The sequence below is a fragment of the Apus apus genome, chromosome 13 (genome assembly GCF_020740795.1).
Source record: "Apus apus isolate bApuApu2 chromosome 13, bApuApu2.pri.cur, whole genome shotgun sequence".
Classification (NCBI taxonomy): Eukaryota; Metazoa; Chordata; class Aves; order Apodiformes; family Apodidae; genus Apus; species Apus apus.
The window spans coordinates 14,742,963-15,587,547 of NC_067294.1; the positions used below are offsets into that span (position 1 = coordinate 14,742,963).

The 844,585-nt window shown below is 38.3% G+C and overlaps 6 protein-coding genes across 11 annotated transcripts; 3 read left to right on the forward strand and 3 right to left on the reverse strand.

The window, feature by feature from the left end:
- Positions 1-232: 232 nt before the first annotated feature.
- On the reverse strand, positions 233-481,739 carry SLIT3 (slit guidance ligand 3). Of its 3 annotated transcripts, XM_051631304.1 has the most exons (37): positions 481,699-481,739; positions 481,124-481,376; positions 459,335-459,406; positions 456,442-456,513; positions 434,075-434,146; positions 237,986-238,057; positions 213,824-213,895; positions 192,120-192,191; positions 186,863-187,026; positions 173,267-173,408; positions 158,110-158,181; positions 152,488-152,559; positions 143,688-143,759; positions 132,580-132,723; positions 129,841-130,004; positions 117,429-117,579; positions 116,094-116,168; positions 109,673-109,816; positions 107,203-107,346; positions 101,640-101,803; positions 99,421-99,553; positions 90,556-90,624; positions 89,274-89,345; positions 89,019-89,090; positions 82,578-82,649; positions 78,037-78,200; positions 73,184-73,308; positions 58,245-58,342; positions 51,720-51,859; positions 39,627-39,720; positions 34,274-34,411; positions 26,801-27,041; positions 24,519-24,649; positions 9,362-9,516; positions 6,624-6,909; positions 4,677-4,885; positions 233-3,602 (listed from the first exon to the last, which is right to left on the reverse strand). In XM_051631304.1, the coding sequence occupies exons 2-37, from the start codon at positions 481,306-481,308 to the stop codon at positions 3,364-3,366; spliced, it is 4,563 nt and encodes a 1,520-aa protein (XP_051487264.1). In that variant the 5' UTR covers positions 481,309-481,376; positions 481,699-481,739; the 3' UTR covers positions 233-3,363. The 3 variants fall into 3 exon arrangements, with proteins under 3 accessions (XP_051487264.1, XP_051487263.1, XP_051487265.1); XM_051631303.1 differs by lacking the exon at positions 481,699-481,739 and having other exon boundaries at positions 481,124-481,559; XM_051631305.1 differs by lacking the exons at positions 213,824-213,895; positions 237,986-238,057; positions 434,075-434,146; ... (2 more) ...; positions 481,124-481,376; positions 481,699-481,739 and adding an exon at positions 204,433-204,583.
- A 52,332-nt stretch (positions 481,740-534,071) lies between these two features.
- Positions 534,072-551,327, forward strand: SPDL1 (spindle apparatus coiled-coil protein 1). 3 transcript variants are annotated; one of them, XM_051631447.1, is made up of 13 exons: positions 534,072-534,101; positions 535,990-536,037; positions 537,630-537,805; positions 539,609-539,785; positions 540,081-540,275; positions 540,573-540,722; positions 541,370-541,468; positions 542,316-542,426; positions 544,142-544,282; positions 545,670-545,776; positions 546,035-546,222; positions 547,089-547,434; positions 550,664-551,327. In XM_051631447.1, the coding sequence occupies exons 3-13, from the start codon at positions 537,647-537,649 to the stop codon at positions 550,812-550,814; spliced, it is 1,824 nt and encodes a 607-aa protein (XP_051487407.1). In that variant the 5' UTR covers positions 534,072-534,101; positions 535,990-536,037; positions 537,630-537,646; the 3' UTR covers positions 550,815-551,327. The 3 variants fall into 3 exon arrangements, with proteins under 3 accessions (XP_051487407.1, XP_051487408.1, XP_051487406.1); XM_051631448.1 differs by lacking the exon at positions 542,316-542,426; XM_051631446.1 differs by lacking the exon at positions 550,664-551,327 and having other exon boundaries at positions 547,089-547,642.
- Positions 551,328-555,155: 3,828 nt separating this feature from the next.
- On the forward strand, positions 555,156-703,340 carry DOCK2 (dedicator of cytokinesis 2). The gene is made up of 52 exons (XM_051631280.1): positions 555,156-555,205; positions 562,974-563,057; positions 565,802-565,842; positions 566,337-566,392; positions 566,547-566,643; positions 568,184-568,332; positions 570,341-570,476; positions 572,665-572,819; positions 573,469-573,550; positions 574,033-574,168; positions 574,731-574,806; positions 576,070-576,146; positions 576,479-576,604; positions 577,456-577,580; positions 580,374-580,472; positions 581,488-581,560; positions 581,638-581,741; positions 583,577-583,760; positions 583,854-583,951; positions 585,221-585,310; positions 585,566-585,666; positions 588,417-588,551; positions 591,263-591,371; positions 594,942-595,012; positions 595,626-595,732; positions 606,278-606,426; positions 610,978-611,073; positions 649,854-649,952; positions 651,646-651,740; positions 664,368-664,446; positions 670,100-670,200; positions 670,302-670,360; positions 672,147-672,295; positions 674,971-675,056; positions 679,071-679,227; positions 679,585-679,625; positions 681,076-681,166; positions 682,261-682,380; positions 684,169-684,258; positions 684,751-684,855; positions 685,705-685,846; positions 687,476-687,557; positions 688,353-688,437; positions 689,935-690,021; positions 690,351-690,527; positions 691,738-691,821; positions 693,078-693,215; positions 695,313-695,440; positions 697,206-697,386; positions 698,869-698,989; positions 699,959-700,101; positions 701,428-703,340. Exons 1-52 carry the CDS (start codon positions 555,163-555,165, stop codon positions 701,500-701,502), a joined length of 5,514 nt encoding a protein of 1,837 aa, XP_051487240.1. The 5' UTR covers positions 555,156-555,162; the 3' UTR covers positions 701,503-703,340.
- Positions 613,550-624,980, reverse strand: INSYN2B (inhibitory synaptic factor family member 2B). The gene is made up of 3 exons (XM_051631279.1): positions 623,183-624,980; positions 620,342-620,416; positions 613,550-618,145 (listed from the first exon to the last, which is right to left on the reverse strand). The coding sequence occupies exons 1-3, from the start codon at positions 624,556-624,558 to the stop codon at positions 617,959-617,961; spliced, it is 1,638 nt and encodes a 545-aa protein (XP_051487239.1). The 5' UTR covers positions 624,559-624,980; the 3' UTR covers positions 613,550-617,958.
- Positions 703,341-713,300: 9,960 nt separating the features above from the next.
- Positions 713,301-715,444, forward strand: FOXI1 (forkhead box I1). 2 transcript variants are annotated; one of them, XM_051631269.1, is made up of 2 exons: positions 713,301-713,884; positions 715,165-715,444. In XM_051631269.1, the coding sequence occupies exons 1-2, from the start codon at positions 713,301-713,303 to the stop codon at positions 715,442-715,444; spliced, it is 864 nt and encodes a 287-aa protein (XP_051487229.1). The 2 variants fall into 2 exon arrangements, with proteins under 2 accessions (XP_051487229.1, XP_051487228.1); XM_051631268.1 differs by having other exon boundaries at positions 713,301-713,874; positions 714,888-715,444.
- A 78,103-nt stretch (positions 715,445-793,547) lies between these two features.
- Positions 793,548-820,309, reverse strand: LCP2 (lymphocyte cytosolic protein 2). Its single transcript, XM_051631110.1, has 21 exons — positions 820,020-820,309; positions 816,478-816,540; positions 815,064-815,110; positions 810,182-810,247; positions 809,248-809,279; positions 808,379-808,413; positions 806,908-807,106; positions 806,080-806,180; positions 804,758-804,827; positions 804,468-804,551; positions 803,662-803,687; positions 803,555-803,574; positions 803,344-803,448; positions 802,431-802,461; positions 801,809-801,821; positions 800,650-800,770; positions 798,546-798,595; positions 797,612-797,715; positions 796,639-796,716; positions 795,432-795,587; positions 793,548-794,699 (listed from the first exon to the last, which is right to left on the reverse strand). Exons 1-21 carry the CDS (start codon positions 820,095-820,097, stop codon positions 794,577-794,579), a joined length of 1,602 nt encoding a protein of 533 aa, XP_051487070.1. The 5' UTR covers positions 820,098-820,309; the 3' UTR covers positions 793,548-794,576.
- Between the last annotated feature and the right edge of the window lie 24,276 nt (positions 820,310-844,585).

Here is an 844,585-nt window from a genome sequence, read left to right on the forward strand (position 1 = left end):
ATGTGGCTGAATTCATCTGTGCATCTAAGACTCCTAAAATATTAGGTTGGGGTTCCATAAAAATATGGATGCTGGTCACAGTACATGTAACTACAGCCACTCTCTGGCTAGATTTATTCAAGAGGAACCTCTGTAGTTCTCTCATCACTTTCCCTGAGCCACCCCATGTAGTCCAAAAGGTCAGACTCAACACCTCAAACACACATAGAAATAAGCCTCATCACAAGGTATGTTACAATCTTCCATAACCCAACAATTTATTTAAACTTGCATCACAATGAGAATCTATTAATAAAATACATCAGTTCACACCAGTCTGCATTGCCATTTTTTAAGGGTAAGCATCTTTCTTCACTTTATATTAAAACTTTATAGAGGTAAAAACTACTGCATCGTACCCGCGGTTCTTGAAATCTGTTGTAACATGAGGCAGGTTACAGAGGAACTTTCAGAGCTAATTACACTTTAGTTAACCTCACATTTTTGGCACATCTGAATGCTTTTTATTTTCTTCTTAACATAAAACAATTCTACAGCAAGTCAGAGAATCACTGACATAAAGCATCACTATCCAATGGCAAGTGCTGCCTAAAAGCATATAAAAATTGCATTATTTGGTTACAACAGATATTTTTAATTCTTTATCCCAATGCTTAAAACTGAAGTGCCATGACAGAAAAGGGCCAGGAACAGAGCCAGCCTTGCTGAGTTGTTGCTGGTCACTTTGCTGCATGGCCTCACTTAAATAAATCCCAGAGTGGTGTTGGTGGCTCTTGCCTGGCCAGTCAAGGCCATGCTCTGTCAGCAGCTGCAGGCCATGAGTCACTGTCACCTTCTTTCTCACACAGATTGCTGCTCAAGGGACAAAGTGAACACGATTTGGGTGGTGTTCAGGAGGGCCCAGGTTTCTGCAGACCTTGGCAGTTCAGTGGCTACAAATGGTGCAGCAGAGGAGGGCTGGTGAAGGGCTTCTAAGCCACTGCTCGGCCTGGCTTTCCCCTGCTTGGCATCATAGCACCTGCTTCTTCAGAGAGCAGTGTGTTTTAAGCAGGAACAAACATCAATGGCAGTGGTGTGCCAGGCACACATTGACACAAGTGTCTGCAGTTACTTGCATGAATTTTTAAAGCCTGTAGCTTGTGGGTTTGGGTGATTTCTGTTGTACACCACATACTCCAGCTGCTATGAGCTTCTGATGTTTTATTAAAAATAAAAAGCAGCCCATAGTACTTGCAACCATTATTGGTTTTCCCTGGCTCTTGAGCTGTACTGTTTCATTCAGAGTTTGGCACATTAAGTAGTGATTGTTTCATGTTTCACTGATTGCAGGCTCCACATACTGATATTTATGTTGTGAGACGGCTCTTATACTGGTTATGTCCCTTCTCTTCAAGTTGCTCTGGTAGTAACAAAGAAATATGAACAACCTGCTGCAGTTAAGGAGAGATTGATTTAGCAGAAGGAAGCAAAGCATGTTAGAGCATGATAGATGGTCACTTTTCTTTAGAGGGAAATAAACATTTATCTTTGTTGCTGCAGGGTTGCATCCTGTGCATCTTTCCAAAGGCCCAGTCAAGCAAAAGCCCCATTTCAACTTTCCTGCTCATCTTTGCTGAAGCCCCTGATCTGAAATACTTGGGTGAGACCAGTGAGTGTTCCCAAAAGCAGCTTATGGCTGCTAGGAATCATCTCTGAATTTACCTCTCTTAGAGAAAGAGAATTGAAGAAAGGATCATAATACTTGCTATATTAGGGAAAAAGAGAAATTACACTGATAATGGAACAGTTGATGGGATGTTTGAAACAGAGTAAGAGAAACTTGAAGGTATCCATGGTATTCTTTGCATGTACTTAGTGACCTTGAAAGCTAGCCCTGCCAAAAACCCTTCAAAAATGAAACTGACTCCCAGAGTCCATTTTTGCCTCACATTCACAGTGAGAAGTTATCCCTGCATTGACTTCTATTTCCTATTCAGCATTTGCTCCAAACACAGCTGAAGCTGACAGGAGTCCTTTGGGAGGCACGAGTGCAGGACACGCAGCGGTGCAGAGGGAAGGGCTTTGGCTGGATTGATCCTTCTGCCCCAAGTGCCAGAGCAGGATGGGATGGAGCTGTGACATCTCCCTTGTGCAGAGAAGAGAGGGCTGCTGAGGTGGGCAGATGTTGGCCGAACACCTTCACATGGGTATAGTGCAACTTTTGCTTCTTTAAAAAGCTGTGGAAAAATAGCCAACTGCTCTGTGCCAGAGTGTGGATGAACAGGCAGCTACAGCCCAGCTCACACCCTGGGCTCAAGGGACAGCAGGATTAAAAGCCATTCCATTGCAGGTACACTCTGACCCTGGCAAGATTTTCCTGCTCTTTAAAACCTCTGCAAGTTAAAGTGTCAAGGTGTGACAAAATATGTAGCAGTGCATTCCTTATATTTCATATACAAAAAAAGGCTCAAGGCTGGGAGCAAGAAGGCACAAACTTGGGAAATAACATAGCTGAGGAATTTACACAAAAGTACTATGTCATTTATTAGGCATTACTTAGCACTTATTTCACTTTTTCCCCCCAAATTTCCCAAAGCAACATATATTTCCCCACTTCCTTTCCCTTCGTCCCCTTCTTTTGGATAAAGCTGCCTGTGCTCTATAGATACAGTTGCTGAAGAATATACTGTGAACACAGATAAATACAATATACACAGAAAAAAAAAAAAAAAAAGCATCCTAGTATTACAATGGTCAACTAACGTTGTTAGCCTCAAGCTGCAGCAGTGCCTACGTGCTATAGGGAACCAGTTCAGGAGCAGCAAGCGGAGCCATGGCACAGGAGCAGGCTGGTGTGGCAGAGCCTGGCAGGGCAGGGACCAAGGGGAGGCCTTCCCAGGGGGCTGGGCAGGTGCTGTAAAGTCTCGGGGGTCTGCTCTGGGAGGAGACCCCCCCCCAGAGCCTCGGAGATGTCTTCAGCACGGATCAGCTCGGTGGCAGGTCCTTGGAACACCTTTGCATTTGTTCGTTGTGCATACGTAGGAAGTCACCCCCTCATTTCTCCTGTTAGGCTATGTTTTCTTTATATATATATATATTTATTATTTTGTTGTTTTTTTAACTTTTAACTTTTGATTTTTTTTTTCTTACAACTGTTAAAAAAGTTTCATGGTAAAAATAACTCACTATATGATACATATACCCAAAGTGGTGCGATACTTTATATAATAAAAGATGAAAATAGTCACTTTCCATAATAAAAATAAGTTCTATTTTTCGTTTATTTTACAATATACTTAATAATTCTTTTCTTCTTCTTCACTCTGAAAGTAAATAGGTCCCGTTTTGATAGCGATTAAAGTGGCAGGAGACTGGAGAATGGCTTTATAAGCATTTCGAGCAGCCGCATTCCACGTGTCTCTCCAGTTCTTCCGTGAAGGTGGAGCCATCCACACACTGGAAGAAGTATTTCCGCCTCTTGCTCCGCAGGGGGACGCAGCACTGCCCGCTGCCGCAGCTCCCGCGGCATTCCAGGCGGGGCACCTTGGAGGCAGTGGCACAGGAGGTGTAGCCCTGCTGCTTGCGGACGACTTCTCGAATGATCTCTCCTTGGCAGAGATTCTCTGGGCAGACAACAGAGATGGAAAGAAGAAAAAAACACAACAACAAAAAAGATGTCACTGTTTTGCTAGCTGTTCCCCAGGCACCAGCAGACAGCCCTGCGGGTGTAATGGTATTCCAGAGAGGTGGCACGAGCAGGACCTTCACTGCTTTCTTCTCTGTACCTGCCATCAAAGCAGAGCTGGTGTTACACAAATGTGTAATATCCGGCTGCAGGCTGGAGCCAAGCCGGCCTGCTGGCTTTGATCAGCTGTTCTGGAAGTGCCTTCATGAATGCTGAGTGCTGAACCCTGCAACACTCCTGCAAAATATGAATTGGTTTTGCTGTGTCTGCTTCTCCAGATCAAAGGTCAGCCTGCTCTACTTGACATTAGCAATCCAGGATACCTGCAGGTGCCTGTGCTGATCTGCAGTCACTCTGCAGCAGCCAGATATATTTTGGTGAGGCTGTACAGGTGTAATTTGGAAAGACTGTGGTTCATTTGCTGGAAAGGCACAACCTAAATAAAAATAATACAAGCCAGCTCTTTCCTTCAGTACAGGAACAAAAAAGGCAGAAGGGATGAAGACAGAACTCACTGAGTGTCAGTGAGCCTTTTCAGGTCAGGGCAGAAGAGCTGGACCCCAGCAAAGTCCAGCATGATCTATGGGATTTCCCAGGAAACTCACCCAGCTGCCTCAGAGGGAGGAAGCTGAGACTATTGCCACTGTAGACAAGCAGTGCCTCCTGCCTCCCAGCTCCAGCTCATGACATCTGCAAAGCCCTGGGTAAGACCTCCTTCCCTCACTGTTTGCTGAGGGTAAACCCCACAACAACATCTTTATCTGACCAGAACCCTGGGAAGAGCAAACCTCGATGATTTATGATCTCTAGAATAAAACCCTTTGTTACAGATGTCACCCTTTCCATCTGCTTGGTGAGCAGCTAGCTAGCTGTGGTGTGGCTCTTTTCTCCTCTGCTCAGAGGCTGACCTAGCTTTATCTTCTACTGTTTACCCCCAAATACAACCCCGTGGAAGAGAGCTACAGCTCCAGGTGCCCGCAGGAAGGCAGCCAGCAGGAGGTGCCGCGCCTACCTCTGTCGCACTGCTCCCCGCTGTAGTTGGGATCGCACTCGCAGGAGGCTTCCCCGTGCTCCGAGACCTTACACTGCCCGTGGTTGCATTTCAAAAGCCTGCAGGGACTTGAGGAATTGTTCTTCTTGTCACAGTATGTGCCTGTGTAGCCCTCCGTGCACTTGCAGGTGTAAGCAACGTTGGCCGCCACGCACTTACCATGCAGACACCTGGAGAAAGAGAAGCATTTAGAGCTGGCCTGTGTCAGACCTGAGAGATCCTTTTCCCAGGGATGTTTGGGTTTGGCATTTCTGCCTTTTTAGTTCCAGGATAGTAATTCAAAAGCAGCAGCTCAGTGTCAAACAGTCTGAAGAAACTGGGTTTTCAGTGAGTGCTGGACAATGTTCAGAGAATACATTTAGAACTTGCAATCCTTAGTGATTTCTTTGAACATGAGGCCCCTCCATGAGCATGGCCCAGTGCTTGGCATCCACCCAAGAGAGCTCACGTGTGCAGCAGCAGCAAGCACAACCAAGTGCCAACAATCAAGCTGCATGCCCAGGCTTCCTTAGCAGAATTGCTCTACAAATAATATCAGGTGATGAAAAACGGTGTGATAAATGAAGGCGCATGTGGAAAAGCTATGCACAGACTTACACTTGGGCAGTTGTAGTTGAAGGGTTCCCTGGCTCACGTGGTTTGCAGTGAGCTTTGGTATTTCTGAGGAATACCACATGGAGGGGGGTTAATGGTTAGCAGGTTCTTTGACACCATTCCCACTTCTGGGATGGGGACAGACTTGGAATGGAATGAGGTCAGGGAAGAATGCAACATTGTCCAGCCAAGGAAAAACTCCTCAGGGCTTATAAACCTTTGCTATACCAGGGCCTACGTGGCATAAACTCATGTCTTTATCTTATTTTTATTTTCTTTCTAGTACTTTAAAATTGCCCCCTACTTATGTTGAACATTTCATTTTTAAACTTGGAACTAAAAGCACAAATAATATCATAGAAATTCCAGGAAACATTTGAGCCTCTGTTTCTTCACTTGGGTCTTCATACCTGTGGTCTGTAAACTGTCAGGTGCTTCTCAACACCTGTCAGGGCTCAGTACTTTGCAGAGTTAGACCAAGAAGCAAGTTTGAAATGGTACCTCTGCCAAGCTGTATTCCTGCCCTTAAGAGAGTGACTATTCACTGTGTCAATTTACTTGTCAAAAAACATGTGCTTGTGAAAAGCCCTTTCCACAGATAGTGCAACCAAAGGAGCTTCTTAAACAAAAGTACTTATATCAGCTTGTGAAACAGCACTAAGCTGTGCAGACTGCAGGTCTGGGCTGTTCCTGTGTGTCCATGCCATAAGTAAGCTACTCATCCAGCATTTCTGATGGAGACATTGCTTATTGAGCCTCTGAGCTGTGACTGCTTTGCACTCCTGCTCCCTTGGCATGCAACTTCATGCTGTCCTTTAAACTTGCACTTTAAAGGGGTGTTTCAGAAGGTCATCTTTACATCAGCTATCTGGGAAATGTAAAACTGTTCACTTTGGAGTGCATAGTGGTCTTCAGGGAGTTAGTCTGAATGCTGGGTCCAATGCCAGTGTGAGCATTTCCCTGAACCCTGCACCTCCTGCTCACAGGGAGCTCTGCTCTGGGTACGTGCAGGCACTCACCACCTCAGAGGTAACCCATGCCCATTAACAGATTTAGACTCACAGCTGAAAGTATGACCTATACTATTAACACCTTGCTCACTCTCCAGGAGGAAGAGCTCATTTGGAGAGTGAGCAACATTAGAACCAGAAGTGGAAATTGAGTTGCCATGGATGCTGGCTCACAACTGTCAATGATTTAATGTGTGAACCCAGCACCTCCGTAAGTAGCCAGATGCAGGTTTACAAGATTAAATGTGAAACACACATTAGCTGTAAAGCCTCCACCCTCCTGTCAGCGTTCATGCAAGCTTACTTGTGGTTAAGACATGGGTCTCCAATCTCCTGGTCACACAGGGGGCCTGTCCAGCCTGGGTGACATTCACAAATCACACTTGTTTTCTCTAGGGACCGGCAAATACCGTGCTTGCAGATGTTACAGGATTTGCAGCCAGGGAGAACTCCCAGTGACTGCTGTGGTAAATCCTTGAAATCCTGCAGCTCGTTGTTGATGCGGACATCATGAATACACCCATGGAAACCACTTGGTGTCTTATCTGCACCCTGGCGCATGGAAGATAATCCAGTAGAGGTCGGGATCCCTTCAGATAAAAACAGAAAGGGAAGGTTTACTCACAGTTACAATGATAGCACATACATTGTAATTGCTAACATTTCTTTTGTCACAGCCCCTTGCAATCTTTAAAGAATTAATTTGCATAGGACCTTTGTGAGGTAGCACAGTCTCATTGTCCTCATTCTGGAAGTGGAAAGAAACAAAAATAAAATCACTTGCCCAAGCTTACATAAGAATTACATGACAAAGAAAACCCCCCACAAACAACAAACAAAAAAGCCCAGGGTTTTTTTTTTTGGTCGATGGCCATGTGTTCTTGTCCTTAGATAATGCTCCTTCTGTCTAGTTTAATAGCAATTATCCTTCTGAAAGGTTTAAGAATGTCTTTACTTGCCAGCAGGTAGCTGCCACTTCTGGGATACAGCAAGGAAGTCTGGCATTACTAGATGACTGTGTTAAGACAGGGAGTGGTAAAAGTGCACCCCATTGAAAGGAGTGCAGGGAGCTCCAGAGGCAGGGCAGTGCTTCAGGAGGCTGAGACAAATCTTTGTGGGAAGATCCTCCATGTTCTTCGAACACTTGGAAGATCTCACCTGCCCAGAGGGCCAGCAGATTCTTTTGGATGTTGTGTTCTGCCCTGCTCCCTGACCTCTAGTTGGGCTGTATGGCTGCATCTGCACAGGCAGGTCCTTCAATTTCCAACCACACAAGGCCTCTGGATTTGTAACCCCACTGTTAAAGATGGTCTTTAAACCAAAACATCATCTTTGTTTAACCCTGCTTTAGGAGGGAAGTTGCTAGACCAGGTGATGTACTTGGAGAAGTGGACAAAATTGTGGGCACATGAAAGCTCAGGTCTGTCTTAAAGCTTAGTGTAGGTTAGAACAATTGCTCTGGGGTAATTTAGTCAATGACTTTCACTCAACAGTCTAAAGTGGAAGGGCAGCTGGCATCCATGGAAATGGATGGAGCATCCATGGAGTGCTACACGCAGAGAGGAGGCACATGCAGAGCAGTGAAGGTTTAGAAAGAAATGAGAAGAATTTTAATGGGCAATAAAAAAAAAAATTGCCACTGAGCCCATGGCTTCTGGTATCCAATAATCCTTCATTTCAGGTCCCAAATTTGTCCTGTGAATGCATTTTTGTAGGTACCTTTTGAGAATTAGTATTGATCCACAATGCTCATCCATTAACACAACTTTTCCACATGATTACCTCCCAAGTTACCTGTGTATAAGTTGCTGTGGGGTTGGTATTTTTTATGCTGTGCTAGAGGGAGAAATCATGATGGCCTCACCAGCAGGTTATTTTTGATGCATAATACTCTTTACTAGCCTGTGACCTTCTTAATAGGAGCCAATTTTGAAAGCTCAGCTCTGTACAAAGCAAGATTAGCCAGTCTTCTGATTGATAAGAGCAATATTCAGAGTTCTTTTAGAAAGGTGTTATTAAAGGGAATTGTTTACAAAAGGCCTGAACAGCAAAAAGTGATGTTGGTAAGAGTTTCTGCTGTTGGCTTCAATGATCTGGTTAAACAAAGCCTGAAGACATTCTGAGTCTTTTATTGTTCTGCTGACTTTTGTATTTAGAATAGGCTGACTAAAAATTCCAGAACCCTGTGTTGCTGAAAGGAGATTTCAACATTCAGTCCAGAATAAAGCTGGGGGCTGCGGGGGGTGGTTCTGGCAAAAACAAATCAATTGGGCAGAACACAGCCTTCATTCTGTCTCTCATATCCAGACACCTAATCAGTGGGATACTCATTATTCTGAGCATCTGTTCCCAACTCCACTTGGCCACTCCTTCCCCCAAAACTCAGTACAGAATGGGAAAAAACTTATTTAATATATTTCTAATATTGAAGCTCTGGGTTCAGTTTCCAATGAGAAAACTATTAGCCAAGAACTTCTTAGCTAGCTTGTGTGTTAATATGGCTTGGAGATTTTAATCTTTCCCCCCCCCCCCCCCCCCCCCCAAAAAAAAAAAAATGTTTAGACCCCTATAACATTTCCAGCAGAAATTCAGCTCATTTATGGTATATTTAAACCTACTGACTATTGATTTGCTTTTTTGCTGTGACTGTCTGTGATATTTCCATTGTATTCTTCAACCACAATATCTTGCTGCCAGCCAGTTCTGAAAGCTTTAGAAATGACAAACTGATGGCTCTTGCCATGGCTGCATGACACAGAAACTGCCTGTGCTGAGGTTAACTTCCCTGGTCTGACCAAGTGAGCTTGTGCTGGCCGTGGGCTGGGGTGCTGGTGTGCTGTGGGGTGCAGAATCACAGAGTTGTGACAGCAGAAAAGCAGTGGTGTGGTTCCCAGACTCTCTGTTCAGGGAAGCAGCCTCTAGCAGATGGGAAACATTTCCCTCTGGTTTTCCCTCCCTGGAAAGTCCTCTCCATAGGATGGAAGATGATTTGCTTCTGAGAAGACTTGTTAAAGTCTCAAAGTCCAGGGCAACTCCCTGTACCTCCAATGTAGAGGGGTGTGTTGAGGCTGGCAGAAGGCTGTTTCTGGAGTTTTCCTAGGCTCTTGGGAGTCCCCTTGTCCACCACCAGGTTCAGAGTTTGATTCAGCATCACGAGTTCCACACTATGAAACTGCCCATCGTTCACTGTTTCCACACTAAAAGAAAAACAGAGAATTAGGAGATGAGGTTAACAACAAACTGCCTCTGTGCCATTCTGTGTCCCATACTACACCTTGCAAGGCTCTGCTCCCACTCCATGCTCCTCTAGGGTCACTGTGTTCTCAACATTTCTTCTAGTGTGAGCACCCAAGATAGAAATTTAAACACTGCAGGTGGCTATGCAGGCAGTACCTACACACACAGAACACTTGAGAGGGTGGCTCATCAGGAGAGCAGCTGCTGCAGCTGCGTTTCCCAGGGCAGAAAAGCAAGGATGTAGCTACATGTTACATTATTGGCTTTGGTGACAAAATTACTTAAAATCGCCGGTTCTGTGCTCTCAGCCATGACTTGTTGCCCCTCAGTCACACTGCTTGATACCCATGTTGCAAGCTGGAGCACTGACATGATTCCTTATTGTGTGGTTAGTCTAAACCCACTTTGCCAGGGGCAGGGAGGGGCTGCAGTCTGGGGCAAGGGACAGCAGGGGCCTCTGAAACCAGCATCTCCTCACAGCAGAAGTGTCTCCTACCTGCATGTGGAGGCATGAGGGCAGGCTGAGCTTCTTAGAACCAGAGAAGGAATTCAGGAGGTTTTGGATTATAAATGACTGAGATACTTTGCTCAATACAATACCTACCTACCTGAACACATGGAAAACTGAAAAATTGCTACTCCTCTTGAAGAAACACTTAGGTGTAGATTGAGGTAGGAATTTGGGGGTGGGAGGGAGGGAGCACAGAGTCATCTGAGCAGGCAACATACTAAAGGCACTGTGTATTATTCATTTCTCAGGCTTTTTTAACACTGATTTTTCAAATGCATGAAGCCTGCAGTGAGTCAGGTAACTCAACAGCTCTTTGCTAGTCTTCACCTTCATTCCCAGTTCAGTCTCCCAGCAACTGAAAGATGCAGTGGTTACAAGTCAATCTGCATCATACTATCATTTTTTATGTTCAGGGCAGCTTCAGCTCTCAAGTTTTTATGCTGCCTGTTAAAATTCTCTAAAAGAATTTGATAGCTTCATGCACTCCTAAAAGGGAGGAGGAGCAAGGGTAGGATTACCTGCTCCTGAGCAAAGAGGGTTTCAAATGAGTCTGGTAGTTACTGAGGTGATGGCAGTTTTCCGTGGCTGTAGATGTAATGAAATGGTACAGCCTCTGTTCCATACACTGCAAACACCAGTGCATCATGACAGCCTAATAGCAGGAGTGGTTACAGCCCAAAGTGGACTGTGGGCTATGGAAACTGCCTACATGCCAGTGTTGCCAACACATCTTCAGTTTGGTCTGCAAGGACCCATTTCCAAACTCCTCCCAGCAGTCTCACTAGCTGGGTGGTGGTTCTGTTACATAAGGATAAGGACAGAAAACACCAACTGTGGGATTTAGCATCTTGAGATACTGCTTAGCTAACAATCTGGATTTGAGATTGCTGCACAAGTGGTAAATACCACATTAACATGTAAAAGCTTAGTTTTAAGGGTGGGTTTTAGCTCATTTGAATGGCCCAGAAGATCAGCATCTTCTCTCAGTAAGTTACAAAGCCAAAGCTCAGATTCCTTCAGGTGTTTGATACAGCTGCAGTGTAGAAGTCTCTGAGCTATTTACCCAGATTCTCTTTTCTGTCAGTGGAGAGGAACCGGCACATTTAAGGAGCGACTCATCTCTGAGGATGAATCACCTTTTAGCAGGGTCCACCTCTCAAGCTAGGTGACCTGCTGCCCATCTTCAGCAACCAGGCCTGCATAGCTAATGTGTGAGGCCACTATAAGCATGGAAACAGGACCTCAACTCCAGAAACATACTACATGACTTGGAAATTACCAGCATTTAATTGTTTCTGGAAGGAGTTCTGTTTTTGTAGTGTTTTACAGTAGACCTGACATAACCAATTATACATGAGCAATGTCAGGCAGAAAGTCAGCACTGTGGGTGTTTCTGAGGATGTGCTTGTTTAAGAAGAGCACACTGCTGTTTCAGAACTGAGCAAATGTGCCTCTACTACCCCACAGGTTTTTGGGATGAATCACGAACACATATGCCTTTAAAAGTTCACATAAGATTACACAGATTATAAGATGACAGCAGTATGTGAGCACTTTTATTGCCTGGCTTTACATAAGTGGGACGTAACTTAGTTCTGCCACAGAACAGCTCCCAGGAAAGCTCTGCTGGCTGAGCTGCTTCTCCTTGACCTGCAGGAAAGTGGCTGGGTTGGGGCTGGATGGCAAGAGTGCCCCACAGAGCAAGGTCTTGAGAACCTGGGGCTGGTGGTACTGTATGAAGTGGTTTTTTTCAGAACAAAATAAAGATGACATTGTATGAAAAAAAAAATCGCGATCTAGTTCATCCTGTACCCAGTCTGGCTCAAAACACAGCTATGTCAGGGCCACGGCAAGGGCAGCGAGTTGTGTGGGCCAGGATAAGGGCTGAGGACTCATGCTGGACTCCTTCCCAAAGGGGATGTGGTGCCTGCATCTCAGAACAGCGAGTCTGTCATCACTGTACCCGAGTCTGCTGTATTGGGGCCCACACCTCTAGCAGCCTACTTTATGGATTGACAACTCAAACGAGCTTGAAAACAGCTGGTCCAAACTTTCTGTTTAGATATTCTTGAATCCTAAGTATCTGCCACATTACAAGAAGCAGCTGTGTTACAGCAACGTGCTGACTGGGTGATCCCTGTGTGCTCCCTGGCATATCTAACTGTGGTGTTGCAGCGGTTGATTCATGTGGGTGAAGTACTCAGGCTCCCAGCTGAAAGGTGCGAGATAAACGGAAATGCCTGTTTGTAATTGCTCCTCTGTGCAGAAGTGCCAGTGAAGGGAAGAAGTGTGGCCAAAACCCACCAGCTCTGACAGCTGAGCACTGAGGGGGTGGGATGGAAGGCTGAACGACAGGGAACCCTTCCCCGGTGGGATCGGTATCTGAAGCGAATGCACAAAACTGCATTGCTGTCTGAAGAAGGCCAAGCTATGACCATTTGTCAGAGGACAACATTATCACGTCTGGCAGGGCTGGCTCTTCCCTGGGCCAGGATTTCATAGGCATGAATCACTGACTCCTCCACAGTGTGTGCTGTTTCCAGATCCTGCCTTGAGTAACGGACAGAAAAAAAAAAGTCTGTGTGTCCTGGCAGTGGAAGCAGCCACCACACATGGGACTCACACCTTTCAGCATACCCAGAGCTGGTATTTTCTCCAGAAAGGAAGTGAGAGGTCCTTGTCTGCAGGTAAAGTGGTTGATATTATTCAATTTCAAGTTCTTCACTGTTTAACTCTGGATTCAAATAATCTTTCCCTGGATTTTGAGAAACAAAGTAATTTACAGCCATCACCCAACACTGCAGTTTTGTGAAGCAGATGAAACCAAAACAGGCAAAGCACTCATTTGCTTTTTAAGAAGATCCAAACACATGACAGAAAAGCTGGATGTGGACAGCCAGGATGGCAGAAAACCCCCAGCCAGAAGACACTTGTGTTAAAGCACTTACTGCTGTTGTTGACAGAAAGACGTTACAATGCCTTTGGATTTCGAGAGAGATGGAGACAACACTGGAGGAGAAACCAGCGGTGAGAGAAATGCTACATGAACTCTCCTCAGAGCCTCTTATGTATCTGGGCCTTTAGGAGACTCAGCAATCGTCTGAGACAGTTGGAGACAGTGGCTTGGCTGGAGATGAAGGGAACAAAGCCACAGTGCATCGCGACGCAGCTCGCAGCACAAACTTGCTGTGCTCGGCTTTTTGTGTGGAGGGGCCTCTTCCTGACCCAGCGCTCTGCGAGGCCTTTTATTAAAACCTTAATGCAGTTCTTATTGGGGATCAGGTGGTTTTACCGAGCTCTTCCTTCTGACACGGCCTGTGCTAAGTAAATAGCTGCCCGGGACCATGGGCTCAGCGTGTTGAACCGGCACTGCCGGCGGGTGCGGGGCTGCGGGGGGATGGTGGGAATATTGTGGGGTGATGTTGGGAATATTGTGGGGTGATGGTGGGAATAGCTGCGGGGTGATGGTGGGAATAGCTGCGGGGGGATGGTGGGAATATTGTGGGGTGATGGTGGGAATAGCTGCGGGGGGATGGCGGGAATATTGCGGGGGGATGTCGGGAACACTGCGGGATCACTGCGGGGTGACGCGGGATCACGGCGGGGTCCCGGGCGCGAGCGCCAGGGGGCGCCAGAGCATCGCGGAGAGCCCGAGTGGGCGCGCGGCCGGGCTCGCGCTTCCCGCCTTTATGCCTCACGAGCCTGGGCTCGCGCCTCCCGCCCGCGCACGGTCACCCCGCGCCTCAGCACCTCAGCCCTCAGCCCGCACCTCAGCCCCTCAGCCTTCACCTCAGCCCGCACCTCAGCCCTCAGCACCTCAACCCGCGCCTCAGCCCCTCAGCCCGCACCTCAGCCCCTCAGCCCGCACCTCAGCCTTCACCTCAGCCCGCACCTCAGCCCCTCAGTCCGCACCTCAGCCCCTCAGCCCGGCCTGGCGCTGCTCACCCACCCACCCAGGCACCGGATCAGGAGAACTGCTCGGAGCTGCTACGGCAGCTTTACTTTGGCTCACCACAAAGAATTTCCTTGCTGAAACAGATTTCGCCCTGTCACACACCTGACAGCTGACTTGACACCACCCAACGCCTTCCCTGCTACGAAGGTTTCCCTGCGGTAGGGTTAAATTAAAATAATGTGTCTGAGCACAGCAAGGGAGAGGGGACAGGAGCTGAAGGAAGAAGCCAGAGGGCTGCTAGATTTGAGCCAACTGCTTTTCTACAGGGCACTAACAAACCAAGTCCCAGATTTTGAGATTTTTCCAAGCTATCAGAGAAGACACTAATGAATTTTTAGCTAATTTCCAACTGCAGTGCTCTGGGCCACCACCATTGGCTAGTCCAGAGTTTACAATACATTTTTGGTTTTGTTGTTTTTTTTTTTTTTAAAAAGGGACAAATTATGTTTGAAGCGTAACCGTTCGAAGCGCAAGCAAGGATTTTCAATAATTTAATAATTAAACTTGCTAAAAAGTAAGCAGCAAAAGGAACCAAAAAGACCAGGTTTATGGAAAACGAAGAGACTCCTCGGGACCCAGGAATTCCTCCCGTGCGGCCGCCAGCAGCCTGCCCGTCTCCTCAGACACTGCACAGGCTGCACTCACAGGCTCTACAGGACCCTCATTTCAGTCTTGTTACAGGCTTGATACTGAGAGACCATTTCAGTTCCCTCCCAAGCGTAATCCCTCCTCATGCCCCCAAAGTGCGTATCTCGGGGGAAAGGAAGCACCGCACAGCCAAACGCTGGGGGTCGGCAGGAGGATTCCTCTGGATCAGTGGGGCAGGGAGCAGATCCCAGCTGGAGCTGGCTGGCCCGGGAGTTCCCTGGTGCTGAGGGGGGGAAGCTGCTGTCCCACCAGTGCCCTGCCTCTGCAAAGGGGTCACACTTGCTGCTCCCCACCCAGCAGGACTCCTCACCTTTCTTCATTACACTCATCTTCTCATAGCGCAGCTGACGTGTCTTGCACCACCCGTTACATTATTTTCATCGAGGTTATCCTAACCTTTCATTGGTGTCCCTGAGGGCTGGCCATGGCACCTGATCCGATCAGCCAAGGAAAAAGAGGAAAATACTGGGCATGTGGGGAGAGCTCAGCTTCCAAAGCTTGTGAGAAGGCCCCCGGGTCTGGCACCTTCTGTTCCCTCTGTGCCGAGGCAGGAAGTGTGGAGCTGCCCTCCCAGGGGAGCCAGGCCAGTGGAGAGGGCTCTATGGAGGAGTCATTACAATTCCATATCAGAGGGAACTGGGCCTCATCTGTCACAGCAGTTCCAGCAAGATGAGCCTGTGGACCTACTGCACAGGGGACTGGACACAAGCCATGGACACAGCCTCTGCCAAGGGCTTAGACTCCAGAACACAAAGAAATGAAGGGAAAGGTATGTGCATTAAACATAATCTCTCAGGGAATATACGAAGGAACTGGTTTCCACTCTAATTTTTTATCTATTTCTCCTCTCTCTCCTATATTTTCTTTCCCCTCTAGTCCAGCCCCAAGCACACACTGATATTATAAACACTTACTCCCCTTGCTTTAAAACCCATGAGACATGTAGAGCTGAGCCACTGTAAATATGCCAGTGAACAGAAATGCACGAAAGGATTACAGTATTCAATTTGAACTTGTAAAATTTGGGCTTTGGGGTTATTTTTTACACTGACATGTAATGTACCTTCAGTGGTAGACAGCAGGGAACAGCAGGGCAGAGAAGTCAAGAACAAAAATAGCTTTAAGTATCACAGCAAACCATGTCACTGAGGAAATGTATAACCATCAATTATGCAAATGAGGACATACATTCATTAGCTGAAGTCTCCAGATTTTCCTGACCTCTGTCTTAATGGGGATGTGCCTTCACTTGAAGTGCAGAACAAAGCAAACACAAGTGACTGGGGAGTGAAGGCCATGGAGAATGCTGAACTTAGATAATCTTTGAAAACATTTGCAGTAGAAGAGAATAACCAGAAATACATGTCCAGGAAGAGCTTATAAGGAGCTCACGGCACATGGGGAGGGCAGGCACCAGAGAGGAGGTACCAAAATCAAGGAACGCAAGGTGAGAGCTGCAGGGAACTGCACTGAGATGTTGGGGATTGGGAGCCGTGAAACTTATACTGTGCGAGACTGACCTCAGGCATCAATGGTGATGGTTTTTCACCTTTCCAAGCTACAGTTACTTCCTGCCCTTAGTTCGTTATAATCAGTCTTTTGCTCAAAATAGATTTAAACTTCTCCATGGCAACAAAGGCAAAATCGTAATTGCAGTAGTGTTTGTGCTGCCGCTACACTAACACATCACTTCAAGCACTATCATCTTCAGAAGCCAAATAAAAACCACATGTTGAGAAAAAAAGATGAAAATGCTAATGAAACACAAGGCTAGAGAAATAAGAGGTGAAAGAAATATATTAAAGCACTCAAGTTCACTTTCAGCTTAAAATATACTCCCTTTTGTCTGTTCAGTCCTGTTTTACATGACTCGGGTGTTAGGTCTCCTAGGCTGAGAGCACCCAACATTAAGATTTCTTTTTTCCTTGATACTTCCATTTTCATATGCTTAGTTTTATACCTTTTCTCCTACTTACAACTCTGTAGACCACCCAAATAAACCATCTTTCTCTTCTTGGTGTTTACAGCCCTTAAACACCAGCAGCTGATTACCGTATCTCCCTTAATGATCGTTTGGCCAGGCTATGCATATCTAATTTCCAGTCATAATTCAATTGCTGCAGTACCCCTGCCAACAGTGAAAGTTATTGTGTTACAGACCTTCTGAGGGAAAAGCAAGGACCTTTTTTATACCTCTGCAACGTGCAGTTAACACAATCCTGACCCCTTTCCCTAGGTTATTCATAAAAGGGTCAGATTCGTGGCGACAGTAAACACTCCTTATTTTCAGGGAGTTCTCACAGTGTCCCACTCTCAGGGTCTTTACTGTAACATGCAGCATAGACAATAACAAACCCAGTAAATGCTGAGTGTAAAAACAATCACTTACAGATTCTGCAATGCTATTCCTTCAATCAGTTATCCTTAAAGAGGTGACACTGCAAACGGTGCAGAGGAAGGCAGGCCCTGGCACAGCAGCAGCAGAGCGGCGGGGCGGTGTGTGTCCAGGTGTGTGGCACAGCCCCTGCCCCCCAGCACTGGGAACAGAGCAGGGTGCTCAGGCTTACAGTTTAGTGCTGTATCAAACCATACAAAACATCTCTGCCATTCAACTGGGTATCAAATCTCAGGCTCTGATGAGAAAATCTGCCAAGTGTCTTCACAGAGCCATGTCACCAGGGGCTATACTTTACAGCACCTATCCCCTTTTCCTCTCTGGAAAAAACAAAGGCATCTACCATTTAGCAGCAGGGACCAGTGCCACTACCGAATATAGTTAAAAGTGCTTCCAATTAGAATGACAGACACAATGATGGGTTTTATCTGAAATTGGAGGCTAAGCCTGAGGAAAAAAAAAAAAAAAAAAAAAAAAAAGTTGTTTCTATTTAAAAACCTGATGAATGGCCAGGAAATGAAATTGTTTCCACCTCATTTGTAGCAATTTACCTACCTCTCCCCCCACAAAAATAAACAAGATCTGTTGCTATTTGACAAACCAGAGTAGCTGGTACCAAACCCACCTTTTCCAGCAGCAGTGGGGCATGGTGGCAAAAGCCGAGCTGTGGGTCACATTTCTATATGGGGAAGAAGCACTGAAAGAATTGTGCACAGAGCCATGTTGCACCTCTGTGATCACCCTCAGTGCCAGCTCTGCATGCACATCTAACAGAGACTGTACCAATTGACTCCAGAGCCTGGTGCTTGGTATGAAGGGGATATAAATCTACCACACATAGTACACATCTAAACTTTGTGTTAGTCATCATGGTTACAAGAAATTTACGGGCAGAAAAAAATTAAACGTCACATTAGCTTGCTACATTTTGTTGTAATGCAAAATCTTCACAATTCAAGACAGGAGCAAGTCATTAGCGCATGGGAAGTTTATAAAGTAATTTTGACTATGATTATGTTTATTCCATCATTGTATATTACAAGAACACTTCAACCTTACTCTGATGTAATCAGTATTAACCAGCTTTGGCAATACTGGCCTAACGGCCTGTGCTATAGCAAGAAAATACCTTCAAAAACACTTTTGCACACTTTTCTCCCAGTTACTCACTGGAAAGAGTTCAGCACAAAAGCATGATTTCAACATGCAGAAGCCAAACTGACTGCTCAGAAGGTGGACTTACATGGGCACTAATTTACAAAGGCTCAGGAATTGCCACGAGCACTGTCACGGTGTCACTGATGCTCTCAAAAGAAATAGTGTGACCATGTTACAGAACGAGCGATGACTAAATCAGGTTATCTGTTGGGGTGGAAGATATAGTTCTTATTTCACAGTTACTTTGGGCTTGGCTGGACAGTTTGAAGGCTTGAACTGAACTGGATAAAACTCAACCCAGCTACTGATTTTGACAGGAAAAAATCTTCATCTATAACATGGGTTTCTGCATTTTCATCAGCCATTTTCTTTTGCTGATAGAACTACATTATTTTTAGTCATAGTCAAATCACTGTAAATAACAACTTTTGGCTTCACCATTCATTTTTATATAAACCCAAGACTACTGTCAACATGAGTACCTGCAAGGCACTGAGCTACTTCTAGAGTTCAGCAAGCTTCCAAAAGCAAACATCTTCCTTCTTGGTGCTATTGAAAATACTTCTGAATGGCCAACACTCTATACTGCAAAAAAACAATGTGTCATAACGGATGGATCTGCTTTCCATCTTTAGGCATAATCCTGTCAAGCGTCCAATACAGTCTAGTTCACAGACTGTAGTGTAAGTTCTCCTGAGCTCAATGGCTAGTGCTGAGGAGGAAGATAAAGCCACGCGTGCCCCTCCCTCAGGCATGGGTGTTAGGGCAAGTCAGCAGCCCCTGCAGGCTGGCAGCACCCAGGTGTGCTGGTGCAGCCCTGCTGCTGCTGGCAGGGGACATCTGCCTGCAGCTTAGACCAGTAGCCCCAGATTTTGGGCCCTGAAGATGGTGACCTGGAAGTCAGAAAATGTAACTTGTATTTTTGTCACTAACACGGGGCAAGTGGCATTAGATGGCCTTTTTCTACCTTCCTGTCCCTGGTACACACACACGCCAATGCCAGCCTGCTTTGTGAAAGGTTTTGCTGCCTTCTGGTAAAACATCTCACTCTGAAACACATGTAAGGTTACAAATGAAGCTCTGGGTCTGCAGCACAGGGTTTCTGGTTACTCAGATATTACACTGAGGGGAATGAGGTAGGCAGAGGCAAGGAGAGAGAGGGGAGATGAGAACCTGTCATTCTTGCAAGAGATACCAAGGAGATTTATAGAGAAAAAAAAAGAATTCAGCTTAGCAAGAATTTGCCTGCTAAGTCCTCAGGCAGCCTAAAGGACAAAACTTTACCCTTCTTAAGCTTCATTTCAGCAGAAGAAAGTTTCTGAATTTCATGAAAGTAAATATTTGATTCTGAACCTAATGATAAAAGTTGACATTTTAAGGTCTTGGCCTTATATTTTCACTGTCCTACTACACAAAAATCCAAGAAAAACTAGGGAAATGCAATATTTGTAGTTTGATGAGAACTAACATACTTGGGGTTTTTTATCCCATTCAAATACACCAGAGTCCTTTATAACGGCAAAAAAATTATTATTCTTTGCCTGGGCTCTTGCAAGATGTATAAGTACATTCAAATTTCATAACTTTTACTGTGCAGTTCAGAGATTAATACCAGTTTCTTTCATTATATTCGATGCAAAGTCCCTAAGGAGTACCTGAAAAAACAAGAGTGTGTGATGGAGATAATAAAATTAATTTCAAATATACAGAATTGTCAAGAGCTTAGTGATGTCTCATAGAAATCTCTGAAAAACAATCACTTTAGAGACCATCCAGAAGTATCAAACAGGAATCCCACGAGGGACAGGCACAGCACAAGCTGCAGACTATGAAGGTATTAGAAAGGAAAGGACCAGTCATGCAGTGAGCTCTGCAAAGAGACTTTTGGTGAAAACTGGGTTTGACAAGCTCTAATAATGATCCTAAGAATAATTCCTCTCTACAAAGGCAGTGAATTAGTGGTGAAGCCTGCTAGGCTTTTTTTTACAGATAAGCAATTGCAGCTACAGAGAGGTAATTACACAAAAATCCCATCTCATATTTTTTGGAAGATGTGAAAATTCTTCCGTCACCAAAGCAACTGTTCAACCTCAGTACCAGAAGCACGGATAAGTCTATGAAATCTAAGTAGAGGACGAAAATCCTTGAGTACTTCCAAGTTCACTTCTTTGGAGCAGCATGGCCAGGAACCTGTTGTTGGATGATGAGAGCCGGTGGTTGCACGGGCTGCTCCCAGGCTCCAGCCACCACAGGCAGAGGCTGAGTGGTGTGGAGCAACACAGGGAGTTTGTAAATAAATCTGGGATAAGAGCCTCGTCCTGCTCCACAGCCTGGAGGGAGAAGGAATCTCACCTTCCAGAGACTCACAACACATTTCTGAAACACTTTTTCTATTTTCAGTGTATTTCTGTACTTTCTGTGCACAGACAGCCAGATTTCATTTTTCATCCCTCAGTCATCTCACATAAGGCAGATCCAGTAAGAATTTAAGCTCCCTTATTTCAGGCCATTTGCTTTAACCACAGGAAGATCCATCTCTGTTCTGTAAGAATTAGCCAGACCATGAGAACTGCATGATACAATCTATAAGAAATATTTGCAATTATGTAACATTTTGGAAAAAACATTATGCAAGAATACTTCTAAAAGGAATTGTAATGTAATTTGAGTGAGAGCTCTGCAGAAAGACAAATACAATTAAATATTGTATTTTCCTAACTGCCTCCTTTCTCACTGCTATCAGGAAGCCTGCAGGAAAACGTGATTTTATAACAATGGTGTCTGCATCTTGCTCTATACCAGATATGACAGTCTGTATGCAACACAGCAATCTGGGAACTCTGGAGGAAATCACATCAATAGTTTGTGTCAAATTTCTATTTTAAATTTCTATTAGGAAAGATTAATTTAGCATCCAAATCAATAGGAGTGTGTAGTAGCATAAAGCCTATCAGAAAAAAATTGAAAGTATGGAAAAGATGTAGGGAAAAAGACTGAAAATAGGAAGCTCTCCCTATAGAATGCAGTTAAAGAGATCCCAGTGTCAATGGCTTAATGCTGAAACTACAGAATTACATTATCTTTGCTAATTCAAGCTTTCAACCATTGAAGCATGGTGGTAAATAAAAGCAGCACATTCCTCATCAGTTGGTGTCTTTAAATTAAGGTGAGGTAGCTGTGTAAGAGTTGCTTTGTATTAAGAACTCACTGCTGGCTCAGTACTAAGCACTGTCATGACATGGAAGAGCCACTCTCACCAGTGCAAAAACCAGGAGGTCAGTAAAGCACTCAGAAACAGACTTGTGTTCTCACTTATGCTTCCTCAGAATAATTAAATAGAATAAAAGAAACAACAAACAGGAATCCTACTTGAAAAATGGATCTTCTGTATGATGTTTACTATGAAATCCAGGAAACTATTATTCTGCAGCTTAAAAGTGAGGAGTTCCAGTAACAGACCAGTCAGCTTTTCTTTTAAAAAGGCAAGTTCAATCATTGCATATTCATGCCTTAATTGTATTTCTTTCTAACTTGATGATAAATGACAACAGATTTTAGGTAGTCTTTTCCACTGGACATTTGCTGACCTTTTTCTGACTACAGGAAAACTCCAGTGCCACAACATTGTAATGAAAACATGTAAAGCAAATCTGAATGTTAATTTCGGGCTTTTGCAGATTAACTTTGTTCTGCAGTTTTTCTGAACCCTGCTCAAAGGAGCAACTAAGGTGTAGAAACAGGTCCACTCCAACAGCCATAGACAACCTGCCTTACAGGCACAAACCCTGGCTGTATGCTAAGGGGCTGGGGAAGTATTGCAAGGCAACACATTTTGTACTTCATCCTCCCAGAATCCTTCTGCTGAACACTACTGAAAACCACCACCAAAGATGCCTTACTCAGTGCTGACTTCCTGTCTGACAACAGGTTTTATCTTATCCCTACAGGATATTACATGTATTAGCCAAGTATTTTGATAATTTTAATGTTCTTAAGTACTATTAATAAACCTTATCATGGAGATTCTGATGAAGAATTACAGATAACATGGCTTGCCAATGCCTTCCCACATCCCATCATGGGAGCACCTGAAATAGCCAGCAAAACATCTCAGTTACAACACAGGACGGGGTCATTTACAGATTTCCTGCAGCTGTAGCTGGCACAGTTCCCACCAAGCAGTATTTTAAGGCCTCCTCCACTTTTGGCAGATTTTTCTGAGGAAAAACAAGAGCCAATACACTGCTCATCTCTTCCAAGGAGTGGACCCTTCGGAGGACAGCAGTGCCTGATATTGCCTGTGAAAATTAACCTTATAGTGTTTCAGTAGAGCTTCTCAAAGGCAAATAGTCCACTTCTGCTAAAATTGAGATTTAAATGAGGCATCTAAACAAGGCAGCAAGTAGCAGGCAATGGAGAAACCAAATGCTTTTACCAAGGGTGAGGCTAGGGTCTGAATGTTTCAGGTTCTCCTAGTAATCTTTTTTAAAAAAAAAAAAAATGAAAAATTGTAGAAGTTGAGGAAGAGTTCCAAACTTCTTAAAGTTTAGGTAAAATGCATCACACTGAACCAGCTATTCATTTAATCAAAATGCAAGTTAGGAGACAATATAATTAAAAGTACAGATAAACTCATGGGAGCCAGTACCAGGTATAAAAATACTCATTTCCCTGGAGAGAGCCTCTAAATCACCCAGAGGTATTACCAACAAAACTTAGAAATTATGGCCAGTGGCTGAATAATGGAAGTGATTGACCACTGTCCAAGCTACTAAAGGAAATGCAGGATTTTCCATTGTTTGGTGTTTCCCTGTCAAAACTCAGTGCCAAGCTGGAGACCATGTGTTAGCCAGAGCTTAGACCTTTGCTAAAAGTCAAACAAGATATATAGGGAGGTCAAACTAGTTCCACTCATGCCTTCTACCCTTAAGGAGAGAGGCGGGTTTCCTCTCCATTCCCCAGCCCTTAAGGAAAACAAGTATTTTAATCTATTTAGAGGCCCTTTTGGACATTCTTTAGCTACAGTTTTTCTCAATCAACCTCATCTTTTCCCATCAAGCTCCATGCTAATCCCATTTTGCTCCACTCCTTAAACTAATAAAAGATTAGAGTGACATTTCAGAAAGGGCATTGTATTAAGCAGCTTCTTTCCCATCTCAACTGATCACACAGTACAAAATGTAGCAAACAGGCCATTAATCTTATGGTAATGAGGTGTCAGTCTGAATGGAGACCTCCTCCTTGATCAATATGAAGGGCGCAGGAATAATGAGGACATTGCTGCTCACCACTTCCAGAAGCTTAGCCAGGTCCCTAAACTGTTGTAGTGGTTGCAACAGCTCTTGTCACTGCACCGCTCAGCCCTTGACAACAGAGAGCAAGCATCCACACCCATCATCACCCCCTGTGTTGCCCACACATCATGAGCTTTTCCCTGTGTTCTAATTAGTAGCCTAAAACTGTTAAACAACCTCAGCTTTGCACTGATTTGAAATCAATTAAGATTAGCAGCCACACACAGGGAAATTTTTCACATCTATCCAGCTGGTGAAAACTACTTGTTTCATTCCTACAGAGGACAAGTGATTGCTCTTCCTAGTGGCACCCCTGCACTAGCATTATCCAATTTGCTTTCATACAGGGAAAATTTTCTCATTTTCCTAAACAAATCACCATTCTCCTTAAAGCTCTGCACAGCTACCATGCTCCTGTGGAAGCATGGAAGACTCATGTTTCAAGTTTTACCAAGTGCTGAGAAAACTGTCAAAAAAAATGTACAAGCAACACTCTGACTAGTGGTATCTGATGACATCCTTTCACTTGTGCCAACAGGATGCTCTTCCTTAAAGAATGAGGTGGGCTGGGAAATCCAGCTCTTCTGCATCCACAATGCCATGAAACCACACCAAACCCAAAAGGGCTCCATGTGGTCACAACTGTATGTTTACACAGAACAAACTGGAGCAACAGGGCTTAAAAGTAATCCAAAGAGAGTTAACCTGGGGAGAGGGCTGCTAGGGGAGCAGTAGAAGACATGAGCAGCATATCTCACATCAGCACAACATATTTCTGCAGTCACAGTAGGACAAGGTATCACTGGTATTGCCAATAAATGCCTATTTTTTACCATGAAACCTCTAGCTAAGTCTGTTCTGATTTTCTTATTTAACAACACACACAAAAGAGATACAGTGAAGTAAAGAAAAGGTTCTTCTCCCATTTGCATTTCTTAGAAAATTCCTACCTCTCTATCTTTTTTGGAAATCAGCTGTCTTGGTGAAGCTTAGCTGTTTACCTGTATACTGTGGTAGGTGGAGAGTTCAGCGTGTCGTAGATGAGCCTCACGTGTCCTTGGTACAACTCCAGAGCCAAAGGATCGTTGTCTCCTTTGTATAATAAGATGCCATTGTCCTTGTCTGTTGCTACCTGTGAAACATTAATAAACAGGCAAAGTTGTTTCAGAATGATTAAAAAATAATTAAACCTGTATTAAAAATAATACCAACATAATATCTGCAATTAAAATATTATTTAATAAATCATATATATGAGCATCAACAAGAGCAAGGGCCACGAGGCACAAAAAGGTCTTGGGGACATGGAGTGGGCTCATACACAATCAGGTCAGCCTCCCACTAAGGGATGGCTCCTTTGTTTCAGGTGAGAACCAGTTTTCAGGAGGTAAAAGCTGCAATTTATTTGATCCCTGTCAATAGACTGTTGCTGTATTTTTGGTGACACATGAATTTATTTCTCAGCTACTACCCTAGCTTGAAGTGGAGGTTTAGAAAATCAACTCTGGCAGTAGCAGGAGTGTGTCACAATAACAAGCAAACAAATTTCAGCAGGTGCCGATCTGTTCACAGACTTTCTATGATCACAAAGAAGGAAAAAAGGATCTATTCTCACATTTAGCATAAGCATGAATTCTTCACTCAATCCAAGTTATTAGCAAGTTATGCTGGTTTCAGATGGGACATTTAGAGGGCCAGGAAGAATAGAGTAGCCCTTGTCCCTCTTGCTTTGATGTACATCAAGGAAAAAAAATATCTTGTTCACTGAATCAAAAAACAAGGACTCCACTTCCCCAGTCTCCAGCTCTCAAATATCCCTAAAGGACAAAAGAAGGGGAAGAAAAAAAAAAAAAAAAAGGATGGAATTTTGGATACAACCTGCCTGACATTTTCACAGTGCATATTTATTGAGATTTCTTGCTTAGTAATCAATTCAATAGTGATTAATTACTGGATGCAAGAATAATATTCAGCCTGGGAAACAAGAAATGAGAATATGATCTTCATGTGCTTTCTGTAATAATCCCTTTTATTCTTCAAGCTATGGCTAATGTAACTTGTTTTGTACACTTGAAAAGGCAATGTCCAGATTTTCAGCTTTAAAGTTGACCTACAGTATTTGGAACCTTTGGGAGCCATATTTTAGAATCTCTTGTGATAGTAAGCAAAGGGAGATTTTTAAGAAAAACCGGAGTTTCAAACATATATGAAGAAAGAAAAGGTAAATTTTCAAGAACAGATCAATACTAATTACAGATTTCTTTCATTAAAACAAACTTTGCAGGAACTATCTTTTAAAAATCTTTTTTTACTGTGGAAATTTAGTTCTCTTTCCCATGTCTTGACATTGGTATATTAATTACAACCAAACTCCAAGAAGCAAACCCTCACTCCTCTGGCACAACTTGAGGCCATTTCCTCTTGTTCTATCACTTGTTACTTGGGACACCAACTCCCACCTTGCTACAACCAAATTGTTTGAAATGTTATACTTCATTTTCAGGGTGAATCTAGCACAGAAACAGCCCAGATTGACAATCAGTGGCTTAAGGACGAGACGTATTATGTCAAGTATGTGCTCCACACACCTCTTCATTAGAAAACATATAAAGCTAGAAGTTATTTCCTCATTTACTTTGGGACACTAAGTGGAACAAAAATAATAATTAAAAAATCTGTTAGGTCAGTTTAATGTGAATACAAATAATACAAATAATCTTAATAATAATTTGACCCACAACCACAAAGATTACAGTAGTGGCATGGCACCTTGGATAGCTATTTCCCATTGCCTTCTGAACCTTAGACCTTAAACCAACTTTAGGTGTAACTACAGGACTGTAAAAAAATTCTATGCCTATTATCTACTGAATGTGCACAGTAAAAGGGTAAGCAAAATACTGTCCGGAAAGGCCAGATGGGCTTTAGAGCTGCCTCTTTTAAAAAGTGTTTTAATATTAAGCCTTAATTTCTACAAGATTAATTACTACACTGTGAATCAGTGAGAAGACAGGGAGGTTTCCTGAATAATTTCTAGTCATGTGACCAGTGTCAGAATAAGAGAGTGGCAAGACTCTGGAGGCAGGATTTGTGTCCACAAAGGGACAGTGGTGCCTTAGTTGCTCCTTAACTTTCCAGTAATTTTAGAGCAGACAGCTGCTAACTTTGTCGGCATCTTGGCCAGTAGACCCTGTTCCTTCAGAATGAGTATATATATGTTCACGTATATGTAATGTTGCATAGAAGAGCACTGGGCTGGCAACTGATATTGTGTGTGACATACCTGGAGGGAGATGTTTGCCTGAGGGCGAATTTTGGCTGATGGCAGCTCCACATAGGAATCCTTCCCAACAAAGTTGACTGTGATGAGCTTCTCACACTTCTGCCCAGCAAAGCCAGCGAGGCAGCGGCAGACGGGCTCCTGGTGCGCCACGATGCACTGGGCCCCGTTCTGGCACTCGTAGTTATCACATGGGCTTGTCTGGAGCAGAACCATCGGTGGAGGAGTTTCACAGAAAAGTCCACTGTAGAAGGCAAAGGAAAGAAAAAGTGGCCTCAATTATCACCAGTTTTTTAAGGATGGATCTGGAGAACAGGTGTTACGAGGAGAGGGAGCTGGGGCTGTTCAGCCTGGAGAGGAGAAGGCTGAGGGGAGACCTCATTGCTTTCTACAACTACCTGAACTTTGTAGAACTTTGTGAGAACTTTGTAGAGTAGGGCTGATGGTTGGACTTGGTGATCTCATGGGTCTTTTCCAACTGAGGTGGGTGTTGGCCTCTTCTCTCTAGTGACTAGTGATAGGAGAAGAGGGAATGGGGTCAAGTCGCTCCAGGAGAGGTTCAGATTGGGTGTTAGGAAAAATTTCTTCACTGAAAGAGTGGTGAGGCACTGAAACAGGGAAGTGGTGGGGACACATCCCTGAAGGTGTTCAAAAAACAGGTAGATATGGTGCTTAGGGCGATGGCTTAGTGGCCACAAGGGTGTAGGGCTGATGGTTGGACTTGATGATCTTAATGAATCAGGAATTCTGTGGTACATTTTCAGGTGCTCACATTACACTGCTGTGGTACGGTGACTCTGAGACTTGTGTATCATGAGCCTGTGTGTGAGAGCTACATAGCACAGAGCTGTACAGAAATTCCCATGCTGGGTCTGAAGGAGCCAGTTCAAATACTGAAAGCAATTTGTACTGCACTTTGCACTGGTACAGCAGTCTGTCTAAAATAACTTCCATCCCAGACTGCTGTGCAGAGGTTCCCAGGAAAAACTGGGAGCTGTTTAAGCTTAAACCTGAGATTTCCTGATCTTAGGCTTTGTGACTTGAGTCCACCTCTGCTGTTTTAAGTGGTAAGCAAGGGGGAAAACCCTCTATTTGTAGTGTTTTTTACAGACTCTTCACTTGCTTTACTGTATATCAGAGAGTGTATCATCAACAGATGGGCAACTGCTAAAAGGTCTCAGAGCAATGCACGATACCACATGATCTGCTGGGCAGCTTCCCTGAATCGGGTGTTGCTAACATCAGGATCATCAGCTTTATTTTAGCTGGGTTTGTGGTTAGCAATGTCACGGATCAGCGAAATGCAAAGGAAACTCTCCCAGAGTCAGAGGTAGCTGAAAACCAAGTACCAGATCTGAGTAACTGTGACCTCAAATACAATTCAGATTTGTAGGAAAGTGCTGTGATTCAATCTTAAATATATGAGAAGCTGAGCAAAACCCACATGTAGGAACCTCTGAGGCTTGGGCCACATCTCCCAGGAGCAGCAATGGCTCAGTCCCAGGCTGCCCTCCTAGATTCAGCACGGCTGCGTGCTTCACAGGTTCCCTCTGGAATGACTCAGCTACACTGAAATATCAACACCAGCACAGAAGGAGCAGGGGAAAGGGAGAAAGTGCAAACAGCTGCCACCGTCTTTCATAGTTATGTGTCAGACTAAACTGCAAAAGGTAAATGAAAAATCTCTGCCCAGTACACCCACTGGGGCTGTACAATCAGCTGGTGCTGCAAAGGGACTGGGCCAGGCTTTGTGGCTGGCTGCACATGGTATGCCCTCCACTTACCCCTTACATTTCTCATTACAACCACTGTCCAAACCCAACAAATCCTTTTTGCGCTGATGAGAAAAACTGAAACTCTTTGTGTTAGGTTCTGTGGCTGCTCGAAAATGCGTAGACAGTAGAATGATGTAAAATGGGTAGCTGGTGAGTGGGGAGCGTGTGTGAGGCTGTGCTGCGGGGAGCGTCCTGAGGAGCGGCCGGGGCTGTGGGCTCAGGCTGCTGCACCATCTCCATTACACAGCCTTTGTCAGCACGAGGGCAGAGGGCTTCCCAGGAGAGGACTGTGGCAGACCCATTCATGCAGTGAATAACCATCAGCCTACTCCTGGAACAATGAAATCCCACTTTTCCCACTAAGAATTTCCTGCCATTCGGGGAGCACTTTGTGAAATAATAGCACTTTTATAAAAACAAAGCAAAAAAAAAAAAAAAAAAAAAGCCAAACTCCTCACTCCTCTCCAGTAAAGAAGGTGAGCCTTGGAAGCTTGGTGGATTTCTAGGCAACCTTTCTGGATACAATTAGAACAGAAAACCAAGCCATTACCCTACAGTAAATAGTACTGGTACAAGACGTGCAAGAACAGCAAATAAAACAGGCACAACATGCTCAAGACCAATCTTGCTTAGCCACAGAGACCGGAGCCTGCTGCCTCTGTACCAGAAAGAAATTGAGATGGCTGTTTTGCTTTTTACATTTTCTTATGTGAAATTTTGCACTGAGAACCATGGCTCTATCTTTAGCATTGTGTGGAATGAGAGCCCAACCCTCTCCCTGCATCTGTTCTCCAAAATACACCACTCTGCTGTACTGTCTCTGGGAAGCATCAAAGAGAGGGAAATACACAACAAAATAAGGATGGGCTAAACCTGGAACTGCATCACTGGAGTCGCTCTGCTTTTCTATCCTGTCTCAGAGAGGAGACACAGGGTTTTACACTACTACTTTTTACAAAAGGTGAACTTGAAGAGTGCCATGAAAGATGCAAACAATTGGAATTTGCCCCTGGAAGAAAGTCAGAAAAGCTCTCCTTTCCCCACAGCCTCTATACAGCATGGGACACCCTAACCAGCCTCTGAACTTTGCCCAAGTCTGTATGTTGGACTCATACATGGTGACGTGGATATGGCAACCAAAAATCTGTTCTACAGGAATAAGTACAAGGAGGATGAAAATCACTGCTGCAGATTTCCAAGGCCCCAAGCACAGTGCTGCTCTGGCTCCTCACAGTTGCCTCATGCACACACCCTGCAGGGACTGGTCTGCTGTCACTTGGGGCTGGCTGTGCTAGTGTACACCAACACACAGATGTTTCCTTCTCAGCCAGAACCACCTCTTGGTACTTTTCAGGATAAATAGCATTTCAACATTGCATTGCTCTAAACTTCTCTTATTCACCACAAGGTTAGAGTGACGTTTCCCAGTCAGCCTCCCCATGCCCATCCCATTGGTGCCCCACTTCTTGAGGGGGCAGGGAGCTCTGGTTAGCAGCGATGCCTTATCTCCCCTCCCTGCCTAGGGCACTCTTGGTGCTGTAAGTGGGGCACAGTCATAGGCAGCTAATAACCATCAGCAAAAGGTTCAGGGTGGGGGAGCACACCTTCCCCACCAGCCAGGTGGTAAAAACCGTCTCCCAGAAGAGCATAATCTTGCACAGGGACAAGCCAATCTATTAATCTAAACAAAACGTATCTCAAAAGTGTAATCTGGCAGGCAAGACTGCTGGCAATCAATAAACCCCATTTACTTTGCTCCAAGAAGGATTTGGAGGAGACGTACAGGGTCAGCACCATGGCAGTTGAAATGGGAGCACGGCAGTACAGTGTGGGGGAATAACTGCATAGGGGAAATGGTTGCCTTTGCTCAATTTGATAAGTTTCTTAAAGTAAATTTGTTCTTGGGAACATTTCTTTGTGAACAGACTAAGAGTCTTGCCCTTCCTGAGCAAGACTCTACTGCAGCTTCTTGGCAGAGCCCTGCAGGTCACCCAGTTCCAGAGGGTGGCCACAGCACCTTGGGGGGCATAGCACCACTCACCAAGAGATGGTTTGGATTCCCCTTTCCAAGAAAACAAGGGAATCTTAAAAACCAGCAACAACCTCATGGGAAAATAGATACACAGAAAGCAATTCTTGCCAATTTAAGTTAGTTACTGTAGTAGCCCAGCATTCACAGCCAGCCAGAGCTGATGAGCTGAGGACACATGAGTGCCACATCCTCACTGCCAGCCAGGCACGGAAGTGGACTGTCTGGTTGGAGCACTTTCCTGTTCAAAGCCTGGTTTCACTTAGTGTGAATGCAGGACTTTATGGCTGGCTGACAAAGACATCAGGAGAGCCAGCAACAGGATCAAACTAGGGTTGACCCCACAAATGGCTGTCACCCCTGGCCTGATGTCAGGTGTAATTTGTTTTCCAGAGGTGACTAGCAGAAAGGAGCATTGCTAACCCAGCCCATTAGCTTTGTTCTAGCTAATGACAATCATCTTGTTTTGTCTGTGAGCAACAACTAGAAAGCAGAAGGAAAGGCAGTGTATGTAATTCTAATTTCATGGAAGTTAAAAATAATAATAATAAAAAATCCATGTGACTCACAACAGCATCCACTAACAAAAAGCAAATGTTGCAAGAAGCCAGCTTGTCTGTGCCTGGTGCTGCTCTGAAAGATTCTCTGTGCTCCCAGCGTGGCTTCTGCACAACCCTTCCTTCCTGTGAAACCCCACCAGTGGGTGGCTTTAGAAATGCAGCTATCCTACTACTGTCACTACAAGTTAAATTAGCAACAATATCTGTCAAGGCCTTTTTATTTTAGAATATTTTTGAAAAAATATTTTTAGAAATAAGTAATACTATTTATTTCCCCAGCAGTGGAATGTGGAGCACAGCCTTACTTGCATAGCTTGGCCAAGTCCATTCTGCCTGGTACAATCTCCTTCATTTAAATAATCACTGCTGAGTTTCTTGCAGCACACTATCTCAGCAGGCAGTCCTGAGGCATCTACACAATGGAGGAACAGTGCTTTGCATCAAGCTCAGCAGCCTTCGTATGTGCTTTGCCACTACAGCAACATTTATCAGGACGCCACCACTGTGAGGATGATTGCTAGAGGGAACATTTGATAAGTCAGGTTCCATCCAATGGGGGTCACAAATTCTCAAAAGTGCTTTTAGCTGTAGGGGGCAAATGAATGTTATTTTGGTAAGAAAACACTGAAAACTTTTTAGGAAGGAAGTGTATTATGTAATTGCAAAAAGTTGCTGAGTGGTAAGGAAAGGTGCTGCGTGGAGCACAGCTACACATGAGCAGTGACTAGGAAATGCCAAGACAGGAGCACAGGTGTGTGCAGGTTGGCATGATTGCTGTCTGGGGCTGCCATCATAGGTGTGCCATGGTACAGATGAGGCACTACATCCCAAAGAACTGCCAGAGTGCCATTTGTTCAATGTATGAGGATGTAAGTTTTAGCATCCTCATACACGTGTGACTCAGGTGCCTTTGATGTACAGCATGGTGACAACCTTAACATTGATACAGGTTTGTTACAACAGCTCCAGATAACTGGGAGGTCACTGCACACTCACTGCTGGGAAATGATTCTTGATACTTGGCCAAAAAACCTTTATTAATCATCATCTCAGGGCTCCTAGTCACCTTTGTCAGACCACCCTTTTCATCAACACTTGCATTCTTCCAATACTTGCAAAGTCATCTCCTTGCTGCACAGTGCAGCGCCTGAGGCATGCTCCCTCAACACTTCAGTCTGTAACCCTGAACATCAGAAAGCTGAACTCTGTCAATCACCAACTTTGTAGTTGCAATCTTAATAGGGAGAAAAAATATCAAAAAATATCAAAAAATACCCCCTTCACAGCAGCAGGCCTTTAAATAACAAAAGGCTGGAGTCATGGAGAGAATAATGAACAGATAATATTTTATTCCTGAAATCAAACAAAATCAGGGCCTGTTCTGCATGGAGAACACAAGGGGCTTCAGCTTGCTCTCTGCCTTGGCAGAGGGAGCCTGTTAGTGCCCACTGGGATGTTTTTCTCCTAAAAGGCACTTGCTCTCTTGCATCTTGCACAGGAAATTATTTAGGGAGGTGGCATGGACTAGTGCAAAAGAAACCAACCAACCAACCAACCAACACAACATGCAGGAGACCTCAAATTAATCTTGGTTCTGCTGTTGACAGGCAGCAGGTTTGCTGTGCTCACCCAAGTCTCCTTTGGGCTAAGCTATTAGTAGAGTTTTGGATCTTTGTGTAGAAAGATGTTGCTTCTTCTTGGAGGACTTCTAGTGGAATTAAACTTCCCCATTTGAGAGAGGAAGCAGGGTGAGATGTTTCAGGTTCTGCTCTTGAAGTCCATGGTGTGACATCAGCCAACCTGGGGAACTGCCCAAATTGCCAGTAGAGCTGGTTGGTACACAGGAAGGAACCCAGACCAGTGTCCCACCTACCACTGCTGCTTCACTCAACTGAGTCACAACTCCAAATATCTCTGCCAAACACTGCTCTGCCTCCTGTCAGAAAAACCTCACATTCGTCACTGCCTAGTACTGACATTCCTGAAAAATGAGGGGACCAACAGCAAAAGTCTCCCAGTCAGTACCATCTCGTGACAGGCTTGAGTCACCCTTGACTCCAGGTATGGTTTTGCAATCCCATTTCTCAGCTCTAACAGATATCATTGGGCTTCCTCTGTGGAACAACCACTTGCTATCCTTGCCAATTTGCAAGATCCATGAGAACATCAAAGGGATTGAAGCAGAGAATGAAACATGGAGAAAAGGGTATGAATTGGAAATTCAGAGGATATCTGATATCCTGTAAATAACAAGTCTGATTCTGTGAAACCACGGGCTGACATCATGTTATATATCAATGCCTATTCAGGAAAGCCTGTCTGCTTTGTAATAAAAATGTGTGTTGAGAGGGAAAAACCCCTCAAACCTGCAAGGATGAAAGAAAGAAGAATGAGATAACCATTGCAGATACAAAGCAGAGAAAATGATATATAAGTGTTCATGCAATTTCTGCTTTGACTGATCTTTTCAGGTACTCCTTCTTTGTCTCATGTGTGTATTTTAAACACAGAAAAGGTTTAGCTGGAAGGAAGCCAGTATCCAGCCCCAGGCAATGATTAGTGAATCCATTTGGAGCAGCATACTTATCTTTGACAGACAGTGAGATTTCCAGGAGTCAGATATATTGGCAGCTGTCAGAATCAGAGACTGGAAATGTACTGCCCAAATCATATTGAGCCCATCTACCAAGAGGCACAGAGACACTGGCATGAAATCTTCAAACTTGTGTTTTCTTGCATCCAGGTGTGAGGGTTCATATATGCAATTTTATTATCCTTTGCTCATTCTGGCATACACAGAGTTTATTTCCATATCATTTATGTAAGGGCATTTCCTAGCATTTTACCAGGCAGGGCTGGTGCAGGCAGGCAAACTTAGCACAAGGCAAACTGCTGTTTTCAAAACAAAAATTGCCAATTCCCTGCACTCAGTTAACTCATGAAGACCCACTTCAGCCACAACGTTTGAAGCACAGAGTGTAGGATCATGTCGGATTGACAGTTTGATACTGTATTTAGAGGCTGATTAGCTCTGAGGACAAAGGCAATTAAAGAAAGGTGCTCCAACACTGAGTACAGAAGACAGCCTGGAGAGGAGCTGACTCTCACATACCTGAAGCCCTGAGGACAGACGCAGGTGTAGCCATTGACTGCATCGACGCAGGCAGCTCCATGGCGACATTTATGGCCCACACAGTCATCATCATCTGTTTCACAGTGTTTTCCACTGTAACCCGGTAAGCACTCACATCTGAAACACAAGGAGATTGCTGTTAATAGCTTGTTTCAACATTCCCAACAATAGCACACACAGGCAGCTGAGCACCAATCTGATTTGAGATGGAAAGGTGTTAGCAATTATTCCTGGAAGCATCAAGCACAATTCCTGCCATCAGAAGTGCTCAAGTCCCTGCTGTCTGTCTGCAGCTGAGCTTCTGCAATCTGCTTAACTTCAAGCCAAGTAAAGCAATACCAAACTGCTGCTTTTCCTCAGCCAAGTTGGTGGAGAAGGGTGATCAGACAGTGGCCTCTCCATTATGCTAAAGATGACAACATATTCCCTAACCTTACAGACTCAGAGGGCAATATTCTGGAAGTGCAGTTGCTCTGATGTCTCAGACTATGTCATTGCCAACATCTGCACCTAGTGTCTGAAGTTGGCTTTGGGCAACTACCCAGAGTACAGAAAGGTTCCACCTTCCAAATGGAAGCAATCTGCAAGCAACATATACAAATCAGCAAATTTAAAGAAAAAGTCCATCAGTTTTGAGACCACCACCTGTTTGCTATTAATTTGTAAAGCATAACAAACTTTGCTGCAATGACAGCAGTTGCCTTGGAAGCCTGTCCTTCCCTGTGGTGACACTCAGGAGAAGCATGTACCTGCTGCTATGAGGTAACACCATTCATAGGAGCAACACAACCAGGTGCCCCCAACCCTGGAGATGATGGCATTTTATTTTTTACAATTGTCAAGTTTGTGGTACACAGGCTGCATCAGCATTTCTATTATAAGCCCTGTAGAAGTTTATAACCTGACAATAGAAAATGCATCCCAAAGTCTCTGACTTGGAACAGATCTTTTGGGACTGCTGAACAGCCTCTTTTTGTATCTATAGTGTAGACAATGTTTAGTCATGAACACGGTTTAGTCCATAAAACACGTTTTACTCCTCCCAGCTGGATGTTACTGCACATCTGGAAAACAAAAGGCGATCACTTAAACCAAAACAAGGGAAAAGCCACAGTTAACTTCAGCAATAAAAAAGAGGTCTGTGCTCTTGCTGGAGCCCCTTGTCTGGACACACTGTGCTTGCCACCAAGAGGTGGAAGAGGAGAGACAGCACAAAGTAAGGGAGGCAGCATTAGGTGAGAAACCACTGCTCCACCTATTCTGCTGGCCTCCTCCTCCCTGCCAGCAGCCTGGTGGGGTAAGTTCAGGAGGAGGTTCCTTGTGGAAAACCTCTTCAGAGGAACTGGACACATGGTAGCTGATGAAGAAAGACACTTCCACTTTCCAGGCAGCAGTCATTGTGCTGAATCTGGTTTCAAGGGACAGTGCATTTTAGCTTCTGACCTCTCGCCAGCTCATCAGTGCAAAGCAGGAAGTTGGAGGAAACTTGCCAGGGTGCAATGGTGCATCCTGTGTTTGCTGGTGACCAGTGAATGGCTGCCACAGCACCAGAACTTCAGCAGCCATCTAGCTGAAGCACTGAGAAGAACGTGACCTGCAGTCTCCATTTCAAAACATGGCTTTTGACTGGCTAAAAAGGAGGAAATAGGGCAAAACCAATTAACCCCCAGGCTGTAGGATGGATAACATTATGTAGGTGCTCAAACTTTCCTTTACCATCCTCCCTAGAGGAGTGGCCTCCATCATGACCCTGTGCAGCCACAGGATGGTTGACGTTTGAGCTCTGCATGTCTGAATTGCTTTTTTACACCTTGGTGGCTCAGGGAATACTTTGCTTAACATAACCGAGATGACAAAACAGAGCAAAAAACCAAAAACTGTTCCTTCCCCAAACCTTAAGAAGTGAGCAGCATTTATTTGGCAACACATTAGTCACACCTGCAAGAAAATATTGTCAATCAAAATACTTCGTGGGGGGAATTGGCAGCAATTAATCCTGTTGCTTTTTATTGATCCCTGCAGTCCTAATATAAAGTGATGTAATAATGAACGATGTGCAGTTCCTTATTCAGGGCTGCTATGCATCAATTTTATGATGTGTATTGGCTATCTCAGTAATGACAGAACCACCACTTTTCTCTTCAGGGCTGCATTAAATCAGCATTTTAAGCTGTCAGGTAATAATTCCAAGCTTTAGAATAATAAAGTATATTTATACCATGCTCCAACATCAATACAGTGAATGGAAAAACACGCTCCTTTCCTGAAGTTATTTTTTAGAAGTAATTTAATTGTGTTAAATGTTTTATTTTTATTTTGTTTTCTGGCATACAGAAACCTAGTCTTCTTTTCTAGTAACAGCACAATAAAGATATGGAGGCTGGAAGTGAGGAAAACCACCTGCAATTTAACTTAGAAAGCAGAGTGCTCTGTGCCGCCAAGCACACACTGAAATAGTCCAGGTTGCTTCCAAGCTTGGCTTTACCTTTAGAAACATGGAATTCCTTTTGGGTCAGTCATCTCTGAGCTCTTAGTGTCTCACATCTGGGTTGAAGCTACCAAAAAATGCATGCCTGCAATGCAGCAAGTGAGAAACTCGGCCACACCCAAGCCTCACCCAGCCTCCTCCTTGAAACCCAAGGTCTCCCCCACCAGGGAACAATGGCACATAAGCTCCATCCCTATCCCACATGGTGCCAGCAAGAGACTGAGTATCAGAAAAAGTATGACAAATAAAGGAGGAAGTAAAGAAACTTTTATGTTCAGGTCCTGGTAAAGAGTAATTTAGGTGATTAGATCAGTTATCTCATTTCCCAGTGATCATCTGACACCAGCACAGTTGAAATCCTGCTTCCTGCTACAGCCTCGTAGTGATGGCAACATTCCCAGTATCAGAGTGAGTCTTAAAACATGTCTAGTGGTATTTAAAATGCTGGCCCGTCTGAGGGGATTTGCATCTGCATGCACTCAATGTCTATTGTATTAAAGCTGTGAATCATGGCTTCTATTGCACGGCCAGAATGGAATTTCCCTCCCAATATCAGTAAATAACTTGGCTTCCTTTTTTTTTTTTTCTTTTTTTTTTTTCCTATCTTTCCCATCTTTTCCTCCCTCTGCAGAGTTGCAGACTGATTAGAGCTGAAGGTAGGACAGGCAGACTGACTCGTGTCCTTGCTGCTATGATATCATTCAGTGGTGTGCCCTACTCACATGCCCAGGGCACAAACCTGACAGGTGGAAGGTCAGCTCAGGAACAAGCCTGAATCCTGCCATCAATATTCCCTGCCTCTGTGAGGAGAGCAAAGGGCTAGTGCCTGACTTGTTCTGCTTGTGGCATTATACTGCACCTTTATGTGCTAAATGTGTGGCACATCACAGGTCAGGGGCTCAAACTGCTTAAGGGATCTGCAACAGCCCAGGACTGGAAATTTTTATTTTCAATGAGGAGACAGCAGGAACCACACTTCACTGCAAAAGCTGCTGAGGGTTCTCAGCCCATTTCTGAATGCTTTGGTGCAACTGAAGTGTCAAAGAAAAAGCAATACTTGGACAAATCTACATTTAAGCCTGGGCAGGTCCTTCACCTCTCACCTTTTGCCTGCTAGGAAGCAAAATGGGACTGAAGAAGTAAAGGAATTCTTTATTTTTGTGTAGCATTCTATGAATAGTGAGAAGAATAACACAACAAACAGTAGTAGAAAATAATTACAAGTAGTTATTTATGCTCCTCTTGAGGGTTGATGGCCCCACTGTGAAGAACACTTTTCAAGCAAACAAGCAAGAAAAAGTGTCTTATTTACTCAAATTATTTTGTGTTGCAAATAAGAAAATACTTCCAGCAAGGGTAAAACCATTCAGGATCACAGATGTCTTCATCCCTTCATACATCTAGTAACAGTAGGTAATTTGAGTTACAAGCCTTTGCCTCATAACATGATGTAGCTACTGGATTAGCTGAATGATGGATTAACTAGGAATGAAAGCTGGAAAGAACATCAGGGACTACTTATGTACCAGTACACACCTCCTTATCCAGTCCCTGTGCATCGTTTCAGGAACTGTCCTAATAATTTAATGGCTTCATTTTTTTGCAAGAGTTGGAAACTTTCTGTCTGGAGGTTTTTTACCCCAAAGAAAGGCTTGAGTGGTACAGACTGTCTAGCACAAATTCAGCTGTCCTCGAGATAGCCAGCTTCTCTAAAATTTTGGTTCACTTTCTTCTAACTGTCCTGAAATGTTCTGTGTATTAGTTTACACTATTCTGACATGCTGGTTGCTTCAAAGGACACAATCTGACCTTAACTGCAGGTTATTAGGAAGCCCAAAGTGTGCTACCATCTCTCCCCTGTGACTTGCTGGGTGTGCTGTGTGAAGGTGTCCTTCACCAGCCCCCAGCTCTCCCTCCCAGAAGGGAACTGGGGAGTCCCTAGAATTGCATTATGGCTGTGAAAACAGTCTTAGTGGAAAGTGCAGAACGCATTTCACAGCTGCACAGAACTCTCTTGAATTTGTTCTCCTTTCTTACTTTTTTGATTCAAAGGTATTTCCTTGACTTGCTTTCCATAGACCTTGACTTTTTAATTGATTGTTTCTATTTGCTAAACTGCTCTGAAATTCCCTCTTCAGACAAGTGGTGAATGTCACTATGTGTCTCTCAGAACACTCCAAACCTCCAGATGTTTTCCTGCCAGATGAAGTGTGAGGCTTCCCTTTGCCCCTCTGAAACAGCCAGTGCCATTCCCAGTTGGCAAATGCAAACACAGGAGTATTTACAAAGTCTACCATGAGCCGAGCAGGGCTCCTGTCTGTAGGCACTGAGGGAAGGCAGCTCCCGAGTGGGAGCCGTTGTGTTCACTGGCTTCCTGCTGCTGAGGTGAGGGATGTGGGGAGGGGAGCCCCACTGTTCCAAGGGTGGCCTTTGCCAGAGACTGCCACCCATCCTGGAAGACAACAGCTTAAATGGAATACAACAGAAAGCTCCTGACCTGGATGCCCTAAGTAACACATAAGGAAACTATCCTTAGTTTCTGATGCAGGATAAGATTCTTTGCAATAACTGCTCTAGAGATACTTCTTTTGCCGTGTTCTATTCCAGAATAATTTCTCTGCTCTGGGGGTACATCCATTTTCTTGAAGTAAAGCACAGAAAGCTAGAAAAGTATGTATGGTTGCATTAAAATTAAAATGTGATATGGTCTCAAGTGTATATAGTCTTGCACTATTTGCATTCATTTGGATGGTTTTTACCCCGAACTCACTGCCAGGGCAACCCTAGCCAAGCCAATGAATGGATCTACCCAGTGTGTGGAGACCAACATACACTCGTGCTTACCTGGTTCCTTTGTCAAGGGGAAGACATTTGGACTCATGTTGACACGGATTTAGCTCAGGAACACAGTGGTTAATCACCTCATCACACAGTTCACCTGAGACAAAAGAAAAAGCAATAAAGCTGTATCACAACTTGGACAATCCTGAAGCAGCTTTACTGTGATGTTCAGGAATGGCCAGTCTTCCTAAATGGAGACAGCTCTGTCGTTCAGCTGGAAGTGACCATATTGCTTGTGAGTGCACGTGAGACTCCATTAAATTGGGCTTCTCTGACCTACAGTGACTGGGCTATTTCTATCACATGAATTTGAAAGGTTGGTATAAAAAGTACTGACATACGAACTCCACTTGGAGACAGACTAAGGATCAAATGGGCAGTTCCTGACCCAGAACCTCTTATATCAAAGCAAGAAAGTGACACAAAAGTGAAGTTACTCATTAGACCGTAACATTTTCACACGGAAACATATTTTTGTTGTAGTTAAAACTCTGCCAAAGAAGGTGATTGGACATAATTCTGGAAAAGAACAACAACCCACAAACCCTCCCCCCAAAACCTCTGTGACTTTCAATAATAGGAACCAGCTTTAGGACTGCATGCAATTATAAAACATTCACTATTTATAAGAAAAGTACTAGCTCTATTGTGCTCACAGGAGATGATGTCTTTTCAGAAAAAATATCATCATATGTAAGCTCAGCTCAGCTGTTTCTAGGTATGGTGTATTACATGCCATGCACCTCCCTGGATTTGGATAAATTTTAATAATTAATAGTCCTAGAATGTTCAAAACCAGATAGTTTATTTAAATACCACCCTTCTCTGAGTCCTAAATTATTAGGTTACACTTCAGTAACCCAGGATTTGAGATGCAGCCAAAGACCACAGAAACCTTTGCCTTCCCAAGAAACCAACAGAAACCTACCCCACACTTCCCAAAGCATTGAAGGGAAAGCAAAGGTCAGGTGCTCTCAACACTGAAACTCCCAAAAGCTACAGTCCCAAAGTCCCCTCTGCAGCCATATCAGAAGGCCACATCTGCAGAGTTTCAAGGTTGTGGATATTTTGTGTGCCCATACACAATACATACCATCACATGAGCAACAAGCCATGTGGACAGTGTGGAAAAAAGGATAATGTGGGAGGCACTGGTGGGCTGGCTATGTATATTCATGAATCTGCTGCTCCACCTGCCTTGGGAGAAACTCCATTTTCAAAAATCCTTACACTTCTGACTCTAGTGGACACAGAGGAACAACTGAGAACATGAGCTGAGCAAAGATCACCATTCAGATGGAAACTGCAAATCAGATCTGTCTGTCTTTTATTAGTCTTGTAATCTGGCAGGGGTGACTGAGAGCACAATTTTAAGGATGACTCTGATGGTAACAGGTGTGGTTTAAGTTGTTAACACCCCCAGCTCACCCTTTCAGATTTTTTCTCCCACATCTCCAGCCTCTCTACGGTACAAGCTACGTAGCTCTTTATTTGACTCTTCATATTAGAATGGAAGTATAATGCACATTGGCAAAAATTACTCCATTGTTGTTTGTTTCAAGCATGGAACATTTAATGTATCTGCTTTTGAGAGCTGTAAAGCGTAAGTGAGAAAGTGGAGCAAGAATACAAGCCCTGGAGGCATGACAGAGGGTACTACCAACATACACCCTGTGCTCATGTGCCATACATACCCTTTTAGTGGGCTGGGTTTGGCAATACCAGAGAAGTCCAGCATGGCAACCTGCAGTGGACAGTTTATTGTTCATAGGATCAGTTCATAAGACAACCAATTCTATCTGGAGCCAAGGAATCCCAGGAAGCCGCCACTATTAAATGCTACCAAGTCCCTTTACAGCCCTGGAAAAATCTTGGACAAATGTAATGAATATATCCAGCTGAGGAAGGAGGACACACCAATGAAATTGAATGCTGCAAATCCATGAGAACCAGAGAAACAGATCACTCACTGGAACTGAGGTTTGCCATTGTAGTTTGTTACTCCTCAAAAGCAACTAGAGACGTTCAAGACTTACAAATATGAACACAATGGTCACTGGGCACAGCTGTTGACTCATTTTTGAGGTGGCAGAACTGGAGGTAGGTCTGCTTACTAAGCAATGCCCAAATCCACAGCCCACCAACCCTTGACCTCTGGGCAGACATGAACACCAGCAGGTCAGAACTTGCTCCTATGTCTGGACAACTGTTTGTTGCCTTGGTATTCCCCATGTCCCTTGTGTCCTATGAATCTTATATGAAAATAAACATAAAAAACCCACAACTGGCTGCTCACATTAAAAGAACTCAGTGATCTAAAGCTGGAAATATTTCTGGAAGACTATTTAATCATTTAATAGCTGAACACAATGTGGATAGATGCTTTCAACTATCCTTTCACTAAAAATGGTCAATACATGCTTTTGAAGTTTCTTTTTGTTTGTTTTGAAGAAAAGGAAACAGGCTTTAAAATAACATGAACATTTTCACAAACCCTCAGAGGAAATAATGATTCTTCTTAAAGTATTCTTCTCAAAAGTCTTGACAAGTGCTTAGCGATCCAGTAAAAATCTCCCCAAATGTCAAATATTATGACTCACTGTGTCGTTCTGAAGGCACCACTATCAAAATGTAGGAGAATTCTAGGCTAGGTACCAAACATAGCATCCAAAAACCGTATCATTTTTCATGCAAAACTTGGAACGCTTCAGGATCCTTCCTGTTATTTTTCCCATCTATCACTCATTAGGGAGCTCACTTGGGAATGCCTTGCAACAAGAGCAGCCTCATCTCAAGAAGAAAATTATTCTTGATACATTATTTCAGGCTCCACCAGTGTTAACTAGATGTTGCAGAAAACATGCCAGAGAAATAAAGCACTTTCTGAAAAGCAAAACCCAAGGCATCAGCTACACAAAGACTTTCTCATGCTTTACTCACTCAGAAAATATCTGAGCCAAAAAATTTGCCCTCAGACCTGAGAGTGAAAAATTTAACGTCAGTATCAGAGGAAAAATCTGATCCTCTTTCTTTTTGGAGTGACACAGGGCTGCTTCTCTGTGCAGCAATTAAAGGTCTAGTCCAAATTTCTCATTGGATAGCTATGTGAACTTAAAACCAAACTGGACGTTAATCTTAGGCCAACTTTGAGCAGCAGTGATTCTCTTTGCGGAAGATATTTGATCATGTGAAAACTACAGAAAACTTCAGTGCAATGCTTTCCCTAAGGTAGAAGACAATCCAGCCTCCCCGTGTTCTTCTCTCCTAAGTGTTCTCAAATCAGAGCTCCAATTTGGGCACACAAGGGTTTCTGAAGTGGTTATATTAAAGGTAGACTTATATTTCTTTAATAAACATTCCTAAACCCAAAAATGATTTTTGCTTCATCACAGCACTCTTGATCTCTTTCATCAAAGCAGAAGAGAACAGATCAACATGGACTGCACTCCAATGAAGAGCAGGTTAAGACTATGCCAGGTTTACAAGAGGAAAACCACCATGTCATCAGATTTTTCTTGTCATAGAAGCCAGAGATATTAGGTCAATAATGGTCTCTGGGCTGTAGACTGAGGTGTAAGAGTAGGGTACCTTCAGCAAGATAGGCACATCCTCAGCTCTGCGTGCACTTCTTAAGGCTGGTGGTAGTGTGCTGGTAATTCATGCTTGTTTAGGAGAAGGAAGCATTAGACAGATGAAGGAAGCAGTCTGATCTGCCACAAAAAATGTAACTTTCAGATTAGAACCAAGTTGTAATGGCAGGTGGAACAGTAACAGGTGGATCTCCCATTGCTGCTCATGCAAAATCCCAAAACAATAGAAAAGGTATTCTGCCCCTGTGAAACTACTTCCCTTGTCCCCTTCACCAGCATTGCTCATTGCTTTAAAAAAACAAACACAGCAACACTTTTTTTTTTTTTTTTTTTTTTTGTATCATGCAACATTTTCCTGGTCTTATTTTTTCAGCAAAATAATCATTTTCATGGGCCTTCCCACATTAACTTTTCACAGGACTCACTACTTACGAATAGCTGCCAAGAAACAGGCTTTTCTGTATCCTTCCACACATCTCAGAACGAAGCCAAAACAACAATAGAGCAGTAAAGATGACTTTTACAGACAGTTTAATAATCATCCTTTTTTTTTTCCGTTCCGTGCTGTCATGAGAGCTATTTATTTCATGCCACATTAGACTTTTAAAACCAGAATCCAAGTTATACTATTTCTCCTTAATCAGTAAGAGAGAGATTGGATGCAGTAATAGTATTTTACTTATTTATCTGTAAGTAAAACTGCAGTGCTGGAAAGACAATCTAGACCACCCATTTGCAACCAATGAGACTGATGAATTTTCATCTGTTTCATAGGCTGGTTGGGTGATACTTTCTTCTCTCATTCAGAGTACTCATGAAATAACTGATAAAGCAACATAGAAAATATTCACATCCTTAATGTGAGCGAAGCATTTCTAGGGCCTGGAAGACTAAAAGCAAAAATGGTGTAAAGAATTTCACAATATTACTTGAGAAAAGGAAAGTGCTTACAGTGAAGAAAAGATTAAGAATGCCTGGCCTTTATCCACAGGGAAAACTTTTACAGGCTGCACAGGGAGGGGATATATATTTGAGTGGTTAAATAGTATGTTGCAATTTTCTGAACTTTGCCAGGTAAATCAGAATGGAACTCTTCTCTTTACTGCTAGTAAAAAAATAATGTAATGTTTTTCTCATAAGAGATTACTCATTTTATATCTAATAACTTGTCTCAAATGAAATGTTTTTTGAATTTTTTCCCCCCTTTCTCTTTGAAGTTATTAATAAGAACTCTGTCAGTGGGAAATTTCAGGAGAATACTGAAAATAGTTGGGTGGAACAGACATAGGATGTTCCTCCAAGAAAATAATTTAGTTAGGAATGTTGTTGATATTTGATGAAAAAGATTGGAGACTCATCTTAGAAAATAAAAAAAAAACCAACAACTTCTGACTTCTATACTGTTTCAACTTGCAATGAAGAAAAGAGAAACTCTGTGAAAATCCTTCATTAGCAAATGCACTTGGCTGCCATGTTAGATACCAAAACATGAAAGAAATGACCTGGAATGCACTGTAGCAGAATTCTCTTTCTGTATCATTAATGAAGTTTGCTCTTGCTTGACAAACATTGCCCACAATACTTAGTAGGGAAAAAACTAAAATTTACTTTATGCTTTTTGTTGTGTGTTAATGCTTTAAGGACTCATAAATTAGGTTTCATATATCGGGCTTTGGCCTGTTAAGTGGGAACCTGAAGTTAGACTCTACATTGAGATTCCCAAAGTGGCTTGTTCTTCAGAATTAAGGAGCAATTATCTCTCACCTTGTGGTTAAGCAAAGAGATAACTGATTAAACAACAAGATATGGGTAGAGGAATAACGATGCTTTCGCTGTTTATGAATCTTGAAGAAGGAATATGTTCCAGTTCTATGCACTGACAAAGTACCAAAAAATCATACTCGACATCACAAATGCCACAACAGCACATAACTAAACCAGACAATTTCCTGTGCTCTTATAAGGTGGCAACCTGCATATAGCATTAGCCCTCAGAACCACTGTGTCTGGAATAGGTCCTAATTTTTCTGGACCCCCTACATATTTTAAGCTGTATTACTTCATATGGATGTTTTCCAGTTATGTGATTTGTCTGGAATCTATTAGGGATCAGTTTGGTTATTCACAAACTAGTGCCTCCAGTCACATCCGGGATGCCACACATTTTCTGAGCCATCCCTTCAGGGTGGGCAGATGGGACACTGCACACACTGTAGACTCACATCTATCTGAATGGTGGGATGGGGAATGGGCGTTCTTGTCCATTCCTAATGCTTTGTCTCTGCCACTCCTTTCTCCTCCTATTGTTTCCCTACTCCAGCATGGGCTCCCTCCCATGGGATACAGTCCTTTATTAACTTCTCTAGCATGGGTCCTTCCCACAGGCTGCAGATTCTTCAAAAACTGCTCCAGCATGAGTCTTTTGCATAGGATACAGTTCTTCAGGAACAGACTGGAGGGACACAGCTCCTGCCAGAAAATCTGCTCACATGGGCTTATCCCCATGGGCTGCAACTCCTGCCAGAAGCCTGCTCCTTGTGTGGGATCTCCATGGGCTTCAGGTTATTTCAGGGTATATCCACCTGCTCCAGCACAGGGTCCTTCAGAGGCTGCAGTGTGGATATCTGCTTTTCTGAAGTGGTCCTTCACGGGCAGCAGGGGGACAACCTGCTTCACTGTGTTCTTCTCCATGGGCTGCAGGGTGGTGCTGGAGTGCTGAACACACTGACTGTCCATAGGTGGGCTCAGCTCCTCCCAGCTTTATTAACTGTGCAGCATGCACCTCTTGCCTGCAAGCAAGTACATAATGGACTTGTGCTTCACTTCTAAGCCTTGGAGATGTGTCTTTGCAGATTGGGGTTAATGAATCATGACTCCTCTTTGCAGATGATATTCATTCCACCCACCCTTTAAGACAGTAGTAGCTGAGATTATATTTTCTTGGAGACATACTGTGGTTCTGATGAACAAAGATTAATTATCCAGTATATCTGGTTCTCCAGACATGACACATTGCATTTTACAAATAGGAACCTGACCAGAAGAAATCCTGGAGCTGAGAGCTCCAACATGATAGGACTAAAGACAGGCTGCAGCACTGCTGGTTCCTGTGCTATTTCCTTCTTCAGTCCCAGTACAATGAGATAAGAAAGTCCAATCTGATAGCAATGACATGTGGTTCTGTCTGAATAAAACAGTGCTTGTGGGCTCAGGCTCTTGAACAAAGATAAAAACTTGCAACTCTTCCAGCACTTCTCATTGATAATTATTCAAGTGGGAAATGTGGGTGCCTCTTTATTTTTTGCACAGAAAGCAAACACACTTCACATGTGCCAAGTAACTAGAACTGAGAAACTTCCATGTAAGGCAGAATGCCTTCAAATAAAGCGAGGAAACTACACCAAACTTTGACCACAATTTTCTCTGTTTGTATCAAGGAAATTATGGGTAAAATTCCAAAGTCTTAAAAGAGGCTGAAAGTTACATACTTGTTGAAGCCTTCAGTGTTTGTTAGGCAGTCCAGTCCACAAGGCTTAACCAGGCTTCCTGAAAACTTCCTGTTCTTATATCAGATATATAGTTACAAATTCTCAAGGGGGAAAAACCAGCCTGTAGGGCAATGATCCACTTCAGGGCAATGATCCACTTCAGTGCCATCCAGCCGTCACTGGTGCCCATTTTGGGATTGCTGCAAATGAGCCTCACAACGCGATGGGAAAGGGGCTGGAGAGCTCCAGCACAGAGTGTCAGCCACAAGTCACCACACAACTTTTTTCCAGAGTTGTTTGGCTTGCTTAGTGGTTGGCTTTGGCCAGCACTACCACAGTCGGATACACTAGAAAAAGGGACCATAATCACTAACAGGGAATAGTGTTCTGTCTAAAAGTAGCATAACTGCAAAACTCTCAGATACCATCTACTGCAGGACACCACAAGGTCCCCTAAGGTAAAATAGATCTTAGGCTTCTCTTCCAAACACATAAACCCAGAAATAGTTTCTAGTTCTTTTTTTTTTTTTTTTTTTTTTTTTTTTTTTTTTTTGGAGAGGCTTTTTTCTTTTTTGGGAGAGACTTTTTTCTGTGAGACAAACTTCTTGCAGCTTTTTCCCAGGGAAAAAAACTATTTTAAAACACTTGCTCTTCCCTCTCCCTGCCATGGGATGCCATGTATTTTAGAAAAGACCTATTTTCAGCAGTAGAAGCCACCAAGTTATTCTTTTAGGTTTTAGAACAAAGAGGTGTTGCTATCTGCTGAGGCTTTTTAGGAACCTCAGCAAAAGTGGAAATCTTTCCTGATTTTTGTGTGCGTTTGTGTAAGTGCTACATATTTCTGCTTCTGGCTACAATAAAAAAGATAGGAGGAAGGAAAAGTCACAGCAAACAAACAAAATAAACAAGCAAGTAAAGAATGAAAACATTCAAAGTACATAGTACATGTTTGGCACAGCTCATTTGGTCCTTTACATATGTTTGGACACCTCTTAAGTGAGAGCACAAAGGACAGTGAGACCGAGGAAAGGATCTTTTTGGAAGCATGAAATTCCATATTTGAAACTAGAACTCTAACAAAACAGAGATGGCTTTCAAGAGCAGTGAATAGAAAAAAGGAGTGGAAGGGAAAAGTGTATTTTGTCCTGCACCTCTAAACCACAAAGCTAGGGAGACAGTGGGAGATATATATTGATAGCTGGAGACAGACCATATCAAAGCCTAAAAGATAAAAACTAGAAAAATACAATAAGGAAAAGAATGGGGGTGAGGGAGCTAATTCATACAGCTTCCTCTTTCAATGTTCCTATACATGTTTCTTTTTGAAGAGCAGGAAAGCCTACAGAGCTGTGAGGAGGAGCTCTAATCCACCAAGGGGTCTGACCAGGTTGCCAGCCAGTCCACAGACTGCTCAAGCTTTAGAGCTGGCTGGGCTTTGGGTACACAACTATCCTGGAGGAAGTCCATGTTTATAATGTATCTTCAGGATAAAACAAAAACCACAAAACAAACAACAACAGCTGGGGAGAGAAAAATAAGACATCGGCTGACAATAAAAGCCACCAGGACTGATACATAGTATGAATATTGGTTTGGTTATGTAAATATATCCAGCAAACATTAAAAATATTGACATGAAGAATGGTGAAGAAACCTGGTGGTGTAGGTAAGGGCTTGAAACTTGTTTCTGGCAATCAGCTACATGCCCACCCTCCCTCTGTCTGTCTTCTTTAACTTATGTTTACCTATTTCATAAAATCCACTTGTATTTCCACATGGTCTAAAAGTTATTAGATGGAAAGGATACAGGAAGGCAGTTCCTGTGTGAGTGTGGGTTGGTTTTCAGTGTGGTTTTTTTTGTTTTTTTTTTTTTAAACAAAAGTGAAATGGGGCTGAAGTGTGGGAAATTCTTTCCCTCAGCAGTCACTTAGCAAATTGGCCATTTCTCATCTACTTTGAGTGGGGGAAAAGACTGTGAAAGAAATAAAGAAAAGAAAAACACTGCAAAAAGTCTCTAATTGAAGAAAGATCTTTGGCCTTCCTTACTTCAACCAATGAAAGTGAAATTTATGGATCATTATTTGAGATATTGTTTCCTAAAAAGGCTGCACTGAGTGAAACTAGGCAGACAGTAGATAAAGCAGGAAAATACTGAGGTATGGAAAAAACCAAGCCCTGGATACTGCAACTCTGTCAATAGGCAGCATTTCCAACACATCCATTTTTAACTTGTGTTTCATTTACAACCATAAGATTTACTATAATGATTTAACCATTAGTCAACTAAATCAAGGGGGATCCTAAGTGTTCCTTACAGAACAACACACATACACACTCTTGAACCTTCTTCCTCCCTGCATCCAGACTATTTTTTGTGTTACAACATACATTTATGTCATGCATGCAGTGTGTAACATCACTGCAGTCTCTACCAGTATGATGCCATCCAAGAGCACATGAGTGATGAGGGACCCAGACTACCTCCTTGGCAGTGCTGCAAGAGCCTGCCTGTTTCTACAGCTGAGAAAAAGAATCTGCAGTAGCTGAGCTGGGTATCTATAACCAACAGCTTGCTCCTTGGGTTCTGAACAACAGAACCAAATACAATATTTGGGCAGAACAAAAGGAGATATTACCTACATTTTCTGTCCTGCTAGACACACAACCTGCCTGTGGATCCCAATGCCTGTGAGGCAGTGACCCACTTCCTCTGAGAAGTTAGCACTCACTGTTATTTGCATATTCAACACAATATTAAAGTAATCTGTACCTTTTTTTTTTTTTTTTTTTTTTTTTTTTTTTTGATACTGCCATAGTAGCTTCAGGTATTGCTTCAGTATAAAAAGATTTACTTAAAGAGAATATATAGAGAGATACCCTGGATGTCACCGGAGACCTCAAACTCCAATTTCTTGTGCTTGCATTCAACTCTTACAAAACCATGGCTCAGATTTGCTTGACTTGTATGTGACCTTTCTTTGGATGATGAGTTCAATCCTTCCTGCCCTGTTATGCTGTTCCCTGCCTTTCTGTTCTGAGAGGGCCAGGTGTACCTCTGAGGGACATTTCAGCCCAGCCAGCTGCGCTGAATTGGGTCCTTCCAGGTGACTCATCAGGTTTGATGAAATATCCCCTCCAAAATTCAAGGTAAAGCAGGTTAAGGCAATTCCTTTATAATAGTTCACTACACTCTTCCTGTTTTTAAGCAGCATGAACTATTGTAACCCTTCAGTTTTCTAATTTAAGCCACGCCTACATTTTTGCAAACTTTTTCACTTATGATTCATATTTTCCAGAAGTATTTCCTGCTCATCTTAAAAAAAATAATTCTGTTTCAACTGTAGGCAAAGCTATTGCCTGCCCTGTGATAGCAAGTGCTGATCATGTGGTAGACACAAAACTGTGTGTCCCCTACACCGCAGGACTGGGGTCTAGTAACTGACAAATTCCTACTAATAGGCATCAGCACAGACAATGTTCAGGTTAAAAAAAAAAAAAAAAAAGAGAAGCTGGAAGTTGATTAAAAATATTTCAAAACTGATTCTAAAGTATCATGTGAGTTCTCTGGCCCTTCTCCAGACTGCCATTTGAGAAGAAATCCCAGTCTAGTTATTTCTTACCTTGTCTGGAAAAAAAAAAAAAATAATCTGCAACATGCCTGTGAAGAGGAAAGCACATTTGCATATATACTGGATTCAGTTCCTTACTGGATATGTCTTTTCTTGGCTGGGAAAACAGATTTCCTCTTGTAAATGTAAAGACTCTGCCTCCTAGTATAGTTTTGTTGGGAACCTCTCAAGAATAGCTCACATAAATAGTGCACAAGTAAGCACAATGGGCTCAACATCCTATAAGCAAAACTCCTTACTCTGCTAAGCTGAAGTTTTTGAGTTTTTGGCAGAAAGATCATTTTAGGCCTCCAATAAATGTATATTCAAGTCGTAAGGCTTTTCTCAGCTAAAGATTTACATGGGCCTCCTCTGTATCAGCCACAAATATATTTTAAGAGTTTGGAAATTCTAGAAGCTTTCCTCCTGCCTTACTCAGCCACTCAAGCTTGATCCTCATTAAATCCCCTGACATGTAATATATTCCAGTTACAAGATGCCCTTCATTACTTCTCCATGCTTAGAAGGTAATAAACCCATTTCAAAGGATGGAAGTAGGAACTATTGCAGGTGTTTCCTTACGGCTCCATGCTGAGCCAGGAAGGTCCTGCTAACACCATTTGAATGAGTCAATGGTGTGTGTGCTCCAGTAATGACTTGTGAAAAAGCATTTTTAGATTCCAGTTAGGAGGGTTTCTGCATTTGCAGAAGGTTTAGGAAGAAATTTACCTGAAATGCAGGATGGATGCTGGAGATCCTTATTCTATTTCTAACTCAGTTACCAACCTCTGTCACCATGGACTTAGCAGGTGACTGCAGGTCTGCTGAGCTGGGCTGGCTGCCACCAGTACCCCCTGAACACTACAACTGAGCCTACAGCTTCTGACAGCCTTTGCTTCTCCACTTGTGAAATGCAGATAATGAATTGAAACAGCACATTATCAGCCTCCTGTTATTTCATAATTGCTGACCTCTGAGATCTCAGGTGAAAGCTATGCCCCAAAACCTGTTTTCTTACCACAATTTAAACAGGAACTATTTTTATTTTCCAAGAGTCAAAATAGATGTATATGAGACTCAACTCAGTACTAGGAATATTTCTGAAATACATTTAGAGAATGTGCATGCAGAAGTACAAATTTCTCTGACACTTTAGTATTTTTTAGTGTATTTTTCAACGAACCATCAGAACTTTGGCTTAGAAAAGGGGACATGTTTGTGAACACTTGTACTGCAATATTGGTAGAACTAACACCTTTACAGCAAGATATCCAGGTTGCTTTAAAATGGGTCTAGATCTTTAGCATATTATACATTAATGGATAAAGGACATGTGCTTTCGGATGCTTCCCTTCAGGGATTGAAGGGGCTCCTCATGGATCCCTCTTCTTCTTTGGTTGTGACTCTTACCTGTATAATTAGGAGGGCAGAGGCAGACATAGTTGTTGATGCCATCCACACATGTAGAGTTATTCTCGCAGTCATTATCTTCGCAGTCATCTGGGTTTATTTCACACCTCTCCCCTTCATACCCAAGGACACAGGAACAGCTTTGGAGAAAGAAAAAAATTAATAAAAGCTAGTATGGATCTGAAGGGAAGGTATAAAACTGAAATTAAAACATAGAAAAGTGAGTTGGGGGAGCCCAATTCACTGCTGCTGTGAAGTGCAGAGCACTTTAACCCTGTGTGTTTGGTGAAGGATTCAGCCTGATGGTTCATGAGGTCATGTAATTATTTACAACAGACACAAAAGCATCAGCAGGAGTCAGCTTCTGTTACACTTCCCTTGCTTTCTTTGTTGATAATCCTAGCCCTGAATTGAAGTAAGCAACTCTGGGGCAGGAGAGAGAACACTTATCACTTATCAAATTATTGGCTTCTCTATTAATCATTTTGTGAGTGTGTAGATACTTGCCTGCTGAGCACTGCACAATGTCTCACTGCAGAAGAGCTGATGGTGTCTAGGTAGTTCAATTAAAACACAAACAATGGCAGTGCTAGGAATGGTTCTGTAAGGATGTGGACACTATTGAATGACAATTGCACTAAATATTTTATCTCACAAGACAGTGATGTATGTTCCCTAAAGTGAGTGGAAGGAACTAAGTGGCTGAAGAATGACTTTAACTTTTTTTCAATCTCCATTTCCTCTCTAGATCTAGAAGTTATGGTTGCTAAGAGAACTTTTATTTTCTAAACTAGCTGTAAGTGATGAAGAGGTGGAGGTCAGTTTCCTAAAAGAGAGTCTAAAAACATGTGTTAAGTGCTCCAGTCATTTCAGTGCCTTCTAAGAAGCCAGTCATGGTATTTGAAGTGTCAATATTGCTGTTGACTAGTTACAGGGAAGGGTTGCTTCAAGTCCCAGTCCAAATTACACATTCACTCAGCTGTTCCTCTCCTTCCCCATGCAATTTCTGGTGGCAGAAAAGGAACCAAACAAATTTAAAGCACTACTGATTGATGAGGATGAAAACCAGAAAGCACCAGAGCAGTCACACTAATTGCCTTCCGCTGCTTTCTGAAACCAGAATTTCCAATGCAGGGATTGCAGTAGGGTGTTTTTTTCTTTTTTTTTTCCAGTTCAGATGAACAAAGTGGACATGGGGTGATTATCCTGCTTTATGTAGGTGTCATGGGGTTGAGGTGGGGAGTGCCTCAGAGAAACAGGAGATCTTCAGAATATGTGGAGAAAACTGCAGCACTTTTGGGCTGGTTGCTCTCAGCATGACATTTGCTCCTCTTCCTCCTGTGTGCCACAGTGGGGACTCCCAAGGGAGGGATGGCACAGAGCTCTGCATCCACCTTCAGTAGGTCCCAGGTTGGACCCTGAGGACAAGGTTAGATTCTTCATGAAATGGGCAATCTCAGAAACTAAAGAAATAACAAAGAGGAAGGTAAAAGGGTAGGGAATGTGTCTTGAGGCACCACAACTGTAAGATCTTCTAGATGGGTACAGAGCAGAGATCTAGGTCACAGTCATCTTCATTAAGTTCCCCCAGGACCATTCACAGGTCATGGGAGATGGAAAACCTTCACCATGAATAACCAAAACCAAACTGCTCAAATAAATCCAATTTAGGACACAATAAATCAATAAGAAAGATTTTCTTTTCCTGTCTCAAGCTCATTATTGCTAATAAAATATGTCCTCTTGCTGACCCTGCAATGATCCAGAGGATCACAGGAGGCAGATAAGAGGGAAGATTTGGCACACCATCTTTTGTGGCAATGCAAGTGTCAGGGAGGGGGTTAAAGACATCTAATTAAATACAGTGGCACATTCATCATCTCTCCCTTTTCAATTACAAAACCCCATTTTCAGGGGTTTAAAACTCAGCCATAAAAATATGCTCCAGGCTGCAACTTGGCATCCAAGGTCTCAGTTTGGGAGCACAACTTTTTCTCTCCATTTAAAGAAAAGCAACAAGAGTAGCTTTGTGCTGGTTATTTTTATGTGAATATAACACCATTTTCCTTCCACAAAAGGATTGAGACAGCTCGCAATTAAAAATGACATTATTAAATGCTATCATAGTAATGGTTCGACTCAGTAGAGTTACCATGAGTAACAATACATATGGGATTGTTAACATACAATTGCTCAGTATTAGGACACATTCCACACTGGGGGAAATGTCAGCATAATTGATGACAGTTGGCTACTGGTCCCTGTGTATCCTAGCGAGTCTTTACAGTATTGCTTACGTATGATTCTTTATTTTGAGTTGCATTCAAATGCACTGAACACGAGGACTGAAATGAAAAGATAAAACATACAATTTGGGACCCCGATTGAAGTGTATGTTGAAAGAGCTGCAGTTTGGGACTGTTTGTATGTATTTTCCCAGAAAAAAAGCTTATAAGCAAAATGAAGTCTGCGGAGTGACTGGAAGGTCATCAAACTTGGGTTCCAGCTGACCGAGGGAGAAAATTAATTCCAGAGACAATGATGAAAACTTGGTACTGACTAAATAGTGAAGCAGTGTGAGACAGCATTTCATTGGGACCTCAGAAACAATGGGGTCACGCAAGAAAGCTATTTTCTAAGATGCTGTGATCATGGTAAAGGTCCATCTTCCCTGTTCCTCCAGTGTAGGGATTTTCTGCTAGCGTTGTGTTTTTCTAGAAATGAAGAACTAAATAAAACCTCATTTTTCTCATGAAGGTGCAAGGGAACAAAGAACTTAGTGACAATATTTGGGGGGTAAACTTTTGGAGCTTCAGCATACTGACAGTTTGTGAGTTTACTATGTTCAAAATTCAATATTTTTTTTTTCCATAAACTCTAATGAAATGCTTTAGCGTCTGTTTATTAAAATAGGCATACATACAGTGTATCATGTTTCAAAAAATCAACTTTTAAACAGAGATAGTAAATTCTTTCAGGAATATTACAGTTTCTTGGTTAAGCAGCTTTTTACATCTACATCCCAATAGAGTAGCCTGTAAGTCTGGACATGCAATGTTTTTGCTTTAAGTAGGCAGAATTAACACTAGGGACTTAATCAGTTCCAGGATTTGACATTTATGAGGGAACTTAGAGTTTGTGGAAAATGCTAAAGAAAAAGCTTTGGAAAATGGAGGTGGTTTTATATGTGGAAAAGTTAAATAATCCAGAGACTTTGTTTCCCAACACCGTATGTTATCAATGATCAGCTGGTTCCCTGTGGCTAACTGAGCTGGCGGCTCTACCTTCTTTGTCAAAGTCACAACTACAGGCATGCTAAATGACCAGGACAGGTCTGATTGTGCATCTTTTTGTAGCAGTCTCAAGAAACACCTTATTTTGGCAACCTTTTGCCAAAGACAATGTAGATTAGATTAGATTAACGTGATCAACTCAAAGGGAGGAAGAACTTCATGTTCTAATGCCCTGAGCCCTTCTTTAACACAGAAGTTGTCCTTACCTGAGAAAAAGAGTGTGAAAATGACCCAGAATTGAAAAAGTGCAAGAATAAAAGAGGTCAAGTAGGACAGAAGAACTACAGCTGAACCTTTACCCTTCAGCTGCCCCACCAGGACCTGCTATTACAACAAATCTGAGTCCCAGTCCCCCCTGCTGCTGTGAGCCCTGGTGGGTACAAGGCACAGTGGGTATGTCAGGCTGGAATGTCAGTCCTAACTATGGATTTCCTGTCTTTGCCTGGGGAACATCACCCCTGTAGTATTATTTAAAAAGTAATTTTCTTGTCTAAGGCTACAGAAACTTGAGAGTTAAACTGCTTGGCATTTCATAGGGAGAGAGCTTTGGCTTAAGTTTCCTTTTTACAAGAGTAAAGATTTGACAAGTTTGGCAGCAGAGCCTGTGTATGAATATATTTCCCTAGGGAAGAGAATATACAGAAGATATAATTTCTTTTACAGGCCACACAACAGAAAAATCCAAGGAGTCCTCTCATGAATATGATTTTGACATCCACTTCCTCACAGCATATAATCTGAGGCAACGTTTTCCCATCATGATTAACACAATTTATATGCACGTAACTCTGACTGCTGCCATCCATTGGAGGAGTTCTCCCACCAAAAAACCGAAACCCACCAACCAAATTCAATCTCAAAATGTGATTTTATGTTTCCCATCCCTGACTGTTCCATCCCCACACCACATTTCTCCATGACATGCTAAATCTCCACACTCCTCCAGATCAGCTGGGGCTGTGGACTGACTGAATTAAAAACATGGAGAGAAAACAGAGCAATTCAATAGAGCAATAGAACATTCAATTTTATGGAGCAAGATTTTGATGAGATATGGTTTTATGTGCCTTTTATTAGACCAACTGAACCTATATAAATAACTATAAAAGCAGAAACCTTCTCTAAAAAGCCTCAAATGTTAAGCAACAGAACCACCCCTGCAGTTTTATAAAACAGCTCAAAACCAACGTTCATTTGGAACTGAAGCAAAGACTCTGAAATTGTAAAACTCTTAATGAGAAAAATTCAGAAGTAGCTTTCATTTCAGGTCATTCAAAACTTTTTCTTTTCTACCATAGAACAAACCAAAAATGCTAAAGAAAAACCTGATCTAAAATATAAGCTGAAGCCTTTCATCCTAGAATTATGGATATTACAAAATACTTTACTAGCACATTTTAAGTGTCAGCTAGATTTTTGAAAAATGAGTACTGAGTGACAAAAAACAGACATTTTAATACAGTACAATTTTGCTTTGGCACAAGCTGGAAAAAGTTATCTAAACAGTATTACATGAAGGTGACCAGAAAGGAACCTGAAATGAAGACCACCAGATCTTTATTTCTCTCCAGAAGAAACTGAACCTGAACTTTTACTTGTTCCTGGGCCTGCTACAATCTGAATCAAGGAGAGATGTATCAGATCAGAGTAGCGGTTTCACCAAGATCTAGAGGCTCTGTCAAGCAGCATGACCACTTGCATGTGCTGTGATCTGCAGAGCCTCCTCATCCTCTCCCACCACCATGCACCAGCTTCTGACCCTACAGGCTCATCTCTGCCCAGAGGGAGATGTGCTCTTCTGCTCTGCTCAGGGCCTTGTCACAGGTGCTGAGCTCTAAACTGCCCTTCTTGGAGACACGGCCATGTGTTTTATTCCTGGTCTCCTGTGCTGGAGAGCCTCATGCTGTTATTTGTATCAGAGCCTGATGGTGTCCCTTCATCTCCATCAACCTTAACTTTTCCACTGTAACATCATCAGTGTCCTTCCTTGTCCAGCACGTGCTGGATCAGTTTCTGTAGCAGAGGAATTCTTGTGGCTGTGCAGGCATGGAGACAGAGAGAAGCTTTGAGGCGTTTTTTCCATTTTCTGTTTCCCCATTCATCCCTCCCACAAGGCAAAATGGAAGCTCTACTGTGCCTCATTCCCACATGAGGGATTTGGGGAGTCAAAAAGAAGCCATAATGCTTTTCTGGAAACATCAAAGGCATCTTACCATTGGTAGAGGAGCAAGAGAGGGGTGCTAACCCCCCACTGCACCCAAAATCCTATGTACAGAAGAAGACAAAGCAGCAGCCTCAGAGATGTATAAAAGCATTTAGAAGTGACACTTTCACACATGCAGCTGAAAGGACAGCATGGTGTACTTTTGTACATATTTTCAGCATAAATACTGAGGACCAAATCTATGGAAATTTCAGCAAGTCTTCTTTCTAATGACAACTAGTGGCCAAAGCCTCAACCTTGTATTTTCTTAGCTGTAAAGCAGTGCCTGTAGCAGCACAAATCTCCCAGTTACCTCATAAAAATTTCTGAGCTTCTCTTGGATTATTCCCACTTATTCTACATCTTTCTCATATGGGAAAACTGAAATTCCTGATGTCCAGCTGTAATGGTTTTTCTCTTGCAGGCACAATGCTCCAGATGTAGCAATCTCTCAATGTTTTTTAATTGTTTCTTTAAAGTCTCTTTGTCTACAAGATTCTTCAGTATAAAAACATTTTTCATCTGGTTGTCAAGCAACACATACTTACTTTACAAATACAAAAAGGGGTATATGTGGGTTGGAAATGCCCTGAGGAAAAATATCATACAGATAATGCAGGTCAGAGAGACTGCTCCAAATCATGGAATGGTGAAGGTTGGAAGGGACCTTAAAGATCACCAGGTACCAACCTCCCTGCTATGAGCAGGGACCTCCCACTAGACCAGGCTGCACAAGCCTCATCCAATGTGGCCTTGAACACCACCAGGGAGGCATTCACAGCCTCCCTGAGCAACCTTACTGCCCTCATGGTGAAAATATTCCTATAGCTCTCCATTATGAGAAAATAAGGAGGCCTGTTTCAGAAGAAAAAAAACATCAGACCACTGGAACCAGATTAATTATTTTGTGTGGCAAATAGAAGTGCCACATACAGCAGCTTTTATAAAGTAGCCATTGTAGTTCATTAATGTGAAGTAGAAACACATTTAATTTTATAATTTCATCTTAAATGAACTTTGCTTTACTACCTGAATCCATCTTTGTTTGCCTCGGTGAGGTGGCAGGTCCCTCCATTCTGACATGGGTTTTGGATGCAAGAATTAATGGGCACGCTGCAGTCTCGACCCTATTTGGGAAAATTCAAAAGAAGCACAGTTAGTCAGACTAATGTCACCTGAATCAATGACTCTTGCTCCCTCCCTCACCCCACATGTGGCACCATCTACAGCAGATCTGTGGTCTTCAGACCCATCACATCAACTAATGTTCTTTACTGATGGTCAGATGCATACATCACTTCAGTGAGAATGTGGGCAGGGCAAGTGTTTTTACCAATGGGACTGGTGCCTGTCTTGGTATCCTTTCAGTTTCAAGATTTTAGTTGACTCTTTCGTCTGGCTGTTTAAAAGAAACAGCTGGTTTCATAGTTACTCTAACACACTTTAATCTGTAATGCTAGCTACAACAAAAAGAATTAACCATGACCAAAGGCAAGCAGAAGGCACCTTGCAGTCAGCACTGGGCCACATGGGGCCAGTGCTACTTCAGCCTTGCTGCCTGAGTGCTCAGGCACACACAGTCACAGCTCACCCTTCTCATTGCCCCGTGATGTCAAAACCTACAGGGGAACATTCATTTTTATCATGGGAGCTATTTGAACTTCTGCACAGAACACACTGAATCCTGTTTGAGATGTCATCATTGAACCACTTCCCCTTTAAAAGATTGCCCTAAAATATACATCAGTTCCAACTGAACTTCAGCAGCTTGAACAACCTCCACTGTTGCCAACTGACTTTTATTGGCTCTTCAAGACAGCGACATATTTATCTGATCATTCTATTCTGCTGATTAGAACACGCTATTTGCAAAATTGGTAAATGCATCAGGGAGTTTGGTCTTTCTTTTCAGTTACTCACACAGTAGGATGGAATAGACACCTGAAAGCCTCAAAACTCAAGGGATCTGTGCAATCACAAGAAGCTGAAGTGATCCCTTTACTCTTCCTACCAGAGATCCCTGTCACAGTGGCTCTCTGCCAGCTCATCTACTGGAAAGCTAATAAATGACTGCAAACAAGATGAGAAAAATGTCTCAGAGATAAATTAATTCAGTGAGGGTTCCTAGTTTTTTGTTGTTTTTGTTTGTTTGTTTTTCCTTTGTTTAAAACCATTATTTACTTTGTACTTCAAGAAAAAAACAATGTTGTATCTATTTGTAAGTTTCTAAACAAAGAGGGCAGATGCAGACCATGATCTTGGTTCATAATAGCTCTAACTTTTGTGTATTAGTATTGGACATTTCCCTCCTGCCAACTTTCCTTGCTGACAACACTCATCAGAAGTGATTCCTTTCTCCACTGAATTTGAAACAGCTTCCAGTCCTTTCCAGACCTTACATACCTGGTGTGATGTAATGGAGTGGGGGACACTCCGATAGCTCCTACAGTCTCATTTTATATGATGGCTGTGCTGTCAAAATGAAGCATCTTAATGCTGCAACCATAGATCAAACATGCGAGCATCAGCTGTTGTTTTTCCACCTAGCTTTGCCACTGGGCTGTTCTCACTTAGGATGCAATATTACATTAGAGTTAAGAATGGACTTTGAGAAGCCCAACACTATACTTGGCTGATAGCTGACAATTATTTGCTTGCCTCGGGATGAATTCAGCAGGGTAAGAAAAGGCATAGAAAAATGCTACCAAAATGAACAGGGAGATGGATTTTAGAAGAAGATGCTATAAAGACTAGGACTTTTTAGTCTGGAGAAGAGGAAATTGATGGGATTGAGGTGATTGAGGTTCACAAAATCATGGAGGTGATGAATACAGAATTTGTCCCACACTAAATCCCTCAGCAGTAGAGGGACACTTAGCGATGTTAGAGGATGAGTTTAATACAGATAAAAGAAAATACTTCTTCCAAAGTATGAGCTTCAGGGATGTTTTTGCCACAGGAGGTTGTCAAATCAGATAGTATAAAAGCCAGTAGACTAATTAATGTACCACAGATCCAAATCAGATACGAAGAGTAATAGTTAGACATCAACATTCCTAGTTGGATGATGGTGGGCACTGGGAAAACTGGAGAGGAGTGGTGGCCAGGTTTGTGTAGTGTCCACAAACAGGAAAGATTTGCTGCTGCTCCCATGAGAGACAGAATGCTGCAGTAAATGCCCTATGGCCCCATTATGGCATTTCTGATGGCAAAGTTGTCTGAAATTCTCATTTGGCTCTCAACAAGGAAAAAATTCCCTACCCTTTTTTTTTTTTTTTTTCTCAAAAGAACCCAGCTGCTCCCTGAGCCAAGACTAAGTGATTTTATCACTCCAAGAGAACATATTTATCAGGAAAACTGCACCGAGCTGGATTTGATCAGTTTGTCTATGGCTGTAGATCTGTTTGGGAAACTTCTTGAGCAAAGAACAATGAGGCTGTTCACATCTTTTAACCCTTGTTCATAATTTCTCACCTCTCTTTAACATCCTACACTGATCAGAAGTTCATGCTCAGCTTGACTGGTATGCTCTCTTCCATCAAAGTGTCCAGCCTAGAGGTGACAGGCCAGCAGGACAAGTGCTGGTTCTGTGGCAGCTCAAGCTCCATTTTTGGTTCAAGTACTGCATAAATAATCATAGCAATTTGTCTCAGGAGTGTTTATCTTGACATTGGTGCAGCTTCAATCAAACCTAGCCAAGGCATTTTATAAATGTGAATTTTTCTACAGAGTTTATTTGATCTGACTGTCCACTCTGGTGCTAGGCTCTCCCATTCACATGTCACACATTTCAGTCCTCCAAATACTACTGAAATCTTCAGTGTTTTGTCAGGTAGGACATCCTGCTATCATTCTGTGACAAGAACTGAGACCCATGGTAATTATACTTTGATCCAACACCACAGAGGAGCTTTGTTACAGGAACAGGAGACAAAGCTGTATTCCTTGAGGCTCTGTCCCCAACACTCTCTCAGAAAGAAAAGAAGCAGTTTTGCATTTTAAAATTTGTGCAAATACAAGAAAATGGGGACATACTTTGCCTTGGTTGAATCACAAGTGAAACATTTCCAGAGAACAACAGAAAGACCTGGCCAGCCCCCTGCCTCTCTGTGAGTTTATTGCCCCAACACAGCAGTACAGGCCACATGCAAAGACCTCACCCAAGACCTGGCAGACAGGGTTTCTGCTTTACCCATCCTACATTTGCCAAACAGCCTGTCCTTCGCCATGTGAAATCCTGAGCCCCCAGATGTCTCAGGGAAGACTTGAGAAAGAGCTGAGGGAAGCTCATGCAGGGTTTATTTTGGCACCATGCAGTCTGCAGCCCTTGAGGGATGCGAGCCATGCAGCATTAGCACTGATCCACTGCCACCCTTCTGCAACACTGCCCGGGTTTTGTCCATCTGTGCTGGGAATCCTGTGCATTTATCACGTTATCCTAGTGAAGCTGGATGATGCCATTTTTTATATTTCTAAGATCACAAATATTTCCCTGTCTCCCTGAAGACGTGACTATTTTATAGATACTTCATGAAGATCATTTACTTCTGTTTCATGTGAACTCTTCATCCCCCTATCACCAAAATATTAAATGCTTTGCAGCAAAGCAGAAACCAGTGTCTGCTTTTTCAAAGCTTTTTGTCATAGTTGAGCACCACATAAGACAGTCCCATCACTTCTACTCTAATTAGTCAGATTATTTTGAATGTTGTCATAAAAATTTAATAAAGATAAATGTTAAAATGAGAGCAAAGTCTTTTCTGTCTCTCTCATTGGTACATGAAATTTCTCATGATTTAGACTCAGCTCATTTCTGTACCGAACATGGCTGAATGATTGGCTTCTTGGGCCTCAGGCACCATGGAAACTGATTAGGACATGCTGCTGAATCAGACTTAATTACAACACTGAGTTGCTATGTGACTTTTTGGAAAATTAGAGTCTCTCTGACTCAGTTTACTCATTGTAACAAATAGGCAAACAACACTTAATCCTTCTCTGAGGATTATCTTCTCCAAGTTGAGTTGACTTTCTCAATAGCACACTGAGAGCCCACCAAACAAATACAGTTTCTCTAACACAGAAGACTCTGAAAAACAAAGAATTCTGAAAGAAGAGAAGCTGCAAAAAATACTGGCACTAATAAATCTACAGCAAAGCAAGGCCATTTTATTTCTGTGTAAGACTGTCATTACCCAGAGGAACCTAAAGACATTCTAGAAACATCTTTCAAATGAATAATGCAATTCTCTAGTCTCAATCTACAGTAAGACTCTTCTTACTGGAAAAATGGAATTGCTGTCAAGCATTACTAAGATTAATTTATCTGTGAGTTGGGAAAAAACCTCTTTGAATTACATTCCCTGGAAATAACTATTGTTACAAAGGAGAATATTGTATATTTTCTTCAAGACTAAAGAGCTTTTTAATGAAGTCTGAATCAGAAAAAGAGGCACAGACTTTGTTTCAAGGACAGGCAAGAAGATATGACTGTCTCGGCAATTCACAGAAAGAGCATGAAGGTCCCTTTGTGTGCAATATTTTATTTCTAGAGCCTTTTTAAGCTGCAATGAATTTCTGTCCAGTCTGATAGAAAAGCAGCAGATCCAAAACAATTCTGTATAATTTCTCTCATCTTCTGTAGGAGAGGAAAGGATTAGGTGTTGAAACATAAAATTTCTGCAACTAATCAGATGACATATATATTCAGAGTCCAGCTGCCTTTTTAAATCTGAAGGACCTCAGCTGGTCCAGATTCTATCTGGGCTGCTCCAGCTCCATCTTTCAGGGAAACTATCCACCATACTTAGAAAGTGTCAGTTCTTCATTTCCTACTCAACAGTAATTAACTGTACTGGGCATTAGTGTGCATACAAGCTGTTCCTCAGTGCTGCTGTGCCAAAGTGTAGCCTTTACAAGTACCCAATGCCAGAAAACATTACCTCATGATTACCCTAACACACAAGAATAAGTAGCAAAAACTAGTAAGGGCCTCAGCAGGAAGGAAAAGGGATAATATGATACAAAAGCTCTCATTTGCTTTGATCCTGTTTCAACCATTGCAATGACTTATTTTTTTTAATGGATTTTCACAAATTAGTATTGTCTGTGGAGACTGAAAGCTTCATGCAAGGTCTCATGGCAGAGATTTGACCTCTGTCCATTTTAATGTGACCCATGACCTGTTCCTAGCAGCAGCGTGCAGCCTGCCATGGGAACAAGGTAGAAACCTGCTGGTGTGTAAAACTGTCACTACTGACTGCAGTAGAAACACGATCCAGCCAGTGAGGAAGATATCTGCAGACAGGCAGAAGTCTAACCCACTTCAATGGTTTGTGAATAGGGAGATCTCCTTCCAGCTATTACAACCTGGTTCAATGACTACAATGCTTTAAAGCATGCTGGAAAAATGAGCTATGCAAAAGAAATACCACAGTTTATTCAAGTTGTTAACAATATACAGTGTGTTCCTACTACTTTTTATTTAGATGGTATGTGTAGAGAACAGATGGTAACGTTCATGACTTTAGTAAAAATACTAGATGAAGATAAATACAGCTGATAGACACTTTAAACTAAGAACTAGTGAAATTTCATTAACAACTTAATTATCAAATGCTACATAGGGCTAAAGCTAAAGAAAATAAGAATGAGGTATTCAGCAGTTGCCCGGTAATAAATACTTTTAGCAGCCATAAATACAAAGGAGAAACAAGAATTTGCCTTCATTGCAAAGAAAAAAGGAAAAGTTTTATGTGTAAAGCAAATCTTAAAACCAATTATGAAAGCTGGCATCTCATCTGGTGCCAACTGCAACATGAAGGGCTTGATGGAAACCTCAGCAATCACTGCAAACAGCTACCCAGCTTTGTGAAGGGAATACTTAGCTCTCAACTAATTAGAGGTGTTGCAAACTGAGTGAAGGACAAAACTAATTTTAAATTATAAAACTAATTTAAATTATTTTGTAGGAAGGGCTAAAAAATTCAGCACTGGGAATTACTCTACTGTTATTTTACCCATTTGAAACTTATTTCCTAATTGATTGCACTGATATTCAGATATATGTAGACAGCTTACACATTGATATCTAGATCAAGTCTGAAGTTCTTCAGCAGGCCCATGTGATACTGTTTCCTTGTTTATGGTCTTAGTGGCCATGGACATAATGGCTAAGCCTTAGTCTGGAAAAGATGTAGATGATGATCTTTGGCAAGGTCAAACAACTACAAGAGCTGGCAGGGTGTGTGTCAGACCCATCTGCTTAGGCATATATACAAATTATTTGGCAAGGCATGGATAATACTGCAGTAATTTTGGATCAGAGTGCTTTTAGATTGCCAGGTGGAAGTTGAAAGATTTTGATCATCTGTTGTTCACAAAAATGCTGTGACTCCTTTTGAATGCAGACCTTGCTGCAGACATTCACTCCTTGGATACTTCTAGGTTAGGGTACTCACTATGGTGATGAATTAACTATTTCTCTTCAGTCACCTGTCTCATCTGTCTCATAAATATGTACGGTCTCAGGACTGCTGCTTCCAAACCAATTCATTTAACGTGAAAAAGTAATTAATTTCATCCATTTCTAGGTTTGATAAGAGTTTTAAAATAAATTTGAATTTATCCAGATTCTTTTTTTAGTTCAGTATTGTAATTATACACCTCTACTTACACTGACACAACAATAAAACAAGTTCCTGCTGCTCACAAGCATGATGAGAAACACGACTTGCACAGAAGCTGGATTATGAAAAAAAGGTACATTGATATTGTTTTTGTTGTTACCCTGTTCTCCACCATTTGGCTGATTTAACTCTCTGAAAACTTTCTCATTGTTAGTGTCTGAGGTAAAAATACAGATAACAGTTATTTATACCCCCCCATCTCCAGCAATGTATAGTTATCTTCTATGCCAGTCTAGCTTCATCTGGCACCTGATTAAACCATAATTGGGCATGACAGCAGCACTTCTTAGTGACTTCCTTGTCCGTGTTAATAAATCACAATTGTCAATTTATAGCAAATTAGGAGAACTCTGCTCTCTTAAGCCTCATTTTATTTAAATCAGAAAGATTTATGATCCTCCAGGGTATAATACACCTTCCATTACTTCTGTAGCTAGTAATCAAGAATATGTCTGTCAAAGTCAAAGTGCAAGGATTCATCATATTCTTTTTTTAAAAACTCTGTTTATTCTTCTAGGAGTATGAAACTTAATTCTCAGTGGACAACTGAGGTTTATTTTGCAATTATATTCATTACGAGATAAATCCTGATTGTCCTTCTAAATGTCTCTTTACAGAAGTGCTTTGGGTTTCAACGGTCTTTTGGGCTTTTAATCAATGACAAAAGATATGTCACTAATCTGTCACAGAGTCAGTTCACACAGCACATCTCTGAACTGAGTCCAGAGGTGCCAAACTGGATGGGGCAGGTGCTCTAGAGCTTCCAAGGTTACTCCATCAACTGGCTGATGCTGATTACTGTGGGAAGGTCTTGGGAGATGTAGAAGAAAATTAGAGACACTGAAAATAGTTGATTTTGCCCATGGTTGCTTCTGTACATAAAATCCAACCCAAAATATTTGATGTAGAAAGGATCCCGAATATTTTATATACAGTCTCTTATTCAACTAGTATTCATGAATGAGAACAATGTTTTCAGTACCTTCAAAACACTTATTTTAAAGTGCATGTTCCAGTGACAAAACTTTCCCTCTGAGGCTATCAAAAGCCAGTGCCTCTTTTTCAGTGTGAATACTGTAGAGACAGTTAGAGACTGGACATTTGTATAGAAAACACAATTCCTATTAATGAGAAAATGAAATTGTTGTATTTTAAACTTATTGCTTGAGGCAAATATTATGCCTACGACTTAAGCTATTGAACACAGCCTGCATGACAGAGGAGGGACACATTACATCCAGGAACCCAGTGAAACCTAACAGGAGGCAGGGTTTGTGTGATTAAAAAAACCTCTCCAAAGAACTCACTAGATTTCTGAAATAAATAGAGCTACAGGCACTGGAAGAGCCACAGCCCATTTGAAGAAGCTTTTGCTGGTGTAGCCCTGTCTGTTAAGGATGCAGACTTTTGGTTTGGAATGCTTCTGTACTTGTAAGAGGTCTCACACTGAAATACAAGTTATATCAGCAGAAATGCCAGAATAATCTCCAGCAATCTTTTCAGGCAGAAACCAAGACTGTATTCTGATAGTGGGTTGAACTGCAACAGGTGATCCAGGCAGGCAGCCTTGCTTTCCGAATCAAACATGCCAATGAATTTTTCAGACTACTAAAGAACTCAAACATGCCCACTGTGACAATGAGCAAGAGCCCATTTATTTCAGAGGCATTCAGCAGTGCAGGGAGGGGACCCCAGGGGGCAGGTGTCTGCCCTGCACCAGGGGCCTGACATTGTCAGGAAGAGAATGCAGAGAGCTTGGGTGCAACTTCTCCTGCAGCATTTGGGCACTTACCCCCCTACACAGCAATCTACTATTGCTCAAGCTAGTCTGGCAGCACATAATTTCTATTAACAGGAGAGAGTTTACTCTTACATGATAAAGAAAGCTTTCTCTTCAGCTTAGCTTGCTTACAGGAACTTCACCAATTCCATCAACCCCAAAGGAAAGGGGAAAATAAGGCAATTAACCTCCTAGGACAATCTCTGTTCATGTTCTTGAACAACAAAAGAAACCCAAAAGCCACCTCATCAAGTACAGTCAATGCCAAGAAAGCCTCAAGGATAACAGATGACAGACAATCACAAGAAAATCTAACAATAAGGATTTTCAGCTGTGACCAACTACTTCAACTGATTCAATTATGCAGAAATGGTGGTATGTAGAAAATTAAGAGCTGGTTATACAGAACTTGATTAAGCAGAGTTATAGCAACCAGCAATCACCTGAAAGGCAGACAAACCACAGAGGAAGAAAAATTACTATTTAGTGAAATAGAACCAGGCAAACACAAGAACAAAAGCCAGAAATTCAGACTAAATGCCAATAAAAACTTCTCCTTTACCCTAGGAAAAGAAAGATTTGAAGCAGAGTCTTTTAAGGCATTTAGAACTGGAGCAGAAAAACAGTAGTAAAACCAAAGCAAGGGCCAGGGGGGAGTGATCCACACTGGCAAAAGAGTGAACACAAGGGTGCCCACCTGTGGGACTGGTTTGCTGTGCACCTTAAATGCTCATCTGCTTCTGATGCAGCACTGAACAAACACAGCAAATGCCTGAAGCTGCTCAACATCTGCTTTCTTGTTGGCCTAACAAAAATGGAAATACTTCCTCAGAGTTGGCTTTATTGTTAAAAGCCCTCATTAGGACATGCCACAATACATTACTGTGTTTTTTACAGGGCTGTGGTGGGTGTATGCGTGCCTCACGACCTCCAGCCAGCAACTGTGGTGGTAATTCCTCCTTAAGCCTTTCATTTTTATGCTCTTCTAGATGTAAATCTCTACTTTCTTTAGACCCACTATAACAGAAAAGGCAAAAAGAAAGAAACACAAGTCTGAGTGATGCGTGGCAAGTTTTAGGGAATAAGCACACACAGAAAAACATTGTGATTTCTGCAGGTTTATTTTCTACCCTAGGAGCATAATATGAAATTGTAACCACCTACTGCTGACTCTGGTGTTTGCCCTAAAAATCCATACATAAATATAGGTCTACTCATTTTACATGGTCACCCTTTAATTCTCATCCCTAAAGTCTTCTGCTTTATTTTATTAAGAGTGGAAAATGCTTCCTCAACATTCATTAGTATTTTAAGTATGGTTAAAACAAGCAAACAAAAATTAAACACCCCAGGTCACATTAACACACGCTCCAGGAGAATTTATTAGAATCAAAGTTCAAGGCCGAATCACCTCACACAAAGAGTATTTTGGTGCACTGATTTCTTCATATGAAAACTTGGCAATGAGCTTACATTCCTCTGCCTGTCCCCCTGACACTGGGAGAGGAAAGAGGCCAAGGTAGAGTAACATATGAAGGCAGGAACATTTGCTCTCCTGGCTCACGTGGATTGAGGGCAGGCTGGTTTAGAAGTTCCTTCCAATTTCTCCTCCTTTGGCAATTCCAACTCAGGGATTTATTTGTGTACTGAATGATGTATATGGGGACTTAATATGCATATGTTAATAGATCCAAAGAAACAAAGCATGGAGATACATTTCCAAACAGCATTAGCCTACAAACTAGGCACAGACTCTCACACAGCTGGCATGCATCAGCACCAAACTCTGCACTGGGTTACAATCCTACAACCCCACCCAATCAGCATAACTGAGGCACTGGCCCATTGGAATAAACTTGCACTGTCTCTGCCTTGAGCTGTAAGAGCTGGCCAGAATATCTGTACATGAGCAAACACTACCATACCCATGTTTTAAGGTCAGTTCTGTGCTTAATATTCCTCAAACACCCATTTTCTAGCACTCTTGACAGATTCTTCATGTCAGGCTGCAGAAGAACATCTACACAGCAAAGAGCAAACAGCAAACTCCAGGTGCCCCTGCCCCAAGACAGTGCAAAGACCTGAGCCCCCTTCATGAGAGATGAGACAGTCAGTGCAGCAGGGAGCTTGTGCTAATGGCACAGGGTCTGTACTGACATACCCTGCTTTTTAGCCCTGTGCTGAGCAGTCACAGCTTCTGCTCAGCCACATCTATCCACTCAAGTAGTACATTAGTTATATCCATGTACAACATGAGACAGAAACAAATCCTGCATATCCCACAGACACTCTGCCCTGAGATTCTCAATTTTTAACCCTGCTTCCAGGGATGAGATCCTGGCACAGGGGGCAGGGAGGAGAAAGAGCCAAAATCCTAGCAGAACTTTGGAGCCAGCTTCCTCACTAAGTATCATTCTGGCTTCACTATAATGCCTCCCACCACAAGAGCCTGGCTGCAAAGAATACTGGCTCTCCAAAGCCCATGAGCTTTACCCAGGATTTTTCCAATTGTATCTGTCATTCTGCATGACTGGTGAAGTTGCTTGAACCCTCAAGATACTGCAGTGCTGCTGGAAAAGTCAGGACAGTGGCTGAACTCAACAGGAAGGTGAACAGATTTGGATAAAATATACAAAGCAACTCCACTACAAACATGCATCAGCATCTGTGGCTTGAAGTGTGGGAGATGTGCTACACTGATTTCACCTATCTTCATTTTCCATGTCAGACTGCTTTTGGTAACAGCAGAACCCAGAACTGACAAACGTCCTGCATCCCAACAACTCAGGTTCCCATTTATCTGGGCAATTAAGAGTCTGTGGCAGTGCTTGGCAGGTATTGCATTTTATATTCCAGCCTGGCAATACTCTTTCAGATAAAACACAGATGTATTTTAAACTCTCTTTCCCCAGTTCTGCAAATAACTCTATTTGGAAGAAAGAAAATCATTCTCCTTAATTGTTTGTTACCTCAGTTTTAAGGATAAAAAAGTATGAAAGACATAAAAAACAGCAAAAAAAAACCCCAAAAGGGCATTTTCAGAGTACAGCAATGGCAAGACACGCTGAGTGTGTTTCACTCACCTTAGTTTTTACTACAATCATTCAATGAATGGTAGAAATCCTTTCTCAATGGTTTGTTGGTTGCAAGTTTGATTATTGTCTTGAATTCTACACTCATAGACTCAATCCTACAGAATCAATGGGGACACATGAAAGCCCCACACTCTGCAGGACACTGAAGCAGCACGGTGCTGTTCCCTGTGTCCCAGCCACCAGCTGCACTCACACACCTGCACTGCAGGTGTCCAGCAGCATTTACTGCAGCAGAAAGCTTCGTTTCTCTACTTGCATTCACACTTCACTTTCTAAACCACACATACGATTCAAATAATCTTTCAAACAATGCTACGGAGAAGAGAAGAAAAAAAGCTGGATAATTACACCTATGTCTGTGTTTAATATGAAAACACAAGTTTAATCACATTAAGAGACATTTCCTGCCAGCACTGGTGGCACCCTGGAGCGCAAGCCTGTGCAGCCTGGCAGCTGCCATAGGTGGCACTCACACACCATCTCCACTGGCTCTGGGGCTTTGTCTCCAGTGAACCATCAGAAAAGCACTGTTACAGCCATGGCTTATCTACAGCAAACACATTCATCACCCATTTTAAAGAAAGGGCAGCAGCAAAGGCAGCCATCAGCACACAGCCTTCCCCTTTCCCAAGTGAGCAATCTGTATTTCTGTCCTCATCAAACACAACTGCTTGGCCCACTGCTCTCTCAGCTCAGGTGGGCCACGAGTTACCTCACTTTTAAGTTTACTCAAGCCCATTATTGGCAGCACTACACGTTTCTAAAAGCCCCATAAGGTATACATTCAATAGCAAAAACATTGTTGTGATCATGAAAAATAAGAGATTGAGTCATCATCAACGTGAGAGTGAAAAATAAGACTATAGGTTTTTGCAACTATGGTTAACTGGTAGGAAGTTCCTGATTCCATCAGGCAGCAGTTTGGCAACTGGTAACTTAGGTGGCATTCTGCTAGTTAACCTACTGTTTTCTGAAGGCTGGCATGAGGATAGGAACCCCAAAAAGTGGTCTCTAACTGTCTGTCCCTATCCAGGGAACATGATAAAGCTGTCAGCTCATGTGAATGAAGAAAAAAGGGTGGGTTTTCCACTTCATTGATGCACTCTTCCACACAGAAATTTTTTCAAAATCTACATCAAACAAGAAAAAACAAATGCTGAGAGGGCAGATTTAGGGCAATTTATCAAGGTCTAGGAAATAACTTCCAGATGGATAGAGCTGTTTGGTGTTGGCTGGTGAGAAGGAAGCAAGGTATTGTTATTGAATTAGCATGAATCTCTCGTGGAGAACTGTGTGGTAGATAGAGTGCTCCTTTCATATGGTTTGCATTTGGACCTGTCATATTTCATTTTTATTCAAAAACCTGTGGTAAAAACACACAGTTCTTTTTGCTTATTAAATTTCCACCAATTCTCCCTGCACTGTGATCCAGTCAGTATTTTTAAACTCTGCACTAAGTGCCAGGCCTGGCCCTTCTTGGATGACAGCTTGGTGCTTACCAGCTCACAAGTGGTTTTATCTTTTGCCTTCACACACTGAGTGTTACCTGGCAAAGTGTGTGAGAGGGGAGAAAAACTGGATGCTCCATGAGATATTTCAACTGAGTCACTTGAAGAGTTTATCAAAGCTTTCGAAGTAAAATGATTATGCTTGTTAATAAATCCTTCCTTTGTAAACATGTCTTCTTGCATTATAAATGCATCTACATTAGTGCATTTGCTAGTACAGAAATACTGAAAAACAAAACAAACCTATGGGCAATATATATATGAGTGTATATATATATACTCATAACCAATAAATTTCTACTTTGAATAACCTGAATATCTGTCCCACAATACTTGCCCTACAGAGTAAGAGATACACAAAAAATCATATATTTTCCAGCTAGTTTTGAAAGCATTTAGTTTTCAAGTTCTCCTAACAATCACCTAGTCCCATTCTAAGAATTCAACCCAGTTTACATTAAACACCACATTAAAATGACCATTCTTCTGTTAACCTGAGGAGATAAACAGCCACAATCTCCCTCACTGCAGAGATAAATGTGTTCTTCTTAAGGTCCTAGAAAAGCTGCCCATTTAAATGCCAATGGGTAGAAGGTTTTTTAATGCAAGGAAATTTTCAATGACTTTTTCAATTACTTAGGAGAATTGTTGCTATTCTTGAGTACTATGTGTGGGGCACTGAGGTGAAACAGAAGCAATGAGCTCTACGTCTTCAATTTTCCAACATTTCAGGGATCTTCCACAATTACTCTGTGTTACCATTTGGGATATAACAGAGAAGGGAAACGGTGATAGAAGCAACTAGTTCCTAAATCCTACCACGAATGCAAGAAGTGGATGCTTGAGCTTACTTCCCACACATATGTCTGGTTTTGCCTTTCTTCTTTTTTTCCTCCTTAGTTATGATTACTCTTTGTTTCATGAGCAACTGCTTCAAGTGACCAAGACTCTGTTAGAAGCATCAATGAGGCAAATAAAATCACAGTCTGCAGGATGCAACCTACTTCTTTGGCCATAACATCCAATTCTCCCCAGGCTGTGAAGAGATCATATGCCTCATTTATACTTAATCCTTCAGCTACTGACTACTGAGCTAGGCATCCAGTTATATCAACTCTGAAACAAAGTCCTGGTAGCCTTAAGCTATCACGCTGCAGCACTAAGAATGTGAGTTACATGTCACTCCTGAACAAACTGCATTACTCAATGACAAGACTGTCTAATTTTCAAATGTGTTCTCAAGAAGCTGGCACTGCATGTTCACAGTGCTTGGCATCAACCAGACTGCAGGTTTGCAGATCACTCTGTGAACACTAGAGCTCAGAAGTCAGAGACAGCTGAGCTAGTGGTTGTGTCTGATCAGTTAACCATCTTTCTGCTAACCAGTCTGTGTAACATAGATGTAAACTAAAATGTATCAACGTTCTGCTAATGTGGACTAAACCAGCTCTTAATTCTCATCTGAAATGCCTCCTCTTTGGCCTGGCAGCCTATGAAATACTTAACTTTTTGCTGGCAAAAGAAAAGAAATTAAAAGGAAGAAAAAATCAACTTTCCATTTCACGTGGATTTCTGCATTGCAAAATCAGAGAATGCCCCAGGCTGGAAGATCTGGAGATCATCTACTTCAACTACCCTGCTCAAAGCTGGGTCAACAAGAGCAGGTTTCCCAGGGTGGTCTGTATAGTCACAGCAGAGGGAGAAAGAAATGCCTTTCTTGTCACACAGGAGAAAATTTGTAGCGGGGGGCAGCTGAAAGCTCACACACAGTCTGCTTAAGTAAGGGAACTTTTGAGCTCAGTCACCTGCAAAATTGACCTCTCATGGTACAACAATTAAGAACACAGAAGGGATGTGGAACACTGTTGTTTTGCATGTAGTTCATTTGTAGACATACCTTGAAGCCAAAAGGGCAAGTGCATTGATAAAACTCCATCGGATCATTGCTGCACGTCCCATTGTTCTTGCAGGGATTGGAGAGGCAGGGGTTGCACTTGGACACAACAGTGATATCCACCGGCTCTGGAAAGGCAAAGCACAGTGTATTGGCAGAGGGCTGAGGTACTAGAGTGAGACTTCCCCTGTTCACACACATTTTCCTAATGCAGCTTTCACCCCGTGCTGGCACAAACGCACAAGCCGTGAGTGCAACTTGACACAACAGCCTGGGATTCCCAGGGAGCAGAGTCTGAAGTACTTAAATCAAGTGCTAGGCAAGTCTCAATGATGCATGTGTTCTCCTGGACATGCAAACAACAGCTCTGAAAAAACACGTTGGGAATTTCCAGAAAGTGGGCTTTATACATATGTGGTTGTCAGCAGTTTTTCCTTCCTCAGTGCTGGAAATTCTGCAATAGTAACCCCTAGGGAACTGTAACATGGCAGTTCTGTGGCTGGTAACAAGGATGAAACTGCAGATGCAACAGCAGAAATAAATAAAAAAAAAAAAAAAAGAAAGATTAGTTAGAGGCTTACGGGAATATTTCTGTGCAGAGTGTTCTACCATCCTTAATTTTAACAGAGTTAAAAACTTATTTTCTTCCTGTTCTGCCCAGAAGAATGATTATCAACATTCAGCTGCCTTGGCAAATTGCAACAGAAACAAATATGCAAAGATGTAAATGTATGCAGGAAAATACACATGGCCATATTTAAACCAGTAAACCACATTTTTTTAACATGACTCTTCTAGAGAAGTAGTGATGGTTGTGAGTGAGCAGGTAGAGAAGCACAAAGCAAAACAATAGTAACTATATTTAGGGTACCAAGTCAATCAGTGTTTTATTGTCGAGATTTTACAGAAAGCTAATTTAGACAGTTATATTTACATTTAAAGAAATGGTGATTTTTAAATGGCTACATTTCAAATATCAATGAATTAACAGCTTTTATATGTACAAATTAAAATCTAATACTTTTAAAGGGCTCAAATTATATCAGGCAGTAAAGACCCTAAAATAATTGTATTTCATTTTTTAAGGAAATACATTTTAAAATAACATAAAATTGGTGCTGTGTTAATCAGGAGTGGGCACTGACCTTCTGTTATTGCATGATAAATGATAAGAAGGAGAAAATTGTGATACATCCTGGAAGTGAAGAGAAGAAGCTTATACTTGACACTAGAGAGGAAGTGGAGCTCTAGAAAGGTACCAAAACTAGGGATGAAAAGTTCCCTTCCAATCAGGGATTTGTTTTGTACCATTCTGTATGAGATATAAACCTTCTTTATTAACTTTGAACACCTGCACAGCACCAACAGGGGGTAAGAACATAACAGAAATGGGTACTAAGGAGCTGCATTTGGAAAGCACCTGCAATGTAAAGGCTACATCCTAGACTGATGGTGGTGTCACCAGGGCCACTGACTGCAGAGAGCAACATGCAGTAATGAGGAAAAAATACACAAGAAGCAACAAATCAAAACATGAAAGAAAAGACTCCTGCCATCCTTTTCTATCATTGCATTTATTTCTAACCAAGTGTCATATGTTTTTGACTTGGAATTAGGACAGCAAAAGGAAATAACATCTGAATTTCAGGCATTGATGGGGTGGGACCTTACATATCTGAGCTACTTTTTGTCTTGAAGGTAGAATATATGAATAATATAGGAAGGTAGCTCCTTGGAGAGCTCAAGAAACAGCCAGCAGTGCTGCTCTTCTAGATTTAGAGGTCACTAAGCCAGAATTTGCTCTATTATTTATTTATTTCATACTACACACAAGTACATTTTCCATTTATTCCTATGACATAGATCAAAGCTAATCAATGTAGGAGCTAATAAGAACAGTGCTAGTTCCTGGCAGTTAAGTAGTTCATTAGTTTGCTCTTGTGGATTTGATTTATAAATCCATACAGCAAAATGCCCTCAGCCTAGCACATTCCTTTTCCCTACTGCATAACTAGGAGGGCAATTTAATAAAAAGCAGAGCTGAGTTTGCATGACTTGCACATTACACACTTTCCTTTTCTTGGCTGTGCTAAGACACAACCTTCTGCTCAGTCGCAGGCTAAAACCATAATTTTAACAAGAAGTTAAACTCTAACTATTTGTAAAAGTAATTGGAGGTCACAGAGGACATCTATGCACTACCTTTCTACAAGCATCTCCAGGTACCAAGTTCAGCATGGGCTGACTTCTGCAGCAATGACTCGGGCTCCCAGGGGGACGGGGCTCAGTCCACCCTGGGCTCCGTGCACGAGTGAGGACTGAGCCTGCACAGGCAGAGGGACAGACACCTCCTTGGACACTGTGTCACACCACAGGCAGTCTTGTTCTGCTGACAGGCAGATGTCAGCTTCAGCTCAGTGACCAGAGGGCAATGCAGCTGTAGGACTACTGGAGGCTGCACCAAAACCTGACACAAGCCATTCACATCCCTCCAGCCTGAGGGTAAACCGGGACATGACATTGGAACAAATCCTGGTGCTTTCCCAAAAAGGAGCATCGCTGATGTCCAGACAAAGGAGCACAGGGCACGGGATCTTCAACATGCACAGGGTATATGGGTTCAGTTAGAAAACCAAGCATTGTTTTTCAAAAGACATGTATTGTGATGAGAAAAGGGGAATTATGCCAGGGCCTGGGGCTTCTTCGAGTATAGCACCACTTGTCCAGGCTGTCAACAGCTTCTGCTTGTCCAAACACCACCTCTGAATCAACACTTTTTCTCCTTTTCTATTCAGAAAAAGCAAGCCATGGAGACAGTTGGGGTACTAGAAAGCCCACCAGCTTTCTAGTGGACCAAACTAATATTCACACTAAAAACATACAGCTGTTTTAATAGTCTGGATCACAGGTTTACTGATCTCTTGCCTAAAAGCTGCTTAGTTTTGAGAGAAATTGAGCATAACTTGATTTATCAGTTTCAGAATGAAGAAGTCATCTAACTTTTCTTTCTGGATTAATTTTCATTAATAAGTAAACACAATAATTTCCTTTGCTTCACTTTTTGTGAACAAGTAGATTATTTGATATTTTTAGTATTTAGGGTATGTTTGTACTTCACTTTTAAGAGACTACAATAAAGTCTGTAGTTCTGATAATTAAAGAGTTTTGATAGTTTTGAGACTGACATTTCAAAGTAATTAAATTATAAGGTTACACTTATTAAATATTGAAAGGACATAAAATTCAGCTCAGGCTTGAGAACCTGTGCTCTAAACTCACTTCCACACCATCATTTGTTTGTTCAGCAGTTTAATCCCGGCCTCTATAAAATCATGCTGCCAGGCAGTGCTGTAAATGTGCCTGGCACTCTGAGAGACATAAACCCCAGTTTTATGCCCTCATTTCCATTTCTAAGAAAGGCTACTGAGCCAATCTTTTCCACTAGAAATATAACTCCATCTTCTCATATGTGCTGGTAACCTAAGCAGACCTCCAGAACTTTTTTTACATTAAGAACATACATAGAAACATAGAATCATAGAACTACTCAGGTTGGAAAAGCTCCTTGGGATCACCAAGTCCAACCATCATCCCTATGAACAAAGTTCTCCCCTAAACCATCTCCACCAACACCACATCCAAACGACCCTTAAACATATCCAGGGATGGTGACTCCACCACCTCTCTGGGCAGCCTGTTCCAGTGTCTAACCACTCTTTCTGTGAATTTTTTTTTTCCTAATGTCTAGTCTAAACCTGCCCTGGTGCAGCTTGAAGCCATTCCCTCTAGTTCTGTCACTAATTACCTGTGAGAAGAAACCAGCACCAGCCTCTCTACAATGACCTTTCAGGTGGTTGTAGAGACTGATGAGGTCTCCCCTCAGCCCCCTCTTTCTCAAACTAAACATTCCCAGCTCCTTCAAGCTCCGTCTTCATAAGATTGATTCTCTAGGCCCTTCACCAGCTTTGTTGCCCTCCTCTGTCCTCGCTCCAGCACCTCGATCTCTCTCTTGAGTTGAGGTGCCCAAAACTGGACACAATACTCCAGGTGTGGACAATCACCTCTCTACTTCTGCTGGTCACATTATTTCTAATACAAGCCAGGATGCCATTGGCTTTCTTGGCCACCTGGGCACACTGCTGGCTCATATTCAATTAGACAATACAGGTAGATCCTAAGCTACATGCAGGAATAAGCTACTTTATTCCACAAAAAATTGTGCTCCTCACCCTTTATCTGACCGCTCTCTAACGCAGCATGTTGCACCCATGGAGTAACCCTAATTGTTAATGGCTGCACCTCAGCTCTCCCCAGAAGGAATGTATTCAGACACAAAACACCTTCCAGAATGTACAGTTTCTGAGACAGAGCTGATGAGGACAGTTTGCATATCTTCAAATGAAAATGGAGTTTTGGCAAATATATGCTTTCCAGAAGAATTCTCAGTTTCTCAGTTTCCAAATAAGTGTCCATCATAACTGGAGTGCTCTATAATTTTAAAATAACCCAAATTTTATCCAAGTTTTCTGGGGTAGCTAGAAGGCCAATACCAACTTATTTGCTTGAATAAGTTCAAACAACATCCTACATGCTAAATTGCCATTAAATCATCTGATGTGAGCCACAGGAACACTGCCTCCTCTGAGGTTTGCTGCTTTTCCTTCCCGTGGTGCAGTTACTTCCACTCTGCGGAAGAACACTTGGAAGTGCAACCTGAACGGAACGTGAGGGTTCGGAAAATGAAAGCCAAACCCTGCTCCCCCCAAAAACTCACTTTAAAACCAGTTTCCAGCAGTATTAAAAATACAGCACTGCGTATGAGGAAAAACAAGAGGGCAGAGCAGAGAGCCTCCTACCTTTGCACTGGAAGTGGTGAGTGGGTGTTGTGAGCAGCAGCCTGTCCAGCATGGCGTCAGGCCCGCCGCAGCGCGCTATCCCAGGCTCTTTGTAGCCTGCCTTCACCCACTCAGAAAGCCAGCGGAGGTTGCAGTCACAGTGCAAAGGGTTGGTACCTAGAGCCCTAGGGGTGTAAAACAATTAACAGCAGTTATTTTGGCTCGCAAACATAGATAACATCCCTCAGCCCACTTAGGCATGTTTTCTCCTATGTTTTTACAGGAATGCTTTCCTTCAAAATGTGGGCGAGATCTTCTGAACATTCAGGAAGACTTTGAGATCTATCTCTTCTGGTATTCCCACTCTTTTCCTTTCTTCTCACCATTAGTTAGGAAGGTTACATAAATACCTAACAGCAAATCACTTTTTCAAACAATAAATCAGTTTTCAAACAGCTGTGCTTGATCTATGTGTCCAGACATTCTGCTTTCATCAAATTTATCACACTGGTTTCTTTTATTTAGGTCTTCGGGCTCATGAGCATATTGTAACCACTAATTTTGTAATTCAGTTTGTATCTGAGGACTCATGTTAATGTCTTCTCACTCTATGAAACATATTCCTGTTTTCAAAACTGCAACTTGGTGTCTGCTAAGTTTGTTTATGGCTCTGAAAACACATTTGCTGGTTAACCTATCACTTGGGTTAGGTCATACGGTTAAATTAGATGCATTCACACAATGTAATCATAATTCACTGAACTTTTTCTTTATTCATGGAGATCTATCCAAAAGAAAACAAACCTCTTCACCTTAAAGCTAGGTACTGCCTTGACTCATTTGTACTGTTTTGTTTTTTTTTTCCTTAAAGAAACTGTCTTTCCAGGCAATCAGTCAATTACAAGCAAAGCCCAGACTACAGAAAAGTCAGTTTAAAAACAATTAATTTTTGAAAGTGTGAGGAAACACATGTTGGACATCTGAATTTATTTTCCTGCCAGTAAATGTAAGGCTTTAGCTGTAAAACACCTGGATTGTCATGGGAAGAAAATTAACTAAATAAAGACTATCAGAGGGAAGAGATAGTAAAGAAACCAGTAAGTCGCACAGTGTTTTAGACTTCACTATTTCTGCATATGTTTTAAACAATTTTTAAGGTGGTATTTTAAACTCAAGCTTCTTTCAAATAAAAACATATCAGACAGGATATTAAGATAGAAACCTTAGTGAATTTGTTGATACATTTCTATTGGAGTGACTAATGAACCCGCTGTGCCCTAGACAGATTCATAATGAAGGTTCATAGGTTCAAACCCTGTCTAGGGCTCATTCATCAAAATTAAATGTATACCGCAGCCCAGTATTAAAAAATATCCACCCACTCCTTCTGTAAATCCATTGCTTATAGTGGAAAAAAACCTACTGGGTTGACTTTTTGACCCTGTGACTGTGATCAACTGGCTCACTTGTCCAAAGTCAAACAAAATGCAGCAGTGAAACTTGGACTGAGAAAGTAACTTTAGTGTTGAGCAACTGTCATACATAAAATGGGAGTGGGAGGACAGGGGAAAGCTGGTTACTGTGTTAGTTAGTCTTTACAAACTACATTAGAAATAGAGCTGCTCTACAGACACTAGAAATGATTACCAATAACACTGTTGTACAACTGCAGAAATCATCACATGGATCTTTCTGTTCTTTGGTTTGTGTTTTTTTTAGGGGATTTTTCCTTCATTTCTAGGAACTATAGTGAAGTCTTGTATTTTCATTCATGAATTCTAACATACTCTCTCCATTTCTTTGCCCATCAGAGCAAAACATTTCCAAAAGGTAAAAATATCTTGTGCTGTAATGAAAAGCCACCAGCACAATTTTCAAAATGCTGTGCAGATATTTCCATTCAGGCAATTTTTTTTTTTTTTTTTTTTTTTTGAGGTAACTTAGATTAAAGTCAGTTAAAGTAACTCTAGCCATGATAATGTAGAGAAACAGAGGTGGGGACTGCTGATTTTTATATAATTACCTCTATAACTAACATGAATCTGTGTAAAGACGAGACGGTTTAACAAGATTAGAAATCTGAGCTGTTCATTCAGAAGATGTCTGTCAGAAACACCTCTCAACACAGCACCCAGGATCAAGGGTTTCTTTGTCAAGCCCCTGGAGGGATCAGTTTATGCATGGGCAGTATTTGGGAAACTGCATCAACCACAGAGTTGTGTGTAGCAATGAGTGGTGAGGGCAGCAAATGCAGGAACTGACCTACCTAAGAAGGTCTCAGCTCTACCCCAACAAATTGTGGATCCTTTCTAGGCATTAATATATCTGATCCTTCAGAAGTGCTGTAACATTTTTATCATCACCTGGGGCTAAAAAAGTTAGTAGAGTTATGGCTTAAAAAGCCAATTAGAAGATTCAAGTAAATAAAGTAATAAATAGTAAACAAAAGCAGTGTGTTTATACCACATGCAATCCTTCCTATGCCTTTAGTGAGGCATATCAGCTACATAGTTATAATAATTCCTTTACAATCATTGATTTTTGCAATGTAAAGGAAATCTGGTGAATGTTTTCTTCTGGTTTTAAACACCTATGGAAAAAATGATTGAAGTATCCAGATCTCAGTTTCGTTCTTCCAGTTACAGACCAATTTAAAGCTATTACACAAGACTCTGATTCCAATCAATAGTCTTGTCTATGCTTCACAAATGTTTCTTTGCAAACCTGAAGGTTACTTTGATACCTTTCCTCTTCACCCCCCGCATTCTACTGATGCTGATCATCCCGCTCAGCACCTGGGTAGTCAGCTCTCCCCTGCCATAATCCCTATCCTGCTTAGCTGGACAGCTTGAAATTTAACATAAAATTTTATTCTCCCATGCATTATGAGTTTGATCAGTGGCAACCCCTTGTATAATTTTCAAAATTATTCCAAGCACATGCTTTCTCCTTGAACATGTAGGTATCAGGAAAAGCTCAAAATGAATTTATTTTCAATGCTGTATGACCTTGAATAAGCACAGCTTTTTCTGACATGTGAAGAGCAAAAACATTGTGGTTGCTAAAAGTTGCAGAATCCTCTTTAAGAAGCTGGAGAGCACAACTGGACTGTAAAATTCAATTGTTCATCCATGCAAATTACACCCCAGACAGGTCTTATTTATTTTATGGATCCTATTTATTACTGTTCATTTGAGCTCTGTGTATTTTACATTTCTGGCAGCACATATATCTAAACAGATAGACTGCAGTGATTGCCCTGGGCCAAAGGGGGCTTTATCACTTTCAAAGGTGAACAGTTTACCCAGGAAAATTGTATCTGCACTTCATTTAAACTAAACTCTAAGGAAAACCCAAACAAATGGGACATGATATGTTTATCTCTTAAGTTCTAAAAATATCCTCAGAAGCCAAATTCCCAGTATGGATGGTATCACTGTGTTTCCAAAAGGAGGTACAGGGCTCCAGCTCAGTTGGACTTTAATTCCAAAACAATGCACAAGATGACCCAACTGTACTGAGAACATGACGAAGAAATAAATTTTGTGCAAAACAAGTATTTTCTCTGACTTAGATACCAAGGCGTAAGCTTGAAACAGAATGTTGTTTCTCATCTGAAGCTGAAATTGCCTGTTTCTCCCATTATTTCTCTCCCTACCAATCTGAAATATCTTTATTTTTCATTGTCCAGAGGGAAACTAACACAGAAATAAATAATAAAATTCTGTATCAACTTGTGAAACTTTACAAGATGACCCAGACACACACAACCCCCTGGTTACTTGAGGACAGTAATTAAGAAATTTGCCACACAAAGTTACTTTTCCTTTACATCTATTCTCTAGTAATGTCAAGTATCACACATTATCTCAGTGAAAAAACATCTTCTGTTCACTCTTTTGGCACATCACACTTCCAGTTCATTTTGTAACAAATGTAGCTGCTTGTCTGTACAGATCTTGCATCAACTGACTCGCCTTTAAAAATATCCTGAATCTCCACCAATACCATAGTAATATCCTGAAATATCTGAAACATCTAATAATTTTTGCAAATTATGGAATGAAGTATTAATGCTGTGAAATGACCAAATTCTTTATGATTAAATAGATATGTCTGAAGTAGCGATTCGTTAACAAGTTCATATAGTGACAACATTTCAGCATGTATAACATATGATACTTATTAAGCAAAGAATTCACATTTGCTCAATATTTGCTCTTTGTGGGAGGTTTCCTGCCTCACTCTCAGACCATAACACACTCTGCATTTCATATAGACAATGTTGAAAGAAAGTCTTAAACACCAAGTGCACAGAAGAGGAAACTGTCACATTTGCTCATTTGGTTTTCCTTAGGAAAATATTTTGGTAACTAATAACAACAGGTTCTAGTATTTTTTTATTTGCTTTGAACAGATCCACTATGAATATCCAAAGCAGAATATGGAAAGTGAGCAGGAAAGCAAGAAAAGCCAGACAATCTTAAATTTGTAATAATATGTACTGTTTCATAAATTTGAAACCATTAATCAAAGAGATGAACTCAGACAGAAGTACTTACAGATGGGAGAGGGATACCAGGTCATTGAAAGAACCTTCAGGAACGCTGGAAATATCATTTCCATGGAGTGTCCTAGAAGAGGGGAGAACCAGGAAGGTATCAAACCACAGCATTGTATCTGCTCCCCACAAGTAAAGGAACTGGTGCTTAAGAAGGATATTTAATTTTGTTTCCTTGAGAGTTTCTATGAGCTTCATAACTCATGATATTCTGTATTTTATTACTTCTACTTCTAGATGTAGACATTTATAATAATGAAACAATTGGAAATGTTGATGACTAATGTTTTAAATTATAAAAGTGACAAACTATCTATGCTATTAAAAGTGTATTGATGACAAGCAGACCTTCACATACAGACCTATATTCTTTTACAGAATTCTGTTAGTGAGAAACACAGAAAAAACAGGGAAAATAGGAACTGTGAAAGTTAAATTAAATATTGACTTTAGAGAAATCCTAGGAGAGAACAAGGGTCCATGAGGGCAAACCTTGCTGCACTTTCACATTCTAGTTTACCTATTCTTACAGTAGGAAATGCATCTTTGTTTTTAAAATCTGTTTGACATACACATTGTTGTTTTAGAGCATTATTCACCCTGCAGAAACAAACACTTTTCTAGCAGGGTTTTCAGGATCCTGATGTAACATTTCTCCACTGTTTCCAGGACAATTTAAGCAGCCACTTTATCTTTTTTCTAAGAAATATGTTTTTATGTGTGTTACATGGGCAGGCATAAACGAAAAGATATTTTTTGCAGCTTGTAGATCACAATACTTGTGTTCAAAGTGGCAGACAAAACAATGATAATCTTTGATTATTTGTGGTTTTCTTTGCAACTACAGCTGAAGACCCTGCTAAAAAGTAAGGCACCACCACTAGAGGTTGGGCCAGACAAATAGAGAGGAAGAGCGCAACACCAAGGCCACCATCAGGCAGGAAAACATGCAGCAAGAAATGAGTGTGCAGGAGGGCACAGGGAGCTTGGCGGCACAAGTGCATAAAAACTGTCCAGAAAATGCACCAGAGAAGATACATGAACATTACATTACAAACAAATAAACCCAGCTATTCAGCAGCTGCATCTTCTGCCTCACTAGATAATTATCTGGCCAAAAAAAAAAAAAAAAGAAAAAAATAGCAGAGAGGAAAATATTTTTAGTTTAGTCTAACTTTTCTAGTTTGTATGTCACTTATTAGTAATTTACTAATTCACATATTAACAAAGAACTCATAAGGAGCCAACAGGAGTGGATTCTGCTGGATCTCACTAGCCACTTAAACAAAAATTGGTAGAGAACTTGCAAAGGAAAAGGACACCAGTATTTTAAAATCATACTTTCTTCTGCATGTCTCCCCTGAGCTGGTTCAGTGATAGAAAACTGCTGTATCCTTTATGTCCTCTTTCCCAGGTCCAGCAATTACTGTCAGAGCTCCAGATATGGCAGAGGGGGGTGGAAAGCAGAAACTCTCTGAGTGTCACCTTTGTAGCAGCTCTTTCACTTGAGTCCTTTATTTTCTAATTTAGTTGGTGATTTGTGGAACACAGCAATTACAACTTACTTTTGACTTCTGTGACTGTTCAGATTTTGCAATATACCTAGTGAGGCCCACGGAAATACACAATAGCTCCAGACAAAAATAAAAGCATCTCTTTTTGCCTCCTTTCTTTTCTAACACCACTATGAGCTTCACTGGGTTCTGTTTGATGGCTTATAGCTCTTAGGAATTCTGCCTTTATGCCTTGCCTTATCTCAGCACCCTCAGAGTGAGGAAAGCCAAACTTGGCAAGGGAAGATACACCTCGTCCTGTCTCCCATGAGGCTGGGCCCTACCATGGGCCATGAACCATGTGAGCAGAAGCAACATCACCCTGAGCACGTTCCTCAGCTGCTCGCTGCAGCTGCATTTTCTATCTCATTCAACTGCAAAGTTTTTCTACAGAGCACAAAACCACAGAAACTACAGCAGAGTTATCCTGCTGGCATCTCTCTCTGGTTCTTGATGCTAGTATACCAAGAACTTCCCCTTCCAACATCCTGATTCTGAAATTTTGCTGTAAGCATACCTACGTTTTGGCTATTAATACTTGGCATATATAAGGATGGATGTCCAGGCAATTAATCCAAACAGGAAGGATATGAGCTCCCACACAGTAACTCCACATAAAGAACACTCACCAATTTTAAACTGAATCATCAACTAACTTTAACATACTCACAGCTACTAAATAAGGAGTCTTTTTGTTGGTATGAGGATGCAATATCAGGCCTGGTCAAAAACTTATCATGAAATTTTTCCCTCCTTCAATGAAGTGAGGACATTGAAATAGCCAGCCTCTCCTAATGAGCTTATATTCTGATCTTGGAAGCTATTTAAGATGTGTAAGATGATTCCCTCTGAATGGGCAGAACTTATATTTATGTCATATCATTTGTATTTATTCTGTGAAAGGGTGCATTATCTTCCTTAAATACCTTGGAAACTTCTTCCAAGGGAAACTGACAAAGCTGTTTATCTGTAAGAAGGTAAAACCATAAAAAATATAAAACCTCATGGGATGAATGGCTTGACTACATATCTCAAACACTGAAGTATGTTTCATGGATGCAAATGTCTGCATTTTAATAAATGGAGATGGCTTAGTAGCCAGGAGAGTGTAGGGTTGATGGTTGAACCTGATCATCTTGAAGGTCTTTTCCAACCTTAATTATTCTATGGAAAAAATCATGTCAGCAACACCATCACCCATGCAGCTAAAATAAAATGATAAATGCAACATACTGTAAAACCCACAATAATAAATTGTGACAAGAGAATTCAACAGTGCAATAACATCTTTTTCCTCTTGAATCCACAAAAGCAGCACATTTTTATACCAAAAATCCTTATCAGCAGATGTTAAAAAAAATAATCTTAAATATTTTGACAGTTAAAACACACACACTGATGTCTGTGCTCTCCTTCAAAAGCACAACTTCTAGGTATCCTCTTGTCTAAACATTAGTAAACAGCAGGGGTATGAATTTAATGTGAGGTGGGCCTCCTCAGAGCACAGAGTAATCAAACACTTGAATTCTTGAAATAAAAACTTCCTTTTACTTGTAATCTCACTAACTTATTATTTTGCCTTTAGGTAAGGAAATGAACTAAACATATCTGTTTGGGTTGGGTTTTTTTTGTTATTTTTTGTTGGATTTTTTGGGGGGCTTTTTTGTTGCTGTTTTTTTTTTTTGGGGGGGTTGTTTTGTTTTTCCTTTTACTAACTGCTCCCCAGTCACCGCTGAAAGCTCTGAACTGAGATACTGGATCAGTAGGAGTGGTCATTCTGCCACACAGGAAAAAAAGGGAAAGAAAGAAAAAGAAACAAAGCCAAATAATATTTTGGCTTGGTCAAATCAGTGCAGCATTTAACAATGGAAACTGCAAAAATTGGTGCCAAGGTTGTGCCTGAAGAGTATTAGTGGTAGCTTTATCATCACACATATTATTATGAATGTGATGTATGTGTGAGCTATGAACTGAGGTAAATATCCATCAGTTTTTAGTAAAACTAGAATATCTCATGAGTAGAATATTTTGTAGCTTTTTTTTTTTTCATAAATATAACATCGACAATTTTTAGTGATCTGAGAAAGCATTTTTACTTCTGGACTCAATAAAAATAATCTTCAAAATAGTCCATTCAGGTCTACTGGAGAGTTCCAATATTTATAATTACCTTGTCTCAATCTCAGCTTTTAAAATCTGTTTTCATTTAGCTTCTAAAAAGACTAGCTTTGGGCAAAAAAGGACAAAACAAAAATAAAAAAAACAAACCCACAATTTTTCACTGCAATAGCTTTGGTGCAAAAAGCTGCTGATATCAACTGTTGCTTATTAAACAAATTCTTAAGACTCTATGTTGAAATAGCTCCCCAGTACACACACTTTGGCTGCCATTATGGATAAGCCATGTGAAGACTAAAGATTAAAGCCCTGATTGTGTAAACACTGCTCTATATTCAGGCTTAAACATAAACATGTTGACTCTGCAGTTTTTTTGACTGAACTTGTGCTGAAAAGTGTATGTGAGAGAGGATAGAACCAGATACTGTCAAAGATCAGCTTCATCACACACCTATGATCGTTGTGATTTCCAAATATATATTTACTTTATTTACTTACTATAGAGAGGCAAAAAGGAAAAAAAAAACCCAAAACATATGGAATTTTTGGAAGACACAGAAGCCTTTATGAAAAGGGTATGTCACCTTCAAAGGCACACACAACCAAAGGTATTGAGATCTCTATATTCTTTTCATTAAAAAAAAGAAGTGGAAATTGTTTTGCTGATGTTTCCTCTTTTAAATTCCCCTAAGAATATAGATAATAAATAACTGACAATAACAGATTGCACACTGTCACTCAGAAGCCATTTTCACTCTGGAGAATTGATTTTTAATAACAACATAGATGACATGTGGCAAAAGTTGTAGCTGATACCAGAGTTTTGTGGGCCATAATAAATCAAATCAATCTGGAGGCTTCCAAATACATGAAGCAGAGGCAGAGATTCCCATTTAGGCTTCATTTCACTCGTGCTGCTTTTTGCAAGACTGGGAGGGCTTATCCTTTGAAGGAGAAAGATATTTTTTCAGTCTGACTAGTAACATTTGATTAGTAACATTCTTAAAAAGCCAAAAGATAACAGTTGTTATTAAAATATTGCCCTTTATTTCGGTCCATATGTGGCCTGCAAGAACAGAAAAGACAAATGGTAGCTATTGGAAAGAGTGAGACAGGGTATATCTACACTGTAATTCAGGGAAGAGAGTCCCAAACTAGATTTAATCAATCTAGCTTGCCTATCAGAAGCAGCCCAGAAGACAGCTCCATATGGAATAATTTATTTGGCTATGAAACAGAATATATTCATCTGTGGCTGAATTTCAGGACTCCTGTAAAAGCTCAAATGTGACCATCCTAGTGCACTAAAAATCCAAGTCCCCAGCCAAGCTCAAAACAACAAATCCAAATCACGTATCTTCCTTGTTTTTAATAATGAAAACTAGGAATGTAAAGCTGTCTTGCAAATTAGAAGGTTGGAACCTAGAGCCCTATTCTACCCCTCAAACCACAGTGGAAGAGCCTGGCCAGCCAGCAATGCCTGATTGCTACCACAGCTGCAGCACTGCCCGTGTCCACACCTTCGTTCCACACTCAGGGAGTCTGTGCACAGTGACCGCTGCTCTTTAAACTCCCAGAAACCTCTGCATGTGAATGACATTTAACATTTTAAAAAACTGAAAATGCTAATATGAAGTTTCAAAGTACTCAGGACATTCTCTGCTCTGACCTTTTGGTGTTTAAAGCTCTTTCTCCCTCAGCACACTGAATAACCTCATCACAGATTAGCTGTTTAATTTACTTGTGTTAGTTCAACCTGTGTTGCTGGGCTGTGGGGAGGAAGGTGACTTCTCCACCTTTTCTCAACATGCATTCATGTCTCCATGTAGAAAACTGAGCAAACCCACCTCAGGGTTTGTTTTGGACGGGGCAGGTGAGGAGTGACAGTACATCTGAGACAGGAGCAGGAGTCAGTCCAGCAGCTGCCCAGGAAAAGCTGGGGGGAGCCTGCTTCCTGCAGGAACAGGCCCACAGCCCACGCTCAGAGGTGATACAACGAAGATGACTTTCAGAGGATGTGGGAGTGAATTGTTCAATCAAGAAAGCTGCTGGAAGCAGCTAAACTGGAAAGAAAGAGTGCAGAAAACATTCTCCAAAGAAAGAAACCACATGTGGACATCTCTGAATGTGCCACAAGTCGACATGAGGTGAAATTTTATTCACGACTTAGAGACATTTGAGACAGGCATCTCAGCATTACAGGCACCCAGCCACTGGCTTGGCTTACTCATTGGTTTACTGGGGGGACTTCTAACTTACTTCTTTTGAGATTACACTCTTTCATGTAAAAACTTGCCTGCAGAAGTCTAAATTAATAGAAAATATTATAAAACTGCATGAATTTTCAGTAAAGACACCCTTGCTGAAGCATCCAATGGAAATTTACACTCTAAAATAAGATCAAGTTTTTCCAGACAAAGATAGAAGTCTTTTCCTTTGGGGCACCCAAACTTTCTTCAAGTAGAAGAGACAAAAAGACTCTAGTCAGCCTCTTGGAGGCCTGTTTTCATGATAGTTCTTGTCCCTGAACTACCAGAGGAAAGTCATTCACCCTGCAAATATGTAATTGCTTCTTTTCAAAGTTTAGCATTCACCTGCTCTAGTCATTATCGGACATATTGCACCTAAGTACAAGTACATTGAAGCTAATTGTCTGAAAATATTTATGACTGCTGGATCAAGTGGAAGCCATCTGCTCATTAAAAGCCTCCCTGTCATCAACAGCATTTTAATAAGTTGCAGCTCAGCTGCACTGAAGAAGTGGTACTTACAGCACTCGAAGAGACCTGAGCCCGTTGAAGGCGTGGACAGGAATGCACCGAAGTCTGTTGTAACTCAGGATGCTGGGAGAAGGAGACAACAATTAAAACACTGTCTTTTATTTGATTATGTAACTTCTAGTTCAACCACCAAAAAAAAACAAAAACAAAACAAAAAAAACCCCCATATACTTAAGTAACAAGTTTGATGTTAATTGTTCAACACCTAAGATGGTGTCTAAAAAGCAATTAAAATGGTCTACTCACAGTGTTGATAACTGAGTCATGTTGCTGAAGGTGTAATTGGCCAATACACTTATGCTGTTGTTGCTCAAATCACTGCAGAAATACACAGAGAGAAAATATACTTTTTAGGTATTAATCAAGAAATAAGTATTTTTGAAAGATTACATATCCTCACAGCAAGAATCCTGAAGCAGTTGAAAAGCCACACATTATCAATTGATATCGTATTTTCTAACCAGCTTTGAACAAGCCATAAAAGCAATACATATCAATTTCCACTAAAAAGCTTCAGATTCAAAAATATTAAGGCATATTTCCAGCATATTACATTACAAAAAATCAATACAAGCAAACTTTTTGAAGGATAAATTAATAGATGAAACAAGTGTGAGTGAATATTTACTGTACCAACTTGCTTTGTAATTTAGTAGAGGCATTTCCATATGCTCTTCACACTGACAGCTACTAGAACAAAATTTAAACAAAAGTCTTTGAGGCTAAACAGCACATTTTGTTTTGTTGTTGCTCTCCCTTGAAAAATAAAACCAGAGATGTTTCCAAATAAAACAGTTTCGCAGAATCACAGAATGCCAAGTTGGAAGGGACCTCAAGGATCATCTGGTCCAACCTTTCTAGGTACTACTATAGTTGACACAACATGGCTCAGCATCCTGTCAAACAGAGGATTCCAGTTTTCCCTCCATGTTGTTCTTGTCTGAGGTTGTTCTGCCCATTTGACTTCAGTGTGTACAGCTAATCCAAACAGAATTTGAAAATTTCTGACAAATAGTTTAGCCAAGAAATTTCACTCCTCTGTATTTCAGGGAGCAATTTCCTGAAAAAAGTCTAATTTTATCTCTATCTGTATGACTGTTCCTAGCAGAAACAGGTATGCAAATTTCATTGCCTTAGCATTATAAATACTGCCTCACCTAGAACAAATTAATCTGTCTCCTCTGCTAATGATCTTTACAGCTTTGCACAGGTAAATCTGCCAAGTGCAACTGTAGCAGCCTGCAGGAGAACTCACTGCTCTCACAGAGGTTGGAAGCTCCTGCAGAGAAAGGTCTCTGGTGCTCTCTGTCACCTCAGTCTTTCCCCACTCTGTATCCATACTTATTGGCAGCAGTGGCCACTGGGAAGTTCTTTGCAAATTCAAATTATGGAAGGTTTTTGGGCTTTGTGGGTTTTTTTCCACCACAAAATACTTTTTTTTCTTTTTTTTCTTTTTTTTTCCCCCACCTACAACACAGTGCAGAAAGAGTCATGAAATTGTCTTGACATTGAAACACATATTTCTTACATCAATGTCAGATGTCTGAAGGTGGAGAGCCCCTTTGGCACAGCAGTCAGATGGTTTCCTTCCAGGTATCTAAAGAAAAAAAAGACAGATTTGGTAATTACACAAACATATTAACAAGAACTCCTGTCACTCAATCTGCACCATGAATGAGGAAGATATAAAGTCAGTCACTAGGGAAAACATCTTTGATTCATTGCTTTGAAACTGTAACAGATTCTCCTTTGTAACTGAATTCTCTGACATGCAAAGCATGATGGCAGCTTATTGAGCTTTTATTATCATTATCATTATTATTTTAGTTTTTTACTTGGAAATGAATAAAGGATCTGCAGCAAACAGACATGATAATTTGGTTCTTCTACAACAGCAACAGAAGAATGGGAGAAAAACTGAAGACCAAAAACCAAGTTCTCTTTGAATACAGGCTCCTCCTACTCACACTAAGTGTATTTAATAAAATATCTTGTGTTCTCAGGGTGGAAGTTGCTTGAGACATCACTGGACGTGTCTCCATTCAGACACATACACAGCAGGGCTAAAGCCTTTTAGGACATTCCTATGTCCTCATTTTCCTGGCATATAGTGCCTGTATTTTGCAGTTTTTCTCCACTGAAGAAACGTGAACATTCAGTAACCAAGGGAAAAACTCTAAAAAAATTATAATACTTTCAAAAACCTTGCCCAGAAGAAAGCATGTGTATTCAAGACTCCACACCTGACCTCTGGTAGCAGTGGGATGTGGGGCTTTGACTATTTAGTACAACATAATAGAGACAGAGCTGGAGTTCTTTGCCTTAACCCTGGCTTTTGGGTGAAACTGCATCCCTGGAAGATACCAAAGGAAAAAGGCTCCAATGTAAATTGATCACTGAGGTGCCACAATGCTCCAGCCATCAGCCAGATGCCATTTCTCCCTGGGAAACAAAAAAACTGTGTAGCAGCAAGGCATTTCTCCCTCCACAGGTTAGGATAAAAGATGAAATGATATTTCTCTTCCTTACAAACACTTTATGGGATTCTTCCTAAAGTAGACATACCCTTCCTGGGGTACATTTTGGAAGATAATCAAGGGTAGCCAGGAAATGCAGCCCACAGACACCACAACAGTTTATGTGCTGCCTCTACTGCTGAAAATATATTCTGATAATCATGTTAAGAATTTTTATCCCACACAAACAATTTCCTTTTCTTTGGCAGCAAACCTCCTTATTCTGCATTTACTATAGCAAACAACAATAATAATTTATTACTGTGCTATATGTTCCCTCTTCACATTAACTGTACAACACAGAGATATTTGTGTAAACTAAATCCAAGAAAATTTTCCCACAAACTGTATTTTTACATCATTTAAAAATAAAATCTACAAACACTAACAGAATTTCTTACATAATACGTTTTATAACTGTCACATATTTTCCCCCCACCCCTTCTATTTCAGCATAATGCCCTCTCACCATTTTCTGCTGCTTCAGCTCTCTTTTCAACTAAACTACTCCAGCCTCATGGTTATCTATTCTGCCTGTGCACAGGATCCCATCAAGGCAGAGTAACCTTAGAGCACATGGTGGAGCTGACCTAACTCCTGCTAGGATTAGGCTGGACAAGCAGGACAACTGCCTTTTGAGTTCTTAACCAAAAGCAAAATCTTTCCTTAATAAAAATGTCCAATTGAACAAATCTCTCCCTTCCCAAAGATCAGAAGCATTGTGTGACAGTGTTGCAGGGTGAACAGTTGGCCCTTGCAAAGTTGTGACAGCTGCTCTGTTGAGGCAGATTATCACAAAGCAGAGTATAGGTTAGTTCTGCCACATTTACACCTCCCATGGATATTCATATTCAGCAAGTGTAAAGTTACTTGCTTCATTTTGACTAAATTTGTTATACCTTATTTTGAAAATGCAGTCCCTTAGTGAATTCACACCATAAATTGTGATGTAGAAGATCCTCAGAACTCAACCCCATATGTTACTGTTCAAGCAGGGCAAATCATGTCTGATTCCCCAAGTCATGGTCTGCTATGGAAGCTGTGAGCTGCTGGGAGTCTGTGCCTTCTCCTTCATCCCAGACAGCAGCAAATCTTATACCTATGATGCATGAGGGTAGGTTAAGGCTCCAGTCCTTATTTAAAATGTAAAATCCTAAGGATTTCCAAATGAAACCAAAAGCAGGTAATGTATTATATATTTGGAAGCTAGATATGATTTTCCGTTAGGAAAGGAGACTCAGCTCTTGCAATGTGTTGAAATCCTCAGAAGTATACTTTCAGGATATTCTCTTGTTGATCCCAATATGCAACAGCCTGCAATCTGAACAAACTGACGATGGGTAGCCAAGGTTTTTCCCCACCTGTTTTGCTTTCTGGTGCAATCAAAAGTTGAGGGTGCTCATTTTAATCCAGTGCTTTCTTATTCAGACTAACATAGACATGCAGACCCTTGGAGTTAAACTTGTACAGAAGATTTGCTTTGAATGGCTTTGGATTTGTACTGCGAGCAATTTGATGATTATATACATGTACTAGCAGAAAGCTGCAGTACTTACACCAGAGGTATAATTTCTGAACAAACACAGTTTTTGACTGAAAAATCACTGATAATATACTTCTCATGCTTGCACAAGAACAATTGACCACTGTTAAGCCTTTCACTGCACTATACGTAGAATGGCAGCATTTTCTAAGCAAAAGGCATTCAACTTGAAAGCACATTTAAGTGCAGTGAATTTGAAATAACCAGAGCTTTTAAGACATAAGAATATGCCCAGAATCAGAAGGATCTGAGACACAACATTTGAGGAAACCAGCTGCTGCAGGAGAGCTGTTGCCCACCCTGGGAGCACAGGGAGGAGATGCAGGAGCAGCTCTGCACCTTACTGGGCTGAAGATCATGTATGGGGGCTGCAAGAGAGCTGGAAGCTGGGCATAATTAATAACAGATTACTGCTGAGGGTGAAGGAACAGATCCCAGTTTCAAAACTCTGAGTATTTATGTATATGTATATATAAATAAAAAAAACACAGATGAAGGTACAGCCCCGCTGCCCAAACAAAACAGAACAAGCCATAACAGAATGATGTGGAGGAAAGATTTTATTTCTAATTCTTTTCGATCCTTAGCCAAAGGAAGATGATGTACATGGTATCTGGAATGCAAAGAAATGCTGGCATGGATGAAAAAATATATGTCTAATTTTAATGCTCAGAGTCAAGTTATTAATATGCAGTTAGAGTCCAGAGGGAGTGTCAGCTGCCTTAATAGAGACACACTGACTAGTATTCAAACCAACCCCATTTCCTTTTTAAACTCTCTATACTCTGTATTTTAAATATCAAATTGGAAATTCCTTTTTACCCCATGGCTGCTACTTGTAGTTTTGAAGTCTCCATAATGACGTGTAACCAAGAAGCAAACACCAGAGCCAAAATCGAAGAAAAAAAACAACAAAACCATGTGTTCATGTTTTCATCAAATGCCACCAACTACCTACCAGGAAAGGCTTCTTCTAAAACAGGACTGAGTGCTGGAGACAGGGAACTGCTTGGCCAGGATGGCTGGCACTGCTGGGCACAGCCATGCCTTGCTCTGTGCCTGCCCCAACCACGCTGGCTCTTAGAGCCCAGTGCCTGGAGCAGCCCCAGGGCTCATCCAGCACCTTCCACACACACTAACTTCATATATAAAAAATTTAAATCTATGCATAAAAGATGACAGCTGTTCTTTTTCCAACTTGTCTATTTTTATAATGAAACCACTTGGATTGGAGGTGATATAGCCAGCACAAAGTGCCAAAGCATCATGTAACGATTTGAAGCACTTGGAACCCTTTTTGTACTGAAATGTCTATTCTGCCATAAAGTCAAGCTCATAGCAGCAATCTGTGCTAAGAGAAGAAACTAGGGAGAGAAACCAATTCTCAGGCAGTAACTGAAAAGGCACAATGCCTTTCCTTTCATTTCTTTAAATATTTCATATAGAATGTTATGGTACAAAATATTATACTTGACAATGTTATGTAGCTCTAAAATGAATTTATAGTCTAAACCTTATAATGCAGGTACGCAATATCCTAAGATTTTGAGACAAGTTTCTGGGTTTTGCTGCATTTTTATGTCCACAACCTACAGGTTTTACACAGAAAAGTGGCTGTGCTTGAGACAAAAGTGAAGGCTCTGAAGTTAAACTTGCCTTTAGTCTCTGTTAATGCTAAAGCCACCTTTCCAGTGTGTACTTAAACTTCAGTCACTGAACACATCATTTGATAGAATTGATGCTATTTATTTTTTCTAAACTATCAGATTTTAAATGCAGATTTAAGTCATCTATTTCAGCTGTAACTACAATAACCTTCTACAGAACTATGCATTCTCTCAATGGGAGAATTTTCCTCTGCAGTGAATTAAGCTGTAAAACGTTTTATGACACAGAACCATGTAAGCCTAAGCTTTGATCTCAATTGTTTCTCTCCTTCATTATCAAAGGAAAATTCCCTGAATTCTGTGCTGAGGGTCAGTGTATAAAACAGTGCAGATTGCCAGACAAGCAAAAGCATTTGCATTCTCAAGCAGATGATTTTCATCAGATACCTCACTTCAGAGTTATCCCTTTGATCACCAGCAATACAGTGAAAAATGGCACTAAATTGTTACAATATTTTACACTTACCATAACAAACTGCTTAGAGCATATTTATTGCAACAGTCTGCATGGCCCAGGTACGAGCCCCTGTTTTCAGTCAAAGTCTAGAGAAATCATAAGTGTTTCAGGAGGAGGAAAGGAGGGTTGAGATTGGTTGCAAATACCTCCAAGTAGCTGTGGCAGTAAATGTATGGGAAGCAATTGTCAAAATAATCTTGGCAGCTGGAGATTCAACTGAATAAAGGTACCATACGAAGGCTGAGGCAGCAACAGGCAGCAGACTGGAGGTGGGGAATAAAGAGCTGAAAGGGAGTTCAGTGGGATCCCTCTGCTAGGAACAGGTCAGCCACTTGTGAAAACTGTTGTGCCAAGCACTGGCTGAGCTTGCAGGTTAAAAGAACCTAACACGCAGAACAAAAACTCAAATGGGAGAGAGGTGGTTTGTCAGGAAAGAGAAATGGCAAAAGTCATGCAAACCTTAATATGTATTAATATAAAAGGAAAGAAAAATAATCATTAACAATGATGCATGCAGGTTTTCCTAACAATCCTGTTGGTGCTGTCATATAGCTTGCTCAGTGTCATGACAACTTCTGGAGTCTAGAGACGACATGATTAGTATATATTTATTCGAAAATACACCATAGTCATTATGTTACAGTTTATGCACACACTGACCACATAATTGCTTCCAATGTTTTTCCCCAGTGCAAAATATTACTTGCTGTAGGTCCATAAAAGCAGCTGGATGCTGTCAGATGAGACTTTAGTACAAATAGAATATATTTTTGGGAAAAAAAAAAAAAAAAGAAGAAAAAAACCTAGCTGACACATTGAGCTAATATGTAAAAGGAAAAAGAACATGGGAAACTTAGTTCAAGTAGATTTGGGAAAAAAATAGAGAAGAAAAGGAAAGCTTTAAACACTAAGAATCAACAAGGCTAAGTTCCAGACTAGCTATTTGCATTAACATTTTACTTCTGAACATCTGGGCTAGAAAACAGAATATAGTAAAAAAGCCTAAGGCTTCTCTTCAGAATAAGCAAACAGTAGGAAAAAATGTAGACAGTACGTAAACATACAACAAAGGAATTTGCAAGAAACAACAGAGTATTTCCCTATTCCCAAGAAACTGAGAGAAGGCTTGCCCATGATGATGGAGTTTTGTTAAGGAATAGCCAGGAAACAGAAATTTCTTGCATCACCATCCCTCTAAAAAGCCAAGAGACTTAGTGATCTTTTCAACTCTCTTCTAGATGGAAGCCTTCCCTGCCAAGGTAATCCCTCCTCCCAAGGGTGGTACAAACCAAAGACAGGGATGCCTCCTGTCATTCCAAGCTCTAAATATAAAGGAGATAATGGTTTTCACATGTTTTGTCTATATACACATCCAAAACAGAAACTCAGGAAGAAAGCTGGAAGGACTGAGCCTATGTCTCCAGTCCACCATGTAATAAAACATTGCTGGTGATCTTTTCTGCTGAGAGAAACTTGACCCAGCAAAGGTAACATATTCCCTATGTGCCTGTGCAAGAGGTATGTTCATTTTGCACACTGCTATTTAATACCTGCTACAATGAAATAATTCCTGTTTTAAGACTATTTTAAGACCTCTAAAAGGATTTAAAGGAACTTCTGAGGCTATATGCAGCCGTAACAGACTGATTTATCTAGATATATGGCAGTTCCTTCTCTTAAACCACGTTGTATAAAAAAATACTGCAGTTTAATAAAAAGCACTGCAGCTAACGTGCCTTGTAAATGAACATATCCATAATGGAAGTTTATAAATGTCAGACTGGTGCGTTCATAAAAATTCCACTAAAATGCTCTCCTGCATCCTATCCTGTCCAGGCCTCCTGCAGGGGGCTGTGGGCTATCAGGACAAGGGGCTCTTTACACCCTTGTCCTCTCCAGTGTCCTTAGTGACCCTGGCTGAGTGCCTGGGGGGAGCACGGGGACCCCAGCACACTGCCCAGAGGTCTGTGACATGAGAGCCTGGGAGGGGAGAGAGGCAGCACAGGTTGTGGCAACGTGGGGAAGGGTTTTCAATCTATCTGAGCACCTGTGAGCAGGGGGAAGCCATGGGACATACTGTGTTGTTTCTTCAAGTCTTGCAAAAACTGGGATCTCTCCTGCAGCAAGTAATTTATGTGCTCTCTGGCTTCCAGTGCTAAACAGGTATTCACTGCTGCTACAAAAACAAACCAGCTTAGAAGATACTTCAGCCTTAGGAAGTTCAAGGGATCTAGGACTGCCCTTGGGAAATGGGGATATTTTGGTGTGAGGAGTGTCAGTAGATTGAACTAGACAAAACTCTGCCACCCAGTACCCAGAAAGCTATGGGGTTTTCCCTGCCAAGTTTTAGCTGCCCTCAAGATAAGGCAAGAGGTGGGGTTCCACAGGAGCTGCTGTTTGACACAGCAGCAAAGACAATTCTCAAACACAGAACAATAACAATAGTTAAATTTACACTAGCCACTTGAGACCTAGATCGTATAGTCCCTTCTAGATTATGGGCAATACCTTTCTTTCAATCTGGAAGAAGGAAGGCAAGTGAGACTGATTATTTATTTACTTCATTCTCATCACAACTTCCACAAACAAAGGGAATTTTTACCTTCAGTACCTGCAACTCATCTACAAATTGGGAGCTCAGTTTAATGTTGCTTGAGGGGAGAGCGAGATCAGGATTGAATTTAGAGACAGCTGGGACAGATTCAAGGTTATATTTGCAGAACATGAAATATTCAGAGCCAGTCAGTCCATGGCTGTGCTCTGCCGACACATTTCTGGATTGAAGGCACAAAATCAAACTAGCGGCTGGCAAAGCCAAGAGGCTTCTACTGAAGAAGGCAGTCATGTAAATACCTGTGAACTTAAACTGCTCAGTTCCAGGTTATTGCTTCATTTGCCAAGAAATTGCTTAAGCAATATAGCAGTTTTTGAGAATGTGACATTAATTTCACTCTTTTTGTGAAAGCTATGTCGTCGGGGTATCAGATAGTATCAGTAAAACTCAATATGCAAAATTTAAACATAAAAATTCCTCGGTGACAGTAGAAATCAAAGTGACATCTGTGATATCTTATTGTTGGCAAGTCATTGAAACTTGCACAAGAACAGAGCAGAAATCACCTTGCAGACTTTTTATCACTGAGGGCAATATATAATGAAATACAGGCCAGAACTTGGCTTTTAGTTCAAACCACTATTAACCATAGCCTGGTTAAGTGTTCCAAGGATGTATTAATTAATGCAAAATTTCCCAGTTAATTTGAGTTACCACATACACTTTCAGTACACTCAGCAAGAAAGTCTTGTGTTTGACTACAACACTGGTAAGAACAGTGCAAACCCCCTTCTCCCAGGGTGAAGGAAGTAAAAAGATGTGTATCTTACTCATCAGCTGCCTTGCTACTAAATAGCAAATATAATATTAAATACTAAAGAAGAGCACAATCAGATTTTAATTCATTACAAAAATCACTGAATGTACCAACCAACTCAACCTATTAATTTCACATAGAAACATTGATGAGATTGTACAAGTTTCAGTGACAACTCACCTGGGATAGATTTGAATAAGGACCTAAAGGGGAAAATCTCAGTATTTCTATTGCCAAGTGTTTAAGCCAAGCAGTTCTACCAGTGTATTTTCTTTCTATGGGAAGAACCAAAATCCAGTACAAAGTCATAGCAAGGGGCAGATGAAAAGACAACTAGAAAGATGGTTCTCAACTAGGATGAATTTATTTTACAATTTAGTCTCATTGTCTGTTATTTTAGCCATTTCATGAGGATTGGTGAAAATAATTCATTGTTTGTTTCCACCAATGGCTTTTTTTTTTTTCCTTTAATCTCCTGAGAGGACAATTATCTCACAGCTGTGAAAGTGAGGAACATATTTTCATCATCCTTTCATGCCTGTTGTGAGGTTAGGCTTCTCAGAAGCACTGCAGGATTATTTGATCCTAATATATGCATTTGTTCCCGACACACAGAATTAATGGGTACAAGGATAGATAAATTCTGTTCCCATTACAGAGCAATGTATATGGTCAAGGGACAAGTAAGTACAAAAATAACAGTAAAAACATATGTAGGCACCAAAGCACCAAACAACAGTCACTGAAGTCAAAGGCAAAATGCCCAAGGACCTACACAGTCTCACTGTGATCTAATTTAATTAACTTCTCAGAAAGGAGCTATGTAAAAGGTAACTTACAGCTCAGTCACATCCTTGGGAATTCCTTTGGGCAGTATCCTCAGCCCTTTGTTGCTGCAACGTACCACTGAGTCTACACAGGTGCACTGGGAAGGGCAAGGAGGGGAAAGCAAACAGCTGCTTTCATCGTTACCTGCAGAGGGAGAGAAATGGAGCACCAGGAAGTCAGCTCTGCAGCTTCAAGTCATGCACTTGGAAGGTAACTGCTTTCAAGGACGAAGGAAGGACATCCCTCAATCCATGGGGAACCCTCACAATATTTTAAAGCAGGTCCAGTGTTTTGGGTCAGCTTGCCTTTGTAGAGGTTCTTTAGGCAACAAAAAAAAGTTCAAAAACTGAACAGCAGTATTTGAAAATAAGTATTTTTTTTCTAAGGAGTACCTAATCTCTGTAATTTTGCAAATTACAGTAAAATAATTTATGTGAATCCCAAATTCTCCTCCCACCCCCAATTTACTAGCTCAAATGGACAACCTTGAAACAGGTTATATTCACCAACTACTCTGCTTTAGGAAGATATTTTTTTATTTATAACAGCTTTTAGATATTAATTTTTTACTTTTTAAAGTCTGCCTAGCACTTCAACGATCATCTGAATTGCAAAACCTCATTGTTTTTGAGGAGGATAACCAGGCAAGCAACAAAGTGAGCAGCAAAATTCCAACTGCTGGCCATCCATCTGTGCACACATAAAAGTATCTGCTTTCTCCAAAAATGGTTTCAAAGGTCCATAAACAGGAGATTAAGTCTTGCAACTGAAGAACAACAGGGTTTCTGCAGAAGTAACTGACTCTGTGAAGTTCAGAATATTTAAAGCAAGGATTTTCCCCACAAGCAACAGGCTCTGCAGAGCAGAAGCTAAGTGCATGCTACAGCATCGCCATGTATGTGAAAGGAAAGAGGTAGTGGCAGATGCTCTAGAGGACAGTGAGGGAATGACACAAGTGTCTGTGGGCTGAGCAGCATGGAGACACAGAGCTGCAACACCAGAGCACCCAGCTGCCAGTACTGCCACCTTTCTTCTTTTAAACTGATGCAAGGGATAATTGAGACAGATCTGTTTCTTTCTCCTCTCTGCTGGATGTGCCCATGAGCACTGAGATTACAGAATGAGACTGAAAGTCCTGACAGAAGACAACAAAATTACCCATAAATGTATGGGTAGGGAACCACTTGTATTCAGAGGGGTGGAGAAGCATGACCAGTCTACAGAAGAACAGGGAAGACTTTTTTATTTTTATTTTTCTCCCCAGTTGAGCTTAATGAGTTTAATGACTGGCAACAAAATTCAAAGTCATTCATAAACCTCCAGAAAGAGCATGTTTCTTCAGCATATTCGATTTTCCTGTGTTTTATACCCTGACACCCTCTACCTTCCAGTCTCCACTTCTGTCTGAGTGACTGTCTGACAGGGACAGTTCCCAGGTGTGGAATGTCATTTTGTGGAGCACCAACTTATTTATTTTTTCTCCCAAACTCAAAGCAAATTATTCTTTAATGATTAAACTTGGGTCCCTTGTGATCTGAGCCCAACCACCTGGGCCTGTTGCCAGATTGTTTGACTAGGACAGGAATGAATTTCTACTCTAAGTAGGAAACTTCCATCACTGTTATGGTCTCTGTAGAGGTATGACTAACTGCAGTCACTGCCTGAAAGTCAAGTTAGCAGGGCACTCACCAGTCAGTTTTTCTCCTTACTATTTTCCCTAAAATCTGCTTGATCAGAAGACAAAGAACAGAGAATGAAAGAAATGTCAATATACATAGTTTTTTAAAACCTGTATGGACTTGGCAAAGCATTAAGCACCACTGAGTAATTTCAAATAATATCTATGTTTTTTTCACCTTTTATTGGTGAAATTGAACACTATCAAAAACTAAAAGACTTTCCAAGCAAACACCATTCCCACCGACTTCAGTGTTGACTAAGTGTGTGAATACAGAAATGGGAGGAAGGACCAGAATTATAGTAAGATTATGCAAAGCAGAACATTTTTCTATCATAAATTCATCCTTACATTTAGGTGCAGATAGTAGAAATTCAGAAACAGAAGATCAAGAATAAAAATAAACTCTTGATGGAGGACAATGATCTAGATGGTTGTCTTTTTCATCACTGAACTGAAATGTTTACCATGCAGTAGTGCTTGATATGAAAGGAGGTCCTCACAAAAGTGCCAACATTACCATAAATGCCCAAACAAATTGGATTTTCTTACCATCACAGGTGAAGTCCTGGACATCTACATCTTGGATTGGAATATCCTTTAAGAAAAATGGTTTCAAGCAGCGTGGATTTCCACTGACAATTCTCTTCTTCCTCAACCATTTTCCCAGCCAGGCCAAATGGCAGTTGCAATTAAAGGAGTTAGCCAGCAAATTACTGAAACAGAACAAGACATAATTGCATCAAACACGAACATACAGAAGTACTGAAATAACTACAGAAAGATGATGGGTTCCAAGTCCAAGCTCTTTCCTGCCATCTGTTTCTGTGAGAACCTCCTCTGTTCTACAGATGAGGGAAGTTCCATGCAGGCTTAATACTAGGACTAGGGTTGCAATTAAAATATATGTATACACACATATATATGTTTAGAAACCAAAGTACTTACTGCTGCAACTAAATTTAGACACACACACACATCACTACCAGGGCTGTATTTACAGTGGATTTCAACCCAAGCTACAGCTCACACCCAGGTCTAAACTCACCTCATGCACTGATCTTCAAGGTTGTTACTTGATGTAATGCCATAGGAGAGCTTAGCACTGCTAGCCCTTACCACAGACTTACAGGTCCCAGCCCCTCTGGGTACAGCCAGGCTGGCTCAGCACACTGTTCCTTGCCCCACTTGCCTGGGTTGGAGCCCATCCAAACCAGTGCCAGGTGGGAGCCACAGGAACCTGCATTTGAGTTCCCTGCATACACGTCTGTTAAGCAGTACTGTCAGCTTGAGCCACTTGCTAGGAAGCTTTCTAAGGTCAGTATACCTGTCTCGAAAATCACCTGCTCTGCTGCCTTGTGAAATCTGTGAGGTCTGCATCAAATCTTGCTGCAGCTCCCAAAATACTGTTCAGTCACAGATGCAGCCTGGCTGTGGCATTGTGGTGTGCAGTACTCCAAGCAACCATGACAACATCTCTCCATGAGAGGGATGGATTCTTAACATAGCTTGGGTTAGCAGGGTTTTAAAAAGGAAAGCCCTGGCCAGTCTGTTGTCAAGCCATGAAAACACAGATATATAACAATTTATCAGTGGAGTGCCTGTAACAGAGAAAGTCACTGTAGAAGAGATACCATTAATTCCTATTTCTTAATTGGTTGTGATCCTTTGAAAGAAAGGAGTGTAAGGTAAGAGTCATTTTAAGCAACTCTCTTTCCAAGCTAACAATAATTAGTGCTGAGACTCTTGGAAAACACTTTTTACTGGGGTCCTGTACTGAAATGCCTATTCATACTTTGTGTAAGCTTTTTTATGACTGAACTTCAGGTGAAGGAAAGAGGCTGATACCCTTGGTAAAAGAAAGAAGGCTGGACCACCTTATGTACAAAGACAGGGAGTATCAATAGCCTCAATCTAAAGCTGCTTCATTGAAGAAAAATGAGTTGTCAGAGCCCCATGTACGGAAAATGAAGTGTCTAAATGAATGTTGATGGAGTTCTCACATCACATGTGCATACGCCTGAGAGTCATGATTTTGGTAGAACAGAAAAAAGATTACAATGAAATTTCTGGAAAGCAGAGCATATCTTAAAGACAAAAAAAATTAAGGCCCTAAAGGTACAGATAATGTGAATGCAGATGTGGTAGCTGAAGACCTTTTAAGTCTTCACTTGCAACATTTAAAAACCTAAACATGTAGTCAAAATCACATTATGTTTTCAGCCAAGCAATTCCTTCAGAAAACAATCATGCTACAGACAAAAACATATGGCACAGTTGAGGTGTGGCAGCAAGAAAACAAACTCAAACCAATTCTTAAATTACATAGGTTCTAGGCCAACATCCCAAACCCACAATATGATTTACAGCTGCTCTCTGTTGTAAAAAAGCATATTTCAGTCACTGCACTAGCCTGGTGCTCTGGGTGTGTAATTGCAAGTGGATCTAGCATGGACATTGTGTAGAGGGAGAACTGAGGAGAAGAAAAACCTCAGCATAATGCTCAATAATAAAATACTCAATAACAAAAATAATCAGTTTATGCTGATTAGGATGCAAAGGTAAGGCCAACTTGCTGTATAAAGGTGAGAAAATGAACAGGTTACACAGGAGCTTTTTGACAGAATGCACAGAAAAGCACTGAAAGCATTACTCTAATTCAGTTACGTTCCTTCTGAATAGTTTTCCATTTTTTTAACCCATAATGGGACCACATGCAGGTTGCTTGTATATTTTCCATGCTGACATGCTTTGGCATGAACACAGTGTTTAAAGCAAGTATTTAAACCTCCAATGCTAAGTGAGCCAACGTTTCAAAGCATTTGTTCCACTGAGGGAAGAGAGCGAGACCACATTCACAGAACAACTTCTGTGACACAAATCCTTAGAATGAAATAATCCCCAACTGGAAACCAACAGCAGGTGTATATAATCAGGTTTCTGGCAAACCTGCAGCTCTGAATGTAAAGAACATTTTGCACATCTAGAAAGGATCTTACTGGGACATATCAAAAACTTCCAGAAAAATTCCAAGGCTTAATCTACAAAATATTCCCATCAAAATAGTAATTATCCTTTTCTACAGAGGAGAGGTTGCTTTGACTTAACATGTTACTGCTCACTAGCTGAGCAGTAGTAACTATCCACAAATCCTCATTTTCTTCTTAGCAAACACAGGTAAACATATGACTTAAAATGTATTAAATCCTCAGATTAGAATTTGGATCATACTTTTCTTGGGAACTAAGAAATAATTTGTTACCTGTAAGGTTAACAAATAGTGAAACAAATCTATTACACTGAAATTCAAATAACTCTAGGCAAAAAAGGACAAATTTATCTTGTCACACATTACCCATGTCCTCCTGTCACTTTAGAAACACCTAAATTTTGTCCTTTGTCCAATGACAGAGCAGTGACTTTTTGCTGGAATGTAGCAGGAAGTTCATACATGTCCCTACATGCCTACTCTTCCCATGGCAAGACTGTGAGGCAACTTTTGGAAAGAAAGAAAGATCAAGGCTCACTATAAAGTATCTCGTAGGACTAGAGATTCTCTTCCTTCATTTGAAAAGCAGCTGAAAGTCTGAAAAGACATATTATTTGCAAAAGCTTTGTTTTGGAATCTGGCTATTCAAGTGGAGTTCTCAAATCACAAACAGTAATGTTGGGCAGCCACATTTTTAATAAAAAAAATCATAATTTAGTAATCAGAGTTCCTACACCTAAGACAGTGATTTAATCACTCAAACAGAAAAAAAGCAATCAAGCTTTTAGCAAAGATGTTGCACTAACATTAATCTCTGAAGTGTTTACTTAAGGACATAAACATATTTTTTAAATCAAGGGGGAACAGAAATCTTGAGGGATTAAATATGCATATCCTACTAAAAGCATCCCTTAAAAATTGCAAAGAAGCCATAGAATATTAACTATTTAAATGTATTCTAGTGACCTGCTAGAAAAAACATGCTGAAATGCACCTGGATATTATTGAAATCAGGTTGAAATTATGTCCTGGAACTCAGGTTTATAGTAGAATAGTTGCATGTCATTCTGATGAACCACTTATCATTCTGGCATTAGCTCCATGCAGCTGTTATGATACTAACTAATGAAAAAACAGTTCTGTTTGCAAATATGCCTGCTTGACTGTGTAAGGACTGAAAGACACAACTGAACTCTCTGTACACAAAGTGCAAACACACTTCAAATTAGGATGCTACAGTACCTCATTTGACTAGTAGTGAATTAAAAAACTGATATGTTTTAACCAATCACTTACAAATAGATATACCTCCTCCATTGAAAACCATTGGTCTGGGCATTATTTTCAGAGCTGTCAGCATTTTGATAATATCAGTAAGGCTGATTCACAAGGAGTAATAACAAAATGAGCCATATTTTTAGTGCTGTAAATATGCCGACATAAAAATGGAAATGTTAAACTTTGTATTAATTTCTGGCTCACAGTAACAGACGCAAAAATAAGTCATTACAATACCTGATTAACTCACAAAGTGTGGGTTGAACAGGAAAAGCAGTCATACTATCTGTCTTCAGTAGTGTTGTCATCTAATATATCCACCTACAATGGAGTGCTGGTAGGAGATGTACACATCTGAATTTTGCATTTATATGTGAAATATAACTATGATCTTAAACCAACGCCTAAAGAAGTCAAAAGTGCACTTTTTCCTCTCTGTGGATCAAGCACAGAATGAAAAGGTGTAAAGAATATACTATTTCATTAAGACATAGCTAGGAACCTGCCATGATCAACACGATTATAATTCAGTGCCAAAGCAATGCATTCTAATTAGCAGCAGCTTTAATCGCTGTTGCTAGAAATTTTAATAATATTTATTCAGAGCTGAAAACAGAATAAAATGGGCTGTCTTCTAACAAAACATGATGAAAACGTCTATGCAAACAAGGCAGGGACTTTATAGACTGATTTAGAGTCACAGCTGTTACAAGATCCACGGAAGGAAGCACAGGGACAGCTGAGAGAAGCAGGCAGGTATTGCTTGCAGTGAGAACAAGCTTTCAGCAAGTACCACTTGCTTTGACCAGGGACTTGAAAAGTCAATAAAAATAATCTGGTTGTGTTTCTCTCTTTGTCCATCAATGTCAAGGAGGCTTTTGGGACTACAGAAAGTAAATGGAAAAAAACCTCTGGGCTCTTTATGCTGCATGGAGCTAATGCCAAAATGATAACTGATTTGCTGGTGAAAAGTTCTAAGAACAAAATGAAAGTGTGAGCAAAAAAACAGCTGAGATTCAACATTTCTTTTTTCTCCCAAACATGATGGAGAATATTTTCAGAACCTGAAATGCAATAGCATCAATAGTTTATTTTGACTGGACAATTAGGATGTATTTTCAGGTCAGTGTGAGGGGAATTCAGCAGGCAGCTTCCATTAACAGCAACACCAGGGTCTCCACTCACAGTTGGAAAGAAAGAGCAGACTTTCTTTCCATATTTATCAGTCTGTACTTTATTAAAATGGACATGCTACAAAAAGCATGCAAACATATTTAAGAAGCAAGGGAAATAATTTAAAGGGGGTTGAGAAAAACAAGAATATTATCAGAAAAGCTTAGGTTGGGATTTTCAAATTCACATTCAGTAGTCCTTTTGGCTCTTCTGTCAGTACAAGCATTGTCTAGTATCTTCTGATAGATAACTAATATAAATGCAATCCAAGAAAGCTGCTCTTAAAATGTTAGACCGCACTGAAACTTAAGCAGTTTCAGGGAGCTGAAGTGTATGATAAGCTTTACACTTCTGAATCTGCAGAGACTGTATTACATTAACTTCTGCTGTGCACTGTACTGAGCTATGACATGGCAAAACAGACAGTCACCCTCTCTGAGACTGGCAGACTCCAAGTTTATTCAGCCACTCCAGCTGAAGCAATGCAAATGTTTTTCTAAATCACACCTTGAATCCCTCAAACCTGTGACTTCAGAAGGATGGGTTTTTCTTTCCCTAAATGAGGTTTTCTATCTATGAAGAATAAGTAGTTTGATTTTAAAGCTCAATGTTGTCATCCTGAAAGCATGGAAAAACAGCATCATGACAGGTTCATACTATAAAAAGATAACTTACATTGTAGACAAAGAGACCAACGTGCTGAAGGCTCCAGGGGTGATAGTGCTGATGTGATTGTCATACAGAGACAGAAGCCTCACTGAGCTCAGTCCAGCAAAGGTGTCATTGTTTATACAGCTGATAGAGTTGCTCCTCAGCATCCTGCAAGGATTAAAACAGGGCATTAGGAACTACTGGAAAATGGTATAATATCCGAATAGGTGGTCCCTTATCTAAGGGCATCACGAGATGCTTTGGCAAGCACTCTACTGTATTTTATTGATTGCTGAAGTACAACACAGCTATGGGAGGGATAGATTCATGCAAACTTCATCTCATGAATTTAAAATGCTTTAAAAAGAGCTCCACATCTACAGTAGTATGCAATTAAAATTATGACTAGTGGAAAATTTGAAATGAAACCTGAAGTTTTAACTTAGTAAATTCAGAGAGTAAGTGAAGATTTATTTCAGAGAAGGACTGCCAAAAATGTGTGACAATAACAACACTAACTGCATGACTCCTACCATGGATGTTTTTTGTAATCCACACTGCAAAAGTATGGCTGGAAACAGTATCCTCAGCAGAAATCAAGGAATAGCTTAGGAAAGATTTCCAGACGTAACACAAGCTCCAAAATGTCATTTTAATCATTAATTGACATGACAGCAGTAACCATAATATAACGTGGTCTTTGCTCAGTGCCTGTACCAGACGAACCTGTGCTGTGTTTTAGAAGATAAATCTCTCTGGGTTGTTATGGTAACAATGAACTCAATGATAAAGCCCAATTAATCTGAAAGACTGTAGTATCTTGTTTCACTCCATAGCAAAAAAAGGCTCATGTGTACTTGTTGCAGTGCATGCCAATCAACATCTGGGGCTATAACCATCAGTCCACAGTTGTGATATTCCTACTCAGGTGAAAAATTATTCAGTAGTTAAAGGATACTACCAAAAATCCACAAAACATTTGCAGCTCATGCTGCTTTTCCAGTGAATTGGTCCTCTAAATTGAGGAGGGTTAATTCCTCAGTGTCAAATTCATGCAGTGAATAATGAAAATTCAGACTCGCTTAGAAGTCTGGGTTTAAATCTCAAATTGGTATCTGCCAGTTGGGTGTTCAGATATTCCAGCAAAAGATAACTGAAAAACACTAGAGAAAGCTTAGCTACAGCTGGGAAGAAATTAACAGTGTACACAAAACCACTCAGTGTTTAAGACCTGAACATTATATTGCTTCTGCATTGCTGTTCTCTACACACAGTTACCATCACAGGCACTATGGTCTCAATAGTTTTGATCTTGCAACTGGGGTGCAGCTGTGTCAGAAAGAGTCATGGGACACAGAGACACCTTACTTGTGGGGTACTAAGCTGCCTGAAAACTGGGTCAAAACCACAAGCTCTAAAATGAATAGGGTAGTAAGAGAAGTAAGGCTCTTAGTGGCTTATCAGCAGGAGGAAATATTTTCTCAATTCCTCAAAAACCAGGCAGAAGCACTGCAAGATGGGATGACTGTATTTGGATGTCAATATAACTTGCACAGGCAATCTATTCCATTTCAGGTAAGATATAGTCTTTTAAAAACTGGACCATGATCCTGTTCAATGTGGTCTCTTTGTGAAAGATCACAATTTTGATGGTCAAGGAAAGTAAATTAATGGATACAAATATATGTCCTTCAAGCCCAAACCTTTGGTTTTGTATCATGGTTCACCATGCGCTGTGTGCCCTTCCTGAAGGAAAACCTATACTTACAGACTCTCATATCATGCTGTGTATCTTTAGACTGCTTTATCAGCTAGGGGGAAACATAGGTCAGGTCAGCAGGAGAGCTTGAATGTTAAGCATCTTTTTATTAAAAAATGCTGAATTTTGTTTAGGAGCACTGCCACAGGCTGCTTTACAGTATAAGAATTAATTTAGTATCTATGGACAGTGTTTTCAAATCCCTTAGTAAAGTGCATACATTAAATTAAAGACCAGATGCCTATAACCACAGAAAAGAAAATGTTAAAGCAACAGCAAAAGAAAAGTTCCATATTTGCCATTACAAGTCAAAGTCCCTGAAGCAAAACTTTGATTTCTTTTTACACTTGAGTAAGGAATGAAGTTATTGTGCTATGATACTTTACAACAAAAGAAGCATTTCCTGCTAATTAATAAATTGCAGATTTTAAATTGCATTTTGATTCTAGGAGTCTGTTTGCTGGCAGCATCCACCTAGTCAAGTGCTTGCTTTCTACTGCAGGGAAGATGATGCAAAAGAGGTTTTCACATCAGATCATACATATTGTCTGACATGAGTCTTTGCTGCCACCAGAAGCCTAGACCCCAGCTGTGTCTCAGGATGGTGGATGAAGTGGATTAGGCACCCCCTTAGAGCTTGTTGTCTTGTAACAAATATTTTAGCAGGGATTGCTGAACTTGAGCAGTTCCACTCAGCTTACAGAGGAACAGAGAAAGACAGGTCTTTGCACTTACAATGTTTTTAGCCCTGTCAGGCCTCTGAACATTCGTCCATGCACTGATTCCAGTTGATTCTCTGTCAGAATCAGTTCCTGCACTCCTGAAGCTCCATCAAATGTGCCTTCTCGGATCTCCTTGATCTTATTGTTGCTTAGATTTCTGGAAGGATACAACCAATCTCAGTAAGGATATTATTAGTGTGTTACTTCAAACATACATCATCACACTGGACGGACAAAGACAGAAAGAATATATGCCTTTTAGTGGTTATCTAGAGAGGCATTCATTCATCATGGAGAGGATACAGAAGTTCAGTAGCATAGTTACTGTACTTACAACTAGCTCCCCCCTTCACTCACCAAAACCACAAAACACTTGAACACTGCCACCCAAAAGGAAATGAGTATCACTTAATTCTGAATTCACAGATACTGCAATATGCAGCATTATTTTCTAAATATTTACTCTGCCTATATGGTCTCGAGATGTTTGCTTATAGATCAACATAGGAAAATTTCAATCTATAAAGTCAGATGAAGTTCTGATTAAATCCAAAATTAATCTTTTGAATATTTCATCTTTTTGAAAAAAAAACCAACAGTGACTAGAAAACTTCTGAATGCTAAAATGCTATCAGAGGTGCATAAAAATAAATGGCATTTAATTATTTAAAACATTCCAAGAAAGGCCATAAAAAACTTGGGCCTCAGTCCTCGAAGCATCTTCTATGATGCCCTGTATAGATTATTATGAATAATCCTGTTTGTTTACATTTATGACAGGAAACACTATTCTTCATTTTACTGCCTATAACAAAAAAAGAGAAAGTTAAAAGACATGCTCTTGCTCCCAAGAAGATGCCAAATTCCAACACTATTACTCATCCTGAATAGCACATTATTCCAGAAATGATCTCAGTACACATGCAGCATAAGTAATAGTTTCAAAATCCAATTCCAGGTGATATAAAACAAATGACAAGGTATCAGATTAACACCTGGGCTACCCTGCTCAGAAGAACAGGCAGTCTTATTGGGATGAAAGTTGACAGAAGACATCGCAACAGGACAGCTTGGCCTCAAACAGAAATAGTGTGGGTCTTGCTCTTTGCAGAAGTCATCACTTAATAAAAAAAAAGTTAAGCCTTGGAGATATGTTTCATGAGGGAAACTTGAGTATGCTGGTTTATGTCTGCTGAACAACTGTCAGACAGTGGGCCCTACAGCATGTGGCCCATCACCTCTTGCACATTCTGTGATCAGAAAGAATAGGAGTATGCCAGCAATCAGCCAAAAATAACATAAAAACATACAGAAATACTTACATGCAGATTTTGCTTTCCAGAAGTTTAGTACTTCGTGCTAACACTCACATGAAGAGTTTATGTTCAGTGTCAAAGCAAGTCAAAGAAGGGTATTCTGACATATGCATTTAATTTTGGGGCTCAGCTATTTCTCTAGTGGAGATGTTTACAGGTCAGCATCTCTTTTGAATGCTGGCATACATAATTGCTGCCAATGATCCTTTTCCTGGTAAAGATCATGTGCATGATGCACAAAAATAAATGGATAAATGAATGTTTGTAGTGGGAAGGGGAGGTGAATTACTATTATATATGTCTTTAACTTGCAATTCCCAGATTGCAGAATGACCTGTACTTGAAGTTACAAAGTTTTATTAGTTAGTTTTTTACCATCTAAAAGATAATTAGTCACATATATTTTAAAATGGGTGAAATTTTAATAGATTATTAGATACTCCAGGGAAAAACAAGCAAACATTGGACAGAAAGGCTGGCCATAATTAGCAAAGGAATTGGCACCTTTATACAATCCAAACCCTCTCAATTTTAATTGCTGCCAAAGAACTCCTGTAGATAGGGAACTTCATTTGAGTTAATAATGCCTGATCACTTCAACAACAAAAATGATCCAGAAATACAGTAACAGCTTCAGAAGAAGGTGATTATATATGCCTTTCCCATGCAAAAGATTTGCAAATCCAGGACTAAATGCCGTGGTGAAATCGAAGTCACTAGGCAGAGAAAAGACAAGCTTTACAAAAATAAATAGGTAAAAGTGACACTGTCCTGCAATTCCCTTTGGAGTACTGCCAAAGCAGATGTTCTGCTAACCTGGATTTCTTGATTCGTCCTCATGAATTAAAGCTTGTCATAGCAGAACACAACAACAACAAAAAAGGTAGATGACAGCATTTACTCACTTGGAAAAAAAAAAAAAGTAATCTCCTTAAAATCTGACCTACTAGAATAATAAACATGAGAAATTACACACTTTTCAGTATAGAGTTACCAGCAGAAATCATCAGCTACAAACCCTGACAAATGAAAGCAGTGAAACTTTTGCCTGCTCTGCAACTCAGAGAGCTCTGCTCCGTCCTTCCCAGCACTAAATGAATCTTTCCTATATGATCACAGCACTTGACAATCAAAAAAAATACTTCTAATAGACTTCACAGCAAAATTCTATTACAGAAAAGCCCCAACCTCTTGCAGTGCTAAGCTTCTGTAAGGAATTATTCTTACAATACTGCAAGACAGTGGAAAAATGAGTCGTGAGTATTTCCCAAGATCCATATGCCCTCTGGCAGGACCCAAAGGGGAACCTGTAGTTAACCTGGTCACTCAGGGTTATTGTTCCCATAAGGACTCCCTGATTTACCCCTGTGATAAGGTTTAATGTTATATCCAGACTTTTATTTTGGCCAAGAGGTCAAAAGAAATTTTCAGAAAGTCTGGGTTTATTTTATGTGGGGCTGTGAATAGGAAATGAGGAGATCTAAGCGACTATCAAAGTGACATTGTTCACACAGCTCACTTTTCAGCTAGATTTTATTTACTTTATGGCTAAAGTTTATAACAATATTATTTCTGTTGATCTTACAACCAAGACAGAACAAGCTGGATTCTATTCAGACTTCCTGGAATCATTAATCCTGCCATACCTGCTGGGTCAATGTTAATATTCCAGCATGGTATTCATCGCTGCCTGACGGACACACCTTCCCCCATGATCAACCACCAGAGCAGAGCCCAACTGCACAGGCTCTGCTTGGTTTCACCTTGAACCTTGTGCTTTTATCACACAAACAGCCTGTTCTGAGGGGGGATTTCCTAGAATATTTCTGTCGGTTGGTGACACATTTGGAATTCTTAATATACGTTGGGAGAAAAAACCCAATGCTGTTGCATTCTGGAGGAAAGATGTCTGCTAAGAAGGTTTTAGAGCTTTTAACAGTACTCTGGCTGGCTTTTATAGAGTGAACTGTTCTCAGAAGCAGGATGGCACTGGAAGTCTTAAATATTCCAGACAGACAGTGAAGTACAGCCTGTGACATTACCACTTTCATTCAGCAGAGTGATGGCCTCACTGGAAACAAAAGGAGGCACACGATGAGCCCAGTTGCCAAGTACCACAATGATCCCTGCAATATCATTTTCAGAAAACAAAGTCTGTTTCTTTATAACAAGTGACAGATGACTGCAACCTCCATTGCCATGGCAAAATTTATGCTTTGGGGAAAGAACAGCAGGTAACAGCTGTTTCCAAGGACACAAACTACTTTTACCTCCCCAAGAAACCTGAGATTCTGTTCTTTAGACTGACTTCTAGTCTGCAGACTTTGTCATTATTCAATTTTATTTTGCATGTAAAATGTGCTAAATCCTGGGCTCACACTCCATACAATTCAATGTAGGAGAAATATTTGCAGACAAATTAAGCCTCCAGAGGCAATTAAATACTAGAGGTGGGGGTGGCAGTACCAGCCATTGCCAAGACAGCCTGACACCTCCTATCCTAAGATTGAATTTTATGTTCACTTCATAACTTCAGCAAGATTTCACAGAATGAATTGTCAGATATCCCTTTCAGGTTTTCAGGTAAATATCTCTTATTGTTCTTGTTCTCCAAGACAAGAGGTCAGTCCCCTTTCCCCCCAGCAGTGCATGAAGTCCAGTCGTTCACCTGTTCATTTGGAATGAGAGCTCATTACCCTTTTTCTCTCTGCAGAAACAACTGCTGGGACCACAGTGGGAATGGCCAGTCTCCCTGAATTCCTGTAGGCACTCTTAAAGGAGGGTTTTTTGCAAATTTCCTTGACACAGATCTGTCACTAGTCTTAAACTAAAGTGAAGGACAATCAGAGGTCAATCATTCAAATGCCCATTCAGATATACAGATACCAGATATTCAGAGTAATTTTCAAAGAAAAAGAACTACAGAGATTAAAGAAAAAAGCAAAAAGGTGCTTTAGGCCCACTGTAAAGCTCTGAACTCTTCCCTTCAGCCTAGGAAGCAACGCAATTTCCAGACAGGTTTCTCTACCTGCTGCTTCCTTTAACCCTTGAACACACAGGGAATAGAATGAGACAGTCAATATCACTAATCTAATAACAGCAAAAATTCTTGTCTCATGCAGGCACTGAAAAATGGGTAGTTGATTAATACTCTTCCTCCTACATTTAGTAGCAGCAGTAAGACTTAATGCCAGAGCACATGCATCACATTCCTGCCACATGCATGGAACTGCTGCATCAGGTCCCTTAGCAGCTGCAGTCCCATCCACTGGTGTTTACCTCCATTTCCCCTCTTTCATGATGGAAATAAGCTATTGATTAGCAGAAGGACAATTAGCAAAGGCTCTGGAGCCCCCAACACAAGAAGGATGTGGATCTGTTGGAGGGAGTCCAGAGGAGGGCAACAGAAATGATCAGAGGGCTGGAGCAGCTCTGTTATGAGGAGAGGCTGAGGGAGTTGGGGTTGTTCAGCATGAAGAAGAGGAGACTCCAGGGAGACTTTATAGCAACCTTCCAATACCTGAAAGGGGCCTACAGGAAAGCTGGGGAAGAGCTGTTCACTTGGGCATGTAATGATAGGACAAGGGATGATGGTTTTAAGCTAGAAAAGCGTAGGTTTAGGTTGGACATTAGGAAAAAAGTTCTTTAATATAAGGGTGGTGGGCCACTGGAACAGTGTTTTTTGTTTTTCCTGATAATTCCTTTCCTTCACAAAATGGAACTAAGAGAATTAGAAAAAAGAAGTCTAACCTGGCATTTTAATGAAGAAGCTGCTGAGTAAGTTTACAACAGAAATCCTGTTCTACTTATATGAAAAAAACACCCTTTTCAGAAAGGTATTTTTGTTTCACAGGAAACAAACTCTTATAAAAACCTCTCATAACTATTTCATGCTGCATTTGTGCATAACAATACAGCCCTGTTGGGGCATGCCTACTACCTGCGTGACTGATGGGAACAGCAATGACAGCACCATAACTTGTTGGCAGTAAGTTTTAAATAAAAGAAATTAATCCAACTATCACAGCTTTCCAGATTTCAAAACATAACCCCTGAAGGCTTGATGAGGAGTTTCCTATTTGTGTATACTTTTATATTCTGTGCAGTTTTCATTCCCATTTACTCCCTACGTACATCGTCAACAGAGCACTTCAACAATGTCGACAGCTTCCCCCCAGTGCACTGTAATGACAACTTATGGATCTTTCATAAAATACAAGGCTAATGTATATGATTAATTCCCCAAGTCTGGTGGCCTGTACTTGCACAAATACAACCCCCACCCCAAACCTGCAGTGCTGCATCTGAAACTCTTGCAGAAATAGTACTGACATAAGAATCCAGCTAGAGATCTTACACGGCTTCAAATGGCTAGGAAGCTCCGGATGGCAGAAACCAAGCAAAATGAATGCAGAACAGAAAGCCCAGCTGGTTGGTTTCTCTAAACTACCTTCACTCTAGCAATAAAACCTTACTACACGTCAACAGTTAAATAAGACATTAGCAATGGGCACACAGGTTTAAAACTTTAAATAACTTCAGAAAGACCCATTTAAAAACCTCTCAGGAGGTTATCTAACATATGACCTTCTTTCCAAGATACAGCTCTTATTGAGTATATACATTGTACTCACACTGTTAACAGAATTATACAGATATATTTGAATGACTGACCTCTAAATCAGCTAATTGATTCTCCTCTCTAAAATAATAATGATATCTTGTAATATTATTTCCTTTAACTTTGATTTGAAACAATCACACTAGTTAGAGCCACACAACACATTCAAAATACAAAATCAAAAGGCCAAACATTATAGCCATCTCTAACAATAAGTATACCTCTGAATAAATTCTGGGACAGAATTCCCTTCTGTCCACATGAGTCAAAGACTTTACAAAATACAGCCTAAGGAATACTGAAATGTCAGCCTAGGGATCTTAATCTGTCTCTCTGGTTTCACTGGGTCTGTCCATCTAACAGGCAACTCTTTCAGTTTCCTTAAAGTCATTAAAAAAGCAGTTTCTGCTACTGCAGTACTAAACTATAAAAATAATCATTCATTCCTTATAATCCAAGACAGCATGTATTCTAACAAGCACGGAACTCAAACTTACATTTTTCTGAGGTTGGGCAATTTCTTGAAGAGTCCAATAGCTTCCAAAACAGAAATATCATTGTCATTCAAACGCCTGATAGGAGCAAACAAAGAGACATTTAATACTTCACAGATGTCTGTAGATATATCTCTGTGACATCAAGGACTGCCACACAGAGAACTATGACCTTTGTCAAGCAAGACACTACATGCTATCTCTCTCAAGACTCCTAGAGTTTAGCTTTGAAGAAAAGGGAACATAGAAGACTACAGTAAAAGCTTAGGATGCTTTAAGAATGTAATGCTAAAGGACATTGTCAGAATGCCTTCTTCTTCCAGTGCAGGGGATAAGGGATTATTATTAACCTTCACCTTTTAAAACCCTGTTTGTGTGACTAAAGCTCCCTTACCCTCCTGCTACAGGGGATATGCAACTGGAGATGTGGTCCTTTCCCATCACATTCTACTGGTTTCCAATATTAAAGCAAAGGACACTGTCTTGGCAGTGGGACACAAAATTCCTTCTCTGATTACATATAGCTCCATTTTTCTATGTAGAGACTTGGCTGGGATTTTGGATGCCTGGCTCTCATGTTTTTTCTATCTTAACTTCAGAGAAAGAATTTTTATGCGTGTTTAAATAGAATAATATCTTAGGTAAAATAAATAGAATGCTAACACAAAAAGAAAATTGTGTTTGAAGCAGCTACTAATACAACAAAAGAAATAGATTCTTAAGTTACTCAGTAATAAACATATTTTTGCACACTCTCTTTAGCAGTATATGATGTCTATAATTCCTCAAGAACCTTGAAAAGCACATATATTTTTTAAAATCACTTAGAGATTAACAATACATTAGTTGGTTGGACTTGATGATCTTCAAGGTCCCTTCTAACCAAGATGATTCTATGATTCTATTATTTAGTGAGAGCCATTCACACCCAGGTAGCAGGTACTTCTGAGATGGCATGAGTTCCTGATCACAGATTTAATTCAAAATAGCGAATCCATTCCTTAAATAAAAATAACCAGGTGAGAAGACAAAGAACTCAAAGGTAGAATGGAAAGGAATAATTCAGCTTGGGCAACCCAACAGGTGAACACTTCAAGCAGACACACACAGGCAGCTGATGCCCCAGGCCATGGCTCCTTTTTCATCCCTACAGCTGGCATGAATGCTAAGGAAATACAAGTGTAGTGGTGCTCCTTTGAAATAAAATTAACTTCCCCTTTTTCACACAGGGATTAAAGCAGAAGGTGCCTTGAATTGGTCTGAGTCCCTTTTACAGCCTTTAAAAACTAGGAATGCCAACATGCCCAGCTGAGCACATTGTGGAGAGCCAGCACTTACAGATCAGTGGTATATTCAGGAAGGTGACTGGGTAAGCGTGTGAGTTTCTGGTTAGTGCAGTCTACAATTGTTCCCTCGCAGCGGCACTTCTCAGGACAGACAAGGTCCATGAAACACTTCCCGGTGAATTTACTTCTGTAATCCTCTGACCCTGCAATAAAAGGAAAATGTACTCCAGCAAACAGCTCATGATACCTGCAGCAACCAGAGATTTTATGGAATCTGCTCTCAACACTGCCTCTTGTCAGCTCCCAGCTCCTTCACAGAATTTTAATATTTTCCAAAGATTTTTATGCAGCAAATTTTCAAATTACTCCCAAGACTCACCTCTGTTTTTTCACTCTTCTATTGATAGATTCATTCCTTGAGTAACAAGCCTACCTGTTAAGGTATTAAGGCATTTTTTTGAAGCATGTCTAATCAGCTGTTGGAGTCTGCTTTAAAGGAGCTCCAGCAAAGTAGCTTTTTCCCATTTGTAACTTAGTCCAGAAACAAGCAAACAGGTTTTCACAACAGCAGGAACTATCTTGATGCATTCAAATGACAATGGATTTTTAAAGATAGTGTTAAAAAGTCCAAAATTTTCAGATCTCAGTTATTAGACTTATATTTGAGAGCAAACTTTTTTGAGAACACCTTATCAATTTTCCAACAATCAGGTATCTTTATTAACTACGTTAAACAAACAGCAGGGGAAAGTAATAGCAGTTTAAATAATTTTCATTTTAATTAAGGAACGGGTAGACCATACTTAGTGAGAAGCAATCCCTAATGTACCATTATAACATGATTGCCAGACCTCTCTGACTAGGTTTTTGACCCATTCTAATGAAATGTTTTTCCAATTACACTCAGTGAACTAATCTGTCCTTTTCAGGTTTAGTTTTTCTCTTTTAATAACAGCAGGTTAGAAACTTGATCTCTGTGCTTCAAGAAACCAGGAGTATTAATAAATGTGTATGTAAGCAAAGTGTTGCCAAGACCCCACCATGCAAAACCTGCCCACTCACTTCATATTTCATAATGGAAGCACCAGAATTGTCTCAGGAACTCTGTGTAATGCCCAGCAACCATAACTGCCAGGCTTTCTCTGGAATGACTTGAGCAAGTTCAACCTGAAAACTTCAACAAAGACTTAGACCTGAGCTGAAATGTGTTGTTAGAGACTTGATGACATTCATCACCTGCTTCCCCTCTCCTGATACCAATGCTCATTTTATGACTGCATACTATTTTCAGTAAGAAAAAAAAAGTAATCTAAACCCCCTATTATTTTAATATATGTTACACATTACCTCCACGGGGTGCTGCAGGGAAAACAAGTGATTTTACAGGCAATCCAACATTTTGATTCCACAGAAACAGTATGGTTTAGTTTTGTAATTACAAACTAGACTGTAAGAAACATCACACACAGCTTTGGACATTACCACTTCTTGGGTGCTAAATACTTTGCAGGTTATCCTGCTTATGGTAAATTCTACATCTAAAGTGAGACTTGGCTACTGTTTTTTAACTGGACAGCACAGCACTTAAAATATTATGACTGCTTGGCATTTTAAAGCGTTGTAAAAATACACTCTAAGCCTTTCCCCACAACATCATCATTTAAATTCTTATCCTTTCAAAAATACTCATCTGATTTCCAGGCCTAAAAACCTCCGGCTGCGTAATCAGGCTAAGATGTTAAGTGATGAGCATATGATGGCTTGATGACAAGAACATACAGCTATTCTTTCTTAAGTCTGAGACAGTACATTTCGTTGCTTACGATCCCTTGGAAATAATGCCAGAGATGAACAGTGATCAGAAGCAGAGTTTATTAAAACTACTACAATTACAGTACACCTTGGAAAACCTACCAACATTTTTCAGTGATCAAAAAGTGTCTTGGAAATCCCCACATTAACCCATGAAGAAGCGCTTCTAATTTCCATTGTAAAAGCTTTCTTTGAAAGAATAGTCATGGAAGTCATGAAGTTACAAAGGGTAAAAATGTATTAAGTATAATTTTTAGTCTACTGATGGATACAAGATTCATCTTCTTATGGGAAAGAAAAAAAAAAAGGAGGATGAGAAAGTAAATGGAATGCTTTATGAAGGAGAAAAAGGGGGATATGTAACAGTAAAGGGTAAAAATAATTTTTTTTTGTTTTCTCTCAAGCTTTCTAGCAAAGTAAGTAAAGGATATTAACCCTATTTTGACTTAGCAGTCTCACTATGTCAATGGCACACAGCTCTCCACCCTGCATCACCTATAGAAAGTTCATCTTGCCTGAGCATTAGTCCGCTGCCTCCACACTTGCAAGAGGGGAAAGCCCTCTCAGCTCAGCAGGAGAGGAAGGGAGCAAACATCACCTTTTGTACTTTACTTTCTCTCTGCATTCTACTTTTTTTTTTTTTTCCACCTCTCAACTAGTTTAAATAAGGGTTACTCAGGTAAACACTGAGTTGAAAGGGATCAATAGCATGTACATGCTCAGCAAGTACTCAGTCATCCATTAGACTGTGAGACACCAGGAATCACCTGTCAAAGACTAGATAAAATTTACTATTTGACCTGAGCCTTGAGATCATTTGGACAGGTGGCTGCTCTATTAAGATATTCCCATCTGGGGTACTAATGTGAAATCCAGCCATCTGCCTGCAGAACTATTGAAGTGTGTGTATCTATTTCTACACACAGGGCTTTACCAGTGTACCATGGCAGGGCTCTGAGTGAACATGACAGGATTCAGAAGGTACAAATAACCATCACATGCTTGTAGAACTTCTTGCACACCATAAAATCACCTGTGGAAAGCCCTGGAAAAGAGATGCAGGACAGGTACAGAAGAAACACTTGGCTTCATTTACTACTCTGGACCAGTCATTTGGTCATTTTAATATACCTGAAAGCATGAGTGCACTGTACCTCAAGTAGAAGGACTCGCTGGACAGCTCCAATAGAGGGATGCAACTTACATTATTTATAAGGTAAGATGACAAAAATGATTTTTCATCTCTGTAGGTATGGCTTGAATCACCCTTGGGTCATATTAATCAACAGGATGCCTAACTTCTTCATTCTATGAGCAATTAAACAGATTAATTACTTAGAAACGGTTATTCTGCATGCAAGCCCTCTGGAAACTCTGTTGCAAACATCACTAGGGCTCCCACCTGCAGTGCCCAGGAGTCTGGTTAAGCAACATTTCACCTTTTTCATTTTTTTCCTGTGAGAAAAGGGGAATCTCTCACCTTTTGATGCTTCTGAAAACAGCAGAAGTATCCCAGCATGCCATGCGGCAGGGAGTATGCAGCCTTCCATGGTGCTTGACAGAACCATGTTCAATTTGTATTGTTCTACCACATGGTTAGATCAAGCACAAAGGAAAACCCCATGAACAGCCAGAGTCAGAGTTAGGCAGCGCCAAAGAGAGAAGAGCGTTGAGAGGAAGCAGCATGGAGAAGCACAAGCTGAAGGTTCACGGAGAGCTGCTCTCCACTCCACCCATGCAAAAAGGTGCTGGATACAAGAGGTCATCCTTTATGCTACAACTGCAGGAACACCCTGTAGCACAATTGGGTTAGTGTACAAGAACAGAGCCCAGGTGAATTCAGAGACAGAACTAATGTGATAGAAAACACTACCAAAGCCCTGCAAACAGCTCCTTCCAGGACGGATGTGCAGCTTCCACCACATATTGAATGGCCAGTCTACACTGTTCTTCATTAGCTACTTACTCTCTCCTGGTGTCTGCTTTCAGTATAAATGCCATTTAGGTTTGCTCCATTTATTTAGATGCAATCTTAGAAATACCACAGCTCGTGTTAATAAAAGTATATTCTGAACTGATGGCCAAGCTGTGGCATTAAATGCTCCCCAAGCTCCCTTTCAGCCTGGTTTCAGCTCCCAGTGGCCTTTCCTGCTGGTGACACTTACACTGACAGTCTGTAATTACCACTGCTTCTCTCTTTTTATTTTTTTAATTATTTATCTATTCCCCACACACACCCCTCCCCCCCCCCCCTGCACTTCACAGCAAGGCAGTACACACAGGATACTACAGCCACATTAGAGCAAACAGGAGTACTTTGTTACTCTGTTTCTTGGCACCATATTTGTTAGGTGTTTGTAAGTAATTTGGTAACAGAAAAAATCTCGCTAACATCCTGGGTTATTTCAAACAGCTTTACATCTTGTAACTAATTCCTGCAATTTTGACATATTAAGTAGGGCATTCAGTTCTAGCTTGACTGCTCATTCTGACATAAAACTCCCATTGACTTTGATGTCTTGCAGAGCAATGCCAGTGGAGAATGCTTCTGAAAGCCTCATCTCAAATGTTCTTGCAGGTTTCGTGAGCAAGAGAGGAAGTGGCTGTCCTCTGCAACTGCTCAGGACACTTCGCTGGACTTCAGTGAAGGTCAGTGCTTGTGCTTTTAAAAAACATATAATTTTCCTTAGTAAGGGGTTTGCATTGCCCAAAGAACAAAGTCAGCATCAAGCATATTATTCCTTATCTCCATGCAGAACACTGTGGGTACTTGAACTGAGATGACACATAACACAGCCAGGGGCTCTGCTTCACCATTTTGCTACGAACCAACAATATTATGCAGAAAATCAACACACAATTACTTGGAAACACCAGAAAATAAGTACAGTGTTTACTTAGACACCTCATAATGTGTGCTTGTGTACAGCAAGGAAAGTAAGACAATTTGATTTACTGTCTATCTTTACAATCTAAGAAAGAAACTAAAGCAGCTTTTTAGGAGAACTTAACACAATAAACCTTCAATCCTCACAAGCTGCCAAACTAGCCAGGGTCCTGACTGATACAAAAATTAGATTAACTGTCTTTTGTGACTCACATGATAGGGCACAAAGAGGCATTAGTTTTCTTCCATGATTCATTCAGAGTAGGCACAACACTGGAATCCACACCTCATTTATTTAGAATTTATACCTGTTATAGCATTCCTGCCAATACTTTTGTACAGCTCTAGCAAAGAAAGATACAGAGTTCCATATCCTTATTCCTGCATGGGGAACACTGGCTCTTAAAAAAAATTCATCCACAGTACTCTGTTAAGCAGCTAGAAGCAACAGTTTCAAAGGCTTTTATATTATCTATTGTTTTCCACTATTAAGTGGAATATCTGTAATACACTCAGTAATTCAGCGTCAATGAACTCTTTCAGTCCTACTGGAAACAAATGCAGTCAGAGCCCTGTAAATGTCTTCCTGAGAAACCCCTAGAGAATATTTTGAACAAGTCTCTGTTCCTCTGCTGCACTAATTAAACATCACTTACAATAACTGCCTAAGCTAATAATCAACTACAATGAACAAGAGGTACCAGCACACAAAGAAAAGCCTGCCAAACCCCTAATTTATGTCCCCAGAATACATAAGAGGCAAAATACTCCACAGGCACATTCTGGCCTTTCTGCTTTTCCAGACTATTGCAAAAAGTGTGCAGGAACATAGACTCCTACTTTTTATTTTATTTTTAATTTTTTTTTCCACAAAAAATGTTGAAAAATATCTCAAGATATTTGCCAGTGATTGTGAAATCCCCCACCCTTTAGCTATACTCTACATCCAAGCAGCATCATATGGGTTGCTCTTTGTGTTAATTCACCCCTAGTAATCTGAGATCTGTTTATTTGTCAGCACTGAAACCTCAGATTGCAAAGAATACGTATACAGGACCTTATTTTTCACTGTTCCATCTAGCTATAATACCTCACTCAGGAGACTGCTGCAGTCTCAGAAGTCAGATGAAATTTTACTGTCTGATAGCTCAAACCTTCTTGCACTGGTTTTAGTTGTCTAGCTCTATTCATGCCCATGCCTTTCCAATTATTTTCTTTGTGCTATTCAAGTGACAACTATAGACACAAAGAAGTGCTAACCTTACATCTCTGATAATTGTTGTTCTGTTTAATTTCAACACACATAATACAACGTGAGAGAAGAGAACAAATTTTGTCCCACCTTAGTTTTTGAGGTATCTGAGTTACAAGGGTAATCACTCAGCTTTCTGCCACTGCTAATGAAGACACCTCCAGAGGACAACTCAGACCTCAACTGGGGGAATCTCTATTGCTCTGTACTCTGCCTACATGGGAAATCTAGGACAAACATGTTATTCGGATGCCTAAGTGATACAGATGCATCTATGACTCAACATTCAATCTCCTTCTTTTCATTGCCTCTTCACTATAATTGCAAATTAGGATGGTGGCTGGTAACACAGCAGTTCAGGTATTTAGCTCACTTGAAGACCACTTGTAGTTAAAAATAAAATGAGACACAACCTTAAAATAAACTTTTTTAACTGGGACATGCCAACATACTTTCTTACTGAGAACTATCCTCTCTGCCAAGCCAACTTACCTGCTCTGTGTTAAGCTTATGCTTCCTTAAATAAAAAGGTTTCCATTTTGCCTACTTTCCCCCTACTGCAGTGCAGGAAACCTTCACCATAATGTTCATCATCAGCTAGTGAAGGATTAGAGTAACTGACACAAATATTAACATAAAAATCTGAATTGCTATCAAAGATTTACAGAAAAGGGAGGGCTATCATCAATATACACTACAAATTACTTTTTCAACAGGAACATTTCTACAGTACAAGGGAATTTAGCTCCATTACTATCAGTCATAGCAGTCATGTTGTCTTCACTACTGACTTCAACTTCAGAAAAATTTAATGCAAACCAAAGCTCAAATGTTTAGTTACAGTGTGTGGTGAAGACTTCAGGTTCATAATTGAATTCAGACTAGGATTTAATCTGCAGGTTAAACAACCTTCCATTCAGACAGATTTATCTTTATGCACAACAAACTTGTATCTTCGGTTTCATTATATTCAGGGAGTTTCTGAAGGTTTTTTTTTACTCAGTCTTTGTGTCTTTCAGGGGAAAAAAGAAAAAGAACATACAGCATTTATCTGAACAAAACCAAAACACATGAAAAAAACCCCACAGACGAAGTCTGAATGCAGATAATTTTCCTGTTGTCCAGATCACAGACAATGTTTCATATTCCTTTCCCTCACCTCTACTTGAGCAAAAACTCTCATGAGTGAAAGTGCTGGAGCTTGGCCTCAGGCAGGATTTCCCACCAACATGACCACACTTAGAGCTGGACTGCCAGTCCCCACCAGTGTCACCATCAGCATGGGCAAAGCTACAAGCTGTCAGGGCTTGGTGCCTGCTCAGGCAGGAGCTGCTGGAGACCAGCATGCTAAGGGCAGGTAGAGTCATGAATCCCTGAGCACATGTCACTGCAGCACTGTCAAAAAGCAAAGAAGAGCAGGTGGATATCAGTGCTTTGCATCAAACAGAAAATGCTAAGGGCAGGAATATGAATAAACAGTCTGGTAAATGACTGTTTGCTCACTAAAAATGGAAGAAATTTGCAAAGTTATCATCATAGTGATTGGCAAATTATGGAAACAAATGGAAGTTTCAACCAGATAAATTACATAAACTCTGGATTAAATTCACTTGCTTTTCATGACTTTTAAACACTGGCTGAGGAGTAACAGTACATTGCACCTTTCCTTTTCAGAGCTCAAGGAGCTTAAATAGTGTTTACATGGCATTAAGAGCAGAGAAGGGGATAACCTAGTGAGACCAAAGGACAGGAAAGGACTGAACTGCTGTAGGGACCACACAAAACGCCGTGACGTGCAGCCTCTGTTCTCCTGACCAGGAACCCTTCGTCCTTTGCAATCCTTTGTTTCTAAGGCTGAAACAATGTAGGGGAGAGAGAAGGAAAGTTCAGGTGATCACAAGTAGTAGGAACTCTGTTCCAAATTAGACAGGTGAACATGTATGAAGACAAAGGCTGGAAAATACTCATAAAGAATTAGAAGGAAAACTGCAATTAGGAAGGAGAGGGTTTATCAAATGCCTTTGAAAATTATGAGTGAACAAACAGCACCTACATAACTATCTAATATCAGGGGATATCATAAGAGATATGAAACCAGCCCTAAACATGAAAGCTTTGGATCCATATGAACCACCCAGGCTGACTTTGACTTGAGCTGGGTTAACAAGAGACAGTGTCCAAAAAGGAGAGAATTGTGCTGGCAGATGGTTCATTGTCCTCCTCCTGTTACTCCCTGTGCTTTTGATTTGTACTGCAGTATCTGAAACTGAAGCAACTAATTACAGTCAGTTGCCTCAATACAAGAGGAAGCAGGAAGAGTGGTTTACTTCATAGCATTTCAAGTAATAACCTTATTTCTAAGACTCTTATTTCTAAGAATTAGAAGACAAAAATCTTTCATGGTATGATGCTCATAGAGAGACATACACCTTGATCATTATCAGAAAAGGTTTGTGTAGGTAGGGCAGGTGGCACTTTCATTGCTTTTGAAATAATAGAGTTTACCGAAAAACACAAACTTATCACCAGGAAAAAAGATACACAACTGAATACAAGGGCATCTCTCTGCAAAAGCTATTTCACACACAGTGTCACACAGCAATCAAGGATCCTGCCAGCTCTTGAAGTGACAATAAGCTACCACAGAGACAACACAATCTGCTCGCAGATTAATTTCCCGTCCTCCTAGAGCCCAATGCTGCTTTAGAAAACAAAACTGCTGTGTAGTGAACTTAAACAGTACTGGGCAGAAGATTTTTGTTGTGTTTTCCCCCCCACCCCCCTCTATTCTGACTAAGAATGGGAGCCTCCAGTGACAAAGGCTGGCAAGTACCACTGGATCCTTTGGTGGTCATAGTGGGCAGATGCAGCCAAGAGGAAAATGATCACCAGGATTTTATTGTTGCCACTGAAAATGACAGCATTTCTCTTTTCTAAACAGAAGTGAGAGAGAATTAATTGCAGCCTATTTCCTTCATTTTCTCTTTCAAGAAAAACCTTCCTTAGTCTCCCATGCTATAACTGGGGAGAGAGCTCATCACCGGGGAGGTTTATTGTTTTTTAGGTGCATCACATTAAAGGGATGGCAGAAAAACATGGGAAATAGTACCTATTGTAATCTGAGGCTTCAACATATTGGTTAGTACATTCAACAGCTTTGCCTGTCTCACAGCCCCAGGCAAAAACATGCTCCTTTCCCTGCTGTTCCTTCATTTCATGCTGTAATGCTTCCAATTCTCCTTTTAAAAAGAATTATGTACATTATTTACCTGTTGCACAGAAACCCCTTCATATGGCCTCATAATCTTTGCAGATGTTGCTCCATCATTACCAGTGAAAGCTTGAGTAATTTAGTTCAGGGAGGAAATAGCATCTGGGAAAAGTGCCTTGATGATGAATTTAAAAAAGACGACAAGTCCTTCTTGCTAAATACTATCTAAAAGCATGGTGGGGAGCTAGAATAAAAACTGAAGGAAACAACATGCAGAATTAATTTTTCTAGATTTTTAAATTTAATTTTACTTTTACTGTGCTGGGAAGTTTTGTCCTCATAGTTTCATTTAATGAATCAAATACAGTTCTGTTTAGCCCATCTGTATCTCTGAGTGGGTCCTCTTGATGTTACCATCTTGATGTTCCACTACCATTTCAAACTGATGGCACTTCAAACATCTCAGCTTTTCTTTCCCATTCCTGCTAACTTCTCCTCTTTCCCATTCTTGCACAAAAACTGCTTTTGTTGCTGAACAATCACATTTTTTCTCATGCCAGGTCCTTCCTAACAATCTGCTTTGTGATACTTCGTAGAATTCAAATGAATGTGAAAAAACCAAGCTGCTTCAGGACTACCTCAGTATTTTATGACTTCAGAACTGGTCCTTTCCCTGATGTAAAAAAATTAAGGTCACCTAAGTTTAACTGCTCATGGGTGTGACCCTGATACTGGCTGAGTGTCTCTGCTCCTGCAGAGCCCACACCTTCTGTGCATCCTGGTCATTTCTCAAAGGTAAAACATCAAGTTTCTACCTTAAGCATTCCCCCATACTAATTGATTTTTTCCCAAAAGCCCCCATCTTTCTAACTACGGACATGTACTAGGTGTATTAAACAAGCTACATGAACATATCATCATCCTGAAACAAGAACTGTTTGAGTATAGAGATGAACATTTACAAAAGGACTTAAAATTAAAAAAAAAAAAAATCATTAACTGAGCAAAAGATGCAAAAACTAGACAGGAAGAATCCCACAGCCAGCAAGGACATTGACAAGTTACTAAGCATTGCCATCCCAGCAGGATTGTGAAAGCTCATCCCTGGATAATGCAAAGCACTAGTCAATAATTGTCTGACTTTGAATGAGGAAGATTCATACCTCATGGACTTTTCTGTACAGAGACGTGCTGGGTTAAAGCCTGGGATATTCCTCAAAACAAAAACATGGAAAATTCCTGCTAAATGCCAAGTCTGAGGCAGCCATGATTCAAAAGGACAGCTTGAGCAGAATAGGTGCCAAGGATGTCTGTTCTCTGGAGTGACTTACAAACTAAAATTCTTCTAAACCAATAGATGCTTCCCCTGTCTCATGTGAGGAGACAAGGAGGCGGCTTCACTGTATCTCCTCGCCATCTGGAAACTCTCCAGGCAAGGATACCTTCTCTATTGAGCTTTTGAATAGAATTAGTTTTCATCCAGCTGAAATCTTTGTTCTGAAGCTGTACAATCCCTGCTCTCCTCCTTCCTAAGTCAGGTTTATGCTTCTTCCATGTGGTTTTGATATACTGATAGAACTGGAGACCAAGGAAAAAACAGCTCAATGCCTCAAGGAATGGACCCCCAAGATAAGAACCCCCACAAAATATTATTCTCAACGTCACCAGGTACTGTGTTCTGCTTTGCTGCTCTTCTGAGCTACGACCTTTCATAAATGATATCAGATGGTGTTTGCCTTACCCAATAGCCTGCTCCATTGTTCAGGACAGGCATGCACATACATAATATTAATTTCTCTAGACTATTAATAAAAGCAGAATAAAATAACAATAGCAAATTGGGTACAGATTTATCCTGCTCTGTTTCTGCAGTCTACTTTCCTTTCTAAATTACATTTATGCATTTTCATTTCCAGTTTCTTTAAATATGAATATTACTGACTAATTATCTTGTTACTATGATGGACACAATCCAAAAACCTAGATAGAAATATGTAATTATTTCAGTTCTGGTTATAAATTTTGTGGCTGAAGCCACAAATGCTTGAAGACTTTAACAAGCATGGCCAAGAAAACCTGACTGAAACTGAAGCTATCTTTATTTTCTCTTCCCCACGAAGTGAAGGTTTAGCTCAGCACGTTGCTTGCAGGGACACACACAGCACAACGGCTTGTTTCGGGCTGCGGTCATTCAGCTTCATGCTGCATCCTCATCTAGAGTCATTAATCTTTTACCATGAGGAACACAATCATAGTTGTTTTGTTGTTTTGCTTTGTTGTTTCTTTTTCAGAGGAAAAAGACAAAATTTTTATAGAGAATATGGAAGATACTTCATCAGTAAGAATCAGTTTTCTTCTTAGTGCACATTAATAGATTTGCTCACTGAAACCTGCTTGTCTTTACAGTACACAAAAATGCAGTAATCTAAAATACTGATAACCAACAGAAAAAAACACATGAACAAGCAGTCTGCTTAGTGGTGCTGTGTAAGGAAATAAATGTCCTTTTACCAAGAACTGGACCATAAATCAATAATGGATAAGCTTGAGAAGATGGTGTTGATGTTACTTTGGAGATTATTTTCAGGTGGAATTATTTTTCCATCTACTTTACAGCACAAAATCCTTGTCTAAATTATGATGCAAGTTTTGATTCAAAACTTACTAAAATAAAAATTAAAAAATCTTACTAAATTTGATGGCAGTTTTACTTGAATTAGTGCATGTTACTTGTAGATATAAAAAAAATAATCTATGAAATTATGTGAACTGATGCCATCCCCTCACCTCCAGCTTCCCTCACATCCTAGGTCAGAAATTCTCATTGCCTATTGCATAAAAATCTCACTCATACTTGATCTCAGCTTCCATTAAGGTAAAGAAGAGTTCTGTCTGAATGCAAAAGATGATCCATCCAACTTCCGTGCTTTCAAAATATGACATTTGCCACATGGATCCATATACATCTTAATTCTTTTCCTTAGACAATTTACAACCTTTAATTCTTTAAAATTAAATGTCACAAACTTTTCTCTTTTTTCTTTTCTTTGTTCTTAAGAAACACACAGAAGACAGCTATAGATTGCTCCCCCTTCCCCTTTTCTTTTTCCCCCCTTTTTATTTTTTAATCCATAAGGTAATTTGCTTTCTGGAGAACTAACTGAATTTTCCAAATCGAATTTGAAAAGATGCTCCATAATATCCATTATAGCAAACACTGTCCTGCAGATTTGATTAGTAGGCTCTCTGGACCTGCTTATTTCTGAATTGAAAGTGCAGTCCAGCCTGGATAAATGAATTACCTGAGCAGCGGAACTTCTTGCTCTTGATCTGGCTGATCCGCTTGTTGGCAAGGCGACGCGGGTTGCTGCACCGAGCGCCGCTGGTTTCTATCGGATTATCCTGCAGGTAATCAGCCAGCCACTTCAAATGGCAGTCGCACACAAATGGATTCTGAGCTAAATGTCTGCAAGAAGGATGGGATGTTTAATCAGAAGTGACCTGTGACACTGTGCTCCATCACTGTTTTTCACAAACGCAAACCTGAAGAGTAGAGTAATTGAATGAGCTTCCAAAAACCCAGGCCTGGCGGAAACCACACGGAGCTGCACATGAATGGGAGAATTCTGGAGCTATCACATTTCGTAGCTCATTAAGCCTGCTGCAAGTCCTTTCACAGAGGAAATAAAAATTAAGATAGCAAAATCTGCTTTAAGGGACACAGACTTCCTGTCTACAAAGTGCAATGTTTGATATGCTGCCTTTTGAGAGAAATCCATCTTTTTAGATGAAACCGACCTGAAGATAATTTTGTATCCTGGTTTAAAACAAATTTTATTGGCAAGCTCCACCTCTGAGGGATCAAAATGTGAATTAGTAAAGTGCCTTGGATCTGTGGGCAGAGCCAGGAGTGATCTAGAGGTCTTTTCTCAAGAGTGAAATGGGTATCTGCCTATACTTATCATGTGTAATAGTATTCATCTCATTTATTTTTTTTTTTGTCTCGGACCAGAAATTTTTACTTTTGAGGCTGAACTGTTTTGCATGGTAGAACTTGACTCTATTCTTCACCAAAATTTGCACAACATGTTTCCCACACAACTGAAACTTAGAGCATTGATTTAAACTGGATATTTAGATTTTGTTAATAGAAATCTGCTGGAGTATCTTAGAGAGAAACAGCATTTCCCTGCTGCTGTTATGAATCATTCTGCTTGACAAAGATGAGCACTGTATCAGGAGAGTTTCTTATGTCTTTATCAGAGTCTGATTCTGATCTCAGCTAAGTTAATTTGCACCAGTCCCTCTACCTTTTAAGGGAGCAGGACATGGCTCTCCAATAACTGCAAAAGCAGTTGAAGACAGATGTTTGAATTTGATTTGGACAGAGGTGTAACGCTATAGCCTCAGAAGGACTCTGTGCTGTTACTGTTGGTGTGTTTTTAGCACCTGTTTGAAGTTAGAAACAGTAACTTCATGGAATAAATATAAAATAAAACAGGGCAAGGTCTGTCAAGGAGTGGCAAGTGCCTGAAGAAACTAAAGATTACTGTGGTGGTAGGGCCTTTCCTGGAGTGAAAGGTCCAAAGAACAGCCAAGCATATAAAGACAGGAGATGGGACTGGTTTTGTAGCTCTAGGAAAAAAAAAGGCAGAAAATGGCAATCACTTGGAGTACTAAAAATGAGAGAATGCATCAAAACTTTCAATGAAAAAATGTCTTGGTGTGAAGCAACAAGGCCATTTTAGTAACCAAGAGTACCAATAAAACCCCACAGAAAGAAACTTTTATACCTAAATGGTGTTGTCTGTTGTTTAACTTGACAAATCTTACTTATCTCTGTAAATGAACCTTCTCTGTCATTTACATATATAACTGCACAAATATGTTGCAGCATAAGAAAGCACTGTAGAGGCAAGAGGGCAGGACTGAGGGAGGTTGTACATAATTCTTTTAACGACTTAATCATTTGCAGCAACACATACTGGCCAGATACCTACTGGAAATTAAGGTTGGGCTTGTGGCTGCTTGAGGAGGGAGCAGGTAGTTTGCTGCTAGAATTCACCCCTATTGCTTCATTTTTATATTAATTAAAACTAATTTTGCCAATGCATGTCCAGCTTTAAAATATATATATGCATTTGTGTGTATATACATCTGTACTATAGCGTGTGTGTGTGTATATATATATATATATAATGTGCATACGTATTCCAGTATGTATTTATGTACAGACACATAAATATTTTAATACTGGAAATACAAACACATTCTACATAAACAGAGTCTTAGATCAATATATGACCACACAGAGAAATATGAACACAAATACACAATATTGGATGAGGGGGTTCTTCCTTGTTTTTCATGTATGTGGGGCTGCCAACTCCAGTTCTGAAGGAGTCCCGTTTACCTTGCTATCTTATTATTCACAGCTTCAGGATTTAATCTTCTTCTGTAAAATATTAAGTCTTTTCTATACTTTTGCTTCCAGTTTTTCTTCTGATCCCTCTTCTAGCAATGCCTCCAATTCAAAGACTCTCAGAAAATGTTTAGAGGGTTTTCATAATGGATCAATTAGTACAACATATCATTTCCAGTAAGTGAATGTCAGCTGAAATGGTTTCAGAAGTCACTATCTGTACAGGAGGACTCAGACCCAGTAAGGAAAGATGCCAACTCACTAGCTCATTAAAAATGGTTAGACAACGTTTTTAACTGAGTCTGCTGTATATATAGTGTACAGAGTCAAATTTACATATTATATTTCAAACAGTATGAATTAATTACTCTGGGGGCTTAATACACTTGGGAAATTCATGTCACTATGGGCAGGCTATATTGATAGCTGGCTGTGCTGAATTAATACAACACTTATTTTTCTTACTCCTTTTCTGTCAGAAGAGGAGGGGCTAGTACCTTGGGGTATATTCCAGATTGTCTTAATGCCAGATGCAAAGCTTTTGCAAAGACAGGCAACATCTTTGGGGGAAAAAGAGAGAGCTAGAGAGCTGTCATTTACAATATGCCTGCATACTCACAGAGTCTGTATCGATCGGAGAGGTGCAAAAAGCCCCTTGCTGATGGTCTGCAGTTTGTTGTCATAAAGAGATAGCAGTTTGAGATTATGCAGACCTTGGAACGTGTTTACCCTCAGGCAGTTGATCTTATTGGCATTGAGAAGCCTGAAAATAGAGGAAAGGTTTATAATTCATTAATCTTGTAATAATCAAATAAAGATAGACTGAACTTTGGGGTTAAATCTTTAAAAAATATAAATATATATATAGTCAAAAAGCCAACCCACATATAAAGTCTTCATTTGCCTGCTACATTAAAAAGATGAAAAAACCAGTCAGCATCAGTATTCTCATAGCTGGGGAATATACAAACACATGACAGTGCTATCTAACTTGAAATACTTCATGTTTTGGTGTGGGGTTTTCTTTATGCCCAGTTCCCCTGCCCAGTTTATTCAAAATTTTACACAAATATTAAAAATCTTCATCTTAATATACATAGAAATGGCAAATACTCCCTGCCTTGGAATTCCATGCACACACACATGTGCAAAGTCCACAATGAGAAGAATAGGGTTGTTTTGTTTTGTTTTTAGTTTTCTCTACCAGCAGCTGTCTTAAGTCTGACTGAAATCACGGAAGTTTGACATCTTTTGATAAGCAGTGCAGAGCTAATTTGATCATGGAAAGAATTAAAATGTGATTCTCCTCAGAGACAAAAAGAGAAAAGTGTAGGGTCTGGACTCAGACATCCTGAAAGACAAGCTCACTTCCTAATTAAGGCCAGTCAAGCAGTGGAACAGGTTGCTCATAAGAGTTGTGCAAAGAGTTGCTGAAAGTTTTCAAGATGATCCCAAATAAAGCCATGAGCAACCTGCTCTGACCTAAGAAGGTGGGTCTGCTTTGATCAAGGGTTCTCCAGTCTCAAATGTTAGTGACCACCTGAGGTTGCTTCCCATCTCCATTGTCCTACAGTTCTGTTCTTACAAAAGCCAAAATCCTCATGTTTTTACTACTATCAGCCTGAAAAAAATGGTACATTGCAAGCAGTATGTGCAGCTAACTTGGTTCTCTTGGTCACAAAATTCTTGCTAGTTTGTCAATGAAATTGGAAGGCTTAATATTGCAATACTGAGGCTCCCTGTGTGCCACACATACTAAATTAGAAGAGAAACATCATTTTAGGTAAAAAAGAAAATATATCCTCCATTCCTCAGAAAGCAAATATGTGATCTTAAACACACCTCTAACAGCACAGGGAGCTTCCATTTCTATCAAACATATACCACTATAGGCAACACAGAAACCTGTCAAGGAAGAAATGTGTGCTTGCTTTTTTGTGACATGATGCTTTTTCTTTTTTGCTCCAAAAAAATAATTTCAGAAGGTGCTTCCTTTGCATTGCACCCTGCCTTGGCATTGCTGAAACCTTTGGAACATTGTACACTCATGACAGCCCTGTGCTTCCCCCATCATTTTGGCAGAGCCTCATTACTGCAGTAAACGGCTACAGTAATTGTGATACATAAAAGGACACATACTTGAGTAGAGTCCTTTTCTCAAGGAGAACAGGAATACAGGTCTTTGGAATGAGAGGGTGTCAGAGCTGCACTTACCTTTCTGGACAACAGAAAAGTCAATACCAATTTACCTGAAGTTTCTTCTTTATATGTCATAGAAAAAGAAGTTTGACACCAGGTAAGAGAAAGTCCCATAGAAGGCAATGATGGATAAATGAGGTTACATTTTTCTATGAACTAATTGCTGAACTAATTTTATGAAATTATAAGCAACACTCCTATGACCTCTGTGTATTTCTGTGACTGATAATTATGCGACACCTAATCCAGAGTCCTCTTGACTCCATGAGAAGTAACAGGGTAATTTTCATATTAGGTTACAGGAACAGTTACTCCCATGCCATCAATGTCATCCCTTACTACCTGCTTCTTAAAGCTGTTTGTAGGTCCCAGCCAAAGCATCTTCATTCTCTCTTGGTTCTGCATTATGCTTTTATCTTTCAAGGTTGTATGTTATCTTTTCCATACAGAACAGGTTAAAAAATCACTAGAAGGCAGAATCACTTAATTGTTTTAAACAATATCCTGATGTACACCTAGGCATTACCTTTGGTTTCTACCCTGTGTCCTTGTGATTCCACCTAATAATCCAAATTCATGGAATTTGGATTAATTCTCTCAGTAGTTTCAACAAACCATGAATAAACCAAATGCTGGAAACTGGAAGTCACAATATGACAAGATTTTTGGCATGAATTTTTAATGACTAGATTCATAGGGATACAATCTGTGACATTTCTTTAAAAGCCAAGTATCAAAATGAGAGAAACTGATCCTATATACAGCTACTAATACAGGGGCACGTTCTCTCCTTTTAAGCATCAGCGAAAGTAATTTGGAAGAGGAAAGTGTTTGTGCAGACTGTTTAGAAGTGGGAATTCAAGTACTACACAGCTTTTCTGAGGAGGCAACAGCTATTCTGTGTCATCTACACAATATATTGGCAGTACCTAAATCTAAAGAGCACTGATTGTGCTCAACAGAAATACAGATGTGGCTGTGCTCGGTGGGTCATGAGACAGATTAACGTCCTATTTCTGATAAAAATCAGTGAGAAAAGAACGGGTCGGGGGGGTGAGTGAAAAACTGTGAGAGAGCAGAATAAGTAACCCTGATATTTTTTTTCCTCATAGTTACTGTGAATTAGACAATGCCTTTTGGCTAGGAGAATTAAAGTTTATATTCCTTTCAAAACTCAGTTATTTTAAAATATCCCCTTTATGAATACTCCGCTTTATAAATGCCAGTTCTTTGCTTAATCTTTCTTCAATGTCACAGTCATTCTAGTGGCATCTAATTATTAACTAGGTATTCAAGGCTGGCCTAACATTGTGTTAAAAATGGTTAAATAGATTTTTTTTTTTTAAACAAACACAAAAGCAGATGAGAAAAACATATTCTAGGAAGCAGAAACACTGATCTTCCTTAAACACTGAACCACGCTGTAAAACATACTAAGGGTTCCTCTTCATTGGACTCACACCAAGAGAGGGACAATATTAAAAGCTGAGTCTTATTTAACAAGAATTACATGGTATTTATTTTGCATCGATTTATGGTGAAAGTAAATTCCACTAATTTCCCTATTTTATTGTCAGTTTGATTGGATGAGATTTACACACGGCCCCCAGACATGGTGCAGCATTCAAAAGGAGGTTACAAATTCAAGCAGAAATAAAACCGCCTGGTAGCCAGAGGGATGATGGATTATTAACTGAAGTCTCCGTTAAAAACATGAAGAAATCTCTGGTAAGCCTAGGACCACCACAGAATACAGGAGAATGGCTAAAGACCTTGTGGTTTGCTCACCGTTGAAAGCATTTCCTGAAGGGGTGAATTTGTCCATACACGTTGAAATAATAACGTGTTTCAGCTAAGGCCTTTGAGCAAATGTGTACTGAGTTGGCACTGGAATTGTATCAGATGCTCATAAGCACCATCTGCATAATTAAGATGGTCCCATAATTGAATTATATGCCCAAGCACAGTTTCAAGTGATTAACATTTAAATAACACTTTGAACTCCAAACCCAAACGACTGAAAAAAATTGTTTTTCAAGAGTAAATGGATGTTTATAAGGCTTTTACCCTTAGCAGTGATTGTATTTTCACCTTAGCAAAGTCAAATGATCAAACTATCAGCAAAATAACTACATAACTCGGAGAACGAAACAGCAGCCCAGCAACCTTCACACACGCTGGAGGCTGCAAGTTGATTTCTTTTGCCACAGGATGGACCAGAAATCATCTCCTACAGACGTCAACAAGTCAAAAGGAAAGTGTCAGGGAGAAAAGCTGCACAGAGCCACTGGAAAACTTCTTTTTTCACTAGCTTTGTGTTTTGACAGCAATGACAAAATGATGTGAATGAAAATGTTCGGCATTCCATGAACTGGCTGGCACATCCCACATGCCAGACTCCACTGGGAAAAATGAGAACTCACCAGAAGAACACAGATGTAAAATGCATAGGAGACTTGTAAGGAAGAGGAGAACTGAAGTTATTTGCATGGGTTACTAAAGAACACAAATTGAGTACACATGACTTCTATAGAATATCAATAGTCAAAGGCTTCACCTACATTTAAAGGCACTACAGAGCAGCAAAGGAAGGACTCTTGGCAGAAAACATTCCATAGGAAATACAATGCCTGTCACAAAAAGTAAAACAACTTTTTGACATGGTATTTTGTTGTTTTGGGGTGTTTTTTTTTCTCCAGCATTTTCTCTTGAAATATATAGGGAATAAAGTGTCATCTTTGATTCAACACAACTATTGATGGGAGAACAGTCAAAGTGCCAATATGAAAGTATCTAGTCAGGTGCTCTGCCCTCCTAGCAGTCAATGACCAGCAATAACTAATGACAGAATTGTGTGTGCCCCTACCTGCTTATTGACAAAATAATTATATTAGGTTCCAGGAACATTTTAAAATGGCCTGTAGTGTAGGAGAGCAATTTGACTGCCTCTCACTGTGTCAAGATACTTAGACATCTACTAAAATTTACATTTTCTAATGTGATGACTGACCACTGAAGAGTCTGTCAGTGCTTCAATTGATAATAACTAGTGTGAAATCATCATCATGCTTACTTGAAGCAGCTTCAAGTGTTTCTCCATGTTCAGGAAACTGGATGATGGTGATGACAAATTTATTCAACATAAATTACAATGGAAAAATCACAAGCTCCTAATGAGTCAAGAAGGAAGCAGAAAGCACAGTCTCACAGTCCTGTTTGGGAGAGATTTTAACAGCCTCCTTTTATTCCTGAACCAAAAGACTGTGACTGCAATTGAACACTTTCCATAAAACAATCCTGAGGCACTTGTGTTACTACCTGGAAAATTATAAGCACGTGTTGTCGTAGTATCTGGACTTCCATTATTCCGAATTCAATATTGTCTGATTTACGTCTGCAGATAAGGTTATAGCTGATTTTAGACACCCCCGTGATAATTCAGATGCACAGCAAAACAAACACGTTCTCAATTTCCTGCACTATTGGGAGTTAGTCTCTTGTGTAGTAATAACTGGGAGGGTTCCTGTCAGGTGAGTGCAGCTTGGAGCACTGGCGTCAGAAGCGCTAATGAATTACACACTGACGTATGAACTAGCAGTTGTTTTGGGAAGCTGCATGCAAACAGGCTACAGAAGTGACACAGAAAGGGCAGATGCTGTTGCAGTCTTTCATTAGTGCTTGACTGTAATTGTATTTCTGTGTCTGGCAGATGCTGCTCCCTCACTTGAACAGCAGTTATTGAGTTTAGCAATATTACCACAATAGCAGTCTAAATGCAGAAATCTGAAGGAAAAAAGCTTGAGGCAAACAGCTTGAAAACAATTCTAAAGCTATTAAACAGATCTGTGCAGACAGTATTCTGTCCTAGACTAGAAGGACAAGGGTTGCACAGTATCTGCTGTAGCCAGAAATATTTGGAGTAATCAACAGAAAAGTTCATGTCATTTTGCTAAGAAAGCAGAATCACCAAACCCAGAAATGACACAGGTTGCAAAGGACCTCCAGAGCTCATCTGCTCTGAATCCCACTCAAAGCATGACCAATTGATAGATATTTAACACAGAAATTTGCTTTATCTGAGAAATAATTATTTCATCAGATCCCAGGATATTCAGAATGGCAGGAAGCTTGAGAGGTCCCTTGTCCTGTTAGACTACCCAAAGCAGGGTCATCTAGAAGGTCAGACCAGGTTGCTGAGAGTTTTATTAAGTCTGGCCTTTGAAATCTTCAAGGATGGAGAACGCACAACTTCTCTAGGCAGACTGCTCCACTGCTTGACTTATCCTAGTGAAATTGCTGCCCCTTACATCTAGTCAGAAGGTCTCTTTTTTAAGATGCCTGTTCTCTCTCCTCAATGAGAAAAATGAAGAACTCTAAGGAACAAGAAGATTATATACATCACTTTAAGTTCTTAAGATTGCTATGTGGAGGAGGAGAAACTATTGTGCTTTAAAGCATTTGGAAATGGAAAACTGTAATTTCTGGCATTTATATACTGTTTGCATCACTGTTTAATGATACTTATGTATATAATAAGGTAATGTATCCAATACAAAATATTGGAATTTATGTACATTCTTTAGAATAATTGTATATTTTAAAAAAAAATATTTTGTAGGGTTTTATGCTTCACTGGATTTTCTTTGAGCTTCTAACATGCTCCAAAAGGGTACAATAAATCATAGAATCATTTAGGTTGGAAAAGACCTTTAAGAATATTTGGTAGATCCTATTTTTAACTCGTAAGTACTGGGATTCAATTTACAATTATGAATCAACACAAGAACTTCAAACTTAGCAGATTTCCCATGGAGATATTTTTCCAAGTAACCTCATCAGGAGAACTATGAGAGTACCAAGTATCTCACTACTCATCCAAGGAGAAATAGCATAAAAAGCAGGTTAAAAAGGAGAATCACTCAAAGCAAAATCTGACTGGTTGAATTTCTAGAAGACTGATAATAGCAGTTTCTGAAAGTACATACACAAATTGTCACTTCATACAAATCTATTTTTAATAAATATCAGTTGAAGTTGTATATATTAGATCTAGTTCCAATTTTAACCCAGTTTACATTATTGGATCTGGAAGTCTAATTTTTCACCACTTCTGCAGTTACTTTTTCTGCCAATATGTCTATGTTGGGTTTCCCTTAGTGACCAGAGGTTAGTAGAAGGAGGAGAAGGCTTTTGGCTTTGTTTTATGAGAAAGGAATACAACAAACCTCTGGTTTCAATATCTATGTACCCCAGGAGTATATCTACTTTCAGCAACAGCAAAATGGAGTCCACTACAGGGATTCTTTCTTGCCCAGCAAGCCATGGGGATCTCAATCATAGGATTTAGGATCAAGATGCTTGAGCACTTGTATGATTAGTAGCTATGCGAAGTAAATTTCCTCAATGAAAAGGGTTTACTGAAAACTGATAATATGCCAGACATCTGAAAAATGAGATTTCATCTCCCTATATTACTTTGCTCTATGATGTCTTTAAACAGTAGAGATTTTATGATACTGTGTTATTCCAGGAAACAGAGCACTGTGAAGCACACAGTCTATAACTGTAATAAAAAGGCTCCTAGAATGTTTGTTTTAGTATGGTTGCAGAAAGGCGTTTTATTCAGGTATGAAAAACCCAGGTTAACAAACTTGGTGCCCACTATCCACAGCTCACTGGCTTGAGCCACTTGACTCACTGTTTCACTGTGCTCACTGACTCTCATGTTGCTCATGTGGGAGCAAGTGGAGCAACCCTCAGGTTTATCTGTCATAGGGCTGCTGAGAAAAAAGATCTGCACAGTGTTCTGCCCTGTCCCCTTTGCAGTGACTGGTAGACAGCTTGGAAAATTCAAGGGCACCTGGAAGAGCTTGTCCACATTCTAGAAAAACTGAAAGACAGGTGAGAAGGACATTTAAATATATTCCAGTTTTGAGACAGACCAAGGTTAGTTTAGGGCCTCCTGGATAGGAATTCAAAGGGCCACAGCTAGTGGGTGTTCAAAACTTCCACCTTAAAACTGAAATCCTTCCCAGTTTTTTGATATTCAAATACAAGTTACACAAGCAATGATAATTAATCAAACCCTTTTCCATAGCATGGATTGATTGTTACCCCAATGAAATTAAAGTTCCAGTGTACTTGAAACAAACAAAAATAATTCAGAATCCAGTTATCCCTTTCTGGAAAACAGTATAAGTCTCTCAAATCCAAATTGACCTAAAATCCCCAGAAGACACTTGATCCAGCCTGCTGAAGAGTGTATGAGGATAGGACATAGTATGTACAATAACTTTCTAGCATCCTCTTTCCTGGAAACTTCAACAGGATAAGAAAAAATTATGTAGTCCAAGAAAAGCTTCTGCTCCACTGAACAACATTTAGTTGGACTTTGTACAATAATGTTTGCTGCTCTGTTGGTTACAATTGCATATTTAAGGAATAATAAGTTTTGTGAAATCAGGAATTTAACAGAAATCTGATTGTGATTTTCATATGGGGAATATTAACTACTTAAGACAGCAGATTATAATGAAGATTTCAGAAACAACACTTTTAATTAAACCAATGGAGTTTAAATAAAACACAAAAAAACCACACACAACAACAAAAAACTATCTAACCATGCCTAGTTATTTTCTTGCCAAATATAATATTGGCTTACTTACCTCAGTCTTACATGACAGAAATACAGAATGCTAATGCCAGCCAGGTGGTCTCAAATTTGTTCTGGATTCTCCATTTCCCACACACCAAAGTCAAACAGGGCAGTTTAAGAGGCTGTCATGCCCAAGCCAGGCATTACTTTACCCAGCTATGGTGTTTCTGACAGCAGTGGTACTGGCTGCAGGTGTAAGGCACTGACACCAAACAATTCTGCCAGAATAAAAGTGGAGTATTGTGGACCTATATTGTGGTAGTATATTTAAACAGAAGGATAATGGCATTTCTGAGAAAGCCTGATGAGTCTTACCCAAACCGGTAAATAACAATATTGCCTGCTTTGCAACTTCACAGTTATAGTTTGTTTTTTTTTTTTTTTTTTTTCTTCTAAATACCATCTCAACAATTTTAGACTCAGCCCACAGTGACTTCCAGTTTCTGACTGTGTACTGCTTTATCATAAAGGCAGTATATTTTAAAAAATGCTCCAGCTGAACCCTAGGAAATTATCTTGGCTACCAGGATACCTTAATGAGAGCGTTCTTATCAGTGTGGCTCCAGACTAATAAGAAGAAATCCAATCTAGAGCCCACTGAACACTAAATTAGATCTAATCATAGGGCACTCTTCCAACTGTTCAACAGCAGGTTTAAAACCAACAAATGTAATTTATTTTTTTTTTTTTAATCCATTAAAAATACTACAAGCAGTCCCATAATAGCTAATTCAAGGCCATGGTCAGAAAAGTGTGCAGACATTTGTTTGCATTTAAAGCATGACCATTTAATACTCTCCTTGCCAGGAGCTACTTTATATTCAAACACTTTCGAGAAGACCCTGAAAGGCTCTAGAGCCACAATACTCTGAGAATCCCATAACAGGGCAATCTATATACATCTCAGCTTGAGAATGTTTAAACAGTTGAAGTACAACACCTTTTAATGGTTCTCTGGCATATAGGTCTTGCCCCCTTAACAAAGAAGCATCACTTGAACTAATTCAGACAGGAAAATGACTGCATCTGGGCTTAAATATGTAAGTTATTGAAAGCGTGCACTACTTGCACACAAGGACTACAGTATAAAGTTCTTCTTAATGCTTTATGCAAAAGTTCTAGACCCACATTTTTAAAGGGCACGGAACCATGTGTTCAGTGATTTTTATTTTATTTTTTTTTTCTGCTTGGAAAGATCCTATTTGTAAAGAGTCCTGGGATAGATGTAGCAATTCTTTATCACTTCAGACTTGTAACCATAAAATATTCGGCAGGGGTTGTGGGGATGTGAGTATGATAAAGCTCAGACTTTTCAAAGATAGTTTCTTTCTCAGACGTCAAAGTAACAAGTGAAGTTTTAGTTTTCCTTTTGCCTGCAGTGCCTTCTTTGTGGCAAACACAACCTGTGTCTGAGCATGGCTAACACGCCAGTTACAGTAACTTAGAGTCCCAACCCCTGAGCACTTTCTGCTCGTTGTTCTCACACATGGCAAACTAACTCCCCTCCACATACAATCTTCTCTTCCTGCACAGCCTGGCCATCAAGACACTGAGGTATTAACCAACTTGTGAGATATGGACAAGAGAGAGGAAAGGAGCTGCTGGAAAAGGTATGTGCAAAGGGTGAAGACAAAACAATTGGCTGTGTGCAGGAGGAGATGAACAGCTTCCACTGTCACAGCTCAAGGATTATTATAACCAAATCGTATGTGCTCTTGCTTGTCCTTCTCTAAAATAAAGTGGGCCATGTTTGCAATTAAGATCTAATGGGCTACACATCTGAATAGTACTTCTCATAACATACAGAGCAATTTCCACTATTACATATATTAGTTCTTTGATTTTGGTTAGGGGTTTCTCCTCTAAATCCATGCTTATTTTATACAGTACATTGGCACACCAAAGTCTGCAATCATAGAGTGACACATTCAACGATAATCACAAACTTTTGAATATTCATATATAGTTATATCAAGACAGTCAGAAATACCTTAAAAACATGTATGAAAGCTGCTTTTACTGCTATATTTCATACAATATATTGTTTGGGGGTGAACAGTTGCATGTGATATAAACCAGAATGGATTAATTTACCATAAATCGCCTTCACCTTCTGGGTGCATCATCTATGATGGTAAATCAAACATTTGCAATACATATTAAACTCCACTGACTTGCTGAAATAGTCAATTTTTTATTTCTCTTTGAAGTAGTTACTGGTTCCCAGTGTGATTACGGAGACAACAGTGAGTGAAATTTCCAGTTTCATCTTTGGCTTAGAAATTTTTTTATGCTGTATTAATAAAGACAGAAGACTGTATAATATATATCTTACCCTGAACGTGACTGTGTGTTAAATGGCATAAAATACTCAAATACACAATATATTCTGCAAAAACTTCTCGTGCAACTAAGCCACATTTGGCATAATAAGGAAAGGGAACTGAGCATGGTAATATTTTTCATGTGGCCATTTTGCTTGCATGTGCAGGTACTTGCAATAGAGTAGCCCTCAAGGCTCTAGATATTCAACCACAAATGCTAATTGTATTAAAACAATCAGATGGCATCCCCACTTGCACATCAGCTGGTGACCAAATTTTTTTCTTGTACTTCACCAAGTCTCTCATTTTCTACCCACACTTAAATCCTGTGTCTATCACCCATCTTACACAGTGCCATAAAAATGTTGGCACCTTCCTTTTTTTTTTCCCCCCAGCTTCTGCCTCCCTCTCTTGCCTGATGTAGAAACAACAGAGTAGCACGTCCCAGTGAGTATTCAGAGGTTAAGGTGTTTAAATTAATGCCAGAAGCTGAAAAACAGTAAAACAAGCTCGTCTGTAAAATAAAGAGGAAGGGATCATACTCACAGCAGCTGCAGAGACACAAGATCATCAAAAAGGCCCTGGGGGATCTCTGTGATCTTGTTTCCATAGAGCACTCTGAAAGATACAGGAAGACAAAATAAATCTTAAGAAACAGACCAGTTTAGTGTCCTCCCACATCTCTGCATTATCATCTTCATTGATCTTGCGCATCATGCCCAGGATCCGTGGGCATTTCATTTAACTACTGATCTCATTTTCTTCTCAGAGAGCACATGGTATTGAATGAGTCGTTATGATTCAGGCTTTCTCTGGTGTTGGAAAGCATTTTTAATGTAGAAACTGGACATCATCCAAAACCTCTATCTGAAATATCTTTTATTTTTTGTGGGATATTTTTCTGTCCTTTTTAGAAATATTTTAATCATTGAAGGGCACACTGTCTGATGCAAAAACCTAAAACTCTGCTCAGTGATACTGAATTTAAAAGCCAGGGAGCACAAGCTGCTTGTTGATAAAATTTCATAAAAATGAGTCTTTTAAGATACAATAATTGGCATGAAATGTGACACAAGCATCATTGGATAAAATAGTTTGGCTTCACCAGCCGCTGTTACGATTTCAGTGAGCTATCAGAAAGAAATTTAGCCTGAACTGCAAATAGTCATACATTTCAGAAACTCAATTTAGATATAGTTCAGTTACAAAAATCAGCAAAGATTTAATAACACAAATGAGAGTCACTGCATGTAATTGTTCAACCATAAATATATATGACCTGATGTGGAACAATATGCTAGCAATGAATCAAACAGCCATGTGAGGCTGGGATGCTGGCTGAACTCCTGACTTACCCTGTCTTTCAACATGTAAAATATCAGGGTGAGTTAAACATATTGAAGAAACCAACACTTAGCATGACTGACCATTTACAATAGCCTCTAGCCTTCCCAGAGTATTGCCACTTCAGTTTACTCTTCATCAGTCTCTGGAAGTATATCAGCTCTCTGGGAGAGTTCCCAGATCAGCTCATTTTTAAGCCTAAATAAAATAAGACCCCTTAGATATGAAAATAAAACCCTGAAACTTCATTTTTCATTGCTTTTGTAGTTTAGAAGGCAGTTTACTTCTACTGAAGAAACTAAGGATCACCTAGCATTATATTTTCTCTAAACAAATGTAACATAATTTCTGTTGTGGAGTCAGGAGGTTGGCTTTTAACCTGGTGTTACAGGTAGTGTTTGTGTGATTAATGAATGCCTGTATCACTGAATTTTTCTAATTGTTCTAATTTCAGTCAGAGAAGACAAAAAATTTTCTACTTCTACAAAATGTCATGAAATGCATGTAGTTTTTATGTTCTACCTAAAACTAGACAAAAATGATGGCTGAACTTTGAAAAATCTAGGTAGTACATTTAGATAGCAATTTCAAAATATGAGATAACACTCAAGTCACTGGAATTGCACTGGGCTCTAAAACAACATCCAAATCACTGACTCTCTTCTTTCTGAACAGAGTAAGTGATGTGAGCACCAGTACCAGGAAGCAAAAGCAAAACCTCTGCAAATAAAGTATTTGAAAAGGTTAAAATATTAAATTAATGCCCCCAGAATCCAGAATATTTCCATTTCAGTTTCCACTCTTTCTGCACAACATTTTTCCAGCAAGTGCATCATTTGTATGCAAAGTTCAGATGATAAGCTCTGTAAAGTTAGATTAACATCTTCCTTGGCTTGGTGAAGTGGCAGGATCATCAATGCTGATCAGTAATTCACAACAGCATATAAGAAAGAGTTCAGAAGCTAATCTTTACAAAATGGCCATGGAAGCAAGTTTTTAAAAATTCCTACTTCCGACTAAGGGAGTCTGTGTTCTGGCTGTAGAGATAAAAACACTTTTGGTAAGTAAAAACTTAGAGAAACACATCTAGTGCAGCTATTAGTTATGGTACTACTAAATGCAAGTATCAAAATAAGACTCTTATTAAAGTCATTTTTCATTTACTTTTAAGAGTCAGAAGGTCATAGTGCAGTATTCCACTGAATTTGAAACCTTGGATGTGTTTATACATCCTCTTCATTATTTTGAGCAATATAAAACTAATTAAAATTGCTTATAAGATAAAACAAAGCTTCAATTTTTAGAACCCATGAAAAGAAAATAAGCATTCTCAAACCTAATTGGGCTTATGTGCATGTGGGACATTAACATTCAAACAAATTTACAGCTAAACAAAAGTCAGTATGAGAGCTCAGGCACTTGTCTCTAATTCATATTCATGTTCAGCACTACACAGAGCCAAATCAGCTAATGCCATTGTCTGCCTGCCATGCCAGAGCTAAAGCCAAACCACCCTACAGAAAGAAGCAAAGAGGAGAGGAGACACATAAGGCATTGCATCTAATTTCTGGAGTTCCTTATTCCATTTACTTTAATAGAAAGCACAGAAACTATTGCTTTACTCAAAATTCTCATTTTTTCTGTTTTAAGACAGGAAAGCATACTCATAAAAACAAATACTGGTATGACTACACGAATATTGGTTAGGTTCTTGATCCAAGATGCTTTTGTTTGGAACGCACCAGCTGCTGCACTCCTAATAGTCCTATGAATGAGTTAGCCTGCAGAAAAGACTGGCCAGGTTTGGTACCACCTCATTATCGCAGTCACCTTCTTCTGTGTCCTGTCATTCTGCCCATCCCACTGGCACGCACTGCAATGCTTCCACAACAGCAGCAAAAAATAAGTACAGAAGGACATATAACAGGAATCTCAGTCCATTCAAGAATTTAATTTAAATCTACTTTTATCGGGAGAGAAAAATTTTAGGAGATTTGTCTATGGCATTACAAACTCTATAAATGTATGTTCAGTTGCATCCCTCACATATGTTGCAGGACATGCAGGTGCCCTGGCTACTGTGCAAGCCTGGCACAGGAACACAAGCCTCCTTCTATCTGCCAGCACCTGTAATTTTAGACTCAAAATATTTTTTATTAAAGATACACTAAAAAAAAGTTAATGTGTAGTAAAAATAAAATCAGCCTAGTAATTGCTGTCAATAAATGGCAAATCGGTGAATCAGAACAATATTTATTAAAACACACACAAAATACTATAATTTTTATTTTGTGCTCTAGATTGTTCATTTGCTTATCAGCTGTGCTAGGAGTCAAAGTTAGCCACATGTCCTGACAAACGTAATTTACTGTCAGGTGGAGAAGATGTTACCCTAAATGTGATGACATTCTGGGAGAAGGAGAAAAGTGAGCTATAGTTTAATACTGTATTCACAATGCTAATCTTCACAGAAGTAAGTAGAGACTAGGCTAAAACTGCTTGAGATATCAATAGGTATCCTCTTTCTTCCTGTTCCTTTCTTTCTCTTCTCACCACACATGGGAGTCTCTTTTACAAAGATGGAAGCCAGTCTGAATGAAGAAACACTCATAAAGATGAGCACACACATCAGACTTGCCAGTGGATGATGTGTATTCTTGTCTCTTCTCTAGGCATGTGTATTGTATACCAGAATGCCCAGGATGAAGAACCATTCACTGTATTTTTAACTCAAGCATTTCCTCAGTTTCTTTGCAGGTGGGTTTCTACCATCAGTGAGTGGCTGTGAGGGCACAGGTGCCACTGAGCCATCCCAGGGCTGTCTTCCTGGTGGCATCCAGAACCATCAGCTCTCCAGTTCACAGCTACATGCTTTCTGCATGGCCACAAACTCCAAGCGGCAGAGCTCCAAAAGTACCTGTCAGATTGGCTCACAACTCAGTACTGTTTTCAGGCTGTCATCAACCTTCCAAAATATGGGAAGGACGAGGCACATAAAGCACCAATCCCTGGCTGCACTGCAAGCATTGGAGGAGATCCCAGGAAGAATCACCCTATTCAGCTGGAGAGTAATTATGGATCTACAATAAGAAATTATACAAATACATAGAAGTCCTAATGAGGTGGTGTGCTTCTTCAGCCCAATCCTGGCTGAATAATTCAATTTCCCCTCCCCCCCAAATGTATCTATTCCAAGATACAAATATTAAATTTTCAGTTAAACAACTAATTGCTCCTACTAAACTTCCAGTTTTGCAGATTAATCCAACTGATGTTCTACATGGTTAAAAGTAAAGATTAAACAGTGAAAATAGCCACTGCATAGATTAATCTAAAAGCTTAGAATCACATCCAAAATATTGAGATTTTTTTTCCCTAGAAGGTGACACAGACCTTTTTGGGGTTATGAAATCCTAGTACAGAATCTTACTCTATACCATATGGTTTCCAGCTAAGTGTTCCTTTATTTTGGCTTGGCTGAAAAATTCTTACTGAAGTGTCAAATTTTGACTTTATGCAATGCCTTTTCAGTCCTAAGAATGCCTTTAACTTTCTTTCAGACTGTGAAATTGTGAAAATAATTCTTGCTAGGAAGAATTGTATTTCCCAAGCTACATAAATGGCACAGGCTCAATAAGAATTCAAGTATTCAAAAGAGGAGGAATTGATAGGGGTAAACCCAGCAATAAATTTATAATATCTTAAAGAAACTTAGACATGTAATTTTTTTCCCCTTTACTATTTCATATTTCTTCAGACCATGTTAGGCTAAATAAATCACAGTGAAACCATCCAAAGCAATTTGTTACCTTAAAATAAGTTTGGCAGTTATTGCAACAGACAGTGTTTTATTGCAGATTTCAAATCACCATGAATGACACCACATACATCATCACCCAGGAGATGATGGTCTAAATGGGACTGCTATGTCAAAATCTAAGCTATCTTTTGTCTTTGTGCCCAGGCTGATCTAAGCTTTTAAATTGTTCACTAGCTTAATTCAGTATATGAACAAAAGCAAAGGAATTCTCCCTCTGCAGTGGTCTAAAGTTTATTCATTCAGCTTAACACACCAAAAGCTTAGACTATTTTGTCATATCTCATAAAACGTCCCCAAAGGAGTCTGGATATGCCCTTCCAAATGTGCACTTGTGAGAAGCATACTGACCTGAAGAATAACATTTACCTTTGATAGTAGTAACAATAGCCAAATGCTGATAAAATCCTCTCACTGATACTGGACACATTTTGAGTTAAGTGAAAAATCAATTTAGTTCCAAAAGTGCATGCAGCCATCTTGAAACATGAACTAACTTAGCCCCCATGTTCTGCACTGAGTTATTACCCACTCCAACTCCAGTAAAGTGCAATTCTAAGTATGTAACATAAATACAATATAGTATAAAGAGAGCATTTCTCACACTTTTGCTTAAAACTAAGGTAACACATTCTTTCACAATCAACCAATTTTGCCACACTTCTCCATGCATGGGTAGCATTTGCTCTCATGTTTGTATGGAAAAAAAGTATTGGATGACAAGACTAATCTCTCCAAGACAAAAGCCATGGATTCAGTACCACAGCTCACTCACATCTGTGCTAATCACTGTTTTTTTTAAAATTTAAATAATTGTAATTATTTTTTCTCATCTTGGATATTTCATATGGTCCCACATACTGCATTCCTTCCAACCCAAACCATTCCATGATTCTATGAAGTATTTATAACAAAAGCAGAGATTCCTTGTTCCACACAATCATTGTATGAATAGGAAACAGAATCCCACTGAAAAATAACCTCTTTCTTTTTTTTTTTTCTTTTTTTTTTTTTTTTTCTGTGTGTTTGTAATGGAGAAGTCTTGATTCCTTACAACAACAAGCTTGCCTTTCTTTTGCTAAATGCAGGGAAAACCTAAGGCAGGAATGGCTTATTTAAAGTGTTAAGATTTTGTGACCTATTTGAGTCCCGCAGGTAGATTTTGTTAGAGAAAATGTATAGATGTAAAAGAAAAACTGATGACCTCCTAGCATATGGATCACTTAGCACTTTTAAAAGACTTAAGTCTGTTACATTTTAGTGGAAACTGCTTCTGTAAAGAACATTCCTACATTTTAAAAACCTTTCTTCCATCTCTACATAGGTGCAATAGGCAGGGTTCTCTGATAAACAGTTGTGCCTGAAAAACTAACCTAAGCTAACTTCAGAAGAAATCAGAGAAGCAACCCACTGTATATAGGTCTCCATTAGCCAGCTAGACTAACAATGTTGGCTGTCTTCCAGATAAGCACTTTCACTCTCCTGGACCCACAGGGAGCCCTGCAATTGCATGTAATCAGGGAGTAAAGGGAGGAGCAGAAAATGGGAATAAAGCAGAGGTGAAAAAAAGCAAGGCAGTACAGAGATACTTAATTTTTAATGCAAAACAAAGTTGCTTACTTTCATTTGTGCATTAATATTTTCCCCTCCTTTATTCTTGTTTTAACTCAACTAACTGAAAGGTCCAGCTGCTCTGTGCACAGATTAAACCTCAGTGGTGTCTCATTAAAATGTATGCCACCAATCACATTTGACTTACATATGAGAAATAACAGTCCCTCTCAGCTGAGCTGAAGCATTGCATGCAGAGCAGTGCTCCTTCAGGGCATGCAGCTAACTGAAATTATCAGGGCCCCAGGCACCAAAAAACCTGAGCCACTTAAAAGAGAAAACACTAGTAAGCAAACTGTCTTACTTCATTTCTGCCTCCTCATTCCCTCCCCTTTGGCAGCTTCCCTGGGAGAGCTGGCACTTCAAAAGAGTCATCCTCTCTTGCACTCAGTTGTCTTTCTGCAGTTCACAGAACTGGATTGGTGGCTATAGCAGATGAAAGAAGATCCTCTACTTCTCAGAAGTAGAAACATGGGGAAGGTTTCTTCAGAAAAACCCAGATTCTGCAGAACAGCAGATAATCTTACTCCACAAAGGTATCAGGGGCTCAGAAACTGAAAATCTACAGAAGCGAAAAGCAGGGAAGAACCTTCCAAAGGTCTGAATGACAGGTCATGAAGGATCAGGGAACCAACTCTTGCCTATCAGCTACAGGGAAAACATTTGCAAGACCGACCTGCAATAAAACCTTTCCAAAGAAAGTGAAAACAATGGCAAGCACAACAGACGACTGAACCTGGGGGAGGAGGCTGACAATTTCAAGGCCAAAATTGGTACTGTCCTAGAAACTAGTCTGCCAAAGAGAAGACAGACTGTGTGCTACAACAGCTTTGTATGGCTGAGGTAGAAGGACACTGAGGGAGAGACATACACTGAACAAAGGAAAGACTGCTCAGAGGCAGTTGACTTATTCTAGCCCTTTCTGTGTTGGGTCTAATGTCCCTGCCCTCTCTCTTCCCTTTGTAACCTCCCAGCATTAACTTAAGCACCATTTTACCCACTTAGATATAAACATATTTAAACATAAATTACTTACAGTATCATTTTGGATGACTAGGCAGAGAATATACAGCCATTTCACTTATTGCTGTGTGCAAGTCAAACCACCATAAATTCCCACCCAGCTTACATTCTCATTTCCACCCTGATGTGTTCTGTCCCACTCCCAAGGCCACCTGGGGTAATCCAAATTAGCTATAGCTAAAGCTGAATACCTTCTGAGTTGGGAAGTCAACGCCAGAAGAAATCTCTTGCCTGTCCTGCTTGTTTCTAGCCAGAAGGTTTGCCTAGACCAGAGAGCTGTAGCATGGCAGCATCAACAGCAGCTGATGCAGTGTAGTACTGAACACTGCATTGTTCAGTAAAGCTCATTCTCTCACTGAAACATTTCCAGACGGCATTGAGGGATTTGACCATTTCCACAGCATGTTGGATAACACTGCTCTAACTATTCAACAAATGTTAGCAACACTTAATGTACATTTCTGGCATTCTCCCAGCTGGATTCAGGGCACAAAAAAAGGCCCATCCTTCTGCATGCTGTCTCAGAAATTTACTGCAACATATAAGCTTAGTACTGAATAGCCTTCTAATGTTAGCATAGTCAACCAGTTATATAGGTTGTTAGAATTATCCATTATTCAGAGAATAAGATATGGCAGCTTTTAGAAATAAAGTACATGTTTAAAAAGCAAACTGCTATATAAATATTAATAAGATAAATGCTTTAAAATTGTCTTTAAAATTAACCCAGGTAAATATCATTCCAGTTGAGCTTATCCTCTTCTCTCAGTCTGGAGCTCATTCTGATACTCTATTCTAGATCATTTTCCCTATGCAGCTTTTGACCTTGTATTGCTCCCTTTAACCATTAAAAGCTCCACTGTTTTAACAGTGCTGTGGGTAGCTAGGTTGAAATACAGCTGCATTTAAATCTAAATTGCTGCTAAAACAGTTTCTGTGTTCTATAAAGAGAAACAAATTATTGTCAAGAGATCCTACCTTCCTTTTATCTTCCGTGTGAAGTAATCTTTTATTCCCCTTCCAGTTTAATAAAGTAGTAATTACAGAAAAGAAACATAAACATTTTCTTAAGAGCTCAGGTCCTTCCCTAACGAGCATGGAAAAAACCCAAAACACTCACAAGGGAGTGCAATCTCAGTTCTTTAATACAGATAAAAAATTAAGTATGTAAGTATTTTCCCTCACTTCTCCCTGATTACCACCATCAGTGTCTGAGCTATGATGAGGTTTCTGTGTGCTGGGATGAGTTGGGGGGCATGGACTAGCCTGCAGGTGCACATGTACAGTAAATCAACTAATGCACTGTCTCTGAACTGAATCAGTCAGTAACCTCGGGAGTGTTTATTTATAAAAGAACTTACCAGAGATGTGTAAACAGTTCCTTCTTCCAAACTTTGTGACAAAATTTTCATTTACAGAAGTTTAGATGCTTCATGCAAGCTGACAATTTCACACAGAAACATAAGTTCTCCCAGACAGCACAGTATCATTTTTATTTTTCTTACATGCAAGCTCTCCCCAAACGCCCATTCGGTTCTATTTTCTACTTACAATGAAATGAGAGATTTCAAGCCTTTGAATGCATCAGGTGCAATGTCAGATATTTGATTCTTGCTGATGTCTCTGAAAAGAGAAGGGAATATTTAAAAAAAGAATTTGTAAACAGGAATTTGATGAAAATATTTTTGCTGAAGTTATTGGAAGAATATACTTGATACAAAAACAGATCTAAAAGATCATACTACCTCAGAGAAATGATCAACTGTGTGAAGACACAGATAGGCAGATTCCAGAACTGATCAGAAAACATCAGTCTGTTGAGACCGTAGCCTCAATAAATCAGCAGCTCCCCTGTTAATAAGTTCTTTCATTTTACGGACACTGAAACCAACTATTATGAAGAACAACAGTGAGGTAACCCACTGAATAATAACCCTTGATAAAACCATCTTAAGAACTACTAATAACAGAGATCACATTGCGACTCTGCAGGGTGACCCTCAAGCATTAGGAGCAGCCTGTGAAAAGGCATAGAGATTGTCTAAATGTTTAAATGCAGACAGGGAAGCCTAACTTCACAACAGTATAGAAGATCACATTTTTATTATAAGTGAAAAGATAGATAAGGTGAGGAGAGGTTCCAAGGCAGCTGGAAAGCACTGGCAGATGTGTGTTAAGGAAGATGGTGGAATTAGTGGTGTCAGCATGGTGTAGGCACCAGGGGGATGGCTTCTGAGGCTGCAAGGCTGTGTCTAAGAGAAGGAACCTTGTGTTAAATGAGATGTAAAGAGGAACACGCTCATAAATGCCAGTAACAATGTAGTATAGTCAAATGAAATTCCCATCAAAACCCTAGGGAATTCCACTAAGAGTTAGACTCAATTTATGTGAAACAAGATCAGTAATTCTTAGGATGATAAAATTCTTCTCAGGGAAGACTTTCCCCACACCATCTCTCTTTAATACCAATGGGAAAGGGGATTGGAAAGTTTCCCCAGCCCCTGATCCCACAGCAGGCACCAGTGTCACTGAGGAGTTCACCACTGTGGCAGTGATGTTGGCTTTTAATGGCCTAGAGAAAAAAAAAGCATGACCTTTATCTGATGAGGCAGGGGAGAAGAGGGTTGACAGCACTGGTAGGTGTGCCTTGAGTTTTCAGACACTAGGGAAAGCTTTTGAGCATCTGAATGGAAACTGTGGCCCTTTGAAGCCAGCAGCACTATGGAGAACACTGCAGGCCCTGCCAGGGAACCCCAGCAAGATTCCACCACTTCCGCTATGATGTGAGTGGAATACAGTCGTAGCTGTCATTTTCAAGGGAAAGTGTGTTTCTTGTTTGGAAAACGTCTTTAAATTTTAATCATAACCAACCAAGTATACAAAGATAAATACAGACTAGACCACAATTTACTAGACTTGTGACCCAGCCGCTCAGGACCAGGTGCCTTATCATGACTGTCAATGCAATCCAATCTTTCTGTCAGTCAGTCCCACCAGGTGCTTAGCTACAGGCATAGCTTTCAGCCACCTTGTTGCATTCCCTGACAAGTGAGTACCAGCTTGTATCAGATCACTGATAGCTGTAGCTGCAGTAATACAACGTTTTATGTACATCTTAACTGTTAGTTCCACTGGGGCACACGCTAAGGATCCCAGTCAGGCTCTAAATAAACACCACTTGAGCAAGAACTTACAGATCAGAAAGTAACAAAGTTCTATATTCAATACATGTTTTGAACTACAGATTCTGTTGGTTAAAATTTTAATGAAGCCCTCCAACTATTTTTAAATCTAGCCACATATAGTGGGATTTTCTTTGGTTCCTTTATAAGGCTCATGAAACAACTGCTCTGCAATCTACTGCTATTTTGTATTACAAGATTCTGCCTGCAAGGACATCATTCAGTGAAGGTTTCTGGTTCTTCAGCTCAATTCACAGCAGCAAAATTTATGACAGCAGAAGTACAAATATGCATTTATATACAAGTTTTTTTGTGAAAATTGTTTAGACTGCCTGGCAACATTTGCTGCTTTTTCTCTAGTAATTCTTATGTAGGCAGAAGTCTGATGTGACCTTGTGCTATCTATTTATTGAGGAACCCATTATAATGACATTAAATCATGAGTTTGCTGAAAAATGACAAGCATCTGAAAAGGGGCATCTAATTTTTGAAACAAAGCACTATTTTATTGATTTGCTGCATTTCAACATTTTCATCCTTTCTCTCTCCCCATGTCCGGATGTTAATGAGTGCATAAGTAATGGTGCCTGAACGTGCATTAATGGCATGCTGGGTGATGACACTCTCTCTCTTCATGCAGATGCACTACAATCAGCATTAGAAGATAATTAGACACATTATTTCCTTTCTATTAGAGCCCAGGCTTCACTGCTGTTGGATAAGGAAGCTCAATCTCCTTGTGACGTGACTGAGGCAAAGACATTAAACTATGTCCTTGTATTTTTCTTCCCTTCCTTTGGTCTGGTTTGGTAAGATCATTCTACTCTATGCTTGACTTGCATCAAGACCAAGAGATACAGGCATCCTGCCCTGCACAGTTAAGCCAATTGAGATCATGTAAAGCTCATTTTCATAGTTCAGGGTCTCTCTGAATCACACAGGGGAAATGTGGCTCTTTAGCTGGAAGTTTAATAAACTTACCAGCATTCCACCCAGGCAGGAAACAGATTAGGAAATAGTCACCTCATACTAGTCTCCCTGTACCTCAGACAGTATGGGAGACATCTTCTTTCAAAAGATTGTTTAACCCAGCTTGGAGGGTGGTGGTGCTCAGGTACTAGTTAGGGACATAAGTTGTTTTTGACTTTGTACCAGGAGAGTAAGGATGCCCTGTGAGTCACCATTACAACATATGACTGTATGGCTTAAATGTCTTTGCTGTAAAAGGTTTTGAAACAAAACAGATTTATTTTTAGATGCAGCCAAATCCAAAGCTATTAATAGCTTTGGATGAATATTCTCTTTGTTGACTAACATAATTAGAAACAGATTACTGGATTATCTCTAACATGTACAATTGACTGTTCTCATTTGACAAGAGTACTCAGCAAAAAATCCATGTCATATATGGTTTAGTTTTTAAAAGCTGCTTAACAAAAGTAGCAATACCACAGAGCTACTGGGAAGGCTGTGAAATCTCAATGTGTTTTCTGCTAATATGTGGTAACATTAATTTGACACGAAATGCCAGTACAAACATCAGAGCTAGAGAGGTACAACCACATCTTTCAGACTGGCTATGTACTTGGCTCTTAGTCTTGTGCTACCAACTTGTTAGTTAAAAGCTTCACAAAAGCAAATGCAAAATTGGAGGTAATGCCATAAACTTTGGAACTCATAGTCTAGAAGTTACAGAACTTTGCATTAAAAATGGTATGACTGCTTCATGCAATAATGACAACTTCTAATTCTGGAGTTGGAGTGTATCTCCTTCAAACACACCTCAAACCTCTTCTAAATATCTTGAATAATTGAGTGCAGAGGTAAGAACTGTTACATTTGCCCCCAAATCAGGGGAACTATAATCCCTGATTGTATAACTCAACTGCAGGTTTGAATACCTATAGGTGTCAAATCTTCTTTCTGAGATAGACACAGTTAGCTTCCTGTAATTAATTGTGTGAGAAGATGTAGACAATTATTATGAAGTCCAGAACACAAAATATTTCAGCTCCATTGCTAAAAAACAGTAATTAAAATAATAACTTGCACGTCCTGGAAGCTATTGAAGAGACATTCTAAATAGCATACTTCAGCTAGATGCAAATATAACACTTGAATTAATATAGATATATACATCTTCTGCTAGCATCTTGACCTATTAATATCAAGTTCTGCAAAGATCATCTTGGACAACTGGCTCATACCTAAAAATTAATCTCAGTTATCCAATTATTTAAGATAAGGAAATGGCATAATCTTGCAGCTAATACTCAGTAAACAAAATACTGAGTGAGCTGCAAGTGAGCAGCCTATTATCCCTAACCTTCTTGCATATTTATTCACCAGAAGAAGAAAAATGCAATATAATTCACAATACCCAGGTTAGAGCCTCACTGTCCAGCAGGAATGAAACTAACAAGGAGAGAGCTCAATAACCAAATGGCAAAACATCATACTTGTTATGGGTCATCCTGCAGCCTGACTCCCTACCCCAGGTTCTTCCAGAAAAAGCTGCCATGTTAACTAGGCTTTGGTACAGTTCATCTGGCGCAGTAACTTATTATTTAACTACAAGTTCAGACCTTAATGAGTGTGCCAATTATAATCCAGAAAGCTGTGAATACACTTTGGTAATGGAATTCTGCTGTGAAATTCTAAAATTAATCATCTCAGTAAGTGCAGCATTGGATTCAGCAGCGAGTGATGTTAAAGAACACTTTTTTGGTCAACTCCCATAAAACTACAGTTCACCAATTATAAAAAATGAAAGGACAGTAAAACATTGCCAAAATCTAAAATTAGTCATACCTCAGAAAGAACTAAGTAGTGACTTTAATAATGAAGAAGTTACAAGTTAGGTCACTGAAAAGGGATCTGTCATTTTTCACTGAAATTACCATCCTGCTATCTAATACAGTGCTTCTTTAAAAATACATACAGCTATATTGAAAGTGAGATGGAAGAATAGAGACTCTATAAGATTGATGACTTGATCTGTTAAATATTAAGATCCATATTTACAGCTCTTCGGCTCTAGGAACTTGGTAGGTTTGGACTGGCAAACAGTAATTCTACCCTTAAATCCAAAGCACAAGCTCCTTTCAGTTTCCAAAAGCATCAGCTATATGATAATCCCCTATCTTCCATGAAATGAGCTGAGAATTTCTTAATTCCAAACTGTAAGGGCACCTTTTTAGATTCTTAGCACTGAGCTACAAATCCTAAATGACCTCTGGAAGTTACTGGTCTGATGGGACCCATCAACACCCTGGCACTACGGCGAAGCAGGAGTAACTTGTTTTACCATTGCCTGTATCATTGCACTGCTGTCACAACATGTCTCATTTATCATTGAAAAATGAAAAGGAAGACCCACCAGGGGGAATGCCCAGGTTATCTGCATGAGAGCCCTGCTACAAATCAGGATTTTTTTATTTTTTTTTTTTTAAATCCAAAGAGAAAACACAAAAGCTAATAAGAATTGTCTGGGTATCTACTGATGAACAAGAAACAGAGAAAATGAGTTCTAGAAGGTTTCTTTTTATTCTTGTAAAGAGTCAAACCATTTCAGGATCAGAACATTGAATGCACTAAAGAAGATCCTGTCTATTCTGTAAGAACATGAACTCCTGCTATAACTGGGGTCAACTAGATTGAAGCTGTGTAAACAAATACCAGAATGAATGAGAGAAAAAAGAGGAACTTAAAATCCTTTCTGAGGAAGTAGATTTGATGCTTGAGCAGACTAACAACTAATTAGCTCACATCGTTTATAATAGGAAGTGAAATTAAGCATTACAAAGGATTTCATGCACTGTTAGGCATCCTGAACCAAATTCCAATGTTGCTTATACTTTGAAGAGATTATTTGTGCAATCCCTGGTGTTTTCAACACAGAAATTGCCAATATGTTTCTAAAATAAAGATACTGAACTTGAAGGTAGATTTGTGATTGGTCTTGTGTGTTGGTCTTGTTAATAAAACTTACATTCTTTTAAGCTTCTTGTACTGAGTGAAAGCTCCAGGAGGAATGATTTTGATGAGGTTTTGTTCCAAACGTCTGAAAACAAACAAAGTAATATACATGTTAGCTACACAATTACAGGAGAGGAATAACCTTAAACATGAAAGTAAATTTTCATATAAATCTAAAACAATTTAACAGAGATTTTATGCAGAATATTTTTTCTTTTGAAAGCCACTAGAAGGAGAAAATGCTGAGAAAATAACTTAGAAAATAAAATCATCTCACTGACTACACTAAATCTATATAGAAAAAAGTCACAGGTGATAGAAATTGCATCTTTAAAGCTCATGAAATTAATAAAAAACAGTAGTTACATATTCTCTACTACTTAATCGAAGTTAAGGCAGAAAATACAGATGCTTTCCTTGACTAGCTGTTGGAAATAGAACGTAGCTAGCTAAACTAAAAGCTATGCTATGACAGCTTAATAAGCAGATTAATAACACTATCAGAGCAACTCAAGAGCAACAATTTCTGGGAACATGCCAAAGTTCCCTCCTTATATCCACCATTTGCATTAATAATGCTTTTGCAAAACAAGGTGGAATTGATTTCAATATGACTCGAGATTATTAGGGGAATGGGGAGTCTATGTTAAAGCAAAAAAGGACTGTATCTTCCTATTTTAACTTTCAAATACTGCAGGTGTTCTAAAATATGCACTAGACTACATGAATATGTTGTTGTGTTGATGTCTGAGATTTGGTTTGAAAGTATTCTTTATGAATTATCATAAATGCATGTATCACAAGCATAAAATACAAGCAGATTTAAGATACCTTATACAGTACCCAATAATATTGATTTCTCTTCCTTCCCAAAAGTATTTTCAAGTCTTTGTCAGCAAGCTCCCAAATCCCACTCTAATGAAATCTAAATATTAATCTTAATTTAAAAAGTGGACCACCAGAAAACAAATTCAAACAAGCATGGCAGCTAAAATTTTGCAGAGTTGGAACTGAAAACAAAATGTGATTTTACCTAGCTCTTACTTATTATCCAAACATTGTGTATTTTTTTCCAAAACTGTAATAAAAAGAAACAGCTTCAATAGCAAAATTCTGGGGATGGAAATGGTTTAGAATTGAAATACAAAAATATACTGGAATGATGGAATGAATCAGTCTAGTCATTTAGAGTGGCTGCAGCACTGCAGAGGAGAGAAAAAAATTTAAAACCAGGAACGGAGATAAAAGAAGGTGCAGGGAGAAGTAAATCATGGTTTTAAAGGACATGGGAATAATGCAGAGAAAACATGTAAGGCCCACCAGCCCTCTCTTGCACACTGTATTCTCCCATAGATCTGTGCTTTAAATAGACAAAAGAGAAATCCCCTTGAAAATAAGATACTTTTGCCAGCTCCGTTGTACTCTAAGGAGCTATTTAAGTCATGAATATTGTGACACTTGTACAGTCAGCTTGTACAGTCAATGTGCACGCACTCTTTTATTGTTGTAGCAGTCTATTTTAAAGGTTGTGATCAGAGTTAATTCTATTCCTTGTTTTGTGATCTGAATTAGTGTCTGAGATTTCCCTTCCAGTTGGTCTAAATATAACATGCTTCATTTCTGGCAAGCCCACAGTGAAACGCAAATTGCTGTAAGCTTCAGCACGCTACTATTGTTGGGTGTTTGTCACCAGAATTAGCAGTACACATACTCTTCCCATAAAGGCTTGCTGTCAGCTTGCCAGTTTGGTGTTTAACTCCTCTCAAGTGTTTCTATGCAGATACTTCTAGGAACAAGACAGCCAAGCCTGTTCAAGTCCCTTTGCCTCATGGACAAAAAAGGGGGCTTGCACATACTGCACACAAGCCCAGCACAGCAGTGCTTACAGGGAAACTCAAATGGAGTGGTGGGGAGAAATATGGCCCCTTTTTAATAATCACTTAAAATTCCAAGGAAATTTTAGTGACACAGGGGGGGAAATAGACACAGAAAATTTGCCCCAAAGGGCAAAATAAGCCAAAGCTGGAATACCTACAGATCCTGAGTAATAAGAAAAAAACCAAAACTTCTAGAAAATGTGGAGAAAAGGGGGAGAAAAGGGGGAGCTGCTTCAGAGAGCTTTCTTCTGAAGTAGTACTGAATTATTCCACCTTCCAACAAAATTTGCAGCAGATGGCCTGTACAGAAATAGATGGACAAGGCTGCTGTCATCTGCTACTATATTTTCACCTCAGCACCTTACACCTTTGTTATTGTATGAAGCTCTCTGTAAGTGAAGGACTACATAGAACACACTACACTCAGTGCACTGCATTTTGCAGGTGCTACCAGAGAAGCAACAAGCAGGACTGTGCTCTCCTAAGGGTGTGTTTGCAGGTGGATTCTAACCTGGACACAAAATGCAGCTGACCTTGGAGCATTAAATAAAGTGTAGCATTACTAAAATTAATTATTTTTTTAATAAATGCATGTTATAAATTAGCAGGCACGGCAATGCAGTTATACAACTAAAATAGCAGAAAACAAAATATCTGTATTAACACTTATTGCTTTCACCTCACCTGGCCTTACAAATAACATGTGAAGGTCAGTGCAGGATGAAAACTCTCTGGGAAACACTAGGTTTTGCCAGAGGGGGTGTTGGCAATTTCAAGGTGATGAAGGCTTAATTATAAATCTGTGTTATTCATGATATAATGGGAAACTGCTGCTAGAGATACTATTTTTCAAAAAAAGTGGGGAAAAAACAAAAATTCTTACTTAGTGTTGTGATTTCTTTCTGCAAAAAGTGAAAAGCCAACCTACAGTCTGAAGACATATTTTATTTCAGGGAAAATTACCTTGTTTACCTAGAGCATGACTTCTGGAATATGGCATTTTTCATGATCTATCCCAGAATACCGTGAGGTGCTTTCATACACCACAAAAGCACTTGTGCTAGTGCAAAGCAACACTGGTGAATTGATTTTTCACCACAATATACTATAAAATAATTTTGCAACACATTTCAGAACTGTGTACAAGAAAGACAGTCCTAAAAGGGTAAATTTTACTAATTTGAACTACTATCCCCCAAATTTAAGATTTCTTACAACTCAATAAATTTTCCTTGATTTTCCGCAGGTATTTCATAATAAAACCTATTTAAAAGACTCCACAAGTAGAGTTCATGAAACTGATAAAATAAGCTGGCCAAGATCAAACCTCTCAGGGGCTTTTGTTCACCCTTTAGGTTACCCATTTCACTCTGCCATGTCACCTGCTGCCACCTGTATTGCTTAGATAAATTAAAGCGTATCTCCCCCCTTCTGACATACAGCAATGCTCTTTCTGCCTCTCACAGCTTTTTTTTAGGGTCTTTGACAACAACAAATGGCAAGAACGACTTCCTTTCTCTTCTCTTCTCTATTATCAGATTGGAAATTATGAGGGCCCAATGGATTCAGATGCATTTTTCTTGTAATAACATGATGTTAGACAGGATAACTTCCTCCTCCTTCCCACTCTCCTTACATGACTTTGCAGAAAAGAGAGCAAAATGTGAATGCATCAGAGAAAAATAATAAAACAAGCAAGGGGAAACTATGCAGTTAAATACATAAACCAATCCCAGAGTAAATAATAAGCACTCAAATTCCCATGCTAATCCATCTCAAAGTTCACTGAAGTGCAAATCTTTTCATCAGCTCCTCATCGGTGCCTGTACTGCTCACGCTCAGGATGGCAAACACAATGGATACAAAACTCTGCCTAATGCAGCCATCCTAGAGCCAGCTCACATTCTCATTTGTCTTGAAGAGTGATTCCCCCTGCAGAGTGGGGAAGACAGACATATTAATTTGGGCTTTAACTGTCTCTCATTGAGGAAAAGAAAGAATTTGTTACTTGGATCTGCAATGAAGCAGTTTGCGAGCAATTTTCCCATTTCAAACACCTTCCCAGCTGCTAATGTGTAATGTTTTGTCACGCTTACCTACCCATAACACAGACAAATCACTAGCTTGGAGAAAAAGAGAATGAGTGGAGCATCAGTACTGATAATTCTCAGCTGTCAGATGAATAGAGCCTACAAATGAGACAGCCATGCTCTATTAACAGTGCCACCAGCTCTTGCCTGACACATGCCAGAAATGTCCCTCTGCATTGGGCAGTCATGAACTTCCCTGCTGGGAGAGAAAGAGAGTGAACAAGCCAGATTGCTCCCTGGATCACATTGCTCTGCTCCCCGTGCTCTGCTCTTTGGGGCTTGCATCACTCAGGCAGTCAATGACCAAAAGCAATCTCTGAGAGAGGATGCATGAGACCAGATTATTGCAGCAGTGACCTGCAGCACGCTCAGGTCTAGCAGGATGCACACAGTCCGTGTGAAGGTTGTTGGGAAGGGCAAACGCTCACTTTTCTCCTGCCCTATAAGTAGGCATTTGTGGGGAGTTGGTTAAGGACTGTTTGGGGAAAAATAAGTATGTGCATCTCCCTCCAGTAACAAAGCCCAGGGCTGGGAAGAATCATTTCTATCAGGAAGAAGAAACTTCTAGAGCACATAGCAATCAAGAGAGATACTGCTTCTCTTTGCCAAGGGGTGAGAGCACTTGGATTGCAAAAGCTGCTTGGACTGTTAGTTTACATTTATTTCATATTTCAGACTTAATGCCTTATTGTACATTGGACTCTGATAGTCCACAGAGATATTTTCAGTATTTAAGAGGAACAAGTCATACTTCAAATCTGGTCTTCTTTTGACAAACAGGGGCTAGATCTGAACCCTGTCATTGCCACTTTCTTGACTCTTCATTTGAAATGTAACTTTTATTCCTACCATGCATAACAGGTTTGGGTAACTGGACTGAAGTATTTACCCAAAGACAGCCCTGGATAGGAGGTACCTGGATAGGAAGGAAACCTGCCCTGCAGTTACACACTCAGAACCTGTGGCTTATTTCTTCTGCAGTGGAAGATGCAGATGCCACAGTCACAGCCCTTTACAGCACAGCTCTGCAGCACCGCACAGGGCACTTCTCTGATAAGTGCAAGGCAAAAACCTGCTGTTCTGTTGCTTCAGAAGGTGTTTATGAGAGTACATCACCAAGGACATTTTTGTGCCTCTGTCTCTCACCCCTAAGTTCTCTGACAGGTAGAAAACAAAGTGCTTTGGAATGGTAGGACATTCAGCATTTTAAATATCCGTGCTTACTGCTTGTTTTAACAGACAGTTAAAGTTTTCAATCCCTACCTCAGCCAAAGACTCTACCACCCCTATAAAAACCCCAAACACATATAGTTCTCCAAGATTACTATACTGCTGCCTTTAATCACAATCCTTGAATGACTTCCAAATAAAATTAATATGTATTATAAATCCCTCTCATTGGGTCTGCTTTAGGAACTGGAGAGCTGAGAGCCAGTAAACTGTCTGCCTGTATTAATACAAGGTGACAAGTAGAATTTCCCTTCGTATGATGTTTGGTGGTGATTTTCAGGGTCTAGCTGTCAACCTGCTACAGTTTTAAAAAGGTCACCTTAACTATTCACCTATGGGCAGATCTTCAATAGACAAAACACTATTAAGAATGAAGCGACTTTTCAAAATACATCCACCTAGAAAGCTATATAGATAATTCTGCTTACGAAAAGACACCTTTCAGAATGAAACCAGATGTTTTGATATATTCCCTGATACCATGGTGTTAAACTAAAAGTAGCAGTAGTGATACTGGATCTTCTGACTATCACAGTGAATTTATTTTAAGCTGACAACAACTCTGTAGTTGAGCAGTTGGTCAGGTATCTGCCAATAAACACTGAATTTGTAATGGCAGTCACATTATGAATCCACTAGCTCTGCTGTGGTATGTTAATGTTGCATGAAATATTGTACAGACAAACAATAAGAGAGCAGAGAAATCTATAAACTGGTATTTTTTCAAAACAGTTTTTGACATAACACCAATGTCTCTACCACACAAGCAGCCAGAATGCAGCAATATCCTGCCAATCTTCAAGGTTTCTCCATCCACTGCTCTTATACACCACATTCCTGGGAGGAATTTTTGGCACTTCTCATCACATTTTATTGCTGTTTCTCCTGCCAGTCTCATTAATTTATTTTCCTTGCTTCACCACTGGACTGAGGATGCATTCTTGTCCTGAGCTCCTTCTCACTGCGCTGCCACATATGCATGAACTGTTGGTGGGTTGTGCCCAGATGTAGAAGCAGGGACTTCAAGTGAGCTCCCCTCTGAGCCACCATCAATGTGTACATGCAGCGAGGATGTTAGAGGTTAAGCAGAAGCTGTTTTGGGGTAGAATACAAAATAATGTTTCCCCACTCTTAGTCTAGACTAGATAATTTCCCATCTCAGCTGCTTTTATTAGATCACATGGACTTGGTATCAGAGTTCGCAGGAAAAAAAATACCTTTATGCAGACATGTGCCTGTGAAGTCTAAACTTGGGAGGCACAGGGTTTCTGCAGTGCCTACTGGAAAGCAATAGCTGGCCTGTGGCTACATTACATTAATGTAAATGAGTAGGAATAATTTTTAAGAAACCAGACTCAGGTTTGCTTTACTGAGAGTAGGTTTTTGTTCCACTAGGTCACAGAAAGACTAAACCCTTAACAAGTCACATTGCTATTTCATTACTATTTTAGTAGCTCAGTCCTGCCCACCCACTACTGACTTCCAACTACTTGAAGAACCTTTGAGACCAGATCACTTTCCAAATTTTGCAACAATACAAGACTAGCTCAGGCATCTGAGGATCCAAAATTGGTTGTGTTATCTTTGTCAAGTTGTAACACAAAAATATATTTTTAGACTTCATGGAAATGAGAGAGAGGAAAAAAGTAATAATTTAATCTATAACCAAACTTACTGTTAAGAGTTCTGTACATTCTGTAACATCTATTTCTAGTACACATTTACAAATACCCAGAAGAAAAGATATAAGAAAAGAAATAAGTAGGAAAATTAAGTAGCTTTCTGGCAGCTGAAGTTCTGCCACCTGTCATATTTTGTCAACAAAACAGATTCTATCATTTCAATACAAACATTCCTCAAATCCTTTGTTCTGTAAATAATTTTTTTTTTTTTTTTTTTTAGCAAAATAAACAGAAATGTAAGCCAAAAGACAATTAGCATTTCTGAGTTGTAAAATCTGGACACTTTATTTCAAAGTTATGATTTTATACTCCCTATTTTACTTTCTGTGATTCTTTCCACACTTTCATAATCAGCTTTTGTGATGTATTTACTCATTATACATCACAATCCTCTCATTTTGCTTGACAGAACAGGAGCTTTTGAGTGACATTTGTGTTAGCTGAAACAGGCATATGCCTTTTTGTTCACACCATTCATGTTATTAACAAGCCTGAATTTATGTTCCTGCGGGAATGAAGTGATGTCTCCAGAAAAAAAAAAAAAGACCACACACACAAAATACCCTAACCAAAAAACCCAATGACCTAAAACTTTCAAACCTTGCAAGCTTACTAACTTCTACACAGCTTGTCTGAGTACATTTCACCTGCATATAACTTGTTTAGGTTTTTTTGTTTGTTTTTAAGAAACCTCTCAATTGCAAAGAGGAGAGAAGGTAAAAAATGATACAGCCAAAATGAAAATTGTCGTGTGTATCTAGATTCATCAAAACAAAGCCATCTTCTTATGCTTATAGATGACGTTAGTTACACTTAATTTTACAAACAAAAGCAAATATGTAAGAAATAAAGCCCGTCTTGATCTTACACCAGAAACTCCCTCCTATTACTGCTTGTGTCTAAACCTGTGAATGAAACAGAGCTTCCTGCTTTTGTCAATCTATCTCAGCACAGAAAACATCTTGACATTTCTCAGATATTTATGATTTCTCTACTGTCTCTCAATCTAAAATATTTCTTTTATTATTTTTTTATTATTTTTGTGTCATCTTGCCCTTGTATAATTATTTTCTAGATAATTCTGACCTGACAATAAACCCCTCTTTTTTATATTGAATGCGAGGAGTGAATTACCAAGTTTGCCTAGTGAGATCCAGAAAATAGTAGTCAATTTTGACATGTGAAGCTGTCCAGAGCCAATTTACAGCAGTGAATGGAAATCAGGATTCAACTACAGGAGCCAACCTGATTCCTCAGCCAGAGAACTTGCCACCAAAAGCAATTATGGAACGTTTACTACAGTGTTCAAAAATACTGCTCTGGCTTCAGCTACAGGGTTTACTGGAAGCCTGGGAAAGTTATTTTATATTTTTTTTTAGAAGGAAGAACACTGTTAAATGCAGAACTGTCTTTCCTCTGTCCCCAAATTTTATGGTTTCTACTCACTTCTCTTCTTGAAGAAAGAAAAAAACTCCTGCCTTTAAGAAGATGAGAACATAAAAGCCAACTTTTTCTATACACAAAATTGTTAAAGTGCAGTTAATTTGTAACTTATATAAGAAATAATTAATTTTATTGAAACAAATAGAGTTGCCATTTCTCAGTCTTTTTACAATAGGTTTTCTGATTTTATTTTAATCAGTGGAAAATTGATTTTGAATATACAAGTAATTTAAATGTCCAGAAATTTTTTATCTCCTTCCTCAAATCACAATATTTTCATCAAGATTAATGAGTGAAGTCCCAGCTCTCCTATAATACACACTCCTTCTGGTACCGAGGGACTGGGAAGGTTATTTCTTCCCAAGAGTATCATCAAAACAACAAAACCAACAAACTCTCCTTTCTAGAGATCTGCCTGCCATCCAGCAACACTGCTAGCCCAGTGATACTGTCAGGACAAAGTCTCTAGATATTAAATTTGTCAGAAAAGCATTAATTAAAGGTGGAACAAGTGGAACATTACATTTAAATGTAATTCTGTTGCAGAATCATTGGTTCATTTTCATTTTGATAGCACTATGAGAAAACCAACTGTTAAGCACATTAGATTTTCCCTAGTGCTCAAACTCCTGCATTTTTCCTAAAAGCAGAAATTAAGCACCAAAATCAAGCACTACTCTCATACATAAAAAAATACCAGTCAGTGATTCTGCTATCAATAGTGAGAATGATAAACTAAATCAACAAAGAACAAGTGACTCAAAACTGACCTTAAGCCAAACCTAGATGCTGGTAGGACTGCCATCCTGTTCTACTCTCTTACTCTGCTCGAAGTCAGACAGGAAGCTGTGGCTATTATGGGTGCCTGAGCAGCACCCTTCCTTCAGGAAATGTCAGCCTCTTTACTTTGTCTGGTGCAATTACCTCAGCATTTAAACAAAAGGTCCTGGTTTCTAATTTAGATACATCCTATCCAGCATTACTCTTGGTTTATACAATTATATTTCTCTTAACCTCATCAAAGAACATTATAAAGGTTAAATAACATAGATAAAGCAAGCTTAACATGAAAAAGCACAGGTCTGAAATCTACAATCAGTTTCAAGATCTAGGGATATACTTTAGAATCTGGAGCTTGATTTATAAGGCTGCAGATGACTGAGACTTGGCTTTTAAAAGTAATCAGCACAGCATAATGTGTTCAAAGCACAGCTCCTATTGACTTTTGCTGCAGCTGTGAGTCCTCAGCACCTCGGAATATCTCAGATGAGTCAGCCAGGAACCAAGAATTCCATCACTAGTGACCACCCATGAAAAGTCTGTGCAAATCACTTGCTCAGAATCAATTAATAAAACCACTGGCAAGAAGAGATTACAACCCAATTCTCTGAACAGTGTTCATGAGATGATCTTCCCCACAGTCCCCATTTTAGTATCTTCCTGTTTCTTTGACAAATAAATAGATTCTGTATATGCAGGCTCCCTCACTACACAACCCTGATGCATCCCTAGACAACAGGAAACAAATCCAGTCTTTTAATAGCAGCAGGAGATTATGGTGTAATTAAAGTGCTTACCACAACAAACACATACAAAAGCACTGAATGCAGACCGAAGCGACAAACATTAATTTGACATTTTCTATTTATTTTTTTTTAACTTTTCAAGTAAAATATTTAATTTAATGGATTCCAAAAACTAAAGCTGAAATAACTAATTCCATCACAAAGAAACTCATGTAACAAAAGTGTAACCCCCAGACTTCTGCATTGATGTGTAACTGGAACAGCAGCAGTTAAAACAGTGAAACCTTGTGCAGTCTAATACTTAATCGCTGTGTGGCCCCTGGCTCACTACCAGTAATCTCAGGTGTTATCACCAAATACTCCTCCCTTTCTCAGACTTACAGCGCTTTTATCAAACTGTCTTGACTGCCTTTGCTCCCAGTCTTTTTCATAGTATGTTTTGCTGTTTCCTTATTTGACTTCTTTTCTCAAAATTTTCCATACTGGGCCCAGCTAGCCTTTATTCTCTGAACTATCTGTCTCAAACCACAACCCAGCCCTTAGAACTAGCAATTAACCAAGAATTTCTTTTACACAATCTGAAGATCCTTCAGGGAAGCAGTGCCCAGTTGCAGCACTGGTGCCAGTGGCTGCTGCTCTGGCAGCCCAGGAGCCTTCCTACCCCTGGGCACCACACCACGAGCACGTACACTGCAGAGCAGACAGCAGCAGGAGGGCCAGCCTTTGGGGGCTGCCTACTTTCAGTTAGTCAACCTTTTACAAAACATAAAGATAGAAGTAGTAGTTCCTGCACTGTAGTGTTAAGGTGCACAGAATTCTCAGACAGAAGCTGTCTGAGAATGAGTATCCTAAAATATAGCCTGGTTCACAGTGATTAATAAATAAATAAGAAGATTCAGTCTGAGCAGACAAACAGCATAAAAACTCAATTCTAAAGAAGGGATACAGAAAAGTGTAGTGAGGTGAGGAGAAGATTAATAGAGAGTTACTGATCACTCTCCAGTACTGGGAGGTATCAAACGAACCTGGCAGGCAGCATGTTGAAGCAATACTGTTTGAAGCACTACAGACAGGGCTAGCAAGGCCATTAGTCCCAGTGCCCCACATTTGCAAGTGCAGGGAAGCTGTTCTTTCCCTGGCATAAACCCAGACACTAAGGACTGAGAACAGGCAGACAGTGCCAGAGCTCAGATCCATTCAACCCAATGGTCCGAGCCAACAACAGCCCCACGCTGAGTGCAACCCAATTTGTGGAAAGTGTGTTTCTCACAACACCCTTCCAAGCTCCCACGTGCTGCAGGGTTGGGGGTCTCGCAGGCATGGCTGGTAGCTTTGGAGTTAACAGGTCTCTGCTACAACTTGGCTTTCCCGTCCTTATGGGCTGAGCTGCCATGCAGTCTGATAGGCACAGGCTGTGAGGTTGTAATCAGGTCTGATCAGAGAAACAGATTCTTTGGTGACTTTGTCTCCTACCAGTTTGTAGGTCATCCCTCCCTCCCTATATCACTCAAAGGTCGAGTTCATTCTACCTGCACACTACGTTCCCTATTTATCTTGCATGCATTTGCTCTCATCCTTTCTAAATAAATGCAAACTTCTCCTTTTACTGTAGTGGCTGTTCCAATGCAGAGAAATGACTGTACTGTTCATTTACCAGCAAACCATCAAGCCATAATTGTTTTGGTATTTCTTTTTCAGTAAAAGCCTCCAGGTGCTTAATGACTTTCATTTTAATCCAAGTATTCATGCAAAACTTTTCTGTGCTTATTCTCATGAGTTTCTCTGTAGCATACACTGTTGATTTCTCCTCCAAAAAACCAAAAGATAACTACTTTGTAAGCAGAGAATCTTTCATAACATACAACACACAGTCCGTTTTCCTCAGCTTCAATTTCTTGTAACTTATTTTTCCTCAGTCATTTTGGCTGTTGATGTCAGCTCCCCACTGAACAAGAAGATTTATTAAAAAATGAATTGCATTCTGTTCATTCTAGCTACCTATTTCATGAAATTATGAAAAAGCAAGGCTACATTTCTAGCTTTCCTGAATTCCTTTATTTAATAATCAACATTCTTGCAACAAGGGCCTTCAGGATAACGTACCTCAGGGAGAGGTGTAATAGTGTAACACAACAGACTTGGAAGTCACATGTGGCAGTGAACAGCAGCAAGTGAAAATTGGAGATGCTTGTTTTATGTTTCATGACAAGTGAGTTGCCTGTTTTGTGATAGGTTTTTTTTGTTTCAATTAAAACAAATTTAGGTCTGGTTGGCAGCTTTGTCAGAGAAGGTTCTGCCTATTCATGTTAATGAAGAAAGGCAAGAAGGCTGAGTAAAAAAATCTTTAATTAATACCGAAACACAGAGTGAAATGTAGGTCACTCTTACTAACCATGTTGGGAGCACCAGCTGTGTGTTTCTGCAGAACAGTTTGTCAGTCAAGGGTTCTTACCAGATCAAATATTGAGTTATGGGGAAATACAAGAATGAGGAAGCTGCCACTGAAAGCAAGTAATAACCAAGCAAATGAACTTGGAAATGTCCCAAGTGGAACTGAGGAAGGTGCAGCATTTTAATGCTACCATATAAATATTAAGAATGGACTAGTGTCTATAGGGGGAAATGTATTTTAGTAGAATGGGCATTTACAACAGTAGGTAGAAACAGTTGAATAAAAAATACACCATCTCAGGTAAAATCCTCTAGGATTCTGTGTAATATCAACCCAGCTGTGCAGTTTGTCAGTACCCCATATTTCATAGGAAGACTCATTTCTAGTAAGAGTTAGCTCTCTCAAGGAGGATAAGGATCCCAGTATCCCAGGATTAGAGTCCAGAAAGTAGTGTTCAGGCAGTACCACTGCATAGCCACCTTTTATACAGAAGGACTGACTAAATGCCAGCCACAAGGTTTAAATCCAAACCCAACAGCACATCTGTGTGACAGCCAGAGGTGCGGGTTACAGCGTGTACAGAGAATTTACTTGGCCCCCTTGCTATAGCACCACAGCAAAACAGAATTATTCTGCCTTTCATATAAAATCCAAAGATAGTGATTATTCCATGTGAAGCTGGAATGAGACTAGCTTCTTCCATCTTTCCAGAAACATTTTTATATCTGACCACATTCTTTACTCTATCTGAGAATATGCAGTACTTTGCCCTTGGATATAAGATAAATTGCTCTTTTTTGCCAGTACTTTTAAAAATGAAAACACCATTTTACCAGTAGGAAAAACTATATAAGTGATGTCACCCACTAAGACTTATTCTGATAGGACTACTTAGATTTCTTAATATATATATTCCATAAAAATAAAATCATCACAGGATTGATTCCCACAGAAAATGAACAATAAATGTTTTTGTGACAATTACACTCAGGAGTTCTGCAGAACTACTCCCACCTGCAGTGCCTATGAATTACAAAGGGTATGCGCCAGATTAGAGTGGTTTGAGAAGTTTATCTACAGACACAGACTCAAATAAGTAGTGCCTAAAATGCAAGAACTCTGACAGATATGAATAATTAGATGGTGTGCTACAAGCTTTATCTGGTGTTCTATGGGTCTAAGAAGGTTTAGAACCTTCAGGTTATGAAAGTTTCTGAAAATGTTATATGCATCTTGACTTGCTACTTCATTGTCTAGCTTAAAGGCTCTCCAAGACTTCCTCCACTTTCTGCTCTCCTAAGATCTTACAAGTTGCTTTTACTTCAAGTCACAGGTTTGTGGGCTGGAGTAACCAAAATGGAGGTAAGACTTGGACACTCAGACACTCACAACAAAGGTGAACATTTTCACTTGCTTTCTCACACAGAGGTGCACTGCTGTCAGGAGACTGCCACAGCACACCAGGCTCAGTCTTCCTGCAGATGCTGCTCTTTGAGTGACCCTGGCATGGAACCAAAAAGATAATCTGCTAGCAGTTTCAACACTACAAAATAAAATTGTACAATTATCCGAGCCCAATCTTAATTTGTAAGTCTGGACCAATTTCATCTTCTGACACTTATTATTGAACCATTCCAACCACTCCTGAAAATTTGTAATCCAACAGAATTCAAAATGGGACTAAACATTAAATATTCTTAGTATGCCAAACACAGCTTGTATTTTCAGAATCATTCTAGCTGACTTTCATGCACAGAAAAACACGCATTACATGCATATTTTGTGTGCCACAATATACTGGACATGAACACAATAAACACTTCCTGAACTTTGTCAGCAGGTGAGTAAGCAGGTAATAGGCATTGAGAACAGCTTGCATAAGACTTAATATTTCTTATAAACATTTTTCATGCACTAGGTACATTCTCAACAATGTTAAGATGTTGTTTTTTCTTTGCATTTACAGGGCTTTTTAAAAATTTTCATTATTTCTAATATAACTTTTCTGTGGAGATGCACAATCAAGCATAAGCTAACTGTAAACTGTTGTGCTGAGATAGCAATCCAAACAAGTGTGAGGTGATAAAGTGACTCATAAAGTGACTTAGAGGGGTAGTGGGGTAGAGCAGATCACCAGCAAACAAAATAACACATCACCTTCATTGGCTATAACTGTCGCACTCCAGACATATCATAGTGGGCCAGGCTACATGTGAGCAGCTCAGGGCATGCCTTATCCTAGTGAATTTTGCTAGGTAGCAGCACTTCTACTGCAGCAAGAAGCTGAATGAGTCTAGTGGCTACAAAAATATTTGAATCCATACTATGTAGACTATTAAAGGCTGATTGGATATCTCTGTATGACAAGCACCTAATGAAGAAAATAATTGATCTGCATTCCTCATGGACTGATCAAAAGCAACTTATTTCAGGACCACAGTGGTATGAAGTCATGGACACAAAAAGAGCTTGTAACAATTTCATAAAGGTAATAAAGCCAAACAAGACTGTAAAACCAGCATCTGCTTTCACAACATTAAAAAGTCATAAAAAAAGAAGTGTTAAAGAATTGGGAATATAAAAATGTGGCAGACAAGAAATAGAAGGTAAAATGAACAGGGACAATGTGTTCTGATGTCATACTTCACTACAAATGCATCATACCAAGCTAACAAGAAATCCCTCCAGGGATTTCTGTGAGACTGTTTCTTTTTCCTGACTATAGAACTGCAATACTGGGTTTATGAGATGTATACACAATCTGAACATCATATGGCAAGAACTTCACCTTGATTTGGGGTAAGGCAATTTCAACCTGATAACTGCTCACAACAGTTTTCAAAACACATCTATCTTCCACACAGAAGGCTGTGACATAGGCTAAAAAAAGAGAGCCATGGAAAAGAATGGTGCATTACTTTGGCACTTACATTTCCCAGATGTCCTCTGGTAGGTTAGCTGGGATCTCAGTTAAGCCCCTTCCTCGACAATCCACTACATTGTTGCTGCAGGTGCAGGCAGATGGGCAAGCGATGGAACTGGCACTGCATGATGGAGGTTCAGACTGGGGACCTGAGACATGATGAAAACATTAAACCTTAGCTTTCAGAAATGACTGCCTGAGATTTAACAACAAAATACATCAGCCTCTGAGTTTCTCAGATCCTTTTACTATATTAAGTAATAATTTATTTGGATTCAGTGAATATAATGTGCTACAAATCAATTGCAGAGAAAATGTGTAAAAGATTACTGTATTCTTACTCGTACTCAGTCTCCACTCTATCAATCTCTTTCCTTCTTGAACACTTTTTTAGTCCCCTCCATGATCAGCCATATCAATTTATTTAAATATTTAAAAAATAAGCCTTAAGATCTAGCAGTATTTCCAAAAGTTATCTTTGCTTAGAAGTTTCCATTACACAAACAGTCCTTGAATATTTTCACACACTGAAATAGTCATCAACGATGACTTGTGTTTTTGAAATGAGGTAACCTGTTATGACATAAAGACTGGAAATATAAAGCTATTTTTTTTTTCAAGATTAGACAATGCAGTTAATGGAAACACAAAAAGAATTTAGAAAAATGTAAGTTCAAACTTTCAAATCCTTCCTTAATATAGTAATTCCACTGAAAGACAAGAAGGTACTTCCAGAGCAAAGCTCCATCATGAGGGCACTGCTCTATACTCATTCTAATGAATTCATTAGATTCAGGTTTAATTGTAATTAAGTTTTTTGAAATTAACAATTATGTCAGTTTTACTCAAAGAGTTACGATTCTTACATTTAAATTTTGGTATATACATACACTTAAACACAGATAAATTTGTTTTGCTACACTAATTGAGGTTATGAAGATGTAGCAGTTATTGACTTGTTTATGATGAGTCATATTTCCAACACAAGAAACCTCAAGTATCTTTTTGACCAGAGGGCTGATTGTGAAGGTTTGTATTGTCAAGAAGTGACAAAATCATAATACAAACAGGGAAAAAAAAGGGTATTTTTCTAGATTACAGTAGATTATAATCACAAAAATTATTTGGTCTTTTGTTGGAAAAATTAAAACATCATAGTTGTCAAATCACAAAAAAAATTTAATTGTTGGGGTTTGTCTTGTAAAAGATGCATGACTGTTGATGATTGACTTTCATAAATTATAAATGCAGTGACAAAAAGTCCAAAAACATTTGTATCAATCTGCAATCAAATATCATTACAACAATTAAACTTTTATAACAATTATACATTTTCTCTCTTAATTTATGCCTACATACTCTCTGGTTTGGCCCTTAACTATGCACAGCAAAGTCAGCTCATATAGGCTGTTCCTATTTTCAAAGACTTGTAAACAGCAACAAAAAGTCAACATCAGAAAGACATTCAGTGGCACCTCTAAGCATAATTTTGAAAGGCAGATACAGATTGAAAAGATGTCAGCTGAATACTACAGGCTGACTTTACACTTGCAGAGGGAGCCCTCCTGCTCTTCCTCCTGGAAAGCAAAAAACAATTACTGCAAAATCATGCCTTCCATTACAAAAGGTATTGAATTCTGCTGTGAATTAATTTCTCTTTGTCTGAATTTCCCTTATTTTAAGCAAGTGGTAAGCCCCTTTAAATATTATTTTGTAGCCAGAGATGACAGAACTGCTTTATATTAAAGTATACTGTTGAATTTCAGGATAAGATCACCATTTCAACTTTGTATGAAATGTTGCCAAAACAAAGTATTGGGTTTGAATTATTTTTTATTGAGTCATCAACTGACGTTCTGTCAGGACAGCAGGAGAAAAATGTGGGTTTCATAGGACTGTGTTTTAAATACAACTTTTATTGATGCTAATCAGAGCTGTGAGTAAGTGTATTTTGGCAGTCTAGACCTCAGAACTCCAATTCAGGCACCCAGAAATTAGATTTTGGGATGTAATGACCATCTTGAAAAAAATGGATCTCACAGGACATTTGTGGCATGGGTAGGAATCAAATTCCTTCTTTATGAGAGTGGGCAGCTGTTTTTATCATGAGATGATCCTAATGATCCTTTCTCTTTGCTAAAATATCTTGTTTTGTATATAGTTCAGCTTCCAGCTTCTGTGACAGTTGCAGGTAAGGAGCTGACGAGCAAGAAACTTCTATCTCAACACAGAGCTGGTTTCAGTACTTGAGCAACTTCACTCTACAGAATCAACTGGGCAAAAAACTACAGTAAAAAAATAATTCAGTAATGTAATTACAATCTAAATACTAGTGTATATGGCCCAAGGAATCAAATTCATATTTATCAGGCAACCTGAAGTTTGGCTTGTTACAGTTTCAAAATCTTACTAGACATTGTCTTAACATAATCTATACACAGGACCATGTGTGTAACACAGTATTTTAAGTTCTAGATATTTGAATTAAACAAACAAAAAAGTCTTCACTAATTGTACATGTACAACAGGCAGGACAAGCAGCTCCTGGGTCTGTCTTGTGGCTATAGGGATGCAGGGCAGACATAACATCATTGTGAATTAACAGAACTCCTTCAAAATTAATAGAACTGTGCAACATATCACCATCAGCACTGCCAGCTCTGTCTTTCACAGAGTCTAAGCTTTCTGTAAGATTTTAGCTGTGACTACTTCCAAAAGTAGTTTATATTCCCTCAAAATGCACACAGGCCTTCTTTGCATAAGAACAACAGGTTTGTACATACAACCTGAGCACATACGTTTTACATTTTCTCCTTGTCTGCCTACCTTGTGGTGCCGCGGCCATAACAAAACGAAGAGTGAGGGAAGTGCAAACGAGCTATTGTAAGCTTTTAGGTACAGGCAGAAATTACCAAACTGGGAAGAAACACTTCAGAGCAGCCCCAGCTCTCTGGGAGGCGAGAAGAAAGCTGGCAGCAAGGTCAGATCTACCATCACACATCTGATGTGCTTTCTGAAGAGGCTTTGCAGCAAAGGGAAAACGTATTTTGCAGTTACAAGTCTGCAACATATTGCTGTGGGTTAGAGAAGCAGTAATACACTCCCTTTTCATTAGGGCACAAAATCAAAAAACTGACATATTCCCAGTTGGATTCTGTTCCTGATTCTGCTGCATCTAAATCAACAGTAGAAGACTCAGTGGAACTCAGCTCATCACTCCCCATTTTGTGTGACACAGAATTGCAAGGTGCTCCCCACTAAAGGAATGGTTTGAAAGGAGATAGTTATATAAAGCACTCTAAACAGAGAGAGAAGACAGAAACACCAGCCTTACTTGCACAAAAAGCAGGTAGCAGCAGCAATAAGGTGAAAATTAATATCACACTACAGTTGAATATCATGGAACTTTTTGAGCAACTTTTTGAATGGAAAGGCCAAAATGTCAATCAGGCCATCGTTTTTGCTGCCCACTAAGCCCTTTGAATCACCTCCAAACAGAAACCTGATATATAATAGACCAAAGCCAGTAAGAGCCCTTTTATTTATCCTCAATTCAGACCAAAAATTCTATTCAGACATGTGATTTTCCACTACAAACAAGGAACTTTTAGATAAACAGAGTTTTGATTCATGGCTAGTGAGGAAAACAATCAGTTAGATAACCAGTGAGGTGTATGACATCAATATATTTAGGGAAAGCAATACAATATCTTCATTCTTAAAGCAGATGCAACAGAACTGGGATGAAAAAAAAATAACAGCTCACACTGAACGTAAAAGTAAAGAAAGAGGCTGTGTTTGAGCAGATTATTTTCCACGTGTAATGAGAGATCAGTTTTCTAATTTCACTTAAAATAGTATAGAAAAAGGACTATTTATAAATACTTAATCTCTCATTATATCTTGAATTCTCCTTGTTCCCCACAATACCTGGTGTTCCTCCCACCTTTGACTGACATTTTCTGCTTAGAATAAATATACTTTTGGTTCCAGGCTGAATACAGCCTTTTATATTCAGTGAATTTTTTTTCTCCTTCATGAAAAAAGCAGATTTAGACTGTAGATTTCTGAAGTCTTCAATGAAATAAAAAGTTTTTGTGCCTAAATTGCTATCATTATTATAAAATACTTTTATTTATGTTTTCCTTGCAAAGAATAAAATATATTACGCATGCATGCTCAACAGGCATCTAGCACATATTCCATCAGCTCTCACACAGTCAACTGTTAAGGTAAAGTTTTCTGAATAATGCTATAAACAGAACTGCAAATCTGATTTGGATGTAACCGCTTCAACTGAGTGATGATTTATTGTTAGACACATAGCAGGTCTAAAGAATTAAAGCACGAAACAGTTCAAGAGATTTTAATCAGTATAATGTTTGTATAGTTGTGAAGAGCTGGCATGGAAAGGACAGCTCAAGAAAACAAGTCTAAGTAGACTATGGAAATTAAAGTTCTTAAAATTTGGGTATGATTTTCTAAGGTATGCAGAGTATAGACTTACAAATGGATCAAGGCCTGCAAGGCAATACAGCCTCTAAAGAAGGATAGTTGAAATTTAAAAATTAATTTTCCTTTTGCTGCCAATACTTCTTCAAAAGACAAAGGAAATGCAAAAGTATTCCAGGGTTCCTGTTTGCATTCTCTGTAAGTTCACTCAACTCCTTACAGCATGGATGCAACAAAATGGGTGCTGGCCATAGAGAAGCCAGCTGCATTTATGTTATTTCCCTTCTGAAGTTGTTCTTACTATGTGTCATCACTTGCCATTTCAGATTTTTTGTTATGCAGCAGCACTAGTTCACCATGTTAATTACATTCTTCTTTAAGAGATAAAAATCATCAACTCTCTCATGCATTTTGCTATTGAAAAAACAACAGTAACAAAATGTGGAAGCCAGGATAGAATCATGATTAACAAAATTTACTGTGCTTTTTGGGCCTGATGTAATGAATGGCAGCCTCGATGATTAGGGTAGTTAATATCTGGCATGTGATTAGCCTGCACAGCTTAATTGCTACAGTTTCAGACCCGGGGTTAGGGAGATAGAGGAGACAGGGGAGAGCCTTAGGACCCAGCAGTTTACATAGGAAATTAAGTGCTTTTGTCAAATAACCATCTCATTGGTTTCTAGCCTTTTAAGAGTAGCAAATAGACGGATATTACAATTAGAATAGAATCGTTATGGTGTATAAAGGGACATCTTAAATGACACAGGCATTTAAAATACATTTTGCAGTGACTAAATAAACTAAATAATCTCATTTGCACTGGCACCCAATTACAGCACTCTAAGTAGTGTGCTTTATTACCTCCTCACCTATCCAATTATCTTTGCAGCAGCTCTTTTCCACCAGCAAAATATAAGTTATTTGTAAAATATATTAATGGATTTTAATAAAAATCTGACAGGATTTACCACTTAAAAATCTGTGGTGACTTTAAATCATTCTTTTGATGAATAATTTAAATCATTTCACAGCAGACATGAAATTATTGATCAATAAACAAAACAGTACAAGTATCAGGAATCTGTGGATATATTATGACCTTTTATGGTTTAATGAGATAATCCATTGAAATGTCTTACAATGCTGGGATGTCTGAAATCAATTACTACAACAGGAGTGACAGCTTTCACTAGATTCCCAGTAATTCAATCTCAAAAAGATACCTAACAAAGATACATTCATCCCAATATTAAAACACACTTGAGTGTGCACAGTCCTTCAGAGAAACATGGACAAAGCAATCATAACTATCTGCAAAGTTAACACTCCTTATTGATGGCAAATATGCCACTAATGGAGTAAATTCTGTACAAATGTGTTTATTCCACAGGAAAGTGCAGAAAATGGTTTATGCAAATATTTCACTCTATGGTTGTTCAACAGCTTTTGCTGAGCACAGCATTAAGTATTTATGATTAGTGACTTGAGCCCCTGATTGATGCTGTTAATACCATCAAGATCATGGTATGCAAAAAGTTGCTAGTACTGAATATTCATTAATTGCTTCAAGTTCAGTGTTTTGCTGAACATTCCTAAACAGTAGATTTATCTGTTAAAAATTCACAGCACATGAGCACAACTATTCTGTAGGCAAAGCCAACACCAACTGGTTTGCAAACAAATATTGAGGAATGAAAAAGGAAATATCCAATTGCAGTGAAAGGAAGGTCTGGCTTAATGAACAAAGCCTACTTTATTCTACTAAAACCTACTCTGCCTGCTTCATCAGTAAAGTAACATCACTAAAATCAGACCTCACTTCACGTTGTCTTATCCTTAAGCAGTAATATTGCAATGATTTAATCAACAGTAATAGCCCTGAAATAGCATGGAATAGCTTTTAACAAAATGGACAAAAGTATAACAAAGATGCAGGCTCACCTGTAACAACTGAGGTCTAATAGGTAAATCTGGTCTTCTGAAGGATTAATAAACAGAACCTCTGAGACAACTTGAGTCATTGCAAAACTATGACAAAGTTGTTTTTCTCTCAGGAAAATTCATTCTATGTAGGTTTTCTATTGGAGGGACTGAAAAGGTAGAGCTTGAATGTCTCCCTATGCCCTGTGCCCATGCTGAGCCTTTCTTTGAATGTCTTTCTCCAGCCTTGGCAACAAAGGCATTTTCTCCTAAAAGTATCTCTAAGTTGACTTTCTGATTATTGCACTGTAAGGACAGCCATTAGTGTGTATTTGGTTTTCTGGGTTTGTATAATATTTACTCTTCCAAAAAAGGCTAAAAAAATTTAAAAGGCTAGTACAATGTCTTAAAAGAGGTATATCTGCAGATAAAATTACATCTGTGCAGGTTAATCTCATTACAGCCAATTCTGCATTTTGTATCAGCACTCTGGAAGGTGCATATGAAATGACATTTAAAAATAGGTCCAGAAATAACACAGTGAGCTTATAAATATATTCAAGCATAAAAATGATGAGGAAGACAAATTATTTAAGTGAAAGGATATCACATGTACAAGGTTAAATGATAGATAAGGGGCACGATCAATTGTAAGCCTATGAAGGGAGTTTAGTACTGGAATGGCCTTCTAAACAGGTTATCCATTAAAAAACCTGAACTGGGAAGGTGTAGTTTAAGACTATGCTTGGAATCCCTGGGGTTTAATTTGCTGATATTTGAAAAGAAGTTTCAAACATGACTTGATTTTGTTTGCTGCACGTTTGTCTTTGCTTCTGCCCTCCTCTGCACCCGCCGCTCCCATGTCCTGTCACAGCTAACAGGACCTTCCCTGCTCAGAGCAGCAGTTGCTCTCTGCAGGAAGAGGAGGAAGATGGGATTCACTTCAGTCAGAAGCATTACAGATTGACACAGCTATGGGGATGTCAAGCAGAATGCAACATTTCTCCTCAAAATGACAGCCGAGGGGTCCAGCCAGGTCATGAGCTCACCCAGTGGCCAGATGTAGAGTGAGGAAACACTTTTTTCCAGGTGAGTGGGAAATGACTGAAGAGTAAGGCATTGTCCCCTTCCCAGAGCTACCTTGGAATTCCTTGGACCAAATTCTTTGGCCTTTGGGACACGTCAGGAAACACAGGGCACCAGTGACCTTTCTTGCCTTTGTCCTGTGACAGGCCGAGGTTGCTGCCCTTGTTCTTTTGTGAGAGACCTCTGGTACAGCCAAGCTCCTTATGGCATCCGGAATTTACAGAATACAATTGACAGACTTCTGACCTTAACACACTTGCCTGCGATTAGAAGGAATTAATTCAATGGGCCAGGAGATCCTTCCAGTTCTGGCAGGGAGTGTGGGCGAGGCGCTGGCAGGAGAGGCGCGAGCTGCCCCGTGAGCCACCGCCGGCGCCAGCCGCTTCCCGCCGGTTCCCGCAGCTCCACAGCCACAGAGGCCAGTGCTGCTGCCTCTGTGAGAACGTATTTGAGGAAGGGCAAAATGGTGCCAGGCAGTAAGGACTGAGGAAAATAGTGTGCGAAACAGCCTGCCAGCAGCAAAGGCAGAGGGGTAAGGAGGGGGTGGAGGTGCTGGAGCAGATCTTGTTTTCTCCCCACGCTGCTGAGGAGGGGGAGTGAGAGCAGCTGGGTGGGCAGCTGGCCACGGTCCACCCACCACAGTTTTACTGCAACTATATAACATCAGTAAACTTAATTGTCAATAAAACAGAAATTCACTTGAACCTGGCATTGAATATATGCAAGTTTGTCCTTGCCACCCATTCAATTGTGGAATTCTGCAGTCATTTTATAAGCAGCTGTATGTTTTGTTTAATTACTGCTATTAACTGAGTATCCATAAATGTGTTGCCAATCACATACATGTATTGAACCAGAAAAGTCTACGGATTTCATAAAAAGGCTTGGTCACATTCTCAAAGTCAACCCTGTTCCTTTGTATTTAACACCACTGCTCTCCTGTGACCATTAAAACTAGTGGCGATTTGCAGCACTTCTCTGTATGGGATGAACTGCATGGAGGGAAACCACTTTGCTCCCTCAGGAGCAATTGCTGCTGCCCAGAAATAGCAAAGTCTACATCATTAGTAAATAGTCCTCCCCCCTCTTTGGTTTCCAGGGAGCACCAATCTTCCCTGCGGGCAGTACCTCCACATCCCATGTTGAAAGCAGCAGACCTGCTGCTGGTTATGCAGATATACCATTGCACAGTCTTTTAAATAGGAGCAGATGGGGAAACTCCTCTTGCCACACACTTCTCCTTTGGCATCTTCTGAATGTTCTCATTAAGATACTAAGCTTGAGGAGTGCTATTTTATTAGTTACTCATTGTTGGTTTTCTCCTCAACAATATGCTATGAAATTCCTAGGAGAAAAACAGAGCAAGACAATCTACCGGGTTCTGTGGTCTGGGCCACAGAGTAACAGTTATGTTTTAAGACTGTTTGACCTCACTTCAACAAATAAATCTGCTTCCTCATTAGGGCTTCCAGTCTGCATTAAGCAGCAGGAAGCTAACACACTTTCCTCTTCATTATACCTCAGCTGCAGTCTCACCATATGAATCAGAAACTCTAGATCTTCAACTGAGATTCAGAACAACCCACTATTACCTTAAAATCAGTATTGGTTTATTTAAGCAGAAAGCACTAGCTACATGGCTCTGGCAATGATTTCTCTCATGCATCAATTTCAGACTGAATTTTTAGCTTATTTAATCCAAATTATTATTATATTGACTTCTTCAGGTTTTTGCAGGTCCTCTGAATGGGAATTAAGGACCAAAAACCAGGGAAGATGGTTTCTAGTGAAAAAGAGAATTATATGTGGTGATCCTACTTCCTTCTGTACAATCCTTGTTTTGCTATTAAAGAAAACTATCTTAGATAAATACTTAAAAATCACATAATTTTACACTTCAATATTTCTGAATTTTATATTGCAAGACAAATCAGCTCCAAATTAATGTTGGTATTTTAGAACCTGGTGCTTTTTACAAGAGAAAAGCATGAATTCCTTAACTGTTAGAAATATCAATCTCTGGTCTATTCTAAGAAATCTCATCCAAACTTCATACTCCTTTGGAAACACAGTCCACTGTAAAATACCTAAAACTACTGGCTGAAACTATAAAAAATCTGTATCAACCTGCACCTTCAGGGTCAACACCGAGTCCTAACATACCACCTCAGAATCAGCAGCAACAGTACAAGAGAAAAATCAGTTGCCTCCCACCACACTCTGCCTGCTTACCCTCCAGACAGTCTCCTCTGCAAGGCACCAGTTGAGAAATGATGACCCTAGAACTGTTCTGACAGCAGCTACCTGAGGGCAGTGGTGGCTGAAGTATGCTACACATCACAGTACGAAGTACAGTGCTCCCAAAAGTATCTGATCTACTTAGAGATACACAGTTAAGATGCATATTTATTTTCTTGTGTGTATACTTTGTAAAACAGTGTGAAAAAATGGGGCCACTCGGTGGGTCCTGCACAGAGCACTGAAGAGACCAAGGTGCTGCTGATGGTGTAACTTCATGAACTCAGCTGTTTCAGTTTGCAAAGCTTCACAGCCGCAGTAATGCGGGTGAGAAAACACATTATGACTTCACATAACTGATCAACATGTAGATTAATTTCAACTTCAGTAAGTAAAAAGCAGGTAGAACTAAAATCCAAGTGTCATAATTAAACTTATATGAGAGGAAAATGAAATAAAGTTCTCTTAAAGAGGTCAGAGGACAAGGGACAGACAAGTAGAGGGAGTGTGTGTGTTTTAGGGGAAACAGAATTGGAGAAAGAGAAGCTGGTTCCACAGTGAAATTTCATGGGAAAGAAGCTGGATTTGATGCAAGCAAAGACTGAAAGGTTCTAAGAGGTAAGGAGCATAAACCAGCAGCCCCAGATTCTAGCTAAGGGAATATGAAAATAAACAGTTCCCAAGGGTCAGAATGCAGGTAGCATTTCAAGCGATACTAAGTATTTGCTTTAGTGTACTATTCCTTTCATCACAGCAGCAGAGCAGTGAGCTGCAAGGCTATGGGGGATAGAGGAGAGGCACCTCATGCTAGGACTGGGACGCCAACAGGAGCACTCTGGTGCCACACATTTTCTCCTTCTACGACGACTGTCTCAGCAAGCACATCGGTCAGTATGCAACTGTGCAGGAGGAAGTCTGCTTGGAGAATTTTTTGGGAACAGATGGCTTCAAGGCAAAAGCCCAGGCAGGCTGCTCTGTCAGGGGTGGCTCTGAGGGACAGACTCTCCTACAAGGAGGGGACAGCTTGCTGAAGAAGCCAGCTAGAAGGCTCTGGTGTCACCTGGCTGGTGACAGGACTGCCAGCAGTACTGAGAGCTCTGCCCTGATGGTAAGGGGCCATCTAGTCCTAACCCTGCTCAGTTCTGTTGATGACCTTTTCCCTGCCTCCTCAGTAACACAAATCCAATTAGACATATTTGCAAACCTTTCTCCAGACAACTGCTCACTATTTAATCCTACACATTTACCTACAGTTCTGAGCCAAATGCTCATGGGCACAAACAAGTGAAACCTGGAATGTCTTTTCCACTGCTCACAATTTGCCTACAAGTGCTGATTGAATTACCATTTTTATAATTCATGTGCACAAGGTGAACAATATTTTTTAAAGACTGACCCGCAGTTGACACAGATATGTTAGCACATAACTCTGGCTTCCTCAACATTATCTTGAGATACTTTGCACCTAATGCATATCAATATCACTGTACAGGACTGGTAGCATAGTTTCCAGAAGGAATCAAGCAATTTGGGTTCTAATTATGGCACTTTTGTATCCATGTTTCACTTCTTGTTTTCCAACTTATGCTAGTCCTCCCTATGTAGGATACAAAATTTGTTTCCAAAGGAACATTTGTAACAAAATTATTATTAAAACCCCCTATTTGTGTGTAAGGTTCAGAGAATAACCAGAAGTTAGTCTTTCAAGGATGCACTTTCCTCAAATTATTTGATTCTCCTCCTTCTGCTTTGAAGCATGCATCAACACAAGTTTTGAACTGGAATGCTCTTATTAGTCCCATTTTACAGTGGGGGAAAAGCTGCATTTTCTTTCACTGAAATGATATTTCTGCTGCCATAACATGAGCCCTTGGAATGCTGAGCCTAGACTTAGAGCAGTTCTCTCAATTGCGTTTCAGCTCTTCACAACGATGATGCAAAGGCTGCTTCACTGCCAGCTTGAGGCTAGTTACAGTGATTCATATTAGCCTAAATTGTATAAAATTCCTCTGCAGAGGGACAAGTTCAGTTCAATATTCACCTCCTGTCCTAGTTTGACTTCATAATCAAACATGAACAAATTACGCTGTAAAATCAGGAATAAGAACTGTAATAAGCAGCAGGGCAGATTTATACCCTCTTTAAACTAGCTGTCCTGTGGGTTTTTGTCGAACTAGCACATACTAAGCTGAGTTCTCTGCTAAATCCTCCACTAAAACAAGCTTTTTAAATGCACTTCTTTTCCAGTATATTTCATTTCCTAAATGAGGGTTAGGGAATACAGTTGATGGACTGTCTCACTGGAATCTTTTTTTCCTTTAATTTTTATTAATTTCTGCTTTAATAAAAGCAGGCCAATCTTGAGAATTTTCTTCTGTGCTCTTTGTTCAACAGGCTAAAAATCTTTTCTCTTTTGGAAGTCACAGTCTGCAGAGAAAACTCAATTTAGATGAGTTCTGTCCATGTTCTATTTCTCATTCAGCAATTATTATCTCTTCTCAGATTTAGAAAACTCTTTTCCCTTCGCTTCACTGTATCATAAATCCAAATGACTGGACTCATGACCCATCTGAAACTTCATTTCAGAAGAAAAAGATGTGGTGCTTACCTCTTTGGTAAAAACATATTTTGCTAATAGCTTAATTAATTTATCTGTTTCTTTTATCTTGCCACTCCCAGGACTGTTAAATTTCTAAACTTTTCTGTTATCTAAACTTTTGAGGAAATTTATCAGATATTCTGGGCATTCTCCAATCACAACTGTGTAGACGCTGCTCAACACTCCTGATAGTCACATCACAAAAAACAATGGTGCACAACTTAATTTTCCACGTGCCCATAACACTTCCTGCACACCTCCAGGCCTGGGCATTAATTTACCATCCACAATATAATTAAGGAGATCAAACCTTCTTTTCCAAGTAGGACTGTTTCTTCCCTGCTTTGTCACATGTAGATAAAACTACAGAAAAGAAGAATTCCCAAAAACATTTCTAGCGTAAGTATTTGTACTGTATTTCCATAAGTTAACCCATGTACTGAAAGGATAAAGCTTTATGGCACAGGCTGTGAGAGATAAAGAACACAATACCACAAGACTCAAAGTCTCTCAAGATTAGGACACACTTCATAACAAGCTCCCTGTGTTACTTATCCTTTGGCCTGCAAAACTATCTCCATACTTGTGTCTGGTATCTTCCTTTTTTTTTGTTCACAGCATATACACTGCCATGCCTCTCCTCCGCAAGATCTCTTCCTTTCAGCCAAATTCAGAGATCTCTTTCAATTTTTTATTTTTTGTCTCTCTCTTTTTTTCTTTCTTTCTTTTTTCTTCAATTAATAAAATGCATTTCTGTCACAAAGGAGCCAAGTGCCATTCCAGGACTTGAGGAATAGGCCCAACACACGGGCACATGGTTGTGAGTTGGCTGTGTATCATCAGCCTCATTTGTCAGTGCAGAAATTTGTAGAACAGTCCACTGGCTCCTTAAGAACCCTGTTTCAGTCCCTGGGATAAAATCTGCTCCTCCTGTTCTATTGTCCAATCATTTACCAGCAGACTCAGATTAGCATCTTCTATTTCCTTTCTTTCATATTTCAGTCAGCTTTAGAGCTCTTCCCTTGAGAAAGAGCAAATTATCCACACTTAATTGATTTCTAATGTTGATATCATTGGTAATGCTAAAGTAGGAAAAATTGAGAACTGGAATGTTAACTGGAACCCAGTCATTCTTAGAAAATATTAACAATTTGATCTACTTCCATAACAGTCAGCAGTGATAAAATCAAACAGAACTGCCATAGAATGACAGTCAAACACAACAGAATAGCTTTCTATTCACTGTTTTTATGTGACTCACAAAAGCCACCAGCTGATAGAGAAATGAACAACTGACACCATTACCAGAGCAGACAAAGTCCTTCTTCTGAACCTCTGCCACAAGGAAGCCCCTCAGGCCCACGGGTGCCAAGCAGAAGGTGAACTGCCCGATGGTGCGTCTCTGCCGCAGCCAGTCGGACAGCCAGGCCAGGTGGCAGTCGCAGTGCAGGAAGTTGGAGTGAAGCCGCCTACGGAAGACAGAACCAGCCCAAAGTTAGCACCAGTTTTGGAAACAGAAGACACAAAAGACACTACAGTTTAAGAAGGATCACTGCAGGTTATTGGTTACGCCTAAGTCAGGCCTTGACTGTCTATGTTGCCATATAATATACAAATGCCCACGTATAAATTAGTGCTACTATTTGTAATGTCTTGGAAGAATCAAGTCCTGCCTACAGGTAATCATGAGCTGGCCATTCTAGAGAAAAGAACATGCAGAATTTAAGAGTACTCCAAACAATCACTTTGCCTGTGATTTCATATCAGAATATCTGCATGAAGGTGATATCTCTTAGTGAATTCAAAGAATGACTTGTATAAACACAAGGACCAGGCTGTAAAACAGGGTGTTAGGTGATTCTTCCCTCTTCTCTCTTCTTTGTGGGGGCAGAGAGAGAGAGAGAGCCCACACACCAGAGGCTGTTGGTACCTTGTATGTTCCTGGGTTACCTGTACAATTTCATCAATGCTCTTTTTACTGTGCTAATTTAATGCAAGTTTTCAAGTTTCAGACAGAATTTTTCAACTCATTATGAAGAATGGGGCCACAACAAGGTCAGGTCACACAGCAATACTGAGGCCATTCCTTGTAGTGGAAGCTCTAGCCCCACAGCTCCCTTCCCAGCCCACCTGATGCCTGGCATTAGAGATTTGCTAGATTTCCCTCACATTGTAGGGAAAAGTCTGCAAAGTGATGATGTGTTGAGGGAGCAAGTCTGGTCAGTTTAATAGCTACCAAACTTTAGGTCAAAACAAAAGCCCAGGACAGTAATTATTTCATTTGTTGTAATGAGTCATACATTTGCAGTGCTATATCGAAGCTGAAATGATAAACTAGACTGAAAATGCTGTCAGAAATGGTTAGACAAAGCATTATTCACTAAAATTACAGGCATTGTATCTTTAAAAAAAAAGCCTCAGAATTGGTGTGCACAGGACTTAGCCTTGTCCATCCACCAAAGAAATTAACTCTCTATCTGTGAGATCTTCATCCTGCAGAGCAGCAGTGCAGGTCAGCAGTGGCGCCCAGGCTGACAGTCCCCAGATTGGTTTGTCTGGGGTGGGCAGTCACAGTCAAAGAGTGCAAATCTGGAACTGAGAGCTTATCCTGTAGAGATGGAAGATGCTGGTCTCCTGGGAGCACTGCAAAATGTAATTGTTTTAGAAGGATGGCCAGGAGACCTAATTTTTAGGGATTATGAAGGTATTTAATCAACACTGCAGCTGGGTTTCTAGTAAAATTTTTTGTTATTATGAATCATGAATCTGTTGATTGAAAGAACAAACACAATTATGAAGCAAAGACAAAAAAAATCATCTAGACATGCCTCTGTAAGGCTTTGTTCTAAATTAGAGAGTTAGCATTTCATTTAAATCCTCAAAATATTATTTCTCCTCATTACAGCAGTCGCCAACAATGTTCAGAATCATCTTCCTTCAGGAACTGAAGCAGAGCTCATCCCGTGCCACTCCCTGCATGGCCCATACAGATACAGACAGGCAGGAGTAATAAAGCCAGAATTTCACAAAGAGGGGCAACTTTCCAGTTCTGTGACTTAGGGGTTTTTCCTCTCTAAATTTCTATAGCTGGTTTCTGGGTTTTCCCATTTTAGTAGCGTGAACTGTCCCCTCTTTACCAGCTCACCTGCCTCAGCAGAGCCCTACCTTGTTGTTTATTCAAGTTTTTTTTGCACAGATATTCTAAAGTTTGCTTTCTAGAGAAGACCTCTTAGAGAGCAGATCAAGCTTAACAAAGCAGCCTATTAGTATATATTTTTTTTAAATTATATTGATGAATACAGCCAGAAAAAAGACTTTTTACAAGTACTTCAAAAACATAATGTACCACTTCCCTGTGAACATGAAAAGCACTGAAGTGATTTGGCACATTTTCAGTTTACCCTTAAACAAAAAAAATTACAAGAAATTATGCAATTGCCTATCTCAGCAGTCACTCACACATGCAGAGAGAGGACATTTACCATTAGGCAAAAAGCTATGGGGGCCATGCCTTAACATAAATAAAGCTGTTTCAAGCAAAGGAAAGCAGATCAATAAAAACTTATTCCTGTCACTTCCAACCAAGGCTAAAGGATCAATGAAACTTAACAACAGAAAAGACAGTTCAGTAAAAAAGTTAGCACAGAGGATCTGATTTTTAAAAAGAGTTTCTGAAAGTGTTTCAAATCTTATGAGTACTTCTCTCTTTGTTTGCTTTGTTTGGGTTTTTTTTCTCCGAGAGGTCACGTTTGAGTTGAATATGCTCTTTATTTTTCCTTTTCTGTTCTTCTTAAATGAGCAGATTGGTTTGAGATCCATGAAGAAAAAGCTGTTTATCCTCAGAACCATCACAGCAGATGCAGCTACAGCACAAACAGTCCCAAATGTCCTGCTAATGGATCTCACTGGTGTGTAAGAGATACACATAGGGAAAACACCGTCCATACCCCACTGGGCCTAAGCTGAGTGGGAAAAAGGGCTTCTCTCTACTTAAGTGATATTCAGACCAGGGATTCCCTACAAGAGCTTCAGAAAAAAGGCATGTTCAAGTGTGAAGCTATCTGAGAAGGTGTTCAAACTGAAGATCAATTTTTAAGAAAATGGTAGGTTGACCAAATTGCAATGAACATCATTCATGATCCATTTGAACTGAATTTGCATCAACAACCAAGATATTAAACAGTAGATCTTATTCAACCATTACACATTGGGCAGCTTTCTCCTTCCATGCAAATTGTTAATTGCAGTTGTATATTCATGCAGGAGAGACTGTTTATCAAGTGAAATAAAGCTCAGGAAACTAGAGATAGTATAAACATTTCCTCCCAAATATTATCTTTATATAAATATTTCACATAGGTGAACAAAAACTGATCAGTTGTACATGTTCTCAGGTAAATGTTGGTTTTTAGGGTATTACTACACATTTACACAAACCTCAGTTCAACCAAAACAGTATTAGCCTAAATTCAGAACAGAAGGAATTAAAAAAAAAAATTAAAAAATTGAGTAATCTATATGCAAACTTCTTTTATTAATAATGATAATCAACAAAATATTAACTGTGAAAAGTGCTAAGATTACTAGAGAATAGAATTTTTAATAGGAAGGAGCAGCAGAAGAAATTATGAAATGCTATTTCATTGCTGTATTTAACTTATAATTAATTGCTATTTTGATGACTTTTCTTTTGAAACATATATAAGGAAATGTAGAAAACTGAACCATTTTACTTTGTTTCCACCCGTTTATGTAGGATTTTTCAATCCCTATATTGAGATGCTGAGAAGGGTACTGTGTGTTATTTGGCAGTCTTTGGAGACTGAAACATGCCACTTGATATTGATGAAACTACCTTTACAGAACATGAGGTCAAATGAATACAAATGCAAGTTTGCAAAGGTGCCCTTTTAGCCATAGACCTGAAATTAAATTTCCAGCAAATCCTTTTAGAGTGGGTCAGCATTCTATAAAATGTGGCTCTCAGAATTCAATATAAAAGCTTCCCTTTATAAATCCTATTTATGACTTCCTCTCCCTCCCCTTTTTTTTTCTTTTTTCCTTAATTACAGCAGAGGGGGATTAGTCAGTGTAAGTCTCCAGGGAACTATATACAAAGCCATCTCCGAAATTAAACTAAAAGGAAAATGGCAGAAGCCACTGAGCTCTAGTAACAGACAAAAGTGACTAACCTGAAGAAGTCAGGCAAATTTTCTGGACCACTGTGACTGACTGAGAAAAGGCAAAATTTCAGGAACCTTACCCCTACCTTTAGCTTCTGTATCCATTCTCTTCCAGACAAATACCTAATTTCCATTTAATTACTTACATTAAGATCTCTGAATGTCACCATTTAATGAAGGATGTAAATTTAAATTTAAATCAGAGGTTGTCTTACATAAAGTGACGTGAGTTAGAATAATTTTGCTTCAGTTTTGTTAACTTATTTAGTATAATTTTTACACATGCAACTGTAGCATCCTTGAAGCATTTTTTTTTCAGTGCCATAGATAATTTTCAGGCTACCTGCTATTTCCCTTTCTTTGCTCTTAGGACTAAACATGTCTTGGTTGAGTTTGAGATTTCGGAGAAAAAACAGAAAGATTTTGCTTAAACGTGACTTTTTCTGAAGCTGTGTATTCCCTAAAGAAATGTAAAGAAATTATTTAAAGAAAATGGTTTTGGTAGGCTTACGACTAAATTACACAATTGCACACAGTTTAATTTTGGTCTACTAAAGAAAATAATAGCTTGTCCAGTGGAACGGTGCCCAGGTCCCTAGAAAAATTGAGTTGATGGAGGAGAAGCTTTTATTAAAAATGCATCAGTGACATTTTGTTTCAGAAAGTATCTTAAAAAGAAGCTTTATTTCAAGATCTTTTTTAAAAAAATCTTGTTTCAGAAATTAGTATTCTGAATATGAAAAGTAGAAATAGAATTTGAACACAGGATATTAACAAAATTAAATAATTTGATCCAGCTGAGATGCTTTCATAATTTTGACAATGTTCCAGCTTTGAACACATTTTCATGCTACAGATTTTTCCCACAGGAAAAAAAAATCCAGTTTCAGTTCCTGGTAAATTAAAAATCTTGATAAAACTGAATCTTACTTAACCCTGGGAAAATCCAGTGAAGGCAAGGTCAGGGCCCTGAGGCACCAGCTGCCCCCACAACCCTGCCCAGCCCCACCAGCCACCCCCAGGACTCCCCCAGCCCCGGTCCAGCAACACCACAGCAGCCCGGGTCTCCAACCCTGCCCGGCCCACACTGCCTGGCCATGGACCCCACTTGAACTGGTCCCCACCCGTGGGCTGATGGCCTGGCCTTAGCTGTCCCCATCCCCACAGGGGTATCTGGAATTGCCCTCGTGCAGGGGTCCTGGCAGCAAGTGCAGTGAATGTCTGCCTCAAGAGATGGGAAATTGTTCACCTTGGGAAGAGACTGGAATAATCACAGGATGATAAATACCCACTACATCATCATCATCATCATTATTATTATTATTATTATTATTATTATTATTATTATTATTATTAAAATATCTGAAACTGTTACTCACAGAGTCCTGATCTTCGGCATGTGGTTGAAACTGGTGACAGGGATGCGGGTGATGTTGTTATTGTTGAGAGTGCTGTTAGGAGGGGGGAAAAAAAAAAAAGAGAAAAGAGAATAATTGATCAATTATTTACATTTCTTCACCAACACACTGTCTACAGAAACACTGCTAAAACCCCTGATAATAAAGCTGCCAGACTGTGAGCAGTCAGACATGCTGAACAATACCTCAGACCATCACGAAAGACCCTGTCAGAGGAAAGCAACCCACAGCTGCATAAGAACGCATGAAAGTTACTAGTTACCATGTCTGAATACCAAGGGCTACAGAAGATGAGGTTTTATCGGCTGCTAGAACGGATCCAAACTTTTTGGTTAAATTGCCACTTTGCTTGAAAACCTGGTGCAACTTGAGTGAATGAACATCAAACTCACCGACTGCAATATCAAAGCTTTGCCCTTGAAGTGCTCCCTCTCACACCGAAAGGGAGCTGCTGTCTCTTACAGACTTGTTAACACAGCCAGCTTACATGGATAGACAGCTCAAATTGCCCTTTTGAAAACACACAGATGGATTGGTACCCTTCTTTGGTTTCCTTATGAAAAAATATATGGGTAGTGGAACAGACCATAATAAAACATGACGCAACCCTGGCATGTAAGGATTTCTGCTGCTCTGTCAAAGCAGAGCTTGAAGAGAAAACGATCTCAGCTGCTGGTAGGGACCCCCTTAACGCTTTCTATGAAAAATGAACTGACTCGATTGTCATCAGCTGAGTGTGCTGCTCCCATTATGTTGCTCCTAATTATATCAATGACTCTCTAGCAAACTAGAAGCTATAAAGTTTATCAAGATGGCACAGGAAATGGAAAGCATTCCGACAGGGCATAATTGTCATGTTCCAAGATCACCAAATCTGCCAATACAGTAGCTCTGTTTGTCACGACAATTGATGGGGCCAGTGGGGAGTCCATGTCCTGCTTCTGGCTGTAGCTGCATTTGGTGTGTGGTGTCCACAGCACCACGACATAGAGCAACCTCTGCTTCATAGAAGGGGCATGGCATTCCACAGGATCACTGTGGTGCTTTTGTGCATTTGTGTGTGTGTTGAAGAAAATACCTGCTGAAGGAACCTAAAGGCACATTACTCTATTCCCTGAAGTGCTTAGTTGTTCCAATGTTATGTATTTACATAGGACATTTAATCAAAAGCTCTTGAAGAGTTTTACAGAAGTTAAAGACCTCTCTTGGTCATTTGCCAATTTAAAAACTTTTTTACAATTCTGCCTAGAAATCCCTTGGGAAAGCCATTATCTACCACATTAGCAGATTAAAGCTAAATTAGATTATACTCTACTAAGCCTGTTTTTCTGGTATACAGGAAGACACATTGGCACCCTGGCCAAACTGGGGGTTGCAGGGTAACAGAGCTATGTGCAGGCATGCTCAGGAGAGGTGTTTGAGCAGGCTCTGAGGCTGGCAGCAGAGTGCTTGTATTGCTGCTGCACTGCATCCCAGCATGACCACTTTGTTATTAAGAACACAGCTGGTATTTCAGCATAGTGCTGCACCAGATGGATGCACTATTGATCTGGAGCTAGTTTGGGGGCTGACATACCCATGACAGCAAAATTAGAGCAAAAGAGCAAAATTACCCTTCCTTTCCAAACGTGTGAGCAGAGTGAGTTATGTCAGTGAGAGAGAAGTTTTGGAAATCTGGAATCTGCACGTGAAATCTGTTGCCAGAAATGTGTGTCAGTCAAGTCACACACGTTCACACACCAGGCTGTAGGCCTTAGTGCATCATGGCTTATGGTATAATATATAGTATGCATTCCAGATCCTCTGAAAAACTTGATGATGCCAAAGTTTGGACAAGAAACACATGGCTAAGTATTGGGATCTATGGGTATGCAAAATTATGGGTTTATGTGTTCAGTTTCTCAATACATTAAGTCTCAGAGTCTATCACAAGTTTAGTGGATAAGGAGGAGAGGCAAATACTGTCAAGGTCAGAAGTAAACCTGAGAATAAACTTGCAGCTATCAACGATGTCAGTCTGTTGGCTGTGCAGCACACCCTGCATGTACCACTGCCTCACTGTGGTCTCAGCTCTGGAAGTGAACACAGCAAGTGTCAGTGCACAACCTTTGGGCTGAAAGCCTCTGCCTCTGAACTCCAGCTAACATCATGGCAACAGAAATGTCCCCCTGTGGCAGTTTAGATGGTGCAAAGTGGACTTCTCTGTCATAGAATTGCTACTGATTAATTACGTTATTTAGCCAGCATTGCAAACCAGAGTCTTGTGTAGACAGCCAAAGAAAGCATGTACAACATCTTCAGGAAATGAACACCCCCACCTTTAAATATCTATATTTGCTATTTGTATTTTCATACGTATATTGGGAAGTTCAAACGGGACTCACAAATGGAGTTTCTAATTGCACCACCATTTTTTTCTGTAAACATAAAAATATAATTTACCCTCTGCCTCACTTTCCTGTTAAATAAAAATGAGCTATGCACTTGATTGGAAGATTTTAGGTATACCCTGATAAATAAAAGCCACATGAAAAATCAGCTTACAGAAATTAAATCACATAGACAGCTGATGTCTGAATAGGTCACATGTGGGACTAGAGGAGTTAGTAGAAGCCATAAGAATTGAAGGGAGAATTTCTGTTGAATTCCAAAGGACATGGATTGGATTCAGGCAGAACAGGACGTGACAGTGGGCTTCCTTCTACACTAACTGCAGGGAGGGAACGTAACACCATCTCCTGGTGCAATTCTTCATTTGGATGTAGAAAGGTTATAGAATCATAGAATGTTTTGAGTTGGAATGTACCTTAAAAATCATCTAGTTCCAACCCTCCTGCATGGGAGGGACACCTCCCACTAGATCAGGTTGCTCAGGGAACACTTCCAGGGATGGGGCAGCCACAGCTTCCCTGGGCAACCTGTTCCAGTGTCTCACCACCCTCACATTCAAGAATTTCCTCCTAACATCTAACCTAAATCTCCCTTATTCCAGTTTTAATCCATTACCCCTTGTCCCATCACTCCCTGCCCTTGTCAAATATCCCTCCCCAGCTTCCCTGTAGCCCTTTCAGGCACTGGAAGGTGCTCTAAGGTCTCCCTGGAGCCTTCTCCTCTCCAGGCTGAACAGCCCCAACTCTCTCAGCCTGTCCTTCTAGAAGAGATGCACCAGCCCTTGGATCATCTTTGTGGACCTTCTCTAGACTGTCTCCATGAGCTCCATGTCCTTATGCTGGGGGCTCCAGAACTGGATGCAGTATTCCAGGTAGGGTCTCATGAGAGCTGCATAAAGGGGCAGAATCACCTCCCTTGACCTACTGGCTACATTTCTTTGGATGCAGCCCAGGACACAGTTGGCTCTCTGGGCTCCAGCACACACTGCCAGCTCATGTTGAGCTTCTTGTCCACCACCACCCCTAAGTCCTTCTCCTCTGGACTGTCTGATTTGATGATTCAAAAATATTTTTAAATTTCTTAAAATATTTCTGTTTAACAGAAAGAAGAATTATTCCAATCACACGGTATTTTCTACTCACAAAGTACCAAATGAGAGTAGCTCAGGTTTTGCCCCTAATAAGGAAAGGTTTCCCATAATTCATTGACAAATATATCACCCTCCCCCCAAGAATCCTAAGTCAATGCGGAATTAATATACTTCTTAAACACAAATTTCACAGATAACTTTAACAGATAGCTATTGCATAGATGACTTAGTAGCACACTATTTCATTGATATTTAAATGTTAACCATAATGAAGGCAATAAAACATCTATGATAACAGCAATTATTTAAGGACAAAGAAGGCCAAACACTGCAAAGGGCACTAATTTACAGTAATTACAGCCCAGTTGTAGCTGCAAAAATTTAACCCTGCTGCTCTGGTTGTGCAGAGCACACAGCTCCCATGCAGTAAGAACTCTTTGGCTTTTGAATGTGAATGTTTTCAGATACAGGTGTGCCCTGGAAGCATTTTGCAAAGCTTTCTATCATGCACATGAAGCCTTCCCAGCAATGATTTTTGAAAGTATGTGTCCTGGCAGAGGTAAGCACACAATACAGTGGTATTTTTAACACATGAATGGAAAAACAAATTCTGCTCTACTAATTTGCTAGCTGCTTCAAGGCCCCAGTCTCATTTTGATCCAACTAAGATTCAAATCCATTGAAAAAGATATGCAAACATCAGGAAGCTGTGAGAAACAGAAAACTTCCAGAATCTTCTGACTCCTCCAACATCATATAAGGAAAAGTGTATTCTGCTGGGTCCTCCCCAGCCTTATATCTGGCATCTTTTCCAAACCCAATATATCCTTGTCCCTTGTAAAAGCACTGTCCTCTCATTAAGAAGTCCTCTCCCTGTAAATGATTCACATTCCAAATGCTGAATCAGGAAACTGAGGTTATGGACAATATTATTTATACCAGCAAACTTCCCACCTTGGGCCGTGATCCTTGTCAGGTCTTGCAAGCTAAGCAGAAGCAGACTGCAGCAGTCCTAAGGATCCTCCAAGGACTACTTGGAAGGTGCATAACGTGGGATCAGCAGTCTTTGAGGTGGTACATCCTCCACCAGTATGAACTGTCATAGTTCCACTGACTTCAATTTACAACCCCAGAGGAACTGCTCTACTAACTCACTCCTCTGCCAGTTGCCCAAATCAAGTAGAGGCACACATGGAGCTGCTCTCTTCCTCCTGTAGAATAAAGCTGATTTATGGCCCCCACTAATCAGAATTATTTTAAAGGAAAGAATGCTCACTCTGCAATCCTGTCACAATTTGAAAACAATGGCCTATCTCCTTCTTCAAACTTCTTGTGCAAATCCATAAATACATGTGGTTGCACTTCTGTTCTCTTCTGACTTGCTCCAAATGCATGTACAGCACTGTAGTTCTCTAAGAGTTGTGAATTCCAGACTCAATGTAACCACAAGAAAATCATTAATCTCTAGAAATTACAGTCCTGTGTGTGTTTTCTTAAAAAAATTATATTTACATGTTATTCTTTACTCCTTTTTCCACCTTACTGAATAGGAATACATGTGTTATGGACTAGATGAGAGTCAGAAAAAAATTATAGTCCCAGTACTAGAAGAAATCACACAACTTTTATGGAACATACTTTGGGTAAAAAAAGGAAAGGATTTAAATTTTAAACCTTACTAATAATACAAGTATTTAAAAAAAGAAACCTCAGGAACTCTAGGCATCCCTTCATGTTTCTTGGACTAATTCACAGAGCAGAATTCCCAGGCTGTCAGATCAACAGTCAAACACTCTCAATTCTGTAAATTACAGAGTACATAGAGATTTGATTTCTCTTAATTGGAATTCAATTAATGATATAGTAAAGAGCATATAATGAATATCAGAATGCTTGGTGACTTTTTAATCTGAAATAAGAATACTTTCATTACAATATATCTACCTGCTTTGTTCCAGCTATGTTCTAAGCAAGAAGCAAAAGGATTTTCTGGCAATGATGTCAGAAAAAGTTTAACAACATCACAGAATTATCTGAAATATTAACTAACTCATCAATTAGTACTTCAATATGTACCATGAAAAAACAGTAACAATGTTTTCCAGTCACATTTCAAGTAGGAAAATACGTAGGAGGACTGGGTTTTTTGTCAAACACATAACACTGCTTTATGACACTACCACCTATTGCATCCCAGCTTAAAGAGAGTCATGTAGTCAGCTATTTTATCATTGACAAAAGGAAAAAACACTATGCAAATGTCCTTTTTTCTAAGTACAAGACATTTTCATATGTACATAGCTCACTAGTGGTGCATTGGTACCCACAGTGATGCTTCTGGTTTGCAGTCTGACTGGATGAAAATGAAAAGGGAAGGGGATAACAAGTCAAATGCTGAAGACAACCTTTGGCCTTTGATGGCAACAGAGACTGATTTTCTTTCACATGCCATTTCTGATTAGCACAAACAGCTAATCAAATAGAGAACTTATATGGTAGATTAAATATTTGATTAACACTTTAAGGCATTAATGTAATGCCTTAATAAGCATCTACCATAGTTAATAGAGGTCTGCTGCGCTGGCCATTCAGGCTTCCTTTGTGTCACATTTGGCTGATCACTGACTTTGCAGCATTTGCAAATTCTCAGCTACAAAGAAATATTCAGACCCATTTGCTGATAGGTAAATGGAGAAAGAGATCTGAAGAAGCACCAGCTCATTTATTATAGTTCTGAGTTTGAATATCTTTCATGTTTGGGCACTTGATATTCTTTACATAGAATGGTTTGATAGAAGGAGTCCTGCATACAACAGTCCTCATTTTGGCAGCACATACTTCTCTGTGTCTGAGGGCTTGACAACAACATTCATTTCCTTTTCCTGTGTAAAATTCTCTAAATCCACGGTGGAAAGAACAAGGCACTGAGTTACCTCGCTCTGTGACAAACCTGTACTTTGAAAGTGAGGCTTTGAAAGGGAGCAGAAAAGTAGACAAGGCAGGCTGGTGGGAACTGCTGTATCAGACACTGCAGCTCTGGTAGTGCTAACAAGTCTAACATTTCCTTCTGTCTCCTTCAATTACACCAGTGCTTTATCACAGCGTGCTCGTTGGCTATGTATGTAATCCCCGTGTTGTGCGTCCATAACACCATGTAATTGGGCCTAATGCAAGATTATTATCTATGTGCATGCAGTGGATAGCTACAAATGGTGCATCTGCAGGCTGGTAACATTCCCAAGAGTGAATTACTGTCATACTCCCCGATTACTGCTTCTCTCACAACTGCCATGGTTTCCAGACTTCCTATCCCCAGTGCAACTATACATCCAGTAAACGAGACTGGAAAATTTATTAAGACTTAACTGAGGCATCTCTAAGCATAATTAAACCTCTTATGTTAATGGTTTTCTTGATAATGTTATTACTGTTCAGGAGTGGGTGAACTGACACAAAAAAAAACCTCAAGCAGCTCACCCGAAGTTGCCAGTAGAGCTCAGAGGGAACACAACAGTCTGGTGGTGACAGAAAGGGAACTTCGATGAGACACCAAAGCTTAAGGGGAGAGTGGGGTGTTGGTAAATAAAAATATGTGAAGGAATCTTTTCACAGTGCGCACGTGCAAAATCCTCCATTATTTATGCACGTAAAGGAGGATCTGGAGGTCTGTCTAAAATACTAGAAATGAAACATGAGTGAGTGACTGCATTAGCACAAAATTTAACACTAACAGTGACAGAACCTTGGACCTTTTTGTTACCAGATTCATATCACTTACTCTTAAAGCTCTCTCCAACTACATAAAAAGCCATTCATTGCAAAGGGAAAAGAAATTACCTGTTTCTTGTGTTCAGCAATGGTTAAGAAAAGCAGTAACAGATATAAATTTCAGAAAGGAGAATTTTTATTAAATATAGGGGAAATGTTTCTTACAATGAGAAGAAGAAAAATAGAGCTAAGAGGTGCTACAGAGTATGCAGCCATCAGCAGCAGAAGCCTGTAAGAAAAAATTAAAGAAACCCCTGGCAAGAATGGCATGGGACTCTAGGCTGGGACAAGAGATGACAATTTCAGACCCCTTCCAGTCCTCAAATATCACCTTATATAACGAAAAGCAGGGGCATTTTACCGTTTGCAAAACCTGAACCTAAATCTATTTTTAGTACTAAAACCAAGTCTTGCATTTTTTACATTGCTGTAATTAATATTTGTCATTAACTTTGAGAGATTGTAGGGTAAAAGGAGCTATATTTTCCATAGCTATGAAGAGCTATTTATCATACTGGTCAGAAGCAGTTTGCATTAAGTTAAATATTTACTGCTTCTCATGGCCTGTGAGGAAAAAATCAAAATGGTTTTGGCACTCTATCCCTAAACACTGTGCTCAGGCCTCACCTGCCATTTGCAAGGCATCCAAGATGTGCTCATTAGGCAAGGTCCAAAACTCAACTGGATCACTTCAGAGTTTTGGTGAGTCCTGAGTGCCTCTTGTACTCAATCCTTTGATCTCCCCACAGACTGTTTAGGTTAGAGCCCATAGCTACCATGTGGGCATATAATGAAAGCAACTGATGCTGCACTGATTAATCCATTACTCTCAACGGTTAGAAAACATAATGATCTCACAAGGGGCCTTATTCACTGACATACAGCAGCAGAGCTTGGGTCTGACACCTCAAATTAGCAGCAAAAGCAGTAACAGCTGGGTTTTTGTCTCAATATTTGTACCCAACTCTGTACTCTTTTTAATCACAATGTTAGCTCAGGCAAATAATCTTCTAAGTAGTCTCCAGGTGACAGGTAAAATGCACTGAAATAAATAAAAATATCTAGTTGCCAATTTGTGGTTTCTCTTCCAGTATTAGTCTCTTGCCGATGTGTTCGCAAATGTTCTCATTGCAGATACTGGAGAAGCTCTAGAATTGTTAATTTGGAAGCTGACATCAGAAATACAACTAGTCTAAAGGATTCAGAGGAAATAAAATGTTCTTTTTAGAAATGTATGAAAAAATATTAAAAAATAACCCTAGCATGGAGTTATGCAAAAAATTGCCAGCAGTGTTTACTGCTACAATTTCCCGATTCTTCCCATTCTGTGCCTGATTTTAATTTGCATATAGCTGTCAGATTTTAACTATTTAAGCTTATTATAAAGGCCAGATGTTTATGGCAGATTATTTTTTTTTCCCTTGAAGGAGTGAGATTACTTTCAAAAACATCAGGCTTTGGGGAAACTGGGTTATTACAATAACAAATTCTTTGTTTTAAATGCCCGTTTTGTTAACCAGCAAGAACCAGGGCGATCACATTTGCCTATAACACTAACTTTAATGCATATTAACTTAAGTCCTGTAATTGCTGCATTATGTCTCCCTAGAGGCTGGCTGTGCCTCGGCTGGAGTCTCTGGGACTGGCGAGGTCAGGAGCTGAGGCTAAGAACAGAGGAGAGGGAAAGAGAGGAGCTGCAGCTAAAAAAATGGCTGGACAAGCTATCTGGGTAAAGAGATTGGAGCTAGCAATCAGTGCCAATGGGGAAAAGAGAGCAGGAAAAAAAAATTGTATGGGCCTGTGCAAAGATTATATTGTCATATGTACACAAGTGGGAGAAAAGAAAGGATTCTGGTGACTGATGCTCAGACCTTTCTAGTGTTACCTTTAGTCCTGCATTTATGTTGCGTGGGCACACACACATCATTATGCCTGAATTTACTTATTCACACTAACATTCAAATAAATAAAACATGCTAAAACAAGATAAAGCAGAAAACACAATTGACAAGATAGCATAGAATAAAATAAAATAAGATGAGCTAAGCCAAGATAAGGTAAAATAAAATATAATCAAGGTTATACAGAGAATGAGGGCACACAACACATTTAGGTTGTGGATTTTGTTAGATGTTAAGTCACTAATGTCATTCACGTGGTCTTCCATGAAGTGTCTTACCCTTCCTCTTCCCCTTAAGGAAGTCTGCTCTTTCTGTACAAAAAAAGTCATACCTTTTTTCCTCATAAAATCAAATCACCTCTATTAGCTGTACAAAATACATGTACAAGTTGCATTCCACAAGTCTTTCTAATGCCTGTGCCCAGTGAGAGCTGAAATTTCAATCAGCTTTTCAATCTTTTACATGACATTCTAATTCTAGGCAGAAAATACAAATTCAATTCAGCCTGAATGGAAATTTTAATTGTAAAAACATTGATGCAAAGACAAAAGAATGCAGGCTGAAATTTTTCTGCCTCTGTTTCAGTTTTAAATTAAGGGTTCTCCAAAGAGTTATTTTTTTAAACTCAAAAATGGCACAAAACACTGCCTTTACTTTTTTTTAATCAAGAAATTTTTTCATGTCTTTGCCCAAAGGCTTCACATTTTCAATACACTGTATTGGGAATGACTGCTGTGGCTCAAAGCACCAATTACATCCATAATTTTCTGTATTTGGACTCAGGGAAAGAAAAGTATTTCTGCAAACACTGAATAAACATTTTACATCATCAGAGTGGTTTTTATGATTCTCTATGGTACTCTATTTCAAGGGCTGACATTACTGCCTAGAACCACTGGGAACAAGCCCAATTATCATAATACGCAGACCAACGTCCACTGAAGTCAGTGTAAATCCCGTTGCTGATTCAGCAGGGAGTGAATCTAGTCCCTGCAATCCATTTATTTAGGTGCAGATTTTCAAAGGAGGCACAGAAAGAAAAAATATCACTGTAATCAGTTTCAACTCACCTGAATTTTGTTTGGTAGATTAATTTGAAAATCTCTTGTTTCAATTTATTCATATAACTACATAACTAATACAATATTAACTTAATTAAAATGAACTGTTAAATAGATATACTTTTATGTATGTTATACAAAGAACTTTCTTACTGAATGGCTCTTGGTGTTACCCAACAGCATGCATGCCAGGTACTGTGGCTTATGGATTCTGTGCTACTGCAAAAATCAATGGCAGGTGGATTGGGTTCTGGATGCATAAGGAGGTCTGAAAGCCAGAGTGCATTTATAGAAAGGATGAAAAAAATCAAGAAGACAGAGTCAGATCATACAAACCTTAAGTTTGATGCATCAATACTTCAGCAAAATCAGATGTTTTCTCAGGTTCCTGCCTGAACAGTTGTTTCTGTTTAGTCCTTTCTGAAGCTACAGCACTCTTATAAACAATCCAATTCAAACTAACACAGCTCAACACTGTAATTTGAAAGGAGCAAGAAACTTCTGCCATTTTTTCAGGCTGAAGGCATTTAATGATGGAGATTTCCAAGGGAAAAGGTTTCAGCATCCACTCAGCTGAGTGCTGTGGTTTCCTTACAGGACTCCTCCAAAAGAAATTCTAAAGGAACTGATTAAATTTGGATCAGAAAGGAACAGGATCATTCTTCAAAGCCATGTTTTAATTTCTCTCATCTTGAGTACACTGCAGCCTTAATGCTACAACCTTGCAGTATAAGCCTCTATTACGATAGACTTCCCTACCATAATGACCACATCCTTTCCCTGCGTGGTGTAACACACTCAGGAACTGTAAAGCCATTCCAAGTGACAGATAGGAATTAGTTGTCTTTTCAGAGCTAGAGAAACTGATGAAAAATAGACCTCTGCACCTATTATAAGGGGCGATGTGACATTCACTCTACTGGGGTGGTCATTGTGCCAGCCTGTTGCCACTTCCTCAGCTGCCGCAATGCGGCACCGCCTGCGGGACTGCGGCTTCCTGCAATCCCATGCTGGCCACTAGGACCAAGGGAGGGACCAGCTGCAAGCCCAGGAAGGCGGCAGACTGCTGCCTCAGAAGCATCAAGACAACAATGAACAGAAATGGCACTGGCAGCAGTTTAGCCTCAGTGTCTGGTCATCAGTGCCAAAGGTTTTGCACCATTGTGTCTTTTGAGGAGGCAGGAGATCGGCATCCATGGAGAATGGGCTGTTGGAAACCCTGGTTTCCATTTCCCTCCCATGGCAGACATATCAAGTCCTGCAGGCAAAATAATGACCCTTTTTCCTTTTGCTAGAGCAGCCCCCCTGATTTCAGGAGCCCAGTGTCTCAGACACCCCTTGGCTCCCAAGGCTGTTAGCATTCCCACGGGGAGAGTGCAGTGGGAAGAGATTGTCCAGAGCTCTGGCAACATGACAATGGGCATGATGCAGCATGGAACCACAAAGACAACTCTCAACTTTGGTCAGCAAAGGAAGGAAAAGCAGCAAATCTTGTAAATCTTCTAACCTTTACTGCCAAAATTGCCTCACCAAAATGCAAGAGACACAAATCATACCTGTGGAATAATTTTATATTCTAACAGCATGTGATGCCGCTACCTGCAAATCATACATGCTGGAAATTAAGGCTAATATATAATGACATAAATCCACCTGAATGAAATAGGAAATGTGTGACATACACATTCTGTCAATTTAGATTTGCATGGATGAGCAGCTGACGAGGAAAAGTTACATCTATAGAGGAATTAAGTGTTTTGAAAGAACAAAGATAACACGTAGTTCCTAGACAAGGGCAATTACATGTTTCTTGGTGAAGCTGGAAAGGGATCTGCTTTCCATCAGGAATTAAACCTTGAGTTTTTCTTTTAATAATACATTAGACAGTGCTTGTGTGCATCACACAAGAAAAAGGTCAATATGTTTAAAAACACTTATCTTTCCAATTTTTAAATTTCTCCCAAACACCACCTGCCCATGAGAAGCAGCACTACCTGCTACATTCATGCATGCGTTTGCAATACAGCTTAGAAACCATAACAATTTCAATAGTAAATACTCACAGCGTTTCATTTGCCTTCAGTCCACAGAGTGAAAAAGTGGAAAATAAATTACTCAAGGAAAAAAATTCGAAGCACTCATAATCTGTTTAGGAATATTCTACAAGAGCAAGAAGTAGCTAAATAAAAGGAGTCAATTGTTCTCCATACTTGGCTGTTTCTCTGCAATATCTGCATGCATACAAAATAAAACATAACTGCCATTGTGGATGGTCTCTCCTAACTGTTTCAGCCTAAGTATTAGCTGAAGTGCCTCGCCTGATTTCTAACGCCCTAGCCGTGGATGAGAAGACGGGGTGTCTCGCAGAGAAACTGGACCCAACCCTTTTAAGACATCACTGAAATTGCCCAAGGAACCAGTAAGAAGCTCGGGTGCTCGCGGAGTGGGCTCACCCCCTCCCCAGAGCCCGCCCAGCCCGCAACCGCCTTTTGCACCAACGGGGGCTTCTCAGCGGCCTTCAGTCGTCGCAGAGATGCTGCATTGCGGCAATTTATCGATCACAGTGGCCAAGTCCAAGGCTGAAAGCCATGGACAGGATCTGCTTTCTCACCTTCCCTTCTTGCAGAAAAAGTACTTTTGGTAAAAGAAAAAAAATCTAAGGTTCTAATGGCCAGATATGCAAGAACAACCTAAATTACCAATCTCACGAACAAAAACCTTCTTCAGTATATGCTTCTACGTCCCTTCATCACAGCCATCAACTTATCTTCCATTATGTTCATTTTTACCCTCAAATAAATCCCAATCACAGCTACAGTCTGGCACTTGCAAGCCACAGACATCACATGTCACCTAGCAAGGTGATGACAAGAGGGATATCTGCAATTCTTAAAAATTAATGGCACTACTGTTCATAGTTTCCTTCAATGGCTTATTTTGTAGCCATCTCATTTGATGCTCTTTCAACTGACCAAGCTATTTTCTGAGTTATTTCCAAAAAATTCAGCAACAACATGGTATAGCACAACAATGGTTTCTAGATGACCTTCCAGTGTTTTAAAATTTGTTTCTAAGGATCTGCAGATAGTGTAGCCATCCATCCCTCATCCATACCAAAACAATGCATTTGGTAATTCACCCCAAAACAGAAACTTAAGAAATGTAATTCCACTTCAGAAGTATTGAACCTGTTAATGTGAAATTGCTTCATTTCTGATAACTAAATTAACACAGGAATTGTGATTATTTGGCTTCAAATTACTTTAAAATTGTTTCATACTTCCATCTTTAATGCAGGTCTTATATTTTCTTTTTTCTTAAATACAAAACTGGCTACGCCACTCAGAGTCTATTTTACATTAATCATATGCCTTTCTTTTTAAAGTTTAAAAAATTATTTTTCATTATTTAACCATGCAATACATGTTCTTGTCATCGCACATACTCACAGATATACTTACATTATATGCATAACCTTGAGAAGAGCAGAAAAAAAAGACACTATTTAATTTTTAGATCAGAAGAAGCTTCTATCTATGCATTTTTTCAGGTGCAGATGTAATTATGTACTTTGCATAGATAAATATTAATTTTTTATTTCTAGTTTACTATAGATACAATATTATTGTCCCAGCTAAAAACAGTGTATAATGCCAGTAAGTAGAAACTCACAGTACCGCAGTCCCAGCAGCTACAGTTTAAGGTTAAGTATCTGATTGAAGTGGTAGAACAATAATTTGGTCCACAGAGCTCTCATCATAATTTTACTGTGTCTTTGCAGAGAAGCCAGCCTTCTGAGTCCTTTCTCATATAAAGACTGGCTACAGCACAGAGCCTTTGTCTGTGTTGTTCTACCAGCACAGCAGAGGGACAGTCTCTGAAAAAGACAAACCACTTACACCCCTGTAGGTGACAAACAATGCCTTTAATCGCACACAGAAAAAAAAAAAAAAGGGTAGCAATCATGTGTTTTGAAACATTTTTTGAAATAATATTTTTTTGCTGTTGTGGTGATTGACTCCAGAGCAAGCAGGAGCTTCTGCATCCAACACCAGCTCTGAACTCCAAACAGTGTCACAGAAGGGCTGTCCTGGTATCTTTGACATTGATATGGAAACCTGTGTCACCCAGGCATGCAGCCTCCTCCCCCAGCTAAAGAGGCCTTATTAATGCCAGCAGGATTGTGTCCAGTTACCATAGACTTGTCATCCAGCTGACTTGGGGGGAGTCATACAAACAATGAATTGCAAATTACAGCATAAAATGCCTACTCATCTACCTTGAACTTGTTACTTTCCCTCAGATCTCTGTCATAATCTCAACCTTAGCTGCAGGACCACTACGGTCCAGCTCAGCTTTTGGTTAGGGTGTTGAGCTGCACATCTGCATTAACTACAGTTGAATGTCCTCTGGATTAAGGAATTCACATTCATTTGACTTTCAACAGTCAAAATGCTTGTTCTACATCTTTTATATTACTGACAAAGAAACTATATTAGTCAAAGGGGAGGAAGGGCAGGTCACAAGATGAGCAGAGCATGCAAATGAAACAATTAATACCATGGATCAGAAGGTTTGCCAGAAATCCGTGTCTCTGCTGGAGTTTTGACTTTGGAGTCCCTTGGAGCAGCGACTGCAGCACCAATAACGGGCTTGCACTACCCGAGCCATAAACTGGGCTCCTCAAAACACGTATTGGTCAGTGATTCATGAAACAAATAATTCTAACCTGGCACTGCTCTTAATCTTGATAAGTTCTGCAGCCTGCACAGCTCCAGGCTATTCTTAAAGGGAAAAAAACCTCCAACCTAATGGGAGCAGGAAAGGAGAATGAACACAGCATTCAACTGCTACATATGCTCCAGGAGGGGAAAAATCCATTTTTTCTAAAGATGTAATATAATTAGGCAGCTGCACAGAGGATTGATAGAAATGTTCATCAATTTGCTGGGACATGCCTGGAATACTGCAGGATTAGCAAAATCATTGATCAATGAATTTATGCAAATATATTCTTCCCATAAAGTGAGAGAGTTACATTACATCTGTAACAGGCGTCAGTGATTTTCAGAGACCCTCTCTTACCCGCTCTTATTTTATTTCAGCTGGTCTTTGATATAAAGCCTGTCACCCAGGTGCCATCTGGATAGTGTTCCTTTTACTATGCTGTACTTCCAACCTCACATTTTGTAATAAGTTATAGAACAGAGAGTATCTCAGATTTCATTTCCATATCTTCAGCAATGACACGGGATCTCCCACTGACATCTATCAGCAAATAAAACCATTTCTTATCAAGCAACCATGCAGTACCTTTCTAAAAGTTCTCCTGAAAAAGGCATTTCTGTAATTAATCTTATCTCCAACTGATTTATGTACCAGAAACCTTGTAATAACAGCAGCCAGGGTCTTCAGGAACATTTCTACTTCCCTTAAAGACATACAGCGATACAGGAGGCAGGAAGAATGGGGAGATCATAAACTGCAGGACAGTCTAATACATAATGGAGGAAACAAAAATTTAAGCTATAATTGGTCCACTGATACCTCTATACTCTAGGTGCACCATTTCTCATTTGCAAACCCAACTTTTTATCTTCCTCTGGCATAACCTGTGATGCAAGCTCAACATGGAAAACTGGGGATACTCTTGGAAAAGCCAAACTCCCTGTTTTACACCTAACTGGTAGATACTCCAGTTGCTCATATATTGCAAATAGTTACTGAAGTTTTTGTTTTATGACCCATATTATGTACATGTCGACAGGACATGATTTTACAGTCATTTTATTGATTGCTATACATTTTAGCTAACATATACCCTTGGGTAAAAAACAAACCCCAAACCAACCACAAAACCCAATAATTTCAATATTGCTGTACTCAAGTATGAGTAAGAAAGACAGCTATGCACAACATTTTAAATGGAAATATCATTTTCATTCTTGCATTTAGCTGCTTTGGTATCAGTTATAAGAACACAATTTACAGACTTCAAATTTGATCCTGATTGCCTCAACCGATCCTAATTTCCAGCAAAATAGAGGAGGAAATCACATTTGTGTGGCATTTTCAGGCTTTCATTAAGCAATGACATCTCATACATTTAGAAATATGTCATGACTTTCTCTCCCTGACTCTCCATGTTGGCAAAGTAAATAAAAATCTTCTATCTAGTTAAGACATGTCCAGAATAGCACTTTGCAAATAAGTAAAACTGAATTTATAACTGAGTGTTTGGCACACAGAAGACAACCCTAGGAACAATCAAATCCTGGCTGTCGCACAAAATAAATATCCATGTTCAGAAAAGTTCTTAAAAGTTTGCTAGGCCAAAAGGTAGTGTGCATTGTAAGCACATTCACCCACGACATCTCTAGCAGTGACTGCATGAATTACTGATTTTTTTTTTTCATGATACAGAATCCTTTGTAACAGGAATATATTGGAATGAAAAAAGGAAAACAAGGATAACCCTACTGCACATGTAAAATGCTTGCAATGCCTGGATGTGTCAGACAAGGTGCAGAAGCAGGGGGGGATGCAGAGCACAGCTGGTCAGACAGAGCTTGCTCTGTCCCACAGAACACAATGTGGGGTCAAGTCTGAGTTTGAAAGAACCAGCGCACGGCGACTTGGCCTCATTGCTTCTGGGCATTTGTTGTGGAGCAGGAGAGTGAGGCAGAAATGTTTGGAGAGAAAAGCTGGTACAGACAGACACCGATAGATCGATTTAATATCTGAGACTCCTTCTCATTTTAAGAATTCAGGTTGGTGTGTCTCAATTTATGTTTACATTTTACAATCTGAAAAAATAACTTTTTTTTTTTATAAGATCAAATATTTAGGAGCCATTTGGAATTGAAATGACAACTTAAAATTGCTGTGGATCTTTGGGTCACTGTACTTGCATCACCTCAGTATTGCTTGTGAGCGAATTATCTGTATTTTTCATACTAGAGCACCCAAAGTGGAATGCTGGATTCTCACTTGTGTAGTTTATTGCTACAGAGTCGGTGCTCATTCGTTTCCAATGGCAGGTGGAACTCAGGTAAGAGGATTTTCAGGCTAAGAGATATTATATGCAAGAACTACAAAAATTAACACCACTAACAACAAACAGAACCCCAAATCATTCCTTAGTATCTCAACAAGAACTCATTTATCTGCTTTAATAGAATACTACTCACTACAAATAGCTCTTGGAATGATAAAATTTTTGGGGTTTGGTATGTATATATTTTTTAACAGAAAATCAGCAATGAACAAAATGTCATCAAGCTCTAGTCCCAGCACTATAAAGTAGGAGGAAAATCAGCCTTTAGAATAAAAAATAAGGAAAACACTCCACCTAAGTTGCCAACAGTGACTCGTAATTCTTTCTGTCCTGTCTACATGGCACAGCTGCCATGTCACCTGCAGTCTTCAAGGTACCCCAGCAAGGCAAAACAGTAATAAAGAAATTGAAAAGCTTTTTGGTAAATTGTGTATCTTACCGAGATCCTAAAAATACAAGTATTGTTCTGCACTTCCAGTTTAATTACAACAGTATGATCATTCACTCAGTAATATTAGTTTATCCAGTTTGACTGGGCTTGTAAACCACCTTGAAATTAAATCCTTTTATTCACGTATCCTAGGGGACTGAGGGTGAGATCCTGAACTTTATGCCCTATATGCTTCATAATTTTGGACATTTTACAATAAAGCTATGGACTAGTTTCTAATTGAAAAGGATATGAACATCATTCTGCCACACACCAAAAGTAATACTGGACTGATGAATTCTTTGGTGTTTTGTTTGTTTGTTTTGTGAGGGTTTGTTTTTTTAATAATCTTTAAATGTCCTTACAGCTACACTAATACATATTTCTCAGTAACACTGTTATTGCCAGATATTGCCACAGCACAAAACTAAAAGTTAGGCAGAGTGGAAAATTCTCTCCCTCTAAAAATGACACTTCACTTAGTTACAGCTTCACACCAATTCTCTACTTTTCTGTGCACTTCTATTTCAACAGGTCATAAGTCAGTTAACAACTTTTGCCACCCCTTCACAAACACATGCCCCTTTTACATTTTATGGCTGCTTTACTGGTTGCACAGACCTTTCTGTGTCCTGGAATGCAAGATCAAACCCACTGAAACACGCTTAATCTTCTTTCAAAAAAGGGAAAGCAAGTATGTCAACAAGAAAAATCCCCATTTTATCTACAGATTAAAACCAAAACCTTTATGGGAAGCTGTACAGAAAATCCGACCCAAAAATGAAGAAAACCAGCCCCAATGCAGAACTACCAAAAAGGGTGTTTGAGTAGGCATGTCAGTTCTGCATGTAATTTCTCAGACATTATTTTCACCTTGCTGCAGGGGCAAAGACAATCAACAGAAGGCACCAAAGCACTTTTTAAACAACCTTTTTACAGCTTTTTAAACCAAAGCTCAGAGTCACTGGTAGCACTTGGCACCTGCATTATGGTCTACACAGGTCAGACTGTAGGATGAGGGGCACCGTTTGGGATATACAAAACTCAGAAGCTCATAAACCAAACAGTAATCAAAAGTGTATGCTTTGGGAACCTCAGTCAGTGCCTTGGTCTGATCGAAGCTTCTGCTGGAGTTAGCAACTAATTTGCACCATGTCAAGTACTGAAATTAGTTATAAACTTCAGCCTTGTTGTCATTTCTGCCTTTGTACTATTTGTTGCTACAGGAATTAATTTAGAACATAGGAAAAAGAAAATAGAAGAAGTAAATGAAAACAGCTTGTTTAGCAAGCAGGAATAAGCAACATGGACCATGGAGTGCTCCTCATTTTGAAGAATAACTGCACAACTTCCCTCTCTTCGTGCATCTACCAAATCTTCAAGCTCTTTGCACTCATGTTTTTTTGAGAAATTCAAGGTGAACGAAAAGTGTACTGCAGAAACCAAAGTGCTTTTAAAGAAAGTGTGTTTCACTTATTTTTTAAATAATGCTAAGCATTTTGTCTCTGCCTCAAGTTATCTACAGAATGTAGAATTCAGTAGACAGGCCGGTGTGCGGAGAAGATATGCAGAAATGTAAATGTTTGATAATAGAAATGTGACGATTTCTATAAGATGAAGGACAAACATTCTTTCGTGCCCTTACAAATTGTTCAAACAGATAATTAGATTAATTTTTGCCAGAATCAGTAAATATTTTCTACATATTACATTACAGGTTAAAATATATCTGCATATAATGTAGAGTGGCTCGGAGATAATGAACTTTGGTTTAACTTGCTTGCTATCCTTGATAGTTCAAATTGCTTTAACTTTTTAACATTTATGACTTTGAAGATATCATATTCTCTGGGGCATTAAGCAAATTCATTTTGATAGCAAGATGTAAATGCTCAAAGTTTCTTTGAAGAAAAACTTGGAAAAAAATTCAAATTAGTTTGGAAATATAAAACTCACATTTCATGACTGCAAGAAAAATACCTTTAGAAATAGATATCAACCTGTTCTATCATATTTTAGAATTAAGATTGATTTTCCCTGTAGAAGTATGTCTGTGCTGAAAATTAAAAATGCATTGAAGAACTGATTATGATGTATTTATAGATCCTCCTCTTCTCTTACCCACAAGTAACTGGTATAGATTTAACAAACTAAAAGCAGAGAGGTAAATAAATAATTCAGCATCTACTACATCCTAAGGAGAAGGAATGCATTCCCAACAACTTTTTCAGAGCCTGTAGAACTCACTTTATCACAAAAAAGGCTCCACTTTTTGCCCAGCCGATTTGAGTGAAACTTATGGCACAGTCTACTGTCAGTGGAGGACTGAATCACTCTCTGCAGATTTGGAAAAATAAGTTTCTAAAAAAAAAAAATAATCAAGTCAGCTTTGTATTTCATTATTTTTTTTTCTTTTCTTCCTTTCTTTCACCACACAGTAGGCTCTTCAATCTGACAGACAAGCAAAACTTTATAGTGGTAATGCATTACTTTTCCTGAAATGTGCTATTAATATAGAATTCAAACAATACTCTTCATGACATAAGTTCCCAGATAAGAAACTCTGCAGATTCCTACAGTTAGCTGAATATGAGCAACACACTGTCTGATCAGTGCCAATACCCCAGCTTGGGAGAGAAAGGGACCAAAGGTATCTCAGATGACTGTAACAGACAAACCATGCATGGCCACCACTCCCTGGTCCCTCTGAAAGCTGAACTTGCTTCTGCTGAAACTGGCGGCAGAACTCCTTTGAGCATCAGCACAAGGTGAATAGAGCCTTTGGTGAAGAATTCCAAATAGTACCACTTGCATATTCAAAAACATTGTGGTGTGTGGCACAGCACTGTGCGTTAAGCCTGTTGTATTCCCTGTTCTTGGAAGCAAAGGCAATGCCTGGAATGTGCTGAATCTGCAGGTGCCAGGACTGTGTGAAGCAGATGCTTACTTTAACCATCTACCATTTGCTGTTTCATACCGTGTAATTTAAGGGCAAGCTTTTCCATAGTCTGAGCAGGTCTCTTCTGCTATATTTAAGTGTATTCTGCTTCAGTGCTGGACCAGTATTAACTCCAGTTGAGATGAGACTTTTAATTCCCCAACCCCTAGCCCGAAAACTCTGGCGACATCTCAAATTTGGCTTAGGATCGTGTGCTTTCATAAGTATGAACACTTTCCACTTCACTGAATTAACTTTCAGGTAACAGGGAAAGGTTTATATCAGTTCATACAGTCAGTGCCTATGCCAGAAAAAGGTCTCTACATGAACAATAACTATTAGTAATAAGCAAATTATCTGCTCAGTTCTGGGTAATAATGGATTTTACATTATAATGACAGTGCTCTAAATCTAATGCGCTTTGTTAAAGCCAGCTTTCACTATCAAATCCTTTTTTCTTGCTTTGGTCTGTGTTGTAGCTTTAACAGCCGATGTGTAAAGTTAGTGGTACATGCAGAGCACAACGTGGTGTTATTTCAGCCCTCGGAGCAGGATCCTCCCCAAAAGCCAATGACTGCACTGAACAAACCAGCCAAACGCCCGTCTCTCCTCCCTCTTATATACCAAACACCTTTTAAACAGCTTTTTGTCTGGGGCAATTGTCAGAGTCCTCATAATATTGTTCCCCACAAACCTGTTACCCATGCTCGACACACTGCAGCCCTGGCCAGGTTTCTGGCTGCAGAGGAGACATCGGGTGCACTTGGAATACTGCTGAACCCCATCTGTTCCAGGCAGCAGCAGCACGGCAATATCCCTGCTCCTCAGCAGCGGTAGCAGAGAAGTCGTCTATTCTGGTTTAATTAACAGGAACCCCAGCCTGGGGGAAACGTGAGATTTCACTTTGCTACCTACAACATCTGCCTGAAGTGGGAAGGAAGGACATCAAGCCCCCAGAGTCACCCAGCACTGCAGCACAGGGAGAGCCACCCCCCCCCGCCGCCCCAGCACGGCACCAAGTCAACTCACAGGATCTCCAGGTCGCGCAGGGCTCGGAAGGCTCCATCTTCGATGCAGCTGATCTGGTTGTTGTCCAGTTGCCTGCAGAAAGGAAGGGAGAGGATGAAGGCTGGCTGGTACAGGCAGAGCTGCCTCAGAGTGCCAGGTTGGGGGCTTCCCCGTCACCGAGGTGTCCCTCCACCCCCTGGCAGCACAGGGCTGCGCGGCTGCCACGCTGCTCGGCTCTGCTGGCTGCTAGCGCTGCACGCTACCGCACACTGAAGCCTGTCAGGTCTCAGTAAATATTAATTGTGCCTTTTTTTTTTTTTTTTTTTAAAGGCAGAAGGGAGTAATTTCATTACATTAGGGCATCCAATCCATTATGAGCTTTTACCGTCATGTCACTGAAACAATTTCATTAAGCTAAAGGCCTGTAAATCATTGGAGGTCACTGTGCTGCCCTCCGTGACCTCCCACAATGCCTTTTTTCTTTTACTGGAAGTTGGAGTCCTCTGTCCTGACAGTACTAAATCTCCAGGCTTTATCTACCCAAGAGCTGTGAGAGTGCATAGGGAATATACCAATTCCAAATTAGACTCAACTAATCTAATTTTATAGTCTTTTTATTATTCTAAGCACCAAATGTCTGTGGTGGTTCGATGCCTCTCTGCATTGTTACTGGTCCCATCTGGTAGCCCATTCTATTGAAAGATTTCTGACTAAATACAGATTCTGTCTAACTGCATCAGGGAGAGCAATCCAGGGACAGAAAGGATTATACACACGTACACTTCAAGCACTATTTTGCTTCAAAATGTGTAATTTAATATTTGGATGGTGGAGTTCTCTCATTTGTCTCCCTGCATACACACGATTTAAACATATTTTACAATATATGTGGATACAGCAGTACAGCTACATCTGCTTCACTCAGAAAATTAGTTATAAGTTGAAATTTAAAATTAAATTATCACATTTTCTGACATCTGATCCTTTAAATTTTACACTTAGAGAAATAAAATTATGCAACTACCCCTGTGTAGGTACAGTATCTGCATTTCATGAAAAAACAGATGCAGGTTCCCAGCTCTATATTATGCTACCCCTTGCACAGCAATTACTTTAGATTTGGTGAGGCAACGTCTATTTGTCCTGTGTGTGTAAAGTATCACGAATAAAAATACCAAGATTATTGGAGTTTCTGGTTGCTATTACAAAATATTAAGTATATATGGAGAGGTAGGAGTATCTTGTACCTGGGCATATCTTTGTATAGTTTTATCAACTTCTTGTCAATTATTTCCTATATCTAATTTTTAGTAGACATTTGTCCCAACTTTCTTATTATACACACAATAGCACAGACAGAGCACTGCAATATAATTACAGAACAAAAAACCAAACCAAAGCCTCTTTGGGGTAAAGAGCAGAAGGCAACACAAAGGTTTAAATGTAGTAACTGCAAATAATCTTTATGCACCCCTTTAAAGATTGAGTTTGCTCTACTAACACTGAATGTATTCAAAGACTACAGGAAACTTATCCTTTGTATTGTAGTCTAGTCTCAGTGAATATGAAGGTTTTTTTATGATTTAAAGTGTATGAAAACTGTACACACTATAAGGTCTAGTAAAAAGCTTAGCAAGCATAAAGCCCAGATAAGGTTTCCCATAGTTCTCATAACTTTGGAGAACATGCTGAATTTGGCAAACCTGTAGCAATGTCTCCTATGCTGACAGATACCGGGATGTACAACCATCAAAATTGGATTTTTCTGTAGCATAAAAATTCATACAAGGTGTATATATACATATATATATATAATTTATTTGTGTTCCGCTTCTCCCACCACCTAGGAAAGATGCTAAAAAAATCTGTATTTTTGACTGCTGCGGAGGACCAGTGGCTGCTGAGTGGCTTCTTCTGAGATCCTCGTTTAATTCTGTGGGTTGCTAAAGATTTGTTGCTCAGACAGAAAGGGTGGTGCATTCAGGAGCATAAACTTAAATGAGTTAAATATAACGCTAGTTGCATGACTAAATACTTTACACTTCAGTTGGCTTTATTAAGCATGAAGTTGGCACATAGTAGCATGATAAAGAGAAAGCAGGTGCAACTTGAGAATCACCTCTCTTTTCTTCCACAGGAAGTACTATGTATTGCCTGTTTTTATTTGAGTTATATGATAATATTGATTTTTCTGCCAAATACACTAAAATAAGCAAACAAACCCAGTGTGCTGGCCACAAAGCCTTCTGACTAAAGGGTTTAATACGTGGTGTACTGGGTTTTTGTTTTGTTTTGTTGTTGTTTGTTTTTTGTTGTTTGTTTTTTTTTTTTAACGAAACCCACTACTCCTTGATTTCTTTTGAAAAAGTGTAATGACAATCTTAAATCATATTTCTGTATGTCCATTTATGTTAGCAGGACAGTAAGTAAATGGGGAAAGTATCCCTCAGAGAGACACCCTGATTCTATGCACCCCATCATAAACTAAATCTGCACAGTCTCTGGAAAACATCCACACATTTACTGCTTCTTTGTACAGAGCTCACGTATCCTGATATCTATCATGGCAAAACATTCACATCTGTGTTTAAGCATGAGAATTTCTTCCAAAAGGAATAGAACTGTTAGATGTCTTAAAATTATGCATGACTGTTTTTAAGACCCTTCACCTCCCCATTTATTTCTCAATGTGTAAAGATGGAAATTCTATTTCCTGGCATCTGCACAGCACCCTGGTGAGTGGTTAAGCAGAGACTGGAGATTTGAGAGTTTAAAGTCTAAACAATGTCTTCTTTCCAAGACTATGTGTTACTTTAAAGTTTTGAGAAAACTTCAGGTAAAGCCCTACAGAAAGGCAAAGACAGGTGTTCAACACATATTTTTATATGCATGAAGACAAAATAAAAATCCTGTGATGTGGGCCACCAGCCAGATCACATACCCAAACCAGGTAAGCTGAGCATGCAGCTCTTCAATGTGCAGAATAGACACGCCTAACATTTGTTAAGAACATTTTACCTGACTAAAACCAACCATATGCACTTCAGAAAAGCTGCCACATATATTTCTCCTTGAGGAACATGCAACACTGCTCTCATGTCTTCATCCCTCCCTTCTGAACAGAGCACTCACACACACTCGCAGCACTGCTAACATGGAGCATGGCTGCCAGAGACACAGATCAGCTGCTCCAGGCTTACAGGTAAATTTAATACATGGTCTCAGCCAGCAGAAGCATTTATTCTGATTTAAATGCCATCTTTATTTGTCAGTGTTCATACTCTTTCTAGAAGATCTATTTCTCCTCAATATTACAAACAGGATGCTATGCATTGAATAGTGAAATGCAATGTTGAAAAAAAAGGCCAGACAATACAAACTCAGATTTAGGACACAATTTTGAAATGGACAAAGTCACTTTCTATACCTTCATTTACTCCTGCCTTCTGAAGGAATGCAGCACTAAGCTCAGACCTTACTTAAAACTGCCAAGTGATTCAACTGCTTCTGAAGAATATAAAGGATCTAAAGGGACAGTAGAAAAAGGGAGCCTCTATACTTGCTGTGTGAAATAGCCCTAGAACAAACATGGCACATTGTAAGAGCCACAAGCCAAGGCATAGACAAGTAACTCTGCCAAACTTTGAACTTCTGACTTTTTGCTAAGCTAGATAGATAACTAATGTTTATTTGAGTTGAAGTGTTTGGGATAAATGCTGAATCTCTCACCCATTAGACACAAAGCAGTGGACTTGGGCTTGGTGACATTTTCAAAAGGGTTCTTGCTCCAGAGTCAGTGAGCTGAGATCCCAGCCTAGGAAGCCCAACAGCTCATGTGTGATTGAATTACCTACTCTGACCTCACCTAAGAGGCTCCAGAGATCAGAGATCTCCATGACAGGCAATTACCAACCAGATGATACTAACAAATACAAAGCAGTACTAGAACAGAGCAAAACACTCAAGCAAAGGAAGTATTAAAGGGATACATGGGATTTAGAGGAAGTGTGAAACAGAACAATGTTTATAAACAATATAAGAATTTATAAAATTATTTGGAGAAAAAGGGATCTTTCATATGATAGAGCTATAATACTTATTTATTATAATCTGACTCTAACCATGACTCAATAGCCAGTCTTAATTTTTATTAAAAAGCAGGAAAATCTCATGACTAAATTATATGCAACTGATTGATCATTGTCTATCTTTAAAATTGATGTTTGAAAGAAAAAAACCTTGACACAAGTCACCTTTTTATGAAATGAGATATAATGCTGCATTGTAATAAATTATATCACTGAACAGTCTATGGTTTGGCAAAGACATCACTTTAACTGTTTAAAACACAGTTCCCCTGGCAGAATATAACTCTGGCTTATCCATTTAGATTTATACATTATCTAACATGCATGACAGCTAAACTTCAAATGCCATTTGGAAGGAAAAGGATTTTCTAATGTTGATATTCTTTTGGCATTTGAAATAATCCTTTAAATAATGGGCCTTGGAGGTTTTGCTACCAACAACAAAAAGGAATATTTAGTTTTCAAATGCATTAGAAAGACAAAAATCCCCAACAACAAAGCTGATATAATTTTGTCTTGTTACTAGATTTAAGATTTAAAAAAATACCCCAAAACTGTTCTAAAATATGAAAGAATTTGATTCATCCAGGGTGAGATTTTTCAAAACTGAAATATAATCTTTACTAACATTAAAAGTCCATGTTTAAAATTCTATATTTACAGTAGCAGCATTTTTTCTTCATAGTATACCAGTTAACCTGATACCATATATACAAGGGCTTTCAGTAATTTTTCTGCAATTAGCCATGCTCATATTCCTGAAGAAGAGGTTCTTCAAGCATCAACATTTCACAACAATGAACTCTACAATCAGTGCTTTGCAATTTGTTTCAGTGAGGGAGTTTTTTTCCATTTAGAAACATGATCGGGGCCACTGTAGAGCTCAAGTGTTAACCTGGTTTTATAATTATACTGTGATAGTAGTTTAATTACTAGGACTTCTTCCTATATTTTTGCCCAGAATCCAGTTAAATATTTAAATTAAGCCTGTATTAACAAGTACTGTAATAAATACTTCTCAGACTTCTTTGTTTCTCATATTTTAAATGCTATAATAAAAAGAAGTCCTGAAATAGTTGCATATTTAAGAAAGTTCTACTTTTACAGATACAAAATTACTCTTCTATTTTACATGTATCTACTGGTATAGATCCAAGATCAAGCAAGAGCCACTTCCTCATTAATAAAAGACTTGCATAATTAACCCAAAGTATGCACATTAAAGGTATTGTATTACTTAAGTATTTAAAGGAATCTTCAATAACCATTGCACAGGAAGGTAAATTCGCTGTAACGTACCATAGAACTGTTGTTAGAAAAAAATTAATTTCTTTAACTACACCTCCAAAAGAACCTTGGTTTGGAAGTTTGGACAACATTTTTCCCAAACCTTTTCAAATTGCTGGGTCTATGCATCACTTTCCTGTAAAGTGAGCACACTAGTACTGAAGCTCTTCCATAACTTCTAAGAATTAGAGATACACTCTATAACTTTTATTGTCCAGCCTCCAAACCAGTCCTTATTTAACTCTGAGAATATTGACATTTCAAAGGAAAATTACACCCATACATCTATGGGATGTTTCTCACATACCAAAGTATAGCCCTTATCCAGAAATCAAATTGATAAGAAAGCACTATAAACAGCAATATATGGTCATTCCGAGTAATGAGGACTTCAATTAAACTGAAATATATTTTTTTATTGTAATGCCTTTTTCATGTTTAGTTTTTAGTCTTTATCAATGCTTTACTAAAATAATTGTATAAGGGCTTGCTTGTATTAGAAAATGCAAAGAATTGATAAATTCAACTGTAAAATAATTTTCAACATGAGTAAATTGGTGGTGTAAAACACAAATGATAGAGCTGCTGTGATCAAGCTGAAATCTCCCTCTGGGGTTTTCACAAGTGTTCCAAAATTCCTTTTTTATTTGGTGTTTTGTTTTGTTTCCTAAATATGTGGTTTTGTAAAAATCTACAGTTGAAGTGTGTGTAGAGAGGGCTCATCTGCATGAAAAAATTGGGCACAGTCGTATTCTCTGTCTTCAGTTTTCATAATCTATATTGCCACATTGTTAAGTAAGGAGGGGAAGAGCTGCTTATAAATAATTACTCTGCAGATTATTCAAAAACATTAACTATTTCAGTTTTCACATTACATTAACTTACAATTGAAAATGCTGCTATCAAAAAATAGACACCATATTAGCCCAATGAAAAACTTAAGTGGCAAATGAGTAAGTAGACTGCTTCTGCCTCTTCCCACAGGAATAAATACACACAAACCCAAGATTTCCTTTCAATATCAGAGAGGTTAGAAGAATTTTTTTCTTTTTTTAACTCTCTCTGTTTGCTGATGTAACAAATAGTGCATACAAGCACAGAAATGGCTGTCTCCATAGCAATTGGGGCAGGTTTTGCTGTTTCCCTAGTTACTCTTGACTGATAACCATCTGTTGTTCTCCTCTGTCACAGCCTCGAAGGGGAAAAAGGGAAGAAACGAGGAAGGTAAAATTGGTGTTAAGAGAATATGAAAGTTATTTACCATAGTGGTTTTTACACTTTCAGAAGGTTTGCACTTCTTTAAATCTTTGTTTTATTTATTGTTATTTTTAATTGACAAGTATCAAATACCACATGTAAATAAAAGTTTTAATTCCAAAATGTTACTAATCATTCATATTATTAATAGGAAGTTATACTAGGCAATTATAATAGGCACAGAAATAGGAAATCATATAATTAGAGATGTTGCTATGAATCTGTGGAAAATCTTGAAACTAAGGTCTTATACAGAAAAATACGCAGATATTTAATGTAAATAATTAGTAGAAATTTGTAATGCACATAGAGCACAGGGTGAAGGAGGTGCAGAAGGTTAGCACCCAGATGGCTGTGGTGGGGGGAAAAGGATCACTAAGTAACTGCTACTTTCCACTCCTGGCCTGGGATAAGGGCGGGGATTTACCTCTGTTTACAGGTTTGTGGCCATTACTTTCACCAAAGCTTGAGCCTCTTCCTCCTCTTCAGTGGGCCTGTGTGGTGCTCTGGGAAGGCAGAAGGACAGCATGCCCACAGGGACCAGGCTCCCCGTGCCCACAGCCTTGCTGGAGGACTCGCACCACAGGCAGCTCCTGATGGCCCTGCTGCCCCAGGCATGAGTCGAGGTGAGCAGAGCAAGGTCAGTGTTTACATGGGCCTGTGTACTGTCATGGTATTACTTAGATGGAACTAATAACACATAAGTCATGATCATTTTGAAGGAAAAACAAATAAGCCTCCACAGGCTTGCTGTTACAGCAGATCAATGGAGCTGCATGCAGCTGAGGTTTGGGCTTTTTTATTGAAAATCATTCTGTGTGAATGTTCCGTGTGGTAACAAATTCATTACAGAACCAAAACTTAAAGAAAGACACAGAATGCTTCATCACTTAAAATTAAAATTTACATCAGCTGTCATATGTCACAGACAGACAAGGGTTTTTTGGAGCTACCAGTGTTTCTGAAACATGGTTTCAGTATGCCAGGGGACTGCAAGAAACTCTGTAGAGTGATACAACAAGGCTGGGCTGTTGTGCTGCTGGTTTTTTCCCCGGAGTGCAGGCAAGAGGAGGTCTGGATACAAGTGACATCATTGCAACCCTGAGGACAACACCCCAGGGCTGCCCCTGTGCCCAGCTCCTGCCAGCACAGCCCAGGGCTGTGCAGAGCTGACCAGGAGAAGGGGCTACAGACACAGCTGTGCACAGCAGGATGGGGGTGGGAGGAGAGGAAGGTGGTTCTGTGGCAAAAACCCTATTTAATTCTGGTGCTTCCTTGTTTACACATTTTGATTATTAATAATTCACTAAATTCAGTTTGGAGAGGAAACTGAGGCTCTCGTGTCTTTAAGAGGCTCAGACTTTTTCAACAAACATCACAATTACATGACAAGATGAAGGCTGTGGCAGCCAGCAAATGCAGCAGACCTTGGCAGTTAAGTGAAGGTGAATGTGCCCAAAGCCAGGCACCAGAAGCACCTCTTTACACAGTTAGGGAGATGACAGAGCAAAAAGGAATCTTGACATCCGATCTCCAGACATCTGTCCCCTTTGAAATCACATATTACATTAGATTAATTCTATCACCCGCAGTCATACAGTGACTTGATATATGTTTTCTAGGTCTTAAGACAAAAATTAGGAGGAAATGATACCAAAAGAGTAAAAGTGGTGAGTAAACTCAGAGCAGTGTCAAACTTGTTACATAGCTAGTAAAATTGGGCAAAGTAGTAGAGATTCAAGTGTTTTGGTGAGCTTTCTTTTTTAAAATTAGAGAATGAATATTAACACCTAGTGGGTGAATACCCGAACAATTCACATCTTGCACTTTTGCAGTATCTCAGTATAACATGCCAACAAATTTTTCAATCGGATCCTGGATATCACACTGCTTTAAAAAAGAAAAACTTCCAGTTAATGCTAGAGATGGAAGAACAGAATATCTCAGTGCCCCACTTCAGTTTACGGGCTTATTTTCTTAACACAGTTGTATTGGGTTAATCAACAACCAAGATGTGCTAAAATAGTAACTAAACCCCACAGTCACTGAAGGATAATGAATGAACACTATGTATTTCAAGATGCTGCATTAGTTTTACATCACTGTGATACAGGTTTCCAGTGCTGATCGTACTTAGCACAGCCTCCCAAGCTTTTCTACGGGGTTCCAAAGAGCAGGCCATGACATCTTTAATCCAGCTGTGGGCTCTGATTTTGGGATGAATAAGCAGCACTCCAGATGATGAAAGCTGTGGGGTGGGGATGCTTCCAGGATTTTGTTTGGTTTGACCCTTTTTCGCTCATACTGATCTGGTAATAGCAACTCGCCTTTGAGACATGAAATTGAAATTATTCTAGTAATTTCCACTGTAAAATTGTATCAGAGATTTTGGTATTAACACACATATTCCTAAGTGGCAAATTCCCCATGGAATTACTTCTTACGGTTATAGCTCTGATTCTATACTTCATTGCCCCAAATTTGCTTGTTCTCCTGTGTGATTTCAAATAAACCCTTAAACATAACACATACTTTTGGTTTCTGCATTATCCTCTTACACGACCAAAATGTCAAAAGGGTGAGTTCTTGCTGTGCACTTTCATTAATATTTGTACTAAGTTAATGAAGATAGTACTCCGCACGTCTCTGGGCACTCTGTGCTTACGTATTTCTGTAGTTACATAAGTACATTTGCTTACTCATATAAGTGCACATCTAAGTACTAACGAGTAGGCAAATAACACTCCTGTTACTCTGAGAAGACTGGTAAAAGGTTCAAATAAGGACTAAAATCTATCATTTTGTTATTGTTACAGAGTGGGGTATCACTGACAAACACTGTAGAGCATAAATAAGCAACTAGCATTTCCAAATTTCTTCAGCAAAAAAGCAGTGACTCTCTGAGAGTGGCTCCAGGACCAGAGGGTGCTGGGTCACTGCCTGCCAGGAGACTAGCGATGTGAAAGCATCTTTGTCACAGAGATCCCAAAACATTAGGAAATCATTTATATGGGGAAGGGGTTAATCTATAAGCTATAGCAGAATGGAAAACATTCCACTGGAGCCTGCCCTGGGCCATACATTGTACATACTTAGCTTAACTGCTGAACTGTCATCAAATAGCCTTCTCCAAACTCACAACATTTTGTTTCACAGATGTGAGGGTTGTCATGTCCTCTCTGCTATATGGTGAGGTTCTTGAAGAGGGGAATATAATTTCTGTGTGGATTCAGAACCCTGTGCAAGAGTCAGACCAGCCTAAAGGTGCCTTCTCATTATCAGCATTGCCACAGCCCACTCATAGACTTGAAATATTTGTTGGGCAGCTACATGAATTTGAAGATCCATCCATCTTCCTCCAGTAGTTATTCTAGATTCAAGTTAATAATCTCATGACATTTTTAAAAGAAAATGTCACACAAACTACACCTCTGTGACTTGTGTCCTCCTCTGCCATCCACTCCTTTTCCAAGTCTACACCATTTCTGGAAATTTGCAAAACTCACCCATGCTGTCAACAAAACACTGGCACAAAACAAATGAAAGTCCAAAACACTTAACAGGGCACCTACAGAACAAGAAGGGTTAAGAAAGAACAACTAGTTTCAACCAGAAAATAAGAACCTTAAGTCAAAAGGAAACCTAGAACCATGGCAGGAAAGAAAAGCAAATAAAACACCTAACATATTAAATGGGAACCAAAAATAACATTGCTGTTGGTCACATTGGGATCTAGTAACTGCATCAATTTTAAATACTTTGAAAAGTGCTATGGAAATACACAGCAAATTGGATCACAGTTGACAAAGAGTAATTTTGTTTTATTGTTTTCAAGCCAGCCAAATTCATGTCATCTGTGAAATGTTTATCACCCACAGTAAGGACAGCGATCCATCCTGCAGATTTATGTTTACAAGCATTTTGGAACAAATGTTCCTGTTTGAACACCCATATGAACCATAAGCATCCAATATGTTCGGATCACTACAGTCAGTTTTTGTTAGCAGATCTTTAACTTTCTGAACAATATTTTACAAAATCAGTGTGGCACTACTGTGTATCCTGCAAGAACAGGGCACAGAGCTTATGCGGCAAGTCACTGGGGAGTGTTTCTTTCCACCTACAAAAATCATAGGTCTGTTTCTTTTAATTCATAACAGCAAATGGCATTCATCTATTTTTGGCATTTATGTGCCTGTTGCAGTATTTGAGTACCTCATCCTTTAATATCTGTATTCACCCACCCTGCAGATGCACAGCTCTCAGGAGCATAAGGAGGCTTTACAACATTTCAGGAACTGACCGCAGCACTTCCAGTTCCATTAACCCACATAATTTCTAAATTAAAGTGTGCTTCCCTGGCCTCAGGACAGGCAAAGTACCAACCTAAAACATGGAACAGGGAGAGTTTATATCAAAAGTGCTGAACACCACCCACTGCAATAGATAGTGATCATCTTACTATTGTCACAACAATCATTGATAAAGATATAGGTAAACCTTTTATAGTAGCACTGATGTTTGACTGAATTGCAGTACTGGAAAGTAAAAATATCTTAAAAAATGTAAGCTTATATCTTGAGTAGAATTTAAAAGCAGCGTGAAAGGTGCTGAAGTCTTTCAGCTTTCCTTCTGGATCATTATTCGCTTGCAGAGATTAACTGCTGGACAAGGAATAACTTGACCCTGGATCTGAAACTTCAGTTTAGAAATCCCAGGATCAAGGAACAACCATAATCTCCAAGACAACATGCCCTGCAAAAACAGTATGATAGGTCACCCCCAAAGTGCTTTATTCCATCTCACAGGAAACTAGCAAGGTAACTTACAAGTCTTTATCCAAAAAGTATTTATCCATAAATGCAGGACTCCTTCTAATGAAGAGAAATGTGGTAGAATTATTCCATTTCAAACTAGTAAAAACCATAATGACATAACTGCATCCCTAATTAAATAATAAAAATAAATAGATAGAAGATAGCTTATTATTAGAAGTATGGTTAGTATTAATTTTACATCATGTATCTAACAAAACCAGGAAATACTGCAGATGCAGGTTCATACAGAGAATTTCCTAGAAGCTGTTGACTTTGATACCTTTCTCCATAAATTGTCTTTTTTTTTTTTTCCTTTTTAAAAGAAAAGCATTTATTTTTGAAATTAATTACATCAACCTTCAGGTCATCTTAGACTTTGTGATTATTTTTTTAAAATAAACGGTAACATGTGGAAACTGTTCATTTACGTTTGCTTACTAGCCACTGATGATTCTACAAGCCCTACAAAACTGAAGCCATTAACAAAGAATCCTTTAAGTTCAGTTAATCCATTTGAGTTTGAAATTATCTTGCTAGGTGAATTTTTTTCATTATTATTTTTTACTGACATTAGTCCATAAATATATTCATAGCAGAGATAGCTGCTTCCTCTGCCAGGACTGTCATAACAAAAAAGGCAGTCTTGTGCAAGAAACCTTTTAGGATTAGGCAGCAAGTTTGGATCAAAGAAGCATACCAGTTACCTTACCTGACCTCTTAAACAAAATCTCAAGCATCTAATTCATACTGAAATGTGACAACACTTAAATAAAATGGCCAGAGAAAAACCCTTCCCCAAAGCTTTATTTCTTGCACTCAAAGCAACAAATCCTTTCTAAGTAGGTAAAGAAGATACCTGCACAATTTGCTTCACAAGTACATTTCTCCAGTCCTTCTCATTCTCCTGAGAGAGCTGCTTGCCTAACTTTCTGGCAGGAGCTTGCTGCTTATCCCCCTGGCTGAACATTAACCCTTAATTATGCTTTCCAGCTGATCTGCAAGAAGCAAGAGAGCCATATCTTTGAAAAGCAATGTGAGCTCAAAGCAGAGACCTAAAAACCAAACAAAAACCTCACCACCACCAGCAAAACTCCCACCAAAAAGGTTCAGATAACTGAAAGCCCCCTTATGCAATGAATCATTCCAGGCAAACCACTTGACCTCCTTGCATCTGCCTTATAAGACTGGTTTTAAAAGCGGGACCTAATCAATAGCTGATGCTGCATATGACCTGAGCTTAAGCATATAAATTAAATGCAAAATAAAGCAGGTCCAGGGGTGAAACTCACATACCCATATACTGAGAGGTCACAAAAAGTAGAAGGAAGAAGAAAAAATCAATCTAATTTTTAAACCTAATTTTCACATCAGAAAGATCCATTTCCCACCACAAGTCACGACAAACAATTTTTAATGTATATGAAAAAGAATAATGTTTCACTACCCCAAGAAGCAGACTGGATGAGGTGACTTGTATGTTATGCACCTGGAAATGCAGCAAGAACTGCTTACGGGCATCTTGATGTAAACCATTTGCCTTACAAAAACTTGTGCACCATGTCACAATTTTATACAGCCCGTTAGCTTGCCTGTTTAAATGATAAATTAATTAAATTCTGCGTTTTGTTGTTGTCACGGACTGGTGACATTGCTAGAGGGCTGCCAGCAGCCCCTTTTCTCCCCCCACATAAGACTAAATAAGGTCCGTTCTCCACAGTTGTGGTGTTTTTTTAAAAGCATAATTCTGTATTCCAGTATTAACTATCATGACTGCCTTATAAAAAACTTCTGATTGACAGGATATTAAGCTAGAATTATATAGGGGAATTATCTTAATAATTATTGAAAGTCTCATGTTCCTTTAGAAGGACAATTCATAAATCCTCACATTCCCTAGTAAAATGAGAAAGAAAGAATTCTAAGTGTGGGCACAGCACCTTGGACAAGCTGTATGTGCCTATTATCACAATGTTGCTACTACTGTTCAATGATTTGGAAAAATAACTCCAAAAAGAACTTTAAAAACCACAAAAGACTGGATGAGAGGTTACTTCCACATGATGACAGAATTCTCTCATTTGTTTCTTTGACATTTATGGGACTACCAAAGGGTAAACAAAAACAAAATTAGATCCCACAGGCTTTTCCTAGGTAAAAAAAGTGGAGGCAAATTATATTGGGTAGAAGAAATGAGTTGTACAAATGAGACCATCATCTGACAGCACCTTCTGATGCTGCCATCTGACATTCACCCTGTCATCTGGTCTCAAAAAAAAAAAGGTTTTTATTCTTGCCTACCTCAAAGCTATTTTCCTAGAGCCATTCTCAGATTTGCACTATTTATATTCATCTCATAACGTATTTGAGTAGCCAAGGATTTCCTATGTGCTTCACTTAGAGTAATAACCTTATTTTACAGTGAAAGAAAACATCAGAAAGAAAACAATGTTTTAAAATTAAAGAAAAATAAGGATCCTCCACAGGGTTGTCTTAATATCCATGTAGGGTTTATATGATTTGAGCTTCTTTTGAGGAAATTTTCAAATGATACAGCAATTTAGGTGTCTTAAAGGCCTGTATAACATCCTTTGCTGTATAAAGACAGTGAACATATGTTCATATAAAACAAATTTGTTATTAAAAGACTGTAAAATACAATTATACCATTGCAGTTTATTTTTGCTCCAAAACTGTCTTCCTTTCAAGGCATAACAATTTTGGATTGAACCAAGTTGCAGGTGGCTTTGTTTTCCTACAACCATTTTATCTCATGGAGCCACCCAACTGCAAGATAGCAAAGCCACATAACAGCCTGAATTGCTGAATGAGAAACTTAATCATTCCCTTCTGTGCTCTGAACGTGGCAAGAAACTACACAGGCTTTGTCATCATCGTAGCCATTTTAAATGCCTTGTTCTGCTCTCTCAAAGAAAGCTGCAGCTGAGTTGAGGGCTGACAATAGCCAAGCAGCAGCCTTGCTGAGGTGGGGTCAAGAAGGGGGGAAATCTATCTTATTTTGTGGGCAAGGAAGAGGAGTGCAGGGAATTCAGTCCCCCAGTCAATTACAGACATTAGTTTTTTAGCCTTATTCACAGCCTTTGGGAGAAAACAAGAACCCATTTACCTGCTTTGACCGGTGTTTTTATCACTTTTTTTTTTTAGATGACATGAAATTAAAAATAATAAGTGTTATCCAGAAAAAGAAAAGACAAAATGAAAGATCAAAACTTAATCCCAGTGAAACTGTAAAACAACTTGAGACTCCAGAGCCCCTTGGTATCTTCGCCTTGAGAACTCAAAAGCCCACGGACTCTTCAGAAAGGCTTCTGAGCAGCGAGTCGCCATCCCTGCAGATCCCTTCACTGGGGCAAGAGTTCCCTTTTGCACAGAGCAGGTCCTGCCATGGCAAAGCCTGGCACTGCTGTAGAACCAGCAGGCACTGCCTGCCTCCTGCTTTCCTGCCTTCTCTCTAGCTGAAAGATGTGTTGCACTGCCTGAAGAGCCGAGCTGAAAGACTCCGAGAGGGGGAGAGGGGGGAGGAAAAGAGAAAAAAACAGCCACCAAAAACCAGGAAAAAAAGACTACTCAAGCTATGGTTTTAACTTTGTCCAGCTGGAAAGGTCAAGAGGAGAAGCCAAACTTTGTGCTGCTCATGGACAGTATTTACAACCCTCATTTATTCATGGAGTCTGTACTTAAATGATATTGCTGTGCTGTTTTGGCTAGAGACTGCGTACACTGACCCCTCCGTGCCCAGCACAGCACCAGAATAATTCCATACAAAAGGTTTGCATTAAATGTAATGAAGCAAATGACAAAATCAATAAACCTGGAATGGTGTGGCTATCATAAAAATGATGTAAATTCAGAGTTCACAGTGGTTATGAAGCTATTTAGAATTATAATTAAAACCAGTACTATTTTTTTTTTTTTCAGAATAAAAGCTCCTTTTGACAATCACAGATGAATGCTACAGGAAATTTTCAACAAATGTATTCAAAACGAAGACATGGCACAAAGACAGCACAAATTATCCAAAGATAAACTTATAGGCAGAGGTTAGGCTAAAAAAGTACAAAATAAAGAAAATTTTATTTTCATACTTTTTCAAGTGATGTCACATCCCATTTTAATCAAGTTTTATATCAAAAGGACAGTAAGAATACCACATAGCCTGTTCTTAAATCATGGTATTTTCTGGAGTTTGTTTCTGTCAAAGAGACTTTTATAAGACTATGAAAACAGAAAAGGACCAAGTCTGCTATTCATTACTCTCTGTGCAAAGGCAGTGCTGCAGCATGGATGCTGCATCAAAATTTATCTATGCTTTATTAAGATAAAAGAATAATGAGCCCAGAAAGAACTGAGCAGAGCTCTGAAAAATAAGTAAGTAGATAAGTAATCCCTGGAAATATCAATAGTCACCCTGCCTTTTTGCAGCAGATTTCAAACCCCAGATCATGGATTCCATTCAAACTGAGCATGAGATTTTACTTTGCAAGAATTTGTGGCCTTATTTAAAAATGTACACCAATGTCATATTTAGACAAGTGAATTATCTACTTATATGTCTAGATTTCTGACACTGATTTTAAACTATTTTCCACCTAATCAAACAGAAAATTCACACTAAATTTTTTAAGTGGCCATCAAGCCTAGGGTTTTCACACACAAGTACTGAACTATTTTCAGTCTCCTGTACAAACAGTTCCCATTGCTGTTTTCCTGATGGGACACAGCACATCCATGTCACTCTTCAAAACCCCCAATGATGACCAACTTACAGAACTGCATTACTAATGGGTATAGAAGATGCCCTCTTAGGCAGGAGAAGGCAAAAATTTATGCTAAATAAAATGGATAGGGAAGATCAGAACAGAATTTGAAGTAGATGGAAAGGATGACTTGGGCCTATGTGGTACACTCCATCTTTCTTGTCATCAGCATTAGGATTTTACCATAAGAACAAAGAAATGGGCAGCCTTTAAGTGATACTTGAAATAAATTTCCAGAAAAGAAAAAAACAATTGGTATTTATGCTTGTCTTATACCTACAAGTGATGTTTAAAAATCTATGTTTTGCCCAAAAATTGATACTGGAAACAATATACATTGCAGTGGATATACTGAATAAAGAAACTGGGTAAATCAAAGTTATGTATGAACTTATTATGGATGTAGTCAGCTCTGACTGGCATCAGTAAAATGAAACTTTTAAAAATATTAAATGCTACCCAATAAACATCCTCCACTACTAAATAGTGCTGGCTTATGCATTTCTGTTTTATAGGTAGAGTGCACTTAAGAGATGTTTCAGCTTTTATTTATCTGACGTTTCACTGAGGGGAAAGCAACCTTTACAGTGAGGAAATCTATTTCTCAGGAGTGATGGTTCAGCTTTTAATGAGTTGTCGTTGACAGATCCCTTGTGGCTAGTCAAGCCCACAAGTGGGGGCATCCATGAAACAAATACTTCCTGAAATGCAATTGGACAGGAGAACTGAGCACACATCCACTCTACTTAATGCAGATGTTTTCGTTTAAAGTAAAAAGTAAAATGACCAGTGCATTTTCAATCTGTGAAATCAATCTCAAGTAAGGTACAAGTAGTAGTTTAGCACATTCAACAGATTTAAGATAATTTTGTGCGGGTTAGTCCACCTGGTGTTTTATTTATTAGTGAGGGACATGGGAGAGGGGCTTACATAAACAAAAACACGTTTGAAAAATGCAGGTATAGTCTAACCACACTAACAATTATGACATATATTTAAATACTTCATGAAATGGTTCTGGAGTTTTCCAGTATTTATCATGTGTGTTGCAGAATTTGCAGGTTATTAGAGTGCATATGTTTCTGCCATTGCTCCCTAATGCATTTGGGACAATCCCAAACTGTTCAGGAATAAAGCATGGAAGCAGCATTCCCTTTAGCAGCTCTTCTCCAAAAATGCAGGGATATCCTGCAGGTTGGGACCAAATCGATGTGAAGAGTTGACATAACACTACTGCAGAGCATTTGCAGTTATGCACTATCAAGACTAAGCTCAATAGCTAGCAAGATTACTGCTGAACCAGCATCTTTTAGCATCATTGGACAATGCAAAAATCCCATAAAATTTTCTTCCCAAGGTGATTTTGAATAATGGCTGCTCCTTACAATGTTAGAAGAGATATATGCAAGATTTCAGGACTATACTGGCATTGAAAAACACCGTATTTCCTGATGATGATGATAAACTGGTAGAGAGCACAGCCATTCAGAAGGCACAACCTATATGTACCATATCCCAGAAAAATATAGTATTAACTCCTTATTCAAGACACTTTGCTCACCCTCAGCCACCTTGCACAAGGCTCTTCTGCAAGGGAAGGGCTCTAGGGCAGCCGTCCCTACAGACAGGGCAGCACCCTTGTCCCCAGGATGCTGCACTTCACTGCAACACCAGAGGTGTGGCTGGGGTACATGTTGCCCACCCTTCTCACTACAGCACAAATACCAAGAAAAAGAATCATGCCTAATCACAACAGGCAGAGGAGGAACTGTGATTGAAAGGATGCAGTTTCTGAATTAAAGTTGTAACCTCTGTGTTCCTATCAGGTTCACTCTTGGCTATGGCTGCAGCAGCTATGGTATTCCTGATGCAAAATGGACAGTGACCAGTGAGGCACCTTCAGCTGGGGACTGATGAAAGTGCAATTCCTCCCTACTCCTTCCTGCCTGCCAGAAGCCAGGCTGCACAGCATTTGCTTTTTCCTCCAATTTTTACTACAAGATAGACACAAGAAGTTATTTAGAAAGATCAGGGTGAGTAGACTTTAAAGGTTAGTGACTGAGAACTGAATAAACTAGAAGACAGAAGAGCAAAGGGGTAATACATGCCAAACTGTCCTCAGGGAGTATAACCAGCAGCAGTTCCTCCAGCAAAACTGTGACACACAGCCAGTCAGTCCCTGCAAAGGTGGGTCTTGACTCTCAAGAAGCAACAGAATTCTGTGTCACTTGGTGCGTTAGGTTTTGAACGAGGCCAGCTCGTGAAGAGGTAAAGAAGTGAACATTACTGTATCACAAAACGTCCACTGCTAGGACCCAGCCTCTCTGCTTGGTTGGGTTACATACTCACCTTAAATCCATTCTGCATTGTGTAGGGAACGTGCATGTGCATTTCAATCCATCATATATTTAAATGAGATAATTGTGAAATATCTGCTTTTTGCATTTATTAGAAGGGGCAGAACAGATGGCAAAAGCACAGACTAATATATTCATAAAATTAACTTCGGCTGCAGGTGATGTTTCTCCATAGAAGGTGGTAAGTTGGTAACATGTTATTCTAATGTTACAATAATGCAGCATTACAATGGAATGTCTAGGAAAGTAAATGTGATGGCCACTGAGATGTCTCTTGAATTCATTATGGTCACTACCAAAATGAATACCATTTACAGGAGATAGGAAAGAATACACTTGGAATACATTGAGAGCAGTGTGATTTTACAGATGAAGAGAAAAATTATTTACAAATTTTTAATGTTGAAGTAATAGGGTCTTTTCAGCCCCTAAAGAGTGCAAAAAGCTTGTCTCTAATGAGTGTTTTCAAATAGCTGATTGTTTCAATACCTCTGATCTGTTTTGCCAGCTCTGAAGACACTCAAAAATACCAGCTGAGATCAAAGCAACCTGAAATCTCTTCCATAATACAAATTTAGCCTTTAAGTTTTCATGTATTGGTATTTAAAATATACTGTGCCTTTTATGCACATTATCAAATACAGACACATGTTGTTCAGTCTATAGAAAGATACATAAGCAAATACACAAGCCAACATATGATAATCAATTCTCCTCAAGCCCTTTGAATTCTTTTATTTGAGGCCAACCACTGACTTCAGTAGACTTATTCCAGATTTTACACCAAAAGAGTGGAAAACCTGGCTATTTCTCTTTCTCCTTTTGCTTCATTTTACTGCAAACTGCAGCACCGAATGCTGTGCACAAATGTCAAGAAACTAAGGCCAAGAATTTTAGAGGGCTCTGGATTATGGCTGCCCCTGAGAACCCAGACTAAAGAGTTTTCTAGTGCAACATTTCATTAAGATATCCTGTGTATATTTGTACAGCACATAACTCACAATCACTTGCTGGCTGCTAGTGAAATGGCTACACACAAATCAATCATTATTTCCATGGGTTTATTCATTATTTTAATTTGACGGGTATGTTTAATTATTTCTATTCTATGGCTGAATGGCAAATATTACAAATATGCTCGGCAGTGCTGCTTGTGACAGATAAAAAAAGTGACATAGGAGCATTTTTATGTTTTGTGTAGGTTAATGCAAAATACCTCTCAACATAAAGAGCAAGTTCAGCTTTTTCCAAAACCTGAATGTGCAATCTTGGTGTTTAATTTTTGTAAAAGAGACATGGATCGATGCTAATAGTAGATGCATGCAGAAAAAGTAAGAGTATATCTTCCAGGAAAAGCCATTTAACAATAAGAAACTGAAACTAACAGTCACAAAAACCATTTTCAGTACTTGCAGAGCTCTGGTTTTTTACCTTGCAGAGGCAATGTAACCCCTAGGAAAGAAAATGACTACTGACTTAAAGAAGTGGTAACTGTTACATATGTGCTGATATATTTCTGCTTTTCTTTTTTTTTTTTTTAAATAAATCAAAATGCTTAATTTCTTCCTCCAAAGGAACCTTTAGGGATATAAAGAAGGATATTACCCACAATTTCCTAAGTGGCCCCAGGATGCAAGGAAAGCTGCTTGCAAGTCTAGTAATATGAGCTATTATCTTATGTGTGACTGAGGAATATTTAAACAGAAATGCTCTGAGCCTGTTTAGCATGACAGATGAACTTGTTAGCTTATGTTTTTTGAATCCTGGTGCTACAAAAAACTATCTTATAGCCAAATTGGGCAGAGAGAAAAACGCTGAAGCTGAATATGCCCCGAGTTCCACTGAATCAAGAACAAGAAATGGTAGCAACTCCTCAGAAAATGCAGTAACTGGGTAATTTCATGTGGCTCTAGCTCTGTGTAGTGTTCAGACAGGAGGTCTACACCACCAAGCTGGCTCCCCCTCTGCTCTAATCATCCCCGTGCATCCACACTGTATGTACTAATGGTTTCCTTTTAGTGAAGGAGTAGCTTTTCTTTGGGCAGAAAGCTGCAAGGTAGGAATGGCTGACAAAGGGGCAAAGACTCAGCGAAACACACAATCAGAGTTTTGCCATTTTAGTCTCAGACACCACTCTGCCTGATGGTAGGTCTCAGGCTATTGTTTTTCCTTACTGTAATGCCACAAAACAAAGGAATAAACTTGTGTCAAGAGATGACAAAAGGACACAGGGCAGCAACTTGCCAGGAGGAGTAATTATTTGAAATCTGTCCTCTGCATTTCTTGCAGGGTAATGATCCCTGCAACACAAGCAACCCTGATATCATCATGCCTCCAAGAATCACATTCCTACAGTGCTTTGTGATGCCCACACAGCTTGATTGGCTACGTTCAGCTTCACAGTCCTGAAGTGAGCACAGAGGGAGGAAGAGCTGGGAGCATACTACTAACAACTGCAAGCAACACCCTCAAAGAATGGCTGCTGCTGTTACAGGATCTTCATTCGACTCAACTTCTGTGTATTCCTATTCTGGGTATCTGGCTTTCCTCAGAAAGGTGGGCTGGGCAGGCTAATTCAACAGAAACTGCAGGAATACCTCACCAGAGAAACACTCATCTGAATGCCAAGATGTGATACAAGCAGGGTAAACGTGCAGAAATCCAAGAAGTGGCTCTATATACTTTTATGATGGAAGGCCATGGCTGACAGTGATGAGTTAGCCCAAAGCTCAACAAGACCCAAATCCATATTCTTTCATTCTTGAAATAAACGTGCTTACTTGGGGTGTTTCTGCATGAAACATTTCCTGTTCTCTAAGTAATAAGTAACAGAAATTGAATACAGGTGCACACTGCAACCTGGCCCTCTTTTTGTCCTTTCTTGTTCAACTCTTTTAGGACCACTGAGTAGCATTTATTCTACAAAATATTCAAAGTGTCAGTTTATGCAAAATTCTCATCTAAGTTCACTATTGGTAATGGATATTACGTGCTCATGAAACTTTCTAAAAGCTGTATATTTATTTTCTGTATTTTAATTAGAAATAGATTTATTAATTTATTCTTTGTGTGCAGATTCTTCCTTTGATTTTATAGACAAAGAGCAGGAAACACTTCATATAAAAATTCACAACAAATTTCCCCCACTTGGGAGTTTTAAAACCTCATCTTGCCAGCCTCTGCTTTGCTTTTGTCTCATGCAAACATATTGGCCTCCCTGACATTTAAAAGCTCTTCTTTAGCACAGCCCCTCAATGAGCCCATTTTCTTGGGCTCAAGCTGTGCTCAGAGATGACAACAGACAGAAAGCTTCTACCATTTAAAAAGAAAGGTATGGTGAAAAATATCCTGAAACACTGCTTTCCATAACACCTTTTTTTCTCTCCTATAATCTTAACATTTATTTTTTTAAATGACCAAATTCCTATTGGTACCAAGCCAATCTGCTCCAACCAGCCTCTTGGTGCTGCTTACTGCTACAGCTGTGCTGAGAGAGGGCAGTTCTCCCAGGGTTTCCAAATGACACCTACTCTAATTTATATTAAGCCCTTAGGCTGCATATTTCAGAGCCTGTATCCAAAAGGAATTCATGCTCAGGCTTAGTCTATTGCATCAACTTCTCTGCATTGTTTCCTGAGGGAAGCTTTCCAAGCTGCTGTTCAAGACAGCATTAATCTGCAGACTTGCATGTGGTGTAGCACTTGATGTGTCCCTATTATATCTACAAAGTTAGTATTTTTTGCCATGATGTTTGGACACTTTATGTAGAAACTGGAAGAATTTGAGGCCATGTGAAATATCAAGCCATGAAAACAGAGAATGTTCCATGCCAGACTTCCTATATATGAATGCTAAAGATAAACTGGAAAGGTTTGGGGAGTGTGGGAGAATATGTATCTTTATTTCTTATGTCTGAAGGTCTCCAAGATCCTTCAAAAACATGCTGTATAAGGTGGAAGAACTCTGAGATAGTACCAGAAATCTGCAAAGAGATAACCACAGACATGGCCAACCCTGCTGCTATCACATTAGCTCATATGTGTGAGAGTCACCAGGTGATGAGCAGGGCAGGTGCTCACACTGCTGACTGGCACTGGAAGGCAGACTCACTCTCTTCCTCTAGGAGCTTGAACACTCGCCCACGTTGGCATGGTCATTTCTGTGACTCAGAAGGGAGCAACGTGGCTGCCAAATCTAGACTGGGAAAGGGGATTGGCACACTTAAGCTCACTGCTTAAAGCTGTAAGAGCTTGAAATATTAACTTGGTTTAACTTGAATCACACTCTTATTGCTGCAGAAATGCTAATGCATTTCCAGCAGCAAGTTGGCTCAAGATTTTGTCACATTTTTTAAACAACTCATAATCCACTAATATGTGTCTGGAAGTAACAGTCACCTGATCTAACAAACAATCCTAGGTACACAGTTCATCCATTCCTTATTAAGAAAAAACGCATAACAATCTGAGTGAAAAATCTCTTCCTTCTGCTCTTGTTCTAAACAATCACTACTCGTGGTTCATATCAGCAAACCTATTAAATAGACTAGTAAGTTTTTTTGAGATGGAGGTTGGACTAGATGACTTCCAGAGGTGACTGCCAACCAGAATTATTTTATGATTCTGTGATAACATCAGTATTCCTGAAAGACAGAAACAGTGGCTACAGAGAAGCACTTCTGATACCATGTCTTTTAAAGCAAAATAATCCGTACTGCCTAACTTGACAGTCACAGGTTTTTGTTAAAATTTTAGATGCCAACATTTACAGAGCTCCTCTAAGCAGTCCATTCATCTATTCCTTGATATCAGCTCAGGTAAAAGATGAGACCCTGCTTCCTTCTGCACTGAGATTGGGTGCATAAATCAAAGAACACCCATGATTTTTCTGACAACTTGCCAGAGGTGAAATCAATTCTGAATGCGAACTTTGTAATTTAAATGAAGTTAAGACAACTAACAGGGAATTACAGCTGGAAAAGTTAGATTTTCTGAAACAAAACATCATCTATTGTTCCTCTAGATTACACAAGTTTTGTAGTAACTCTACAAGAAAGCCACACGTTTAAAATTCACAGACTTCTTCCCACTATAAACTATATTCAAATGTACTTTCCTGTGTCTCAAAAATGACATTATTTTTTTATTTTTCTGTTATTTCTGCTCAACCACCATGCCTGGCCACCGTGTGCCATACTTTGCCATACTTCCTTTCCACCCGTGATGGGACAGAAAATTTAACCTAACTGAACATTTAAATTTCATCCTAAACTCTACCAGTTCTTTTCCTATACACATCTTGCTTCGAAGCTTGGATTGTGCTTTCACTGGATGTTGCAGGACAATACTAAAAGGAGAGGTAAAGCCTTCAAGTGTACTTTTTATCCTTTTCTCCAAACTTCCCCAGATGTGTTGCACAGTCTGCATGTGGATCAGAGTAGCACGTGAGACCCCTGACAATAACTTGCTGCACACAGCAGGGTCCACAGCTCCCTTTTGTGTTGCACAGAGCTAACCACATGGTACTCAAACAAATTGTGACAGCCAGATGTAACTGAGGGAGACTGTTTTTCACCACAAACGTTAATGAAGTTGTCACTTACAAGTTCTTCACATCAATGATTCCTCGAAAGGCCTTTCTAGGGATTCCTTTTATCTGGTTTTCACTCAGGTCTCTGCATAAAGGAAGAAAAAAAAAATACATTGTATTAAAAAAAGAACAGTTTTCTCACATCTACATGAGATAATGGAATATAAACATTCTTGGAAAAGTAGGTATTTCTGGATTGTTAAACCACACAATGTTTTCAATTTTCTGTATCTCCCCTAGAGGTTTGTGGCATGAGCTGAAATGACTCTCCAATGAAAACCACCAGCATTCACAATACAAATGACAGAACTTGCAAAAAACATCACTCAAATGTGGTCATGAGGCTGGCACAATGCCATGATGTGCTGTCAAGAGTACCTGCAGCCAAATCTCACACACTGAAATAGCAGTCCTGTAGTGTAACTTAATTTTGCTCAACTGTTTACTGACTGCAAAAATACTTGGCTACTCTTGCTCAGGTTACAGTCACTTATTTGACATGAATATTCAGGAAAAATATTAAAGTCATTCTCTTATGAGTTTTGTAAATTTACAGTAAGAAGATCTTGATTTAAAAATCCAAAACACTGCCTTGTGTATCAATGGGAAAGAGAATTTTTGATCTTGGCTAAAAAGAAAAAAACCCAAAAGCGCAAACCAGCAATTCAAAAGGTCTTTCTAGTACTTAGAATATTAAGAAATATTTCAATTTAAATAATTACATTTGCGTTGTGAATACAGGTAGAACATCGAGCAATGAAGGTTACAGTTTTCTTTTACACAACCTGCATTCTGATATTTTTTTCTTTGATGCACTACAAATATTGCCACTGGAATTGTCCAAGTTTGCACTCTGTCAGTGCTAATGGAGGCAGGAAGGAGAACATCATGAGTGGGAGGGAAATGAACACAAAATCAGAAAGCTGGGACGTTTTCAGGCTAAAGAAATGCAGCACTTAAAATGAGGTATTTACTGATGCCCTGTCAACATGGAAAAGAGGGACCAATTTCATTCCAGTTCAGGATACAAAGCTGGGGGAAGGAAAGAAGTGTAGGGAGAGGAAAGGAAGGCAGAAGAGTGGGGAACAAAAATAGGAGAAAGAAGCAAAACAGAGGAAAAAGAAGGCACAGGAATGGGTGGAGAAAAGGACAAAGAAAGCTGATCCCACAGCACAGGATACTACACAGTGCACTGTGTCCCTAAGTTATACAAGCCCAAGACTGCCCCATTTTCGGCAAGAAACCCTGGCTTGCTAATGATTATGCAGACAGAATGGCAATCATCTCTACTCACCACCAAATACATTCTGTAAGTAAATTTTGTGTTGCAGCAAGCTTCCTTACTAGTCTCCACCAAATTGGCTTTATCAAATGAGAGGCCAGAAGTCAGAGCCTGTCACAAAAGCCCACAGTGACATTGTGGGTCAAGCATGTCACACAGGGCTTTCTTCTGCTTTCCATCAGGCAGATAGAAAGAAGAAAAAAGGGGACTATGTCCTTGTCACAAGACTAATTCAATTTATACCAGTCATGCAGTCTACACCAAATTCTCAAAGCGGCCACAATTGTCCATTCAGACTATCACAAACAAAAATGTGCTGCTGGATACAAGTCTCTTTTTCAAGACACATTAAAATTCTTTATGACCTTCACAATTTGTTTAACACTGATCCACACCCTGACCCTTCCTTCACCTCCCCTTTCTTTTGCCAGCAACAAAATATTAGTTCTTTAAAGGCAGACCTTCAACCCAGACAAATGATCAGGCAACCCGAACGGAGAAGAGTAGAAAGTGAAGTGTATTTCAGACCTAGAGAAAGGAAGTCTTATGCTGACAAGTGATTGCATGACAGGGAGTTGCTCTGGTGTGACAGTGAGGCATGGCAGGGCTGCAGCCAATGATAAAAGCAGGACAAAATGGGCTAGGAAGGCAAAGATTAGTAAAATCTGAAAGCAACAGATGTGAAAAACAGAACAAAAGAAGAAGCAGAATTGTGTGATCAAATAAAACCAGTGTAAACCCACCATATCTCAAGCTGCATTTGTTCTGCATGTTACTGTGCATTGTTTCAAATCCGGTTTAAAAATAAATACGGTTTTCAAGTATTTTTTGTCTAATATTATTGCAGTATAAAAGGGTTAATTTATATTTTTACTTTCTGCTTTGTCTTTATCTTCAGTTCTTACTTGCAGCCAGGCAAAAATAGGGTACTGTTGGAAATTCATCCCTTTCTATGACAATAATGTTGCAAATTGTATCAATTTTGTTTTCCATTTAGGCACTCTCCTCTAGCTAACGATACTGCCTTTCTAAATCTCCAGAATCATGGGCTGATTTCATTAATATCTCTAGTGGTCTGAAGACCTGTCAGTCTGCGTGGCACTAGTGACACAGCATGGAAGAAAATTCACAACTGCACGCTTCGTTTTCCATAACTGCTTCTCACAATTATAATCATCCCTTTCTTGAGACGGTTAGGAATGGTGCTCATCTCTGCTGCCTAACAGTGTGACAAACTTTAGTTAAGTAACTTTCACAAGCAAGCAAACACCCACCAGGCTCAGCCTGAAGACTTCACAAAATTTGCTCTGAGGGAGTGGAAGGATGTAACAAGCAAACGGTCTAAATAGTTTATCTAAAAGTTCCAGCTTTTATTCTCTCCTTCTAATAACAGATATAATGGGAAGCTCTCACTGACAGTATGTTAAATAACTCTTAGTTATTGCCAAAAACAAAACCCTAAAAAACAGGCAAGAAAGAATCGTGGTATTCAAGAAAAAAATAAACAACAAATCTGAAGAAAAAATAAATGATGATTACTAAAACATTTAGTATTTCTTAGAGGTTTCACGCCATCTATTTCTGTAATGGAAGATGAATCCAACACCTGGATACATGATGGATCCTAAGGAGGAAATATGAAAAATGCCAGCTTTAGAGAAACATATGCATCCAAAAATCCTCACCCTAATAGACAATATTAGGGAGCTGACCAAAAGTGTTTGACCTAAGGACAAACTAAAATGTTTCAGTAAGTCAGCAGCACCCTCCTCCTTCACAGAGGTTCCTCTGTACAAAAAACAGCAAGCCCAACAACAATGGAAACGTGTTCCTTTGTGTTCTGATAAAACAGGTATATTGAGCTAAATGAATGTTTTTGGATTGTTGTTCCTGCTATTTTGGTAAGTACAGGCAAGATTCATCCAGTTCAACCTTCCATGGCACAGAGGTTCTGCAACCAGCCACTGTTTAAACAAAGTCTAGTGTTTTTGAAAGAGTCCACCTGCCTCCTTCTCAAAGCTGTCCTGTCTGATGGACACATGCTGGAAAGAGCCTCAGCAGCACATGAGAGAGGAACCCACCAAGTTCAAGCACAGCAGGGAACGATACCAGATACATTCAACCAATGACTTCTGCAGCCTTATGTGGTGAACGTCCCCTAAAGGAAAGAGCACTCTTGTTTCAGAGTTGGGCAAAGAGAGCCACAGAGGTTGTAAAGAACTTTGACTTCAAGTTTGCATAGATCAGAGATGCAGCAGCTAACAACACCCAGCAGCTGTGGCTCACATGTTCTGGCAGTGCAGAAGACCACACGTTAGTCTAACCCAGGGTCAAACGAGTTAGTTTAAGTGAATAGATTTTTATTTAGGTTTTATTTTAATTTAACTGAAATTCCTTGGACACAGATTAACTCCTGCAAGTATAAAGTTGTTTTCCTGATCTTCATACATGAATTGCAAGAGCCTTACTGATAAAAGGAATAAAAAGGAAAAAAAAAAACAGTCAAAACTGCTGACTTTTCCTAATTGCCTCTGCAGTTTTTGCCATAATGCTCATTTTAGCTTCCTCCTTTAATGCTGGTTATTGCATCCTAAGTGAAATTTCAACTGTCTAACATAGCAATAAAATACATTAAGACTTTTTTTTTAATTTGCCATTGACAGAATATAAATCAATTTATTGGAACACAGACCCTATGAACATAAATAAAATCAGAGTACTCACTTGAACTTTAGTTCAAAATCAAAAAGACCTACTTAATACAGCTTGCAATTTACAGTGGTACTGAAAATAAGATGTATTATATGAAAATCAAAACTGATAAGCATTATGCTTAGGTCGTCTCTCTTTTGAAAAACAAAATAAAACAAACCCTGAAAAAATCCCTTTGTGCATGTGCCAGTTAATTTCCAAAACTTTTTTGGCATGTAGATTCTAATATTTAAAAAGGCTACTTTTAAACAACGAGCTGCCTGAAAAGCAGCTTAAGTATTTATTGTGGTTGAACACTACTGTCATTATTTCTTCTGCTCAAAAAGCTGAAAGAAAGATCAACATCCAGTGTTACCCCATAAAGAACTAGACTTGCCTTTAATATCTAAAAAGTTCAATGCAAAGACAACAAACCAGTCATGAAGAGCAAATGGTTCCCAGCCAAACACGTATCTTCCCCAGTATGTTATTGTATGCTGATCCCATAATCAAACAGTAAACTCTTAAGTTAAACATTAACACACAGAACCACTGTTCAGCTAAAGTGAAGAGAAAGTCCAGAATAAGTAACCTCATTCCTTCAAGTCCCTTCTAGCCTATCCACAATTCAATTGTTTTCTGGATTAAGAAAGAAGAGCTCACAAACAAGTCCTACATCAGCTGATACAAAACCATAAGACAGCACTGGTTGATTCAACTGTGTATGGCTTGTCAGTGCAAAATAATTGTTTCCCATCCCTTTCTGCTGAAATCATACTGGAAAGCTTACGTTGTTTAGTTTTATGTTGTAAAGCAAACAATGGAAAGGTATGAATGCTGATTTTAAGAAAGGGTACCACCTGCCACCAATGCTAAGTACTAAATACTTTAACTAGCTGCACTCCAGCTACAGAATGTGCAGCTCAGGAAAATGAGAACTAGTTAATCTATGTTGGTAGCTGTCTACATTGTTTTATCAAAAAATATTTATGGGTTAAAAAATGTTTCAGTCTTATGCATTTACAAAAATAAACTAAAAAAAAGTTATTGAGGTTTTATACACTATTGAAGTTTAGTGACTGTTCTTCAACGCAGCATTTCTTTACTAAAAACTAGGCTGAACTACTCTGCCAAAGGTCACATACTTGACCCAACCTGGTCACTGCAATTTGTCTCATTAGAATTAGTTTAATTTATACAGTATGTTACACATAAACTCTATCCTACAATGTTTTACTGATTTAAAGAACATAATTAAGGAGTTAAAGAGTAACAGATGGGAAAAAATTAGTATAATCCAAAGAGAATAGGTATCTCTAAGTAACACTTAATAAAAGATAAGAGAGTCAGAGAAGTGAGGAATGACACAAGTCAGCTTTTTCATAAAGCAAGAGGTGGGGGAAAGAATTTCTACAGACAGTGAAGGGAGAGGGCAAATAGATTAATGCTCATAGAGGGAAAAGTTTGAAAGACAAAATGGGGTAGTGTGCAAGAGATAGAAAGACAAAGGAAATCCATTGGGGAAAAAAGTTTGCTCAACTATAATTGTAACAATTCCAGCACAGAATATTAATATTAATGGTGCATTTTTATTTTAACTAAAGGCTTGACACTCCCAAGCAAGCTTTGTTGTCTCCCAGGTTTCTGTTAGAATCCATAACTCATACCATACATACCACAAACGCTGCCTCTCCTAAAGCATGTGCAAAGGCTGCTGAGCCTTAAAAGTGTGTTAAGGCAAAAGTCTGACCACCATGGTGGAGCTTTGCAAGGAATGGATATGGATAACTTCCATGGTATATGTATCTGGATGTGTAAGTGCCAGTATGCACAAGATCAAGGATGCAGACATTGAAATCAGATCAAAACAGCCTCTGTAAATATATTCAACCACATTTTAAAAAATGTCTTTTTATCAGATTAAGCTGGCCTTTCATTTACAGCAAAGAACAGAAGAAGAATTTTTTCTGCTCTACCAAAATTGTGTGGCAGTTTTTTAATGGTTTAAATTAATATTTAACATTTTAAACAGCCAAATACTATTCATATCTAGAAACTATTGTCCTAGTATTTCTAAAACCATTCAATATTAGAGGCTTTGTCATTCTACAGATGGATTGTTGATGACAATTCTGTTACTTGGAGCCTTGCAAATATGCAAGATAAATTCAACATATTTATCATATTCCAGGTGGGAAAAACATTGACCAAATCAGCTCACTAAAAGAGTAATAAGAACAAGCTGCAGCAAGACTCTGCCATCAGCACCTCTGCACTCAGTGCAATGGCTTTTCCCTTCCTGTATGTTCAGGGTAAAATATAGTATTTACTATAAAGTAGCAGTTACAGCTCTGTGTCTAAAAGGAAAAATGGCTAAGTGCTGTTGCCCATGGGCTACAAGGCAAGAACAATAGCATGGTACAACCTTTACTCTGTAAAAACTTGGCACCACTGCTAATTTTCTAAAAGGAAAAAAAAATCTTCCTGCTACTACTGCAATAAAGGTATAGATGCTGAAAGCATCCGAGTTCTGCAAAACAAGAGCAGGTCCTAAGCTGTTTTGTGCCCTGAACAATGCAAGGTGATGTGTTTGCACTAAATATAATTCAGCTGGCTTTCAGCTCATGCCCTTGAGAAACTCTGTTTTGTTTAAGGGAGAGAATTTAGCTCAAAATTCCAATTAAACCAATCCTCACTGCTTTCACATTGTCATGAACTACTGCACAAGTTCTACTGCTAAGCTTCCAGAAGACAATCATTGGTTTCTTCATTGGTCTGGTTTTAGTGTGAGGTGATAGATGTTAACTCTCTTCTTCTGCACTGCAGTATTTACTCAAAGCTTCGTGTGGTCTAATGACCTGCTTCTGAAGAACAAGATGCTGAACAGAGGCTGAATCAAAAGATTGGGGAAGGGTTTTTGCAAAGCAAACAAGGAGGAAAAAGATCTTAGCAGCACATAATTATTTTAGCATCATCTTCCACCTTCTCCAAGGCCAAATTAAAAACCATCTGTTAATAAAGACCCTTCGAGACAGCCAACCTCCAGAGACTTTGACAGATTCATGACTTCTGTCCTGAACCAACTACTGGGATCACTCAGTAAGTACACGGTCAAGTATTTCTAAATGTTTAAAAGAACAATGGAACCCATTTGTGTATGTTTCATAAGAAGTTTTAAACAAATTCCTAGTCACTCCAAACAAAATCACACGGTTTCTGTGTATTAGACACAGTGCTACAACATTTGGCTGTCAAGGCACCCAACATAAAACCAGAAAAAAAAAAATTCCCAAATATTTCTTCCAAGAAATACTTGTATTAGTATTAGTAAATACTTTTATATAATTTTAGATGAACCATAAAAATAATCTGTGTGTTAATACTCAATTAAAGGCAACATTTGTCTTTATGACTTTTACAATCTTTTTTCCTTCCTCCTGCCATTTCCAAAATGCTGAGCAAATACTGATCAGACAGCATTTAGGAGACTCTTATTTTAAAACCAACCATCTTGAGACAGAGTTTTCATTTTAGAAAGCAGCATCTGCTTTGTTTTTTGGAAAACACACATAAAAATTAAAACTTTCCTCAGTGTCTTTACACTGTCCAGGAGCAGGAGCTGGAAGGTAACTGACAGTGGACTCAGAGCAAACTCTTGAAGAGAAGCCCTCTCTAGAAATACGATAAATCTTCTGGCTAATAAATTACAAAAAAGCTTTTTTATTAGCAGTATTTAACATAGATCTTCAGTGCTTATGGTGACAATGTAATTAACTCTTCCTTTTTATAGAGAAAACAATGAGACACAGTAAGAGACAGTATGTGACTAGAGCAAGGTACTCTATAGCAGAGTACCAGAAGAGACAAAAAACCCTCTTGAAAATAATCTACTTTAGGTATTCCGTTTTATGCAATTTATGCACCAAGTTTTACTGCATGTGGTGAGACTGGCCTGTCTGGCCTGTCAGCAGAGCAACAGCGTGCACAGTTCTGACAAAGTATTTGAGAGATACTTAGAAAAATCTCTTCTGTGGAATTAGCCAGACCTACACGTTTGTAGCTGGGACACTGAAAAAACAAAGGGATCCCAATGGGATTTTCCTATGCAACACCAAATTCTCCCACTGCATTTCTATTACACTGTTCTCCAACCAAGTGAGATTACAACACAGAGGTACCACCATGATTTTGCAGGAACAACATACACCTCCAGCAGGTAGGAACAGAGCACTGATATCAATGGGAAGAAAATAATCTCCCAGTGATTCTCCATGTTTGTAAACATTGCTTGCTGTTAATACAATGTGAAAGCAAAAGCTGCTTATTAATGATAACATCTTCTAAAGGGGACAATGAGGCTCATTTATTTAAATCTTATTAAAAACCAAAAGAAAACAATAAAAAGTTTTATATTGTGGACCTCTTATCTGTTTTATACTGCTGTCTGTTGAGCTGTGTTGTAAAGAAAAGTTATGCATTTGCAAATTCTAAAAATCACTAAGTGATATTACCTTCCACAGAGCAAAAATGAACCCCTGTTTAAGACCTGCCTGATCACTTAGCAAAAAGATATTTGCACTTTAGTGGTTATGTCTTTTTAAAAATATGGTCAGTTTTGATTTTAGGAGATAAATATAAGAAATCATAAAGTCTGAAAAATAAGCTAATAAGTAAGACTGTTGCTAGAAAACTGATCAAGATCTGGAGGAAGACTCACCCTTGAATAATCTTTATTGACCTAACTCTGCCTTTGTTAATGATAAATATTTTTATAATAAATTATTTTCTTACATATTACTGATATATTCAGAAAAATACCTCCCAGATCAATTGTATTCTGGTACACCTAACCATCACTCAGTAGAATGAAAACAATGGTCATAACGGTATTTATTTAATTCAAGCTCTAGTCCTGCAATTTAGCCATGAAAACAGACTATTTTCTTAGGTGTAAATAGCAATACTGTGTGTAAAGATTTAGACTTTTATTTTTTCCAAAGTTCTTCTGAAAGAGGCCAATTATTTCATTTGTTTACACGATCACTGTACGCATTTCTGTGGCTATATAAAAGTCATAAAAATGATACAGAATCCATGGATAGTAAAACCAACTAGTGACATCCCATTTATTCTAGTGAGGCAGCAATGAATTGCAAAATATTTGAATGCACTGCAGTGAGAAAAACAACATTCTGGATATAGCTAAGCCCTGGTTATCAAGAGGCTATTATTCTGTGTTAAAAAGTGTACCAGTGCAAAAGGGGGACACTATTGCTTTAGCTGTAATGAAGTTTTAAAAATAAATTATATTTTTGGACCAATAATATCTATTGCAGTGATATTCAGCAGTCTGTACTACATTAATAGGTGTTGAAGCCCTAGATAAAGGACAAAAGAGTTTTATGCATCCTGTTCCTTCTTTCTTTCACTGTATTTTAGCTTCTATTTTTCTTTCACAACTTACCTTTATATATCTTTCCTTCTGTGAATTGTTTAGTGCCTGAAAGCCTCTGTGAAACACTGTGGGTACCGTTCAGACTGGGTTGTTGCCTTAATTAATTTTTCTAGGTGGATATGACATCTAGATTTATTAGACCAAGATGCAATTCCACAAAGTGGTTGACTCTACTGGGGATATTCATGCAAGATGCGACTCTTTAGGTAATAGGAGCTTCTCCTTTGTACGGTAAACTCATCAACCCACAAAGCTATTCAATTGTTGCAGGGCAGGTCCACCCCCATTGTTACAGCAGAATGATACTTACAAAGCTCATTCTACTACTTTATCCACACATGTAAGAAAAGATTCACTGATGCATAACCAAATAATTTCTTTTTTTCAATGACTATCCAGGTAGGCAAAGCACCTTCAAGCATCCCACTCCATTTAATAGTACCATGCTTTTGAAAAAGTTATCTAAGTAAATGCTAAGTGTGTTAAATACAGAAAATAAAAATAAATATGCTAGTAAAACAAACATGCTAACATAACATAGAGCTAATTCTAAGTCACCTTTCTGCTAAAGTGCACACAAAATTATAAGTTCCTCCAAAAAAATAAGTTAAACTTGTAATCATGTCACTATTTAGTGTTTCATTATTTTGATGCCTTGGTAGATCGCCTACCAAGGAGCTAAAACTTTGTTGAAGACTAAGCCAAAATCAATTAACAGTCTCCCTAAGACTTCGTTGCCACTTTCAAACAAGCCTGGCCTGAATAAGTTACAAGCTGGTTTAATTTTCCCTGATGCCAACCAAACGTTGCACTACCAAAACCTCTATAGCCTACTTTGAAAGCAAGTTCAGCTTTTATCCCCAAACACCAAATACTCATAGGGAGACGTGGGTATGTGTGAATTGCTCCCAGTAACTCTCAAAGATTCTTGTGGCACATTTTCAGCTTTATTCCTGACCAAGACAAGGAAACAAGGTCACTACTTTGATTGATCAGCAAATGCGTTGCTTCAGTGAGCTGCACGAGGACTGATTTGCATAAAGCCACTTCCAAAAATGAACTCGGCTTTCCTCTGACTCACTGTCAAGCATGTTGCTGAATTTCAGATTGACAATGTCAGCTCAGAAAATTAAATTAAATACAAAAAAGCTGGTAGCTGACCAGGGAGAGGAAAAGAAGGCCTCCTGCACAACAGACTCTGGAGGAAAGCAGCAAGAAGTCTACACAAATTGCTGTTTCATTTTTGAAGCACTCTCAAATCAAAGAATATCAGATTTCAGAGTGATCTGATTTCATCACTGCTGGGAAGGATGATGATTTTCTCTAAAGTCCACTACAGCTATGTGAGTCTGCAGAAGAAACTATGCCTGACAGCAACACTTAGCTTTGAATCATCAAAAAGTTAAAGTTTCTTCAATTTATTACATCTCAGTTCAACTACTTTAGCAAGCTGTTGGAAAAACAATTACCTAAGGGGTGTCACGTGTATGTAACACTAAGTACAATATTATTCACATGAAAGTTTGTGATGGTAAGGATGCTTTGCTTTACTCTCAAAATACAGCCTGACACTTAGAAAACTACGTTCAAATACAAAGGGAGAGAGAACTCATATCACCCAGTCAAGGGTGTATTTGCAGTTTTAGATGCTGTACAACATTCAAATTGTTATTAAAAGACAACCCATGCAAGTAATACAGGTGTGTGTGTTCCTGCTCCCTGGCAATGATTTGACCAGGAAATTGGCAGCCAGAATGACTATTCTTTTTAAAAATAAAACCAATGAGCACTACCAAAGTGTGGCGGGGGGAAGGGGGAAAGAAAAAGGAACAACTCAAAAGTAAATGGATTGTCCAAGAACACTGAAACTAAACACAGCCATTTCTAGTAATGAACAAAGAAACATGTTATTTCACAAACTGATCTACATTACACATTCACACACCATTTAAAGACTACGATTTCACCTTAAATCTTGTATTTGATACCGTAAAATTAAAAACCTTTTCATACAACACAAGTGGTTCTATCTTATAAAAAAAACAAATTTAACTTCATTGTAAAACTTGAAGAGTTTACATTCTGATATTATTTATTCCCATAATTATTTCCTGATGTATATACAGAAAACCAACAATCAAGAGGCTGAAACTAAGAATCAGTAAAGAAAATATGCAACCATTTCTACATTGCAGTTCCATACACAAAGGGTTTTGTTTGGTTCCAGAAAGAACTGCACAGTGGAATCTGGTTTTATCCCAGCTCAGATGCAATCACTCGCCCTTTCTTTGAACAGTTAATTTCTGGAAAGACAACTCAAAATACTGGGGAGCTATGTCTAACCCAGAAAGTGGTTTTCTAACTAACCTATCCCACCCTCTTAAATTTATATGATTATGCTATAGATTATATACAACTATAACACATATGGTTCCAATGTTGTTTCTAGCTTGCACTCTTTGTTCAGTCTTTCTAAATCATTGAACACAAGAAAGATATAGAAGGCAAAACAAACACTAAATGGTAGGGTTGGGATGTCTTACCAACACTTTACCAAACACAGTAGTACAGCAGAAGTATAGTTTTACATCCATTAAATATTTACAGTTTTCAAGTGTAACATACATGCTTTGATTAGTAATATTAGACAAGAGCCAAAGTATATTTCTCCACATGTGAAGCACATTTGAAAGTATTAAACAGGCTAAATGTATATGCCTTCTTCAGAAGGTTTTAGATTCATATAAAAAAAACTCCAAGTCTTTTCAGGAAATACTGAAATGCTGATATTGGCTACTGGAAGACAAAATTCAATATAAGGAAAAGGAGACCATTCCTTCAGCTTTTCCACTGTGCCCAGTACTCAGGTCAGAATCACACCTCACAGTGTCTTTTTCCTGTGATAGTCCAGAAATACTCTTATTGATTATACATATACATTGATTATACATATATACATTAATCCACATGCTACCTGCCTGTGTGTTTACATGATTATTTTGTTCAGTTCATACAGCAGACAGCATCTCTCGCCAAGAAGCCATCCAAGAATGGGCTCATTGAAATCCTCCATTCAGACCCTGAGCCATTCCATAATCCTTGTGTGCTCAGCAATAACTGCTGCTCAGACCAGTATATCTGAGGTTTTAAAAATGAGAAGGTCCAAATGAATATGCTCTAATCCCCTCAGTTTCAACTCATGGCCTTCAAACCAACCCTGAGAAGTGCAAGAGAGGAGGAGGAAGGAGCTTAGTGCTGGCCTGGAAAGCGTGGGGTGGGAATGCTCTGCTCTCCACCTTCCAGGAGGGCTTTGGCACACAACTGCTCACCTCTGGGCCAGACCTGACAATTGTTTTGGCAATGCCACAGTGCCCCTGACTAAATTGATGGTAACATATTTACACAGAACAAGTTCTAAAATGACTGAATAATCTCTTCATATTGAATGAATATTTCCTTTTCATTGAACACATCTCCTCTGGTTATCAGTCAGGCATTCTTTTACAGCTGCAGTATTATATACAGAAACATTTTTCACTTTATTGGGTTGAAATGGAGCCTTAACATGAAGTTAAAAAGTAGAATAAAGTGGTATCAGTGCACTGCAATGGTGCTTCCTTCAAAGGCCATCTACATGTTACAGAAACAGCACTGATGTCACAAAGACAGCAGAGTTTGCCTTTTCAGAGCAAATAATGATGTGAATTTGTGACTGAGACTTATGATTACATTTTTAACAGGGTTAGATTTCCATAGGGGTCAGAAGCGACCCCTCATGTAGAAATCTGTCTCCCAGCTCTGCCTGAGAAGGGTTCAGGATGGGCACAGCAGCATGGCTCCTGCCTGCTCCACCACTTGCCTCTGCACCCATGGGGGTAGCTGCAGGTGACGCCACTAGAAAAGGCTGAAGAGCTGTTCTCCTTTTGGCTGAAACACATAATACGGTATGACCAGACACGCTCATGAATGGCCAAGTGATTTTAAAGATAATTTCTAAAATTTATTTAGACTTTTTTCTTCATAAGCAAAACAGGTGGTGTACGACCCTCCACTGTGGCTGACAAACCCTTTGGTGGTAAGTTGTCATGCACGGTCCTTCTCTGGCAAGGCTGGAATGCGAAAATACCAAATGAACTGTGCACAGTCCCTACCCAAAATAAAAGATTTCTGAAGTGTTTGTAGGAATGAAGAAGGTAGTCACAAAAAACCCACACAAACAACAAAACAGATCCAAAGGTTTTGTTTGTTTGTTTTTCTTTAACTCCATAAGCAAATACCACACAAGAAGCTTAGTAGCTTCCTGCACTGGGAGTTTCTGTGCATCTCAGGCTTCCACAAGGCAAGCATCTTTGCTAACATAACATAAAATTTCAGAGCACATAGTTAATGTTCAAATGGCAGAATGTATTGATTCTCTGCCCATCCCCTAGTATCTTAAGTTTACCCAGAAGACTATTTTATTTAATTAACTTGGTGTTTTATTAATATAAATATTCCACTATTGATCATATGAGAAGCTGACGCACGCTTGAGTCAGGCATACATCAGATCCATTTAATGGAGCTCCACTTAGAAGAGTAGTTGGCTCTAAATCAAGGTAAATGGTAGCAAGTGCTCCTTTGGGATGACAGGGCTTAGCTGAATCTATAACATTTTTACGAAGCTAGTTTTTTTAAAAGCAGAAAGCATATGGAAATTAGATATGAAAATGGTCTCTCCTTGCACGTATCAATTAAGCATGTCAATACCTTAATTAAATTGCTCAACTTAATGAGATTTATACCAATGAATATGTTTTATAGTTATAATAGCTTTTTTGGCTACTGTTCAAGATGTCAAATAAATTGTGAAAAGAGGATTAAAAAAGTAGTAATCGACATTCTGAACTGAAGCCAGTATTTTTTTCTCTCATTTTTTCCCTTCATTCATGTGATTTTGGAGAACATATAAATAAAGTAATGAACCCTGTAATAGCTTTGCTTTTAAAAATGTCTTTCTTTTCCAGTTCTAATCCTTCTTATCAAATTCTCTGTCTAAGGAGCACACCATTTGAATTAAGAAGCACTTCAGTATAAATTATTATAGGCCTTTTTTCCCTTTGAGGCTCACTATTATGCTTTTCCTCCAAGGAAAAAGGAAGCAAAACTTTTCTATCCAGACATGCAGTTACTATAAAGACTTCTTTATTAGACTATGTTAATGTAATACCTTGAGGTGCACGGATTTTACACCAGCAATGGGGACCTTCTACTTCAACATGGACTTGCTTCAATATTCTACCCACCATCTCTGGTCACACATAATTTTCCAAAATCTAGACCATATCTAAAAAAAGTTGTGCAGAAGTGTCAGAAAGTATATTGTGGACAAGCAGCTCTTCCAGTCCTTTGATATTTCACAGTGCTCTAACTTGCTAATGCAAGCATCATCAAAATAAACAAACAAAAACCCCTAACCCACTACTATTAAAACATCTCCAAATATATACATATTAGTTGCAAGCTGCTAGCCCAGGTCTCTTTGGCCTCACTAGCTCCCCAGCAAAAGGCATATCTAAATAACATTGATCAGAAACACCTGCTGTATTGGAAATATGAGAATAATGAATCCAAATTTTGTAGCTTGTGAGCTCAGAAGTACAAAAATGTGCAACACAGCCTTAGAAAAAGATAGAACCAAAACAAATGTCTCTTTAAGTATGAACAGTTCTCATCTAGGGGTTCAAGTGCTGGATGCCACGTTTCCTGGCATAATTCCTAGCTCCATTCTAAATATAATTTCACAACCTTTCTCTATACATGTGAAGGAACATGTGTCTTTCTAGGTGAGAAGTACCTAACTCACATGTAAAAATGCATAGGTATTCTCAAGGGAAAAGTGTTACCAAAGTGCCTTCCCTGTAATTACAGGCAGACTTCTCAGCAGGACTGCAGGTGACAAGACCACACAAAGCAACTTTTCCTGTGCCAAAACCAGACTAGAACAAAGTTCTGTTCATGTATGTTTCTGTCATTGCCTAAAAAAAACATCAGAGAGGAGCTTCATATACAAAAAAACTTTAGTAAAATAAGAGCATATTATTCCTTCATCATCTTTTTTTACCTGAAAAATCTACTGAATTTTATTAGAAAAATAATGTCTAAGTGAAACCTTCGCATAATTTAAATTTCAAGTTTCTGTGTATTACACTCCAGCTTGAAGATTTTGCCTGTAAATATTTGAAGAAACTATTAATTTTATGGTCATTCTATGATCTGTACTGGGTGTTGTAAAAAAACTTAAAAAACTATAATTACAAGCCAAGTACAGCTTGACAATGGTCATTCAGAACCAAGAGAATTGCAGCAGTTATGTGGTTTTTCATGTCAATCAACACATTCTGATCAACCTCCCCAGACTCGTCCCACTTCAAAGTTGCCAAGAGTATTTTAAATGACACACTTGGACAGTGAGACACATACATACAAGTGTTCTGACTTAGTTCTTATCGTTATTAAATGTTTCTCTGTAAAGCCAATCTAATTTTTCTCCTTTGTCAAACCATTAAATTGAATTATTTAGCTGAATTCCACAGCAGCATTTTCTCTGACAGTGAAGGATAAACTCCTTGATATATATATCAGCTTGTTAGGTTAAAAACTCCTAAGAATGATGGCTGAGATGTCAGGAGAGAAGATCAGTAATAATTTATATAAGCTTCATCCTACCATTCTCCACTATTTGTACAGATACTCAAGATTTAAACTGATATTCAGTTGGTTAGAACAAGCAGAATTTGTTGTTTTTCAGGCAATGTTTCTCAAATACTGAAGCACCATTCTTTAAATAAAATACAATATAATAAATTATTTTATTACAGTATCCCTGTTTTTCTTCATATAGTAGAACTATAACTGTTTTCTGTTGAAATTGCATTATTCCATGTAGATTTTTCAATTACATTCAAAATATCACAGCTAATAATTTCAGTGTAGCTTCTTATCCTTTTGCTGCAGTAGTTGACAGGTAAGGCTAAAGAAATACCAAAAGCTAATTTCTAGATTTATATCTAATAAATTTCAGGAAAAAATAACCCATGCCAGTTAGCTGATGGCCTAAATAAGATGTTAGAATACAAAAAACTCAAAGCTTTTCCACTCAAATTATCTGCTGCGACCTCTCCCATCAGCAGAGTCTCTTCATTACAGTAAGTGTGAGAGTGAGTCTCAGAGAGCAGTGCCAGGGTTGGTGTTTTACACCCTTGCTCTACTTCCAAGGCAAGTCTGCTTCCTCTGAGAATGAGCAGCAGCTTTGTGATATTCTACTTGCCTAGTTAAATGGAAAATCTGACAGATGAGCAAAGTTTCATTAGATTTGTCAATAGCAGCAGTAATTTCTGTGCTATGCTGCTGCTGGAGGCTTTGGGTTAGGGAAGGAAAAAATAAAAACACCCACATACCACTTGCATTTAATGCAATTCATACTTAAAAGGGAAATAAATTCATTCTTTTCTTTAAGAGCTGACTTTAAGCCCTAATATACTATTTTAAATACTCCTTCCAAAACTCAGATAGTGATAAATGTGTACTTTTCTCAATATTCAAAATCCTTTTTTTCCTTTTGTCTGCACTGATGGCACTAAATTGGTTTGTTATCCCATGGTGCCTTCTTGAGATATCTCCTGTCTTTCATTTATGCTTATGTTTAATTCGCATGGTAATTTGTGAAACTGCAGATACAAGGATAATATTTATAACTTAAATAATAAAAACTATTACATTTTTACTTTTTACTTCATTTTGACATTAGAAGACAGCAGTATCTACATGATTATCAGAACTTATTGAATTTTAAGCTTTCCTAGAGAATGGCAGAACCCAAGAAACAAAGAAACAGAATATAAAGACAAGCTATATGTATCTTCTAAACAAGTTATTTATTTTCCTATTTTTTAATCCAATAACAATAAAAAGTAGCACTAGTTTCAGCTTAGGCAATCCCATGAAGAAAAGCCGAAAGCCCCTTATAATTACTGAAGTGTCCCACATATACAGAATAATGGGGGGCATTTAATTGGTTATCACAGAGTAAATTTAATCGTTCTTCATGGTATTTTCTCTAAGCCAACTATACTATACGCTGTTTTCTTCTTGGAAAAGGATGCACAGAGAGGCACATGTATTCAAAGAAAAGAAAAAAAAACTAATCAAAAGACCTTATGCAGGAACAAACCATGAGTCAGCCTCAAGAGGAAAGTCATATTTAAAGACTATTTAAATGTTTGACTGATTATACCTAATCATTTGAGAGAAAAAATATTTTTCCCTCTGTGCAGATGAGAACTAAGATTTGGGTAGCTGGCTGCAAATCACAGAAGCTACGGAATCAAAGCTGGAATGCCCTAATGAGCAGATTTTCTCATTACTAAAGAAGTTGCTCAGGACTGTTTTTTAATTTAAGTTTTTTTGTAGTAAAAGAGAAGATACAGGGGGGTTTTGATTATTCCAATGGAAAACATGACTACAACATGAAAGTCAGCGACCTAGATTTCCTAATATTTTAGGCCAGTGTCTCAAAGGCAATATTGTCTGCAAAAGGCAAATTGCAGGACACCTGGTTTTGCTGTAACACCAAAATACATTGTTCTTGGTGCAGAATTGTCACATTTTCTGGAGATGTTCTTCCAGCCCTTTGATGGTTTACAATTGCAACTGCAAGCCTTGGCAATATATTAGAAAACATACTAATCCACCTCTATTAAAACATATCCTCAAAAGAAAATGATACTGCATTTGCAAGCTGCCTCCCAAGATCTCACTGGCCTCCCTGGTTTCCCAGTGACCCACTGCTCATGCCACTCAACAACTTTGCTGCAGGAAGCTTGAAATTAAGACCTCAGAAAGAACATTTCAATTTTATACAGAGATAAGGTTAATTTACTTTAAAACCAGGCAATACATTCCAAAATAAATAATTGTTCTTCAAATTAAACTAATTAGTTATTACTTTATGCTTTGCAAGATCAAGAGCCATACTTTACTTAAATGACAACTTACTATTAGAAACATACTTGCCAAGGTAAAAGAATTAGGGAATATGTATCTTGTGAACATATTTATATTTAAAATAATGTTTCTTCAAATCTAAACATGCTATTATATGGAAAAATGCAGTAATGCACAGGTTGTTGGCATATAATGCTCTATTATTCTTTCAATTAACCAGTGTTTTGTAGCCTGAAATAGAAAACACATTACAAATATTGCCTAAAACTAAGAAAGTATTTTAAATGCATGCAAGTAATATTAAATACTCAATTTTAAATCAAATTAGCTAAGATTATATGAACCATGGATGCATACAGTCAGTGTCTATCAGATAAGCTATTGACTGACTGCTTACTAATGCAAAACTGACAGATTACCCAATGGGCTCCACCTTCCTGGTGGGCCTGATCCCAGTTATTATACATCAAAGAGCTCCTCCATTTCTGACACAGGTATAACTCATGCCTACCTGTGTCAAGGTGAAGTTCAAACCATCTTACCATCTTACCATCACAAGAACAGCATAGTGCTTCTAAAACTTTTGTAGCATTTCTTGGTCTCCACTTCAAATGGGAACTTTTAGCATTTAAACCAGTTACAAGTGCAAGCCCAGCACTTCAACAGCGTGCATTTGAGCAGGAGATACCAGGGTAGCTTAAAATTTAACACGTGATTTTTCAACATGCAATAAAGATGTTACAAAATACTAGACAGAAGGGGAAGAAGAGGTCAGCACTTGCACGTCTGCCTCCTCACCCTGCCTTTCACAGTGTTTATAAATCAACTCTGCCTCCCACGCTGGGGTCATAACACCAGAAACCTCCACATGCTCCAGGCTGAGCCTAAAGATGATGTTTCTTAAGGTCCTGAGCTTTATTGTCTTACAAACAGCTCAGGCTTAGGCAGCTTCATCCAGCTGCACACCAACAGTCTGCTTTAAGCAGAAGTACATCACATCACAAAGGCTGTGAAGCATCCAAAAGAAAGAGGAAATTATCCCAGCGTCTCAGGAAAAGATCTTTTTGGTAGTAGCTGCTGGAGAACAGAGAATGGGTAAAGTTTGACACTTGAGTAGCGGCAGCTTTTCTTTTCTCTCTCCCTTTTGCTTTGAAAGGGAAAAAGATGAGTCTGTAGGGGGTTCACAACTGCTTTTTCAGCTTGATATAATGACAGAGGTTGACAAGCCTCATTTCCAAAAGCAAACTTGCTTTTCTCAAGAAAATGAATGATTTTCAGGTGACTTTACATTTAAAAAAATAAGATCTATACAAAATAGCCTTTAAAACCTCCATTCTCTTGCCAACATTGAAATCAGGCTCAATGAAATCTCAGCGGTCATTTTCTATTGTTTCTTATTTGCAACCCATTTTACGGAGAAAACAATGCTCTAGAAAGTGAACACCCATTTTAATGGTTTTAGTTTGCTGACAATGCTGATTGTTTAGCTGAATTTGTTAGGACTATGCATTTACCTAGAATTTTAGGATAAAACAAATTGCTGCTAAAAGTATTGTGTCTAAGTAGATTCTATCCAAGAGAAGGCAGGAGAGAGAAAAAATTAATAAAAGTCACTCCAATATGAAACTTGCAGCTTCCTTTGTTCTTCATAATTTAGGACCAGCTTACAGTCTCATGCTTCAGTTAGGTCCTTATATCCTTTCAGGGAAGATTATACTTCAGTGTTGTCTAGTCAATAGTCTTTGAAGTACATGCAGCTATACATGTAAGCATTTTTAATAAACTGAAATCAAATTAGCAATATATTATGTTCTGGGACATGCTAATTAGAAATATGTCATTATATGAGAAACCAACAGAACAACAAAAATACACACATGTCCTAAATTCATACAAACCCTGCCATATTAATAATTAATTAATGGGAATAGGGATGAAAATAAAGAGAATTAAAAAATCTCTGGTTTAATTCAACTATGATGCCTGATAAGGAATGCAATATTTGATTCACAATGACCACTATCATAGTTTGAATGTCTACAGCCTAGAATAAGCTTATTAATTTTTCTTCTGTGCTTTCATCATTTAAGAGCCAGCCTGATCATTGCCAACATTGTGTTTAAATTAAGACGTTGGTACTTCTCATTATAAGTAACAACATAATGGGGCTAAGGAAGTCCAAGAATGCAGCTAATTTCATCAGCTTATAAATTTCTTTGGACTCTAACTGGCCTTGCACAGAGGAACAATAACAATAACTCAGTCTCTTAGAGATGGCTCTCTTAGTCCCATCACACACACTTGGACAACATCTATGTATTCCTCTCTGTTCATCTTTCTCTGCTTCTACCACTTGTATGCTTCTTTTTTTATATTTGAGTTTTGTCAGGAACACCTTGTGGGATGGATTAGTTCAGCGTGGAAACGACGATCCTTGAATCAACACATTGTTCTTCTTGTACACAAAATGTCACCCAGAGACAGTCTGAAAGTTCTTCATTAACTGCAGTTTAAAACATTTTCATGCAAGGGTTTCTCTAGAAACCTTTTTTGTATTTTACTTCTTGGTAAGATCTCCTTATGACAGGAATCAACTAAACTCCTTATGTGACTTGGCAGAAAGGGTTTGTTCTCTTTTCTGTAGAGAATTAGAAATTTGGGGTTGTTTTACCAATGAAGAGATGGGGAAAAGTGAGAGGAGGGAAGAAGAGAAATGTCAGGAGTGGAACTCCAACACGTTGTAAACTAAAAATAATTCCAGAATAGTTTCATCTTACTGGAACTGCGAATGCAGTGACAGTGCCATGGTACACCCCAGCCCAGCATGGAGCAGGGGATGTGTTCTCATCTGTGTATATGCATCATTTACTGTACTCTGCACAAAGCATCTCTGACTGCCCTTCATTACTGCTAATGGAATCTCAAGGTCAATGACCAGTCATAAATGTTCATTCTAAATAAAATGTATTGAAGACACCCTGCCCAATGTCTTTTACACAGGTTTCTGGTGAGACCAGAAGTGTGAAAAACCCAGTTGACCTTTCAAGATTAACAACATTATCAGCTGCATGGATTTAGATTCTAATCTGTTTCAATTAAGTGTACCCACAGAGATTATGTACTTCCTGTGGGCTAGTCACAGTTTGTGACATGTTTTATCAATATTCATTTTCTCTCCCCCATGTTCACAGTATTTCTCCCATGTGGTGGTCTCCTATCATGCATATGTATTAGGCCTCTGGTGGGAGCCCTGGTATTATTAAAGTGCTGTAACAGTCCTTGGCATTTTGCTATTAAAAAATTAGAACTTTTGTACAGTTAGTTTGTATGTCTCTCCCTTCTCACACAGAACAGCTGTAAGACACTAAGAATAACCCCACAATCCTCATCGGGCAGGATTAATAACACGTTTGAATTAATAGATAAAGAAAAAGACAACAACATGACAGAGAAAGTCAAACACCAAACAACAACAAAAAACCCCACAAACAAACAAAAGATTTCCCCGCCCCCAACTCCTCTGCTCAGAAAGCTTCCACTCTGGGTAGACTTGGAGCATCAACAGTGATACAGCAATGTGTCCTCTGTGCTAAGCAACATGGAAACTCATCCCAAGGTCATAGCAAGCACCAATATTAAAAAATTTTACCCCAAGGTCATTAACTGAAGACAGGATAATGGAGGTCCAGTTCCAGAACACATAGGAACTGGGAGTTAGAGACCCTAGCACATTTGTGTTACTTGACCTTTGATCATACTTAATTACATATAACACCTGCCAATTCTGCATGAACACGTTCTATCCCTTCACAATACATTCAGAAGACTGACGAGTTTGGGTGATACTTAAAATCTCAGCAATTGAATACGAATTTATAATAAGAATTATAATAATTATTTTTCCAGTGTAAGAGAGAAACTTCTTTTGACAGTAGAATGTACTGGATAATGTAAGAATACTGCATTGTAAAATGTTCAGAAAATATTGTTAAAACTTTTCATACATTGGATGGGAACAGGTTAATAAAAGAATACCGAGATATTTTCATTTGGCTAAGTACTTCTTACAGAGCAAGAAATACAGTCATACTGCACATGTACCAGTCTGTTTAGACCATAAGGGTTAATTTTACACGGGTTTGTTCAGCATATTGTCTCAAATGAGCTACACTAGCCAGCTGCCAAGCTGATACAATAAACAGCCACGCCAAATCTAATGTATTAAGAAAAAGAGAACCATGTGAAGACATTTTCACATGAAATCGAGTAATGACAGGAAAAGAAAAATTACAGTATGTTAAAATAATTTTTTAAAAGTCCAACATTCAAGTTGTAGAGAGATGCTACACATGAAAACTGATATATTGCTGCCTTTATAATATCTATGCATTTTACTCTAGGAAGTAAAAAATAATTAAGTAAATAATAATAATAAATAATAATAATTCATTAAGTAAAAAATCATTCATTCATGTAAGCACTGGGACATACATCCTCCGTATGGAGGACTCATTCTTTGTTGAGGGTTCAGAATAAATGACAAGATTAAAATATTATCACACTGTTTCATAGAACAAAATTTTGCATCCAGCTACATTGCCACGTGGTTAATGCTGGCAGCACACAGGCCTACTGATGTTTTCTGAACACAGGCAAGAAATAAGAACCACATCTGAGCTTCTTACAGATGCTAATGCATCTAGTGTTGCTAGCAGGAGCTAAACGCACTGCAAAACAACAGAAGTGTTGTGATGTGCATTATTAACCCAGTGCAAGACAAGCCTCTTCCAAGAAAGTTATTAACAGTTCAGAAAAACTCACTTTTTCAGCTTCCACTACCTGAAATTATTTGCATTTTCAATTCCTTTTTATAGAGATTAGTCAGAAGTGGATAAGCACCTGCAAGAAAGTAGCCAGTGAAATGACTTATACTGTATATATTGCAAGGAACAACATAAAACTTTTCAAGCACTGACTGCAGAGCTGTGCTTCCCTTTACAAGAAGAGAGGTGGCCCTGCTGAATGTTATGCTGGTGTGTTCTGCTAGCTTGGGTTGACCTGATATGGGCTTTTTTGACTCAACAGCACCTGCCAGTATAGCAAAACTAAACGGGACAGACACTTCCACCACAGTGAGCAGTGCTCAGAGTGAAATGCTCAGCAGCAGGGTCAGTGACACCATGAACACTGAAGTTCTGCCTGATTTACGAGATACAGGTAGAATTTAAACTGCCCCCAAATCGCTAAAATCTCGGTATTATGTGCCTTCCACTGTATGTTACAATGTTATTAGACGGTGACAAGATGATTAAAATTCAGCTCAGGATTGGATCAGCTCAGTAACACCAGCTCCCACATCTTCCCTCTCTACTTATATGTGTGAGCATACACAAATAGAATAGCAACTACAAGAATATAGATAGTTATTATATGTATTTCAAATGTTATCACTATAACACAGACCACATTTGACTAATTAGTTACAGAAGCTGTAAAATACACATACAATATCTTCAAAATAAACATGGAACAGCTGCATTTCATGAAGGAGCAACCATTATTTAGAAAAAATAACAGTCCACTACTAACTTTGCAGGTCTAAACCTATAGGTGCTATGAAAGCTCAAATTATTACTATCATGAGCAAATAATTTTAAGTTCCAGAATTATCATACCACATTATTGTAATAAGTTAAAGTAGACATAACTATGTCTATGTAAAATTTAAGCTTTGCTATTCTAGAACCACTGGGTTATTCAGAATTTTGATTCTTGGACCACCACTTTGTAATCGGGTTTCATGCATAAGAGGCATATTATTCTTATTCTTATTATTATTTAGATTTCTTTTGGATTTTGTAATACTAAGCAACTAAAACAATATGGATTGGAAGGATATCTGCAGTTGTAGTGGGAAAAAATTGTTTATCAGTTTGGTTCATGTGCTATACAACTACACCCAAAGCCCGAAAAGCTTTTAAAAAATGTGTATGTATTTTGGAACTTGCAGGCTTCAAAATCAACTGAAGTATATTTGCCAGAATGAAGCTTCCTTTTCACAGAGTGGTTGATCTCCCAGCCTTTGACATTACCAGAAAAACCCAAGGAAGTTAAGAGGTGGTTTCACAGTACTGTAGTTTGAACAATTTCTTCTCTGTATTTAAGTGAACACAAAAATTCTGTCTCATGGAAAATGCATAGCTTGGGTCTCAGCATTAAGCACTTGGTGTCTTTTCCAAGAATTGTTTTAAAAGCTAATGTAAGCTCTGTATGAAGTTTTGCTGTTAAAGATGAGCAAGGAGCAGATGATGTTTAAAGTCAATACAGTAATAAAAGGTTCCTTATATAGTAAGTAGGAAAGTCTCTAATAAATAGAACAAACGGTTCCTGACACAAGTCCATGTAACATACTCTCTCACATATCCCTTTATGCATGCTCTTTCCACCAAAACTCCATTATGCCAATCTACTTAAATATCACCTTGTACTGCGACTACTGCCCTCAGTTCCAGAGAACTCTTATGAACTGTGCATTTTGCTCATCTGCCTCTTTGCTACAAAGGAATAAAAAAGAAATCATTTTTTAAAGGAGATTTGAGAAGTATTAAGGTTTAAGCATGAAGGTCATGAAGGAAAATACGGACACACCTTGTAGACCAAAGATGTGTGAGAAAATACATGAACCTGTTTTGGAAAGTGAAGGGGTAAAGTTCCTAATATAAATGAAACTTCATCTGTAAAAGACTACATAAGTATTAGATAGAAGCTCCATTATACAGAAGTTCACTGAAGCAGAAATGGCTACCTTGCAAAACCCATGATCTTTACCCACTCCAACATCCTTTGCCCTGGTACCCTTTGCTCACAGAGAATGTGAAGAAGCTACTGAATGCAAATGAGATGGATAGAAGGAAATGACCTCAAGTTCAAATCCTATAAAACACCTCTAAAACGTTTTTACAAGCTCTTCTTAGAGATATGTTTAATTAAAGTAAGTGCATGATATATGCCACTGTGCAAAGCTATTCTGATAACCAGAGTAGCTAAGAAATAACGACATAAAAGCTCCCCTTAAGAGAGTTATTTCAGCAAGGCACACAGATTACTGCATCTGCAGCTTGGGGCCAATTTATCATATGCCTACTGATTTTTCCAGTGCTTCAAAAGCACGTTTGAGGAAGAGTTTATGGGAAAGGAAAGAGCTTTTCTCTAATCTCTGCTTTGCTGGGAGACTGAAAAAGGTATTATTCATTATAATATTAATTACATCTTTTTGTTCTAAGGAAAATTTAAGAGAATCAATATTTGAGCCTGCTGGACTTCAGCTGGTGTATGACATGCTTTCAATTAGAAAATGCACATTTCTTCTTTGCTTGTTGTGAGTTTGCCAAGGCAGGTTTGACATGAAAAAGTATTTTCTGAAGAAGATGTCTGCAGAGAGACAGTGTATGCCAGGGCAGATACACCAGTATCTGCTCCTTGTCCAAAAGCTGTGACAAATAGAAAGCACATAGGAAATGAAAGGATCCTCAGCCTCCTTGTGGTGACAGCAAAGTACTTCACTGGCTGGTACCTCAGCCTTTCAAGACACCTTTCTGTAATCTTTTTTACTGAAGGGAAAATGGAAGAAGATGGGTTATATTATCTGTGTAAATCCTTAACTAAATGCTATTTTTGTAGACAGAAAATACACTGAGAACCAAATAATTTTCATCCAAACACTTCAACTTAGAAACATAGTGCTTTGGGATGCTAAGCAAGCTCCCCTCTGGTTGCTAGGATGGAAACAGAGCCACAGTCAATGGAAACCAGCAGACTTTCCTCCAGCAGGGTGTGCAGGCCGTGGGGCTACTCTCTGTCTTCTCTCCCTGCAGTGTATTTTCCAAGTCCTGACTTGGCCTGTCCTTTCCATATTTCGGTGGAGGGTTTATTCTTTTCTGCTCCCTATATGATTTGATTATTCTCATTTCCTCACCTTCAGCATGCCTTCAGGAAATCAGACTGCAAATAACAGTTCCTTCACAAACACTGCAAGAAGGATTGCTTTATGAGGCTGTTATGGATTGCCAACTATTAGGCATAGCTTTCCAAACAGGGATGGCCTCTGACCCTCACAGCCCTGGCCACACAACAACCTTGCAGGGCTGTCACCACCTCCTGGCGGTAACTAATGTGCTGAAGTCACAGCTGGAGTTCACAGGTTTAAGCAGCCTCTGCTCAACATAATGATGTCCCACAGTACGTGTAGTGACATTTTTTAGAGCTATGCCCTTTAATACTATGAAAGATCATTGCAAAAACAGAGGACTGAATAACTCCCACTGAAACACAAGAAATCCAGAGGTACTAATTAACAACGTATACAACACAGCCTGCTGCCAACCTCAGCATTAAGACTCTTTCCTTTGTGGTTTGTCAACATTTCCAACTTGTGTTACGGCAATTCTGACCACCGTAAATTTCCCACAACCACTGCACCTTGTTATGTGACAGGTAAGGAGATGTTCTTCTGCAGAGGTTACTGTCGTGGTAAAGATGACCAGCTACAATCTGAGGCCAGAACACAACTTCAACATATTTTTCTATCTAAAAATAGCTCTGAAGGGTAAAGAAACACGCAGGTGATAAAGGGAACATGAAAATATTACCAAGTGCCTTCACATTCATTACAAAGAGCTGGATATACAATCACAGTCAATCAACTCAGTCACAAGTGAGTTTGGAAGGAACCTCTGCAGATCATCCAGTTTAAACTCCCTTCTCAAAGTTGAGTCAACTAGAACAGATTGCTGTTTCCAAATTGCTAAATTTTATGTATTTCAATTTGTGTCCATTGCACTGGGCACCACTTAGAAGAGCCTAGGTCCCTCATCATTACTTCCTTGCATCAGGTATTTATACACAGTCATAAAATCCCCCTCTGAGCCTTCTGTCCTCCAGGTTGAACAGTCCCAGCTCTCTCAGCACCTCCTCTTAATTCAGATAGTATTTGTGGCCATTTGCTGGACTGTCTCCAGTAAGTCCATGTCTCCCTTGTACAGGGTTACCCAGGAGTGAACCCAGCACTCTAGATGTATCACATCAGTCCTTGCATCACCTGCAACCTTGCCAAGAGTGCACTCTGTCCCACCTCCCAGGTCATTAATGGAGATATTAAACAGTGCTGGATCCAGTAAAAATCCCTGGGTACTGTCACAGGCTGACCACTGCCAGACAAATTTTATATTCCTAGTCACAACCCCTTCAGGGCCTGGCAGTTCAGCCAGCTTTCAAGCACCTCATTGCCCAGTTCTCTAGCCCACATTCTCTGGTTTCTCTGTGAGGATATGGAAGACAATGTTCTGTTACTGTTATGGATGTCACTTGATTTTCTTATGCTAGGATCTTTGAATTTGGGGCAAAGTTTCACAAGCCAAGATAAAACCAAGAGCCAGCCCTCTGGGCCAAAGCTGAACATGATTTAAAAAAAAAAAAAATGGAACCAGAGATTCCAGTTTCTCCCAGCAACTAAGAGCCCAGATATCTTCGCTCTTGTCTAATCCTTCGTGTTTCCTGCATGTATGGGTGCCCAAGAAAGAAACACAGACTCAACGCTGAAAAATTTATCACTCATGTTTTGTCAGTGACTGCTATTCTTTGGGAATCCCCTTCTTTCAAAGTCAGATAAATTTCAGACACAATTTTCCAGTTTGTACAGCCTTCAAAGGTACTAAGTATTCTTAAAGAAACAGAGGCTTCTAATTCAGATTCTCTAATATTACTGGTCTTAAAGCTTGACAAATTATTGATATAAATTGTATTTAATTAGCCCTATTAAAACCTATAGTACAATAACTCTGTTATAAGAAGGAATTCACTATGTTTAACCGTCTTTAGCACTGTTAGGATAGGAGCTCTACTTTTGCAGAGGATTTCCTGGTCTGATACAACAATTTGACTATGTACAGTCCTTGTCTTGCAGGAAGACAAGAATCTGTCCATACTGTCATGTTTCTTATCAGCTCCTTTCTGCTGCAAGGCAAAACACATGTATTGGACAGGATGCAAAGACTACTTCAGCAGAATAAAGTCAGTTTTTAAGGGCCTTCCAAGCTCAATGGTATCTGAGATGGGCCAGGAACACATAGAATAAAATTTTGAACTTGAATGTGCACTGAACAACATGTGCATACATTATTAGAGATTAAGACACAAAGATTTCTCATGAGGAAAGGAATGCTGTCTCTCCCCCATTTTGACAAATGAGGATCATTAGCAGCAAGAAATCAAGAGAACCCCTCTGTTGTTACAATTATTTCCTTGGCTCCCATGGGTATAACAGCTTCACATGGAAGATCTCAAATACAGCAGTCAGCTTCCCATTCCCTGATATCTGAACATAACACTACTTCAAAGATCACCTGTGAGTTTATTTATAACCATTTAATGGCTTTTTAATGTTATTGATGATAATATTTGAATAAAAATGGTGAATAACAAAGTGTGGCTACAAATTCCAGTTGCACACCATCTTTCCTGTCTTTTCCTTTTACATTCACACCCTCCAAGTCTTGCTCTTCAAGAAGATGCAAGCAGTCTTTCAGCCAAAGGAGAAGTAAGATGAAGCTTTACACTCTTCCCATCTGTAGGGCAGCTTGGAAAGCAGGTGACCAGTATCAAACATTCTCTTCTGTTAGAGTGGGTTCAAAACCTGCCTTTCCCCATCAGAGAGCGAGTCATTAACATCAAACTAGTGGCTGTGCTGGGGAGGGCAATCTCTTCTAGCATCCCTCTTGAAGTTATGCCAGAAAGAAAAATAAACTTTCCAGAAAGTAGCATGACTAGAGAACAGCAATTAGAATAATTGACTGGAGGAAGGAAAACCTGGGTTGGCAGTTCTTCCTATAAAGCTATTTATATGCTTTACCCAGTGACACACATGTAAAAGTAAAGCATGAAAGTGATCTCTTGGAGCAGAGAGTAGAAGCATAGCAGAAGTTAAGGCACTGGGTTTAGCCCTCATCTTCCCACACCACTGCAGCAATTTCATACAACTGACTTTCAAGACAAATTGATTCTGATTCATGCCTGTGCAAAGTCAGAGTAAACCACTTAATTATATTAACTGATCTAATATGCAGGGAGCTGCACAAAGAACTTGAGGCTCCAGTTTCCCTTCCCCAGGGACATCCTTCATACATGTACCCAAAGGGACTTTTTACCATAACAACAAACAAGTTCTCCCAAAGATGCACTCCGATGGCCTCAGCAATAACCTCTCTAGAGGTATTAAAATCCTTTAGCATCAATATTCAGGCTTAAAAAGTAAAAAACCCATCAGCTAAATGTATTAAATCATCAGCTGTGTTTCACTGTAGGTGAAGTACAGAGTCCATTCCTTTAAATTAAAACAAAAGACATTTCCTTCCCCTCCTGTTCCTGTTCCTCCTCCCTTTAAAGAGTGGAGTAGGGCATGCTGCTTTTTCCTCAAGAAGCACACCAGATTTCCTGTCTTAAACACACTCTATAATTAACAACCAGCAAATAATGAGTACCCAGGATATATAAGTCTATTAGAGTGCTGGCAGTGCTAAAGACTCATGCTGTTTCACTGTGGGCTCCACTTGAAGAGGTGATTTATGGAGGACATTTTTTCATTAAGTAATAGCAAATGGTTTCCACCCTCACAGTATCCAGCAATCTTCTGGGAACAGAACAGCGATATTGAGTCCTTTTGTGGAGAGGAACATTTCAAGGACTTTGGCTAGAACATAAAATGACAATCATTTACTCAAGGTCAGGAAAAAATGAGGGCAAATACAACCAGAGGTTAAGCATAAGGCTCTTGATTGCATAAAATCTGTCAGTTAGAGAAATAATACAGTTGTTTTCAAAACTACCAAACACTCTAACTATACCCTAGCAGAATAAAAGATGGCTAGATTGTCAGCAGGTGTATCAAATTATCATTACTATCACTGCTTCTTCTACAGTCATTATTACATCTAAACAGCTAAGCTCTCACTTCCCTTAATTACTCTAAATACTTCTACCTTGAGTGAATCATATAGAATGTTCCACTATAAAGCGACAAAGCTTTGAGTACTGCCTGTGTGTCAGCTAATACCACAGTAATACTGGTACCTAATAATTTCAATTACTGACTTCCTTCTCCCCTAGGAGTAACTGTACAAAAGAACAAAGCACGATTATATTGACACTCCTGTGATTACACATCTACTTTCTCTGCAATTCTCCAGTGCTATTTACTACAAGGCTGTGCCTACTAATAGGGATTTCTCCAGTGTATGGACACACAAGAATCAAAATATAATACCTTGCCATTCTAGGCACCTAATTTAAGGCATTCAAATATTGTAATATTATTAATACAAACTATATGGCATTCATAGACATAGTTCTTCACATATGGATACTGATGCTGAATTGTCCATGACATTACACCAAAGCACTGGCACAGGTTAGAAAAATACATTATAGTCTTGGCTCCCAAAGATCCAACACTAATTTTTGCAAATGTTTCCTCCTCATATTAATTAGAAAAATATTGCCTACACTCAAAGATGTCAGTTCAGGAGCCCAAATTAGTATGTAAAACTACTAATGCAACTTAATTTTCTGACTTGTCAAGAACAGATGTTGCTGGGACCTGGTCCCATAAAACAGGAATACCAGGCAAAAAAAATTACCTCCATGTATGAAATTAATTTAATACCCCTTTTGTGGTATAATACAGGATTTTCTTATTAATCAGTACAGTCTTACAATTAAATATGACAACAGGATAGAAACTCTTAAATCCCAATGTAATCCAGGGAGAGAACTGAATTCTGGAAATGTCAAACAGCCACCAAAGCCTATAATACTAATGTACCATGGCAAAGGGGAGAATGAGCACAGTGAGCAGGCAGCACCAACACACAGAAGTACAATTACATGGTTGTTCTTTGACCAAGGACATGCACTTCTGCAGCATCCGCTGGAAACACAGGCAAAAGATACAGATTAATTTACTTCTGAAAGCACTGTAAGTTAGAAAGCACTGTTGGAGTGATCTGTATTATACACGCACAGTTTTCTCTCAACATACATAGCAGTTGGCTATGTGCTTAGTTTTCCATTTAAATTGACTTTGTAATGGCCTGAACACGAGAGGAAAGCAAGTACAGAGCCCAACAATTTGTTCAGTCATCATCACTTTGCTGTACTACTACTCAATTTTTTCCTTCAGTACCTCATATAATGGAGGAGCTTTTGCAAAATCTGCAAAATCTCCAGCTCTACCCTGAAACAAAAGCTGCTTTCTCAGAATTCAAAAGACCAGGAATGCTTAGTTGTAATAAAAGAGGGGCTCTGCTTTTTGAGCTTGGTGAAGAGGGTGAAGCGTTCCATATCTACGCTCACTTTGAGAGATGACAAGGAGTTCCCCAGGGGCTCTCTGAAACATACGGCAGGCAGGGCTCCTCACATGGGGCATGCCAGGAGTTGCCTGGGAGACAGGATAAGTAGGATGAATATGTGCATTTTTAGGATGCTCTGATCCTCTGACCAGTTCTACACACTGAATGTCACCTCCTGCCTTCTGGATATGATAACATAACCCTGGGAGCACAGAGCACTCTGTCTGTCACTGCTGTACCTGGGATTTGCTGTTGAAATCCAACAGGCCCACATCTTACTAAACACTTAGAAGGAGATTATAAATCTTAGATGGCAGAACATGCTTTCCATAATGTATCTGTGAAAACGCTCCCAAACTCTTGAGTGAGAATCTTAATCTGTCTCTCTTAAAAACACAGAAACTGCTCTTTGTGCTCCCTAGCAAAAAAGGACCATACTTCTCATTATCTTCTGTGCATTTTCCCATTTGAAAGGAGCCATATTTTCAAAAATCCAATGGCTTTTTGAATCCTAAAGAAGCCAGAAAATGTGCTAGTTACTATTTTTACTCACAGGAAAGCCCCAGGCTCTCTAACATGACCTACACAACACGTTACAACGTGCCATGTACACGAGTGCCTTCCCATGAGCAGCATCAATGATCAGATAAAATCACACTACAGCAACTTTAACATGAGCATTAACATACACGCACTGTTCACACATAGCGATAATTTTAAGTATAATTTTAAGTATGTCTGTGACTCAAGTGCATAGAAGAAAAAAAGTAGGCTTTGTTTCCACTTATACTGATACATAAACATTTAAGGACTTTTTCTCACTATTCCTCCTGGGACAAAGAAAACTAGAAGTTTGACTGAGATGTGTCTTTTATCGAGTGTTACTTATTATGAAATCACAAGAATATATTGGAATATTCACATAAGATGGAGGGGTCTCTCCAAGCAAAATGACTGCAGGTCATTTCCTAGTGGGGCACCACTTCCCTTGGTAGTAGGAGATGTACATTAAAACTTGCTCAGTCAAAGGCAGGTCTGATGTGCATGTCCCATTCCCTACCATGAGACATTAGCACTCTGGCAACTTGACTTCTGCTTAAAAGGAAGAACTAGTCTGAAAAAAATCTACTAAAATGAAGTCAAATTCCTAAGTAGTTTCAAATGCCTGAATAAAGCAGGTACTAAGAAGGCACTGTGGTGGCATATTGACATTTGTGGAAAGAACTGTGCACAAGACACTGCTGGAGCCAATCCAAGTGAGATGTGTATCACTCATCAGGCATCAGCTCTGTAAGGTGAACACCACTCAGGTTATACAGATGTTTTTTTCATAGACCTGTTGACAGTGTAACATGGCCATGTATAATGATCAACATATTTAACAGAAAATTGAGTTTCATATCAAATTATAAAGTAATAAAATTGTATTATTTAGCAGCTTCATAGGTAACCTGTTCTGCTGCAGAAATATGTAAATTATGTAATCTATTTAGCCTTCATGTATAATGTTTGAATAAAGAGATATGAAAAGACAGAGCACGATACCAAGTGCTAGGAGGAACATAGTAAAGAAAATTGTACATCCTATCAGTGAACCAAGTAGCAACACTGGAATTCGTCATAATTGGTCTCTTTTTATAATTATTCATCTGAGTATTATTGACCTAGGATTAGTATAAGCAAGGAGTTGAGACATGGCATCAAAGGAAATTTGCAGATACAGCACTGACTGTCCTAGCTGACTAATGCAAACACTATGTGTGAGCTACAGAAAATCAAGAAATTGGTCACAGGAATAGACTGAAGATACGAAGCTTTCACCATATCAACACAACTGGCTTACAAAGATCACAAAAAAGGTTTTATTAGTGCAGTGGAAGTAACTTGAGATTCAGCAGGGGCTACAGCACTGAATCACCTGTTCCACACTTCCAGCATGCTTAACTGGAGAGCAAAAATACGTAAGGGCTGTGTCAGACATTTAGGTGGAGGTACAGGCAACGGGTTGGTAATCTGGCAAATACCTGAACTGATCCTGAACAAGAGACAGCAAAATAAGCAGTATTATTAAAAAAAAAGAAAGAAAAAAAATCCTCTGTGGTCTTTGGATTAAAAACTCAAACTGTTACAGTGAGAAAACCAAATCAATATTAATAGTTTGCTTTATCATATTAAAATCCACTGCAACTTGCCCATTTAACTACCAGCGTTCTAATTATTTAACAGAATTGCCTCACCTATTTGACATGCATAACAGCACTGATTTTGTTTCATTTCCTCTTTACTGCTTTTAGGAAGGGATACAAAAAAATTACTTACTGTTTTATATAATCCTCTAAAAAGTGTCTGCAGCTTAAGAACTAAAATCATGGTATTAAATCTATGCTGGAAGGTGGAACATTATTCTCAATATGCACAAAGTTTAAAACTATATTAAATGAAAGCTGTTGGTATAAATATAAACTAATGTCTCAAAGAAGTATGTCTTAGTCTTGATCAAATGTATCTAGTTTCCTTTATTCTTTTATGTAAAATAAAGGTGTGTCTCCTAAAGTAATTAAGTGCTTCTGGAATCTTTCAAAATATGAAGGAAAATCTCGACAAACCAGGTAAGTAGTCTGCAAGTCTATTGATACCTCACAATCAACATACTTCCTCTTCCAAAAATACCCCAGAAGTCCCTCATACAGAAAATTAATGAAATGCCTTAATTCAGCACTTAGCAATAATGGAGAAGTTTTATGAAAATGAAACTGCTGAGATACAAAAAATGAGTAAGTAAAATTCTCTGTAATAAAAAGTACTTGCTTCATTTCTTTGATTTCAGCATTTCAAGTTAAAAAGTCTTTACTCTTCCAAAAAGTTTTGATTTCCTATAAACAGTAGATTGTTAAATTGCCCTTTAGCTTCATTTCCCTATATCACTCTCTTAAATTTCAGTGAAATCTCATTAGAGATGTTTTTTTTACAGCACTACAATACGGTTCAAACATTCAGCCATGCAGCGTATTTAAGAGCAACCATATTAAGCCAGATGATAAAAACACATACATATCCACTAGATTTTATGGCAAATTTGCTTTAAGACCAGCAGCAAACCCAGCAATAGATTGAAACTTAGAACAGTTTCAGAACATGCATTAATGACTCTCCAGAAAATAACCTTCTCCATACAACTGTATGGGCAGCTTGAGAGGGCTCAGACAGTAGGCAGCAGTGAAACAAAAGACAGTGATGCCTGTTCTCAGAAAAGGCATATTCCCTACTTGTTGAAATTCCCTACTCATCCCCACATGTTGAAATTTAGGAAGGAGATGAATGTAGAATTCCTTCATTACCACTAAAAAGAAGAAGGAAAAAAAAAAAAAGACAAAGAAGGATTTCCAGGGCACACAATTATGCTCTGAATTCAGACACAAGTTGAGGAACAAGTTACAGAAAAGTAGATCGTGCTATTAGAATGCAAAATACTCCATCAATTTTTGCTAGGACCCCATGAGGTCAAGTACCACATTAGGTAGGAGGGCCTGTTCCCTAAAGTGTCCCTTCACTGGTGGGAAAAGTCTTTTCAACACATTCACAGCTGGCACAGCACACCAATACCCACAAAATGCTGCCATCCAGCTTGTCCATCTCATAGCTTAAAAATAAACAAATAAATGAAAGGCTAGTTTCTCACAGAGATGAAAATTCCTCATTGAGATGGAAAGTTTACCCCAAAGGAGACAGGAAATTAACTGATGCACAAGAGTTGACATTAAGGATGACCACCTCTTCCTTGAAGAGTCCTGCAGGCCTGGGAAGAGCCAATAAGGCAGAGCAAGTTTCTCTCCAGCCTTAAATCTGTACCCAAGCCCCCCTAACCCAGCAGCAGGGCTGCTGCATTCCCAGTGACTACCCTGTAACACACTCAAGAGATGACAACAGTAAATCACATGGTGCAAAACACCAGAAAGCCAGAAAATTATATGACCTTGGGGTGGAGATGGAAGAGGCCTTTAGCAAACACCTGGACCAGGAGCAAGAGTGACAGTCATCTTGTAGCTGCTTGCTGACAACTGCCTGTTTTTCAAACAAGCACAAAATCATGTGATACTATTAAGGAGCAAAGATCCTGCTCTGAATGTTTTATAATCCACAATCTTCAGACAACCAAATACTGTTATCCAAGACAGCACTTCATGATTTATTTAAGAATAATAAAAACTACTATCTGTTTTTTAGAGGACAGGATTATTAAAAAAAAAAATTAAAAAAAAAATTATCACGTTTTATATTCAGGACACCACAAACAGAATTCAGACTTTCAGCTGGCTGGGTAGGCAGTGAGCTGTGGTGACTCCATTAAATAAAATCCATTAAGTATATCCTCAAACAAAATCACTCCAGGAAACACTGCTCTCCTTCAGTAAGCATAAGGTAATACTTTGTGTTTACATGCAGAAGTGATATTTCCTGTTGGCAAAGATACTACTGTAGAATTTTCCATGATATTTAAAAAAGCTTTTTCAGGGGGTGTGTTTTTTAAAAATGTATTTTCTAAAAGCCAAAGGTGGTATCTGTTCGTATTTAAAATAAAACTAAGCCAAAATAAATGCAGAAATATATGAAGCCTGAAGAGTGGCAGAAACTCATTCTAGTTCAGATTTAATATTTATTTATTTTTGTGATACAGCTAAAATTTCATTCAGCAGGTGATAAGATTCACACTTCAGACCAAGGCGCTCCTTTTAACAGAAGGATAATATTTTACATTTAGCAAAAGATTTAAACAAAATTACTTTCTGTATCAACTACAAAGATTGCCAATAGAGATGTGTTCCTCAATGGTTAAATCCAGTTCTCACAACAAAAGCCCCCTACAAAAAGGCCTATGTATTTATGTGTATTTTTTATTTTGCAGCTAAAAAAGAAACCTGATTATTTACCAACTACAACATTATGTATTTCTGATAACCTGTGATCAAATATCTCTGAACATGATGAAAATCAAGTGATCCCAGTGGAAAGTCTGTATCTTTCTCCCACTCTACTGGATCATTCCAAAGTTTTCATGTACATTTTTAGAATTAAAAAAGAAAAAAAAAAGATCCATTTGCCATGACACTGCAGACCCCGAAACAGTATACTATCTATACACTGAAAAAAAAGTAGCATATAAACAGGTTAAAAAAGGGAAATAAATCTCATTTTCCTCTCATTAGAGTAAAAATGATACAGATACTATTGAAACTTGCTTTTGCAAACTTAAAAGACATCCTTGTTTTTAGGAAATAACAAGCTCTGCACATGGAAGAAATGCAGTGTACAAGTGGGCTTAGACTGTAGTGGAGCTCTATGGATTTGAAAGATACTGAAAGTAACCAGAAGGAAAAGAACTGCTTTGTAACAAAGTCAGAGCAAACAGAGCATTGAATAAAAGTGCAGAAGGACGGACCTGAAAGCTACCGTGTGCCACTGTTTCTTTGCAACAAGATACAAAAGGAGACAGGCTACTTGTAGCATGTAATTCAATGAATATTCATGTATGCTTTAAGAAACAAACCAAGCAAACAAAAAAAACCCCAAACAAACAACAAAACCCCACAACAAAGAAGAGCTCCATAATGACAGATGTGTGTCACTACTTACTAACATAGGAAACTTCTTAATATACAAAAAAGCATTTATATAAGCCTTAAATAATAAGGTATGCACACAGTGCCTGAGGAAAACAGAGCAAATGAACCACATTGCTAGAGAATGCTGCCTAAATCTGATCACTCCCCTAGCTTGGGCAGTGCTGTAAGCACTCTGGTGCTATTCTGGCCTGAAAGTTAAATACCAAGGGAAAAAGTTCACCTACATGAATTTAGTAGTATCAGTCATACTGCAGCTGACATCACCAACACTCAGTCAGGATCATTAGCCTACAGACATCTAATGCAATTTTTAAATTCTTAATATAATTTGTAGGAAGCAAATACAGTCCTTTAACTTGTTTTATGACTATTCAGGATATATTTATGTCAGAAAGACTAGAGTTTAAAGGTGTGAAATCAGAAGATAAAGTATTCCTACAGCAAATCAAATAAGTCCTTGAATTCTGCTTCTGATTTTTAGCAGGAATTGTATTTCAGAGCAAAGTTTACGAGTAATTCTAAATATCATCAAAAAATTAACATCGTATAGGGTTCAGTATAAGCATCCAACCCGGGAGCAAATAAAAATACTGCACAAAATAATTGCGGTAGGTTCATATCCTTACAAAAATATTTGATCATCACATCAATAGTGCTGAAAAGTTGAAGCTAAGAAGAGTGAGCATAAGGATCGGGAAGATCTGGCCTTATTTATAAAGACTTGAATTTTTTATGTTGCCTCGGACAAACAAGGAACCACCTCAGTCCAGATCCTCGCTAATAATGATCACACATCAATCACATATACTGGATGTCACACATTTATGCCACAAATGCAGAGTAACAATTGTCATCATACTTCAAGAAATGCAAAAGTATCAGCAGCTTCTGTAAAAACATAAGTTATAGCAGCAAGACAATAAAGTACATTATTGGTTTCAATTTAAACAGGAAATATTAATTTTTGAGAAAAAAAAGGTTAATTGTAAGGATATAAAATTTGAGGATAGGTGCAAAAGTACCTGGAATTTGAGACCGCCTGAATACCTTTTTTCTTTGATTCACTCTTACAATTACATACGCCTATACTAGCCCTTCTCAATTTCAGTGAAGAAAGAATTGTGCTTCAAGTTTTCCTACCTTAAAATAAAAGACATGCAGAACTGAATTACAAGCCCCTGAAAACAGAGATTTAATAGAACCCTCAAAAGGACCACAGCTGCACTATTGGATACCACCCTAATTAATATTACATAATCCATACAACACATGTGATCAATTTAGAGGTCCCAGGTGGTTCTTAACTGAATGAATGTGATTTGTAAGCTCTGATCTGTCACTTCCACTTAGAGCAGAAGTGTCTACATTTCATATTACAATGTAATGCATGCTGTAAGCCTGTAGCAGAACTCCAATTACTCATATAATGATCAAGTTCCATGGACATAATTAGGAAATGGGGAAGACAGGATCAGTAAAATCACAAGATGATGGAAGAGAAAAGTTAGGTAGAAAGGTTGGGAAAAAGTTACCAAGAGGTCAAGTGTAACCTGCTTGGAAAGTTCTTGGTCATTGGTTGGCACTGAGAGGAGAAATTTGTCGAAATCTGCTTTACTTCAAGGTTACTTTGCATTAAGTGGAAAAATGTAACAGCTTAAGCTGTATTGTAAAGGAACATGAAGTGCTGAATCTGGGAAAACTTCAACAGAAAGCTTTCTGCATGTCTTATTTCCTACACCTCTTCTATTACAGAGGTTAAAAGGTAGCACAGTTTCAGTCCCTCAACAGTTCACCTAGCAAAAAGAAGAAATACGTATAAAGCCCAGTGCTCATTGTCTTTGATCAGAAAATGAATTTGCTTGACTAAAGAATGTCCAAGAGCTGCACTTTTCACAGTAGATTTTATAAATTCCAATATTCGAACTACTGAACTATAGCCCTGTTTAGGAAGACTAAAAGGTTATGCTTGGTTAAGCTTGAAACCTGTCTCCACAGTAGAATGTGGAGAACTGAAATGCAATAGATCTGAGATCTTACTAATAACATAAGCTTTCAATTAAAAAAACAACAAACCAACCAAACAAAACAAACCCAAAAAACCCAACCAAATAACTGCGAACAGAACCAAAAAACCCCAAGAACAAACCAAACCAAAACCAGATACAACAAGAATATCTTTAATTTGGCAATCTTTTTAATTAAACAAAGTGTTGAAGCACTTTTAAAACCTATTTAGAAATTTTGCAAAAAAAAATATTTAAAAATATATGGAATGAAAGAAGATTGGGAAATGTCTAAATTTAACAAAAATGAAAGCTTACCAGCCATTTTTGCTAGTGATTCCAATGCTACCACCAAGAAAATCTCTAAGACAATTACATTTTGTCCCCAGCCAAATGTCACATTCAAGTAATATTGTTTTGAACTAAAGCCAGTTAAAGCACAGGTCTGAGAAGGAAGGAAGGTTGCAGGCTGCCAACCCTGGCTCTGATATGTGAACAAAAATCTCATGAGCAGTTACTAATCTTTTTTTTTTTTTTCTAAAGTATAATGCTTACTTTATAAGATGCTGAAACAATTAACGTACTTTAATATCACTCTGTATTGCCTACAGAATTGTGAATCTTACCCAGAGCTACAATAAATCAGATTAAGCATTTTAGAGTAAATATACATGAAAAAAGATACCATAATTACACTTACTAAATATGGCTCCAGATAATTATTATGCCAGCTTTCATTGGAAAACTAAAAATGAAAGAAGGGAAGAAAATAATTTTAGGAAGGGGAGGGGAAAAGCCAGGGCAGTGACATTAGCCATGTTCCATTATGTCCTTATTTAATTCTGTGGCGAAGATTCCATTGACTTCAATAAGAGTATGATCCGGCAGGAAAGAGACAAGCAGAATTAAATAGTTTCAAAACAATTTTAATACACTGCTTTCCTTTCCCAACTCTGACAAGCTGATTTCAGTGTGTTTTGTTTGTTTTTTAATTGTTGTTGCAGCTTCTGTACTTCAATAGAGAAACTAGTTCTTCAGCAGCCTGTGAAGTGCAGGATTTTGTGTAGAGAAAACACACCAAACACACTCATGGAAGACCATAGTTATCGAAGTAAAAACGTATGTAGTGACAGTGTGGTTAATGGGAGTCAAGTGTAAAACTGGAAATAGAAGTCTGCATAGTCTGGTTAACAACAACCATCACTCAAAGCTTACACCAATTCATATTGGAAAGCAAGAAGAGAGAAACAATTTAAAAAAAAAATGCAAGTGAAAAACTGTGGTGGAAGTATCAGACCTGCTGTGATGTAATGATTACTAAACAGTCAGTATTTTTTAAAACAGATTTTTCAGAGAGAAGGCAGAGCATCGCTCCAACATTCCAGACACAGAAAGATTCAGGATGTTTTGTTACTCAAGAAAATTGACATTAACTATTGTGGCAATGTAGACGGCAACAGCCAGCAACTGTAAAGAGAACCTGGTCAGAGAAAAACACCTCTCTTCCACTACCCTGAATTATTTATTAGAAAAACCCATCTCAAGATTTTCACAACACTGTCACAGGTTTTAATAGCTAATGTTATTCTGTATAATGAGTCACTTCACCACAGCTGTCTCAGGGTGCCACGAGCAGCTGTCCCGACCGCCAGGCCCCTCGCCCCGTCACGCTCAGCTCCACACCACAGCTAATCTTCTTGCAACCAACTTAATCCAGTTGACGGCAAGGAATGGCGAAACGTCAAAGCAATTGGATAACAGCCTCAGATTCTGTAATTATTTCATTAGGGCGGCAGACCCCGCTCAGAGCAGGCGATGCCCAGGAGCTCTGAGGGGCTGCGGCAGCCTTGGCCCTCCCTGCCTGCGCTCCTGAGGGGCGGCCCGCAGAACCACACCGGTGGCCTCACAGAAATTGAAAACGTCTTTAGGGCAAATTTAATTTGCACGACGTTTTTGTTACCTACAAGCCCAACAGCTTACCTTGCCAGCTTTGAGATACCACACGGTATCCCCGTAGGCTTGTCTTTCCCTCACAGTCTCTCGCAGCTCTGGTTCCTCAGCCGCCCTGGAAGCCCCCGGTTCACCTTCCCGCCTTTCCAGTCCTTTGCTCGCAGCTGTGTCCTCTCACCGCAGGGCGGGAGGGGAAGGTGCTGCAGCAGCGCTGGGAGCAGCACCCACTGGGCACCTGAGGGAAGTGTGGTGGTGGCAGGGCCTCCCCAGCGAGGAGCAGCTCGGCACAGGCACCCAGCCTCAGGGAAACAGAGGCTGGGAGAGCGGCTGCAGAGCCTCCGGGCCCTGCGCTGTGCCAGCCGGGCCCTGCTCGGTACTGCCCGGCGGGAAAACGGCCACGGCCTGGGCACAGACACCTGCTGTGGGCTCACCTCAGGCCCAGGTGCTTTCCATCACTCTTTCATCCTCCTACCAGGTGGACAGTGAGAGCGTTTAGGAATAGAAAACAACACTTCTGTTGAGGAGAAGAGTGCTGTTTCAAATCTAGAATAAAAAAGCCTGCAATAGATCCACAGTCATCACCTAATACTGACCAAAATACTTACAGAGTGCCCTCTCAGACCTCTACCTGCCTCCATGCCCCTCGCACAGGCACCCAGAGGTGTCTGTGCCCGCTGAGCAGAGACTGGTCCTCACTCGTGCAGACCAACAGTGACACCTGGGGGAGAGAGTGGTGGGACCAGCAGCGCTGGCTCGGCTCCCTCAGGTACAAGGAGCAGCTCAGCAGATCATCCCCACCTACCCACCCACCACACCTGCCCTTGCCCCCCTGACGAATTCTAACTCCTTTTTCAAAAGTAACGAATGTTGAGTGTTGGCTTCTCACGAGGAGCCAGTTAGGTCAACCAGCACCATTTCACACCCAAAATAAGAAAAGCATGCACAGCTACATTCTTATGATTGATAATGCAACTATTAAACTTTGCTTATTACGTGTGTGAGATTCTTATCCCAAAATCACTTGTATTTCCTTAGAAGGAAGTAAGGATCCATGAGAGGAATTATAGTAGCATTACGAATGCAAATAAGATTTTACAAAGAAAGAATTGGGGTTCTTTAATTTTTTTTATTATTATTTTTTTCATGGGGGGCAGATTTAGAACTCTGTACATTGTGTTAACCACAGAGTAAAAATGCAAAATTAATGGTGCAATCAACAGGGAATAAATGGCCTCCCACATTATCTCCTTCCCTCCTCCCCATATACACCAGCTTCCCATCTCCCACACTTGACTTCTTGACTCTCCTGAACAACCTGCGTCCCTGACCACAGGGTCACTATTTATTTATCCATCCTGTTTTTTCAGGGCTAGGGCAGGAAAGGGTTCATGCCTGCATTGAATTATCCTCCCACTTTTCTCCACTGTGATGGAGGAATTGATGCTGCTGCAGTGGACTTGGAGACAGGAATCTTGGCAGCACCCTCTCTTCAGAGTGCAGCTGTGGCTGGTGCAGGCTGAGCGCCCTGGTGGGGCCACAGCAGCTTCTGTGGCCTCACACACATTAGAAATAAGAAAGTGAATGAGAAGTTCCAGTTAGTCACTGGAATCGCTTCGCTCTGTGGGTGGCCCTAACGATAAGGTCTAATTCTCTCAAAATAAACCGTAGATTTTGAAGACCTATTTCAGCGTTCCAGTGAAATGCAGAGATACCTCTGATAACACATCATCATCTCCAGTGTTTGTCTTGAGTTACTATCAATCTGATCAACAAAAAACACAGCAAATTGCTCAGCAGTGAGTTAATTTCACAACAGCAGTTTCCTTCTCTCTGACTTAATTTGCTGTCCGTAGCTCAAAGCTATATAATTTCAGGGGTTTTGCACAAAGAGTTTATTTTTTTTTTCCTATTTTCAAATTAATACTGAATTGCTCTCAGGAGCCATTATGTTTTTTAACCCAGACTCTTCTGTAGAATATTTTTGTACAAGCATTTGAGGTAACTGACTCACTGCAATCCTCTAACATGCTTTTTCTTCCAACACCTGTTTCCTCTCCCTTGTATGACTATTCTGATATTTCTTCTCTGCAAAAAATACACTATTCTGCAACTTCAGGCCACTGACTCTTTCTAGCCTAACTCATGAGATCAGCACTTCAGGGCAGGTTTATGGTGGTACTCAAGTTGCATTGCACAATATGAGAAGGAATTTGAGCTCAGCATCCCTGCTAGAGCAACACAGCTACCAGACAGAGCTGCAGCTCTTCCTCTTCACAGCCACCTGAGCTGCAGCCCAGGACCAGAGGTGCTTATGGCACACAAAGAGCATGTCATGGCATAGGACTGAATATGAGCAAGAGAACATTGAGGAGGAAGCCACTGAAAATCAGTAGGAAGTACCTGACAGGTTGTGCAGCTTATTGCTCTAGCAGACGCATGCACAAGCCTTTGTTCCTCCCAAAGTTCACTTTCCTGTTTTCAGACTGCCTCTTCTGTGTACTTGAGGTTAGGAATCAGAAAACAACTCAGGTAGTTAAAAAGTTTCCACAACAAAATTGGTGATCTTCTTTTGCATGAAGCAGTAAAAGTCAGGAATCTAAAATCACTAAAAATAAATTGACTGTTTCTGAAGCATGACTCAGAAGTCTGAATCACTAAAAATGTTTCATATAATTAGTGTAGAGGAGATGGAATGGGGAAATGTACTTGAACTATTGCATTGATATACCTATAGAAATCACAAATTTCAGATCTCATTTAATCTTAGGAGAGAGCACATCCCAGAGCATGTGATTACTATAGCAGCAAATCAAACTGTCACAGGCAAAAGCAGCACCTGACATACACACACAGACGAGTAGGCAGACATATCATGCTGAGCTCTACATCTTGTCTTGACAGCAACACTTCTCATGTACTGCAGGGAAGAAATCCTGCTGCAGTCATGCTAACAGTACACAGCCACCTCAGCTCATCCAGCCAAACACAGAGCTGAATCCTTCTGATGGAAACAATCATAACATTTTGCCTGTACATTAGGATATTTCCCAGTTGAATGCAGATAAAGGGAACAGTCAATGAATGAGAACAAAAGAAGATAGGAAGTATTTATGCCATGATAAGGACTGGAAAAATACAAGTGAATGAAACGGTGAAGTTCAGTGGAACATCTGTCAGATAACAATTTTACAAGCTTCCTTACTCAATAAGGAAAGGACTTAAAAACACTGTATAATATTCAGGACTAGAAATTCCAAATATGATTACAATGTATCCACTTTCTGTTAGTTCAGAGCACAGTTTTACAAAACTATTTAATAAAAAGTATTTCCCTTTAATCATGTACACAAGAGCCCATAAAGTAAGAGAAGTGTGGTGCAAATTCGGTGAACCCCTTGAACCATAAAAAGAGGTACTTTTTCACACAGTTACGTGTAAAAATTGCAGCTCTTACAACAGCCAGATGAATTTTTAGTCATTCACACTCTGGGTGAATTAGGACTGCAGTAACTCACTAGGCTGATGTGCTGTAACTAATAGGTAGCTCCAAAAACCTATTGGTCAGGGAACAACTGAAAGTCCTGTAAACTTTAACTCATTAATAATAAACGATCCAGATGCTATTGCATTATTTAAGTTAGGAAGAGTCATGAGATCAATAGGAGACAAAGTCCAATTATCCAATATTGAATGACTGAATTCGCAGCTAGTGAAAACCACAAATTTCTGCAGGCATGGATCACTCCATGCACCAGGGAATGCACCAATTCAGTGGCCTTTTGGAAAATTACTTTTGTAAGGTAGAGCTGCATATATAAAAAAAAATAATAAAAAAAGTAGAGAGACTCCCCATTCTTACAGTTGATAAGATAATAAGGTTTACCCTTTAAAATAGTCACCCTGCTGTCAACAGGTTTTACAGTGTTGTCAGGGCAGAGTACTGCATTTTTTTAATAGTTGTGATTTAAAGTCTTAGCCAGGTAGACCATGGGAGCCACAAAACCCACTGAAGCAAGATTGACTGGAAGCCTTGTGACCTCCTGGGTGACCTGCATCCACTGTACAAGTATTGGTGGACACTGCAAATCAAGACACCGTTGCATGGTAGAGCAGGAGAGACAGCACATGTGTTTGCAGAGTGCACAGAAAGACAGGTCTAGTCTTAAGTCTTAAATTTTCTTTAATTGAATGGGATGAATTTTCAAATGCTTTCAGGCACTTAGAAATGTAATTGGTTGTGAAATAAGCTGAAGAGTTTAAGGGTTCTTTGATATGAATAAAATCATTTATTGTGAAAGATGCTGGCAGCATTTTATTTTATTTTTATACAAAATGTTGGAAATGGCCTCTAACAAATTCTAGTGAAGATGGATTACTATTCTGAAAGGATGAAATGGACAAGGGGAAAAATAAATATAAGTAGAGGCCAGAGCCTGATATAGCTGAGGTTAAAAAGAGAGACCTCATTTTTCTTTCCATCCCAAACATTACAGCTGTAACAGCTTTATTACTGCAGCTATATATATGTTTACATTTTTTGCTGATTGTTGGCATTACAGCCACATCTGGTATCATTTTTCTTAACTTGCCTTATTACCATTTGTAACATGTTTCCCCCCACTCCCTGCGCCTCTCAAGGATCAATCTTGCCTTGCCATTCCACCCTGTCTTGCCCTCCTACCTTCTTCTTTAAGTGTCATACTTTCTAAGACCTTCTTTCAAGAGGTAATAACAACATGAACAAATTTATTTATTTTTTTTCCTCTTTTTTTTTTTTAAATAAGAAAGATTGCAAAAAGACAGGCTGATCTGACAGCTGAGCTGTTTGGCTGTGCTAGCTCCGTTCTTATAACCCCAATTCCAACTCCCACTCTGATCTGCTAGCCAAACAACATATTTAATTATATCATGCTGGTAGTACCAGGCCCAGATAACAGTTTTTGCTGGCAGCATTTTCCTAAACTGACCCAATATCTCAGCTTCCATAGCTTAAAATAAATTTCAGACTGCAGAGTACAAATTTATCACCTGGGAGACACCCCCTCCTTCATTCAGCACTGAGTTATGGGGAAGCTGCTGTCCTCTGAAGCATGTCCACAAAGAAAAACTACAGCTTCTCTTTTTCCTCTTCCCTGTTGTTTCTTCCAAGTAATTAACAATCTGTGACATTTGCACATTTTCAGACTAATTGAGAACACACAAAATACATTTTAATCTTAAATACAGTTTTAAGACCTAAGGGAATCTTCCACTCCTGCTATTAATAAAAAACAAAGTTCTAGATTCTTTTAGGGTTGGAGGAGTCGAATTTGTCATTATAATAGAATATGCTTTTGTTAGTGGCTAAAAAAAGGAATAGTTTAAACTGTCTCAGTTGATAAGAAAATATTTGTTTCACCCTTGCATTTATACAGCAAAATGAAATGGAATCTTATAGATAAAGGAATCATCAGGGACTGAGCATGGGGAATGATCTTATCAAGAAGAAAACTTCTAAATTTGGGAAGTTTTATTGTTTTCCTGTCCTTGTAGGTATCTAACAGATATTTATTCTGCTAAGGGAAAATATTTCTGTTAAAACCACTGTGTAAGAAAAAAAAATCCTACTCATGCTCTCTAGCAAGGCTGAAAAAAAATGGAACATTTTCTTCTGAGATGGTTGCAACACTGTTTAAAGAGAACAGTCACTTTGGTGTGTACTTGCAACTGCTGGAGAAGGTTTGATTTGGTGGCTAATGGATGAAATCATAGCATCAGCACACAAAATCAGTAATCCTGTCACAAAACTAAGTACTTCTATCACAGTGGAAGCTTGGAGTCTTGGTACAGCAGAAGGACCTCAAGGTGGAATAAGTACCAAGCAAAAGGACTCTGTTTCAAAGACCTTCTCATATAAAGATGTGCCCTGTGATGGTAACAGGTACTGTGCCCACAGAGTTTTTATGGACTTGACTTCAATGCCAACCTCCTCCATGAGCTGCCTATTACAAGCAATTTACTGAATGGAAAGTAGGGCCATAAATTAAGAAAAAAAATTAACAACTGAAAGTTTAATAGTTTTGTTAATACATTTTACTTTGGTTTATCAGAGTACTTAAAGGTCAAATATGAATATTTCTAGGGGCACTGAAAAACACAGGCATGGTTCCTTACATAGAGTTGCTAAAAAACAGGTATGTTTGAAGATGTCTTGAAAAGTGAAGAGATGACTACACCTGGAGAAGCCACAGCATCTCCTTGTGTTCACACACAATCAATGCCTGCAATTTGGTTCTTTCCCTTCAAAGTGTGGTAATTCCAGTGCAGAAAAGTACAAACAGAGATCTTTTCAGCACAATTTGTTGACGTCTAATCCCATTCAGAGTGCACTACATTAAGTTTTAACCCTGACACTCTATTTACTCCTGCCACTTAGAGGCACTCATGGTCTTTGAAAAGACCTGTCAGAACAAGAAGGTGTTTTTTTATTTTATTTTGACATGCAGGTTTTAAGGAAAAGCAATTATGAGAAAGACATTGTCTCTGGTGGTATGTCTGGTTTCTAAAGTTGGACACATGCTACCAAGACAGCAGATTTCAAAGAACAACGTTTTTCTTCTTTACATACAACATAATTATACCTCATAACGCTGAGAACTCAGCTCCAAGTATTTTCTTTTCCCTCTACTATTTCTTTTCCCACAACGTATTATGGCTCTCTGCTACCTATGAAGAAACATTCCTTTCGGCACAATATTTGAAAAAGAAAGTGTAAAAAGCATATCGGTCACTTCATTTTCCAACATCCATAGTTTTAAAAAAGGTATGTTTTAAGAAAATGGCAACTGTGTACCTATGAAAGAAGTTTTGCCCTGGAACAGGCTGTTCAGCTTTCCCTTCTGGACCAACAAATATTCGTAGATTCCAGCATCTTCAGCTCCCTCTTTTCCTCCTTGTACCTGCGTACCTCCCACCCTGCAGCATGGACAAGGGTGCAAGCTCTCTTGCACTGCACTGAAGTCACTATGGCTGTGCTCACTTTCAACTGAGGTGTTTCACCAGAAAATTAAACATTATAAGGTTTCCTGTATAGACTTGGGTTTCAAGTATAGTCTGAATGTTTGCAGATAAATATAACATACACATTATATACACACATACGCATGGTACCCTTGCTAAGGTGATTAAGAAAAACCCCAAGCAAGTAGAAACCCTGCACCATCCTATTTAACAGAGCCTCCAAACGTTTCCAGTGCAGAAAAGGTGGTCCTATGTAGAACTAACAAAATATATTAATTTTTATTAATGTTTTTGTTAACTGCCTTTTTATCCAAAATGTATTTTTTCTTTTCTATTTCTATGAGAAGTTTTGTTCACACAACTTAATTTCTCAGAAATAAAAAATAATTTGCAGCTCTTGAAGAAACTAAATGTTTCAAGTTAGGATAAATATATGCATGTAGCTGATGAAGAGGATGTATTCCCACTTCTTCTTTCTCTCCAGTTATGTACCAGTAAATCTAGAGACTGATCAGTTCTCAAGAAAGCAAATAACTATTTTTTTAAATACCACATAAACCCCCCAATACTGGAAACTCATAGGTATACTTTTCCACCTCTATTGATATAGGTGGCTAAGCCAGCCAAGCCACACAGGGAGCTCGGGGTAGTCCAGAAGCTGGAACTGGATGCTAAGGCCAAGATTTGCCAGAAACATGTTCCATTTTTCAGGGTTCAAGTTCATGGTTTCCCTTTGACAGGAGGCAGGTAATACTATTTTTTAAAAAAACGTTACAATAGACTGTGCTTCAGAAGGGCATTGGACTTCATTACCTCCCCAGGTCCCTTCCAGCCTAAAATATTCTAGAGTTGAAATTAAGATTGTTAGACACTTTGTCCTCTTTCTAGCTTTCTAAATTTCAACACAGAGAACTGATGTAAATTTGAACCTAAAATAAACAAGGTTTGATTTTTGTAACAGTTTATGGATAAAGGTAAGACAAGGCTTCTAGACAAAGAAAATATTATTAAACCATTTAGCATAGCCAGGGAAAGAAGATAAGTTGTCTGACCTGAAGAAGGATCTGCATTCTCCAAAGCCTATTGACTTCTTCCAGCTTTACCAGTTAATCTAAAAATAACAAACTTAGGTGTGTCTTAAAAATCTCACATAAGGGATTTATTTCCAAGATCACACCTAAAGAAGCTCAGCTGTACATGACTGTGTTGAGCAGCTCTGGGTCAGTCCGGTCTCAAGCCACCAAAGACCAGATGTCTGAAAGCCACCAGGCCTGGTACTGGGAGTCAGCCCAGACCTGCCTGATTTTACATTCAAATACTGAACACAAGGGGTCTGCTTACTTGGAAACACACACAAAAACAATCTCAGTTTAAATTGACCTGGCTTCATAAGGCCGAAATTGAAAAACAAATCCAGTGAAACTTTTGAAACAGCTGATGAAATAGGAAGACAGGTTTTTTTCTCCCTATTATCCTTCTCCCCCACTTTCCTACAGAACACAGTATATTTAGAAAATTTAGAAAATGCAAGAGAATTGCAGTGAGTATGGAAATCAGTCAAAGAGGAAAAAAAATAAAAAGGAGGAGGGCAGTTAGGACAGTTTTCTCTGTGAGATGTTTAATGTCCCCTGTCTTGGCATCAGTCATCTACGGAGATGGGGGAACTACATCACTAAAGTTGAAATAACTCATTCAACTTGCAACATAAAAATCTGCACAATTCTAACCCCTTCAATTTTTTTCCCTCTGTTGCTTTGCAGTAGATGCACAGTGCAATTTTTTGTTTTACCTTTAACCTTTTAATGAAAATAAAAAATAAGAGTTACCACAAAACTTGTAAAGACACTTTTTGGAAAGTCCAGTTATCATGAAATCTAGCAAGCCATTGTGGCTTAAACTCACTGTGCCAATCCTGTAAAAGGCAACAGGTGTTGTAAATAAAAAAGCTTGGCCTCATTTCCACATTTCTTGTTTTCTGAATTAGTGTCTGAAGCTGGACAGATAAAGGACTGGGACAGCAGACAGTATAACTGGCTAGTGGTCATGACAGCTGCTATCCATATGCTAATAGGAGGAGGACTTTGTTTCTAGCAACTGGGACCAAAAATATGTTTTTCTGTGAGTACCTAAGGATGAACAGGTAAGAATTAGTGGCCTGCTGCATAGGAAGTTTCTTACACTCCCCATGGCAAAAGGAGGTCAAGCTGTTGAGATACCATATACATTTTCATCAGGAGTCCAAAGGTGGTTTTGGTTTGGTTAGGGTTTGTATTTTTTTGCTTGGTTTGTTGTTGGTTTTCTCTGTTTTGTTTGTTTTTTAAAAAAAACTTTCCTATTAGGGATTAAATGTTTTTAATCCCTTATATTTGTGCACCCAAGGGAATATGAATATTGTACTGACACAGTCCTAACCAATCGTGCAATCTAAAGAGCATGCCAAGTCTGGAAGGCATATTGAGCATGTTCCCTGAAGATGATATCGTTAAGGTTGCTACAATGGGAAACACATGGCAGCAATTCCTCACATTCCCTAACCTGTACACATGAAGCTTCATTCAACTCTGATCAGTTCAGTGACAGAAATCAAAAGACATTAGGACCTGAGATTAAGAAAACAGCAAAGTCAGGGTGCCTGAATTTCACACACTGATCCTGCATTGGGATATACATTTTCTCAACCCCCCAGGTGTATTCTCAACTGATAAATAGCATTAGTCTGAAATTCTGAGTTCATTCCCGATGCAAAAATGTAAGGCGTGATCTGGAGTTGTTTATTACCAAGTGTGTCTCAGAAGGGATGACATTAAAGAAAGCTCCTTTCTCCAATATAAACGTCCATATGTTCATTGAAATACTGAAAATCTGGCAAAAGAATTCTATAAAAGCTGAGCTACCAGATGTAAGTGCTATTGTAGCTGCTACGGCTCTGTGGAAGCACTTAATCATGCTGAGAAATGATGCCTCTTCCCTGAGAGCTGAAGTGCTATCTCCTTTGTCTTCCTGTGTGTTGAACACCCTCAGGAGCTATTTATCGTGTCTTCTGCTACTCAGCCTTGCTGCAGTCCGCATGCTTCCACATTCATCTCTGCCAGAGTTCATGGGAATTGTGCTGTCAGAAGGGAGCCGTACTAGATGGAGATAGAGACATATTTGAAATGGCAGAGAATGAATCCCTGACTCCAAACTTTCTATACTGAGGGTCCCTTCCAACCAGGATGTTTCTATATAGATGCGTATGAAATTATGTCTTTGGAAAAGAAGGTTAAAACCATTTTTCAAAAGCTCTATAAAAATAAGCAAACAAAAAAACAACCAAAAACCCCCCAGCCCTCTGCTCTTCCTTGCTACTAAAGAAGACATGAGAAAAAAGTATACATCTTTCCTTGAGGCATTTCAACTCTCCTTGCCCTTTCCTCTCTTTTCCTTCAGTTTTTTCTTCAATGGTTTATACATAGTTTCCCATAAGAAAGAAATTACTGAGACAAATGCTCACCTTCATATATGGGGCAAGGGTAACAAGATGCTTGTTCTCCCCTCTGTGCCCCACTGGTGGATGCTGCAGCTCCAAGTATGTAATCACTATAATTACAGTATTTATCTCGACAAGGAGCTTCCTTAGTGGCAAATCAAAATGGTGTGTAAATAATAAATACTGGAGGCTTCATCTTCTCAAGACATAGTGATTTATGACCTGTTTTCTCACATGCCTTTCACTTTAGAAACACTTGGCATGTGGTTTTACATAACCTGATATTTTTCAAGGACTCTTTTTAACCCTTGGTTTAGTTGGTCATATCTGACAAATAAAACATGCCTCAGGGCTTTCTACTTCGACTAGTCACAGAAAATTTATTACAATATGTAACTCGAGTCATCAAAGACCCTTTAATAGCAAAATAAAAATACCAACTCAGAAGTTTCCTGTTCTTCAGCTCAGCTTTGTAAGATGAAGGTTCTAGGAATTCTATTTTTTCTGATGAGAAAGACTAAGATAATTCTTTAGTTCCTAAATACATAATAAAAATAGTCCACAAAGTTTCTGCTTTTAATGGACAGTTTCACAGAAGAAAAAAAAGGAAGTCCAACTTTTGAAGATTCTTTGGATGCAAACACAAGACCATAGGCATCATTAACTCTGATACACATGAGGCACACATTAGTGCTTCAGCTGTAACAGCAGCTAATGACCCTGGACACTCTTCCTGAACTGACAGATACTGGCTCCTAATGGGCAGAGGCATAAGATCTGCTTGATTTCTCTTTAAAATTTCTTTATGACAGATGGCATAGCCCTGGTTAACCATTAATCAATAAAGCATTCAAGGAGCCTCTTTTTTATATAATAACTATTTATCAAAACTGCCAAGTCACTTTAACCTATTAATGACAGTGCAGAAGTATTCCAGGAAGCTCAGTTCTACCTGCCATGAGTGCTTCCTTTTGTTGCTTAGAGCCAGAGCCCCAAATATCCTAAGACAAGCAAATTTTCTGACTTTATTAATGGTTTGAACTTTTCTAGAGAATAACCAAAAAACCCCCCAAAAAACACCTGAAAAATATTTAAAGCAAAAGTAACTTATCAGGACTGAACGATTTTCCCTTTTCCAGTTGTGATTCTAAAGTCAGGGACACACAGGCTAGACCTGAACATCCAAGCCTGAGTTTGTTCAATAGCAAGACTGCAGTTTGGTCTTGTTAACTGAACAAATCAAAAAGATGTTTACGTTGTGGAATGAAAATGGTTCTTCTACTTCTTCATAAACTCTTCTCACACTCACTAGTCATAAATTGCAAAGTTTACAATAACTAACTGATGCAGTAGACAACACAGTATTTAAGAGACACAAATTACATCTCCAAGATGTTTTGTTCCCACCATTAAATTTTAGGTAAGAAAATGGCATATCAAATGAGGGAATAAATACAAAGCTAAATAAAACCTATATTAGACATTCATTGAATGAAACCTCATGTAATTTCTGAATCTACATTCACCACATGAATGTACAAGATACGATGGCTGACGTGAGCTCTTGTGAAGTCTGTCCTATTCCACATAAAAGTAGTCTTTTAGACACTAGTAGAGATCTATATCAAACACAAACTAGACCAAATGTGTTTCTTCAGGGATCTTGAGGGGATCACTCAATGGAAAGGGCAACTTATTGCCCTAATTAAAAACTATTTAGGCATGGACAAGGCTTCACAATCATGAGCTTCTGATCCATAACTCTAGAGCAACATTGAAGATGAGGATCTAGCAAAGGCTGGTCAAAATACAAACATCCCTCACAGGATGGTGCTGGCAGTTCAGTGTAAGTTGATATATGCCTATGCTTCTACAGAAAAAGAATCAGATGTCACTGTCAATAAACTCAGTGTAAAATGTTACAATCAATTCCAGTTCCAAGATGTGTCTTTCCATAATGCTGGAATACTACAGAATTACACCAATGTTTTATTTCCTTAATGACTTGCCTAGATTACATTTTGGATGCATTTAGCATAAGCAAGTCACGTAATTTGTAGTCAGCACAACAACTCTCTGTGGCAAATTAAAGCACTGTCTCAAGACACATTCACATTATCTATACAGAGCATGTTTGGTGAGAATGCTTGGCTATATAAAAAGCTTTAGTAGGAAAGTATTTCTTTAAGGATTCAATTTATGTGTTTCTAGGAAAGATTACATTTTATATTAAATTCAGTCATTGGAATACTGTAAGTACATTATAGCCTATAGTTTCCATTCTGTAACTCCTAATACTAAATTAATATTTGCTTAGCAAAATGTCTTAAAGGTGTAAGAATTCTGAAGTCTATAGTACAAGCCAGCAGCCTAAAGAAAGAGTAGAACAGCAGTAGTCGGTAAATTACTTAACTAACACAATTTTAATCCCATGTCTAGCCTATTGCTCTCATGACAGTCATCAGTGGATGTAGTATAAGGAAAATAAAATTTCAGTTGTACATGTTGCAACATTAACTTTTAAATTAAGCCAAGGTTTTAAAAGATATTTTTTTTTCTTCTCCTGAAATTTACTGACATATTTAACTGAGACTAGAACTTTTCAAAGCAACACTAATGATTTCTGAAATATAGTTATGCAGCAATATGTCTGTATGCTTCAATTATTGCTACCTGATTTATCAAAATTGCCTAACTACATTATAGAACAATTAACTGAATTTAGGATTGCCATAGTTTAGAAAGATAATTTGCATGGAGTTATGAGACTGAATAAGACAACCAATTATAAACAATACTAACAGAAGATAAGACAAACTCTCTTAAAATGGTTCATTATATTAGTAAGTGAATGATCGTCTGCTGATGTCAAAAAATAAACTGCTGATAGTCAGAACTGTGCTAGGAAAAAAAAAATTGTGAAATGTTTTCAGATCATCTATAAGAAGAGTAAAAAAAACCCAAAACACAGACAAGTTTAAAATGCAATAATAAAACACTACCCCACTCTTGTTGGTGGCTAGACCAAAATATCTAAGATTAAATCAAGCTGATTGAGCTGTAAGTCCGAATAGAACATGTACATACACATTGGTCATATACAGTATAAGGTTAAAAAGATATAGGATAGAGGATGCAAAAGTCCATGTAATCACTGCCTGGCTCTGGTAAAAACGGCCTCAGAATGTGTAAATGAGACCAAAGTACAGCTTTTCTCTTCCTGGAAACACCAACTAGATATTCATGGGATAAGCTTCTGACACCTTCAGAAGAACTTTTTCCTTCAAGAGAGTTAAAAGTAGCTGCATCAGACTAAGGATAGGATTAGAGAGTATCTGTAGGAAAGACTAACCTCAGCTGTCTCAAAGTAACTGAAGAGATAACCATGGACTCACCAGCTGGAAACATTTTGACTTGGATTTTCCAAAGGTGGATGGATAGCAATTCCTTAGCAAACAGTTGCTTTCAAAAATTATAAAGGACTTTGAACAGGTGAAAAAAATGTAGGGCAGAAGCCACAGAAGTAGGGGGGGTATACAGAGTCAGAAGACCTTCTGTGAGCTGAAAAACATGTCTTAGAGTGGCCCACAGCAGGTATGAGAGAGGAGTAAAGGACCAGGGCACACATGCAGCAATCCTTACCCAGCTAACACACATTTGCCAGGAAAAGACAGGCACATACAATAAAGAGTCCATTCAAGACATCAACAATTAAAAGGAATTAGTGAAAACAAAGTAAATTGTTTGGAAAGAATTCAGAAGAGAAAGTTCTCATGAAGACACCTGAACATTCCTTATTCAACTCTTCCTTGCTCTTAATGTGCTCCCTACAATCCCACAAACAAGCAGTGAAAATCAGTATGTGCAAAGCACAGCTAAGATTTGCTTTAAAATAGACTGGAAAAGCTAGTAGCTGGAGTTATTGTTCGTTTTAAGGTGAATTTTGACTTTATTCTCCATATCATCTTCTGTTTACTCAGAAATAACTTAGGTCAGTGAAATAATACCAGCACCAAATGAAAATGGCTGGAACCTTGGCTTGGAACCATCCATGGCAACTGGCAGCTGCCAAAGCCATGCCAGAAAGCTTATAGTTTGCTTGGATAATTAATTCTGTTTACCACTAAGCCAAAATTAATTACCATATATTCATCCAGTGCAAAATATTTTCCTCTCCCTTTTTTTGCTCTGGTACAAATCATACATTTATTTCCAAAGGGATCCAGATGCAAATCTTCAACATTTCTGGAGGCAAAATAAACCCCGACGTTATGTTCTTCTTGGCAAATACAACGTGCAAAAGGTGCCTGGAGATATGCTATACTGATTATGAGATATTATTTTGAGGTTTTATTATCCTTCTAAACAATAAAACAAGAAAAGAAACCAACATAAAAGCAAGCACTTCTGCACCAGACGCAAGAATTTAATGCTATCCATTCCTGACCAGCATTTAGAACATGTGCTTCAAATATGAAACTCTTCTAAGTCTCCCCAGGTGAGCAGTTGATCTTATCTTGAAATTTCTGCTTCTTTTCAAACAGCGTACAGCACAGCCTAGCAGCTGAGTGATCTTGAGAATGATAAAGCTGAAATAAAGGCAGGGATTTTTTTTCTTCAACACCATCTTCCTCAACCAAGCCTTACTTTCAGAAGAAAATGTCCTTGCAGTATCAACTCAGAATCTTAGGAGGGAACTAGAGTATGGAACAGTTTGGAGCTTGCCCTCCCCACCATCCCTTTCAATTTTAAGCAGTATTTCCTATGGCCCTTCTTATAGTTAGCATAAAATCTTCATCTACTTTTAAAATCCCAGAGTTGAAAAATTATTTTCAGTCACATATGGTGAAAAAGGTTTTCAAAGACGTAGTAAAATGGTCAGCTGAAAAGACTGGGGCCAACCTCCTCCTCTTCAATAGGGCTGAATATATTTCTTGCAAATTACTAGTTCTAAATTGGGGTTTTAACATCACTGAAGGAGATTTAAAAAGCTTCCTAAAAAGAAAGTTGCTATATTTGTATATGTTTAAAATCTGAAAAAAAAAAATGTTTAAAATCTCTGAAGGAGATTTCAAGGTGACTTGGTATGACATGCAACTGCATTAAAAAGAGCAGTTCCTGGAAAACTTTTTCAGATGGACAACGTCTTTATTAAAATTCTCTTGCATAAGGTCTACCACGAGAGAAGAAAAGCATCTTTAAAATAAGTTATTTTGGAATCTCAGCTCTTTCCTCTGAAGTGAACGTGATGGAGACAGTTAAATTAAAGTAACATATAAATGAACAAGTAGCAAATCAGTTTTCACTTGTGATAAATAAATCATAAAGATGTTTGTTCTCCTCAGCTGACATCTGTAAAGGCTTAACTGCTAAAAGGAGCGTTTAGCTCACTTTGGAGAAATCTGAAGTATCTTGCTACTAAATTCTGTTTTCCAATTGGTTCTTATTTACAGCAGGGATATTAAATATTTATTATAGCAGAAAGTATTTTCAGTTGTCCTAACTCCACGTCTTTCAGTGAAGTAATAGGATGCTTAGATTTTTACATGACCCTACAAAGTCGTTGCCAAGAACAGACAGACGGGCCTCCACCACTCACCAAGGCCTGTATACAACAAAAACATCTACCTGATTTTCTAACAATTTACTGGTTGACAGCTTGCTAAACGAGGAAGAGCAACACTACAGTAATAAAATCTGGCAGATGCTGTTTCCACTAACTTTCAAATTGCTTAAACCTTTCCAATAAACACATACAGAAACTGCTCTGCTTGTCTGTCGACTTGGAAGTCCAAGCAGTGATGTTCCGGCCTGTCTGTTTACATGGGAGATTTTTACATTGCTCAAATGCACCTGAACCACAAAATGACAAAAAAAACACGTTCAGCAGAACTACTTGTATTTCTACTTAAAAAACATACTGCTTCAAAGCAACACCTGTAGAAAGGTTCTAGAATCTAAATATAAAATATGAACACAGTGCTGACTTACATTTGCCAAATAATCAAGTCTCTTCTATTTGGTTATGAGAAAGGCTCCACCCTCCCATTTATCATCCTGTGCTGACCTTTACCTTGTTCACATGTTTTTTTTCATATTATATTTAGTCATATTAGCATGAAGGGTAAAAATGCTGCTGTTGAAATACATCAAACTTAACCACTAGGGGTCTAGAACACTGATGTTTATTTCTTATGAAATGCAGTGCCCTGTCTATTAGTTTTCAATCTCATAGATGCCATATGACACACAAGCCATGCTCTTCATAATCAATGCCATTTGCACAAGCTTGTTGGCAAAATCTAAAACTTTTGCCTTTAGCAAAGATTTTTTTACTACTCATATGCTTTACCCTTCCAATTGGAATACTGGTAGAATCTTTGCTATTTATTGGAAAGCTGTGAGCAAGAATGGATCCCAAACTGTACACTCAAACTCATAAGCTGTTGATTTAATTTCTTTCTAATGAGTCACTGGAATTCAGTACGGGAGTTATTATATGACTAATCTCATCCCAACTACCTGAAATGGTGGGCACTTCGTGAATAATATTTTTTCAGATCCTAACCAAAATTTTAAAAACCTCCATTTTGAACCATGTCTTTAATGTAACATTAAGGTATTTGCTGGTTTTGAGAGTCCAGATCTGTAAAGATCATAATACTCTAAATGGAGAAAGAGAAGATGCCAGAGTCACTGTACCAAACTTAAGCTGACCAGGGAAGGTGAAATGTCATGGAGGCTCTGCCATTAACTGTGTGTGAAAATCACCGTGTAAATATTTTCTTACCTCATCCATTACTACACATGAGGAAAACAAAACAAATCAAAACAATTAAAGGACAAATGACAGAATTAAAATTATTTTTCTTGTCTTCCTCTTCTTATATTGCTACTCTGAGCACATGCAACACTGCTGCATATCCTTTTCAGGTTATCCCAAATCCTTTCTTCTGGGGAAATGTCAGTCATGGCCCAAAGGTAAATAAGGTTTACAGGTAAGGTAGCTCCTTTGGGCAGGCAGGAAATAGTTTTTATTTTGATCTCTGGTATTTAGAGTTGGTGTGCAGACTACAGCAGAAAATACCTCAACGCTTACCTGAACAAGGAGTTCATTAAAAAGATCTGCAAGACTTCACACTCTATAGCTGCTCCACAAAACTCTTTTGAAGAGCAACATTTAGTACCTGATCTGCTCCATGTGGCTCTACCAATGTTTCATGAGAAACCCTGAAGGATATTGTGGTCCCTCAGTTACTTTAATCATTGTTTAATTTCATTGGGCAAGACTTCAATGGTCTGACTGCTGTAGGTAGGCAAATATTCATTTTTAAACAGCATTTATACAATAGGGGGTGGGAAACATTATGTAGTGGGATCTTAAATCACATACTTCAGTCACTGACTTATTTCTGTTCAAAGGAGTCAGGGAAGAACAAAAAAAATTTAGGATAAATCTAGAAGCTCTACAGATACAGCATTCTGGATAGCTTAACGGCCAGTGGTACACAGTGCAAGATTTTGTAGTCTTCAACTTGCCATAAACCTCCAGTGCCACTGTCACACAAATTAGGAATGCTCTTCTATGCCTGGGCTCAGCCTGCTCTTCCACACCCTAAACATGATATTCAACAAGTCCTGTATCAATCCGTGACACTCAGCTTAAAAATACTTCCCTAAGTGACAGCAGGGAAAGGAGGGAAGCTGACAACATGTACTTCCCACAACTGAACACAGAAGTTATTTAAAAACACCTAGTTTACATGGGGATTTTTAAATTCCTGGGGCTTTAACCTCCTGAAAAAATCTGTTGAGAGGAATAAAGGCAGAGCAGAAGCCAAACTATAGGCAAAGAAGGCTGATCTGGGACAGAAAACAGATTTGCGTATTTACTGTAAGTGACAGCTGGATGAATTACACAAATCATCTGTCTCTCTCCATTTCCTTCTATCCATCATACTGTATTTATTAATCTCTTCTTCTGCCTATCTACAGCTTTAGGAAATACATACAGTACAGCTTAAATTATTAATTTTCAGTTGAGTTCCTTCTAAGACCAGTTTCAGTTCACTGACCTGTGTAACTCATTGATTGTACTAATGCATTTTCTACAACATTATGTATTATTTACTAAGTTTGGTCTCTTAAAACATTTCCATGACAATGTATCAAAATAACACGCGTTTGTCTGGCATATAAAATGCTTTCTTCCTTTTCATATAGTCTTTGGAAAAAGTAAATTAACTATAGATTGCTCTATTCCTGCAGCAGTAGCCTGATTAACTGGTAACACTAATCTTGCTCTCCCTGAATAAACTGCAGATCTCTCAGACACTGTATTCCCTTTGCCACAGGTATGATTAATCAAAGTTTTCTGCTACATTGACATAGACTAGCAAAAAATGTAAAGTCTCTGAGCACAAAAAATGCTCTCAACTTTCACCAATTCCAGAAAGAATGGGAAGAAGCATTTGATGTAAAGATTAAACACAAAGCTTTTCCAGAGCCACAACAAATATAGAAATGCACTGAACCACTGCCAGGAAAAACTGCAAACTCTGTTCTCTCTCACCTAACTCAAATGTCTCGCTCCTCCAGGGAAGGGAATCCCAGACAACTTCATAGTCTATGCTTTTTGCAAAGTAATCACTGAGTCTAATATGTAGAACAGGGACAGATTATAGAAATAAGAACGTCGTTAGTAAAATTATAAAATTCTTGAGAAATGACACAGGGTGATGCACACTGCATCATAAATGCACAGAAGCTAACACAGGAGATACCTGTAGCTTTTTCCTTTTTCATATTAAAAAACCTCTGACATTTTTTCCAACAAAATAGTAATTTATGTCAGTTAAACATATATGCAATATTTAGGGTGAGTAAGAAGGAGGTGAGGACATCTTGCCATACCACAAGAGGGAAGGAAGGATTGTGCCACTGCAGGGCTAAGACCTTTCAAGAAAACCTGTGAGCATTTCTCTAATTAAATACTTGTTTTCCTAATAAACCCATTTGTTTTCAACTGTTTTTTCTGGCTCTCTCAAGATTCAGTGTCAATAAACTGAAATAACATTGCAGTTCTAATGGAAAAGGAAGCCAGAAGTGGGAAGTGGGTGTGATTTCTAGAAACACTTTGTTCATTAATCAGATACCTTTCCTCATGCAGCAACCCAGGCAATGTAAAATTAGTACCACCCTCACTCTCCAAATAATCATCTGTTGTTCATCTGTTCCAACCTTTCTTCATTAAAATAAAGTAGTGATTTTTTCCTTGGTTTTAGAACTTTAAGTCATAACTGAATAATTTTTACTCTGAAGTCACAGAGTGGGAGTGCTGAGCTTCCAGATGCTATGAGTACACAGCTAGGAGTCCCACAGCCTTTGGGAAGAAGATACTGGAGCAGATCACTCCCCTGAAAATTTAACAATATGCAGTACGATGGAAATAATAATCACTTTATGGCCAAAAGCCTTAAAAGAAAACATGTAGAAAGGATTAAAATCATTGTACTTCAGTCTCTGCTGAAAGACCAAAGTCATAACACAATTCTTACAATGCCAACCCGACCTTGTCCTCTCTTCCACACAGGTCAGGAGCTGTGTGGATAGGACATGGTGCCCTCTGCTGATCATTGAGATCTCAGCCTAACAGTAACCACAACTGTGTCATCTCCATTAATCTGTTTTTCTAGTTGCTTAAATCATCCAGGACATGAACTGCTGTTCTAATGGCCCAGATGCTTGCCCCTGCATCACACGGAGCCTTGCGTACCTTGTAGCTTCCATGGTGAGAAAGTGAGAAAGATGGAGCCAGCAGGCAGCAATGGTCCAGCAAGGCCCCAGCAGCCCTCCTCACTTCCAGATGCTGCCGAGCAAAGACAGATTAAAGCAGCCCAGTTCCAACTACTGGGACACAGCAGCCTATTTCTAGAGCAGTGCTGGCCTCCTGCAGCTACTTAGAGAAAGAACAACCCAGACTTGCTGTTATATTGCCACTTCTTCTCTGCCAGCAAAATCCTGGGGCTCCTTCCCTGGTAATGAAGGAGAATGAAGTCTCATTAAAGCACAGCACTGTAGATTACTGAGGAGAATGAAATGTAGGGCTCTCAGCTTTCATCTGCTACTGAAATCTGGACAGACTCATTACTCACAGCTCCTAATGGCACCCAGGGTGAGAATTAAAGATAACAAAATCCAAAAGCCATGAAACAACATATTTCTAAGCTTTTACTCTACAGATAATTCTGCTACCTGACGCTAAACAACCAAACCCACCATATTTGCAGTGTTGAACTGGCAGCTCCATGATCTATAATGACTGGACTCTCATTCTCAAGAACAAATGCTTCGTTCCACTGACACAGGTTACAAAGGTTCCTGTCAGAGCTGGCAACAAATACATTTTCTGATACATTTAATTTCTGTGTGCCTAAACAATCAAACAGCAAAAAAATTACCAATTACATTCCAATAAATAATAGCATTGTTCACTGGTTTTGTTGCATGTTGAAAACATTCAATAAACTGCATTGCATATTAAAAATGCAGTCAATTGTGAATGGCTCAATGGTCATCAACTGGTAGATCTGCTTTCGACTCAGGACAAATAATGGCATTTATAACTTCCTTAGTATTTGTCTTTAGGCATTTTCTAATTTGGATTAACAACTGTTCTCCACAAAAACATTGACAGTAAGAATTTTAGTCTAAGAATACTTGCGTAAAATGAGCAGCTTTCTAAGTCTCAATTTAAGGCTTCTACAACATCTTGGTTGTATTTAAGAAAGGTATTCCTCATGTATCCCGTGTCACATCAGCTGTTTCTTTTTAAAAAAACACCCCGTCATATGCTGCATTGATCATTGGAATAGTTAAAGATAGAATTCCGATATATTGGGGTTTTGCTTAAGTAATGAGAACATTTCACTATGCAAGATATTTGTATAAAAATTTATCTGTATCATAATAAAGATACAGTTTCATTATTAGAAATCTCACTGCAAAAATTTCAGTGTTTACCTACCAACACTGCCTGCAGAAATTGATAGTATGTGGAATTTCACAGGTAATGATTTGGCTTGACATGGCAAGGAAAAAAAAAAAGACATGTTGCTTGCAAATAAATACAAGAGATTCACTTAAAACAATGTGTGTGCAAAATAGGACTCAGATTCATCTGCTATTACTGTAGGTTGTGTCAGTGGAGGAAGCAGCTTTCCTCTGTTGGGTAACGCTAGCACTCTGCCCTTGCCTTGCCCTTTCCAGCCCTCAACTATGATATGCTGCTTATGCCACCAAACAAAGCTCATAATAAATATCTGATTCATTTCTAGCTACAGAAATGGCTTTATCAAACCATAGCAATCCAGCTTCCATCACCAGTTCATCTGGTGTTTTGTCAGCAGGAGGTCAGCTCTTGGCTCCCCAGCAGTGCCAGAAGCTCAGCCCCAGCAGAGCTTTTAGGACATCAACACACCAGGAGGACACAAAGCTCAGGGCAGGTTGGACACATTGGGACTTATCTCAGGAGTTAGTGTCCACAGTCTGCCAATGTTGTACAGCACACATTTGGAGAAAGCTGGGCTCAACATATCACCATTCAAAGTTAATATGATCTTGTCATCACCCAGTTTGTCCAAGAAAGGCTCTGGGATAAACAAAAGGTAAAAGCCTTGGGGGGGATAAACTCAAGACCGTAAAATATTAGCCAGTGTTTTCATAACTTCTCCAGCAACTTTCTAATAGATGGACTGTGACTACAGAAAGCTACACAGAGAAGTCTGAGTAACAGAATTAGACATATTAAAACTATTAAAAACTATTAAAAAAATATAATGCACAGACATTGCATCCTCCAAACTTGCTGCAAATTAGTTCTTTGGTTATAATTTGTTTTTTATATACTTGAAGGTGAACCACAACGGGAACTTTATATCAAGTTTTTCAGCTGCATTATTTCAAGGAAATTTATTGACTCCTCTTAGTTGTGACAGTGTGAAACAAACGCATTTTTTTCCATGTTAAAGAAAATTAAAGCATCTTTGTCATACTAGTAACTCAAACATACAGTTAAAACTGCAATATTTTTCAGAGAGTTCTCACAGAGGGTGTAGATTCCCTATTCACTACATATTTGTCACAGAAATAATCTATTGAAGTAATTAACATCTCCAGTGACTACATTGAGTTACATATTAGTTGTGTTTACTTGTCTTATTTTTTAATTCAAATTTTTTTTGCACCTGGAAAATATTTATTCTGTGCCTGCCTTGCACTGCTGGCCATAGCTTCACCTTTTCCTTCCCTAAGTTATTATTTACACTCTGCACTGTTTCCCACTACTGGTATAAACACAGAATGTTGTTGCAGAAATAAAAAATACAAAAATTAAATCAAGTCCATGCAGAGGTCCCATTAAATATTTGAAAGAAAATTTCACAAAGCTAAACCTGTGAGTGTATTAGCAAAAATATGGTTGGCCTCTCTCTAGTTCCAAAACCTTCAGTTACCTTCTTCCATCCCAGCTCTCAAGAGAGCTCTTCAGTTTGTGATGAGAAGTTCGAGGAAGATAACACAAGCAGTGAAGAGCCTGTTGCACGCAACACTGATTGCTCACAAAACTAATGGTCACCTTTTGAATAAAACCACAAGGCATTTCTTCTACAGTTTAAATAAGAAATCCCACTCTGAATACCCTGTTTTGATTTCAGTCGTGTTGACAGTGCTCGAGATGCTGCAGGCACAGGGGAACTGACACAAAGCAAACCAGCCATACGGATAATGTGGGCTCAGATCATGCCCTGGATGTGACACTGATGAAGCTGAAAGACCCACTAGAGCAGACCAGTTCTCCATAAAACTGATGATTGCCTTTACATTTCAAACTCTGCTGAAGATAGACATTTCTGCAGAAAAGACCACCAATGTATTTTTTATTCCAAGAAAGTGACTATCCAGCAGCTGTCTGTTTAAATGAGGTAATTTCACATGGCATAGAAAAAAAAAAAAATCCCTAATTTTTGAGGCTAAACTACTTTTACATCAGGATCCCTCCACCTTGCCAGAGATTTATGAAAGAGACTCAATGAAAAAACTCCTCATGTCAGGGAGCTTTATCAGGGACAAAACAGGATAAAAGACCAAGGTAATGAGGAGCTCAGGCCATCTAATCTGCAGGTATTATTTTACAGAGTGTGGATCATAACTGGAGACAGAAAAATCCAAGAGGCACTAGTGAAACGAATAACAATCTCTCCCAGACTCTGAGATTTATTTAAAACTCTATAGACATACAGATGAAAATGTTAAAACCTCTTCAGCTGTAACACGCCCAGAATACAACAAACAAACTTTGGAAGGAAATGTTTCTAAAGATATTCAAAATAGTTTACCATTCCAGTACTTGCAGTTTAGCCCATGACCTCTTTAATTCTAGCTGGCCAAAAGGATGATTTATTGATATTTAAACCGCTTCACTAACTTAAAAATTTACAACAGGATAGCCCAAAACTGCATCTTACCGAGAAAATCTTTGCAAAGTGCCATCTCCCATCAGGAAGACATCACTCTGCTTTTACTGCTTCCTCATAAGGAAAAAAAACCATAAAGCATAAACCACTTTGTTCTCCCCTCCTACTGTAGAATCAGTCAAACCTTAATACTAAAATGACACCCTAGCTTATGAAAATACACTGCAAAGTACATTTCCCTTCATAGTATTTGTAGGGTACACTAGGAATACCAAGTCACACGCACTTGTTTCTCTCTCCAAAAACCCTGCTTGCTTCAGTGTGTGACCTAATTAATTACAGAAGACAAAGTAGGGGACTAGAACAAAATCTGCTTGAAGGTTTTGATATTTTAGGCAATTTTCCTCGGCTTCTTTTGCCTTAAAAGAAGAAAAAAGGAAACAAAAGACCTGCTTTTTCTATTAGAAATAGGTTTTGATTTTGTCTGGATAATAAGAATTTATGGTGTTGATGAAAGGTTCTGGAGACAGTCCTGGAAGCTGAAGTCATTTATTTACTCATAGAACAAGGACAAACTATACAAGGACCTGCCCCAGGAGCCCAGTTAAAAGCCCCTTGGACCTGACCTGGAGAGACAACTTGCAGAGGTGACACAGGGCGTCTCATTTCCCATTCCACCTGGGACTTTTTTTTTTCCTTTTTTTTTTTGTCTTTAAGTATGAGAGAGTGTGTGAAAAGTAAGTTTACTATCTAGCAACAGTTCAAAGAATTCTTCAGAAATGTAATTTGAAAGTCTGCCTGCTTGAATGAAGCATCAGACCTCCTTGAGGTCACTGGTGTCTTTAGGTCTTTGTTATTAAGCAAACAGATAAATTTGGAACCTTCAAAAAACAGGGGGGAATAAAACCCACCAGAATATGAATTCACACAGACAGCAAACCCAGAAATAATAGCTACCTTCATGAGAATAGCAGTAACTATTCAGATTTATGGAGTGTGATGAGCTAACATGTATAATGAAACAGACAATTTAATGACTTAGAGTGCTAAAAAGGGGGGAAAAATAAACCCACAGAAGTCACAAGATTGACTTTCAAGATTAATGAGGATAAGCCAAACATTCCAGATGTTCTAATCCAGTGTTCTTGTCTCTACGCTACACAAAATCACCTTTCCCAACGGAAAAAACCCACATTTTTCAACTTGCACTTGGGTTCTCATTATCACTCATGAATAGTCAATTTTCATCTATCTTCTGCTTCTTCCACTTACACAATCAACATGAAGGAGAAAATGTACTTTGTATATAAATCATTTTAATAAAAGTGTCTCTGAAGACAAAATAATATACAGTAGAGGCATGCACAACATGTAATATATCAAGATGAAAAAACCCAGTATTTTTTCCATAATTGCTGTTTAAATTATATGAAAATAGTATAATCAGTTCAAAAACTGCCATTGTCACTGTTTTTCTTCTGCTGTAAAAACAGCAGCATCACAGCTAAGTACATGCTCTATTTACTGGACAAAATTTACCGTTGTAATTACTGGACCTCTTACAGTTAATGGAAAATAAAAGTTATCGGGTTGTGCTCTGAAGAGGAAAGCTGTTCAACAACAAGGGAACAGTAGGATAGAAGAGACATTGGGAAATCTGATGAGCCTATGACTTGCTGTTACTATGGAAATCCATGATTATAACAAAATATTCACATTTTAATCGTGTTCCCTCAAGGACTGACATCCCTAAATTAAGTCTATTTTTAAATCCAAGACTTTTATAATGTACTGGTTCAATATTAACCACAAAAAAGTCACCTAGAAAATTGCAGAAGGGTCATGCCTCTTCATGCATGCCCAATACACAGCACTCGGACTGACCAGCCAGCACCCAGTATAGCACAGTTCCACCTCAGCTATTGCCAACCCATCACTACCTTTGCTGAGCCTCAGGACTCCAGCACAGGATCATGCTGAATTCTAAGCTCCATTTTTTTTCAAAAAGAAAGGACTGTCCTCTGTGGTAATACTAGCAATTCTGACTCTCAGAATAACGTGCTGTATTTGCCCAAGATTTCTAAAACCCCTTTTTGAAAAAGACTGAGTAACATACTGCATAAACCATGCAATCACACTCCCACACCTCAGCATTAGCTACAAAGCAAACAGAAGTGTCCAGAACTTGAACTGAACACAGGATGCAGCAAACTGGGAGATCAAAAAGAAAACAACCATTGTAACACATAACAGTTTCAAGAGGTACCTGCTTAGATTTGAGCTTCTGGGAGGTGTGAAAAGAAGTTCTTAATTACTCTCAATACTACACTTTTATTTTTGACAGAAACCTAAGAACTTGATTGTACGGCTACTTGCAAAGTCTGCATAAGTGTCTCTAATTCAGTCTCTAAAATTCATGGTGACAAATCTAAAATTCATCCCCTGTCATGTTTGGTATTTTCATAATACATTAAAAAATCCCAACCAAACAACAAAAAACCCCAAAGTAAAAACTCTGAAGCTAAAAATAAGTTCTGTGAAAAGGCTTTTTTATAGAAAGAGCATGGCAAACAGGCTTGTGTAGGAAGCAGAATTGGAGAAGAGCTTTGAATATCACAGATACATGTCTGTGGTGAGCAGACACTCCTCAGTTTGCACCGAAGGAGCTAAACTGCTGCTGGAGACATCCTCATGGAGTCACACAGAGTCATAGGCTGGTTTGGGTTGGAAGTGACCTTAAAGATCACCTAGTCCAACCTTCTTGCACGAACAGGGACACCTTCCACTAGGTCAAGTTGCTCAAAACCCCATCCAGCCTGGTCTTGACCACTTCTAGGGATGGGGGCATCCACAACTTCCCTGGGTAACATCCTTTGGACAGAGGTCTTTGCAAGTTGCCCATCCTTAACACAGATCTAATTTCACCCAGACCTTTAAGGAAAGAGCTTGGATATTTTACTTTTATACTTTCTTTCTGATTTTGCAGCCAGAAGGCCAAGCTTGTACTTGGTGATATTTCACTGACTCATCCTTAATCAGACTCTTCACTGACCTCCTTGGGTGTAACAATTTTTCCCAATGATGTTCAGGCCCACAGAGTGATTTATAATCAAAGCAGGTTAGGGGCTCCCCAGGAGTTGAGGAGAGGTTTTTCCAGCCAGTTGCAGAGGACCAAGTGGCTTGGAAAAGTCTACGTGTCAGGTCAGTGGTGCAGCATTCCACAGCAGCTGCAATCACTGCCTCATGAGAAGCAGCAGGTCAGAGGGAGGAGGACAACTCTTGTGATTTCAGAGCTAATTATGCATGTGGTTACCACATTTTGAAACCCCACTCAGCTTCCCACACAGTGATCATTCCCTGCTCCAGAAAGTCACACGCCAGCTTTGGGTCTCCTGCCTCTGTCTACCCCAGTCAGATGGAATCGGGTGACACTGTGGAGCCAAGAATGTGCAAACAGCATTCCTGCCTCTGCTTCTCATCCCTGCCTCTGCTTCTCATCCCTGCATTTCAACTGAGATGCTCGGAGATAAACAACTGTGCTCTGAAACGAGGACTGTAACAAATATTTTGCAAGTGCATTATTGCCTCCAATTAAATAAAAACCCCATTCCATTTTAAAAGCCTTAAAATGCAAAATCCTGAATTGTGTTTTTCAGAAGAGAGAAGCAGTTTAATAAGTTAGCTACCAAATAAGATAAAGAAAGCAGCCTTTATTAAATTATAGCGAAAGAGGCCGGAGATTAAAAGTCCTCTGCCTCTCATCATTAGACTTGAGATGACAGATTCATTCCAGAGCACAGAAGGAAATATATTACTCCAAAACAGGATATGAAGTTCAGTCCCAGTAGATTAGTCTCTGATAAGTAAATTTATTGGCTAATCTTTTAGCTCCCCCCAAAAACTGCTGCCCAAGATCCTCTTCCCTATCAGTTTTAAGTAGTCTTTCCTTCACTCTACAACCCTACCCCAAAGCTCCCCAAAAACATTTCCCTCTCAACTCATCCCTTCTAGGACTTCAAGGGTGCATGAAACTCATGGAAAAACACAAAGTGATGGGAGTAGAAGGGAAAGGACTTTCAACTGCCATCGTCCCACTAATAAAACCATGCTGTGCTCTGAATCGTTAAGCAGAAGAAAAAAGCAGGATAAATGCTTTGCTTGCTTTAAACAACAGCAGAAAACCTGGTGGTGAGTTCTTTTTGAGTGTTTGTGTGTGTGTGCCTAGAAACCAGTTTGTAATTTGGATACAGACATTGAACAAAACCTTCAAAAGAGCCATGTTGGTATGAGAGTACTTTCTGGGAAGAATTAAATGTACTGTGTGAAGCTACAAGGCACATCAAACAAAAAGCAACTCTATCCCTTTTTTGTTTACCAAGGCAGAAGCAATCTTCCATACAATGATACGTTTCTAATACACTGTTTAGTCTAACTTTAGACTCCATGAAATTATTTGCAAGGACAGGGATTCCAAAAAAAATTACAGTAGAAAAAGGCAGCCTTACCCTCTTCCTCCCTTTCCCTCCCATTAATTGCATGAAATTTAATTGTATTATTTAATTGCGTGAGAGACCCACTATGACAAAATCAAGAGGGGAAATATTTCTATCTGTGCTCTAAGATGTTTCTATCACCAGGAACAAATATTTCACAAAGATCACAAGTACAACACACAATATCCTGAGAATCACTGATTGATTCAATGTGTAAGATTGCTTGTGTCTCCTTCCTTTAACAGTAAGTTATAAAAATGCTCCTATCAGGTATTTAACCTCAGCCTTTTGGAAGGTTTTCATGTAGCAGAGCTGTGATGTGTTATCTTGATGCACAGAAAAAAACTGCAAAGAACTTGGTTTCACCAATAGAGTGTGCTCACAGTTTGTTATTATCTTGAGGACAACACCATTTTAAATTTTTTTTTAATCTGGAAATCTCTTGCAAATACTGGGTTCTGTAATAAGCTGTTCAAAGAGCTTTCTCCACTCAAAACAGTTGATTTTCATGCAGCATCTGCCACAGACTGTCATTCTTGGCTACATCTTGCATCACTGATGATACACAGTCCTGAGCTGTGCAACTCTTTCTTTGCAAACCCTCCTCTTTCTTACTTTGGGGTTTTTCTGTTTCTCTTTAGGCTCTGGGTAGAGAAGGCATGGGAATCACAAACAACATATTAGCTGAGTGTTCACATTACCAGTGCTTAACATAACCGTTCCTAGCCATGAAAGTGTCCTTGCTTAGACTATTTCTCCCTCAAATTGAAAAACTACAAGATGGTTACTCCATCAACTTGCACCCTACCATTTCCGTTCACTGTATTTTCACAGTGTACAGCATGTTAATTTCTATTCCTGAAATTTATTTCTAAAACAATAACTTTTGAACAAGTTCAGGTTATTAATATATATATTCAGGGAAATAATTCTTCTCTATTTTCTGGATAGCTTTGGTTTAATCCATAACTTGTTTTAAATGTTTCTATTGATCTTTATGAGATTTAATGTTATCTCAGTAATGGACAGATAAAGTGTTACTCAAAGATTCTATTTCAATGAACTCAACACCACTCTCCAGCAAACACAAGCTCTGTATTCTTTTCATTGAGCTTGAATGAAAGTAAGATACATGGACAGCAAAACCTAGAAGTCTCCAGCCAGAAGCCTGCATAACCCATTATACATATATTCAACTTTCCCTTCCTTGAAAACTCATTCTTCAAATAATTATGCATTTATAAATAACCAAAACTATTTCTTTTTTTTTCCCCCTTTCAACTGCTAGAAACCACACAGCTTCTCTCTGCTTGGTGTATTCAAGCAGCACTTTGAAAACAGGCCTTAAGTCATCTGGTGAAAGAATATATGTGGCTACAAAGTAAACTGATCTACCAGACAGTTGTAAACTACTCCCAGTGCAATATTCAGGAGACACATCTGCACAGAAATATTTACGGGGACACACAAAGTGAGCACGGACTGAGGAAGCACCCACGCTGCTGGGGGATCAGCTGAGGAACTTGGTCAAGGTCCTCTTAGTGCAGTTCTAATTTCCTCTGATAAGCTTTGTGCTCAGAGGAACAAGCCACAGAGGCTCTATCCAATGAATTCAAGGGTATTCTGAGCACTGGCAAACCAGAGCACCTCTACTGTTAACGTAAATAGGATGACATGAATACAAACTAAAGCAAGTGACCCAAATGGGACCTTGGGGGGAAGCGTTCCAAGACACTGTCTGTCCCAACCCAGGCACGTTCAGCAGTACCACACAGCTCTGACAGAAAAAGCTGAAATATTTCTATTTGTCAGTCAGAAGAGGAATAATAAGAATCATCTACAAAATTACATAAAAGCAAAAGACAAAACAGGACGGCAGTCCTAGTGCCTGCCTGAGTGCATCTCCCAGAATCGGGTCCCCTGGATGCATTTCATGGCAGAACGTGTGAAAGAAATCATCACTTCCGTTAAACACAAGCAAATGAAACTAATTTGTCCTTGTATTATAAATATTTGACTCAACCAAACATTTAATGCAGGAACTCTCAGATGACACCGACAGGAGAAAGGAGAACAAATGCTACCACTTCTTCAATCAAAATCCAGATGCATGACATGAAGCAAAACCCCCAGAAACTCAATGACAGTCTGTCCCTAGATCATAGAATCACCCTGGCTGGAAGGGACCTTGAAGATCATCAAGTCCAATCCCTCTACCATAACCTAGATTTTAGACCAGAATGGGACTACTGTGTTCATGAAGCCTGATGTCTTGTGAAACACAGACCAACCTTATCTACTAATAATTTACATGAACTATTAATACTACAGTGTATCTATTCTGAGCCCTTAAAAAGGATATACTTTCTATATTCAACACTAAGTGACCATTCACACACGCAGGATAGTGTACGATCACTGACACTTTTATGCTGTATGAAACTGTACCCTCAAATGAACATTGCACCAGGGTTCAGAGGGGCTTGAAATATTAGCTGCATCTAAACTATGGAAAGCTTTAGCCTCACCAGGTTGAAAGGTCTTGCTCATGGGACTGTCTGCTTTCAAAGGTGATATTGATAGCAGTAGCACGAAGCTATCCTGCAACCTAGCTGCTTGAAACAAAGCCAAAGTTTGATGCCATGTGAACATTACTAAAAGGGTATTATCTGTGGAACTGTTCCTACCACCCAGAGTAAAAACAAACAACAACAACAACAACAACAAAAAGGCCTCCATCAACCTAACCCCCACTCTAATTAAACCTGATTTTTTAATTACTCATTCCACCCTCCTGAGTGGAAATTATATCACACAAGACTTTGCCATCTGCTTTTGGTCTTCACCTATTGTACCAGACTACAACATAGTGAACAACAATACTTTAAAAGTAAGTGCAATTACAGCAGAAGTTTTTTAAATTGACTCATTAACACACGAACGTGGTCAGAATATCACAAATTCAGACATCTCCCCATTTAATCCCACTGGAAATGATGAGTGTACAAACAAGAAATTAATCAGATTTGTAATGCCTGGAGTTATTTATTGTTTCCCTACACTTAAGCACAATCAATCACTGAATTAGATACTTGTTTGAACTTAAAATGACTGATGGGTTCTAAATGAGACATACTGCACTGCCCTGAAAAAAGGATCTTGGTATAAAGTACAAAGCTTGCAGTGCTCTGTGTGAGTGTTCAAACATGCCAGTCCAATGGTGTCATCTCCAGCACCAGTGTTCCTTCCAGTTGTCTGCCTGTACAGTTGATACACTGACTGCATCAGCCAGAACAGATAATCAACATGTATTTGAGTAATTCTGCAAAGAAAACTTCACAAAAGAGACAGAAAACTTCCAGAAAACATGAAACTTCTTTTGGAACTACACTTATAAAAAGTTATAATTCTACTAAGGTTGGATTTAAAAATTTGAATTCTAGTCTCATAATGAAAACAAGACATACTGAGGAGGCAAGACAGAAATCCTTACTGAGAAGGATTGCTTTAGAAATCAATTTTTGAAATAAAATATTAATTAGTCTGGAAAAAATTAAGCCCCAGTGCATCATAAATCCAGATTCACTGGTCAGTGCTCAGTTTCTCTCAGAATGAAAATGTGTCATTTCAGAAGGGTCACAGCAAAATAAGCAGAGAAAAATGTAAGGAAATCTCTTAATACAATAAAAATGGAGTGACTAATGTGGGTGACTCAGTTAATTGGATGACTTTGTACTAAGGGTATTCACAGGCACAGAAATAACACCCAATCACAAGGAATATATGGGAAAATTATTTGGACCAGTAGAAAAAGTTATTGCAGAACAATCTCTGGTTCTTCAGAGTATCTCCTTGTGTGTACTGCAGCAAATAACCATAGAAATAGGGTCTCTGCCTCCTCCCACTCTTCACCCAAGATCTTAGAGTCACAGAATAATTCTGGTCGGAAGGGAAATATGGAAGTTCCTTGTCTACAACAGGGTCAGGTGTGAGGTCAGACCTGGTTTCTCATGGCTTTTTCCAGTCTGGTCCTCAAAACCTCCAAGGACAGAGGCTGCACAGCCTGTATGGGCAGCCTGGGGTGCACGGCTCTAATGTCTTCAAGGAAAACAAGTTTTTCCTTATACCCAGATATCAAGATTCAGGGTGCAGCACACAGAGCAACAAAGCATCCTGAAGATGAGTCTGTTCTTGGGGCAAAATTCAGAAGTTGATTTTACACTCAAGACTTCACTGAACATGACAGCATTTAGGCTATGCTGCTTACAGAAAGTTAGTTATCTGTCTTCTGTGGGTAACTAAAGCTGTTCATGTGAGTCTTTAAGTGTCAGATTTCAGCAGAAGCAATTTGGGATGGAGAACAGTTGGTGCAATAATAAGGGCTGAATTAGCACTAATTTGGGCCTACCTGACTTCATATGGTTTAATAGAGAGTACAAACCCCCCATCTGTTACCTCTGTCCATCCCTAAGCATGTGAATAAGAAATATCCACTGTGCGCCCAAGGGACTCCAATGCCACTAGGAATAGCCAGGTTCCCTCAGGACTATTACATCCTTTTCAGTCACTCAGAAACATAATTCTGTGCTACCACTAAGGAAAAGGAAATTCAGGAGTATACATTTATTTCATATATATATTTGCATATATAAACAAATATTATTAAATATCATTTCAGTTTCTTTTAAAATTCTTCTGGGACACTAAAATATCTGATCCACAAAAGGATTATGAAGTAACTCTTCTTTTCCCCTCAATAGCCACATTAAAAATTGGAAACATTTACCATGTTAGAATAAATAATTAAAATACAACAAGATTCTAAAAAGCCTTGACTTTGCAATCCTCATAACTGCTGCTTTTGTTTGTGTGGATTGCAGAGTAAAATAATGAAATTGTAAGTTATCATGAATTTGGTAACAAATATAATTGCTATTTCCAGAGAAAACTATTAGAGTGGCAAGTTATTTTCTTGTCATACCTGTTCTATATTAAGCAAGAAATAAAATACAATCAATGAAATGATTTTTGCAACAAGGATCTAATTGATTTTTCTGCCTCTCCAGTAATTTACAAATAGTCTTATAGTAATTGTTTGGTTTAACTTGAAAGGTGACACAAATGTTCCTGTTGTGATATTATGTCACATTTTAACCAAAGAAAAGTTATTTAAAGCTAGACACTGTTTTGTAAAAGAAACACAGCTTACAATAGAAAAACTAAAATGCACTAATAATACAACTGGAAACTGGTGCCAAATCATCTATTTTAATTTTGGATGTCACTCTTGCCTCACTAAAATTTAACAGGGCATCCATAGACAGTACAAAACAAGCGGGCAGGCTCAGCACACTTTCAGGATACGCATTTTCTTGCATGTTTCAGGAGATGATTTTCCTTGCTAATGCAGGAATGCATTATGTGAGCCTCCATCTATTTTTTTGCTCATCCAAGAAAAGTAATCTGACTGTACCATCATTCATTCCTTACTGAGACTCTTAGAAGGGAAATTGGGATAGCCTTTCTCTTTACCCAACTCTCTAGGAGACCAAATGCCCACAAAAAGTTAAGAGAACACTGAGGCAGCCAGCTCCTGTGTTCAGTGCTTTCAAACCAGAACTATCCACCCGTCTGCCAGCCCTGCTGCCCTGCTCCGTGGCCCTGCCCAGGGGAGGGCTCTGCTCTGCTGAGGGGAGCACTCAGTCCTTCCCATCACCATTATTTGTCACATTCTGAAGGAGCCGTTTGATGTTTCTAACATACAAATGAGTAATGTTTATGAACAATGGGAATTTCTGGTCAGTGACTGAAGTGCAGATCTTCAGAGAAACTTGTATCACAAACACACGAAGGAATTACCTTTCTTAACTGACCAAAAATTATTAACTGAATTGAACCAACAAAGCATTACTTTTTGGTTTCCACACAGTGTATTGGTGTCTGGTTTCTTTCAATATTTATTTAGTGAGGCTGCTGCCATCACTGAAAGCAAAAAACTCTACACTTGTTGGTTTTACCTCCTTGTTCTAGCACATGGTGGTCCATGACACAATGTAGGCAATATACCATCTGATCAGCAGTGACTACAAACGTTGGAGGGCCCCTGTTAATTAGTACCATTTATCACTTGACAGCTATGGATCCCTGTCTACTGGGGCCTCTCTGGAAGGAGCAAACTTGCTCTTGATAGGTGCCCCGTATTGCATGGAAAACACAGATGGTGTCTTTTCTATCAGGCTCAGAAGCTGGTGATTATTTAGCTCTGCTTATTCTGTAATTCAAACACCAGACTTGCTAACTCACTGTTAAGACCTGAAGAAAACAAATGCAGGTGCTTACACAGTGGCTGTAGCAAGCAAATGCATTCAAAATAATAATTTAAGTAGGTAATTTTGCTCCAAAAATCATTGAAACAGTAGTGAGGCATTTGTGCTCACACATAAGAAGTCAGATGACAGAACAAAGCGTTTGACACTGACCTGTAAATTGCCCAAATAACTGCTCCCAAGTCCAACAGAAAACAATTGGTAATTGCATGAGCAGACCTGCTATCCAAGCTTGGCTTGGCCTTTGAGTTATATCATTTATTATGTCAAGAACATCAACATTCACATTTTTCAACTTTTCAATTGAGCCAATAAAATGAAAGAACATTAAATTTACCAAACAACTAGGGCAATCCCAAGGAAAAATGATGATCCTGAGCCACAGACTAACCTCAGAGATGGCTTTTTGTTTGTTTTCCTTAAATGCATCTAAGATCCCTCTCATGATACCTCACTATAAACAAATATGTTTTCCAATTGCATTATGTTTATAACAGAATCTGACCCCTTGTAGCCTATCATAATTACAGTACTCTATAATAATTACAGAATTACAATAATTGCAGTACTCTATCTTAACTTCTCAAAAGGGTAAGAAAACAGCATCTAAGCATGGACCACAGTTGCAGAAAGCACCTGATATCAAACATGCTCAGCTCTGGTTCCACAAGTTTGTTTTGAAAAGAATGAAAACCCTGGGGTTTTGTGTGCCAGATCTATTCCTTCATGCACACTGGATGGTTGTGCAAACAGCCAAGGCAGCCCAACGTCGAGCAAAATGTTCCACACAGCAATGCCACAGAATCTGAAATCAGTGTCAACATGACTTACATTGCCCATGCAACCAATTTTTTTTATATTCAGAACCACATTTTGCTTTTCCTTAGGAAAAAAAAAAACCATGCAATTTAAAAAATGTATTTCTGAAAAAAAAAAAAACCATTCTGGCAAACCACAGCTTTCATGACTCATTTTTCTTCAAACCAAAGCATTGATGTTACACCTTTTTCAGACAGTGAGACAGATACAAAAATGCAAGAAAATAATAAAAAGTATTTGTGAAAACAGCTCCACTTCTCTTGGGGAAAATAATTTCAAACATCTACCAATCTGCTTACACAAGCAGGAGACTGAAATCTTCAGAGAAAAGTGTTTCATTAGATTATTCCACACATTTTAGATTGTTTTAGAGATTCCTAAATGCAGGAAGGTAAAGAGCTGTCACTGAAGGATCCAACTTTTAGTTGCTTCAGCAGCCTTGTAACTGCTAGTGACTGAGACTAACAGTTCCAAACTGTAAAACAAGCTCTGACAATGAATTTTTCATAGCCAAGCATGCTAAAGCCAGCACTCAGTATAATTTCTATTGAAAACTACATGGATTCTGGTATTAAGTAGTAGGATGTTGGGAAAAAAAAAAGTTTTTTCCAAGGATTTTCAATTTTCAATTGTTTGTTCTATTGGGAAGAAACATTCAGTAAAATTACTGGAACACACAATTTCCTTCCTTTTAGAAAAGATGTCCTAGCAATACAGAGCATTTCTTTACCAAACATGGACTTTTAATCTAAAGTCTTTCCTTTTGTACAGGTGTAACTAACTTGGTTACTGCTGGAAAGTAATCATTGCTGATCCCCTGCAGCACTTGCCAAATGCAATACAGCAAATAGGCACATCAGTAGAGAACAATCAATATAAATTAAGCTTTCCCAATTCTTTCTTGGGACTGTAACACAGGAGGAAAAGAGTATGTTTGGGTTTTGTTTGTTTGTTGTTGTTTTGGTTTTTTTTAAGAAGAAGGAAAATTGCTATAGTTATTGAACAAAAACCTCTTTGCTTACTGAAGTAAATAACTACTCAGTGTACATTTTAGCAAAGTCTAGTTGCATGCTCATCTCATCTGTCTGCTTTGCATTACACAGTTACCATTCTCTTCATTCACCTCAGCACAATGGCCACAGGTAACTCATAATACTTCATCCACAAATATTAGAGATAATACTCAAAAAGCCGCATTGAAATTATTCAACAATTACCACTTGACTCCTCACTGAATGCCTGGCTTAGGGTCTTCATCTCCTCCACCTAATTAATAGCTACATTAGCAAAGTCTAGACACACAGCAGTTGCAGTGCTGAGGAGCTGCCCTACAGCTACAGCTGATAGTACCATGGCACCACAAGTTATCCCATCAAAGATCAACTTACTATATTTATATAGTCTTCCTCTTTCCAAGCCAAAGTTAAATGAAGTTGAAGGCAGCATCTACAAGACGAACCATAGTCAGAGCCTTAAAGGATTAGAAGAAGCCATTGTTTTCATGTCAGATATGTTTTTATAATATAGACTATGCCTATTCTTGTTACTACTTCTACATCATCACACCAGCTTTGCAGCAGTCAGCCGACCCTTTCCCACACCACAGTTTTAAAGGCTCATAAACATTATCTTCATTATATTAAGAGAGATTCAAAAATTGTAAAACAGATGTGAAGTCACTCCTGCCAAAAGCCTACACACAGTGTGATTCAATAGGATGTGGGTGCTGTAATGTACTCAAGACAAGTAATTCTGAAACTCTGAGCTCAACTTGATGAACAATTATTTTTGTCTAGGAAAACAAAAGCTTAAAATAAACTAAGAACTCCCTTCTGCCTGGGATGACGAGTGATCCAATGACCTGACTATGGATGCTCCTCAAAGATTCTTCCATTGACAGCATCTGTGCTAACAAGAGTGATGAAAAAAACACAAATATTTTTTTTCTTCTTAAAGAAGCTGTGTAAGGCAAACAGCATTCATCACCTATCTCCCAGTGAAGAGAAACAACAGAAATTCCATCACTCAATGTGTGTAGCTACAGGTTGGCCAAGTTTTTCCTTCATGTCACTTGTTGGCTCATGGGAGCTTAAATTACTGTCACATACCCACCAGCCATGAGCCCAGCTCCAGCAGCTCAGCTTTTCCCAGCCTGTGTGCTACTCAGATTTCCCCTGCCTCCCTCCCCAGGGTTTGTTGTATGCTCTATCCTTCAGCTCAGCAGCTCCTGGAGCACTCATGGCTTTTTCTCCACACTAGTTGGGGCTAAGTCAACATTTTTCCCACAATGCAGAGTTGATCCATGTGGCATCAGCATTTCTTTTTCCATTTCCTCTTGGCAGCCAGTAACTTTGGTTTTCTGATGTTTTATGTAAAATCTCTGTGTGGTGATATCTGTAGGAGTTTTCCTGCATGTGTCTCTTGGACTTTACCACATTCAGCTGTAGGCAGCGAGTTTAATTTTTGAAACAGCTGCGAACTTTATATAAAACAAATACAATATGTAGTCTCAAGGAACTGCCTTTTCTTAGATAAAGATAAAGCCAATCTTGGTTGTTTGGTTGTTCTTCTATTTTTTTATTTTGTTCTGTTTTCTTATTCCAACACAATCCTGTGCTTCTCTTTAGCAGAAAGAATGGCTTTCAGCAGCTGCTCAGGAAGGGGAAACTATGGCTAATACATTGGGAGGGCTCTAGAGATAGAATTGCCACATCTCTGCTCTGAGGCACCTCACCTACAAGTGCAGTGGTGAGAAGGTGAAGAACCAGCAGTCAGTGAGTGTCACGGTATAGAGTGTCCCACTGAAGAAGCTGTAGCTCAGGAGGACTGTCAAAAGGTTCCCCAGCAAGGCTCCCCAGCTACTGCACCAAGACCCCACACTAGGACAAACTGAAAACATAAAAGTTTATTATAGTCCTGTTTATTTTGGCTACTTAAAGGTATTAAGCTCACAGTTCATGTTTTTAACCACTTAGCTCTCACCCATGTCACATTCCCCAGGTTTCCTCTTACCACTGCAGTCTAGTCTGCAGTTGCATTCAAGCAGTTGTGACCCCAACTAAATGAAAGTAGAGGAAAAGGAACTATTTTGTCATTTCCAGTATTTGTCTAATAGATAACACAGACAGTGTAAACAATGAGGTAGTAAGATGTGAAGTCTTGTAAAGTATTCCATATATTCAGCTCTTAAATACTGCAAATGGCACTGAGCACAAGCAATCAAATCCTGTGTGGTTTGAAAACTAGCTGCAGCCCAGCAGGATTTGACATCTGGACAGATAAAGTGAGGTAGTGAGCAGGAGTAGTTTCCAGGGTGTTTAGGTTGGCAGTGACATGGCAACGTGAGCCTTCCTGTTTGCCAGGAGAGGGCAGACAGCCCCTCAGCTTCCCTCTCTTGAAACCAAAGGACCTGCACAACTACATGGACATCTGAACATAATATGCCAACAGTGAATCAAAATTCACTTATAAGACAAGATTTGCATTTGCAAATAGACATTAACTTGAAAAGGAAATATTGTCTAAAAATACAGTTTAAACAACACACTCTGCACAGTAATATACATGCAATAAACGCATGGAGAGAGACTACGGGAATTATAGCAGGCTGTGGACCAGGCGTGTGTCCTGGTCAGGCATTCCCGACTCTCAGGGCCCCCACAGTTCCTCTAACACCTCACGCATTAGGTTTTGTCAGTGAGGACTTTTACACAAGTTACAATAAAGAGGAAAATGCAAACACAGGTCCAGTATGTTAACTAGGATTAAAGTTAGTTGCTCATGTAGTGCAGACAAAATGTACGCTCACCTTAGCACAACGACTTCAAGGTAGCCAGGCAAATCTTACCCTCCGAAGGGTTGGAAGGCAGGACCTGCTGGGCTTTGGTTTTCACACACTTGTCACAAATAGGACCACATGGACAAACCATACAAGTCTCCTCTTCTGTACACTGAGGCCAACACAGACAGCAGAACTCATGATACCTCTTCAGGCAGCTGGCACTGGAAGGCCACCAACTATCAGTGCTATGTATGACACCAGTGCCCCCTCCTGGAGGCAGCTCATGTCCTCGGGTTTCTATGATCAACCTTCAACTTGTTTTTTTCTTTTAAATTTAGTAAAGATTTGAATTTACCAATCACCAGTATACAAATGGGAAAAAGACTAATATTAAACAATGTAAAAACAATGTCATTGTTTACATGTTATTTATCCAGTATTTTGTGTTTCAGAAACAAAGAGACAGTACTATGAAGTTGTTACAAACTTTCTCCAAAACTAGCTGAAGAAACTGGGCCTTGGACCATTCAGTATAACTCAAACTCTTCAAGTAGAAAACTTCAGTGCATATGAAACCATTAAAGCAGATGGTCTGCTCCATGGAGCACCCTCCAGATATCATGTGACACTAAAAAGCAACTTTCATTTCTTATTTAAAACCAAACTAAACAGCAGTATAAAACCCCAGTATAACAAACTCACTGTGCAAGTAGGGATGTGCCTGGAGCAAAATTTCCTAATTTTCCTGAAAACATGCATTTTGCTCTTTGGACTAGTGCCAGCTGTTGGCTCTGCCCCCTCAGGGCCACGCACTATTCAGCTGAATAACTGTAAGGTTCTCACTTGCAGGCAAATACGAAGGAGTTTAATGAATCACAACATTTTGTTCATATTTTGCTTGGAGAAAGCATTTTCCACATTTTCTCCCTCTTACTGAAGTTCAGAGAAATTCCACCCAAACCCTGTATAACTGCTTTATTGAGACCAAAAGTTCACTGTCAGATCCTAGGGTTTCCCTACCAATGAAAAAGAAAGAGAAAAGGGGGCAGGGAAAATAAATACTTGTATGGAGAGAATTAACTAATGAGCTTGCTGAGGCTTATTATATTCCTCCAGAGACCTATGAAGACACAGGCTGTGAATGGTTTTTGCACATATGCACAATCACAGCTCACATGCTGTGGAATGCTCTTTCAACTATAAAAAAATTCTTTTGAAATTTCTTCTCAGCGATACAAGATTCACTGGAACTCAAATTCCCATTTGCTGTTCAATGTCAGATAAAGAGAACGATATGTGGGAGAAAACAGAAAAGATTTGTGCAATAGAAAATCTGGCTTCAGCTGGCCTGCCAGCACAGCAAATGGCACAGCCCTTACCAATAATTGCTTTTATCATCTCAAAGGTTGGCAAAATGGAAATCACTGCACAGCTCCTCACTGCTGGTGCTTTGATCCCTGTCTTGCTCTTCATTCAAAGAAGTGTAAAGGGCTGGGGGTGAGCTAGCATTGGTCCCCCCAAAGGGCCATTTGAGAGCCAAATGGCCAATGAGGAGAGTATTAGAGCAAGATTAGAACTTGATTGGGAACTGGACTTACAGAAATTACAGAACAATAGAATAATTTCAACAGTAAGAAAGAAGTCCCTTAATTTGCCTCCATGGAGTTAAAAGAAAAGCACAAATTAATTGAAGAGCAATTATGCTACCTCTGCTAAAATGAGATGGTAAGGATGCAGAGATGTGTACAGTTTAATATTTTGATATACCATTCACAAAGAAATTAACTTACTCATTTGAAACTTTTAATTAAAAACTCATCAATGTGGGGTTTTAAACAGTGGAAAGTATCTTGAAGGCACATTCATTTGTAATATAAAATGTCCTTTCATTAATCCCTAATTAAGTATTTCTCCATACTTAAATCAGCTAGACATTCAAATAAGAAAACAAAATTTCCAAATAAATGGTATATGCAGCTAAAGAACAAAAAACAGTGTTTAGTTCTACTTTTCATCTTCCTCTAATACCTTTCCTTCCAAGCGACTGCTCGTGAATGCCCTGATGAATAAATTCACCCTCACATCTTAAAGACATTAAAAGATAAGGAGATATTGTCTACTTAGAAATAGCTCTTCTCTCCAAATTTACTAACATACTTTCAGAAAAAGATGTTAGATTGAAGTAGAAGAAAGGAATATTACAGATGTATGTGAAAAATTTAAAACCAAAGCTCTACATGGCTGGAACCAAAGCTGGTGTTTACACATAATTCATACATTATTCTTTTGAAAAGAACAGTCAGAATAAAGAAGCTAAAAGAGGTAGAGGAGCTTCCAGGAAATTTGGGCTACTAGTATTTTTCCAATATAGCTTTTTTTAAGAAAAGCACAAAAAGGGCAAATTACATTAAGTAGCAAAGACATTAAAGTACCAAACCTTCTTTGACATTTTTCCATCTTGCTTTTACCTCAACAGATCAAACAGCATGAACAAAAGCATGAACAAACAACAAAAAAAAACCATGAGAAAACACGTTATAAAGAAATACATTTAGAGAACAGCTTAGCATATTAGTGGGGTGAAGGAAAATAGTTTCTTCAACAAATGTAATACAAAGAAAATTCACAAGTATAAACCCCACAGTTTCATATAAAATTAATGAGATGTACAAGCATCTTCAGCATGAGTTTCATCTCTCAGCTTCTTTGCTTGCTTGTGTTGAATGTTTTCACCTAACAGAACTTTCATCTTGCATTTGAGATTCATTATATGGATTTTTATGACTCAGCAAAGCAATCTGTGACTGCTGCTCCCTCCCATTCATACCATGAAGACAGACAGACAGGTATACGGACAGGAACCAGCCAGTACTGACCAGGCCACTCCATGGGACTGAAGTGTCTGCCTCTCTGTAAAAGCAGTTCAAAGTACTTATGCTCTATAGGAAAATAGAATTTTAGATTTTGCCCTCTTTTTATGGACAAATTTCAAAATTAAATACAAAGCTGCATTCATCAGTAACTGAAGGTGTAAAATTGTTCTGGTTTTAATTGCAAATTACGTTCTTCAGTTCCTTCATCTCTCCATGGAAGAAAACCTGTGTTCAGATTCTGTGTTTTCTAGTCTGCTCCTCTTGAAGTGTGTCCAACTTCAGAAAGGGTTGCAAACAGCAGAGAAAAATAAGCCATGCAAGTTACCACTCCTGTCTTCTAAGTGAGACAACAAGGAAAAGCAGAAGCAAAGGCAACATATTTCTGTGAGTAACAGAAGACAAACCACCTCTTCTCTTGGCCATGACTGGGTCCCTCCTGCCCAAACATTTTTGGTATGCTAGCAAGCCACCTCAAACTTCTTTTCAGCAGCTGCAGCATTTACAAAGTAGATTCCCTGTTGCTTAAGAAAAATAAGCTCTTGTGGTGGAGACCCCATCCCTGAAGACATTCAAGGTCAGGCTTGATGGGGCTCTGAGCAATCAGGTCTGCTTATTATAGAGGGGTTGGACTAATAACCTTTAGATGTCCCTTCCAACCCAAGCCATTCTATGATTCCATATAGCCCTGACCTTACTGTGGTCAGCTCTGAAGCCCATCTTTCTGCTATCTCCATGTTCTCAGGCTATTTGCTACTGGAGGTGTCAACCCTTTGGGAAGATGATCAGAGTCAACCCCCATCCTCTCACATGAGTGAGGATAGAGCAGTATAACCTTGGGCTCCACAAGAAGCCCTGTTGCCAAAGGGGAATCAAATTCCATACACAGCTTTATGCATATACAATATTTTCACAAATGGGTAGGGGAGACTTGAACTTTATTAAATAACATGCCAAAGAAACAACATCCTATGCAGCACAAACTACTCTGTCCAGCACCCGTGTGTGCCCAGCACAAACAGGAGGTGATGTAAAGCCCCCACATCCAGGGAAATTCTCCTCTTCCTCCATTCATCTCCCTCCTCATCCTCATTTTTCCTGCATGACACTTCTATCAGTTTATTTGTAGATTCCCAATGTGCCTTATTTAGTGGTTCACACCCACAACAGCCAACACATCACCCACAGCTCCCAACACAAGACTCAAAAGGAAGGAGGTTAAACTCCCCTGTGCTCACTGGCACTGCTGTGGGTCCTGTCACAGGCAGCACTGCCTGCCCGTGCAGTGCTGGGTAATGCTGACTGACCAGCAGAGACAGCACTTTCCAAAGCTTGCCACACACAGACATACAACAACAGTAGAAAGAGATTGGGGAAACACAGCAGCAATCACTAACTAGACATGAGTTATCAGATAATTCTGCTATTTCCTGTGTTAAAGAGAATGTCTGGATGTATCCTGCAATTTAGGATTACTTAACATGTACCACCTCTTACTTAAATTTGAATCTTTCAAAAGCTCCTTGAAATGCAACCAGAGGTTGCACCAGAGCTTCAAGTTATACATGTTTTTTTCTGGATTTTTTTTTAAATAGCTGACATTGCCGTGCCAGCAGTATAGCAACAGTGAGCACAGAAATAGAAGCGTGTAAATAGATACAGGGAGAAAGCAGAAACGTTACAAAGGACGAAAACACAACAGTAACGGGAGCCTTTCATTACCTCCATGGAAACTAGATAACGTCATGTCAGGAGACACTGCAAAGCCTGCATCCAAGGATATGATGAGCAGCAGCTTCTCTGAGCAGCTAGGGAGGAAACCCGCAAACAGAAAAGCAACAGCTCACTTAGCCCAGAGCAGCATCTGGTACCTGGGTAAACGTCAGCATCAGAGCGGCTCTGCGGTACTGACCACAGTGTGCCCAAAGTCACCATCCATGCGCCCACCCTAGTGGATTTTTTCTTTAACTTCAAAAGAAGAAACTGCAGGAAAGTGAGAAAAGGCGTGTCCGAAATTCTTGAAAAGGAGTCAAAAGAGGCAGTCAACACACTAAGCCCTTGGAGGCAGCATAGAAACTAAAGACACCGCACTGAAGATTCATAGAAAATATCACCTATCAAAAAGAACTTTAGAAAGACCAAAAGAAAGACAACACGGCTGGAAAATATGGTAAAGACCACCACAAAAAAAAAGAAAACATTTTTCAAACAGCATCAAAAGATTCAAATTACATAAGAAGGATCATGAGCTCCAACAGGTTAAGTGCAAAACCACAATTAGATGGGGTAAAAAGTCCACAAGACCAAGAGTCACAAAAGAACAGAAAGAAGTCCTCAAAACCAGTAATATACTCATTTATCAAAAGTGAGAAGCAAGCCAAAAGGACCATGAGATGATCCAAGCACACATGCAACATTCAGAGATAATGCCAGACCAAAACCAGAAAACATTTTCATTGTATCCACACTCGTCTTGGAGGGAAGTTCTAATTCCAGGACACCTCTGTTTGGGGAATGCCTCAGAAACATCATAAGACTATGGAAGATGTCAGTGAAGTGAACAGCTACATACTGTCAGGAGAGGTTATCTGCCTAAAATTCTAAAGGGCCTCTAGAACTAAACAGTCAAAGCCATGGAAACATCAGCCCAAAGACCTTTTATTAAAAAAGGAAAAAAAGATATTACCAGAATAAATCAAAACGCAAAGACTAAGTCATTGTGGCACTCTTTAAATCCTAGGTGTGCTTTCCACCTGCAATACAACCTTTAGTTCTGTTAAACTCAGTACAGAAAGAGCTGAAAAACCTATTGGTAGAACCAGGAAAGATTCACAGAAGAAACTGCTTCCACATTCAATTGACAAAGTAAACCAGGACTATTTGAGATGGAAAAGAAGCAACTGAGAGGAGTTATGATAGAGGTCTATAAATAGGTGACACAGAACTGATAGGGTACAAACATTCACTGCTTCTTACTCAAGGAACTTGCTGCCATCAAATAAGCCAAAGGCAGCCACAGCAAAAATAGTGGAGGCAGCTCTTCAGACCTGGGGAAGCTGTGACACCTTTTTCTTGAAATATATCTACATGTAAAAGTTAACATCAATTAAAATGAATACTGGTCAAACTCACAGAAGGAAACTGTCATGGAATTGTTATTAACTATAAAGACACCTGCCATCTCCAGGAGCCTGGGATGCAAAAGGGCTGGAGGCTGGCAAGGTATGGCAGGGAATGGAGGCACCATATTCCTGCTTGCCCCTTACCTGCATCTCCAAGCACCTACCATGACCACAGGCACAAACAGTGCTGAGCTTGGCAAACCACTGCTCTGAACTGATATGTGTTTACATAACAGGCATTAATTCTTAAAAGCATCTGAGCCTTGTCTATCTGCTCTGAAACATGTTTTGCACCAGAGGCTCAGTTAGCAAAGTACTAGCAATGACTGCCCTACATTACCTACTCCATCAGAACTGGACAGAACTATCAGTTTGATATTCCTGTGATCCTGTTGCATTATAATAAAGTAATAGCAAAAAGTGTATAGAGAAAGTTAATCTTTATGCCAAGCCAAGTAATCTATAGTTAAACAGATACAACACTCGCTTCCCTCCTTAGTTCTCCCCAAAAGGGGAGAAAAAACCAACCCAATAGGGCTAACCAAGTAACAGGAGGAGACTCAGATAAAAACATGACCCAAAAATCAATTCCTCCTTACTTGGGATTCTAGAGTTACCATGTTGTATCTTCACTGTGACTACAGGCTTAGATACAGTGGTACAAATCTGAGTTCATACAAACTGTACCAACTACATGAAACACCTCTGGACAGCTAAGGTCTTCCAGTAGAAAAGGGGCTTGCATTGGCAATGCCTCTGATGCTCTCAATAGTGTCTTCACACCACATTTAAAGGTGAGTGGGAGGAGGGAGGTCCACTCCAAGTGATGCTAAAAGGACAGGTTCACCAAGTCAGAGGGAAGGGCAGCAATTCACAGAGGAGAATACATCAAATGCAGTGAACAGAAGATGATGACAGGACAGGCAAAGAATGTTGTATGATTTGGTAGCCAAGTACCATTATCTTTTAATTCCATCTGTGTTCCTCAGTTGTGTCTGAAAATATCATTCAGGGAGAACATGAACCACAGGAACAGAGATAAAGTTGAAAGATTTGGAAGCTTCTGGGAAGAAGAAACCAAAAATTATGGTTACACCAGGTTCAGCCAAGTAAAGTAGATTTTAGGTTCAAGTGAAGGAGATTCAGCTTGACTGCACTTCAGATACTTAAAACAAGTGGCACTTCAGATGACAATTAACAGAAAAGTATTTGTTGAACTTAACATTTACTTGGGAAAGAAAAATGTTATCAATTAAAAAATGATTTAAAAGCTCACTCAACACATTTCACCACATCTAAAAAAGAAAAAAACATTTTCTTTTTACACAGTGAACTTGACCTAAGTCAACCTAATCCAGCTGGCTGGATTTTGACTGATAATTTGATTTGAATGACATCTTCCTGTGGGTTTTGTAACCCAGGATTGCCAAATTATTCCACTTCCAAATCAGCACTACTTCAGTTTCACTGCCCAAAAACAATAGAAAAGTGAAATAAGAACACACAAATATTTTCCTACCATGAATGAGTATTGTGAGTTTTGGAAGCATTTCTTGTCCTACATAAATCAACCCGGTGTGTACCCTCTTCCCTGTAACTAGTTTTTCCTCAAGCCATCCATGCCATGGAGTTTACACCATTTCTTTGTAAACATCCTTTCAGCCAGTGAGTCAGGTGCAAATCAAACAGGAACTGATCTGACAAATCACTATTTACAAAATCTTAGCATGGTGAAGCACACAGGAGAATACAGATCTGCCAAATTACCTGGGCCTTGAGGTACCTGAGAACTTGGTGCATCACTCAGTTTTCATTCCTCCTCTCTTCTCTTTTACAATTCCATTTCCTAAATTGTATGAGTTGCATGAAAGAACGGGCCTGAAATATTATCTACCTTTTAGGGAAGGGAGACTGAAAAATGAGAACACATGTATTTTCTACAGAAATTATTGAATAACCAAACCATAATCGAGTATTTTCTATAAATCCTCTTGAAAACATTTCATCATACCATAACAAAGGTGTAACTTTTGTTTCTCTTAGAAAGATATAGGAAATTTTGAGAAAGACCATTTGCTTGATTCACATTCAGTGGTGACTTACACCCCCATTGTGTACACAGTGCACACTCATTTGCACATCAACATATAGTGACTAGACAAAAAAAAGGAAGCAACTGAAAACCTGATTATCTTTTTTCCTAGTCTTGTGTTTTGCTGCTGGGAAAATAGCTTGGTCTGGCTGCAGGCCTGTGAATGCTCTGTCAAATCAAAGGAACAGCAAAGATACTGAAGCTGAGCAGCACCAGAGACTTCTTAAGGCATCTTGCCAGATATAACAAAAGCAAAGAAGTTCAATATTCCAGGAATGAACTAGCATCAAGTTTGCAACCAGTCCATACCCAGTACCTCACTAGTCTCAGACTTAACTAGGATAACATTAATCCATTGTTTTCATGTATGTAAAAAATACATTAATTCCTTTTCCAGTAGGAATACAAACATTGTATACAACTGTAATAGGGATGTAATAGGTTATACAGTCAGTGGTGCAGAAACCTGAACAATAATGCAAGAGCAGCAGGGATCCACCTCTTCCCATATGACCTTTGAGCACTCCAGTTTCAGGAAGTGCCCTAATCATAACCCTCATAATACTGCAGGAGTACGAAAGTGACATTAGAAAGGATGTATACACACTAGCTTTACATTTTGGTCTAAAATATGCTGGAGTATCTACCATAAAAACAGTAACCATCAATTAGATTTACCACAAATGTCAAACATATATTTAAGTCAAACCAAATCCTACCTTAACTGTATAAAAGCTTGGGATCAAACCAGTCCAATTTTCTACAAAACTCAATTCATGAGCCCTGTGATGCTGTCTGAAGGAGGGCTATAAAGCAACATCTACACTTCATAGAAAGTTAAATGAAAGTATAGCAAATTCCTTCAGTCCCAATGTTCAAGTCTCTCTCCACAGTGGGGCTTTAAAAATCCCCATGTTTTCTCTGACAGAACCCATGTGTTTGGGTGCCCTGGGGTTTGCATGGGACAAGGAGGCACGACCATCTCTGCAGAGCAGCAGCTCTCAGTCCAGCACACAAAGCAGTGGTGGAGGTTTGCAACACGCTGGGGTTGTTACGCCCACTTACACACTCATGATCACAAGGCCACGTACTGCCAAATTTTATCTGTGCTTTCGTTATCTGCCAAGTTGTGTTTTCCCTGTGTAAAAGTGAACTGATCTGGCAATGTGTCATTCCAGCAATAGCGTAAAACTATTTTTAAAAAGGCTGACAAAATACATAAGCACTATTATTAAGTTATTTGTGATAAAAGTTGCAAGTCATCAGCATCAGTTGCTCATTTTTCTTCTTTTAGGAAGCATTAGAAGTATTTGGTTTCAATACCATTCCCACTGCAAACCAACTGTTTTCTTTCTCAGTGCCAGATCCAACATTCCTTACAGCCTTTCAGGATTAAGTCACTTGTGCTGCTCTTTATCCCACACAGGAAAAATAAAACCAAAATTAGTACAAGCCAAGCAATCAATATTTTAGATAAAGCATATGAGTGATGCAGAGAGAAAAAAAAGAAATTGAAAATAAATTCCAATAATGCATTAAGATTACATTTTAAAGTTGTGATAACTGCACAGTAACGTTTAGGAAACATTTCTCCTAGATATTTTTCCAATCCCATCCTGTAACTGATGGGAAATTTTGGTTCTAGGAATATCCTTTCCAAAGTCACACAAACTGGGACCTGGCTTTGTGTATTGTTTAACAAATATAACAATAGTCACCTAATATTCAACGTAACTGCAAAAAACAGAATACCTCTCAGAAAAAGTCTTATTATTGATTTTATACCATCTTATTCACCAAATTATTTTTCAACCTTGGCTCATGTAAGCATCCAGCTTTTCACACTTCTTACATCCATTAGATCTTAAAAGCTCCATTTTTTTTTCTTCCAAATTAAAGCTTTATTCATAAATAAAAGTTTAATTCTAGTAACAAGAATTCTATTAAAACTACTTCTGTGAGATTAGAATGAAGATCTCCAAGTGGCTTTTAGCAATAAATATCCTGTTCTACTCTGATGCAGAGTTGTGTCTCAAGCTCACAGAGCTGATATTTGTCACACAGCCGGCACCAGCAGCAGAACGGGCTGGGAGCCATAGGAGATGCTGCCCGAACACTTGTAAGGACCTGGTTGGCTTTTGCTCTGTCTTCCTTCCTTCTATGGCCAGGAATGGAAAGTCACTGTCTTCTGGCTGCATTCCTGGCAAGATAGCAGGGATTATTTCTGAAATCAAGGGCATGGAACTGTGATAACACAGTCACGTCAGCCTTTACTATGGGACTCATCACATGAGGAAGTTTGGCTTCAGTATCACAGATCCATTTGTCTATTTATTACTTGGAAATAATTACAACCTTGCAATTCTAACTATAAGACTATTTCAACTGCACACAAACATATGATGTTAACCATAGGATTCTGTAATTCTAGAGGCTCATTAATGTGATTATCAGAATACAGGCCATGTCTTGCAGCTCAGCATTATGGCTTACCATTAAAAGACTGCAATAAGCATCTACAAAAGAAAGAAAAAAAACCACCTCAGAGCACATCAATTCTGAGGCACCACATACTGCTAATAATACAGATTCAAATATTTCACAAAATGTTTCTCTATTATTATTCTAAAAGACATGCTCCAGAAACAAAACTAAACTACATTCCATACAAATATCATTTGCCAGCTGAAGACCTCAAGAACAGGCTGCACAGGAGATGCTGGGAATGATATGCTGCTGTGGAAACACAACTTGTGTGAGAGCCTGGTGGCAGGAGGAGACCTCTGCTTCAGCTGAGACACAGCAATGAGGGGATCCAGCAACATGTGTTCACAGCCCTGAGAACATGAGCATTAGGTACCTGTTTATCAGCTCAAGTTACTAAACCATTTGGGAGGGCTGACTTCAAAAGGAAGTAATGAACAGGTTCTTGTTTCCTCTCTTATTTGAAGAGAAGAGGCTGCTTGCCTTTCCTCACCACCAGACTGAGTAACCTGCTCAAAAATCAGGAAGAAAAAAGCCTGGGACAGAAGGTGCAAAACCAGCTCAATTCCTGAGCTTTGCCTGCTGTGGGTGAGTGATTACACATTGTCCCTTCAACAGCTGCCTGAACCACGAACACATCACCCAGCTCCACGCAGCACGGGTGGTGTCAGAAAGGTATTGCTCTCACACTGCAAGAAGACAGGCTCAAAATGCTCAGGATGAAATGAAGCATTCTTGTACAGATACAGTTTGATGTAGGTGTCTAGAGAAAGAGAGAAAGCAATGTTTTTTTTCTTCATAAATCACTGAACTTAACTTTTGGAAATTGCCACTGCTTTAACATGGATTACCAGCTCAACAGATTTGTTGCCATATGCTCAGTGAAACACTGATCCCTTTAATATGGTAAAGGCCCTATTGGAAGCAAGAAAGGGAAGAGGAAATGTATTTGTAATTTTTTTTTTTTTTCCTCTCTCTACAGTTATATTGAAACCCTTTGTATTTGTTCATGAAACTGTGGTTTCTGATTTAGCAATGACTGTCTTTTGCTAGGACATCATAGAATCACAGACAATTAGGGGCTGGAAGGGACTAAGTCCTATCACAATAACTCTATTGTCAATCAAATTACCAACTGATCTATAAAAATTCTGTCCATCCAAGTGTGTTTGCATTTGATTACTAAAATGATTAATACTGTATAAAAATCAAGACTGACAGCTTTTATAGGATGGTTCACAACTAACCTACCATCCTCTGTAAGCTTTCAAGCCTCATATAAAAGAAAAAAAGCTCTGCAAAAATGCCTTCTCTAGAAACGTATGAAGAGGCTACCAGAGGTTCACAAATCCCACACTGTTACTCAGGCAGAGACTTGACCATGGGCTACTGCAGTGGCACAATGCTGAAATCTCTCACAGACACCGCTGAAGGCTCTGCCATCACAGGGAGCTATGTAAGATGCAGAAGGTCAAAGCAGGTAGAAAATTATTCAGAAAACATAAAAGACACGACAGACACGGAATGATAGTTAGATACTTAAAAATTACATTTGTATTAGAAAAAGGAGAGCAAACCAGCTGATGAAATCTGCTTGAGGCTTTGCTATAGAAAACTGAACTGTCTCAAAGGGCCTGTGGTAGTTGGCAGAGGGACCTTAGCCAGTCTCTGCCAGTCCATAAGTAATGGAGCTGCTGGCTCTTCTCTGGCAGATCTGAGACTGGGACTGGAAAGCCAGCCATGCTGCTGGACCCAAGTCTGCTCTGCTGCTTGTAAGCCACCAAACACAAAAGCAGTGCCATAAATCACAACCTGCCCATTAACACAAAGGGAATATTCTGGGATTTCAATATTTTAATACTTAAAGAGCAAGGATGTTGCTTGCCATTAATGCCATCCCAGAGATCCCATTCTGAATGCATTTAAGGCAGCAAACACACTCATTTGTAACCACTTTATAGTGCATATCCTCATTTAAGTCTGAAAGGTTAATTTATTTGCCAGAACTTCTGCATAAGAAATCTGAAAATGATCATCTTTTTCCCCCTCACCAGAAATCCTTTGAGAGGACTTCAAAATTATATAAATAAAAAAAATCCAAACAAAACAACATTGCTCACTGAGTAACTACCATTGCCTGTATTTGTTCTATACACGTATCCATTAAAGTATCCAGATTCATTTGGCTGCAGCAACAAAACCTAAGAGGATATTTAGAAAAATATTTCCCAGAAGGTACAGGTTCATATGGCCAAAACAACGGGCTCAGGTCTAAAAATGTAATAAATACAAAACTACGAAAACCAAGACTTTATTCACCATGTTTTTTTCTGTCCATTTCACAAAGGAGAATAAAAATATTTTTCAGATTTAAGTATCAAATGTTGAATCATCCAGAAAATAAACAGCGATCTACAGGATGAATTTATATCTCAAGACAGACATTATAATGATTTGCCATAAAATAAGGACTGTTCCAGGTAAGAATGTCCATGGATTTCTCTTATGATTGCCATTTCCACTCGGTATTTCATTCCCCCAGTTTTCCCCAATCTACTTTTACACACTCAAAAAAGTCTAAATTGATTTTTAATCCAAAAGAGTCTTTATCTTTAAAGTTGGTGTAAGATCAATACAGCTCACCTACTCCCATAAGTGGAAGAAGGGGAAAACAAACATTCACCACTTAGAGAAATAACACTCCTTTAGCATTAAATATTTACTAATGACAGTCTAAGAGGTTTGCAAGCTTCATTGTAGCAGAAGGTATTTTTTATTACTGACTAGACAATGAAATATTTTCATTGCCATATCCAATACTTGCCATTAGATATTTGTGCTGCAATAACAAAGCCCACGGCCTCCACTATTGTTATTTTTGGGGTTTAACAGGTTATATATTTTTTACCTTTGTTTTGCTTACTTTTCTTGTGTGCTTTATTTTCCTTCGTTCTGCTTGTTTGTTTTATTTTGTTTTGTTTCTCTTTGGGGCTTCTGTCTGGTTTGGGTTTACTGTGTCTCCTCATATAATATCAGTCCCAGCCATGTGAGCTGCAGAACTTGCTAAAATTGAGGTGGACAATGTCTATTGCCCACTACTCCTCCTCAGATGCAGTAACTTAGCACATAAGTTGGTCAGGTTGGTCAAGTGCAATTTACTCTTGGAGAATCTGGGGAGCTATTTCCAATCACCTTTTCCATTTTCCCATGCCTAGGAATGCTTAGAGATGACTGCTCTTGCTCTGATCCAGACCTGCGCACACGCTCAATGAGCCTCTTGCCCTGTCCACAGAGGAGCTCCAGACACTGGAGCTCTTCCTTCGCAGGAAGGACAAACTCTCCTCTTCCCCACCTGTCTTTAATGAGAACCCTCTATCCACCCAGCACCAAACATGAGCTACCCTCCTGCTTAATCATTCCAATGGCAATATAGTTCTGCCTCCCCTGGCAGGCTTCATTTTGAAGAAAGCCGTACCAGCCTTACATTCCTCGCAGGCCAAGAGTAACCAAGTTCTTGTCTCTATTTGCTACCTTCTTGCTAACACAAGCCTGCACATATCAACTCAAAATCTGTACATTTATGATTTAGGAAACCTGAGATCTGGGAATGTGACACAAAGCTTAGTGCTCTGCTCATGATCCACTGTGCAAGCTTGGTGAGTGAACCAGAAACGCAAACAAACCTCAAAGCCTTTAGATCCTTAGAATATCTTCATGCCTTGTTGTTTCTGGAAAAAGCACAACTTGTTGGACTCCTGGTTTTGGTTCATCATCTTTTTCTGTACCAGGGACACCCGCTAAGAGACAATAAGCTCATCTGGTTGATGAGCCCCCAGGTTAAAATACTGACACTGATTTATGAAGCAGTAAGCTGTGGAAAGAGGGAGACTGTCCCCTTGCGAATTTTCTCTTAAAACATGGAAAAATATAGTTATAAGGAATATATGTTAGTAGGAAACGGCGATCTGATGGTTCAATTACTGCTTTTACTACAGCATGCTCCCATAGCACATCATCATGTGTTAAAATTTCAGCAAGAGAATCAACATAACGTGAACAGGTTTTATTTATACATTCTAATCATGCAAATACTATCTTGATACAACTGTTTTAGCAATCATGGCAGATATTTGCTGTATGCACACCAGGGGATCACACAGACAAATTTATGATCCTGCTTCCTGAAGAAAGCAAACCCCACCTTTTCTCTCTGCATGAAAATACAGCAATCTGTGTTAAGGCCACGTTGTGTGGCATGTGCAGGAGATGGCTTCTGTAAAAACAAGAGCTTTGTCTCTCATCGCAGCCAGTCGCCCACCTGAGATTAAGGGGAAATGACTCTTGCTCTTAGACATATCCAGTTTTTGGTACTTTAGTTACTGGTCAAAACAAACATGAAAACACAGGAAGGCACAACCTTCTATTTTTAAATGTTCCTTGGAGCTGGTTTGAGCATCAGATGGAACACACTGAGCTCAGTAAGGAAAAAAAGGAAATTATGACTATACTGCTTATGAAACTCAGCTGCTGACCTCATTTATTTGATAAGTAAACGACCACTTTTTTGCACAGTTGAAAATAAATTTCGACACAGCAATGAAATTTTACCTCTGTATTACACAAACATAACCTCCAGCATAGCAGGTATAAAGATCAAGCTAATCTGAAGACAGCAAAGGTGAACAGGTAGCATTAGAATGAGAAAAGTTGTAGCTAGAAGCCAAGGCAGCAACAAGTACCTTTAAAACGAAGAGACATTACTAAAATAATACTCCGGTTTTGATAAGCCAGTTTACAATTTAATTAAAATTTACATCAGTTACGTCAAGAGAAAGGCAGAAGCAGCTGAAAGTTCCTTTCTGGGATTTATTTTTAAACCAAAAGTATCTATAGGATCACTGAACCATGCAGCACCTTTTAATGCAAATTTGCTTCAAAATATTTTATCTCTAGATACTAGAGGTCAGCAGCAGATTAGGACAAAGCTGATCCTTACAGACATTTTTTTCCAGAAGCTTTGCAAGTCTCAGGTAGCCTGGTCTTGTCACTTATGTGTATATGATCCTCAGGTGTGCACGTGCTGTACTGATAGGGCCCATGTCAATATTATTTTATATACACTGCTAAATTGCACAGAGGTATTTTAAAGATAATTCTGTTTAGCAAAAGAACAAAGATACGATCACAAAATGATCTAAATAGATAATTATACACTTCTCAATTGATTCTAAATGTTAAGCATCATAAACTAACAGGTCTTGAAATTTCCAACCACTGAAACAATTTCTTTGACCAGCAGACATTTCAGCTAGTAATTCTGCAGTATCCTAATTTAATGTGTAGCCAAAACGAGTAAGCAACAGAGGAGACTGGAGGCAAGTACCAGTTAATTGCTCATTTAAGAAGAGCAAAATTACCAGAAGCAAAGATCAAAAGCATCTTCAGATGTACAATGGCAGTAGAAACTACCCTAATATAGATCTGTTACATATTCTGATGGGAATTAATGCTTACAAACTGTACATTTTTATTTAGATAGCAAAAATTTATAAAAAGATAGATGTTTCAAGTAGCATAAGGGACTCAAAGACATAAGAATGGATCTCAGGGAAGAGAAATACCATCTCTCAATAATAAATATAAAGAGATTAACCAAGACAGATTCTGAGGAACAATTTGCTACAGGTATAAAATGTATTATTATGTTTCTTCTCATGGATTTCAAAAGAAAAGTGCCATAGAGAATGAAGGGCAAAAAGAGGATGAAGATGCAATAGATATGCCCCTGAGACTTACAACTACAGAAGAAAAGCTAAGTATGAATTATCACAGTAGAGCTCAGTAAACTCCCAGTCTGAAGCTTTTCCTTAAACTGGGTGAGAGTCAGAGGAACTGTCAGAAAGGAAAGAGGCAGAGAGAGAGGCTTTACAACAACCCATGACATTTACAGAATAATCACCTGGAATAGGTGTCATTTAAAGAGCAGTTCTGATACAAAGTGAGAAATATTTTTTGTTTTTCTTGTGCTAGCTCAGGATAAGCTTCACATTTGTCCAGCTGCTTTCAGTTCGTTACAACTAGCATAAAACCTCTAAGTAACAACTTGGAACAAGACTGTCTTCAGCAGTAAACAAGCAGAAGGTGACAAAAGCAAAGATAATACTCAGAAACAGCTTCAAGGGGAAAAGGAGATGGACTCCTAAAACCTTCATGTTAAATTGGGATTAATATGAATCAGGATTAACAGGCTTCTGTATTGATCTAATACAGTACAGACTTGCCAGCATGGCACCTGTTGAGTTCTGTCTTGCCTTAAACTAAAAGAATTATTTGAAGCAGCCAACAAGTATATCATTCAGGGTGACCTTGTTACAGTGTGTTTTAATTTCCAAAAAGCTTTTTGCAAGGTCCTTCAAAGACACTTGCAAAGTCTAAGTAGTCACAGGATAAAAGGAAAGGGTCTCTGTCTGGATTAATAGTATTAAAAAAGCAAAGCACAGAAGATGGGACTAAATGGGCAGTTATCACAATGACGGGGAGCTCGCAGCTTGGCTCCAAAGGCCCTTGTGCTGGTCAATGTATTCATGAAATGGCGTAGATGAGGCAACAACATTTGCAGATGATTCAGAATTTTTCAAAGTTGCAAAAAGACAGTTGCAGAGGGCAGCAGGGAGCCTCCTCATACAAAGTGATGAAGGACAAAGTGGAAGATGCATTTACCAAAGTTGAGAACTGCAATGTAGCTCACTGAAAAACAAGACAGTGCCAAGAAAGTGAATGTTCCCTGGACAAGGGCAGAGACAGCTGTGGACTTCCAGCTAGGAAAAGAGTTCAAGAACAGGTACACTGAAATTGCATGAAAAATTAAACAGAAAACAAGAACAAGTTTTTACCACTTCTAACATGTGGAGAATTAGAGCATGTCAAGTAACATTATCAGGAAATCAAAAAGACGTATTTTTTGATATCGCTTATAGTACCATGGAACCTCTTGCTGGATGAGCTTGTGAAGATTAAATTTAAAAATAATACTTGCTCTCAAAACCAGGAATGCAAATATTTGTGGGGGGGAAAAAGTATACGGATGTTAATTAAAAACCAAACCAAAACAATGAAACTTGCAGCTCCTATTTGTGAGTATGGAATACCCTCAGTACTTGCTTGTGGGTGCCAGCGAAACTTCCAGCAGGGCAAATGTGGTGCTTCCTTGCCCTATGCTCACACACTAAACACAAAGCACTTGGCCCACTGGACCAGAACAATCTCTGGTCTGACCAGTTGGACAATGCTTACAAGTTTTGTTTGCTCAATAAAGCCTTAACCACACAAATCATCCCTGATAGCAATATTTTAACAGAATCAATTCAGCAAAACAAAACAAAGTTCTAATCACTTGCTGATTACTGAATACTTTGACATATAATTGAGGTTAAATCTTCAAAGTCAGCACTTGAAAATTATTTTGTAAGTTTAGGCAAGTGTATTTGAATGCTTTATTCTTTGAAACAGCTATTCTTGCGATGCCCTAACAGTTTTATTAACAAGCTAAAATACATGAAGATTTAACCATCTACTATATTTTCTGCTTATACTTTGTATGTAACACAAAGCAAAGACAAATTTCTTGAAGATTTTTCTCACTTGCAGATCACCTCCACAGTGGGTTTACAAGTAGAGGAAATCCATAGCAGAGGGAACCTCACCTTTGAAAATTTAATTTTCACAATGGGATACATTATCTTGAATACTCTAGAACTGAATAAAATAGAGTTTCAAGGCTGAACTGTGAACCAAAGGAGACTCACTTTCCAGTTGAAGGTTACACAGGACAGATGTTGTTACACCTCAGAAGCGCACATAAATCTCTGGATGGGGGGGAAAATGAGAATAAATTATTGTCCTATCAGTTTTTATTATGGTACCGTTCTGATCTCTTGGATCTGAGATGCAAAGCTATCCATCATCACTGTAGCTTAAAAACTGTAAATTATACACCAAAGCTCCAGCAGCTAAAGATAAAAAGAGAGACAAAGATGATACTCAGATGGCAAAAGACTCACCATACCGCAAGTGAAAAAGATGACAGATCAAATGCATGCAAGGAAGACAGTGGAGAGACTGCTAAGGAAAAAACAGGCTCACCCAGCTCAGTTTGCAGGAAGTGTTTTTAGCATATTAGCAGAGTGCTGCAGACATTCTCATTAAAAAAAAAAAAAAAACCAAAAAAACAAAACAACAAATAAGAATTTAAAGGGCAGAGGTGGAAGAGAAAATATAAAGGGCTTAGTGAGGGTTTATAGGAAAATCAGTCCTTCCCAGTATAAGGGTGGGGGGTTTTAAAACTTCAAAACAGAGGGAGACTAAGTCTTGTATCACAAGCTAAATGGATGATGGATTGCACCCTCAGTTTTGAGGATGAGCCCTGCAGCTGAAGACAAAGGGCTTCTGCATCACACATCCAAGGATTCCACTTTCCTGTCAATGCAAAAAAATTGTCATGTGTGAAGCAGACTTTGAAAATGACCTTTACATCAGAATCCTGGATTAACACCAGAAAGCAAAACTGTCTTCTTCAACCCTAAAAAACTGAATGATGCAATAATAAAGATAGAAATCTCAGTCCAAACCAGCATTTATGTATGTGAACATAAAAAAAACCCCAAACAAAACGAAAACCAGGCTGAATTTAGAATACACATCATCAGGCCTCCGGATATCACAGACACAGCACCCAAGTCTTGTTTGCTCTTTTCTTTTGACTTAGTAACTGAGTCTATAAATCCTGAAAACATACTACTTACAGTGCAGACTCTTGAAAGAAGTAGGTCAGCAGACTCCAAAACAACAATTTAAAAAATATTTTAGATATTTGCCTTTTTAATCTGTACCTGAAGGATATTCTCACATAGAGAATCAAAGCTGCACACAGCTCATTATACCTCCCTACAGCTTGCAAAACTGGAGGATAGAGCTCTCTTTGGTTGCATAATTAAAACTGAAAGATGAACCCTTTCTTTCTGGAGTCTCAACTCTCAGCTCCAATTTCAAACCATTTACCTTGATGTTTATTAAAATCTCAACATGTCCAAAGTATTGAATTACTCAACACTCTGCAGCTGCTTGACCTCTCTCATTTAATCTCCTCCCTAGGTGAATACTCAAATTGAATTAAATGTTTACTAAATACGTGACTCAGGGTGGAAATCTGTGCCAGTTCTGAGCCTTATGCTACAAAGGATGTTGTTGGTGACCAACATATAAAGAATTCAGTTTTCTTTACACCAACAGGCGTTTTTTCTGTAAGACATAGAAACCAATGTGCCAAATTCATAGCAGAATAAGCAGAATGGAAAAACACTTCTAGAAAGCTTAACAGCTTCTCTTAGAACATAGTTAACTATCATATTTGTATGATTTATTATTTTTATTTTATATTAGCACTCTTCAATACAGAAATACCTGTAACTTGAATACCAGACCTTCCACAGAATGCGTCAGCAGCTTTGCTTAGCCTGCTGCTATTAAAATGGCTCAGCCTGGGTCCTAGCATTTCATATGGTTATTCAACCAATTTAGACCTCTGCTATCACTTTTCTTTTAATGTTTAAAATGAAGAAATACCAGCTCTATACCTTGAGAACAATTTCTGCATTCTTCTTGTATTATTTTATGCACATTATCCTTTCTTATTTCTTTACTCTCTACATTATCAATTGAAATACGTTACTCTAATTACATTTTTTTCCTAGACTGGCACTTGTCTCAAGCGCAAAGATTTGCAGTCATCCTACCACATCCTTGCTCATTCCTCAACTGCCATTAAAAAGGAACCAGTAGCTACATCAAAATCAACCCAAAAAAAGCTGATATTAAAGAAGCAGACCAAAATCCCAGACCACACGCATCTACTCCGGCAGGCAGCACCAAGCCACATGCTGCCACGTATTAGGCTCCTTATTCTCTGTCGAGGCCAACAGCTGTTCTCAAACAAAAGCCACGGTACTACCTGATTTTATACCCTCAGACCAAATTCCTCTTCGGTCCTTTAGTTTGTGAGCATTTCATACTCATGAGTGCAAAAGCCAAACTTGCAGTTGTTAGCCAAGCTAACATGCTGAGTTCCTTTCTCCAAATCAAGTTAAAAGTTAGCTATTCCTCATCGATAGCTTTATTTATAACCTTGACTTGAAAGTTATGGCAAAAAAACCCCAGAAAACAGTACAAAATAATAAACCAAACAATAACCCAAACACTAACTAAAACAAGTTCAACTGAAAATGGATCACTGACTTCAGAGAATTCATATAACAGCACCTCCAAACCAAGCATCTACTTGGTTCAGTGTCCCAAAATCCTCTAGCAAAATTTCCAGGGCCAGTCAGAGACCTGCTGAGCTCTTTTGGTGCTCCTGCTGCAGCTCATTTTCTATTAACTGAATTTAAATTAAAACAAAGCAATGCCATTTAGCTGACACTTAACTTTCCAAGGAAATTACATGCCACATGAATTCTGAAATAAGATCAGGAATTTAATAAAATCAAGATAACAAGAAGTCCAGTAAAATGGGGGCAAGAAGAAAAATCTTGGATTATACAGAAATGGAGATACTAAAATGCTTATAATAAAAGAGGTAAAGTAAAAGACATTGACAATTTTAGTAAGCAAAATGGACTTAATTCACAAAATTGGGGACCATTGGAAGCATCTACTGTATCAGAACACCTTTATAATCCAGACTTCAGCTCAATCCTAGCTCTGTTACCAAAACTATCCAAACTGAACAAAAGGATTTCTTCATGTCAAAATGAGAACTAAAAGTGAGAAAGAACATTTTTCTAGCTCTACTATTTGCTGAACTTCCAGTTCTCTCTCTATCAAGCTGTTGGGTGGACAAGCAAACACAGGCATTGAGAAAAATCCAACTTCCTTCCTTAATTTCTTAAACCATGGGCAATCTGGTACAGGGTGCTGCTCTGCAAGCTCCTGCCAGCTCGCTCTGTCCTGGGACCACTCTCAGTGCAGAAACCCTTATCCTTTCTCTCATTCTCCCTAGGTTTGGAAACCAAAATATTTATATCTAAGGCAAAGCTGGTCACAAACTTGAAAGAAGCCGGGACTATCAAATATAAAGTTGAACCAACACACCTGTATTATTTACATTAAAATGTCATTCTTTGAACCACGTTGATAAGTCTTTCAAAATGGTGCAGAAATAACAAAACACACAATTTCAGATGCTTCCATTCAGAAGAAGCAGTAATGTAGTGCACAGGGAATAAACAGATTCACAAACTGAGAGACTAATCCCTGCATATCATACTAACAATTTATCTTTGCAGTCAGCATAACAGCAGCTCTGTGTTTCATATGCTGCAATGGTATTAAAAAGAAAGCAATAAACCATGGAATGAGATTTCAATTTTGTAAAGTGGGCTAATGTAGAGGTCAACAGTTCTCAGCAGCAGTGATGGCCAAAGAGATGCAAACAAGCTTGCTTTCCTCTCAGATTGTATCACAGGACTTCTGCAAAACCAGTTCCCTGTCCACAGCCATGACACAGGAGAGGCCAAGGCTGAGCCCGCCGGCCTCTGCAAAGACGCTGGCAAAGCAATTCCTGGCGTTACTGGGCAGAGACACAGAGCACACCTAAGGACAGACAAGAAATGCAAGGACACAGAAGGGAGGAGACAGACCTGCAATCACACACAGCAACACCAGTACCTGCCCTTCAGCTGTCAGCTCCTCCGAGCGCAGGGACAAAATGCAGCAGCAAGGCAGCAAGAAGCCAGACTAGCAACACCCAGGCTACCACCAAACCTACTCCAGACATTGTTTTACCTGGGCAGAAGAGAGCAAGGCTCACTGAGGTGGAACGAGTCACATCCACCCTATCTCCCCACAGTGACCAAAAGACTGGACAGGAAGTATTTAATCCAATTCCTGGATATATTTCCAAGCAAAACCAGCCAGACTGTAATCTACACTCCACAGCAAAAATAAAGCTACTACCAGGTATGTCTCCTCTCCTGCAGCCATGGCAAATGTAAGCACACCTCTCACACAGCAACATTATCTAAGCCGTCTGCAAAAGACATTAGGTATCAAAGTTAAAATACTTCTACATTTGAAGCAGTGGCTAACTAAGCATATGCCAGGCTATCCCACAATGCTAAAAACAGAGCAACAGACAGGGAAGCTTTAGACTTGCTAAATCCTCTGCTTTTTTCATCATAAATTACACTCCAGGACACAGGCTGTTATAAATTGCCATTACCAACAGTGGTTTTTCAAGCTAAAACTTTTAAATCTAGCAGTGAATAGGTAAGAAGAAATCTCACATACTTAACTAAAGCATTCATTCCAGCTAATCTCCCAAACGGCTTCAGATTTGTAGAAGTCTTCTAGCAGTTTTCTGAAATATGTTGAAGAATAATAAAGCTAAGAATTAAGTGGGAGCCAAAGGAAAACCAAGGAACACAAAGTTTTCTTTTCAAGACAAGGGGCAGGCACAGTAGTGAAAAGCCTGTTGTGAGCTAACAGATAAGCATAATCCAGTTCAGGTCTGCAGCACTAATGCTATCTGAGTTAAGGAGCACTGAAAAGTCCCAGGGTTGCCCAAATGACACTCTTCATTTGTCTAACACAGGAAGACACATCTTCATCAAAAGAGTGTACAAACATTTCACTGCTGGGGACCAGAACACAACCCCAAGGGCCACACCAGGCTCTCGCTGCAAACACATCATCTGTTACTTGTGACTGCACTACATAACACTGTGGGATACATTCCGCAAGCTCAATGAATAGCAGGAAAGCTTTACAAAGAAAACAGAGCTTTTAAGACTTGTGCTACTAGGGATATTTAACAGCACTTCCATCTGGCCTTACTTCACTTTTCATCCAGGCTTCATTTTATCCTAAGAGTGCACGTGTAAGCCTTTCCACCACTTCTCTCTAAAAGCACAGAAAATGTCTAATCCAGTATCAACTGTGGTTTAAATCAGAAGCTGGTGTTATATATGTGTATATATATATATAAAAGCCAGAACTAAAGTTAAAAATCCACGTGGAATTAGGAATTAAAATGAGAGGAATTAATTGTTAAGGGCATGAAGAACAGCCTTGGGAAAAGGCGACAAAAAGCAGACATGACGTGTACCTTGAATCACTCAAATCACTTACTACATGGACATCCTTTCCACTTCTGTTAAACCTATACACTAGCAGCACTCTGGGGACAAAAACCTGCTTTTCATATGTGGTTGGAAAGTACCTGTGGCATAGGAAATACCATTTCTATGTAAAAAACCCATAGAAATAATGTCCACCTAAACAGACTATACACTGGTCTATCTTGGTGAACCAAAAGAACACCTTAACAAACGTCTTTTCCCTTACACTGGCCGTACAAGATGGATCAGAGGGAGACAAACAGAGCAAAGGAAAGTAGAACAAAGTCAAAGATTATAAAAGATAGGTATGAAGAACAATCATATACAAAGTGGTACAAAGATTGCGAAGATCAGAGAGCCACAAAGCCAACAACAAAACTGAACAGAAAGTGGCATGGCACCAAAAGTGTTAGTAATCATGAAATAATTACAAAGTAATTAACAAATTGCCACGAAACTATGACAAGTTATCAATACATGAATCTGTACACTGACTGTAAATAAGATGTTAGAAACTACTGGGTTTTAATTAAATTTATTCTGTAAATTTAAGAAAATACTACTCCAACAAAAATCCCACCTCTGCAAACAGAGCAGTTGGCTGGAATTCTTTAGCACTGTTTAGCACTATAACCATAACAAATTCAATGCCTCCGCCAAACCAAAGCAAAATTACTTGACAGCAAATAGCACTATTTTCAACTTCAGTAAACCAAGGAGGAGTTAAAAATCATATGCCTCAGTGTTAGACCACCCAGTGCTAAACACCACCCTAATTTTGGGAAAAGCTTGTTTAAAATCCCATCAACACTAATACGAAGAAGGTGGCAAACAAGTCCTCAGAAATTCATTTTGATGGCAACAAATCAGGACTGATTTTGGCAGGTTTGTGTCTTGGTGAGGACACTCCAGCAGCCCACAGCTGGCAAGGGCCATGGGGGACGGGGTCAGGTTAACACTCTGCCCACTGCATGAATTGTGCTTCTTTACAAGATTACAACTTTGCTCAAGAACTCTTCAACCGCCCCAGAATAACCTGGCTCTTCCCTAAGAAGTGTAAATCCACCCTGAAACAGGATCTACGAAAGGTCTCTGCTAGGGGATGTATTTTATTTTCCCACACGTATGAACTCCAAAGTTGAACACAGGAGTTTGTTTGGTAGAAGAAGGAGGTCAGAAATGAAGTGCTGGCCCAAGAGGTGTTCAGGTGGACAGGTAATAAACCATGTCCTCCAACATGCCACAGGGCAGCCTTCTGTCCTGCACATTGCCAGCTGCAAGTGTCCTGGGGATCATCCAGGGGACCCCTCTGTGGGTGCTGAGCAGCTGCTGTGGGCTCCTCATGTTGCCAAGGCAACGTGGCAGAGCTGAGGATGCAGCAGGACACACACATGATGCTTTTCATTTCTGTAGCAGCGCTTGAATTTTGAGCCTGTACAGCACAGCAGGAGCTCAGCAATATTTGATACTCACATCTGGACACATCGTTACTTCTATGCCAGATTATAAATTCATTTTCCAATCAACATGGCAGGAGCATGACTACACTTTAGAGTCAAATTCTTGATAGGAAAATGTATATTCCAAACCTCAGTGAAAACAGGGTGGTTAAAATACAACAGCAAAATATTTAGGCTGCTGCGTAAGTTCAAACACATACAGAAGATTAAACAATTCAGAGGCAGTGTTAAATTTCTAGAGGCATATCTAGGTACATCAAAGCTGAACTGCTTGCTATTTACCCATGTCAGTTTCTCTGCTATGTAGTGTTGGCTTCATAATGCCTCTTGAATCTGTTTGCTTTTTAAAAGTTGAAATTAATTAGGATTGATTCATTGAGAGTAGGAAGAGCCTGTGTGCACCCAGATCTGCCTGTCACACACAGCAACCCTCCTGTGAGTCTCACAGGATTTGATGGCTTAAAACTTCAGTTTCAGAAGTCAAGAATTCACATGAAATTGTTGAGAAAGATTCTAGGAGGGGTTGTATTTTACATGAAAAACCTGAAAATTGAACTAAATCGTGAAAAAAAATAAAAGGAAGGAGAAATAAAGGAAAACCATTATTTTCAGTGTTTGACAAGCCAGTTTTGTGTCACTTGAATGAAATAGTAATTTTTCTTTTTAAAAAAGGGTGCTTATACACGAAGTGCTAGGAAATTTTGCAGCTGTTTTTCCTATCTTTCTCCTTGAGATTCAGAATTCAGTTCCCCGCTATGTTTGCCACTAAAGGGCTTTGAAATCCAGCAGCACTTTGATCACAAGCTCTCTCTTCTCCAGGCTTCTGTAAATTGCAGCCCTAGGTGGAGCAAGGGCAGCTGCTGTGCAGCCCTGCAGGGAAGCTGCAATCACCAAGTCCCGGGACTCAGTTTCAGAGTCCTGTGGCTGCTATTGGTCTGAGAGGTGAAAATATTGCAACACAGGGCTAGTCAAGGGAAGACAAAACAAACGTAATGTTAAAAAACCCCAAAACCTAATCAAGGCACAAAGCAAGTATTTAATTTCAAGCGAAACCCAGTGCTAGCCTGGTTACTGGGACACTTTTTTGATAGCCAGCAATCCAGAGGTGGTTTTGTTTGTTTGTTTTCCAAACACACCAAACAGCAATTTTCTTCTAAACATTTGGAGACCCATGTAAACACTGCTTTCCAACACACAGGGTAAGATAACACAGAAACAGTCCCTGCATAACAGGCTACCAATGCAACACTAACAACGTGCTGGAATTGCTACCATAACTATTGTGAACTCCTTGGAAGCTGCTGGGGTACTGAAGAGTCAGGAGACCTGCCTGACCCCTCATCTGGACCTTCCTTGGTTACATGCTTTGTTACACCTACGCTAAGTGACTGTCTCTCACCTCCACCCAGGCTTCCCCACATCCATCACACGACCACCACCATCCCATTGGGCCCAATGGACACTCATTGCTGGCCTGCAAGTACTCAGAGCATAGTGTCATAAATTGTCTAAAATGTCTTGCTAAACTGAACACTTCTGCAAAGTAGGTTCTCATATCCATATTATTTTTTAAAAAAAGTTAAAAAGTAAATATTCAGCATTTGTTTAATGTTAAACAGCTATCCACAAAAGAAGTTTCATTATTATAGGAGAAAACTTAATTAAAGGAATTAAATCCTTAGAAAAGTTAATTATTGGAAATGATTAGAAATTATAAGTGTGTTTTAAAGTCCAAAAGTTGTTGGTTTGTTTTAATGAAAGAGAAACTTTAAAAACTCTAATTTATGACCTTACATGGAACTTCTTAAATGAAAAATAACCCTCTCATAATAAAAAACACTAATGCTGAACAAAATCCATACTTCTAAAATAATGAAAAAAATAATGTTTTTAAAACTAGTGTGGCACAAGCAATGCCCAAGAGCCATTGGCAAGAATGGAGAACAGATTGCAGAAGTTCCCAGCTTCGAGTTGTTGTGTTTGGGGTTTTTGTTCATTTTTAATACCAGTCATTTTAATTCCCATTTATGAATTCAACAGGCAACCATGAAAAAAAAATCCAAACCAACAAAAAAAGCCCTTTGCCAAATGCAAGCAGTTGTTGCTGACTCAAACAGGCCATACTCCAGAGCAAGGGAAGGTCTCACTTCACCATCACCGAGACTTTCCAATACAGAGACCGAGGAGAAGAAATGAAATGCAGACATTTCTTACTATGCATTTAAGTCCTCCCGGTCTTTCCAAGTTAAGTGGAGTTTAATGTTTTCTCTGGACTGCCAAGTAACTCCTGTCAGAAAACCACATGCACTTCGACATAATAAGCGGCCTCCGCTCAAGATATCTGCTCCGAGCAAGAATTACACACCTCACCCACGGGCAGGGTGGTCTGTCACATTAATGCTGAAGTCTTTTTGGCAGGGCAGGGAGCACGGACCAATGCCTGGCGCACAGATAAAAATAAGAAAAAGAATTCTGCAACACTTCCAGCACTTCATAGCCCAAAGCAAAAAAAAACACTACAAAGCCCCTCCCAGAAAAAACCCTCTCGTTTTTTGTATCTGCAAATCCCCACACACCCTGCTAAAATTCTCAGAAATGAAACGTCTTTACTAAGCTAAAGAAACCTGAGAGAATGCTGATCTCAAGCCATGATTTGTAATTGTAAAGAGCATATGTAAAGCTTTTTTAAGAAAAAACACAAACATATATCACAAACTGTTGCACTATTCAATCCTGGCTCCATTATCTCACCCTCGGGGAGCCCCTTCCTCTGGGAAGCAGCCACTTCACTTGGGTTTTTCTTTGTGGTAGCTTGGCTCTGTGGAGCTCCCATGCAGGTGCTGCAAGTCCCTCAGCTGCTCTCCCTGCTGCTCCAGGCCCACACAGCCCTGACAGGTAAAGGCCTCCACAGCCTGGGCCCTCAGCCCGTCAAGGCTCCCTAAGGCCAAGGGGAAACTGTGCTGTCCTGCCTGCACCTCTGCCTTCCTTGTCAATGCTGTGACAGTTAAACACGTTAAAATTAGGCCTTTCTGAACATGTGCTACCCTGCAACATTATCCCATTTCCCTCAAACGAAGGCTCCAAACGAATAATGTATCTTAATTCTATCACACCCTGAGAGGTGGCAGGGACCATGCCTGGGGTATCCCCTGCTTGCTTGAACACCCAGGTGTGAGGATCAGATTCAAATTCACAACTCTATGATTTCCTCTGAAATAAATGGAAACTCGATGCTACTTAACTACTTTTTTTTTTTTGAATAACCAATATTGTTCTTAAAGATAAAATCAACACAAAATCTACTAATCAAAGTGATAATATGATTCAGGATACTAGGGACTAGGATACTACTTGAACCTACAACACGACGCTGCTTCAGAAGAGAAGCTGCTGTTTACAAACTCTCATTAATAAGCTGTGTAATTTGGACTTCAGTTTGTTTCAACACTTATACAGAGGTTTCAACTGAAGTGTGGTTGTTTCTCTGTCTGTATTCCACCACAAAAACCATGAGAACTTACCCAGTTCTCAGCAGCAAATGAACAGCTTCTGCATCAGTCCCCCAGGTGAGTACAAGAGCAAGAGCATGGTTGTAAAGCCATTGTTGGGACATCCTACCAAACACTGCTTCCAGCTCTTGTCACCCCAGTGCTCAGGAAAGGGCAGATCTGGTCCACTAGAGAAAGCTGAGTAACAGTGCATTGCATAAGAGAAAATAAAAAGACTGTGGCTTGGCTGAGTAACTGGGCTTACAGGAATTAGACAACCATTTCACACTCAACACCAAAACAGCTGAGGGTTTGTACTAAAAGATCTGGACGTGTAGCCTAAATTTTGTGGAATGATCAAAGAAAAATAGCAAGGGGAAAGAAAAGGCAAGATTAATTTCAAAGGCCACTGAAGGAGTGAGCATTCCCTAATGCTACTGCTTTGCAAATTGCAGCTGCACAGATCTGCCAAACACTCCTTCCCTATCACCCTGATGTGCCCGACCTCTTGCTATTTTACCTTACTCTGAACGCCCAGATTTCCAGTCTCTTGCCAGGGATTTAGCAGAATGTAATAATCCAAAGCATTATCTGGATGTTGAGAAAAATTCTCCCAGAAACCTAGATCTTTGTACCCTGTTAATGCTTCCAGGCAACCAAATTAGAAACTTTGAGCATCTTCCACTCATTCACATATCCTAACACACAATCAACACTTAGTCCTTGCATTTTTCAGTCAAGAGCATATAAAATTCATGTTGTAATGCATCATTCACAAGTGGTATTGGGAGGAAAGAGAAGCAGGCAATTGCTTTATGGGACTAGGAACTGTCTACACCATTTGGCTAAGAGAGCAAAGCACTCCAGAGAAAGCCTCTGCAGTAAGGCCAGAGAGAATTAGCCAAGGAAGGAGGACTTCAGCCTGATGTGGAATAAAAACTATTTGTTCAGGCAGCAGTCCAACAGCTATACCATTCCATTTCAGCTCATCAGAAATTTCCATATAAAACAAGCCTTTGTTGAAGAAAAGGTAGTGGGTTGAGTTACAAATGTCTTGGTTTAAAACACTGAGTTCAGGATCTGTTTCTGAAGCACAGTCCCACAGATGATGGAAACCTGGTTAGGTGACAGCAGGCCCTGGGGATGCAGCAGCCCAGTGAAAATTATGCCCCCCTGCCTCTACCAGGACCCAGGAGTTCCTGGCTTATCAGGCATTTTAAGACAGTATTTTTTAATAAGTCTGAAACATCACTTGTTAAGCAAATTCTGTAGTACCTAAAGAAAAATGTAAACAACTTTGCACTGTATTCTGTAATTTCTGATCATGCTTACAGATAGCCTGGAGCCAGTCAGGGCTCTCCAGGAGACAATTCTAGCTGACCTCAGCAAAGCCCCAGGCAAGGAGGAGCAAAACTGGAATAGGAACAGGCAAAGAGAGCACTCAGCACCTCTCAACAAGAGGAACACAGAAAATATCAGTCTGAAAATGTGTTTTGAATGTAACAGAAAATAAAGAAACTATAAAGAGTGAGAGATGGTCAATGCAACCACTTGCTGCAGAATTGTGGACTCTGGCTCAAAGTTCAGGAAGAAGAGCTAAATTGGATTCTTTCTGAGAAAATAAATTTAGGCATTTGCACGCAGAACGTTTTTATGGCTGCTAACACACAGGAAACGCATCTGAAGGTACAGACACATGGAAAAACCTGGAGTCACCACTTAAATCACTTGTGTTTATAGACAGTCAAGACTTCTTAATATTGATAACAACAGAAATGTCTATCCCTCACGTGCTACAGCAGGACAAGGCAATCAGAAAGAACAGTTACCTTTTAGTTCTCAGTACTGTTGTTTTGTATCCTGACATGGCAGACAAAGAAAAGTTCTATTTGTCTTTGTTCCTCTCTGTTCCATGGTGAAAAACACAGTTACACTTCTACAAGAAGCACTGGTTGTTCACTGGCACTTTTACAAGTAGTGGAAACACAAGTAACATTTTAATTAAACACATTCTTCTCACAGTTAAGAAATTTAAGCACATTCTACCCTATTTCCCAGAAACTTCCAGAACTTCCTAATTTCCTAAATATCCTCCAAAATTACAGTACTTAACTTTTTTTTTCTTTGCAGCCTTCTGGCCCTTATTGATCAAATAACAAATCTATTTTTTCCATTTTAAAACATGATCCAACACAGTTACTCAATTCTTATTCAAATCCACATTCTCTATGTACATGTAACGAAGACAGCTGTATATCTATCCTTAGTATTATATACACATGTTCTTATACAACTATAATAGGACTGAGAGAAAGGAAATTTTAATCTATACCACACTGTCTCATGGCTCTGCTACATAGTTAGGAACTACAAGCATCTCATGGAAATCACCACAATTTATAAAATCCCAGTGAGCACTGAAATATCCTCAAATGCTCCAAGAAATAAGCAGTCCAAGACAGCACTCCACACACTGCAGCAGAAAAAAAACAACAAAACAATTTCACAGTAAGACTTGCCGTTCAAACACAGTATTTCATATATATATTTCCTACTCATTCTGTTCAAACCACAGTACCATGAAGGAGTCAGAAGGGAAACATAAAAGCTTGCTTATACTTTTATCAGCATTTCTAGCAGGAACACTTCTGTGCCGTGCAAACGTTTTCATCTCTGCAAAGACAGCACTGTTATTCAGTTAGGTTCTTGGATATTCTACATTCACATTTTGACAGGAAGCCTCTGATGTGGACAAAGGCTATTAAAATAAGAAGAGTGATCCAAACCCAACACACAGGTGTCTTTTGCAGCTGCTGTAAATACAGGCACCTTACAGGTGGTTTCTTGTTGATGGTATTTTGGGCATCTCTTCCCAATGCTTCCAGATGCCCCCAAACACTGAGAAACAGTTGAGCTGCTTCTTCCAGTGCTCCTATTAAATCACACTTTTACCACTCTGTTGTGCTGTCCAAAGACTAGCACTAACATTTCCACATTTCCTTTTTCTGGTCTTGTATTTCTGCATGAGAGCTCTATAAAAACACGTGACCACATGAATCTCCTCCATGAAAAGAGGATCCATGTTACAGAATCCCTCCTGTATATTTTTACAAATATTGATGCATTAAAGCAAATAAATTAATTGTATTTACAATGGTATAAATGCAAGTTAGCTTTCTCGAAGCATGCAAACAGAAAGGGATAGATAATTACAGTCTAATCAAAACACATGAATACAGAATAAGAGATTTTGTAGCCCCTTCATTCTCAACATATTTTGCAGCTTCTAATTTTGGAAAAGAAAAAAGATACAACCCTTCTCCTAGTATGAGAATCTTTGTTTTCAAATATGTTCCTCTTTTTTATTCCTCTATGAAAATCTCTTCAGATTGAGTTTCTTTATGTAATATTTCTGAAGATAAAGCAATTAAAAATTTCTGCAATAGAAACACTAATTAAATGATTCTGCAGAGAAAATATTTCTTTACTCTGCATGAAGTTCCTCCAAAAAGGCTAAGAATATTGTGTTCCTGGTTCACCAGAGGAAAAGAAAATGTTCTGAAATCATCTACAATCAGTTATGAGAACAGTTTGCTGAAGCTGCAGTGAAAACAGCAGACATGAAGATTAAATAAATCAGAAGCAAGGAAGCCTCTTTTTAAAAATATGCTTTGTGAAATCACAACAGCTTCTATCCAAATACCAAGCTTGGGACATAAGTAGGAATAAAATAAAGTTGTTCTCTGGCTGTGATGTTGTCGGCTCAGTACTGCTAAGAACCCTCAGTGCTCATTCATGTCACCAGGCATTAACAGTTCTTAAGGCAGGATTAAGTGCTTTTGCTGCTGGCCTCTTTACCATCTAAGCATCAAATGCAGGGTGTTACAGAAGGTATGCTTGGTACACCCTTGACAAATATCCCTTTCAGCTACATGAAGAAACAGGACAGCTCTGATATCCAGCACAATAGTGCTTGGATCTTTGAAAAAAACCAAAACAACCTGATGCAGAAAATGTGGGCTGTGCACTGCTTGTGCCACCCAGTTCTGACAGTTTGGGTCAAAAACAGTAGGTGAAAAATATCCACAACGTAAGGACCAATTGAAGACAATTACTTGGGGAAAAAAAAAAACCTGAAAAAGAATTAGGTGGAGTTTCTTAGCCTAAAATGCAATTGCAGAGCATTTAATTTCTCAAAGAGAAATGTTCCTTATATTGAAATGTTAAACAGGGATTAAAGGCACAATAGGTTATAACTCAATCCACAGTCATATTTGGTTTTGTTGAAGCATCATGGGATACTCTAGTATGAGTGGTTTTTTTCTTAGCTACCTCCTCAAAATCAGGTTCCTTTAATTATACACGTTTGTCATTCAAACTAAATTCACTTTATTACTGTCTTTCTAATGCTACTTGAAGTACAGCTGAACAATACTTTGCAAAAGTGAAAATCACAGCTTTGTTTGCCCAATGGCACTTTCTCACAAAAGATCCAAGGGTGCCAGAGGCCACACATTCAAAGTCCTAATATTAAGATAAGCATCTTAGTCATATGGGTCTTCACATGGCTTGCTTCTCTTGCTTCAGAAGTGAAGTTGTTCCCTAAGCAACATGAAATACAGTGTGAGCCTCCTCTGGAAAAAACTGTGCATCCAAGCAGGATTTAATGCCTGCATTGAGCACATACTGCTCTTCTAGCTGATCCTGACAAAGGGCACTGCAAACCCTTTGTATGCCTCCAGCCCAAGGAAACATCAGCAAACTGAGAAGAAAACAGTTACAGCGTTTTGATGTTACCAGAGAACATAAGAAAACCTCCTGCCAAAGCAACTTTTTTTTTCCCCCTCCTGTTACAATGGTGATGGAGCACGGAAAAGAACAGTTGCACTTCTGCAGGCATCACTGGCTGCTCACAGGCACTTTTACAAGGAGCATCATTGGCTTCCTTAAGCAGCTACGCTCAACTCGGATGCAAAATTGCAACATGTCAACCTCAGCATCTTCCACTCCTGAATGCGACATTTGTGAACAATTTCTGAATTAAATTGCTTCTAAAAGTCAAGGCTCATAGTTACTGCTTCTTTGGTTCAAAAGCCCTGTTAGTGAATTAAAGGCAAAATCAAAAGTACCTTCTGTGACTAACATTTTCTGGTACTTCAGTAATAGTGAGGACTAAAATTGAGCAAAACTCCTGGGATATACTAGTGAAGGGCTGGACCTGTTGGGTAAACTGCTATTTGGAGGCTTCAGAATTAGAGTGCATTCTTTGCAAATGCTTTTCTTTAAAAACGAATCTTAAACCAGACTAACAGTGAAAATGTTCAACAGTAAATTGTTGTCACAGTTGCATCATTTTCTTGATCAGAATTTTTGAATACAATCAGAAGTCAGGTGGTTCTCAAGAGTTACATGACCTTATTATTCCACTCTACAGAGTGAAATATAGATGTCAAGAAGGCCTGGAGCAGTTAATGTGAGTAAAGCCTCAGTAAGGAATCAGAAAACTCATGCATTCCAAAACTGTAAATGAGTGTAGAAAGCAAACAAGAAATAGACAGCAATAGTTCTCTGAAAGTATTTCTATTAGACATAAGTACACAAAAGGAAAGACCAAGGCTCCATCTGCTTCAGTAACAAGTCTCCTCTAGTGGCCAGGAGCACTTGCCTCAGGTATTTCCCTGCAAGTAAAAAAAAATTATGGAACATTCTTGTCACTGTACTAAAGTTTAGATCTAAACTACTATGATAAATAGGCCCTGGCAAGGAGAACAAAACCATCAAGCTACCTTTTAGGAGATAATAAATAGACATAAAAGACCTAGAAATAGTTGAACAGCATATGACCTATTACATCACCTATCAAAGACATACAACTAAATATCCAAAGAGAAAAGGAAGGTCATCTTGAACATATTTCAGGAGTTGAAAACCACAAGCAATCCCTCAGCTGTAAACACAGTCCTAAAACACTGTTCTAAGGACAACATTGAAATAATCTTCAGATTTACTAGCCATGGTTTGTGAAATTTGGAAATTAGAGACAAAGTTGACAGCAAAACAGATTAACACTCAACATTATAAGTAAAATGACCTTATTGTCAGTTGGTTTTCTTTTTTTTTCCAACAGGCTAAAAACTTCAGCAAAAGTGATGCTAGAGAAAAATTATTTGCCCATATGACACATTCTCCAACAACTGTGTTGATGTGAACCAATTGGATGAGTACAGCCAATAGACCTGTGCACCTCCAGCAGTATCAGAACCACAAAAAGAAAGGTCACATACTTTATCATACTAACAGTGTACATTTGTGTCCTGTCACCCTCGCCCCATCCAATTTTATCCTCACTTTGGAACCCAGAATATAAAATGTGAAGGAATCCCTGTCTCAGAACCATATTTTCTCTTCACCTTTAAATTTAGCAAATGCAAGAAACATCTGGGCCTCAAAAAGACCTCAGCACAAACATATCCACACATCACCTGCTTTGAGTTTGCCTGAGGAATGCTCTGAAGGCTGTTTGCACTGGACAACCTTCAGCCAAAGTCTGATGACATGAATACAATATTTTCTGTGACTGAAGTTTAGCTCCCAGAACCTCGGGCTTTCTACTCTCCATTCCAGTGACAGTGAGAGCAGTGGCAGTGTTGGCTGGACAGGTGACTCTTGCAAACAGGGAATGCACTCCAGCCGCTCTTGTGCCAAGGAGCACTGCTGTGACAAATCACTTCTCACTGTGCTTTGCACTCACACTGAATTAAACAGAAATGGAAAGGAAAGAATGCTGAGTGTCAAGAGAGTCTCTGCGTCTTCGCAGAAATCTTCAAACTTGCGTTTTTGTGTATGCAACAGAGTTTCCTAACTAGGCCACTCATATCTGTGTTTTCACACAACTAGCACTAACCAGAAATTATGTAAAGCTCAGCTCTTCTGAATGCATGTAACATCAAAAAATGTGTCAGGTATCTCAACAACAATCTGTTAGGAATAGCAGAATCTATATATAGTTTAATATCTCCTGAGCTCAGATACACATTAGCAGCCTGTTTTAGCTGTAACCACCACAGGATTTATCACACTGTCATCAGAAATTTTGCCCACTCTTTACATATTTGGAATTTTATCTGTTATCTGAGATTATGTTCAGGGAACACTGGATTTTATACACAGTTTACTTGAACAATTAATACAAGCTGGTATAATATTCCTTATTTCAAAGTTCAAAGTCTAAAGAGCCAAACTTCATGCTTTCAGACATGAATACTGACTTGACTTGGACTATTTTCACAGGACATCACTGAATAAATCTTGGAACCGATTTACAGACACATCCCTTCCACACAACTCCTATCAAAAACAAGCAAAACATAAGCCTGGTTTTGACCATACTGTTTATATTAATTCCCAGTTTGCATCACAAAAATAGGTAATCTGTAATCATGGCCTGTCAGCTTGGTTCAACAAAATGAACATTTCTTTTAGTTTGTGTATCCCTCCACCAACTCTGTATATTAGTTTAATAAAACAGTAGTTAATCTAAATAAGAGTGTTAGCCTCCTGTCTCCAAATAATACACCCAAGTTTCAGGAACACTTAATTTTCAAAGCTATATGGGTGATGAATGACACAAATATTTACAACCTTCTAAATAAATTCAGCTGAAAAAAATACTGTGCAACAGAGCTGTTTGATCCTCCTCACATAGTCACAGACTGTTTCTGTAGGTAGACACTTGCTCTCCACACAAAACCTCCTTTCCTTTGACACTGTCATTTCCTCCACACTTTGAGATTACCTCCCAGGGCACTCTTCATCTGTACTCCAGCTGGTGGAGCATCTCCACTGCTCGCTCTCATGTGGAAGAAGTGTCTCATTGATTTATAGAGCTTGCAGGAAGATGTTGCATTAAAAATGTCGGAAGACCCTCCAAAACTTATGATCTCAATGTTATCCTTTATTAAGGAATAAAGGTGAAAAGTGGGTTGTGCCCAGTCTCTTTTACAGAAAAATGCATGAAATGGAAATGAGCTCTTACCTGCTTGTTATGTTTTGATACGTAGTTCATAGTTGAAAGAACTGCTTCTCTGAGCTTTGTAAAACAGTAAAATGTATTTTAAAAGATGAAAACAAAAACCTTGGTTTTTACTATCAGTTACTAACATCCTCTGAAACTGGCACCACAGCCACATTCCCTTGTGCAAAACTCAGAGTAACACAGCAAAGCACCAGAATGCTCAGTTTTTCATGCCAGTATTTACCCCGCCACAGCACAAACAGAACAACTTCTACAGACAACTGGCAGGACTCAGTTCCCCCATGTGCCCATCACAGGGTGGCAATAAGGAGTACTAAAGGCAAGGTGGACCTATTGAATTATTTCAAGAAGCCCAGGAGAAACAAGTCCCAGTTCAAGTTCTCAATCAGAAACTAGCTTATCCTGTCTCTCAGAACTAAAAAAAGCCTTTTGCAGTATCACATGCTGGATTATAAATTGCATTCAAACATGAGTTTTCAAAAGCTTTTTAACCTGTGCTGTTCAAGTAGCCCATACCATAGCCAAGATATCAACCATCTTCCCAGCTGTCTACAATGAGGAAAAAAGGTACCCAAGTGCAAAATGTCTCTGCTATCTCTGTGTGCCAGGAAAACTGAAGTCCATTCTCAAAAATCTCCCAATCATTGGCACATTCTCAACTTTGAACAAATCATTTCCTTCTAGAAGTTGTGCCCCTCACATGTTCTCTCTTATTAGTCTGGCATTCTTGCAATTTCCGGTGTCACAGGACAGGTGACATTGGAAGGGAATCCTGCAGATGTAGTCCAACACCCTGCTCCAGCATGTTGCTTAGGAGTGTGTCCAATCAGATTTGGAATATTTCCAAAGTGATCTCCATCAACTCTCCTGGCTGTCCCTGTGTTCTACCACCCTTGCAGGTAGAAAGGTATTTTTTATTTAAATGGATTTTCTTGTGTTTCAATTAATTTTCATTGTCTCTCATCCTGTCACTGGGAACAACTGAGAAGAGCTTGGCTCTGTCTTCTTCAGTCTCCTTCCTCAGGTATTTTACACACTGATAAGACCCCCTGAGCTTTCTGTGCTCCAGACTGAACAGTCCTATCCTCTCCTTGTGTGTCAGGTGCTCCAGTCTTACTTACTTCAGTAAGTTCATATCTCTCTTGCACAGGGGATCTTGGCACTGGCCACAGCCCTCCAGATGTGTCTCACCACTGCTCAGAAGAAGGCAAGGCTCACCTCCCTCAACCTGCTGGTGATGCTGTACCTAACGTAGCCCAGCATGCAGATAGCTGCCTTTACCACTGCGGCATGTTGGTGGCATATGGTCATCTTGTCCCTCAGGTCCTTTTCTGCAAAGCTGCTCTCCAGGTGGCCAGCCCTCAGCATGTACTAGGTTATTCCTCCCCAAGTGCAGGACGTGGCTGAGCATCATGGACGTGTTGGCCTATTTCTCTAGGCTGGTAAGGTCCCTCTGAACGGTAGCAAAACCATCTGGTGTATCAATCACTCCTCTCAGTTCTGTAAATCAGTTTTCTCCTTCAGAATTTGGAGGCTAAATCAAAGTTGAATGCACAAACTATGGGGACATTCTGCTAAAGGAAAGCAAATCTGTAATTCACAGCTCAACGTTTCCCTTCCACACTACCAGAATGTCTTTCACAGAAATGAAAGATTTCCTTAAGCTTGAATTCACTCATATAAACACTCAACTTAAGTGTAATCACTAGAATAAGATTATGCTGAGAAATTTCCCTTCGGGTCTCGCTTCCATCTGGGATTTTTGTTTTACATTTTCCAGTTGTCTGCAGAAGGAATATCTGTTATAGACACAGAAGAACTACATCTAGCAACACCCAGTTATTCAACTAACAGACTTCTGCCTTGCATGGAAGGAGGATATTTGGAATCTAGACATTTATTTTATTATTGGCAACAGCATATTCTATGCAGAACACAAAGACTATCAGACACATTCCTATTCCCTAATTAAACTCTACTCCTTTATAAACAGGTAATTTAAAAGTTCACCTACTCAATCTTGATTTTCCTTCCCCATTGCTCTTTCTCTGTCACTAGTATCTGTTAAAGCTGTCAAATATTCCCTTTCCTGATGCTTCCTAACTTCACAAACTCCTGCTGTCTCTAATCTCCAACCCTTTCCCTTACATTTGCAGCCGTTCTTTGCTGTACATGTGTAGACCTTACTTTTTAAGCTATAACTTTAGGCATGGATATCTTGCAAAAAAGGTTCCCTTTGCATGTGTCTGCTAAAGGGACTACAATTCAGAAGCTGACAGTTTTCCTCCTTCTACCAGCATGTATGCAAAACTGCAGAACAGCAACATGGCAGCCCGAATCTCACTACGCAGCAGACGATGCCCTATAATAACCCACAGAAAAAATTTCTTATTTTGGCAACCCACATCAGATCACCAAAAATCACAAGTGTTCCCAGCAAGACCGTATAACACGCAGCAGAAGTAAACTGCTGTGCTAGGATGCAGTCAACTTGTCAAAAGTACTATTGCCTACAAAGTTTCTTCTTTTTTTTTTTCCCCTCTTCTTTTTCCAGACTGTCTTGTGGGGCTGCATAAAATCCTTCTGTGAAACTAAATCTAACACTCCTTCCATCCACCCATTAATTAAGGAAAAACAGAAAATGTGGAAAGATTGCATTATGTTAAAGCAGAATGTACCAGTTGTATAAGAGCCTTTGGAGAAGTTCCAACTCTATTGAAACTTCTCTCTTCAGAAGAAGGGGGGAAAAAAAGGGGGTCAGAAAAGGCTTAAATTACCTTTCTGATTATGGAAAGGCTTTACACAACTCACATCACACATTAAAAATCCTCAGAAGCTAAGCAAGGTTTTACAGGAGCCTGAAGCAGTGTGAATTCATGAAAAACGAATTTAATAGTCAAAGCTGGGACTAGGAAGAGCTGTTCTACATAACAAAAAAATTTCAGCTGCATTATTAATATCATTGCTTAAAAGATCAATTTATTTCAAAGGGTTGACTCCCTGCATTAGAAGTTATCAAAGACACATGATCTGAAAAGAGTCTTTATCAAGAATTCCCGTCTGCTGTAACTGCAACTGTATGAACACTGCAATGTCTGGGATCATTTTATGTATTTGTGGGTTTATTTTTATCTAAATGTAGACATAAAATGGCTGCTAAGACTGTTAAAGACAGAAAACAGCAGGATTGAAAATACCAACAAATTACTCGCCTAATTGTAATGTTAATATTTATTTCAACTTTTGCTATAAACAATTAAATTCCATGTACTCCTTAATTTAAGCCAAAAACTGTAACCTGAAGCACACAAAATAAACTCTACATACCCAACAGCTTTAATCAAAACACTCTTCAAGGGTTTCAGAAAGGTTCTAGAAGACTAATAGCAAACACAAAAGCAGGTTTGAAAATGAAAAATCCCTCCTCCCCACACCAGCAACAATTTCTCCCCCAGCTGGAAGGAAGCCTGTGCTACATACGTTACACATTCCACACAGTGCTCGTGGAAGGAGAAGAATAATTAAGGGTTGAAGCTGAATCCTACACCTCTTCTCAGAAGGCATACAGAAAACCAAGGCAGCAGAAGGTGTAAGGGCTTTGCTTCCCAGTATCACAAGTCTTTCCCCCCCCTCACTTTTCATGTTCTGCTGATAACAAGTCAGACTTTAGAAAAAACCACAAAGCCAAATTTAGACAATTATTCCAAGCTGGAAGAAATAAAGGAACCACAAAAGGAAATAATTCCTCTTTTCCCTTGATTAGAACATTATAAGATTAATGTAAACACCTGGCCTATGGATTCCTCTTATATGCAATCTATATGACCAAGAAAGGCAACTTTATTTTACAAGACTATACTGCCTCACAATATCTACCATGTTTTCTGACTCTGTTTAAAAAACATCATCACTCAATGTGATTTATGCCTCTGCAGTTTTCTCCCATCTTTTAAAAACACACCTTGCTACTAAGGCACTTGACAACAGACTGCCCAGCTCCTTTCATATCCCACCATCTGTATTTGCCTCTGCTCAAAAGACATCATTCCAAGGGTCTACTATTTGTGAAATTCTCTGATATTAATCTTTATGATGAGGCTTGGAACCTATAAATAACAGAAAATCCCCCTTGCTGCTTCACTAACTGTGCTAGTACTTCCCAGTAACTATGGGAAACCAGATGAAATCTGAACCCATTCAAAATATAAAAAATACTCTTCCAGTTAGGGAGATTGTGCTTGTAGTATCTAAGTCAGTAAACAAAATGCCATTCCCCACAGTTAGTGTTAGACCATTTATTGTAACTGCTGATGGCAAGCCAAAAAAACAAGTTGAAAAGAAAAACTACCAGCTGCCCGAAATAATAATAATAATAAAAAATAAGTATCTTTCTCCTTCCATTTAGGAAACATTGGCATTTCTGAAACAGAGTAACAAGTGTTTGCCAGAAGTCCTGCTATATAGGTTGATTAGGAGTGAGTAACTATTAAGCAGAAGTTTCCAATACAATCTGCAATAATCTATTATTAAAATAGAACAGGCATATACTCAAAATAGAAACTCTAGTTTGATAAAATTAGGGTTACTAATTTGGAGATGTGTGCACAAATTTAATTACTTTAGTAATTTAATTTCCTAACAACTAGCTACAAGTGGAATGCTAGAAATGCAACAATGACTAGATACTGCTAAATTCTTAAAGAATTTGGTTTTATTTGCAATATAAGCCCTCAAATAAGTATGCAGAGACAAACCTGGAAATGACAAGTGTGTTAATATCTACTAATTTATATAGTAATTTTCTTCTAAGCTTGTACTAAACAATAGCTCCTTCATCAAATATTACCAGCCTGTTTCTTTTGGTTCTCTGGTAGTCACTTTTTGAATTGGAAAACTGCAATAAAGGCTGCCTTTATTTTATCATGTGTTATCACAGTTTGCCAGCCATAATAATTGCAGCCATACTCCAGAAATAACAAGGAAAGGAAAATTAAAGGCTAACTGCCCATCCTTAGTTTGTTACTCCTATGGAATACATTGCTTGGATAAGCTACTACAGCCAGCGTTGCCCCTTCTGTCTTAAAAGCATAAGCTAGAAACAAAAATAAACAGCTGCGCTAGAAAGATTTCCAGTTAAACATACAGAAGGCTCAAATGCTTCAAGACTCACAACCTCACTGCTCAGTGGCTGGAAGCAATGATGCAACCCAAGCACCAGTGGTATTTTCTGCAGGATTGGCTGTGAATATCCAGGTCTTGAGTTCTACATTAAGGAAGAGAAAAGCATTTTGTCTCTCATCACAGCATTTAATTCTCAGATGCTGATGCAACAACCATTCCAGGTTAGGCATAACTCTGCTTTCAAGATGAATGATGTCTTGGTTCAATTTAACTGAAGTTTTCTACAGGGAATAACAACACTTAAAATCTATGCAAGACCACACTTAGGCCAAGTAAACAATTCACTTTGAATTTTATCCAGCTCTTGAAACACATACCCTATTTTCTGCAGCCAGTTTTCAAAATGTATAACAACTTCAACAGAAACTGAGAGACAGGGCAGAGGAACTAGTTAGCAAAACTCAGACTGTGTAATGTGGTCCTCATAACACTTGCACAAATTTTTATTGCATACCTGCTGTACATAATAAGGATGGTCAAGAAGGAAAAACGAGCCAAGTATAATTACTATGCTTGGTGCTGTTGTGGATGTCACGATGAGATGGGAAGACAAAAACACAGCAGTCAGAGCAAACTAAAATGCACAGAAGCACACCTCTGACAACCAGGCTGTTTGTACATTCTACATTTATCACACAGTGCCACTTGGCTCAAGATAGATGAAACTCCTTAACTAAGGTAAAGGAAAAAAAAATGACTGGAGAAAAGCATTTTTGTTGACAGATCATGTCCTACAGTAGTGAGCATCATTCCTACATGAGTACACTAGAGGTCTGCAGTTAGGAAAACAAAGAACATGGATTTGTAGTTTATACAAGGAGCTGAGCTTCCTAAGTGTTTAACTAGGAAATGATTAAAACCCAGCATTTTTTACCTCCAGAGGGGAGTATCAGCCTTATCTGTGGGCTCAGCAGTGGTTTATCTTTATTTGCTGCTTGTCACAAATACAACCTTTCAGTAAGAAAGTGGACCAGTCATGGTAATTTATCCTGAGATAAAGATCTATGAAGCCAGATGGTAGCTCACAGCCAAACAGCTACAAATTGCTAAATTGGCATGGGAAATGAAGATAGTTACTAATTCACTAATATTATTCCAAGTTTCCCCATTCCTCCTCTGTTTTTCTCTTAACTAGGGGTGGCTGTTATGATAATCTAAATATGAGCTGAACATGTCCTGCTGCCAGACATAACTGTTTTGTACTCAGTAGAATATACACTTGTTTCAAGCACAGTCACCAGCTTCAGTGTATGAGCATAAACACTTTGTCCATCTTAAATACTAATGACTTAGGAAAGTCTCTATTTGTGTCCTTGATGTTTCTACTACCCAAAAAAATATTTTCTAAGACGTTCCTGTTTCCCATCCAAAACACAAATATAAAAATTGATGTCCCCATCACTGCCTAAACCTCCCATTGTTTCATTTTGGTTATTACTTAGCTGAAAAATATATTTGCTGAAATTTGACCAAGTCTTCTGACCTCTTTCAGCAGCCAATCATTAAGGTAGAAGGAAAAGGTGGTTTGTTTGACCTTTCAAAAGTGTACCACTTTTATTTGGCCAGGACACCTTTTAAAAGGCTATTTTACTTGCCAAGGCTTAGACTTGTTCCACAGACTGGACATATCTGCCCAGTGTCTGCATTAGTCTCTAACTGCTCAACTGAACAGGACAAGCTCAGAGGAGGAAATGAATTCACAACAGGGGATCCTCTACTTTATTAACTTCACCCTCAGTGGTGGATGTCAGTCATGTTAATTGGAATCAATAACCAGCAGTTAAGGGGGCACAGGGATAATCAAGCAGGGCAGGGCGACAGGCCCATCAGTTCTTAAAATAAGCTGTTAGCAACTTACAGTGGCATGTGACAAACCTTCCCTGCAAAGGAATGCAAAGCATCTCTAAAATTCCAATTTAACACACAACTAATTTGGCAACACTTATCTTACAATCTAGCAATAAAGGAAACAGTCATTACAAATTAAATCAATGTTAAATTAATCAAAGTAATAAAATGAGAAATTAGGCTTCCAGAAAAGCTTATAGGAAATCCACGATCCAACTTTTAAAGAGATTTAAAAAAAAAGCTAAGGTCATTAAACACTACCATAGATAATTTTAATTATGCCCAGCTGCAGTTTTATTGTACACCTTAAGGTTGAAACTCAAAGCAGTTTCAAAAGTGGTAACATATCGTAAGATGAAATTGGAAGAAAATAGCAAATATTTCCTACTCTTTTGATGAGAAATCATTCAGGATGTGCATTAGAATAGTCACATGCTAAGTATCTCCATCCTAAGTATCTCTTTTGCATCCACAGCCTAGCACCATCTCTTCTGCATCCCATTCCTCAACCCAACCCACTATCCTCATGTGGAAGGGCAGGATTTACAATGTCTGATAGTTGGGGCATTGGAACAAAACACACTTCAGTGTTATGCTGTGCAGAAAAAAAAGCCTCTTGGATGAATCCCACCAAAAAATTCCTGCAGAAACATACAGTCCAGCCCTTAGCAGCACTGGTTGCTCTCCTCCAAACACAGCCTGGTACTGGCACATGGATGTGATACACCAGGTGTTGATCTCTGCTGCATAACCTCACATATGAAGTTGAGAAATCTTTTTCAATACCATACTAAGACAAATAATGCACCCATAAGAAAATGTATCTTTGGGGTTTTTTTAGAATAGAAAAATAGCACTGAACTTGAGTTTCACAAGGCAATTTTTTCTTAGCCTTTTAAACACAATACAATACAAAAGGGAGTAAATTAACCTTTGGCCAAAGGCTTTTGTATCTTTCCTCTACTCCTCTAGGGAGTGAAATGAATGCCAGATGTTTTATTGCAATGTCTTCATACTCTGAACTACAGCAAATACCCCCAAGACAGGATCAAGGTATTTTTTTATTACAAAGGCATCAAATCACATTTAACAGATTTATATAAAATCTGTAGCCATCTAAATACTATCATACTTCCAATTAACTTTAACCTAGCCTAACCAATTAAGTGCACAGATTAAGATCACAGATTTTTCCTCCTCAGACCTACACAAAGACTTTGTGAAATCTGGCTAGAACACTTCAAGGTGGGAGGTTTTCTGTTAGCCTCCTCAGTCATTAGAAAGTGTAACAAAAGGAAAGGAAATAAGGGCATCCTAGCCTTTCCTTCAACATCAACTGGTCATCCCCCCATGAAGAAAACGTCTTACAAAGCCCAAAGTTGTCAAGAGCTCTTAGGAGAAGAAAATGCAACAATTTCCCCTTCAAAAACCACACTTCTGCCTTCTGAGCTTCTGCCATCTCCCAGCGCTAAAAATACTGCCCACACCATGGAGCAGTTCCGTCCTGCTGTTGTAGATGCTGTTGTTCCATCCAGCATAAGCTCATTTGGTTTTCAAGGGAAGAAGACATGTTCAATTTGCTAAGGGAGACCAAATGGGTTTTTTCCAAGCCACCAGGCTCAAAGTCATGTACACATTGCAATGAAACCCAGCGTAAATTAATTACAAAGAAAGATTACTAATACCACTCAGCACTTCCAGAAATCCAGCATAATTTCCCAGTTCACTGGGGTCATGCATCCATGTGTCATCTGTTTCTCTATAAATGATGTATCAGAATAACAGCCTTCAGAGACAAGCCCAAAACATGTGAGAGACATTCCAACCAAATACTGGACTATTTAGGGTTCTCAAGGCTTCTCTTAGGAAGTACTCTTTCCTCACTACTTTGTGCAAAGCAGCAGATCTGCTGTTGAGCTTTTTTAAAAAAATAATCAATTAGCTTACTTTTTTTCTGAAAGCGGTTTTATCTTCAGTCAGATCACGAACAGAAAGTGTGGCAGAGCCTGTGCATGCCCAGCACCCATGAGGAGTTGCACTACATCTTCCTCAGAGCAAGGTTCCAAGCCTGTACTACGTGCTGTCTGGCCTGATCTCAAGTTTGGGTGCTCCAGCCAGAAAAACACACTATATGGTCTAGTCCAAGTGTGTACTCTCTCTTGACTTTCAGTTTCTTTGTGTACAAAAACACTAAAATTAATTAACACACCCAACTGAATACATTTTAAAGTTGGTATCTTCAAAATAAATGTTGTCCTTAACATGTGTCTTACAAATAAAGGTCTGTCCACACAACAGTAATATCTGAACGTAAACCAGACATTACAGCACCTTATTTCTTTGGGCATCTAGCTTAATTTTTTTTTCATAATCCCACATCAACTACTTCAACAAGAGACAGAAACATCACTTGCCAAGAGAAGACTCGGACGTCAAACTAAGAGACTTGCCTACACAGGCTATATAATAGCCCTGAATGTACAGGGTACAATATAACAACACTGACTTGATTTCATCACCTCACTGCAGTCTAACTTCCAGCAAACAAAGCAGACAGTTGGACATTTCTCCAGGTTACTGTTAAGTATTGACATAGCTGATATATTTTCCCCTGGTTAGATTAAGTATAAGTGAAGTTGCATTGGTTTCAGCAAATAATCTGCTTTCAGACAAAACGTGTATGGAGTCTCAATACCCACATTATTTATTCTTTGCTTTAAGTTTAATAACTGTTCATAAACTAATAGAAGTGATATGGTAAATTAAACTAGCTGGGTTGATAATGTTAGCACTCCTTTGGGTGAAAAGAAAAAAATATTTATCCTTTCCTTCTGTGCAAAGTTAATTTATTTTCTTGTATTTGCCTAACTAACTTAAAACCTTCAGACATTTCACTGTAATAGGACCACATGCAAAGCACTACCTTGTATCCTACGGCCTTTATTTATCTCAGGCGTAAGCAAAGCATCACAACCAAGGACAGCATGAAAAACCAAGCAGCATGCTCTGTGGGGAGCACATTGATATCCCTACAGCAGATGTAGGATCCTGGCTGCAAATATCACCCTATTTGCTGGTAAGAGAATTAAATGCCTTCACCTGCAAGTATCTGTCAGTCCCTGTGCTGCGCAGTGGCCACACTTAAATTTTGAAGCTGCAGAACTTAAAATTTCCCACTGAACTTCCCCTTACAGTATGATGTCCTGAAGCACAGGCTTCCTGTTCCCAGGAATACTCACACATGCTGGTAACGCTGACCCACACTTGCTCACTTCCAAATCACTGCACACACAAGTCAAGCCAACTTAATGAAAACTCAGAAAGCTGAGAATATCTGCATCTGGGTTAAATCTCCAGAGAACTCTTAGACCCACAGCAAAAGCATCAGGTTAACAAATAAAAGAACCTTTTTCAATTGTTTTACATTAGTAGTTTTAACCATATGAGTAACTAGAAATAGAGAAGAGACCAAGGAATTGGTCTTGACACAGCACAGTAGTACAGATAAGTTGAATGTAATACACTGTCAAATTCAATAGCTTCAGAAATAACAAATTAGAGACTTAATTTGAATTTCAGCTCATTTCTGAATCAATGAACTCTTAAAACAGATCAAGACTAAGGGAACGTTTGGGCATTTTAGTCCTTAACTTGGAATACTTAAACGTATTAATCGATAAAACAAAAAAGAAATAATATTTATATAAGGTAATTTTTTGTATTAGTTTCATACTTAACTAATCAAAAACTATTGCAATTCATAACTAGAAGAGGTGCAAACTCAAGGAATATTTGTCAGCTTACAGAAATTAAGGATTTTTGTTCCACCATCACAAATGGTTTCAGTCAAAACTTGTCTTATTTTGACAGCTTATGCATTTTTACATTAGTTTCATATCTAAACCTTAGAACTATTTCTATAATTCATTTCCATTAGCTGGAAAGGAGTAATACGAACCATTTTATTGTTGCACCAAGTTCAAGTATCAGTGTCTTATACACAAGAAAGATAAGCTAGTCCCAACAAAGTACAGTTTAACTGCATACATCTTGGCATAGGGCTGAGGCTGCCCAGGTCAGCCTTATGGGTCTTGACCACCTGGAGAGATGTGAAGAGACTTGTGGGGTAAACAGTACCATAGCTCCTTCAAACTGGAAGAGTGAGAATTAGCTGTCATTACTGGCTGCAAACATTGACATTACCTTGGGAACTCTTAAATGCCTCTAATTGACGGAGGAAGCCTGTTTCTCCCAAGGCAAGGGGCATTTGCACCCCTGGCCTGTAATTGCATTGATGTTTCATTCCGGAGGAACTGAGCCTGTTACTGACATAAGGAATCACACAAAAGTAGTTAACTGAGGAATTCCTTCTCTCTCTCAAAAAAAAAAAAGAAAAAAAAAGAAAAAAAAGGCTTGAAAGCACCCGATTAGTTGAGCCACGTTTCTTATTAAGTGAATCCGCACAGTATGAGCAGTCACTAATGTGAAGTATGTTAAGCATTTAATTAAAAGTTAGTGAAGCTATTGTAAGTAATTTCACACACACAAAAGGCTGTAAACATGAATAAGGGCAGAGTCTCCTAGCAAGAGCATATCTGAACGTGCTATTTCCTGGAATAACATTCAGGGGCTGGTCCTAGCATCATGTGAGCAAACTGCCAAACATGATTTAGTCAAAGTGTTACTGCTGCTAAACACTCTAACCAGGGGTTCCACATACCAGAAGACTGCTTTTAATTCAAGCTGAACAACTTGAAAAAGCATGTTTCCTTTTCAATCAGTAAGATAAACATAGGATTGAAGTCTAAAGCTGAAAGGAGCAAGAGTCTTCTCTCACTGAAGCAGCTGATGAGAGGGCTTACTAGAGAACTTCGGGGATCTCTCCCCAGTTTATTTCCTCGAGACACAAACCATATTTTTATTGAATGTATGTGGTATCCCATACTTCAATAGTCTCTGAATATTACCCTAATAAAAACAATACAGCTTACCTCGAATATTATTTTTGTAGCTCTTCTGAAATATGAGAAACCAGCTCAAGTAGGAAAAGCTGCAAAGTATCTGGAATTCAAGTGTACACAATATGCATTGGTACAGACCCCAGTGTATCAGCATTACAAAGATCAGATGCCCTAAACTGCTCTTTTTAAAATTACTTTTTTATCTCAACATTAATATATCATTTTAGAAACAAAGTAAAACAATCAACAATGAGCAGTTTGTTTGGTTTTTTTGAAGTAGGATTTCAGGGCTTGTCTGTTGCCTTTTCATTAAAACCCATCCTTTGTTCTTCTTTTTGGGATTATGAAGGTTCTCTCAATTATTTTTGCCTTACCTCATATTAACTGAAGTTAAACAAAACTAGCATTAACTAACAGTCCAGAATACACAAGGCTCAGCCACACCAATGTCAGTCTTCCTATAGCCTCTTCCGTCTTGCCAAGATTACAAATCAAGTTTTACAGAATGACAACTGGCCTAGAAAAGAAAAAAGTCCTACAGAAATGCCCTCAGTCAGACAGGTAATATGTGTTAGTCTTCAGGGAAGGGTAAGGTACCTCTGAAAGTGAAAGTTGAACACATTCCTCAAACAGGGAGTCAAGCAGGAAGAAATTACGAGGAGCAGCACTATTGCACATAAAAGGCTAATTCGGACTGCACTGAGAGCTGGTAGGAGGGGGAGGACTGAAGAAAAGCAGAGGCAGAAGCTGAAACCTATGGAACAGATGAATTCACAAATGACAGACATCATCATTTAGAATTCCAATCCTAAAATTAATTAACAATTCTTAGTAAAGAACAGAAAAAGTGAGAAAATCTGCCTGCACTGTGCAACCGGACTGCAGATGATCACCTCCCTGCACCCTCAAGAACTCCTAGGCTGGCTTCCTTGAGCCCTCAAGACAGGACAGCTGTCCAGCATACCAAAGTGTTCAGTGTGGCTCAAGTAGTCACAGAACTCCTGTATGAACATTATTATTTTATTAGCTATAGCTCAACCACAACATTAATTGTTCATGTCTCTACCTGGCTATTCATGGCAACATGCAACTAAATATTAGATTGTACTCACTGCCTACTTTCATTCTTGGACTCTGCTCCCACCAATTTAGGAATGATGAGCTAGTTAAAAAGCAAGACACAGCAGGCTAGGCAGGACACTAGACAACAATCTGCAACACTTGGAAACTGTAAGACAGGAAAACATCTAAATATGGCAAAAATAGGAGTCATTAAACAGCCCCAAAATCTATGTTACTTTGAGTCAGATTGTGACTCGAAGCATGAAAATTTGACAAATATGGAATACATATCCTCTCCCAAATGACTAACAAATTTGGGCCAGCTAAAGACAAATACCACTCAACATTTGAATTCACACAAGTCCCAAAGAGCTGAACTCTTGAGAGTGACACCTGCTGCAAAGGTGTACACACTGTAAATACACTGTAAAGTAATATTAAACTGCGGGTCTATTAACAGCTTATTGACAAACTAGCTTGTTAACTCCAATTCTTTAAAGCTCTAAAGAACTTACATCAAACTGAAATGTTTAAATCAGTTGTGTTTGTTTTTTTATTTGGTGTAGGGGCAGGTTTTTTATAGCTGTTTTTTTTAACGCTCCTGTAATTTTTATTCAAGTAGCTACTATATTTATTATTATTTAAAAATAAAGCTACTTCTATGCACAACGTATTTGCATAAGAGTGACAAGCACTTCATTATGGAAATATCACCAGTATCAACTGCAAAGATTAAGAGACAATTAAAATTGGAAGGGCTTGGCCTTACTACTACTTGAAGTTCTTTAAACAGTTTCCTTGTTCCTACAAAAGCTTTCCTGGACAAGCAGGGGGTGGAATTTCTTGCACTAATTAAGTACTTTAATATTGATAACTTGAAGATAATTATTACTTTCTGCTCTATTTGATGCCCTATCCTGTTACACACTGCCATGGACTTGTGGTTTAACAGCAAAAGCCACTTAAAGGCAAACTGGATACAGATGGCATGCAAGAACGAGTGAGGGTACTGCAGTTGCATGTGATGTCTTGCACTGTAAATCTGAATCCCTGTCAGTGTTTAAACCTGTGAAATGCAGAGGGAATTTAAATAATGATTCAGTTATGGAAGCAGGTGGTTGTTCAACTCGCTGAATGTTCATCCTGCTGTTAACAGCTTACACATTTCTACTGCAGTACATGAAACAGTAAAGCACTAGAAAGAATATAAGGTGTTAACAACAGCTACAAAATTTTTCTGCAAGGGTACATTTCCTCCATTTCCCATCAACATAAATTCTGACAACAAAAAACAGTATTAATCCATTCATTCATCTTTAGCATCTGCTATTAATTTACGCATTCATAGTAGGCTACATTTCATTATTACATTTTTCTTATTAGCGATTGCATCAATATTCCTGCCCATTTGATAGTGTCAGTTCATTAGTCTCCTGAAGCTGATTAAGTTTGTTCAGACATTTCAAAAGGAGACCACATTCTATGTAAACAGACAACACAGAACATGCTGCTTCAGAGACTTCACAGCACATCTGCATCTCCTTAAGTGGAATCACTTCTTCATTAGCAGCACAGCCTTCAGTTCCCATCTAACAGGCTGAGCTAAATTTAATCCACAAGCAATTCCACCATGCCAGTGGGCACTCAAGTACACTCATGTAACCAAAGACCATTTAACTGGAACCACACAATGCCCATGGCAACCCAATGGTTCTTATTCTGGCACCCAAAATGATTTTTTTCTACCCTTTATTCAAATTATACACTCCATAGAATTTATAAGTACAATCCACTTACGACTTAGAGATGCAAATTCCCCATAGTTATGAAAGTCTTTGGTAATACCAGTTTGCAAGCCTCTCCGGTAATACCTCAAAACACGCAGGTTCATATTTAGTAACACTGTAAACACAGGGGTGTTGCTAATGAATTTTTGTCCAAAATTGAAGTGAGCAAAACTATTCCAAGTAGTGGAGAAAAATCCTGACAGCAACATTCCTTAATAGTGCTCCATTCTTATTGTCCAAAAATGACTCAGACTTCTTTTACAGCCAGAAAACCTTTAGGCAGCAGCGTTGCATGTAGGGGCACACAGACCTGTGCTAACAGATGTTTCATTGACCAAGGACATTTTTAGGCTATCCCTAAATTCTCTGTAGTTGTATGGGTTAGGAAAGAAGCTGAAATAAAAGTTCACTGTGATGTGAGGAACTGACCACCTGATCCCTCTGGAAATCATTTGCAGCAGTTAGATATACTGTCCTTTTTCCCTTGCCAGAGGTTAGAGCCCTGACAGCAAAAATTATTGCAGGAGCACTCCATAATCCCTTCCACTGCACCGACAACTGGGCTTGGTCAAATCTTCTTTATTGGTTGACTTCCCGTTAAAGCACAGTAGGGAACACACAAAAAGTCCTACCCCTGTTGAGCCTGGCATGGAAAACAAATTGCAATGTCTTAATCATGACAGCTAAATTCTGAGGGAGAAAAAACACCAACAAAAGTTTGTGCTCTATCAGAAGAGCAGGAACGACTGTTGGCAAGCAGACCTCATTTTCCTTTCACCACAAGGTTTGCTACCAGTAACCTCTCAGAGGATGCACTGGGGTGTACATTGCATTGCATTCAGGAACATGTAGGCATTACAGAGTATTATACTGTGCTTATTCATTCATCTATTTGCTGGCTGCTTTTCATCTAGAATTTCTTTATATAAAGAGTTTTCACAGATATCTAACTGAAAGTTAAAGTAACTGAATCATTGCAATTGTCAAGCAAACAGCGAGTGTAAGCAGTGAACAATATGCTTCAGTAAACCTTGAAAGTCAGGAAGTACAGGAGGCAGTTTATACCAACAGCTTCTGTAGCTGCACAGAGAGTGAAAGAGCTGACATAAATGTATCACTTTTGTACTTTCAAATAATCTGTTTTGACAGTGTCACAGTAGAACACACACATTAATGTTTTCTCACTTCTATCAGCTTCACTGGGGGAGAACCAGAGTTAATTTCCTACCTAAAGCAAACCACATGCATGTTTTACCACTTCCTGCCTTTTGGAAAAGTCTACCTATGATTCCCAGTTTATGAACCAACTTCACTGCTTCCTCTGGAAGATGACAGGAATCCACTAATGATGTTAATGACTACAAAGTTTCAGAAATTGAGACAATTACCTCTTTCAGTCTCTAAACAGGTAATCAGTTGTGACCAACTTTTCTCAATTTGCTAACAATCAGTAAGTCTTAACCAAACATTTGAAAGCATAAGGAGTTCATTTAAAAGTTTAAGTAGAATCAGTATAAAAATTAAATTACACCTTCTGTTCTTAGCAGGCGACATTCTTTAAGTATTGTAGGTAAAACAGGACTGCAAAGCTCTAAAAGTCAAAAATTTCATGCTAAAATTAGAACAATCTCTTGAAACTGAACTCCAGAAGTATTCTGAGGCACCTTCTTAATTACCATTTATCACCAAAAGGCATGTTCATTCATTTAGTGACTGTCACATATGCCACTAAAGGGCACAGAAAAAAGTCCTATTGGGATTATAGAGTGAGAAAAAACTAAAAACAATGTACAGCGATAAGAAATCATGGTTTAATTTCAATTTGTTCTGTAAAATCAGAAGAGGCGTACAGAGATTGAAATTTAGGACAATAGAGACAATGTTTTAATAAGCTGGTATGGTTTTCTAACAAGTTACAGTGAAAACAAAAACATTAAAACTAAGTACTGCTCTAAAAGTAAACACCACTAATTCAGAAAGTTAAACATTGTTCTGACTTTATATGAAATTATATTTTTTGAAAAAGATGACACTATGTTTCATGTTCATGTGACACTGGGTACAGGAGTTAAGTTTTTTCACAAAACAGATGCATGTTACAACATCAGCCAGAGAAAGATGGATACACTAAAAATGAAAGTTGTGTGTTTGTACTCTGATTGCCATACAAAAACATGTGGCATGTTCTAAAACATGACAAATTTGTGTTTTGAAAATAGTCCTGTATCAACCACAGTGAAAATAAACTGCAGCATAAGTCCCACATGAAGTGCTCAGAAACTTGCCTGCCTTCTCTCTTATGGTGAAAACTCACATGCACACACCACAAACTATTCTGTATCTATTCATTAAGATTTTACTTAAATTAATATGGAAGTTCAAGTTCCAGTTATACCCTTGCTGTTTGTCACACTAACTCCACTTGCAGTGGAACACTTGAATTCCTTTTCCCCCTAGTATTTCTTTACCTATTTACCGGCTTTGTTGGAACATGGTTTTAGGGGAAAACATCCAATAATTCTTTGCTGAAAGTTTCTTGGAAAGAACAAGAGCACCTGAACCACTCATCTCTTACCTGAAATCATCACACTAAAAACTTGAACTTGGGGGAGACTTTGCAGATGATGATAGCAAACAGCATCTTACTCAAAAATACAACACCCTGATGTCTCCTTTTGGTGTTTTAGGAAGAGCTTCTGAACAGAGCAAACCACATAAATCATGCTGGAGAAGGCTGGGTGAGAGGGGTGAAGATCATGATACTCCCACTGGAGCACAGAAACATTCCAGGGTGGTTTGGGGTGACAGCAGGGGCAAGGGGTTGCAGGTGCAGCCTCATTCTAGTGACTCAGGAGACAAGTCACTTTATAAACCTTTGCTCTCAGTCTGTCATCTTTAAAATTTGTACAAAAGCCAAAGTGATTTTCAGTAGTGTTAAGATACAGACTACACCCCATTACAGCAACTGTTATTTCTGCATAAATGGAAAGTGATCCAAAGAGACACTTACAACCTAGAAGAGGTTTGGTTTAGATTTATGAATTTACCTTACACCACTCTGAGACATTATTGCCTTCATATATATAAAGCTGTCCAGGAGCACAAAGTCTCAAAATTGAAGAATGATACAAAAACGTGTTCTATAAATGGATATTTACTATTACAGATTTGATACCAACTCACCCAAATCACAGTTTGCAATTGTTTAGGGGTTTTCCAAGTCAAGCCTTCTGAGATTTCACCATATACTCTCTCTGGAAAGGCTCCCATACCAAAATTATGGAGAATACAAAACTGACTTGAGTCTATTTTAAAACACTGTCACATCTACTATCATCAAGAGCTGCACACTTCAATATGTCAACACGAGCACTCAATATCCACCTAAGAACACTATCTTAAGGCACACCAGGGAAGCTAGAACAGAGAACCTCTGTATTAACCTCAAATAAGCAGCATCAAATTTCCATCCAGCCAGATCTTGAAACTACAAAATCTCACAAGGAAATATTTCTCAGAAAATCTGCAGGGTACACAAGTTTAGTACTAATGATTGAAGAGCCCACATTCAGTTGGCAAGTCTGCAGAGACACAAACACACAAAGACCAGTAACAGACAAGCAGGAAAGGAACAGCTCTTCCACAAGATTACACCTTGTTCCTACTCTCACAACTTACCTATGAAGCATCATCAGTTTCCTCCCCACAAAAACCTTCCATGCAACCTCAAACTTGTCTTTCCCACTGCGTAGGAAAAGAGTTCTTGCTTAGTTACCATGCGTCCTTTACGAACATGATTATCTATTCTTGAACTCTTAGTAACAATCACACCAAGAAAAAAAAAACATCAGCTCCACTTTTGAAATACTGGATTTATCTATGGTCACTTATTTGAAGACAGTCATTTAATCTCTGTCCTGGATTGCCATTCTGTACCACGCTGACTTTGGGAGTCAAAAGACTAATTTAATTCTACCAAGTAGTTTTGCTTCTTGGCTTCCATTCCAGTGAAACTGAAGAGAGCAATTGCTATTGAAGAGTATTATATGCTCATTCAGAAATGGACAAGAACAAATTTCATACATGTTACATTTTTTTCAATGCTGGCACGCTTATCTTCTTTATAGATGACATTATTGATTTTCACTTCTGTTTTATAGAGAGAAAGACATTTAAGTTAGTATAATTTCATTTGTAAAGAGGCTATAAGCAAGACACAAGTGAGATGCATTGCCTGGAAACTGCCAATATGAGAATCAAAAAGTGCTGAAATACCTGAATGCAATTATTTAGCTATGATTGTAATTAGCTTCTTTTAAATCACAGTAATGAGCTAACAGAGTAGTGCTGGTGTAGAGTAAGTCAATGGGAATCCATTACAAAGCTAATTAAAAGACAGTCTTGAAGAGGAGTCATGGATTTTTGCTCCCTATTAGGTCCCAGAAGCTACTGAACTGTGCACTTGGAAAATTTCTGGCAGCACAGCTGGGAAGCACCGCTCCCCTTGTGCCTATAAACCCACAATGATTTTTGCTTTAAGGAAACCTTCTACTTTGACAAGAAACAAGAGAAGTTTTGCTCTATTTTATGTGTGAATAGATTAAGAACAGAAGAGGTGTAATCAAGAGTCTGTAGAGACACTCACTGCACTCAGCTCATCTGCTGAGCACCTATGCTGCATTAGCCATGAAGAGAAATGCCAGAAAACTGGGGAACTTGCAAGTTAGCCAACCCTTCCTGTGGCTCTTCAGCACTGCCCTTCCTCCAGCCCCAGCAGCCCATTCATACCACTTCATCAGCCAGAAGGAAAACTTCAAGAAAGAAAACAATTTAACAACATTGACTTTATTGAAGCCTATAATAAATTATTTTCCTAACAGTTTGTGATTGACCTGACAGATAGAGATTTCTGGAAGAAGCAACAAGGAAAGTAGAAGTAAATACCTGAGCAAAACTGCATTGGTATTTTGAGAAAAAGAAAAAGAAAAAAAGATGCCTAGAAGGAAAACACAGCTCCTAACATCAGTTACAGCAATGAGCAGAATGATGAATGACTCTGGTGTGCTGAAAGGGCAGATGACAAGAGGGTATTGTTCTCACCTGTGGACCTTACTCCACTCATTTTTATGAATCATAGTCCTTTCAGTTCACTTACAAGTCTCAGGTCTTGACTCTCAACACAAGACTAAATTTCTGTTCCCAGCATTCATAGAACTACCGTTGACTGAAGAATTTATTACTCAATTCAGTTGACAGTATGTTGGAAACACAAAGGATTTAGTCTGTCTTTCTGTACATTCCCAATGTCATCTTATTTTAACTCAGGAAATATTCATCATTTTCTAAAATGTTCCCCCTGCTCCTTTAGCTGCAACACAGCCAAGGAGTAAAAGCATAAAACTATGCTACTCACAAAGACACATCCTTACTGCAAGGTTTTATTTAAAGATTTTATTATAACTGTAGACACAGCATGAGAAACTCAGTATACCACCACTAATGCAATTCCATTTCAAGGGACAATAAACATTTTACACATCTTTCTGCACCTATCAAAGCAACAACATCGATGGGTATTTTTTAATGTTTTGCCATTCTATTGCACTTGACAAATAAGCAAATGCCAGAAAACACAACAAACTACAAGTAGGTGTTTAACCAGTCTCAGAGGTTAAAGACAAAGATGAAAGGCTGTAAAGCAGAAGTTTAAGTTCTTCCTTAGTTTCTAATAAAACAAGAATTGAGTATCTAGTGCATCTTTGATGCAACAAAATCATCAGCTTTTTATTTTAAACATTTATGCAGCAGTGTACAGCCAATTCTGTGCTATTCACAGAAGAAAACCCTTGTTTCCAGGTTTTCCCCTGTATTCCAGTAGAAATAAACAAAATAAGTTTTCTGAACCTCAGTACAGTGCACTGAAATAATTCAAGTTGCTTCCTACTTTATATTTTTGACTCACAACTCCTAATACCTCTGTACCATATGTACTTCCTGGTGGAAGCCTGGCATTTCCCATTATAAAAGCCTGCTTCTAGAAGGTTAGAACTTCATTAAACCTAAAAGGAGTTGAGGTTCAAACTCCAGAAATTCAGCTTTAGCAAAACAATTCAATCTGAAACATTTCAGTCTCAGGGCTAACACAATACATGCAAATACAAGGCAGGTGTTCGTGTGCAACTCTAAGGAATTCTTTTGAATTTATTTTTTACTTTTTGAATACAAGATAGAGATCAATCTAAGTCACAAATGACTCATCTGTTCTCTCATCTGGAAACAACACAGTGACTTAATTGAAAGTGTGTGTGGTGGGAGTGGGGTCTTCAACCATTCTACTCGTAGTTTTATGGGTTTTTGCGGAGGATGCAGTTGAAAGACTAAGTTCTCAGTAGTGGCAATCTTAAAATACTTGCACCACCAGCTTTAAAGTAGATTGTCAAAAACTTTTTGCATGTGACTTGAGATACTTAGAGAATTAACTGTACTTTTCAGCAGCCATGCTACTTGATTCCTTTCACAAAAGCTTTTACTTCACTGCTTACAACTCACCTAATACCAATAAATCCTCAGGTAGTTAGCTTAAATACAGCAGGTTTCAATTCACAGACCACTCACACAATATATAGTTGTATAATATAGATTCTCAAGACACAAAAATTAGAAGTATTAGATAACTTTTCTAGATATATATTGCAATAATTTTGTACTTTATACCTTAAAGGTCTTAACATTGCAGAAGGGAGCAATGCTAATGGTCTTACCTCTGACCACATCCCAACAGGGCCAACATTCCTAGAGCAAAGGCATATGAAAGAAAATAATCTTCAGCTAAATGTGCCTGGCAAGAAAAGGAACACATGTGATGATCAAAAGCTTTCCTACAGAAGACTTAGCCACCAGTGATGCTTGTGCTATGGTCATGGTCTAGTTTCCTATCAATCATCCTCTAACTCATGTTTTATTTTCTTGTTAACATAAACCCAAAAACCTGACCTGAGCAGCTGAATTTTTGGGAACACACTGGACCTTAGGGTCCAAATGTCCATAACAAAACCTGACAATCAGAACTCCTCTCTGGATTATTTTTTTTAATACTAATATTCACAAACACTTCTACCTGCCTTAGCTGAAAAACTGATGTACCTTTAATTGGTACCGTGTTAAATATTTGCCCATCACCAAAATAATGCCAATGAAAGGCTTTTTTATGTCAGTTCACCCATTAAATATGTAAGATTTTTATGCTACTACTGATCTCTTAATTCAGCCATTTGAATGGAAGTCAATCAGAATCACTGCTTTGTCTGTTTGACACTTACAGCATCTGGAATAGCTTTAGCAATTGAAAATCAAACCACAGAACAAAACCTATCAGAAAAAAGACCATGCTCAAGATGAATAATCACTTAAACATATTTAAAGGCAAGATCAGGTATCAGATTTTTTCTCAACTGAGATTTATCTCCTTTTTTCTTTCCAGAATACTTTTAACTGCATATAAAACTACTTGGATTCAAATCAGACAGCCTGATAATACCGAGGCAATGACTTTAATTCCTGTTATATAATTAAATTCCAAAAGCTGAAATGGAATTTTATATATATCATTTTTACATTGCCTAGCATTTTTTACCACTCTATGCACCAGAAGGAAATGTGACAGGAAATCACCCACATTTAGCTTCCACTTCCATTCAAAAATTCAGAGGATAGGGAAACTCAAGTTTAATTAGGAACACAATCTTACTACAGGAGAAGTCATGTATCTGAAGTCAAGTTTCTCACGGACAACAAAACCTTCTCTCTTCAAAGTTACTGAGGAAAATAATTGCAAGATGTCCTTCTGCAATTAGAAAACCTCCAAAGACTGCCCAATGAAAAATACATTTTGGAAGTATTAATATCATCTCTGAATTAAAACTTATGTGATCATACATTCATTTAGAACAGCCATCATTCTGGTATCTTCCAGTCTATGTAACGCTCTTAAACACAAAGTTTTTCACATTCTGAACAACCAGAACTTTGACCTGTAAACTGACTTAATGTTTTCAGCCACCTCTACCTGCTACAGTCCCAAGTTAAAACACCACTCAAATTGGCATGTGTTGTAGTCAAATTGCTATCAACAGTAAAGCTGATGAAACTATCAATATGAGCAATCCAAAACAGGCAGGAACTTAGCCATGCATGACTTACTTTTCCTCAAAGTCATTCCAGAGCCTTTAAGCAGTTTCAGAGATTTAATCACTGAAACAACTGAAAGCATTTTTATTTCAGAAGGCTGTTATTTAGAAACAAAAACAAAAAAATCTCTATCAATCTTGTATTCCAAATGAACTGTGTTTTAGAATAGTCTCAAAAGTAATTATAGATGCCTTCCTAGCATAATTTGGAAACACTTCCTTATACTGAACCTCATAAAACTCTTTTCATGTTACTGAACCTGAATAACTGCTGTGTTCTGACACCAGAGTTACAGCTCACTACTAAGCATTTAAGGAACTGAACTGTGGGAACTAAAAAATATTCTGACCTTTGTGTTTTGTTGAGTTGAATAATTACTGCTTTTCTTTGGGACCTATCCGTGTTAAATAGTGTGTCTAAAAAGACAAGGTTTTGGTCTACTTAATCAAGAGCTGAGGAGTTACTTATCTGTAACAGCAATCTTTTCTATTTCCACCAAACATAAACCATGCAGAAAAATCTGCACTATATTACCTCCAACCTGGGATAATGAAGGATCATTTCTTTCACCATTCTCAACCAGTTTCTAACAAGGGGCTATGCCCTTTTCTTCATCTGCTTATGGTGGTTTTGCTAAATAGAAAAGGGAAAAATGGGTCCTCGCCAATAGAAAACATGATCACTTGTGTATTTTGTCTTGGCTGCCATATTCTGGTTTAGCTGGAAGCTTCCAGGGAAAATGCAAAGCCTTCTGTACACAAAGAAAGGCACAGCAAGGAGGCACAAATCTGGAGCACAGCTACAGACTAAAAGGGTCTTGAAAGGACCCTCTAGATCCTTTCTAACTTCCCCATCTAACAGAAAGAGTAAACTGAAAATCTGCTATTAGAGCTAATAAGGAAGAGGAAACACTTCTAAAGAATAAGAACAAATTACTGTTGGAAAGACAGGAATTCTCTGACAGAACTACTGAAGAAGGGGATCTGCTCAGCCAGGAGTAAGTAGTGACAGGAAAAAAATGCCTTGGTCTCAAAGTTAAATGGAGCTCTGGAAATGCAATTCCAGGGCATATTACTGGTTATTTTAGTGAATCTTAGTGTATCCTTCACAACATTTCAGGCTAAACATACAAAACTCCCAAGCAGCTGGCACCACCATTTACAACCAGAGCAGAGGGGCACATAGTAGGTCAGAAACCAGGACCATGATTTCTTCAGTTCTGTAAACTGAAATGCATGTATTCACCTCAGTATTTTGTGCCTTTAATTCTTTCTTGGAAACACCACTGAAGTACAGGATAATTTATCATGTCTATGACAATTACTTGGATGCCTCAATAATGTTTAAAACCCCCTTTTTTTATGCTGAATGCATTCCTCAGTTATCACAAAGGAGCCGTGAATTCATACCAAAGATGACAAATCCGCATTTAGCAGTGAACTTGGATAATATGGCTCTGCTCAGCTTCAGCTGGAGGCTGGTGCTATGGTGAGGTGTGGTGATGTGTGCGCACAGGCAGTTTCATACCACCCTGGCTAGTCTCTTACAGCTCACAACAGTTCTCAGATGTGCATACCAGCACAGGGACTCTTAGCAGGGTTCACAATCCAGGGTCTGGCAAAGCATTGGATTGCCAGAACCGCAGTAGCACAACAGCTCAGTGACCATATGGAGGTGAGCAGGGATACTTGCAGGAGCCTGTACCAGTCTCCCTGCTGGAAAAACACACTCACTTTTACAGGCTGCAAAAGCTCACTATGTATAGGCTGCACATTGTAAATTCTTTTACTGTTATGGAAATTCCTAATGCTGTGTGGCCTTGAGAACTAATATGATCCCCTTTCAAAGGACTTCCTTTGGAGTTTCCAGCTTTGGCTTTTTCCTAGCATCTTTCCCAGCTTTCCTGAGTTCAACTTTGCAGAGTGGCAGGACTCGAGGATGAGGTGGGGTGGCATGAAGGAGGGAGCTCTCCCAGAAAAATGCATTCCATACATTTCACTTGAGTAACAACATTGCAGTTTGTGTTTGTGTTTAATTCCCTTTTGCCTCATTTAAAATATCAATTCTTAGCTATGTTAGTTCCTGCAGAAAACTCACAATGTTTCACTGGCAATTCCCTCAACCCTCAATTCTCATGTGCACCAAAGGGAAAAGCCCTAACTGGCTGGGTTTAGTCACAGCTTTAATGTTTTGTGAATTCCTTCAGCTGTGTAACGCAAACTTAATATTTTATAGTTTGCGAGAGACTTCACAAGTAGTAGAAACCACTGAATGAATTTTATATTTCTTTCTTGTCTCCCACCACTATTTTATTCTTCTTCTCTGTATTAAAAAGATGATCAGTCATTTAAAAGATTGGGTGTTTCACTGTTATCTTCAGACACCCTACTTGTGTACCAGAGGTGATTTGAAAGTAAAGAAACCCAAGTACAGACTAGATACACTAGGTGCACCCTCAGAGGCATCAGTTCTGTGCCTTACAAATCCTGTGCCTCATTTCAAGCTCTTGAACCACCGGTATTTTAAAACCTAAGATGCATTACTAAATCTGAAAGTTTTTATTTACAGTTCTTTTTTTCCTTCTAAGACTTATTCTTATGCCCAAAGCCAGATAGAGTATAGTATGTTAGTTCCTCTGAAGACTTAATAATAGGCTTAATAAAAGTCTTAGATTTTGGATGCCTAATGATTCACCTTTTTATTATATTACACTAACAAGCAGCTGTCTCTGAAAAACGAAAGAATAGTCGAAGGAATCACATACTGACCAAGCAAAAGAAAATCTAGGGAACTGCAAACCTTTATCTGAGTGCCCACTGCCATCTGAATAAAATTGTATTAAAAAGCCTAAAGCAAGTTTAAATGACCAAGACCCCAATTCTCTATTCAATGAGCTTTCTTACTTGGATATTTGAACATTTTAATTTTCAATTTTTTGCTTATTTCTTTTCTACTGGTATTTTCAAATGCCATGGATAATGCCTCTGCAGTATTCCTATTTTGACACACATACTGAAACACAATAAAACTTAAGGATGTGTTTCCTTTTTTAAAGAGAAACACAGTAAATTACTTTTCAGCTGAAAAAATGTTCAGAGGTTAAAAAGCCTTCAGGCACTATGTTGTCACATCTTAGCTTGGAAGGAGGAAAAGAAGAAACAGAACCACTCAGTTGGGCTATGAAATTCTCTCATTCCATCCTAAAAATTAGACAACTATCTCAACAATGCAGTAACAAAATAAGTATTCTCAGTTGACTCAGTTCTTTAGCTGAAACATAGTGAAGGTGCAGTAGGGCAAGCAGGTGTTACTGTCATTATGTTTTGAACACGACGTTTTGCACGGTACCATCTCTAGCCTGTTACCATTGTCACTCTCATCTGCTTGATACTGACCTTCTGCTAGCTTTCAGAGAGACAGCACTAAGGACATCTGCAGCCACACCACCATCCACTTGCTCAGTTTGTGAAATGAAAAAACTCAAGCCCCGTGCTGACTTGCTAATTGCCAGAGGGCAAGGGCAGGCAAAGGTTTTACACTCAAACCGCAAAGAATTTCAGGCCGCCTTCAAACAATAAGGGGTCAGCCAGGTGTTGTCCCATACAAGAAAACAACTTTCTGCTTCTGAACTTTACCTTCTGCTCTCCAGCGTTCCCCAGAGATATTGTTGCTTTTTGATTAATTAAAAAAACCAAGCAAACAAAACACCAGTGGAAGGTAGGAAAGGATAAAAGCCAATAGAGCTGTGCTAAAACAAAGATATTGTTCTTATCTATGTAAAGTAAATGTGAGCAAGGAAACTATAAATTCTTAATTAAAGTTTACTATGTACCCTCAAAATCCTTCACAAAGTCAGCAGGAAGCATGTGTTAATCTATAAAGACATTTATTTCTACAACATATTTCTAAGGGAGGTAAAATTCTTCTGACAGATCTATTTATTATTTGGAGAACAGTTTTCCTGACATTCAAGAATACAAAACTTGGGTATAACCTCAAAGACCACAACAGGAAAAATAAATAAATAAATAGATCTCCATTTGGATCCAAAAATTATTTGTAGTGCATTTGTACTCAGCAGACTGGCTTTCAGTACTGGCAGTTTCTATTATGAGTTACTATAAAGGGAGTGTGTTCGTGTGCACACCAGTATATATAAATGTACACACAGTGTATATTTCAAAGTGTACTTGACTCTGAGTAGAGAATCACTTCTGTGCAATTACTCTGTTAGAATGACAGGATTAGAGAATATTAGAGATAATGGGCTTTGGATGGCAGACTGTCTACTTCTACAGAGATCACGATGTTACCTGACTGTTGACTAACATTTTCATTTATAAAATTTCATTTGTATGATTGAAGTAATCATATTAGTATCAAAGCATAAGACTGCATTCTGATGTCTTTAGTCTGATTTATGTAAGACTGCATTCTGATACCTTGAGTCTGATTTTCTCCCAATTTTGTCTGAAGATAAAATAATGAAAGGGTATGGGTTCTACTATAAATTTAGAGGTGTTAATCCTAATGATGTAACAGACAAATTCAATTTTGTAATTTTTGCTAAAACATAAAACAAAGATGACTGGAAAAAGAAGTATATTATACTGCAGTACAAAACACCTCATTCAGTTAATGAAAAGTGCTTAATGAATTTGACCCTAGTTACAAAAGCATAAAAAAGTGTGTTTGTCTGTTGTATTTGCTCATCACCCAGCAATCAAGGTGCTGCAGGATGCCATGAGGGGGCTTAGTCTAAGTTAACACAGCCGAGGCTCCACATGAAGCTGTGTCTGAAGCAAAGCAACCACCAGGAAATTGTTCTTGTGATCTCCTCTTCAAAGCACCAGCCTCTCAAATCTGTTTATTGGTTCAACGTTTAATTACCCATCTATATGCACTCACTCTGTGCCCAGCAGGGCAGACAGAACACTGTCAAGATTGCACTGCAATATCCCAGGCTGCTGGAGAGCACAAAGCCCATGTGATGGAGCCACTGCCTCCAATGTGACAGGCCCACATTCCCCAGCTATTCCTTGGATATCTGTCAACTCCTCCAACTCAGACACCAGAAGCTCCTCACCTCAAATTGATATGATTGCCATTAAAATTAGAATGCCTACTGATTATGTAACAGCTGTACCAAAGGAAAATAACATTTTAGATATCTATAAATTGACTGTCCTAAGAGTTGTAATAGTAATTGCAGGGTACTTAAACTCCTCTCTCTGTCGCCTGGAACATTTTGCAAAGAAGCAACTCTAGTTTCTTCTATTCCCAACAGTGGAACAAGATCTTCAGTACAGAAATTAGTAAAGTAACAAAGAAGTTTTATGTCAGTAAAAGAAATTATGAGCTTAAAATAGTTGTACTGGACTAACAACTGTCTACATTAATTATGTGATAGACAACAATGCTATAAAGTTTTAGAGGATAAAATATATAAAATTTTAGGGGGAAAAAAACCAAGTTCAGTCCTAAAAGTTTTCACAAAGTTTGTAGGAAGTCATGCAATTCAACTGCATGTTGCAGATGAGAAACATTTTCAAATCTACAAAGAAATTAATCTGAGAAGTAGCAGTGAAAAGATAAATTCACTGAAAACTTTTAGAATATATTTCCTGTAAGAAAATGGATGAGGCTAAAACAAGAAAAAAACCCCTCCAGATTCAAATTCCATAGAATTAGCTCAGAGAAAAGTCATTACTGTATTGATGGAACCACCTCAGACTAATAAGCAATGAAGAGCATGTTCCTTATCAGCTGCTATTTTTAGGATTTCGATAAGTCTGTAGATAATTACCCAGAGCAAAGATAAAGACAACTTAAAACCAAGCCCATATTTACATAGTGATAAACACATTTTCTTGTCAGGATTGACAAAATTATTGCTGTGTGTTTATGAATTCTAAAACTGCATAAGGGATATGAAAGCTGTTGTAGCAGCTTCTCTGCAGAGGTATTTCCCTCTCCTACACTCAGTACCTGGCCTCTGCAAAAGGAAGTAGTGAACTGTGGAATTCAGTTACTGACCCAGGGAATCGTGTTTAGTACTGAATCTCACTATTGACAGTGAAGCAATTGCTATCTAGTCAAAAGAGAAGAAGGAAACAAAATCAATTCATTACTCAGTTCTTAAGGCATTGACACACTGCCTGGTGGAACCAAGTCACATATATTGAGCACTTACGTGCATCACTGTGCACAACACTGATTTTTTTTTTTCAGACCTACTTGTAGTCTAATGCCCAGGTCACCAATTTTGGGAGCTAAGTCAATTCCTTATACAAATATGAAAATCAATATCTTAGGAAAGGCAACTTTCTTGCCAGAAATTCAGTATACTTGCCTACGTATCAAGTGACAGATCTAGAAAGCCTCCTATCCCACCAAATGAGTATCAGTTTTTGGAATGCTTTGTGTGAAGACAGAGAGCTGCATGAATCCTCAAAGTTAGCATCATTTCCCTGAGTTTGCTAATTGAAAGAAATGCAGAAAACAACTGAGACCAATCTAGCTGGACATAGCTGTAACACACCAAAAAATCCTCTGAATAACCAAAAAAGCTTCACCAATACTGACTCCCATTGCAGCAAGTCATCCATAGAAGGACCACAACACAGCACAGATGTAACAGGCAGTCAAGTCACATGCAGTCTCAACTGCATCACGGTGCTTCAAAATAGTGTCACTCATCTATTTAATAAAGACCAAAAAAATCACCACAGGAAAGGAAGTGCAGTTTAAAATGGATGTGCCATTGAAGTTCAGTAGTTCTTGGCTTCCCTCTCCCTCCACACAGATGCTCGAATATGATTGTCATTTACACACACAAAACAGTTTCTGCAGTAGTCTAAAGTAACCTCAAGATTTGACTGAAGCTACTAAGGCTGCTACTACAATGGAGCATTGATGGGTCTGATAACCAGAGATGATAATGAGGTACATAAACTATCATGAACTGACCTGAGGGCATAGCATTTGGGAACCGGAGGTAACAATGCATAGGAAATAAATATGCACCAGACACAGGTAATTGGAAACTGTGCTTTACTACTTGTTCAACTGCACTAATAATGCACAAGGTATAATGAAGCTAGTTAGTACACATTCTTTTGCATTTTAACAAATATGATCTTTGATTAGCCTGCAGAGCTTTCATTAAACAAATACATACAAAAAAATCACAAGCACAATTTTTGTTTCCAGTCTGCAGATGGCATTTCACTAGATTATCAACTACATAAGCCCTTGGGTCCAACAGAACATTTGTGAAAAAATTAAAGCATAGATAGCTCCTTTTTGAATGCAAAGGGAGGAAAGAAAGAATTTCACAAAATTATATCCCAGAAAGGCTGCATTCCTTCCTGAGAGAGCACACCTGGGCCTCTGCTTTGCTGTGCAAGAGAAACTGGGTGTAAAAAAGGTCAAGAGGCAAGCTTGACACACAAACACTGGAGGTAAACCAGAAAGCAATCTGCCACCTCTACGGGGTTGTAGATTTTCTAAATTCATAGCATGCTTTGTCATCAATAAGGCCTGGAATAAAGACCAGATGCCAGAGTGAGTCAGTCCAGATAGCATTCCTTCTTCACACATTTCCAATTTATAAACTAAATGTAGTATCTTTGAAAAAACAACAACAACCTCCAAACAAAACAAAACCAAAGAACCCTGCTACTGCCCAGGAAAAGCAGAAAATTGATTTGAAGTTATTATAAAGTATAACTTAGGATTTCACCTAATCACCATGAATTTACACTTGGCAATTTCTCAATACATTTACATATTTTAAAGCAACACACTATAAAGTTTAACAGCTTTGCAAAACAACTGTCATTTACTGCATGGCTAACTTGGCATTAGTGTTTTGGAAGGAGAGAAATATTTTATAGCATCTCTATTTAATCCAGCAATCAAAAACTTCTGTGGTAGTACTACAACTTAGATTTTACCAACCGGAAACACAATCCTGGAATACTTTCAAGCAGCTAAAGACATTGTGAAATTGCAAAAGGAGTCTGTGTTACAGATTAATTTCTTAAAAGAAAGAAATTTTAAGTAGTAAAAATTCCCTAGAAGAAATCTTCCCCCCTTATTATGGAATAAATGTTGGTGCAACAGGAAAAGTCAGTGTTCTAAAGCTCATGCATGGAAACAACTACCTGCAAAGTATAAACCTACAGCAAATCACCAGCTTTAAAAGAGATTCGGGACTCCACCTCCTACCAATATCTTGCTAGTCTGCTCAAAAAAAACAGTAGACTGGGGTGAGTGGCAGGGTTACTTGGTTTTGTTCCAATATAAAACTACAGGCTCCTGACAGCAGGAAGTTCATAATCCTTCCTCAGGAATTCCACAGAAACCGAAGAGCCTCACAACCCACAGGCACATTCTCTATCTCTTGCATTCCCAGTTCATTACTAAAGAGAACATTGCCAAAGAACTGTTAAGCTTTTTCACTACTATTCCCTGATTTTGTAGCAAATAAATCTTCCTAGAGTCCACAGCTGTGGAAAAAACAAACAAAACAAAAACACCTGAAATACAAAATTTTCATAGGTATGGTTCCTCTCTTGCCTTCTTACCTACCAAAAAATGGAGAGGATGAAGCTGTAAGGCTGAATTTCCTCATGTTCTATTTGTCTTCCCATCCTCCCATATAACAGTATTATTTTTCCTCCTGAAAAAAACCTTGCAGGACACAGGGGAAAAAATAGATATTTTTTTTTTTCCCCTAATTTTATACTGAACTGCATATAGCAGTTTTGAAAATTTAATTTTACCTTTCACTGTACTTGTGTTCAGCAAAGGGCAAATGAAGAGAACATCGAGGAAAAGCAGAAATCAGATGGGAAGAGCAGAGAAATATTCCGTGAAAGAGAAACCAAAACCAACTCCCATTGCTATAAAACAGGACAGATCTCAGAAATTTGTGCTAGCACATGGCTGTAAGAGATGTGATATTCTTAATCATTCCTCTTCTGTTCTTTCAGGGAAAGCTCTCTGGCCTACCATGGGCAGTGTGTCCTTCACAAGATGCTTGGTTTTCTTTTTAGCTAAGTAGAACTAATGCATGTGTCCACATAATGTGTTGCATCATTCCACAAAACACAGACCCTCACAACAAATTGTCCAGTTCTACACCTAAAAAATTTGTCTTCTTTGCTTGCTCTTAGTGTATTAAGTGCAACGTAAGGCTAGAATAAAGCAAATCCTCACTCAACCTACCAGTGGGATGTTTTAAAAGAGAAGAAAAAAACCCACAAACATACATTGTCCTGCTGTTGATAATTCCTTTCATAGAGAACTAGGAATGGAGCTCAGAATCTTGGTTCTGACCTTCAATAAGATGTAGACTAATTCTGTGTATCTTAAAAATCTTGATAAAATCCAAAGCAAATCCTGCAGTCCCTGTCGTTACTACTGTAGCACATTGGAGCCCTGTTATTCATTCAGAAAGAACAGGGTTCCTGCTCATGGAAGTCTCAGGATGAACACTGAGCTGCTGTCACTGTGAGTACAATGCCCTTGATTGCTTACAATTTACCTGTGCAATTGGGAAAACTCCTGATTTTGTTTTTAAAAACATTCCTCACAGACACCTGTGGCAAACTGCTGAAAGACAAATAAAAAATTCAGTCTGATCTGTTTTCTCAATAAAAGGGTGAAGCAAAGGGAAAGTTTTTAAAGACTGGCAGTTTGGATTAGACTTCCCCTTTATTTTGGTAAAGGTCTTTACAGGACAGATTTAAAAGAAAATTCACTGATATAATTTATTTTAGAGGTTTGGCCCTACAACATAAATTCAAAACTTAAGAGCCAAGTAATTGTTGCTTCACTCTAGGATGATCTAGGTTTGAAACTACCTTAAAATTTTTGTTACAAATGAGTAAAGGACTCTAGGAAATTCTATAACTGAATACTCAGCCAAATGATAAATTTCCTTTTAATTATATGTGAGGGGCCAAAAAAAGGAGTACTGAATGCTAGCTGGACAACTTTGGCTCTAAAGTTGGGTGAAGCAAAATAACATACATGGAAAATGAACACATATCCTAGCAATCTGTCAAGAATAATTTAAAGTAAGTTGACAGGCAGTCTGAAGAGAGGCTGCAGGTGAACACAGACTGTCCTTTATTAGCTCCTGGATTGTTGCACACAGACTGGTGGGTAGTTACTAACTCTATTTCTTTGAGATGACAACCAGTAACAGTTGTTTCTAAGGAAAGCTTAAAAAAGAGCAGAACTTCCACCTTATGAGGATCATCCCCTTGGTCCATAACTATTTTAGAATTATAACTTGGGCTCAGCACCTTCAGAATAATAAGCAGCACTGCATTTGAACCTACACCATGTTAAAAGCATTGAAAAATGACCAGTTGGAGATGTTACACAGAACATTTCTGCCTCACTGTTTTGTTGTGTCCCTGAAGCTGATGGCATTGCAGCCTGGATTATATGTATTAAGCTTTCATATCCTGACAGTCTTAACCAAGCTCATTTTTATGCTATGTGTATATCTCTGCTTCAGTCAAGAATTTCTCATTCCTTTCCCAAAATATTCAATAAATACCATCAGCTATACCAAACATTTCTTAATCCAACTAAAATACGTCAAATGAAGTTCACCAGGAAATTATCACAGGTTAATTTATACAGTTTTACATAGAGTGACCATTTTTTCTTTGCTTCATGTTTTGTGATTTGGTAATCCACAGAATTCACAAACATGATAAAACCACAAGAGAAAAACTGTATAGGCACAATAAACTGCTTAAAACTAATACTAGCTAGAAACAACTAGCAATAAAAAGCACACTGTCTCTTCAAAATACTTTCAATATATTAATTACATACTGAGCAATTAGAGAACCTAAAAAATTACTGATGAGCTGTGTAATCATTCACATTCTCACTTCAAAGTATTAATTTTATTTGGTTTTGTAGTTAGAATTTATATTCACAATCCCAAACATACCACTTCACACCTTGTAATGATCCTCTTAAGACCTTTTTTTTTCATTAACATATGGGATCTTCTTTATGCTCTAGAAGTTACTTTAAGCATCACTGCCTTAGATGAAACAGTGGTTGAAGATGACTCCTTTTATTTTGCACTAGTAGCAAGAAAGATGTCAGGAATCTTTCACTGGAAGGTATTTTTCACTTCCTACTCCATACATTTGATTGCTAAGACCACATTTTTGGGAGGAAAACCAAGTTTTACCACATCCGGAGACGCATATGTATCTGATGTTGTTTAGAAGAATATAGCATTCATCTTCTGCCAGAGCCTAAGATCTCATGTGATATTTATGGGAAACGTCAAACTGCATTTAAAAAAAAATGGCTAGAGCATACAGCAAGAGTTTATTCCTCCAAATTATACCCTTGTTATGCCAGAAATAGTCTTCACCTCCTAACTACCCTAGCTTGGACACTGAACACCCAAGGGAACAGCCTATCAATGTTTGCAGCCTTTTTGTATGTGTGGTTTCTGATCACAGAGAGTGTGGTTCCTTGCCTAACCACCTGGAGGGGAGACTGAAAACAAATGAATGTCTCCCAGATGTACAGAGATGCAAAGCTCTGATTAAGCCACTGACATGACAACCGACAACCACTGCTCCTGACACTCTTTAAAAGAGCAATATGAAATTTTACAGCCAAATTGTCCCAATTAAACAGTTAGGGGAACTTCAGCCACCCCAAAATATCAGTGTTAAGTAAGCGGAGAAGTTGTTTCTCCAGATTAGCAGTGTCTTTGTCCTGCCCAAAGCAGCTCTAACAAGTCTGAGTACACATTTAGCAACTCAATTCACTGTCTGTGCAACAGGCAAGATGGTGGAAGAACGAGCTCAGTGGGGAGTGAAGCCTGTAACAGCCCTTCAGGGGTGCATTGCAAATACCCTCATCATTCTTGCAGAGATAATGGTGTCAAATATTGCAAAAGCCATTCATCACAATAATAGTTTTTTCCCTCCCTAAAACCACCTATGTAGTTTATTCTTTCATTTTTGCAACTCGAGTCACTATTCCTACATTTTCTAGAATAATACAACTAACAAGGGCAAAGGGTATGCAGGGAGTAAATAATATCCAACAGGATAGCCAAGGCATCAGTTCAAAAGCTTTCAGGATGTTTTCCAGAATTTACTATAGGAACATCATCTAACAGCACTAAGCTAACTCCTGAACATGGCTCACACTAATGAGAATACCTATTTTTTTTATTATTTTCTCAGTGAAGGGTCCAAGGAACTGGTGAAGTGACCAGAGCATGTAAAGTTATAAACAGAAGGACTATTCATCAATTACAGCTTTATGTTATATAGCACTGAAAAAAAATGTTCTTAGAAGAAGCATCTGTCTCCTTCCTTACAGTAAATAAATTTCATTTACAAAAGCCCAGGTTGCATAACAATTACACAAACTGAAGAATAATTTTATCAATAGCAGAAGCATGAAACACTAAAAGAATCCTCACTTGTAGGAAAACAAGCATGGAGATGCCAATTTTTTTATTATTTTTTTTTCCCCACATACCCTGCACTAACTTGTTTACTGAAGCTGACATGGTATAATCCAGCAAGGCTGCTCTCCAGCAGGATATGTCCTCTCATCTGATCCCACCTGTGCTTTTGAGGTGGCACACTCAGCTTCACACACCTGCCAGCCTATGCTGACCAACACAAGCTCCATTCTTAATGCCTACTATATGGCATTATACATTTTTTAAACACAACTTCTAAAAATAACAAGAGTAATCCACAACTACCCACTGATCCAGTCCACAAGTCATGTGACTAAGCCAGGAGAAGAGAAACTTCCAGTGTCAGAGAAAACAGCAAATGCAGACTAAGCAGGAATGAGTAAAAAAAAAAACCCATAAACTGCAAGAGGCTTTTTCTGAACCCTTTTCCATCCTTCCTGGAGTTGAAGAACCCCTAACTCCTCATTTGAGAGGGGAAAAAAAAAAAACAATTCTTTTAATACATCACAGGTTCTCAAGGTACTACACTTGTAACTACCTTGAGATCTTTCATTGCCTTCAGGCAAAAAATATTTCTATGCAAGTAAAATACAATACCACACTACTTACCCAAGATAAAAGCCATTGTATCTGCTTTGAGGTTTGGGTTGGCTTTTTTATAAACCTTGAGGGGGTGTGCATTTTTTTCTTAATCTAGAGTCCCAAAACCATGTGAAGCACCAACTTCCATGACCTTTACAAGCCTGAATGGCAAGCTGAAGAGGATTCAATGCATTTTGAGCAATTTCTCCATGTCTTAGTAAAGTTGGACTTCTAATGAGTAGATTACTCGGTTTACAAGTTTCAGGCTCTATTAAGTCTTAAGAATTGTTCTTTTTATGACAAACCTGAATTCTTGGAGAACTTAAGTGCCCTACACATATTCCATTGGGGTACGTCTCATACTCAACATCAGTAAGGAAAGATAAAACTCAGAGCATGGAGCTGTTCCACAGCAACTCACTCACTGGATGCAACATCCAATCTTCTCCCAAAGACAAAAATTCTCCAAGCACAGAGCTGAAAGATGAATATGTTCATCCCTGATCTTTTTTTTTAATATGAGAAAATAGGAGAATTATATTCTGAAATTAACTCTTTCCCAGAAAAGTCACTTGAACAGATTTTTACATCATATGCCTGTTTTCTTATGTAGATTGGACATATTCTCATGGAACAACCTAAAAGCCTTATGAAGCAACTCTGCAAGAATGTAGATCAGAATAGCAGTTTATATACAAATATCTTAAGTGGAAAGACACTGTATTTAGAAAGTGAAAAGACAAGAAAATATTTTCTTCAGGGTTCACCCCTGCAGCAGTGCATGTCATAAGTCTTAATTAACATCTGGACACAAATACTAAAATACCACAGAATAAAATGATTTAAATTAAATAGTTGTGAAATAAAAGGAATGTTCACTTTGTAACTTCTTCAGTATTAGACTTATATTCAGCATATACAAAGCCTACATATGCTTTCAAGCATAAAATTAGAGCAGGTATTTGGGTCTCCATCCTACATGCTGCAGAGCTGGACTTGAAGTGACATTTTAATTTTCTTAAAAGTTGGTAACCATGAACTAAAATATGCTTATTTTATAAAAGTTAGTATGCATTAAAGAACACACACAGATGGGTGAAACACACAGACTGGAGCTGGTCTAAGCCATGACACGCTTCAGTGAACCTTCTGCCAAATTCCATTCAACAAGAACACTGCCTGCTTCATTGCTTTGGCAATGACATTGGATAAATATGATTTTGACATACAGGACCAAATTTGACAGCCATTAAATTGCAAAACAAATCAATTAATAGAAATCATACTGGATTAGATTGATCCCAGGACACTTCTACAAACATTTGATTTCAGTTAGTGATACAGTGTACTCAAGTTAGAAACAAGCTTCATACCATTTTCATAAATTTTTTTCTTCTTAAAAACAGATCTGTCTTTTACACATCAAAATTGAAAAGATGTCCGCAACGACTGGGGAATTTTCTGGCACAGGTCTGTCCTGAGAGCTGATTGCTAGAGTTTTCTACTGACTAATTAGTGACATGTCCTATTTTCCTATTGATTTATAGCTTCTGATTAGTCTGGTTGTGGAATGTATTACAAAAGAGCATCACATCTGAAGTTTGTTTTATTTTGGGATAGCCTGTTACTCATTTTCAGATACAGAGATCCTCTTAAATAGAACGTAAAATGAAGGCTGTCATAAGCATCAATTTGTGTACAACTAAGTTCTATTTCATGGTCTGATTACAGAAACGGAGGTCCTACCCCACAATTTTCTCTGCTCAACTCCGGCTGCCTATTTTATGCTCTTTACATAGCTATTATTGTAACCACTGAAATTCAAACAAGACTGTTTTCAGATTCAGGGCAGTATTTTTGGGAGCTTCTTTCCTTCAGACTCAAATCTCTCTCACACAGACAAAACATCTTCCTTCTTTGATAAGTCATCTTTGCAAAATGCAATAGCACAACTTGGCTTGTTTTACTGTCCACTTTTGCAAATAGATTTACTGGAGATTCCCCTTAGAATTTGGTTATTCTCGTTAGATTTTGTTGATCATCATGGCTTCAGATGAACAAGACAAACCTTAGAGAGATTTAAAGCCATGAGAATTTACACAAACATGCCATTAACACAGAAAGCCACAAACATCAGGCGTCAACTAACACTGCTGTTGTGCCAAAGCAGAATAAATTAGTATCTGCAACCAAGTAACTTCTCCCAATATGAATTATAAAACCAAATTAGAAGTGTACTAAACACTAAAATAAAAAAAAAAAGGAAAAAAAAAAGACATCTGACTGTATAATCCTCATGAGGTTTCCAGGCCACAGAATGCAGGATAACAGCATTCCTCCCATACCAACCCCTTGCTCAAAGAAATCAGGCCTGGAATCAGTTTCTGAAACTCATTTAACAGACCTGTTTTTCCCAAAGCTGAGAGAACAGACTAATACTCAAGAAACCTGCACTTGTGAAAAACAATGGATGCTCTTAATCACTCCTCAAAAAAAAATTTAATGTATTCTTATTTTTAAAGTAATTTCTCAGCTTTTGTAGATATTAAAATATTATAATTTCACATGCATAATACTAAAGGCACTTCTTTTCAGAAGTTTCCTGTTGTTAAATGGTTTCTAATGGTTTAGCTGCAAAAGAATAAATGTGCAAATAAAATGTATCTCAAAGTCAGGAATTTCAATTTTGGAATACTACATCTTATGGAAATCCACAAGCAGTGTGTTATTGTCAATTTCAGAGGAAAAGCATGGTTGCTAATCATATTATTCATGGAAAGATAGATTGTAAAAACCTGTAGCAGAAAGAAATTTAACAAGTTACTTAAGTGGCTTAAAATGAAATTGTTTAAATTTAAGTGAAACCTGTAAATTTTGAGATCCTCCAAAATCCCTATAAAACAAAATGAAAAATGCTAGTACATTTAAATGAAAAAAATCTTCAAAAAAGCAACAATTGAAAGCAAACAACACTCCAAATAGCACATAGCTGGTAAAAAAGCTAAAACATGGCCAAGCGGTGATGAAGTGTCCATCAACGCTCCTTTCTGAAGGAAAAAAACACTTTTGTTACAAAGTCCATTTAATGAAGTATTTAATTTTGCCACATCTGACAAAAATAGTCTATCATAATTACTGTCCATCAATCCACAGCAGTCATTTTTAAAACTACTTGTTGCCTGAGCTGAAGTGTTATACATAGGGCTAAATGCTCTCAAAAAAGATTCAAAAGCAGCTCATCATATTGGGGAATGATTGAAAAGTCTGTGTTCATGGCCTGATGCTGTGACTTGGTCATCATTATCATCATCGCTTGTTTCAGCCTTTGCAGCATGGTGTAACACCCTGCACCTGCACCAGCTCAGTCATTTGTGGGACTGTGCTCTCAACTAGACCAAGTGTAGGCTCCATTATTAGTTTATTAAGAGAACAATGAAGTCACTTTCCCATTGCAATTCATCAGGTAATCCTTTCATTATTGCATGGGACGGTAGAGGCTGTGGTCCTATTGTCCAGACCAGCTTTCCTAAGCACCCAGCTCAGGAAAAAAGTCTTTTTTCTTTGATGCACGCAACTAGCTTTCTTGTCCTCAAGCCAACATCTCAAGAAACCCATCTTCAGACACAAGTCAATCAGATACCAAGTAAAACTAGAGGAAATTGGTACTTTTTCTCCTGCTGCTCACTGAATGACTGAAAACCTCAAGGATCTGATCTCTGCACGTCCCTTCTATTGCACATCCGTTTCCCATCTGCACTGTGCACAGCCTGATTCCACCAGGATTTTACACACAAATAAACCAGAGCTGTTTGGAAGGTAGTTTTATATCACCGCATGTAAAACTCCTTGGATGAAAACATTTTACTATGTAACCATGTGAACCACATGTCTACGCACAAGGAAATCTGTCTAAATGTCCTCTCCTTGAAACATAAAAACATTTGCCAGCAGACACCATTTTGGTGCAGAGATTGTGAGGCGAGTTCAAACAAACAAGGGAGAATGATATTCAGCATAAGGTCCTTGCCAGATGACACCTAACATGCAGACCTATGACCATAGATCCAAACCTGGATCCTCTTCAGAGGAAGAAGAAACTTACCTGCCTAAAATGAAAGTTTGTGTTTTGTTTGTTGCTTTTTTTTTTTCCCTAAAGACCCATAAAAAGCCCAAATGAGGAACTGAACATCAGGCTAACTTCCTGGGGTTTATCATAAAATATATTATTCATTATCAAACATGGCTTGTTTTCTGCAAAACAGCATCAGTTTACCTAACATGACAGAAGTATTCACACCTCATTTCACTTAGGTCTCTACACTAATGACAACTTTAACTTAAACAGGACCTAAACTGTCCTCTTCTTGGGGGATTTGCTTTACTAAGAATCTCAGCCACATCTCACCTCACCAGATCCAGTCTGACTCAAGTCAGTGTTCTCACGTCCTCATCACTGGAAACGTCCAAAACAGTGCTTATCACCATAGGGTCTGTGAATACCTTCACTATATCACTAGCAGATCCAAAGAAAGGTGTAATATCTGCAAAAGCAGATGGTGTAATAGGTCTGGCAGGTTGGATAAAAGCCCAGGTTTTCATACCTTAGAATCAATTGAAAGCTTGAGTAAAATGAATCCAGCAGCTTTCTGAATAGCTCCAGATTTGCACTTCAGCATAGTTTTGGCATGAGCAACCTTTATTCACAGTCTGGAGTAGTGCTTAGCAAGATAAATGGAGAAAGCATGTTGCCATGTAAAGAAAGTACAACCAGAATCTAGAATACAATTTGGTGACTGGTGTATAGGACACCAGGGGAGTGGGGGCAAGAGGTAGGGAAAGGGAATTAAGAATATTGCTTCAGAGGATAAAATATTCATCTAAATTTCACAGTTAAATCCATGGCACAGAACATTTAGCAAAGGAATTTTCCTGTAGCATGTTATTTGTCCTCCTACAACCTAAAATGTGGATTTGTATGTTTTCTTCCATCACTTCACACTCAAAAGCCTCAAAGCAGTACACAGAGTAAACAGCCCCCACATGAGAAAATCCTTGTGACCTTAGACGTTGTAATGGACCTTAATGTTCATCACTTGAGATGCAAGCCTGCGACAGGGCTCCTTAGAGTATATCAGTGCACCAAAATATCTAGCAGGAAGAGCCTCTCAAAAGCCTGAAAGAACTTAATACAAAAAGCAGATTTTATTTTATTTTTTATTATTCTCCTTAACATTTGCAGTGGGACTGCTATCTAAAGTTAACTATTTCAACACAAACACCTGGTTTTCAAGAAAAAAATTAAGTTTGATATGTGTTCATATAAACATATTACACCAAAGAGGACTCCTTTATATCACTGATTTCTCCGATCTGATAAATCAGCTAAGGACTCAGTGTTAATTCTGCCATTTGATCAAAAAGAGAAGAATGTACATAACCTTCTTGTACACTAAAAGATTGCTACAGAACTTTATACAGGAACACAAATTTGTTTGTAGCACCCAGGCACAATAATTTAACATATAATAGCCCTATGGGTAAGCACAAGATAAATGTTCAACATAACAATTGGTTGTCAACACTTGCTTGCCTACATTCAAGCAATGAATAAAACCAAATCTCAAATTTAAGAGATCTGGAAGAGAAATTACCTATTTTTCTTTCTCTTGAAAGTTAATTAGATCAAGCTTCTTATTTCTTCTTAGTTTATTAATATGTATTTAGGTTTTTTTAATTATATAATTCCTTCTTAATTATTACAGATTAGTCATAACCAGTGACAGGATAACAGGGAGTGTAGACCACTGCCTTGAGATCCTATGTGTGATGATGTTTTTTTTCCTTAGACCAGAGTCAACTTACTCCCATAAAGAAAGTGGGCATTGTTTCTGAATAATTTTTCCTGTCTACAAAATAACAATTAGATTAGTCTTCATTCTAGCTCCTTCTGCAACTGAAGATATAACTGGTTCAAGGATGATCTAGCAGCACCTTTCCTTCAAGTCCCTAAGACCTTACAAACTGGTGCTGCACTGGTCTCCACCTCTGGCATACAACTTTCATTCCAAGACCTATAAAACATTTAGCTGAAGCTGCTTAGGGTTTAGTTAGGAGGGATCTAGGAGAATTATAACAGCATGACATACATAAATTGAAATAAAGATGGTTAAATAGTACCTCAGGATCTCAGGCACCATAAAACTACAAAGCGTTCAGACACTGAATGGCATCTCTTGGGACATGATAATTATCAGAGAAGATAAGATTTGTTCTGTTATATTTCACATCTCTTAGCATCTTCTGAGCTTTTAAAAGTCAGCCTGAAAAGTGTATTCTCTTCTTTACAAGCTGCTGTCTTCACATAAAGATGTCCTCTGAATCCTGTTCCAATATTTTGATACTGCTGCTTTCAGTTATCAAATACTTCAAATATTTGCAGGCTAAAACCTTGACACTTTTAGTCTAATCTTAACCATCCTAAATCAAAACTATGTTAAGTTTCACTGTTTGTTTCTATAGCTAACATTTTTTTACATGATTTAAACTTTTCTCATTCAATGCAGTATTTTTAAGTTTCTGAAACTTAACAAATATTACAAATGTATAATAGGAAAAAAACACATTTCATTTAATAAACATGCTTTTGGAGCTGGATATTTGAAAGATACAGAATTGAATTAATTAATGGTCTCGCTAATCTAAAGAAAAAGTAGGCGGCTTTTTGAAGTGGTGACAAGAAAAGCAATACAGAGCCCTGACCAACTTGAGATACATTCACATGGAATATGCAATCTCAAACAACAGAAATAAACTTGATTTAGTACACAAAAATTATTCCTTAGCAAAAAAGAGATTACATATTACATTGCACATATCTAAGCTAATAAAAAAAGAAGCAGATACTCAACTCTGACTGGACCTCTTGAACTATAGGTTTTGAAACTCGCATTTCTTTGTGCATCCAAACTTTGTAATGTCTCACCACTTTTAGCTAGGCACCTGTCACCTTTACTGACCAGCTTTTCTCTCTAGACTTCAGTGTTAAGACCTTTGTTCCTTTAATCCCTGCCTCTGTCCTGCTCTAACCTGCCACTCTGAGCATGGCTTGGTATTGATGCCTACTGCTCCATCGTATTATGCACTTGAACACCAAGTCAGACTCTACCACTAAAATAACCAACCTACAGATTTTGGTGTTATACCAACACACAAATGCTTCCTTAAAATCCTTCTGCCAAAAGAAAAACTTCTTTTCCTCTTAGCCAAACAACTATACTTGAGATTTTTAACTACTGTTAGAATGACACTGAGATTTCTATCAACTTGAACGTATCTAAAAAAACTGATTTTAAGGAAGCATCACTGCCAAAGCACTATCTATAATATTTTCAGTAGTTGTATCAAATTCCTTGAGCAACTTGTCACAAACAAACAAATCCCTGCTCTATTTAAAAAAATTAGCTGCTTCTCAAATATTTGAAATCAGACTGACAGAACCTTCTTCCAATATTAACTTCAGAACTGGGATATTCTGTGCAAGGGAACATCCTATGTTAGATTAAGCACAAAACTCCTCCTGCATCAAATATCCATAAGTGCAGCACTCTGCCAAAATGTCATTATCTCCTTTGAGTTACACAGCAGCTTTAAGAAAAAAATTTAGCATCTTTCATTCATTTTGGTAATAATAATTGAAGTTTCTGACATAAGAAGTTTATGATCTCTCCAAATCAAGAATCAAGTTTTATAACTGTGTGGATACTGTCCCATAGAAACAATAAAGTATAACCACCATATCCCTAAAAGAGACAATTCTCAGCTAGTACCTTCTCAAGACAAGGCACTGAATGGTCACATTTTCAATATACTTGTTTCTGTAAGTCCTTCCCACCATATACCAACCTCTTCATCAACTGCAGGAAATAGCTCCAGGCAATGTAATGACTGAACATCCTTGTGTGTTTTGTAAATTGAGCTGAAGAGTTCTAGACATCTAAATTCCCCCTAACCAATCTTTATCAGAAGAAAACCTTCTAGTTGAAGCCAACAAGAAAGAAAAATCTCTTATTAAAAAGGCAGAGCACACAATAGAAAGAGTTCAACACAGATGCTGAATTTTATTACAGTCATAACATACTATCAATTTTCAAATGTTTTAGGTTTGAGGTTTGGTTATTTTTCTAATAAAGTTTCTAAGAGCTATTTCTCTACTAGTCAGTATTTCTCTCATTATTCACCAGTTTCTTTGATTTAAAAGGTAGTCCATACTTGAATGGCCAAACAGCCATACTGAAAGCCACATAGAAGAAAATAACATGAAGACAATATCACTACACTCTTCCTAGCAATATGATTATGAAAAACACTAAACTGCATCTTAAATAAGTTAGTTTATTGCTACAAAAAGGGATGAGTCACCTAATAAACAGTAGTAGTAGAGAACATTTTAAAGGCATGCGGTGAGATACTTGCTGATCCAACTACAGCTACTAAGTTATTGTTACTGTTTACACAGAAAGTCCATTACAAAAGGTGTTCAGTCAGTGCAACGCTCAGGGCAATCAACGTGCTATAGGGCACAAGTAGCTCAAAAGCACACCTGCCTGCAAAACACCACCTACATTTATATTGTTTTTCCTTGGTCTTAACACACTTTATTCCATGGCCTTTCAGCAGCTACAGTAAACAGGAGCTATGAAGTCAGGTTTCATGCCTGCAAACACCTTACTGACTTCATAAATGCATTAACAGCCAAATGTGTACCTTCTCAGATGTTATAATTCCACTTACAATCCAGCTCTTCAGAACCACATATCACCATCTTCATTTCTCCACTTTTACCACAATTTAACAAGGTACACCTACAAAGCTCTGCAGGTGTACCACGCTCCAATCATCAAATCATTCTGCTGGGTACTTCATGGCATTCAAGGTTTCCCTCAGCAAACTGTTTCTCTTGTTACAGCTGCCTTTCTCAGCATGTTCAATATATGTAAGGCAAACACATCCATTCAAACAGCATTGCTGTTTGACATTTCACTCACTCACATGCCAGTACCTCAAGGACCTCTTGATGTTTTTGTGTTGCAAATTTTATGTTGCACAACAAGTTATTGCCAAATGAACTTCAATTCAATCAGCAAAGTACAAAAAGGCTTTATGGTCTTTTACACCTATGTCAAGGCAATGATAAACATGGGAGAGAGCAGCTCAATGAGAAGATCACCAGGAGTCAGGCTGAGGTGTTGTAATCAATGAATGTTACAAATTAAACTCACTGTGCCCATAATTACTTTGCTGTCACTCTACATTTCAGGTTGTTCTCTAACTTGCTAAACCCTAATGACAGACTTCTGACACTAGTGCTTTCCAGGCTTCTTGCTTTTCAGGGTGCAATAGCCCTTCCAAAATGTAAAATATTTTCAATATATACAAAAATAAAAGTCTTGACAAGCACCCCCCATTTTACACACTCCAAAGAGTAGCATTTTAATAAGAATTGGCACAGCCTTTTAGAACTATGCTTGAACAAAGCACTCAGTAACAGATTTTTTTCAGTTGGCAATACAGTATGTTAGATCACAGAAAATTTCACTTTCTTTGAAGTTCACAGATGAAGAGGAAACATTGTTAAACCTACAGCAGCATTTAAAAAAAATTCTGGTGTTTTGCCTCAAAATGACCATATTTCAAATGATTTTGAATAGATAAGCTCATACACCAAAAGCTTTTCTCTGAAACAAAAATACACTTAAGAGAGACTAAACTGCACAGCATTGATCCAAACAGCAGGTACTGTTTCCCCCTCTTTGCAACCAACTTCCAGCACCCACCAGCAGTAGCTATGATGCCTACAGCTCTGCTTGGGGGCAGCATCTTATAACTAATGACTTGTTGATATGTTCACTGACAACCAAAGCTCATGATTCTGTGACAATTTTATTACTTTTACAAATTAACAAGCTGGTTGATCAGATCACCAGCTTAGCCTTCATTCAGGTTTTTCAACCCAGAGAGTACCACACTTTACAACTCTACACAACAATTTCTTCATGTTTAAACTTGTCTTCTGATTATGTGGTTATATTTTAACACAGAAATGTGTTATGTCTTTAAGCTTAGTAACTTGATTACTTTTTTCTATGTGGAGAGACTTGTCAGCTTTAAGAAATACTTGGAGACTTTTAGAAACGGTACCAAGAAATACATGCACTGTTGGAATTGCTCAAAAGTGTCTCTCAGCAGAGTCCCTGGCTGCATCTCACTGCAGCCCCAGGAAAGCTGTGCTCTCTCTTCTCAGGCAGTAAGCCCTAGGAGTAGGTCATGAGCCAGCTCCACACCAGCTTTGAAAGATGCTTGAACACAGCATGAAAGTTTTCTCAGCAGTACCTTCTGTATGAGCCTTAAGAAAAAACCATATTTAATGTTTTGAATGTGCATTTGTGCCCTGGCTGCATTTTAGTGCAGGGATGTCCTGGGGTATTCAGCATTTAACTGCCCCTTGCAGGTGTAAATCTGGCAGACATCCACCATTCACATCTGAAGCCAATGCAAGGGCAAGGTCATACAAGCAGTCCTGGACAGTCTGAGGTTCAGAAGCCAAAAAGACCAAGTTTCAGTCACAGCAATCCATGGCTAGCTGACTGCTCCATTCTACCATACCAGTCCATGTTTCAGATAAAAGGTTGCAACTGATTATTTGCAATTTAATCTAATGCTTCATCTAAATTGTGAAACCTTAAAATACAATTTAGAACAGAAAATATAAATGGTACTCTTTGAGGGGGAAGGGAGTGTTTATGTGCGATTATTTTTAAATATCTGCTTATTGATTCCTGCCCTAATAGCAGCTGGAGAACAGTAGCATTAGTAAAAGAATTGTTACCATGGAGAACATAAAAGGTCAAATCGTACTGTATCAAAAAGTATTCAACTCTATCACTTGAGACTGATACAAACTTCAAAAAATAATGTAAAATCTGGTATCTATGCCAATTGTTTACATTTCTTATCATCTGCAACTTGAAGGCCAGAGCTCAGGTAAAATATGTAAATACATATTTATCACAAATAAGAAGTTGGTGGGAAGATAAAGCAAGTGAATAATAGCTAAAGGAAAGAGTTGCATGTCATGCAGTCATGAGGTGAGGTGTGCACATGGAATTTAATTTCTGTAATTAAATGTCAGGTTACAAAAAGCAAGAATATAATTAGTTCAGCATAATGTAGTGCCATTTAGATGGAACTGGAGCCTTGTGTACTTACCAAACAATTTGTACTAAAACACCACAAGCTGTTCAAACAGATTGACATGTTTAATTCTTTCTTATAAAATACCTTTATTATCAGTTTCTGAGACAGGATATTTATTACGAATACAAGATCTTTCAAAATACTTTGGGAAGGCTGGATCTAGAAAACGCTAGAGCCATTTATCACAAAACAATCAAGATGAGACAGCACTCTGATAATGTGTATCCACCTACTGGGATCATCTAAAGTGAGGTAAAACTACAGGAAAAGAAGGCAAATACAGTTCTGAACTTCATAAGTCAATAATTTAAATTTGGTTACTCAAAACCTTCTGCAAGGAAAATAGTTCTGGATGTTCCTCTATATACAGGTGAAAGTGTAAGCAAAATCGGCTCTTGTGATTTTGCTCCAGATAATCCCCTTCTTGCATTATTAAAACACTCTTTCCTCCAAGCCACTAAAAAAACAAACAAAACACAAAACAACCCCTAACCTTTTTTAACATTTAAGTCCAAAGTATTTGATACCAATACCTGTAATTAATACTTTGTTTTTTTAAGGAAAGACTTTTATAAGCATTCTTATGTTCACAGGAGATGGACTAAGTACCAATGGCCTTGAAATTCATCAATATCTGAAATCCTTACTCAAGAGAAAAACAATTCAAGTCTGCAGGGGTAAGGATTCAGAGAAGAAACAAATCTTATTCCTCATTACAGTCAAATAATCTTGCATTTTTTGCATTTACTGCTAATTCTATTAGGAATTTGAATCATTTGCTGCCTTGTTTTAATCTCATTTAGGAAAAGATTAACCTCTCTTGACTTTTCACCACAAAATCAACTCTTGAGAATTACAACATGAGAAGGGACACATGACAGTGGCACATCCTTAAGGACATGAAAGGACATTTGCCATTACTCTTACATTGCTGGTATCAGATTATAGAAGCTACTTACAGGAGAACATTTCTGTATTTCATGACATTCTAATTAGAAAATATCAAGAGATCAGTCAGGACAGTTACTTTCTGTACAAAACAGAAAGTGTTTTGATTGTAGAACATAATTATTCCTACTCCACAGTCATGGAAGATGCATAAACACACTTGTAGCTGAGTAACTGTGGGAAAACCTGCCTAGAATATTAAAATAATTGAAAATACATCAATAGAAAATGAGTAGTGCTGACAGTGAGCATGACTTAGCTGAATCAAGAAGTGTACTGTACCTGTCCAGAATGATATTCCCAAAAGAGTAATTTGAAATTAGATTTCCTATCCAAATACTTCAGCCCCTTATATATTCAATGTATTTTGTATAACCAACAAATTTTCTTATGCTTCCCACTTCAAGACTGAGTTCATTTTTATTTTTAAATACCTGCATGGGGGAAGGGTGCGAGAGAGTGTTGATAGCTTGAAACTGGCTACACAGCCTTACTAATAAAAGGAAAGGAATTATTCTTGAAATGAAGTTACACTTCATGCAGAGATGTCATAGCCTTGAATTACAGAAAACTCATACCCATTGAAAGGGAGTGTTACAGAGAGCCACCAAGCACAAAAAGTGCAGTGAGATACCACTGGTGACACAGCTTGCTCAGACATTCCACATTAGAGGAAGGAACTGGGAAGCCATACACTGGTACATGTATGGAAGTCAGCTGCCTCCTCACTCGTTTCACCTATAAACCAGTTAGAGTAGCAACACAAGTTACTTCATTGTGACTGTATAATTTGGACAGTAGTAAACACTAGGGCTTTGCAAAAATAATTGTTAAGAAACCTCTTCTTAGAGCTTCACACAGGACTTGCAGGTAGAAGAGATTAAGATATATCCACAGGCTTAAAAGAGACTTTGTGATGACCAGTGAAAAGCACCCAAGCACATACATGAAAAGCAAGGTAACCAGTTGTGTTTTGGACTCTCTCTCTGCCAAATACTTTCTTAAGCTAATATTGATATTTTAACCACAGCTCAAATTCCCTGACTGAAGTAAATATGCCTTTATAATGGATTGCTTTTTCTGGACATTTGCCACTCCAGACATTATCCTTTCGTTAATGACAGAAATGGGACCAGCGCTTGTCAAGAAACCTCTTAAGAACACATTATGTTTTTTTCTTTTTCTGAACATAGAATATGGAACTATACATAGCAAATATTCATTTAAAAAATAAACATTTGAACTTTTTTTAGTACAATTAATTCTCATCTTCAGGTATTTTTAAAGTATTATTCTTACGTGGCCTTGAATTCAGACTTTATTCATCACTGCACAGCTACCAAGAAGCAGACCTTGTTGGACTGTGGTTTGATTTGTCCTGCTGCTGTGAGTGAAATGCATTATACCATTGATTTTATAACCCTGAGTGAAATGACATGTTTCTTACACACTATGAAACTATATTTCAATGCTCTGTAAAGACTATGTGTTCCTATCATATACAGACAGACTCTGGGATTCCTTCTAGCCTCTTACTTCTCACCTTGAGCATTCTTCTTAAAACCCTTCCATAAATCCTGATTAGTCTAACTATAAATATATTAAGTATAATATAAATATCTACTGTGTTTGTGTTTGGTTTTTGATTGGGGGGGTTGCTGGCTTGTTTTGGTTTTTTTTTTTAAATACAGCTCCTTTTCCATTAACAAGAGTATTTCATCTTTACTCAGTGTATGCAAACTCTGATGCCAACACCATCATTTCATCTCCAATAATCCAGACTAAGAAAACATTCAAATACAATCATGGCTCATCTGAGATGACATCCTGACAACGCATCAGCAAAGAAAATAAGAGTTCATGGCTACAAGCAACTCATGGCAATGCCTAGGCAATCAGAACAACTATTAGTAAAGCCTTCAAGGACCATTTTTCTCCAGTAGCTGTTATTACACATTAAAAGGCCTAAAAGGGAATATAAATTTTCCCTTCAGAGAAGAGCACAAAACAATACCTCATTCTCAAAGATCATAAGCAGTCAAAAGTTAAGGAGTCAATTGCTTTTTGTTTAAAGACAATTTGTAATGTCTTGTGTTTCAAATATTCTCTCACTCTTTTTTATTATTAACATTGGTTGACAAGGATATGTCAGAAGCAGTTCCTCTGACAATTTTTACAAATAAGTAGAGTCTTGAAGAGCAGATACTAAGCTCTGGATGGGAGACAAGCTCTCCCAAATGTGCCATGTCTCTGTGATACAGACGGGCAAGACCACTCGTGTTCTTTTTAAAGACTCAATACGCCTGTTTTCCCTTTGGACGGAACCTTTCTATGAGCATATGCAACACGTGGCAAGGAGGCCAAAACTTCATGTACTGGGTAATAAAGTTCAGGAAAGACCAAAGGAGATGTCATAATTGTCAGCAGGTAACTGTCAACAGTATTTGAATAGGTTGGTGAAGTTGGAGGTGCCTAAAACTGGACACAATACTCCACTTCCACTGCATGCAAAAAAATGTCAGTACCCAACCTGGAGTCACAGAAAAGCACCAGCTCTTCTGCACATCCTAACTGCCTAAGCCTTAAGCTGTATTTCTCTACCTTATTACTGAAGGTGATCAGTCTTCACCCTAGAAATCTGAAATATTTAATTGATGACCAATATTTAAGAAAAAAGTTTGTCTACAAAGAGGAACTAGAACTAAGTTCTTAATACACAGAAAACTCTAAATAAAGATTATATAAAGCAAACAAACTGAACTGACTCTGCAAAATCTTTTAGAAGTTCTAAGGAGTAATCTTATTACTGAATTTACTAAATTATATAATAGTTATATTTATAGAAATGAAGACAGGAAGTTAACATCAATATTGGGAAAAATTCAGACATGTAAAACTTAGTTATGTGCTACTCATGACATATATCTGACTGTATAATTCAGATCTGTCGTATATCAGAAAGCTTTTGAAATATTCACAACACCCTAACCAAGCAAATTAAAAAAAAATGCAGACCCAATACATTTAAAGAATACACCCATTGGCTCTTGGTAGCAAATAAAGTTTGATGAAGCAGTTACACACTTTAAATAGTTCTTTGTTCACCCATGATTTATCCCAAGGACAAGGAGACTTTATACATCAATGTTTCAGGTGTCATATAACCCAATAACTAACGAAAATTGAAAACAACCAACTAAAGTGGCTGGTTTTTGCTCGTGTGAGGTTACACAGAAAGGTTCCAATCTTCTTAATGGGACTTGTCTGCAAGGCTAAGTACAGCAGCAGCTAAAACTGTGGTGAAAAACTGATAAACCAAATAAAGCCAACCTGTCAAAAAAAAAAAAAACAAACAAAAAACACCAAAAACCAAAAAGCCACAAAACATACAAACAAAAACCCCAAGCAAACAAAAAAACAAACAACAAAAAAACCACAATCAGGAAATAAGAAAAGCCTGGAGGAACAATCTGCTTATTACAGGAAATTATATAATGGATATTGATGTCCCAAATTCATTGCCAAAACTGTGCTTGCTTATATACCTCCAGATACTGGAAGTTCTGAAGATTCAGAAGAACCCCCAAACCTAAAGCAGTTAAATATCCACACACACGTTTAGAGATCTATTATTAGAAAACAAACAAGAAAAACCCATTTCCCCTTGGTGCAACTGGCTCCATCCTCTCCATGCATTCATTTTAATTGTTGGGGAATTTATAACCTCTTCAAACCTGGAATTCTGTTAACTCTCATCCAGCAGCTATCCCAAATGAGAGCAGCCAGCAGCCATCCCAAATGAGAGCAGCCAGCAGCCAAGTGGTGGCATGGTGCTACTTCTGCTAATTGAGTAACAACTTGGCAACTTTCTCACTAATGTGATATACCTGTGTGTCAAAGGAGCAGCAGGAGCAATCTGCCATGGCAAAAAGATGAGGTTTAACTATTTAAAGGGCAGCACCTCCTGAGCCAAACAGCTCTTGGTTTGTAGAAATTTCCCATACCTAAAGCAACATGCTTGTGTTTAGCTTAACAGGTATTATTTTATAAACTTAATTCAATTATTTTTCCTATTCACCTAATAAATCTTTGAGAAGATTTATGGCATCTGCAGTTTCTGTTCCATATTGTTATTCCTTGTATTTGAAACAGGATTTTTGATGTGTCTATTCTGTAGCTCCTATATTACATATTTCTGACTACAGCTTTACTTGTAGGTTACACAGCTGTCCCATCACAGAAATAAAGCAAGTAGCTGTAGTTACTACCTGTGATTTGGCAGCCAAAAGTAACAAGCTTCACTTCATGTAATCAGACACCCCCATCTCAGCAATTCTGGCAAGACTGAAACACTGTGACAACTTCACAAATGCCAAAGCCCGACCTGGAAACTTCTTTTCCTAGACACAAACACATCCTGTCCTCAGGCAGGTTCTAGAGCATACGAAAACAAACAGCTTGAGCACAACATTTACCTTTCTAGTAAATACCTCTACCCTCTTTATTTGGGAAAGATTTTTTTATGAAGTCCAAAGTGACAGAAGTAGCACCTTTAGTACAGGAAAGGAAGATTCATGGAACTAAGGGCTTTTAAAAATAATCTGGGCAAATTGAAGTTACCCTTTTTCTGTTCTCCATAATCAGCAAAAGTTTGCGCATCTTTACACACAAAATAATTATAACTTAATCTGAAATAATCTGAAAGTAATAATTATCACTGATTTTTTCTAAGTTGCTAAATGAATTGTCCCCATGAGGGAGCTTTTCAATTAGAAATTGTTGCACTGTAAACAAAAATCCAACTTAAAGCTTAGTTCTTAACTAGTCGTACTTCAAGAGATTGAAAAGTACATAAAATATCTATTCTTACAAATTGTCAGTTAATACAGACAAATTCAAGAGCTGGCTTCCTGCCTAAATAAGTATAAAATAGTTGTTTGGGTTATTGGGCTAACTGGGTTTTTTTAAGCCCAGAAGAAAAACATACAGAAGTTTGCAACAGCAAGTATTCAGAATATTTACATTACATGGCTCCATGTCCCTGCTCACCTCTCAGGAATGGTTATTAACATCGTTCTGTGCTTTAACTACCCCTGGATGCCAGTATTTTACACTCATCTCTGCACTTACTTGCTGGCTTTGAACAGCAGTCATTTTTCTACACAACTGTAAGCATTTGTCCAACACTTAATAGGACAAGCTCTTTAGGCCTCCTTGTTCAGCTTGCCGAGGCAGAGGCAAGGTTTCATTGCCCAGAGGCACCTGCACAAGTACTTTGTAACTGTACATAACATGAACAGTTTTAGCTAAATACTTCCCATGGTATTTTCAGTGTGAATACAGTCTGTCAGCTATTTGAAAAGGGCATAACTGCTGTGTGGGTCACATAGAAGTGAGTCACTGATAAACGGCAGAGACAAAATTCATTCTTATCTGTCCCTCTGATACTTATTCAAAGAAGGGAGAAGCTGAGGAACCAGGCTTCGAAGTCTGTCTGCCTTTTTAGGATAAGAAAAAACAAGCAAACAGCTGCACTCTTTTCTATTTAAAGACTGACTGAAGCTTTTGCATCACAAGTTCCCTAATAGCATATAGCCATTCTGAAGTAAAGCTGATGAGCAGTCCTCCTCCTGAAAAGACTAAACACAAGTCAGAGATTAAATCTCTTCTACTTTAAGTTTGTATTTCCTTTTCTATTTCTCTACATAATCTTTTTGCAGCAAACTAGGAGGTTGTTTTGTTTGTGGTGGGGTTTTTTTATATCATACAGTCTGTATTTTAAAATGCAGTGATTACCATTATTCCAGTGGATGAAATCACAACTAAAAAAATAACTTAGAAAAAAAAAATCACACAGAACAAGTAACATTGAATATCGAATTTATTTGATACAGATCTAGATATATTCTGTACAATCCATATAACTGATGCATGACAATAACTTTACACCCAATTATATGAAGTAAAATGGTAAATTCATCTGGCTAGAGATCACTTAAAAATTAACCAGTCAAAATAATGTTACACTCTCCCCAGTTGGGAAGCAACATACTATGGCAACCTCACCTTTGACTTGCCATTTCTGTGGTAGTCAATAGATGCTTTAAGCCAGAGTCCAAACAAAACATTAGAAAAAATAACAAATATTACAACCAAGTCAAAGTTAGGATAAACAACACTTAAAGGAAACAGCAGAGCTAACACTTATACACCCAGCTGAAGGAACAGACATATTTCTTACTTCTGAAAGACTTATAGCTCTCATCTTAACACTAACAACAGGCTCCCTGACAAAACTTGAAATATTTTCCCATTTATATTTGAGAAGATTTATAAAAACAGGTGAGCTCTAAACTGTGAATAATCAATACTCTAACACTACATAAATATTGCTTAATTTTAGTTTACCAGTCTTAAAAAAATATTTTAAATTTCCAAAGCAATGCAGGTTAGTCCTTTAATCAGCCTAGTAAAACAAATTCACATCCCTCTGTTTATGGTTTTGCAAAGATGTGTTTCAAAGCTCTCTTCACAAACAAGATAACATACTTAAGACACCAGAAGTACTTGAAATACATCCAGTCTCCACAGAAAAGTCACTGCCTTGCCCAATACTTGAGTTTTGGTGCCTGAAGGATCACTAATTAATTACTAGAATTCTGACCCTAAATGTTGCAACCACAGACATGAAACAGCTAAGTTGGAAATGCTCCACAGAAGGAGCCCGAAATCATGTGCCTGCAGTCAGCCCTCCAAGCCAAACCTGGGCAAAGAAAGATCTAAGCACAAAATCTACCTCTCTTGTTCAACCTCATTTATCATCCAAACTTCTAACGTCTTTCCAAATATTTTTCTCACACCCGATACACTCAGTTGCTTTACCTCTAATTTTACATCTACTGACAACTATTTTCTTACCTGCTGCAACAGTTTTGCTTCACAAGACTTGCCCAGAGTGGACTGCTGACCAGTGTCACATGGCTCATTGTCATTTCCCAAACACATCAAAAGGGACAAAGAAAACATGAGCTCGGTAAACCCTAATTTCACAGAACATTTACTAAGACATAAGAGATTGACTTACAAGCCTGGCCTTGCTAGAAAGAAGCCAACTAAGAAAAAAGATAGCTCAAGTGACAAGGAATTGAAAAACTGATGCATTGCGTTCAAAGGAAGCCAAAAGATTTCTGAAGCTTGAAATGAGGATGTTGACTCAGCATTTCTCAGAGTAACCACCACAGACTGAGAGCTCTGCACCTTACCTGCCTACAAGAATGTCAGCACTAGCTCAGAGTACAACACCCAGATGAGTCCAAAATACCACAGTCCGCATGGGGCAGGCACAAGCACAGCACTCTTGAACCAGTAAGCAGCTTTAAACTGTAATACTGAATCTGTATAAGTATGAAACTGTGAAATGAATTTCTGGTTTTAAACCAAGCATACTATTTTTTGTTGGTATTAAGCCTATGTTCTGCTGTATTTGTATTGTGTACATTGCTGTTGCAGGAAATGTAAACCTTAAAGATAGATACAACTTTGAACTCCTGCCCAAATGCTTGTGTGAAGAGATTTTCTAAGCATAAAAGAGTTAAGACAAACCAATATAAGAGTTAGCAGCCTACCAATAAAATTAAATGTAGAATTAAGAGAGGCTGTTTTATTTCCCAAAACTTTGTCAAGGATCTTATTAAAAACTTATTTCAAACCTTTCCTACAAAAATCAGGATCACTAATTAAATATTATTATACAGTTATTTGCAAATTTCTGCTCTAGTTACTAATTTTTCTCTTTATCTGAATAAAAGACTAAAACCTTAAGTATGCTTCACCCCTTGCTAGGCCTAGGCTATGCTGTACATCAAAGAAAAGTTCAAATTTACTCCAAGTCTCCTTGGATTGGTACAGTCTGTTTCTCTTCCTGAAGCCCAAGCACCACTTAGAAACTAATCACGTGATTTAAATGCTTTGTTCAATTATGTCTTCTTATGATAAAAGCAGCAGTCTATTCTCCTAATTCAACATTCAGAGTCTCCATTCTCAGGAAATCTTAAATCACCGGAGAGAAAATTCTGCTTAGAATTTCATAGAACAGCTTAGAGCCACCAGAGCACTAAATTCTCCTCCTGATCTTGCCTGTCAGAGTCACCCCCAGAACTTTTATGAACACCTTAGTAAAGCTCCATCTGTTTTGTGGCAAAACAGCAGAACTTCACCAGGAGCACTTTAGCTAAGTAGCCTTTAGGCTGTAATCTTCATGTCTAACAGCTTGCATTTGCTTGGAATAAAGCCACTGCAAACCCACATTACTATCTTGCAGTCCGTGATCACAAAGTGCAGGCAAATGCATGCAGGTACCAAAGCCCCTCTTATCACTGGCTCTCCCCTTTTCTGCTAGCTGTTTGTCAGACACCAGCTCTGACAGGGCAACCTTGGCTACCTTTTTTCAGTGAAATGCAGAAAACAGAGCCAAATAACTGCCTTAAAGAATATGGTGTAAAGAAAGAAACAGCAACAAATCAGACCTGGAAAAATCAAGACAAGGATAGAAAATAAGTATGAAAACAAGTAAACATACAAAGAAAAGGATACGCAGTGCATCCTGTTTACAGAAACAACTCCCTGGTTAACATTTCAACACTTAACATCATCATCGAGGCACTAACCACAAACTCTTCCTCCATGCTTATTCAACAGTCCTGTTCCACCAGTCTCAGAAAGGAAACTGACTTGAGCTGCTCTTCTAAGGGGCCTTCTTCCCATCTTTAGTCATGGTCTCCTGGAGCAGGAATCTCTTTTTGCCAGACAATACTTTTGTGCTGACCAATACTTCCTCAATTCCACACATACAAAACAGTTCTCATGCTTTGCAGCACAATGCTATTGAAAACTTACGACCTATCTCAGGACTGATATGAAAGTCGATCATGGACTGCAATGACAAGTTACACGTTTCCAGAAGTGATTAAAAAAGGTGAGTATTTAGAATTAATATGCCATAAAACAGTGGGGTTCCCATGAGGAGTCTCTGATAGCCATGACAACAAGCCTGCTGAGCAGACGGACTGGGAAGTACTAAATGGTACAACTACAATTACAGCAAAGGAGATGCAGTGAAGGAAGACAGAATTTAAACAGAAGCTGATTATTCTTAGTTTTAAGCAGTACAAGTCATTCCTTCCCATTCTCCCTTTTCAAACTTATCATTAATTTCAATCCACATATTTTCACATCAAGCAGTTTCTCTAGCACACCTCTCCCTCCAGCAGCTGAATCTCATTGCTTTGAAGACACATTAGCCTGGAAATGCAGCCTCCCTGTAAAAAGACAGCCAATAGTAAAAACCAGTAAACTTTGCTATTAGAACAAGATGATCTAATTTCTGACAACATGAGCCACACCTGTCAGGCTTTCAGACAGCTCTCTACAAATAAATTTCTGGAGCATTTGGTTCTCCACTTCCAGTATGTTAATTACCAGAAAACAGACGACACAGATCAGAGTTTTATAACTTAGCTATAGTTTTGACAGGTACATTACCATGTTGATACATTTGCTTTATGATCTGTTTGGTGCTGTGAAACTGTTGGCAAAGACAAGCCTGCTACATACATACTCTCAATCCTCCTTCATCCCTTCAAGGATCCCAAGAACCAAGTCATCTTCAAAACATGCACAAGTACATCACATATGGGGATCTTCAAAGACTGAAGAACTTTATGCTTTCATCTTGTTTTAAGAAAGCAGAAAACTTGGCATTATTAATATATGTTGCCAGGTGGCTCAGTTACCTCACCATCTTTTAAAGGTTGTCCTGCAATACTACATGTTCTTCCCTTGACTTCAACCCAAAAAAGTGGCCAGAAGCACCAATTTATTTTGTCATAGGCTACACTGGAGCACACTCATCAGTGCAGTATAGCACTGCCCCATGCTCCCACTTCAGTATCATGTGGTTGGATGTTCTTGTGGTGACCTCTTAGATCCCTCCATTAAGATGATGTTAGCATTTCTTTGAAATATCTTTTGGATCCTGGATATCACCCTAGGCAAACACAGTCCACAATGGAGCACACTACTGACAAGACAGATCTGCATTTTACACTTATCAGTTCTATTCATCCTTAAAGAACAAGATGTACCCAAAATTCAGTCTCACACCAAACTGGACACTTAAGTTTCACCACAGATGAACAACTTCATTCCACTGCAGCTCCTGGTTATTACTCCTACTTCTGGTTTAGCCACTTCTTAATGAAAAAAATATTTAGGAAATACTTACACAAGTTTGGTCTTTTTAAGCAATGCAAATGCATCATTATCATCACTACAAAGTCTTAAATTGTGTCCTCTACCATAGTGCTTCTTGCTTCATGTAAGTTCCAAAATGATCAGCAAATTGTCTCTCATTCAAAAATGGAACTGTGACAAAATTCTAACCTCCCACAACAGATATGAAGCTCATGGACAACACTCTTTGCTTCTCATTGTTCTGTGTGTAGAAGGGGGGGAAGGACAGCTCCACGTGGGAAAGTGCTCCAAGATCTAGACAACATTTGGCATAGAAGTCTCTAAACCTATGCTCAATGGCAGTATTATTCTTGAAATATCAAACAATAAGTGCTCTGCAATTATTAAAAAAATAGGCTGGGTAGATTAATTCAAGCAGATAAATACAACAAAACAGAATTACTGACATGAATTGTAGTGCCTCACTTTCAGGGTAAGTTCTCTGTAACTTTAACATGAGTAAAGAACATGGAATTACATTTACTGAAAGTTGAAACAAGTAAGAAAATGAAAAATCAGAAAGATCAACTGGAAATATCATTACTATTGTGAGGGAAGAGAGCATGAAATAAATACAATCACACCAGTCATGAGAAATAAATCACAGTACTATGCAAGACCTGATGCAGGGGCTCTTTGGAAACAGTTTGATCAGCATTTCTCCTGGTTGCAGTTCTGGCACAATCAGCCTTCACCGTTTCAACTGCCCTTGCTTGGCTGGCATGCTTGATGTGCCTACATATGTTATCAGGAAATCAGACTGGATATCTAACAGTTAAACTGGAGAGAAGGATAGTTTTTTTCCTCATCCCAGTCAATTCCTCCCTCTGTTAACCACGCAGAGGAGCAGGTTCCACAACCAGCTGTGGGCATCCAGAAGCTCAGTGACCACATCAACTAGGAGACAGTTACCACACAACCCAGCAGGCTGACTGACAGCAAGGGCAGCATAAACGGTCACTGAAATGAAAACTTCAGGTAGGGAAGAGTGCCAGGGAGTTGAGAGCTCTGGCATCCCCTCAGCCCTGCTTTACAGAAGGCACCCACGCACTTCACTGTGTTCCAGGGAAGTCATCCAGAAAGGGCCTAACTCCTTGTACGTGGGTTCCAATGTGAAACACGTGGGACAATCAATCCCATCCACAGCCTGGAGTAATTCAGAAGTCATAGAGAAACAGGGTGAGGGGTAAATTAATGGTTTTGACTGTGGCAAGAACCTGGTGTCAGCCACCACCTGTCTCAAGGACCAGTGGCACAACCTCACTCTACTTACACCTTCATGCAAGAGCTGTTCCAAGACCCACGGCACTGTGGTTTGGGGAGCAACCACAGGAGTGCCAAACAAAATGCCTCTGTTTATTTAACTGAGGTGAATGAATAAAGAGGTTTGACTTGGAAAACTGCACCGTCCCATAACCAGGAAACTTCTACTTGAGTGCACTCACAAATCACATCCACAGCAGGTCTGACCAATATAGCAGGTATTTACAACAGCTTGCCTCACACGAGAAAAATTCAAAGCTCTTCAGTGGACAGAGTAGTTTCAGGTTTTTTACTTTGCTTTTTGCCTACAGTTATAATTAGTGTTCTTGCAGAATATATTTTTGATATTTGTAAAACACAAAAGTATACTTTTGCCTATTCCTTCAATATGCCACATGATTTATTTCAATTGAGAATAAAAAAATCAGTTTAAAGTCATTACAACCATTTAATACATAAACCCCACCCCTGCTGCAAGTAGATGTTATACGACAGTTGTCAGAGCTGATTCATAAGAAAACTATTTTAACCAAAGGGAAAAAACAGTTAAATATCTATTAACTTTTCAGATTTCCTCAGCATCTTTGGTATTTAAATACATTTGTGCCAGCCCCTCTTTGTCCCCATGCATTGCTTAGGATGGACCTGTCAGCAGCATTAAAATGCGGCACACTTCACAACAAAGAAATAATCTGCAGCTTTCTGGTTACATTTGTGCTGGTTTTCTTTTCATTGTTCTTCCCTCCCCCATCTTTTCTTTTAAACGAAGAATGGCAACAATTTGATAGCCCAACAGTGTTTAGCCCTCCTGAACCCTGGCACTGACCCAGAGGATTTGCACTCTACTGCTAATCAGAAGTCTGGCTGTGGCCATTTCCCATGACATAGCTGACATTCTCCAAAACTTGCCCTCTCAACTTCCCTAGCCACACCAGACTGAAACTATTTGCTGTATCCTTCAGCTGTCAATCGCAACACCCATCCACTAGACTCTGCAGCAACAGCACAACCTCCTGCTACAGTGCCAGGGCTCAAAACCTGCCACCCTTCCTCCTGACCCCCAGGCAGAGGTAAAAATTCCCTCAGGGAAGTGACTTCCTCTGCAGACCTGCTTAACCACAGCATTATCACACAGCAGAAAAAAACAGGTGCTCTTATCAGACACACTTGAAAAGAAAACCAAACATTGTCTTTTGAAACTTAAATATAAAAAAATACACTCTGTGCACATACTTGAAATAGTAGTTTCAAAATCTAATTTAATAAACCTACAGCCTCTTTATGTTCAAACAGCCTAGCTCACCTATCCCATCACAAGTTCTCTTTCGTGGAGCACAAAAATGGCTCTGATTTTTATACTTCTGTTTTCATCTGGAACCATGGGAAAGACAGTCTGATTCCCAGTCTGTCCATGTCTTTCAATTATGCCATAAAAGTTGGGCAGTAATAGTAGCTCTGAAGAAAATTACAACAAAAATTAAAGTTGCATAATTTGGTCAATTCAGGTTTCACTGTTTTAAAATCATGGTGTTTAACCAAGAAATTCCATGACTTTCTAAGGCAGGGCACAACTAAACACTTTGTTTCCTGCCTATATAGTTAAAGAGTATTTAAAGAACTTTATAAAATTAAGATTTACAACTGATGAAAAAACATTCTACAAAAGCAGGAACGATCACAATTCTTTTTTTTAAGATTTACTTATTCTTCATCAATTTAAGACCCTTCAAGTAGTGTCTGATTTTTTTCTAATGTTCTCAGAAGCAGCAATTTTTAAACATATGAAAGCTTTCTTACAAAAGTCCCCTGCATCTCAATATTTAGCTATTAATATCCCAATAATATAACAATCCCAAGGCAAATGGTAGCATTATTTTAACAGGTACAGTAGCATGCAAGTTTATAATGTGTTTTGGCTGTTGCATTAGGCAGTTTTTATTAAGCATTACATTTGCTTGAAGAGGTGTGAATCTCCATAATATCATCAGCACAACAAGCAGTATCTGTGACAGAAACAAGAAACTACTCAGGGGCTGAGTAAAATATATGAATATCTGAAACAACCATCAGAACAAGTTGTTGGGCTACCGGAAAAAAATCACCATCTCTTAACACAAGTACTATCTAACAGTAAGCTAATCCACACAAATTTACTCAACCAAAAATGTCATCCAGTTTTTTGCATGCAAGATTTCTGTTGTCCTGAGTTATTCCCCAACACAATTAGGAAAGCGAGGCAGAACAATGCATAGATTTACAGTAGATGGACTCTGCAGACATCTAAATCAAATTCAGTGCAAAGACATGTATGAGCATTTTTCTTACATTGTTTTTGCAGAGCAGTGCAGAAACAGTACTTGTTTTAAGTGTACCTAGTTAAGAAGAGACAGAGGAGCAACTATGAAAAATCTTTATAATGATACCATTTATTGCTATTTTTTTATTTCAGTAGTTAAGTCATGCACGCTTTCACATCAATTTACAGCATGACTTACCATGATGGAGCTGCAGTAATACAGCTAGTGCTATCCTAAAGCAGTAATAATGCAAATTTGCACTACACAAGATCCTCCTAGTCAGAAATCCAGCAAGCCCTTGACCTGGCTCCAACTGGCTGTTATCTAGTTTGAAGACACCAGAACTGCAATACTAGAACAAAACCACTGCCACAAGATCCTCCTGTGTTTACCTCTTCAAGGTTGTCAGACACTGATTCTGGCTACTGTTTTTAGTAGATGGATCACTCTTTTATCCTCTAATATTTTTTACCCCCAGGCACAAGTTAAATAAAATCTACCAGTTCTTTCATATCTACATAAAATCCTGCAAAAAAAAGAGCCCCAATTCCTGTAAGAATTCTCTAAGCCTCTTTTTAATTAAGTGATGATCAACCAAAAATACATTATCCAACCTTATATTTAAATTCTGAGGTACATTATGGGTAATAAAAAGAAAAAAAACATATTGCACCTCAAATGCCATTTCTATATCTTCCCTTATAAGCTATAAATTGTATGATCTTATGAAATATTAAGTGATACTTCAATGTACTGTTTCCAATAAGCATCACAGCTTCATGCATAAAAACTCAGATATATGGAATCATGAAAAGAGTTCCTTGATAAAATAAGGACTCAGAATTATTCACAACCCTTTCAAACTAAGTAAATAAAGAAGAATTCAAGAATTAAACAATTAGAGGTAATTACACTTTCTGGAAATATTTAAGATGAAATTAACACTGGCTAGAGCTTTTGAAATCACCAGCACTCACTGTTTTCAAAAGCTAGTCATTCATATACTGACAAAATGACAACTCATCCAAGATCTAACACAAGTCTGTGATATGGACATCGAAATCTGTGACAGGAAAATAGAAGGAGAAAGCAAAATTTTTGTAACTACAGTAGATCAGTTAAAAACTTTTTAAAAAAATTGCTCTGGGTTTGCTTTTCTTTAAAAAAAACCAAAAACCACCCAAAACTAAACAAGGCAGCTCACATATATGCCCTGAAGAAACACAGTAACAGCTCTCAGCCACCCTGATAATCAACCACTTCTCTTTGTGGGAGGAGAGTTACAGGGCCAGGAGGTGATGCCTAACTTCAGTCTATGAATATGCAAAATGAGGAACCACTAAATAATATTAAAGGCTCTTACTTAACTCACTAACTGACTTTGCCTTTAGTTAAAAAAATTAAGAAATGAGAAAACCAATTCAGATATTTCAGTTTGTCTTCAAAGATGAACCTTCCAAAAATGCACTTAGTCACCTCATTTACATAGCTAACAATTACTTCACATATTACGCATCACTGACATACCAGTCTGAGCAGCATAACTCATTTCTTTGGCTTATTAGGCTCACAACTCTAAACTGCAAAATTAATCTGCATGACAAGAATGTTAGGATTTTGGAACATATTCAATGATTTTGTATACAGTGGTTCCCACTCAAACTCTAAGAATACGCTATTTGGAGAAAACCCCACAACCTCTTCACACACATTTAAGTGAAAGTGTGCAATTCAGTACCTGAATTGAGTAACTAAAGTTGAGCTGTTCTGAAGGCACAACCAAGGAATCCTTCCCTTCAGTACCAGATAAATTGATAATAATGCAAACTGTCATTTTCCTTAGAGCTTTACCACAAGTGTCAAAATATGCACACTGGAAACAATGTGATCCTTCAAAACACGAAGGAATACACTATTTCTCTTAAGTAAGCACACAACAGTTAAAGATTACAGACTCAACAATATTTGTCTCCACAAGGTCATCCCAGCTCTGTCACTTGACTATCTAATTTCAGATATTTTTGGCTCTATATGAATCTGCTAATCTTTTACTTCATTTGCCAATTTCACTTGACACAGGCATGATTCTGCAGTAGCTTAAAATGTGTTTGCAATTCAGCATAACCCAGTGGACATTAAGATAACATCTCCTTTTAAAGACCCTTTTTAAATAGTTGGGATTTTTATGTAATCTAAGTAGACTGCTGACACTATAGTAACATTACTTTTGAGGCTGTTTAGAAATAAATTTGGAAATTCAATCAAGATCATCAGATTTAGATCAGAAAGAGAGAACAATCATATTTCTGTAGTTGCAACCTGAAACTAAGTTAACATCATTTAAATTCAAAAGCTATGTTCTCACATATTGTGAGGTTGAAACCAATTTGCCTTTGTTCCCAGTTTCACCATTAGATACACAAAACCAGCAGAGAACGGAACTGAAAACCTTGGAAGATTCATTAACTTGTGTCCTGAAAAAAACCACAACTGTTCTTTTTTCAATAATGACAACCCAATACTATTTGAAGAAGTGCATTCTCACAACATAGATACAGCCACAAGAACCCAGACTGTGGCCAGGAACTGAAAGGGGCTGGTGGCCAACTTGCAGCTGCCATCTTCATCACCAGACTTGCAAGAGAGGCTACTAATATACAAGGAGTACTTGACCTCCTGGACAAGGCAGGAAAACATGAGTCTTCCAGAAAAAGCTACCTGGAAATATCTGCCCCTATAGGAAGACTAACAAGCCTCCATAGTAAATAAACTCTGAAAAAGCTCTCAGGTATGACAGCTCTGAGGACACAATCTGAGTTGTTTTCACTCCCCCTTCTCGTTTTCTAATACTACTTCCTAGGAGAACCTGGGAAACAGTTGTGTTCATGTGTTAAGTAATCATCCTAACACAGCCTACTGTGCAACTCATTCTGCTTTTACAAGGTGGTTTTCAGCAGAGCGGAACTGGGACACATTCAGGAAAGAGATATAACAAGTAACTTTCTCCCACAAGGCAATGTTATGAGATAAAATGTAAAAACACTGAAGACCAAGGCACATCCTACCTCTGAAAAGGATACCAAAGCCAGCATTATAAGCAGATCTGAACAGCACAATTTAGGGCAGAAGATACCTAAAAATTACTCTTTAGCAGCAGTTCATCAATTCCAGCTCCTGCTGACTGTCAAATTTTGTGGGAGTTGAGAAACCATCTCACACTCCTTCAAGATTCTGATGATGAGCTGAATCTTGCACCTCTTCAGCACAGTATCTTCCAGCAGCCACAAAAATCCTCAGTACTATATTTGATCTTTATTTGGAATAGACAGGAGAAAAAGGAAAAAAACCACAACAAACCAAAAACCCCACATGAAGTATCCCGTCCAAAGTAGATGCCAAACCTTGAACCAGCAGCTAAAAGCTTCTAAAGCTTTACATTAAATACGGTAAATAATATATTGAACAACAGAATATTTCAGGTTTTAAGTGACCTTTGAAGGTCATATGGTTCAACTTGCCATTCAAAGCATGGTCAACTTCAAAGTTCGATGAGGTTAACATGCTCCATTCTTTCTTAAATGACAGCACAAATCCCAGAAAAATCACTTTCCACAGGAAAAAGAAACAAATTAGGTTGACAATGTAATACTAAATGTGAAATCCCTAAAAATTAGGCACATTAGTGGGGAAAAAATACTCTTAAACCCAGTGACTGCTTATTCAAGACAAGCCACTACCTCTATTTCTAGAACTAATCCCCACATCCTGTACAGAATAATTTTTTTCTGTGGAAAGTTACTAAAAAACCCAAATATCTAACAGTTGTATAATTCAAAAAGTGCAGTTTAAAGTTATACGGAAGAACTGGTACTGGCTACTCAACTCAGCAGAAATTTTCAGTGGAGATACCAATTCCTTAAGCATCTCTAGCATTCATTCCTCTAGCATTTGAATATGTACTAGTAATTGAAATAGCTTGGTTTACTATGAAAAGAGTTTTGAACTATTTTATACTTCCAGGTCACCTCACTTAAAGGAGATGTTAGACTGAAAGTCTAAAAAATAGTTTACTTTGGTGTTCTTCCTTCCAAACTGATATTCAAACATTGGTGAGCACACACACACACAAATATACTATAAAAACTATCCAAAATTCTCTCTCATTTTTGGGACAACGGTACAGAGTCATACTAGCCATACTTCCTCACTTTTCCATACATCTTGGTATGCTCCATGTGGCTTAAAGGAAGAGATAAACCCTTTTTTCCCTTTTCATTTAATTATTTTTAAAGGAAGGACTCCATGAAGAGAACTAAGCTAAAAAAACAGACTGGTAAGAAACAAGTGTCAACTTTCAAGATATGTAATTTACACTTCCTGTAAAATTGTGTTTATTTATATACAGAATTGACAAACTAACTACAAAGGTGAAAATAATGCTGGCTCATATTTTTGCAATCAGATATGAGGCCTGTTGTAAGCCACTGCTGTCCACAGGCTAATCTACTGATTGATTCTTTGCTCATTCACTCATTTAAACATAACAGTGATTTACCTCATTAAATAGGAGCTGGAATAAGCTGCAGTTGCAAAATTGTGAGGTGGTCCTCATTTTTAAAAACTAGCAATGCCATTTGGGAAAATGAGTAACATGGAGTGAAGGAAAAGAATTCCCTTCAAGCAAATGAAATACCAGTTTTGAAAATAAAATAGTGACAAACCCGAGGCCAATAAAAAGAAAGATTGTTTTCTCTTGAAGTCCACCACCAAATGGGGCAAGTGGTATGTTGCATTCCCCAGGCTTATGGCAAATTTCTTTCCTGTCATGTCAGGAAAAAGGTATCATTATTGCTACAGTCCCCCTGGAGCCTGTAATTACTGATGTATATACATTACACTATCAAAATACTTGACAAACGTTGCCTGGAAAGCCAAAGCTAAACAGTCTACCTGAGCAACGTCAGTCCAATTCCATTCTCATTATAGGAAGGACTGGTAGAAAAGGAAACACTGTACCACCAACACACACGCATTTCCCAGTCCCATAACTAATAGCAAGGAAAAACTATGGAGTTTCACTGGATGATAATTCCTTTAGGCGAGTCATTGCCTCTTGGGGTAACACTCTTGCTCAGGCACTGATGTGCCACTACATCCTCCCAATAAACTCAGTGAAATAACAGTTAAATTTGCACACTTTATTGCAGCCAATCTTACAGCAATGCAAAGCCTGGGACTGGTCGTCAGCAGTCATGTAAGTTCTTCATAGAGCAGAAGAAATATGAGGCCTCTAGAGTGAAGGAAAGGAAGCTGTTGGAGTGAAGTACCTCCTAGTGACCAACAAGTACCCAGATCAAACACTACCAAGATCAGACACTGGAACAGCTACCACTTGTGGAGAACAAGCTCAAGCACTAACAAAAACTTAGCACAATATGCCATCAAGCTCTGCTCCCAGTAGAGGAATGCAAGGTAGGAGGGTAATCAAGCAATTATTGGGAAAAAGTAGAATAAGATAAGAGTAAAAAGGACTCAAGAATAAATGCAAAAATCCCACTCTAATCCTTCCAAAGATATGCTTACTATGTGCATACAGGAGTTGAAGAAAAATCAGTTTAGAACTTGGAGACTGATAACATTCTAGTGCATGAATGTACTGACTGGCTTATTTTTCAACATTTTTCCTCTCACAGTTCATTCAGCAGAGGCATTGTGTCTTAGATGTAAACATCTCAAAACATTAAATTCCTTTGTGTATCAATAGGAATGAAGTAAATCCATATCAGCTGTTTTCCAAAGGAAATCTTTCATAGATATGTCTCTACTAATGGCCCATCAGGAAGTTCAACAGAGCAAAGCAAAAGACAGGTACTCATTTCCAAATATGCATTTCTTCTCAATAGCATTTTCATTGTAGAAAATATCAAACTTCCAACAGTGGCAATTACTGCATATTTGAATGATCTCACTAAGTTCCAAAGTATTTTATAGGGAAACGCTAAATATTAGCTCACGGACTTCTTGTAACACAAAGCATTATAAGCCTCTTTGTGTATATTACACTGAGTTAAGAAATAAAAGCAGCTGAAAGGCACATCTTGTATGATGACATTCTTCTCTTAATCATAAGATGACAGCAGACAAGTAAGATGACAACAAACTGCCCTTACCAATCTATTCCTCTAGTTCCATAACATCTAATGACTTGCACAAATTGCTTCTTAAATAGTTTCGACTCTTGGTTTTACCACATAGACTGCACTTGGGACAAGAAACTGCATGACTAGATCAAATACCTCCTGCTTCAGCTCCACATTGACCATTTGACAGCCACACATTTGCCTCATGCTACACCCCCGTTGCTCCTTTCAACTCAAGGAGATTTGAATCAATGAAATCCTGGATCATACACAACTGTATTTTCAAAGGTAACTGTAGTGGATTTACAAATAATAGCACTACTCATTTTGGTGACCTTTGAGTGTCTGAAATAGTTTAAGCAGGCATGCCCTATTACCCTGTTAAAAATATTGAAAAGTTCCAGAAAGTCTCACTTAAGCTTCCCATTGTACAGTTTACAGATTTCAAGAACAAAATCAAATGAAAATTAAAACAAGGATATGATTGGTCTTGCATCATTTCACCCACAATAATCTTAACTCACAGGGTGCTCTGAATATGCAACAAATCTCTGCAGGTAAAGCCGAGTCCTGCTGCTGTGAAACAGCAAATGGTAGAGCTAGATGCCAGAAAATGATGTGATGGGAAATGGCCTTTCATTTTTGAAGCTGCTGATCAAAATCAAGACTTAATGCGTAACACTTCTAATTTAATCTTCATTAATGCCTCTAGAACAATGATCATGTCCACTACTACTATTCACTTGCACACCAAATAAATGCACTATTTGTCATATGTTTCCCAAGTATTGGAAAGGACTTCTAGAAGACAAGGAAAGTAAACTAATCTTTAACCTCAGGATGACAGCCTACTACGGAAAGCAATGGAAATATTTATCATATCATTATCATATTTTTCCCGTTATACAGATGCTACAGATGCCTCAGATCATCAGTTCAATCTGTTCCTACATTCAACTTGTATAAGGAAATGGCCTCAAATAGGAAAATAATGCTAAACACTCCTACTCTAATGTTCTGCTCACCAAAAAAAGAAAGTTATATTTATTCTGCTTGTTCTCCTAGTTGCAGTAATGAAAATTTACAAGTGAACTTGCCACTGCTCCCTCTCACCATGGCCGGGACATATTCACTAAACTGAGCATTCAGCAAAGCATTTTTCAACTCCTTGTAATGTACAGCTAATGAGAAAACTACAAAAAATAACACATACAAATTAACCAATTAAAAAGAAGTTTTTAAACAAGAACAGCAATATCCATATAACAATAAATTATGTGCCAGTACACCATGATGTGCTGACATTTGCAGACTAGCTCTAGTAGCAAGGCCAAAAAGCCACATTAGCAAAGCAAATGCAGTAAATCTGACTGAGTAACTTTGAGCACACAAGTCAGACTACCAGGGTTGTTCAGTTCCCAGAAGAGAAATAGCCTACAAAGCAGCAGATCAGAATACCTACAATAATGACATACTTGCAGATATAACCTGGCTATTCTCTGACTGCCTTCTACACGGAGGCTTAACAGCAGCAGGGCACGGCTGCAGCAGCCACAGCCCCTCTGCAGAGGCAACCATGATCCAGCCCAACCACGACCACACACTGGCAGAAAAACCAGAATGCAGCACTGCAGGGAGCTGCAATGCCTTGAATGCTGCTAACAGAAGCAACTGACTCAAGTTCTAAAGACTAATGTAAGAAAACAGTAAGCCAATAATGCCCCCCACAATTATTGTATTTTGAGAACTTGGTAACAGCTTTCAGTCATGCGAGAGCCAGCAGAACAAGTAGCCAAGCCATTGTGTTTTTTGCCCCAGTTTCAACTTGTCACTCTAAACAGAGAAGCTGGAGCCTGTTTAAAACGGGTGCATTTTAGAATTGGCAGAGCCTACATGACCACCCTCAGAAAATACATCTCAGCTAGCTAGATGATGACTAACCCATAGAGTCCCAGTCGAGTTTTCTTTGCTACAACTCACAGAAAGCAGAAAAAAAAGTCTGTGGAAGATCAGAACAGCATAATTTCACTAAACATCTCCAGGATGTTTTCAAATATCCTGGTCATGGAGAAAAGAATTAATTCTGATGGGAATTAATATCTAATTTTGATCAAGTGACTACACTGAATTTTATCAATATTCTCTTTTTGATACTGAGAATAAGAAGAATTTTAAGAAATATCAAACTTTTACAATAGTGCTTTTGATGTAAAGTCCTGGGCAGGACTCTGTCAGCTTACAAGGCTACTTTAGTGTTAGTAAAATAAACTCCACATTTTCCAGTCAAGATAGTGTTGAGCAGACAGTAACAGTATAACAATTTTTAATATGCTATCTCCCAGACTTTTGATTTTAAATTAGAGTATGTTTGAGATTGTTTGAAAAAATCCTACATTCAGGAAAACTGACACCCAGCAACATGGTTAAGGCTACCAAGCAAATCATGGGCTAATTGATCTCTCAAATTGGGAGTCTGCCGATTTATCTGCACATGAACCAAAAAAGCACGTTGCCTTTCTAATAGCATGTGTAAAAATAGTGAACATGAAAGGCAATAGTTATCCTGCTAACAGTGTAACAGCTTATTTCCAAAAAGAAACGTTTAATATGCATGTATGGTATTTCTTCTGGAAATGTATAATCCTTTGCGACAAGTCACTTGAAATATCTTCTTAATATGACAACCTGATCACAGAAGTTGGCAACAGTTGTCTTCTTAGAAGAAAGGCACCACTAAAACCCAGATGTATTTTTCACAAACAGCACCTTTTCTTTTCCACTCATGCCTATTTCTCCCAAGATAGAAAGGAAACATCTGCACAGTATAATTTGAAATAACCAATTTGACACAGGGGGAAAAGTAGCATTGATGAGGGAGCCTTTTGGCTTTTTGACATATTGTCTTCTGCTCTCTCATTAATAAAAAAATTACAATCAATCTTCTGCACTAATTTAGACAGGAAAAAACCTTAAACTCTCCATATGAAACCAGTGTCTGTATTAAAAAACAATTGCTATATATGTTATTTACAACCAGAGCCAAAAAGACATATAATAACTTCAGCTTGATAAATGGTGTATGTGTCATCCAGCTATCTGCAGCACAAGCCTCTGACCTAATGCACATCTTTCTCAAGCCAGAAGTGCACCCTAGAGACCAGCAAACACTTACTGTAATTATTTACTGTCTTCTAAAAAGACCTGCTGTGATCTATACACAGTAAAAGACAATTATTGGATGTGGATAAAACCACAAAAACACACTGTTACAGCCCATGCTATTTTGTCATGGCAACACCATAACTCAAACTCATGTAACAATTGAATTGTCAGGATCCTGCTTTAATGTGAAATGATAATGGAGCCCTAAGTCAGCAATCTGTGAGATCTTTCTTTCTGGAAAAAGAACAAATGGGAAAATAAAGAGGACACTAACAAAATTTATGAACTGGTTGCTTTTCCAAACACAGCTTCTGATGACATTCACTAGATAAAAGACTGAATTTGATCATGGGTCATGATTTGATACTTAGAGCCTTGCTGAAGATTAGGCTGGGAAGGAGGGTTTACAAGTGATGGTTCTAGTAAGACTTTCAGCAGCAAATTCTTGGCACATCTTATACATGTAAAACAACCTTCTAGCTACAATAAACATCTTAGCTATAAATGCACTCAAAGGAAGGAGACACTGGTAAAATCTAATCCACACTACACGTGTCAAATTCAAACCAGGAGACACTGAAAACCCACGCCAACTTCTGACCGCAGGCAGAGTGTGCAACAGAACAAGAGTCTTGCACAGTGAATCCAGAAGTCAAGGACACCTTTCCATTTCTGTTTAACAAGGCCAGCTTCAGAAATAAAGCAGTAAGTAAATAGTTCCAGCTGCACTTACTAGGAACTATCCAATGAAGCTACTTAGAGAAAATCAAATATAAACACTGAACAAACACTGAAATCATTCAGAAGCAGACAAATCTGGAAAAGAGATGGCAAATAGTGATGTGGAAAACAGAATAGTAAGATAAAAAATTAAACAGAATACATGGGGTTTAGTGTGTATTACCTTTGTCATTAAAATTGCTTTCAAGTATGGACATTCTTACATTAATACACATTTCTTATCAGTATCTTCAAAGCATATGACAGAAAATCTTATGTCTAGTTTAATGTGTTTCAAACTAGGCACAGTTTTAATGTGGCTTTTGCATCTTCCTCGAGGAGAAAAAAAAGCAATAAAGCCAGCAAAAATAAATTTGCCTGAAAACTTCAGAAACACTTAGTGCATTGTGTGCAGACACTTTCTATTTTCTAATCTACCTTTAAAAAACTACTAACAATAACAAAGGTCAAATACTTGGTTTTTACAAGTGCTCCTTCAGGTGCACTTATTCAATTGTTTTGCAGAACATGCACACTGTTAGCTGTGCATGTCCCTTCATTGAATCCTAAACTAGAAAACTTAAATAATCTAATACAAGGCATAGCTATTGTTATAAAAAGCAGATGAAATTAATGTTCGTGCTTTAAATAAATTGACAAAATGGGAGGTACATATTTTACTTATTTCAGGAAGAATATAGAGATAAATATGCCCAGATAAAACACACCATAAATTCCATTACAAACAACACTTGATAAGTGCAAGTTAACAAAGTTCCACATATTATTCTCTTTCATCCTTTCAAAAGCAGTAGTTCTGTATGGAGACAGACACCAGATGACTCCTGACAGCCACTAACCTCACAGAACACCATGGAGCAGTGGGGTGAGCACAAGATTCCCTGTACTATTTAGCAGGCAGCTAAGTAACCCCTCTGCCCCTTTTGTCTTATTCCATCTTTGAATTTGGAATTGATATGCTTCTTTTCCAGTTTGCTTCAGGGAAGTATTGCCTAATTGATGTTCGATTAGCACTTTAAAAAACAGAACAATTACCAATGATCACTGATCCTGGAAAACATTGATTTACAATAAAAAAAACACATACATCAGTAAATAGCTATAAAACTTACTAAAACAAATCATGACTGAAGTTGCATGACTGCCACCTAGGAAATGAAGTAACGGCATTCAAGCTTTGCTTCTAATCTATTTACTGCAAAACTTTTTTTTTCGGTCTTAAATCCAGTTTGCTTTCACAAATTATTTTGCATGACATTGTACATGAATGCAACAAAACAGTTTCCTGTTTCTGCCTGAACACAAAGGAACACCTTTTACTGTGAGGGTAACTGAGCACTGGTAAAGGTTGCCTACAGAGGCTGTTGAACTATCATGGGAGAGGTGCAAGTCATCAGGACAGAGTCAGCCTGCTCTAGGTGTCCCTGCTTGAGTAGGGGCTTGAGTCAGACAAGCCTTCCAGAGGTGCCTTCCAACCTCAACTGTTTTGTGATTGTTAGAACTGAATATTGTCCCTTTTTATGACTACTCACAGAATTTGTATTGTATAGTACAAATACTTACCTGCCATTTCCATCCATCAATTACCTCTCAAAATATTCCACTACATGATAAAGCAATCTTGCTAATTCAGTTTTCCTGTCAAACCTCACTGTGCTACAGTTACACCACATTAACAACCCGCATGTTATACAATGGCTATTCTTAATCCTAACAGGCTGTCCCATTTTATTAAAACAAGTAATTTTGTACAATATATTTTTTTCATCTTGCTTCTTTATTTAGTCTCCTTTAGAAATATATATAAATACTATAAAACAGTGGGACACACGTAACTCCAAAGTTTAGACACCTTGAGATGTTAAAGGTTTAATGCATGCACAGCCTTGAACAGGTTTTGTCCCTGAGTTCAGGATTCCCAGGGCTCTGCTTTCACACTACAGTGTTCTGGTTTAATCCAATTTCTAGATTCTGATACTACCCTAAAACGTAAATTACTTAAAGTCTAATGGATACTTCCACTAATCTGATAGTTTTGGTATCAGATTTCAGTATCTTTAAGTTTCCAGAGCCTGGTTTGTTTTGTCAAGTGACAACTAAGTCCATCCATTAAAAGCAGATAGACCCAACAAATGTTCCATGACTGTAAATAGGGTGGAAGCATTAATTCTCACTGCAAGCCCTGAGGTCAGAGCACCTTAAGAGTTGTGGTTGTTTTTTTTTTTTAATACGGACATAAAAACTACCTTGACTTCTTAGCAGCTGACTTTTGGGTTTGGAAGTTCCAAAAATGAAACAAATATGTTCTTACATGTTGGGGTGTTCAGCAAAGGTTGCTGTTTCATTTTTTAAAGGTATTTAAGTATCTCAAGGACCACTGGCATACTTGGTCTTCAGTGAAAAACAGATACACTACAATAATTTGATACACCAGCTGAGCACAGAAAGCAAACTCCTCATTCCAGCATGCACTAAGCTGTGTTTACAAACTTTGCCAATAAATTTCACACGTTGTTTTGGATATTACAAAATAATTATCTCAGGAACAAAACCTGCCTTTATAGCTCTTATGTTACATGTTTTAAATTACTATACTGTCTCTGTGCACTTAAACACTGGTATTAAGAATAATATTACCTTTGTCTTTATGGCTATGTATTAGTAAATAATACCTGAAACTATAAAAAAACTCTTTAGTTTTCATGTCTTGATTTAATAAAAGTACTTCGCCTTGATTCAGTTTCCTCATTGAAAGTGTCTGAAATTTAAATTTTCTATTATTTATCCCAGATAAAATATTTAAGAAAAGCTTTAAAATCCAGGAAATCAAGGCAACACAGCAGTAGCAAACATTTCCACTAGAGAATCCAATCAAGGGTTCATTCACCATCCAACTTAAACCTCTTATCTAAACTAAAGCAAACAAAAATCCACGAGTCTCAAATCCACTCTTTCCAGAAAAAAGGCTCAAAACCCTATGAGAAACTCATTTTTTGTGGGACATTTCACATTCCATCTAACATTTATTCCCTTATATATATATTCCTGCTTCTAATATCAACCAGATGTGACAACAAAGTCTAAGCAGCACTGTAAAAGATGCAAGGATATCCTGTAGTTCAACATTTCAGGAGAGAATTTAAGAAAAAAAAGTGAAGGTACCTGGAACTAAGTGGTTGATTGAGGAAATTGTTCTAGTCTGAGAAGCATACTAAATTAAATTTTATTCAGTTATAGAAAGACTATTTCAGTGAAAATGCACAAGGAAACCATCTCTAGCTTTTCAAGCAGATTATTGACAGGAAAACTTCATGTTCTACATTTACATTTCCAGCAGCCAGACTGAAGAAGCTCTGCTGATACTAAGAAGTTTGTCCCCCTAGCAAACTCACAGGCAGATTTCAACCCAGCTCACAGAACACTGGGAAAAGTCTTACCATCTGTTTTGCAAAATTTAACTATTCCTGAACCATTAACAGGTCTTCTTGAAACCCTCCAGCACATAAAATTCCCGCATGTTTAAGAAGGTCAGTCACTGCATCTCCACCAAATTCTCATAATGTTAGTAAATACGCTCAACTTCCACACTATTATCCAGTTATCAAACTTAATATGTCATATTTATGGTTTCTATTTTTTAAATTATGTGTCTGGACCTTCTTTAACAAAGTTGTAGACTGTTGTGGTTCACTGCATGCCTGCCAAAGACAGCAGCTGTAAGAATCCCTGCAAACACGACTATAAACTGTTTTCAACAAATAAAATCACATTTCACATTTTGGGCATGCTGCATGGCAATATTTAATTCTTAAAATTTTGCATCATCAGAGCTGTAACCAGCTTAATAATTACAATACTCCATATCGGACCTGCTAGTTCATCTGGATTTTAACTAGTCAGAAAGAGTAAAATAACTTAGTAGTTCAGAATCAGAAGTGAAAATATGGGAGCAGAAATAATATACTATGGAAAATTGGAATCATCACTAACTACACTTTATATTCATTTTAATCCACTCTTCAAAAATACCACAGAGCCTATATCACCCATTTATCATGCTCTCTCATCAATTTCTTCTTCACTTCCTTTATTCTCTTTGACCCTGTCTCAGCTCAGCTAACTTCTGGAAAGGCTTGGTGAGAGCAGCTGCAGGAAGGGAGTGCAGCGTCACACCTCTGCAGGGAAGGGTTTTCTGCCTGGAAAGCCAGGCTGAATTGCAGGCAAGCCCTAACAGCAGTGAGAAAAACAGCTCTGAAAGCTACTGGCAATAGTAGCAAGGCAGTAACACACAAAAAAAGAAAGTAACTTAATTGGACAAATATTTATGTTTATTCTCAAGTATAAATAAATATACATGTGTGTGTTTTCAAATTCTAGTAGGTAGTAAATATCTTCTTATCCCATCACTGAAAAAAACATACAAACTGCATTTGGAACTACAACAGTTCACTCAACTAAGATTTGTTTACTAAAATACACACTGTATTAATATAAAACTTATAGCTTCCAAAGAAAAATTAAGTTTCAACTGAGAAAAAATTGCTTAAGTCACCTATCTCAAGCACTATTAAGCAAACAAGACTTGAAATAAATGTCCATGAAGAAAGGCAAATATTTTGCCAGCGTGCATGGGGAGGCATTACAGAACAGAGCATTGATATTGATCATTCTATTTTATGCAATTTTATTTCAATCTTCATATTCTAAAATTTAAACTAATACCCATGGTGTTGAGGACTATTACATACCATGATTACATCATCTGCTGAAAGGGACACTGGTATTGAAAAGCCTCAATAACTTTCACTTGGTGTCTGTGCAAGGTTCCCTAAGGCAGGTGCGCACAAGTTACCAACACACAACTTTCCCTCAAAGCCACCAATTACCAAAAGTTCTTGTCAGCCCAAGAGCCATGTGCACTGCTACCACTAACATGTTCAACCTTTTCCTGTGAAACTGCAGTTCATATTTGTAGATAGATGCAAACTCCATATATATTTCTTTTTTATCTTGAAAGCATAACTTTTTCCCTTAGACAACCAACCTACATGAAGCACCACCTCTATGAAATAAATAGAACTGGCAGCTTCTAGAGAACAGATAATGGTTATCAGCAATTAAGTAATAGCTCACATTTTATACTCAAAAGGAGTTTCCAACTATAGAATTTCAAAAACATGCAAAGAACATGAAAATATAAAATCATATTACTCAGTTCTAATAAATTCATTGAGCAAATATTTTCTATTCCATTCAAAAGTTGCAACAAAGCTTGCAAAAACATGTCTAACAGACTTTTTAAGCAGATCTTTCAGGTTAACAAGACAGCTATAGTTTGTAATTATTTATATTTAGATTACTACTCCCCTCCCCCTTTCTGGAACAATGTCATCCATTTCCTTGCAAAGTTTTTCATGAGCAAGTTCAAGAAGCAGCAAGGCTCAATTATAGAAACTCTCCCAAACTATCAGTATCAGTCACCACACAACACTGTTCAGTTTGTCTGCTTTTAAAACATCAAAAGGTTTATTTAAAAAAAAAAATCACTTTACAGTGATCCTGTAGTAACCTCAGAATTTCACTAGCCAAATCAATCTTTCTAACAACTAGTCTTCCATATATAAAATCCAGCATGAAATCCCCAGCTTCATGATTATAGCACATCTTTCAGAAAGACAGACTGAATAAAGCACTTAACTTTGGCAGGCTTTAAGAGCAATTTGAAACAATTTCTGACTACTCCTTTAAAAAGATGACTCTTCTTGATAGTAACTGTACAGGCACCTGCTCATCTATTTTATATTTGCTTTTTAAAATAAAGATAAAGAAAAAATCATCCAGTCATTGTTCAAACAACACTCTCTCTCCCTACACTAAAACAAAAGGCCATGTTCATGTTAGTCTTCTCTTGCTGTCCAAACAGGTCTTAATGTCACCTAAATATAACAGTTTCTATATTTTAAGGAGATGAAAATAATTTCTCTCTCCATATTCTCACCTTCCTGACAGACAAGGCAGCAGCTATAACTTGGCTGGTCTCTCTCTGGCAATATACCTTGACTTAGATAATTTTTACAACTAAAAAAGCTGCAACAATCTGTATTCTGTCAACCTGCTAATTTTTAAATAAGACTATGAAACCTCTCTTTGTAAACATCTAGACTATTAACTACAGGTTTCTAGAAGTCTACACAGAGTTGAAAAGAATTCACCTTGAATTAATCATGGTGAATAGATGAGGAAAAGAATTTTCTTCCCACTGATATTTATGCTCTACTAAATTATGACTTCCCTCACACAAACAAAACATCGTCTTAAGGATCCTAATTATGAAGCAGTTCTGATATCACAAAAATCAAACCTCTCACTGAAGTTAACACACAAACATTCAAATCTGAAAAACAAGAAATAAAAAAAATCAGATTGTACTTACAATCTAGTCAACTTCTGTGTGTTCTGAAAAAGCAGCTCCGGAAGAACTTGCAATTTATTCTTGTTCAAACGCCTAAACAGTTAGAATAAAAAAAATATTATCTTCCAGGTTAATAAACTTATTCTATTATGTATAAACACATGAAGCTCACACTGTATTTAACCTCATGCTATGTACATGTTAACAAGCCAAGCAAATCAAGCCATCTGTAGACCACCTGCCTACATTCCTAAGGTAGGGAGTCAAGTGACAGTCACCAGAAAGTCTGAATGTTTAGATATGGATGAGCACACAAAAATAATATTTTCATTTTCCTCTGGATGTATTTTCAAGGTTAGGAAGTTTGCACCCTGAGAGGTCAAACATTACAAATTTTCAGTGGCACAAACAACAACTTAAAGTAAAAACAAGGTAACATTAACAAGTCTTCCCTAACTTATTGCGAAACTAAATCAGAAGATCAAATGTGTTAAATTATTTCTTATTATTTTTATGGGCCAACACTGCCCTACCTGTGATGGATATAGGATCAAGTCCTCAGTTGCCCTTCGGAATTGTCCTAAGCATTTTAAGATTTCAACCTGGCATTATGTCAGTATTGATTTTCTTTCAATCATCGTATAAAGTCCACACAAGGATACATTTGAAAACCTAACACTGTGACCTAGCACTAAACATCTCAAATTTGCCTAGAATGATTTAATATTTGTAAAATTATGCTGTTATAAATGAAGTGTCGGTCTTTTTATACCACGGCACTAAGTGGCCCAAATCCATCTATCAAGAGCAATAACTCAATGGTTTTCTTCCTTTGCCTTAACTCCTGTAAGCTTGATTTTCACAATAGCCCACTAACAGAGGTTAGGGCTCCTGCACTGACACGATTCTGGCCTCAAAATACTGTAATGGCACAGTACTTTTGTCACAAGCAGAATTTGCAGCTGGTAAGGAAAGGGCATGTTAGTAACTGGTAAGTAAGCACATATGAGCAAACAACAAACATTTGAAGAGTACAAAGCAACTAAAGTCTTGATCCAAGCTATGGGATGCTCCAAACATGTCTCTCCCTTCTTAAAATTTACTTCAAGTTGGAATTTCTGCCAAAAGTAACTTCATTTGTAATTTGATTCTCAGAGGAAAGGAATAAATCAATAAGGTTTGTTTCTCTTGAACATCATCCACTGCACTTCAGTAACTGCTACTACCATCCTCACATAAGTGTAAGACTAGATCACCTCATATAAAACTAGACACACTTGATGCAAGATACATTCAGCAAGCTTATATTTATGATGTGCCAGAAAGCCACCAACAGCCTAGGAAAAATTCCAAGTATGTTTATTTCTCTTCCTGAGTTTGAAAGAAAGGTTTTTAGTCACAGAATCTTAGGAGTTGGAAGGGACCTCTAGAGATCATCTAGTCCAAATCCCCTGCCAGAGCAGGATCACCTAGAGCATATCACACAGGAACATGTCCAGGCAGGTTTTTGAATGTCTCCAGCAAAAGGACACTCCACAACCTCTCTGGGCAGCCTGTTCCAGTGCTCTGTCACTCTCACAGGAAAAAAGTTTTTCTGATTCTTACTTTCATAAAATTTTCAATACACAAGTATCAATGTACGAGCCCTCTTGACTCTAAGTGCTATAAGAGAAATAAGTGGTTTTAAATTACTTAAAAGAACAAATGTTCTGAATAGTCATTTATATGCACTGTTTCCTCCACTCTGACAGCAAAATGCCAAACACATATGAAATGTAGTGGAATAGTTCCTAACACACCATTTGACAAGAACTTGACTTGATCTTCATCTATAAGCTCTCAGACCAATAAGGGAGCTTCAAGTGCAAAGTGAAGCAAGCACTAGGAATGCCCAGGGCAGGGCAAGCTCTAATGCAGCTACTCTGAAGTGGAACTTCAAAGTACCAGCTGAGCCCAGTTTAAGCAATTCATTGTGCAGCAGCCCCTTCACACACAAAAAAGATGCAGAGTAATATAGAAATTCCCCATACTTACCTAAGCCTGTTATTTATGTCTCACCATCATATTATTGGCTAAATTATAATCATATCAGGTGTTTTATTCTACTCGCAGCAGCATTTCTGATTGTATAAGAAATACCTTGGAAAAGTGAGACTGTATATTATTACAATTAAAAAAAAATGGTCTGTGGAGAGATAAGTAAAATGAGCCAAGCTTCTAAACTTATTTTGTGGACAGAGTTCCTGTAACTACTGTATGTTAACATATATAAGTATTCCCAATTTAAAATTACCAACTAACTACATCATTAAGTAATGGTGTCAGTTTTGGGTACCTGAATACTAGACTGGAATTAAAGAAAATCTCCCTTACATTTTCTCATGAGCAAAATCAGTCAAATTTTTATTATCACACCAAATAATCCTTTACATTGTTCAAACAGTAACCGGGTCTCACAGAAACCAACAAAAAACTTTGATCTGCCATCTCCTCCCACATTAGGAATAAATCCACCATGTAACCAGCACACGTGCACACACAGCACCAGCCACTGCCAACCCAATGTTGAGGTACACCCTGAGGAATCTGGGGCCCAGAGCCAGCTCAGATCAAGCCCAGCTTATTTGACCTGGGACTGCTGAATGAGAATGCAGCTGTTCAGTCTCTGAAGTACTTTGTGCTGGATGTTTTACAGCTAATAAGACCATCAAAGTATTCCGGGAATTCAGAGCACTGGGCAGAACGATGCATAATCATCTAATGCCACAGCACAGATTAGCTCCAGCATTGGATCAGAAACAGCTCTGGATCTGCACAGCATGGAGTACAGACTAATAAAACCTCCTGGACACTGAAGAACTGTGCAAAGAAACTCTCCAGAAGTCATATCAGTCTGGCAATACCTGCATTGAGTCAAAATTATTAAGTTTGATTAGACACATGCTGACTGTACAATCAACAATCTCCATACACTGGAACTCTCTCCATCTTCCAGATGACTAAGCTCTGCTATGCATGGAAAATAAAACTTCACACAATCTGTTTCGTTAGTTTGCTCCTCTGGTCCCTGTAAGAAACCTATAAAAGCTGAGCAACCACCAACCATGCACAATAGTTCTCATCACATAAGGAATGGGCTTCACCTCCAAGGCACCCACGTAGACCAACACACCAGCACATATCCTCTCACTAGGCTGAAATGTATATTCATCTGTTTCTTTTGGGAGACGCTTACAGAGCTGTAAATGGCAAGGCTAAAACCTGCATGCAGGAATTCACCACAGAAGTGAATTATTGTTTCTTCCAAAGTTATTACAAATCAATGGCACACTTAAAAACAAAGATTGCTTAATAAAATGAAAACCTCAGTCTAGGGTATAAGCTTAGAGTTTAATTATGCTTGGATACAATATGATTTCAATTCCCTCATATAAAACCAGGCATAGAAGTGGTTCAACTCTTCTAATCATCTTACACAGGAACACAGTTAAAACTTGAGTTTATGAAGTACTGGGGTATTGCAAGAGCACCTCAATAAAATGTTCAACATTAAATATAATAATGCTCATAACATGTCATATGCATAATATCTCTGCCCACAAAAAGATCATGAATGAGAGCTTTGGGTAATGAAACTTCCTATTTACTAGATGTGCCCTTGAGTTTTTAATCAAAAAAAGAGTACTTCCTTCCTTCAGTGCTGCAGACAGCAAGGCACGTATCTATGTTTAGCCCATACCTGGGGCTAAACTCTAACCTGGTGACCCCTCCCCAGCTGGGAAAGAGAATCAGGAAGAGAAGCCACACAGGTTGAGATATAAACAGACTTAATAAAATAACAGATCTAATACAAATATCAACATGAAGTACAGAAGTTCATACTCAGCCTAGTGGTGGGGAGTTGCAGGGGGAGCAACAGGCTGACAGGGAGGAGCCCCAGGAGCTGGAGCTGCCCCCTCAGCACAGCTCCCCTTTCTCCTGAGCCTGAGGTGAGGGGTGGGACAGCCCTGGGGGCAGCCGGGGCAGCTGCCCTGCCTGGAGCTGCTGCCTGACTGAGGCTGCCAAGGGCCTGCCCTTCTGGCCCAGGAAACCAGGACACCATGTCAGCACTACTTCCTAAGATATACACCTCGTGTTGCATGTTGACTATTATTCTGGATATTAAACACTTTCACGGCACAAAAAAATATGCAATGCTAGGTGACCTTCAAGAAGATCAATAAATAGACCTTTCACATACACTGGTGAGCTGTGCACTGAGACAAAGGTTCACCTGCTGTTGACGGTCTGGTTAAAAGGGCTACTTTCAACAGTACTAAACTACTTAAAAATGGACAGGAAAAAAAGACAGGTAGGATGGAGAGAAAAGCTGCAAAAGACAAATAAGAAAATGAATAAAACCTTTTCAAAAAAATTAAACCAAGAGACAGACTTGCTTATTCTTCCCCAAATGCAGCTGAAGTCTTCTACAGCATTGTCAGGGACTGTACATTGCAGCTGAAGCCACTCAAGATTTTTACAGGTGCTGGGCTGCAAGGTGAACTCAGGCACATAAAGTCAACTGTTTTTAACCCTTTCTCCAATTTCTAACCTCTTAATTCTACATCACCAGAGAGATCTGAATTTGTTATTCAGCTAATATTTAGAGCAGCCAAAGACTATATTAGAAGTACCAATTGGAACCAGAAAGAAGGTCACTTTGTCAGAGGCAGAGACTTATTTGAGGGCCCAAACTGTTCAGCATATCCAGAAGTGACCTAAGAAAAGGTGAAGGTGTAGGGGATGATGCAACTCTCTGATGATATGAAGGCTGATTACAAACTTCAGAAAGAGCTAAGAGCATTTAGTGCCTAAATGGCAGAATTACATACATAATTCCTTGCAGATAAAATTTAACAGATATGCAATGCAACAGATGTTCAAGTCCATGCACACAACAGCAGTCTTCAACCTGAAAATTGCTTCTTAGGAAGCAGACCCAGGAAAACATCAACTCACTGCTCCGTATCAATTCACAAATAAAGTGTTTAAATAATTAGAAGAGTCAAAAATAACAAGTTTATTTATTTGTGTAAATCCACATGTTGAAGCCTGAAAAGTTTTGGAATTTCCACCTCAAAAAGAATCCCATAAGGTTTGAAGAAAGATGGCAAGAGTTATTAAAGAGCTGCTTACATATCGGAACAACTTAGTAAACAGACTCCTTACAAGGAGAAGAGCTGAGGGAAAATGTGCTAAAGGTTTGTGCAATTACGAAGCAAGAGAAGGTTATAAGAAACAGTTGTTCTAATCTTTTGTAATGCAAGAAAAATCTTGGAAGTATCAAATGTCGTTGTTGGTAGCTTCAAAAAACAAATGGAGTTAATTGTCCCACACAACATGCAGTTAAATTGTGTAACAACTGATTGTATATCATTAGTTGCTATTTATGTGGGTTTAGAAGACAAACAAAAAAACATGAAATAATACTTATTGCAAATATCCATTTAATTATTCAAGTGACCTCTGCCACAATATAATGTAAATATTTGCTTTTTCTTCACTTGCTCATGTTCTTGGAAAGCTTCAACTGGGGACATGATACTGGCTTAATCATATTTTGGGTCTGAGTTAGTATGGCCATTATCTTCTGGCTTTTGGTACTTTTTTTTCTGTTCAGCTTCACAGGAAAAAAATTAAACCCAATACCAGAAACTTCATACAAATAACATAGATTCTAAGCCTCCATTTAAAGCACTTCTGCAAAGTCTCTTCAGGTTGTCAAGTTGGCCTGCTGCACAAACTCAATCTGTTTTCAATGTAAGGCTTAAAAAGGCTCTTTGAACACCAAGAAGCAAAGTAGAATTTTCATAACTGAAGTTCCAATCAAGAAATAGGTTTATGTGAACATATTTATGTATCTATGAACATTACTTCCTTCTCATTTTATTTCAGCCAAAGCCCGTGTGTCCCAACTCTCATTCATATCATAGGATACCAGGTTGGAAGGGACACTCAAGGATCTGGTCCAACTTCTACAGGTACAAGTTAGCCCTGAGGTAATTCTGGTTGGACACCAGAGACAAATACTTCACTGTGAGACCAACCAACCACTGGAATTACCTCCCCAGGGAAGTGGTGGGTTCCCCAACCTTTTTAAGATTCAGCTCGACAGAGTGCTGGGTCATCTTGGCTAGACTGTGCTTTTGCCAACTCTGATACCCTCACTGCCTCCAAGCAAGCTCTTTTGCTCCTCCCAGTTACATTGGATGCTAACCTTCTGTTCTCACCTAATATAAACACAGAAGTGCCTATGTTTCACTGCTTCATTGTGCTACAAAAGCTGCAGTTGCTTGCTTTATGTTTCAGGTGGCCTAAAATGCATATTTACAGAACACGTGACATTTAAAAGTCACAAGAAATATACATAAAACTTTGTTCTCCAGTTTGTTATTGTTTTTTTTAGAACAGCCACGTATACCATCAAGCACAGTGTTTCAGCAGAGGACAAACACTCTCTCTCACCTTCCCAAAATATTTTGCTCCTATATAATGAGTGCCAGTTTTTTCCCTTCCTCCCTCAGCCTACTGCCCTTTTGGGGGTTCCTGTGTCCTGAAGGCAAAAGGATAGAGGGAAACAACCTCAGTGTCAATCATGGAATATCAAGAGCCCTTAAAAAAACAATGGAGAAGTTATTAACTGTGAAATTCCTACCTTCCTGGCTCCAACCAGGCTAATAATATTTCTTCCTCTGTCTGAAACTCAGATAGGACAGAAACTTAACTATTAAGATTCCATTGAGTATTAAAAAAACAGAGTAAGAACCAACCCATTTTGCTTAGAAAGAGACAATGTTACCAGCCTAGAGGAAGGTGACATTTATCAGGTCCATCCTATAAAATAAATTCAGGAAAAACCTACACTGAGGTTTTATTTATTTTATTTTGTTTTCTTGACTTCTGGACAATTTCTGGATGAATCAAGAACTCAGTTTGAAATTTTTCAAGTTATTTTCAAGCCAGAGGTCATGTTTTTGAGCAGGAAAAACCTCTTCGGTGCACTAACTTCAGCTACATCCCTCACATTTACACAACTGAAAGGGTCACATCTAGTTTGGGTACTGTTGTCTCATGGAGCACCACTCAGAAAAGCAAACAGGAGCTAAATCTAATTTATATAGAAGGTATGATCAATATAGATGGAAAAAGATGCATGTGGAAACACAACTATAACATAGCAAGAACTCAGCCAGTGAATTCCCAGGTCTTTGCACCCATTCTACCATAGCAGACAATTCGCATTACAGTAAAATTACTATTTTTTTAACTGTCATTTCAGCCACATGTATTAAAGTCTTGCACTTGCTCAACTCGCAACCATTTAAATCTTTTTTTGAAAAAGAATCAAACCCACAATACTTCCTACTGCAAATTATGAAGGAGAATGTAATTTCAATAGTCATGCACCATCGTTGCTCTTGCTTGCAGAGTATCCCTTCCTTCTCCAGGCCTGTACCACCAGTGGAGGTCTTCACAAAGTTGAGAAGAATTTTGGGGTTCAGAAGTTAAGTAAAAGGATGAAATGAGACTTTACATTTCAGAGACCTCAGCAATAATTACACAACTATGTTGGAAAAGTTTTAATGCAATAATCCTCATTTTTTTCAGCTCATGAATCACTATTTTCTGTGCATGAATATAATTTTATAACTTGCAACACACCACAGCTAGATTTAAGGTATTATTTTTGTACTGACTTCTCTCATTGACACACAGGGTGTACAAACACATGATCAGAGTGAGTCTGAAAAAGTAGCAACATTAACAGATCCCAAAGACAACGTATTCGTTATTTTGAGAAACAGCATTTTCAGCTTCATACTTTGTTCTCAGAGCTGCTGAATAATTCTGCTTTAAAAAAGAAGCAAACCAAAGAAACCCCAAGCCCCCTTTCTTGCAAAGTTAGAGTGGGCAGATTCCTGCTAACTACATGAGAAATTTCCTTCATGCTCTCTTCAAAGTCCCCAAGAGGCACTTGCCTCCTTTCCATGCAGTATGCAACCAATGTAAAAGCAATGCAAGCATTAGTAATTCTAACTTGAGAACATGTGCAGTTTTCCAAGGCAATTTTATTTCTTGTTATGCTACTGACTTGGTTTGAAAATTTTTAATACTATAACATCAGTAAAACACACTTCATAGAAACTGCAAATGTTCAAGACATGAGTAAAATCACCAAATTTGGCTCTGGAGGAAAAAAAAGGACCTGGCTTCTGCTAGAAGATTGCACAACACAAAGCTCTTATCCACAGTTCACTTTCCATTTAAAATGTCTTGCAGTGTTGTATCTACTGATACTGTTTTTGTGCATTACTGAACACATTCCACCCAGAAATTTAACTTGATACACAGGCTAAGATATAAACCATCAGTTTTATTATTGTCTCTTTGAACAATTATCTACCTTTAACCCCATGAATCTGTGTGACAGCAGGTGGCCTCCCAGTTCAGTATCTGCTTTTTTAATACTCATTGACACCTTCACTACCAAATCCAAATGCTGCATCTGTCATGAAAGAAGTAGCACTCTTTCCACACAAATTCAACAACTTTCAAGTTTAACATCCATATTCACATTGCTACCTATCACACAACTCATCCTCCAGCAGAAAAGAAAAATTAAAGTGTCTTTTCCTTTTTTTTTTTTTTAAACAGGTAGCTTTAAGAGAGCAGTCCTTGTACTCCAGCCTTTAACACTCAGAAATCATCCAAGTAACTTACAGTTCACTCCTCAATTTGGTAATTTATTTTATTTCACACTCAAGACATCTGGGTCTCATTTTCAACAGTAAACAAGCTAGCTTTTTCTCCTTTGTTATTAAGAGCTCTATGGAATTGTCCTTGGAGAGCAGCCTGAAGGAACGTGATGAAGCTGAAGCAGCTTCTAAGAGTTATGTTAAGGGAGAAGCGGTTGCATCACAAGCTTGGGCGTAACCAAGAAGCAATAAAAATGAATTAATGCATAACAAGAGACTCAGATAGAAAGACAGGAGTTATTGAACTCTAAGGAGTTACTAAAATCTCTCTTTTAAGCAGCAATGACTTGGGAAACAGTAAAGCAGAAGCACAGACAATTTCTTTCAATGGTTTCACCAGAAAATCCTAACATCAAGAAACATGTTGCAGTCATTATTATAACTTCTTCCGTTGCTTTTTTTTACTTTTTCACTTCCTTTTTGAAAAGGAAACCAGTCAAGATACAGCACACATTAAAAAAGTCAACCTTGTCCATTACTTTGTCAGCACCTCTCTGTATTACTACGGTAGGAAATAAAGCCAAACGATGTATAATGGAACTTCAATAAGGTCACTAAGAGGAAGCCCAGTAAAACCATTTTACAGGATTATCCTGTGGAATAAATGAACTTCTTTATTTACATGACATGTTAGTACAGAAGCTTTTCCAAAAGCTGTGAGAGATGCCACACTAAGTCCCTAAGGGACTGTTTTTAAAAGGAAAACTGTTTACAATAGTTACAACATTGAGAACCCTTATTATAAGTGAAGTAGACTGGGTGGTCCTGCTTCACATTTTCAAAGCTGTCAGAAGTAATAACATTTACTCATAACTTTTCATAAACCTAAAAATTATTATCTACCCTCTGTCAGAAGCAGACTACATTTCTTCATACAAACCAGCAGCTTATCAACTGATAGCTCTATAATACTTTTTATTGTAAGAATCCCTGTTCCAGTTGGCTTTTTTTAGGATCTCTTAATATAAAAATATCTGACATTAAGAGAGAGGATAGTATGTAAACTTCATACACAGACATGCTCTGGCTAGGAACAAGCAGGTAATACAAGGAAAAAATTATAAGGAACAGGTTTAAATTTCAACATTTTCCCAAAGCCAATATGAAAAAACAGTAAAGGTCCAACAGCATTCATGGATGCATGCAAGACATGCTTATGAAAGAAATGCCCTACATCTTACAGAAGTAGACAGAAATGTTAGTCCCAACTTAATTGAAGTAGGCACTAGAAAATCTTAAGTATCAGAGAGCATTTATTAATGACAAATTCAAGAGTAAGAAAATTCTAAGTCCAGAAGTAGCAAACAAAACCGCATGGACCATCTATTAAACAGCATATTTATAAAACCAGTTACGTTAATGGAGGATGGTAGTTTATACCTGCTTTTATAAGCCTTTAAAGTACAATAATTTACCTTTTTATAACTCATCCAAATAAAAAAAACTTGATAAAGAAACCCTCAAAGACTTACCCCACAGAAGCTCTATGTTTCTCAGCTTCTGCAATGCTTGTATTGAGCTCTTTTTTCAAATCTAATACCCAGTTAGGAATTCACAAAAAACCTTCTATTTTTAAATCTTTAAAACCCTAATACAGAACACAAAAAATGCAGTTACTTTCTCCTTAGGCCTCCACAGACTACTGGACAATAAGACTTTGTCCACAGAATATAAACAATCTACTGCAGTATGTCTAGGTATCCACTATTTTTAATACTTCATCAGTTTTTGTAAAGGCAGTAAAATAGACACAGGTAAATTATTTTCTTATATCAGAAATTAACCTCCCCAAATCGGGACTGAAATCCCATGAAAAAGCAGAAAGCAAATTTTAGTGTGCACATCTGAGTCACTTTGCTCCTGCTGACAAGTCCTAAAAGTTTATATTAATCAAACTAACCAATTCCAGAAGTCAGAAATAGCTGTGAACAATTAGCAAGAAAACTTCCAAGTAGGACTATTATTGCAATTTTTACCAGAAGCAATACTACACTGTTCCTATTTGATTTGGGTTAATAATTCGATGCCAGCCCAGCTAACCACGCCTCTCCATATATAGTAAAGAATGTTTCTGTGGCACTGTTACTGCTTCCTCCTGGGGCTACATGCCAAGGAGAACTATTAAAGAAGAAAGACTAGCAGAACCATCTCCTGCCTGAAATCAAACTAGATACTGATCAAGGATGCATCCTCCAAAGTCAACAGAATGTATGTAAGCAAATGATTAAGTAGAATGAAGAGCACACTGTACACTTCAATTTGAGAATGAAAAAAGAGCACTTGTAAGTGCTGTATCACAACCTGTGGGAATCTCCTATCATAGCTCATTGAAAAGGACACCTCACTAGGAAGCCACAAGTGGTAACCAGCCATGAAAATCTGTTATTAGAGTAGCTCTTAAGAATTGAATGCACACAATCTCATAGAATCATGGAAGGGACCTTAAAGACCATCTAGTTCCAACCCCCCCCCTGCATGGGCAGGGGCACCTCCCACTAGATCAGGTTGCTCCAAGCCCCATCCAACCTGCCCTTCAACACTTCCAGGGATGAGGCAGTCACAACTTCACTGGATAACCGGTTCCAGTGTCTCACCAACCTCTCACTAAAGAATTTCCTCCTTATGTCTAACCTAAATCTCCCCTCTTCCAGTTTTGATCCATTACTCCGTGTTCTCTCACTACAAGCCCTTGTGAAAAGTCCCTCCTCAGCTTTCCTGTAGCCCCTTCAGGTGCTCGAAGGTGCTAGAAGGTCTCCCTAGAGTCTCCTCCAGGATGAACAGCCCTAAATCTCTCAGCCTGTCTTTGTATGAGAGCTACTTGAGCCCTCAGATTATCTTAATGACCGTTCTCTAGACTTTCTCCAGTTTTCTTCTGAAGCAGACCCACAGTTTCCCTCATCTTCCTCATATTGCTAACATACTGTCATAATTATCTCCGGTCCACTTCCACTTTCCCAGTGTGTTACCAAAAGCAAGGCGGCAGTTTTTCAGACATTCTCCAGTACCTGAGAGTTCCTTTTTACATCTTGTATTCCTAATATACTGCATTATACCTACCCCATGCAAAAACAAAACCTACACAATATCCATAACATCTGCATGAACCCTAGAACCCTCTCTTCCTCTTGTGATCCATAACACCTTGAGTCAAAGGAAAATATCTGGAGAACAGATGAGCTCCAAGCAACTGAGAACATAATACTAACAAAGTTGACTATAAGCTAACACAAATTAGTTTACTCTGGTGTCTATGAAAGGCTGCAGCTTCATATGAGCTCCAGTTCAATGAAACTGAATTGTGCTAGCTGAAAAACAAGAATCTATTGGTCAGATCAATGACAGAAAGACTTAAAGATCTACAAATTCACATACTCTCCAAGAGAACTAAAAGATGTTAAGTACTTGGAATTCATCAATGCTTTCCTCAAGAACAGGATTAAGGGTTGCTGGGCTTGACAACATGAAATTCAGCCAATAACACTTATGGTATTTGTAAGATGGCAAGCAGCATAATCTGTCTAATATGAGGAAGCTCAAAAAAAAACAAACTCTTTTGATAAAATTATTTAAGCTAAAACAAAGTTCACACAAATTATTCCAGACCAGTGATGCAGCAATTCTTACCCAACAGTAACACAGACTTAAGTATTTCCTGCAGATCCTGAAGAAATGACTGTTAAATCCCTAAGTGTTTCGCTTAAGTAAATACTCCCCATAAATCTTCATCAAGTATAAAAAAACCTGCTAAAATCAAACAAACAAGCCACAGAAAAGAATAATGTTTAAAACTTCTACTGATCAGCTATTCCAAGTGAATTATGGTTACATTGTAGCAGAAGTGGCCTTATTCCAGTTACTTTGTAACCATTGCTTTCACAAGCTTAAGAATCCTGTGGTTACAGAACCTCTTGTCTACTTAAATGAGATCCAAATTTGTTTTTCCAGGAGTTCCTATGGGTCAGTGACCTACTACGAAAATGGTTTTGATGAAACCAGGCTCGTTTATTATCTTATTGTTAAAATAAACCTCTTTGTTTTGTACCCTTGGTCAGATGTACTAATGCAAACCAAAACCAATTCAGTGAAGCATACATCCTGCTTGCTTGCTAGCTGCCCTTTGCCTCTCTGCCACTTTTCCTGTGTTTGGATTCCTCCTGTGCAGACCTCTTGACAGAGCTGCTAATGGCTTCCTTCAGAAAAGAAGTGTCTTTTTTTTCAATATTTACAGAAGAAAAGAAAAAGGTTCACTCTAACAAAAAAGTGTGGCTGTCCAGGAAGGGCTGAATTAATATGTAATTATATCATTATATGCTACAGACATAATAAACTATGAAATCTGAGGATATTAGTGCCCTTCAGGAATGCAGTGTACAGCAACACAGTTACCAGGAACTATCATTTTTCCAAGTGTGCATACCCAATTAGAAGATAAAACCACTACACATCTACAAATCTTAACCTCTTCAAAGAAGTACTCAAGTTTTTTCTTACACCTACCTTATTCACTGAGGAGCCCCCAAAAGGTAAGAAAGTAACAACTACCGTATAATTCAAAAATTTATTCCAACAACAGTCCTATAAAACTAAAAAAAGATGTAGTTTATGTTCACTTGCTTTCTGCCATGGGAAATGTTAGCCTTTTTTCTAGTTTATCTCTAGCACAGGCTTAAAGTTCCTGCTAAATAAAGATAGCCCAGTATAAACATTTTTCAGGCTAGGTGTACACTTGTGTTAAGCATCAAGTAGTGCAGGGGACTCTCAAACCATGAGCTGATGAAGGCACACACTTGTCCCTTTTCACTCTGTTCTTTTCCTCTTAGCTCCAGATTATGTGCACAAGATCTGGGTCATGCAAGGTATTTAACAATTGTAGAAGGCAAAGCATGAAATTTCTGTAAGTATCTTTGTGCCACTTATATAAACTATAATTCAAAAAACCTACATTTCTGATGTGCATTGACACACATGATCAAACCTAATGTAAATATATATATGGAACAAATCTTACCCAGATAATCATGGACTTGTTTCCTGAATGTATCTACAACTACTTTTTCAGTCCTGAAACTTCCAGTGCAGTAATCACAGAATAACAGGCTAATAGAAAAGGACAAGGTAATTTTCATCCTTTTCTCAAATGACTAAGAAAAAAATTATTCCCGAGCATACAATGTGTATGAGTAAACACAGCTCATCTGTGTACAAAGACAATTACACATTTCAGATCTTGAAACACTTGACTCATTTAAACAATGAAGTTATATGTTTTAAGAATGAAAAAACCCAACATCGAGATCCAAATTGCAAGTGCCTCCCACTGGAGATAGTATCATGATGAGAATACATTACATGGCTAAGTTTTTCTGGTTTTCAAGCATGCAGTGCCCACAGAATAATGAAATACACTACCAAAAAAGCCTCAAATACCTTTTTTTTCCAAACATGCAGCATCCTGTATTGTACTTGGGACTATAAAGCTTTTCAGAGCTGCAAGAACTTGCATTGGCATCTAAAATGGCCAACTGCTCCTTCTTAGAAAGCTTTAATGGGCCAGGAGCACAGCAACCAACACACCACAGCTGTACTGTGCAGTAACAGTCAACAGCAAGAGATTCTGAAGCAAAGCTAAAACTAAAAGTTGTACTAGATATTAAACCAACAAAATTCAAAATTATTTTAAGGAATTTTGAACTTCAAGAATGTTAAGATGATCTTAAAGGTTTAAATACACTTCATTTGGGGATGCTCATTTATTACTCACACTATATATGAGAGATCTATTATTACTGGACAGTATCATGCTACTATAGCCAAAACAGTTTCCTGAAAACTTAGTATTAATGATAAAGTAGGTTATTCAGTATAAGAACTGGAGATCTGTACAAAATAGCCCATACTGTAGTATTTCCTTCAGCTGTTAACTGTTCTGAGAAGCTTGACTCTATATGGAAATGTATCAATCCGAGATCTAACATTCCTTTCCAATAAGAACTTTTTGGACTAATAGTTGGAAATTCTCCTCCCCCCTAACAATTTTATATTGACTGTATATTTTAATTGTGGGAACAGCAGTGTCCTTAACAAAAAAACACAAAAACAGACAAACAAAAACAAAAAAACACTTTCCTGACTATATCTGGTATGTAATTTAACCAAATTATGGATGTTTCTCTAAATTACTGGCAGTTAAATAGTGTAAGAAAAATAAATTTCAGTGAAATCTAGAGTAGTGTATCCAGTATTGACAGATAAGTATGTGAGCCACATCATGGGAACATTTATTTTGGCTGCTTGAGCCAAGAGCAGCACATAAAACTGAAGCAAAAGCAATATGAAATGAATGAGCTTCCGTCTTTGCTTCCAAGAATTAATAAAGGTGAGCTGTTAGCTTGAGCCAAGACATGACTTGATAAGATACAGCAATTTCATTCCATCCTGATCATTTACTGAGATGTATTACTCACACTCAAGCTGTCAATGTCTATTGTAATTTATTTATTTTTTGTAATTGCAGACACACACATCTATATATCAAGAACTATCATGTTCTTGGCTACTGTTTTTCTCCTGTGTGATTCTAAATGTAAACTGAGGCATGAACTACACAGCTAAGTAATCCATTACCATCATATCACTTTAGTATAACTTGTACTTTGTAACTTCATCTTCTCATTATCCTTTACCTTTCTCATGGAAGCTACTCATTTTTCCTGAGTTTCTGTCAAGTAAGTCTTATAGCAAACATGGATTCATTATTGGTGACTTTGCAGCCCTCCTTTAAAGTCAGATAACCAGCATGAGCTTCTTACTGGTGTGAAAGGCAGCTGGAAGTCCATTAAATAGCCTGGCTCTAGACATGAAAAAGTAGTGGAATTTTCCCAAGTGTCTCAACCTTCTCCTTGAAAAGGACAGCACATCCCCAATATCTAAATGGTATGCAGCTACCTCGGAAGAATAAGCTTTGGGAAAGATTATAACCACCTGGAGTACTGTGTCCAGTTTTGGAGCTCCCAACATAGGAAAAACATGGAGCTGTTGGAGGGGGTCCAGAGGAGGCAGTAAAGATGATCAAAGGGCTGAAGCAGCTTTGCTATGAAGACAGCCTGAGAGGGTTGGAGCTGTACAGCCTGGAGAAGAGAAGACTTCAGAGAAACCTAAGAGCATCTTTCATTATAAGAAGAGGACCTAGAAGAAAGCTGGAGAGGGACTTTTGACAAGGGCATGGAGAGACAGGACAAGGGGGGATGGCTTTAAACTGGAAATGAGAGATTTAGGTTAGATATTAGGAAGATGTTCTTCACTATGAGGGTGGTGAGACACAGATAGGTTGCCCAGGGAAGCTATGAATCTGTTCCATCCCCACAAATTGGACCCAGTCCAGCCAGGTTGGACAGGACTTTGAGAAACCTGGTCTAGAGGAACATATTCCTGATGATGCAATGGGGGGTGGAACTAAATTATCTTTAAGGTCCGTTGCAACCCAAACAGTTCTATGATTTTATGATAAGCAGTTTAGTTTCTTGCAATACAAGAAAAACAAAGCATCCTTTACTGGAACTGACTTCCAGTCCTCCTAGCTCAGTAACTAGTTTCAAACAGGGGCAATATGCAGATGCATAGAGAGACATAAGCATAGGGCAAGTATGTATGATACTCCTCTACCAGCTTTGCTAGTTTTCAACCTTTTTCAGCTAGACATCTCAGCTGGATTAAGATTTTTACATATGTAGTGGCAAACCAACGTAATTCTTGAAGCAGTAAGGATGTACTCACACAAATTCAATTAAATAGCCACTCCAAATAAATTAGTAGTTTTCCTGTGTATTTTTTAGAAGTTGTCTGAAGCCTTGGGCCAAACCCCAAACTGCAAAGTAAAAAGCAACAAAAATCACTCAAGTACTTCTAGGAAGGTTCTGCAGTGCAGCCTGCTCCTGTCTCCATGGCAGTGCCATTGACATCCAGAACAAAAACAACACCCCTTCAGATACTACTCCCCAAATCATGTTAGGTCACCATTTCAAACTTAACACAACATATCCAGTCCTAACTCCTTTGAAAGGCAAAACCAACCTCTTCTTGAAAACACCATGCAGAAGAGACTGCTTTTTCAGATGCTGATTATAGGTTTTTTTCTTTTTTTTTAAACTGGAAAAATTTCTCAGAGGATATGGGACAAATATTATTAAAAATTAACTAACATCAATAGACATTACTTGAACTTGCAGTCATCAGCCAATGTGGCAAGGCACTTCATATTGCTAGCTCACAGGTGCAGGCAGCACAATAACTAAGTACTAGCTTGTTCTTCAAATCAGAACAAGAACACACCTGAATGACTCACAAACTGAGTCGCAGTTTTTCAAACTCCTTGCCAGCTCCCTCAAAGAGTGCCTAACTTTACAATTGGTCTCTATAAAAAAACCGGTTTTCCCCTTTCACAAAAAATGGCATCACTGACAGACTATGAGCTGGGGTTACACAGCACAGCTTCATTTTCCCTGTTGATGGTGGGTAACAGTTCTGCCCAGTATGAAAGATTAACTCCAGTTTTGACATATGCTAGCCCCAATTCCTTAGGAGCTTATAGCGATGCTACCAGCTTTGGTACAAATGCAACAAAATCTGTCCTCATCCAAGCAAAGAGACCCCAGCAGCCCCAGCTTCCCATTCACACCTTCCTTAGAGGGGAAAGGCAAAGTGTAAGGAGGTGCCTGGGGAGCAGAAGACAGACAAAAGGTTATTTCCCACTCCCAAAGCACCACCTGGTCCTGGAGTATGGAGTAGCAAACCTCGTACTAAGTCAACTTAGACATGGTAGTTTGAGAAGGAAGAGGGAAGTAGGCAAGTAATAAAATTGATTAAATATCAGACCACAGTTCTAAATCCATGTTAGTGTGCCTTTTTTCTCCAGCATTTTCAGATAAGTCTTTTGCAATCACTGATCCAACTAGATATGTTAGCCATAATGTCATAGAGAAATAAGGACAAACAGCTTTTTTCTGAAAGGTTGCATTTAAACTGTCTTAGATATTTACAGATCCATGTGGCTTCATATATAAGGGTAGGGTAAGCAGTTCCAATAAAACATCTAAACTGCACACACTGCAAACCTTGTGTAAACACTATAGATTTATCCATGCTGCCAAAGATTTGCAATAAGCTTTTGTTGACAACTGCAAAGAACTGTCCAATGCTTTTATTGCTGTGCCCGTTACTCTGAAGCACTTAGCAATCTTTCCACTCAGCATGTTAATTACGGAAGATGCTTTATGGAACATGATTTATTTAAAGCCTGTTCAATCTCAATTTATGAAATCCAGATTGTGAAGCATCACATAACAACGTATTCTTCTCTGTAGCATCTTTAGTCACTAATAGCAGTTTTATAGTACACATGCCAAATAAGTATAAGCTTAATTAAGCATTTAGGAAGCTGCTTACAAAGAACTCAGCGCACAGTAGCATCTCTACAGTTAAAAGTCAAATAATTTTGACCCCTGCCTTAGCACTCACAAAACGAGAGCCATACATGAATACACTAGAGTTAAAAATCTGGATTCTAGCTTTTTTCTTTTCCTTTTCAAGTTAATTATTTTTCCCAACTCAGAAAAGATTTTATTTGGCCATGCTTGTACATTCCCCTCCCCCTCCTTTAAACAACACAAACACATTTTTAGTGCTTTCAGATGTTGAGATCTTTTATGCTAGCTAAAGACACTAAATTGAGAAGAAAGAACCAGCCATCAGCCTAAGTCCAGTCTTTTGAAGATAATACAGCTACGTGACAATTTCTGGCAGTTGGCTGTGGAAAAGTCAGGATCAGTTGGTGTCTTATATCCTGCCTCATTTTTCACATGAAGCTGTGACATACATCTGGCTCTCAAGAAATTCCAGTTCATCTTTTCGGCCCAACAATATGCCTCTTACTTCTTGATCCTCTCCATATATGAAATTTCATAATTTTATCTTGCAATCATACACTGTGTTAACAGCAAAGCATACATTTCAAATGTTAAAATTAAAAATAATTTTGGGTATGATACACTGTGCAAGCACAGCACTGTGTTTGAATGGACATATGCACCAAATTCAACCCTCAGAAAACAAAACCAAGAAAGAGGATCAAAGCCAGACCTTTCACAGCTAACTATTAAGAAAAAACTGCAGAAGGGAACTAGAAAAAACCCTACCATTGCTGAAACTTTCTGTGCATCAACAGGCATGGGTGTTGTTTTAAAATTGTTACCCTGCTACTGGCAAGAAGGGCAGACCATCAAAATTCACAACTGGCACATCCAAGTTTTAGCAAAGCAGTTGCACAGCTTCTTAAACACTTACTGAACATACATGCGTAGATCTGCCCTGTGAAGTCTACCATCCAACATCAACTAATAGTATTATTTTGGAAAGCAGCACTTCAGAGCCAAAGGAAAGGTGATAGCTAGAGAAGCCTGGGAAAAGCTAACAAGCCTGAGAGCAGACATGCTTAAGTCATTTTAGCACCTCAGACTTAGCAGTCACATTGACATGAAGGCTTGACCAGCCTCACAGGCCCCCCCCCGCAACACTGCATCGCACAGGAGCAGTGCTAGTGTGTCTGAGGGTCAACAACAGTGCAACAGGTAGAAGGTAGGGAGCTGTAAGCACCCATTCTATCTATTTATGGTACCTGATAACTGCTGGACGATTCATGGTCAGCTACTTCACTAGTCATCTTTACAGTTTGGAAGAAACAAAAAAAAAAACAATTTATTGGAATAAAGACACCAGAAACACTTGTGGTTTTCCACTGTGGTGAGTGCCACTAGTCATTCTCAAAAATTCTGAATCTCAGGACTCAGAACTTAGACTAAAACCACCAAATTTTACTACAAGTCAATGGTTCAAATCCCTGTTGATTTGAAAAGCTGAGTAAAAATATGCCCAATTAAGTGCCTTCTGCTCTCCACATAATTTCTCAACTTTGAACTGTTCATCATTCTAATCTACCTTGCATTATGTGCTTCCTTCAACTGATATTACCAGACTATTAAACTAATATGCCATTTTGACAATATCCTGCCCTGTATCAAAATGATGCCTGTACATATTCCATTGGTACTGTAAACAAACAATGTCTCAAAAAGACGAAAAATCTAGAAAAACTCAGAGTAAAATCCAAATTAGAATAAAGATCCATCCCTCATGGTGCTTCTGGCAGCAGTGGCTAACAGCTTTACAGACATTTTATTTTCAATTACTTTGACTGTTTTGCAGGACATTTCAAGCAAAACTCTGCTAGTTTACTCAGTCAAAAATGATGAATTTGCTTCAAAATGCAGCAAAGTGAAAATATATTGACCTAAAATAACATTCATCTAAGGTTACACCTTCTGAATGGGGTTATAATGGGCAGGGGGGCAAACAATGTAGTTCCATTGTGACTTTGACTGGAAGACCCTTACTAGATGCTATATTTTGCCAGGAATAGAAATAACTCCTGTTTTTTCAAGTCTGACCCAATGCAGCTGCTTTGTTTAAAAAGAAGTTAATGATGACTCCAGCATCCACTTCAATAGATCAAAACAGAACATTACTGCAAAAATCGAAGCAATAAGTGATTTTTATTTGTTGTTTGAAAGAAATTAAATGGAAAAATGCCAGGTTTTTTTTAAGTTCAACCATCATACTTTCTTCATTAGCATTTTGCAATGTTTGACAATACTTAATAAAATAGCTTTAATATTACCTAAAATGTTGCAATTTGGCCTTTATAACTCAAGCCAAACTTTCCACAGTTCATTCTCCAAAGCCTACTGACTCATAACAAAAAAATATATCAGATTTATAGTTTTGTCTTAAAAATGATTTAAGCTAAAACACAAAAAAGTTGCAAGTTGCCAGGCCTCCCTTTCATGCTACATTCATTTAGAAAATATTATAATGACAGGCAAGCATAAAAGAGAAGCAGAGATGAAGTATATTATACAGGCCAAGTTAAGAGTTCACACAGGAAAAAAAAGACTTTTAAACAATTGAACAGACACTGTTAAAGGTACCATATTTCCTAACTTCTGGTTTCACGAATTACACCATTTTCATTTGCTAACAGAGCAAACTGTACAGAAAAACAACAAATTATAACACTTTTGTAGCATTTCTGGTTACTCGCAGCTAGCATTCCTCCCAGAATTTTTCAAAGCTCATTTTGTAGTTTAACTAAACCTATCTTTACCTAGAGATTTAAGAAACATTTATACACATTGACATATAGATCTAGGACTGAGGATACTGACTCAAAGATGAGTTACAACGTGGATAAACTGTTTTTTTTACAATGTCAAGTTATGCTTAATTCTGGAAAATATGGTTCTTTATTATTTGTTACTGCCCAAGAAACATGAAATAAATCCACTATGGCAAAACTCTTGTGCTCAAAGTGCTTTCTAAATGAATATAAGTAAAAATGGGTTATAATTGGAATATAAAACTCATCTCCCATGTAGCCATAAATGAAGTTCTGTAGTTTAAGATAAAAATCCTGAATTAAAAGTTCAAAGCACTACTTAAATAACTTAAATGCAAATCTAATCCTGAGATCATATGAAATAGTTTTAAGTCCACCATATGCTCAATACTCCAGACTTTGCTTGAACAATTCCTAGTGGGAACTTAACTCCTGAAAGCTGCTTTAGGAAATATCAATTAGAAAATACCAAGTCTGAAAACAACTGCCTTGCAGATAACTGAGTTAATAATTGAACATATAAAACATTTTACAGACATTCCAAACCAGCATGTGTTTTCATTCTACTCACCTACCTCTAACAAAGAATAATTCTCAGAAGTATTTGAGTATTAGAGATTTTGTTCTGCTGCCACCATAAGCAGACAAAGTTAGCCTGGTTTCAACATCATGCTAATCAGTAGATCCAACTACGAATAGCAATTGGATATGCACTAGTTTTATACTTCTTGATATTTTAATTTATATTCTTGTAGGGCCAGTAGTTTTGTATAAATTGGATTCTAGATTAAGACACCTCTTATAACCACCTTTTTAAAACTAACTTTGCTATCAAAACCAGAAGAAACCTACAGTTTTTCCCCACTGAGTCTTGCAGGATACCCTGAGAACCCACTATCATCAGGGACATTACAGAACTTTAAAAGAAATAAAACTAATGAGAAAATGAAGTCTAAAGGCAGTTTTGGAAATACTGTGGTCCTCAATGGAGGCTCATGCAACTTGTATTAGCATAAATTTATATAAGATCAGAAATACATAAGAACATGATTATACAAAATAACTATAAACAAATATTCCTTCACCTACATATCAATTTTTAGAGTTGGCCAGAAAACATCCTTTTGATAGCATTGTTAAAATTCTGGTGTTACCAACAGATCTATTTTCTTGGGAAGCAATTGTACATCTAATTTCAGGTATTATATATCATGCAATACAAATTCAACTGTGTTTAAGAACATACTTGAATTGAGACATGTACACATCTTTTTCTTCAAGGAACTTAGCTTATAATGAAATATTATGAATTAACATTAAAAGCAAGGTAGAAAACCTGTACATGTTCCATAGACAGAGATACTTACAGCCGTTCAAGTTGTTTTAGATCTTGAAATGCTCCACGTTCTATCACACTAATCTGATTCTCTTCCAAGTGCCTGCAATTCCAGAAGTATCAGTTAATTTTGAGACAGGGTAAAAGAGCTTCCCCACTTCTCTTCACATGTGCAACAAAATTGCTTTTCAGAGAAGTACAAATAACAGTTAAAATGACATATTATTTAAAAACTCTAGACAGAACAGCTTGTTTTCTTGGTCCCTAGCTAGAAACCAATTCAAAAATTGCCTTCTGACTGCCAGATTTAGTAAATGTTTTTGTTCCTAAACTTATAACCATTACCAGTATGCTCAGAAAGGTCTTGGTCTAGAGATTCACTGTTACATTCTTCGTGTATTAACCTGAGTTTATGTAATTAAGATAACTGATTCCTACACAGCCCATAGTAGGAACCCATTCAGTGCCACTGTATTTTTTGGTGCAGCCTTTATGTTCTGCAAAGATTACAGGCTTGTCCAAGAGTAAACCATTGTTAAGTACTCCAAAGAAGACCAAAACCTGTAGAAATATAGCAATGGTAGCTGTGTGTGATCACTCTGTACAGTCCTGCTCCACAGCTGGGTGCAAAAACAAAAGGGAAAAGTCCCAGGTTTCCACTGAGTCTGCCTTTGCTTTTCCTCACCCCCCAAGACCAAGCCAAGGATAAGTTATGAGCAATGGAGATTGACTTCCCTTTGATTTACACTGGGCAGGAAATGACTAATCATTTACACAGCAAAAATGCTCTTTATAGCTGAAGTGGAAGCCAAGGAATAGAGATACCAATAGTCCCACTTAAGCTGACCTTTTTCCTCAGTGCTGCCTTCCAGCACACATCCATTTTCTGCTTCAGCAAGAGCACTCAGATGCACAGACTAAATCTCTAGGCTCTCTGAACATTTTACATGGCTTTAGCTAAAACACAGAAAGGAAGAACCTAACACACAGGAAGACTGGACTCAGCCAAGACTAGGGAAAAAGCACAATTCCCTGTTCTCAACTATCATTTCTCTGCACTCAGTCCTACGAGGATGCTCAGAACTGCAGTTAAGACAGACAGCAAGAGTGTTCCACAGCCAAGACCACATTTAAATATCAAAAAACAGAGCACCCAAATATGTGTACCAGAGAGGCATTTTACTAAAAAGCTGCATGAGGAAAAGGAAGAAAGGTGAAGCAACAAAGGATAAAAGGACAAGGTGCACATGAGAGCATTGCGCACATATCTTGTCAGTTTCAGACCAAAAGCTTTTTTTTCCTGTTGCACTGTTCTACTAGTTTCTGGGTGACTTGTTTGTTCTTCCCATTCTCATGTATGAAAACAGGACTAGACTACCTTTCTAGGAACTCTGGGACAACTTTCAGGTTTCTGTGCTTCCCACCACAACCTCATCACACGAGGAAAAACAAAACAGACAAAAAAAAGGAAAATATAGGGTGTCAGTAATGAAGAACATCCAGAATTAAGAAGAAACCATAAAAGAAAGCAAAGAAAAATAATCTGAAGGATTTCTAGAGAGCAAAACCACACAAAGTAAAAAAAAAGCTGTACAAAGTAAAATAAGAAATGCACAAACCAGATATGACAAGAATACATAGAAGAGGGAAATTCACAGTGAACAAAAAAGGTTATATTAGCAGGCAATGAAATAGCACATCTTGACTTTCAGATGGTCTTCCTCCACTGGAAGACAAAACCAACACAAAAATATGTATGTTTTTAACAGGTGCATTCTGGTTTTATTCCTCATTACATCTGTGACAACCACCACACTACTGGAAGGCTGAACAATGTGTTACATAAACCTGTAATGAACATGGAACAAAAACGCATAAATATGGCAGCTACATGTTTTGCTTATTGTTCATGGCATTCAGGAGAGTGTAGCACCATCAGGCAACATCTGACATTATAAAAACCCAACCAAACCAACTGCTGACATGAATGATAGTCTAGTACTTGTATTTTAATAAACTTTCAAAATGGAACTGGCAGCTGGGATGGGAGCCAAAGAAATCTAAATGAATCCACTGCTAGAGATGAGAGAAATACCACAACACATTTGAGATGTTTTCTTAGTATATAATAACTTTTTCAAAAGTGTTAAAGTAACAGGAGATAATACTTGCCTTTTAATTGGCAGGATTCAATTAACTACATTATCACCAAATAATTAACAGTTCAATAGATGCAGTTTTAAGAACTTATTTTAGAAGACACTAAGGAAAACTTTGACTGCAGAAGGCAATATTAAGTATCACTGAAAGGCATTTTCAGGGGGTGCTGGAGACATTACTTGTGCCTTTCTTAATTTCTGATAGCTGTTTGTTTCAGAAAAAGTCACAATAGTAAAATCAACATGCTTCTGCCAGTGCAGAGTCTATGCCATGATTGTTTTGTTAAAGACAGACAGCACCAACTAAATTTTTGTATTTATCCCTTCATATCAGACTAAAAAAATTCAGATTTCCTGTGTACAACTTACACAGCAATTCTTGGCAAGTTTTGCTTAACCTTCTGCAAAAGTGCTACTAATGGGACTGCACCTTAAAGTGACCAAACTCTGAAAGACCTGTTTGCTAGTGTTTCAGTATAATTGATTTATGCATAAGTGACTATAAAGTGGACCAAAAATTTGACCACAAGATCTATTACAAGCCAGTAAGAAACACAAAAAATTAAATAGCTCTGAAATTATATTCAAACTTTAGCACGGAACTAAAATTGACTGTTTACCATCACAAACTACTCCAGTTGTTTGGTTTAAAAGAATATCAGTAACTGAACAATGTGCAGAAATTACTAGCATTTGATGTCTAGAATTGTGGACATTGCACCCTAAAACAGACTTTTGAAGAAAGAAGTTGTGTGTTGAACTCACAAGACACGGAGATTCTTCAGTCCTGTGAAGTCCGTCTTCGTGATTCTTGTGATATTATTTTTTTCTAGATCACTGCAAGAGGAAGAAGAAAACATTTAGACACCGTAACTGACATCCAAAATTCTATTAGCAGAAAGTATCTTCCTCACTGGAGCATTTATCAGCTGTTCAGATTGTGCAAACTAATGTTTCCATCAAAATTTCTAAAAGCAAGTCATCAATCCTCCTCCTCCTCTGAACATTTTGTTCTCATAAAAGAGACTTCCATTTTAATTTCTGATACTGGTGCTCATATGCTACTGCTTTCTCCCTCCCTCAAAACTACAACCTGTTCATCACACTGACCTGCCTCCCATGTGCTTACCTTTTGCCAAGTCCTAACTTCTGTCTTTAAACTTTCAATTTCCTAACACCTCTGTTATGCACTGACACATTTTCATGGTGTGCTCACATACCAAAGCATTACCCCCTGCACTCAGTTTCAGTCTGTGTTTATTTATGCTCTAGATCCAAAATTAATGAGTAACTGACATTTTTTCCACAACATGGAAAACCTGCTGTAACCAGACCTTGAACTGTCCACTTTTCTGCAGCTTTTCTTAAGAGTGATCACACAAAAAAATGCAGAAAAACATCATGGTCTAAACTCCCATCTTAATAGAATTGACATCAAAATAAAATACTACCTTGAGACAAATTTTATAGAATTCAAAGTTGAGACAACTTAAAGATGAAGAAATTAATGAATTAATTATTCATCCAATACTGATCCTGTATTGAAGAACAGCTCTCCGTACACTTTGGTGCCCTTAGACTGACAATCCTTTGTTTCCCAACATAAACAGTCTTTCTGTCACTTCCTTTCCAAAGAAGACAACAAATACCTGCTGGTGCCATAGGCCCTGTGTTGCTGTCTTCCCTCCTCCAGCCCTCCCTTTGCTGGGCACCCCTGGAGCTCACCAGCTGAGTAAGTCCTGTTGTCTGGGGGTTGGTCTATTGGGTTTTTCTGTCCTGATCATTCCACTTGACTTAGTGCTAACCAGCAGGGACAAGACAAACAGCTAGGATTGCTTTCTGGTCTTCGGCCATGCTTATTTTAACATAATAAGCAACATGCAGCAAATTTACAATTAACAAAAATAGACATACTCTCCATCACATCACCACAAATTTGTTTTGAGTGTTGGCTTCCCAGATCCAAGAAGCCTTTTATTAAAAATAATTTTTCTAATCATAGAGTAATCTTGTTTGAGTCACATTTTATATCTTCCAAAAGCTGGTAAATATCAAAAAAAACAAACCTTCGAGGAAACAGTTACCATGCCAAAAAAGCATTCCATATTTTTCTAGAGAGGAGATTGTAAGCACAACATTGTGACAAGATCTGTTGTCTACTGCCATTGAAAACAATGTAATTATGAAAAAAAAGCAGCCATGAGACCAGACACTTGTTTTCTAAAACACAACATGAGGTTACAAATCCACAACAAGGAGAGACTTTTCCTATACAACTCAGTTTTACTGAAGTTCCTGCAATCATGTACACAGGGATACACCTCTTGAGTTTAGAAGGTTCTATCTCTCTCTCATTTCTAGTAAAACTCAACAATAGAAAACCAAAGTACAGTATTTTTAAGTACCTTTGGCAATCATCTGACACCTGAAAAAACCTTGACCTTGACACAATTTCTGAAAATCAGATGGGTGTTCCTAAGTGCTGTTACAAGTTGATTATTTCTCCAAGTACAAAAAGGAATTCAAGGAAGGGGTGGAAGTCAAAACTTCCAGGAATGCCTTAGTTATCACATTTATATTCTGAAAATTGCTGCACAGACAGCTGCCTAGGGTGGTTTCTAAGTGCCTAGCAAATACTGCAAACAAAATGCCAAGTATTGAGAACAGTTTAATAATTTGTAATCATTCATGTATCATCCTACAGGGGGAAGAAAAAGTGCTCCTGGCTGGCACAATTTCCAGTAATTATCTATCAAATATGCAGTTCCATACAAGCCTTCTGGTATGGCTGCTCCTTCAGCCAGTTTTTTTTCACCTCACATGAGACCCTGTTAGTGGAATAGAACTACCACTAGGAAATAAGTGAGTGTTGAAGCATAAATGATATTTCCTTTAAATCAACATGTTTTTTTTTTCCTGCCAGCATTAAGTTACACTCTTCTAACGCATTAAAAGAAATTGTCATGGTAACAAATTTCATTTCTCTAGTGTGAACCACATTGTCAAATAAAGGCAGTTACATATTTTGAAGTTTGAGCTTATTAAAACATACAGTTTCAATAATCAGAGAAGAAATAGGACTGTTTTCTTAACATATCTAACTTTCCCAAATGCTTCTAGCCATAAAAATAAAGTTCTATCCTAATATGAACATTACCCTCCACTTATAAAGAAGAACTAAGCTCAATACAGCATGAGCCACTTCTTAACTGAGGATGGTGTGGTACTCAGAAGTCTACAATGACAATGATGAAGTTCAGTTCATATTAACAAAAACTCCATCCTTGATGTCTACAAAATTCATGTCAGGGACAAGGTTATCATACCCATCTTATGCTTCAGCAACCTAACTGACCATTGACAACAGGAAGAAAGACCATATGAAGTTTTTTAAAAAACCCAAACCCTACAAATCCGACCAATGATTCTGCACATTGTCCATAATGAGTATTTTTCACTGATTTCTGCCATTAAAAATAGAAGCTTATATAAGCATAGAATGGCTATTTTTTGTTGCATATCTCTTTCAAACATTTGTATCACTCACACGGATTCTAAGGCGTAATCAAGACATCAACAGGTTTGAAGCACTATGAGAGATACACTAGTGTGCAAATTAAGTATTTTATAATACAGACATGTATTGCTGATGGTTATTGAAAAAAATTTAACATAATACTAAAATTCTGAAGTCATAAGATGGTTTAAACACAGATAGAATAAACTTTTAAGAGTTAGTATAGGCATCTTGGCACAGGACACTTAAATAACAGAAAAAAACATTATCCTGTCAGGCAAGTAGTTTCTTTAGCACAGATGGGAACTAAGGATAATGATAAATGGGGGGAGAAGGGGAAATCCCTACACTTCAGCTATATGAACAGACAGCATCCTTGGTTAACCTGTGTCAACTACATTTTAAAAAGGTCCATTAAAGAGAGATCCCACAAAAGAATTACAGAGCACTTTCACTCTATGTGCCTGCCATTTCCTTCCATTTGCCTTTAATCTGTTGATAGAGTTGTGTTTTTCTCCATTAATACCTTGAATCACTGCCTACATTTTTCAAATTTTCCAGCTTAATTTCCTCTTCTGTTCTCAGTTCAGTTCTTCCACCCTGGTGCATCATTAACTACTCACTGGTTTGCCAGGGTGACCTGACTGCAAGAAGCATTGGAAAGAATTAAGTCTGGAGTAAGCAATGCATAAATAAGCTTGTCTGTCACTTGTATTGCATGTCCCATCTACTTTTCATGCCATTCCATCAGAAGTTCTCCCTTGCTTGCACCTCAGAAAAAGTCTACTAAAGCACAGCATGAAGCTGGTCAGAATTCTCCAAGGCAGCCAGCAGTTTGCTAAGGTACACGTAGCAAGCCTTTCTTTATTCTCAGCACTGCTTTGGTCAGGTTGAACATATGTAATTAGAGGTGCATTCCTGTCCTACGAACAGCAATAGCTCCACCACACCACTCCTCTGACCCAGGCAGAGACATCTATGTTCCAAGGCTTACTCGTCATTTGAAGAAAAACAGACTAAAACCTTGATGCAACTATGTAACACTTCCCCCTCCTCTTAACAGTAGGTCTAACACTGCTGCAAAGAAGCCGATTGCCACAGGTTACCCCATTAGTCAATTAAACTTTGTGACTGTGAAGTTACTGAACTAACACAGACATTAGTGGTTTACATCTGGTATTTGTGGGCAACATAATATTTTATGTTTCCTTTATAAAGTTTGGCAGCTGATTATAGGCTTACTAGTGGGTTTCAACTACAAAAAGCTAAAGCTTTACATCTTGGTTAGCTTTCAAACACATCAGCTTTCACAAGAGCCGCGGAAGGAAACAGCTTTGAAAAGGAATCTTCTAGGTCAAATATGAGAAAAATTATACAGTAAAGGACAATTTAGTTTATATTTAACTTCAACAATTACCTCTGGGCAGCTACATTCATTCTAGATAAAGTTCTTTTTGTGTATAATTCCTGCATTTTGCACAGTATGTGGGACTAAGTAGATATTAGATCAGCACACCTATCCCACCTACTACTGTTGGTCAGTTCACATTCAGATAAAATAGTTACATCTATGAACATCCAAGAAAACTCCATTAAGGAATATAGGTCTCTATTGTGTCAGAAGCCAAGTGAAAGTCACCTAATTGGAAACTGAAACTGTCATTGATATCATTTCTGGTAGAGCTTTTGGTAGTAGGTGTCTCCTATAAATGTATTTTTCTTTTTAGCATAAAACATGCTAAGGATAATGCTGCTGTAGTGACAGATTTAAGGAAACAGACAAAGAATTATTTCAGTGGGAATAGAAACATGAATTGGACTAGAATGGTACAAGACATCAGTTCAGATGAACTATCAAACACGTCCTACTATGTTCTAATAACAATTTAATTCAATACATGTTTTTGTACATGTGGCACACTAAGTCACATAACGTACACTACTACAAACAAGGATGTTTAGAGCAACTGGAGCAAAACCTTCACAGCACAAACTCCTCCTAATTGCTTCACTTTTCATTCCTCTCTAAAGAGAACTTTGTGAACTTGAGATAACTTAAATATTTTTTTGTATCTCCAACATTCTCTGGAGCATATAATGATGCAGCTTCAAGTAGCACTCAGAGTGCAAAGATTTCCTGTTATTTCACTTAAATTTCAGTCGGTAATTATTCTTCTTAGCCCCTTAACTCTTCCAATAGTTCCAGAAACAAGTTCAGAAACTGAACAACACCTTACCACAACAACAAATGTTACAACTGCTACAAAAAAGCCAATAACAAAGGCAATCGGGTCCTGAAGTCTTGTAATTACCTTCAAATTAATAATTTAATACTTATGTATAAATTAAAAAACCCTTATACAAAACTTAAATCCTTTTATATATGAGGATGCAAACATTAAAACCAGCACTACCAAATTGTAGCAAGTTCCTTTTACTGGAATGTCCATTTGCTACCTACCTGAAACCCCTATGCATTGTAATCTCCAAGATAATAAAAAAATCTCTGATGTTCAATTACTTCATGACAATCGATGATTTTGCATCTCTGTGACAAGCACAACTGCTAGATAGGTGGCACTTTGGAAAATATTAACCCATTTTTCTTTAACCTAGAAAACACTATATGAAATGAAAATACAAAGATAACACAACCTGCTATCTAAGGAGAAGGGAGTCTAGAGTACCAGTTCCAGCTTCAACTGCTCAGATGTTTGTTATATTCATAAAGAATTCAAAAAGAGCAGTAGAGAAACTGCATACTGTATTTAAGAAAAATTAAGTGCCATGCACTTCAAAAGACAGCTCTTACCCAAGTTACACAGCACTAAGATTCCTTCCTGTCCAACAGCTTCATAACTAGGGTAAGTATGTATTTCTAGTCATGAAATGTCTAACATGGAATTAAGTTTCTGTTCCTGCTAAGTTTTCAAAGAGGCTACCACACAGCAGCTCCAAGCTATGCACATTTGTGTCACATGTGCAGCCAACAATTCAGCATAGAACCCAAAACTCTGAAAAGAATGTAGAATCAAAAGCCATGTTGTCTACAAGAAAGATGCTTTTCTCTTCATCTCCTTTTTTTGTATTTTCCAGCAAGGGATGTCTCACACAGAACAAGAGAATTAATAAAAACCCCTCTAGATCACAAAGAGCTAATCGGGTCAGTATCCAACACACCATCACAGACACATCAAAACAAACCTCAGGTAGGACAATTCATGGAACTTAGAACAGTTCATGAAGAACAGAATATATTTTCCCACAAATTAAGGATAACTTTTGTGACGATATAGCACACATTAAGTTCTATGATAAATTTCTAATACATTCCTAAGTATTTCTTTTCAATGATAAATCAGTTTGGCAATAATATTCAAGATGGAGGAGCTAAAATTCAAGTGACTGCAATTCAATCTGGGTTTCTGAATCTGAAGAGTTACTGATATTTTGCATTAGTCCAATTCCCCTAAATAACTCAAGCAGCACACGTTCCAGGAAAAGGAGGCTTTGATGGTCTTGCCATTACACTTCTAAGAAACTTTGTCCATCTAAAACACCTGCTAGAATGACAGCTGAGTCATGCCTTTAAAATTGTGAAGTTTCATTTGTTCTTCCAACCCCAAGCCCTATGTAAGGCAGCCATGAACACAAGCACAGACCTGAACAGAGGAAACATGCATTTCCACAGGTAAGTTAAGCATTCCCTTGGCTACCTACTGCACTCTAGAAGCTTAAAGCCACAAGGAATACCTGCTTCACTGTTATGGAACCTACCTGCAGGGTTGGAGGCAAAAGGTTGTTCAATAAAGCCCTCCTCTCTGTACTGGTACTTTTGTTCTTAGTTTGGGTATACATTAACAACCATAGCCAACAAATGGACAAAAACCCACTCTCATGTATGAATGTAAACAGAGTTGCTTTGGGCTATCCTTTGCAGTCTTTACACAACCACTATCTCTTTTGGATTTTTAACCATTTTGCAAGGTTTCTGCTATGACTTAATTTGTCTTTAATGAGTATGGACTGCCACTAGCCTCTGAACTTTAAAAGACTGTAACTCCCTACAGAAAGCACTTGGCAAACCTCTTACACTTTCATTCCAAGAACTTTAAAGTTACTATGATAAACTACTCAATTATAACAGTACCCTAAAACCCTCTGGCAGCACAATCTGCATATCTTCAGATTTAACATTTTCCATCTCAACTTTTGCAATGCAGGAAATAAAGTCCTGGGTGTGGATTTTTATTAAATACACAAAATCGACTACTTTCCAAATCATTTGGACAAGTATGAACATCACTTATAAAGAAAAAAAGATTAAAAACTTCAGTGTTATGTTCAGCTGAAATAATTTCATATGTTGAAAAAGATGGCACATTGCACTTCTACATCTGACTTCTGAAGTTATTTTTTCTTCTTAAAACAAAAAGTTGATGACTTCGAAGGAGCATGAGAATGGTTTTTGGCTAAAATTTTTGGTTTGTTTGTTGGCTTGGTGGGGTTTTTTGCTGACTTCATGGAAGACTGGTACTCTTTAAACATTCTACATCATCTAACAGAAGGAAAAAAAATATTAAAAATAAAGTCAAGACCTCCACCTAGGAGAAAATAAGCCCAAGCAACCACCGCAGGTGGTGCACTGGCTGACCAGGGAGTTGTTTTATAGCAATAGGTCTTTGAGACCCATTGGGTCACAAAACACCAGCAGTGTGCCCTTGCAGCAGTGAAGACCACCCTTGACCAGAGTGCATTAGCAAGAATGCAACCAGAAAGGTTTAAGAATTTCCAAGAATTGACAATTTATTGTACTCTGGATTTGCGATAGGTCATCTGCAATACTGGATCCAATTTCGGCCTTTCCAGAAGGAACAGCATTGATAAATGGAATAGAGTGAAGTAAAGGGCTACTGAAACCATCAGAAAGCTCTATTACTTGAAATGTGAAGAGAGGCTGAGACAGCTGCACTTGGTATTCTTAAATAAAAGGTTAATAGATTTTACTACAATCTGTAACTACCTAGGAGCGAGGAGAAAACAGACTCCCCTCTCTGATCTGCACTAAGATCAAGTCCTATGTGGAGAAAGACAATTAGAGAAAAAACAAGCCCAGCCACAACCACCAGTTCTTGAAAGGATTCATAAACTCTGCATAGTTTCAGTAACAAGTACTACTCAGAGTACATTAACATGGAAATATAGGTCTGCAGTAATCTTGATATTGCTTGTTATCTATGTTAAACCAGAACAGCAATACATTTGCAATCCAATGTTTAATAATTGTTGTTGTTATTGGATAGCTTCACATGTATAACAGTGAATAGTTTCAGTCTCCAAAATAATTTAAACAGTAATTAAAAAGCAACACAACAGCTGGAGTGTATGAATTCTGTGCTGCAGTCCATCATGGTTTTGTAACACACCTACACAACAGAGCACTGGAATAAAACAATATTAGATGGTTCCTTCTGGTTACAGAGGGCTTTCAGGTATGACTCAGACTGCTTTCCTTCTGTCTGAACAATGAGAAAACTGAGTTTAAAGGTGAAGTGCCCTAATTTTGTAAGTCAGCTATCCATTCTTAAGCCAAACATAGTAGAGCTTGGTTAATAATTGACATTCAGTGCCCAAATAACCTGGTACCTCTTACAGGCAACACACTGTCTTCCATCCTTATAAAAGGAAAAGAAAATTACTTGATAAACTATAAGTGTTAAAAAACACCAAGAAAAAAAACTATTTGAAACTTATGCAGTGGCTGAAATCTCCATTTAGCAGATTGCTATTGAAAATTATACATGAGACTTGCAAAACGCAGCACAATGGACTGAGTAATTCAAGTACTTGGTTTCTTCCAAGGAAATACACATTTGTCCTAGCTTGCAGGAACTCCTGGCTAATTGTTATAATTTGCAGATTTTATATTTAAAGGAAATGTTACACTGGCACAGCCATGTTCTAACAGTACATTTTACACTGCCGTGCCTTTCACCTTTGTAGTTACTCTTGATGTGCTCCAGATCCCACCAGACACTGTCATCTGTGAAAGACAGAGAGCTTGCAGGAAGTATAAAACAGGTTGAGAGGTTGTTCTGACACGTTAGGTTGGACAAATGCAAAGCTTAAACAACAAGCAGAAAACAGTAATGTTTTTAATAGAGATACAGAAATACACAACCTTGGGAATAACTAACATGGTGGGATGGCTCCTGTAGTTGTATGTTTGGCCATGGTTGAATAAAGGCTGCTATCTGTGTGAAGAACAGTTCCAATGTCTGGAGCTCCTCTATGGACTGAGAAATAGTCCCACTGAGCATACAGGTCTGGATCAGAGAAGAAATGAAGGTCACATGGTAGGAGTTGGTTACCAACCACCAGTACAGATTGGCAAGCATCAGCCTCATTTTGTTCTCTGGAAAAATCACATAAAATACCATTGGAAGCAACTTCTGGGCACAAAGAGGACTGAAAAGACCCAAGAGATTTACCAAAGTTAAATCATGCTTAACCAAACTTACTGCCTTCTCTGCTGAAACATCAGTGGATTAAGGGAGAACTTTCTCACTACATAGGGAATACTGTGACCAGTTTCAGGGCTACTCAGTCCAAGAAAGATGCTAATCAACTTGAGCAAGCCCAGTAAAATGCCACCGAAATTATGAAGGAACTTGACTGTGTAAGATGATTCTGAGGAGGCCTAACTTGTCTAGCCTGGAGACAGGCAGGCTTTGGGGGACTCAAGAGCAGTACTCCAAGACCTACAGACAAGGAGAGGAGGTACTTAGGATATGGACCAAGGCTCTTTACTGAGGTACACAGTGGAAGAGATACAATTATTATACATTTAAATAGAGGAGATTCTAGTTGTTTATAGAGAAACCTCTGTTACCATCAGGATAGTCAAGCTGTGGAACAGGTTGCACAAAAGTGCTGTGGTTTTCAAGACTCAATTGAACAAATCCCTATGTAACCTAATCTGAATTCAATGTTGATCCTGCTTTGAGCAGAAGCTGAACTAAGAAACATCCTGAAGTCCCTTCCAGCTTCAAAGACACTATGATTCTATAGTTTCTACAACAAAAAAGGGAGTAAAATATTTGTTCATTGGTTTGTTTTTTTTGGAGGAAGAGTTGGCAGTAGAAGGCTTTACATGTGAAGCACAAAGAAAACTATATAAATACTTGAAAATGCAGTGGCTGCAGAAGCAGGTTTTAATATGAAGAAATCAGGATGTGCTACTTATAAATAGAAAGAAGTACAGCACTGTATCATATGAACTCAAGTATCATTTTCATTTATATAAAAGCCTAAATCCCCAAGGTTAACAGCTACATATCTGAAAACACGTCTTTCTTATTTCTTCTCAGTTCTTGCTATTTAATCATTCCTACTTAATTCCTATAATTTTATCTCATCTTTCATATCTAACATGCCCCAGCTGGTTGTGCAGACAGTAGGTGGTTACATCAGTCCAGTGTTATTCTAATAAATGCCAAGCAGTTATATAGGTAGAAACCCATGTTAAATATTCTTTAGGTCATATTTTCACTCAATTACCAAATGGACAATCTCATCAGAATGAGTAGCTCTGTGCCTATGCTTCAATTTTTTGTCCCTTTTGGGGACAAAGTTCCCCAAATTAATTGATATTCACCAACTCGAATAAGAACACCTTATAAATCAAAGAGAAACACAACCTCTGATAACAGAACTTCAGAAAAATATTCTAAGAATCATCTTCAGAAAATCTTCTAAGGAACATAAGCATTTTTTAGAGTTAACATTATTAACATTCATAGCAAGTACTTCCCAATATTGTAATAATTTCTCCAGTGTGTTCAATGCTAATTTGATGTTAATTAAGGACTTCTGGAAGATAATGCAATAGAGTGAGAAACAAGGATTAACAAAAATTACTATTTTTATGAGACTGTTTTTTGCCCTGATACTTCTACACACTTTAACCAGTTCTGTTTGTTTTAACTCTATACACAGTCACAACAAGCTCATTTGGGGAAAAAAACACTGCATCCAAACTTCTGCAAAACTCGTATTACATTATTCCACAGGTATAATATCTCATGGTTGCATTTAAGTCTGTATTTCATTTTGCTATGTGATATATGACCAAATATAACCCAGTCAAACTGCTGTTTGTTTAGGTGCTCTTCACTGATACATTTTGATGCTTAAGACTTGAAATACTCACACCTGCTTCTGGCTGCTGTAATTCTTGATGACTTGTGAAAAAGTTCTACCAACAAATTATTTTAGTGAAGCCTGACATGAAAAGCAAGTCTTGATTTCATCTCCTTACTCACTTCCAAACATGCACAGACTAGAAGCTCTTCCCAGGAGATTTTTCCTGGAAAGGCAGAGGTCTTTTTTTCTTGTTCAGGCTTTTTTTTTCCTTCCTTTTTTTCCCTGTTGCTCAGGGCTTTTCTTTTTTTTTAATTTAACAAGGACCCTGTGTCACCAACACTACTCCTTCCAAGAAGTACCGCACCATGTGTACAAGTCTACTGTAGTCACTAAGGAGCAAGAGAAAAGATCTAGGACAGCTTCTCTAAACACGACTTAGCAGACACATTCAGTATTTCGAGTTACTGAAACTAATGATTCTTATAAAACCATTTTACACTAAGCCTAATAAACTACACAAGAACAACCTTGAGAAATAGAATCGTAGAATCATTAAGGTTGGAAAGGACCTTAAAGATCATCAAGCTCCAACCCCCTGCCATGAACAGGGAACCCAACCACTACCTCTTCTGTAAAATGAAGTTAGCACAAACTGGGAAGGATTAATTTTCAACTTGCAAACAACTTCATCAACAATTAACTACAGAACTTCCTAGGCAAAAACTACCAAAAAACCCCAAACAACCAAAACAATAAACAACCTCTCAAAGCAACATAGAACACTTGATTGTTCCATATTTTTGCTGCCTTTTTATATGTTGTCTATTAAAACTTACAATTCCAAAGAATGATCGGGCTGTTTCTTATACTCTCACATTCTTATCTGAGAAACTTACATCCAGATGTGTTTTCATCTCGCTCCGAAGAGCCAGCCTTGGCCTTAGGGCTTCATTTCACAATACCTACTTCCATTTCTGGAAAACAAGTTTCCTTAGCTCAAGAAATTAAATTATTTGTTTCACTACTTTATTCTTGTCTCCAGCTTACTTCCCTACTGCATTTATTTCAGCATTTCAGAAATAGAATTGCTTCCCTGTACTATTTCCTCATAATTAGTTCCCTTTTTTGCTCCTCAGCTATACTCTTAAAACAGCATCTCTAACCAGCTCTACCACTTCAAGAGGATGAGACAGAAGGCTTCTCCTCATCCTTCTACAACTGGGTCTATTCAGAGAAGCTCTTGAACCAGAAGTTCCCACCCCACTAAGTGATGCTGTAACCATTACTTCCCTCACCAAGCAAAGATGTTTCATCCAGGTTTTTCCAAAATCAGCATTTCAAAACAAAATGTACTTAATATAATGCCTCCCAGACGAAACAAAACCATCACATAGATGAAAGATAAATTTGGGGAAAATTCATAAGTTCAGATCCCACTGAAGTCCAAAGCATGCTTTATGACTAACAGGGAGGCATAAGACATTTGAACTGCTTTAAGGATGCGGATTCATCTTGCTAAAATTTCCCACTCGTATTTCAAGACTACAACTGTTTTAATTAAACATCAGTGTCTCCATATCTGTGGGCAACCAGTACACACATATACAGTGGTTAATTTTCATGGGCTTGATATCATGTGACCACATTTATTATATGAGCTTTGTATGCTCTATGTTGTATCCTGAAACAGAGAGAATGTCAAACCTTTGGCAGACAAGGATTCTGGCTTTTTGTTATTTGTTTATTGTAAAGGGAAACAAATATTAAAGTAAAGCTAAGTTACATTCTTTCACAGGGCTCTGGGTAACAATTAATAATTTATTTGGTTGCCCATCTTTAGATTTTTTTGCTCTTTGCCAAGGAAGACGTTGACAAAATTATCAGGAAATGTCTTCCATTTCAGGATGAATTTTTTGAATGTCTAAAGAAAAACTGAAGTGAGGAATTGGAATCTCTTTTACTTTGTAGAAAACAATACAGTAGGACAGTCTGGCTGAACTAAAAGATTTAGTTTTACTATGACATGAGAAAGCACAGAAGGCTCAGAACTACCAGTGGCTTCTGAAACTGCCAAGTTTATTTACTACAGTCCCATAACAACACAGGCCAGTAATGCCTTACAATCTACTAATACATTTATTGTGTACAAGTTGACTAATGTATTCCTTACAACTAGAAAACAGGAAAAAGACCAAGAAATAGCCCCCTAACTATTAGTACGCATAGGAATGCACCTATGCCCCTGCTTTCAGCATATTACTCCCATAATAGTTAAATTATTATCTCTTGAAACATTTCATGAGAACAGTCATTCACTACTCATCCCTATCCCCTCAAGTCAAGCAGTCAACCATGTAAGAAACTAGCTCTCGAAAAGAGTTTGGAGCCAGACATTAAAAACTACATTTTATAGTGCTGTGACTTGGGAGATCAGAACCTCAGAATCACCAGTATTAAATTTATTACTATTTCTGTTATCATGCCTATGAGCATCCTTAAAATAGCTCAAGATTAATTCATGTTAAGGATCACACACAAAAAAAGTCATCCCAAAGGCCTTCCAGCAAAGGCAAGGATGAAGACAAGCAGATGAAACAGTACTGATCAGTAGGCACCATCCTCAACTCTAAAGCAGCTGAATGTGCATATTTTTAACTGATACCATTAATATTACAGTGCATTTAAATTGTTACAAAGCAACCTTTATTCCTTTTAAATGACATTACTTCTTCCCATACAAGAGAACCAAAAAGGAAGAAGATAAAAAAACCCCAGAGACCAAGTTCATCCCTGTCCCACTGCACCTTTTACCAGCATGGTCAAAGGCTGTTAAAATGGGTGACTAATCTCCAAGTCTCTGCAATTTAATTCCTAAAACCAGCATCACTACTAAAAGCATTCCATCTCAAACTGGAACCAGAGGTCCACAGAACAGCCAGAGAGGTATCAACAGTAAGACTCTCCCAGAATTCTCAATGCTGCTTGGACTATAAATACACTTAATAGTTTTTTGAGGGTGCTCATAAGTAACCTGACACTAATTCCAAAAGGTTGATTGTTCACCAAAGTAGGAAGACAGCAATGTTAACCTCTCTGCAAGAAAGAAAGGGCTCTCCTAATGAGTCCATTTGGTATAAGAAGAATAATTTCTGCAACAGTATTACAAGTTTTCAGGAAAGCATAGGTAAGTGAGGTGGTGAGCAACAGAAACCCAGAGACCCTGAAATCAATTTAGAAGTAAATTTCAGATACGTTTTTCAGGTCATTTGATGGAAAGTCAAGAAAATACTAGCTTGAAAACAGTTTTCTTCCTCATTTTAACAGATGTTTACTGAAAAAGTCCCTTCATCAGTGACAGAAAATGAAAGACTAAAGCCAATTAAAGTTATTTCCACCCAGTGGAAAAAATTAAGGTCTCAGAAAAAGAAGCAACTCAGATAGAAAGGTAAAAATTGAATTAAAAGCTCCAGGAATCTATCAATCAGCAGATTTAAAACATACATTGCAGCCATCAAACAGATGGTGTAAAACCGAAATAACAGACAAATTTGTTCTGACAGAGACAACTGACAGACCAGACTCTGTTGGGGTAAAAGAAAAAAGCTGAATACAACTAGCAGAGAAGAATCAGCTCAAAGTCTTTCCTACAGAAGTAGCCCTCAACTTACTTGCAATTTACTCTCAGTACAAGACCACAAACCTGTTCTCTTCATGTAAATGAGCAGGTAAGACACATTTAGTACCATTAGAAAAGCCTACCAGTTGCTTACAAGGCCAAGGGGAAGAACAAGCTCCTGCCACTCCTGTCAGCCTTCAAGATCTTAAAAGATGCATCTGACTGGACAACACTGAAAACAGGTTTGAAAGTAGGCAGAGCATAATGGGTTTCTCCAGAGAAAAAAAAACTTTAAAAACACTCAAAATAGGTTGGGCAATGCTGCAACCAGAACAACAAGAGAACTCAGCCCTTTCTTATCCTGAAAATAACTTGAAAAAAAACCCCAAACCCCAAACTGATAATAGCCTTATACTGGCAAGTAAAACCTGTTCATGAACATAAACAGGATGGGAGTGACAAAAGCAGCCCCAAGACAAAAGTCTATATAATATTATAATAATGCACTTGACTCAACCAGAACAGAAACTCCCTCTCATCCAAGGTGCAGAAAGGAGGTACATTCTACCAGTTTATGTCAAAGACTTTGCAGGAGGATGGGACACAAAGTTTACCTCTATAATGACAGCATTTCCTGAACACCACGGCTCACCTATGCATTTTATAATAGGAATGTACAGACAGACAATCAACCGAAGAAATCTTTGGTGTGCTTCTAGTCATTCTACATGACATGGACTTGCTTTGTCTTGCCTTGAAGAGGACAAAGCACACTGCTCTGTCCTGCAGGAGCAAAAAATTAGCCCCTTTAGAGAGCTGTGGAACTGCAAGATGAAGGATTTGCACTTTGAATGCCTTGAGCTGCCATCATCGAGCCTCTCCAGAAAGGTGGCTTTCCTTAAAACTAAGGATGTGATCTGCTAGCACTGGAGAAATATACTTGCTCACAGTCACACTTGCTCTCCAGCCATAGAAGATCCCCACCTTGAACAAGGTCTCGGTACTGAGCCACATGTCAGTATTCATTCTTTACCTGATCCAGTATCTGTCTGTAGTTGCAGAAAACTAACAGGCAAAAGTAGTAAAAGGTAATGTGTTCCTTAAGAACACTGCACAACCTTATCCTGAGGTTAACACAACTGAGATAATTCAGTAGCTGTAGTGTTACAGACAGTGATGCTTACATCAAGAATGAAGTCCAGCAGCAGACCTGAACTTCATACATCACACCTGAATGCTTCAGGTTGACTTGGAAAGGAAGAACCACCCGTCTAATAACAAATAATTTACTACAGTGTATGAATTACTTGAGGGGAAGGTGACTGACTTCTCAATTAGATAATTCTCTAGTTCACAAATTGAATTATTTTGTTAGCATAAAACACTACTTTTGGGGTCAACTGCAGTCCTCAGCCAAAGATCAGAGAGCTCAATTCAAATCTGGTCTTCGGAAATCTATCTGAACATTACACCACCTTTGGCAAATCTAATAGGTAAAGAACAAAGAACAAAATTACACAGTTGCTCCTGAAACATTTCAGCTCTGAACTTGAAGCAAAACAGTTTTTGTTAATTTCAAGTGTAAGTCAACCAAGTATTAACCACTGCCTTTTATTCTCCATCTTTATTCAGGAATAATTCCATGTTCAAATCAAGGGAAAAGGGATACTATTAGGCCACTACCAGAAAAAAAAAAACTATTAATTATAAGAGATCAGCTTCAGCAACAGACAGCTAATAGAAATGAAGCACTAGGGGCACCACATTAACTATATCAAGAGTTTTAGAAAAATTGTTTCAAGTCACCTAACTCCTGGGAGGGAACACATCCCAATTTAAGTCTTCCGAACACTGTCTCTAGTAAAAAAAGCTAAAATCTCAATATACTATGTCTGAAACTTACTCACTGAATATCCTTTTTACCGCCAAGTTCTTATCCCCCAGCATCCTGTAATACTTCTGCGGGAAAGTTATCTTCTTTCTGCTCTGTGAAATCTGAGGAATTGCTTAGATACTACTGAAATGCAGATGTTAGTGTCCATGCAGGAGATGCTACTTCAACTTTAAACATAACTGGAAATGTTTGAACTAAAAAGAGGTTCAGCAGTGACATTCAAAAGTATTATTAATTCTCACTATGAAGGTGAAATTATTTTATAGCAATCAATTTACAACTTACAGTGTACAAAGTTTTTTATACCAGCTACTGTAAAAATAAAAGTATTAAGATTACTTGTTCTTGGCCTCACAAACCACTTCAGCAGGTAAGCTGGTACACACTTTCCCAAATTCCAGAGAAAAAAAAGCAACAATCTCTATTTTAGGACTTCGTAAAAGACAGCAGCTGTTCTTTAGAGGGGTAACTTTTCTTTCACCAAATTATTTTGTGTGAATCAGTGGTCAGTTGCAAAAGTTAAAATACATTAAAAAATGAATAGTCTCAGAGCAACTTAGCAAAAACTTCTGAACTAAGTAGTCTGGTCCCTTTTATCTCAGAATCTTATCCACATCTGTGAAACAAATACTGACAACATGACAAGTGCCACCATTTGCTTCTGTAGCTTCCAAATCGCAACAGCTAATTTTATCTTCCATGTTACCAGCACTCCATAACAAAGTAACAAATGTAATGGCTCCAAACTCTGACCGTATGCAACTATGTGTCAGTGTCCTGCCCAGCACAAATAATCAGCATCAAGGTAGTAGAAGGTCAAAATTAAACAACTCAAGTTCTCCCAGGATCAGGCCCTCTGAGAGGAAGCTCTTTGAAGCCGAAACTGTGTAGGTCTATATGTGTCTACTGACAACATGACCTAGGAAGGAAAATAAAAAGGCTTCATGCAAGGTTTTGAAGACTATTACTACACAAACAAATGAGTGGCAATCCCTAGCAGGAAGGATTCTAGAAAAACAGAATGTCAAAGTTAGAGTCAGTATAATTACATTTGCATGTGTTTAACATTGCATTCTGCAATAATATGGAAGCATTCAACACGGGAGCTTAGATTTAATTTGAAGACAAAACTGAGGAAGTTGAAAACTTATTACAAACCAGTGCAACTTCAGCAGCTACATGCACCTAGGCCAAAAACACCATAATAATACATTTGTATAACAGAAACCCCAGACCACATGAAAACTCCAGAGTAAGCAGATGACTAAGCTGCTAAATTGCACCTAAATGTGGACACACTCAATTTAGCTTCTCAAAGCACAGAACAGATTAGTCTTGCAAGCTTTATCAATTTGGCAATGTAAAGAATCCTTCTAAGTAAAAGACGAAACAAAACAGTCATTAACACAGGAAAGCTATCAATTAAACAAGATTCTAAGCCACCAAGTATAAATTAATCAGAAACTCAAACATGGCTAGTTATCTGAAGAAACTTGCATATACCTATAATGTGCTGCAAATAGACAGGAAGAGAACTAGACATGAATAAAAGGAAAAGACACAAAGGCTCATGCTTTGTATTAAAACAGAAAGCAGATATTAACCCAGAAGACTTCTGAGCACTTGGTCCCTATCACTTTTTCCTCTCAGAGCTGAAGAATACAGCTGTCAAACACGAGGCTTTGATCTGGTCACTGTTTTTACACATATCAAACTGGACTCCACTATCACCATCATTAACTGCTGTAAAAAGCCACACATAGCATATTTGTACATAGATATAAAACATTTCCACTGAAGAACATGACAGAGAATCATGTCTAAGAACTGAAGCACTGCTAAGCAAACTCTAAGTAAAGGTATTGGATGAAGCAGTCCTAAAGAACTTGTCAGAAAGGTAAACAAGCCATAAGTTAACTAATTATTAGTTTTCTCCACAACACAAAAAGCCTATAAAGTTGTTGGTTTTTTTAATAGGAGGCTAACTTAGCAAGTGTGGAATGGATCAGTAAATACTAACAAGCCACAAGGTCAGCTGACACCATCCTGCTCATGTACAAGGGTGCATCACACCTTGCAATTTGGGGAAAATTCTTCAACCCAATCTTGTGCCTCCCTCCTCCTGTGTGACATCAGGGTTATTTCAAGGGTTCTCTAGAACAAAGCTCAATGGAAGTTACTACCTTGCAAGTGACAAATATTTGCTTCATCATTAATTTTCTTCAGAAAGGTTAATTTCTTAGTGCAGTAGTAAACAACATTCACCTCTTTTTAGCTCTTCACAAAACCTGAGCAAAACCTTTATCTATACCACACAATTAGAAGACTATCATAGAGTGTAATAACAAGGTAAACTAACACAAGACTAATAGTGCTTGCTGTATTTGTAAAGCTACTATTAAACATGAGTCTGAAAAAAAAGTTTGTGGTCACTGATTAATCTGGGGATTCTCCACAAGACAAATCTCACAGGTACTACGCTCTGCAAAAACTACACCTTCAAAGTCTTAAAACAAAAAAGATAAAAGAAAAAATAAATAATGAAGAATCAGTAATCAAAGTTCAGGCGATGCCCCCCTTTTTTGGGTATCAAGATATGACCACTACTTCATTAAATAAAATTCCTCAATATGACAGGGTTTTTTTCTTCCTAAAGAGATTTCCCATTGTTTCCTTAATGTTATATTTCATGTTTCCTTGGCTTTCATGTTAACACAAATTTAAGTAATATTTAACTTGGCTCCACTAGCCCAAATATTCTGTAATATTTGTACAAACGTAAGACTAAAACCTTAATGGCAAAGTATTTGTGCCATTAGATCTCTTATTAAAGCACAGTTTCAAAACTGAACAGGTATATAATTTTTTTAGAAATTTTTAGAATGCAGAAAGACCTTTCCATAGCATACTAGTCTAAGAGTCACTTGGTGTGCAGCCATCAAGAAACTTGTTAAAATTATTTTCCCAACAAATTTATCTGAAGTTAAAAATCTCTTATTTCAAATGTAAGAAATTTGGTTTTATTTACAACCTAAACCAGTTAAAGACTACACATCAACCCAGTGCTGTGTCATAAATAGTTACAAGTTGCCATGAACCTCAGAGAAAAATGAGATGCTCTGATATACCCTGTGGCTGACTGATGTTCCACCTATGAGCAGAATTTAGACTCACAGGAATATAATTATGTCTTTTTCTCTCTACTGTTTACATTTAAAAAATCAACTTCGTGCAATCAGTAGAAAACTAAATTTGGAAGAATTTACACAATTGATATACACTGACAGCACCACTACAAAAACAGTCAAAGGCTCATGGTGGACTAACAGAATAAAAAGCAAGGACAGTATTTAAAAATATGGAATACAGTGTTATTACCCAATCCTCCCTACACTTTTTCCACAAGGTTTCAGCCACTGAATGCTCCAATAACACACTATTTAAAAAAAAAAAAAACAAACACCAAACCAAACATCCAACACAGGTACATTTCCTGTTTATCAGTAATATATCTCTAAGGTTGAATATTCAAACCCAAGACTGTGGAACAGCTATTATTTTTCTTCATGCAGCCATTAATCTAGAATTTTAATCTGTAAATAACACCAAATTTATCAGCACCAAGAGCACAGTGATTACACTCCCATTCTTCATAACACTTAACATACCATGATTAAGAAACTTACTCTTTGGGCTTGGCTTCTTATAGAATGCAAGGGAAGTTAACTTGACTGTTAAATACACTTTTACAAATTAAACCCAAAATTAATTTCCCCTAAAACTTCAGGAATAACAAATAACCATTTAAGTTCTTAGCAGGTAGCCAACTAACTTTCATTTGTGAGTAATTTTAACCTGAAATTTACAAGTGTAATTCTAGCCTTTCACTCTTAAACCATGCAAACACACCTCAACAATGACACATACAAAACATTTGTGTAATCACACACACTTAGTCTGACTGGCTTGGTATACTACTTCAGTAGTGGTTTGTTGTGGGGTTTGTTATTTTGGGGCCGGGGTTTTCTTGTGTCTGACCTGCTAGGTTCCTACCCTGCAATTTTAGAGAACACAGTTTCCAACACAGAAGTTAAGCTTTCTGTAACACTGACATTTGAAAACTATTCAGAAAACTAGGGTTGAAAGGAAGGCTGATAAGGCAAGAAAACACTTAAATGGTAATCTAGTAAGAAATCTGTATCTTGCTATCATTTAAGAGCTCTCAGCACCATGAAAGGCATTTAGAAGCTTTCAACGATGCTATAAAATGTAATACTAGGACAGAACTTAACCTTTAAGAGGACTGTTTTCTTAGTAACCTCATCTGGCTTTCTTCTTGGAGTAAGAATTACTTGAGAGTTTGAGGTTTCCACAGCTCTAAGACCCAGAAGGAAATAAAATAGGAATTCAGGCCATTGAAGCTACAACATTCACTTACAAGTTCAAAAACCTTTTAAGACATCAGCTAATCAACCTAAGGCACAACAAACAGCACTTTCCTGAGGTCAGCTGTGGAGCCCAGTGCAAAACCACACTGAAACTCCATTTAACATTCCATTCTGGACATCTACCTACCTAGCAGTGGGCACTCTAAGCTGTGCCATGTGCTCTGCATTAAAGCAACGTCAGACATGCAGCCCTCTGCACCCAGTGCCAGAACTGTTATCAGAGAACTCAACTTTGCTTTCAGCTTTCTCCTTCGAAACTTAAGAGAGCCAACTAAACTACTCATAGGAGCTTATGTTACAGAGGATTTACTATGAATATACATTCATTATTCGGAGGCTGGAAGCACACTATAATATTACACTGCTATCAAACTCCTAAGTAAATTTAACCACTTTCCCCATAACAGTTTAAGACAAATCAGAGGCTGTTTTAATGTGATTTCCTATCCATTTGAAGCAGTTCATGGCCACAGTAGATTTTTCCATGGTGATGAAGTCACCACACTGAGAAAGTAAGGAGAAACTGCTATGAGCCACCAGGTGAAAACATCTAGGTTTCTAATTGCATATTGAATTGGTGTTTGCATTGACAAAGATTATTGCAGGGAGGACTCCAGGTAAAGCTCTAAACTCCATTACAAGCAGGGCACTGCAAAACCCAGTCAGATGCTAACTGAAACTGATACAAAAAAAAAAACAACAACACCACAAACAAGAAACTCTGAAATGGATTGTGTTTTTTAAAAAGCAAGAACAGCAGCAGAACTGCTGTAACTTCTGAAAAGCTCCTCCCCTTCCCTCCCTAAAACATTAATCCGTGTTTGATTACTGAAGCTGCTGTTAGTATGTACTCTGCACTGATAGGCAGGTGCTGAGAAACTCATTCCAGGTGCTTCTACAAGTACTTCAAGAGCCCTTAACGGTTTTTACTTACAGTCTCTCTGCATTCCTGGGAATATCCCTCGGTACAGTTTTGAGTCCTAGTCCATGACAATCCACATTGGAAGCAATACATGTACATTTATGCGGACATCCTCCAACAGGCATCCAACTTGCGGAGCTCCAAAAGCTCAAGATCATCCCAAGGCACAAAAACGCACTCCTTCCACCAGGCAACATGGTTTCTTGATCACTTCAGTGGGTATAAAAGTGTGCGCAAGCAGCCGGCCCTTAAAGATGAAATGCCTCTAAGAAGAAAGGGAAAAGAAAACAAGAGGCTCTTAGTACAGCCCAAGGGAACCCACCACTGCCATCATCGCCGGAGCACCAGCAAACCTTCAAAGACGCCTGAAAAGGTTATGTTAGGTGGAAGAAGGTGGGGAATTGCCTTTCGGGCTCAGGTTTCTGTTATCTACAAGCAGTACCAGAAGGCAGATAGTTTAACAGAGCTTGAGCCAGACGCGTCCTCAGATGAAAGAGAAACCGGGAGCGGAGGTAAACACACACAAAACATCCATCAGAAACGGCGGCAATCTCCAAAGCAACCTCCTCCGCTCCGCATCGCCCCACCTGGGCCGGGCAGGTAACCCGCGAACGCGATGGCTGGCAAGTCCAAGCGGCCCCGCTGCGAGCTCCTCAGGGGCTGCCTCCCGCCGCTCGGCTCCTGCTGCTGCTGCCACGGGCCCCCAGCCCCGCGCTGGCGGAGCCGGGACCGGGAGGAGGCGAGGGGCGGCGAGGGGGCGGAGGGAGGCGGCGGGGCTCCCGGCCGCTGCTGCGCTCCCGGCCGCTGCTGCGCTGGCCCGCTCTCCATTCACTGTGCATGGCAGCCGGGCGAGCGCCCGCGGCACCCTGCCGCCCCTCCCCCCTCCCAAAATTGCACCCGCGACGCCCATTGGCTGCGGGGGCCCTGACGTCACCCAACTGCTGAACTTTTGGAGAGGAGGGAGGGTGAAAGTTTGGGGGCCGCGCTGGCCCCGCCGGGAGGTGCGGGGTTCGGGGGTCCCCGGCTGCGCCCCAAAGCCTCTGCCTCCCAGGCCAGCAGCCGCGGCGGGGGAACGCGGTTCCCAGTGTCGGGGCGAGCCCCCTTCTCCCGCTTCGGGTTTCGGAAAGGAATGTGCGGGCTGCAGCACGGGAACCACCGCCCGGCGCTCCGCGAACCGGGCTCAGGTTTCCCCTCCGAGGGGAATTCGCCGCCTTTTGTTCCCCCGTTCTTACTCGCCGAGTTCCCTCTGGCGGCGGCAGCCGGACCTTCACCCGCACCGGGCTCCTGCCGCTGCCCGCCCCAGGCCCTGCCCCGCTGCCTGGGGTTGAGCCCCCCCGGAGCAGCTCCCCGCCTCTGCACCTCGCTGCTTGACTTCGAGCTGTAAGACTCAGGGCAAAGCGAACTTCAGCGACATTTTCTGGAAATACCACCAAGCAGACTGCTTTCACCTGGTTTTTCTGCTCTCATCTGCTGTAGGTTTTTCACCTCCAAGTGTACTAAAAAGCACCAAAAAATGCCTTACACACTGAAAATTTGATAGCATTGAGATGGCTTGGAAAACTGAGTCCTGGGAGACACAGGAGGGCATTTTTGTAAAGTAAATCTTGTCCCATACTCAGGAAGATTGTCCCTGGGGTACACCATGCACACAAGGAGTCAACTAATCCAAAATAAAGCTGGTGTAAGCATGACACGAAAACCTGCTTAAAAATACCTAGTTCCTCATTTTGCACACTTATAAATACTTCAAAAGGCACGTTTAAGCATAGCACTCTTAGAAACACAGACAATCTGTTCTTAATCTACATCACAAACATGGGTCCATGACCATGGAGTAAAGGCTCCGTTCCCATGGGACAGTTTTTCACAGCTCAACAAGGATCATGACCGTTATTACCATTAAACCCTCCCAAACCATCAAAAAATGTGACAACACTAAGTTACATCAGTACTCAAGTTTTCAGGTTGTGCTTAAAACACACCCTCAGGTTGTTCTATCAACATAAAGGTCAATATTTTAAGTGATGGGTGTGTAGAGAAAAAAATACACCAAGATGTTCACCATAAGATATGGACATGGCATTCCAGTGTGCACCAGCACTTGTGAAGTACCTGTTCACTTCTGACAACAGTTTCTTCATGTTTTGATTACCGAAATGAATCCTTACCCAAAGCATTCCTGCCCACATCAATCACTGGTTTTGCCCAAACCAGTGAAAAGTCCCCTTTTACAGCCAGAAAAGCAACTACTGTCTACTGCCCTCCCCAACAAGCAAAGACTTGACACTCAGGAGCATGTTCCTGGGAAAATAAAATATCTGAGGAGCACATATCTAAAAAGTAATAAAGTGATTTTCTGGTTTTATGATCATTTACATGAGGTTTATTTTTATATAGAAAACTTTGATCAAGCCTTAAGATTGAACCACTTACATGACTAGACTCAAAGCTCAGTTAGATGGTCCTTATATAGCAGCATCCAACATGAGAAGGCTCAGTGACAAGTGACATGAGGTTTGAAAATGCACAGAGGAACTCAGCTGTCACCCCTTTAAGTGGCTGCTTTATGCTGCTTCAGAAAAGATTAGAGAACAGTCTTCTCCCACCTCTCCCAAATGTACAGAAGCCAAAAGTCTGAGGAAGTGTGCACAATTCTATCTGGATCCCTAAATGAATCTCTCCTTTCCTGGAGCAAGGGGCAGAAAAAGATGACTTTAAACTTCAGCATTAACAGAAGAAGTAAAGGACAAAGCCGCAACCAACCCCTCTGCAGCCTTACAGTACCTGAAGCAACAATGATAACAGCTGAAGCTTGAACCATATCCCTCTACTTTACCCTCTTGAGAGGGCAAAAGCACAGACAGCTCCAGGCATGTCACTGACACTCAGTGCTATCTGTTCGGAGGCAAGCACCCTCCATCAAGTGTTGGTCTACAAGAGATCAGCTCTTGAACAAGGAACAGCTGGTTCAGGCCAGACAAGACAGAACTTACATTGCTTAGGAAAACAAAGTACTCTGAAAGCTCTGAAGTCTCCACACAGACTGAAGGTACATGCATCCTTGGCTCGTTCAAACAGTGAAAATACTATTGTTGGAACCCAAATTCCTTGGCAGCCATTACAAAGAAATATTTTTTTTTCCTATTCTAGATTACTAGCAATCATCTTCCCAGACACAGTGATGGCCATATGGAGACACATACACCCCTCACCTCAGTATAGAAGTACAGGAGCTGTTGGATACAAAGTAAATGATTACAACTAATGCAAAGATCACTGCATGGTGGTATTGATTTTTTTTAATGTTACTAATGCTTAGCTGTGATAAAGTTCAAATTCAATTAAATACTAAAAAAGAGTTCCCTAAAATCCTCTTGAACACTGTCATACATGGCAGTCAGCATATTCCATGCTTCACTGCTCATCCTTCACAGCAAGATTTCCCTGAAAAGGACAAGTGAACCAGATGAAATGGCAGAAAAAATACATGAGCTGAAAAGTCAAGCCTATCCTTGAAATACATTAACTTAAACTAAGAAGCATATTTTCCTACATTCCAGATAAAACAGCTCTTAAAACAAGATGGTCACATTCTCAAGACATGCCACAGTGAAGCAGAGTGTTGACACTGCTGTTTTTCCTTCTCATATCTACTATGGCTTCTGGCTCCTGGCAATTGCTAGAAGCTGGCAAAGGAGTCACTATTCATCTTAGTATGAAGTTGGCACAGGTCAGCACGGCATGTTACACAAAACTGCAAAAAAAGCAGATTATAGAATAATCTGAATGTATAAAGTGTTTCTTACTTGTATTTATATTAATTTAAACAAGTTAGTTTTATGAAGCTATGTAAAGCTGGACAGTTTTTATCCAACCTATTTCCTGAAATATTAGAAACTACCAACATTTCCATATATGTAAAACTCCTTACAAACAAGATTATTATCAAAGGTGTGCTGTGTCTACTCAGCAGGGATTTAAATCTTACCTACTGCTTCTGCAATAAGAAACACAGTTATTTCTCTTAGCAAAGTAGTTTGCTCTATTCAGAGCATCTCTGCATCAATTTGGAAACAATTTAATACATATTTTTATTTAATCTATTTGTTTTTAAGAAAAAAAGTAGGGTTGCTTTTTTCTTAGTACAGAACATTACTAAACAGATGTTCAGGATATATTCACATTCAAGCAGCGCTGTCACCTCAGCAGTTCTGTAACTGCCTTCTCTTTTGAATCTGCCATCAGTATCCTCCCCAATTCCACCACTATCCCTGCTTGCAACAGTACTATTAATACCACTTACAGTCTAGACGAGATCTAAGTTCTGGGAGGAGAGAAAAAGCAGGGTGGACCAAAGCAGAAGATAACAATAGCTCATCAGGAAGAGGTAACTGGAAGGAAATAATTTCTGTAAATTATTTTGGACTTGAAAAACCTTCACAAAATGTGCAAGCACAAGTGTTTCAGAGTTAGTTTCAAGACCCATTACATGGCATGGGGTGCCAAACTCACCATATTTCTTGTCAAGGACTTCCTGGACAGTTATGCATACACACATGCTGTGTAGAAAGTGTGATGAGTCTGAAGAACATGGGACTCACTGCACTTGTGTTGTCCATGTGGTCTGCACATGTGCAGTAAATCTGATGGCTCCCAAATGCTCATACTTTTCGCATGCACAATAGTCAGTTGTCTAAAGGCCTGATGAGAGCTGCAACAGGGTCTGGTCATCTGGCTGAGGTCCCAAAATCTCAAAGTTTATGGGCAAAAAATGAGACCTGTGTAAGAAATCCAAACGTGGTACTCCGGTTCAGGCAACAAAAGACCATCACAGAACCTCGCAGTGCAGGACTACCTGCACAACAGAAGAAAGCCTCAAACATCACCAGCAGTAACTGGAAGGGTGGAGAGGAAATGCAGAATTTTGATCAAAGGAATCAAGCCTTGAATCTTATCATTTAAGTTACAAGGCTCCCTGAACAGCTCCAAGAGGGTCTCTTAAACACATCCATCACATCACTTAAAGCTTTGTCACATGGTCAAGCTGATCTGTGCATTTTCAACATGCTAAGTTCAAACTCCACCTAATTTTAAAGTCACTGATGCAATCATTTGGGAAGCAATGACATATACCAAGTTAAATAAAGCATCTTGGTACATTACCTAAAAAGGACATAAAGCCAACCCTTGAGAACCCTGTCAATGCTAAGGAATTTGAACTTGATTTTTATTAGAAACTAGAAATAGAACATGGATTTAATATGACAGATGTCAATATTGCCACGCTATTTCAGAGCGCATAACCTCCTATAGGCACCTCTTTCTACTCTCCACTACGAGACACCGGCTTCAGCGGCTAGGAGAAGGCTGCAGCCGGCAGCCTCGGGCGGCACCGCCTGCGCTGTGTCGCGATGCCCTCTGGTGGCACCTGCTGAGCTCCCGGCCCTGGCAGGTGTCCTGTGCTATCTCTGCCACCTCGCGAAGTTCCACCGCACGGATCTCATCCGAGGGACTCGCTGCCTATTGCACTAACGTCATTTGAAGACGACAGATACTCCTCTAAATTGAGATTTTTTTAAAAAAGACATATGCAGATGTCGTCAAAGTTACCGTCAAAATAAACAATAGGAAGACAACACCACAGAGAAGAAAAATAGATTCAAATGACGCTGATTCAGACTATGTTTTTCAACCTAATTTCATCTGAGCCATGGGCGGTTTCATGCCACAAGTTTCATATGGATACTTCCTACTCCCGTTTCAAGGAGAAAATTAACTATTTAAATGTTGAATATTGGCTTTTATAAAGATCACAATGTTTATTTTTGTTAACTAAGGAAACAATGCTTTGCTTTCTTTGCAAATCATGTGTTCGGCTGGGCAAAAAACATTACCTGTGCACTTGTTTTTAGGTATTATGTTTATCAAAATAAGCATTAGCTGCTCTTGAAGTAGTCAAATTATAAAGTGAAAACTATCAGTTGTGAGACACTGCTAAAGGCTATTTGGAATGAAAACAGCAGATGGATTATGAAGTCCAGCAACTGAAGCAAGCTTTGCCTTCCCCTCAGAGTGAAAATATCAACAGGAGCATCTGTACATCCTTACTCACAAATCCATTCCCCAGACACACTGAGATGTGGTAATAAGGAAGATTAATCCACGCAAGAAAGCTAATGTCACTGTGTCATTTGGCAAATCACTATTCACCACACAATACCCAAAACCAGCAGTCACTTTGAGCAAAGAACTTAGACAGGATTTCTTTCACTGAGACTGTGGCCTCCATTCCAATACAGCAACGTTACAGAAGATCATCAATGAAGCTTAATAAACCACCTATTTGTTCCCTTGCTTAAATTCAGAGACAGAATTGCAATGGCCCTTGAAATCTAAAATTACTTTATTCTGTGGGTTTAATTCTAAGAACTGATGGTATGAATTTACCTGCTCCTTTACATTAGTTTCTAACTTGCTACTGCTCAGGTAAAGTCAAAGAAGTAGCAGAAAGCTAGCTGACTAACACTGAGAAGGGATTATGCATGTTCACCCTTGCTGAAAAGGTTTTAAACGCATTAACAATTTTTTAATTATAGCATGAGTAAAAAAATAGTTTCACTAAAAGCTTAGTAAATTAAGTCATTTTGTATTAGATTTGTATCATACAACTGAAACAACCTAGAAAGCCTTCCACATTCTATTCCCTCTGCTACTGTGCCATATATTCCATGATCTATGCACTATTAACTATTGAATTAGTTTTGTCTTACACAGTTCATCTCCACATACAACTCTACAGAGTTTTTTGCTTCATAAGCAGGATTTAAGTAAATACTATGGAAAAAATTCAAAACAAAGTCTGTTATATGCTTTGAGGTCAAAAGGTACCTAGTAAATAAGTTTTTTTTTCTTAAATTAATGTCTCTAATCACCATGGCTTGCAAATGGCAGGCAATGTTCAGTATCTTTCATTTTGTTACCAGGGCATATGGGGAAGAAGAACCCATGTACCAGTACAGGCTGGGGGCTGACCTGCTGGAGAGCAGTGTAGGAGAAACGGACCTGGGGGTCCTGGTGGACAGGATGACAACCATGAGCAAGCAATGTGTCCTTGTGGCCAAGAAGGCCAATGGCATCCTGGGGTGTACTAGAAAGGGTATGGTTAGTAGGTGGATAGAGGTTCTCCTCCTCCTCTATTCTGCCTTGGTGAGGCCACATCCGGAACATTGTGTTCAGTTCTGGGCCCCTCAGTCCAAGAAGGACAGGGAACTGCTTGAAAGAGGCCAGGGCAGAGTCACAAAGACGAAGGGAGTGGAACATCTCCCTGATGAGAAAAAGCTGGGGGAGTTGAGTCTCTTTAGCTTGGAGAAGAGGAGACTGAGGGGTGACCTCAATATTTATAAATGTTAAGGATGAGTGTCAGGAGGATGGAGCCAGGCTTTTTTCAGTGATGTCCAATGACAGAACAAGGGGCAATGGGTGCAAACTGGAACATAGGAGGTTGCACATAAACATCAGAAAAAAACTTCTTTACTGTGAGAGTGACAGCACTGGAATAGGCTGCCCAGAGAGGTTGTGGAGTGTCCTTCACTGCAGACATTCATAACTGACCTGGACACATTCCTGTGTGATGTGCTCTAGGTGCTCCTGCTCTGGCAGGGTTCTTGGACCAGATGATCTTGTAAGGTCGCTTCCAACCCCTAAGATTCTGTGATATAGACTGTGAAAAAGTACTGAACTAGTTGGAAAATGTAAGTAATTTAAATACTTCCAGAATATATGAAAAGCAAATGAGGCCACAGCACAGAATGCTTTCAGGCTTGAGTGTGTTACTTCTGATGCAAGGGAAGTTTTGGCAATGTTTATTGAAGAGATTAGAGAGTCTAAATATATAATCCATGTCCTTCACTTTTGTAATCAACAATGAAGCAGTATGTCCTTAGATTTACGTTGGTTTACTTCAGCCAGAGTCTGACATTAAGAAATTTAAGTGATTCTGCATTAGAGGAAACGTAGGCATTATTATTAGCATTAATATTCAAGCCATAATTCATGGCTCTCTATTCCAACTGTAACTACATTAATGTCAACCATTAAGACAGTCTAGAAAAGAAAACTGTTTTCATATACAAAGCATTACCAATTTCTGGTATAAACATGCTTTCTCCCATTGTATTTCAACATGCAGAACACAAACTTGACACTTGTGTAACAGTGCACAGTATTTTCAGTGGTGGAAAATGATAAGATACAGTACAGTTTAGGAGAAAGATTAGCAGATGAATATGCTAAAGATTCATGGTTGATAATACAAATCTACCACACAAAACACCATCTTCTTGGTACAGTTAGAGGCTACTTGCACTTGGATCCAAATCAATAGCTCCTGTTGAATAGCAGTTTTGAATTAAATAGTAAGTCATATCCATTTTCTCACCTCATAAAGGTATTCAAGAAATTAACAGAAAAGATGGCCAGAAAAATTCTTACACAAGCTTTTAGCTCAGCCACTGAAGTGTATTAAACACAAGTTTGCAAAGCAATATGCTTGGAAGTTACTCAGTTTGGAACCCATATGAGAAGGATGGGGCTCTATATACCTGTTATCCTAAATTAGTGCTTTTCACATTGAAAAAATCATTACCTTATGCTGTCCTAGAGAAGAAAAGTTAATCTGAAAGTTTAGGCAAGTTGGCAGAAAATAAAGCATTTAAAGTTATTAAGGACTTCTGTATTTTGATTGGATATTGTTAACACTTGAACAAAGAATGAGCAAGGTTATTGCCACAATGTGAAACATGATCTCAGTTGTGGATGGTTCACATAGCTTAATGTGTCAAAATAGAACTCTTGTTTTGAAGATTAAGTAGCTTCCCAGAATTTTTCCTTCAAAGATGCAGCAAGAGAAGTATAACATCATTTAGCACATACTGGCATAAGAGCTTCACGTCTTCACTTATTCACCGAGTTGTGGTTCCCAACCCCTGACACGGAGAAGTTTTCAGTAACTTAGCACAATGTCAAAATACTTTCAACATAAAGCTGAGGCAGCTAGATCCCATTATGTCAGCAGACTAACAAAAAAAAAAAAATCTTTTGACTGCAGAAAGGAAATATGTAGAGCTTAAAGCAGGAACCAGAAAACCTGGATTTTGTTTGTGTTACTTAGGGGCTCTGACCTTGGCAAGTCAGCCGTCTGGCCTCCATTTACTAGATTCATGAAGATTTATAATGCACACAAGGTTATACAGCAGAATGAGCTTCACAAAGCATGTTTCAAGTATTATTTTCAGTTTAAGTGGAAGTTTACATTAAATATCAAGAACCAGAAGTATTTGTAAATATGCAGTGGTTTTATTAATGCAAACATTTTGTGGTCATTGACATAAGATTTTTTTCCCCTTATGGATATCTTTAATGGATATTGTAATTAAAAGCAAAGTACCAGAACACTTTGAATTTTCCTTGTGTTTACATACTGTGTGTGTATTTATCAGGATGGCTGTAGAGTAATATTTTTCAACTGCACTCTTTAATACCTACTCTGAGCACTGTATAGGAGGGACAAACCAAATACAAAAGATGAAAGAATTTTATGCAAAACTTGTGAAGAAGGAAATATACTATCTGTTCATAAAGCCTGTAGGTTCTTCACTTGTTTGAGCTTCCTAATTGCCCTCTCCCAAAATAAGTAAAAATATTCACTATGAAACTGTAAACATGACAATAAGCTGACACTGGACAGAGAGCAAAAAGAGTATGTCTGATTTTCTAGGTCACATAGGCTGACTTACATACTTTCCTTTAAGCCAGCACTTGGAAAGGAAACTGCAAAACTTAATCATGGCTTATGACAAAGTACTTTGCATTGAAGTTTTCAAGCCTGATCTTCCACACACTATAGAAGATGACTAAACTAATTGGAACAAAAAGTCTTTATCTAATATAGCTACTAATAGGAAAAAACAAAATGCTGTTTATGTAACCACCCCAACAATCACAAAACACCCAAAAGTGTTACCTTGACACTTGTTTACACCTTCAGACACAAAGAATCAACTGCTCAAAATTTTGAAATGTTTAGAGTTAAACATTTTAAAAGCTCAAATGAAAACCTTAAATGTTAATAACTTACCTCTTTCTAAAGAGGATAATTATTTCTAGGTCAAACAGTATTTGCCAATCTTGCAATTGGTTATAATTGCCTTTTCAAGAGCATTCACTTGAAATAGTCTAGAAGCCTTGTTTTTACAATGCAACTCTGACTCCTTCAATCAACATGCAAGCATAGGGAAACAAAAGAATAAAAAAGAAAATACAGCTTCTTGCTTGTGGCAATTCATTTTATCTTGGTACTTGGGGAAAAAAAAAGACCCTCCAGTCAGAAAAGATATAGCACAGACAAAATTGCAAGAAATAATAATTTTTTCCCTGTCCAAAAGAACCAATAATCCAAATCAACCTAATCCACTAAACCAGAAATGTTCCCATTAGTCCCGAAATCCTGCAGCACTGTGAGATGCATACAGGATAGAACCCTTCAAATCATCACACATGATGCTATGATTGAAAAACCTTACAGAGAACTCCAACAGATACTGGGCATCTGTCATGCATCTAGTGGACTTAAATTGAAATACATTTTAATTCATGCACATATGATCTCCTGTACTGTCACTATGCAATAAGTAGTAGATAAATCCTGAAATTAAATCAAAACCATCTATATGTTTATCTTGTGCGGGTAAACCAAGTATTGAATTTTAAGTTCCAATATGATTCTAAATGCTGGATGTCTAGCAAGAGTCTTACTCCTCCGTAATCACTGTCAAGCATAAACAAATATTCACAACTTCACCGATCATTATTTTCATTTGCATTGTTAGTCTGTTTTTTAATTATCCTTCCCTCTTTGATTTATCTCAGCCAGTGGGAATCTTGGTTATACTTGGCAGCATTTATTGCACACATCGCTTATACTATTATCCACAACTGTTGTGTGGATAATACATAACATAGTTCACCACTGATAAACAGCCAAACTAGGATACTAAGCAGCTCCAAGATAGGGGTTGTTTGTGCCATAACAGCTTTGCCTTTATTCTGCACCAGGTGGTGAGTACAAAATACCAGCTGGTCTACTTCTTCTTGATATTTAACTATCTTAAGTAGATTGAGCAGGAAACTAATCAAGGCAAGTGACTAAACAAGCACTAATTGAAGCTTTGAGGGAACTGTAGCAAATTGTCTCTTCATCTGTGTAAAATACCAGAAGTATATGGCCAGAATAAGAAAGCAAATATATTATTTTATTAGATTATAAGACAAACTAAGAAAGTGGACAGTAGTCACTACAGGAATCCTGGATTCATTATCGCTTTTTACCAATTTGAGTTTATAATTAAGATTTATCAATTTTGTTGCAACTGCTTCGTTTTACCAAAAAAAGTGATTTCATGAATTAGGACAGAATTTGCCTTTTGTAAATACACAACCCTGATGGAGTTAAAGCCCAGGCCATACAATGCAGTTTTATCTGGCTAATGTGACATTTCCTGACAAGCTAACTATTAAAGCAGCATTTTTAGAAGCCAAAAGAGCCAGGAGACAGATTTCATCAATTGCCAGACAAAGGCTTTTAAGTTCCAGTTGGAGGTCTGAACTCTTCACTTATCAATCATCACTGCTCAACTAAAAGGCTAACTCTGACTTGTTTTTTTGATGTTATTGACTTTCATTATTAAAACTCAATATTATCTTTACTTACCTTTCTCATGTCACTATCCCAGTTTTCAGCTAATATCAACTCCTAAAGTATGTGCAAAACTAAAACTAATTTCAAAATTATGTTTTAAGCTAGACACATTCAAATTCAAATACAATCTGGTTGCTATTATGGCAATGGCTTTCTCTTATGCTCTTGCTTTTAGGTAAGCAAGCTTAATCTGTTGAGATCACACTTTTCTGCAGGCCTAGCATGCACCATCCACCATTAATACCACACCATTTTTGTCATGTCAGATTTTTACGTCCAAACAACAGGCAACGTGCCTTTTGTAGGTACATGTATTAGCACTCGGGCAAGTTATACAGCAAGGTTTCCCCTCACTGATGTTCTGAGGTGATTGCTATGTTTCCATTCTAAGACACTTCCAGTGATGCTAGTGCATCTCCTCATGCTCACTTATCAAGTACTTGATCAGTCTCCTGTAAGCTAGGTTCCCCAGCACTGTCACTGTTACCTACAGTAGACATTTCTTTAACTTGTACTTGTTTCCCTGTATAACAAATACACATGAGAACCTGGCAAATTTGTTCCTGTACTGAGAACTACTGCTCAAAGTGTACGAAGTACTTTGTGCACAGAAAATAGCTGCAAGATAACCAAGAAATAGAAAGAGATGATAGATAATTGTCAACAGAAGACTTCAAACAGTATTAAGTTACAGAGCAAAACCAGCCAGCCATCATAGAATGGCTTGGGGTGGAAGGACCTTAAAGATTTTATAGTCGGTATGGACTGTTTGTGGCCAGTGCTCACAGTAGCACAAAGTAGTTGATATTATTTTTCTTCACACTAGAAGATAAAAAATATTCAGGAAATCATATAGACTAAAAGCATGTGATAGCTGACCTCTAAAGGCTTATGGAAAGGAGTTAAAAGATACAACAATAGGAACCAATAACCATGCCCCTCCACAGATATTCAGTAATCCATTACAGCTTATCAACAATGCCCACTGAGCTTAAGAAAAGTAACTGTTCAAGCTAAGTCCCTTTCAAATCCTGACACCAACAGCTATTCTTACTGCAACAGAGGTCCCTGTTCCCTTTTCAGTATTTTGATTAGCACAAAATCCAGGAATGAATGCAGCATTTGACATGCTGCCAACAGCACATTTCTCTGCCTACATTTGCCATTTCTTTAGTTTTACTGCCACAAACATTTTAAGACTCAGTTCACTGTACATGACTCTCCATTCTGAATGTAGAAATTAGTTAGGTTAGTTATCTCCCACTAAAGGATAGTAAAATTTTGGTTATGTCACATTAAGCAGCTATTGCTCAGATAGTGTGACTGTGCAGCCAGACACCCATGCACATGCACATTCACATCCGGGCTTTGGAATACTGTCTTTGCAGCTCCTCTACATCTGCACAAATACTAACACAGTTCAGATCCAAAGCACTTAATTTACATGTAATGAATTCAGAATTTTTGAAACTAGAAATTTCTAGAAGTTAGCGGGTACAGCTTCATCTGAAATACACAGGCTATGTTCTTTCCAGATGTAAACAACTCAGTATCTTCCTGTCACAAGCAAAGATTCTGATCTGTGCTACTGTGTGCATTCAATCTACAAAGCTTTAGCCTGCAGTCAGAATAATGTCACAGCTCCACGAGCACAAGCTGTTTGACTGATGTCTCCTTGCCTCATTCCAACTTCTTCCTAAAGATCAACACATGTTGCAGTAACACAGAGCTCTGTTACATAGCTTTACACGCTTTCGTGCTCAGGGGACAGCTAGTATAGAAAAACCCAATGGCTTAGTCTGTAAGTGCTGTTGAACCCAAAACAATCTGTCCTAATCAAAGCTACATATCAATCAAAAGCCTTTTCACTTCTTACCTGGTTACTACACCCATAAGGTTAGAGATGCCTCAAAGCCAAGGAGTCTAATAACATGCCGATGGACAAATTCAACAAGCACTCAGAAGGAGTTTCGCACAACGGTTCACTTTTGCAACGACCATCAAAGAAAAACCTATCATACCAGGAGGCACCTTCAGAATGAAATTATTCTTAAAATTGAATAAATGAAAACCGTTACTGAAATGGTCAGCGTTAGTCCTCAACTCTGGCGCAGGATAAAATTAAATTAATATATTAATAACAGCCACGTCTTCTGTAATAACTCCACCAAAAACCAAATGATGCTAATGACATTATGAAAAAGAACTGTAGTGGCTAAATATTGCCATAAGATAACTGCTTTTGGGGGAAAAAAGTTACAGCAAGATACTTTCTTTAAAAAAACTCAATTCAAAATACATTAGAAACATACTACATGTTTATTATTTGCACATCTTTTAGCCTAGGCTCTGATGTCTTCAGATATATTTACCTATCCTAATTAGAAAACCTTGTCAGAAGACAATCTAGCTATTCAGAAGACCTTTACTTACTAACATGAAAATCTGTAGAATAGGTATTGAAAAATTAATGGTTAAAAAGCACCTCTTCTTGTGATTATTAGTAGCCCATGTATATTCCTGTCAAATTAAGACATGTTTACTTGACTACATTTCAATATGTTACCCTGATACTCAGAATATACGCAATGAGCTCTGGAGACACAGAAATAAGGCTCTCTCCATATGCTACTGGCCTTGCCACCTGGAATTTAACTGAAAGTAGAGACAATATTATTCATGTTGAATTCCAAGGTACACATGAGAAAGCTTAAGGTAGATTAACATGAAATTTCAAAAATTGAATTTATCCACCTGTATTTAATAAGCTATTTATTAATTATTAATACACCTGAAAAACCTATTATAGCACATCACTATGTTCAGTTGCTGTCCCATGATATGCATTGGAACTGGGATTTTAAGGAATATCCTTTAGAGCCTAATTCCAAAATGTAATGCTTAGATATACATCAGAACTGGTTTTCTGCTTACCCTTCAGTAAACTAGAGGGAGAAGGAAAGAAAGATGTTTTAGTCACCCAGCACCGGAGCTGTTTTCCAGTTGCATGTAATGTTTAACCTCAGCTTAGAAACATGTTGGGTTTTACATAGCTTTATAATTCTTACACAACATTGTACGACAAAATTACATTTCTTGGTGACAGAGTCATATGCCATAACTTTTCCTGACCTCCTACTCTATAACCTTGAACATTGTTTATTAAAACCACTTGTCAAGTGCTCCTCCAGAAAAAGCCTGAAAGCGCAGATTCATCAGCGAAGTGACAAGTTTTTCAACAGCTCTTTAAGGTCCCCAGGTTCCAGTCCCTTCGAACTAATTGAGCCCAGTACTGGTTAGTTCAAAGTAATCCAAAATGAGCTTGTTCCAGGATGAATAGTATACAATAACAAAAAACCTCACACATTTTTTTACTATACTAGCTTCATCTGCACAGTTTGTGGATTGGCAACAGCAATGAGACCATTTGGAATTGCATGCAAGGCAAAGCTTCTGCTTGATGTTGGAAGTTTCACTGTTGTTCCAGACCAATGGTGTTAGCAGGATTCCTTCTCAATCACTGAGTTATTGAAATAAACTTAAATTGGACCATGCTTCTTACCCTCCCCCATCTTTACTCACTAAGTATTCAAACTGTGTGATCACAGAAGTCCTTCAGAGAAGCTGTAAATGTTTTTGTAATACTCTCAAGCAATGCCCATGAAGTGCAAGTTGTAGCATCCAAGAGCTGAAGTTGTAGTTACAACACAGTTCATTATTCTACCAGCAGTTACATACTAAACCATGAGGTGCCTTACCACACAGAGCTATCAGTAACATGTAAAATGCCCTGACTGGTACTAAAAAAGGTATTATTTCTACCAGGGGAAAAAAAAATTATATCAAAGTAATTTGGATTTTTTTGTTGGTTTGGTTTATTTTAACTCAGAGTCAAGTTCATTTAATCAAAGAGAACTTTGGAAACTCCTGCAATTCTCCAAGTTATTCTATAGTTTTGACCTCAGTAGTTTACATTATAGTAAAGTTTCTGGATGCCATGTCAACAAAACCCCACAAAACTATGATGAATACTGTGCAAGCAGAAAGAAGGCTTGCAGCTCTGATAAGTCTAGAAGGAGAGGCTGGTTAGTTGAGCAAGTTATAAGCATGTGTACTTTTACAGGAAAACTGTTTTCTCAAAAGATCTCATGGCAACCTGTTACCTTTATAAGAGACAATATTAGTCCTACTAGAGTAACTCCTGGTTTTGACTCTTATAACAAAACTAATAAGCTTCAAAGGAGTCCTGCTTCTCTGCTGTGCTGGTAATCAGGACATTTTCATAATGATTTTGGCCACCATAGCTTGAACTGGATAGTTCACCTTTAAACTCCAGTATTTAGTCAACAGCTGGTCACTAAAATTACTTCTCTCATTCTGCTTTCATGAGCTTCCTGACATTTTTCTATCTGGGTTCAGATATGATTATTTTTTTGAGCGATAAATGAATGTTTGACATAATCAAAATTACTTGTATTCTGATTAGACTTAAATACATACATGAAATCCAAAACAATTGTTACCAACAACCCACAGACATATCAGAAAGACACTACTGGGAAACATGCCAGAAACAGTAGACAGAAAGTATACATTAACAGCATGAATGAGGTACACAGCTGCTATAAAAAGGACAAATTTGTCAGAATATTTTGACTTTCCTTTTGAAGCCAGTTATTAAACCATTAAGGTATCTGTCTTGCCCCCCCCAAAAAAACCAGCTAATTCAAAATCAGTCATCAAGAATCACGTTTAGATATGAAGTGTTTGTATTTTCTTCAATTTTGTTATTAAAAAGACCTAAGGATAGGAAACATCTTATCTTGCATGTTTTAGCCTTAAAATACTTCTGCATTTCACATTAAGTCAAAATAACTATCTGAAACTCTAAGCATCATACACACTTCAGGGGTAATATAGAATTCTCATGTGATAAAAAAACTATGAAAAAAAAATTACAATCCCTCCCTGCCCTGAAAAACATACTCAGTGACCTTATCAAATTTAGGGCCATATTATGACATTTTACGCAAGTAATTTATAGCTTCACTAGTGGAAAAAGATTCTGCGTATGGAATTACATCTACATGAAACTGGAAGTATATCTTTAGGAGTCCATTATATTTAAGGCTCTAACACAGCAAAGTTTCAGCTTAAAACTAAAAAACAGTTGGATTGCTAAATACTGGAAAATGCTTGTAAAGTCAGTGTATTGCAGAACAGGCACGCCTCTTAATAAACTTCCAATGTTTTAAGGTTTAAATAGGCTTTAATTATTAGGGAAAAGAGTTGAGTTTGGAGTTTCAATGTCTAGTAACACCAAAGCAAGTGATGAGTGATAGTTGTCTCCATCAAAAAGTTTTATACAATAGTATAAAAGAAATTATCCTAAAAGCTCGTAGAAAAAAGTGACAAGAGCTATTGCTTCAAGCTTGTGACTAGTCATTTAACTCCTACTACTGTAACATTATAAATTGCTACCTCTTCCCTCTGCAAGTATTTCCTCAAAAGTAATGAATAAATGAAACTCCAGAAATTCTGGGCCTAAAATTCCTTTACTTCTGCACCAGAGATGCTGGAGCTAACAGTGAGGTGATGAACAGGAGGTGGCAGTGGTCTAAACATAAGAGATTATATGTTCAGCATGTTTTTATGTATGTATCTAATTCAGATGCCTGACAACCTGCTTCTTAAGGAAACACCTCTCTTGTGCCTCTGGCAGTTCCTGCTTTATGTCAAGAACTCTCGACTCTCCTCCAGCAGAAACTAAGCTTTCTAACAAAATACGTTCATACAACTACTGTATGCAGAACTAATTGGTGACTGGCACAGTCCCTCTGCAGGTAAATCACCATTCATCAAATGCATCAAACTTTATCTTGCTTTCAGCCTAAGTCTGTGGAGCTGCCTAAGGGACAGACTCTTGTTTCACATCACATCTGACAGATTTGCAGACAGCTTCACCAGCTGATTAGCTTCCCAGAACCATGACTAGCTTTGAGATGGGCGTGAATTAGAAACACAGGCAGTATAGTCACTGAACCTGTATCTTAGTCCAGCATTTCATACCTGTTAACATGACAAGAATCAACCACTGCCTGCCCCTCCCATTTTCTATTACAGTGGAAACAGAACTCTTCTCTAAATTTCCTCAAAAGAACTGCAATAAAACTAAGTTCCCTGTGTCCGCAACAACCATTGTTTGATGATGGGAGCAGCACCAGTTTCACATCCACACATCTGTTGGAGAAACCTGGAGAACCTTCTTTGAAACCTTGGTGAATTGTTAAAAGTCAGGCTAACACATGGGTTGTGCTCATCATTCTTGATCAAGATACTAACTGCATTTGTGTCCTTATCTGCTCTTTGTGACATACCAGCTTCCATTTATGGTGAAGTTTAACTTCCCTCACTTTTGCTGTGGATTAAGACTGCATACAGGGAGTGTGGGGAAACATGAACTGCTTTTAGTTTATTACCAGAAATCAACAGGGAACTTAATAGAAATTCAGAAACTATAGGTGACATGAGGTATTTACAGCCCCTCCAAACACTTTCATTATCCACTTAGAACTAACTGATGAAATAATACACATCTTGTAGCATATGTTTAGCAATAATGAGAAAAACACCCAAACAAACGTGGCATTATCATTAAATAGTTTAGCATCTTTTGCTCTTCTGCTTTGTTTGTGTAAATGGTGAGCTCTCTTTTTAATTGTGGCAGCACTTACGTTTAAATATAACTTGCCAACACACTCCTCCAAAAACAGTATTGCATAAATGTATTCACTTCTATTGTTGCTCTATATCAAAACTATTGAGATACCTTTTCTACAGTACCTCTGTTCTCTTGTGCATTTCATGTTTACAGCTGTTAGTCAAGTCTTCCTCTCTTGTTCATCCTGAAAAGAGCTTGCTTTTGATATACAGTACAACACTAAATGTATTCCTACTGCATGCAGCAGTTTAAGACTTAACAGTCACAAGTTCACCTTAAAATATTCTAATTAAAGAAAGCTGAAAATATTTAATGTTCCTTTCACTTTTATTACCATAGTGCCACTAACTAAACCAATTCCATTAAAATAGAAGCCATTCTTGAGTTATCTTCCATTTTATTGCTCTCTTTTGAGATTAAGGATTTTTATAAATTGATAGAAACAAGTAAAAAAGGATTAACACATTTGGGGATTTTGTTTGGTTGGGTTTTTTTGAAGGTATGCCCAAATTGCTATCTATTTTGGTCTCTGCTCAAGACATTAAAGACTGTATTAAAGTTCTTCTCAGTTGATGTAAACTTATCCATTTTTGGTTGGCCCCATAATCTATTATCTTCTACTCATTACAGGCTCGTAAAATCCTAGGAACTCAGAACTGACAGGATTATGTTCATGTTGACACTTGCAGACTGTTTTAGATAATTAGAATATTGGAGTAGAAAAAGCAACCAGGGTACATCTAAAGCATCACATTTTTTTAAGGTGTTTTGTCCATATAGAATCAATTACAGATAATAGACATGTTGACTAGGTAACCTGTGGTGTCACTATTAGAACTAGACAGTAACACATGGTTGGCAGCAAATGTGTTAAGGGCCAGCCACTGATATATAGTGAGGGCTGATACTATCTCAAACGTAAACCTTAATGGGAACCTAACAAGTGTTATTCTAGACTACATATCTTGATCAACTAATATAAGGAAATGTTAATTGTTTCAACAGGTACCTTAATAGGATCACAATTACAAGCACAATATTCCATTCTGAGAACTTAACTACCAGAAAATTACCTCATCTAAAACCTAAAACAATAACAAAAATGAGTTCTAAAAATAGCAAGTTATCCTGTAAGCAGTTCAATGATTGAGATAAGTAAATAGGTAAACTTGGCTTACACTTGAGGGTGAAAGCTAATCAGCAACCAATAAATTGATTTCTAAGCCCTTCCTGAGGCCTCAGGACATGAACTAATCCAAGCTTAAAATAATTTTTAAAAACTTAATTAACTAATTAGCTTCAAGTAAAGCAAAGTCCATCCTCATCACAAACATCTGTACAAGTCACAGCAAAGCAAGCATGTATGTTTTTTCTAAAACTCTACACATTCTATTAGAGGGAAAATATTAAGGGAGCCACACTGTTAAGCTCAAAACCACATATCTGCTCTATCACGTTAGGGTGACTATTCACTTGTCATGGATTATAGATACATTGCATACTACTGGGGAACATCAACTTCACATCCTTTAGTAAGACTGTGTATAAGACCATCAAAAACTAACTTATAAACTGTAAAATAAATCAACTTTCTTACAATACTATGTCATTCCTAGGGCAAATATTTATAGAGATTAAGAAATCTTATTAATTCAGCCCAGGCATCAGACTGCAAACTGTTATGGCACCAAGTATCCTTGGCAACCTTACCTTGGGTAGTAATTCCTATGGACTCATTTCATAGCTTAACATCAATGTTAACATTTATCAGAGTGCTAATGGTTAACATCCCATGTCTAGTGGAATATATTATTGAAGTGTTATTAAAATTAGTTTTCAGAACATGACATATGAAGCATCCTAACTTATAGCTATTACATTTGTACTACTAGTACCTTCAATTTTTATTTTTTTTCAGAAAGAGTACTGCATAAGGATAGGTTCACTTAAGATTTTTTCATAGATTATGGCACTAAAAGCAATTTGGAATTTAATAATCTAACAGTTTAAACATATGTTTTGTTTGAAGAAACTTCTCCTAAGCTGAACTAATTACTCCAAATTACCCTCTTATCTCAAAGTATAAGAAGAGAAAACTATTTTCTGTAACAACACAGAACAAGGAACATCTTCCATCAACTCCTGTGTGATGGTCTCCAAGTATCTTTAAGGAAGTCCTAGTCATGTTCATTTCAAAAAAGTGTCATCATACCAAACATACCAAAGCAGTAATATGGGCTTCATTACCTTCAGTTCTCAACTAATAAAGAATTAGTCTGCAGTAAAATTAGCTTATCACCAAATTCTACTCCTGTTATAAACCTCTTCCAACAGTCCTGCCCGGGGATGGCTTTTAGTACTAGATAATCATGCAGAAAACAAGAGTGACACTTCATGTTTTTGGTCACTGAAGACTACTGAAAAGAGTGAAGTGTGTGAAAATCTTCATCCTTACTGATTTCAACTCCTCTTCCCCTCAGTTCAATTCTCCATTCTTTAATATGATGAAAATTTCTTAAGAGTTGGACAATAACTGCCATTCTTCCCTGCTCCAGGAAATTCATTTGGGTAACCTCATGGTCACTGTGCTTGACAATTTTACAACATACTGGTTTTATTTTCTAGACGGAGACTTTAAGATGACCTCTGTTGAAAGCAGTAGTGGCCCTCTACAACACATCCTTTGTTTCCCTTCTAAGCCTTGATATTTACAACACCATTATCATGCAGGAAAGCTTGAAGACCCAAATAACCATTAAAACTACTCATTTACAAATCCAGGAACATTCAGAATAAACCTCACAGATAAAGCAGGTAATTGTTTTGTAGGTGAAACAAAAAAATCTCAGTCACAGTCTGTTAAGTGACTTGGTGACAATGCTCTGTTAATACGTACAAAAATAAACCAGCTGCCAGTTTTGCCACTGTTTCTATTCCTACATATTATACAATTATTTCAGGCTGAAAACTACTAAAAACTGAGTAGATCTTTGTAAAACTATCCACAGTTTTTAACAAGAGGGATATTAACTGCAGCACACACAGCTGCTACTAGGATTTGCCCACTAGATGGCCTTATCTAAAAAATAACTGAGCATCAAAGGTGTATAAAGCAGCAGGCAGCACGTACACAACCTAAATTCCTTTTCTCAGTATGCAAGATAATTTGAGTGGTGCAAGGAGAGCGGCAACCCCACCACTGCTCAGGAAAGCAGATGTCTGTTCTTACCAACGCAAGCAGTTGGAAGCCCCAGGAATTAGCAGTTTCATCTGAAGCCTTGAGCAAACCATAATTAGAGTATACGACAAAAAAAGTTTGTTCTCAGCTCTACAAACATCTGAAATGGGGGGCCCTGCTATTTCAGACTTTGGCTGTGTGTTGGTTGTCAGTTCCAATACACCAAGGCCTCAGGAAACTGAGTTGGATTGATGTGTATCCTGATATATCACAATTTCTGATCCCCCAAAGCAAACATTTTGGACTGTTCTTGAACTTCAGGTTATCTCAAAGTAATTTCCTAAACTATCATTCTCTGGAAATATTGTATCTTGAAGAGTAAAGGAAAGAAACTTTAGCCTTGACATCCAGTCAGAGCACTTTTACCTTCCTTTGTAATACTACCAGTGTCCAGATGAGGGTAAGTAACTGTGGGGATTAGGATCAAAGCAGAAAGCCTGCCAGCTTTGCCTACAAATTGTTTAACTTAAATTAGTATAACAGAGTTAATTTTGACTTAGAGTCATTCTTCTGTTTTGCTTAAAAATTCTAGGCTTTTCAGTGTTACCCCCAGAAAATGAAATGAAAGGTTGTCAAAAAATACTCATACAAAAAATAATGTCATTTTATATACATAGACAAAATCTGAGAATTGGGCTGTAAATCAGAAGCAATCCATTCTCCATACGTGTGGAAATGTCAAGATAAAAAACAAGAATCTCAAGTAAAAAACAGCTTTAAAAACCCCTGTAAAATTTTATTTGGGATGCTATTAAAACCCGAGTATTGCAACGTAGCAGAACCGCAGAAAATAACTTGGCCCTCCTTGCAGTGATATGTTGCAGATGCTTTCAACTACAAAAAAAACAGTTGTTCTTCTTTAGTCTTATTATCCAGAAAGGTTTAACTCCACCCTATTCATCCTTGAAATAAAACCCCATGATACCTCTGAAGCTACAAAGAAGCAGCAAACAGTTGATTTTGCTTATTTAATTAGCTTGCCAAGTAAGGCAAGTTAAAGAAGCAAGATTGTAATTTCTTCATTTTCTTCCAGTTCTGCTCAAAGAGCTACAAAATTTGTGGATTTCAGCAGTCAAAAATAACATGGATTTCTTATTATATACTTGATTTAGATTGCTTCAAGCATTTCTTTTTTGTTCTCATGCTAGAAGATGTTTCAAATTTAGATTTAAGCACAGGAAAAAATGGTGAAGTGAAAGTATCTTTGCTGAGCACTTAAATGTGCAAAGACACAGTTCTTCAGTCACTTGTAAGAAACCATAGTACATACAGAAGCCAGTCCCAAGTTCCGTAAATCTGGGTGCTTTGATGTTTCACCAACACCCCCATCTCATCAGTATTTGGGGCAGGTGAGAAATATATCTGGTTAGACCTAACTTGACTGTGCTTCATACACACTAAGAACAACTGAAGAGCAAGTTCAGCTTTTCAGTAACATAATCCAGGTCCCTAGTATTTATTCAGTTCACTGCTAACAGCTATGGATGTTTGTTTTACAATCTGCTCAAGTTAGTTTTTTTGACTCCTACTAGTAAACCTACCTACTTTTCTCATACAGTATTTTTCTTTCTGACATTTTTGTTATTTTATTAACTGCTACTCATGAATGTGGCGGACTGCAAGAAAACAAATAGACACAAAGATGAAGCAGAGCCAAAATTCTGGAACACTGACTAATTTGTTGAAGGTGATGAAGGAAGAGGGGATTGCAAATGACTCTTCTGCAGAGGAGCTTAGCTAGAGCTCAGATCTGGAATCCAGGGATATTGCCCAGAGTCATCAGCAGCAGACTCCTTGGAGGATCAAGCAATCACATATTTCTACTACATGGGAGCTGCTGACACTGTAGTCTTCCTTAGAGTGCACGTGGTGGACAGAGTTCCTAAATACTCCCTGAAAAATTGACAAGTGTGCTTTGAGTTTTGGTCAGTCACTGAAAAAATCAATTTCAGAAAAAATAATTGGATAATATAAAGGGATAATTTGCCCATAGAACATGTTAAAATAATTTTTCTATCCTAATTGCTTGAACTCAGCAGCTGTTGAGATTTGCAGTTTCTCATTCTTTTCAATCTGAAAAGCTAAGCTTAACAGTTCATCAATTGCATTGTTAGCTACAGAAAACTTCCTGTGATAACATCCAATTGAACCTAAAATGCTTTTAGATCAACACCATTTTTCACATAAAGAAAACTTACGTATTTCCTTTAGGCATAAAGATATATATTGCAACAGATAAACAGAAAGTTCCAGTATAAATATGGTATGAAAGCCTAAAAGTACAAGGGACTATACAGATGGTGCCTAAGCTGGGAGGAACATAAACACTCCTCTTCTGTGATGTTCCTGATGATCAAGCTATAAATGACTGTCCTACAGAGAATTTTAACATTTTATTCCCATTATTGTTGTTCGTAGAAACTGAGAGCAAAGCAAGCACTCCACATACCTCGGATAAGTAAGCTGGGGGAGTTAAGGGGACTGCAGGACAATCTTATGTCACAACACACCCTAATTCTAGTTAAATAGGGAGGTATAAGTTTTTCAAGTGATTATATACATTTATAACCACTTTGATTTTTCACATGAAAGAATGTCCTCCTTCCCCAAAAAGACTGACCATGCTCAGAAAATACATTTCTTACAAGGCACTAAATTTCCATTCCACCACTGCAAAAGCTACACACAACCTCTAAAGCCAATGTAACCAAGAAACAAAAAAATCCACTACAATCATTTTATCTATCTGAAAAACCTCAGTTTCTCAGCATAGAAAGTGGTGAACCCTGATAATAACACTGCTAACTAGTTATGAACTATGCCTGACAAACACAGATAGATTTTTTGCCTTACCTTGTAACTCACTGCTTATCACCAGCTCATATTCACAACTGCAGCACTTATTTCAGTTTGACTCATGTTTGGAGCAAAAATGTCTCCAGCAGCACTTGCACAGAGGTACAATAAATTTTAATACATCTAGATAATGGTATATTTAGGGCACAGAAAACAAAAGGATAAAATTTTGCTCAGTCAATATCTAATAGAGCAATTTTAAAACAGGGTCTAAGTCCTAGTTCAGTGTGTATCCAAACAAAACAAATAGTAAAATGATATAGAAGAGCCATTTGTGCTGAAGAGCTTGCTAAAACATGACACTGAAGCCAGTGTCTGTTTCTAATGTTTCTGCAAATGAATTCACATGATCCTTCTGGCAATGTTATTGATTGATCCAGAAAAGAAAGAACATTTCTGGTATCTGAAGAACTAAGGTGGTGACTGTTGTATAACTTGAATAGATTAAGGCCTCATATAAAAAAATCACATGTACTTCTTTAAAATTCCATATTATTTGTGCAGTTGTCTAACTTAGCATTAGGGCTGGCATACCTCCCTACCTTACATGAATAGCTAAAAGAACAAATGGAGCTACAGTATAATTTAAGAGACGTAATATTTTACTTACTGTAGTATGTACAATGTACACCCCCGAACTGCAGAGTAGAAAACAAAGATAGTTTCCTATGTTTCAAGTGCAGTGTGTCTACCTTGTATTTTAGTATTCGTGCAAACTACGGGACAGAAGCGACAGCAAAGAGCATTAGAGTAGATGATACTTTATTACCCCTATGAAGATAAATGGCTTTCACTGCTCCCTTCCCACACACTACATGGCTTTTACCACTTGTCTTCTACAATTACTGCTAAAAGGGTTTCCTCCTAATTTATTTTTTTGGAGGAGGAGGAAAGCAGACTTCCCACGAAGTATATTTTAACACCTTGCATATGCACAGACTTGTCGTGTATTTGATATACTTAAATGCTTAATAGATGTTAAAAAGGTGCAGGTTCAAAAAAATAATCTCATGGTAACATCAGTCAACAGCCAATTATCAGGTAAAAAGAAACTGGAGGAGCCAGTATGATGATTTCAGTCATCCAGCTTCTACCTGTCTGACTTCATCTATCTCAATTTCATTATTCTTGTTACTTATGGAAAGGTTTACAACAAGAGTATTCCAAAGAATGACTATTTTAAATCAACCCATCAAACCCTAAGGTGCAAAGTCTGTACCTTTTTTCCCCATAGCTGATGCTAGCTTCGTAGGTGCAGAAGTATAGTAACACATCAGGAGCTTTCAATACAGCAGCTTTCAAAATAAAAAAGGGAGACATCTATCCAATTTGGTGACTGCAGTAATCTGAACACTTTCTTCCATACTCAAAACCTGCCTCTACCACTACCAATTTCACCAGACACTTAATATTCCAGGGAACAAGTCAGTCAACTCCCAGCATGTTGTAAAGTCAGTTACACAAATATCCATTCAACCACTGCTGGTAATTCTGCCTGGCCAATTGTTAGTAGTTTTTCTGTCAATATCTACTTGGATTGCTGTAAAATCCCCCTTAAAGCTATGAGATATACATGGACTAAAAACCAGAAGCAGATGTTCTAACAGGTGTATTATTTCTCTCTCACTATCAGCACTGATTAGTTCTTTGGACTGTTATTTGGCTAACAGATTCTCATCCTCACTGTAAATGACCACTTTCTTTGAAAGAACAAGCCAACTTGTTTAATCTTGTAATGGAATTGACTAAGCTTACTCCCTGCTCAATTAGAGTCAGTTACAGGAGTGGTAAATCAAATGAATTTATGTTTGCTTTTCATTAGTTTTCAGATATTTGAGTTAATTAAATTACTGATTATCAGAATGAACAAGACTCCTAAGGCTAAGATTGTATGAGTCATATCACTTTTAATCCAATAAGCCAAAACCTGTAGAGCCTACACATTGTTCCAACTAGGAAGATAATGGAGTTTGGCATCTTTGATGCCACCCTTTTCTTGATCCAAAAGTCCAATCTTTGTTTATAGCTTTAAACTACTTCTAGTAAGACCTTGAACCACAAAATTCTATCAGTTTTGGCAGTGAGAAGTGGTGGGAGGCTGGGGATGGAAGGTCACACTGGAAAGCTTTGCTCAAGGTACATTTATAGGTTTGCCCAATCCATCCTTGGGGCCCTTTTCTGCAGCAGTTATTCCTGTTGATCTCACATCTCATCTGTTGATACAATACTTTCCAAAAAGCATGTCTCCCTCCCTCAGATTCCTTGAGGGCTCCACTCTCACAGCTACAGTCTCCTAACTGAGGCATTTGAGTTGGTTTACTTCAGGGAAAGAGGCACACTAACAGCTTTAGGTGCGTAACGAACAAATCTGTATCATGGAGTATCACTTTCCCTGTTTTGCGGAATAAAAACAGCTCCCTTAACAGTTTTCTGGTATACGCACAGGACTCTACATAGGGGACGTTCCCATGGTTATAATTCCTGACATGTTGTACAGACACTATGATAAGCAACACAAGAATTCCACCAATATTTCCCAGGTAAGAGAACACCTAAGCAAGCAGTTGTTTCAAAGAGAAGCAACCCAAGGAGGCATACATCTAAATTAGCCAAACAGCCTGTTTCATTTCTTAAATACATAATTACTCTAGAAGCAACACAGGTCAGAACATCTTAGGCATTCCCCACCAAAGCAAAGTGAGTGGTGGCTTAAATGCTTAGTGACATACATGTAGGACAAAAGGCAAACCTTTTCCGCTCTTGCTCCTCCCTTAGCACTGCTCGCCCCAAGGAATAAGTTGTCAACTCTACCCATTATTTAAACCAATGAGGTGAAGAGATCCCTACTAGAAATCTGCAAATAGTTAGGAACAACTGATCTGCAAGAGAAAAAGGGCCAAGCTCCTATGAATGATGCTCATGGAAGTCACATGCTACTTATCATGACTGCTGGTCTGTTATAGAATATCTCAGGCTAGAAAGGGCCCATAAAAATCATCATATGCAACTCTGCTCCTTGTAGAACTACCTAAAACTAGATTATATGTCTAAGAGCATCATCCAGGTGCTCCTTCAACTCTGACAGACTCTGAGAAAGCTAACATGCAGCAGCCACACTTGGTGAAATGCAGAGTAACTGTCTGAAGCAATAAAGAAATATAAATGGAATCTTTACATAAGGTTTTCCTCTAACTTCAGCAATTAACGCCAGTCATGTTACATCATTAGATGTAACATACATTGCAGGTCTTATAAGGAGAGGCTGAGGGAGCTGGGGCTGCTCAGCCTGGAGAAGGAGGCTGAGGGGAGACCTCATTGCTCTCTCCAACTACCTGAAAGGAGGTTGTACTGAGGTGGGTATTGGCCTCTTCTCCCTAGTGACTAGTGACAGGAGAAGAAGGAATGGGGTCAAGTTGCTCCAGGAGAGGTTCAGATTGGGTGTTAGGAAAAATTTCTTCACTGAAAGAGTGGTGAGGCACTGAAACAGGGAAGTGGTGGGGACACATCCCTGAAGGTGTTAAAAAAAACAGGTAGATATGGTGCTTCAGGAAATGGTTTAGTGGTTAGAAGTTGTAGGGCAGGCACTTGGAGTTGATGATCTTGAAGGTCTTCTCCAACCTTGATTCAATTTGGTGTTAAAAAAATAGGAATTTGGTGTAATATGAAACACACAGTGTACGACTCTGTTCCCCTCTGAACGGAGGACTGTGAAGAAAGAAGCCAAAGATTGAAATACTGAGGACATCCCAGAGCACCGTCACTAATACATGATCAATCCTTCTGACAGTCTAGATTAAGACATAACACACTACTCCATAAAACCACTGCAGCTGCCAAATCATGTCAAAGTGTTACACACACATTACAAAAACCAGTATCATCACAAGCCCTAACTGCTTCATTAAATGCAAAATTAATTTCAATGCTCAAATATCCAAAGTGATTCTTATCTGACACTAGTGTGTTTTCATAGAAAAAAAAAAAGTTTCTTTTCATTTACGTTCATTCTTTATCTGCAGACCAAACTAGTTTCACATTGAAGTTTTAACCCAAACCACAAATGCCAGTAGTTTTCTCCAAGACATCCAAGTCTCAGGTTTTTTAATCCGAGCAGCTCCAGGAAAGCCAGAGATCAAGTAGTCCCAGTCAGAAGGGTAATTTAAAGGATAATTTATTAAATAATACTTGACCAGTTTTCAGTGCAAATCTCTTACTGGAACATAACAATATTTTTCATCTCATCATTAGTTCACTAATAGAATTTTCTTTCTAGTTCTTGAAAGGCAGTTAATCCAATAAACAAACATGTTGATTCAACAGACTACCTTTTAGTTACAGATATAATCCAGATGTCTGTAGTGCTTAAACTACAATAAACTTCTGTGTTTTTTACATTATTTATATTAGTAGTGAATTAGTAAGCACTTCAAGGACTAGAATTGGTATTCAGATTTATTTACAACTCAATTTTCACTAACTAAAAAGCCCTGTTTACAAGGAATCAACATCTGGAAAAGTCAGTGAACAAAAATCAGCTTTTCCATGCTGCTGCACTGCAGACAGCAAAGCACAAAATTTCACTTCTTATATTTGGTTTTCACCTAAGTAGCACAGACTTATTAGGAGTTCATCTGGTCAGCTACCTTGATATTTTGTACTTCATGCATTATAACCCAACATGAATGATGGTAAGAAACATTGTTTTCTGCCATAGCCTCTGCCAGAGCAAAGCTCCATAGTTCTGAAGAGTATTCTCCACATACTTGAAAACTGTGAAGCTTGAAGTAGACAAGTCCATTCAGACTATGGTGCAAGCTGGCTCGCTACAGATTAAGTGATCAGTCCACTGCCAATTTCCTTCTTCAATATTTCTGAAGGCATATTAATTGTTCTGGTAACTGAGAGCCTAATGTGATCTAAGACATCATCTTTTCTGGAAGCTGTTTTTCTTCATTACCAAACACTCCTACTAGATACACAGAAGTCAGTCTTGGAAAGCCATATACCTAACAGGTCACAAAGCTTGATTTGCAAGCACCCTCATGGAACTCAAAATAGCCAGCCAAAACATAGGCCCTCTAAATATTCCACTTAATGGCTTCCTCATGGCTGATCAACAAAAGAATATCATTGCAATGTGAAGAACTCTTGTATTAAGGCTTTTCAAATAAGCAAACCGAGAAGAGAAACAATCACCTCATCACATCAGTTTCACATCTTCTGTTTTATTTTAAATCTTACTAGTGAGGGCTTTCATGTGTCTGGGGAACTTCATGTTTGTTTAAGTTTCCAGCCTTAATGTTTGCTTAATACAAGCTGTTTGTAAACTTAGTGTTGCCATGTCCAATCTCTACTTGTATTTGTTTCTCCAGCATTTTTCCTCCCTCCTGTGTTTATTTCTGCACTGACACATCAAGGGAGGGCCTACTTTTGGCACACACTCATGCAAAAACAAATTGTTTTATGCTCAATTTCCTTTCATCAGAACTTCAACATGTTAACAACTTAGTATATGGCATAAAAGTGTACATCAGGGTTAAAAAAACTGATGAGGGAAAAATGGGACACATGCTGAGGCAGGAAAGATTAGATGAAAACATTTCCCTGAATTAAAGCCCTCTTAGCAATGCAGTTGAAACACTACGCCCTAGGTTTTGTTTTGACCTTAGAGAAGTTTAATCCTTGATTAAATCATGTTTACAAATAATTTGAGATCAATCCTCTTTCTGGAAACAACCAACAAGTTTAAAGTAGAATACTTTCTCTTTTTGGTGTGGGAGGGAGACAGTGCAGGGGCAGATAGTTAAGAAATGAAGTTAGAGTAGAACTAAAGCAATTAGCTATTAACTCTGTCTCAAGTTTGCCTAAGACATGGAAAATACAGCATAAGGCAGTTTAAGTAAACATACTTCAGTATATTAGATAACATTGACCCAAGTCAAAATCCTCCACAGAGCTCAGTTAAATGTGTACATTAACTTCAAAAATTAATTTCCGGATTAGATTTGCAGATGTTAATGGGGATAAAAACCAAAATTATGTTAGCCCTTGACATTAAAAATTGAGATTTAATATAGTATAAAAATCATCTCTTTTGTCTGAGGTAATTGGTATTTGACAAAAACACCTTTGATAAAGAGTAACTGTCAAAAGCATTTTCTTTCACATCCTGATCTGAGACAGTCAGTGTCTCATTTAAAATTCAGTTAATTGTCAACAGTTTCTTTACAGTAAAAATCACTTTATGCTATCTAGATTATTTTGAAAAAAATATTTCCTGAGTAAGCAGTAACAGTGTCAAATACAATAACAGTCATTATGAAAAGAGGGTGGTCACCCACAGTTAACATAGATCCAAACAGGCAAGAACTGCCCTCAAACATACTTGCCTACATGTTTTATTATTCCAAAGGTATTAACTGTGAACTATTAGTCAGTGCCTAACAAGTAGCTATGGACAAGTATAAATTTTGTACGTGACACGTTCCCTTTGCAGTATAAGTAGCTCATACAATACCAACACTTTTTATAACACTGATACCTACCTGACCTTTACTGTCCTTTAAGGACAGGAGATCTTGGAGACAAGTCACAGCACATAATTCACATCATCGCATTAACATTTCATGGTTTTGTACCAAAGACACATAGCATGCCTTTCACTGCCATGCAAGCAAATTTCCCAAATGCAGTAGCCCTGAGAAAGGGGATCAGAGTAGCAAGGAGATGTTGTGAGAGCAAAGCTGACATGTAGGCTGCTAAAACACAGCAGAAAGGTTTGCCTTCCTTTCACTAAGTGAGAAGTTGATAAATAATCATTTACAGATGAGCTACTGGTTACATTTGTAGGCAGATGTGAGCTCCACTTCTCAGCCTCACATTCATATTAGAACTTGTTAGGTAAAACTTGACCACTACTGAAGTTCAAGATTCTTATTACTGAATTTGAATTTTAAAAAATCCAAACTCCAAAACAAACAAGTGCCATGCCAATGAGATCTTGAAAGCAGAGAGACAATGTCAAGAGGAGTCAGTGATACAAGTACCTAATGAATTTCACTGTAGTGAGATTAACTTGTAAGAACAAAAACCATAACAATGACTCCCTACTTCTTCAGAGGCATGTTTGCCTTCATCATTCAAGTGTGTACACAACTATTTGCTTAGATATCACTAAAGGATATTTCTAGTATCCTACCCCCATTCTTCTTTAAAGCTAAACTAGTTACTATGAATTTAAAAAGTTTAACTGAGCACCTATCTATATCCATTACATTTCAGTCCATTAAGTGGTTATTTACAAAGCAGATCTACCTTCAGAAGCTACAGATGAACAACACTAATTTTCTTGACCTGCGACTTTGACTTTCCAGTTTTAGACCAAAATGACTTCGGAATTACATCCAACACCTGTGTGCCAAGATATGAGGAAAGCTCAGGTTATCAAGATGTAAGGCAGGAGGCTATAAGTGCCCCTCTCCATTACCCATGACTGAACTTTCTCCTTTAAAGGAGAAGATGAGCTCCTTATAAGAACGGGATGAAGATGATGCATCAGCATAAGTCTAACAAAATGTCTGGATAAAGTAATTTTGTTTGGGATTATGACCATTTAGAAACACAGCTCAGTTTTAGATCAAAGTAACCCCATTAATTGTAACAGAGCAATTTAGATTTAATCATTTGGCTGATACAGAAGACAGCACAGAGCCACTGCCTCGCCCTGCTTCTCCTCAGTGCTGGCAGTACAGTGCAGACATGCTGTAAGAAGAGTGTAATCCATCTGATATAAGCCAAGTTTTTGTCATGACTCAGTGGCATTTAAGCCACAAAACTCATTTTTATACTTAGATCCAATGCAATGAAAGTTGGCAGAACTAAGAAAAAAGCTTTAGAATATCATAGCTTAGAAACTGACCAATAGAGCTGAAGGAAGGTTCTGTAAAACAAACATTGTTAAGTAGCCAGCCACAAAACTCGGTTTAAATTAAGTCCTTTTTCTTGAGGCAATCATTTTCCTGAGATTGCACATGACCAATAGATCACACGGCTACATTTCATCAACACGTCCATCCCACTTATGTCCTCACACCTATCTTACAGAACAAAGGTCAGAGTAGGGTCTAGTAAAAATTTCCTCAATTGTAAGCCAAAGTTAATCAATTGATAGCTTCTATCCATGTGATGTAGAATTTACACACCTCTTCCTTCTGAAATATTTGCAACCCTCACCCTCAAGTTCAGTTTATTCTGCTTAAAATCCCAGACAAACTCCCATGGCAACAGGTTACCTTGCCTGCAAGACACAGCTAGAGACAACAAAGGAAAAGATGGTGTTAAGCTGAAGAGATTTTCCATGGAAAAATTAAATCAACCAACTTGAGCATTTGCATTCTTTTTCTTGAAAAAGTCATTTTCTCCCCACCACTAGTTCTCTCAGTACAAATAAAATAAGGTTAACTACAGAGGGAATATGACTCATGACAAGCTGCAAGAAATAGAGTACTTCCACAGTGTCATCATATCTTCAAAAGAGAAAAAAGTCCACAAGTTTTGACAGGTATATGTAGTAGCAGAGACCACTAACCTTTTCAAAATTGGTAGGTTAGATACTAGTGGGATTTTAAGTTTAGTGTAGCAATACTAAAAAAACAGATGACAAAAGGTTATAGCTCCTTCATAGGGTTTAGTTGCCAAAGAGCTGCAGATATCTACTGCACAGCCTGCAAGAGAGGAGTTCAAAATAAGAAAACTTAGAGATTCTTATTCTTTTAATTTTGCTGATAAATCTGTCTGAAGTTCTGGCCATGCTAGCAAAACTTTCCAGACTTAATAACATCCATAATGTACAGAATTATTTCCTCGTCTGGTTGCCCATTTGTAGATACTTTCTCCATGCACAGATCCACCCCTGGAACATGCAATACCAAAGAAAAAGCATGCTGTGAACAAACAGGATTAGAAGATGCTGATTTTTGGTTTTTTGTTTGTTTTTTTTTTTTTTTAAGTAATTGCATACTTGTACACACAGCAACTGACACTGTTGTTACACGTGTCCAGTTTGGAATAGAAATTGAAGAACTGATAGTTAATAATTAGTATGGCTCCAGAATAAAGGATGTGTTACACTGTTAATACAATTAATGCTATCCTGCTGTAAAACCTCATCTTTATTCTGATTTTTTCCTCACCCCACTATCTCTAGGGTACCTTTCCAGACTTCATACCACTCTTTACAATCTGTTTTATATCATTGTTGTGTCCATAAGTAGACGAGTAATTTTGCATATAGTCAAGACTTCAGTCTCAGAACACACAACTAGTGCCTACCAACTCTTATGAAAGGATCATTCCACAAACACACAAAGGAAAGTGGCTTTGGACCCCCACTGACACTAAAGAAAACTTGAAGGAAGGAAAATTCAGGAGTTGGCAGACCTAATCACATTTTTGTAAGACCGATAAGATCTTATAAATTCATAAGCCTTGGAACACTTTTGTATTACATATTTGAGACCCCATTCACACTTGCTATGATGAAAGAGTTTGTGAAAGCAAACAAACCAACAGAAAAAAGAAAAACCCACCCAGGCCCCTAGATGATCAAGAGACATCTGCCAGTCAGTGCACTGCAGGCATTGAAAAAAAGATTTTAATCTTGCTTAATTTTGATTAAGCAAGATAAATCTTCAAAAGCCTAAGTATTGCTATCTCTTAAGCCTTGCCTTAAAACACAGTTCAGATACACAAAACCATGTTGCCTCCAGACTGGCTTTCACCTACTACACAAAAATTGTTCCAGTCCCATGGTAGTTGATCATATTTAAAAAGAAATCTATAATTAAGGGTACACACTGAAAAAAAAGTAGAACTCTCCAGAAGTGCTAAACATCTTTCAACAGTCACAGGTGCTCTAGCATTTTCATTTGTGGAACTGAGAAGTAACATTTGTTAAATGTAACAATAGCACAACCTCCGAGTTGTTATTTCACTTCAATGAAAATAGACCAGATGAGAAAATTAACATAAAAGCACAGAAGTGTTATGTGCAGGGATATTCATGGTGCAACACCACAAATTACTTAAGCAGTATGAATGCAATGTAAGGTTTTCTTTAGAGTATAGTTACTTAATCAGTACAACATATAAATATACCAAATATACAAGGATACAAGAGTACTGCTCCCTGGTTTTCTACTCAAATGCCTTCTCCACATTCTCATGTGTTTGTAAATGAGCCAGCTACAGAAACAGCTGACATGAACATTTTTACTCAGTTCAGGATGCGGTAAACTGCTTGATTACACCTTAATTTTGCAATGCCAGCTTTTCAGTGACTTAGCAGCATACTATTGAGTATTGTTTTCAGAACCTGGAAGATGTACTTTTTTGCCAGAGGATAGTATTATGACTTCATTGCTGGAAGAAAAGCTTTCATTGTTTAAGTTACTGGCAGAATTTCATAGAAAAGAACACAGAAGATGAGCTTTCAGCAGAATTTTCCATACAGGCACATCCATATCTTAACCTGTCTTTGTCTGAGAAATCAGTCTATGATTCACCTTTCAGCTCTTGTAGTTCAGGTAGCTCAAGAAAATCTTACCCCATTAAGAACTTGTATAATTAAAAGCTCCTCAGTTAAAAGACTTCAACCCTTTAAGAGCTCTATCAGACCTGAATCAGACCCAGCAAGGGAAACTGGAAATAATATAGTGAACTGTAACTGACAGCTAGTCCTCTTGGTAAAAAAAAAAAAAAAAAAATCAGGCTTCCTGAATCCTTAGAAAAACATGTTTCATGATTCTAGAATGAAGATTCACATGAACTGGTGCATCTACATGGCACAGGAAAAGCTATTCAGACAACATAGGCTAAGGCATCATTGTGCACTATTTGGCTACCCTTTGTAGCCATACTATGGGCAGCCTGGGTAATGATCCTCTGATTTATCTATATTTGCTGTACTCAGAGAAACTAAGCTGGGTCCTGAATCAGCAGACAACACTACAGAAAGCCAAGACAATGGAACAGCTTTGAGAAACTTCATATGAGCTCCATGCCAGCTGCTGTACAGGATCAAAGGCTGTTTTGAACTCTTAAAAGTTACATTTTAAACCAGCAATAAAGAAAATCAGAATTCCAAATATTTATTCTAGTAACAAGTGGATGAGACTAGATAACCACTAGCTAAGATTTGACAGATACCCTGGCAGAACTTTCAGCACCATTTTAACATTGTTCTCCAGTTAACACTACTGCCACAGTAAGATGCTAGCACCAGTTATTTTTTAAAAAACTGTACATACTAAGGGTTTCAGTAGCATAAAGTTATAAGATATTATACCCCTGTTGTGTTTCTACTAATTTTTTTCTACTTCAGTGGCTATTAAGAAAGTAATAGAAATCCCTTATCCAGTGGTAATTAATGTTGCAGATCCAAGCACATCTTTACATCAGGACACAACTGCTTAAGACCTGGAAATTCCAAGAAGTTCCGACTCAGTCACATTATCAGTGATGCTCACAGAAGAGGTTTTAGACTAATCTTCAGTCCTAGTTATTAGCTAGGCATCATGTTAAGCTTTGTTAACATTTTTTAACCCATTAGAGAAATCGGAAGGCTGATTTGCACACTTTGCAGCAAAAACAGCTACTGTGTGTACCAGGAACTTCACTTTTCTCAACTTAATCAGAACATACATCATATGAACATAAATTTATTAAACTGTTCAGTTATGGAACAATTAAGTTTGATGAACTTGCCAGGAAAAAAAGTAAATTCCTTTTGTCAGCATTTCCCTACTCTTCCTTAAAAATACTTGCAACACACTGTCAAAAACAATGCATCAGAACACGAAAAAAAAAATAGGACCTGGAGCCAGGGTCCCCCCCAGGGAATTCAGCAGCAAAAGGAGACAGGGCTGAAGACAAGGCTACAATATATGGCCAGGGCGTCCATGCAGGAGGTAAACAACCTACAGACTAGGGCTGAGGTCCCTCCAGAAAGCAGTGCTGGAGACAGGCACTCCTTTGATCAAGCTTCAACTGGACTTGAAGACTCCAGGGTGAGCTTAGATGAGGGTCTTGGGCACACAACTACATGTGAGTTCCAACTCAGGCTGGTCAGGACCATTAAAATCTGTCGGTGCCCTGAGGGTCCTGACTTTCTTGCTTAGTTCTTGATGAACCAAATTGAACTATTTTCTGAAATACACAGCTTTGGTAAGAGAAACAGGCTGTAGGTTTGCTCATCCACCAGCAACAGTCAAATTTCAAGATGACTACGTGAGATCTAGGACTTGCTAACATTCTAATTATATTATTATTTAAAAAATATTAATCCAACCCAAACTTCAAATGTTGGACAGTTGATGTAAAACACATTGAGTGAACTCATTTCCCTAGTTGCAATTGATGAGTTAATTGTTTGATAAACATCACATCAAAAAGAAAAGCACCAGGGCAAAAACAAACATGAGAAAAAACCCCATCCTTCTCCCTGCATTTGCAATTCTCAGATGTCTTGTACAATAACCTGTGCAGAAAACTGCTTGAGCTCCAGCCCCTCCCTCATGCGTGACCAGCCACAGGTGAATTACCTGTGTGTGAGCTTGCCCTTTGTTCTCTTCTATTCTCATCCTTCCTTCCCACCAGATGTTCATACCCCTCCCTTCTGCCACCCATCCTCTGCATCTACCTAGAAGAGGCTGCCTGTCTCTTCTGTGCTTCAGCCATCAAGTTCTTTTGACAAGTGCTTACCAGCTCCTGAAAGAAAATCTGTGTATATTCTGTATATTTTCAGTTTACTCCTATTGCTGAGAGTGGATTCTTGAGAACTGCAAAAAGCCACTCAGTTGGATGTCACTGTACACCAGCATTGTTGGGAAGAGTGATACAAGCATAACTGGGGTGGCTGTCACAGTTTAATGTCTAGTAGTTCAGTTCAAGCTTTTAAGCAGGCACTTGTTTGCATCACTCAGAAGACACATTAAGCAACTCCTGTATATACAGACAAATTCAACCCAAGTTCATTAATTCCTTTTACTTTGCTTACTTAACCCATTACTTTAGGGAACATTCCAAACCATCAATATCTACTACAGTCTGGATTCAATATAAATACCCACCATTTTGTAGCTTCAAACAGCATCACCTCCAGAGAGCCCACCACATACCTTAAGATGTAAAACCACACGTCTCACCAAGGCATAAAAACCTCATAATAGCCTTCAAACATGATAATTTCTATAAACACATGCTGAAGCAATGACATCACAACTGCAGCCATCCAGAAACTAAATATAAACCTATGCTTCAGAATTGACCAGATGACACCATAAAATTAAGGTAACTCTTAATTCCGAGCAATTACAACTAGATAAATTAATGTTGTATATTTTTTTAAGTCCTACATCTTTAGTATCCAACTCTTAAATCCAGATGCTTTGTTTAGGTTCATTCATGTGGCATTTCATTACTTAACTAGCATAATTCCAAACATTATTTTGTCCCATGTTCTACATTGTTCCTAAACTTCTACTCTAAAATATTCACAATAGCATACATGTTGTATAGATCAGGCTCACCCTGCGCTACTTCTGAAGACAGGATGTATGACAGTTTGAGTAGGTATACCTCCTGCTGCAGGATCTTACTCTAAAAGGCAAAATAGAACCATTACATGACAGCAGTATCTTTCTACAGTAAAAAACAGTGTATAGATGCTGATTAGCATTTAATCACTGTAATTGGAACTCCACAGTTCATGAGCCACAAGAGAGCCACTAAAGGAAAAGCAATAATTATATTTCCTTTAGAGACTATTGCCAGACAGATATTAGGAAGTTGTAGCCAAGCATAAGAGATTATTTATCAGTCAATAGGATAAAGGTCAAGCAGCTTGATATGGTTCTATTAAGGTTGACTTTACTACAACTCTTCCTGTCCAACTTTAACACTGGTCATCTTACTACTTCAGTAAACAGCAATTCCCAATTTTGCCTTTTTTATTGAAAGATAGATCATACATGATGTGAAAAAAAAGATAGTTGATTTGAAGATGCCTTTCCTGTCCATTACAGAAACTTCAAACACAGCAAGAGGTTCTACATGTATCTGATTCATCATCTGATAGTTAATAACCCCCTGTACACATGGTATCCATATGGCAATCAGTACAGGTGGTTGTATTTGAGAAATGGAAGTTTGTGCAGGTATTTGCATTTACTAGCAGTTTTGGTGAGCCATTTGATGAACAAATATATTAAAAATGGTCAAATCTCAAAAATGAAAGGCTTAAATTATTTCCATCTGGGAATAGGTTGGTCAAAAATTTCACCAACTATAGCAGAACTGTCTAAACACTGCATTTGTTTTACAAGATATATTTTTAACTGGCAAAAGGAGCTACCGTAACCTTTTCAGTGTAATAATGATATAATGCTTATGTATCAATGCTGGTAGAGGTAAACAAAATGTATAAATCCTGCTATGGTTTAGACAAGACAGTAACTTGCAAAATGCTGTCCAGAGTCCAGGGTCCCACCCACATACACTATTACCCACTCAGCTAGTCATTTTTACTGATAGAGAACTTGACATTTAGGTTGACAGTTCTAGATTTGGGGAAACCAGAAGGCAAATGACAGCAAGGTAACAGTTTTACTTTGCACTGAAAACTAGTTATAATCCATAGTCTTGAAGAAAGATCTATCAATCAGTGAAATTATCTCATCTACCACTCTTTGACAATAGCTATGAGGCAGATTACTAAAGGCAACATTTCCAGATGAAACAGTCCCCTAATTAGGCATGAAATGTACTTTTTTCTTCCTTTTTCAGAAAAGACTGCTGTGAGGCAAGACAATAGAAATGGCACCATCTGCTAATAATCTAATTAGAAAATTTCAAAGCAACAGCTAAAAATGCTAGCTGTTAGTGATTTATTTTTCTAAACGTATTCTTCAATTACACCACATGGAGGTCCACATGCTTTCTAATTACATTCTGCTTGGAAATTACAACAATTCATGGGATCAAGGAGAAATCACATCATGGGGTAATGCAAAACACAAGATTTCCCAGTTATAATGTTGTCTTCAATTGTGACAGAATACATCTATGTCTTAACAATTTTTTCTCATATTCCCCCATGACATGTGGCAGTCAAACATGTCTCAGACATCACTTTTAGAATATTCTCAGCAATCATCTAGGATGCACTCTCTTCCCACTTGGTTTACAGTCAAAATTACTATCAGATGTGGAAAGACAATGCTAACTTGCCTACTGTGACTAAATGCTCTGAAGTGTTGTATTCAGGAAGCAATTCCTGCTTATCATTCAAGATTATTTGAACAGGGATGGGAACTTGGCTAACATTTCATTGCTTAGGTGGGCCAGGTGTTTATCAATGCCAAGCAGCTCGCTGGTTCTTGGCATCTTCCTGAAGGCAGACAAGCTCAGGATAAAAAAAAAAATATTATTTGGCTATGTCTTCAGAAAAAAATAACAACTTTGAAAACAAATAAGCAAACAGTTTTTTCCTACTTATAAGAGACTTGCTAACAGCCTCACAACTAATATGTGGTTGAAGAACATGCAGAATTTAATGCCTTTGGGTCATCATGTATAGCTTTTCACATCAGTGTCATAACATGCTTGAAGAACCCTGTCAAACTTATGCATGCCCAAACCACCTTGAGGAGGATACAACGAAAAACCCATGTGGACATAAATTTTCAGTTTCTGCCTTTCAGTGAACACACTGTGCTCTATCATTTAAAGAGGACACACAGAGCAAGGACAAGGTCCCATCGTCTCAGCTTGGCACCTCCCACATCATTAACTATTTTAACAACTGATTTTAGGAATACATGTAGTATTTGATAAAATGCAATGTGCTTCTTTGTACTACTGATACATACTAGTACATGAACATAAGCTTCACTTACATCTCAATAAAAGATAAGCCCAGACAATTTTTTCTGCCTGCTTGTTTTCTTACTCATCCAACATTGCAACTCATTAATTCTTGAGTATAAGATACTTGTTCAAATAGAGACTGAAGTTTCTCAAAATCACACTTAGTACAGGAAGAGGCTGAAAAATAAGTTTGTGATTTTTGTTTTAAGGCTTCAGGTTTCATTCCATCATCAGTCAACTACTAACAAGCACAATGCAGTAAGTCAGCACTATCTTTGATTTTTGATTGCCAGCTCCACCCTTAAAAAAATTTACAAATACAGCATACCTTACATAGATTCCAAAAACCCATGTTACACACACCTTTTTAGAAAAAAGTTTAAATTGAAAGTTGTTAGAAAAAGCATCATCACTTCATCCAGAAAACTAAAAATAAAATAAAAACAAGTTTTTCAAGTGAGCACTGGAGCCAATGACTAGCCACACTGAAATGAATTCCTGAAAACACTCACTTAAATGAATGAGTAATCCAAAGTTATCTACAAGCTGCAACTAAGAAGTTCTGAGGGAATTAAAACTAATGACTATGGTAATAAACTAAACCACTCTTAAGAAAGGACACTATGCTTCCATTGTTCCATCCCACATGCAGGTCAGCTTACACTGCAGATGCTGGTAAGCAGGATTCTTCACCCACAGAATTTTGGCAGGACTTCAATATGATGCTACATAAAGAAGTGTGAAATAATTAGATCTGGCTTTCAGTTATACTGGCTCCAAAGGAACATCACATCGAAGCAGAATGTGAAGCACCATCCGGTTTTAATCAAGAAGTTCCTCCAAGCTGTAGAGCTTTTGATCCAAAGGTGATTTTATAGCAAAAAAAGCTCTGTTAAAATAAGTATTTGTCTGGAAAAACTTTAATAGCTACATATTCTCCTGTGGCCAGCATCTGCTGAGCTGTAAATCATATGTCCACCATGACTGCAGTAGGCCCAAATCTTAAATGTTTCCTGTCACATCCCTTTCTCCAGACAAAAGAACAAAATATTAACAAAACTCTCAGCTAATGAGCTTAACATAGTTTCATTAGGCCTTCAGAAGCAGCAGCCTGCAAACTAAACATTTTTCTACAATGTATTAATATCTTATTGCTGACATTACATAGCCATTTGAAAAAACAGCACATAAGCATTTGAAAAAGTATGTACCATGTGCATGCAACAGGCTTGAGTGTTGCTGGGTTTTTCCCTTAAAGTAAAAAAGGTAATAACTTAGCTCTCCTTACTGAGCATTACATTATTTCAGTATTGCCCACTACACAAAAAAACTGTGAACACTACTTTCTGACTTGAACTACTCTGCAAATGTGCCTCAATCTCGATGGTGGGGAGCGCCGCAGAGCGGTGAAACCAGCAGCAACCGTGTGTAAGTAGAAAGGGGGCCGGGGAGAGGGCGAGGGCGGCGGGGCCCGCAGCAGCAGGGAGCCGGTCCCGGGAACCGGGCAGGAGCGGGCGGCGCCGCTGGGGAGCGCCAGAGCCCGGCGGGAGCTGCGCAGGCAAGGCGGTCGTTATAAACCTATCAGCCATAAACAGCTCGGATTCTGTGGCGATCGTGGTTTAACGGGCACTGGCCTAGAAATGAGCTGGCTTGTCAGCTCAACGCATGCACTGACCTGCATTTGACAGCACCAAGGCAGATTCCCCTCCACGTCTCACCACGCAGTACCATCTCAACACATTTCTCTGCTACTGATTAAACTTAATATTTTAATGCTTTGCCTAGATTATTGCCTCTGAAACCTATTGCACTTGGAAAAGCTACACAGAGTGTTACTTAGATTAGGCTTGCCTCGTTTGCTTCCCAATTTCCCTTGTTTTTCATGGCAACTGCACTCCCATTCCCCACTTGAGTAAGCACTACACTGAAATAGGAGGTTGTAGTGAAGTTTTAAGATGAAGACATACCTTTGTGGCACAACACTAACATCACATCTCACATTTGACAGTCATCTCACATTTCTGTTTATAGCACACAGTTCAAAGCAAAGATACCTTTCTGGACAGCTGTATTTCAGATTTGTTCAGCTCATTTGCCAAGAAAATGAAATTGTGTGCTAGTACAATATTTTAATGCAATCTTTATATTCAGTACATGATAAGCAAATGTGATCACATACCACAAAATATTTAATATTCACTTCAAGCTTTGACATAGATTTTCCATGACTGAACTATAAAAGTAGGAAAAAGCACAGCACACACAAAATTGTCTCAACTGGAAGCAAGGAATAATTAAAAATTCGAAACATTTGGAATTTGCATTTCACTTCCCATTGTGAAAGTCATTGTCTGAAAACTCATCACTGCCTGTATCCTTCAGCTACACTAGGATATAAATCCTGGCTTCCATTACAAATACTCAGTTTTAGAGAGCTTGAAAATTAGACATTTAGTTTTCTGTCTTTAGTACTTGCATTCAACCAGCTGCTGTCCTGGCATCTGGACTACACAGAGACTGTTAGTATTAACTGATCCCTAATACTCTGGTACTTGTATACATGCAAACACCATGTAGGTCTCCAGCAAAATTTCAAGAGACAGCTTGAGCATGCACATTGACCTACAATTCCTTTTGAAATTCTAGCTGTCCATTAACCTTTCAGTAGCACAACATATTTGAGGAAAAATATCTAATCGCAAGCTATGAAAAATAATAAGAATTAGGTCAGTCAACACAGGCTTTATACCCAGTGTAAGCACACAATCTCCTGGCTTGGTACTAAAGTTATACCACATCTATACATGCATCCTAGTCATCCAAGTCATATCCCAAATGCCTACAGACTGAAGTACATGCTGATTTCTAATAGCTGTGAAAGCAACAGGTGTCTGTCATATCTAAAAACAGCATAGCAAAATATGAAGGTAATTTAAATACAAACTCTCGTTTGTTCTCCACTGTAAACTAATTGTTAATAAACTGAATGCCTTTCACTGTTAAGTCTGCTATATTAAATAACTTTAGGTCTGCTATATTAAGTATGTTTTAGGTCCCTCTACTCAGCAGTTCAGTCCTCAGGAACTAAAAAACATTTCTAATGAAGCTAAATGTCATCAACTAATAATGGCTACTTTCCACATCATACTCTTAAATCTTGCTTCACTCACCTGTAAATCCAGAAGCAAGAAGCAAAGACAAAGTAGGAGGCAGCTCTAAGAGCTATGCGAGTTCTGTGTTGCAGATTAGTTGCACATAACAGGATAAAAAAAAATCAGGAAACAACAAATTGTCCATCAGCCAAGGTATGTGAGGATCTGAATGACTATACTAAAGGCTGGGATCCTTAGGACTCCTGAGGAAAGACAGGTGCTCAACACATAGATATTTCAAACACCTCACTTGTTTGAAGATGCCAGCCAAAGTGATTAAAACTCATGTGCTCCAATTAATTTTAATTAATATTCTGTTGGAAGAAGTATTAGTTACATAAGCTTTGCCAGTTTTCTGCGTAAAATAATAAGCACATTTGATGATACCCCCCTGAAGGAAAAGTAAGAATAAAGTAACTATCAATACAAAGGTGTATAAGGAGTCAGTGTAAGCACTCTCCAATAAAATAAAACCTGTGGTAAACAACTGACTCATGCTATGAATCTTCCTACTCCTCCCATCAGATTTAAAGCTTGCCTAAAGAAAAGTCTTAATTGAGGCTTGCATTTTCAAGCTGGGAAGCAACTGCCAAAACAGTTTGTGCTAGAAATGTTAAAAAAAATTAAGGTACCTTGTATAAATTATCTAAGAACAGTGAAGCTGTTATACTTGATGTAGGACCTAGAGTATTTTTAAAGAGTTAGGTTGTTATTATTCTAGTTGTTGTATACATTATTTGTGTAACATGACAGGTAGTGAGAATAATATACCCACTACCAACTTTGTGCAAGTTTTACAGTCCAAGTGTATCTGGTTGTGTGGATTTATCCTAAACCTGGCAATTGATTATAATTTCTTTTTACATCTGGCTTTAATTAGTTTTTGTTTTCAGAGTTGGTGCACAGCTTAGAACTGAATGCCACTGAAAGCCAAAGAAACAATGAAGGCTTAACCCCTAAGTGCAGCAGTTGGGAAAAATGCCAAATGAACAAAAAGTCTAGTAGCTCATATTACCCGCCTGTTGCAAATACATCCTTTCTCAATTTACTTTTTGGAAACACCTTTATATGCTGATAAAATGAGATCACTTAGAAGTAACCACTACATTTTGCAAAATAGTAGCTTTTGGGAACAGCCCAGATGCAGATTCTACAATTGAAAACAGTTTCAGTATAACTTTTGACACACAGCTATCTGACTTGAGAGAACAATATTTTAAGGTTGATTAAACCTCTAAAAAAAGTTTAAAGCTTACATTCACAAGAGATGGACACTGAAAACCAGTTTGAGGTCTGTACAAATTAAAGGCCTATTACTTCTTTGATTTTGATAACCCATCTGATAATATGCTGAAGGTAACCACAGCAAATTGAGATATTAGAAATACAAATTCAACTGGTTATATCCAAAAAGATCTTTATTCAAAAAGCACAGAAGAGAAAGTGTCATTCAGAGCCATGTGAAAAGTACTGAAAACTTCAATTAAACTAATTAATGAAGAAATGGTAATGGTTCTACTAATCCACCTTGCCACATTTTGGTAGCAGAGGCACAATGGAGAACAAACACTGTCTTCAACCTGAGGTTCAACATAGGCTGAACTTCACTATATTTTGGGAAAAGTACATCTGCTTCAACGTCCTACAGGTAGTAAATTCTGTAGCAAAACCATGGCATAAGTGATGCTTTCTTCATGATTGCATCTACTTCTATAGCATGTAAACTGTATTAAGACTTCAGGTAGAGTTTCTTTTGTATAACCTAACAAGCTACATCTCTAAAATAATCAACAAAAGCAAACAAGATTTAACTTTATTTCTATCAATGGGCTACATGAAGAAATTAATTGAGAAATTTCCCTTTGAAGTTACTGAAAGCTGAGTAGCACAAAACTCCACAGGCACTACACAGTCTTTTCCCTGTACAACCTTAAACAATATAATAGAATCAAATAAAGTCTAAAAGAAAAGCACAAACCTGTCATAAAACCTACCATTTCCATAGTATCAAACATAAATACCAAAGTCTTAGAAGACAGTACAACAGTACCCAAACATTATAAACACAAACTTCATGTCCAGAAGATATACAAAATTATGCTCATGGTAAAATACTAAGAAGTTTTCAGGAGAGACTGAAACACAGTGGTACTTATCTTCTAATTTTAGATTACTCATATATTAAATGGAGAAAGATAAGGAAACAGGTAAAAGGATTTCAGTGCATAAAACTGCTTGCATTGCTTGCACCCAAGTAGGTTATCTAGGCTAAATTCAACTGAAATAAGAGTTTCTGATTCCCAAACTGATTCCCACTAAATGGCATAATAAGTTTAATGATTGGAAAACTTTGTGCACTGCCCATTTCAGGCCATTCAACAACATACATTGTTTACAGAAAAATATTTGATGTACTATTAAGATACTAACTACAAACACTGAACAGCAAATATGGTTACAGGCCAGCTTCACTGAGGCATTTTGTGACATCCTGCCCTCAAGATTAAGCAGTACAGAATGAATATTTAATGAATAAAAGTAAATTATGTTCAGAATTTCAAATTAAAACTAGACTGTAAGCTGCTGATCTGCCAGTAAAGCTATTAATTAATCTAGTTATCTAGCAAATGAAATTGTAACTAAAAGTGTTGGAATATTTTACCAGGCAAGGCAAGTATCTTAAGAACATATTCAAGTGATTATATCATTTTGTTTTACCCTTCCAAGTTATCCTATTTTACTCACTACAGGCTTCATTTATTTTTTTTTTAGAGGTATATGAAGAAAAAAGCTACACTTTGGAAAGGGGGGGGGAAACAACATACAAGAAGTTCTAGATGGTTTCATTTGGGTTTTTTTTTTTTTAAGTTTCCTTTGTGTTTGGTTGTTTTGTTTTTGTGTGTGTGTGTGTTTGGTTTTTTTGTTGCTTTCTTTCCCCTCCCCCCCCCCCCCCCCAATCTTTTTCAGAATTTCTAGAAAAACATATCTGCTTGCTGGTAAGACATCAACAGACCAAGTAATTTTCAGCCTGCAAATCTCAGAATGAAGTTAGTTGGTTGCTGTGTTTGATTATATGCTTGGAGCTAGTAGGCAAGCAGACAGCTGAGAATAAAATTACTTGGTAAATAAAGCATCCAAAACCCCCTCAAAACCAACAAACTTTCAGTCTGATAATCCTTCATATGAGCAAACAGATAACAGATACTAACTCAGTTACTTCTTAAACATCAGCTTCTGCCTAAATTACACAGTCTGATATCATATTATGAATCTCTGCAGTCCAAACAGAACAACTAAAACCCAAATAGGATCACCTAGTTATTTTACAAATAAGAAACCATCCATAGTTTTACCCAATATACAATTTTGCCTTTTAAGAGGGAAAAAGAAAAACAGGGATTACCATTAAAAGTAACATCACAAGTATTTTCTCTGACAAATTAAAAAAACCAAACAGTTGAAAGTAGTCTTTAAACTGGAAAAACCTAGAATTGAAGCAAAACTAAACAACAAGAGCTCAGTTCATTATTCTTTCCTACTACAATATAGGATAAACATAATCAACTAAGCTTAAAAAAAAGAGAAAGAGCCATCCTTTCCAGTCCTGATCCCAACTAAGTATTCCATAGCTTGAACTTTAAGGGAGTTGTAGCACAATAAACCTCTATCAATGAAAACAGAACTGTTCATATTGTAAACATCCCTATACAAGTTACTATAAGTTAGTTATACAGTTTATACAGCCCATACAGTTTATAACACCAGTTTTACACATAACACAGAATCACACTAACAGCTTAATTAAAACCCTTTAGGAGCAATCTTAAATATTTCATTAAACTATCTTTAAGTAACAGCAGGCCTTAAAAATAAAAAACAGTCTTTCAGCTATCAAACATTTAGGCAATCAAGCACAGCTTTTACAGCTTACCCCATTTCATTTCTCTTTTTGCTTCTGTTCTTTTTCCTTGCCAGAAGTATCAGAACAATAACCCCTAGGTAAACCTTTTTAAAACTGATGAAATATAAGTTACCTATAAACCTAATATAATCATAGCACCCAATATTTTGAAATACTACATAAAAATAGCTCATACAGAAAAAAACCCAAACCCTAACTTAGTACATTGCATGCAAACAAACACTATTCATAGCTACCAGAAAAAAAAACCTAAAGCACTACCTTTGCTACTCCTATTTGCTTGCACAGACACATTAACTATAACAACTCTAGAAAAAATGGAGATCTTTTATAGGAAGCCTGAAATGAGGCTCAGGTGAAAGCTAAATTTGTTTTGGTGGTGAAAAAGCTAATGACCTCCAGCTTGCAAAGCTGATGACCCCCAGCTTGCAGAGCTGAATAAACTTTTTACTGCATTTGTTTAGAAATGCACAGTAACAGCACAAAATTATTGTCTAAATGTAGCTGATGATCTCTATAAATCTGAATTTATCAAAATTAATGGTATTTACTCTGTCCAAAAGTTTAGTAAAAAAAAAAAAGCAGGTGTATAAATTAATTTTAAGCCTACCTAATGAAGCTATATTAGTTAATTAAGTATCAATTTCTATTTAATGTTTAAAAGCTGTTACTTGCTTCTCTTAGTGCTTGTTTTGCCATAGCAGTGAAGGAGGGCTGTCCCGCTTGCAGGGAGCATGCAAGCGATGAAGGGAGATGCCCAGCAGGTGGTGGTGCTGCTCTAGGACAGCTGAAGAGCCAGCCGGGAGGGAAGCTCTGCTGCTCCTCACAGCCCCGGTCACTAGTTGCAAGGAAATCAGAATCCGGTTTGCAACAGCTACGTGGCCAGTGGAACAGAAGGGGTATTAACTGCCTTGGCAGAGGAGGTGTTGGGAAGGATGGTGCTGTATTAGGGAGCTTCTGCTGGTAGTGAGTATATAGGAAGTCTCATAAGTTACCATAATTTTTTTAATTTTTCATAGTTAATGGTTGTACAATTATAGTGTTAATGTTGAAGCTGTATGTATGCTTCTATGCTGGAAAATGTGGGTTTTAAGTGCTCATTTGATGCTGCTATTGTAGTATGCTCCTGCTGAAGAGGAGAGTAGCACTTAAATACTGAATTAATTTTGTATTGGTGCAATAAATTGAATGAAAGCATGTGTTGACTAAATTTGTAATGTGTGGAAAGAAGCAGTGGGGATTCTAAAGTAATGTTAAATTATGGATTTATAATAATGGATATTTAAATTTATATTGAGTGAGAGGTTAAAGGGACTTGGCTAGGTACTGCTTGATGAAGGAAGAGCTAAAGCTAATTTAAGTTATAGGTATGTTCCAGATTCTATTAAAAATTGATTTTTGTAAGCTTGTTATGAGATGATCTCTTAAGCTGCAAGGCATAAATGAACAAACAAAAAAATCAACCCCCTGAAGTTACTATCATAAAGCTTGTATCATTATGTTGTTTTTAGCTAAGTCCTGTAATTGTGTCTTTAACTATGGATATTTGGAAAACTTGTGATATGCATCTGACTTGATCCTATATTAAAAAAAAAGGGAAGGGGGAACAGGAAAAAGAAAAGTATAGTTTACAAATGTTAGTCAAGCCATAATGTCAATTTCTACTATTGCTGAGCTCTGTGTACACTAAAGAATGTATGTTTGAATAACTGAACTCCTTGATTACATAAATTCAGGTAGTAAAAAAAAGATAACTAAATTAAAGTAATGGAAAGTTTTAATAAGGGAGTACCTGAAATTTTGTTTTTGAAAGTGACACTCTTACCCACTAGAGAGGTTTGTCAAGTAATCATGTTAAGTCGGAGTAGGCTAGTTAAGGTTAGATCGGTAAGAGAAATGCAAACCGTATCTTTGTTTAGCTAAGATGACTGAAATAGTGAGATGAAGTGATTTGGATGAGGTCAGCTGCTAATGGTTTAGAGAGGATTAGAAGCAGTATGTTACTGGCTTTCAATCTGTTGCTGTAATTACTGAGCTACTTGAGTTCCTTGCAGAAGAACTTAGGTATTAACATTACTGCTTTTGGAATTAACAGTAATAAATTAAAAGATATAGACCTGTGAATTCAGTTTAATTGGAGATTAAAGTGTCTTATCTCAAAAAAAAAAACCAAAAAAAACAACAGTTTAATGTTTACCAACTGGAAAAAAAAAAAGTGCAAGGTGTCATACCTGTGCTTTCTTGAAGTTGCACTAGGAAATAAAGTGCCTTTAAATTGTGAAAAATTAAGTGTTCTTAAATGATGAAAAGAACAAGAACATGCAAGACAAATAAACCCTATTGCTCCAACAAGCTTTGATGACTCTGAACCCCGGCTCTTTTGTGTCAAAATGACTTGTACATCTAAGTAATCAGTTCTCAATAGGCTCCTATAACTCACTTGCTTTGTGTAGCATTTGGGAGATTAAGCAGTTAGTAAAACATTTGTCAGCTCATATGTTACAATTATCAGGGAAAGATTAAGAGGGCTTCTTCGTGTCCTTTGGTTTTGTGTAGATAAAGGCAAGAAGCCTTCTCTTCGCGGGGTGGGGAGGAAGAAAACCAAAAACCAAAACAACAAAAAAATATAAAACCCAAGACATCTACTTGTTGTAATTATTCTGTTACTAATGTGAATCACTCACCTGCTAGAATAGGTAAGGCAGGGTCAGCAGTGAACAGATTTGGTTAAGTTCAGCAATCTAAAAGGTCAATAAACTAAAGTATACCAACTACAGGCTTAGGGAATATTAATGTTTCAGTAACCACTGGATTTGTAGAATATATATAGGAAAATAGCTGTTATTGAGCTCATAAGCAGGAGGTTAGGTTCTAAGAGCAAGCATACTGGTATAGTGGTAAGTTAGGATCTAACTACAACCAAAGCTAAAAAGAAACGTGAAAAGTGAGTCTTCTCATAGCTAAGTGGGACAAAAGTATGTTTCCATAAAGCAAGATTTACTACAAACAACAGACTTTGTGACCTTGTCATTTCACAGTCTTCTACAGGCTTCCAAATTAAAATCTAGCTTCAGAGCCAAGTACAACACCAGCAAACCTGGTATACAGCCAAACTTTAAATAGTGATATTATGTAACTATTAAGTGTATTGTAACATCTGAGAATAATCTTGTTGCATTCTGACAAGATGGTTACTCTCTTACAAATCTGTATTACAAATAAATGAGCATCAACTGATGCATGTATTCTATATCAGTAACACAGTATCCTTGCTATTACCAATTCAGTAAGGAAAAGGGAACAGTTCTGAAGGAAATGGCATGTGTTAAATAATTAATAGGTTACTTTGTATCTTAGCTCCTAGCGCCGTTTTAAAAGCACAGATGGAATTCTAAACCGAGGAAAAAATGATGGAATTTGCTCAAGTATTTAACATATTAGACATCAGCTGTTGCACATATACTGTGGACCTGAAGGTGGGGGAAGTAGCAGCTACTTTAACTATTCCATTATTTAGTATGCTTTGGTGGATAGCTGATGTGGTGGAGTAATTGTGTTAATATTTAGAATTTATAATGTATTTTGTATTTTTCCAAGACTTACTCAACTAACTCTCACCAGAATGACATGGATTTGTTAATAAAGTCACTGTTATCCTTGTGTTAAAACAAGAGGGTTTAGCTGTGGGTATTCGGAGTTGTTAGTCACAAAGTGAATGCAGGAGAATCAGGATTAGAACAGGATTTTTTTTCCCTGTCTCTCTTTTAATCAACTTGACATTCTCACCTGTCTAAAATGTTCTGTATTTAAATTTTAATCCAATTTGTGTTGGAAAAAGGTAAACTCACACATTTTGGTAGAAGAGTAGTAAAAGTATAATTTTGATAGAAGTATAAGAGGTTTTATTGGCTTCCTCTGTAGAATTTTACACTGTGTGTGCTTATATTCCAAGCCCCTTTTATCTTAAGACATCTATTTCTGTCCCGGTTGCTCCAAATAGGATTGTTGTCCTTCCTTGCATCTATTTACGGCCAATTGCTTGAATGTAAACTTGCATTACTGGAGACATGTCTCTTTAAAGGCAGAATTTGCGTTTGTATGTTTCTATGTAGTGGTTTTTTCTTAGGGATGTCACATTAGACATGAGAATAAACTTTCCATACTCACTGATGGGGTTAGAGAAAGTTCACAACTATAATAAGCTTGCAGAATAGATTAACTTCTTACCTTCTAAGCAGCAGTTTGTTTGTTGTTTGATTTTGTTGTTGTTTTTTTAACTCGGGTTTCCTTTTGGGCAGAGAAAATTTACCAAGGTAACTGTGCTTGGACTCTCAAATAACTGTCAAAACTACATGGTGGAAAGCTCCAGCAGATGAGTTTTGCTCCTTGTGGATACTATTCAGGTCTTCACAGGCTTAGGAAATGTATGAATTCTGGACAATCTAACACAATGAAATCCCTCCCTGGTGCAGGGAGTAAATGTAAGTATAAACTAGGGCAAGATAGGCAGAAAAATAAGAAGCTGGAAGTTTAGTTGACAGCTGTGCTGCAAGGACTGTGACTTGCTGTGTACCTCTTGAAGTTTGGACTGTCAGGGCTACAGAGTCTAAGGCATTTTTTGTTTGAAAAGGTAGTGATGGCATTTCCTCAGGGGCAGGCAGCCCCTCCTGAAGCAGGGGATGTCCTTGATGAGCAAAGTGGGTAGTGGAATCAAACAGGCCCTTTGGATGTTCTGCTACCAAAACCAGAATCGCTCCAGTACAGCACCGTGTGGGAGGAGCAGATTGCCCCTCTAGGTTGCAGGTTTACTCGACAGGTAGCACTTCATACACTTTTTGTCACTTACTCTGTGTGCTTTCTTTGAGCAAGGTGGCTCTGCGGGTGGCTCTGGAGCCAGCGCACGTCCTTTGCGTCTCCAGCCTGCTGTGCCCTGCCTGGGGAACTGGAGCTGAGCTGCTGGCGTGCTGCCCTTCCCTTCCTGCTGGGAAAACGTACCACAGCCTCCATGCCAGCTCCCCTCCACAGCTGCCTGTCGCCTGCTCCCGGAGGTGGGGGCCGCCTGCGCTTCCTGCCCGCAATGCCTCTCTCCGCTGCTCTCAAGCCTCTCTCCGCTGCTCTCAAGCCTTGCCTCTCCCTCTCGAGGCTCTCTCCCCTCCTCTCAAGCCTCTCTTCCCCTCCCCTCAAGCCTGTCTCTCCTCTCAGCCTCTCTCCCCTCTCTCCCCTCAGCCTTCCCTCACGGCCGCCCCGCGCGCCCAGGCGCACGCGCTGCTCCCTCGAGCCGACCGGCGGTTCCGCGCATGCGCGCTCCGTGTACCTGACCCCCCCCCCCCCCCCCGAGGTGGGGGGGGGGGGGCCGGTGTCCGGCGGGTCTCGCGAGACTCGGGGCGGAGCTGGGTTTGAACTGCGGGAGCGGCGGGCGCAGGTAGCGCGGGCCCTTCCCTCCTTCCTTCCCTCCTTCCTTCCCTCCTTCCTTCCCTCCTTCCTTCCCTCCTTCCTTCCCTCCTTCCTTCCCCCCGGCCCTCTCGCTGTCCCTTTGCCTCGTTTGTCGCTTTGCCACCCCCTGGCTTGCAGGGGGTTGCGCTCAGCCGGCGAGGCCGAGGCGCCCGAGGAGGGAGAAGAGGAGCTCCTGCCCCTCGCCCCTCCTGCCGCCGGGACCCTGCGGCCTTCAGGGCCCGCCCCTCGCCCGGTGCCTTCCCGTCCCGTTTCTGGTGGAAAAGGCTGTTTTCTCTCCTCTAGCCGCCGGAGATGCCGCGTCCCAGTGGAGGTGGGGGGCAGTGCTCTCCCTCTCTGCCCGTGCGGGAGGGCCTGCGGGAACCAACCCGCTCCGAGCCCCTGCCCTGTGTTAATGATTTGGCCGGGCTCTTTCCGAGAACCTTTGCTTGCCTTGGTTTGAAGCGGGTCGGGAAGGTTGGTAAGCGGGGAATACCATGGCATGACTGGCCTGAGCCGCGAGAGGGGCGATGGCACTGCCCTGTAGACCCAGTGCGCGCAGAGCCAGCTGCTGGTTTGCTGAGCGCCTTGTAGTGACTGAAAGATCAGGCTGTAGTCTGACTTCTTCCTTTTCTTCGTAACACTTACCCGCTCAGTATCGTGTTTTTTTCTGAAGGTGATTAGCCCTGAAAATTTCAGCTTGAGTGTGCAACTTGGAAGGTGAAGAAGTAGACTTGGAGTAACTCAAGTGCGTTGTCAAGGGAATACCTGGCTTAGTGGAGAGAAACTGTCTTTCTAATGGTGTTAGTGATCAGAAAGCTAGGTTCTCATTAATAGATCAGAGCACTGACAGCTGTTGCTTCTGACCCTGGGGAAAGGGAGTTTAAATAGAACAGTTATAGAGTGGGAGAAGAAAGCTTGTGTGCTGGAAGAGTGTTTTAATCTCCCCTACTATTTTTTTCAAGGTGTAATTAGAAAGTTGAATAATCAACGTCTGGAACCCTCAGAATATATAATTAAAATGTTTGAAGATAATTAGCCAAAAGCAAGTAACTCTTGTAGTTCTGAGTAGAATAAATGGAGTCTAATTTCTACTATTTCACCTCCTGCTTGCTGACCTCACTGTCTATTTAATTTACCTTAAAATAAGGGTAGTTTACTTAACCTCATGTATTGAATATGTTTAATATTGCTGCAAGTTTATTAAATTGCAGGCTATTACTTCACTATTTAACAATACAGATTTATGAACAACCTCCCTGGACTTGTCTGATTAACTTCAACCAAAGCTGATAATGACAAGTTGAAAACTTCTGTGCTCTGAAAGCCATACCTGCTGTTTTCCCTAACAGCTGGCAAGAAACATGTGAATAGGGAAACTGTTTGTCTTCTCCTGCATACTTGAACTATAAAGTTAAAGGAAAGCCTAAAAGCCTAACATCTTCTTTATTATCCAGTAACTATTTTCTTAAGACTTAAAATATATGAAGCTGTAGGAGGACAGCGTGCGAAAGAGATTGAACAAGTAGCAGGGAGCAAGACAAAATTCCCTACTAACCCTTAAAAATTGTGTGTGTGCTGGAAGAAGCTGACCCTGGATATGCAGCCTGTTCACTTGCCCCACAGGCCAATTGCAGAGCATCTATCCCTTGGCACCATTGTCTGATCTGGCTCTTTCTAAACTGAGAGCTGTCTCAGCTGGGATTTGAATAAGATTTGCACTTCTGTGAGGTTTTGGCTTGTGATCTGCATTTTCATGAGACAGCCACAGGCATTAAGCCTCTTCAGAAGAGGACTGCTGTGAAGGACTGTGCTATGATGGCAGCTTATGCTCATCCAGACTGGACAACTCTTGCTTCTTTTTTTTTTTTCTTTTAAAGGTGGCGTACAAGAATAAGGTCAAGAAAGAGTTAAATGGACTTATGAAGGTGAGTTAAGATGGTTACTCAAATTTAAATTAGCAAGCTAAATTGCTGTCTTGCCTCTATGTGGTTGTCTGGTTAGAAAATAAAGCTATTTTTAAACTTCAGTTTATGAAGCGAATAAGAATTAATTGATCCCCTTTACTAATGCCAATGTGTGCCAGGGGTGATTGCCTCTATATGCTTGTATTGCTACATTTTGCTGTAAAACAAAAAATTACCAAATTGTACACAAAGACCCTGTCCTTGTGCTAGTGATAAGATTGTTGATTTTTAGTTATGGGTAGTTTTTAGGTATGCAAAATTCCTGCCTTTCTCTGGCTTATTTCAGCATAAGGGTGCAAAAGTAGTATTTCAAATACTGCTATGGTTAGATGAGAAAAACTGAAGTGTTGGAGCCTGGCTGGATAAAGTGAAAGGCATTATTGCAAGACCAGCATCTTGCTAACATGCAGAAGAATGCATAGGCCAGATAGAAAATGGCAACAACTAAATTTTGTATGAAAAAAGAAAAAACACAGAATAGCTCTTCAATGAAGAATCACTCTAATCTTGAAATTGTATAAAAATTATGCATCCTGGCTTTGAAGAATCAAGTGCAGATTTTTTTTTTTTTTGTATTTGTGTATCATTGTTACTGCATACTTTCTGAGATAACTCCTGCCTTATGTTATCCAGAAGTCTGAGTTGTTTAGCAATTTCTGGTTTACGATTTTTTGCAGTGTGGTGATATTAGAAGATTTGGGTGCACGCAGCGGTGCAAGCTTGTGGTGCTAGTTTGAATTGATTTTATTCCTTTAAATATTTTGGTTTGGATATATTTTTACTGATTTGTTGAAAAATTCACCTTTAATTGTGTCATCCATTGTGATATAAAGATAGAAATAGATGAATTTTCTGAAACATGTGACAGAGAGGTAGTTATTAATAAATAAGTTACCTACAGGAACTTAGGTTTAAACCAGAAAGCAGACATGAAAGGCTCCATTAAGCACTTAAGATAAAAATCCATGTGTTAAAATTCAGTATGTTTTAACAGGGTTTTTATTTTAGACTCTCTTCATTCAACTACCTTCATTGGTTTCTATATCTCACTTAATGTTACTAAGAGTAAACTATCCTGCTAGTAGTTAGCAGAGTAAACTTAATGTTACTAAGAGTAAACTATCCTGCTGCTGTAGGTAGTGTGGCTTTATTGGAAATACCACAGCAAATATTGTCAGCCATGTGCATGGAATGTTTTTTTCAAGGTTATTTCCTAGTCTTCCCTTGCCTATTGGAAGATAACTGTGCAGTAGATTAACTCTGGTTCTAGTGTGCTAGGAGACCAGGCTGGGGACACAGGAGTTGTTCTGCTGCATGCTATTACTTAAGACATAGTTGGAATAACATGTTAACCAAGTTCATGGAGAAATAGCTGTTACTTCACTTTTCACAGGACTGTTTGTTCATGAGCTTTTTTGTGTGTCTTGTGTTAATGCAAAAATAGATCCTTGGATCCTGATTAAGAGAGCGAATCCAGTAAATTCTTTCAGATTAATTACTGTTAATTTACCTCAATGTATTTTTAAAATAACTTTGTGTTTGCCATGTTGAAGTAACAAAAGGAAGAAAAATGGAGACAGAGACCATTTCAAGTCTGAGACACCAACTCAAGGAAGCAGAGAATGAGCGCAGAAAGGCAGCGCAGTACGGGCTGCATTTGTTGGAGTCCCAAAGTGAAGTTCAGAATCAGCTGGATCAAACACGGCGTGAATTGACTGAGAAAACTGAGGTGATGTTCTAAACTGAGTAAAAAATGCAGTGAGGAACTTTGTTTTAACTATAGCTCTTTTCCATTTTAAATGCATTTTCAAGTCTAGATTAAATGCAATAAACCTTCATAGTTTAAGTATTTGTGCAGAGGGCTTTTTATCTCTGCTCTCTACCTTAAATATAAAACATGTACTAAGTGCTAACATTTTTTTCAGAGCGTTTGTTTTGGGCATGTTTAGCAACTCATTCATATTGTGCTCACCCTGCAAGCTTTTTATTACTTAAAGCTGTAAAAAGAATGCTCGGACGAAGACAAAAAGTGATTTGCTCTGTTGTAAAGCTTTCAAATTTTCTAAACACCAAGGGGTTCTAAATTTTTTTGTACATTTCTTTACTGCTTGAACAAGAGTAGTGTGGTGTTGAATCAGAGAGGTCATATTTAGCCAGTGTTCTTAGTAATTGTGCAAGAAAGGTCCAGTCAGGAAAGTATCTTCCACTTTTCATAAACACTGGAGTGTTTCTTTGTTTTTGGTCAGCCCATGCTTCAGATTGAGCATTTCTCTTCACTTACTCTGTTTCTGGCTGTGCATCCATTCCTTCTCTTGTGATAGAGCTAAAATGTTTGTGGTTTTGTTGTAGTTTTTCTTTTGTCTTTTTTTTTTTTATCCAGTGGGAGAGTTCTGGCACCCTGCTATTCTGAATGAACCTTGATAGCTTCTCAAAATAATTTTGTTAGCTGAGTACAGGCGAGGCAGCTGGAAAGCACAAGTGATAAGTAAGGCAGGGCAGGCTCATCCTTTTCTGCAGATAATCTGAGATGGTACCTGCTGTGTTGTGAAGCTGCACCCATAGGCTGTAACCCTGTTTTTAGGCTGGAGCAAAGTTATGAGTTTGGCTTGTGTGAAACAGATTAATTAGGAACTTAAATTCCAAGAGCAGAGGGAAGGAATTGTGTCCTTCACACGGAATTAACAGCATGTGTGGGAACTGTGGTTATTCAACAGGTTCTTTGAAGCTTTTACATCTATTGTCTTTGGAATCTGAGAGCCAGAGCAATTACTGGGAAGATCAGTGTAAGTTGTAACAGGAGGCACAAGAGCCTTTCAGAAAAAATCTGTGTGCTTCTGTACAAGTCTGTGTAGGCAAAGCACTGTAGATTTTTGCTTCTTGGGGCTCTGGTCAGCAGTGCACTCCCAAGCCTTTTCTGCTACCAAGACTCTCCTTTTACTTTTTTTTTTCTTCTCCTTAATTGCTAGCTGAGTGGAAAAGTAAAATGAAAACTGCCTTTAAAATTAGCAAACAAAATCAGGCATAGAGGGAAGATGATTTAAAAGTTATGCTGCTTCAGTCTGGAAGGGCTGATGTGCTTTATTACAAAACAGTTGACAATGTAGGTGTCTTTAACAGACATTGAACCCAGGTGTTCTGCAGTCAGGGAATGGACCCTTGATGGACTAATAGTTTTTAACATAATGGTGTTCCATGGTGGTAAAGGGACTGTGAGCTATCCTTACACACTTGTGGAAAAGATGACCACACCCTTCAAGTTGGGTGCAAAGAAGTATACACTTCCATGAAGAAGAGAGTATTACACTGCTTAATTAAGTCATAACATTTCAGAGGAGTGTGCTTTGTTTTATTTTTGTTGTTTTTTCTTGAAAAAGGGGTATGACAGTTCCCTAATTGGGGCTTCAACAAGGGGTTGAATGAGCTACAGGTTTTAGGAATTTAGTGTCTTGGTTTTGAGTCTGTGTTTAGTAAGTTGTTCCATAAGCATATATTAATATAACAGTTAGATTTAGTAGTATGTTATTTCTTTCAGAAATTTGAACAAGATAAATACTCTCTTCAGAGAGAAATTGAACTTAAGAATCGAATGTTGGAAAGCTTGAGTTTTGAATGTGACTCCCTAAAGCAACAGCAGAACATGCAACTGGATAAACAGAAAGAACAGCTTGCTAGAGTCTATGGACAAGAAATCAGTGACCTTAAAAACAAGGTTTGGTGACTAATATATAGCTAAAATGTTGCTAATGCCTTTTTAAATAATACATTTTTAACTCATAACTGCACAGTTACTACAAATGTAATAGTTTTAATATGTGGGACCTTGGTTGTTTTTTTAACAAACAACTGCATAGTTACATTGTGAATTTCATTACATTTCAAAGCTTATTTTTAAAAGTTTACTCTTAAGTTGCATTTCTAACACATTTTCTGTAATTAGAACAGAGTCAAAATTATTATGCTTTTCAATAATTATAAAATGGTACTACTTGTCAACTGTCTTTAAGCTGGAGAACCTGAAAGCAGAACTAGATGAAACCCGACTCTCAGAGAAACAATTAAGACACAAAGTGGATCATCAGAAGGAAATAATTGCTGCCAAATCAGAAGAGCTGCATATGATGTCTGAACGTGTACATGAGACCATGTCTTCAGAAATGCTCAATCTTCAGATAGAACTCACTGAACTAGAAAGTGTGAAGGTGTGTGTCTAGTCCTTAATTATTAGGAATGCTGGCTAGTTGAAGGTGAAGTTCTGCTATTTTGTGCATTTCACTTTTATGTGCTTTCTGTATGTTGTTGCTGTGTGATTGGCTTGCTAATAAGAAAATATGCACAGGAGAAAAATAACAGCTTTGGTAACTAGACTTTAATACAACCTCTTCAAGTTGATAATTTGTATTAAGTGTAATTGCTACTAAGAAACCTGCTTGGTTCACGGGCCTGTTCTAATTGTTTTATAAACCTTTTTTTCATACTTCTTTTTTTGTTTTGTTCAGGCCAGTGTTGAAGAAAAGCTGAATGAACTGCAGTGCAGTAAAGAACAACTAGAACTCATGAACAGTAACTTGCGTAATCAGCTGGAGCGTATACAGGGGGAAAAGGAAGAGAGGGAAAAAGAAGTTGTTTCTTACTGTAATGCATTAGAGGTATTGTCTTAATTTTATTCAAAATTGGTAGATAAATTCCATGAGTTGTGGTGCTAGCTTTTAAAGTGAAATCAGACATTCTGAGAGAGGAGTTCAGGGAGGGAGAGTAAGCAGAAAGGGGGGGGAGGGGAACAAACCAAAACAACTAGCTAGTCATGTTTGGTATTCCCTGTTGTTAATACTCTCTCCACGGTCCTTTTGTGGAAGGCTGTGTATGGAGATCCTTTGCTTTGCAGTATTCTGCCTCGTAACAGGACCTTCTCACAGGTCACTGATACAATTTTCATTTTTATCTCAAGTTGCTACTGAATGCCTTGGAAATTTTGTACTGGGCCGTAGAGGATTTGTGACTACACAGCACAGCAAGGCCAGTGGTATAAATATCATTAATCCAATTGATAAGCATCCAAGTTTTCCTTTAGACGTTTTAGTTATGCTCATTTTCTGAAGAGCAAGTGTAATACTAAGCCTTTCAGTAAAATTAAATTGATTCTAACCAGAACTGTGTGTACAGTTAAGTACTGCAGTACAAGATAATCTGTGATAAAGGCATAGGAAATGAAAAAGAGGTAACACTATCTGATTACATTAATATATGCAGTACATCAGATGCTTAAATGACTAATATCCTCTTTGCTTTAATCTAGAAAGCTCGTGAGGCTAATCAAGAGCTTCAGGTTCAGCTGGATCATGCAGTGCAGCAATCTTTGGACCCTACAAGTAAAGGCAATTCTCTCTTTGCAGAGGTACAGTTATGCCACAGATACCTGAGAATATATAGAGGAGACACAAATTACTTCATAAGTATGATTTCTTATGTTGCATTGAAAATATTAGAGTATCTGGCCAGTGTGACTCTCTGTTCCTCAAATACCACTTCAGTGTTGAACTGTCAAGGAACTGACATAAGGAAAACAATGTATATGTGTACTCTGAATTAGGGACTTAGTAAATCTAATGGAATAAGTCAGTTACCTGGCTATCACGACAGAAGATGGGACTGAGGGTTCATGAGAGTTCTGTCTGCAGCTCTTAGTTAGCTCCAAGTAGTTTTGTAAACCTTTGTTAATGCAGAAGACAGTATGTGAAATACTACAAGATGCTCTTAAATGGTATCTTTTAAAAACATGCTGGGAATTGCTGGATGTTTGAGCATCTCTGCAAAACTAATTTTTTAGTTGTTTTTTGAATAAGAATTCAAATGCTGTTAAATGCACAGGAATTTTTTTTTCTGACAAAACCCAGGGAACTGATTTAATCCATTCACGTTTTTTTAAACTACCTGTTCTGATGTGAATGGACAAAACTGTTCTACAGCAACACTGAGGCATGTCAAATTAAACTTCATTTTGGTACTGAAGGAACAAAATACAAATCTGTTTCTTTTCACTGACTGGGCTTCAGCTGCTGCAGCACTGTCTGCTCATCTCAGAGGTCATGACAACAGTGCAAGTTTTAAAGTGCTGCATTGGAAAAGCAGTATTTGCAGAACCAACATCGATTCCTAGGTAACACCTCCTTGTAAAACTTGTCATCCAAGTAACAACAACTGCTATAGTTTTCATAGTAATAATTGTTAACAATGTTCTGTAGGTGGAGGACCGTAGGGCAGAAATGGAACGACAACTGATCAGTATGAAAATAAAATATCAGTCACTACAAAAACAGCATGCATTCACTAGAGAACAATTGCAAAGAATGAAGGTATGACCATTACTGTAATACTCCAGAGTTTCCTTGGGGTTTAATAAGGCAGTGCTTTAGTACACAAGCTAGAGGATTTGATTATCTTTAAAATATGATACAGTGGTCTTGGGGGAGGGACATTGTGCTATTTGACTTTCGTGATACATCAGCATTTTCCTATTGCTATTAGTGCTACTACTAGAGCTCCCAGCTCTGGAAGGCACTGTGGTTGCTTATTGTGTCAGTGGTTGTTAAAGGGGTAAAAGTACAACTCCTAACAATTAAACTAGCATTTGGTTTGTCTTGACAAGTGCTTTTTCTTTCTGATTCTTGTACTACATGAATCGTTTACTTGTGTATGTACACAACTGTGGTTGTCAGGAGCAAATGTTAAGAAGAGGGCTGACTTGTTCCCTGTCCTGTGATCACTCTGGTTGCTTTCTTCTTTGACTGCATTTTTCTGGCTTCTCCCTGTCTTGACTGCAAGAAAAAAATCATAACTTTGGTTGTAATTATTTAATTTATACTCCACTTCTGTAGGATGGGGGCCTGTTGGTTGATACTGTTGAGAACTAGTTAGCAGAAGCTGTTTTAAGAAATCAGGGAATGCTGCAAAACTGACAACCATTCTTATGCTGGTCTTCTGACTTGCCAACACAAGAGTGGTTCCTTGTGCATTGATCAAATACTTGATCATGCTCTTTGAGGAGAGTGCTTAAACATGAAGAGCAGTGATAATGAGGAACACTAAAGGATAGTTTTAGTCAGCCAGTGGGGCTTAAAATTTTGCCTCCCTTATGTCCTGTAGAAGCTATGAGGAGGGGATGGTGGACTTTTTACCTCTAGTTTGTGTACAATGTTTTACTTGACAAAGGAGAATCTGAAAGGTAAATGCTCTTCTCTTGCTTTATCTGTTAACTCCTACTCTTAATTTTTCAGTTACTCCTTTCCCTGTGATTTCTCCAAGTGTCCTACAGTGTTATCCATATTGACTAGACTGCTAAAAATGCTACAGTTACCACTAACACCCTTTTAAGTCTTTCCAGTATTGCATTTTGTATTGATTTTCCAGGTGTTTAAAACCACTTAATGTATTAGGGCCCTCATATGATACTATGTTAACAGCATCATTATAATGCGAGGTTTTTCTTTGATAAACTTGTTTTGTAATGACAAAGGGTGTTCCTTGGCTTGAATAGATGTGTTCCACTGAAGGAGTAGAAGCAGCTAATATTCTGAGATTAAATACTATAGAAGGTAAACTTAGTTGTACCTCTATCTCAGAATCAAAACTACAAAAGAAGGGTTTTAAAATTTGCTGGTGAACTAGGATTTTTTTCCCGAGTGAGAAGTTATGAGTAGGATGCATTTTTAGCTCTGATAAACAAGCTGGCTGAAGTTTGTGTCTAGCTGACTTGGTGTGTACAGTTTGAATGTGAAAAGTTGCATATGTCCTTGACAGTATGTTTTTAGGTTCTTTATTCACTACAGAGAAAAAAAAGTGATACTTCAGAGTTACTCTGTCCAGTAAGTTTTCAGCTGTCCTAAAGATTTTTAGTGTCAACCTGTGATGACAATGGTAAATACTAGAACTGAGGCACCTAGTGGGATTCTGTATTTGGGTTTATAATTACAAGGCTTGAATGCTCTGATTGATTGGGGTAAGAGGCTGAGATTTTCAGTCACGTAACCCAGTATTTGTTATAAGGACTTTTTTTTTTCCTTTATTCCAGCTGCAAATGGCTACACTGCTACAGATAAAAGGCTCTCAGGCAGAGTTTGAGCAGCTGGAACGCTTACAGTCCATGTTAGAGCAAAAGAATGGTGAGATAGAAGATCTTCTTATGAAAGTGAGGCAGCTAGAAAAATTTAAGGTAAATGATCTGTAATTGTTTTCCACTCGTCATAATCAGAAGTTAAAACATGAGAATAAGAACTATTTTGTAAACTTTGAAGTCTGTGCTTAGGTCTGAAAAGGGATTCAAAGACTACTCATACCTTTATTTGACCACAGTTCTATTTTACAGCTGGAGAGCAAACTTCAGAAATTTATAGAAGCAAAAAATCCTACACCTTCCAAGGCCCAGTGTGGCAAAACTATCTTTTCTGAGTTCCTGTGTGTAGCACCTTCATATTTTACATAGTTACCTGTTAAGTTTAAATTCAGTTACTTGGTAAGAGTTGACTGAGCTATGACATTAGATTTTTCTTTCTGAAGACATAACCATTTCTGAATTTTACTGTGTGTATTTAGGCTTTATAGTTTGTAGTCTCTCAGCTGTATTGGTTTTCTTGGCTTTTTATTTCCTTGATATGCCTTAACTTTGCAGTTGAAGCATGCTCTTTCCTAGAAAAACAACTGGTTAATCATACTTACCAAGCAATTGCTTTAGTCCTTTTATGCAACTTGATAGTATTTTGTCAATAGTTTGGAAAGAGGGAAACACATGAGAGCACCTGCTGCACTGTTGTAATGATACTGATGTTTGTGTTCATACAGAGAGGAACTGTAGCCTTTCTTACATGTGAATGTGACTTAGCAAGCCTGTGCTTGTTAAGATTACGCTTTCCAGGATAGTGTCCTCTATTCTGCATTTAACCAGATGTGAAGCTAGTGGCATAAAGCAAAGCCTGTCTTAATAAGCAACTGAGACAGCTTGATTGCTTGACTAGTTTTGTCATGTATAAGCTCGATCAATTTTGATTTTTGTCTCTGTACTGTAAGTAGTGTCAGGACATGATATGATTTGATCCAAATAACTGTCAAAAGTAGTTGTAGTCAGTGACTGATGGAAGCCTATGACATCTGTGGGACAGGGTTAAATCTGAGCACTGCTTAGAGAAAGACATGAATCCACCAGAATGTCATGTTACTTATTTTGGCTACTGATGAACATGTCTTAGCTTTGCGGTCCAGCTGTTGAAGCCTAGAAATAAAGGCTGAAACAAGTTCCTTGTGTGTTAACTAAACACCCTGTTTTTTCAAATGAAAATGAAGATAACCAATCTGCAATGCCATGTGGAAACTAGGAGTTGAGAACTTGATATTTTGTTTCTTTGAGTGAATGAGAGAGAACTGTCAGTTTCAGGGCTATTTGACATTTATAACAAATGAGCAAGTGCTCTGAGCAACTGAGCTCTTAAGTTTAAATATCTCTGTGGTGAAGCTTCTGTGCAGGAATGCATGGAAAACTCTCCTGAGGTCTTAGCTCATGTGCTTCTGAAAGGTCACTGTTTGACAAGCTAGTTTTTCTTTGTCAGACTTTATATGAGAATACAGAAGAACCCAAAGCTAGCAGGAGCTCCAAAGAAGAATCTGAAGATGGTTACTATGCAGATTTACTGCAAATGAAACTCGACAAGGCAAAGTAAGTACTTAATGGTCTGAGGCCTAGAAGTTGGCTGTAGACTTACAGCTATGTTATTGTTAGTTTGTATGTAGTCCTCTGTAAGTGCAAGTAGGCTCAATGCCTCTTTAATGTGGAACCATTATTCATTATTGGTTTGAGCACTGTTTTGTTATTTTACTTACTGTTGCAAAAGAGAGCAGCTGAACTACTTGATATTATTGTTATTAACATCAACAACCTAGTTCAAGTGACTGTATAATTTTCATTTTGCCCTAGCAAGGAAAATGAAACCTTGAAAAATGAACTATCCTTGCAGAGGATGAAAGCTCTGTATGAGAGCCAAAGGGTTCTGGAAGTTGAAAGGAAACTCTTCACAAATGAGAGGCATTTGCAAGCTTCTCAGAGTGAGAATATGAACTTGCGGGTTATGCTGGATGAGCTAAAAATGAAATACGAACCTGAAGGTAACTACTACTATTTTCCACGTGGAAAAGATCTGCTCTTTTCAGCCTCCTGAAGTTGAATGACATGAAGCAGGAAGACATTTAGATAGTTCCAGATATAAACTGATTAAATATCTGCTTTATTGATGATAATTTGGTCTAAAGCAGCTGAATTGAAATCGTAAAGCCCTGCCTTGCTTGAGCACATTACTTAATTATGTACACGAATATTAATTTCAAAAGATGGAAGAGTACAAAGTAGTGTTCAGGGACTTTAGAGTATAGCTGGGTAACCATAGTGGAGTAGGTGGGAAAAAATTCTTAGGAGGGGATAAGGAACATTGTAAGAGGTGCAAAGGAAAAACTATTTCAGTAGCTCAAGTTAGTATGGATCAAGTTTTCAAAAGAGGCCCTCCTGAAAAACAGCTGATACCTGGGTATGGGCAGAAGTGGGGAGCTGTAGCCTTTGAAGGAAGATGAATGGGGAACTAGGTAGGTGAATTTGTTCTGGTTTGTCCATTTGTCCAAAGGATTGAATTTTAAAATCTTAGTTGTGGAAGCTTACCTCAGCAGCCTCCTAAATGGGAATAATATAATTGTGCATATCCATGTAGTTTAAAGCATCTCATTAAAAGCTTTGTTAAAAAGGGAGAGTGGGTGAAGAGAAAAATAACTTTTGCAAGCTGACTTATCTTAGGAGGATGCTTACTTGCTGATAAAAGATTATATGCAAGGACCATCATTAAGGATTGTATAAAGTCCATTAAGAATTATACCAAGGTCTTTAATAATGTGAAACGTTCTTTATTGGTTTTATTATTAACATATGGGTGGGCAAGTTAACTCCAGCTGCACTTGTGTACAAAAAGTAAATTCCTTTTTCCTAGAATTACTAAAAGGCACTCAAATTAAAAAGAAGAGGGAGAAGATTCCAGTTGACAGTACTTCTGAATGCTTGGACAGCAAAAATACTTCAGTAAAAGAAGCTGCTCTCTCTCAGTTACCAAGTAAGGAAGAAATAAAGATGACTTCCAAGAACTTGGATCAAAGTGAAGCTTCTCCAAAAAAACACACTCTTGAAGCACCATCATTAAATAGAGCTCTTCAAGCAATGCAAGAAGTAGTTCAACCTGAAAGAGAAAGGAAGAGAGTTACAATTAAAGATGAGACTCATGGTGCCTTTCCTTCATGTAGCCGAAGTGGAAGTAATTCCTTGACTCCAGCTGCCCCCAGGTCAGTGTCAGCTTCTCTCTATGGTCAAGGCAATCAGCACAGACCTGCACCTCTTTTCTTTCGCTGCATGAACTGTGCTATCCACTTCTTTATCTATTTCCTGAGTGTTGCATGCAGTGTCATTCCTCAGCTCCGACTGCCTACGTTGAACCTCTTAAAACCTTTTAGAAAGACTAAAATCATGACTAATGCAAGAGACTCTTGAAACTGTAACAATCCTTGAAATACATTTCTCGTTACTTGAAAATGGTTTGGGGTGCTGGTAGCATGACAGTTCACTCTGTTTGCTCTGACTTGAGAAACAGGACTGTTTTCTGGGTCCCTTCAAAGCTGCCACACAACTGTTTAATGTAAAAGAAGCAAAGGCAATAGGTATAATGCTTCAGTTGCATAAATCATTTCAGCCCTCATCAATTTTCAGATTAAGCTGAAATCCTAAAAGTGATCTAAGTAGTTCTTAACCTGAATTGGATTAACAGAACTTGTCTCATACAAGGCAATAGACAGTTAAGCTATTTGTGTTGTCAGTAAACTCAATTCCATAATCTGAATGTATGGTAACTAAAGACACAACTGCTAAACCAAGATGAAGTTTTCCTTTTGAGAATTTGTTTCTTTTTGATAGATGGTAATTTAGTACAGTAATTAGTTTCATCTTTTTTATATTGGCAAAAGGAATGGTGACTTTTTTCCAGCTGATGCTTTTGACTTTTGTTCATGATTTTAGTTAACATATGTTGGTGTATTTGGAGGTAGAAAAAACAAATCTCTAGGAGAGTCTAAATGTCTTGAGCTTACAACTTCCTAATGTCTGCTAGTAGAAATTGTTTATTGAATCTAGAATGACAGCAGCTTCAAAGACAGGAAGACCTTAATTGGAAATCTGTACAATATATCCATAATTAATGGCATTCAGAAGTAATTGGATTGATGCTTTGATTCAATCAAATATTCGGGCTTGCATTGGATGCAATTAACAGATAAAGTAACCAAACCACACAGTCATCTGAAATAGTCTGAAAAGAACATGGCAGAGATGGCAGTTGAAGTAGCTGTGGCAAAATGTACAGGGAATGTTGCTGAGGAGCATCAGGGAGGTCAGACATGGGTGGTGAAAGTTGAGGGGAGAGACAAATGAGTGATGGTGGTGAGTTTTGCCAGTGTTCTGTACACATCAAGGAACAGCATGTAACCTGGGTGTGAAAAGTTTTTCTTTGTATTTGTTTTGGAAAGAAAGATACAATGTCTGCCAACAGGAAGTTGTTAGAAATGGTTTATGTCAACTGAAGGGTAAACCTACCAGGGAGGGGGGAAGGAGAGGAAACCATTTTATGGGATGGATGTTTGAAAACAGCAGGTAAAAAAAAAAATGGAAGAGGAAGACGAAGTCACAGTTCAGAGGAAAAGTTCTAATCTTGCACTAATCTTGTTGGTTCAAATAAGGAATAAAACATAAATAGGTAGATTCAAAAAATGAAAACCACCAGCACAACAAGAACAAAAGCCACAAAACTCCATATAAGCTTTAGAGTTGTTTTCAATGGTGGCATGAACCTGTAAAAGGCAAATCCAGGCAGAAGGCTCTGTTCACGTTTTTGCTGGTGTTGATGAACTACTAAATTCCCAATTAATGATGATGATAAGATAATGTTGAGTATTTCTTAAACATTGATGTTTTATGAAAGAGGAAGTTAGGATAAAATCTGACTATTGGAGAGACTGAGTTATTAAACATGAGAGGATTCTCTCTACTGTTTTGTGATGGATGTGGCCAAACCCTATGTAGGAATATAGCTAAATGCACAAAAAATATTAGTAACTTGAGCAGGAATGTTGACCTCAAAATAGAGAGTTTGGGGGAGGAAAAAAATAATTGGCATGTACATGGTGGATAATTATCTATGTTTCACCTTGTGTAAAATGTGATGCTCTGGCTGGAAAGGCTCTTGCGGTCATTTGGAGTTGTTCTTGTAACCCAAGTAGTTTTTGTGCAAGAATTACTTGAGCTCTGTCAGTATTAATCCATGAAACATGACCATGGCAAGAGCCACAGTAATTGTGAAAGGATTTCAGACTTGATTTCTAGAACATGGTGTTAGAAAAGTTTTGCCAGCTTAGGAGTTGAAGATGAAGTGGTCGGAAGTGATCTATAATGAGCTTGTATGGGTTTTAAGTTTTGCAGCTGTGATTTTTTGCAAGGTAAAGCTGGGTAACTTTGAACTAACAGCACATGTACATATCTGCAGTAGGTGTGGATATGCTTACAAAAGCTTATAACAAGGAAACATTGGCATACTTTATTAGATTATGGTACTGATTAGGTTATGCTATGTGAGTGTTGGGAGCACAGTAGTTGAGACTAAAGATTTAAATATTGACATGATAATTTTGAGTTCATTGCTATTGTAATTCAGGCAATGCAGGGGTGATAGGTAGCAATGTCTTCTGTCAGGCCAACTGCCCTATGAAAAGATACTTCTGTGCTGAAATGCTTTTCTTCCCTTCTGAAACTGAAATAGCTAGTTCCAGTCCTTGCTGCTCAACTTAGTTTGCATTTGTTTGAAGTTGGTTTAGTTTGATCTGAGGAAGGGCTTGTGTGCCCAAGACTTTATTTGCTCTTTTAAATTATTTAGCTGGATTACAAATGCCAAATTTGCTTCATTTGGACTTCAGTCAAACAGGAACAGCAAGTGCTTATAGCTGTTTGACTCGGCAGGAGATCTGGATAAAGCTTGACCCAAATCCCATCATAGTTTAACAAGTTTGTGGGTTTTTAAGTGCAAGTGTCCCTTTCTGATCCATCCATTTGCCTATGAGAACACTTGACAAATATGACACTGCTCTAAGGGGTGGTCTGTGCTGGCTTGGTCTTAGATGGGATGGGGAACAAATTAAGTTGGAAAAGCTTTGTGGGTTCAGGTAAAGACAGGGATCAATTAGTCATGGGCAAAACTGACATGACTTGAGAAAGATAAATTCATTGCCTGTGAAAACTAGTGTTCAGTTTTGCTGGTTTAGTAACTTGCAAAAAAGGAAGGCCATACTTGAGGTGATGAAATGTGAATAGGACTGATTTAGAAATGCTATTTTGAATTTCATTTTGTACTTAAACATTGCTTGCTCTGTCTTTGCATATCACTGCTCTTGTGTGCCAGTTGGCTTGTTGATATTGCTTGAAAATCTTATTTTAGCCCTGTTTATGTATTTAGAATGGTTGCTTTGCCTATAGGTTAACAGCTGAATCCAGACTTGAAACTACGGAAAAAGAAGATAAGAAAGAAAATAAAATCACAACTGAGAAGAAAACACAAAAGAGAAAGTACACAACATTGTATGTATCTTCTAAGCCAACTTCTGAAACACAATGTGCCCAGCAATAAGGCTTGCTGTTCTGGCAGGAACCTGAACAACTTGGAGTCCTCCTGCAGCAGAAAACACTGAGCAATGCCTAAGTAACACAGAGATGTACAGGTTCCTAACTTACGTACTGTTCTGCCTTGTTTTGAGAGTTGCACTTTTGATAACTTACCAGAGGGTACTCGTTAAGTTTCCTGGCAATGTGACCTGAAGTGTTGCCTTGTCTTGAACCCTGGCTAAGTCTCTAAACAAATGTTAGTTATTTGTTGGAAGGACAGTGTTATTCTTAAAGAGATGTTCTTGCTACAGAAGTTTTATTATAAGACGGGTCACCCCTTAGCAAGACAGACTACACAATGTTGATGCAGAGCAATAAAAATAAAACTTTATTTTGCTTCTTTTCTAAAATGTAGTCTATAATTGTATTTGAGAAAAATATTTATCTAAATCTGTCAGATTTTTTGATTGATAAGTATTTTGAAGAAAGGGTTTTGTTTAAAAAAAACTACCACTCAATAAAAGCTAAGAAAATGTAATGAATATGCTGTGTGTCAGTGCTTTTGGAGACAAATGTTAACTTCATACAGAATAATTCTGAGAACATTTAAGCTAGATCCATAAAAATTTTTTTCAACTTTATCATATGGAAGTTCAAGGTTACTTTGTTTGACTTACTATACTGTGGTTTAAGCTCACTCTAGTGAATGGGTTAGCCACCGTCTTCAGTAAAAGTAGGTAGGGTTAAAGATGCTTTAGACTTCCTTTAAATCCATTATGGAAAAAATACCTTGAGGAAGAATCTTACCACCCAGTGGGTTTTAGATTTGACAGCTTGATCTGCTATATGTTAACTGCCATTGGTGCTTTGGAATCTAAGACTCCTAAGGTTCCTCCTGTCTTTAAACGTGCACCTTCAAGCTTGTGTCAGATAGTGCTAGACAGCACCAAAGATACTACATGAAGAGATTGCTACTTCTTGTATTCTACCTTGCACTGTAGCAGTGATGCTGCTGCCATTTTCCCAGCACTTTTAGATAATGAACATGTACCTTAGAAATGCAGTATCTCCAGTTAAGTCCTCTGCTGTGCACACAGTGGCTGTTGTTGCAGGTTGGGGCAGGCAAAGAGAACCTCTTCCATAAAATTCTGTAGGTAGATTTTGGAGGAGCCTGCTGACTGTGTGTGCCTTTATCCATCTGTTGAATGTAACTGTGTAAGGCAATCGTTTGGAAATGCTTGTTTACAGTTGTGCCACTTTCAGAAGTGATGCTTCAAACTTTGTTAACTGTGGCTGCACACGAGAGCGGCTTTATCTCATCAGTTGCTTATCTCAAGTGTTGATTGACAACACAAGTGACTAAAGATGTGGTCAATCTAAATGAGCAGATGTCACTTTCCGATGCAGGTTGAACTCATTATTGTCCAGTTCTACATAGTTAAATTTAGGCACAGGCTGGTGGCTGTTACTGCTACTGTTGAACAAAACAACCCTAATTCTCATGGAATCTAATTGTGTCAATCTATGAAATCCAAATCCTTTAGTCTCATATTAATGAAGTAGACATAAACTGAGATTTCTTGTTAATATATAAAATATTCCATGAGATTACAGGAAGCTAACATGTAATTATGAAATAGTTCTTACTCAACTTTGCACATGGGAAGATGATGAAATAATTGAAAGATGGAAATAAAAAATTGCAGAAATCATGGTTCGTGCTACCAAATATTAGAACAAATAATATTTATACAAATGGTGCAAGTTTGCTTTGTTTACTGTCATGGTGCACTGACATGCAAATAGCATAAAACAAATAAGGTACATAATTGTTTTAATTAGAGGAAAATCTTCAGTGACTTGACCCTGGATGCATGTAATACACATGGGAGTACTGAACTGTAGGTTGTGTACTAAGGTAACTGAATGTTGAGCTACCTGGCATATGAAATTTCTAAATTTATTTAAATATAAAAATGCTCCAAACAAAACAGATTTCAAAAATGAATAAAACTGCATGTGTTTATCTAGTTAGCCCATAAAACTACTGCTTTACCTGTACTACTGTAGTTTACTTAGAGCAGGTAGTTATTATCAGCTTAGATAATACATGCATGCTTAGAAATACTTTGTAGAATTAGAGCTAGTGGGTGGGGAAAGATGTCTGACATGGAGCTTTTGGTTGTGCTGTAACATACTCAAGGTGTTATCCTTGCAGTGCATGAAAATACTTAGCATATTTGCTTTTTTCCTCCCATTTTGTTGTCTTAGTTGCTTTCTTGCATCTGTGCTCGCAGATCTTGGCTTACATTAGATTTTAGAGCAAGTTAAGTGCAACTGCTGTTTTCTGGTTCAAGGTCTGTATAATAAAAATGAGCATAGCTAAAAACTGATAGTTAGTCAGCATTTTACAAGATTTTGGGGATTGATTGCATTATTAGAGGAAGCAAGAATTCTCTGCCATCTTCCTGTGCCTGCCCCCTACACTTCAAAGGTAAGTTCTACCCAGGAACTCCCTAGGCAGAAAGGTTTTCAGCTTTGGGGGAAGAAAAATTTTCAATTTGCCTCAGACATTGTGCCTGGAAAACAACTTGAGAAGAACATGGGATGGTAATTACACAAACCAACAAATACTTGGTATAAATATCTCCCCGGTAAAGGGTGTAGCTATTGGCCATCTGAATTCTCTAGACCCTTGTTGATGTTTGTCCTCTGTTGTAGGAACATAGGATTTCAGACTTGCTGTATATGCTTTACTGTCTGGATGCAACTTCTTTTTTTTTTTTTTAAAAACTGGAAAAAGATCCTGTTGCTCAGTCCATTTGTTAGAAGTCACAGCCAGGACTTTTTCAGACAAGTCAGGTGAGGAGACTGCCTTGGCTTATTTAGGGGCAAATGGCAGTAGGTGCCAGTGGCTGGTGACTGGCAGAAGCATCATCATGGAAGTACAACAGGAGGAAGTGACAGCAGATGTGTGCAGTGCTGGGGGGCGTGCAGGTGGGAAGCAGCATGGACTTCAGAAGTTCTACAGTCAGTATTTGTGGAGAGGGATGGTAGGAAAGGTGGGATTGAGCTCAGGTGGGAGTGGAGCAGTGTTCAAATAGCAGTGGTTTTTACCTGTCTGGTGCTCTGTGGAGTCAGAGCTCTGAGATGCAAGAGATTCAGGGCATCAGAAATGTGTTGCAAATTGGATCCTAGTTTGGAGGTGATAGTTCTTGGAATAATTTCTTTTCATAATATAGTGATATCAATTTTGATTATTAGATCTACATGATGAAGCACAATTTTAAATGAGTGCTAGAAAGAGAATTTTTCTCAGGACTTTTGAATTATGAGGACAAGCAATATAGAACAAGAAAATAAATGCAAGTCCTGACCACTAGATCAAGCAGCATATAGGAAGGGGTGATGTGCTGCAGCAGGGATTCAGAGGAGTGAGGAAGTTATCACTGGTTGGGAAGTTGTTACTCAAAATATGTAGTAAACTAAAAGATAAATGCTTCAGTCTCCATCTGTTTTTGATAATATCAATTGGATGGCCCATGGAAAAGACACAAGATTCTTAGATGAAGCTGATTGTAGATTGAGATAATCAGAATTTAGCTAATTTGATTAAACAAGATGCGTTTCAATGCTATTGGAGGTGTGGGGCGAATAACTATCTAAATCTTTTTGCTAAGCTAGTATGTAGACGTGGTTGAGAGGAGGGCAAGTCAAGCAAATCTGTGGTAAACTAAGGTGTTTTTTCTACAGAAATAGGTATGAGCCTTCCATGTGCAATGACCAGAGACTAGCAGTTTGTTCTGCTTGTGATTACTGGTTAAAATCAAGGACTGACATGTCATGTGTTAACAAAAAATCTGGACAGATGCAGCAGAGCACTGTTAAACAGTTTAGATAAACAATGATGGCCAAGCTGCAGTGTGACATCCAGAGGAGAGCACTGTCATATGACTGGTGCTGAGCACATCAGGACAGTCAATCCTTCTAGAGCATTTTCTGTTTTGTGTTTTGAAATTAAGTTTTTGGAGTGGTGCAGGAGGGGACTGGCACGGTCTTTCTCCTTTTTGCTTGTTTGTGTTACAGCCAGTAAGCATCAAGCAACAGAAACACCCAGTCTGAGATTCCCCTCCCCCATGACACTAGGGTACAATATTTCGAGTTGAGAAAGAGGAAGGAAGTTCAGAGCCCAGAACAGCAGCAAATCTCGCAGAACCCTCACAGCTCCCCCAGCTTCCCTGCTAGTCCTTGGTGACAGCAGCTGGGAAGCAGATTGTGGGTTCAGTGCCTTTGTTACTGATCTTCCAGTCTGCATCCTATAAACCTTGACTTGCTTGGTGCTGAGCATCCTTCGGAGCACCCCGGATTCATGTATGATGGCGAGATGGCACAAGACCGACAAGAAGAGTGGTGTGGGTACGTAACTTGGTAAACTGCCATTTGAGTGTTGTTGTCTTCACTTCTACTCAGGATGTGACCAGGTATTCTCTCTAGTGTGGTGAGTTAACACTCTCTTCTTTACCATGGGGGCTTAATTGAAGTTATCAACTTTGTACAAAGGTCCTAATATTTCAAACAATAACAAGAAGTACATGAGCGTCAGCTTGGGAGATGTAACCCTGCCACACACCATTCCTCAAATCTTGAACATGCAGTGAAGTGGCTTTTCCCCCCTCTCAGTTTTTTAGAAACAGATAGAATAAACAGTAAGTTGTAAGAGAAGTATCAGCTAGAAATTATGGGGAAAAACATAGGGGAAATGGAATCCTACAGTTGCTTCTGAGACACTGTCACTTCAGGTGAGTGTTACAGGAAAACTTGTACGTGAGTTGATAAGTAATACTTTTTGTAAGAAAACTCATCATCCATCACAGATTTTTTTTTTTAGTATGAATGATGTTAACTTGCACAAAGAACTGAATTGTTCAAAAAATGCCTTAAAAATAGGAAAAAAAGCTGAAGCACTTGGAAGAAATGTCCTGCTGAAGTTAACTGCAGGTTCTCATAAGACAGTTAATCTTGTACTTCTGTTTTACTTTACCTGTTAGTGCCTAGTTAGTTATTTATCTGGAATCCAAAGATTCTTCTGAAAGACATTTTAAGTAAGACTAGCATTTTGTGATCTGCATTAAAACCAAAAAACTCCACCCAACTGGCTTCATGAAATAAAATGAATCATTAAGGAATTAAGAGGAAAAGAATGTCTTCCTGTTCAGCTTCCATGTGCAGCAGTTGGCAGAATTGTGAAATGGAAGCAGCCTGTTCTGGTGGCAGTTTATATTACAAAATAAAGGGTGTAAATATTCTGTTTCAGTTTTACATACAGAAAGAGCTTAATTTTTTCACTTGTTTTTCTGGAAACTATTGATCTGGAAAAATACCACTGGATTTGTTTTTGGTCTCTGTTGCAATGCTTGTCACAGATGTTATCTTGCATATGGGTAAAAGTACTACATGCTAATTAGTTACCCACAGGAATAATAGAAAGTAAACTTCATTTGTAGCAGTTTTTTGTGGGAGCCATTTTTTAGGTCAGGATAAGTTTCATGTAATTACAAAAAAGGTTTAGCTCTTCTTGCACTACAGTTTTTAGCATTATGAGACCAAATACCCTGACTTGATGTTCAGTGTGATAGAGGCTAGTGATGTTTTTTGTACATGCAGCAGACCAGCCTGCTGGGCCTGACCGGTGTCCCCTGAAAAGGCCCTCACTTGTCATCTGTCACTTGTTCAACAGTCAGTCTGCCATGCTTGTTTACAGGGAAAATTTGCCTGATTGTAACTTCATAGCCAATACAAATACAAACGGAGTATACAAAAAGCTAGTGTGATATAGCAGTGTCTGTGGTATTTGCAAGGTACAGCAAACCACCCAAGAGACAAGCTGTTTTCTGAGCTATATCACCTCATATGCTCATGATGATCAGGGGAAGTTTGATTATTTTCACAAAGACTGCAATGCTTTTTGATAGAAAAGTTAACTGCACTAATTTGACTTAAAATACAATATTCAGAATATAGATTTTTGTACAACTACAGTCTGTACTACCTCTGATCTAAGATCATTTCAAAACAATAAGCTTTTATCTGAATCAATCAGAATTTTAGTGCATAAACCAAAAGCAAATAACGGAAAACAATTCCTGGCAGTATATTAATACTGCTAAATTTAAACTGTCATAAAGACAACACAAATTCAGGAGTTTTAAAACTGAGGGCTAGTGTTTTTCATCTGGCAGTGGGCTAGTGCTCCTGTGCTTTAGAGAGTGTCAGCTCTCCCAACCACGGCGCTCATTTTAGAGTGTGTGTGCGCCCTGGAGGGCAGTGTCGGTGCCATCGCTGCTGTGCACGGAGCCTGCTTTCTGACACCTGGCCTGCTGGCAGCAGTTCTGTCCCTCTCACCCATCTCAGTGATAAAACTGTCCTTCCATCTGGTTATTTGGGTTAGCAGCAGAGACTGGAATTCCTGAAAAAGATGTATTAGCATAAGAAGTCTAATTCTTACAACTGCTCATGTGCTGAGGACATTTTGGATTACTGATGTTAGTCACTTCACTCAATGCTCCACAATCATCTTGTGGATGGGGACTCTGGAGATTTGGCAAGTTTCCAGGTACCAACAGTGAGCTGTAAATGATGGACTAGGGATTAGAACTAACTGAAAGACTAACTTGTTTTCGCATAAGCATTTGGGACAGAAGTTACAGTTTTGTGTCAGGAAGAGTGAAGGTGAGGGCAAAACAGAACTTTTTAATTTTTTTAATTTGCACTTTTAAAAAATTTGTTTCCTGCTGTAAAGAGATGAGTTTGAAATTTCCTCAAAAAGTTATCACATTGGTGAAAAAATTAAGAGCTAGTGAAGTATTATGCTGGTGTGCTAAATTCATTAGAATTGTTAGATTTATTCCTGCACCACTGAATCTGAAAATGGGTATTGCTTGATTTGAGTCACAAGGTGCTGGGAGGAAAGGGGACTGGGTGACATCTTGGAACTATAGAAAAGCATATGCTCACCCAGAGTGCAAAGGGCTGTGACTGGCTTGTCCTGTCTTCATCTGCTGAAAAAAACCCAAAATTGTATTTATATCTGTGTGAAATCTGTAGATTGAGCTGTAAAGGAGGTAGAACTTTACTCAGAGGAGACTACTTACTTGAAATGCAGCCCCTGAACCCCACAGAGCTGCTGCTTGGGAAAGAATAGCAGTGTGTGATGTGTATGAGAAAATAATAAAAATGTCTTTATCCACAATCTTTGATGAAAAGGAAAAATAACAGGTAAATATTCTGCTCTTCATAAGGACTTTTGAGAAAAATCACCAAGCTACTGATTTCTATGAAAAGGTAAAGTGTCAGAAACAACATCTTCATAGAATTAGTTGACTATGTTAGATCTTCCTGGTTCTTATCCTGGCTTTACTGTGTTTAAGAAGGAAAGTAGCTCAAATCAGTTAAAGCCTCCATCTGGCCCCAAGGTTCAGCATCTGAAGAAATCTATTGAATTGTTACCTGAGAACAGAAGTTACCCTTTGCTGAGAAGGATTTGTGATAAATTAGCATCTAACCCACCTTGAGCTTTGGTAAATTTCTGTGATCTGTGAACTACTCATTCAAGCTGCATTCATCTTATGTTCGTGATAGCACACTTTGCTCTGTGAGATTTAAGGAATGAACCTTAGCTCAGAACATTGGAACATAAATTCCATAGCATTCATTCCAGAAGTCAAAAAATCCTGTTAGCACCACACGTTACTTTCACACAAGGCTTGTCCATTTCCTTGCAAAGTCATTTCACCCTGTTTTCATTGGAAGAAAAGCAATCACTGAATGCAGAGAACTGATCTGTAGGGAAAGAAGGTCTAACTTGTACATTACTAAGCAGAGAAGCAGAGCTGTAATATTTAAAAAATAAACTGGAACAAGATTCTTGCTGAAGCTATGAATGAGAAATCTTTCAAACACAAAATACTTCATGAGCTATTGCACAGAAATCATTGCAGATAGTCCTTCTGTTATGGTGAAGTGAAGGGCTGGCTCAGCAAAGCAATACCTCCAATTTTTTTTCAAGTTCTGTTCAAGTGGAATGGTGGAAAGTAGCCAAGGAAACCAAGAGTGGCTTTTTACTAAAAGGTGAGTCTCAAAAATTAAAATATATTAGTTGTGTTTTCTACAAAGAACAGAGCAGGGACTTCACGTGAAGGGAAACAGAAAAAGACAGGTAGGAAGTTCAGGATAATGAATGGCTTCAGTGTTGCAAGTCTTGTCCTTGCTCACTATTCCCACCTTGCATTAGCTACAGTCTAAGCATGTGACTGGCCAGAATCCCTTTTTAAAGTGCATGAGCACTGAGGAAATGCAGCTTTTTGATGAAGCAATTCTGTGACCTGGATTACTCCAAGTTTTCTAGTGTTTTGTGTATGAATGTTCTGAAAAAGGTACAAAGTGAGGTTTTTTTCTGCTCAACATCTAAATTGAGGACATCTACAATTACAAAATATTAACTGTGCTTCTATTTCAATCAGTAGTTGTTTGAATTTCTATTTTAACAAATGTTACTCAGATCAAAGAGTGGCTGTTTCATTTACACTGTCTTGTCAGGAAAAATGTCCTCTACAGGTTTTCATTACTCTACTTTGGAGAACATGTCCACACCTCTGTGACTTAATGAAACAGGCTTCATAATCATGCTTACATGTGTACAATGGGTGGGGGGACTGTGCATGTTGTATCTGCCAGCTCTGGCCTTTATAGATATGTAGCAATGAAATGGAAACAGACATTTTCTTCAGCCTTTATAATGATTTTTTTTTTTCTACTGGGAGGGACGCTGGTAGTCAGCTTCACTTATGCTTGGGGTGGCTGACTGAGTGAGTGATAGCAGAGTTAGACATTGGAGCTCCTTAGAGTAACTGTTTTCACAGCATGTGTTGTTTGGCTGAGCAAGAAAGGATTCTTTGGGCATGCTTCACAGGAATGATGGGATTCATTCTGTCTTCCTGAGGTACAATTCAAACCCAGTTGTGACTGAGCAGAGTTCAGTTTGGAAAACCTTTTGCATTAGCAGTTTCACCTGTTGTTTTTTGGGGTTTCTTTCAGTGTTGCTTTCTGAAGCAATGTTGCTGCTGTGGTGGCCGGGCTTTCAGCTAGTTGCCTGAGGGAGCTGAAACAAACACCTAGAACCTAAGTAGGTTTTCCATTTTTTTGGTTTGTTTTCTGTGTGTCCTGCTACAAAATAACCACTGAGGTTATTGTGAGCCTTAAAAAGATCTTAGTCTTTGCTGATCAGGGGGAAATTTGCTAACTGTATTCTCAATTGAGTGTGAAGTCCTGGAATGCTGTCTTAAGGCTGGAGCTTCTGGGCTTCCTCTGTGCCATTCTGGGAAAATCTGACAGCATCTGTGTTTAGGTTCACTGTTGATGGGAAGGCCTTATCCTAGTGCTGGCTGCTGGGAAGGGCAGATGCTGCCCAAATCTCTTAGTAATCTTATTGCCATGATATCAGTTACTCTTGAGGTCAGTAGCTGCTATTGGGATTTAGAATGCATGCTGGGGTCTTCAAGCAGGCCACCTTCTGTGCCTTAAGGATACTGTCTCTTTTTGTATTTATGGCTGGGAGAAACGATGCCAGGGAGTGGAGTAGTAGAAAGTGATTGAAGTGATTCAAAGGGGCTTTCATTTCTATTGGCCAGAGTGTTTATTTTTTTAAAAAGCAACACAATTTTTTATCTTAAAAAGCTCCATCAAGTCTATACAGATTTTTCTTATACCATTTTTGCAGAGCAAAATAAATGAAGTGGCTGTGTGCACAAAACTGCACACACACACACAGCTGAACCCAGGGTGGAGGAAAGGGAACTCCCCTCTTGGCTGGTGACACCCTCCCTGTAAGAGGGCCACGGTCTGTAAGGGAAATGAGATCAACTACAGTTGATGGAAACTGTAATAATGAAATCTTCATTAATATTTAATAGTTATAAAATCAGCAGATGTGATAGTTCAGCTGTCTGGGACTACAGATAATACACGTGGATGGGTGGAGCTGATATTTGGTTGCTTGATTATTTATAAAGTTCTTTCAATGGTATATGGGAGATAAGTTCCTATCATCATATGTCCCAATAGGTCTCTAGCTTAACACTTTGCAAAGGAATTTGTTAAACTCATCCTAGTAAACAATCCAAATTTCACATTAAAAAAAGTTTCCACTCACTTATTTAGAAGTCTTATAGCTGATACAGCTACTTCCTTTGTCAGTTTGTTACTGCACTTGTCAATACATTAATTGTTGTTAAATGGAGTTCTGAAGAGAGCAAACCCAGTATGCAATGTGAATATATGACTCAGTAATTCACATCCATATTTGAGACAAACACAGCTGTAAGTAGAGCATTCCATATTTTGAAATAGAAAGCAATTGCTAATCAACAGTAATTCAATCTGTATGGAGATGTCATGAAAGTAGTAGGAGCAAACACCCCTCTGCTCCAAACACTCTAGTGGAAACAGCTCTTGAAATGTCATGATCATTTGGGAGGGTTGTTGGCCATTTTCTGCGTCTTGAAATCTGTGTCAAGACTAATGAAAGGAAGCCAGTCAGAACATAACTGCATCTCTACTATATACATTTACTGCTTAAATTCAATCTTTTGTTGAGCTAAGGCAGCTCTCTGAGGATCACTGAGGAATCTCTTCAGGATTCTCTTCAATAAATGGCTGAATCTGGACAGCAGAGCCTTGCTTCAAAGTTCTGTTTTTTTTTCTGTTATCTTTTTTTCTCCCCCCTGATTTTTAATGATTCAGTCCCTGCTCTACCCAGGAGGAGGAACTTCTGGGAAGACCTCTTCATGTCAACAAACCTGCAACTTATTTTTGGTCTAGTAAGCCTCTTAATGAAATCTAAAGTTTCTTTTAATTTCAGTTCCAAAAATATAATGATGGCAAAAGAAAGAAGAAACACAATTTATGGAAGATCTGAAAAAGTGAAGAGGACCAGTCTCAGCAGCTGTAGACTCCCACTTTAGGCATATTTATGACAGGCAACTTAATTTGAGACTTTAAATACAAGTTCAAGTAACATGTTAAAATAAAATATGTCAGTAATATACATTTTGGTCTAGGAGAAACGTACATCCTGCTTTAGAAGCTTGGAGGGGGGAGCAAGAGAAATGCAGGCATATAATGAAGATAGGTTCAGCCTTCCAGATCAGTTTTACCCTAGTCCAGAATACTGCAAGTTTGGATGCTCTGTATATGTGGATGGATGGGGACAGTGCCATGAGAAAAGGAAGAAAACCCTGCTGACTGATCTCTTTACTGCATGGCAGGGGTCATGGTTAGTAGTAGCAAGTGTACTGTTCCTGCTTTTAGAGTTTAAGTGTAGTTTCAGGCTCATATTTTAATAAGTTTTCTTTTGTGATACTAGCTTCAATAACCACTTCTACTCTGTATTGCTGTTGTAAAAGTCTAGAATCAAGGAAAAGAACACCCAGAAACAAATGCTTAACATAGCAGCCCACATCCTGTAGCCCTAGAATGTAAGAACTTGTCAAGAAGCTTATTTTCTTGAATTGTTTCTGAAACTTAGCTGGTTCTTAACCACATGTAGATAAGCTTCTGATTAGAACACTTAAAATGTGCTGCTCCTGTGTTCTCTTCAGAGTGATTAAATACAGAAAATTACAAAACTTGCTACTCTTTCCATATGAAATGGTTTCATGTTAAGATGAAGCATCCAAACCCAAGAAATAATTCAGTTGTTTTGGTTTTCAGGTGTCTCTGTGCCCCTTCTCACAAGTGTAGCCATAATTTTCTGTCAACTCTGCACTTAAATTCTTAGTGAAACCAGTACATGAACAATTCTCCAGCACAATGAACACAAACTTATTGACAACCTGCACCTACTTAGGTAATTTAAAATCCTGTGCAGAGGACTTGTTATGAATAGTTCGTTTTCATGCATGTGCTGTGGGTTTTCTTCTGGTTTTAGCACTGGCCATTTTCAACACTTTTGTGTTTTCACAGCAGAAGAGATTAAATCAGATGGAGCTTCTTGACAGAATTACGATTCTGTTTTTTCATTTTAATGTATTTAGCTTAGTACCAGAATCTTAATAACCATGTGTTTTTCAGTTTAACTGTAGTGTATAGCTGTATTGAAAAACAATGGCTTTTTCCTTTAATTTTTCAGCTATATACAATTTCAAAGGCACAGGAACATCACAGCTGCCTCTACAGATCGGTGATGTGGTCCATATCTTGGAGTCCTGTGAAGGTAAGTCAGTTGCCTTTAGGCTGTTGTGTGAATAAGTTCATGCTTGTACTTCTCAACAGTTCCTCATGTTACAGAAGCAGTTGTCTCATGCTCTTATTTATATTGGTGGTATTTTGAGGAAGAACCTATTCATTTTTGAAGACCCAAAATCAGGAATGTGACAGCACATGCATTTTTTTATTTTTTTTTTTTCTGGGAAGATATTGCCAAATGAGGAAGTCATCAAAGTGAAAGCAGAGTCTGTGAATTTCATGCCACTTGGAATATGCCTGTTGGAAGTTATATTAGATTTGATGGAGGTTTTGCTGGAGTACATTTTTTGCCTCTAAACTCAAGATTTGTTGCTAGGAGACATTCACCACCCTAGTCAATATGCTGATCCAAACTTACGTAGCTGCTATGTGGGGATATCCAACCAACAAGTGTAAAATAAATACAAGCAGTGAAGAATAAAGGAAAGTAAAATCTTGTACAATTGTGGAGCTGAATTAATTGTTCATACTGTGGTGATAGTGTGTTCTTCCATGTTGATTTGATCTGTACCTTCACTATCTCACTGAGTTCTCTCCCGAGTCTGCCAGAGCTGCTTAAGTTGAAAGTGACAAGGGTGCAATTGTTATTACTAACTCAACAGCTGGGTATTTGCAAATGTGGTAGGAATTAATTTTCAAGGTGCAGTGATGTTTTTCACCAGGTAAGAGCTCAAAAAAACTAAGTGCTTCAATATTTGCAAAATATATGATAACATTTTCTTTTTGAACCTTCTGTCTGTTAAAGAGGCCAAGTGCTGCACTCCACAGCTACAGAGACAGCTCAGTGTTGACAGACACTTGGTGTGTTGTCAGAAGGCTGCAAAGATTCTGAAACTGTCTAAGCCCAGCCCATTCAACTTGATAGAGCTCTAGGTTGTTTTGCATGGAAACAACCAAGTACTTGAGAGAAGAACATCTGAGAAATGTTTTGGAGCCTAGAAGCATGTTTTTTTGTTCTTGTATTTCTAAAAGAAATTCAACATTTGTAACTATCAGTGAAAATCCTGATGTCACTAGATTCTTAGTCAACAGATGCATCTCAAGTCATGAGTAATATTTTGTGTCCTCTCCTAAAAAATGAATGTTCTGCATAATTCTTTAAGCCTCCATTTTAAACACTTTGGCTAAGAAAAATCATATTGGCAAACTGGAAACCTCCCCATCCTTATGTCGTCTCTGCTAATTGCAGAAACAACATTTCAGGTTTCTGACTCCTGTGGTACATCTGTTGTCAGCCCAGCCGAGTAAGTTGAGTGGGTACTTATGGGGTTACTTTTTTTTTTTTCTGAAAGTATTTTCTGAATCCTCTGCCCTTAACATGCTTATGTCATAGCTTGCTTTATGAAATACATTTGTCAATGAAATGGAATCTTTCACATTGGTGAAGTGAGGAAGTTAACCTTTTATCAGATCTCTTAAAAATATGCTGCCAGCTGCAGCTGCAGAGTAACCAACAGTAACGGGTTTTTTCCTGCACTCACTTTGTGCTATTTTAGTTTGTTTTGCATGCACAAAATATATACACTGGCTATACATGTACAGTCAGAGCAAATGGGATGAAATAGGTTTTACACACTTGGTTGCAAATTGGAGACTCTGTGCAAATAAATTAGTTGTAGAAGTTGAAACTCCTGTTTTTGAGAAGATTGCAAAAAAAAAAATCACCCAGTGCTGAAAAATCTGTAAAAAAACCCAACCAACCAAACAAAAAACCCACGAAAACAAAACTATGTCCTGAGTGTTTCTTTGAGATTAATGGTTCTTGTGTGAGTTTTCCTTTTCTCAAAGTGTTGCCTGGGGTTGGGTATTATTTTTTACATGTTTTGGTTGCATGGCTGAAATTCCTGTGCTGTTTTAGAAATGGTCAGAGAAATAGAGTTAGGGAAGAGATGTCTTCTCATGAAATTACAGTCAGAAAACATACACATATAGTCACAAAAATGCTTTCTTTGGGGTGAAATGGAAGGTGTATCCAACAGTTGAATGCTGTTGCTGTGTAGGAAATGTTTCATGATGGAATGGGTGCACAGTGGACGTGGCTTCTGCTGAAATATAGTGAGGCTGAACCCTTTAAGTTCATTGTAGGAGTTTGTTGTGACTTAACTGTTGTGCAGTTGGAATAAAGCCTGAGTTAGTATGTGAGTTGCCACTACTGCAACCTGCAGTCTTGCCTTTCAGAAGAGGTTTCTAGTTATGAATGGAGCAGAAGCCTCATAATAGCCTGTATTTTCTTTGAGGTTCTAACTTGAACTTTACGCTAGGAAGCTGCTAGTCCAAAAGCTGTAATTCCCCATGGCAGAAAGATGGCTTGTTTCCTTGAATGTAAGTTGGATATATAACAACCATGTACTGTGCTGATCAATACCACAATCAGCAGAGCTGCACTAGCAGTGTCATCAGCTATCTTGGTTGAGACAAAGAGGTGCATGTGCTACATATTACATTACAGAACACCTTATTCTGCCTTTTTTTGTGACTGTGGGGGTGTATCTGTACTTACTGTGTAAGACATCAAAGTAGACCATCTCACTGTATTTGCTAAATATGCTTGCTGATATTCACTTTACTTTCATCTGTTGTTTTTTTTGAAGTAACTTAATCTTTAAATATCCTATGCTAGCTAGTTCTTATATGAAACAAGCCCCATTACTTTATAACATGCCTTTTTAATGCATAATTTCAGTCATACTAAGTGCACTCTTCTTCTTTTAGATTGGTACAAGGGTTATCTAGCAAGACGTAAAGGATCAGAGGTGAGATCATGTTATTCCTTCCTATGAGACTCTTTCAGAAGTTAACTCATGAAATGTTTTTTCTTTTTTAGTAGCTCTTATCATAATAGGACTCTATTATGATCTCTGAAGTTAGCTGTCTTCATTTTCTTTCATTTTAAGATAAATGAAGTTATTAGCATTTGTCCTGGACAACGTTGGTAAATATTAGAAGTGAGGTTTGGGAGAGCAGATCAATGAAGAAAAAATTATTGTGCCTTCAGGTTAACAGACTGACCAGTAATACAAGATTTGTCATATCCTTTTGACATCCAATTGACATCTTCATCAAACAGAAATGCATCTAGCTGGACAGAAACCTACAGGCAGCAGTAAACTTGGAGGTTATAATTTGTGTTTAATCATAGTGTCTTTAAGAAAACTTAGAAGAAGTGGGTTTTGGAAAGCTCTTATTTGTTATTCAAATGTTCTTGGAGACTAAGAGTTGACTGTGGGTTTTTTATCTCCTTGAACAGGGAATATTTCCTAAATCTTTCATCCACATCAAGGAAGTTACTGTTGAAAAGAAAAGGTATTGAATGTAATTGTTTCATTACTGTAAGGATCTTTTCTGCTAAAGAATGAGTTTTAAGGCATTTATATGCTTGAAACAGTAACTGTAATAAACCCATGAAACTCAGATACTCTTTGATTTTCATTGTGTTAAATATTCTTCTCTTTCATAGACATACAGAAAATATAATACCTGCCGAAATTCCTTTAGTTCAAGAAGTTACTACTACTCTCTGGGAGTGGGGAAGCATCTGGAAACAGCTTTATGTGGTATGATGTTTCTGTATGCTCTGTGTGGCCTATTAATGCATATTAAGGCCTTGTTAAAATTAGTGTCTCTTCTTAGGTCCAGGATAGGATCCAGAAGGACTTAAATTATTTCTTGATCACTGCTTAGATGATTACCTTGCTCTCAATGGCTTTAAGCCTTTAAGTTCAGCCTTGAGTATCCTGTACATTATAAATTGTTTGTGATTGTTCTTTGTCAAGTTGACAAGTTTCAAGGTAGGTGTATCAAACATAACTAAGATGCTTTTTGAAAAGATTCACCATATTTTTGGGATGCTAGAGCAGAAGTTGTTCAAGGATGACTGGGAGCATGTAGCTGTTATCAATTGGTAATTTCAAGAAGTGAGTCTTTTTACTTTCAATATCTTAATTTTAAAGTTCTGAAATGGAAAAGAAAAGATCTTTATATCTTGGAGAAAACTTTTTCCTGGGATCACTTTTGCTAATACATGAAAGTACAAAGCATTTGGAGGTATTGGGCAAAATAGCTACTACATCAGCATCTGTTTCTTGTAAGCAAGCAACCTGTATTCATATTTTGCATATGGTTGTAATGCCCATGGGGTAGTACAGAATTGTGGAGTGACTTGTGATTTTTAAAAATTACCTTTTAATTTTAATTGGACTGAAATTTTCAGGCCTCAAATAACTTTTATACAGAGACCAAACCTTTCTTATATTATACCTGACCTACTACACGACTGATAAAATTGAGATAAAATTGAATTTGAAGGATAGAAGGCTAATTTTTACCTTTTTATAATAATAGACATTTTGGATGTTGTTACCCTACATCAGTCCCTACTGATTCTAGTGACTTGTTCATGATTTTTTGGCTGTCAGAATTAAAGTGTACTGGTAAAACACCAAAATATGGTGAATTCTCCAGTATGTGAGCAACCTCTTCTAATGGACAACCTGTTCCAACAATTTGCCCTGACTGCTTCAGGATTCCAGCGTTTACTTTTTCTCTGTTGGGGCAAAGAAATGCTGCATAAGGTGTAGCTTTTCCTCATTATTATATTTTCTGAAACATGCCACTTTTTTGTCTTCGTCTTGTGAAAGTCAGCTATCAAAACTTTCCTCGTTTCAGCAAAAGACACAGGAATGGCTTTATTGACTTCTATTCACTCTCTCACTTTTCTCTTAAATGTTTAATACCACAATCAAATATTCTGAGCATGCTCTTAACGGTATCTGATAGAGAAGTAAATTGCTACTATAATGTTTTCTCTGGACAAGACTTTACTAACAAATTATAAAACAGCACGAATAAATAGAACAAAAGTAAAATTTCCCAGCACAAACTGCTTAAATTTCATGTCATTTCTTCATAGTCACATGAGGGGTTTCTGTCCCTAATTTTTTGGATGAGAGGAGGAAGGAAGCCAGGCTCAGTACTTTGCTTAATTCTTGCTCCTGCAATCATTTAGCATTAAATATGACACATCCTTTAATTGTGAAGACCGACATTTCACATCAACTTGAAGCCTAAATCCTGTTGTTTTCTTTTGTATCTCAGACAAATAAGAAAGAGCGGTTTCAGCAGGTGCAGTCCATGATGTATGACTTAATGGAGTGGAGGTCACAGCTTCTCTCTGGGACTTTGCCAAAAGATGAGCTCAAAGAACTCAAACAGAAAGTCACTTCCAAAATTGACTATGGTAACAAGTAAGTAGCCTACATTGCTTCTGGAAAACATGATTTATTTTAAGACACCCAGCTAGGACAGTGGTGATGATACAGTTGTCCTGTTTGCAGTTTTGTAACTCAATGTGAGATGTAGGCATTGAATCTTTCTTTTCAGGCTTCTCCCTGTTATTCCTGTGAATAGCAGACACCATGTTGAGTCTTCTCATAGCAAATAGCTTTTCCAAAATATTAATATATCTGTTCTTTATAGATGAGCATGTCAATTGTAAAGATTTGAAATTATATGACTGGCCTTCACATAGGTACAATGCTAGTCTATTTGGGACCTAAAATTTGTCCATCCTTCACACACACAGCCACCCTCTAGCAGTGTTGTGTAACCACTGCAAAAGTGGTGCTGAGAAACCTTAGTATGGTGGATGAATAGCAGAAGTCTGAGAATCCTGAAATGTACACAGCCTTTGCTAAAAGCACTGCATGACCTTCCTGCCCCCACCCCAGTTTCCTAGAGAATTTCCAGGCAGAACTCTGGTTCTGGTGATAAAGTGAAACTGCCAGGGATAGACTCATTATTGGACAAAATGCCTTGTCTGCTTCTTTTCTTGCTAATGAAAAGTCACTGCAGCACAGCACGTTTTTGGCAAAAAGGGGGTTACGTGACATCAATGATGTTCCACCATCTGATAAGGGGGGAGAGAGTACCTGATAAAATCTACCTACTACTGGTTTTATAGGCATTGGAATTGCTTATAAATTGTATTTAGCTATTGTAAGTGACTGTGGTTATTGTGGCCTGAAGGTCTATATGCAGCTGACCTTCTTCAGTTACTTGTGGTTAGACAAAAGTCATGACCACATGATGTTACTAAACTTCTAACTTGTGTTTTGGATGCACAGATTTCTCCTATGTTGTTTTCTTAGAGAACACACTATACAAATACACATATGCTGCTGCACTATGTGGAGCTGAGTGGTCACTCCAAAACAGATTCTACTTTAAACTGCTCCAGCACAATAAGCCTAGCTCTGATTCAGACAACACTAATGTTTCTTTGCTTTCAGACTTGAGTTTTCACACTCTTCTTTCCACACTATGAGAAAATAAGCTTCTGTTAGAGGAGCAGGGATAGAGGGGATATTTAAAATGGTTTGGGATTGTCTTGAGGGAAAGTGCAAATTGGATGGTGAAAGTGTGGGGTTGAGTTGTAATGTGTGAAGGAAACTTGCCAAACTGTAGAGGAGGAATAAAGAGGAATGATAACAGAGGCTGAATAGGTCATTGTGGGAAAGGAGATAGAACACCAAATCAGTAGAGGCTGTAGATAATCATGTCATGTGAAGACAGCTTACAGTCTGATACAGACCCCTGCAAACAACATTAATATTGCCATAAAGGAAGCCAGTGCCATTTACACATGGTTAAAGGTCTAGTCCAGCACAAAGGGCAATTTTAGAGTGAGATGGAGGAATAAGATCTTGGATAGACAAGAAAGGGTGTCTCTTGGCTGAGATGATTCCATGACACTGTGGGCAAGAATATGTCAGGTATATGGAGGTAAGACTTGAGTTTTGAGCATTGAGAAAAAAAGAGCAGATGGAAAAAAAGGCATGATTTGTATGAGAGCAAAGGAGAACAGAGCATAGTAGTTAAGTAACAGGACTGTGAGAGTAACAGAACAAGACAAAAGCAGAAGGTGACAGGAAAAGCCCACACATCTTGATTAAAAAGATTAATATGTTAAAAAGCAGAAGAAGATGATGACTGCTTGAAATCACTGAACATGGTGAATCTTTTGTGTGTCAGGCTTTGAAATGCTTTGGTGACAAAACTATACATTTTTAAAATGGAAAAATACTGCACAACAACTTAAAAAATAGTGAGGTGTAGTTAAACTTCTCAAAAATCAAACACTGTTCCCTGTATTTAAAATTACCTGAAAACTTGAAGTAGCAACTTGTGTCTTAAATTTCTAAGCTTTATTTTTATAGAAGGAAATAACACTGCCACTATTCTCTGTTTTCACAGGATACTTGAATTGGATCTAATAGTTAGAGATGAAGATGGAAATATCTTGGACCCAGATAAAACCAGTGTCATCAGTCTATTTCATGCACATGAGGAAGCGACAAATAAAGTCACTGAACGAATCAAGGAAGAAATGGTAGGAAAGAAAGACTGGCCAGATTTAGTGCTTCTTTGCTAAAATTGAAACAAAAAAACAATACAAGGGTTGAAGGATGTAACCTTGTTAACCTATCATAAAAGTTGGTGGAAACTTTTGCTATTAAGTGAATTGGATTCACATTCCTGTGTTATAAATAAAGCTAAGCCTCAAACTGAGTTAGTTGCAACTGTGCCCTGGATTCAGGCTGTGGGCTAGGCTGAAAGCCTGTGTCTGTAGCTGCTTCTAAATCCATCTGTGGACTCCTAAATAGAAATACATCTCATTCCATCTGTGGGCTACTCACCGGGCCATTTTGCATAGTGAATTGTTACATACTTGGAGTTCAGGCTGCAAGTTATGACTAACCAAAGCTCTTCTTAGAAAAATCTGGTGACTGCAGTAGTCTTTTCTTATGTGTTGCTGCTGGTCAGTTAGTCTGATAGAGCCAAAGAATTTAAACTTGTAAAGAGGAACTCGGGTGAGCTCAGCATAATGTTGTGGACACCAGAAATAAGCATGCCCAAGCAAAGCTGAGTGCATAAATATAATCCTTTAAAATACCGAATCAGGTGACTACACTTCCTTGACCTTTTTCTATATTAAATCTGTTCAGGGACTTGTAAGCTACTTGAGTTCTTTTCTTCATTCATGAGAAAGTAGTGATAAAGCGAGTAAAACACTTGACATAAGAAAAGGTGAGCTGTCATGACAATTGAATTATGCCATGATAAATCACTGGAAAGCACCTTACGAGTTTTTCTTATCAGTATCACTAAATAAGCTTGCTTCCCAGACATGAAAGTATAATTAACTGGCAATATAAGGAAAATTAAACTTGGTAGCTTGTAACAGACTGTGTTGACTTGTTTTAAAAATACAGCCAAATGATGGATACAAAGAGCTTTAGGCCGGCAAATATTTAGTTGTTTCAAGGGGGTTATAGTGGGATGTAGGTAGAAATTAGGAGCTTATTAAGTCAGTAAACCTGCTCAGCTATGTCCTGATCTCAGTATGATATTTGTCGTCTCTTCAGAGGTACATTTGGTTTTGCTAGTGTTCCTAGCACACTGAAACCCCATTAGGATGTGGATAGCAGGCCTTCTGTTATGTCCCACTGTGCTCAAAAAGAATCTTTCAGACTTGCAGGCTTGCCTCTGTAGTGACAGACTGGTGCTTTTTCTTTCTCTTTGAAAGCAGTGATAACGTTTCACCTTCTATATAATTGCCCAGGGGCTGAAGAAATGGTCTAAGTTGTGGAAGTCATAGAATCATAGATTGTCTTAAGTTGGAAGTGACCCAAAATGACTACTGAGTACAACTCCCTGCGCTTTTCTTCTAAAGGGGTTTAAGTTCTTGCAGCATAGCAATAACATTGTCAAATCTTTTCAGCACAGTATTTTCCTGAAATTTTAGTGAAGAACTTCAGACCAGTTCCATGGAAAGCAGACTGATTTCCTTGGGGCTAAAGTTTTCAATGCATTAATTTACAGGAGGGAAACATAAACTGTCTTATTCTGAACAAAGTAGTAAGATTTTAAAGAAAGGAAGGTTCTGAAAGTGAGGGAAGAAGGGCAGAGGAACAGCTTAACTCATGTGTTCCTTGGAAATGTAAATAAAATTAAGTAATCCCCATCCCATTTCTAAAAGGAGACACCTACCTGGAAAGGATAAAATGCTTGGAATCCCATACTAAGGAAGTTTTTACTTAAACTGAGCAAGTCCCTAAGGACTGCAAAAGATGCATTTAAGGCATCTGTCATCAGCTTTTTCATTATTTGCACACGGAGGTAGCTCCCTAATCTGGGTGCTGTATTTTGAAGAACCCAGTCTGAGCTTTTTATCTCCTTGCATATAGTGAAGGCTCTGGAGAGGAAGGTGGGATCTTTCTTAGCTATGTTGCTTTTGCACCATCTAATCTGCTGATTTTCTAGCTTCATAGTATAAGAGGATATTGATGCACTGAAGCATGGCAGAGGGTAAGAAACTTATTTGCTAATCACGTCTGTGTTCTTGAGCAATTTTTTTTTAGGAATATACAGGATAACGCTTATTTGCTGGAAGCCAGTCTTGTTATCCAAATTTTCGCTGATTCTTCAAGATGAACAGTTACATGTGCTAAAAATTGCAACTGCTTGTAGTATCCCATTTCATGGGTCTAGCTCATGATTTTACTCCTTCTGAGTAGTCAAAGGATCAACCAGATTACGCGTCGTACTCCCGGATGTCCTCATCCCCCACGCACAGCCTGTACGTCTTCGTGCGGAACTTCGTCTGCCGAATCGGAGAGGATGCAGAACTCTTCATGTCACTGTATGATCCACAGAAATTAACTGTTATAAGGTAAGCTTGCTGTCTTGGCTAAACAGTAGCCAAGGGAGCTAGTAAAATAGTTATAAAAAAGTAAAATATTTGCTGACATGCTAGTAATGCTGAAAATATATAAATAGAAGGAAGAAAACCAAAAGGGAAGGGGAATGTGGACAGATCTGTTAATTGGGGGATACTACAGAATTTTAGGTCAAGGGATTCCAAGTATTTTGACAAGTAATTCCTGGACTGAACATACCAGAAGGAGAAGTCTGAGACAGCTTCAAAGTTAAGACATTATTCTTGATGAATAGTTTCCCACAGGCACGTTGTGGTATCTGGAGTCAAGTGCTGAAACAAGAGGAAGGGGACAAACTGGGAGTAATTTAGAGATTCAAAGATAGATTATGATTCTGGTCAGTAGTCCTGTCAAACACACTAGGGATGGAATTCTTTCTCCAAACAAGGTGCCATTCTGTCGTATGTTCAAGTTATTTTTTAAGATTTACTGATGGCATTTTGTATAGCATTCTTCTTGTCTTTTTAGTCTGGTATAAGATTTAAACAATTGCCACAGATTGTCTGTTATGCAACCTTTGTTATGTACTGTGGCTTTTTCATGTACTGTGAAAGGGAAGAATTCTAAAATCACATGACAATAAGATATTTATCTTCAAAACAGTGAGAACTACTTGGTGAGATGGGGGAGCAGAGGCTTTCCAAAGGAAATTGATATGCTCAACAATCTTAAAGTAGTGTTCACAGTAAGTGCTTTCCAGTTCATCTTACTTTGTCTTCGCAAATCAGATTCTCTCTCTGTGGTCACTACCAGAACTCCTGAAGATGTATCAAGATGAAAAAGGAAGCGGAAGTAATCTTAGAGCAAGATGACCAGACTTTAAATGCTTTAAGACAGTGGCAATGCTTCAGTATCTTTTCTTCAGATGAATACGCTGACTCACAAATTTACTGATGTCTTTGTATATATCTGCTTTACCTCTTGACTGATACTATTTTCCCTGTCTTGCCTTATATGTTCTTCAAACTTTAAACTGTCAACTTTTTTTGTCTTTTGTTGGCTTAGGAGTTTTTTGTTGTTTGGGTGTGTGTGTTTAGGTTGTTGTTTGTTTTGGTGTTTTTTTCCCATTGATTATTGAGGCTCATTTTATTACTGGAGATCTATTTGAATTTGCATAACTTACTTCTTCCCCCAGTAATATTTTAGTTCTTTTTGTTTGTGTTTTAGGATCTTGGAAATAAGGACCTTAGCAGAGACAAAATTTATTTAGTTTGTCAAATAGTCCGAGTTGGAAGGATGGATCTCAAAGATAGTAATTCCAAGAAATACACACAAGGACTAAGGCGGCCCTTTGGAGTGGCAGGTAACTGATGTCTCCTGTGCTATCTCTGAAGCAAAACACCAGTGACATTTGCCAGCTCTGGACTATAGAATCTCTGCCAAGACATGTCAGAAAACTTAGCAGCTGTATCAGCTCTCTTCCATGTTTAATTGAAGTCCATAAAGCCTCCACCTGAATTAGCATTTTAGTTCAGGTCAGAAATGTGCTTGACATTTAGTTACCTAGTAACTCATACTGCTACCCAGTGCAAACCAAAACACAGTACTAGAGTGCAATAGAATTCCTTGCAGATGAAATAAAGGATTCTGTCCCCAAAGCACCATCAATGCACTCACACTTGTATTAGCATGATTAGATCAAAACTAGTCTGAAGTAGTCCTCCCTTTACAGAACATCATGTGTCTAGTGGGGACTTTGCACTCGATGTTCTTCCCCACAAATCTACACCTACTGGGCTAAGCTGCCTGCTAGTGAAAAAATCTCTTTATACCATGAGGCACAAGAGCTTTAGTGCCCATAATTCATAAGGGGAAATATTTTGTGATGCTATTATGTGTTTTGATGATTTATTTTACTTTTCCAGTTATGGATATTACAGATATCATAAAAGGAAAGGCAGAAAGTGATGAAGAAAAGCAGCACTTCATTCCCTTTCATCCGTAAGATACTCACAATATCTTTTCTTTCTAAATGCACAAAAATATTTCTGTATTTCTTTGGCTGTAAGAATGGGTGAAATGTTTCAAGAAAGTATCTTTTCCTTTTAATAATTTTATGTTGTAATCGTGCTAATTATTTGAGTATCCTTTTGAAAGGCATTTAAAACTTTACAAGGGTTACATAGCATGTTAGATCAGTCTATTTCCACAATTGTGTTCCTTCAGACATGTGGTACCATTTTCTACTTAACAAAACCCAAGTTAAACAGTTCTACATACTCAACAGTAGGCTTGATAATTCTGGGTAACTGGTAATTTGTCTGCTTGATTATGTTATGAAGTTGAGTAAAAATTTGGTTTCAGTTTAAAAAGGAGTCAAATTTGTTATAAACCAAGTATCAGCAAAAGAAAAGCCTGACCAGCTGGTTTAAAATGAGATGCTGGCGGTTCAAATGCACAGATGTCAGTATTGATTGGGAATATGTTTCTGCACATTGCATAGCTCTGCTGCTATGTAATGTGGAGAAGAAATTCCAATTCTAAAGACCCAGGTGTGACACACTGGTTTATTATTTCATGTGTTCACAATTAGATCCAATACATTTGTTAGGTGAGAATGTTTACAATTTCAAAAGTAGCTGAAAGAAGTCAGCTCATTCATTTGTCAGGCTATTTATCAGGGAAAGTCGACTGGACTGGCATGTTGGTGAAAGCATTCATGCTGTGCATTCCTATAACATTATGAACTTTCCTATTGTCAGTCTGTCACAGAATGCTGCTCCTGAAGTCATTGATTTAATCTTTCTCACTTCAGTGTACACAAGCTTAGTGTGAGTGGTCTGCAAATCTGAGTGATAAGGGGCGTGTAGTGATTAGGACAACAGGTAATAGCTTTAAACTGGAAGAGCAAGATTTAGGGTAGACATTAGGAAGAAATTATTTAGTGGGAGGGTGGTGAGACAGTGGGACAGGCTGCCCAGGCCAACTGTGGCTGCCCCATCCCTGAAGTGTTCAAGGGCAGGTTGGAGCAGCCTGGTCTAGTGGCAAGTGTCCCTGCCTAAGCGCAGGGGGTTTGGAACTAGATGACATTTAAGGTCCCTTCCAACCCAAACCATTTCTTGATTGTATGATAATGAAATTACAGAATGTATCATCGTAAGATCAAGTACAGCAAAGAAGATTGTGGTTGTTTGTAATTTGTGTTCTGAATGCTGTTTGTATCTTGCACTTAATTCCTAGTAAACATTATTTTCTCTGCTGCAGGGTAGTGGCAGAGAATGATTTTTTACACAGTCTCCTAAGCAAAGTAACTGCATCAAAAGGAGACAGTGGTGGACAAGGTAAAGTAGATTTTTTTCTTTTTCTTTTTTTTTCTTCTTTTTTTGAGTAACAAGACCTTATTGTGGAACTTAATTTAGTATTGTTGATGTTTTTGAGAACTGCTATGGAGGTAGGTCAAGTTGGTGGCTGGAGGTGACAAATCATGAGTCGGCAGAATCTTGGTGGTTGTTTAAAATCGTAAGTTCACTTTGGGATTATGGAGCTTTCACTTGGAGTTGAAGGAAGAGGGGAAAGAGAATTGATATCATTGTTTTGTTGTGGAGAAGAAAAATAATGTGAAAAAAGGTTTTTTTCCTTGCCATAAACGTAATTTTTTATTTTCTCTTATTAGGCCTCTGGGTAACTGTGAAAATGCTTGTTGGAGATGTGATTCAAACTAGGAAAGACTACCCACATCTTGTAGATAGAACCACAGTTGTGGCTAGAAAGCTAGGATTTCCTGAAATAATCATGCCAGGTAAGAGGTGCCTTGGTCTGTAATAGGCAGGGATTTTTTTTGTTCTGTAGATTTATGAGCATCAGCTGCAGTCTTCTTTACTTCTGTCATGGGTAACTAAGAGGATCTTTAGAATTCAGTCTTCATGGTAAGTTTTGTTCCAATGTTAGAGGCTTATATAAAATGGTAAAATCCTTGTATTTTCTAGTACTTCAGTAAAAAAAAAAAAAAAAAATCTAGACAATGAGGGATAATCCCAGCTCCTGGTATCTATCTTTCTTTCCTTTGAAATACATTATGGTGGATGCTTATTTTAATTTTTAATGAACCTTATTTCTTTATTGCAACTTATCACTGTCCTTTAATAATAATAACAAACATAAGAGTTTAAAATATCTTGATTTTTTTTTTGATTGATGGCAAGATGTTTTCCAATTAAAGCCACTCACTGCAGTACTTCCTTTTTGAAAACGAACCCCTCCCACCCCCAAACCCTTTAATTAAAATCTCGACATTACCACTTTTGAAAGAAGTCACTAATTGTTCACAGGAGAAAATAAAAACATGAAGCTCCCTCTAGAGAAAGTTACGCGTTGTGAAAAAATTCAGTAATTGAATCATTTGCCACCTCACCAGCAGGTGCCAGTGCAGGACGAGAATTCCTTCCAGTCGCTTTGAGGGCTCCCGTTTGGTTCGTTTCACATCGGCGTAGGATCTCCTTGTCTAAAAATAATACATGTGGAAATTAAGTTCAGATGGAAAATAAGACATTTTTGTGTTTCACTGCAGAAAAAGTACTCTTGTGGAGTTCAGTTGACCTTGTGCTCTCACAGTGTTCTCATTGATTTTTAACCTTTCCACTTCTTTATTAGGAGATATAAGAAATGACATTTATATTACATTGCTGTATGGAGATTTTGATAAATACAACAAAACAACTCAGAGAAACGTGGAAGTGATAATGTGTGTCTGTGATGAAGAAGGAAAAGCGATGCCAGTAAGTTATCTTTGTTCTGTATGGCGGGCATAGAAACATGAGTTACATGATAGAAGTAAGCTTTAAACTTCTTAGGAGTTTTATAAAATAGCACTGCACAGAACTTGCAGTTCCTTCACTTGTGTTACCTTGTGACTGCTAGGTTTTATGATGTTTAAAGTTACATATCTCTTAAAGTCCTATAAATGTCTTGCATAAAACTGTAATGAGAAATAATACTGAACGACCTATTTTAGCTGTGCCAAGGAACAAATGCTGATTCTGACAAGTACTGCATTCTTTCTCTAGAGTTTTTCTTGTGGAAATTCCCAGAGGAATGCAATTTGCACATTAAAATGCTAGAAGTACCATTTCTGCTACAAAACAAACCCTTGACTTGTGCCAGGAAGACAGTGTCTTCCCTTGAATGAAGTACATGGCCAGTAACTAAGTGGCAACAGAGAAGTGTGGACAATGTAGCAGGCAACATAAATGTTTAGTGTCTTTTTGTTTGTTGCCCTTTTCAGGTATTTTTGTTATCCTTTTTAGCCCAGTTTAGTGTTCAGGGAGATTTTTGGCCTTTCTTTTTCTGAGCTCTATACTGTTCACTGAACCAGTGCTGTGATCATGAGAGTGAAATCGTAATGACACTTCCTGAGATAACATAAAGCTGCAGTGACGCGTTGTGGTTCATGACTTCCTGAAGTATGTTTACAAACTACAATTAAATGCTTGCCCCAAAATTTAACTTTAAAGCTTGAATGCAGAAAATACTAAACCCACATAATACTCAGGGTCCACATAACAATTTGCAACCCTGATTACAAAACACTACCTGTAAATATGAAAACACCTAACCACACGACAGATTTCAACTCCATTGTGAAATAACATTAGCAGCTTCTGTTCTGTCTGTTCACAGATAATACGCTTAAAATAGAATCATAGAATGGTGAAGGTTGGAAGGGACCTGAATGATCATCAGGTCCCAACCTCCCTGCTGTGAGCAGGGACCTCCCACCAGACCAGGCTGCACAAGCCTCATCCAATCTGGCCTTGAACACCAGGGAGGGGGCAGCCACAACCTCCTTGGGCAACCTGTTCCAGCACCTTCCTGCCCTCATGGTGAAGAATTTCTTCCTGATGTCTAAAATAAATCTCCCCTCTTTTAATATTAAACCATTACCCCTTGTTCTATCACTGCACTCCCTGGTGAAAAGCCCCTCCCCATTTGCCTGTGGGCCCCTTCAGGTGCTGAAAAGTGCTCTGAGGTCTCCCTTATGTATGGTTCTACATGCTCAAATCATGCCTGCCCCATGAAATGGTATTTTTTCCAGTATTTCTGATTACCTGTGAGTCAAAACTGGTCCAAGTTTATTAAAGAGGAAACTGGTTGACACTCTTTAAGTATCAAATTAATTTCAGTTCAAGAGCTAGCACTAGAATTACTCTTAGAAGTAAATTGCCTTTTGTTTGAATTGAATATTAAAATCACATTAAAACAAGTATTAGTGCACAGACCTTGACAAATCTCCATTCAGGCAGATGAGACATACATTTCCAGAGTTAGATCACTCTGACCAGACTTCATAAATCATCTTCCTGTGTAGGCATCACACCCTCCTTGTCACAAGGCATCCTGATGTTTGAAGCAGACTTGTAAATTCACTGAATTTTCAGTATGAAATTTGTACCTTTGTAGTTGTGTAGCCTCTAGAGGCTTAGTCTCACCTGTGCTTCTTCCAGGCACTTATGTCTGATGCCTGGTGTCAGTGACCTTGCTGCTTCAGTCACCAGCATCAGCAGTTGCTCTGCATGTACAATCAGCTGCAATCCATGAGGAAAGGTGGTTGTAGGCCAGGTCTTCACAGATGGGCTGAAGGAACTGAAGTTCCCAGGTTGCAACAAATATAGAACTTGATCAAAATTTTGTGCACTAGTTCTGTAAGTCATTAGAAAGCATGAAATGCTAAATGTTGGGGGGGGGAAAAATAATGCAGGAGAACATGCTGTCAGTGCCTTTATAATGTTTAGTTTGTAAGTCACCTCTGGTAGGCAGCCAGGCCCTTCTAAGGTTGTTCTGGAATAAAGTGTTTTAAAGTAAATGGAGTTACATTAATTTGAGTTTGGTTCTTCTACTAATTGAGATGATGCCTTGGTTATTTAAGTTTGTCAGTTTGAGAAATTAAGCCTATGTTAATTGCCCAGCTCTTCTTCAAACCTGCCGTTTAACCCCTGTAAGCCACAATTTATGGTTAGGTCAAGTACAAAGAGGTTGGGTTTTTGTTTTGTTAGATTGGAAAGGCCTGGAAAAAGCAGTGTCTTCTTCTGTGTTAGTGCTTTTATCAGGATTTAATTTTTAAGGATGCTGTACCCGAATTCAAACCTACTTGCTAAAGACAGGTCTGGACGCTGCACGATGGGGGCCCGCCCTGCATCTGCAGCCACCACGGAGCGTCTCCAGCCTCCCCCGTCTCCTGTGCAAGGCCCTGGGGGGGAACCCCAGCCCGGGCGGGATGGAATTCACCTCAGCTGAGGCCTGAACCAGGCGCTCGGTGCCCCCCAGCCGTGCCCCCCCGCCCGGCTCCCGCAGGCTGCGGCCGCCGGGCCGCGCGTCCTCCCGGCGCGGGTCCCGCTCTGCGCTCCCGGCTGCGCTGAGCGCGGGAAGCGCGAGTGCGGGGCTGGCGGGGCCCTGAGGTGACACTGCGGGGCCCTGAGGTGACACTGCGGGGCCCTCGGCTGCCTTCGCTCAGGTCGTCACCTTCTGCAGCAGTTGTTCAGTCACTCATCGCTGCTTCTCCTTCTCTCCGCAAGAACGCTGTTTGCCTGGGAGCGGGGGACAAGCCCGTCACTGAGTATAGGTCGGTTCTTTACTATCAGGTCAAACAGCCACGTTGGATGGAAACACTGAAGGTATGGCATGGACGCCTTCCCCTTGCCTTTGGTTTTTTTTTCTTCCTCTTAATTTCTTGCTTCCTCATACACAGCTGCACTTTCTCTAAAAAAATGATTTGGTCCTGAATACAGCTGGAAGGATAGAGCCTTAGTCATGCATCACTTATTAGAGATGTATGATTATTGAGGCTTAAAATTTAGCCTGGAAAATTATGTTAAGGTTTTGTTTAACAAAACAAATGAGGTCATCTTAAATAACCCGATACATTCTGACATCGCTTATCACAAACAAAACAGAATCAAAACCAAAATACTTTGTTTATCAAAACCAAAATACTGCATTTTTTTCTAATGCAGTGAACCAATAGTAATAAGGAGCTTCAGTTGCACTATTAAAATAAAAAGCCCCCCAAACCAAACCAAATCACACATACCCTACCACAAAACCTAAAATTTTAGAGAAAAAAAACCCCACTGTCTAGAATTTCTTTAGAGATGTACCAATAGCTATCTTATCTAGCGTTAATGTCTGTGCAAAATGCCCAGAAGCTTCCAGAAGTAGTTCTTATCACAAGTTTCTTAGGCTTGTTAGCAAGCACGGGTTTTTTTAAGACTTGATTTTGTTAAAATTTGCCTACCTTCTTCACCTGTTGACTAAATGACTCAGCAAATTAGGTATATGATACGGGGAAATTTGATAGTGCAGAGGTGTTGCATAATTCTGTGTGGTTAACGGGGTAATTAGCAAGATTGCAGTATACTTATTTTCTAGCATACAAACACCTGTGTGCTTTAACTCACTGCAGTCTGTGTTTAATTTCCTTGGTGTGGCTAGACTTTGAGCTAAGTCTAATGATTTATTGCTATTACTTCTGCTATTATCACACAATAGTTTTAAATGGTTTGTGGAAAGACATTATGGAGCCAGTAGAAGTGGTGCTTATTTAATCTAAAATACGAGCACATTATAAGTGAGACCATTTTTGCCTCTGCCCTTTTGAACTCTATTGATCATTTTCTGATTTTACAAAAGGTGGCAGTGCCTATTGAAGACATGCAGAGGATACATCTGCGCTTCATGTTCAGACACAGGTCATCTCAAGAGTGTAAGTAGGGAGTTTTTTTACTTGAGTCAATTTCAGTTCCTTGATGCATGGCCAACTGAAAATATTTTGCTTTGCAGCTAAAGATAAAGGAGAAAAGAATTTTGCAATGGCCTATATAAGACTAATGAAGGAGGATGGAACAACTCTTCAAGATGGCATCCATGATTTGCTAGTTCTAAAGGTACTGGATCGATTTGTTCATGTTTTTTTCCCCACATGACACCTTTTTCCACACTGTTGATTTTGACTGCATTGCTTATTTTGATAAATTTCATTACTCTGTCAAAGGTAAGAATTTTTTATCAGTACCAAAAATCATGTTGCTTGTTCCATGGTCAGTAAACATTGCGCTCTGTTTTAATTAGAGAGGGATGTTATTTAAGCACAATGAGAACTAGTTACTTTTCCTACTATTATTACTGAAGTTTGTGCTTTTGGTCTTCTGTAGTATAGAGGAAGTAATTGTTAAAGCTCAGTACCTGGGTGCACACAATTATTCTTGCTTAAGGGAGGGGAATGTGTTTTTTTGATTTGTTTAGAGTCTTTGTCAGATGAATCATCAGGGAATGTAATATTTGGAATTCATGGTTTTTAAAACTGCTCTGTGTAGTTACTTGGGAACAAAAGTGCAAGTTTCAGGAATTGGATTTTGAGTGTGAAGAGTAGTTTTGTCTAGCCCTGACTTGACTTAGCAAGCATTTTGGGCTTTGTGAACTGAAGCAGGGTAGAGATGATTCAAGATTTGTTTTTTGTTGTTGCTTAATGTGGGATTTTGTTTAGGTTTCGTTTGTTGGTTTTTCCCTCCCTTGGAGAGCAGTGTCTAGCAGGAACTAAGAACCAGAAACCTGATCTAGTGGGAGGTGTCCCTGCCAATGGAAGGGGCTTAGATATAGATGATATTTAAGGTCCTTTCCAAGCCAAACCATTCTATGATTCTATGAAATCACTTCCAATGCATAGGAATTTTACTTTATTGTCTTAATGCTGTTTTCATTAAAGTAAACCAAGTTGTTTAGGTAGTCCAACAAAGATGAATGGCAGTGATTAGTTATTTATCTTCATTGGTATCAATATCAATAAATACTCAGACTAGAAGGAAAATGATTGCATCGTATGACTGTGCTGTTAATGTTAGTTACAAAATTCTATCTGATTCAGTCCTGCACCAACCCAGTAATTTTTTTTAAGGTAACAGCATAGATAAGAAATGCTAAACAGAGTTGACCTAGTTTATGTTTGGGAGAAATCGACAGATTTTTTGACATATGTTGGTGTATTCTAGTATTAAAAATAGTATTAGTAAGCTATAAGTGTGTTAAGCAATTTACATCTGGTCTTTCAAAATAAGTAACATGAAAACTGCTGAGTTTAAGCAGTGTAGTTCTTTTTCACTGCCTTCAGGCATTGAATCTTTTTGAGAAACTTTTGGATCAAATTTTCAAGCCTGTTCCCTGTTGTCTGTCTAATTTGTCTCAAAAAGGGTAAGTCAAGATTCTTTTCTGGTTCCCGAAATTCTAATAAGTAATTATTTGGCAAGCTTGATACAATCATAAATGTTAGTAATGCCATCTGTTTTGCTGCATAAGGGTTTTGATTTGAGTTTCTCTAGGTAAAATTTTATATTATGGTAAAATTTTAACCTTATACATTGTTTCATAGGAAGTAGGGACTGCACACCTATAGTCACAGAATCAGATGCAAACCCAAAACTTTACAAAATAATTCTAGATTATGGTTTTTGTAACTCATAGTTCGTTACTGTACCTTAAAACACATACCTTTACTATTTCAAAGCAGTGTTTTTCCTGCATGTTCATTGCAGCCTTTCTTGCTGACACTGAATCTTGGCTTACCTGTGAAAGCTTTGCTGGGACTCAGGGCTTCTTTATCATTTAGTGCATGCACTTAAGTCCATAGAAATACAGGTTTTTGCTTACTTTTGTAGAAAGTATAACATAAGTCTAATTCTAAATCCAGTGGTTTGAAATAAGCAGTAAATGATATGTTGTTTTTCAGGGGGACAGTAAAAGAATGGAGGATGCTAGTGTTTATTTGGCATTACCTTCTACACGTCAACACATGGAAAATAAAGGAGCAACCTTAGTCAGGAACTCAAGTAATGCAGGGGGGCTTTCAGTGAGCTCACGAGATGCATTTTATATTTCAACTCTTGTTTGTTCTACAAAGTTAACTCAGAATGGTAAGTAACCTCTAAATAGCCTGAAGTTTTCGAAAGATGTTTGCACAAATGATAATTACACCTTATACTGTTTGTCCATTTATCTCCTCTTAGTGGGTTTGCTAGGTCTTTTGAAGTGGCGTATGAAGCCAGAACTCCTTCAGGAGAACCTGGAGAAACTGAAGATTGTGGATGGAGAGGAAGTTGTGAAGGTGTGTCTTTCTATAATTACTCTATTTATTCTTCATGTCCCTTTATGTCATGGCAAACATGGCAGAAAAAAATGCTACATAGTTTCAAAATGTAGAAGGTAGAGAGTCAGTTGCAGTAAACACAGAAGCTGAAAGAAGCCTGTCAGTGATACTTTGTTTTATGAATGGCATTTCGTGTAATGCTTTTGTTACGGTTAGTTTGCACAGACACGGACCAAGCTCTTCATTAGAGGGAGCAAGTAAACACCTGAACAGGATTCTTAAGTGCTAATCTTTTTTTTTACTTGTTGCTCTGGTATTGGTTACTGTTAGGTGGTGGATTACTGGTCAAATTACCCTGCTTTCACTGGTAATTAATTTATTAGGATCGTTTTCTGCTTTCTATTGCTTTATTTTCCTGGAGATTTTGTGCATGAATGGATAATTAAATATCAAGACTATTATTTGGAGTTATTGTTGCTTTGATCAGGTGTTTATGTGTATGTCACAGGTAAAGATGAATTTTAAGCATGTACAGAAAAAAAAATATTTTAAACCTAGGTAGGATATGAAGGCAGTAACTAAAATATTTTCTACAGTCTCAGTTGGACTGTTTGCTTTTGTCTATCTCAAACATTATGGAGTTCTTTCTGTTTTCTTTACAGTTCATAATTTACACGTTAATATTTTTAAAAGTATATTGTGTACCCAGTGAGGTGCTTTGTTAATTTACTAAGTATAGTATGAATAAAAAGTTAATACTTTAGACATGGCAGACTCCAGTGTTCAGATAAGGAATTTATTAGAAGTGTTATTCTTTAAATGTAAGCATTAGATGCAGCTGGAGAGCAGAAGGAAAGAGACCTTGCAAGCAGATACAATTTAGTCAATGTTTTGGCTTTCAAGTCACTGGGAGACTTTACTTTGATTTAAACTAGGCTTTGAATCAGACCACAGAAGTATTAAGTGTTTTTTTAATCACTATGCATGTGAAAGTAGCAATGAAGTGGTATACGTATCACTAAGGAGCTAGGAATGCAATTTCAGATACTTATGTTACTTATGGAAAAGCTAAAAATACTGTGAGCTGAACATGTATTATTGATTACTTGTGTCTGGTGATGTAGATTCTTAAAGAAACTAGAGCTTGAAACCCCTGGTATTGTTTTCTTAATCTAAGTGATGTTTCAGTGAAGGCCTTGAAAATTTTAACTTCAGAGAAACCAGTAGTAGTTTCTGAAAAGTGATGTGTCATTGTTTGCCAGTGTCTCATTTCGTGTTGTTATATAGTTTCTTCAAGATACGCTTGATGCCCTGTTCAATATCATGATGGAACATTCCCACAGTAATGAATATGACATCCTTGTCTTTGATGCACTGGTAAGAATTGGCAAAAAATAATTTCATTAATCAAATAAAAGAGCCTGAGAATTTTGAATGACACAGCAAGTTGTGGTTTTTTTCAGGAAATTAGTTTTAAAATTTCTACAGAGCAGATAGAATATTACAATTTGAAAAGCCAACTGCTGTAAAAACTCTTAAATATTAGATTATCAAACATATTTCAGAAGACTTGTATTTAATTTTAAAATGTGACTTTATGCAGAAATGCTCATTATGTTCATGTCTATTTAGATATACATCATAGGACTCATTGCAGACCGTAAGTTTCAGCATTTTAATGCTGTATTGGAAGCGTACATCCAGCAGCATTTTAGTGCAACGCTGGCATACAAGTAAGTCTGCTTTCTCTTCTTTCTTGTTGGTTTTTTTTTTTTCTAAACCTTCACACTGAAGAAAGTAAAAATCCTGTTTATAACTTTTCTGATGTAATGAATGATGACTGTTGTTTTGAAATTGTTTGCTTGTCTAGAAACTAACCTGCCTATGAGAAACAAGTTATTATAAGCAGAGTTAATTGACAAATAGTATTTGATTTGGGATTGAATGATTCTTTGTCATTTATTTTTCTCATTTTTGGATTTTGCTATGTCTGAGTACTTCATCTGGATCCTGTCAAATTTGTCAGAAGATACTTAGCTGACCTTGTACACTTATATTCCTGGTCTTAATTTAAAGTGCCTAAAGTGAATACTTGAGGATGTCCTTAACCCTTTGATATAGATTTCCATATATTCACTCACAGTGAGAGAACTCATGGGGGAAAAATATTGTATGAGAACTGTCAAGTCCTCGGAAGCAGTTAGCAGTCTGCTGTTGCACCAGGAAGATTTCAGTGCAGTGAACTGGAATTTTGGTATTTGTTATGTAGCCTGCTCTGAAATGGAACATTGGTATTTGTTACATGGTCATGTTACTAGGCAAATTAACAGGATTCTGCTTTTTAAAAAATGTTATTTTTGTATTATTTTTTTATTATTATTTTGGGAGCTTCTGGATAATGCCCAGATGGCAAGACAGGGATTCATAGAAGAGAATAAAAGCTGTGGAAACAAGTTATACAGTAAATTTAATACTTAATTTAAAAAGGTTTTTGCAGTTGATGGAAAAAAATGCTTTGAATTATGAAGAAAGACAGCATCTTCACTTAGTGGTGATCTTGGAGAGGTGTTGTAACAGGATAAATAGTTTTGTTTGTTTGTTGTTGTTTTTTTTAACCTACCTCACGTCTTGTTCTGGCAGCTTAATGGGGTGGCAGGTAGAAACAGAACTTTAATTTGACTTAGAAAAAATAAATGGAAGACCTTAGCTGAAGGTTTGAAATATTTAAGGATCTTTTGTGGTGTCTTGTGCTGAATTTGCATCAGTTCCAACTCAACAGGAATGTCACACAGGTTGTGCATTAGTATGTGAGTTTGCTAGGGTTGAAAGACAGCAGTGCACAATCAATCCTTTTTCACATTGTAGGCAAGTTGTCATTAGCATTATTTGGCTCATAAAGCTCAAGTGCAAGCTGCATGCTCCTCTTTAATCCTCCTTCATGCAATACATATGTAATACATATATGTAATAACTTACATGGAATAAGTACATGTAATGTAATGCTTTGTGTTATTATGAAAGAAGACAAAGCTGGGTACAGAGCATTTAAGGACAGCCTTATTTGCTTAAAATATTTCTAAGACTTACCTGACTGGGAATTTCTGATGATTTAATCAGTGGCAGAGGCACAATTTTGTTTGGTTGTCCCCCAAATAGGGAATTTTCTTGGCATTGTTGGTTCCATGCATATTGTGAAAGATACACTCTTTTTCAAGAATCCTTTATGAGAAATAGTTATATGTGGCCCAGCTCATAACTGGGAAGGAATACTGTGTCCCAGACCCATTATGACCATATTATGATACGGTATTTTGGCCAAATTGTTAGATACTTAGTTGGGTAATGGTTAGTCATCCATTTGTACTTAGCTTTTATAGAATTTGGAGAGGACTTAACTGTGGCAGCTGAGGAACATTGAGAGGACTGCCCCTGCATACAAGTTGGATAATTTCATTGCAACTCAGCACAAAGTTGTGAATTCAGAGAAGCTATAAAAAGGAGTAAATGTGAACGCACAGTGGGCGTAGTACCCAGAAGGCTGAGAGGCTGAAAGCATTATTTTGATGCTGAAATGTGAGTTAGGCTAGTGCTGTGCTGCTATTAGTCTCTCTACTAGTTACACAGAGAGATAGATACATAAATAGGTATGTGTATACACATATTTTCTGTGCAATACCAAGTAGCTCTTGGAGCTATTATATGCATGTATGTTCCAAATATCAGTGATCACTTAGTAATGTTTTATTAGTCCAGTAGGTGAACTGGTAAGTTTCATCAACATGCAAAAGCTAGTTTGTTGTTGGAGGGGTTTTTTTGTTGTTTTGTTTTGCTTTAGATTGGTCTGTAGGTTTTGTTTTTTTTCAGGGTAGGGGATAGTAGTTTTCCATTTTTGTAGTGATTTAAGAAAAAACCCCACATTTTCCTTTTTATGGCTACGTTAGGATTAAGATTGTATCATCAATATTCGTTTAATGATTTAAGATGAAACTATAACTGTAAATTAAGGAACTTACTTTTAGCTGAGCTTTTGTACTTCATTAGGAGGTTGTCTGTTTAGCAAAAAATGACAGTTGGATACAAAGTTAGGAAGTCTTTAAATAAAATATTTTAAACAGATGTTGCTGTGTACCAGATGATTTTACTAGTGATATGCAATTAATTTATATAGTGGTGTTTAATCACTGCTTAATGTAGGTAGGCAGAAGTAACATTTTGTTACATTGTGCATGTGTATTACAAACTTCTGTGAAAGTGCGTCTGGGCTGGTGTACAGTTTTGCTGCTGTTTTGATATTTTAGATTGCTTTCTTGCTTGCATAGTTAATAACTTGATCCTCACATTTATACTGATAGAATTTGTGGAACATACATGCAGTATACTTTGTGTGTGCTTGACTAAGCAGAAATATTTATTTACAGTAGCCAAACAAGTCAGAGAAGCTAAGTTTTGAAAAGATAATTTTTAACATGCTATTTAATTTCAGGAAATTAATGACTGTTCTGAAGACTTACTTGGATACCTCCAGCCGAGGGGAGCAATGTGAACCTATCCTAAGAACTCTGAAAGCACTGGAATATGTTTTCAAGTTCATTGTTAGATCAAGGACATTATTTTCACAGTAAGTACCAAGGCTGTCAGTCCAATATCAGAAATAGAAGTATATCTGAGAAACAGCAAAAACTGATTCCAGAACAGAACTGTAGTTTTAATTTTTACGAAAAAACATAAAAGCTGGCAACTGTTCTACAGAACAGACATTGCTGAGATACTTTTTTGGAGAAGGTATCCTCAAAAATTTGCCTTCTCATTCACAGAGTAAATTCCAGAGACAGATTTAGTAATAGCAGCTGATTTCAAGGTGTGGTTATTCTTTTTGTCAGGTGGCTTGGCCTAAGAGCAATGGCTAGCCAAACATTGTGGCAGATGGCTTGAAACTGGATGCTTGTCCTTGAGGTCATGATGTTCAGGAGATGAGACTGTTCATAGAACAATGCAATTCTCAGTAGTCATGGTTCAGCTGAGTTGAGAGTTTCAGATCTCCAGTTAAGGAATTTATAGGGGAGATTCAACGGACTAGACATGTGTAGTTTAGCCAGACAGATGGGGCGTAATATTTACAAGTGGTGTTCAGGGTTAGGGAAAATGGAGATGGGGAGAATGAAGGACTCTTCACAGTTATTTTCCTATTGGTAAACTGGTCATGAGAAAAATAAGATATGAATAAAAAGGATTTATGTATTTTCTTCTGTGAGAAAATGTAGAACTTATGATTGAAGTGCTTCACTTTCAAGGGTTGAGATTAGCCTTCTTGGAGGCAAATACTTTGACATAATAGAGCTGAGACACATCTCTAGGTCATTCTCCCATTAATTTGATGAGCTGCTTGAGAAACTAAGATGCTTTGTTTGAAGGTAAGAGACATTACAAAGTGAAAATTTTGTAGGAAAGAGATGAATATTGACTTCTAATGTAAGACAAAATGGAAGACTTTTCCATCTTGTCAGGCAGATCTGTCAAAGATAACCAAGTTCTGTTTTCATTTGTGTTCATTCAGTCCTGTTGAAGATACATAGATGTAATGGAAGTGAACATTTTTTTTACTCCAGTTAGCTGAACTAAGGTTATGTCTTGCAGCTGTTTGTTCGGTGACTGTTTTGTAGAAAGGTCAGTATATGTTAGCCAAGGGTTTACATAATACAGAATTTGAAAACATGATATGTTTGCTTTCCTCCTTTCATTGACCTAAGGCTGTTTTCACTGGTGAGATTAATGTACACTGTTGGAATGAAGTTGTTTCCAAGGAAATTGTTACCAATCTTTAAAAATTTGCTTTAAGAACAAGGAATTTTAATGGAAATACAACACAGAAAACAGTGTCTAAATGGAAGCTAGATGATTCAGGATAAAGAATTATCCTTCTGCCTGGTCTAAGTTAGTGTTGGTGTAAAAACACGTTTAACACCTGTGATATGATGCTTCTGCCTCCCTCCTTGCCCTACAGGTTTAGTCAAGAAACCTTCAAATTTCCACTCGAATTAAAAAATAAGTCTTAGAAACAATTTACTTTTTCAGCAATGTTGTGTAGTCAATAAAAGCTGTATCAGTGTATTACCTAAGTGGCATTAATACATTTAGATTGAGACAGTCATACTGTTACAACTTAACAACTTAAATGTACTTAATTCCATTGAAAAATAATCTTACATAGACCCCATGTGCCGCAATCTCCAGTATATTTAAAAAAAACACACAAAAATGAAGCTATTAGAATACCATGTGAAAATAAATGACTGTTCTTATTATCAAAAATTGTTTGTAGAATCCTTATACATCTGTGTTTCTCTCATGCAACTTTTTGTGTAGCTATCACACCTCAGTAGGGATGTATCTCAAGTAGTATGCAACATGTATGTTGTATATACATATGTATAATTTTTTTCATCTCCAGATAATGTTTTGGGTCTTAGAGTTCCTTTCCAGTAACTGCTTTAAGTCTCAGTGACCAGCATTGACCTAAACAGTGCAGAAGCCACAGGCCTTGAATAGCTCTCTTAACAACTCAAGTTTAAACTTGAAAAGCACAAGGCTTTGTAATACATGACTTTCAAAACGGATTTTTTCTCTTCTGACAGCAAGGCATTACATCAGAGGTGCAGGATTTAGTTTACAGTATTCAACACACTTTTCAGGCTTCTCTTGTCACCTTGACATTTTCTTAGCTTGTTTTTCTTTGACTTTTGACAGCTATTTCAGGTAACTAATTGAGCATGTCACCAGTGTTTTTTACCATTTATGTAAGCAGTATTTAGTGTTAATAGTGTGAACAACACAGGAGAGAACCTGTAAGATTCAAACTTTAGGACAGGGAATGAGAAGTAATGGAGTGAGTTTAATGTAAATGCACATTTTAACTTTAAAGCATCAAGCACAGCCTTTTTTAAAAAAGCAGACTGGTTAATGAGGGCAGTAAATAAGCTGTTTGAAAAAGTGGCAGACAAAAGAAACAGTGATAATATGTGAAAATACCCTAGAGTATCTCAGTAGTGGAAAATTTTTTTTCCATATAAGCCACATTGAAAGTGGAATTACTTTTTAATAAGATGGAATGTGGGAGGTGTCATTCTTTAAAGGCTTAAATTTTTCAAAAATATGTTTATGTTGAGTTCCAACTAAAGAACTTATACACAGTGCAATGAAACATATAACCCTTTAGTGAGATGTTTTGGATCCACTGGCAAAATATATTTGCCAGGTCATGTTAAATCTGGTCAGCATAGGTCTAGGAAACTTTTTGTTTCTGAAAAGATAATCCAGTACATCTTTCAACAGGTTATATGAAGGCAAAGAACAAACAGAATTTGAAGAATCTATGAGGAGACTATTTGAATCCATCAACAACCTTATGAAAAGCCAACACAAAACTGCCATTTTGTTGCAGGTTGGTGTGTGCTTGGAAAAAAGTTGTTTTATTAAATGTGGCTTTGGTTTGTGGGCTTTTGTTTTAAATTGAGGAAAATACACTCTAGGGAAACTGATACTTTGTGTGATTTGTGTAATCTGCCTTTATTGGAAGACCAAGCTGTCTAATAAGATTTGAAGCCTAGATTGAAAAGATCAGAGGGTACGTTTATATAGTTCTGTGGAAGTAATGAGTAGATGAACTAAAACACAGATGCTGGCATCTTTCAAGGAATTAAAGGAAGTGAAACCTCCAGTAGGAGCTGAATGTTTGATTTTTTTGGTTTCTTCAGATACTGCTGAACAGGAATTCCTCAGTCTTAATTTGAAAATCAAACTTGATAGTATCAGCCGTTTGGAGGTGCATCATTAAAATAACTCCAAATAGGATCAGAGTTTGCCATTAATGTAAATATTAATCATTTTAACACTTTGGAATCTGATGTTTTAAGAAAACTAGAAAAAAGGCCCTATTAAGATAATTAGTATAAGATAATTGGTGTGTAGTTCTGCGTTAAAATAGAAAACTATCAAGGCTTCCTGTTTAGTAGGAAGCAGAAGATATTATTGGACAGCTGCAATATTGATGCTTCATACATACTTCATTATGAAATATATTTATTGGCCTTGACTTTTCCTCTGGTTTTGCAACACTGATTTCTCTCTTCCCGGACTCATTAATAAGTTTTTTTGGAGATGATAGGTGTAGTAGTACAAAGTTAACTTTGCACAGTAAGGGACAGGTACTGAGATGGTACTGCAAAACAGGACTCCGTAGGTGTTATACCTTGCACACCCAGAGAGGGAAGTTCACAGAGCCCATTGGAAAAACAGAGTATCAAAACAGCCTTGAACCTCTTACATTTGAAATTACCACTGATATGAATTCCAGTGGAATATATTTTGGTAGGATGAATTGAATGGGTTCAAGTGAATTACACTCTGAAGATATCAGAGGAGGAACTTTTGGGAGCCCTGAATAAAGTTAAAAGTAATTTGGTTTCCTGATATATTCAAACTGAAAATGAACTAGTTTACAGAGCTTTGTACTGTAAACTTTTAACGTTTTTAATCCTTGTTTGTCCAAGTATGGGGTTTAGGTTTAGAATATTTAAAATGTTGTTTGAAACCTGAAATGTCTGTTGGTCTCTAATGATATTTTTAAAAACTTGGGTCTCTGTATTTCAGTCAGTAGTAATTTCCCAGTCATTTTTTCTGATAGGAATCATATTCAGATTTGTCTTGAATATTAATTCAGTCAGGAAAAGATATTTTATAAAATTGTGTCATATGAAACAGTCTAGTCACTGCCAGAAGCACTTTATTATATCAGTTTATCTTCTGAGTGTTGTCTTGCTTCCTAATCAGTTACATGCTGTAAACATTTACAAGAAGGTGAAAGTCTAGCTTTTTGGTATCTTGTTCTAAGCTGGCTGAAGTTGATAGATGCTTTGACTTTACTGCTTAAGCTTTAAGAAAGGTAGATATTAGATTCTTTTTTGCAGTACTGTTTATATAAGATTTGGATAGCTGAAAACTGAATTGTTAATTTGTTTTTGGCAAACTGGAAATTTACACATAAATTCCAATTAGCCTTTCCTTTTTACTTCTGGAATTACTGAAACTACATATTTTGTTTAAAGGTATAGATAGAATTGCTAACTTCAACACTGCATGAAGTAATTTTAGTACAATTAGAATTATAAATCCAGTGTCCTAACTCTGTTGTTATAAAGCATTTCCTGATGTTTGAAAGCAATTATATCAACTGCATAAATAATAAATTTCCAGAACCTGCAAGTATCTTGGTCAAGAGAGTGTCTGGAGGTGAGGAGGAGCAAGGTGGTGTTAGTTCCTTCTGACCTTTCTCTTGACTCTCAGGAAGAAACATAGTTTTCTGCAGATATGTTCTGAGCCTTTCTAAATCAGCCTACACTTCTGGGGAATAAAATCTGAATAATTATTTTTAAATGTCAGGTTATTTTTTTATTAAGTCATACTGTTGGTGCCTGATATGTTTTCTGTGGGCCCTTGCATTGACAAGCTTGGGCTCGCAACCTCAAATTACAAATCAAGCTCCAGCTTCTTTTCCAAAAACTGCTCTGTGCCTCAGTTGACACATCACATCTGACCTACAGATGTTCTTGTCTGTTGCAAATGTCAGCTACACCCAATTTGCTCTTAAGCACTGGTTTTAGAATGTGCTGCTCCCCTTTCAGTTCATACTTTCAGAAACCTCATATGACACCTTCTCAAGGTCATGGAAACATAGGAATAATGAATTGTCTGTGGCATTAAAAAGTATGAAAATAATGCACTATAAAGATGAAACCTTTCTTCTCTTATTCTTTCCCACACATTTGAGTCATCCTTATTACTGCAGTAGAAACTAAGAACTTCAAACTGTACAGAAGTGCAAAGATTACTTATGAAAGAGTAAGGCTAGAAAAGTACTGACAGTTGATGCTTTGATTGTGGTGTGCAACAAGGGAGAGCAGAGGAACTTTTTGAAGTTGCCTTGATGGCAAATAGGATTATAATAAGAAACAGAACACCAGTGATTTCTTAAAATGTTTTCATCTCATGGGTACTTAAATTTCATCAACAGGTATAATGTAATGTTGCAAATGAGGGCAACCATGAAAATAAGGTTGGTCAGGTGTCAAGGTTAAAATAAATTGTACATTAGATTGTGTATGCATGGATTTTCTGCAATGCTGTGGGTTTATCTGTATCCCACTTTAAAAAAATTATTCTCCAAGGTCTGAAGAATGTAGAACATCTTGTACTGCTTACTAGGAGATTTTTATGACTTTATTAAGGGCAGCACTCAGTTAATGTCCATAGTGCGTCATTTGAAGCAATTATTGCAAATGAACTTGGGAGTTCAGAAGAATGCAGGGGATATACTTGTTACTGTACTTCAGTTGGTACTGTAGATCTGCAGAGAAATGGTAGTGATATCCTTCCCCTTTCCCTCCTCATGCAAGTGCAGAATAGGGAGTATGTGGGAAGGCAGACAGCACAATAGACCAAGTGTCAGTGGAACATCGACTGAAATATTTTGTGGCCACTGGTGGCCTTGATGTTTATAAAACATCTTTCACAGTAACTGTGAGTTGGTGTAAAATGGAATTCAGGTGCTGCTATTGCACAGTCTCTTCATACAGTATTTGTTGCATTTTTAGCCCACTACAGATATCTTTATGGGTGTTTTAAATAGCCTCAGGTTTTCACAGACCTGATTACTTTTTATAAGAAAAATAAAAACTTTTTCCTCAACTGTTTCAAGGATCCAATAATGTAGAAGATACGATCTTTTTGTTGAAGTGGCAACAGCTTTTAAATACTTAGTTAAACTTCCCAGAATTATGTGTGAATGTGAGGATAAGGTCTGCAGAGGAATGACTTTATTTGAAGGCATCTTAAGCCAGCATTGAACCAGTCTGAAATACTGTAAGCACCCTTGCTGCAGATGATTTAGTTTTTTACAATTAATATCTGAATAGTTCTCATCTGAGAAATTAACACAATCTATATGTCAATGCAGGTTGCTGCCTTGAAGTACATACCATCAGTTCTTCATGATGTTGAAATGGTCTTTGATGCCAAGTTACTGAGGTGAGTTGCATTTGAACATTTAGTAGATGTATCACATGGAGTCTGCAGTGTAATACTGCTGTAAACAATACATTGTTATTGAATAACTGTCAGTCAACAAAGCTATGCCAGTTCATACTCATCAAGACAGTGTTTGAACTCTGGGCATATGTTCTTAACAGGCAGTTCTCATCTGACTCACATAGTGACAATTAATTTTGGCAGCCCAATACTTAGGCAGTAACTTGGTGAATAAAATAAGCAAGCAGAACAATCTATCTTGGCATAAGCCATATTATAGAAAATGAAATCTGATTTTAGCAGTTTCAATGAGTATCTTTATTTATTAGGCAAAGATAAATTGTCTCCACCACACATAAAAATACCTTTATTTTTTTGAAAACAATGGAAAGTAATAAACTTGTCCAAAATCTAGTTCATCCTCATCTTGTTTCTCTTGAAAGTTTTCTTTCTAAACTGCTACTGTTTTCTTGTCAATATTTGTGATATGGTAAATAAATCGAAGTCTTAAAAAGAAGTGCTTGAAAACATTATATTTTACTCTTTGACTTTCTTTATTAAAACGCGGTTAATTCTCTGTACAATATTTACAACTCTTTTCCTTTACATGCAGCCAACTACTATATGAATTTTACACTTGCATTCCACCAGTCAAACTACAGAAGCAGAAAGTGCAATCCATGAAGGAAATAGTACGCAGCAACCTTTTTAAAAAACAAGGTAAATACAAAATGCCTCTAAGGCTTAAAATAAATAAGTTGGAAAATGTTGCCTGATATATGTTCTGTGTAACTCATGCTTGAAACTGAGTAAAACTAATACTGAATGTGGATGCCAGAAGTCTGACCTCTGGAGAGGATTAATCTCTTCCTACAAGAGGGCTGTTGTGCAAAGCAAGATTGTTAGCCTAGAACAAGGAACAGGTGGGTCTCAGAGGAACAGTTTTGTGTGCTTTTCCTATGATATAATGGTTAGAGTGATGTAGCTGTGTGTATCCTTTCAATGTAAGCTCTATATCAAGACAGGAACATGAAGTGAAACTTTGTGAACACAGCTTGTGTTATTATACAAGGCCTCTACCTGGGCAGAGGAACTAAGTGCTGATTGTTCTGTAGTATAGCTCAACTGTGGTGCAGCATCTTTAGCTATAAGAATGACAATGTTTCTTAACCTGTATCAGAATTTACTGTCTTCCTTCACTCTCGGAACAGGAGTGGTAAGTGGTACTGGAGTGTCTTTATTGGCCTTGTGCTTAGTTTTTCTTTATGTTATCACAGAAAAGGAGTTTTTGCTGAAGGACTCATAGCAAAGAAGCCCAGTTTTAGATTATTTACTTAACAGTGAAAATTTAGTGCTCTGTCTCCAGAACTGTGAGCCAAATGGCTTGCTTCTGTCTCAGAATCTTACTTCCATGGGGAAGACTTCCAGAACTTTGAAAGGCACATGAGCTACTCAGCTGAGTGACCATTTAGACAGAATTTCAGTTTCTGACAATGTATAGATAATGATTTTAGGAACTTGACAGTACAACAATGGTAGCAAAACGGTGTGAGTAGAGTGTGAGAGGATTGCTCTGCTCACTTCATCCCTGTGTTGCAAGAAGAGTGATGCAGTTCTAACTAGCTAGGGCAGACAAAAATTAAACTTTATTTTAATAGACATGCTTTGCCTTCCATTGAGGTGGAAACGTATATTGTAAGCTATAACAGTAATGACCTGTTTATAGATTTCCTGGACAAAATCAAGAGGATAACGTAGTTGGGTTTATTATTTAGATTTAATGAAGTATTTTAACCTGCATTTGTGTTGATTTCATGGTCATCAGCTATGATTTTTTTGACTATGTGTAAAACTCAAGGTTGCTTGCGTCAGTGGAACTTCGGTTGCTATAGTCTGGATATCTGCAGGCACTGATCCAAGATACTAAAAGCAGATGCGACTCACTGATTTTCAAACACATATAAATCTGTATTCACAATTTTTTAGTAGCTTACTGTGTTTCTATTTTATGAGGCCAGTCTGATGTGTCATTGCATTGCTGCTTTCTTGTACTGCTGCTGCTTCTAAGATCAGAAGTATCAGTCTTAGTTTTATCTCTGCACCTTATGGTGAGTCCCATTTAGACTATAAAGAAAAAATCCTCTAGGAAAACTGAAAGATTTTTGAGTTAAAATAATGTACTCTCTTGAGTTCTTGATCTTACCAGAATTTGGTAAGTTACCTTGATTGTGTTTAATACAGAGATAATAAGTGTAAGCTATACTCATTTCTTTCTTTCTTTAAGGGTCGTGGGAGGGTGGGAGCACTATGTGTGCATTAGTATTTTGAGGGTGTGGAAGTTTTGGTTCATCTCCAGTAAACCCACTGCTTTGCTATCTGCAAGAACAGTTAGAGACTTAAAGCATCTGAGTATTTCTAGTTTTGATAGTATGAAGGGTATTTAATCTGCCTTTTGGTAACTTTTATGCTTTTAGTGTGATATGTTAGCCTCCACTCTAGTAATATTTTTTCTAGAAGAAAAAATAAACTTTTTATTCTGTCTCAAAATTTTAGAAGACAGAAAAAGAGCAGATACTGCTGTGAAATAACACTGGTTTGATAGTTTTTCTTTAAAGAAACTTGTCTCATGGAAATAGGTTTGCTATTGTTTTATATATCAGAAGTATCAGTCAGATCACATGCTCATATAATAAAGAATAAAGCCCTAATAAACGTCCTGAAAGAAAAAAGCTGAGCATACAGTAACCTGTGTTCTTCACAGTTCTGTAGGCTTGCATCTTCTACCTTTTAATGTACAGCAAACAGCTCCTTTCTTCCATATCTATATGTGCTGCAGAGGAGAAAAGAGTGGGTTTTTGAATTCCAATTACAGTCTGCTTAGTGTGGTTCTCGTTTCATGTGTTTAGGAGGCCTGTGCTTTAGCTAAGGTCTTTTAATACAAAATGTTCTGTAAAGCTTTTACTGCTTGCAGATAAATAATAATACATTGCTGCTTGCTTGTAAATGCAGCTTGTCTGATGCCTTGAAATATATAGCTGGTGTATTATTGCAAATGTCTACCTCAGAACATGTTGTGAATCATAAAAGGGTATATGTTTTCTCTTTCTCTACTTGTAAGGTAGTAATGAATAAAAAAATTTGATAAGAGAATTTCTGAGTCTGAGGTGCTTTTATAAAAACCGTAAGGGGTGCTTTTTGTGTACTGTCACCCAGATAATAGTACCTTTTAATTTTCTCCAGACAGACAGTGGGTTTGTTTATACTTAAATGTATACATTTACCAAAAAAAAACATGTCCAGAACTTCTGTGCTATGTTTTGCTAATGTCAAGCAGCTAAGACCATAAAGGCAGCACTTAATACCTAAAATATTTGCCAGCCTACCTGCTTTACACTGGGTCCTCTGTGTCTGAATAGGTCATTTTGATACAAACTTGCACTAGTAATTGATGTGTATGCACAGCTGAAGTGGAAATTAAGTTTGTTTATATGCTTTTGGTAATAAAAAAATGCTATATCTACCTTAAAATGTTTTTACTTTTATAGTTGGTACATGATTTGCTGTTTATAGAGGATCCTAGGGAAACAGATTGATCTTTTTCAATTACAGGTTTAAAATGAGCAATTATCTTCTACAGAAGCAGTTGCCCAAAATAGAGAAATAGAGAAAGCAAGACAATATTTTTGCTAACCAGAGAATATTAATTTAAAGATATTGTGCTATAATATTGTGATGAAGGAACAAAACTGCTAATTGCTGTCACTGTAGAGTTCAAAATTTATACATACCTGAAACTGTCACTTTGTCTTTGTGTTGTTTTTTTCTTGGGGAGCAGAAAAGGGGGTAAGCATACCTTTCCATCATCCTCAGTGGAACCCAGTCAGGGCCAAATAGACTCCTGCCAGTGTATTTTTTTTCCTTGAGACAATTCCATGACAAATTTCTCATTACTCTGACACTTGGTATGACCTACTATTGCCTCTGTGGTGTTACTCAAGTGTCTGTTAGGGCATTTAATCATAGTTACTCTCTGGGTGATGATTGTTATGACTTTCCTTTCACCTAGCCTGCCCCTACATTGCTAATGGCAGAAAATCAGCCTTGGGAGAATTGCAGGATGTTTTATAGCTAACTATTATGTTATGATTATTGGTGTTGTTGTCTTGTTTTTGTATTTCTTGAATTTATCCTTCAAGATGTAGTCACTATAGGTGAAGGTGCATAACAAGTTTGATGTGCAAGCACTGAAGAATATGAAAAGACCAATTCACAAGTACCTCTGATATTATATTAGCAAAAAAAAAGCATAAAAGTTTCTGTACTGTGCTATTATAATATTGTGCACAGTAAATTGCAAACAAATATTTTTTTCTTGTACAGTGCTGTGGCTGAAAACAGAAAATTCCAAATATGCCTTTATTGCTCTACACTAAATACAATTGATTCTAAAATTGGTAGAGAAGCAACTGTGTTTGCAGGGTGATTCATTATTCCAAGCAATGAGGTAGATGGTAATTTACAAGAATGAAAACATATGTAGTGTATCACAAAATAGGATGCAGCATGAAAATTAAGGCAAGATTGCCAGCAGTATCGTTAACTTAAGTTCACATTTATCTAGAGCAGGTAGCATTTTTTCTGCCATGAATATGGAATATATTTCCCTACATTGCTAATTACAATGAAGTCTCATTAATTTGCCTGTGTTTCAGATTAGCCATTTTTTCCTCCAGGCTTTAGTATTTAGTCTCTTTTTGTGTAGTTCATTACAGTTCCTGTTCAGTTAATTTACTTCCACTTCCAATGATATGGTGTTGTTTGTTTTTTTTTTTTGCAAACCTATTGCTAAATTCCCTGACCATCTCTCCATTTTTGACAGATCACAATCCAATTGTTATTGTTCTTCATGTATCTGATCTTACAGTATTCAGACCTAGATTTTTATTGTAAGATGACCATGGAATACTTACTGATGTTATGTTTAAATTTGTAAATCAGCCTTGGGAGAATTTTTTTTATTGGTGTGAAATGATATAAAATGCTTGAACATGTAATAAAACGTGTATGTGTTCAGTACTGCTTTTGACTTTTTATTCTCTAGAGGACCACTCCTGATTAGGAGTTTGTGTTGTAGCAGAGCACTGTGAGATCTGCTGCAAGGAATATAACTCTAAGTAGGTCACACAGATGGTCACTGGCAGGGGTGGGAATAGGATTTCAGTCTCTTGGCTGGGAATCCAGGTCCTCTTCATCACTGTGGCTCTAGACACAGCTATGGCATGTTCAGCAGATGCAACTTGCTTGCTGATTTTGGAAGAACAGCAGCAAGAGACATATGCTAGCAGCAGGGGTTAATTTGTCAGATACCAGAATAAATGCTGAGACTTTAGTGGTTAGTTGTTGTTTTTTGTTTTTTTTTTTGCTTCCTAACTGAAGAGCTCTATTGTACTAATTTTTAAATAATACATGTACACACCCATCATTAGACTGTTTTCCTAACATTTATTTGTGCATTATTGAGTGTGCTACCTGTGAGATATTCTGGTTTTTTGCTTTCACTGCTTGAAATATATTGGTAGTTCATCTGTTGCTAATGTAGAAGAAGAAAGATTTGAGTCAGACCTGAAGTTTGTTCCTTAATTATGTAATGCCTATATAAGTGTGTCCTAAATTTCTGAGGTGCAGCTGAGGAAGACTTATTGATAGCTTGGTCCTGTGCTATGAATACTGCATGTTATAAATTATACACTGGTTCAACTATGGCATCTTTTCTATTATATTATGATAAATACTGTAATAGTAAAATTAAGTGAAGTAGGTGAACTATAATATCTCATGAAGTGAATGCAAGTAGAATGAACTGAAATGCATCTTTCAGTTTAACTGTTTTTAACTGTTCTTGTAATCTTATGTTGTGTTCCTAGCTTGTACTCCTGTTGATACACATTTTTAAGCTAAAGTTTTTTGGTTTTCATTTTTTGTGATTGTTTTCCTGCACTGCTTTTAACACGACTTCTCAACATTTTAAAACATTTTCTTCCTTCCTTTTTTAATATGTGGTAGTGTTTTTAGAGGTACATGACTTTTAAAGCATCACTTCACATCCGGTGTTTATTTTTTGCTAGTTTTGTGCAATATTTTGGTTTGGATAAGGATGGCATATGAATACCTTCTTGAGTATGTGTCTGCATACATTTGTGATGAACATGTGTAGATTAAAGCTATTACTTTCTTCTGTTTGTGAAGGAGTAGGTTACGTGCTCGATATTGCTGCTGGTGACTTTTTGTTAGACTTGACCTATTGTGGCATTTTTTTGTTATAGTTCTATAAAAATCTTTATCTATGGAATGAAATCTAAATCAAGTTAGGTCAACTAGTTTTAACAATGAACTTATAAATACACTTGTAAAAACTCTGTACAGCTACTTGGAAAGAGAGAACAAAGACTTAGTACACAAGTTTGTATGAAGCTGATATTTTAGTGAATATTTCGTGTCAATCAAATGAAATGTGGCAACTTGCAAGTTGGAATTCATGATTATTCCATAACACAAGCACGAAGTAAACTTTTGAATCTGCCAGAGAAGATATGCTGACAAGTGTTTGTGGCAGGCTGTAGTGATTGCTGACTGGAAAAGGCTCTCAACACTCTTAAGTGTTGTTTTGGCTACAGGGATGATAGTGTTAGATGTTGCTCTGGTTGCCTTAAAATACAAGGCATTACTCAGCTCCCATGAGGAGAAGAGAAGCTTGAACATATGCTTTGAGTTTGGCAAGTGGATGTATTCTGCAGTGGTGTGCTGTGACCATTAATACCATTCTGTACCTAACCTTCCTTGCTGACACGTGTTTTTAATGGTCAGCAACAGTGTTGTGTGCTGGCTTCACAGGATCAACCAGTGTGTTTCTCCTTCCTATGTTAGCATTGGATTCCAGGAGACCAAGTGTTTGCATCTTGAAGTGCTGTTAAGTGCCTGTAGATGACCTATGTAGATATCCCCTGAGGCTTTTATTTAAACTGTGAGATTTAAATTTAGATTTAGCAATAAATAAAATCTATGCATTTTTAGATTAATGACTTTTGGGTTTCCAACAGTTAAAAGGCAAATAATGAAGAGGGAAGGCTTTCAATATAAAGATGCCTGTAGCTATAAACATATGTCCTTTGTGAACAAGCATGGTGCTTTAACTGAGCACTGACTGCCATCAGAAGTCTCTCCTTATTGAAACTATGTTGTTCACGGGTTTTATTTTTAAGGCTTTGCTCTAAATCTGTGTTCAGATGACACCTATGTCCTTATTAAATTGGTGTGCCAGTTCTTTAGTGGGCATGAAGCCATCCTAACAGATGGTTATGACTACAGGCATGCGAGGGAATCAAGAGTAGAGTTTCCCAAGGGAGACAAAAGTGGTGTTAAATCTTTATTACCATTTTGGCTGCACATGTGAGGCAGCCAGGAACGAAGCCCATCTGTGATTTTTTTTTCTCAAGGAGACCTAAATGTCTTGTTTAATGACATTACTGCATTAACGACTTAGGGTTGAATTTCACTTACCTGGTACAGAAAGAACCAGTAGGTATCTGCTGAAATAGAATAAGGTGAACAGAAGGTTTAAAAAAACCCAACAAACAAATTGGACTTTAAACTAAAAACACGTAACTGCTTAATCTCTTACCAGAATGAATCAACCTATCCTTGTGCATGAAGGTGTTACCAGGGAATTTCTCCCCAAGAAGTGTATTGGAATTTAGGGTTGATAAATACATAGAACAATATATTTTGATTGACCTTGAAATAAATGCAAGGTAGTCAAACTGCATGTTGATGTCTTAGGTGTACAAATACATTTTGGGGCAGCATGTTTTACTCAGGCTTGTAGAGAAAAAAAAATTAAACCCAGTCAGAACAGTTGTTTTTTTCATGGGTTTGAACATTAAAAGAGAGTTTCTGTCTGCTGGCCATCTTACCACCACGTTTATCAAGCAAAAAACCAGCTAGTACTTAAATAGGCATCTGCCTCCCCACCATGTCTCTCCACGTTATGCCTTGAGTTTTCTTGGGTTGTGAAGGGAGTTGTGTGTATGTGGATTGCTCAGTCAGGGAATCAAAGAATCATTTTGTTTAGAAAAGACCCCAAAGATTGTGTCGAATCAATCATAGACCTAACACTGCCATGTCCACCACTAAACCATGTTCCTAAGCACCATGTCTACACATCTTTTAAATACCTCTAGGGATTGTCACTCAACCACTTCCCTGGGCAAGTCTGTTCCAGTGCATGATAATGTTTGGGGCAGTTTCTGCTCAACATAATTGCTTGGGAAAAGAGACCAACCCCCACCTGGCTACAAGCTTCTTTCAGGTAGTTGTAGAGAGCAATAAGGTCTCCTCTCAGTCTCCTTTTATTCAGGCTAAAAGCTCCAGTTCCCTCAGCTACTACTCAGAAGACTTGTTCTCTAAACCTTTCACCAGCTTTGTTGTCCTTTTCTGGACACACTCCAACATGTCATTATCTTTCTTGTAGTGAGGGGCCCAAAACTGAACACTGGATTTGGGGTTTGGCCTCAGTGGTGCCAAGTACAGGGCGACACTCGCTTCCCTGGACCTGCTGATTCATAGACAACAGTGGACATTTTGCATTCTGATAGGAAAAGTTTTTAAATGGCTTCTGAAACTCTGGTATTAGAGGAGCTTTAAATTCAGCAGCTAACTTCTCTTCCTTAGGGTGTCCAGTGCAGCTTTCAACTTTTGATTTAACACTTCCTATTTATTGGTCAAATAGATATCACTGGCATGTGGAGTGTGATTAAAATAGACATAATACTTAAATTCCTCATATTTTTTGGTCCAGGAGTACTTAAAATGTAGTTTAGCTAAAATACAGGGTTCTCCTTGATCAGTGGCTTTAAGTCTAGTATCTTACTTTACTTTTGAAATTAAGCATGTTAAGATTAGATTCTTGTTATGATTTATTATCTGGTTGGTTCCTGCAGCTTCAAAAGCTATCCAAAGAGAATGTTTATATTTGCTAGCTGTCAGATATTTCAAGGGAGATCTTAATGGCTTAAAAATGGATCTGGATTTTATTTTGAGGAGTAGGGGCAAATATATATGTTTATTCCAGTAGGTGTGAAGCAGGTATGTGCTTATAACATTGCATCCTCTTAGTGGTGAAAAGTGGCTGCCACGTCAGGTAATTTTCTATGACTTTTCATTGCTGTGAACAGGCCTGTTGGCAGAGCAGTCCCTACGGATCTTTTTGAAGTGGAAATGTTTCAAAGGCATTATTAAGAATGACAGTTGTGAGAAAACAGCTGAATTTTTTCACAAGCTGTTGGTTTAGAATTTGTAAACCTGAATTTGTAAACATGATTACAGATTAGTTAAAAGTTGATGTCTACAGATGGTGACCATGGATCTGTGAGTATTGATGACTTTTGGAGGGGAGTTTTTCCTCTCTCTTCATGGACACAAATTCACACTGAAATGTTTTAGGGGTGTTAGTGTGCTCTACTAAGTGTTTTGTAAGTGCAGCTACTTGGTTTCTGAATCAGAGTAGTCTGTGGCCTGTGTTCAGTGCAGGAAGCTTGTCCATGTGTGCAACTGGTCACACAAATGAGCTGTAAGGTGTGTGAAATTTCTTTTTATGCTGCTTTTTTTACAGATCTTTTGTTGATATGTGTTATTTAACTAGTTTTCTAGTGAGTCTGTAATTTGGATATTAACTAAGATTTCTCTTGTTGCTTGGAACAAGGGTCATAGAAAATCAGATAAATAGCTTGCTAATCATGTTGTGGCATTACCAAGAGGAGAAACACTTTCTGAGGCAAGAAATTATGCTGTTACTTAGATAGGATTTAAAGCTCCTGGCTTTATATGGCATGGATCTGAATAAGCTGCATGGATAGCCTCTGCTGCTTCATCTGCACAATTCAGAAATTTATCAGGTAGATTCCATTCTTGTCCTCTCTCTTTTTCTTGCCCTCCTGTCTTCCTATACTAGCATACCCTTATTTTGGGGAGCTTCTGACCCCAGGCTTGCTTTAAATCACATGGGATAATTTCACCCCATCTCACACCCCACATGTTTATCAGAGTATGCTGAATGTCTGGGTAAAGCTGTTCTCAATCATTCTTAAAAGAAAAAATAAAACTCCACATTCTCATTTTTATTTGTGTTAATTAAGAAGTTTTCTAGTTCTATTATATTTTTCAGAAACTGTGATATATGGTATTGGTAGAAAATATTACCCAATTAGTGGCAGAAATCTTCTTCTGAAGAGTCAAGACAAGACTTTAAAGCACTAAGAGATCAGTTAAGTGGAAACGAGTAAGAACTTCAGCTGACTGTGACTAGAATGCTTCTGTAGTTCTACACTGATCTTATTCTGAGGTAGAACCTTTGAAGCTACATTTAGCTCTGTTTTCTTCCCAGGTTATGTTAATAAACATAACAAATCATTGAAGCATTTGTTCACACTGTTGCACTATACTCTGTTTAATTATATAGCACTGTACAAGTAAGTTGTTACTTCAATCACTCAGTGGCAGGTATGAATTAAATTTAAAGAGAAAGTCTTCTGTGTCCTGTACTCCTAGGTACACAGTGCCTTCTTTGAATTTATTTCAAGCTTGTGCATCTTGTCCTCCCAACATTTATGATAAGTGCCTCTGTCTTAAAAAGCAGATGAATATGAGATTGAAATGTAAATTACTAATTGTGTCAGCTTCCTTGGTTTTAAATAATGATGGATGTGTGCATACTTCTTGCTCTGACAGACTTGAAAGCTATTTCATTAGTGTTTTCCTTGTCTGCATTCTTTTATGTGTTCTTAGAAGGGATGTTTCAAAGTTACTGCAAGGAACAACTCCGTTGCTGTTTGTCTTATTTTCAGACAGGATAATAAGTATTGAATTTTTCCCATGTTAAACTCTTGTCACTACTTAAACATAGCTTATTTCTAGATGCTTTGTATGTGAAAGGATTTATTTGTCCCTAAGTCTTCAGGGCAAGCCAAACAGCTTCCAGAATTTAACTGAAACAAATTATTTTAATCAGGAGGTTGTGTTTTTCATATGTGATAAATAATGCAAAATATCACACAAGTTTAAGAGTATCCCTGAGGCATGATTAGAAAATCATCAATTCCATGTTGAAAGGGACTGTAGTTGTTAAAGCATATTGTATGTCACTGTTTGGAGGAGGGTTTATTTGCAAGTGGTATTTGATTTATATTCTTAAGATAATTTGTTTTCTTTCAGAATGTAGGGACATTCTGCTTCCTGTGATTACAAAAGAGTTGAAAGAATTGCTGGAACAGAAAGAAGATCAGCAGCTCCAGATCCAAGAGAAGAAGTACTGTGTTGAATTACTCAATAGCATCCTGGAGGTTCTGAGCTGTCAAAACCCTGTAAGTATTGATGATGATATAGATGGCCCAAATCTGTAGTAACCCTGAGCTGATGAGGTAGTGAATTATTGATGCTGATGAATCTCATTTAAATTTTTAATACAAGTCAGTGGCAAATTGAACTTTTCTCCTATTTTTCATAAATAGCAGTTGTTCAGCCTGGAGAGGAGAAGTCTCTGGGGAAACCTTATTGAGGCCTTTCAGTACTTAAAGAGGGCCTGTAAGAAAGATGGGACAGACTTTTTAGTAAGGCCTGTAGCAATAAGTTAAGGGGTAATGATTTTAAACTCCAAGAAGGGACATTTAGACTAGATATAAGGAAGAAATTTTTTACAATGAGGGTGATGAAACACTGGCACAGGCTGCCCAGTGAAGTGGCACATGCCCCATCCCTGGAAACATCCAAGGTCAGGTTGGATGGGGCTCAGTGACTTGATCTATTTGAAGACCTCTCTTCTGATTGCATGGTTAATTGGACTAGATAACCTTTAATGGTCCCTTCCAACCCAAACTATTAAATGATTCTGTGATTATTCTAGAGTATTCAGAATAACTTTCAAGTTTAATCTCATTTTTTTAAACAAAAACATTTGTATTTTCTGAAATATTTTTCACTGTACAAATGTTGTAACTTATGGTTTCTACTTTTAGCAATGTCTGTGTAAAACAGGTAACACTTCAAGTCTGTAGTTTCAGGCTCGAGCTCCTGTAGTTCTGGAGGACTGTATAAATAATGATTTGAGTGGTTGCTTTTCTCATTTGAGGGATTATTGAATGGACTTTTTAGTCCCTCACTTTTTAATGAGCAGTAGGTAATACAATGAAGTTTCAGGATAATTAGAGGAATTTATTCTGAGAAAACATCATAATTAATGAAGTTATTTCTTCTGTGAATATCTGCTGATTTTGCCTGAGCTGAAGGTCAAACACAGTTGCAAAACAAGATAGATGAATACTTTCTGCATCCGTACCACACAAATCAAGTTTGAAAACAAACTTAACAGTTGCTTTAAATAGTAATAGTAGCTGGTATGTTAAAGACATGTTATCAAGTATGGATATATCAATATGGATATATCAATAAACGGATTTGTGGCTCATATTTGCAAGACTGACAACATTGTTGTTTGCAGCACAGCATGAAGAAGTCTCATTCTTTTGGCTATGTGTGTATGTAGTCCCATGGAGTCTGAAGTTTGTTTTGTAGACTCTGATGTGCCATTTCCAGGAGTAGGAACTGATATGTCCAGAATGGTGTAGAATCTCAATGGGCTGTTTTCCAGAAAAGAAACATTTGAAAATGTAGGTTTTTTGAAAAGGCATCCCATTCTATGTATTTCTCAAACTACTGATTTTAAAGAAAAGTACCCCAGTCAACCTGTGTTTTAGTCATATTTTAGGTATGATGGTTGGCACAAAACCAGTTACTGAGTAGAATTCTTACTAATGAAGATTTTTGTTCATTTTTAGAAATGCTTGTAACTTTCCATCTTGGGGGAAAAAAAACAATTTCAATTGTTGGGTTTTTTGTTCTCAGTATTAGTAAAAAAGTCAGGCTTGAAGGGTGGAATATGATCTATAGCTCAACTGATACATCTCCTGTAGAAATGTCTATAGAAATAAGGTGTAAACGAAGTGCAAAGATGGTTAAAGAAAAACAAGTGTTTGTTTTAATAAATTCCATGGCTGAGAGGTTTCTGAGTGCTTCTTTGGACTGTTCTGCAAATGAACTCATGTGCATACACTGCAAGGACTTAAAAAATAAATTAGGTCTTCAGATTTGATTTCAGAACATTTAAATGAAAAACTCTTTGGTTAGCATGGTGGTGCTGAGAACTCCCTTCATTTTTTCCTTCAGATATTTTCCCTGGTTGTTAGGCAAATGCTTAGCTGGGTTTAAAATCAGATGCATTTTGTCATTGAGGAGAGCATGATCTTCACTAACAGGGTTATTTTTCATTGATCAGTTTGCTTCGTGTGTTTGAACACAAATACTAGAGGTTTAGTGGGTGATTGTAATTTTCCCAGGTTTTGTCTTCAGGCTTTTAACAATCCAATAAAAAGAATGTAATTGATATAGAATGACATTGTTTAAAAGCATGTTATGCATTCTGTGCTTTTACTCCTATTGAGGGAGATAGCCAGGCAAACCTTTTTTGCATTATAATGAACAATGGCTTTTTAGGCAACATGTTACCCATTATGTCATGAAAATTGCTGAGAATTTTAAACACATGCATTTTAAAAAAACCAAACACATTCAATTTTTTTAAAAAATAAGCACATTTCTTCAAAAGCTTCTGAAAAAAGAAGGTAAGCTGTAAACTGGAGAGTCTCTGTGAGTCAAGTGGCAGATAGCTACAGATTTTGTTTGCAATAAATACTGATGAATTTCTAGTGTAAGGGGAAAATTTCCATGGGGTAGGATAAATTCAGTAGTGCAAAATCTTAGTTATTGCTGAACAGTGGTTGCACAAGGTCAAGGCCTTCTCCAGTTCTCAGTCTACCCTGTTCTAGAGTTGGTCAAGAGTTTGGGAGGGGACACAGTTGGGAGAGCTGAAACCAATTGACCAAAGAGGTATCTCCAAGTGAGTATCTCAAGTACAGGTTGTGTAATATATATTCTGAAGGAGCCATTCAGTTAGTCCATGTTTGTCACTGTCCAAATAAATGAGCCCTCTATCATGTTCTGAAGTGCATGGTTGACTCTGGAACAACAGAATTATTCTAATTCTTGTGCCAACCCTGTAGAAGTTTAAATGGAACATGAAAGGTAAATCGAACACTAACTGCTATTACCTGCACAGGTACTTCTAGAGAGAGTAAAATTTGGTTTGGTTTTGGTTTTTCTATTAACTAATTTATGTGTATCAGTGTGTCATCCACCCTGTCAATGAATCTGAAGACATTTGAATTCTGTGAGAAAACTTCCTACTGCTGACCAGCGTACCATGTATTAGCTCTGATTGTTTCATGCCTTGGTCACCTAGAAAATCCTTTTCAACAGTCAAGACAAGAATATGCTTTTGATGACCATATTCCATTAAATGGAATGACAGAGTTAATGTTTTCTTAGGGAGGGTTTATATATGGTAGAAGTTGTTAATTTAGCTTCTAAAAAGTCCTGTGTTTAACCAAATGGATTGCAGCCAAATGGGGAGTTTTCCAGGTTTCACTAAAAAGCATGTCATCATTGTGGAGTGAAACATGATGTAAAAAACTGCATGTTACAGTGGGTTGATAGACTGTCTTCTGAAGCTGGAATCTCAGTTAAGATAAAAACTGAAATCCTGTGTATAGGCAATGTGTGAAACCACTATTTTTGTTTAAGTTCGCAATGTCAGTATTGAATGCCAGACTGTTTCTTAGATGATCAAGAAGACAGGGAGTCTGACTCATAAAGAAACCATTTAGAATAATTTGCTAGCATTTCTCTGAAAATCCAAAGGCTTAGCAGAAACCTGTGCACACTCGAGCATATGCTATATTTTCCAGAATTGTGTTGTGCACTACTGGTCAGTTCAGAATAGAGCTCATCTATGGAGGCCTGGCTAAATGTTAACACCATTGTGTAATGTTCTGAACCATTACTAATAGTGGTATAGCATGTACTGTCATGTGGAAGGAAGTGAACTTAGATTATAAGAGCTCCTATCTTTGAATTTCTTTAAAAAAAAAAAAGGGGGGGGGGGGGGGGGGGGGGGGGGAATAGGGAACAAGAAACTTCCAAGCAAGTAACTTACAAGAAGTCCAAGGAAAGTATGCAAAGTGCTACTATGAAATTTACTTTTTTTTGGCTGTTGGATGATATTATAAGAGCAGCTATGATTAATGACTATACCTTGAGTTGTAACAGAGGCTAAATCATAGAATCATTGAATATTTCTTGCAGCATTGCAGATGCAGGCAACATCCCGGAGGTACTTATAATATGATGTGAGTTGGGGAATATTTGCCATTGGGCTGCAGTCAGAACTTGATGCTGACAGCTGGTGCATTTCTAGCGTAGCCTCAGTCACCCAGATTGACCAGGACTTTGATAATGGGGCCAAAGACCAGGCCATCTTCAGTTTGAGCACACAACTGCAAAGTGAAGTGAAAAAAACCTTTCTTCTGTAACAATTATGTACTTTTGTGGCTGCAAGCTAAGAATATTCTTTGAGCTGCAGACTGCTCTGAGGGCCATTGACAAATACAATGTGACTATGATACAGTTTGCCTTGATTATCTATTAACAGGGTGTTGCTACTTATAGTCTACTCAGTTATGGGAAAACAGGAGTCCCTTGAGGGAGGGGGGGGGAAGTGACTATTGAAACAAAAAAAACAGTTAAGGGACACACAGGGCTAAAATTGGACTGTGCCACATGAAATGAGTATTCCACTGAAATTGCTGGAGCCAAAGAGCAGAGTGAACAGGAAGAATTAGTATCTTTTTTCAGTAGGATGATTATATTATACAGCTTGCACTGTAAACATGGAATATATTTTCCTTCTTTTACAAAAGGTGGGGATTAAATACCAGAACTGTTCATGGCTTTTTTGTTTACAGGCATCAACTTACCACCATATTCAAGAAATAATGCTACAGTTGCTACGCACAGTGAACAGAACTGTTATTACAATGGGACGAGATGATCCCTTAATTGTGAGTAATACTTTAATATATTTTTAATGCCTTGAAAGCCATTATATAGTTTCTCTGAAAAAGTGCATATACAGTATTTGTGGGCTCTTTTTGTGAACTCCTTTGGACAAAATAAAAAGTCTAAAACATTAGTCTTTTTTCATTCAACTGTGCCTCTGCAGTTCAGTTGAATGCTGTGTGATTTGTGCATTCTTTGAAAAAACCCTTAACTAAATCTGAAGTTACCTGCTGCTTGTATAAAAAGAGACTGTTGTACAAAGGGCACACTTTAACACATGGAAAATAGTGTTTCTGCTAAACTAAAATGGAAGTGTTGGAGTAAAATTTTTTTTTTAAAGCTATTCTGACTAGCTTATATAAACAATTGGTGGATGCTCTGCTTCTCCCAGCTTTCCACATGCTTTACTTTTTGGTGTGTTAGGATTGCTATGGAGCAGCTGCCATTCCTGACTCCATTTTTGGAGGGGGAAGATCATGCCCTACATGCGCAAGGAAAGTATCTTAAGGTGGACTGTCACAGAGCACTCACCTTAGATTTTTGTGGACATTCCATTATTTGAGAGTTTTATTCTAGGTCAGGTTCTGCAATTTATTCATTTTTAAGTCTATATTTTGTGTGTACTTCACTTTTTTTTAATTCAGCATTTACTTGATTGATTGGGCCACAAGAGGTACACTCTGTCTTTTTAAATTCACTTTGTTTACTTATTCATTTCTGTTGGCAAACCTATGTAACAGTTGTAGATCATTGCCAGTCAGAACATGTGTTCCTGATGATTGGTCTCCTAATTGAGTTCTTCAGAGAAGATATTTGCCAAGGGTTGCTTCAGACTCCCTGGTGTTAGATCCCTGGTGCAATTTTTAGAAATTATATCACTGATTTTTTATCAGAGCTCCAGTTGGTTATTTTGTGTGTAACCCTCTGATGTGTATGCATGGTCGTAACAGGAAGAGGTTTGGAATGAAGACCCAGTGAACCTTTCAGTTCTCCACAGTGCATGAAACTGTTCTCTGTACTGGCAAAGAAGGTATCATGGGTGTCATGAATGATGGTAATCAATCTGTTAAGCAGTATTTCTGGATATCATAAACAGTAAAAGAGGAGGCAAAATGAAATTCTAGTAGTACTGCTAAAAAGATGCTTCTCATTAGGAAACATTAGAAAGTCATTAGGAAACAAGCTGATTACAGGAAATTGAAATGGCTTGTGAAATCTTTTTTCCTCTTATTTACTGTAATTCATTCACTTTTTTTACCTAAAAAGATCAACTCCAGTGTGAATTCTGAAATCCAGATATCTGAATGATTTTAAAGCTCCTAAGCACCTATGCATATGTGTATATTGGGCATTTTAAAGGTTTTTTGAAGCAGAATCCAAATAAACTACCAAGTTTTCTAGAGCTGAGGCAAGATCTGTTACAGAGTAGTCTTCCACGTGTGAAGAAATTGTTTGCAATGAACAAAATAGTCTTGTCAGAAAGAACTGGCCAAAATAAACCCGTTTCATGCTCTATGTATTACCTTTACTTCACTCAGTTAATTTGCATGTTTGTTTTAAAAGCTCTTTAGAGGGTTAAGGTTATTGAAACTCTGAATGCTTTAGCTTTAAAAACAGGGAAGCAGATAGTCAGAAATTAGGGTCTTCTGCAGAATGCTTAGGGGAGCTTCAGTTGCTTAAACTGTAGAGAACTCTGCAAGTGACATTTCCAAGTAGACATCTGTTGTTTATTTCCAGGACAACAGAAGGTTACTGTTTAGATTCTGGAATCTTTTACTCTCTTTTTAAATGATAAAAAAATTTTTAATGGTCTTCAGCTGTGTTGTTTTCAAGTGGTGTGAAGATCAATGCTAGTATTATGTTATACTATTAAAAACAATGGTTACAATTTACAAGCTGCTTGATGCATTTAATGATTAACAAAAGCCTTGACTGTTAGTAGTTGAAGTGCTTCTAAACTTGTATTAAAAAGTGACAAGTTTCTTGTCTAAAATTAGCTATTCAAGCTTTATCTTGAATACTATCTGAAATTTAGATTTCTAGTTAGTGTGTCATGATGCAGTGAAGTCCTACTACATTCATTACTGAAGTAAAATGTATAGATGCATGGTAGAACACAGAAGTACTTGGGTTTGGTGTTGGCTTGGTGTGTGAACAAAAATATCATAAATCCACTGCATACATTTTAAAGCTTTCTTTTAGCACTCCCAAACTTGATTTTCTCCACAATATTAATTTAGCATGATAAAACATGTAGTTATGCTAAATAAAAAAGTTTTTAAATTATGTTTAGAGAAGATACTGTAGAAATGAAGACTTTGCTGAAAAGAAAAGTGTGCTGTGTTAGCCAAAGCTACTCTAGGCAATATAGTTCTGGAAAAAAGCAATACTCTTAGGGAAATAATGACCAGAGAAACAACTTCACACATCTGCTGTGGTTGGAGAAAAATATGTATTAAAATATACACACAGTCTAGCTAAAAGTTACAGGTTTTTTATTCAGTATTCAAATGGAAATCCTGTCTTTACCTAGAAAAGTTGCAAAAAGATTCAATGAGAGACTTATTTTTTAATTTCCCATTAATTTTGTTTTTGCAAAGAACAGCTGTTCGTTTCCTTTGTCATCTCAATGTTGCTTGTTATTAATTGACTCCTGAAAACTACAGAAAAATATTTTATTGCAAAAGATAACATCACATTAAAATAATCTAGAAATTTATAAAACATACATCAGATAATACATTTCATTAGGAAGATGTTTTGCATCTAAGCTAGCATAATTACTAAGTATTGTGGCTTTTTGGAAAGAGCTATAGTGCACAAAACTGTAAAAAGCCCTACATGAACTGCAGTTACATGACAGAGAAATAATTTTTTTATAAATCTTTTCTGAATTTTTAAAGCAAGTTGACTCCATAAAACAGCAATTTCAGATACAGGAGTTTTGGAATATACCATGTTCTGTGCCCTGTTTTATAAATAGCATACTGTAGTTGTCATTAAGAAAGTCTTTCAGAGAAGCCCATTAAAATTTTGTATGCAAGTGCTGTCAAGTAGCTCTTCTGGCATATTTTTGTTGTTGGTTTGTGGGGTGTTTGGGGTTGTTTTTATATTTTGTGTGTGTATATGTAATTCTAATATTTGCTTCATACTTGGGGAGATGGTCTTAGGCATCACACTATTTTTTTCAAATCAGGGTAACTTTTATAGTCAGTATCCATTTCTGTTGCTTTTCCAATATTGATTTCATAAGCCACATATTATGCAATTGGTAATTATTTAATTTCCTATAGGAATTAAAAATGATGAAAGAAAAAATAAAATATTGAGCAATAAACCAAAAAACATTCTTTACATATTACATTTTCACTTAGTTTAGATTCTCCAATTATGGATTACAAAGCTATTTTTAGCTTTAAGTTATTTTGTGTTACTAGGATATACAAATTTCTATGCTAAAGCTAAACAAAACCTATAGGAACTAAACAGTTTTACCCTCTTACTGTGCCTGATGCACACCACAACTTTCCCACTCTTACCTTTTAACATAATGAATAGCCTTTTGAGCCCAGGTTTTCTTTAAAATTTTGCGCAGGAAGCTGTTGTGTGTGACTTACTGTGGAGAAGACTGGGTAGAAGACTTTCTTGCATTTAATAGGTGTGGTTTTATTGTGAAACTGATGCTTATCTATTTGTAGGAATCATTTACTTCTGGTCGACTTCTACTTTATTTTCAGTTACATTATTGCATGTTTTTGTTCGTGGTAGTCAGAGCTTCTGCAAGAAGAATGAGGAAGCTCTTTCTGTGCTTCAGATAAGCCTTTTGTTTGAAACTTAGATACATATTTTAGAGCTTGACTGGCTGTTGCTACTACTTCTAGCTAGAAAAACAAACAAACAAACAAAAAACCAGCAGCCAACAACTCTCCTTTTTTGTACAGAAGTCCTGAAATAGAGAACTCTAGGATCAACATTCCTGAAGGACAGTACTTCAGCAGCACTGTAATTTATTATTTTTTTTTCCCCAAGGAAAACCGTTTATTTGAAAGGAGTGCATTTGAAAACACTGGATTGAGGGTAGGCATGAAAGACAAATGATAATTCTTAAATTGCAGCATTGGGAGCTGATGGTCAGCTGGCCTAGGTGTCTTATGTGTTTCCTTACTTCTGTGTGTGCATATGTAAAAAAGAGCATTCTTATCCATATGTGGATAATCCATTCTTTACTGACTGAGAATTAAAAAACATCTGACTGAGGAAAATGGAAAACAGAATAATTTTAACTGGGAGATTAAACAATAAAGATAGTCTATAGTTCGAATTCCATCAAGAACAGACGTTATAGAGTAACATCAGTAATCATTTAAATTGGTATATTTCAGTTTTGCAGAAGTATTGGAGAAAGACTTTTAGCCTTTCAAATATCTTTGGTTGGGATTTCTTGAAAGAGGGCATTTCTGTTGATGCATAGTTTCACTAACCTCAGGAATTGATTGGTGCAATGTGGTGAGCCACAATACTGTGTTTTGTTTCAAATGGATAATCTGTATCCTTTGAAAATATATTGAAGGCATTGTATTAATTACATCTGTAAAATGAAATCAAATATTAAAATGAGCCTTTTGGGGGCTTATTAACAAAAAGATAAAAAGGTTGCTTTCATATATAACAAATTATTGAAAATCAGTTCACTATAGAAAGAAACTTGTTCCACTACTGTTATGCCTGTTGGTGTTGCTTATTATTTTACCTTTACAACGGAGGATATTAATCTTAAAAATTTTATTTTTAATAGACAAGAAATGTTTACACACTAACAAATCTTTCATTATATCAATTGTAGACACTAAAAAAAATAGGAATGCTGTCGGCACGCCAGCATAAGCAGTACATGTATTGGAATATAGTATAATGACATGTGCTGATGTAATAAGATAATTGTTACCTTTGTTACAAATTGAAGAGCTTTTCTGTCTCACTAGAGGCATCCTTTTTGCTAGTAAAAATTCATATGATGTTTTTTTTTCTGTAAAGAGTCTAAAATAACGATTATTTTTTTTGTGCCTGTCACTTCCATACTGACTGAACTTAACATGGAGGGGATTTTTAATATGTCAGTCTTTTAGAATGTTACAAACTAAGACATGTCACACATCATGCTCTCTTCTAAATGAAGACTAGGTTTAACAAAAACCTTTATTCTTTCAGATAATATCTTCTGTGCAAAATACTTTTAAATGTGTTTTCAAATGTGTGATTAACCCTAGGAACACAGAAGTGTACTAAAAGTCTACAGACATTTTAAACTAACTTAGTACAATTAATACGATATGATTTAAAAAATAGGATTATGGGGTTAGTCTACTGAATATCCTGGAAACATTTGAACTAATTAATCAGTCACTTCTAAGAAAAGGTCTGCAGTACATTCCACTAAAAATACATTATTCAGCCTTTACAGTCTGCCCTTTAAACTTGCTTCAGAAAATTTTCCTCTCTGCTCCCTGTGTGGAAGATAATCATGTTTTTGTGAGCAAGATGATACTATTATCAAGCCTAAATTCTGTTACATGAGGATACCTTAGACTAGCTGGTAATGCAACTGTTTTTGAAGGAAAGAAATAGCTGCATTGAAATCAGGTTGTCTTTCCAGCATATAAATTCTCTTTAATATAATAAAAATAAGTTCAGTAATTATTTATGATAAATTTTCTATCCTATATTGACTTGTATCTTAAGGCCAAAAAAACACATTGGCATATTTTGGTATAATGATATAGGTTTAAAATGTGTAGGGGTACAGGATGTACAAACTGGGAAAGTGATTTAGCAAGACAGCAGCCAAAGCAGTTAATCCCTTCTCTTCAGCAATGTCATGGTGACATCTGAGGCACTGTGTCCAGTTTTAGGCTTCCAGATAGATGCAAGACATCAGCCTGCTCAAGCATGGGCAAGAGAGAGGCCACCATGATTACTCTGGACTTTTGATGTGAAGAGAGGGTGCAAATTGGATGTATTCAGGCTTTAAGAAGTGCAGGCTTAGGAGAGAGGTCCTAATATCTGTCTAATTCTTCTTGAAGGTGTATTTGGATAGGGAAAGATGTAATAGGCACAAGTTAAAATATAAGAAATTCAGATTAGATGTTAGAAATTTTGGAACATCTTGCTCTGAAGGGTTGTGGCTTCTTGTTTTTGGGGATACACAAAACTCAAGTTCACCTAATTGAACTTGGCTTGAGTAGGGGGTTAAGACTAGAATTAGAGGAATTTTATTGTTTCTGATTTTACGGTCTTTGTCTGGAAAGTCTATTAAATGGGTGAAACTTCTTAATGTTTGCTTTTTAATTTGATCTGATAAATGGACAGAGTAAAACTAAATCTCAAATTATTTTTTTTAATTTTTGTTAAATACTAGATGGCAGCAACAAAAATATTTCAGTGTTGATGTGAAGTAATTTTCTCCTTTGAGGAGAAATTTGAATGAGACTGTCTCATGGCATCAATAATAGTTTATTCTCGATTATGTGTTTTGTTTAAAGCTCTGAAGTTCTTTCCTTTTAATCCATTAAGCCTATAAACAGGAAATGAAGACTGTGACACCCTTAGCATTGTCGGCTACTTATTTTTGGAGGGTGAAAAATATGTCTTTACAAAGCATATGAAAGTCTGCTTGGGAAAAGAAAGCTTCCTTTTGAAAGAATTATTTTTAAAATGGTGTCTTCATGAGCCTTTATTCAGTGAGATTATTTAAGTAAAGGCAATTCTTACTTTTCAGCTACCCAAACATTCTTTAGCTCTGTAAGTTTTTAATAGCACATTTTCAGTTGTGGGCTCCCACACATCTTTGTTCTATTGTCTTTTAAAATGTAAAAGAATCTATAAGGTAGTCACATCCACCAGAAACATTTTCTTTTAATTTTTTTTTGTTTTCTTCTTAACTCCTTTTTCTCAGGAGTGGGATGATCAGGTGGAAACTTCTGAGGTGAAACTGAAGCTGGATTTTTCTCTGCATGATCCAGCATTTCCAAAATATGATGAAATCTTCCTTCTTGTTGCCTGAAGTCGTATTCTACACTGTAGGAAAATGAAGAGATTTAAGCTAATAAATGAGAAATTCCATAATTAATAACATACAGAAAGGATGCTTATTTCATTAGAATACTTTGGCATTATTCAGTATGAGAGCTTGATTAAACACAAAGCTGTGTGTGTTTTCTGAGGGAATCCATTTTCTGGGAGAGTTAAGAACTCCAGTGTCATGCCCAAAACACTGGGACAAAAAAATAAGGGAGAAAATATAAGAACATACTATGATGACCTTTCAATGCATTTTTTTCCATTGTCAGATTTTGATACTGTAATCTAACTCAGCCATATGCTTGGCATGAATTCAAAACCCTCAGATGTTTAACTAGGATGAAAAATATACTACACCAAGTAAATATTTACCTCTTTCAGATAAGTGGTATCAGTTAATAGGAAAATAGAATTTAACTACTTTTCTCCACTGAAACCCGTAAGTATTATTGGTGTCAAATGAGAGCCAAGTTAATTGGGTAAGAGCAGAGATGTGCACAGCAATAAACATAAGGTTCAAAAGAATATATCTGGACAGTGGTTAAGCAGTCTGGTGCAGCCAGTACAGTGAACTAAAAGCAGACAAAGAAAAAAAGAGAGCCAAACAAATTAAAAAGAGGCTGTATGATTTTTCTTTATTTCCACCATCTTTATGGGTAGGAGAATGTGAATTGTACCAGCTGTGCTGCAGTGGAGTTTTGGCAGGTGGAAGGGAGAGCAGAAAAGAGAGGGTTGTATTTTCTGTAGTGCAAGCTCTTTGGGAGAAAAAAGGCATAATCAGAAGGGTGGTGGGATCTCACATTAAGGCCCTGAACCTGATTTGGGCACTGATTAAAAAAAAATCTGGAAATATGCTTATCTTGAAACACTAATAATTCTGAGTATTGTATGTTTATAGAAATGGATAAACATCCTTGAATAATTGTTAAGATTAAGTAGAAGCTTTTTTTCCCCCTTATAATTAATATGTTTCTGGGTTTTTAATGAAATCACTCAGCTGGCAAAAAGAAAGCAATAACATTATTCTAATTTAGAAGAACTGGAGAGGGAGCAATCCATAATAAGTAAAACCAGTAGAAGTGATATAAATGACAAACTTTATAAGTGTCTCTTCAATTTTATCGGCTTATTGCTAAAACTGCAACTTAATACTCTTCAGCAGTCACAGATCACGAGCATTAGAGAATGAAATGTTCACTTTATTGCAGGCGTAAGGGTAGCATCAGCTCATGCTCCTGCTTTCTTTCCTTTTTCAGTTCTCATTTTGTGTTGGAGAGATGGGGCTTAGAGCAACTTGGTCTAGTGGGAGGTGTTCCTGCCCATGCAGGGAGATTGGAACTAGATGTGTGCTGCATCTGTGCAGTATGTTACTTAATATTCTGTGAAGAGCCCCAAGAATTGTACAGACTCAAATAAGTGAAGTGTTTTCTGCCTCAGAACTGAGGCTGCAGAGGTTGGATGAAATGTTTAGAAAATGTTTATACATTGATGGAAGATCTAGAAAATCCCTTCCGAGTGGACAAGCTGTGTATGCAGTATAACCAAGATGTTGTACCTCCTAGCTCTTCAGTTAATGACTAGCAAGCTGAAGACTCAGGGTTTGTTTTTATAGACACAATGTTTGAAACATACAAGGCTTCTGCAACACAGTACTATAAATATTTTTGGTCATAAAAGTATAACATAAACTGCAGTTCAAATTTGGAGTGGTTTATGCTCAAATTGCATTCAAAATAATAACAAACATTTACTGAATTGAGAGGTGTGGGAGACTTGTTTTTGTTCTGCACATAAACAAACTGGAGCTATAGCTTACTGGCATTTGGTGAATTCAGTGTTTTCTTTCCCAAGATCTAAATTTATTACAGAAATCCCAGCCTTAAAAATGTAAAATAGAAGAGGAATTTCACAATCAGAAATGGCTTCAAAGGTTTTCAAAGCATGCTAGTAATAATAATGCTGTGAAATGTGAGCAGGAAATTTGTTTGAGTTCTCCAAAGCACAGTAACACTTTGAGATAGTAACAGTATTAATTCTTTTCTACCTGGGAAAACAAACCACCTCACACATATCACTTGGTCTTTTGTTAAAAATGGTATTAATAACAATTGAGACGTTCCACAGCTGTGAACAAAATGTCGTGTTTGAAAGAGATATACAGACAATAGGAAATGGTGTGAAGGAGTGAAGTACCTGTAGATGATACATGCGGTGTTCTGACAGGTGCTACAGTTGTTGAGGTCTTGACCAGTGTGGTAGAAGTTGCGCCTGTAATAGACAGTAGTTCATGTCATGTGTGTCTAGGGATTTATAGAACACTTAAACAACTGTTTCTTATGAGCACACTTTAGCCTATTTGAATATCCATACTTTTCAACCTGATTTCTACTCTTTCAATTCTTTCCGCTTTTCATGTTTCCTCACTTGAGTATAAACAAGTCAGATTTGTTCTGCTGTTAGTACACAAATTTGGAGCCTTGAGGAATCAAGATAAATGAGTTTCATGCTTAACAGCAACTAGAGTAAGTCTTTTTGTGATGGAGAAATCTGCATTAGAAATACTTTGAGGCTGGTGGCTCATTGTGTCTAAAAGATGCATATCACTTCTGTTTAATGAGTTTGATTTAGAAGGGATCAGTTGGTACCAAAACAATTCTGTGATTGCTTTTGGAATTAAAGTGGAGGTTCTTCTGTGCTGTTCTACCTCTACAAGCCCTTGGAATATTTAGTTTTACTGCTAGGTGATTCTAGCCAAGTGGGTTGAGGTCTATCATCGAGTCTCGGTGTGAAACTTGAAGATACTTGGCAAAATTTTTGTTTTGGACTATGTGGTAACTGAACAGAAATGGGCTATATATGTTGTTGAATAATCTGGCTGTGCTTCACTGTGAGTTACTCTTTGTCATGGTTAGATTTGCAAACGCAACTGAAACTTTTCTTCTCCATTATATGTAACTACACGCAGGGAAGGAGCGGGTGGTTTTTTTCTGTAATTTCCCAAAGACTTATTGTAGAGCTGGTAGTTGATGAAATACAATATAGGAAGTGACTGCTTAATTGTGACAGACCTGGATTTTTCTCCCCCTCTGCCTCCTACCTTGTTTCTCAACTGAACTTTTAGGTTTTGGTGTTTTTTGCAGTTTTGTTATAAGTTTGTTTACATGGATTTTGTCTGTTTTGTCTAGGCTGTTACACAGTGCTAGAAAATCATATGAGCTTTATGAATGGAGGAAAATAACTAAGAACCCTTTGAGAGATGATATTGGGAGCTGATGTATGTATAGGAAAAATGTTATATGGATTAAAAATTTATGCAGGCTCAGTGAAATTAGCAGAAGTATTTTCATGCTGACAGCCAGCCAGACATTACTGGTTAATGTTTCCAGATAAAAAAGGTAATTTTTACAGAGTGAAATTATATGTTAAGTAGTTATATATTTTAACATTTTCAATTAGTGTGAATTTGTACTTGGAGTATGAGTTGGACAATTGTTAATCAGAAATGTAAGAAGGTAATTTAAATTCCCAGATAAAATAATTATCCTTTGAAGAATTCTTTCTTTATTTCTCTTTAAAAGTTTAAATAAAGTTTTGGCTTCACTTATTTTCTGACAATTTTTGCACAGCCACATGAGCTTTTTCTGTCTACATGGGAACAAGTGCCAAGAGTTGGTGCTGAGTCACTAGAGGAAGTCACTGTCATGTCTCTGCTATTTCTGTGCAATTGAAGCTACACAAAAATCTCCTTGCAGTCCTCTTTTTGTGTTGTTGGCAGAGTTGGTGAAAATGTGGAAGATTATCAGATTATCCTTAAGTGTAGTCAGTAAATAATATGGATACATATTTTAAAATGAAGGATGCAGTTCTGTACACAAACCAGTTGCATGTAAATTATTATTCTTAGATGTCTGTGTTTTTCAAAGACAAACATTATTTAATGGATATACTGCATTATCGTGAAAGAGATCTTTAAAATGTTTCCTAGAAGCATTTGCTCTAAGTAGGAGCTGCTTTTAATGCCTTGGAAAACATAATTAGGATTTTCTAAAACCTGTTTTGCACATAAGGAAACTTGCATTTCTGTTTTTAACCTTGCTTTGCAAGAGATTCCTATCTTTAAGCATTAGTTGCATTTACAGTATTATTTATAATACATAAATAATTGACATAAATAATGCTTGTAGCCTTGGCTAATATTTACTATGAGAACATTCTGAAAGATACAGATCATGCATTATTATGACAAAATATAAATAATTCTAAAATCTGAGATTCAAAGTGACTTCTTGCTGACAATCTTCACATAATGTATGTTCAGTTTTAACCCCTTTTAAACACCTGTTTCCTCCTCCTGTGAAATCTCCCTGACAGACTGAAGCTCTTGAAATTTACCTTGCATTGTGTTATTTACTGTTCTTAAGGTATTCCTTTTAAGCAGCTTTGTTTGTGGTGCTGTGAAATATAACTAGCAGTGTTGTCCCCAAATGCCTGCAGGTGCTGTGCTTTAGCCACTAATACTTTTGCTTGCTTATAAGTTAAAGCAATAATAATTTATTGAAGAGAAGCATGGTTTTGCTGATACCAACTGTTTTGGCAGTAGAACTGCTTGGGCACTAAATGCCTACCTGACCTTGCTAATAAGAAATAGTTGGCTTGCCAGAGGTTTCTATTATGCTATGTTAGTACATTAGACTTTTGGGGGTTGCTTTTCTGCTGTACGTGGATTTAAGCTAGCTGGAGACTGCCAGCTCTCAGGTGTCAGTGGCTTTGTATCTGACACCATAAATCTAAATAAAAAGGGAGTTCATAAACTGTCTCACACTGGGTTTAGTAAAGGCAGTGTCTGTTAAAGGCAAACTGAAGAGACTTGCTTTTTTGCTGAGTCCCAAATACAAGAAAAAGTGCTTAAGATATCATTTTTGCAAGCTCATCTTTAAACATATTGAGAGATTTTTTTTCAGTAGCAAAGGTTAAAAGAATGCTAACACCTACTTTACACTTCTGATGAATTACTAAGATTAAAATGCACCATACCCTTCACTGAGGGCTCTGGATTTTTCCAGTTCTTGGATTACATTCAAAAGAACTTTAATCTTCTCCTGGTTTGACTGCAGGGATTCCTCTACAGAGTGCAACCTGCCCTGTAGGGCACAGAGTTGTCCATGTGCCAAATGAATTTGATTTATTTCACTAATCTCTTCGTTGGTTTGTGGTTTTATTTCTTTCCTTGGCAGATAAGACTTTATGTGAAATCCTTCTAAACAGCTGTTACATTGGGAAACATCTGACTGGGTAGAATTTTTCTCGATTTCAGTGTATGACAGAGTAGGTTTTGACACATTACTGCTGGTCAATGACATTATTTTGTGATCATCATTTTTTAATGTTACACAGCTTGCATCTGTTTTGTGCTCTCCTGCCTGGTGATAGTCTCTGAAGAAATAAGGAGATGAACTATGGTTTGATGGAGGTGATAACGGAGCTGTTTCCTTGCTGCTTGCATCTTTGCTGGCTGCAAGTGACACGGAATCACTTTTATCCACTTCGTAAGGGTCAGAATGAGGGTTACATTCCCTGCTATCAGAATTGCTTAGGCAAGGGTATGCTTGCTCAGAAATAGATGGCAGTGTGCTGTTCTCGCTATTGTCATAGCTTTTTATGACAGTAGAATATTGCAGTGAATTATTTGAATTCATGGTTGGGTCTGATGCGTCCATGGAAACACTGCTGTCTTGTGGAAAACTCACATGTATGTATTCAGGCACCTGTGTAGAAACAGCTGTCTTCTCTGATACTGAGAAATCATTGGAGTGGATAGGCCCATTGCTTTGTGCTTTTGATGGTCTTTGACTTAACTGACCACCCACCTCGCTATCCCTTAATCCATTTTCCAAATGATTAGCTACGTGTAAGTAGCAGAGATCTGAAGACATAATGTCTTGGTCGGAAAGACTGCCATTTACTTGGATAGGATGTGCAGGATCCGTTGGCATTTCTGTTAATGATTTGCTTATGGTCAGCTTTTTCTTTTTAAAAGCGGGGAAGTGTTTCCTGAGGCTAGGAGAAGTTTGTATGGCAATATTCCGAAGCCCCTTCTGAGCCCTTGCAAAAGATGGACATTGATGTAGCAAAAAATCAGGATCCCTAAATATTTCTGCTTTCCCTGTTGTGAATCCTGTATTTTGGGCAGGGTTAGTAACCAGTTCCACCTCTGTCTTCACACCATCCTCCTTGAACCGAACTTGCTGGGACTTGGTCCTGCGGTGCTGGGGCTGCCTCATACAATCTGCTGAATCCAGACTGTTCCTTTTCAGTAGCACTGGGCGCATTTTCATGTTTTGCTGGGCCCCTGAATCACAATTTGAAGTCTGTAAGTAATGTGCTTCTTTGCGACCCATTTCATTTGTCATTTGAACCGTATGTTAAGTTTATCCTAAAGATGCAAATCAATACCTTACTCCTGAAGAAGCTAAGCTTTTTGTTCCTTTAATTATGTGTATACTTTTAATTGACATGCTCTCCTTAGGCATACTCTTTCGAATTAAATGGCTGATTAGACTAAACACTAAGATAAAGAGATTAACTATCAAATTTAAGGAAAGACTTCTTGTAGCTAGGGAATGCAGAAATCCTTGTGTTCTGAAGCCAACATGACCTTCGTATTACAAAATCGCAGCAGGCCATTGTGTTTACAGTTATCCTGTTGAAAGATGAGTCTATTGATTTCCTGACTGCTTTTACTTGCCAGTCAGCTCTCCATTAGTCATCCAGCTTTATTATGATGAACCAGTCACATATGTTTTATTTGCAGGCTGAATAAACAACAAGCACAATAACTTCTGGGGGCATTTTCATTTCTGATGCATAGTTTCACTGATGGAATACGTCCATCAATACCAAACTGTATTGCTTTCTTCAGAGAGAGTTTTCCTTCTTCAGCCATCTTTTTAATATTGCAAAATAAACTAATCTTCCCAAACAGTGAAGCAAATTGTAACCACTTTTGAGCAGGCAAAAATAAAGCATCCAGTGGGTTTCAGTGAGAGAAGTTATTGGTGTGTAGTTGTTGCTTTAGTTCATATAAATATAAGGCAAATCATATCCAAGGGACTGTTTTGTTTGGGGAAATTTTGCAAACACTTTGGCATCAGATGAGTGGTCCAGACGAAATAAGCAGCAAATGCAGAATAGCAGGAAATGCTTCCTGAAAGTAAAAAGACAAGAGTTATAGATGAATAAGCTGCCAAACACTGTAATTTTCCTCTGCTGCCTCCTAACAACTTGTCATCTCCAGTGACTGGATAACTGTGGCAGTGAGATACTTGTATAGAAACTGAAAAATGTTTTAAAGTGTCTAAAGTTTTCTTCATATGAAGTACAAAACACAAAAAAATGATAGAAAATATTCAGGATAGTTGTTCTCTCTTTGTGATCAGTACTTGTGTGCAGCCCTGAGTCTGGCACCAAATATAGATCTTAAAACTTTAATGTTTAGCTTTGAAAATGGCTATTACATCTTGTTATAGATGAAAAGTAAAAAAATTAAACAATATAAACATGACTTCTTAATTTGGAGAAAAGGTAAATTTGAACTGCAGGTTTCTACAGTGTTAAGGATGGTTTTATGGTTTCTTCTTCACAAGCGTGAGTTCTGCTCACATAATTCCAGAATAGTCTGAGACAAAATTCAGTATATGCAGTGAACAATGCTTGTCTAGTAGCAGATTTTGACTCAGATTTCATTAATGAGTTGTATTTCTATGTAAAAAGTCTTTTCTATATTTTTTCATAAATTATGCTTAATCTGAAAACAGCTGCTAGAATAGAATAGGAAAAAGAGGAGAACTGTATGTAAAATATGGGAAATGTTCTATGGCATTTGTAATAATCAAACATAGTCTGCTTTTAGGATTGCAGTGATTTTTAAGATTAGGACTAAATTCCTAGCATAGTGGTAATTTACTGTTAATCACGTTCTCTGTTATTTCACTGGTGGCTTCATTAGCTTTACTTCCATTTTCTTAGTGCTCCTTCTGGTTAAGCATTGCACAAACTTACAATATTTCATTTATAAGAATTGATGAGATGGATGCAGTGGGAAAGTTCTTGTTAGAAAATGCAGCAAACTTGAGTAACCTAACATAACATTTAAGCAATTTAATCTAATTTAAGCAAAAAAAAAAAAGTTTTTATTCTTGTATTAATTTTTGAAAGAAAATGAGTGTTGGACGATTTTACTGCAGAGGGAAATGTTGAGTAAGATATTGAGGAAACACATATATTAATACCAAATTTTACTTTATTGATATCCTAGCTGGTTGCTTAAATTACTGTGCTGCTCATTCACTGGAAACAAATACACAATAAACAAGTCAAACAGTTTCTGCAAATGAAGTTCCAGTGCCAAGTTTGGAATTCTCATACCATCCACTAATTATTGTAGGCTTTTTTAAGTTCTGTTTGAGAACTTATTTGCGTGTTGAAGTAGTGTTCTTCACTTCCCATCACAGCTGCTGTGCTCCAGGCAGATGGAATACTTTAAAAGTTAGACTTTGCCAATTAAATTCAGAAAGAAGCTTTAGAAATCCAGTTCTTTGTGTTTAAAATACAAGTAAAAGCCCTTAAGGGTTTAGGAGAGCTCTCTACTTTGGCTATATAGTCAAGTGAGCTGCATTCTTAATTTTCTAGTTGCTCTTTTATTTCTGTCTGATTTTGGCTACCTTGGCATCTGCTAGTCTGGGGTTCATAGGAATTGGTGTAATGCAAGTTTTGATGCTGTCATTTATATTAAATCAAGCTGAAATATAAATACATGGATAGGGGTGGTGACATATTTGGATGGAAAAACCAAACTAGTGAATTTCAAGGAATCTTAGGTGTCTCTGTTTAGATTAAAAATCAGTGGAACATTCCAATTAGTTTAAATAATATTTTCCCCTGGTTGGGATATAAATCCTCTTTCCTGGCACAGCAATGTACAGGTCTTATTTTGCTCATTATTTAGTATTGGCTGAAGCGTCAAAAATTCTACAGATCTATTTAATAGAAATGCTTTCTATGTATTTAACTTATGTCACTCTTAACAAAAAGCATATGTCAGTTTTAAATTCTATCTTGTAATAGTAATACACATTTTGGTAGGAGAAAACTACTGGGTTTTAATGTCTGCCATAGTTTCATGACTGTACATCCAGCTATCCAGCCTCTTTCTCCCCATCCCTTCCCTGGGCAGCTGCTCAACAGTCCTGAGGAGACACCTTGTGCCTTGGTGGTTTTGCATAATTAGGATGGATTTGCTCTGGTCTCTTCATTCACTGGTTGTTGAAGCCAGTGGCCTACTAGGGGTGTGATAGGTAATGTTATTTTTAAATGGTGCATGTTTCTTGCTCCTCTTTTCAACTGTGTTTTGAATATGAGTCTGACTGATAGGTATAATTGCATTACTTTCTTTTATGCTTGGTTTACACCATTAAATCAAATATTGATTTTTCAAGTCTCTGCATGCTTTGCAGACATCTTAATGGTGATAGTTACTATCAAGTGTCAATTTATTCTAGCTCTGGTGTAACTGTATTCCAGGATATAATAAGTGAATTGCCTGGAAAAGACTAGGGTGCAAAGCCTGCCACCTCAAAAAGCAATGGAACTGGTTTTCCAACCTCAAGGCGGTGGTTTTGAGTTCTTGGAAATGCACACCCAGCTTAGTTAGCCATCCAGGCAGAGGAAATTTGACCCCAAGAGAGGCCTTTATTTTTAAATGTTCTTCCACCTTTCCCACCTCTGCTTTCCGGATTTCTTGAAGAGTGTAAAACATTTTTTGGTTCATATTTCACAGAATCACAGAATTTTCAAGATTGGAAAGGACCTTTGAGATCAGTCTAGCCATTAGCACAAAAAAGCCCCCAGGACCTCCCAAACAAACACAACCACACACTCCACCAAAAAAACCCTCAAAAAACCCCTACCTTGGCCATTAGAGCATGCCCTGAAGTGCCGCATCTAAATGTTTCTTGGATACCTTCAAGGATGGTGACTCAACTACCTCCTTTGGCAGCTGTTGCAGTGCCTGACCATTCTTTCAGTATAGAAATGCTTCCTAATATTCCATCTAAACCTGCCCTGGCACAGCTTCAGGCCATTTTCTCTGGTCCTGTTGTTATTTGCTTGGGGGAAGAAGCCAACACCCACCGCATTACAGCCTCCTTTCAGGTAGTTGAAGAGCTGTAGTGACTCTAAGGTAACACATAGTTTTATGTGATGTTTGATTAGTGTTTGATCCAATATAATTTTTTGATGGTATGCAACTAGATGGACATTTTCATTTTAAAGAGACATGTCGATTTATTTCATTATGATTTGTGTTCCATAATAAGCTGTTTCCTAGGTGGGAGAATAATGATCCTCAGTTTCTGAGAAATTTATATGACCTTCACCTTCCCTTCAAGCTACAAATCTGTCCAGTATTCCTAAACTGTTGGTGGGGCAAGAGTCTGCCTGTGTTGTGGCCATTCTGAACTGTGTGCTTGTTAATGCATGACAAAGAAGTCATTCCACATGCACATTTGCCCCGGCCTTTCAAAAAGAAAAATCAGTTCATCTGTTTCCATGTCACTTGTCTTCATTATTTCTGTCAGGAACTTCAACATTAGATGCTGACCAAGCTGCTAAATTTAGCCATATCTCTTCTTTTTATATAAGTTGTGTTGACTTTTTCCCTCAAAATAATGAGCTGTGTTGAGGATAAGTCTAGATATGCTTGTGAAATCCCTGCAGACTGAAGTGTAAGATACATCAGCAGATGGAAAGAAGAGCTAGAGATGGATTTAAAACTACTGGAATCCAATGATGCTATAAATTCTCTCCTTTCCCCTTTACTCCCCTTTTCTCACAGTAATAAGACTTTAGCTGAACTGCACTGACATCCTCTTGTCCCTAAGTTTAAATGTAAATAGCTTCAAGTTGACTCCTTGTTCTCCCTCCATCCACTGACCTGTGTGAAGTTTAGATGCTTTGCCTTCTTTTCAGTGCAGTTTTAAACTCATGCAAGTTTTAAAACATGCATGTTGGCAAGTGTGTGATGAGACATATTGCTAAGTATTTTTTTTAGAGGTAAAACTTAGAGCTGGGATGTAAAATATTCCATCCAATGTAGAAGAAATCTTTAAAATCTAAACTTATAAATCAATTTAATAATTTAATGGCTCTTCAGCTGTCAAAATTCTTAGTGTTATTATCCAAATTTTTCTTCGTTCATTGTTCTCTAAAAGGTAACCTCTAAAGCAACAATCATGCTAAGTCATTCTAGGATGGATTATAATGAACATCTGTTTTTATTAAACTAAGGAACCTCAGTGGAGTTTACAGTCCTATTTTCTGCAAACTTCTAAGTTCAGTAAGGCTGGAAAGGAACTCATCACTGTCTGGTGGTCTGCAGAATAGTTTAATAGTTTCGCCTTTAGTTTAGGGTAACCTTCATGTTTATAGCAGGCTCTTGTATAGTAGCATCAGGTTACTGGGGGATTTTGAGAGTCTGGAGTAGAATAATAATTGAATGCTATGGTATAAGCAACTTGTAGCATTCTCTTGATGTAAGTGGGTATCTTGGGCCCAGGTAACTGAATATTTCTTCAGATACATGTTATTAGTCTCTAGGGCACGTAGCATGCTGTTCAGGTCATAATTTCTTTAACTTGCAAATATGCAGAACTTGCTGAGGATGTCAGAGACTCAAATGAGACTCACATTCTTCCTTCTATGAAGCTCATGTTCAGAGACAGCACATGGTGGTCACAGGTATTTGTTGCTAACAAAAACCATAGAGCAAGGGCAGTCTGTCATGCAGTGAGTGGCTTCGTTTGCAAATGATGATTCACAAAATATTTTTCCTCTCTTCACTGGCATTGAAACAAATGTTTTCTATTTTGAAAAAACCCTTTAAGCCTTTAAGGAAGAAGTTTTAGCTAACAGATTGAAGTGTTTCTTGCAGAAGGAAGTGGATGGCAACATACTGAAATTACAGATGAAGTGCAAGGAGGCTTCAGAAGGGAATGTTTTCAGATGAAAATGGGTGAAAGAAGCAGATCCTATAAAGAAAAAACAATCCTTCAAGGGTGCAAATTTGTTGCTTCTTGTGAGACACATGAAAAAAACTGGCATAAAAAATGAAAGATGAGGCTTCTGAGAGAGGCTTTCAAATGGTGTCTGTGTACAGGGGCCAATAATTGAACACAAGATGTCTTACTCTTTCGGGTCCCAGAGAGCAAAACAAAAAGCTATTTATTAAGGTAAATGTGTTTCTTATAAGAGACAGAGTAATTTGTGTTGTGTATTTTGGTATCTGGTATCCAGTGCACAGGTTGTCTCATGTAGTACTTGTAGTACTGATTGACCAGTACAAGATTATCCTGTTCCCATTATGTGTGCTGCTATAGCAGAGTTCTGTTTATGTTCCTCCATGTGCTTACATGTTCCTTGCTACAGAGGTTTTGGTAATGCTGAATGAACCTCGGTTGGGGACTTAAGAAGAAGGCATGAACTTGTTTACAAATCCTGCTTTCAGGTTTTGTGAACCATCTCAGGATGGGATTAAGGTGAATGGAGAGGAGATAAATAATACAGGGTAGGATGTAAGCTTCTTCCTTCAGAAAGGGAACATTTCACTGATTGAAGAGATTGTAGGATTTTAAATCTGAGGAATATTACAGCAAGATTTGAAAATTAAGTTGGTGAGACTGGGTAGAGAAGATGCGATATTTACTGCAGCAAAAAAATGGACTTAGCTAAGCAAGTTTTAGGAATGAAAATTGTGTGTGGTTTGGCTATGCTTTGATTGAGATGATGCAATGCCGTTCTGCATGGAGTGCTGAATATGCACCGAAAGATAAAATAATGATCTTATTTCTGAATATATTTTTCAGAATGATTGTACTTAAATTTCCTTTATTCTACTCTAATAAAAATAGAAATTCAGCTACCTCCTTTGAAGAGATGTTACATTCCATTGTCTATTCCAGAACACTAGGCTTTATGGATAATGGAAAACAGTCCTCAGTATCACTTTTGGAGCACGTACTGGAAATTGTTAATACAAGGTTTACTGTCAGGAGATAAGATACATGCACTTTTCTCTTAAATGAGTAAATTCAGTCACATGTATATAGTACACAAGTAGTTGTGGGTTTTTTTTTCCTCAGTGTTAGTTTGCAAAGACAAGTGTACTTAAAACTGAGAAGTTTCACTTGAAGAAATTCTTGAGTGCCTACTGGGAGATGGAAGTTATCCACCGTGACAGGTGGGTGAGCTGGAAAGTGTCCAAATAGCTGGTTCATAACCCAAATTTAAAGTGCTCTTTCTCATATAAATCTGGCATTCTGATATTCTTGTGGTTGAAAAAACACTGAGAAGCACTTGATATTTGTGTCTAAGTATATATGCAAATTATACCTGAGATCACTAAATTTATATCCAGGCTTTATCTGTATGTAGTTATAGACATGTTTAACATTTTATTTAGTTATATAATTAGTCTGTGCATAGGCAGTTATGCACATCTGTGTGTGTATGAGGGAGGATGTGCTCCTTTGCAGGCCTTAGCAGCTTGACCCATGTATTTTGTAGTTAAACTTTTGAACTGTTTCTGAGTTTGTCTAGCTGTAATCAGTATGCCTGTTATGAAGAATACAATTAATGATTTTCCTGAGCAGCAAACTTAACAGCTAAATTTACATGGTTCCTGTGGTGACAATTTGCAATCCCTCATCACCTTTCTTCTGTGTGTCTTTGAAAAGGCTGCTGCATGAAATGTGTGTTGTATGTTCAACATGTGGGTTTTGGCACCTTTGTTCTGCTGTTCTCCACCTTACCTGACACTTCTGAGTGCTGGCTATTCCTCATGTCAACTCCTCATATATTAACAAAAGATTCTTTTCCATGTATCAGGGGGAAGAAGGAAGTTAGAGAGGGCAGTTGCTTTATATTTTTTTATTCTTGCTAATCCCTTATCTTCCTTGATATTTCAGTCTCATTTCATAGTGTATGTTGTTTGTTTGTTTGTTTTTTCCCAATAGAGCATCAATAGTAACTAAAAGTAGAAGCATCTGGTGATCTCATGTGATTATTGGCTGTATTTTTGGCCCGTTTAGTCAAATTCTTAGTGCAGGTGAAGAAAAAGACCAGAAGTGTGGTTTTACTCCCTTGGACTTCCAGAAGGTTAACCTTCCTTTATAATGCATGTGCTGAATTTCTTCCTTTGCAGTGCTTACCAGTCCTGTCCATCTCTGAACACAAGTAGTTAGCATTTTTTCTGGACAGAAGATGAAGAGTTCAAAACTATCTGAATTATCTCATGGTGATTGGGTAACATAAGCCCTTTGCATCATCCCTCAAGATCTTGCTTGCTGTCCTTGAAACAACAAAAAATGATGGGCTTGATTGTTAGGGTGCAGAAGTAATTTCATTACAGAATTCATGTTTCTTTTCAGTGTTTAACTCACACTAATATTTTCATTTTGTGTTATGCCCAGATGTAGTATTTTTTACATTCATATGATGGCTGTCATGTGCAGTGACAACTTTCACCTTTTAAAATGCATCACGGTGTAGTTAATTAAGAACCCAGCTGAAACTACCACCTGCATAGAGAAGGGTGAAGAGTAAGGGCCCAGGCTGTGGTTGTGAACTATTTCCATTTGTTTTAACTTTGTCAACGTATTATTAAAATGTGAATTCTATTGCATATGGAGAAAAGATGTATTTAGTTTCAATTATACTGATTCAGACACATAGAAACCATCTATTTCCCTATTGGAATTATTTTCTCTTGAGTAATGGTCCTTTTAGGCAAAAGAAATAGAATCTCTGCCTAGACTTTGATACGGTGAACATGATTCTTCTGTCTTGATTTGTGAGCTGCAGAACTCTTTGATTTGAATGTATATGCTCCTGTCAATCTGGAATTTGAAAACTAAGAAAATGCTATTGCAAGCTTTGCTAAAATTCTGTTGTTAATGAAGGGTTATGAGGATGAGTTTGTGCCCTTAGAAAGATATCCATGCAGTGTGCAGGAAGACTTCAAGTATGTAACAGGAAAAAAGTTGCCTTCTTCTCTAACAATGTACTCCAGTTTTAAAAAACATTCTTGTACTCATTGCTGTGCTTTGAAAACATTGTAGTAAAATTTCAACAGTTTCTTACAGTAACTGTATATATTAGGAATGCCTGGTAATATGGCACTATCTGCCTCAAGTTATTTTTCATTGTGTGTATTTATGAATGATTGTTGGTCAAAATAATGTATTGTTTGGTACAGAGAAGAAATGTTGTCTTTGTTCCATGACTCCATTAGTCTTTCTTCTTGAAATGCGTGTGCAAACTTGTAGCTAGGGTGGACATGGTTACTAAAAAAAGAGTATTATATCTTTTGTGAATAGACTAATATACTTTAATTTTCTGAGCAGATTTGTTCTGAATTACTGAAACAATTATTGGGTATTGTTTTGTTTTTTAAGTATAACTATATTTACTTTGTACCCATGCATGTTTTATTATCTGATGGAGTGTTTCTTTTGTTCCTATCCACTTGGAGGATGATACATTATTTGTTTAAGAGTTGTTGGGAGAGTACAAAAAGAAGATTGTAGGGGTAATACTGCTTATTTACATTAAGAGCTATTTCCCTCTTGAATTATAGATACGTGGGATATATCTGAGAGATTTTAATTTCAGGGAAAAAAAGGCTATTTCTGTCCTAAACCATTCATGAACAGCATAGAATATCTGCTAAAGACTGACTTCTGCACTTGAGTTGTTTTCATCATTACAGTATTTACTTTCAAAAAACAACTTTTGAGAGTACTTGCTACAGCCACGTTGTTTCAGTTAATTTAATTTCTGTTTTTTTCAATTAATTTATCACTTCAGAGAAAGAAGACTGACATATTAAACTTGAGTCCAAAAATATTTAGCAGTTTGGTGTGCTGTGGCTGTGCCTAATGCCTTGTAAACATTGAGTTTTCAGTTGATTATTCAGGATCTCCTTAATTATTTTTTTCTACTTCAGTACATGAGAATTTTGAATAAATGTAAGGAGTCAACGGTTACTCTAATTTATAACAAACTTCTTGCATTTACTGGGAGATAGTGGGGTAAGAATCTCTGCCAGGTTCTTGTTGAAATACATTCTCCTATGGCTTCTGTGTTTCCTATGGAAATATTGAAACCTGTGTGGGAAGATTGTGCCCGACCTCATCCAAGAAACAGGGCTGGAATTTAAAATCTGCATCTTGAGACTTTTTTACCAGTATTCCTTCAAGTCAGTGAATGATGTCAGAAATGCAAGTGGCAGTATACAGCATCCTCTTGAGATGCATTTTCTGTACTTAGCTGAATATACCTTGCTGGATCTCTTTCCAGCTGGTGGTTTTGTAAAACATTTTCAGTGAGGGAATTGAATTATAGCAGTTTAGAGACTGGCTTACGAGAAACTGGCTGACAGAAACTGAAATTGTGCTTATTGGCTTTGGCAGGATTCATGCAGAGAATGACACTTCCCATAAGCTCCCTGCTTCTGGTGTGAAAAGCTGCAGGTGGAGTAAGAATGTAGGTTGAGATAAAATGAGCTGGAGAATCCTCTGAGAAGATCTGGTATCTACTGTGACCATGGCTGCTTTGCAGTACCAGAGGAATGTTTTCTCAGGTTTTGTCTTCCTGCAGTGTAGTCTGATAAGATAGTTTAATGAATCGACATGTCTTTTTCCTGAATGTTTGCAAAATGAAGCAGTGATATAGTTGTCAGTAAGCTTGGTAGTTTGGGTTCTTGTATGAATTCTGTGTCATTCTACCCTCAACCTGCCGTGAGCCAAAATTAGCCATTCTTGAGGGGGGCTGGTGAGAAGAGTAGAGTTTATTTCAAGTTTCTGCTATAGCCTTTTTACTTGAAAATACACCAACTTGATGATGTTCCAGAGTTCAATACATGGATTTTAGTGGAATACAATTAAATACATGAGAGTTGCCTGACAGAAGAGTCTTTGGACACGCTTCTTCTCTTCCTTTGGTTTTGCATTTGCATATTTTACATCTGTTTCATTTTGTCTGTAGCGTAGGTATCAGATTTATAAGACTTAGAAGAATTTCTTAAAAACATAACACTTAGCACCCTGACTGGCTATTTAACAGCCCTACAGTTTGCTGTTGCTGATACAGAATAGGCATTGACAGCACAGGTATGTTTTGCTGTGCTTGTATCTGACCTCTTGTGCAGTACTCCTTTTTCAATCCATGAGAGAGGTTGCAAGTTCAGTTTCTTTCATGAACATTCTGATGGCAATTTTCTTAAGTCATGTTTTCAGTCTTGTACACCAGCTTCTCCATAATTCTCTTGTGACTTTATTCTGTCATATGGTAGACCACTCCCATCCTGTATATTTTAATGCTTTGAGTTCAGTGTTGCTTGTGAGTGGCACAGATAATTATGCAGGTGTCCTTAAAACTGAATTGGAACATTGATATTCCCTGAATACATTTTCTGAAGTTAGAAGTTGCTTTTCAAAAGACTTGCTGTTAATGAGAAGAGGAATTCAAGAAAGCCCACTTGGGTTCATTATTTGCAGCCTAAAAATAATGTAGTCCTACAAGTGTTCTCTAAGCTTTGCACCACTCCCCATGTCAGAAGCCTAAGGCATGGAATGAAGCTTCTCTGCAGCTCATTCTTTCCCAGACATACCAGTTCTAAGTTACAGTATTATTGCTATGTTTAGCATTTTTAAAAGATATCTCTGGCTAAATATTGTTCTTTCCTCAAAGCAACAAAATGACAAATCAGTCAAATCTGGTCCCACTTGGTTAAGACAAACAAGTTCTTTACACTTTATTCACATATTCATTTTTTATCTTTTTTGATGATTGTTTCTGACTTAGGTTATGATTCAGTAACTGTGGGTCTTTTTCCACACTGCATAACTGCATACAGAAACAGGATGAAGCAAATTCTCTGCAATTGTGTATCTTAGGAGGATAAAATACGGTAGGATCATGAAATGATTTTTGTAGATGTAGTGAGAGAATAAAGTCAATATGATATTTAAAAGAAAGCCTGTATGACGGCAGGAAAACGTGAGATGATACTTTAGTGTGTATTGACATTGAGGGGTGAGAGTGATTTCAAAACATACTGAAGTATGAAATTATAAATGTGGACACATAAATATCTCCTACTGGAATCTTTTAGAATCAACTGGATCTTTTTGCCTAGGCTTTCCTGAAATGCCTTCAAAAACAACGGCTGCAATCATCTGGTAAAAAAAAATTATAAAATTATTTCACCAAAGCGTAGATAAGTATTTCAATGCCCTCTTGAAAGGCAATCACAGAGTCATAGAATAGCTTGTGTTGAAACAGCCATAAAGATCATGTAGTTCCAACCAGCTGTATGGGCAGGGACACCTCCCACCAGACCAGGTTGCTCCAAGCCCCATCCAACCTGCCCTTCGAAATTTCCAGGGGTGGAGCAGCCACAGCTTCCCTGGGCAACCTGTTCCAGAGTCTCACCACCCTCACAGTGAAGAATTTCTTCTTCATGTCTAACTTAAATCTACATACAGCTTGGCATGATCATCATCAGACTTGCTGAGCGTGCCCTCAATCCCATTGTCCGTATCTCCAACAAAGATGTAAAACAGCTTTGGCCCCAGCACCAACCCCTGAGTAACACCCCTTTTCACTTGTCTCCATTTGGACATCAAACCATTGACCACAGATCTTTGAGTGTGAGCACCCCATCAGTTCTTACTCACCAAGTGATCCATCCATCTAATTTATATCTTTCTAATTGAGAGACCAGCTTGAGTTTCTAAGATGACAGAACACAGAGGATGGTAGGTCATCCTTCAAGGATCTACCAATGTGGTCACTAAAGGAATGATAAAGATCTGTGAACACATCAAGGGTTCTGAACCTTGCTGAAGAAATTAACAGCATGTCACTTCTCCGGGCTACGTGAGGAAATGTCCAAGTGATGTCAATGGCAAAACAAAAGCCTTTTTCTTTGCCTTTTCTCTTGTCAGATATTTCTCAATATCTGTATCCTGTAACTGATTTTATAACCTGTATAAATACAAATTTTATTTTTAGCTGGCAAAGCTATATTTAGACAAAGTAGTTAATAATTGGTAGACATAACCAATAAATCTGCACTGTCCTGAGCTGTGTGGCACTTCCTTGTCATCCAGTTTTGGTTATTTAGTTAATCAGTCTTTATTCAGGCTGGCATTTAGGAGAAGTCTGGAAAACACATCTGAGAACTGAAATAAGTATAGCTCTCAAACTGCATGAAAATAAGTATCTTCAAAAAACTCTTGTGTTCTGAAATTAGATTTCCCCAAGTGAAGGCAGTAAACTTCAAAGGAGACAGGAAGCTAGAATACACATAGAGTAGGCTCTAATAATTTATACACAACTGTGTTCTTCATGTTGTGCAGTGTATGAAATTCTTAAAAAGTAATATGTAAGTTAATCACCTAAGTAAATGCATATTTCCTTAAAATCCCTCTCCCTGTGCCTTCTGGTAGTCTTCTAGGCATAAGAAAGCAGAATGGCCCGTGTAATCAAGTGTTGTACATGATTGTAGTGTCTCTAGTGTGCTGCAGCATAAAACAGCAGCCTCTGCTCTTAAGTGGCTACATAATATGTAATATGGCCTGCCCTGCTTCAGTGGCTCTGGAGAAAAGAAGAGCTTTCTTCTTTTTTTGTATCCCTGGGATGTTCTTCTGGGGCCTGTTACTGTCATCTCAGTAATTTTATACAAGTTATTCCCTCTCTTCATTACACCATATAAGCAGTGTGTTACCTCAGTGGCTCTGCAGTGAGGTACTTTTCACTAAACTGTACTGGGTTTGATTTTAAACAGTAGTTTAATTGTGAACCTTCTTCTTGGGAATAGCTTCAAATTTAACTTGGATAAGTAAAATTCTGATTCCATGAAAAATTTTAAATGCATTCTTACATTATTATCAAGACTGCTAAAACGAAGCCTGTAGGCTTGGTTTCTTTGTCTCATTTCAGACATGACTGAGTATGCAGTTTTCCCAATGTTTTCTAGATACAGTTGGACAACAAATCACATTACTACCTTGACACAAAGTTGAGCAAGGCAGTGCAACCTAGAATCTGTTACCGAAGCTTGGGTTATCTTAGCAAAAATAATTAGGTATGCTTTTCAATTTCTTGTTTGTTTTTGTTTCGTAAAATTTAAAAAACCAAACACCTGCCACATCAGTTAAAAAAACTTAATTTCTATAAGCCACAAAAAAGTTGCTGTGTGTAATCCTTCAGTGTTGCTATATCTAGCTCTAAGCCCCAAAAAAGCCTTATAAGGCAGGAATATAATGCTAACTGGCAGCCTAAAGGCATGCATAGGCTTGTATGATGAGTGACCTAGTTCAGTGGGAATAGCCTTTCTTTTGTTTTTTGGTGTTTTGTTTTTTTTTTTTAATATTTCATATATTGATAAATATGTTTGGGTTCCTAGTGTTATTTGTTTCACAGAACTCACACTGTCATGTCTGGTGCAATAATTAAGGTTTTTCTCTGTTACCAAACTGTGAAGACTTATTTTCTTAAGTTTTGCAGGTCCCACTGATACTACATCAGGTAGCTTCCTCTTTTAGATTGTCTTGAAGTGCTGATGTGCCCCACACCTGTGGGAGAGCACCAGTGATCAACGAGGAGGAGCCAGCAACAGAAAAATGCATTTGAAAATGGCTGGATTAGTTTTCCAGCTGCTAACAGTGGCCAGTCTAAAGCACTCTGCCAGACTACTGTTCAGATATGCTGCATGTTGTTTTTTTCAGTTTCTGTGCCACTTCTCTGCTCTCTACAGTGTTGTGTAAATCCTGACTGATGTGTTCTTGAATTGAAGAGAATGCAAGTTCTTTTTCTCTGTTCTCCAAAATCCTGGTGACTATATTATTGCTTTCCTGTTTTCGTGATTGATGACTTGGTTCTTCCAGAGCATCTGTGACTTGAGCTGTACAACCTGTTAGGTCCAACCTAATGTCCTGGAACTCTGTAATTGCAGCACTGTAATTTAGATGTTCGTAATAGTCTGGAATGGGTAAGGGAGCTACACTACTTTTCCTGTATTTCAAATTTGCTTCTTCTTGATTGCCTCATTCATTTGGCATCAATATATTTACCATAGTCTGTCTTCTCTTGGTTTCTTGCAAGCTCTGTATTGTCTGCATTTTTTACAAATAATTTGTAATAGTTGCTAAAATGATTTAAATATTTCAATGTTTGTTGTATTTAGCAGTCTTGGAAGTTGTGACATTGTACCAAGGAGAGAGTAAATCCAAGTCACTTATGTAACTACAGTATTATTTTAAAGAAGATGAAAGGCCTTGGCATAGTAGTGTCACAGAATCACAAAGGTAGGGGTTGGAAGGGACCTCAAAAAATCAATCACTTTTTGCAACAGATTTTCCAAATACAATAAGTTATTTGGGAATGACTATAGCATCTTGTGCTGTCTTCCTTTTTTAGAAAAAAAATAAAATACTTTGTTACTGAATTCCTGGCACTAAGCTCTGCAGTCTAGCTAGTTCTGTTTTAGGCTATGGAATTTTAGCAGTATCCTTTCACAAAAAATGACCAGAGCAAGTTATTTTTTATTCTTAATAAAACATGCCTTTAAAACTGGTAATGATCCAAATGGTAAATTTTATTCCAGTACCCTCTGAAGTTAAATAGAAGCAAGAGAAACACTTCTAGCTTTCCAAACTCTTAATATTGTAAGGTTGCAATGATAAATCTGAGAGGGCTTTGAGCAGAAACCACATGATAGATCACAAGATGCAAGTTCAGGAAGCCATAACATAACATTCAACTAAATGGGTTTATGCTAAATCAAATGGGAGAAGAACTTGCTTATAAAGCATACCCTAGTGATGTTGTCAAGAGGTTAGTCCTTTTAATATATCTTCAATTCTTTTGAATAAGTTTTGGTTTCTACCAAATGCTTGTCTGTCCTCAAATTACATAGAGGTGGTTTTGTATCTATATTCTTTATGAAATTAAGAGAAATTACTTTATGAACAGGTCCTTTTGTACCATTTCAATTCAGTAGTATAATAAGGATGATTCAACATGCCATGACCTAGTAAGCTTTAATGAGCAGCTTCAGTACCATGGCTCTGAAACTGCTGTTAAATCTGATAGCATTAATATGGAGAAGTTACTAGTGGAGGTGTAGGTTTCAATGGTTCTAATCATGTGCTGTGTATGTGTTGCTAGATATATACTGAATATATACTCCCACACACCCTGTATTGCAGCCACTAATGACGAAAGAGACTTATCTGTTGAGCAGATACATACACTAAGAGAGGCATAACTTAGTTTATTTTTTATATATATGCCATTTCTCTGCCACTCTGACTCACTGATCAAGTCTGCTTATATATGAGTGTGATTCTGATTTTGTTTTCTGCTGGGAATGCAATTCCCTTATGTGTATCCACACATTATTTCTCTGCTTTGTTCAGGAAACAATGTTAGCACCGTCGTATGTTAACAAGACAACCTATTTAGATGAAATCCCAGTTTCATCATTAGGAAAAAGAAATTGCTGTAAATAGCCCTGAATCTTTTGGCAGTAAACACAAAGCAACACAAAGAAAGAAGTGTCTTTTTGGTCATATAATTCTCTGCTGCAGGAGTTCAGATGGTCACATGACATGAAACCATCAAGTATTTTGCTATTTGTGTTTGCTAAAAAACGGGAAAAAAAATAGAAAATGTTTGGCAAGACCTGTTGTGAAGCAGCACTGTTGTATCTATACTCACCACTTATTCTGAGGAAGGTTTACGTTTGGGGTTTTTTCTTGTGAGATGGATTTTAGAATAATTTGGTGTTGGAAGGTAGTAGAGGTTGTTGCCTTTGAACATGCTTATGTGTGTAACAAAAGAAAACACAAAACCAGGAACAGTTCAGTCTTGTTCTACTGCAGTTTCAGGATTCAGAGGCTCCTGGATTGCAGTCACTTATCAACCAAAGGTCAATCACACTACTGATGGAGTGTAAACCAGGGCTTTATGGAGTTCACATGTGCTTCTCTTCATTGGCAAAATTGCTGTCCCAGCTTCAGAGGGTGGCTGTTGTAGTTAAACTCAGAAGCTTTCCAAGGAGATACAGTTTCAGAACTGCTCAGAGCACATACAAACTAAGCTAGTTCCTTAAACTCTGCAGTCAAAGCAAGTGACTTACTTAGTAATAAATTTCAGCTGTTTGTTAAATGTTATATTTGTATTAATAAAATTATTTCTTACTCTCAGCAGTTTTCTTTATGAAGTTGTAGCTGTGAAATACAGTGAGTTACCAATGTTCTCTCCTGTGTTTCTACAAGTATTTTGTATATATGTATGGTTACATATTTACCCTTAACTGTGTAATTATGATTGTTCATCTCCTGTACTAATGTCCTTGCCTCTTACAGGCTTTTGACTGGTTTATTTTTTCCTCATGTAAAAAATGGAAGAAAAAAGAAGAGCTAATTTTTTTCCAGATTTAGGTATCCAAAGAGATTTCTCCTCCCATATTCATCCTAGTTTTCTAGTAAATACTTAAAATACCAAGCTTTTATTAGGCTGGTGCAAAGAGTTATTAAAGGAAAATGTCTTGTTCTGCCATAGCCCAGGTATAATATGGTAGTATGACACAATCCCCCTAAAAGAGAATAGCATGAGCACAAATCATCGGTGCAGACAATGCTAATTTCTCTCTAGTTTATCACAGTTTCAGCGTTCTTTATTTCAGAAACTAATTCAACTGGGACAGCTTAGAAGTGGCACTCCTTAAGAAGAGCCTCACTTCAGAAGGATGCTTATTTGGCATTAGTTTGCAGAATACCCACTAGCAAGCCATGATGTAATTTTTGAAGTTTCATCCTTCCATGTTTATACATGTGTTCCTGTGGGGTTTCCTCCTTTAGCTGAGTATTCCCTGTGGTTTCTATTAACCAGCTTACCCATGATTCAATATGAAAAGCTTTCTGTCTTAGACTATTTTTTGAACTTTCTTTTTGAGCCAGTTGTTATGTTAAACACACTCCATGATTTTTTCTTATTTCAAAGTTGAACCTATTATTACATAAAAATTAAAAACCTAGTATTGGATATACTTTAAATATTTTTTCATATTTTAGATACAAAATTAAACTGTTCCAACAGTTGCTGGTTTATCTCTTGGTTTTACTTAAAAAATGTAAATATGATTTCTTTGAACTTTGCTTTCATCCGTGGCAGAGTAGAAACTTGACAGAACATTAAGTTAATACAACACCCTTCCACAGCCTAGCTGGCTTTAATTGTATTTTGTCCTGTGTATGAGCTATATAGTTAGAAAATGGTATGAAATGTTTTTACACATGCTGTGTTACACTGATCTAGTGGTTACACCAACCACATTTCTTTCATGGACAAGTCCCCATTTATGCAGACTGCATCTATTTGATGTCATTGTCTGTTCATGTAGTATCAATGCTTTTTAAACTATGTGGGTGATTCTGTATCTATATTGGAGATGTATGCACAGGCTTGAATCAATTTCAGTTGTGTTTTCTCCTGCTGTTGCTGTAAGAAGACAGAGAGCAACATTGCTCTGGTGAGTGCCCCTTTGCCAGGGTTGTGGTAGTAAACAACAGTTTACAGCATAGCTTCAGAGCAATTTCCTCTGTCTCTCCACTTATTTTAACTGTTCTGTTACAAGAACCTTCAGATTCCTTGTGGAAGTTTCAGCATGTTTGGGGATTATTTTTTTTTTTTTTGTGCCGTTTCATGTGTTCCTTGTCTAAGTCACAGAAAAACCTCTTTATAAATATTTTTCTCATTTGCTGGTGAGCAAAACGACCACTTCTGTTCTAAGGCAGTCTAAGTGGGAAAGGTTGCTTTAAAGGAAAGCAGTACTAGTCCTCCTGTCTTTACTGAACGTGTATTTGCAGGCTATGCTACGTCTTTGTTTGCCCTTTCTCACCTTCATAGACCTTAGTTAGACAGTTGTTCTTTTTACAAAACTAAACAAATTCTCAGAGTACCAGTACAATGCTCTTAAAGTGGAAGGGGACAAATAACAATTGGAACTGCCAAATTAAAAGCACTTTGGCATTTCTTATCATTTAAAGTGTCAGGGGAAAACTTTCTCTGAATGTTAAAGCTGCTAAAGGAGGAATGATTATTTTAAACAAATTTAATTTCTCAGCAACTCAAACCTTCTGGTTTTTGTTTTGTTTGGTGTTCTTTTAGGTTTGGTTTGTTTGTTTGCTGGTAGTTGTGGGGTTTTTTGGTGTTTTCTTCTTTGGGGGTGTTGTTTTGGTTTTCCTGCCATTAAGTATAATACCTCTGGACTAGCTTCAGCTTATCCCAGACATTTATATCACTTCGTTCAAGTCCCAAATTTTGGTTTCCAGTCCTTTGAAATGCAAGAGACTGGCCAAGCTTTACTACAGTAAATAAACTGGGGTTAATATTTTTAATCTTATTATTTGCTTGTATTTTGTGTTGTGGTGCTGTTGTTTCTGTGGGATACTGACTGCACTGTCTTTAACATGGGAGTGAGTGCGCTGGGACACTTGGCAGGACAAGCCAGGTTTTGCCAGCTTGTTTGACGATCTGTTTTAGTGGCAACTGGGGAATGGAATAGCACTTTGAATAAGAAATTAGTGAAATAAGCAGCCTGACAGCATCAAGATAGTTGTTTCTCAGTGGATATCCTTGGTACTGGGGCAGGGAGTTTCTTCCGGCCTGCGAGACCAGGCTGGAAACCAGCTTAAGTGATTGTGGTAAAGCAATTAGTGGATGGCAGAGAAGAAAGGAAGAGATGCACCATGAAGCTGCACAGATCCTTGAAGGCAGGGATGGAAGAGTTGTTCTGATGCAGCAGAGCTGAGATGAGAAACGGGCACAACAGTGGTTATGAGAGGAGGTGCAACAGCTGGGTTTTTTTGGTAACTGATTTCTGGACAAGCCAGCTCAATTTTCAAGCAATAATTGTTCGTTTCATATTACTGCCATCTCACTTTGTATTAAATAATGTTGTCTGCAATCAATTTGTACATACAGCTTGGAGATGAGCACAACATAGATGTTCTGGGAAAAAACAGTAAATTACACAACAGCATGTGAGCACAGAATTCAGCACAAGTTAAATGAACTACAGTAGAGAGCTCATCCCAGCCAGACACTATAGTAGTAGGAATTCTGGACTGGATCGATGGCAGAAAACCCAATAACAAACCCAGCAGCAGCAAAAACATTGCAAAGAATGAAAAAAATCTTATTTTTGGAATATTGCTGGGAAATCAATACTATTTAAAATAAAAATAGATTACAAAGGATATCTTCTAAAAATCATGTTACTTTTGTCATGCCTGAAACCATTGATATACTGCTTTTATATATGCCTGAAAAAGCCTTAAATAATCTTCAAACTGCCTTGATGTCTAACTTGTAACACACCTTTAAATCTTACAGAGCACCTGATACTACTATTTCATTGTGTTGGAACAATATAGGACAATTTTATATCTAGAAGGCTACTTTTTTTATAGTTGTGTATTCTTTTTGGTTTAATCATAGGACTGTAAACCAGCTAGAACATCCCAGCATGTTTTCAGTCAAATCAAAAGCTGTCAGTGAGATGGAGAAACAGGCTGCCTAAGCTTCTGTTCAGTAAGCTATAAAGGACAAGGAGACAGAACCAAAGAACTATATGAATGTATAAGTGGAAAATTAGAAACTCAGACCTATTAAGAGTAGATTAATCTGTTGTTATAAATTAATAGTAAGGCTCACTCATGGACAAGCTACAAGAAGTCTGCTGTGGATTAGGAGCTACTTCCCTACTATAGACAACTCTACACATCCGAGGGATACACTAGGTTGTTTCCTCTTCTACTATTTGCATTTTTGCACTTAAACAGCTAGAAACAGTATGGTTTAGGACAGCACATGCATTGGCAGTGCTGTCTTTTTCTTGGGAACAAATAGAACTGCATTATCAGGTCACTGCAAATTCTGCCTTAAAAAAATAATAATTCAGAGTGTTTTTCTTTAGTGTTTGCAAAATACACTAAAGATGTTTGTGCTGCCTTCTGCATATGCCAGAGTTCTCAAGGTTTAGTGTGCTTTTCTGATGATCTGTGTCTGCAAACCACTGTGGTTCTTTATGACATAGAATAACAGAATTGCAGAATCATTGAGGTTGGAAAAGACCTTCAAGATCAAGTCCAACTGTCAGCCCTACACCCCCATGACCACTGAACCATCTTCCCAAGCACCACATCTACCTGTTGTTTGAACACCTCTGGGGACAGTGCTGCCACCACCTCCCTGGACAGTCTGTTCCGATGCCTCACCACTCTTTCAGTGAAGAAATTTTTCCTAAGATCCAATCTGAACCTCCCCTGGAGCAATGTGGCAGAGACCCACACCCATAATCACTGAGCATCTCCCATACTTTTCTGTTAATTGTGTCGCGCTTTAGCTCATGGCACTTAATGTGTTATGATCTAAAAAAAAGTGCTGAGAATCAATAATTCTGTGAAAACAGTGTATTGAGAGACCTTCTTGGTTATGTGCTTGCACTACAACATATATACTGATGATTTTTAACATTAGGTTGAAGCAGTTGATTCATTAGGTTTTCTTTGGTTATGCTAAAAATACTCTTATCAGTTTTTGTCCAGATTTTTTTCACTTGTTTCTGAAGAGAAAAAGTGAACTATTTGACTACAGAAAGTCTTAGAATTACTGTCACTAACACAGGAGTTTTGAAACTTCTCGCTTAACTTGAAAGGGGGTGCAGCATTAAATATAATATATGTAGTATGTTTGCTTTGTACATGACAAAAATGTTTGATCTTGTGGATCAGATTATTTGTCCAATACAGAAAACTGCATTAATCAAGTCTAAAGCATCATTAGTAAATATAGGGTTACAGATTGTGAGGATGGTGGTATGTAAGTTACCTTACATGAATTGTACAGGTAAGTAAAATGAGCATTTAAAACATCCATTAGTGTGCTAAAAAGGGGATGTAAAAGTAGCTATATCATCTTTGACCTTCATAAATCTTTAAATGATTAGGAATTATTCATGTTTCTGTTTTCTCTGCTTTTTAATGATGTGCATGTGTTTATATATTTACACTCAAGGTCTGCGTCAGTGAAGTACCTTATTAATGAGGATAAATGTTACTTAACTGCCCTCATGAAATAAATATCATTCTTAGTCTACCCAGAAGTACACCTGCCTGAAGATCACCCACCCTACAGCCACTGAAATACTCCTGCTCAATTAGAATCAGTGCAGCTCCACTCTGCATTTTTTCTGCTGCTATTTGTTTTTCCAGTGCATTTGCTGTATTTGTTCTTGTGGTGCTAGTATTATCTGAAGTTACTACGGCAACCTGTCACCATCTGCTATTATAAAGTGTGCTGGGGTTCAGTTGCTAGGGTTTGAAGTCTGTCATCTTACTCATATGACCCTACTATTTTTTCAGGTGTCTCTTTTCCTGTATATGTTGCATCCTCAGCTAATATGTCTTTTGACAACAGTGGAAAAGCTTCTATCTGCTTTCCCCTTGACCTTAGAAAGCCCTGTTTGCTTTGCAGCACACTTCTGACTCCTTTTGATGTTACTTCACCAAAACAGCATTTCTTTGACCTTAGCCACTATTTTGCAGTGTTTATACTCAAGTCAGCTGGCATTATAATTAACATACATTTGATATTATTCTTTTATTTTTAAGTAGACAGTGAAACTGAATGTCTCCAGAGTCATTTTCTCTTGTCTCATTTTTATTTCACTACCTGTTTACTCATACTCCTGCTGCCAATGGAAATGTAATATTTATATTAGTTTCCTTATTTCTTTACCCATTTTGAAAGGCTGTCAGCCAATCAGTTAATTCAAAAGTGATAATTCAGTGCTATTTCTGCTCTGCATTATTTTACATTTAAATGGAAATTAATGCTTTTAAGTTAGGATGTATGTATTAAGTTTTTGATAAAATGTAAATATTTTATCAGATCTCTTCATAATAGTGCATTGTATCCAGAGTTATTTCTGTTAATATTTCTTAATGTTCTTTCATTGGTCAAATGTTTACTTCTGATATTTTTTTTACAGTTGGCATACTTCAAATCTACCTTTTCTGATGTATTTCACAGGGTGAAGCCTAATAAAATTAGGCACAGCTGAATTGACTTGTTAGGGTTTATCTGAAGAGCTACGCTTTCTCTGCCACTACTCTATATACCATTCAATCCAGTCTACAGTCATAGTGTAATAGAGTGTTCTTGTGCAGAACTTAATGTATTTTCAAGCAATTCATGCTCTTGGCACATTTTTAGTAGGAGGTACTTAAACAGCATAGGAGAATTGAAGTAATTATGTAGAGGTATTTTCAAATTTGATCCCAGCTCTCCATAGTCCTATATTTCATTTAAGTTCTACTAGACAATAGAGATTCTGAGAGCCCATGAGTACTTTAAAGATCCAAGGCTGCATCTGAGAAGCAAATCTTTATTACTGACATTTGGGGATTAAGAGGGAGGGGCAAGCTTTTAACCTATAAAGAAGCCAGCAGTTAATTTCTAGTAGTTGAGATCACTGGCAAGAAAATTATTGAAGATCAAACATTATTTGTATATTTCCTGCTTTACAGTTACCTGGAAATGGTGGAGGAAGTTTTTGTAGCAAACCAGCTTTACTGTCACCTTTAGGTATCACTCAGTGGCACTGATGTGAATTTGACAGGTTTGGTGCAAGGTACTGGCCAGCAGTGTGTGATCTTTGCTTAGGGCTCTTCTCAGTAATTAAGACACAGAATCTCTTAATTTAAAAATCACCATGCACAGTTACTCAGAGTGGGCATGCATGCTGTACCCTGGTTGCAGATAGAGCTAAACACATTTTAGAAGTTGGTTTCAACAAAAGAAATAACCTTCCTCAAGTCTTTATGCCTTTAAGCAACACAATACATCTATTCAATGCTTGTGAAGAAATGTTGCTGATTTCAAAAAGTGATTATTTAACATGAGTATAGAAAGCCATTCCCTGGCAAATGCCTAACTACTCAAAGACAAGCTGTTTTGCATGTTCAATTCTTTAACTTCTGTCAGCAATTTTATTCAAAATCAAGACATCAGAAAAAAACCCCCACACACAATTTCACTGCCGAATCCTTGGCAATTTATGAGTACTTTCAGCTGCACATTTAACATGACAGAAAAGATTTGTCTGATCCATAGCTGTAAAAGTGAACTACTACAGCAGGGAAAGCAGCATTTCTTTTTAGAAGAGCATCAGTACCCGAGAACACACGATTCCTTACCTGAAAGCTTTTGGTTTACTTGCAGAAAATGTGTCTTCTTAGTGTTAAAAAGTAGGCAATCCTCTCAGTAGCGCTAATGTTACTCCAAAAGAAGGTATAATACATCCTTTATATCGTAATTTTCACTGTTTATATGCAAGAAGTGTGCTGAGTCTGCTCACGTAGGAATAAATAAATAAAAAAAGGCAGTACAAACTGAACAGCAGCGAACATATGAAAGTAAAAGACCTCTAGTGGCCATAACCTGAAGTTAAATGCGGCTGCCCTTAGGTGACAGACAAAATGGTTGGGTACGACGAACTGCAGCTGACACTCTTGATGTGAGCTTTTGTTGCCTTTCTGATGGAAAACAAAACAAACAAACACAACAACTATGAAGCGAATCAGATCTAAACAGAGAATCTGATCAGGACCAGGTGGAAATAAAATTCTGATCAGAGGGGCTGGGGAGCCCCTTGTGTCAACTCTAAACTGGTGAGATTAAAAAAATCCAAATTCTTTTGCATGCTCATCTACTTCATAATCCCTCCTTGTAATAAAAGCAAAGCACTTAAAGCAGGTTCACTTTTAAAACAGTAATTAAATTTTCAGCCAATTAAAAGCATCAATAATGAGGACTCCTGGGTAGCTCAAAGGAAAACTGAATCAATAAACTCGCTGAGATTGCTTCAGTCTTTGCATCTTTCAGTAAATTACAGTAAAAATCTAGGATTATAGATAACTTTATCTCTTTCAGCAATTGTGCTTTAGGGTTTGAGAAACAAAATACTCCTTTTAAGGAAGTCTGCAAGAAATGTTGAGAGGTGAAAGCCATAGTATTCTCTACAAGTTTGGCAGAGTTCTGTAATAACTTCTAAAAAGCCTGCAGAATGTAACAAAATATCCTTTCTTGCAACATTTCTTCTGTGAATAGCCTGTTTCTAGAATGTTGGAAAATATTAGTGCAAATGTATTTTCTTCGTATCAATTCCTAATGGAAGAACCCTAGGCAAGACTACATGTGTTTTAGGAGTCCTAAGGTCATGTAGAGTTGTACTTCAAGTTTTCTTGTCACCGTGTATGTTTCCAGCCAGAATTTCATAAATGATGGAACTTTCTCACTAGAGTCTACCCTTGTCAGGGTAGCTTTTAAATTATCTTCTTCGAGTTCTTACAATGTTGTGTTTTTTTTCATCTGGGCTTGCAAAAGCTTGAATATTGTTTTATTTTTACACACATGAGGATTTATTAGGCATTTAGAGTAGTTCAGCTTTAGAAAGCATACAATTCAGTACCTTAAGTGATCTGTGTGTCTTGATTTCTGTCTGGTTTTCTTTCAGAGTCACTTTGTGGCATGTATGACAGCCATCCTAAACCAGATGAAAAACCAGCATTACTCAGTTTACATTGACACTTTTCAGACAAGTTCAGAACTAGTGGTGAGTATAAAATAATCATGGAGGTGAAAGTATTTTATTTCCTGTGAAAAATCCTGAGTATTGTTTTGGAGTACCTTGTCTGTTCCTGTGTTTTCTGTTTCTGTCACTCTGTTTTGGAACCCTCTTCTAACGGTGATGTTGGAAAATACTGTAATCAAAAATTTAAAAAGACACACATGTCACTGTTGTTGGTCCTAGGACTGAGGAGGTCTTATAACAACCAAGAATAAGTAACAGGATCTTGTGTTATGCAGCTCTGAGGAGAAAAAGAAAACAAACCCACAACAAAACCAACCCTCACCTAATTGAACCCTCCCCCTCCACTTTGCACATGCTGATCCATTTCTACTTCTCATTTTCACTGTTGAGCCTACTCCTGGTCTAAGTACTATTGTATGCTAAATGCAGTAAATTCTTGCAACATACCTTTTACTCCAGTTGTTTCTGGCATAGTTTAACAATAATTTGAGTATATTCTAGCTTGTGCCAGTGGTCACTACATTCTAGAAGGTTTCAGTAGTCCTAAGTCTGTCCTTCTCTACTCTGAACATAGTTATCACTTAAGAACTCTGACTAACTTAAGTCTGGGTATTGGCAAAGGTTTCCATTACACCATTTACAGTGTGTCCATGGAGATAATGTTTTCACTTGGCCATCTTTGTCCTTTTTCCTTTTGTTCTTAAAATCAGCGTGGTGCCATAAATGCAATGCTGACAGATCAGATCTTGTGTGGCTTTTGCAGTTCTTTGTGTGTTTCAGCTTACTTGAAAATGTAACAGTATTTTAACTTCATTTCAGCTTCCAGGGAATTAGGGTATTTGGTTGTAGAAGACTTAGTAATCATTAACTTACTTGAATAGTTTTGCAGAGGAGAATAAAAAAAAAAAAGTTAAGATATCAGTATATTTAATGGGTTTTGCAGTGGTTTGTTGTCTTCTCTTTTTCCATGCCATGAATATATGTCAGTGAAGATACCAGAGACTTGTTTTAAAAGAATGCTGTTGAGAACTATTGTTCATTTGGTTCTCTGTGACATGATAAGGAGGAACACAAACCTCACAGAGATGTGATGCTGAGGTTTTGGCAATAGGCAATGACGTTTCAGCTTGCTAGTTTTGCAGATTTCTATGTGGCTTCCTCAGAAGTTGCAGGGTAAAACTACATATATCTGCTATACAAGAAATAGACCTGAAATTATTATGATAATTATATTGAAGTACATTAGATGTTAATCTCTAAATACTTATAGGAAAAGAAATGGTGTTTATTTTGTTTTGAAAACTTTCTCTCAGTGCCTTCAGTTCTGAATTTCTAATACTAAATTTGAATTAAATGGACTAAATAAAAAAAATCCTGTATTTTTCAAGTCTATTAATTATGCATAGTGAGAATGTTTTGCTAATTAATAAAAAATGTAACAGCTTTCTTCTCAGTACAAAAACTTTAATCTGTTGTTTATTTATGGCTTATCTTTTCTTAAGAGCTCAATGTAATGGCTTTTAGCCTTCATTTGGAATCTGTGACTGGTGTTTCACAAGACCTCAGTTCCAGTCCTGGGCTTGTTGACATCACCAGTAATTTTTCCATTAACTGTGAGCAAAGTGGATCCCTCCATCTGAGTTCTTTAATCACAGCAGGGACACTTAAAATTGGTGTTACACAGTAACAGATTTCTTGTATTTTGTTGTTCTAGGACTTCTTGATGGAAACATTCATAATGTTCAAAGATCTGATAGGAAAGAATGTTTACCCTTCAGACTGGATGGCAATGAGCATGGTGCAGAACAGGTAAAATGGGGCTGGAGTATCAATGCTCATGTTCCTTGTGCTTGTGAAAAGTGAACCAGTTTTGTATCTTACCTTGTTTTATCTAAGCTGATGACATTATTCCAGTTTGGTGAATGCCAAGAAGGTAATAATCTGAAATAATTTACTGACGCTACATGAAATTAAGACATTATTAAACATTCATGCATTTTCTTCACATTCATTGGAAAAAAAAAAAACAACAACAAACTTTGTTTATATTTTTAAGTGGGTGTTACTTTCAGGGCTGATTTTACTCTTGATTCTTATTCTCACAAAACCTCTTGAGTTTATGTGCTGGATTGGGTTATGAAGTGAAGAAACTTTTTTTTTGAGCAAGACTTCAGTTGGCAAGGTGGGTTTGGATCACCTATGCTATCATAATTTTAGTTTTGTAGAAATGTCAGTAACATTGAGTTTTCTAGAAGCTGCAGAGAGACCAGTCTAAGAATTATTTCTCATAGGTGCACAGGTTGCAATTAGTTTAGAATTCAGTGATGCTGTTTATCTGAAATGTCACAATTATGTAATTTTCTTGTTCTAGTTTTATAATATTAAAAAGGAGACAATGGAGGGTACTTTATAAAGTTGATAATCTACTAGAAGTATTAGGCTTGAGGAAAAAGTATGCTAAAAGAATTTACAGCATTATGCTACCAAATTTTGATATTGGATACATTTTAATCTCTTTGAGTGGAATGATATAAAATGAAAAGCTTTTCTTTTTTGTGTTCTATGTATCAAAGCAAGGCATATGCTTCTAGTGGCAGTGACAATGGCAGTGAGAGCTCAGGTGTCTAAACAGCAATTTCTGTCGTTCATGTACACTTATGTTCATGCAGAGGTTGCTGAGTCCTTCCCGGGGGGGGGGCAGATACATATATGCTGGCGAATGTGCTCATTCCAGGGAAGATTGTACATGATAGAAATTTCATCCTACTTGTTTCTCTGTCTGAGCCAGTCTTTGGCCTATAAAGGTAAAACCTAATTCAGTGCACATGCTTACGTTGCTGCAGCTGGAATTGGCAATTATTTTTAATGTAGCAAGAATTACTCTTAAGAAGTAGCAGGTTAGCACTAGAGTAACCTAACAGCCTCCTATTTTATTTAAGCATATCAAACCTTTCATGTGTAAAACTTTTTAACATCTGCATTATTCACCAGCATAGGATTTTTTTTTTTATTAACTCTGTGGAGGCAGAAAAATTGTCAATCCTTATTCAACGAATATGGCTTTGGGATTCACCTGGTGATATCTATATGGCCTCACTGATAATAGAAATTCATTTGTGGTCCTGTACATTTGGTGGTAATGCCTCCTTATTATTCTGAGCTTGGTGGGACAATTTGCTACAAGTAGACTTAGTTGCTCTAACCCTTATCCTGCATTGAACAAGGAAAATGAAAATATTTAAAGAAAAAAATTAGGCATTGAAAAAAAAAAAGTTGAGCAGCTCTTTAATGGTGCTTCTGCAAAGACCCTGCTTACCTAAATTGACCTGGCACTGTTTATACTCTTTGATTATGTTGCTGTTACCAAGGTTACAAGGAAATGAGCTATTGATCTTATACAATTAAGACATGAAAGTATCAGCAATTGGCAGGGTGGATTTTTGTTGTCAGTCTTTATATAAATTTGATTTTCTGTTTTTTATTTGTTTGGGTTTCTTTTTTTGGGGGGTGGAGGGTGGTGGGTGTTCTGTGAAAAAAAAAACAAAACCCACAACAAACTTCAAGCTAATTTAGATTTCTAGATGTGTCTTATTAACATGTTTTATAACAACCCGGAGAAGTAGGAAAGAAATAGAGGGAATCAGGCTGGGAGACTCTTGTAAAAACAGTGGGAAAAGAAAATATATATATTAAAAATCACCAAGAAAAATGTTAGCACAGCTCAGGTTTTGCATTCTTCATTCACCTGCTCTGAGTAGGAGGCTACATGCAGGCCTTTTTACAACCTGAAGGATGTATTTCACCTGAAGTGTCTCCCCTTTCTGAATTGGCAAGAAGATGAGTTACAGACCGTAGGGCATGTCTGTTGTGGAGCCGGGGCGATGCCGAGCGGAGCTGGCACTTCTCCCCTGGGAGCTTTCAGCAAAGCCTGACACTCTGCCCCCGTCAGCTCTTCTGTTTTGTACCTAGCAGGGAGTGTGGGCACTGGAGGAATTTTGCTGTAGGATATACTGCAGTACAGGAACATAAAATCAAAGTACATTTGCTTAGAGGCAGAGGAAAGGGAAGAGCTTAACTAGAACTGCAAGTTTGGTCCTGTTTGTGGATAAAAGGTGTTCCTAATAAGGGCATTCTAATTACTCTTATACATTAATGAAGACAGTGCATGCATAATATCAGAGATAATTCTACTAGATGTTAGATGTTGGTAAGGGAAAAAAGAATGAGAAAATTATTTCTTATAAGGTCCTGAGTAAATAATAATAACAATAATAATACTATATTATATTATTACACTATATTATATTATTATTAATTAATTATTGTTAATAATTTATTATTATTATGATTATTATGATTATTATGATTATGATGTGAAAGTCACCTAAGCAGGGACATGACTCTGTCTAAAGAAAGACAACATGGACACATTCATATACAGGAGAAACTGTTGTAGAAGAGTTGAAAGAATGGGAGTAGAAGCTTAATTAACTAAACTTAGTCAGGCTTTGCCTGTAGTGGGATGGAATTATTTAATTCAAATATCTTTAAATAATTTATAAGCAACTGAGAATCAAAAAGTGGAATGAACTGTTCCCCCTTTGCCCCACATTTTTTTGCCTTCTTCCATTTACAGCAAGATGGGAAGAAACAATTTTGTAGCATACTAGATGGGGCAGAACACACCGGGAAAAAGTAAAATCCTCATTGAGGTCACGAGCATATAATAACTGAGTTATTTTTGTGATCCTCTGTGGTAGATTTAATTAACTTTTGTTCTAATGAAGGTTGCTTACTGCACACATTGTAGTAGTTGCTACTGCTTGTATGTGCACTTGGTCCCACTTACGGTACTTAGACTATTGCCTGTTAGCTTATTAAAAGCAGTAATTCCTAGGTACATGGCATTTGTGGGGAAAGCCTTTGCTGTTCTAATACCTTGTAGTCTGCTTATCTCTCAGCTGCTCATAATTTTAATATAGAGACACATCATTCCCCCCAGGAAATTCTCCTACCTTTTTGTCAACATGACGTGCACGGGGAGTCAGAGTCACTGAATAAAAGAAATGGTTGGGGAGCTAGTAACACAAGAGAAGTGTTCACAGCCCTTCCTCTGGGCTTTGAAACTGTAGTTGCTCAGATGGGCTTTGAAAACACTTGATCTTACAGCAGCTACCTGGAATCAGTTTTGGTTGGTGTCCAGTCTAAGGTGGCTTGGTAAACGCTTTAATGGTTCTTATGTCTGAGTTATTTTTTTTTTAACCTTTTGGACAGCAGATTTAGGGATTTAAAAATAAAAGGAAATAGTTTTTCACCGATATGTTGCAAGGTTCCATCATATTTGCTGAAAATCTCCTGTGAGAACACTGTAGGGTATTTTCTAACAACAGTAGTCAGGCTTTTTCTGAAATATGTTTTCATTACCTATATATCTGAATGTTTTCAGACATGTCTTGAAGTCAAGTGTTCCCCAACCATTTTTAAGTCTGACTTGAAAGGTTTAGCACTGCAGGTATTGGGCAAAACAGCTGAAAATTTTGCCAATTTTTTTCATTTCTTATACTAAAAATAGCTGTTTATTTGCTGATGAACAGGTTTGTAACACCCTTGAGACCTGATTCTCATGTATCTCACGTGTTATAGTAGCATTATTAATTCACCAAATTCTCATTATATCTTCAAATTGATGCCACCTGCATCCCCAAATGCCTCACAATTTCTCAGACTATAGATCTTCTTAGTATTGTTAGGTCCTGACCAGCCAGCAAAATGAGACCTCTCACTAGCAAGGGACTGTAGCTATTTCCTTTGAAGAGAGGGACTGATTCCAGACCTGGGTTATTGCACAATCACCTGTGGATGGCTCTGTTAAACATGACTTCTGAAAAACACATTTTCTACACTGCAGGGTTCTGATCAACTCTACTTTGGATAGAAAAAGTAATTTCAGCATAGGTAGCTTCTTATTGTCCTGTGAATCTCAACAAAACTTTGCTCTGTGTGTTACGAGATGCCATTTTTGAAGTTGTAGTCGCAGGCGTTAAATAACAACAGCACATAACAAATGGAGGGGCTATTGGACTGCATTTTCTTTTCAGTTTTCCATAGAGAAAACCTGAACAGATGGTAGTCAGAATTTAAGCATATTAAGGAAGGGATTGGTAATAGTTCAGGAGCAAAGGGAAACTGAATACAGCTGGCAGAAAGCAGGGAAACATGCCTTCTTCCAGCAAGAAGCTTAAGTCTTTATGGGAGAGATGCTATAAATTATATTGCTTCTTCCAACTCACTAGATTTCATAGAATAAAAGAATATCTTGAGTTGGAAGGGGGAAACTCCCCAAATTAATGGAAATATTAGGACTTCTCAGTCTTGCACCTATCTGTTTGTTGAAATGAAAGCTTGTCATATCTCGTGGTTTAGAAATATTTGGCACTGTGGTGTATGTATTGTTGTCAGTGCACTTTGTGACCCTTCACAGGCACTGATGGATCTGACTGCATACAAGGTATGCAATTCAGTTGATAAGAATGTGTTATCCTTTACATCAGCCTGTGCTGTAAGATGGCATTCAATTTATAGCAATTGTGTTGAGATCTTAAAATCAAGAACAATGATTGAATTACAGAAATAGGAAAAAACACCTCCTTAACTTTAATTCTTTGATTATTAATAGCAAGGGGTTCTCTTCTCAGAGGAAATGTAGAGGAAAACTCAGATTTATTCTATCCAGGTATGCTTTAACAGTTTGCTTAAAACATTTTCTGGCTCATTATTTGTCCTGCAGTGAATAGAAAAGGGCCTTTATTTATTCCTGAGAGGGGGGAGGAAAAAAAAAAAAAAGTAGTACAATTAGTTTAGGTTAATTTTACTCTTGTTTTTCAAAGATGTACTGGGAGTTAAGGTTCATTTATGTAACTGAGGTGGGATGACAGTGTTGCAGTTTACTTTGTGCTAATAAGGCAGAATTTAGAAGGCTGATCTGCTGTACACAAGTAACTCCTTTCTTTGATCTTGTTTTCCTCTGGCGATTTTTAACTGGCCTAAGCACACTTGACAGAAATGCAGTTGTTTTTCTTAAAGTCTTGAATTTTCAGGGGGTCAGAATACATTTATTCATAGGCTTATGATTCATTACTTAACTCTGTAATGTCAATATATGAAAAAAGTATTTCAAAGAATAACTCTAAAGGCCTAATGAAAATATTCCTTTATGTACCTGTGCACAAAAGGGTAAATGGAATGTTATAACTAGTTCAAACTATTTGTACTGTTCTGTCATAGCTTTAAACAGGTATAGTCATAAGATGTGTCCTTGGACAGTTTGCTTTAGCTCCGAAACAAAGAATGTCCTTGCTGAAATGCACTTTCCCTGTTTATATTAAGTCCCTTCCAGAGGCAAAGGATGTTTTGTTTATTTTTTTGTTTTCTTGCTGCAGCATTTGGTACACAATGCCTCTGTGTTCTCAGATGTGTATCTCCTTTCCATTAAATCTAGGTAACCATTTCCTAGTTGTCTTTCCCAGACCCTACAAAAGTCAGTACTTGTCATAAGGCAAATGGCATAAGGTTAGTCCTGGGAAAATGAAATAAGGCAGATAAAGGGAAGAGGCAGTTATTGCACCGTGGATTGTAAATTTACTTTTGTGGAGAGTTATACTTCCAGCTGTGGCTGGTAGGTCTGACTGAGTCACTTAATACTTTGCCATCAGTTTTAAGCCTAGCAGAGAACATCTCTGCCATCTGTAGGTGTCTGAGGCTGGGTGTGCCTGATGCAACCCTGCTTTTCAATCACTCGCCTCCTTTCTAGTGCCAAATACTATAAGTTGCTTGTTCTGTATCAACTCTGCATATTGCTTGTTCTTACCTGTGTTGTGGAATTCTCTGCTTACCAAGAATCTGAACACTTCAGTATGTGGTGACTGCAGCAGATAATCTGCTCAGCAAGACAGGCTATTGCATATCATGGTTCTGGCACGCAATGGATGCCTAGTGTGGTTTAACTGCAGTCATTTGAACTTTTATCTGAGATGCAGAGATGAAACATGCTGTGAGATATCGCTGTCCCACTCCCACTGCAGAGCATCTCATCTTTCTTAGTATTAACTGCAAGGATGCTTCTGCTTCTGGAATGTGAATTCTTCTGAACTGAAAGCAAAGTCTTCAGGGGAGAAAACAATGCAACACAGAAAAATTAATGGTTAGTTTGATGTTTTTTGAAAGTTGTTAAGATAAATTGTTGCTTTTCAGATACAGCTTTGACTTGCATGCAGGAATCTCTAAGGTTCTTCACTATGTGTCCTGTTAGTCACTGAAATAGTAAATGTGTATTTTTAATCTCTCCTGTTACAAAAATTGCTTATCTGTTCTCTCTTCTGTGTAATTTATATCTTTCATGTTTAGTTTTTAATTGCTGGTCACTGTTTCGGTCATTAGCAGTTATCAGCATTTTGGACTAGCTAGTCTAATCCTTATTTAACATACCTTTTTCTAGTTTTGCATACAAGAAGGAAGAGGAAAGATGACAGAAGCCTACAAGACTATCGTTTTTCTATAGCTGCTTTTCCTTGGTGCATGTTTTGTGTTAACAATACCTATCAGATGTCTTCAGCAAAGCATTTTATGAGGATGGTGTTATCATGTCAACGTAAATTATGTGGGCATATCATTTCAGCCCTGTTATTTCATATTCCAGATTTCTATAATTGGCATACTAGCAGGACTGTGTCTATCAGAACTCAGAGAAGATCTTTAAAGCAAGTTAAAGCATCTCCTAGGCTTTGAATGAGCTGCCCTCTAGTTCCTCACCTGTGCAAGTGGAGGATTTGCTGGTGAAAGTGCTGATTGATCAGCCTTTGGGGATTACAAAAAAAACTTCCTTCTGACTTTACTTTGTGGTCCAAATTCATGGAATCATAGAATGGTTAAGGTTGGAAGGGGCCTTAAAGATCATGAGGTTCCAACCTCCCTGTTGTGGGCACAAGCCTCATCCAACCTGGCCTTGAACACTTTGAGGGATGGAGTATCTACATTCTCTCTAGGCAGTTTATTCCAGCACCTTACTACCCTCATGGTGAAGAATTTCTTCCTATTGTCCAACTTAAATCTGCCCTCCTCCAGTTTTAATCCAGTTTCACCCCTTGTCCTCTCACTCCCTGCCCTTGTCAAAAGTCCCTCCCCAGCTATCTTGTAGGCCCTTCAGACCCTGGAAGGCTGCTATATGGTTTCCCCAGAGCCTTCTCTTCTCCAGGCTAAATAACTCCGAGAGCACCTAGGGTTTGTGAGAAGTTGTGAGTTTTAAGAACTTTCCATGTCTTCATTGATTTTCAGATATGATTTAAAAAACCTCCATATATTCCAGCACCTTAATGGTTTATTCAGTCAGAGCTTTCACAGCAACACAAAAATATTCTTTTAAAGCTTATCTCTGTTTTTCTGTGTCTGATTATCCAGTAGAAGTTTGTACATTATTTTTTCCACCTGTAATTCATCAGCGTAATCTCAGCTTGAGAAGACACTGCAAACATTATTTGGAATTGGTACTCATGAATAATTGAGTGAATTAATTTAGCCTTCACCTCAGTACCTGAATTACTCATCTGAAAGTTGAAGCAGCTAACTCCCAGATTACAGAGTTCTGTGAATTTGAGAACACATTGAAGAGCATTTAACTGTTGTTGGACCACTACTTTAGAAGAATTCATGTTTAAAAGTCTGAGGAAAGACCAATTCAGAATTTTGGTAAAATTTTTAAGTCTGTACCTGATCTAAGCACCTTTAACAATATACTTTTGTGGAGTCTGAAGTGTTTGATGTTTGAAACTAGATGCAGAAAAAGGGCAGCTTTTGTACAGCCACATAAGAACAGGCAATGCCAATTTCAGTGGGGATTTTTTTGTTGCTGGTTTCGGTTTGTTTGATTTTGGAGGTTTTTTTTACTGTGATCACTCTGTTCTATGCAGCAAGGAGCTGATGCACTAATTCTAAATTTTTTGCTAAAAATAACTTGGAGTTCCAGATCTATATTTTAGTTTTATCACCTATTTGCACTTCAAAAGCAAGGATAATGTTCAGACTTGTTTTACTGTTGAAGAGAGTAATCATCATCTAAGGAACAGCCTTGAAATTCTACTGTGATCATATGTTGTTTATAAATACAAAATTATTTCTTTGCTCCATCTCAGACCCTCTCTTTTATTTCATCTGAGAGAATCAGTTTGAAATCATATTTTTATCTTAGAATGACTTAAAATTTTCAGCTTTCTTTCAAGGTAAAACTTGAAAGTAACTGCAAAAATGTTACCATAATCAAATATATGAGCGAACATATTTGTAGCCCTGTATGATTCTTAAAATTTAGGGAAAATGTGACAAGAGGACAATGTTAAACAGAAAAAACCAAAACAAACCACTTAAGGACATTATCTGTACAAGAAATCCAGATCCTGTGCTTTGGTCAGTCTGGGTTAGTCTAAACTTGCAAAGCAAAATCAATCAACAATCCCCAAGTTCAGAGGAAAAAAAAAATCTCTTCTAGAACAAAGGAAAATTAAGTTATGTTGCATTGTGACAAGAAAACTCATTTCTGCAATTTTTCTCAATAGTGACTCAAGTCAGACAGTACATATTGTGTTTTTCTGAGCTGGTCTAGGACATATTTTTTTACCATCTCTTTTCTAGCTCTATTTTCTCCATTATGTCAGTTATAATTGACAGTTATAACATCAGTTATAATAACTAATGTTATAAAGAATCATGTAAGGAATGATGACTTCTCCAATCAAATTACTTAGCTCTCTTCTCTTGGATCAATATTTAGTTCTTTAACTAGAAATATACTGTCACTAGTAATAAAAACTGTATTTTATTTTGCTTTCATCAAAATCTCAATGTTTTATAAATATCTGTTTAGCTTCGTACTTGTGGCTAGTTAATTCATATCCCTTTTTGGCGAAAGGGGAGACTGAAGGAATATAGAAATGAAATCATTGAGATAGGACAGCATGGCATTGACAGGAGCCAGGAATAGCATGCAAACTTACTACATAAGTGACTTCCAATGACAGAAATAGATACACCCTTTAGGCAAAATACAAATGCATGAAAATGTTTGGAACTTGACAGATTGCAAGTATTACATGCTTCTTACAAATATGTCATCCCAGTATGACAGATAAAAATATCAGTGAGAATGAAAGGGATAATCATGGAAAATTGCTTACATATAATTATATTGTCTAAAATCCTGTAAATATTTTTAATATTATCAGAAATGTTACAGAACGTTGGGTACCTCAGTATTTCTCAAGTGTCCTTGAGCTTTTCACATACAGCAAACATTAAACCACAAGCTCTTAGCAAAAATGTTAAATTCACCCACACGAAATATGCTTGTATTCTGAAATAGGTTTGCACTAATACATTTCATGTGTGTTTAAGTTATGTACTTTGCATGATAGTTCTGTGCTAAAAGACAAAGTACCTAAAAGTGGGAGTCTTTTCTTAATGCAAGACAAATTATTAACACCATACCAGATCCTGCTCAAACAGTGTATTTAGGTGATGTGTTTCACCCTAGTTGCTACAGTAGTGTGTAAATACACAGTAGTTGGGAAAGTTATAAATGGAGGACAGCCCCTCCTACCCCAACAAAAGATGTTCTGAGTGGTGAAGGGAAATGCTTCTCCCTGAGCAGCTGGAGCTGAAGAACTTGATTACATGAGTTGGCAGAAATATACTTTGTAAGTGAAAGGAGAATCTAGGGCAACGTGCATAGTTCTGCAGAAAAGATGTGACGCTAAAAAGGCCTTGACCCAAAACACCTACTCTGAAGACTAATGGGGATGCTGACAGAGAATAATGTGTGGGTGTCTGGGATTTTTATTTTTTTTTTTTCCCCAAAAAATATTACACTGTTTGTGTCAAGCATCAGTCACTTCTGTAGAACCAAATGTACCCATAGGGTGAAGTGTTAGGGAAGAACGTGTTCATTTTCTTGTGGGCAGTGTGGAGCAGCTTGCAGAGTAAATAACATTTTCCAGAATAAGAGTTGTTCTCTTAAAAGGCTGAAAAGAAAGTCCAGTATCCTGTTCAGACCAACACAGGCTCAAACTGCAGTGCAGTGATTATACAGGGGTTGATTAGAAGAGTGATGATCACCTGAAGAACAGTGTTGTCAAGTTAGGTGTCTTGAACTTGAATTGATTTGATGACACTCAGCATTTCACAGATCAGACCCTAAATTCAGCTGGCAAGATTAGCTGAGGTAGTGTTAGAAGGTAAGATCAGACTAGTCTGGAGTTCACTGGAAGGAGCTCATCCGAATGTGTGGGATGATGCAGTAGAGCAACACAGCACCCTTACCAGTCCCTTACCTTTCAATGCCCCAGGTAATACTATGCTCTTGTTAAAACTGCAGTGTCTCTCATCTCACCAAAACAACCAAACAAAACCAAAAACAAACAGTGCAACAAGGTGTAACACCTTGTATAAATTATTTTATTTCCCTGAGCACTTCAACATAACAGAGGAATGTTATGTAGATGGAAAGAAAATATTTGGGGTTTTGCGAAGAATGTTGTCCTTGTGGAAAACCATAGTCATGAAGCAGGATTTTGATCTGGTCAGTCAAGTTCTTGCTCTAATTGAAGCAGTGTGCTTCATTGGACTGTTGGTTAGTGGTTAAACAGGAGTCCCTGTGGTGAGCCTGTCAAAAGCTGAACTTTTGCTTTATGTCCCCTGTTAAGAAACAGTTTAGCCCTTGTTTTTTGTGTTTTGTTTTGTTTTGTTTTTGTTTTTTTCCTGTGTTGAAACAGTTTCATTCCCTGACCATTGGGTTTCTGGTGTGGCTCATCAACGGCTGTCTAGGGAACAGTGTAACAAGAGAGCTAAGAAGAAGTGACACACTGTGCTGTGCTCTCACAGCCTCCAATGACATTTCATAGTCCTCCCTTTACTTTAGTCTTCGATGTGTCTAATTACTTTTAAGCCAGTATAAAATTCAGGCGTTCACAACACCCTGTAGAAAACACTTTTGTAGCTGAGCAAGACCTAGCATAAAAGCTTTCTAGTTTTGCTTCTTTTCAGAGCATGTTCTGAATTTGTTCAGTGTTTCCCAGTGCTTGTATGAGCCTGTGACCATGTCTCTCATCCCCATAGTGCTTTCGATTTATGGATTCTACCGTATCCCTTCTCAGTCGTGTAGTGTCCCCTGACTAAACAAATCAGGTCTCAGGCACAACCCATCAGATGTTATTGGATAATTTCTTTGTCACATTTATTTGCTTGTTTTCTTCTCTCTTTTCTTTTTGTATTTGTTAATATTTTTTTGGAATGGGAGACCAGAATACCATGCAGAATCCAACACAAAGAGGCACAACATTCCTTTGACAGGAAGACCTTGTGGTCTCTGAAGCTTTTGCTAATAATTCTATTTATTTAATTTTTGCTTTTTCTAATGCTGCTAAACTCTCAGATGGTGAGGGTTTTGTGGTCCTGTCTGTTATAATTATTAAATGTTTTTCCTGATTGGCAATAGTTTACAGTAAGTCATTATGCTTGAACAGTTAGGATTTTTTTTTACTTATTTTTACCTGTTTCAGGTTTCAGTGTGTTTGCCCTCACAGTGTTGCCCATAGAAATATTTCAGCTTTTTAAAAATTTTATCTATGAAGAAGAGGAAAATGGATCACTCATTTTCGAAACTGTAAATTGGATGAAGCTGACCAATTTAAAACCAGTTTATTAATATTTAGAGGGTGGTTGTTGTTTTTTGTTTGTTTGTTTTTGTTTGTTTGGGTTTTTTTGTGTGTTTTTTTTTACAAATGTACCATGCTGGGAAGCTAGAGAAATTATTTAGTTTTATAAATGTGACTTAATCTCACTGCATTAATAACTAGCAGAAGTAGGTGTTACTTTTCAAGCTAGAGGGATAATGTTCACACTCTTGGAAGAAATAATTATATTAAGCTCTGAATGTGTTTTTATAATCAACTTGAAGAGGAAGATGGGCAGCAGTGTCATCCTCCCTCACCACCTGTGAGAAAACTGAAAAGCTGCTTTAAACTGGGAAAATGCAGTGGCAGCTCTTAAGAAATATTGTAAGAATAGGAATTCTTTCAGCTGTTAACCCCGTGGGAAGGGGGCAATAACACTTGTAAATTATTTGGGTTTGTCACATAAAGGTAAAATTGTGTTTGAAAGAATTGCTCTCTGTTTTCTCAAGAATGCAATGCAGCCTGTGGCAGAGGAAAAGAATTGTTGTTTCCTTTTAATCTATAACAGACTAGCATGCCATCCCTTGTGCTCACGTATGTGTGAACTTTGCTTCTAATGTCTTCAGTGGCTAAATGAGTTTCCATCAATAGTACACATGGTTGGAATAGATTCCCAGATATTACATTCCTCTGTATTATTACTTTTTTATTATTTTTTTAGGGTGTTCTTGAGAGCCATCAACAAATTTGCAGAGACAATGAACCAGAAGTTTCTGGAGAATATGAATTTTGAGGTCCAAGTAAGTATTTTGACTTTTTAGGCAGCATTTGCAGGTAAGATCATGGTGACTTGGAGCCTCATCTGGTGCTTTTTGAGTGTGGCAGGATTAGGCCATCTTTGATATGACGTGAAAATCATACTTTGATAATTTACGATAAGGCAGCCAAACAGATGATTTTGTACTGTGAGTCTCTCAGAACTGCCAAGCAAAAAACCTCATTATTTTTTTTTCCTTAGCCAGCCAAGTGTATTAAGAATGGCAATCTTGGATGTAATGCACGTAGCCTGTACTGTGTCACTCCTATTTATGTAGGGCAGGAAGAGCTTAACTTTCTTGGGTGCCTAGAGTATTTAACACTTAGAATTTATTTTTAACTTGTAGTCTGTCCTGAGAAGTCTATCTTTATTTCATTATTATCTCTAATTTTTTAGCTGTTCTTTCTGAAGTAATTTAAAATTAGGATTGTCTGTGGTCTTTATAGCTTGCTCAATAATGTTCTTCATAACTTTTTGGTCATGCATTTCAACATATATTTGGCTTCAGATAAAAATGAAAATGTCTGTAGTTTTTGCTTTCATTAAATTGTGATTAAAATATACCGTTCTAGAATTAGGATTTGTCACTTAATGCTGCTGATTGTGGCATGTGCTGTAGATAGAAAACACACTAACAAAGTATAGTATGAAAAAATCAACTAATTTCACTCTTCATATTAACTGCAGTGGTTTAAGTTAAAAAATGTTCCCTGATTACGAATTTCTAGTCTGTTCATTAGATACTAATATCTGAGAAGTATACATACTCTTTGTTGCTCTTAATTTTATTTAGTTTGAATGAAATACAAGCCAGTTTTCTATAAATTAAAAAATGAAGAGAACAGTGCTGAAAGATTCACTTCCAAATTTCAGTTACGTTTTCCAGTGTGCACTGCTACCTTTGTAGAACCTGTTTAGATTTGATATGACTTTTTTTTTTGTTTCTGTTAGTAGCTGATGTCATTAGCTAGGTGTTCTCTTTCTCTAAGGTGAGAAGTGTCTAAGAGAAGAGAGTTTTCACTCTACTGTCACTCTCAACTTGTGGTTCCACCAGCTCTGGCTTTGGGAGCCTTGCTCTGCTCAGTATTTCCATTCAGCAACTGAGCACGTCCATGTCAGCATCCATTGCCACCATTAATGCCACTTGATTCCTTGAAATTACTTTTTTTGTGCAACATCCCACTTATAAGGTTTCTGATTGAAGATGGCAGCTTCTGGCATATTAGGGACAGGGAGGACTGAACAAACAGAAACCATTTTATTGTGATCAGGCACAGCTATCATAGGGTTTCTATTTTGGAAAACAGAGTGCTATTGATTCCCGTTCCTGCCTACCTTTCCTCTCTGTTAGCTGCAGTTTTACAGGGCATTAGAAAGGATTATATTTCTAAATCTGTACTGTTACAGCAGTCTTAATTTCATATTAATAATTTATATTCCTGCCACAGAATTTTATTATAAAAGGCATAGTGCACATTCCCTGTCAGTCTGATTTAAAAGAAAATGCTTATGCTTCATCTTTTTCCTATCTTTCTTGTAAGCACTAGGCAACATTGATAACTGAGAAGTAATTAATATACTTTAGTATCACAGAGTTGTGCAACTTTATTTTTACATCTTTGGCTAGAAATGCCAAAATCAAAAGCTTCACTGCACTAGAAATACACAGGAAAGATACAAGCTAGATTGTGCAAATATATATGTGATAGTGATTGACATAATATTGTACATTTGAAAGCTATCAAACTGCAGAGTTCATCTTTGGTCCTTTAACCAACAAATATCTGGGTCTTCCTGCAGTCACCTTTGCTAAGTAATTGATTTTGTAATGTTCATCAGAAAATTCCTTTGGGCTATAGACTCATTGCTCAGAAAGGAAAGAAATTCACAGGATATCAATTCTGGAAGATTTTGCCTACATGAAACTAATTTTTAGTGTATAGTGCCTTATTTCAGAGGTTTGGGATATTTACACACATAGGAAAGGTAGAAATAATTTGCAAGTATTTTTTTAAGTTGCATCATTAAACAAGAGGCATATGACAAAACCAAGTAGGGAATGGAACTGTTGCATTAAAATCTTCAAAGACTGGAAATGAATAAAATGTATAAACTAACCTTTGTTAGTTTATATAATGTGCTGTTTCTTCAAAGCTTCTGTAAACTTATTTTCATTAAACTGCAAGTTTTCTACCTTTGTTCTGTCCTTTTGAGGTACATAACCAATGCAAAGAAATTTCGGCAGAGGTCCTAAAATATTTTGATAATTCTTTCTTTACTTTGAAATGCTTAATATTCTCTCTTTCATTTCAAAAAAAACACCAACACTACAGCTGTCATGGACCAGTCTCTATACGGCAGGAATAAGCCCTAAATAATCTGTTTGTAACTTGCAGAATTTTTGAATGACCTGTAACTATGAAAAATGTATTTAAGAATCCACTTAGACAAAATGCAGTGCTTCTTTTACACAGTCTTTAATGTTTTCAATTGCTAAATTAGTCTGTATTTTTAGTCTTCACATCTTGCTAATTCGTCTGTTTAGCAGTTTGTATTTTTCTAGAGTGATATTCTAAAAGAAAATGCAGAATAACCTTTATGAATGTTGGCGTGGAGTCTTAAGACTTCATTATGCGATCGTGTGTGCTATCTTTGTGACTGAGTTTCAGTAGCTGTTATTGATCTAATTAAGCAATTTATTTAAAACAGGAGTTGTTTAAAACTGTAACTATAGTAACTACATGGAGTTTGCAATTAACCATACATGCAGGAAGTTTTTAAGTGCCACTTTTCTACAAAATCAAAGTAATTAACCCAGTATCTATCTGAAATGTATTTGTCTGCTGGTCTTAAGGGGCTGAACTTGCTTTCAACATAATTTTTCAAGAAAAAAGTTGAAACACTTATATTTGCAATCTGAAATTATTATTATTATTTTAAAATTGAAAAGTCTTCTGAAGGCTTCATTTTTCTCCTATGTTATCAAAAAGAATTAAGCACAGATATCTGGAGAGAAAACAATGGCTTGAATGCAGGCATTAGTGCAAAAGAGGTGTTGATTTAAAAGTGTGTGGAGGAGAAGGCAGCAGCATTGACTTTTGGTAATTATCCTGAAAAATCATCCCGATCTCCACCTCTTTGTGAGGTGGCAAGAGGTCTCTGACTAAATCACTTCCACATTTTCCAGTACAGCAGCTGTCACATTTTCTAGGGGGAAGGCAGCGTATGTTTTCTGGAAAAAAAATTGAATGAGAGCACCTCTTTTTTTTTTAAGTCCTCTTAGCCCTCCATTGAGGGGTGCTGACGTTCCCAGGCTCCCTAATCTGTGGTATCACCGTGCTCAGCCAGCCTGTCCCCACATTTTGAAAAGTTAAAACACACTAAGCCAACCTGTGCTGTTACTGGCACATGCTGCATCTTAGTAGGAGTTTGCAATTACAGAGAAGGGTCACTCCTCAGCTCTAGCTTTGTACGCTGTCCCTAGCCAACACCTCAGCTCAGGAGTTCAGGTCAGCAAGCAGCAAAGTGAGAGTATCCTGCAAATGAGAGCACAAGAGCTCTGGTCCTCTCCTGTCCCTGTGCTCCTTCACTTCAGCCTTGCCTCTGTAAGATAACTGGCTGTTCAAATGCAAAACATCTTGAAATGTCATTCTGGGCTAAAAGAAAACAAAGGTCTCATAAGCATTTTTTAATATATATTTTAAAACTATGTTTCAATAATCTTCTGTATTTTTTTACTTTTGAGAGACTACTGTGCCTTGCCTCACAGGGTCTTAAAGTTATTTTTGGTACTTAAAAGTTTGCAAGGCCTTAACTGGATTATGCTGTTGGAATGCAAAGGATTGTATTTTTTCAACCATCAAAGACAAATGGGAATGTGTTTTATAAACAAGGATATTGAGTCTTCAGGGTGTGTCTCTGACAAAGGTGACATTGAACCTTGAATTAAGTGAATGAATAGGCCATGAACTGTAGTAATTCTCCCCACAATCTAGAACAATTTGAGAAATTTTCCATTTTACAGGTGTAACTGTTATATGCAAAGTATCTTCCCTAAAGATCCATGTGCAGCTTCTAAAGGAACTGAATACTCTAAACTGACCAAATTAATCTTCTAGAATTTTTGATAGGGCTGGGAAATGAACCTATCAGGGCACAAATAACATCTATCCTGCGGGAAAGTGCTCTTAATTACTAGGTATTATTAGTATACTGTCAAAAATTAGATTTGAACACTCTTTCAATGTTTATATTGAGGGAAGGGAAGCTGCTGCCTTAGTAGTACTCATATCCAAATGCAGTTTTTAATAAGGCTATGATTGAATTGGGTGAGTTCAGAGCACCTTTGAATGGTGTGGTATATAACAGATAAATAACTGTCTCCAGTGAAATGCTACTTGAGTCTGTAATATCTACACCAGATAACTCTGCTGTCTGGACTGTAAATACTTAAAGGCAGAAGATCTACTAAAGGCTTGTAAATAAGCAAGTCAGCTAAGGAGAGCTTCATCTGGGCCTTGAAGGGGGAATAAATTAGATGTAGGATCTTCTTCACATTATATGGGATGGTTGAGAATTTTATTTATTATAGGAAATGTCTGTAATTTTTGTGTGGTTTTGTGTGTTGTTATCCAGTTTTCCTAGTTATTTGTGCCCAAGAGATTATTCCAGGTTATAAAGGACAAAGGTAACTTAAAATTTTGATGGAACATTATATTTCCTGACTATTTAGTGTGGTTTCCCAATCTATGCTTGTTTTTCACAATACAAGATTAAAAGCTCTGTAAGTATGTGTTTTGTTTCCATCCTTTACATTGACACTGAATACATTTACTGTTGCCTTTCTTATGTCTCACTGATACCCAATACCCATATTTTAATTGCAACTGTGTTTTTAAAAGTAGTGCCTAAAGCCATTGCTGTCTGCTTAGGAGCATCTGAAAATAATATTTACTTCCTTAAATTGTGCTTCTGACAGAAGTTTCTTTTTTTGTTTCCATTTCTAAGGTGGGAGAGAAGTGCTTCATTTTGATTAGCTGGAAAGCAAGTTATTTGCTTTCAGAAACACAGGGTTGTGCATTGGAAATTTAAGGGTTTTTCTTCTAGTTCAAGTACATGGCTCAGTACTAACAGTAGTTATTTAGGGGTTTAATTTGTTATTGTTTCATGTAGAGAGCTCTTAAAATACATGGGAATTTCACACAAATTGTTCAGTTAGAATCCAAAGAGAAGACAGAAAAAGCCTTTTGAAGTAGGTCTCAAAAACAGGGGAATTACATTGGGTGCTTTTACCTCCATGTTGTAGAGATTTGCTGACATGAAGTGTATTTCACTGGTCCTGCTGTGGTTCATGGTTTAATTTTGTGAGCTAATGAATCTCATATGAATGTTTTCTTTAGCTATATTTGTTCAGCTACTGTGTTCTTAAGAGTAAATGTGCAGGAGTGGTTATTAAAATCAATCTTTCTTGCTTTTCTGCTAATTGCATAATACTAATAATGCACATCAGTGCATAATATAAAAATCTCATATTACTTGCATCATTTAGTTTAATAAATTATTCAGCATTATACGTAGTTTAATATTATTCCTGCACTTCTCAAAACTATTATAATTTCCTTATATTTAATTTACAGCTGTGGAACAACTATTTTCATTTGGCTGTGGCATTTATTACCCAAGATTCACTGCAGCTAGAAAACTTTTCCCATGCAAAATACAACAAAATCCAGAACAAGTAAGCAAAACTTTGTACTTTGCTTTGTCTGTAATTTTGTAGTAAAATGCTGATAAAGATAATGATAAAGATACCTTTCCTATTTCTTTTTTTTCTTCTAGATATGGAGATATGAGACGTTTAATTGGCTTTGCTATCCGTGACATGTGGTACAAACTTGGTGAGTAGGCAAATGAACTCGATTGCAGCTGGATCTGTAGCATCTTGCTTGATTCATTGAAAAATATCTGACATTAATTTTTTTTATAAAGATTTCTATTATTTGAACTTAAAATATGTTTTTACTCCCATGCTTAATCTTGGAACTGACATGAGATATTGTTTGACTGCCTCTTATTTGTTGTTTCTGAGAGCTCACAGCCCTCTCTCAGAATTCAAAGATGCCTGAAATCAGATTTCAGAAACCTTATTTTACTGAAATTGAGAACCCAATAAATTTTTCCTTAGACAGTTACTGCTCAGTCTAAATCTACCATTCTGGAAATTAGCAGGCTCAATGAACTCTGATTTATCAAAAAGATTGTCAAGATTTCAAAGGATTTGATATGTCTGCTGATTAAGTGGCCAACTCTTAAACCTGTTTCCAGCCTAGTCATTAATATCCTAGATTAATATTGTCATCCTTTTTGATACTGGTAGTGTAAATTTCAAAATAATTATTTCTATATGAACTCTTGATTCTAGAACCATTAACGTCTGTTTTGTAAAATAAACTTTCAAGTTTCCATTTTCCCATGAAGTCCAACAGGTCTTGCAGAAGCCCTCTGGCCCTTGTGTATATTTGAGATTTGCTGCTTGCATCCTACTTGTGCTGAACCTGACAGTCCCTCTTAAAAAAAAGCCAACACGTTAGCTTTATAAACATATAAGGACCTTTAACAGTTTTGTCTGGCATAATATTGAAGAGCAAAGGATTGTTTTCTGATATTCAAATGCATTATTACTTCATTGAAATAATATTGTCTCACATACCCAATGGAAAAAGTGAGGCATACAGATGGAGAAATGTTTCATACTAACATGCAAAAATTCTCAAGTAATTATAAATGTCCTTTCCAATCATTTTCTGTAATTTTCAGGCTCCTTCTGTAGCTATAACAAAAAGGAATCGGTGTTCTGAAAAGCACTAGAACATCTTAAATGTAAAACAGATCTGGGAGATACATTCACAGCATAAAAAACCCCAACAAAACAAACTTGCATAAAACTGTAGAAGTCATAGTTCAGTTGTGTTTAGAGTAACATTAGTGTGACATGCTTGTGAGAGGACAATTAGAATCAGATTATTTTTTAGTCTAGTCATGCTTGTTCATGAGAATATTTTATCTCCTTACAACTTTAGTGAGTATTGACATTCTTATATGGGCCATTTCATCTCAATGATGGTCTGCTCCATGCATCACTTATTTTTTCTTTCTCCAGAAACAAGCAGCGTTTGAAGAACATCTTGGACCTGGTTGAGATTGTTGTTGATTGGGGTTTTCACAGGCAGCTGATGTAACAGTTGTGCTGCAAGATAATTTTGTGTGGTTTTAGGAATTGTGTGGAAAGTGTTTCTGTTACTGCTTGTGAGTGCTTGATGCATTGGTTCACTTGAGTTACTGGTTGAAGTGTTTGATGTTATTCAGAAATGAAAACAAGCAGTGTTTTCCTCCTCCACAAACTAGAAAGGTTTCACCATGTGGCACTGCCATGTGGCACAAAACTTCTGAGAGAATCTGGGGCTGCTTAGGTTTCTTACTCCAAGTATCTAAAAGGACATGTCAAAAGCTGAAAAACTGGGATGTTCACTGAACCTGTCTAGTCAGCTGATACACATGATTATTTCTGGCGCTGAGTGAGTTTAGAATGAAACTATATCCATTAACATGCTTTTGAGAGAGAAGAGAGATGAGTGACTAAGTTGTCAGACTTTAGAAGGTAGATGGTTTGCATTTCTGTTTCAGGCCAGAATAAAATTTGCTTTATTCCGGGGATGGTTGGACCCATCTTGGAAATGACTCTTATTCCAGAAGTTGAGCTACGGAAGGCTACAATCCCAATTTTCTTTGACATGATGCTTTGTGAATATCAAAGGACAGGAGAATTCAAAAAGGTAATTAAAAATATTTTGTGTGAAAATTTATAAAGATATCATGTAATCAGTTTATTTCTCATAAATATTTTTGTGGGGGCTTTTCTGCTTACAGGAAATAAAACTCAAAATGTCGAAAGCAAAAGGAAAGGCTCTTGTGAGAGTGAGTGTAGGGTCTCCAGAGTGATTAAGTTGGCCTTAAGCAAAACTTTTGTCACAATGACAACAGTAAGGTGCTAGAATAAGGGTCAGAGAGTTTGCCTGAGGGCTCTGGAACTAGAGCTTGTCTGGTACCTGCCACGTGATTCAATAAACTTCACAAAAAAGGATTGATTTAGTGAACTTGTGGTGGTGCTTGATAGTGCTCCATTCTGGGTGGACATACATGTTAGATTGGGGCTAACTCAAGAGCCTGGGTCCTTCTTTACACATGCAATATATGTGTAGTAAGGATATAAAGCTGTTTAAATTTAACAATCAGGAATTTTATTTTGCTATTTCTAGAAAATAAAATAATCCCATAAAAAAACAAAATTTCACCTCAGGTTACCTCAAGAATGACATACATTGGGATATATGTCTAATATACTTGTATATATATTTACACATATATTTTGTGGAATGGAGCACATACATAGGTGTATTGCACACTAAGGTATTTTATTCACAAGAAGAAAAGTTATATAAACTTGTCATTTTAACTCTGATTGAAGATGTAGAGAGGAAGCCATTAATATCTATTAAGTTTATCCATCAGTGCTCTATCATGAGCTCAGAGAAATAAGGATGTTGGAAAAGCAATTAGTCCAGTTTATGTTCAACATCTGTGAATAGAATTAATCCTGCAAATATTTCCCTGTCTCCTTTGGATGTAAAGGGAAGGTGGTTGTTTAAGTGTTGGACACATGGTGTGAAAAGAATCTTGTCCTCCACATTTTGATAACCCATCTTTTCTTGAAAGATCAGGTAGTACATTTTATTTAGATTTTTCAAAGATAGATCATCAAGCAACCTAGTGCTATTTGTTCTAACTGATAATGTAAAGCCAAAAGATAGAAAAGACTTACTTTAAAGAACTAAAAAAACCAACAACAACAAAAAACCCAACAAACAAACAACAAAAAACCAACAAACAGAAACCAAACCAAACTTAAAAAAACCAAAATTAACTCTTTGCAGAGTAAATGAAGATATTATTGAAATAAACATGGATGCAAGTGACATGAAGGATTTAACTTGGCTTAGAAAAGTTTAGTTCATCTGTGTTGATATTATTGTTCCAGTAAATTATTCTGGTTTTGTTTGGTGTGTTCAATTTAGTGTCTCTTGTTGGTTCCACCAATTGCTGGGCGCACCTGGGAAAGTTTTCAGTATTTGCTTTCTTTCATGTGTCAGAAAATAGTGCTGACCTATGCTGTGTTCTTGGCTTTCCATAGCTATTGGTAAGGTTGGGGGATAGATGTTTATTCTTGGTGAGTTTATTTAAGTCTTGTATCTTTCTGAGCTAATAACTCTAAAAGGCTACAAAATGAGTGAATATAGGTCTTCTCAGCAAGCTCTTCTGGTGTGTGTGGTTTACGGTTGCTGTAAATACTCATATTTCTCACTCTCAGTTCTTAAAATTCTATTATGCTTAAGGATTTCAGGAAGTTGAGACATCATCCCATTAGCAGAAACCAAGTTTGTGTGGCTTGGTGCTTCAGACCATGTAGAAAAAACGGAGATGTTTTCTGGGTTCCTACTGAAGTGTGTTCAGAGATGGGGAGATTTCTGGGACCTATTAGATAAGCAGGTGGTTTTAAAGCCAAATTGGTGCCAGTGACAATGAAGCACTTTCTGTTTAAGTTAGAAGAGAAATACCCATTCCAGGGCTTGATTTTGCCACAGACACACAAAAACTTTTTGCAGTATTTCTGCCAGCTTTTTTATTTATTTCAGCTGAAGTAACTGGCTTTTTTTTTTTTTTGCAGCTTGTTGAGAAACTGCAGGAAAGATGCTTAGGAAGAGGTTTTTTGTTCAGGTCCAGCATCTGGGAAATGATTGCTTCTCAGAGAAGTAATCAGTTCTCTAACTGCTGAATAAGTACTAGAAGGGATTTAAGAGGTAGATGATTTTTAACTGGTACAGATTTCTGTCATACTGCACAAAGACCACAGGCTTCAGCTCTAGGAAATGACTGGATTGGATGTTTTTGCTTAATACTGCCTTGTCCTGAAACTGCTGGGTACCTGTGTTACTAATGCTACTAATACACATTTATACACTAATACACATTCTACTTACACATGGAAACTAATTTTAAGCCCTTTAAACTTCTTTTTCAGCTTGGAACAGCCAGAGTAATTTTTTTTTTCTGTTTCTCTCTCTATATAATATGTATAAAATGCGATATATACAGAATATATGAAATATTATATAAATATAAAATTTCCCACTTATTTGACACTCCTAGTAAAATAATTAAGAACTAGTACTGATGTAGTAGTCCTTTCCTTCGACTCACATTATAAAATGGAGATTGCTGTTTCTACTGAACAATTTAGTTTTCTCTGGGAACATTATGGGTGGAATATTCAAGCTTTTAACCCTTCAGACTATGTGATACAATGATACAAAGATATGCTTTAGATGTCGTATTGAAATTTGTTTGACCTCTGGATATCTGTTCAGTGCTTTGATTTTTCTTTCTTTATTAGTTTGAAAATGAAATAATTTTGAAGCTGGACCATGAAGTGGAAGGAGGACGAGGGGATGAGCACTACGTGCAGTTGTTTGAGTCCATGTAAGTACCTCGTGGGAACAAATGTTTTCAGGATGTGTTTTTATCTTTGTTCCCACTTCTCAAGCAGGTAGTCTCACGTGAAAACAATGTCTTAGCAGCTATATTATATATATATATTTAATCATAGGACTGAAAATAGCATACTGGTTCAGTAAACATGGTTTGAACTGGAGTTTTGCTCACTGAAACTATTTTCCTGGTTGATTTTCAGAATTTTGGTTGTAAGTTATGAAGAAATTACACCTATCCTGTGTTTCTCTGTCCAGCTTTCGAACCAAGATAATGAAAACCCCCACTTTTTCAGTCTTTCTCCATTTTTCTCTAGAGCCTCTGTTGGTCCTATTTCACACTAATAAGAAAAAGGTATTTTAAAATGCCTGAGTTGCTTTTCCCAATGTCTAGATTGTACTCCAAGATAAGTTACATAACGTGACTCCTGGAATGAGAATATTATGAAGTGCTACAGTTTAATAAAAATATTTCTGTATTTCTAACAATCCCAAAGCCTGATACAGCATCTCCTCCTCTTCTTGGCTGCCCACATTCAGTTTTATTCTCAGACTTAAGAGCTGTGTCTTCGCTGGTGGTTGCTGGGCAGTGGTGGAATGCTCATGCCTGCCTCTGAGAACTTGCTCCGAGCTTGTGCTTGACACTGTAACAGCAAGAAAGTGCATCGTTCACTTGGTGACCTGATAGTTACTAAGTTGCAAAATACTCTAGCACTTTGGCCACTTCACAAAATCGGTACAGGCTTTGTGACAAGGAGTGTGTTTATTTTTACCTTCTCAAAGCCTGCTACCCTGTATATAGTGTATTTTTGAGCAGTAGTAGTGTTTACAGCCATGTCCCTCACCAGATGAAGCACGAAATTTCTGTGTATACCACAGTGGAAAAAAAAGTGTACTTTTTGTGGAAACGATATGATGAAATAGTAATATGTGTTATTTTATGTAAATAATACATAATTATTTTCTAATTGAATGCTAACATCTCAAAGAACTATAATTTAAATAAAACAACTTAAATGTTTTATTCCTAACATGCAATAAGGATGCAAACTGAGAGCAATAATCTAATTTTTCAATTTTGAATGCTTACTGTTGGGCTTTGGGTCTCAGGATAGGTAAGAGGGGGAGCGGAGGTGTTCAGACTGGCTCTTGGTATGACTGAGAACAGGTCTGCAAGCACAGAGTTCTCTTGATCACTCTGCTGCAGAGCCTGAACCAGCCTGCCTGCCTCAACTGTCACTGCAATTCATCACCTCTAACACTGGGGATTCAGCTGACACAGTGGACATTTATTGCAGTGCTAAACTTGCCTCGCTGCTAGTAAGTTTTTTTTTTTTTTTTTCCAAATATCCATAGTACATCTTCCCTGCCTCAGTTTAAGCCAGTTATTTCTTGTTTTACTCACAGGGGACACAGTAATTTATTCTGTTTCTCTTTTACTCTCTGCTTCTCTGGGTAACGTTGTTTGCTTGTCTTGTTTGAACAAAACTTCCGAAGTTTCATGGGTCCTTTTTACTTGGGTTATTGTATAAAGACAATTATTTATTCACGAGACAAGTGTTCCCCTCTCCTGTTCATTTTGTAGTTCTCTGTGTGTACTCCAGGTCATCTTCTTTAGTGACTGGAGTGATCTGCTGTATCCTGGGTGAGATCTAGCAATAGCTTGTGGTTTATGGTTGTTTTCCTATTTGTATTGGAAAGAAATGAGACGCTTTGGTGAGCCATGGTCATTTCACAGTCAGGTGTAATATTCAGAGCTTGTTTGCTGTCACCCAAGTGAACCTATGGCAAAAATGCATAATAGTCCCTTAAATGCTGACTCTGCTCTTCTTTGGTAGCATCTTACTGTTTTTTGATACTTAGATATGTAAAATAACACAGTTTTTCTGGTAGAGGATTCCAGTCTTGTACGTGATTCTGAGGCTTTCTTACTTTCTTTACAACCAGTGTTCTGCTTCTATCTCTTAGCTTCTGTCTGACACATCTTGTACAACAGAAATATTGTTTCAGAGGTGTATGTACATGCTTCTCTGTCTTAAAAAAATAACTCCCTTGTGGAGCTGTACAATGGGAGGCATAAACATTAGGTGCTGTTTGTGCTTTGAGTTAGAAATTTGAGACCGGGTGCTTTGCTGAGGTCCCGTTTTAGGTCAGAGCTTCAAGGATTTCCTTGGAGTTGATATTAATATGAGTATCTATTTTCTGGATAAGTTTTAAATAATTTTGAAGAGTACAAAATTTTTTTTGTAATTAATTAAAATGTAATAATTTATAATGAAAGTTTAAAAAAGATTAGTGCATTTAAATATTAATAATAAATTATTAAATATATTTGCATTTAAATTGAACAATGCTAATGAAACTCTAAGAGATCATAAATTAAGAATAATGTGTCATTGAAATTGCTCAGCTTAAGGACACAGCATAGTTTCAAGGGTAATTTTGCAATTGCTAGTTTGTTTTTACTATTTTCCTGTGAGAATACATGGTAATTTTTTGATGTTGTTAATAGAATATGCCAAATATACATGTAATTACTTTGTGCTTTGTGATGGATTGACCTTGGCTGGGTACCTGGTGCCCACCAAGCCATTCTATCCTTCCCCCTCCTCGGTAGGATGGGGGAAAGAAATTGAGGTGGAAAAGAACTCGTGAGTCAAAAAAAGAGCAGTTTAATAGGGCAAAGAGCCATGCATGGAAGGGGAAAGGAAAGCAAAAGCTTTATTCTCTCCTTCCCATCAGCAGGTCGTGTCCAGCCACTTCCAGGGAAGTGGAGCCTTAGTACACACAGTACTGAGGTACAAATACTGTAATAAAAAACACCCCCTGCTCCTCCTCATTTCTCTTAGCTGAGCAGAGGTCCTATGGTGTGGAACATCCCTTTGGTCACTTTGGATCAGCTTTCCTGGCTATATCCCCTCCCCAGGTCCTGCTCACCCCCAGCCCACTGGCCCTTGGGGATGAGGGTGATGCAGGACAATTGTCCTCAGTGCTGTGCCAAGCTCTGCCCAGCAGCAGCCAGAGCCCTGCTGTGTCAGCAGCACCTTGCTAGCACCTTGCTAGCACCTTGCTAGCACCTTGCTAGCTACCCACACAGAGCACAGCCCCCGGAGGGCTGCTGTGAGGAAATTAACTCCATCTCAGCCAGACCAAATAAATGCATGTATAAACATGTGTTTGTGTGCACAGAAATTTTTATATAGATACAACACAGTAGGTCAGAGAGAATCCCAATGGAAAAACAGAATCCTAAGGAGAGGAAACAAGTGCTTTAGCAAAGGAAGAAAATAATCCTTAATGAGATGCTGGTAATAATTTTATAATGTTTAAACTTCAAGCTTTGAAAACAAAGCTATGATTCTCATGTGAAATGTCTACTTCTAACTTACTTCAGCACTTTATAGAAACAACATATGCTAATATTTTGTTAATGTAAACTAGAATCTGCTGATGATGTATAAAACTAACTTTCCTATATTTTTATCAAAAAAGAACTGCTTTTTTTAATCTGCAGAAAATATATTAGTTTTGCTTACTTCTCAAGGGCAAATTGCTCTGGTGAGGTCTGGTTCATTAATGTATTTTTTTACTTAAAAAAAATGTAATTTGTTTGAGCTTTCTTTTTACATGTAGCTGTACAAAGAGAAGGAGATAATTGTTCCATTTGTTGTTGTACAATAACACAGGAAAGGAAGGTGCAAGTGTGGCATTCCAGAGAGCTTGGTTTGTTATGCCACAGATGCAGGTGGCTCCATTCTGAAAATCTGGGTATACCCTTGAATTTGAAGTAATTTTCAGACAGGGAAAGCAAAAGTTTCATTTTTCCCTTTTGATTCATTTTCCCAGTTGTCTTCTGGATGTCTCAATTGCTAACCCACAAAGGGAATTTCCAGTGCATTCTGCAGTTGCTTTAACCCTAATTCAGTGTTTGCCTTCAGGTCCAAACAGGTTTTTTTCAGCTGATGCTTTTCACAGTATTGTAATAACTTCTGTTTCGTGTTTGCAGTCTTCGGGAGTGTGCTTCTCAGTACCCTGGCATTTTTAACTTGGTTGAAAGTTTTGTCAGCCTAGTTAAAGGCCTCTTGGAGAAGCTGCTGGATTACCGAGCGGTGATGAATGATGAAAGCAAGGACAACCGCATGAGCTGCACCGTGAACCTGCTGGTGTGTTCTCTCTTGTCATTCTTCTGAGAACAGGGAAGAGCCTTAGAATCCATTTACTAAAGATGAAAGTAAATCTTCCTGGGGACAGGAGTGGTTGACTTCGCTCAGTAGTGATTTAAACTTTGAAACAAGAAGTTTTTCTGTCTATGTGAACTAGGAGAAGTGTACACATGTATAATAATAACTAATGGCTAATTAAAATTTAAATTGAAACAATAGTGCCAGGTTTAAACTTTAAATAGTCTGTACATATTTTTTCTTACACTGACTTGCAAGAAAAGTGAAACCTTGGCATATATATTATCTTGTATTTTAATAAAAGACATTGAGATAACTTTAAAATGTTTTTGTCCCTAGAATTTCTACAAGGACATCAATCGTGAAGAAATGTATATTAGGTATGGCAGTTTTTCTCTTGGATTTGTTTTGGAGAGGGCAATAATGTTCTCTTAGGAATTCTGTTTTTATCATAGTACTTCTATATACAAAGTATAATGTAATCCATAGTGCATTTCTGTTACTTAATGTTATTTTACTACCCACAATGACTCTGTCATAACCTCATTTATATTCTTACTCCACTGTTTGCTTAGCCTTCAGCAATTTGGAATCTGTCACATGTATTCATCAGCAGCACTTTTCTCCCCAAGAATCAACTTTCATTTGATCAAATCCCTCAACATTCGTCGTCTATTGGTTTAAGTAAAGAAAATGCAGCTAGATTATAGGTTTGAGGGAGGGTGTATCATACATTGAGAATGGCAGAAAAAACATTCAAGTATTGCAGAACTGTGCAGTCTGCCAAGTCTCTTTAAATATGCAACACTAGATGCACTGCAGTTACCAGTGAAGCATTTCTCTGCAAGGGCTGTAATTATGCTGGCAAATTCTTTCTGATGGCAGCTGGCCTCTTGCTATCTCTGATGGTTTTGCATATGAGCTGCAGCCAACCTTGCTGTTCAGGAGCTCACTATTGCCTGCCTCTCCTCTCCTGCAAAATCTGCAGAACCACCTGCACCTCAGCCCTTGCAGCACCAAGCCTGGAGTCTCAACTGAAATCAGCACAGAAGGTGATTCAGAGCTCAGCCTGGGAGCTTTGGGCTGGAGTGGCTCCTGGTATCGCTGAGGGGGCACCTTTTCAGCTGGGTTGATAGCTGGGAATGGTAACTCCTTAAATTGCTAGAGCCAGGTGTCAGAGTGCCTGTGTCAAACCTCCTGTTGTGTCAGAGGGTGGGATGTGCTTTTTCTTTCTGGCTGCTGGCAAAGATGCAGCTCAAGTCACATGAGGGGCAATGGTTGTGCTGGTGGCAGTGGTGCTGCCTTAGGGATCAAGGAGAACACTGGAAATGTAACCTAGAACAGCTCTGCTGCCCCTACTGCCTTTTGAGTTGTGCTGGGACTTGCATTGTCTTTCTGGGCTGGTGTGTTCTGTTTTCTCCTTTACCTTTTGTTACTTATGCTTGCATCTATTTACATGGAAAGAGTTTACGTGCAATTGAAAAGTGCTCCAGAGCAAGGTAGCTATCTCTAGTACCAGTGCAGAAGTGATGGACTCACAAGTCTGAGTCTGGTAGTTCTTCCCCTTAGAGGTGGTGCAGGCAGCAACACACCAGGAGATCAGCTCTTTCTCGTCCTTTTGTTCACAATGTTAGGGCATACAAAATGAGCACAGGGAAGCCTGAACAAATGCAGAGAGCTTTAATCTCTCTCAGGGTGTCCCTAAAGACTCCTTGGGTAGAGACTGCACAGCATCTCTGAAGTTTCCATTACAGAGTTCTAGAACTTTTTGACACTTGGCATTCCAATCATGTCAGTATTTAGTCTAATTCTTGTTCTCTCCTCTAACAGATATTTGTATAAACTACGAGATCTTCACTTAGACTGTGAGAATTACACAGAAGCAGCATATACCCTACTACTCCACACATGGCTCTTGAAGGTTAGATTTTCTAAAGTCAATATCTAAACAAGCTTTTGCAATTTCCAAACTTATCATTTAAAAAGTTATTGTCTTAATCACTGTTTTACTGCATATTAATTGTTTTCCATAGGGGTATTCAAGTTTCTGGTTAAAAATACTGCAGTAGGTCATACAACATCAACACTGGTTGTTGAAATTGTATTTTTAATAAGTGGTTAAAAGCCACATATTGGTATAACTAAATATTACAGCAAAAGTAGTTTTACTTTATAGTGAAAATATTGTGTGGAAATCCTGAAGCCATTTAACTTCCATGTGGTTTTAATTTTGCTAATTTCTTACTATCCCAAACATAATGATGAAAATGAAACACAATTTTTCCAGCTATTACAAGGGCACATCTAACCTTTCATTTTAAATAATATGGATCACTCTGCCAAATTATGCTTGCATTCTTTTGTAGCTGGTAACTATTTTTCACTGTAACTAATGTATTTTCTTATTGTAACTGATTTTATCCCTAGAGATGGTCAGGAAGATACAATTCCATTTCAAGGGAAAATTAAACATTTTAAATGTTCTTCAGCAAAAAAATTGAGATGTCTTATTTTTCTTTCAGTGAAGGACCACATAAATGTGGCTCTTCAGAGTGTTATTTTGCTTCAGCTTCATTTTGACTTTTCTGGTCATATAAAAAAATGAGGTACATTGTATGTATTGGTATAGACAAAGAGAGTATTATATGCAAGTGTTTTACTACAAAAACCAAAAACCAAAACCAAATCAGTCAAGATGACACCACTGAAATAAAATTAACTCATTTTCTCACATAGATTTACGGCAAAACTTTTGGGTGAGGTGCAGGAAGGAACACAGATGTTTAAATTATTATGTCTAGTCCTGGTTATACCATGGAATACAACACTTGTTTTAAGGGGTAATGAGAACATTCCTAGTGCCTTTCCCAGATTCTTTGTGGAAGGGTAAACAGGACTGGGAAACAAACATTTAGAAAAGCCTGGAAGGCCAGACCTCGGGGAACAGGTACATGTGTATGAAATGTAGAATTCCAAAATCCTGTGGGTTTTTTTTTCATGTGCTTTTGTTCTCAGTGGTCAGATGAACAGTGTGTACCCCAAGTCATGTCAACAGAGTTCCAGTGTTCACAGACCTATAGACACTTGAAAGAGAATTTGTATGAGAAGATCATAGAATACTTTGACAAAGGAAAGGTAGGTCTGTAGAGTTCTTCCCTCTTTTTCCTGTAACTGCACATGGACACATTTAATGAATATGCTCCAATGAAAAGTGTTTGAGTAGGAAATCCTCTTTGAAATGTGGGTCAGGTAAAAATTGTGTCCTGAAGGCTTATTCACAGAGGAAGTCTGGTCTGTATGAACATGTTCTTTTAGTAACCACATTCACAAAGGTGAGGGATAATGTTTATGCTGGTCACAAGCATCTCTGTCAGGCGGTGACAAAACAATAAACAATGTTGCATGTACTTTACTAGGAAAAGAACACACAGTACAAAGACTACATTTCTAAACCCTTCTGTCAATATCTCCCCCAAAAAATCAGACAGTTCCAATAGACCTACTTGTTTCAGAGAAGTCGGAGATGTGCATCCCAAACTTAACATATTACTTTGATATTCAATACCTGGGTTTAGTTCAGCTCTCTTTTTTTTTTTTTTTTTTTTTTTTTTGTTGTTGTTTAGTTGGATTTTTTCTAAATCTGTTAATAAAATTGCCTGTCAATATAATGACAGTAGAGCTGAGTTTTTTGAAAATAAAGCAAAGGACTAGAAGATAGGAAAAAAATCTGCAGTGCTGGATAATTAACCTTATCACCCTATAAGACCTCTAAGTCATTACATTTTCTTCAGCTGTAGCCAAAAGTATGAAGGGGGAAGGCAATTTGTTACTGCTTCTTACAAAATAAAGGCATAAGTCCCCCATGAAAATCTCTCTTGTAATTCAGAAGGTAGAAAATTTTTAGTGCTTCAACTCTGAGCAGGAAATGCAGTGCTATTTGTAACTCCTCAGGTTTTTTTGTTGGCATCTGAAATGACTACTGTGTAGCAGTCCCCACCCCCTATACCAGAATAATCAAATCCTCCAGATTTCTGATCTGCCTAGCACTCAGGTTCTCCTCAGCTGCATCAGAGGAGATTTGCAGGCAGCTGCCAGATTCAGAACTACCCAGCCTAGTAGTACATGGCACCACGTAAAAATGGTCATAATGAGTATGACCAACAGTGTCCTTAGGGTAGTAGTGAATGATGTTCAGAAAACCCCTTTTGTCTCCTTTATTTAGAACAGGTAAGAAGACTGGCAGAATTAGAAAACAATCCTCGAGAGGGAATTTCTCTCTGCTTTAAGAGCACTTATGTGCCGTGTACATTAAGTGCCTTTAGCAGAAGAGAAAACCTGTCCTAGTGTTTCCAATGCAGCTCTGTCATCCTCACAGTAATTTTCAGAGGTAGCTGTTTACTTGCGTGGAAAGAAACAAGCTGCTGCTTCTCCAGGCAAGTGGCAGTTTAAGTCTGAGCCTTGTCATTGTTTAGCTGACAAGGAGAGCTGTCACACAGAAGGCCACCTATGATTGTGTGTGCTCCAGAATGGCTTGTACAATGAAGTGTGTTTGTTTTAGAGGGGCGGGCGTCAGTCCTCTCATACACTGCACCTGTGCTCGGGATATATTCTGGATGTTACACACCTTAGTTATTTACTTTTCTTTCTTAAATGTGTTTGCAAGATAAGGTGATGTTTTTTATTAGCTTATTGTCAGAGTTAAGTAGGTTTACTTATTCCTTCCTATAATGAACCAGAAAACACTTGTTTTTTACATTAATAGCTTTCCTGAAGTTTATAATCACCTTGAGCCTTCTAAATGCACAGGTAACAAATGACTGCAAGTTAAAGAGCATAATAATAAAACTGTAGTTAAACAGTGATACATTAAAAACTGGTTTGTTGATACTGGATTTACTTTTTCAATTGGTGGTTACATTGCAGATGTGGGAGGAAGCCATATCTTTATGCAAAGAACTTGCTGAGCAGTATGAAAAAGAAGTTTTTGACTATGAACTTCTTAGTCAAAATCTGGTAAGAGTATATACTGATCTTCAAATCATTTCAGTTACATAAATAATTACTTTTGAGCTATCCAATGATAAGAGCTGTTTATAAACTTGTTGTCTACAGTTGTTTTTTAGTTCATTTATCAGAGGTTGCTATGTTGGATTCTAACATTCCCATGGTAACGATTCATAAAGAACTGTTCAAGTTGCATGGGCATCTGCTTAGTGAGGTATTTTGAAACTTATGTGGAAGAGATAAACATGTTCTGAGTTAGTGCAATTTGAAGGCATTTATCTGTGTTGTATTTGCATATTAGTGTAAACAATAATCAATATACCACAAGGGTCATGTGCATGCTGACTGATTATTGCTGTAGCTTACCAGCTGATAACAACTAGCTCTTGCATGTCCACTAATATCTGTAGTACTTAGCACAGTACTACTGTAAAGCTTAAAAAACTAAACAGAAAAAACAACAACCCACAAACAAGTAATTGCAGGTTTTTTTCCTTTCAGATCCAACAAGCTAAATTCTATGAAAACATCATGAAAATTTTGAGACCTAAACCAGATTACTTTGCTGTTGGTTATTATGGCCAAGGATTCCCCACATTCCTAAGGGTAAACCTGTTTAAATTCTTACTTTTTATCATCTATTTTCATACACTTCTAAAGACATGAGTGTGAGTCTCTGGGGATATTAGCCATGGATTTAGTTTTGCTTGGATGTAAGACTATAGTCAAAATCTGAATAGTTTCTTGCAATAAAATGCATGAAATGCTTTCAGATGTGTTTAATTTGATCCCCTTAGTTTGATTGTAGCTTTCTTCACACTTGAAAAGCAGTTAAAGACCTCTCCCAAAGTTGCCAAAAGTCTAAAGTTGCCTTGAAAACATTGGAAAGATAATGAAATAATATGCTAGTATTACACCAAAGGAAGCATGAACCTTTTGTTTCTGGCATTCTAGAAGTATCCTGCTAAATTAAGCAAACTAAATCACAATGATACACATTTGGGGTTAGAATGTATTGCAAATGAGTACATTTCATAGTACCAAGGAGAAGGACCAGGCAGATGAAACCTGTATATTGGCATTAGAAAGCTGTGAAGCCTGGACCTAGAATGTATTTGAAAGCAAATCCTTTTACCTGACAAGAAGAAAAGGAATTTCAGTACTTTACTTGGCTCTACTCTAACTTTATTCTACTTAATAGGAGCACCCTCAGTGCTCAGTTTAACTTAATTGTATCCAACAGCATAAAATACAGTCCTGAGAGCCAGTGATACATTCCAGCACCTGGTCAAAATGGTGTCTTGCTTTATAGTCAACTAATATTCAGTAACAGAAACAATAACACTCATTCCAAATTTTGAAGACCCTGTTGTGTCTTGGTACTGATAAACATGCATCTATAACTTTCACCTCAGCATCATACAGCCTAAGAAATCAGCTGTTTATTCCTTGCAGAACAAAGTATTCATCTATCGGGGGAAGGAATATGAGAGGAGAGAGGATTTCCAGGCACAGCTGATGAGTCAGTTTCCCAGTGCAGAGAAGATGAACACCACCTCAGCACCTGGAGAGGATGTGAAAAACTCTCCTGGTCAATGTATCCTTGAACACCTGGGATTTTACAGAACACAGACGGGTTGGAGAAACCTTGTTTGCAGCAAAAGTTTATCTGTCTGGAACAATAATTTCCTTAGAAGGATGAAAGTTTATTAATGTGGCAGCTCAGTTTGCACATTTACTTGTGTTCTTCATGTCTCTTATTGTTTGTTACCAAGATGTTTGCTTCTGTTAAGAGTCTGTCACCATAGAATCATTTAGGTTGGAAAACACCCTTAAGATTGAGTTCATCCACAAACCTAGTCCACCACTAAGCCATGTCCCCAAGCACCACACCTACACATCTTTTCTATACCTCCAGGGATGGTGACTCAGCCACTCCCTGGACAGCCTGTTCCAGTGCTTGAGAGCCATTTAGGTGAAGAAAATGCATTCAAGTTCATACTTGGTTTATCTTTATTTCCTTCAAATAGCAAAACCAGTGATGAACACCTGAACTGACCAGATTTAAAGCAGCAAGTTGTCTATTACCTCACAATTCTAGCTGTTGTCTTGATACTAAATTTCTGTCTTCCTTGAACATTTTTCTGACTGGCACTGCAGCTGGGTATCACCTGTTTCTTGGCAATGTAAAATGCTGTATCTTGTTCTCAGGAATTTTCATAGGAAAATTAACTCATAATCACTATTAAGCACCTTTTAGAATGCCCTACATTATTCTTGTTTAGAAGTACTCTAGCAGTTGCTTGCACATGGCATCTTCTTCTTCATGTTCTGGTTGAAATAATTACCGAGCACCCTGAGCAGCTATGAGATCACCTCATTGTATCAGACATTTTTTTTTTTTCACATATTGAATTTCCTTTATTCATTTTCAAAATACTGTTGTAACACTTGAGTTGCTCTCTTGAGTCTGTTCTGATGGAACCTGCTGGAGGAGAAAGGGAATACTGCTTGCTTTTCATACCGTTGGGACTGAAGCAGAGAATATTACAGGTTGTCTAACATTGAGTTTGAGAGCCAAGCTCTCATAAGTTTGTCTTATGTCTTTATTTTATTTGAGATTACATGTTTCAGTCCTTTCTGAAAGCAGAGTTTGCTCAAGAGTATTTGTAACTAGCAGGAGATATGCACTACTTGTTCACTTAAGAAGCTTCCAAGTCTAACCAGAGAACATGAGTTTCAAACATACTGAAATATGTAGAAATATATTTACATACAAATACATTGTTCACATTAAAAAAATAACATTCCTACAGAAAAAGGAAATCTCAAGTAAAAGGACTGCTCAGTTACAGATTTCAAAGATTAAATTTTCAATATTATGACATGAATGCCTAAAGCTAAATAGTGAAACTGTTAACGTAATATGTTATTGATGTTATTTTTATAAGTTGACTGAGCCTTAAAATTTGATGAATTATCCAGTATTCTAAATGAGCTAGTGACAAGCTCAGTAAATAATAAAAATATGCAATTCAAAATTAATATTTCTATAAATTTACTGGCTACTACTGTCATCTCACCAAGAAAGCTCTATTCAGAAACCCTGTACCCTGCAGGTGTTTCAACAGGAAACATCTTTTTAATTATTCTTTTCATTTCCTCTGCAGCCTGCAGTATTTCCTGCTGGTAGTTGATAACTTGCCCTTAACCTTCACGATTTCAGACATCCAGTGTTTTACAGTGCAACCAGTCTTGGAGGAGCAACCTAGGTTCAAAAATAAGGCAGTACCTGATCAAATTATCAAGTAAGTAAATTTATGTAATGGATAATATAATGAAAATCAGTCTGTATTCCTAAACTGACAGCCATTATTTTGTGAATTCAGTAATTTGCCCATGAAATCTTTTTTTTTGTCTTAGTTTTCTGACTTATGGATTCCCTGGGAATTTCATGAAATAACATCTACCCATCTATCACATAAGGCGTAGCATTTGGTTGCAGGGTAGGGAGGTGGAATCTGTGCTTTGGGTCCAAGTTACTGAGTTTTCAATACCTCTTTTTAGACACGTGATGGAGAGAGGGGTCTTGGAGGTCACTGGCAGTCTGGCAATGGTTGAGTTGGAGGCTCTTGTACAACAGAATCTTGTTGTGCCTTCTCTTTCCAAGTATAAAAGATATGGTTGCAAAAAGGTTTCCATTCATACTGCAGTCAAGGTTTTGTTCAGTCAGTTATTTTAAAGAAAATATTCTGCTTTCCATGCCATTATAAAACAGGCAAGCAATGTGCATGGAAGAATACAGGAAAGCAGAAATCCTTTCTAGACCTTCTGCAGCTTTTAACCTTAATCTAGAAACTCTTGAATTTTTATACCTGGGAATTACACCCAAGCTAAACACCTATAGAATACTGTGTTTACCCTGATTTATAGATAAAATAGATTTTTCTTGAGTTTTCACCAAAGTGGCTTTTTTAAATGAGCAATACATTTATTTTTAATTAAAAACTCAGCTGACTCAAAATTAAATACTCTGCTGTGGTAACAAGATCCATACATTTCTGAAATCTCTGTTTTACAAAAGTCTGTTTTTAATTTTTCAGTTTTTATAAGTCAAACAATGTGCAGCGGTTCCATTATTCAAGACCAGTCAGGAAAGGATCTGTTGACCCTGAAAATGAATTTGCTGTAAGTAAATTATGCTGTTCTGGTAACTGTGACTGATTTTTAATTTAGATATTTTCTTCATCTCAGATTACTCATTACAAACATCGTAACTTCAGGATCTGCTTCAAAAAAATAAACGCAAGATTTTCCTATTTCAACACAACTCCTGTTCACTTGAGTCAATGATACATTTCTATTTCAGTTGCAGGTAAACCTTATGCAGTTGAGAATGCTCAGCACATTTGTGTTAAGCATTAACATATTCTGGAATAGGTTTTCATGATAAAACAAGGTGACACGTAAATAACTATCAAACCGATTGCCTCTTGTAGTCTACAACACTTCTGTCAGCTGCCAGCTTGGTGATGAGAGGTGTGTGTTGTCTGCTGTCATCAGTCCTGGCAAATCTTGACAAATCAGAGTACTACCTGTGTAATTTTTCTTCCCATGTATAGTAGTGTAATGATGAGAAATAGTCTTAGCCATTCAAATACTCTGCAACACCATAAATTAGTTTTCAGTGTCATGCATAAAGATGTGGTAAGCTTCTGTATTTTAATTTTACAGGTATCTGATGTTTTATAGTTTGATGTGAAAAATGTACCATACAATATTTATGGCTAAAGCTGAGCTCTTGGGATACTGGTGGGAAAAAGCATTTATTTAAAAATGTGCACTTTCACTTCTGTGCGTGCTCATTAGTAGCATAAATGGCTTAATATAAGGAGCTTCTTACCTACTGTTGAATTAAATGATTGAGATGTAAACTCTACCCTGACATCCCAGCTTTGCACTTTATTGTCAAGACTCATGATGCACATTGGCTTCCTTTGCAAATTGGAGAGTTTTGAAGCCAGTTATGAATATCCCTTGAAGTGGTTTTACAGAAATTAAATTGTCTGACAATAGATAATGTGCATCCTTGCTTCACAGGGGTGGAACTGCCATAGTTGGAGTATGTTTTCATTGCATTCTTTGTTCTGTTTCTCAGTGCTGGCAGTTTAGATGAGCTGATATTGGTAAAATAAGGAGCAGTGGGGTAAATGAACTAGTGGCATTGTAAAACACCAACAGCCAGCCTTGTTCAGAAGAGAAAAAAGAAAGGAAAAAAAAAAGTAAGAATGCTGGCAAGTTGTAAAAAGGCTAGTACAGATTTTAATTGCAGAAATATGTTTCAGAAGTGGAGGAAGGAAGTATAATCTGGGTAAAGGTGAGAGTAGGTCATTTCGTCCCAGTCATTCCATTTGTAATGGCAAAAATAGGAATAGATACTAAAAGATTCAAGGGTAATTTTCTTTTTCCTCTGCTTCGTGCAGGCTTAGTGCCTGGAGATGGCCTAATGATAAAAATGATTTGTGCAAATTGCTCTGCTCGATTCATTTTCCATTGTCCTTTTATGCAAAAATGTGCATATGTTTTCCATCTACATTCTTTTCACTCTGACATTTCAGAAGGCAGAAAAGATTAAACTTTAAATCCTGCAGTATCATTTTCTCCCTGCTATGTTTTTTTTAATAGTCTATGTGGATTGAGAGAACATCATTTGTTACAGCATACAAGCTTCCTGGAATTTTAAGATGGTTTGAAGTTGTCTCCATGTCTCAGGTGTGTATTAACATGCTAAAAAGCTCTAAAACATGTATCAGTATGAGTCCGCATGTACAAAATAGTTTGGAACTGTATCACACAGGGCTATTGTCATTTACTTATTTTTATACATACAAAACTGTTATTATCTGTTTTATCTTTCTTCTGCTGGCATCAACAGACCTTACATCTAATTTACAGTTTCAGGACCAAGTCCTAAGAGACTGGACAAATCTGTTCTCGTTTGATGAATTGTAAGAATGTTGTTTATATGCATGATGTTTTGTAAAACCAAAAAGACGTTTTTATCTGTTTATAAACCTTAGAAGTCTTTTGTCTCTTTGTAGACTACCATTAGTCCTGTAGAGAATGCTATTGAGACTATGTCCATGACAAATGAAAAAATTTTGATGATGATTAACCAATACCAAAGTGATGAGAGCCTTCCTATTAATCCACTTTCTATGCTTCTGAATGGAATTGTTGATCCAGCTGTTATGGGTGGCTTTGCTAAATATGAGAAGGTAAGAGCTTTTAAGTTAATGCAAAGAACATATTCAGATATATTATTTCACAGTCTTCCTACATCTTTTGTTCAAAGTGGCAGTGGGCTGGTAGTAGAAAAGCCAGAATTCCACTGTTGAAAAATATCCTCATGGCCTGGTCAGAGCTGTCTGTGAAAGCAGAAACGAACAAACTAGAGCAACTGAAGCTCAATATTAGTTGCAGTTATGAGGACTTTGAGATGCACTTGAGCTGAGATACACCCTTTGTAATTAAATAGGCTCTCACACACCAAAATATTTGGTCTTTAGTAAATGATTCAAACTTATCCTGCAGTAGGTCTGGGGTATTTACATGTTCTGGCAATACATGGAAAATTGCATGTCTTGAGGAAATGAATTGTAGAAAATCTGTCCCTAATGTTGCCTTGTGAAAGTGGAGCAGGAGAGAAAGCAGGAATGTTAAAAACATATAAATTTAGACCATTTATTTTGAATGAAAATTAATGTAAGGTTACCCTGCAGCTGTAGAGCTCTTGCATTTCTACCTCCTGTTTCCTGAAGAAAAGCATGTGCCATGCTTAGTAGGCTCAACATGTCAGATAGACTCAGATAGTGCTGGAAAGATGCAATATTTATATATATAGGTGTATATTTACACATAAATTATATGCAAGAAGCATGACACATTCTGGAGGAATATGACTTATGCTGTATTAGTCCTAAAGTATCATTTATTTAGATATTTTGGCCATTGTGGATAAGTAGTTACATTCTTCTTTTGTCCCTGGGGGATAGAATCTTTGGGCAGCAAAAGGCAGTGTGTATGTAATATCTGGCTCTGCTTATCAGTGAAAAAGTTCAAGTTCCTTACTGTGTAACACTGGCTAATGCCAGTAAGTAGGGGACTTTATCACTGAAAATCATGATACTACAAATTTGTGCTTTTTTATTTTTAGTGCAAGCTTAATAAAACAAACAGTAATTTGGTTTCACAGTCAGGGTCTCAAACTCAGAAGTGTTACGGAAGAACTGAATGTATTTTAACAAAAAAGAGCACTTCAGTTCTCAATTGATGTCATAAGGAGTTATCATTGACAACATCTGGTTAAGGAGCATGTCTGTCTTATTTGTTGACCACTGAATGTAATGGTCACCAAATGGAGTCAATGGTGTCATCACTGATTTCTTTACCTGTTAAAAATTAAGGACTGAATTATTTTTTTCTAAGGCTTTCTTTACCAACGATTATATCAGAGACCATCCAGAGGATCAAGAAAAGCTGAACAGACTCAAAGATCTAATTGCTTGGCAAGTAAGTTCTTACTGACAACAGTCATCTGAGGCTTTATCTGCTGTTCCTTTTTTTCTGTTCCTTTCTAGCAGGAGAAGACAGCATTTAGGTGATTGTGCCATTTTACCAGGTTTTTGTCTTGGGGTTTTTTTGTGGGTCCTCTTTTTTGTTTGTTTTCCTACTGTTTCCCCAAATCAGAGAAGGGTAGAAGAAGAAGATTCTTGTTACACACTTCCTGGGTTCTTAGCAATTTTTAAGAAGGGACTCATAGTAAAATAAGCTCTGATAGACTAAACCTTCTGTTTCAGAGTATGTACAGTTGTAAAAGGACCACCTATTGATTATCCTGTTTAGACATAAACAGTTTCCCTGAGCTAGGATAAAGAACTTTAAATATTCATAACAGGAAGCCTGTGAGCCATTACTAACCCACTAGCATCACTGACAAAATAGCATAGCAATAATTTCTTATCCTCTGATGTGGCATGTGATTGATAAAACATTCTTGGGGATCTAAGTGGTCCTGGCCTTCAGATTTTTTTAAAAAATCTGTGCTGAATGTGGAGAAATTACTTAATTACAAAAATCACATCTTATTTTCTGAGGAGTATCATCCTTATAGTGTCAGGAGTAGGATAAAATGCTGCCAAACTCAGGGGAATTACCCAGATATCTCCTTATGTCCAAGGGAAGGCAGAAGGCCAGAAGAACACTTTGTAGACCACATCATTTGGAATAGTTTATCAAAAGCCACATACTGTGGGCTGCACCTGTGGTCAAAAGAGCCAGGATTTCTAACTCATGTTGCAGTCCTGGAGACAAAACTGAGAGTAGAATACAAATCACAGGGAGTTCATGAATTGCTGGGAAAAACAAGGATTTGCAAAGGTCAGAAATTCTTTCCTAGAGTTGGGTGTTTGTCGTTGTTTGTGGGATTTTTCATAAGAAAGAAAGTTTTTACAGTGAGGGTGAAGAAATGCTGGAACAAGGCTCTCAGAGAGATAGTATATGCCCCAACCCTGGAAATTAAAATACATAGAAAAGAGAAAACATTCACTAGGAGGCAACCAACATGGTTAAAATTTTACTGAGCAAGTCCATTTTCCAAGAGCCCTTTCCATCCTTTATTTGCTGCTAAAACCTGAGATTAACTGACAGAGCTGCCAGTAGCAGTACGACTTCTGCAGTTGACTTAGCAGATACTTTAAATGGAGCTAAAGGACTTGTCAGACCCAGTTTAATGTTTTCACTGTATTATTTTTTTTTCCTTCTTCAAGATACCTTTCCTTGGGGCTGGAATTAGAATTCATGAAAGAAGAGTTTCTGATAATCTTCGTCCTTTCCACGACCGCATGGAGGAATGTTTCAAGCATTTAAAAACTAAAGTGGAAAAACAATATGGAGCCAGAGAACTGGTATTCCTCTCCTTTTACCTCTCCTGCACTCTCTCTTGTTCTTCTAAAAAAACCCACATACTAAACATCTGCTACCTGTTGTTTTTCTTGTGACCTGAAGGCAGTAAGACCTCAGTTTTATATTCAAAGAGTTGAGTCAATTCTCTGATGTATAAAACATGCCTCATTCTGGAAGATTTGGAGTATTTTATTAGGTCTCTTACACTTGGAGTTTTTTCCTGCCCTATTAAGGACATAAAAGCAAATCCTTATGTTTCTCCTCTTGGTAATTTTTCTTAGTGGTTTAGGGCTTTGAGCTCCAAATGATGGTTCCCTGTGCAAGTCACTTCCAGCTGTGTTGTGAAGGAAAACCTACAGTGTATAATACCATAAATATGAGTTCAGACCAAACTGAAATATATGGGAATTGAAGGATCACTTCTAAACACAAACTCTCCAGATAATTCTTGAATTCTACTGTGCAATCCAGCAAAAAGTTTGTTGGCTATTTTTTGGGATTAAACACCAGCTGCTTTGGAAATTACTTTGTTGTTGCTTTCAACATTGATGATTTTATAAGAGGATTTATTTATTCTTTATAGGGGGAAAAGTAACAAGTGTATAACCTAGATATTTGATATTGTGCTGTTACTTGTATGATGAAAATTCTATGCATGTATCTCAATCTGTTTTTCTTCTTTTCAGTGTCATTCCTTGCAATAATAAAGAGGCTGTACTCCACAATTAGCAATCTTGCCTGATGTTAGAACCAATCAGCACTTAAGATAAATCAATCTATTTTAAATGTAGCCAGAACAGAGAATGTACTTTGTGAATGACACTATTGCCTTTTTACTGTATCTAACTCTCTCTGGTGGCAGGCCTGAGCTTTTTATTAAAAGACAAGTTGTGCAGCAATTGTATCTTTATCACAAGATTCTGACCATTCTTGGCTTTAAATCTTGAAAAAAATAATTCTTGAAACTCCAAATGTTTCCAAATCTTTGGCTAGATGTCAGAGTCTTAGTGAGAAATGATATCAGAAGAAGAGTATTTGGAAATTTGGCATAGGAAACTATCTAATTTTTAAATATTTTCTGGATAACAAGGACAAAACCCTGTGTTTTAAAATGAACTGGTTTTTTAGAAGTTCTTCATATCCCGTTTCTAGGATAGAAATTGAAGTAGGCTGGAAAATTAGTTTTTGGTGTGCAGGCACTGGGAGATTCTCAAAACCCTGTCTCACATCATGGTGCTGTGATGAGCTAACTAGGGAGGGGCATGTTCATCCCAGGAAATAACTTCAGCAGAAAAAGGGGAGAGCTGACTGCATGCTACAATTTTAGATCCCACAAGTCACCCCCTGAACAAAGAAAAGTTCTAGATTTAGCAATAAAAGGAAATCCTTGTCCTACCTTATTAACAGTGACAGAAAAGCATTTGGAAATAAGTTGGATTTTTTCAGTTAACCTCGTACCAGGCTGCAAAGCCTGAATAACCATCAACATTAAGCTCTAGATTTCCATTGTGACAACTAAATCTTCTTGAGGGAGTTTTGGAGGGAGATGTCTTTTTTTCTCCTTCCATTGCAGGACATACCAGCTTCAAGCTTTGGAGAGAGAGACATGGAGCAGCATATATGGCTTTGTGCAATGTGATGCATATAACCTGGAGAATGTTCTTGTTCTTCTTGTCTGGCTGTTAGGGAAATACTAGTTTTGTCCAACCCTTGCAATCATCTAATTAAAAAGGCTATGTTAATTTTGTATGGAAGAAGGAGCATGATTAGTGCTTTGGAGCAAGGATTAAAGAAGTCTATTTGCCCAAGTACTTTAATGTTCAAAAGATCAGCAGACACTGTTCATTTTAATTTCTTTTTCAAACACAGTTAATTATGTCAGTTGTGGTTTATTTAGCTACTCATTGTATCATCCAGTTTGAGAGGCCCTGGAGTGTATCCAGACAAAAGAAGAAATCACAGTAATTAATGGTAGCAAATTACTTCTTTCATGTCAAGTGTTAAAATATTGGTCCTTTCTTCAGCACATAGTGAGAGGGATTATATGAAGTTCACAGTAAGTTCTTTGATAGAAAATATTTTTCTTTTCCATCCTGTAGCCAGATTTTGATGATAAGAGAGTAGGACGGCCAAGATCAATGCTGAGATCCTATCGTCAGCTGTCAGTTATCTCACGGACTTCCATGAATTCAGACTGCAGTACTCCAAACAAAATTGCTTCAGAAAGGTTGGTTATGAATGAAATACAAATTTTACTTTCAGGCTTGTTTTTTAAACAGTTTTATGGAATGAAACTAAGAGGTCGAAAAAAAGGCATTCAAGGATCAAAACTATTAGCAGTCTGTTCAGACTATGCTGAAACTATTTTTAACTGTAGCTATCACTTCATCTGAGCCTAAAGCTACAATATTTCAACTTAGTAGACAAAATATACTCAAGTCTCAACGAAAAAAAATGGCATTTCATTTTCAGGAAATAAGTATTTTTATAATTTAAATCAATTTAAAAAATATGCAAAGATCTGATTTTTCAGTTTCTCTTTATACAGCTTTTAACTTAATTAGCATCTTTTTGCTTATAAAAAATGGAAAGCAAGAGGAAAACATTTACAAACTTACAAGTAAGGAGGTGTAATGTTACAGTGAAGCCTGTAGTAATGTAAAATGCTTTGCCTAATATATGTTCTTCACTGCAGACCTGGGGAACAAAGAGACTAGGTCTGAGAGAACAGATGTATTGATGTATAGGTGTATTGATGAGCTTTTTTTAATCCACAAATCATTTTGATCAATTTATAAATGATCCTTTGAGTACACAGAACTTCTTCCCAAACACGGTCTGTTGATCTCACACAGCAAGATCTCATAAAATTGATCTTGCTGAGCAGTGTTTGTGTTTCCTTTTTTTAAACATCTGATCTCCCTTCTTGAATTGTTCAATTTTAAGCACTAAAAAGTCAAAGTTGTATGGCCCTAGCTTGAGAGTGTTTCCTCTTAAGATAACTCTCTACTCTTGCATGTTTGATTGCCATTTCATTTTTAAAGACTACTTCCTTACATTTTCTGAGTTGCCTGACAAAGATGTGTAGTATTGCACATGACAAGAAGCCCCAGGCTGCTCTTCCTGCCCCTCAGCTCCCTCTCAGGAAGGGTGTAGCACACAAGCATGATTTTTGCCACATCTACCAGCCCCATGTCTCTAAGATAGTGTCTCCCATGGAACCAGACATCTGTACTTAAGCTGTCAGATCATGCACCTACTTTTAATTTTCATCACGTTACTTTGTTTCTAGGAAGCATGGGTCAACAAATCCACCATACTACTTGTTTAACAATTATTATTGTAAAGTAAGTTCAGCCCCATGTTCAATAGGCTGATTAGATCAGCAGAGAAGGGAGTAAAGCCAGCATCAATTTCACATTTGTTTGAAAAAAGCCCTATCTTTAAACTATAAAAACTAGAGGAAGAGAGGGAGGGAGATTTTTTTTTTTTTTTTTAAAACTGGGTCTGTGTGTTGCTGTTCAATATAGTGAAAGAAACACGAAGATGCATTTAAAACATGACATGAAAGAGCAATACTCTGTTCCACTGTTTACAGCAACCAAAAGTAGCTTGTCTTGCTTTCAGCACCATCATCATCATGCATAAACTTCCCAGGTGAGCTCTGTGTTTAGTCTAGGAGTTCTTAAGCTAATGCACAAATCTTTTAAAAGGGATTTGCACTTAATTAATCTTTTACATTCTTGGCAACATTTTAAGACAATGCCATACCTCCTGAAGGAATTTTGTCATACCTCCTGAAGAAATCTTATTAGCATCTACGGTTGCCAGCTGAAGCACATCATATACTTTTTGCTAAGTTTGCAAGGCTGCATAGAAAGTCAAAGGAAAGGATGACCTGCATTTATATTTTATGAGGAAATGACATCAGAATACTGGTGGCTTTTAAAATATCACTCAGCAACTTGTACTCTTTTCTTTTGTTCCTGCAGCTTTGATCTGGAAGTAGTGCTACCAAAGCCAGTAAAAGCAGAATCAGAGGAGACTGCTCTGCAAATTAATCCTCACCCTGAAGTAAAGATGAGAAGATCCAAAAAAAGAACAAAAAGGAGCAGTGTGGTGTTTGCTGATGAGAAAACAGCACCTGATATTTCTGTCTCTGACATGAAATGTGTATGTTAGTGATTTAGAGTAGTATTTTATAATCCACATTATTATTTTGCTTAGGAAAAGAAAAATGTACCATGGAGAACTCTAGCCGTCATAATGTAAAATAAGCTGGATGCAAAGGTAGGGAATCTGCCCTACCATGATGAAACCTGCAAGATGCTGAGGAGGAAACAATTCAATGGAAAAATCAGAACATCTGTGCTAGATTATCATGACAGATAATATAGCCCTGAAACTGCACATTCTGAAGCTTGGTTAGCTTAAAATGGAGTACTATATTTGGAGGGTTAAACTCACTTTCCTGTGGAGAGGCAATTGACTGTGCTGACATTTCATGGCAGCTCTTTGCAGTCAGGGCTATTTCAAAAGTGATGAGCCCCATACATTTTATACCTTGTTATGGAACATGCAGCTGTTAGGAAATTGCAAGATTGCAAACAGTGCTCCTTAAACGGTGCCAGGCTGAAGTCTAGAAACACTGGCATGTCTCGCTCCATAGATCATCTGAGTGCTCTTATTGCACTGCTACATCATTAGAATGACTTATAGAACTTATAGTATGCTTTTTTCTTTTTTTTTTTTTTTTAATTCCCAGAAGACTTTTCTTCTTTTAGTAAAAAAAGAAATAATTTTTTAAAAAAATGAAAGTTGTCCTGTTGTTACACAAGTCCTGTCTAGATAAAATTGTTGGGCAATAACAAATTGTTCAATTACATGGAGACAGTGTAAGTGATCTGATCAAAAACTTTTGAAGGAATTGTCAAAGGCAAAGTGCATTCTAAGATTCTTTTGGGAAACAAGGAGAAACTTCTGGAGGCTGATGATTGTTTTACACTACATGTACTCATACAAGAGAGACAGATTAAGCACAGTCATGCTCTGAGGAATGTTAACATATGAAACCAAGCAACACCTTTGTCTTGTGATTAAGTTAAATAACACATATTCCTAACAGTGGGAATTGCACCACATAGTGAGTTACAGGATTTTATTTTTCTTCAGAAAAATGTTGACAAGCCTTGCAGCAGCCAAGCTAGATAGCTAGTTAATGCAGCAGGGGAAAATGTTTTCCAAAGTCTGCTTTCCTTGGCAGATCACAGTCAGAGCTGGCTGGCAGTGTTATTCCAAAGGTATGGTACGAAAACCATCCTACAGTTCCAGATTTTAGAATCTCTTCTAGGTAACTTTTTTTAGAAAAGTGTTTTTTTTTTTCTATGTGCAATGAGAATATTTCTCTATGAATAATCTACAAAATCATAACATGTTTTTCACTAGTGTATAATATTATATGTGGACCAAATTCTACTGCTTCTAGGTACTTTTATTGTTTACTCAGCAAACAAACCCATAAATAACTTGGGTTAGATATGATTGTTTATTAAATATTTTGTGCTTTTCACAAAACAGTACTTTGCTTAGATCTTTGCTCCTATGTCAGTTCATCATTAATGTTTTTGTTTGTGGTTTTTTTTTTAATTGAAACAGCTGTCAAGAAAATACGAGTTCATGAGTGACACCAACCTCTCAGAACATGTAGTGGCACCTCAGAAAACATCTGTCCTCAAGCAGATGAGTTCTGTCAGTCGTTCTATGCCAACTATCCCAGGTAAGCTGCTTACAGTAAGATAAGAGTTCTGCACTTCTTTATTGCCATGTTAAGAAAACAGCAGTGAAGGGTTTGCTGTGAGCAGAGCAAGTCACTCTCAGTGGATCTGAGACCAAGGTCACACCTGAGGTGTGTGTTCTGCATCTGAGGCTGGACTGCTGCTACTGCTTGATAGCACTGCCCTGCCTGCTGCTAACCTGCAAATTCTAAGTGTTACTTCTGGAGCCCTGAATTTTGCTTCCTTTTGTATTGTGGGTGTTTCCCCTGCCTTGAAAGAGTGCATTCATCTTCCTTGTTTTGTAGGGTCTCACTTGCAGAAGGAAGGGCTTCTGCAAGCTGCCCTCACAGCTGAGGGCAGCATGTCAAACAGGAACAAATGCTTTGTCCTTTGCTTTGGCATGTGAATATGCCCAAAGGTTGCCCCATAGCAGGGTTTCCACTTCTGCTTTTGACATTAGAGAGCAAGCTCATAAGCCTCCTTCACAGCAAGAGGAAAGGGAAACAAGACAACATAACTGCCCACCAGAAAGACTGACAGTTGTGTGATACAGAGAGGGGGAAAGGGTGACTGAAGGAACTCATTTTGAGGCCAGGGGCCATAGAGGAAATGGGCCCTTACCCCCTGCTTCTTCCACAGCACTTCCCATTCCTTAGCCTACACATCATCTCCCATTTTGAGAGACTGTCCCTGTCTTTCCAGATGCCTGTAACAGACATTTAGCTCAACACAACAGACTGTCATGGCCTCCCTTTTTCATGTATTCTTTGGCCAGATTGGTCTGTATTTTTCACTCTGCAGTTTCAATGTAATGATATTATTTTTGTATTCTAAGGATATAATTAGATTTAAAGTGTCTCATTTCTTCCTAGTAATTGCAGTAGTTCATTATTTTGAATTCTGCTTTGTCTTATGCTGTGATTCTCCTTTTTTGGTTTTAATTTGTGCATCCACTGTGCTTCTATCCTAAGGATTAACTCTGTCCATCAGCACTGTGGCACCTGATGAAACAATTGCATCACATAGGCTGAGTCAGCCAGTGTTTCCTTCCACCTCAGATGGTGACAAGAAAACCTTCAAAAAAAAGAAAGTGAACCAGTTATTTAAAACAATGGTAAGTTCTGTGTGTTTATGGGGAGAAAAAAGGAAGTGTTAGCTCTTCAAAAATCTTATGGTCTGAAAACGGAGCCCTTTAAAAATACCATTATTATAAGAAAAACATTTGTTTTCCCCTTCTCTAGTCAGAGAGTACTGGAAGCCCTGTGGGGAAGCAAAAATTTGCCTCTGGCTGTGCTTCTAGAGCAGGCAGGTACAGGCTCAGGGGTGCAGTTCTGCATCTGTGCCACAAGAGGTCTCATTTGAACTACTGATTTTCTCTGATTTTCCTCGTATAACATGAGCGAAAGAGGAAAGCACTTCTTCCTTGTTCGAGATGATTACTTGAGCAGTTAGCGCTGGCAACAGAGTTAAGTAAGCACAGCACAGATGGCAACACTTGCACAGTGTGAGTCTGTTTCTGCGGTTAGAGGTGCTTGTTGGAAAGCAGAAGTTGGCTTTCTCTGGAGTCATTAACGTTGCTTAAACAAGTTGCCTTCCTTTAAAGTAGGAAACCTTTCACTGGCTTCTGTGGTAATTTCACAAAATTGAAACTTTAATGTAGTGTTTGAAAGAAAAAAAAAAGTATATTCAGTGCAGATACTGAGATTCAAAAGTTTCAGAGTTTTCCTGTTTTTTTCAGGTAGTGGGTGGCATTTACTGCTGGTAGCTACTGATAAGCATACTTCATAGGCACCCTGTGACACTTGTAATATTTTACATGTCAGCTCTGTTCATTTTCTAAACAAAGGTTGATTATAGTTTTTAAAATTATTTTTATTTTCCTGATAATAGGTTTCATTGCTATCCATTATTTTCTGCAGTCTTCTATAAAATGTAGATAATGCTTACAGGGACCATACAGCAATGTTAGGAAAATCTGCATTTAGTTGTGTTCATAATAACATTTTTCTGGTAGGAACAAGAATACCCTATTAATTTGAAGTCTGTAGGATTTCACTTATATTCAATTTATCACATATGTGTTCTTTTCAGACCCAGGATTAACAGCTTTTCAGCATGAACTCATCTACTCATATTTAAAACTAGATAGCATATAAAATAGGGAGAACAAAATGTCCTTTTTACTAGTCTGGAGAAGGACTGAATAAAGCTAAAAATGCATTTGTATAGTGCTTCTCAGCATGATGGGAATCATGTGGACAGGTTTAAATACAGGCCTGTGATTTTGCAGGACAGAGAAATTAATTCAAAATACCCAGGATTTGGTCAAGGTGTCTTTTTTCTAGCCACAGTGTAAGGCCACCAGCTAGTAACTATTATCCATATTACTGAATCCAACCAATACAGCAGTTGTTTTAACTCTGTTCCTCTGTTTCTACAGCGCATTTCCAAAGTTCTGGAAGATGGAAAGCAGTCTGTGGAGCACCATTTCAAATCTTCATCTACAGATCTGTAATTCATTCTGTTACAAGATCATTTCTTGACTGAAAATAATTACATATATACTGTCTACTTGACAAAAAAGGCACTGATAACACAGATGGCTAATACAGAATGTTAACAATCATGGGCTCTTATAAGTTACTTGTGATGTAGATAGAAGAATAACATTTAAAGAAAATAATACAGGATGTGCCCACCAGGACATGGAACAGAAGTTCAGCCAGCCTCTGTTTCTGCAGGTCACTGTGTGTTCCCTGGTGACAAAGCTTGTTCCTGGGAAGACAGAGTCATTAAAATTCCATCTGCAGTGATGTAAGTTTGATCTTGCTCTTTCCAAAGAGCACAGAAGTTATAGTTTTCTGTAGCTTGTATAGACATACTCCAGCTATCTTTAAACTGCTGCTGGCAGTTCGAGGCAACAGATGGCTCAGCACAAAATAGCCACTAGACAATTTACGCTGTGGCTGTAGTTGGAGTTGCAGTCCTTGGATCCCTCTGCTGCTCCCACAACACTCCTCTGTATCCTCAGTCTTTCTCAGGGTGATGCCCATGATTGTGACACAATATGCCTGGGTTATTTTCAGAACAGCAGCTACCACAGTGGAAACATGCGCAGAAGTTGATTAATCCAAGTACAAATTGATACTCCTTCCAGCAGTATGATAAACAACAGTTGCCTTTTCTGCTGTTCATCAATAAAATGTTAAAAATTTATTTGCCTTCACCTTTTGTCCCTGAAATCCCTAGGTGTCATTGTATATAAGGTAATAGTTTTTTACTGATGGGAAATGGAACTGTACAAGTCCAAGTCTTCTGCTTTCAAAATTGATTTTCCACAGAAAAATGTGTCTCCAGCTCATGAGGTAGACATGGAAGATAATGCCTTGTTGACATGAAGCTAGACAGCACTGCAAGTCAGCATCTCAGGGATTTTTTTAACCTGAGATACAAAGGCAGGTATGTTATCCTAATACGAAGGCTTCTAGAAGGTGAAAAAATAATCATTTTCCTTCAGTAGTTTATTTTTTTTTTCAGGCACCTGCATAGGTTTATATTCATTAAATAAAATACTCCCATGTGTATTGCAGTGTTGTGGATGGGTGAGACTAGCCTTGTTGAAATTATTTTTTTCTGAGTGGTTGAATCAATGGAAAGACATCTTCAGTTTGTTATAAGGACAACTATTTCTATGAACAATTTTACTTTCAGCATGAATAGTTTATTTAATGAGTTTAGACTCTCTTTGCAAGTTGTCACTGTGAAGCTGTTTTCTAAAGAAATAATTAGCGATTGTTTTCTGTGAGAAGTTTGAAATATTTGCCATTGAAACTTAAACTGTGCCAAGAAATATTTCTCACTAGAATAACCGTAGACAGCAAAACAAGAAGGGTCCAGTTTTAACACTAACTACAGTGTTTGTTGGCATGGATAGTGGTAGAATTTTCTTTCATTTGCTTTTCACGGCAACTTGATACTGGTTCTGAGGGAGCACAGAGGAAGAGCAAGGCTTTTCTAGAAAAACAACACCCCAGTTTAATAGAGTAGGTTATTTTTGAATGGGAGAAAGTGCAGAGTTGAGGGGTGTGTATTTAACATCCTGTTACCCTGGGGGAAGAAGAGGGAGGATACCCAGGTTCAGTATTATTTGTAGATCCATTGAAGAAATAATGATATCTCAAAATAAAAATTATTTGAAAAGAAAAGGTTTGGGTCTAGTGGGAATGAGTAAGAAAAGGATGATTTAGCAACTGTTTATCCTTTGTAAAGAGACCTGTTAAAGCTTCCCTTTTGCTTGTTGTATTTTGCAGCTGTATTTTCATGTGAGAGTGAAATAAAAGAATTTTAGCTCAAGCTGTTGTTATAAATGGTAATTGAAGAACTGTGATTCAAAATTAAAAAATTACAAAGAATGGAAGGGAAGGAGGAGCCCAGAAACAAATATCAGGAAGGCAGGACCACAATGTTCAAAGTAAGTCTGGTGTTTAGCTAGTGGTTAATTAATGCTTATGGCTTTTTCTCAGGTTTTAGTATAATTTCAGATGAAGTTTCTACCCACACTTAATTTACCAGATATCAGCAAAAATCTTTTTAGTTGTCTGGCATCACAAATTGTCCTCTTCTTGCCAGTTTTGGGTTTGTTTCAAGCCTGAAATAATGTAAATCAACTCTGAGCAGAAAAGGAAAATTAACAAAGAGAAAATAATTGCCAAGAACAGGACATAGATGGAACTGGAATTTTAAGGATGTTTGGATAACAAACTCCAACCATTCACAAGTTTCCAGAAACTGTGTACTGACTTCTAGTCCCAATGAACAACACAGCATGAACACCAAGTTGTGTGCTGGGATAATGTGTAAGTGTGGCAACTTGACTACCTCTGTTTAAAAATGAAAATCAGCACTGAATATTATAATTTCTGTCACAAGCTAAACAAGCCTTTAGTGAAAGTATGTGGAGGGAGATCTACTTGGGCAGCAAAGACCTTTGTATTTGACATTTTTTAATGTGAAGCACAGAGGGCAGAATTTTTCTCCAGGATAGACTAAGCTTTTGGCTGCTGTCCCAGGAAGTTAATGAAGCTGGGGTGGCTTCAGCTGTAATCTGCATAGATTACCATGCAAGGTCAGAAAATCACGTATGGACAGTCCTTATGTGTGCTTTCTGTATTGGTTTATTTCACTTCTCTCAGAGGTTTCAGGTAGGCTGGACAGTAACAGCCTGGCTTTCTGGGTTGCGTGGCACTGAGCCTAGTGATTGAGTAGGGTGAGTCTGTAACAAATAATTTGTTTAGCATGGGGTAGGAAAGGCTTCATGTGCAGCTGAGACATTATGTGCCTGTAGAAAGCTGTGAGACAGGATGCATTTAAGCTGCATGCCATGTATGTTCAGTTCACTACATATCTGAACTCCAGATGCAGGCACCTTGGCTTTACCTCTGGTGGAGTGCAGCACTGGCAGCAGGAATGGTCTGGCTGCAGAGGAGCTGCTGTGTCAGTGCAGCATAAGAGCCAGTCATAGATGGCAAATGTTACCATTCCTGCCCTTGTTTGTGCCATGTGCTGTCCAAGTCCTCATTATGAAATTACAATTTAATTATTCATTCTGGGGGGAGAGGGGAATTTAATGCTTTTAAAATACCAATTAAAAATTGGCTGGTGTGAGCCTATATGAAGGTGTTCAGAGTATAAGTCAATAAGGATCACGTTTCTGAGCAGGAAGGAGAGTTTTATTAAAGGTTTTACAGACCTTAGGAACACACTGTGTTCTTGAACTGAGAATAAATGTGTGATAGACCTGTGTATTTGTTGAGGTACTGCTTGACATTGAGCTTTTTATCTGTATCACATGTGGTCTGTAATCTTTTTTATTAGACAATGGAAATTTTGGGTTAGTAGAGTCCTGGAATACTTTGGGTTGGAAAAGACGTTCAAGAACAGCTAGTTCCAGCCCCCAGCCAAGGTGATGGGTTATTCTGTGTGGAGTCCACAACCACATTAGGCATCACCGGATCTTTGTTTTCTTTTTCTTTGTTGATGTCGTTTTGTTTGGTTTTTGGCATTTTCTGTAGTTCTCAGATTTGTTCCATGAAGTCCCTGACCTTCCTTTAGAGACTCATGAAGGCAGGATTCTCTCTCTGTCTCGGGTTACCACAGTCTTGAGAGGAAGAGGATTAGATTTCTTCATAATTTCAGATGTGCACAGTTGGAAATTAACCATTTTCTCCTTTTCTAGCCTGTTTGTAGTTGATAGAATGTAACAACAAACAAGTTAATTTCACTTGCCCAGTATGTTAAACTAAAACAGCGCAGTACTGCAATTAGATTTTCCTGGATGTGCTACTAAAGCATCACAGGAACAGTAGCCTTAGTAGTGTAAATGACTCTGAGAGTCTGGAATGTGTCTGATATCATCAAGTTTAAACTAAAGGAACCTTGTGCCATCCTGACCTCTGAAGAACAGAACTCCTATAACCTCCATGGAGGACTGGTCTGCTTTCCATCTCAGGTCTGAGACGCAGAGTCAGTTTGCTCCCCCAGTTACTGATACAAGGAAGCTGTAATGGAATAACACCTTTGAAATAATGACAGAACTGAAATCACTGAAAGCTAGTCAAGCTCCCATATAGGTCTCTTCCACCCCGCTCATGGGATGAGGACACTTTTAAACAAGAAAAACTGTTAAACATGCTTATAAAATAGCATGGACAGAAGTAGGTGGCTTTATGATTAAATCCGCTTTCTGTTTAAGTCAGTGAAGGTCTAGAGTTTGTGTTTACAGCAATCTAATCACATAATTCTCTATGCTATGTTGCTCTTCCATTTTAGGGATTTTAGCTAAATAGTCATGGTAAGACCCTTTTTTATTCTAGCTTCAGTGCAATGCTATTTAACAGATGAAACTTCCCAGAGACTGGTTCCATTTATGCCAATGTCAATGGGAATAATCTAGGCTTAGGGCATCCTGTTTAAAACAACAGCAGGAAATTAAAAGGAATAATTTGGCCAAACATAGGAATTCAGCCAATTATCTTTTGCATCACCCCTTTTTAAAAAATAATTTCTGAGAAGGGAGGAAATGAAACAATTTAAGGAACCTTTTGTTCTTTAATTTTTGGAGGTGGGAAGGTCTCCTTACATAAATGTTATTTTCTGAAGAACATGGAAGTATTCATGAAAAAAGCTTGGAGCCATATTCTAGCCTGTATGCCTTGGAGTAGTCACTAGTACTAAAGTATTTACTTATATTTCCCTCCCAGAACTGAGTTCCTATGTGCTCTTAGGCATCCAAGGTCTTTTTTGAGAGGAAACATTGTGCAACACTTCAGGGGCAGCCCTCAGTTGTAAGGACTTCAGCATTGGCAATATTTACTGCTATGGGGTGAGGAGACTGGTTGTTCTTTATTGACTTAGTCTGTAATTTTCTTTTCTGATTTGCTATCATGATGCAGTGTGTGCTAAAGATTAACACTGTAAACCAGTAATTGCTCTGCAAATAAACCTCAGATAGGCCATGGATTTAATAAACTTTAAAATGTTAGATAAATTTAATCATGGTTTTATACTGAGGACAGTGTGATCTGATTGGTTTGGGGATAGAATTATCCCTTTTCAGTGTAGTTTTTTTCTTCCAGAGTAGCAGAAAGCTCCACTGTGCCATGAGTGGGCCTTCATATGGCTCACCCTGCAATTAGGCTGCTGCTGGGTCTGTGCTATAACAAGTGTAGTTTCTGTGTTAGTGATTTTTTTCCTGAGTATTAGTGTGTGCTGCAGCTCCACACGCCCCATTATGCATGTGGCTACTCATGCTCTGTTCCCTAACAGGTTAATGTGAGTGGCCCCAAGGATCTCTCCTTCACCTTTAACACTTTATAGGTCTTCCCATTCAATTGGTTCAGCTCATGGCAGGTGGGCTGTTTCCCATGTTTCCATGGGTTTAGGTGGTGATTGATTCAAAAAGGTGATGGAGGTCAACTGTCATTTAAGGCACCTATGCCTTAAGTTGGCTTGCTGGCAGCCAAAAAAAGATACTTATTTAGATGAAGCAGTAGGAATCTTGGACTGTTGTTGTAACTAGAAAAAGTCTAAAAAGCCTCTGTGTTTGACAGATATTTGAGGGACGATTTTCCCCAGAATATTTGCTCTTACATTTCTATACAGAAACAAACCGGCCTGGACAGAGTTGCTTTAGATGCAGCTCTTTCAGCCAGGAATAACATTTTATCATATATTAAAGCATGTGATGTTTGGATACCTGGATTCTACAGATACTGAGGAATGGGCGGTCTTGGCTACGTGACTTCGGTTGCTTTGAAACATTTAGCAATACTTCAGTGGTGCTCTGACACACTCAATAGTAGTAATGCAGTGCTTGTTTAATTTTGTAGAATCTTTCTTAAGTGCTTGTAGACTTTCACAAGACAAGAGAACAGTGTTATTGGAGCTCAGTGCTGGAGAACAAAAGAGCAAAGAAAACAAACCTAAAAGAAAAACCTAAGTTTCTTAAGTTTTCCAGAGTTTCTGCACAGAAGGCTTCTAATATGAAAAAGTTAAAAATGTTTACATACACCACTGCTTATTTCTACAGATCCCATAATCACAACTCTAGATCTATGTAATATTGCTTAGGGGACTGTGATCGCACCAGTATAAAAATTTGTTACTAAATCATCTCCCCGGCAGACCTGGACTAATTTGATATGTTTTCAAAAACGGTCACTAGGGGGAGGTGAGTAGTTGCAAGACTGCTCGTATTCTAGAGCTTAAACTATTGATCTGTCTACCCGGATCCCGGGAAAACCCAAGTGGAGCAACTGGAAGTGCAAGGATTATTAACACTGTAAATCATCCTTTTTACAAGTTAGATGATCTTAGTTTACTGCAGGTAAACTCTGGTTACATTAAAACAACCTTAAGTTTATGTATGACTGGGTGTGTCCATAGAGTAGTTCACTGCACTTACACCAATTCACTTACTAGTTTTAGTTGCTAATTAATTTTACCCAAGTGTTTCTGTTGTACAAGTACCCAGGGGTGTACAACACTGTGAACAAGACAATTTAAAAAATAAAATAAAATTAAGGAAGTTAGGTTTTCTGAAAAATCCTTGGTTCTGTAATGTCTTTTTGATGAGATCCCCATTTAATTTGTGGAGTGGGAGGAGCTGATTTATCCATGCAAGCAAATACCTTGATGCTGAAATCTGACTGAAAATGAACTATTCACATGTTACTGTTTTTTAATATCTATAAAACCTGTTGTGAATTCCACTGATATGCACAAGAATTTAAACTTTGACAGGTTTTGGGAAAGGTGTACAGGTTCATTTCCTTGGAAAACACAATTAATGTTCATACAATACTTCATCTAATTTTAGGACCATTTCTTTCTAGTGTAAACAAGCATTTAGTGGCAGGCATAGAAGAATAAGCAGATAATCTGAAAGAGGCAAGTATTTCAGCTCTTTGGAAGCTGGTAGTAGCAGTGGGGTTGTCAAAGTATGATTGATTGAAGTATTTATATCTATATTAGTTTCCCATAACTGAGAGACACTTCAGATTTTAGCATGAGGCATTTGTTGCAGAATCTCTCCGTGTCTGGTTTAGACTTGAGCTATCCCTCTCTTGCAGGGCTACTTGTGTCTGTGTGTCTAAGCAGCTGGTCCCATGGGAGCCATAGGCAGCCAAATGGAAGCTACACATTTCTCACCTGCCTATGACCTGTCCTGACTAACACCTGAGTCAAGGGACAACTAACCCCTCTACCATATTATAAGTTGGCACGATGGTGCAAGACCTTTGCTGAAGCAAGAGTTAATGGCTACTTTTGTTATAATACTTCTCATGATCAGAAAGCAGCGATGAACGTTTATTAGGTTTTACAGTCTTCTAAAACCCCACTTATCAAGCAGCCTTAAAAATCCACAGTGGTTTTGTTCTGCAAGATTTAAAAAGTCTAAGGGCATTCTAGCAGTGCAGCATTTATGGCACAGACCCAAATGATATTGCCATTTCCATTAATTTAATGTTCAACCTGCGTTTCTAGAAAGAAAGCTCCGTTCCTTTCTGTTGCAATACTGTATGTTACATTTCATATGCTTTTGCAATGACCTTGAGATGGCATTGGTTTGCCTGCTACACCTCAGTTCTTCTGATGGTCTGGTTTATTTTGTGCATATGCTGGACAGTGAAAATTAAAATAAGACATGAAGACTTCTACAAGTATCCTTCTAGACAGCTGGGAATATAGGTAATCTGTCAGTATGTGAAAATGTTTTACCAATGGATACTGAACTGCTTCTGAATTCAGTGCTTGAATTGTTTGAAACTAGGTGGCTTGCTTGGTATAATGAGTTGCAGATGAACCCTTTTCTTTTAAAAAACATTTTTCTTTCTTCTTTGTGACCACGTGAAAATCTTGCATGAACTTCAGGTAGTTGTCAAGCTGTGATAATACACCAGGACTGGGTTACAAACAGTGTTGACAGTACAGTCTTAAACCTTCATATTCATTAAAAATAGGTCTCTGCACCCTGGGATTATTTGGCAATATGTGTCATGATTTGGATCAAGTGTAAACAATCAATTTAATTTCTGACTAAATATCTAAAGTGCATGAGTACTTAATATTGGCCATATGAGAGACAAATGATACGCAGGATCTTTTCAGGTTTGCCATGATGAATTTACTACTACAAAATGTTGAATCTGAGTCCTTAGAGTGGGTTTGCACTATGTTGTATTTTGCATCATGCAGGCATAGTGATTGTGAGTGAAGTTTTTTAAAACTGTCACACTGTGAAACAGCTTGATCCCCTAAAGGTGTTTTTGAGCCTGGCAGGTGTCACGCTTCATTTTGCTTAATCATTTTGAAAGATGCTGTTAAGAAGGTAAGCAGGAGGATCTCAGCCAAAATATTACAGAAGTGTAGAGAGAGATTTCTGTATTACTCTCTCCTTTTTGACCTCTGTGCTTGTGCTTCCTGCTGTGTGCTGGTGTGTATGCACTTCTCCCAGGTCACTGCATTTCAGAGGTGCTGAATGTGAAGGTTCGTGTGGAGTATAAGTGAAAATGCTGAGGAATCCCTGTTCTAATGAAATGAGTTATGAACTTTTCATAACCCAAGACTTCAGAGGGGTTTGTTTTCCCTTGTAAAAGGGCAACCAGTGTGAATAAACATTATTGTTAGAGAGATACTTAGGAGCTGGCCTAAATAAAACCTGTGGGGGATTACAGTTTTACAGTGACTCAGCCTCAATGTTGTAGATTTTGGAGCTTCACTGAAGAAATCAAGTGAAGCAAATCTTCATATAATACAAGAATTGGCAACAGTCTTTGGTTTGACAGTGATCTGTGGTTGATCAGGTGTACAAGTGGTAGAGATGTGCACTCAGGGCTGTACAGTGCTGTGCTGTAGGAAAATGAAGTGTTACAATGTGATGCATCCTGCCTACAAAGACCTCACCATGCTAATGCATTGTGATCTTTGCAAGTCAGATTAACTAAATTATGATTACAACAGCAGCCTCCATTTTATTTATAGAATTTTTAAGCCCTGAACATGACCTGTTAGTGTAGCTTGGACAGCACATCTGTCACCTTTTCCCAGACTCGTTATGGGGAAACCTATTGCTCCTTCTCCTTTCTCCATTTTTGGGTTTGCTACCTTCTCCTTCCAGCCCTGCCAAGAACAAGATTATCAGTGGTGAGGAGCCCAGGGCAGTATTCCTGGCTAGACTCGATTGATTAACTCCAGTTCTGACCAGCTCTGCTCTGCAATCACAGCTTGAGCAAAGTTTATTCTTTCCATGCTGCCTTTTGCCTGCCTAAGAGCATCTGCAGCTGAAGGTGTATAGGAACATGTACTGCAGTGAGTCTCAAGCACTAAGGTGTGCCCAGAGTACTGCCAAAGTACCATTTTTACTGGCATTGTTCATACTCTGATCTGAGTAAATCAGGCACAGTCAGTTGAAAGAAAAATGTTGCTGACCAGATTGTGTCTATGCCACGAGCTGTGCCAGCACTTAAATGCCAGGGTGGGATCAGACCTTTGCACTCTCCTTCAGAGCTCTGTAGGCAGAAGTGTATGGTTGTCTTTGAGCTTCATTGCTCTAAAAGCAGTACTTCCCATTCTTGACCTGAGTCCTTGCTTTCCTTAGTTCTGTGTGAAACTGTTCAGACATCACATCAAGGTAGGTCTGGTAGTAACATCCATTCCCAGACACCCACAGAGCGCAGCTGGGGGTTGCTAAAATGCACTGCACCAAAAGTTCATCAAGTTTAATTTGTGGAGGAAGTTTTACAACCTTCATCAATCTCTGGTTGCAGAAGTAATATTTTTTTCCTTTGTAAAGCCTGTCACATTTTCAAAGCAAGTATTCACTCAGCACCCACCTTAATGTGCTTTAACTGTAACTATGCATGCAGAGCACCACAGGGAATAAGTATTTAGAGGCAGCTCATCCAAGTCCATGATGCACTTAGCTGAATTTTTACTTCTTGGAATAAGTGAACCCTGAGCTGTAATAAATTTGGAAGTTCTTTTTGTTTTCAAGAGCTTTCTTGGTAAAATTCTATTTGTTTAGAGGATCAAAATTTATTATGTTTTCATACTAAATTCTGGGTCTTAGTTAATTGTAAAAGTGACTCCTGTTCTTATTCATTTGAGCATTTCTTAAACATTTTGTTCCGTCAACTCTTCTGGAAAAAACAAAGGGATTTATTAGCAATATTTATAGCATTAATATTTGCAAGACTACAGATACCCTTTTAAATACATTTGTATGTTAGCCAGTTAATTAGGAAGCTGTAGGCAATGTTGCTCCAGTAGCTGTTTGCATGTTTGTAACTCAGATTCTTAAGCAGAGAAAAAAACTCTTAGGTAGCTTTCATGAGGAGGCAGGTACTCACATGATTATTTCCTGGAAAATGAATCAGTATTTGGTTCTTTTTGTCCAAGTCACCTTTGCACAGCACTTCTCATTTAGAAATTAAGTCCTGCTATGTTCCACTGAGCTTTTGTGCAGCATGAAAGAATAAGTGAATTGATCAACGTGTGATATAGCAAAAAAGTCTTTGGTGCAGCCAGAAATTCAAACCTACAGCTCAAAACTCATGTTTCTGCAGAAATTGTAGGACTAGAGCCATCTTAAGGGCCTTGTCATACCAGGATTTTTATTGCATAGGTTATTAAGGATTATTAAGTTCCAAATGTGTGTATGTGCCTCAAACATAACATATGCAAATATCACTTCTGAAGGGACCTGTGCTTCTCATTACGGTGCAGTCTCATGCAGTGACACAGTCGGGAGAGCTGTCCTTGTTCTCACACAGGTGTTGGTGAGATTGAAGCTCCTCCTTCAAAAACCCAGGGTGCCATGCAAGTATTCTTCCAACTCCTAGGAGAGCTAGAGTTTTTTTCTGGTTACTTAATTTTAAGGAATAAACTTTAGTCTCAATAATACAAATGAAGTTATTGGAAATGAGCTGAAGAGAGTCGTGCTGAGCACCTCCTCTTTGCTGCCTGGAAATTCTGCTAAGAGGTTTTACAAGCTCTCTGCACCAATCCTGCAGCAAATAATCATTTCCCATCTCAGTTCACCACTTCAAGCTCTAAAGAAAGGTTTGATGATTAAGCTTGAATTTTTTTTTCCTCACAAGATTAGTCCTTACTTTAGGGAGCAATTCCGTTTATATCAGTAAGATTACTCACGTGAGTAGCCAGCTACAGAATTTGCCTGTAGTACCGTGATTGCCTAGGGGGAAGTACAAGCAACCCTGCAATTAAAATTACACAAAGAAAAGGAGGTCTGACCTTTTCTTTTTCTTATTTTAGTATGTATATATGACTGCTGTTTCATTGATGAGTGACAGTTGCTTTTGCATTCTGAGGTGTTACGAGGAGCAACACAAAATGGCTTTTCTTTAAAAAGAAAGATATTAAATGCTAAAGCTTTGTTGTGAAAGGTAGAAAAAGGAGGATCTCGGATTAGAGGATTTGACTTCAAGGCACCTTAGGCTCTCTTTGTGTTCATCACATTAGTGGAAAATTCCTTCATTCATTTAAGAAGATAAAAATTTGTAACTTTCACATTTGGTTGATGTGACATCAATGACTGGCTGGGACTGCCAGCATTCCAACAAGGATATCGTCCTCATCTGCAGCCACTCAGGGCTGTGGGGTGGAGCCTGCAGCACAAGCTGAAACATTTACAGGTGCATAAGTAGGTAGGGAAGGGCACAGGTGATGCACCTGTCTCAGGAAAGCAGCACTAGCACAGGTGTGTCAGAACTTGCCCGCTGCCTGTGTTAGAGCATGAGCTCCTTTGATCCACAAACGCACTCACCACCACGCTGCAGTCCACAATTTCCAAATATTGGTCACGAACCTCCAGAGATGAATATCTACTATGAGAACTTTTTCCATCCACAGAACATCCCTAGTCCGCAGCGACCAAGCACCTTTGAGACAACGGATTACAACGCCACTCCCAATCCTTACCTCTGGCTAAATGGACCTTCCATTACCCCACCACCATACCTCACAGGATCCAATGCCAGTCCCTTCATTCCTCAGTCTTATGGGATGCAAAGGCAGCTTTTGCCTAACATGCATGGCCTGGGAGGAACTGACCTTGGCTGGCTTCCTCTGCCATCCCAAGAAGAGCTTATGAAGTTGGTTAGACCACCTTACTCCTACTCTGCACTTATTGCCATGGCCATCCATGGAGCACCTGAAAAGAGGCTGACTCTCAGTCAGATCTATCAGTACGTGGCTGACAACTTCCCTTTTTATAACAAAAGTAAAGCTGGCTGGCAGAACTCCATACGGCACAACCTGTCCCTCAACGACTGCTTCAAGAAGGTGCCCCGAGATGAAGATGATCCAGGTATGGCTCTGTCTCCCTTCCCCCACCCCCCCACCCCCCTTTCTTATTAAGCTTGATTAATTTAACAATTACTAATATGTTGTAAAGAAATGTATGAGCCTAGATACGGAAACACACATAGTAGCTTTTCTTTTCGTAGGTCTGAACTAAAAAGCAACTGTGCACAGCTGAGGTCTGAATCCCTGTTGTTACTAAATCTCTGCAGGGAAGGGGATTCTTTGCTGCTCTAGGTCTTCCCAAGAACTGGTCAGTGAGGCTCAGCAGGCACAGGAGCAGTCTCACTGAGCAAGTCATGCTTAAAACCCTTCTGGTGTAATGCATAGGAATTATGTCATACTTAACTAGGAATTAATGGAAAGGGGTAAGGCAAACTCAGATAAGTCAAGGAAACACAGCAGCTTTAGGGAGTCAGCAATAATTCTCTAAGAGGTGAGCAGGCTATTTTTATTTTGTTTGCTTCAAATAGCATTTTGCATGGAATCTCACCTCTGCCATTTCCAGCCCCTGTCAGATTGTTCCTTTATTTATTGTTTTCTATCAATAGCTGTGTGGAACCATCAGGAACATTTAAAAGCCATTCAATTATACTGCTACAGAGGGCCAAAAATCTGTTTCTGTCTTGTTAGAAGCCTATCCTACTCCACTGAATCTGGAGGAGTAGTCCAGTATGGAATTTGACTGCTGTAAATTCAGAGGAGCAGCTATATGCTGAAAACATCCTTCCCCCTCCAAGAAAACATTACAAAACAAAAAGGCCTCCCAGTGTTTCCACTTGTAGTTTTCCCTTTGTGAAGAGTCAGAACTAAAGGATACAGCCCAAAACTTTGCACCTTTTTTTTTTTTTAATTCAATAGCCTTCTGCTTTTATGTGTTTAAAAAAAATGTTTTTTGCTCATGCAAATTCTTCTGTTTCTTTGAAATGAGATAAATACTGTAAAGCCCTCAATGACTGCTCTTTGCTGTCTCTGTGCATAGTTTTTAACTAAAAATGTGCCTTTTGTCCCCTTGGACAGGAAAAGGGAATTACTGGACTCTGGACCCCAACTGTGAAAAGATGTTTGACAATGGAAACTTCCGCAGGAAGAGGAAAAGAAAGTCTGACGTCGGGGCTAGTGCTGCCACTCTTGCATCTGAGAAATCAGAGGATAGTGGCGGCCTGAGTGGCAGCCCCAAAGCTGTAGAGCATCAGGATATCTTGGAAAACTCATCACCTGGGACTGACAATTCACCTGAGAAAGGGTCTCCACCTCCCTCTTCCAGCAGCTCGTGCCTCAGTAACTTCCTCTCTAGTATGACTGCCTATGTTAACGGCTCCAACTCCGTGAGCCGCTCGGTGCCTTTGGGACTCAACTCTGAACCCATTGACAAAATGGGACAGAATATGACAGGCTTTAACTCTTACTCTCCACTCCCCAATATCCCCAGTCATGGTGTGGGAGAATGGTCCAATTCTATGCCTTCTAGCCACCTTGGCTACAGCAGCTCTGTGCTTAACCAGTTTAACACCCATTTTTACAGCAGTATCGGCACAAATAACACACTCTACTCCAGGGAAGGAACTGAGGTTTAAGTGGAGGATTCCAAGACACCAAAACATAGTTTTTTATGAGAGGAAATGATCTGTGGGCAGATGATTAGCATTAGCCTTTTGTCTCTGGGACCCACTGCAGCCTACCTTCTAGCAGCCACAAATTTGTTACCCATTATACTCATTCCAATCACAATCACGACGCATTTGGCAGCTCCACATAAGAATAAGAGGTAATAACAGCAAGAGTAGTGAAGAGCTCCCCTGGGACACTGTGCTGGTATTGCTGCCAACCATGGGCCTCTACAGACATCCTTGAGAAGTTACCATTTGCCTGAAGTATGAAGCTTTTTCTGGCATGGTACTAATATTGCTATGCTTCCCATGTGCTAATAGAAATGTGGCTGTACTTCTAAACAGCAGAAATGTGGCTGAATCTCTAAATAGCCTCTCTGCTGAGAGAGGCTGCCTCTACTAGACATGTGTAGCAAGTTCTCAAATGGCCAAAGCTATTCTGAGACACTGATGGCAGCTTTGGTTTTCTCCACCACTGCTGAGTACACTGAATTTTTATCCCCTTTCAATCCCAAGGGGAATATGGCTGTGAAGGAAGCTGGCATCATCATGGGCACAATAGTCATTTTCAAACAGAAGGGAAATATGGTAGAATATGATGGAATTGTCTTCTGCTGGTGCAGCTGGATCTTAATGTTTTCAGTTCTAATTACAGGGTCAATTTTTTTTTTCCTTAAACAAGCAAATCTATTAATATAATGAAATCAGGATCTGTCCTGAATATATATTTAATACATATATTTTCCAAGAAGAAAACACAGTTCTTCCATCTTAATGTTCTATATGGGTCATTTCTACTGAGCAAAGAGTTTCAATATTGGTGGAGAGGGGGAAGGAAGGAGAAAGAAGAAGTAGAAAGTTTAAATGTCTCTGAGTTTCAGCTCCAAAGGCTGGATTTTCAAAGCATCAATTGCAGATATTTTTAAAAGTCCTTGTACTGATTGTTTGTTTTTTGTTTTTTGTTTTTTTTTTTCCATTTTGTAAGTCTGTGCTTTTTGTTCTTGTGTAAATATTGGAAGTAAATTACCACATTTACTTAGGATAATGTCTCAGACTGGATAGCCTGCAGCATGTGTAGACATCAAGTTTAACTGTTCTGATCAAGGCACTGATCAGACTTTTGGAATGATAGAAAACATATTAATGCATTGTAATAACTGCCATTTTGTCGTGATTTTTTTTTGTTTGTTTTGTTTAATTCTATATGGGTATAGTTTTGTTACGGGCTCCCTCAGAAGCATTTTTAATAAAGCATTTGTACAGAAGAGTGTGCACCTGTGTGTGTGTACTGTATTACTTAAGTCATTAAAAGTCTTCTTCATAGTTTGACTTGAGCAACTTGCCTGAGGAAAGAGCAGTGTAATAGTCACAGAAGGTCAGACTGAGGTAGTATATGGCCAGGTAAAATTTTCATGCCTGAGGAATATAATTGGCTGCTATTATGTAAAATATCACTAAATAAAAATAATCCTTAGGGTTTCCCTGCTGGAGCTGAGTGATGCTGATCATTTAAAATTTCATAAACCAGACTATAGTTTCACGGGCCAGCCAAGTGGCCAACATCACTGCAGTCTTTTCTGCATTCTTAATTAGTATTTTATTTTTTATGTTTAAACATTTTAGCTGTCAAGGCTGCCCTGACTATTCCTAGTTTTCTGCCCTCTATCAGTTGTCACTTGGAAGCTGAAACCTACCTACACTGCTAACATTGATGCTTAAGAAAAAAATTGAAGTAGTTTTGGTGGTGTCCTTCTGCCCTAAGTTTCTCTGAAGTCAGGCATGTGCTGAGTCCTGAGCTCCCACCCTCAATTTTCAAGCCCTTCCAAAACTCTGAGCCCAATAGGTGGGCCATAACATGTCCTGCAAGTCAGCAGCTGGCAGCCTTTCTGATAGAGACACTTGGGCACGAGAACAATGAGAAATGCATTCAGTCAGTGCTGTTATGTCTTGGATTCAGCAAATGTATAAGAAATTGCCCAGAAATAAGAGCTTTTGTGAAGTATGTAGTTCTTAGAACTGAGTGGAAATAAGATTTCTTCAGTGCTGAAATGGAAAATGTTCCATTCTAGAATGACACAGCAAAACTATGGGGAAAAATAAGGTGCAGATTATGCTAAGAATCATGTTGTTAAACAACAGCAGATAGTAAAAAGCAATTCTATTGTCACACAGCATTTTGTTGGACTCTCCCTAGTTGCCAGTCCCAAATTATAGAAGGAAATCCACACAGATATGCAAAAGGACCAGATGCTGTGCCTCATTGCTTCCCAGGTCCTGTCAACCAAATACCACTTTTGGCTTATGGCTAATGAAGAAGTGCTGCCAACCTGCCAGTTCTACACAGACAAAGGTATGTTTTCCAGAGGGTTCCCTGACCAGAGACTAATTAGCTCCCCTGCAACCAACTGCTTGGACTCATCAGATCAGTTAATGAAGCTGCTGTCCAAGGAGGAACGGGAAGATGATTGCTTGGAATGTAATCCTGATTTTCCTCAAAATAGAACTATTTTGTACTAAGTAGTTTGTAATAAGGCAAATTAGGACCACTCTTCATTTGTATTTTTTTTGTTTTTCAGAGAGAATTGGCTCTGATAACCAGCCATAGATCCCTTCCTGGAGCTACTGCACATCAGTCTAGCACCTGCACTGCTCTGCCAGAGGTAATGCTCCAATTTGTCTCTTACCAATATAATAAATATACAGCTTTTGGGGAAAGCTTCTGGTTCATAGGGGTGTTTTGGTGCATTTTGTTTTGCTTTAAATTGGGCTATAAAAGAAGCTGTTAAACTAAGACCTGTAACCAAAATGTATATAAACCACTGCTGATCTTTACAGACCTATAGTCTGATTTGCAAACATATTTATTGATGCTGCTTGAAAAGATAATTTGGGCCACAAGAACTCTGAGTAGTTTTGTCTGTGAAGATTCTTGATTGATATTTTTTTGTTTTTAGGGGTGTGTTTTGTATTGAGATGCAGCTATCTTTAAATACCACTGTGGACACTGTTCCACCATTCTGCAATTATTTATTTCTGGTTTAAATGTCAGGTAAACTCTTGAAGGCTGCTTCCATCTTACCACAAAAATGGTCAGAATAGGTTAATACTCACTGTCCTTCTGCCGTAGTAAAACTGCAAATATGAGAAGTTTTCACTGGCAGGCAGTGTGTCTTGACAAATGATCAAAGAGTAGTGAGTTCCTAGATGTGTCTGAGGTGTACTGCTGCTGAATCCCTGGGGCAGCTTCCATGTCATTGACCTTGTTAGAAACACCTCCCCTGGATTCTTACTGCAGAGTTTCCTGGTTCCGTGTCCTGAGTCTGCAGCAGTGAAGTCTGTGATTTCAGCACTGGTTCCCTTCCATGGAGGGTGTTGAAAACCAAATCATGTGAGTGATTTGGGGTTTCACAGCTGAGATCTTTGCAGCCAAGGATCCCTTATACACAGCCCCAGGGTTGTTCCATCTAGTCACAGAATCAGTTGCAAACCTTGGAGTCCTGCAATACAAGGTGCTGCTTTATCTGAGAACATGGAGCTTTTGGGTCCTTCATGCCTTGGCAGTCTAGGTGTAGCCCCATCTGCAACTCAAGAGACTTTGCTAAATCTGTTACACTGTGAACAAAGTGTTTTTCATCAACTATATTTATAAATAAACCCTGCTAGCTTTAAGGAAAATGAGGCTACATCAGGGTAAAATAACTGTGAGACTCACTCATTTGCCGTATCCAAACCAGTTAATTGATCAGATAATTGCAGGCAGCTTAGCAGGAGAGTAGAGAGGAACAACACTGGATGCAAAGTTGGCACTAACAATGAGGATACAATGGAGAGCTGTTAGCAGTAAGATCTGCTAAATCTCTTGTTGCTGTCAGTATGCAGGAAATGTAATTAATCTGCATGGTAATTTACTTTGCGCTTCATATTTACTTTAAGGACCACACTTACAGTGGAGCTTTTTCCTGGATTAGGCAAAGTAGTCAAAGACAATTTTTTTTGCTGGTATTTACTTGACTAATGATAGTGGCTTGCATAAATTATGATTGCAGTATTTAATATTCCCTTTGTTCTGGCTGCCTGTGAACTTCCCACCACTGATCACCCACTCCTGTAGGTGGTTAGTGCCTCTTGCATCCTGAACTCTACTGCACAAATGCTTAAGTAATCATTTCTTACTTTAGTTCAGTCAGAGTGAACCAGGCCCAAGAAAAATGCTACTAAGACTTGCTAAAATAAGCCTAAATAGTTTGTGCTGAATCACTTTTGGGTTGATTTTGATGAGAGACTTGAGTGTGCAGATGCATCCTACTTCGTGACAGACTGTAAGGCTGGGAGACACAACCTTTCTCAGTTCATCAGAGAAAAGTGACAGCCAGCACGTGCTGCCCTCTGAAAGCATTCTGGAAGAAAGGATAAATTTGGTGTGGCTGTTGCAAACCTTGGCTGCTTTCTGTGGACAATGGGAAAACTCTAAATCACACACCAAAAAAATCTAAAACGCTGCAGCCTCTTGATGCAGGGATGAACAGTCTTTCACTGCTCGGATATATGCAGAGATAAATGTCTGATCACTGTTTACCTAGTTTTCCAAGTGCAGTATGACCTTCTTAGTTCTTTGGTCATGTATGAAAAAATATTTTAAAAATAAACTGCAAGACAATGTAAATAATTAAAAGAGTTTTTCCAATACCTTATGTTTTATTCATCCCTGTCTTATAAAGCAAATATCTAAGACTGTAACATTCTTACAAAGTGGAAGAAGTTAAGCTAGTCCACAAGGCTTCAAGATTCATATTTAAATGTGAGAGTCTGGAATGCCTGATGTTCCAGTTGATAAACTGATGAAAGCTTAAATGCTACTTGTTCAAAGATGACACCAAGAGGTGTGATGCAGGAATCTGTAAAGGAAAATGACATTCCAGTCCTGATAGTATTCACTTCTCCAATAAAGGCGACTTTGACACATACATTCCAGATTTCAACCTTTCTCTCATGATGGGATATGAAATTCTTCACTGTTTAATAATGTCCATAGTTTCTTGGTTGCTTCCTGTGAAAACATTCCCAGATGATGAAAATAATGAACTTCTGTGCAGCAGCTTTGCCAATTCCTAATATTAGTACTTCATGGCACTTCACAGCAATCCTTACAATGTTTCCCATGCACCTTTGAAAAAGCTGACCCAGACCTGTGTGGCGGTTTTTTTGTTGTTTTTTTTTTTTGCCTAAGTCACAAGAGTAAGTACGGGAAGCAATGAAGAATCAGCCACCTCAGTTCATACAGTCCTAGAACCAGGAGGATAAGAAATTCTGTATACATGTATTTTGCTCAGAGGAAAACAAACATCTTATGCAATGTAAGCTGAGTGCATTTGAAATGGAAATGGGTGCCAAAACAAATAGTGGAGTCTGTCTTCTGCACAGTCTGTTGATGTTGAAAGTGGTCCTTCATTTCTGCTCAGTGTTTCAGAGGTGATCTGAAGGGAGTAGCATTCTAACACCAGGATGACAGAAGCTTTCTGCACTTAATGCCTTTTAATTATTTTTTTCACCTGTGCTTCATTATGTGACAAAAACTGGGAGCAAAATTCTGCAAATGTTGGGCTTGCTTTGGTTAGGTAACTTCCACAATCTGTTACTGCTGCTCTCATTCAATCCTTTCCAGCCATTAATCTCTCCAGTTGCCTTCTAGTTACTAGTGATGAGTTACAGTAATTAGTTTCTATTGCTTCTATTCCTCTGACAGGTTATGGAAGATAAGTGACGTAGGCAGGCACTAAGCAGGTGGTAGTATCAGACTCTGCATGTGTAGTTCCAAGAGGCAAACAGAGCTAAACCTTGGCATACTGGTACTTTTCACAGAGTCCTGTCAGAAGCTCTGAAGTAACTACATGCCATGTCAGGAGTGTTTCTTCCCCAGGTCTGAAATTGTGTAAGTAACCTCCAATATTAGCATATCCAGCTGAACCAGGAACATGCCTTTACTCCTGCAAGGCCACTAGTTGCAGAGGCAATCTGCTCAACATTGCAATGCCAAAAGTGTCGTGGCAACATCACACAGATGGTAGCAAACTATAAATGAACTGCTGTGTGTTTCCAGGCAGGTAATATTTGTGTCATCAGGGAAAGCTTTTCATACTCATGCCTTCTGCATACAGGTTCATCTGGGACTCAGAATTTCCCTCTTACCAGTTTGTTCTAAAAAGCAGTGGAGGTTCTTTGGAGCGTGGCACAATGAGAGATACAAAGCTGATGAGTTTATTTCTTTTTGTTGCCTTTGCAGAAGTGTAGGTTTGTTGTGGCAAAGTATCAGTAACACAGAGCAGTAGGGTAATGCTGATGTGCCTTACAGCTCAGTAGCTGTTTTTTATGCTGCTCTCTGAACAATGTGTTCTGACAAGAGCAGCCTGTTGTTTGCTAGTTCATGAGAAGAGTTTTGTGTATGCAAACTTACATGCAAATCAGGCATAATTTATTATGTTTCACATCAATGACAGTGGAGGGAAAAAACCCAAACACCTTTTATCTTCAGCCATACATTTTCCTATGAATAGGGCAGCTACTAAATGATTTATGAAAAGAATGCAAAGAATGCAAGAAGTTCAAAGAAGGTGGAGCAATATCTTTTACTTTGTCAGCTGGGAACCTGGTTATTTAATGCTGGTAATGCCATCATCTGTCTCAACTTAAACTGTCAAGCCCGTATCACATATGTCCCTTTCACTGTATCACAACTGGTTAAACCTCTAATTATAGGTCTTTTATGAAAATAAAATAAAATAGACAAATAGCACAGTTCTTGCCTGGAAGAAGAAGGATGAGGGTTCTGATATTTACTGTCCTCCCTGTCTGTTTCTTTGTAGGCTCTGGAGGGGACAGTGTGACTTCAGCTGCAAATGAGGGTATTCTGAGATCCTTCCCTACCCTAGGCCTGCCACAACTAGGAATAGCCCTGTTTTAGCTCAGCTCTGAGGAATTCCACTGGACCTGCTCTTGGATTTTGGCACTGGAAACAAATGTTCCTTGGTCAGATAGAGGATGTCTTTGGGATGCTCAAACTTTGCACTGAATTTGCATGATGATTTCCCTCCTGCAGTGAAATAGGTAACACTTCTACAAAGTGAGGTTTTTATGGTTTTTTGTTGTTGTTTATTGTGTTTGTTTTTTGTTCAAATGATATTACATAATTTAATATAAAAGGATATAACTACAAAATTCTACAGGATGAATTAAAACTAGTACTGATAAGCTGGACTTACCACAGGTCTTTGAGTTAAATTGGGTAGACCTACTTTAATGAGCAATAAAACGAGCATTATTTTTCATTTAACTTTATTGGGTTAATTCCCATGCAGTTCTACCAGGTTGACCGTGCAAACATGCATGGTCAATGAGAAATCTGTCTCTGTGTGGACTGAATCACACTTGTTAAAGAGGGTGAGCAAACATGGATCCTGCATGAAAATGCAAGTATTGAAAACTATCAATTCCTACATGATTCTTACTGTTTTCCATTAAGTCTCTCTACCTCTCTTTTAACAAGAAACCTTTAGAGAAACAATTATCTGACACTTTTCTTGCCACCTACACAGGGTTGCTACAGAGACAGTCTTGTATGTTAAAAAATCCCAGGTTCATTAATCAGACTAGTATGCCTGTTTAATTGTTTCTCTGAAAAGTAACTCACTGTGCCCTGAGAGCCATCACCATTCATTGAACCCTGCTAGACAGCACAGGGTTACATGGTGGAGATGACTTACATGTCATCTCACATACAGCCTCATTAGTAAGCAGGTGATGTTTGCTTCTTATTTGATACAAGCATTAAGTTTTATTCATCCCAGATTTGTTCTAAAGAAAAATGCAAAGCTTACAAAACCTGAACATTTTTTCCAGGACCACAAAATCATCTCCTCTTCTGTTTGGAAGTGGTAAGTATGAGCTAACTCTGGCTAGTATGGAGCAAGTTACTCTTCAAATCTGGATTTATCACTTTGATGTAAAATGGATGCAGCCAAAGAGCATGGCAACCTGGAATCTTCTCCCCAAAAGCAAAGACAGGACAATGTAAGTCACCTGCAGGTTTACTTGCAATATATTGTTTCTGGTTTTCGTACAGAATGTTGTGTAAAGCAAATGTTTTAAAAATATGCAATTTTGGATGTTAGTATTTATGCAAATAAACATGCAAAGAAGCAGGGCCTGTTATCTCCTGGCAAGTTATAAGGTAGCCTTTAAATGCTGAAAGCCTTTAGACTACTGTCAATCAGGACTTTCTTCTTTCCCCTCCATGGAAGTGTATTTAACATTCCTAACTCTACACAAAACGGGAAAAATAAGTTCATAGCTGTGGAAAAACCTGTCGATGATAACTGATAATATGAAAATGAAGCAGCCAAGCAGGCTGTGGATAGCATAGGTCAGATCTACTTAAACAAAAGCAAAGTTAGAAATGCAGTGATAGAAACATGAAAATTCTGGAACATGAGTGAAATAGAAGCCATCAATTGTGATCAGTTTAATTATTTAATGTTGCTGTTATTTCCTTGTTGCCATGTGGGACAGGTGATGGCTGGAATGGCCTGTTGTCTCAAACAACTGCTTAGAGGAGGAGTAACATCAACATCCGTGAGACACAGAAAGGACTAAAAGTCCCTGGAAAAGTCATGGAGCAAATTCCTCCTGGGTAATGTCACAAGTCAATTGAAGCACATGACTGGGAAAAGCCCATGTGGATCTACTTTGGTTTTGTTTCTCTGGAGGAACCTGCCTGGCTTGTATTGAAGTAGACTGAAGCAGGAGATGGCCTGAACTTGGCAGTACAGCTCAATTAAGGTAAAGGAATCCATGAAAGTCAATTTTCCTGGTAAAGCTGAAGTGAGAACTATTGATCTCTCATAGCAATTATGTAATTACTTGGATTGGGTTTGCAAACTTTACATTTGAACACTGCTAATGGGACAGAGAAAAATGCTGGATGTATTAAATGCAGTCTGATATTTTCCCCTGTTTTTGCAGTGTATGCTTTGCTTTCAAAGGAAGGAAAATGCTTCATAAAATTGTCTTAATTAGACTTCCCTGTAAAGTATCAGTTTCCTGCAAATTATGCATTTATTTGTGTTTTGTTGATTTGAAAACTGAGGTTTGGAGTGAATGGACGTATCTGAGGTTAGACAGTAAGTTGGCACAGCTTTCATGAATGAAGTCTGAAATCTGATGTGTGAATTAAAGGGGGTTTTTTCTTATGCTGTGGGCCTCTTTTTAAAGCTCAGAATGGGCTTCTCTGGTCTGTTCAACAGAGCAGCTTGGAAAAGTACAGGGAAAACCCTCATTTTTTCTGCTGCTTACTCTCCAGAGAGCATTCAAGGTCATCAATAGCAAAAGACTAGGGTTTTCCAGTCATCAGCCTGACTTGCAGAAACCATTGCACTTCACACTACTGTTCAGCTAGATATAATAACAAGCTTAGAAGAGTGACATTTTGTTCTAAATTTCTTAGAATACTTCTGGCTTAAGATAACTCTCTATTAGCAGTAAAAATAGCATGGCTGATCAGGTTTATATGGCACCACTGGGAGTAGCAGGATTGCAAAAGAATGACCTAATATTAAATACTGTTTCTGCTTCACTCATTATTTGACTCAACATGTGTTGAACCAAAATAAGACTGAAAGAAGCTTACAGCTGAAATGTCTACATTTGGCATGTAATGCCAGCAGTCACTGAACAGTAAGGGTTCCTTCTGGGAAAGGCAGACGTGCTGTGATTTGACCAACACTCCTCTGGAAGTTTAGCTCCATTTCAAAAGATACCACGAGAAACAATTCACTGATGCTATGAATTCTGCACAATGGTAGGTATAGGTTCATTTATACCTTTCTTCAGAAAAATTCAGAATTCATTCATTCATTTAAGCCTTTTAACTTTACTATGAACCCAGCAACTACACACATACTGAAGACCAACAATCTAAAAGTAAGAATGATTCTCAGTGACTTTTTTGATTATCTGGAGAGATTTCAAAATGGCCTTGTCCACTTGTGATTGCAGGACCCTGTTATCCCAAAACATATCCCTGGAGGCCTGACTGCTTATTTCTCCCATTTAAGAAACTTTAAGATCCCTTCCCCTTTAGTCTATATAGCAATGATGTTACCACAACAGCTGACAGAGAGAGGACAAGGACATAGCACACCTGGGTTATTATGTGCTTGGCTAAAAATTGTAACACAACGCAGTTCCCTGCACTGCAATCAAAGTAGAAACATCACCATTCTGCTTTGCCCTAGACTCCTTATGGTACCTGTGTGATTATACCTTGCAGCATGTAATTATCTCCTTGGTGCAGCCCCCTAAAGAAGCAGTAAGCACTCCTTGCCTTTTCTGCAGAAAGGAGTTAACATGCTCTTCCAGTGAACAGACCTACCCAGGCTGAATTGAGATGGCTCTTTAAAGAGTTAGAGCATCAGACTTTTAATTACAAAATATGGATATACAATTTAACCTCATTACACAGATTTTTTTAGTCTCAGCAGGAGTTGTCTTCTCTTTAACCTACTGCATCTCTTATGTAGTCAGAAAGCACTCTTATAATGGGCCAGAATGTGAACAGCATTGATCATTCTGCAGTTCCTTCTGATTGCTGCTGGTAAACAGGTGTACCCGACACAGGCCGTGGTGTCGTGTGTGCACTTTGCAAGACATGTTCCTTAACTGAACATCTTCCACATAGTAGGTGTAGGATAAAAGCAGAAGAGCTATGGAACAGCTGAACCCTGTCAAGCCATCCCTCATATGTTGATCATGTATGTTTACAAAGAGGCTTCCCAGTGGCTCAGTTGGTGACACAAGCAGAACTGCAGCTGCCCAGTGTCTGTGGCACACAGTTCATGACTGCAGTAATTCTGTTACCAGGCAATTTGTAGCACTTCTGTAATAGAAGATCACTTAACTAATAACAACTGAAGACACTGTACGTTCAAATACAATAACCTTTTATACCATTCTAAACATAAAGCGCACAAGAAACCTAAAAATCCAAGCACAAAGAGATATGAACATGGATATTAATGATCTTAGAATGTAGAAAATTACTATGAAGCATACAGAAATAAAGCCACTTTGTTATACATTATTTTAAACATTAAATCCCTTTATAAATCTGTAAAGTTGTGTTCTGAAATAATTTACTTCTATTTAGAGCATTATCATCAGTTTAATATTGACAGAGCAACCTAAAACCATCAAAAAGTCAGTAATTGTTAAGTTCTGTTTTACTTCTTGTTTCCTTTCTTGAAATGGATTATTCAGGAGGCATATTTAATTGAAATTGTTGTAGTTCTTAAAGCCTCTGACCTTCCTCATGCTAGTATGCAAAGAAGCACATGATATCCCATCCCCGTATGTACTTCTAATGAAAAGGAAACACGTATGAAAGGGGTTTCATAGTGTCTAGAGATCCAAACAGAAAAGCAAGCCCTTGCACACCACTTCAACTGCAATATTGTGCAATTTAAGTTTGAAACAAAATGCAAATATGTTTCATAAACTTGCCTTCCTTATTTGTCTGCACATACTCTTTTTTTTTCTTTTCTTTTCCTGTAGGAAACCCACAGAGACATTCAAATTCGAGTTTTCATTGTTATTTTTGGAGCAACTACATCAACAAATCTTATTTTAAAACAGACTTTTCTTTCGTACAAGTAAGTAGTTCAGATTTTTCCCCCAAGACTCCTGACTATGCTTCACAAGAAGATCTTCTAGTGTGTGATTTATTTCATTTTACAGGAACTTAAGAAATTATATGAATGGTACAAAATGTTAATGCTAAAAAAACCAAACATAGTCGTGTATTTCCGTTATTCAAGTATTTATTTATTTATTTGAAGTTTTTTTTCAAGTGTGATGTGACAGCACTGAAATTACCTCAAAAAATACTGGGCAGTGTGAGAAAATGTGGAAAAGAATCTGTTCAGCAATAGCAGCACTTTGTGGTGATGAATTCTGAATCTGTAGAAGGAAAAAACACAGGGAAGAAATACCTGTGTTAATAGTAATTTAGATAGAGGCATTTTCAGGAAAAAAAAAAAAATCACAACCCAGTGCTATGTACAGAACAGAGAAAAACAGAAATAGACTGTCAGAAGATGTCATGTTCAATATGCAGTATGGATATATTATAAGGCATTGAAGGGTAAATTATGGAAATAAATCACTTTCATCATTTACATTTCCATCTAGCTGAAAAATCACCTAATATTTATTATATATTTTTAATTAAAGATTGTTAAACAAAACCCACAAGTAAAATCCATGCTGTTGAAAAGCAAACCAGAGTTTCACCCTAATTTCATGCATTTCTAAATCACAGGTTCCTTCTATATCCACCTAAGACCGGGAAAAGTGTGATCAAAACCAGGCCCAAAATACAAGTTGGGGGAAAAAAAATCGTAGATCTTTAAAATATTTAGCAAGGAAATTTACAGCCCTGTTATCTGCTAGCTATGCAAAAACAAACACTTGTAGATGTGGAGTGTGCCACATGTTTATATGTAAACAAATGGCCTAATCCTGCCTCAGGGCATTGTAATGTTATAGCACACAAAGCTCCAGTGAGATAGCAGTGGGCTTAGAGGAACCAGCCAGCACAGGAGAAAGTTAATTTGTCTGAACTACCTAGAGGCAATGCCAGGTGAAGTTCCAGTCAAAGCTAAAGTTCACATATGTAAGCAGACTGTTGACTAGGCAAAGCTCAGAGCTGGGTGAAAAAGTAAAGCACAAATCTGAGCTTGTCCAAATCATCTACATGGGAACCCTGCTTCAGAAGGGCTCCTGCCAGCGTGTCAGGGCAGGACCACGGCTGCCCCACGTGCCTCCCTCTGGGACCTGGCCACCACTGGGGACTTCTTTGTGCCACTTGCCAGTAGAGAGCAGAGGGTAAGCCCCTCCAGGCATGCTGCTCTACTCTAGGAGACCTGCTCTCTGGGATCTCCTAAGCATTATAAAGAGGTGAAGGTCGTAGAAGGCTCTGTGTTTCTCAGACTTTTTGAGAAGTTGTTTCAGGTCATTCATTAAATATGGACCATAATTTACACTACACATAGCATCCACAAACTGCATTTTTAAAGATAATAGAGAACGTTTCCAGTTACCTTTTCCAGTCACAGCCAGTGAGTTTGATAATGAAATTTCAATTAAAGACTTTGTGGCAGTCAGGCAGTTTTTCGTGGTAAGGCTTATCTGGTTCAGAGGAAACTGAGTCAAATGGATGTTACCATTACTGGAAAGCCAGATTGTGAAAGCTTCCAGGCTCTCACCAGCCAGAGTGTCTTCACTAGGGAGAGGGCTGTCTTTCTGCTATGAATTTTGAGATTGGTGTTGGTCTGGTGTCAATTTTGCTACACAGCAAGCTGTAAGGAAATTACTGTCACTAGGGGACAGGACAAGAGCACGTAACTGTGAAGCTGCATCCTTTCTGCAAAGTGGATCTGCTTCTGTGCAGATCAGAGTGGCTTAAGGCCTCGTCCTGCATGCAGGAGGAGGCAGATATTAAACCTTGTGAAGATTATATCAGAAGGCTTTGTGGGGACCATAGAAAACTTCTGACTAAAAGCCCATCTTTCTTGTGAAAATTAGCCCTTTGGTTGAAGTTACCAGGCAGCCCAAGGACATCTAGGCCATGCTAAATATAAGTTTGCTATAAAGCAGGAACCAATTTTATTCTGTGGTAAAACTTTGGATTTTTTTGGTTGTGTTTGGGGTGGGGGGGGTTTGGTGGGTTGTTTTTGTTAGTTGGCTGTTGGTGGATTTTTTTAGCTTGTGTGGTTGACATCTTAGACGTAGCAACATAAAGGACATATCTTTACCTCTGAGAGATTTTTCCCCAACAGTATCAGAAGGGACCTTTACCCAAAACCAGGACTAAAGAGGAGAAACAGGTCACCATTTGTATTTGCAAACAAGTTTGCAGGGCTCATTGTCTAAGGCAGTGGCTTTAGTTAAAATGAAATTATCATGTCAGTTCCATAGAGTAAAATTGCCTTAACTGGAAAGACAAGTGCTTTTTTTCTATTGCTTTTTGTTTGGAGGACTGATTTCTCTGCTCTTGTTCAGCATGCATGGTTTTGGAGTGGATTTATTGTGTATCTGTAGTTCTGACTTCTCCAAGGCAAATCAAAGCTGGTCCAATATATGTCCAAGCTTCCGAAGTCTTGATGACTCCCCTCTAATTTGTTTTGCCCCAGCCAGTCTCTGGAACTCCCTTTCCTCCAGCACCAGTTACACCAAGGCATAGAGGGAAAAAGCTAAAATCACTACAAATTTCACTGCACCATAGAAATTATGTACATGTCAATAACTGCTAAACTGAAAGAAGTTGGGGTTTTTTTCTAATGTTATTTAATTTAGGTAGGGCAAAAACGAGTATGTCTGTCTCTGCAAATGTCTGAGTTCTGTGTGGGAGTGCTGAAGGAAGACATTCATTTTATGGATAAATAAATCAGTATTTCAGGAAAAGTACAGTCTAACTTTGAACTGTTTAGACCTAAACAACAGATGGCAGGGCTGCTGTAGATCAGGCATAACAAGAAAAAATACTAGTTGGTAACTTCCTCCTCATCCTTTGCTCTGTTAGGCTTTTAACTCAAGTGTCTTTCTGGTTTTATTTTAACTCTCATTCCTCAAAGTCTCCAATATTCCAAAAGTATATTCCATGCTTATGATTCTACCAGTGATATTATCAGTTCATAAACACAAGACAATTGTCTCCTGAACAAAGGAGATTCCCCACTTCCCATTCTGAAGATTTAAAAGTAGATTTCTAGGCTTCCATATTGAGGCCAACCACACACTCAGAAGGGAATTCTGCATCCCAAAACTGGAACTGTAAACTAGCACCAAGGCATCACAGTCTCTCCTGTTTTTTTTACATATGACTTTGTGGAAAATATATTTAGGGAGTTATTACAAAGAGATGCCACCTTTAATCTTCTTTTAGCCAGCTTACTACAAAATGAGCTTTTGTTGCTTCTGGCATGCAGAAGTTGAGACCAAGACTGGAGGCTATGGGATTTGTTATGGTTTACCACAGCTTGCAGCTGTGAGAAATTCTTCTCCACACTCAGAAAAAATATCTCCTCAGAAGGGGTTCTCTTGTTCAAAGCCTACCAATCTGGTTATATTATGTTATCAAAAGCTTAGAAATTTTCTCTTGGTAGAAAATATGAAAATCAAATATGAAGGACTCTGGCTAAACTGAAGTAAGAGCAACCCAGGTTGTATGAAGATGAATCATTAAATTAGTAAAAACTGACATAATTCATTCTAGAGTATGACAGAAAATGGCTGAAGTATTGCAAAAGCTGGAAAGTACACACATCCTCCCACCCTGCCTTTTTTTTTTAAGAGTGAAAGGAGGTCTCTTTCATAAGTCAGTCAGCCAAGCTGAATTCCAAGAAAAATTCTCTGACCACGCTAACAAATATATATCTTTCAAATGACAAGAAACTTTAAAGTGAAAAATAACAGCTAACCTGAATTGTCAGGGGGAAAAAAAATCGTGCCAAACCAGTCTAACAGCCTTCTTCTTGACAGGGCACCATTACCCCTGTAGGAGAACCAGCGGTGACTGTCACACAAGGGGCAGCAGCAAGGCCTGGAGGACTGCAAGGTGTGCGGAAGAGACGTCAGACTTGGCCAGAGAGGTAAGGCCTGACCTTGCTGAGTCAGCCTTTAGGCACTGTTCTGCACAGCAGCGTTAAGAGATGCTGAACTCTCAAAGTGTATGTAACACACATCTGCTTTCAAGTGTGTGTCTGTGTGTGTATACATAGATAAAATGACACAAGCAGCAGATACCTACAGTGCCTTTCCAGGAAGGCCCTGGTATCTCTGTGCTTTCAAAGAAAAGCCAGACCACGAGCCGTTAGCCATGACAGGGTACATCCATCCTGCCCTGAGCGGTGGAGGTTCCCTGGTGCCCCCAGGGATGGACTTGGGCCCCTCTCCCCGCCTGCTGCAGCCACTGGAGACGCAGCCAGGCTGCTCAGGGACACGAAATGGCGGCTCCTCCTGCCTGGCCCGGCCCTCACCAAAGCTGCTATCGGCATAAGCGCCCGTGGCTCCCCTCAGCCCCTGGCTCCCCTCAGCCCGGGCTGCCTCCCTCCTTCCTCAGCCCCTGGCTCCCCTCAGCCCAGGCTCCCTCCTTCCTCAGCCCCTGGCTCCCCTCAGCCCAGGCTGCCTCCCTCCTTCCCTCAGCCCCTGGCTCCCCTCAGCCCGGGCTGCCTCCCTCCTTCCTCAGCCCCTGGCTCCCCTCAGCCCAGGCTGCCTCCCTCCTTCCTCAGCCCCTGGCTCCCCTCAGCCCAGGCTGCCTCCCTCCTTCCCTCAGCCCCTGGCTCCCTCAGGCCTTCCCGCCCCGGGCCGCCCGCGCACCCTCTCCCCGGGCAGCCGCTCCTGTCAGGGCTGCGGGGCCGCCTGGGACGCTGTGGAACCGGGGACCCCCAGGGACCTCCGAGTGTCCCTCCCTGCGCCGGTTTTGGAGCAGAAACCCAGCCAGCTCTAACTCTCCGAGCCCAACTGCGTATTCCGAGGTAGGGAGCCAGCCCAGCCTTTCCCCAGGGCCTGGCAGGAGCCGTGCGCTGCCCCTGAAACCTCCACAAACACACCTTTTTTTGCATAGGATGCCTCGAACAATAACGCAGTTATTTAGCGTTGGAGTGCCTGGCTGGAGGGGGGAAACCAGCAAACTAGTTGGAGAGGGGAAAATAAAACAGTTTTGTGCTGCTGGCTGGGTGGCGAGCGGCACAACACTGGGCAGATTGTTCCGAATTCCCTCTGCAGCCGCACCGTGACTGCAGCTGTTTCCTCACAGGTGGGGGGGAAGTTTCCTCCAGGCACTGTCCTCCTCCCGCCTTTCCCAAAAGCCAGCCCTTGGAAATTGGAAGCTCCTGTGCCGTGTCAGCCTCAGTCAAGCCCTCAGTGCTGTGTCTGCATCGTGCACCTCAGGCTGGGGGCTTGAACTGTTTTAACATTCCTACAGCGTGAGTGAAACATTTGAATTATCCCACTTTTACAGAGCAAGTGTGGGCAAAACCTGGGCTTCCCTCTCATGGGGTTTAAGTGGAGTTAATTAGAGCCACAAAGATGATTAAGGGAGTGGAACATCTCCCTTATGAGGAAAGGCTGAGGGAGCTGAGTCTCTTTAGTTTGGAGAAAAGGAGACTGAGGGGTGACCTCATCAATGTTTACAAATACATAAAGGGTGAGTGTCAAGAAGATGGAGTTAAGCTTTTTTCAGTGATGACCAGTGATAGGACAAGGAGTAATGGATACAAATTGGAGCATAGGAGGTTTAAGGTGAATATCAGAAAAAAATGTTTTACTGTGAGAGTGACAGAGCACTGGAACAGGCTGCCCAGAGAGGTTGTGGAGTCTCCTTCTCTGGAGACATTCAAAACCCGCCTGGACGCCTTCCTGTGTGATGTACTCTAGGTGACCCTGCTCTGGCGGGGGGGTTGGACTAGATGATCTTTCGAGGTCCCTTCCAACCCCTATGATTCTATGATTCTTTCAGGTGCAGCTACTGCTCTTAAACTCTTAAACCGAAGTCCAACAACTGTGTGTTTCTGTTTCCTAGAGCCTCAGGTTTGAATTTAGGTTGAAAAATCTTGTGACTGTATCAGCCAGTTTCATCGGTTGCAGAGACAGCTCTCAAAGCTGAGGAACCAGAAAGAATCAAAATCATAGGAAAGAATCAAAATTATAGGAATCTCAACCCTCTCGGTTTGCACAAGCCAGACATTTTGAAAACGTGGTGTAGGCAACCTGACTGCATCTAAGGACTTGTAAACACTGTTTATGCGTAGGAATGTTTGCTGCCCTGAAAAAAAACACAACACAAAACCAACCCAAACCATCCCCCAAAAAAACCCAACCAACAAAAACAAACAAACACACCAAAAAAACACCAAAAAAACCCCAACAACCTACAAACTAAAAACCCCCCAGTTCCTCATATTTTACAGCAATGTCACTTACAGCACTGTGGTAAGGATTATATTGGAAGATAGAGTCCTGTATTTCATAATATGAGAAAAAAAATGTGAAGCTCTATTCCCTTCTCTTGTATAGTTTGCCTATTTTGACATGAATTGCTAGCATGCAAATAAGAGTAATTATCTCAGCTATGTGGTTAGATCTTAATATGCCTTCTAGAAAGGCATAAAGTTGAGTACAGTATGCTAGATATTTCTCATTTTGACACAAGAAACCAAACTGACATTTTGAAATGCCGCGTTACCTCAATGTCAATGGTTGTTATAGGAAGGACCGTGTTAGTGCCTGTGTACAGTCTCTGAGACTCTGTAAGGATGGTTCTCTGCATTTAAAAAAAAAAAAAAAGCAAGCAAAAAAGGTGCCTCTAAATTCCATTAAGCTTTTGTAAAACTTTGCATTGCAAATTGGGCCATCATGTTGCAGATCTCGAGGTCTGCTGTATTTCACTTCAGAAACTTTTAAATGAGAACATTCCCAACATTTTTAAAGTGAGATCCAGTTTCTGAGCTCCAGGCACAGTTATTTCGCAAACTCTTTTCCTTCTCTAAAGTCTAAAACAAGCTTGAGAACTGTAATCCACAGACCTGAAGAATTCAGATATGGCTGTATTTGTGAGTTTATTTTTGTCTAGTCACCCTTTATATTCATATTGGCATAAAATGTGTGTATTGTGCCTAAAAGCAGTGATAGATGTATCAAAACAATACCATAGGGTACATTTGATTCATGTAAATAGAGTTCTCAACTGTAATAGTGATTTAATCTCATGGGTGGGGATACAAGGGAAGGTGGCATCTGCATGTATATTGGAAGATGCAAGAAAATGTTTTAAGTATGTCAACTTATACCTTCTCTTCTGCCAACCTCCTTGTGTTTAGAGGCCAGGGATTTAAGGCTGCCAGAGTGCTGAATACAGGCAGAGCAGCCTGTGCATATTCATAGCTGCTGTTACGTAGGTTTTTTCACTTACAAGTCAAGTAACAGCTGTTCAGGGGGGTGATCTCTCTTCCTTGAGGTGTAAAAACAGAAGTAATATAAATAATATTTTCAACACCGTTTATGGACATTATGAGGCCCTGCTGCTGTCCAAAAGCACAGAGGTACACGGAAAACCTCAATCCAATACATTTGCTTGATCTTCAGGGGTTGCCTTGAATTTTACTGCTTACATCTGTCTGTGATGGAAGAGACAACAGACTGTGCAAAAAGCAGCTGCTTCTCAGCAGGTTGTGCTTGACTTATGAGTTGTTTAGTTCTCCTGTATTAAAGAAAAGGGTGTTTTATGACACACAATTTTTTCCACCTAAATTTAGCCATGAGGCATGGCTTAGATTTTTGAAGCAAGGAGGCAGGACTCCTGAAATATTTACGTATATATGTTATCCCTGCATTTATTTCTCAGGGCACGTACAGAAGCATTTTCACTCTTGGTAGCCAAAACATTTTTTATTCTTCCTGCCAGTCCTGGGGTACTAAATATACTTTCAGTGCAGAGTCTTAATTTATGATTTCAAGAAAGTTAAGTTTGTGGGCTATTCTTGAGGGTTTTTTGTCTTTTTCAAGCTTTAACACATCTTTCCTTGCCCCAGGTGAATTTAAGTTCCAGCAATTTATTTCATCCCCCCCCTTAGTCATCTCTTCCTTTCTCCTTTTCTCTCACCTGTGGCAAAGACAGGTAAAGCCACACTCTGAAAGCAACCCAGCAAGGGGAAAAAAACTCTTGAGGCCAGAAATTGAAAACTGAGGTTTGTAAGTTATGAAAGAGTAGTAATACAGGAGCCACCAGTTTCACGATTGTGAGGGAGTAATTATTGGACAAGGAAGACAAAGGCAAAATAAAGGCTGAGACATCACCTGGAAAACAGAAGGCTTTAATATTATGGCTTTAAAAGAAGTTTCTGTCTGTAAGACTTGTGATTTGCTATGGAATTCTTTCAGAACAAGTACTTAATTTTAATTAGCAGGGTGGTATCTTGGTCAATGGCATTCTTTGAATTCTTCAGTGGCCATGAAATGCTAAGGCCTTATTAAGAAAGAATATAGTGAAAAAGGAGCCACAGAAGATAAACACACTTTCCCAATTTCCCAAATTGAATGTTCCAAGCCTAGATGTTCATGGTTTTCAACTTTAAAATATATTGTTAATTGAAAAAACACAATGAATGTTTATAGAAATGCAGCGGCGCATTCAGGGGTGTAGCCCATCTTCTGGGGTTGTGGATGTGCTGCAGCCAGCATCACTCTGAGCTCTGCTACAGCTGTGTAGCTCCTTGTACACACTGTCCAGCTGATCTGAGAATACATTTTATGGGGTTATCTTGGCTAGAGTTACTTCAAACTTTTGTGAGTTTATCAAACAAATAAGTAGAAGATACTTCTAAGTCAGCATAGAAGTTCTGTGCTTGGACAGGCAACTTCATATTTTCAACTGGCTTAGCTACGTAATAATACTTGTATGACTCCAGTCTTAGAGAATGGACGATATTTGGTGTGAAGCAGAGATCTACTACTGCCTTATATGGCCTTTACAGATAAAATGCAGCTGTGATATAGTAAGCTACACTGACTCAGACTGGTTCGTGTAGCTTGGTATCCTGCCTCTAACAGTGTCCATATGTGGCCAAGGCAAGAGTAGAAAATCAGAAGTCTCCTTAGAGATCATAAAGGAGTCTATATTCAATTTGCAAAATCCTAAAATCCTCTAATACCTCTCCATAAGGCTGTACCAAGTACATGCTTTGCAGTCTCCCAGTTCCTGGTAATGCAAATAATGATATAATTCAAAACTGCAATCTTCTGGAATTAACAGATTAATCTGATTAAATGAATGAGAATCTCATGTTACCCCAACAGTAACACATTTACTATTTGCATATGATTTGAATGCAGATTGTCAAAGACATGCAAACTAGAGATTGAGAAATACAATTTCTAAATAGATAGAGATCTTGAAATATAAAAGGTGATACGGACTTGATCTTCACTAACACTCAAAGTGCATTTACACATTTCGTTGTTTAGCTAACCCCTCAAGCTTTTGCAATCCCTTCAGGAAACCTTTTCAGACAGTTCATAGAGAGCTGCCAGTATCACATTCCCTTAGTCCTCAGAAACACACTTGTATCACTCAAGAGATCTAGTTCTTGTGCTATGTGTACACTCTAAATACACACTGTAAACTGAATTAATAGCTCTATAACAAACTGTAAGTGGTCACAGATGGCACTGTAGTCTTAAAAAGGGGTCATGTGTATTTTATTTTTAATTTTAACAGACAAATACTGTATTCTGTGCTTTATAATTTCAAGATGGTTCAAAGGAATGTAGTGACAGTGAATTCCAGTGAGAGATAGCAGCTTAAATGCTTAAAAATACCCATTCCTTGCAGTTATATTTTTCCCTCCAGTGCTATTTGCAATAATTGTGTCAGAAGTTTCTGTAATTTATTCAAGTTGGAATCCAGTCCTAGAAACAGAATTTAAAAATTAATTTTAATACTTGAAAATTTCTGTGACTTTCAATTAGGGAAAACAACATACACAGAAAAAAAAAATAATTTAAAGGAAAAAAATAAAAGAAAAAATGGAAAAATACAGTAACAAGTTGAATTCAGGTGTCTAAAGCTTTTTTTGGCTTGTTTGTGTCTCCCCACCTACACACTTAAATCTAATAAGCAATCAGCCCTTCTACTGTCAGCTTCATGTCCCCTATTTTCTTAAATATTTGCAGTTACAAAAGCAACAAAATTTATTAAAGCTCAACAATGGGTTGATTAACATCTGTATAGCAACATTAGCTACAGGTGCAAACCACACTGTTTCAGTAAAAACCCTGTTCTTTTATCCTTACAGCCAAATAAACCATGGTCCTTTAAATGTCTAAATCAAGCCACTCCTGTGTTGTAGCTGCCTTCTTAATTTTCTGAACTAAGGCTGTAGCTAATTTCCCAAATTGGGATTTTGGATACATTAAGCATTTAAAACCCATAGTAACTGGTGAAAGCAGAATACCTTTAAAACCCTTTTCTTGATCTTTAACTGAAAAATAAAACAGTAGATATTGTAATAGTCTAAATTTTTGTCGACAAAATTTGAAACATGCTTTGAGATTAAAGATCCTCAGAGTTCTGAATGGAATAAATTCATCCATTCACTGCTAATTTAAAAACCATGCCAATTAAAAGGTTGGTCTTTTCTTTGATGTTCGACTCCATTCTCATAAGCAGATATTCTTGAGTTCTCAAGACAACAGACTCCTTGGGAGAAACACTTCATAGGAAAAAACCCTAAAAATCCAGAGTGCTCACTTCTGTTATTCTTAATAACTGTTAGACTAGACTTACAAGTGTTGGAGTGTGACCATAAAGCACTAGCTGAGCAAAACAAAGGAGCAATTATTTGCTCGGCATAGTCCTCTTGCAACACAAGTACTCTCTCACTGTTTCATGAATATCTGTTTTAGAGCACAAAACTGAGACAATACCTTCAGAGTTTCAGCAAGTAACTTCCACTAGCCTACTTGGGAAACTTCTCTTTGCTGCCACACTGACTTTCTTTAACCTCTTCACAATACCTGTTTTTTTCTGTGGGATTTATCTTTGTTTTAGACGGAGCTCCTCATTTAGCAGATCTTCCTCCTGAAAGACTCCAATTAACCCAGTTATTCTACCTCTTCCTCCTCTTCTTTCAAGTGCCTGAACTTTCCAATATCATGTCTGTAAACACACTGCAGATACCTGTGGGAATGATGCTTGGCTTAGTAGGGCTGATGCTTTCCTTTATACTTTTGGTATTTATCTTTAAACATGATTCGACCTCAGAAACATTACAGAAGTCATGTTTTTATTAGAAAGGCATAAAAAAATCTCTGCAGTCTTATGACACCAGCACTTGGACAATCAGGATGGGTGTGGTGAAGCAGTCAGAGAGAAGGCACACAGTGAGCAAATCCTAATATAAACCACACAGTTTTGAATTCCTGTTGATTTTAGGGTTTTTGTTAGTTTATAGGTTCTATTTAAAATTATGGAAGCCAAATTGAACAGAAGTTTATGTAACAAGTTCCTGGGCATCCTCATCTTCCCTGAGTCAAGTCTGTTGGAATGCTTTTCTTGTCATCTACTTGTTTTGTGGATGTTGAGAGCAAGAGTTACCAACCAGCCAGATTTAAGACCTATTGAATGTTGAGAAAGACACTTTCTTACAACCATGATTTGCTACTGTTCATTTGTCCAGCAACACTTAGACTATTTTTTCCTTCACTAGGATTCTAAACCATGGTTAAGCTGCTGAAAACTCTCCTTTCACATGTGATTTTTGAAATGATCATTAGATCTTCATTTATAAGACCCAACAGAGCTTTGCAAGAAAACAGGCTGTGAGGATTCTTCACCTTTCACCTGTGTGTAAAATTTTAACATGGCTCCTTATATTTTGCCAAGCAGCAGCACATCTAAAAAATGTGTCCAGAAGGAACAATCTGTGTTAGCAGTCTCAGTTTTGAGAGGGGTGGGCTGCTGATTACAGCACTCTTGGAAAATTCCAGGAGGAGTATAGTATGGCTCTCAAGTCCTGAACCAGGAGCTTAGAAATAGGCATCAGCAAGTTAGAATTAGCTTTTTGTCTTGTTTACTTTAAAAATTCTTCCTAAATTGCCTGTACAAAGGGGAGAGATGCAGGGAAATAGAGATTTCCTTACTAAGAGCTCAATAATTCAGACAAAATTGTCTAATTTGCTTGTCTAAACTTGAAGGTTGCAGTACTAAGAAATTCTAGGTCAGGATACATATGGGAAGCTAGAAGGGTCAAGGGGCTTGGACATTAACAAAAAAGTCAGAAAATTTGAATTTTGTTCCCTGACTTCATAGATAGTTTTTTCTTTAACAACTCACTCCATGTGTCTGTTTTCTCACATTAATGTGTTAGAGCTGGGCATTCTTTTTACTCTTTGCTGATTGTCTATCACAACAGGATCCTGGTATTTTTAATGGATGATGGATTCTGCTACAGCACATACAAAATAGATTAATAAATACAGAATCAGGCTCGGCCTTTAGGCACCAAAGGCTAAAGTCAGGTTGTTTGGGCTCCTGTGTGCACATTCTTAGGAATTAGGTTTCAGGGTGAATGAATCTATTAATCTGTCACAATCTTTTACTTACCTATGGAACTTTTCGGTATCTTCTGGGATTTGCAGGATGTTGTTGATTAAGACATTAAGTGTTAGGGGATGTAGCATATAATTTTTAGTGCATGTTAACTGTTACAGTGGTTGAGTTGAAATGAGGAACAGGCACACTGCACCATGTTATTTGCTGTGAATTGATTTAATAAATGTTTGAACAGCTGTTGCTGAGTAGACCCTGTTGATATAAGTGGTGGAATCATGAGAACTGGTGTTTTGGTTGTTTGCAGTTGGAAAGAAACAAGTAAATTTCTGCTTGGATAGATGACTCAATATAAACCTAACAGAGAGTTAATATAATTTCTGATAAAGTCTGTCTCATCCAGCTTTGCATGTATAGTGAGTTTTATTAAAGATCCACATTTTCTGATCTTCCAGAAAAGGTGAGAAGGTTTTGGCTACTCCAGCAGTCAAGAAAAGAGAGGTGTCATGGAGAACAGTCACGACAGTTCCTGATCTTTATGTTACTTAAAATTTTCAGTTACAGAAATGAACAGTCTTTGAACTAGATGGACCAACAAAGTGCCACAAAGATTGTTCATTTGTAGTAGAGAAACAACACCATGCCACCATTTGCCATGGAAAGGTTCTGCCCTGCACTTATATTAGCTTGCCAATGATTTTTAGTAGCAATGTAGGGGAAAGAAATATAGTCTGCTTTCAGTAATGAATGGTATTAAATGAGCAGCTAGCATTCCTGGCATACCATGAACTCACCAAAGAGGAAGAGAAAATAAGAGTAGAATATTTTAATGGGTTTTACTCCTAAAAATGGAAATGAGATATCCAGATCCTAAAGACCCCACTTGAACTTTCTGCTTGTGGTCTGACTTCTGATAAAAACTAATTTGTAAAGAACAGATTTGACAGTGGGCAGCCAGTGATAGTGGACTCTGGGTCTTCAGCTTGCAGTAAAATACATGAAATAAAGGCTCTGAGTTTTAGGACAGTGAATACTTTTTTTTGGATGTCAGAATGCTAGTTTTGGCATCTGAGTTGGTCCTCTTTCCATATCTAATTGCCAGGACTCAGATTTGCCAGAGAAGACTCAAAAGGTTTAGTGGTGACAAGCATGATGAGCTGTTTCCAGAAGTGTGGTCAGCAAACCAGCAAGACTTGGAGGTGCACAGGGACAGTGGCCATACAGTGAATCCATCCTTGTCCTTTAGTATATTTCTTTGTACTGCTGTTCTTACCAGGAAAGGCAAGTTAGAAGAGTCTTAGGAAAAGAGTTGCTTTCTTATGGGCTTTCATGGAAGGGAGAGCTGAGGTGTAATGAGAGGAAGCTGCTTGGTTTTGTGCTGTGCTTCTTTGGATGGTAAAGGAACTTAAGATCTGTGATGAAGCACTTTTTTATATGAAGGGGTTTTCTTCTCCCCTTCCTCTTTGCACTACAATGTATTGCATTGCCCTGCCCTCTGAGCAGTTTCTCAGGCTTTTTATAAAGAAAAAAAACATATAGTGGAACACTAAAAAATCTGTCTTACATTAAGGAAAATGTCATACCGAGGTGTGCTAAATGCCTGACTAATCTTGCAGGAAAGCAGTCCTTCCAGGACAATAAAGAATGACTGAGATGCCTTTATTGCAAGGAATGCTATGCAACAATAAAACATTGAGTAAAGTTTATATTGCTGCTACCGAAACTGACACATGATATTTAAATAAAATAGCATTGCTTTTATGAGTGCACACTGTGATATGAGTTATCAACCAAAAGGAAGAGTTTAACTGGATTTTATTCCTTCTGAAGGATAAAAGTTGTCAGACTGTGTACAGATAAGTGGAAGGGTATTCCAGGTAGCTAATTACTCGAGAGTAAGGTGAAGGAGTGGCTGTAGGTCTAGAGGCACCCTGCTGCAGCTCCGCTGGTGATATGCAATGTGTCTTCATAGTTATTTTGGTTTGGAGGGCAAGCCATCAGACCTCCATGCTTTGAATTAATTGTGTTAGTCTTGAAAGCCTGGAAAGAAAAATAATCAAGGTATCCCCATGGTTACTGCCAAGGCAAGGCCATGGTGGAAGTCAAGGTCAGCTTGAATACAGTCAGTGAGGAAGCTTGTGCTGCAAATCTCTTAATGGCCTCCTACTTGGCTAGCTACAAAAGCTAATGTGTTTTTTTTTTTTATTCCTCTTTTAATAAGTTCCAAATTGGAAACTCAGTGAGAATTGATCTTTGACTTCATGGCTTTGACCACTGGCATTTTCAATCTGTGTTAAAGATTTTTGTAATTTTTCTTTAAAGTTGCCAGTACAACCTTTTCTATTTCAGCTTTTCTTTGATTACTATATTTAAGATGTTGTTTTAATGAACACTTGGTCACCTAGACAATTAGTGGAGAAACCAGTAATATTAATATTTATATTTATTTATTTATTTATTTATTTATATTAATATTAATATTAATATTAAGTGGTGATGTGCATGTCTTGATGAGCTTTAATCATAGAACTTTCAATAATTCCTTCACTGATAGATAAAAGCTGGCCAGCAGATAATGAACATGCTTTCAGGGAAATATGAGAATTAAAAGACTGGATAAACCTAGTTGTCTTAATTATGGTAATTATGTTAATTTAGACTTAAAATAATAGAAGACTTGCACTTTATATGTTTAGTATTTCAGCTAACATGGGGAAAATGAGACATCTCAGAAACACAGATTCAATCCAGCATTTCATGTAAGAAATTGCAAAAAGCTTTCTGGGAAAAACAGCAGCATGAAGAAGTGCAGTGTTGGAAGAAATGGGCTCTTACATCTACCTCTCTCACAAATGTACTGTGTGTTAACCATGGAAGGAAGGGTCATATTTGCAGGCAAAGCACCAAAGCCCATCTGTTTAGAGTAGGTAAGGACCTGACCTATAAGCCCACTGGAGAGTCTGTCTTCCACAGATTCCACCTTTTGAACCAGTTGTCTTAGCTGTTATCCTATCGAGTGGTGTAAATCTGAGACTTATTGTACTGAATCTCCTTGGCAGGATTAGGGCAAGCTTAAGGCTATTTTCTTTAAATTCAAGCTATGAACAGACCTTTCTTTGCAGTGAAATGTCCTGTCTTTGTGAATTCAGAAAGAAGAAAGTCATAATCCTGTGTGACCCAGATGTGCTTAAGTATCTTGGAAATTACTGGGTTTTTTTCTGCTCCATGGATAGTAATGATATTTGCTCAGCTGGTGTTGTATGCTTTCCAAAGCTTTGTTCTCAAACCAAGTAAAAGAATCTTCACACTCATGTTTCTTTCCTGCACAAAACATAATGAATGTTTAACTATAATGTATAAATTGGTGGATAGGTGACTGATTAAACATAGCATATCCCATCCAGAAATCTTTATTTCCTCAGTGAAAACTGCCTTATTCTGCAGTTATAAAATAGACCTAAAAGAAGACATGGTGCTTAGGGACATAGTTTAGTGTTGGGCTTGGTACTGTTAGGTTAACAGTAGGACTTGATGATCTTAAGGGTCTTTCCCAACCTAAATGATTCTATGATTCCATGACAGGTAATAATGCCTTAGAGAAGCGTAGCCATAATCACCTAAAGCCAAAAGCAGTTATTTGTGTAAGCAGTGGCTAGTTCCATAGAATGAGAACTGTACTATGGTTGCATTTCTGCTACTCAGTGAAAACATCATTCATTACTCATAGGCTTGTTGTTGTTGTTGTGAGTTTTTTGGGGTTTGGATGGTTGTTTTTTTTTTAAGTTTACTTCATTTCTTTATCTGGGTGAACAACTGTCTTCTAAGCATCAACCTCATACATGATATTTTCTGCATATGACATTAAAAGATGGCAATGTTAGTGTGTTATTACTCAGTCACAGAAGTCAGGGGCTATAAAGAATGCTGTGGCTATTGAAAGGCGAAATCCAGTTACCACTATTCCAGCTAAGATATTCCTGAGCTGCTTCATTTTTAGATGCCTTGAATGACCAGTATGTTGTAGCTGACCCTACATATGAAATGAGTTTCTTGTTATGGGAATGTCAAAACCATAAAATAAAGTTGAATCGCCTTTGTCACTATAACACCAAGAGCCAAGCCATGTTTGGAGGTTCATGCTGTACAGAAATCTAAACCCAGATTGATCCTAGTGCTTTCAAAACCATGATTCCTGGAGTTCACAAGTGCAAGTGAGGGAACAGTCTGTACTGAACTTAGAGAAAAGGCTGCATTATGTCTGCAGTGCAATATGAAATAAAAATAAAGTGCCTCTAAAACCGGTTTGCTTTTCCAGCCTTGCCAGATGCACCAAGCAATTCACTCAGAATTTTTAAAATGCAGTGAACATGTGCATGCTGGGCTATTTTAACAACGGTCCAGAAGTTCAAAAGAAAGTAAAAAGGGTGGCAAAAATTTTAGTATCCTCTGAAAAGCTTTTAGTAACTGTCCTTGAGAAGGACAATGAGAACACTGAGTCTGTGCCTGAATAAAGCATATCATTATAGATATCTTGATACTTGATGGTACATTAGACAGAAACTTCAGGTAAGGAAAGAAAAGAGGAAATGTTTGAATCACAACATTTGTTGCTTTCAATCTGGAAGATTGTAACTTTTATAAAGTTTGAAGTAAAAAAGAAAAATAAGAGAAAAGTATGAATTTCAAATTGCTGGAAAAGACTCTGATTCGTACATCTTTTAATTGCTGCCTAAATAAATGGCCCAGCACACCATCACTCCAGTTGAATATCTCATTTTTATTAATGGATTTTGTCCTCTCAATACTCCTATGAGATGTAATCTGATTTTAAAAATGAGGCACTAGGAAACTGCAACTTAAAATGACCGAAGTCACAAAAGAAACCTAGATTTAAGCCAGCAATTGACCAGGTACTCTGAGATCATGCCTCACCAGGAGAACATGCCGTGCAGGACATGTCCTGTACTTGTGGTGTCACTGGCACCCACATATTCAATTAGGCTGGGTCATTTCTTCAGCAGAAAGGTAGCTTGAGACCTGCACTGCCTTTTCACTGTCTTGCTTGGAAATGTATATTGTTTTTCTTTGGAGAGAAATTGGATGGGTCAGCCTCCTATGTTTTCATAGTGGAGACAACAGATGATATGTACTGCAATTTGTGCAGACTCTTCCAGTGATCTTTGAGCTAGCTAGTTCCAACACTATCAGCAATGTAGCTACAGCACCATGGCACACCAAACAGCTGGGGACTGCTTTTAGTACACCACTCATATGGCCCGTGTTCATTTGGACTGAACTAGACAAGCTGTAGTCACTATAGCATGTATGCCCTCACAAATGATTTTTAAGGAGGGAGCTGAAACTACAACAAATGAGGCTCAGGTGCATGATCCACTGTGCAAGAAAGCAATAGGGAAGGTTTGTGCAGTGACTGAGCAGCTGCACTGCTGTGATGGTAGCAGAGGATGTAATGCTTCAGTTCTTTACCTGCACAACAATCAGCTACCACACCAGGGCCAATGCGTCTGATTGCTCTGCATCAACTGCTACCCGATTCCCTAGCACATTCTTGCCCAGACAAACCCTGCCTTTCCCCACACAGGGCTTCCCCATCACAGCCAGCTGCTATCTATCTTGGTCTCTAATCTGTGCTATAAAGCAGGCCCATTTTCCAGGCAGTGTTTACTGAAAACAGAGGAGCGTGCCTGGCTCCCTTAGCCATACCTCCTCCTTTCCGCCCACTCCCTGGCAGGCAGTGTGGCTGTGGAGGTCAGGCTGCAGGACTCTCCTCCTGCCTTTGAGACAATGTGAAGTGAAATCATCAGCCTGGAAGACCATTAACCCTGACAGGTTTACAGTTGCTTCCTCTGAGGTTCAGGGAGTTCATTATGTTCAGAGCTAGACAAAGTAGTTGACAATAACATGGTTGAAGTCTTCATTTGAAAGAAAACTGGTGCACTAAAGGAAGGACTTGGGATAGGAGAACACAATGAAAGGTTTTCAGTGAGATGAGTAATTTAAAAATGAAATGTCTAAAAAAGCAGAGAATAAATAATGAAAAGGCTCAAAACCAAATGATACGGGGTACTTATGACGATGGTACTAACATAAGGCACTGGAGAACTGAAAAGAAAAAAATGGATCTTGCTGTAGTGCTTAGTACTATAAAATGTTCAAATCTTTAATGAAAAAGCACATTTTAATTGATCCCTTGTATTTGCTACTGTAGATTAATTATGATTAAGACCCATATATTCTGTAGTTACACTCATATTTCTGTAGGGATGCAGTAAATTTTGGGAAGAAGAAGCCATTTGGAGCTGCTTTTAGCAGCATTCTTGTCCTCATTTCCTGACAACTGGAATTGTGGCAAGACAATTACGGATGTTGCTTGAAAAAAATGTGTCTCAACTGATCTACCCCTTCCTATCCATCTTGACAGGTGACTTGTCTTATTCTAGGTGTGCAAAGGTCTCTTTTCTTTGTTTCTTCTTTACAGCATGACCAGACCATCAACTGGTCTGACACATCCCAGATGACACTCTTGATTAGCATATATCATGTTGACTGCACTTGGTCACTACTTTTTTTCTTTTTTTTACCTAGAGCTTGAAGGGAGTAGACAGTCAGTGAGCTGTACGCATTTTTCCTTGATAACAACTCCCTTTCTTGCCTGGTGTTGTCACTAAAGCTTCATGGGCTGTTGAAACAGAATTGCAATGGGGCTGTATTCAGTCTGTGAAGTGTAGGATGAGCATTCCTATTTTAAAAGAGAGACTTTCAGGAGCCTAACCTACTCTTGTTAAAGCCAGTAGGCGTCCCTCTATGTCAGCAGAAGTGAGATAAGATTTCAAGTTGCATCTTACCCTACGTGTTTTCCTGTGTGTCCAGAAATAGCAGTTATCTCCACTCATGACTACAGATCTTGATAGCTGTTTGAGTTTTTACTCAGATAAGACAAATACACCTCCGTTCTCTCCAGTAATATATTTATTCAGTAACCAGCACAACTTGAAAGTTCACAAGCTTTGTTTCTTTAAATGCTTGACATAGAGTTTAGGAGCAGTGATCTCAAATGAAGTTGAAGAGCCACAAGAGGGGTCCGTATCTCAGCCAGAATTGCCAAGAGCCATCTCATAGTCCCACCAGAATGCCAAAGCTGTTTTGCTATACAGACCTCTCTGATGTCTGGTGTTTTAATATGCTTGGACACTAGCAGGATGGGTTTGCATATGCTATTGTATTTGTATTTTCTGTCAAGTGTTTCTGGTAACAAATAAGGCAACAGATTTACTGCTTAGCATTTCATTTTCTTGTCAACATTTTAGCTAAGAGGAAGAATACTTGTGCCAAAAAAACCCAACGTAAAATATGTTCAGCTGTGCCCTGTCACAACTTCATGCCTCTGTGTTGTGTTTCTTGAGCTGTAGTTGGATACAGACTAATGTCTTGTCTGAGTTATGGCTTTAAATTGCTGGCAAATATTACAGCTCTTAGATGTGTCTTTGACAACAAGGAAAAGAAAACCCACTGTCCTTCTGCATGACTACAGGTAAAATCTGTTTTGGTTTGCTGTAGATGTTAACAAAAGGCTCAGAGGAATCAGAATGACAGCCACAGTGACAGCTGGTCCGAAACTTCAGAATATGTGCACTTTTAGTTGAGAGCAACTAAAATAAATAAATATTGATCAAAAATTACATGGGCAGAAGAGAAAAGCATGGCTTTACCTACTGATCTAGCTGGACCTGATGATCTTAAATGTCTTTTCCAGCCATGGTAATTCTGTGATTCTGTGATCTATTTAAAAAAAAAACCAACAAACAACAACAAAACATTTAGAAGCAATATAGAGAAAAAGTATAATTTAAAAATGTACTTACCTACAAGACAAGATCACTGATCTGAAAATAAACTAGTTATACTTATTTAGAAATGAGCTGCCTAGAGTTTTATTCTGTGAATTAATTTTTCATGCATTCTTTATTGGAAACTTATGCAATATAGCTGGACAGTTTGTTCCTTTCTTGACAGAAGTTATGATAATAAATGCCAAGAGCTTGGATGTGTATGGTTTTTATCCTCCCTAGGAGGTCTTTCAGAATCAATAACTTTTGGCAACTTTTTTTTCCGTTCTGTTTGAAGCATCTTTAGAAAGATGAAATGGTGATACTACACTTCAAGAACAAACTGTCTAGGATATATTTTGCTCATACTAATAAAATTATTTGATCTTGAACAGGGTGTTGAGAGAAAACTAACACAAAATTCTTGTCAACCTTGATAATGTTTGCTTCTGCTGGTCTCCTATATCTTCTTTCTCTTGTTTATAGCAAAATGAACTGAAAATACAGTCAGAACTACTTCTTTAGGCAGAAGAAATCACCCCTTTGGTTTTGCATGTGTCTTAGCAGAGCCTTCAGGAGGATCTGCTCGATGATCTTGCTGGGCACAGAGGTGGGACTGACTGATCTGTAGCTCCCCAGGTCTTTCTTTTTTCCCTTCTTTAAAATGGGCTCTCCTGCCTGCCTTCCTCTTCGTTGGGACACTTAGTCCCTAGGCATGAAGGAAGTGGTCCTTGAATATGGACCAGCTTTCTTGGGCTTCCCTCTCCTCCAGGGCTTTGTCACATGGTACCCTACCAAGAAAATCCTTGAAGAGACCAAAATCTGCTCTCTTGAAGTCAAAGGTAGTGAGCTTGCTTCACTCCTTCCTTGCTGCTCTAAGGATCCTGAATCCAACCATGTCATGGTCACTACAGCCTAGTCTCCCATTAAGTCTTCCATCATCAACCAGCCCATTTCTGTTGGTGAGAACAAGGTCCAGCAAAACATGTTTTCTTGTTGGTTCCTCTACCATATGGAGGAGGAAGTTGACATCAGTGCACTCCAGGAACTTCCTGGATTTCTGGTGCTTTGCTGTGTTGTCCCTCCAGCAGATATTGGGGTGGTTGAAATATAAAAAAAACATTTTGTGGTTCGGCTTGCTGTTGTGTTCAAGTTCAGAGGCATGTATGGGCTTACTGAGCCTTTTCCAAGAGTTTATTTAATTGGAAAACTCAGGTACCTTCCCAGGAAAGAAGGTTATCTTTCACTTAATTCGCAGTTTTTCTCGTTCAGGTGGAACATGGATGATAAGGTTTGCCCTTGCTGTAGGATTATTAAAATACAGCAAAATGCTGGCAGAAGTTGAAAGCCATTTATGAAATGGTTTGAAGTTCTATGAGGCATTGGAAACACTAAATATTTTGTCTGTTGTTTGCTCATTAGAGATCACTACATGTTCTGAAACTTTTCTGACACACTAAGGTCTGTGGAACACTGTAAGGTCCACTGAGGTGTTGCTCACATGCACAGCTGGCTGCTTGCTCAGTGCAGACCTGGTCAAGGTGCAATAGCAAGGTATGCATGGAGCTTGGCATCTGGTGAGGACAAGCCCCTCTGTGCCTGTGTGGAATCATGTCAGGCCCTGCTTCTCTGCCCTCTCCACTAAAGTAACAACTTCCCCTAGCTTACAAGGGGTAAAAACTGGTTTTCTTTTGTGAAATTGGTTCATCACTTAGAAAGAGAAGCATTTATTCATCTGATAGTGCACTTGAAGCAAAGTTGCATGATATGCTGGTATTGATGCATGTGTAGCATGTATCCGTGCAGGTAGGTGAGGAATAGTGCATTGGAGTGAGGATGCTCAGATCCTTTTGCATATTGCATTTCTTTGTATAGTTTGTGTTTTCTCCAAATATATGCATTATTTCAATTTCAAGCTTTCAGATAAGTTCCAGAGTGCAGTTATTTTGGAGGAATGGATGAGACAGAAGAATTTGCTTTATATATTTACTGTCCAACACAGTACTTAAAAAATCGAACTGTAAAAAAATGCTGATCACAGACTCTCTGCTCAGTTACTCAGAGGTAAAAGATAAAAGATAAGCCTTTTGGCAAGCAGAAACCTATTTCAGCAGCTTCTGAAGTGTGTCACAGACAAGTCTACAAAGACATTTCGTAATATCACTGATAAAGATTATCTAGTATTGAACTGATCTACAAACAGACTGAATTTGTGTCATATGTGTGTGTATTCACCTAGAACTATGAGCAAGTGGAAGGACAACTTTTCAAGAATTTTGTAGTAAAGTAAGATAAGTTTATTGCTCGTTAACTTTTTCAATTTATTTTTAAAATTTTGGCTCTGCTTAGAATTTTAATTTTATAAAAATTGTAGGGATATTAACAAAAATGTGTCTGACTCACAAATGCAACCATTACATGGCAGAGTAGTAAATAACTAACTTTTCCAGCTTTAAGGGCTAAGACTTTATAAAGGTAAAGATACAAAAATGGTGCAGCAATTGTGCCTGACTTCCCTTTTCACTGTTAGTGCCTTATTTTAGAAACCTTACATTGTTTGGCTGCTAATTAACTTACTGGTTATCTGAAAGTCAGCAAATAAGGGTTTTGTCTTAACCTAAAAACAATTATCAGTAATATAGGAGTGAATAGGATATTGATTGGAGATGCCTTCTCTATTCAAACAGTAGTTTCAGTCTCCCAGAGCTCACATTCAATCCTCCGTAACATTTTTAAGTTACCAGCCATTCTGCTTCCTTAGAAACATGGTGAGTTTTCACATTTGTGTTGATAGTACCTTGGATACCAATCTGCTTCTTAAACTGCCTGGCTGTAGATGTTCTTGGCAATGCTTCCTCTCTGGTGGGACGGAATAGACTCACAGAAAAGTAGAAATTATGCTCTTGTTAGCTTACAGTTGCTTGATGCTCTCAGCTTTTGGCCTTTGAGATTACGGCCCTGTTGGAAGGGTAGCAGTGCCTTATTAGAATGCACAGCAGCAGTGCATTACCTCCTCACTATCTTTCCCTTCCTCCTTTTCCTATACAAAGACAGATTAGGGATCAAGCTGAACACAGTATTTCCAGCTGGCACCCAGAGCACAGTAAAGAATCAAACCATTGTACAAGAAATGTCTGCTCTGAAGAGTCAGTAGTCTGGAACTGTGCAGCTGTGAAGAGGAATTAGAATGTGTTGAATATATATGATCATCTGCATTTACATCTACTTTCTGTTTTAACTCTGAAGGCCTGTTGCTCATATCATCTCTGCTGATCTTAGAGAAGAAGGGAAGCCTTTGAAATGCACACAAGTGCAAGATGGCATGTCATTCAGAAGCAACTCAGCACTGGAAGCTAATCACACCTCCATTTCACTGAGGTGTTATTTATCCTCATGTGCCATCATCAGTCTTACTATTTTCTTAGTGACTGGCTCATAGCTTCCATTCAGGCCACAAAGTTAAAAATCTTATATAATCTGCCTATAATGAAAACATAGAATTCTTTCTCTTGCCATCTGCTTATTAAGGCTATTCCCACTGTTAGCAGGATCTACTGTTGGGGAATACTGGGTCAAAAAGCTATTTCCCTTACAGTTCTTCTACTGTACTTAATGATTACTGAGAGTCTGGAAATGAGAGAAAAAATATTTTATTCTTTATTCAAGATTAAAACATCTTGATTTATATTCCTGGAAAATTAATTAAATGCCTCTGAGACAGACTCTCTCTGCTTTGTCTGCTGACCTGTACACCTACAGAATACAATGGAAGGTTTAATTTTATTTTGTTTTTTTTTAAAGCTGAGCACCATCAACAGTTTTATTTACTTTCTTCCTCCTTATCTTACCCCTACTTAACATAGAAAAAAATTGAGGGGAGATGAGTTTAGGATTAAATATTTGCGTTCATTCAAGGTGTTTCAGTCTGAAACATTTCCTTCTACAGTGTAGACACTATATAATGGCATCTGGTTGCATGAGTGTTACACCTGGATTCTATACCATAGGAATATGCATTATTAACAGCAATAATAATAGTAACAGTGTTTTCTGGAACAGAGTGCCCATGGAGCCATCCCATGACAATGGTTTGTTGCTGAGTCTGAGAGAAACACACCCACTGCTGAATTGCAAGTACAGCTGTGGATGGCACCTTACATGAAATTTAAGTATGTGTGTCTGAAAGCTGTAGCTAGAATAAAATACAACATTTTTTGAGAAACAGTAGTTGTACAATACTGTGAGAATGCATGTGGCAAGACTTGTTAATTGGGCAGCCAGTATATTGCACAGTGTGTGCATAGTTACCTACATGTTAATTCATGCTTACTATATTCTCAGTACTTTTAAGGATTTTGTATTAAGGCCAGTCACATGACCCTTTAAAAAAGAATTTTATCTTGAATATGGAATTTTTAAATAATCTACTGTGATAAAACTGGTCTGCAAAGACAAAATACATTCCATAGAAGAATCCTCAGTGCCACTTCACTGAGATCCCAGTGTGGGCGTTTTTCATGACCTGCTTTCTACCTGTGTCTTCTTAAACAGAATATTCTGTTAACATTGCCAACACTGGCTCTAACAAGGTAATAGGAAGCTTCTTTTGTTTGAAATAATAAAGCCATGAATTCTCAAAATGAGCTTTATAAAGACTGTATTGCCAGTAAGTCCTGGGAGGACGATGGCATTTGCTTTACTTGATAGGAAATGAGAAATGAAGGACTTTCTCCTGAGACTCATCACAGTGCTTCCTGGTTTTGAAGTAAATCCATACTGCAAGAGAAAAGGCAGGGAATGAGTGGGACAGAATCAATGAGTGAGCTAAATCACTTAAACCATCCTTCCTCTTTCATGTTAGAGCAAGACAGTGTTACAGTTTGAGTTATAATAAATTGCTGCTTAATAAGACCTGAAGTAAGTCATCTGTTTTCAGCTAATTCCTGTTCAGCTTCTCCAGCTATAAAACACTTATTAAAGAAAGTTTAGCAGCTGTACTGTTCTCTGAGGCATGAAAAATCTTGATTAAGGTTGCTATACTGGAGTCAATGAAGCTTAAACCTTGATATACTGGGACACGAGGAGAGGCTAAACTAGCTTTATACTCCACAGTGTCCTGCTGACCAATCCACAGAAGGCAGTTTGTTTTGGACTCTGAAAAGCAGCTTGCCAAACCTCCTGCCTGTAAGATAAGCATCATGTTATCTGTGCCTATCTGCAAGGTTAAGAGCAGCCTGCAAAATACTGTGGCCACAGAAGAACAGGGCAGGATAGTTTAAACAAACCTTGAGGCTGAGCTTCTGGCATTCCTGCTTTTGAGAAAGAAGAATGTGTCTGTTTGTGAGAAAAGATCACCTTTAAGTTTTTAGACTTCAAATGTTGGATTCAAGAAATATGTTTTAGTTGCCCATTGTAGTTGGCATAGATCTAAGGAAAGCTATGCTTCACAGTGTTGTTTAAAATACCACTTGAAAATGCTTGAATGTAACTTCATTAAAAGTGTTAATACAAGGTACTTAGTGGTTGATGCAAACTGATTATGCTGATGAATCAAGTTCTACTCTGAACCACACAGGTAACAATGTTAATAAGTTAATTATCCTTCATGGACATAGGTAGGTCTTTCACTTATGTAAGAGAACAAACTTTTGACTACATGATCTTTTCTCCAGCTATTACAGAATTGACTGTTGAGTTCAGTATATAGACAAGTTACTGACAAAACACTAATCAGTATATTAATATTAGCACTGTAGGGCTATTTCCACTGTCAGTCAGAGTGTTTCTCATTAGGTGTTGAATCTTATCTATAGTTTGTATAAACAAGGCAGATTGCTTGGAATAAATGTCTGGTTTTCCTGGACAAGATTCTATACTCAGCTACACAATAGAACTCCATGGAAAAGCCAAAATGAATGGGAATGATATGAGTGAGGTTATCCTTGTTTAGATGAGTATAACTGCTGGCAGTGAACCACTGACCAGCCTGACTTTATGGTGTTCTCCATGCAGTTTATTAGCCCTGCTCCAAGTCTGCCTCATCATATCTTACCAACCTGCTTCCATGATGGATGTCAGAGCTGGAAAATTTTACTCTCTGTAGCATGTAAAACTTCCAGCCCTTCAGGAGAGAATGGTTCTCCAGCTGTGATGGGTTTTAGTGACTTGAAAACTTTCCCAAGAAGTGGCAAGGAAATAATTCAGATGTGTGAAATTTATAAAGCAGTCTGTCTTCAGCAGCATCCAGAACGTGAACACTGAACGCATTTGTTATTTGCATGTAGACTGTTAGTATGTGCAGAATTTACTCATGGTTTTGTTAATTGCTTTAATTAGTATACACTCCCATCCAGTTTTTAATGTCTCTCTTAGAGGTATAGATTCCATTGTACACTAAGAAGTTTGAATAGTATCATGTGACTGAAAGGAATAAAACCTAGCACAAAGTTGGAGTTCTAGCTGCTACAGATACAAAGGTATTGCAGTCACAGGACTGAGTTTTGCTTCCTGCATTTTTAATATTAATATTTTTCCCAATTTTTCTTTGATACAGTGTGCAGGACTTTGAACTAGGTCTGAAAAGTGAGGGAAAAGCTTCATGCAGAATTTTGGTTTTGATTTTGCTCAGTTTTGTCTGTCAGTCCTTGCAACAAATTAAATATATTTAATACTTTTTCATTTGTTTTAATTTCATACTTAACCTGGAAAGTACTATAAAATACATTCCTACAGGTAATGAACCACTCTAAATGTTCTGATGAAAAGTATATAAAATACATGTTTTATTTCTTCATTGATAAGTGAAAACTTCTCATATCTGATTATAGAATTTAAGATAAAAAAAACAACACAACAAAAAAACCAAACAACAAAACAACAAACAAACCCAAACCAACACCTTGAAACACTGAAGTTAATCTGAAAGAGATTTCAGCTGTAGTGTAAGCCCAGAATATCTTCCTGCAACTCCCACTCACTGGCTGCTATTGCAAAATATCTTAGTAAGGAAAAAAGGAATAGTAGCTGGACCCAGGCCACCTGAGCAAAATGCTGATTGGGATATTGCAGTTATAGAATCAAGAATAATGTAAAAAACATTTTTATGATTAATGGGGAGTAGTTAATGTGTAACTGGCAAAGAACAGTTCACACCTCTGTATTGTGGTTACTTAGATGTAATTGGCTTTAGCGAAATCATATGGCTATAGTATTTTATTTGTATAACCTTGTCTGATTTACTAAATATCACTTGAGTGTTTTTACAAGTTTGTTTCTTGTTTTATTAAAGCAGAGAAGCTGACTCATTGTTCTTAATCCATCTGTACACAGCCTCTGATGTGCATGCCAGCATCCATTTTTAGGGAAAGGTTCAGAAAGAATGAGAGTATGTGTTTCTGTGAGTGTAAATGGCAGCAAATTTAGGCTTTTGGTGTCATGCTATACATAACAGGTTTTTCTGATCTATGCTCTAACTACAAATTGATTTTACTTTCCAAGTATTCTCTTGAGGTTTTGGTATAAAAATCCAAGGCACCATTGGTTTTCAATGTCATTCAGAAGTTGGGTGTCACTGCTGGTAGCGATGTCAAAGCACGGCACAAGGAAAGGAAGGATGACTTTCTCTGGACTGCCAGCCTGCCACATGCTTGTGCCTTTTGCTGCAAATGTGCATGCTGAAATGCTGAACAACAGTGTGTTCCTTGACAGCTTTTGTGGATGAGGTCTGCAGAAAAAGCAAACTAGAGTTCTTTTGGCCCAAAATGCACTGTTTTATTCTAAGGATAAATTCTGTTGGCTAGAATGGATTCAAATGTGTCCTGTGTGTAAAATGTATCCTCTCTGTTTACAGGCTCATGAACATTTATCACAGTAGGTCATAAAATATAGCACAGATCATCTTATTTTCCTTTTTCCTTTCCATCTTCTTTCTTTGTAATTTGCTGTCATTTCTCACTATACCATTTTTTTAATGTCTTGCACAATCATCAGAATTGAAACATTTACACTGCAAAGTACTGCCACACTCTTGCTCCCATATAAACAAATAGTAATATTAGACATTATTGATAATAGACAATTAGAATTGGAAATGTAAGCCACTTTGTTACATAGTTATGGGATAGGAAGTAATTACATCCTCTTTGCATAAAAAGTGTTTGTCTTTTATCATAGACTGGAAAGTTTCTGAAGAGCCTCGTGCCCCCTTCTACAGTCGCAGATACATGAGTATGTTTTTCCAGTTAGGGGTGTAGCCAGAAAAGATACATGGAAACCCCAAAATTAATGCATAGGTTTCACTAGAAAAAGTACCTGTAAAAAGCTGTACCTCCTTATTTGATACTTCTGCTTAACAGCCTGTATCTATTTAGGTGAGAAAAATAATTTATTACTTAAAAAAATGTTATTCAAAAGATCAGTATGTGAAGGTGAGCTAGATTTAATGTTTACCTATTCAACAGTTTTCATCTCCAGTCTCATTTTCATAATTTTTTGAGATATCTGGAAGTGAGAAATAAAAATTTAAAACTCAAATCTCCCAAGAAGCTACAGCAATAGTAGAGCTCACATTGTGAGAATCAGCAAGATACTGAAGCCAGGACTTTGAATACTGACAAGTTCCTTGCTTAAAACACTTAGCTAGGGCTTGATTTTCCAATGATCAGACTCCTAGAAAACATGTTGAATTGTGCATCCAAACTCTTTAAGCCTGCAGAATGATAATTTTTTGGGTTTTTTTTTAGTTTTACTACTGGAGGTTCACTGATATTTAGCTGGTATTGGCAACAATAGATTTACCTGTCTTAGACAAGCAAAGAGAAGCTATAGCAGACATAGTGACATAATTTCCTTAGGTCTCTGGAGATTTTTTCTTAGTTTAAAATCTAATTCACTGACCCTTTCCCACAAGTGTGTTTTAGTGTTTTAGGTAGCAATTCAAGCAAATAATAACAATGTTTGTGATGTGACTTCTTTAACAATGACATCAGTAATCAAGGAGTAGTTTGGATTTAGTGGGAAATGTGACAAAATTAGTTTAAAGATTGTTAAGGAAGTGCTTTCTAGTCACTTCTAACTATTTTCCTATGCTAGAGATCATAGGAACTAAAAAGAAAGAACTGGTATTCTAGCATTTGTATTCATTTGGGAAATTTTCTTTGGAGTCACACTGATCATAAAACATTCATGTAGAAAGAAATAACAAAGTCAAATATTATTTATTATTCTAGGAGCTGCAGCTGTGTTACTATATTGAATTTAATAAATACTGCTCACAATAAACTTACACCTTTAGGGTGAACCTGCAGGACAGAGAAAAACTAAAAGATAAGTTGCCAGATAATGAACTTAGAGATTGCACACAAATTCATGCAAACACCAAGTTGGACTAGTCTACTTCTTACTAGAAAAAACCTGTTTCAGGCTGGTAAATACAGTATCTACTGAAGAGGGATGAACTTAACTGAGCAGGCATAATTAACAAGTCCTCCGTTTTCCATGTGTCAGAAAATGTATCACCAAGGTGTGTAACACAAGAAACTGAAATTTGTGCTTACTGTAAGTGCCATGACTGCTGCAATGGCACTGGTCTGTTTCTGCGACATCCCACAACTGTCTTTTCAGCCCAGGCTATTCTCTGCTGCTGTACTCATGTGGGCAAAGAGGGAAGAAGTATGAATAAAACTGGTTATAGGTAAGAGACTTGCTCCCTAGTAGATCAAAGTAAACCTAATTTATCTGATATATTTAGAATTTGCACTAACTTTAGTACAGAGACTAATGAAGACGTGCATTCGGATCATTTCTCCTAGGGCTGACTTAGGAAAGCAATTTGGAAGCTGGGGTGGAGGGTGGAAAGTAATCCCTAATTCAGTGAAGTATTCTGTATTATAGAAATTTCCATGGCAATTTGTTCTTTGTAGGCTAATATATGCAAACCTTCCCCATGACAGCTTGTCATCTCCTTTGTTAAACTCAACCCTTAGAATAATTTTCCATAGTTCTGCAACACAAATGATTTGGTCATCAGGCTGGTACATCCTTCTGTGTAAGCTAGAGTGTACAATAACAGAGACACAAGGAGGATTTAATTTATCATTGATGTCTCCACTGAGTTGGATAGACCTCAGAGATTTTTTCTTTTGCAGGAGATAAAGAAACTATATATGAGTAAGAGGTTATTTGATCATTTATATGTTTTTAAAGTAGCCTGTACTTGATGGTTCTTTCAGATTGGTACTTCCACAACTGCATAAACTGCATTTCTCCTATTTGCTCTTTTTCCTTAGAAATATGGCCAAAGTTTTAAAAGTTGCTGTATGAGAATATAATGATTATGATTATTGCCTGCATTAATGCAGCTATTCTGAAGAGAGTAGGTCATGTTTGTTAACAGTAGTTTAAGACCCGTTACCCCACCTAAACAGTGCCAACCTACCTTCTGGAGAGGTCCCCACAGGTTGTGTGCTGTAATTCTGCTGCATGGCACAGATTAGCAGACGTGCATTGAATCTAAGTGTTTGGAGCTCTTAGGTACAGTATTGAGCTGTAAACAGTTTCTGTCAGACCAGTGTGTGCAGGGTAGCTTACTCTCTCGAGAGAGGGTTGTCCCAAGAGAGCTACTAATAATATAAACCTGTAAGCTAGGAGTGGGGACAAGACCTGCTTAATGACTAATTAGATCTGTGGTTGGCTGTGCACATACACAACCTGCATGTTACCCTATAGGAAGATGAGCAAGTGAGTATGCTTGTGGCTCTACATCTGTGAAGGATGTTTAAGGCATAAGGAATTCCCTAATGCCTCACAGGCATTCCAGCACATACTGTTGAGTGCTATAATATAGCTATAAATGTCAGGACTCAGTAACATTAAGCTGTTGTTCTTACTGCTATTCTGTGAAAACTAGCAACTGGATCAAGATTATGTTCTTACGTCTTAGAAGCATCCAAGCACATCACACGTTGTTTGTACTTATTGCCACAAGCTAAATTTGGAATCAGAAGCCAGATGGATGGTTTCAGATCTTGAATCCATACGAGACATCCAGTCTTACAGTGGAAGTATACTATAGCAAAGAAACCAGTGCTTTAGGGGTTTTTATTCATTCTGTACAGGGTTAACAGGAAAGCAGCAGGCCTAATTTATGTGTAGTACAGGAGTTGCCAGAGCAGCAGAAATATTGTTTTATTTCAATGATTAATGTGTTCAATAAAAGTGTAGCATCTGTTGCCAGTTTTCATTAACAAATAAATGAAAAACAAACCCGCGTGGTAGGCAGTGTGTCTGGGGACAGCTTGAACAGGACTGAGCTGCTTTAGATTTCAGCTATTTTCTTTAGCACAACAGTGTGGAGCACTTTCTTGTTTATAGGATAAACACACATGATTGAAGTTATCTGTGTAGCACACAGTAGTGGCTGCCAACCCATAACACTCTGCAGAATACAAAAATTCCATAGCTGCTCTCTTGGGAGTCATAGGCTGCAATCTTCTTGCATGTTGGTTTCAGTGTAAATAACAGTTAAATCATCAGAGCAGACAAGCTGCCAGTAAAACGCTGAATAAAGTATTAGTTCATGTTCCTTCCTTCATAGTACAAGTTCAGCAAACTCAGAGCTCAGTCCTTGTATTGGTTCAGGAGACGTGGTATTTCACACCACCTTCATACAAGTAATGCATAAATGTAAGGCTGTAAATGTGGCCTTTTCTAGATTCCTCACAACCAAGTAGACTTTCTGAAATGCAATGGGTAGCTTTATATTTAGCAGTATTTTCTATGAAAACAGGGTTCACACCATCATGGCGTCTCTCTTTTCCACCTCTTGTCCTTATAACTTCTGAACCATACTGGTCAGTTCCACCCCCTTTGATAGGAGGGCAAGGAGGTTTACATACAACAGTGTCTGACCACAGGGGAAGGTGCCATTGCCTACTTATAGACATCAGAGAATCCACACAGCACAGAGCATTGTGACTATGCCATCCTCATGGAAGTTTTGGTCACAAAAATTCTGACTGAAGTGAGTCCATGCACTTGTAAGAAGCCCATCTTTCTCAGCTCTGGTACTGCTACAACTGCTTTCCTTCATGAAAGTTTGGGAATGAGATCTCAGACTGGATGTGATTGCATCCATGATAGGATCTTCTCTGAATCCGTTTCAGGATGTGTAACAATTGCAGTATTGCTTTCAGCATTCCCAGGCAGATATTCCAGGCTTCTTTGTACAGAAATTAAGTTATTTTAAACAAATAAGCAGAAACCATTTCCAGCAATAATGTGGCATGTTCTTCAGAAACATGGAAGCCTACCAATCTCCAGAGCCATCTGTTTGCGTATTTGTAAAAACCAACTTATTAATTCATGGTAGAAATACATGACAGAATGGCAAAAACATTTCTGTATTGCAAACAAAAAATACAAACCCACTATGATCTGAGGGAGGAAACGGACCAGTTGCTCCAGGTGATATGATGATGGACACAGGCAGCTTTGGGACTCCAAGGTATTTGTTCTAAAGCCTGATGAGTACTCTCAGCTTAATGACAGTGGAGAGAAACTAGCTGTACCTTCAACTCTACCTGTGAGCTGTGCTGAAACCAAGGAAACCTTCGCTATAAATAATAGATAGGAGACCAATTCATCTGCACTGCTGTTCCCATAAAATCAGCCTCTCCCAATTGTCTTCTCTGCAAAGAGCAAAATATCTCCAGATAGAAGACAATATGCAAGATTTCAGCAAAAAAGGCTATGCTGACATGCCTCAAAAAATGTGTAGATACCAAATAGATGGGATGAGATTTCTAGTTCTCCTGTACATTACTTTGGGGCTTAGCACAAACTTGGTGCTCATGTAACTTGTACAGTCACACAGGGAAGAGAATTTGTTACTGAGAACAGAACCTAGTCCTCAGTCACTGTTGTGCCGTAACAATCATCATTATGCAAATGTGATTATTTCTTAAGGGGTAGATGAATCTCCATACCTTAATGGCATCACACTCTTCAATCTTACGTTTTTTCTTGCTGTCTAGCATGAGTCACCAGACTCTTCAGATATGTACAGTGTGTGCTATGCAGAATGATGCATTGAGCAGGTGTGGCAAAGGACAGGGCAGCTCAGGTAAAAGGAAATTAAAATGTCTTTTCAAAGTGAATGTACAAATACCTTTGTGTTTGATTTCTAGGGTGGTGATTAATGGCAAACTGTAAGATAAGAACATAAAGGACAAATAGGAGCAATAGCCGTTTGTTATATCCTGTAGTAGATTCACCTCTGGTTTAAGCTGGCTCTTGGTGGTATGAACCAGAAGGCAGAGACTCTGGCAGTGTAAAGAGAAGCAAACCCTCAGTTTCCTCTCTCTGGTGAATTCCTAGGGCTAGCAAGTTATACACAGAGGGCACTGATCTCAGCACTCTGTGAAGCCTCTAAAAACATTACTATCTGTTATGATGGTGAAAGTTAACACATGGCTTGCCCACATGAATGTGCAGATCATACTCATGCTAAAGTTGGTCCTACTAATTTATTTGTATTTGCTCATGCTAGAAAGCAAGTCTTGGCTTGCATGTGCATTCTGAGTTCTGGAAATACAGTGACTGTACTGTATTTAAGCCCTGAACACAAATGCCAGCAATGTGGTCTGCAGGCTCAGAAGGTGCAGTGTGTCATCAGACTTTGTCCAGCTTACGCTTGAGTTAGGCTAAAGAGCAAAAGAAATGTGGAGCTTTTACCTCTTTCCCTTGTATTTTTAAAAATCATTGTATGGTTTGGTACGACTTGCAGTTCCAGCTAAAAGCTGTAAAATTGCTGTGTTCCAGGTCATAAATTGGGGTGAGATGGTAGTGCTGTGTGATCAGGCTTGCACAATACCCACACAGCTTGTGTCTGACTGGAGGCTTTGCTATTAATTCCTCACTTTCCTGAACAAAAAATTCATATCCTGTTCTTTTTCCTCTTTCTGAAGAAAACTTCTTATTACATGCCACAAGGAGAAATCTCTTTCTAGACTATAAAATTCCTCAAGATGTAACGCAGTGCATCCAGATCATCTCTGAAAAGAGGTTTTGTGTTTCCCCAGTGCCTCACACCACTGGAAAATGAAATGAGTTCCTGGCCTGAACGTTCCTGCTGTTATCTAACTCTCCCTGTACTTCATGTCAATTATTAACATCAGCAATGATAGAAATCTTAACACGTGTTAAGAAACAGGACTCCTACATAATTTTTGTTAGTCTGTATTATTTTGCCCTATGATCTTTGTTGTGGAGCCTACCTTTCCCCATCTCCTTTGCTGCTGTGCTCTAACAGTTGGAGTGTTTTGGGGTAATCCTTCTTTGGAGGACTGGGCTTACTATCTCTTGCAGTCTCCAGCCAAAGATCTTGTTCATCATATTTAAGTCTTCTGTTCATGAGTTAATTTTAACCAATACTAGCACAAAGACTTTAAAAGAAGATAGTAGACACCAGTAAATGACTTAACAGAGCTCTCGGATCAGAATGTATTTATAAATACTAAGGAAGTCACTGAGAATCTGCCTTACACGTGACAAGCGGTTTTTTTGTTGGCTCTCTTAATGTTTTTTCAGTGAATTTCAGACCCAGTGAGGCTTCTTTGGTTTTTTCTCAAGGTAATAAATAATGCAGTGTAAAACCTGCTAACTGCTAACAAATTGAACACTCCAAATGTGTAAAGCTTGGGGGGTAGAGTGGGTATGAATGATGGATGTACATTCTAGGCACTTGATTTGAAGTATGAATACAAGGGGCTGTTCTGGCTTTACTTCTGGTGCAGGTTTGAAACAGTATGTACTGACTAGACAGTCCTCAGGATTCTCCAGCTGGAAAGGCTGAGTGTGTATCTTGTCCCCAGGAAAAACTATTCTTGGTACAGCATGTTTTGGAGATGGAAGAAAATGTGACTAGAGGCATGTATTTTTGTTATTTCATTTCACAGGATGCAGTTTTAAGCTTTGCCATCCAGCAAGTGTCAAAGCAGATTTTCATCTCCTTTAACCTTCTTCAGGTCTGGAACTTGGGGAAGAGATTGAGGGTAGCTTGCCTCTTGACAGCCCTGCTCCTGCCCTTTTCCAGTAGAAAATGGTTACACTCAATCTTCCTCAGGAGGAGTTTGGGGAGTGAAAGAAGTGCTGGACTAAGCTGATGGCATGCAGACTTCTCTACAGGATAAATTTTGATAGTGTCCAGTAGTACTAGGTAATCCCACACCCATATTTTTTTTCTTTTTTTCATGGTAATGTAATTCCATGTGCGCAAATGGCATCATACATGTCTTCTTTCTTCATGTAATTGAATATTTTGGGTACCTGGGACAATAAAATATAGAGATCAGTTATATAAATATATATATATATATATACCAGAAACACTTATAGCTGAAGTTTCTCCACCTTCATGAGGCTGTATCAGTTTTAGCATTGCAGGTGTGAGCTAGTGCCTTATTCTGAAGAGACACAGCTCTTTTTCCTCTTTCACATTTACTTTTTCCTCTTTTCCTTTTTCAACTAGAAAAAAACTGCCAGGACTAATCCATAGATGTGAGTGTACTCGTCCTCCTCTGCAAGAAAACTTATCTCTGAATCAGAATTCTGAGAGAAGTCAGCTAACTGTTAATAAGGCTGTAGGTTACATCTGTACGGGCCATACATTGTAAGAAGCAGTAGTGTTAAGCAGTACTAGAATGAATCTGTGACCCAGGCATGTAGAATTGCTACTTTTAAATTTCTAGGAATTATGGAATTGCAGAGCCCACTTGGATTATGGAGCAGTATAGGTCAGTCCTTCAGATATGTACATATAGCTCCTTTTTTCAGTCATTGGTATGTTACAACTTTTCAGCTGTAGGGTGATTCAATCTGGAAGCTTTTTGTGTTTGCTTTATTTCCCACAGAATTACATACTAAATGTGTAAAAACCTTGTAAAATCAAGACATTTAATTGGATTGTTATTTAAAATGTAAAAGTTTTAGAGTGGATTCCACAAATAAACTTTAGGAGAGTAGGACAAATTCCTACTTGGAGAAGAGGCAGTGTTAGATTCTGGCAAAACAAACTTGCAAACCATTGGTTGAACAAAGAACACCAGCAGAATAAGTTGCTGTTGCTTTTTTGTGTGTGTATTAGCTGTGGCTAGCTGCTGAACTGCATAGCAGACAGGAGGTAAGATTTGTTGCCACTTCCTTGAACCCTTTTTTGAATTTTGTTGTTTGTGGAGCTCTCTGTGTTTCAGAATGGCTGGAAGTGGTATCTAGCTACAGAGAGCTCCTAGGCCAAGGGCTGAATGAAACTTACTCTGTTTAGGATGCTGGGCAATGTCAGATACTCTGGATGTTGTGTTGTGTCACAGGGTGTTATTTCATGTTCACCATCAGAGGGAAAATTGCCTGCTAGGTGTGATCATGAGGCAAATAAATGTGGTAGCTCTTCTTTCCCTGTAGCCCTGCTTATGCCTGCCCAAGTCACAAACACAAAGTTGACTTTAATAGGATTGTGGCTGGTAGGGCACTAAATACATCTCACCCAGAGATGCATGTAGCACCAGTGCACTAACTTCTAAGAGGGATTTGGCACTCAACCAAGTCCTGCTGACACAAGTACTGCAGTGTTTGGATGCTATCTGAATGTCCCCCATTAGGATTGCTTAGCCTGACCATAAATAATTTGCTGCAGGATCAAAACACACAGTGCTCAACACAAAGAATTTTGGAAGAATTTATATATTTGGGATACCAGTTATGAGATCCTGATTATATGAGAAATGTTGCTGATTATTCAGCTGTGCAATTGCTGGACACTTTTCTGATGCCAGGAGCAGTTCTTTTGAGTTTCAGGGCAAATGCTTTCTCAGACACAAAGCCAAGACTAGCCAAAAACATAACCTACAAAGAAATCAGGAAGAAATTAGTTTTTATTTTGCAATTTACTACAATTGTGAGAAAGATGTTGAGAAACAGTGGTCATAGAGTGCTGCTAGAACTTTTCTCCTTAGTACACAGGATTTATGAGGAAATTAATCACACCAATTGCAAGAATAATTCCAGAAAGCATTCTCCTGGGATGAGAGAGGTTTTACATTAGAAAATTCAATTGAAAAATAAATTACCATAATATGTGAACTACTATGAGTTATGCAGTGATATACCGGTATCAAATCTCATAGCTTGAACCTATCACTGTGAGAATAACAGCAGCTGTACTAATTTAATGAGCTAGAAAAGTATGATATTAAGGTATATGGTGTGTATTAGATTTATATATAATTTTACAGTTGTGGAATCAGTTATATAGGAGCATGGGTGGATATTATGACCATTCTACAATAGGGCACCTGAGAGGCACTCTTGTTTGTCTTGAATTGTTGCATGGTGATGGCAGAATTGGAGACTGTACCTGCAGCTAACTCTTAGTGTGTTCCTCCCCCAAGTCTTCAGAATACATGATAACACTGCCATCCCTAACTCATCAGTGCTATGAAAAGCACATGTGGTGACATGATGGATTCCAATAGATAGTACCAAACCCAGTGATTTGGGGATTATTAATCTCGAATATAGTTATTCTCTATCATCTACTCAAAGAAGGAGACTAAAATGGGAAGAGGCAGAGAGAATTGTTACTAAAATGATCAAGGAATTGGAGGATTTGATAAGCATAAAAGGTAGAAACCTGTTTAATTAAGCAAAACAGTGGCAGCACAGGTGCTAACAGTTAATATTGCACAAGAACCAAAAGGTGCAAATTGGAGAAGGGTAAATCTGGTGTGGGATTTTTATATAATGTCAATTAGAGCAAAGATGTTCTGAAAGAGTCTCCCAAGAGAAGTAGTGAGAGGGAAAAATAATATAATTTTAAGATGGAACATAATACTTTTATGAAAGGAGGAAATGATGCAGTGCCATAAAAGGCAACTGTGCTCAGTTACTCTTGAGACCACCTTGCAGTCAGTGTTCCTATAATAAATTTATATGTACCATTTGAAAAGCATGAACAGAATTATTACCACTCACACGTAAGAATTTTTCACAGAACTAGGCTATTCCTTGCCCTAGACACAGTGCTATCACAATTTTGAACAGATTGCTCATAGAACGTTTTGGTTAAGTAAGAACTGGCACAGAGGACTGTGCTGGTGTAACTGCTACAATGTACAGGACATATATCTGGAAACTCCTATGCTACATCATCTGCTGCTGCGAGTCATGCAGACAGCAGCAAAACAGGTGAGCTGATGATACTGCATGGAATTATATAATTTTTTTTGCCTTTTATATAATTAATGTTTACAATGGCCTTAATTCTATCCTGTCATTAGAGTCCATGCTGTTATGCTAAGGCATTATTACCTTTTTGCAAGGTGATTCTTGAAATACCATGCTGCCCTCTGGAGGTTTTAAAATATATAGTTTGGGGTTTTTTTAGCCAGTTATTGGGAAGAAAAAGACATTTAAGGACTATCTGTTTTCTTATGGAAGTAAGCAGATGAGGTATTTCAAAGCAATCTCCCTGTTTTGGATGTCCCAAAAGGTACTAGGCAGGTGCAAGTCCTTGCAAATGTCATTGTCTTTATCTGCATTTTAACTCCTTGAAAGGTCTAGAGGATCATGTGCAGAAGTGCCAATGGCTGGGAGTGGAGACAGGGTCACTTGTTTACAAACGTTATTTTATTTAGATTTGATCCCAGAAGTAGTTTGCAGTGCTGGGGGAAAGCACGTTTCTAGAACCGTGAAGTTGGCCAACAGCCTTGCATCATTGTGGTCCTGCTACAACTGTGGTGAGGCACAGAGGGACTGATACACCCTTGATTGCAGAGATGTGGCTGCCTGATAGCTTATTTCAACTGTGGTGACTCGTGAAGTGGTCGCTTAAGAGAACTAAATGTGTTTATATTAGCAAAAAGAAGGATGCAGGTGGTTAGAACAAGGCTGTAAAGCATACAAAAAAATACAAGCACAGAGGAGGAAGACAGTGTGACAAAAATTGCCTCTGATAGTTGGGCCTTTTTTTTAACATTTAAAAAAAAAAAAAGTTACTGGAGTGATTCTGTGTAATAGTCTCTCTTAAATTAATTGTTTAACATGGGACCAGATGGACAATGGTGGGAATACAGTTAGATGAAGTAGGTTGCTCAGTTGCTCAGTTTTAATTCATTGCTCTGGGAATCAATTTATAGTACAGTGTGTTCATCAGAGACAAACAGACTGGAACAAAAGTTGAAGGAGCTGGTTAGTTCTCATGTGTTCCTGGGCCACTGTAAGGCTTGGATTTGCCAGGATACAAGATGTTTTAGCCGTCTGTCTGCTCCTCTTCTGCTCCACAGACCCTGTGCCTTTCCGAGGGGTTCTTAGAGAAGATGAATGATAGCAGCTAGTAGCAGAGGCTTTCTGGGAGTGATTTCTGGTGGAAGAAAGTTTAAAAGAGCTCCTAGTGCCTTGATTAGAAGCAAAGGTTTCCATTTGTCCATCTAGTTTTAGAATATTTGCTGCCTTTCCCTACAGGTTCATTTCAAGCCTCAGCTGTGTTAACATGAGTGGGTCTCAAGAGGCTGTGCAGTGTTTGGTGAAGCTTCTTTCAGACTGACTGCCATGCTTGGCAGACAACACTTTGTTGGCAATGAGGGTGGGAATGACTGACAGTTGTAACAGCAATGCCAAAATAGCCTTTGCACAATAAACTTCCTTCCCAGCTGCTCAAACAGGATCGTGGGTCCGTGTAATGCATCTCCAGTCTGCCTGCCTTGACTAGAAACTAGTAATTGTGCTCATTGAGCAAATACCAATGGAATGAGTAATGCTAATCAACCTCAAAACCATCCCCATTACCGGGATCAGTGCTACTAAATATAGGGGTAGTATGTATTCTTAATATCATATGCAAACAAAGTCAATGTCCTTTTTTGAGATCTTCTACAATTCCTGAAAAATAGACATTGGTCCATGTATACTTTTTTTTCCAAAGTTACTATAAATGCTCTCTAGCCAGTCTATTTATATGCAAAATTTTCAGGGCCCCAGTACTTCCTCATACATACTTTCAAATATACTTGTATGCTCTCTGTAATGGTTGGCACATATAATGAGTAAACATCACTACAAATAAGGAAAAGCCAAGTAAAAAAATTCACTATAAGTGTTTATAGCTGACTATGAAAAAGAACTTCCTTTTTCACAGCTTGCTTGGTTGAAAACCAAAAATTTACATTCACTTGTAAGTTATCAAATGGTTATTTCCAGATCATTACATACTTGACAAGGCTAGCAACCATGCAAATAAAAACCACAAAAAACCAAACAAGCCAAACCAAAACAACTCCAAGAGCTTGACAGAGTTTTAGTTCAAGTACAGACTAACATGTTTAAAAATAATTTGAGAAGCAGGGCTGCTGACACAAAACCCAGGAGTTTATTCTAGAAAATTAATGCCATTTATAATTATTTTTTCCACAAATGAAACTTTTGTTTTAATGTGGGAAGGGCTTAACAGAGAATTCTCTCTTCCCTGCCCTAATGCAAAATAGGTATGCTTGCTCCTGAAGGCAAAGTCACTCTTCAGCAGCTTTCCTGCCTGACACATCTAAGTTAAACAAGGAAAGATCTTTCAGCTCATCAGATGGTTTTCCCTAGTGGTCCTTCTCTGTTCATTGTCCCCATAGATGTCTGGAACCATTCACAGCTATGTAGTTTCCTGTTTCAGGAAACTAAAATTGATGTTACACAACATCAGGCAAATTAGACTCCTTGACACACTACTAGGGTCTCTTTCAGGCCTGGATCCTTCTTCAATGTCTGGGAGCTCAAAAAACATAACGCTAAAAAGTAACAATGTGCCACCACACTTTATCCAAACACAGTAATCTTTAAGGCTGCTGAATTTTCAAAAAAGGACATTGAATTTTCAATATAATAATACCTATAATTTGAAACAATTTCTGTAAAAACTGGTTCTGACAAAAAGGGGCATCTTCAGGCAGCTGGAAAACAGTGTAGATAATTGTAGACTTGTGCTTCCTGTTCAGAACTCAGCCATTCTCTGAACACCCTCTGCATGAGCAGCATCACTCCTTTTTTTTTGCAAAGATGGTATCCGCAGGATTGTAGCCACGGTAACTCAGACTGCGCAACATCTGGGGTAAATATTCAGGAGCAGGAGATCTTGCCAGATATAATATTCTGCTCTTTGCAGTACAGATATGAAAGTTACTTTCAAGACAATAAATTTGCGACATGCATAGTTTAAGAATACTGTTGCAAACATGGCCAGAATGCAAAGCTTCTTTATCTGCAAAATTTCTGGAAGAACTGTCAAAAACAGAACTAGGGACATGTGAGAACTGGTAACAAATAGACATTTTAAAAAATATCTAGCCTATATTTTATCTCAGTGGTAGCTCAGCTCTTCAGAAATTTCTTCAAGACAACGTATATTGCAGACAGATCGATGTGTAACTTCATAAGCCAGAGGTACTCCTGAGGATGTTTCCCTGTAACCACTGTAGCTGTGCTTTTCAGATTTTCTGTGGAACCCGAGATACTCAGAGAGAAAACTTGCTTAGAGACCTCTCATGCAAAAGCTGTTGTTGAGACTAATGCACTTTTCCTACTTGCTTCGTTTGTTTCCAGAAGTTCATGGAAAGTGCTGTCATAAAGTTCCTAGTTTTCCTTTCATTGTTATCAAATTAAAGTTAAATAGGGACATGCTTAGTTTTAATATCTGCTGTTATCCTGGTGGAACATGTCAGACATGAACTCTAAGCACAGACTTAGTAAGAGCTGTGAAGTATCTGTATATTTGTGTGCTATATTTCATCTATTTTATTCTGCTGACGGCCACCTGCATCTTATTTCCCTGAGCTAGTGTCTTACAGCCTTAACACAGGAAAGCTCAAGCTTTTGTAATGCAGTAGAAATATGCATCAGTAAACAAAAGCAGCAGCTGTGAACTCAGCATCTCAACATGGCCTTGTTTTATATATGACTCTTCTTTTTAAGCTGAAATTATACATAACATTCAGCTTAATGACCCGGCCCAGTTCATTTTGCCTGCAGCCTGTGACCCTGAACTCTGACGCTGTCTGATTTCAGACTAAACAAGGTTGGTCTGGATTGGCACGAAACTGTGAAGAAACAGGAAATGACCTTCAGTAACTGTTCTTATTGCTGGTTCAGAGATGACATTTGGTCATTTTGTAAGGACATAGTTTTTCCTGAGTTGGTACTGAACCAGGTGGGAAACAAAATAGTGTTATTAAAAATGCTGGCCAAAGTATAATGTCATCAAAAGCTCACATATTCAGTCCTGTTCTGAAATATGTCTCTTTCTATCCTTGCATTTTTTGTATCCAAACTAGAGAAATGTATCAGGATATGAAACAAATTATATGTAAAGTATTATTATATTATTAATTAGTGACAAGTTGTTTCTGGCTCAGAATTTGAGGAATGTCAACAAAAAGAAGTTTGATCTTGACAGAGCCAAACACATTTTTGGATGAAAACTTATATAGAAATCCTGTGAGACCAAAATTCTAGTATCATTCCTGTAGAAGCACACATTTGCCAAGGTGGATACAGCTGAAAAGAAAATGCAGTGTGACTTCAGCTGATTATCTGGGCTCATCTCAGGTTTTGCAGGTCTCAGTGACAGAAGAATTGTCCATAGATATTTTAGGTTTGAAAGCAGACAGTATTACATTACCAGAATTCCTTATGCATCTGTTTTTGTGGCTTTGTATAAGAAATTTTACACAGCTATAATAATCCTTGCATAAGTGTAATAGTACATTATATAAGTTGTCATCTCAGATCTGGTTTCTTGGCAATGGAGCATTTAGTTTTACTTCATTTCAATCTGTTACTATCTACTCATTGCTTCTAAAGTGGTACAACTCTAACCCCTTCAGATATCCCAAGTTAAACTCTGTTGTTTTATATGTGGACTTGGAACTCCTACTTTTCAGACAGCTGAGACAAAAATGATAAAAGATGATGTACATAGCAAATAAAAAGTATTGTTTGCTCTCCCTCTCGCATGAGCATCTTTCTACTGAAGGAAGTTCCTGAGGACCTTAACCACAAGCAAGAGGTAGCAAGTACCAAGAGACAATTACACAATCTAAAAAAGTCTCCCTTGGAAAGAAGCTTCTCTCTATAGTAGTAATTAGAGGAGTTACTGAGAAGATCCTCAATAGAGAACTTGCTGTATGGCTTCTAACTCATCCCTGCTCCCCTGAGGCATTAGAGGAGTCATTGTGAATTTCCATATAGTAAGTACTCGGTACATATATAATAATGAGAAATTTGAAGTGTTACTTTACTCTGAACATTACTACAAATTGTACTTCCTTATCAGTCAGATCTTCATGCTGTGCATATTCAGTTTTAGCTTCTTACTTGAGCTGAAGAAAAAGGATTAAAGAAACATCGCTTTGAACATTAGTCCCACTGACTCTACTCAGCTAAGAATTAGGGAGCTGGATTAATTTTCTGTTGCATCAGCAGCATTTCTTACGAGGTTCTAGATGGTGGTGACGTGTAAGCAGAGACTGTCATCAGCACAAAGGTGATGGAATCACTGCAGCCTGCAAACCTATCGTGGTGTTGGTAGCATCAGGATTAGAGATAACTCTTTTGAACTGACAGTCCACGAGGGATAAAAGTGTGTGTGACATGATCGTAGTAATGATTTAAGCACTTTAAAGACTCTGAAACAGAAAATGTGTTGAGTGTAAAGTACCAACAAACCTGATGCCTATGAAGAATCTTGAAGAAGTACATAATACAGACTGCACTTTTTGTTTTTTTCACTTTCCTTCTAATTGACCCTTCACGCAGTTCTCCCTCTCTGATTATGAGCCAGCCTTGGCTCAAGTGTCCTGGAGTACACACAATGGATCGTAGCTGAGCAAATATAGATGACCATCTAACAATAATTTTAAGTAATAATTTGCAGTCATATATATAATCCACCATGCCACTTGGCAAATCCGTTTTTTTGACAAAATATAATCTACTTACATTAAAATTGGATTATCAATTGAAAACTTTCTGCAATATAAAGTTGTTCAATCTTTGTTATAAGTAAGATATAAAGTTTTAAATTCAGCAAAGTGTTCTGGCAGCATGAGGGATTTGTCTTTGAACATATGCTTCAAAAATTACATCATGATGAAACATCATCTGTATTGATCTTCTGAAGGTCATGATGAAGAGAAGCCTTTTTGGTTGTTTTGGTAACAAGTGTATCACCAACAATGGCAAAGCAGGACAGGCTGAACTTATAAACATTACGTCAGACCTGTTGCTAGAGACAACATGTTTGCTAAACTCCTGAAAATGAGCTGATACCACAAGTCATCTCATTGTGATCAGTACCAGGGCTATTTCCTGCTGAGACTGGCTAGCAGACTGGTATATTATCGCTTGCCCAAAATATTGAGCTTACAGAGTAGAAACTATCTCTATTTTGTGTAAATAAGTACATGCATTCTCTCCTGGAAGGACAAAAAGGTTGCTAGCAAATGCAAACAATGGAAAATACCAGTATGCTAATGATAGACATTTGAAGTTAATACATTTTTAAAGAAATCTTCTAATTACATTGATAATTGCAAAATTTATACCTGTCAGTTTTTTCAGACAACATATTGTGCATATTTGGAATTCAGTAAAACTGGGCTTTGATTTTGAAATGTACTTTTGTCATGTTACAGGATTTCACTTAAATTTTGGAAATTCAAAGAGCCCTAGACTTGGCATTCCATAAAAAAAGGATAGAAATTTGTTCGGACTTTGCTGTTTACTGTTCATTGTCTCCTCAGAGATCACTTCATATTTTGGAAGTTTCCAAAAGCTAGGGAGAACAGTGCAGTCTACTTAATTAGGAGGGTAGGGATAAAAAGAAAGTGGAGAAATAAATGCATAAAACTAGGTCAGAGCCTGTATTTCCAGAAGAAAGTAGTTTGAAATTGTTAATGGTGGTTTTGTAAAAATCTGTAAATATTAAAAATATTCTGTAGATCTTCAGGCAATTTTTCAGTGGACTGTAAAGCCAGGTTGTGCTGCTCTGACCCTGTGTGGACCAGGGATGAACCTGTCAGAGTTAAAATAACTTGGCAAATAAAACAACAATCATGTTGCAAAAGTTTTTCCAGTTGCTGAGAAGAAAAGGATGAGTGTTTTGCATTAAGAAGAGTGTCCCTGTTCCTTGCTTTTGACAGAGATGGTAGCAGACAGCTTTAATGTTCTGATTTGCTTTATCTTGGTTTTGGTAAACTTGCCCAGGAGCCTTCCACACCAGAGCAACTGAGCTTCTAAAGCACAGATTCCCCCAGGGGCTCCCAGGTGACACACAGTACTGTGGCAGAGCCCAGTTTGAGAATGGCTCTGCGAGCAGAGAGAAATTTATAAAAACCCAACACTGGCTGGTAGATAATGATTAGGGTGTACCTAATGCAAGTAAAATTCAAAAGATCTTCCCAGTGTTTTCTTTCCACTGTATGGTGCAGACTGTTGGGATCCTGAGCCATCAATTTACCAACTTAGCTGGCCACTGAAAATCTACTGAGGAAGTAAAGACCAATTTACTGTGATGAGAAGTAAGATAAAATAAGCTCTGTGCTCTGTGCCTAGATTCTATGCTCTCCCTCAGACACTTCTGACTTAACACAAGTGATACTTTCAAAGTGCCTTTCCCTTGTTTGTTTTTTTTCATATCTTGGAAGCTCTCTTAGCAAAACAAAATATCACTTGTTGCCTAACAAGCAAAAAACATATGTCACATATTTAATGTGTACAAAGGTGCTACTGAAAAGAAATACAAGCTAGACATGAAATTTAGCACAGATTCTGCTGAAATTATTGTATCCCTTTCTAATGCAGAGCACAGCAGCTCTGGGCAGTGACAGCAGATCTGCTTCTGCTCTGCAGCAAAGCAAAGGGATTTTGTGCCTGAAGGCTCAGGTCGAAAGAGTTGATGGCTTGTATGCAGAAGGTACTCTGTTAAGTGATGAGGCAATACTGTAGGATAGAAGCAGAAACCTGCACACATCTTTATTTTCAAATTTCAATTGGAACATTTCTGAAACCATTTGGTTTTAGTATCAGCATTTGTAACACTTCCTGTGTTACAAGAGAACCCCATCTGTACTAAGAGCAGATGACTTTTCTAGTAGCATATGCTGAATGTGTTAAGTATTTTAATTAATTTCAGATTAAGAAATGCACCATATTATATATCTCCAACATTAACATTTTAATTACCTTGAAAGAATATTAAGATTATATCCAAGTTTGTATTACCTAAACTTTGCTACTTATCAATATTTTCTTTGTTGGCTTTAGGGCTGAAAATGTAACTAAAATTTCAGGTAAATATCCTTGAAATATAGTTGAGATAAATACAAGATCACTATTTTTATATCACACCGCAGAACTGAGTACTTTTGGAAAAGTCAGCAATGATCAGGGAATTTTCAAATGAACTTTCAACTCCTTTAAGCAAAATGCTGCCTTCCCTAGGACCTCATGACTCAGTTTTGATTTCTGCATCTATTTCTGCTTGTGAGGAATTATTAAAGAAAAAATACTTGCCAAAATTACTTAGAAGGAACATGGGCTAAATCCATAGGGCTGAATTTGCACTTCAATTCAAATATATGGTTATCTTTGACTTTAAATTGGAGGAGAGCAGATTTTAGTCATCAACTGTTGCTACGCATTCTGAACGTGTTAAGCAATTATATTTTTGTCTCCAATTGTCATGAGATGATGACAAATGGAAGTATGTGCTGTTTGTAAGAAGTCACTGCCAACTGGAATCTGCCTGCAGTTGTTTCTCTTCTCCTTCAGTGAAACAAATGGATTAATACAGAAGAAACATTTTGCCTTGTGTTCTATTACTTCCTAATTGCTAGAAATGGTCCATTTAAGGAGAGTAACTGTCTTGAATTTCATGTCCTTGCAATGATTATCTGCAGGATTATGTTGCCAAAATCTTGTCTGGCAAAAGATGTCAAGTTGTTTGGCATCATGGAAATCAGACACTTCTTTTCCTCAGGAGTATATTTTCTATATTTATGGGGTCTCTGTACTTGCAGTGAAATGACACCACATTGCTCTTCTGTGCTTCTAAACATCAGATAAGAATTTGGATTCTCTTGTCTATGTACAAAGTAGTATTTTCCAAAAAAACCCTCATTTCCTATTAAAAGAATAGGAAATAGCACCATCTTTTTTTTTTTTTTTTTCCTTGCTACTAGGAATAATTGCTGAGCAGAAATCTAAGCATATTGTCCTGGGTTTATAACCAAACTCCTTTGTGTGTTACTGAGCCATGTGTTAGCATGAAGGACTACAAAGACATGAATCCTTGAAGTTGTACCATATTGATACTGCAGAGCTATGACAATTAAGGTTGCACTTATCTGGCTGCTGCTAGGATTTGAAAACTTTTCTTCTTCCATTTCTGAATTCAAAGAAATAATGCAATAGTCTGCTATTAGTCTTCTAATAGTACCTTCTGGGTAGGATGGCTTCACTATTTCAGTTACAAACAAATTAAACACTTGTGCATTGTCATATTAAAAAAATAAAAATAAATTTCTAACCCTGCAGAAAGGTCATTCTTCCTCTCTTAGGGTTCCTTCAGGTGACCATTTATCCAAAAATGAATAAAAATGTTGACAAAGGCCATTGTATGTTACTTCCAAAGGCACCACTGTTAAATCTTCCTGTGTTCTCATGGTGTACACATTTTATTGCTTACTCAGGGATACAGATGTTAATTTGAGTTTGTCATTCCTTGCAAGTATCCATTTCCTTTATTCAATTAAACTTTATGTTCAGAAAATATACAGTACTTACATTTTAAAGTCCTATTGTACTACTTAATCCATTTTTCTGGTGCTAGATTTGCATTTAATTCAGGATTTGAGTTATGCTCAACCTCATTGTTCCAAGTAACTCAGTTTGTTAGGATGGATAGACACAACACTGCACATAATGAAAATGTGAGAAAGAGGAAGCTAAATTGCAAAGCCAACAGTTCAAGAAAATAAGACTAGTAATTGTGTGTGACTCCATTTTGGAAGGCAAATATATTTCCAAGGCCTCTTTTTCAAATGGTGTTTCTGAAGTTTCTCACAGTGTCGAGAAGATCTGCATTAATTTCTTACTAATCAGAATAAGTCTGATAAACACTCTCTGTGTATTTACAGAACTGGCACCAAACTCCTTATCAAACTGAAAAGAAAATTGAAATCTTCTACTCAGAAATGTTGTGACTTTCTTTTCCTATTTCCTACACAAAGAGAAGACCATCTCTCCTAGAGTTTATGTTTAGTACCTTCAGGAAACACCTCTGACATTAATACAACTCTAATAAGCCTTAGGACACCGCATTCTCAGTTGCTTACATGCATGAGAGATTTTTGCCATTTGATGGTAAAACCAGGCTTCTTAAAGTTGGAAGAAAAAAAATATCTTTTAAAATTATTTAGAAATTGATTCTTTCATTTAGTGAAAAATTAAACTAAAAATTGAAATGAATGAGCTTTTAAGATATTCTTAAATAAGGGGATGTATTTTTAAAAACAATTTAAATAACCAGCAGATGTGAATCAGTATTTCTGTACATAAAAATAAACTTCTTATTTCTAGGTACGTGGCTTAAGATTGAAGAGGATTTCCAGCCACCTGTTTTATGCAGCACTACAAAGTAAAAGTAAGTAAAAACAATTTAATTGCACACATATCTTCATGCATTAAAACCCATTTATTAGCTAGAGCACAAAATATGCATATCTAACTCTTCCTTAAAAACAAATGTTTACTTCTCATTTCTTATTTCTTACTCTGACCCCACAATGTCACAGTGGCACTGCTAAATCTCAGAATTACAAGCATTAATAAATTACATTCTTGCTCCCCTCTTCCCATCCTTCCCATGGTTATCTCATAGTTTTAAAGTAAAATATCTTAAGATTACTTTGCATTAGGAATAGTCACTCTCAAAAATTATTCATATGAAATAATTCAATGGAAAAAAAATCACTTTAAAATAACCTTCCTGACTTGTGCTCCGAGTTCATATCCACAATTCTTGATGAAATAACTTCCCCACAGATTCAGCCAGTAAACCATATTGAAATGCTATATGATCACCTGTGTCACTGCATGGTGCTATCCCAAGAAACGGGGCTTTCTCAAAGTGAGCTTAGTGGATCTCTGCTCTGGGATTTATAAAATGCAATAAAAAATGACAAAAAAACACACAAATGCAAACGTATTTTAAAATATAATATTAGCATTGTCAACATGGAAGACTTTATTTACTGCACAGAGAAGAAAATATTCAGAATAGTGTAATTTGTTTCGGGGAATGCACAAAAAAGTTTCAACAACTAACACACAGTGTTTCTTTGCAAAATAGCCCTTTGCATGATGCTGAGGCTGAAATGATTTTTGCCTACTGGTATCTACATTCTTGTAAAAGAAGGTCATTAGCTTCTACTGGGACTGCTCCTTTTGGATTAGCTGTCTTTGTCTTCACACAAGTCAAACAATAAATAAAGGTAGTCTGTTAATATAGATTGGAGGTTAAAGTGTTATTTATTGTGACATTTTATGGTGAAATTCTGTAGGGACTGTTATTGACCTTCTCTGCCTACAAAATTAGTCATATATTTATCCCAAGCAATCCACTTGCAATAAAAAAGAAGTTATAGTTCTCCTGAAGAGGTACAGGCAAGTACAATGATAAATCCTGGTGAGGAACACTTGCTGAGTTAAAGTACAACACAAATTCACATCATGTTATGTCTCTGAGCATCTTAGATGGTGAAGTAGTTGAGCAGCAGCTATTTTCCTCCTGTAGTTTTTGAAGTCTTCCTTGAAATCTCTGAGATTTGGATCAAGTTGAGCATGATAAAAGTATATACTGCATTTTAATTCATTTGAGTTTACATAGTAAAGAGAGCTATAAACTTAAACAAAGAAATTAACGTTCTTTTTCATGTGTTCCTTTAAATAGAAAGAGATGAAGGAAAATCAACAGAGCATCCACCCATTGACTGTGCTGTGATCACATTAACAGCATTCCCTTACACGGGGTTGTGACAGTACTTCTGCCACATACCCCAAATCAGGACACAGCTCAGAAACAGATCCCAAAGGTTACTCTAACCTTGAAGCCACGAAAGCACTTCCTGACTGCATATCATGCAGAAACATCTTGTTTAGAATAAAAAGGAACTCCTTATCTAAATTTCCTAAATGGTGAGGATGTCAGAAATACAGAGTAAGCCTCCCATAACTCCCATAATGTTAAAAATAGAGAGAAAGAAAGAGAAGGCTTCATAAGAAATGTAATTTTCTCTTGTGTAAAGCAGCCATAGTCATCTTCTTCCACACCCAGTCTGTCTTTCAGGCCCAAACCTAACCAATTTCTGACCATTTAAAAAACTTTAAAAGCCAGCTCCTTCTGTAGCCCTTCCAGACTGCCTAGCTGTCACTTCACCTGTCACCACACCACAGTATTACAGACAGAAGTAAATTAATCACAGTGTCTCTCTGAAGAAGAAATTATATCCATCCAAGACATGACCTTCTTTCCTAGCCTGACTTTTCAAAGTGAAAAAATGCTCATAGCGGTCAGCAAAGAAGTCTTACCAGCAGCTGGATAACTGCTGGTAGTACAGCTCTGGTTCATAGCAAACAGAGTGGGGCAGGGAGTGCTCTACAGTCAAGTGTGAAGTAGGTTAGAAGTGATGGCAAAGAAACAGTCTGACATTGCTTCTGCATGATGTCTTTGCAGAGGATCACACAACTGCATCGTTTCCTGGTTGTCCAGAGCTAAACAGCCTGCAGGACAGTGGCTGGTTGCTCATATTATCAGAGGTAAGAGGATGGTAGTTTTACTTATTGCATCTTCATTGTGTCAAAGGCAAAACACTTAGATTACAGTATTTTAAACATTTGGGGAAGTAAGTTCATGGTTCATGTCCTAGCTGATGGCTGGATTAACTGAAGAAGCAGAAGTCTACTGCATTTAACTACTGGAGAAGCACTCTGGTTAGTTTAACATACTCATTTATTCTTCAGAGTAAACCCCAAATTCTGAAATTCATTAAATAAAACACATAAAGAAGTGAGTCCTTATCCAGTGCTTTCTTACAAATACCTTCACAAAAAGCATGTGAAAAATGGCCAGAGAACATCATAAGGAAAGGAAGAAATTGTTGCTTAAAAATAAAACAAGTGCATGTTCCAGAAACTTCTGAAGTTCTCAGAAGGATGTTTATCTGGGAAAAAAACACTGCTGTTAGGGTGGGGTTGCTAGGTCTGCCTGTATTAGCCACAACCCTGGAGATAATGTAAGCTAAGAAATATGTGAGATAGGACTTCATCTCCTCAGCAACGTTTTACTGGTATGCTCCTGCTAACAACCTTGTTCTACCTGAACCTTTGTTGAGTCCTATCGTGTTGCCCTCCTTGCAGCATGTACTCTGATTGGGAAAGGTGTACACATTGGCAAAGTTTGGGGGGTCACATATTTTTTGAGACCAAACATACACAGCCCAGTTCTGATATTTTGTTTGCAAATTGATTGTTATGAAATATGCTTTCCTTTTCATTTTTATAACAGCCACCTTGGAAAATCTGTCATTTTAATGACCAATGTTGTTCCTTGTTCTATTTTAGTCTTGGAAAATAACAAAATGTCCAAAGGTATTCTTTTAATGATGGCACACTAATTGAGATTTGTGCTTACTCTTGTTTTTAGACTCCACAAAGTGGAATCTGCTGAACATCTCCTAATTTTGTTTTTGTTTAACATACAAAGGATTTGTTACTTCCTCACATATCACACACTTCAAATTGAATCCTGTCTCCAAACACCTACAAATGTTCCCCACAAATTCCTTGACTGTTCATCCTTTACATATATACACATCCCTATTTTCCTCTGAAGTGTGTAAGAATTTATGAATAAGTAAATTCCATTCTGTTTTTCAAAAGTATACCTTAATTTAGCTGAACTGCCAGCCCTATACTTGATGAGTTATTGACTGAGGAATAAAAAGGACAGAAATGCTTTAATGAAAGAGTTCACCTTCATCTATAAGAGACATCTCTAAGTAAACACTTTTATGGGGCATACATGGTTGTATGTTTCATGTTAAATGGATAAGTTGTACATTAACTTTTTTTAGTGTCAAATAGGAGGTGAGGGACGTTTAGTGAAACAGTGCCCCTTGCTGGGAGTTTTGTGTTATGGTTCCTGATTATATTTTGAAAGCTGAAGAGATCAGTTTGTCATTTTAATTCCTGAAGGGAATATTAAGCAAGTTATTGCTAACAATAAACACCATCTTGCTTATGTCACTGAATTATTTTAGTACTGGCTATAGGAAGAGGTGGATAAATTGGGAAGGAAAGGAGATAATGTTTTTAGTGACATGTTGATGCCCCCTGTTCACAAGCATGTGTGTTAGATCTGTCAAAGTGCACATCTGTCAAACTGGGTCTCAAATGGCAGCATGGGCTTCTGCCCTGACTGTGCCCCAGGGATCCAGACTGCTTGTCTCACCAGCTCCCAAACACGATTATTTTATGCCTGCCAACTCAAGATTCTGCCCACAAATAATGAACAATAAAGGCACTACAATACAAATTATTTATAGCAATAATTAATCCTATTGGTGAGGCACAAGCTGGCACACAATCTAGTTTACATGCTGGTTTTGCAGGGAATAGAAAAAAAAAAATCTGTGTTAATGAACAAAGAGCTGACATGATTCTAAATATAAGCAATGAGCAATTTATTAGGTGAGGAAGTATAATCTTTATATAGTTCATTTTCAAATAGTAGCCTTGCTTTAAAGGAGGTTTCATTTTGTCTTAGGTGGCTTGGATACCTCAGTTTAAAGAAGTTTAAAAGGTATAATTAAGTTCTCCTCCTGTCACAAAAGTCAATACCTACATCTTATTATTTCTTAATTTTCTTATTCAGGGCACAGAGGGAATAATCATTATTGTGAGCTTGCTTTGAAAAATGCAGAATACTTGATAAGAAGGAAGTCCTTTCTTACATACAAAAATAATTCCTGAGAAATTTTAAATTTTTACCTGAAATCCCTGAAAAAGTTTAAATCCATAAATCAAATGAATTTCTTTTCTTTCCTGTGTTATAGTCACAGTGAGCCAGACTGCCAAACTTACTGTTTCTGGCTCCAAATCCCATTGCTTGGATAGCTATCCACATCATAGTACTAGAGTGAATAATTTCAGACAGACTCAAATTAACATCTAACCAATTCAGTCCAAAGAGCTTCCATCTACTGGTCAGGCCACTAGGGCTTAGGCAAACACACAGCTAACTGGTGATGTATCATAGGTCCTGGCACGTATGTCCTGAGTGATGTGTATTGTACTTGATGTATATCCACATACCCAATGAAAGCTCTATTTTTCAAACCCAGCAAGATCATTTGGAATAAGACCTTAAGACTAACTTGTTCTGTTTAACCATATCATGGCTAAATACAGAGGTGTTTTTTTTTCATCAAATACATTTTATTATTCAGTTGTTTCTAATATAGCTCAGCCTTTCTTTGCCCTCAAATACAGTCACATTTTGTTGGCAGGTTACTGCTAGTGCTGCAGTTATTCAGATTGATTTCTTCTGAAAACAATTAAATGTGCTTTTACAAAACATGTTAACCATGTTACCATCACATCGTGGGCTGTTTGCACTGTCAAAAAGTTTTAGCTACCTGACAGGTGCACAGAACTTTATTTAAAGTGACTCTGTGTCACTTGTCCAGCTCCTGACTCCTGTTCTCACTGTGGTACTAGTGGCAGACTTGCTCAGCTTGCAAGCTCAGCAGAGAGAAGGTGTGAAGGCAACAGTGCCTCACGCTCTTGCCCACAATCAAGCTTGAAGTACATTGATAGATGGAAGTTTAAATTCCTTCTGCCTCTGCTGTGATATTATATTTGCTCACTTTTCAGGTTGCCTATTTGCAGCCAAGTAAAATCAAATGTAGGGAGCTTTCGAAACCAAGACTTGAAATTGCATATTCCAAGAGCTCTAGAGCTGCACTGCACAGAATGCTAAAGATGCTTCATTGCTGCCAATTTGCTTTCCAGCAGCAAGGAAAGAGGAATTTAATCAGAAGAAAGTGTCTGGGCAAAGTGGTAAATCATGCAACACCTCCCAGTGGTTCCCAAGCAATGCCAGCTTGATTAGGTAGAGTACACTAACCAACCAAAGCTTTAAATAGACCTTACAGAGATATATTTTATTGCATCAGCAGTTGCCAGCAAATCCTTGCTAATGTGATCAAAGTGTTAATGAACAATTGCATGAAAGCTGCTTCTTGCAGCTTTTACAGAAAGTGACCAAGGTGACTCTGCCATGCTGCTCATGCAGTAATGGTCACCTGCTGACAGGCTTTTGTGTCAGAGAAACTTTTAAGAAGGAAGCAATAAAACAACATTACAGGATTCATCTTTGTGATGTAAACTGACCTCCTTACTTTGAATTACAATGTACTTGCATTTCTGAATATTTTTATGGTTGTTTTTTCCCCACTGGTATAGTTATCAGAAACAAAGGGTTAATGGTTAGAAGACAGATTTATTGAGAGTAAAATCAAAAGTAGGTAATAAAACATAGAGTATCAGAGAACTGACGATTCTTTGTTTGCAGGAGGGACTAGGATTTGTTACATCTACACAATGCTCATTGCTGTGATAAGATATGATGAGTGAAATAAGTCAGTGTGAAATTTCACATTTCTGAATTCCTCTCTTTACCATCTCTTAGACTTTTTTAAACTTTTACATTGAAATTTCTTGTTAAAGACTGTAAAAAGCAGCCAGCGAAGCAATATAACCTAGGTGTTTTAAAATGCTTTGGAAGTAAAGTGTCCTTGTTTTTCTCCAGAAAAATAAATGCTCTCATGTCTTTCAGTGGAGGCCTATTGCTTCCTTTCAGTAATAAAGTGGAGCCAGGAGAGCATGTGGCTACTTAAAGGAGATCAAAAGTTATTAGCTCAGTGCAGTGATGCTGAAATGATCCAAGTTCAGTGATTAGTTGTTGGTATCAGCCATGCCAAGGTGGCTAACACCACAACTCATGTTCATGTGATGAGGCATAAAAATGATTATGTAAATTACTGAGGGATATGTGCCAGACCAATGGAGTTATTTGAGCAGAGCCCTTTTATGTCATGATACTTACTCTTCTTAAGTGTTTTGTTTTTGGTTTTTGTTTTTTTTTTTTTTTAATTTTAGAGACACAGATTATTTTCCTGTTCAGTTGCTGAAATTACACAGTACTTTAGCCCTTAACGGCCAAACTTTTTGTTGTATTCCAATCTTCACTAACACTTATCTAAAAAGAAAAATCTTGTATTTCTGTTTGAATACCATTTTTTTGCTCTCACAGGTTTAGTTCCCGTTCTTCCACTCTTTAGCAGAGCCTGGGTTCTGAGGCAGCTGCTCAGCATCCCTCTAGGTCTCTCTTTTTGTAGGCAAAGCCCAGGCTGGGGTCTCAGTCCTACCCTGGCTCAAGGCTCCCGCTTTGACATAGCAACTAGTTTCCATAGCTTTTAAAGTCCAGGAAATGAATGTCACAATGTCACAGGGAAGGACTGTGACAACGAATGAAGAAAATGAATTTCACAATCTTGATTTCTCAACTTTGTGGTGAGAAAAATCTCAGCTAATTGGGCCAAACTGAAAAACCTCAACTAAAAATTAATGGCTTGATAAATCATTACACCACCACCACCCCCCACCCCCCACCAAAAAAAAAGTAAAAAATAAATGTAAAAGTGTTTGTGTTAGAAATGGAAATATTTACTTGTGATACTTTAAAGATGGAAAGTTGAGATTGGCTTTTGAATTTCAGATTCAAAGGTGTTGAATCAATTTTATGAACAGTTTATGTCTGAGTCTGTGCTTTTTAGCAAAATAAGGAGGAGGACAATTTATAAAAAAAAAATCAACTCTTGCTCAGCTATCCCGGTTAGCTGAAAGGAGACGTGGGTGACTCTTTCACAGCATTTGCAACATGGTATGCTTATTTTCAATCAACTGTGATGTTTTAAAACGTGCTTTTGTTTTATGTGCTACTAAGTATGTGTTCCACATACTTACTATGTAGCTTGCCTACCAGTAGCTGGTTGTGGAGAAAGGTAGCACAGAATTCCTCAGAAGCGTGTTTCAGGAAAGCTTTGCAGCTGCAGGATCTGGAGCATGCAGAATGGAATACATTGCACAATCCATTCATGAAATAATTGCTCGTGAAACCTAAAATTAGTCTAGACATAAAATCAGTAAAATGTATCAAAAAGCTTGATGGCACTGTCAGGGAGCTAGAAAATCTAAGCTGAGGCACAGTAACCTGCAGTTCTACCTGCAGATCATGACATGAACTTGAAGAGCAGTGAAAAATTTATTTTGTAGCTGTTAATTCTTTCTTATGATCTCCACTGCAGGAGTGTAAACTCAGAAGGAAGTATCTTTGTACAATACTCATTTGAATGAAAATTACAGGAGGGATTGTGTGACTAAAATGTTGAGATAAGTTTGCTCAAAAAAAGTAAATATTTACATATGTAAAGAAGTTTTCATTTTCATAAGTTATTTATTCAGAGTTGGCTCTTATAATTGTCAGCAACAAGATCTGCAATGTTATGTATAAATCAGTGATTTATGTCAGACTATTCTTACTATTTCTGTTTTACTTAATTCCAGTATATCTCATTTGACTTTAGAAGGAAATTAATAGGAATTTACCTGTCTAACATGTGTCAAAAGCAATAAGAAGAAATTTTAGGCATAAAGAAATAATTCCATTTTATTTTCATTCCTTCTGTGGTGTGGACTGTGCAGAGGAAAAATGTGAGTGGATTAGGGAACTGATGTAATACCTGTCAAGTAATGTTATGTGTGGATGTCAATGAACTCTCTCAAAAGTTAAGCTATTTTATATCAGTTTCCTCAAGTGATTGAGGAAGAAATAAACAAAAGTAACCTTCTGTCAAATTGGCTTGTAAAGCTCCACTTTCAATTGGCTATTTTTATTTTCTTGGTGCATATGGAGCCTAACCCAGTGCTCTGTAACTGTGTTGTTTCTGGCTGAACCCACAATTCTTTGCTACAAGGATCTTTCTGTATCTTCAGGGAGAGCAGAGCAGAAAAATAAGTAGCCCTGGACATGTAACTTCAGTCTTGGCAGCCACATCAGAGGGGATGGATCTGCAGATGTTTGGGGGTGTGCAGCTCGAGGGGGTGGCCCATTTTGTGATGTGCTGCCTGCCAGGCTGAATGACTAACCCTCCCCAGCGTGTAGCGGGGAGACATTGCTGCTGGTGGCTGTCACTGAGTAAGCTCCCCAGGGGAAGCAACTCTTGTCTGGAGGTAACATACATGAAGCAAACAGAGCACCCTTTTATTTAAGTATTATATCATGCTTCCAGAAGGTGTATCTGTGATGTCGAGGGAGAAGGCCTCACAACATACCCTTAGAAAGGTTCAGGAAATGGACTTCTCTCCTGCTGAGAGATGACTGAGGCATCTGTCTGATGTGGATATTTTGATTGCAGGCATTCAGATACTACTCAATTCTGCAGAGTCTTCTGTTTAAACCCAGAAAGCTGTTATTGACATCTTCTATGTGGTGACTCCAGGAGAAAACATTTTTTGTGAGTTTACTGGAGTCACCACACAACTGACATAGTTAGAAAGCAAAGGGGCAGTTAGTGTGGCTAATGTTCCGGAACTTGTACCCGGTCATGACTGGAATCTATTTCTTACCCTCCTGGAATGACACACAGGTCCATCATGTGCAGGGAAAAGAAGAGGTGAGGGCTCTGAAAGGATCCTGATTTCACAGGACAAGTATTTTGACAGCTGTTAATCAGTCTTGACAGCCTTACTCCACATCCCACTTTGTTAAGTTTATATATGGTGTTATTTCTTGTTGACACAGTTTGTGAATGTTGGGACTGGCTTCCTTTATTTAGAGCTCAAGCCAGCTCCTGCATTATTTGTGGGAACTGGAAGTACCTTCCATTTCTTTGTCCTGTGATGCTCTTTGAATGTGTCTATAGCGTGCATCAATTTGGTAAAGCAAATTTTACAGCTCCTTTTTATGATTTATCTAGCTTTCAAACTTCTTGAGACATGAGCATAATTAAAAAAAAAAAAAACTTAAAAAAATAATTGAAATTGTAGACATTTTTCTGCATTTAAATGAGCCTTATTTGTCATAAAATAATTTCTCTGTGGTTCCAAAGAAAGCTGATAATGTCACAAGAGGCTTCAACCATCTAGAGATTACAGGAGAAATGATCAGCTTTCACATCAGTTCCTGGAACAGTCTTTCAGATTCTCATTTTTGCCTTTTTGGGGGGTTTTCGGTTCTTTTTTCTTATACAGTTTGATGGTACATTTTAAATTATTTTTATTAGAGAAAAAAAAATCAAAACAATGATACTTAAGCAAAACTAATATGAACAGACCCTGAAAAGAGGCATATTTTAATCATTATTTTCAGTTGAATTTCTTAGTTTTAAAAAAGAGTGGTGAAACAATGGGGAGAAGGACCTCACTTCCCATTTTTGAAAGATGAATATTATGAAAAGGTATGTAATTGTTCACTTTATATTTTAGTTTGTGTAGGAAACTCTAGAGAAACCTTGACTTTGACACGTAGAAGCATTTGTTACACACTATCTGCCTTATCAGTGCAGCCTGAAATACGGGGAGGATGATATAATTTAATTGACTGGTGAGCCAGACAAACTTCTGAGGTGTTAATGAGTCAATTTATCCTTTGCAGGGAGGTGAAACCTGATTAGACTGTTAAAGATCTGTTCTGTGTCTTATTTCAACTGCTTTTCATTTTGACATCCTTGTAAAACAATGACAAGGCACACTTCCTTGCTCACGGTACATCCAGCAGACAAAACTAAGGCTTTTATCTTTGTTGCCATCTGGTCCCACCAGGCCTTGGACATTCTGTGTGAGGTTGGTTCAGTTGGCACCTGCAGGTCAGAAACACAAGTCACGCAGCAGCGCAGCCTCTCTCTTGCTCAAACATCATCCCAGGTGCCACATGGAAGAGAGAGACCGAGGCCACTGTTGTGATTTCTTTCCACACTCCCCCCTCTGATGAGTGATGCAGGCACAACCCCCGTGGCATGTGAGTCACTTTACAGAATTTCAGCCACAGGGTCTGCAAAATGTTCAGTTGTATCTACTGCATTTGTACAGGTGTGTTACATTTCCTTCTCCATTTGGCACATACCCAGTTCCTCTCTCTCTCACTGAAGGTATTTTGAACATAAATATTGACTTTTATTTCTGTTAATAAGTTCTATTTTTATGCTTTGTTTTGTATACTTATTTTCAAGCTAACATTCACATTTGTACCTGTGCTAACTCACATCACACAATGCAGCTGTTGTCGTGCTGTGAGAAATCTGAGCCAGGACATGCAAATGTGAGGATGTGAAGTTTTAGTCTTTGGCAGCTCAGTAGTTGCCACAAAATTATCTCATCCAGCAACTTGTTAACTTTAATAATAGTTATTTCAGAGCAGTAATGTCTGTCGTTTGAAAGACTAAAACTCCAGTTGAAGTAACTGATTTCACACATTCTGTCTTCTGACAAAAATCTGAACCAAATGCTAATATTTCAGTTTACTTACTTCTTTCAGAAGACAATGCAACTTTGTCCATGATCTGCATGTACAATATGGCAGCCCATCCAGGTAGACACATGGTGATTTTTGTGCAGACACAGCCACAGCCAGGAAATGTAAATGTGAGATTTTTCACAAGGGCAAGAGCCAAAGTCAGACTAGCAATTCACAGTTTCCTGGAGTTAGCAGTCCTCTGAACTTGATGCATTCCATGTAGCACCAGGAAAGGACAACTCTCCACCACCAACTCTCAGATGGGACATCTCTATGTTATGAAGAAGGCTTGAAGGAGCTGGGAATGTTTAGTCTGAGAAAGAGGAGGCTGAGGGGAGACCTCATCAGTCTCTACAACCACCTGAAAGGTCATTGTAGAGAGGTTGGTGCTGGTCTCTTCTCACAGGTAATTAGTGACAGAACAAGAGGCACTGGCTTCAAGCTGCAACAGGGCAGGTTTAGACTGGACATTGGGAACAATTTTTTCACAGAAAGAGTGGTCAGACACTGGAACAGGCTGCCCAGGGAGGTGGTGGAGTCACCATCCCTGAATGTGTTTAAGGGTCATTTGGATGTGGTGTTGGTGGAGATGGTTTAGGAGAGAACTTTTTTCATAGGGATGATGGTTGGACTCGGTGATCCCAAGGGGCTTTTCCAACCTGAGTAGTTCTATGATTCTATGATCCCTTCCCCCTAGGATTACAATCTCACTGAGTAGGAAGCTAATACAATGCACTATTAATACAGTGCTATTAGTTATCTGACATCTATTACAAACCTGCCATTTTCCCAGTTGGACTAAATCTCCAACCTTTTCAGCCAACATATTGCTACTTCGCATTTACTTTTGAAAGATTCATTTTAATTGTGGGAAAGAGGGCCTCTAGTGGCTTCTCTTTTGTTGCTCTGTAGTTCTACCATTCCAATTTTCAGACTGTAATACTTACTGAGAGGACATTGTATGGAATTTGTGACACAGCTCTAGTTAGCCAGCATGAACATCACAGCAAAAAATAATGTCTTTTGTGCTTTTTTTTTTTTTAATTTATTTATTCCAGACAGTTTATTAATAGCTTTAGTTTCAGGGAAATGCCCCAGTGGAACAGCTGAGACAGGAATTGTTTCAGGAGAATTTGTTGTGCCTTCTACTGGCCATTTAATGAGTTAATAAAAAAGTTAATAAAAAAGTCTGAGACAGGAAAAAAGTAATCAAACCTGTGATTTCAAAATAATAATAGATTTTCCCTGAACCTATTGTTATTCTTTTGCTCCTTTTAATTCTCATTTCTATACCTTTAATGCTTAGGTGGTATTCCATGTAGTAGCGTATGCAAGCTGGCAAATGAAAAATAATCTAGATAATTACAATAGAAACAGCTAATAGAAGCTGTAATATCTACACTGTATCTCTAACCTTTGGAGTTTATAGGATTAAATGAAGTGAAGAAGGGATAATTTGCACTGTGGCAAATGATAAACCTGACTTACTGATATTAGCATATTGCCTTATTTCTCACTGCAGTATTTCAAGCAGTGTGCTATTCTTGCTATGAAATCTAGGAAGATAAAACAGCAGGGTAATAAGAGACCTCTAAAACCTGAGCTATTAAGCCATGGCATGTCAATCAGCAGGGTTTAGCATTTTACAAAAGGCAATCTGGAACCAACTGCTTTCTGAGGACCTGGAGACAGTTTCACGATTCCTTGCTTTATAAACTTATTTTCTTTGTGTGGGCGAAAAAAATTTGACTGAATGGCAGTTGTTTTGTGGAAGGATGTAGGGAGGTATGTGTGAGTGTATTTAAGATCTGGAAGGAGATAGACTGCTATAGCTCTAGATAGCTGCATGCTAAGGAGTGAGGGTACACTCTTGCTATGAAGCCTTGTGTCATTTCAGTGGTTTTATTATGAATGGAAAAAATGTACTATAACACCAGAAATTACTTTTATTGTGAAATCCTTCAGCTCTTGCAACTTTTGAGGTTATTTTTTACCTCCCACTCCTAAACCACAACTCCTACAGGGTTCTTGCAACCTACTGACATTTCATGTGCTGGAAGAGGGATGCATGGCTGGGCTCTCCTTGCTGAGCCAAGCAGATGGCAATGAAGCACAAGGGCTGCCTGTGCATGGGGTGTGCATGTCCTGTCCCAGGGCCAACTGGAGTGACCAGCTCGTCCTGCTGCTGGTGGGGAGGCAGCCATGACACAACCAGGCTGTGGGAAGGGCAGGCTTCTCACCTCTAGGGAAGAGCTGCCTTGCTGCCTGCCCCCAGAGCCCAGCAGCCCTGGTGAGCTGCTGGGGGCAGACGTGTTGCAGTGTCCTCAGGGACAGCCCTGCTTGCCTTCATGGCAGCAGGGAGGAGGAGCAAAATCACCCTGTGGTGCCTGGTGTTCTGTGAGCTTTGCTGCTAGCACCTGCAGCACATGCTGGGCAACCGGGGGCCACCAGGAGGCTGGGCTGTGCTGCCCCCCCGGCCTGCAGGAGCAGAGGGACCATCCCTGCAGGCTGCAGCTGGAAGTCAGGTCTTGGGCACCAGTGCCCTGGGAGGCTGTACAGGCCTGCATGCTGTGATGGGGTTGGTGCCAATGGTTCTGACTCTTGGCAAGTGAACCTGCTCATGAGGCAGCCCCAACAACAGGAAAGAGCTGCTACCATGGCCTGACCAGTCTGTGAGGTAGCTGCCATGACTCTGGTGCAGTCCTTAGACCTTCAGGTGTGGCACTCCTTCTGCACTCCTACTTGCTCAGGACAGCCTCTGGGAATGGGCAGATAAATCGTCAAGCCTTGTGGGTTCCCTCATTGCATGTTCCGTTGTGGCCCACATGGAGTTGCCCTCCTGGAGAGGTGCCCCATCCAGAACAGCATGGATCCCACCCACCAGCCCCACACGGGGCTTTGCTCTCACCACAGGCCATTCCTGAGCCTGCTCATTTGGCTGCCCTTGAGCAAACAGCAGGGTTTTCTTCATTCCACTGCACCCTTCCTGAACACACACAATACCAGGCTGAAATAAACTCGTTTTAAAAATTATTTTTCTCTGCCTTTTCAGCGTTGAAACAGCTTTCCAATCACTTGGTATACTTAGTTTGCCTGAAGCTGTCCCAGTGAGTGAGGAGACGAGGGCAGGGAAAATGGGGGAAGAGCAAGCCCAGGGACCTGGTATGTAACCTCAGCTCTGTCACTGACCAGCAGACATTCCACGATTCACTTTTTCTATGTGCTTACTTGAGAGTATACTTTCATAAAGCAATGATAGAAAACAATTGCAATGTCTTTTTAAGATATTTTATACAGCTTTTGATTAAAAAATACAGAATTTTGTTTGAGGAAATTATAAATATGCTTATTCACTATTAGCAAGTCCATGTTTAACTCCTAAAAATGTTCTGAAACACTATCTCTGGAAGAAAGTAAAATAAATAAAACCCAAGATTTTATTTTTCCTCAAGAGGAATTAAAACTATTTTCAAATAACACTAATGAAAACAAGGCCTAGACATGATGTTTATCAAATCTTATTATACCTTGCTATGAGATATATACATATATATGTATAAAAGTCCATACTAATTTGGGGTTTGTCCTTTTAGGGTCTTTGGCCCTGGCTGATGAACTCAAGGCCAAGCCACTGTCTGAAGGAAAGAGAGACTTGGACAAAGAATATATGTTAAATGTATGGTCAGTTTTTTGGTAATATTTCTCAGTGTGCTGATGTGTTCTATATAGTGAGCATTACTTATGAACCACCCAGTGTTTTTCCAGATTTTATTTTTAGAATTCCTGAATGATAAATAGAGAGTTTAAAACTAGGCCAGAAAACATATGTGCAATTTAATTTAATATTTTTCTTAAGGAAATAAATATATTTAAAAGGGTGTAGTATAAATTTACAAATTCAAATTATACTTAGTTTCAGTTTCTAGTCTTAATTGTCTCCCTATTTCATTGTGGTTTCGTTTTTTTTTTAATTAAATGTTAAAGGGAGGGAATATGATCTCCAAAATAAGCAGGAAGATGTTGGTTATAAATCAATTGCCTACACAGGAGAAAAAAATTAAAACAATTAAAAAGGTAAAAAAAAAAAAAGCCTAAGTATGAAGAAGTTCCCTTCAGTAGTTGTAGTTGCCATATCTAAGTGGATCATTACAAAAAGGGGATTTTTAGTTCAAGTATCATTTTAGAAATCAAAGAAAAAAATCATAAAAAATATTAGCTGGGTTATTGAGTTTGTGAGTCACGTGCACAGTTTATGTTTTGCCAGTTATGTTTTGTTTCTCTGTCACACAGGTGTTCAAAAGCACTGCTGCTGATCAGCAGTTTAACCTTGAAGTTGCGATTAAGAACGTTGACAAAATGTGCAATGAGCTGAAGAAGCTGAATGGTAATTCTGAGCGAGTTCATTCTGCAGCTACACAGGAAGCTGTTTATGGCATTGTTTTAAAAAGTGTGCTGCTGTGAATGGCTTGGTTTTCTATGCCATATAGCTGTTTTTTAACCTTCCTTGTTTTGAAAAAATACTGAAATAGTAGGTACATAGTAATGGAACCATGTTTACTGACCATGGAGAAATCTTAGGTAGTTAACATCATTATTTTGCAGGAACAACAACAGTGTCCTAATAGAAATGTTACCAGCATGCTAATACCAAACTTTATTTAACCATCTTAAAGTAAACAAAACAAGGCAACCCTTCAGATTTTTGTAGGAGTTGATAGATGAACACTTCAAAAAGTGCTGAATATAAAGTACCATTCACTTAGCATCCACCATTTTATAAATACCATGATGATACACTGCTCTTTCTCTTTCAGTGCAAAGCCAGCTACTGCTTTGTGACCTCGTTTTGAACTTCAGCCATCCTATGAAACCCAAAGATTTAAGAGAAGCTGAAGAAAAACTTGGATTCTGACAGATTAAGTAATAACATCCGCTTTCATACATCATTTTCTGTTAATACTTCTTCATTTTGAACTGTAAAACATAGTATGGTTTCCTGTAGTTAGGCTATTTTTGTTTTGAACTGAAAACAGGGAGTGGAAAAATGCTGTAAGTAGGTTATTGATTTTGAGAGAGGTTTTTTTAACCCAAATTTCCCAAATTAAAACCAGTAGGGCTGGAAAGATTGATATAATTAACTAGAAATATCAGGAAGGTGGGCATGAAGTTTTTCACATGTGGTTGTCTCTTTTTAAACAAAGAGGTTTTGGAAGAGTAGCAAAACATTTTAGATTCATTCGAGTCTCTCACGAGTACACTCTTCTCTCAGTGGTGCTTGGGAAAACAGGGTAAGAGACAGCCAGTAAAGGAGGAACTGCAACTTGCTGTTTGATCTGCCTTCCTCGTTCTAAGAATGTTGCTGAGGAAGAGGGCCAAAGAATAGATTACTTCTGGAAATCCAAAAAGTGCTTTCATTCTAGTTTCTGTAGTGACGTTCTAGTGCACCTAGCTACAAAAGGAAAAGGTAGTGGTCTCAGTACTCTGTCCTGAAACATTCTTGACACAGAATTTGAGAAGCCAATATTTTCATGTGGCTCATTACCATTAATCTTCAATCATATTTTACTTGTGGACATGTTTGAAGGTTGAGGGGTGGTTTTATTCATATACGAAATATATTTATCTGAATGATCAAATCAGGATTTACTCTGCTGAAAAGTATATGCAGTGTTATAATTTGTTATGCTGGTTTGCAATGTATTTCTCTTTCACTAATGAGATGATTAAAAACAAATAAACCATAGTTCCATAGGAAGTGTTTCTGGCTTATCAGACTTTTCAAGGGAGTGCAATGGAATAGAATTACAGCCTCTAGCTCTCAGAATCAGTGACAATACCAGGGATGTTTTGCTTAACTCTAGCATTTTTTTAAAAAACATACATTATAACTGACTCTTATTTCACATTATTAATAATGAGCTTTTAAAAAATAGTTGGCTAGAAACAGGTTTTCTCAGCTGAGGAGTTTTTTTAAATTGTATTTTTTAATTATTATTATTATCATTATTTTTCTTGTTTTTTGACTCATAGTTGCATGTAAACGAAATGCATTAACTTTGAAGTCCAGCTCCTAGCTAAATACATTAGAAAGGAAGAGAACATTTCCAGAAGATATATATTTAAAGTAAAACTGTTTATGAAATCTGATTGTCCTCTGAGAAGCTGTACAGATTATATGGAAGGTGTTTTTCAGCCTTGAATTTAGTTTCGAGTGTTTCATGTGATATACACAAAAATGGCTTTAAAGGAGAAAAAAAAAAAAATCTGATATAATTATCAAACTATGGCTTTGTCTGAAAATAGAGGTTACTAGAAAACCAAGGCAAAGAGTTAGATAAATCCCACTTAACAAAAGAGAGGGAAAAACTCTTGATATAGTATGTTTCAGTGGCCCTCAGTTGTACCTTATATTTTAGAACTGAGAATGTCGTGTTTTTTTTCTTGCATCAAAATGCATCAAAACCAGAAAGTAGTTCCAGAAGAGGAACTAAGTTTAGCCTGTTAGTGTCTCTCTGCTTTCTAAGATATTTGGTGTGTTCTGCTGTTTAATAATCACCTGATTAAGATCTTGTTGATGTGTCACCTATAAAAAATAGTTCCTTAATTTAGAGTCAGAAAGACACAGCTTAAGCAAGATCTGTGTGAAGAGGGAAAAGCTTGTTTCTGACTGAGGTTGGAGGATCTTAGGAGATACATTATTCCAATTTGTGGGCTAAGACAGGCCATCAGTGGATCATCAGTGGTATGGCAGAGAGAACATGATATCTGAAGGCGTTTTATTTTTCTAGAAAACTGTGAGCTAAGACAGTTTCATTGCTGACCAGCACAGACACAGGCAGCTCCATGTCCAGGGTTGGGGTGTTCTTGGTGTTGTGGAGACCTGGATGTCTTCAGGATCCAGGTTGGAGTCGTAGACTTTTCATAGAAGTGGTCATAGTTAGATTTATTGGGAAGTAGGTAGCAGGAAAAATAATTCACTGTTATTGTCTTGTCTTTGCTGCTGCAGTTCTGGTCTGAAAAGTAGCTTACTTTTTTCTTTCTCCTATGAAAGCAGATACTTGTGTTGCTGTTTATTTCTTGGTCCTCTAACTTGGTATGGAAATAATCTCAAGAAGATACACAAGATATGTTGGAAGATAAAAAATTCTCGTGTACTGTGTGATTGGTGGACAGTAATAAACACATTGTAGGAAAATCAGATTTATAGAGTACTGCATTTAAAGCACAGTTTTAAAATAACATTGTCCTTTTTTCCTAAAATTAGAAGGATTTTTAATGGCTTCATTATTTTAGTTTTCTGAAAAAGGAAATATCCTGAAGTTTACAAAGTTCATTAGGCTTCAATTCTATATGTGATCATCATTAAGGTCACATTTAAATATGTCCTGCAGCATATTTTAACATGCACTGGTTTCTTGAACCTCTGTCTTTTCCATCAATCAGAAGAAGAGGTGTTCTTTGGAAGTAATCAATGATATCTGCTACAGAAGAAAAATCCTGTGAGATGGAAAAAAATGAGAAGGCTATGACAAAAATATCAGAATTATTAGAAATGGATAAAACCAAAATGTTGTTTTTAATAACTCTAAATATTTAGCAGTCTTACAAGGTCTAGTAAATACTCTCAGATCAGCTGTTTTCATTTCTGCTATAGTTGGTAGCTTGGTAAGTGTTAATCTAGTGTGTGTACAACCTGCTGCAATGCTGTATAATTAATTTGTGCTTTCTTGGCCTGTTTAATATATGATGTTGTCACTGTGGTTGATAAGATAATCACACTTGAAAGTTAAAAAATTTGACCGATTAATTCAGAGAGTTCTGTCTCAAATCACAACTGCAGTACATGTGCTGACCAGTCTGTCTGGTGCCAGTAAACCCAACACAAGTGGAAGTAAACCAGCAGTCTGGGAGCAAAGCAGCACAGTTGGCAGATATGGATTTATTCTCAACTGTATATTTCCCTTATCTGGTATCTTAGTGGTAAACAAACATTCCTTAATCAGGGATTTCTAGCAGCTGCATTCTAGGGTTATCCCTTCATTCCCTGAGTGTAAAAAGGAGAATCTGATTTTCCTTCCAGCAGTAGTGTACTCTAACAGGATTAACTCTAAAACAATATGCAGAATTCCACTGAAGTACAACAGCTGCCAGGTTACCTCACCTGACACTTAGGAATGAGACAGGAGATACCTGAAGGTGAAGGGAAACAGAGTGAAAAAGGTATAGTACCTCTTTTCCTTTTAACCCAGTTCCTAACAAATACAAGTGATTTTGCTCCTGGTAACGAATCTGGATGTTGTACACTTTATCTCTGTACAGCACCATCAGTACATATGGGTGAGTAGCAGTTTTTCTTGAGCTGTCTCTTACTAAGAACGTTCCATCCTGAAAGATGAAAAAATGAAATATTACAAATAAGCATCTCTTCTGCTTTTGATCAGCATAACAACCTTAACTAGAACACTCAGGCTTTTAGGTGTTTTTTCTTTCTGAAATCTCTTTCTTCTGGTAAGAGGAACTGCGCTGTTTAAAAGTTTAGGTCCTTTCTCAAACGTTTTATCTTTAAATCTGCTACTTAAAACTTTCTGTCTGATATAAAAGCAGATTTTTAGGGAAGTGAAGAATGGTGTTCTATTAAAGGAGCAAATAAAATATCGAAGGTCAAACCTCGAAGGACTTTTCTGCTAAGTGCCAATCAGGGTTTCCATGTGATATATTTAGAGACAGCCTAAAATGAGATAATGTCTGTGTAATTTTGGCAGAGATTGTATCTTGTTGCTCTCTCTGCATTTCTTCAATTCGGGTCTGTTTTAACAAATCTTCAACTGAAACACCCTTTCTTAAATGCATTGAATATGACCCCATAAGCTGGATAGCAGCACAAGTCATTGAAGTGCTGTACATGCACATGAAGCATGTCCATGCTTCAGCTCATTGCATGTGCTGTGAAGCACTGTAGAGTACACAGATTTCCTGCAGTGACGGGGTACAATTTGGGTCATCTCTACACGCACAGTTAAGCCTGGGCTTCATGTGTTTTAATCAGTACCTAAGTTTGCTGGTAAAAATGCCCTAGAAAATGTTGGGATTCATCTGATCAAATTCACGCTATCTAAAACTTGAAATTTGCAGCAAATTCCTCACTGGTAACAGAGAACTAGTTTCAGAGAACAAGTCATTCCTCCAAAGAGAAGTGAAATTCCTTTCTGGAAACACTGAATTAGTTCTCTTGGAGTATGGAAGACATCAGCCTTCATGGCTGGTTTAGACTAGACACGTAACTTCTGTGTGGGTAAAGACATTCCAGGTGAATCCCACATTCCCTGTACCCATCTTGGGGCTATAACCTTCCCATGTTATTACCTTCACTCTTCCCATATGACTGCAAGAACAGCTGGCTAGGAGATGGTGAGACCCACCAAGGACTAAAGAGTACCTTGTTTATTTTTCGAAGAGCTGCTTCTGCTTCTGGCCGACTAACATAAGCCACGTACCATTCATCATTTAGTGAGTCCTGTGGTTTTGAGAGGGAGAATAAAGGGCAAAGTCAGCTGTCAATTAATTAGCTTGTGGTGTTAACAACATGCAAGTAAGTAGAGAGAAATTCACATGTGTGGGATATTTGGGTTTGTGTGCAGATTCTCTGAAGTTATGAGCTTCAGGGATCATACTAGTATATATTGCTGTATGGTAAGTGGCTCTTAATGATTTTAAAATTATTTGATCACTTTGATAAATTTGAAAATATTACACACCTAGCTAAAAATTTTCAGGAAAAGATGGATTTTAGGAGACATTTTCTCTTTTGTCTGCCTGGGATACCAGCATCCCATGCCTTAATTTCTCTTTTCTTGTTTGTTTTCATTTTTGTTGGTTTTTGTTTTGTTGTTTATTTTTTAATATTTTGTTTTCAGGTAGGGTTTTTTTAATTATTATTTTGTTTTCATTTTTCTTTTTTAACTACCATGTGAGACAATAATGCAGACTTTCTGTGAACATACCATATGTAGTTGCCCAGCAATATTATCACCAGGAGAGGTTTGCTTTAAACTTGTCAAATTTAAAGAAATGTGAAACAAAAATACAATTAAGGGGTATGAATTCTTTACTCACCAAGGTTTTGTGGAAAGAGAACTAAATATGCAATGCTAGTTGAAGGCAGTTGTGCAAAGCAAGTAATCCAGCAAACAAGTATTTTTATTCTTTTGTTCTACTGGGTTTTGTGGCTATTGTTTTCCTTGGTGATGACAAAATATGCTACTAAGGTTTGACACAGAAAAGAAAACTGAAAGCACCTACTAACATCCTGACAATGACTACTACCTAGAAAAGCAACTTTGATAAATGTTCTCTCTTGAAATCAGAAACTGTTCTGTGTTTAGCAGTTATGGTTAATACTTGTTTCGTACCTCATCCTCCTCTGTGTTTGTTTGGTGAGCAGTCTGTCTGCTAGGGATTGGCAGTGGAGGTCTTAGGTCAGGTGTGCCCCTAGAAGGAGATCTGCTGTTGTTGCCTTTAAAGACATGAGAGTAGAAAAAAACCCTTAAAACCAGGAAAATAATCTGCGGGGTGCATAGAGAGTGTATAATCTTGATTTTTATGATGCATGAAGAATTTACATCAGTCTGATACTCAGATGTTTTTAATTTATTTGAAATCCAAGTTAAGCTACTACAAGATATGCAGGCTCTTTACAGAAATTCATCCTTGGTGCAGAGGGGTGTTAGCTGAACTCTGCCAGTTCAGGTTTCCTTCAAATCAGATCAGCTTGAAATAGATGTTACATCTTTTTAGCTTCTGTGCCACAATTACTTAGTTGAGAGTATTTCTGGCTTCTTTAGAGACAGTCAGATGTAATGTCCCTTTGCATTTCTTGCCTTCTTAGCATGTGGAAACTAAAACATGTCACAATAAGACATTGGCAGGGGTTAGCACATGTAAAAATTATTTGCAAAGAAATGGATTTCTCATCTTTTTTTGTTTGTTTGTTTGTTTTAATTACAAGATAAATATGCAGCATATTTCACATGGAAGGGGTTTTCTTCCTTCCACAGTGACTTGCAGGCAGTGTTGCTGTGTTGGAAAAGAGGCCTAGATGAGGTTTTGACAATGGTTTAGGCATTAAGCCCAAACTTCATGGACAAAAATCCCAAGTCTTAGATTCAGGTTAAGTATGTTACTAAGATGCCTGTCAGGAACTTGGTAGTTTTCTGTTCACAATCCAATCAGAAACATCTGTAGGAAAAAACCAACCAAACAAACAAACACCCAAAAGGCACTGAAACCACCTTTCAACCTTCAGTAATTTTTTGAATAAGAAATGCAGGAACACAGGGTACAAACCGAAGTGGAGGCGTGGTGGTAGTGAGCCACTTGGACACAGGTTTCTGGCACTGTTAAAAAACCAAAAAGTAGTCAGTATCAATAAAAGGTTTCTGTGCTCTAAAGAACTGATCTGGACTTTGTGCCTGTTTTACACAATGTGAGATCCTCCTGAGACCTATGCAAGATGAGGATAGCCTTCTCTGTTTTTCTTCTTTTTATGTAGGTAGATCCACCATTATGTTTACTTGAAGCTCAGTATCTGGGAATAAGGTAGAGGGAATCAGTAATGGCACCAAGACTTCTATATCAGGATCAGTGCAGAAAACTGCTTCAGCTTGTTGGATTTTCACAGGGGATGATTCGTTTATTTCCTAAACACAGGAAGCACAGGCAACAGCTTGCTAGATGTTTCTGTGGGGTTCCACCTATAAAGTAATTGTTCTTGTGGCTTCTATAACTTTGATGAAAAAGGCAATATCTCATCATGAGTGTTGTGACTATGGATGTCAAGCTGCTGGGAAGATTCCAGTGACCGAGCATCTCACAAGGAAAGTCTGAGGGAGCTGAGCCTGGAAAAGAGGTCTCAGGAGGTATCTTATTAATGCATATACCTGAGGGGGGAGCCAGGCTCTTTCCAGTAGTGCCCAGTGATAGGACCAGAGGCAGTGGACACATATTGAAACACAGAAGGTTCTCTCTGAACATCAGGAAACACGTTTTTAATGTGAGGGCAAGTGAGCACTGCAGTGGAGCACCTTGCCAAGAATGGTTGAGAAATCTCAATTCTTGGAGATACTCAAAAGCCATCTGGAGATGTTGCTGGGCAACTGACTCTAAGTGGCCCTGCTTGAGCAGGGCTGTTGGACTAGATGATGTCCAGAGGTCCCTGCCAACCTCAACCACTATGGGATTCTGTGAGCTGACAGTGACACAGAGCTCATACCCACAGCACCATAACACTTCCCTGTGCCTATGCTTTCCCTCCTGTGATCATTTTTATGCTTTTTTTTTTTTTTAATAAAATCTACAATTTCCTTTTATGGCCTGATCCAAGAACCCATATCTAAAATTTCTCTAAATGAAGAGGCCCAATTTTAAATTTTTCATTCTTTAAAAAGATGCATTCACCTAACTGGGAGCAAACCACTTGCATGCTTTCCCTTTACAGTTCATATTTATCTTCTGCTTAAATGACCTGTAAAAAAAGCTCTGGGATCAATATGTTAAATATGTTCACAGAACAATAACACCCTATCATGACTTGTGATTCATGGGAGACAATCAGCCAAATGGGGGCCTCTGCCCCTCAAAAATTTGTCTGAATATAAGCAGAAGTGTACTTCATGGGAATAGTTCATAGTTGCCTATGACCTTGATATTACGAACTTTGGTCTACTGGGGTGTCGGCAGTTCCAGATGATGATGGGTAAATGGGAGGAATTCAGCAAAGAGCCATAAAAACCACAGAGATCAGAAAATGTACTTCAGACTTAGACTCAAGAAACCCACTCTAGCTCATCAAAGGCTGAGTCTGTTTCATGCTACCTCAGAAGTAAAAACTGGATTAAGGGATCTTCCATCTAGCAAATAAAGTTGTTCTTGTGCTTTTTTCGGTTTTGAAGTAATTAGTAGTCACAGAGTTACCAGTTAGGCTCCAAGAGTGAGTGGAATCCTTTTAAAGGACCTATGTCCATAGTTTAAAACAATGGCCTGTGTAGTTTTGTAGCAGGTGATCCATTCCCAAAAAGGCTTGTCGTTGTTACGGATCCTGCAGGAAATGGGAGGGATGTCTCAGGAACAAAAACATTGTACTGTGTAGGCCCTAAAATACTTCCTTGACATAAAACTGAGAGATTTGTATTTTTTTCTTGGTGTCCTGATTTTCGCTTTTGGCTTCACTGAATGCAGAGCTTCAATTATAGGAAGGATTCTCCTTGATGGTAGGAACAACACAAATTAGCATGTAGTGGGGGCAAGGGTATGGCTCGAAAAGGAATGGGCTACTTAAAGCAGTTTTCTTCTGTTTGCTTGAGAACCCAATAGCCAGATATATATTATGATTTGCTAAATTGCAAAGAGATTAAGGTTCAAAAGGAATGATACAATAATGGGTGAAACAAACCTTTCTGCAGCAGGCAAACTGTTGCATCCTGGCTTAGGTGGAGGCTTGACAGATTTGGATGGGAATGTATTGGAGCTGTATGGAGGCAAAGATAGTTGTGGCACTGATCTTTGGGGTACAGCTGTGGAGAGGAAGAGAAGGAAACATCATTTATGTGAGACATTCTTATAGGGGGTAGAATGAAGAAATGCTGTCACTTTACTGCTGCTTTATTAGACTAACAATATGGAGTAAATAATTCTATAGAAATATGTCCTTGATATGTTAATTACAGATTGTAAGCTCATATGGTCAATTGAGAACTTAAGATTAAGTATTAGAATTAAAAATAAACTGGAGCAGGCTTGAGCAGCATTTACATTTTCTAATTTCTGGAAAAGCCACAATTCAGATATCTTGACTGCAGTAGAGCTGAGGTGGTGCATAACCATGTGTTCTCTAAATAGTGGATTCGAGGTTTCTGTTTTGAGCTTCATTTCTTTGTGAGATTTCTCTCATATCATCATAAAAAACAGCGTAAAAATATTTTTTTTCTTTCTTTCTGCAGTGCCCTCAGACCTCAGGTGCTGCTGAGAGGGGAACAGATGAACTGTGCTCTGCAGAGCCCAGTTTGCCCTGTTCTGGATGGAGTATTAGAGGTAGTGATAATTTGTAGAGACCTGGTCAAATATTCTGCTTCTGTTGTGGTGCCACTTTACTAACTTAATTTTAGGAACCAGGATTATGAAGTAATTTATAAATACTACTATTACATGAAAAAATTCTGCTTCTGTTTATTAGAGTAACAATAGTACCAGCAGGGTTCAACTGAACATTTTATTGAAAACTGGGAGAACTCCAGGTTTGCATGCTTAGATTTTTGATGTTGTGTCCAGATCATAAACCTCTAAAATGTCATGTGTTTCAAAAGAAGCAAATGAGCTGTCTTGTGACTGGCTGTCTGAAGGAAGCTATTAGCTATTGATTTCCTGTGTTTTGCAGCTTTAGTATGTAAATCTACATGAGGTACTTTATAAGTATTCAACAACCTGCAAAGGCACCATCTTACTTTTTGAAATTACTCTAAAGAAACAAATCTGTGATAATTTTTATTCTTTCTTTTTTTTAGAACAAAGACAAAGAAAAACTAAGTTTTGAAAATCACTGTAGAAGTACTTACTGTCTTCTTCTTCCTGGGGAACCAAAAAAAAAAAAATACATTAGCAACATATTATAGCACGGTTCTTAGGGAGATTTTACTAAACAAAAACCTGGAAGTTGGTGATTTTTGAGTAAACAAGGACTCTAGTATCTCTACTGTCAGTTTAATCTAAAATGCTGGGGTTTTTGTCACACAACTCCAAATAATTTCTGAAGTTCTTTTGTTAAGGTGCAGATATTATTAACAAATAAGCTGTGAGGTAGATAATGGATCTTGACCCACAATAGTCAGAAACTGTCAGGAGATATAAACTTTCCTCATTCCTTCAGTAAGTGTAGGCTTTCAGAGTTCCTAAAGTGAAATCCTCTACGTCAGCTTAAGCTGCAAAAAACTAAATCCTAGTGTAAGCAAAATCACTTCTCCCATGTCATAAAAAAATTTCTAGCCTTATTCTTCCTATTATCTAAGATAACAGGGGGCAAACTGAGATTGACATAGAAAGGCAACCATTCCCTATGTAAAAGCCATGAGTATTCATTATAACTAATGAAATAAATAGTTTACCTCTTCCAGAATTATTAACTTTTACATGTACTTAATTTTATTGTTGTCCCTATATTTTTAAATATTTGCTACTTACTTCATTTTTCTTGTGTGGTGGCCAACCCTGCCTGAAATGAAACAAAGAAAACAAAACATAAATCATAGGTGGAATATTACTGATTTACTTTGTGAGTGTTAGGTCATATTTTCAACTAAGACGTGAATTTTTATTAAGTTTTACAGACTCAATTAATGCAGAAACTTTTTTTTTCCTCATAAATTTTCAGCCATAATCTGTTAAGCTAGTCCTTGATTCTAGGAACAAGGAAAGTGTCTGGTTAGTTGATTATAAGATTAGAGCTTAAAATAACTTTTACAATCATGAAACATTAGACTTCAAGTCTAATTGAACTCATTTATAGTATTTAGAAACAGAGCATGTGATGAGCCTTCCAGTCTTTGTTTCTCTGGTAAATGACCCTGACTGATTAGCAGGTATCAATTATTTTGTTTGAAGATCAGTCACACTGTTCAGCCCACAACTTAGCTGGAAAATGCTAGAGAGTTATCCAGTTCTGCTAGAGAATGCTGTCTGCTATTAAGAAGGAGTTTTGCAGGCTGGTAAAATCAATGGTAGGAAAGCTTTCTTTTTGTAGCATCCTAAAAAAAAGATAAATCAAAAAAACCTGAACAATAGAACTCAGGAAGGAATGTTCCCTCGAGCAAGAACTTGATCTTGTAGAAAAAATATGGATCATATCTTTTTTTTGTGCAACTTGGAAGTGAGTCATGCCCTACCCAATGGCTGGTTTAGCTGTGACTGGGGAGGGAGCTTTTTCTGCATTGGCACTTCTCTGTAGCTTACCCCACAGCCATACATATTCATACAGCAAAGCTGCTACATCTGCAAGCCCTGCTGGCATGCAGTGGCAGTAAATTATACTGTCCTGTGCTGCTTATCCATGTTTTTGTTAAATTAATTTTATCCTTTCAATGAAATGAACACTTACTTTAGAGGAGTTGGCTTCCTTAGAGGAGGTGGATTGCCTCTTTCATATCTGTCACTTGGTGGGACAGGAGGTTTTGGCATCATTGCCAGCTGTTCCCCCAGAGACCTAAAGAAGCAGCATCATGATGAAATAAAAGCACAAAGCTGCTTCGTAAGAAATAACTGGGAAATACTGGCATCAAGACTCTCATTGCCATAGGCAAAACTCTTACCTTAGCTGTGCAGTCAGAGGCTGTAAAACAACAAGCAGTAGTTAAAAGAACGTGTGTCTCAAAATAGTTGGGGGAAAAAAAAAAGCACCATACAAAAAAGACTTTACCTTTTCAGGAAAGCTTGGCTTCCTCCCTGAAAGTAGTAAAAGTTTACATTTAGAAAAAATGAAAGTTACAATAATTAATTAAACTTTCTATGAAACAAACAAGTTTTTAATATCATTGAAAGTGAATATTGCAGAGTCTGTCACATGCCAGACAACAAAATATTTTGCAAGAGATGGTAAAATTTCTGTATCGCTTACGAAAGGAAAATTTAAAAATTTCTGAGTGGCATGTTTTACAATAATATTTGTTATAGTTCACCTTTGAATTACTGGGTACTTTTATGCCATTATTTAACAGATGAAATTCATAATAAATAAAGATCATAGATTAGTCACTTTGAATTTTTTTTGCAAAATATGGTTTTCAGAGGACAGAAACAGAGGACTTTTTTTTCTGTGTTTTGTTTTTTTTTTTTCAGTTCTGAGCATTCATTTAAGTCTGGATGCCAAATTACATATGTATGCAGTTTCATTAGGTTTGTATGCAAAAGTTATTTCCTTTTTTAACTTACTAAGTACTTCCTTGTGCATTCTTAAGTATTATAGCCAAGGGACACAGCACAGGGATCTCATACTGGCTTTCTGTTCAACTAGTGCTGAGCTAGGGCTGCTACTTTCTAGATACAGTTTCTCTCACTTTTTAAGTACTGCTCACGTTGTTTATTCATAAACAGATCACCTTGTATGTGACTGGATTATAGTGTGCTTGGTTGAGCCTTGTTCTTTTGCATCAGTTATGTTCAAACTGATAATTTTGAATAACTAAAAAAAACCCACCACTGATACTAGCTTAAGCAAATACTGACCTGGTACTGGGCTTTCTCTTTCAAATGGTGGAGCAAGACGATCCAGTGAGGGTTTTGTGCTTCTGTCTATAGAAGGAGCTGGGGCTAAACACAAAAGGTGTGTGAGATAATTTGCTACTCTAGGTCAATATGTCCTTATTTTACATAGCCGAGAACTGGTGTTACTGCTTGGAACAAGAGAGACTTCTGTATACATATTAGACAGTGGAACTGAGAACCTAACAGGCAAAAGTGCAGTGCTCTATAGGCTGTGGGAAAAGCTTTACAGAGAGAAAACCAGCTGCACTTACGTTTCAAAGGCTTGGTATTTCTGTCTCTACTCAAATCGTTGTTGCTTGGTGGAGGAGGAAAAGCTGGCAGCTAAAGCAAAAAGTGTACATGTGGTTAAAGTGTGTCTTCACATTTCTGTTTTGAGTTTAGTGTATCAGCCCCCACACCACATCTACCAGTCTTTGTCGCTGGTACAGCACAAGGAATTACTCAATGCAGGAAGGTTAGGAGCCATTAATGCTCCTATAGAATGACCCACATACATGTGTTTTTTTTAGATGCGTAATTGCCTCCATCTGCTTCATCTCACATGGAGTACCCTAGTGGGATGTTGACTTTAGGGAGAGCACGAGTATTGTCAAAGGAAAGAAACAGGAATTTCAACAGTGCTGTTGTACCTTTACCCCTTCAATGCAGCAGGTGTTAGTTTTGAAAACTGGTATTGAAATTAGTGGATGTCAATCTGAAGTTAATAAATATGCACTAAGTCTGTGTTGCTGGCTGTGGCACAGGGAGAATGGACTGCTCTTTGTTACTGGGAGAGCTAGGCTCAAGCAGCATCTTGTTGTCACCAGCAGCAAAATACATTTGCATCTAAACCAAGATTTCTTCAGAGAGATGTCTTCCAATGTTCATTCTTATTTTAAAAAATAATAATAATTTAAAAAAGAGCAGCAATTCAGGACTGCAGTCTTGAGAAGTCAGGACACCTGAGAGTCCTGTGTGTTTTATATATACGAATTATGACATTAGACAGACTCAAAGTCCCTTTATCACATCCTAAAATGACCTTTACTTGTGTGCACAAGTAGGTGTAATGTACATCTGTTCTGGCATACAGTGAACCTGTAGTGCCAGTTGTAAACAGCACAATAACCTTCAGTTTGGAAGTATTGGCAGCACCCCAAAAAAGGAAAAAAATCTGGATTGTCAAGTTCACCTTATACAGTCCCTCATATTTTTATATGCTGTTAGTTCAATTAGACAATTGCTAGAGTATAGCTTGGGAAGAGTTAGCCTTTTTTTCTCTTTACAAATATCACTGAAGAAACCAAGAGGTATGTATTACAAATCTACGATTTATATGGGAGAGGCATTCACAAGTGGGTACAAATTTCCTGTGTAAGAAACAGCCAAACAATATGAAATAATTTAATATTTTTGTCCACTGCTATTTAATTATTCCATGAAAAAATGGCCACCCTGTAACACAGTTCAAATCTCTTTTGATGGGTGAAATGTTTCCTCTATGTTCATTATCTGAAAGAAAATGGCTTTACACTTGGACTTCTACGAAAGTACTGGCAGGGGAAATAGGTGAAATATTAAAAAAGAAACATACAGAAGCACCTCTTCCCCCAAACGAGGCTGGTACTGGGGACGGGCCAGGTCGCTGGGGTGGTACTGGAGGCTGGTGTGATGATCTGTTTGTTGGAGGTCTGTCTAAAGAAAGCAGAATTCCCCAGATGATCAACTGCTTGGTTATTTTATTCTCATTAGATCTTTATGAAAAAGTGCCCTTGCTATACCCTGCATACTTAGTTTAGTATGTCATAAATACATTGATTTAGTGTGTAATGGATAGTTGCTTTATGATCAATGTTGTGTTGGGTGTTAGAGGCCTGTCTATCCCTCTGGTGGAGGGGTGACTCCATCTGCTCGTCTGTTGGCCCACACTGCAGTGATGGTGTGAAACACCAGCCAGTCTAACTGGCAGATTTGTGCTCCTGTATTTGACTCCACAACTGCAGGCTGATAAAGAACCAGACATAAAAAAAAAAAATGACAGACAAAGCTGATCTCTGTCTTTTCCCAGTTTTCGTTAGAGCTTTTGCCACTGTTATGACAAGTTGCTCTGTTCAAGGTGGCACTACTAAAGCTAATACAATATGTACATATGTTTAACTTCACCTTCAAGCCAAAGGTCAAATAATGCATTCATCACACGAAACTAATAGTTGATCCAGCAGAGCTTGTCTGAAGTAGAAAATTTAGCTTTAAAAGTCATAAAGCCACCAACATCCTGTCAGTTTGTCGATAAATCTTACATTGAGTACATAGTGGATTTCAAGGAAAAACCTTCTATATCAGCAGCCACCTAGAATGTGGTTGATAATGTGTGAAAACATTGTTTGGAAATTATTAATAACACCTAATTTTTAGTAGTTACCTATATAATCTGTATTGTTTGCAAGTGACTTGGCAGGAAATATGACATTGTGGTGTGCCTCATCATTATTGGATGGAGGTGGCTCGTAGCCATCACTGTCGTGTTCTGCTTCCTCAGGTTCTTCCGTTGGTGATTCATAGTCAGCCTCATCTTCCTTTTCCTGGTCATCATCAGGGCTTTCGTAGTCATCATCCTCATCCTGTCAAATTTACATAAAAGATGGATGCTGTAACAGGATACTCAACAATTCAGTGCAATTTCCTCATGGCCTTTCACTGTGGTATTTTACACTCTGGAGGATATGGAGCTTTTAAAAGAAGTTTGAGTTAAAAAAAATCACTGTTGAAATAAATTGGTGAAAGGAAGAGATTTTATTAATGGTTACAGTACTCAGAAACAGCAGCTTCAGAAAGGAAACTAGTATTTTATAACAGTAGCTGCAGTAGGAGGTCAAGATAAGGTGATAGCTTACTGAAATGCACAGTGTCTTTGTTTTAGTTCAAGCACAGGCAGCAATTCAGTGCTTCCTAGAAACACTCTGGAGCAGCAGATGATGTCTGTTGATATTTGTTCTTTCTTAATAACATGTACTTCACAGCCTGTGATTCAACTATTTAAAAATTCTTCAGCAAAAAGTGAGGTATTTTATATGGGTTTTTGTGCTCTCCACTCACCAGAACCAAGCAGCTTCATACAACCTGCAGGATCTAGCAAGATCACAGTGAAAATACAGCAGTGGTTGTTGCACATACCTTCTGTGCAATCTGCCAAGGCCCAGGTACTCTATGTCAGCAATAGATGATTACTTTTACCTTTTGTGCTCTAAAATGGCAGCAAATCTCCTGCAAACTTAGGAGCAAGTTGTTTTTAAAAATGCCTCTTCATTTTTTGTAAAGAAACCAAAACATTGGCACTGGTGAGCGTAAGAGATCTTCATAAGCCCAAACTGTGCATCAGTCATCTCATTCTTGTAGCCAGCTGAATTGTGTATGCTTCATCTAGTGCTGCTTATCAAGGCATTTCCTGTGCCAAAAGGCACTTTTGCAGTCTAGTTGCCTGCAAAAAAATTAGATTCTTCAACGAATTAAGCGTAGAGAATAAAATGGCAAGAATCGCCGTTGAATAACATGGCAACCTTTCCTTTATTAGCCAATTATTTAAGAGATTGAAATAAGTATATAAAATTCAGCTAAGGGTCTGTGGAGAGCTGGTCATAGGCTCCTACTTGAGCCAGTGGTGTAGGGCTGTCATTCTGAAGCTCTGCCTTGCATTACTCCAGGGGACCCTTTTCTCAGTGAAGTTTGTATGCAGCTACTGACATCACTCATGCTCCTGCTTCTTTCTCCTCAACCTAACACCTTCTGCCATTGCTCACTCCACCTGTGCTGCCCAAAGTAGATAATGCAAGAAAGGATCAACCTTACACAAGTCATCCATTCAGAGAGTAGGTTTTGTTAAACCTCATACTCACAAATGAAGACCAGCCACCGTCGTCTTGACTGTATCCTGCGTAAAGAAGCATAATCACAGGCTTCTTAGCAAGCACAACTTGAAAGTGTCACAGCATAACTTGACAAAAAGGACACAACAAATCCCAGATCAGTTCTGAAGCTCAATGCTGTGCCACAGGAATGAGGGAGGCCTTTCCCAGGCAGGCAGGCATGAGAGGTACTGCCAATAGCATTCTGGTGCAAAATGAAGAACACCGCTGATTTTGTATGGGATGACACATGTGCTGTCACTTCAAGTTGGTCCTACACTTCCACTTTTAAATATAATTTAAGTAGAATGCTTCTAAATAAGCACAGACTTCTTATCTCTTTTTTTAAATACCATTTTAGCTTTCATATCAAAAGGTTTCCTAATTTCAATAGGACTGGGGGAACATGGTGGTTTGTAAAAGTTTTAAGTGCTCGTGGCCTGTTAAAAAAATAATTGAATTAAAAGTTCAGCAGGAATCTAGAAGCTTACCTTTGGGATATATGGTGCTGCTAAGACCAGAGACAGGGGCAGAGTTGTTGGAACAGAAATGTATAAGCACAGGTAGCATGTACTGGGTTACAGAAAGGCTGTTTGGGGATGTTCATGGAAATGTCTCTGCTCTTGTCTTCCTTCACTATCTTTGTATTAAAAAAATAATAAGTAAAAAATTACCTGTTCTCCTGTAACTACTCTTTATTCTATATTTACAACTTTGTGCTCTCATCTTTTCCTGTTTTTTTTTTGTTTTGGCTTCCTCCCCCCTCTTCCATTTACTCTGCCCTGCATGGATTAGCTTAATATTTTCATATTTTTTAAACACTTTTTGTTATTAGAGTCTATCTACCAGTACACACTTACCTGGATTTTCAGGAATTTTTTGTGTTTGGGCCCTGCAAAAAAGGCAAAAAAACTTACTTTCATTTGCAGTTCTTAAGTGTTTGAAGCATACTGAAATCTATTTGAAATAAAGACAGTGGTTAACTTTAACAGTAGAATGAGTTTTTTATAGATTAGCTCAACTCTGCCCAAAATTCTAAAACCACATTACTTCCTATTTCACTTATAGGATCCTAACATGAGCTAAACTGTCTTGAAAAAAATTCAAGTCACTGAGATCAAGTCCTCAGAAACAAGACTCAGTAAATAAATAGGGAACCTAGTCAGGAAAATAGAAAATTATCTTTACTAGTTGCATTCAAGGTACTGAAAGTTGAGATCATAAGTATTTGTAAGGTTGATAAATATTTTTATGGCTTTCAATTCTAGTTTTGAACTCCAGTTAATGCAAAGGTGTAAAATCATGTTAGCAGGTGCTGTAAAACCATGTTATGTAGACTAGACTTAGCTTTCATTGCATGTAAGTTGTTCTTTTCTCATGCAATGTTCTTGCAATTTTTGCTTTTCTTCTACTGCAAGAATATTATATTCAATGGTAAATCATCAAGTATTAAAAAGTGCAACAACATGTAGGTCTCAGAAGTGTATTAACGATGATTTATTAGTATGCCAGGCAATAATATGCCTGGCAAATTTATAGCATTCCTAAAGATTCATTTAGTTAGATGGAAAATTGTATGAAATGTGTATGTTACTTGGTTCTTGATGTGGCAGAAGTATCTAGGTTGTCCATGAGCTCAGGCTTTGCTGTTCTTAACAGATGACATTAATAAATAAGAGTTTTTATTTTATATAATTTCCAGCTGTCCCTCTGACCCACATATTATTGCTCTAAACAGTCAAAAAAGGAGATATCTGAAAGTTTTGAAAAAGAAAGCTGAATTGGTTTACTTACCACTTTGGAAAGAAAGACAGCCTCCCTTCATTTCTGTTAATTTCTTGACTTAATTTACTTACAATTCTATTTAAAAGAAACACAGAAATAGTTTAAAAAAATCCTTGAAACTTCAGTTCTTTTCTTAACTGCTTTCCCTCAGTATATACTAAATCAAATATGGTGATTCAGAATTATTATTTTGATGTGGTAAGAATATTGAATTTGTTTTTATCTTAGTGTGAAATTACTCTATAGCCCATCCAATTGAAAACTAGATTTTTTTGAACATAAAAACCTGTAATGGTGGATGAAGTTTAAAAATAAACGTTAAACCCAGCAAGCTTTAGAAACTTTGGGTGTGGTAGACATCATGCAGGGCAGTACTGCTTTAAATAATGGTGATTGATTATATTTGCATGGCAAAAGCAGATAATGCTTCAGGAAACAACTTCTACCAAGCTTATGGTTGCAAAAGCAGAGATTAATTGTACCCTGTGACTACTCTCCATTCTTTGTGTCTCCATCCCTCTGCAACCAAGATATACCTAACCCAGAATCCCTCCAGTAACAAAGGTGAAGAGGTTGATACAGCTCCATGTTATAAAACATTTGCAGGGCAGAAATGCTTATGGAACATTTGGCAACCGTAGGTGTATGATGAGAAGGTGGGTGTGTTTCTCATCACTCATGTGTAGTTCGTTTCCAGCAGTCGGGTGAATAACAGCCAATGAAGTGCAATCTTGAGTAAATTCTCAGTCAGGAGGATGTATTCATGCTGCTAATGTTGCTGGCAGCCACAGCCAGCACGGACATCTGGGCCTGAGAGTTTTTATATTGACTGACTCCCTGAGAACAGCTCTGAGGTTACTGAGCAGTCATCACTGAGATTAACAGAATTAAGGCCACTGACAGCAACTGAACTCTGCTCTGCTAGTAATGAATATTTTGGTTCACATAGAGCTTTTGTTTCAAAGAAAGTTTATGGTGAGTCATGATCTGTTTCTTAATTCCCAATATTTCTTTCTGAGGAAAGTCCCACCTAGAAAGTCCAGTGGCAAACAAATCAAGTTCTCTTCCATACACCTGATCAATCAAACTTTATACCAGTATTGCAAAATCTTTGTTTATGGCCAGACAGTTACCACTCTGTTTTGTTTTCTTTCTTCTCTCATGTCTGTTTCAGCTACTCAGCAATAATAATTCCTAGTTTTTTTCCAAATTACCTCATTTGAGCACCTCTTTGATGTCTAACTGCTTTTCTTTGCTAGGACTTGAGGAAGACAAGCTTAAAGCCAACAAAAACACACTATTTTATTTTAATTTTTAATCTTGAATCATGCTAAATATCTTTTTTTCTTATTTTAATTATCCCTCCTCTTACTCTTGTTACTTTCCTAATACTTGCCTTACTGTAATTCAGATTAAAAGATAAAATCAAGGCATAGGGTTGCCCTGGTTGACTATGGAAACTTCTAGGGGGACAAATGCCAGAGAACAAGCAATTTCAGATGGGTATGATCATGCTGTCTGAAAAGGGGGAAGAGGAGAAATTTGAAGTTAAGGATATTTTACACAAGGATCCAAGTATGAAAACAGAAAAGCAAAGGAAGAATAGTTTTTTGATTTTCTTTTTTAAGAAAGTACTTGGCAATTTTCTGATTTGAAGCAAATACTGTCCTACTTGCCCCTTTTGTAATAAGCACATGCACATATGTTAATGATTTAAGAAGGATTACAGACATCTTAATCTAACATTGTTACACAAGCAAATTATATAAAGCAAGAAAAATGCCAAGGTACAGACTTAGGACTCCTCTTACTCTTCTTCTTTCCTATGCAATCAACACTCGTTTGTGCAAAAAAAATTTTCTTCTGCTGCAGGTGATAAGGAAGTTTCTGTGTGAATCATGAATTCCATGAGAAACATCAGGGAATGTTCAAGGATGGACAGTAAACTGAGTAAACCAGTGCTCTGTTTGAGATGTGGATTACAGAACATGTGTTTGGCTTATTCTCTCCTGTGGAAGAGACAGAGGAAGAATCTTTCATAATATTGTGTTTATTTTCAGCTAAATAAGTAAAATGAAGATTGCTGGGTTTAGAGCTAATTATTTTAGTTCAGACTTCCATGGGTATGAATGAGATCTGAGTGCCTGGAAGCTTTCTGGACCAACCCTGTGTTGGCTGCTATGAGGATTTACACCAACTAATTTTTGAGGAGAAACTAAACGGAAAAATTTGCTTATTTTACCTTGCTGCCAAAAAATTAATCATTTGCTGCTTAAAATGCAGTGTCTAATATTTAGATTAGTTTAAATTTCAGGTTTATTTGACATGCTCCAAACCAATGGCTCAGAGAGGTTATTAGAAGAAGGCCAAGTTCAGAATGGTGACACTTCACAAGCAACAGTGTTACAGAAGATGGATGCAGTGAGCAACTGAGTCTGTAGCCATGAGAGGAAGGAAGTACCAAAACCACACTGCTTTCTGAGTTGTGGGAGTGGATGATAGGAGAGGATAAGGCAACAGCACTTGCAGAAAATGTTACTCAGACTTCTCTTTCTACCTCCTCCACTAGATGCTTAGTTTAAAACTGGCAGGAAGTTGAAAATGAAAAAAAAACCCACACAACCAACCCCCAAGCAGTACCCTGAAACAGGGTTTTGTTTGCTTAACTGCAGATACTGTTGTTATGAGTAGACTCTATTCCACCTGTATTGGGCTAAAGGAATTCATACGAGTGAGGAAGATGGAAGGCAAAGTCCTCTAGAACTAGGAAGTTGCACAACTGCATATTGAACACTGCCAAGAGCAGTTTGTGATGAGGTCTTCGTCTTGGCCTTTGAGAAAAGTCTATTGGGCAGGTGCAATACTGTTATGTTGGCTTCAAGACTGGCTGAATATCATTTATGGTCTAAACCTTTCAACAACCTTTAGCATCTCATCTGAGAGAGCACGTGTGCACACACACCAGCCTCTGCCCAAGGCTCTCTATTTAAAAGATAAGGGCACCACAGACTTCTTAATGCTTAGCTTTGTACTTTGGCTCTCCTGAAAGTAAGGATATAAGCTTCCTGACCAAGGTTAAAAATTTCAAATCTCAGGTTTGTAACCAACCTGCCACTGACGGATCAACAGCCTGAATTAGGACCTGGACATACTGAAAACTTGGAAATGTTTTCTCTCAAGATAGTAAACAGTAAAAGTAGCAAAGATTAACTTCAGTGTTTAGATCATAGCTCAGGTATCAACCAACCACCAATGTTATTTTGAATGAGACCTTCACTTTTCCTTGTTTATTAATTCAGACCATTTTAACTGAGGCACATTCTGATGAATGTACTTTAAAATATTTTGCAAGACTCACATTTTTCATCCACAAGTATAAACCTTTATGTCCTTCTGTGACTGCTAGTAATGATAACAGGCAATAAGAAAACTCCATGTATCCCTTAAGCTGTATACTGACCTTTTTTTTTTCATTAGATTTATTAGCATAATGTTAGTTACACCCTCATGATTAGGTCTGACAGCTTTTTATTAGTTTCAAAAATGGTCTATCTTACTTGCTAATGACAACTTTACCTACTTAGACAGTTAAAGATTCTTGTAAAAGTTAAAGAATCCTCCCCAAGTAATGACATTGTTACATTTAATACCTGATCAGTAGATTTGCTCAAATGTATATATTTAGTAAAACCACACACCCAGCTCAGGAGGTCTGTATGGATGTAGGCTGTGGTTTGTAAACCTTGTGTAGCTGCAAGTGCTGGGTTCTATTCTCAGTACATGTAGGTCAGCATAATGCTGCTAAAGTTACTGGAGAACAATCTCTCTTGATTATGTACTTTTTATTCATTCCACTGGGCGATGCTGTAGGTGTCACACTTGCTATTTTTATTAAGCATTTTTATAGAATATGCTCAGATTTTAGCACTGTTATTAAAACAGTTTTTTGCTTGTAGAAAAACTATTCTCACTAGGAGAGGTTTGCATTATAATATAAAAGTAAGGTGTGATTGTGCTCTGGTAGAAGTCAATTGCAAGCACTTCCCGTTTTGGTGAGAACATGGAGATTCTGAAGTAACGAAATTGATTGAAAAAGTGACAGATTTTTCACTCAAGAATTTTAGTCTGTGGGTATTTTTCTGATTGTTATTATTGTTGTTGTTTTTTAAAATGGAAACCAGGACTCTTTTGTATTAAAGCTCTTAATTCTAGTTTTAAACAGAGGAATTACATGGAGGACTCCACATCACACCAGCTTTTTTCCATGTGTATTCACAGTATTCTAGTGATTTCTTTCCCTGTTTGTAAGTGTGGAGAAAGCTGAGAACAAGGACATTAGTTGCAGTCATTCAGACTTATTAATTTATGTATTTAATCAGTTCTTCACATTTGTTTCTGAGCTTCACTCTTAAAGCTCATGATTTCAAGTTGTCTTCTTGTTGAGAAACCCAAAAGATCTGACTAGAAAAGGCTGTAGAGGACCTAAGGAAAGCTGTTTCACAGTGAATCAAGTGTTCCAGACTGTTTTATCTTTAATGCCCACCTAAAGGAGAAGCACATGATGAAAATCACTTGAACTCCTCAGCTGTTGTCTAAATATCTGACTTTAAATTTTTGCTTTGAGTAAAGTCAACAGTTAAACATGAACAATTAAATCATACTTAAAAGGTAATACTTGCAAAAAAAGTTTAGCCTTTGTAGAGCTGCTTAATTCAAAGAATTTACAGATCAGTTCCTTTGAACATCTCCCAGACAATCTTTTTTTGTCTTGTATCATTGTGCTTGAGCAGCCATGACTACACTCCTTTTATTTTGGTACATTCCTCTTTTTCGCTCAAAACGTTCTCAGCTAAGGTAATTTTTAATGTTAAGTTGGTTTGGCTTTACTTACGGCACTCTGAGTTTGGGAAATTTCTGAATATCATTTTCAGACATGTTCTGAAAAAGAAACACATGGTATTTATCACACAATTGTTCATGGAACTGATTGTGACTTACAGAAGTTTGCATGTTCAAAAATGTGGCATGAAGTTTATAATGATAGGAATGTAAAGTGCATAGGAAAACATTGCAAGAGGACAGCCTGCCCATCACATGGCTCAGAAGTGAACGTGTTTCCACAAAAAATCCTCTCTATGTTTTTTGTTTGGCTGCATGTTGGTTTTTATTTCATGTTGCTGCCAGTTGTATTGAACTATCTAGGAAGTTTATAAACAACATGTGTATTTCTTGACACACAAAGAACTTCGACAAAATAATCACATCTGGCTTCAAAGCAAAGTATTTCTGTGGCTAGAATGTTTTAATGATAGTTTGTTAAGAAGATCTGTAAGGAGAATTAAAATCTTAAACCAGCTCTTACCAGATTGGAGTTGGGTAAATGTATTTGTTTACCAGCAGATGAACCATTCTTCCAGGATTAATTTCATATTAATGAGACTCTATGCAAAGTTAAAGGCAAGTATTTGCTTTTCTGATTTGGTGTTATGTTATACTGATTTACAGGCAAAGTTAAAATCCATCCCAGAAGAACTGGAAAGAAAACCTTATTGTGCAACAATCTCCCTAGAGATTGTCAGAGATGCTTAAGCTAAAGCAGGTGAACAGACAGTAAAACAAAACATTTCAGCAGTGTTTTAAAATCTTCCATTTATTTTATTATTTTTTTTCTCACTTGTTTTTCTCTTGCTTTCTGGATATTGCTTTTCACTGTACATTACCATCACCTAGCAGACAGGAAGACAGGTCCCTGATTATTATTAAAGAAGTCTTGAGATACTATAATTTATCTCAATGGACAGTGTTAGACAATTAATAGAGAAGCGCATCCTGGTAACAACCTGTGCTGCTGATGACAAGTGTGAGTGCAAATCTGCTTGAAATCATCATCCATGGCATTCTTCCTGGTAATCTTGGAATTATGCTTCTCACATTAAATACAAAAGAACATAATATTTTCTAAAGCTTTTTTAAGCACTTAGTTTTAAGGTGATGTGCAATGAAATGCCCTTTGTGAATGTGTCCATGGTATTTGTAAACAAGCATTTCCTACAAAGGAAGAGGTGAATTCAATACAAGAAAATATACACTGAAATACATGTGTGTGAAACAACATGCTTGGGTTCCCAGCATTCCATATTTAAAGCAAGTTGTCTGGCTGATTTTAGCAAAGGCTTCTACTTCTCACTTTTCTACCTCAGTAACCATCTGCTAAGTACTTTGCATCTGCCAATGCAAAGCAAGGAGGAGGTGAAACTGTCACTTGATGGGAATTTTACAGCAAGGAATTTTACAATTCTACTTACCAAAAACCTTTGTCCATTTATGCTGTGTTTTCTCACGACTTTCTCACAGTCCTTATACTTCAACTGTCAATGAAAAGAAGATTATTGTTGCACCACTCATTGTAAGAATAGTTTAAGACACAGAGACAAGTGGCAAGCTTTGTGTGGTTGCTTCAAGTTACCTTTTGGTGTGCTAGAACATAAATGGCTCATTTTGTTCTGTAAACATGGACTTTTAACACAAAGATTTTTCGGTGGATTTATGTATTTTCATCCATTTAGGAATATGTAATTCCTCATATTTAAAATCAACTTCACAGTTGCCTGGCCCAAAGAAATATTTGGAAAAGTTTGTAGTACTGATCGGCATAATAGTTGTGGAAAATGGGAATTACAGCAAAAACCTTACTATCTTGGAATACTGAAGCTCTGATCCCAGTCACTGAATTAATTTTTGTGACTGAAAAGTTTCCTTTTCTGGGTGGGAATGTTGCTTGTTAATGCTGGAAATTATATATAAAATTTGGAAAGTTTTTCCACAGTGTTATGTTTTACAGTAGCATCTAGGACAAGTACATGAATTTTAGAAGCTGCTCATGTATATAAGAAAAGACAGCTCCTATTTCTACCAAGCAGAAATTTAACAAGGGAACTTAGGAAAAAAGAAATAAACAAACAACAAAAACAAACCAAAAAACCAGCCACATTTAACAAGATTCTTAAATGTTTCCAGTGAGTGTCTTAAGGTTTGGTGTGGGTTTTTTTTTTATAATTTATTGAAGAGTAATAGCATAATGTGAGAACACATCTTGTGTTTTTAATCTGCCTAGAATGCATTTTTTCTGTTTCAAATTGATAAAGTCCATACCAGAAAGAACCCAGAGAGTGGGCATACAGTGTGACTTTTTGGAGCCTTCAAGACAGAAGAACATGTCTGTTCCTGCCTGAAACTTAAGTTAGTGAATGTGATGCAGACAAATGATCCTGTGCTGCTGGGAGAATTCCTCTAAAGCAGAAAACATCTTGTAGGGAGCACTATGTCCTTTCTTAGTTCTATCCTGGTGATTAATTTTAAGGAGTAATCTTGTAACTTGGTGTTATGTGAGAAGAGATCCTGAAAAAATCTTAACAGTGGAGAGAATATTTTTAGGAGCCACCTTCAGTTACTCATCTGCAGAAACAGACCTAACTCTGCTAAATTTTTAGTACACAGATTAAGACTTTCGTGCAGACTGAGGACTTCAACCTGTAAACAATGTCTCTCTCATACAGCGAGTGCTAGCATGACATTTCCAGCACAAGTCTGTATGTAGCAGGGAACAACTGCTGTGCTTGGTAGAACATATTAGTGTGGCTGAGACCTAATCTCATTCTTAAAGTAATTGATGAAAAATACTGTTCAGCTATTAAAAATAACCCATGGGGTATTATAAATATGAACATACTTGCTTTTACAAAAAAAATAATTAAAAGTCTTAGAAATTATTCAAAGGTTTGGTTCTTCATTGGTCCTTCCCTATTTTGACTACATGGATTAAATGAGTATAGGCTTTAATTTAACATATCTAGAATCATTAAATAGGTGTTATTACTGTTAGGTATTGAGTATTCTTATTTGAAAAATCTGAAACTGAGGACTTTATTAGTACCAGTAATACATCATAATTTTGTTACATAAATTAGGGATGTGTGTGCTGGCTGAATTTTGCTAGTATAAAGATGTAACCTAAAAATCAATGGACAAAAATCTTACCACGGCCCTGTGCCACAAACAGTCTCTTTAGGTGAGGGAAAACTTGAATGTGATTATCCTTTGAAAATCATGCCACAATTATCTATGCTTAGGAGGGAAGAAAAATGCCTGTCCCTCTTGGGCTTGAATCCTGGAGTTTGAACACACCACTACAGGCAAAATATATTATTCAAATGCAAATAAGTGATTCCTAAGGTATAACATTCAACCCTGTAATTACACATGAGGGAAATTTGAGGAGAAGATCCGGTCACTTATGGTGGTTGCCCAGAGCTGGCTGGCTTAGGCTGACAGGAGTTTCTTACGCAGATTTCTTAGATGACTTTGAGCAACTTTTGCCCTGATTCACCTCTGTAAAAGTGGGATGTCAAGATTATCTCTATCCTGGGGCGTATCTAGCTCAGTAGAGAGGAGTTACTAAATAATTAATGTAACCAGGCCTGTTCAGTTATGATAGAATCACAGAATCACAGAATTGTTCTGGTTGGAAAAGACCTCCAACCATAACCTAACTCTACCAACCATTAACCTACGTCTACCAAGTCCAGTGCTTAAACCGTGTTCCTGAGCACATCGATACATCTTTTAAACACCTCCAGGGATGGTGATTCAACCACCTCCCTGGGCAGCCTCTTCCAGTGTTTCATTAACTTACAGTTAATCCTTTTTATCACTGTCGAGAGTATCATTACCAAGGCTTTCAGGAAACCATTTGCCACCTTAGCCTCTTGGAAATGGTGATCCAAACCACCATGAGCAAGTGTTGTAATGTTTTTCATATTTGTTTGAAGTTGCCTGTTGATAATGATCTCGTCTGTTCTATCTCCAGCTCTTCATGACATGTTCCTGTGCCATTAACCCCTGCACCCTAAAATTAGAGGTTTGCAAATAGTTGGCAGTTTCCTTTTTCTGGAGATTTGGTAGACATAGAGTTTGTGTTTGATCTGCTTGTTTGTGTTTGATCTGCTTCTCTGTATTTGCTAGTTTTGTGTTCTAGCTTGCCTCACCTCCCCCAGTAAAACTCTCATAGAGTTATAGGAAACAATACATTTTGCATTATTTCAAAATGAAGCCCAAACAGTTTGAAGTTTTACAAGTCTAGTCTGATATCACACTTGGAAATTAATCAGCTATGCTGGCATTACTTGAAAATCTTCCCAAATCTTCTGATTGGTCTGAATGTTAAATTCCATGCTGACAGTTTTGGACTTTGGGGGGAATTTATTCAGTTGCAAAGGGATGGAGGAGGCACCAAGTCTGATGCGAAACCAAAAATAAGCAATTTACAGAGAACATACAGAAATGAAACTTCAACAAAACTGGCTCAGTTACACATTCCTGGGCAATTACAAAGGTGTCCTCATTGCTGTGCAGAGGATATATACTGGCAGTGAATGCCTACATTGCCTTTCAAAGTATTTCTTCAGTCTGTAAACTCCTCTCCTTAGTAAAATTAAAATTATGGATCATCACAAGTGAAAAAAATGTCAAAAGAAATGGTTCCTAGCTACTCAAACAAGGTAATATCAAAAAAGGTAACAGTGTGAGGAAAGAAGGGGTAGCTAGTAACCTTGAGCCCTGAGGTTTGCTCAGGAAATTTTAGAATAAAGACTTCAAACCAAAAGGTGAAAGATTTTTTGAACTGAGACTAAAAAATTAGGAGCCCATGTGTCCACAGCTAAGAAGCTCAGCTCCTTAATTGTTAGTGGTTTTGCTTTTAGTTTTGCAGCCAGCTTTGCCCATTTGGCACAAACAGTGTTACACTAGTTTGTTCCTCCATCATACAAAGACAAAACAAGATTAAACTCACCATCTTGAAATATTCTGCCAAATCATCTGGGTTCCACGCAACCACTTCTGAACGGTAGGGAATGTTTCTCAAATCCATGGTAAGTTTTCTGCTCTGGTTTGTTAGAGAAGGCTCATAGCTGTACTATCCATGGAGCAGCCATAGATTCCTGTGTGTGACCACCTCCAGCGTGTGCAGTAATTCCTTACTTCATCCCCAGCTTCTGTTTCAGACCTGTTGTGTTGGTGTTTGTTTGCTTTGGGTATTTTTTTGTTGCTGCTTCTTTTTTTTTTTTTTTTAAATTTAGAGCTACGTTGTTGGGACATCCACAAGAGATATTGCTTCCTCTAATACAAAATGGTCTCTTCTCAGAAAAACTGTCAGCTAGTCAGCCTCACCACTTCCTTTGTCTGAATACAAATAAGTAAATGAGGAAGCACAGCGGAGTGTTGAAAATGTTCTGCCTGCTACGTATAAGTAAGCTCCTATGGGCCCTATTTGCTTGTAATTGCATACAGAGATATTTACTTATTTACATGCCCTGTACAATATAAAATTGTTGTCATATTATCTGCAGAGACATTGGTTATTGCTTCTGTGCAAGTCTAGCCCAGGCAAGCCCCCCTCCAGAAAAGAAAACATTCACTTAAGTGAATCTTCTTTGACTTACCTCACTACCTGAAGTGTCCCATTATCTTTCTTTGCTTTGCACAACAATAAGAGGTTATTGTTGGAGGTGTAAATAAGGAGGCATGCATGAATTAGGGATGGATGGAATTACAGTCAGCTTTTCTTCAAATCAGGAATCTCTCAGGGAAACTGAAAAATGGACAAGCTTAGAAGAAAAATTATTATGTTGCCATTGTTTCAGTGTTCCATTTTTCAGCTGCCTCTAATGAGGATTTTTGTGTCTGAAAAAGAATCCACAGAACCATAATATTATTACAGGGATGTGGTAGACTGCATTTGTCATGTACAGCCAATTCAAGGACCATCCTATCAGTAGGTCTCTTTGGTGAGAACACATTTAGTAATTCCAAATGTACCTGTTTTGTTTGTTTGTTTAAAAAGCCAGCATGTCCATTCTCCCTTTTCCTGCTGTGGAGCTTCCTCCCAAGGTTGTGATGCTGTGGGTGCTTGGGGTTGTTGTTCACATCTGCTCCAGTGGACTGCACAAAAGGTGGTATTTTGTGAGCTTTCTGTATTAGCAAAAAAGGATGCTCTGAAGCCCTGGAATGGAAAGTTTCTTTGTAATGAAATGCCTCCTTCTCACTGTTTCTAGTCACTGAGGCTGCTCAACCTCAATGACAGACAATGAGTCTGTATATGGTGCATGTATTTGAGATCATATCTACAAGTCTCTAGTGTTGAACGTAGGAGATTGCCTTTTGAAATTCAGAGTCTGATTTAAAGTAGCTTACTTTTTCTGGAGAAATTTTGGTAGCTGGTGACAGAATGGTATTTAAAACTCTTTAAAACTAAACTGCTGTAACAGCTGTTCTGAGCAGTGTAGCGTTTATCAATACGTGATATAGCTGTGCTTCATGGGTTCTTATTGAACTCACCTCTATGAATCATCTGAGGCAGGTACTGACAGTATCACAGAAGTATCAACACCTCTTCATTTTAAGTCCAGGTCTGGGGACAAAATAAGACTAAATTAACTTGTGACAAAAATCCCCAAAGCAGAAGTTGTTTTGATGGTGCATTACCAGCAGTGGTACAGGGGAGACTGCACAGCACACATCTCAGACACCCCACCACACACCACATCTTTTAACAGAGAAACAAGTTTCTTACAGTACAGAGACAGGAAGAAGCCTGTGCTATAATTTCTAATTGTTTGGTCTATTACAGTATTTCATTACCTTGTAATCTAATTTCTATCCCAAATCCAGTGTAACAGCTCTAATTTCAATTGTGTTGTTGCTTGTTTGTTCTGCAACTAATTAATTTGGTCAAAATTTGTTCTGATAATGTTATAGAAGAATCATAGCATCATTCATTCTGACACTGAGCTAGGGGAAAAGCAGTCATCTCTAAGGTCAATCTCCTGGTCTAGAGAGCAACTAAGACAGAAATTTAAACACATTTATCTAATAATTATTGTCTGCTTGGACCCTCTCTGTGTCACTGTGAGCGCAATATAGCTACATGCATATTTCATGCATTTTGCAAAACCTAGCTGCATATGTACTTGAGCTTTGTCTTTGTCTAGAGCTTCATTTGTAATGTGATAAACACATAGGATGTGGTGGCCAGCTGAGGCTTGCTGAGGAAACATCACTTTGCATTTTCTACATTTGAATTTTCAGATAAACTTTTGATTAGTGTAACAATTTTAATTTGCATTCCCAACCCATGTAGGTATTTGAACACATCAATGGAAAATGTTGTTTAACTCGCAAATAACCATGCATGAATCATGGCCCCAGTCCCAACCAGACTGCAAAGAGTAGTTTTGAAAGATGCTATTAAATGTCTTTCTTTGTGGCCCAGACATGCGATGTGGCAAATCCCATGTTCCACAAAAGGAAAATCTTGATACTGGACAAAAGACCTCACATTATTTACTCATTCCTTTAATTGTTTTTTTGTTCACTTTTCCTGTATTTTCCCACTTGTTTATTTCTCTTTCTCTCTTCACAGTCACTGTTTTTACCTCCAGAATTGGCAGGTCCAGCCAGATCCTCCTGTTGCCTCCAGTGTCCTCTGCTCAGAGAGGCAATTTCAATATTGATGGTTACCAACAGGGGAAATCAAGAGAGAGAAAGTTGAATTTCCACACTTGCAAGCCCACATGACAGAATCTATAGTCATATTTGGGCAGGGATGTAAGGGAGAACATCTGGGAAACAACCAGATGTGATTTTAATGGAGGAAGATAGAGTTACTAGAGGGATAGTATTAGGGTACTTAAATGAGCTGCAGCCAACAGACTGGGCCACAGAGAGCTCCTGGGGAAGAACCTCCAGCCTACATGCAGAAATTTGCTTGATAACCAAATACATTTTTGAGATTACAATCCTAATTGTCTGCTGAGAAAGATAACATGCTTTGAATCTCAATAGTTCAATCTTAGATACGCTAATTAGGCAGCCTAAGAGCTATCTGTTCCATAGCACAATTTATTATATACCTTCAGTTGGCAATCTTCCATGAAGTGGCCTTTAAGCTCTTAGATTTTCAAACGCTGAGAAACATTGACATTACAACTGTTATCAAGTGCACATGTTTTTCACTGTGGCCTTTTTACCCCTCTTTTAAAGAATTAGGTCTTTTGTTTTGATACCTTCAGTGATACAACCTTCACATAAAAAACTTCTCTTCAAGTAACAGCTGCCAATGGTGCAGGTCCTTCAGATGTAGTGATGGTCTGATCTTTGAAAATGTGAGTCTAACCATTTCAGACATTGCAGGAGGGAAATTCACACTGCCCACATTCTGCTGCCTTCAAAGAGCCTCAATATTTTCCATTTTCTCTTACATCTTTCCAGTGATGTTCTGTCCCACAGCACTCTGTTTTAAGTTGAGTCAGAGCCTTATTTTGAACACCTTTCAGAATGGATTATTTTTCTAGAATAACTCAGTTTGCATGTCAGTTTTCCTAGAGTGAAGCAAAAAAAGTTCAAACGTCATAAGAATTTAGTCATGTTCATCTCAGGCCCTAAGAAAAATGGATTTTTATGACATGTCCTTTTGACCTGCCCAGTTTTGTTTTTAAAAGTCTTGGGTACTTTCTTCCTTTAATCCTGGCAATATTTACCATTGCCAGTTTCTGTTTCCTCTATGAGCATTGCTTTCCTTCTTTCCAAGCTTAATAGCTATCTACAACACATGGACAAAAAATGCTTCCATTTCTATATCCTTTAAAAATCACTGCAGTATTGTTATGTATTCCTTGCTGCCTGTAATAACCACTGAGCCACTTTCTTCTCCTCAAATATCCTTATCCATTATTGCTTTAATTCTTGCAGTCAGGTCTGAAGCTTGACTTTGCAATGTCTGTGCATTAATACAAGATCCAAAACTGAGTCTTTACCAACTTTGAAAAGCTCATGCAGGAGCAGAACCACGGGCCTTCCTCCCCACCTAGTGGCTGATTCCCAGACCCTCACCCAGCGGTGACCAGTGGCCGCTGCTGGCAGGAGCAGGGGTGGGCACTGAGCTGCTGACACTACAGGTCTGATCCTTCCGTCGTGTGTGTGGTACTTCAGTGGAACGAGCGGTCGAGGTAGATGCTAAACAACCTACTTGCATCCGAAATACATATTTTGAATAAAATTGTGTCTGAGATATTAGCTTAAACGCCGAGTTTGCACACACAAAAACATCTGAATGCTCATTCTGAACTCAATTCTCAGCAATGATTTTCTGGGGTGGAAAAAAAAAAACACAACACGTGCTTACTTGGAGTAGCATATTCTCCATCACTAGTGAATTGTGATATATTTGATAGATGGAAACAGGGAGTTTCAGCAATTCCACAATACCTGAAATCCTGGAGTGCAGCCACTAGAGTGCAGCTGAACTCTATTCAGGAAACAAAAGGAATCAAATCGCTTTCAAGGTGCTGTAAAAAAAAGAGAAGTAGTTAGAGAAAGTCTAGCAAGAGTACAGTTTTGTCTGGTACATACTTTGTTCGACTCTAATAGGGTCATAAGTGTAATAAAGTGTCTAATTTGCCCAGAGACACTGCAGACAAATGCAGAGGAGAAGACAAGCAGACCTTAGAAAGGATATCTACTGAGGGAAGACGGACAAAAATATTTTGCTTCCTATAGGAAAGGGTGTGGTTTGTCCTTTCCATGAAAGAAATCAGTTGTTTTAAATCCCTTTGACTCAGTTCTTTTGAGTGGCCTAATAGTTGTTTTTCGTATTATTTTTTTGTTGTTGGGAGTCTGGCTTTGAAGGGAGCTTCTAAGAGTGCAATGCAAGAGAAGACATCTGTGCACCTAGACTTTACAGGTCATGGAGGCTCCCCCCTTTGTACACAACTGTAAACCTGTAGACTCTGTAAGACACAGAGATGTGTAGGAGGGGGGGTGTCTATGTCATTGAGAGTCCACAGGTATATGGGCATATATAGGAGAGTGGGGCTTGTATGTCCTGCAGAGTCTGTGGGGATATAGGTGTGCATGGTGGGGAATCGTGGGGATATAAGTGTATAACAGGGGAGGGCCTCTGTGTCATAGAGAGTCTCTTGCGATATACATGGGCAGAGGGGTGGTCTATGTCCTACAGAGTCTATGGGTATATAAGTGTGTATGGAGGATGTGGCATTTATGTCCTCTAGGGTCTGCTGGTACACCGGTGTCTCTGTGGGTGGGACTCTCAAAGTTCCATAGAGTCTATGGTTTTATAGGTGGTTATGGGACAGGGTATATCTGTGTCCTAAAGAGACTGAAGGTAACTCATTCTGTTTGGGGCAAAACCTTCTATGTCCTACAGCCTCTCCGGGTAGGTAGGTGTGGAGAGGGGAAGGGGATAGCACTCTCCCTGCCTTGTCCTCAGGGGGTGTAGCTCTGTGTATGTGCTGGGTGACCCCTCTGGCTGCCACACCCTGAGGCATATAGGCCTGTGTATGTAGTTAGCTGCACTCTGAGCTGCTGAGCTTTCATACACACTAAAAAACATTATTGCCTGGTGCTCCAACTGCAAATTGTGGGTTTTTCCCAACCTTTAGGTTTTGTATTTGTTCTGTTCCTGCTTTTGCCAGCATAAGCATTTTTGAGACCACATGGGGAAACAGGATCAGGGATTTGGCTGAATTAGTGGGTATAACAAATATAATGATGATATGGTTGCTTTCAGACCTTCCCTAATAAGGCTTTGCTGTATTTGCTGCAAAGTGGGTTTGCCTGCACAGAGAAGGTTTAGCATAGCAACAAATTTTTTTGTTACTGGGTCTACAAGGAAGTCTGGGCTGTTTCTCCTGTCAGCAATGCCAGTTCAAACTGTACATTGAATTATAACATGTGCAAAATGTATCATCCAGGAAAAAATGGGAATTTCATTTTTACTGCATAGTAAGTCTCATTTCACCATCTTGTTCTGGGTGATGGGGCATGCAATACTTCTTGTTTACGGTTTAAAATTACAGAATTGAAATCCTATTTTTCAGAGAATGCTGAGCATTTTTAATGTGCTTCTTACTTCCTGACTGTAATCCTCTGTATAGGGTAATACATTGCAGAATTTATATACTAGTTTCAGGCAGTTTGATTTTAAGTAACTTATAAATAACAGGCTGTAACACTGAAAGAAAGCTTACAACAGATCCTGAAGTGTCAAAACTGTCTGCTACTTAGCACAGTAAGTGTTTCCTACAATTGTCTATTTTTAACAATTCTGCAAAACTCCTACTCGTTTCTCATCCCATTATCACTTTTAAGTTATTTAGGTTCAATAAAGAACAGTCTGCATTAAGCTCCTGGAAGTTTATGTGAACTGGATATATGATACCAAGTCCATGAAGAAACAGAACTGCTCCTTTTTATACTTACTTATCTTTTATGTGTGGGATTTTGGGGGGGTTGGTTTGTGCTTTGGTGTTGTTTTTGGTTGGTTGGTTTGCTTTGATGTTTCTTAGCTATTGAAAGGGCCTGTTTGAAACTGATCTTAGATTCTGTGAGCAGATTTTCTTTCTTAGTGTCCATATTCTGTCGTACTGGGCACTTCTATGCAGTGGGTTGTGATGAAGTTCTGGTGATCACTGGTGTCCCACATTCAGATGTGATTTCTGGTCTGTATGCTCTGGCTTGCAGGAATTCAGACATGAGAAGCTGGTTTGCCTTCAATGGTAGCAGCTCCTCCTCCAAGAACCTTTTCTGTGGTTATGGCCTGTAGATTCCACTGCCTTCCACTGTCACCTTATCCCAGTGCACTTGGACTCTCTGCCAAGCACAGAAGTTAAAGACAAGCAAGCCCCATATCAGAAAACATCCTTACAGTCTTCCATACAGGGAGTTGCTGATCTCAAACAGTATTTATAAGCTAACAGATTTTCCAAGCCATTATGTTACTCAGAAACTAATCTTGCTCATAATATACCATATCTGTATGCAGGAGTAATGAGTGTATACCAGGACACTGCAGGCACCTGCTCTGCCAGCAGAAGTCTCTCTCGTATGTCAATATGAAAGACTTTTCTCTACTTCTCACGCTGTTCCCACTTAGAGAAATTCTGTCCCCACATCACTCAGGAGTATTTGTCCATATCCTGTTCCTGTGAATCAGAGTCCTGAGGGGAGTAATAGGCCCTAATGGCCCTGACTAGCTTTACCTGGGTCTTCCATCCACACCCTGATTGTGGTCTGGGGTTGTATTTAAGCTCAGCTCAAGACTCTGCTAAGAGATTTCTTATTGAAAATTTCAATAGGCAGAGAGAGATTTCCTCAGGTAAAGTAATATTTGCCTTCCAGTAAAACTTTTGCTTTCAAGCCGAAGTTCCTGTTTTTCATCTTTCATTGCATCAGTCAGAGGCTTGAGTGGGGATGGTAAATGTCTGGATTGCTCTAATTTTAGTCATGTAGAGACATGGGCTGCCCAGTGCTCTTGTTTAAGTTGCTATGTTTTTTTAGGATAGTCTTGAAAGTGAGTAACTTCCTATTGGTGGTAGTTCTTGGAGGATGAACCTGAGGATAAGTTCCCTGATGCTTTTAAAAAGTGTATGGGGGACTGTTGGATGCTTTCTCTTTTTTACAGCACTTGCTCTGGTTTAATGGTGTTGGAGAGCTAAACTGGCCCTCCTGTAGATAAGAGGGAATGTAAGAGTAAGGAGTTATAGGAATCTTGTTCTTTGCAGTGTAAGATGTATAAACAGCATACGGGAGCAAGGAGACAGAGACCAAGCATGTGTGCTAGGCAGCTGGGTGAAGCCATGATGGACACTTGTGGTGCCACTCCAGTGGAGAAGACACATAGCTCTCTTAGCTGGCAGCCAAGCATAGGCTGTTAATTCCTGATAGAGAGTGAGACTCCATAACCTCTGTGTCACAGCATTACAGCTATAGCTGCTTTCTAATTGTAGTTTTCACTCTTCTGGCTAGTGTGGCCATGAGAAGAAGGGCTGTACTTCCCTTCAGTAGGCTGTAGACATGCCTATTGTTACAACTGCAAGGCTGCTGTTACCAACTGTCATAGGTGTTCTCCAGTCTGATTAATCCGGACTGCTTGATTGTGAATTGGTTGTGCCACATCCTGGTAAAGGTTGGCTACATACGTTTCTATGTATAAACATCTGCTATGGGATTTTTTTTGCATTCCTTTGATTAACAGGTGAATTTCACAAAAAAAACTTTGAATTTTTGATGCTGCTGTTGTTGCTGTTCTTGTTACTAGTCCAAGTGAAACTGAATGTGTGCAAGATACCTACTATAACCTGGTAGCAGCAGGTACTCATTTACCTTGGCAGGTTCTGCGGGTGTGAATCACATCAAGCTCTGTTACCCTGGGCTGGTTTTCAGAGCTGAGGTGAATGTCATTTAAGTCTATATGGAGGAGAAGCTGGTGTGTGACAGAAGCAACATGGAGGTGTTGGTGGGGAAAACAGGTCTGTGCTGAGGACAGGCCTTGAGGTAATGATGGTAGCAAGGACACCTTGTCTGCTTGCTCAGTGTTTGTAGGGTTACTGAGGAAAAAGTTACTAGGAGTTCTTCTTGTACAACAAAGGGAAACCGGATTATGAGGGATGGGAATGGAGGTGGGAAGCACAGGGTCAGATCTGCCATGGAAATGTAGACCAGTGCAGCCAGTGGTCTGCTGGTATTGACTGGTTTTGAAGGCAGACACAGTGATTCCTCTGTGAGAAGAGGGACAAGCCCCTGATTGATGCAGAAAGGGAGCATGACAAGCTCCTCTCCTCTCCCCATAGGCTCTACTCTGGGATGAGATCTTCCAGCCTGCAGCCATCTGCAAAGTATAAAGCTGTGTGAGGTTCAGAAAAATGTAATTTGTTGGAAATATGTCTGAATGACACAAAAAATACTTTCTTCAGAAAATATGAGAAACATACCACATTTTCCTCACATATTTATAGTTTGAAAAGGTTGATGAAAGAAAGAAAAATCACCTGAGAATTCTCAAATTATAAGAATCAGTCCCAGGTGGGGAATATAGACAGAGAAGGCTGGTTGGAGAAGGTTGGTTATAGAATTATAGGTATTGACTACAGCATTTGCTTAAAAAGGTACAAAATAATTTTATTGTATTTTAAATGGGCACAAGCCATGGGTAACTACATTGCTCACAATGAGATTAAACTTCCTATTTTCCTGCAGAGGAAGCCAAAGAGATGACTTTTAATCCTGTAATGTAACTTCTGGGAGAAATTTTACCACAGTTACAATGTGTTTTAATGTAAATATTTTCACTTATGAAAAAGTAGTAAGCAATCTAAAACTGTGGGTAGGGTTGGGAAAGAATTTTAATAAAGTTTTAAGTGTGAAGCATTTAGCTACGTTCATTTTTTGAGCCATGGTATTTCCATTTCCCAGTATTTGTTTTACCAGAATTATTCATTAATTTAAATCAGGCTTGAACACTGATCTTTCACAGAGATTCTAGCTTTTCTCTCCCAACCAGGCATGTCATCCTCTTCCAAAGCACACTGTTGGTATAAAACTTGTACAGAGCAACATTTAATAATTTGATTTCTAATTTAGTAATTATTTCTAAAGATGTTTTTTTCTGAATACCAGTAAATCACATTCTCTGAGTCTTGTCTCTGAGTGCTGTAATAAAGAAAACTAATTTGCTGAATAAGCGACTGGTCAGAGATCAGGTGCTGGGAAATCTTGCACAGGGAATGTGTCTGCATAGCTGTTTGGTTTTTTTTTAATTACACTTCATTTCCTCTACAAACTCTGCATGTAAAGAAGACACACATCCAAATTGTAGCAGGAAATAAAATAGTGTCTATTTCCACCTAGACTACAATGATGCTTTAAATATCTCCTTTACAGCTTTCTCTTACAGATTGCTTTGCTGAGGTACAGGACTTCTTGTAACAGCTACTTTCTAAAGGTGCAGTTCTTACCCCAGATAACTAATGGAAAGATCCCTCAGGATTTATAGAAACTTCTTAGAATCCCAACAAAGCCCACTAGCTGATATTTAGGTATTCCAGCCTGCTTAGACATGTTTTCGCTGAAGCACCTTGCATGTGTGTGAAGCCCTGCTGTTCTGTGCCGGCTGGGGGGTCACGCATTTGCATTCCTCACAGCTGCCTTGTGCACAGTGTGCTGAGGCTGAGCACACAATGCTGAATCCTTTTGTAGACCTTGTCCTATGTACAGCTAGCTAAACTGAGAAGAGAAAGGAAGCTAATTTACATTTTCCAAATGAAGGATTTAAAACTTCTGGAGAACAGTTTAATTTTCTAGGAATGACTGTCATCATAGACAACATCTTCCTACATGGGTGCATGGTCTGTTCCCCTTAACCTTTCTCATTTGCTAACAGAAATGTGCAGGTGCAGATGATCTGGAAGGTGCTTGGATGTTAGAGGGATGAGCATGGCATAAGAATGAGTATAGCATAGAGTATTACTAAGGTCACACAGAAAGCATATGGCAGAGCAGCAGCTTTAATCCATGTAGTCTGAGTTCCAGTCCAGGGCATTAACTGTCTTTTAGAATTATTCATCACTTGGCATAAATCTGAAAAAATGTTGCTATTTTGCCATTTTGCAGTACAGAGGTGTTGTTTAGTTTTTTTACCAGGTGGTATACATACCTGTACTGTGGTAGCACCCAATGCATGTTTAGTCAGGAAGCTGTTTTGTTATCACTTCTCCTTAGTAAGAAAGTATCTGTTGTCTGGGGAAGGTGTTACTGTGCACCCATTTTCCCCTACTTATAAGAACACAGATAACAGTGTGGCTGTTTTGTTTTCTGTGCAGATACTGGTTATGTCCAGAACAACTCAAAGAGGAGGAGTGTAAAGATGATTCAGAGCCAGCTTTGTACAGCCATGGCTGTCTTTGGCCTGAGGGAGGACCATTCTCTTCCCCTAAAGTCCCACTTTTCTGTTTTTGCCCTCTGTCATGATCTGTGAAAGAAAGTTTGCTTTGAGAGGCCATGTGTTCAATGTCAGGCCAGATGACTTGGAACCAACAGCCTTTGTTAGACTGAATGCAATCAGACAGGACCACTTCAGAGTTATATTGAACCTGTTTATAGGTAGCTCCTGATGAGCTGCATTTGAAAGGAGTTACAAGTGACACGTAATTCATCTAAATTTAACTTCACCCTTCACAAAAGAACAATTCTGAAAAGGAAAATATGGTAAGAAATTGAATTAGATTCCCCACTGTTGAAAGCTTATGAACAGCAGCTTAATGCAGTAGTGCTAGTAATGAAGATGGAGTGCAGTGTTAGCAAAGCCTTGACATTATGGGGAGGAACAGATGATTCTGTGGGACCTCAATGTTGTGAACAAATGATCTGTAGTTGAAAGAAACTATAGAGCAAACATTAAATTTTAATGGAATAATCTCAGGGGAAGGTTATTTTCATGCAGCTGAACATTTTTCTTATTAGCATAACACATGGTCACTTTTGCAACAAGCATAATAATGTTGTTCATCATCCACTTCTTCTGTGTAAAGGTTAAGTCTCCTTGGCTGTACAGTCAAATAAGCTAGTTTGCTATCCACTTTGGAATGCAGCTCTCCCTCTGATGAGGGCATGTTTGAGTTCTAGGCTCTACTTCAATGCCAGAGGAAAGTACACTTGGTTTTGAATATCTGAAAGAAAGGGTAGTGCCCATGCTTTGCATTAGCCACCTTTGGAGATCAGATTTCCAATGCAATATCTGTATGAGCTCATCTTAATTTGTCCCCTGTAAGATCAATGGGATTGTTGCTCTGCCTGGAAAGTGTGAAAAGTGATTTGGTCCCAAAATTTCAAAGCTGGGTACATGGAGTGAGGCATCTGATTTCTTAGCAAGGAATTCTTATGTTCTGAAGAGATCAGGTGGCAGGCACTGGCTTATTCAAGATACCTGAAAGCTGAGGCTGTATTTTGAATATTTTTTGAGCCCCAGTGATTACCAAAGTTGGACAGGGCTGATTGGTTATAACTTCAGCAGTAATATTGAAATACAGAGCTCTGCTAATAGACCGTGGATTGCACTGAGAGTCAGATTGTTGGGAGCTGGTCATTACTCGATTCTTCCATTAGTTCACGAGAATGGTGACCTTTGGGAGCCATTTCTCTTTCTGTGCTGCTTCAGCTGTGCTGCCTTCTTCATTTGTGAGAAAGAAGAGGAGTAGCTTTAGAGGCTTACTATGGTCTGCTGTGTGGATGCTCCCAATCGTGGAACTTTTTATACTTTACACCACCTTTAGTTATTCACATATCTGTTGTGATGAGCTGAATCTTTTTCTAGGTTAAAATCAGAGGTCTCTAGTAGTAAAGATTAGCCACTAGATACTGCTAACACTTAAATTGGTTCTAAAACAGATGATTACTAGGATTTGGTCCCTTGCTCAGTTTACTTATGCTCTATTATTCCACTTGAGGACTTTCAATATTGTTTCGCATGTAATTTGAAATTCCACTGGATGGTGGCAGGAGGCACTAGTTAAATTTAAAAAAAAAAATCCCTAAAACTAGGAGATGAATAACAATGCTTAGGTTTTTTATTTACAACTAAAAACAATGTCAAGTTCACTTGAACTGTGAAGCTAAGTCCATTTTTTGTTAAAAATACATACAAGAAGAATGCAAAACAGTTACCAGCAGTAAAGATGTCATAAAAAGTTGCCTAATCTGTGAAGTATGTAGTAATAAAGTGAACATTTCAGCTAGTCTTGACTTTTTAGGTCTATGTTTTTCTGCCAGTTTTTAAAAGGCTGAAAATTGCAGCTTTGCAGTTTGTTTTTCCAAAATAAGGTGGGCAAAGCATTTATGCAGTCCTGTCCTGTTGTGTTCTGAGACTGAGAAGGACTGCAGGATTTGACAGGAATTTTTCTAGTTTTTAACTTGCATGCTGATCCTCCAGATTGCTGGAGGATTTTACTGTCAGATCTTCTGACAGTAAAAATAACTTCAGTGCCTGTTACCTGTGTAGCCTGTGGAAGCACATGCTGTGAGTCGCTCACGGTTTGTTTTCCTTTCATATAGACAGGGACTTTCTGGTAGCATGGGAAATAACCTCTGCAGGGTTGTACTAGGCAGTGTACTAATACATCAGCTCAAACAAAATGTGAAGGTTGCTGTCTAAGTACCTGTTTGATTATTGTAGTTATCTGTCTATGAATATGTAAAAAAATGCGTCTGTGAAGGAGAAAGTGTTTGAAATTAGGCTTGTGGTTCAAGATGCCAGATGCAAAAGAACTGGCCTTCCATTAAAGCTTTAGATACAAGTACACATACACTTCTGCACAGTAACATTTTGTACTCATTGTGACATTTTTTTCAGAAGAAAACATGGCTAGGAAAAGTGTCTCATCATCCAGGGTTGTTTATAATGACCCCAGACTGGCAGCAGACCTACAGTAGGGGTTCTCTAAGGAGGAATACACTGGAACAGATAAACTGCTCTACTAATAGCAGGAAAAGGGACTTCTAATTTTTTTTTGCTTTTAAAAGCCAAATTTTTTTAGGAGACCTGAGAATTTTATATCTAACTTTAAGTGATTAAAGTAGGACTAAGCACACAGTGATCTTAACATATCATGCAGGGGTAAAATACTGTGTCTTTTATGACAGCCTGTTGTCACTAAGACAAAATGCACTAGATATTTGCAAGTGAAATACTGAAATCAAATGAGTTTGTGTAAGAAGTAATGAGCCTTTCTCAGTCAAATTCGCTCCTGGTTTTAATCCCAGCAGGACAGTAACAGGCAAGACTCAGCAGGTGTATTTAGCTAATGGAAATTATTAGTCTACACTTCCAGGAAAGGGAAGAATTTACTTTGGATACTTTAATGGAAGGAGAATATAAAGCTAGGAATACTTCAGAGGTAAAATTATATAGTCCTTTTGCTCATTCAGGTATTGCTAACAAAAATTAGAACAATTTGATGATTGGAAATGGTGGGCAAGCTTGTCCAAAGTCTGATTTTACTGGAATAGGCCTAGAAAAAGGTAAAGAAAATGAGCCATTATTTTTATTAAAAAAAAAAAGTGTAGATTAAATGTAACATATTTTTTTTCCCAGGAATTACCTAGCAGTATCTAAACATTCTATCCAGTAAAATATGCCTTTTGCTTTGCCTGAAATCCCTGTTATCACAGGTGTGGGGTTCTTTTGTCTCTGATTGCAGGTATGATCCAGTTTTGAAGTCAACTATAAACCTTGGATTAATTTCAAAGAGCTTCTGAAACAAATATATTTAACTCATCCTATCTGTCTGATTTATGGTTGTCTCTGTCCTGTACTACCACAGGAATAAAAACAGGTATGTGCCACTTTTATTAAGAAGTGATATATGAAATTCCTTTTCCCTTGACATTATGAATGCAGCCCCCAGTACTCTGGGGGTGTAGTGGTGATGTTTGTCTGCATTCCATGAGCTACAGCAGTATATGGTTTCTTCTATCTGAGGTACAGGTAAAGTGTTCTCAGTCCAGGACTGCAGGCAAATGAACACTTGAGATCACAGTGCAAAAACCTTTTGTTTGTTAAACATTTCCTATTGTCATGATTAAGAAAGAATCCCAATACAGAGAGATGGATGAAAGGAGCAGAAAGAAAGAATTTTGTTCTCAAGTGAGAAAGGCACTATTTCAAAGAGGAAGGGATAGAATTTATGAAAGAAAAGGGAAAGCCAAGGGAATGTCTTGCTGAGGTGAAAATGGATGAAAAGGTGATGAGATTTTCAGAACATATCTTTTGAAGTAGACACAGAATATAGGAGGGAGTGTGTGGGTTCAGAGTCCAGAGACAATACTAATCAATGGATGCCCACCTTCCCTTCAGGAAAGAAACAGACAAAACCCCCTAAAATCTGCAGATATTTCCCTAATCAGTCAGAGCGTTGCCAAACAGGAATTGTTCTTTTGTAAAATGACTCATGATTAGCATTGTTGCTGTTCTGCTGTCAAAGTAGGCATATGCTTTCAATTAGTTGTCAAGAGGAACAGATCAGTGAATCTTTTGCATTAATATGCTCTACCTGCAGCAGTCTGGGCTAAGTACATCACAGTAAACTATAAAGATTCCACTGGGTGAATTAAGGTTAGAATAGTCATATTCGATAATGAATCTAGATGGGTTGACTTCAGCTCACTTATCTTTAATCATCTGATTTACATAAACTTCAAGGTAACATCTAGCAAATGGGGAGAGAGAGAGAGAGGTATCTTGGTTTTGTTTCTTAACTCAATAGATATTGTCTAAAATGCAATAATCTGGATAGCTGGGTTCATCTGCCCTCTAAAAATGTGCAATTCTCTTCATGGACTATCAGGGCGATTGAGGTGACCAGCTTAGCCTGAAAGAATAAGGTCAAATGATGCAAATAGGCACCAAGAGATATTATTACTCATGTTCCAAAGAGGAATCTCTAATTGTATTTCTACAATACAATTTCTACTATTGCAATCAAGTATTTCTAATTGGGTTTTGCTGTTGTAGTTTCACTGATTTATTTTTCAAAACTCTCTTGAGTGATATGCTGGTATGGCTTTTTTGTTGCCAGTGCTTAAAGCAGTGGTTTGAATTTATTTAAATTCAGTCAGCTTGTTTGTTATTGAGTCAGTTGTTTTTCCTGCACAGGCTCAGGGTAGTCATACTAATCTAACTAATCCAGGAAAGAATAAATGTACTTATCCATCCAGAATGGGGTGGAAATTATCTTTGAAATCCATAGGGTCTGTACTTAATTCTGTTCAACTTCTTGAAAAGAGATCAACAGTATGTATGTATATTACTCTGCTAGATTATGTCAAAGCATATTTGTTTCACTCATGCATTTGCTATGATCTAATCAACAGCTTCCCCTGCAGTGATGTTTCTTACAGTAATACATGGGAATGTGTACTTGTGAGTCACAGGTTCTTCAGTAGCTGTGTATTTCTGACTAATAAATCTAAGGTGGTAAGTGTTTTGTTTGAGCAGTGGTGTCAGACACACAGCTCTGCACCCTGTTCTGGTTATGGCACAGATTATCTAATTAGGACTCAGGAAGACTAATGTTAGTATTGCACTCCCACAAGGTTAAGGAGTGAGCTTCCCTGAAGCTCTCATCTACACTGCTGATGCAAGCTAGTACCCAATGCCATTCTCCTAGTTAGGGAGAACAGTTGGCTGAAGAGCCAGTTCCCTGGTGCAGTTTTATTTATTTTTATGGGATGTTCAATTCTCTGTATACTGCCAGTCTTGAACAGCAGCAAACAACGTCCCTGTTCTTGTTCCCACACTCACTCTGTACCTGGCACTTTGCTTTGAGATGTTCCCCTTTCACTCCTGAGGGTGACACTATGTCCACTGCTGTCTTCAGAATCTCATGCAGCCTTTAAGAAGTTATACTCAAATTTCCAAACACATCAGGCATTTTGTGTGCCTTTGCCTAAAGTAGGTGTGTTTTCCCACATTTAGGCTTATTTCTGCTGCACCATTATGTGAAGATACATAATCACTTCCCATGGATAACTCTGCCAAAATACAAGACAGCAGTGGCATCCCTCCTTCCAAGCACTTTCCTTGCTTTTAATCACCCAACAGGTAGTTGCAAACAGAATTGGATAAAAAACATAAATATTAACAACTTGCTACCGTAGGTTTGGGATTTTTTTAAATTACAAAATCTGCTACTTTTTTTTGAAAACTTAATTCTGGAAAAAAACAAAAACAATCTTTTCTTCCGTGTTTGACTGTCTAGGCTGGATTTTGATTAAGTTAATGCAAACTTCACAAGATTGTCAGAAGAATCTACTTATGGTACTAGTGTAAAATAATTCAGGCTCAGTTGTCCTGGTCATGTCTGCTCCTGTATACATATCTAGGCCTTCATACGTGCTTCTGAAGTGAGTCTTGGGTCTCTCCTGGTTCTAATAACTACAGTTTTTAATATCTCTTATTTTGACAATCCCACTTTTGTTTTCTTTGTTCAATATTGCATTCAGTTCTGGGAATTTTTTATTTAACATAATCATATTTCCCAACTGAATAATATAAAAAATTGGATAATAGGAGATAAATGTGGGAATTCCTCAGTACCTGTTATCAATGGTGTAATTTGGCAATGTGCAGCAGAGCATTCCAAGACCAGTTGTTAATACAGCTGCTAGATTTACCTTTGCCTTTTTTGCTGAAAATACAGATCAGGATGAGACACAATGAAATGGCATAGCATTCCAAAACTGTTTCTTTGTATGCAGATCAGTTCCTTCCAGACAACCCCCCTGGGATTTATCTTTAGTGGTATTTGAAAGCTTTTGACTACAATATCATGATTCTCCCAGAATGAGCAGTGGATTCTTGAAAATAAGTGTACTTTGCATCCTGAAACATCCTCCACTTCAGATCTGTCATATGATTGAGCCTCTCTAAGAGCCAAGTGGGAAATGGAACAAAGGAAATAATTGTCATTTTATAACTCTTCAGAGAACTACTTAAAATCCTTTGTAGTTTTTTTCTCTCAGCCTTTTGTAAGGATCTCTTATGCATGACACTTTGAAAACAATAATAGATTATAAATTCATATGCAAGTTAAACAAAACTGGCAGAGTTTGGACAGGCTTGATAAATCCCTTCTCCTGCATAAGCATATTAAGCTGATAAAGTGAATGATAGTGTGACGCTTGCAGCTCTCAATTTGGATAGTTTTATCTTTATGTAGAACATCACTTAATGTGCTGTGAGTTGTTAAAAGTTGCTGACTGTGGCCTAGTGTCAAAGCAAGGAGCAACTTGACTCTGTCTGAAAAAGCAAAAAGTTTATCTAAAACATTAGGCTGTGGCTGAGTTCCAAGGAAGGCAGTAATCTCCCCTGCTGCATCATCTGAAACACAACTCATGTCTTCAGTGTGCTGGTTGAACTTGCTTAAAAGGCTTCTTCAGAAAATAGTCACACATTGGAAGGCAGCAGGGAACAGAATCAGAGCCTGATCTACTTGAATTATTGTATAAAATGTTGAAACCCTGGCCTGATGCACAAGAGCTTATTTTAAAGGAACTCACCTGGTTGTATTTTAAATGGAAAGTTTACCCACTCCTGTATTTCTGCCATGTGGTCCCTGTATGTAAGAGAGAACACATTTTGTGTCATCCCAGAGAAGGACATATGTTTTCTGAGTTTAAGTTCAGAGCAGTAGATGGAAAGGATCACATTCACAGGTGAGTGGATTCTCTGCACAAGACATTGACTGAAGGACATCATACTTAAGAGTTCTGCTCTGGATTCTTATAGAAGGGTGACAGGATAATCAGCAAGTGCCAGTCAAATGAAGATGCATGTGAACACAATGTGATCTTCTGGTCTATCATTTATTTGTTTCTAAACATTTTTTCATACTCTGTAGCAAAGCAGCATTTAGTTTTATCTGAAATTGAGACTTCATTGTCTTAGCTCTAGTATTAATAAGAGTTAATCCTGGATTCAGAGCTCCCAGTTTGCATTAGCAGAAGAGATAACTGAAGAAATGTGAGAGTTTTCTAAGGCAGAAGATTAAGGTTACTCTTCTACAATTCTCCTCCATCTTCTTGCAGCCTTGTCTCCTTGACATGGTTGGCTCGTTGGAGCAGGGATGGTTGTATTTTCTGTACAGAACCTCATGCACATTTGAGTGTCTTTCTGAAAGACTGTAGCAGAACTTAGATTTATTGAGTACTACTCTAGCAACATAGTCAAAAGGGCAGCTTTTGTGCAGTATTGCTCAGGGGTGTGTTCTGGTTTGGTTTGATGGCTTTTTTGGTGGCAGGGGAAGGGCCACAGGGATAAGAAGCTGAGAAGCTCCCCCTGCTTCCAAAAAAACCAGCCAAAGATCCATTAGAGGGACAATAGATGCATCTCAGTGATTAACATACGATGGTACTTGGTAATTGACGAGCTTTGCCCATTGGTGCTGAATTTTAAAAAGCTCTGTTTTTTATTCTTTGGTGGACCTGATGGCTCAATAAACTGTCAACTTTTCCTTAATCCTGTTAGGTATAAGAGCAAGGGGTAATAAAAACCATACAGCAGTTATTTCTACATTTCTGATTGTCTGGAAATGCTCCTGTGCTATTCGTTAGCAGTGGCAAAACTGAAATGGTGGCCTAAGGGCCAGCTGTGGAGATGATCTTGGAACGCGTAAGAAGCTGAAGGAGAAAATACACTTAAATACTCTTCATTGACATTAGAATGCCAAACTGGGAAAACAGATTATTTCATTAAGCAGCTTTTGACCACACTAGGGTTTCAAACTAGACTCATTAAGTGTGGAAAGGCACATAAAGGGATTTGTAAAGGGTAAAGAAAATCAAGGGAGAACATTTTATAAATAATCCGTAAAAATAGCAAGGTAGTAGTACAGAGGCTAGTAAAAGAGCTGGGCCTGCTAAGGCTTGCCCACTCATCATAGAACCAAAAATAAAGAAAATTATCCTCTTTTTCTTCAAGCTGCCATTTTTTTACAGTACCTAAAACTTCCTGAACTCTTCTGACATTGCATTAGTAACATTCTCCCTAGCTCCCGTAGCTGTTTTTCTAGTGTATCTTCAAGTTGATTGCACAGCTGCAGGAGAGGGAGGTATTCTATCAGTCCTTTCCTGCTGCTGTGTAGCCTGTCACTTTATTGCCTCTTTGATGAATTTCAACAGCTTTAATTGATTTTAAAAATAGAAGTGGTAAAAACAGGGTAAAAACAAAAACATATCACCTATTGCTTTTCCTGTATAGCATGGTGTAATTGGCTTTCAGAGCAGTCAACAGCAAGGCTCATGGAAGCTGTTCACCCAGCAGTTTCTGAGTTAGAGCCCATTTCTGCAACATGAATAGGAGTTGCCAAGGGGTAAGATGGGTTGCTGTTACTCAAGCATGCAGAGCTTGACTTGGTGAGGGAACTAGGCTCTGTAGTCTGAGTTATGCAGAAAGTCAGGAGGGACTTGTCGTTCTTGGAGATGTGATGCTCACACAAGCATATACGAAGTTGGGAAGATGGATTATCATTTAATTTCCTTATGACTGCTTTAGTCCTAAGAAATCTCACAAGCCTCACTCAGTGGGGTGGGGCAAGCTTGTAAATTCCTGAGTTCCATAGACAGTAGGGATGGAAAACTATGGTTGAAGTGGATCAGCCTTTTCCCACTAGCATACTTGTTGTCTTGATCTTTGCCACCATAATTCCCGTTACAGAGTGACAAGATGGGAAGGTTTACAATGAGGAAAGGCTGTAGTAAAGGAAAAGAGAGGGGGAAGATATGTTAAAGTGTAGGTGTCAAAAATTAGCAAGATGCAATAGTTTCTGCTTTTGTCTTTGAGAACAGAATTGTGGTGACTTGAAGTTTGACTAGAACTTGCTTCCTGAATTGAAAGTGTTTCTGGTTCAGAACTAGAGCGGCCTGATAAATAGCTACCCATATAGCCTTGTTGTAGCATGGACCACCTGGATGATACATGTACAGTGTAGGACACTAGAAACACACAGTGGGAACAACATATAATACCAATAACCACATTCTGAAAGACTGAGCTTGTCTAAATGGGAGAATAATGTAGAAGAAAACATTGTTTCCCTGTTAATTGTATAGGCAAGTTGCAGTGCTTATTAATAAAACACTAAGGCACAAGAGGATTTGTTTTATTGCTCCAGTAATAGTTGCTTCAGTTTGAACCATGGCTTCTTCTTAGCTGATAATTAACTGGGAGGATCATTACAGTTTGGATTAAATTTACCAGCCTCAGAAAGCCTGTCAAATAAGATAAATGTGCAGTTGGAACAGATATTATTGCTCATGAGGTGGCCTTCTGCAGAAGTTATTGGACTGGGAGCTAACAGGCCAAACTGTGGTAGCTGCCTCAGGTACAAATATGTGTTCTTGCTGGATATGGCCCTTTGAGTCTAGTTACCCTCTTTCCAATAATTTGTTTATTTTACTTATTTATAGCTTGGTCAAGCCTCATCATGAAACAAATCTGATAGACAGTCCTGTTTGAGCTGTCAGCAGTTAAGCACCTCTGTCACGATCTGTGAAGAATGGAGGGTGGTCAAAGTGTGTCTGCCATCAGCTAATAGATGTAAGGAATCTTTAGGGAAATTTTGCTTGCTCCCATGTATATTACTGGTAAAGGCTTGAAAATGTAAAACTTCAGCCAGTGTTCCTGCAGGAAGCGTGCATGACAAGTACTGTGCTTGGCTTGGAAAGAGGGATCCAGGCACTGACCTCAGCCTCCTCTGTAGGGAAAAGCTCTGTATGCACAAAGCTCCAGGGAAGTCAATGTGTCTTTCCACAGGCAGAGATGACGTGCTTGGAGTGGCTTTCAAATCCAAGGTGGCAGGCTGTTCCTGGGAAAAAAAGTCAGAATTGTAGCTGCAGTTTATGTGCACTCTGTATACCTGTGCTTGTACTTCAGGCAAGAGGTTTTGTACCCAAACCTCAGTTCTCTTAGTTTGTCCCTGCTCTTTGAAAAGCCTGTTTTACTTGTGTGCTTTTTCAAAAGCACCCTTTTCCCCCCCAGATTTCTGTGTAAATATACAATCAGTCATGCTTGACAGATGATCCAAACTGAGAGGACAGCTTGTGGAAAATACTGATGTGTCACTATCTACATACATTTCTCTCCAGTGAGGAATGCTGTCTGAGTCCAGAGAGAACTGCTGTGCCTTAAGAAACTAAGTTCTATAATGATGAAGAAATCTCCATATGATGTTCCTGAGGCTCTGATTGCTAATACTAACTGGAATTACACAGTAAATTAAAATGCAGCATGGTCATTATCTTCCTGGCAGCAAAGCCAGAAACCAGTGGACAAGATAATATCAGGGCTTGGATGCTGCTGCTGAAGTGCTAGATTGGTACAAATGACATGTTGATTCTAACCTTGCTGCTGCTTTGTTCTTGGTAATGATAGGTAAGTCAGTCCATCTAGTTTTATGGCAATTTACCACATTTTAAAAACAGATATTGGCACAAACTTCCTTAGGAGTCCAATGTAGTTGGATTTCTATACATGGAAAATGTTCAATATTTATGGTGATATTGCTGGAAATAATAATGTCATGGGTTATAGCATGCTCAGAGCTCTACCCACACAGGCTGCTTGCATTCAAGTAAAATGTCAATTAAGTAGCCCAATTTTCAAAGCTATTCCTTAGAGTTATACTTTTCTTAAGAGCCAATAAAACTATGTTTCTTGATGTTTTAGGTTACCTCAAAGATAGAGGTAATTAGGACACAGCTTGTAGGAATTGCTTCCAAACAGATCATTAAAATTTCATTTATGGTCTATCCTGAAACAGCTTTGCCTGTGGGAGTGCAATGAAGATAATGCAGGATGTCTGACAACACTTCTGGACCTAAGGCAACACCTGGCATCTCTCCACTTCCATGTCTGAGTGAGACTCAGTGACTGAGACTCTTCTGTTCCCATAACTCTCCTCTTTGGGAAGGAGAGCTGGGTGCAGAGCCTGGGCAGGAATCCACAGCATGCTCCAACCAAGTCTTCAGCTTTGACAATCCGGACAGCAGGGAACACCAGGCTGAAGGTGAATACGTGGAGAATGAAAGCAGTGCAGGAGGAAAGATCCTATTCTTTCTTACTGGCTAATGTCACAGTGCATCATACCAAGGTGGAAAAACTGCCTAAGAAAAGTATTATAGGAAGAAGTTTGAGAGGAGGAAGTTTCTGCAATGACACACTTCCTAAACCCCAGAGAAAATGTGTGAATTGTATTACCCTGCTGGCTTCTGTGCAAAAGCATTTCTGCAGCCAGACAGAAGGATGGACCAGACCCAAAACTAACTAGTTGACAATTGTCTCCCATGATGCTGAGTAGCAGAGACTCACGAAAAGAATATTAAAAATAATAATAATACAAATACTAGAATGTATTCTCTGATTGTACCCAGGATCTACACTGGATCCCAGCCATTACCCCGTTTGCCTTTTTGACCTCCACAGCATGATGACAATGTCTGTGGGATAAAGTAGGTAAAATGAATGCCATATCCTTACACCTTTGGCAGCTGCTGGCTCTGGAATTGCTTTTTCCAAACCTAATGAACTCATAGAAAAACAGAGATATTATTCCCTTTATGCTGTAGAGGACCATAAGAAAGCAGGGCATCCAAGTTCACAGTCCATTTCTTCATACCTATTCCAGAGATTCTGCTTGAGTGTTTGCTGTGTGGTTTCAAATAAAGGGATTAAACTTCTTCCTGATGCAAATAGATTTAGCTGTGTTTGATGTCAGTGGGAACTGTACTGGCTGAATCCCTGGTTGAGCTTAGCTCGGATGAGTCTTACATACTCTGAGAATATTTTCACCTCTCACCCACCCACATTGTGATTCTAATGGCAAATTAGGAAGGAACAATTTCCTACAATGCACTTTTATACCTCTTTGGGATGACAATTAACTTGTTATATAGTGTTCTCAGATTTTACATGCAGAAAACTAAAGTAAGCATGGGTGTGAGTGAACCAGTTACATTTCAGAATGCTGTGTAAATATTGTATTCTTTTATTAAGAATGCTGTAAATCCATGCACAATAAAATAGAGGGCATATTGTGTATAATTTTGGAGTTTATTATATCAAAGCCTTTAGAGACAAATACCTTCTCCTGTATCATGGTCTTCCCTTTGATTTAACCTTACCTTTGTATGCCTTTCTGCCTTTGACTGAACTTTTTAGACTTCTAGTAAGCTACGTAAATGTTATATAAAGTAATATACAGTCATATACTAGAAAGTGTATACTCTCTTGTCTGATATGGCCATTTAGAAAAAGCTTAAACAGGGGCCTAACACCTTTGTTTCTCAGAGAGTTTCTTAGCTATTTACTGAAGACTGTCTACATTTGCCTGCAGCTGCCTTTGTACTTTCCCACAGGTAACAGCAGTGAATAAGTTGAGGCTCTTCATGAGCAGTGTCTTTATGTCCAAAAATTTTCTTTAGCATTTTCAGGGTTGGGGGCTACATTTTTAGGGCCTTTTTGCTGCTGAAACTTCAGCTGGAAGCCTGGTTAACTCCAGCTTTCCCTGAGCTACAGGGCTGCAAATCTCCACCAATCCACTGAACCTGCTGCAGGCTTTATGCAACCCTGTGGTTAAGATGATCCACTTGTATTAATGTACATTTATATTCCCTTTGACCCATTTTTCCCTGTGTGATATGGGGCAAAAGAGGCAAATTGAGGTCTGAGAGGAAATCCCAGTCTCTGTGTGTCTGGGAGGTTTAAGGTGCTGTCTGGGATATAACATAGTCTGTCTCCCACTATGCAGACTTCTCAGTTTCCATAATTTACTTCAATACAGCTCCTGGCACTCATTTTGTTCATTGTCCTACATTTCCCCCTCCCTAACTATATCATGATGTATATATGTTGCAATTAAACATGCTGCAAACCTTTGATACAGAGATGTACAAATTAACAACCTGCTGACTCCTTGATTTCCCTATTGATGTTTTATTGCCTTATTGCAATTTATT

What these genes read in the sequence shown, in the direction of transcription:
- SLIT3 (XM_051631304.1), bottom strand. Translation starts at nt 481,308, where the DNA reads ATGTTGCCTGGTGGAAGGAGTGCGTTTTTGTGCCTTGGGATGATCTTG. An exon ending in TACAAGAAGCTTAAAAGAAT is followed by an intron (nt 152,560 to 158,109) that starts GTAAGTTTTATT and finishes TTCTCTTTTCAG; the next exon opens with AGACATCAGCAAGAATCAAA. An exon ending in CCACCTACCACAGTATACAG is followed by an intron (nt 9,517 to 24,518) that starts GTAAACAGCTAA and finishes TTTTTCTTTTAG; the next exon opens with TGTGGAAACAGTGAACGATG.
- SPDL1 (XM_051631446.1), top strand. Translation starts at nt 537,647, where the DNA reads ATGGAGACAGAGACCATTTCAAGTCTGAGACACCAACTCAAGGAAGCA. An exon ending in TCAGTGACCTTAAAAACAAG is followed by an intron (nt 539,786 to 540,080) that starts GTTTGGTGACTA and finishes ACTGTCTTTAAG; the next exon opens with CTGGAGAACCTGAAAGCAGA. An exon ending in GCAATTCTCTCTTTGCAGAG is followed by an intron (nt 541,469 to 542,315) that starts GTACAGTTATGC and finishes AATGTTCTGTAG; the next exon opens with GTGGAGGACCGTAGGGCAGA.
- LCP2 (XM_051631110.1), bottom strand. Translation starts at nt 820,097, where the DNA reads ATGGATTTGAGAAACATTCCCTACCGTTCAGAAGTGGTTGCGTGGAAC. An exon ending in TGGCAGAATATTTCAAGATG is followed by an intron (nt 816,541 to 820,019) that starts GTGAGTTTAATC and finishes TTTCATTGACAG; the next exon opens with TTGAAGTATAAGGACTGTGA. An exon ending in CTCTTCGAAAAATAAACAAG is followed by an intron (nt 795,588 to 796,638) that starts GTACTCTTTAGT and finishes TTCATCTTTCAG; the next exon opens with GATGGAACGTTCTTAGTAAG.
- INSYN2B (XM_051631279.1), bottom strand. Translation starts at nt 624,558, where the DNA reads ATGACAAATGAAATGGGTCGCAAAGAAGCACATTACTTACAGACTTCA. An exon ending in TCCAGAGCCCTCAGTGAAGG is followed by an intron (nt 620,417 to 623,182) that starts GTATGGTGCATT and finishes TGTCTATTACAG; the next exon opens with GCGCAACTTCTACCACACTG. An exon ending in ACCGCATGTATCATCTACAG is followed by an intron (nt 618,146 to 620,341) that starts GTACTTCACTCC and finishes ATTTTCCTACAG; the next exon opens with TGTAGAATACGACTTCAGGC.
- FOXI1 (XM_051631268.1), top strand. Translation starts at nt 713,301, where the DNA reads ATGAGCTCCTTTGATCCACAAACGCACTCACCACCACGCTGCAGTCCA. An exon ending in CCGAGATGAAGATGATCCAG is followed by an intron (nt 713,875 to 714,887) that starts GTATGGCTCTGT and finishes CCCCTTGGACAG; the next exon opens with GAAAAGGGAATTACTGGACT.
- DOCK2 (XM_051631280.1), top strand. Translation starts at nt 555,163, where the DNA reads ATGATGGCGAGATGGCACAAGACCGACAAGAAGAGTGGTGTGG. An exon ending in CACTTCATTCCCTTTCATCC is followed by an intron (nt 574,807 to 576,069) that starts GTAAGATACTCA and finishes TCTCTGCTGCAG; the next exon opens with GGTAGTGGCAGAGAATGATT. An exon ending in AGGAGACAGTGGTGGACAAG is followed by an intron (nt 576,147 to 576,478) that starts GTAAAGTAGATT and finishes TTCTCTTATTAG; the next exon opens with GCCTCTGGGTAACTGTGAAA.